At 37.8% G+C, this 1,142,623-nt stretch overlaps 16 protein-coding genes, 1 long non-coding RNA gene and 1 pseudogene across 50 annotated transcripts; 8 read left to right on the top strand and 10 right to left on the bottom strand.

Annotated features, from left to right (window-relative positions):
* Positions 1-40,600: 40,600 nt before the first annotated feature.
* On the bottom strand, positions 40,601-55,661 carry LOC102687076 (G protein-regulated inducer of neurite outgrowth 3). The gene is made up of 2 exons (XM_015344518.2): positions 55,401-55,661; positions 40,601-45,144 (listed from the first exon to the last, which is right to left on the bottom strand). Exon 2 carries the CDS (start codon positions 45,016-45,018, stop codon positions 42,493-42,495), a length of 2,526 nt encoding a protein of 841 aa, XP_015200004.2. The 5' UTR covers positions 45,019-45,144; positions 55,401-55,661; the 3' UTR covers positions 40,601-42,492.
* Positions 55,662-67,535: 11,874 nt separating this feature from the next.
* elmod2 (ELMO/CED-12 domain containing 2) lies at positions 67,536-79,183 on the top strand. Its single transcript, XM_069188969.1, has 9 exons — positions 67,536-67,731; positions 68,429-68,576; positions 69,289-69,317; positions 69,783-69,880; positions 71,017-71,146; positions 72,546-72,679; positions 75,274-75,342; positions 76,438-76,571; positions 77,896-79,183. The coding sequence occupies exons 2-9, from the start codon at positions 68,432-68,434 to the stop codon at positions 78,051-78,053; spliced, it is 897 nt and encodes a 298-aa protein (XP_069045070.1). The 5' UTR covers positions 67,536-67,731; positions 68,429-68,431; the 3' UTR covers positions 78,054-79,183.
* A 643-nt stretch (positions 79,184-79,826) lies between these two features.
* On the bottom strand, positions 79,827-85,488 carry ucp1 (uncoupling protein 1). Its single transcript, XM_006629508.3, has 7 exons — positions 85,372-85,488; positions 84,200-84,333; positions 83,634-83,841; positions 82,957-83,154; positions 82,518-82,619; positions 81,743-81,923; positions 79,827-81,150 (listed from the first exon to the last, which is right to left on the bottom strand). The coding sequence occupies exons 2-7, from the start codon at positions 84,323-84,325 to the stop codon at positions 81,036-81,038; spliced, it is 930 nt and encodes a 309-aa protein (XP_006629571.1). The 5' UTR covers positions 84,326-84,333; positions 85,372-85,488; the 3' UTR covers positions 79,827-81,035.
* Positions 85,489-107,460: 21,972 nt separating this feature from the next.
* On the top strand, positions 107,461-119,828 carry LOC102686668 (protein phosphatase methylesterase 1-like). Its single transcript, XM_069194129.1, has 14 exons — positions 107,461-107,489; positions 109,022-109,106; positions 109,675-109,767; positions 110,455-110,512; positions 111,161-111,212; positions 112,226-112,380; positions 112,749-112,839; positions 112,919-112,984; positions 114,384-114,531; positions 115,764-115,881; positions 116,241-116,285; positions 117,993-118,057; positions 118,292-118,359; positions 119,804-119,828. The coding sequence occupies exons 1-14, from the start codon at positions 107,461-107,463 to the stop codon at positions 119,826-119,828; spliced, it is 1,098 nt and encodes a 365-aa protein (XP_069050230.1).
* A 1,579-nt stretch (positions 119,829-121,407) lies between these two features.
* On the bottom strand, positions 121,408-167,212 carry tbc1d9 (TBC1 domain family, member 9 (with GRAM domain)). Of its 2 annotated transcripts, XM_006629507.3 has the most exons (21): positions 166,311-167,211; positions 153,958-154,068; positions 150,308-150,426; positions 149,719-149,947; positions 147,453-147,714; positions 146,479-146,686; positions 144,551-144,757; positions 142,818-142,988; positions 140,521-140,671; positions 138,442-138,656; positions 137,978-138,095; positions 136,837-137,122; positions 135,551-135,680; positions 133,441-133,539; positions 133,173-133,241; positions 131,424-131,664; positions 130,494-130,559; positions 127,446-127,532; positions 127,015-127,083; positions 124,163-124,266; positions 121,408-123,104 (listed from the first exon to the last, which is right to left on the bottom strand). In XM_006629507.3, the coding sequence occupies exons 1-21, from the start codon at positions 166,444-166,446 to the stop codon at positions 122,370-122,372; spliced, it is 3,813 nt and encodes a 1,270-aa protein (XP_006629570.2). In that variant the 5' UTR covers positions 166,447-167,211; the 3' UTR covers positions 121,408-122,369. The 2 variants fall into 2 exon arrangements, with proteins under 2 accessions (XP_006629570.2, XP_015200161.1); XM_015344675.2 differs by lacking the exon at positions 142,818-142,988 and having other exon boundaries at positions 166,311-167,212.
* An 18,736-nt stretch (positions 167,213-185,948) lies between these two features.
* On the bottom strand, positions 185,949-262,274 carry rnf150a (ring finger protein 150a). 2 transcript variants are annotated; one of them, XM_006629506.3, is made up of 7 exons: positions 261,368-262,274; positions 220,102-220,352; positions 215,003-215,074; positions 213,785-213,867; positions 209,458-209,554; positions 204,021-204,231; positions 185,949-192,167 (listed from the first exon to the last, which is right to left on the bottom strand). In XM_006629506.3, the coding sequence occupies exons 1-7, from the start codon at positions 261,819-261,821 to the stop codon at positions 192,049-192,051; spliced, it is 1,287 nt and encodes a 428-aa protein (XP_006629569.2). In that variant the 5' UTR covers positions 261,822-262,274; the 3' UTR covers positions 185,949-192,048. The 2 variants fall into 2 exon arrangements, with proteins under 2 accessions (XP_006629569.2, XP_015200103.1); XM_015344617.2 differs by lacking the exon at positions 185,949-192,167 and adding an exon at positions 192,595-193,803.
* On the bottom strand, positions 227,214-237,211 carry LOC138241175 (uncharacterized). The gene is made up of 2 exons (XM_069194036.1): positions 237,096-237,211; positions 227,214-228,066 (listed from the first exon to the last, which is right to left on the bottom strand). The coding sequence occupies exons 1-2, from the start codon at positions 237,209-237,211 to the stop codon at positions 227,214-227,216; spliced, it is 969 nt and encodes a 322-aa protein (XP_069050137.1).
* Positions 261,601-272,624, top strand: znf330 (zinc finger protein 330). 3 transcript variants are annotated; one of them, XM_015344618.2, is made up of 10 exons: positions 261,601-261,677; positions 264,248-264,407; positions 264,674-264,693; positions 265,162-265,232; positions 265,671-265,750; positions 266,609-266,735; positions 268,756-268,860; positions 269,634-269,680; positions 269,808-269,925; positions 272,164-272,624. In XM_015344618.2, exons 2-10 carry the CDS (start codon positions 264,288-264,290, stop codon positions 272,439-272,441), a joined length of 966 nt encoding a protein of 321 aa, XP_015200104.1. In that variant the 5' UTR covers positions 261,601-261,677; positions 264,248-264,287; the 3' UTR covers positions 272,442-272,624. The 3 variants fall into 3 exon arrangements, with proteins under 3 accessions (XP_015200104.1, XP_015200105.1, XP_006629568.1); XM_015344619.2 differs by lacking the exon at positions 261,601-261,677 and adding an exon at positions 263,058-263,385; XM_006629505.3 differs by lacking the exon at positions 261,601-261,677 and adding an exon at positions 263,061-263,402.
* Positions 272,625-279,995: 7,371 nt separating this feature from the next.
* On the top strand, positions 279,996-304,853 carry il15 (interleukin 15). Of its 7 annotated transcripts, none has more exons than XR_011189418.1 (8): positions 279,996-280,328; positions 292,200-292,297; positions 293,577-293,670; positions 297,480-297,704; positions 299,252-299,290; positions 299,572-299,697; positions 301,826-301,912; positions 302,928-304,853. XR_011189418.1 is itself a non-coding variant. In XM_069188938.1 (7 exons), exons 1-7 carry the CDS (start codon positions 280,202-280,204, stop codon positions 303,045-303,047), a joined length of 600 nt encoding a protein of 199 aa, XP_069045039.1. In that variant the 5' UTR covers positions 279,999-280,201; the 3' UTR covers positions 303,048-304,853. The 7 variants fall into 7 exon arrangements, 3 of the variants coding, with proteins under 3 accessions (XP_069045039.1, XP_069045036.1, XP_069045035.1); XR_011189419.1 differs by having other exon boundaries at positions 279,997-280,328; positions 297,519-297,704; XM_069188938.1 differs by lacking the exon at positions 297,480-297,704 and having other exon boundaries at positions 279,999-280,237.
* Positions 304,854-312,098: 7,245 nt separating this feature from the next.
* On the bottom strand, positions 312,099-315,355 carry LOC102686466 (B-cell lymphoma/leukemia 10 pseudogene; annotated as a pseudogene).
* A 2,402-nt stretch (positions 315,356-317,757) lies between these two features.
* Positions 317,758-724,536, bottom strand: inpp4b (inositol polyphosphate-4-phosphatase type II B). Of its 12 annotated transcripts, none has more exons than XM_015344607.2 (28): positions 724,435-724,513; positions 701,445-701,559; positions 701,123-701,158; positions 698,161-698,365; positions 688,975-689,039; positions 569,419-569,503; positions 554,106-554,297; positions 550,681-550,728; positions 500,466-500,584; positions 497,708-497,824; positions 450,593-450,672; positions 423,235-423,346; positions 421,256-421,328; positions 417,832-417,979; positions 405,444-405,574; positions 386,870-386,974; positions 382,569-382,677; positions 369,603-369,786; positions 365,192-365,404; positions 364,169-364,307; positions 357,614-357,786; positions 354,318-354,441; positions 352,219-352,345; positions 348,377-348,517; positions 347,608-347,705; positions 347,158-347,270; positions 344,400-344,554; positions 317,758-318,440 (listed from the first exon to the last, which is right to left on the bottom strand). In XM_015344607.2, the coding sequence occupies exons 4-28, from the start codon at positions 698,276-698,278 to the stop codon at positions 318,308-318,310; spliced, it is 3,102 nt and encodes a 1,033-aa protein (XP_015200093.2). In that variant the 5' UTR covers positions 698,279-698,365; positions 701,123-701,158; positions 701,445-701,559; positions 724,435-724,513; the 3' UTR covers positions 317,758-318,307. The 12 variants fall into 12 exon arrangements, with proteins under 12 accessions (XP_015200093.2, XP_069045027.1, XP_015200096.2 ...); XM_015344610.2 differs by lacking the exon at positions 317,758-318,440 and adding an exon at positions 324,483-326,036; XM_069188909.1 differs by lacking the exon at positions 317,758-318,440 and adding an exon at positions 330,874-331,558 and having other exon boundaries at positions 724,435-724,515.
* Positions 724,537-730,773: 6,237 nt separating this feature from the next.
* On the top strand, positions 730,774-747,845 carry usp38 (ubiquitin specific peptidase 38). 2 transcript variants are annotated; one of them, XM_015344601.2, is made up of 11 exons: positions 730,774-730,865; positions 733,199-733,928; positions 735,237-735,372; positions 736,957-737,086; positions 738,012-738,113; positions 739,109-739,267; positions 739,850-740,043; positions 740,475-740,568; positions 740,878-740,984; positions 741,440-742,796; positions 745,017-747,845. In XM_015344601.2, exons 2-11 carry the CDS (start codon positions 733,250-733,252, stop codon positions 745,179-745,181), a joined length of 3,123 nt encoding a protein of 1,040 aa, XP_015200087.1. In that variant the 5' UTR covers positions 730,774-730,865; positions 733,199-733,249; the 3' UTR covers positions 745,182-747,845. The 2 variants fall into 2 exon arrangements, with proteins under 2 accessions (XP_015200087.1, XP_006629567.1); XM_006629504.3 differs by lacking the exon at positions 730,774-730,865 and adding an exon at positions 731,329-731,473.
* Positions 747,846-760,580: 12,735 nt separating this feature from the next.
* Positions 760,581-855,165, top strand: gab1 (GRB2-associated binding protein 1). 9 transcript variants are annotated; one of them, XM_015344641.2, is made up of 13 exons: positions 760,581-761,026; positions 761,221-761,350; positions 820,767-821,061; positions 825,614-825,815; positions 826,149-826,238; positions 827,459-828,093; positions 839,206-839,300; positions 839,837-840,146; positions 844,928-845,017; positions 848,390-848,483; positions 849,185-849,311; positions 851,741-851,875; positions 853,216-855,165. In XM_015344641.2, exons 2-13 carry the CDS (start codon positions 761,279-761,281, stop codon positions 853,372-853,374), a joined length of 2,304 nt encoding a protein of 767 aa, XP_015200127.2. In that variant the 5' UTR covers positions 760,581-761,026; positions 761,221-761,278; the 3' UTR covers positions 853,375-855,165. The 9 variants fall into 9 exon arrangements, with proteins under 9 accessions (XP_015200127.2, XP_015200126.2, XP_015200124.2 ...); XM_015344640.2 differs by having other exon boundaries at positions 760,581-761,101; XM_015344638.2 differs by having other exon boundaries at positions 760,581-761,105.
* Positions 855,166-864,131: 8,966 nt separating this feature from the next.
* Positions 864,132-882,060, top strand: smarca5 (SNF2 related chromatin remodeling ATPase 5). The gene is made up of 24 exons (XM_006629501.3): positions 864,132-864,477; positions 865,907-866,008; positions 867,624-867,790; positions 870,098-870,198; positions 870,533-870,633; positions 871,218-871,397; positions 872,049-872,204; positions 872,667-872,798; positions 872,921-872,989; positions 873,186-873,295; positions 873,760-873,986; positions 874,283-874,404; positions 874,512-874,664; positions 874,947-875,079; positions 875,395-875,543; positions 875,770-875,889; positions 876,262-876,372; positions 876,478-876,591; positions 877,760-877,882; positions 878,089-878,221; positions 878,406-878,524; positions 878,697-878,909; positions 879,774-879,884; positions 881,749-882,060. Exons 1-24 carry the CDS (start codon positions 864,409-864,411, stop codon positions 881,812-881,814), a joined length of 3,081 nt encoding a protein of 1,026 aa, XP_006629564.2. The 5' UTR covers positions 864,132-864,408; the 3' UTR covers positions 881,815-882,060.
* A 2,263-nt stretch (positions 882,061-884,323) lies between these two features.
* frem3 (Fras1 related extracellular matrix 3) lies at positions 884,324-948,634 on the bottom strand. Its single transcript, XM_006629552.3, has 24 exons — positions 943,423-948,634; positions 942,847-942,936; positions 917,226-917,372; positions 914,958-915,188; positions 913,693-913,818; positions 911,902-912,153; positions 899,515-899,664; positions 899,220-899,429; positions 898,511-898,708; positions 898,149-898,313; positions 897,457-897,639; positions 896,768-896,898; positions 896,083-896,241; positions 895,316-895,619; positions 894,171-894,302; positions 893,257-893,588; positions 891,407-891,599; positions 890,947-891,051; positions 890,658-890,785; positions 890,329-890,463; positions 888,925-889,051; positions 887,936-888,123; positions 886,862-887,008; positions 884,324-886,069 (listed from the first exon to the last, which is right to left on the bottom strand). The coding sequence occupies exons 1-24, from the start codon at positions 948,449-948,451 to the stop codon at positions 885,527-885,529; spliced, it is 9,405 nt and encodes a 3,134-aa protein (XP_006629615.2). The 5' UTR covers positions 948,452-948,634; the 3' UTR covers positions 884,324-885,526.
* Positions 948,635-962,517: 13,883 nt separating this feature from the next.
* On the bottom strand, positions 962,518-1,008,100 carry LOC107077071 (uncharacterized). Of its 2 annotated transcripts, none has more exons than XM_015344536.2 (11): positions 1,008,020-1,008,100; positions 1,006,960-1,007,235; positions 1,002,314-1,002,358; positions 1,000,681-1,000,719; positions 1,000,155-1,000,181; positions 998,168-998,247; positions 997,702-997,801; positions 996,967-997,080; positions 988,253-988,453; positions 985,578-985,665; positions 962,518-964,129 (listed from the first exon to the last, which is right to left on the bottom strand). In XM_015344536.2, the coding sequence occupies exons 1-10, from the start codon at positions 1,008,051-1,008,053 to the stop codon at positions 985,604-985,606; spliced, it is 978 nt and encodes a 325-aa protein (XP_015200022.2). In that variant the 5' UTR covers positions 1,008,054-1,008,100; the 3' UTR covers positions 962,518-964,129; positions 985,578-985,603. The 2 variants fall into 2 exon arrangements, with proteins under 2 accessions (XP_015200022.2, XP_015200023.2); XM_015344537.2 differs by having other exon boundaries at positions 988,253-988,450.
* A 77,836-nt stretch (positions 1,008,101-1,085,936) lies between these two features.
* On the bottom strand, positions 1,085,937-1,087,398 carry LOC138238397 (uncharacterized). Its single transcript, XR_011189405.1, has 3 exons — positions 1,087,288-1,087,398; positions 1,086,699-1,086,964; positions 1,085,937-1,086,351 (listed from the first exon to the last, which is right to left on the bottom strand). It is a non-coding gene; the product is annotated as an uncharacterized lncRNA (long non-coding RNA).
* On the top strand, positions 1,086,165-1,129,746 carry hhip (hedgehog interacting protein). 3 transcript variants are annotated; one of them, XM_015344726.2, is made up of 14 exons: positions 1,086,165-1,086,242; positions 1,086,821-1,087,111; positions 1,091,473-1,091,668; positions 1,095,800-1,095,956; positions 1,099,228-1,099,429; positions 1,110,373-1,110,524; positions 1,111,649-1,111,822; positions 1,112,447-1,112,590; positions 1,113,108-1,113,229; positions 1,115,867-1,115,990; positions 1,117,184-1,117,314; positions 1,120,399-1,120,480; positions 1,126,455-1,126,603; positions 1,128,688-1,129,746. In XM_015344726.2, the coding sequence occupies exons 2-14, from the start codon at positions 1,086,830-1,086,832 to the stop codon at positions 1,128,879-1,128,881; spliced, it is 2,109 nt and encodes a 702-aa protein (XP_015200212.2). In that variant the 5' UTR covers positions 1,086,165-1,086,242; positions 1,086,821-1,086,829; the 3' UTR covers positions 1,128,882-1,129,746. The 3 variants fall into 3 exon arrangements, with proteins under 3 accessions (XP_015200212.2, XP_006629563.2, XP_015200213.2); XM_006629500.3 differs by lacking the exon at positions 1,086,165-1,086,242 and adding an exon at positions 1,086,269-1,086,389; XM_015344727.2 differs by lacking the exons at positions 1,086,165-1,086,242; positions 1,086,821-1,087,111 and adding an exon at positions 1,087,175-1,087,423.
* The last annotated feature ends 12,877 nt before the right edge of the window (positions 1,129,747-1,142,623 follow it).

The following is a 1,142,623-nucleotide window of genomic DNA, read 5'->3' as shown; positions in this document are numbered from 1 at the left end:
CTGCTAGCACCTGGGACAGTTGTCAATGTTTCAGAACACTTTCAATCAAGTAATCAGAAGAGTTTGTTTTCTTAATTCATTGAAAATTACAGAGGACTGAAAGCCATGTTCATTTCTAGCAAATCAATTGTGAGAGCATTTGGTCATGGCTTCAGTTCAATCGAATGCAGTCCTGCTTTCGTAAACGAAACGTGTCGTGTTCAATTACACTGCAGAGACGTACTGTAAGTAAAAGCAAAAGGATTCTTGTCAAAGAACATTGTGGTATTAAACTTACCACACCTTGGACCTCCCGTGCCATTTCTCATTGACTTACAGTACATCCCAGTGGGCCTCCAGCATCACCAAAGCAGATTAACGGAAAAGGAAAATCACCGAACAAGTCAGGAACCAAGTAATCAATTTTATCATTATTTCTGAGTTCACTCATACTTCTAATTACAGATATTATTCTTTAAAGGCTTGTTCTTTAAATTAAAGGAACATCTTAAACAACAAGTTCTTTAACAGCATGTACTGCCCACTTGTATTATAAAAATTAGATTGTATAGAATGGAGGAAATAAAAACAGCATAGTTTGCTTGTCACTTTTTCCAATATAAAGTGATGTTCATCTGAAGCCTGTAGCCTCAGAGCAGCTTTGAGTTTTACTGTCTAGAATTGAGAAAATGACAGTCATTTCCTGGCAGGCAGATTTGAACTCACCTGGCAACTCATATTCAACAATGATCATGGGTGATCTGAAACTGTTTCATGTGTCTTGTGACTTACTACAGGTTTTACAAGGAGCAATGGACATGGTTTAACTTGAGAAACAACAGGCAGGATTGAACCCAACAGTGCTAAGGAAACTGATCAGAAAGATTCTGCTAACGCTCTGGACAAAACACATTTTCTTCATTCTAAAATAATTTAAGCACATTGTACTCCACAAATGGAAATCTGCATATTTAAGGAACAAGTAATAGGTTTATTCCATGCTGAAAAAAAGAAGAAAGAAACACAACGTTTCGGCCGTGGAGAAGAACACACCCGAAGAAGGCTCCATGGCGGAAACGTTATGTTTTCTTTCTTCTTTTTTTCAGCATGGAATAAACCTATTACTTGTTCCTTTGTAGCCTACGCATGCTGACACAGCTACCCACCTGAACATCTGCATATTTAATACCCCTATACAAGAAATGCAAGGTTTGAGCAAACTATTCACAATGATAGCAAGATAGATTTTCAGGTACCATAGATATTTAATATTTTCAGGCCATAAGGATTCAAGACATTTTGACATAGCACTTTAAGGAGTGTGAGTATCTTCCAAGTCACTAAACAATTAAATCCTTTAACTGGTTTGTTTTCCCTTGGATAAAACTTCATGACTCGCACTCAAGCAGCAACTATGAGTCTAGGTGGCAACAAAATGCACTAGTGTATTTGAACTTCACGTTTGTTAGCAGAAAGACCAGTATAGCCCTTTTGCCCAATTCCCCCCATTCAGTCATATCAGCCACTTCCTAACACATGATTCCAGTTTCTCCAAAGGAGCCTCGATCAAGTAGAATACCATAATTCTGCCTCTTTTTATATCGATTATGGGTTAGGACATATTCATCTTGAATCTTATTAGAGGCTAGACTGGGACTTTGGGCAATGGTTTTAATAACTACACTGCATTTTATTCTAATCCACTTTGCCCTGCTTTCTGATTAATTTTCTCGTTTACTTCTTGTGTTTCTAAAAGGATTCTACCACACTCCGATCAGTGAGGCAGAATCCTTGTACTGTATTTCAATATAACAAGTAATAGGTTTATTCCATGCTGAAAAAAAAGAAGAAAGAGAACACAACGTTTCGGCCGTGGAGCCTTCTTCAGGTGTGTTCATATCAGGAGTCTTATGTAGCAGTATCTACAGAGATCATAGTATCAAAAGATAAAAAGTCACTGGCTTTATATTGAGTAGTTAGATAGTGATGAGCAACTCAGTTAACTGAAAAGCACCCATAACCAATATGACAGGAGTAGCTCATTCATGAGTTAAGGCCAAATTCTCCTTGCTTCTTCTTTTCTGTTTTTCAGCAGACCTGAATCAAAATATTAAGAACTAAATGGAACAAATATACATTTTCAATTGCATCAAACCTTTTTACAGCAAGCTGGAGACTATTCCTACAGCAGCTGCCCACTAGTGGTCACTGACACCTCAGATCCAGATGCTCCGTTACAGAGCTGTAAATATTTATAGCAGAACCTGAGATGACCAGTACCTTTACATTACAGGTAGTTACTGAAAGGGGCCAGCTGCTGGAAAGGAGAGATACCAGCCTTCTGTTACTCTCCTTTGTGAACCTGTTTAATATATGTTTTAAGACACCAGACTTCTAAGGTCATGGTAAGCAGGAAAGGTCCTGCAGTTACGATTGTGTGTGGTTTAAACCACCCCGCCTTAAAAAAATCAGTTTCACAGACTAGTGAGAATCAGTGTTTTTTAAAACTGTTTCTCATAAAATAATTAAAAATTCAACGTACAGGAACAGCTACATACACGAGTAGCTTCGGAGGTAAATACTGGCGTGGCGTTTTAAATAAAAAAGTATGTTCTCACATCCGTAAGTTTAGACTTTAACCAGCAGATGGAGCTCTAGCTTTGTGTCCGCTGAAAGTAATTAATCAGCACTTGGAAAAATGCAATTTATCGAGTTATATTATCGAATATATACAAATATAATCTTGCATCTCTAAAAAGAAATCGCATACGATGACAGATGAGATAAGGTGAGGATGAAACATGATTTTGTTCTTTAACACGAGTTCGGGGGGAAGCCAAGTTGTTATTTTTGCAGATTCCGTTCTATTACACATACTGTAAACGTCTTGTCACTAAACGCCCCTTTTCCATGTTCTTTGTTTACAGCCCTCCCTCCACAGTCTATACCCTTGCAACAGCTCTCTGGTTCCTCCCCCGTGAAGACAGGGGCTTTTCTCTCCGCCTCGTACCCCCTGTCAGGATATCGCTCCCTCAAATAGATTGGAACTTGAATACGTTTTAACCGTGTTAAACTGTTTTCACTCACAGTAGTACAGTAATGCGTACCAATTATAATCGGTATTCATGCAGTGAACTATTTGGAACTATTGTGAGTTAGATGGTCTACCAGCTACTTGCTCTTGGCACATATTAAACCACAAATACGTATTTTACATGCTGTGTCTTATCATTTTTTTCTATATACTGTATCTGCTGTCTGAGGTATTTTTAATCATAAAACTGATTGCACCATGACCTGCTGTGATTTTTCTGTGTTGTAAAACATTAAAAATTAAAGCCTCTTAGCAGAAAGCTGGTCCCACAGTCTCTCCAAGGCCTTTTGTTTTAAAGATGTGATAGTTTTGACTCACACACTCTTCATCTCATACCCCGAGGCCAGAGCAGGACACCGTAGACAAAGGACACACAGTGCTCCTTGAGAATGAGTGGTTCACCTGCTTCATCACCCCAGCCTATTGTGGAGCGCTTCATGCCTGCAGGGAGTCTCCTCCACAGGTGGTGTGCATGGAAAGGCAATGTGGGCACTGTCTGTCACCTGCCCAACCAGGCAAAGTCATTCTCCACTGAGGGTACCTGAGGGTACTTGCAGCCCCCTGTGCCTGTAGCTCCCTGAACTCTACAGCATTTTTCACAGGGCTCTATAAAGGTCAAGGTGTTTCCCAAGGCACATTCAGTTGAACTTCAACATAGCTGTACCCCCAGAAGATTATAAGTACATTCCAACAAACAGTTGATCTGACTTTCTGACTGACTTTGAAAAATAATATATTCTGTTTGGGTATATCATTTCACTTTAAACTGGCACAATTGTTAAAATGTACTGTAATTCACTGGATAAATGTTACACTCTAAAGACAGATAGCCAGAAATGCTAGGTTTTAAAGAGTTAACCAACTCCTAAAACTCACTCAAAGAAGGCTCCACATTGTGTTTCTTTTCTCTTTTCAGCACGGAATAAACCTTTACTTGTTCCTTTGCAACCTATGCATGCTGACACAGCTACCTACTTGAACTAAATTCTAAAATCTTTTTGTGAGTATTCTGCTCTTCACACCACAAGTATGAATGAAACCAGGCTCATTCTGATTTCCTTGGCCAAACATTAAATGAATTAATGGGTTTTCAGTTATGTGTGAAAGGTCTTTAATGTGATTATACATCTGTCAATTATCATGTTGGAGGAGAAAGTACAGCAGCACTACACTGATACCTTAACCAATTAAGAAAAAAGTAGAAAGACAAGCAGACACATATGTTGCTCATTAATAGAATTAAACAACATTCAGAAAAAAATCATAATCATAAAATCAGAGAGAGTCAGCATTATGATAGTATGATTAAGAGGCTAGTGAATAGAAGATCTAATATGCTTGAAAAGAAAAATGACTGAAGAAGTACATATGGTTATTATATACAGTATTAATTTTACTACCTGGTGATATTTGTTTTTCCAAAATGCAGAATATGATTTGATCTGTATGAAGCACAGTAATTGGTCACAAAGACGAAAAGTACTCAGCCTCAGAGTATTTGAAAATATTGGTTACAAAGCCCCAACCATTACTAAGCCAGGGATTGCTTTGCTGAGTTCTTATTTTAACCTGGGAAATATGCTTCATAAAAAATCAATTTCACCCATTACCAGAAAAAACAGAAGCTGCTTTTTAAATACATTTTATAATCCAGTGACCTGAAAGGAGATAACGGCAGAGAAGGTGAGAGCTGTCTTCAAAGATCTATATTGAAATTATTTACTATACATTTCACTCACTGGAGATTCTACAAATTAGCCCTGAAGACAGAGAAAATGTGTAAGTTGAGTGACAGCTCAATAAAACATAACGTTTCCAGCATGTTCAGCTGTTTTTATCTTTAAAGATTGTTTAATTAGCTTCCTTTCCTTTTTTAACATGGGAGCTCCCTTTCTGTGTCTTATTTATCTCATTCATTATTCATTGCTGCTCCTTGTCTTTGTACAGTATTTGGAAAAGTATTACAAATGTAAAAGAAACTCCATAGCAATGTCAATATGGACATTGGTGGGTCTTTTTTCCCCCAAGGGGTCCTAAAGGCCTAAAATATTGAACTGCTATTGAAATGTTGAACTGCTCTAAAACAAATAGGATATAGTGACATTAAAATACTGGTGATCTATATCTTTCTTTAGTGTTTTCCTGCAAATGAAAATAAAAAAAATAGACAATTCAAACTACAAAACAGGCAGTACAGTACATTTAAAATGAAATAGCTTAAATTGTGCTGGTATTGTGTTATCAAAGAGAATAATTTGCAATTGTCATATCACCAAAAGTGCAAATTGTTAATTAGCATGACTGTATTTAAGAGTATTTCTCAAATCATAATTTTACTGAAATGCATATGCTTGAAAAGCATAGTCAAGTATTCAAAAGGCCAGTAAAATGAATTGAATATAATTCATAACCTCCAATTCAATCCCCGGGCCTAAACTCTTACCTTTCTTTCGGTTTAATGTTTTACTGATTAATTATCAACCCAATTTATCTTCTCTAGGGAGAAAACAATGAAAGACTTTAAATCTCTCACTGGCAAACGGCTGTTACAATCCTCAGAACCCAAAAGTACAAGTAGAAGTTTATCCTGAAACAGGGGTCAGGAGGTCAGGCCAGGGTCAAAAACCAGTAAATCCACAAAGACAGTTCAGGGGAGAGAGACAAAAAACCATTAGTCGACAAAGGAAGCAGAGTCCAAACCAGAGAGATCCACAATAACCAAGTTGAAACCCAGAAGAAGCCATTAGGTCAGAACCAAAAACCTAGGGGGCAGGGGGCACCTCTAACTACTGTAGGTCAAACCCAATACTGAGCAAGGAGTGGAGGAGAGTGTCCAGCTGGTTTAAGTAGCCAGGTGAAAGAAGGTGTGTCTGATTTGTTAATTGGAAACTGCATTGGAATATGAACGAGTTGATTAAGGCGGTGAGTTCTCCAACAGCTTTATCCTGGTCTAAATCAGTCCCCACCCCACCCCAGACTCTCCAGTTAATGTACAACTCCTGATTTCTTAATACTTTAACCAATAAAGAGCACAAAATGCTCACTGTGGGAGTCCTGATCACACCCTTTTAACTGTTATTTTGGGAACTCAAATAGAAAGAAAATAAAGCAACAGGAAGGAGCAGCACAGAGTGATGAAGCTAATTCACAGATGGGGATTATTAGGAGGCCATAATTAGTAATGGCCAATGGGAAATTTAGAGTTGGAAACTTAGAGTGGTGGCAGCTATATCTGTATACTAAATTCTTCAGACCTGAAGGCTGATTGCAACTTGGGAATCACTGACAAGCAGGAGAGGTCGAGGGCTCCTTGGTACAGTCACACTAATCCCATCTGTAAGTACATAGAGAGTAAATCACACACAATGAAAAGCATTGTAAAACACGCCATTCCTGACGTGCATGCATCTGTGACAGAGAGATGACTGACAACACTCTATAATGCCTCAGATCTGACTGTGTCAGAATATTCAGTAACTAAACTTTCAAGCTGGAAAATTCTACGTTTTCCAGCTTGAAAGACAAAATTCTGTAATTAAGACACAGAACTGACCTGGTTTTCCTTCACTTCACAAGTGATTCGTATTCCAAAATAAGGGCATGCATAAAGACAGGAAAACAGTGAGAAAACACTCCAGGATACAATAGGCATCCTTCAATTTCTAGAGAAAAAAAGGTTTCACATAATGTTCATGTTTTGAGCTGAAAAGACTTGGCATTACCTCCCAACCAGCTTAGATATACAGTATGTCCACATTTTGAGTATAATTTGTAGAATAATACCTTGTTTATGGAAGATTTCATTAATTACCATCATTATACTAGATTTTTATCTTGTGCAATACTCAACTTGTGACCCTTCTAATCCACGCCTTTACATAGTTACCTTACATTTTCCTTCAGTCATTTGCCAAGGAGCTACCAAGAAGTGAAATGGAAGGGTCACAAACTGCGTAGCTCTAATCTATTGTGTTTTAAATCAAGATTAAATGACAAGAAAAAATAAAGTTAACCCCCTATCCTCAATGATTTATATATAGTATACATATCATGCCCCCCTCTGAATTAAATGTACTAATGTTCTTAAACAAACCTTGGTTTCTTTCCAGAAACCAAGGGATATGACTCAGATTTAAGACTAGAAATTAATCCAATAACAAGGCAGGAGACAGCATGTCTCGGCAGTATTCCACAGCTTGGCATTAGTGTTGTTTAGGACAGCTGAGTTACTCAAAAGCCATTCAGAATCTCCGACTGCCTTGTATGAAACATTTAGGGTTTGACCAAATTTAAACAGTTTTTCAAGCAATTTCAAGACATTTCTTATTCTAATTCCTAAGAGGATTTATTACTATGTCATCTGATCAAACTAACAGGGACTTACTCCAACTATAATTTTACCTTTTTCAAGCTACCGAAAGAATTCTGAAAGCTCTGATTATGTTCCTGTTTATTCAAGCTGCAGCCAGTATAATATGAGTTAGTTTACATTAATGTTAGACAGTCTGAGTTTGGACTGAAGGCCTGATAATCTGTGAGAGGAAGCTGGTAAATTACCAGTTAGCAGAGCAATAATTTGAACAGAGAAGAAATATAGATTATTTTTCTTTACCAAAGTAGTCAACAGATCCTTTATTTTTCAGACTAAAAATGATTTTGAATGTTGTACATTTTTTATTGCTATTTTTATATGTTTTTTTGTTTTTAATCTTGGTTACACATTCGATTTAAGGAACTATTCCTTCTACTGAATGCCATTCTGTCTTGTTAAATGTTGGAAAGTAAATATTACCTGACAAAACCAATAAAATAGGTCAAGAAAAAGAGCTATGAATGATGGGGTTGATGGGGAAGAATTGCATTGATATCTAGGGCCATAAAGTTTTACTTTCAAAGATTTTTTGCTGGGAAAAAATAGTTGAAAAACATTCTATAAATAATGATAAAGCATTACAAAGACCACATTAGAGACCTCTATAACATTTTCTCACATTAAAGCATAAAGAAACACATTAAAAAGAATGTCTAATATTGTTTATTCCAACCTAACATTGTTTTCTCAGCAATGTGAAGAAGCTGATGCTCACTGAAAACATGGTACAATTAACATCAATAGTTCATGAATGCAAAAAAAGTTGTATTCAAATTCTAATTAGTGAACAAATAGGCTTGTTTATTGTTTGAGCAGCTTTGCTCTTCAGGATAACAAAATACTAAGCTTACATCACATAATGCATAAAAACACCAGCTGTTCAGTGTTTGGTATTTGAGTTGAGTTAAAATTGCCAAAATGTGCAGATTAACAATCTGTATAAATAGCCTTTTAGAAAGATACAATTTTAATTAACCTGGGAACCATGAAAGATATGACCGTGCCTTACTGAGTGATGAAGATCACCTGCTGCTATTGACATGGATGAAGGCAGCCTGTCTGCATGCTTGGGAGCTGCTCAGGAGTAACGTTGACAGATGAGAGACGACACCAGCATCTTCTGATGTGGCGTGATGCTGTTTTGCCCTTAAAAAACAGTACTCCAGACAGTTCAACAAATCTGTAAGGACCAATATGATGGAAATGATATCACTTTATGAAAACAACAAGATCCAAATTAAAGAATAGAAGTACAATAAATGTCAAGCACTGGTGAATAAAAAGGAAACCAGAAAGGCAACAAAGGAGAAGGGAGGGAATATTACAGGATGAAAAAATGTATTTAGAACAGGACAGTCTTGAGAAACAACTACACAATGAAGGGGAAGTCACTGATGTCAGGGGTTCTGACAGGGGGGAGTTGTTGGACCCCTGTGCGAAGCCGTGAGGAAGGTAGTACGAGCAAAAGTAAATCCAATATTCCAGATCCAAGTCATTAGGCAAGAGTGAAGTCAAAATTAGGAGAACCAGGTCGGGTAGTCAAAGGAGTCAGGCCAGGAATAGTAGCGCGCGCACAAGAGAAAGCTGTGGAAGACTTTTCAATAGTGAGCGTGGGTAAGCCGGTGAAGAGTGTTTAAATATTGAAGAGAGAGAGACGTGGTTGGATAATTAGTTCCTGGATGAGCGTGTGTGGAATCTAGTGCGCGTGGGAATGCCAGGGCGCTTACGGGAGAAGGTACGAGACGTGACAGCTGAGGTGTTAAATGCTTATTTCCTCCCCTTTCATGTTGAGGTCAAATTCTTTTCACATATACAGTATATTATTTTTTTTAAACCATTTTCAAATGGTTATGCATTTTACATAGAGAATCACCAATATTAAGAAAGCAGTCACCGTACGTATAATATTGGACAAATTAATTTGACCTGACAGCCAAGAAATTTGCATTTGTGTTCAAGAAATTAGAGTACAATGTTTTATTTTTTAGCTAATTCCATCCATACTTTTGATCATATTTTAACAAAAAACTAGTTGAAAAAATATGCTTTGTGTTCCATCTAATGATTTCTAGTAACTATAAGTATTGGGAAGCACTCACTTTAAAATGAAAAATGTTATTTGTTTAGTCAGAGGCAATAACTGCTTGAAGGCTGTGATTCAGTGAGCTCACTATACTCTTTTTATAATGTGGCAGCAGCCACTTGAGTTTTTGCCTATGTACAGTATGGGGTGTTCTGACTTCAACTTGTTCTTGGGTATGTAAAGTAATGTTCAATTACTGTAGATTTAATTAAATCAGGAGATTGACTTGGCCAGTCAATTTTTTCTCCAGATGATCTGTATATTTCTGGGTCATTGTCATGTTGCATGGTTAAGCACTGAGCCCTGTAAGGATGGAAGCATTTTGTTCTTTATAAGCAGACAAAATATTTCTGTAAACCATAATTAGTGACATCATTACTAAAGATGAGTGATAGTGATAGATGGCCTTACATGGCTTGTGGTTATTATGGCACCATTTCAATGCCATACCTCATTGAAACAGATAGGGAATTCACTCTGGGAATGTCGCCAGTAGAAATGTCAGCAACATGAAGTCACCAGCTGACAGGAAGTATTTTGATTGATAATATTAATTGATACATAAGCAAACACCAGAAAAAAATGGCTGCAGAAAGCCATACCATTTAAGTAGCGTTCGATGACGTTAAGGAGTCAGCTTGTTTTTGACAGTGGTAATCTCACTGCAAGATGTATCAAAGATCATGTTCTTCCTGTGAGTAACCTGCTTCCAAAATCATTCAACCTCGTAACAGCCAAAATGTATGTAAGAATAAACTTGATTAATTTTTTTTTACGTTGAATTTGAATCTAGAGCTACATATCCAAAGGATTTCTTACAAGACGTACAGTAGCACAATATGTAAGAGACAGGACGTTTTTTGATTGCTACATGTTCATTCACGATTAAAATAAACCCCAGTATTCAGTTTTTTGCATTTAAGTTTCAACACATACAGGACAGTATTAGCTACAGCATCAGGAGAAGGTTCTCTTGGATCTAACTAAATAATATAATGAATAAAATACAAGGATTTTGGAATCTGATTTTGTTTTTGCATTGCAGCTGACATTAAAATACTGCCCACTTGTAAAATCATAGCTGAAAGTAAGTAGGATGATGTCTTGAATATCAATGGTCTCAATGGTCTGAATATCAACTGCCTCGATAGCATACTCTAGATATCTCTGAAAGACTTGCCTAACAGGAACTCTTCTATTACTGTTAGCTATCAGCAGTAATAAAAATAATGGAGACAGCAGTTGGAGAAACTGCCTATAGTAGCTGTAAATTGCTACCTCTTTTATGCCGATTTCTGGCAGAAGGGTATAAAGGCACTGAATATTTGTGGTAGGAATTTTCTCATAGTGACTTGTATAAAACACTGCACTGAGTGGCTCATAGTGCTTCAGACAGAAATAGAACTCTACAAAAACGATTTAATCTCCATTTTGAACTCTGACAGAATCCATGGCGTACAAAGGATTAGAGCTCAAAAAGTAATCCTGATATTAGTGTTCAATATGTAAACATAATTATCAAAGGGGATATTATCCTAGGGATAAGGCTCTGCTGGGGCTCCGTTGGAGGAGGTCATGCGTTGTCAGTTGTCCAGCAGGCTGTTTAACCTTCTGGTTCAGTGGAGGAATCAGTCTGAAAACAGATTGTAAGCTTGTTTCCCCTGAACTGAGTAATTAGTGGGAGTATGGACCTAGTTATAGAAACTAATTGTGAATGAACAGTTTTCTTTTATATAAAAAAATAGCTCTTAATCAATGAAGTGTCACCAATCTGGTTTTAGATACTGTACATTCAGAAGATTACAACAAGGAAAAACACATTCTAAAGAGAAACTCAGTTTGGCTAAACTTTTATGAAGTAATTATCATTCCATTTTCCAGGTTCCTCCACTTCACAGTGGGTGAAATGCTGTCTTCCCAGCTGGCATGTCAGTAACACAGACAATTCTCTGGGTAATTAATTTGTCAGTTCTTTCAGTTTATAATCCCAGTCTCTTAATAGAAAATGCCAACACAACCCTTTTCTGGAAATTAACAGTGAATAGAATCCTAAATGCAATCCCATGTAACAAAATCCCATTGAAACAATTATCAGATCAATTAAATTTTAAGTTTAAGATTTTATTCTTTTACAGGGGAAAATGGAGTGATGTTATAAGTGGAGTACACAAGGATCTATACTAGGATTGCTGCTCTTCCATATATACAGTATATGTATCAAATATATACGTATAAAAAAATTCTGGTATAGTTAGTAAACTACTCAAGTTATTAATTAAGTAAAAAAAGGATGATTTGTAAACACTGTAGAGGCAGCACTTGGCAAATACCAATCAGATGACATAATTTAAGACATAAAATATTATATGCAGGTAACAAAACATATTTAAGAAAAGTTCTTAGGTGTTTATATTGATACATCAATTATATTTTCTAGACAATGTGTGTAAGTATTAAGATCGCAAATAGATAATTAGGATATATAGTTAAAGGCACAGAATGTCAATCAAGGGGTGATATATTAAAATTGTACAATGCAATTGTAAAACTTTATTTAGAATATTCTATATAATTTTGGTCACCACCACCAGCAACCACATATATTTCCGAAGTAAAGTCCTACACTAAGTGTCTGAAATAACTGACAACAAATATCCTGGTCCAAGTATTCAAAATTCTCAAACACATTATAACATTATAGCATCTTGTTGGTCTTAGTCTAACTCGCTGTCGAAACACTCTGACATAACTACTCCAGTTCTGGTCAAATCATTATTTTTCAATCTATGTTCTCCTTGAAATCTGTGCAGTTACTTAGCTGTACATTGTAAATTGTCAATTGGCTTCATTACTCTGCTCTCCTCCCCACTGATAGCTGATTTCTGGGGAGCGTACTGGTGCACCATGGCTGCTGTCACATCATCCAGGTGGATGCTGCACATTGGTGGTGGAGGGGAGTCCCCATTATCTGTAAAGCGCTTTGAGTGGAGTGTTCAGAAAAGCGCTATATAAGTGTAAGCTATTATTATTATTATTATTATTATTATTATTATTATTATTATTAATACATTTGCTGAAGATTGCTCACAGAACACAACTTCTATGAACATATAAAGTTACATAGATTCTCTGCACCTTCAAATTCCATGGATTACAGCTATCTGGTAATAGCTGTTATGAAAGCGGAAGTCATTGTCATGGGTGTCATGTGAAGATGGCCTTTCTCATTGTCCATGTGTTACCATCAATGTCCTCTGGATAAACTGCTTCCCACTCTGCACTAAATCCATGGTCAGCCAAACGTGCGCCTGAGTGAAAGCTCAGGGACAGTTTGTTTCTGGAGCTGACAACCACCGGAGGGTGAAGAAATCTGCAGTGTGCACCCGGGAGAAAGACACTCAAATAAATAGCTCACAGATGCAAAACAGTGTAAAACATTCTTCCTATTGACAATCTTGCAGAGTCCATGCATGGCAATATGAAGATTTCTCTTTTCATCAATAAGGGATCACATACAGTATTAACTTAGAGTACAATACTGTTTATCAACAAACTTTATTATACTGTAAGTATCTGAGCTTTGGTGTTACAGATATTAATGAAAACAAGGCTTATTTACAGGATATTAACTATAAACTAGGTTTTCCGCATGATCCTATATTTTCATTACTAAAATGTTTGTAAAAACAAATGAATATCTATGCATGCACAAAACATCCTACTGTATATACAGCAGACTGTCACATTTGACAGCAGCTCTGTAATAACTATGGCTTTGAGCTTAGCTGTTTGAAATACTCCAGGGCAGGCATTAAAGTAAGAGCCACTATGAGGATTTGCCAAAGTACAGAGAACACTGAGCCACAACCCTTTGAACTTGAATTCCATCTTTTAGTATTTCAGAGGAGGCATTAAGATAAGGGAAGAGAGCTTTGGCAATGCATGATACAGACTGTACTGCCATAAGCTTTTACAGTTCTAGTGCAAAGAGTGATGGGTAATTTAGTGGAAGCAGCTGCTTCAGCATTGTGTGCTAGTTCAAGTGCCACACATATCATGAAGCAGACAGCCCTGCGGTGGATATGATTTTGCTTTTACTTTTTGTTTGTTTGGTTAAAGAATGTTGCGGGACCCAATTTGTTCTTATTTAAGCTGTGCTGTCAGTTTTCTGCGTTCCCCCTGCTGCGAATCAGGCAGTGTCTGGCAGAGGACCGCTGCTGCTCAGACAGCTGGGTCTCTGATGAGGTCGGCCAGACAGGCTCCTGGACCAGCATTGAGCCAACCAGCAATAACAAAGCTACGTGACATACTTAAGCAAGGGCACACAAGGACGGCATGAAGTTTAACGCAGTCTGGTACTTTATCCATACAGCACAGAACAAGCTAAGAGTCCAGGTTCTTAAAGAGACAGAAAAACAGAAATTCACACGTGTTGTACCTACTTCCCATAAAACACATTTTCTTGCAGCTTCAATTATTCAATTATTATTATTTTGGTAAATAATTGTCCCGTCTAGGATGCGGTTCTTGTTTGTGTCCAATGTCTGATCAGTTAGGCTCCAAATCGTTGTTGACCTTTCATTGGATGGAGAGACTATGGAAGAAATAGAACATCATGTCTTATGCTTTAATTTTTTACAAGATTTTACGGCTCCAGATTGCAGTTTAATGAAGCAAAGTAGGCCTGCAGAGGTGTTACTTTCACTGTCACAGCATAGTTCAAAATCGTTTTAAAACAACAATAGACAACATCAATATCTATTCCAATGTATTAGGTATTTATATGAACCCCGAGGAAAACAATACCTGCTTTCAAATAAATGGTGATATATGACAATTGGTGACATTGGGTGAAGAGTGTGGAAGAAACTATACAGCCATGTTGCTGAAGATGGTACCCTGGCTTTTTTTACGAAACAGCTGGATGAGATCCCTGGCTTGAGCTACTACTGTACTTACTAAGTTGGCTAGATGGCCTGAATGACCTCTTTTTGTTTGTAACTGTCGTTATGAGAATAGTCTAACTTGCAAAAAGTTACCTGTTTTTGATTTCAAGGTTAACAGGTAGGGTAACCATGGTTATCCCATAATTACAGGATTTTAAAAAATGACAATTTTCTTAATGTGCCCTAAAATAGAAACAAAGGAACAACAGTGGCCATAGTGAGTGGCAGTTTCTTCTTGAACCTGTTATACAGTTTTTGATCAATTGTCATCACAGAAGATAAATATGGAAAACAAATGCTGGTTCACCTGAAAAAAAGCTATTTATTGACTGAAAAAAGGTAATATGTCAGGACAAATGGAAGCTGCAATTTCTGTATGTAATCTTGTGAATTTTATACTTAATAAATCCCCATTGATCACACTTTTTGTAGCATTTGACTAATGATTTGTAAAGTTAATTTAAAGGTGGAATTGATTATCACTTACAAACAATATAAAACTAATAGATCACAAATAGCTCACCAATGCAAAACATTCTTCCCATTACTATAATTGTTACTGGCACACTCTTACAAAGTCAGTCCAACGCAATATGAAGATTTCTTTCTTCCTCAATAAGGGATCACCTTTGATTATAACTTCAACAAACTTTGTTGTATGTATTGGAGCTTTGGTTTTGCAGATATTGTAGAAAACAAAGCTTATTAATATTAATGTTACATATCTAAAATATTAGGTGTTTTATATAAATATTAATATTATAATGCACTATTTCTCAACAATAATTCAAACTAATTTTGTTTAATTGGGGGGTGGGGATCAATGAAAATGTGGACTGCAACATGCATTCTCTTCCGATCATTAATTGAAAGACATCCTTATAATTTCACAACTAACTGATGTTGAATGCCAATGTGTGTGCCAATCTATTATCAATATTTGTGTTACAGCCCAAAAGGATCTACATTACTAATCTGTTCTCTGGGAACTAGTTAGTTTACAGAAGTCTATTTCTTCTAGCAGTGCATTCCAAATTAGCTGTGTGTTACTGAAGGTCTATCCTGTGGATAATCACCTGAGAGGTGACACTGCAACGAAGAAGAAAACACAGTGAAATTTTAAGCCACAGGGAGAATTAAATCTTGATCCAAGACCACGTGAAACAGGTTGGGTGTCCCCCCCCACATTAAACCCCTGAGGACATCACCAAATGTTAGGATTAGCTCAATTTTATATTTTACACATTTTTTTAAATACAAATTTGTCAGTCTATTGTTCTATATGTGATTTTAGAGGTTACATAGAAAAAATCCCTTTCCACGCATGGTGGCACTTTTTTTAGTGTGCAGTCCATTCATAAATCAATCCTGCTGGATTAATCCAGTGTAGTCACAGCCATCGGGCCATATCATTAAGCAATTGGTTATTGATTAAAAACAGTTTTGCTAATATCTCTCTAAACGTCCATTTCATTTTATTATTTTGTTTATTTTCCTACTTTCATACTACTGGATTATTGAGAAAAATCTCAAACATCTGTTCTATATACAGAGTGCATATCTGAATAACATATTTAAGACGTGGTTTGATATAAACCTCACTGATGCTGGGTGAGGGTGATCCTCACACAATCGTTTGAAGATAAAGGTAACAATTTTTATGAGTATCTTGTTTGACACAAAACTATTTTATTATATTGTGTATGGCTTTTAAAAATTGCTTTTTAGTGTGTCATTCAATTTCAATAAAATTGCCTTTCTTTATGAAAAGGTCTATTGTATACTACTTTGGAAAACTGAACAGCTACAATATTCATGCAGTACTGTACATTGTAAATTACTTGGAGTTAAATGTGCTACTACATGCAAATATTTATTATGCTGGCATCATTGCTGAATCATTTGCAATTCCAATAGCTCTCAATTTATTTAGCTTATCGTTTCGCTTTATGGAAATCAGTGTCGTATTACTGAAATGGGAAACACTATGGAAAGTCAAGGACAAAATGACAATTATTTGCTTTCCATGTACAGAACAATAACAAGATAATATCCTATGTTCTTGGTCATTACCAGAGTAACTGGAAATAGAGATAGCTACTGTAATTCTTAAAAAATACATAACTGTTTCCCCTAATTTCCTTAATTGCAAATGAGAACAACTAAAAATGACCACTGGACCAGGCTGGGAGAACTGGTAGATTTTTTTAGAAACATGTTCTTTGTGGTTTAAGACAGCTACTCTAACAAGATATTTGGAGGTTTTTTCTTAAAATTTAAATGATTTTCTCGTTTACAAAACAGAAGGAAAAATCAATAGATGTGCGGCCATAGGCCACACTGCGTACCTATAAATCAGGAGCCACTGTTGCATCTATTCTATAAGGGACTGGGCAGCATAATAAATAAGAAAAAGACTCCTGAGTATACATTACATGTAATCTAATTAAGTTTCTGTAGTTTATAAGATACATACACTTCAAAGACAAGTGTACAGAAATTCTGTTGTGTACGTATGTCTAACTGGTCTGGTGTATAAAGCTTTCTTTTTATGACTGATACTGAAAAAACATTCAGATGTGATTGCAGCATTAGTGTTTTAGAAAAGTGGGAAAATCTGAGACTTGTCTGAAAAGTTCAGTTTTCCACTGAAGTGTGACGGGAGCCGGTCCTGACCCCCTTGTGGTGCGTAGTTTAGGACCCTGTGCAGACGGATATAATCCGGAAGTGACTGTAAAAGGGCTACAGGGAAAACACAGCCAGGAATGGAAGGGATGGCGAACAGGGGGCAGTGCCGACAGTGAATCCAGGTGCAAGGGGAGAACGCAGGCAAACAAGTCCAAAAACAGTCCAATGTAGGAAATCTGGGGCACAGTTCAAAATCCAAAACCAGCGGATCCATCCAAGACAAGACGATTAAAAACAGGAACAGTGAAATGGAACAAGGAAATTAAAAATGGAGTGACGAGGCCAGGCGCTCCGAGCCCCAGACTCAGCTGTTCAGGACGCCGTTTGGAAGCCTATGCCTTCAAGGCGCGGATGTAGGGTGACTTGATGCTAGGCGGGCCTCCGGGCATCCGTCTTCCAATGCAGAGCCCTGAGCTTCTGGAGCACCGGGTTTAAATAATAATTGCAACCCATTTGTATTCTAAAGACATGTGTTTGTAACAGACTGTCATTGTCAAGTAATAGTTAGGATACTGTTCATTCAGTACTTAAAACAAAGGGATTAAAATAGATTTAGGTACTCAGTGAGCCAGTCTTTTTATAATTATCACATTACAGTAATACATAACAATACCAGTGTAGGGACAAGGCCTATTCTTTCTATAAGAATTAAGAGTCATTGAAGATTTCTAAAATGTCTTGTGTGTTTTGACCAAGCAGCCTGGTGCCTGTCTGATGGCATAGGAATTTGGCTAAAGAGGCCCCTCTGATAACAGACATCATGAAGCTGTATCCAATGCAGTACATTTAAAGATATACAGTATAGCACAGAAGGAGTCCAGACAATTTATATGCTGTTTCTTCCTAAAACCACAGGTCACTATTCATCACCCAAAGGAAGATTCACCAATAAGTGACCTGTAAGGTGAATACCAGAGGTACACCACTAAGTATCTCAGCCAATCACCAGATTATGATGTTGTACCTTAAAATCAAGAACCCAACACATTTTTTGCTGGTTAACCACTGACTCCTTAATCTCTCTAACTGAACTGGCAATCTGACTTTTCCAACCACGGGACAGCAACCAGTCCAAGTCCGGATTTAAATTGTCCTCCAATACGCCAAGCAGAGAGAGTGAGTCAGTGAATTACAGAATTTTATTCAAGATATTCTTCCTAAAACAGAAAAAAACTTGTCTTCATGAAGCCAGTTATTTTCCCTTGATCAAAGAAATTAGACAGCTGGACTCGATCTTTTTATCAAAATCCAAAATATCTGCGCATATTCTGAACAAAGCTATAGCCGGAACAAATTGAGTTCCCTTTTTTTTTAATCTTGTGGCAGGACTGTGATAGAATTTCCAAGCTGAAACCCATGACTATGGCACTGTACTTGAATGAGCACCTGTAGTGATTGAGCCACTTGGGAGGCCCACATGTGTCTTTGAGTACAAACCTTCCAACATCACCTCATGGAGAAAAAAATGTACTGTATACTGTACATACTTGGTCATGAAAATCTGATGTGCAGCAGGTCTTACTTCAGAAGATACTGTAGCATTCTATTAAATGGTATAATGAAGGTGCTGTGACTCTTATGTAACAGTTGAGGGCGATTAAAATGCCTGTCAGACACATCCACTTGGTCTCCAGTGTCTGCTACTAGGTCAAAAAAAATGAGAATGTGTGCCTCATACAAACCCCTGTGGGCATCTTCTAGCACAAGCAAAAGAAAGGACACAGCCATGGTTCCAAACGTAGTATTTCTGATGCTTTTTCTTGTTTTAACAGACAATACAATGCTTTGTAAAAAGATTCAGTGATTTGACTGCAAGAAATTTGTTTCTTGATATTTTGAACTGAAACTACCTGGATTGAAAAATGTGGGAAATCTTGTTAGTTCTTGAAACAATCGTGCTGTGCATTGTTTATGAGGGGAGGAATCAGTTTTATTTTTGGGGGGAATGAAGCACAAGGTGATGGGGACATCTGCACGAGAGGACAGCAGCTGAAAAAAAGGCTGCTGATCTTTTTTGTCTTGCAAGCATGTAAGACTTTACAATTTGTCTCTCATTCAGTAACTCTCCAGTGGTTATGTGTTTAATTTTGCCCTTAAACATTCAAATCTAAAGAATTGTCCAAAAACATATTAAATACAAAGGAATTAATCTTATCATCTTCTGCCACTGAGAACAGCAGTTTTGCTTTATCTGATAGAGAACATTGTTTTCATACAGTCGTTCTTTTCAGGAAAACCAGGGGTCAGCCTATTGCCATATTCACCTTGCAAATGGCCAGTAGCACCTGCTATTTCTGGAAACACAAATGGAGAGCATTATAGCTCTGAAGGCACCCAAAGGAAATATATTCCCTACTCTTGGTACTGAAGTACAAATTTTTTGGGGTCAATGAAGTGAGTGAGACACTTCTTTAAAAAAGAACTGAAAAATACATCATATTGCAATATACCTTACATTAAGCTAAGTAATAATAGAAACATTATAAACTCTTATGATTGTTTTTACATTTTGTGCTAATCACGTTTATTAAGGCCCATATCAGTGTGTATTTGATAGCAGTTATCTTATTGTCGGAGCTGATGATAAGATGACATTGGAATATTGATAATGGTATTGTTGCTAGATTGTTTACAATCTAGAAACAGCAACAATAGGGGTTGCAAACGTCATTGTTTAAATCTTTTAGAAATCAATTATATGAATACAGTACATACATCAAAAAGACTGTTATAAATAACTAACCTTTATTCTTGATAAAGTACAGTACATATAAGTAACCCAAATACCTAATCATTACCACAGTCTGAGCCATACCCACGAACCAACTCTAACCGTAATGCTAGTGCTGGGAATTATTTTTATATAAATGATTATAACATGTTAATGAATTGTTTCTGGACTGTTAGAATGTACACATAAACTAAAATGTTACCAAAGAAGCTGTAATTAGAACAGCACCAACACTCAGTTACCATAGTCTGCAAAACCATTTTTTCCATAAATTGTTACATCAAATAAAATTTCTTACCATTTGTCTTTATGATACCTTTTCTTGTTCTATATTTGTCATACTCATAATGGTCACTACTAAATTTCTACAGGTATCCAAGGTAGAGAAAAGAACCTAAATACTACTTAATAAATTCACAGAAATACATACTGTAAATATGAAGAATACACAATCTGAAAGCCATACAGTGTGTACAGTTTTTGTCCTCTTTGCAAACATTGATGCATGAGAAATGTGATGCACACAAATTACACGCAAGGACACTAATAAAGTAGAAAAAATAAATAGTCATTGTATGCCCCTCAAAATAACAAATTCTACATGTTGCTTATTTCCATTGCTTTTCTTGATATTGGAAATTTTTTCATGAACAGAAATCAAGCAGTGTCGCCTATCAGAAAGTATGCCTATCCCTTCGGATAAACCTACTTAAATTCTGGTTTTCCTGCAGCAACGCTACAACACTTGTCTGAGAGGGAAAAACCAAGTGATTGATGAGTACTCGGAGTGCTGATTCTGTCAGTCCGAGTGATGGGATAGCAGCAGAGGTAATGTAATGCAAATGCTATGCTTTGGGCTCCTAGCACAGTAAGATTGCAATGCAGCTGTACTGCAATGCCAGATGAACAGAAAATGTTTAAAAATGACCAGTTTGCCTGGTCATTTTCAATTCACGAGGAATGACAATGCCCAAAATCGAAGCGTAACGAACTATTGTGGAGTGAATATTTGGCTTAACCCGCTTGGCTGAGGGCCGAGCTCCTGGCCATAGGACGAGGAGGCCAGGACCCCCCCACAAGGTAACCAAGGGGCAGCTGCAGAGGTGGAGCTGGGGTGGAGGTGGGATGCAAAAGTTGCACGCGAGGGAGAGAGATATCGCGTTGGTATTTATAGCATTTGGTGGAGGAAGGACGAAGGGGGTGATTGCTAATCACTGACGGCTGGGAATGATTGAGCGTGGTTGTTGTAGTCCCTCCTGAACTTTAGTTAAATAAACTCCATACAGACGGACTCACAGGCTGCACATTGCCGAGTTATCTTCTCTCATTCTGTTCTAATTAACCTCTCCAATTCTGAGAGGTTGTGCAACTGTTGGTATCCTTCAGGTGATTCTGTTTGTTATAGGTATATGTATTTGGCTAGTCAGACGTACACAGAACTATGGAAGAAATAATACAGTTGTATTAGGTTAATTCATTAATTCCTTAATCCCTTACACTTACATAGCACTTTTCTGGACAATCCACTCAGAGTGTTTTACAGGTAATGGGGACTCCCCTCCACCACCACCAATGTGTAGTCCAACCTGGTTGATGCAACAGCAGCCAAAGTATGCTCAACACATCAGCTATCAGATGAAGAAAGGAGTTATAAAGCTAAGAAAGGCAGTTCATAGGGGATTATTAGGAGGCCATGTTTGGTAAAGGCCAGGGAGACATTTTTCCAAGACACCAGAAATGCCCTGGAAATTTCAATTGACCACAGTCAGGACCTTGGGTTTATGTCTCATCCCAATGATGGCACCTTTTTACAGTATAGTGTCCCCGTCACTATACTGGGGCATTAGGACCCACACAGACTGCAGGATGAGCGCTGCCTACTGGTCACACTAACACATCTTCCAACCTTAGTTTTTCCCAGGAGGCCTCCCATCCAGGTACTGGCCAGGCTCACACCTGCTGAACTTCAGTGGATTGCCAGTTGTGAGTTGCAAGCTGATATAGCTAATATCCCTAATAATGTATTTATTTATTTAGTGTTTATAAAATTTGACACCTACAGTACATTTTCCAAAAACAAGTACTAGTATAGAACTGCACAAGTTATAGACATAGCCCTGTTCTGCAAGTCATCAAACCACCCATGTTTCCCATAGACTTTTCTCATCTGTGTATTTCTTATTGTTTGCATTTATTGAATGGCTTCATGATACAGCATAAGAATGGGAAATAAATTCCTTTTCAGTACTTAGTGACAAACCACAAGTTGACACACATAGTGACATAATCCCCTGTACACATGCTAGTCTTTTCCAATGAAAATTCTTAAAACCAGAAATGGACAACCTAAAACATCAGAAAGTGCATTTTCAGCTACAATCCATAAAGCTGCTGACATTTATTTTCATTTCTCAGGAGGATGTTACTAAAAGCCTTGCTTACACAGTCAAATCCTGCTTTTGCTTGCTGGGAAGAGATACACAACTTTAAGCCAAGTTAAACTAATATTGTTCCATTATTACGCATAGCAAAAATCTTGACTTCTTTATGAATAGCTTGATTTTCATGTAAAGTATCTATTTACAGTAGGAACCTCAATTAAAACACATGATTGAAAAACTAAACCGCTCACCAAATGAACACATACTGTAGTTCTTGGTTTGTTGTTATCATCACCTTATTGTATGTTTACTGTATTTGGAACAACTGTTATATGCCATGAAGAATTTATGCGATTGTCATAGCTGCTCAAGCTGCTGTAATTTCCACTGGTGAATTCTCCAGAGTTATTTACTGTAACATACAGTGTAGTTCAGCAAACCTGCATTCATAACACAGAATAAACGAGCATAAGTCCAATGTAAGACTTTTCATTTAAATGTATTATTAACAGGTTTATTTAAATAATAATCATAATTTATAATACAAACATTATTTTTCACTACAGTACATAATGTATTTCAATTTATGTTTCTTAGCAATTATATATGCTGTATGTTCTTATTCCATTTTCTTATTTTTTTCCTTTTGATTTCTTGCTTTGTTCTTACTTTGGATCTTTTCTTCTCATTAGGTTCCTGTTTTTAAGGATTTATAGTAATGTTCACAAGATTGTTAGATTGATTTTGCTGTTTCCACTTTCTCTGCTACTCATGTGTTTCAATCAGATTGTTTGAACAGTCAACTCCCAATATGTAAATGTCACCCAATGTGATGAAAAGTAGATACTGTATGTCCAGGACATCATGGCATTAATGCCAAGGTTAGATTGATCATTTAGGGTTTATCAACCCACCTTTGCCTTGAAGGAAAAGAAGCAGGAAGACAAGATGACAACCAGAGGGTTCTGACTGCAGACCCTGGAGGAGACTTCATGAACACCTCTTCTGCTCTGTAGGGAAGCAGAGTACTATTATATCCCCACTAATAATAGGCACTAAATGTTATTGTTTTAACATTTTCTGTGTAGTATTACTTTTCAATGGTCTGTAGTGATTGAAAGAAAATTGTACTCATTCTGGCTTGGGCATCTGTCCTCTTTTTCGAACCAAGAGAAGAGAAATAAATCTTTAATCTTAAAGGGGAACTGCAAACTATTTTTATAGTTTGGGGCTAGAAAGAGTTGAGTTCATTTCAAACCACAATGAAAGAAAAATGTACACAGTAGTGTGTAAAACCTCCAATTTACATAAAAAACAATGTCATTTCCAGGTATGCACAGCTCCATATTCTGGGATTCAGAACAAGGGAACCAAACATCCAGTGAGGTGAAGTGGCCCTATAACATGGTTAACAAGCAGGCTTGTGAATACCTCTCTTTTAATCGAATAGAAATAATGCTTTCGACTTTGAGACAGTTTTGCAAACAAATAATATTTACTTGTTAACTCTGCATGCAGATCACGTTGGAACATTTCTGAGGTGAAATGTCTGCTGCACACCCTGTACTTAATCGCTCCTACATCACATTCCATTACTCATTACAGTGGCTAGCAAGGAGACAGGGCTGTTTCACGTCACAATTCATGACAATATGGTGACTTTACAGCACTATTACAAAGTTCACGATTTTGATAAGGGTGAGGGATACATTTAGGACATGAAACTGTAGAGTTTTAAAGCTCTCATTTTCCCTCCATTTGTACTATTTTCCAGTATATATTGTGTTCAAATTGGGAATTTGTAAAATATTACAAAATACCACCAATTAATGTATGTAGTTTCAGAGATTTAATAGCCAGCCTGAGAAATTGGGACTGCAGTTCCCATTTAAAAAAGGGGCAAAGTACTGTATGATAAAGAGGTCAATTAAATTTTACCACAATACATTTTCTAGCACTAATGAAGATGTAAACAACATTTTGTCACTGATGCAGATCTTTTATATCGTTGCTCTTCGTGTGTCTGATTATGGCTAGAAGGGTCAACAGCCTGTGAGAGTTTGGTCTTGTTTTGAGCTAGGGACTGCCTAGGGAATCAGGTCAATGAGTTTTCCCCTACAGTATATCCTGAAAGCGTGTCGGTACTTTAAGCAAAAACCGTAGAAAGGCTCCTGTACAAGAACTGTGAATTGGAACTGTATACTCCATAAAAGAAAATAAAAATACAGCTTTCGTCTGCTTTATACAGTGGGCCAACAGGTAGTATCACAAATTTAATCCTGTTGGAGGCACAGTGTCTCATTCTCATAAGATATACTGTACTGTATATCAGAAAAGATAAAGGTGAGGGTAACATTTAGGACATGAACCTATAGAGTTTTAAGGCTCACATTTTCCCTCCATTTGTATCATTTTCCAGTATATATTGTGTTAAAATTGAATCACACTAAGCTCAGCTGTTTGTAAACTAAAGCACTTAAATCTTTAACATATTTTGCTTAAAATGAATTTCATTCGCAAGTAATGACAACACCAAAAACAACTTACATATTTCATGAAACACAGGGTATAGTCCAATTAAGGCTGGTGCAGCTTGACATTTATGCACAACCTGTGTGTTTTCCCTTGCTTGGGATTTTATACGTATTCTTGCGACTCCTCAAAGTTCAAATGTATTGCAGTTTGATATTTTACAGACATGCATCTAATAGGTAGACATATTGTCACTAACAGTTCTTTCCAGGCCCTATGCAGATGACACAATCCGGAATATTGAGGAAACACTAGGAAAAAGTAATGCAGGAGACGGGTATGGAGACAGGAGGGCATGTCCTAGATGTACAGGTGTCCAGGGGAAGTGAATCAGGAATAAACAATCCAAGACGAAGTCCAAACGGGAAACCAAAAGAGAAGCATAATTCCATGGCCAGGCGATCCATCCGGGGGATTAAAAATGGGAACCGGGTCGGAACCGGCGGGGGGGATCAGGAACAGAAAGTTAAAACCATAACGGAGCCAGACGCAGCAGGAACCGGGCTCTCACAAAATGGGATTCAATGAAGAGCCTCGAATGACGTCTGCGTCTGGCTTTAAGGGGGAACTGAAGAGGGGCTGAAATAAGGAACAGGTGCGGGTAATGGGGCAGAACAAGGAAGGGCTGGAGCGCCCTTAAGAGGAGGAGTAGTGATCGTGACACATATCTTTCTTTTGACCAATTGCAGCTAGCAAAATCAAAATATCACAAACCATTTAAATGTGATGTGACACTCTATTGATTGAAATCATATGGCTAATACAAGCTGTCAATTCATTTGTGCTGACATCAATAAATTCTGTAAAACAATGTTTTTGGCACCTTGCCAAAACCTAACAACCGTCTTTTGCGTCAGTTAATTCTATAAACTTAGCAGTTTGATTTGCAGTTCCTAAATGCATTCTGTTTACCTAGTAGACATCAGACGAAACACAACATTTTTGAGAAGAACTGAGAAAAGAAAATTAAATAGCTCAAGATTTACTTCTCAAGTAGAAGATGAGACCCCTGGAAATTGTGTAATAAATAACACAAACTAAGCAACAAACTTGCCTGAAAAAAAAGAAACATTTTTATGTATTCTTTGGAAGATATCGCTATTTCATTCCAGAGGCTTTTCTGTTCCTGTTTACCTACAGTATGTTAGCAGATAAAACTTGTCAAAGATAATTAGACTATTGGTCTATCAGGACATTGAAGGCAAATGTTAAGAATATTAGAGCTGTCCCTTAACAAATTAAGAAATTATATTTTAAAGCTGTTATATCAATGTTTATGTAGATATATGGGTGAACAAACATGCACTTTATGCATAATTGTAACCAAAAGGTATATAGTGTGCTTCACAGTAGGTTAACAAAATTGAAACTTTGGCTTTCCCAAATGGCAATAGACAGAGTAGATGAGACTAAATAATACTCCCTGTTTCCTCAGAGCTTCCCTGAAGTCTCCATGCTGGGTCATCCCAGAGGGAAAACACAGTGTTTTCTTTGTCTCAGCAGCTCTGGCTTGCTGGCATTATACATTATTCAGACTGCTCTGATGGGTAGTTACTGTCAGTGCATTTCAGAATACAAATTCCAGATCCCAGACAAGACATTACACTTTTAACCCAGACAATTTAAAACCTCAGTCAAAATAATTGTGTATCTACCTTTGTGGTTGGTCAATAAGTTTCATTCCAATGCTCACTCTTCATTATATGAATATATTGGATTTTCAGTAGTTGTCTTGCTTTCCTCAGTATGTGGAGCCTGGAGAGATCAATGCTTGGTATCAATCTGATTAATGTGTATATCTTATAAAAATACAATGTCACAAGCATCCTCGTTAAAACATAAAGAAAACCATTTCTGAAAAACAGGGTAGATTTATAATATCCAATAAGTGCATTCCATGATAATAATTGAATAATTATGTTAACATTATTTGCACTCTATTATTTTCATATTGTAAAAGAAAATTTAGATGGAAAAAAGATGGAATGTCTGAAGAATAGAGGGAGACTTTTCAAAATCTATGTGACTATTTAAATTCGTTCTGTAAGATTTAAGTCACACTAACTGGTTTTGGACTTTCAAATTCCCGAATATCTCACAGAGAAAGATGTGAGATCGATACAACTATGGTCTTTAATTAGTATCTCAGAAGGCAGTACTATGAAGTTTTTTTACTTATTTCTTTTCACTGTATGGTTGGAGTGTAAAGTAAGGGCATTTAAAAACTGGAGCAGTGTACCGATTATCAATGTATGCTTATGAAGGACAATGTAAAACTGATATTGCTCTCTCAGGTTTAACCAAAGTCTTCTAATATGTTTGAAAGCCAGCTGGTTCCAGACTACATGGGTATGAATTTAATAAATTTGTAAGTATCTTGATCCAAGTCTTAGTCTCTGTAAAAGATGCAGTACCCCTACATTATTCGGGAATGTGCTTACTTACAGTAACATTTTAAAGTTCACAGCTTCACAAATCAGAGTCCTTCACCTTCTGTTTGTTAAAATTTTATAGGAAACCAAAAATGTAAATGACCAGTGTCCAGTGATGACCAAAGAGTAATACACAGGCATAATCCCTGCTCTAACAAAGCTACCATATTGGAGATGCCATGCTGGAGATCCTTTTTGATAATACTGAAAACTCAAAGCAAGTCATAAGGGCCTCTGTCCATGGCCTAGTCCAGATGTAAACTGTCAATTTCTGGACTGCAGGGCTGAACCTAGACTTCAAGCAAATGCTAGCCACTCAAATAATGTTCACTCAAATATGTCCTTACACAATATACTGTAAATATATATTTTTTATCTTTCTGGTTACAAATGCCTGAATTCCAGTTTTATTCAACTTTTCACTGGTACATTACAATATCAAATATCAGTATCACGATTGATTTACTTTTTTAAATCCAATTTACAGTTGTTAATTGTTGACAGAAACTTCATACACAGAAACTCAATATAATGTGGTAAATCCACAGAACAGTTACAGAACAGTTAATACTATAGCAAGATGTCATTAATATCACAAAGAAGGGCTATCAAACATACTTCCTGAGGGACATTGTGTCATCTGGTATTAGTTCCAGCCTGAGTAGTCTGGCTGAAATTTAAGTAATTTACTTTCTAAATTAGGCATACTGTATGTAGTGTTTTTCTTAAAGTGTTTTACAGTTGATTACAGGTACAGTTGCCTGTCAATGACATCAGAGCCTGTTTAGAAGTATTACAATTAAGCAACTAATGACAATTCCTTAATGCATCCCCACTCTGAGGGAGCACTAAGGATGTTTTAAATAAGATGATGATATATTTCGGTCTTTTATGGTTCAAAGAGCTGTGGTTTGTGGTCAAATATAACACACAATTTGTGAACTGACTAGCTGGAAGTATTAATATATTAATATAAGTAATATATATATAATATATATATAAGTATTAATAGTTGAAGCATAATGGTTGGTAGTTTCACAAACACAACAGTCTAAGCAGGTCTGTGAATTTATTGTTTTGCCTAAAGTTTCCGACCACAATTTGAGCTTTTGGTTTTGTTGGTTTGCCTATAACAAAATGTGAGCTCTGCAAATTGCTATGGTTTCATTCATAGTGAAAGACAAGACCCACTGTGTGATTCATTTCTTGCTGAGCTCTTATTAATTAAAATAAGACCTCTGAACTGAGCTCAGCATGATCTTGCATTTCATACCTGGTCTACATTCCTTTGCAATATAATTACCCTGCATATTAACTGCTACAGTATATCGAGATGTACAGTAGCTCCATAGAACATAATTTATTAGAACATGTAACCACAACACGTACTCACCCTGAACATTTCCACTTTGAGATCAATAAATTATCACCAATCACACACAAATACCTGTGAGCAAGTCAAGGAGGAAGATGAGGGTCTTTTCCAAGATTGTTGAATCTGTGCATTGTAGTGATTCATAAATGTATCCTCTACTTCTAAAAGCAAATGTCTTTATGCAGAAGACAAAAATGAACAACTTTGCTGTGCTCATGTTTATTATAGTCATACCTTGTGCCCTTTGAAATAGATGCTTGCTTATTATTGTTACCTATAGTTACCCAACATAAATAAAGTAGCCAACATAAAGAAAACTTTTTATCTCATTTAATTTATTGTAAATAATCAATGGCTGCCCAAGAAGCAGGTAAAGTGTATAGACAGTCATGTCTTTAACTTTCAATCAATATTGGTCTTTAGCTTCTTGTAAACAAATCACTTGAGAGCTCAATTTGTCAACTGTTAACTACATTTCCGTATAATACCTAAGTTCTCTATGTTGATCTCTAATTCAAACTTTTTACATTTGAATCTTGTTTGGAATTTCATCTTAAGGATTTCAAATTTTTTCTTCATTGTTGTAGTTCTCTGTGAGCTCTCTAAAATGAAAGCTTTTGCATCAAAAGATAATTCTTCTGTTCATCGTATCTGTCAAGGACATGGTTTTATACTGTTGGCTCGTCTTGAAGTAATCTTTTTGTCTCCAAGTCTCCCGACAAGCTGTGATATATTGATCGTAAAGCCTGTAATGAATGCAATCCACAACAGGATGATGATAATCACAATATACCGATTATTGTTCTCATGACTTCATGTCACTCTGATGGCTGTGCTAGATAAACTCCACAACTGGCTATCTAAAAAATAAGAGTGTTCCACTATTAATTCCAGTCTCCTTCAGTGTTTGATTTTTAAATTGGACATTCTTTTGGTATGCTTCAAAATGAAAATATTGTTTTTCCACAATCAGCTGTTATTTTTTAAATGAGCTTTTATTTCTTTATTATTTATTATTTTCAAGAAAGATTTTTTGCTAAAAATATATTTTTTGCTTCTGCTTTCTAGTGCAATCATAGAAATGTCTGTGTTGTTTGCACTGTATGTAGCTGCTCATGCTACATAAAGCTTAGCTAAATAAACAGTAATGTACAGTAGGAGCAATAGCACTGACATTCAGCTGAATATAATAAGCAGTTTTCATTCAACAGTGCGTTTACATATTAGGTTTCTGCTTGGAAGAATAAAACATTTAACCCTGACTATTGAAAAAGGGCCTGTGAGAGCATAAGCTTAACACACAGAAAATGATGCTCTACAGCACCATTTAGTAGAAGAGGTTAAATCACACTGTGAGTGCATATGGCTGTCTTGGCAAGATTTTAGCGCACTATTAGGATTTTTCCCCTGTGAGATACCAGAGGCTGAAAGTGGATCTTCTTAGCAGGAGCTCAGTGGAACAATCAGTGTGCTCTCTGAGAAGGGTGACAATCCTGCCATCTACCTTGATAGCTCCAGTGTGGGACAGTACCTTGCGTAAAAGCAGGGCTCCTCACTCACACTTGATAGGGTGCAGGATCCAAAACAAATCTCACTTTATTTATGCCAAAGACTAACTAAAATAAAACTTCTAATTATGGGCACTGGACTAAAATACAGCTAATGCTTTCATAGTCTGGTTTCTCTGCAAAAGGGTGTTGGGAGCACAGTTCCAGATTCTACACTTATTCAACACACATGGAATATTCACAAAAGGTGAGCTGGCAAAACTGTTTTCTTAATTGGAGTCCTACAAAATCTCATCAAGTCATGGTTCATCATTAAGTATGTGTTGTATACACAGATTATGTGCATAAAAATATCATACGGACATTATCAATCACACACAACTGTATCTAATCATTTCATTACGAAATTAGAGAATCCATCCTCCTCCCCATCTCCACCTTGCAGCTACCTCTTGGTTCACTGAGTGGGGTTTGAGTCTCCTCGTCCTATAGCCAGGAGGTTACGATTAACCAAGCCAGTTAAGCCAAACCTGTCTCATCAGGTATTCCACACATTCACAAAGCATTCAGTTCTTGGACGTTGTTGTTCACCCCTAGTGAACTATTTATATCTAAGTGCTGGCAGGACTGTTGGCCCGTCCTGCCATTAAAATATCTGACATTGTCTTTGGCTTTGCATACCTTTGTGTAGTTATAGGAATCCTTCACCTTTTCAATAACTATTTTTATCTGTAGACTTAACAAAATGAGGAATAATTTCATCTCATACTCAATCAACAATTGAGTTAATAATAACAGAATAATGTCATATGGGGAAGTGCTAGCAGTTCATTATGTGTAAAAATGAATAGGCAATCTGTAATTATATGGGTTTAGTGTACTGTAATCAGACAATGAAGTATTATTGAATCATATTGTATCTTATACACAAGACAACAGCATGTTGTCTTTGCAACAAAGGAGCACAAACCGAAATCAAAGAGGGCAGTAAGATAGTACTTCATTCTGTGGCAGGCATTACTCATTATCTCGAATTATGGTTATACTGGAACAAAAATAGGAGCATGTATTAATCTCATAAATACTTCAACCTGAATGTTATCTATAATCAATAGGTCTGCCATTTTGGGATCAAAGTGACCAAGGCGTTTAAACCTTCATCTATGTCTTCCATTTTTGCTGAAAATTGTTATGTGTGGGAAAAGTAATTTCCTTGAGCTTAAACTAAACAAATCACACGGTTGAAAAAATGGGTCTCTACCCCAGCAGTATTTTAAATTCTGATAAATAGAGATGATACTTAACATTTCTATTTTTCTAATTGCTATTTTCTGCTTTTTACCTAGGTTAAGATTAGCAGTTTATCAAACATGTTTCCAACTGTCAAAACTGTGGTGTGTTATTACAGCTTTAATTGTTTCTATAAATTGAATGTAGTTTATTTTGCAGTGGCCACAAAGCTTTCTAAAGACAGCTGCATATTAGATTTTTTTGCAGAAGACAGAATTAGCTGCACTTTTATGAATTTACTACTATGGTGTATTAAATTACTTTGAATGGTTATTATTACCGAATGTGTTTAATTTACAGTATTAATTAGAAACTCCCATTTAGAGACAATAGTCAAGACAAGACCTCAGAGGAATTTTAACTAAAGAAAATGCTTTTTTGAATCATCTTATTTTTTTTTTTCGTTTATTGATCATAAACCTCAATATAGTTGGCTTTTCTTTAAGATTCCATTTAATCAGATTATACGATATGACCCGCTGTGTCATATTGGCAATGTGTAAGGAAAAGCTTTGAGTTATATTGTGTATTTAAGATGTTGTGTAGCACATTAATTCTTCTTTGAGCTAAATCATTATAATATAGCACATAAACAACAAACGATAATATGGACAATTCTGCAAAAGCTTTTCTCTTCAGTTTTTTGGGTAAAAAAGCACAATGCTCTACTTACCCGTGTCAAATATAAAGACAGTAATAACAATTTCCCTGTGGTTTCCTTAACATTTTCATTCTGGCTTGCATTAATGATTTTACACAGCTGACACTTTTATCCACAAAACCTTATGTCTGTGCAACTGGGAATTTTACTGATAGAATCCAAGTGACATACCTTGTACGAAGACATAAGAGCAGTGCAACAAACAGGACTTGAGCCTGTTACCTTCCAGCTACACGTCCAGAACCCTAACAATGACTTCACACTGTCGTCTTTGTCTGTTGACTCTCACAGTTTCCCAGCCATAAAGTGAAGCTGTGATCTGTCACAGAGCTTCTTTTCTCTTCTCAGGAACAGACAATAAGCAGCTCATGTAATGGCTGTGAAAACTGCACTTGCAAAAGAGCCCCAACCATTAGTAAACGATCATTTTGTTACTCAGGTGAGACTTGAATCTTTGTATGTGAATCAAGCCATGATAGTGCCTAGGTTTACTGACTTGTGTATTTGTCACTTGGTAATCGTACTGCTGAAAGACTACATTTTTCTTGTGGGAATGAAGTCAATTTTATGATAAATAATTAGGTCCCTCATTGTCTCATTATCTGCCTTTCCTTATAACATTAAAAAATGTTTGGACATCATTAAAATATGTATGTGTATATTTGTAAAAGAAATCCAGACGCCTGTCACATGGTATTGTTAAAATACACTTTAAATTAAAACTAATTAAAAATTAAAAAGATACAATATTGGCAAGTTTTTGTTGCCATAACAAATGCTTATTTCTTAATTTGGGAAAACATTTTGCACTGCAGTATTCGGCAAAATTTAAATGTTTGCTATATTCTTTGGTCTTACAATGTTAGCCCACGGGTTGGTTGGTCTATTGCAAGTCATACACTCTCCTGCATCAACAATGCTGAATAAGTAATGCACAATATAAGAAAGTGAAGAACACAATATTTCAGGGAATAATTTAACAATTATTATTTTTTCCAGTTATACTAAGCATTTAATAGTCATGTCATGTCATTTACCAAAGTGCTTTATACCATATGGTGTTGCAGGAAACCGGAGCCTATTAACGAGCGCAAGGCAGGGTACACCCTGGACAGGGCTCCAGTCCATCGCAGGGCAAGTGCAAGCCAGTCATACATGGGAACAATTTGGAGGCCACAGTAAAGGCCGAGGGGGGAAATTTGGCCCAGACACCGGAATAACTCCTCCTCTTATCGAGAAATGCCTGGGGATCTTTAATGACCACAGATAGTCAGAACCTCGGTTTAATGTCTCATCCGAAAGACGGCGCCCACTACAGTATAGTGTCCCCACCACTATACCAGGGCATTAGGACCCACACAGACTGCAGGATGAGCGCCCCCCACAGGTCCCACTAACACCACTTCCAGCAGCAACCATAGCTTCCCAGGAGGTCTCCCATCCAGGTATTGACCAGGCTCAACCCTACTGAGCTTCAGTGGGTAGCCAGTTGAGAGCTGCAGGGTGATATGGTTGCTGACTGCATTTCATAGTATATAGTGTATTTAGTGTTTAATATTAGGATTATGGGAAGAACAGCTTTTTGAATGTTGTGGTGGTATAGTGTTAATGTCACTACCTAACAACCCCAGAGTGTTGTATTCAACTCTAGTCTGAGGTGCTGTCTGTATTCACATTTAATTTTTTCAGTTTGCTTCCACTTTCCAAAAGCACTTGAGTTGCCCATGTTACATTGCAGGTGTGGAGTCCTCTTCTCATCAATCTGCACTGACTGGAGTAGCTCTGTTACGCTTAGTTGGGATAAGATTCCAAAGCAGAAGTTGGGTTTCCAATTTTGCTAAACAGCAAGCTTTTTTAATTGAAGGATGAAGTATGGCCATAGTAGTACCCCATGTTTTTAACTGTGTGTTTTGAGGGTAAGCCTGTCTTTATCTACTGATTCATCCATCATGAACACTATAAGCTGAATGGTGAAGGTCAACGTAACCAAGGCCATGGCAGGAGACACGAGGCACAAAGCGGGACACAGGTCACTACTGTCTGTCCCCTGAACAGGAAGCCAGTCCATCACCAGGCCACACAGAAAGCTTAGAACACGAAATCAAACCAAACCAGCGTGTACCTGTGACATGGAAAGAACCTGGATCACCTGGCAAAATCGGGAAAAACATTCACCCAATCCAGTCCAATTCTTCTGCTTTATAATAATAACAACAACTATTATAATAAAATAATAAAGTTATTTTTGTTATTTCCGTGTGGCTGTGTGACCTCACCGCTCCTGAGTCTTCGTTGCAATTCCAGTTTAGGGTGCCATCCACTGCCCTCCATTGGCCATGTGGGTTTTTGCTGGGTTTTCTAGTCCAAATGCATGCAGGCAGGTGAAACCCCTGCTTGTGTACAGTATGTTTGCCCTGCAAATGAAACACATCACATCCAGACTGTATCCTTCCCTACCCATTGTCTATCGAGTTAGCCATTGGACTGAGGGGTGACTGAAATTGGATGGATTATTACTATTACTACTACAACAACACATTTTTCTTACTGTCCCCAGCATTAAAGGTTGCACCAGTTCAAATATAGCACAAAGGTTCACTCTGCTACAACAAGGAAGTTGTTTTCTTGCATGTCCTCTTGAGGACCTATGATTTATGAGAACTTGCCCTGTCAGCCCTAATAAATCAGTCCTTTATGAAGCAGCAAAAGGTGCCCTTGAGTTATGTTTGACTTTCCCTCTTAGCTAACGGGTCCCTTCAGTACTGCTGTGTGGCTGTAAATAACATGGGAAGTGAAATGTAAATGTCCTTATGTGTACATGCTCCACAAACACAGCAGCAGAAAGACAAACTTATCTCGCTGGGGACTGAGCCATACTGTAGCTCCAGAAAAAAGAACACCTTGCCTCACTGTACCACAGACAAAAGTAGGACATGTTTTCCATTGGGTATACTGGCAATAAAGAGGGTAGCTCTGCCAATTATTTCTTGAAAACTGGATGTGAAGTGTATACCGTATACCAAAAAGGAAAGTATGCCTGTGAAACTGAAAAATACAACACAGAAAATGCTGCAGTCATTTTCTTCTGTTACAGTATTTTTCATAAGACCAAAAGGTTACAAACTGGAAAAATAAACATTTAGCCATCTATCTTGTATGATTTCCACACATAATGAGTAATGCCAGAAAGATACGCCTTTCGCCTTGTCTGTTTCACAGTGTGGTTGCTGACAATGACAGAGACATGCATACAGTACGTGCAGAAAGGTTTGAAGGTGTAGGACTGTACATCATGTATAGTGTAAAAATATTAGGTACAGAATAGTGGTACAGTATGAATAAATGAAGAACATACTGTACTGTATATCACTGAGGATTTCTACTAGCTACTGCTATAAATTCATCACTACAAAGGCAAAAAAGTATTTTTTGAGGTTCACTGTAAAGTCCTTACTACTATGTGAGTGTTTAGGATAGCAGGCTTTGGGAAGCAATACCACTTTACTTTGGCCTTTATTGGGAATAAGACCCCACAACTGCTTCAGACCGCTCTTCTATCTATTCCCTCACAAACTCTTCAACATGGTTAACATTAAACATTAAAAAGCTGAAAAGTGCCTTTCCTTTCGAAAGTTCTCCCTAGGGACATTATTAGCCTATGTTTCTCCCTTTTGATCTTAAAAAAGCATAAACAATTGGTGCAAAGCAGATGTTCTCAAACCTCTTCTGTTAAGAGGCCACATTTCAAACTATCTTTCCCAGTTATAATCTAAAATTGGGAAAAATGTAAGGAATAAAAAAGAAAATGTCTTGCTGAAATGGTATGAACACTGATTCAAATACAGATTTATCAAAGCAGATTTTAGTAAACATATCGTAGCACACTAGGAATAACAACACCCCAGAATTAGGCACATTGAAAATGTTTATTGAGATTCACTCAAAGCACATTTGGTTTAACCCGCTTGGCTGAGGGCCAGCCTCCTGGCCACAGGACAAGGAGGCTGGGTCCCACCTGAAGAGTGAGGAGTGATCAAGGGACAGCTGCAAAACTGGTTGTGGGGCGAAGGAGAGAAACAAAAGACGAAGATGAAGTAGAGAAGGGACTTACTGTATGTATAGTATTTCTAGTTTTTTTTTAAGTTGAGGAAATGACATCGGGAATGATTACAATTTAGGACAGATGAGGCCTATCTGCTGTTACCCCACCCCATCTTTCATTGCAAGCGCCATATAATTCACGTGACAGACATTGGGCTTTACCAGTTTACATATTGTCATAGATAAGTGCTGAGTGGTAAAAGGGCACCACTGCTGAATTTGTTTGTTGAACTTTATCCCACACTGAGACAAAAAAAATCTTTAGATCTTTAGAAAAATCCTTAGATGTTACACATCAATGCTGACTTTTTGGAACTGAAAGTAAATTAAAATAAACAAAAAGACCAATATTTAAATGTCAGTAAAGCAATTTTGAAAGTGCTTAAGAGAATCAAGGCATTTACAGCATTTAAATATGAGAAAAGTAAATTGGACTATAATTTTCAATCCGCAATGCATCACTGTTTCTTTGTTGCAACCTAGTTTCGCCTTTATCACAGGCCTTCCACAGGGCAAATACTCTCCATCTAGTAACTAGATGCTATTAATTCATTTCAAAACCATTCAGAGGTACTGAAAATAATCATTAAATAAATAATGAAACCTTTAAAGCAGCTGGGAATATTCTGTAACACTTATTTTAGCATGCAGTACAACCTGTCAACATGTTGTCTATATTCAGGTAAAGGCTTTTTTGTACATGATTGGCGGTTGCCTAATAGCAGCTCTAGAAGAAGCCCATATTTCTTCATATGCTACCACTGACTGCCTTTAAGGATAAGAATGTCCCAGCTTTCTTAAATCCTACTTCTCTTACGTTAAGCAGTGCTGGAGGCGCATTTAATCTGTCACTTAAAATGGGTTTGAAAAATCTGAGCTAAAGCCAGTGAGAGGATTCAATATTAAGGCTCTAGAACTAATTAGTGTTTGGGGAAGAATACGTTTTGCAGTGAGATCTAGGATGGGGAAGGATATTCAGTGTAAAAAATTGAAGAACATTAGTTAAAGCAAAGCTTTTATCAGTAGACCTATAATTTGGATTTCTAATGTACTTTCAATACCTTGGAGTGTTTTGTAGAATATTTATTTCAATGTAAGCGATAATGTGGCTAATATTTAATAATTAATTTACATGTATAATTTACATGTACTGTATAATTGTACAGTGGATTTTGGAATTATTGACACCCCTAGATAAATATGAAGACAAAAAGTCATAATAAAATAAACCACATAGTTAACAACAGATATTTAATACTCATATTTAAGGGGAATACTTGTCCTTTTTTTCTTAACAATTTTTCATTTCAAGGTTCAATTGTAAACAAGTAATGTTTTACCTGAAAAACATGGCTGCCAAAATTATTGGCATCCTTCAAGATCCCATCAGATACAATCAAACACATCTGAAAAAAATGATGTATTTATACTTGTTTGTGTTTAATTTTGTCTTAAGGAACTAATGTGTGTACTTCCTGTTTTCCTAGGGTATAAAAATGAAACGCACACAGAAAAATCTTTCTCATCCATCAGCGTGGGGAAGGTCAAAGAACTAACAACAGAAATGAGGCAAACTTGATCTTCACAAAGCAAATAATGGGTACAAAAAATAAGTAAAAAAAATTGAAAATACCTACATCGACTGTCAAAGCAATAATTAAAAAATTCAACACCACTGGAACAGTGGTTAATTTGCCAGGAAGAGAATGCAAGCCCATCTTGTCCCCACGCACAGTGAGAAGGATGGTGAGGGTGGCAAAGAAAAATTCAAAGAAATACAAGAATTGGTTGCATTGGGGGTTACCCTGTCTTAAAAATGACTATTAGACTACACCTCCATGCCAACAAGCTATTTGGAAGGGTTGCCAGAAGAAAGCCCCAGCTGTTGCAGAGGAACAAACTGAAGTGCTTGGTGTTTGCCAAATGCTATTGGCACTTTGACTTGGAGCGGGTGCTGTGGTCAGATGAGACCAAAATTGAACTTTTTGGCCACAGTCATCACAAGTATGTTTGGCGTAAGAAGAGGGATGCACATACCAAAAAGAGCATCATACCTACTGTAAAATATGGTGGGGGATCTTTGATGCTCTTGGGCTGCTTTGCTGTCAGTAGTAATGGGTCCCTTGTTAAGATCGATGGCATCATGGATTCTCAAAAGTCCCAGAATATTTTCACCAAAAACTTGGCTGCCTCTGCCAGGAGGCTGTGTCTTGGCCAAAGATGGATCTTTCAACACGACAATGATCCCAAATGCACTTTTAAATCAACAAAGAAATGGTTGACAGCAAAGAAAATCAGTGTTTTGGCATGGCCATCAGTCTCCTGACTTGAACCCTATTGAAAACCTGTGGTCTGAGCTGAAGAGGGCTGTCCATAAGCGCATACCTACAAACCTCAAAGATGTGGAAAGGTTCTGCATGGAGGAATGGTCTAGGATCCCTGTGTTCACCAACCTGACAAAGCATTACAAAAAAAGACTTAATGCCATTATCCTTGCCAAGGAAGGCTCCACCAAGTACTAAAAACAGGGGTTACAATAATTGTGTTTCTTTTATTTTGGGGAAAATATTTTGTAATGCCTTGGTTGTTTTTGTCTTGGTTGATTCCATTGAATCATTAATTCAGGATAATTACTGTAATTCCTTATGTTGGAAATATATTTTAGTGCTTAATGAACTCATTATTTGTTTTACACTTCTTTTTTTCCCATTATATTTATCAAGGGGTGCCAATAATTCTGGAGTCCACTGTATACACAGTAGTATTACAGCTTCCTCTTTGGGCAGTATGATGTCACAGTGGTAAACATTGCTACCTCACAGTGCTGGGGCCCTAGGTTCAATTTTTGACTGGGAGTTCAATCTGTGTGGAATTGGTGTTTTCTCCCTATGTTCACCTTGGTTTCCTTCCACAGCACAAAGACATATTGGTAGCAAAAATGTTACTTGAGTAATTGATGAGTGTGTGTGTTTGTTTGTTTGTTTGTTTGTTTGTTTGTTTGTTTGTTTGTTTGTTTGTTTGTTTGTTTGTTTGTTTGTTTCTGTGTCTGTCTGCTCTGCAATGGGACTAGTATCCAATCCAGGATACACCCACAATGTTTCCCAGGATAGGCTTCAGCTCACCTGTGACACTGCATTAGATAAAGCAGTAGGAAAATGGATGGATAGATAGATGTTTCCCCTTCTATAATTTTCACAGCTGTGAATAAGCCAAATATCTGCTTGCTTGCACAGTGCAGAAAGGCTTGTGATAGATTAACCACATTGTACAGTAGCTTTGAAATCTGTGATTGTGTCCAAAACAACTGACATCTGCAGCCAGCAGGGCAAAACAAAGACACTTACAGTATATGCACACACCTATGTTAATAAGACAGCTTTGTTTAAATCTGACAAACTATTCCAAAAATAGAAACAGGTTCATTTGACTGTACGTGATCAATGAAATCTAGTAGTTTTATTTAAATGTAATGGCTCTCGTTTTTATAATATAAATAGGCAGATCACAAAAATCTGACATCAATCGTATGAGTGAAACGCAGAGGTCTGTACAAGATATCTGCGTATACTTTCACCAGAGAAACAAATGATTCAGATCATTAAATCTTGTTTTTTTCTCATTGCTGTGGGCATTAAGGATACAGAAACAGACAAGCAGACTGGGTTATATTGGGTGCAGTTTGTTTTGTATGAAAATCTGCCTACAGCTGGGGACCTAAGTGAATACATTTCAGCAGCTGCATAATATCACCTATTTGTGTTCTGTTAAATCGACCGTGTTGTTTTTAAACATTTACAATACAGTACAGTATGTATTCCTTTGGACATTAATTATAAAATGCTTCAGTGATGTTGTGCTGTTTTATGTAGTAACAGTCCTTTCCTAAATACTGGGATTTAAAAGGGCACTTTAACCTACAGAAAACGTCATTTATATTTTGAAAACTACTGGATTCATGTTGAGCTATCAACACCTACCAAATAAGTCCGGAGACCTTCCACAGGAAGCAGAGCAAAAAGCTTGTTGTTAAGCATTTGCAATAGCAGACACACACGGTTTATCAGAACCTTAGCTACACGTAGATCTTATAAAGCACAAAATAAGAAAATGATTGTACTTCCCAAAACCAGACACTATGAAGAAAAAAAAATCTAAATTTACTTTAATTGCATAATACCAGATAATCGGAAGCTTCAAAGCAAAGTCATAGATGAAATCATTATCTCCATGTGTACCAAAGACATTGTCTTTTAAGCTTGAAATAATGGGCAATAATTTAAACTTGAACAAGGTTTGGGAATATGGTTTGAGGATGATGATAGGCTGTTATCAGTTTATACCTGTCATTAAATGTCAGTCAAAAAGTGCTACTGATAGACACCAAGCAGCTGTGAAAATGCAACCAAAAAATAACTCTCAATCATCGCCACAGATTTCCCAGGCCATTTTATTTTTTCATTCAACTGCTATTTGTCTGAAATTTGAAAACCAGCCACAAGTGTGATATCATATTGTGTAAAAATATACAGTACATCACCAGTACCTACAGGGACAAATATCAACTGCCTATTCCATGGTCCTAATATATTGTTAATCATATTGTTGTTACATTTTCAAAATAAAAATACTGTACTCCTTAGCTTATATCTTACCGTCCAGTTGTAAGTATGCATTGTGATTTCATATTGATGTAACGGAATAACAGTGGCATACACTTAATACATTGTGAAGTGGTCTTAAACCAATTGGCTTGAAATGACTTCTTTTACCTGTTTACGTGATAATACTTCAAGTTCTTAACAAATTTTTGTTTAATTCTTTCAAGCCTACATCTGTACTGTATAATCCATCATCTTAATGTTTTCTTTTTTTTTTCTACCGGATGAATGTATTTGAATTTTTTAAAAGGAAAACCGTTAGGTTACACACTTTAATCTGTGTGGTCTGGTTCCCTTTCTTTAATACTGTGTGGCTCTTGAGATCTTGACTCCTGGGGATGCAGAGTCGGGTGTAATTAAACTGCTTTCCACATTCAACTCCTGCAGCCTGGCATCTCAAGGGAAAGCTGCAGATATATTTTAGTGATCCACAGTTTGCTGAAGCAGGCTACTGCATTTTGAAACTGAATCTAGGTCTCTTTACTCTCTCTCTCTCTTTAAGCTGAGGCAGCTCCATGCAGCGGAGGCATATCATGAAAAAAAGGAACAAGTAATAGATTTATTCCATGCTAAAAAGAGAGGAAGGAAAACACAACAGTTCGGCTGCAGAGCCTTCTTCAGGTGTACTTTAGACATGAGTCCACACCTGGAGAAGGCTTCACAGCCGAAAAACTTGTGTTTTCTTTCTTCTCTTTTCAGCATGGAATAAACCTATTACTTGTTCCTTTGCAGTCTACGCATGCTGACGCAGTTACCCACCTGAACCATCATGAAAGAATGTGCATCTTAAAAATATCATTTGATTTCCATGTATTTTATTTGCATTCATAAAAAATGGTGGGAAGTGAATGCAGATGCACATTTAGACATTACTGGTGGTAAGCTTCAGAAATAGTTACCATTATTTACTATTTAAATCCACAGAGATATATTGCTTTATTTTTAATAAAAAGGTAAACACAATAAGAATATTTAACAGACCACCATAACGTACTCATGTCTGAAGTAGGATTGAATTCTATGTATTCTAGCACTGTAGGTTTCACACAACGAACTGTTTGCCAGTCGGTTTTGTCAAAGAAACAGCACATTCTAGGCAACCTACAATTAGGAAAGTCTTATTAATTTGTAACAAATTAAAATGTTCAAGAAACCCTTAAAAACATTTAACAAATGTACATGCTTCTCTAAAAAGCTGACATAATTTTACTTTACTCACGTAATGTGTAGGTTATCCACTGGATGATACACAAAAGTATGTGAGATGGCAAGGACAAGGTAAAGGTATGGATTCCAAAGTGAGATGAAACACATTTCGCTAACATTAGAACTAATATACAGTACATGCATTTTTTTCTCATATTATTGCATTCTAGCTTTAAATACTGATAAAATATTCATTTTCCTCCAATTATAAACTCACCTAAGTTTTAAAAAATACTTTTACACCATTTTCTTATTTTGCTGTTCCCCCTCCTGCCTTCCTCTGGAGAAAATGGCTTCTTGTTGCATGTTTTGCAAGTCTTGTTTAGTGTTCTTCACAAACAGCCCAACCACATGGTGAAAGAATCCCTTTCCCTTGTGTTCACTCAGCATAGAGAAGCAACAGAAAAGGACAACACTGTTGCAGACAGAACCTTTCAGCAAACCCTTACTCTCTTTCAGTCTAACACAGAGGAAGGTGGCGGGCGAATGCAGCAGTTGGGTCGTCTAACGTTTTGCAGAACCGACCGGAAAACATTCTGCTGCCTCCTTTTCGTTTTTTTTCCTGGTGAAGTTTCAGAAGAAACGGATCTTCTCCCTTTAGTCTGTGACATTATTTTCTTCTCGTGTTCTCTGATCTTGCATTGGAGATGACTCTGAATAGCAAAGCCAAGGGATTCTGGGTCTAGGGAGGCTCCGTAAACTTCCCACGTCATCCCTTGTTCGTCCCATACAACATCCCGTATGTTCTTAGAAGCTTTTGGCTGCCCGCCTGCTTTTTTCCGTTGGTTGGCATTTTTTTCGGTCTCCTTTCTGGACTGATCCGAATGACCTGTTGGCTTGTCCTCTGAACATTTCTGGATTTGGACCTTCGTCTTGTCTTCTGATAGGACAGCCTTCTGTTCTCCATCTTCTTCATTTTTAGCCGATTCCCTGCAGCCACCTGGTTTCGATTGTGGTAGAAGAGCTTTGGGATCCTCTTTTTTTACATGGAATGATTCACTTACTTCCCCATGAGGTGGATCTGCCTGTGTGCAGGAAGAGGACGCTCTATTAGCATGACACTTGGAATTGCTCGGCTGAGTTGGCACGGTTGCTATGTCAGCCGCAACTTGGCAAGCATGGTTAGTTGTAATAGGTTTTTCAGAAAGACTGCTTTTACATTTCTGCACTGCCTGACTATTGTTTCCGGGCTCTTGTTGGTTAAGGCTTTGTGAGGCTGCGTGTTCAGTATTCTGCACCATAAGAGTGGGTATCAGATTGGTTTGGCTGGGAGTTTCTATATTTATTTGATATACCGGTTGTAAAGCTGGAAGATCAGTTTTGGGACTGCATATATATTGCCCTGTTGCTTTGGTCTTTGCTCCTGGACCAGTTTCATGCAGGAGTACTGAACCTGAATGATGAACTTTGTTCTGACATACAGTTTGAGACAAATCTGATTCTAATGTAGTTTTCTCAGACAAACTCTCCACGCACTGGTTGCTGGTATTCTGTGAAGAATGCACATGAACTTGTGAAGGAACTGCATGTTGTTGGAAGCATGAGCCACTACTCTCCGTGACAGACTTCTTATGTACATCTGCTGTGGTGATTTGGTAAACTGCCTGCGACCCAGCTGTCACATGATAGACAACAGTAAGATTTTCTGAATCTTCTTTCATTTCGCTGCAAAACATATGTGGCAAAACCGGGGGAAAAAGATATGGACTCGTGGCTGCTGACCTACTCTGGACACTGGTAACAGCCTGGACTTCAACATCCTGGCATTTCTTCATGGGAACTGGGCTGCATTCTGCTCGAACAGTCATTGTTCCAGCTTCCTTAAACTGCTTGCAGTGTTCCTGTTGGTTTTGTGTCTCTTCACCTTGCAAGGCACCGTGGGCATGTGCTGCTTGGCCTGCCATCTGTGCAAGAGTTAATCCTCCCTGTTGCCCTCCAGATCCTGGAGCATCCCGTGCCAAGAAGGCTGGTACATTTTCGAATGAAGCGCTCTCAAAGCTTTCCAAGGTTTTTAAATCTTTGTCAACACATCCAGGGCCTGATTCCTTTTTCACATCTGTAATTCTGATTGGTTTTGTTGGCCAATCTACTATATCATCCTCCAACGGGTCTTTGTGCTGTTTTATAGGTAAAATCTCTGTTTGTTTATTTTCCGCATTCTTAGGGATTTCTGAAATATAACCTGATGTTTCCATCTTCGACCTCTGTGTCTTGGATCCTAATGTATCAGGATTATGCATCTGTACAGATGTAGTCGTGTCAGAGTCAACCAGTTCTTTAGATTTTTCAGATAATGATTTGTCTTTGCTGGTGGATATTCCAGTATTGCTGTCTTTAACCTGTTTTGATTCCAGAGATTCCTTTAGACAATGGTCTTGCATTGATGTTCTAGTTGGATCTGCTTTATCATGACATTTGTGAAGGTTTTTAGTCATTTCTGTACTAGAGCCCTGTGCTTTTGATTCTACAAATGCCTTTGCAGGACTTTGTAGCTTCACTGTGCTATTATCTGCCTGCAAACCAGCCTTTGATGAGATAATCATAAGCGTCTGGCTTGCATTAGAAATATCCTCCTTATGAACTGTACTCAGCACTCTAAAATTGTTATTATTGCCCCTGTTGTCTTCTTTTATGTCACTGTTACACCTGTTTTTTGAGTCTCCACTGCACACAAGCTCTTTTGCAATTATTATTTCAGATTCCTTGTGCGCCCCATTAGGAGAAGCGGTTGGAGTGGAAATATCCACTCGACTTTGCTTTTCACAGTCCAGCGGTTTGTTAGTTGAACCATCATCTGGCTGCTTCAAGCACACACTGCCCTGCCTGTGCTCAGCTGGGGTGCTGAAAGCCCTGTTCAGTTTCAGGTTGGGTTCTTCATCCCGTTTTTCATAGGACTCCTTGCTTCCCAAGTGGTCGGCAACAGACAAAGGGCTTACCATCTGAACAGTAACAGTCCTCTGTGGATTGGGAATAGTGCCCATTTGAAGCCCTTTTTAGTTCAGTCAAGGAGTGTAAAGTCGCCTTAAGGACTGATGTGCTCTCTTTGTAGGGGATCCAAATATTAACACGATCTTAATATACCAATGCCAGCCTCCAGATTAGACTCCCTAAAATAAAAGAGAAAATCACAAGGCACTTCAATTTAGCATGACCAGTCAGAATTAAAAATATTTTAAAGATCTTTATCAAACACATCCTGAATTCTACTTTTTCTTTCAGTGGAACTGCAGACAGGTTAAATATTAGCATCTCTGTGCAGCTCTAAAACATTCTGGAGCTTGCTAAAGCTCAGTCAACACAGACACAGATCTGAAATTGTACAATGCACAGTACACGTGGACATATATTACTAGTTAAGAACTGCAAATAAAGATCTTTACTATATGAAAAGATCATTTTAAAAATCATAAACTGACAAAACGTACTGAAGCACATGTTCAAAGACACTAGAATTAAATCTAATAACAATTAAATTAAGATTAAATGTAGGTGGGTAAGGTAAAATGACAGGTTTAATTTCATTTTCTTTTATGCAAAAAAGCATCAGAAGAACTCTAGCCCAAAGTTGTTGACAGTCCTGATACAAGGTGGTAGATGAACAGTAGTATTAAGCCATTTCAAATAATCTGTGACACGAATGTCATTTAAGACACACCAATTAAGAATGAATGAAAGGTTACAACCTGAGACAAAACCATTCACACCATTTAGCTCAATTGGTAGCTAATAGCTCATTTAACCAAGGCTTTCATCTAGCTGTTTGTCTAAATAAGCTTGGTTATCAGCTTCATCAACATGGCTGGGTACGTTGTTGCAGACCCCCACAATCCCACTGAACGTGGATCATCGTCTTTAGGACTGTGAATTCTTAAATCAGTACTCACATAACATTGAATCAGTGACCTGCTAAGCTTCTTGACTCAAGACTAAAAAGAATCAGTCTCTTCTGCTCGTCAGTGTACAACATTTCTTTAAGACCTGGTTGATTTTCTCCACTCAGTCCATAGCAGCAATATTTTTTGTAACATGCTTGCCAAAACTGCCAAAACTGCCAAAACACAAAATTCTAAAGGAGATCTTACCAGAAAATTGTAAAATCTTAATAACTACAGTAGCTTCATCACTCTAGTTTTCCAGTCTTATATTTATAGTTTATGTACAGTGCACACATTCTGTACAAGTGTAACTACAATACATGAGAAACACTATATTTTACTTAGATTACAAAGATTATAAAATTCACAGAAATACAGTACATGATGGCTTATATATTAAAAGTTAAGTTCTAAAGGTTAATTATAATTAAATATCAGACAAAATTATCTAAAGATTGAGTTAAATCTTGTCAATGAAATGGCAATGTTTAATATGGTTATCTGCTTTCCAGGATAATAATATTATAAATGCACTGTGCAGGATTTTGTTAACCAGAATGCAAGGACAACAGCACCATGCAGAGTTATTGGCCCAGTGTTAAAGGGAGTGGCATGTACCAAGACAATGGTTTTCAACGGTTTTCAACTAAGGACTACACAGTGCAAAAAAAATGTAGGAAAGAGGTACGCCTGCAGACTGGAGACTGCTGTTCTTGTGGTTTAGAACATGTACAGCTCCTAGAGCAAATATCAGAGTACAGTACAATACTGTATGTACTTGAAGTCACATGAGGCTGTTTGTCCAAAACACAGAATGGACACACAATACCTTCCCCCCTCACCCTGACCCTTACCTTACCCCAAGTAATGAACTGTAATTCTGACCATCACTTAATTCTTTCCTTGACTATAACAATAATCCCAATCCTATTCCTATCTTTTAAAGCTAACCCTCTCGTTATATTTATTCCTAACCCCATTCCTGGGTTCAAAAACCAGTACATTTTTGTATTTACTTTCAGTAAGTTTCTTCTAGTCATTACTATTATTATTATTATTATTAAAAATAAAAATAATAATAATAATAATTCGATTTGCACCCATGACAGCAAGTACTGTAAATGCCTGAGCTACACAACTGAATCCTTCAGCCCAGGGATATACAGTATACTATTCAAACATAGTGAAATGAATCTGTACTGAACCAATCATTGCACAATGGGAGCTAACCCTGAGTCACCAATTTACCCTTCAAGAGGTCATTCCCTTCAGTGACTGAACATTCAACAATTAGAGAAAGGAAAAAACTAACAGCAGTGCAATGCATTCTATATCCTAAGAGCATATTTCAAAGATGGTAACATTAAACAATAATTATCACTTACTATCGTGCTGATTTATGTCATAATGTGAATAAACACTAAATTTATATTTATATTATATTAAACACAAATTAATTACATTATATTTATATTGTACATGGATGATGTTCTTTTCTGGTTTGTTACATGCCACATTTATATGTAATAATAAGTATACAGCATATGAATGATAAAGATTGATCCTGTGTTGTGCTAATAAGCAATAATATAAGCTTTAGATGTAGCAATAAAATGGTAACACAAGCCTTTGTCTTTGTGGACTGATTTTATAACATTTTAAAGATTATAATTCCTAAAAAATGAAATAAGTAATTAATATAAAAATATTTACAATATAGCAACAACAAACTTCATCAGTACAATACCTGCAATTCTTTCGAATAATGACTTAATGCTTACAGTACATTACTTACATCTAGCTACACTTTCATATTATATATAAATATATTTCCTTTCTTCTCTTTTCAGCACGAAATAAACCTATTACTTGTTCCTTTGAAGAATATCATTATTCTTCCTTCAAACCTAGACTGAGTCTTGCTTAATATTTACCTTCATAACTGAAAGAAGAATGAAGGGAAGAAGCTGGTAAGCAAAATAAGATAAAAATGAAATCAAAACGTAAAATTCACACAAAGGGCAATTTTGGTTGTGAGGATCAGTCACTGTCTGGTTTCTCCAGATCTATAATCAGTTCTAGCTTTTGGCATATTGATCCACAATGATATTTCATTTGTGCCTCAACACCTCACAATAATTACAACATAAGTGGGCTCTTTGTATACAGGCTCATTTTTATTTGCAAAGGGGCTGAAAAGCTGTATACTGTACATACAGTACACCAATATGGTTTTAATGGACCTCAGGGAAGATCTCCAATTGTCCTACGCTGCTCATGTTCACTGAAAACACAAATCAGGAAAAATACTTATATTTTGAAATCAAATGACAGAAACGGTTAAAATGAAAGAATAGGTTTAGAAATTGAGATAAACCACCAACAAAAGTTGAAAATTTAGATTTATAAATGCAGTGTATAATTTAGGGTGAAACAGTCACTCTAGATAGTAATACTTAAATACAAATACAAAGCAACTTCCACAAGCCACAACAGGTTTGACCCTGATCCTTTTAAAGAAGCCAAGCAATGCTTTCTTCGCATAGGATATGATTCAGAGCTCCCTAACAAAATGAGGTGCTTCAGAAATCATTGCTGGTAGTTCATTTTCCTCCTTTGAATTAATACCTTCAGCAAAGGCCCAATTAATTAATAAGAAGTGTTTTTATTACATTTGTATTTGGAAATTTGGATTGCAATGGTGGCACAGTCTGTAGGCATAAACAAATACATATTTTTGAGTATTTTGCCATCTGTTACTCCATGGATCATCAGCATCTGAAATTTTCATTTTTTTTTCCACCAAGAGAACCTCCCATTATACCTTCAATTTCTTGAAACACCTGTCACTGAGGTCTCTTTCTTCACATTCTTTGGAGTGTGATTGGTCTCCCTTTCCTCCTGTGCAATATATTGGCATAGCACACTCATCTAACACTGCAGTGCTCTAAAACGGCTTTGATAGATCTTGGTTGAACTAATCAATGGGAAGAAGGCCAAATCATTCAACTGGAAATTCAGCTGTCCAATAAAGGGATTTTTATATTCACGGCAGTATGACAGTTTTTTCACACTAGATAGGAAAATATGTCCAGTCCTTTTTTTTCTGAAAGTAAGAAAGTCCATTTTTATTTTTATCTTATTTTTTAATGAATATTAATGACCATCTTCATGTTTCAAAAACCAAATACCAATAAAACAATTGCGGTCCTAAATTTCCTTTGACTGCTGTTTAGCTTTTTTGGAAAGTTATTTATATATATATTAAAAATATGCACTATATTGTGGAAAAAATATGGAAAAAATACCAACCTTTACACTGCATGAGAAGATGGCACAACAAATAAAGATATACAGTATTACTAATTAAGGTAGTGGATAATTGTAGCCTCTCTTTGGCACAGTTTTAGCCCCATATCCATTTTCATCAACCTTTCTCTAAATACTGCTACTAAATAAATGACACATGAAACAAAGAAAAGCAAGACATACTGTACAGTAATTGTTACGGGCACAGCCAGCACCAATTAGCTCCAAATGATTCAATCTTCATTCCACACTTTTTGCCCACAACTATTTAAACCCTCTGCTCACTGCTACTGGCGCTTGGTATTAGGAGCCTCCTGAGCTTGCCTTGCCCCCCTTTCCTGAAACCCTCTCTACCTTGTCTGGATCCCCTCACCTACGACTCTTTGGCTTTGGACTTCTCGCTACCTCTCTTTCATCTTGCCCCTCTTGGATTTGTTTGCCTGACTTCGTTCTGACTACCTAGATTTGACCTCGCTTGGAATTACCGACCACTCTTCGCCTCCCATCTTGGATACCTTAGCTTTTGGACCGCGTCTCGAGACCTGAACAGGGTTTAACAGCCTGGCGTTAACAGTAATTACATATATGTCAAGACATGTAAGCGATGACATACAGTAGGCATTTCAGTATTTTACAGTATGGACAAATCACTTTAAGCATTTAAATTGACAAGTTCAGCAACTGCAGTCTTTAATGTAGTATCTCTCATCGTAATACAGCTTCTCCTGCTTACTCCATGTAGCTTTAGTTTTCAACAAATTATGGACTGCATTTTGCAACATTGATATTCAAAATTAAAGTAACCACCCATAAATGTAAACATATCTAATTGGAACTCTCAAAATTCTAAGTCATGACATAGGACTTAGGACAATACTACCACCATTGGTGGTGGTGGAGGGGAGTCCCCATTACCTGTAAAGCGCTTTGAGTGGAGTGTCCAGAAAAGCGCTATATAAGTGTAAGCAATTATTATTATTATTATTATTATTATTATTATTATTACCAAGATTAATTGTCTGAAAACCCCCTTCTGAAGTGCCAAAACCTCATAATACACTACAAGAGGCATCTTGTCAGTGTAATCCCTGCCAGAGGAGGATTTACAAAATATTAACAAAGGTGTGAATAAAAATGATTTCTCATGCTTTCTGGACACAAAATAATTTTGAATAAACATGACTTCACTCTATGCAAACTCTGTTTGATATTAAATGATGATTTTCATTGCCATTTAACCAGGGGAATGAATACATCTGGAGGGCTCTATACACGCAAGGTATTTTACTAGATGTACTGTAAGTCCATTGTGTGCTATACAATAAGTGTGTTCTGAGAACAGCCAGAGACAGAAACAGATAGCTAAACATCCCTACTTTCCTTATACTGCTGCAGTCAAAACTGCCACCATTGTTATTTTCTAGGACGATTTTCTACACTGACACAATGAGAGAATGAGATTTTCCAGCCACACCCGCATTCTCATTCTTCACCTGGCTACACAACAACATAGTGTCTTGTCCCCTGACTTGACAAAGAGTTAATGAAGACAGAAAAGCAACATTTAGGAAAACGGTAATAAAAAAAGCCTTTAAAAAGGGTATGATCAGAGGCCATTGTTGTGGCCTTTGATCACCGTTAACACACATTCCTCTGGCGAAACCAGCTCTTAGTTCTCCGGTCTTATACACTTCACCAAGCAATGGTGGACCTAAAGAAGATCTACAAAGTCTTCAGTTCAGTATCGAAGAAGGAGTATTGTGATATAGACATATTAGAGACAAAATTTACAACTTTGAGATAAAAAACACTGCCTGTCACTGCCTGTGAACTCACAAGACATACTAAGATAATATATACTGTATATATTTAATCAGTAGGATAGTACAAAATGCAACTCATCTTACAAGTCTAGAAATATCATGACATTAACCTTAGGTCTTGGCTACCTTAAAGGCCAATCATCATTGTTAGAGATCTAACTGAACACGTGCTCATTGATAGCAACCTGTTCCGGGATTAATGGCAAACCCCCATGAAGTACATAGAGTTCTAGATCATTGCTGATAGGAAATCTTGAAAATTGTGCAATTATGAAACAGGGTCTTTGTAGTGCAAAGGCTTGACTTTTTTTAAGGTAAAAGACTATTGTATTCTTTTATTATTACCACATACAAAACTAATGTGTTTTAATGATAGCGTTGGTCAAGAAACTGGAGATGCTGTGAAATTAAACCATTAATGAAACATAACACCTTCTAACACTATTTGTCACATACAGAAATATCCAAAATATCTGGAGCAACAAAATGTATTAGAAAATACACATAACACATTCTACACATACTACAACTCAACCTCTTGAACTCTGACTGCCAATTTTGCCTGTCTTTTCTCCCTCCTCTGTGGATTTCTTCTTTTTTCTCCTTCGTCTTCCATCGTTCACATCTGCCGCACCTTCAGCCTCTCTGCTCCTGCCTGTTTTTCAGTCTGTTATCTATCTCCTCGACACCCTTCCTCACACTCTCCACGCCTCCCTCTTCCCTGTCTCTGTTCTCGCCTTCCACAGACTGTTCACCCTCCGCAGAGAAATAAACGGTTCACAGAAATCAGAACGGCTCAGTACCAGTAAAACCTTCCAGCGCCAGTGATCTCTCAGCTGCATCCTTCGATAACTCTTACTCTGAATTTCACTTATTTTTTAAATTCTCAAACTGGCAAAGTAACTTTCTTACTGCCTTTACTTTCTGTGAACACAGAATGCATATCTACAGGATACTGACACTAATGTTTTGTATCCACTACCTATATTATAGTTCTTATATTTGCATTTAGGTAGTATAGCACTTACACTTGCTCTTCTCATTCGTACTAGCCTATTTTATATTTTACGTTACTGTGCCTAAATTGTTCTTTGAACTTAACACAAATGTAAATTTTCTATATTTTAAGTCGCCCTGGATGAGGGCATTACCAAAGCACATAAATAATAATCTGGCGCTTATCAAACTCTACCATCCAAAATGAGAACCTGAACAATATATACATCTGCAAAATGTGGCATAAATGTGAGTCTATGGAAATGTGCTTTCATAACTGAAAAAAAATGTAAAAGTAGAAACAAAAGGGATTGTCAATTTTTTTAGTTATTGCTAATAAAGAAAACCCTTGTATAAAGCTTGCCGTTTATCGTAAACCAACCAACAACTGAGCCAATAGAAATTAATTTATAGTACATAATATTTAAAAACTGTATTTTTATGGAACACACAAAAATTTCATGCAAGTGATATAAGTGAGCACTAAAATAAGTAACTTAATGTTTGCAAGAGTAATAAATTATCTTAGGTTAAAAACAAGCTGATACAGTATAATCCAAATGTAAAACAGACACAGGAATAGTTCTAAAGATCTGAATAGGTTTGGCAGATTGCGTTCTCAATCTCAGATCTCAATCTCAATTGATGTGTTTCTCTTAGGAAACACATTTTCTCCCATGTCAAAAGATGTTTTCGAAAATAAAATGCCACAGTAGTTTCCCAGACCAATTCTGAACTAGTCTAATAGTAAAGTTTCTGAGTAAAGTCATGGCTACTTGACATAACAAAACATAACAAGGTAAATCATTTTGGAGCTACACTTCAGAAGACATCAGAAATAACTACTGTATAACATCATACTCCATGCCCAGAGGACTTAAAGAAATGTGGGAGTCATTACTGTGACGGACACGTTACACTATCAAAGAGCAAAGATGTGCCCTAACCACAAGATGTCACAACTTATTATTTAAATTCTTATACATCTTAATTTTCTATCCTAACAGTTTATATTTTGCTTTTCGTAGGTCAGTTTTACAGTTTTTATACTAGAATTATTACAGATTTTTCTAAGTGCTTTGCCATAAGAATTTAGATTTTGGGGATTTTTTTACTAAGAAAAAATGCAAGTTTAGATTGCTGATAATTTCTTACCATTATCATATTTCGCTGTCTTTCCTGTTGTTTTTTTAAACTAAGACAAATGCAACATGGGCAATTTAAGGCTAATTTGGAATAATGCGAAAAGCCTTTGATTAATTATTTTAAGATGAAAAAGGCACCCTATTTGAGATTAAGGTATGATTAAAACAAAAAAAAACATTACACGTCAGATCTAAGACATAAACCTCGCTTTTTCTAACAAAATAATGAAAAGGGAAAGTAACAATTACTTTTTACTTCACTTCCTCTTTTATAAAGTAAATCATAAACAGAAACAATACTCAATAGGAGTGCTCCTAACACAGTACTCATAACACAGGAGTTAAATTATAATATAATAATAATGAGTTTAAGAGTGTGAGTTTTTATTACCAGCACTCATAGCTTTCCTTATAACACCTGTTTCACAAGGGCATCTGTTACAGTCACGGTTTTTCTCTACACATGAGAGATTAGCATTCATTTGAAATGAAAGAAATATGAATGCGTAGGCCATTCACATATTTCTACCCATTGTATTTGGTGTGTATAAAAGGAAGCCATATTGCCTAAACATTTAGTGAATTCAAAGCAGCCGTATACAGTAAAATAATGAAATAAAATAGCAAATTTCAGATATACAGAGACCTTTCATGTACTGTAAATATCAAGAAAAATTAAGACTTGCTGCTGCTAATTCACCAAGTAACCAATATATTTCTCAAAATCTGACAACTCACAAAGCAGTTACTATTTTTGTCTTTTGATAGCAGTAGATCATTACCCTAATTACTCACTAAATCAAGACAAAGTAATGAACATGTGCAAAAGTACTTTAATTGTCTGCAAAACCTGGTTTGGCATCTTTTCCCACCCCAACACATCAATTTGACTAGAAAACAAACTAAGGAATGTGTATGCCATCAACAACATTGTTTCAATCAGCTTTAAAAGACATTTCTTTAAGTCGAAGATACAGTAGATGTAGAGACAACCAGCCCCAAACGTAGTGAACTTCTATATTTTCATACAGTATTGTATCGAATTAAGAGAGATGATTTATGTCGATTTAACACTTTTTATCTTCCTTTAACTGTACTTTACATGTAATGTTTTTTTAATTTTCCTGGGATTATCAATGTTACATTTTACAATATATTGAATTAAGGAATATTTTTAATTCAGCATTCTTGATAATAAATTATTAACAAACATCTTTAACATCTTTCAAGTTCTTTCTCCTGAATACTGTACATACTCTGCTCAGGAAGCAAAAACTTCAGACAATTTATATTATTCATGAAACTGTAGTACTGAGTTTTTATGAATAATGTGCTGTCATATCTGGGAAAAGCTGTGCAAGAGATCCTGATAAGTCTTTACATCATTCTGATCATGTATAAATGACATTGGCAAATGGTCTGTCAATGAACAGTGGCGGTCCTACTGTATATCCAGGATGTCAGTAATGAGAACAGCAGCCCAAACTGCTAGTAATTCCATCTGTTATCTACTGTATGCTACAATTTTATCAAAGAAATAACCATGTATTCTTTAAATCTAATTAGTTACTTCTATTTTTTTTTCAAAACGTTAATTTAAAATGTAAGAATCCGGGTGCACAAATATATGTTAAAAGAGTTTAATCTCTTATATCTATTAAATCATAAAACATTAACCAATTATCTTTTTGTTGATTAAGTGCAGTCCTGGTTAATTTCTAAAGGTGAAAACAATATTTTCGACCTGTTAACAAACAAAAAAAGCAAAGAAGTGATTTTTCTTTTTTTAAAAATAGTCATTTCCTAATTATATGCAAGGTAGTCCTTCAGGTCAGTTCACAGCGAACAGTTAAGTGTTTCCAGAAAAAACAGATCAAGGAAAGGAACCCATCTCACCTCACCTTACTGCTAAACAATGACCAATGTGAACTGAAGGGCTAAACAAGCGTAAAGGCAATCACTCTACCTGTGTCACTGTTGAAGGACTGCCATTTTTTCATAATACAATATGTTACATTTATAAACAGTATATAATTATTTTGGCCATCGTCACGTCCCATTCTACATAAAGCATCTCACACAGCTGCAGTCATTCTAATTGATCATAAACGTTTTACAGTACAGACGAACTGCAAGAACTTTGAATATACCTATAAAACAACACGAACAATAACAACTATTAATGCTAGTAACTGCAGCACAAAATACAACCCACCTTGCTGAACCTTCGAATACCAAGACTCGGGATTTATAAAGGTGCATTTGACCTTGCGGACAAATTTCATCTAGTCTTCATCCATTCAATAGCGAGTGCACAGCGTAAAACAAAAGCAGCCTAACTGAAACCACTGTGACTTAATTTAATTTAAAGGCTTCATTTAATAAAACCGTTGGTTAACCGTCGTATGTTTCCCTGACAGTATTTTCTGCCGAGGTACTCAGTTGAATTTCAATGAAAGAATTTGAGTTGGACGTCAGCGGCACAAAACCACGCCTTCAGTGCAAAACAGAATATAGGGCTTTATCAGGAGAAGAAAATAATTGGGTCACACAGTGACTCTTTCTAAAGTGTTCAGCTAAAAACGAAAATAACTTGCCAGTACGATTCTTTGTCAGCTATTTTGTGACTTATTTGATGGGAACGCTTAAAAACAAAACCCACAAATTTTGGTTTCTTATCTTATCCCAAAGCACAAACACGTTTTTTATCTCTTCTCAAGGTAAACATCACCTCCTTTCTAACACGCGAGTGGTCACCGTGGGGAAACTCAGGGCACTGTTTACAGTCATGACTCTTGGGTTATTATCATCTTTCAATGGGGTGATTAAGAATTTTAGCAGCCACTATGGTCATTTTTAGTTATATATTCGTTTTGTAAATTAATATACATATGCAGAGCAGAGATGGTGACGTTAAATTTGAATTACAGCTTGGTATCCGGGCCTCTTTCCGAAAATATGCTTATTGTATATAAATTATTCTGTAACTTGTATGTTTTGGTCATCAATACAGTACCTTAATTTAGAACATTTCTACAAATATTGAGAAAAATTGAGTGGAATAACACAAAACACCCAGATCTATTTTATTGTTAATATGGTACAAACCGTGTGAAAAAATATTTAATATTACTTTTACAGTTTTTGCACACTCACTGTTACCATCTGTAACACACGGAAGCTACTCACACAAAGCTGGCCTCATTTACATGGGAAAGGACCAATAAAAGAAAGCAAAAGTAAATAATATAGTATATTAGAAAAAACAGTGAGAATATCTGCAGTGAGATTTTGCACAATGAAAACAGTTAAGACCAGAACCTTTCATGTGCCTGAATGGGAGCATGCAAGTACAGTATGTATTTTCTTTATTAAAAATCGTTAGGGCTTTGCTCCTGTGAATATGGATTAGCACCTGTCTATTCCATTCAGATCCTTAGACTACTAATGCCAATTGTGTCTGATGTGGATCGTGATGGAATCATTGATCAAAAAGAATAGTTTTATTTTTTCTTCATCTTTAAGTAAAAAAACATAGATCTAATTGTTAACAAAAAGAGATAGCACACGTAGAATGTTAATAGTCACACACAAGAACTAATATTAATAACTATATACAAGACAGTGTCTTGAAGTTATCATTGCAATGATCTAACCATTTAGCACAAAGCACAGGGGTCAATGCAGATGTCAATCATTTGAACAAAATGATTTGAACAAAATGATACAACATTTTAAAGTTTTGTCTGCCAGGTCTGCCTAAAAGTTCAGTTGAGTGTACTTTTTAGAAAATATGTAATTATTAAGGATCAATGTCTGTTTTAACTTACTCAACATACTGGATTTCTGCGGAATTTTTATTTTAAGTCTTGGGGTGGTGTTACACATTCTCAGCAATAATAAATAACATAGAAAACTAAATAAATTATTTTACTTCACCAGTCATCTGTTGTTCAAAAGACAAAGAAAAATGTATATAGAATGCATTGACAAATTTGTGTGTGGTCTAAAACATTTGTAAGTGAATTGTTATACTTTTTTGTTGACTGGACTAATATAATAATTCAATGTCATTTTCAAGAATGCAAGTCTATGTAAAATCTTGCAGTCTCATAAAAGAAGAATTCAAACCCACACCATCTGAGATAATTTGCTATTTTGTAATTCTGTCATATGAAATCTTTGTTTATTAAAAATTTAAATGAGAATATAAAATTATAAAGACTGCAAATGAGAAAAGGCCATTTGTGAACCCCCAAGACAATTATTGGAAATACAATTTCTTACCATAATACACTTGTTAAGTTAAAACCAGTCTTTTCTTAAAGGACCAAAATGGTTTATATTTACCAATTCAATGTTTTTGAGACACAATGGTGTATGAAGTAGAAAAAAGAATAATTAAGAATCAGTGTGTGTTAAATAGCAAGTCAATACTTTGTGGGTTTGTGCAGATTAGTGAACAGAGTAGTTGATGCTCATCAGTCTAGAGAGGATTACAATATAATTTCTAAAAATCTAGCCTTTACCCATCCACTGTCAGACAGATACAGAGACAGTCTACAAATGGAAAATATTCAAAACCATGGTGACTCAACCCAGGACCTCCAGCGAAGATCTCCTCAAGAGTAACCCAGAAAATAATTCAGGTAGTCACAAAGACACATCTGAGGCAGCTCTAAGAAATTGATGGAACCATAATTGCAACAGTGTATTAACAAGTTCTGGAGGAGAATGTTAGACCTTCCATTCATTAGCTGAAGCTGAGCTGAAAGTAGATCCTGCAGCAACACAATGATCCTACATACTGTATACAAGCAGATCTACAAAAGAATGGCTGAAAATGAAACTCTGCATTTTGGATTGGCTAGCTCAAACTCTGCACCAAAATTTTCACAAACGTTTTCTTATTACTGTAGCTCATTTGGCTGCCAGTGGCTGATTGCTCCAATCATTTTTTAAATAAAGCCAGAGAATATCAGCTTCAACAAAATGGCTGGATAGTTTGATCTAGGTTCCATATTGATTATATAGAAAGTACTATTGATTTCTAATATTAGAAGGGACATAGTCCTTATTTTCCATTGTAAATACCTGAAAACATTTTGAATATAAGGATAAATGCTACAAAATTAGGTTCATATAAAATACTTTTAAGTCGTGTGGATTTATAATATTAACATTGGTAAAAGTATTAGAATTAAAAGATAATTTGCATACAGTCTAAATCAGTGGTCTATTTTCAGGGAATGGATGTTATGTCTTATTATTTAGTGTAGGTTATGAGATTCCTGTTTTTTGCTGTAGGTATATGTCTATCTTGTTTCAAGGTAAAAAAATACATTGGTGATGACAGCTCCATAGCAATATCCATTCAGAAGATAATACTCTTTTGAAATAATGGTTAAAAAACAGCATGCCAGCTCTGCTCATATTAAAAACCTTCTAAAAATGTATTTGAATTTAAAAGGTGAACTACTTTAGAAAAAAAAACTTTATTTTCCTTGTCTTCGCTGGATTTTTTCTGCAAAGCTTTTCTTTGTTTCAAAGTCCTGTGATATTCGGTGACACATCTTCGAAAGCAGCTCTTGGGATTTGAAAAAAGATAATCTAGTATGCGCTGACAATTCAAGTTTTAAAGCAGAAAACAGAGTGAAACAATGTTTTTTTTTCTCACAGATCATTTTTAAGAACATGGTTATACATACATATTATTAGAATGACTTTTTGGGTTTTGGATTTGACATAATGTACAACCCTCAGCCTTAGAGCTATGTTGTGTTTGTGCTTCTGGTAGGATTACCCTTGGCAAATTGGTCCAAAGTGAGGGGCCAGACAAAGAATGATCCCAACTAGACTCCCATGATGGTTCAACTAAAACCTGAGAGAATCCTGCCTGGATTAGGCACACCTGACCACCTGCATAACCCGGCCTGGCTCAGCCCAAAATGGTGAGCGCTGTCGTGTGGGCTCACAACCACAAGGTGGAGGATGGGGGTCTGCTGGAACGCCAGGCAGGTCACAGATATGAGCAGGACACATCTAGACAGACTAATAGATTCCCTGGGGGTCTGGAACAAGCTACCCTGCCGTGATGTTCAAGCTGACAACCTGACATTCTTCACGAAATGGCTAGATGAGATCCAGGATCGGTTAGCTACTACCAAATGAGCTACACAATCACTGTGCTGAAGTTGATGAATTGCATTCTTTCAAAATACAGCTGGATGAGACCCCTGCTTCAATTAGCTACTAAGTACCAAACAAGCTAGACTGGACGAATGATCTCTTCTTATTTGAAAACAATCTTGTATTCTGTCTTTACTTAAATTGATGTGCACCACATTGGATCAAACAGATAAAGATTTATATAAACAAAAGCTATCAGTACCCTCAAAAGTAGTTATCTTAGCCTCCACTTATTAAAGAAATTGATCATTATGCTACGTTGATAGAAGTGGTGTTTAGGAATTAAGACTCATTAAGGAAATAGTCTGTGCTGCACATTTGGCAGACATGCAACTGAATTGTCTGGATTCCTATGGAGGTTAAGTACTCTTCAGCAATATGCTGAGAATTTGGCAACTTTACCAGATGACATTCCTTGCTTGCGGCATTACTCAACTATCTTTCATTTAATGCATTAAAATATACAGGGCCTCATAAAATATTATAAATTATATTTTTAGTGCTATACTCTACAGATTTAAGTTTTTTAATTAGTGAATCTAATACAATTTGCTAAATTACGCTTTCCAAAATTAATTTTAATTGATCTAAATAAAGTAAGTGGTTTATTTGACATTCCGAAGTGTTCTACTAAGAAGGTGCGTTAAAAGTAGCTATATTTTATTTTTGTAACACAATGTGCTCAGCAGCTACATTACGCTAGACTTGCATCACCGAATAAATCTAAATCCTGTTACAGAAGGTGTAGGCTGCCTAACTGGCCCCCGGATAGCAGTTGGTTGTCCCGCGGCCGCAGGTTCGCTTTGCCATAATGCACCTTGCCTGGCGCTGTTGAAGTGGGCAGTTGCAGTTGAATCCGAGCAGGGCCGGACTAATTACAAAAGGCAGATCAATCCGGAGTGTCATAAAAATAAGTCAAACAGAATTTTTTATTTTCAGTATCTTAAATCATTGCTCACAATCTCAATCTAACAAAAGTAATTTCGAATTTTAAGAAACGTTGTAACTAAATTAAAAGACAACCTGGATAAAACAAGATACGCACTGTAAACGGAGTATCTGAAATCTGTATCTAACAAAGCGTAATTGCTTTTAGTTTTATATTGTCCAGAATATACTGTATATACTGTAAACATACACAGGTTTTAATCTGAAATATAAAGTTTACAAACTAACCTACTGTATTGCTGCATGTGTTCACGCCACCGCAGTTTCGCATCTTTTATCAATACATGGAGCTTCCAGAAAATTACAAAAACACGTTTAAAATGATAAACACTTTAGGAAAGGTTTAAGGTGTGCAATTATTTTGTTTAAATTATTCCCTGCTATTTTTAATAACTTCTTAAAGGCGACAGACCGGTATATCACAACTGTAGAATGACAGCGTATTGTTAGTCAGATCCCCATGAGCACGACCTGAGACCAGTCCTTCATGATAACTTGAGAATATTAGCTAATTCTCGACAATGTTGACAAAAACAACGTCTTCAAAAATGAGTTATTTCATAGCAAGGTGGAAACTGGAGAACTGTGCAATAAATCATTTTCATGTAATTGTTGTTGATGTTCCTCTCATCCTCACAAAACCATGCAAAACATGACATTGTAGCATTCGTCCTTTAATCTGGTATTTAAAACATGCCTATTTATAGCGGGTCAAGTACTGTTATTGGAAAATAAAGGAAATAACATATCCCGAGCTTTTGGTGGTCAATGGGCATTGATGTTTCATTTTCAAAACAGAGCTGATGTTTTTGCATTGAAACAAGATTAAAACAACATACAGAGAACAGGATCCAGTTCTAAATAATGTTGTATTACGTTTCATTTAAATTTAAGATTATTTTCAGTAAAGGGAAAAAGCTCACACAAAATGAACACACTACCTTTTTTACTTGTTCTTTTCACTGATGCTGCGACCTTGCATACTCATTTAAGCTACCTTCTTTTGCATTTCTTAATAAAGGCGTAGGGCAAGTTACAGTGAAACTTTACTTTTTAGTTATGTATAACAAAAATACGTGGTTATGGACTACTTATTGACATTTACGTTTAAACAGTGCATCCATCGAAGCAAAACAAACCCTTTCAAAATCTCACATTTTAATTCCTATTAAATATCAAGATAAACCAGAATTGCCCATCTTAGAAATATATCATTTATTACTGTAACACACAGAAATGCATTTTATTACTGTATTTTTTAAAGTAAATATAATCTCTAGAACTTCATTCACAAATCCTAAAATAGTATTCCCTGCAGTTGTCATTTTTGTCTTTGACGTAATAAAACATAATGTAAGGAAGTATAAGCAAGAAAAAATAAAATATCAAATCATTTGGATTAGCAGATGTCATGGGATGTCAAACAAATGTTATTAGCTTGGTGGGGCCTCCTCTTGAAGAATCATTAAAAACAGACCCCGCGTTGGTAGTCTGATGAAGGCAAAAATTAAAGGGTAGAGCAGTTGTTCCCAGCTCTGGTCCTGGTGGGTCCTTGTATCTGTTGGTTCTGTTTCCAGCGAAATCGATCTGCCATTCAATTTTGAATCTCTTCATCCAGTGCAGGGTTGCGGAGCCCCAGAGCCTATCCTGGCAAGCAATAGGCACAAGGCAGGATACACCCTGCACGGGGCACCCACAGATACACACATTCACACTGGGGTCAACTTAGCCACAGAGCCACCGCTCCGCCCAACCCTATATCGATTTCTGAGTTTCAGAACTGCCCTCATTTAGGTGTTTTGCCTGACATGTAACCTATCCTGACCTCTGCAGAGGGAATAAATGCTAGTTGCAGGAGTTTCTGATACAGTGTCACTGCCAGCTGTGGCTGTTCTCCATCAGTTGATCAACTAGTTGGAGCTGTTTAGTCAGAAATAATGGCAACTAAGATGAGAAGATACGCTGAGGTGGGAGATAGTACCCTTGAAGTAGGTTATTTTTGACACTCAGGACCGACCAAAGAAAGTCTATACAAACAAGCAAATCAGTTAAATAATCAATTATCACCAGAGAATTGGAGCTCAGTTAGAGGAAAATGGACAATCTCAGAACCTGAGTTTGGGAACTACTGGTCTAGAGACTCATACTGTATTTATACCCTGACACTTGATGAGAATAGGAATTTGTGCTTCTCCTGAAAGTCCATTTATGAACTCCATTTAAAGCTGTTGACAGCTTAACTGTCACGGATGTCGGAAAGGACGAACCATGGAATGGTAGGAGAGCGTAAAAGACCCTATGCGTAGCGGCAAGACGGGGGTTAGCCCGGGCTCAGCTGTTCAGGGAATGCCCTATAGAAACCTATGCCCTATGGTAGCGGACATGGGGCTACCTGGTGCTAGGTTTCAGGACATCCGAACGTCAATGCTGAGCGAAGGCAGAATGAAAGACCCGGAAGTATATAGCCCCAGAGAGAGAGAAACACCGGAAGGACAGCAAAGAACCAGAAATTAGAGACAGGACAGAGAAGGAGCACCCTCTGGCTGCAGAGGGCATGACATTAACAAATGATAATAAGAGGCTGAAATTTTGACTTTCTAAGGTAAACCATGGCAACTATGGTGTTAAGTGTATTTATACTATTAAAATTGTTAAGGGTTAAATCCTCATGTTGTATGCAAGTACAGTAGTTGACAATTCCCCAATGTGTCAGAACCCAGGATACCAGAAGGGAAAAAAACAAAAAGAAGGCAAATCCTCAAGTACAGTGGAACTTTACTTTGGAGGCCAAAATTGCAAGTCCAAGAGATACTTCTCTGGCTTCAGCCCCGTAGGCTCAGCCTGCAGCGATTACAACTCGGAAACCTCTGGGATATTACAACACATCGAGGCTTCTCCTCGGGAAAGCCCTAGTCCACGTGCTTCCTGAGCGTGTCATATTCTCTGAGCCATGATTTCAAAGCATGTGGTCAATAGTGTGGATTGATTACACAGAAGTATGAATCATCCCAAACTGATTGATGTTGGTCAGTAATTAAGGAAAAAACACAGTCTGTTTTCATCTGTTTATTCAGCTTTCTTCTCTGTGCCATTGAACACCTAGGGTTTCTGTTATTAATTTTAATTAGAATGGTTTTGCTATTGTCCTTTCTGCTTCTTGATCATGCTTCCTCGGAAAGTCACCATGATTTCAGTTTTTTGTAAATAAATCTGCATGTCCAGCAGTTTAGTGTCACAGCTTCTGTAATTCTGTCTCATAGTATGAATTTAAATACCTCATTTTCACAGTCTTTCATACAGTACCTTTGTTGAAATTGTGAAGTATATATTTAAATATATCTAATTAAAACCATGCACTTTCTTTGTTTTAGTTTTTCCTTTGTTTTTTTTTTTAGTTTTGTTTTTGTGTTGTGTTCTTCTTGGAGAAAAATGTTAAATCTTTTGGCAATGAATCAAAAAACTTGCAGGAGATTTTGAAAGATACAGCAGAGGTTTAAGGGAGTGTACATTTCCCGAGATGGTTAGAGATATTTCCTATAAAACATGGGCTTGTTGCGACGCAGAGGCCTGAAGAATGAAAATATATACACTGGGGGCGAACTGCCGAACTTGATGTGTTAAACTGGAGCTGTCCGGATTTGCTTTCTGAAGTGGTTCTGAAATCGCAAGGTGGAAACCGACCGTTGTAATTACGACAAAGACAAAATATGATTTATAAAAATACTAACATGACTTGAACTGGATACATCGTATTCGGGATACAGACCTAGGTGCTATAAAATATGAAATAATATTTAACAGATTAATGAAGAATCTGGCATTTTCTCTTGTGTATTTTAACCTAATTAGTATGCTTATGTATTGTTAACCCTACCTTCTTTCTTGATTTTCATTAGCCTCTGTGACCTTCATCAACAGATGTTGCCAAAAGTACTGATACAGTATCTACAAAATAAATCAAGCTTTGGGAATTCTGCCCGAGTCCACTTGTCCATCCAGTACAGCTCCTCCTCATCAGAAACACACCAGAATCGAGTACAAATACAGTACAGCGGATTAAGCCCACGTGTCTATTTTCAGAAACAATTCAATGTGCTTTTTCAAACATTAATTTGATATTTTAGGACAATAATATAATGTAGAATAATTAACTGTTGTTGATCAGGAGAATGATATAAGGTACTGTAGTAATCAACGGTTGTTTTTACACGAATTTATGTGTTGCTCGAACTGTACTCTCCTTATTTCAGATACTGTATGTCTTTTTTATGTTTTTTTTTTCACAAGACCACGGTCTTATATTTTCCTTATTTGATCTGTGTTTACCAATCTGCAAAAAGAAATTGCGTGCTTGTGGAGAATGATAAAAAGTAGGTCAGACAGCTCTGCGGGAAGCAGTCGACCCAAATCTTCGCTGAATTCTTCGGGGCCATTCTGAAACATAATGAGTTAAACGTAATGTTGTCTCCCTCTGGTGGCTTCCAAAAGAAATGTCACAGGATTTAATATTTTAAGATTAACAGACATGTATACACGAAAAGCGTTCAAAACATTATTTACATTACGCCTTATATTTATTTGAAGGTGTCATAAATATTTAAGTGAAACTCAAAATGTAGACATAACACATTGTTTATGAAAGTTAAGGATGTAAAATTCTAGTTAAATAAATGCTCCAATATGAAGGAAAAAGCACACTACAAATGAGTTCATCTGAGTTTATCAAATGTGTCAAAAGACAATATAAAAAATATCAGGTACTCACCAAACTGTATCCAAATTAAACTTGGTTTTTGGAAATATTTGGGAGTCAGTTTATAAACCCACTATATCATGTGCAATAATTTTCTGATATCCAATGACCACCAGTTACACTGTTGCTAACACAAATACACCATGTAGTAGATTGTATATCATAATGCACTGGAATAACATATAACACCTTTAATAACATATAGAGCAGAATTACAACTACTCACTACCATTCTGTTTTGTCTCGTCTGTATTGGAAAGTATGAAACCTGGGTATATACAGTAAAACACTCATTTCCTTCTATTACTGTATATACCATCCAATTAGTATGCACACCTTGCTCTATTCAGACTTATGCAGTTCAGATACGCTAGACTATGGTTTCCAGTTACCATCAATTCAGAGAGCTAAATTCTTGGTTTCTAATCCAGATGGTAGAAATTAACTAGCTCTAATGTATTCTTCTTAAGAGATACCAACAGCTTGATTATTGATTTGAACTGAAATCTGTTGATATTGTGTCTGGATGTCCAATATTGGTTCTGGAGGGTCTGAATTTCTGCAAGTTTTCATTACAGATCAGCTTTTAACAAGATAAATCAGCTTTTATTAGCTTAATTGGAGTTTAAAAAGTTAAGGCTCTTCAGGTACTGCAAAGATAACCAGAATTCCACCAACACCCCTCTAAGACCAGGTCTTGACAGCTAGCCTAGCTACAGGAATTGTTCAAGTTAAGTCTGTGGAAAAGGTCACAACCTTATTATTATTTTCCTTCAGTAATAATTTTAAAATGTTTACATGTTCAGAAAATGTTGGAATGAATTTGAAGAATAGTGGCAGGCCTTGCAAAGACAGAATACATTGAAAACAGGGCTGCATGTGGTCTAATAATAATAATAATAATAATTGCTTACACTGATATAGCGCTTTTCTGGACACTCCACTCAAAGCGCTTTACAGGTAATGGGGACTCCCCTCCACCACCACCAATGTGCAGCATCCATCTGGATGATGCGACGGCAGCCATAGTGTCCCAGAACGCTCACCACACATCAGCTATCAGTGGGGAGGAGAGCAGAGTAATGAAGCAAATTCATAGAGGAGGATTGTTGTTGAGGAGGACAAGATTGGTCCTAAGGGCCAATGGGAAATTTGGCCAGGACGCCCGGGTTACACCCCGACTCTTTACAAGAAAGACCGTGGGATTTTTAATGACCACAGAGAGTCAGGACCTCGGTTTTACATCTCATCTGAAGGACAGCACCTGTTTACAGTATAGTGTCCCCGTCACTAAACTGGGCCATTAGGACCCACATGGACCGCAGGGTGGGCGCCCCCTGCTGGCCCCACTAACACCTCTTCCAGCAGCAACCTTAGTTTTTCCCAGGAGGTCTCACATCCAGGTACTGACCAGGCTCACACCTGCTTAGCTTCAGTGGGTTGCCAGTTGTGAGTTGCAGGGTGATATGGCTGCTGGCTATACCTACTGTCCTTGTAAAGTAAAATTAAATTAAAAATAAACATCACCTGAGGTCTGGGACAAGGTTAAATCCATTGCAGATTGTAAAGCCTGGATAACCGAATTTACCCCATCTACCCCTCCCCCAGTGATAGAAAAGTGAGGTCGGGGTGGAGTTACAGGTTAAGACTCTAGAGAAAAGACTTGTAATCTATGCACACACATAAACAGACAGTACCTTGGTTGGGATTTTCACCAATTTATTTACAGTACATTTCACACTGTAACATGCAGAATACTAGCGAGGGTAATAGGGCACCAAGAGTTGGGAGTAATAAAATGGGGTACAGTGGTATTTATCCATTAATATAAATTATTTACAAATAATATCTATATTTAATATAACAAGGCTGTAATTACCGATTAAGATTATTTCCTTTCTTAGGTTCATCCACCCATTAGTTTTTTAACTGCTTTAATCCTGCATAGGACTGTGAAGGACCAAAGCCTATGCCAGCAAGGAACAGGTCTAGGGCAGGATACACCCTGGACAGAACACCAATCATAGGGCACACGCAGACACAAATACACCAGGGCAGATTTTCCCGGAATCAATTAACCTACCAGTATACTTTTCAACTGTGGAAGAAAACTGAAGCACCCAGAGGAAACCCACACAAACTCCCAAGAAGATAGCAACCCAGGAATCGGGCCCAGGGTTTCAGCGACGTGAGACCACTGCGCCACCGAGCCACCCCCTTTTAAGGTTAATATATTTTTTTTAAATAAGTATTTTATACATTTTTTTTAATTGAGTTGAAACTAGCTTAAACGCTTTCTGTATGAAAGCTGCTTTTTAACAGTACAATATAATGCTTTTTAACGGGAGTCTACAAAAGAGCGACGAAACGACAACACGCCACCCGCCTTAGTTACAGTGGAACAAAAAATGGCAGTTACGTCATCACGTGAAGGTGCGCATGCCTGTGTTGCAGTTTTGTTTCCGGGGCTTCAGCTGGTGCTGGTTGGCAGGCGGTTTGTGTTCACAGACGCACAGTGCTGGAGGCTAGGCTGTTGGCATTTGGCTTACCTTTCCTGCAAAATTTCCGTTTATTCTCTCGCCTCTTTTGGGATGTTTTAACATTTCCTTTCCCGGGTTTGGATATATAACTTTTGCTACCGACGCTGTCGCTTACGGTAATTGCTAGATCCTACCATTTAACTGCTCACAAGTATCACAAGTATTAATCGTGTTGTCATTGTTATTTTAACCTTTATGTAAAGCCTGCTATGATTCGTGGTTTACCAACAGCTTTTCTTTCAGCTTTTTAGAATTGTTCTATAGATTTTAATGTTTTCCAAAATCTGGCATTGGATTCCTTCTTTCTGAAACACTTTAAACGTATTTTTCTACTCCTATAGGCTAGTTGGCATCATCATTAAACTAACCTTTAGCTTGCATTGTGGCTGTACTTAATTGTTGGCTGAGGAAAATGTGTCGTTCACCCTAGTTATTCTAACTGGAGGTTATTGTCTAGCATCAGTATCCATTAGTGCTGTATTAAGCAAGTCTGGATTTGTAGGACATGACGGTAATTCTTTCCTTGTTGTGTCAGTTAAGTATTGTATTGTAGATTAGTTTCATTGTATAGGACAACGTTGCTTACACCTGCCTCCTGTTTCAGTCTGTAGTTTTTTTTCCTGGTTTTTGGTATACCTGGAGTACATATGATAATTGAAACCTTATTGGTTTCTACGTGTTTAAAATTGATTGGATTTCCTGCGTTTAGCTCACTTTTTTATACCTAGGCAAATAAAGTTTTTTTTTATTTTCTTTTGAAATAAGTCAAGAGTGAAGTGGGTTCAACCGGCTTCCTTTTCTCTTTTTTTCCAGAAAATGTTCACATATATCTGGCAGTACCTGTACACAGCTTTCTTTAGGTTTTGGCTGAAGTGGTTTATAAGACAAGTAACAGGGAAATGTGAACTGCAGCGCATTTGTCAAGGATATAATCCCGGAGCAACCAGAACTATGAAGACAGGTAATAAGGAACGCCTTTAAAAAGCTGAAGTAGGTAAAAAACACTACACACAATGCCATGACATCTCTTACATTCATCTCTCAGATTTTTGTCTCCTCTGTAACCATCACCTCCTCCATATTTTCTGTCTTTAAATTATTGTGTTTGCGTGACACCAATGTTGAAAAGTGACCAGAAGAAACTGACATTGTTTATCCTGCAAGCTCAGTGAGTCTGTGATGTTATTTTGTCAAGCTAGAAATTATGAAAAGAGATTCACAGAGATTCAGAAAAGCTCCTTTAGTGGTTTCACAAAAGCTGATAAACTAAAGAACTTGTTGGTTGCATATATATCCACAGGTGCTTGCTTTGTGACCACAAGTTGTACAGCATTATGACAACAGAATTATTTGTGCAACAAGAAAGTTGTGGATTCAAGATGTTTTTAGTCCAACTCCAAGAAAAGTCCAGTTGCTGAAGAACTAGTGGTTTAAGAAAAAAATTAAAATATCCACTCCTTGAGATTAAGAATGGAGTTTTTCAATATAAAGTTATAGTGTATACTACAGTATATATTGTGTGCATGTTATATATTATAGTATAGCAGTTTATGGCTGTTTTTTAAACGTAACCTTCTGTTTTGCTTTGCGTTTGATGATAATTCTGGTTTGTTGTAGTTTATTTCCTTTAAAAGTTGTATAATTCTTCCCTTTTCTTGTGTTTGTCTTTACAGAATATTCCTTGAAATCCTCAAAAAGCCAGGTATGAAAAGCACTTTCATCGAAAGAGATCTCATGATTAGGAGCATAAGGAAAAGAATTCTATAAAGAAACAAGAATGATTTAGTTGAATTAAATAAATATTTAGTGTGCACTGATTATTAATTATTCAAAAGTTGTAACAAAGTGAATAGATAAATGACCTATCTCAATAAGAATACATACAATGAAATTACCAAAGTAAAAAGTTTTGTTTTACCTTATGCATTACAGGGAAGCATTGTTAATTTAATTAGTCAAGTTTTTTGCAGTGAAGTGTGAGGTGACATTTAGTGTCTTGCAAGTTATTCAAACCACAAAACAAAAGAAACTAACATCAAATGTTAGTGAGTCCAAAAAATACAAATAAAAAACTATTATTTTAAAAGTATTAATTTTCCAAACTCCTTTGGAACACATGTGAGAGTAAATATTTATGTTATAATAATTTCTGCTTTCTTTGTATCAGATTTTAAGAAATGCAGTGAATGTTGAAGAAGATGAGGTGGAGATATGTGTCACCAGAATAATAAAGGAAAAGAATATTCATGAACAGAAGGATCCAAAGTAAGTCCGGATATTCCACCTGATGTGTCATCCTGTTAGTTGTATGTTTTATAGGCTAGGATTGGAAAACTAAATGGGATCATTTGCTTTCCGATAACCATCTAAAATGGTAATCATTAAGGTCATACAGATTTCCCTCGCCAGCTGTTGGGCTTACGTTCTTGAAGAGTATTAACTGGCTGGTACAGTGTGTTCTTGAGTATAAACATGGGATGTTAGGGTTTCACATGCTGTGGAACAGGTAACATGTCTTTCAGGTTTCTCCCTTAAAAATTAAAAATACAATAACATGAATTATAATTAAACATGTGGATGTAGTAACATATAACTAAGAGTGAAATGGAATGTTATTTACATTGAATCCTAAGACTTACAAATAACAAAAGAATTGAATATGCTTAGTGCACTGAAATCTGGTCATTCACACACTAAGTTGAAAACTCCACAGCTGAACGCCCAGCTGGGTAGAGAGGAACATTGTGAGAGTGAATCCACCCAACCATAGTCTAATGGTGTCCACAGTGAGGGCTGGATTCAGCTCACTACGAGTATGGAGATGAAATATGAAGAAACTGTTTAGAACAGGGATAACCAATCCTTGCCTAAAGTGATCAAAAAGCAGCGGTCTGGAAACCATATGCATTATGATGAGTTAAGTGATTAAGTGATCCAGTTAGGTCTTTCAAACTCATATTTTCTCACAGATGCTTAGTATGAGGTTTGTGTTCATTTCTAAGCCTGCATAAAATAAGTATTTCATGTGTGTACAGTACATTCATTTACTTTCTTAGCAGTGGACAGAATATTAAAATGTTTCAGCTTGTGGCCAGTTATTCTCCTGATCCAAGGAATCAGTCACACTGGTTATCTTTAACATCCTCTTTGCTTATTTTCCCTCCAGACAGCATGCAGTTTTCCATCCTCATCTCATTGTGTGTGCAGTTATCATGAAAGGGAATTGTGAGGTGCTAACAGTGATTTCTGTAATCACACTAAATCCCACAGACGTTATGGTTCTTAGATGTCAGCAGGCAATATTTTCAGTGTGAAGAATTTTCTGAAGTCTTGGAATTTCAGCTTTAAAGCCTGAAATGAAAATGTATAATTATTCTTATTTTGTTTTATTTTCTCTCAAGGTTTAAGATAAACCTTCAAGTGTGTTTACTTCAAATATCTGGTTACCAGAGACTCTGCGTAGCTGTGGAGGACCTCCGGAAACAGGCTTTTGATTCTGCAGTGAATGAGCATGAAAACATGCTTTTGAAGGTATAGTCAAGTGTTGTCCCTGTGTAATTTCTACAACAGGCACACATATTAAACACATATTCAATATTCTTCAGTCAGGTAAAACTTAAAATTCTTACACTGTGTCTTTAGTTTTTTATCCTGTTTGTGAACAATATTACCCAAAGTAAATTTATTAAGAAAAATACATAATAAGCGTATACATATTTCTTTATGGCATTGATTAAGATCATGATTAAGGCTACAAACAGGAGGCTGTATTTGGCTTGTTTGGTTGCTAGTAGCTAATTGATCACATGATCTCATCCGTTTGTTTTTGTAGGAAGTCAGTGTATCTTGACAGCATGGCTGGTTACTGTAGATTGTTCCAGAGAAAGTGGGGAAAACAATACCGTCTTTACCGACTTACCGTTATAAGTTTTAAATGTACCTGTCCTTAGTTCTACTTTGACAAGTGTCATATTTCTGTATTAAATCAATACCATTTATGTAAAACAAAATAAGTCTGTATTACTGTATTATATTGTTACATTATGAAAAGGGTGAAATCAGGAATTGACCGAGGCATGTGAAATCTTTATTCTCTGGCACAGCTTTGGTGAAAAGCAAATGTTTATTAGCACACCAAATAAATACACAATAAAACATAACAACACACAGTTACTATATTTACAGTATGTACAGAGTGTTTCCGGGGCCTAACATCCTAATCACCCAGAAAACCCCAGACTGCTACTAAGTATTAAACTCTTAAATAATGCCTACTGTAAAACTCTTTAATAAGGCCAAAACAGAGATAAGCCGCCTTCTAAATCCTGCATTTAAATCTCTCTGCAAACCTGGATGTCACAAAATAAATGGGAGCCTATCTCCCTATTCTGAAAATGCTCCCCTAAGCAGGAAAGTCCGTCTCTAACCAAGGTATTACTCGGGAAACCCAAGTTTCTTAAAAACACAGCATAGCTGGCTCTCCCTAGCAAGGCTCTGATACTTAGCTCCAATCAGGCTTTGTCTGGGTGGTCTTGAAGTAGAGGCTCTCACCTGGCCTGGCGAAAGCTTCAAAATGCAACTGCTCCTGACTCCTCTATTTTCCTTTTCTGTCTAAATGTGATCTTACATGGTGTGTTTCTGGACTGCTCATTGACAATCATTTACCCACAACTTAATTAACTAGATAAATGGTAAACATTCCAATTGTTTTTGATGGGGGGGGGGGACCCCTTACATCTCTGCAAATATTCCTTCTGCCTTGAAGCTGGAAATGTTGACACTGCCAGGTGTCACTAACTTTATCTAAACTCTTAAAGACGCTTCCTAGTTCCCTAAAGCTGTAATTTGTCACTTGTTGCTTTATGTAGAATAGCTTTAAGTAAAACCTGAAACTAATTATTTTATTCGTGTCTGTGCACTCTCTTTGCAGTTGTGGAGTTTGCTGATGCCCACAGTGAGGCTCGAGTCCAGAGTGACCAAGCAGTGGGGAGATATTGGTTTCCAAGGAGATGACCCTAAAACGGACTTTAGAGGAATGGGCATGCTGGGCTTGACCAACCTTATGTGAGTTCATGGGCTTTATTACAAACTCCTTGTTTATAATGTTCATAAAATATAATATCTGGTTCTTTTGAGCATTAACAGTAATCTCTGGACATCTTTGATATACTTAGGAACATTAGAAGGGTTGTAAATGAGGCCCATGCAGTTGGCCCATGTAGACTGGGTAGTTGTTAGTAGCTAATTTCCCATGATCTTACCCAGTTTCTTGTGAAGACATTGATTTCAACAGTTCCAGACTCCCACAGCTCTTTATACAGTAAATAAAGCACCACCTGTTTAGTTTTCAATGCACTTTCATATAGTTTCTAATTGTGTCCTCTGGTCTTGGTTTATGGTTGATTCAGAGGATGTCCAGTTGGTTGACTTTGTCAGTTATTTGAGGGTTTTGAATACTTGAATGAGATTCCCTCACAGTCTTCACTCTTCAAGTCTTAATAAGGTTTAATTCTTTCAGCCTATCTTTGTAAGATGTTCTTTAAGAAATTCCAGGATTTTACCTGGACTGTTTTTAGAGGAAAAATATATTTATTTGGTCACCAAATCTGTACACTTCTTACATCTCCCCAGTATGACAGTTTACTCTTGATATACATTTTCTTTTTTCTATCCATTCACCAGATCTTAATCCGTAGGCACATATTGCTTTGAATTTTGTGCTGTCTTCACTTAATCTTTTACAGTTACCATTAATCTCTTACAAGACAGTTAAAGTGAAAATCCAAAGGTACTTTTATCATATACCCTGTGTATCTGTTACTGTTGTTGCATTTTCAAAATAGTTATGCTTATCATTCCCTATGCCTCATTTTGACTATCAATACATATGGCATATATTAAAAGAATGTAAATCAGTCTTTGCTTTAGGTCATGCTGTGTAATGGTATTTCATTGATGGAATCTTTTATTTTGAACAACTAAAAAAGTGTAGTTCTTTTCCTGCTACATCCATTTTTTATATTTCTTAAATGAAATAGAGACTGTGAAAACTTAATTGAATTATAGTTTGTGAAGACAACATAATTTTTTGTGCAGGTTAATCTAATGCTGTGGTGTTGAATACATTTATTCAACTTATAAGAAATTGCCCTTTACTTCTTTGCACAATATGTGGACTTCCAAAAAGAAGCAAACCTTACAGAAAAACTACAGAAGCTAATAAGCTAATTTCTAGTTTTCTGTGGTCTAGTTACAAAACTGTTAATTAAAAACCAGCATTTCTCTAATCTGTATTCAACACAGTTAGTGCTGTCGGCTGTAATGAAAGGATTTGCATGCTCTAATTCTGTCATTCAACCAAAGGAAAAAAAACTGCTGCTTTGTCTCAGATACTGGGAAAACAGTTATTCTTCTGTGTAACTGACAGGCAATGTTATTTTTCCATTTGCATTTATTTCTCAGTTTAAAACACAATTTAGAGAAATGTGACTACCCAGTTTTTATACTTTTGCATACTGTGTATGTTGCCTTTTATACTGAATAGTAAGCACAAGTTAAAGCCACTGGCTTACGGCTTTTAGCTTTCAAAGTGCAATGAACAACCCTTGACTGAAGAGCAGCAGCACATGGGATTATTGGTAATCTAAGATCTAATATTGGTAATCGAACATCAATCTGAAAATGTCAGACTCTGGTGATATTTTCTGATTGTCCGTGTTTGATCTGTTGCCTTTGAGCTGTTAGCAATGATACTGGGCCATTTAGGAAAAGGAGAAATGATCATGTTACAGAGTATTTCAAAGGTTCACCATCTGGCTTGTACAGTTCCTTCCAAACGCTCTTTGGCTGTTCCTGGCTGAGCTATCAAACCAGTGTAGACTCTGCAGCCAGAGCAGGCAGGCAGAGCTGCAGGGCTGGTGGGGAGGAAGGTGGAAGGGTGCTGGGGAATGAATAATGGAAAAAAAAGGCTCCTACTCCCTGTGTTTGTATGCAGATGGTTAGATACTGTACCATCTGCTACCACTTTCCAAACCTACATTGTCAACCTTTTTACATTTATTCTAAGGAGAAGCAACAACAGACTACCAACCAGCATTGCTGCACTGAAATAACATTTATAGAAGTGGAAAATGTAAATGGCAGTTCCTTCATTTTATCTTCAGAATCTTGAAGGTATACTTTGTGGTTCTTTGAGGCCAAAAAATCAGAGTCACCTCTATTTTTGAGGGTAGCTGTTTGAAAATTGGTCTAAAATTTGGGAGGGCATTCATTTTTTTCTATTTATCCATTCAGAAAGATGCTTATATCAGCTTTGTGTCATGGCACCTCAGAATCTATATATAACAACCCCAAATTGGAACCCAGTCGAATCCAAGATGCAAAAGTTGTGAGGAAGCAGAGCTTACTATGCACCTTCCTCCTACCCTGTTTCTTTCACATATTCAGTTTTGGAATGACAAGTATAAACCACTTTGGGCCATGCAAATATTGAACACTATGTGTTACACAGATTAACATCTTCTGTCCAGTATTTGACAGATGAGACAATGAAAATAACTGGTCAGATTATCATAACAGCTCATCAAATGGTAACATGGTTAATGTGTATTTGGTATGGTCTTTTTGTCAATATTTAAAGTTTTACTTTTTGATTTCAGTTTCTTTAGCGAGAATCACACTGAAGTGGCTCGACAGGTACTGTCACACTCAAACCATCCTAAACTTGGGTAAGCAGCCTAGTAATTGTTTTAAAGATCTGGTATTGTAATCTGACCTATTAAACTTCTTCAAGGTCAATGTTACTTATTCAAGGACACTTTACGTTATTGGTCAGCCATGGGGTTTGTCCTGTACTTCTTGATTACAAAATATATTGGGCACTGAAGTTACAAAAGCAAAGTAAAATTACTCTTCTTTAGCGTTTCTAATAATATTTGATTCTTTCAATAGTTATTTGTCTGGTTTTATGCTGTATCTATCTTATACTGTATCTGAATGTTTCAACTTCTTATTTGTTCTGCCCATTCAGTGGGAGGAGAGTACCATTAAACAGCAAATTATCAATTTTCCCAATTGTGATTTAGGCTTTGTGCATTATTTAGTATTGCAGATAAGGGTATCATCTGGGGCGAATTATGAAATTGAATACCTTTACAGTTTCTTAAGCAATGGAGTATCTGAACATCATATCAACAGAGCTTGAGAAACTGGCCTAGTACGTTATCATCTGATGTTCCTTATGATTTCAACAGCTGCAGTGAAACTTTATCTAATGACTTGTGAACTTTTTTGTTAGGTATACATTTATGAATATTTGAATTTTCTTCTCAGTTGTATAAAATACTTTTATGTATATTTATCTTGCTTTTTATCAGTCCTCAAATTCTAAGGGCAACTGTGGATATGTAAATGTTTTGTTTCTGTAATACACTGTACATTAAATCATCTTGTTTATGTACTGTTTTCTGTATAAAATTGAATTAGACTGGTGAAGGACCTTAGTCATCTTACAGAATATTTTTAATAGCATACTCAATGATGAGGATTGTTATTTTATGATATTATTATTAATGAATGAAGGGTATAGAAATTCGATCATATCAGTTTTATCATGAGAACCACAGCATGTTAGAAATCAGTGTAGTCATTTTAGTGACTGGGCTTGTTTGTTAGGTCCTGTTAAAGCAAGCATTGCTAAAAAAGTTTTTTTGGTGCCACTCTCAGGCCATTATAGACACAGGATGGAGAATGAAGATTTTTGTTGAGCATTTAATTAAGAGATCTCAGCTGAGCCTTTCTTGTTTTTTCTCTGGGTGTTTTAGCTATTCCTATGCTATAGTTGGAATAAATCTCACAGAGATGGCTTATAGTCTGCTGAATAGTGGAGCTCTGAAGCCTCATTTCTACAACGTGGTGCCTGGAAACCCACAACTAGAACACTTCCATCGGGTTTACTGTGAGTATTTCTGTACCGTGTAAAAGTACATGAATCCAGGCATTAGACCATTTTCTCTTTCTGGAAACAAGAAGGAACTTGTTAATGTTTCAGATCTGCAGTAAGCATACATATATTAAATACTAAAGGAATTAGTGTGTAAGATCTGATATGCTAATTATTAAAGCATGTTCATAGCCTTGTAGGTTTAATAAATGAAATGCAGCTGAATTAATAAAAAACACATAAAGTGTACATTAATCAGTAACATACATTTTTACGTGTTAATTTTTTATGTAAAAAATAAATAGTTGTAAAATTTACTTCTTGGGAGAATAAAGTAAATAGGTCTGTTTGTCTGTTTGACCATTTGTCACTTTTAACTGACACTTTTGAGGTAAGAATGCTTTCTTGCGCGATTAGGATTCAGATACGCTCCATTTATTTGGCTGTGAAGAGATCATTTGTAAAAACATAGAAACTTAATCCAAGGTGACAGTTACAATACAATGGGAACAAACATTTTCAGTCCAGGCTTTGCTGTATGCCAAGTATACTGTATGTCAAGTGCTGGAAAGAATGAACAAAAGGTCGACAGTAGAGGGAGTCACCTCTGGCCATTCAAAAGCAGGTCCTATGACAGGCTGGGCCTCTGCAAGACTGGGCGGGTCAATGAGAGCTGCTGCCAGAGTTGCTTAATAGAGAGGGGAGTGGCCTGATACCAGATAGCAGATCAGGTCAGGCAGATATTCCTGAAGGGAATGCTAAATACAAAAACAAAGTGGAGAAAATTAGATTTCTTTGTTTTAAATGACGCAATAAAATGTCTACTATACATCAAAGACTATACAGAAATATTATTCACGTAACTTGGTAATTTAAATTATTTCACTCTGACTTTTAAATAAATTGCAATGGTTTGCATTTCATTAGTATTGTCATAGAATAACTTTGAACTTTTACGCATGCAAGCAATTGTCCACTGCTGTATTAGTCTAGTCCTAATGTTAAAACACTGTAATGTTGAGGAGGATGGAATGTTCGACTTTTAAACTCATTACAAGTAGAAACAAATGGGTCCCATGAAGAATTGTCATTTCTTTCAAAATATTCAAGGAGTCAATTCAATTTGCAACTTTTGCAGTTAATAATACAGCATATGTGATTAAAGTATGAGATTCAGACCTACAGTTTTTATGTGCTATCTTAATCTACACTTTGCCTCTTTTCTAAGAATAAGTTCTAAGGCCAGACTGGCTTTTATTTCTGTCTGTGCACTGTTGTTTTTCTGAATGTTATAAGATTGGAGAGGGACTGTTATATGTGTATATATTCTCTTTTGCAGGTTACCTTGTCTATGAGTTTGATAAATTTTGGTTGAAGGAAGAGCCTGAAAGCATCATGGAGTTTAATCATTACAGAGAAAAGTTTCACGAAGAGGTGAAAAGACTTTTGCTGGAACCTGATGTGGCCCTTTGTTTAACCTTGGAAACTAAACAATAATAGAAACTGGTCATTTAAAACCTGATTTATAGATAACCTTTGAATAATAATTGTAAAAGCTTTGCTACCCTTTCCTTTTAATTTAAACCCCCTAAAACCTTTTTTATAACAGTATTTATATGTGCTTTAGACAAAATGTGTAGATTCAATAGACAATCATTCCAGTGTTTACACTATTTCTTGTCGAAAGTGAAGTACGAAGTTAGTGGTTATTTTAGTATTGAGCAATTTTATGAGCTTGCAGTGTTTGAAAAATAATTGGTTTTTGAACAATAAGTTGCACATGTGTTAATTGAAGATAGTAATGGTTAAGTTATTAAAAATCGCTGAAGACAATTTAAAACATTTTTATGCTGGATTTCATTGTTGAAATTGTAGCACATTTTTGAGACTGTTCTATATTGCCTAGTCATAATCTTTCTCAGGAAAACTATTTATATCCAGAGTAAGTTCACATTTTATATTCTGTCAGTACTGAGAATTTGTTGGTTGCCACTCCTGCAGTGTTTCATATTATTGGCCATTATCTTCAGTGTTTTCTTGCCCAGCTTTACATTTAACAGGACTAAATCTGCATGAAGTTTTACAATGTTTTAATGCCACAATAAGAATATCAATATACTTTACAAATGATGTATCATATGTCTCGTACCTCTGTAATAAATTATTTTTCACATCATTTACTGACATGCATTAAACAGACCTGATGTACTGTATTTGTCTAGACAACATACGATATACTCACAGATTCGTTCTTTTCTGAGAAAAATCCTAAAATGATCAGGCATTGTGACTTCATTGTTTGTCTAACTGATTATTGGGAACTTGTCGTGTCCCCACCATGGCTGACTTTTGCTTGTCTTCAGCCATGTGCTACAGTATAAAAATGTGCTTTACATTCAGCTCTTTTGACACTTCAGACATCAAAAGAGATTTCCGTTCTGTTCCATATTTCTGAATGGGGCTTGGAGGCTCTGTATGCTTACCTTTCCATCACTTTCACCTCTGGATGATATCCGTCCTGCTGTCCCTTCTTTTCAGAACTGTAATTTTGTACTTTTTAATCACAATTTTGTTGAGCTCATCTTCTTCTGATGTTTTTGGTTGTGAAATAAATTTTCACACACTGAGCGTGCTGCAAGCCTCCTTTTTTGAGAAATCAACCTTGCTGACAAATGTAATCTATCCTATCCTCAATCAATTTAGCTTAACGAATATAAAGTACAGTATATTCATAAACTGTCGATGTTCAAGTGGAGAGTTTTCAGTGTGCCGTTACTGCAAAGGATTTCCACACTGAGAAATAGGAAAAAACCATTGTTTTTGCTATAAGGCCTTGTTCAGATACTTTACGTGCCATTGATACTTAATTGTTTTGAGTTTTGCTCTCATTTATTTTTGCTGATATAGTTAAATAGAAATGAGAAATAATTACATTAGGTGACAGCTCTGCATTTATCCTTTAGCCTTCGACTATTTTAGTCCATTTGGCCTTCATTACATATATTAAGGAATTTTCTCTTATGTCTTGCACAATGAATATCGTTACGTATATTTCAAACATACTAAGTCTAGATCCCTATCTACCTGGTTATAACTTTGGCATGAGTTAAGCATGTCTGTATTAAATGAATGTCTGTATTCAATGTAATGCAGCTTTTTTCTTTGAAACTTCTGTTGTGTTGAGAGAAACATTTCAGCCTCTTTCACCTACAAGCCATGAGTAGATTTCAACCTAGAATAATAAGCAACCATCTCAGGCAATCAAGAAGATGCAAATATAGCCACAGACTTTTATTCTCTCTTCTTGCAAAACACCGTGTGCAATAAATGCCAAGTCATTGTGCTATGCTATACCATTCCCTTAAACTGTCATGCACCTTCTGTATGCTAGAGGGCACTCCATTGTTAGAAATGATGTGTCAGTATTGCTAGTGGAATCCAATGTTTTACAAACGGGTGACATACACAGATATAAATTTACGTTTTGGTTATTCTTTAATAAAGTAAAATGATATATTCTGTGGTCAAAATGACAGGTTTTGTGCTGTTTTGGAGTTCGACTTAACAACAACTGTAACCACAAAAGTAAAATCCAGAAGTGATTTGAATATAACATGTATAATATAAAGAAAATTTATATTAAAAAGTTATACTTTATTATAGTTTAATACAATATAAATATGGATTTTTTCCAGAAGGTCCAACAATGGTAAATATTTCATTGACACATTTTTACGTGCCATTATAAATGCTTTCATTTGTTGTGCTGTAGGCTGGATAACTCAGTGCCTAACTTTAATCTCCTGGGGTGCATTGAGCCAGCCTGCAGAAGTCAGGAATCTCTGCTCAGCTCTTAACTGCTGAAAGTTAGGAAATCAGTGTCGTATTCCATTAACCCCATTTAAGAAAATTCTGGTGCAAGTAAGATAATTTTGAAAAAGAAAGTGAAACAAAATTGGCATAAATGAGACATTCTAGACTGATACAGTATGATTCACAGTCACACAGTATATTCTCAAAACACAGAATTGTACTTCAGCTCTGTTAAAACATATTTTACAGAAGAAAACATGTTGGGAAGCTCTATACAATAATATAAATAGAGGAGAAAACTATTTCTGACTTCCCCGGATTATTTTTTTTTATCTAGGAGTTTATGGTTCATTTCAGCCACTTGTGGCTAATTACATTTGGTTAATGCATACATTAAGATGCACTCCCGTCATTCCCTTTTTACAAAGGACTAATTACCATCGGTAATTAAATAACCAACTTCGGGCCCTGAAAGAGGGAAAGTAACACAAAGGTGTAGTAATGTACTCTATCTTGGTGGTAATGAAGTACTGGGTTCTCTTTTGAATCCTGAATTCTCTTCTTTTCAAGGCACAAAATTGTATAGGATTATTGGTCCATTAGATATATATTTTTTACTAATGTAATCCTAATGGGGGATAGTGTCTTCAAAAGTGACCAGGCAGACTATGCAGCAATTTCCATAGACTGTTTGGACATCATCATTGCCCTTTTCAGCTGCTCATAGGAAACAAACATCACAACATTCCAGGAACCCAGCCTTAGGAACGAGGGAACAAATCTGAAAGAGATAATGCAATCAAATAAAAACTGTGTTTCTTCCTAGGACAACACTTTGTCTCATATAGCAAACTCAAATTATATTATCTGCAGTTTGGTTGGATCAGTGTCTCCCAAACTGAGGCTCTGGTGTCAATTGTTGTGGATGTGTCCAGGATTGCCCTGAGAAAGTAACTAAGGTACAGTTATGTACCAGTTACTCTGTAGGAGGAAAGTTCTGTAGCTTATGGTATGAGAGGAATGAATTGTATATTAACCTGCATATGTAATCCATTTGTCTGTCAGATGACTTGGTTTGTGTGGTTGTGTATGCTTGGTGTGCTTTTGCTTTCAGTTGAAGCCAGGGCTTAAAAAACCTCTGATCATCTGTCTTAGTTCTTATTAATCAAAGCCAAAACTAGAAAAGAGATCTGTGATGTGATGTACTTTTGTCTGTGTACAGTATATGAGTCATCAGCTTCCCTAACAATTGTATTTATTACCATGCAGTCAAACAATGGAATAATCTATATTTTGAGCAATGTGTTTAATTTTGCTTTTAATTAAAAACACCAAATGAAGATGGAGATGGCTGTATTTATGCTGGTACTCACCCTTTATAAAATGCTGTTGGCCCCTCCTTAGTGAGCATGGTCCAAGCACAGTTCAAAGCACTCTTGTACTGTCCTGGTGGGGAGTTCATGTACCGGGTCTTCACAACATCAACTGGGGACGCAATGACTGTGGTGCAGAACCCAGCTCCAAAAGCCGATACAAAGTGACAGGGCAGATTATCTGTAAAGAAGAAAGAAAATGTTAACTTGGAGTAGATTTCCGTCTGCTTCAAATCTAATGAAGAAAATAAGAACAAACATGCAAATAAATGGCGCAGACCGCAATATAAAAATTATAAAGATGAGCATAGCAGGCCTCTTTGATCAAAAAGGTAAGAACAGGTACAGTTTCTGAGTTTTCATTACATCCCAAAGTTTTCATTACAGCTGCTTCAGGAACACTTGGGTGCCTTTGGAAATGTAAATTAAGGTCTCAGTAAGTGCATTTTTGTGGAAAACAAAATGTTAACAATTCGCAAGATGTATAGAAATATTCTCAGTCCACAAACAATAGAAAGAAGTATTTAGATATACAAGAGACAGAACAGAATAATATCCATTCATTTTGGAAACCCACACAAACACAAGGAGAATACTTCATGATGAAAACACCCTCGAAATTGAACCCAGGGCCCCAGTGCTTCAAGGCAGCAATGATGACCACTGCTACACCAATCCACCAACAGCATAATAATCTACAATATTTTAACATTTTAAGGAATTGTTTAGAACATTAAGCATGCTGAAAAATTTAATGCAGAATTTGTGCACTCACCTGACATCAATTGATGGTTCAGAATGGCCTCCTTAATGATGTCATAAGTTACTAGTTCTGTGCAGTTGACTAAAGCATTCCTGGTGATATTTGGTAATGTGCCTTCAAATAAAAAAACAATCTGATAAGTAAGTTTCTATAGATAGATATAAATGACCACATTGTTTCGAAGCACTTAAGCAACATTTTCAGTTATCCTGAAAAACAGTTTGCTCAGAGATGTCTGCTAATTTGAGTTGCTTTCTTTTTTAATAAAAGTCCCTGAAGATGATATGTTTAGACCACATCTCCACTTTGTAATGTATTACTTACAGTATTATATTGATATCGTTAATAGAGCAACATGCGTCCTCTGCAGGGCTTCTTTGAATTTATTAGAATCTATTGATTGAGACAACAAAAAAATTCAAAAGTAAAAAAATCAGAAGAGTCTCCTGACCTTTCCATAGTCCTCTCAGCCCTTCCTGACGGAAGATTTGTCGGTACGCCTGCAGGGTGCCACTGTATCTCCTCTCCACACCTTTGAGGTTCATCTGGGCTTGAAACCTGACCTTCACCACATCTGTGGGCTGTGCTATCGACACTGCCATGGCCCCTGTGGTGCAGCCTGCCAGGATCCGGACGCCAATGCCAGGATCTGGGGGGAAAGATGCAAACCTGGGTCATTACAGCACTTTCCACTTAAAAGGCTACAGCAAGAGGTAAATCTAATGCTTACAATACATCCACATTAGAAGAAAATTGACATGCAGTACAGAGCTGGGTTCTTTTGAGAACAGTACGGTATGTGCTTTACCTTCAAATCATAATTGACAGTTTTCTACAGTATATGTATCTAACCCCTCACCTATTTTATAAGCTACAGATTCATTGCAGTCAATCAAATTGAATAGAATATTTTGAGTTAATGCTGTAAATCTAAAACTACCATTTTTTTTCCAAGCCTAGTTCATGCCATCAATTTTGGGAAGGACATCATGTATTACAAATGTTAATTGAAAGATTTCGGGGGTACTTTTGAATCATCTAGAGAATGGTTTTCTTAAAGGATGACTTAAATCCTGACCCTGATATTCCAAGTGAACAAGATACAGAACAAAGTATTACAGCACTTACTGTCTTTTCCAGCTGTGTAGAACTGTTTGACCGTGTCATAGAGACCAATCCGGATTGAAGCAAAGCTCATCTGCCTCTGAAGACCTGCGACAAGTCCGTTGTAGAGACTCTTTGGGCCTTCTGTTTTCACCATGGTGGCTATGGTTCCAAACACGCCTCTGTATCTGATATTTTTCACTGCGTCGGCAGCCGCTTTCTCTCCTTGGATCTGAGACACAGTAATGATTATAATACAGCCAACCACTATGAATTCATATTGAGATGTTTCCTGTGAAAACTATAGCCACTGATAGTATTGATTAACGTGTGTACCAGAAGTGGCCCAAGTAAAGTTAGCACGTTGTACTACGAGTGTCCAATTACAGATTCTAAACAGCACTCATGTTATCTGAATTTAATCATTCCAGGGAAAAACCTGTTGAAGAATAGTGAAAATCTGTTTAAGGTTTTAAACATGCTGTACTACTTTTATTTTTTGTTACAAGGCTGCACACTTACAGTACATCCATGGCTGACTGCTGTTCATTACTGAAAACACGTTCATTGACGATGTACAGTATGAGTACCTGTAATCTAACTTTGGCCGTGTCCAAGGGGAAAGTGAACAGGTCTGCTATACAGGCTGCTGTTCCGGCACTCAGGAACTTCACACCTTGCGTTGGAGGGATATCTGAGGGCTTCAATCCAACCATCTTTGGAGCTGGTACAAAGAGAAACGAAAGGTACTGAATAGAAATGACCAATGCCCTTAATTCCTTGTGTGTGAGGGGTGAGATCTTTGGAAGTCTGTCTAATCATTTTCAGATAAAGTTTCTTTAAAATAGATTTTTGTGGTGGGGTGATACCAGTACAACAACAGGTCTATTGCACCTCTAATCCCATCCCAGATTTCAGCTCACATTTATTTATAAAAGCGGAATATGGCCTCTGGGAGAGGGCAGAGGTGTGTGTCATTGGGAGCTCCAATGTGTCATTTTTATCTACATACCTGTACATCCCCCTATAACTACTGTACATAAAGCAAAGAGTCTGCTGAAGACACCAACCTTAAATCAATGATAGTCAATAAATCTCCCTGCCACCTCCCGTTAGCTTGTAGGAGTGAAATACAAAAATGTCACGGTTCTTCTCATCATATCTCTATAAAATTTCGGATACTGATACAGTGTGTACTCTTACATCTATAGCAAGGTATAGTCTGTACAATATTTAGATATTTTGAATTATGTAGAAAAAGAAAAAAAATTAAAACGAGCAATTCTAGAAAGCTATTTGTTATTGGGGAAATGGTTTCAGTAGCAAAATCTTGCTCCGTTAGAATATTTTACGTATTTTACATTATTTCTATCAAGAACGCATTCACTGTCTCATTAACATACTGTACGTAAAAATGACTCATGCCTTTTTTTATTTAAAACCTCTGTAACACCTTTTACTAATATTGTGCATGAGTGCAAGAAACACCTTCCTCCATGTCGAAATCACAATTAATCGGAGCAGAGAACCACTGGAGAGGTTTTTAGTAAGGAATCATGATTTTAAAAATCTTCAAAAGAACTGACAAAATACACGTGTCAGAAATTGCTAACAGTTGCTGAGTAGGAATTAAATAGTACACTATTGCCTAAGTTGACCTATAATTAAATAGAGCACTTAATGAATGTTAACCATACGGATAGCAAGACTCTTATCAATAGCTTTAAATATCTTATTCAGTGAATCTTATTCAATGACTTACCCTATTATGTCCAGTGGGTTGCTGATTAAGGATTCAGGGAGCTCTTCCAATTTGTAAGAGGTCTGTAATGTCCTACGGAAATCGCCCCTTAGAGCCTGATATAAAGTGAAAGACAGATTAATTTCTTCTTTTTATACCTCTTGCCGTCTTCCAGGACATCCCCGGAGCGAGAGGCGGAGTTTACTATAAATTCAGAAGTGCCGGTCCGGTGCTCTAAACAAAGTCCACTGTGCAATTGTATAGCTTAACTCTTAACTGAAAGAGCTACAGAACTAGAACGAAACGTTTAGTCAGCAACAATGTACATGTACATTTAACTGGTTTACAGTAGTATGTCACATAATTTTGTTTGTTTCTGTAATACCTTTATCAGTTTGTAACATTTAACTTTTGTCTTTCAGGTGGCAGAGAGATGATAACTTAGGTGAAAACAGCTCTTTTCCCTGGGAGAGTAAAATATTTGCATACGTAATATTTAATGTAGCGTCTAGTATTGTGCCTATTTTCATCGTACATATGTATAACGTTTTATACAGCATGTAGGCTTCGATAAATAGTATTCACTAGTACTGTATGTGACGCCTTTCCCATCGTTTTCCTTAAGTGATCAGGGGTGTCTAACCAATTCTTCACAGTGACAGACTGGAATCAAGGGTCTTAATTTATTATTAAGGAAACTCCGGTGTATGTCAGTAGCTAAGAAAAAAGTACTAACGAAATGAACTGGTTTTATTATGATTTTTCAAAATACACTCGTTAGATTCACCATCTTTTTGAAGACTGAAGGTGTTGTTAGAGGTTAGATCATATTTCACGCCAAACACAAGACGAGATGATACAGTTGATTGTAAAAGCAACGGGCCCCGCGGTCAAAGAGGGATGTTATATAAGCAATGCATTTATCCAAACTGCTCTGCAATCTATTTCATGAAAAGGACGACAATTGACGGGTTTGTAGAAGCAATTAAGTTCTATTGCTACTGTATGTGAACGCAGGTGTTATGAAGATAATTTCCTCTGTGTACGCTTGTCCTGGGGGGCGCTGTGGGCACATTTCCCCAAACTTTTTGCGAAGCTCAGAGGTTGTTAAATCCTGGAAACAAATATTTTTCCATTTGTCCTAAATTATTCTGTTTACTCTAAATAGACGGTCCAAATCTGCTACTTTTGATGAAGCAAAAAGATTAATCTGGACCTGATAGAGGTAGGAATTTATCTGGCTGGCCAAAACGTTGCTGGTGCTGCATTGACCACTTCCTCATCCCCTGGTAACTGAATCCTGGCCTGTCTTGATATTGTAACGCTTACGGCCGACAGGCACTGTGTAAGAGCCGGCTTACCAGAGCGGTGACGTCGCCGCCCTTCCCTGTGATAACAGGACTACAGCTACTGGGCTGTAGAGAGATCACTCTTTAGCTCACCGGGCTGGGTCCCTGTTGAGTGACGCAGGAGTCCCGGGTTCGAGCCTCCGACGGTGGGGGGCTGACCTAATGCGGCAAGGGCGCCCGCCTGAACCCCCGTTGCGTTACAATATTGTTTCTCTGGAACTCTCGGCTGCTATGGTCCAGGATGCCTTCGGAGGGAGAGTGGAACCTTTCAGTGTTGCTCCTGATGTAGTTGAAGCTTTTTGTATTCCACTGTACTATAGGTATTTGATCATATTTTAGGGTCCAGAGGGAGACACCTGGATGTGAGTGTCCATGGTAAGCATCACCGCAGTACCCCTCTGAGCTTGTGTGAGCCATCACACAAGACATTCTTGACAGGGCGGCTTGGTATTGATACACTTTGTAATGATATTCATTATTAGGGCTGAGTGGTGGCTCTGTGGCTAAGGATCTGTGCCTGTGGCTGGAAGGTTGCAGGTTGCGGGCAGCAGAGGAATCCTACTCCGTTGGGCCCCTGAGCAAGGCCCTTAACCCCAACTGCCCCAGGGGTGCCGTATAAATGGTGGACCTGTGCTCTAACCCTACTCTCCCTGCCAGTGTGTCTCATGGAGAGCATGCTGGGGTATGTGAAAAGACAAATTCCTAATGCAAGAAATTGTATATGGCTAATAAATCTTTTCTTATTTTAATTTTTCATGTTGATAAAGGTGATGCTATCTCTGTGTGTTGATCAATGAACTGTATGAACACGAAACACTGTAATGCCTGCATTGTATCATGCTGCTCCAGCAGTAACTTTATTTTATGGTATGGAAACCAATGGAGAGTGATGATAAATAGGTAGTTTTCTAAATTGGTGTTGTTTGGAGTCTATCAGAAAGATTTAGGAGAAACAGTAATCTGATGCAGGAGGTTTGCTGCCCTGTGCTTTGTAGCCTTACCAAACATCACAAGTGAGCTCCAATCAAATAACAACCAAGACACAAATTTTCACAATGAGACATTGAGAGGTTGCAAAGTAGTTGCGGTGGTTTTAGATAAATGTTTAAAAAAGAGAATTTGACTGGTTTTGCTCCAATTGAATTATATTGTTGATTCCATGAGTTCAAGCATGGACCTGCAAAAAATGTAAATTACAAGAAAATGCAATATACATTGATAGTGTCAGTGGGAATGACACTTTTACAGTATATGGGTTAAACCTGGCTTGCAATCATAAAATGGGTGTAAAAGCTTATAAGTATGCTTTGTAGGGTCACTTATTGTTATGTCAGTGTTATTTGCAAGACCTCACACTTCAGGTACATATATATAGGATATATATCAGATATCTTGCTTGAATGAACTAGATCTAGAACGTCAAGTGCTGAGTGTAACTACTTCAATGTCCAGGACACATTTGAGTCAATGATAAAAAATTTAATTCTGGGAGGAGTGATGAAGGCTATTTGAAAGAATATTCAAAAAGACTGGGCTAACACATGGTAGATGATGTTTAACAAAGAAAAGGCAGAGGATTTAAAGCTGTTACTTAAATAATGACCTAGAAATAAAATTACAAAATGAATATAATTTAGATGTTTATGCTGATGCATCATTTCCTTTCAATTTTCTAGACCACTTTGGTAGGCAGTACAAAATACTGAATGTTAGGATGCATGGGTATAAGCATTTTAATTTTATTCAAGGGGTGTTGGGAAAAATTGTACACAGCATTAATTTATAATATAATGTACAATTTCAGTCAACATAATACAAACAAATACCTCTCTGGAATTGGTCCAGAGAAGACAAACATTATAATAATAATAGTTCCTTGCACTTATATAGCACTCTTCTGGACACTCCACTCAAAATGCTTTCCAGGTAATGGGGACTCCCCTCTACCACCACCAACATGTAGCCCCATCTGAATGATGTGACAGCAGCCATAGTGCACCAGTACACTCACCACACATCAGCTATCAGTGGGGAGGAGAACAGAGTAATGAAGCCAGATTAATAAATGGGGATTATCAAGGGCCATGATTGGTAAAGGCCAGGGGAAACTTTGGACAGGACAGGGGTTAACATCCCTATACATTTCAAGAAGCACCCTGAGATTTTTTAATGACCACAGAGAGTCAGGACCTTGGTTTTACATCTCATCTGAAGGACAGCACCTTTTTTACAGTAGTGTCCCCATCACAATACTGAGGCATTAGGACCCACACAGAATGCAGGGTGAGGGCTCTCTACTGGCCCCACTAACACCTCTCCCAGCAGCAGCCTTAGTTTTTCCCAGGAGGTCCCCCATCAAGGTACTGGCGAGGCTCACACCTGCTTAATAATAATTAACTAACGACTAGCAGTGAAACAGGATCCAGAAGGCACACATGGAAAGTACATGGAAGTGCATTAAAAACTGGGAACTTTGTTTACACAAAGGATTGGATTATGGGAATACGGAATAGGTACCCAACCAAGTCATTGAAATTAATGCCCTGGCTTCTATGAAGAAATGGCAGGATCCTCAGATCAATTATCTCCTTACTACCAACATAACAAAATGTGTCCAAACGCACTCTCTTGTTTGTACCCCTTCTTATGTTCATAGGGCAGGTTCACCTTACTGACTCTGTTCTGCCTTAATCTGGTGAAAATGTGAAGATAATTTCATAATCAGTGTTTATATTAGAACAGCATGCCATAGCATAGGATTAAAACAATTTATTTTAAGACTTGAAATGTTACACTCCAATGCTATTTCTATTGGATGAGACAATGAGATTTCAGTTCCTCCTGTTATGTCAGAGTCATACACTTAGAAACTGCCTCCCTCTTAAAAAGGGAAATTTCAAATGAAATTTTGAAAAAAGCCAGGCATCACAATCAAAACATTTAAACAAGAGATACAGTAAAACACATTTTGCAACAATTTTGATACAGGACATGAAGCTAGCACCCTTCTTTAAACATTCTTGTACTTTTTCTGTAGGAAAAAAGACACAAGCTTAAAAGGCACCATTTCAGCATACAGTAGTACAAATACTGTAATGTGCTAACAAAAACATGGTCTTTTTCAAAGTTTCCTTTTGTGAGGATTATTTTGTATAAGTGCACACTGTGTTTTCACACGTTGTCTAGGTTCATGTTGGTGGTTGAAGGGCTGGCCCTAGTGCAGCCAATAAAGAAGAGAGGGTGTGAACTCTGTGGACACCCTTGGCTATTATGAAAACCAACAGGAATCTGGTCAGTTGACCTTTATTGTAACATCAGGTTCTCAGTTTTCAAGTGTGTGTAAGTGAGTGAAAATTCAGAAACAAGCAGGAGAATGGCAGGGCACCAATAATCCATGTGAAAGTGAACCTTTTCTTAAAAATTAAATTAAATCATATGTGTGCAATTAAGTCATATTTGTAAACCAGGACTATAGAAAGTTATATTCATTACAGTCTTACCAGTATTCTCCCAGGTAATGCATACAGGTAAAACAAGACATAATATACGCTGTCCCACAGTATATAATTTTATTATTTTGAAATGTGCAAGACAGACGAGTGATGATAATGAAATTGTTTGAGCAATCAGACATTTATCAAGATGTAATAACTGTAGTATTGGGGTCTTTAATATAGTACTCAGATAATGTCTGAAAAAAACACCTTCTACAGAACTTTACAGCCACTTGGCATAATAAAGTGGCACATACTTCACTCTCTACTGATACTGTATCTTACATTGTGTGTGGTTTTCTTAAGCAGTTGCTGAGAATTATTTGTATGAGTAGCTTAGTTAAAACCTAAATTATTCTAATTCATATTCATATTTGTTCTTGCTAGAGCAAAAGCTCATTAATATTTTTTGTTACCTGTTGTAGGCTGTGTAACCATATGTAGTCAAAAGCCTAATATGCAGGCGTTCTAATGGCAATTTTTAATTCCATTTAGAATTTCAGTCATCTAGTTTGTAACCACTTTATCCAACTCAGGGTTGCAGGGGAGCCGGAGCCAATCCCAGCAAGCAACAGTTGCAAGGCGAGTTACACCCTGGATGGGATGCCAGTCCATCACAGGGCACAGACAGACACACTCGCACCAGGGCAAGTTTTCCTGGATCCCAATTAACATACCAGTACTGTATGTCTGTGGGATGTGGGAGAAAACTGAAGCACCCAAATCCATGCAAACATGGAGAACACACAAACTCCACACAGACAGCACCCCAGGAATTGAACCCAGGGCCCTCAGCTCTGCAAGGCAGCAATGCCAACCACTACACCACCGTGAATACTTCATTTAAATCAAGTAATTAAAATTTAAATTTAACGAATTAAAAGGATTTAATTTAAAAAAAATAATGAATTCCTTGTTTGTTTGTTTTTTCAAATTCAAAAAGACTAAATAAATTGTGGAATTTGTTTTCTAAAAATTGGAGCAATTTAAAAGAACACGTTTTGAAAAATTCAGATATAACAAACCTGACTTTGAGCCTGGCTCAAAAAGCAAGTGTGAATTTTGTCTACACAAGCTCATTTTACTCCATATATCATATTTCATAATCAGTAACTCCTTTCATGTCAATCACTGGTTTCCTACCTTGTTTTATAGCATCACCCTCTACTGAGATTGGCTCTTACTTTCATACCATGACTCTTAAAAAGTTATCCAATAGCTTGCTTCAGATAATGGTTCGATTTCTGTTGAATGAAGGTCGTTTTTATGACACAGCAGTTCAAGAGAAACTGATAAGACAGAATTATTTTGCAACCCTTTCATAAGCAGCTGCTCTCAGCTGGATTTTGCCAGTATTGGAATGTTGGGAAAATTATTGCATCCAATATACAGTATTTGCCATATCTGTGGCAATAATAATCATTGTTTGGTCTTTTATAGCTCTGTTCTCGTTCTGCTTTGTTGCCAGGAGTTTTTTGCAAACCTATTTAAATCAAAGCAAAGACCAGTCAAGAAAGACGGCTTTTCAACCTCCCACTGTATGGTGATATCCAGAAGTAGTCACTTACATTTCAAATTTTCATTTTCTCCCTACAGCCTAAAAAATGTGTGAACAGGTGTTTGCAAGTAGGAAATTAATAATATGTGTGAAAGAATCCTTTCTGGTATCTTATTTTGCACATTTGAAACACCACTTCAACACAGACCTAAAATGATGGAGGATTTATTCTTACTTTACAACAACTAAAACAAAAACACAACAAAAGAAAAGACTACCTCTGGCTGCACTGAGATATTTTTTATTGCTAGACAACTAAGCTGTTTAGCAACTACAAAATATAAGTCTCTTCTATGAGAACTAAACAACTAATCCAACTAATCCGAACTCTGTGGGCACAGTGGTAGGTTGCTTCCTTATCTGTTCACTTTCCCCTCTGCAATCCCATAAACAGAGATCAACAGCCCCTTAGAAACCTAAGCTTCCTGGATTTAAACATCACCCAGCCAATTGTCTATCACCATTTGGTCAGGTGACTGAGGACAGCAGGCCACCCCCCTTCTGGAAAATGGTGTGTGGACAAAAGTCTCCACCTTGTCTGAACCTACCGCTCTCTCTTGCATATGTAACAGGTGAAATGCCAATCCCTCTCAGTTCCAAATGAGTTCGGGATGTTGAAGGATGTAGTTTCAAAATCTCTGAGAGGTTTATAGGATAAAAGGGGGACAAAGCATTTGTTGAGGAATAGAGTGGAGGATTAACGGAACAGTGCTGATTTGTGTCACATTCCAAGGTGTCATGTTTAATAATTCTATAAGGCTGTTAGAACAAAAGAAGGAAAACTCTTTACCATTTACAGAAACTGGTTTGTTCCAATAGCACGTGTGTAAAAATATGAATTGCTCAGCATGAGAAAGGTGTCATTCTACTGGTTTTTAAATTAGAGATATACAGGGAGCTCAGCCTCTTCTGAGTTAGATGTCCCTGTTTACAATCTAAGAAGGGCTAACAGCACCTGGAACTATCAGTTATACACATTTTTTTAATTTCATAGTTCAGTCAGTCTCATGGACCACTTCACATCTTATCAAGATCTATTTATTGCATTATTAGGTTAAAGTGAATTACAAAGGTCTGCATAGTTTTTCTATTGTTTCAGTTTATCAAGAACATTTTTATGTAAACTTGCATTTGTCTGTCAATTAACATGCTCTGCCTGAACAATTAATAGAAAACAGGGCATTGCATAACACCAGCTGTAGCATAAAAGTAGAGAATAAAGTCCATCCCATCCACCTTGAGCCAGAATAGTGGTGAATAATCACCCAGTCATCAAATTATGTAATAACACTTGTTTTTGTTTTTTCATTGAGCAGTGTCAGCTAACTCCATCCACACATATGTCAAAAGTAGAAAATATCTCAAGAGTGAATGGTTGTGTAAACGGTTGTGAAGCAACATATAGATAAATAAGATTGAGCTACAGAGACCAACTGTCCTGAAATGTAAATATCAACTCCTACTGTACAAGCCTTTGAGTAAAGAAGTGCCTCCTATTCTTTGTAAATACACTTCTACATAGTTTCCACTTGTGCCCTCTGGTTTGTTTTTCACTATACATTTGGAAGAAGTCCACTGTGTTGACTTTGTTAGTGTCTTTGAGGATTTTGAATTCTCATATCAGGTCTCCTCAGTCTTCTCTGGTCAGTTCCATAAAGGTTTAGCTTTGTTAGTCTGTCGGTAGGATATTCCTTGTAAGTCCCAGTATGTGATTGCTCTAACATCTTATGATTTGAATTCCACAGTTTTTACTATATAGACTTACATTTTTCTTAGCTTTTTATTGCTTTCCTCACATTGTCTGGAAGATGTAATGTATCAACATAAACACCAAAATCGTTTTCATAAGTTGCCTCCTCCAGCTTAGTGTTCCCCATTTTATATGAGTAGTTTATATTTTTACTACCTGCATGCAAAACCCTGCACTTCATCTGCCAGGTGTTTGCCCAGTTTTGAATTGTATCTAAATCTTTTTCAATTTCATTTGCTGCTTCTACAGTGTTAGCTAATCCACCTAATCCTAAGCATCTGTAAATGTGACTAGTTGCTAACTATAACAGAATCTAGATCACTGATATAAATTAGGAAGAGTGATGGTCCTAGTACAGATCTCTGTGGTACTGCACTAATTGAATCACCCCAATTTCAGTATACCCTGTACTCTCTGTTTCCTTTATACTGTATTAACTAATTCTCATTCCAGATGCACGTATTTCCCTAAATGCTCAGCTCCTGTAACTAGAGAAGTCATTTTTGGGGGCAAGATTATTCAAAGCCTTCTGATATAACATCTAAACACCTACTGTATGTAACACCTAGTCTTCTGAACACCTAAACACACTATATCATATGCTCTGTATGTCCATTACTGTTTCTGCTTGTTTTTACAAAATGTAAAAGCTTGTAAGACCCACTCAGCAATTAAACGTTTGTAATGCAGCATTTTTTGGACTAGGCCATTGAACTATTTTTATTTAGCTTTTCCTCAAAATCGTCATCCAAATGAATGCACTGAACGTTTCTTTACTGTCAGAGTGGAGTAATGATGCAGTTATCTGTTTGTACAGGACAGGCTGCCAAGAGGTCTTTAAACCTTCAGAAGGCTGGAGCACTGATTGGCCACCCTGTCTCACACCCTCGCTTCTCCCCCCAACATAGTTGCTGGAAGGAAGATAAGGAGAAAAAAAACTGACTAAACACTTCCAACAATCATGACAAAGTCTATTTTTTCACGTAACGAGCTAACCTTGCTGTGTACTGGGGAACTTTGTTTTCAAGAGTTCATATTGATTCACCTAGTTTACATCCAATCTGCTCAGCTGAATTAGCTTCTCAGCCACATATTTATTGAAAAATAATTTAGGAATTGGAGTCTTATACCCGAAGAGTACAAGGAGTACAAGAATATGGATATACTGCATAACACTCTCTTAATATGTGACATATTTCCTAGGGAAGACATACAAGCTTAAGTGAGCTGTGCCGGGTGAGTGCCAAGCCGTTTGAGAGCTGGCTGTGCAGTAATCAAGGAATGCTAATTCACGGTTGTTTTACCCAATAAAGTTTGATAATATTACCCAGGAAAACCTGTGTGAAAAAGCACAATTATATTTTTAAATTTCTGAACAGATGTTTGAGGAAACATATACATTTAAATTAATACATTGATTTATACCACATGCTGTGCATTTATTACTGTAGGACATCATTCTGAATTTATCCTGCATGTTTAATTTCAGAGATCAAGACCTCAACATCTTTCAAGGCCTTCTGTATTGGTGTATTTCTCAAGGCTTACCAGCCTAATAAAATTCTGGTGAGCATACTGGCGCACTATCAGTGGGGAAGAGAACAGAGTGATGAAGCCAGTTTATAGATGGGGATTATTAGGAGGCCATGATTGGTAAAAGCCCATGGGAAATTTGGCCAGGACACTGGCTTAACACCCCTACTCTTTTTAAGAAATACCCTGGGATTTTTAATGACCATAAAGAGTCAGAACCTCGGTGTTACGTCTCATCCAAAGAATGGTGCTTTTTTTTTTTACAGTCCCTGTCACTATACTGGGGCATTAGGACCCACACAGTCTGCAGAGTAAGCGCCTCCTACTGGCCCCACTAACACTCTTCCAGCAGCAACCTTAGTTTTTCCAAGGAGTCTTCCATTCAGGTGCTGACCAGGACCACACCTGCGTAGTGTCAGTGGGATGTCAGTTGTGAGCTGCAGGGTGATATGGCTTATGGCAATGCATTGTAGCTGCCCACTCCATGATACTGTATATCGATGAGTCTGGGATTGATAGGCAACAGAGAGTCCTGGGAACAATCCAAGCCTAGGGATCCATGAGAATAAGATTTTCATCTTATTCCTGTGTCTGTGCAGGGCTTTTTCTAAGTGCTCAAGTTTTCTTCCTCTTCTCAGAAATATGCTGGCTGGGCAAGTCAGCTTTTCTAAAGAAGGTTTGTCCAATACTAGTCCTGAAGAGCTGGTTTGTCAGCATGGTTTCTAACTCTCTTTAAAGCAGAAGCTGTCACATTGGTCCACTTAAGCCAATATCTACCTCCTGTGGTGTCTCCGGGGGATAGTTTATGTAAACGAAGGTAGTACTTACACCACACTTTTCTTTCCTCAGATCCGTGGGGTTTCTTCCAATAACTGTCTTCCTAATACAGTCCGTAATCCGTTCCCTTAGTCCTGATCCATTCCGAGTTCCAAAAGTTCATAATAAAGCCAATCCGCGATGTATCCTTAACCAGTGTCCATAATCCAAAATCATAAACCTTTCTCCTTGCAGTAGACCGTTATTCCTTAGCCAGATCCTTAACATGCACCTCTTTCCACTCTTTTCCTCCAAAACGCATTCACCTTACCAGCTTCCACCCTGTTCACTGCCTCCGGGGCACTTATATTCCGGTTCCTGATGCGTCTCAGCTGTGTCTCTTTGTTTCTTAAGGTAGGCCCTTTCCATCTACTGGTCAGCTGATTCTTTTTGTCCGCCATCTTGCTAAGGTCAATCTCTAGCATTTTCAGTGTTTCGTTTCGGAAATACCTGTTAGAGATGACCCTTCCCCGGGTCCTCTTACACTCCTTAAGCACGTTAAAGACTGAACTTGAATGACACACTGGCCCACCTTGTTCCATACTACAATGCAATCTATAAACTGTTCCCAGTTCTCAGTTTCAAATGCATTTCCCTGTGGTTTCTATTCCCCTCCTCTGGTTTGTGATCCTCTGTTTGCATTGAGAAAGTTCACTAGGTAGACATTCTCAATGTGAAAATGTTTAGTACATGAATCGGCTGCATTTATTTAAACTTGTGTTTGTAGCGTTTTCCAGAACAGCAATTGTTTTGTAATAAAGTGAGCAAAACTGGACAAAGTCTTTGAAATGTTATCTTACTGGTGCACAGTACTTTAATTTTTTTTGGACTGTGGGAGAAAACCAGAGTAACCAGAGGAAACAGACATCCACACAAACACAGAGGAACATACTGTACAAACTCCATTCAGATAGCACCCCAGATCCAGAATCAAATGTAGAGCCCCAGTGCCCTCATTGCCTTTTGTATAGCTTTCCTAAACTAATAGAATAGAATCTGTCATTTTAATAAATACGTTCTTCAAACTCTCATCCCACCATACAGTATATTTATATTCTCATCTTATATTTAAATGTCTGACTGCAAAGCCCTACTGCGGGTGGTGAAAACTGCCCAGTCCATCACTGGGGTTGCTCTCCCATCAATCCAGGACATTTATGACAAACGGTGCTTGAGGAAAGCTCTAAGCATCATCATAGACCCCACAATCCCCAGCTACAGACTGTTTGACCCTCTACCATCTGGAAAACGGTACCGGAGCATTCGGGCCCGGACTACCAGACTCAGAGACAGTTTTTACCCCTGCACTATCAAACTATTAAACTCTCTATAACCTACGATCTGAACCTTCACAGTGTTTATTGTCTTTATCAAAACTCAAACACACATTGAAATGTACCTCTACCTCACGTGTCAAGATTTTCACTCCCCATAATTTTCTATCCTTTATTTCATTCGGTTGATGTATGATTTTGTTCAACTGATGTTGTCTTGCACATTACCTGTTACCTGTTGTTGTTTTGCACATTGCCTGTTGTCTCGGTCTTTCTTTTCTCATAAAATTGTATTGTTGTTGTTTTTGTACTGCTTTTTTTTTGTACCGTCTGAGAGCTAGTTAAATAGCATTTCGTTATACTATATACACGTGTATGAGAATAATGACAATAAACTTGAACTTTAACTTGAAATGTGTCACTCCCCACACTCTCCCTCGCAAACAACGTTACATTCCCGGAACCTCTGCTTCCCAATCTCATCCCTGATTGAACCCAGCACACTCTCACATGCATCAGATTCCTCAAATTCTCACTCCCTAACCAATCATCCAATCACACCCCTTTCCTTTCAGTATTTAAACCCCCTTCGCACACCTTTCCACACCTTACCTTTGCTCACTATTGAGAAGCCTATCTTAGTATTCTCCAGTGCGTGTTTCCAAACCTTTTGACTGATCTCCCATTACGAATCTTCTGCTTCCGCCTCTTGACCTCGCCTTCTGGATTTTACCTTTGTATTGTTTTGAATATCTCTCGTTACCGGACCCTCTGCCTCCCTTATCGACCCAGCCTTTGGATTTTGTCTTTTGGATTGTCCCTTTGCTACTCTGTGTCCTGTGGGATTCCGGTCACGCATAAGGATCCTCCTATTCCACGTATTGGTTCCCTGACAGAATAGTGAGCCATATTAAAATGGATCCAGCGGACCAGAGTCAACTTTCTCTTCTCCTTGAACACTCCCGGAACCTGGACCTGCTAACTGTGGCAGTCCAGCAACTAGCTGACCACTTTGCACTTCCACCGTCTCCCCCACCTGCAGCTCCTGCTCCTGCACCCCCGCTTCAATCACAAACTAATCTTCTACCCCCTCCCCTCCCGGAAAAATTTGATGGCGACTCCTCCAGTTGTCAGGGCTTTCTGACTCAATGTCGGATGGCTTTCCACATCCGCCCAGACTGCTTCCCCACCGATGGAGAAAGAATTGCTTTTATGGTTTTCTTGCCTCTCTGGACGAGCTCTGGAATGGGCTGGACATCTCCTCTCTCGAAACGCTCCTGAGACCGCTAACTTCCACCTGTTCCAGACAGCTCTACAATCTGCCTTTGGGCAGTTGCACTCTCACCACCTCATTGTTGCATGCCTTACTTCCCTTATTCAAGGGTCTCGCTCTTTTCTGGACTACTCCTCTGAATTCCGTTTTCTGGCTACTCAACTCGCTTGGGATCACAATGCCCCGATTCACTACTTTTTGCTTGGATTATCTGATGAACTCAAGGATCACGTTGTGCACCTGCCCCTGGACTTCCCATCACTTGACTCCTTCATTTCTCGAGTTTTTGAACTAGAGCTCAGGCTTCAACAGCAACGGTCGTACAATCGGACCCCTCCCACACCCTCCCAACTGCCTTCCTTCCATAGACTGACCTCTGAGGAGAGAGATTGCCGACTTCGTGAGGGGCGATGCCTTTACTGCGGTTCCCCTGATCACCACCTCCGAGCCGCCTGCCCCGGTCGCCCTCCTCGCTCCTATCCACCTGCTGTTATGGCCAGTGTCACTTCTTCCTCTCCCAGATCTGGACTTTTTCTCCCAGCCACCCTGTCATGGACTACTGGACAGACCTCTCTCTGCTTTTGTTGATTCGGGCTCCGAAGAGAACTTCCTAGACTCTGGACTCGCTTCGTCCTGGAATATTCCCCGGTTGCCAGTCACCCAGCCCATTTGGCTCCTCACTCTTGATGGCTCCCCCCTCTCCCCTGGTCTGGTGAAGTGGCAGACCCCTCCCCTCACTCTTCGCATCGGTGCCACCCACCAGGAAGTCATTCGGTTCTTTCTCATTCAATCCCCTTCTCACCCATTGGTTCTCTGTTTCCCTTGGTTACAGATTCACAACCCACACATCTCCTGGTCACAAAGGGAACTCACAGCCTGGGGTTCCCATTGCCTTTCGCATTGTCAGCTTCCTCAGAAAGTTTCCGTCTCCTGCATATCTCAAGATAACCTTCCCAGTACTCGGATCTACACCTAGCCTTCAGTAAACAGAAGGCCCTATCCCTCCCTCCTCATCGCCCATCTGACTGTCCTATAGACCTAATTCCAGGGGTTCTACCCCCTAAGGGCCATGTCTATTCACTCTCCAACGAGGAGACTCAGGCTATGGAAGATTATATCCAGGAGTCCTTGGAATCTGGTTTCATCCACCCCTCTTCCTCACCTGCCTGCGCCGGTTTCTTCTTTGTTAAAAAGAAAGACGGCTCTCTCAGACCCTGCATTGATTATCGCGGTCTGAATAACATAACTATCAAGAACAGTTATCCCCTTCCTCTGATTTCATCGGCTTTGGAATCACTCCGGGGCGCCACTATTTTTTCTAAATTGGATCTCCGCGGTGCGTATAATTTGATCCGCATTCGGGAGGGTGACGAATGGAAGACGGCATTCATTACTACCCACGGTCATTATGAATACCAAGTAATGCTGTTTGGACTGGTTAATGCTCCTGCTGTCTTTCAGGGGTTCATGAATGACATCTTTAAGGATATCTTGCACAAATATCATCCAGGTATACCAGGACATATTCTAATCTTTTCCCGAAGTCCCCAGGAGCATGTCTCTCATGTGCGCGAGGTTCTTCATCGTTTGATTCAGAACAAAATCTACACCAAATTGGAAAAGTGTACTTTCCATGTTACCAGAATCCACTTCCTTGGCTACATCCTCTCACCCCTGCGCATTGAAATTGACCCTGCCAAGACTGAATCCATACAAGACTGGCCAACCCCACATAATTCATTCTCGAGCTGGATGCCTCAGCCAACGGAGTCGGTGCCATATTATCTCAATGTCATGGAGAGAAGGGTATCCTCCGCCTTTTTCTCCAAAAAATTGTCCGGGGCCGAGACTAATTATGATGTTGGAGACCGAGAACTACTGGCTATCAAGCTCGCCCTGGAGAAATGGAGACACTGGTTGGAGGGGGCCCTACACCCTTTTACTATTCTTACGGATCATAAGAATCTCTCTTACCTACAAACTGCCAAATGTTTGAATCCACGCCAGGCCCGCTGGTCACTTTTCTTTTCTAGGTTCCATTTTTTCATTACTTATACACCGGCATCCAAGAACATTAAGGCTGATGCCCTATCTCGCCTCCATGATCCTCCTGGCTTTTTGGACCCTCCTGAACCTATTATACCCCCTGAGAGAATTGTGGCTGCTATTAGATGGGACCTGGAGAACCAAATCAAACGTGCACTTCACAACCAAACCGTTCCCTCCCAATGTCCTCCAGACAGACTCTTTGTTCCTGATACCATACGCTCCACTGTTCTTCGCTGGGGTCATGACTCACTATTTGCAGGTCACCCCAGTGTCAAACGTACCTTGGAATTAATCTCTAGACATTTCTGGTGGCCTTCTATGAGGACTGATGTTACTGGGTAAGTGCAGGCCTGTCCCATCTGTGCCATGTCCAAATCCTCCCGTCTTAAGAAGCCCGGTTTACTCCAACCACTCCCAACCCCTAGAAGACCTTGGTCCCACATCTCAGTGGACTTTCTTACGGATCTTCCTGAGAGTCAAGGCAAAACTACCATTATGGTCGTGGTAGATAGATTCTCGAAGTCGGCTCATTTCATTCCTCTTCCTGCCCTTCCATCTGCTCAAGACATGGCTGACCTCTTCATTCTTCATGTCTTCAGACTTCACGGCATTCCTGAGGATATCGTATCAGATCGAGGACCTCAATTCATTTCAAGATTCTGGAGAACTTTTTGCAAATCTCTTGGGACTTCCACATCTCTCACGTCTGGCTATCATCCTGAATCCAATGGACTGACGGAAAGAACCAACCAGGACCTTCTTACTTACCTTCGATCTTACGTCTCTGCTTCTCAAGATGACTGGGTCTCTCTCCTCCCCTGGGCTGAGTATGCCCATAACTCTCTCTCTTCCTCCACCACTGGGATGTCTCCCTTCTATTGCTCTCTAGGATACCAACCCTCTCTTCTCCCGGACTCTATCCCTGATTCGGATATTCCCTGCCTCCAGACGCGCCTCACTTTCCTCAAGAGGATTTGGAGACAAGCCAGATCCGCCCTCCTGAAGACCTCCTTGTGGCAGAAGACCACCGCTGACCGTCATCGACGACCTGTGCCCAGACTACGACGAGGACAGTTTGTCTGGCTGTCTACTAGAAACTTACCCCTTAGACAGCCTTCACATAAGTTGGGACCCCGTTTTATTGGACCTTTTCGCATCCTCTCCCAGCTCACCCCTGTAACCTATCGTCTTGCTCTTCCTCCAACTCTCAGGGTGCACCCCTCCTTCCACGTCTCTCTCCTGAAACCCTACCACAGATCCCCCCTCTCCCGGCCTCGGCCACCTCCACCCCCACCACGACTCATTGACGGTCTGCCTTCCTACACGGTCAATAAGATCTTGGATGCCTGCTGGCTCCAAGGTCGCCAACAATTTCTAGTCGACTGGGGGGGCTATGGTCCTGAGGAACATTCCTGGGTCTGTGAGAAAGATATTTTGGATCGCAGCCTCATTGATGACTTCGTTCGTACTCGCTCTCTGAGGTCGTCAGGAGCCGACCCTAAAGGGGGGGGGTACTGTCACGCCCCACACTCTCCCTCACAAACAACGTTACATTCCCGGAACCTCTGCTTCCCAATCTCATCCCTGATTGAACCCAGCACATTCTCACATGCATCAGATTCCTCAAATTCTCACTCCCTAACCAATCATCCAATCACACCCCTTTCCTTTCAGTATTTAAACCCCCTTCGCACACCTTCCCACGCTCACTATTGAGAAGCCTATCTTAGTATTCTCCAGTGCGTATTTCCAAACCTTTTGACTGATTTCCCGTTACGAATCTTCTGCTTCCGCCTCTTGACCTCGCCTTCTGGATTTTGCCTTTGTATTGTTTTGAATATCTCTCGTTACCGGACCTTCTGCCTCCCTTATCGACCCACTTTGGATTTTGTCTTTTGGATTGTCCCTTTGCTACTCTGTGTCCTGTGGGATAAGGATAGGATCCTCCTATTCCACGTATTGGTTCCCTGACAAAATGTACGATATGTTTTCATTACACATATGTAATACTCCACATGTAACAACAAACATCCTTACTAACATAGTAATAAAATAAAATAGTAAAGCACAGTGGTCCTAAGGGCGAACAATATAAAGAAAAATAATAATTTAGGGTAAAAGTATTAAATGCCCATTCTATTTATTAGTACAAAATGAACTAGTCAAACCACTGTGGTGAAATATTTTCTACAAATACAAACAATATTTTCTGATAATGTTGCAAATATTTTCTAATCTTAAACTCAGTAGGTATTTCTGTGGGTAATACACGGTCCGTATTGAATAATTCTTTTTTAACCCGTACTGAGTATTGCAGGCTGTTTATGTTCACTGTTTACCCAGACAAAAGTTTAGACGCTGTCTCCCTCTAATGGAAAGGAAGCGAAACTGCTTTCAGGCTGATGAAGCGTAAAACTGCCAGATTGCGTATGATGGCTCTATCGTTTGAGTAGGTCCTGTGCTCCTACTCAACCTGAATTTCTTGTTGATTCTGTCCCCAGAGCCATACGAAAAACAGAGAACATTCTACTCTTCTTTAAAGTATCTGCATTTAATTCTCATAAAGCTTTTACTGCTAGTCCCAGCTAGACAACTCTCAGGGATGTCTAATAAAAACGACAAGATTTTGGGGTCAAAATGTTATATAGATTCATAACTAATATGCAGGTTTTTCTTTAAGTATATAATAGCAAATATCTGTGATCTTCTTGTGAAAAAAGATGTCTGTTTCAATAAAATATGTCCTAGAGCCTGGGGACTTGCATGTAACTACTGGAACATCCATCACCTTGAGGTATAGAGTTTTTTTTCTCTCAGAAGACGTACTGTAACCCCAGTCTAACAAGGGTCAAGCTCCAGCTAAGACCTTAATAACATACTGTAACAATAACATGAAGTGTTGTAAATTATATAGATTTAGATTTAAGAGATAGTATTAGCTTTTCAGGTGAGATCTGAGGACATCATAGAAAATTGGACTAATAAGCAACTTCTCATTCCTCCACCTGATCTGCTACAGTACATAGTGGGGCTGCTTTAGCTCAGTGGTGAATGAAGCACATCTCCTCCTAATTATCTAGTGATTTGAGATTCTTCGGGATGAAAAGCGATATATAGAGTGAAGGGATTATTGTTTATACTGTACAAAGGATACCATATTTCCAAAGTACTAGAAAAGAGCAACCCTCAGGTTACCCAAATAAAGTCTGTTATTAACAGCACTATGCACTGATATAACCTATTGGATCCAACTTTGTTAATAAATGTTTTATACAAAAATTGTTTTATGCAATATTTTAGTGTATTATTCTGTAGAAAAGCTAAAAAGTGTGTTCATTTCAAAATGCCTGAAAATTTTGTTAACATTCCAGTCTACTTTAAGAAAACATCCCTCACATCATTGATTTACAGCTATTGAAGCAGAATTGGTGCAGTTTTGGATTGAAGACTGCACTAAGCCATTAAGAAATCTAAATCAGTAACTACTGTTGTCATTTGAACACTTGCATGCATATCACTTTAACATTAAAGGAGATAGGATCATATCCATTGTTTACAGAAATGGCAGTTTCACTTAGATCCTAGTTGCTAGGAGACTGGTCTGTCTGTCACAACCACCTGAGCTGGCAAAGAGACCATAAATCTCAAAGCCTGAACTTCTAGAAAACAAACTTGACACACCTGGAATTTTCCTTTACCGGTACAGATTTTCCTGCTATATCTTTCCGGGATGAAAATAATGTACTGACTCTTTTTCAGATATTTCAGATATGAAACATTTACATGTAGTGATAGAGTTTAGTTTGACCTTTTGGAGTTTAAAACTCAAATTAGCTGTAGTATAAAAATGAGAAAATCTGTTTCTTTTAAAAATAAAATACACTAACCATTTATATAAGCAGCATATATACACTTTACAAAAATAAATTGTGAAGCAACATTATGAGCTTCAGTATATACAGCAGTACATTTAACAGTGTGGTGAAAAAATGGTTTCATGGTTTAACATATTTGACTTTCACCTAGTTCTCACCAAGTCATAATAGTAGATAACACAGATCTCATTTGACAAACAACACCAAAAACTTCTACTTCATCGTCTACTTGTCATTATTTATTTTAAAGAAATAAGCCAGAATTCATTATCTTTGTGTGAAAAAGTGAGTAACCATCTCAATTAAGGGCGTATGTAGAATCTGGTGCACCAAAACATGTGTAAATGATTAATTGATCATCAAAACGATTCCACCTGTATATAAAAAACAGACACTTTGTCATTATGGTCAGATTTGTGAGAACACATCACTTCCAGATCAAAAGAAATCTGTGACAGCCTAAGCGAAAGACCTGTTGCAGTCTAGGAAGTGTTACAGATCCATTTTCAAACAATATGAAGTCCATCATTCCAAGCTAGAAAGTATCTACAACTAGAGAAAATTCAGGACCCTTGCCCATCTACCCAGGAGTGGACATTCTACCAAATTCTCTCCAAGATCTGATTTTATGATGGTCCTAGAAGTCTCAAAGAACCCAAGGATTACATTCGAGGATCTACAGGCCTCTCTCACTATGGTAAAGTCCACATTGAGGAAAAGATTGAGTAAGAATGACTTTCATGGAAGGATAGCCAGGATAGTCCCTGCTCACCAAGAAGAGCACAGCTACTGTACATGGCTTAAGTTTGTAAAACAACACTTGAATGAGAAACGAGACTTCTGGAACACTTTTGTGGTGAAAGCCGCAAAACCCTCGAATTACTGAGACAATATATCTCTTTTACACTCGCGTGTCTGAGTGAGGTCTGTCATGTCACTGTGTCCTGCAGACAGAACCCCTCTGGGCTCCTAAATGTACCAGTGGTCCCTTACAGAGAGGCCCGAACAATCCACTGTTCAGTTCCTCCATCAGAGCTTTTAAGTAGAACATTCACTTCAATACCTCTCCACTTTCAGGCCAATGCTTCCTTCTTCAGTCAATCTCAGGGAAGCTGGAACAGGTGAATTCATCTCAACTGCTTCGGGTCTCACCATTACATGAAACACAAACATCTCCCTCTTCTACTTTGAGACGCTCTGATGCACTTCACAAGGTTTACTCCCAGTCTTCCAACAATTTCTTTCAATTATCACAAGTCCTTTGCAAGTTCTTCACTCATACTCTCACCCACATTAAACCATCTTTAATATAGAGACTGCAAGGTTGTCTGCTGGTGTTAAAGTACAGGAGCCTTACGATACTTACAATCTAGACTCTTTACAATGATTTCTGAGCTCCTTCACTCATGCAGCAGTCTAGATATGGACTTCCTTCCCTTGTCCTCCTGGGTACTAATATATACCGGGAGTTTAATCCATAGATGTGGCCTGTTACCCACAGAGGCAATCATTTATGCCATTTAATCAATTAAGCCATGTGTGTTTAATTTTCATTCCAATAGGTGACTTATAAAAAGTCACTGCTTTGCTCTTACCATTACAAATGTAAAATTTGATGAATGAAGCACCATCACATGGGGCAAAAAAGGAGTTGTTTGACCGTAATGCAAAATATCATGTTAGTAGAAAATCAAAAACTGCCTTTAATCTGAAGAACCTCATGTAAGAAATTAAACACACTGGTGAAGGGGTGATGATTCGAGCCTGCTTTGCTGCCTCAGGATAGAAGTGTCTGGATGCATTGCTGTCATTGAGTCTCCATCTGTCTGACAGCTAAAGTTGAACCAAAAGTGAATCATGCAACTGGAAAGTGATCCTAAACACACAAGGAAGTGTACAACAGAATGGCTCAAAAACAATAAATTCAGGCATTTGGAATGGCAAAGACAAAGACCTGACCTAAAGCCCAAAGAGATGCTGTGGTGGTACCTAAAGAGACCTGTGTAACAAAGTAGAATTTGTGTGTGTTGTCAGATGGGGTTAGTTTTGTCTTACATTAGGACTTGGTGAGGACTAGATCAAAGTCAAATGTGTACCTGTAAATATGTTAAACCAAAAATTCCTAAGGGGATGTACTTTTCCAGAACACTGTATTTCCTCAGAACTGCTTTGAAGATCTTTGTAAATACTGACCTTTAAGACAAGCACTTTTTAGTATGACAGCATATAACGACACCAGGCAATTAACAGAAAATAAAATATAAATGAGCAGGTTGTATATTTTAAACTATCATTGGCTGAAGAATGTAACAATGCAACTGCTACATTCACTTAGTGTCCATTTTTACAGATATTACTTGTTTGGAGAATATTAACATGATAAAAATAGATGTATATTTAAGTAAGGAATTTGTTTATATAATTTTATTTTCAGTATGGATAACACCATTTTCATGCTGATGCCCAGCAGTAAGAAGGTAAATCTTCCCAAGGATTGCTGACCTAGAGGCAAAATGCAATTACTGTACTTCATCCAAAATCATTACATCTACATGTCTATCAAATTTGTTTATTATTCTAGTAAAACGATGCATCTGTCTTACAGGCACTAATGATGAGTTCTACAGTATGTATCAATGTCCACTAACTTATTTACTGTCTTCAAATCAATAACAGTGTGTTTAGATCACAAGTACACAAGACACAATGCAAACTGTATGCATTGAGCTGCTTCAGAAACATGAGGAGAGATAAAAATACTAATAAACAAAAAGCAACAAATGCCAACAGTGTATTTTAATCTTCTAATTACAGTGAGTTTGTAAGAGGCTGTATCTTCTTTGGTGCATTTCTACTGTGAACTCCCTTCACTATTTTGCCCTGATACTGAACACTGTATAGGTTCAAACAGTGACTTTGAGAGAACAATGTAAAACTCTGTAATGGCTATCCCAGCATACCTATTGTGTCGCCTGTCGGCTCCATATGTCAACTTTCTGTTCACATGAACACTTGTCAGGTACTTAGGTTTTGAAGATTTGCTGGCATAGTCAGTTTTATATGGCATTTTCGGTCCTCCTCAAGACTTTCAGTTTTGGCTCACATCTCCAATCTAATTTCAGTCGTCTACCTTTACAAAATGTGGGAAGAGGATTTTGACACAGAACAGTAAGTATTTTATTGATTTAAAGTTCATTCAAGCAGGCACATTGCAGATTTGCCTCTCCATATCTTTGCCTTTTAAATGTTTTCTGATGAATATCTTACAGGCAGTTTTGCACTGTTTCAGGTTTAAAACGCATTACTTTATGGTTTTCAAATTGGAATTCAGGAAATGTTCCACTTATTTTGAAATTTGAGAATGCGAATGACAAGCTTGCCTGAGAATGCCTGTTCTTGTAGCTCTTTTAGGTAACTTTCCACTCTGCTCTGCCTTAAGAGAAGAAACGTCTCTGCAAATAGACAAATAGACAAATAAACAACTACTGCAAATTAACGATACAATGTACATAATACATGTCAAAGAATTTTCAAAACTGGGTTTGTTTAAGAATATGTCTGCCTTTTTTCTAAAGATATCATGAGTAGTGCAGAAACAGAGAACTTTGAAAGTACCTTGAAGTCAAAGATCTGTGATATGATTTACTTCATTGCAATGTACAGATATACTGTAGATAGGCTGGAGTAATTTAAAAAACATTTGCAATATTTACTGGTATAAAAGTCCTTCCATTCATCATCACCATTTTCAAACAGCATTATTTAGTTTCCTTGGAAAGGATTTGTAAAGGTTTATTTGGTTTAAAGAAAATATTACCATCATAATATAATTTACCATATTATAGCTTAGTCATCCAGCTCACCATCTGTTTCAATTTATATACGGTATAGGCATGCATTAATCAAAATGGTGGTAGTTAACAATCCAGATTTAATTGGAATTCTTCCTGACCCTCCAAAGTATAGGCAACAACATTTTTCTACAAAAAAAGAAACTTTTTGGAACTGAGAAGGTTAAAATTACTGTTATGAACCTTTTTCAAATCATTGTTAAAATTTAAAAAACAATGATTGCTTTGACACTGAGGTCATTATAAAATGGCTTAAGGGGCTTGAATATTATTAGAAAGCAGAATTTGCTACAGAGGCGTGGGGATTCTAACATCAATTTAATCTTCCCTGCAAAGCTTGATCCTCATAAATTTACCATAAAGAAAATGCTTTATTATGATCCTATAATTCAATAATAAAGTCTATTTCTTTACATACTATGATACATTTCACCTCACATTTTAAGATCAGGGACAGCAATACAATAGCCCTTTAAATGAAAAAAAAAGGAAAAACTCCCATCAAGAATAATTTAATGACTCCTACTTACTGTAATGATTTGGTACAGTTCTGGTTCACCAGGTGAAGGAAAACCTGTTGGTAGCATAACAAAAGAGATGGAGACACTGCGGACGTATTTCAAATGAGCATTCTCGCCTGTTTGGGAATAAACACATACATGCACACAACATAGGCATAATGAAATTCAACAAATATTGTCCACTAATTAAAAATGATATATTGATAACATTGCTTGCTAACATACAACTGAAACCTTTTAAATTAAGTTTCTTTGATCTGAAACAATCTCAGGACATTACTCAGTGCAAGATGTGGATTTCTTTTCCTAACAGCCACGGTGTGGGAAGAAAGCGAGACTATTCACCAGTGTCCTGGAGTGAATATTTTGAAATGATGGATGATGTTGTTGTGGGATCAGGAGAGAACAAAGATATATCCTTTTCAAAGTACAATGGCACGCCTTACTCACGGTTTACCTTGTAGGACTTGCAAAACACCAGATATCATAAAAGCCATGTTTGGGCAGGGTTCTTACTCAAACGGTTTATGTAACGTTTTAAAATATTTGAATAATGCCAAACACAGAAGCAAAATTTGTGATGGCAAGTTGCCAGTTTTATTTTTTTAAATACATCCGAATTATTCTTTCACTTTTTCACTACATTCATGTCCAATGCCTTGTTTTTTATTTCTTCTGTAGAAAGCAAAGAATAACAATTATTGCAAACACGTATATTTGGCATTCCCCAGTAATCCACTGATAATCCACTTTTAAACTGATTTTTGTATTATGAATAAATCTGTCTGTCCAGTGCCAATCATTGCACTCTGCCAACGTGCATTAAATACGGAGACAGCACAACAGCACTGCAACCATTACATCTCAATTCATTTAGTGATTTGATTTAAAAGAAATATGTTTTACATATTTAGTCCCTGCGCGTATTAAATCTTTAAAGGGAAAATACATTTTCCATTGTCATTCCTTAGCATTTGGAACATCTTTCGCGTCTACAAGAGTGGATTGGATGGCCCAGTTCTGGTTCTGTTACACGGCGGGGGACACTCTGCCCTCTCGTGGGCCGTTTTCACTGTATGGGCTTTCCGTTGTTACGTCTTGTGGTCGCTTGTTGTTGTACTGACAGTATAGCAGAACCCCGGAAATGTCTGCAAAACATCACTGTGAGCAAGGTTTTCTAGCGCTACCGTTGGGTGAACTGAAATCCGCTGGCAGTGACAGACAAACCGTTTAAAAAAGAACGCATGTATTGTGGGATTAAAAACTGTGTAAAAACAAAAACAATAAATTGAACTAATACAAAAATTAAATATTCAGATTTTAACCATTTAGCATGCAAATACATTTTCCTTTTAAGGTCTGCAATAGCTATTACTTAAGTAATCAAAAGTGCAATGCATGATGTGCTGCAAAGCAATAAAATGTTATAGATGATTGTTACCTTTTTATTACGATACACTAAATTGCTGCTGTTGATGTCTAATATACAATACAGTGCAAACACCGAATCCTACTGAAACAATATTTTTTATGTTTTATTTAAATAAATTTTATTGGCTTCATTTGACAAAAAAAATCTACTTTAATTATATTGTATCAAATTCTGATAGCGGCATCAATCTTAACTGTTTCAAGTGCAGCTCTTTATTCGTGAAAACTTTTTTCTTCAAAAGTGCAGGCCAAGCTTGACTAGAGAAAATACAGTAGGTGTTTCTTGTATAGTAGGTGCACATGAAAATTTTAACACTGCCTCTCTCTTAGGCAGCCATGACTAGCAGAGTTACCTGCAGAGTATTGGCCATGGATCTGCGGGGTCACGGTAAGAATAGTGTTGTACTTTGTATCGATTAGCAATAGTCTGAAATACAAAATGAATATGATTTTTAAAAAAATACTAAGTTTGAAAGGTAAAGCATAAATGTCGACACTAGAGTTTTAAGTACAATTGAAAACAGGGGTCATCGCCAAAAAAATCAGTCTTTGTTCTCTTTCGCTTTACAATATAAAGCTGGTTTTAAACTATGGAAAATATTTAACATTTATTAGGGTTTAAAAAGGTATTAAGGTATTAATGGAATAATTACAATCTGTTTTCAACATAGATTCTTAATCTTCCCCTTTCAATGCAAAAAAAAAAGATTGAAAGACTAAAAATGTCATTAACAGACAAAATTAAATTATTAATCAGCTGTTAAATGGCTTGCTGGATCTTTCTGATCAAAGTGTCTAATACTGGGCAAATTCCTCAGTTTTCTCAGAGGAAAAACAGGCTTGTTATTCATCATTCACTTTTGCAACAATATGGAATCAGTTACTGGACATAGCTACTGTAAGCAGTAATATGACGATGAAAGACAATGAATTCACACACTGTTTAAAAACAAACAATATCAATCAAAAGTAGTAGATTACTCTCTGAAAATAAAGCTGTTGTCTTACGCACACTGTTCCTTCAATGACTGCATAGGTGATACACAAGTACGAAACTCTGACGACCTGTCAACACAAACTATGTCCAGGTAGGAATTGTATTGTTTTGTTTATTCATTTTTAAACATTTCTTTCTGCCACCTGATTGAGACCAATCTCTCAGTCAAATTTTCTTGTGAATAAGGAAACAATAAAACTAATTTGAGAAGTTAAGAAAGGTTACACACAAGGGGAAGCTATCTAGGCCATTGGGTTACTAGCAGACAACTGATCTGAGTATTTAATCAATTTCTTGAAGAAAACCAGGCTTTAGGCTTCAATAGTCCTAATAGTCCTAATATTATATCTCAGTAGCTTGCTCCTGACTCCTTTCACCCTTTGTGTAAAGATGTGCCACCAGTTCTTGGTCCTAAATACAAGAAATTGTATATGGCCAATAAAGTGATCTTATCTAATCTTAAATGGAATTGAATATGTTCCCATTTACTGTAAATGCAGCAGCACTCACATCAGCCTTACATCAGCAAGTTTGCAAGTGATATTGCACCGTAGAAATGTACTGCGTGTCATCTGGTGACACTTGTGTCCACCAGGAGTGGGATCCATAAACTGTTTATCCATATCCATATCCCCCAGTGCATAGTTTTCACAATACATTCAACAGAAGAGGCCAATTCACTTTATAAGAAATCTGCATTATTCATTTACAATTCCTATAACATTTCTTCCAAATCAGCTTTCCATCCCAACACAATGCAGCAAAGGATTGTTGTTCCACATTAGAGAGATCAGCCTACCACTTCTGTTCATTTTCAAATGGCTTATAATCAAAATCCTAAAATTGTTCATTGTGTATTCTGATTTAATTGTTGTGTATATCAAAGAAGGGAAAACAGAGAACATAGTTCTTGACTCAGTGGAGTTAGTGTATCCTAAAGGAGAAAAAGGGCGCACAAGCAGCCACCATTCACTGAGAAAGGGGAGCCACCTTCATGTGTCTGTTTGGAACATGGACGATTAAGAGGCGTTGTGATTTCAGAGAGGGCTTTCTCATTCCTCAGTTGTCGACATGGTGAAGTGCACATGGTTTCTTCCTCTCCAGGGATGTGGCTAATGTAGTGCGAACAATTTACGGAGAGATTCCGCCCCCGTTGATTTTGGTGGGACACAACATGGGAGGAGCCATCGCAATTCACACAGCTACCAGCAACCTGATTCCTTCTGTGGTCGGCCTGGTGGTCATTGATGTGGTAGAAGGTGAAGGGCTGGATTTGCTGGGTTGAGGACACGTGAATTAAAGGCAGAACGTAGCTTAATAAGGGAAGGCAGTCACCCTGATGTTAAAGAGTAACCTATGGATCTGCCGTTCAATGACTGATCATTAAGGATGCAATACTTACACTGTTTCACAATGTGTGTAGAAGAAGATAGGGGACTAGCCAAGAAAGCCATTTAATAAGGACATAATACACTGTAGTTAATTCAACCAGTTACTTGTCATGTGGGGTATGTTACTACATGCTCTAATACAGCTTATAAGATCGATTACTTTCTAACTTTGGCTTTTAGGCAAGTCACTCTAAAAAGAACGTACTGTATACAATCTCACACTCTTCTGATTCTAGGTAGTGCTATGGATGTGCTCCACAGCATGCAGAACTTTCTCAGAGGGAGGCCAAAAACATTTAAATCCATTGACCATGCCATTGAGTGGAGGTTTGTTCTTCAGCCCCTTTGCTGTTTGTGTTTTCATTGTTTCTTGTTCAGTTTTCAATAAAGATTATTTTCTTTTCAGTATTAAAAGTGGACAGATCAGAAACCTGGAGTCAGCAAAAGTATCTATGGTTGGTCAAGTAAGAAGGTATTATTATTATTATTATTATTATTATTATTATTATTATTATTATTCAATAAATTACTGTACATTAAGTTCATTAGGTAGTTCTGGTACTTCAGAACTGTGAAAACAACAGTCTGATCAGAATAATGTGTTACATTCTGCCTGTGAAACTGATAGATTAATCAATTTAACTTTAAGACTTTTTTTCACTGAACATTTTACAGTGTTTCGAACATGTTCCAAACTCAAAATGAATCTACCCTATCGTATGATATTGGCCTTGACCTTTGTGGTCTATGTTGGGCCCTACCATTAGAAACCACTGGAACAGTAGAATTGCACATTATCAATTGTAATAGAGATCAGAGGAAGTTTCAGACGCTTCTAGCACAGAATCAGGAAAAAAAGCAGAATAAATGAAAGCTCTTATAACATTAATGGAGCAATAAATACACTGAAACCTGCTTTATGTTCATTACAGGAAAAGAAATGTACTGTAGAGACATACTGTATTTACCATTTTGGAAGATAAAGGGAAAGAGTTGGACATCAAAATATTTTGACAGTATTGACAATGATTATTTGAATAATGTTGCAATCTGTGCAAAGCTGTGGGATACAATTTAAAGCAATTGTATAGATTGTACCTATTACAATCAGCACAATAGTAATATTACTCCTCTTGGAAACATTTTTCACTCACCAAGCAGTCATAATTTAAAACTGATATTAAGATATAATCTTTCTGTAGTTTGGCAATTCTATTGACAGAATAAAGATACTCTATGTAAGAACTGCATCTTATTCTGCCTGACAACATACTCATAAGTTCAATGTGAAATACCCAGAACCCAGTGAAGTTAAGCGGAAAATGGACTACTTCTTTAGTACATTCACATTCAGTGTCACAGTATTGTGTGTCCTTTATACTTATTTCTTTCCTAATAAACTACATGCTAAATGGATATAAACTACAAAATATTAAATTATTTTTCTTGTTGTGTCTGATTATATATACCCCTCTTTTGCCCCCACTAAAGCGCTAATGCATAAAAGCATATTAATGGTCACAATTACTGCAAGGTAGGCTTCTAACCACTGAACGATAGTCTTAGTTAAGGACTATTCATATTTAAACTCGAATGGAAATATGAATACATGCATTAATTAACACTTCCAATGCTACTTACTTTGCATTCACAAAAGCTACATTCTTACATTCTGTTTGATCATAAAATCTAAATCCTGCATGTGCAACTCACATTTCGGTGTGGTGTACTGTAATATATTGAGATTTGTTGAAGTATGGAGTAATTCAAGAAGGAAAGTTTTGCTGCAGTTTGTTGTAATTCTGGTGAATAGGGTTAATGTAATTGTTAGAACTAACTACAGTGAACACAGTGCTGTTTATGGTATTTAGGTGTGAAAATGTGGACATGGTGCCATCAGAACAGCCCAATCCTGTCAATGATGTGGTTGCAGAGGGACATGAGGAATTTTATGATCTCAATTATGTCACTGATAAAGCTGAAAATGCAAGATCAGAGGTGAGCTTCTCTGAGCTGGAGGTAAGTGACCGATCTTTCCATAAACATCGTAATACTAACCTATTGTTTTCTACCAAAAGAATGCTTGATAATATTTTGTTAGAAGTTTATCAAAACAAATTAAACTAGAACAAAATAATGGAAAGTTTTGCAGCTAAAAAAGAAAAGCTTATGTAAAGCTTTAATTGTGGAAACAAAGAAAAAAGAGTTAATATAATAGAAACAGTACGTTACAGAATAATATCCTTTTTTGTGTAAAAATAAACTTTTACCTCATATACTGTTATATTATGCTTTAGGCTATAATGTCATTGGTTATCAGGCAGCGCCACAAGCCCTTAAGGCTTACATAAATATGAACAACATAAAAAATGTTGAATTTTAAATTTGTAGGAACGTTATGGCTCAAAGGAAGGATATTTGAAATAACAAGAGCACAAAAATCAAATTAAAGATGAGATAATCAAGTCAACAGAGTCTAGCCCAACTAGTATTGTTGAAAATAGAAGTTGTTGAGAATAAAATACAACCGTTTTAAAAAGTAAAGATTTTCAAACTAAAATTCTCTGCATGTAGAGCAGTGTTTCTGCTCAGAAACCTCAGTTAAAGAGAGGAAACAAAATAAGTATGATTAGTCACATTTGTCTATTAAAAATAAAAAAATCTTAGTTTTACTTCAAATTATTATAATTTTGAACACTAGATGGCACTTTTAATACCAATCAACAGAAAAAAGTAATAGTTGTACACTTGCAGCAGTTTTTTTCACAAAATGTTTAAATAAATATTACTTTTATAGCAAGAATTTTTGTTGCAGACCCATTCTAAAGTGAATTATTTTATTTATAAAATGGTGGTGAGTTTTAAAAACTGCTGCAGCCTTTGTGTTCTGTCTTCCAAGAAAAGTATTTTACATACTGGAAAAACATGCCCAGGTAATCTAATCCAGAGCAAGGAAACTGAAATTGTCCGTAACTGAAATACAGTAGCTGCAATCTTACTGTGCATAAAAGGTTGAAATATTCGAGTATAGCTCTAGGTTCACGCATCCCTTTCTTTCTGTTTTTCACGACACATATTTTCCCTCCTCATTCAATTTGACATGCAAGGCTTGATTTCTGCTCTAAAATTAAGTCCAGTGTGGAGCTTGGGTTGGCGAAGAACTTGGAGCTATACCACAATTTGTGAAAGCGAGAAATGGCGGACTAGAAGTGCCTGAGTGTATTTTAATACGGTCCCAGCCACAGAGACAGAGTGTGTACAGCTGGAGGATTGACCTCTCCAAGGCAGAGAAATATTGGGATGGATGGTTCCGAGGCATCTCCAATCTTTTTCTTAGCTGCAATGTGCCAAAGCTGTTACTGCTGGCAGGTGGGTTCTGTAAATCTTTTTTATGTGCTCATAGAAGTTCCTTAATGACAAAATAATTTTTTACAGCATCAGCCCTGCCACAGGCACACTGCACTTCAGGTGTAATTTTGGGACGCGGTTCGTTGATCTCTTTCACACTCTACCAACAGATATTTAAAAAAATGGATAGACAGAAAACAGAGATACTGTACTGTACATTAATCTTCATCCACCTGCAGAAGCACTAAAAGTAACATCTCATATGCTCTCAGCCAGTTCTACTAAAACAACGCCTCAGTGCTTCTGGTTTTAAAGTGGGGTTTAAAATTTGCCTGTCTTCATGAGCTTCATGCTTATTATTTCAAGTTTAATTTTTGCAGGTATAGACCGGCTGGATAGAGACCTTACTATAGGCCAAATGCAAGGTACAGTTCATTTATAGTTATTAAGTATCAAATTCTAATCTTCACCATTGTCCAAACCATGTGGGGAGTACGTGATATTTTTATGTTTATATGGTAAATAACCTGTTGAGAGAGTGTTTACAGAATGGTGTAACAGGGACCCAAAGTGTGGCCAAATGTAATGACTTACAGTAGCTCCAGCCATTATACACCAGAAGAAGGAAAAATAGAGGAGAGAATACTTTTTACCACGGTTTCTGAAGTGTTAAGAGTCCCCACAGACAAAAGCTCTCCTGGAGTGACAGCAGTCTGGTGGTTGTGTCAGTCACTGCTCTGTCTATGGTAATGGCCAGAACAGTGCAGCTCTTTTGCTGTTGAATAGTCTGAAACTGGCAGGAAGACATGCACATGGGAATGAGGTCTGTACCTTCTTTAAACACTCCATGGGCTTTACCTCGGAAGCATGCTAATGAGTGCTGTAATGGAGAAAAGCCCCTACAAGCCTGACAGAGGTTCCAATAAAATAGGTATACAGCTGATTTAAATTTAGGGGAAGCTATTAACCATTCAAAAAAATAAAACATATATCTGTGGTACTAGGTGTTAATAAGATCCAGTTGCAGCTAAAACGTTTTTTATACATTAAACGTCCACTTTTTGTTTTACAATTCATACAGGAGGTTTACTGTCATGGCAGTTACATTATCGTAACAAAAGGGAATAAAGCCAGAAGCCTTTTACCTCATTTTCATGTAATTTGAAAACCCATGAAATGCTGAAAGCCTGCCTGACAACAAACCACAACCAAAGCACTAATCAACATGGAACACTTTACCTTCACAAATTAGCCTGTCGTACATTTGAAGTTTCCATCCATCAATATTTACCTCATGAGATAAGAAACAAAAGCGAGAAACTGACTTCTGCCACTTCCAAACAAGAGATCTGCACTTGGTGTCTCTATTGAAGGCAGAATGCTTAAAGGCACCCTAAGAGCTTTCTGTTGTTGGGCATGGGTTTTCAATGTATTATTAAGCTACGTGCGATGCTTCAGTGATGTGGGTTGTTTTGTTTCAGCAGATTTTTTTCCAGTTTACAAGGTTAGTAGGATAGTTTCCTCAGCCTGCTGGAGCTTAGAGCACTGCCCCCCGAGAGAATGATAATGAATTTCTCAAGGGCTAGAAGTCCTGTTTCACCTCTCCTTAAAACAGGGTGTATCAGTCTACTCTTCACTATTTTCTCAGTTTTCATGTCTGCATGTTGCTAGGTCTGTGGGTCTTAGGGTGGCTGCCTCTGTCTTACGGACAACACAACATCCTAGGCCTGGTGTCTAAGCATTTGGCCCTGGCCACAGTTACACCAATATTCTGGGTGTGCCTGCTGTTGGTGGCTATTCCTGTCTTTCATTTACCCAAGGTCACAGGAGGAACCTTTTGTTTTCAGATAATAGGCTATCTAAAAACCTAATACAGCAAATAAATAAAGAATAAACATCAATTTACAGGAAGTCTACGCACAAGAAATTTTGTTCACAGAAGATTGTAAGTTAAAAGTCCAATATTTAATATTATTTTTATAAGGTTTTTATATGAATTTACTAGCAACAAACCACATTTAGGTAGTTTTGCCAGCTACTCTTTCACAATGAACCATTGAGAAATTGTTCTACGGGAACCATGTACCACCATCTGACTTGAAATCCAATGATGTCCAATGTCTGTGTTCAAGGGAAGTTCATGATGCAAGTTCTTCCCCCTTGTGGACATGCGGTACACGAGGACACCCCTGACAAAGTAAGAGATTTTTGATTTTCCAAGCAGAAACAAACCACCAGCTTGTTTTGGTTTCTAGTAGAGAATTCTGAAGATGGATTTCAGTGGTGACCTTACAGTTTCAGAACTGAGCGGTCTCATTCTTAAAAAGTGCTGCATTTGTACAGGACAGGGTTAGGAATTCTGTGAATTTTAAAACACGATAAAAACAACCCTATAAAATCAGAATGCAGATTTGTTTTTTCGTTCGCCTAGGTCGCAGAAGCCCTGGCGAGCTTCATGATTCGACAAAAGTTTGCAGAAGCCAGGAGTGGAAACAAGAGGTACTGTAAGCTCTCATTCTAATCAGAAGGAAAATTTCAGGTTGGTAGTGCAGATCTGCTGAGTTGCACAAAAGAAGGCAAAAAAATGAATCAGGGATGGATTTGTTGCCATTGAATGAGTTTGGTGTTAGCTATCCCTATCGGATTTGATAGATTCCTCCTTTGGAACAAATTCCTTGGTTTCCAAAATACAACAGTACACAAAAAAAGGGAGCTCACACACCAAACCTTAAATAAAACAAAGTAATCAAACAGGTTTTAAAACAAAGAAAGGACCTGGCCTTGCTGTGATCTTTTTTGCACTGCCTAGCCATTAGTGAATTGGCACACATGAGAATACCTTCTGTCATTGAATATCACCAAATGCTGTGTAAGTCTTTCTTCACCCAGTTTCTTATAAGCGATTGTAGCTGCAGTTAAACTCTCCCACCCGCAGGAGTGGGAGATACATGATACGAATCTGGGAGTTGTCATTTAGGAGGAGCAGTCCAGGCCTCAGAAGCACAGATGCATACCGAAGCACATTAATCACTTGTTTCCAAAAACAGTCTCTTCCCAGATATCCAAGACAAAGCACTGGGGCTGTGTTGGTCATATTTCAGTTGTAATATTTTAGTTTGATTGGGAGCAATCTTCATCAGGAACCACTAATACACTGTTACATGCTGTAGTTATGCAAATGTAAAGTGATTGAACTGGTGTGCTGTTTTTAGGGAAGCAGGATTCTCCCTTACTCATCCCAAATAGAATTACTATTCAGCTAGTATAGTTCTTTATTCTATATGCCTTCTACTGTATGTGTGAGGCACTCTTAGACCCTCTGGGATGAATAGTTGTATACTGTATGAATGTAAGGAATTACTATCATGTTGGTGATATAGGGCAGAGCTGAGATGCTCAAAAATGAGAAAAACCAGGAAACAAGTATATATTCTTCATATCCTGAAACCTGGATAGGCTACTGACATCACAAATGTCACCTGGAGTACAAATGTTTCTTGTAGACTACGGTGGATAAGTAAAACTGCTACTGACCTCTGAACTGCACCTTCTAAGTGACCAATACTTGATGAATACTTGGTGCAGATGCATCCAATTAGACAATATTAGAATTTGTATGTAAGCATATATATATATGCACTGTATATCTGCAATGTTAGCTTATTAAAAACTGTATATCTGTTATTAAGGTGCAGCTTCTGGATTTGATTCCAGAATGGAGTGAGTTCTGTGCAGATTTTACATTGATATTCATTGGGTGGTCTGATTTCCTAATTTCATTGGTGTCTCTAAATTGTCATTGTATGCATGTGTGTGCCCTGCAATGTACCTGCAATAGGTGATACATGCAAGAGTGCAGATTGCTGTTGTTATTTCCTTGTACTGATAAAAATATGTATCTCACCATTGTCCATGGATCTCATGTGCTGTCCTGTTTTCTCAGCTCCTCCTATCCATATATGAGGTGAAAGCCAGGTGAGAAACCTTTTCAGTTGAATACATACAGCTTTGCCTTAGTTGCCATATTTAATGAAAGCAATGTTTTACTGTAGGTAATGCTTGCTTTGTAATGCAGACGTTAGTAAGATGAGTAGAAAGCAGACTGAATGGAGATTATTAAATCAGGCTTCTTTCCAAAAGAAAAGTAACAGTCTCCAAAAATAAAGATATTCACATGATAAAGATGTATCAAGATTTTGTAATCTTCCTAGATTTTACAAAATATTCTGCGTCTGGATCTTTCTTGTAATTTTTATTTTATTGTAAGGTACAAGCCTGTCTGAACCTGCCTCCAGGAAGAACGTCTGAAGGAAATCTGTTTCTGAAGAGCTATGTGAAAAATCTGACTTTTTCTTCACCGTGATTTCAACTTTTTGAAAAGGATAGCAAGCCGTTTCTCAGTGGTCAAGAACTGTGATTTTGTTGGATTCTGTTTATTTCTGCCTGGTTTAGGAAATGTCAGTTTTAGATAATACACAATTTTACACAGAAAACTGTGACACACTGAAATTGGTCACACTCAATAAATGTAATTTTCATGTTCCTTTTGTATTTGTATTAGTTGTACTGTTATGTTTCACAAACATGCTTTATAGGAGTGATAGCTATTAACAAACTGCAAAGGGAGAACATTTACATTTTCTGTAGCTTACATTGACTTTGTAATTTTTTAAATTGTGATTTTTATGGTTCCTTTCAGCTGTTGTTTAGTATAGCTAGATGTATAGTAGCATCTTTGGAAATACTGTAAACAAATTATTCGATTTTTGTATTTGGATGTCATTGTTACTGTTTGGTTCCCATAGCTATCTTTTTTGTGGGTTTTTTTTCCCCAAGATGTCTGGTAGTCTGCCTCTTTGATGGATTATTGTACCAAAACTCTGCTATTCTTAAAAGTCTGCAGACATTTTGTACTAACCTTATTTCAGTTGAATCTCTAAACCAGGTGAGCTCATGAATTAACTCAGGGGACAGTACTGAGTTACAACATTTTTTGCTTTAATACACATTTCATCTCGGAGCTCTTAAACTACTTTTTATATTTAATAAATCATATTGGTTTTAATAAACATTAGTAGCTGGTAAACCATACTTTTTTGTAGAAACCTATGGGAAAAACTGAAATCACTCTTGTTGTTAATAGTGCATCTAATTTTCTTCTAAAAATGAAAGATTCCCACTGCAATTGATAAGATAAATTTCTAAGTACTTTAAATTCCTCTAAATCTTACAGATGGTTTAACACTGCACACCTGGCCTGAGTACTTAAGCAGAAGAAATGCTGTTTAGCATGGCTCTAAAAACTGGAACATTGTATATTCCTTCAGGTTGAAAGTGTAGATTTCAGTGTATACGAAAGCCTTGGTTAAGCTCCCTGCAGTTAAGAATGGTTGCTGACCGATTGATCCTGAAGTTTTCTTCTTCATTTGCTGTAAATGACCGTCATAATCATTGCTTAACTACGGAAAAGATTGTATATTCAACTAGAAGGCAGCAAAACCACCAAAATAAAGCTGAAAACATGGAAAAAAGGCAATGTCGGAAACATTTCTCACGTATGTAGCATTGCGTTATTTATTCTACATTCTTTTATCAGTTTTTGTGGCGGTAACCATGAACATGACATTTAAAAATTTTCACATTGAAACAAATTAAAACAGCAACTTCAGATACAGCAACAAATTACATAAATAAAAAAGACCAGCTGGTTCCTCAGTATGATACAGAGGTAAGACGTCAGGTGTGACACTTAAATAACTATAGTGAAGAAAAAGCCCTTGATGGGCCAAATAATAGAGAAACGAAAAAAACTGTGACTCAAAGTGCAGGTGCTCCAGTATCAATAGAGTACAATATATCAATAGACAGCTAACATTTTAGATCAGTGTGGCAAAGTTTCCAGAACAGTATGTAGTCAAGCCACAGGAGTACATATCCGATTAGATACGGCTTTGAACATAATGTTAGCTTTTAATTTTATTCTGTTAAGAGAATAAGTATAGATCACAACATAAGAATACATAGCCTAACATGATCTAACAGGTTATTAGTTTTGTACATTACTCCATATAAAGTATAGCAAGCTTAGGTTGTATATTGTAGATAAGTTTAAAATGATTGCATTTCCTTCTCACTTAAGGTCAGAATCAAATACTTTTCTTTGCTTTTCCACCACATCTTCCTGGGAAATCAGGATTCTCCGCATGAATTATAGCTCTGTTAACAGTCTAAGAATAAAACCGCTTTTTCACACATCATAAAATACAGTGTCAAACTTTTTAAAATTCTATATATTATTATTAATTAAACATATAAACAACTTCTCAGTTCTCAATCAGTGTTATCTACCACCTACCTAGCCGTTGTTAGCAGATGAATATTACACAGTGCACTTAAGACAGACAGTACCTCTGTTTACAATTGTATTGGTATTAACTTCTTGGGTCTACAGGTGGAAGAATAATGAAAGAGACAGCGACACAGTTTATTTATTTTTCTGAGCTCAGCTTTCAGCCAGAGAGAGTGGAGATCTCATAGTCACTAGCAGATATGATCTGTCTCCCCACCTTTCGAATATTCTTGGCGTTGGAGATCCGCGCCACGATCTCCACTGGTTTCTCGAAGTAGATGACCAGGGCTTGCTCTGTCAGCACTGAGGCCAGAAACTGCTCAAAGGTGATGGCCCAGTCCTTGTCAATGCTGGTGCTATGCGGCAGGGAGTTGCCATGGTTACTGCGCACCAGCACCGTGTCATCAGCAATATCTTCGCACTGCAGCTTTTCTTCCATTTCATGGGAGCCGGCGCTCAGCACCGAGTAGGAGGACATGGAGGTGTCGTCCTTGGTCTCGTCATCGGAAATAAGCATGGCGGAAGACATGCCAATATCCTTCGGGGACGAATCTTCTAGCTTGATGTCCTCCATCTGTGAGCAGAGAGGCTGCTCACCGCAAGCCCCCGAGCTGCAGAACTTCGCTTCGCCTTCCCCCTGTGTGGTCATACCAGAGAGAAAAGGGTCCCCCTGCCCATTCTGCTGGAAAAGGGAGTCCCCTTTAGCCTGGCCCATGGCACTGTCTTTGATGTCCCTATTATCCTCCCCACCAGCTGGGCTACAGAACAGTTTTCCCACCTCCCCAATCTCCAGAAGAAGACTGGTCACTGTGGCTGTGGCGTGGTACAGGTCCTGCTCATTTGGGTCCTCACTGAACATGTTGTAGAGCGTCTTGCACAGCTCAATAAACTGCCCCTGAGCCAAAAGCAGACAGGAAAGAATCATCAGGGTGGGTCTAAAGAGGTTCCTTTAGAAACATCCTTCACGTAATTGGTAAGGTTAGACACAGCTTCACAAAGCAGTTCATCATGCGCCCCATTTGATGAGGACAAAAACTGAATCTGGCAATTTCAGATCATTTCTCATAAGGAATTAATGGAAAGCTGTAAAAGTGCTTCAGATAAATTTTAAAAAGCTATACGAGTTCAAATATTTTTGATGTACAATTTGAGCATGAAATTACATTTTTTTGTCTGTTGAGCTTTTGAAATAAATGATCAACTTCTATGAAGGAAACCCGAGACATTTTGTCTGGATATTACTTCACTACAAATCAGCAAACATTTAAGGGTCATTGGGGTTGTGCAAAGACTGATAGAGAAGGATGATTTCTATAGATACATGAGTTTAATAGCTTTAACTGTCAGAATGGTTTTCACTCACTTACTGCACAAATTGAAACAATTGAACTCATCTGGTATTTAAAGATTAAATTTGAAATACTGGACTTTGGTTTACAATTTTTACAACAGAGAGAGCTGAGAACAATTTCCTATACAAAGACTATATTATAAAACTTTTATAAATCAGTACAATTAAGTACTGAACCTCAAATGACTCCTCAGTTATTAAAATTGATATACATTCCTTGTAGTCTAGAAGTTTTTAATTTCTTACAAACTGAAACGCAATCCAAGGCACATTTTTTCTTTTTTTCTTTTACCAGATCAGTTAAAGAAACTCATTTACACTGATGAAATGGAGACCCACTGATAGAGCAGTGTATTTACTAGAGCAAGGGTACAGTAAAAATATTCCGCCTTGGATCTGAACATACAACTCTTCAAGTCTGAAGTCCAGACCCATAACTGCTATTCTACACTGCTGCCTAAAAATCCCATTTATAGATGCCATGCATATTTCTTCACCACCTGTTTTACTGTCACTGTTTGACACAGTGTTGGAATATACTGCACGTGGTAATAAACCTGAATCTTCATTACTCTAAAGGCGACCCAAGCATGCCAAATTACCTGGTTCAGTTTAGGCAGTTCCTTCATGTTCTCCAATTTTGACTTGCTCTCTTGGTTCCATAGCCGTAAATAGGTCCGATAGTCAGGAGTGTGTGTCTTTTTAACTGCAAAGAGAAAGAAATGTGAACCAGAATGTTACTGTCACATACTCACAGGTCACAAACTAAAGGACATCTGTGGAAAGTAAAACCAAGAACCATTATGAACCACTATTTTTTATGCAAACAATTGTGAGAGCATGGAACAAGCTACCAAGCCATGTTTTCTAAGCTCATGCCCTGGCTTCTTTAAAGAGCCAAATGAGATACATTGATCAATTTGCTCCAATTAAGCAAACAAGTTAGACAGACCTAATGGCTTGCTCTTGTTTGTACTGCCTCTTGTGTTTTTTTCCCACTGTGCCTAAAGCAGTGCATGTGTTTCTCATTCAGTGATTTTCATGATGTTGTACAGTACTTTGCCTAGTAGTGATATTAACAGAGAATTTGTTTTTTATGATGAAGGGTGGCATTCAACAAATCAAATTCATGTAAAGCATAAGGGGTTGCAGGCTTTCATGTATTTTGAAAATTATATATCTAAGGTGTTTCTGTTTTCTGTTACAAAAAGCAGACTTTTTTGCAGTGAGAAGAGCTGTAGGACATAATAAATGGAACTATTTTCAGAATATCCATCTACAGTGCCTTGCGAAAGTATTCGGCCCCCTTGAACTTTTCAACCTTTTGCCACATTTCAGGCTTCAAACATAAAGATATAAATTTTTTATTTTATGTGAAGAATCACCAACAAGTGGGACACAATTGTGAAGTGGAACGAAATCTATCGGATTTTTGAAACTTTTTTAACTAATAAAAAAATGAAAAGTGGGGCGTGCAAAATTATTCGGCCCCCTTGCGTTAATACTTTGTAGAGCCACCTTTTGCTGCGATTACAGCTGCAAGTCGCTTGGGGTATGTCTCTATCAGTTTTGCACATCGAGAGACTGAAATTCTTGCCCATTCTTCCTTGCAAAACAGCTCGAGCTCAGTGAGGTTGGATGGAGAGCGTTTGTGAACAGCAGTTTTCAGCTCTTTCCACAGATTCTCGATTGGATTCAGGTCTGGACTTTGACTTGGCCATTCAAACACCTGGATACGTTTATTTGTGAACCATTCCTTTGTAGATTTTGCTGTATGTTTGGGATCATTGTCTTGTTGGAAGATAAATCTCCGTCCCAGTTTCAGGTCTTTTGCAGACTCCAACAGGTTTTCATCCAGAATGGTCCTGTATTTGGCTGCATCCATCTTTCCCTCAATTTTAACCATCTTCCCTGTCCCTGCTGAAGAAAAGCAGGCCCAAACCATGATGCTGCCACCACCATGTTTGACAGTGGGGATGGTGTGTTGAGGGTGATGAGCTGTGTTGCTTTTACGCCAAACATATCGTTTTGCATTGTGGCCAAAAAGTTCGATTTTGGTTTCATCTGACCAGAGCACCTTTTTCCACATGTTTGGGGTGTCTCCCAGGTGGCTTGTGGCAAACTTTAGACGAGACTTTTTATGGATATCTTTGAGAAATGGCTTTCTTCTTGCCACTCTTCCATAAAGGCCAGATTTGTGCAGTGTAAGACTGATTGTTGTCCTATGGACAGACTCTCCCACCTCAGCTGTAGTTCTCTGCAGTTCATCCAGAGTGATCATGGGCCTCTTGGCTGCATCTCTGATCAGTCTTCTCCTTGTCTGAGCTGAAAGTTTAGAGGGACGGCCAGGTCTTGGTAGATTTGCAGTGGTCTGATACTCCTTCCATTTCAAGATGATCGCTTGCACAGTGCTCCTTGGGATGTTTGAAGCTTGGGAAATCTTTTTGTATCCAAATCCGGCTTTAAACTTCTCCACAACAGTATTACGGACCTGCCTGGTGTGTTCCTTGGTCTTCATGATGCTCTCTGCGCTTTCAACAGAACCTTGAGACTATCACAGAGCAGGTGCATTTATACAGAGACTTGATTACACACAGGTGGATTCTATTTATCACCATCAGTCATTTAGGACAACATTGGATCATTCAGAGATCCTCGCTGAACTTCTGGAGTGAGTTTGCTGCACTGAAAGTAAAGGGGCCCAATAATTTTGCACGCCCCACTTTTCATTTTTTTATTAGTTAAAAAAGTTTCAAAAATCCAATAGATTTCGTTCCACTTCACAATTGTGTCCCACTTGTTGGTGATTCTTCACATAAAATAAAAAATTTATATCTTTATGTTTGAAGCCTGAAATGTGGCAAAAGGTTGAAAAGTTCAAGGGGGCCGAATACTTTCGCAAGGCACTGTAATAATCTGGACCACACAGTAATCATCTGTACAGTGCAACTTGATTAGGACATATGTAACAATTCACAAAACTCTTTCTTACATTTTTTTACCAATTTAGAGAAAAAAATTAACCAATGAAACTAACAATTAATTTCTCACACTACAAAAAACAACTACTAAAAACCATGACTGCACTCCGAACTGCACAGAACATTAACCCCCAGTTTCACACATTTACAGATACTTTTGAATTCTCTATTAATTTAAGTCCCATATTTCATTGAAGTTATATCTGTCACTGTAATAAGAGCATCTCTCTGCAGATTGTAAGCACATTATAAAGCAATCCTAAATTATCCTGGATTCTGGATGAGATTTAAACCATCTTAATCCTGAAAACTGTTATATTCAAAACCCTGTCAAGGCTTCAGGCAGTAGGTTGCAAAACTAAATTAATAGAGAGAACTTTAATATTCCTTGTTAAGAACCTAAAACATTCATTAATATTAAATAGTAAGAAAATATTCCTTATACATATAACATACTTTTATATATTATTTACCTTTTTCAGTTTTGAAGGTGACTGTTACAAAACCATCATCTTTATCATTTTTAGACTTTGGATCCAGCCCTGTAAACAAGGTAACACATACGTGAATAAAATCAATGTTTAGATTAAATAAAGAAGATAATAAACCCATTAAACTGTATAGTCTTCTTTGCATATTTTACAGAAAAGTTGGGGTACAGTAACATTAAAAGAAATTATAAATCAATCTTAAAACAGTTACTTAGGAATTCCGTTTTTGTTAATTCCTGTGTAGTTCAACAAAAATGCCGTGATGATGAGCTAATCTGGAAAGCTGTTAGTGGGTATTCATGTTGATCAGAAGAGTGTATAAAATGAACAGACGACTAGCCTTATGAAGAAATAATGATCTTTGCATGATCAACATGACATTTTCTTCCAGCAACCAAGAACTACAGACATACCAAGAGAAGTCTCGGGGGTGATATCTTCAAAGAAATACTGGGTAGCTTCAAAAGCAGAATCTGGTTCCTCTTGCTCATGAGCTGGCTCTGTAGGTCACGGGGAAAAAAATTAACACTAATTCTAAGACAGTTCACAACTTAAATGAAGTCAATTCTTGACAAAAAGTATGTGGTGAAAAGGAATAACTGTGATCTTCAACAATAAGGGACATATTTTAATTTCAGTAATAAAGTGAAAAGAAAAGAACTAAAAAATTCAACTAAAATTTCACTAAAATACACTGAACAACAATCATTTCAGTAAAATGTAAATCTGACAAAAAAGTACTTACAGTAACTAGCTCTTTTCCTATCTCAGTAATGTCTATTGATAGTAATAAAAGATGTAATAATAATGACTAATTTTAATTTAACAGAGAAAGAAGATATCACACAACGCATTTCTCTATGAAAAAATGGTTTTCTCAACTAAATATTCCCAGTATTCCTGTGGTATACAAGTATTAAAACTCAGCACTACAATCTACTGCAGAAGTATCAACAATGCCAAGCAACCTGGTGAGAGTGAATTTTTTTCAGCATTCAGCCACACTAATGAGCTGCGATACATGTGAAAATATTTTAAATAAAACTGCACCACGCATATGACTTTATTTCCATGAAACCTGTCTAAATAAACTCCCGGGAGTCATTATCCTGTTGTGGGAGAATAATAAGCTTTTCGTGTCTCTTCTTCAAAATTTATTATGTCATTGTTTCTCCACAGTGCCCAGAATTTCTCCTCTCTAACTGTCATGGGTAGCGCAAAGCACAGCCGATCTGCATAACAGGATTTTAAAAATGTAAATTATCCTCTGTGTTGATTCTGTAACAACGTTGGGACTGGTGGTAGAGGACCCCTGAAGTTCGTAATGTTTTCACCGCTCAGATTGATTGCCCTACTCAGAAGGTGCAAAGTTAATTGTTTGACACTGTTTTTCTTGGTGTCAAGTAAAACTAAAGTAAGTCACAGATTATCAAAGGGTGTTCCAAATGATTTATTCAGGATAATTCATTTCACTGTAATTATTAAGACAGTCACAATAAAGAATAACAACAGCGGGAGGCCATTAATCTAACCCGCAGAGGATTGTGTCTAAGCATCAAGACAAGACCAGAAGAAGAAAGGGAAGAAGGAAAAGAGAGAGGAATGGAGAACAGCACTCATCAACACTCAACATTGTAGCACTTCACCATTTATCTACTCCAAAGCTGTACTGTGGGAGAGTTCCTTTCTCTAACCAGGTAAATTCATCATCATGAAGAATACTGGGCATTATTAAAAGAGAGATTGCAGTCTTACTAATTTTAGGACATTCTGATTTCCTATATTGCACAATTCTCAAGCTTATAAAGTTCTTTTCCATTTAGTGATGCATTGTTGTGTTTTACAAAGGGAGATTTAGTCCCAGGTAGGGCTGGGCGATATGGCCAAAAACATTATCATGCTAAAAATGTTCATATCAGTCGATATAGATAATTATCGCGATAAATGTCAAATCATTATTTCTTTCAAGTTTAAAGGCAGATTTTTTCTCCTGAGTGAAAGTTAAAGAAACCAGACAGTTAATTGGTAAATTAAACAACTCTTTATTCTAAGAACACAACGAATACTTTCCAAACAGCAGAAACATTAAACAAATCTGTTAGCTGCCCGGTCTGCAGCACGCACCCGCCCTCGCGCAGTATTTTGTGCGCATGCGCATATCACGCGCAAAGCATAAACATATATATCGAACATTTATCGAACTTTTGTTAAAATTATATCGAGGAAAATTATATCGCGATAAGTATCATTATCGAATTATCTCCCAGCTCTAGTCCCAGGTAGCATCCATTTTTCCTAGGGTACAGGTTTTCTCTGTTTGACCTGTTGAGATGTTTTATTTTGGAATTCTGAATGTCTAAAGCAGTGGTTCCCAATCCTGGTCCTGGTGACCCACACACCTGCTGGCTTTCATTCCATGCCACCTTCATTAGATCATTGAAGCTTTACTTGATCCAACAAAATTGCTTCATTTGAATATTTGCACACAGTCACGAGTTTAGGATTTTATTTAAAAAATACAACAGTTAAGGCTCCAACATGATTAAGAGCTGGGAATAAACAGTTCAAATTAATCTTAAGTCCATGAAGGGTTTGTGGTAACCGAGGGTTTGACTAGAACAAAAACCAGCAGTTGTGTGGGTCCTGTGAATCCCTAGATTGGGAACACGGATCTAAAATATAAACCCTGGAACATTACTTCAGTCTAACAGATTGTCTATAGTGTAATCAATGGTACTGTAGCATAGTTTTGTAAATTTGAATACATATTTGCATATCCTTGTATGTTTGGACCTAATTGTTACTCTGTCATCAGAGCTGTGCAGGAGAGTAAAAGAACTCACTTTGTGTAATGCTCGATTATTTTCTGCCCTGTGTCTTGTAACAATAACAAATCAAATATGTTTCTGCTGGGGGAATATTCAAGACTGACACAACCACTCTTCTCCGGCAGTCATTAGGATATTGTCATCAAGAAAACAAAACGACAGCTTTATTTTAAAACTAATCCAAAACTAAGCCCAAGATAGCATTTAAAATTTAAAAGTCATATAATGTACACAAGAACTAGCTTATGTTAGCACATAAATACACATACAAACTTTATTAAAGTTTATTGTCCATTAAAAGAACACAATAAATCATAAACCATAATAGTACAGCATCATACTCTACTGAATATATCAATTTTCTTTCTATTTAAATTTAAGTTTAGAAAAATGTCTAAAAAGCAAATGGAAATCACACTTTAAAGTGATTTCACTTGTTTCTCTAATTTGCATTAGTTCTGCTAACACGAAGGTGTATCATGAAAGGGAAATTATGTTTTTTCTCCACATCCTCCCATTATCTCAAGACAGTTACATAATTTAACTTGAAAAGAGACAAGTAAAACACAGAAAATAATGTTACAGTCCTAATCCTGTATAGGAAGATCAAATAATTCATGAACATTTACTTACCAGGCAACACATGCATTTTATAAAGCAGCTTCAGTTTTTCTGTCAAATCCCCATGACAAAGCACACCTACAACAAAAATATCTAGGTAAATACAAATATCTGGGTAAGTATAAATCCATTACATTTTTATTACAGTCTACATCTTTGTCTACAGTCTACATATTCTGTCAAATCAGTAAACAAAAACAAAAATCTTGTGGATTTATCCACAGGCTCATACTGTACCACACATATATCTAGATCTCTTTACACCACTAAGCAGGAGAAAAGCAGGAGACAGCATATGTGACCTCTAAATGAAAATGTCTTTCTTTTAATGGCCTAGGTGGTGTAGGCAGATACAGTGCAAACCACAATGACCTATATACAGTACTTTGTACTTTATAAAACACAACAATAGAAAGCGACATTAAACAAAGAAAAAAAAGCACTTAACAAATCAGTTTCTGTGGACATTGCGAAATCCAGAAAAAAAATACCTCTTTACAGATTAAGTGTACAAAATTGCAAGGTGCACTAATGTGTACTCAAACAACTTACTGCTGCATTTAAAAATCAAGATAGCAATTATAAGGATACCTATAATTATAAAATTAATGTAGCTAAGACAATGTTCTAAATCAATTCTGATTTAAAATGTGCAAGACAGTGGGAAGAGTGCATATAACATCAGGTAGCCTGTCTTTTTTTTCCTGGTCACCTGGTTCAGGGGTTGCCTGGCAACCACTGATGAACATAGGTACTTTATGAGCAAGGTTCAAAGTTCATTAACCCTGAATTCAATAGCATTCCAGACTCTATCCATGTTACTGGGAACACACCACTAACAAAACTAACAAAACTAAGGCTATCTTAAATACACCCTGTCTTGTTAAAATATTTGCATATTTGTTACACTAGCCGCTCAAAGGCAGAGGGAGTTGGACCTACTCAAGCCAGTGACGAATTCTCTGAAGTTGATGAAGGAGTCCCCGTTCTGGTCCAGCAGCCTGAAGAAGCGCATGGCCAGTGAATCAGAATGAGCCCCGCAGGCCCACGGAAAGAGAAGCCCAAAGAGGCCCTTGAACTGCTCAAAGTCAATACGATACTGCTCCAGGTAGGGCAGGCTGGGGTCATGCCTGTCAGTGGGATTGCTGTTTCCACCCCAATAGCAGCTTGTCAGATGTTCTGCCTGCAGCAGGCAAATAACAATACCAATATAATGTTGTCTTTAGAAGAACTAGACTGTAACCATAGCAGTCTTAATCAGCAGGGAGCATGAGGGTGTACAAAGACAACTAGTTTCTATAGTAACAGTGTACATGATTGTGCAGGAGTGAATAACGATACTCAATATTCTTACCCTTAAAACTTTGGATATTGACTAATTTAATCTGAAATTAAAACAATCACTGCTCTATGATTATTCCAGACAATAAAATATAAATCAATAAAATCTTTTTTAGCACCTTCATTAACACAATACATAAAGGTCTATATAACATGTTTAAACAATTTTTAATGTGGGTGAAACATTCAATTTGCTGATGACTGTCAGTATACATAAAGAAACAAAAATGCACGTCAGCCCTGTATCACACACACATAAAGGTGATCTGAGGTCACTCTAAACTAGCTTTAAGGTAAATGTGCAGCCCTCTAGAATGTTTGCAATGCAGGATATCTTCAACAACCCCTCAACAAAATAGTAAGTGTAGAAAAATGTAAATATACAGTAGTACATAATCAGCCAGACACTTTCTTGTCCACAATGTATCACCATGATCTCTACTACAAAAGCAAAGCAACACACCCAAGCAATATTCCCCATATCTTCTCAGCATCAGAATTAACACTTTTTTCACTTGCATTTTTTCCAAAGCTTCTGACTTTCATCTATGAGAAAGCTGAGAGTGTATTTTTGAAAATCTCATGCTACGCAGGGGCATCATTTCAGGAATAGCTCACTTGACATCAAACACCATCTGGAACACATCCACTCAGTGCATAGTGTGTTGCTCTTTTAAAGCACTTAAAGCTAATCTCATTCTCTCAATTGATTTAAGAGAATTGTTATACAGCATATGTACACTCACAAATGCCTTAGAAAGCACAACTGAAATCAATGGAGATTTCAACTATAGTTTGCGAGTTAAGACATCAGTTCTTCTTCACTTCCACTACACTAAATCACTAAATCATAATCATAAGTACCCTAGCCAGTCTCTTTCTTGCTGACATTCTTCATCCTGCTTCTATCCTCCTCTACAGTTCCTCCTTTACAGCAGCCTGGTGCTGCTCTTCTTCTCTCTCTGTGCGGGGCTGTTGACTTCCTCATCCTACAGCTAGTGAGCTGACCCTCAGACAAGCATGTTAAGCCAAAGCATTTTATGCCTGACTTCTCCATTAACATTCCTAAACACGTGGTTTTACTGGGGGGTGTCACTGCAATATATTTTTTTAAAAAGCTAGTTTACTCTTGACGCAGTTTTGTTTTCCTTTGTTAAAATAATGGGGACTATACAGCTGCACATTATTTATTTAGCTTACTGACAACTAGACTACAACTCAACACTGCAGTCGACAGCAAACATTCATATTTTGGCACAACAGTGCAGAACTTGTGTTAGTGTTCGCCACCAAACACTAAGGATTCTTGAGTGGGTAGTGTAAAAAGTGTGGGCAATTCTCAGGTTTTACCTTAAACAAAACATAGAGCTCTTCAAGCTCATCAATGCTGAACGCCGTTTCAGTCACAATAGTTCGGACCTGTAAAAAAAACTCCATTAATACCAAAATGCATTATGACTCTGATATTAATTAAAGCTTCACACAAAGCCATGAATAAAACTAAAATAAACTATAAGAGGAAAAGGGTCCCGAGATTCTCCTATACAAGCTACTGTATTTAAACATGCATAGTTTTTCTAAATTCCTACAAGACTTCACAATAAAAACTGGATTTTACCACATTGCGTTTTGTAGTGTCTTCAATGGTCTGGATCACTCTCAGCCTCTGTTTGAAACGCATCTGTTCAATCACATCTGCTCTGATGGTCCCAAATTTCTGCAAAAGACAGTGGTCAAGATAAACTAATAAAAATATAGCACAGGAAAACAGAAATTCAACTTCAGTTTACAAAAGCACCTTTACTGACATCATGAGAGCTTTAAGAAAATTTTTCACATTCTGTGTCTTTAATCAGTTAATCCTTCTTTACAGCAGGCACCACTTGCTAGAGTGTCCATTAAATGCAGGGGATGCACAGTATAACCTGAGGCTGCAACCCTATTGTATCGTTTAACGAACAGCAAGACCTGAGGACAAAATTAGATAATTAAAAGGATATGTGCAGTGCATTTAATATTTCAATTTTGTCGATACACAGACTGTTTCTGCTGATGAACAATATCTATTAATATTTTTTTAATGTTATGCATTTTCACACAGCCATGCTTTGGAGACAAGCACATCACATAATTTAGTGACTCACAACAAGTGATAAAATCATGTGGTCTTAAAAAATCTCTGTGAGAATGAGCCATCAGCATCTATTAATCTGGATATTTAACAGTGCTTCTATTCACAAACAGGAAAACACTTGCTTTATGTCTGATTGTATAAAACAGCTGTGCAGTGTTAGATGCCTTATTTCTGACATTCACACTACTCTGGTCATGACTCTTTTTATATTTAATTATAGGGTTTCTAGGGGCACAGATGCACTAAAACTGCATAATAAAAACACAGATATCAAAGTTAAGATAGATTTCAGTAAGCGAAAGAAAATTTTCAGCTGACATGAACTGTACAGTATATCAACGGGAAGAGAAAAGTATCGCATGATGTGTAGTGTGCTATGTACAGTATGTACTTTTCAAGCAATGGGTAGGTATTTACAAAAGGGGCAAAGCAAGGTTGAAGTTCCTCTTTGTGCCTCTTTATTTTAGTAACATAACGGAAATTGCAAAAAATGAATCTTAGCTTTGCAAAACAGAAATTTGATTACAGTAAAATACCACCTACATTACCAACATATCTTCATATTTCTAACATACCAAATATGTATAAGCCATGACCTTTCCCAGGAAATGTACACAGAAAACAGATGGATGAATGGAAATGTAAAGAAAGTTGTAAAAAACATTATTTAACTAGTCCTTCAGATAATTACTGTAATTAATGCAATAAAATGCATTTTATGATGGCAGATCATAAAGTACTGAACTAAATTACAGAACACTTGAAAAATGGTGATTAGCCATCTAATTCAAGTAGAGATGACAGCTCAGCTTCCTATTTTATGAAAGAAGATAAACAAAACTGCTTTAGGAACACTGGAAAGAATGAGAAACACTATACCAGGCTGAACTCTTCATTAGACAAAAGATGTGTCCGTTCACAGAACACTGCAGTATATATTGCAGTATATATGTAACACCTTCAGTTTTATTGTTTTCACACAACTGTGTTTAAATAGGGAAGTTTTTGCCAGGTTAAAACTAATTAAGCAAAATGAAAACTAAGTAAAAAGCGAAAATGCAAATGAGCATGTATCTCTTCCAGCATTGTACTAAATATATACTAATGACTCAACTGTCAGGTTCCTTCCCCTCTAATAATGCAAAAAAAGATTCATAACATTATGTTCATGTAACACTTTTTTATAAGCTTTACAAATGATAAAAAAGTGCCTTTATATTTAAATTGTAAGTGTGTACTGTTTGCTCAGATATACAGTAATGTAGAGGAACAGGAAGATATTGAAACAGAAAACAAACAGAAACAAAACACATGACAGAAACCTTTCAACATATATCAGCATCTGCACAAAAGCTACTTTTGCCTTGCAAAGCTTTGGGTTCTTAGCTAGAAACAACAAATTCTATGAAGCATTCAAGAAAAACAGGAGTCAGACTCACCATCAGATGATCTTCAGTTGACACTATGTAAGATACTAAATGTAAGTACACTAAATGTTATTACTATGTACTGTAAGTACACTAAATAAGATACACCTTCAGACCACTCAGTCTAATTACGAGGTGGATGAAATACCAGTGCTGATGGCCCTCACCTCATACGAGCTCCTGACCAGCTTGAAAATGTCCACCTCAGGGTGGGGCTCCCCATCGTCAGTGAGGAGAGAGTGCAAATGGGGGATTGGGGGGAGGGTGCTGTCCTTGTTACTCACACTGTCCAGGTACCTGCAACACAGGATATAAAGGTCTAGCCACTGGCTCTTCGAATGGCACAGTATATAGGAGGATAATTCCCTTGTCACTGAACAGTGGATATTCACACAGCCACATTCAGATTGCCACACTGCCTATTGGAAACTGCAAACTAACTCCATTCGGTTTTACCGCAAACTAAATAAGATGGACACACAATTTTGGCAAAACTAGATAGCCTCTGAATACAGGATGATAACAATACACTGAGCATCAGAAGACACCTACTGTATCACTAACGACAGTAAAAAGTGCACACAGTTATCATTTTAAGATTATACCTTTTTGTAGCTGCTGCGTCAACACTTTATTGAATAGAATTGCATTATGCCAATTAATATTCATTATCAACAGTGTTGATCAGCAACCTATTTAATGTATGTGTTACAGGGTCACAGTGTGTGGCCATGGCTGGAGCTGTACTAGAAAATGAGCGGTACTATATATCTGCAACATAGCTATATAACATCAGGTTGCAGAAACTTGTGTAGTGGGATTCAGTCTCGTTACTTTCAAAGAGCCGAGACAAGCATATGATTGTTCACTGGTCTTTCAGCCCAAAGTTGTCACACGTCATCCCAGGTCATTCCACAAATGTTCAATGGAGCCCACACATGGCATAAAGATCACATTCCTATTAAAAAGCCCTTGTTAAGGATGTGCATTATCCTGCTGAAATGCTGATGTCACAGTGAGGTCTCGGGACTTGATGAATGTATTGCCATGCATTCAGGTCATCATCAATTAACTACAAGTGGAGTTCTGTGGTGGCTTGACACTCCAGCTCAGAACATCACAATGGCCATGATCAACATCAAGGACTGATAATGCCCAAACACCTAATCAATATCCAGAATCAGCATACTGTATTATTTTTAAAAAACATACATACATAATTGGAGCATTGTTTCTTGTGGTGTTCAGTATATGATTTATATACAGTATATACTGTATAGTATATAAGGGTTATACATAATAATGAAGAACGAGAAAAAAATGGGCTAAGAAGCTCCAAAAGTAGTAAAGTAAAAGGAAGTAAAAGTGCTTATATCTGCACATTTTGCAGCACAGAATAAAACAGGAAGAAAAACCCAGTTTTCGATTTTACTGTACTATAATTGTCTCTCACCTGCCCAGAACAGTCATGGCTTCTCCATCATCTTTGCAGTTCAGCAGTTTGTCGATGTTGGCATCCAGCACAGCCAGAGCCAACTGGAAGATCACTTTGATGCCCTCGTAGAAGAAGCAGTCCACCACCACTACGGCACTCTCAAAGGGCATGACGCTGAGAAAGAGCGTCAGAAACCAGGAGAGCGAGATGGTGGAAATCACTCCTAGGTCCTGCATGCAGTCATAGAGCTGAGGCACGTACTCCCGGGCTAGCTCTTCAAATACCCCCTGGTCAACAAGCGCCCCTGGGGAGCACAAGGACATGCACAATGAGCGACACAGCCAGGGCGGAGAAATCCACACTGGACATCCTGATCCAATCTGGAGTTATACATCAGAATACTTCATCTGCAGCTGTGGAAACAGGTACAGTCTTCTGGCACTCCCATTTTGGAAATAAATAAGTATTTAAGTATGTAGAGAGTTCCCATCCTGATCCAAGCCACATCAGCTCAGCTGACCAGAGCTTATCGTGGTTCCCGTGGCATTAAGCGGATGAGAGGGTATGAGATTCCCCCTCGGACGGGGCGGCAGTCCATCTCAGAGTATTCTCTCTCAGCATTGCTGGCCGCCACTTACACAGCAGGATGGACTGGAGAAACTCAGGTAAAAACTTACTTGAGATACAACGCTAGTGTCTAGAGCAGGGACCTTTTCTTTGTGCTACCAAGTAAAAAATGAGTATGTATACTATCAGAATGATTTCATAAAGGCAGAAACCAAGGTCAGCCTGAAGTGGAAATACAGACCTACAAGTGCTGAGGTTGAGAACTGATAACACTCAGATCATCCATTTTATGGGTTAACACAATTTTCAAGCCTCATATAAATGACCAGTTTATGCTTTGGAAGCTATTGTAATGTACTATTCAGTGTGAGTCTTCGTTAACATATGAGGCTTATCTAATATATGACGAGGCAAAATTTCTGTGTCATTTGCTCACACATTAAAATACTCTGTCAGCTGTGTAAACTTAAAAAAATAAGCAGGCTTTATACCTCACTGAACTGCCCTCATAAAATACCACAGACCTGAAACTTCTGTACACCAGGGGGCTTTAGAAGCTTTGATTGCATCAAATCGAGGAAACAGTACTTACCGACAACCCTTGTGTTGTAGTAGTCTGGCAGCATTCTCTCACAAAGAGCTACCAGGAGCCAGAAGGCTTCCTCTTCCTTGGCGTAGAGTAGCAGAACTGAGGTGACAATATTCATGGCCTGCAAGAAGCACAGCACACAGCAGTGAGAACATGGCAGACCATCACTATGCAGGAAGCAGAGACCACAACAAGGCGCACCAGCATTTAAATCAACATAGCCACTGCAAAATCCAAGGAATATCAGCAGGGCAACAGCTGGGCAGCATATTGCTGTTATACTGTTGCAAAAAGCATAACAATAAACTTTTTTAAGCAGTGAAAAAGAACACCCACTTTTAATTTCACATTAAAATGAAATTAGTCTGTTATGAAACACTCCCAAATGCATCAGTTATGCTTGCGTGATAGTCTAGCCTCATACTGTATGATTTAAATAATAACGTGGAAGGGATATATCAATCTACCTGGCAGTACCCAATGTTGGGATTCCTGAAAGCATAAGCCGTCAGCACCCGTCTCAGGGCTGCAATCCCCATCTCATTCTGGAAGGCAGGGTGCTCAGGCAGGGAGCGGTGGAGGTCCCTCTCTATCTCCTCCGTAGCCAGGTTGTATTTACCCATTGACTTCTCCACCAGATCTTCATAATAACCAGGGTGAGTAGCCATCTCATTGATAGCTCCTGCAGAGAGAGGCGCCACCACAACCTACTTCACAGAGATGTTTTTTTGGCACTACGTTTATTTTAGGAGACGAGTAAAAAACTAAAACTAAAAGAATACTGAAACAGAAAAAATTAAACATAAAAAACATGCACCCGTTATAAGAGGTGTGCATATACAAGTTTTTTGTTCCCTAGACGTTCTCCCCCACTGTGCTGTTTCATTGCATACAGCTACAACCATTAATTACTTAAAGTAGAATTAAGACAGCTCCTTCCATGCTAGAGAAATCATGCTGTTCTTCCTTGATGCGCCTCACAGGACAGAGTGCTTTATTTCCTTTCACTGTGCTATTTTCCAAAAACAGAAGTCACTTGAGTCATTTGTGCACAGCTGGTTAATAATAAGACTATGCATCCAGACAACTTAAAAAAATACAACTATCACTTAAGCAGACAGTACTATCTGACACACAGAAGATAATAAGAAGGTAAATATCGGAAGTCTTTATGCTTCTATTCTTTTTTGAACACATAAGATTTACAAATGAGAGGAGGCAATTAGAAAGAATATAATAAAGATTACCAAATGAGAGGAGAGAAAAACAGCTTGTCTGGTTGCCTATTGTTCTATGAGACATAAGGGATGTATCTTTGAATCTGCTTTATTGATGCTTCTAACTTAATAGCACAGCAAACAGTACAAATCTGCAATCAGAGAAAAATAGTTTTTTCTCCCCCCTACAGTTTCAAGCCATATACTCAAGGTCAGCTAGTATTACAGGCTGATCTAAAAATACCCCAAAGTATTTCTGAAGGTTATTATGTGCAAGTGGTGCACGGCAGAATTTTTGCTGCAACCTATATTACTTAAAAGGGACTCCACATACACAGAATAACCCTCTGTATAACAAAAGGAAAATTGATATACTTTTAATGTTTTTGTTGAGTTTTAAACAACAAGTATACTACGGCTACATTTTTTTCTAACCAGCAAAAGGACTGCTGCCCAAAACATCCTAAAATCATGACTACAATTTGTGGTACAAAAAGCACACTACTAATGATATAACTCTTTCGTTTGGAAAGTATGCCACTTTATTGTGTTTAAGAATGTTCAACACTGCATAACTGACTATTCAGTGCTTATTATTTTTCCTTAATAGCCTCTGTGCTCTGAAAGTTTACCATGAGCCACATAACACAAGGAAAATAGCTCCATGCAAAGCTACAATTACTGTAAATGCTCCCACATCTCCACTTGAAAGGAAAAGGCTGGGCTTGTAATATGTGGAGCTTTTGGGATGGTGTGTGAATTTAATTGAATTTGGTTTTTCAGATCTTGTCTTTGGTTTTGAAAGTTGCCACATATTTCCATGAAATACTATGCACTAGGAGCAAACTGAAATCACTCAACTTCTCTTTAGCAAACTTCAACAGACTTGTGCACACACAAGTTTTCTGTGTTCCCCAAAATGTGACCCTGATGGAGCCTGCTAACGGCTTTTACATGCTGAACTGTAACCATCACGCCTGCTTGATCACAGAGGCTCTGTAACCATCACGCCTGCTTGATCACAGAGGCTCTGTAACCATCACGCCTGCTTGATCACAGAGGCTTTCTCCCCCTGTACTTACCCCCAAATGGTGAATGTTCACCCAAATGGTAAATGTTTACATTAAACTCCTGATGACAAAGGAAGGTTTCTACTTCCTTTGGTTACATCGTGCTTATTGTGGTTCCTTGTATGCATACAATAAAGCTTGGCTGGACGAACGAACACTTCAGGCTCGAATTTCTTGGTTTCTACAACCCCAATCAGGATATTATACCCCAGAATGTTCTTTACCTGTACCAGAGAAACCCCACCTCGGTCCCACTCACCAGAGAACAGCAGCCAGAGCTCGCCCCTCATGTTCTCCGGTATGCCTTTCAGGACCAGGTCCTTGGTCTTCTCCGTGCGATACATGCACACTCCTTGACCATACTCTGTAAAGTGATTCTTCCAGGCCTGCTCCTTCAGGAACTCTTTCGCCTGTGACAGGAGATTCAGAAAGACTGATGAGTGCAATTCTGCATCCTAATCTGTGGATCCCTACTGGAAACACACTTTTATGCCAGAAAGGAAAACGAAACTTCAGTACTTTCATGTAATATTGGGAATTAGAATTTGATTTCATTAAAATGTCTGAATATTTCTTACTAAGATGTATACTTACACTGCTACCACATGGTCAATACTTAGAGCACAATTCTTCTGGAGAAAGGACTTACTAGAATTGATCTTAGTTGTTAAACCACAATTACAAGGGAACCACACTGTGAACAGTGGCAGCACTAGAAGATATGCAATTTATTCTAATGAGTTCAACCACCCGAACAGCTTTTACAGCTAGGCATGTTTAACTCTCAGATAAAGAACACATCCTGTGTTGTCTGTGTATCAATAATAACATGCAATTTTGATTTGAAGAAATGCCAAAAGACTGTTGTTAAAATTTGAAGTAAATTAATTTCAATTTCCACATGCTGATTAAATTTAATATCAGACATTTATATGTATTCACTATTTATTGTAAGACATTAGATGTAATTAGAGGTTAGCAAGTAGCTTTATTTCAAAATGGTAACAAGGGATATTTGTCATTTCTTCAGGAATTTCACCAGTAATACATCAAATGGTCTTCTGACTTTTATTGCCATCAAAACATGTATATACTATATTCATAGAACATAGAATTATGTTCATACAGCATAATACTATAATGTAGAGTTATACTGTATGTTGGCTGATAATGAAAAATGCTTCCAGTGTGTTATGATCTCATTCCAAAAAATATATTTTGCTACTTTTTACAGGTAATATATAAAGCACAGCTTGGCCTTTGGTCAGAAGGCCTATTGAAGTGGTACTGTATATGGCAGGAGATTGCTAAGACAACATACTGTATGACCATGAGTAATGTTACGAGAAAGAGGAGACCAACAACAATGAGCTGTTGAACAGTCAGGTGGGAACCTGCACTTCTTTAATTAAAGTTACAGCACTTGCCCACTCAGCTATCATTTAAAATGACAAATGTTCTCAGCAATCTCTATGGACAGAAAAATCTGGAACAACTGTCAGTTGAGTCTGCAGTGATGTGCCAGTAATGTGGGGCAGGATCAGCTGGAGCAGCTAAAACAATGACCAGTTTTGTGTGCTTCAATGTGAAGCAACAGATAAGAAAATGATGCTGTTTTCTTACTTTTAGAAGCTACTGTACATTTATAGATTCTAAAACAGAACCATTTAAAAGAAAAAATAGATTTCAGGATGTTTCACTTTGATTGTTGTGAAACATTTCATTCCCCCATGACAATATTTAAATATACATTAAAATATAACCTTATGTTATAACATTAATTTTACATTCAAATCAATGTCCAAAAGCAAGGAAATTCTCCCTTCTGTTTATACGCCATTTAATTTGTTCTAACATTTGTTCTAACATATTTAAATTAGAAATTGCGATATGTTTTCTGAAAGTTCACACCTTCATTCTGGAAAAACAGCTTGGCTGATTCACAAACACATTCTGTAAACTGAGTATTTGCATTTCTGAAGCATTTTAGTGGTCAATGTATTGAAAACTGAAAAGCACTAAAGAGGGAAAATTTTCACATAAAGGTTTGATTACCCATACTGTATCTACTGTATGTTATAGATTACAAATTTCCACCAAAACAGACCTTGGAGCAGTATTATTTCCTAAACATAAAAGTTAAGTTTCAATGAGAATTGATGTTGTAAAACACATCAGCAACATCATTAAATGTTATCTTCAGTTTATGAAGTGTCACAATGAGGCAATAATGGAAATATTCCCAATATTGCAGAGAACAAACAGAAACAATCTTCCAGTGATTTTTACACTTTTACCATTTTATGACAACAGAAACGATTTTGATGAATGAGATATTGGAATGGAAAAACAAAATTCTACTAAATAAATATAAATATAAAAAACCAAAAATAATGGAGAATATTTATTCAATTTTAAAAGGGACAAACAAAAATTAAATGAAATAATATTTACAATATACTTGTTTGTAAAAACAATGTTGAAAACAATACACTGTATAATTAATCTGTTTTTCTAAATAAACTGTTAAAGATAGAATTTGCTTATTAAGATTACCAGTTTGGGGTTAAATTCTTCTGGTGATCTTCGGCGGTACATTGTCATAAGGGCCTGGGTAGCAGTTGGGACACTGTTATCATTGAGATTGAACTGGCGCTCTCCCTCTATCTCCGAACCCAGACTCCTCTGAGGGCTGCAGGACAGCAGACTGCTCTGCCTTGAGTACACCTGGAACACAACAGGGCTGTGACTGGGCCTACTCGCTGATACAACAGGGCTGTCACTGGGCCTGCTCGCTGATACAACAGGGCTGTCACTGGGCCTGCTCACTGATACAACAGGGCTGTCACTGGGCCTGCTCGCTGATACAACATGACTGTCATTGGGCCTACTTAGTGATACAACAGGGCTGTCACTGGGCCTACTCGCTGATACAACAGGGCTGTGACTGGGCCTACTCACTGATACAACAGGGCTGTCACTTGGCCTGCTCGCTGATACAACATGACTGTCATTGGGCCTACTTAGTGATACAACAGGACTGTCACTGGGCCTACTCACTGATACAACAGGGCTGTCACTGGGCCTGCTCACTGATACAACAGGACTGTCACTGGACCTGCTCACCGATACAACAGGGGTGTCATTGGGCCTACTTAGTGATACAACAAGGCTGTCACTGGGCCTGCTCACCGATACAACAGGACTGTCATTGGGTCTGCTTCCTGAAACAACAGGGCTGTCTCTGGGCCTGCTCGCCAATACAACAGGGCTGTCACTGGGCCTGCTCACTGATACAATAGGACTGTGACCGGGCCTGCTCACTGAATCAACAGGAATGTCACTGGGCCTGTTCGCTGATACAACAGGACTGACATTGTGCCTGCTTGCTGCTTTGTGGACTAAAGTACTAAAGCTGCAAGAGGCATGAAATGAGGGGAAATGCTAGGGCTTAACGGTCATTCTAAACCTTAACTCATTAAAACAAGCTTTCACATCAGCCTAGGCTAAGCCTCGAAGAGCAAAAAAAATTTGACAAAATATATTATTTTCTCTTCCTGTTCCTGTATAAGCCCGTTGCACTACTACTACTTGAAAGAGTATCCAACTTAAAAACCTTGACTTCAAAAAGGAAAATATGACATCTCTGTAACAATTCATCTTTAGGTTAAAATAGCATTATCGAATTAACAAAGATTAAGTTAAGAGATTCTTCCTTAAGAAAGCATTCAAATTAAAATTGCACATCTTTTCCATTTCTTCTGCGATAGAGGAAATATTCATCAACTTTTCTGTAAAACAACAGTAATTGGGTAACAGCATGATCACATTATACCCTGATCTCATAAGCTAAGCAAGGGTAAGCCTGGTCAGTACTGGGATATGAGAACACAGAGGAATACCAGATTGTTGTTGAAAGTGAGGTTTGTGGACCAGTTGGTGGGCACTGCTCCCTCTGGTCCTGAATTTCCAAACCAATGAATGTGCTAAGATGTTGACCAGCTGGATTGCTGGTTTGCTGAAGTTCCCCATTAATTCAGTTGGTGAAACAACAACTGAGCTCTCTGTGAGTACTGTAGTGTCGTGGGGTATCTGGCACATAATATCTGCAGTGTCTCACCCAGATACGGTGAGGCACTTCAACGAAGGCTGAAGCACTTTGAGTCCCCTTTTTATGATGAGGTTAAAGTTATGAATGGAACTGCAGATCACTTGGATTGAAGATTGCATTAATAATGTTTCTGGGCTAGGGGAACTCAGAAAGTGAAGTGGTCAATAAGTGAGACTACCTCATCATCCGAACTGTTGTAACTTCCCATGATCTCTCTGTCAAAGTAGATCTTGGATGTGGTCTGTTGCAGGAAGTCAGAAATCCTCTGCACAAGAAAGTCTCTGTCTTTGAGGTTGGCAAAGAGAAAAGTCATCCTATTTTTGGTGCTGATGGACAAAGGACTTGGCAGGACACTTGAGCTGTCTGCCTTCTCCACAATTGTCACCTGGTAAGAGGACAAAGAGTCGTGATGTTATTAAACACAAAAAATAAATGTGCTTTTCATACTAACGCCGATTCTAAAAACTTCAAAAAAGTTGAGAAGGCAGATGAAAATGCAAACTCTAATTTAATTTAAATCTTTCAGCTTCTAATTAAGGATACCAAGTTACCAGAGCTTTGTAAACAATGCATTTATTAATTACTCGTTTCCAAGGTTATTTTGTTGTTTTTTAGGGAATCCAGACACAATCAGAGAAAAAACATCTAAATTAAAGTCTTTATATATAGTCTTAATAGTGCAATAAAGGAAACTACTTAGAAGCAATCTGCTCACCTATTAACTATTAGTCATTTCTTACAGAGAAAGTGATATTCAAGCCATGCTATTTTTTAAACAAATATTAAGAATTTATCATTGACACCATAATGGAAAAGACAATCAACTTTGAAAATATGATGACAGAAGTACAGTGTACACACTTTTATGATACTGAATACTTTTATACATCTGAATATTATCTGCATCACACATAGAGAGTGAATCCTGAGTATGAATATATATCCAACAAGCTATCTAATGCCAGCATGCATGGAAGACTGTGTTCCTTAGCAACAGCAACCGTCACTAAAGCAGATAAACATCAGGCAGCTTCCACCTGGACATATTTAATCAGCTGCTGCTCTTTCTCAGTCTTCAAATTTTCCTAACTGGACACTTGAGGTTACAATTAATCCAGGTAACAACATATTATCAAAAGAACATAATTGCTAAGAGGATACATTTCTACGTAGATTAATATTGTTAAGAACTCCATCAAAACCCCTTCAAATTCCAAAGTAGCTCCAAAGTAACTTGACATCAATACCATGATTTTGTCATTTACTCCACACAGTAACAATCCTTTGTGTACAGACATGCTTCCTTTTTTTACTCCTTATATTCTCTTAATTTTCACTCACACTTTCTGGTGCTGGTCTCTGTGCTGAACATGAGGATCGTTTAATATCATATTCTAACACTTTGGCCATAATTGGACATAATGATTGAGTAGAAGTTGGACCAATGCACAACTTCCCGTGCTTTAAATTCACCATTTTCTTTTTTTACGCAAGCATTCTGTTAGCCCCCTTGAATTGACTCACTGTTGTATAAGTGCTGGTACAACGAAGACTGGAGTTTATGCTGCATTTTTTTTACATATATATATTACATATATATATATTAGAAATGTTCCATTAACATATTTTAATATGGGAGTTAAATATACATTTCTTTGCTCATTTGTGTTCTGATCGTACCCAGTAACGTGAATTTCTGTTCTTTTTTTTTCTTTTCCTCCATGTAGCTTGTGTGGTATTCCTAGGAGAGACGCTACTGACATTTAATGAAGCTTTGGTCTAAAAAATGTCTTTACAGTGCTCACAGAGCCTACTGAAATGCAATTACAGAAAATAAACCAAAGACATTACCAGTCATTACTGCTGCAAAGCCTCGGGTGGCAGATTGTATAGCAACCGCCTACTCAAAGAGTTTTTTTTTAAATGAACTTTGATGGGGCAACTACACAAATGTCAAATGAAAAGGTTTCTACCCTTACCGTGCCACGTTCCTATTTAGGCCTGATAAAACAATATTGCTGTGAAAAAGATATTGCTCTGAGTCAAAAGTGTTTATCTTTTAACTCTTTGGGTTCCATGCTCATGGAAGGCCCCAAGCCTGCTCACCTCTCTGAGTGGAATAATGAGGCTGCACAGTGTCTCTTCTTTACTGGTGAAGCAGATGTAATTAGTGGAAACAAACATCTGGCCCACAATGTGCATTTTGTTGAAGGGGGTCCAAAGGGTGCAGTCTGTGTGTCCATCTAGTTTCTCATCTTTGGGCAGCCGGAATAAGGCCCTGTAGCGCTCGCTCTTGGCTCTTGCATCCAGATCCCTGCAGGAAACAACATGAGGACTTAAAATCTTATGTCCTCCATCCTGATGCAACAATCCACCCCCAAGGGTAATCCATCCACCCATCCATTTTCTAACTGCTTTGTCCAATACCGAGTTGTGGGGGAGCTGGAGCCTGTCCTACAATGGGTGGAAGGCAGGATACACCCTGGATAGGACGCTACTCCATACCAGGTCACACACAGACACAAACACGCACACAGTCACAACAGGGCCAGTTTTCCCAAAAGCCAATTAACCTACTGTACCTGTATCTGCTTGGACTGTGGGAGTAAACCCATGGGGAGAAAATACAAACTCCATGTAGACAGCACCCCAGGAATTGAACCCAGCTTTGCCAGGCAATGCGCCATTGCGTAGATTGTAAAGTTCTTTTATTGGGGTTTATTACTAGAATAAGTACATTACAAATATATAAGCAGATGGACATAAGCTACTACAGAGAGCTGTAGCAGATAATGTTGTACCATTGTGAACAACACATGCAAGGATTACAATGTCAGTCACAGAAACAAAATAACTAGTTAAAGGAAGCTGTTAAGTTCCATATACTGTACATAACCTAACACGAATATATTTGATGTTATTTAACACTTCACAAGTGATGGCGATGTAGGGACTATAGTGGTCATCCTGCATGTTGAAAAACTCTTGTACTGATATTGAGCCCCTTAAATCTCTTAAGAGAAAATGGGATGTTAAATGAAAATGTGAACGCTGTATGGCCATGTTGCATGGGGACTCACCTTTTAAGGGCTGACACTTTCTTGGGGGATTTCTTCTTTAGTTTTGGCAGAGACCTGTCTTGTTCAAAGCCCTTGTTGTCTAGAAGCTGCCTCATAGCTATGTTGGCCAGCTGTTCCATCAGCTTGAAGGTCTCATTGATATTGAGGAAGACAGAGAAGATGTGCTCGTTGGACCTGGTGCTCACTTTTATGATGTCTGGCAACAGTAAGGTGGGGTTTTTCTCTAGCTGAGTGATATCTGCCCAACGGATCACTAATTTTGCTAAAGAAAGAAAAATAACAGAATTTTAAGGACACTAACAGACACAACTTCTCATAGTAAGAAGCTCTACTGTATATTTTAATAAAATGGTAAAAAGATGAGAAAGAATACAATTCTTCTTCCTTTCCCTACAAAAATGGTCTTCGCATTTGTTTAGACAGCTTCTTCTATTATTTTTTCTTTATTAAGTCACCTTCTTCTGCAGATGCCATATGGTATTTTCATGTGACATTTTTTTCTGTGTTAATTTGGGTCTCTCAGGAAATCACGTTACTAAGCTACAGTGAGAAGCTGCCACTGTACTGAAGCACAATTCAATAAGCCCATAAACAGAGAAAGATTTTCCAATTTCACAAAAAATAATTAAAGACTCTTTTTATCTCAAACGTATTTCATCAAATAGACATTCTGTGGTTCAGAAAAGAGTCACTAACAACATAGGGGGATAGTTTAGTCCCCCAATTAATCTTTTAAACTATATTACAACATATAAATTATTACTTAGTTCCCACACAGGAGAAATGCCTTTTTATGAAAGTAGATGTACTCAACATTTACAAAAGACAGCTAGTATTAAACATAACTTCATAAATACACTCATACCCTTGTATAAGAACGTTCGATATACAAATTTTCGCTCATCTGAACATAAAGAATTTGTACCTTGTAATTTGTTATAAGAACGAAATTTCACTAATCCAAACTTTGAGGTTCGAAAGAGGCCGATTTTGGATGAGAACCTTCTGGAACATTTGAATTAGGCGATACCAAACAGATGCTTGTTTCTACACTGGCGACAGGCATTATGGTTAAGGAGGCTGTGAGGCAGCAGTCCTTTGTTTACCACACAGCGAAAGCTTGTGTGCTCATTTTTTAAGTGTTTTTTTTGTGTTTGTTTTGTAGTTGCTGTTAATTATGGGCACTAAGGAAGAGAAAAAGATTTTTTAGTGTAATAATCGACAACAGTATGCACATCATTCTAGCCGATCGCTTGAATAGAGAACTATTACAGAAGAATGAAAAATGTTAATACTATATCATGCTGGTGATATTGCCAGCAGCCATATCACCCTGTAACTCACAACTGGCAACCCACTGAAGCTAAGCAGGTGTGAGCCTGGTCAGTACCTGGATGGGAGACCTCCTGGGAAAAACTAAGGTTGCTGCTGGAAGAGGCGTTAGTGGGCCAGCAGTGGGCGCTCACCCTGCGGCTCATGTGGGTCCTAATGCCCCAGTGTAGTGACGGGGACACTATAATGTAAACAGGCGCCGTCCTTCGGATGAGACGTAAAACCGAGGTCCTGACTCTCTGTGGTCATTAAAAAAAGAAATCCCAGGGTGTTTCTCGAAAAGAGTAGGGGTGTAACCTCGGCATCCTGGCCAAATTTCCCATCGGCCTTTATCAATCATGGCATCCTAACAATCCCCCTCTATAAATTAGCTTAATTACTCTGCTCTCCTCCCCACTGATTGCTGATGTGTGGTGAGCGTTCTGGCACACTATGGCTGCCGTCGCATCATCCAGGTGGGTGCTGGTGGTGGTGGAGGGGATCCCCATTACCTGTAAAGCGCTTTGAGTGGAGTGTCCAGAAAAGCGCTATATAAGTGTAAGCAATTATTATTATTAATTATTTTATGGCTATAGTTGGCTTATTTGAGTAGAACTGCATTGTTCACTTAGCTTGCTATAATGGTCTATGTGGTATTATATGTTTAGAGTGGTTTTGAGTGAACTTGTCTTCGGTTAGGAAAGGGGTAGAATTTTCCCCATAAGAAGTAATGGAATTTTTATTTTCGATTTACAATCTCCTGCCTCCGGAATAGATTTTCAGGAACGAATTAGGTTCAGATACTGAGATATGACAGCACAGTATTTGATTAAATGGAACAACAATTCCTCTACCATCACCAGAATAACTTCTGACCATATGATGTACTGTACGTCTTTGTAGTTTCCTCAGAGTGGCTGTTAGAGGCTGTGCATCAGTCAGCCGGGGAGTTTACCTTCCTTGCCCAGCAGAAAGGAATAGAAGCAGAGGTGGTTGATGCTGAGGTAGACCCACCCCTGGCGGGGCACTTTGCCTTTCCAGTAGCTACAGGAGTAATAGTTCACTAGCTTCTCCTCCTCGGGCATCCCGAAGAGCTTCCGGAATTTGGCCGTAGCTTCCTTAAACTTCTCAGTGTCATCATCCTCCCTGATGTCATGGTTCTTATTGTACTCGGCTATGATGCCCTAAAAACAAGTGACAAAATCTATACACTCTGGCAACACACTAATAAATGTAACATGGCATTTATTAATATCTCCCATAAGAAGTACAGAAGTACGATAAATTAATATTCTATGCAATTCTATCTTGATAGACACTTTAAAACATAAATATTAGGTGGGCATGTTTCTTTTTATACTAATCTGCTCTGACTAATAAAATGTTCACAAGAATATTGACAAACGGAGGCAAATATCAAGTCTGGCAATCTTTACAAGATTTTAGTCTTTACATAACTACCACATACAGGTTATCCCTTCATGTGTACAAGATTTCGCTACTGAGGAGACAGCATGCAATGAGAGCAAATCATTAGCACCTACCTGAATTTTGCCTTTAACAAAAGTAGTGATGTCATTCTCGTTCTCAAAAATAGACAGCGTCTGCAGCAGATTCTGCTCCAGCCATTCCCAGTGTTCTGTAATCTCCTTCCGTGAGCCGCCTGGGGAAAATGAGACACCAGCATCTCATTCTCACCGTAAGTAACTCAGCAGAACCTGTTTGTGACACTCTTAAGAGGTATCACCAAAGATCTCAACAATGTTTCAGAATTTCATACTGAACTTATGGTAATAAAGAGTTCAAGAACCAGCCCTCTTTACAAGCTTAATTCCCAGTTCACTGCTCTAGAGTTGCTATCTCTGCAGTGCCTAATAGTTTGAGAAATTCACAAACTATAACAAAGCATTTTTAGTCTTTCACACAAATTAACTTCCGAGGTTCAATCTAGAGGCCTCAGAGAGTAAAGTCAGCAAAACGGCTCAGGCAAATCACCTCCATGAAAACACTGTCTCAGCAACACCGAGTTCTCATACTGAGACCATGGCAAACCTGAGTAATGAGCAAACAAGAAAAATCTTGACTTTTTCTAAGCATATTGAACAGCAAAGCAAGAAATGAGAAAAAGATGGGTTCCACACATAGCAACAAGCGTGTTGCTGTACAAAAGTAAACACTCTAAACTGAAAAGCCCCTGGGAAGCCCCATATGTTAAACTCACCTTTAAAAACAAGCCTTGGTGAAATTCGATACCATGATCTGTTCAAAACGAAAAGTCACTTCATACATAAATACACACATTACATAAATTCATGAATGAAATGCTGTCATTGTATGAAACTTTGTAAAAATCTCTTTTCATCAAAGAAGGTATTACAAAACAGCAGCCAAATAAAATTCAATGCAATTCACCTTCTTTGGTTAAATTGATATTAGCTTTATTAATATTTTTCATTAAAGAGGTTCTGGAAGCAAAGGAGAAAATCACACATTTGCACACGTTTTTATAACTTTTATATTAAAAGACAAAATGTTTCTTTAAAGCCATGCAAAAACCTAAATTAGCAGCTGGTGTTAGTACCTCCCAAAAACTAAACCTTCCAAATTTTGTCAAGCAGAGATCCAAAAGCCTCTAATAAGTATCATTTTAGTCTCTTATAGTTGTTTACAAAGATCCATTTTTTTTTCTAAATTGCTTCCCTGAATGTACTGAAACTGGAACAGAGTATATTGCACTGGCCTAAGAAAGCTCACCGCTCAACAGAAATCCATCCACTCTGTGACCTTTCTGTGCTACTTCCTAATCTCTGGCTCCAAGCCCACCAGCAAATTAACACTCGTTTAGCTGCATTAGCAAAGTCGGCTCAGAGGCGCAGTCTCCCTCCCTCCACTGGAGAAAAGGGTTGCCATTTCAACAAACAAGAAGAGCACTGCCTCGGCTTCCATTTCAGGCCAAAAGGAGAACAATTCACTACCCAGATCTGTAGAAAAAATCTCATAGTATTGCAGACTTTAACTTACATCTGCATCTTTTATTATAAACGTGAAGTGGGAAGACAGAAAGATGTCCTACAATGAACTCTGAGGTGCCATAATGCTTCCTGAAAAAAAGACTAATCCTTCACTGTTTAACAAGGTGGTACTTTCACAAACTTCACAGTCATACACTTGCATTAAGGTCTCAAACTAATCAGCTGTCAGATAACACAGCATTTACAAACATGGGAGTGTTATGGAACATTTTAATTTGACAGCTACCGTACTACGTCTAACACGAAAATTAGAAATGATTAATTTTATTAATCAGAAATTGCTTCAGCTGGAGTAAAAAAACATGTCAAAAATCACTGACTGGATAGCATTCATTTTCTTGATTTTCTATTCAGTCAAGAAGTTATCTTCATCCAATCAAGGAAAAATAACTACTTTAATTTTAAACAGTTTAAAAACCTATTAAAAACACTAACGCTTCTGCACAAAGCTGGTTAATTAAAAAACTCTTCTACAACTTAAAGGGAAGTAGAAAGTTATTATTAATTAAGAATCAGTGTATGGGAAATAAGAAATAAACCCCTGTTTGACATAGGACAATTAAGAGAGTAATTAGAATCAGGTGGTTAAATAATTTGGTAACAAGTAAATAAGAACTTAAGTTTGTGTAGCCCTGTTCTATACAATGGCCAGAATCTTTGTGACCTCGGTGTTCTCCCCAAAAGCAAGCTGGAAAAAACATTCCAGATTTCACAAAGAACCCCAGAGTAACATCTAAAGATCTACAGTACAGGCCCCTTTTACTGCAGCTAATGTCCGTGTAAATGCCTCAAACACTAGAAAAAGAATGAAAGGAATCAGTTTTCATGGGTGGGTAGCTCTCTAAAAAGAATGTTACTATCTGTCTCAAGTTCACCAAAGAGCCTCAATGAGAAACATTGTATGTGCCAAAACCCTGACCCTGCCTAGCATGGTGGTGGGGGTATCAGGGTTTTGGGCTGCTCTGCTGCCTCAGGAACTGAATGGCTTGCCATCATTGATAGAACCACAATTTTGGTGTAGTATCAGGAAATTTTGGAGGAGAATGTCAGGACACCCCTTCATCAGCTGGAGCTGAGCATTAGGTGGGTAATGCAGCAAGACAAAGATACTAAACACACAAGCTGATCTACAACAGCACAAATGAAGATGAAGAAACTTTACATCTTGGCTACATCAACTCTCAGACCTTAACCCCACTGAAATGTCATGGCAGGAGCTGAAGCGAGCTCTTCTGGCAAGGAAATGTCACTGTCTTGAAGCAGTTCTGTAAGGAAGAAGGAGCCACAATTCCTAACCGCAAATGCAAGAGAGTGATAAACAGGAAACGTGTAGCTGCAGTCATCCCTGCTCAAAGAGCACCACCAGTTACTGAATCTAAGGGTTAACAATCTTCACGAGGACATTTACTGTTGGCTTATTTTAATTAATATTGACTTATGTCTTTGTGTTATATGTTTACTTAAGTTATCTTCATCTTTTACTATGATTTTCATGAAAATCAAAAAAATTTTTTTACGATTACGGTCTATGGATATATGACAAAACAGACCAACCTAAGGTTCACAGGCTATTTCTCGGCACTAGGCACTTCATAGAGAGAAAAAAAGCAAACAAAGCTCTCACAGATTCACACAAACCTGCAGGTTTGTGTGCAGGTCACACAAACCCAATTCACACAATTCACACAAACCTGCAGGAAATGCTCTGCTACTAGTCATCCTAGACTAGTAGCAGAGCATTTCCTTACATTTCCTCATTTCCAGCCACTGAAACTAAGACTGAATCAATGTAACACAGCAAGGAGTACCAACTTTAATGAACTACACTGCTAAAGTAATGTAATCGACTGCTGATTTAAAAAATGGATTCAAATAATGCATTTACCTTGCATGCCTTTTAACAGTACCAGTGTGCGACAATGTTGCAATTGTAGATTTACAATGGGGAAAAAGGAAAAGAAACTGATTAAAAGTACAGTGGGGCTGGGGAGGGGATGCGTCAGGAGTGATGTTTATGGCCCTCAAACTGAGAGAAGTGTGTTCAAGACACTTTAAAACTGTCTGCTTTACAGTTCATGCTCTTTACTTGCCATATGACTGCAAAGACACAAAAAAACATGTAACATATTGAACACAAAATGACTGCATTTGATTTACTGTACCATGGGCTATTGTCCAATACACAAGGGAGTCAGGTGTCTGGTAGAGAATTCTGTAGGGAGCAACACGAGCACTAGAGTCCAGGACCACATCCAAGGTTCCAACCAGCAGACCTAGAGGGGAAAAAAAGGAAAAACACAAATGAGGAAGCAAAGACAAAGTGTCTTTTAGGCTACAAAACAGTAGGCGTTTTATAAAAGCTGTCTTTGTAGCTTTCTTAGAACTGCCATCAACAAACCCAGCTCAGTGTGCACACTGCATATGTTTAAGCATGACTGGTTAGAGACATCAGCAACATGTGTGGCTGGAGACACATGGGAGAGGAACACAAACGTGTCTGACTGAATCAAGAAAAAGACAAGTTGTGCCTGCTGATAATCATACTAAATGTGTCACGGCGTTGACAGCTTCTGACAAAGAAAACTCTTTTTACATAAGAGTATAACACAATCTAACAGTTGAAAATGTGTTGCTGAGCACCTGTGCAATGGTCAATATATAAACAGGAAATGGCTTCAACAACACAGCTGACAATATGAAAGCACATAATGCTAACAGAAACATCTATATATAAAACAAGAAACATTCTAACCACAATGAAAGGACTTGAAATCAATTGTTTTTTTCATCCGCAGAAAAAGGAGCAATGCTTTATTTAGTATACATGAAAAAGGTAAACAAGGCAACATATACTGTTCTTTACTGCTCAAATTCAGAGGACAGTTCAAGTTGAAATATTACTGATATCTTAAACAAAAGGTCACTCATTCCATTCTCTCTAATGCAGCTTAATCCAAAGAGTGAAAATGCACCTTGGTCTAAACAGGCAGTGCTGCCCAGAAACTCATCTCTCTTGTTACCACCTTGAAGATCTCTGCCTCTAAAGCCTTCTTTCCCACTCTGCTATCAAACAAGCAGCTAACACTTACAGGTTTCACTGACAGTCACTTAATCCTTCAACTGTATAGGCTTTAAATACTACTAATGAGCCATTGGAAGAGACTATTCATCTTAGAAATTAAGAATTAAAAACTTGTGAAAGGACAGTCAGAAGGAAAGTAAGCAATCAGGATGTATCTGATTTCCTTTTGAACAGCTCTGCTGATGTGTTTTTCTTTTTGAACATGTTTTTGCCGCAAAGATTTTTTTGTTTTGTTTCCGAGCACTACACTGCTTCCTATTCAATTCAATCTGAATTCCTTTCAGGAAATCACTTGACAACACTTAAAGTTAAAGTACCATTTAAATGCAGAAAAGGGGGAAATGAGAATTCCTGATCCATAAAAGCCTGACATTCAGAAAACCAACTATAATTTGTACAATTCTGGACTACTGAGTACTCTATGGCGGAATAAATCAAAATCACTGTCAAATTGAGGCAGAAATGAATGGGATTACGGCACTGACTCTGCGATGAGAAAAGCAATGATGAAATTTAGCAGGTGCCAGAACCTTCACATTAACAACGCCGAGGGGCAGAAACAGTCGAACGCCCACTGATGACATATAAAAATGATTAGATTGTGTCAGTGTATGATTTTAAAACACCGTTAACTAAACCACAATCACAATCTTACCTGCTTAATATAAGAAAACAAACCGGCTTGAACAGCATTTTAAAGAGTAAGGAAAATGTACAGTCAAAACAGGCTTGTAAGCAGCAGATAGGCCGAAACGCGTGTGCTTGGAAATTGTGGTCTCCTGAGAGTTGAAGAGAGTTGAGGAAACAATGCCAGAGCCAAATGGGTGAGATGACATCAGCAGTAAGAGTAAATGTGAAGAAGAAAGCTTGCTAAGTACCAATCACGTTAAGTGGGCTGAAAGGCCTCTGCTGGTTTGTAGCTTTTCTTGTGTTCTTACACTTCTTCTTTCTCTAGGATGCACACAGGTCCCAGCCGGCAAACCGGCCTGTTATCTTTCTCACAGGCAAGACATGAGAATAAGGACAGAGAAGGGGGAGGCACAGCGAAAACCAGACAAGATCAGTGTTTGTTCATTACACACAGACCTGCAGAAGGAGAACTTCATGATGAGAAAAGGCAACGTTTTTCCTCCATCGCATACTTCATGACCTTACAGTACAGTACATCATTTTCCAACAAAGTATGATCTGACATGAGACATAGCCTCAGTTTTTTTAGCTTTGCCTTTTTTTTTAAGAAGCTCAGCCACAGTTTGTAACAAAAGGGGTTTTGTGGTCACCAAGACGTGGTGATTTCAGAGTGTTGTTTGTACTACTGTGATGACACCTGCAGAGTGTGGTTGACACAGAGCTCTGAAATTTTCACCTCTTCACAAATTCAAGCTTTTAACTATATCAGACACCATCACACCTTTGTACGGGACTTTCGGTATTGAAGACACATACATAATGGCAAATCTACCAGAAGGTAACTGCATCTCTTTTGTGTAAGGATAAAAGTTATTTGTGACATTAGTGCTGCACACAGGAATCTACTGTGCATGAAACGTGAAGGAGCTACAGTAGGTTCTCCAGATGTGTCACAGACAGACTTGTACAAATCCCATCTCTGCAGGGCTGTCTCTGAGCAATAAATGAATCAATGTCTAGCTGTGCAATTCAAAACACAGTGCCTAATAAGAGTTAGTCTGATAACTTATCACTTTCAAGATAACAAGAAAACCAAATAGGGAAACATTATGTATATATAACCCTGTCAAAATCAACTTAAAATTCCTACGCCGTATACATCTGTAAGCCATCAAAAGAACAGAATAAAAAAAACAACTCTTTAAATACCTTTTAAGTGTTATTTTCAAACTCAAAGACCTTTAAACCCGAAACCACTTAATCACCTAAAACAAAACAATATATCTAATGGCCTGAAAAAATACTGCAGTTGTCATAATGAATGAATGAATTTCAGAATGAATTTCAGGGTCTTTCACAAATGTCTTTTTTATCATTAGCAGGAAACTAGAAGGAAAATAAATAATTTTCTTGAATATCAGCATGAGGACATTGTTCGTATTTTACTGAAATAATCTGAAGGTGTGTGGCAGCTTCATGTGAGTCCTAAAACAACAGCATTGGTATGTTCCAGAAGGTAATGCAAGAGAGTTCCCATCAAACCTGCCTGACATACCATATTTCAGACCAGACTAAGGTTAGGGTTACAAGAACCATTCAATTTTTAATCCATTTATTCTTCTATTTCCACTTTTACCCAATGGAATGGGTCTTCTTCACACTTTTAATTTTACTCAGTTTTCAAGCACAAGTACTTTGCAATATATTGAAGGCAGCAAAATGGGAAAAAAAAGTTGGGAGAGCAGTTTCACTCTTCCTTAAGTTTACTTGGGTTGCTTAATACAGCCATGAGGTTAAAAAATATCTAAGGACTGTGAGAATGCTAACCCTTGCCCTAGCTGGAGAATAAACTGAGCTATTCTGCAATTTGTTTCTGAAGCCTACCATTCATCAGATCTGAAAATGTTCCTCATGTCACAAAATATATGGCAAAATCAAATCCATTAATTAAAACTCTTGTAAACTGATCTTCTTCAACACTGTATCTTATTTAGGGAACTTTTCAAACTGTTGACAATCACTAATAAAATGGCATTTTGGATGCCATGCATCAGATTGGAAAATGTTCCTCACTCGACAAAATATAAACCTGAACCAATCAAATCCATGGATGAAAACTTGCTTAAATTGATCGTCTTCATCATTGTATCTTTTTAGGCACTTTTTCAAACCACTGATGATCACTATTAAAATGGAATTTAAATTATCATGTGTTTCAGGCCACACCAGGGGTCGGTTTACAAGAACCACCTAAATGTTGACTCAATTTCCACTAGAAATGACAACATTTTCAGATTTCACCCAATTACATGGATTTTCTTCACACTTTTAATTTCACTTAGTTTTTTAGCACAATTATTAAATTTTGCAATATACAGTTAGCAGCCAAATGTACTAGAAAATAAAGTTGAAGTAGGGAGAAAAGTACAACTCTTCCTAACGTTCATTTGGGACTGAAAATAAAGCGGTTAAACAAAATTTCTAAGTGCTGTGAGAATTATAACCCTAACCCTAGCTGGGGTTTAAATTCAGCATTCCTGCAAATTAAAATGGAAACTAACAAAGGATAGAGCAAACATACTGCAGAGAGTACTTGTTAAGCCAGGATAAACAAGAATATGAACCAACGTCAAAAAAGAAAAACAAATAAGACTGTAAACAGGAAGTGCAGGTGCAAGGTAAAATAAAGCAAAGGAAACCACATCCTTGTGCATTAATCAGTTTAATAAAATAGCAGGAGTTCCTAACTGATTCTTGGGAGTCTTACTCCAAGCACATTTGATTTACCACTCTCACACTTCATACATCAGCCCTGAACGAACAGAGATGTAAGTGCAAAAGACCCCATAACCCCCTTTTCTGTCTAAACACCCTGTTCTACATCAGCTGGCAAGAGACACAAAACAGAACCTTACAACCTCACATTAAAAAACAGCTCTGCACAAAAAGGCTCAACAACAACCACATTTAGTTCAGAGATGACTGGGGTTATGCACTTTCTCAAGAATTAATGAAAGATTGGTAGCCCAAGTCTGTAAATGTTTGTTTATCGTAGCGTGAAGTGGAAAACAATCAGGCAGTTGTCCTGGTTAAGCTCCCTGCAATCTACAACAACCATAACAAATTGTGAAAAACTGGAATCAGCCTGTTTCAAGAACCTTTAATTTCAACTCCACTAATCCAGTACTTCATGTTTGCAAATGTTTGATTCCTCTTAAATGTTTTATTCTGTGACATACAGTAAACACATTATAAGGTACTTAAAGGTGGTAGAAATCTTTGTTAAAATGAGTCTTAATAAGATTTAGGCCTGATAGCATAATTAAATACTAAAAGTAGTTCAAACACAACAACTAGGAATCTTTTTCAAACCTGGGCTTCTAAATATTCCAACATTATTTACCACAGTTCAGCCCACACTGGGAAACCAAACTGCTAAACTAATGTAGAATGCTACATTTGAGTAGCATTCAAATGTTTTTGGTTAGGTCAAGTCCTGACAACCACCCTACTAAAACAATTCTGATTTAGTCATGTTTACGATGTCCAGACAGGACCATAGCATGTGTGCGGTGAGACAAAAATGACAACAATTTCACTATGCTATTCAGTTTACAGTCCTAAAAAATATAGAAGGAACCAAACACATCCCTTCAATCCACTGATCTTATTCCTTTGTCTCAAAAATGTATCAACCAGCCTATTGTGGAAATAAACAATGACTTATCAACATATGACTTCAATGTTTGCACAGGATATGACAATCTATAATGTCATATTCTGTGCACACTCACATTACTCTGAATGTGAGCTGTGCATTACAGTACATTCCTTCTCAGAATGCCAACTGTTCTTTTTCTTTAAAAACATACAATAGACATTAATTTACCAATCAAAGAAAAACCCTCCTGTGGTCTCCTGACCGGAACAGGAATTACGTTATATACTGACAAATCTATAGCGATTGAGAAACACCTCCTAGACTGAGTTAATTAAATAAAACACTCAGTACAGCTAAACGTCCCACATATCTGCTCTTGTGCACGTTCATCAGTAGGGTGTATCAGATCTCTCAACATAGAATGAAATTGGGTCTGTCAGTATGTTCTAATCTGCTTATGGGGAGGGAATAAGGAGATGACAAATCAAGGTTTTTGTTTCATATTTCTCCCTTAATTGAGGATATAATTGAATAAAGTACACGGCCTTCCATTTTGACAGTTTTATAATGAAGCATGAACAAGTACAGGTCAGGCGAAGGAAGCCAGACGTGCGTTAGTGCACTGAGCTTTTCTACATTCAACCACGCACTGCACAATAGTCTCAGTAAGAATGACGGTATAAGTTTAAGCACTATTAACTAAGAACCATAAAAATCAAGAACAAAACTGATTATCTTTCATCACAAAATATTAGGACATTTAAAAATTCATAAATGTACTGAGCGCTCCCCAGCTAAGTCTTACAAAGTAGGACAAAGCTAGAAACAGGTTCACTGTATGAAATACATGAACTAACATTCATTTATGAAGTACACGGCACTCTGTCATTTCTGTTATATTTATGAAGATGTGTATAGTTCTTCACAATGGATCCCTGTTCCTCATTTCTTATTGTGAAAGAAATGCTCATGATAAAAAAGGGAATTTTTAAAAAACTGCAATCTGGGGCTATGAGTGCACTACAGAGTGAGCAAAGCCCATTCCTGGGGTATGAGACAGGATGGGGTCATTTGTTTTCATGTACTGATCCTAGAAGCCAGACCTTTATGAGAGCACAGTGCTGTAGATCACTTGAACAAACACCAACCACACTGTAAGTCTTGCACAAACGCCCTTTGAACACTAACGAAGAAAGCGTAGAACTGTTACACAACTCTGTGATTCTTTTTATTTTGGGGCTTTCCGATGTAACAACAGCCTCTCAGTCACCACACAGCTCTGCACCACAAGGTACCTAGGAAGAGAGTCACAAGGCCAGGAAGCTGGGAGTTGATGCTGGAATGACAGCTATTAGCAAGGAGAGTCAAAGGTCTTTCAGCTGGGAGGAGATTCTGTCTGCTAATGCAGGAAAGTGATCTAACTGCTGCATCAGCTCACTCTGTGCTTTAGATACTGTATATTATTGTCAAAATAAAGAGGAAAAAATATCATTTTTTCATTTTTCGACAACAGATATTGTATGACAAATCTGTTCAATTAAATTTAAAAAAATTATGAAACAGATTTACTGTGTACAGTATTCCTGTAGTTAGTACTCCTTCGGATGTGGGTGACTCCTCTGCTACGGATGACAAGATGTCAGTGTGTAGTGTCGTGAGCTGTGAAGTTCTGGCACTTCTGAGGGGTGATTTGTGACCAATCCAACTGGCAAAATTGCTCCAGGTGCTTCAGGCCTTTTGTCTGCCATTTGAAAACCACCATCTTGACTTTGCACCGCAAATATTCAATTGGACTGAGGTCTGGAGGTTGAAATGGCCAAGCAAAGTTTACTTTGCATTCCGCCTAGCACTTATTTGTTGACTTCAGATCACCCATTTCCTGCCAAACTTGAGCTTCCTGACAGAGAGAATTGGGTGTTTGGCACATATTCTGGTAAGTATTGGGACTAAATGATTCCCTCTATCTTAACCAGGGCTCTAGAGCCCATAACACTGATAAGAAGTTCGAGAATAAAATGCTTCATATCATAATATATTTCCAATTGTCATTAATATATAGTTCACTCGAAATAACAACACCCAGGAATTAAGTGTATCAGAAGGATTATGAAGTGTTTAGTGAAAATGTTGCTTAGCCCTCTTGGCGGAGGGCTGACCTCTTGGCCATAGGATGAGGTGGCTGGGACCCCGATGAGGAGTGACCCAGGGTGCGAAGGTGGAGCTGGGGTGGAGGTGGGATGTAAAAAGACGTGTGCGAGGGAGAGAAGAGGATCACCTACAGTATTTATACGGTTTTAGGAGAGGAAATGGCATCAGGAGTGATTGCCAATTACTGATTGAACTAATAACTCGGCTGCTGAATGACAAGAAGAGAGCCTTTAGGAGGGGAGATAAGGAAGAGGTCAAGCGTGTACAGAGGGAGCTAAAGCAGAAGTCAAGAGAGACCAAGGACGCTTACAGGAGGAAGGTAGAGAACAGGGTGAGGGACGTGCTGTATGGAGCAGCATGAGAGAGATCACTGGCTTCAAACAGGCTGGGGGTGCAACGGCGGGGAACCTGGAGATGGCCAACGAGTTGAACCAGTTTTTAAACAGGTTTGATTCAGGGCCCTCTGTGGCTCAACACACATCCCCCCACAGCCACACACTCCCTAACACTTCACAGCTGCAACTGCCCAGCACCTCCTCCAACTTCTTGAGGAGGCTCAGGTCCTTCAATGTATGTAGTAAGACGCTACATATGTTCTATCAGTCGGTGGTAGCGAGCGCCATTTTCTACGCAGTGGTATGCCGGTGCCCTGGGATTAGAGCAGTGGATTATAAAAGGCTGAACAAGCTCATCAGGAGAGCAAGCTCTGTCACTGCCTCTGACCTGGACCCCTTTGAGGTAGTAGCTGAGAGGAGAATGGTGTCCAAACTAGAGGCCATCATGGACAACATCTCCCATCCCCTCTATGACAGGCTTGCAGGAATGAAGAGCACGTTCAGCAATAGACTGATTCATCCATGGTGCAACAGGGAGCGCTACAGGAGGTCATTCTTGCCTTCTGCCATAATACTGTACAACGCATCCACCTTGCGTCTGGGCAGAGGCAACATTGACAGTGACCTGTTTCTGGACTGAACACATCTACACATCTACTGCTACATCTGTTCTCTTTCTTTTCCTGTTTACAACCTTTTTTGTGCAATATATGCCAGGGACCCGTGCAATACATTTATGTATAAGCAATACATTTATATTTATATCTATATCTATATTTACATTCATATGTGTGATATGATTTTTCTCCGTACTGTTCTGTTCTGTTCTAGTTTGTTCTTTGTGTGTTCTGGACTGTGAGTAACTCTTTTAGTGCACCCCTCACTGTACTGGTTGTATTGTATGTATTGTACTATTATTAGTATTGTATCATTCGCTACACTGTGGCTGTGTTGTCTGTGTAAAGCTGCTGTTGCACTGCAATTTCCCTCACGGGATCAATAAAGTATCTATCTATCTAATTACCAAGTCTGATTGAACTTGGCTGTTGTCATCCCTCCCAAATTTTCATTACAAACTCCATTTTTTAAATTAACTTTGAGACACCTCCTTTTGTGGTTGTCCCCCAGAAGAAGCTTCTTCCTTACATTCACATTTCTGCAGGTAACACCAAACAGTGGTTTCTGACACTTGTGTCCTGAAATGCCACACTGTGTCAGAGACCTCCTGCTGTTGTCTCTGGATTTACTACTGAATCCTGAAACAACCTCTCCCACAGCCGATGGAGGGAAGACACATTTTTACATTCTTTAGCAACAGGCTGGCAATATACCAGTAGTTCTTAAATTCTTAATAATGGACACTGTGGAAACTACTAGCTTCAACTTTTTATGTTTTTTCTATAGCCATCACTCAATGACCATCTGTCTGCAGTCCTCAGAGAGCTCTCTGACCAGAGCCATGATCATATACTGTATGTGACTGCTGAGTGTTATTGTAGATGTGTCCTTGTTAGATTTTATTTGAAGGAATACACTGGGGGTGAATAAATGTGATAATCCTACTTTCTGGAATCAAATTTTTCATGACAAACATAACTTTTCTCTGTACAACACAATTAGAATAACATTATAGTATATTAAAACAATGATAATGTTTCTTGATTAAAACAATCTGTAATTAATTCTGTCATGTGATCCAGCTTCACCAGGGACTGATGGATACATCTGGAGGGCACTGTATATAATGGTAAAAACCATACACACTTGCTTTCAATACTCTAAACTCACTGGAGAAAAAATAGTTCTTCTAGATATTTTAGTACAACTGTATATCGTTGTCAAGCAAGAAAATGGAGGCAGTGTTAAGGAGGTCCTGCCGCAGGGGCTGAAGCAGGGGCTGGAAATCGCAATTGAATGTTTCACAAATGTCTCAGAGTTTGTTTTTAGAATTAGTATTTTTAAATTAGTGCTAAGGGCAGCATTGTGCAAAAATCATTAGTTAACACTTTCGATCCCTTCTTTGTAAGGTACTGTAGAAAGCATAATGCTACTTTATAAGGTAAACAATTACTTTCTGAAGCAATGTTTCTAGCTGATTAGGGAATGTAATAATTAAAAAAGAACAAATTCAACAAGCCAAAATAGTTCCAAAGAAGCTGTTCATTTTTCGGCTAACAAAAGATACAATTTTGCAGGCACAGAAATTAATATAGTAATGGACTAGAGTCAATTATTTCATCACACTGAATCTCAGGCCTCTTCCCCTGGTAGAACTATCTTAATTCCTAATGAATACAGCCTGGTTACAACATGTTACAGCTCTGTGTGCTGGCACAATACTACAACTAACATGTGACAAAGACTAGCCACTGCAGCTGTACTTTCCCCATCTCCTGCTAATTGGTTTGATGCTCAAGCTCTGAGTGTTCACGTGAGACAGGTGTAAAAAGTACAGTGTTTTCAAATCTATAAATAAATTAGAATAATACAGTACATCAGACCGAACTTTGAGTAGCTAGACACATAATGAAATTACAAGCAGGTAGCAGGGAGCTCCGTCTCCAAATTTCCTCAGCCCTTCGTGTGTCACAGATCCTCAGACCTGCCCAGGCTGACTGCACTGGAAAGTGGCCGACTGCAAGCCATATTCCCCGTGCCCAGACTGCCCTGCAGGAGATTTACATAACAATGACATCATCCCCAACCAGCAACCCTTCCGCTCTCTACAGCTTTCATCCACTCAGACAATAACCTACCCCTGCTGCAGGCAAGAACAAGTCACAGTAATGTTCTAGCCAACAGAGCCATAGTTTTGTAATGGGTCTGAAGAAATTCCTGGAGGAATCCAGGTAAATACAGTATGTCCAGTAGGAATATGTATGATTAGGTATCACTGCATCGTATTGTGCTGACAAAATGGTAAACAAGAAAAGATGAACTGTTTATTAGGACAAAATCAAAGAAAAGAAAAACGTGGTACTCAGTCACACTTGTAAGTATATAACGTCCTCATTTAGTAAACCAAGAGAAATGCAGATCACCAAGAGAGATGTCTGAAGAGAATGGTGCAATTGTGCCTCAGAGGGTCTGATATGTAAATACTGAAAACGACAGCAAAAACATGGCAGATGAGATACAGAGGCAAGAAAATGCATGTACAGTATATAGAATGCATCTATCCTTGATTTCTAAAAAGAAGAGAAAATGAATTTCCAAATTTTAATCTGGATATATTCTGAGGCATGAAGAAATTAAGGTTCAATTGCCTAATGATCCACTTTTATATTGCAGAAAAAACATGGGTGTCTCCAAAACATTATTTGTTGTTTCTTTTGGAACCAGTCAGTGTGAACTGTACTTACGTAGGTGTTTTGTGGTTTCCATTATTTTTCATAAGTAAAGAGTGGCTTTAATACAGTATGTATTATACACCTTGTGAGGCACAAATCTTACAACTAACATGACCACAGAAAACCTGAATAATGGAGTGGGATTTCATACATTATATACAAGAGAAACATGTGGCTGCTGGTGTGAACAGTAACTCTAGGGGAAGCTCATGTTGAATTGCAGAAGCCAGCATTTCCACACAGTCCAACCTCGGAATTAAATGCATCCATTTCTATCACATTACAAGGATGTGATGAGACCAGCTATAGAAAAAAAAGATCCAGCAATCAAAAAAACAAATGTTGCTGTAAGATCACTACGACTCATCCAACATTCACAAGATGCAAGATAACAGAAAAAGTGTTGGATATAATAAAAGAAATAGGCTAAAATGAATGTGAAAGCAGAACATTTAGGCAGCAGACTGTTAATTTTTGTTTTAAAAAAAGTTAAATTTGAGGTAGTATGTCATAATTTAACCAGCTCGGGAAAAGGAGCAGCTACAGATCTGGTTCTTACTGGGTCGAGAGTCAAGTGTCAGTGTTGAAAGTAGTTTTGGTGGCTCAGTCAGGACTGCATTCTGCATTCTGAAGGACATGATGTTGCTCAGATTAAATATAAAACCAATGTGCCTTAATGGAACCTCTCTGGAACAAAGTATTAAAAAGATACTGGTTTACATACAATCTTCTTAAGTTTTGGCCTGACCGCTTCATACTTACCAAACTGCACAAGTGAAAAAATACATCAGTTTCAAGATTTTTTCAAGACTCAAAAATAGTTCCCTGAATAATAAACACTGTGTCATATTAAAAGCACAGTCCTATAATAAAATACAGTCGTATTTTTTACATGTGGATATTTGGAGCTGGGAGGCCTGGTGTCCAGGGGTCACCCACCAGGCGACCTATGCCACGTGTCAGGCTGTGATACTCTGGGGGGGTTGGCTGTATTAGACATTTTTTTTTATTGTGGGGGCGGGTGTTATACTGTATTATGCACCATATTCCACTTGATTTGGTCACTGGAATTCACGTTTTTCAACGCCTCACGCGTAGAGTAACAATGTAAAGAAATAAAAAAACGTTGAATTAAACTGTCATTATTACAATTTTAATTATTGCTTTCGGTACATCTCCGAAGGCTCTTGTCTAGTTTGTGTCGTAATTCTACCATACAATCTTCAAACACGCCAAATAAACGAATTGCATAACCTGAAGTCATTCAATAATGAATGCATTTGATTTAGGTGGAGTGCGCTCCACTTACCGGCTAGCCCTCCTCCTCCTCCTCCTCCTCCGCCGTGCCCCTTCCTCTTCTGCAGGATGAAGTAGGGATTAGCTCTCTCAGTGATCCACAGCGCGCTGGCCAACAGCACTTCCTCCGGATTAACCCACATCTTCATAGATATTTCGTTAAGAAAGCATCAAATCCCAGCAACTCGACTGCAAGTCCGGCAACGTCAGTCACGGTCACAGAAGCTACGATCCTCAATGCGAGAGATGACTCGCAAAATGGAAAAAAAAATCACTCGAGGTGGATCATCATTATCCTATAACGTTACGGCCATGCACACTGAAGGCACAGAGCTAAAAAGGTCATTATAAGATCTATCCTATTTTCAAGCTATTAAAATGATTAACAATTATTATATGTTAAAACAACTATGTGCAAAACTGGATAATTTCCACCTGAGGCTACAGTACATTACCCTGCACCTCATTCAAGGAAAAGGTCCCTACAGATAGTCGATCAATTCCAATTTGGATGTTACTTGAAACTCCAGTATTATTAAAGAGCAAGACATTGCTTATGTCAAGCAAAGATGACGGGACGCATCCAAGCCCGCCGTTTTGAAGATGCCAGAATTCTGCCGGAATCCATAGATCCCAGTCGAGCTCTAAAATCTTTGTTGCCGATTCAGATCCGAGAAATACCGCCTGTCACGGCAGCCCGCAGGTACAGCGCGACAAGGATGATCCTTGCTTGCAGATGGAATAATCTTTTCAAGACGGAGCACTGAGGAAAGTGATCATTTATGCCTTTTGATCTGTATTAACCCCTCTCCCCTCTGTGCAGCACAGCAAACGCTCCTTCCCAAACAAACAATACGGTGCGATTCCTCGCAGCACAATACAGCACAACACTCAGCAGCGCCTCACAGCCGTGCGATATCAACAAAGCACGTCACGGGGTGTCCACACGCATACGTCAGCTTGGTGGAGGGTGTTGCTAAAGATACAGTATGGAAATTGCATTACATCAAAGAACGTGTAGGCACAGTGACTTTGTCTGTAAATTGTGGAATCCGGCCTTCGTTACGAGTTACTTTCCAATTAAAAGATTAATTTTGAATGAAAGATTATATCGTACTAATGCCACCCTGCATTGTATTCTAATTATTAGGGGCTTTTTATTAAATGGGATATACACACATTTCATGTATATATTCACACATTTTAAGCCCAATCAGTTAAACTGCGTCAATGTCACTACTGTGTTCATTTTTCGCTTGAGGTACAACATGAAAAGAATCTTTTTTATTGGATTTAATACAGCCGATGTCTTGTTGTGCGGTTTTAGATGAGTCCAATGCCATTTGAAGTTACTGTGATTCTATAAATTAAAATTTGATGCTATGACTTCATCTTTAATCTGGAAAATGTTCTGATAAACTAAACATTACACCCCGATAATTACTAAAATGCAAAATGCAAAAGTGCCATATAACTTTGGCTTTAATTCAAGTGAGGTAATACACAGTTGATCGATTTACTGTGCGTGCTAGAAGATTACAAAGAATGAGTTCCTTTGTTGTTGTATCTAGATTTTTAATAAAATAATGTTAAAAGCAGTTCTGAGAGAGTGATGAAACAAACGTTAAAACAGTTACGGAAACAACCCAGCTAGTCGTAGAAAGGACAGCAGCACCAAAGATTCGAGTTGTTGATGTTGTGAGAATTGTGTGAAATACCACATTTTAGTGCAAGAAGGACTTCGCTTCTTTCGAAGTTGTTTTCCTCTGTTCAACGGAAGAGTCAAATTTATAATCTTTTTAGGTAATCTTTTAGAGATTTTTTACACTATAAATAAAAATGAAACTGGAATCTTTGTTCCGTTTTGTCTTTTGTTACAAGCTTATGAAAAACCACGTAACATTTAGGAAAGAAAACAGACACAAGCTCACAAGCTGCACACCTTTTTAGTTATGATTCAATAAAATCCAAACAGTCAATATACAAACCAATATCGCATTTAAAATCCCATCTGGGATACACCCTGGATGGGATGCCAGTCCATTGCTACACACAGACACTCACACTAGGGACAATTTTTTTTGGACCATGGAATGAAACTGGAAAGGAAACCCACATGAACACGGGGAGAACATACAAACTCCATAGCAACCCAGGAGGTGAATCCAGGGTTCCGGTGCTGCAAGGTATTGTACTGTGGGAATGCTAACTCCTGCATCACCATGCCACTCACCTCTTTTCCTACACAAACCAAATATTGTGTGCCGTGAAATCCTCAAATACTTGTGACCTCTTTCAAAACTGTCATCAAACCGTAAACGTTTTCTGTCTGTACATTCCTACTTGAATCTACCTCTCAGCCTATTTCAATCCCAAGGTTTTGAAAAAAAAATACAGTAGACACATTAACAACTTTAAGTAAGCATCTTAATATATAGGTTACAGTACATGGGATATATATGACTGTTCAGACTGTGCTGACGTAGCTCAGTCCAGTCACTATTGGCTTTTTGTCTGTTTCATCTGTGTCTGGTGTTGGGGCCTATATCAATGGACTAAAACACGTGTGAGCATCAGTTTTCATCAGGTACTGTCCCCAGTTTTAGACTGCGTGGACTGGTTAGTTAATCCTGTCAAGATTGTGCTACGGCTCAGCCTGCTCTTGTCGTTGCAGCTTGCCCCTGTACCTTAACTTGCATGGATGCAGAAACAGAACAGTAAGCAGTTTCTGTAAATGAGCAGTCCGCACTGCCAAGCAGCCTTTTCTTTAATAAAGCTTCTTTTGCTTTAAATCCGCCTTGCCTGCCTGTTTAACTGCTGCTCAAGATATTCGGCTGCAACATTTGGCAATCAAGCCTTGAAGTCCAACCGCTGTAGAGAACATTTCTCTGGCATTGGGACTGGAGCAGCAGGAGGAGAATGATGACACCCTGTGTTGTGGCAGTGCTGCTCTGGAAAGCCATAGTGGCCAAGTAACTGCCTAAGCTACAGGCTGCTTTCAGAATGGAGGGAATCTAAAGCCAAATAAAATTCACAATTTGGCATTTAAAAGCTGAAATCACCGGAAAAGCCAGAAGCCACAGAGCAAGGTAAGCGGCTTTTGGAGGTCAGAGGCTTGTTGATTGGAGGCAGAAGGCCAAGCTCTGCTTTGCACCATCACAGAAGCAGTGTGTTTTGAACTCTGACGACAACATTCACCGGGAAGTCTTGAATATAAACAACAGGCAAATCTGCTGGGATTGTACTTTGAGTAAACAGAAAGTCATTCACACTTACTGTGGAAATAAGTAACCGAATACTTATTACTGGCCACCTGTGGACCCGCACTGCAAGCCCTCATAGACTGATGGCCATACAGTACCTGTGAACTAGTTTGCCTAATGCTTCAGCTGCTTTTGATGCACTTGTTGAGCAAATGAGTATGTGAGAATTTTCATAAAGGGGTTTTCCTAAAGGACACCTGAAAATGAAACTGGGTGTTAAGTTTAATTATAAAATCTTTGGTCATTCATTTCAGATTGCAACTAATTCAATTCAGAGATTAAAAGCAGCTCAACTCAAACAGTTAATATGCATGTTTTGAGACTTCAAAAGATTTTTAAAGGCAGTAACAGTAACAGTTGCAGGAACCAGAAAGCAAAACACACAGTCATCCTTCTCACAGTTTATGTATCTTGGGGAGAAAAAACAATACTTGGTAAGAATTTGATCCTACAGTATACAGGAAGGAGAAAGTGTACAGGAATTGAACCGCTGTTTAGTGATATCTGCAATCAGCAGAGAGTAAATCTTGTATTGCTTCATGTAACTTTGTAATATCAAACAATGTAGTTGAGGTAGGCCTTAATTTTGAACCCTGGCATTTTTTACATTTATTTTTAAATTAAACTACCTACAGTACTTCAAAAGGTCATTTTAGATGGGAGCAAAATAGGTCGTACTATATGAGTGTTGTTTTTAAGAAAAAAACAGACTACATTTTTCAGTGCTATTCATTTCCTAGTGGCTAACCACACTGCTCATTAGACTTGTAGCTTCCTGTTTTTTACAATGGCTAATCAGTGAACATCATGTCACCAGGAAAGCCAGCGACAAGGTGAATTATGCCTGAGGTCTTTAGACTTTCCCTTTAAAGACCACAGTCACAGTACTAGGGTGAGTGGTAGGAGATGTTGATACATTCGTATGAAAGTATGTTAGTGCAACAAAATAGCACAGCAGAAGATAAACATCCTTTAACCAAAAACCACACTGAAAGAGCTGTATTATCTCTTGCGTAGGTGTGTTCATTTAAAGAACTAACCATTGTACAATGAATGGAAACCATCTGATAGCACACAAATACACTTGTCCGGCTTGTTATTTCCTAACATAATATACAAGGTGATTTTGTATTCATCTGACCATTCTACGTGGTTCTAAATAATAGTTAAAGAATTTGAGCATCATTTGTCATATTAGTACTGTATGTAACACTAGAATTTCACACACTGTAAGTTTTACTTTTTTTCAAAACATGCATCCATCCATTTTCGAACGACTTTATCCAATTCAGGTGAGCCAGAGTCTGTCCTGGGAAGTAAGGCAGGATGCACCTTGGATGGGAACCCAGTCCATCACAGGACACACATTTGAGAGGGCCAAAATTGCCAGCAGCAAATTAACCAGAAACCAGAGTAAACACAAACACAAAAACACTGAACATAGAAACTATACTGTAGATAACACCCCTGGTCCAGGACTGAATGTAGTGCCCTAGCTCTGCATGGCAGTAAGGCTAACCACTGCACCACCATGCCACCCTGTACAGTACTGGTATTTTTTGGGATTTGTTATGTCAAATGGTTTGCTTGGTCCTGTCTGTCAGATGTCACAGCTGTTTGAAAGTCCTTTTTTAGAGTTCTACACTTTTTGTGTGCAATAAATAAGTCAGTAAGGTTGGTCACAGTGCATGTAAGTATTGGTGTTCATTATAAATTCACCACATTGATGTTTACATTTAATCACAGCAGTGATCTTAAGCACCTAGCCAAGGCAACAACAAATTTCCAAGGAGGTACTGTATAGGATCAAAATGTTGGTCTGTCCATTCCAATCTCATGAATATAAACCAGATGCCTGAGCTGTTCCAAAAATCTAGGCCTGGGAATTGGTCTCCTAGGAATTGTACAGGCCTCTGAATAGTCTTTTTTGAATCAACAAGAGCTCAAACTAAAAGCATTAAATAGGTCCAATGAAGGTGACCTGTTGAGTTTGTTAGTTTAGATTTGAGGTGCAAAGACAGTTTGAAGACCTACAGTAGATGGCCTCAAGGACTTGGGTTGTACATTTTACTTAGTAGTTAAAAAAACAAGGGATTAAAACTAGTAAATGTTGTTGGACATTATGTGGTAAACACTGTATCACAAGCATTTAATTCAAAGCTAGCATCAAACATACAGCTCCAAAAGGCCAGTCCTGTGACCATAACATTGACGTCACCAGAACAAACACATTATAATCCAACATCTTTTTTGCACTCTCTGTCTCTAAACCCTGCGGCAACACCAGCAACTACCAGATATCAGTCTACTTAATCTAAGCCTTCGCATCACTGATTTCAACCTCAGAACACCTGACTGGCACACCCCAAACAGGCAAACCCATTAACCTAAAGGATATCCTGACTGCATCTTGAATATCCCAGTAACAGAGGAGGTTGTCTTTGCAAAAGATAGTTCTACACCATGAACCCTGTTATACTGCTATAGTAGAGATCAAATGTGAGTCCAGTAATTAATAACTTGAGAGTGTGAATAATTCATTACTTACATATATTTTGTCCTATGTGGTTTTGTTTAAAAATATGTGACAGACCCTTCCAAAGCTGAGGTTTTCAAGGTTAATCCTCAAGGGTACATTTTTAAATATATGAATATACAAATGTTAGTGGTGAATCGAGCCATTGTGTGTGAGTAGCAAAGGAACAAGTAGAGATTCATTTTTAAATGAAGAACAGAAAGAAGAAAAAAACATCAATTTCTGTCTGTGGAATATTTTTTCAGGTGTGAGGGAGAAAGAGAGCAGGAATATGAGGCGAAGAGGTGGATCATGAGGTCAAAGAGGATATGGGAATGTATTAAGGGAGGTGACAGATGGACAAATTCCAGAGGTAATCTGAAACAATGAAATTTGCCAAGCAGAGAGATTTAAAATGAGCTGGAGGAAGGTATGAACCTTATGAATATTTTTTTTTTCTTTCCGGATTACGAGTCCTTGATTCCCTGTGAAAGGTCAGTGTAATCATGCCTGGAAGAGGTAAAACCCAGAATTATCTTTGATCCAGCCTCAGCGCTCTGGCATGTTCCCTGAAACAGCTGGCTAGTGATCATCCTGTTTCACCCTTGTAAATGGCAGGGCACTTTCTGCTAGAGGTGCAATAAATGAGGTTGCTGGACAAGCAAGGTCCTCTTAGTGTGATCTTGAAATGGCTAGAGGGGGCATATAGAAGTCTGTTGTTAGATATGTATTTGCCAGTGATTTGTTTTTACTTTTAATACATTTGTATCATTCTGTTGTGTTTTCCTTGCCTATTTTGTAAAAAAAGTGGTTATCTCCAAAATTACCTGAGCCCAAGCATTTGGAATCTGACTTGAACCCCCCATGGCTACCTTCGGTAATCATAATAATCACAATTGCTTACACTTACTGTATATAGCAGTTTTCTGGACACTCCACTCAAAGCGCTTTACAGGTAATCCCCCGGCGTCCTGGCCAAATTTCCCATTGGCCTTAACCAATCATGGCCTCCTAATAATCCCCCTCTATGAATTGGCTACATTACTCTGCTCTCCTCCCCACTGATAGCTGATGTGTGGTGAGCGTTCTGGTGCACTATGGCTGCTGTCGCATCATCCAGGTTGATGCTGCACATTGGTGGTGGTGGAGGGGAGTCCCCATTACCTGTAAAGCGCTTTGAGTGGAGTGTCCAGAAAAGTGCTATATAAGTATAAACTATTATTATTAAAATGAGTTAGATGGAATGAATGTTCCTGTGACGTTCACAACCTTATTAGGGGATTATTAGGAGGTTAAGGGCAATGGGAAATTAGGCCAGGACGCTGCGGTAACACCCCTACTCTTTTCAAGAAACGCCCAGGGATTTATAATGATCACAGAGAGTCAGGACCACAGTTTTACATCTCATTCAAAGGCCAGCGCCTTTTTACAGTATATTGTCCCTGTCACTATACCGGGGCATTAGGATGCACGGACTGCAAGGTGAACACCTCTGGCCCCACTAACACCTCTTCCAGCAGCAACCTTAGTTTTTCTCAGGAGGTCTCCCATCCAGGTACTGACCAGGCTCACAGCTGCTTAGTTTCAGTGGGTTGCCAGTTGTGAGTTGCAGGGTTGCATGGCTATAACTATATAATGTATATAAGACAACTATGGGAAATATTGTGGAAAACTGCATGAGCATTAAAGGACTAAACTTTTATATTAATTTTTATCATTTTATTTAATTGTCACAGCAATGTTTACTTTTTAAGAATGATATATGTGCACTGTAACATCTTATACAATCAAAAGGAAGAGATGATAACTCAAATATCAAATTCCAGCATAAATCCGTGTAATAGTAACTGTAAAGTCCTTGAAAAGTTTAGAGAAAATTGCTAGGTATATACATTGTGTGTCACTAAACAGAATTTACTAAACAGAACACACTTCCTAAGGATGCAGAGCTCTACTGTTTGTGATTACATGGTTGTGTGTATTAGTAGTGTATTATTAGTAGGAGCAAATGTTTCAGACTAAGACCCCTGAAATATTTACACAGAAATATATAAAGTCTATAAATAATTAATGCATCTGTTAATAATTCATACTATACATATATGAAGAAGATTTGTTCCAAACTCTTATATGTCAAGAGATCATATTTTTTTAAAATACTGAAATGTCGTTTTTTGACATTATAAATATTAGTTTTTTATAACTTTCCAAGTCAATACATATATGAGCAAAGCATTATAGCAGAAACATGAGCTCACTGGTCATGGGGACATCCCTCTTTGATGTACTGTATCATCCTGCTCTATAGATTTTATGAAGGCAGTATACATACAGTACCACATGGGAAATTCAACAGCATAACAATCTCTGTGTCCTGTTTCTCTGTTTCTTTACTGAATTTACTCAACCTATGACTTTCACTCTTAATACAAAGTCAAGGCGTTTGGGCAAAAACATTTCTGGGAGCCATGAAAAAAGTGAACCAGTTCAGAATGAAACATTACTTTGCATAGTGACGCAATGCAAGGCGGCTGCATTTAAAATATAATATGATTATAAAAGGAACAGAACCTAGATCCTTTCCATGCAACAAGCAACAAGAAAAATGGCAAACAAGAGCAAGATTTTACAAATAAAACAGAAAAACTGACAAACCTCAAAACAAAAGGACAATGCTAAACTCAAATTAGCAGTCTGTGGAACAGTTAGTCTACAGAACAGCGAGACGTGAATGGCTTTGGACTAATTTCGCTATGATGATATGGAAAACAAACTTCATTTGGGAATAATAAGGTTCTAATTCACTCTATCTTTGGACATCAAAGTAACAATGTTAGCGTATTTTAATGTTATAACAATGTAGAGGTACGGGACATTTCTATCAGTTGCTTATTTCAACAACATGTCAACCAGAATTTACGGAAAAAATGCAAATTTAAACTATTTACAACTTTACAATAATGAAACAAATCATTATTTGAAAAAACATAAACATTTACATATGCAAGCACATCCACACATCTTGACTTGGACATGTTAGACTTTAAAAAAGGGAAGAAGAAAAGGGGGGAGAGTCAGTCATTTATGTGATAGTCTGGGTCTTTAGCAGAGGCACAGGAAGAGTCATCATGTAAGAAAATCGGACTGGATTTTTAGACAAGGCTGGGTTTTTTTTAAGATTGTTCACGTTTTAGTTTTTTTCAAGATGTGCAGTATTGATTGTTTAAACAACAAGTCAAACTGTGAGGCAGGTTTGTGAGGAACAGAAAGACGACAGTATGATGAGGTCATCGCGGTTATTGTTATTCACCATATAAAAGTTCTATAAATGAGTGGTAAAACCATAGCAAAGACACTAGAAAAGTTAAGGGGCAGATAAGTTGAATCCATAGCAGAGTACTGATCTCCATGAAGTCACCCAAGCCTGCAGTCACTGGCTACTAATTCATCACAGTTCATCATTTCAAAATCAGAATTTTACCAGGGGACTGTGAGGTAGAAAATACAGTCTCCATCACAAAAGTGCTTCCTATCCCCTTGGCCCTGCACTTTACAAAAGTGTAAAATATATTTAAAAAACTACACAGACAAAATAGGAACTAGGGATTCTTAACCTGTTCATCTGGGAAACTTAAAAAATACAGTACGCACAACACCCAAAATACAATTGTCATTTTGGAGGATTATGCTGGAATCAGTACATGGGCTGATGATCAGTCACTATACGAGATGTCTACGATAACAGCATTGAGACAGAGAAACTGCAATCCATGACTGAAATAATATTCCTTTGCCATATTAATACACAGTAAGCTTTGAATCTGGCAGCTTGCATTGTAATGTTTTCAGCATTCCTACATGGCTTTCAATTCCTGATTTTAAAACATCTTCATTAGATATTCTACATGAGCCTTGAAACTTCATTTTGGCCTTACTGGAAACATGGTCTTATTGAGCCGAATGTGACCCAGCTAGCAGTACAAGGTCTTTTCTAACATTCAATCGAATTTTTGTCTGCTAAGTTACACTCCTGATCTTAGTGTGGTCACTTCAGTAGACCACCGAATATTTCCTCTGTCTCCCATTAACACTTTGCCAAATTGATGCGTCCAATAAAGAAAATTAGAGAATACCTCTTTCCACAGTTATTGACAATAACTGTGTACATTTGAGTGCCGAGAAAGCAACAAACAGCAAAAGAATGAAAATCTTACATGCTCATGTTAGTATGTTATAAGAAGCTCTGTGTCCTTTAACATATAAAAAATGTTGTCCATAACTGTACTTGTACAGCTCCTCTCCCAATTGTGGCAGTGTAATGGCTCTGAGGCTAAGGATCTGTACCTGTGGCTGGAAGGTTGCCGGTTTGTATCCTGCGGCCGGCAGAGGAATCTTACTCTGTTGGGCCCCTGAGCAAGGCCCTTAACCCCAGCTACTCCAGGGGCGTGTATAAATGGCTGACCCTACGCTCTGACCCCAACCTTCTCTCCCTCTCTGTGTGTCTCATGGAGAGCAAGTTGGGGTATGCGAAAAGACAAATTGTATATTGTGTACAAGACATTGTATATGGCCAATAAAGTGATCTTTCAAGTTCTTGGTTTTTGAGGGCAGTGCAGTTTTGGAACAGCTGTGGATGCATCAGTAAAGGTCAAAGTTTGCCAGCAGGGCAACAAGACTGAATCTGTGCTATCTGTGGAAATGCAGAGGGCTGTGAAAGAGATTATTAACTCTCTGGGTTTTTGAAGTGCAGAGAGGGGATATCCCACTGTTGTAAGTACTTAGTAATCAAAACATGATGTTAAAGTGTATTTATCAGTGGGAAAAACAAACCATGTTTAACATGTGAGTTCACATGCTGTAGGCTATTTCTGTGTCCTGACTCAGTTATGTCTGCCATCTACAACAGCAGCAGCAACACCTTCTAGACTGATTTAATCAGATTCCTTTACCCAAATCCAGACCTGGTCAGTATTAGGAAGGGAAACCTCTAAGGAAAACTACAGTAGGTTGCTAGTGTATTTTTCTCACTGATGCTTGTGTCTCTGGAGCAGAATTTCCAAATCAGTGCCCCAGTATGTTGAAGGAACACTGTGGAGTGGGAGGCTTCCTCCACTGGATGAGATGTTAAACTGATGTCCTGACTGCTCAATCATCAGAAATCCAATGGCACTGCTTATAAAAGTGGGGAGTAGAGTTTTTTACCCTGTGTGTGTAATGACCTACATTTTTACATGTATTTTAAGGACTATTAAACATCTACAGGTATATCACCACATTAAATGTTTCAGATTATAAAAATATTTCTCACAAAGCTGCTCTATGTGGATCTTCCTACTGAATCCTTTCAATCTGAGAATAGCCAAGAGACTCACTTTAGAACCCTCTGTTTTCATTGTTGTACACCACGAGGCCTGAAGTATTAAAAACTGTTTTGTCTCATGTTAAATCTGTTTTACACAGTCGCACTTTTTCAAGTTACATGATTTTTGTGGTTGAAGTTACAGTTTGTGCAGGTCTCTGGAGCAATATAATTGTATGTTTAATTAACAGTTTGTGTGTGTTGTTGTTGTGGAATAACATAACACCATTTTAATCTCTGTCTTTCCTAATATGAGTAACAAATACCAATTGAATTGGGCAGAACTACAAGATACCACAAGTCAGCCACTTGTCACACTTAACCCAGAAATCTTGTTTCAAAATAAAAAACAAATCTTGTTTTTTGTATATTTTTTTTACATGTACTGAATAAACATTAAAGTCAGAGATATTTTTTTCATACTGCTTTCAGGTCAGATGAAAATTTCTAATAATAGAGGCAAGTGCATATTTCCTGTTAGCCTACACCTTCTTTATGTTCTGCACAGAAATGCTTGTTTTGCAAGCTCACGGAAAGAGCAAAACATGTAGGTGGAAGAGGAGTACAGTTTTATCACTGAGGTCAGATTATTGCATTGATCGGTCTTTCCATACCGTGGTATGCACACAATAAGGACATACTGATACAGATATTATTTTGTCAAATGAAACACCATAATTTCAACAGTATGCTTTTGGGATCCTCCCCCCCGTTTTATGTAAAGAGATGTTTTAAAATCACATCAGTAAGCAGGTTTTCTTAAAAAAAAATAATTCAAGCAGCAGATCAGGCTCAGTGTAGAACTCAAAAGTGCTGACAGTAGGTAAAGGAAATTGATAAATTCTTAAAGGGATATCAAAGAAGCCAGAGGACATTCATTTTATAGATACATTAATGTACTATGCCATATTTCTGTTTCTACAGTATTAGTATACAGTACTTTATTCTGCAGTTTGTATGGGTAATTTGTCATTCTGATACATCTCCCCCTTTAATTTTCAGGAAGTTCAGTGTATAAATTAGAATGTACTAATAGTGCGGTGCACTATAGTACATATATGTATCAATGCTGATTCCTTCAAAATGAACAGAAATAAGTTTGTGTCTCTGTATTTGAAAAACAGACATAGGACAAAAAGAGGCTCACACTGACCTCTTCTGGTGATGTGAGACACTGCAGATTGCTCTGCAGATTTCTGAGATCTATCGTCAAGCGTGCTTTTGATCTGACTTCCAAGGTTTCTTTTTTATTTTGTATTTCACACTTAGTACTGACTACCCGGCACAGAATGACACTTCTCAATCTTGGAATATATGACTCACAAGTAACTCACAAGCTGTGTTGTAAAAATTGTTAATTTCCTAGTCTTTCTGAAGGGACTCATGCCATAAGGATTGAAGCAGATGTCAGGTACGAACCTACTGTAGGAATAAATAAGAAGGTTTTATTACAACTATTTGAATCAATACTTTTAGACTACTCTATTATTCTACCAGTTTTCCATGGTAGCAAATTGTAATTACCAGGAACACTTAGACATTAATTCCCCACTAAAAAGAAAAAAAGGATAAAGATATATCAGCCATTGAACCTTTATTATTATTCCACTCATATTAAGTTGCAGAATTTCCAGGCACTGACGCACTTGATAGCCACTAGGGGGCTCTCTTCAACGTCTGCTTTTTATAGAGTTTTCATGGAATGTGATGCCAGGCAGGGTGCTTGTAATAAAATACTGCCTCCAATAAACTTTGCTTTTTGTGGTCTGAGACGTGACCACCTGTCACGCTTTACTGTTGCGGTTGCAGGTTCTTCAAAGACTGCCTTATGTTTTAATAATTGAAAATAATGTTTGTATTTAAGTAGAAGCAGAAACACATGCAAAAGTTAACATCCTCAGAGGTTCTCGTTGAGCAGTTCCAAAATCCCTGTCTTGGTAGATGCAGTCTAGAAGGTTTTCGTTCCAGAAAAAATCTTCAGAATGTAATTTCATTACAGCCCTTTATCACACTGATTAAGGGTATCTGCCGAACAAACAAATAATATTTGTTTATAATATTGAAATAATATTTTAATCTAAACAATGGTATTAATAATAATAATAATAATAATTGCTTACACTTATATAGCGCTGTTCTGGACACTCCACTCAAAGTGCTTTACAGGTAATGGGGACGCCCCTCCACCACCACCAATGTGCAGCCCCACCTGGATGATGCGACGGCAGCCATAGTGCGCCAGAACGCTCACCACACATCAGCTATCAGTGGGGAGGAGAGCAGAGTAATGAAGCAAATTCATAGAGGAGGATTGTCAGGAGGCCATGATCGGTAAGGGCCAATGGGAAATTTGGCCAGGACGCCGGGGTTACACCCCTACTCTTTTCGAGAAACACCCTGGGATTTTTAATGACCACAGAGAGTCAGGACCTCGGTTTTACGCCTCATCCGAAGGACTCTGACTTATTTTAGCAGAAATCTCCTCACCTCATCTGCAGACAGTGAGAGCACCTGGTCAGCTGCGGAGGGTGTAGCTCTGTTGACTGGTTCTGTGTTGCTGGCTTCAAACCGAGCATAGAAGGTGTTGAGCTCGTTAGGCAGGGAGGCATCATGGGCAGATGCACAGATGTTCTTCCTCTTGTAGTCTGTGAGGGCCTGTATACCCTCCCACATGCGCCTTGGGTCTGTGTTAAACAATGCCTTGGGTTTGCGTTAAACATGCAAAAACCACACTCAAACAGGAATTAGAGGAACACTTTACCACTAATGACCCAAGGCGCACGTTTGCAAGATTGACTTTGAGGAATGTCTGTTCCAGTCCTACTCTTATTTTCTATTATTCTTAACATCTCTTCTTATAAAGCCTAACAAATGAAACCTCATCTACCACGGAAATGAGCACTGTAATTAATGCTTGGACGACTTGACACTGTGCCCTCCACTCCATGCAGGAGAATTGACCCAATGACCTCATTCAGCCCTCATAGGTGTCAAACAATCCATCTGTCCATTTTCTAACTCCTTCATCCAATTCCGTGTCAGGTTCTGACTTGCCAAGCAACAGGCACAAGGCAGGATACACGCTGAACTAAGTTAACCTACCAGTATGTCTTTGGACTGTGGGAGGAAACCGGAGCACTCATAGGAAACCCAGGTCCAGAATAGAAGCCAGGGCCCCAGTGCTACAAGGAAGCAATGCTAACCACTGCACCACTGCACCCACAAGGCTGCTGCCTGAGTCCAAGGTTATACTCCCTGTTCACTCACGACTGCACAGCAAGACACGGCAACAACGGCATCATTAAATTTGCGGATGACACCAATATAATAGGCCTTATCAGCGATGATGAAGAGTCCACTTACAAGGATGAAGTTGGACAGCTGCTTAGGTGGTGTCATAGCAGTAACCTGGACTTGAATGTAAATAAAACAAAAGATCTAATAGTGGACTTTCGGAGACACAGGCCACACACTCACAGCCCACTCAGTATTGATGGAATGAAAGTGGAAACAGTCACAAGCTTTAGGTTTTTGGGAATTCATTTCTAATGACCTAACCTGGACTGCGCATGGACTCTATCTTGAAGAAAAAATCAGGAGCGCCTCTATTTCTTGAGCTTCCTCAAGCGATGGGGGATGCCAGTACCTGTGGTGGTGAACTTCTACTGCTGCACCATCGAGAGCATCCTCACCAACGGGATCACCGTGTGGTACGACAACACCTCTTCTCGAGAGAGAAAGGCACTGCAGAGAATAATAACGCAGTACGCTCCACTGTATTTACAAAATAGCTGAAGAAACATTGACAAGGCATTATATTCAGTTAATAAGACTTATTGGAGCAATTGGCATAGTGCTGCAGCAGCTATTGGATTTGGGCATACTGTAATTAACTTTTTTACATCTTAGATAACAATTATACTGTACACATGCATTCTAAAGATTGTTTTTATTGGATTAAGGTATGCCTCATGTTGTCTATCAAAGCTTTGAAACTCTTTTGCAGTAGAATATAAATGTAACACATGCTAATACTGCAGCTGGTTCTCTGATCCAGCAGGTAGCCGATTACTCAAGCCTGGGAGGCTAACGGAGACTCCCGGCCTGGTTTTATACCAGCAGTCCAGACAGGAGGCTGCATATTCCTGTGGACCACATTCTCACTTCTATTAATAGAACTAGGTCATTCTCAAGACAGGCCTTTGGTGATAAAATGGAAACTTGGGATAGGTGTATTTGTACAGTTTGCTGATTAGAGACCAGTACAATTCACTTGTTCATTGTAGTTATAGAACTTTTAAGATTTTCATACAAACAGCTTTATAATTTTGTTTTCATAGCAAAGAGGGCTGCATGAATGTGCTTAAGCGAATCTGGGTGTTCTGTGACTTTAGTGCGTTGGCGTCTCTGTTCTCTCATTACCTTCAGTTTCATAAAGGTATGGCTTCCAACCTATTCATCATGAAGAGATCCCACAAAGTACGAGGGTCATTAAACACCTGGAGGAAGCTAAGGGCTGATTTATGGAAAGTGGCACTGCTAAAGCAAAAGCTCCAATGACGTCCAGGTGGTTCTTTGTTATCTTCAGAGGCCCGGCATTTAAATAATCTGCAGTGTGAAATAGGCTAGTGAGCCGAAATGTCCCAAGGTATTGAAAATTCCAGGAATTATCTTTCTTCTTCTTATCATCTGCACACATATGAGGCTTAGCCTGCAGAACACAATATTGCCAAATGAGAAATTTTCACCTCAAAAAGAGAGACCAAGTCCTGCCGTGTAATGTAAGAACAGGGAGAGAAGTACTGCTTGACTTTGAACTAGCTTACAGGGAGCAGTGATGCCGGCAACACCACAATGTGCAATATGTCGCACCTCTCCATTCAACATGCATCCGTCGATTTCTAAACCACTTTATCCTGAACATGGTTGAAGGGGAGCCGGAGCTTAAACTGCCATCCACGGGCACAGGATCCTGGACGGGATGCCAGTCCATAGCAGAAACACACTCATTCACATCAGAGCCAGAAGTCAACAAATTAACCTACCAGAATGTCTTTGGACTGTGGGTGCAAACTGGAAAACCTGGAAGAAACCCACATGAATATGGGGAGAACATACAAACTCCACACAAACAGTACCCCAGGAATTGAATCTAGGGCTGCAAGACAGCAATGCTAAACACTGCACCACTGTGCTGCTCCGTTCAACATCTTAAGCATGAAATTCGACATGCAAAGTATTCTTCTCACCACTACAAAGAGATGAATGTCAAAAGTTGTTAATAGTGAGCACACAGCTTTGTTTCTCCCATTTAATGGAGCATAAGACAATTTCATTTGGACTTTAGATGTGTCCTCTGTACTTTTTAAAAGTTATTGTGGCAAAAATCAAATCAACTCGGTCCATCCCCAGGCTGTTATTCTGTTGTAAACATTTACTGCTCTGTTCTATGACTTTTGCATAATCTAAATTGCTCAAATGAAAACAACAGACATTATCGTCACTCTGGTAACAGTTACTGCAGACTCTGGGCTGCAAATCATGGTAAAGTGCAGAATATTAATATGTCTTCAGGTACATTACGGAAAAAATGAAATTCATAATGTAGTATGTACAGTATGGGTGACTTCAATAAACACGCATTTCATTTATTTGTATTTACATTAATATTCCAATAGAACAATTTTCATTAAACACTTTTAGAAGTGAAACCCTTAAAAGCTGGCACAACATTAACAATCAGAAATACTAGCATAAGATTGTATCATAGACAAAGTTGTAATTTCACAGTTGCACTGTCAATGGAATAAATACTGTACACAGATACAGTATGAAACAGTAAAGTTTTTAAAATGTTCAAATCCAGGACCTTGGAAAATGCTTTTATTTTTTAATGTTGTAAATACTCGCTTCAATATAGTTTAGTTTATAAACTAAAGAAATATTAAAAAGTCAAATTAAAGAAAAAATTAAATTAACGGCAACATCAGTTATATTAACTGAGATACTAGACCATGATAATAAGGTTTAAGTAGAAAAGAAAAGTGTTATTGTCTTCTGGCCCTCAAAGCACAAGCCTTTTCTCTTTTTTTTGTTTATGGCCTGTTTTGCAGTTTAAATTATAATGCACCATTGACATTACATGAATATTTTATTATCATTAAACTTTTATGTGAGTAACCTGTACATGGGGCTTCTTGGGAAATCATGTCATTTTCATTTTAAAAAGCACTGGTTGCTGTGATGGTGCTGTGCCTGAACACGGTGGCATCCCTTACAAAATGAATGAAACAGCCCTTTTTTTTAGAAGCATGGCTCCAATTCAGCTCTTTTAGAAGGATGGAATACATTTTAGGAAACAGAAAACAGAAACTGAATGAAGATATTAATGATATAAATGATAATCATCTAACAGGAAAATGAAACCTTCCCTCAGACAGAATGCTTATCCACATTTTTCCAGTATCCATGAACCACCCACCTCTCCCTGCCATGTCATTTTAATTCCCCCTCATCCCCACCTGCCGGAGGTGCTATGTAGACCGTAAGCAGTTTCTTAGGACAGTTTGAAAGATCTCGATTATTGCACCATTTATGTCAAACCTGAACCTGTGAGCACTTCCTGAGTTACAGTAGAACTGAACAACTACCGTACAGCTGATGTTTATAATGAGCAAAACCATCAAAAAGAACAAACAAAAAAGGGCAAGTTATATGTTCAAACTCTGATAGTCCTACCATACCTTTTTAAATATGCTTAAAGTTTAGAATAATGGTCTCTCAATGCAAGTCTACAAAGGCCTTCCACTAGCCTGGAAAAGCACTGTACTTATCAAGTGAAAATAAATTGTTGTTAAATAATAGACATTAGGAAACAAGATTCAACATAATAATAATAATAATAATAATAATAATAATAATAATAATTGCTTACACTTACATAGCTCTTTTCTTGCCACTCCACTCAAAGCACTTTACAGGTAATGGAAACTCCTCTCCACCGCCACCAATGTGCAGCCCCACCTGGATGATGTGATGGCAGCCATAGTGCACCAATACACATCAGTTAACAGTGGGGAGAAGAGCAGAGTAATGAAGCCAATTCATAGATGGGGATTATTAAGACACCATGGTTGTTAAAGGCCAATGGGAATTTTGGCCAGGACACTGAGGTAACATCCCTACTCTTTATGAAAAACGCCCCGGGATTTTTAATGACCACAGCCTCATTTTTATGTCTCATCCAAAGGATGGCACCTTTTTACAGTTTAATGTCCCCATTACTATACTGGGGCATGAGGACCCACACAGACCACCGGGTGAGTGCCCCTGCTGGCCCCACTAACACCTCTTCCAGCAACAACCTACATTTTTCCCAGGAGATCTCTCATCCAGGTACTGACCAAGCTCATACCTGCTTAACGTCAGTGAGCTGCCACTTGTAAGTTGCAGAGTGATATGGCTGCTGGCAGACAAAATAAAAGTAATTTGTCACAGGCATTTTGAGCAAAGTCAGTACTTGTCGTTAAAATTAGTGCTCAGGCACTTAATTCTGAAACCACTGTTACAAGCAGTCTTACAATCTCATGGTCACTGCTGTGAGTTCAGAACTGAAAGGCTGTGGGCTTAAAGCCTTAACAGGGCACTGCTGTTAAATCCCCGAGCAAGGTATTTCACTCAGATTACAACAATACAGTCAAGACAATATAACCTTGCTATAAAAAAGGGTTCTCTCAAAGATGTCAAACGAAATGAGAGTGAGTTCTCTACTTATTGTTACTATTGCTATTGTTAGTATACTGGGTTTTGCTAAAGGATTCACTCCCTTCCAACGATTCCATTTTATTGAATTAGAAATGACATACACACCTCTCTTAAAGTGAATTTTGGGAGTCAAAACTTGAATGCTCAAAACGAATACTTACATTTGAAAATAATAAAGTCTCTGTGGAGTGTTCTCTACTGTCCATTGTGATGTCCATGTGTTTGGGCCACACAAGCAACCTGAACCTAGCAGATTAAAAGTGTAAATATTTGAGTAAAAAATGGTTTTGGTTAAATATCAATCATTTCTTTAACTGCTTCATTGTTACATTTGTGTCATTAATGTACTATAACTTACACTTTCTGTACAGTATTATGAATGATTACCAAATATTGTACAGTACATTCTTTCCACATAAATTAAAGAAAAACCCAAAATATTCCTATCCTTTTGTCTTGCAAAAAACCCAGAAGAAATCACACCGAACCAGTTAACAGAGGATGATAAAGACATGTAAGAAGTGTGTTAACAAGGAATGAAAGACCTCAGTTTCATTTCCCAATGTCATGAAACAGCACATTCTCATTATGCTTTACACAAATAGGAATTTGTTACATACATTGACACCTGGCCAATTTCTTTTAAAAATGCAACTTAATTCTCCCTTAATTTTAAATTTTGGACAATACGTGTAACAAAGCAAGAAAAAAATGAGAAATACTGTAAATAAAGACAGATTTACAGAGGTATGAAAAATGCAATAAAATTTATTGAACTCACAATCATTGTTTGACTCATACAGATGTAACATTTTACTTGAACATATCAACACAGCTGCACATATTTACATTTTCTTCTATATAACAAAATAGCAATATTATTTTGCTGGATAGTGTTTTCAACATTTTAGCAACAATCTTCTTTCCCCTCCCCGTACCCCTACCCATTTTTGACAAACACAGAGTCTACGCTCATTGCATCTACTATAAAGCAATCTAAAGCAATGTGCCTTTTTACATACTGGCTGCTCCCTTTAAAACACGGTAACATTCTCAGACTCTCGGTTTTTGTTTTGTCTCAAGTGATAAAGTGCATTACAGGAAGGTGTGTACAACTGATAAAAAAAATAAGAGGCAGTTTCTGTTTGCAACTCAGAAAATGTACAGTAATACTCTACACAAAATAATTTTGAGGAGAAGAAAATATATACTGTATCTTACAGATTCTGAAGTGCATTTTTTAAGCTGAGATGCTTTGAGCAGCTGATAAAATGCTAAATTATTCACCATGAAAGCCACTAGGAGATATCTTTGCCATTTGGCTAAATATTTTAACAAATGTTTTTTCTTCTAAAGAGAAGCACTTAGCATTTCGAGTGTGACTCTTCTCCAAGAGCTGCAGAGCTTGGGGAAGTGAGCACAAGTCTGAAACACACTTGCAATTTAATGAGCAGCAGCACAATAAGGTACTTTCATGTAAAATTACAAAAGTGTGTGCAGATTGAACCTGTGTATTGATGGCTTGGATAGCATCACTTTTAATTGTGGTAAGAATAAATTCTTTCTAAAAAAAGGTACAAAAATATGAATGGTCTCACGCAAAGATTTTCTCACATTCATATTAATACTAATCTTCTGTGAAATAAACACTGAAACTGATAGAGGGGATTACAATTTCAGTATTACAGTATCTACAGCTTCTACAAACCAGGCTAGAATGGGCACATTTTTAGGTAAATGCAAATTAGTCTCAATAAGTTTCAATTTAAGTTTTCAAGCCGACAACCGTCATTAACAAATTGATATAAGCCGCTGTTTTTCAGACATCAACTGATAAACATATAATCACTATCTTCCAAAGCCCCTTTCTTTTAAAAAAACAAACTCCGAATTAAGGCTGATGCACATTGCCGCATCACCTCAAACAGCTTAGCCCAAACTCTCCTAAGACAAAACATGCTGCAGAAACCGTCCATAGTCCCACTCTCCTAGTGGTATTATTTTCCTCACTTGGGTGACAATGTTCCACGATTTAATAACGTCAATAAAAAGTGATAAACCCAAATACTGTATTTTATATAAAAAATGTCTGCAATCTTAAATTATTTTAAGTGTTGTTTCACTTTCTATGTGGCATCCTATGTTTCGTGTGTAAAATTTGTATAATGGTTAATTGGAAGCATCAACCTGAATGAAGTAGACTCTTACAAATTTTGGCATACAGTATGCAGGTTCTTCTCTGACTTCACTTTTCCATGGTAAATATATCTTGGTTGAACCTCAGATATTTAAATGGTTCAAATTCAGAGTGTCAAAGGTATGGAGTCTGGGAATAATGCTTCCCATCTCAGCACACCTTCTATATGGTACACAAAATATATTTGTTTTGTCTTTTTTTCTGTCATATTCCACGACCTAAATTTCACCATGTCACCATGAACAGTGCTGCCACTTACAGTTGTGTATTTTGGTTGGAAGTACAGATGAAAGTAGAGATTTTCCAATAAAAGTAAGTGTTCATTCATATTAACAGACAAAGGAACAATAATGAAGATCATCATGGGAAGTGACATCTCAAAAATATTAAAAATATGGAAAATATTAAAACAACAAGGAGACCGTAAATACACACACAAAATCATATTCCTGCATAGGACCCCATAAAGAAGACTGCTGGCTCTGAATGACAAAAACAAAATCGAATCAAGCCTCACTCTGTACGCACTTTGAATGGAAGGCTCTAGAAAAAAAACCATTATTAAATCATACAACCTTCATTCCTTCAGAATGCTCACACCAACAATTGATTAAGGGTATTTAATGGGCAACAACATGTTGCAAATGTTTTTGTGTCTGCTGACTATTGCGACAAAGTTTTGACAAGGAGATGGTGATTTCTCATGGCTTGTTGCCACCAATGAAGGAGAGCTGACAAAGGATGTGACATTTGCTTACATCCCCAAACACCCTTGTACCCCTGAGTTTGGACTCAGGGAGACGTACTGTACGGGAGACGTCAAGGAAGCATCGTTGACAAAGCAAAGGTATACTAGAACTGCCATGTGGAGTACATAAAAATATGATCTAAAAAGCATATGGGAAATCTAGCCGAAGGTTGTAACTGTGACAGATGACAATGACAGCCACTAAGGCTACTCACAGGCAGCCCTGACTTCTCCCCATGTTTGGAAACTGGCAGAACCAAAACATCCAAAGAATCAAGACGTGATTCAGTTTTTCCTCTCGGGCTCAGAGGTTGAAGAAACACAATCCAAAATACAAGGTGCCTCCAAAGTCAGAATGCCCTGGCATTGAGAATTTCAATGGCAGAACAGTGCAACAGCAGGTCATCAGCGAGGCCCTGTGTTCATGTAGAGCAGGCGCAAGCCATCACTGCTGTTGCTGCCCTGCAACATCACGCTTGACAAAGACAGAGAACAGTCTGAGTAACACAGAGCCTGGTGGGAACTGTTCTGCTGTCTCTTCAGGTGCCACATGCGTTCACCTCCTTTATTTGGTTCACTGGCATCTACAATTTAAGCTTAATCATTGGCACAGCTGCTGATTATCATCCAGTGCACTTGCTTCTAAAAAACTACAGAAAACATCTTAACAGCTAGGTAGCATATGCAAACCACACGGCTTAATATTAATTACCATTATACATGAAGAAAAACAAATCAAAATAAAGAAAGTGTAAGCTTTGGTTTATGTATTCCACATTCCCCATACATTCTGCAAAGTTAGGCCTTTAAATACTCCATTTTTATTCAACTTTGAGCCTGGGAATACAGTTTATTCCAGGCTAGGTGAAGAATGCACATTGCCAGCTTGATACTAAAAACATATGAAATGGACATTTGGAAACCCCATCAGGACATGTGTGAATAATAAATACAATGCCTGATTGTCCTATTGCTCCTAAATCTATGGGGAAAATATTTATACATCAATGCAACAATTTAATGCAGGAAAAAAAGAATGATTTTTTCACGTGTCTTTCTAGCGCGTGTGTTATGATCACACAGTTTAAATACTGTCTTAATTTACAAAAACTAATGGAATACACACAACATGAACATAAAGGAATACCTAAGAAATCAGTGAGGGGTTTGAAGTCATGAAGAATGAAGTGACTAGCCTGCAATGAGTAATGATGACTGTCCTTTTACCCATTTACAGTGGGAGAGCAAAGAAGAACAAATGGCCTTTTACGTACCTTTCAATAAAAAAGGTGTTGTTTTTCATTATAAAAACATTCCTATATATCGTTTCAAATCACCTTTAGCCATTCAAACACCAGCCTTGGTGCCGCATGTTTATAAGTAAACTTTATTTGAAAAAAAGTGGCCGTTCAAACCATTCAATTATTTTTGTTTTTACCTCAGCTGGATTACGGTCTTAAACCAGCATTTTATCTCAACGAATGTACAGAAATTCATTGATGATGACTGAACTCCTCACTAACGTAAAGGGGGAATTTCTGTCGTTTTGTTGTTTTAGCCTCCTTCAGCTGCTGATGAATATTACGTGGGTGCATGCTGTTTGAATACAGGAACACGTGCTAAGAAGATGCACAATACCATGGCTAATCTGTCACCATCAAGGTTTAATTTATTGCTACTGAATTAATAAAAACAGCAATGACCTTTATCAGTCATGTGTCATTTCTTGATTTATACAGCAACTAAAGCTTTATGTTTTTGTTCTCACCAAAACGGAAGCATCTTCCCTGAATGTCACTCTTATTCCCAGCTCACAGTACAGTTATACTGCTCATTAGTGACGTTAAAGTCCCTGAACAAGCCTCTCTCCAACTGTAAACTGTAGCTTTGGTGATAACGCAAACATAGACAATAAGAAAAAAAAACGTTTGCCATGCTTGATTCAATTCAATGGAGTAAAAAACACAGATGATCCTAAATACACTCACTGGATTACATACAGAAGATTCCTCTTTAGTTTAGAAAAATAAATTTGTAAATTACTAAAATAATCTAAGATTATTTATTCTATGCATGATGATGTGCAATATAAAGAAATCGGCCATTTCAAAAATATAATGTACTCTTCACCCTGCTTTTACTAAGATACCAGTAGTGCCACCATCCACCAGAACATTGTTTCTGTTAAAAAGGTAAATTATTATTTCATCTGTGGGTCTGATAAAAATGTCTGTACTAGGTAATGCACCAAGACAGGACTTGGTTTCTTAATGAACACATCAACAATGCTTCCTTTTCAACTTCAATCTGCACTCTATTATAACAACATAACTTTAACAATACTGCACAGGAAAAGCAAAGATTAGCATATCTTAAAACTTAAGTGACTGAATTGGTCTACAAAATATTCTAAATGAATCCCAGTGGAAACCTTCCCTGAACTTCTGTCTTTCTTGAAATCACTGGTCTCACTATACCAAATCATTATTAATTCATTTATTATTGATACATATTAGGTTCTTATGTGGAGGCAAATATGTTTCATTTGTGGCTAGAGAAGAGATAACCAAGTTTTAAAAAATGATACATTTCAACTGAATATACTCTTAGACAAGAGCTGGTCAAAATTAAGAAAAGGAAAAATCTTATTTGGTTTATTTGGTCATCATTGTATTGTTTTAAACGATGGTTTTAACGTACATATCTCATACTACTTTAAGTAGCTGCATTGGGAACTGAATTGTAAAGGTCTTTTAAAAAAATGAAAATTCACGAATTAAAATGAACAGTATTCTTTAACAGCAGTCATATGAGAACACAAACTCGTCAATAATGCCTTTAGGAAACCAGTAATGATCATTGCATTTTTTCTCGTTTTTGTCTTTTCAGTATTCTTATTAAAATAACCACCACTTCAGAGCATGACTCAAATGGCGGATCTGTGAAACCTCCTCAGCTTGACTGGAAGTTTGAGCAGAACCACAGTACTGGTTTTTAACTGAAACCAAGAAGCAATCCTTCTTTGCACAGCACATAAGTGATAATTTCACTTCACTACAGAGAACAGGAACTGATATCTGTTGTTTTTTGCTCCATTGACATTGGCTAGCCTGCCGAGATCCAGCTATTTCTAATGTAGGCTAAATCCATAAATGAGCGAACTGACCACACTTGAAAGACGCATAACGAATAAAGAAGATAAAGGTTGTGGAAATAATTAAATCTAGATGCTACCAGCATGACAGAACTGTCATATTTGCAGGGTCCTCTAATTCAAGTCACTAATGCAAGCACTGAAGACTTCTCAAAGTCATCTTTTTTGCGTCTTCTGAAGATCAGACATGATCTCTATGCAACACATAATTTAATACTTCAATGACTGCTCGGAATCATTCAATGCTGGTCAGAGATTTTTTTACATCAAAAGCATATACTGTATACACACACAGCTGAGTTATTTTGGCAGTGATACGGTATATAAAGAATGCAAAGTTTTAGTTGGTTTCCACAAAGCTCAAGGAGGGAGGGGAAGCAGTAGAGAAATGACAGCTAGAGTTTTACTAGTGGCCCACTTCAAGGATTAAAAAAGGAGCATAAAAACGCAAGCTGTGTTTTTATATTCTTCACATTGTCCACCCAGCTGAACAGAACTGAAAAAAAGAAAAGAAAACTGGAACGAAACAGGCATGATGGTAGTCAAAGGGATGATGTGCAATTCCCGTGAGGAGAAAAGCTATCTTGCTGCTGATGAGGCCATGAGAAAAGAAAGAGTTGCTATTGCTTTTCATGGCCGCCCCCATCCGGAGTGCACTCCTGTCTGGAAAGTTCAGTTTCTCGGTGTTCGGACATCTGGTCTGGCAAACGCCTTTTGCTCCGACTGACAGACACCCCCAGCCTGAGGCTATTCAAGACTTGACCTCCTCGCAGTCCTGGTCAGTGGAGAGCTCCACATCCGAGAGTCCAACCTCCACTGAAATGATCAAGGAGGTGTCCGAGTCACTGCTGACAGTGGGCTCCTGGTCACCTGCAGGAAGACAAAAGACTCTTACCAGTGTGACCTCTTGTACATTAGAAGGAGGTAGAAACATGACACTTTCATTAGAAGAAGGGCCCTATGCCGGTCCACTTTCACTTTTGAGTGCAGCCCTCAAAGGACATTTGCAGAATTAATAAAATCCAAAATGCAAAAATATAAAAATAAATTAAATATAAATCTAACAATTAATGAAAACTCTTGTTGTTCCTTTAAATTACCTTGAAATGGAAGACATGAATCACACATCTTTTAAAACCTTCTTAAATTAAACCGTAGGCTTACAGAGCTTGAAAGATCATACAAAATGCTGAAACATTTAAGGCAAACTAAATAAAACTAGCTGCAGTAACATAACATTTAATAATATAGTAAAGATATAAGAAAATTAAAAAGGTAAACAACTGCCGTAACATGCATTGAAAGTTTTGTGGAAAAAAAAAACAATTTAAATTAGGAAATGGTGACTTTTCAAAAGAATCCAATTCAATTTCTCCTCACAAATGGGAACCATAAAATAATTGGAAGATTTATGATCGAGTTATAGATGTGTATATCAGCTCTAAATACACAATCATAACACTGTCGACCTTGCATATGCTTACTTTCAGATAACATCTTTACCACATTTACTGGCAAAACAGTGTTGTACAGCATTATAGTTATAAGCAAGCCATAAACAGTGTCTTATCTTAAACATGAGAAGCTCTCAAATATCAAGAACTACTGTGTCATGACAAAGCACAGACTGCAGTGACTTTTAAAGGGCAGGTGAGTCATTGTCCATGTCAATGTCTGTTAGCATGACCATCAAGGTAGCCACATAGGATCCACTGGAAATATGCTGCACACAGGCAGCTACCATTTGAAACGAACACACCATAACCAAGTAATTAGAAAGTCCTTATCTAAGCAATGTTTCAAAAAGAAAGAACTCAGTGGCTTATTCCACAAAAACAAAGTGCATGGATTTAAAACGTGTTGAGTGATTCTCTGATCTTTGCCTTCCCATGCCATTAGCTGTTCTGTTAAAACTCTATATAAATCACTGCATCATGGAAACAGAAACTTTGAGATACTGTATCAAGCCATATGCACTTTATCAAAAACACTCTTTAGAAAACTTTAATTATGCCAGTATTATGCTACCCCCCTTTCCGTGTTCTTGAAAATGAACCCCACAGGACTCCAGCTGGATGACATCCCGTGGAGGAGCAAACATAAATCTTTTGTCTCGTCAGTCTATAAGACAACATCGGCAGGAGGCATGAAGAAGCAGTTGGCTTTTTCAGGGTGGGGCTGAATTAGTCATGAAATGCAGTCATGCCAACTGAGCAAAAGCCTGGGCCTGTAAAATGTTTTAGAAGAATTGAAGAATGAGAGATTTATTTGTCTCAGCAGTTTATAACAACTACCCCTGAGCACAGGAAGCTAGTGCTCCAGGGGAGAACCCAACGAGGTCCAGAAGTGAGGTTCAGGTGGGAGAGAGGTCTGCCTTCGCACTGACACGTCAAGACACTTGCCTGGCTTTCAGCTGTGTTCAACTGTTGACGGCGGAAGAGAGCTAATGTTGCAAATATTGGCCACACTCGTCAATGGGAAGAAAAGGCTCGGACAAGCAGAAAAACTGCAAATAACACAGAAAAAAAACCTACAACCTTTCTTGGATACACATACAGTCATGTGAAAAAGAAAGTACACCCTCTTTCAATTCTATGATTTTATATATCAGGACATAACAAAAAATCATCTGGTCCTTACCAAGTCCTAAAATTAGGTAAATCTAACCTCAGGTGACAAATAACACATAACAGATTCCACTATGTCATTATTTAACAAAAAATGCAGACATGCAGAAGCCATGTGTGAAAAACTAAGCACACCCCATGAGTCAATAGCTTGTTAAAAACCACCTTTAGCAGCAATAACTTGAAGTAATCGTTTTCTGTATGAGTTTATCAGTCTCACATCGTTTTGGAGGAATTTCGGCCAACTCTCTTGGCTACCCTTCCATGAAAGCCATACTTGTTCAGTCTTTTTTTGATCGTACTGTCATGAACTTCAACATTTAACATGTTAACCGAGGCCCGTAGATCCCTAGATATAGCTTTTGGGTTCTTTGCTATTTCTCTGAGCATTATAGTCTGACCTTGGGGTGAATTTGCTGGGACGCCCACTCCTTGGAAGATTGGCAACTGTCTTGAATGTTCTCCATTTTTTAATAATCCTTCTCACTGTAGAAGGATGGATTTCAAATTGTTTGGAAATGGCCTTATAACTTCCCAGATTGATAAGCAGCAACAATAGCTTCTCTGAGTTCATTGCTGATGTCTTTTCTCCTTGGCACGGTGTTAACACACACCTGAATGCTCCAGACCACCAAACAGCCAAAAGTCCTGCTTTCAAGTCAATCAAGTGCATTTGATTAGCAACACCTGGCTGCTAATTACCTTCTTAATTCCTATGGAAGCAGTAAGGGTGTACTTAATTCTTCCCACATGGCTTCTGCATTTTGGCTTACTTTTTGTTGAATAACGACATAGTGAAATCTGTTATGCGTTGTCTGTTATCTAAGGCTAGATTTATTTAATTATAGAAGTTGGTGAGGACAAGGCAATTGCTATTTATGCCCTGATATGTAAAACCATTGAATTGAAAGAGGGTGTACTTTCTTTTTCACATGACTGTATCTGGTCATGAGAGAGTGAAAAGGTCACTGCAGACGTTTTGAAGTTTGCACCATTTTAGAAGTTCATTTTCAGCCTAAAATATTCACTGATGCAGGGGGTGTAAAAAAGATATATGATAAATTTAATTGCAATAAATATAGGAGATGGGATAATAAATCCTAGTACCAATCAGCCTACTATTGTAGGGTGCACAGGTTCTACAGCAACCTCTACTTATAATAGTATTAGGGCTATAAGAATAAAAAAAAAAGATATAAAGACAAAACACAATTTTCTCTCTGTATAATTTAACCTTGTTTATGCTCCATCAGTGCATGGCCATCCAGCTGTGCTGATACAGTAGTTCTTTTCATTACTCTCACAGTATTGCCAGTTGTTAACATGAATGGATTAAGATCCAAAGATCCAAATGACAGCATGAGACAGACTTTCAGCAAACAAATGCCTGATGGACCACAATGAACCCAAGGAACTTTATTACTTCTCAGCTAATAATTATAGGCATTTACAGAACTCATGCTGCCTCCCATCTTGATCAGATTTATCCTACACTGTGTTCAATCAGTTGTGTATTCCAGATAAACCCCTCCATTTTATATTTGCTGTGTGAAATTAGTCTGCACATTTCAAGCTGCATAAAAACATGGTTGGCAATCATTGCCATAGTGGGACCTAAAATCTAAAAGAGATATTCACACATTGCTTCTGTAATTTATGTATATAATCAAAATGATTTTACAATGAATAGTGGTGAACTGCAGTAAGTATATACATTTAATCTGTTTAAAAAAAAAGACAAAGTTGAATGGTTTGTCACAATTCTAAAATCTACAGTGAAAGATGAAAACGTAATTCTCCTGGAATCCATAAGGGGGTCTAAGATGTAAAGCTGGAAGCAAATACAACTGAGTGGGGGTGGTGGAAATGTAATTTCTGAACCAAATTAAAATACAACAAGAAAAACAAGATTAACATATGTTGATACATGTAACATGTACAAGTATAGTGTTTTATTAAATAAACAATAACGGTACTCTGAAAAAAACACAGATGCCAGCTGGACAACCCATCTAGTTATTTCGAGCTCTAATCAGAACACAAGTGATGATGAATCATCAATGATGTGGGATTTCTATTCAGGCAGAACAAAGAAAAAGAGATGTATCTTTTGCCTGTGAATCACAGCTTTCCATTCAGTAGCTGCAATATGCCTTTTGAAAGCAAAGTGAGTTTAAAATGTAACTTGTGACCTGTGCATAGACCAAAGTTCTGCTTTGGTCTGGATCTCTCGGGATTTTTTTTAATTCTGTTGTTAGCATCTAAACATCTATGATAATACCAGGAAGTAAGGCAATACTGATATGAATGTTTTTTTTTTTATGTCTCAACCAATGCCGTATTTTGCATTGTCTTACTAATAGAATGCTGGTCATGCAGTCAAAATCATAAAATCATGCCAGCTGCTGTTTACAAATATTGCATTCATCAACAAAATTCTATAAAACAGGAATAGGAATAGGAATATGTTGCTTTAAAATAATTACGTCTTTGCATCTAAAGTGCAGTCTGAAGATGTAGCTATGGTAACTGTCCCAGACAGTGCCGTTAGTTTCAGTTCAGCTGGCAGCTGATGTACAGTAGTAGTTACCACAGCTTCTCTATACACACAGCAAGATCCACACACCACCACAGTTAATCCACTGCTCGCACACACATGGCACTGCTAAGAAGGCAGATTTTGCGTCATATGATTTTACCTATAAAGGTACTGTGCTGCTAATCTTTTTAGCCGTTTTTCCAATTCACTTTTGAGGAATATTATTGGAATATCACCACTGCTCACTACAGTAAAACATGCACCATGCAAATTCCTTTCTACTACCTCAAACTGCAGACATTAGGCATTCAGCATTCAGGCTAGTACTTGTATTAGAAATTGGTTAATACATAAGAAACTGAGATTCAAATAATGAGTAAGTGTTCATGTTTCTGATTTAATTAGTGGAGTACAACGGATATTTGTATTACAATCACTGGTTTCTCCATCTTGATATAAAGATCTCGATTTCTGTGTAGGTAGAGAAAACTGCAGTACTTTCCCAATGATACCAAACTAGGATTAGCGAACACTAGCTCTAGGAGAAATTCAAGACAACACTAAAGTAAGGAGTGTGCAGACACCGTGTAGAATATATGTTAATGTAGTTAAGTCTAGGGTTATGCATCCTGGTAGCAAAAATAAATTACAAATATAAAATGGAAAGCACAAAGCTAGAAAGGGCTATATATGAGAAAGACTTTATGTAGGCATTTTCATCTTCCAGGCCATGTAGAGAAGCAACAAAAGAAAACCAAAAGCTCTAATCACTACTCCACACTTCTGACTAATATGGTATTGCTGTCCCCCTAAGCAACAATGAAGCTTTTACTAATTTTTTTACCAAAGGCCGCAATGCACAACTGTAGCCACAAGGTGCCAGTCTGCCACATATTTATTTTTCTCCTATGCAATAGCAGGATTGAAGACTACAGTGTAGTTTCACTTTGCCAAAAGACAAATGTGCATGTGCTAGGTTTAGATTAATACAAATAGAAATGATTGGCTCAATGTATATTTTTCTGTACATGATATTAATCATGCAGGCTTTAACACAGACAGCATGTTATTGTAGACACCATTTAAAAAGCAACATACTATAATCAACAGACACAGACCAATTACTTAAAAATGGCCAAAATAGATTTTGTCTAAATATTAAGATCTGAAAAATTAAAAAAGTAAAATTGCTCTCTTTCTGGGGGGTGAGCAGCCTGGAATTAAGAATAAATAACACTGATCTCATTAAATAAAATCTTTTGAGTTGAAACAAAAGGAATTATATCGATGAACATAACAATGATCAGAAATGAGAGGAGGCCATTCAACCCAGCTTGCTCGTTTGACTCTTTTACACCCTTTGCTTGCCATCAGTTAACTGCAATGTAGATTAAAAAGGGAGAAGTGATGCCTGAGTGCACTATTTCTATAGTAATAGCAAATCCATTGTGTGTTATTAGCGAACAACAAGTCTGTCCCTCCAGGCAGTATCACAGAGGGAATGGTTTCTCAGCCCATATTCCTAGCTATAAACAAGGCTGCAGATTAACTGCTGCAACTGCTGAAGTATCAGTAGGAGACAGATAATAAAAGGCAACAGGACTGTTGTTGGTGATCTGTCAAGTAAAAGGCTTCCATTGTCCTAAGCTATTTCAACTGAACCTGCTTCAGTGCCTTATGACATTTCGTTGAATGCGAGCTGAGGCCATGACTGAAATGGCACATGGCCACTCTGTCTCCAAAGATTTATTCACCCCAGCTAGAGAGAGTCTTTGTTCCTGATGTATGAACACATTGCCCTTTAAACTTTTTTTTAACTTTCCTGTGCAGCCAAAAAAAAGTCTAACTACACGTCACCGTTCAAAGCAAAGCAGAAGCCAAAGGAATACAGGGCGTCTGTAAAACTGGAGAAGCTGCACAGCAGAAACAACAATAAGGCATCTTCTGTTTTAAGCAAGCAAGCTTCTGTTTTAAAGTAATGCATGCCAATTAATATTTCAGAAATAAAAATATAACGACCACGCACCTTTGAAATGAAAACTATTTTAGACCAAATTTTAATTCTTTATTGTGCAAAATAAGTGTAATTAAGGGTGTCATGGTGGTGCAGTGGTTAGCATTGCTATAATACCTTGCAGCTCTGGGGTTCAATTTCCTCCGAGTGCTGTGGTTTCTTACTACAGTCTCAAGACGTACTGGTAGGTTAATTGGCTTCTGGAAAATTGGCCCTGGTGTTTATGTGTGTTTGTGTCTGTGTGTGATGGACTGGTATCCAGTGCAGGACGTATCTTGTACGTGTTACTTGCCAGGATACGCACCGGTTTCCCTGAGACCTGAACTAGGTAAAGGGGTTAGAAAACAGATAGTTGGAAGAGTACTTAAGTGTAATTCTTTATTTTGGTGTTAGACTTTAAATATAATTAACAATATTGCACAGAAAGTGTGAAGTTTCATTTGTGCAATTAATTTGAGATTTAAGATCCCATTCAGTTTTCTAAGGGCAGATAGCTATTGCTTAGGCTTGTAACAGCAACACTTTCGGCCTTTAGCTTAAAGCAAAAGTGCCAAATTTAAAGTGGTTTCAGAATGCTGCAGTACGTTCACAAGAATAATTCTACTCTAGTACGTTTCTAACTCTTCCACTAAAAGAAAGGCACCAAAGGTAGAATGCACTACAATGCTCTTTAGGGACAAATAGCCTTCAGAGGAATGTAAAGGAAATATTAGTCAGCAGCTGACAAAAACAGCAATTTTTCAACCATCAAAGCTAGTCACCTTCTCTTACAGTTTTGGATGCTACTTCGGCAAACGGATTAGCAAAAATATTTAGGCAAGAGATACAGATTTCTTACCTAAAGAGTAGGATTTGAGCTTTGCCATGAAACTAAACATATTTCAGATGTGTTATTACAGAGAAATTATACAACAGTATTACAACACAAACTGGGAAAAGTTGTGTAATTTCAGTTTCTGGTAGTAGTATGGTACATCAAATGTTTTACTGAATTCTTGAATCTCAAGTTTGTGTAAATGTGGCAGGCCAGCTTAAGAAAGTTCTAAAATTAAAGCTGTGTTCTAAAATTAAAACAAAATCCACAAATGAAAAATACAGCACTGCTTGGGGCAGGGGGACAACATTCTACAATATATTAGGTGTGGATCCAGAGACTCTACCGATTCCTCGCTGAAATTTCAATGGATTTCCCTGCAGCTCAACTGACTGCAAGGGAAAGACAAAACAAATGGGTTAAAAATTAACAGGTTTTACATCTAGTTGAGAGCTACAAAAGGAAGATGGGTCTAACGACAAATTCCAAACGGTTTTTCAGAATAGGAGACAACTAGGCTTGGCAGAGACAATAACAAAACACCCTGCAGCAATAAGGCTTGATCGGTGGTTTACAGTAGTTGTCTCCAGGAAACACAGGAAAACAACACCACAGCAAAATTTACAGCACAATACAGAATATATAAACACAACCTTACTCCTGAAAAGAATGTTCCCCTCAACTTAGTCCGCAAGACTAAAGTACTACAAAACATACACAGTTCTAATGTGAATGTCCTACTTGCAAAGCAAAAAGAAGGCTTTAGAACCAGTTCCAGCAGGGCCTATCTAATCGAGAAAATGCACCACCGAAAGGATGGGAATGAAGGCAACGCAGATACAAAGGCAGCATTTACTTGCTTCTTGCAATGGTGGTTATAACTTTACAACTAGTCCTAGTACCATCTCATGTACTGCTTCGCTGCTCTCTGGAATTTCAGCTCTGCCACCAGGAAACCAGTTGGGCCAAAATAAACAGTATGAGGTATTGACATTTCTGGGATTGGTGTCAAAATGCCCCCATTACAGTTTTTATAACATTTCTGGGAGGTTCTAGCTCAGCCTTTTCGTAAAGTAAAGCATACATTTCACATCTTGAAGCAGTATAATGACATTTGAATTGCAAACTAAACTGGAAGGATGTAATCAATCAGTACATAATGAGTAACCCACAGCAAGTGGGCTTCTGCTCTGAAATTATTTTAATTAGTGTTTCCTGGCTGTGATACCTATAGATGGGTTTTCACAAATCAGAGATAACAAGTGTTTTATTTGCCTATTGAAACAGTAAAATATATGATGGAAAGTAATAAGCGTGAAGAAGTCTACCTCAGGTTAAACGAACAGCCTTTCCCTCATCAATAACCTGCAATACAGATAAACAGGAAACTACATGTAGAAGTGTTATAGTTCTGCTGAGTGACCTAAAAAGTAGATTTTCTTGGCAGTTTCCATATGCTTTTACCATGATAAGAAGCAGCTGCAAACTATAACACCGCAGATATGCTCCCTGCAGCATTTTCACAAAGTACACATAAAAAGACAGCACTTAATGGCACCTGGCAGACAGCCAAATTAAAGTTATGGCACTTTGAAACTATTAAGGATATCCTAATGCCACTTTCCCCTGGATTCTTCCCATTCTGAGAGAACTGCACAGGGTCAAGACTGCCAAATGATCAAATCAGCACATTTCAGGCATCATTTTCAACTTCAGTTTTGCGATCTCTGTACTTCAAAACATTTAGAGGAGCAAAATGAAATCATTTTAACTACCAACAAAAAAATAATGATAAAAACATGATCAGCAAGCCCTTTTGTTTTCAGTTTTCAGAGCACTGTTTTGAAATCCTCTTCAAATGTGAAAGACAGACATGCATTTGTTGTCCCTAAGATAGGGTTTAAAGTCTTTTAGGCCCCATTAAACTTCAGATGCAATGCTGTGTAACATGTACTCTTAATATTTTAAATGTGGTTTGCATTTGTAATACTGCATTTTGTTCCATATGAGATAAATGTCGTCTGAAGATTTCTGACTTTTGGGTTTTTGAATATTTTTGCTGTAGTGGCTTTAAGAACAAGCATCTTGTACATTTACAGAGGGTGGACAAAATAATGGAAAAACCGAACAAAAAGGACTCGTATTGTAGTGTCAAAGATCATAGCGGAATACTCCAAACAAGAGAAAACAGCATTAGGAAGGGGAACAGTGATAGCAAGTTTAAGGTCACTGACAGGGATTGATAGTTTCTAAAAACCACAAAACAACGTGCAAAATAAAGTACCACAGTACTGAAACTATACTTCTATGAGTGCAAAACCCAGGTGACAGAGTAGAGGAAGAAAGTAATATGGTCTGTTGAGTTGTCTTGTACCTGTTTTTCCTATGGACACCTTTTCCATCTGGACAGGTTTATGTTTGGAGAAAGCCAAAGGAAGCCTTGTTGTTACATTGCTTGTTCTCAACCGTTAAACATGGTGGCAGATCTGTTATGGTCTGGGCAGCCATTGCATAGGAGTCACTGCATGGTGGAGTTACGGCCAAAGTCATTTGAGGCAACCAGCTGCTCCTGATGATGCAAACTGTTTCAAGATGTTCCCACATTCCAAGATAACACGCACATACACCGCTATATGGATTCAAGGGTGATTTCATGTCCACCAGAATGAAGTCAAACACCTTGCATGGCCCAATCACCAGAACAAACATCACTGAACCTTGATGGGAAGCTCTGGAATGCAGAGTGCAGAGCGGACTTCACCTTCTTCATCTCTCAGAGAACTGGAGACTTTCCTTCTTGACGAATGGTCTAAAAGCCCATAAGAAACAGTTCAAAACTTGTATAACAGTATTTCAAGGACTGAAACTCTTATGAAGGTTGGCCCAATTCCTTGTTAGTTAATATATACATGAATTGCTTGGGGTTTCAATTATTTTGTCCACTCCCTTTATATACTATACTGTACATGTGTGTGTATATATACTATACATACGAGTTCTATACATGGATTCTGTGCATAAATCATTAAAAGCAGTCAAGCAGAATAAGAATTTCATGCATAGTTTAGACAGACTACATTTAAATATGGTTTCCCTAAGAACATGGTGTTTTGTGAGGCGATCATTTTCATGGCAGTACACACTAAAAACTGTTTAACAGAGTTTTCAGCCATCTTTCTCTAAACCTCAGCCTAACGCTACCAGCAACAAAAAGGGTGTTGCCATATAAATGGTGCTACTTTGTTTTCTGTTTCATTTTTTTCCCTTTATATAGTATATTTGTTTTAATTAGTAACCCTCATTTTAATAAATAGGTCTTGTATTTCTAATTATTGCCTTGAACTAGTGGAAAACTGATTTTCACTTAGATTTTCACTTAGAAAAACTAGGAGCTGGTGTATTACAACAGCAAATGGATAGAACAGTAGAGTATTAAGTCAACAGTCTCAGAAATGGAACATGGGAAACCTTTAGACAATTACAGGAAAAAGGTTGTCTAATAAAATTAATCTTTTCCTCAGGTGTTCGCCAAGGAAGATATGAACAACATTCCTTCGGCTCTGGAAAAACATAAATCTTTATTAAATATTACAATAGAAATGGCAGATGTGCTACAGATACAAGAAGCATCTAGGATAAATGTACTTCCAGGCCCTGATGGTATTCTGCCAATTGAATTTAAAGAAACAAGAGATGCTTTTCATAGGTAAGAAACAAAACTCAACCTCAAGACAAAACTCAGCCAAGCAATTACAGACAAATACATCTTCCTTTCATAACATGCAGGGTTATGGAAAACATACTAAGAATTAAACAAGATCTGTATCATGAATCGTCTGTATAATTCTAGAGCACCATCAACATGGGTTTGCAACTAGTGGGCTTTGAACAAGCAACAGTAGTAACATACTGCACAGATAAAGCAAATAGTTCAGCGTATTTTGATTTTCAAAAGGCTTTTGACAAAGCTTCCCATAAAAGATTATTTTTTGAAATGCAGATAGAAGGCACTAAGGAAAGACTCTGGATTTAGAATGCTCAAGTTGGGTTATGAGAATCTGGTTGAAACCCTAAAACAAGGTTGAAGATGACACAAACACAGGAGGATAAGAAAACACCAAAAATATTGCAAAGCAAATAAAAAAAAACACGTACATAGAATTCAAGACTTGTGAGACGACATTTAATGTCAATAAATAGTTTTAAAAAACTGAATTTTAAGAAAATATCAAGATATCTTAAAAATGTACAATAAATAGTAAGACCTCATTTAGCATGATGTGTTCAACTTTGGCCACCGCAAAATAAAAACCATAATGCACTTCTGAAATCATTCCAGAACAGATTGATCAGTTACATTCCCAGGTATACAGAAATATCCTATTTTGTCAAGCTAGGATCTCATTCAGGCATGGTGTGAAAGAAGTGATGGTATTGGCTTCAACAGCATTTCTAGGTTGTTTTTCGTGGGGAAGTCGTGGGTTTATATACGGTAGGCAAAAAAAAACACATGAAAATGAATTTCCATAGACAAAGAATTAGCTTGTGTAATGATGCAAACACAGGGCAATTACCAAACTTGTTCTGCCATTTCACTGAACTAACAACTGAAACAGCCCCAGAGGACTGCATGTCAGAAGTGAACACTAGTGGCTCCCTCCCTCGGTGTCACAGACTGGTGCAGCAGGTGAAAGGTATGAGGGCTCGAGAGGCGGCAGGTCCCACTTACTCCTGGTAGCAATGTTGCTCTCTCCCGCCGGAGGCAGCAGCTCGCTGTCACGGAAGACCTGTGGCAGCCCGACTGTGCGCACGGCAGGGTCCAGCACAACAGAGCTCTCGTTCACTGTGACGTCACTGGCGCCTGTGACCTGATTGGTGGGCGGTCCCCCGATGGAGACTTCGTAGTCTGGCAGAATCTCGTCAGAACAGTCCGCATTGGGCTGGGCATACAAAGAATTGTTAAATAAAGAACACCACAGCTACTTACAACAACAGATTCACGGACCAGAAGACTGAAGGGCGGATCTGTTGGGTTTGTGAGAAACTGTAAAGACACAGCAAGGCCACAAAACAAAAAGCATGCTCATGTCTTTAAGATACATGCAACTAACCAGGAAGTACCAGTGGTTAGATGCTCCAGGACTGTTTTTTTCTTTGAAGTTAATCTTTTTAAAAGGCTTCATCAGAACAAAGAAACAATGCCTACTTTCTGGGGGAAAAGCATGAGCTGCACATGTTGTCATGCACGATGGTTCTGGATCATGTGCGTAGATTCCGTGGAAAGATTTCACTATCGTGAAAAACAGATTTCACATGATCCGTTCAGCTGTCACAAGGCAGTAAAAGTTTCACAGAAAAAAAAAATTGCAAAAGTATTTTAAGTGCCCCAGTCCCACAGGAGAACTCTGGTTTTCATGAAATTTTGACATTGCTTGAATGAAAAAAGAGACAACTAATCAATCAGAAAGGTTGAGCAAAATTGATAACATCAATTATTAGCAGCTGTACTGTTTGGAATTACATGCTATTAGTAAAAATGAGTGGCTACTGTTTTACAAAAACCTGCATAAGGAAATTCTGAAACTTCACTTCTATCATAAAAATGAATGCTTTGTATACAAAACAGACAAGCGGTGCAGCCATATCAGAAGCCAAAAGGATCAGAGGTTAATTTAGAAATGGAACATAATAATGGAAAAAAGTGTTTTTGACTGAGCATACCAGCACAGGTTTGTATTAATTTGAGAATCACAAAGTGAAGTCATGACATGACATTTTAAAGGGAAACTGCAGTCCCAATTTCTGAGACTGGTTGTTAAATGTCAGTAACAAAATAAATTCATTGACAGTATTGAAAATTTTTACAAATTTTAAAACAAACATAAAATCTTGAACTTTGTGAAAGTACTGGAAGTCACTGTGTTGTTGCAAACACCTGGTCTTGTCATGGGCGAGATCAAGAGTCCCCACGAATTGTGATATGAAGCGGCCCTTCCTGCTCACTAGTCACTGTAAGGACTAATGCAATGTGATGTACGAGAGAATTAAGTACAGGTTGTGCAGCAGATATTTCACCACAGAAAATGTCATTCCATTTATTGCAGAACTGTCTTGCAGCCGAGAGCAATATTTCTATGGGATTAAAAGAGTGGTATTCACAAGCCTGCTTGTCTACAATGTCAGGGGGCCGCTTCATGTCACCAGATGTTTTGTTGGCTCATTCTGAATCACAGAGTATGACGCTCCGCATACCTGGAAATTCTATTTTGTTCTATTATGTAAACTGGAGTTTACTTTTTTTTTACTGATTTTGCTTTTATCACGGTTTGAAATGCACTCATCAATGCTGATTTGTTCTAACTCCTCTAAATAGCATTACAGTTGCCCTTTAAAAAACTGCAAAAAAACAATAGGCGATTACACACAAGGCTGAAAATGAAACTGGAAATAAACGATTTCAATTTCAGATAAGCAGATATTAAAACTAAAACTCAATGACGGAGGTCCCAATTTAGTTCAAAGAAGCATATACTGTAAGGAGATATTTATAATCCCAGCCTTATTTGTCACATTTTTCCTACCAAGAACATCCCGTGTGGCTCATGGAGCTGCCGTGATAAAGTGTTCTAAAATCAAAATAAAGCACCTCTGTACAGCCTCAGCTAATACGTACTCAATACAAAAAAACTGATACAAAGTGGCTCAACTATTAAAGCTCTTAGCTAATGCATTCTGAAATTAGAATGCCACAAATTATTCTGTATGATCTGAAGTGAAACAGATCACATCCCTATTTTTCTTGATGATCAGAGTTGTGATATGTGTTTAAGCGTCCTTTGCTCGTGTCTGAAAGACAGACATCCACCTACTGTAGACAATCCCTCTGACAATAGGCACTAATAACAGAATAGTTTCGGAATCCAAAATGTTCTAGTTTCACCACTACAAAATAATCTGTGCAGCCGTGCCAGAAACAAATGTACAAGAATATCTGTACAGTAGTTAATAAAAGTAGATTCTATCTTAAAAAATTACAAAGGCATAACTTTGTTAAACATCCCTCAAGTTCAAGATGAAACTTCCACCTCAACATGACTTAGATGAGACCATTTAAATGGGACTGTAATTCTAAATGCAATCAAAGATAATGGTGCTTCTAAAACTAACCTGGACCTTGAATTCAATCAAATTCTGAACATCATTTAAACATTAGTCTTTATGTTAGCCCAAAAGTTGCTGGAAAGAGAAAACAAAATAAAGTAATGAAAGATGTTAAGGCAAAAAGTGATTTCCTGCCAACTTAATTCACGAATGGGGAGAAACTGAGGGTCTATCAAAATTTAACACAACACACATTGCCTTGCAGAAAGTATTCAAACCCTTGTACAGTTTACATATTTTGTTGCTCTAAAGCTTGCTGTTGTGATACTTTTTATACAAATTATATTTGTTATATATACAACCATCCCCACATATTTTTATCATAAACACACCTATGTTTCTAAGATCCCTCAATCAGGTCTTGAATTTCAAGCAACAATTCAACAATGAAGACTAGTGAGCTTTCAAAAAGTTGTTTTCTAGAAAACAACTTTCTAGAAAGGCACATAACAAGGGAAGGGTATAAACTCTGGATATCTCTCAGAGCATAGCGAAACCAATGATTAAGAAGTGGAAGGTATCTGGATACTGCTTAGATCAGGCTGTCCCTCCAAACTGAACAGCCAGGCAAGGAGGAAACCAGTGAGGAAGGCCACCATGACACCAACAGCAAAATCGACAAAGCTACATAGTTTAGTGGCTAAGGTGGGAGAATGTGTCAATCCCAGTCACTACACAGTTTTCTTGTATGAAATTGAAATCCCCTCCATCTCAAATCCTACAAAGGGTCTGCAACAAAGCATCGTAGTAATACTGCAAACAAGTAGCAAAAGGTTTTGTGATCAGATGAGACAAAATTGGAATTGTTTGGTCTAATTGCAAAGTATTACATCTGACGCAGACCCAGCATAGTGCATCACTCTGGCCACACCATCTCACTGTCAAGCATGATGGTGGCAACACTGTGTTAAAGTCCTAGTTCCCATCAACAGGGACTGGGAAGCTTTCCAGGACTGACAGGAAAGTAAACAGAACAAAGTATTCACAAATCTTAGAGGAAAACATACATCAGACATAAAACTGCGATAGGAATTCAGCAGGACAATGATCCAAAGCACAAGGCCAAAGGTACTGCGATGGCTTATGAATACAAAAATCAGTGTCCCTGAGTGACCCAGTCAAAGGCCTGACTTGAATCCTAGTGAGAATCTGTGGAAAGGCTTAAAAATTGCTCCTGTTAGCGACCCTCTACACAAGCAACCCGAGAGAGCTTGAGCAAATCTGGCAAGAAGAATGGGCAAAAACTGGGGATTGTGGGAGGAAATCAGACCCCTCAGAGGAAATCCATGCAAACACAGGGAGAACATAGAGACTTTGTAGATAGCACCCCAGGTCCAGAATTGAACATAGGGCCCCAGCACTGCAAGGCAGCAATGCCAACCACTGCGCCACCATGCTGCATTCTCAGAGTATATAGGCAAGCAACATATCTAAGTTTCTTTTGTTTAGCTTTCTCTGTCAATTACTGTAACTTATCTTGCCCTTAGAGATCTTCAGTCTAAGTATTCAGATTTTGAATACAACATTAAGTATATAAACCTTTATGTATCATTTTGTAACTTCTCAAAATGGAATGCCACAGTAAGGATTTGAACACTTTTGCATGGCACAGTAGTTTCAGGATTCGTTTTTTAGGCTCAGATCAAAATTGGACTTTAACTGAATTCCTAAATGAACTTAACCATAAGGGAAATGCCATTTTAAAATAAACAAACTTCAAGAGGTAGCCCCTCATATGGAATAATCCCACATTATGAGCAAGGCACATACAAAACAGGAAGGCTGAAAAAATATTTAAAGCTCGTCTTCGAAGTTCAGTTTTTTCTCCTCCAAGCAAGATTAAGAAAAACTAACGCATAGTATCTGGCAGCTACACAAATCCGGCCATCGGAGAGTTTTCCCCATTTTAAATGGGAAATTAACACTGATAAGAGTTGGCTGTGATAAAAAAGGCGGACCATGATTGACAGTACTGTTGTCGCTACCAGACAAGAGTAATGAATTTAAAACCATGTAAGGTTCATGGTAAAGCTAAACAATACTGCTCTCGTTACAACATGCTTACTCAGGCATTTGGAGATGATGCATGCCTATAATTAGAAATCTTCATATTTTGCTTTAGTGTGCAATATCCATGCACGGTAACTCATTTCTTATTTGAACAGGCAGAAATTGCTCCTCACACAGTACCAGGAAATTTGCAACTTGAAAGTACAGTAGGGTCTCAACAGTTGTGAAGGTTTAGTGCAGAGAACTGTTGCGAACAGCTACATTTACATATAACCAAGACCACCCCTATATCGTTGCATAAGGTACTACACTATAAAGTATGGACTGTTAAAGACATTAGTAACCCTCCCTTATTATAATAATACTATAATTAAAGTACTAATGCATTGGCTCCAGGTTAATTAAAAACTAAAACAGTCCTCACAAACTTACAGTAATCAGCTAAAATAAACAACATGAATCCTTCCTCTGTGTCCAGTGGATGCCTGCACTTTCACTACCTCCGTGATTAGCACGACCCACTTTAATGAAACAGGCAATAAAACTGTCAGAGAGCCTGTATAGTCGACTCCAGCTGGTCATTCCCCACAACACTGACACAGAACCAGTTTGTTACAATACAAAAACAAGACCACGTTGAGATGTGGCTGTTGGGTAGTGGGTACTTGGGCAGGGAGCAAGGAGAAGCTCAATCGGTAGCTCAATTCATCTCATGATCCAGATCTGCAGTGCAGCTCATTTGAAAGTTGTGCTTACCCTATGGCTTGGTTTCATCCTGCACTCCTCTTTTTCCATACAAGACCCCGTCGGCCAAACCCGAATCGCAAATAAACAAATTTGCATGTTAAATAGAGAACCCACTGTACACTTCTTCAATATAGAGGATCTGCTTCAGAGAGATATTGCAGGATTCCAAGCTTGTGAAGAGAAATGAATGTGAGTGGAATACAACTAGGCAGACTAGTATAATTTCAGTACAGAGGTTTGACACTTACAGGGATCCCCAAAGCTTTAAGAATGTTCATTTTGCACATTGGACAAGTCCGATGATCCTGAAGCCATGGATCTACGCAGTTCTTGTGGAATAGATGCCTGCCAAAAAAAACAAACTGTTAACACTTGCCATTACCCCTGGGGGCTGTTATTTTAGTTTTATTCATGAGAATGTCAATGATGAAAGAGCACATTAGTCATGCTACTTGGCAGCTTCCTTATTCCTAAGATAAACGGGACAGTATCTGCAACATAAAGGTGTATTGCTGTATCAGTCATTTTCTTTTAAAATCCCAGATCTTTTGAAGAAGATAAAATTGAATGCTGAGCACAAATGTACTTGATTTTAAGTTGAAAGGCACCGTAACCTTTTTGTAATTATAAATGGTTTAAATACTATATATTAATTGCAGACTGTTCTCACTGAGTTTTAGGGGTATCACAGATTCCCAGTTGTGGAACTGGCAGCCTCCTGCATTTTAATCATCTTTGTTCTATCTGGGGCGTGTGTTTTAACGTTGCTTTAAGCTCTTAAAGGTTAAATGAGATTTGCAATTAGTATCAGCCCTGTAGCAATTTCTCAGTTAACACAGCCCTCATTCTGGTGTGTTACAGTAGCTAAAACATAACCAGCTTGACCTCTGCAGAAGGAAAAAAAAGTTTACTGTGGGAATCTTTATTATCGTGTCATTCCCTGCATCTCTAGTCAGAAATACAGGTCAGCAAGCAGAGGAAAGGCTGCTTAAAGTTCCGGATGAGGAAGCGGTTAGTAACACTTTACCTGAAGTACAGGATTTTCAAAACTCAGGACTAAGTGCAGAACTAAGTTAATCAAAAGGCTAAACAAGTAAGAAGATACTGTACATTTACAGTATGTCAACAATTATCCTTAGAGATTCAGAGCTCAAATGGAATGAAATCCTGCAGCCAGAGGCATCCTGACATAATTTTGCTTATTGGTTCTGTCGAGCTTGAATCTATAGCCTTGTAGTACTGTTCATTTTCTGCTCATGTCTTTTCTTTTACATCGTGGAATCAGACAGAATCCCTCAGTTTTCTCCACCCTATAGAGGTTTGTATACAAAAAACAATGCTGACTAATTGTCTAACACTTAAAGACATGAGTCTAATGTAAGGAATTCCTTTTGAAGATTTTATGATGTTTTATTTTATTATTAAGAATTTCATTTTTTGTCCTTGTAAGCATTGTCACAAGTTATGATGATAATGCTCTTATTTTTTCCAAACCAACCACTACTGTATGCCAAAGTTAGGAAGGAAATGGGGCATAAAAACTCTAACAGTTGCACAGGAGGATCAAAACTGTAGGAAATGCGAGGGGAAAAAAATTATTATAGCCAGAATGCAATGTTCCACATTTTTAAAAGTATTAATTCCTACAGGAAAATGTTTGATGCTGCTGGATTCAACTTTCTCCTTGCCACAGAGTTCTAAAATGTTCCTTTGGGAGTCTCATAACTGTTAGATATAAAAAAAATGATGGATTCAGAAAAAGTGTGGTATTACATTCTTGGCAACCCTTGGAATTAATCCATCCATTACCCAGACAGTCTACAAACCTGGATATTCAATAAATCTAGTCAAATCTAAATATGTCACACAGTAGCTCACATTTCTGATCAATGCATGAAAACATTTAAATCTGAAAAGGACCACAAACACATAATAAAATACTTTAACACTACAGATCTAGGGAATATAGACTGTGTCAGGTTTCTGTGGCAGCAAATCTTTAGTGTTTTTTAAGATCCACTAAGATGTACCAAAATGGTATGTTTTTGACTAGATATATAAGAAAATGTGTTTGTCGTATGGCTTTTCTTTACTACAGCTAAGATGTCTTTTCACATAGTAGTGAACTGTATCAAAGAAAAGCACTAGAGAAACAAATAAAGGCACTAAAATACCTTTCAGTGTTCCTTATAGGCACACAAAAATCACAAAGCTTGAAACAATCATTCAGTGATTGGAAAATGAATTGAATGTATTTCCACTAAGAGAAAATTATGTCTTCACTGCTAAGTACATGGAAGCTTGTAATGTTTCACAAACAAAAGAAAACTGGGGGGACCTCATATATGATGTAATCATCATATGCGCCAACACAGAAGCTGAGATAGATAGCTAAACAGATAAGTTGTTGATACACAACAGAAAGGCATACAACTGTCATAGGCATCTCGCGCAGGAGAGCTGCAGGGAGTAGGCATTGCTATGGCAGCTGGTCACATTTCTACCCATCAGTCAGACAGCACCAGTTGGAATGGATATGCAATCAAACAGGAGACCCATCCCACCTGGGGGGAATTTACAATCACGCCGCCTCAGGTGGTTCAGGCTATTTAATGTCTACTATGACTGTGCTCTGAGAGTTTTGCTTAGCACCTCTCAAGTGTTTTGTTCCCTAGATTACTTGTTCTGTTTTGTGCTTTTTTTGGATTCCCAACTTCACTACATTCCCTACTACAGCTTTTGGATTCTCTCGGTGTCTTGTTACTGTGTTTACTTGGTTTCAAACTTTCCTTTGTTTTTGACTACACCCTTGGATTGTGTTTGCCTGCCTGTTTATCTAGCCTGCCAGCTTGCCGCTCAGCCCGCACTACCTGATCATATCATCTTGCTCATACACTGCTATTCTGCCTCTTCCCTTGCCTGGTTTTGTGGTTATCTCTTGAACAACGGACCACTACTTACTTCCACATGCAATGGACATTACAACAGAAACCCAAGAATGTGCACTATTCATTATTGGCTATCCAGTCTTTGACAAGCATTTTTAAATACATGAAAAAAAATGAATCCTTTTAAAACTGAACTACATAGAGAAGTGGTTTCTCAACACACTGCCTCTCTACTTCTATTCTTGATAAATTTTATTTACTCCGATTAAGGGTCCAGCACCATTTGCTGTTTTTGGGTTGGATGCACACAGCAGTTGGTATAGACAACTGGAACAACAGCAGAGACACTGAACACATGACAAATTACAAGAACAACACAATACCAGAAAATACAAAAAACAAAAATGGGAAATCACAGTCTTCTTCAAGTCTCACCTGACATATGAAGCCAAAAGTACTCAGATTTGTAGTATTTTACTACATATTCAATTAACACTGCAAATCTTGCCGATCACACAAACCTTTCATATTATAAGATAACTATTTTTCAATAGTTTGCTATAACTTGGAGACAGTCCATCCATCCATTTTCTAAGCTGGAGCCTATCTGAGCAAATAGTGGGTGCAAAGCAGGATACACCCTGGACAGCATGCCAGTCCATCGCGGGACTGACACAAGAACAGACTGCTGTCACTCATACCAGGGCCGAGAAGTTAATTAACCTACTGTACCAGTACGTCTTTGGACTGTGGGAGTAGCTGGCGAAAACCCAAGCAAACACAGGGAGGACATACAGTACCAACTACACACAGATGACACCCCAGGTCTGGAATTGAACCCCTGGGCCTCAGCACAGAGAGACATCAATGCTTACCACTGCACCGCCCTCTTGCACCCTAGACACAGTCACCAGACTTAAATTACAGATCTGATATTTCATGTTAATCTTTTTATGGAAAGGGTGCTTGATTCCACGTAATGGAAACCTACCAACAAATACAGGATTTGTAATTATCCATGGTGGGGCAGGTTTAACCTGTGTTATGACAGAAATAATTTATGCTAATCTCTTCACTGACATCAGCATGTAACTCCTTTGACATGACATTTAAATTATTACTGTATTTCATTTGCCAAACAAATAACTTTAACTATTTGTAATCATTGTGGAACCTTTGTACACGTCCGTAAGTTACTATTATCACAAAGACAAATAAATGCAACATTTAAAATATGGGACAATAAAGCAAACTGAAATTTAGAGTGAACACTTCCTTCTTCTGTATTTTTAAACAGTTTGTGCTTCCTCATAAGAGTTCGGTGAATTTACTGCTCTGACTAAAGCTCTAATAACACAGTCTAATAATTTTGCAGAAAGGTTCGGCTATTTAGATCTATTCTGTAGAATTTGTGAACATTGCCTTTGCCCTGTAATCGCTACAAAGTGATCAACTCTACATTTTTAGACTGATAAATTAAACCATGATAAATTTGACTGGTACATTTTTAAAGTTTAAAAGGGTTAGATTATTCTCTCCTGTTTTACAAGTTTTAAGTTGTGCTTAAAAAAAACATTTTACAGTGATGCTGTAATTTGCATGCATCATATAACCAAGAAAATAATTGATGTGTTGAACTCTTACCATAATTCTGAATTTAATAAAACCAGGAAAACTGCTATCTTACCGACAAGGTAGAATTCGGACAACATCATTTGGTTTGTAGCCTTCAATGCAAACTGCACAGTTATCAAAATCTGATTCAGTTTCCTGAAATAAAAATGGTTCTTTTTATTTTCAGTAAGAATTTCATTATCTAACAGTTTCTAAAATCATTAAAACATTTGCTGTAATTTCTGAAATCAGTCAGAAATATTTTAAAAGATTAACGTAAAACACAGTACAAAGAAAATGTTTTTGTAAACTCCCTATCACGAACTTAACCTGCTTCACATAGACGTAAGCTACCAAAATGATCCAAAAGTATATATCCTCAATAAGGTTGAGCGAATAAGGTTGTGAACTCAAGTTCAGTAAACTGGTAGCACCTTTATTAGCAGCAAAGGCTTCAAGTAGACATTTGCTGTAACTCTTCAGTCTCTTGATTTGGCTTTTGGGGTTTTGGAATTTTGACCCCTTCTTCCTTACAGAGCTGCTTCACATCAGTGACATTTCAGGATTTCCTTGCCTCGCTTCAGGTCCTGTCACAATATTTTATTGGGATTTGGGTCCAGACTTTGATTTGGCCAAAATGCACAATTTCTTCCTTCTTCAGCCATTCTGTTGTAGATCTGCTTGTATGTTCAGAATCACTGTCTTGCTGCATGACCCACTTTCTGCTCTTCAGCTGACAAATGGATGTCCTGACATTTACCACCAGCATTTGCTGATGCAACACCAAATCTATGGTTCTATCAATGATGACAAGGCGTCCAGGTCCTGTGGCAGCAAAGGCAGCTCAAAACCACACTCTTCCCAGCACCATGTTCGACGGTCAGGACTCGGCTCTTCTGTTGGAAGACTGAAGATTTACATATTTCTTCGCAAAGATATTTTACTGTTGGATCATTTGGATAAATAATCTAAATATATTGTATGTCTTTATGTAAGACCATTAATCACATTATGTTCATCTTGTATTATGTCGTATCTTGTATTGCTCATCTTGAATTCAAGCCCTGGTACAGTCTGTACTGTCTATACTTTCCAAGATGTTTTAGGGCACCTTCTTCTGGGCAGAAACAGCCTCTGGAGGGCTGGAGGGCTTTAGGTACTAAGAGAATAAATATAACCATTTTAATTGTGTGTAGAAAATACAAATGCAAATGTAGACTATAAGAATTCTAACAGTGTATAAAACAGAACCCCTAAGACTGTTCTTCACACATGGCGGCTTCTTTTATACCTTGTCCCCTTTCTTAATGGTTCGCACTTGAAGCTTGCTGATGGCTTTTTTTGCTGCATCTCCAAGACGCCTCTGAAAAGACATCAATGCAACAGACAGAAACAATTCAAAAAGGGCTCTGGTGGCTTGCTGCAACTAGACACCACATTCATTTATTATTATTCCATGTCTTTCTTCAGACTATTATTTGGAATTATTCTTTTTGCTTTATTGGGTCTTGTTTCTTGTAAAATAATGGAGAACACGCATTGAAAAGTGCTATACTAAATAAAAACATTAATGAGTCTTTTGTTGGTTCTTGTTATTACAAAACCATTTGTTAATCTGGATCTGCAATGGCATGTGTGAAACAAATGCACTTCTTTCCATGAACTCTTGCAAAGAAGCTTAGCAATCCATTTTTAACCCCCCCAGCCCACCCCACACACACATACATCCTGTTGTTGCACAAACTGATTAACTCATTGTATGTTTCTCCTCATCATATAGCTGTGCTGCTAACAAACTAGAGGCTCTACTTATATATGACAATGAACCAGTAATTTACAGATTTTGTGTTGTTATAGCTGTTACTTTATACTTCAAATGACAGCATACTGTATGTTTAAATTATTTCTCAAACATTGAAAGTTTAAGATTTTTAAAAAACAGCAGCAGTAATATCCTCCTCCAGGAATGCAAGCCCTCAGACTGCAGCTATTTAGCTGTTAAAATGCCTCCCAAAACTTCTAATACTGTAGTTCAGTAAGAGGAAAATGGAAAGGTGACAAGGTTACATGAAAAAACATTGTGATGTAACAAGGTTTAATCAAAGAATTCACCATTCCAATAAAAACTGACAAACACAACTTAATAAACTACTTCAGTCTTCAGAAGAAGGGAATACAAGTGCAAATTCTGTGCTTCAGGTTCAGGACTCTAAACAGGAGGCAGCTGTGGGTGAACAGAAAATCACACTGAGAAATTCTGTGAATATGGTGGTAATAAGTGCCATACTTCAAAACACCTTGATGATATTTTTGTATCGCTAACTAACCAGCAACAAAAATTATGAATGTAGGACCAACTACTGCTGATGACACTGCCGTTATTGGCCGAATCACTGCTAATGATGAGACAGCGAACAGGGATGTGGTCAGGAACCTGTTGGAGTGGTGCATTGACAATAATCTCTCCCTCAATGTAAGCAAAGCCAAAGAGCTGGTCATTGATTTTAGAACACAGGGCAGGGACCACATCTCTATCCACTTCAACAGGTTGGCTGAAGAGATGGTTAGCAGCTTCAAGTTTCTGAGTACCTTCATCACCAATGATTTAACATGGTCTCAGCATGTAACTGGAGCTATAACGAAGGCACAACAGCATCTTTATTTCCTCAGACAGTTGACAACATTTGGTCTACTGTATCTTCAACCGTCCTTAAGAAATATTACAGGTGCGCTACTGAGAGAGTGCTCATTATATTATATTACAGTGTGGTTTGGCAGCAGCTCGTTGTCTGACCGGAAGGCATTAAAGGAGGTGATCACTTCAGCTCAGTCCATCATTGAAGTACAGCTCCCCTCTACTTCATACATTTTTACAACTCGATGTCTCAGGAAGGCTGGAAGTATCGCAAAGGATACTAGTCATCCTGGTTTCTCATTTTTCTCCCCCCTCCCCTCTGTTAAGCGTTATAGAAGCATAAAGGCAGGAGCTTCCAAATTCAGAGACAGGTTCTTCCCACAAGCTGTCAGATTACTGAACTCTACCCCTACCAATGGCTCACACTGATGTTTTTCTTTTAAACTGTATGTTACGTAACTTGTTTCTGCTGCTGTTCTGTGTTTGTTTCTTGGTGTTTCATTAATGTCTTTGTATTGGAGCATACATGCAAATAAGCATTTCATTGCATTTGTGCATATGACAAACTGAACTGATCAAACTTTACATGCTTGCGAGTTGAGACTCCCCATACTTGAAAAAATTGAATTATCTTTACTTCTGAAGTTAATAAAGAGAATCCAAACCTCCTAGAAACATGGCTCTTGAGGTGCTCTGCTAAACATACACCTAAAAACAATAAGGTACTGTAAACCTGAGGGACAAGAGACCACATCATACTATTCAGCATTAACTGAACAGATTCAGCATTTTGAATCTGATGATTTAAAGAGTCATCTTTAAATGTCAATCAAATGCTTCATGAGAAAAATAAAAATAAAAGTCTGAATCAGAATGAATGCCTCTTTCGGGACCTGAAGATAAGGGTGCTTCAAATCACATATTTGTTTCAACAATATAATAAAGGTAGTCTGCATCCGTGCAGGTTATGGTCAAATATATTTGGGGATAGGGTCAGAGCCTGCCCAAATTAAAGATCAGAAGGCTGCATTAATGAGAAAGCAGTAATTGAATAATACAGCACCTCAAACACAAAATAAATAACCATTAAAGCTAGATCAAGCCATAAGTACTTTTACGTCAGTACATCAGCTAGAAGTAATTTAAAACTGAAAGGGCACAAATGAGCCTTTTTAAAACTGCCTGGTCAGGCTGTATGGTATTCCATCATTAATAGCACAGAAAGTTTATATTACATCACATTTAAAACATGTGCCACAACTAAAGGCAGGCTTGATCGTAACTGAGCATTCACATGAAATTAATTTATATGGGTGCAGCTGTATGAAATGAAAACACATGGCTCATTCAGAAGCCAGTATTCTGCAAGTCAGAAAAATCCTTCTGATACTTGTATGTTAAATATACATCATATAACTTATAACACATTAAACACCCACATTAAAACATATATTGAAAACATCACATGATGTGTTGCAGACAAACTGAAAAATGATCAGAGGTGTGATTTAATACAGACGGAAGATGGGTTTGTTGTTGGGGCTGGTTCTGAACAAACTTGAAAACTAAAAAGACCTGAAAAGGGACAGAATCTTAACTGACAATTAACACATTTCAATAGTGGTTCTCTCAAATGATACTTCACAAGCTGTTGGTTGTGGTCAGGGGAGAAACACTCTTGGCCTTGTCCACTGTGAAAAAGAGAATCTGTAGCCCCCAGTACTGTATTTAAAGACAAAAAAGAAGGGCTTACTAAAAGGTGGAAACATGTGGAACAACAGTCTTTTCATTTTTAAAATTACAGCAAAAGCATTTAAATTTAAATCTCCATTTAAAAGTTCTTTAATACTGTTTAAATGAACAACAAATACATTTTTTGACCAATATCTTGCACTTTATCCAGGCACAAACATGCTGACATTCTATTTCTGAAAGGTATTATACTGAATAATTTTTTTAAAAAGTTTGGCTTTGAAAGACAGCATAAGTTTGTGTTTGTTTTCGAAAGGAACCTTGGCCTGTCACTATCAAAGACTTAGAACAAACGTCATGAGATTCATCCGTATACATTTATTAAGTTCCTCAAGTAACTAATTCCTGAGAAAATATGAAAAGAAACAGGACACACAAGATTGTTAACATCTAATTATGGAGGTGTGCTATCAATCTGAGAGCTGTGCAACCAGATAACATCTTATGAATTCATGTCTTGGCAAAATTGTACCAAAAAAACCTGAAGATAAACAGGGGATTAAGAATATACTGTGACAGTAATGAAGCAAAGGATTTTATCTCCTGACAGGAAAACACCATAATTATAACTCTCCACTCTCCAATTTCCTTGAGTCCTGTATAATTAGCTGTGTAGGTAAAAGTTAATGAATTTATTAAATTAAATTAATTTGAGTAATACTTACTAAAGAATCTTCTTAAATGCTTAAATAATTCTTAAGTTTTTTTTTTAAGAGAAGCAACACTTCCACTAAAGATGAAATACATCATCTAGGGAATCAGTTGTGAGACATAATGACGATGCAGTCATAAACACGCTTCTTCTGGAATACATGACTGTTGAGAAATCTTCCATGTCTTCCATAACCAACGTGTACTTAAAAAAAACATGGATTGTGGCAAACAATCGTAAATGACTGCTGAAAAAGCAGTCACCAAAAAGTCTCCAGTGCAAAATGTAGGAGACTCCACTCTGACATCCAGAATATTACTGCACATAAAGTTAAAACGTTTTGCCATGCTTGTGCAGTTAATGCTGTGAACAAACACAGTAGCGCTGTTGTTTTAGTTCTGAACCCTCTGTTCCTACAATTTTGTCTTTTGCCAGCATAGAACTTACGTTTCGTGATAAGATCAGCATGCAGACATCATGTAACAGTTGCAAACTAAATAAAATGTGACCCATCAACTATACAAGATTTTAAACTGATTAAAAGTCTGGCACTTACATACACTACTTCAACATTTAAAAATATTAAAGGGTAAGGTTTACATAATTTAATGGGAGGACTCCAAAATAAACTAGAATAAGAAGTTCTTGATTAGTGTGCAATATGAATTATGAAACACAAACATCCAACTCACTCAATACATTTACCCTAATCAAGAAGATAGGACTCATTTTGAAGGCACACAGTGTGTGACCATGGGAATCCCAGACACAGATTACAAAAGCAGTGTTGCAACGGACAGCAGTGTGTTAAAATGTCTCTTCCTTACATTGGATATGATTATGACAGAAGCTAAGGAATCACTAATTCTCTGATTACTAATGCCACTCAGGTATGCCGGTGAAATCACTTTGTAGAGCAGCTGTGGGCGAATCAACTTGTAATACTGCCAGTGTGACTCAGTACTTTCACTGATCTTCTGGTGCGCTCCTTCAGCACATCTGTTCCGTGACATTTACAGGATATAAAGGAAGTGTTTGTGTATGCAGGAAGCTAAATGGGGTCACTAAATAGGAAAAAGGTAAAGATGCAGAACTTAAAAAAAGTTCATAGATCTTCAACATGTTAGAAACTCGACCATCTAAAACTACATCTTATTTTATATTTAAGCTTAGTGTCTGAACAAAATCATTCTATTTTTCTAGCCATCACACTTTATGTCAAAAGTAGCGCAGGGATACTTTCTCCTGGGTGCACTACTATAAATAACACCAACTTGCGTTTCCAAGGCCATTCCACAGTACTTTGCCTTGTGCAATCTGTGGAGCTCAGACAAGGGAATCCTTCTCCTACCTGGTTCCTGTCCCGGGCATTGGCGTATCTGAACCTCTGAATGTAGTAGAAGACAAGCCATGCTAGGGAGATGATCATGAGCACTATGAAAGAAATGGACACAAAAACTACAGAGGTCCGGCTGACGTATTTCTGCAGGTTGCGTGTTCCGATTGTAATGTACATCATCACGGTCACGTTCTTCTCCAGCAGGGACATTATCTCCCTTCCTTTGGGCTCGGGAATCATAATGGCCACAATGTCTCCTGTGCCTGGAGAGAAAATAAATGAAACATTTCTTCAGTCTGACATAAACAACATTTCAGTATGATACTACTTTGGTACATTAAGCAACCACTGCATTGGCACTGATTACCAAAGTGCTACACCCGGTATCCAAGCCCTCTGAACCCATATGAATACAATTAATTCTATAGCAGTCGTTGACACATTATCAGTTCAGGATGGCCTGTTATGACTAAAAGGTCTTTCAGCTTCCAAGATTTCCATTATATACAACTGCTCCCATTAGAGTACAATAAGGAGTGTTCTTTAAACCTCTATGTCTCTGCATTGTGAAAGCCCTCATTTCTCAAACCCTGCTCCTGGGGAGCCCCGATTTAGTTTTTGAGGTCACCCTAAATCACCTATGTCTAAAGAATGGGAATGCTAGCAAGCCATTCATCAATTATGGAAAATGTTGAGAAAACTCAGGGCCTTGGGAGTTCCCCAACAACTACAGTACTTAATTACTTCATTTAACAAATCATGACTTAATCGATCTCACTGAAATAGTCCCCAGTCTTCTTTTAGAGGCAGACACCTGCAGAGAGCATGAAAACTCTCCACACAGCCTGGACAAGGGAGACCAAGTGCTAAGTGGTGAGATAAGCAGCAGTGAGAAACAGCGGTGAGGATTCTGGATTCATAGGAGGAAGGTTGTGGGTTCACATTCCAGATGAGGTACAGATGTTGTACCCTCAAGCACATATATGGGCTAAAATGAGTACTAATGTAAGTCAGTTTGGACGAAGGCAAGTGAGTCTCAGCAAATACTGGTAACCGTTAGCACAGCTAACTGCACTGGACCAGTAGTAGAGTACCTTGCCCACAGGCACAACAGCAGCGAGCTTTTCAAGGAAACCCCCTAACCACTACTTCACCACATCCCCTCGCATCCAGATAACACTTACTAGGTACAGGAATATGTAGATATGACTCCTGTGTGTCTCATACTATCTGCATTAATTTATATTATGTATACAGCATTCTACTTTCCTTCATTCTCAATTAATTTCATTTCACAACATTATTAAAAATGACATTTTTATCTCATTCAAAATATACACATTCCCGTTATATATAACCCAAAATCTCACAGCTTTCAATTTAGTGTAATGGGTCACTTTGCACCACATAAAACTTTAAATGAACTCAGAAGCACATAACTAAAGACGCACACTCTTCTTGCAATGCCTTGGTAGCAGAGTCAAATTGTGTTTACTTTTTATTTTGCTTTATAATTTATTTTGATTTTTTAAATTTGGAACCGTTGATTGGGCTCCATCTATCAGTTATATCACTAATCTTGTGACTGAGAACATCTGATAACTGCATTTCCTCCACTGCCAGTATGCCCAGCTTACTGCAAACAGTCACAAGACAGTTCATAAATTTAAAAGGTAATACATCCTTAATACATTCTAAAAATTCAGACAAGAACTTTTACATAGTTGAAACGTCCACCCTTCAAAGTATTTGCTACGAACTGTTTCCCCAAACTGATGAAATCGTATTATGACTTCAATAATAAAAAACAATTAGGGTATTTCTTTCAAACATTCTGTCGTAAATATGCACGATTTCCAGCCAGACCAAAAAAGCGAAGGAAACAAGACACTTCAACATTTCAATGTTTGTCACAACATCTATCAGCACTCATTCATCTCTCAGGCTGGACACAGACCTGTCTTGGAACATGCTATTTTCTAATTGAGTACTTTTCTTAATGTTTTGATTTTTAAGATGGTCATGAACCAAAAAGTATTGATAATTAAATATATACACTATTTGCAAAGCAGAAAAAAGCTTGATTATAATTAGATTTAATGTTTGCAAGTGCTATGACTCACTATCAGTTTGAATAATATATATGAATTACACAATGAAAAACTGTCACCAATCATTGCAAAGGAAGAAAAAAGAGGAAGGCTATGATGTGGGCAGAGCTGAATGGCTAATGGGTTGCCATTAAAGTAGCAACACATTCTTTATCATTACACAGACAGTGTGGTGCTATTGCAGGATCTGATGACATCTGTACTCCTATTGACAAACACAGCTGGAACAAGTTAATCGATACGTTCTAACACCCACTTGTATTTTAAGTGGAAAATTAAAAGAAATGAAGAAGGAGCAGGTGTTTTAACAATGTAACCTGAAAGAAATAGACATGGAAACATTAGATACTCTCCAAGAAAGAGCTTGCCAATTAGTTATTATACTGTAGCACATACAGTTGTTGGGTGTTAAATCTGATGTTAACTGATAGATGTGAAGTGATCTTACCAATGAACAATTTCTGTTCTTCAAAGATGACCATGAAAGCAATTATGTCCAATTTTCCTTTTTATGTAGATTACTGAGGCTTGGTGTAATGGATGCAGAACACGGTGTACTGTACGTGTACACTTATGATGTACAGCCTTGATACATTAACTGAACCCAGAGAGGCCCTACAGTATAGCAAGAAAGGTCTGCTACAAGTAACTGTAGTAAGAGTGATTTTCATCTTAATTAAAGGATTGTGTCAGTATGTACATTTCTATCCCATTCATGTCTGCCTAAACTTCACCCACATCACCCAGAGCAGCAGTGTCCATCTGGAGACTTAGAAAGTCTCACTCCTGAGAGACTTTTCACTGTAGAAGTTTTAATATTTAACACATTTTCACATTCTGTTTTCTGAGTGGTTACAGCCTCAGTCTACATCTACAATCTACTTATATTATACAGATTAGAAAACCAGAGTTTAAATGCAAGCATCTGTATCAGAAGATATAGCATTATGCAGTTTCTATTTTATCACCACATGAGATTCTAGTCTCGCTGCGGCCTCCCTGTGCAGTCCAGGAACTTTAGGAGCAAACATGCAGCACAAGTATACTGAACTTACTGTGCGCTCTCATCCAGAAACATCTCCTTCCCCTTTGTGGTCAAGGGTCAGTTAAACTTGTCCCAAGACTAAAACAGCCCTGCAAGACCCCAGTAATGTGATTTTCTGTGGCAGGCTAGCAAGTTAAATGTATTCTCTTTTACCACATCCGCAAAAGGCTAAAACAGAAACAAAAGTTTAACAGGGAATTTCTCATAAAAGATATCAGAGGGATTTAGACAATTTACTAAACTCAGCAGTCACCACCTATGAAAATATGGCCAAGATAATTCCTTGGGCTCCAACTCTTCACTATAAACACACACTGGTTTTAAAGAAACACTTTGCAACAGAATGCCAGTTTTTCAGTCTTTTGAGAGTTATATCCTAGTCAGAATTATTAACAACACAGTTGCAAAGAGAGTCCAAAAATGTAAAAGATTAAATTTAAAAAAATCTGATTTTATCCACCTCTGCTTTCAGCCAGCGGGACTCAGGTGGGAACAGCTAATGTGCCAAGCGTCTGTGACGGTGGCTCTGAGTCTAAATTTAAACACTGCAGGCAGACAGTGGGCCTGATCCCCTTGGAAACCACTGAACGAGGGCCTAAAGCCACCTCTCCAACTGCACGCCAATGACAGCTCATTAGACACAGGCCGCAGCAGACACAGGGGAGGGACACCTACACAAAGAGCTGTGGTAAATCAGGCAAGGATATAGATAGGCATATATTCACAAACCTCAGAGGTCTTCCCAAGCAAGATACGGAGATACGGAGAAAAATGTCTGGAAATGCAGATAAAAATTGTTCTGGGTTCTCAACTGAAATATAGCAGTCACAGTTCAGTATCCATAAGGCCTTCTGTTATTCCTCATCTCATAATAGTTTTGGTGTTTCTACATAAAAAGCTAAACTTCTCTCAAACTATAAAGCACATTACAATAATTCTGCAGAACCTCCACAGGCACCCTTGGTTAGCCACATATGAGGAATGTAGCAGAAAAGCAGACGTGCACTGCTTGAAAAGTCAGACTTTCCTCAGCAGAACACACAAAAAGCTTTAGAAAGCAATGCCAGCTCATCTCTGGCTCAAAATACTGGTCCATTTAGCTACAATAAGCTGACACAATTTTCCTGTCTTAGATCGCAGAGAGGAATTCAGACTTGTTTAAGACTTAATAATCAACGCATAAAAGCTCCTGTGCACTTTACCTCTAGAAGGCAGCTGTGGATTCCTAGAACCATGCATTGGTTATTTTTGCTGTGAAATACCTATAAATGCACTTCTCTGACTGGCAAGTAAGATTAAAGAATTATTGTTTCAATACAAGAGATCATATATACATTTTCAAAAGCAGAGTCTTCATCTCGAATTCTTTGCCACCACACCAGTTCGGTAAGCTATAAAAACCCCTCCACTCACTTTAAATGGAATTAAGACACTAGAACTAAATCACGACATTGGGTGTGAGATACAATATTGTGCTAAAAGACAACGGTGTAGTTTTACCACATGATTACAAATAATTGTGGATTTGTACTGCTATATTGTTCTTGAGCGTATATTAATACATGATAAAAATACGATAGATTCAGTATAGTGCCACATAAGCCCTTTACAGTTACCTCCATAATTAAGTGAATAGAAACATGTGGATGTGCTCAGTTTAATCTTCACTGGTTCACTCGTTCCAGGGTGGAACACAAAGATAAACAAAGGCTATAAAGGACAGAGTGATGACAGAAAAATATATATTTTTTTTTATCAAGGAAGTTTCTTTTCAATGTTAATCAACACAAAGGGGACAAGAGAAGCCTGTGTGGAAGTGCATTTAAAACTCAGAACAGGAGACACTGCTTCACCCAAAGAGTTGTGAGAGGCCGGCCAAGTTGTTAAACGCAATGCCGAAGATTGTTTTACAAGAAATGGTTGAGGATGTATGAGAATCGGAAACAACCAATGGAAACAACCAACTGGGTCAGATGTGCCAAATGGCCTCTTCTTATTTGCAACTCTTCCTCTGCCTGTGTTTGGTTTAAACCGAAAAAAAAAAATCCAGATAATTAAAAGCAGATAGTCCTAAGCAAAATTGAGCACGTATTTACTGGGTGTATAAGTGAATGTTTTTTAATCATTATATTTAATGTAATTGAATGTTTTCATGGTGTTCCCCAACAGAGTTGTTGTAAGTGTTACACATCAAGCAGGAGGTAATTAACCAGAAGTTATTGGTTGACTTCAACAGGGCCTCTAATATTTGAAGCTCTTAAGAATTATGTATATTGCATATATTGAGTTTTTAAATTATTTTACACTCAATGAATTTGCAGAATTATTTGTAAAGCATGGAGGTAGTCCCAAGAGGTCACTGGATCAATGGAATAGCCATCAGTAATGGCAGAATTGTTTATTGGAAACAAGGCTACGTGATGGTTTTCACTAATCCAAATGAAATGCACAGTACTATTGGAAGAGATTGATGAGGTAACATTCCACTCAAAGATGTCCTCTGATGCAGAGAGCATTTTGTTTTTAAGATAATAAAAAACAACACTTTGCCTTCCAAGGGTAACATTTCACTACATGCACTATTCTAATTTAACATATTAAGGTATTTTCATGGAATAAAGAAATAGGTTTTCAAAAAAGAAAATACAGATGAAGGATTCAACAGCAGCCTAGGCCAAACACGTAATCTTCAAGCATATAAAAACGTAAGAATCCTTTCACATACAGAACTTTAATTGAAAATATGTCAGGTGGTTAAGTAAACCCGATAACAGAGCTGTTCAATAATGAACAGAAAAATTAATACCTAATAAAAAAGAACAAAAGTCAGGTAATTTATTTTTCAGAGAAACCTGTGAACACTCTTATGAATTATCTGGATAGCCACCTCAGAGACTGTCGGCTCTGTAAAGTCTGCACCGACACCATCCACCCTGTCAGACGGAAAGACAGAACTTGAAAGCAAAAAAGAAGCCTTTTTAGGTACATTTAGGAATTTGGGCGTTTATATTTTACATTAATCTCATGTTTCAACTACAATTCATTAGATGCTGCAGTCAAGATGAAGAAAACACTTGTTACAGCTCTGAACTATACAGGCTATTTCTGATGCTCAGTGAGGTATGTGATGACAGCCCACTGACTTCAGTATCAGCAGACAGTGGGGGTATCTTTGACTGGGGGGTCAAAAGTAGGCCCTCCCGTATGTGTCACCGTCAAACCAGTGACTCAGCCTCAGCTACTGCAGCACGACCTAATGGTTTTGTCTTGCCTTTTGGAAAAGATTAGTACTTTGGGCACAAAGAACATAACAGTTCTGCTCCAACATTTCTTTCCACAGGAATATCCTTTTGATCTCCAAAGCCAGTGCAAAATGTTCAAGGAGAGTGCTGTATTGTTTCACTCACGGATTCACTCATTGATTTGTATGAAAGTCTGCTAGTCATTTAAGTATTTAGCATGAAAGAATTACATATCCATCAATTAATAAGAGAAACTAAACCAAATGAATCTGGTGGTAGCTGATCAAATTCTCAAGTAAGAATGCAAGGCAATAATTACTGTACAATAATTATTCAATTATTGTACTATAATGACAATTTAATATAATAACTGGTGTGTCTACAGTATATTCTACTAATTATGTATATAAATATATAACTAATTACATACAGTCAGAAAACCTGATTTGGGAACATATATATAAATATATGACAAGATTACCAAAATGAAACCCACCATATAATAATAATAATAATAATAAACTTTATTTTATATAGCGCCTTTAAAGGTGGCTTCTCAAAGCGCTTTACAGGATGACAATAACAATAAATAAGAAGACTACAACAATAAATAAGAAAATTTCACAAGACAGGACATAATTATAGTTACAACAATACAACAATAACAATAGAGGAGACCGTGGAAGATGGTATTAAGAAGAGCAGAGGGGTGAAGAATGGGACCAGTTAAGTAAAGGCTTTGCTGAAGAAGAAAGTTTTGAGTCTGGATTTGAAGGAGTTTAGAGAAGGTGACTCTCTAATATCCTTGGGTAAAGAGTTCCAGAGCTTGGGGGCATAGCAGGAGAAGGCCCTGTCGCCCATACAATGTAGACGGGCTTGGGGGACAGTAAGGAGGGCAGAATTTGAAGAGCGGAGGTTGCGAGGTGGGGAGTAGGGCGATAAAAGTTCAGACAGGTATTGAGGTGCCAAGCCATGTAAAGCCTTGTAGGTGAGCATGAGGATTTTAAAGTCTACGCGGAATTTGACCGGAAGCCAGTGCAAGGACTCCAGGATAGGAGTAATGTGAACACTTGTACTGGACCTGGTCAGAATTCTGGCTGCTGAATTTTGGACATACTGCAGCTTGTTCAGAGTAGATTTAGATACACCAGGGAGCAGAGCATTGCAGTAGTCAATTCGAGAGAATACAAATATGTTGATCAGCTTTTCAGCCACAGTTAATGATAGCATAGGGCGTAGTCTTGCGATATTTCTAAGGTGAAAAAAAGATGTTTTGACAGTATGCTGTACATGTGGGTCGAATGTTAAGCCAGAATCGAATATAACCCCAAGGTTTTTCAATTTTGATTGAAGCTCAAGTACAGAGCCATCTACAGACAGGGTTACAGGACTGGCTTTACGAAGTTGATGGGGGGTACCAATAAGCATGACTTCAGTCTTGTCACAGTTAAGATGAAGGAAGTTTTGAGTCATCCAAATTTTTATGTCAGAGATGCAATTAGATAGGATAGAGACAGCCACGTCAGTGTCGGGTTTGGTATGGATGTATATTTGAGTATCGTCAGCGTAAAAATGAAAGCTGAGGCCATATTATTATTGATGAATAATCAAGATCTGAAACTGTTCACTTGGCATTTAAACCTGCAATCATTATCCTTCTATTACAAATCTGAAGCCTACATAGCAATTATCGGCCAATATCTAATTTACAATATCGGACAAAGATTTAGCATGGGCTGTTATTGTCCATTTACAAGCCCATCTACAAATACCTTGAATGAACCAAGTCTGCGTTCTTGTGATTTAACCCTAGACAAACTGTCATAATTTGAAAGTTCCACCAGTAGAAAAAGCCTATGAAATCTGAATCGGGGGTTCAAAGAGGAGGAAGGTAACATTTTAAGTGATTAATGACACTGGACCACAGAATCAAGATGGACTCTGGACAGAGCTCACCTCTCTAAGAGATGAATGTGAATAGTAGCCTTCAATATATGAAAGTGTTATGCAAAAAGACAAATTCAAGTTATAAAAGATTACATCTTATCTAACTGACAGAAAACAAATTTGCTCAAAGCAGGCATAGTTCCTTCTCTACAAAGTTGGTCTGACCGGCCTCAGGATGGTGTTAAAGCAGAACTTCAGACTCCAGCCTGCTCAGTCATTACTGGCTGATATCCAACTCACCAGTTTTAGCAAAATGTCTATGAGGAGTTGTTTTTCCTTTAGTTACAGGCTCACTTATCTGCAAATATGTTGTTTGAGCCACTTTAATCTGTTTGAGACTGATACAAGCAGCTCTTGACAAGGTTACCGATGATGTACTGATGACTGTAGACTCCAGCTTTTTAATTCTGGTCCTGCTGGACCTCACTGCTGATCATACTACATCTTGCTAAATGACTTACTGGTTTTCTGGACCTGCTTTGTCTTGGTTTAAACCTTATCTGACAGAATACAAATTACTCAAAGCTTTTCCTCCCTGACAAATCTGTTCCTTGGATCTCTATTGCTGGTTACATTCTTTTTAGTATCTATGGGCAATGAAAAAAAGTGTGGGCAATAATTCACAGGCCACCAGCATGTAAGGAACGGAAGGTTTCTCTATTGACTATTTCTATTAGCTGAAGGGTAAGGCCCAAACTGAGCACAAGAGTGTCTCAAGAAGCAAGAGGTCAAACACTCTTCTGCCAGGCTATTAAAAGCCCCCGGCAGAAGGTGGATTTTCTGGACTGCAACATCCGGAATCTAGGGTATGACCCTGCCAAATGTCTGACCGCAAGAGAAAAGCTGACCGCAACATATAATTTGTAACTGGATCAGATTCTTCGTAACTATGTCTAAAGTTCTGTGCTGCCGATACACAAATGTATGTTTGTAAAAGAACTGACTTTAATCAAGCACTTTCTCCCTTGTGACACTGCATAGATGATGTTAAACTTTCTAATTATGAACTGTGATAAGACCAAAAGTTGAGTGACTGGCCTTCTTATCAACCTTTAAATATAAATATCGACCTGGAAATATGCTAACCTTTTTATTACCGATTTTTATTACCGACGGTCTGTGTTTAGGTCAGGAATCTTGGTGTCATTTTTCATCTAAACCTTGCAATTGAAGCTCATATTCACAATGCAATGCAGAAGTGCTCGTTGATCCTTCACATCTCTCCTAATGTGATGCAGAAAATCTAACACATGCTTTAATCTTTTCCAGACATGATTAGCGTAAAACAGTGCTTGCTGGTACCTGCATGTCTTTAACAGGTTATTAACAGATCGGAGCAGGACTTTGATATAGAAAATCCATGGGTATAGATATCTTGCTTTTGCTTCCTTGCACTGGCTTCCTGTGGATTTCAGGCTCACCTTTCACGGCTTGAGTGGTTTGGCTCCTGACTACATCAGTGAGCGGTTAACACCTTACGCACCTAAACGTTGTTTGATCTCCTTGGGCTCTGGTTTTCGTTCGGTTCCCAAATGAGGCTCTGAAGAATGGAACTCCTCTGTGCAAGGCAGTGGCTGCTCCCTGGTAAAGGTGGGATCCGGTCCCAGGAGCACAGGGCCTCAAGGAGAGACTACGCCCTGGACATGCCGCCAGCCCAGTACAGGTCGCAGATACACACGCTCAAAAAGAGAAGACCACTTCAGAGATACCGAGTAACCTAGCCGGCGCATCTCTGGAAGGCGGAAGGAAAATGGAACCCCTGGAGAAACCCACATGAACATCAGGGGAACTCGCAAACTCCCAACACAATCTGGTCCAGATCTGGTCCAGGCTAGAATGGAATCCAGGACTGACAGCCGTGAGGCCACTGTGCAATCCGTAATCTTTCATTCACTCAGCAGCATAAACCATTCGTTTACATTCTTCATTATGATTTTAAATATTTAACCCAAATCATGCAGAAATTAGCATTACACAGAAACACTCTGTCAATCACATTAGTGAAAAAAAACAGCAATTGCCAATTTACTTGACTATTACACTTGAATAAAAGATTAAATCAAATCTATTTATTTAATCTACTTGAAAAAAAGATTTACTTGAATAAAAAATGTTCATTCATTTTCCCCCTGAAATGTATTCTCAGTTAAAAGTTGCATGCTCTGACCACAACTATCTTAAAATAAGAGTCAAGATGTGATAAATACAGACTGGTCCTAAACAGCAAAATGGATACGAGACAAAGTGACATGAGCTTCACCCCGACTTTAGCAACAAGCCAAAGGGGAAAACAGTCAAAGCAAAATGAAAGCCAGGAGAACTCAGAAAGAAAGTCAGAGCAATCTGTAAATTGAAGCAATGCCTCCTCTCCTGGATCTTTAACCTCAGTCTGGAGGCTATGCTGCAGCTGATCTGTAAGGCTCTTAGGAGCTATTTTGAATGCAATTCACAGCACACTGGCAAAGGGTAGAGCTTCAAGGGCTTCAAAAGTGATAGGTCTTGCTCATGAGAAAAGAGAAGAAAAAATAAACATGATCTGACAATATTGGAAACATTTCAAGGAAAGTGGCTTTTTAATGCCTAGGAAAAAAGCTTTAGTTTGTCAGAGTGTTCTGATCTGAATTACCTTAAAACAATACTCACTAAAGCAACAGTACATACCATAAAGTAATACTGGAAGAATTTATGCTGGAGACTTGGAGAAAGTAACTCACAATCCATAGAAAAAGATGTAGGTTATCAAGATGCTGAAGAGAAGAGTGTGACTGCAGCTTCTAAATAAAACATGATGCACTGAAATATATTCTGTTGATTACATTCATTTCTAAACTCTTATTTCAAGCATGACCATTCCACTTAGCTTACTGTTCTATTTAAACATCACACTTTACAGCAAATGTGGAAATTTGTGAAAGAAAAGGCAATACAATAAGCACTAATTCTTAGTTTTGTTAAAATTAAATAAGTTCATTCATACATAGTGACATTACTGTAGAATAATCTACAATACTTTCTATCTCAGATTCCAGACCCTTATGTTTAACAATTATGCTTTCCAAAAATATTTTTTTTCTCTTTAATAACTGCCTTAATTCCTAGAGAGAAGACCACAAATAAAGTGACAGTGAAGAGATTTTTCTTTCGGATGAATAAAATAAAGGGGAACTGGTGTCCCAATTTCTTAGAAAGGTAATTAAATCTCGGTAACAAAATAAAATAATTGACAGTATTCACAAACTCTGAATTAAGCACAAAATCATGATCTTTCTGAAAGTACTGTATAGTAACAATGTAGCTTCAGGCAAGGAGTTTGCAAAAATTGCAAAGTGAAACGGCCCTTGAAGCAGTAATGTGATGTACAAGCGAATAAGTACAGGTTGTGCAATGTGATCTGCATGCAGAGTTAATGTGTAAGTAGTATTTGAAGGAAAAATCGTCTCGAAGTCAAGAGCAATATTCCTATTGGATTAAAGAAGATGTATACACAAGCCTTCTTGTGAACTGGCTCCATCACATAGTAGACATCACTTCATTGTTTTGCTGCCTCATTCTGAAACACAGACATTAACTTTAATATGGCGCTATGCATTCCTGGACATTTAGTCTATTTTGTGATGGAAATTGGAGATTTCACATATTTTTTCACCCTTTTACTTTCATTGTGGCCTGAAATGCACTCATCGATGCTGATTCCCAAAATATAAAAATAGCGCTGCAGTTCCACTTTAAAAACTATAAAACAACTTTTTGAAACACACATGGGTTTACATGGTATTAAAAGCGCAATTACATATGCTTGGTCCAATAAAGGTTTCAAAAATGCCAAAATAAAGAAAATCTAGTCCAGTCTTCAAAGACACAATCACGATGCAAAAGAAAACACAATTTGAAAAAATGCTAGCCATTTGTATTTAATGAACCAATAATACCTCTAGTTTTGTTCATGAATACTTTTAAAGAAACTTAAAGCATTATATGTATACAAAGAAAAATATACCGTAATATACTTTACACATAACAGATGTAAAGTAATGGAGGAAAAAAAATGAAAAGCACAGTCAATTTACCAAATGAAATCCGTAGTGCCCATTTTCTGGAGCCTAGTTTTCAGAAGAGTAAGAAGGCCTGAATAAGCAGATCTCAGATTAAGAGATGGACTGAACAAGTGCAGTGAAGACGTCCTTAAAATAACCAGGAATTAGACCATTTAATACCTCACACAAAAGCACAAGGACCTTAAATTTCACAGAAAGCCAGCTTTCTGAGGAAACGGAGTTGACTGTTAATGAACTTTTAGTAAGAACAAAAGCCTCAGAACTATGGACATACGGAAGCCTATTTAGTAGTTTCAAAGATACTTTGGTAAGTAAGGGATTACAGTAGTGAAATCTAGATAGATAGATACTTTGTTGATCCCGTGAGGAAAATTGCAGTGCAACAGCAGCTTAACACAGACAACACAGCAACAATGCAACGAATGATACAATAATATTAATACGATACATACAATACAATCAGTACAGTGAGAAGTGCACTAAGAGGAGTTACTCACAGTCCAGAACACACAAAGAACAAACCAGAACAGAACAGTACACAAAAGTCATATTGCACAATATAAATATAAATGTATTGCTCAAGTCCCTGGCATATATTGCACAAAAACGGTTGTAAACAGGAAAAAGAAAAAGAACAGATATAGCAGTTTACTGTTCAGTCCAGAAACAGGTCACTGTCAATGTTGCCTCTGCCCAGACACAAGGTGGATGCGTTGCACAGTCTTATGGCAGAAGGCAAAAATGACCTCCCTGTCGCACAAGGATACATAAGCAAGCTAAGGTTGGGAACTTGAGCATCACCATGGTCAGATTACACTTACTTGAATTTCCTCATTCATGTGAATTCTATTACACCTGTACTTTCAGCAAGTTACCCATTAAATTCAAGCTGATTGCACTCATGCAACTCTGGGCACCCGAGGGCATCACATACCAGTTGTTGCTTGATCTGATGTGGCTGATTGCAATTAGTCTCTTTAAGATGTTGGTAATCAGAGCCCTTAGGCTCTGGATAGGGTCTCACTGTTTACTCGCATAAGCCAGATAAATCACACTCTTAAATAAACAAAAATGGCTGTATGCCACCAGCATAACTACCTGTACAGTAAGAACTCGGTTCTTTCTGGCGCAAGACCATTCTTACCAGGACTGTTCTTGTTGTAAAATAGTTCAGATCTGTTTTTCCTATAAACAGAAAGCACCCTTACAATTTATGCTTCTATATTTAACATTCATATATATATATCATATATCTATATCTATAAAGAGGATGTTAAATTACAACACTTTAATATATATACAGAGATATATTTTTGGTAGAATACATTGAAGAAGACAAAGTTAAATGCATATGGAAATGAAACACATCAGTAAGAAAACAGAGCAGGCCAATGAAATGTGTTTCAGCACATCCCACCACTGCTTCAGTGTATAAATTTCTTTGTGTGCAGTACTTTACTAGAAAGGGTATCAGAAAAACAACATATCTGATTCTCTCGAGCTCTAGAGCATGCCAGTACACTACACAAACCTTTGGAGTAGAATCAAATAGTACATGGCAAATCAGGATGCTCTGCAAACAAGATAGCTCAGCACTAATCTGGGGATAAATATCAACAGTAAACATGAGATCTTATGCAACACTGGCTTTACTGTGTTTGTTTCAGCCCTTCTACAGCAATCACTCTTCTGCAATCACCAAAAAAAACACAGGGGGACACTTTTGTTTAGGAAACGCAATTAATCCAGTCACAATTCTGGTACAACTGACAGCTGAAGGAACTATTACCGCTCTGGTATTTTAATATGACCTGAATACTGCTGTCTGTTAAACCCTTCTCTAAAACAAACTAACTTTGTTTTGTAGAAAAAAAGCCCAGAACAAAACCCACGAGCTTTAATCAATCATTGCAGCTTTCCAGACCCCTGCTGGTCTACAAGAAAAATATCCAGAGCAAACCAGACTGCAGACAAAGTTCATCTGAGTGAAGCGTAATATCTTGAACAGCTCCCTAAAGTACAAAGTGATAATGTAACCAGAGCAGAAATTGCTCAACTACAGCAGCAAATATAAATGGGCTCGCTGCAAGGAATGGACAAAGATGTTACTCTTGTTTACTTCAGGGGAAATCAAAAATTCTGTTTTGTTGAAATATTCGATTTAAAGAAAATTGTGATTTTGTATTTTCAGTCTAACAAAATATGAATGGAAATTTAACTCTTTGTACAATTTACCTCCCATTTTAAATACTTATAACCTTGGATTATAATGGTCAATATCTGGACAGAGGGCTGGCACAGTGGTTAGCATTGCTGCCTCGCAGTGCTGGGGGCTCTGGGTTCAATTCCTGGGGTGCTGTCTGCATGGAGTCTGCATGTTCTCCCTGTGTTTGGGTGGATTCCCACTGGTTGCTCTGGGGTCCTCCCACAGTCCAAAGTCTGGTACGTTAATTGGCTTCTAGAATAATTGGCCCTGGTGTGTGTATTCTGTGATGGACTGGTGCATCCCAGGACAGGCGACCCTCAACTAGATAAGCAGTTACTGAATGTAATGAGATCACGATAATAGAAAAAAAAGAAAACACTGCCCTTCTTAAAATTGTAGTTATATAAGTGAATCTTTCCTTTAAGAGAATAGTTATGTCTTGTTCCTCCATTCCCATTCCATTCTGTATCTTTAATATTGAGATCTGTATTTTTAAAAAATCTAGTTCTAATACTCCAAAGTGCACCTATTAAAAAAGTAACACTATATGTTCTACATTTTATTAGCTCATTATTATGCTTTTCTAAAAATTACACATGTTCATCTAAACATAGATTTGAACAATTTAACCAAAATCATCCCTATTACACAGAAGGGCTTCAAAAATGACTGAACTGCTCTCTAGATGATTTAACATTAAAGTCATACTTATGTTACATAATTATAATTAAAATTACTTCAATAAAGACATTTTTAAAAATTCACCACAAAATATCCAGATTTATATAAGAGTGAGAATAAATGGTCTCCTTTGTCACATTTAATTAATACATTTATCTTGGAAATGAAGGTGACTGGTTAAATACGGTATGGAGGCTTATGATACTTTATTAATAAAGGCCAGATGTACTGGGTACTCAAAGTCTTGGCTATCTGTGTGTACTAAAATTTCTGTTACTGAAAGATGCAGCAAATAAAATGTTAAAAATGTGAGTTGATGTGAGCTGATACATAACATTTCATCAAACTCTTTTATAACAGAGTAATTGAAACATTCCTGACTTTGTGAAAGGGAAAAAACAAAAGTACGAAAAAACACTGATGTGACAACATAAAAATAGTTTTATATAGTTGGGTAAGCTACAAAGAAATTGTTTTTGTTGGGGTACAAGCAGAGGTTAATTCCATACTGAAAATTCTTTGGGCCAAGGATCTTCTCAAAGTGTTATTTTTTAACAAAGTCCAAATCCTCATAAGAAAAATGTACCCTGGAATCTCCACAAACTTATACTGTACAATTAATCATTTTTCCTTTCAGTCCATCTTCATACCATTTAATTACCAGAAATTAAAATATGTTACAATTAACATCCCATAGTGTAAGCAATACAAAGGAATTAAATTCAATACGTTATTTTAGTAGAGGTGGAGGTGATATTAGTAACAGCAGTGTATTGTTAGCAGCATGACTTTTCCATTAGCTTACAAGAAAAAGAACTAACAGCACAGATTCAATATATTAACAGATTTGATCATCTGAAACACTTTGTGAAATTATAAAGAGTGAATATACATGGGCAACATGCCCTGGGCTTTTTAAAGCTCATTCAAGGCATCGGTGCCTTTTGCTTCTCTACACCAAAGGAGGAGAATGATCCCTTTATATTTTATTCACATTTTCATCAGGTCTGCAACAAGCATCCCTCTCCTGCAAAATGCTTTATTGATTATTTAATTATTGGGGCAGATTTAACAATCACAGCTCAGTGAATTACAGCTGGTCTCTGAAGAATCGCTTTCATCAACTGAAGAGGCAGAGTAATCCCTTTTAGGCAGTGTAGTTGAATCTCTGCTGGTTACTCCAAATAAGAAATGTCTTTTTTAAAAGAAAAGATATCAGTTAAATGTTTTCAGACAAACCTATTCAAAGTCGGGATTTGATTAATCAAGGGATGAGATAAAAAAAAATCAAAGGTTAATCAAGTCCTAATCAGCACAGGACAAGGGGTGCTACTACAAATGGAAGGAAACGATAAGCGCCTCTTTATTTTAGAAAGAATAATTAGCCTGTCATCTACAGGGCTTTGGAAAGAGGTACTTGAGAGAGAAGTACTGTGGAGGGCACTGACTTGCAAGGTTGCCACAAATCACATTCGATTGCTATCAAACTGAAAAGGTCAAACACAATAGCACTCATTAAACACCCATAGGGGAATAACTACAGTGTTCTTAACAACATCTTTACTACCTTTAGTCTAACTAGGACTAAGTCCTCCTTAGACTCCTGGTTGGGTTATCCATGGCAAACTGGTCTAAGGTGAAAGGCCAGACAATAATATACTATTCTCCCTTGACGTCTCCGTTACTGAACCCTGCCTGGATCAGGGCACTGGGACTCACTCCTGGAGCCAGGCCTGGGAGCGGTGCTTTCCGGCAAGCACCCCGTGGCTGGGATAGCAGCGCAACCCCACCAGGCTCAGCCCGAAATGGTTACATGGAGCCACTGTGGGGCTCATTGTGTGCAAGACGAAAGAACGGGGGTTGGGTGCAATTCCAGTCGGGTGACAGACATGAGCAGGACCTTAACTGGGGATATTGTTTAGCGCTAGGATGGAGCACACTGACGAACTTCTGAATCCAGAAGACACACCCATCTTTCAGGAGGCTAATGTGGGAGCCTCTGGTGGGACTGGGTCTATTTCTGTGGCTGAGGTCACTGCGGTGATCAAACAGATCCGTAGCGGTAGGGCTGCAGGGGTGGATGAGATCCAGCAGGAAATGCAGGAGGAGCTGGATCACGGGTACAAGCAGTGTAAATGAGGTTTATCTGTAGGGCTCTTCGGCTTACACTCTGTTACAGGATTAGGATGTTTGCCATCTAGGAGAATCTTGGATTAGTCACTGTTCTTCTGAACTGAGAGGAGCCAGTGGAGATGGTTTGGAAATTTGTTGAGAATGCCCCCTGGGCACCTCCCATTGGAGATGTACTGGGCATGGCCGGCAGGGTACAGACAATGGGATATACCCTACACATGCTGGAAGGGCTGTATCTCATCTGGCTTGGGAGAGCCTGTGAATCCCCCAGGAGGAGCTGTAGACTTGCTAGGGAAAGGAAAGTCTGGTCTGTCCTGCTCAGCCTTTTACCACCCTAAGCAATACGGTTTAAATGTGACAGATTTCATTTTCTTTACCTGACCACTCATGACTGACCATACACTCCAGTGAACTTCACTGGTCCACGAGCACTACATCACCTCCGTAGTGAGAGAACTGACTGGACACACCGGGGGAGGCAATTTAATTTGTTAAGTGTCAAGCCTGATGAAAATCAAGAAAACACAGAAAAGAACCTTTATCATGCGAATAAGGTCACGTTTGTGCCATCAGTATGTTGGAACAACACATCAGGTAGATTCAACAACTGTCGAGTTAAGTACTCTTAAGGGATGAATAATAGTTTTGTGCCGGCAATATGGTAGATGCTTGTGAGTGTGTTGAAGATGTGCTGACTTAAATGTGAATTGTTGTGTGAAACAGACTAATCATTGTTGAGGTTCAAGTGTGATGACCTGGACAGGAGTGTCTAGTCACTACGGAACTCCACTTCTTGTGTGCTGCATCCTGGAATAAACCATTTAATCACAGATGTACAACTTGTCTTGCTTTCAACAGTGGCCAATAAACCCCTTGCTGATCATTCATATTAATCAGTATAATGAATCTACTTATATTCTATGCCCATCCAATAAAATGTACAAGCTATAAAAAAGTCTGGCATTCCTAACAATATCTAAAATTGTTTACTCCTAAAATGAAGTTGGAGTATTGAAATTAAATGGAGTATTACGGAGTAAACTGAGTCTTTTGAAATGGTAACAACAAAAACATGCATTAAAACTTGTCGATGGTCAACCAACATGATTTTTTAAATAAATAAATGTCCTTTTCAATGTAATATGTAGGCATTATGTTTTATCAGGATTGACATTTTACAGCTCGGACAATCTGGGGAAAAATCCCTATATTCCAGTGTTGTCAATGAAAAGTAATAACCTTAATCCAGAAAAAAATCCAATGCTACCTGATTCATTGAAGCACTTTGATTCTTAGTAATACTACATAGACATTTTCTATACTAAACAAAGCATTCTGAAACAAGCATTAGTTCTACAAAAATCCAGTTTAAGTAAAATATTATCAAAGATAGTGCTGCGAAATTCAGAAAGGTCTGTAGCTATTAAGTATGTACCTGTAGCTCTAGTGTTTACATACTACACTGTGATACAAATTCATTCGGACTCATGGCTAGTTACATGTCTGTTTTGATTAGGCTGCAGAAGTGGACCAGGTGAAAGATCTTGCTTTAAAAAATGTGCTTTTAAATTTAGTTTAAAATGCTGTGGAAAGGTTTTTGGCTTAATTTGCCAGGACATTAAGGCGCTATATAAAATAAAGTGTATTAAAATTATTATTATTAATTAACTCCAAGCATGTAAACTGACGAGAAGCACAAGACATAAGACGGTTCTTCGCTGGAAGATGCCCTGGGATCTTCAATAAACACAGCAGAAGTGACCTCATTTTACAGTCTCTGTCAAGGAGCACCTTTGGCAGCACAATGGGGCTTCTGTGGCCCAGGGGGGCACTGTGCCCCAGACACAGTCTGTTAACACAGCCTGTCACCAGCTCTCTATTAATCACACAGCACCCTTCCAGAAACTGTTCAATCGGGAAAATCAGAAACAACTTTCAAGACCCATTCATCATATTATAAATACTTATTGTATTTAGTAATATTTAGATTTAGTCATGCCCCCCATCGAGGAACAAAAAAAGATTTAGACTTTACCCAATGTGTGACACTGAAATCATGAAAAACTGTATGAAAAAATAAATAACTGTAATTCCACTGCACAAAGCAAAATCAAATTTGTCAAAATTATGAAATAATAAAAAAGTATAAGGGTCACATTTATTCATATCCCTATTTTGTAAATCTTCCTCTGGCATGGATGTAACTGACAAGACACCTCTTGTAGTGTGCTGTGAGGTTCTAGTATTTCTGAGGGGGGATTTCTGATCATTCCTCCAGGCAGAAGTACTCCATGTCATTCAGACCCTTGGTTTCTGTTTGAGAACCTCCTCCTTGAGTTCAAACACTAAATATGTGACTGGCTGGGCTGAGGTCTACAGACTGAGTCAGCTAATTAGCCATTTCTTTGGCGATTTGGAATTGTGCTTTGGATCACTGTCTTGCAGTGGAATGTTTATTTTCATCCAAGCTTGAGATTCTTGGCAGAGGGCACCAAGTGTTTGGCCAAAATGTTTGGGTACGTTTTAATTCCCTCTACTTTAACCAGGGCTCCAGGACCCATACATGCAAAACAACACCAAAACATTACAGAGCCCCCCCCCCAACATATTTCCCAGTGTGGGAGAGAGTAGGAGAATGTGAGGGAGTCAGCTTCGCATTTTATAAGCCGAACACAAAGATGATGAACATGGCCACAAAGTTCACGTTTTATTTCATCAGAACATAAGACATGGTGATATATGAATGAGAATTGAAGTTGGTAAAATTCAAATCACCTCTGTTGGCAAGATACACTTGTGTTCTCTTCCTGGCAGGTTTGCTTCTGTAGCAGTATCCTTAAATGATAATAAATTGTTACACTTACACAGCACTTTTCTGGACACTCAACTCAATGCACTTTACAGGTAATGGGGATCTCCTCCACCACCACCACCAATGTGCAGCCCCAACTGGATGATACAATAGCTGCAAAAGTGCAACAGTACGCTCACCACATATCAGCTATCAGCTGATGATTATTAAGAGGCAATGACTGGTAAAAGCCAAAGGGAAATTTGGCCAGGAAAACCAGAGTAACACCCCTACTCTTTTCCAGAAATGCCCTGGGATTTTTAATGACCACAGAGAGTCAGGACCTCAATTTTATGTCGGATCCAAAAGAAGGCACCTTTTTACAGTATGGTGCCCTTGTCACTATACTGGGGTATTAAGACCCACATAGACCGCAGGGTGAGAGCCCCCTACTGGACCCACTAACACCTCTTCATGCAGCAACCTTAGCTTTCCCAGGTCTCCCATCCAGGTACTGACCAGGCTGAGACCTGCTGAGCTTCAGTGCATTACCAGTTGAGAGTTGCAGGGTGATATACAGTAGCTGCTGGCTTATAAATGTCTTAATAGTGACATTACAGTGGAAAGTGGTAGATTCAGCTCTTTGTGGATCATTTCATAGCCAACCCCCAACATGTGGACAACAAAGACCATTTGCCTGCAGTGTTCAGGGAGCTCTGTGGCCTTAACCATGAACTACTGAATGTCTTCCTTATATTAACTGCTTTCACAACCCCAGGATAAAGGAAACCTTTTTATAATTGTTTTAAGCAAGGCATAATTATCCCATCCTTAACTTATTCCATTATAAGACTCATTTTGTTCCTGTTTGATCAGAGGTATAAATACATTTGAAGTGTGCTGTAGTTTATGGGTTTGAATTTTACATTGTATATTTCCAAATTGAAATACACGAATTGAATGAGAGAGAGATTGAGAGTGAATCAAATGCTGTAAAAGTACTGGTATAAAACCAGAAAATGTCCATCAAAATAGAAGGAAGAAGTTAAGCATGTCTTCATATTCTGATAAATGGTAGTCACAGAAAAGCAACAATCTGGTATTTCAATTTGCGGTTTTAGTCAACATGTGTACACATACATCTTTCATCACACCAGGGACTTACAAAAACCTCAAGACCTCAGGTTCGTGGGGTCAGTTCAATGAGCATGAACAAGACCTTTGCAGTGGCTAGCACATGAGTCAGGAGGGTCCAGGTGCTGCTCGTTCAGCTCAAGCTTATTCAGCTCACTTTCTGGCTCAGAAACATGTTAGGATTAAGACAGCTGGCTGAAAAGAGATCCTTCTCTCTCATTGGTTGCCATGGAAAATGCCAAATACAAAACATCTTGGGGATATAAAACAAATGTGAGAAAGAGCACACTAAAAACTCAGAAAAACTGAGAAGTTGTACACAGTACAGTCCTGAGTTGTTGCCAGCTGTTTTCCTTAATAAGCTAGCACAAAAACCTGTGGTCTCCATCATTTGTCCACCTTATAAGGGGCTTCATGTGCATTATAACATTTGTTTAATTATTAAACCATTAAAGATGGAGAGAACACAATGGTTCCAAATCAAATTCAGACCAATTAGTTTGACTAGTTAGTAACAGCTACTTCATCTATTGATCACATCCATCTGTTGTTTTGAAAGAAGAAAATGTTAAAGCTTTGATAACAACTGGGTAACTTGTTCCATACTCCCACAACCCCAATTTCACAATCACAATCTATTTTCATTTCACTGTTTCTAGAACAGCAATATCTTTTTTGGAATATGATGATCAAAATGGTACACAATACAGTATTCTATACAAAATCTCAACAGTATATTATACAATTCTGATGCAACATCCTTCGATTTGAATTCTATTCGTTTACCTCAGTCAATCAAAAAGATGAAACTCAATCAAGAAGATGAAAACCAAATCTACATACGTATGGACCCAACCCTTTTTTCTAAGAAGGCACTTCTGGCTCAGAGTTTTCCATTTTATATATATAGTTTATTTTCCTGCCACCTGCACATAACACTCTTCTTTGTCTACAAAAATTGTAATCTGCTAGGTGTTTGGTACAGTGCTTGGAATGTTACTACTCACTTTTCTACATACAGTAAACCTATTCAAAGGCAGTACATTTGCAGGATATTCAGACTTCAGATGAGGGAAGAAAAAGCAAAGCTACCAAACCTTTAAAAAATGTGGAGGAAAACTCTTGGGACTGGATAGAATTTTCTCCTGCAACTGGGAGTGTACACACTGCTATGTAGAACAACTTGACCCCAGTGATCATAGTTTAACTCAGCTCAGCAGTCTCTGTGGAAAAGAAACTGTTTAGATACAGTACTGTATATACAAGGTTGTTTCTTACATATGTACAGCACAGGGAAACTACAATACTATATACACTAGAGTACATAAACACCCATATCTAAATACTGCACATTAAGGTCCAAAAAAGAATATTAGAATTCCAGGAAGGGACACTATTGCTCCTTATTTTTACTCTAATCTCTGAATTAGTGAAACTAATACCAAGAGCAGATGATCTTTGTTGATTCTTCTGAACTTAGTATACATAGTATACTGTAGCTTTTGTTTGGGAAGCTTTTATTTGACTTGAATTGAACTCATGACATACTTGAATTAATTCATGTATTATCATAATCATGTATGCGGCAAATGCGTATATCCAAAGTAACTGACAGAGATTACAATTATCTATTATGTTTTACTTACATAAATGCCAGTGTAATATAGACCTTTTACAATGACAAGAACAACATGCAGCTACAGTACATAACACTGTTTTCTAGTGCAGATCAGGCAAAGAAAAAGAGAAAAAAAAATATTCAAAGAAATATATACACATCCAACGGCAACACTTTGTCCCAGAAGTAGTAGGGAGTTTTTTATTTCTCTACAAGTTAGCCTTGAGGACACAATAGTGCCTATGAGTGAAATCCAAAGCAGAAACTGTGGAAAAAAAGATTTTCATTTTTTCTTCCTCGGTACACTGGAGGAGGATTTTTGAATTATTACGTAAGTCCACCTCCACAGGAAACTAATAAAAAAGTTTTCAAGGCACAACAAAGTGTTGCATATGTTTGGACTTCACCTGATTTATTCATGAAGCTAGATAAAAGAAGCACAGGAAGGCAAACGGAACAACAAAAGTCACCCTTTTTTTATGAATGTAAGTTGTACAATGAAAATGGTTTGTTAAAGGAAAATTTATAAAGCGAAAAACATTTCTAAAGGATCCGATGTTAAAGTTTCTATCTTGCATGTGACCCCCCAGAACTCCCCCCCAACACTAGTATAAATTAGAATACTAATTAGAATAGTATTAGAATACTAATCAGAAGGCTCCACGGCCAAAACGTTGTGTTCTCTTTCTTCTTTTTTTCACCATGGAATAAACCTATTACTGGTTCCTAATTTAGAATAGCACACCAGCCAAAAATATCAAGCATTGTTGTAGCTTCAGAATAACTAATTAACATATAAACATCATATACAAAGTACTAAACATTTAGTGAAATCATATTTACCAATCGGGTCTTCGACAACCAGTAAACAAATAACCCCCCAATCACTTTGTTTACAATTGTATAAAAGACAGAACAATTATGTCTCCTTTCAAGCTTCAATTTAATCATCATAATGAGGAAATAAGAATAAAAAGAAACAAGAATTTGTAACGCTCACCCGTATCACAAATCTGTAGAGGCAGTAGTGGTCAATAAGCCAAATTCATAGCAAGACAAATGTTTTTATGATTACTGACCCTCATCCAGTAACTTAAATATTTCTATTTTTCTGGGTCACAGTTACTTTTACAGATTTTTCCACACATTTTGGACTCATGATGGATATTTATTGCACAGACAATGCAAGATAAAATACACAATGAAGAGAGCACACACACGGCAACACAACAAGCACACCGTAAACATGTCTTAACAGGTTGATAAAATCGTAAACTGGGGGATTACTCTATAAACAGAAAACACTTGTTCATAGATTGCCAAGGTCAGCTACGCAAACTTCTTCACTTTTGAAGTGGGGAAAAAAAAGTGGACTTCAACGGTGCTGAAATCAAAACTTCAAGTTAAAAAGTTGGGTGTCACTTTTGACTCTGCACTTTAATTTCAGATGCATATTAGGAATGTCACAAGAGCATGTTTCATCAACCTGTGTAAGGCTGCTCAATTAAGAACCTTACTCTGCCAAAGGGTGAAAAGCAGATTCTGATGTCTTGAAATCATTAAGATTAGACTATATTGTACCATCTAACTATTTACTGAGGCTTTTTCTTAGATATTAAACAGGCTTTGGCATATCCTGAAATCTGCTACCCATGCATGCTATCCATATACAAAAAAAAAGGTCAACTCCCATCCTCTGTAACTTGCACTGGCTCCCTGTGAAATTCTGAGAGAACTTGCTTACAAATAAGGTATTACAGATTATAAAGCTTATAGATTATTTTAAGAACTTACTGCTGGAAAACAGACCTGCTCTCCTCTTTGGATCTGCTGATTCTGGCCTTCTTACTCAAAGACCAGGCTCAATACAATGGTTGACAGAACCTTCTAGTTTGCTCTAAGTCTGCATAACTTGAAGCTCAAAGCCAATTAGAGACTCTGTATTTCTTGACATTGTTTTTTAAAACCTGCTTAGAGACCTATTTTTTTAATTGAAGTTTTTAGTCTGGATTTCACTAAGTCATTTTGCTGTAATATTTTGTTGAAAACCACTCAGAAATGTCTAAAAACTGTGATGCAATTGTGTTGTAATCAGAATTGTTATAAAAATGATCATTTTTTGTAATAACAGAAAGCATTTTGTGGGAATTCTAGTTAGGCAGACAAATGTGACACACACAAAGTTAAGAAAGGTTACAAATGAGAGAAACCCATTAGCAGTTAAATCTATCCAAGGATTTCATCCAGCCATTCCTTAAAAGATGTCGGTGTATCAGCTTTAACCAACTGGCTGGACAGCTTATTACAAGCTCCTACATACCACTGTCTAGACTACAATTGAAATATAAGAGCAGTAAGCTAGCCAGTCAATTTTGAAATGTTTTGAACTCTTTATATGGGATAACTAGTGCTAATCAATTAAGATAGATCAGAGGGAGGAAATATTTAACTATGCAGCACAAAAAGGTTTGAAATGACACCCTGTAGTTCCACTCATCCAGTTGATTTAAGAAAATGAAGTGCTTTGCATTTCCCAGGCATAGCTGATACTGCAAGTCTCTAGGCTTTAGGCACTTCTTTCATCAAACACAGGTAAAAGTTTGGAAATGGGTTACGACGTGCCAGTTTTGTAGTTGTTCATTTTGTGTCTGTAAAGGGGAAATCTACAGAGCAAGCAGGGCAAAGACTGAAAGTAGACAATAGTCCTAACAGTGATTTATCCAGATGGCTTTAGGCCACATGCACAGGGTCCATATTAGTTCTTGGCAACTGTCCACTAACAATCTGCATAACTGCTCCCAAATGTACTGCTTTAAAGAGAATGAGCTCAATATGAGTGGAGAACAGCTGTTGCTTGTGGAATCAAATGTCCTCTCCTAACCACCAACTCCTTACATATTGCATAATTATGCACTGCACACTATAAAACAGAACAAGATTCTTAAAATGTTTATGTTGCAGCTTCAGCCCAAACCTAAATGTTTGCAAAAATAAGGCATGACATTCTCAAGGTTTAGCTTCAGCATACACTTTGTGGAAAAGAGGCTATACAAACATACCAAAATATAGCCTTAAACTCACTCAGCTGCCAGTAGAAAAAGCCGAGATGATTTTCATGGTTTCTCTTTTATGTTTTCCTCTGCTGATCTAACTGCTCCTCGTCATGAACAAAACACAGTTATACAAACAGCATTACTTTTACACAGCTAAAAGAAAATGAAGAATTGTAGAGTCCGTAGAAGATTTACAAATTACACATGAATTATGAAAAACATCGATGGGAATAAATGTTTGTGGCATTTAGTGTCACCTGTGTTATTTCTGTTAATAATATATTTTGGTTGCATACTACAATGGTACACATACTGTATACCTTGGCCCCAGAAAAGTTAAAAATGGACTCTAATATGACAAAACTATCGAAATATGTGAATGAAAAGTAATGTAATGTTAATGTTTTCTCATATTTTACTACTAACTGACTTAGTGTCCCAAATATAAAAATGAAGCTCCACCTGGTCACCTGTATGTAGTAACAGCTCTTCCAGCTTCTCTAAAAATGACAAAACCTTCTGATCACCTTTGTATAAATTCTACTTTTTAATGTGATAACATTATAGCTCTGTTTCTGAGCCCTGTAGCATACACTTACAAGTTTTGAAAGCACTATACATTTTTGATTTGAAAGTAATGGCTGTTATTATTTGTATCTTGTAATTGGACAACTGATTGGGAAATTGGTGTTTTAAACATATCCACGATGAAGTCAATATTTGCAGAGGAACGAATATGCATTGTGAATATGTTAAGCCATTGTGTTTTGACATACATATGCGTTTATTTTAAAGGATTTTACATTGCTTTAACGTTTTCCAAAAGAATCCTTACACAGTGTATTTCTGATTTTCACAACTTACATAGCAGTAAAAAAATTAACTACAAACGAGCCATCCTAATGCTGAAGAAGAGATACTAATCAACTGCTGTGGATTCTCTCACCTGAGTGCTGCTGACATGCCTTTACTACCAGAGTCTCCATCGCCGTCACGCCAGGTTTACAGCACATAAGCAACAGCAGATCATTGCACATTTGCAAAACAAGCCGGATCCCTTCACAGGGGGCTGCACAAAACATCCAGTAAGACAAGTACTTTTCTTCAATCCTAAGGAATTTGCAGCGATAAAGTGCCAAGGATCATAACTCAGTGGGCAGTCGAGGCCTCATTCCCAATAGGAATGGATGCAAACTGGATGGAAGGGTCATGGGGTTCGAATCCAGGACAGGACATTGCTGTTGTATCCCACACAGATGAATCAGGCAAATCCCCTGCTGTATGAATGGTTTCCAGATTCATTTTAGATGAAAACTGGTTCTGAATTGACTTCAAAATATCATAAAATCATCCCTGCAGAAAATACTGTAGGACCCCATTGGCACTTTCTTACCTATAAATAAGTAATTTATATTCTTTATGGCCATATAACATTTGTATTTATTGTGCATAAATTTTACATTCAGATGTCAACTAAATTTATATTTAAAATTTGCAGTAGCAGTACTTCTTTGCCAGGGATTCTGGAGAGACTAGAGGCTGTACCTCAACTCTTCACGGTTATTCTCAACCCTATAAAGAGTAGAAGGAGAGACCATGAGGGGGAGTCTTGAGGACAAAGCCCTTATTCAAACTTTCTCAGCTGGGAAATCAAAACGCACATATTAAAATTCCAGCTTCCTCTCCTGGAATGTCCTCAGCCTGTCAGAAATGTTTAGAAAGAATTTTTTCGCTGTTATTGCAGCTGGTTGTCACCGGCCTGACTCTAAATGAGGAAAAATAGGCGGATGGATAATTGTTCACAGTCAGGCTCCTCAAGAAAAGTATAACTTTCTCCAAAGTTATATCCTACGATTACACTTTTAATGACCTACTGATTCTAGATCGCCAAATGTTAATTCATTGAGGTTTAGCCATTATTTTTTCCCTTCTATACACAATCCATGTGGAGCAACCTATTGTTACGAAGCCCAGCCGACCACAACAACCCCCACAGCAGCCTGGGAGAGACGAACAAGTCAGAGACACGAATTCTCAGGCATTTCATAAATTGAAGTTAGCAATAGTCCTCTTAATGACAGATGTGGCAATACATTTTTGTTGTCAAATGAAAACACAGCCATCTTTAATGTCTTGACATAAAAAGGGCCAGATCCAAGGAATATAAAACTCTTGACAAGATGATGACGGCAGTCGCTATTCGAATGGGTTCATTCATTAGTGTGAAAGGTCAGAAAGTAACAGTTCAGGCTAGTACTGTACCTCTTCTGCAAGCAGCCCCCACTGTAACAAGAAGGCTTACACACAGCTCCTTAACACCAACTGCCTCTAAAGATGAGGAGTGTGCACTCTTGTGTACCTTTAGATGTTCAGGAAATCTGTTTTGGAAGACTTCACAGGTGTAGCACAAGCCAGAGGACATCGCCGGCTGCAGGTACAAGCCCTCACACTTTACCAAGCAAGAAGGAGGAGGCTCAAAAGTACCCAACAGCTACAGGAGTCACACGGTTTGAGCTCAGGATTCAGAGAAACAGTCTTGTGAGCTTCCAGGATTCTTGCAAACATCTCATGTTACATTTATTTCAATATTATGTCACCTTAAAGCTAAATGAACTTGCAATGTACAGCCTTGGAGCTAGATGTAGATGAACAGTATATATTAAACAACAAAAATGTCTCTTTAGGCCAGACGTCCCCATTTCATTTCCAGGAGGTCCGATTTGGCTACAGGTTTTCAGTCCATCTGGACATTATTGGCTTAAATGGACAAATTGTCCAGCTTCTTCCAACTGTTCAGGTGCTACCTTTTTATAGATAACTGGAAATCCTGAAGATACACATGCTCTCTGGGACCCCTGCAAGGTCAGCAACTGAGACCCTTACAAACTCTAAATCAACTCAGATAAGCACAATGTGGCACAGTTGCAATATAAATTCTGAAACAAAATGGGTTATATAAAACATTCTGTAATTTACTTTCTCTTTTGAGATTAGCAAAATTCAAAATCGTAAAAGATAGAAGGATAATATTTTTCTTTAAAAAAGGTTCCTTGAAGAGAGATGTCTGAATTGACAGCCTAAGCACGTACAGCAATCTACCCACAAGTGTTCACAGCTGAAACTGCTAAACAGCAAATAATTCCACATGAAGTGGAGGGAATGTAAACACACAGGCACTGTTACTGACTATGCACTCAATGAGGTGTAGAATAATATTTGAAGTTCAAATAGAATAAAAAGTTAGCTCAATATTTATGAAAATGCTCCACTCCTTTCTCCATAAAACCTTCAAATGAATGTAATGTCCCGACTGCTGCAAGAGCTGATACTGCTGTCACTTTACCTTCTATTGCTTTCTAAGCGGTTAGTCTATGGTGCTCGGGGAGTCAATGACATACCACACTTCATCTCTTACACTAGGAGAGAAAGTACTTCAGATCCTACAGAGGATGTGGGCTCCGTTTGGTTTTATTCCTCATCCATGTAAATAAGCCTGTGATAGCCAGTTTCAAGACATGACTGTTAATGTTCTAGGCCAGGTCTGAACATCATGTGTAGTGTTCATCACCACTGTTCAGCCAATGGTGTGGAAATCAGTCCATGTGGAAACAAGGCACACACACAAACCAGATTTCATACTACAAAGCTGGGAAACCAAAGAAGATTCAAAAGAGGCCTTGAAATAACTAAAGCCTTAATACTAAACAAAAAGAAAAGCTTTCAAAAGTTCACTAGTCATCTATAACGGAAACAAATTTACAAAGTTATTATAAGGAAAGTTTGTGTTTTTTTAAGAAAGTGCGCCGATATCTTACTGAACAAACATAACATAGGCAACACATTGTCCATCCAGGTTCAATGGGGCTCATGTCTAAAGAGAGTGGGGTAGTCAAGGCAGAACTTCATCTCATCTCATAAAAAGATACCAGTACACCAGCAAAATGAGGATTTGACACTGTACTGCTGAATGCTGTCCAATCAGATTAGCCCACAGGACTAATCAAGGCGAGCTAAATGTGAGGTCCCAGGACTGGATCAATGAAGCACCATGCAAACAGGCTGCCATCAATCACTACAAGTACCAGGACACTGCTTCCCCAACATCACACTGGAACCTCCACTTCAAATGGCATATTGTTCGCAACAGTTAGCATACCACTCATGCTTTACATAGTTTTCCTATCAGCTCTTCATTTCATCTTCGAACCTGACATAACCGGTATTTGTTAATGCAGCTGGTGTTTCACTGTTGACTTTATGTTCCCAAATGCTATGTTATTGATAAGCATCATGAAGATCTAATAATGAAAAGGAAAAAAAAGGGGTAGCAGAAAATGCTTTAAAACTTTTAGGATTTAATAAACATTACACAGGACAAAAAAATGCATGTGGAGTGCAACTGTTTTTGAATTCATACCAAAAGAAACATCCACAATGGGTTAGCTGAATGATGCTAGCAATAAATTAATCACGATCGAAAGTACACTAATCTTTCAGATTATATTACATTAAAAACCTTCAATGGTCAATCCAAGTTTGCAGTCGGACAATAAGCTCAAAAAAGCAAGCTTAAATTCAAAAACAGCCATCAGATGATCAATCCTTCCCCACGAAGAAGAAAATGCATGATCTGCCCAGCACAAATGCACAGTCCCGTTACAACAGAAAATCAGGATAACCTCTTGAGCATATGATGATTTTCCCTGTCACTGCTCTGTGGGTACAATGTCAACAGTTCTGTGACAGGCAGCTAATTACCAGCTAATTAAGCAGAGGCAGCTGCCATAACCTATGATGCCAGTACTTGACAGGTGTGCTCCTCCCTTATCGAGATGCGTGATCCCTTTGCAGCAGGTGTGTGAGCTAGTCTGGTGAAAAAGTAAGTATTTTAGGGTTTAACACATTTACACATATTTGACCTTAAACTAGTTCTCACCACGTCCTTATAGTAGATACTAACCTCACTTCATAAATAACAAAAAAAAAAAAATCTACTTCATTATTTAAAAAAAAAATCAGCCAGCATTACTATACTCTTTTTTTTCCACAACAGTGCACAAGGGGTCAGGCAGGGAGTCAGAGAGAGAAAGATGGGAGAGGACTCGCACCAGAGAGCTCTGCAGCAAGACCAAGAACAGAAACAGAACGACTGACCAATTGTCAGTCAGACTGAAACGAACCAGTGAAGAATTTGTCTCTGTTGCTTTTTTTAAAGAATAAAAAGAGAACTTTACCGCTAGTTTCTTTTTGAAGCCAGATTCCGCACTGTCATTTTTACCCAGCCAGGAACAAAGTCTCTTCACAAGTGTCAATCGTTTGTGGTTTCTATTCTCCTGTGAACAATTTAAACTATAATACAGGCCTTGCTTTTCTAAGAGTTACTTGCTAAGAGCATTATAACTCTTACAGAACCTTAAAGAAAGGACTTATTTCAAAGATCTTTAAAATTCACAAAAACTGTGTGCCTTCTCATGTGAGAAACACCAGTGATACCACCTTTTCTCTTTCTGGAACAGTACCCATGAATATAGCCAGATTGAACACAACTATCTATATATTGAAGAACCTGTGTGTTAATTAGGTCTATAAACAATTCCGTACATCTAAAAAACTTTTGTCGATTATTTTTTTTTTTAGAAATAAACATCTGTATTTCATGATTTCTCATATTGCACTTGAAAGGTCACAAGAAAAAGGTACCTGCAACTTCTGTACCAGCCTAGGCAGTGTTACAGACCTTTTATCACTGATCCATAAGGATTCATTTCAAAGCTTCATTTCTACGGATGATAAAGTTGCTGGCTTGTGAACAAGATGTATGTTAGTGACACACTAGCACTGAAACATGCCACTAACAAGAGATCTGAAGAACAAAAAAACAACACGCGAGATTTAGCAGTTATAGGAATACAATCTGCTGAACCATGAATTATTTGTAAAAGGGGGAGCTCTAAATTGCTTCTGACAAGCAGAAATCCTGCACAGACGTATGCTTTATGATAAAAGCTATTATATAGGATTTCTGCAGCTGCGCTTGGCAAAAGCCCATAACATGAATGGCAATACAAACAAATCAGATAAATACCAGTGACCAGAGTGATGGAAAACCCAGTTCATGCCAATCAAGTTACAGTACAGTTGGAAAAGGAAGCTCTGGGCTAGACAGCTGGGTGGTGGGTTGGCTTCCAGCAGGACCTTATTTTCTTGCACATTAGAGCAAGCTACTGCTCCCTGTTCTTCTAAGAAGCATAAATGAATATAATTTTTCTCTGATTATTCATGCCCAGTGTCTCACATCTAATTACCCAAATGGATAAGCAGTAACAGCACTGAGAGATTACAGAGAGTAATCCACCAAGGTTATACCAAGGTCAGGCGGATGAATTAATGTTTGGCACCTACTGAGACAACGGTCAGTCAGTGTCCACACATCCCCGTCACAGACACCCTCCTCCTTACACAGACTACCAACCACACTGACCGTTCTCTCGGGCTCAAGCAGCTTCTCTCCCGCTGAGGAAACAAGCAGCGCAACAAAAAATAGCACAACGAATTTCAACATGGATCACCAATTCCAAATCGATTTAGTGAGAGCAGTTCTTTCTGGGAAGAAGAACTCATGCCACTGCACTCCTGGCAAGTCCAGAAATCAGTTTTCATATTTACGCCTAAAAAAGTTAACCAATTTGATACCACAACATGGGGGCCCACGACATTAACGTACCAAACAAATTGTTGGGCCGTGATTCAGCATTGAAATTCATTCCAATAGCCTGCTAATATATAGCTTAGAATATATAACTTGGAAATAAAGGAATATAGTGTTAAATTGTGGCCCATTACGACACAATCACCAGAATGCGTAACTCTCACAGTACTTTCCAATAGATGCAATTAAATATTTTATTTAACTTGTTAAATTAAAGTGTTAATTTTCATTAAATCCCCAAAAATGCACAATTCACACAATAACAGATTTGTAAAAGTACATGCTCAAACTTGCTTGGACATCCCAGGATGTTCAGAGAACCTCAACAGCATTTCTAGGAATTCTTGAAATTAATGATTTTTCCATAGAACCAGTTATGCGAACAACATTTAAGGACATTTGTGTGGAACAGCAACCACAAACTCACAAGGTGTACAAAGACTTCTCATTAGCACGACTGACTAGTCATGTTCTGTATGACCATAAAACCATTCGTACATGATGTACTGTACAAACAGTATTGCCTTGGTTTGTTTAAGGTCACAATCAGAAAAGCATCAGGACAGCACAACATGCAGTGAAGCGGTTTGATTTTTTTCAATTTCCCAGTAAAGAGCAAACTAAAGCTCTTTGAGCATTTGTCTTTTAATATTCCTCGTTTTATATAAGTCAGCCAGTGGGTTTACATGACTGCATTAAAGTTAAGGCAAAGAGAATCTTTGCGAGACAGACACAGTATGAAGCAAGGATGATTTTAATTATATGGATGTACAGTATATACTGTTTAGGAACAAGTAATAGGTTAATTCCATGCTGAAAAGAGAAGAAAGAAAACACAACATTTCAGCTGTGGAGCCTTCTTACCCACCTATATACTGTTTATGCATTTGGCTCCGAGTCTACCTCTGGTGCAGACTCCTTCTACCTCTTTCTCACCTCTCAGTGCCTGATCTGCCTGATGTACAGTGAGCAGGGTTTAGCATGCCCAGTTGCCATTGGTTCAGGCTGTTGCTAAAAGCTCCTCCCCAGCTGTATTCTCCATGGTGACACAGGCAAGTCGTAAAAAGGATTTGGCTACTTTATGATCTAAATTCCTGCAATGATTTAAAATCGTCTTTCAATGAACCTGGAAGCTGCAGCACAGCCTAACTACCTTCCCAATCTTTTTGCATCCCTAGGTCTTCTAATTGCCATTATAAGAGCAACTTAAGAACTATCTACTACTTGAAATGAATTCTATCATTAACATGTTCAGGCACACATGTTCAACTATCACTGCTGGAATGTACAGCAAGTCCAAACAAATATTTTGTTTTTCATTAAAGCAAACTGTATTTGTGATCACTAGACTAATATGCATGACAAAAGTAATATGTTTTATTTCTGGGTAATTCCATCCTTACAATTGATTTCAGAACATAAACACACTTCCTCTTCTGTTTAACAATACAGTTCCTTCATCAGTCCTATATTCTGTGAAACACTAACAGTAAGGAATAACTCTTTTTGACTTGTTTCTGTGAATCTTTCCAAAGAAACAGAATCTGCTCTTCAACTATCCTTACCATGAGTAGCTTTTTCCTTTTTCTGTTAAGAGTGATGAGTGTGATGTGCGATGTCAGAGGATTTAACAGCGAGTATAAACCTTGTCATTTTCTTTTCACTGATGTCACTAAGTGGTATTTCATCCTGAAGAAATCCAATTGTTAAACAGACTCCTGTCACATTTTGGGTAGTTCACTCATTAAGGAAGAATAATGGAAAATAAAATACAGTAGATATCTCCACAGATCAATCTTAAGCTGTTTCAAGGGGGTAATGGAATACACCCCATAAGTTTTAACAGTCTCATCCCAGTGGAATGAATTTAAGTAAAAAAATACTTTGGATTTCATCTATTTTCTGTCTTCTTTTCCTGGTGTGTTACACAAAAATGGCTGTTTATTACCAGTAAATACACAAGCTAGCATAAGCCTCCTTCATATCAGTTCATTTCAAACTCCCCTTCATCAAAACCGATTATGAAAATGTTTTCAATCTATTGCAAATGTACTTTGGGTTCAATGTTTACACCCAGCTTATAACTGCTTTTTTTTCCCCCCCAAGACTCAAGGTCAAAAAAAGGAAAAACAGAACTTCGTGGGAGAGGATATTAAAATCTGTTTAAATTCTACTGCTTTCTTCCTTGGGGTTTAGTCAGATTTTTATTTTTCGTTCCAGTGACTGAAAGCATGTCCGAACATATCAAGGTGCTGAATTCATTTCAAGAAGCCTTCCTGTCAAGCAAAATTGCAGGAAGAGACAATGACTGACATGAAAATGAATAGCCTTAACATTTTAGTAAGATCCTTGAATCACCCTTGTTCATTTTGCTTTATGTTATATAGTCAACAACTAGTTTTCTAATCGTTCTATAAATTCACAGAACAGCAAAGCAGCGTGCATACACAATTAATTAAGACAGACCAAATGCCCTGCTCTTGTATGTAAATTCTTGTGTACTTAAAGGTTGCTTGAAGCGAAGACTACTGCCAACTAAGATAAAATGATATAGTGTTGCAATCTGATCCATGCATTCTCATGAACTGGTACATCTTGGTCAAGGCTGCAGCTACACGGAGCACATTCCAGGGGCTCTGGGCACAAAATGGGACAGAGAACAAGAGTGCTTTCCCTCCAGACAGGAAGCCAATTCATCACAAGGCCGGAGAGATAGGGAAGATTGAAGATATCCAATCACACCCCGAGCCGCTGTCTCTCTGCGAACTGGGAGGAGGCCATTACAGCAGGAGAGAAGCCACATGAACTAATGGAGATTAATTTCCATAAGAACTCCCAGCATTCCAAAAAGCAAGGATTAATATAAATGAAATATTAATGTACTAATTACCCAAACCAAACCAACAGGACATACGGTTGGTTCAAAATATGACCTGCCGATACAACACCCTGCAACTCAACCGGCAACCCACAGAAGCTCAGCATGTGTGAGCCTGGCCAGTGCCTCGATGGGAGACCACCTAGGAAACAGATCAAACACTACTTTGTCTTACCATGTAGTTTGAGTTCAAAAATGGTCACTAATTTTACTAATTATTGTGACCCAAAAGCTTTTGTTTAGAAGCAATCACATAAGAGGTTTAAAACAGCTTTATACCAAGCTTCCCTTCCGTCATTTCACCCTTTACCACTTTGCAAATTAGAAAAATTCTTAACGGAACTTATTTGCCCGACACACATAACTACAAAACATCCAAATTGAACAGTCTAAGGGTTATATGCCTTTCTGCAACTGCAGGCACACGACAACTGTTTTTTACAACTGTAGAAAATGTAGAAATTGACCTAAATAAAAGGTAAAAGATGAAAATAAGTTTGGAGTAAAAGATTATATTGGAGTTAGAATTGAGTCCTGACTGATGGAGGGGATTTGCCAGTACTTTGTTCCTTGCCTGATTGCTCGGCGTGGAGGGACACCCTAACCTAGGCAATATCTGGGTGGTACGATACACCTTTCACTTCTTAATGATGGAATTCACCATACACATTGTTCTCCATGTTTTATTCTGAAATCATATGAACAACCATTTCTACTAACAGAGTTTGGATTCCAAACAACAATAAGATAATATGAACCTTTACCACCTATATTGTTCAACTAATTGTATGACTTGCGAAAGTAATTCTGTACACCTGAACTAATCTGGGCTTGTCATAGCGAAGGGGGTGACTTTTTCTGTCATCAATGTTTTAGGTCTTAATTTATCTTTGCAGTATTTGATATTTTAATGCCTCCCTCCCAGAGTTCAGTCTGAGCACTTAGGTTTTGATTAAAAGAACCTACAAATACAAAAGCAGTTGAAAACACTAGACCAGTAAAGTAACTATAAGCCGCTGAAGAGTTATAAAAGCGTTCCTCAGAGAATCCAGTAGCTCTATGAGCTCACCGTCACCAAAGACCACGTTGCGGGTATTTGACTGCACATGACACTCCAGGCCAAAAAAATTAACAAATTAAATGCAAAATGCTGATTCGTTACTTAGAAAATTGGAAAACTACCTTCTTGCTCCTGCTCTCGTCATTTCTGAATACCTGAATATGTATTTGTGCAGTGAAAAAGGAGCAAAATTCAACAGGAATAAATAATTTGAAATATATGCTGCCTATAGATATGCTGCGATAATATAAAATTGCCTTTTTGTCTAACTGAACTCAAAAGTCTTCATATAAAGGTGACAGAATGAAACACAGCAACAGAGAATTACTGTACATTGCCACCTGATGGTCTGCCTTACTTGAAAGCCCTCACAGATACTGTACTGTGATGCTGTTTCCGAGCGCTAGGCAAATCCGGTAATCTCCTCACTCTTCACATGAGTGGTTTTTAAATGAAGCCTTCAACCAAAGGCCTTGCGAAGTCGATGGGTTTCTGCTGTCTGACTAAATAGAATCAAAGAATCATGTAAAGGATGGACGTGAGGAGGTGATATTAGGAAATCAGATATGTCCCATTTTATCCAGTTTTAAGAACATGAGGCCAACTGAGAAATTGATCAGCTATCAATTCACTTAGACAGCATAACAGTAAGAAACCACAGCTACTATAAATAATAAATGTTAACCAAAAATGGAAGTAAACAACATCACCACACAAACCTAACCATATTTGAGAAGGATATCCCTTCTTAGCAGCAAAATATTCACCTTTTATTAGGATTTGAACATTGTACCAGCAAAACTGTTCATTGTTAACAGTACAGGTCTCATTTTCAACTGAATCGGCTAGTTGAGAGCTACGCTGGTATAAGCACCAGGTTTTGATCCAGAAATGATACAACTGTCAATAAAAACATTTTAATTTGTTCCTCAACATATCCTTTGAATGATTGTCTTCACGTTTCTACATTCATTGGAATGAACAGAAATGGCTTGCCGAATAATTACTGCGGCTGAGACTGAACACCAATCAAGTGCTTCTGCTTTGAAATGAGGAATCTAACGACGAATCCGCTAGTTAAACAATCCAAATCATTTAATCCTCTTAGACAGTAGCCTTTAATGAAATATTAATAGTGAAATTCTAAAGGCTACGTAATAAGTCAATTTCACATTTGAAACTTCAGCCGAGGAATGCAATGTGACAGCTGAAATCTGCAGTCAGAACACCAGGCATTTCACCTGCGGTTCAGCACAATAAACTAGACAGTAGGCTGGTGGGACAAACCTGAAGAGAAAGTTCAGGAACGTACAAGTTACAATGCCACTTCACAACATAAAGGATAAGTGAGTTCACTTCAAAGTCTTCTAATACGTCATGAACTACATTTAATTAGGTTATTTTCTTTTGGGAAACCTTCTATAGAACTTGAACTTGAATATTAATAGACCATTCTTTGGTCAAAAAGGTAGATACTTAAAAATCCAGTGCAAAACCGAGAATCATCCCTCTCATCACAGAATCCTTTTAATTAAACATTTCATTTTTTCTCGACTTTTTCCCACCTTACTTCAAAACATGCAAGTTCAAGGCTGGAAACTCGCTGCAGTATCCACCAGGAATGTCACACAGACCTTCCCAAGAGGCTTTAAGTTCAATAAGATTTGCTGTAAAAGAATTAAGATGAGGAGAAGGCGCCATCCATCCCGAACTGTGAAAATTCAGAAAAGAGAAAACCTCATTTTTGTTTGAGAAAATGAAAGACGGCCATGTTGTGTCTGTGAAAGCCGAGTAACCTTAAGTTACTAAATGTATGGATGCATTTTAAAGAAAGAACAGTGCAGGGGTCAGGAGAAGTAACGGTAAGTAGGTTCACTGCATTGGAAATCTACACAATGACGATATCTGTCTGTCCATAAACACAGGTCAAGGTAAGGTGACTCAAGCTAGGATCTCTCTGTAGCGATGGTAATTGGCTAGCTGTTAGAACTGTAATGGATTAGCCCTCACTACTTTGTTAATTTATTTTGGATGAAGAAAGGCTGAGACCATTTCGGACTTGCTGTGCTTCACATTTAGATTGCATTTTTTACAACCCTTCCACTTCCCTTCTTCATTTTCAAATTAGAGCATGTGTTCATACTTGAGCCTGAAAGAACACTTGCACAGAAATTGAAATATGGAGGACATATCATTGTTTGCAACATTACCATAACTACACTTTATTTACAGTTGTTAATAAGAGACACGAAACCAGGCACCATCTTTCATTCACATTTTGACAGAGCCCGGAGTTTCCTGTGGTCAGTGAACCAAAATAGAGGAAGATCTGTGGAGAAGACACCACTTTGAGACGCAGTGGTGTCAGCACGAGAAAGCCAAGCAAGGACATCGAAGTGAGCTTCGAATTCATCAGATTCAGCCTTCTCAGAACTTCACTTTCTTAAAACTCTGAATGAGTTATTTATTTACATTGGGAAGAAACAGAGGTGATGCTGATCAAGTCAGACCTGAAGAGCAAAGCATAAACAAATTAGCTGCAGGTTTTTGCACACACCTCATTCTCTCCACACATACCACAGTTAATTATTTTAAATTGTGCGGTGGCATGCTCAGGGCTACCCCTAACCACAGTGTCATAGTAAGAACCCAGGCAAAACTTGGACACTGCCTCCTTTCACGACAGACTTCAACATTTTTTACAATATCGCTCTCCTATGGTAAAATGAACGTGTGAAAAAAAACAACTAGATTTTCATGTATTTTTTTCTTTAATAAAAAAGTTCAGATTTTGCTTTTGCCGGCCGTCAGAACAGCACTTCCAGATTTCTCTCTGCTGGAACAGACCTCCCCACTGACCTGTGCTGCACACTAGAGGTCCTTGTCCAGGGGTCAGCAGCCTTTCAGAAGGGGTGTGTCACGAGTTAATTCATCCACTTGACTATGGTGTTATAATAGTTCAATTTACATACTGATTAATTAATAAAACTAAATCAACATAATTAACCAATTAAGATGAAGACCTTATCGTCTACCCTTGTTTTTCTTCACTGGATCCTCCCTAAACTTCAAGGTCCTTAAGTCTGTTGTAATTCATGTGAATTTTGGAAGACATAGTCTACCTGATAAGATTCAATTCAAGCCATCTTGACAGAACAGACACAAAAGAGTGTGGAAAAAGTCTGGTTAAGAATTTCAGGAAGCCTTCTTCCATCCCAGCTCAATGAGTAACTGTGTGAGGAGCAATTTGGGATACAAGAAAGTCTGACCTGGTTTTCATTAAGGGATGTCTGTATCCTGGCAGATGCATTATCAGCAGCTCTCCAGATATTCAAAACACATTTCCAGAACAGACAATTGCTGCATTCCTGCTTCTTCAAACTTACCACCCAACTGAAGACACTACATGGGGCAGATACACAGAGTCGATACCCCATACTGAATCCCACTGATTATATCTAAAAGTGCCAGAGCAAGCAGCTTCTAAACACAAGCCCTCTTCCCACAGCTAAGGCAGGCCTGAGGGAAAAAAACAACCAAACTACCCAAATCTGGATCACACCATCAGAAAAAAAAATATCTGTCCTACATGGCAGAGCTGTTCATGAGCCATGATGAAAATCTACTAGATTACAGTGTTATCCACAACTTACATGTATATATATATACCACAACAGAAATCACTAAGCGTGCTTTGTTTCTATAAGACTGAACCTTAGCAATACAACAGCACCCTTTAGCACTAACTTATAGCCCATATGCCACAGTCCGTTTACACCAGAGGCTTGTGACTTCCCTTTATCAATTGTAATAAATACTGGCAAAATATTCCGCAGACTAGTAACGTGGCATTGTAATTGCCGTGTCCAAACAAAATTACCTCAAACTCAGAACACAAAACACATTGCCTCTTTCTCAACGTTATTGTTGGAACTTAGAGCATATTTCTGTACACGTTTACCAGGAGAATGCGTTTTATACCCAAAGACTATCTTTCTCTGTACAAATCACGTTATAAAAGACCAGACATAAACAACTGCCAGAAAAATTGTCGCTGATGGCGTTAATCATACTACATGTTCTGTGAATTTGTAGAAAAACGTTGAACATTCGTCTGATCACAAAGGAATTTAGTTTGTGAGTGAATTATTACCTGCCAACATTTCGTGCTGTGTGTAAAAACATAAAAATTAAGCCCAACACACAAAAATGAATTTAACTGAAACGTTTAACTAGGGACGTTTTAAAACATATATAATGCGTGCTTTTCATGTTAATACTAGCAGTGAAACTAGTAGTACTACCTTGTACGAAAATAAAGTCTTTAGTGGACAACTTCTTGCATCCGTTATTTTTTCATAGAGCTAAGACCCCAGTAGTAGAAAGATATCTTTCTTGAAAACAAACTACATTAAACTGCCTTGAAGAAAGATTAATTTTAATCATGAGTACTACTCGAAGTGGAGACTTGTCGTTCCTGAGATCTTAAAACGAACAACAGGTGATGTTGCTTGTTGCGTTAATAGTGCTGTCTGTGGCTCCAGGTTTAAGTTTTACTCCTATACCAAAAAAAACGCCAATTTAACACCTAGATAAGGAGATACCCAGTACTTACCAGGATGGGGCATTGTGATCGTTTCGTTGGCATTGCCGGAGCCCACGTTAAATATGACCACGGCAGACGCGTTTTGGTTTGCAGCGTGACGAATTTTTTCCTTGAAAGTGCAGTTACCTCTAGTTATTAGAGCTATCCAGGTGTTGGCGTTTGGGGGGACAGTGAATTTGGTGTTGGGGTCGCAAGCCTGCCTGTCGTGCAAAGACGAGGGCATCACCACCACCCCCTTGGCATCCTGTTTTAAAGAGTGCTCGCCGTAGCGACCGCACTCGGTTTTCTCCGTTTTGATCTCCGAAGTCGCGGGATCCAGGTAGGTGATGTTTACGAAAGCGGTGTACCATTCCTCCTTTTCCGCCACCGTAAAGTCCAGGCAAAGCAAATGCACAAAACAAAAGGAGAGCAGCCATGTTGAGAGAGCCAGACTGCGGCAGGCTTGGATGAGGGACATTGCCATATTAATTCGGAGGTCTCCAATGTTCCCCTCTGCCGAGCTCCTCTGCCTCCCGCCGCCACTCAGCCACGGATTTGTTTTTTGTTGTCGCTCTGTGATTTTTTCCCCGATAATTCCTGGCTAAAAGCTGCTTGCTTCTGCAGCGACGCCTCCCCGCAGAGTCTCTCGTACGCTTTTAGCGATCCCAAGTCTCCCCTACGAAGAAAATGTAAACCTACGCTGTTAAAGGAGATGTTGTTTCTGGGTTGGCGGGTGCAGGAGGCGCTTTTATGATGTCGTTGCTGCTGTCAATGTGCCTGGCCCGTTCTGCTCTGTGAATTGGAAAAGGCTATAGAAAGCGAGAAAGGCTAACAAAGGAGCGCCATCAAGTGGAGCGAAAGGAGGACCGTATCGAGTGGGGGGAGTCACCGTTGGGAGGAGGTTAAACTGATTGGCAGCCCCAGCGTGCAGCTGATAGATGAACTGTACGAGAATGAATGTTCACTGTGGTTTAAATTAAAGTTAGATGAAAACAAATTAAAAGACAATTTGTTGGCCATGCGTTACATTTTAATTTTATGAACTGTTCTCGTTAAGGACGACAGTCATACTTCAGGTCATGTAAGGGGTTCATTAAAAACGTATTTCTAAGGGAACAGTGCTAGGATAGGTACATCAAGTTATGTTTTGTGTTTACTGAAACGACATAAACATCACCATGGAGAATTTACGCTACAGGCTACGTTACAGCCACGTACACAGGACCGTAACTGGCATTGGTTATGCACCGCGGGACAAGTTACTGTTAATTAATTTAGAGATTGTGTGAAACTGGCATTACTGATAAATTATTTATTACTTGCGTGGATGCTACTTCACAGTGTTATATGCTGTGCTTTATGTATTTTAAACGTTTGCCCCCACTCTTGAGATCATGGGTGTCAGTTGAAGAGGATACAGGCGCTAATGTACATGGCCATTGCACACGCTAGACTTATCAAATGAAGCGGCGTTTCCGTTCTGGCGCAAGACAATTTATTTAACTTTCTAGAAACAGTATACACAAATTGACTTTATTTTAGCTGCCATACGTCACCACAAGATGGCGTCTTTTGTCTTTTTTCAAACAATCTCACTCCAGTGAAAAGAGCCTTCTCTGGCGCCACCTGCATGCGCGTAACTAAAATAGTTGTAGTTTTGCTAAGAAAATGTTAAAAAGATTAATGAAAACTAAACATTATAACTTTTTTCAACTCTGTATTTTATGGAAGTATGTTCTTGACTAAGTATCTGCAGTGACTCATAAGCTAATGATTGCACTTGTGTCTTCAGATTGCGTTTATACTTATCTTTTATATAAACCAGAAACACTGCAAGGGAAATGTGAGAATACGTTTTAGTTTTTTGTAAAAAGGCTCACTCGGTGAAGTACAGTGAAGTAACCCTCTACAGCCCGGTCGAGATGTGATTGTGCTCGCCGCCGTAGGAACTAATGTTAAGCGTGTCGAGTTAGCAGATCGGACTGATCAGCCTCCTGGTCACGACGCAATTTCCTTTTAGTGCCACTTCCCCAAGAAGAGCAGAAGCTGTAAGAGCAGGTTTAAGGTATTTTTATATGTGCTTCATGTATGATGTGTTTTCTTTTACCCCTTTTATCTTTCATGTAGTAGTGCTCAATATAAAGGAATATGTATATAATCTATTTGGTTGAAAAGTATTTGGTGGGTCTACACCGAGCTCCACGCCCGAAATCCTATAATTCACTGGAGTTTAATTTAGGCGTTTTTTAAGATAATGGTGGTTAATGCAAAGAAAATGTAAGTACAATTAAAAGGGAAAATCATTAATCTGCTACCATTGTAATTATTCTCGCCAGTGTCGTTTGGGGCTGTTCTCCGGTGTAGAATACTTTCACCATTATTATTATTTAACCAAAAATGAACAATCGAATCAGTTTTGTTGGTATTTAGTTTGAAAATTTGCCAAGAAGAAGTACAGGGAGGATTACACTTCTGAGACAGTTAGTTTAGGTTTTCTAAACAAACGTACTGTAGAGGATTACAAAGAAAGTTTAGTCGTTTTAACAGTAATACCATAATATCACATACAGTTGGATCAGTTGTTTGGTATGAAATTAAATATTTTTCATGTTCACTCTAACAATGCCGCAGACGTTCTGCTTTATGTAGTAGCCGAGTGGCAACAGAGTCTTCTCGTAATAAAATTTAATTAAAAAAAATTAACATACCAATTCTGCCCATTTCTGGACTTTGTGTCGCTTACTCTGAGGTTGTTTAAATAGATGTGGTTGTTGTTTGTGGCAAATCGTTTTGCAAAACTTCTAGTGAACTGATCATTGTACACATTTCTGTAACTCCATAGATGGTAAATGTTTTTTGTGTGTTTAAACTAAGTTCTGCCCACTTATGGAATTGCATTTTTCAAAACAGGGATAATTAAACGGTTTTGTGTTCTGATCTGGGCTGGAAAATGCCGAAGAAGAAGACAGGGGCTCGTAAGAAGGCTGAAAACCGTAGGGAACGAGAAAAGCAGAGTCGCGCCAACAGGGAACATGTTGATGTGGCCAAACAGCCCTGCAACTCTTCTATGGTGTGTCTCACTTTCATGCTGTTCTATATATTAAAGTCTTATTAAAACATTTATTCTGAACTAAGAATCTGACCTATGTTGTTTTATAGGTAGTATTTTCATGACTGAAGTGTTTGTTACACATACATTTATTTTGTCACTGAATATTAACTGCTCCATATAAATGTTATTTAAAGGGAGAGTGACAATGTAGTATATAGGTTACTGTAATGGGATATCTAATTTTGTTAAAACATTTTTCTTAGTACTTCAATTTTATTTTGCAGGAATGTGACAAGTGTCAAAGGTAAGTAATGGTTTACATGTTTTAGTGCAGTCAATTCCACATAATATTAAAAATTAACCTTCCCTCACAGTAAAAACCATTATGACATTTTCGTTAAATCAATGGTTTATGAGATAATATATCATACTGTTATAACAGCAAAATAATTGCTGATCTCAGTCAGGCCTAAATTGTTTTCTATGCATTTTTATTTAGTATGTGCAATGGCCCATACAGACAGTATAAAGATGGTAATTAATCTAAAAAATGTGAGGACACTGGGGGTTTCCTTGTTTGATTATCATTATAATGTATTTTCAGAATTGGTTAATGTGAGCTTAAACTATTGGAGCAGGCTTACACCACAGTATTTTTTCTTAGTTCGTATCCTCAAGGCTTGGTATCTAGTAAAATTAATATATACAGGCCAATTGTATTGAAAGATTGAAATGATTTAAATCTCCTTTTCTTTTTCATTGATATGATCAGACGACAGAAAAACAGAGCCTTTTGCTACTTTTGTAGTTCGGTGCAGAAGTTGCCAATGTGTGCCCAGTGTGGTAAGTTCTTTTCACAAATAAAATGGTATTACATGTCGGAGAACTATAAGATTTAAAAGTCAATTTGAAAGACATTTACAGAAAGAAAAGAATAGACTTGGGTGACTATGTGCCATTTTTAAATCTCCTGACCTACTGTAGAAGCTTGATAAAGATTTATCCCCTTTAAATATTTACACTTGCTTTTTCTGATGGGGGGCATCAAATTTTAAATAACTGGTAGTGTGAGAGTCCATTGTAGTTTTAAATTTCTTTTTTGGTATAAAGATAAAAAATACTTATCTTAAGGTTGCAGGTGGTACGTTGTAATTTATATTCGGTGTCTCAAAACTCACTGAATGAAACAACACAAACTTTAGCAATGGTTTCAGATGCTTTTTCCTCAGTAATGCACATTTGTCTAATTCTTTGTGGTCACTTGATGTTTGTCTTTAATAGGAAAGACTAAATGTATGATGAAGTCATCCGACTGTGTGATTAAACATCCAGGGATACACAGCACTGGTCTGGCAATGGTGGTAAGATTCTAGACTTAATATGAATAAATTACCAAACTTCTGCATTTTGTAATGTGGTAGTGATGACGATTGGATGTTAATCAGATGGTAGTTATTTTTTATTCAGCAGCGTGTAAGTCAAATAATTGCTTTTTAAAATTGTTCAAAGAAACATTGATAAAGATATTAGGGAAATCAGTACAGGAAATGTGCCACTCACTATACGATGAACACAGCATTGACCTCTGGCCCTGGTTCTTCTAGGATTATGTTCTTACAAAAGTTATTGTGGTTGAGAGGGAGTAAAGCAGTGTCTAGTTATAAGTCATATTTTCTTCCCTGTGTATGCTGTAGCTTTTATTGTTAATGTTAATGTTTAATCTGGCTAATTCCTATGAACGAAAGGGATAATTGTCTTGTGGGACCCACTCACTGAGATAAGAGGTCTGTGAACAACTCTAGTGAAATTGAAATTACTGGATATAGGGGCAGTAAAAGTGCCCGTGAAAGTTCATGATCTTTCCATTGCCAATGGATGTATTTTCTTACGTTGTGCCAGGTCAGTATGCATTTGGGTAGTCTTGGGTAATCAGGAATAATCACAGTATTTTAAGACGAGACGATCTCGTACAATAGAAAGTGATAAAAAGGTTTTAGGGTGATCTGTTACAGTATGCATTTAAATATACCTTCATTATATTATCGCTATATGATCTTAGTGCTTCAGCCAAGTAATCATTTGTGATGACTTAAATGAAAAAACAGTTGTAACTAGTATCCATTTAAAAAAACTGCTTTTGTTTTTTGTGTTGTGCATACTGTTTTAAGTATGATTTGGATTATAGGTAAAAGGTTAATATATATACTTATCACCACTAGGGGGCAATCTGTGACTTCTGTGAGGCGTGGGTTTGCCATGGGAAGAAGTGTCTGAGCACACACGCCTGCATCTGCCCGCTTTCTGATGCAGACTGCATTGAATGTGAAAGAGGAGTTTGGGAGCATGGTAATTGACAACATCCATTCATTTTTTAGACCGAATAAATCAAGCTACAGTTTCCTTCGCCAACTGTGGAATTTGCTCATTTATGGATTGAGTACCTGTCCCTCCCAACTGCAGGAATCTCTTGCTCCCACTCTAATCCGCCTCCGGAAGCTTTTGAAAATTCACTATGTGTTGTTGTGAATTTCCTCTCTCCCTTGTTCAGCAGCACCTTTCCACCCAGCTGCAGTAGGCCTTCACTGCAGCTGGGTGCATCATGTGCATCAATGCATCATTTCAGTGCTCTCTTCTGTTAATTTTTTTGCTATTTCTGGAAAAAAATGGATTCAAGGTAAAATGTTTTTTAACATATTAATATTACATTCAGAATATTAATTCATAACAAATATGAATTTGTAGTTCACGTTATTGCATTTGTAAATTTACAAAGAAAACTATGAGTTATATTAGCTGTGGATGAGATTAACATGGGAACTTAACCCCCGATTTCTCTTGTACTCCAGCATTTATCAAGTGCAAGCATTTCCAGGAGCACAGTTCCCACGTTCAGTGAGGGAAACCTGTGTTACTGGTGTGCGTATATATTTAAACACCAAAATGTTTTAATTCCACCTCAAAAGGAATGTGTGCCGTTACAAATATATAACTGAGAATCAAAAGGTATTCGTTTGTCGCTTTTCTTTAGACAAGTATTTGTTTCCTTTGTCTGTATTTGATGGTAACATACATTCTTAAACTCTTAGCCTTGCCAAATGAGGGACATGACTAAAATCTTTTTATTGCTTTTGGGTATCTTATTGTTTTGCCTATAAAAGTTAATTATCTATCCAAAGTAAGAATATTGCTTTAATTGGTGATGTTTAATAGTGTCATGAAAAACTGTTTAGCTAACATTGTGCAGAACAAATATTTACATAGCAAGAATCTCATTTTAAAAGTAATAAGTGACAACCGTATACATATATACAAATTGTAACAGTAGTAATACACAGCATACAGTATGGTACAGAAAGGAGCACGTGATCTGATTTGTGTAGTACAAACAGATGAGGTTTGGTATAAGGAAGCAGTGGGACAGTGCACTTCTGCCAGTGGAGTTTATGTCAATGAGTTTGTCTCTGACTGGAAGGGAGACAAAGGAAAGCACAACTGGAGTTGATGCAGAATGGTGAAAAGGATCAGAGGGTATATAGGAAGAGAGAAGAAAGTATACAGGCTGGTGAAAATCAAGACCTAGAATTATTGGTGGGCCAGCTAAAGAACTGGCTTCCCAGGGAAAAGAAAGGTGAATTTCAAGAGCAAATTCCAAGATTCCAAAAGAGGATAGATGACAGAAGCAGAGATACAAGTGAGTGTCTTGATAGATCTGAAGCAGAAAGACAGCACAATGAGGAAAGAATGGGCTTTTTAAACAGTTGTTTGGAAGGAAATGGAGCATTACCAGGAAGATGTGTTGGGAGCAGGAAAAAAGGGAATCAGATTAAAAAGATTTGTGATGAAGGAGGATAGAAGGCATGTGGAAAGGTCGTATAGTAGGAGGAGGATAAAGATGAAGAGAACAAAGCAAAGGCGAGTCTGGGGTGTTGTCAGTACAGCCAGGTGAAGCTGCCCGAGAGCCAGTTCGAGATTCAGGAAGTACTGGCACACGAGCAAAAGGAGAGGAATCCAGTCATGCGCAGGAATACAAAAGCACCAGAGGAGATTGGAGAGCCATTGGACCAATTGTAGAGTAAAGAAGGGGTCTTGACACTTTCTGGTGGAAACTCATGGATAGAAATGAAAGAGAGTGGTAGACTAGAATTTCCATCCTGATAGAGAAGAGAGAAGAACAGCATATCACCGCTGTCTTTAAAATTGATACTGTAGGATTCAGAGTGAAATTGATCTTAATGCGCATATTGTGTACACTTACTATATTGAATTGCATGAAATGTATAAATATGTAGTACGACTTTGAAAGCCCTTGTTGCTTATTTTCCTGTGTAAGAGTGCCATTATTATTCACCATTTCTATTCCCCACAGGAGGAAGGATATTCCGATGCTCCTTCTGTCAGAATTTCCTGTGCGAAGACGATCAGTTTGAACACCAGGCCAGCTGTCAAGTGCTGGAGGCAGAAACATTTAAGTGTGGGTGATTTAATTTAATGTTTAATATTCAGATTAACCTTAGGAATCTCCTATTGGCACCATTAGTTAGGCTGCAGTTTAATTGCCAGGGCATAAAATCTTTAATAGGTAATGTATAACTAACTTTCTTTCTCTTGGAAAGGAAAGCCTTCATTCTCATGCCAAAATGTGGGTGTAGCAACCGCAGTGATTTGCATTCCTTACAGGTCCTACATTAAATGTGATGAAAGATTAAGCGGTGTTATCCGGAGGAGTTGTACTGTGTTCCTTAGCCGCAAACATAAATGTTTGTGACAGTCTGGGCACATTAAACTGCACAGTAGGTGTGCCAGACTCTTGGGACACTAATTACTAGTTATAGTCTCTGGTTAAATCAAGTACACAGTTTAATGAAGAAACCAAGGATGAGCAGGTGACTTCAAGACATAAGGAGGAAAAACCAACCACTTGATTCATATACAAAAGCAACTGTTCCTGTATTCCTGGAACATTGCAGTTCTACAATTATGTGTATTTCAGTGGAAAGTTGTGACAGGCAGTGTCTGGCAGAATTCTTTATACCCCTGCTGAAGTAGGAGCACAAATGTCTTGGAGTGAGTCTTTCTTTAAATCTTAATGTTATATCCTACTCATCATAACATTGCAAAGTGCAAAGTCCTATTTGGCATAAACAAAATGTCATAAAAAACAAGTGTTTCATTTATTCTCACCACTGTACCAGGAATGTTTGGCTAGGGCTCAGTATATTAATCTTGCATTTGCTTCTGTTCCAGGCATTTCCTGCAATCGTTTAGGGCAACACTCTTGCCTTCGTTGCAAGGTATGAATAATACATTTCTTTTGACAAATGTATTTTCTGCCAAAACACTTTTTAACATGGTGTACTGTATTACAGCTCTCTTGGCCTTGCACATGCTTTTCAGACCTTGCAATATTTTCCTCTACAGGCTTGCTACTGTGATGATCATGCTCGCAGTAAAGTTTTTAAGCAAGAGAAAGGCAAAGCTCCACCCTGCCCAAAGTGTGGCCATGAAACACAGGAAACCAAAGATCTCAGCATGTCCAGTAAGTGTACTTTCATCTGCTTCCTTGTGAAGCATGTTTATTTTTCTTACAAAAGAAAGAAGGCGCTACTTATGTGATCTAAAATGGGAATTAAAAGTCACATGCGTAACTGTCCAGTATAGTGATTGTCCTCTGTAATATTTGTAAAAAATTATTTAAAAATGTTTTTATGTTTGGGGAAAAAAAGGTTTTAGGGTGATCTGTTACAGTATGCGTTTTCATATACCTTCGTTATATTATCGCTATATGATCTTAGTGCTTCAGCAAAGTAATCATTTGTGACTACGTAAATGAAAAAACAATGTTATAATTAGTACCCATTTTTAAAAAGTGGATTTTGCTTCTGGAACACATAAAGCTTTTAGGTTGGTAACACTGTTTAGGTATCCATTAATAACTAATAACAATTAACATGCTGCTAAGGAGGATGCCTTTAACCCTAGGGTTATAGACAGGGGTATGGTTCAGGACTAGAGTTCTGCTCCTACCATACGTTTAATGTACAGAAGAGATTATCACATTTTGAGGATTTAGGGGCAGTGACAGAGTAGTGATTAAGGGCTAAGTCAGTGTCCTGACTGGGGACTCAGGCATTTTGGGGGAGATACTGACCTGTAGTCACTCAGTAGCAGCCCTACTACATTTTTTAGCATTACCAATTCAGAAAATGTACCCTGGTTTGGTTATATAAATTTAATAAATTGTTCATTTTTATTAACGGATACCAGAAAACCACAATATTAGGTATTTTTGTTGTGTTGTGGTTGCATTATTGTGTACCCATTCATTAAGACCTTCCGCAAACCTTTTTTTATGCTGCTATAGATTAGGTTCTTCTTAACGTGGTATGCTCTTGATTTGGAATGGTACCTATGGCAGGAAATGTGACAGACAGCATGTTATTAATAAATTAATTATGAATTTGGTCTTATACAAACGGCAGTGTCTCTTCCTGTGCTTAATCTTGATTAAACATAGTACTGCATAGATCAGAGTGAAAAGAATAGCTGCAATTTGCTACCATAATGTGTTAGTTTTGCACAGGATGTGCGAGAGAATCAAATTCTAATAGTTAAGGGGCTGACTGACTCAGACAAAACAAATATTGCATTGTAACAAAGTAATTCTTGTTTCAACAAGAAATAAAGATCTTGGTGTGTTTCGCAAAACATAACTTTTCGCAAAACAATATTGTTTTGACTTTTAACACGGGAAAATATCATGCAAAACATGTCACTTTGTAATGATCAACCTGTTTGCTGTAATTGGCATAATCCCAGTTTGGTTCTCACAATATTGCTGAAGTGAGCCCTACCACAAATAACAAACTGCTCATAGAAAGCACCGCCACCTTGCTTTTCCTGTTTTACCAGATTTTTAGTAATTTGGTGTGAGCAAAAAAAGTTCTTTTGTTCCTGTTGAGGGTATGGATGACAATTCCTGCATTATGTGGAAGAGCATCAGGTGGCTCTTGCTCTATAAAGAGTGCTTGTTAAAACACAGTATTTTATATATGGAATTAACATTAGAACCTGTCAGCAGAAACTATCACATCATTCCAGTTGCATCTGGCAACTGCAAGCTGCCTGTCCTTGGTAAGGGTTGTGGCAGCCCGGAGCCTGTTCCTGAAGTACAGGGCACAAGGCAAGATTAAATCTTTGATGGGATCTGTTGCGGACAGATTAGAGAAGCTAAAAAAACTAAGATGGCATGTCATTAGAATGTGGGAGGGAAACGGAGCACCTGGAGAAAACATACTCAAACATGGGGAAAAACAAACTCCCCAAACTCCAGGAATGTTTTGAAATCGGGACCCAAGAAATGTGAGGCGTCATCTCTTATCCATCATCCCACCAGATTATATTGGCTTCATCTTTAAACATTGTACCCTGTAACCAGAGTGAAACAATAGAAGCAGAGTTAGGACCAGAGGACACATGGACACTCCTTTTGCGAAAGGCTCCATCAGTCAGAGAGTTGAGTGTAATTGACTGCCAAGCCTTCATGCGTGTCCTATATGAAAAGGAATGGCAAACAAATGAGGCAGGTGTTGTGTGCAGCTCGTGATCCAGTATCCCATGGCTATGCCCCTGTTCCTCACAGCACGTATGTCATTTTGCTTGTGGCAGTGAAAAATGTAATTTTATTCAGCCTCTTTTTTTCTGGCAGCCTTCTGGCCATTAGTGCCTCGCCGGGGTCTCTCTAAACTGCACCTCTGCCTCTTTCTTTCCAATCCAGCACGCTCTTTGAAGTTCGGCCGTCAGAGTGGAGCGGAAGACGGAGCCTCCGGGTATGACGCCTACTGGAAAAACCTGGCCTCCGGAGGAGGGGGCCTTGGAGGAGACAACGATTATGAAGAGGAGGATGGAGATGACTACGATGATGATGAGGAGGACGAAGAGGAGGATGAGGAGGACAAGGAGTCTGATACTGAGGTATCTGAACCCTTCTCTGACCTCAACCTTGGAAGGACCTATGCCAGTGGGTATGCCCACTATGAGGAATCCCAGGACTGAAGAAAAAAGTAGTTTTCATTGAGTGCTTTGATGAGTACCATGTTAAATTTGTTTGAGTAGTAGTGTGCAGTCTTTGGATTATGCAGTACGTTTTTCCACAAAATCTTTACATCTTTGCTAAAAAACTGTACAAATAGTACTGTTGTTTCTTTTAAAAACTTAATAAACTATAAGTTGTAGTAATTATTTTATTTTTTGTTGTTGTTTCCGTACAGGTAAATTACATAAAGTAATATAAAATGTTAACAGCCTGAGTATGGTTAGCGTAATCCTAGATGTTCCCTAGTATGGTGACTGGGACATTGTTGATACGAGATGTCCTGTTTCTAATGAGACATTGAACCAAGGCCTTGACTTAATGGTTTATTAAAACGATCCCATTGGGAGGGGTTCTCCACTCAATTTGCTTTTTAATGGGTTCGTTGGCATATAGCGGTGGCTGTGCGTCACCCAGGTGGTTTCTGTGCTGTAGTTTTTTTAAGGGGACTGCTCATGAAACCACACAGTGGGGAAAGCTTTTACCGAACATACCAGCATAAGCAAAATAAGGTCGGTAAGAGATTCTTAACGTTGATATCGATGAATTTTCGATGTATCGCCCAGCCCTATCTCAGAGTGTTCACCACAAGATGCAAACCACTGGTAAGAAAGGCCAGGTTACAGTTTGCTAAAAAGTACATTAAAAAGCCTCTAGAGTTCTGGAACAAAGGCTTATGGACAGATAAGACAAAGGCTCTGTACCAGAGTGATGGAAAGAGAAAAGTATGATGAAAAAATTGAACTGCTCATGATCCAAAACATACCACCTCACCTGTGAAACATGGTGAAGGTAGTGTCATGGCTTGGGCATGTATGTCTGCCAGTGGAACTGGCTCACTTGTCTTTACTGATGATGTGACTGCAGACACCAGCGGCAGGATGAATTCTGAAGTGTACAGAAGTATCTTATCTGCTCAGATCTAACCAGATGCCGTCCAATTCATTGGATGGCACTTCACCTTGCAGAAGGAGAATGACCCCAAACATACTGCTAAAGCAACTATGGAGTTTTTCAGGGCCAAAAAGTGGAATGTTTTTGACTGGCCAAGTCAATCACCCGACCCGAATCCCATTGAGCATGCATTTCACTTACTGAAGACTGAAAGCAAAAAGCCCCTGAAACAAGCAGGAACTGAAGATGGCTGAATTACAGGCCTGGCAGAGCATCACCAGGAAAGGTACTTGGTGATGTCTATGGGTCACAGACTTCAGGCAGTCATGAATTGCAAAGGATTTACAAACATGCCAAATTTTATTTAAGATTATGTTAATGTATCCAATTACTTTTTGTCCCATGAAATGGGGGGACTATGTATAAAAAGGGCTGTGATTCCTATATGGTTCACCCAATATCGTCGTAAATACCCTCGAATTAAAGCTGACATTCTGCACTTTAACCTTATAGGCATTGTTTTATTTCAAATCCAATGTGCTTCAGTACATTGTGTCACTGTCCAAATACATATGGACTGCACTTCCAGAACATCTTCATGTGTTTGTGAAAGTCTCATGAGGTTTTGAACAGGTCCTTCTGAATTTTCCTGAGTCTTAATAGTTCACTTAAAAACATTGGCTGTAATTATTTAAGACATGGTAAGATCTAATCCTTACAACATTGCAATGGTATACTGAGTGGCCACTTTATTAGATACACCTTCCCTTGTAATTGACTGCTCAATCAGAAGGCACTGCTCCATATTCTGCGGTTTAGAATGCGGAAAAACTTTCGGTGATGTGAAGCCGCCTTATTACATTTTAAACAAGCAGGTTTGTGAATACATCTCTTTTAATCCAATAGAAATATCGCTCTTAACTTTGAGATCTTGCTGACATATACTACTTGCTTGTTAACTGCATGCAGATCACATTGGAACACTTCTGCGGTACAATGTCTGCTGCACAGCCTGTATTAATTAGATCGTACATTACATTATATTAGACTTACAGTGACCAGTGAACAGAAGGGCCCATTTCACATTGCAATTTGCGCGAACTCTCACTCTCGCCTGTGGTGAGACCGGTCGTTTGCGACAAAATGGAGATCACACAGTCCATGTTTTTTTGCTTAAATCTAAATTTGTACAATTTTCCCATACCATTCATTTATTTTGTTACCGAGATTTAATAACCTGCCTGAGAAATTGGGACTTCAGTTCCCATTTAATTGGTTCCAGAGGTCAGAACAAAAAAGTAAACCTATGAGCATCCCATTAACATAACACTATAACATGGCACATTCCAACAACCTAATACTAGATTACCTATAACCAATTTGATTTTGGTATTCAGAATAGTAGTCACAATGAGTAGTCACACCATACCTAAATAAATGTGAAGTCAAGGTGAGTCTCTTCCCACTCTTGGTTAAGTCAGTTGCCTTTGAGAATTGAGACAGATCACCACACTCAAGAAGTAGCTACATGCCTGAAGCCCTGTACAACAGTTAAACATCGGTAATTTGGACTTACATTGGTTATCAGTTGCTATACTGAATTAGAACAAGTGACACGTGAAGTTGGAATTGACTGATATAGTCAAATTTTTGTTCCAGTAGAATACAGGTTTATTGTCAGTTTTAATGCCTTTGAATAGGCAGAAGGAGCACACTTTGTAGGTTTCATCACATCCACGATGACAGGATGGAAGGTATATTTAAAGCATGATAGCCTTTTTCATTATGTACAGTATTGTTCGTGGGCAGATCTGTAGGTCTTGCAAATTGTTTTCATCAGGGTTGTCCCATGGAGCTTAATTATCCAATGTGTTAATTTGCACACTGTAATCCTCTTTCTCAGGCAGCATGGTGGCACAGTGGTTACATTCTTGGCTTGCAGCACTGGGGCCCTGGGTTTAATTCCTGGGGTGTTATCTGCATGGAGTTTGAATGGTCTGTGTGTGTTCATATGTGGCTTCCTCCCAGGTGCCCTGGGCTCCTACTGGTAGGTTAATTAGTTTCTGGGAACATTGGCCCTGGTATGATTGTGTGTGTGTTTGTTTTTGTGTCTGTGTGTGCAGTGCAATTAGTTACCGACGACCACCCGCAGTACTTGTGTCCTGTGCCATCCTGAGAAAACGCCTAGAACAACCTTCTATGGTATTTTTTGAAAATGAATCCTACGTGAATTCATTCTCCACACACGCCCATGACAACAGACCACCATCGGTGAAGCACCAGCACTGGGAGAGACCTGCAGGATGTCACCTTGGACAGGCAAGTGTAATTCCTATAGCGAAGGTAGTGTCTCGGAGCTGTCCTAGCCAGTCTCTGAACTTGGCTCCCCACAATTGATGTTAACCCATGCACCCTGGCAGACAGTGTATAATAGTAGCTACTGCCTTGTTATGGGGAAGGTAGAGTTACGTTTTTTTTTACTTAGTTCCAACGCAAACAAACAGTTCCAAAACAATCATTGAAGAATCAAAGAATTGCATTGACAGCTCTAATGACAGTTGTCATTACATGATCTGACCCCATTACCTTGGTACAAATCACCTGCTGGTGGACAATACAATGATAGTTTATGTATCAAGGGAAGTCTAGGTCTATTTAGCAATTTGCCATTAATCCTGTTTGCTGACCGGCCATGACGTGTGCACCTTCAGTTTTTACTGACATCAACTTCTCGATGTGCTCATTTTTTTGATTATCTAGTTCTTGGTAGATGTTATTAGGTATCAACACCTTTGTCAAAATATCAAACAGCACATAGGTCTGTGATAGTATATATGTATGTTTTATAAATAATTTATGTTATGTGCATTACATGTACGATTGCTGCTGTTACGGGATCTGGCCAAAAGTTAGCTGTTTCAGGATGGTTGGTTTGTGGGAGCTGTGTTATTGATTAAAACATAGGTCTCAAACTCAGCTCCTGGAAGATGAAGAAGTCTCAGTTAAAATTTGAAGATTGCACCTCAATCTAATATAAATAAATATATAAATTATAAGTATTATCTAATTATTGGACAGGTTGGACTTGCCTGCTGTGCTTTTAAGGTCTTTTGTAGCTTTTAACCTAATAGGCAAGCTTAATTTGTGGTGCTGTATCTATAAATCATGTGAAGCTTTGACAAGTAAACTGTTGAAACCATCGAAATAATTATGTTAATTAAGTCATTAAAAGCTGTGATGGTTTGACATTGGGACTTTTCAAGAACTGACTTTGCATGCAACCCACTTAATGAAAAAACAAATTATGGAACTTTAATTGTATCGTTATCTACCTTTAGTGTTGTGTGTGCTGACAGTCAAGTTGTTCCGTAGTTTATTATTTTCTTCCATTAAAATTGAACTGTATTTTTCCACCCGATCTGCCTACAAGTTTTTCTACAAATAGTCCATCTTTTTTCACATTATTAGTGATTATCAAACTAAAATTAGGGTGCATTTAATCAATCATCAAAAAAATAGAAGTTGTTTTAACCAATAATGAGTACAGAAATGTGAGAAAAATTAAGTCCAAAATGTTATGTACCACACCTGATTTTTATTCATTATATATCAGGACTGTTTCAATATTTTTATTGCGCCTGGTAACAATGACAATCTTGTTTAGACATCAGTAGAGTGTGCTTAAAAAAACTTGGTTACTTGAACTTTTGGTTATTTGGAATACATTCTTAAAATATTCCAAGCAGTGCCATTGCTTTTATTTCTTAAAATAGCTTCCTGCATTATTTTGGAGGCCCATGTTTTTTCTTGAATGTTTTCAAAGTCACTAAATTTTTATTAGATCTTCTTTTTTTGGAACTAATCCTTACTCCAATTAAATCATTCTAACATTTCCTTAACTGAAAATATGTCTAATAGCAGGAAAGAAAACCATAAAGGTGTGGAACCTTACATTTTTTCATTTCTTTCATAACTTCTTCTTGCAAAATGCAGACTGAACTTTGTGTATAATGGATGTTGTCATTTCACCTCTAAGTTCTAAAACTGCAACTATGTACATTATGTCACATTAAGTCCAAAGCTCAGCAAGCAGATTGACAGTGGCTTCAGCTCAAAACAAGGTAAAACTAAAAGATACAAAGCTGAATCAGAATAATACCTTTCCTAATTTCTGTACTCACCTTTACATACAGGTCCAGTTATTTCATTTAAATACATTATCCTAAGAAAATATTTCAGCAAGTCCAACTCAGGGAACTGAGAATGACCTGCTCACTGTGTGTCCAGTGGCTCCCATGGATAGTACAATAGAAGGAGACTAGAAATGTTCAGTGTTCTGCTCTATAAAAACACCAATCCGTTATCTAAATGCTTTATCCAGTATATGGTCAAGAGGAACCATAGACTATCCTGACAAGCAATAGGTACAAAGCAGGATACTTCCTGCTAGGGATCCTAGTAATCCACTGCTGGGCACAAACAGACAAACACAGACCCAGACATGCACACATTCACACCAGGGCCAATTTCACCAAAGCCAATTAATCTACCACCTTTGTACTGTGGAAGAAAAACATGGAGGAAACCCACACTAACACAAACTGCATGCAGATGGCACCCCAGATCCAAAAATGAGCCCAGCACTGCGAGGCAGCAATCCTAACCTCTGTGCCACTCTGTCACCGCTATACAGACATAATTTTATTTTATATTATTATATTATGATTGCTGGTGCACACATTTATTAATGTGTATTTGCAGAATTAATTGCACGTCATACCCAAAGGATCCCAAAGTTCTTTACATAAAGGAGGGGGCCCACTTCATCCACCACTGAAGTGCAACCCCACCTAGATCATGTCCTGCCGATGCCGGCAGGCTCACTACACAGAAAAAGAGTTGAAGAAGTGAGAAACTGCTTCACCAGTTGGGTTCACAGGGATCTTTGGGAAGGCCAGCTAGTTTAAAGACCAGAGTGGAAATCAGCCAGGATACAAGGGTTCATACGCCTCTTCATTCCAGCAGTGCCCTGAGATCTGTAATGACCCAGCAGTCGGGACCTCTCCCATCTCAAGGAGAGCACCTCCAACAGCATAGTGGTTCAGGTCACCGTTGTCATGGCCTCCACTAATCAGACAAGCCCCTGCCTCTTCCCACAGACTCCATCGCACATCCTAATTATCCAACCACGTCCCTAGTCCTGCACCACACCTCCCGACCACCCACTATGTAAGGGCTCCTCATCTGCACCTCCTCGCTTCGTTAAAACCTCTTCGTCTGAGAAAACCTGGCTTCTAGACCTATGCATCCTCCTGACCACGACTTTTGGCAACACAACTCGGCTTCCGCTCTCCACATAATTTCCCTTTCTATCATCGTTAGCTCAGCACCGCATAGGATCCAGTCCCCTTGCTTTACCCTCTGGCACCTTACACTGTACTAGGACACTGGTTTGGAATTCTGATCCAGAGGGAAGATCGCCACGTTCTCATTGTCCAACACCACCTAGAGCAGCAACTTGGTTTTCCTTCTGACAGGTGCAGGGATCAGGCTACACAGTGTTAATTCCTGTGGTGCATCTCAGAGGACAACAGCAGTCAGCTAGGAGGCTACTGTATCAGTTCTAACAGATTCCTGTACTGGTTGGTAGATGAAAAACACCATCAAGGAGTGCAGTTCAGGTTGCAAGTAACATAAGGACAGCACATATCATGTCTTGTAAGAAGCTTGGCGATACCCTATCTCCACAGACATCTGCTAATATTTAGTAGGAGCTACTGTTCTGCTCATACTGGCAGCTGTAAATTACACTGGGGGGTGGTCAAAAAACTATTCGCTCATATTTTGGCAGGAAAGAAACCATCTCCATTTCCATAAAAGCACAAAAGAGGAGAGCACTTTATTTGTGTGTCTGTGTCTGTTAGAAATGTGCACTGCTGAAGTCTGGACCTTAGTGCTTAATCTGTAAAAGCTTGCTGAGCTACTCAGAAACGCCTGTCAGTTGTAATATTGATTTACATGATGTCCTAGTTGCCCTAGACATGTTGAAATACCACAACAGTAATCTGAAGCTGGGGGTCACAGTGTTGCACTAGTTAGTTTTACTGTCTTACAGTACCAGGGCCCTGAGTTCAGTTCCTGACCTGGGTTTCTATCAGTGTGGAGTTTTTATGTTCTTGCTTTGTTCATGTAGGTTTTCTCTAGGTGCTCTGTTTTTCTCCCACAGTGCTAAAACATACAGTACTGGTAGTTTGATGGTCTTCTGGGAAAAATGGCCCTTATGTGAGTGTGTGTGCCTGTGTGTACCATGCAATTGAAAGGTGTCATGTCCAGAATGTATCCTGCCCGGCACTTGTTTCTCGCTGGGATAGAGACTCCAGCTCCCCTGTTGTGACCCTAAATTCAGTGAAGTGGTTAGAAAATGGATGCATGATCTGAAACAGACAACCAGCAATTGAATTTCTAATGGGTTAATTACTATGATGACTATTTTGATGTCGTTTTGAAATTGTGATGGAGCACATTCAAAGTGGATTAAGATATCCAACGGCAGAGTGCGCTCTAGTAGCTCTAACTCAAAGAGCAACATTATAAACTCGCAGGACCAGGAGCTCTGCCTGTGTGAAAATGTGTTTTAGGGAGATCGTCACTCAGTTCAGCGACAGACCCGGAAGGCGTTTAGGACTGGAGGCTTTTGGAAAGTTGAAAGACGCACAACGTGTAAACGGGAAAGTTACTATTATTATCAAATTTAATGTTTTTTTTACATGACAAGAATTAGCTAACCTATTTTGCCACAGATGATAATGTTGGTGAACGACAAATTCGCATGCAAACTGTCGTCGCTTGGCTCGGTTGCGACGAGGTGAATAACTGTTCGGATGAGCGCTTTTTTGATACTGTTCTTTCTCACTGTCATAAAATGTTTCATTCTGCACCGGAATTCCTCGGTAAAGGTAAAATACTATTGTTATTGCTTTGAATAAGAGTTACGTTTCAGTTCTTTGCAGGGACTAGTTGTAATAATTCCAGTGTCTGCCTAATTTAAGTGCATGAACTGAGGAAATTAAAATGGTCAATGCTAGATGAAGTTACTGTAAGTACTGTACTGTATCTACCAAGCAATTATGTAATATACCCACATAATAAGGACTGAGAATGTAAATTAGTTCTTCCAGTATGTTGGTGCTTATCATTTTGAGATGTTCTTTCGGTTGCGAGACCGATAGTAAAAGTTATCAATATTTTACACGGTATCATTAATAATGAGCAGCACATTCAGCTGCTGGAGGTCAAGACAAAGACTTACATTTGCCTTTTTTTACGCACACTAATTTATGTAATTATCAGGAGGGGAGAATCGGTCGGTATACACTTCACAATACTGAAAAACGTAAAACTGCAGTCATCAGCTACACACAGATAGTATTGCTTTATTGGTAAGGTACAGCGAAAGAAGGCAGTGAGCCAAATGCAAACTTGACTCGTAGACATAAAGCTATGATAGTACCAAAAGTACTAGTACATTGTTCTTTTTCGTAATACTATTACGACGGTTACTATATACTAAATACTAATACTAAATAGTATTAGAAACTAGCATCATCGATGCCGCACAATAGCGAAAAATTAATGTCTAAGGTATGACACGAGAATTGTTTACAAGAAAAGGCAGACGTCAGAGACGCAGTTGCGCTTTGAAGGGGTCTTAGATGTGTTTTCCCTTTCAGAGATGGATATGGAAGTGAAACTACTGTTGAAGCTGTTTACAAACAGTCCCTGTGCTTACACGGAGTTTGATTTTTTTAAGTTTAAATGACTTGAGGAGGTTAAGTTCAAATCAATGCGCCTGGTTTTCAAAATTTGGTTTTCACGTGTTGATGTCACCTAGGGGCACCGGTTTCCCCGCGGCCCTTTACTGGATAAGGCGATTAGAAAATAGATGGATATTATCATTTTTTTACTTTTTAAGCAGATATTAGTTAACCTGTGGTAAAACATTGCAGTTAACCCCTGCAGACAGGGAGTCAGTACTGAAGCGGTGTTGTCCTAAGGTTTAAACGGGGTGCTTCCAGTCGCTGGCCTCAGACTGCTACCGGTGCCGACAGACCCTTTGGATCCGTTTTCACTAGTTCGTTTCAACCCTAATGAAGACGGAGTGGAGCAGTGGCGTGACTGGAATTGTGGCTTCAGTAGTGTGAGGATTGAATTCCATACGATGCTGGATTTCAGTAACGATTTTTCCTTTCGATCTGAAAACAGTTAATATAAAAACAACAAATACAGATAGGAAGTGCTGTCTTCGGCACGGGACCTCTTTTCCCGTTTTAGATTTTCAAATCGTCAGAATCAGCTCTTGAAGCACAACCAGTAGACCACACCACAAACATTACATCTGCAAGGTTTGCTTTTATTGGTTTAACGTGAGGCGGTCGGACTCCTCTTTCATGAGGAATGAGGTGATGGTACGGCGAAGATGGTGCAGAGCAACTGATGAGTTAGAAATGTGATTATACACGAAACGTCGTTTAAACTCCATAAAGCTTCAGGTTTATATTCTTAACTAATTTTTACAGTAACTTGTGAATACAAGGTTGATTTCAGCTGTCCTATTTTAACTTTATCTGTAAATGAATTGTCATACAGTAGCACGGATGGTTAAATCATACAGTGGAGTCATCGGAGTTAAACTTCAAGTGCTCCACATGCAGAATATTGGTATACCAATTAGTAATCCTAATTGTCATCATAATCTAATAAGATGTATTGCAACACATTTAAAATATTTAGTCTGCATTCTCCTTGTGTCTGGTGTAATCGGAAGCATTATGTTGAATTAATGCCGACATTATGTTTGCAGGGTTTTTTATACAGTATGTATGTTTATCTTATATGTGTAAGATTCCGTTCCAGTGCTGAGCTTGGAAAAGTGGGTAGTGATCTCTGGCCTGAGGCTTTGTAGTCAGGTCACGTACATTACAAAAAAACTGCTGAGTTCAGAAATTCATTCACATTTCTTCATTTGCTTTTCAGCCCTTTAAAGGATGGGTAGTGGGTCAAGAAAGGATCGTAGTTAATTAAAGATCTCAGTAAGGTAGTCAGTAAGGTGCTATAGTTGTTCACTTTTGTGTGCCAGGTGGTCAATTTGAACAAAAATAAAATGTATTTTTGTATGAACAAAAATAAAATTACTTGAAGCAATTTTCTGCAGAAATGTGACAGTGTTTATCAGTTTTGTACCAAATTCAAAACAGAACCTTAGGTTTGTAGCTTTTTGTGTTTGATGATTGGCTTGAAAAAGGGTACCTTGTGGTTGGTGATTAACTCAAGAGAATAATTCTTGATTACTGACTGGGACAAGAAGGCCATGTGCTTTAGGAATAGTGAAGTCTGATCTATCCAAAATTGGAAACTGTAGTGGTACTGTATTTTTTGTGTTTAATAAAATAAAAAATTCTGGTAGTTTCTTATTTTAGAATCATGTCTACTGAGTGACAGTTTGAGTAGCAGTTATGACAAAGATTGTTGTTTTAGGTTTAAAAGTGCTGATGCAAAAGATGAGATTATAACATTAGCTGTAAAAGAAGTTGCAGTTAAAAAGAGAAAAATGTTTGGTGTTTAGGAAAGTACATCTTATTTTCCTTGCTGTGCAAAATAGGGATGATAAAACTGCATCCAAATGGAAAACCTAGAGAAGGAACCTCTGAATACTCTCCCTAGCATACTTTGTTTGCATATCAAATTCATATTCAAACACATTATTGGTATGGCCAATGAATTGCAATGTTGCCAAAGCAATAACATTTAGAACATTTATAACAGTATTACTGTATATTATGTGTGAAGCTCACTGTTCCTCAAGCTGTGACAAATGGTTATGGGATATCAGATCTATTGAGTTTCCTCAAGGGTTTCCTGAGGGTTGGTACTGTAGCTGTTATGATTCCTGCATGTGTGGGAATTCTGGACTTTTTACTGTGTAGGAGAAAGTGCAGCTGTATTTCTGCTTTTCCTTGCTGTTCGTATGTCTAGGCTGTGGTCGCTGAGCCTGTTCTCTCTAGGCAGCCAGATCTGCTGGCTTAGTCCAGTTTCTATTTGCAGGCTGTGGTCAGTGAGCCTGTCCCCCCTGGACAGCCAGGTCTGCTTGTGTCCAGTTTGTATGTCCAGGTTATGGTCACTAAGCCTGTACTTCATCAGGGTCTGTTTCTCTATGCTGTTTCTTAACCTGGTCAGATACCCAGATAGTGTGTATTGTCTGGGTGTGAAGCATTCCAGTTTGTGTTGTGTTTTGTGTGTGTTTCCCAGTAAGTGAGGTATTGTTGTTTTTGGAGGTATGTGCTGTGAGATCGTTGACTGATTTGTAGTGTTTTAGCAGTGGTTTTCTGCTGTTTTTGGTGGTGTCAATGTGAGCTTCAGGAGCAGCTGGCTGAGGGTAGCATAAACATTTGCAATTTAGAGACATTGTGTAAAGTGTGTATGGATCTTGTAAGAACTTTTGATTTGTTGTTGTTACTGTGATGATACGTTTTTAAATTTTGAGGTTTCAACTGTCTTTAGCAATAAATGCCTTGTGCCAAATAATGTCCCTGTTGTGTACAAGGGGTGAGACTAATGGAATCAGTTTGTTTTGATAATCGAAAAATGTAAATTGTTCTGTTTATTCAAACTCTCCAAGGAAATGCATATGCTTATACATTTTCAAGTATGAGTAATTAAGGTATGTAGAGGTTGTATGTATTTCTTTCATGTATCAAAGGAACTTTGGACTTCAAAGGAACAAGTAATAGGTTTATTTCATGCTGTAAAGAGAAGAAAGAAAACGCAATGTTTCAGCTATGGAGCCTTCTTCGGGTGTAAGAAAGATAGGGCAGTCAGCAAAGATAATATAGCATGGGAAAACAAAAACCAGGAGATAGGAGGAGGTGGGAGCAGGGAAGAGGCAGAGCAGCCGATCAAGTGGTGCGAGATTGAGAGAGGTGTGAAACGAATCCTACACATGAATAGAGAGAATTAGAAGAAAACAAGTCTGTCATTGAGAGAAGGGGGATGGTATGAGCCAAGTTTCAGGATACTTTTAGTTTCTGATGTTGTTCTACTATAGGAGTTAAGAAACCCTGCTTTGAGAACACGGATGGAGAAATCAGTGTGATCATGGCTGTCAGAGGTGAAATGAGAACCTAAGTCATCTGTGCATGTTGACCTGAATCAAAACGGATCTTTTTTCAAAGCTGTCCCAAAAAACTCAGTACGCTGATCGGTGTTGGTAAGTTGAGTGTTGGAGTTAAGGATCTACCTTTGAGTTTCATCCCAGCTGTCAAAGCTGGCTGCTCTTCCCCAAGTGCTGGAAACAGGTATGTCAGGAATCCTACCGGCGGCTCCGTCCTTTTCAAATTCATTGGCTAGAATGACCACCTGTCTTTGTTATGATTGGTTGATTCTACCATTATAGTGGCCTATGGACCAGTTTTACAGCTCTCTATAACTGGTTCTGTCAACACTGTGGTGATGCTCTTTTGTTAAATTTGTATTAACTTGGATCTCTTGATGTGATCTGCTTTATGATTTGGGAAAATCTGACAGTGGCTAACAGGCTGTACTCCACAACAAAGCAACAAAACAGAACTTCTGCCTTTGTGACAACTTTAGGATGTTGATGAGGGTTTCTTAATGTAAGATGTGAGTGATTGATTCACTTATTTCCGCTTATCATTGTCAGTGTGGCATTTTGTTTTGATGCGCATCACTGATGCTTTGAAATTACGTCTGTAAACACAGCAGTACTCACTACGCTCTCCAAAAGTTTAATGCTACAGATTAGTCAAACTCATTGTCTGTTGTGCTAAAAATGTAAAAGAACAGATTTGTTGTGGGAGTGGCTTCATCTTCTGTTCTTGCATTTTCAATGGATTATGTCCTGAAGCCTACAACTTGTTCACAGTCCAGACAAGACTGCTTTTTGATGGATGGGGATCAGATGAGAGGTACTGTACATGGCAGCAATGGCTAAAGTACCTCACTTTGTAGTGAATGATTTTTGCCTGTGAAAATAGATGTGGATGCTGTTGAAGGAATATGAAGACTTAACATTTAGACCAAAAATAAATCCAGGAGTTTTTAATTTGTCTATTTTTTTTATCGGCATCTGACAAGTTTCAAAACTGTGAGTCTTGTACATTTCTTTGCTACATTCAGAATCTTCTTTCCTTTCATGAAAGGAATTTATTAATATTGCATTCACTATTACTTTGCAAACCAAATCATTTAGATAGATAAGACTTTATTGAGCCCGAAGGGAAATTGATGTGTAACAGCAGTCCAGCCCAAGACAAGCAAAAACAGACATCAGAATAGACGTAAAATGATACAAAATAAATATAAAATAAATACATAGGTGTGTGCAAAATATGATGATCATAGTCACTGTAAAAACAATAGAATATGTGCAAAATATGCATAGGTTTATACAGATTGATTGTCCAAAAAGTACAATGGAGCAACATGCTGTCCATAGACGAGCAAATGAAGGGCTAACAGTCTTAGCCTAGGGCAGCGTTATACACCCTGACAGCTGCCGGGAGGAAAGACCTGCGGAAACGTTCCCTTGAACACCGCAGCTGGAGCAGTCTGTTACTAAAAGTGCTCCGCTGCCCAATAACTGTCCCATGAAGCGGATGAGAGGTATTGTTCATGATGGCTGTGAGCTTGGTCAGCATTCTCCTCTCAGCCACCACCTCTAGGGGGTCAAGGCTCATCCCCGACACAGAGCCAGCCTTCTTGATGAGTTTCTTGAGCCTATTTGCATCTCTTGTCATGATGCTGCTACTCCAGCACACAATAGCATAGAAGATGGCCACTGCCATCACCGATTCATAAAAAATGTGTAGCAGTGTTCCACACACACACCAAAGGACCTGAGCCTCCTAAGAAAATAGTGTCGGCTTTACAACCTTTGTTGTACAGGGCGTCAGTGTAACCAGACCACTCCAGCTTATCATCCAGGTGTACCCCTAAGTACTTGTAAGACTGCAGCCCCCTCTATGTCCTCAGCGGAGACTTATTCCTTTGAAAGTCCATGACCATTTCTTTGGTCTTGCTGGTGTTTAGCTGGAGATGGTTAAGATGACACCACTCCACAAAGTTGGTAATCAAGCTCCTATATTCCTCCTCCCTCCCTTCACTAATACACCCCACAATTGCAGAATCATCCGAAAACTTCTGCGGATGACATGCCTCAGAGTTGTACCTGAAGTCAGAGGTGTAAAAAGTGAACAGGAATGGAGCAAGGACAGTCCCCTGTGGGGCCCCAGTACTGCTAACAACCTGTTCGGACTCACAGCTCTGTAGGCATACATACTGTGGCCTGCAGGTCAGATAGTCTATAATCCAGGACACCAGGGGAGTTTCCACCTGTGCCGCCCTCAGTTTATCTCTCAGTAAAGGTGGATGGATGGTGTTAAAGGCACTGGAGAAGTCAAAGAACATAACTCTCACAATGCTCCCCGTTTTCTCCAAGTGAGAGTTAGCTCTGTGTAGCAGATAGATGACTTCATCCTCCACTCCCAAGTGAGACCGGTAGGCAAACTGCAGGGGGTCCAGTGCTGTACTCACCAGGGTTCTGCGGTGATCCAGTACAAGCCTTTCCAGAGTTTTCATTAGGTGTGATGTCAATGCCACTGGTGTGTAGTCATTCAAGAATTTTGGGTGCCCCTTTTTGGGTACTGGCACCAGGCAAGATGTCTTCCAGATTACCAGAACCCTTTCTAATCTCAGACTCAGGTGGAAAATGTACTGCAGCACTGAATCCAGTTTGTCCGCGCAGATCTTTAGCACCCTGGAGCTGACACCATCAGGACCCGCTGCCTTCCCTGCATGGAGTCTCCTCAACTCCCTTCTGACCTGGTCAGCTGTGATGGGTAGGCCGAGGAGGGCAGGGGAAGATGGAGTAGGAGTAGGAGGGATCTCATGATGTGGTGACTGAGGACATGAAGAGGGTGTCTGGGGTGAAGGCCTGTAAGGTGATTGGTCAGTGGGCCCTGTATCGGATCTGTTAAAGAAAAGATTCAGCTCATTTGCCCTCTCCAGGCCTCCCTCCCTCCAGGCCTCTATTTGATTGCTGATGAGTAATGTAGTAGTGTAGTATAGATCTGTCATGGTCATAAACTACTTTAAGAGGATAAGTGCACAGTGCCTGCGAGGCATGAATAGACCAAAACTACTGGTCTGTACCTGTGCTGGCACTGGCACTGTTAGAGAAAAAGGTGTCAGTTTATGGGCCCCACCTAGTCTGGATTTGTACAGGTCAGCCAGATATGGTTATCCTAAATCATTTTTCACAAGGATTGGTCTTTTGATAAACATATCTGTTAGCAAAATGTTTTTTTTTATTTGAAAGCAAGGATAGTTAACATGTAACTGCAATATTTGCTCTTTTTCAACTTGATTTCCTATACAGAATTATTAGCTGTTGAAACAATGGCATTTGTCCACTTTCTCTACAGAAAGGAAAGACAGAATGCTTCTATTTGAGTATATATCAACAAATAAAAAATTTCAGAGGTCAGTTCCTTGAAGTTCAAACCATTTAACCACCGGTCTGCTTTTAATATATTTGCTGAAGACTGTTTATAGCTACTTGCGTTTTGATTTTTTACTTGCTTTCATTTTAAATTTTGTTGTGAAGATAGAATTAATAGGATATTGAAATCCCTATTTATTCTGTAGTAAATAATCACCCTAATATTTGTTTTCAAATATGTAAGAACCTATTTCATTTCCTTATACTCAAATGAATACTTTTTGTGTTGCAATCACAGACACCTTCCATTATTTCCAAGTTTAGTGTTAAACAAGCAAAATGTTTGCAGTGATTGTTCTGCTGTATCCATCTTCCTGGGGCTCATTTTCATATCTCCTTTTTTATCACTCTAAAAAAATTGAGCTGTTAGTAGCAGAAGATGAAATGACTCACAAAGGTTAAGGTATTGTTCAATGTAGACACTTGGAGGATTAGTTATTTACAAATGTGTTGGCATGTGGAAGAATTGTACTTGTTTGATAGCTGCCTTCTCAGACAAGTGCAGATACTAAACACAAGGGACTATGGATAAGCCATACAGCAGTGGGTTTTGTAAATAAGCTTCTCCTTTGAGCAACAAAAAAAGACATTTTGTAAATGGTAAATGAGAAATTGCCTATCCAACCCATCTTGCACAGTAGCCTATATATCCAATACCTTATTATGACTTTTTCCATGTGTCAACGGGTACTTTTTTGTTTCCTGTGAACCTTTCTGTCTACCTGTAGGCACAGTGAGGCCAATTGCTTTGCTGAAAATGGAATGATGTTGAGGCAACCCTTTAATAATAATAATTGAAATCAGTAACTGATATATGCAATGTTTTGTAAAGTTTCTTCCTGTATTGCATGAAAAAAGGTTATTGCATTTTAAAACTCTGCTGTCTGAGCATCTAAATGCAGTCCTAATTCTTTGAGTCCAACTTGTGATATTTGTTAAATGTCATCATTTTGTATTACTTTATCACACATTGGCTGCCGCTGCCTTATGGGGCCAACGGATGAAAACCAAGTCCTGCTTGCGACAGATAAAACGAGTTGCATTTCACTGATCACGTTTAGGTCATTTCATGTCACATACAGGTCAGCAGAGTTCATGTCCATAATTCAGTACTATTAGTTCCTGTTTCACACTTTATCTGGACTCTGCTCGTTATGTTACACAGTAAGCATAAGGATAGAGTATAAAAAAACATGAGAGCGATGAGTGATGAGTGAAAACGGCAAAATCCCAGTTAGTCGCACAGTTGTTTTATTGAGCAGACAGGCTGTGTGGTAGACCTTTTTTTGTAACAGAAAAAAAACTCTATGATGAAAGTCACAGACTGGTGGTGTATGTGGCCATGAGTGGACACAACACAGGTTGTACATCTGTATTGCTTGCTTTTCAGCAGTGTGCAGGAATTAATACCTGGATAAGCATGTGCCTGTTCACTGGTCTCTGAGCCCTAGATTTCACGTCATCCCATTATCCCAATAATTCAAGACGGGGGGCAAAATAGTAACTGATGACAGCAAGTGAAACTGAATGAAAAGTTAGTGAATAAACACGGCAGGATTTGCAGCTGCTGTTCTTAATGACCCACTGGTAGGGCTGAGGGCTATAAGCTGGCAGCAGCAGAACAGATTACATTGGCTCCCAAGATTTGGAGTCTTTTCTTGGGAACTGAAAGTACAATAGGTCAAAGTCCAAGGAAAACAAACCAAGTTGGGTATTTTAAAAATTCACTGATGTGAATCAGCTAAAGCATTCAAGTCCTTAAAGCCGAGCAGCTAGTTTTTGAATGTTATTATGAAATCCAGAGGTAGTCGGTACAAGGGAGATTAAAAAGGAGGGAAAATCTTATGTATTATGGTTTGGGTTAAGATTTGAGCAGTTGTACGTGCTGCAACTTGTTGAGAATGTTTGGATACTCTAGTAAGTTATTCATTAAAAACATCAAACATAAAAAGACAAAAGCATGCATTACCTGTCTGCATTAGGCTGGAAGAGATGTGAACAGATAAGAGCAATGTTATGAAGATTAAAAAAAGGCACAGCAACAACACTGCGAAAATTAGCTTGAGTTGCAAAGTCTTGATCCAAGGTGACCCCAGGATTCCTGACTTGAGTACTTGCACTGATTTCAGGACTTGCTAAAGTTGTCACGGTTGTGAAGTTCATCAGGACACCCAGTTAGAAAGAGTTCTGTTTTTCAGGTCAGATGAAAAAAATAATTGATTGCATTCTTTTTTACCATGATCTGAGCAGTTAACAAAGATAGCAGATGTTTTGTGAATAACAGGAGGTTTTGTGCAAATTTACATTTGTGTGTCAGGTTAGAAAGTTAGACATCAGGTTAGACTTCATTTGGTTAGAAGTGATGACTGATGCCATACCTACAAAGAAATCTGATCCAGTGGGTCAATATTTAAATCCATGGCATATGTGACCCATTTTGCAGGGGAGGAACAATGTTGAATTTGAGCAGATTGTTTGTTTGAGTAAATGATATAATGAAAAAAAAATTAAACCATGGCAAATCTGGTCCATAAAAACCAATAAGTCATTCAGCAAAGATGTAGTATGATCAACAGTATTTAGGGCAGCAGTGAGGTCCAGCAGGACAAGAACTGATAAAAAATGCTGGAGTCTACAGTCATCAGCACATCATCGGTAACCTTGTCAAGAGCTGCCTGTATCAGCCTCAGATTAAAATTGCTCAAATAATGTAACTGCAGATCGGTGAGCTTGTAACGAAACAAAAACAGCCCTTAACAGACTCAGATTCATCCATTGACACTTCAAACGTACTGTTCTTCACTGTACAGTATATAAGAAAAGATGAATTGTGGGAAAAAGGAGTTTTAGGATTACATTCTTGAGTTAGCTGGCCAGTGCATTACGTTAGAATTGCTAGTTTTACTTGAAAGAAATGTAAACAGATAAGCCAGTGTGCATCCATTTGTGGTAAAGTTAACATCTATGAAGCTTTTGTACCAATGTGAATGATTTGTAAATGGGACTTTATTTTCTGTTGTCTAACAATCTAAAATTTTAAAGGGATACCTTTGTGAAGCATTATTGAATCCTTAGGACTTGTCAGTTGAGGGTCACTGGAAGAAGAATTTTCGCGGATTAATAGAACTTAATCTTGCAAAATGTAATAATACACTTGTGTGTAAATATAGGAATCTCCAGAGCAAAAGAAATGTTTACTTGATCCAAAATGGGCAATACAAGGACATTCAGGTGACTAACAGGCAAACAAGAGGTGATAACAAGATGTACTGTGTCTCTTGTCATTGGTGGGCACATTCATATGCATTATAAAACAAAATTAATTGAGGAGACCATAAAAACCTGTACTTTTGCTGAAGAAGAACAATGAATGAGAGTCAACATACATGCAGTGTCAAAATGTTATGTTATAAAAACAGGCACCGAGGATGGCAACTGAAAAAAATAGAACTGCTTTGGTGGCCTGTTTATAAGCAATATTTTAGAGACAGGTTAGAAATTAGCTTCATTTGATTTCAATATCACTTAAAAACAAGATGTATACTCAGAGGAGTGCTAGATTAGTGTACAACTAACAGCCTGCTCCTTTATCTCATGTGTGGGAAGACTGTAAAAAAGGTCCTCACTGGCAGGAAACTGATTTAGCGTAAGGAGTAAGATGGTATGGAGCCTTCAAGCCAAGTAAAAAATGGTGAGGTAATTTGAGACAGTCCTGATCAAAATAACAGTCTTAACATGCCTATTGATATATTTTCAGAAAAAAATATTTACAGTTTTGTGTTTTAATTAAGATTTGTGCTTTTAAATTAGGTTTTGCCAACAGTTTTAAACAGAGTGTTTAATCCCATTCTGACAAGAACTTCAGTCCATGGTAGCTTCCATGCTGAAAAGTAGAAGGACAAAATACATGACATTTCCAAGTAAGGAAATACCAAAAAATTGTTTCTTCCTTCTACTAGTATTTGGACTAGGTTATTCCACAAAGAATGGAATTAATCTCTACTTGTTCCTTTGCAGTCCACAGGCAGTTGTCCTGTAGCTTCCCTCTTGAGTCAATCCTTTTAGGCATCCATTTCTTCTACCAAACTAGCTCTCAAATCGGAACACAATCATGCTTTTTTGCAGTTTTTTTTCTTTTTTTGTTCTGGAATAGTGCCACAATCGTATTTGGTCAATTTTCCGAATGTGTATTTTGTCAAGGTAACGCTATATCGCTTTCAAAGGTCTTAGTGTTTAAATTGTTCTCTTTCAGAAAAGCCAAGTGAGTCACGTTTACATCTACTGCTGCTTCCACCTTTTCCTGGGCTGCCCTCTCACCAGTGAGGCTTGGCTATCCCTCTTCTTTTTAAGGTTGGCAAAGTTCCTGTGAAGTTCTCAAGGGGGGAGGATGTAGAATACAGCTGTGGGGTTTCTGCTCCCTTGGTCGAGACACACAAATGCGGGGCAGCTAGACCCAACAGGTAAAGCTCAGAGCCGCAGACCAGCATCCCCTTCTGAGCGTAAAAGAGATCTTAAAAGAAGAGAGGTGTTCTATTTCACCTGATTTTGCGGGCAGTGTTAGTAAAAGAATATCACCTGTGAGTGCTGCCAAAGGACCTGTGAGCGCATGCAATCCTGTGTGAAGGCCAGATTGTTCATAAATAATGGTAATAGGTCAAAGTATGCCAAGCTTCTCTGTTTTTAAAATATAAGATTCTTTAAATAACCAGATTATTCATATACTTTTCTTTTAAAATAGTACATATACTGAGTGGCATTAAACTGGTTTAAACCATTAAAATTAGTTCCAATACTACTTTGTTCCTTTTTTAATGGCTCTCAGTATGTCAGTAGAAGGTACCACAGAAAGGTTGGGATAAGCAACAGTTCATTCTTCTGCAGCTCCTAGATTCACAGATATCTTCACAAATGTGAAAAGATATGTCTGTTCTGTTCTCTTTTACAATAACTACTTTGTAGCAATAAGAAGTTGAGGATAACCTTGTTCAGGTATGAAAGCCACTCTTTTCAAACAATTCCCACTGAGGGGCTCGGGTCAATACTGGAAATTCTTTATCAGTAATCCTTTGATTAATAAGATCTTTGCATATTATAGAAAGTGGATGCACTAACCTGTAAAATGATGCAAAGATATTGCAGAATTTAGAGATTGCAGTGAAAAGGAATGAACTCTTTGCCCTCAGCCTCTTCTGCTCTCCGCATTGCAGAGCTTTTGAAGTGTTTGTGTACTAAAACCAAAGGAGGAATGATGACAGCATGTTTTCAAGCTGTCAGGAAGCTACAATATACCTGTACAGTTGTGCCAGCAAGCAAACAAGTCATAAGACTTGATACACTTGTCACTGAGTCGCTGAAATCCTGACCCTCATGTTGCCCCTTATCAGAGTTGGTTCACGACAGAGCCCGGGTTCAAGAAGCCATTGAGCTCTGTGCACTCCATGGAAAGGCCTCTCTGGTAGAGGCACTTGAAATACTTATGGCCGTTCACCTTTCCAGGGTCAGACATCTTGTAGGTATAGCTTACATATCTGACAGATCAATATTTTTAATACTCAGCTGTCATGTCTTTAGAGAACTGGTATGCAGTGCAGTGCTTAATGCACTTTTGTTTTCTTTTTCTTTTCTGTAGTTGTGTGTATGCCAACATGCCCACTACTGAAGCCTTAGATCAAGCTTTAAGGGAAATGCAGACATGTCTGGAGAGCAATCTAAGCTTGTTGAAAGTAAGTGACTTAAAGTGCACATAACTTGAATAAAGCTTATGAGCATATAGTAATTTTGATTTTTCTCATTGTAATATGACAAAATAGGAAACCATATTTCAGCATCAACTCTGTAGGACCCGTAATGCTTTAGACATACCCTTGGATCACAGAAGGGCAGTGGGAAAACATTTAGGTTTAGGTTAGAAAAAAATAAAAGTATTTTTTTGATCCACCTATTAGAACTGCCACTCTGTTTATAGAAATACTAATTGCAAGAATCTTCAAGGAATTTTATACTGCAATTAGAGCTGACCAGTTTAAATACAACAGAAACATACTTTCTTCATGTGTTCTAGTTGTACAAACATATGGTGATACCAGTAATATTTCCCGTAAACGTTTTATGCCATTCACAGCACTTCAGGTATATTTAAGTAAACTTAAAGAATATTGGACTATTGGCCAAGATTTACAATGGTTCAACAGAATGTTGAACATTGAATTATAAGACTAAACAAGCATATCATCCAAAGATATAAGCCAAGATGCAAGTCTCATTGGAGGCCTGGTGTGTCTATGAGTTTTCAGTCTGGCTGGACTCTTCATAACCTCAGTCATCTAATTTGTGGCTTGTTTGGGCATGTTTTACATCTTCTCCCAGACTCTCAGATTCATGACCTGAGGATATATCAGGCCTCCAAGTCCAGGATCAGTGTCTTCTGCTCAGTATTATCTACCATATATAACTTTTTAAAAGGCAGATAGTTATTTCATATCCTTTCTTGGTCAGTATGGGTGTGGTCTGATGAGCATAGAGGCCTTTGAATTATTGCATAGGCCCTTTTTCTTTCTTCAGAGACTGGATGAGGTTTCTTAAGAAAAACTAGTGCATACAAACATACTTAAACTGCTGTTCGAAATGTTAGCCATTTCATGGGATCACATTTTAATCAAAGTGCTGGGTTGGCTTTATCTGGCTTGAATCCAACTGAATTCTAAGTGGATCTAAAGAAAGCAATGGTTGTGAAGAAACCACTATTTTCAGTGCACTTAAATTTGTTTGCATTGATGAATCACAACAAATATAATGGGGCTGTTCCAAAGTAAAAAAAAAAGGGCAATGAAAGACAACAAAAAAGACTGATTTAAAGTATATGTAAATACTGATGTGGGTGTGTAAGACCAGCTTTGTGATGTTGGGCTAATTCCAATCATAATCCTGAATACAAGCCAGTATAAATAAGAATAATTAAGTGTCTCCAAAATTCTTCAAGACCGTCCACTGCAAATGTAACTATTTTCTTAATACTTAAAAGTCACACTTTGTAATTCAACAAACACTTGGGAAACTAAAAAATGTTTATTAAATTTCTTAAACTATTGCATTTAGACCATGGATTCTGCAGTATCAAGTGGCCATGTTCAGTTAAAAGTCATATATGACATTGTGGATAATCATTATTGCTCTAAAGCAGTGGTTCTCAAACTGTGGTACGCGTACCTGCAGTGGTATGTGGAGTGCCACCAAGTGGTACGCCAAATGACCCGGGAACTGTGTCGTGTGCGCTGAAAAATCGGGACGGGTTTTCATATTTTGTTTTTTAATACATGTCGAATACACAGCCTACGTACTATGATACAGTGCGCGCTAATACTTCAGTGGACACAAGAGATACTCTGTAATTCTATACCACTCTATAAGAATGCGTGCTATGGATGCAAGTGACCAATTGTATTTTAAAAAAGCTACTGTATCTCCAACAAATAGGGAGGTAGGAGAATGTGCGTGATTTTGGAACAATGCCAACGTTGTAAACACAGGAATGCATAGAAATACGTGCTACGAATGCTGGTAATCTTGTGAGCACAGGAAAGCGTGATAGATAACAGAAAATATTTAAGAACTGGTCTAAGTTAATTTGAGAAAAATACACTGAGCGTCTCTGTGTTTCGCTCCCATGCGCATTAAATAAAACTTAAAATAAATACGGAAATAAAAACGGAAACGCAGAAAAATGCAAGCTTGCGGATTGCTAAAGCAGGTATGTCCCACACTATTATGTGTGGAGAAAAAGCTGCTGAACAGCTCAACCTGCTGCCCCCCCTGAAAGACAGTCATTCATAGAATTATTGAAATGAATGATTATATCAAAAGTACGCTGATAGAGCGCGTTAAGATGAGCAGATGTTTTTCACTGCAATTAGATGAATCTGTAGTTGATTTGGCCAATTTGCTCGTTTACATTAGATACGAGTTTGAGGGTACGTCCCATAATGACTTTCTGTTCTGTAAACCGCTACCAACAGGAACTAAAGGAGAGCACATATTTCAGCTTCTGAATGAATTTATCGAAGAGAATGGCATCGACTGGATAAAATGTGTCAGAGTTTGTACAGACGGTGCTAGAGCAATGACAAGCCAACATAACGGTGTAGTTGCACGAATTAGAGAGGTTGCTCCAGAAATGAATGGATGCATTGCAACATCCACTGCGAGACCTTTACCGACAAGAAAATGCCTGACGATTTAAAATCTGTTAGACTGTTGTGAATTGTGAAAAGGCTCCAAAAATTAATTCACATCTGCTTTGCTCGACTAAACAGGTTCACCCCTCTCACTGAAATGGTGCCTTTTTATTATTTTTATTTGTTGTTGTTACTGTTTTTTTTCTGTAAAACACTTTGAGAAGCCACCTTTAAAGGCGCTATATCAAACAAAGTTTATTATTGTATTTATTATATGTATGTGTGAGTGTGTGTGCACGCGCGCTTATGTTGGTCATTGAAAATTTCTGGGGTTCCTATGAGATGATGACTTGTAGGTGGTACTTGGATGCTTTGGTTGGATTAGGGGTGGTACTTGGTCCAAAAAGTTTGAGAACCACTGCTCTAAAGTATTGAGGGAGGGGTTGGTAAAGTGAATTCGTGAAAGTGCATAGCCCAACATGGAATCGAAGCACATGTAAGGGAGCTAGACAATTCCTATAGAACAAGAAAAATTAAAAATCAGCTCATATTCACCACATTCCCAATCGTAACAGTGTTGCGTGTTGCATATTCCTGAGGTAACTTCAAAGAACATTGTGACATTTCCATTCACGGGACAAGGATGTAACAAGAACCAAACTATACTACCTCCATTTGAATGCATCCTGTAGTTTGTTCATTTCACCTGTAATTGTACAGAAGCTGCCACGAAAGTGTGTGTTTGTAGACTCTGAGACTGTTTCTAGTAAATTGGGTTTCTGTACTTTTTACACTTCAAGAAAAGGTTGTAGATGGAGATAAATTAGTTTGAGTGGATTGGACCCTGTATAAACACCATGATTCACGTTTACCCAACATTTCATTTTACAGGATACCAGATTTAGCTCTTGCCCTCGCAGTTGTCTTCTTTCTTTCCTTCTTCTGCCTGCTCATACTGTATGAAAGTCATCTCAGGAAGTGACAGAACTTGTTGAATCCATCTTTCATTCCAAACGTCCATTCTCCAGTACGATCTTTCTGCATGCCTTCGAAACCTGCTCACCTGGGTTATCAAGCCTTTCTGTCTTCTTTCTCCACCTGTCGTGATGACGTACATTCTCCCTCCACAGAGCACCAGCGTTACCACACCCTCAGGGCTGTCCCCCCCATTCAACCCTCTATCTTCTCCTACCCTCTCCATTCACACAGTCCTTATCTCATCTGCCCCTTGCCTCTTTCTAGATTCTTTTCTATCCCTTCTTCATAGTGTAAAATTCACTGTGCCTTTGGCCCCTGCAACATTTTGCCTGGTTTTATCTCTTTGTCCTTCCTCACTCTACCTCTTTCTGCTGTCTTGTGAGAGCCCACCCAGCTGTTGATGCCTTCTCCTCCTCCTGCAGTCCCACGGCTTCAGACTCCACTAGGTGCAGGCTTCTCGTCCACAGCCATTACTGCCCATAGGCCCACATTGCAGCCCCCACTCCTTCAGGTGTCCAGGTCGTAACCCAGGCGTTGGCAACGACAGGTGCCATTCCTTGTTCACTGGCTTCCTACCTAGAATGGTGTCAGTCCCTTCTTCTGGAATGGTTTGTGAAATTTCTCTGATACAATTTTGCATTCTAAATCATATTAAATCTGCCATTGGCCCTTTCATATCCCCTTTTCTTCATTGGATCTGCTCTTTTATCTGTTCTTTCAAACTTTGGAACTGAAGGATTCTGCTGAAGTGTTAGGTTGTCCCATTTCCTTTTTGGGATTGCCTCAGTCTCATCCTCACGGTGGGGTTGTTGTTCTTTCAGAAAGGATGAGCTAAGCTAGGAAAGTAAACTAATTCAAATCACCCCTCTGTTCTGTCTTAATTATTTGGGGTTTGACTGAAATACTGAAACCGTATGATTATACCGTTTTGATGCTGCACAGTTGGGCTATTTCCATTGTGTTACAGAGTATAGTACAGGGGTCCCTGATATACATTAGGGTTAGGGTCCAGGAGGTAATGGCTTATGGTGAAACAACAAATAAAGTGGATTTTTTTAAATTTCTCCATAAATATTGGAGGGTGTGGGGCCATAAAAGTAAGAGGCTTTTTCCATAAGAATTATTGGATACATTCAAGTTAGGAACCATAAGTTAGGCTGGGTATATGTTAAAGTTGCATCTACCCAACTACAGTAGAGAGGGTCCTGTTGTAAGTCCAATAATACAACTTATAACAAAATGACTTGGGGGTAATTAATATCCATAGGGAATTAATAATTAATAATGTTTTTTTGTGTAAAACCAATACCTATAACCTATAAAAACAATAAATAGAAATAGATATCTTCACCAGCTCCTTTCAAATTATGGTCTGGTCGAAAACCACCAAATCGCTTTACTTCAGGGTAATTTGTCTGAAGCAATGTTTATGCATTTAAAGTTAGTGATCACACCTTGATCAATTGGATACGCGATTTGGTGCATGGTGGTAACTCTAATGTTGGGGTATAACTATTCATTATTGAAGTTATGTGAAAAAGCACTGAATGTTGAATGTTAAATTTTGTTCTTCACAATATTATTTCATTTCTGGAACAAAATAAGATTTTTTTTAGTTCAACAATTTAAGTGTGAAGCAACGTATAGCATCGTGACTCATAATAGGGACAGTCACTTTTCTGCACCCCATTTTCTAATTGACATTTTCTAAATGGGCATCCATTTTCTAACCACTTCATCCAATTCAGGGTCGTGGGGGAGCAAGGGGCAGGATATACCATGGACACCAGTCCATCGCCAGGCAGACGCATAGACACACACACTCACACCAGGGCCAATATTCCCAGAAGCCAATTAACCTACCAGCATGTCCTTGGACTGTGACTGGAAACCAGAGTACCTGTAGGAAACCCACATGAACTACAGGAAGAACTTACAAACCAACAGGTGGGGAATTGAACCCAGAGTCCCAGCACTGCCAAGCAGCAGTGCTAAACTCTGTGCCACTTGCTGTCCCACAAGCATTTTGCTCCTGAGATGTGTTCTGTATGCCTCTGCATGTCATATCTAGAGTTGTGAGGAGCCCACTGTCTTAACTCAAAAAAAGTATTATTTTATTCATGTTCAAAGCTTTAATGTGTATTTTTTTCTCCAGAGTGCTGGTTGCGTTTATTACACTCCTGAAGATTATGATGTAAGTAGAAAGAGCATTAATAAGCCATAGTGTGATTTAAAATGCTTATGTTTTCTAATTCAGAGAGAAAAGATTTGCAGTTTACTTATTATTAATGAGTGCATTATGAACTTCTGACATATATTGTAATTATTATTGGAATGAAATTATTTGTTATTCATATTCTTGAGGAAATACCCAAGTCATTAATATCTGAATAACAAAATTAAAAAGGCTGTTAACGTATAATATTTTAATGCAGATGAAACCACATTGATCCACTGTTGTGATTTATTTTTTAGACTGACTGCACAAATACATTGTTCGAGTGTTATATTTTGGAGATGGAGGTTATTATATTTGAACTTGATCAAGACTACGAATCTGTGCACTCCTTGCAGACTTTTTTGGAACATGCAAAGAAAAAGGTGAGTTTTTTTTCTTAAAACATTATATACAGAAGGTTATCAACACTGCGGATTTAACATTAGCAAATTAATTTACTCAAGATTCGATCTGGCAACTGGGGAATGAGCAGAGAAGAGACTGGGGAAGAGCAGAGGGGAATGAAACGGAGTTGAAGGTTATTAAGTGCAACTTTCAATTTGCTAACAGACTAGGAACATTCAGTTTATTTTTATATAGCGCCTTTCACAACAAGGTTGCCCCAAGGCACTTAATGAAGCTGTGTGACAATACATAACAGTACAATACAGAAAAAGAAAAAGCCAGAAGACAACGGAAGAGAGGAACCAAAAACTTCTCTGTAAGGAGAAAAAAAACCTCTAGGGGTCCAAGGTCAACTGGCTGCCCAACCCCTCTGGGCATGCTAGGTTATACAATTCTAAAAAAAGTACTAAATTGGGAGTATTAAATCTTCCATCCTGTGCCAGTACTCCATGAAGATCTCTGTAGACCAGCAAATTTTCCTAAACAATAGCTGTATTCGTGATCCATTGCAGTGATGCAGCATCCAACTCAGTGGACATGTGGGGAGGAGAATAGGATAATTTGGTCAGAACAGACGTATCGACCTGGAAGGCAAACACTGAGACACACAATGGCATGTACAACATAGGGGTGCACTTGTTTATATGTGAACTTATATGTGAACTGTATTTCAGTACAGTTCTCTGCCCCAGACCCTTACGAATGTCCCATTGTACTATAGTTTAATTACTTGAGAAATTCTTCATTATTTATAAATTATAAATCTAGATCTTCAGTTTGTCTATTGTTACAGATGGGGGATACCTAGATGGTGAACATCAGGAATTGACCGAGCAGTTTAGTCAATAAGTGAAATAATTATTCATAACCAATTGCATCTTACAATGACTTGTAAGTCATTTCTAGCAATATACCCGAGCGGCTGGTATAATTAGAGGCTCATGAATTCTTTGTTCTCTGGCACAGCTTTGATGAGAGGAGTAATAATTCAGGCACCCTTGGTTAAACAAATATTTATTACAGTGACACAAGGCACAGATTACACTATGCACAACAAAACATACAACACACAAGTTACTCTATGTACAAACAAGGCGTTTCAGAGGCCTAACATTCTGATCACCCAGACTGCTACTAAGTGTTAAACTCTTAATGCCTACAGGGGCCACATAAGAGATAAGCTGCCTTCTAACTAAATACAATGTAACCTGCAGTTAAATCTTTCTTTGTGCACCCTGGATGCCACAAAAGAAATGGGAGCCTTCAGTATATCCCTTTCCATACAAATGCACTCTTAGCAGGGAAGACATTTCTAACTGAGGTATATTTTACCCAGGAAACCCAAGTTCCCTAAAAATACAGAATAGCAAGCCTTATCTTTAGTAAGGTTCAGATAGCTCTAGTCCAGATTTATTTGGATGATCATGAAGTAGGGGCTCTTGCCTGGCGCAAGCTTCAAGTTCCAACAGTAGAAGTGTTTACTCTTCCAAGTTTCATAAATTTTATCTAAAATCTAAGACACTTCTTAGTCACACTAAGCTGTAACATTATATTAGTTATATATTATTTTGGAACAAGTAAAACTGTCTGAAGAATGTGCAGTAAAAATAAAAAGGACAAACAGTGAAATGTAAATATACACAGACTTTTATAGAGTTGCTAGTTAAGAAGTGAATGAGTTAATGTATTACAGGCTTTGCCATTTTTGATACAGTAAGTGGTTTGTTTAGTTTAAGATGCAATTGGAAACGTTTCTTGAGCAGTCAAGCATATACAACTTTGGCTTAACCTACTTGGCTGTGGGCCAACAGCCTGGCCCTAGGACAAGGAAGTTAGGACTGGGATACAGACAGACATTAAAAAGGGGATCAGTGCAAAGCTTGAGGTGGGGTGGGTCCTTTTGAGGGCTACATGCATGACTTAGGTATATAAATTACACCCAGATAAAACAAAACTATAGATTCCAACAAAATGCTGTGGTACCCAGTTAAAGTAATTTTTAAAACTAGCTTTTTTAAGTTGCTAAAATGTAAACCATGTTGTATGATCTTGAATCTCTTTCCATATAAAATAGCAATGGATTTTTTCTATTTCCTAATTGTTTAGATCACAAATGATCTGAAGAATTTGGGGACAGAAACAGACTCTTCGCAGGTACATCACATCTCCGGTACTCAAGAAATATCTACAGGGGTTTGTGAAAGTTATTATTTGTGGCAGGATACAGGATTCCTTGAGTAAAAATCAAATTTTGTACATACTTGACTACTCTCTGAAAAACACGTTGCTGATTTAAAAAAACGTTTCAGTCTTCTGATCTTTCTGAAGACTTGTGGCAAATTCAGAGCACAGGCTATATTAACATACAATTAAGAATGCATTATTTCAGCTAGTTGTTTAACACATTTTTTTAAATTTTGTAACATCACCCCTTGTCTAGGCAATTTGACGTCCAGACATAATACTTGGGCTATTAAAGGGGATGATTCGCCCTGCTGCTGGACTGTCTTGATGTTCTAAAAGGCAAAATGGCTGAACAACATTAAGCAATTTGTGTCTTCGATTGATCTACAACTCCTACCCAAACAGACTTACTGTGGGGAATTTGAATCATTCTAGTTGTAGTTTTGTATAATCTGTAGAGTAAAATCATTTGAATTTGGCGATTTCATACAAATTATGTTAAAAAGCAAGGCATCTTAAAAACAGAGAAATATGTACAGCCACAAGAGGCCACAAATTATTTATGGAGAGAAGTCATATGTATGTGTTGTCAGTTTGTCTTAACTGTCTGTTCGTTCTCCAGAGTGATTTTGCCGTACCACAAGAGTGCATGAACATTTTAACTGGCTAATTGTTGTGTTTCAACTTTTTGGATGACAAAAGTTTTATTTTGAAAAAATAAATCAATCAAATGTTAAAAAAAAGCACTTTATTTATTTGAAACACAGATTTGATGTCAAATGTAGCACTTCAGTACGTCAAATATAATTTTAGGTGGCATGTCATTTTATGCTGTTGAAGTAACATTCTAAATTACAATATTATTTTTCTTATTATTGTGAATAGAGAAATGTTATTGGTTTTGTTTGCATAACAGCATGATAAGACAGTTTAACAGAAGGATTTAATGGGTAGACAGTTTATGAGTTTATGAAAAAATTCAATGTCAAGAGCAGGAGAGTAATGATTTTATCTTATTTCCTAGATTTTTTTGCACTGTAAACGATGTGAAGAATATGAAGAGAAGACAGCAGAAGCATTTCTCTCCAAGTTTCAGACATTTTTGCAACATTTGCATTCAATAGGATATAATATGACTAGTTGAGATTTTTTGAGTTGCTTATATTTATTGATATATCTGTGTGAGAAATTATTGTGTGTTGTTTTTGTACATAGAATTTGAATACTCTTTAGAGCAATTAGAAAAATTCCCTCAGGGGACAATAAAATCCTATCTAAAATACTAGTATATCCAAATGTTTCCTATACATTTTGCTACACATTACTTACGCTAATAAACTGCTTGCAAAATAGTTTGTAATACTATCGAAGCAAGATTTGTAGAAAAATTTGTATAAAACATTTCGTTTTAAAAGAAATTCTGAATTTGTTTTGTCTAAAAGTTGCATGGCATTAACTTTTGAAACTCCAACAAAATGTTTAGAACAAAGAAAATGGTTTAATGGTGAGATTCTTTTTCAAACTGTCACTCTGTACAGTCATACTGTCAGGGAGAGTTCTTTCCGGACCCTGTGCAGACGACACAATCCAAGGTAGAGTGAGGAAACACTGGGAAAAGGGCATGCAGGATACAGGGATGAAAACAGGGGGCGTCCATGGAGTGCTGGTGATCGGGGGAGGTGTGGCCGAGGCAAACGATCCAGGGATGAGTCAAACGGGAAATCCAAAAACAGGGCAAAAGTCCAAGGCCAGGCGATCCATCCGGGACAGACGATTAAAATCCAGAACCGGGTCGGGACCCGCAGGGGGCACAGGAACGGGAACAAGATCAGAAACTAAAACCATAACAGAGCCAGGCGTTAACCCAGGTCCCGGGCTCTGCATTGGTTCCAGCATCATGCGAGCCCGGGACCTGGATGCGCCTGGCTCCGTTGAAAAGCTAATCAACAGATTTGTCTTCTCCCAAATTGACTACAGTATTGCACTACTGGGGTTTCTAAATCCACATTAAACAAACTCCAGTATGTCTGAATTTCACCAGCCAGAATCCTGACGAGATCTAGCGCAAGTGATCACACTACTCCTATCCTGAAATACTTGCGATAGCTTCCTGTCGACTTCAAAATCCTCATGCTCGCCTATAAGGCTCTGCATGGCTTAGCACCTCAGTACCTGTCTGAACTATTATCACCCTACTTCCCACCTCGCAACCTTCACTCTTCTAATTCTGGTCTCCTAACTGTCCCTGAAGCCCATCTACACTATGAGTGTTATGCCCCCAAACTCTGGAACTATCCCTAAGAATATCAGGGATAGTTCCTTCTCTAAACCCCTCTGCCCCTACTGTATTCAGTACCCCCATCTACTGTCTCCTCTCATTGTGTATATCTTGTGTATTTTTTTATATTAGTAGTGTTGTCATTCTGTAAAGCGCTTTAAGAATCCACCTTTAAAGGTTCTATCTAAAAGTATATATACGTTTTATATTACTACTAATGATCTGTAATTTGCCTAGAAGAAACAATCGTCAACAAGAGTGATAAACATTAGATCAGGGGTGAGTTTCCCAAAAACGATGAATCTTAGAGACTAACGAGCAACATTATGATGCATATACGTTAATTTTTTTTTGCGTTTCCCAAAGCCCCTCTTAATCGGTCATTTTACTAGCGAGAATAAAGTACTTCTTTGTTAACCCTGCCCCTGATGTCGCTTGGCAAAAAACATCACAAGTCGATTGAAAAACAATCAATTGACAATACTTTCATTATATGGTTTCGGTTTTTGGTCCTTCAGTGGGATGAAATAAGGTTGTGAAAAGGAATATGAAGTAAACATGACATCATAATTTAACAACCAATTAAGCGAACGCGTATAGATTAGGCACAAAATGGGACACTTCTTGTTTCTAAGAGAAAATAAAATAAATGACTGACATGCTGAAAAAGAACCAAAATTGACTGTGTGGACAGTGTATGTGTCCTGCACAAGGTCTTTGATTTAAAACAAGATTTTTTGGCACACTGCCATTGTTAAGAATCACAGTGTTTCATGAGAAAATACTGCTGCTATTGGGTGTATTGGAACTCCATTTTAATAGGTCTTATTAACATGACATCGGGATAAATCAATAACCAAGCTTGGCATGTATCGCTCAACAAATACAGGACCTACAGTACAGTATAATCAAATTTAAAAACAAGAAGGTCTAAGCTTTACCATGAACAATCACGACAGAACATAAAGCGGTATTCAATGATTTAACATAATTCATTACTGCATTTCATCATGAAAATCATATCATCTAGTCAAGTATAAAACTTGGCATGTAACGGATTGGGGTATTCTGGGCATATGCCCTCACCCCTTCCATACAAATACAAGTAGAGGAGAAAATCTAGATAAAAGAAAGAAAACAGAACAAAAAAACGAATTAACTGGCAGCGGTAATGAGGTAAATATGTAACTAAGTTATATCTTTACATATATTAAATGTTTTCCTTGCTTTGGCATTTTTCGTGTTCTTTATGGAATTTAAACTCCACCTCAAAAGTACTGAAAGAGGGAGTATTATTGGACCATTTGAAATTAACCCAGGATGACTAATAAATTCATTACTGTATAAATCAATGTTCTTTTTCCAAATGTCCTCTTACATGGTACAACAAAATATCAAAATCCTTAATATAAAATCGTAGTATTCTAAATTTCCAGAGAATTGTCATGATGTGAATTGAATGTTCTCTGTCTGGCGATCTCTGTCGCTAAGGTTGGTGCAAGAGATTGCCAGTTTAAGAAGCAGTGATTAACAAGTGGGTCGGGGAGCATGTAGATTATGAAGGATTTAACGTGCTACTTTAGTTACGATGTATTTTGGGAAACACTCATAAATTAACGATAGATTTTAAGATCGAGTTTACGATGTTCTTAGCGCTACGATGCTTTCAGGAAACTCATCCCAGATCTGTTAAAGTTTTATTTCTATTAAATAAAATCAAAACATTGCAAGAGGAGAAAATGGGTAGAACATGTTCCACAAAGGGTAAAAAAAGCTCACACTCAAAATAAACACTGCAACACAGAACAAATGCAGTGGTACACAAATGAAGAACAATTGTGTGACAGGAAATTTCATTTTTTAAAAATCATGAAAAATTATAAACTATATCTGTACAACACACAAAATGAATTTAAAATGTATAAATGCAAAAAAGTAATGTACAACAATTTGTGTGATGAAACAGAAGTAAAAATGTATGGCTATGTGTAACAGGCATTTCGGTTTTAATTCAAAGTGATAAAAAACGTCAAACTGAGGACTGTCTAAAACACATACAGGTGATTCCAAATGTTGTTATGCTTGATAAAACTAATGAAAGATGGTACAGTGGACCTGTGCAGTCAATAAGCTGGAGGGGAAAAAGCCTGAAAGCAGTTAGAGTAAGAGCACTGAAATATGTCAAACCGGTCTGGCAGATTTATTCTGAAAAAGAACCATGTTGCGTTGATTAGGTTGAGAAGAAACCAAAGACTGAGTTCTTTGAAAAGGGAGCATTGAAAGAATGCTTAGCAAGCCTGTAGCGTAGTGGGAAAAGTTATATTGTGGGAACCCAGAGACAGTCACTTGTAAGCCCAATCTGAAATTCCCATCCAGAAAAGGGAGATGTCTTGATGAAGAACTACAAGATCACAGTCAAACAAGACTGCAGATCAAGCAACAACATGCAGGAACCATAAATACTGTAATTTTCCTTTGTAAATGTAAATGTATGTAAATATAAAAGAACTGTAATAAACATGTATTCTATATTTTGTACAACTTATTTAATACTGTTGAGCTTTGAAGTGTTCTGTTGTAATTGTTGTTGAAACTTTGCCAATACTTGTATAACTTTGTCATGCTAATAAAGGGCTCTGAAATTCAAAGTAAAACTGAAAGCAAATGTGCTGGTGATCATGGTCATTTAATATGCTCAACATAGAAAAGTGAGACTGACAAACATCCACTCACCATGCAGCACCTGCTGAGTTAGTGAAACTCTGAACTTTGCTATTTGGTTAACATACAGTATGCAGAATAATTCACATCAGTCATGCTGCTGGCGAGGTTCTTGGCAATTCTGCAACAAGCTGTTTCTTTAATAGTTAAACTAAATGGACACTAGGTAGATTTAATGCTGTAGATAACAACAGAGACATTGTGTTTACCTGTTTTTTTTGCAAAAGGAAGTGTAAGAAACATGCAGGCACTAGCCACTTGTAGAGGGAGTTCAAAGACAAACTGTTTCAAGTCACACAGGAGTAAATGAGTGACATTTTCTCTAAAGCTTAATGACAAGGATCTGTATCTGTAGTATTTCTTCACTACTAGAATTCAATTCTCATGATAGCAGCCTTCCCCTTTTGAGACGTTTTGCATAAGGAGGAAACGTTCTTTAAATACCGGAGAGGGGTGCATGTCGCCAAAAGGACAGCCTTTGATGTTTCATGACCATTTTGTGTCACTACAGTTGTAGTAGTACTTGTATATATTTTTTAACCCAGTCAAAAATAACCACACTGTTCAAATTCGATAATAACAATACACACAAGACATTTAGGAGGTTTTGTGATAAAAAAACTCATTCATTTCTCCACTTGAACTGATGGTGAAATCTCCACAGAATGTTCTACTGCCCTCTATAAGCAGCACCTGTCTATTCCTACCACCAATCCTCCCACTTGGTGAATTAACTTCCTAGTGCATATAACAGGTGCTCCACATCTTTGTAAAACCATAAACCTTCTCACGTCACTTATAGTTGTAGATGTATTGTAAGTAGGACTAGAAACGTACGTAGTCAGTAAAATTATTATCAGATTGGGTGTTGCCAGTGAAGTTAAGTTTATTTTGGCTAGGGTTCTGAAAATGCAGTTGTGGTATGCAGTTTCTGTCTGATTTACTGGAAGTAACGTGGATGGTGGATTAATCTACAAAACTAAAAATAATCCTGCAGTGTACGCGTTGATTAAAGGAATCTGTGCTCACAGTTTCACTTATCCTCATTATAAGTTAGTGTTCATTTTCTTCAAGGCAAAACAATGCATTCCTGGCTCACAATTCTTTTTTCAAAGTATTAGACGTGTTCTCAGTAAGATAGCTCTCTAAACTAAGGAAAATCACATATGCTACAATAAAAAGGTTTTGCAGAATGATCAGAATTGCACGTGCAAAAGCTCATCATGCAAAACCTTTGGCCGCAGCTATAGAAAGAAACTCACTTCACAACTTTTACAGTTGAATTTGTTTTTAAATTAATGATGTTTCTGAAACACTCTATAACAAAATAGCAGCAACAAGTTTTAAATGAGAAGCTGAAGAAAATAAAAGGGTTGTAGATTCAGAAAATATGATGACACTTTTCAGAACTTCAGGAAGTTGAACTACTTTCCCAGGAAGTTGAGAGAATGACTTGCCTTCCTCAGTCACCTGACCTGATTGGCACAAAACAATTTATCAGATGATAATTTAAAAACCAGGAAGATAACATTTCCAAAGCTGTTCCAAATCTGCCATCTGGAGACCAAGAGGGATACTTTGTTCTGTGACTGCGCCAGAAGGAGAAAGGAAAGGAAGCAACTAGATGGACTGATGGAACTCAGAACTGTGTGAGTTTTGAGACTCACAAGGGAGATGTGTGTCTTGGAATTGGTAAGTAGTTTAGCTGCCTGGCTATTACTAGAGAGGGACTTTTTGTTTTGTTCATTTGCAATGGTCCCTGACTCATCCTAGGTAAAAAGGGTATCTTTTGTATATGTTGGTAGTTGTGGGATATTGACCAGAAAAGGTACTGCAGACATGAAGCTTTACATCACATCCCAGTTTTTTTAAGTGTGAAGATAAAGTCCCTACTTGAATAACCAGTAGAACTTTGCATATGAAACTTATGTTTCATTTGCAAAATGTTGTCACCACAAATGGGTTTGCATACCAGAACTGTCACAGTTTTGACATGCATTGCAGCAGAATATCTCATTGAACTGATCTATCCATACTTCACCAGCCTGGTGGCTGGAGCTGCAACCTTTGCAGATTCACTTGTGGATGGAGATCGTAGATGGGTACTGAGATTCCCCTTCCAAAATCCTCAATATAAATAATAATAATAATAATAATAATTGCTTACACTTATATAGCGCTTTTCTGGACACTCCACTCAAAGCGCTTTACAGGTAATGGGGACTCCCTTCCACCACCACCAATGTGCAGCCCCACCTGGATGATGCGACGTCAGCCACAGTGCGCCAGAACGCTCACCACACATCAGCTATCAGTGGGGAGGAGAGCAGAGTAATGTAGCCAGTTCATGGGGATTAATAGGAGGCCATGATTGGTAAGGGCCAATGGGAAATTTGGCCAGGACGCCGGGGTTACATCCATACTCTTTTCTAGAAAGGCCCTGGGATTTTTAAGACCACAGAGAGTCAGGACCTCGGTTTTACGTCTCATCCGAAGGATAAAGTCTGCTTAAAGCAAACACGCAGGGTGCAGGCACAGTAGAAGAGATTAAATGATGCAACAGAACCTTTAATTGAAGGGTGGAACAGGCAGCTTGATGACATGGTAGACTGAACAAATTATTTTCACAGATACAGGCACCATTAATACAGGCCATGCTATTGATATTCAGAGCCACAAGAGCAGAAAGGTTAGTTCTTGATTTTAAAAGAACTTCACGTGGTTACTTCCTGTGCCCTCTGGTTGATGTTTCACTGTTCATGCTGCCGAATTCCACAAGGCTGACTTTGTCAATGGCTTCGAGGCTTTTGTGTACATTAAGCCGCCCTCCAATGTATGAGTTACAGTCCTCTAAAACAGTGCGAATAGCTTCATTTTTCCACAGTACATACAAAAAAATGAAGTAATACATGCAAAAGCATGTATATTTGATACTAAGATTTCATAATATATCAAAATAAAGCGATCCAGGTGTTTCATTTAATTTATCTACTGATACAACTGGAATTTGTGAAGCCGTTTTAGGGATCATCTGTGCTAGGATGAAACTTGATGAAACTATGATGAAACACGGCACTTTGTGCTGGGGGGTCCCATGATGGTGGGGAGAACTTGTATCTGGTCCTCTCATAATCTTCTCTGTTCAAGACTAAAGCAGTTCAGTTTCTTCAGCCTGTCAGTGTAGGACAGTCCTTCAGGCCCCAGAATGTACTCTTCTCTGGACTGATTCCAGAGCGGCAATGTCTTTTATAACATGGTGACCAAAATTGAACACAATATTCTAATTGTGCACTTACTACTGCATTGCATAATATTAACATTCTTTGATTTAAATCCTACTTTTTTTATAAACCAGCATTGTTTTGCCTTTTTCACTGCTTCTATACATTGTTTAGAAGACGTAAACAATATGTCAACATAAACAACTGTGCATGTCCCTTTTACAAGAAGTCTCTTCATGCTCAGTGTTTCCCATTTTGTATAGTTTGTTTTCAGTAGCTGCATGTAAATTGGATCTCATTTGCTGCTTCCCATCTGCAAGCTTAACTAGTTTATAGACTATTTCAGAATGTAGATCATTGTCAGACATTTAGAAGAGCAATGGATCTAGTGTAGTTCCAAGCTGTACTACACTAATTACCACCATAATTTGAGTATTCACCCCTTATTCGTACTCTTGTTATCTATTTTCAATACACTCATTTTTTGCTGAATACTTTCAGCCTACAATTTTGGTTCATGAATAACTTTTACCAAAAGCTTACTAAGAATCTAAATACACAATATCATATGTCATATGTGTATCAAGACCTTTATAAATCTTGAGCACTCCTAGAGCCTGAAACATTTCTCCCTCTTCTACGCTGATACTATCCAGTACTGATGTTTTTGTTCTTCTGCTGCAAGAGGCATGTTATAGACCTCATCCTTTGTAAATAACTGAGGGAAATACCCTTATTTAGTACATAAGCCATTTCCCTTTCATTGTCTAGAAACTTCCCATTTATGTCCAGGATGTTTAATTTCATTCCTAATGGTTGTTTGGCTATTGCAGTACAAAAATAACTTTTTTTTATTATTTATTCTTTTCAATTTCCCTTTTGGGCTTTTTAATTTAATTTTTCCTCCCATGTTTGCAATTCATTGTACTCCTTTTCTTTAATTTAGATCCTCGCTGTAAAAACTGTTGCCATCCATTTTCCACTGATTTAATCTCTATCCTATCCCACTTCACTTTGTGTGTTTCATTTCTTTAAAGTCTACTTTCTGGAAATAATTAAAATCATTTGCTTTTGACTCAACATGTACAAAATATACTTAAACATATTATGATCACAGTTCCCTAATGGGTCTCTCACTTCTGCCTCAGTCTTGAAGCAGACTGTCACGGGTGCTCTGACAGACTCTGACTGGGTAAGAAAACTGACATTAATCGTGTTTACCATTTCAGTTCCTGCTACAGACAGGGAAAGTTGAAGTCTCCCATAAAAATTACTTCTTCTATCGCACATGTATTTTTAAATTTCATTTTACAGTGTCGAATTATAACAAACATCTGTCAATGGTGGTCTATAGCATAGTCTTAACACTATACCTCTGGAATGCTTTCTAATTAGTCTGACCTACATACTGTAGATTGAAATTCCATCATTCAGACAATGCCAGTTACCTGTGGTGAACTTGCCGGGATCCCAAGTAAATGGCATGGTTTGAATGACAGGACTTAAATTCATCCATCCATCTATTTTCTAACTGACTCCTCCAATTCAGGGTCATGGGGGAGCCGGAATACATCTCAGGAAGCAATATGCACAAGGCAGGATACATCTTAGATGGGATGCCAGTCCATCGCAGGGGACACGCAGACACAAACATAAATACACACACTCACACCTTGGGCAAGGAAACAAATACAAACACAGATCATACAAACTCCACAATAGTACCATAGTACCACAGGTCCAGAATTGAGCCAAGGCATCCCAGTTCTGTGAGGCAGCAATGCAAACCATTGTGCCACCCAGAACATCAATGCAATTATTTGAATTCATCCTTGTGCAAAATAGATCCTCAGGTAATCACCTAGTGTTGGACATATTGGACTTGAACAGCTATTGTTTTTCATTTTCACAAATTAATAAAATGTCTTGTTAAAGTTGGCTTAAAGTTATGTATACATAGTACAGTATCAAATGAAACATTTGAAAGGAATTTATTTCCCATCTTATGAATTCAGAAATATTACAGATTTATGTTGCAGTAAACGTCTTAGCAATTTAAAATGCATAAAGGATAGTTTATCAAGAAAGACTGACAGACTACATGTAAGTTTAGTAGAATAAATACAGTACCTGTATTGCTTTTGGTTAGTAAAGCCCAAGAGCATAATCAGAAATGCTTTTGGGTATTAGACAATGCTAAATATATATTATATTGTAATTCTTTGGCATTATTCAAGGAGAATAAAACATAATAATCCTATATAGCATTTTGGACAGTTCTAAATTAACCGAACATGCTAAACTAACACATAACTATAAATGCCATGTCCATAAGAACAATATTCAGAAACACAGAACTCTTCTGAGAGCAATCTTTCCTCCTGTCAAAGCTGGCCACTGTCCCTGGTCCCAGTCAAAGAGGTGATCTGAACTGGGAGCTCAGGGTGTGAGAATGGACATTACTGCTGGTTCTGCCACTTCCGGGGCTGTGACTCTGCTGGCAGGTCCTCGAGGAGCGGGGGAGCTCTGGAGTCTCCAGGTTTCGGGAGGCTGTTTGTGGTGGTCACGATGCTACGTCTGACTAGAGCTCCGACCTCCAAGCTGGACCCACAGGCTAAATTCATGGAAACAAGGTCTGTGGGTAGGTCTGTACTCCACTGGCCTGCTGAGTGGTACAATAAGGTGCTTGAGGTTGAATATCTGTCTTTATCATAGCCAAACTCATGAGAAAACTTGGTAATAGAATGAGTCCTCCCAGGTGAAGTGCCGCAGGACCATCCTGCTTCCACAGATTCGATCCTTTCACGCTTGACTTTCTCAATTTCTTTGGTGATTTTTTGAATGATGAAATCCTTGGTCCCCATCCTTTGTATTGATTCAACCAGAGAGTCAAGACCGTTTGGGTTGTCGGCCACATAATCCAGCATCTTTCCAGTCTTTTTGCTGTTCACGACTCTACAGTTAATGTCCTCTGTGTCCTCTTTGGTCAGAATCTTCCTGGAGCGCAGAAAATCAAAGTGTCTGTCAGCTATGATTTTGGCACACAAATACGGTCTCAGACGTTCAAGGGCCTCCTTTTTCACCTCTGCCATTTCGTCCTCTGTTAGTTGTGGGATGTCCATTGTAAGATTATACAGATGGTCCTCTGTTAATGTTCATGTGTAGGAAAGAACTGCTGTGAGCGCCAACTGTCAATTTTCAGACCTTCCTAGGGTTAGAGATATAATTACCTGCATATAAGTTCCGCACGTATTTCAAGAAATGCATCTAATGACAGCTACAGCAGTTTCCGCTTTTAAGCAATACCAGAAAGAGAGAAATGAAAATGACAGTAGTTCTTCTTTTTCTCAAACCATGTAAAACACAAACAATTAAGATGAAAAGTACAATATATACTGAAATTCTAATCTTCATATAGAGGTAGAAAACCAAATATCTAAAAGCAAAACATTTCAAGTTGCAAATTTAGCAAAGTTACAACCTTTTCCAATTAGAAATGGAAAAGAATACACTGGTGTGTGAGCTCCCTAATTTCTCCACTAAAGCTACATACTGTAATAGGTTTATTCCATGCTGAAAAGAGAAAAAAGAAGGAAGAAAGAAGGAACACCTAGCTAGTGTTAAGATTTCTACTTCCTAGAGTTTCAAACCAAAGGATGTTTATTTACTTGTGTAAGGGTGTGAGGTACACCTGGTTTACCTTAACTACATTCTGAGTACATGATTAAGAGTGTCAAAAGTGTTGGATAAAAGACAGAGGTCAAAGAGGAGAAAGTAAAAAGAACAAGAGAAAAGACAAGAAGACACAGAACATGAAGTGGGCGCCAGGCAAGAGGTCCCTTTCTAGATCATACATGAAGACCACATCAGTGTTAAGTATTTGAACCTGGCTAAGAAAGCTTGATTGTGGTTATTGTGGAAATTCTATGAGGAATCAAAAAATAGGGCACACTTACTGTAGTTCTGCTTGGAGACTTCAATCTGAGAACTGGAAAAGAAGCCACTCTGGAATGGAACCATTGGCAAGAAAAGAAATGGAAATGTCAACTCCAAGAGACTACTTCTTTTTTTTTGCAAATGCAGCATCTATGGTCTATACTTGACAATATCATTGCCTGTGCCAGGAATCACAAAGATGTACAGAGCAGAAGGGAGGTCTGCTGCTGCAACTGCTGGACTGTCTGTCTTTGATGTCTATTAAACTGACTCACAGTGTTTGCAGAAAACACAAATGTCCATGGAAAATCAGCGTAAAAGCACTTTCAGGACCCAGCCAATGTACAGTAAAACATTTTCAAGTATACATAAAAGCTCTCAAGCCTTAACCAAGACCAGATGTGAAAACAGAGAGATCTCTCTACTGTTAACCTCATATGGTCCTCATAAGCTCTGGTCCAAAACTACAACCTCTCCTTCAGTTGTTGAAATGAGGTTTATAATGTAAGTTTGGGAGAGAAGACAATCAGCTTCAGTTGTCAGTAACTCATCATCAATCCTGACATTTCCTCACCTAAAACATTATAAATATTACACGTAACTCTCTTCTTTCACCTCGCATATGTCTTCTGTTCCCCCCCCATCTCTGCCTCTGCAATCAGCCTTTTGTCACTCCTCACTCCACATGGGGGTCCTAGCTTCCTTGTCCTATGGACAGGACGTGAGCCCTCGGCTAAGCAGGTTAAGCCAAAATTATGGTGATTAAAACTCTCAACATGCTAATTTCTTGGGTGCAGTGGTGCTACCATTTTGAGTTCACGATAAATGTCTAAAAAACACAGAGCACTTCATACTTCCACTTCACCTTGGAAGTGTCTTTTGCAGAACCATGATATCGATGAAAATATCCAGCATCAGCTCAGATTTACAAATGCAGCTTTTGGCCACCCGAGGAGCTGCTTCTGCTCATGACTACATCATCTGTATTCCCCCTTTTATTAAGGAATTGATTTTATTCTGAAAAAGAAAGGACTAAACATTATCTTGATTTTGAAAACCATGATGTTGTTTTTTTTTCTTTCACACAACCATAGTCTAAGGAGTTTAGCAACAATTACACACACTGAGGAAATGATACTGATGCACTGATTCCACTTACAATGATCCAAATTTCCATCTGACTGAGAGCAGTCACATAAATATCTGAGTATCTGAAGCAATGTTGTGATTTAACCATGGCATTGAAAGTTACATATGTTTTTCAATTTGAAAAAAGTGTTGTTATCTTCATCTGTGTTTTTTCAAGATGTTTTAAGACTTATAGTTTATTAATATGTAAGAATATTTATTTTAATTCGGAATGCTATTCAAGAAGCTCAAAGTACGCTGCAACAACACACAACATACTGTCGAATAGAAAAATGCTAACTAAAAATGTGTAATAAATCGACATAGTGAACCCAAGAAAGTATAACTATGAAACTGGAAATATAAGTATTTAATACATATCTTAACAAGATATGTATTAAATACTCATCTTATACTTATGGAGAATAACAGAAATATCAAGAAGGATTATCAATAACTTAAATAAACGTGTCTCATCCAGAGTGCACCCTACCTTGAACCGGTTGCTTGCTAGATAATGCTCTGGCTCCCCCAGTGACTGTCAATTAATACATTTGATATATTTTAAATTTTATATCTGGGAATTCTGTAAAAAGATATCAAGGTCATGGTCAATAAAAGCACACGTGAACTCCTCTATTTCAACCTTTTTTTTTTACCTTACTTGTGCTTTGTCCTGTTTGATAACATTCCTGTAAAGGAAAAAATACAGAAACAACAATACAAATGAGGACACAGAAACAAAAATCAAATGAAATTTATTTAAATAAAAAAGGAACTCAACACATGCAGAAAATTACAGGATTTACAAATATGAATATGAAAAAAACAACTTTTTTAAATAAAACTTATAAAAAGAATAGTGAAACCTTGGCTTTAAATTTAAAAAGAAAAAAAGAACAGTTGAGCAGTAAGGAAATTAAAATGATTTTTTTTCCATGTTTTGTTTCTGTTATCACGAGTACTGAATTATAGAAACATGCCACTGTGCAGCTACCATACTGTAGAGATGAAGTCAATACTTAAATCAGTGAAAGTTCTCTTTTTTATCCATGTTACCAAGGTAACTGCGGCCATGTACTGTAAATCCATTCACATTCTTAAATCAAACGTAACAATGGTTTATACAGTACACTGACGTACAGTAAATAGTCAAGTACTGGTGTCTTTGAATTATACCTTTGAAACCTTTGTAATTTCTACATAATTGTAACTATAAATGTGATTTTATATATTTTAAGATAGCTTTTTCTCACAAATTATGAATACATTTGCAATTCCTTTTTGGTAACTAGGGTGGCATGAGAGTAGAAAAAACAGGTACTCATTGCTTTCAATAGCTAATTAACACAAACATACTTTCACAAAGGCTACATATAAATAAGAGTAACAACACTTATGGCTTTTAAGTATGGCTTTTCTTTAAAAAAATTAACACATTCACCCGAACAAATATTAAAACATGAGGCATTCCTGACTTGCATACAGTATTGCTTACAACGTTTTTACTGTAGTGCCTGATAGTCCTGTTAATATACAATCTGTTGGTCTTTTATTCTTCTAACCGTACACAACAGTTACCTGTCTAGAAAGATTCTGCTGTGTATTTTTAATATCAGAATCCCTTATTATAAGCAACTTCTATGATGTAGGTGAGAGTGCCATTGCTTTAAGAAGCACTTAAAATGATGTGTGAGACTGCTACCAGCTCAGCTACTTGTTATATACTGTGTTGTACTGCTTGAGCAACTGAAATATTACATTCAGTCTGGTAAAATACCATAACCACTGAACCAGACAATAAATCCTATATACTTTATCAAGTTCAAGGGACATAAAAACACAAAAACATGTGCTTCATTAGCAGTATATAAAAATTCCGTGTTCTTTACTTAAAAGGTCCTATGTTGCAACAGAACACATTAATAATCTTCAGTTGTTTTCATATCATCAAAAACCTTTTGCCTCCTGTTTGTCAGTATCAATAAGTTTAGCCTGGAAATGTTCCCCAGCTTCAGTATTTGGTCCTGAGGATTGTCCTTGATTGTTCTGAGCTGGTTTAACCTGAGTGACAACAGCAGTGTTTAACCTCACCCCATTTCAGAGACCTTCCATATTAAAACAAGCAGTCTGCACGTGCGAGCATGACTGTCACAGAACAGAACAGATTTATACATGTATATCTGGTGGTAGAACCTTAAGCATCACGCAGTACGAAAAAGCATCATGCAGATGCCAGATATACTCTTACTCTTTGTAATGTGGGAGTACAGTATATCAGCTCTTACCTATGAAAGAAAAAACTTTATCTGAGCTACATATGACAACAAGGCTGCAGTAACAGCAAGACGAACAATCAATCCATGAGCCAAATGACTTGGTTTGTTTGATGTCATCCACCTATGTACTTCAACTCAGAAAAGGACTAGAATCCATAAAAGAGATCACACAGCCCATGAACACAACATAAAAACAAACACGGTACTAATTTCAAATGAAAAAAACACAAAAGCTTAATACTGCTGGTAAAAACATCATCTGTTCACAAATAATGAGGGTTCTGTCTGAAGTGCATCAAACTGAAGTGCTTAGAGCTCTTTATTGATCAATGACACAACAAATGCAAATTAAATCTTTTCATACAGTACTGTATATGTTCTAGCTGTGTGCTAACTTCAGAGATCCCTTAAAAAGTGCTGCCCAAGGTCCTGTTTGAGTGGAAAAATAAGCTGCTCCGGTTATGCACTGTGGTATGGTGCATACCAAAAGAGTAAATACGGTAAAAAAGTGCTCTCATTGGTATCATGCAAATTATAACTATTTAAAATACATTGGCTGCAGGATCATTGCCTGTATCAAAACACATAAAGCACACAAAAACTTTCCTTCACTGAATTTTTCCTGAAATGGGAAAGTTAATACTTGGCTTAAATAAAACTCTTACTTTCAAAATACACTCACATCGTTTTTCATCACGTTTAAACATAAAAATACCTTTAAGAAGAGAGACACAACAGTGTTTATGTCCACATGCCCTGGACACACCGTTCTACGCATCAGCAGTGAATTGGTTTCTGGCTGTTGGATCAGTCCCTACATGTCAATTTTAAGCTAATTTGTTTATGAGTCAACCTTTCCATAGGTGCCTTCTGGAGGTCTGTAGCACTTTGGAAAAGCCATCAACTGCAGCATGTTGAACGCATATTTTCTGCACTTGATGTTCTTCTGCACGTTCTCAATCCGGCATCCTTCTCTGGTAAACGAGGGAGAAAATAAGTTCAAATCATAATCGAAAATAAAAAGAAGAAAATCAAAGGAAACAATTTCACTTGTATACACAATAATAAATGCTGCCAGCAGGTAGTTAAAAGCCTCAGGCAAACCAAACCGGAAAATATATTTTCAGCAGGTACAGTCCATTGAAATAAAAAGACAATCCAAACATGTGACTAAGAAGGATTCCCGTACAGATTGTCATCTGAATAAATGAGTTAATGGAACAAAACACAAATGGCTCCGCATCATGTTGTGTACTATCATTATTATTATTATTATTATTATCGAATCATTAGTGTGTCAGAAACATTATTATAGAAACCTCAAACACACCATAAAACCTTTACAAATTAATCCTATCTGGAACCGTTTTCATAAACATCACTAATCTATGTTATGGGTACTTAGAGTACTGTATTAACATAGAATGGGTTTCATAGCTGAAGGCTTTCCTATCTGATACTGAGCGCATGCATTTGATTTCCCATAAAATACATGATTTGTTTCAAATTTTAAAAACCTATTTATACACCAGCTTTAAAGAAACAGTTTGAGTAAAAAACATTTACATCATATATATATACACACACATTATACAGACAAATAGATGCACATATATTGTACAAACTACTAAAGAGGGTTTTCCCTATTTGATCAAACTATTTGGATACAACAGTCAAAAGACACTTAAACCATCCATCAATAGAATATGATTTGCATATTAAAAAGTAATAAGATCACAAGTTGCAAAGAAGTGGATATTTACTTAATGATTGCTAGAGAAAAAATGCCAAAAGGTTACAAATGAAACCAAATATACTATTCAAGGCAATGCCTACTACCATCAAACTCAAAGACATTTTCTTTTGCATTGTTACAGATTTTAGGTACTATATATTTTAAAACGCAGTATAAATTATTTGGCCTTATTCTTGTAGACTAGAACATGTTGGATCTTTCTAACCTCTAACATTTACTGATTCTGAATAGAAATACAGCATTCACAGCTAATGGATAGAATCAAAATTACAGGAAGTGTGAACACCAATACAGATCAAAGTTATTGGTAGGAAGTGTAACATACTGTCAAAATGAAAACAATGCAAAGTTAGTATTACATTTGACCTCCTTGAGTACTAAAACCATCCTGGCAGTACTGACACAGTGACAAACAGACTTAATCAGCCTCCTGACAGACTGCTGTGGGATGCTGTGCCAGTCTCGTATAGCTGCAGTCAGCTGGTAAAAGCTAGGTTGTTGCTTTTTTTTTATTAGTGGCAAGTTATTCTCATGGATTTTGAATTATACTCAGATCAGGAGGAAAGAGCTCGCCTTGACACTGTTTTCTTAGACTATTATAATCCCAATTTCCCACTTTTTGGCTTGAACAATTAAACAGCAAAACACTCACTGCAACATCTCCATGCATACAAAATGTCATTTGTCAGTGAATAAAACACTTCACCGCTCTTCTCTGCCACCACCTTGGATTTTCTTTTGCCCACAGAAGATGGTCATCTCTCAGACGTAGGTATAACCTCTGAATGGCCACCGAGCACACAAATTATTTTCAGCTGATACTGAGCTACAGTGGATTGATGCTTGCATTATCTCTATTTCTTCCTTGAATTCCTTGGCAGTAGCCACTGCAGTCGGAAAATGATGATGCAGATGAGTCAGATATCATGGTTTGGAGACCCTCTGCCTTCCAGGATGTCACATGATTGATTTATTTGTTTCCCTGGAAAAGCCTCCTGATGGTTAGAGCAGAACATCTCGGGCCCTGGGCACCTGCTCTCATTGACAGATTACTGGCAATCTTCAACAGAAGCATTTTTATTCTTGGTTATATCTTTCAGTCTTGTTGTATTAAAAAATCATGTCTTTTTGAGTGTCTATTTCTACTAATTTTGCTAAATCAACCCATTCTAACTCAATTCTATCTCAGCTCAAATTATTAACAAGAAGCAAATGCTGTTTTTATGAAATAGTATTATTAACAGCATTAGTTGTGGTCAGCTTTTATTATCTCAAGGATCAATATGGATCAAATAAAAAACAAACCCATCTGCTTATTATTTTAAAATGTAAAGAACAATATGCATGTGGTTAATAAACTGATGCAAACCTTAGACTGTGTTTTCATATCTGTGGCATCGATCACCTGTGTTTTCATAGAGCACCAGAACAATAACAGCATAAACAGCAGGGGAGGTGCAGTGGGTCTGTGGCTAAGGACCTGCGCCTGTGGCTGGAAGGTTGCCAGTTCGTATTCGTATTCTGTGGCCGGCAGAGGAATCCTACTCCGTTGGGCCCCTGAGCAAGGCCCTTAACCCCAACTGCTCCAGGGGTGCCATATAAATGGCATATAAATCATCACAAAACCTATGACTGTATTGTTAACATTTTGAAAAAAATTAACTGAATAAAATCAGAGCTGAAACTGTAAAATAAATTTAGCTGTTAACAAAAGATGAATGCATCTTTTTAAATTACGTTTCATTTAATGAACACAAGAAACAGCTTTGGATGTCACTCAGGATCCCCAGATTGATAATGTCAGCAAAAAGTCCTCTTATTCTTTAGGATTTTGAGCAGTGTGATTAGACAGCTGTAAGCAGGGTGTTCTCAATTACAGCACAGGCTTGGCAGATAAAAAGAAGCCAATAGAAAGCAACAGAGGAATGTCACGATGTTCTCTTTGTATTCTAAATCTGCAGATTTAAAAACCAAATTATAACATATGTACAGTAAGAAAATTACACAGTAAACTCTAATCAGGATATAATCAGCAGTTTATTGATACTTTGCAAGCAGAAAAACAAGACTTAGAATAAGCCACACGACCAGCAAGTGGGAGCTGACAAGCAGTAGGGCGACAGGGTAGAAGTGGCGGGAGGTCGGCTTGTTATCAGCTACAGAGCCTGCCTCAGGATCATCCCACTGACTCACATCTCCCTGGGTGTGCCGACTGTTAAACGAGTCAAGAACAGACAGAAGACCGGTGGGTTAGTAACATGGGTCCAGGGTCATTCACACTGTGACAGAAGCAACAGAGTGGTGTGGCAGGCAGGCAGATAGATGGACACATGGCTTGAAAAGCATGTTTAGCACAAGATGAGCCTACTTTACATACAGTATACAGAATTAGTCATGTGAATGCAAACCAGGGATGAGTGGTGGCATGCATTTTGTGAAAAGACACTGTTGCATCTATGTTATTGCCCACCTAGTTTGGACAAACAGGACAAATATTAGCAATAATTTCTAAAACTATTCAACAGTTACCCTATGACACAATGTGAACTCAGACTCATGCTCAAATCCTGTAATCCATATACCAATAAAACTACCTGTATCCTAATAAAAATGGATCATATTGAAAACTTAATTTCCCTTCCTACAATGCAGATGTCCAAAAGTGAATGGGAATCAATCCCCCAAACCACCAAACTAGGAGAGAACGTTTCTAGTCTCAGGATTCAATTATAGTGGAGTAATCAGAACAGGGATGTCTCACACAGCTCACGTTCAAGCTCTGTAGGAAGAGGAGGGTGATAAATGATACTGGTCTTTATTTCTGCTCTATTTGGTTTACCACTGAGAAATTAATAAATGTTAAACTACTCTTCTTCAATCTTTCTTGCTTCTCGGCAAAGAATTAAATGTTCACCTTTGTGCGTCTTTAAGCATCACAAGGGTATGTGCTGTGTCAGCATGATTTTGAATAACATGAGCACAATGCCTTATGAAATGTTTACCACATACTGTATCCTCTTTTCTGAAGGTGTGCTCTAACACTTAACATAGTATATACCGTCGTAGAATGGTTTGTCTGTTAACCCAGCTCAAGAACATTGTGTATTAACATTTGTAAAGGATATTGCATTATGTGATGTATATGCCAAACTTTGTTAGCTATACTGTATAAAAGGACTAACTTTATACCGTTCAGAGAGACTGGACGGTGCAGGCTCCTCTCATGTATGCGCAGGAAATTAATGACTCTTCTTTCACAGACAGCAGGACAGCAGCTCATTTATATGACAACTCCCCCTATCTATTGTCTCTCTATTTATGTTCTCATTACTACATATACAAGACCTCGATAGGCTCAAGACCTCCATAGGAAAAGCCAGTCAATGATGAATGTTTATTCTATACCATGGCAGTTCTAATAATGTTTAATTTTAGTTCTGCAGGCTGCTTCCTGGGTTTTACTGCTGACAGCTGTTTACATTTCTATTTTCTTCTATTTTCAAAACAACATTAAATCAATGGAATTCAGTGACATGTGAACAATGAATTGCCTTTCTGAAGTACTTGTTATTAATTACAGATTTGAAAGAAAGTATATGTTCCTAAAAAGGTAATTTTCTACAATAATTCTTAATACAGGACATAAGTGATACAATTAAGAAGCTTCTTGGACTCTTTGAAGAATGGGACAAGTGCGGAACAGATATTATTCTATGGAATGACAGGACAAATGTATAATCAAATGTCTTCTCTTTGGTCTTTAATACATTGTTTCAAAACATTAAAAAACTTTATGTACTGTATATTATATTTAATATAATCTATGTAATGTGCTCTGTGAGATATTTTGAGACTCTTTAGCTTACAAGAGTTGACAATAATACTGACAAAAAATTGACAATATAAATACATAAAATTATTAACTCAAGTATTTATATACAGTAGGAAAACAATAATTTTTGAATAAGCACTTACAGTAGTCATTATTAAGGGAAACTCTTCCCATGGTTCCATCACTCAGTTAATGTGCTGTTATTATTATTAATTTATTTTGTTGATGGTGTTATCCAAAGCATCTTCAATTTGTATGCGTTTATTAAGCAGGGTTTTTACTGCAGAAATCTAAGTGAAGTACCTGGAGCAACATGGTGAAGCAATTTCCAACTGGGATTTCAATATGCAAACTTCCAGCCTCACAGTTGCAAGACCAGAGCCCTAACCACTACCCCTTGCTGTTACAGGATTTACTATAAATACTATAAATAATAGAAATCAAATTTGCAGGTACTAAACAGAGTCATGGCTGATATTTCTTCTGGAATATTTTGGACTGTCATCACAGCACCTGGCCATCTGAACAGCTATCTATGTGTAAAGGCCGTATAAACCAGGGGTAATTCTGACTGGCTTCTTATGATTGATCTGTTCTTCGTCTAACGGTTTTTCACATTTTGTGTTGTTTGATTCATACATTTCCTCTTCACAATGATAAACGACAGAGGGTCATAATCTGAAGCAATCATGAAAATTCTAGCAATCTCTGGGGATACAACTCACTTTCAGACTTTTCCTTAGTTCTCATGTTTTCCTAAGTTGTTTTCCTACATACTCTTTCCCAGATTTCTAGGCCACATTAACACTATTCCCTGAAGGATTATTTTGTCAGCAGAGGATGCTTTTGCATACTTTTGTTTTTAGCTCAGCCTAGCATTGAAAAAAGGAAAACTTCATTAGGCACAGGACATAGCCTGAGTTGATATCACCACAAAAATACAGCTCACTCAAACCTACATTTCACATTAAAGACTACACAGTACCCCATGATAAAAGCACAGAAAGCAGTTTTATATGTTAAACTGGGGATTATTAATAAATACAGGTCCATTGTTTATTAATGCTGTTTCTTGCAATAAAAATAAAAAATGTATAACCATATGAAGATAGTAGTGCAGTGCGCCAAAAAAACTAGTTCGTACAGTTTACAAATATTATACACTATGACAGTGGAAGTGAAAGATTTTCAAATTACACTAAAATTCACATCTTGGTATATTTCATTTTGTAAATATCTGTAAAATTATAGACTTCATGGTATGGACCAAATAATTTGTTTCATCCACTCGGTAACCATCATTAGCTAGCCCACCTTTCTAGATAAAAAAAAAACATTTGAAACTATATATAATTATAAGACTTAGATGATTAAGTGAATATACAAAAGTCTCTTAGGTTTAAGATCTATATTTTTAAAGGAACCTAAAACCTGTTAATAATATTCAGTTAATACCGAACTGAAAATGATACCCTACTCAGTGCTATATTGTATTTTGGCTCTTTCAGGCATTTCCTTGGTTCACATATTTTCCAAAGTTGTCCTACTATCTCTCTCAGATTGGCCCAGTGATGTTCATAGCTTGAGTTACTAATAGTAATTGTGGTCAATTGCGAAAAAACACAAACACTTACCACTAAGCCTAATTTTAAGCTAATTTTAAGAAAGGGCAGATGAATCCAGACATTCTGTCATAGCATATTTGCATCTATTAACCACAAACCTTAGCCTTTTCTTAAATAATTGCATAATTATAATGGAAAATTACTGAACAACAACGTGACTGATTATGCAAAAAGTGCCTGTGGTCATAAGTGGAGTGTACTTAATATACAAAAAACTATTTTAGATTGACACACAGAAAAATAATATAAATTATGCACATACTGTAATTATTAGCTTAGGAAATCTCATTTTCAAAACTGATATTATAAATCATGCTTCCAAATACCCCTGCATACTAAAAATTATGAAATGGCAGCAAAAAGAGGTTGGGTCAGGGTCACGATTGAGACAAATTCAGGATAAGGACACTTCTGCAAGTTGTAAACAGAGGGCAAGGTTTTGGCAAACCGGTTGCATGATGTTTGGTCTCTAAGTTGCAAAGGTTTGTGCTCTGACCATTTTTTTTATCATCCTTTAAAAATACGTTAGAAAGGTGATAAATGAGAAGAGGACATTTGGCCCATCTAAGCTGCTTATTGATTCATGGGTTTCAAAAGCAGGACAATTCCAACCTAGTTAACTCCATCTGTTTGACTCTTAAAGCAAACTCTGTCCTACATCCAGTCCAAAGTAGCGCTGGCTAGATGTGGCCACTGCTCCCCATGCCCCGCCCTCCTAGAGGAGCAGAGGGACAAGCAAGGAGCTGAACAGTTTTAAAAGCTACTGTAGATGTACCTTGCAGTTTCTACACGCATCTTCCCCATCTGGTTTCTCCCTTTTAGTTCTAGTACTGGGAATGTGGCCTTAGCCCTTTATGACCCCTTGTCTACAATGGTGGACCTTCTCAACCAAGAGTATAGGGAACAAGCATAGTGATGGGCAGAATGTCCTGCCGTTTGCTGAGAAGTTCAATGAACTTATTGAGAGCTTTTTACATTGCAAATAGGAGAGAAGTCCAGTTTGTCAGGTAGCACAGGCATCTCCCTTCCACTAGCTGACAGCTAAATGGAAGGTAACAAGCAGGTCTGGGCCTGGTTCTGAGCCCGGCAGTGCTAAGGATGGACTCTGTCTCTGTAGACTTTCTGATGACTGGGATAGTGAAGAGGACATCCTCCTCTTCCTTCCCTGGTCCCGCTGACAAGCAAAGCATCATCTTCTGCCCTGTCAGAGCACCTCCAGGATCCATCACTGACAGTCTGATCTGTGAAATCTTTCAGCCTCAAAGCTCTGTTGTTTCACCTTCATGAGATAGGCCGTGTATTCCTACTCCACTGCATCTAGGTTTTCTTCACACCTTGTCTTCTGTACTCTCATTTACTACAAAAAACCACGCAAAGTCTTAGATGGTATGCAAATTTAAACAAATAAGACACTATCTCTTTAATTAATAACACACAAAAGCAAATGGAAAACACAAAGGCTTAATCAGGAAATAATAATTGGTGCACAGGATGGCCAATCTAGAGGTTCAGTGCTTCTCTGGACCTCTAAGCAGTACTGAAATACACTGAAGCCATTTCCACTGCTTTCTTAAGAAGCTGCTTTTTTAGAATGGATGATTTATCAGGATGTTTTCTGTGACCTTTTCTCCTATTCCTTCAATGCAAGCCACCCTGAGTGTGTTCAATTTACCAGACAAGGCAGAAGTGAAAACTGCCCCTCTCCTACATCATGTAGTAGTCAACTTTTAATAATTTGTCATAAAAATCTTCTCCAGCTACCTTCTGCTAACACGACTGCAATTAAATGCTTCATATATTTTTAAGGTTTTAGTCACACCTCACAGCTCGAGAGTTTCTATTCATGTACTACATCACTGCATGGAAATAAAAGTGCACCTGTTACACCTGGGCAAGTCACAGCTCGCATCCCTCAGTCTTTATGGCAAACAGCCACACAGAGAGTCAAACACCTGGTGATATGAGAACTCGATCAGGACGGATGTCCATGTCACCTGCCTTTACAGATATTTTATTTTATCATCTATGGATTACTAAAAAAAACTGAATCCATGGTCAGGTACTCTGCCATTGAGTATCCTACAGATTTAGGGACATGCTCCTGGCACTAACCAGCCAGCCAGAATGTTTAAGATTCTACCTGAATCAGCCTGACTGCCCGATCTCGAGATGAAACCTTCACATTTTTAAGACCATTGTAGACTCCTAATTTATACAGCTTATGTCAGCTGCCTGACTTCTTGAACTTGTACAACCAAATGGCTTCCTGGTTTCAAAACTGGAGCTGTTTCTCAGGGGCATGAGTGTGTTGGTGTTCTCCATTGGGAACCATGGCAGGTGTCATAGCCCTTTGTAAAAGCTTGTGCCGATTAATTATTACTGTAAATAGTGGAGTACCACATGGATCTATAGCGGGTCCACTGGTGTTCCTAATTCATAACCTTGATTTATATTCTGGAATAGTTAGCAAACTATCAGATGAGTGGACTATATAACTTCTTGGTTCTAAAGACCTGCTTGGCTTCGCAGCTTCCTGATCTGCTGTCGTCACCTGCACTGTGCCTCCCATTTCCTACCCATTCTGGCTACACAGCACCTCTCCTGTTTTGTCTGTCCTCTATCTATCCATGCACCACATCCCCAGCTCGCACCTTGGCACTTGCCTTCACTGGGACTAAGGAAGTGGACTCCTCAGCCTGTCTTACAGACACAGTGTTTTTCAGTTTATTGCTGCATAATAACAGCGCCTTCTTGTGGTCTGAATAATGATTTTCCTATAGTAGCTACAGTATATTTAAAGTAACATACAGTACAAGAACAAACTATAAATCTATATATATATATAAAATTACTATGTAGCCACTATTTTAAATAAAGTGCATCTTTAACCAAAAATGAGAATTGTTAGCCATATCACTTTTTTTCTTTATTCCAATGGTAATGTTCACTCATGTATTTGAGAAAAATATTGGTCAAACTCCATTAAAATCATTCCATTTTCAAATAGGTAATATTACAGAGTCTGTGGGTAATGTCTGTGAAAATATATTCATTTTATAAAGAATTCAATTTCTGCACACAATTAGAGAACTTATATCAACCAGTTTTTATCTGGTGCAGCACACTGAGTTTAACAATATCTGACAGAATTATATTATGATTATTCAGCCTTTGTGGTATTACAAAATAATCTTTATCAAGTTTATTACTATCCATAAAGTTTTCCACAGCTGCATGAGACAGGACTGAATAATAAGAAATGTACGTAATACTGTATTGGGCAAATGATATAAAGACATGGTAATATTGCTATCTATAAAAAATCCTGACTCAGAGAGTGCACAAGGTCCTGTGATCTCCGATGAACGCCCTTCTTTCCATGTAGATCTGTTTCAACTGTAGCTGTAGCTTTTGTTATTATGTGGAATATTTATCCACTTCCAGATTCCCTGCACAGTCTGTACTATCTTCACACTACATGCAAAGAATGAAAATGTTTTATTATATGACCTCAATCTTTGACTGTTTGCACTGTATATATAAACAGGACATCAGCATGTTTTTTTTCCTTTTTAAAATTCTAATGAATACACAGAACTAAGATGTTTTTATTTATCGTTGTGGGTTTCGGTGCATTCAGTCCAGTATTACCAAATGTTTTTGATTTCATGTGCACCCTTATGAATAGTAAAATGAGCTAATACATTCTTCATGAGGTGAAACACAGCATAACTAAAAACAATCACACAGTGCATCCACAAAGTACTGCATTCTATGGAAGCCCGTTTCCGCCAGGGAGTAAAAAAAAAAACGTGCTATGGTATCTCAGAATTGCGACTTAGTATCTCAGAATTGTGACTTTGTAACTCAGAATTCTGACTTAGTATCTCAGAATTGCGACTTAGTATCTCAGAATTCCGACTTAGTAAGTCAGAATTGCGACTTAGCAACTCAGAATTACGACTTAGCAACTCAGAATTCCGACTTAGCAACTCAGAATTCCGACTTAGCAACTCAGAATTCCGACTTAGCAGCTCAGAATTCCGACTTAGCAGCTCAGAATTCCGACTTAGCAGCTCAGAATTCCGACTTAGCAGCTCAGAATTGCGACTTAGCAACTCAGAATTCTGACTTTATATCTCACATTTGTGACTTCGAAATAGCCATATTTCATTGTCTGTCCTTTTGTTATTGTAACGGATTCGGGTTCTAGGGCTTGCGCCCTCGCCGCTCCCACCCTAGTTCGTGCCTAGCTGCACTGGCTTGAACCTGAGTCTTGCCAGCTGAGCTAAAGAAGACCTTCTTTTTTAAGTAAAAAAGGACATACAATGGAAATACGTAAAAAGTATGTTTCAGCTTTTATAATTGTGAATTCTTCTGGATGTGAAGTGCCTATTTCTGTATCTTATTTCATATTCTGTCTACGTAAATAAAAACTATTTTTAAAAAGCCCACCATGCACTATTCCATCAGGGTACTATGGAAGCCTCACTGGGGGAAATGGGATTCTATAAAAATTAGTGTAATTAATTTGATTTTTATCAGGGCACTTTACAAGACAAGTCTTAAGGCTTACAGATCCTATGATCCTGTACGATTCACGAAAATAGTGTAACGGAACGGCTGACATACAGGTTGTACGATCTGGTTGCAGTACGCCACCCTCCCCTGCGCATAACAGGGATGCTGGCCGCCGGGGTTAAAGAAAGTGTTCTTAAAGAAAGTGAGCCAGTGCAGCGAGGCACGAACTAGGGTGGGAGCGGCGATGGCACAAGCCCTAGAACCCGAATCCGTTACAATAACAAAAGGACAGACAATGAAATATAGCTATTTCGAAGTCGCAAATGTGAGATACTAAGTCGGAATTCTGACTTACTAAGTTGGAATTCTGAGTTGCTAAGTCGCAATTCTGAGATACTAAGTCGCAATTCTGAGATACTAAGTTGTTATTCTGAGTTGCTAAGTCGGAATTCTGACTTACTAAGTTGGAATTCTGAGTTGATCAGTCGCAATTCTGAGATACTAAGTCGGAATTCTGAGATACTAAGTCGGAATTCTGAGATGCTAAGTCGCAATTCTGACTTACTAAGTCGCAATTCTGAGATACTAAGTTGTTATTCTGAGTTGCTAAGTCGCAATTCTGAGATACTAAGTCGGAATTCTGACTTACTAAGTCGCAATTCTGAGATACTAAGTCGGAATTCTGAGTTGATCAGTCGCAATTCTGAGATACTAAGTTGTTATTCTGAGTTGCTAAGTCGCAATTCTGAGATACTAAGTCGGAATTCTGACTTACTAAGTCGGAATTCTGACTTACTAAGTCGGAATTCTGAGATACTAAGTCGGAATTCTGAGTTGATCAGTCGCAATGCTGAGATACTAAGTCGGAATTCTGAGATACTAAGTCGGAATTCTGAGATGCTAAGTCGCAATTCTGACTTCCTAAGTCGCAATTCTGTGTTACTAAGTTGTTATTCTGAGTTGCTAAGTCGCAATTCTGAGATACTAAGTCGGAATTCTGACTTACTAAGTCGGAATTCTGAGATACTAAGTCGGAATTCTGACTTACTAAGTCGGAATTCTGACTTACTAAGTCGGAATTCTGAGATACTAAGTCGGAATTCTGAGATGCTTAGTCGCAATTCTGAGTTACTAAGTTGCAATTCTGAGATACCATAGCGCGTTTTTTTTTTACTCCCTTGCGGAAACGGGCTTCCATAGCATTCTGCCTCCAGAAAGTCCAAATACTTTTCTTTGCTTTTTTCACAGCTGTTCTTCTTAATAATAATAATAATAATAATAATAATAATAATAATAATAATAATTGCTTACACTTATATAGCGCTTTTCTGGACACTCCACTCAAAGCGCTTTACAGGTAATGGGGACTCCCCTCCACCACCACCAATGTGCAGCCCCACCTGGATGATGCGACGTCAGCCACAGTGCGCCAGAACGCTCACCACACATCAGCTATCAGTGGGGAGGAGAGCAGAGTGATGAAGCCAATTCATAGATGGGGATAATTAGGAGGCCATGATTGTTAAGGGCCAATGGGAAATTTGGCCAGGACGTTGGGGTTACACCCCTACTCTTTTCGAGAAACGCCCTGGGATTTTTAATGACCACAGAGAGTCAGGACCTCGGTTTTACGTCTCATCCGAAGGACGGCACCTGTTTACGGTAAAGTGTCCCTGTCACTATACTGGGGCATTAGGACCCACGTGGACCACAGGGTGAGCTCCCCCTGCTGGCCCCACTAACACCTCTTTTTTCCCAGGAGATCGCCCATCCAGGTACTGACCAGGCTCACACCTTTTAAGACACACAATACTGAAATATTCAAAATGTATTGTTTCTCTCCCGTCCCTACCCATCATTTTCACACCAAAAAACAACTCTGTAGTTTTTCAAAGCATGCAGGATGATGAACAATGGCACATGATCCTGAAACTCCTTGCACTCTAACACATATTTACAATTGATATGTGCCAGCCATTCAGGAAGATAATGTATAATATCATTTTCCATGCTTCTCCTTCTCAAATTCTGATACTAAAGAGAGCCAATACAAAATAAGCACAAATACTTACAAAATTAAATGATTTTCACCATTTTCTGATTTACAGCTTTAAATGTAAAAGACTATATGAATAAAGCTTCTTAAATTACACACGGGGAATTGTAAACACCCAAGACAGCATTCACTGATACTTGGCAAGGAGTAAAGCCAGACTTAGAATAAGCCACACGACCAGCAAGTGGGAGCTGACAAGCAGTAGGGCGACAGGGTAGAAGTGGCGGGAGGTCGGCTTGTTATCAGCTACAGAGCCTGCCTCAGGATCATCCCACTGACTCACATCTCCCTGGGTGTGCCGACTGTTAAACGAGTCAAGAACAGACAGAAGACCGGTGGGTTAGTAACATGGGTCCAGGGTCATTCACACTGTGACAGAAGCAACAGACTGGCGTGGCAGGCAGGCAGATAGATGGACACATGGCTAGAGCAGCGTGTTTTAGCACAGGATGAGCCTACTGGCTCAAGCAAAGTACTTGTTCAATAAAACAAGGAGCAGGCATATAAGCTGCAGATGGACAATGGGATGTGACAGTTTCATTACTGTCACAATCTCTGTGTTCTTAGCAAAGTATTCCCAAGTGTTTTCATCAAGATTTAATTCACACTTATTTTGTCAGTTTTATTTGTAAGCCAAATTAACATCCCTAGGTGCACAGAATACACCTTCACAAGCTTTAGATGGATTCCACAGCCTTGAATTGAACTTTTCTGAGCAAAACACAGCCTTATGAAGTCATACGGTATGTCTAACTTTGGACACAGTTCTGGAAGGAATTTGCAAGTCACAAAACAGAAAGGTACTCAATGCTATAAACTCTGATCACCACATCACCAAACACTGTGTAAAGAGATAATTGATTATTTGTGAATATGATTTTTCTTTAGCACCATAACATATCCTCCATATCTATGAAGAACCAATTGTACCTCAAGACTTCCTCCCACCATGTGAGAAGAGATGATAAAATGTAAAGAATAAAAATTTATTTTTCTTACTTTCTTATTCTGAGAGGATGTAGGCTCTTAATCTCTGTCATTTTGTCATCCAAAAACAACAGGTAGTTCAAAAATTTCTTTTACGCAGATCTTCACAGATAATTCCCACTTTAATACTATCTTGATTGATATATAGGAATTCCCGAAACTTTATAAGTGATAAAATTTAGGATTTTAATTTATATTAATAAGGATAAAAGCTTTGAAAAACTAACAGCACACCAGGTAAATGCATTTCTCCATGAAATGTTATGTTCTGACATTAATAATCAAGATTCTCTTAGACACCTCCTAGACTGTGTACGTACTGTAACTGCAAATATAATTCTAAAGTACTCTGTAATGGTTGAGAGGGGGTGTACAGTATGTGGTTATATTTCAGATATAAAATAAAAAATAAATAAAAACTATTTTGTTGCTTGTCCTTATCTAGACAGCTTTATAAGAAACACAGCTTACTTAAACATACTTCAGCGATCATTTAATCTGCACCATTATGAAACAAGAGTTTATTTTGGAGGTCCTGCTATGTCCTAAAATCTGATACTAAACACTGCATTAGACACTAATAGTGTATTTACTATACAAGCTATTACTCACTCTAAGTCCTGGAGATACGCTGGTTTCTTCAGGTATTTTCTTTTGACTGCCTCAGCTGAAATCTCAAGTGAATAAAAGATCAGGAAGTCTTTAAGCCACACTATGAATTCTCAATAATTCCTACAGATGTGAGGCTCTCTGAGAACATGGATGAGTAGTTCTGCCTAACTGTGCGTAATTAACGTCAGAGCAGTAGTACTGCGTGGAATTTATTCTCCAAATCAAAACTGGTTAAGGTGAAGTTGTGAATTAACCCTCTAATAAGGCTTTTATATCTTGCTCAGAGTCATTACAGACATGTATTAAATGAATAAAATAAAACTACTCCAATAAATTTGATATTTCATTGAATGTCAGAAATTGATAAATTACTGTCATATTCATGTTAAATATGATGCATGTATTTTCCTTTTCTGACATACATAAGTAGAATTACATCAAACATAACATTCCCAAACACAGTCTTCATAAATTTAAATAAAAATTGAGTGCTGAGAAAACAGTAGAGTGCTGCTTCATCTTAAAGGAAAACAAACATTAAGGAGAATCGAAAGGCAAGACAGGTAATGAATCAAAAGTGAAAAAGACACATCTCAAGATGTGCAAATCAGCTGTCAGTGCCTACAATGCCACAGTGAGGATGAAGTACTGTTAATACAAAATAGAAATTAAAACTCTGAAATAAAAGGTGGATTAGTAACTTATTTCCTGCTTGTAATTTTCAAACACCAGCAAAAAAACAGCTGCATTACAACTTTATTTCTTTACTATAGTGCTTAATATACAGTATACAACTATAAGGCAGCGTACAAATGAAATAAGATGATACAATGAACATATGAATAGGTTTAGTCATTTATATCTTTATTATATGCCTATATACATGAACATTTATATATTGTATTAAAATGCATATTTAAAAAACATGCCAGTGCAGTTTGGTCACCTCATTTACAGCAAATTATCAACACTAATCTACAAATTAATTCAAGTCTGAATACCAAACTATCTCTTCTTGGAAACTCAAGTTTTGTGCAAATGAAGGACAGCGCTACCAGTTTGGTGTGTTTATAAATACCATTTCCTTGAAAGTTGCAGTTTAAGTTACCAGATATCAGTGTATTACGAGCATGAGTCTCCTCATTATAGAAAGTCTCACCAGAGCAGATAGAAAAATAAATATATTACATATGCAGATTACAAAAAAAACACATAATGCACCTTCCATAACAAACAATTGCAGGGCACTTTACAATGGTGCACATATTACTCACAACAGAGTACAGACTATAACATTTAATGCAGTATAAAATTCCAAGCTTTTGAGGTACAGGTTTTTGCCTTGGATAGTCACCTCCTCCTTCTTTCTACCTCTCTGGAGGTAAATGATTGAGTTTGAATTAATATATTCATTAACAAACAGGCTTAAATGGCAGCTTACGTTTAAAAAAAATAAACAAACAGTGTGATTCATAACTTGAGATGTCATCAAAAAAGATTCTTAGCTAAAGTCCAGAAAGACAGGTCAAAACATTGACCGGTTTTACAGACAACTAATTGTCTCTTATTTCAGTCAAGATTTCTGTTTCCAAATGCTTATTCTCTCTATTACGAAAATCTAAAGTTTGGATGTGTTCCCACACTGAATCACTGGGATGTCTGCCACCAACGATCTCGCAAAAATGAATTAGTCACACCAGGATTCTTCTAAATGTTTTTTAACTAGTATGCAATTAAAAGAAAAATTAACTTTGGTGGCATCTTGATGATCCTGGCACAGTTAAAACAAGTAAACAATGAAATGTAGATTCAGCTAAGATTCTGACCAAAGTCAGACCAATGGAAAACATGTGTCCCACAAAACACTACAAAAAGAATTAAGAAAGATGAGTTTGATATTAAAAAAGTAGATGATAGGTATGTCTCCTGTTGCATGTAAGTAATATATAAAACAGAAAGAATGGAATGTATGCTAAAATGTCTAAACTGCTTTCTAAACACACATTTAAACAGAAAGAACATGTCACCTCAAATTCATCCCAGGATGGAACCCAAGAGCCACGAGGAAACAACACTAACTCCTGCCATGCCCCCAGACTGGCCATTTTTTATTTTGTGATAAAAAAAGAATAAGTTCAGCATTTCAGCATGTGTATTTTGCAATCTTCTCTTTCACCTTCTCAGGATGAAATGTGGGTGAGCCCTGGGACTGTGCGTTCTAGACTCAAAGATGTGGCCATCTGCCAGGGTACAGGGTGTAGTCTTACTGTGAACCCTGTCTCTGTAACTTCACTGCATCATCAAAGGAAAGGAAAAAAAAAACATCGTGCATGTTTGTCACTCTGCAACGCAATGCCTTTATGGCTGAACATTCTTTCCTTTTTATAGCAATGTGTTTCTGTAATCACTGAGGCTAATTTATAACTTGCTCCTTAATTAACTGCAGTGAAAAGGTGTTCCATGCTGTGATGAGTTTTGCTACATTGGCCATGGATTAGCTTCATATTTTGAATGTATCCTTCAGAAAAGGGTGCTGCCACACAGTCATTGTGATAACCCTGCAGGAATGTTTGCCAATCTGCATTGTTGTTTTTGCGTGGGGTTATCATGGACCTGGTCAAAAAGTGTGTTTCAATGTTATTTCTAAATTACATATTTTGTTTTTGTATTTTGTTACTTTTTGATGTTTGGATCACTATTATTTATTATTTGTTTTTTACTTGAAAATTGGATTTCATATTAGTATAAGTGCTGAGCTTAATGATTTACAGTTGTTACAATTGTTTCAGTGCAGCTCAGTGAAACCTGGAAATGAGTTTGGACCAGAAACACATCCTAATCTTATCATTTTCAAGGAGTGTACCACCACCCTCATCCTGGGGTAATGTTCTGGTATTGTTCTATTGTAGATTTCAGGAAACAATCCTGCCTGGAGATGATTGTTATACTATAATTCACTTGTAAACACAATTGTTATTCTCAGAAGGTAGCCCTGCAGAAAAGTCAGTGCTATTTAGCCTGCCATTTAAGGATGGCCACACTGACCCATCAAACAACATACATACCACATCCTGATGACCAGTGTTCTCCCTAAGAGGAAAACACATTGTGCTGCCATTACACATAGACCTTGGCACCTTCCAATATATTAGAAATCACGGTGTAATCCATTGAACATAGTTTATCAATACAAACCCTTGGCCAGTGTTGAATACATTGTGGCAAAAGGACATGAGCATAACTACGAAACAAGTACTTAGGCCCAGCCAAGCTATTCAATGCATAAACATAAACATCTTTGATACAGTGACAAACTGCCTTTTATAGTCAGCTACATGAAGCCTGGAGTATTCGAAAAATTGCTTCATAACTTTCCTAGCCTTCACCCTGCAGTCACTTTAGGGTATCTCCATCTCCAAGCGAGGCAGAGCACAGACAAACGCACCAATGCTTTGCTTTCAGACAATGCTTTAGCTTTCAGAAACACCTGGAAGGCAAAAACTCTAGTTGGGCAGTCTACACAATATGTTTATAGAGTAGTTTACAGACATAGAGAAAAGTAAACAATATACAGTATGTCTGTATCTAAATTGTAACTCTCTTTGGTGTATACAAATTTCAAGTGTGTGTAGACGTGTTTATATAAACTAGTTCAGTAATAAATACGTATTGTTCATAGTTCTTCTAATTGGGGAGACACTAAATCAATACATTACTAAACACAGTTAATACCTGGTAACAAAACTGACACTTTCATATTATGCTAAAACCTAGGATTCTGTTTCTTTGTTGAGCATCAAAAAGTTAAATAAAAACAACATTTTGCTGCGTGACTACATACACATTTTTACAATAGTTCGATAACCTACAAGCGCTCAGTACTAACTTGCAATTTATTGTATTCAAACAGGCATATGTTACAAATCAGGATATGGGGCCATGTCAGAAGAACTTCTGAGATAAGTAACTTGTTATTCCTGGGTTGCTTTAGCAGCTCTGTAAAGTTGGCCCCCTTACAAACAGCACAAACGATGAAACCCACCTCGCTCACTAGTGCTGCTTTTGTGCTGATTTGAGCTGTTGAAAGCAGCATTTGTGCTGCTTTCGTTTCCGAGTTTTACTGCCTTTTTTCTCTAGGTCTGACTTCACTCAGTTTGTGCACTAACGGTTTGTACCATTGAAAGTAGCTTCCCAGTTGCTTTCGTTCCCGAGATATAGCACCTTCTTTTTAGGGTGATCACGTGACCATGTATGACAACGTTGACCTCCAGTAACCCACGTTAAATTCGGGCACTGTGTTACTGGTGTGAGGATAACAATGTCTGCAATTTTGTTTCTCTGTTTGCGTGGGGGGGGGGCAGTGGTTGATTTTGTATTTAATACCAATAACTTCATAGTTGTGTCCTTTTGTAAATCTGAAAAAGTGACCAGTTTCTCATTGTGTCCTCTTTAAATAAATACGCAAATCAAGGGACGTTTAAAGATTCGACCTGTCTTTCGAGCCATGTGAAGTCCATAATCCACTAAAATACTTTAATCATTTGACATGCTTTACCAAGTGTTCTCTGCAGCCAGTTTGAATTCCTTTGTATTCTTTGAGATTTCTGACTATTTTTTAGTATGTGAAATGCATGTTGAGTTGGATTTAAATTAGAATGTTGATCTGACTTTCCCTGGTGAACTCCTTGATGGCACTGGCTGTACAGATCTAGCCACTCAGAACACATGCCGGATAGCTGCTTATTGCGCTGTTCACACCCCACCACACCACACCGCACTGTCCTTTTTAAAAACCATTCTGCTGTGGGACTGCATTACTTTGTAAAACTGCCATGTGGTGCAGCGAATGCTTAACGTGGAGTGTGGAAGCATGTGGGCTGTCGCCAGAAAACACCTGGTTTCGAATCCCAGTCAATGCTGAGTCCCTTGGGACAATCTTTCCAATAACAGAAATTAAGTTATAAGCGTTTAATAAGTGTTTAGACTTTTTATTTTATATTTTGTCTTCATGAAGATTTCAGCAAGTAATGAGGAAATAATTTCACTTTATAGTTTACAGACATAGAGAAAAGTAAACAATATACAGTATGTCTGTATCTAAATTGTAACTCTCTTTGGTGTATACAAATTTCAAGTGTGTGTAGACGTGTTTATATAAACTAGTTCAGTAATAAATACGTATTGTTCATAGTTCTTCTAATTGGGGAGACACTAAATCAATACATTACTAAACACAGTTAATACCTGTTAACAAAACTGACACTTTCATATTATGCTAAAACCTAGGATTCTGTTTCTTTGTTGAGCATCAACAGTCAATTTCGAATCCCAGTCAATGCTGAGTCCCTTGGGACAATCTTTCCAATAACAGAAATTAAGTTATAAGCGTTTAATAAGTGTTTAGACTTTTTATTTTATATTTTGTCTTCATGAAGATTTCAGCAAGTAATGAGGAAATAATTTCACTTTATATCTTGCTTATAAAAACATATTTCACACATACTGTACTGTAGTGGCTTTAAAACCAAATGTTATCACACTGTATGTACAGTACAGACTATTGGGAATGTTTATTGACAGTGAGTGGAAGTAAAAGCCCACACCCAGGTTTCCTTCCCCCTGCTGTAAGGAGATTATGCACTGTCTGGCACAAAACAATTCCTCCTGTGTTTCTTCAGGAAAGTTAAGCTGAAATACTGTAGGTGCTATACACTGCACTACTACTTTGTTGTTCTAAATGCAGTATACACATAAAAAAAACTCAATTGCGATTTCTCTTTAAGGGTATTTTTTAATTCCCCTGTTTTTTCCACGCATCCTGTAAATGGTCTGGATGCTCATTAATATTACTTTATTATGAATATGAATATTAATATTATATCTATTGCAATATGTACAATTAACAGAAATGTGAATATAGTTGGCATATTATTCTATTGGAGAGAATCACAATTATATTTGCCATTGTATTAATGGTTTCAACATATGCAAATTTTAAAATGAAACTGAGATCTTTAAAAAAAGAAGTTATTAACCCTACTGTATTCCACACCTGCATATGAGATTTTTTTAATTGTACTGAGACTATGATTCAGTCTTACTTCTCTGATTCAGATGCAATGAAGACCACAGCACTGTTTAACACAGTGAGCTTAATCAGCCAGATAACTTTAGTAAACATGTTGATAAAATTCTGGATTTATGGCTTCATGAGGCCAGATGAAGTTGTATCCAGCTGTGAATTAGCTATCTCATGCTGACCCCGTGAGGTTTTTGGGAAAGGACATTAGTGTGTGTGTGTCCCACTGTGTAGTGCCAATAAAGCATTAGTTTTAATATAATAGTGTATTACTATGATCTTTGTCTTGCAAGTACATTTTTTAACCTTTGTACCTGTTGTTGATGCAAATACAATTTGTACTGTTATTCAATTTGTTTCTGCATGTTATTTACTGTATATATTTACTGTATTATGTTGCTCCCACACTTTCAACTTGCCGCAACTATAGTGGGGAAGTAAAATATTTGGGGCTTGGTCCGGGATCTTTTGATTTATTTTGTAGAGCAAGGTATTTTTTTCCTTGATCCGTGCGTGCACTTGGGGTTGTTTTAAATTTTAGTGGTCCTTTGTATTATAGACACATTCAGCTTAGAGGAGTTTACTCTGCACCTGACTTTGGAGCAGTATGAGAAATGTTGCAAGGCAGATATTTTAGCTAATATCAGAGTCACCTAACCTGAGCTCTTTCAAATCTATAGACTCAAAACTTGAAGAAACACGCCCGAAGAAGGCTCAACAGCTGAAACATTGTGTCTCTTTTCTTTTCAGCATGGAATAACCTGTTCCTAGACTCAAAACCTTATTTTCAGAAGGCCTTTTATTTAAAAAAAAAACAGACTTCATGACTTAAGTGCATTATAGCACTGGCGTTTTTAAGGTAGAGGAGTGACGTACCATATTATGTTACATTTTATTACATATTTGAGAGATTTCAGAATGTTTCAACTGCTGCATTTCTTTATGCAATGCTTGCTGTGGTAAAAAAGCTATTGAGCACAAAAGAATTGGAGATGTAGTTTATTCTTATCTGAGTAAAGAGAAGCTGAACCCAATACCTACATAAGATTTAGAATTGTAAAGGATTTTGAGATTGTGTTATTCTGCTTTATACTGTAAGGTCAGGAGTTTTTCATACATAACTTTTGGATAATAATTCTTAGTATTATGAACTTGCTCACAACAGTTCTGCTTTATTCAAGCCTGTGCATAATTGCGCTTAAATTAAAAAAACTAAAAAAAAGGTTTCTAAAAATGCAAACAGGTACTAGATGTTTAAATAAAATGCCTGTGGTTTGAAGGTTGTGTGTGTTTTGTTATTTATGCAAATTTATTGACATCTGAAACATTGTCTCCCAAAAACAGGCATTTAATAAGAAGGCAACAGTTGTGAAAAGTCACAAACCACCCTGAACAGAATACATGCAGTTTGAAATTATTTATTATTAATAAATTAATGTGTTAATAATTTTCAGAGACATTACTATACTCCAGTTTCAGTGGTCTTTTTAATACCACTTTGTTATTCTAGATTATAGTAATAATATATCACTAGATATTTCATTTTAAGGCTTATTGTTACTCCCGCCATTGACAGTATTTATGTTTGCTAACTCATTCAATTTTAAATGTATTAATATAATTTTAAAATTTAATGTGTTGTGATACATAAAAATGATAGAAATGACAATATTGTGCACATATTTATTACTATTATATTTTTAGAGAAGTAGTCATAATTTGTTAGAAATAAACTCTGACCAGAAATTGAACACGGGACCTCTTGTGTGACAGGTGTGCAGCTGTACCCCTGTACCAAAGTGTTGTTCAGTAACACAGCTGAAACAGACCCATCAAAATATTTTCAAAATAACCACACGTAAAGAAATTGAAGAAAGAAATTGATGCAGATCTTAATGAAGAAAGTGGAATATGGTACTACTATTGACAATATAAGTATATTCTATTTAGATCCACAGTTGAAAAACTATTTTTACTTTCAGCTACCAAAATTTCTTTTGCTACATGATTCCATATTAATGTTACTGATCCATATTAAGTGGATTTTAAAAAGTACTACGACTATTTTTTTACAATAATAAGGAAAGCAAGTATTCATAGAAACTGTTAAAACATATAGCTTATAGCTTTAAAAGATGTAATCTAGTCAGGACAAACACATCAAAACGTTTCTAAAATAACCACAGTTAATGACAGAGTTAAAGACTTTTTGATGCAGAAAATGTTTATGAAGAAGGTGGAATACTGTTGTGTATTTTTTTATTTTTAGCTACCATTACCAGCCATATATTGGATGTATAATTTACTTATATTCCTACAGTAAATTAATATTGTTTAAGGTGTTCAGATATATGTTTATGTTAATTACATGCTCGGCTACCAACATTTCCCTTTAGTACGTCACGTTGCAGTTCGAAGCACCGTCCAATAAACTTAAAAACATTCCCTACTACATAAGCAGAAACAATGTATCTGAACACTACAGATTCTACTCATTTTACTGCTGCCACCATCAGTCACATCACCAATACAGATGAGTGATACAGTTCCTGGGGTGGCCATGAGGGCACCAGGCTTCAGAATGTGCTCAGAAACCAGGGGTCAGGGAAAGTTTTGAAATTTTAAGGACAGATGAGGCAGAGACAAACATTTGCAGTACCAATGTGCGGACAATTAAAGTATGGTGAAAGAAAGAGGCTACAGATGCTCTGAAGAACACTACCTCATCTGTGAAGCGCAAGGGATGTAATGATCTTGGCGTGCATGACCACCTCTGGACTCTGGAACAGCAGCAGCACTAACAGTCATGCCAATAAGCTGCTCACTTCATACAAGTTTCAACTTAGACCTGATTTTTCTGCTTAAAACAAAGCATGCCTCTATGCTTAGATCATAATGCATTTTTTTTAAATACGGCTTTGTCTTGAAAACAAACATTAGATGACATTGCGAAACAATAAAAGAAACAGCAAATTCTTTGTTGCCTCTATATCCCTCTACAGTTTCCATTCTTATAGCTCATACTAGGGTGTTAAGGCCTTGCAGTGCTGGGGCTCTGGGTTCAATTTTGGACCTGGGGGTTATTTGTGTAGAGTTTGTATGTTCTCCCTGTGTTTATGTGGTTTTCCTCTATGTGCTCCAGTTTCCTCCAACAATCCAAAGGCATACTGGTAAGTTAATATGGCTTCTGGAAAAGACAAAAACTACTTTGATAACCAGAACATTCTCTGCACAGCTGTTCTTGAAAGTAACGGAAAGGCATTGAAATTCTTATTTTCTTACCAGACACCCTTAACCAGAATAAATCACAGTGGTTATAAGATTGTACATTAAACATAAGTGAAAAAATAGATAGAAGTACAGAACTTTGGGACAATGACTGATATCCTCTAAGCAAAATTATATTGGCCAAGTGTAAAAAGAGCTCTTGTGCTTGCTGGTTATCTGGACATGTGCCTGTGTGAGGCAGGGTTGTCATTAATAACCTGACCTTAGGCTAAAGCAGACAAACATTACAGAACAGGAGCATCTTTATTGCATTATACACTCAGTGAAAAAAAAAGTTTGAGAACCATTATCTTGGATAAAAGGCACTTAATAGCACACTGCAAAGCTCCAACTTGCCCTTGAGTCATAAAAATCATTCATGCTTATGCACATTTTTGAAGCAATTGCCAAGCTTGACTCATGTGTTACAAAAAACATACCTATAAATGTCACAATATTTTTGACCTACTGTAAATCCACACCTGAGTGAACTGCATGCCACATTCCAAATATGTAAAATAGCAAAACTATCCCAAACTGAATGAACTAGCACTTTTTATAAATAAAATCTAGTTTGTCAGTACATAGGCATGACTGTGTCTAAACTAAACTGTATCAATCCTAGAGGATTAAAAATACTGAATTAATTACAAATAATTTACATTTTAATATTACTGAGATAATAATTTATCATCTTCTGGTATTCCAGAGAAATGCAAAATCATTGTATTTCTTTTCCATTGCAAAAGTGACCAACTCCATACACTGAATGTGAAACCATATAGAAGAATGGACTCTAACATCTTCCAGATTTTAGAAGGATATCACTTGCATAATAAAAATAGCATTATTTTATATAAAATACAGAAACAATGAAAGGCTAAAATAAGAATCTTTTTGTATCTTTGAACTGTGTGAATTATGATCTGGAACTAAGTGTGACATTTTTATCAATACCCAAATGCAGAACCCATAAGAAAAAATACCCTTATTTGTAATTTTTAACAGTCTTAGAAAATGTCTGGAATGTAAATAATGAAAACCACACCTTGGTTACAATTGAAACAACTGAAAAGAAAAAAAAATATCTCTGACATGCTGACATTCTTGTTTTCTTCCTTTTATGTAATTGTGGTCTAGTGGACTACATACAATTTAAGGATTTTTAGCATTTCCCTCTCAATTCTTTTGATTTTATACTCGACCACCCTTGCATATAGAGTGCTCTAGATCCATTTATCTGGTTGCTGACTAAGAAATCCAAACAGATAACAAGCTTTGGGGTTTAAGCAAACATCAGAATATGTTTTTGACACAGAGGTTAGTTTAAATGTGTGCAGTTACAATAAAATCATGCCATAAAAGTTAATGAAAAACTGAAGTTAAAATTTAAAAATCCTTCACTGCTCATTTGCTTTTCAGTGAGACCAGGATTTAACAATGTACTGCTTTGTGAGAATACATTTATTGGAGAGATTAAGAATTGATTCAAAGATTAGGAATGCAAAGATCAAAGTAGCCAATGTAATCTTGACAACATAAGTCTTTCAGCAAGATGTCTGAAGAACTGGCATTTGCCTGTTATCCCTGCATATTTGCTTTTATGTCATTGGCTACTCTTCCTAATCAAGCTTGTGGCTCTTTTACATAAAACATCGAACCCCACTGATGAAAGTACACTGCTTTACAGGTTTGCAGTAGACTGTTTCTCTCAGCTCAACAAATCACTTCATACATCTCCAAATGCATTTACTATTCTCTCAATGAGTTCAAATGAAACATTGTGTCAACAATTAAGCCACTGAAGTGCTTAAAAGGCATCAACAACTTGACACGAGATATATTCCCACACAACACTGCACAGACATCAACAGGAGAGAGTGACAGTTTTATCAAATTACTTTTCCACAAGATGATGTTCCAGCAGCTACTCCTACTGAATGAAAGACTTGGTGCACAATTTTAGAATTATGGAAATGGTAGCAGGTGAAAATAACCATAAAGGTTAAGTGTCACCAAATTTAATCTGAAAAGCATGGGATGCACTGGGATATTTCTCTCTATTGATTCTGTTTGTGGGTAACAATGATCTTTTATGAGCTGAAGAACAGACACTATCAGGGCACGGACACTGAAAATAGTGACTGACATGAAGCCAGCATGAACGAATGCAGATGACGAAAGAAAACGTTGCCTACCTCCGCATGCAGTCCAGGGCTCTAATGAAATAGTCCTTGTTAAGTTCGTGCTCGTCTCTCAACAGAGCACACTGCTCCAGTGTGACAGACATGGACGTCCTGTCTTTGGCACTTTTACAGCTGGTGAACCTGATACCATTCAGTCTGCGGCAGATCTAGCAAGAAATCCAAGACTCTTGAGCGATTTAAAAACATAAGCAAGTGGTTTACATGCTAAAATACTAATTTAAGAATAAAAGGTTTTAGAGCTGCACACTCATTTATTTTAGAACATGTAGAATTGCCCCTTGGTTTGGAATCACAGTTGGAATTAATGCTTGGGTATGATTTCTTAAATTAGTGAACTTAATAAAGACCAATTGTCAGATACAGTGATCAACCCTACAAACTCCAGTCACAAACAGGTGAGCTACCAGTGATAGGAGGAGTGGCACATCCCTCACTAATGTCCCTGCATGCCTGCATCACAGGAGCCAAGAAGACTTTCACACACTTGGGCGTTGACTAACACCCACACTCTCTTGGCTGTCTGTCAGTTGTGCACTGCCTCTTGGGATCTCCCTATCACATAGTACTGTATATTATAAAGTAAATAAGGTTTACATAATTCACTTGATTCAATGATTCTCCTGCATTCTGTAGCTGAAATGTGGGTCATACCTGCACTTGTGAATGACAAATAGATGACTTACTCTTTGAAATCTTTTGGGCAGATTTCAAAAGATAATGTTGTTTGTAACCAGCTTGCCATTTTTTTAAGTCTCAATGTAGAGAAGGCTACAGAAGGCATCTTCATATTACCAGTACTGCACTGGAGGTATCATGTCTAACTCAGTTAATGCCAATCACATCAATTTTGTAAAGTAACAGAAACCTCAGTATTGACACTAGGCTATTCTACATGTCGTTCAGGTGGGGAGCTGCGTCAGCATGCGTAGGCTGCAAATGAACAAGTCATATGTTTATTCTATGCTGAAAAGAAAAGAGAGAAAACACAACGTTTTGGCTGTGGAGCCTTTTAATTTCACAGGTGAGATACTGACATGAAGTTCTGGTTTGATCGAGACCTTGTCTATGATTCTTATAAGCTTTGTTCTTTGTTCTATTGACACCCAAAGAAGGCTCCACAGCCAAAGTGTTGTTTTCTTTCTTCTCTTTTCGGTATGGAATAAACCTTTACTTGTTCCTATTCTATATGTCTGTGACTGAAACACTTATACCCCTGGGTAATTACTTTTTTTCACTTCCAGTACATCATACAGCTGCCAGCTTTGATTTTGGCTTTAGACTTTGACAGCTGTGGGGTCAAAAGACTCAGCATCTTGTGTATTGAAAATCCAACTCTGATGACTCAAGGTGCAATGTTCATTTGCAGAAAGTGGCATTATAAATAATAAGGGCCAAATGTAATGCATTCGTTATCTAATCATTGCCAGTACCTTGAGGTGATATTAAAGTCATGAATTTCACCATCATTATTCATTACTTTAAATGCTCAAAGCACAGTTTCAAAGGTGCTTATTGTTAGCAGCTACTTTTATCTTTATAAAAATCATAGTCTCATTGCATGACATTTGTTAAAACTTACATGTGTCTGTAATCAGACAACTAAATGCACTGACATATTCATATATATTGATATACAGTACAAATACAGTTTAAGGTAACATGCAAGCTTATTAACCAATCTGCACTCAGATAAATATAAAACTAAGCATAAGTGCTTGGATGTAAGCACAGTGAGTCACTTAGCCATACATTCATTGTGTGAATCATTGTGGTACAGTGGTTTGTCATTGTCAATGCGATAAATAATATGCATTTTAATACAGCAATTCTAATATTTGGGGTATTTAAGGCAGACACAAAGACTTTTACAGATCCTAACCAATTGATGATCCTTATTTTCTTGGCTTGAGCAAGTGCAAAGCCAGATGGTTGATCCCAAAAATGAACTTCACAATCAGTATTAGTACTTGCTATTTTCATAAAATTGATTTATTCCCAGATGTTATGGATGTACCTATTTACAACATTATAAACTATTGTTTACGTGACAGTCTATGGTGATCTCACTTAAGCAAAGAACATATAATTACTTACATACTGTACAATTAAATATAGAACAAATCAAAAACACTTTTTTCTCTTTGCAGTGTTTTGGCAGCATATTCATCTAGCTGTGAAATGAATTTATTTCTTAGGTAACATCTGTTGATGTCTATCACCACACAGACTTTTGCTGCTGGAATTTTCCGTTTTATTTTCAATGGAATAATTTCTGATTAGTTATAACAAATGTAGCTCTCCATGAGATTTGTTTACAAAAATATATAATTCATTTACATCCTTGTACTTGACATCATTCAATACTAACAACTGGACAGGTCAAAATGCATTAAAAGTCATTAAAAATACAACACTTTTGTGATAAAGGGTTTTTTGTCTGTAACTTAAGTGTTAACAAATTCAACTCACTGAGAACTGTTACTGAAATGTTTTGTTGTCACTTAATTCCATGCTGTGGCATTTACGTTGAAACAAAATGTTACTTTGCTTTAAAACATCAAAAATTCAAGCTTCTTAGGAGTTCATTCCTTGTTTTTCTAAATTCTGAAGGTGCCACAAATAATGAGAAATAATGGGAAATCTTAACAGATTACAAGTTTTCTTTCATCAGGGTATTTTGCACATGTACATGGTAGATTTATACAAGGAATTAGGGAATGATCATTTTTTACAACAACAGAACACTTACTGTTCCAGCAAGCCACAGTATTTCCACATTCTTCCTCTTCTTTGTCAGAATATTCTGCTGAAGAGTTTCAAGTAATTCTTTCAAGTCAGTTTGTGTTTGGAAACAAGGTAAATCTGAAAAAGAATTTTGATATTACTAATCAGTGTGTGGTGTATGATACTTCCTGCCATTTTAACTTAATATTCCAAGAAAATATCTTTGAATGAAGGAAAAGAAAATGAATGCAAGGGAAAATTCCTCTGTTCTGTGTAAGGCTGGTTTTATATTTTTGAATGGCATTAGGCTTTAAATGCTTCTATAGTCTATTTGTAGATAAACAAAGGCTTTGGCATGACTGTATTATATATTGTACATACTGTACTGTGTTCACAATATTAAGCTAACGGTTGAATAAATATTCTCATAGGTTTGTTAAAAGACTTTCCTCTCCTGCAATCATTTGATACTTACATTGCAATGGCACCTTTTCACTTAATAACTTATAATAGCCATCTAAAATTTCAAAGTTTTTCTGGTTTATTCGCTCTTGTAAGGAGATGTCTCCAAACCTATAGAGAAAAGAAAGAAATGTCACAGTATGTTTAACATTTTTAACTGAACACATTTCATAGCTTAACCCAGTTGTACACGTGCTGTTGCTTTAAAGTGTTGTTGAAATCTCCAGATACACCAGCTCTCCAGAACCAGGGCTGCCCACCAGGAGCACATCTTATGTCTAACTTGTGTGAAAATTAATGCTTCAAATACTAACTATGCTTGCCAAAAAGAAGTACTTTATAGTACAACCTCATTCTGTACGGCAGTAAACTTCATTCTTACGAAACAAAGTGTGCTTTTATATAATTTGTCATTATGTTCAGTTACAAATAAATATATTTTGTGCTAATCAAGGTTCTCTGTTCTTTGAACAAGATCAGAATACTTCTGTTACTGTTTATGATCGCTATTCACACTTCAAAGTACAATAAAATAACTCGCTAACATGTAATACACAGAAGTAAAAAGAAATGGGAAAAGTGTACAGTAAATTGATCTAGTAAACCAAAAGTGTTTAAGAGAAGGTCTTTTTTCATAAGGTGAAGGATACCTACCTGGAGGTGAATGAAGTTTGATACTATATTCGGGTTTTTAACACAATGTAACTACGGCTGAACTGAACACAGTGACATTCAACATTAAAATATTGCCCAGCAAACTTATTTGAAAGGAGATACTGTACCTTTCTGCTAGCGTCTGTTGTTGGTTGATCCCAATGTTAAAGAGCACTGGATACACTTGTAATGGCTTGCCTTCTTTGATCTCATTTGGTAATGCCTCAAAAATCTCATGTGGTAATGGCACTTCTACAGTATAATAATCCCTGGTAGAAGGGAAAAAATGTTTGAAATATGTCTGAACACATGAACAAATCTCATTTATCTTTCTAATATTTCATTCCATTTATAACAGTTCGGTGCAAAGAGGCGTCTCATATACTGTATCACGATGTTAAATCTACCAAGAATTTCTACCAAGAAGGCTCATTTCGTTACATCAAATGCAAGTTTGTGTTTGGTAGCTTCGGCTCAACCCACTCGACAGCTTCGAGCAAAAGCAGAAGTGCTTTCAAAAAACAGCTTTTATTGCATATCAAAGTTAGGTAAGATTAGTACTTGTCCTTATAGAAATAATGCAACAGAAAAACAAAAAACAGATCATCTGCACAACTGACACTCCTGAAAGAAAAAAAAAGTAAAATAAAATTGTAAATGAATCTGAGGCAAGTATGCAATCTTAAAACAGAGTGTATATGTTCAATATGACAGGTACCAAACATTTTACCGGCAAGAAAAAGTTTTGCCTTGTTATCATTCTCCTGCTTCCTTTGCTGCTCATTTTCCTCCTTCACACAACTGTGGTTGAACCAGATACCTAGAAATAGGAGGAATGCATCACTTCTGATCACCTCCTCAAGGATCACTTTTTGTCTTGTCTTTTACAGGCGGAGAAGACATTCTATTTCTCTGTCACCTCATCAGGGTCTAACACTGCTGAAGTGTATGGAGGAGGCTGGCCTGCTCCCCTCCGCACAAAGGAATCCTCTGCTACAGGGTGTATAGAACAGAGCTGCTTTTTGTTTCTTTTGCATTTAGAAGAGCAGTCCATTCATGACAATTCTGAGCCAGAGAGTGTGAATCTGGATCCATATCAGAGCTTCTGATTCCATTTCAAAGAGGCCTTTTAAAATGTCAACAGCTCGCCATTAAACACTTTTTTTGGGGAGGCATTTATCTGGTCACGTGGCTCGCCGATTCCAACTGCAACAGATTCAAAGTAGCAAAGACTCTGGGCACAAGGGCATGACAACCCTTGTCAGCATCCAAGTTCCAGTTTTTTTGTACTTTCATCTAATCCACAGAAGTTTCTTCAGGTTGTTCCAGAGAAATGGATTTAGTTTCAAAGCATGGTGCTGGGAGACCGTCCAGGTTTCAGAAACATACAGTACAGCAAGGTTGGGAGTACTATTGGTCCACAGATTTTCAGCTTTAGGGGCAAAAAAGCCACACCTGCCTTAGCTTTTCTGGTATTTACTTAAACGTCAATGTGCCAACTTTGTGAGAGCTTACTGCCAAGGTAGGTAAACTTCCCCTTAACAGGGAGTTCTTAGTCGTTGACTGTTACACCTGGCTCGCAGTGGGAGTTTCCTTTCCTGGAAACATTCCCCTCAATTTTTTTTACACACTAAGCAAACTGGAGTGTCTCAGTAGCACAAATATGTTTGTATCAATGCACTGAGTAACTTGAGCATTCTTGAAAAATATATTAAAAATTGATTGTTCACTTGTAACCTAGTCTAACTTCATTTACAATGGCATAAGAATAATTCAAATTTGAACACTTAAATTCTATTAATGTATTAATGTTTGCTTAAATCCTACATTTATACACTGGGCTTACCGAACAACATAACTTTGATGTTTTTTTTTCAGTTCTCAAATAGCAGATTTTGATTAAATGACCAAACAACACTGCACTTCCAAAGAAATAACTAGTGAAATAAAAACATACTGGTATGGTGAATTCCAAGCCATGAACCACAAAGTCAGTCAGCGTGTCACCTTAATACATACTGTATGCATTTGAGTGGTCTGTCACTATCTTGTAGATGTACAGTCAAAGACGCCTGCACAGTCCACTATTCAGTCGCTTGCCCCACAGAGCTTTTCAGTAGCAAAGTCACCTTTTGTTTCTTCCTCCACTCTTCAAATCAGCTCTTCTATTCTCAGTCAATCGCTAATCACCTTTCATAATGATACACTGCAGCCTTATAAATTAAATACTAGAATATTCGACCTAAGTAATTCTGTGCTGAAAATCACCTTTCACCTAGTCATCTTTCTCTAATCACATTCCACCTCCTTTGCTCTCACACCCATTAAACCATAAAAAATCTGGATTAAAATCAAATAAAGCACTTACTCAGACATATATGTGTTTTATGTGTTTCGCTTCTAGAGATTGACATCTTTCCAGGTTGCTCACAATGATGTGTAGCAAGCTCTCACATAACTGTAATGTTATGCTTTTCAATCTATTTTGTAGAGCGGAATTGCTTCTTATTCATCTTCTAACCGTTTTCTCGGCAAGCAATGGGTACAAGACGGAGTGCACTCTGGACAGGACGCCGGTCCATCACAGGGAAGACACAGACACGCAGAGACACAAGTTTCCCAGAAGTCAATTAACCTGCAATTACGTCTTCGGCCTGTTGGAGGAAACTAGTGCACCTGGAGGGAATCCACGTGAACAAGGGAGGAACATACAAACTCCATGCAGATAATACCCCAGGAGCTGAAACCAGTGCCACAGTGCTGTGAGGCAGCAAAGCTAACCACTGCACCACCTTTGCCTTGTACACGTCAGCTAGAAAACAGAATTAACTAGCGAATGATAATGATTAATGGAACCTTGCTAGAATTGCACAGATACTGTATCTCTGAGATTTTAAGAGCCCATGAATCATTCAGCAAAACCGCCATCTAGTGGACAGCAAGTTTTTTTTACTGAACGCTACTGGGAGAATTCACTTTAAATGTACTAAAACTGACAGATGGGTACACTCACCAAGGTTAGTATTATTTTATGCTTCAAAAAATAATTGTTCTGCTACTTGCTTGACCTAAATATGATTTCAATGTAATTAATCTAATATTAATGATAAATCTGGAATGCTCATTTACTCTGTATGACAACTTTTAAATCAAGTACTGCAAAAAAAAAAGAATAATAATAAGTACAATAATTTCAAACTAAAGATCCTTAGGCCATTAATGTTAGCTTAGATGAATTCCTGTCAATTATGACTTCAGTAACTAGGAATGAGTATTCTTCGTGTCCCAAAAAGAACTTTTCAGCATGTTAATTCACTTTCCATTATGATATTTCTAGTGATATTGTTCTATACTGTATATTTGTCGAGAATACAGGGCTCTGCAGACATTTCCTCCATACAGCTCTGTGTGTGTGATCCTATTTAACCTCCTTGTCCTGTCTGTGTGTGAGTTAGGATGGCAAGTGAGGGTGTGCTGTCTTGTCGGCACCTGACATCAGAGAAATTTCTTGTAATTTCCACAGCAGAATACAGTTTCCTCTATACTGTAACAATTCTGGTATCCTTGAAATAATTGGGGATTACATCTTCACTGTGCACCATGCTTAAATATTTCAAACCCCACTGTTTTGTTGTTCATTTATGTGAAGGCTTTCGTCCCCTTATTATGAGTTGGCAGAGCTCCAAGCTCATCTCTAAGTAGAAGTTGTGAGATGGAACTGAGGACACTTTTTTTGACAGTGGATTTTTGATTGCACACACAGACACAAACACACATACTCACACCAGGGACAATTTTCACCAAAGCCAATACACCTACCAACATGTCTTTGGACTTTCTAAGGAAACTGGAGCACCTGAAGGAAACCAACCAAATTAACCCAGAGGCCCAACACCTGTAGGCAGTTATGATCTCTATGTAGTTAAATGATTCCCACAGCTCTGGAGTGACAATATTCAACAACTCTTACCGCCTTCCACTGACAACAGGCTGCAGATCACTAGGATCCTCAGACTTTGCTTCTGTGATTTTGAATGTCACTCTCTGCAGATCTGAAATGCCAACTTCCATATCCTCCAGCATTCCAATTTCTTCACCTAGACAAATAAAAGATCACTGTTATGTCTAACATAATGAATAAATTATCTTTCGTCTTCATAATTGGCACATGTTTCACTAAATGCGATTTTTGCACTGACAATGTGGTCTAGTCCTTACATATCCAAGAAGGAAAATGTGGCACCAATGGATATCAAGACAGGACATAAAAAATGCATATTAAAAAACAACTTATTTATAATACAAAACATAAGATTACTGCTCATCTGAGTGTTTTTGTGGTGGAAAACACACAAAATAGACCTGACTGGCCAAGAAGACTCCAGGGCAAATTCAAGTTTGGGATCTCTCATGCCTACAATGAATGGAGGCTTATTGTTATGTGTTATATTTTGTAATATATTTTACAATAAATCTAAGTATTTATCAAGTGTGAGAAAACTGCAAAGAATTGTGAGAAAATATTTAGAATGGTTGATGGTTGACAATACCCCATTGAAAATAATCAAGTCAGATGAAATGAACCCCTGAGGTTTGCAAAATGGTAATTAGATATTTTTAAAACCCATCACTATGGCTTTACACGGAACTGGTACGGTTCTCAGAAAACTTTTAGTTATGTGAACAAGTGTTTACATGACTAGACTAAATGACATGACACTAAAATACAGCAAATCACTAATTAGATAAGAGTAACACTCAATCCTGACAACCCCCAGTAATTTGTTTGGCATTAATACTAGTAATGTTGACATTTTCCTTTACCAAGCAGGAACTTCATATAATCTTAAGACGAAATCTTGTCATTTTTATTTCCTCTGCCACATGATGTACCGCACACACAGCAGATGTACAAACAAAATGTGTTTCCAATATTTCAATATAGAATTAGCATCTATTGATTAAAATGCTCAAGCATCCCCAGGCTCAAGCAGGCTGACCTTTTTACAATTTTGAGAAAAGAAACAAAACATCTCCATAAATATAACAAGTACTTACTTTGAATTAGAAAACTCTTAACAGTGAGAAGCGTGAATTTATGGAACAGGGCTTTAAAAAATTCTAATTAGTAAGTTGTCTCTCTTCTTACTGCCTGCTCCAGTAAAGTAAACAGAGGTTTATTTTTTTTCCTATGAATATCATCTTCATCTTCTAAATGCTTACATCTGGTGAGGTTCATGGAGCCAACAGGCTGAGCAGGACAGAGCACACTGCCCTTTTCCCAACAACAGTCTCCAGCTCCTCCTGAGGAGATATTGTCACGGACGTCCAAAGGGACTAACCGTGGGGAGTAGGAGAGCGGAAAAAGACCCATATGCGTAGCGGCGAGACGGGAAAAAGGCCCAGGCTCATTAGTGCAAAGAGTTCACGAATGCCGTATAGAAACCTATGCCCTCAGGGAGCGGACGTGGGGCGCCCTGGTACTAGGCGGGTCTCAGGAAATCTGAACATCAATGCTGAGCGAGGACAGACTGCAAGACCCGGAAATATATAGCCCAAGGGAAAGAGAGGGGGACAGGAAGGACAGGAGACCGGAAACCAGGGACAGGACAGAGAGGGAGCGCCCTCTGGCTGCAGAGGGCGTGACAGATATAATCCCTCCAGCATATCCTGTGTCTGCCCTGGACTCTTTTCCCAGTGGGCTTTACCCAGTACACCAGTGGGAGGCACCTGGGGAGGACTGGCTCCTCTCGATCCAAAAGAGCATTGAATGCACTCTGCGGTTCTCCCTGACTGTTGAGCTCCTCACCCTGGCATGAAGAGTAAGCCCAGCAGCCCTGCAGAGAAACCTAATATCTGCCACTTGTACCTGTGATCTCAGTCTTTTGGTCACTATCCAACGCTCATGACCACAGGTGAAGATAGGGATGAATTACTAGGGGGAAAATACCTTTCCATAGCACTAGTTATTATGTTGTCTCTCACATCATATTTTCATATTTTCTTTACTTATGCAACTTTTCAGGTCTGGTCTAAGAGTTTGTGGCATCAATAGGCCCCGATACTCACTGTAGGTGCTGAGCAGGCTTTCAAACTGTGCAATCAGCCCAACGAGATGAAGCTGCTGCAGGAAGCCTTTGTCCTTGAGACCCGCGTAAAGTCGCATTACAAACCCACAGGCCAAGGCAGCAAGCTGAGTGGAGAAGAAAAAACAACTAATCAGCAGAAGTAACTTTATTCAGAGGACGCCTGGTGGATAATTTTGTAGTATAATGATAAACTATGATGAAATAACTGTGCTACAGAATTAACACATGACTGTTCTTCAGAGGGAGACTGACTTGCATAGTTGAATTTCTTGATTTCACTTAAAATGTTAATATACAGTATACCCCTGTCTTTACAATAGAAGACAATAAAGATTTCTTAGTTTTATGAACACAAAGGTAAAGTGGGACAGAGGCAAGGATTCTGTCCTCACGGCTACATTACAACTAATCAACACTAAACTGTTGGTGTTAAAATGAGGTTTTCTAATCCATACACAAAAGCACAAAATATTTGACAAGAGTGGGTACATGGAGGGATACTTGATCTGAAGCAGGAATTAGTGACTAAGAAAACAGAGGACAAAATAACTGTAAAACAACATAGAGCCAATCAATAAATAACTCAGTACACTCAACCATTAATTATCAGAAAACCACTTATTCTTGGTTAGGGTCACAATAATTCTTGCCTGGAAGCATGGGAGTGCACCGTGGTAGGAACACCAGGCCATTAATTCATAAATACATACAGTAAACAAAAACATATACACTGAGTTCAGAAACACCAGGCGGCATTTTGAAATCTGAAGTAATATAAGAGTACAAACTGAGAAATGGGAAAACATTATCAAGAATAACACAAAAGATGAGGTGCTCCTGTTGCAGAAAATAAAAGCACAGCAATAATATTCAAAGGAACAGGTAATGGGTTTATTCCACACCCGAAGAAGGCTCCATGGCCGAAACATTGTGTTTCCTTTCTTTTCAGCATGGAAAAAAACCCGTTACCTGTTCCTTTGCAGCCTACAAATGCTGACCCAGCTATCTTCTTGAACTAATAATATTCAAATAAGAGTATTTGGGAAACAGGAAACTTTCTCCTGCACAGAAGCATTTTATAAGGTGAAAAGGCATTTGAAAGCTTAAGAGGATATTTATGCAGTGGCTGAGGCTCATTTTAACTGTTATTAGGGTGCCAACGGAAATGAAAATTACAATAATTACAGATGGTATTATAATAAAGTGATTATATTAAGTGCAATTATTAATTCAAAGACTGCAAAAATATGTTGGTGTTTTTCCATTTTCATAGACCACTTGTTAAAACAAAGTCTTGGGTTAAAGCATGATTCAGTCTTGCACAACCTGGTAGCAGCCTGATTTCTACCTGGTTGTACAGTCGACGGGGTGGAGTTAGCGCCATTAAGGGCTGGAACACCGTGCAAGAAGAAAAGAAATGCATTACTCAAGATAAGCAGATAAACAATTAATTGTTTATCACAATAATTTGACCTCTTCTCTACAAAAACAAACTGAAAAAAAGCTGGTTTCAAGCATTATGAATTATTTCATAAATGTTCCCATCATGTTCCCATCATGTTTACTTTTCTTTTTTTCTTACTTAGACTTCACAAGAAGAGGCAAATGTACTGTACTGTATATACTGTAACTATGAGGAAAAAATAAGTGTTTTGAAATCTCATAATAAAAACAAATAATAGTCCCCTTTGGAACTGCAAAAGACATTCACTGGACATTATCCTCTTTCACCCACTATATTTTTCAGGCACACTATGACCCTAGTTGACGTTCTCCCAGTGTCTATATCCTGCATGATTCAGAGAGCTTCACTCTCTGGAAGAATGCCGAATTCACAAGCTAAACTTCTGCAGTTATTTTTGCAGTTCTTCTGATTTATTCTTTTAGTCTCCCCCAGTATTTCCTCCTTCTCTGCTTTATGTTTACATGAGGTCTGAGTGGCAATGCAAAAACTAAGAGTAAAACTTTCTAAAAATGTATTGAATGCCTTCAGCTACAATACCACATTAATGCAATCAAAAGAATCATGAACAGTGGTCTGTCCTGGTAGCTTTCTTACGTCCTGGTTTGTTGTCCTTTGTGTGGTTTCTGTTATAGTCTTTTCTTCTGTCATATAGGTGTACCACTACGTTCTGATCCATAGAAACTTTGCTTTTTCTCTTTTAACCAGGAATCTTAGGAATTAGTGTTACAGTATTTCTTCATATATAACATTCACCAACAGGTGGGTACATAAACTTTGATGCTAATAAAATGAATACCCCTGTTGAAAGATTTTCTACATGTCTTGCTCCCATACAAAACTTCCTCCATTTTCACTCTCACAATACAGCCCATTTTAAATCACAAAATTATGTTTAAACATGTCTTCAGCTTTACTAGTGTCTTTATATTTTAATAAAATGAGAAAATTGAATACATTTAGACCAAAAAGCTTTGGGAAGCCACTAGAACTGTATATTATAAATTTCATATTACATTGATATACAATAGGGCCTTCACATTTGTGTGAACCGTTGGAAATAGCCAAATTCACATATGCTGTAGCAAAGTCCACCCCATACTGTTGCATAATGCACTACACTATAAAGTGTGTATGGTTAAACACATAAATAACCCTTCATTATATGATAAGAACAGTATTAATGGACTGGCATTAAGTTAATTAAAATAACATTAAATTAACAGTCTTCGCAAACTTATAGTAGTCAGCTAAAATAAACAAGATGAATCCCTTCTCTGTGTCCAGTGGATGCCTCTGTGATTAGCATGCCCCACTGTAATGAAAAACTGTCAGAGAGCCTTTAAACTCATCTCTAGCCTGTCATTCCTCGAGCTGCCGACACAGAACCTGCAGCGATTGGTAAAAGACAAAAACAAGACCAAGCTGAGAAGTGGAGATGGGTAGTGGATACTTGGGCAGACAACCTTTGACTCTGTTTTATCCTGTTCTGTTTTCCATCCATACTGTATAAGATCCTGTCAGCCAGGACAAATTGCAAATAAGCAATTTTGGGTGAATTTTCATTTGTTGAGACCCTACGGTATTGTTAAACCTTTTTTTTCCATTTCAGAAAAAAATCATATATGGAGAGAATGCTGATTTTTATTATTATTATTTTCATGAAGCCAATAGTGGTAAGAGCACCAGCTATGACAAATAACACACATAGAGAGAGAGAAGAGAGGTTTAAACATCAGCAGGTTTTTAAGCACACTGTATCACTGTCATCCAGAACAGTCAGTTCTGGCCAGCATTATGTGGGAAGCACCTACTGCTTGGCTGAAGACCAAATCTCGTCTCTGCTTGAGCAACAGGCCTTGAGGAATACTGCAGGCTGCCTCCTGCAGCAGAACAAAAGTCATGGATTTCCGGGCTCGATCCACCACTTCTGTGACACAGTCCTTCAGTGTGACCACTAGAGGGTAGAGCTGCTCCTGCCAGTCCCCTTGAAGAGCAAACACAAAATAAGGCTTTGGTGACTACAACTGCTTTAAGCTGTGCAGTCATGACAGTAAAAACAGCATCCTGCACCACAACCGGTTAAAGATGTTCAAAACAGATCCTATCATAAACTGTGGTCAGGCACCATACCCATAAAATAAATCAGAACAGCATCCACACATTGAACCTGCTTGCTCAAAGAGTGGTTCACTGCTAAAGCTTTTCTTATACCATAATAGAGTACATGGAATCATAATAAATGGAATTCACATCAAAAGACTGACCTTAATTTACAGAACTGAATTTCCTTAGATTCACTGGTAATTGCTTATTTAAAAATGTCCTTTTCTGTTCACTGAGGGGTTTCAGTGTGGTTTAACCCAGCTAAGCCTAGAAAGATCTTTATCTCTGACATTGTTTTCTGTGGAAGAGATTTAGACAATAAAAGGCAATGGATAATAAATTAATAATTTAGACAGGGGTTTACCAACGGAAGAAAGACACTGCTCTATATTAAATAGAAATAGCAAGGAATAGGCAACCGTGTTTAAGGTATTAGCAGCACTTAAGATAAAAACAAATCAGCAGGGGTTGATACTAATAGGGTCTAACAGCGGTACATAAGGTAACAAGAGATGCTATTTATTGGCCATTAAAAAACAGTCACTCAAGACTTTTCCTATTGACTACACAATTGCTAATGTACTGTAACTTTGACTACAATAATACATGATTTGGGTTCCACTCAAACTTATAGTCAAATGGAGACACTCTTGAAGTTGGTTTAAATTTGATAAAGTTACCTTTTACATAGAAGATTCAAATTTCCCCAGCTGTGGTCCATATTCCAAACCAGTTCACCTGAGACTGTGGCTTTCTAAATCAGCAGGGCACAGTGATTTAAAATTGTGTTCTGGGATGGCCGCTAGTGGTCATTTTCTGTAATTACTCCCTTAAAAACCAGGCCATCACAATTTAATTTAGATTGCAATTTTGGTCACCACATTACCAATAAGTATTGCTGCTCTAGAATAAGTCCAAAGAACGACTAGATACATGGGCTGAAATGAATATCCTACACTGACAGGGTAAAAGAATCAATAATTTTCAGGTCTGAAAGGATAAGATTATAAAAGAAGACCTGATTCAAATATTCAGATTCATCAAAGGCACTTACAAAGCCAACTACGACATGCTCAGAATTATTACTGAATGTTCTGACATGTAGAATGTATTGCTACACTTTCTAGTCCCATGTGAATAGGTGATTTCAAGCTATCTCCTCTATTTAGAGTTAAAATGACTAAACTATTACCTGTAGAATGCACAAAATACTGTTATTAAAGACTTGGCTGTCGTTCACAGCACTTTAGTCACAAATTACAACAAACCTAACATAAATAAGTACCCCTTGGAAGATTGATACCACATTTTCAATTCAAATGAAACACAAGAGTGTGACCTGTTTGAAGTTCAAGAGCTATGATTTCTATTCTTCTTTGTCAGACAGGATCACTCAATTACTGTAAGTTTCAAAGAGTCCGCATCACGAATGACATGAAGTCATATGCATATACTCAAGACTGGTCCCACCTGACAAGATGCAGCCTGTGGAGTGAATAATGAGAGAGCTCCTGTGTTCTCTGGAGCTGTGGAGAATTTGAGTGGTACTGTACATTTTCAGCCCTCACTCACATTTCCAGTATGATGCCTTGATGCCTGAACAGCTCCAGTCCTGAAGAACCGCAGTATCAGCAGGTTTTCCTTCCTGCTTTTATTTTAATAATTGAGCAGATCATTTGCTTAATTTTACCAGTTTAACACTTTTCAAAGCTATTGATAATTTAAGGAGACCTAGAAAACCTGCTGGATTTTGGCCCTCAAGGCCTGCAGTTGTGCTCCAATGCTCTATGCTGTGCTGTAGCACGGCGCTGGCAGTCTGGGTCTTGAAGGGCCAGTGTGTCTGCAGATTTTCTTTCCTGCTCAGCCCTAAGCCTACATTAGGAACAGGAAAAGGTTTATTCCATGCTGAAAAGAAAAGAAACAAATGTTTCAGCTGTGTAGCCTTCTACAGTTGTTTCAAGATGTATGGAATTAACCTTTACCTGTTACTTTGAAGCCTATGTATTGCTGATGCAGTTGGGTACTTGGATATCTTAATCTATATTAGCTCACTATTGGCTAAAGAGAACCAACGTGACAACTTTTCTCAGCAATTCAGGTGCAGGTGGTTCAGAAAAATCTAGAAAGACAGCAGACACACACTCTGACCCTCCAGAACCAGGACTGCCCACTCCTGCTCTAAAAACTAATAACTATTAGAAGTGAAAGAGTGGTCAATAATTATCTGTGTGGCCTACTCACTCCTTGCCATTCACCTGCACACTTGAAGAAATTTCTTTCAGTTGTGGCACATCCTCATTTGGAAGCATCCTGCTATTTTCTAGTTAATATATACTGTACAGTAGAGAAGAGCAAGTGCATCTCTAGTCTAGATTCAGGTGCTGGTGTGTCAAAAAAATCTAGAAAAACTGCAGACACACAGGGTCAGAGGGTTTGAGGGTCAGAGTGTGTGTCTAGAAGGACCAGCACCTGAATATAGACTACAGATACCACTCTAACCTCTGCTTTACCAGCTATTTTTCACACAACCGCTGTAAAATCTGTTGCAAAATGTTTTCAATAGATTTATCTAAATATGAGCCACTCTCCATTCCTCTACTCCTCTCATCCTCTATTCCTCCACAGGAATATTTCATTTGGAAATGTCAAATACTTGAGTAACTAAAAGAAACCTAACATGCAGCTATCCTAGTACAGTATACTGCATATTTCTTTTAAATAACTTCATTTTATAAATTAAATTAATCCTTAGCTGCCCTTTTACCAGATTTGTTTTTTGGTTACAGCAACCTCATTGACTTGAAAGGGGACAATACATTTTTTTTAAAACTCACCCTTTCATAAAAGTCCAAGTTTACATCTAAACACCTACACATAAAAAAGCAGAATGCGAATTAAATGAAAGCATCGAATCACATACAGATACAGTATATGGTTTAGAGTGAACTTTTTGCTTTGCACCAGAAACGTTTGTTTGCTAACTGGCTTATAAACTGACACAAAACCTTCTCCTCTAATGGCTTTGAGAGACTGTCTATTTATCTAATTTCCTGAAATTTGCTGATAAGTACTCTTGTTACTAATAGTGTTAAGTTTGCTACTTAACATAGACTTTGCAGCCAGCCTCTCTCTTTTTACACCACTGAAAAGCAGAAGTGACACTGGACCATCCCTGTGAACTAAGGCTCTTACACCTCACTTCACAAGTACTACAAAAAGCCAGCCTTGTATTTCTACCAGGTGCTATGCTTCCTTAAAAATGTAATATGAATAACAAGCTATTTTTGTTATCGCTGGACTTCAAAACAACATAGAAGCAAACTTCTAAGTAGATGATAAAAGTTAAACTCAGTTAAAATTCAAGGACTTGACCAACTGTATAGTACCTACAAGAATTAGTTTACTTAACCACAGTTTAAAACTTCATCTAATGGTTCTGTTTACAAGCATTGAAATGTATATACTATACTGCAAGGAAGAACAGGTTTCCTTTCTACTTTATTAAATTTCAAATTGTTTTTGGTCAAGTATGATGTATTCCTGCATTACGGGAGAAGGAAAAACTCAAAGAAAGCACCTATTTGTACTGGATGAAAGAAAGAAAATATTCATGTTTTCTTTATGTCTAATTTATGGACAATTTTAATTTATTCTGAAATGATGGCCAACATGTTATGGATTTATTTGAATTGTAATTACTTGACTGCTCAGGCTTTATATGACTAAATTTACACAAAAAAAAACATTCATAATTTGAAAACATTGGACTTGGACAAAATCAATTTGAAAATGCAGTTTTATAAATATAAAGAGCTATTACTTTTTAGTAATTACTAAGCAGATACAAAATGTTGCTCAAATACTGTATAAAAATAAGTTCAGATGAAACAATGGTGAGGCAGGCAAGTCAGAAGTGCAATGTCTGTGCACTAAACAAAGTGTAGGTGAGGAAACTTTGATGACAGTAAAGAAGGAATGCCACTGAGCGGAGAGCAGTATCGATCAGTGGTAGAAGTTCACAGCCGTGTGAGACGGATCACAAGTGTTGGCTAAATGGATGTATCTTGAGGAGATGCCAAAATGAGTTCTGATTTCAGGGGGTAGTTTATTATACTAGTAAGGATTAGGGGACAAGAATGAACAAGCCCTGGTGGTGGGGGAAAGGAGATGAGGAACAGTTAGTTCTCTGGAAAGGATGAGCGGAGAGATCAGGAGAGATGAGGGACTCAATCAATTCAATTAGAAAATGATCAAAACACTTGTTAAATGTGTTTTTGCAGATTCCACATATATAAAAACTCAAAATTACAGAAGCAGTGTTTACTGTAGGTTTGAGCATGCTATTAAATCTGCACAGGTTTTAGTTTGAGAAAAGTGGACTATGTTAAATAGCCAGCAGAGGGCGATGTTATCCAGATCTACAGTACTTTGCCAGCTACTGTGTTATTCTGCATTTTGAAGATAATAGCATTGTTAAAGTATTTAACAGCACACGTTTTCCAACAGACAGGGAAAAGAAACATAGTTTAATACCTGCTGTTAAAAGAGCCCTTTTGATGATATGTAATAGGCAGTTTTTACCAGGAATTTAAACAGCAATTTACAGCACATTTGCAAGCTTTTTTTTCCTGTCCTAGCCAAGTTAACAAGCTACTTCCACACAGTGAAATAAAGCAGAAAGAAAAATTAAAATCCCCCTGGATCCTCATATGTCATCAGAAAAAGTTTTTAAAATATTTTTAAATGAAAACAATGATCATTCCCTCTAAAAACTCTACATTCTGAAACTTTCACTACTAGTCCAAATGTAAAATAAATTTCTATTATTGTAGTAGAGTGCTTCATATAAGTGTTAGATAAAGACTTATTCACACATTGTTTTCAGTCTCTGCATTATTTCTGGCTTTTTGCTTTACCCATTTTAATCAGAATGCTGTCATGTGTAGAGGGGTCTTTTTAGCTGAGACCAAGTTTTCATGCAAAGCCATCACTTCATAGAAACTGCCTGCTAGGAAAACGCTGACTGTGGTCTAAATTAATGAACCCAAGATTTATTTGTTTAAAATATGTTCCCAACTCAATAACATTAATTGCATACATGCAATTTGCTATTTCACATTTTCAGTTCTGAACTAGCATGTTTCCTATAGAGATAATATATTATCTTACTTTTAAAAATATCCCAAAAATAATATATTTATGCTAAAATTATAAATGAACATTTAATCAATACAACCAAACAGTTCAGTCTCACTTTTTACCTGACAATAACTGTTACAGAAAAAAAGTCCTCCTCCTGCAATAACATTAGTACACCTGATTGAAGTTGCAAAGTAATTTTTATTGAAACATCTAAAAAAACAAACATTTACTTCTTATAGATTTCAGCCATAATTCAAATAAATCCATCAGTGAGAAGGAAACAAATTCATTTTTACAGCACATATACCTAAATATAGGCCTAGTTTACTTACCTGTTTTTAATGTTAACTAGTGGATTCGCTAGACGTACATATTTGCCAGAAGAAATACATATATTTCATACAAACCCATACAGGAGTTAATTAAACAGTCAGTCAATCAATTCATCCACCCACCTATCCCCTTTTTATCTATCCAGCCATCCAACCTCCCACTAATCAACCAACCTATCCATTGAACAATTGACCCTTCTGTCCATCCACCAATTCACCCATCACTCACCTATCCCTCCATCCACTAATTCACCCATCACTCACCCATCCCTCCATCCACCAATTCATCCATCCCTCAACCATCCCTCCATCCACCAATTCACCCATCCCTCACCCATCCCTCCATCCACCAATTCACCCATCTCTCAACCATCCCTCCATCCACCAATACACCCATCTCTCAACCATCCCTCCATCCACCAATTCACCCATCCCTCACCCATCCCTCCATCCACCAATTCACCCATCTCTCAACCATCCCTCCATCCACCAATACACCCATCCCTCACCTATCCCTCCATCCACCAATTCATCCATCCCTCAACCATCCCTCCATCCACCAATACACCCATTCCTTTACCCATCCCTCCATCCACCAATTCACACATCCCTCAACCATCCCTCCATCCACCAATTCATCCATCCCTCTACCCATCCCTCCATCCACCAATTCACCCATCAGTCCACCCATCCCTCCATCAATTCACCAACCATCCATCTATCAATTCCACAAAATCAGATCATTACACAAAGTCTGACAACACAAGCCCACAGCAGAGCTCCTCCTACCGGGTGTGTGTGACGTGATGACGTCCGCTAGTGACGGCTCTGCTGTTGCATCCTGGTTGTTGTTCTCATGCTCCTGCAACCTGTCCACCATGGCAATTATACAGTTCAGGCTTTTGGCAACGTTTACCCACACCCTGTCCTGGAAGATAGTCACACCCAGAAATCCACAATCAGCACAAAAATAACAACAGCAACAGAAGCAAAGGATTGAACTCCTGCAAGAAATTTGGCTACTTAAGCAAAATACCAAATAACTGAAACCCCCATGTACACTGTAAAATCAAAGCCTCCGCTTCTAAAAAACACACAGCTTATAAAATCAAATGATAAACCAAGGATAAAATACAATGATTTAAATAAAATCTAATGAAATTAAAATAAAATCACAATACTATTTTAAAGAATGCCTTTCACCAGTTCGCTCATAATTCTTAAGACTTAAACAAAACCATATCTTAAAGGCTTACTCAGTAACATTTTGGTCTTTTTCTATTTTAGTTAATAATAATCTACCAACCATCCATTTTCGAACCTCTGTATCGAAAGGTGGGGTGAGGTGGGATACACCCTGGATGGGACAGTAGTCCTTGCAATAACAACAACAACAACAATAATAATAATAATAATAATAATAATAATAGATGTTATTGTTGCTGTTGTTGGGAGTGCAAGGAGAAATGTTTTCTGTACACATTCTTTATTTTTACCCTACCGCATTTTTAAATCCACTGACAAACTACATTCAAGCCTGGCTCCTTTCTCATTGATTGTAGGTTATCTTCTTTTTGTAAGTGCTAATCCACTGGTATCTGGAGTCCTTGAGAGGTGTAGATGTTCTATTTGAGTGAGGTAATTGCCAGTAATGCACTATCACCTTTTGCTCTGACAGACACTAGCAATCATTTTTTGACAAGCCCTGAGATCCTCTAAATTGTGTCTAACCAAGCCGGTTAAATGAGGTGAAATGGAAGTCATTTTCTGCTCTCTCTGAAAAAGCGCAGAGAGACAGCAAACAGCACTTGCCCACTCTTCCTCGTCGTATTCTGAGTGGTGGGGGATTGAATCCTGCCGCTTCAGCGGAGGTGGGCGATCCTGCTTGGGCGGGCTTTCGCTGCCATCCACATTGTTGCAAACCGCGGAGTGACTCTTATTGACGTAGCCAGGGCGGGCAGTGTAGAGCGCAAGCAGCGCGTTCTTCACCAGCTCGTCTTTGAGAGCGTGCACAAACTGCTCCGTCTGTGAACAAGGAGGCACTTAATCAAACAAGCTGTTACAACAAACAATTAAATTAGTCCTTGGCATGCTATCTCTGCAGCAGAGAAAAACCTTTGATTTGTAAGTCTGAAGATGTATTTATAGTCCTCATAAGGGTTCAGCGCTTAGAAGCTCAGAAGGGCTCTCAAGGGTAATAGTATGGATATCGCAGTAACAAAGCAGGATTCTTCTAAACCTAATTTCCATAAAATAAAATGGAAAAAAAATCTCTTTGTATCCTCTTAAATATGGTACTTTAATAACAAAGCTTGATTGACTAAATTTGTTAGACTGCCGAGCTAACTGGAAGGTTGTTCATCAAAATAAAGTCAGGGAATTTTTCATATGTAATTTTTTTTTTTGGAAATAAAAATATATAACTTTCTGTATTGACCTTTCCAGGCATGAATAATGGCAAAATGCCCTGCCTGGAATAATTCTGGGCTTTAGTATCTTAAATTTACTGAAATGTATTCAAGTTAGATGGCTGGCATCCACTCTGAGCTCAAAATGAAAGCTACTGTACATGACACAAAAAATGAGAAGAAAAAAGCCCAAGTGGGGGACACAGCAAAGTCATAATAATCAACCGATTTAAACTTGCAGGCTTATCTTCCCCATAAAATTTTTCAGTCCATTTATTATTCATGACAATTTCCAATGTCATTTAACAAAGCAATGAATAGTACTTTATAGGAACTGTCCAGCCCTCTTTAATAATCCTTGTTGAAAGTTCAACAAAAAGACACGGCTCAATTATTCTACAGTCTATAAATAATACATTAGGTCTTGTTTTAGACAAACAGACCAGAATTATCACAGCAGTCTTCACACATTCTTGATGTTTGACTGCTATATTAGGTCAACTTTCAGTTTGTTACACTGAATCTTCTCTGAAATCATAACAGGTTTCTGTAATGCATAATCATATTAGGCTATTGTTGTAAAAAGACATAAAAAATTGATAACATATTTAGGAGCAATAGAAGAGCAATCTTTCCACACTCTCTTCTCTTATTGGTCACCTTGTTCATGTGTACAGGGGTAAACTGCCCCTGGGGCTGCCCTAACTGTGTTGAGAGGCCGCCCCCAGGGGTAAATCTCACCCCAGCTCACCCTTGCTCTCTGCGTAAGACAGCCCTAGTCCTACAAAAGCAACCTTTTTTTAGCTCCAGGCAATATTTTTTTCCAAGTTGGACTTCATAATTTCATAAAGACTCCCAGCAGGACACAGAGCAGGAAAAACAACCTTGGACCTGCCACACTATAAAACTCTGTCCTTCGTCGCCATATTGTCTGTTTGACCTCCCTCATCAGCTGTGAGCTGTGGCTGATGATTTCCCCTATTGCTTGAAAGGCTTGTGGTAGATTTTAATTGCTGCTGTCCAGTGTAGTGTAAACAGAAGAGCAGCTGTACTCAGGTCTTCTTAAGGTGCTTTTGGCTCTTCAGGAAGAGTCATGTGACAGTGGGGAGTCTGAGAGCAGCAGCAGGGGAAAAGGGTCATGCCAACAAGATGGAGATGACAGGCCTAGTTATGGCAGTCAGTTTTAGCTATGAGAACAAGTGTGTAGGCAATTTGAAACAAACATTATGAAATTAGCCTACAAAAAGAAATCATTTATCTTTGCACTTGGATCTGCTTGTGCAAAGTTTCAGTTCCTGATGCTTCGACCACAAGACTTTTTCATTTTACTTTTCCTTCCTTTCCTTTTCAAATAAACAACAGAAAACTCTTTGTTTTGACTGACGCTGAAGTGGCAGTCGGCCTAATTAAAGTAGGCCCCATTAATAATGTGAAGGCCACCCTTTAAATTAAGCAGGTTGATTTCATGATTCTGAAGTGGAAGTGTTTTATTTTAATTTTCGTATTACAACAATTCCTAGATAAAGAAAAATAATTTCAGGTCATTTAGCCCTGAAGCAAAGAAAGAAGAGCCTCAAGCAAAAACACATCTCCATGAATTCAATTATTTTACTTCTATTGGGTTGAAGCACAATTGCATTAGCCTGCAGCGCAAAAACTTTAAACTAGAGACCATAATCTTAGTACTGGCCTTTAACATTTTATTCAATACAGCTCATGAAGCCCAAAAGAAAAAACTAAGGTGAGTAAAACAATAATTCAGTTTAATTTTTGTCCATAATAAACTAGTTCACCATGCAGTCTGTTGCTTTGAAGTTTCGGTCTTTTTTATTGCTGGCTTTAACAGAATTGCCCATTGAGGGGAAAAGGACAGTCTTATTTATAGTGCTTCCCAAACTAAAACAGCTGAGATGAATAATGGATGTTAACAGAAAACGAATAAAGTTTTACAGGAAAGTACAGTTTAAGACAGATACAGTATAGGCAAAACCAGCCCTTATGGTCCAGTTCTGCTATATTTGTTCCTCTGACGAGACAGACAGGCTTTTGTTTCGGATTCTGTCCTGTGCTTTATTTCTGTTTTTTTCTGTTCATGGAAACGCAAATGATAATAAATATTGTCTGGCAGACAAACAATGGCTTTTTTAAATTTGAACGCTAAGAATCTTGACATAAGACATTTTTCAAATCCTAGTGGAGAATAAACCAGCATAGGTCTACTTTATTTTAAATTAAAATACTTTACAGCCCTTCTCTTGTGATGCCATGTTTCTTTTTTCTACAGAACTTACTCCATTAGTGAGTACAAAATACATCATTCACTATCTACAGATGATCTATACATATAGAAAGTGCAGAAATGATGAGATGAATGTGACAATGCAAAACCTGCCTACCAATGTGAAATATATACAATTTTTTATGCTGTGAATAAAAAAACTACAACACACCTTACGTTTATCTGTACCTTTCTATTGTAAAAGGGTGCTTTATATAAACATGTGGCTGCAGATGTACAGGTTAAAAGCATACCAGAAGATTTCAAGAAAGAAAGAGATGTACAGTAGATAAATATTGCAGTGGAGCTCATAACAGAAGAGAGTTTTCTCTCAGTACTACAACCAATTTTCAGAAAAAAATGAGGTATAATGTCACAGAGAAATGGGAAAATTTTAGATGATGAACAGGAAACAGTGGATTTACTGTACTGAACATTTCACTGCGTTTTTTACTGTGTACAAAATTAACAGCATACCTCAGGCAAAGAAAAGAAAGTGCTATATTAATCATCATAAGCATTGATGAGGCCGAAGTGTTACAGGCATCAGAATCACTTAGTTAAACAAATGTCCAGAGCTTGATAGTATTGTACCAACTGTAATTAAAGAAAAGGGCCTTTAGACAAAACTCATCAGTCACTCAAAACAGGGGTGATACCTACTGTATGGAGTGGAAAATGGCTAATGTAGGCTAAAAGGGTGAGAAAACTGAACCTGATATTGACAATCAATAAGTTTACATTATTTCTTAAAGATTTAAAGTTACAGAGGTAATAATAATAAACGTTACAATTAGAACTAAATTTTCTTCTAGGGATAATCAACATGGATGTAGAAAAGACAGGTCTGCTTAAATAACTTGTTAACTTGTTAGGAGTTCTTTGAACAAGCATATGATACTGTATACAGTATATACACAGAGTGTGCAGTATACCATAGTATATTTAGATTTTCAGAAAGCCCTTGACAAAGTTCCTCATAAAAGGTGAATTCTCATATTGCAGAAGGCAGACATTTATAGAAATGCATGTCTTTGGAATGTGAACAGGTTAATGAAGAGAAAACAGAGAGTACACATTAGGAGGTAATGTAATCAGCAGGGTACCACAGGTGGAACCAGTTGTCTGTTATACTTTACCAATGGCCAAGACTCTGGAATAGCTAGAAAAACTGTCAGATTGGTAGACAATACCATTTCAGGTGGATCATCAAACACTGTAGAAGCACCAGATACATTTCAATAAAGTTTAGATTAAATTCCAAACCTTGGACTAACAAATTGAAGATGATATCTAATGCAGACAAATGCTGAGTGCTAGGTGTGCAAGTAGTACAAAAAGTAAATATATTTCCTTTGACAGTTTTTTATGACTTAAACTCCAAACAGTATTATTACACTTTATGTGATAACTGTAAGGGTAGCAACATGAGGCAATTAAAAGTGGTGGCATTTGGCAAATCTTTTGCCCCATTTTCTGCTTTGTAGGGCTTGGCTGGCATAAGAGTAAAGAACAATGAAGATAATGCTTTTCTTACTTTGTCTGAGAGTGTCTTCAAAGCCTCCTTTAGGGAGCTGGAACAGTGTTGCTGGGCTGCCTGCAGCAACTGGTCTGCGAGGCTGGATATGAGAGGCTGCAGGAGGCTGATGCTAGTGAGGACTTCCTTGGCCTTGGCTGTGTTTTCTGGAGAATAGTAGATGCACTGGTATGTTGTGCTGAAGCTGCAATTTCAGGAAAGACACTGAGGTGAGCCTGTGAATAACACAGAGCCCGACAGTGCTTAAGGCTCACAGAACAAATACAAATTTCATTCCAACCAATGTTTGTGAACATAAAGGGTTTTTTTTCTCCAAGCACCAGTATAAAGAATAAGCTGATCAACCACAATCCATCCTACAGAACTCTTAGTAAGTTTAGAGTGAGAAAACCCCCCAAAAATATTTTGATAAGGACAATATTTCCCAGGACAGCTTGCCTGGCCCTACCATGAGAGAAAAAAAAACATTCATTGTAAATATTAATTAGTTATACAAAGTGTGACTTATACACACAGTTTATGTTGATTTGAATTTTAAATAAGACGAAAACAATTTTACATGACTTACAGGGTGCTTAGAAAAATATATATTTTCAGCTTCTATTTTGTGTTCTTTTCCTGAGCTAAACCTCCCACTTTGTATGCATTTCTCATGTTAATATGCATATAAAGAAGGTTTATATCCACTACATGACAGATTTCTAGGGTTGAATGAATTTTGAGTCTCAGAATGTCAACATAACTACAGCACAATCTAGAAGGGTTGACAAAGGTCTACTTTTATTTCTTCTTTATTGAGTTGGAATACTGATCTTGCATTGAGTTAACAATTTCTGCAAATAATCCACAGGAAAGATATTTGACTTTTTTATGCACACACTTTCACTTCCTTGCAATCTCCAAAACAACACCTAATCATTTATTGTAATGTAGTCCTTAATTAGTAATGTAGGCTTGGAAGAGGGCAACCAAGAACAGCTATAAAATAAATGTATTTAATTAGTCTTTGTGCTCATTCAAATTAACATACAGTGCGTTATCCTATGTGTAACTGTCAAAGGGTGAGAAAAATGGGCTCAGGGCATAAGATCTTACTGTAAGAGATCAATAATATTAGTTTTCAGTAACCACATTTTCATTCATATCAGTAACTACACATTCACAATGTCGGCCTCAAATTATTTTATCACTAAACAACACCAAATGTGTGTTGAATTTGTGAAATCTTACTGTTACATGGAACCTCTGAGAGGTTGTTCTTCTGTTCTGTATTGTTTTCTTCTTGCTGTTTTTAACTTTTTACTTGTGGGAGCCTTGTTGATGTAATGTTGGTGTCTGATGTGGTTTAACAATGAAAAAGGAAATAAAATTCAGTAGAACTGAGTTTAGGGAGATGGCTAGTTTGCCTCTTTTGATCTTTGCGTTATCTATGAATTCATGACCAAAATTTAATCTTAGCAAGTTTCCTCCTGTCTTTTTAAGGCAAATGTCTAAAACTAAGCTTGTCAGTACAGAAGCAAATCTTCTTTTACCAGTAACACATAAAAGCAAAAACAGACCATACTAAAAAGAGTTTTGAAGTAATTACCAGACTTGACATGCCTGGTATCTTGACATGAATTACTGAAAACACAGGAGAAATAAAACACCTGGAAGCCTTCAACTAGAATAAAATCTGCAATTTTGTAATATATATGTCAAATCTATCTTAAAAAACTGTTTTAAAAAATGCAGAAAGTACATACATTGTCAATTTCTATTAAGACCACAAAAATCCTTAACTATAAAATGCAATCCTTAATATTTTTAACTATCTCATAAAAAACTACATAATGCTTCTCTAATTAACTCTCCTGAGAATCACCATATATTGATGTCTGATGCTAAGTAAAAACCAGACTCAAAAGAAAAAAAAAATTTATATGAAAACCAGTCCATACTATGCAGTTTTGTGAACCCTTCCACAGTGGGTAACCATTTCAAATGTACTGTACAATGATATATGCGTGATATTAGGAAATGTGTAGATTGAGACACTTTTTCCCCAAATTCTGCTAAATACTGAAAAAAATCTCATAGCACACAATATACTATATAGTATAATAAATTAATACTGTGCTTGGTTCCAACAGTAAAAGGTTCTGGTAGTTCAGTTATGGTGTGGGGCACATTTTCCCAGCATAGCTGGGGTGAACTGATTCCTATAGAAGTACTATTTAATGGTCCAGTTTGATCATCTTCACCTCCTATTGCTCCTGGCAGGAGGGGTGTCTTTCAGGATGACAGTGCCCCCATCCACAGAACAGGTGTGTTTTTTTAGTTTGTAATATTAGCAACTGGTAGTAACTGATATTAACACCTGTAGTAGGTGCTTTGTCACTGGTAAAAAACAGTCCTGTCCCTATTCCAAGATTTTCTCATTTTCTCATCAACAAACTTAATCCTAGCAATACTTTGGCTAATTTCTCCTCCTCATTCCAGGATCTTCTAAAACACTTTAAAAAATGGTACTGCTTAGATTCAAGTCTACAGTCGTCATCACAGACATACTTATGACAAAGTTGCAACTGTTAAATTACTGGACAATAGTAAAATATACCAGCAACAGGTGTAAAAGAAAGTACAGTGTACATGGTGAATTACTTGAGAGGTTGAGTATACTGCAGATGAAATATGAACTATCAACTTAAGTATTTAGAGCACACTTCAGCAGGAAATCAACTGATTTTTTATCTAAAAGCACTAGTATACAGAACATTTTACTAACAATAAACAGTTTAAATGAAAACATTAATGAATAAATCAGTATTTTTTATTGAGATGGAGAGTCATTCTTGATATGGCCTTGTTATAGGTTGTATAGGTTATTATAAACTGCACTTGATATAAATTGTTTTCCAGTTGAATTCAAATATATATGACAAACGTACTGTAGAAAGATTTATTTAAACATATATTATTGTACTAATAATAGAACTAAAAATGAAATTGTCAGTACCAGGTGAAGGTTTTAAGCCACCTGGTACTTACACCTAGAGATTTAAAACTGACCTGGTTACAAGGTTTTTAAATAGTGCGGGCAGAAGATCCTTATTCACATTATAATTAGAATCAAATCGGGTGCCAAGCAATTACAACCCACAGAAAACTGGTGGAAAAGTGATTGCAGCGCAATTAATTCAGTTTGTTGCTGGCTAATACTGAGATTTAAGGAGAGGGAAGACCTCGGGTGAGATACCCCACAGTGTGGACACGAAACAAGTTCTATGACCCGTCCCACAACTTCTAGCAGAATCTATTAACTAGCATTAACAAAAGCATCAAACAGTAACATTTCCCTTGATTTTCATAAATTATCAGTAAAAATTGGTTATGACAGTAATGAGAGGAAGAGATTCACAAGCCTCTGTCTAATTAACTGGCAGTCTCAAGTGCATAGCTAATTAATGCTGAAAAAATAAAATAAAATCTCCAGGCCTCGACTGACAGTCAACATAAGGAGAGTGAAACAAACAAAAAAAAAAGCAGGCAGATTTAATCAGGTTCAAGAAGAATCGTTTCTTATAAAACAGTTAAGAGACCTTTTCAAGGCAGCCAGGATGCCAATCAAGCCGTTGTTTCAATCACTTGACTTAATCTTTCTGAATAGACTGAGGTGTACTGCAATACTACATTTTCTTTGCCTGTCTCATGAGCAGACACATATCTTTAAATGAAAGACAGTTGTTCAAGAAATGTCTTAAGACAGCTTTTTCGGGTACTTAAAATATACACTATTTATAATAAATATTCTCTCTCTTTATCCACCCATCCACCTTCCTAGCCATCCATTTATCTTACCCTGTCTGTCTAACCTGTTGAAGTCCTCCAACACTAATGATTCACAGAAGCTATATTATATTAAATGTCTTTTGTTCAGAAAATACCCACAGGGTTCAATTAAACACAAATTAAACCCAAGGACTCCTGAAACTACTTTTCCATGTAGATTAATCCGAGCTAGAAGCCAAGACCCTGGGTGTGAATTGCTTTTCAGACACAGACTTGTGGTATTGATTAACCTGATTGTGCCTCCCATCCCAGCCCATCCGTAAAGCTGAGAGAAAGCCAGGGCTCGCTTGCAGTGACATAATGGATCTCAGCAGAGTAACCCTCTGTAAATGAGTTCTCACATAATATCAGATGAACATAGAAATATGGGGTTTTTATTGCTCTCTCAGTAACAGTTCTGTGTGCAGTTTTGATAAATGAATATCATATTGAATTTCCTGGTTTTATATCTTTTTTTTAGCACTACAAAAAATGCTGAGTTCACCAACAGTTGTTAACAACTAAAGTAGCAGCAAGGCAGAGCCTACAACAGAAAGCATTCACCACATCATAAAAATTCCAAACTCTGCAATTCACTGCAAAGAGAGGATATAATGAGATAAAGTGCTTCACTCTTATTACTATACACAGTATGAAGACTGTCATCCATCCATTCAATTTCTAACTGCTTTATCCAATACAGAGTCACAGGGGAGCTGATACCTATTCGCAGTAAACAAAAAAAAGTACAAGGCGGGAGACTCCTGGATGGGACGCTGGCCGCTCACAGGGCACACACAGACACACACACACATTCACACCACAGCCAATGTTCCTGGGGCCACTTAACCTACCAGTCTTTGGGCTGTGGGTACCAGACCAGTCTGGGAAAGGACACAACCAAAAGGACTGAACAACAAGATAAAGGACCTCAAATGGATGGCCATGCACCAGAGGCTGGTGACCAGAGAGGTCCTCTGCAGACACTCACTCACCAGGAAACTGCATTGCCCCCAGCACATGTGTTTTGTTGAGGAGACACAGGAGCACATGTTCTGGGGCTGTCCCTTCACCAAAGAGGTGTGGGGCACAACACTATGCAGCTCCTGGGAGCGGCGGTGGTGCTCAGCTACCAGTACATCCTACTAGGGCTAGCACCGACTGGATTGGATAAAGGGACACAGCACTCTCTTAGGCTGCTGGTGTCCCTAACAAAACAAGGACTGTGGAACACAAGGAACATTCATCTGGCACAACACAGAGTGGGATGCGAGGGAGCTGGAGGAGAGTATCCTTGCGAACCTCAGAGGGAGGATGAAGTGCGATGTCACTAAATTTGGCTTCTCAATGGCGAAGGAGCACTGGAAGGGACCGTGGGCCCTGTACAGGGACTAAGAATGAAAAACCTGTTCCTTTCAGCTCCCGTGGAGGACTGGGCGGCTGCAGGTTCAGATCCAGGACAGGGAAAAGGCCCGGACAACAGCAAGTGGCAGGGCTTGGGACTTTGTTATTGTGCAAATCCAGCCCCAGCATTCACTTGCACTGACTGATAAAGGACAATCACCCTTTTTAAGAACTGTTGTAATACAGTAGAGATTGCATGACTTTGCAGATATCTGTACTTATCAGAAAGATGTCTGCAGAGGAATAGTTTATTTTGAGAGAAAAAAAGTATCTTTGGGCTGTGGGAGGAAAGCCGTGAATACTGTCATGTCCTGGGAAACTGAAGATACTCCTAAAGATTTAAAAGTTGCCACTTACTGCTTTTTGAACAAAACATAAAGCAAGGTGCTACAGTAATGAACAAATTGCTTTCAAGTCAAAAGTTGACAAAGCTTGGGAAAGATCTATTCACTTTTTGCCAAACAGAAAAAAAACTATTAAATAACCAAAATGCATTGGGTTTTCCAAATTTTATTTGAATTCCTGCAAAGCTGATTTTATGATTTACAATACAATGACCAACTTCATTTTCACATGAGCCAACTTTTCCAACTTTTCTTTAAAGAAGCCATGGAAGCTTAGGTGCCATATAATAAGTTTTAACTCAAGATAAAAAATTAATAAATCGCATTTAATCTACAACAGCTTCAGTCAAGTGACCATGCACTGAACTTTATAGAAAACGTAGCTCTCCCACAGTCCTAATGATGATAAAAAGCTGACTGGATGTGAAACATATCCTCGGGGAAACCACGTTATCACAAGTAAAAGACAGAATGAGAGCTATTTAGAGTGGATTTATTTTTGTCCTTCAGTTTGTCTAACATTGGAGTCCTAATAATTTGTAACTCTGATCAGATAGATCTTTTTAAAACAGAATGATGAGGAAACCATGGCAGTGAAGCGACGGTTAGAAAATGAAATGAAAGTAAGTAGGGGCTAACCCTGTCTGCTTGTGATCACAACTAAAGATGCAAATTGTCAAAAGAACCATTATCTGCCATTAGCCAGAAACGCATAGACCTTTCAACCTTTCACAGAAGCAAATTAAGCAAGCTGTGCAAATGCTGATTATTTACTGTAGTACTCACAAGATTGTGATATGACATTTTTTTTAGTAAGTAGGTAAAAAGATTAATATTTTCACACACATATTTTATATAATAAATACTAAACTAGGAATCATGAAATCCAAGTTAAGTGTATTGAAAGGCTTATTGAGTGTTTTACTCATGAATAATTTGTCTAAAATTTGAGGGCTTACCTCAACCCCATGCGGAGTGAGGAGTGACCAAAGGTGGAAATGGGGTGGAGTAGCGACTAAGAGATGTCTGTGAGAGAGGGAAGCGGGATTAAGTATAGTATTTATAATGTTTAGGTGAGATAATCACATCAGGGCTGATTACAAATTACTGACAGACAGGTGAGGCTGATTGAACTTGGCTGTTGTCATCCCTCCCGAACTTTGTTTATAAACACGGTTTCATTAAGAATAAAACATCCAAGAATTAAGCATATTGAAAAATATATTGAGCTTGACTGAGGGCTAAGATCCTGAATTACTGACAGCTGAAGCTGACTGAACTTGGCTGTTGTCATCTCACCCAAACTTTTGTTATAAACTCCATTATATCATACATACAAAGTATTAAACTGTTCCAGAACATTGTTTATATTTTTATTGCTTCAGATTTTTAATGGACATAAGATTGTTACTGCATGCAATTCAGCTTTGGGAAGAGAAACATTCATGATATAAGCAGATAATTAATGATCTTGCAGAATATAACACGAAGTAACTTGCTCAGAGAACGCAAGTACTGCTCTGTGTTCCAGACACTGTGAAATCAAATCTGGGCCGCGTAACCAGCAGGGTGTGACCTGGATTCTGAGACTCGAACCATTCAGGGAAAATGTCAGGGCATTGAGAATCAAAGATCTTTCCTAGTTGACAGTCCCTCATTTTATTTTTTTCTACAATGATTAAACCTTTCTGTCAATGTCCTTTAATGGGGATTCAAAGATTTACACCAGAAAGATATCAGAAGTCAAAATTTACTTAACCTACATTCCCCCAGCTCTCATCATCAACCAAATTCCAAATCTCTCCATTCATTTACAGACTTCCTCACCTCCCCTGGGATTCAGCTCCCAGATTTCCATCTCTTTGGACCCCATTTATCACCTTTTATTTATTTTGCTTTCCTTACACATATTCCTTCTCTTTCCCCTAATCACAAAGAAAGTTCACACATTGAACTTGGCTGTTTTTCTGCTTTCTTTTTATATTCCAGTGTGGAATTAACCTCTACAGGTTCTCATATTTAAACATCTGAATATGTATTTATATATACGAACCATCAAAAGTAACTTAGCATTGTAACTTCACCAAATGTACAAGGTTTATTAGGAAAACGATAAGGGAATGTAGCAGGTGTGCTGACACTTTATGGAACAGACATGGCAAAAGTAGTTAAAATCATTATGCTCATGAACAGGGAGGTGATCAACAGGAGGTCTAAAGTCACAGATTAAAACGATGGTTGGCCAACGATTTGGAAGTTATACATGGTGTATAGTACATCTGTGACATATACTTAGCACCAGGTTACAGACAGTTGCGTAATTCTGTGCTTTTCCTCTTTTTTTGCCTGATCATTCTCACTAATATTCAATGATTGTGAAACGAGTTTGGGATCCATTGCATTACCACCATCCTCGCACTCTGTAAGAAAGCAGTTTTTCCACAAGCAGCATGAGGATCCGCTTTGCCCTGCTGCTATGTTGATACATTAGGATGAGCGTCCACACCCTTGCAAAGTATTGTTACATGTGGTCTTTTTGATCGTAGCCTAACACTCATGTTCTCTTGATAGGCAGGTCATAATGGTTCATTTCTGTGTTTTCCTTTCTTGTTTCACCATCATTACATTCAGCACATTGCATCTCTTCATCACCTGCGGCCAATTCACTAATCAGGTGATTAGTGTTTATGCAAGTCGTTTAAATGTATCATGTTCTGTCATACATGAGTACTTCATCAAAAAGCATAATAATATAATAAACATATCCTGTGACCAGCTGAGAATCACCTCATCATCTGCTGGGATTGAACTCTTTCACTCCTAAACACAGTTCGTCAGTTCGTCCCAAGCATGTTATTAATATTGCTTTCAAAAAACCTTTAAAACCTTTCTATTTCTGTTATAACATGTTCACTTATTCATTATACTGAAGGATTAGTATCTTTACTGTAGATCAGAATTTTTAATCAGACCCATGCCACTGGCTTTTCCCGAATCTGCTATCTCGTACGGTTTTAAAACATTATCATTAAGAGTCAGTTCTGTTGCATTCCAGTCTATATTAATCTAAACCATCTGCTACCAATTCACAGTTTCACACTCACTGCATCCAAATCAGTTACCAACATGTTTAAAAAAAACACACAGGCTCCCCAGGCTCACTGGAGGCATTCAATGGTGTGTAAATGTCTGTGTCCCCAGATTTTGTGCTGTGAAAAAACACATTAGCTGTGAAACGGTCTGACACCATCCTTCCTTTTGTTTTTCAATAAAATTCCTTGCCATGGGCAGATATCTCTTTCAAATGAAATAACTCCTGGAATCTGGGAATAAAGGCATCCCTAAAACCTGTTTGTCACCATCAAATTCTATAGTGTTCTTAGTCACAATTTAAAGATAAGAATGACACAAGGCTTCCTATCTCTTCTTGGTCTAACTGATTCAGTATCTCAGCTTGTTCTTTAAGATGACCACAGGCTAAAATGAAATGAATGAAAACCTGCTCTGAGACATACTGCAAATCACTTGCCTTCTTATATAAAATGGCAAAATGTTTGGATCCTCTAAAGAAACTTTACATTTTGTGCTTTTTCATATAGTGGTTTTGATGAATGTTTAGTAATACACGTGACTCGTTAAACCTTATTAAGGCTAGAAAACGTGACACATCACCTAATTTTACTGTTGATACCTTTCTCTAGTTACAAGATGAAAATGAACAGATTCTCAGAATAATTCAACCACATGTAAATAGTGATGTGTACAGTTGGTTATCAATCAATCAGACCACTTTTATGTGAATTCAACTGTGTTCATCTTTTATAAACCTACTCAATATGTAAGCCATGAGCTTTTGATTTAGATTAAAAAGCAAAAGGAATGAACGAGACCAACTAATGACTAATGATTTAACAAGACCTTTGAATTGTTTTATTTGGTGTTAAGGAGGGCGTATTGCACATCCCTTTGAGTGTCGATACTTCTCTGCTCCCTGCCTCCTCTCAGCTACCCTGTCTTTTGTTCTCCTATGCTTTATCAGCTGCTGGTGTCCCTCTCCTTCACACTTGAAGAAGGCTTCACAGCTGAAACGTTGGGTTTCTTTTCTTTTCAGCATACTATAAACCTTTACCTAAAAGAGTGGCACTGTGTGTGCTCGGAGCCTGTGACTACTGTAACTTGGTTCAAATCCCGACAGGGGCAGGATCAACTGCATGCATGTACCCAAAATATTTAGAAACTCTGTGATTGTCAATATTTTCATAAATAGCCTGAAGTTGTAATTGTAATTTAGTTTTATTCTGGTATACTAAGCCAATATGCTGTCTTTTTTGCCTTTCAATTTTTTTAATGTGCTGTATATGTGACAGTATAGTGCTTTGAATATCTAGAACAGTGCTCATAAAGAAAACATTATTATTATGATTGAAGGCTCCACAGCCGAAATGTTGCGTTTTCTTTCTTCTCTTTTCAGCATGGAATAAACCTATTACTTGTGCCTCATTATTATTATCATCAACAACATCATTATCAAAAAAAATTGAAACATTCAAACCACTAAAATTTTAACACTCATTTTGGCCTCAATAAACACCCTTAGGTTAGTCTTGGCTGTGCACATAAAACCTTTAATCTGTTTCCCAGCAGCTACAGCACCACAGCATGCCAAAAAGAAGCATGTGAGTTTTTTTCCTTCACTTAATTCTACCCTTTTGACATTTTTATATCTCTCAGCAATACATGTTTGTCTGAATAAATCTTTAAATATACAGTACATCAGTGTTCTCCATTTGTTCAGAAACAGGACTTTGCGATAGGGATGTTTATACTATGGCTCGTGGACATTACACCCCAAAGAGTAAGAAAGAAATACCAAACAACATGAAATTAGACATTAAAATAAGTGGGCTTGGGGCTCCTTAGTCTCTCAATCAGTTAAGGTTTTTGTTTGAAAACCATGCTGATCTCAAATATTCATTTCAAGAGTGCAGCTGTGATGCCTGGTAGGATGCAACAGTCTAAAGTACTGTATACTGTACTTTCTCTCTTCATCTCATCATAACATCACTGCATAATTAAGTGCCCCTATTAAAAAGGGGTCTATTTCACTATGACACGTGATAACATGACGTTTATCATCTCAGCAGGACATTATTTGTAGCTTTCTCAGGGCACAGGGCAGCTCTTGCTAATCTTCAAAATAGCTATTATTATAGTATATCAGATTTGAAACAAGTGACTTGGACATACTGCAGACTGTTTCTCACCTGCCTAAAACCTTGTCCCAGTGTCAATTTTACACTTTCCACTGTCGTATTTTATACACTGCATCTAAACACTCTGGTTCTTGTGGCACAGTAACTCACTCGCAGATGTGATTTACTTTGGCCCTTCCCCTGATTTGACAATGTGATACTATATATCAATAAGAGCATATCAAAGGTTACAGATGGGCTGAGGCTGTTCACCCCATCTTATTCATTTGGTTTCTAGCAGCTTATTGATCTAAGGATCTTGTAATAAAATATCTGCCTTCTTACACATGGCTGCTAGTCGGTCATTGTTCCAAGGATCTAATTTAGACAGTTCTTGAAGGAAGCCAGGATATCAGCTTCAATGACATAGCTAGGTAGCAGCCTGTTCCAAATTGCCACTTCCCTTACTATGAAACAATAACTGCTTTCATGAGTCTGAAATAGCTTAAATACTAATTTCTATTTTGTTTCTAATTGTATTATCTGGTTTGTTATTCTCTTTGATCAAGATATCAATATGTTGAGGTGTATTTGTATATACCTGAAATTCAAAAGCTCTTTCTGTTACAGAAAGAATCTGTAATATAATGTAGGTTATAACAACAGCAGCACTATATGATTTTTCTCATGATGATAGCAGCAGCCTTGAAAGAAACTACCCCTCCTTGTTGGAAAACTCCAAGAAATATCCAAACAATAAAACAGTAATTTCCTTATGCTTCAAATTTTGACACCTGCATAGCAGCACTGTTCCTCTTCAGAGTAAAATTATTCAACATTTCATTTTTAAGTGAAGGTTGTGCAGGTAGGAAGTTTTGGGAACAGTGGGGGTTGTCTTGGTTGTTGTAGATATTCTGTCAACAGTACTGCTGGGGATTATTTTGTGAAAAATAGGAAGGCCCAAAGAAAGACCTCCTGATAGTGACTGAGCCCCCTATTCTGAATCCCTAACCGGGCTGGAAAATTAAGAATGCAGCAGTCACAATAACTGAGGTTCATCCTTCTCACATTGGGCTGATAAATGGGCTTTAAGGTTTTATTGCACCACATGAATGATCTCATATTGAAAAGTTCATTGCCCAGCAATATGTCAACTTTAGGCACTAATAAATATTGATTATACAATAGAGATACTGAGGATGTAGTACTTGTCCATTAACAAAAAAAAAGAATCAATGACCAATAGATATAACATACATAATACTGCAATATGTAAAAATATTGCCTTTTTATAGCAATTTTATAACGGCATTGCAGAAGTCACATAGAATTACTAAGGTAATCATACGAAAAAAGTAGTCTGTAGTTGATGTTTATCTGGCCAGAATATCAAGTGAGCAACTTTAATCTCCTTTCCCAGTTAAAAGAACAATGCCCCAGATCTCAGTCCTAGTGCTTAATGATGGAACTGTCATAATGTGCTTTGCCTTATCCTAAATTACCTTTACAATACCAGGAAAAAGATCAAGGCATTTGGGGGTCTGCTGGATTAGGACAAAATCTAATGAGCAAAGTTCAGCAGTTATTCACAAAAGCCATAAACATGGGTTTGATGCCTACAAACTGTTAAAATAATGTGTATATAGCACAGTAAATAAAACAAAACATAAAAATATATTCAAAATATAAGCACAGCACCTAATATTATTACATTGACAATTTTATAGAAAAAATAGCATAGTTAGCAGATGATACACTGACACAAAAGATACTTTTATGTTGACACCAACAATACAATCAAAGTAATTCTGATTTAGGACAGCAGTCTAATAAACAAAAGTTTGATCAGTTTGCTTGGATGTCATTGTTTTTACATTGAGTGATATATTCCTTTGGTTTTGAAACTTTAGTATATCGGAGCAAACCAAGGCGCATTTGTCCTCCATTGTTCATTACTGTATGTACTTGCAAAGATATTTCTAATGATTTAGAAAATATGCTGCTCTCTTATTCTGTCGTTACAATTTCTCGGTGGTTAAAAGTATGAACTGAAAAATATTTCAGATAATATCTAGACATTCTGGATGTACATGATGCAGAAAAGCACAAAGGAAGATCTGTCATGAAAAGAAGCACACATGTTCTAAGCAAAAGACCATTAAAATGATAACTGCATTTGTAATGCAAATAAAATAGGTTACATTTGATTTACTCACTTCTTTTTTTCTGCTTCAAATCTGCTTAGCAGTCTCTGAAGACCTCCATTTTTAAATCCCTGAAAATGGGCCGCAGGGGCTCCAACAGTAATGACATCATAAGCTGCATCTGAAAAAGAGGCAAGTGTGCTGATAAAGACTTAAGACATGCCTTTGTAAACATCTCACATACCTTGTTCAAGTCTAGTTAATCATCATGATGGCAAGCATCAGGAGACTGAAGTATTATTCCTTATCAAAGCAGTCAGCATGTTAAGCAAATGTTTGGCAGGTACTTTATAAAAACCCTAACAAGGTGGCACTTGTTTACATGCATTTGTTTAAATGTCACAGTTCTCGTATTGATAGTTTTACCACAAACACATACTAAGTGTTCTCACAAAGACAAAATAACCTTGTAAGATCTTATATTTTTATTATTAAAAAATATATTTTTAAACAATGGAACTTTGCTGGTCTGTATTTGAGGATGTTTTTTCACACCCAGTTCTGATCAGATTTAGCATTACTCACCCCATGCCATTACTCCTCCTCCAACAAACCCATTCAACAACAGAGTTGAAATCTCACTGGCATTTATAAACCGGGCAATGTGCAATGTTCATGTGCAAGGATCTGAACATGATAAGGCCTATAGCACCATATTCTGCCAGGTTGCTCTATTTGCAGTAGATATGGATTATTGAAACCAGTTGGAAAGATGCTGAAGATGGTTTTGTCATGCTGTGGTGATGTATGTCCCAATAAGGGCGATCAATAACATACCAGTGACCCTAACATATTCTAACAAATGAGAAATGGCTGTTGGGTGAATATTAAGCCAGTGTGCAACCAACTGCTACGATATTGCAGCATTCACCACCCCAAGTGGCTAGTTCTTCTCTGCAATCATCAGTCATGGCATGTTGCAAATGAATGGGGGAATTGATTAATGCGTTGTTTTCACAGGGCTGAGATACACACAATTCACATACAGTATACTGTGACATCTTCTTGCTAAATTATATTCCAAATATTTTGCAGAATTGAGTTTGTTGCAAACCGCTCACCAATTCAAAAACACCAGGAAATCTACACACAAAAACATTTTCCAAGGTGTTTATTTTTAATTCACAGTAGAATCTATCGCCTCATTTCCCTTAAGAGGATGTCAACGTGGTCTTATTCTGTCTCTCATTTTAAGTGAGACTGGCTAGATTAGACACTCCTTCATTTGAGTTTTAGTAGTAACCTTAGAAAACAAGCCTCAAATTATCATAGGTCCCATTGGCTAGGTCCCACAAGACAAGCTTATTTTTTCTCAAGTGGCACATTTAGTCAGAGTCTTGGCCAGGAATCAGTCTGCACCTTTAATGAGTCTGTTTTGCCCATACAACAAGCAGACACCCTTGGCAATTTTACTGTAACAGCCTCTTGTACACTGGCCTCCCTGTGATTCCCTGCTTCTGTCCAATCACAGTGGCCCTGTTTAATGATGGTACAGATCTATTTTGAAAGGGGGTAACTTTGTAAAGATACATTTACATACACCTATAAATTCCCCAAACTCTTCCAAAGTTTCCTCAGAGATTTAACCATTATGAGTTGATAAAAACTGTAACTACAGGGTTTTATACAATCTCAAAAGGATAACTTTAAAAATGTTCATAAGTGCCTTGCAATTATGTTAGCAAAGAAGAAAAGAGAAATAGATAATGAGATGTGGGTGGCCAAGAAAGCTATCATCACAGGCACCGAATATCTTATCAGTCATTCAGCAAGTTTACTGTACATGTGATATATATCACTATCCCCAGACCCCATTTAACTCATACTTCAGTCCTGCAGAGCTAGAGCACAGCTATTACTACCCTTTTTTCACTTCATGCGTTTGTTTTGCTAATCTGGGATCTAGGGAATATGAGATGACAGCTAATTGCATTTTAAAACGAGTTAGATCCTGTTAAAATGACTATATTATAGTATAAAATAGGGATGCACTGTGGAGCTAATCTGTGGAAGATTACAGGTCCAAATTTCAGATAAGTAACCATGTAGGTACCATTCAGAAAGGTACTTCACCTGAAATTCTCCAGTAAAATAACAAGCTACATTAATGCTGTTTTGAATACAAGCATTAGACAAATAAATATTAAAATAAACACCAAAAATTTTAAACTGAAAAGAAGTGAAAAAATGTATAAGTATATAAGTATTTGTACAGTAGCTGCAGTCAAAGAGCAAAAGTGATAGTTGTGTAAGTGAATTTATTGTTGATATCTAGCAATTAGTACTGTACATTCAAAGCTACTTGAGCTTAAAGCAGTAGTGCATGAAAATTGTATTAAAAAAATGGGAGTTAACAAAATTTTAACTGGATTTATTTTTACTGTTTTCCTTGACTTTTCTGCAGAAGAAAATACATTCCATAAACAATAGTAATATTTCTTTTTGAAAAGGTTTAATGTGTTTTAGAATACCCGGAGAAAAGGGTTGTAAGAAACTTGATCAGAACACTTGTACTACTGATACCTAATGTGAAGAGATGATAAGGTTGGTTATTTTCAGAACAGTCTCTTATTTCAGTGAATGTTCTCTCAAGCCTAGTTTAAATATTTAAAGACACCAGCAAAAGATGCTGATTAAATATGGACTTAAAAGAACATGGAAAGATGTTTGTTTTATACACATGGGACAGAGTGATATAAATTAAAAAGCTGCAATTTCTATTCCTATAGAGCCATTTACTTTCTATGCTGTAATAACTTTAAATACTGTATTCCTTCAGTAGTGACTTCACATTTCTTATCTACCCCCTGGTACTGCAGTTAAAAATGGATCTAACACTTCAGAATATGGTAACAAAGAAATAAAGATGATACATTTCAATCATTCATGTACTGAATAGTAGCTCTTTCTTCATCTTAGTTTGGTAAAAGTGAATACTGACAGCAGCTAAGATATTATCTCTCTTAAGGGAGGAATGGATAACTGATATTGTGATAATTTAGAAGAATTAACAACTGAATGATTCCAAAGTCCTTCAAAACAGAACAATCTATTCATTACAATGTCAAAATGAACACTGAAAGGGTTTTAAACATTGTTTTCCTTTCTACCGTGATGAGTCAAGCATTGCATGTAAGAGTTGCTTTAATGTTGCCTTGCATGTCTGTCAAAGGAGGAAAATGGATAGGAATTACAACTAAATCATCATCTTCCAGCAGCTAGAAAAAGGCTTATGGTTCACATTTTAACTGGAGTACATTCAAACAAAACAGATGAAATCATGCAGAAACATAATCACTCATTTTCATGACTTAGAAGAAAATCAAAATAAGTTTATGGGCTGTGTTGGATTAATTGAATGTAATGTGATATTATAAATAAAAGAAAAAAATAATTGGATATTTAAAGCAAATACAGTGGCTATTCAACAGGCTTATTAGAACAGCTCAAACTCTATTAAATAACATGTTTCTGTCGTAAATCATCGTTTATACGCTTGACTACAGAATAAAAACATTAAAATGAATTGATGATACAGATAAATGTATTATTTATATTTATTTCAGCATGCTTTATGGTAACAAAAGCTAAATATTTATGAAGCTTTAAATTTGCCCTCTTGTAGATTTTACATTTAAATTTACATTCTTGCAGAGTGTACAGTAACATAACATAATATATAATAAAAGACAAAGCCCAAATGACAAAACTTTTTTAAGTTAACTTCTTCAGAAATTGTCTAGGTGATTATAGCTTGAGATAATTGCTGTTTTTTTATCAACATCAATGATCACAGTAGAGCTTGGTTTCAAGGCCCATATTTTTTCTTCTTCTATCAATCAAACCACAAATATCTAAATAACTTTTGCAAAGGATGCTAACAGCTAGATGATATGATAAAATCTGACAGTTCTGCTTTCTGAAATAGTAGAGCTAGGGAAAAGCAATACCCTACACTGTTTCAGTAAACACTACCAGGCTTAATTAGTGCATTGTGTTCCTGTCTACCTGTGTTAATGTTCACCTGTCAGCTCCCTGATGACCTCTTGCTAACTATATTAGACTGGCTGACTTTGCACCAGGACAATTAGAGCATAAGAAAACACCATGCAGTAACCCTGGAGACCTGAACCCCAGAACTGTCAGTCCTTGTTACTTTCCATGGGGGCTTGATGGTTCTAGGTTGAGATGACAGTTTCCTGTATCTCATGACTGATATAAAGGCTGGCACTCTGTACTTAGGGAACTGGCAACAAACCTGTTGGGAAAGAAGACTTTAAGGTGCACAAAATTGACAAGTTGTGTTTACATACCCGTTTTCCTTGGGCAGCTAACCTGCATTCTTTGAGTGTGTAGATTAATGGGGATGAATTCTAAGTATTTGTCCGCTTTACTGCAGCTTGGTTTGAAAGATGACCCTTTAAAAAGAAGAAAGAAAAAGACCAAACTGAAATGTGTTATTTTTTTCAATTCTCTTGCTCATTACAGAGAAAGCAGTCAGTCTCTTGCCCTGCCAGGAGGATCCTCTTGGCATTGCTGTAAGACATGAGCAATAGTTCTTCTGGCAGAACAGCAAAATGCAATGTTTCATTACCCATCATACCCGCATTGTTCTGAGCACAACACTGGTTTTGTTTGTCATTTTTCATTTGTCCTTGTAAGACTGTAAGGAAAAGCTAAAAAAAAAGGTCTGAGTAAAATTTTTAGATTAGCTTTGTGTTACTTCATGTTCAATTACCACTGACCACACAGTATGTTATTGCTTAACTGAAGGATACATTACACAGTATTATTGCTTACACAGTTTCACAAAGTATACATAATAAGAGTAAACATTTCTTATCTGAATCTGAAAAATGGGAAAAGATCAGTCTGCAGTAATTATTTTAACGCCAAGGACAAACACTGCTGTTGATCTGCCATCTCCCAATATATTTAACAAATACATACTGCTATCAAGCCAAGAAAAAAAAAGTTTCTTCTTGAAGAATTACCCACAATTTCAGTAGCACTTAAGTACTGTACAAGACTTTCGAGTGGTTCTCTGTTCCATTCTATTCTTTTTTTCACATAATTAAAACAAAAGTTAATTCTCAAAGAGACCCCACAATGAATTACTAACATACCTTATAATCCTTTAAGCAAAGGATTTTATTGCACTTACAACATGTGCCACCTGCTACGTATTAAACACCCAATTAGAAATTTTAAAGAGAAAAAGAAGAGACTTTGTTTATAGCTTACAGTAATCGCCATCTGAGTGTTTATAATGCATTGACTTATTGCTTCAGCAATACTCAAAAGAAACACACATATATTTTAAAAATGACACTCTATAAGAAGGACACAACTTCCAAAACACACTGCAGTATATGCATGAATAAAATCCATTCCCAAATGTGTGTTGCACATCTCCAGTGTACATTCAATAATATTTTCTGAACTGAATGTTTTTCAGAGATATGGTGCATTTTCCTCAAATGTCATTGATTTTTATCCATTTTATTCACATATTACTTTAACTGAAAATAAAGATTAGGGGCATAAGTTATTTTCTTCCGTCTTAAAATACAAAAGCATTCCAACAATTATAAAACTTGAATATAAACGATTACCCCATGAAAATATCGTGTGTCAACTCATTGATATTAATTATGAATATAATTCATTGCAGAAAACACATTCTATAGAGTATAAAGAATAATAAGTATATCTCTCCTGTTCCCAAATCCTTCACTTTTGTCAAACTACAGAACACATATACAATGCTGGGTTTTTTACAAGAATTCAAACACAGGGTGTTACTGTGGTTTCAGCCTATATGTTGACCTTTGGAATTGCAGATGGGGGTCAGTGTAAACCATACAAAACAATGTCTAAGGGCACCTAACTCTCTGTTATCCCCGAGCTGAGTTGTAAAAATAGAGACAGAGTGGAGGAAACTATCTACATTGCGATGGCTGACGAGTAAGCCGAAATAATTCACTTCCTTTCAACATTGATCTATCCAAAATCTGAGACCTTCACAGGAGGCAGGCGCCGAAAGCACGGGCTGAATAAAACCAGGCTAATAACGTCGAGTGGAAGCGCCATTAGAAGATGCCATGATTGTAAGGCAATTTTCTTTTCATTCAATCAAGTCCTGTATGTGTGTCACACAAAACAAATTTCGGGTCATACAGCAGATGCAGGCAGAGAAGACGAATCTACAAGACCAAATTCCCATCTGTTTACCCAGGTGGTCTCTGGGTGTAAGGAAAGCCGGTTTTGCCACTTTTTGGAAAGCGGTGTTTCTTGGTACACAAAAGGAAAACAGACATGCCATCCCAGAACTCCCAGGGACCCACTGAAGGCTGCAGTTTTGCTTTAGATTGAACATACATCAAAATCTGTGTCAAGTCACTAACAGAACTAAAAGTACACTGCAGTTTAATAAAGGGGGACTATCTCATAAAAAAGTAAAGTGCACGCTGTTATATACAATATTGTACATTTTAAAATGTAAACTTCTAAACTTGACTAATTGTTTTCATACCATGAGCTGTATAATATTCCTTTGCAATACTTTTTAAGGCACTTACAAGAAGAAAGAAAGAGACAAAGAAATTGAATTAATATATGCTATTGTACTGTATGTATATGATTGCATTTTAGGAATTTGTAAAGTGCTGCAAATATGTGAAACCAGCCTAATGATGATTTTGGCTTCAGGGGTCAGTCTGAATATGATCAGGAACCGTAAAATATTATTACTAGATTTTAGATTCTATTTGCTGTGGAGAACTGCCTGACACTTATTCTATGCATCACATACACAGGCTATGACCACAGCAATTCTTCCAAAACCATTTTTCTTTCAGTTTCTGAAAACACTCAGACAACTCAAAAGAACGTAAGAACATGTTATCTAACTCAATCTGTTGTTCCCTGATTCTATTAGTCAAATTAGTCCATTAGTTTTATAATTTACCCAGGAACAATCCTGACAATCTTGACAATTATTTCTGTGACACTGAACAGAATTCAGAATGACGTGATCACAACAGTAATTTCCTGTGTAAATCAAGTGCAATAGAAGGCTCTATTTTGTTGTTTTCAATTATATGAACTAATTTTAAAAAAGGAACATACTGTACTAAAATATTATAATTAATATTTCTATTACCATCTTTATTACTACTATCATTTAATAAGACATATATTTGTGTGCCTGCAATTTTACCAGAAAATCAAGCCACTTCTTGAACATTTTTGCTGCTTCTTAATATAGCATTTCTTCTTTTGCTTAGCATACTCTTGATTAGGATTGATACAAAGGTACAGAAGAATATCTCCAAACACACTTGCAAGAGATGTGTGTGATTGAATGTTTGTATTGAACTCAGCCTGGCAAAAATAATGGCACCCCCTCCTCATGATTTTTTTTTAGCTCTCCTTAGGAGGGGGGTCCACAGTAAAGAGAATGAGAACGATTCATTATGATAACGAGCTGCTTTCTGTGGGATGAGAAAGAACTGAAGTGTGACAGAGCAGGTGTGCCAGAAGATGCTGAGTAAGTGTGTGTTTGGGTTACAGATCAGATGTGCTGTTGTGGCAGTAGCCAGCATTCCTAACACTTTTAATGCTTGAGTATAAAAGGTTTGTTACAGAAATTTAAAATCCAAAGATTTGTTTAGCTTCCTGTGTATGTGCCCTTTATTAAATCTATACAAATGCCATTAATGTGTATCTAATGAATTAGAAGTTAACAAACCTCTTTACATGATAAATGTACAGTATATGCATCAGCATAAATTGCCACGTTATGTGAATTATCCATCAAATACATGTCACAGAAATCCCTCTGCACGTCGGTACACATATGTCAATGCTTCATACAAGGTTATAGATGCCCAAATGAGGAAACGATGAAACCTAGTCCAAGAGCCCTTCCTGTAACACCAATTGGTCTCATCACCAATGAAGCTCAGATCTCAGAAAAGCTTCTTTCATTGTACGGAAACAGACAAAAATTCAATGGTGTGAGTTCCAGTGCCTGGGGTAACAGTTGAAGTGTATAGTGCTATAGCCCTTGCTGTGTGTGGGAATACATTGTCTTGTTGCATTTTAATGCCTATTGTAATTAGTGCAAATCTTGGGCGGGGCACTACTGCTGTATGCTTAAATAAGGTACTTCACTGGATTTGTTCCAGTAAATGCCCTGTTGAATAGAATGGGTCTCCAGGTCATCACTGTAAAATGAGTTTTCTTATCAATTGTCAAGAATGATAAAATAACAAAATAGCTAAAAACTTTTTAAAGCAAAAAATATACAGTATACTAATATTATATATACAGTATATTAAATTAGTATATAACATATTGCAAATCATACCTTGCTAGTATGCTTTATCATTTGTATGCAGAATTTATACAACTTTAGCCTACTGTATTACGATAGGTTTAAATATTTGTGTATGCATTAGTGTACTAAACGTGACTTAGAAACAATGTTTATAGTATAGTATGTTTATAGTACATGTAACCCTCTATTATTCCGAGCTTTGCACTCCCAGACAGAATGGCCTTTCTGTGCTCCCATCTGTTCCCTGGATAAACCTGTCTGAAGACTCTTGTTAGCCTATCTGAGGAATTCTATCCCCATTAACAGCTTGAGTTCAGCACATGAATATTTTAAGTATGGATTATACAAATAATTGTTGTACTTTGTGGTTTGGTCAAAATGGATTGACTTCCTGTATCATAAATTTCTCAGCCTAAAGAATGCTGCAGATTATGGTGTATAGTTTTGCGTCATTACAGAAACAGCAGTTACAGGCAATATTGCACTTTGAAAGCAATTCTGGATGAAGTCTAACCTATTTGTCTTTTTAAAAGCAACTAAAAATCTTTGTAGTGCACTCAGTTCACGACAATGTTATTCTGAAATTTTAAAACACCGTTAGGAAATTATATGAAAAAAGGCATCTTGTAACTAGAAAAATATTTTTAAAGTCAGAACTAAATAAGAAAGAAAGGTTCAAATTAAATCTACAGTGCCATGAAAAAGTATTTGACCCCTACTGATTTCCTCTATTATTGAACATTAATGACACAGAATTTTCCACGTCTTCAAACAAAATCTAACATTAGATAAAGGGAACATGAGTGAACAAATAACAGCCAGCCCTGCTCAATATAAACCTCACTTATTTTTACCCTTACCATCAAGGTCAAGTTGTCTGCACAAATATTCAACAAGCACATTATACCACAATCAAAGGAAATTTCTGAAGTGATCAGAAAAAAAGTTGTTGATATCTATCAGTCTGGGGTTACAGTCCACCAAACCACAGTGAGAGCCATAATCTCCAAATGGAGAACACTTAGAACAGTAGTGAATCTTCCCAGGACCGGCCTGCCAAAAGTTCTCCAAGGGAGCAGCATAAAATCATCCAGTAATCCTAAAAAAACATCCAACTGCAAGCTTCTCTTGCAGTGTTCATGACTCCACAATCAGAAAGAGACTGGGCAAAAGTGGGCAGAAACCACTGCTAACCAAGAAGAACATAAATGCTCACCTCTCATTTGCCAAGAAGCACCTGGATGATTCCCAAGCTTTTTGGTAGGATATTCTATGGACACATGAGCCAAAAGTGGAACTTTTTGGATGACATGGGTCTCATTATGTCTTGTGTAAAGCAAATGCAGTAAGAACATCATACCCACAGCCAGACATGGTGGTGATAGTGTGATGGTGTATATTCACTCACTATATTCAGCATAACTGCACTATGTATATATTACATACACCATGGACACATAACAGCTCTACTCACATTGAGTTTTATTCAATTTCAAAAATGTAACCTCAATTTTGTGATTTTTGTGTTTTTGTGAATTTTTGTGATTCTTGTAATTTTTGTGAGCTCGCAGAAAAAGACATTTCATTGCCAGCAACTACTACTGCACGCCGTATTGTTGTGCATTTGATAAATAAACTTTGATTTGATTTTGATTTGATTTGGTGTGGGGATGCTTTACTGCCTCAGAACCTGGACGATTTGCCATAATTGAAGGAACCATGAATTCTGCTCTGTATCAGAAAATTCTTGAGGAGAATGTCTGTTCATCTGTTCGTGAGCTGAAGCTGAAGCGTAGTTGGGTTATGCAGAAAGACAATGATCCAAAACACAAAAGCAAGTCCACATCAGAATGGCTGAAAAGAAGCTAAATTAAAGTTTTGGAGTGGCCTGGACAGAGTCCAGACCTAAACCCAATAGAGATGCTGTGGCAGGAAGAATTATAGGAAGCGTTTGTCATTGCAGTTAAAGGTGGTGGAACCAGTTATTAAGTGTTAAGTATTAAGGGGGCAATTATTTTTTCACATGGGGGATATGGGTGTTGGATAACTTTATTTATTAAATAAATGAAATAAAAATAATAAAAAAGTGTTCACCCAGCTTCCCTTTATTTAATACTAGATTTTGTCTAAAGATCTGAAAACATCCAGTGTGACAAATACGCAATAATAGGATACTTTTTCACGGCACTGTCAGTTAACTCTATGTTCTGCAAATAACATCTGAATTTCTATTGAAATGTACATGTATTGTAAATGTATTATGCACATGCATTATTGCCTTTGTTTCCACTGAAATTGTATTTTAGTGGATTGTAATTGTATATGTGGGGAGAACCACTTGGAACTGAATGTAACAAAAACAAGGAACTGGTGGTAGATGTCAGGAGGAAAAAGGTCAAACCTACTCCTGTCTACATCCATGGGAGTGGCGTGGAGATGGTGGACTCCTACAAGTACCTGGGAGTCCACATTAACGATAGACTGGAATGGTCTAAGAACATCGAGGCCATCTATAAGACAGAGCCGACTTTACTTCTTGAGGAGGCTCAGGTCCTTCAATGTATGTAGTAAGATTCTACATATGTTCTATCAGTAGGTAGCGAGCGCCATTTTCTACGCAGTGGTATGCTGGGGCCTTGGGATTAGAGCAGTGGATTCTAAAAGGCTGAACAAGCTCATCAGGAGAGCAAGCTCTGTCATTGTGTCTGACCTGGACCCCTTGGAGGCAGTGGCTGAGAGGAGAATGGTGTCCAAACTAGAGGCCATCATGGACAACGTCTCCCATCCCCTCTATGACATGCTTGTAGAAATGAAGAACACGTTCAGGAATAGACTGATTCATCCATGGTGCAACAGGGAGCGCTACAGGAGGTCATTCTTGCCTTCTGCCATAATACTGTACAACGCATCCACCTTGCGTCTGGGCAGAGGCAACATTGACAGTGACCTGTTTCTGGACTGAACACATCTACTGCTACATCTGTTCTCTTTCTTTTCCTGTTTACAACCGTTTTTTGTGCAATATATTTTAGGGACCCGTGCAATACATTTATATTTATATCTATATCTATATTTACATTCATATGTGTGATATGATTTTTCTCCGTACTGTTCTGTTCTGTTCTAGTTTGTTCTTTTTGTGTCTGGACTGTAAGTAACTCTTTTAGTGCACCCCTCACTGTACTGGTTGTATTGTATGTATTGTACTATTATCATTATTGTATCATTCGCTACACTGTGGCTGTGTTGTCTGTGTAAAGCTGCTGTTGCACTGCAATTTCCCTCATGGGATCAATAAAGTATCTATCTATCTATAGACTAGTAACAGAGGATGTTCCATCATCAAACTAAGAAAAATTAAAGAATAAAAAACTTTATTTTGCCTACGCTATTCAGCACAAGTAGGTTATATTTGTAGTGCCTTGTGTCTTTGTTTAATTCATGCAAAACAAGAAAATTATTTCTGACCCCCAATTAGAAAATGTCTAATCCACTAATACATGTTACAATTAAAATACAAATTCAGAACTGTGTTGATGCACTTCTTCTCTCAGACTTATTCATTTCATTTATCTGATCTTTAATAAGACGTTACTATTTTTTATTCTATTAAAAAAAAGAAATAGCTTAATGCTGGCATGAAAAAGTACTGGCTCTAGAATCCGTCTAAAGGAAACTATAAAGCTTCCTGGGATTAAAGGAATGACAAATTAAAAGAAATGAGACCTTTTAGGCTTGAACAGAGCAAACTAAAGATATATCTGCTTTATGTATCTTTAAAATCATCAAAGGCCTTGACAAACTCAATACTATGCATCAACAGCGATACACAAACTAGAGGGCACAATTGGAAACTATGGAGAAGTGCATTTTAACTGAGCACTTCTTTGTACGGTATCTAGAACCAATATAACCAGCCATGATGTTGAAGGCGATACCATCACTTCAGTAGCAGCTGGATGAGATCCTTAGATCAATAGCTACCGGATGAGATAGGTAATGTCAATGGTCAACTCTCTTCTCTATCCATTCTTACTTTTTTATGTTAGAATTAAAAAAACTGAACAGAATCACTAATGTCTAATTTAAATATGCACTTTTTATTTAAAATTAAAAAGGATTTTGTGTGATCTGTGCTCTGTGTAAATGCCAACTGTCTTTTTAAAAGGATAAGAGGAATTAATCAAATGCCACTTAAAATAAAGAATGATCAAGACTTAATTTTATTTAATATATAAACAAAGTTTGGGGCAAAACTGCTATAGAATCTTTAATCATGATGACTTTTTATATCATGTACTGTATGATTCAAATTGTTCAAATAAAGCTCAATGATTTAGAAATGGGAATGTTCTACAATTTGAATGGTGTATAAGATGAATGATTTTCCCATTAAATATAAATGAGATATACTGTATGGGCTTTTCATTGCACTTAAGAAATCTTGGTTTGCAAATACTTTTAATTTGCTAAAAAATGCTTTAAAAGGCAATTACTGTATGTAGGAAGTCGCTCACCTTCAATTATGGGCTTACAGTAAGTATAGATCAGCTGTTAAGTTACACAGTCATATGCTCCACCATCAACAAAATGCCTATCAAGCTTTTCCCTTCCTATTGCTCAGCTATTAACACTTTCATGCAATTTTTACCCAATATTATCTTCTAACCTCCCTTTCTACAATCTTATCACATTTTCTCACCTTCTGTTACAGAATGGAGTTTTTCTCATTGTACAACTGACATGCGATTTATCTGATTAGTCAGTAGCTAAAATTCAGGCTCCTTTTCTATACCCCTACTCAGATCTAGTTTCTGTGCTCTTTGTCCATCCCTTACTAACCTCATTAATTGATATCCGGACTTGCATTGACATGATTAAAGTCTGCTGCAATCACACCTGTGTTAAACCTGGTCAAGACTAAAAACAGGGACAAAGATGACAAAAACTCGGGAACGCCTGGCTGCCCCTCAATTGCAATCTTATCTTGCATATAATGAGCTGTGGAATAATCTTGTGAAAGTAGTTAAAGACTTGCTGATAGTTTCTGAATCTGGGTCACTTTCTTTTAAATTATTTTCCTTCTGAACTTGAGAACAACTTTTGATTTTCTGGATTGTGCAGAAAACTATTTAGGAATAATAGTTCATACCTTATAATGGTTAGGATCCCATTTAGTTAATAGGAGACAATTCGTAAATCTTGTTTGTTTTCAATCTGAAGATGTTGCAGTTACCCAGGATGTTCTGTAGGTTTATCTGCTGGGCCTTTACTGTATATGTTGGCAATGCATGGTGACACAGTGGTTAGCATCGCTTCCTCATAGAGCTGGGGCCCTGTGTTCAATTTCTGGATCGCTATCTGTGTGGAGTTTGTGTGTTCTTCCTGTGTTCGTATGGGTTATTGACCAGGTGATCTGGTTAACTGGCTTTTGGGAAGACTGGCCCTGGTGTTCTTACACCTTTTGTTTGCCAGGATAGGCTCCGGCTCCCCCGCGACCCCGAACTGGATTACAGTACGTGTCTAGAAAATGGATGGATGGATATTGACTCTCACTTGCTACCACAGACTTCAGTTTCACAGCTACAGTATGTTGATAACATTAAATAAAATATAAATCAGATACTACCGATGCCATTTTGAAATACTGTCTAACTGATATTAGGGTATAGATGTACTGTAATAGAAGTTTCTTAAACTCAGACATAATTCTGAAGATGACCCAACATCATCTGTCCTACATCAGTGATTTCAATGTTGTTGTTGACAGCTCTTATATCAAACCCATGACCAAGGTTAGAAGCCTTTGGTGTTATTTTTTATCTTGGAATGTCACTTGAAGCCCATGTTAGAAGTGTTATTTTTTAACTGCATAGCACTGCCCGAACAAAGTCTTTCATCTATTTGATGCTAAAAAATTAATAATTATCATCAAGTTATCAAGATTCAACTACTCTAGATCCTTTCTTACTGGTGCTAAAAGAAACTATGCTGCCTCAGCTTATAGCTCCTATCCTGTGTACACTGTGGCTTCCTGTAAAAGCTCAGATTTAGAAATTTTAGATCTTAAAACAGATTCTAAGATTCTCTGACTAACAAAAATGGAATTGAACAGTCTAACTCCCAGATATGTTAAAGATGTTGTCAGAGTATAGTTTGCCACTTTACCTGAGATCTGCTTATTCATCTTTGCATGCTTCAAACTATGAGACCAGGCTCTACACAAGGAGTGATAGATTCTTCTTTTGTACGACTTCACAACTGAACATCTTATTGCGTAAAATGGTCAAAATGTCTGTGATGGTGGTTGTTTTTAAGATGACTTTTCAACAAGCTAAAAGTTATAAAAGTCACTTGAACGCTTACGTTTTATAATATATTTTAATGCATTAATTGAGTTTTACTCTAATTTTATTTGATTATAAAATTATGTTATGCAATACATTTATATTTATATTTATATCTATGGTTACATCTATATTTATATTCATATGTGTGATACGATTTTCTGTGTACTGTTCTGTTCTAGTTTCCTCTTGTGTGTCCGGACTGTGAGTAACTCTTGTATTGTATTGTATGTATTGTACTATTATTATATAATTGTTACACTGTGGCTGTGTTGTGTGTGTTAAGCTGCTGTTGCACTGCAATTTCCCTCACGGGATCAATAAAGTATCTATCTATCTTATTTTATAGTATGACATGTTTTTTACTTCAGATTTGTATTTTATCTATGTTTTTTTAGAAGTGCATATAAACAGGACCCTACCTAGATTTCTATAAAAATGAAACAAATTGTGATCCAATTGTGCGAAAAGAAAAACCACTGAAAAGTAATGACAACTCTGAAGAACTGCAGTAATTTACTTAATCATGTGGCAATATCTTTCCATAACCAAAGCCAACAGAAAATGGTCTGAAATGTTGTTGGCTTTAGGAATGATTTAAAACTGTCAATGAACATGTCACCAAAAGAATAACAAATCGTGAATGGCTTTTTCCCATATCTCAGACCATGAAAAACTTTCAAAGACTGGTCTCCTGGGTTTCCTATATTTAGTATTACAGCTTCAGGAATAATACTTTTGTGTCAAACCACCAGTAATCACTTCATCTTTAGAGGGTGAAGAATAACAACGGAGTAAGTAACTGGGAAGAAGTAAGACGCTGTACACCCTGGACTGGATGCCATCTGGAGAAAACACCACAGGGGCCAAGGTGGGCAACATCTGGAATTAGCAGAAAACCCACCAGTAGCTTCATCAGTGCAAACCATCACACCAATTTCAGGATGGATAAAAAATAAAAAACAACTATAAATGTATTGTGCATCCATTAAATTAAAAGATTGTCCCTCAGCACGTATCAAAAAGCTCTGTCTGTGTTGTTAAATGGAGAAAATCACTTCCTTAAAAGAAAAAAAGCATCTCACAAATTTCTGAGCTCATTAGCTTTAGTTCTCCCTTCTAATTCTTCAGAAGATGGAGCCAAAGTAGAAGAACAATAGCTGCTGTATACCGAATATGAAATGTGCTTCGGGGCATGCTTGGTATACAAAACAAGGTAAAATCAAATTACTTAAGAATTCGGGTGCAGGGGTTAGATCGATGCAAAGAGGATTGTCCTCAGTCAATAGCTTGTGTGAGATTTTGTTTTATAAATGTACGTCTAGCTTCAAGCATGTTCATGATTTCCTTTAATTAAAAAAAAGGTCAGTGCAATTCTAGTAAATTCAACAGGACGGGAGATATGAAAATGTTTCTGGAATCTTAGTGGCTAGTTCCATAAAATAAATAATCACAAAACAAGGCAAGCCTCTTCATTCCTTGCATTTGGTATCATAATCTTAGATAATGCTGATCAGATTAAGGAAGAGTCTTGTTTGATACTCAGACCTCGGGCAACATTGTTCTGTTTGAAGACTCCCAGGATGTTTCACAGTCTGTAAAATCCAAATCTTTTTCCAAATCCCATTTTAGTCTTTTACAAACAATCACACATTGGTTCCCTGCTGTCTTCAGTTAATTATTTATCATTATGCAGTTTAGAAAAATAACTGGCTTGAACATGTTCTTTGAAACAGTGCTGAAACACCTGTGAGTCTTATCAATAACATCTATCCATCTATCTTCTAACTGCTAAGCCAATCCCAAAAAGCAACAAGCAAAAGGCAGGTCACACCCTGGAAGGGATGCCAGTCCATCTCAGGGCAGACAGACACACACTTGCACCAGGACCAGTTTTCCCAGAAGCCGATAAACTTACCAGTATGTATTCGGAGATTGGGAGGAAAACAGAGCACTTGGATGAAACTCATGCAAACACGTGGAGAACAAACAGTACAAACTCTACATAGATAGCATCCCAGGACTGAAATGGAACCCAGGGCCCAGCATTGTGAGGCTAACCACTGTGCCCCTTATTAATAACAAATTTGCTTTATTTTAATGAAATTGACCCTTATTATTTAGAAAAGCACCAGGGCCACATAATTATCACTGGACAAAACTGGATGTACTGCAACAGTAATAAGAAGGAATCTTAGTAATATTTAACTTAGAGTTATACTGCACAGTTTTGGCAGCTGTTCTAACTTAAAAGGTTGAAATTCCAACCAAGAGAAAGGATGATGCATTAGAAAGGAATCACTGATACAATATGCAAAGAACATAAATATCCTAAATTCACACATCAGTCACAAAGTTTTTTCATCTTCATGAGTTGAAAGCGGGGTTAGTCAAATTATTGTACTCTCTGTGCCTGCCATGCTTCATGCTAAAACGGGATACAAGGTAACAGACTGTTAGAGCTACCAAGAATTGATGTCTTCTAGTCTTCCTGGTTTCACAGATGCAGCCATCTAGAATATGCATCAAAATTCACGTCAGCAGAAAGCGCACTGCGGTATACGAAGATTCTGCTCTGCATGCCGAATTCAACCCTTTACTGCTCAAAGAAAATCGATAAGTGAAACTTGCGTTGTGTTAGATGTTACTGAAACAGTAGTTTAATTGAATCTGTTTTTTCTTAGTCTCATATTTCTTGATAATATAACATTTTATGTTATAAAGACATAGAAAATTCATAGCTTAGACACCGTTTTAAAATGTAACGTGGTTATACCGTATTTTTTTTCTGAGAAGGGGATTGCATGCAATTAATGGAGCCTGAACTGGACCTCTGTTTTTTAATTTGCCATTTTGTAACCCATTGGTGCTTTCCTGATCTAATCATAGTGCATGCATACTAGTAACAATATAATTCAATACAATGATTACATTGTTGAGACAGAAAGTTGTTACCAAGTTGCTCCCACATCTCCAAATGAGATACACTGTATAACACTGATCAAATTTTAATTTTTAATTAAAGTATAGAGAATTATTAGTATTTGTGCATATATAGAAATGAGGAAACAGTTAATGGTATTTTAGATTTTAATGATCAAAATATATTACAGATGGTGGCTTTAAGAACATATATTTAAAATCAAATAAACATGTAAAAAACAAAAAGGGGCCAGTTTTGAGTACTGATCTGAATTACTTTGTCACATACTGTATATTGCATTATAGCTGATAAAAGTACTGCACTATTTTTAGATCAACATGTTTAAATTGTTAATTTTACAATTTGCTATTTAGGCATGGTATGCACCGCCCTAAATGTATTACTATAATTTTAATGATCACTTGTAAACGTGGTGTAAGTAATGACATCCAGATGAAGGAAGTCTACAAGAATGATGCTAATACTATAGTTGATGTGCAGTACGGATATTACTTCACAGAATTCCTTAATGTGTGTGGCAAATTCGGAAACTTATCTTTTTTGTCCATGTACAGTGTTCGGATCACATGCAGTTAAAAACTACATTCTGTGAAGGAGACACTGACACCTAATAAAAACAATTGGCGACGACATCGATTTCCAGAACCAAGCCCTCAAAATGTACTCCTTTTTCACCAACAGAGGATACCATAGCAGTGTTATTGACAGGGCCCTTGCCCGAGCCAAAGACACCCCTCGGACCATCAACTCAATCAGGAACCCCCGCCATAACAACTGCATTCCTTTGGTGCTTCCCTACCACCCCAACACACGTCCTATCCCCAGGGCTATTAACTACAACTTTTCCATCCTACAGGATGATCCCTCCATTGGGGCCCTCTTTTCTGACCGCCCCATCATCTCATATCACCGACCACCTAATCTGCATAACCTTCTTGTTCACAGCTCCCTTGAGTGCCCTTAGCAATCATCAACACCAGGCACTTTCCCTTGCAACGGAGCTGGCTATATCACCTGCAAGTACACATCTAACACCACACTCATTCAAGGCCCCTCAGGACAATTCCAGATCACTCCAGATGGCATCTTGTACCTCCAGCAACCTTATTTGCTGTATCTCTTGCAGTAAATGCCCAGCCATCTACATTGGAGAAGCAGGAAGGAGACTCGGAAACCGCTTCAAGAGCATGTTAGGGCTGTGAAGATTAAAGATCTCTCCAAGCCAATTGTTTCTCATTTCACCTCTGACGGCCACGACCATTCTAATCTTTCCGTCTGTGTTCTCAAAGATGGTTTTCTGAACTCATACATCAGAAAGACTACAGAAACCAAAATTATCCTGCAGCTAGGATCACACCTTCCCCCTTCTCTTAACGACAGACTACTTTTCTTCTAAATTCTCTCTATTCATTGTGGGTTTCATTTCATACCTCTCTTCACCTATCCTGACTTCACACCTCTTGATTGGCCTCTCTTTCTGTCCCCTGCTCCCGCCCCTTGCTCCTCCTCTCTCCCAGCTTTTGTTCTCCTGCTACATTACCTTTGCTTACTGCCCTGTCTTTCTCACACCTGAAGAAGGCTCCATAGCTGAAATGTTGTGTTTTCTTTCTTCAGCATGGAATAAACCTATTACTTGTTCCTAATAAAAACCAATGCTGACATCTTTTTATACAGTACATACAAAAATATTCAAAAAGGTATCTTTAATTCAAAGTGGTGACAAAAATGATCAGGGGTCTTATTATCTGGTTTACCCCTCTTAATAGGACTTTTTATTACTTCTTAGTATGTAAAATGAAAAAGTAAGTAAAATGATTCAGAAAATGCTATCAACAATATCTTCTCTTCACCTCATAAAAGGGTACCAATTTGACATTTCTAGGACATTTACACTTCAGTTCAGGACCAGATCTGTTTGACAAGGTCACCCTTGACAAGGCAAAATGGCAACACACCTGTTGTTTGTGTTCTAGCCAAGTCTTCAGTTACTCAATCAAACCCTTCACTGACTTGCTAATAATAAGATTAATCTGAACTGTTTGTTCCCAGCTCTTAAACATGTTGGAGATTTATCCATTGTATTTTTTAAGAGAAATATAATCCAAAACCAGTGACAAGAAACAAAATGCAAATATACAGTACCAATGTAGCAACTTCTTAGATCCCTGAAGGCTTCAATTATCTTACTAAGGTGGCTTGGAATGAAAACCAGCAGGTGTGTGGGTCACCAGGCCCAGTATTGGGAACCAATGTCTTAGTGAATTTTCGACTGAAATAATATGCCGCTGAAAGGGCCAGTTATTAATAATAGTATAGCAGTGAATTAAAGCATGTATTTATTGCTTGTTCTGTCCATAAAATATAATTTATGTTTCAATACAATGTAAGTGCAATACAACGTATGCAAGTCATGTAAGAAAATAAGAAGAGTAAGCTGCAGAATACAGGTAGATGTTTGTTACATGAACAAAGTGAGTGAGCAAAAGCAGGGCTGGAACTGAATTGTGATTTGTCATCTAAGAGCACTACAAAGTCAAATGACATGTACATGAGCAACACGTATTAGTATAATACTCTCAAAGCAGCTCTGGGTTTCAAATGATTAGAAAATCCTCATAATTCTAACAACCTGGGTTTACTGAAAAGAAAATGACAGAGGAAATTTTACACACCTTTCCAACTTTGCTCAATCCCTCTGCACCAATTAATCCAGTTAAAGGATAATGTTAACTGGTGTCTACAGCCAAGGTGACCTTCATTTTTATTAAATTGAAAGACAGGGAAGAAGGGAAAATAAACTGAGAGCATGTGTTCTGCATAATGTGATTTGGAGAACTTCCACATGAAAAAGAAAAGGTAGAAACAACTGAGCATGCCCTCATAAGGATAAATACATTAAGACCCTGAAAACCTAAAAACACTATACTGTGTAAAACTCAAAACTAAGAGATGAAATAATAAAGTGTGTGCAGGAACTGATTTTAATTCTCAAATGTGTATTTGAATATGGGTAAAGACAGATTTGGGGTTTCAACTCACAAAGATTAATCACTGTAGTCTTATTATCATGCTATCAGAAACCAGAGATGAAACAGAACCATTGTACTCAATTAGGTGTTTACTGATGATGATGATGATGATAACGCACAACACATTTTCAAGATATGGCTCTATTGTCTGAGAGAAGACAGACAATGTTGTAGCACAGTAGAACCTTGGGTAGTCTATGGTAACTGTAAGGAGAATGCAATGCTGAAAAGAAGAAAATGTTTTATTACTAATCTCAGAAGAACAGTGACATTCACACTAAATCTTTGTTGAGTCTATTAAAAATTGATTACTCACTGTGAACATTCCACAATGAAATTATCACAAACAGCAGAGGATTATTAGACATCAGTGTGGACTGTACACTAGGATGAAACTGTTTCTGAAACTGAGAGTTATAAAGATTTATGAATGCTTCATTGGCAGCTATTATGTGAAATTGTACTCTGCCAATTATTATCCAACAAGTTCAGTTGTGGAGGCCAGTGTTTCCTAGTATTGGTACTGTATACCAGTTTGTCTTTTCTCTGGGTTGGGAGTGGTTGCAGAACATTAAGTAGGGTAACTTAATGTTCTCTTCTCTTAGTAGACAGACTATTTTTCTTCTAAATTCTCTTTATATAATGTAGGTTTCATTTCACACTTCTCTTCACCTATCCTGACTTCACACCTCTTGATTGGCCTCTCTTTCTGTGCCCTGCTCCCGCCTTTCGCTCCTCCTCTCTACCAGCTTTTGTTCTCCCGCTACATTGCCTTTGCATACAGCTCTGTCTTTCTCACACCTGAAAAAGGCCCCACGGCCAAAACATTGTGTTTTCTTTCTTCTCTTTTCAGCATGGAATAAACCTATTACTTGCTCCTTTATAACCCCCTGATGGCTAGCATTTGCTATTAGTATACTTTACTAGCAAAATGATTTAAATGCATAGCCTACATTTCCATCCTTTTATTTTCTGCTTTATCCAATAGAGGGTCACAGCAGAGTTAGAGCCTATCCCAGTGGGCAATGGGTGCAAGGCAGGGTACACCCAGGAAAGCAGTCCACTGCAGGGCAGACACAAACACAAACAAAGACTTACACATACTCACACCAGGGCCAGTTTTCTCAGAAGCCACTTAACCTACCAGTATCTCTTTGGACGGTGGGACGAAACCAGAGCGCGTGGGACAAACCCACTAGAACACAAGGAGAACAAACAAACTCCAAGCAGACAAACCCCACGTGCAGCACTAAACCCAGGGCTGCACCAAAGGTACCACTGCTGACCATTATGCCACCATGCCGCTCCAGCTTATATTTATTAAAATTTAATTTTCACTTTTGCTAGTTTACTAAAATGTTCTTTTGTGTCACAAATCAGCTAAAAACACTTTCTCTCTAGACAGTGTCATAAGTAAAGAGAGAGACGAGCTCAACAAATGCAAAGCTGTTGTTTTTCCCTACAATCATCACACTTAAGGAAGCCAGTCTCTCAAAGTGAATGATGTTTAGTCTCCTGGACAAGAAAGTGCTACTTAGTCTCATACCAAGTCCAGCTACATAATATCCTGCATTGTCACTGGGCCAAGTCACTTTACCTTATCTCTTACTTTCATACAGCTGTAGTGGTAGTCAATCCAAATGGAGAGATCACATATTTACATCATGCAGAAGAGGGATAGGAAGGTGTTGTAAATATGAACAATCAGCACTCCACTGAAGCAAAATTCTGGCATTTACAGTATCAGCTAGTTCAATGCAGTCTACAACACATTTTTTTGAAAATCATCATCACAACTGTGCATCGACAACTGGTAGAACCAAGAATTGAAGGTCCCTAAAAATGAACTTGTTGTTGCTTTCTAATATTAAAAATGTCTTGCAAAATTAAATTAAAAACTCAAATCAACAATACCAGGGCATTTTAGCCTGCAACAGAAACTCAGGAATTGGAGAGAGAGATAGAGATTTTAAGGTACGAGACAAGAACAAGCCTAAAATAATTCTCCTGCTTGACATTTGCACAGATACTGTACATGAGTGAAACAGTGTCAAGAAACTCTAAAGTTAACCCGACAAGACCTATCAAGGGATCTAATAAGCTGCTCAATGAATGTCTCTTCTCCATTTAAACAGGAAAATCACATTTTGGAGTGAACAGCTATGAGAAAGGACTTTGTTTCCCATGACTTCATAAAAATTCAAAGTAGAAAACGTACAGTACCTGTTAGCTTGCTCATTTCAGTGAGAGTTTCCTGGTAGCTACTGATCATCTGACCATAATGACTGATCACTTCCTTACGGAGATTTTCCCAGTGAGGAGAAAGGTCACCCAGGTCTTTTAACTCCTGTATCCTGCAGGAAAGAGGGAGGAGAGAACAAACTGAACCTCAATATTGCATTACACAAGATAAACACGCAAAGGAGAAGAATAAAGTTTACAGTAAAGAATGGCAGGTTAGCTGGGTTGATTTATACCCCCTAGCCTTAGTTTTAGGAATAAATACACCCAGGTGTGCCTGGAAGACACATGCTGATGCTGTCGATAGCCTGTAGTAACTCTTTACACTTCAGGCGAAAGCAATAGTGATAATAAGCTCATTGCTGATACGGCTTGTGATCTTGAGACACAGTCAGCTGCATATTTGGAATTACAATTAAGCAATTAACATAAATATCCACTCGAATATTTAGCAAAAAAGGATATGAACATACAAGAAAAAATGTTTTCCGCTGTGTAATGATAATCCCCTCTAAACGCCTGCCTGATATTAACTGATATAAACAAATGTGCGAATGTTTATCCAAATCAAACACAAATGTTTTCTCATTTGATTTTTTTAATATCAAGTCTTTGTTAACTTTCAATTGAAAACAAAGCCCTGATTTTCTGGGGAAAAATTACTTTCCACAACTATTCACCTTTTTATTCAATGGAAGAATAATGTAATGATTCAGACATTTTGTTTTCACTTTCAGGAGGCATTACTTAAAAACCCTTAAGAAAGATACCTTTTTAATACACTGACAATGGGAATCCATTTAAATCAATGAACTGTTAGCTCACTCATTCATATTAATTTAGACACTATAAGACAGAATTGACACCAACAGCCTATGAAAGTTAGTTTAATGAGAAAAAAAATGAACCTAACGCAGTGATTGATTTCATTGTTATATTTTATTTTATTCAATGCATTATGTGTACAATTAGCATACAACTCCAATTTGTTCCAAATGAACCGTTTCCTGTGTTCATGGTGACAGTTTCTATTTGACTACTGGTATTAAGAAGGAATGCTGTGTTTGACAAATGAAGCATTCTCCACCAAACACAAACCTTTAGGAAATAAAGCCTGCCCTCAAGCTGACAAAGTACAGTATTTCTCTTAAAAGTTGTCTTAAACCACTACAGAAATGAATTTTGTTCCTCTTGCATTCTGAACTACAAAAAATGTCCTTTTGTCTGTGGCAGTCACCTTGATATTCAGCAGTGTCTTTCATCCTGTCATCTAGCATTCAGTGACCAGAAGGTACCATGCACAGTATGCTGCCATTAGTGTCAAGCGATCAATGCAGGATGTAAAGAGAATATTGTTTGTAGAGGGAAAGCTCGTACTAGGGATGTAACTCACTGTTTCTTGTTTCTATTACAATGCCATATATTCATCCTTGTCTGATCATTTCTCAGTAAGGAGTTAGACCTTGCAATAGGAGTTGACGATTGCATGAGCTTGTCCAACCTCTCTCAGATGTGATAGAAAAAAAACATTCTACATTAGCAATCATTCAATCTCATTCCATTTAGCCTAAAAAATTAACATGCTAGTCAAGGGTTGATTAAACCTGTTAAGATTCAAATGTATAGTGACTGGTAAATGTACTGTATATCATACATTTGTTTTCAATACTTTTCAAAACATTAATACAATGTGTTCTGTACAAGAAGCAATAATAATTTTACAGTTTAGAAACTGTACAGTAAAGTTTTCCCAAGTATAAATACAGTACTCGATCTATATAATATGTAAACTAACCATAGCTATTGATTAAACTTAAGTGTTTGAAATGTCTCGTGCCTATCAAACATTACTTAAAAACACAAGATATTTAAATGACATCCAATACCTTGTGATTCATTATCAATCTTGACAAACTTAATGTGCTATATTTGTAGGTTCCAAGCAAAATGCTACTCTTTTGTCAAAATTCAATATTTATTTTCCATGTACAGCAGTAAAACTAATGTCTGTTAAAATAACCCAATCATCAGTTATAATCAGTACAATTATTTGATATAATACTGATGATCAGTTTACTAAGCCTGTAATGAATGCATTTTAGGAAGCATGAGAATTAGAGTTAAAACACTGAAAGCTGTTATCACATGCACATTATTCCATTATCTTTACCCATGGATTATAACACTACTTTTGGCACTTTTAAATAACAGTAAATACAGATAAGCTGTTTTAATGTTATTGAATTTAATTTTGATGGCAACTACAGCATTACTTTCATACACATTATTTTCTTATACATTGTTTTAAATGGACCTCAACATACTTGTCTCAGTACCATCAGGATTACACTGATCTACAGTATAAAATAGATGTAAAACTAACAGGAAATGTACACTTCCTAATAACTGGCATCTGAAAATAGCAGATATATTAAGTTTTCCTTCTTCTTACTTATAGCTGATTTGTCTAATGCTGAATAATAATAGCTAGGGTGAATCCAGCCAGAAATATTCCCTCTTTCCTTTTCTCTTTATCGCCCACAGGCACAGTAAATGTCTTGTGTATATCACAGCAGGATGCTGAATCAAAAAGCAGTACTCTCTAAGCTGAACATGACACCACTGGAGTCATTCCACAATCAAAAATTAATCTTCAAGTTATGTTACTGACTATTGTGAAAGGATTTTAAAAGGCATTTTTAAAAACAATTTCATTCTACAAGTTGGCTAATAAACTGTCATTTAAGTACAGAAACCCTAGCTTAGATAAATCTCAGATCCACGTTTCTCTTACATTTCACTCAGTCTTGCAACCTCTGAAAACACTATTTCATTCACGTTAAGGGTAAATGAATGATATTTTATAGAATTGCGAAAAAGATGATGCCCTTGGGCAACCTATGGCTTTTTCTGAAGGATTGAAGAACAGCGAAAGGTTTATACCAAGTGGATTAACATAAATGGGAGCTTATCTGACAAGTCCAGGTGGGTTTTACTTTCAAACAGTTTAGAAAACACTTCTGATAACGTTATTAGTAAAAGCCTGAGTTCCTTTAATTGTTTGCAAATTTGCATACAGAACAATTAAAAAATCCTCACATACTGTAAATATAGATTGAAAAGTATCAGCTTTGTGCTCCTAAAAATCAAAACACATTCCTGCGCACCACTAGTGTGTAAGACTGTTGCTGTGTAGAATCTCTTACTGGTGTGGGAACATACTTTAACACAAAAGTTTAGTTCTTATACAGTATGTCCATCACCATCATCAACAGATAGATATTTTTTACTTATTATACCAGAGTGTCACTGGTGCTCCTACCTTCTAAGTAGGCTTAAATATAATTCACACTTGACAGGAGTTTCTGGGATGGACTCCCCCAGTCCTCTGAACCAGCAATCAGACCATAGACAAAGCTTCCCTCAGAACTTAACCTTAAGAGTACAAGGGCTGCACTACAATCTCAACTGTTTTAGTAGTAAACAACACCACCATCATCATGGGACACTATTTGTATTTACACTTGCATTTAGGTGGGATAAAATACAGGGAGGTTTCATGTGAGAGAACATAAACCACTTTTTCTTTAAAATATCTAAATGTGGTGCTGTTTTAAACACAAAGTACAAGTGTTTGGCCCCTATGAATACCAGCTATTCACTTTGTAAAGACACTATATAGTGTTATAATTGCCATCAATGTTTTGATTATTATAGTGTATAGAAATCACTTATTTACATTGTAATTCTCAATTCCCATTCCCCAAATGAAATTTAACAATATCTGGTGAACCAAATACTGTATAGTACCATGCAAGTGTACTATGTACACCAGCTTGATTTGAAAGTTTATTCTTACATACAGTATGGAAGTAGTTTTAATTGGCATTTATATATTTTTTCCGTGTGCAGGATTATGTACCATACAGGTCATGGTTAGCTGCTATTTTTACAATAGTATTAACACAACACAGGCAAAAAATCATTATTCCAAATGAATTAGCTGTTTTTATCTCTACAGCAACTGAGCTGTATTGGGCTGTATGACTGCTCCTCCAGCGTCTGGACCTAGAAATGCTCACGTTGTGGTTTAAAGCCTTGAATGAAGAAAATTACCAAGCATCTCAAGTGTGCTTGAAGACAGCAGGGGGACTTGTGGCCTCCAGGGAGAAGCCAGGCACAAATGAAGGGTTCAGAGGGAGCTATCTGATGACAACAGGACTACTAGTAACTAAAAAACATTAACTTTTCCTTCTCAGGTCTGAGGACAACTCAACCGGTATCTTCAATGACAGACCAACAGATCAGACAGTTGAATATGAAGAAAGCATTTGGTATTCTTGTTCTGTAATGTGTAAAAGAGCTTTATTAAACTAAATATGAAAAGACCAAAATAAGTGTCATAAATAAGACCTGTGAGCTATACTGGTTTGACTACACAGTTTAATCAAATGCACATTACAGAGCACTGCCTGTCTGCTTCAGACTGATGTTTTTTATTATTCCAGAGGACGAAAGGACTTTCAGGCTACTCATAAGCACCACATCTCCTATCTTGGCACTGGTGAAGCCAATAAAGAATTCAAGGACTGAAGTCTTTTAAGCTCTACTTCAGAACTACTTTTCAGAACTATTCTTCATTTTTCTACTCTTAGTAATGTGATTACAATTATTATATTTGTTTGTTTTGAGTATGTTTTGCTTAGCAATCAAAATTGTTTTAGTATTTAAAATTGAACCCAAAATTGTACTAAAAAAGTTTAAAAATTTGAAACAGGAAATTGCTTGCAACTCTCTTCTAAGGTAAAATCAGTGTTTAACTTATGCATTTTTATTATGGAAGACATGCAACTCCCTTTGACCTTTGATATCATAATGTGAAAGATTTTAATTAAAGATGCTAAATAGCATTTAATAATCATAAAACAATAACTATAGTTTATGCTCAGATTCCACTTAAAGTAATGAGTAACTTTATAAGTGTCCCATTATTTGGTAATTGATGGAAGCATATGATCCGCAAATCAGAAGTTGTAGAAATAAATATCTAATTAGACCACTGTATTGTTTTAAGCTGAGCATGAATAAAATAGATGAAATTAACATTTGCGCTTTGGATTCAAAATAAGAAGAATATGGAGCACTTTGTGCCTGAGAGCCTTAATACACATGGAGAGCAACAGGAATCCTCCTTACGAGATACAGCATTAAGGTCATTATTCATGCTTAATTGTTAGATGCTACACCAGCTCTTTCATCTAGTAATAGGAATCGTCAAAGTGTGCTGAGTACAAATGTGACCATTTATTCAGCTCGTTCCCAGTATGTTGAACACATTTGTCCAAACCCTGAAGAAGACTGCCTCATTTGCAGCTCAGTGCCATTTTGGTTTGTATTACTGTAGCCACATTATACACATCAATTTAGCATTTATACTTGCTGAATAAGTACTGTCCAGAGGAGACTCATTCACTCTCTTGTGTCATGGGTCAGGAATCATACCAATGAAAGAAGAAAAGACAGAAAAAACATGCTATACTATTTTGTAAAGGCTATCCTTCCATTTTCTAACAGCTCCTTCCAATTCAGGGCTATGGGGAACAATGGGCAAAAAGATGGGGTACTCCTGGGTCTCCGGTGCATTGCAGGGCGCACACAGATAGAAACACAAATATGCACACACTCACACCATGGCCAATTCTCCCAGAAGCCAACTAAACTACCAGTATGTCCAGTATTGGACTGTGGGAGGAAGCAAACATGAACACAGGGGGGGACATACAAAACCCACTCAAATAGCACCACAGGAGTTGAACCCGTGGCCCCAGCGCTGTGAGGTAGCAATGCTAACCACTACAGCACCGTGCCGCCCTATTTGCGAATGAGAATTTTGAAAACTGGAAAATAACATGGGATGACACTTCAGCACTTTAGTTTCTAGCACACATCTATATCCCCATTGCACTTGTAATACAGTATTTCCAAAAGTATGGCATGGAACAAACTAAGGCCCTTGGCAGCAGTATCTAAGCAGTTCAATATTTCTGTTATTAAATCAGGTGCATTAAAATGAGACTAAAATACTGAGTTTCTGTTAATTTTCATTTATGTGCTCTTAGGTCAGACAGTGAGGGGAACTGCAATTATTATTCTACTGATGAGTCTGACTGTCAGTCTCACTGGTATGTTTTGCAAACAACAAGAAAGTAAGCTCAAAGAGGCACCTCTGAAGGCCTCCTGTATACTAAAGTTGTTTGACTACATTATACACATCCCTCTGTACAAATGACAAATTCTTGTATACCGTACACATTCATAAAAGGGGATATCTAACAAAAGATTTATCCACAGAAAGTTTGTCTATACGGTTTGTTCCAGTAAATTAAAACATTAAGTCATTATTTTTATCACTTTAGTCCAGTGCCAGTAGCACCATTATGTTCAGGAAGTGCATAAGTTTTTTAAGCTCTGTTAAATATATTTCAACCACAGTGAGAATAAGATAATAGTGCAGCTATAGCAACAATCAAAAAGTTATAAATAGCCCTAAAAAGCAAGTAAAACATATTGCAGGGATACTGGCATCATAAACACAGCTAACTGACAAAAAACTATACAAATATTATTTTTGAAATGGTGGACAGGAAATCATGATAGACTACAGACAAAAAAAGTCAGCTTTATACAGTATGCAAAATAAAACAGTAACAGTTGCGCAATGGTTTTAACAATATTCATAACCTTGCACGTTCTTTTACCTTCTGCTCACTTTTACATTACCAGTGGACAGCTTAGTAAAAGATTTGCATGTTTCTATCTTGATCAACCTGCCGCAACAATTTCAACTGCAGACAAAACAAGACACTCACAGAAATATCAGTGATTTGCAGAGAGAGCCCTGGTTCAAGATGAAAAGAGCTCTTGTCATTACAGTACATCCTGGGCAGGTACAGTAACAAGTCATGTAGGAAAGCTCTCTCTACCCCCCACCTCCATCTCACTTGCTTTCTAAAGATTTCTACTGCATAATAAAACAAGCAAAACATCACAACATGTACAGCTGAAATCAGAGTATGACCCACTAATAGCAGCCGGCTATGCTTCTATTACTGTATGTCTGGCTCTGTGCTGTAACATGACCGCTGAAGAAAATTTCCTGGAATTTGAATTGGTTCTCTTTTATTAGTTCCACATTTGTATTTTATGCGAAGGACATAAAGTGTAGTCTTTAATTTTAATATGATCAATAAAGCCTCACAATGAAAAAAAAATTCTCCTGTGACCTGCCGGTCCATCATGCCATTCACCAGCTGAGACTCTCCAAGCTCCACAGCTCCTCAGGGGAGAGTGAGTACCGACTGGGGGAGAGGTGTGTCTTTCACTGACAGAAACTCATGCCTGCTGTATATGCCAGTGAGGCTCAGCAGTCGCTATTTACTGGAAAGCTGAGAGAGCCCTGGCCTATTAATACTGATCCTAACCCAGCTGCGCTCTGCTGGCTGTGTGCTGAGATTTGAAAAATCCCAGAAACAGACTTGACCCACTCTTGAGCTCGTGACATTTGGATCACAGAGCTCAATCTGTGCTTGGAGCAAGCGCCATCACTGACGGAGTCGCGCAATATGATATTTGAAACAAATTTGTCCTCTGGCTAGTTGTGTTTCACTGCAACCAACTTCTGAACTGATGCTTGAAGGCAAAGAACTCAAAACTCTTCTATTACGCCCACACCTAAAGAGAATTTAAACACAAAGAAACTACAGAAAAGAAACACTGCTGTCAACTTCAAACACATTGAAGGGTAAAAAATAAACCACTATTAATTGCAAATGAATCCTAGAAAAAAGTTAAACCACAACACATTTCACAGGCTTTAAGACACAATTAGTAATTAATAAGAAGAGACTTGTAACTGTCTCTTGGGGTCTCAGAAGAGGTTGGTACATACTTTACTTCTTAGTTAAATGCCAAGGATGTTCATACAGACTTTAAGGGATTTTCAAGATGCCAGTCACATAAAACATAGAAGGCAACGGAGCATCTGGTGCACAATAAACAGAATGCCCACTGGGACCCTGAAGCACCATGCATCTTTTACTAACCACTATACCCGGATACGACACCAAAACCTGAAAACAATCATGTGTTTTATCAACATAATCATGCAACATTTAAGAAGTGTTAAACACTGGAAAAGAAATGTGGATTAATACCCAAATCTAATATTCAATTGTCATAAATTGTACTCTGTTGTCTTTAAAAATATTGATGATACATATTATACATACCTTTACTTTGATTAAACACTGAATTGTTTGGGACAAGGAATTCAAGAATAAAGGATAATTCTCTAACGTATCAACGACAGGAGATGAGGTGTTTAATTAATTACTTTTCATATAGAAATGAAAATACTCAGTATCCATAAATACAGTGTATAACAAAACAATTTCCCTGTTTTCATTATCAGACTGTCTTTGAAATATTTTGTCACAGTTTGTGGGTGCTCAAATTCCCTGACAATGTTATAATTTCGTTCGAAAGAAGATTGTCACACGTTTTTAATTAAAAATAAAACAACTGCTACTGCACTTGGCTCCCATGGTAGAAGAGAGGCTTCTATGGCTCAAGAAGGCAATGGAACTTTAGACAGGTTATTATTACTTTAACTCTTCTCTTTACTAAAAACTCTTCTCCAATGTCGCAGTTCACAAGTGGATAAGTATATATAGAATACCAATTCTCTTATAAAATTAGCAGAGCATATTTAAGACAATATGACAGAGCTCTGGAAAAGCTTGTGCCTAGCTGTGTAAATACCTGCAAATAAACATGAACACATGTACTGCATAGAAAGAACAGAAGGGATATAAACAAGAGGAATGTCTTGCAAAAGAGTATTTCATAACCAGTGGGAATTCCCATGATTAGTTAAAGTAACCATATCAAGTTTAAAAAAATCAAACTAAACTGAAACACAAAGATTGCAAACACTTATGAGCATAGATCGATAAAGTCCTGAAGAGCACATTTTATTGCCTGCTGGCCAAAGTTAACCCATTTAAGATGTGATATGCTAGATGCAGACACAAAATGCAGACTTTCACGACTTCAGAAATCTAAAAATATTTTCACAACAAAGACACTTTCCTATTGAAACAAACCTACCAATCACTGTTTCAACCACACTCTCCTGACAAAGCAAAGGTGGACTTTCTTTAATTACATTTGCTATTTGTTCTGGAAGAATGTATAGAAAATACAAATGGCAGAGCATTTCATAGTAGCAGTGCCTTGTTAACAAAGGCCAACCTGTCGGACTGAGATACCAGTTGTGTCATGGGTCCTACCAGCTGAGAGACAGCTGGGGGCCACTAAGGACAACCAGCCTGGTAAGGAGTAATCAGCCCTGACAGATACAAGTCTGCCTGAGGGAGAAGCTAAAAACCCAGAGTAAAATTTTTGCAAATCAATGAACAGTTTAATGGGAAGGCAGCAAAGATTTGACAAGACCAGGAAAACCCATTCTGTAATAACTCCTTCACTTCCCTTACGAATGTAAAGAGCACTCTCAATTTCCGGCTAATGCTCTGCTGGATACTCAATTCGTTATATTTACACCCCATGGACTCATTGAATTGACCATAAGATCTACTTAAATTCTTAAATTATAAGAGCTAAAAGCAGTTTTAAGGTCTTACAAACACCTCAATAAAAGAAAAAAAAAGTCTGGATTCTATCAAATGTTGTTTTATCCCATGCCACTTGTACATACTCCTTGTGTTATAGTGATCATTTTTAATAATTTCTATGTCACCCATATGGTCTTGGACACCCTTTTATTAAGAAGCCCCCTGGAGAGCACACAGACATACAATGGTTTTCACAATCAATGAAGAGAAAAACAGAAGTGAGTTTTTCTGAACTGTTGCATTTTCCTTCGAGCTCCCTCACTGCTAGGTGAGAGGCCTTGCGCCCCTCACAACACACCATGCATTGCATCTCGCTGTAGAGAGCATCGAGCTTGCATCAACAACTTTCACTCCCCATGTTTGAAAAGCTGGGTTTGAATCCTGATCAACTCATGCCTTATACTTAGAAAAATAGTAATAGACTTTAAATAGTATTTAAAGAAACTGCAGATGAAAATTTTACAAGAATCATACATCAACCCTGGTAATGGTTTAAAATTACAAGAGACTGTAGGATCCTAAAAATACAGCATCACATCAGTACAGCACAGTTATGCGTCTCAATAACTCCATCCCATAGGTTGTCATCCAAAGTCTGACATACTGTATACCAGATTAAACATACTATTAAAAACTAGACACCTTCACTCATGCAGAACCCACAACACAAAGGAGATGGACATTAAGACAATCTATTCTCCTGACCTCCTGCCCCAGAAACATAAAACACAGCAGCAAACAAACATAATATGTCCTCACTGCACACCCAACCTTAATTGCAATATTCTACCACCTAAAAAACTTGAACTTATCAGAAATTGAGCTTCCTTATCTGGCAGTCAAAAATGATTACTTAACGCCTTAGGAACAGAACCGTCATCCATGTACAGTGGATCATAATGGACGGTCATCCTAGCAGACTGGACCCTGGGGTCAGGCAAGGGAGACAAAAAGTACCCCACTTTTGTGGAGGACTCAAGCTCCATCTTCATATGATACCCTAAGCACTGTAGTACAATTCACGACATTGCTTGGACCTTCTCAACAAAGACTGTCCGTGACTGTAGGTTGTCATTGTGGTTGTCTGCTGTTTATTGAGAAAAAATCTGCAAAAGAACTGTGACACTGCTCATAAGCTTCTACGGGCTGAGATTTCAGACCTGTTGATCTATGAGCCTGAAGATCAGAGTAAAAGGTTTATTAGATTCAGCTGGAGAACCACCATGAATGTGGTGAGATCTGTCTATCTCAACTGGAGCCGACGGAGAAGAGGCAAGATTAGTCATCCAGAGAAGAAGCACTTTTGCAGATAGCGGGAGGGATTGCTACCTTCTAGCCCTTCAGGTAAGCCAAACGGTCAGATTGTAGCGATCTGTCCTCAAGACCTTGTAACTTCTGCTAATATTTGTCAACCACTTGGAGGCAATGGTTAATGTTTTTGTCTGCCTGATGCAGCTCTGCTTTCACTGTGCTGTTATTATACCATGGATAGTGTTGGCTGGGGCTGTGAGAGCTTGCTTGACCAATGTCAGCTCCAACAGAAGGGGCACTTGTTTATAACGCTTCCCACCAGACGGTAAATGATAATAAGCCGTCTGTTTTCTGGGCATGTCCACATGGCATGGGGGCTGACACAACAAAAAACCTGGACAGGTACTCTACTGTATGTGGTTTAAACCCAGTGACAGGAGGTGTGAGAAAGAAGCTCAGCAAGGCATGACCATCTTTCAGCCTGTGTCTTGTGATCCTGTGGATTGTGTCCTTTTTTAAATGACTAATGAATTATCAATGTAATTAATAGGCTATTAATAAGGTCTATTCCATGCTGATTGTGAGCACCTGAAGAAGGCTCTATGACCGAAACGTTGTGTTTTCTTTCTTCTCTTTTCAGCATGGAATAAACCTATTACTTGTTCCTTTGCAGCTTACACATGCTGATGCAGCTATCCACCTGAACTATTAATATGTTCTATGCAATTTAAGTTATTTAAAAGACAATACAGAGTATTATGGAAATGTCAAAATCACCAAGAATTTTTTTACATCTGCTTTTCCTCTGTGTCAAATAACTCATCACCATCCTCCAGACACTTTGCAGTGTAAGGAGTGAATTTAAATTTCAACAGGGCTCTACTTCTTTATCAGCTCCCTTTGTCCTCCAGACACTGAAACAGTTTAATGAACATTTTCGAAGGCTTTTTTTAAAGAAACAAGTTTGTGAACTTTCTACTCAGCAATTACTCCTTTTCTTCCAAGTCCCAGTGGCTTTTTTGTGAGTTGTCTCATTTATTTCAATTCTGTATTTATCATAATTTCCCAAGTTTCTTTCACCATTTTTCTTATCAGTGCACCCACTCTCCCTAAAAGGTGAATTGCTCAGCGTGCACAGTTTCACCCTGGGTCTTCTTGGCACTAAAAAGAACTATACTAAATTGAAAAATCCTTGCTAGGAGGAAGAAGACTAAAACTAGTTTACTACACCCACAGCAATGTAATTAATTGTAGAAAGAGAATGTTGTCTTCTGCTTGCCAAGCAGTCAGGCTATTTACAGTATATATTTTAGAAAATGTTAAACTGACTTGAAAGAATGTAGGGTACTCTATGTACAGCTATATGATATCACTTTATGTCTGATAAATCACAGCCCCGAACTCCCAAAGGTTTAATGATATCTTACCTTCTCATGTCTTCCTGTATGTAAAGTGTAATCAGCTGTTTGGGTATGTTAAAAGACAAAGTGCACTCGGCCATCTGCTCTCGAACCAGCATCCACTTGTTGTCAACAGTCTGAAATCTGTACACTTTGCAGACTGGATTTTTAAATACTGAAAGAAAAAAAAACACAACTGAATGTACTTCACAAGCAGTATGACTGCATCTCAATTAGGATCATATTTAGAACATATATTTACAAAGGAACAAGTAGTGGGTTTATTCCATGCTGAAAAGAAAAGAAAGGAAACACAACATTTTGGCTGTGGAGCCTTCTTCATGTGTGAGCATATATATTTACTGTATGAACAAAAGACACTACAAAGCTCGAAGCTCTCCTACGTAAGCCATTCATTTATTTTTTTACTTGCTCCAAATCGCCTTCCAGAAATGTTAGTACTGATTAGAGCCGCATGTCTCTCATTGATGTCACTGCAAGCTTGCAGGAACCCAGCAAGTAGCAGGAACCATGTGTTGATGAAAGCCAAGAGCCACGGCTGACTAATGCCTGTTCTACCCCAACGGCACTGTGACAACTGCGCAGTGTCTCTTAGGGAAGCCCGATTAGTCAGCTACTTACATGGATCGGGACCAGATTGGTAACATCAGGACCAAAGTGTTGAACCTGCACTCTGAGCCACTTTGCAGCCCTGTCATTTATATTTTAATGGTATTTTTTTCAATAATCAAAAGTATTTTGGTATGTGTTTTCTTACAGAATGTTTTTTTTGTTTTTTCTGAAAGGATTTTCTGAGAGGTTCCTACGGCATATCTGAATGTTCCACTTCTTTATGTGACCAAGCATGTCTTTCAAGTAGAAGAAATATTATTTTTTCTTTTCCTGCCAAAGTGGAAGACCTGGCGCAGAATCGATCTTATGTCACAATCCTCTTTGGCAAGAGTATGTTATGATTTTCTGATAAGGGAGACATTTGTGCTTTATAGTCCACACGCATAAATAATGTATATATATATAGAATTTTAGATATATTCCAGTCCATTTCACAAGTCCAGTCCAGCACAATTACTTACTCATTAAACAGGATGACATTTATCATTCAAAATATATAATTAATTGCTTAGAAAAATCAATTCATTTAAGTGTTTTTGTTTCGTTTTTATTAGCAAAACAGCATTGTAAATAATAATGAGGGTATACTGTAAAGACTGTTAATGTTTATGATGCCTCAAAAATATAATTAATTCTACAAGTAACTACCTTTAAAGTGTTTAATAGCACTGGGTGAACTGAGGTAGGAACAACCTTAACACTCTTGTTAGCATGCAACCCATACAGTGCTAAGGCAGGCAGCTGAGCTAATACGCTTTTCTATATGACTTTGCTTTAGGTCCCAACAGATATATGAAAAGTTAAATCCTAAGTGAGTAACTTGGATCAGCTAAAAACTTGATGCATGACAGGTCCAATGGCGCTAGAAACAAGATGAACGCAGTCAACATCATGTTCAGAGCTGCTCATACCCATTGCTTCTTTACCACTAGGAAACCTGGAAGCAACACTGGGTGACAGAGATTATATAAATACTGTAGGTAAAATAAAGGAGAATATAAAAAAGTCACATACAAAAGAAGGCCACTCAGCCCATTGGGCTCATCTGATTCTATGTCTCTATAGTCCCTTTGAGAGTAGTGGATGTTATGTGAAGCACTAATCTGCAGGCCCTTGGAAAACAAACAAGGTGTTTTACTACATACTATAACAAAACTAATTTCATACAATTTTAATCTTTTGAGGCTTTCCCTTAAACTTCTTTGTCCTTGAGTGCTACAATCTGCCCCTTTGATCTTCATGTTCTTTCATAAAGTGTTGTTGGAGTCTGGAACAAGCTACCCAGCCATTATGTCAAAGCCAATGCCCCAGCTTCTTTCAGGAAATGGCTGGATACAATCCTTGGATTACTCAGCTACTGACTCATGAGCTAGAGGAGCTGTATGGCCTCTTCTCATTTGTAACCCACATTCTTATGTTCATTATGTGGCACCAATGGAATATCTGGAATGAACATAGGAAAAGAAAGGCAAGGAAATAGCTTGTGTGCAGGAGCTTAACCAGGAAGTTCAGCCTGTCCTTCAGCAAAATACAACCTTACTAAACCAGTGGTTTATCAGGTATGGTGACATATACCTGTTACAGGATGCCATTTTTGGTATACTATCTGGAATACTTTAAAATTGACCAGTAAAACCCATACCCTCCCATTGGTTCACTCAGAGTAACAGGCTCCTTTATTCACATAATCTGGGTGTATTTGGATATTTTGAGGGAATTCTTCAACTCTACTATGTTAGACAAAAATGACCCTCATTCTCCAGTGTTGCACTTCATGAATGACATGTATCACTAGATTGATCTGTGCAGAAGATTTGGCTGCCTGGCACTACTGCTCCGAAGAGGATGGAGGATGGTTGCTCAGTACTGGTGGTCTCCACATTCCCTTTCCTGTCATCATTTACAACACACATTGCACTCGTCGAGGACCCAGCAAGGCCGGGGTGTGCAGGTGCCTCACAATACAGAAGTGATATTACCTTGTGCACTATTATCATATGTACTGTGAATAAAAATACCTTGAAGTTAGAGCAGAACTGTCATTTAATTCCTACTTATTTTATAAGAAATATCACTGGCAAAACATTTAGCTTGTTCAGTTTTCCTATCCTACCAGGACCAGATCCACAAGGAAAGATTAGACTTATTAAATTATTTAATTTTAATTTTGATAGGGTGGGTACAAATAGGTACTAGGTACAAAATATGTACTAGGTACAAATTGTTGTACCTAGTAAATTAATATTTCGTAACAACTGTAGTCACTGTTAACTATTCCATTTGTGATTTAACAAGGCTGTAAAAGTAGGCAATATAAATCAATCCTAATAGTGGTAACTTTTTTTCCACCCTATCTCAATATTAAAATATTTAGCTGTGAGGTGCTTGTGATATTTAGGTGTGAGGTGCTTAATCTGACCTACTGTATTAATAGCTTGTTTTGAAAAATCATTTTGCCATCTAAAACTAATATTGGGATGATAAGATGTTTATCTGTCTCCTTGACCCAACACAAACCTGAGCAGAGGGGGGTTATGAGCACAGTGTCAGAAAGACTCAGTATTGAAATGGTGTGGATTACATAACAAGGGAGAAGCATATTTTGTAATTTTACTTCTTATCATCTTGATATTGATAGGGCATCAATAAAATCTCCACACTATTCATTATGGTCCTGTATGTCAACCAATTAAAATGGATTGTATTAAAATGCTACAGTTTTCAAAGAGAACTGTCACATGATGAGCTCAGCAGGCAACATCAAAATTGCAAGAGTGATAATACTGGAAAACATAAAGGGCAAATTAAAAACACATACCAGCATTCATCAGAGGGTTGCCAGCTTTGTCATTCGTCGTTCCATGTGAAGCTGACTCACACACTAGAGTACACTGCAAGAAAGAAAAAAGCTTTTGTTTCCAAATACTGATACTAAAAAGATATCTCCTTTTTTTCCCCAATTACTCATTTTTAATCCTAGAAATAGAATATGTTTTTTGCAAGCCTGTGACGTTCATGTCTTTCATCTATGAGAGATTCTCAACAGCCCTGAGCCTGTCCTGGAAGTCTAGGACTACGCTAGGGTATTATGCTACAGTGGGACAGCAGACCATTGCAGGACACCTGTACACAGAAAAATGTCAAGTTATAGATACCGGCCAACCAAGCCACCGTGTCTTTGGCAGGTGGGTGAAAACCATGTAAATACAGGGCTTTCTCAGGGTGCTCCAGTTTCTATGCACACTCTACCCAATAATGTTTGAGAACTGTTTGAATGGGGACAGCGTAGCACAATGAGTACATCAGACACATGACTGCTGTGCAGTGGGTTCCCACTACAGACACTCCTGTTGAACCTTGAGCAATGTACATTATCCTGGTCGCCCCAGTCTACACAGTCATATGAATGGGGACTAGCATTTCCTTTCTTTAAATACTACTAATCCTTGCTAGACAGATTTGTTGGTCATCCAATCCTGAGGTTGTCAATTACTGATCATGTTTTTGCTATTAGACACTGTACATTAAAAATCTAATGATGTGCTCTTTTGTTCTCATTTTTCCTTTATTATTCAGAACACAATTCTTATATTCTCTACCGAATTGAGCCTTTGTTCTCTTAATAATAACCCTAATTCTAATAGTTAGCTGTTTGTCAGCAGTCAATCCTGTAGATCTCTGTTTTGCAGCATAAAATATAACTTTGGATGTGTAGAAAGGAAGAAAGGATGTTCGTAATGAGGGACACCTGATACAAGTTAAATCACATTTGATGGATTAGTAACTACAACACTGCATATTGGCTGTTTGGGTTTTGTTATTATAATTATGTATGTAAAATATTTTGATCATATTCTGAAAGATTGGTAAATAACAACAAGGTCAACTAAATGAATAGTTGCCAAAGTTCTTATAACAGAATAATGCAGTAGTGGAAGCTTTGCATGAATATGCATATTTTACTTGTAACTCCTGAATGTGGTTAAAGACTTTTTCACAGCAGTGTTATAAAAATATTCTCCTGCATATAAGATGTGTATGAGAAGAATAAGAACAATGTTACCACTTTCAATTTGCTGGCTGTTTGGCGGTGTAATTAGTGAGACAAGACATGACGCAGAAGTTATCACTATAATTCAGGCAAATTCACTTTGACATGCAGGGCTTGAAGGCAATCAAGTGTGATGCTGTACGCTTTGGGGGCAGGGCACATGCTCAGCCACCCATATAAGGACCACAGTAAATTACATAACTAGCATTAGAATAGCACTTGGGAAAGGAATTGAAGGCAGAAAGGCTTGATAATACTGCGATATTTAATTTTTACAGGGTAAAACAAATGTTTTTAAAATTGTCACAAATACACAAACTTACTCTTTTTTGAAAGACGTCTATTCCGAGGAAATGTGATTACACAACTGAACAAGTAAGTACTGTATTGTAATTCCATTCCATATTTCACAGTGAAACTGTCCATTTGTTTTGAGCCTAACCTATTTACAGTATTTGAAGATGCAACAGAGCTAGCAAGTTTGCCTGAACTATGGATTTGCACAGGTTTAGGAGCAACCGTTTTATCTAAAGAGTACAAGGAACAGCAGCCTCAAACACACATACAGTACTCTACACACATGTATGCACACAGATACTCACTCAGGGCTGTCTCAGGCAGATGAATCTCATTTAGTCACTCAACTAATGACATTTGAAGCCCTATAGTATTAAAAGCAATTCAGGCATCTGGAAGAGCCAATCAGTTGTAATTTAATTTGTGTAGCCAAGTGGCCAAGATCATACCTTCTGTCCCTGTGCATCTGTTGCAATTTGATCCACTTCTCCATCCTCTATCTCGCCCATCTTGAAACGGCTGACCACTACAGTGCCCACAGTGTTGGTACCATCTGATGTCCTGAAAGAGGCAAAGAGAAGGGGGAGTTGCTGAAATTACAATATAATTGACTTGTCAGGGCTGAAAGTAAATTACATTATTTTATATTACTTTTGACTGCTTTTTTTCCCCCACTTCATTGCCAGGGATTGCATGGCGATTATAATTACATCGATATAACAGTCTTTTTAAATGAAGAAAAATTACCCTTCCACATCAAGCAAGCACTTTTAATAATTGTGATTGATCTTCTTCAAATCATCTCTTTCCCACTTGCACTTAATAATTAGCAGATAAGCAAGCAGTACATTGGCTAAAGCCACTTAGGCTGGGAGGTAGGGATACTAAGATAAAGAGAAGAGCTGGTTGCTTCTAACAATGCACAGCAGGCTTTATTTTTACCTCCACATTTCCATAAAGATGCAGCTGCTCCTGTTGTATCCCTGAGCTAGAGGGTTGGTAAGTGAGGTGGACTTAAACCTCCACACACGCTAACAATGCCATCCCACAGCAGGGAAAAAATGACCTGGATTTTATAGCTTGTATTGCTGAGAGTATAAAAGCCATAACATAAGTGTAATATAATATACACTATACTACTGTATATCACATTACTCACAGTGTCTGTATATCCACACACTGTAGATGCATAAAGCAAAGATGTGTATGAAAGTAACCAACCAGGGCAGCAGTGGAAAAGCTGACAATTTAGTCTTTTCCACTGATTGCAAGGAAGATGCGAGTTGTTTTGTGATTGACCTCAAATTAACTTTCACAGCCTGAAAGAGAGGTGAAGGATCCTTTCTCCCACACATGGCAAAGCTACAGCTACAGCTGGTATTAAATCATGCCTTCAGATTGCTTGTGAGCACATTCTGTAAACTTATAATTGGCTTTTGGCCTCCTTATGACAGCAGTTAATCAAGGACCTTTGTTTAAATGACAAAAAAGACTAAATGAATGTGCTGAACCTTTCCTTAAATGAAGAATTGTTCAATGATTAAAGATTAATAACAAGCCTTTAGATTTCTGTATCTTGGCAAAACTTTTTTGAGAATGGAATTTTGTTATTTTGTAGCATTGTGTTACAAAGTTTACTTTTCAATGCGCATCACAAAAAGTTAAATAAACTGATTATGCGTATTTTAAATACTGATTAAATGTTTTGGTGGCACTAATTAATTGATTACTCATAATTGACTATGATACACACAAGTGGCTGTGACTGTGGCACAAGCACTCTATCACTTCATTAGTGAGAAAACTGATTGGGCAAAGGCGATGATGTAATTTAACCTGTTGAATGTCAAGTCTGGTGTAAATCTAGAAAGAGAACTACTCCTTTGTACAACCAGCATGTCGGAGGCTCAACAAATCTGTACTGTGACACACATCTGTTGTGTTTACAGGTGTCAGATCAAGTCCTCACTTGCCATCCTTAGTGCAGGCTCACCTTTAAGTGACAACATCTCAACAGAACAATGCATATCCTTGTATGGCTTGTATAACAATATTTTTTTATGTAAAATAACAATGTGCAATGGATGCCCAGCCCTATTCAACTAAAATAAACATTTCTGAGTACAGCATTAGACAACATGTGACATCTAGGGCTCAGAGACCAGTGAACAGGCACATGCTTGTCTAAGCTATACAAGAGGAATGGGACCAAATCCAACAAGCTGGAGGTATAAGATGTACAGTTTGTACTCCTTCCAACAGTACAGTAGATACGTAATTTACTAGTCTGTAGCTTTCACAGTAGCCCCCTTGTTAATCCTCTCTGTTAATTAGAAATGTTAAATGGCACAATAATAAACATACAGTACTGTACTTATGCCATGGCAATGCAATAAAATACCAGCGCACCTGCTACAGAAAAGATTTTCCTTGCAAATGTGTTGTAGATATAATTGAGAATTTACATTTTCTTCTTTCTGATTCTAAATGATACAATCATTTAGCAATAAATACATGACTACAAATCTCACATTTCTGCAAAGAAATGACCAATACTTCTTAATTACAAAATAACACAAAGCTTTAGGGTAATATTGATTGAAAACAGGTAAATATTGATCTTATTTCTTATTGCACATACATTCTTGTCCTTCTCCTCTAACCAGTTTTTACTTACTGTATAGTACATCGTTTAAATCACATTTCCAAGGGTATGAAAAAGCAAAAATAACACACAAAACACATCAAAACTTCACAATTAATTATTTACAAGTACAGTGTGGAGAGATGTAAAAAATCTACACTTAGTAGATTTGCAACATAGTGTTAATAGCAATGACAAGGAAAACAGCCAGACAGACGAGATACTGTAAATATGTATATGTGACGGATCTCTCTTTGATGATATCAAGCATTAGGGAACCTGCATGCATTAAACTCCTTTAGACCTTAAATTAGGTGGTGACGGGCCCGTCACTTGCACCTGTAATCTTCTCATCCTAACGAGTAGTAGAGGTGGAAAACTTCCATAACTCAAGTCATTTCCGTGTGGCTGGTGTTGCTCTTACCATTTACTTATCGGTGAGCTGATCAGTGTGGCTGCTTCTTTTCAAAAGCCTTCCCCTGCACTCAATAACCTAGAAACCTAAAGTCTCTGCTAGATTCATAACCAGCAATCTAAGGTCTCCCCTTTAGACTAGAAACATAACCTGCAGCCTCACCATGAGACTCAGTCACAGTCTCACAGACTGTGTGAAGACAGTCTGGGTTAATGTGCAGTCTCACTGTGACAGTTCATGCATCACGCTACACGGGTCTCCCCTTTAGACCCAGGCAAACAGGAGCCTCACTGCAAGACTCTAAATGCCCCAGTGCCTGGTGGGATTGTGATCTTTCACTCATTCAGGAGTCTCTCTGTTTCTCACTGTACCCCTGACACCCAAACCTGGGCCGACCACCGCCGCACACTCACTGAATCCTTATGTACAGTAGGCAAGACCTGCCCCCAACAGGTGATGTCAAGTCCCTAATAACCCTGTGAATATTCACACTTTTTTCTCACTCATTTTCACACTCCAGCTGTGGCTGCTTGGTTACAGCCTGATATAAATATGATACGATTGGTGATGAAAATAAAAAGTTATTGGAAGTACACAGTGATCAGCTCTAACCAGATGAATTGTCAGGTTGTTGGACAAATGCAACACGCAGTGTTGGGAGGAATACTGTATATCCATAACGTTTGTTTAATTAGCTACAGTGAGTGTGGACACAGAGGTTCATTGTGCAGTGAAAAATCCCAAAAAGATTTTGCATGTGCCAGCCTGCAGCCCTGTTTCAGTGAAAGACGGCCCTGCAGAGGAGGTGTGGGGAGTAAGAGAACCATCACCTGCAGAGACGTCCCTGGATCAAGTGGGAGGATTGGAAACCTGTTTAAGGAGTGCTCGTTTGGCAGATCCTGAATCAGAGACCCGCCAGTGTCAGAGAACTTTGGATAAGAACTGCGTATTCAGCACTGACATTTGATTACTCCAAGGGCTTGTGTTCTGACATCATTGGTGGTGGTGTCTTATCAATTACCTTTCATCTGAACGAACATTTTTTATATATGGAGAAAAGTCTAAACCTACTGCAACACTTCAGTAGTAAGGTACAGTGGTTTTGAAATTCTTCTGTTAATAATAAACAGTAACACGAAATCCGTCCAATATAGCATCAAAATGCGTTCCTCGTATAGGTCACATTAAAGATGGAAATTCCTTTGCAAGGTCACATTAAAGATGGAAAAATGTCTGACATGATTTATCTTGATTTCTGGCTTTACATCACAAAAAACGGCAATTTCAATAAGGGTTTTTAGACTTTTTATATCCACTGCATATAGCACTACCATGTTTATGTCTCTTTAACAAACAGTCATCTAGGCAGTTTTAAGAAGTCTATAAGGTAACCGCCACAGGCATTCTGAGGCTAACAAGCGAATGTCGACATACAGCCACAGTACAAACTAACCTAAGTAAAATGAGAAACTGAAGATAAAGAGTAAGGGAGGAGGGAAAATGGCTATTATAAATCTTGTCTTCTGTATAAAGAACAGGTAGTCCTGAAATGGTTCACAATTCATAGTCTCGTTCATTTTGATTACTTTTTGAAAGCATTTATATTTAATGAAAACATTAAGAATCCTGTCACTTGGAGAAAAAAGGTTAAGTGCTTCAATTATGGAAGAGTTTCCTGATAATTACATGTAACTACAGCACTTTGTCATGAAAATGCAAACCTGCCTTTTTCAGTACAAGACTTACAGTGGTGTGAAAAAGTGTTTGCCCCCTTCCTGATTTCTTATTTTTTTGCATGTTTGTCACACTGAATTGTTTCAGATCATCAAACAAATTGAAATATTAGACAAAGATAACACAAACATAAAATGCAGTTTTTAAATGAAGGTTTTTATTATTAAGGGGAAAAGAAATCCAAACCTACATGGCCCTGTGTGGAAAATGTGATTGCCCCCCCTGTTAAAACATAAATCAATTGTGGTTTATCACATCTTTGGAAAGCTGAGTTCAATTTCTCTAGCCACACCCAGGCCTAATTACTGCCACACCTGTTCTCAATCAAGAAATTACTTAAATAGGACCTGCCTGACGAAGTGAAGTAGACCAAAAGATCCTCAAAAGCTAGACATCATGCTGCGATCCAAAGAAATTCAGGAACAAATGAGAAACAGAGTAACTGAGATTAGTCTGGAAAAGGTTATACTGTAAAGCCATTTCTTAAGCTTTGGGACTCCAGCGAACCACAGTGAGAGCCATTATCCACAAATGGCGAAAACATGGAACAGTAGTGAACCTTCCCAGGAGTGGCCGGCCGACCAAAATTACCCAAGAGCGCAGCAACGACTCATCCAAGAGGTCACAAAAAACCCCACAACAACATCCAAAGAACTGCAGGCTTCACTTGCCTCAGTTAAGGTCAGTGTTCATAAGAAAGAGACTGGGCAAAAATGGCCTGCATGGCAGAGTTCCAAAACGAAAACCACTGCTGAGCAAAAAGAACATAAAGACTCGTCTCAGTTCTGCCAGAAAACATCTTGATGATCCCCAAGACTTTTGGGAAAATACTCTGTGGACTGACGAGACAAAATTTGAACTTTTTGTAAGATGTGTGTCTTATTACATCTGGCGTAAAAGTAACACAACATTTCAGAAAAGGAACATCATACCAACAGTAAAATATGGTGGTGGTAGTGTGATGGTGTGGGGCTGTTTTGCTGCTTCAGGACCTGGAAGACTTGCTGTGGTAAATGGAACCATGAATTCTGCTGTCTACCAAAAAATCCTGAAGGAGAGTGTCCAGCCATCTGTTCGTGACCTCAAACTGAAGCGCACTTGGGTTCTGCAGCAGGACAATGATCCAAAACACACCAGCAAGTCCACCTTTGAATGGCTTTAGAAAAACAAAATTAAGACTTTGGAGTGGCCTAGTCTAAGTCCTGACCTAAATCCGATTGAGATGTTGTGGCATGACCTTAAAAAAGCGTCTAAGGCTCGAAAACCCTCCAATGTGGCTGAATTACAACAATTCTGCAAAGATGAGTGGGCCAAAATTCCTCCACAGCGCTGTAAAAGACTCATTGCCAGTTATCGCAAACGCTTGATTGCAGTTATTGCTGCTAAGGGTGGCCCAACCAGTTATTAGGTTTAGGGGGCAATCACTTTTTCACACAGGGCCATGTAGGTTTGGATTTTTTCCCCCTTAATAATAAAAAACCTTCATTTAAAAACTGCATTTTGTGTTTACTTGTGTTATCTTTATCTAATATTTCAATTGTTGAAATCATCAGTTTGATGATCTGAAACATTTCAGTGTGACAAACATGCAAAAAAATAAGAAATCAGGAAGGGGGCAAACACATTTTCACACCACTGTATCTGGTAAAAACTAACATCAGACACAAGTATTTTATTTTTGTTTTAAAAAGAACTAAACAAAATACAACATTCCAAATCACAAATAGAATATGTACTCAATATGTACAGTACACATAGTTAAATATTAAGTGATAAAAAGTGTTAAATATTTTAAAGATTTTCACATGAAATGAAATGATTTGTGAATTAAAATTAATGTGAGTAAAAGGAACGTAAAATAATAGAAAGGTCAAGTTTCAAAATATTAACATGTTTTGAAATTTCAATACTTACATTTAACTCCAGGGTTTGGGAGCTTAATTCAGATATGGATAAGCATATAAATATGTTAAAACATTTAGTAATTTAGCAACCATAATTTGCTTACAGAAACCTCTTAAACCTTTCTTCAACCAGGTTAACTCTGAAGTCAGTTGTGATAACTGCATATCAGGAAGTTCTAAAGAGACTATATGCAGCTTCTGTACACCTCTCTTCTGAGTCAAACAGGAAAAAACAAACTCAGGTACAAAGGGTAAAGACAATTTGCTACACTGCAGTATCAGCTTGTATCAGTTTTTGCAAAAACCAAAATGAAAACAGAAGAGAAAATTGTCTCTTTACAGTACTTCTATTTTTGCTAGAGAAATTGAGGTTTTAAATCCATAGGTGAGAAAGCTGAACTAAAACAAAACATCCACACAGCACCTAAAAAACACATTGACAGCTACACTGTATAGTGGAGCAGCCAAAGCCCAAAACACAGCCCATTCAAGGCAAACAAAAATCTGCAGAGATGTTAGCTTAGAAGGCATGCTGTTGGTTTCTCTTTCTCTAGAGGACTTTTCAGCTGTAACTGGCTTTAGAAATAGGTGTGGCTGGACAGCAATTATTATAAATTTTTATAACACAGTGAAGTGAAACCCCACGAGTCATGCATTCATAGCTTGACACTGATTAATGTCCTAAATAAACCAGGGCAGTACTAAATATATAAATGCCTCAAAAACACTAACTCACGTTGACGACACAAGTTGAGAGTCTAAACTGATGGCAAGATTGTTCTTTTATATCTAAGAAGTAGGAATCATTTGATCAGCAACAGAAACTGAAACCAAAATGGTAGACATGGCTGGAGGCTGGTTCTTCACTTTGTCAGAATACCTACAGTACCTGAAGAACTGCCTGTAATAATCAGTCACACAATCAGGTTACAGTAAGGAAAACAGAGGTGAGAGAACCACTTGGGAAATGTGAGCATAATCTGATATGCTTATCTTGAAAATGTACACATGAAGTTAAATACATAGGCTTATAATTTCTGGAAACTATGAGTTGAGAAGAAATTAGATTTAAGGGAAGTCAAATGGGATAAGACAGATATAAAATCAGTAAAGAATGGGTGACTACAGTTCAGACATTCTACAGTTAGCGGTTATAATTTACAGTTTACATTCCCCCAATTTAAGTACAGTATATCAAAGGGTAGAAAGCAGTGGACCATATGGTTTAATAAATCAACCACATTCAATCATCCTTTCTTAGTAACCTATGTACCTTCAGAGGGTAGCAGTGTTTACTAAATCAAATGAGAAAAAAGAGTAAAGAAAGCAACTCAAAAAATAATTTAAAAAAAACAGGAGCAAAATAAATTGCAGATGTAAAAAGAGGACATAAGAAAAGCTAAGCCTGAGAGAGCTATCCATGAATACTATAATGGAAATTAAAAGATACTGTATGAGAAAAGTTTTCTTCCAGTGTTACGCCAGCAAAATTCAGTGGGTAGGAAGTCCTTCGGAACCCTTCTGAAAATATCAATACACCGCATAATTTCTTCTGTTTGTATTCATTACAGCTACTGTTCACAGGCAAGAACCAGTGCAGTGCTCACCATCTCTAAGGGACTGTACTATCAAGTCCTACGTGTTAGAATTAAGACTCCAACAGGTTTGTCACTCTTTTTAAGAATGGGCACTGTATATTAGTGGTTAGTGGGTATTTCAGGAGACTGCTGGAAGAATTCTGTTAAAGGCTTTTGGATAACATCTCTTGTTCCATTACAGTATGTGCAGGTTGTAGAATGCTTCAGGATTTTTTAATCTTAAATGCCAGTAGTACCCGGAACACATTTGCCTCTTCTGTGCTAACATTTTTTGATAAAAACCTTGTTTTTCACATTAACTCTAATATAAGCCTTCTGACTCTTCTATTTCAGTATTATTTTGTTTAGATTGATAAGCTACAGTACAAGCAACCAAACAAACTAAATGGGCAGGACTGCCATCTCTCACTTGTTAGCTTTCTCCATAATTTCTGCTAAGGAAAATGTGGATAGAGAAATAAGATCCACAAAATTCACAGTCACAAAAGTGAAACACCATCTTTCAAATATGTTTTGTGCTTGTCTTAACAAGCATAGGTATAGACATGGATTATTAAGAAACAACAGCCTAAAACTCCAGCTGGTAACTTGTACAGTTAATGTCCTATTTTCAAATCACTCAAACCTGCAAATCTATCTTATTCTCTTTTACTTGAAGTATAAGGTCATTGAATTATAAGAGCAGTTAGACTGAATTCACGTTTTATTTTCCATCTAGCTCTACAACATTTTCATTTAGTGGGAGATAGATAGGTTCTTGTACAAATCCAACTTCAGAATGCAATGGTAAATCACTACCATGATGTTTAATGCATATCCTCACTTTTCCATAAAGTTCTGATTGCATGGGAAATTCCGGTTGCGATTCAATCCATGATACTGCTCAAAAGTTAAGTGGAGATCGATGACAACTGAATGAAAAACCAAGATGCAGCATCTAAAAACATGAACTAAGTCAATGACCTCCATCACCATTCAGCAGATGAATAAATTACATTATCAAGTGGCAGTCTGGAGGGCCTTATTATACATTCACTCACAACTACTGCACAAGAAAAACCTCAGACATGTAACACCCTGCAAGGCCTCTGTAGAAAGATGAATGTGGCTCACAGCACTCTTATTGAAAATAGAAAAAAACGTCAATAAAATTGAAACATTACTGAAAAGAATCATTGCAGGACTTTCACAAATACACAAGCATATGCATAATCTTAAGATTTAAATATTACATATTATTTATAATTCTATTACATATTATTTCAAAAATATTATATTGGCAGACAACTTGGAAAAGGTGTGTGAGTAAGAATTTTAGTTGCAGTGAAACATGCCTTTCTCAGTGCTTGGGAGAAATGCAAATAAATGCAAAAGCTTGACATTTTGACGCAATGCATTTATGTTACCCTGAATCATATAAGAAATGACATTAATCAGCTGTACATCAGCTGGCAGGAAACATGTTTTGTCCTCCTGACAAAAACAGCTCAAGAACACACAGCTACAAATTGCAAGTACAAAACCATCACTTTCTCAGCTCTCACTAAAAAAGGAAAGTTTGTTAATGTCAGATTATTTCGCTTAAACACCCATTTTGGAAATTAACTAAGGACTAATGAATTACAAAATGTTTCTAAATAAATAAGAAAGGTTTTGGTGTGCTGCAACAAGAAAGATCACTATAAAAGCCAAAGCAAAAACCATGTCAAGAGAGTCAGCGTGTGATATGAATGCATTCAAGTGCATGTCCTGTGTTTCTTTGAAGGCTTAAACACGGACATGCCCTTGAGGCAAGAGCATGCACACTCAGTGAGTTGCTGCAGTTGGATCAGGACCAAAAGTGGATCTGGAAAAAGGTCAACTGGGGACATCACACAACATTGCGGATTGGAACACTACTGATTTATTGCAATGTCAGAATCTTCAGGCAACAGCCCAAAAAGGGTTAATGTTCGCCAGGGAAATATTACTGTACTTTTCATACACATGCCCATGAATACAAATATTGTTGGATTAAGGATTAAGCAGTGACCCAAGGTTTCCACTGTTAAAATCAATCAATAGTGTACTAGGCAGACATAAAATTCCAAATAATCTAAAAATGAATGAAATACTGCACTATATCGGCTGAGCATGATAAATTACAGCTAATAATAACAAAACCATTTTGTTCTGCACCATTCACTACAATTGTCTTTTTAACATAAATTATACAAGCTGAGAATTCTGAGTACTGTGAAAACATTCACCTTCCATTCTGTTTTTAACATATTTTCAACATGCCAAGCATTTTAAAAATACCATTCACTTAAACATTCAGTTAACTATAATTCTTTTAAAGTACAATACTAGCGAAAAGCCACATCTTAAAAACTCACAGAACTCTAGGCTCTGTGAATATACTGTATATCTAGGGTATCAACAAACATTAACTGCAGCAGACGTCAATAATTTAAACTTCCACTGGCACAACAAAGTCTTCAGGCGCTAGACAAGCTTTACATTGAAGCTCTAGCAGCCCATGTGAGGGAGGAGATTAGATACTTAGCAGCACACCTGGATGCCAGTTATCTATGCAAGCTTGAAACAACACCTGCTCAGCAAGACAATTTATCTGTAACAATATGCAAACATTGCTTCTTGTTGATCTGCTGATCCCTGGTTTTCCGAAAAGGCAAAAGCTGTGGAGAGGAGCCAGGTGGAAGGTACCTGAGCTATGCTTTCTCGCAGATGGATCACGTTTCAGCAGTCCTGGAAGAGGGACCTAAGAGTACTGTAAACACTACTGATACTCTTAAAGTTCAAGCCTGATATCAGATTTTCTGGAAACAGTTGGCATTGTTACAATACAACAGCTCCTCTATCAGGTCTTCCAAACGTTACTTGCATGTTTATAATTAACATCTTGCAATTAATTTCCAGCCATAGAGTACACTGTATATCTAGTGCAAGGCTTGGAAAAGATCATCTGATTTTGTAAATTTAAACATCACCATTGTGTTACCATTCTGGGGGCATCACGAAAGCAGATAACACTCTCCACTAAATATGTACAGGTACATTAATGTTTAATTATTTTTAATTGAGGGTTCATCTGTTTCTGACATTTCTATGTTTGTAATTATTTTGTTTTCCAAAGAACAACTACAAAAGACAAATTAAAGAGGCATGCATTCATGCTGTCAGCCTTTCAAATGATTGTATGCTCAACAAAGGATGATTGTTGACACTGCTGTGCCTTTCACATAGTGTACAAGTTTTAAAGTGGGTTTGTGGTAAAAGAAAGGAAGTAAACTGATACATCTATCACGTAAAACCCCTTTGTCTGTGACTGGAGCTGACAGGATGAGAAACAGTGATCAGGGCTTGTCTAGAGACACAGAGTTGACACTAATAGCATTAGTGTAACTGCAATTTCTCATCAAGCTTCTGAAGAGGAACCATAGTGGGATCTCTGTCTAGTAAACAAAATAAACGAATAAACAAACTCATTAGTCATTTTAATCAGCTCCACGTGAAGATGCCTTCATGCCAAGAGCATCAGCAGCCAGTTCAACAGCACCTCACTTCAACTTGAGATTCTGTAAATAAAGGAGTAGAAATAAGGCTGGGAGGTGTAACCTGTACTGTCTCCTGTTTCTTTCACTACTAAAATGGAGCACACCCTTCTTCTATGCAGAAAGAGCTACAGGGTGATTGGAACTGAAATAGACATTTGTGTTTACCAAGCTGGCACTGAGCACCCCTGCCATACTGGAGACAAAGTCTGTGGTTTATGTTCTCAGTAGAGTTAAATCAGTCAGATATATTTTTAGTGGTTAAAGATAAAGCCCAATGACCTTTAGATCGCACTTAGGTGTTCAAACCTAATGCAGAGACAAGGGACTTTTTAAAATGGACAAACTAAAGTCTGTAAGAGGAAGGAACTTTCAACATTAAAACTTAGCAACCAAACAATGTAAACATTACAAAATCTTAAGGACAGCTCCGAGTCTAACAGCAAACATAGAAGATACTTGTCTTAAAAATAAATGTGACAAAAAAGTTTCAGACCAAACCCATTCAATTCATTTAAGATTTTCAGTAACATTTCAATTTATTCAAACTCCTCTCCCAGGATAATCCAGTGGTTTGCAGAAACCTCACTAGATCCAGAACTATAATCAAGTTTGTTTATTGCAGTCTCCAAAATATAGGAGGTTAACTGGAAGTAGTATAAAAAAGTTACCTACAGTACTTGATTTTCAAAGGAGTTTATTTAAACAAAAAATGGAAAAATATATTAGTAATATGTTTTAAAATGTAAAAAACCAAGTGAAATGCATTATTCAGAATTATTGCAAGGATCTAATTAAGATTTAAGCTTTTGTTCAGAATAATATTTTTTTTATTATAACACTTCAGAAATAAATATGAAACAGCAGTAATTCAATAGTGACTTTAAACAATGATTAATTAATCAATGGCAAGGACTTCAAGCTCTTCACTTGCAGTAATTCAGTGCTACCTCTAACACACTTAATACGTAAATGAGCAAAAATAATATCACAATGTACTGACCAAATGTAAATTAATTTATATTTATAGATTAATAATCTTAAATTAACATTAGCTTTTTGTTGTTTCACAATTCCTTTTCTTCATGTATTTGCAGAAGATTTTGTTTAAGCAATTTCATAAAGTACTCCTAAAATAATACTTAATAAATATCAGGCCATGTACTGTACAATAACACACACAATACATAACAGCAACAAAAAAGTGAAAAGGGCACAGCACTGATTCAGTTAATCCAAGAATAAGACTAATTTACACTTTAAAAGCTTTAATTAAAATGTCCCTAGTGAATTTTGGTAATGGCTTTCATACATGTTGCTCACAAGAAGGCTCTATTGCCCATTGTGTGGAGTCCGATCTTCAGCGGAGTAAGGACCGAATCAGCAGCTCTAATGTAAAAGGTTAGACTACACTCTCGCATTTAAGATTACAGTCCTTAAGATTCAGGACTTAGTCATAACATTCAGTATCTTATATATGGGCAGAATCTTAAAATACATTTTAAAATACAGGAAGCTACTGTACCAAAATATCTAAAGAAAGGAAGTTATATGCTGATGCTCAATACTTTACTTAGCACATGGGACACTGAATTCTGGATATACTGAAGCCTGTTCAATACCTTAGAAGACAATGCAGAAAGTAAGGTGTTACTATACTCTTGATTAAATAAAAGCAATAAATCAGTATTTCATTGTTAGACAGGGAGAACAAGGGCTTTGAGTGAGCAATGTGATGCAGATGGAAGAATGATTCCTTTGTGCCGCTCCTAACATGCTCTTAATACAAAAGCAGAGTCAAAAGTAAAACTATAGGTCTCTAACTCCCATCAAAGGTTGGATTACTGCATAGTTAAATACAACACGCAAGTCAGCAACTTTACAAAGCTAATGCTGGAGAGCATAACATCAGTCTTTCACAGGCCCTGTTGCTTCCATATTGTAATGTTAGTCAGACACCTGTAAAGTGCAGAAACTGAGGAAGGATCTCTTCTGCTTATAGTGCATCAACATGTCATCAATGTCATCAACATAATGTAGCAATGAATGTAGCAAGTCCATGATGGCGAATAATCTGAGTAAGAGGCAACAAATAAATATAAGAAAGTAAAGATCCCACACACAGAGCCCTGGATAAGTGAAACAACTCGGGATTTTAAAACAGACCTGATTTATGAATTGGCTGTTGACAATAAAATGCAAGGTTCCCGGAAGGAAAAAAGCTTAGGCCAGGTGATAACCTACATCCCTCCTACCTCACCTCTGCCTCACACTCAACCCACCTGCGAGCTAGTTAAACAGGTTGTTATTTGCTATTTCCTGTCTGCATCACATCATTATTGTGTTCTTTTGCTATTGAGGTGCTGTTTATTATTTTGAGCTCAATGAGGCACTAAATAAAAAAAATAACCATTGGCTATTTAACAGACTAATGAATCTCTACAACAATTTTATGTTCATTTCTTTAAACAACCTAGACTTGATGCAAATATGTGAGATTTTCAGACTAAGGTGTGGAACTGTGAGATTCCTTCCCAGTGAGTGAGACTTGAGAGTTATCTGATTATGCACAGTGCCATCACAGCTGCTGACTGGCAAATTATCTTGTGGTGTATTATTGCAAAACAGTGTTTCCATATGGATTCTTGTGTACATTTTGCCAGCATTCACACATTTGGCTGGAACAGGCAGTGCGAATTTTTGGCCAGGCTGTCCGTCTGGTCTGTATATAACTTTGGAAACCTGAAGTGGTATCCACATCAACAACATGAAGTTGTAATAATACTTAGATCATTTGTTCATGTGATACAGTAGAATGATTTTTTTATATTGTTCAGTAGGAGAGAAAATTGTAAAGTTATATTGGGTGATTTTTATTGATGATGGAGAGAAGGTCAGCAATATAAACTCAGCTGCTCTCAAACAGAGTGGAATAAGTGGAGTACAGTATCTAGCCAATTTAAAAGTATCTGTATAAGCCTGTAGATGAACAATCTGCTCCATGCTCCTTTGCAACTTCATTGGTTTTCTAACTGCTTCATCCGATTTAGTTATGGGGGATCTCATCCCAATATGAAACAGGAGCAAGGCAGGATACACCCTGGACGGTACACCTGTCCAGCAAAGGACACACACAGACATAGACACACTCACACCAGGTCCGATTTTCTAGACACTAGTCCAACTACCAGAATGTCCTTGGACTTGGGAGGAAACAAATGCCAACACAGGCAGAACCTGCCAACTCCCCACTCCCTACAAGGCAGTACTGCTAACCACTGCACCACTGTGCCACCCTTCACAACTGTGGAAGATACATTTTAATATTCACTAAAGTAATATTTATTTATCACAATATGGTCCTGGAGAGCCCCAATTCATTTACTGCCAAATGTCACCCTAATTCCCCTGTTACCGAAAGATTAGGCACACCTGTTTCAAAGAAGCTAACACTGGTCCTTATGGGCTGAAGGATATTCTGATTTCTGTTCCAACTGGTCTTTAATTACTTAACTATACATACTACCTGTTTAAATGATCATAGTTGAATTTGGAAATTGATGATTTATTGGCTATCTATAAAACCCACTGTGCTCTTCAGGAAAAAGGCTGGACACCCCCTGCTCTAAAGTAGTCTAACATACTCTCATTTAAACTGACCTACATCATAACAAGCTGTTATATGAGGTTTTTCACTTTTCACGGGCATTAATCTTTCAAGACATTGGCTTTCCTGCTGACCAAGCCTAACCAATACACTGAAGTCTGAATGTAATGACTACATAAGTTAAACAAGGAAAACAAATCAATAATGCACCTTCTTTGCATGGCCTGAAGAAAACAAGAAATCTAGAACAAGTATGATAAAAGAGTGAAAATAATTTCACAGTAAAAAAATGTTTTACAGATTACACTGTGCATAGGAGGTGATCATTTTTAACACGAGAAAGAAGGACACTGGTCTGTCTGGAAAGTGTGGTACATATTATTCCACTCATTTAAAAAAGATATGCACGTCTATATTAATATATATTCTGTTCACGCATTATTCATAAAAATGATGGGAATAATTAAATAAAGGCCACCATTGTGTGGAACCTCAGACTCATACACCTTGAAGAGTAAATAAAATATATTATTTGATCTGTAGCTTGCTTGAGAGGATTTACAGTATTTTTCCATGAACCACTGAGTTTAATAGTCAGAGCTTATTTGAAGAAAAATAAGAGATAACATCTAAAAATTCAGCAGTACTAATTCCTCTGATGCACTTCATGCTGAATAGGTTGTTTTCTGGCTCTTAGGTGTACATGAAAAGCTCCAATGCTGAAATGTTAGTGTTTTTCCATCTTGTTTATTTTTATTTTTCTGTATGGAATTAACCTCTACTTGTTCCTAAAATCTTGTATGCCATGTGAAATTGAAAGTGACACGCTACATAATGTGTTTGATTAGTATCCTGAACATTTCTCATCTTCAGATTTCCTAGCATGCAAAATCAGTCAACTGCTTGCAATACCTCATCCTTTGTAAACCGTCAGTTTTTCTTTAAAAAATTGTTATAAATGAAACACAAGGGACTTTATTTGGACTGTAGCCATTACCGAGCAGCTGTCTGACAAATAAAAAGTCCGAAAATTTAAAGTAATGTTTACACATAACATGAATTGACATCATGGCAAACATCAGGTGCAGGGGGGGCACAGTGCACAAAAAGGCCCACAATGTATTCTAAGCAAAGATGTGAACTTTGAACTCCCTAAAATCAACTTATTTAGCATTCTGTATAATTTTTTGGTTAATGTGTTACAAAAAGAACATTGCTGTTTATAGAAAGAGTCCAAGACAAATATCACAATCAGCATACTTTCAGGACTTTAAGATACTGTATACGGTACTGTATATGTGAATGTGTGCCTTTTTGTCTCAGTTTTTTACTTTTCCCATGTGAACACATCAAGATATTTTAATTTTATGAAACAGAAAGGGTAGTGAGATATAACACAAAAATACTAGACATTCACACTACGTGGCCATTGTCGCCCCACATTGCTAAAAGTGAACAGGAGAAATAAGAAACAGTTTGTTCAAGGTCACATAGCAAGGTTGAAAAAGGCTAAATGACAGTCAAACCTGTCAGATTCATTATACAACATTACTACTAGTAAACAGAGGTGCCAGGTCTATAAAGAGCAGTAGTAGTAGCTATGCTCACAAAGAAGCGGATTAAGCAGTAAGTCAGTTAAGCCTTGTGTGTACGGTTCTCTTTACAGTTATAAACAGCAGCAACTCTCAGCCTATTCTGGAGACACATGGTATAGGACAGGCATTGGATGGGATGGGACACCAGTGCCAACATTCCATGAGAAGTGGGAGAAAACCCAAGTGAACACAGGGAGAGCAGTGCACAGAAGGCAGAATCAAACCCAGGAACCAAGAACTGCAATGCAGCAGCGCACGCCACCGTGACACAAATGCAAGTACGATATACTGCATGTCTGGTAATATATTTCATGGATATACAAAGGAATGTCCCTGCAATAGCTGTTTCTTTCCAAATCTGAATGATTTGCAACTGAACCCACACATACAATTTGTTTAGAAATAAACAAGACATTAAAAATCTAATCAAGATGAAAAAATAAAATACACATCTCAATGATGACAAAAACTGAAGAGGAGCAAATAAGCTGTTTTTCGCAGTACAGCTACAGTACCTAACCATGCACTGTATCATACTGTACGTCTTAGCCTTCTAATGGAGGTGGAGTGGGGAAATTGGAGGACTTGTGTCTGAGATGTGCCTAACCAGTCCAAAGCTGCCTTCTCAAACTCCATGGCAATCCAGGGCACTGGCATGCTAATATTAGATGTAATATACCTTTAACTACATTAAAAACTTTGTTTCATCGTCCCATTCATACAAAGTACTGTAGGCATGTAAATTAAAAACTGATAGTTACTGTTTTTTAACCGACAGGATAAATAATGATCTTAATTGTTCAATACCAAAAGGAAAAGAAAATGAAAACACTTTCATGTTAATTCCTTTACACTGTTGAGTTAAACTTAATTGCTTTAATGGAGTTTAGAAACAAAAATTATGTCAGTGCTCTCTCAACTGCTGCATCAACTATAAATATTAGTACTATAGTAAACGATTTTACAAGCCTTCACAAATCCCAATTCCACCTTTGCCCCTTTCACCCTTGTAACAAGCTCCTTGGCTCATTCCATATAGTGAAGTTTCTAGTTGACAAATCATTACCAACTTCTAGACAATGTGGGGAAACAATTAAAAAATGTTAAAGAAATTGCTGGGGTTTACCGTTAAAAGCAACTAATTTGAATCATGGGATTTTGAGTTAAAATTATACAATGCATTAGAAAGACCACATTTAGAATATTGTGTTTAATTTTGGTCACCACGTTAAAGAAAAAAAAATTATTGCTCTGGAATCAGTCCAGAAAAGACAACTTGATACATTTCACGGCTTAAGGGAATGTCCCTTACTGACAGAAAGAAATGCCTATTTTTAATCTTGAACAAAGATTAGAAGTGGACCAGATACAAGTATTCAAAATCCTCAAAGGCATCGACAAAGTCAACCAGGGGATTTCATCAGAAAGTATTACAGTATAATCCTCTGTCACTGTGGCAGGATTTGGGCACAACAAAAACTTCATACACCTTGGGGAAACAAGAAAAATATCTCTCTTCCACAGGGTTAACTGTTGTTTTATCTTTGTCTACTTATTCACAGTTGTCATACTATTTCTTGCAGTATGCGATATCTAATGACCTTTTGGCATTCTGTCCTGGTTAAAGTCTCAGATGGATAAGTGTTCCTTTTTTCACAGATGGCAGTTTAAAGTGTAAATCTTCAAAATACGAAAGTCTTATTGTACTGTTGACAACCCCTGGGAAAGGTGTTTCAACTACAACTACAGTAAGTCTACCAAAGAGAACAGGGGCCCAAACAACATTACTGCAACAATGAGCGCCAGAATGGGTACAAATGAAAGAGGGCCACAGACCCATCAGGTTCTTTTGGTTCTTTTGCTTTGAGTCTAATCACAATTACCAGTTCTACTGGGCATGAGCCACCCTTTGTTCCAGGAAAGAAACAATTTCGAGGAGCCAATCAAAACAATAGGGAAAAAATCCCTATGGGGACTGAGGCCATACAGAAAATCTAGAGCATGTGATTTGGCTATCTGTAGTAAAAACCTTTTACCTTCCTAGATTGCCCTGTACTGTACAGAACCAGAAGCTTTATCTTAGCTTTTACCATGCAATTCAAATAAATCGGATTCAGGTTTTAAACAAAATGCAGTTTAAATGGGGTCAGACCGTATCTGAGTAAGCCTTCCTATCTGTAACAGAAAAGGTCTGGAATGCCTTAAGTAAAGCATCTGTCTGCAGCTGTTACTGGGAAAAAGGAAAACAGAATGCTGTACATCCAACAGGAATGGCCTCATGTTCATAGATTCAAGGCCAGAGTCAATCACCTGAGATAATACACCCTCCATCCTCTTTTTTTGCTCTAGCAAAAACATTGCTCTCAGTCTTTCTCAACATAAAAAGACTACACTATAGGATGAAAATGTTATTTATATAGACTGTCCAGAATTAGAGATAAAACAACACTAAAGCAAAATATCAAACAAATCAGAGTTACTTGACTTATGGAAAGAACATTCTAATACGGCACTGTGTCTTGAGGAATATGTTTGTTTGGCATTTAATAGGAAGTTGGGAAGTGCAAATAACATTTGCACATAGGATAAATGTTTTGGAATAGGAAAAGCATTAAGCATTCATATGTTTTCCATTATTTGCCTTCTCATCTGGTTACTATTTAAGTCAACATGTATTGTGAGAGTTCAGGTGTGGAGCTGCGTCAGCATGCGTAGGCTGCAAAGGAACATGTAATAGGTGCTGAAATGCTGAAAAAAAGAAGAAAGAAAACAATGTACTGTGCACCATACTGTTTTCTTTCTTCTTTTTTCAGCAGGGAATAAACCTATTACTTCTTATTTATTGTGAGACTTATATATGAAATTTGCATTAATTTATTTCTTTACTTCAAGCATTTCTAAGTAAAATATCCCCCTTAGTAATCTAATGTTATTTGAATCCCACCCCAGTAAAGTGTGCGTGACATTCTTTGTATGCTTTAGTTACTACTGTATGTGGATATACAGGTACACAGTAAAAATTGAGAAAGTGATTCTTCCTTTCAACCAGATGCCATTTCAGTTTAAGCTGTTCATTAATTATAGGATCTTTCTCCCTCTCAGAATATTTATCTGTTGTGAATCTGAGTTATAAATATCACATATTTCTATCACAAACGGCTTAAATGTGTTGTACATTACTAAATAAACGTGCTTTGATTACATCATTAATCACAAGTAAATGCACAGCATCACATCTCCATTGAGGTTTTCTATAGAATTGCAATGCTGGAATGTTTAAAAGAAAACCTTTGTGCTCTGTCTACTGGTCAGTTGTTGCATTTCTAACAAAGAAACTGTTATTTTCTGAAGAAATGGGAAAGGTTTCAAAATTAAACTTTTACATTTCAGTAATTACTACCTATGTATTATATATTTGAGCTATTAATAAAATTACTACTTGTATATTATGCGGTATCAAGCATTGTTTATATATTTAGACTAGTCACATTTCAGAACACCACACACAATAACAAATCTCTTACAAATACACTATACTGTTCTGAGAGTTTTTTTTTCACTGAATCATTGAAAAACTTCTGAAGTGTCTTTTTTTTCTTTTCAGGACCAGTCAGCGAAGAACTATGCTTTGGAGAGCAATTTTTGAATTGGTCACAATAAAAAACTTTGGCACCATTCTGCAAACACCGCAGGAGATTAAAAACTATAATGATTGATAGCCCCACTTGAAACCCCAGAGAAAATCCAAACCAAAAATCAAAGTGTTGTGAGCCGAAGTTATAAGTCATAATTTAAAAATATTTGCCGGTCTTTAAAAATAGAAAAGGATTACAATTTTGAAATTTTACTTAAAAATGACTGATTTTCAAAAGCCATTCATTCTTCACTGTTACTTCTTCAACCTCTGCATCTGCCTGGGTCTCCTCCAGAACACTGTCATGGCCAAGTCAGCACACAACAGGTACTGTATACTGCCAACCCAGTTCTGTCACTCCCTATCAGCTCCTAACACCACACGACAGCCATTCCTTGGGGTTTTTGTGGAACTTATTTTTATTTCAAAATCACTTTTTTATTTTGATTTCAGTCAGACGTGATTAAAAAATATTTTTCCTTGACCACATATTAGTATTTAGGGTTTCAGAATCTTTATTCATTCTTTATACAGTATGCAGCTTTGTAAGTTATGGCAATTACATTTTTGAAAGAAAGCTGGACACATACAGTACGTTAGTGACACAGTGAAAATGTGTGCAGACTATTCTTGGTATAACAGTAAAACACATCACAGAGAAAACGGCAATCAATTCAAAAGGGTTTTTATGAGTGCAGAAAAATAGATAACTAGGCTTACTCATGGCTCACAATGCCATCACACAATGCCAGAGAACTCTAGCCAATACAGTAAGCCATGATTTCCAGTGCCAGCCAATAACCATGGTTCTTACCAGGCAACACCCCTTGGCAAAGATTCTGAACTGGCACTCCAAAATTAGGAATGTCAAAATAAAGCCAGTCATAAAACAAAAAAAATAATGGCACCCAATATTTTGATTCCCTCAAACTTGCAATTCTCATTCTCGGCCTGTAGCCCTGCTGCAGTTTTGCCCTCAGCCAATGCACTCCAGTCTGTAACACCCTTTAGAATATTTCTCTAACTTTCCTACACAAAGGAGTTTTTAAAGACTCTCCCACACTTGTAAAAGGCACCACATTGGAACAAACTTTACAACCACATAAAAGGTGGTTACCCATGCTAAGAAATAACCTTAATGCACAATCTCTAAACTGCGACCAACAACAGCAGAAACAATAAATGACAAGTGTCCAGCATCCTAAAATGAATGATCATTACAATGAGCTAACAAAAAGAGTAGCTGAGCAGCAACAAAAGACTTGCATGCAGCCAGAGAGCCAGGCTCATACAGACCAGATGCGCCCTGGTTAGCGTTTTTTTCTAAGATCTTTACTACTTTTGATTTAGATGATAATCTACAGTAAAAGAAATGCAATTATGGCCAGTGTTGGGAAGGTCTATGGCAGATCAAGACAATGTCTATCATCCAATAATCCCATGAACAGGCCAGAAATATAATAGTACCTTGAAAGCATGCATTTGATCTTCCAAAATCAGACACCTCAAAGCTAATTCCTAAGATTAAGGCTTTAATTCCACTACTATTATTCTTTCAGACCTTCTGCTTTATAATACTGCACTGCAAAAGCAGGAAATGTCAAACTATTAGCTATCGCAATGCTGAACATTTCATTCAGCAAGATTAAAATAATCACATTTGAGAATTATCCTCAAGGTTCCTATATTTTTAAGAACAGGTACTGGATTTATTTAAACAATTAACATCCAAAGAGAACAGTGGAACTTTCAATGAGAAGGACATCTTCTAATCCAACAGTCTGACACATCAGTGAGATTTAGAAAAACAATATCATTATTAGGTATTAGGATCTCAATAGGTTACTGCAAACAACAGAAAAAAACAAACTATTGCATAACAAAAGCTTTTTGTTACACAATGTACTGTATAGAAGGCAGGTGCAAATCTCTGTTCAAATACCAGTGTCAATTATATATTTTTTAACATCCAACAAAAACACTCTCAAAAAATTAAACCAGCATCTATTTCTATAGTACTGTATGTGCTCTTTAGGTTAAGAACAGTAATTAACCTGTGAGAAGTTCTATACTGAACAAATTATTACTTGGCCTTTTTATACCATCTCCACAGCCTTAAGCTATTGAAGATGTAAAGACACATATAAAACCTACTGGATCCAAAGTCCAGAGGTGGGATCCCCTGGTTAATGGTCTGGTTTATCCATGGAAGTTTCTAAGTGGTTTTGGAAGAAAACCATAGCTGGAACTTTCTATCACTGCCGGAACTTTGCCTTATTTCAGGGAACAACTTGGTGCAGTTACCATCATGCTAATGATTAAATATACATCTTAAAGTTTGACACCAACAAGGCCTAACTAATAATATCTGAGGTAGGACTCCACAGATCTACTTAAATTATATTTTAAAGTTCCTAAAGTCATTTGTGGCCAACTGAACCCAAGATTGTTTGATGGAGGTAATCAAGAAGATTTACTTTTTCAGTGGAGTTAAAAAAAAAAGTTTAATTTTATGTAGGAAGTGTACATTGGCAAAATAATTTTACATTAGTGGAATGATGCAGATGTATACAGACCAGACAGGCTGCATCGCCAAAAGTCACTTACAAAACACATACACGAATCCATACTGAAATGTCTTGTAGTAATACAGTGTAAATTTGCTTGCCAGCAGCCATTATGGTACTGTACTTAACTGCATATTTCTCAAGTCACGGCCTCATACTTTGGTCTAAAAATAATGCTTTTGCATGAAGTCTAGATTGATTAAAAAAGTGAAGTAATGAACATTAATTTTAACGGAAAGAGTGTGTTAGTAATTGACAAAGAAAAAAAATAAAACACTGTTTCCTAGCAGCTGAATTATCAGGTCACAGACAAATATCATCTCCCTTCGCCACTTGCAAAAGCTGGTGAGAAACATCATTTCTAAAGAATAATAAAGGGAGTGGAAGCCACTTAGTTTTCAAAATAAAAAAAAGATTTATTGCTTTTAATAAATAATAAACAGTTCTAAATAATGAGCAGTGCCTCAATAGCAAAAAGAACACGGTGGCTTGATGCACACAGAAAATAGCAATGCATTTCAAGCACAAAGTTTTATATTATATCTATATAATCAAACTAGCTGTTGTGGTCAAAAGACCACAAATATTGCTTAGTTACAATTATAAAGATAGCTAGCTAGTTCGCAAGCCAGTACAATAATCTACCTACTAGATCCCGTGGTGGAAGGCAGGGCTGACATTGACATGCCACGTATAGTATGTCAGGTTACCACCTGGCCTGAGTTTATTCCTGCGGGAAACCCTGATAACCCCGAGAGAGATACTTTATGATGGCACATACATGTGATAGTGTGGTTTAAACTGCAGATGCAGAGATGAAAAGATAAAGGATTTATTTTCTGTTTTGGAGAAGTAGCACAGTGCTGATGATAGTGCCTTCAACAAGCAGAAACACAACTGCAGCTCTTCAGAAAGAGCTCTTACAAAAAGCACACAGGGAAAACATGTTTGGAAGATATTATCAGCATAACTCACATCAAATACACCCAGCAAAAGATTTCTGCCATCTACAAAAAAGTTTATTTAAACCCTGAATAGACTACTATTCTTATATAGTTAAAGGACAATTTCCTATTTATCTTAAACATCGACAAGTCCTGGATTCTTCCGTTATTTCTGACACATGCCTTTATCTTCACAGATTCATCTTTGCAAGGCAGCACAAAAAGATGACTACGGTAATGGCACAAAGGACACATAAACGAAACTAGAAATAGCCTGATAAAATCTTGAAAAAGAAAACTAAGAGTCAGAAGAGAAGCACTGCCAAGGAAAGAAAAACAAGGGGAAGAGAAGAGATGTCACTATGCTAAACTACAGTATTCTGTGTATACTGTATAGGTTTCTATACTATCTTTTAGTCAGCTTTGAGCTAATTGAAGAAAAAAAATAAAAACAAATTGAACTGCAACTTCGTGTGACAGAAAAAAGAGCTGTGGTGGTGATGTTTTTATTATTATTTTAAACAAATGTGCAGTTTGGGAAAAGATAGTAGTGTCAGAGAGTGGGAGAAGGTGCAGGAACTCACACTATCCTGTGCAATATTTCACCCAGCCCAGGGCATCAGATAAAAACAGTTTATTGATGAGGCAGTGTTTAAATATATATTTGCAGGTAGTGATGTTTTTAAATAGATTCTATACTTATTGAAAAAGTAGGCACTGATAACATGTTTCAAATTTTATGAAGTTGTTCCCTCATTTATGATTTTTTGTTCCCTCAGTTTGTAAAACTGAAATGTGACAAGCTGAGGGGCAATTCTAGCTCTCCAGCACAGACACAAATTGCCGAGAGAGATTGTAGGTGTTTGTTTACAACATGCCAACAAGCTGCATGATTGACTGTCTGACAGCATCTGTTGTCAATCTTGTGAGCTACAATTCTGACATGGGAACTTGGTTGCACCTGTGTAGAAAGAAGGAGGAAAAAAGATCCGAGACCACTAAAAACCATAAAAAGGTCAAATCAAAGCACTCAGAGATAAAGAGTCTGACACACATTCTAGAAACATCAACTATGCCCTTTAAAAATAATTACATTTAAACAGATCCTTGGGTGGAATAGAGCTGGATATTGGTTATAAAGGATGATCACTGTCAGCCTATTATGGTGCTGCGGATGATCTCCTGTTATTGTGTACTTCATTAGAATTCAGTATCCAAGCTGTTTAAGTGCTGCTTCTCAGAAGAATTTTCCACAGTTTCAGGTCTGTGGCATAGAGAGCAAGCTTGCCTGATAGGATTTGCAAGGTGGTAGTGGGGAGTATGACGCTGATTTAAAATACAGTAAAGATATTACAGTTACCTACAGTATATTCATTCAAACATCTAAACCCCTTAAGGAAATGCATGCAGTCCAGATCCAGCATTCCGTTGTTATAACTTCAAGACTGAGACCAGGCAATGTTAATATTAAACTGCTGTTGCAATAAATATTAAAACACTGTGAACTTGTATTAAGGTTGCTTGGCCATCTGCCACAAGTGCTTCTGTATTATGGTCTTAGCATACTGTGTATGTTACTGTGTACAGTTTGCATATCTGTACTAGAATATAACAATCCAGTACACTGCATATGTTCTAGTCAAGCATGAAGTTTACCAACTGTATGTGTATTCTTTGATACATTTAAATTGATTGGGAGACAAAGAACTTCAGCAACAGAAACAAAAGTCAAAACAGTGTGGCTTCATGACAACAGGATAGCCACAGAGCAAAAATCAAAAGATATAATTTCAAAAAGGCTTTATTACGCAGACTTTAAGATTCTTTTTTTAACAGGTAAGTCAACTGAGAACACATTTTAATTTACAATGGTGGCCTGGAGACCAATTTATAGAGCAGGTCATTTATTGCGAAGTAACTTGCTTTAGAGTAGCATCCTACCCAAGATTTAAGGCTATGACCCTATAGACCAGAAAACAGAACTATAACAACCATAAGACATTCTCCTGCCTTCAATTCTTATACTATTGGAAATCTAAAACTAAGCAAATTAGCTTTGCAGCAGAGTTCTTTAATGTCACTGATGAAAAGAACCTGCTGTTTCTGCTAGAAAATATTTTTAGATGAATATTGAAACACTTTTCACGATAGGTGGTTTGGTTTGACAGAAAGTATTTCTGAAATTTACAGATAATAAATTGGCAAGAAGTATAAAGGTTAAAGCAGGTCAGACAGGACTAATTATCAAAGAAATCTGCTTAAAGTAATTGGCCCTATGTTGGGTTCTGCAAAGAAAATGTGGCTATTTTAACTGTAGGCATCTCGAATTGAAAGAAATATTCTTTGGAATATATTTCCTTAAATTATAGTGCCATGCACATGTATTTAGACCCAAGCAAGACTTTGAAGTGGCAATTAATATCTGTTAAATACACAAGTACACCAAACATTAATAGTAAAAAACAAAAAGAAATAACGGAAAGAAAGAAATGTAATCATTGCATACTGCAGCCCTGGGCTGTATTCCAACCCTTTGCTGTGGCAATAATAAATTGCCACAATCATAACAACCCACAGAATTAGTCGAATCTGTTCTGTCTGTGTGCAATAATAGCAGTTCATATAATTTAAGACTACATCTGTCTCTAAGGTTCCTCAGTTAGGTAGTGCATTTTAAGGAAAGATTCAGCCATGAAGATCAAGGAGCTTCCACAACCATTCAGGGATAACACTGTATTAAAACACAGATCGGGAGAAAGGTGCAAACACATTTCAATGGCCCTTAGTATCCCATTAAGCACGGTAGAGGCAACAAGCTGCCTAGATTGGGCTTTCCCACCAAGTGACTAGCCAAGTAAGGTGGAAAATGGTTAGGAATGCTACTGGATTATGTTATACTGTAGTTCTGCTTCTCATCAACAGGGACTGGGAAGCTTTCCAAGACCAATAGGAACATAAACGAAGTAAAGTACTGGGAAATCCTAGAGGAAAACATACATCAGACGTCAAATTGGGACAAAAAAAATAATCATTCAGCAGGACAGTGATCCAAAGCACAAGGCCAAAGCTACTGGAGTGGCTTAAGAATAAGAAAGTGAATGTCCCCGTCGAAGATAATTTGTGGAAAGACTTGACAACTGCTGTGCACAGGCAATCACCAAGAAACATCAGTTGAACTTGAGCAAATCTGCTAAGATGAATGGCCAAACATTGCAATAGGCTCGTGTGCAAAGCTGATAGAAACGTACAAAAAATACTTTCAGTTGTAATTGCAGCTAAAGCCGCTACCACCAAATATTGACTTTGTGGATGTTTGTACTTTGCATACTGTACTGTACAATTAACACATTTCATTTTTTTATTTATTTTATTTTTAGTTTTTGCAGATGCTGATGCATGATTTATTGTAACGTATCTTACCCTTAGGAGTCTTTAGTCTAATAATTCAGGTTTTGAATAAAGTATTATATTTTTAAATATATATACAGAATGCATGATTTTATAATTTCACAAAATGGAACACCATAGAAAGTGTCTGAATACTTTTGCAAGTTACTGCCCATAATGTATTTTGTCACAGAAAGGAAACAAAAAATTCAAAGTCTTACCTTAGGCTAAGGGTTAACTGCTGTTCTTTTGACTTCAACAAGTCCCCTACTGAAAATGTAGTGCTGCCCAGGAAGCTTCTCTGCAAAAGACAGAAAATTATCTTAGGGTGCGTTTTGTAAAAAAGGAAACATGACTAAATTGAGCTGTAGAAGGCAGAAATATAATTATGAATGGAGTCATGGTAAGCTCATGCATAGCCCTTCTGCAGGTCACAGGTTTTCCCTTTTAGTGGCAGATGGCAGACCATCGGCCTTTGCAGTGTACAAACAAGCAAAATATCTGTGGCACTGAAAGGATTAAGATTAAAACTGATGCAAAACCTTTCACTTTTGGAGGCATTTCACTAATGTCTCAGCTAGTAAAAGCACCACTTGGAGAACATACTGAGGCCACACATTGCCTGTTGCAATCTGTGCTGGGCCTCTAGCAGACTGTGGCCATGGCTGCCGAAGTGGAGGCTCACACCTCAGAGAGCTGAATCCTTGCTCCTGTGGTGGAAGGTTCTTAAACCAGCAAGGGTATCCTCAGCAAGCTGTTTTAACAACCCCCTGTAGCTTGCCAGATGCCAGTGAGATTGCAGTGTTATCAGTGAGAGTCACATGACTCCTACTCAGGATGCAAACCCATGCTGTGGACACTGCGACTTGCACTGAAAAATGGCAGGCAACTCCTACAGCTCATGTCTTAGAGGAAGATGTATGTATTTGCCACCCACTTCTAAAATGATGTGAGAGTTGAAACAGTGCGCTAAGTTAATTGGAGAAGCAAATTTGAACGTTTAAATACATTGTCCTTTTCTCCATTGTTTTTCACTAATAATAGAGTAAGCCTAGAGTGTTTCTCAATGAAAAAACATGCTAATGATTGGACAGCAGGATGTACTTACACAGGATGCTACAGTATTTTAAGTGCTTTTGGTAGAGCAGTAGGTGGCACACTTCCTTATGGCACAGAATTAGTAGGCAATGCTTTACGTATGTAGGAGGTGTCATTCATCAAAGTTCCAACTACTAAGTTAATAAAAAAAACATGGTACTATTCGTAAGGGTAATTAAATTAACCCCTTCACTCTTGCTAAAGTTTATGATTCCCTAAATGTTTCTTTATTAAAATCACTTGGTGAAATACAATAATTTCTCAGTTCTCCACTACATGCCAGGGCGTAGTGGCTGCTATGCACCACCCAGGTGGGTGTATCACTCCAGCTCCACCCAGTGATTCACTTCAGATTCCTTTGGGATGAAAAGTGCTACAGCAATGCAAGCAATAAACAAGAAGGCAACATTACAAAGAGCCAATACATGGAAACGTGTCTTAAAAGAAAAACAGCTATATCACTATTTTATATTCTTTGTGGAACATGGAACAATCATTTAAAAAAAAAAGACAGCAATTGATGACAAAATTGATGTAAATTAGAAAAGTAAATTAGAAAACAATTTTTTTGGAAATCTAAAGTTAATAGACTGCAGCAGTGTTCTGTAAAGTATATAGACCGGTATTTTCAAATCTGAGTGAGCTATAGAAGGACAATGTGAAACTCTGAAGATGACACCTGTGCATCACCCTGTAATAAAGTACTTGTGCCATGAGGGGCTAAGTTATAGTTATAACGGAGAAACACTACGGTGCCACCAATTATTAGAAACTTTATACTGCAAACTTTAAAAATGCTAATCTTGCACTATCTACTAAAAAAACTAACCAAATACATGGTTTTGTAAAATACAGGTGGTCTAAAATACGCACATTGTTAATTCTTTTCTTTACTTCCTTTAAGAGTGCCTTTCAATGCCCTTAACCCTTATCATTGTTCAACCAGTTCTTTCACTTTCACGATTACACAGAAATGAAAGGTGCCATTGTTAACTCCTCGGGCCCACAGAACAGCGAAAACCCATATTTCTGATTCGCGACATTACACTCTCATAAAGCCCATGTCTTTGAAAGCTCCTGTTTCATTAGGACCATTGCTTGGCAAAACAAAATATGTAAAAAAAAAAATGAAAAGATCTGAATTTAAGTTAAAATCATTCTTTAAACTACTCTCTGACGTGAGGTTATGTATTATACTTGACAATCACAGATTTAAGATATTATCTCCAACACTGACATGTACTGTATGCTTAATCTGAAATATTATTATTCACTGATTCTTTTAGCCTAATAAGATATACTTTTTATTCATTATAACTTATGTAAATTTATTGAAGAGGGATTCCCGCTTGTGAATAGTTGATCCAGGCAGGGTATTTCAATTTCACACATGGGTTGTCAATAAAGTTACATAACTGTATGTCTTCTACTCCAGGTTGGAGACACATGAATAGGCACCTCTGATCCAACAATCTTTACAATTAATCTTTAGGATAAGTCAGTTCTCAAGGAAACTTTGAAACCTTATTGGTGAGAATTAAATATAGTTTAATAAACTATATGCATAAAACTAAATTGCACATTAACACAGTACCACATGGAATGTGACAATAGCCATTTCTGCCATTATACAATATTAAAAATAAGGAAATTAATAATATGTTTTGTAAATAAAACAAAATATTAATTTGACAACAAAGACACCATGGAACCTTGAATAAATGCTACTGGAAAAATGATCTGAGACACGATCAGTGTTACTCTTCAAAATTAGGAGAAAGGTTCTATAACATGATAAGTGATTGTGCCTGAGCACACTGTGGTATATGCTACAATACTGAAAGAGGAATGCTTATGAACTAAACAGGATAATTCAGCTGATCATGTTTGTCTAGCTGTTACCAGTTTATTGATTTAACGTATTCCTAATACTAAACATAATGTATATACCTTTAGAGTCGTTATACAAGGTTATTTATAAAAATAAAATCAGGAATACAGGTCACTTTGTTACCTCCTTTTACCTCACCCCTGGTTTTAATTATGTAAATGATCTACTGGCTATTCAAAAGTACCAAATCTGGATACATATCCACCAAATTTGCAGTTTAAAAACGGTGTATATAATTTATCTTGCCTCTATTTTAAACCCATGAAGACCATTTTATTTTCTTTTTAATTATAGTTGTTTTCCTAAATACATTTGAAATTGCTCTTTGTAAAGGCTGGATGAGGTTTGGATATAATTTTCTCCTTTGAGTCTGAGTTCAGTTTATTTATAGCATCTTACGAGACACAGACTGGAACAGGATAAAAATAAATATAAAGTTGAACAACAACCAACATTATTTCATTCCATAACAGGTAAAACTTACTAAACTTACTTTTATTACAAACATGAGCCCAAATAATGAAAAATTCCAATGCATGACCCCACTTATTTAATTATGATCTATGAATTAACTATTCAGTAACACTTTAAATATAATACCATTAACAATATTATACACAAACTGTATCCACTGTCTTAATTAAGCCTCAAAATATAAAAACAAATGATTAAAAAATATATAGCTTCATCCCCCTTTGTACTTAAAAATGAATTGATTCCCTCTAGCCGTAGTTAAAAATGATCAGATTCCTTTTTATCTTTCCTATTTCTCATGTTATTTTAAAGCTAAGATTCAAAGGACTACCCACAATGGAAAATTCAACCTATCATTCAGCATAATGCTACAAAAATTATTTTATACATTAAAGAAAGAACAATTGAGTCAGTTTTTCACTTAATATAAAGATTGTCAATTCAAATCAGTTTGATAACCATCTTTGTGCAGTATGCATCATCTTCACATTCCTATTGCACAAAGCTACCACAATGGCAATTATTCATAAACCAAAGGCACGTTATTGTGTACTAGGCCTTTAACTATCTATTCACGTATGTTTAATGATGTGGTCATTTCCAAGTCATCAATTTACATAATTACATATTAATTACTGGAGTTTAACGAAAGCATTGTCATATAATGGCAGAAATGTGATGAAGATTAAATGTGATTTTATTTTCATTTGCAATAGAAAAATGGGTTCATAAACTCTACTCTCAGTTCAATGGAAAAACATTTAAATTCATACTGGTATTAATACTGCTAAGAAAATTTAGAAACAGAAATCTCATATAAATCTCTTCAACGTCTCTATTTTTTCACGTCCATTAAGATATATTTTTAAACAAGTATGACTCAACAGATCAGTGTTGTAAAAAGTACTACGATTTCACACAACAAAGTTGATTTTAATTAGCAGAAGTGTACAACCTTAACTTAAATTACATAGAAAACTGCTGAATCAAAGAAAAACACTAATTTTTCAAGAACTGTTTTCTTACTACTTTTAAATCCAAGATATTTTTTCCTTTTTCTAAGTAGTTATTATAGCAGTGTGAATGCAACTCATGCATTTCAGCACTGGGAAAACAGCAAGGTGTTTAAAGTTCTGTCCAGAACCATAGGCAAACTTCTCAGTCGTTTACTAGCGATTTCTAAATAGCACTCTTATTTCCTCATTGCCAGCAACTAGAGATAAGAGATTGTGCTTCTATTAACAGGTCTGTTTGGTGTTACAGAGAAAAACCACCCTAGGATGTCATAGATCATTAGCTGTGAACAGAAAAGGCAGCTGCAGCTGAAAAATGAATCGGGAAGAAAAGTATCACACAAAGCAAAACACAAAGCTGTATCTATGAGAAGAGGGACAAAAAAGTTCAGATCTACTTTACATTTATGAATTTATATATATATCACTTTTATATGTCTTAATGAGATATAAGCAGGTGTGACATGTTGTATGTTAAAAATTAAACATCAAACAAATTTGACTCCGAAAGTCACTGTCCGGTGAATTTGGTGGAGACATACTGTATCTATTGCCACAATGAACCCATTAATCTGTCTGAAACTGTGTCTTGGTTTTGTGTCTTTTAATAGCACTTCACTCTAGCTTACAAGTAATGAAGCCCGAGAGGCCACATTCTAATGCAGGATTTAAGCTCTGTATCACAAGGAAGGAAAATAAAAGGTGCTTTCCTAAAGTCAGGAACCAGATACATTATGAGCCTTTATCTGCATTTGCTTTTCAAACGTTGAAGTCAAAAGAGACTTTTGATCTACTGTATGCTCTCTTCACCACCTCAGTTTTTCAAAGGGTAAGTGCACTTTTCTTCTTGTTTTGCTCTTCAAAGTGAACTATGTTTCATTTTTATACACAGTTATGGTGAGGGTGTTTGTCACCTCAGAGGCCACTGGCTTCTATCATTTGAGTGGCAGTAACTGGTGCATCTGGTGGTCCTGCCTTATCGATCGTTCTGCTACAGGTCGTACGGAGAGCTCATGCAGGTGCAATTCTGATTCATGCTCTATTTGAGTGGCTGTTACGGGGGAGGAGGAGCTTTATTAAAAAAACAAACACAACAACAACAACAGAAAAGATGCAAAAGCTTGTGAGTACTTACTCTAGTACAGTCCTGTAAACAGACAGAAGGATGCTCAGGCAGCTGGTGATTCTCTGGAACAGGCTATTCACAGAAGAGTAATGCTGGTTTTCTGTGTTTATCTGCTCTACTTCTTATATCCTCCTTCCTTCCTCCTTGAACAGCAGCATGCGAGTTGGCCTGTGCCGGATTTGAAAAAAAGCCCTGCGCTTGCTGCTGCCGCCGCTGCTGTGAGCAAGGCAGAGTCACACCTCTCGTCTGCAGCACATGAGTCAGATAGCTAGTGGGGGAGAATCACTTATTGTGGCTACTTAAATTAACACGAGAGCTATTCACATCCCAATGCGCTTCGGCGTGTGGATGCACACATAAACAAACGCACGCAGAAGCACATGCACACACACAGACAAAAGTGCAGCTTGCCAAGACATGCCGTCTCTTCCTCAATTATGTTTCACCTTAGGAAAAAGCATCCTGCGACTGCTTCTACTACAGAAGAATCTCAACACCATAATAAATAAAGACAATATGACTAACATCTGCACTTCCTTCTCCTTAACCATGCTCGTGGTTTGATTCTCTTTGTGTGCATCTTCTGCTCAGAGGATTATCATGACCTATTAAACACACATGTTCGGAATCATACTGCTGGGATAATAAACGCACACTAAGTACAGCGCCTTGGATTACTAAGCATGACCTTTATTTATAAGAAGGCATACACGCAAATGTTTCAAATGCTGTACAAATGTATTTTCTGAAGAACTGATAGTTTGCACAAAGTTAGAAATCAGCAATGCTGTCAACATTCCCAGCAGAGAAACTTTGCTGCCGATTGAGATAAAAATAAAATGTCAGGGCTCGCTTTATTTTAGAGAACTACTGGCTGCTCGTGATTCATGCTGTCAAAGTGCTTTCACATGGCATCCCCTGGAATTCGAACAAGAATGCACATTTTTCATACAGTAATAACACAGCAGTTACTTACCTATCATTTCTAGAGCTGGCACAAAATAAAACTGGTTTTACGATATCACATTGTTTCAGGCTTTAGGGCTCCCCCCACCCCTCCTTTCTTATCTGCTGTCATTCCAGCCCTTTTGATCCCAAAATAACAGGTTGAGACAGAAGTAGACAATCATCCCAGTGGTTGCATAATTCCATGCTTACATCACTGTGACATTAGAGCATGACTGTAGTCGGAGTGGAGTCTGGGAGTCAGTTTTCAGTCAGCAGGAGAATGTCAGAGCCACACAATCCTAAATTGGGGTTTATTTTAGTCTTGCTTTTATATGCATTAGCAAAGCCCGGAAGTATTAGTCCCATTTTGAATATTGGAACATTTCAGTGGGTTAAGAGTGAGTTTATAGGCAGAGCCTTTTCAAAAATGCTGTTTATGAATGCAGACAATAAATTAAGTGAAAATAAATTGTTTCCTTAAAATATTCAAGAAAAACCTTAAAGATTCAATACTCGAGTGCAAAATAAATAGAAAAGATGCATTTTTATAATTATTTTGAAACATTTTCTAATATTTATTTAAAAAACTCCTAATATTTAAGGAGTTTTTACATCTCAATCATGAATGTATAACAAGGGTATTTCAAAGGAACAATACTCAACAATACTAAATCAGATTGTGTAGCTTTCAAAAACAAAATCAGGCTGACAAATGGATTGTAAGATAAAGGAAAAGGCTACCGTGATCTGACAGAGTCTAACTAATGCAGAATCGTAAATATGCTTTGGTTGTCATAACAAGAATATTCAATGTGTGTATAAAAGATAAGACTGAAAACTAACAATGCTCTTCATATGCTCTGCAGTGCCGAGATCAGCTTTTGAAATTTTGCCTCTGGGGACATTTTGTAATCATACATTTATGGAAGAAAGTTAAATATCAAGATCATTCTCACAAATCAGGGTGTCTGAGCCACGCATTTCTGTATATGTGTGTTTTCCCCCAAAATTAAGACTACTCTGAATGCTTGACTTTGTTTATCCATAGAACTGTTAATCTGGGCTCTTTCTAAAATCAGGTAAATCTTCCTTCCACTAAAACAATATGGCAATTTTCCTTTTTTGTAAACCTATGTTATGAATGTTTTGCTATTTACTTTTACAATTTTTCATCAGCTGTCTGTCCATCTAATGACAAGACATTATAAGATTTAATTAAATGTAATAATTTACCTAAACCTTTCCAATGAAATTTCACAGAGAGCATGTGCACTGCCTATGTCTAATGCAACACAAAATTATAAATGTGTATTCAGATAATAAAGTACACATACAAGTTCCAACACCACAGGTTACAGTTTGACACCTTATGCAGTTTATTTCTATAAAGTTCAGGATGAACTAATGGTAAATAACAAGAACTCTCTTTTGAGACAGCAGAAAAATAAAAAATAAAACACTGCTGAACTCTAAACGTCTGTGGGCAATGTTCAATAATGTCTTGCTTATTAGAATCAGGGCCTCACTTGGCAGAAAACCCAGAAACAGCCACCTAAACCAAAAACTAACTGACATAATTACCTAAAGTCATAAATTCAAATGAACTTAAAAATCCTAGGATATTTATTTTATTTGGCATTGAAAAAGAGTGACCAGACATACCACATCAGAACCAGTCAGAGGCAATGACTCTCAGAGGAATATTACCTGGACAATGGGAGAGCTCTTGGTATGGAAACAGCCCCTTCCTTGTTTCCAATGAAGCCACAGTACAAACAGGGAAAATTACATCCACAGAATTTCCCACCCAAAGCTATTGTAGTGTTTTCATTCATGTGTCTGAAGCAGTAAGGCAAGGTTTTGGCTGTGGTCGACAGCGAGTAAAATTCCTTACATGTGCTTCCTTCCAGTCTTGGGATTATGTAGCTCAGGTGCACAGAAAAGGCTGTGCACAGCAGCAGGGGTACACACCCTCAGACTGCCAGCTCTGGTGTTGTGCTTGTAAAGTTTAATCACTAACCAACTGCCTCCCAGATGATAAGCCCATGCCTCTAAACAGTCAGCCTGCATTGTGGAAGACAAGCCCATACTTAAGAGAACAGCAAAGAGATCCAGGCTTTAAGAACCTGATACCTTTCATTAATACCAGTTAATTTCAATGTTTATCTGAAACACCTGAATAAATGGGTTACCTCATCATCACATGGAAAATGTGCATAACTTGGTATATACAGTACAGTACTGTACATTTTAGGTCAAAAGATGAAAAACACTATGTTAACTATTATCACCAAAAAGTAGTTGCTGACAGTGCTGATGTCAGCAGCTGCTGCAGTCATACAGTATACAGTAGTTTTCAATGATGCACATACAGAAGTGTAAATACTAAATGCAATTTTTTAAAATAATAATAATAATAAAAGAAATGGTGGTGCATAGTTATTCACATGTAAAAACAACAACCAACCAATTAATAAAAATAAGACAAGCATTTTCAAAAAAAACTGAAACCTGTGAAAATCAATAGCTGGAAACAAATCAATAAAATCAGCTGTAAATTTTTTCTGGCTTTTCTATTTAACTAAGGTTTATATTTTAGGTCAGTGTCCAACCTAACCTGCCTTTTGTCCCAAATCACTTGAACATTGCAGGAAATTCTGTGCTTATACTGTACAATTGCAAGAACCCTTTGGAATTACCTGGATGTCTACATTAATTACTCATAAAAATGTGGTCTGATCTTCAACTAAGTCACAATAATAGACAAACACAATCTGCTTAAACTAGTGACACACAAACAATTGTACTTCTTCTCGTCAATATTGAACACATCGTTTAAACATTCACAGTCCAGGCTGGCAAAAGTATGTGAACCCTTGTATTTGTAACCGGTAGAACCTCCTTTAGCAGCAATAACCTCCACCAAACGTTTCCTGTAGCTGCTGATGAGACTGATGAGATATGCATTTCTTGATACAATTTTGAATTAATTCTTCCCTCTATGATAGCTAGTTGTTCAGGCCCTGAGGCAGCAAAGCAGCCCCAAACCATGATGCTCCCTCCACCATGCTTCACGGTTGGGATGAGGTTTTGGTGTTGGTTTACAGTGCCTTTTTTCCTCCAAACAAACATCCATATGGTCTTTTGCAAACTTGAGACATCCAGCAATGTTTTTTTTGGAGAGCAGTGGTTTCCTCCGTGGTGTCCTTCCATTAACACCATTCTTGTTCAGTGTTTTTCTTACAGTGGACATATGAACGAGACTTTGGCAAGTTCAAGATATTTCTGCAGGTCCTTTGCTGTTACCCTAGGGTTCTTTATCACCTCCTTCACGCTCTTGCCGTGATCTTCGCAGGACAACACGCCTAGGGAGAGTAGGAACAGTACTGAACTGGCACCATTTGTAGACAATTTGTCTTACTGTGGATTGATGAACACCCAGGCCTTTAGAAATGCTTCTGTAGTCTTTCCAGCTTTATGCATCTCTACAATTCTTCTTCTAAGGTTCTCTTATATTTCTTTTGATCGGGGCATGGTTCACATGAACAGCTTTTTCTTGTGCAGAGCAGATTCTGTCAATGAACCAACCTTTGTGTGTCTTTTTCTTAGTGCCTATAAGCTCCATCCCACACCTCCAATCTTATCTCATTGACTGGAATCCAATTGACTCCAACTAGCTTTTGGATAAGTCATTAGCCTAGAGGTTCACAAACGTTTTCCAACCTAGACTATGAATGTTTAAACGATGTGTTCAGATCTAATCTAGTTTACAGTATATTACATATGAACAGACACTATAAAAGTGCCTAAAAGCACAAGCTAAGATTTTTTCTAATATAAGCATTGCCGTCTTTTCAAAGCTCATACTTCCAAAATGACTGACTTCAAGACACCTAGCTGTTGTTGGAAACAATTACTGTATGTGTCTCAATTAGCAATTTTGGGACTTCTGTTCCCTCTAAAGTCTGTGTACTGCCTACAGTATGTAAAACACTGCATCACTCACAAATTTCCCAAAGCAATTGTTACAAGCTAAGGGTGCGCACAATACCCCCTATTTAAGCATGCTGACATATATGGAAGGGGCACAGATTGTAGCACAGAAAGTACAGGATTTAAAGAGATGACTGGCTTTTGTAAAATTGCATAATCCAAAACAACTGAAATCTCACAAAGGGGATTCTTAAACATGGGAAACATTTTGAAGTATTCCAGCAGTGCAGAGATCTGACTAAAGTTTGCTATGAAGCAAAAATACATGGAAAGTTTGCTATGAAGCAAAAAATTTCATATTGCGCAAAAACATGGAATTACAGGAAACATCAGTGTGTCGAATATTGCTTAGTTCAAATTGCTCATGCTGAAGCACTTAAAACGTTAAGCAACCAGAAAATGGCATTGGGAACCCAGCAGTGGCTAATGGAAAGAAAGCCGAAAGATGTGTGCTGAAACTGGGGAATGCCAACAAGTAAATCCGGAAGAAATAAAACTGACAAAGTGCTCCTTTCAATTACAATATAAATTAAATACATCCATGTTGTCAGTATAGCACATTCATGATCATGTAGCATATAATACATTCATCTTCCTACAAACTTGGGGAATCAAGATCTTCTGTATGGATTCAAAGTCCATAGCAAGAAAACGACTCAATTTCCATTTTCATAAGCTTGTAGAGTAAGAGCATCAAATATAATGTTAATTTATTGCATTACCTTTTATGTTAAGAATGATGTGAGGCTCAAGACACTGCTCACTGAAATGATTCACTTACAGTAGCTGCATGTAACGCTTGGTATAGTACATACAGTATGCTATTGAGAAATTCTATTGAGTGGATCTCTGTTGATATACTGCTTAAACAACATTGTATTGCCTATAGAGTATATACACAAACTGACAATGCCTGAAAAGCATCTACCAGTGATGAGTGAAACAAACAATGCAGCAAGCTATATACTGTACAAGATCTTCCTTAAAAGAGGAGTTAGCAAATGGATCAGAAGTTCATGCATTATCACTCAGGCCCTTGAATGAAGCACACTGATGATCTGGTCACTTTGTTGTATACATCCTGCTGATAAATTATAATGCTTATGTGAACTAGATAATAACAACCCTGATTTTTCGGAAAAGTAATCTTCCTACAATTATATCATCACACAAGTCCAAAATTGCTATATTCCACTCCCATTTATAGGTATGTATACAGGTATTGGGTAATTTTCAGGTCTCTAGTACCAAATGTGATAGATCAAATCAAAATGAATTCTCGCAACAGGCTGGCAGGTTTGTTGGAAACAGATGAGAAATTTCCATGCCTTACTCTTTAAGCTGTACTTGTATATATAGAACATTTATATTTCACAAAATCTACAAATGTCTATATATTGTGCTTTTCATTTTTAAATATTGCACTGTTCAATACCATTAACTTTTTGTTGACTTAATACCCTAAAGCAATACCTAGACATGCATATTTGTTCTGCTGCGCTACATGTATTAAACTGTGATACAACAAGAAAAAAGTCTCCTAAAAGTGCAAGATCTCCCAGAACAAAAAAGTACCCCTCTATCGTTCCCCAATACAAATACAGTACTGTGACAGTACAATACAGTAGGTTCCCAGGTTTCCCACTACAAATACAGAAGGAAAAAGAGAGATGTTGGCCAGCACTAAATGCTTAAAACAGCATTGCTATGAGAGTCCCGTGTGGCTCAATGAGTAAAGGCACATGCTCAGAGTGCAGGTCAAGTCCTGTGACCCAGATGTCAATGTGCCATTAGCTGACTGTGACTGGGTTTTCCCAAGTGGCCGTACACAAGTGGCAGAGTGAAAATTGGGTAGGTGAGCATCCGTCAGCCTGGGCCCTCTCAGTTTTCACTTGAAACAGTAGCTCCTGTGATTCATTCCCCTGCAAGCTTGCAAGAATGTCTAAGAAACACAACTCCTCTCCAATCAGCACCACCTTTCCTGTAAGCCACTGAGGAATTTAGATCAAGGTACAGCATGTGATGTTATAATTGTACAAAAGCGGGATTAGCATTTCATTTCGCTAACTGATCCTAGCATATCCCAGAAAATAATTTGAACCTGAAGCCCTACTTGCCACTAATCATTTTTCTGTGCTCAATTACCTTAAGCAATACATTCATACACCGGCTGTGGCTATTCAGATATCCAGTATTTAAGACAGATGTAACCTGAGAACCACTTAAAAAATTATTTGCTACAGATTTTAAACGTGTCCTCTTGTTCGTGACTGAAATATTGCCACCTTCTCATCAGCTTGAAGCTAAGCAAGGCTGAGCCTGGTCCGTATTGGGATGGAAAAACTCCAAGAAAAATCAGGTTTCTGGTCTAAGCTGCTACATCACCATCTTTCTCCAGGCCTTTCTGAGATCATGGCACCTTGAGATAATGTTTCTCATGCAGCCCTTTGTGACATCAAACAGGCAACACAAGAATCAGGTACGCCTGCCGCACTCAATGCATGATGTCAGTAAGGCCATGGGATCTTATGCAGTATGTGTGTGTGCACCACCAGGGCAGACATATATGTGCACACACATAAGAGGTACAGTATAATTAAGAGATGCCAATTATCATTGAAAGGCTTTAGACAGTGGGATGAAACCAGTGCACCCAGCAAAAACCCATGCAGACAAAGGAAGACCTTTCAAAATCCACATAGAAGGTGCCCTGGACCAGAACTGAATTTACAGAACAATCTAAAAGATATGAGCTTGTTGGACTGAAATATGTTGCTAGTAATTATGATGATTTCTGGATATTGTGATTTTTCTCTGATCACATTGGAATTTTTATAACCTAAAACAGCATTGGGAAATTTGCTCTGGGACATCTTTATTTCTCCTCTTTCAGCTGTCACTATGGATTGAATCTGAACTTTCCATGACTGGATTTGGAAGATTGTATCATTCAGTACTAATAATGCAAAATAACTCAGGATTCTACACAATCTCTTGAGAAGGTTGCTTTTGTTCTTTTTGTTGCCTTTTTTCACTATTAAATATTTGGAAAATGGTTCCAGATGATTTTTAAAACAAACGTTATGGGATCCTTATGTTTAAGCAAACAATACGAGACTCAGGTGGGTAGCTGCGTCACCATTCGTAGGCTGCAAAGGAACAAGTAATAGGTTTATTCCATGCTGAAAAGAGAAGAAAGAAAACGCAACGCTTCGCCCGTGGAGCCTTCTTCAGGTGTGAGCATGAATAAGTGACTCATGTACCTTTAAACATTTTTGAACTGTGCTCTAAGCCTGGCATCTTAAAGAATGCATAAAAATACAAGCAATGAAATTTCCTGACAGCAAGCATATAACTGCATCAAGGTTAAAATTAGATTCACCACTGCCCTCCAAACAGGCCAATGCATCACCTTCAACAGCAACTACAAAAATCCTAAAAAAGGTACCTGCTCACATGATTACTAAGGAAAAACAAAACATTCAAGACTATTCATTATTAACAGCATTTGAACCCTGCAAATAATTCTTTATCAGTTCCTTTATAGTGAAATAAAATAAATAATCTGTAGTGATGATATATTGAAACAGATTTATGCAATAAAATTACGATTCAATGTTTTTATATGAAATCAGGAAAAGCTTAGAAACAGCCTAGCATTTCCAGTTAATTCTAGCAATATTCCTATTAAAAAATTCATAGATTGTTAACTTTATATTTTGCCATCTGAAGCTTAGACAGCAGCCATCTGTCTTACACTTACCACATAGTACTCGTACTGCAGATGAATACAATTTAAGCAAACTGTCCTAAGTGGACCATTTCAGATATTTCAAGAATGACACAGTTGCCAGGAATTGTCATCTGGTGATACTGTGTTTGGCTCTGTTAACCACATACAGTTGCTGTCTTATTGTGTTGCCAAAATAAAACATCAGCACTTACACATTCTAACACATACTCACACACATTTTATTTTAATTGTAACAAATAGAACAAAAGAAAGACATTTTCATAAGTTCTTTTCATTTTCCCAAAGTTCCATACAATGCTTATGAATGATTAAAGTCAGTCAACCATTTAATCCACTGATGACCTAGTAAAGTATTTGCTCTTCAGAAAATCCTTCAAAGCAGGTAAAACTAAAACGAGTAAAAGCACAAAGCCATGTGAATATGAATGTAATATATTTCAGTATTTTAATGGAAAATTATGAATGTCGCAATGTTTTGGCAGTATATTTGTATGACTGCATTACAATCAGCTAATCCAAAACATTCTTGTGTAGCCACAAGTAGAAAGCCCTCAGGCCAACGTGTTCAAGAACACTCCTGTTAAGATAAACACTATACAAAAGCATTGGACTAGACTAATACTACTCAAGTAAAGGTTTATTCCATGCTGAAAAGAAAAGAAAAAAGACACAACATTTTGGCTGTGTGGAGCCTTAAGGTGCAGTGACACCTGACACCTGAAGAAGGCTCCACAGCTAAAACGTTGTGTCTGTATTCTTTTCAGCATGGAATAAACCTTTACTTGTTCCGTTCCAGCCTACGCATGCTGACGCAGATATCTACTAATACTAAAAGTCTCATTAACTAAGTTTTACTACTAGATATTCTTTACAGAAAACTAATAGAAGCAAAAATCACTTTACGTTTTAGGCAGTTGCTGGCCCAACCCTTCCAAACAGTGGTCCACAGCATGTTAACAATCCTGAAACTTAAAAAGCCAGCTGGTCAAGGACTGAAGCTGTTCAAATGCAGTGTTGTCTCATACTTTTCAAAGAACAGCATATCTTAGTACCTGGTTGTTTAGTTACAGTATAGTCTGTATTCAATATTTTCACAACCAAACTACTGACATGTTCAAATATAGCACAGTTTATGCAAGCCCATTATGTACAAAAACTACAAAAAGAATGCAGTGTGGAATAATTTATATAAAAAAGCATTTCCTGAGATCCCTTTGTCTGCTGCAGACAAAAGAATCAGTGACTTGGAATATGCCAAATAAACTTCATTTGATAAATACGTTTGACTGAAATTGAATTTCTGACTTTATGCTGCTTTGTTAGTCACGCGTACACCCTCATCTTCCAAAGACAAAAAACAATGTATTAGTTAAACAGGTCATTTGTTTTTAGCAATTTGGAGATAATTTGGGCGAATACATGAATATCCTCCGGTCTTTCTGGACCAGAAATGTCTGCTTCTGACTTAATTGAATGAATTGTTAAACTGCCCTCAATCTGCACCGAGGGCGTTATTGTGTTAAACTGCGTATTTCTCCCCACATCATCACACTGCTACAGCTCCACTGGTTGGCTTGAACAACACAGCAGTCAGAATAAAACCCACCACATATACTGTCTCCCATCAGATCTGTTCAATCCCAAACAGTGCTCTTCGGTGAATAAAACCAAATGGCGATTCAATTCGATTCAATTCAATTTATTTTTATATAGTGCCTTTCACAACAAGGTTGCCCCAAGGCGCTTAACAATACAATTGTTATGATGAAGATACCATCTCTCAGGTGTAAAGATGGTGAACTACAGTTATTATGCTAACGTTTGGGTTCTTTCTTCATGAATTTCTCTTCCATTCTGGCCACTGCAGCCTGAAACAGATTACACAGACGGATGCGAAGGTCTTGGGCTGTTGTACTGACCCTGTAAACATTTCAGGCCATGGCCTTTGTCTCAAAAGGCTGGTTGCCTGGTTTCTCTGGAGTAGTCACTGGGATTCATCTCTCACAGACACAAATATCTCACTTTTAGAAAAAAATGTGTTTATTTTGACCATTCTGTGTTAATAAACATACTTATGTAAATGTCAATTTACAAATTTTGGAATTAAGAATTTCAAGATGAAAAAATCAGTTAATTTTCAATCCATTCAAATTCTAGATACCTGGTATTTTTGTAAAATCACATCACAGTATTTTGTTATTGTACAGAAAAATACTACTCAAACATTCTACGCTATCTGGTCACTATTTAAAAAGCAAATCATTTTTTGCATGAACCCCAAGAAATAGTGATAGTGAAGACTTTGATTGCTTTCATTATACAGTACATCAGTACAATAAAACCTGCCCCAGGAAGAAGATTAGTCACATCAACTTTAAATGTGAGATTGTAAAAGTGAGAAGGCAAATTACTAATTTAGTTTTACGGTCATTCTGTGTCCAGAAAATCTGTCAAAGCATTAACGATCATGAAAGTGTAGATCCCTTGAAGGATGAAGTGTTAAAAATTGCATTTTTTAGAGAATGACTCTAAAATCCTGTATTATTTGCTGTTTATTTAAATATTTCCATTAAAGTTGGGTGCAGGCTCTTTGACTTATAATATTACAATGCTATTGATGCTGGAGTAAAAAGAAATGGTTAAGTATTTTAAGATTAGTATACTGTTATAAATAATACAAATAAGAGACAATATTTGTATATGTGATTGGTAGTAGACTAGGTATACACAAACCACATCAAGCTATTTCTTTAAGTGAATATTTCTGCAATTTTATTCTTCGTATGTGCAAAGCATTGTCATTTTTATCTTCTTTAAGTGTTGGCAACATTTACATTAGTATACATTTTATATATAAAATGGTCTCAGAAATCTGACTAGTTCTGTTTATGAAAATATGCCTACACATTATCCATGGGTGTCCGTAGTGCTATACAGTTGTAGACTTCGTCATGGCCACAGCTTAGTACCACCTGGCAAATCAAATCCGTTTTATCTCAGTCCATGTCTTAGTAGAACAACTGGCCCAGGTGTGTGCATGTCCGTGTCCATGTGTGCCCTGTGATGGACTGGTGTACCGTCCAGAATGTATCCTGCCCTGCTCCCGTTTCTTGCCAAGATGAGATTCCCCAATAACTCTAAATTGGACAAAGGAATTAGAAAATGGATGCAGTTGTAAAGGTGTATGGAGCAGATTGTTCATCTACAGGCTTACAGAGATGCCCTTAGGCTGGGCCTACTCCACCTGTTCTACTTTGCTTGAGAGCATTTGAGTTGATATTCACTTTCTCACCGCCATCAATAAAATGCTCAAATAACTAAATACAACTTTACAATCTTCTCCTCTACTGAACGATATAACAAATTCATTATACAGAATAACATGCATGATATGACATAATGTAGGAATTACTGCAACTTCAATTTATTGATCTGGATACCACTTCAGGGTTTCCCACACTTGTATGGAGGCCAAGTGGGCTGCTTGGCCAAACAAATGAATGCACGCCAACAAAAAGTACACAAGAATCCATCTGAAATACTGAAATACTGTTTTACAGTAATACACCACAAGATCATTTTCCAGCTATGATGGTACATACTCAAGTGTTATGCACTGGAACCAAATCTCACGGACTTGGTCTGAAAATGCAGATCAAATCAACTGTACTTAAAGTTGATTAAAAAATGAAGTAATTGACATAATATTTTATATTTGCACGAGTTAACCAACGTGATTTTTGTACACGAATAAAAGAAACCATCTATTCAAACAGCATGCAAACAAACATGTTCGACCGAAAATCACATGAAATAGGATTTTGGACCCTTGATTGCTACGTGAGTGAAAAAATGTACAGTAGGGTTTCCTCACAGCTGATTCACTGGGTCACAGATAAGAACTTTGTCCCTTAGTTGCTTGTGAAAGTTGGTAAGAAACACTGTTTCTGAAGAATAATAAAGGGAGTGGAAGCCACTTAATTTTCAAAGTGGAAAAATACTTTTTTGCCTCAATGAGCATAAAATAATAAGCAGCACCCCAAATTTAACACTTTTTCTTTTGATTCCGATAAGACTCAGAGAATTCTACAACTTATGTTTTCTACCATTTCATCCCTCCAACAACAGATTACCCTTTGCAGCAACAATATCAAAGAAGCTAAGGAATTTTTATAGTTAACAGCTCCACATCATCTTCCCTTTAAAACAAACCTTATTAGGTTCCTCAATTCCAAACTCAACCAGTTCTTTAGAGAAGAAAACTCAATCGTTTTCAACCATCAACATCCCTACTACCGCTACTAATCCTAACCTTGTGGTTACTATACCCTCTGACCTTTCCCTTTCACAGGATGAGCGATATCTTCTTAGCAAAGGCCTCAGTTTTGTTCCAGTCCCCAAGAAGCTGGACATCCCGCAACCCCAAGTTGACCTCAACCATTTTCACTGCAGGATTTGGCTCAAAGCTCATTTTGATGACGACGACTCCTCACCAGTAGCAGACAACAACCTGGTCACAGATGCCATTAACAATATCAATCCTAAGAGCTCTTGGACTCCCAAGAAACACAGGTCTAAACTCACCCAAGGAGAAATTCAGGCACTCCAATCTCTCCACAATAGAGGATACCCCACCCAACACCTGAAGAAGACTCCACAGCTGAAATGTTGTTTTTCTTTTCTTTTTTTTTTCCAGCATGGAATAAACCTGTTATCTGTTCCTTTGCATCATGGGTAATGTCTTTGATAAATCCTATTTGATCAAAGTTGTTATTATGGTAAATTTACCACATTGTTTAGTCACGTTACAATAATAAGCAGCTAGTTGGTTACCAACTGGCCTAAGCTTTTTCCTGTGGAAACCAGGTTATATAATATTATATACAATTATAGAGAGATTATATATAATATATAAGGACTTGATTTTAATTACAGTCAATTACAATTAATACTAATAGATACAGTATGCTCACAATCTTAAATGTCTTTAGAAAAAGCTTTTACATTCACAATTACCATGTATAGTATATACTGTATAGCATTTATTTTTGACAAGTTTTATACATAAAACATATGGTAATATTTGGGCACAGCAGTGTGTATTTTCATATCTGCACTTGCTAGGTTCTAGTAGTTATATTGTCTGAGAATTTGACCTTTAGTTTCCTTTCTTTATTCTTTTTCCATTACTTGTTCCCTGGTGTGATATTAAGCATTTTTGTAGACAAGCTATTACCTTTGCAGGATGCAGAACATTGTTTTAGCAAAGGGATTCAGTTGTTGTATGGTGCACTGTTTTATAGAAAATGCATTATTTACTCTGTAACAAGACTTACTGTACAGTATGTGTATTGTAAAGAAGGCAGACTTTTTTAAAGAACAAAAAAGTGGCATTACGTATAGCAAAGATAACTGGACATTATAGGGTAATGAAAATTACTATCATTGGATTCAGATTTGCAAAAAGGAGGCAGCTGTGCCCCACACCAGAGGAAGGTCTATGCTTTCGGGTTCGACACAGTGTCACAGTGAATCAAACTGTGGTTCTGACTGTGAGGACTAATATTCAAAAAACATGGGTGGTTTAAATCTTCATTGATTGCTATCCCACATTGTGCAAGTTGCTGATGTCATTTGGTAGACATCCATCCATTTTCTAATTGCTTTATCCAATACAAGGTTGCAGGGGAGCCAAAGCCTCACCTAGTAAGCAACAGGCGCAAGGCAGGACACAGCCTGGATGGCATGCCAGTCTATCGCAGGGCACACACAGACAAAAACACAAACACATACAATCACACTCACACCAGGCCCCATTTCCCAGAAGCCATTAGCCTACAGTACCAGTACAGTATGTCTTTAGACTGTGGGAGGAAACCGGAGCATATTGCAGACATATGCTCTGTAATATGTGTCCCAGCTTTTGCAACTGCTTTTTAATATTTGCTTCCTCCCACCCTGTAGTAATGTCAGTTATGTTGCATGCTGCAGTGTGTTTTCCTTCCCCTTATATAACAAGACTCCAAAGGAGACAAATTTTGAAAATGCTGTATACTGCACATGCAATAGAAAACGTTTTCCCCATTTGAATCTATCTCAGAATAAGAAAAGGAGTCATTAACACAGTGCTCAGTTGTGGCCTTAACACATACAAAAACACATTTATTTCCACTAAGAACTCTGCCCTTTAGCTTCTGGTATGGACGTTGACATTTACTGTACGACAGTGTTTCTAAACACTTCTGTTCAATTTATTTCAGCTGTTATCTGCCTATAGGTATTTGGGCAATCTTGTTTCTTTTAGTCCACATCTGAAACAAATTGAGCTCAGCACATACTGTTTGCCTGGCTGCCTGAAGAAGACCATACCCAAAACAAGGCTTGCTTACAAACTTACTCTTAGCATTCAGCACTTTTTTTTCAGTGAAAATTAAGTTAATGGTGAAGGATTTGAGAACATTTCTCACTAAATGCAGCCTCTGAACATAACCATACATGCTAAAAAACGTCCTGTTTGTCCACAAGTAGCCGAGGATATTTGTGGCTTGCACATAAAGTACAGCACCTACAAGCTCTTACAAGTGAGAAATGTTTTGGTTTAAGCTTGTCAGCATTTCTTGCAAACACATTCCATAGCCAATGTACAGATTTCTAACTACAAAAGCCTTTCATTTCTTTTGGCAAATGCAGCATCCTAATATTTTTTCTTTATCACACTGTAATATGAAGCGAGCAGTTGTGTCAGCTTGTGTATCACACATCACGTTTGATTTTTTTTTTAATTTTTAGAGCTTCCTCTCAGAGCAGAAGAAAACTAGAGCATGCTTTGCATCTCATAGTTCATCCATATAATGCAATTTTCTACATAAACTAGCAGCTGCACTAGCTATTTCATACATATTGATCTCCTTATGCATCAGATTTGGTTTTAAATCCACACAGCCAGGCAGTCTGCTTGTAGTGCTGTTTTTTTATTTTTCCCTCAGCCTCCACAGTTCTTTCAATCTGCAACCGGCTGTTCAATTTCAAACAAAGAGTATCTGGGGGATGAGCAAATGCATTGCCTTTTTTACAGGACGGCTCTTAAATTAGCTAAGACTGTTTTCTAACCATGGTGAACAGCTTTCAGAAAGAGCCATTCGAAAAGCCTCTTTCACACCCATCAGTTCTATCACTGAACCCTGATGGTTCTCTCAGCTTCAGAGTCTGTGTCTTTCCCAGTAAGTCTAGGGGATCTGAAAGGTTGTCGGAAACAGGGCTAGTCTAATTAAATATTAACCTTTGATGAAGGATGTCAACTCATCATAAGCTGCAAAATTATATGCACACTTCTTAACTTTAAATCATACAGAAATAATTAAAGGGCCTCTTTTATTTGAGAGCAAAGATTATTTTTACAGACATCCTGTTTTAGTATTTACACTTCTTAACTTTGTTACCATTCATGAAACTGAATAGTACGAGTTCCAGGTATGGACATTACATTTGACAAATGTCTTACACCGAAGGGCTAAAAGAACCAAAGCTTCTATTGAAATATAAGTATTCTGAATGCTTAAAGACACTGACAAAGTCAACCCAGCAGATATCTTCAGAATGAAAAGTGAAACACAAACCAGAGGACACCAGAAACATCTTTATCCAAAGGCTCTCTTGTACCCACTCATGCCAGATCGCTGAAAGATGCTCCCAAGTAACCATGGCAACAGTCATGACCTCAGCTTCATATGCTGATAAAACAGTTGCCACGACAATGTGATCTGATGGAAGATCAGTCCAAGCAGCCTGAAATTAACCATAACCTACCTTGCTATCTAACGATATTTAAATCTATCCTTGCATTGCTTCCTCGCTCAGTCTTAGAAAGTTCAGTCCTGAATCGGCATTTTTTAGTTTCTGTTTTCATTGGTGCTTTGACCCTGTTTACCTACAGTAGATGTAAGTTTTGGATTTCCCTCCCGTTTGCTTGTTGGCTTTGAACCTTGCTTTCTTGCTTTGACTTCCTTTCTTGGATTCCCCTTGTGCTTTTCTTCAGTATCTCCAGTATTTTTCTACAGAATTTGTTTGCTTGTTTGGATGTCGCTTCTCAGATTCTTTCTGTGACTTCCAGGCAACAAACCCTGCTACTTTTCTGACCGCACCTTTGGACTGTGTTTTCTGAGTGATCACTATACCTTCCTGCTGCCTGCAGCTTCCCTGTTTTGCCGTGCAGTTGGGTTCTCCAGACCGCAGTCTCATTCAGAAGCGTAGCATTATTAGAGGGTTGTGGGATTACAGAAGAATGTGCCCAGCCATGTTTTTGAAGTCAATAGTCTGGCTGTTCATGTAAATGCTGAATGAGACTGTTGGATAAATTAGTTACTTACTATCAAACAAGATACATGTAGATGAACCAAATGGCCTCTTCTCTTTTGTAACTATTCCTATGTCCAATGAAGGTAACATCTTAGTCCTCCCCTTAGAACAACTTGACTGGGATGTGACAAAAAAGCCAACCTGAAAAAATAATTGTGACTCTTCTGTTTTGACTGGTTGCTTGGCACAGTGAGTGCTCTCTGCACCATGTTACACTAAACAATGCCTGTACCTTTATCTCTTGCAAATCTCTGGTATCATAATTAACAACAGACAGCAATACCACTCTTGACAGATTTCCAACCCCACTGGTAAGCCTGATAGACTTGGAACAGGTAAATATAATTCTACAGTTTTAAACAGCCGTCTCTGTGCTCTGCCTCTGCCTGAAGTGAAAGCATTACATTATTATAACTCAACATGAAGTATGTTTGTGTATTTTAACTCATATTCATCTCTTGCTGAGTCAATCATTTATTTTAGTTCATTGTCATCCTCGTTGTCAAGCTTCCAGTCTTTCATGACTGAAGGGTCCTCTGCAAGTTTCATTTCTTAATGTTCAACATGACCTGATGGGAATATTTGGGAATATGTATTCATTCTTTCCAAATATACATTTTAGTTGAGAAACAGTGGGGGTGTCAAGCTATAAGTGCTTAGAATAAACAGTTAAATATGATCTAGAGACACATGCACTGTATTCCATTCAGGCATTTTTCCATCACACTACAGTCTAATCAAATATAATATTATAGCATTCTGTAGCTACAGTATTTGAAAATAGTACATTTTAAATCTTAAGAATTATTTAATAAATAACTAAAATGGAGAAAACGATCACTTAAAAATGCTTTGGAGAGTTGGCTTATCAAAAATGCAAATAAAAGATGTAAAAGTAAATAATAAAAAGGACATGTCTAGTATTGTGTTTGCTCTGGGTCCTGCTGGATGCTATGATGTAAAGTGAAAGGCCAATAGGCATGTTTCTGAACCAACTCTACCACATCCTGCCTCTGACGCAAGATCACTTGCTCTACCCTGAACTCAGAAGAAACCACGGATGGTGAACACTAAAAGAAAATACTCCATTTGTTAACAGAAGGCTTCTCTAGGTGGCATCCTTTGATTAATAATTTGTCATCTTCTAGTAATTGATGCAGATTCCCAGGAACAATTCTAAGATGCAAATTTAACAGAATTTGCAGTTATGTATAGTTTATACTGAGTAAGAAATTAAAGAAAAAATCACTGATAAAAATTAATGATCAAATAAGAGATTAATTTGACATAAATATAAGATTTATCTGACCTTAAGTATAACAGTGGGTGCTCATCTGGGAGGTCACAGCTGCAGGGTAGCTGGTATCTGGATGAGCTGCAGCTGTGAGCAGTCCTATTTAAGCCACCTGTCTAAACTCTCTTTAGAAGCAAAAGTCCTCTCTGAAAGAAAAAAATGTGTGTTGTCGTGAAGCTCTCGTGAATATGCAGCGTGTGGGTGTTGTTGAGTTCTCCAGGGAAAGCGGTGTGGCCAGGACACAGATGCCATGAAGGCGCACAGAAAGCAGCCCGAGGGGGCAACGGTGGCTGCTGGCTGTATCGCCACGGAGGCGGAGTGGCAATGGCAGGGGCATGCATGGAGGAAAGACCACCAATGATGCTGTCGGCTGGGCATCCTAAGGAAAAGTATGAATGCAGGTGGAATACAGTCCATTCCATTGACTGAGGAGATGAGAGAGAGCCCAGCGGGAGCAGCAGAGGCTAATAGGATAGCTGAAAGCTGTTGGCTGTAGGGGCTGTGGGAGTGTTGCCAACATGTTTGCAAAGAGAACGGAGAGAGGAAAGGAACTGCAGGTGGGAGAACCATGCTGTTTTCCCCTTAAGGGGAGTGACATGTAAGAGCTAGCATCCTGGAGGAGCTCTGTAATCGGATATAGGCCCGATTAGGCCTGGCATATATTGCAGGTTGGAACTGTAAGTGCACAGTGCATTCCCCAATGCTCTGTCAGACTACAGCATGTCTTCTCTACTGTAAGGACATGCCCAGGGATGAGCAAGGACTGAGAGGTGAGGAGACTGGCGAAAGAGTGTTAATGTGAAATGCGAATGTTAGAGAGGGCATTAGTGCTGCCTGGAGGCTCCTGGCTCTGATGGAAGATGAGTGGGGGGGCTGTCAGATCGGCTCCTGACTTTGCTGCTTCTGAGTGGAAGCCTGGCTTATCTGCACCCCAAAAAAGGGCCTTGTCAGGGGGTGAGAACACCCAGACTCCGAGTTATTGAAAGAAAGTGTAACGTGAGTGTGAAAAAGAGCAGTGTGAAAGTGAGAGAAAAAAGGAAAACATGACAATTAATAGTGTTAATGTGAGGGTACTGTGGACAATCAGAAAAAAAGGCTGCTGAGTGATGAGAGTGATGGAATTAGTATTTTGAAAGCAAATATGTGCCAGCAGGTCCGTAACAAGCCTTCCTGGTAGGGGTGGGCCTGTCTGTTACAAAGGCATTACTACAGAGAAGGTACCTGTGACTCTCGCAGTGTCCTGTATGTTTGAAAATCTAAATGAATATTTTTCCGAACTGTTTATTCTGCCAGCACTACCAGAATCAACGGATTTAAGTTGAGAAGTCAATAAGCTGACTTCATCCATCAATCATCATTTTCCCTGTGTTTTGTGCACCATCAATACAAAATTATACGTGTGACTACGACAATATAAATATACATACATCGAGGTAACAGCAGCAGACATACACTTGAAAAAAAGTTTTCTTTTTATATACTGTATGAGCTCTAAGACCACACAGACTTAGCAAGTGGGATGAATGATAATATTGGTATTATAGTTTTCCAATAGATACAGTACTTGCTATTTTACAGGTACTCTTAAAATAATTTTTAATGTTTGTTAAACTAGCAAAATTTGCTAGATACCTAACTGCCTTGGATATAAATTATCATCTCAGGTCTCATTAATACTGCATTTCCAAAGAGGAGAAGCCCACAGATTGTACATTAAAAGTATTAATAGTTCTGCATATCTCTCTAGAACCTCAGTTGTCATGGAGAGCCAAACTGTCTAATATACAGTATGTGACTCAAGAGTTAAAACTCAGAGAATAACTGTTTCTTCTTGTGCTTAATTAATTTAGAAAAATCTAGCAAGTAAAGATTTAAAATACATTTCCTTCTTAGCAACATGCTTGATAACAAGAGGCTGGATTTGTGTTATTTTTCATTCTTTAAACACTGACAATAGGGACTATGCCAAAATTAATAACTAATTGTCACTTTACTCAATTATAGCCCCCATCAAAGGTCACCCTTTTCATTCCTGGCAGTTTTTTTATGTGCGGCAAGAAGTCATAATTGCAGGGGACATGCAAAATTGTCAAAAGCTGTCATTAGAAGCTGGTGCAAGCAGGTGCAATTTTAGAAATTAAACTTTACAGACACGGCAATTTGACTAGTTGTAGCAGACAGCAGGATGCCTGCTATTTAGCTGTGACAGCAACCTGTTATCGCATTCTGCACTTGTGTGGTTATAAACTGTTAAGCTGCCACAATCTAAGCCGAGCCCTTTTGGAATAACTTCTGTAATTGGTTCTATTGACCTTCTTTGATTTTCTACTTTAATATTTAAGTCTTATCTCTGACACTCCAATGACAGTAAGTGGAAGCAGCAACCAAGATACTATTAACAGTGCCTGACCTCTGCAGGGATCTGAAGTGTGCCTCCAGGTAAGCTCCAATTTAAATACAATCCATTTAGCTGCATGCAGGAAAAAAATAGGCTACTTTCATTAGTTGTACATTAAATTGTCCGTGCAGCCTTGTCCAATTACTTGCGTGCCACGGTTTTTCAAGTTACATTTTTTTCAGTGCAACAGAGAGTCAAGAAAGCAAGTTAAATGGGAGAGCTAAAATGAAAATACAGCCAGAACAGCTTATCAGAGCCTCACTGTTTGACTGCTTGAATATTGACATATACTATACGAAAGAGGGAGGGAATGCAGTCTCGGTGACACCTCCCAGACATGGAAATGCAACACACATAACCATTGGAATGCTGCTTTATGAGATGGCAGAAAACATGGATTCCCATCTTAATGGCCACCCTATGCAGAAAGTGCATTCAAAAGCCTATCTGGGTTTTATGAGCAGGAGCTGCAACACAAAGTGAAGATGATTTATGTCATTTTTCCCTCTTATGACCACAAATACACACTGATACTGTATATTCTTGAAATTCATGTTATGTTATCTACAACAAAGGTTAGAAAGTATGTTCTACATGCAGTTAACTTCTACAATAACCTATAATTCAAGTATCTGCTTGTAAATCAGAAATTATTTCTTTAAATTACCTTTTTCTGTTGAAAATTCAATTTTTTGCATTTTAATGTTTGCATGTAAGACAAAAATATGCAAGGAACATGAAAAGCCAATCATGGCAAAGAGTGCATAGAATTTTATCTCGACTATACAAACATACAAAAATACATAAAACAAGTTAAAACATTTTTAACAAACTAAATATTGAATCCCAATCTTATACATTCTACATGCAATGTTTGTAGTCATGATTATACTACTGTATTATTTTACCCCAAAGACAGTATATCTACTTCTGAATTTCCTCTAGAGCAATTTGGAGAACAAAACAATCCACCAAACCACAATAAACACAACTGTTGGTGGCATGAGCAAAGAGCTACAAAAACAGTGACCACAAACTCAAATCCATTAAGCAGCCACAAGCACTCATATCATTTCCATTTCAATTCATTGCCTGCATACAAAAGATCATAACTGACAGTGCACCGCTATCCCTCTAAAATTCACAAAAATCTGGGATCTGCATTCCTGAGTTTTACATCTCCCAATCATAAGTTTTTGCTGGTACCCAAAGTGAAGAGCATACAGACATAAGAATCACTGCTACTGTTATAAATAAATCAAAGAAGTATAAAAACATTGCAATTAGTAAATACATTCTGAAAAAGAAGGTATATCCTGAAGCATTTGCAATTAACAGCATGGCTCCAAGAAGGAACTGTTTTGGAATGATCAGTTCCTCACTTCTTCTTACTAGTCTTACAATTGTATTTTGAATAATACACTGTACAGTGAATACTTTGCATTTTAATGTCAGTAATCTAATAAATTAAATGCAAATGACCTGATAAAATCAGGTTTGAATACTAGGGTCCATTCAGACAAGTACATTTGGTCTGAAGTGTCTTTATAGTTCTTTGTTGCTTCAGGAACCCGTGAGTGATCACGTTCTTCCCGGGGCCATCTCAACACGCTTAGGCCATCTGCCAGTGCACCTTTCACTCTATCAATCATCCAATCCGTCACCCAATTAATCACCCATTTTAATTCTACCTATTTAAAACCAATTACGTCACTAGAATGGTGCTCTGACATTGAGCTTCTTCAGGAAGTGCTGCACTCTGTTCTGAGAGATGGGTCAGCCCGAAAACCCAAAACAATTCTGAGACCTGAAACCAGAGACCAAGCACCTGAAATCCAAAGCCTGCCAGCAACCCTGTCAACCAGCTCTGATCCAGTGGCGTCTGCCTGCAAACTCCTGCCAGCCTGCAATTTCTACAATACTTTCCCTCAGTCCGCCACAACACAACTCCATCCCCGTTCATCCACAATGGTCGCTGGCAGGTTCTGATGCCTTCAGCTTTGGTTTTCTCCGTCAGCTGTCGAAGAGTGCTGAGTCCCTGCGATTGGATTCCTGCTTGTCAGTAACTGTGGCTGTCTGCATTAAATAGCTGCAGTAAAACAATGTTTTTCATGTGACACTTCAGTGGCTGGATGGACTACTTTCTGACACACATCTAACTAGGAAATCTAAGTCCTTTTTATTTTTAAAATGTGTTACACTGATTTATTTTCTCAGTAGGAGACTGACAATCTCCTTTACATGTAATAATGCGACAAGATCTGAAAAATGTGCTCTACAAGAGCTATTAAAAGACATACGTATTAGCATCCTTGATCTTCTCAGATATTTAAATAACTAGTGATAAAAGAAAACAGAATAAACTCTGAATAAAAAAACAAACATTGCACATACTTAAGAAAATCAAAAGTATTTTTAAAACGGAGTGTAAAAGTTGGTAACAGTTCAGAAGTTAGTCAAAAGACCAGGTCGCTAGCTAAATTTGTCTTCCATGGATTCCTTTTAATAATGCAGAGTGAAGTGGCAGTAAATGCATGTCACAATCAGTAGGGATTATTTTGAAGCAGGATTTTGAAAACCTTATATATGGGTTAATCAACGAGATGGGAAAGATTGTGTATATAAGCAAAATTATATGAATATATAATGAGACAAAAAATAATTTATTCATCTGTGACATTCTCTTTCACCCAAAGCTTTGCCATCTCAAAATTAAGATCCAAAATTAGCCCGTGGTGGTCTAAATTAGAATTTGACACTCACTGCTGCAGCCCACATTTCATTCCAGGTAAGGGGATATTATTTCAGACAGCAGCGCGGTGCTGTGCTTAGGTCCCTGGATTACAGGGTCACAAGGTCAAATCTCAGATGGGACACTGCTGTAGTACTGAATTCAGTAGTTTTACCTATCTAGTTAATTCAAAATACATTATAAATGTTTTCTAAACTTCATACCTCTTGCCTTCAGTTTCTTTATACAGTAGCATGGCTTCTGTATTCATTGTTTTGGCATCAAAAAATAAATTTGTCAATATATTGTTTAATATAAAACCAAAATATCTCTTTTTTTAGCTAAAAAATCTCAGCTTTGAGACCTTTAAATTGAAAAGGCTGGATCTTTTTTCCCCAACTTATTTCTTGGTTTAAAATTATACAGGTGCTTCTCCAGTGGAATTTACTTGCACATAGATTCCAGTGCAGTTTAAGACCCTCTCCTGTTTGACATAAATCCAGAGACAAACAAAAGAAAATGTCAAAAATTACAGATTCACCTCTTCGCCCTTTGGTATTAATGACAGCCAGGATTAGTTATGAGGATTTTCAAAACATCGACATGGTGTACTGAAGAAATTACTCTTCATGTGGGGAGTTATACCACTGTTATTGGAAACTGACTGCTGGGAGTACAATATTCTCTCCAATGTTTCCAGTAAACAAAACTAAGGACCTACATTTTCAGCTTTATTTGCTCTTTTCTGAATAATTATATGACCCAAAATTTCTTATGAACTTTTCTATACAGATACAATTTATTTGCTACTGCAGTACATTCAAGAAATTGAAGCATAAAAATCTAGCACAACAGCTCCCATTAGATCTCGGCAAGAAAGCCTTTGAAAGTGCTCCACTTGACACAATTTACTGCAGAGTTGCTGTTTGAGGTTTTTCTTTCCTTGTGCTCATTTTCCTCCAAAGAGAAAAACAGACCCCTCTTTTCCTACATTCTCATTTTATATCTGAAAAGAATAAGAGGGCTGGGTAGAGCTTTGATCAGCTTTCACACAGAGACATTCTGTTGTTACTGGATTTGAGATTGAATGTGAGACTTTTTCTTACAGAGCCCTTTAAGTCGTGAACATTTAAATTTGTGCATTCATGGCATGAAATAAAATGCCAAATAGAAGCATTAGAATTATGATATTTTTCTTGTTCTCCTACGTAATGACACAGCTGTCAAAGAATGTTGTAAATTATGTTAAATATATTTCATGCTGAGGCTGTGAACAATAGCTATGGAAAATTCTGTTTATTTCATGTTCAGAGATGAGCTTTGTTTGTGCCGCATTTTATACATTTCTACAAAAAACATTAGTATGATTTCAGATCTATTCAAAGCAAGGATAAGTCAGGCATGTAAAATACTATTATATCTTCAATCAAAGTTACCCCCAACACAAAATAAAGTATTGCTTATGTAGTACTTTAATTTGAATCAATACACTTGAACTGACAAATCAGGCAGGGTGTAGGGATGTCTTTTAAATATCCTTTGAAACAATCCCAGCACACAAATTACTTGTAGTTTCTTGCCACAACTACTGCACATCACTTGGATTATCACTCACATATGGAATACTTCAAGAATCCTTGGCTTGGAGTTGAGCTTGCTGTAATGCTGTAACTACTAATAATATCACAACAGGAGAGACAAGTATACAAAAATCTGTATACACAACACAACAGAAAGTGTGTTCTCCAAGGATTCTGAGCTTAAATTTGTGAATTGAAAGAAATTCAAACTCCAAAACGTACAAGTGATGTGTACGAACACAATACAGGATTTTAAGCAAAAGCAAAGACTGCATTAAAACAATCACACATGGAAAAGATGAAAATATCCATTTCTTTTTGCATCTGTGTACTCAAGAAATGTGACAAACGCCTAAAATGTAACAGTCCACATGTGTCTACATTAAATGACATCTGCCAGGTATTTGTTCTGTCATGAATTACGTTACACTATATTTTCTTTAATTTTGGAGCTTGTATGGTGTTTGATAATCTGTCTAGTCTGGTAACATCTTCATATTAAGTCTCATTTGCCACCTACAGTATATCAGAATTTAGACCAATGATGCCAATTAGGATAACGCAATATATATTCCTAAATTTTTAATGGTCCCCCACATTGTCTTGAAGATTAAACATATGAACATACTGTAGGAACTTAGGTATTTTTCCTAAGAAGCTTCTGCAAGCTCAGTAATTCCCTTCTTGTATTTATAGTTTATATTTTGTTTCCTGTATGCAACAAACTGCCCTTGTCTAGATTAAATGTCACCAGCCAAATGTCTCCCCAATCTTTAATTCACAGCTGCAAATCCACAGTGTTTGTTTATCCCCTTATTTGATATTACAGTATCTGCAAATTTCACTATTTTCCCAACTAAACCAGAATCTAGATTGCTGATATAAATTAGGAATCACTCAATATTTTCTATTCATTAACCCATTATCATTAGATATAGATGCTTTTCTATGAATTCCTGTCAAATATATAAGTTTTTAAACATAAGTAAATCACATTTGAAGGTAACTTTAGAATGTACTTCCAGGTTCTCCTGCTCACAAACAAGGAACTGAAAGGTCTACTGCAGCTTCAATTTATCCTAAGCACTTCATGATAGAGCCTTCACTGGTGCAGCACCATTTACTGTATGGGGTTTATTTCAACAGAGACTTTGTGATTGTTGACATTTTTAATCCCCCTTAAAGGTATGAATGAGCTGAAATTTGTTTTCATTAGGTCAATCATCTATTTTTTATTTTATTTCTGTTATTAGATCATGTGCAATTCTTTACAGCACTTTGAGTTTCAGAAATGTACTTTCATATAAAATTCAGTTACTACTGTTAAAATTATTTTAATTATTTTCAGGTACTTTCAGATTTACAATTTTCTCTTTTTCAAACATATCACAATTCACATTGTACCTAGGAATTTGTGTGTGTCATCACACCTATCACGTTCAGCTTGAGGTTTGATTTTCACTTTGACCTGTCCCTGACTTGTTGTATTCAATGATGATAAGAAAAGGTCTATCCTTTGCTCTCTTGAGTCTGTTTACTGTCATTTTTTCTTTCTCAAAATCTGCTTCAGTACAGTATGTCACCTGTCTTTTACTTTTGCTGTCATCTGTTTTGTCAATTTCTCTAAGGCAAATCTGTGCCATTGATGCAAATGTGATATGTAAATTAATAATAATTCCTTACACTTCTGGACATGCCACTCAAAGCACTTTACAGGTAATGGGGACTCCCCTCCACCACCACAAATGTGCAGCATCTACCTGGATGATACGTCGGTAGCCATAGTGCACCAGTACACTCACCACACACCAGCTATCAGTGGGGAGGAGAACAGAGTGATGAAGCCAATTTATAGATGGGGATTATTAGGAGGCCATGATTGGTAAAAGCCAATAGGAAATTTGGCCAGGACACCGGGGTTACAGCCCTACTCTTTTCAAGAGACTCCCTGGGACTGTTTATGACCACAGAGAGTCAAGACCTCGGTTTTATGTCTCATTTGAAGGACGATGCCTTTTTACGGTATATTGTCCCCGTCAGTATACTAGGGCAGTGGTTCTCAACTGTGGTACGCGTACCTACAGTGGTATGCAGCGTGCCGCCAGGTGGTACGCCATATGACCCTGGAACTGTGTTGTGTGCGCTGAAAAATCGGGACGGGTTTTCATATTTTGTATTTTTATACGTGTCGAATACGCAGCCTACGTACTACGATACAGTGCACGCTAATACTTCAGTGGACACAAGAGATACTCTGTAATTCTATACAACTCTATATGAATGCGTGCTACGGACGCAAGTGACCAACTGTATTTAAAAAAAGCTACTGTATCTCCAGCAAATAGGGAGGTAGGAGAATGTGCGGAACAATGGAACAATGCCAATGTTATAAACACAGGAATGCATAGAAATGCGTACTACGAACGCTGGTAATCTTGTGAGCACAGGAAAGCGTGAAAAATAACAGAAAAATATTTAAGAACTGTTCTAAGTTAATTTGAGAAAAATACACCGTGCGTCTCTGTTGCTCTCCCATGCGCATGTAATAAAAACTTAAAATAAACACTGAAATAAAAACGGAAACGTGGAAAAATGCAAGCTTGCGGATTGCTAAAGCAGGTAAGCCCCACACTATTATGTGTGGAGAAAAAGCTGCTGAACAGCTCGACCTGCCCCCCCCCCCCCCCGAAAGACACAGTCATTTACAGAATTATTGAAATGAAGGATTATATCAAAAGTACGCTGACAGCGCGCGTTAAGATGAGCAGATGTTTTTCACTGCAATTAGATGAGTCTGTAGTCGATTTGGCCAATTTGCTCGTTTACGTTAGATACAAGTTTGAGGGTACGTCCCGTGAGGACTTTCTGTTCTGTAAGCCGCTACCAACAGGAACTACAGGAGAGCACGTATTTCAGCTTCTGAATGAATTTATCGAAGAGAATGGTATCGACTGGATAAAATATGTCGGAGTTTGTACAGACGGTGCTAGAGCAATGACAAGCCGACACAGCGGTGTAGTTGCACGAATTAGAGAGGTTGCTCCAGAAATTAATGGTTTCATTGCAACATCCACCGCGAGACCTTTGACGTCAAGAAAATGCCTGACGATTTAAGATCTGTTAAGACTGTTGTGAATTGTATCAAGGCTCGAAAAATTAATTCACATCTGCTTTGCTCGACTAAACAGGCTCACCCCTCTCACTGAAATGGTGCTTTTTTATTTTTATTTGTTATTGTTTTTTTTCTGTAAAACACTTTGAGAAGCCACATTTTTTATATCAGATAAAGTTTATTATTATAATATTTATTATATGTACTGTATGTTGGTCATTGAGAATTTCTGGGGTTCCTATGAGATGATGACTTGTAGGTGGTACTTGGATGCTTTGGTTGGATTAGGGGTGGTACTTGGTCCAAAAAGTTTGAGAACCACTGTACTAGGGCATTAGGACCCACACAGACTGGATGGTAAGTTCCCCCCTGCTGGCCCCACTAACACCTCTTCCAGAAGCAACCTTAGTTTTTCCCAGGAGGTCTCCCATCCAGGTACTGACCAGGCTTAGACCTGCTTAGCTTCAGTGGGTTGCCAGTTGTGAGTTTCAGGGTGATATGGCTGCTGGTTTATTATTAAATTACATTTATTAAAAACAAAATATTAAATTGCCTAGCCAAACTGGATGACATACTGTAAATGCATAATAAGAATTTAAATATGATGACAAGAGCCCAAAATTACCAATTGTTTGACATTTGAATTACAGAAGTTCTTTGTTTTCATAGTACCACACTCTAAAATTTCTACAAACTATATTTCAGTTATGATGACTGCAGTGTCTGCAGTGCTAGTGTTGTCTAAATAAAACATTTCACCAATTAGGATTTACAGTATAATCTATAGCCCATGTGATGAGTCAAAAATTTATCTTTTAAGTCAGGTCTCTGTTGCCCTGTATAAACCAGGGGGCAAATAGTTGTTTTTTCGCTTGTGATTGACATCTGTGATTGAAATTAAAAACACTCAGAAAGGCATTCACTTAGAGAAAAGTGGAAGTGTTAGTCCAAGTGTCAAATAAGGTCATGTGGTCATTCATTTGGATTTTAAAAGGATATTTAATCTGATATGGCATAAAGTGCAACTGTCAGTACAACATGCTTTTCCCCTCAAAATACGTTATACTTAGTAGCCAACAAAGTTATATGGCACAGCCTAAGGCACAACATCCTGCTTTCTCAAAAATACTTTTTAACCAAATATAAACCCATCCTCTCTTCTTCTTTTCTCCTACAGCCTTTCCACTCTTTCATTATTGAAAAAGACATCACACCTGATTTAATGACAGGTGTCATCACACCAATATACCTCATCACATAATTCCAATGTACAAAGTACAAAAAACTCCTCTACTCTACTACTCTTCCTTCAGCTTTGTGCCTTCATGTAAAAAGAACAAACAGAGAGAGCTGACACTTAAATTAATCAATTCATTCCCTAAATCCACCAATGGATTCTTTGAATTTCAATCAATTCTAAAGTCATTGATCAAATGTAAATCCTACCTAATCACATGGAAAAGGGTGAATTTTACACAAAAGCATTCAGATTGTTCAAAATAACCATGTCTCAAATCAAGATATTCCTTATTACATATTTCAAAAGCTAATTATGCATTGCATAATGTTGCTGGAAAAAACACTCTGCAGTCCAAACACTGCATGTTAATCTGCTCCTTCCCAATTTATTCTAAACCTTTAAAGTTTTCTTGTTGAAACCCATGATTTAAAATACACTTTTTAAAAATAAGCTTCTGTATGTTAAGCTTTTGTACATACTCGATGTAGTGCACTCCACAGCTAGTAATGCAAGGATTACATGATATTGGATGTTAATGAATCCAGGGAGTAAACCCTGATTATCCAGAAATAACTAGTGTCTGTTTACACATCTCTGGAAAAATATACACAATCTTTGAACCCTTACGTAAATTACCTGTAGCTGGCCAATGGGGGGCATTTCCATATTGTGACATTTCTATAGAAACTTGTGGGGGTTTTTTTCATAATGGAAGCATGTGTGTAAAGCTCTTACTTGTGCAGTTACATCTACCAGACCAAGTAAATATTTTTCAGGATCTGTTTTACTCACATCTGTTCTTAAAAAAATATTTTCAGAAACCAAATTCCTCCAGAGAAGATTGTTTGAATTATGATTTGAGAAATAAAGATGCAAGAAAGAAATAAAATAAAATGGAAACTGCTGTAAGTAGAAAACACAACACAGGCAATACTTCAAAGGCACCTGCAAAATTAAAACAGGGGATAGGATTTTCATAGATGCTGGATTTGTTATTCTGACTGAAAGGCAAGAAAAAGGGTTAGCTATCACAAATATAATGTTTATCTTTGATATAACAGAATACCAATACATTTTAATTTAGAGCTATGATCAGGTATAGCTCAAACTCCAAATAAAGAGTGGATAATTTTAATTCTGACACCAGTATAAATAACTAATAATTAATGATCACAAAATATTTCACCAGTCAAGAAAACTTCCAAAGGTGTTCACATGGTTTCTTGGTTTCTGGCACAGTTTAACAGCAAAATAATAAACAGGATCTATACTTAAAAGCTAAACAGAAGTTTTATTTATAATGTCTACAAAATAAACACATAATACAAGACAGGGAACCTATTTTTGACCAAATATTTACTGCAAGTACTCTAAGTATGGTCTCTCCAAAACAACAGACCTTCAACAGGACAGTGTGGTAAACTGGGAAAACTGCTTTGATTAAACTGATAAAGCATCCCAGAGATACAAGTTCTGTCTGGCAATTACTAAACAGAAATAAAGATTCCCTGATATATAGAAAACATAGCCCTTTCTTCCTAAATTACTGCCAGAATTTGCAGCTCTTAATATACAGTACCTGTTTCCGCACTCATAAAGTCAGCCTGAAGTATTCAGCAAAGTGGAGCTCATTCACAGCAATCTTGTTTTTTTTAGTTCCAGAAAAAGAGAGCATGATGATTAAAAACCCCTGATATACTGTGTTGGTCTTCTTAATTGCATAGTTGCTTTTTTCGCTTGCAATAGACTTATGATGTCTGTACATCTAAGTCTCTGCCTATTTGTCCCTCCCACTCAAATGGAAGTGGTTTAATGTTCGGTACCCTCCAGATTTATTCATACACTCAATGGAACAAAAAGAAAATCATCATATAACAAAATGGGTTATGAACTAGATAAGGTATGGTAGAAAATACATAGGGTAATCGTAATAGCATCAAATAGAACAAAGCCATATTTTACATCCTGAAAACACAGGGGGTTGGGCATAAATCTAGAAGGCACTGTATAGTATGTGGCTAAACTGGATTGAAGGCTCAATTTTCTTCTCCAAGGCCCACCTAAAAACTAACCTCTGATTTAACTGAGAGGTATACAGAAAGCTGAATGGTAATGTGCAACCCATATTGGCACAACTAGTACACAGGTAACAATAAATAATGAATTAACAGCAGTCCCTTGTAGAAAATATCAGGGGAAAAAAACTAAACTCTGTAGCGCTATTCATATTTAAGCACTTTCAACCTGCTCCAGCCCAGAAGTTTCATCCAAACATCTCCTTAATTGATATATCGATCCTGCTGATTATTATTTAAATAATTAATGAGTAGTCCTGCCTTAGTATCTTACAGGAACGATAAACCATGGTCAAAGGATAAATTTTTCTTAACAAAGGTGAGAAGTTCCAAGGCCCAGAGGCAATTTAGCAGGAAGGTCCTTTTACAAAGCAAATAAAATACAACAATAAAATGTTTAATAACTCCATCAGTTCTAGACTGTGAGACTAATGTTTCAAGGGGAAACTGTTTATCAGTCAGCTACACTCACTGTTAAATTTTCAAGTTAAACAGTTCAGAAATCGTTAGACTTACAACCAGATTAAATCTTTCAATGGCCATCACAGGCAGGAAAATGCAGATTAAAGTTAACTCAGAACACTTCTGAGGTCAAGAGGTATTAAGTGAAAGGGAAACTATTATTACTGCTCATTTAGACTGGGCTGAATGCAAACGTTATACTATAGAAGCAGTGCATACCACATATAATCAGATGTACAATAACAGGATTCCAGCAAAGACAATACAAACAGGTCTTTCATAAACTGACAGATGTTCAGCACGTAGATAGGTCCCCACAACAGGCATGCGGCAAACTGAAGCATGATTTCTGTGCAAACAAATTTGCAGACATTTTTGAATCTCAGCTCAGTACAGATGGTCTTTTTGACAACAGCTGTTCACATGAAAAAGACCCTACTCACTTCCCCTCCCCCTGTGCACTCCATAATAAAAGTTTAAACTACTTTAACTTGACAGGATGAATCAATTTTCCATTTTTCTCTAATGTAGTTTGAGAAGCCAAATTGTACACAAATCTGTGGTAAAAAGTCCTTCAAGGCACACTAATGAGCCTAAAACATCTAGTTTTGTACATCTGGCCCACTTAAAGATAGTACAGCTTACACAGTAGCTAGAAGCTATAGAGAAAATTCTGCTTATCTAGATTGCAAAGCTAGTCAGGAGAGGTTATTAGTCTCATTGTATAAAAAACCTTGAACGATAAAAGTGAACAAAAGCAGCAAAACTCAAACACTATGTGCTGTTAGGCTGGGATAATGTACACATTTGTAATACAATTTTCACTGTGTACGAACTCACAGTCAATTTTGCATTAGACAGAAACAAGAAAATGGATGTCTATGACAGGAGGTGTTCGATTTGCCACTATGGGTCCGGAAAGGACAATCTGTAGTCTCAAAAGAAAGCAATCCTGGGCCAGTCTTAAGCATTCAGGATGCTCACCTACATACAGTACACTATTGCTGTCTTCTGCATTTGCCCAAAGATACAACATACTATATATCTCATGATTTTACTCTGGAGTAATTTAAAAGGCAATCCAGTGTATAGGAACTGAAGCACTGAAACTGGTTTGTCTGCTAAATCTTCAGAGGAAGCACGCTGTCTATGTAAGTTCTCTTTAACCACTACGTGCTACTGTTGAAGCAAGTGGAAAAGCTAATGCAGTGTCCAGTGGTCATTTTAACCTCACCATGTGAGCTATACAGTAAGTAAAGCCTTTAACTGCCCAACACCTCTGACACAATCTATTCCATGTTATCCCTGGATGACAGGATAACAACTGCATAACAACTCTGTGAAGCAAGAAAATTAATAAACCGCAATCCATACTGGTGACAAAAGAACTCTTAAGATCTCAACACCAACATCGCTAATGGTGGTAAGTGCTGTGTTCCAGAACATGGCAGAATTACGTACCATAGGTCTTCTCTGTTTTAGAAAACCTATAGATTAACCCAAATATGTAGGAATAGCACCTGCCTTATAAACTACCAGAATGTGCCGCCACCTCACACATTACCAAAGGCAATGAACTGAACTTCAAAAGTAAAAAGGAAAGATCACCTTCTATGAACAACAACTAACACCTCATGCTTGCATCTCAAGACATGGCCGAGCACACTGCTCCTTGGCTTACATGCCTGACATGGCCCAGTGATCACAAGCACTCTGTTTTAGTATACTGACATCTTGCTATGCATTAAGGCACCTGGCAGCACTCCATGTCCAAAGAGTGGAATCTGATTGACTTCATTAGCATCAGTCAGCACTACATGTCTGGTTCAATCAACTTCAGGTTCATTAGCCATTCGAACTCCAATCTACAAAGATGCCACGTAAGAGTACTGGTGGAAACCAATGAAAAAGAAATTTAATTTACAATTACAGCCATATACACAGGCAATATAACATACACAAGTTATCAAGAATATCTGCAGCGAAACTGACAGATGCACTATATTACAGCAGGGTTTTTAAAATATCCACTTAAAAATAATTATGCCATTTTGATATGTTTTTTCCCCAAAATTCAGAACAAAGAAAAAATACTCTATACATTGCAACCTGAGGTTAATTTGCATGATGCAGTTCCAAGGCGAAGGAGGCTGTGAAAGACTGCCTCAGTATAAGAATAACTACATTTTATTAGCTAAACTAACTAAATGAACTGCCAAGTCAAGCCCTATGAAACAGACGGCAAGAACATTATTATATAAATTATAATAAGTAACAACTTAACAATATAATATTCGCAGTAGATCCAGGTTATTTTTATATTTATGAAATTGTGCCTTCTTTTTATCACATTTTGAATAAAGAGATTTCTAAGGGTAATATTCTAATTATTGTCAAAGGCTCTTTTGCGGACAGTACAAATTGGTTTGGTTGCCAAAAACATTTAATGACAGCAGTAATTTGAAAGGCAAAGATTTTATTTTAGAACTGAAATACAATAAATACACGATCAACATTTTTTTAAATGTAATTAAGACAAGAATAAAATTCCCTCCTGCATGGTGAATATTATAAAGATTACTATACTGTACCTCAATGATTCTTTTACAACAGTATATATTGTTTTTTACATTAATGGGCTGTAATTTGTCCTTTACAGTATCCATGGCTCTTCAATAGAAAGTGTAGAAGCAGGTTGAGGACATGTGGGTGGGCCTGACAGGCTGCCAACTCTCATATAACCATGTCTTCACTTATGGGTTCCAGCACCATCCATTTTTGGAAACAATTTAAAATACAGCTTCATTAATTAGAGTATATTTACACTGTAATTAGCAATTTTGCAGTATTGACACTTTGAAATACTTGTACAGTAATCCCTTGCCAACTGTGAGGGTCATGTTCCTGTAACCCCTCGTTAAGACCTAATGGGGAAAGATTACAGTAGGTTAGGGGAATTAAAGTTACGATTTATCCTATTGAAAGCTCTCAAACATTTTTTTTACCTATAATAAGGCAAAATAATATCATCAGAGTGAAATGAAACATAATATTTTTTGGAAATAATATTGTATGGATAGTTTTTAAATAATTTTGTATATGATTCTTACCTTTATAGTTTGTGTAGATCGGGTCACGTGGCACGTACTGCACAAGACCTTAAACGACGTTGCTATCCTGCTTCTCACACTCGCTTCCTCTGTATTGTATGAATATTAGATTCATTTACACCAAACAACCAACAGCACTATTTACTTTGTCCTTCACGCAACCTATAAAGCATTTTAATTCTTTCTTCTAAGCTCATCACGGATCTAGATCCCTTTGCAACACCGGACTCTCTGTCCTTCCTCATACACTTAGGAGTCATTTTAATTAATTTAGTACTAATAACCATCAAAGAACAATGAAATAATGCACACTAATATGCGCAGAACAATTTAATAATGTGAGAGAAATTACAGAAACGGCTCGAGCCAACATGCGTCGCAGTTCACGGATACTTCTCAAACTCGAGGAGACTCAAAACTGAGGGTCGCGGAAAGTAAACCTCACCTCACTCAACACCACACAAGAAAATTCACATTACTGCAGTGACATATAATCCATAACAATATTGTCACTGCATTATATTATTACTACCTGAGATACAAGGGCTACAAAAACGGAATGGCATACTGTGATACTGTTTGTCCATTTATTGTATATACTGGTTCAGTCATAGGAGTATACATGTATGTAATTACGTGTACTGTATTTAAAAATGCAACTACACTGCATTACCAGCAATATTTTAAAGTGTATGTACACATCTAAACTTAGAGTTCAGTATTACACACTGCTTAGGTAATAATTACATACATCCAGTTGCAATATCAGACATCAGAATGACATGTTAATCCGTGTATTTTAAAGTTTTAATATACAGTAATGCCATAAGTGTATAATTACGGAATTACTACACTGCGATCACCGTACTAGTGTTTTGAACCGTATTACATTTTTTTGTAATTAAATATTAAGCAAAATGAAGTTAAATGTTTTAAGTGGCATGTTTACAGGAGGTCAAACAACTTTAAACAAAGGCATTAGTGCTTAATATCGCTACTCAGTTTGACACATCTCCATTTCAAAGTACCCCGTTTTCCTCTTGTAAAATTCTTCAAAAGGCAGTCCTGTAGCATACTACATTTAAAAGGATAAACCAACAGGAAAGGTTCTCTTCTTCACAGAGACCTATGAAACGAAAATTCCTTAACGGCAACACGAAGTCTTCCATTAATATACTCCGCCTTCGTTAAATATATACTGTAGATGTAACAGTCTGTCAGCAAAAATAGCATTCTGATCCTACAGTAAATTAATTACAGTCCCTGCTTTCATCCTTTAACCGGATTTACATTAATCAAACTTTCTAACACACTTATTGAATTTCTACATTCCCTTGTCCTCTACCTTTTTGTTTACAATTGAATTTTTGTTGCACCTCAAATATGTCTTGAACTTTTATGCTTTTGCAGCATTAATGGCTTTGTTACACAGTAAGGAGTTTGAGATTTTGCCCTGTCTAGTTTTTTAGGATGGGTTTTACCTGTTTCAGGGTTAATTCTGACATTGTACATTTCATAATTGTAAAATGTTGTTCTAAAACACACAAGGGAGAATATTGTGGACAATTTAGTTAAAGAGTTCTGAAGCCTGCTCTAGACAACTACACTATACAGTGATCGTTAGAAATGAAGCTACAGAATGTGTACACTTACAACAGGAGACTTGCAATTAAAAAAAGTATTATATTTAAATCTTATTGAAGGGGGAGGTCACAAACAGTATTGTAAAAACTCAAATGCTCATTGGAGAAATATTGCCAAATCTGAATTAAAACCTTTATGTGAGATGTTCATGCATGCTTATAACCGTCAGGCAAGACTTTTTGTTAATACTCCATTTGCTTATCTTTTTGAAGTTCAGGTTTCAACTTGTCTATATTGCAGTAATAAGGACACTTTTCCACAGCAGCCATTTGCGAATGTTACACCTGTAATTCAACCTTTGCATTGGCTCACAGCACAGTTTAGAGTTGATACTAAGGTTTTTCTTGATGCTCCCAGATTCCACATTTCTTTTTCCATAATGGTTTCCTAAAACTTATTCTAACTGCACTGGAAATAAAGAAGCTAATCTCATTTTAGTTCTCATTTTTGGAAACAGTGTTTCATTTAGAAGCATCAGCAGAAATCTTATTACCGCTTCTTTGCATTCTTGTGTGTTTCTGCCTGCTTAGATTTGGTCCATGTTGCATGCAGAAAGGAGGAGACATGAAATCACATTCTGAAACCCAACAGAACAAAGTAATGATACCACTGAATTTGATTCCCTTGTGACAAAGTTAAGGCAGGAATCACAGTGTCAGTGGCACTCCTGATTTCAAAGAGTTAAGAGTTACTGTACAAGTTTTCACATGACATACAGTAAACAGTGAGTTGGTCCACCATCAGAAAGTAACAGGGCATGCAGGAACAAGGGCTTAAGACTCTAAGAAGTCAAGCTTGATCCTCCAAGAGGACCTGGAAGAGATCTTTCTAGAACGTCCTATGTGTTAGAAAAGTGTTGTGTGGTCAGCATTGCTGCCAAAGGGAAGGCCACATACAGTACACCAGATGTCTGAACCTTTTGTTCATCTTGTACTGAGCAAGATTACTATGGCAACTACAGTACACATCAGTAGACTGTCTAACAATGGCCTAATTTGTCTCACTAAAATGATTAGGCAGAGGTGTGGAGGAGTGGTTAGGGATCTCATCTCTGGATTTCAGGGTTATGGATTGAAATCCCTTGGATGTTGTTGTCGTACCCTTTTGTGAGGTACTTCACTTAAATTGCTCCTGTAACTGCTCTGAATTAGAAATGGATCTCCAGGCTGCCATTGGAAATTAGATTTTGTTCTCTATCAACGTACCTGGTAGTATAATGGAATAAAAAATGTGTAATATCATATTCTTAATGGCTCAATGCATGTCTATTATAAACCTTGCTTTTTTCAATGTATAACATAAATTGGCCACATAAGGTGTCAATTTTAGAATCCCATATAAATAGAATACAAATTCAATTTTTTTGCCTGCTACTGTAAATCAAAATACTGTTCTTGCCATCTCTTTTGGTTTGGAGAAGCTGTGCAAGGAGAAGCTTGATACCTCAGATTTCATCAACATGCATATACTGTAGTATGTGAATATTAAAAACTTTTATGTTTCAAATATAGCTCATGGTGGGAGAAACCACACAATTAACAGTAATATGTATGTTCTGGAAGTTACCAATATTTAATATTTTAACACTCGTTGTAAGAGTTTCCTACACTTTTAACTGTTATCATTATTTCTTCAAAAAGCTTTCTGAGCTACAGACTGGTGTTCTGCTTAAGTGAAGCAGGAGACCGATAAAGCAGTCTTTACCCATGACACTCGACACTGAAACATACTCAGATATTTTGAGAGATCTTAGAAAATTCAAAAGAACATTTCAGCATCTGCCCACAAAATTAATTCAGTTTACATCGATTTTTTTTCTTAAGGAAAGTGCCTACATCCATATACATAGCTCAAAACTGCACTGAAATAGAAGCAAAACACAATAACAGTATATCACTTATTGTGACGGGATATTAAAGGTTGAGTCAATAGATACTGCAAAAGTCATGTTTTTATGCATTCCTTTGTACAGAGTACATGCCTTTTAGCTGTGTTTTTTTCCCAGACTGGATTATGCTAAAATGTTAGATCACAAATATTCAATATCGTTCATTTCTGTTTTTCTCCTTCAGATATGATAGGCAACTGTCCAACAGTTTTAGATGGAGGCTAAATTCATTGACATACTGTACAAGTAATAAAAGCTTGTGTATTATCTGTACTGATCACTTTTGGGAGATACAGATTTTTCTTTCCAGATATAGCAATGACAAAAGTTGACCAGCAAAAGAAACATATCACTTTTAATTTCACAGGGTCTACTGAAAGTTACAGGCTAATAGTGTGTTTGTGGCCCTAACCGGAAATAAGGCAAGCTGTACACTTGTGAGAAATGCTTTGCACTAGGTTGCAGAATTATCTTATAGTGCCTGGGCAAGCATGCATCTGTTCACCGCCATTGAGGACTAGACACCACATGTTGCCCTAGTTCATTCCACAAATGACAGTGGTGCTCAAGTCTGATAAGTAGAGGCACCCACAGCATAACAATCACGTTCTCATCTTTCAGTAAAAACCACTGTTCCACAAGCAGAATTTGGAAGAGCAATATCGTGCTGAAATGGTGTCACATGAGTAAGGACAGCAAAGGAGATGCCAAGACTTGATAAAATGTACAATGTACAATCAATGTACAATACAGTCAGGCTGCCATTAATCACTTCAACTGGAGTTCTGCAGCAACTAGACACTACTGCTCTTTGCACATCAACATTGATTGGTACAATGGTTCCCACAATTTAGCATATTGCTCTGCAAATCCATGACATACATTACTTGCGGATCTAAAGAAAACCATGATTCATCAATCAAGAGGATTCCAGTGATTATGAGGAGACATAGTCCAGACTCCATAGTCCAGAACTCATCCAAAAATAGACTTGAGTCAACAAAAATTACTGTCTATTCAAAAAGCAAAAACAGAAAAGATGGACTACATAAAATAGGCTTAATGGATTTATATATGAGAATAAGCAAAGTGGTACTTGAACACACAACTGTAGTGTTTGGTTTTCAAATCTTTTTTACACTTAAAAGGCAATAAACTAATTTAAGCAGATGTTCTTATAGGATTCTTCTGACTATAGTATTTTCTTGGACAAAGATTTTCAAATTGGGAATGGATCCCTCTGCAATTATATAAAAATGCATTTCACAAAAAAATTTATACACTTTTTATTAATTTGTTTGTATTATCAGGCATGTCAAATGAGACAAGAGATGGGAATTTCCAGGAGAGTGGCTAAATAATCCTGCATTTGTTTTCTTTTTGTTTGACAAAATCTTTCCACTAGTGAATTCCAGTGGTCGGATTACAGAACATACTGTCAGTGGAGGATGTGGTTGACACAGAAGGATGTACAGAAACAGCAAGTGATTCTGCGTCTCAGGGTAGCTAATGCAATCATCGTGTGCTAGACAACAAAAGTTATACAAGAGCCTTTAATTCATTTAATCTGAAATGTGTTTGAAAGTGCACAGTTGAAAAATATCCTAAAGGCTGGCAATACTATTCACAGTATAAAAATGTGAATGGAACTTACTGTATATCTATACCACAAATATGTTTTCTATCTTTTAAAGAACAAGAACAGTCCAAAAATCAATTTAAAAGCAAGGAAGTTATTTAAGATATTCTTCTTAACAATGTATTTATGCAGCATGACTAAGAAGTTAGTCTGGGAGGCAGGGAGTTATGAATTAGGACAGCTAGTCCTATTAATTCACCATTACACATATGGAACAACACCATTTATAAATCTCCCCCCTCATGGTGCACTGCTAAGCCACAGAATCAAAGAACATTACTGATAAACAAATATAAGAAGGGGATTTACTGCACAGCTGCTGGATATATAGTATGTACAAGTAACAGTACCGGTGGTAATAAAGATAGTAACTGAATTTATAGTTACTTTCTGTTTTCACATTAATGAAACCACCATGGCAGTAGAGCCTTGTTAAAGCTAAGAAAAATGCATAATGGCTCGAAAAACATTTTCTGTCATCATAGTACATGGTATACATGATATATTTTATGCACAACCATTAAATCTAAGAGTTTATCTTTAAGAAGTGTAAAATTGTGAAAGGACACAAGATGTATGTTGTGAGAAGCAATTAAAAAGGCAAACAGATTGTTAGAATATATACGCTGCAAAAGGCACTGATTAAATAAAGTGATACTATGTCAAAATTGCTTAACTTATTATGAAGACCTCATTTATAAAACTGTGTATAATATTGGTCCCCAAGATACAGTAGAAAAATTATTGCTGCTCTGAAACCACTCTAAAGAATAATCTAATGCATCTCAGGCTCAAAGACATGTCTTTCTCTGACATGCTGAAGTATTGAATCACTTAGTCTCGAACAGACTATGAGTGCAATTCCAGTAGTCAGGCTCTGCAAAGTTTGCTTTGTTTTGTTTGTAACTGTAAACAAAAATATTTTAGTAACTTTTTTTCCAGGTTTTATCAGAATACCAACTGCTTACTGCACATAAGAAAAGAATACCAACTAAGCTACAATACTGCTTCACCAATGTTTTCTTATACAGTATAGCCATGTAGGTTCTGAGAATATAATTATTTGAATGAGTGCGCTGCATTCATTAATGCTGTCAATCTAACCACATACTGTAAAACTCATCAGAGCCTGGTTCTGTTCTGCTCTGCTTCTACCTGGAAATTGCTCAGAATTCACAGAAGATCTTTCTCTGATCTCTACTTTGCCATATACACTTCTTTACCTTAAACAACTGTAAACACAACCTTCTGCCACACCATTCTATTGATGTCAACACCTCACAAGCAACCTTTGTACCAATGATACTCCAATCCGAAGCCTGACTGTTAATGGCACCTCTCTCATACTCCTCTACCCCTGACTTAACAATATACAATACTGTATTAACAACTAATTAGTACTAAGAGGTTTTGTCAATATTTTCTACATTCTTCGCTACAGGAACTTTATTATTCATACCTTGAAAATAAAAAAATAATAATAAAATGTGGAAAAGGCTACATTTACTCACCGTTTCTTGGGATTTATCCTTCACATCATAGACTGTTAGTTTGACCCGAGTTTCCTCACAAATGGGGTATTCTGGAGGGAATGTCACACCAGTCAGAAACAGTGGGTCTCTTGTTCCCTGTGTGCCAAAAGTAAAACAGGCCTGTCTGAGTAAGGTAACAGCTGCAGATAGCCTTAGCACAGTGGCATGTCCTTAAAACACCAGCTGGAGATAAGAAACCCTTTCTCTGATTCGTGGTCTAGTGAAAAGAGTCTCTGATAGTAAAAGTGCCACACCAGGAGAGTAGAATGACTATAGGGGCGTGTGAATTAAATCAGCTTAAAAACATAAATAAATAAAGTACAATTTCCTCAGCACACCAGGGTAATCGAGGAGTCTATACGGCTGTAGAAAATGCCCTCATGTGGCCTTGTACTTATTTGTCAGCACACTTAATAACCTGTTGTGATATACTGCAAATGTTCAAAGCCAGTTTGTTTATAGTGGAGCTTCCTTTTCCTGTGAAGTCTGCATCTTTTACTCTAGGGGGCTTGGGGGGAAAGAGATTTAAGAGTATAAGCACAATAATGAGTGTTGATTTAATCACAGGGAAAAAAGGTTTTAAAACAACCGAGCAGGTTCTATAAACATCATTATGACAAATGACCAGCATCAACAAACACTTCATTTTCAGACTGAGCAATGTCCTAATTTCATGTCTACTGATACAGATTTCTGTAACATAATTACACACAAACGGAATAGAAAATTATTAATAATTAAATATCATACATGTACACAAATGCATATTTATTTGCGTGGTTAATGAAGTATAGGCAATTCTCCATTAACAATCCTGTCCAGCAATAATTACAGTTTTTCAAATCATAACAACAACTGACAACAGTGCGGAAACCTATTTTCACATTCATAAAAATGTACTCTGAGAGCAAAAAGCAATTATCTCATTTCATCCCTATGCTGTGGAAAAAAAAGTCATTAGTGGAATCATACAACAATGTTCCATTATTATTGTTATGCTTCCCTGCAGGCACATTTTAATTTTAGTGTCTTGCCAAAGGTGTAAGTTGGCCTTGAGGGTAAGTTGTGGCTTTAACAAGCAGTAACACTGCCACAGCTGAAGAGCTTGCTGTTTTATTCCTTAGAGATAAACACCTTTTTACCTCTTTCAAATGTAGCAGTAATGTAAAATAAGCTTAAATACTCTTTAGAGTAATATTTTCCACTTACCAGCATGTTAGGCAACCAAAACTAAAACCCATAACAGTAAGAAGCAAGTCAGTAGTGCAAAGCAGCACCCCAGCACAGTCCTGTCTTCTCACTCCTTAATCCAGTGGAAACAGCTGTGAATGCTGAGGGGCTACAGTCTCTTTTCTGCTACAAGATCCACTAAAGGAGGAGGTTGGTATGTTAAATGGATTTAAACCCTCCAAACAAAGACGAAACTTCTCTCCTTCCCTGTTTGCTGTTGAATTGTGAAGCACATTTGTTGAGCAGGGCAACTCACATTTTCCCACAGACATTGGACCCCTTCCAATATTAATATTTTTTTTCCTTTTCCTGCATCATACCCTCCCTATTACAGGCCTCCGCTTATTTCTCCCGTTGAACCTCTTCGGTCACTACCACCTTTAAACCAACCAAAGGTTTAAAGGGAAAGTACAAGGTTATTCAAATGAAATTATTCAAAGTCCTCCTACAGAAACGAGTCGATTATCCAGACAAGTTCACCTGCCAGCACTGAACCTACAGTCTTTGTAATAAATATTAATTCTAGTATTCAAAAATGCTAAGACAATCAACAGTTCAAATCCAGCTGCTGAATTAGTAGTGTAGAGGGGTTTATTATGTAAAAGGAACAAATCATAATGTCATTTTCTTCACGATTTATATTTGATGCTGATATACAAGCAACAGGTTTTCTTATTTGAAAAAAATATTACAACTTAAGGAATTGTTGGTTCCCAATGAAATTCACTTAAAGCCAACGATAATGTAAATAATGTAATTCTGCAGTGTTTTTAAAATACAGACTGTTAGCACTAAATACCACTTCCACTAAATACAGACGGTTTTAATCCCCTAATACTGATCTGCTGTGGTGCAAAGAATGTGGACTGTCTAAACAGGAGATTTGTATGTCTAGTAGATATATATTCTCTGTATACAATTGACCGTAAAACAGCATTCCGCAGAATTAAGAAGGAAGTCTGTCAATTACATAAGAATAGAATCATACATACCAGCTTTTTGTTAATGGGCAAACAAGAACACATTTTCCTCCTGCGCTTCAGTTTCCAAAGGAAAACTCAAAAACAACCCAATAGAGAAAAGAGACCACACAGAACAAATCTGGCCATTTCAGTTAGGATCACAGACAAAGAAACCCTTAACATTCATAAGCAGTGGAATCCCACTTCACAGGGCTTAAGCTCATAGCACAGTTAACCCCATTTTCAATAAAAACATACTTGCAAATACAGTATGAGGGAAAAGAGCTCCCTTTGTGTGTTCATAAGAGATTGTACAGCATGTATGCACTGTCATAAAATGAATCATTTGTACAAGACAAGTTTAATCATGACAAGAGTGCAGTTGCAAGGCACTGATTAATACACTAAGGTATGCTTAGAAGGGGGGAAAGGAACAGCTGTTTGCTTCATACCTGTTGTTTAAGTATTACCTGTGAATCAGGTTCAAGATAAAACAACACTATCCAGGGGCCTGAAAGAAACTAATGAAACAGAGAAAGACTCACCTCAACTATTTCAGTGCTGGTGTAAGTCGTCAGGCTTTGCTCTTGCGTGTTGGTAACAGCAATCTGCACAACAGCATTGGGTTTCCTTTCTCTGGCTGGGGCGGCAAGCTCCCTGCATGCTGAAAGACACAGAGTATCAGGAAAGCTTCAGTAAAACAGAGAAAACGTGAGTGAAGGTGAAAGCGCAGGCACTGGGGAGAGAGAACAGTAGATTCTGCTGTAAGCCTGCAGCTCAGCTGTGGAGAGAACTCTCTGATCCGGCAGCAAAGGAAGTCTCTTGGAAGTTTCTGAACAGAAATAGGAAGTCACATGCCAGAGCCCAGAAAGTAGTTTTCATTTGCACTAACAATATTTGCAGCTAAGGCAGACACTTTCTCTGCTACGCTCTCTCCTGAAATGTCATTTGTATTGTTCTTTCTTACAATCTGTTCTAAGTTGCAGATGTACTCTATAACCGGAAAAGTGCTGCCTTGCTGTGACATTCAAGGAAATCAGTGCTTCCTTTCACACCCCACCTTCTTTAATACTCATACACATCTGTAAACACACACATGTAAGTGGGAATTTAGCAAATCCTGATTCATAACTGACATTTCTGTCAGCCAAGCATGTTTTGCAGTGTTAATAATGGCACTTTCAAATTCCCAAAGAATACAGTATCTTCAAAAACTGGTAATGTTTAAATACAATATGAAATAAAACTATAAGAGAGCACAATCTTTTTAAAGAATGCCTTTAGTGACATATTCCAACTACATATACTGTACTCAAAACCTGTCATTACCATGAAGACCAATTCAAAGACAGAATACAACAAAACACCGACCTTCATGTCAAACACTGAGAACTTAATTTCAAGACCTTCAGTCTTAAAAGGTCCCAAAGGCTCTTTTTCGGGAGACTAGACTAACAAAACTAACACATCAGCTGCCTGTGAAGGCTTAAGGTTCGGTGACAGTGTAAAGCTCAGTTTCAAATAAGCTCTGCATACAATGACAGAGCACATATTAGTCTCTGCAGGAGTGTCGAAAAATGTATTTTTTTCAAGTCATTGACTAATGTTCTGTTGCAGACAAATGCAGAAGAGGGATTCTTATTAGAAATATGAACTGCTTTCAAGAGTCGGAAGGGCCCTACAGAGCTGTGAGGTAATCTTTCTCTTGGGACAACTCAATAAGAAACAAGAACAATGAGGTACAGTATTTCACATGTCTATAATGAGAGTGAAAGTTCCCTGAAATGTAAATAGAATATTTTATGTAAATATAAAAATGTAACTTAAGGATTAAACTAAAAGTCCAAAAATCAAATATTCCATAAAACTGGTACAGTACATTCTACACGTGTCACAACAAAAGTAAACTTATAGTTTAAAATGGCTTACGGAGCAGCACTCAAGTCCAGGATTTTGATTTGGTTTCAGAAAGGTAAAAATACAATACAAGGTAGAAAAGTTCCAACCTACAGTATGTTATAATAGCAGTTAGATTTCTTTTATTAATTGTCTAGTTATCTTGAACCTAGCAAGTACTAGACGATGATCACCACCCTCCCTTAAAGCTTTGGCTTCTTGTAACCTTTATACGATTCATATCTAAGCCTTTGAGCTCTGGTCTAAAGTGTCAGAAATAGTGTCTAACCTGCCCCCTCTTTCTAGTTCTTCCTGAGATCTTTGTTCTGGTCACAGGATCAATATATAAGAAGCAATTTAATATTAAAAGAAGCAAAAAGATTAATGGAAAACCTCTTCAAACTCCCTACAGTATATAATCTTACAAGCAGAATTCCATTACAAAATACGTAAATCCCCATCCCTAACTACTCCTAAACACTATGTTTTCTGAACTGAACTTTAAACTACTTTAAATTATTCATGAGAAAATGGTGATATTTGAAAAGCTAACCTATGAAGACTATATTCTGTAAGTGTCTTTTGTACCTCATAATTAAATGTCAAGGTTTACACTGCAGGCTGTTACATACTGTAGAGTATTATGGCATACAAAGTAAGGTTACTTTATATATCTTGTCCTAATATCTGCATTTTAAAAATAAAATGCACCATACTTATTAAGTAATTCAAACACAACAACCATCTACAATATTTTCTCCTCTTACCCTTTCATTATTAAAGCTTCCTGACAGCAATTGGCTTCTGACAGCCATCAAATAATGTATTGTGATCAAAACTGAACGTTTGCTTACTCAAGCTAAACTTCAGGATGCTACAATGTTATGGCTGCTGTTGGACTTTCTGTTTGTTAATTATCAGAAGACTCAAATTCCATCTGTTTGCTTCTAGGAATACTGCTTTGCTCTTTACTTCGATACGGCACTGTGCACTCTTCAAAGCTATCCACTGTTTTTTCACACTGGGAATCAGCCACTGCCTATAAGTGAAGTAACATCAATTAACACAAAGATGCAGCTCTTATTGAACACAATACTGCTCACAGGAGACTGGCAGTGGCAGGGATTGCTGCTTAGAAGTCAGCATTACCTGGCCATTACAAAGCCACTGAGTTTCCGCACTGTGGTGTGGTGCAAGTGGTCAGGATTCTGGACCTGTAACCAGAAGGTTGTGGGTTCAAAACCTTGTGAGACACTGCTGTTGTACCCTTGAGCAAGATACTTCACCTGAATTACTCCAGTAAAACACACAAATGTAGTAATAGTTTATATATATATTATATACATTTACACTTTTGAAAAGTATCATTCAAATAAATATATACAGTATAATGGCATTTAAATAGGGCTCACCCTCCACTCGAAATGATTACCTTTACTCACTAAGCAACACAAAATTTCTCATCCAGATATTATAGATATACAGTACATACTGTATATACAGTATAAGTAAATCTGAAAGATATATTCATACTTTGGATGAAGTGGTTAGAAAATGAAGGGATGGATATTCATACGGATGATGTTGTCAGTATATATGTTGGAGGAACATTGTTCTAAGATTATCATCATAATTAAACTGCTAAAAAACTAATTGGGTTCTAAAATAAAATATACACTACCTAGTCTTTAAGGAATTTCTTAAACACACAGTACATACATCTGGCTCCCGGTGGCATAGTCAATTAATAACATGTAGCACTGCCACACTCATGAATTATAAACACTGAAGGATTAAAAAAATATCATGTGCATAAAAAGCATATATAAAATATATTGTCAGTATGACCAGGCTTCATCAAAATGTTAAATAATTATATATTATAACGCTAATAACAGAAATATAATACAGAGTGAACCTTTACATACTGAATAAACAGAGAATTATTTTAAGAATGTTGCCAAAACATGTCCCAGTTTATGTTTCTCAAGAAGAAAACCTCTACAAATTGTTTAATCAAATAACACATTTAGAACAGAAGAAAAAATTAGCAAAAAATTAAGTTTACAACTAACTGACCAATGGATTTAATTAAAGAAACCAGGGCATAAACTTCGACAAAATGGCTGTGTATCTTGTTCCACACTCCCACAACCCTTTGTGTAAAGATGTCCCTCCTGTTTTCAGTTTTAAATGCACGTCTACATCATTTTAACTTGTAATTTAATAATAAAAAAACTTTATTTTATATAGCGCCTTTAAAGGTGGCTTATTAAAGTGCTTTACAGAAGAAAACAACAAAAAAATAAAAAAGAATACACAAGATAAAACACAATTACAATACACAGAGGAGACCGTGGATGGTGGTACTAAGTATAGGAGGAGCAGAGGAGTAAAGAATGGAACCAGTTACAGTAAGTAAAGGCTCTTCCAAAGAAGAAAGTTTTGAGTCTGGATTTGAAGGAGTTTAGAGAAGGTGACTCTCTCATATCCCTGGGGAGAGAGTTCCAGAGCTTGGGGGCATAACAAGAGAAGGCCCTGTCACCCATACAATGTAGACAGGCTTCGGGGGACAGCTAGGAGACCAGAATTAGAAGAGCGAAGGTTGCGAGGTGGGGAGTAGGGGGGATAATAGATTAGACAGGTACTGAGGTGCCAAGCCATGCAGAGCCTTATAGAGGTGAGTATGAGGATTTTAAAGTCCACACGGAATTTGACAGGAAGTCAGTGCAAGGACTCTAGGATAGGAATAATGTGATCACTTGCACTAGATCAGGTCAGGATTCTGGTTGTTGAATTTTGGACATACTGCAGTTTGTTCAATGTATATTTTAGATACCCCAGCGAGTAGAGCATTTCAGTATTCAATTCTGGAGAACACAAATGTGTTCACCAGCTTTTCAGCTACAGTTGGTGATAACATGGGGCATAGTCTAGCAATATTTCTGAGGTGAAAAAAAGAGGTTTTGACAATATGCTGCACAAGTAAGTCGAATGTTAAGGGAGAATCAAATATCATCCCCAAGGTTTTTTAATTTAGACCGAAGCTCAAGTACAGAATGGGTTACAGTATTGGCTTTATAAAGTTGATGGGGGTGCCAATAAGCATGACTTCAGTCTTGTCACAGTTGAGATGAAAGAAATTTTGAGTCATCCAAGTTTTTATGTCAAAGATGTAATTAGATAGAACAGAGACAGCCATATCAGTGTCAGGTTTGGTATGGATGTATATTTGAGTATCATCAGCATGGAAATAGCTGAGGCCATGTGATCTTAAAAGCTGGCCAAGTGGAAATAAGTAAATGCTGAAAAGCAAGGGGCATAATATTGAGCCCTGGGGAACACCAGATTTAACAAGACCAATTTCAGACCTATACCCATTAAGAGAGACAGATGTATCTGACAGTGTCAGAAACTCTAAACACAATCTCAAGATGAAAAAGTAAGATGTCATGGTCAACAGTGTAAAAAGCAGCACTGAGATTAAGAAGGTTAAGAATAGAAAGACTTGTGTCCTTTTATTCATGTTCACTGTTAATTGGGAAGAAATCCATAGAATTGACTTTAAGGTCTTTGAGACAAACCCTTAGGTAGAATCTCTCAATCCACCAAAGTTTCAGAGACTTGTTTTGCTAGTTAGTGTGTCTCATAGTATTTCCTGTTTAAGACTAAAAACCTTCACTACCATTAGCCTGCCAGTGTAACAGTTGAATTTGTAATCTTGAACCTTGAGAACCAAAGTCATGCACAGAACTTAACATCCCTCATTTAGAAATCTACATATTTGCTAGGTATTCTAAAATAATTATATTTTCTTCTTTCTTGCTTTTCTGTTTTTTTAAGAAGATGTAAATGACGTGTCAAAATAAATACATAAGCCTCTCTTATACATAACCCCTTCAAGGTTGGAGTTTCCAGTTAGATATTTAAAGAGTGTGTGTTTGCTACTTGTTTTCAAGATTCAGCACTACATTACAAAATTAATGCCACACCTCTGGCTGACAATGACAAATTATATGTATGCATATTATATTTCTAGAAAAATACCAGGTGTCAAAATTAGTAAAACAAAACACTAGATATGAGAAGATTTTTAACTGCTGCATATTTGCCAATCACATGACCACAGGTAAACACTGAACTGAATTATTAAAAATAAGAACTCAAGATAATAATACACTCATTTTCCCTGGAATTCTGGAGCCCAACAAAGTTTATTTTTTTCATTTGACCTTCTTTTTGAGTTACAAAAAAACACTAATGAAGTATCCTTTGAAGCTGCACAGAGAGGGCTGTTACACATTTCAAAACTGGAGCACCCTTCCCGAGCAACTGCAGGTTTTTCAGATCCCTACGACAGGTTATTGTAAGACTACGTGCTTCAGTACAAGCAAAACCCTATTATTACACTGCCTCCTGCCATGTTCTTACTGACTTTATCAGTCTGATTTGTCCAAGTTCCAACACTCCTTTCTAAAGAATCTATGATTTGTACAAAAAAAGAGACAAAAATAAAATAAAACTTGTTTGGCACAAACCTTGTCTAATCCATCCATTATTTTTTCAAATCACTTTATCCAATCCAGTGTTTTGGGAGAGCCAGAGCCTATTCCAGCAAGAAAGGGGCGCAACACAGAATTGTATAGCACACCACTCTGTCGCACAGCAAACACTGACACAAACACACAGACTCACGTCAGGGCTACAGGTAGTTCTTCCAGAAGCCAATTGACCTACCAGTATGTCTTTGTACTGTGGGAGAAAACCCAAGCACGTTTCTGCAAGAAACCCAAGCACGGCGAGAGCCTAAAAACTCACACATAGCACCCCAGGAACTGACCCCAGGGCCCCAGCGCTGCAAGGCAGCAATGCTAACCCCTGCACCACCATGCTGCCATCCCATCTAATCATGAAATATGTTTATGATGGGAACCATTCTGCATTTTATTTGTGATTTACTATGAACTTGAACTTTATTGCCATATGTAACCGGTACTGGTACAATGGAATTCTTACTTACAGAAAGTCTCTCAATTGTAAAACAAGTGTAATTAACAAGTGTATTTACCAGTACTACGGAATTTATTAAGTACTAACAACTGTCAAAAGTATGCACTAGTATGTGTCAGGTGCACATCTGAATCATAAGCTTAGCATAGTGAATAAAATTAATAGAGGAAAGTGCAAAAATCAATGTTTCAACAAGTGCTATTTACAACAGACTTTACCAAGGGTACATTATCTTCACAGACAGCGTATATGAATTGCTAGTACATTTGAATTTTGGCCTTTCTAATTGGTAACTGGTATTCACTATGATCTCAATAATGAATGCTGATTGTAAGACAATCATATTAAACACTGACTGACATTAAGAGAGGTAGAACATGGGAGGATAGATGGAATTAGTGTAGAATGCATTGACTCAACTTCAAGATATTCTAAAGCACAAAGCAGATTCATCCCAAAAGTAAGCAAATTGAAATTCTGGAAAGCAGTGGCCCAGATGGTTTAATAAATCATCCATCCACCAATCCAATTTCTGCAACCAATTTATTCTGAAATGGTCGTGGTGAGCCAGAATCTAAATTAGCAGGCACAGTGCACAATATGGGACTATACCCTGGATAGGATCCCAGCTCAGTGCATGCCAATTAATCTGGATAGCATGTTTTTTGATTATGGGGGGGAAAGTGAAGCAAAAACCATGTAAACAGCGAGAGAACATGCAAATGCCACACAAACAGTTTTCCATTTCAGAAGAGACCCAAGACCTGTGAGTGAGCCTTGAAGACACTGCTAGCCACCATGATACTACGCTGCCCTAAAAAATACCTGAAGAAAGAAAGCACTTTATAAAATTATTAACAAAGGCTAGATCCAGTTAAAAAGGAGTGAAAGGAAAGGAATATTAGTAAGGCCAATGAAGATAAAATATTGGAATGGTGGCTAAAATATTCTTTGACATTATTACAACTACAAGAGGACAGAAAAGGATGAAAAGTGTCTCAGAGATAACAGAAACATTTCAGAGACTGAAAGAGAAATAGGTGATTATGAAACTAATATTTTACTCATGTTTACCAAGTAAGAAAGCAACAAATACAACAAGCTGAGAAAAATTACAATTCTGTTTAGTAATACTATCATAGAAGAGACAGAAGAGCTAGAGGCTTCAGAAGCTCTTAGGATAAACAGGTACCCAGAGCCTGATGGTATTCCACCTGCTATATATAATGAAATGAAAGGATTTTTCATACCTACTGTAACAAACACAGCTAGGTAGCAGCCTACTCTTCTGTAGTAAACAAAACCGAGATGGCTTTTGCTGTATTTCAAAGAAAAGTTAGAATTTCCTTATTGAGGTCAGAGGGTCATAAACTGGGTGGAATGGCACGTTTGAAAACTTTATTTTAGTATGTGATGTTGGAAACAGAGTTTCTTGGCCTCCTGTCCAAAGTCCTGTTGCACCTGGCTGACTATGATATTCTTCCTGGAGCAGACATAATTGATAGATTGAAGTTGATGGCACTGAGGAATACTACATCTGATCTAAGCATAGTAGATGTATAGCGTGTATTTATCCCATGGGCCAAAGAATTAGCTTTTTTCAAGACAGACATAAATCATCCTCCAGAGGTTACTACAGTACATCTGTGCCTTGCAAGCTTTATTTTTGTATGGTACATAATGCAGAGATGCTCTCAATGTCAATATCAGATCGCCCAGCCAATTTCTGCAGATGTGTTTCAACTGCACTTCAGTTAAGCCCCCAGACTCGCTAGCATTTTAATATCACATTACTACAGAATGAGACACTCTGGATGTTGTTTTATGCTACTGTAAATGGGAGGAATTTAATCGTGGCTCAGTCAACGACCCTCACATTATGTGATTCAAAGGATCCAGAGATTTTAAATCTCGGCTGAGGAGCTTTACTGATATGTAAACCAGGGAAATCAATGTTATTATGTTATTAATCATGTGGCCTTTTCTTATAAATGCTCACAATTTTTTTCCTGAGCTCACTACCATATTAGACATGAATTCACTGTGCTTAAATTCTTATAGATATACAGTAGCTAGGCTAAATCTTTATTTTAATGGCAGTAAAAGTCATAGACTCAATACTTATCCGGCTATTACTGTAGATCAGCACAGGTAGATTTACTGTCAGTATGGATAAAACACCTGTTTAATTTGGTTTCTACAGTACATCTTTGTTTTGCTTCTGTTGTCTGTTTGGTTTAACTCTGACACTCTTGCATCTTGAAAAAATACTTGGAAGAAAGTCTTGTCTCAGCAACAATCTTCAAGATCTTATTTATACTGGGGTACCTGTTAGATATTGCAGAGTGAATTTTAGCTTCATAATTACACAGATTAAGACTTGGCATTTGGTAGAAAGAGTTATAAAATCACAGAAGACATGCCCATTCTCCTATTTTTCATAATTCTAAACTCCTCCCTTGCAATTCTCCTTTCTTTCTTCCTCATTTGTATGACAAAGGAATTCACACTCTAGCAGATATTTTTTAATGGGACTGGTCTTTACTTGCTCAATTACTGTATCTGCAACCACAATAAGAGTTTCCCAATTTCTGTACTTAACATCTACAGTCTGTAATTATGTGTGACTATGCCCTAGTGTGGGGCTGTGAGGTGGTGCAGAATCTCTTGGACCTCAGGAGTAAAATAAACAGATTTTGCTTCTTTATGTTCATTTTTGTTACAAGATCTTTTTATGTCGTTAGTTGCAATTATAATCTGGAAAAGGGACTTGAATGTTACAGATGAAGCCATGTCATACAGCATATATATGGGATAATACTTAAATTCCCCCTCACAGACTGAAGAATACAGTATATGAAGCTGGTTTATAGGCCCCTGTGTATCCTCTGTCCAGGGGGAATTTTGGAGAGATAATGAAGGTTTGGAGTGGTTCTGCTAACACAGTTCAAACTTTGGGAATGCAAATTCCATTGTAGCTGTTTGCAGTTTAGGGATCATTAGGTTGAAATGTGGAGGGTAGTCCCACTAAGGGGGCTGGGTGAGTAACTGTAGTTCTATTTTTGTAGTGTATTTTCTATTTAGGGAAAAAATATGAGTTGCATTAGTTGTATTTAGGGATATAAAATCCATCCATCTATCCATTTTCTAACTGCTTTATCCAATACAGAATCATGGGGAACCCAGAGCCTATCCTTGTAAGGATATATTCTGTATAAACAAATATAAAAATAATAATATTTTTTTATTTAAAATGTTATTTATATAAATAAGTTATGAATGAGTTACATAAACTGAATGACTGTACCATGGAGTGTTCTGATGTACAGTATACTGATGGTTCGCAATCTTTCATCTTTTTTATATGCAGTTCAAGGAAATGGACAATTACAGAGTCCAGTAATCTTTTCCATTTCTGCCTTTGGATCATAAGAAATATTCATTAAATCCAACACTTCAGTGAGCAAATCGTGTGTTGGTAGTCTGCTGTCGTGCAATGTACATGCCTTGAAGCTCCATTCATTGCAAGTGAAAGATAAGCTTCTGGATAGCCTCAAGAGCTTCCTGTGCCCAGGAAAGCCTACTTTCACTACAACTACAGTAAGTGGAAATGTTGGGTTTTTAATGGCACCTGCTACACCAGCTGACAAATCTGAATGCAGGAAATATACCAAGTACAGCTCAGTTAATGATTTATATCATTCACTGCACTGGTCCCTTCAAAGCTCTTAACATTCAGAATTGTTTCTAAAAATGCAACAAACACTGCAGGGTAATGTACAACCTTTCTGTTATACTGCGATCACAGTGGGAACCCAGTGCAGCCAGGGAGGGAATAGAGGAATTTTAACTACGTTGTGCTCTTTTCTCTGAGGACTCTGATATGATCATACATTATGCTCTTTGCTCTTATCCCAAGAATCAGATCTACAACACTCTCTACATTAATGAGCACTCCTAAAATATCACCACAGAATCCGGCCTTCTTGAAGCATCCACAAAAAGAAAATTGCCGCCCAGTACAATAAAAACTGCACATAAATTTGAGCCAGATCACCTATCTACAATTAAGCTTCTAAATCTTAAATCTGTCAAGCTGTAGATGTAATTAGTGGCTGGAAGATGTATTACCATCCTTAGAATATTGTAAAGCTGAAGCAGAATGGCCCAGTGTCCCTTGCCCACCAGATATCTTTCAGTACATGTGTTTCACTTGTCACAGAGGGACAGAGAAAAATACATTTTGAATAAATTAAATTCAAACACACACTCCAGATTAGGTTCCTGGCAGATCAGCATTGAACCTGCTCTCCAGGTAATATAAGAAGAAAATAAAACTAATAAATCAGATTTCTGCACAGTGCAGACATGGAAAAAGCACAGCACACAGTTTTTAGGACACCTATTTGCTCTAATCAGTGCTGACACTTTAGGGTCTAACATCCAGGAGCCGTGATGTGAAGTGTTTCATTTGAAGATCCATTTTTGTAACATTTGTGAAAGATGATACACAACTATAATTTTAATAAACTTCATACTGTGCATTGCTAATACCTTAAAACACTCATTACAAGATAAGGGGATTGGCTAAAAATCTGCCTCCTGTCCAAGTCCCTAAAGATAGATTCCAAACCAGATGGGTGTCCATGGTTAGTGTTTGCTTGTATATAGTTTAAAAATTCTCCACCAAAAAAACATCAACAGAGCCCACCTGTGAATTACATGGAGATGGAATTTACACTAATAATAAACTCAATCACTCAAACGAAATCAAACAATTTATTAATAAAGTTAATTCAGTTCTACCCTCTTGGGTCAATTAAACAAGTTGATAGTGTGGAAGTTACTGGAACAATCTTTTGGAGATCATTTGAAAAGTTAAAATTAAAACCAAATAACTTTAAGGAACAGCAGGCTATTCTAATGCCAAAAGAAAAGAAAAACTCAAGCACAAACACAGAACAGATGTCAGGCATACCAAAATCAACAACTTGCAAAATCCAGAAGAAGAAATAAATCACAGTTGAAGTATCTTTCAGCCAAGACCGAGAAGAACATTTATAGCTGAGTACAGGAACATGATCACAGATGTGAAGGAACGTCCTAAACAACCGTCTATAAAATCACCAGCAACCTTAAGAGAGCAGGTAGCAAAATCTACGGCTTGCAGAAGACTGAGACAGCAGAGGTGCAAGGGCTGCGCTGTTGAGTTCAAATCTCTGATGACCAACAACTGAAAAGCCAGATTAGAAGTTACACAGAAGTACAAAGATCAGCCAGGAGGAGGCGGGAGAATTTTGAAACAAAGTCTTATGGACAGATGAGAGGAATTTTCCCTCTGTTTTTTATATACTGTACTGAGCAAACTGGATTGCCTCGTAAGCACAAACATCAATGCTCTGAGCAACTTGAGTGTAAATGTGTTAAATTTAGGCATGCCCAGAAAACCAATACATGTAAGTTTAATTCACTCGTATCCTTGTAGCCTTAGTCTTATTTGCAATGCATAACAACACAAATATCTTGGAACTAGATATTTAAATTCAATCCATACAGTAACATTTTCTTGGACTTTACATCTTTATTTTGGGCTTGTAAAATATATTAATTTGGACTGCTACAGTTCCTTAATAGCAGATTTAGGATACAAATACATTGGTGGTCTCTGTTAAAAATGGGTTCTGGCCCTGGAACTCATTATTCATCAGTCAGAAAGTCACTTATGGACAGCGTCGGTATGGGTCATTTTGCAGCTTTAGAAAAAAGAATGGCAAAAGAGAAACTTTTAAACGCAACCAAATAATTACAGTATTAAAAACGATTGAGCTTCTACAAGTTTAAATATTTGTTGGCTATAGCTGTTATTTTATAAAATAATAATTGTTGGCATGTGAATCAGCAATGTATCTAATAACTTCTTCTGTCTGTCCTTTGTCGGGCCTGAACTTTGTCCAGGTTCATGAATCTACAGTACCTGCTCTTTGCATGGACATTCTCACGTCCTGGTTCTAGTGGGCTGGCCTATAAACTGGTGTGTAATTTGATCTTGAGGTGGTTTATTAAACTGAATCTGCATACAGTCTGTAATAAAGTACGTATTTAGAACATAACGAGTCAATATTGTGATACCAGCTCAGACAACACTTTACTGTTCGGCATCAAGAATAAAATTATCAACAAATGTCCATAATGTTCCCAGTTTATTTTTGTCTTCAACTGCAGTGTACTTGAGGTATACAGCATGCACTTAATTGCTGAGTCATCCGTTCGCTTTAGAGCCGCTCGGAACCTGCGCGAGAGTCACATTTACTTCATATGTTTCAAAATCAAAGTTATCCTGCATAGGTGAGTCCAGTTCTTCAATGTCACAAGCACATCAATAATTCATCTAATTTCGAGGAAATTAAGTATCTAGCAAACCTTGTGAACAAACAGAATATTGTCTGTTGTATTAACTCCATTGTCACAAGTTTCTTATTGCCATTTCAGTTGCACCAATGAACTTTTTCCTCAAGGTAACGTGCCTTAACGAGAAGCATATGGCTAAAACTGTGTACATTTACCAGCAGCTGTGTCGATTTTATTAGCGTGGCGACAATGTGCGATAATTGGTAGAGTCGTCGTGTCCCTTTTCATTTCTCCTTTGTTTTTCATCTAATTCAGGTCCAGAGTGCCACGTACTACACTGATCTAGTGATCTACTGGTTAAGTAAGCTGTTACTTCTCAAATTGTTGTGCCACTTAGCATGTTTTGTGTGTGGAATTTTCAACCTAAAGCAGGAGACCAACGGAGATTATTTTCCGAAGTGATGGAGAGTTTAAAACATGGAAAAATAACAGACCTGCAGAGGGTCTGAAGAGCATCTGCTTATCAAAGAGGATGTTGTATCATGGTCTGGGCATGCATGTCCGTCTATGAAACTGGTTCACTCATACAGGATCTATTGATTTTGTGACTAATAATGGCAGCAGCAGAATGAATTCTGAAATTTACAGAAACATTTTGTCTGCTTCCTTATTTAATTGGGCTGCATTTCACACAATACATGACTATGACCCATAACATACAGCCATGGAGTTCACCAGGAGAAAAAAGTGGAAAAACAGATTTTAATCCAAATGAGCAACAATTTTACATGCTGAAATTAATTGAAAATGGAATACCCCAGGAAAAGGCAAGAACTGAAAGCACTACAGCAAAGCATCTCAGACAATGATGCAAGAGTTTAGTTTATGGGTCTTAGACTTCATATACTGTACATGTTGCCTCAAAGGGATACAGTATAAACTGTAGAACCAAATATATTTACACTTTGAAATTATATCAAATGGATTGATTTTTTCCAATTTGCATGGTCACTTAAGATCACTTGAATAAAATACATATATTTATACGGTACATGTATATTGCAGTTACCATTCATATTAATATGATCACAAATACAAATTGCTTCACTGTAAAACAAAAATAACAGTTTCACCTTTGCTGTGTCAATCGATTTGGCCACTGTAAGACATTTTAAAATCATAACTGTTAAAGAAAAGAGTTTTAATTTTTCCCAAAGATCTTCTATATCTACTGACATAAACCTAACTCACCATCTTTTGGCAAATATTAGTAAAAGTATCAGCGAACACATCAGCAGATTTTGTACATTATGTCTCCAAAGAAATTTGTAGTAATTATGTCATTTTGGCATTGTGTAAAATGTTTAAAAAACTTTTATTTTCAATGGAAATAATGCTAAAACAATTTTATTTCAATTGTTATAGTTACACAGTATGGGAAAACAGAGAGTGTTTCACACTATAATTTGTACCCATCTACTTAAAACCTCCCTGGGAGTATCAAAGGCTCCCAGAAAACCCCTTTGATTCCTGAATTTATTTTAGCATTTACTTATCAGCTTGTTGTTTCCTGCCTCAGGATTGAATGGCAAAATGGTTAAATTGTATTTTCAGAAGAGTCCTGGGTGGTGACAGACCCCAAAGGATTAGGTAGCAGCAGACAGGAAGAACGGTTATGACTCTAAAGAGACTCTTTTAATCAACAAATAAGAATATGCAATCAGAGGCTAATGTGAGTAGAAGAAAAGTGGATTAGCAATATAAACAGTCTGTGATGTTTACTGTGCCTTGTGACCTCCTTCCTAGCCCATCATTAATAATACCTGTGTTTGCAACACATGCCGAAAATGAACCTTTGCTCTAACCTACTGTACTTCAAATATCAAAAGAGGAATGTCAAGTCTTTCTACAGTTGCTATTTTTATCTGATTTAAGAAAGGGGTACCATAACCAAATATTTCATATAACAGTGGGGTAACTAGGTGCAAACAATATTTGGACACCATACAATATAATTTTTTTTTCAATTAAAACAAATAAAAATCTCTACAGACGTTTGTGCAACAAAAACAAGGTTTTTCCTAGAGTGTCACACTTTAAATCTCAGTTAAATCGACAGTAGATTACTAAAAAGCTTCTGAAATTAATTTTAAACAGCTATTAGAATTTGGGTAATGCAATATTGCTACAAAAAACATACTGCAGTGAAATTAAATATCACATTAATATACCTTGAGAGCAAAACTGAGCTACAGTATACTGTATCTGCAGAAAGTCCTTTTCAGTTCTCAACTCCTTAATGGTGCCTCACATCTTTTTAACCTGACTTCTGTCTACCCGGAGTTCTTCTCTGAGTTTTCTGCGGAAAGTATGTCTCATTATGAACCACCTTACCAATAATTGCACGTTTTTAATGTCGTTTGACAAATATGAATGATTGCATATGGTTAAGTGCATGATTCAGGCTATGGTCAGGATAAGTGTTTTGTTGCTTTTTTTTCATATCTACAGTTTGAGGCTACTGTAGATACAGGGGTTACAGTATATGCCAAGTTTAGTATTATATTCCTGCAAGTTGTAATAAATTATTAATGCACTGAAAATATTACAGGAGGAAGTAAAATTGATTATGCATGTGTTCTGTTTATATGCTGTGCCTATTTTGTATACAGTATGTTGTAATAAAAACAGAACATTTTATTCAGTGTTATTTGTCTCCATGCTGATTATGTCCAGTATTATCCCACTATGTGTCTTCTGGTTGTCATTCCTGAAGTTTCTTTTCCTTTTCCAAAACTGATCTAAAAAGAAAGCTCTCGTTTATGACTGAAATGCTGCAATTTTCAACCATCTGAACACAGTCATGTGAAATAAGCTCAAGGCAAAGGATGCTGTTGTCTCAGGCATACTTTCCTCTGTGAAAAAAGTCTGTGATGTTTTAGGATTTCCATTAAAACTTCACTTTACTGATGTTCACAACAAGTAACCATAACCACAAACACAGGCGAACTGAGGCAACTTACAGTATGTAACAATGGTGTATTTCTGTGATAGAAAGTCTACTGTATAGACTGTACAGTAGATACATATGGACTTTTGGCTATTTAAGAGAGGTAAAGCAGCCATATATGCTGTAGTGTACATTTGGCCAAATAATGTATGTACATATTCATATGCTGAATATGCTGAGATATACAGATATATGCATACATATTTGTTTATTCAGGGTGCTTTTAAATGTCTTTCTATATTGGACATTTTATCTCTCCCCCTTACACAAAATTTTTCCTATGCTTTTAACAATCCATCCCTCAATCCAGTTTTTCTAAGAACTGTAAAAAATGTGAAATTTGCATATATTAGTGAATTAGAATACTTTAATCCCCTATGCTGTGACCCAGCTGACACTTCAGGCAGAGTGTATCCCTCAGGCTGCTGTGCTGGGATTTACACTACATGCCCATATATTCATAAACTGCCAAACTGAAAACCAGGCCTCTGACATATTATCTTTCCTGAAGGAAAGGCTGTGTAAAGTATCTGCTTGTGTGTCTTATCAGTGAGGTATGGATACCTTAATTCCTAACTAAGATCACTGTAATACACTGTAGAAGCAAAGTATATTATTTCACTTAGATTACAGTGCTATTAGGATTTTAAAAAATCTTTCTGTACCTTGACAAAGCAGCTTAGACCTTAGTGTAAAAACAGAGGAATGCAGCTGAAGGGACCCTACTTGATAAGAAAGATTTCCAAAGATGTCCAAAGCCCAGGCCATCATAAATCTGTCTCTATTCTGAACCATCTAATGATATACATTTCTTTACAGCGTGGAAGGGTGCAATTGAGTCTAGCTAGTCTTTATTCACAGTACAATTTGTGAGAATTGGAGTATTATTCCAAACTTGTGTTTGATAGATCACAGTAGTAAATGCATATTTACCTCCTATCTGAGACTATGAGTGATAAGAAAATATATGAGACTTAGAAAACTGTGAGGTTGACCATGACACGTTATTGTCTATACAGTATATGTTAACTCTTAAGTTGGCTCTGATCTCTGAGTGAAAGATCAGCATTTTCTATCACAGCAGATATTTTCACAAATATATTCAGTATTTATTGCATTATCAAATATATTGCATTTGTTGTTATGTATGTTTTGGTGTTAGATAAATAAATTGCATATTGTATATTTAGAATGTGCCTGTCAGATTGTAAATTATGATGCTTGATTCCAAACAGTCTTCAAGAACTCTTGTAATTTAATGCTAAAATTTCTAATCGATAAAGTAAATGAAAACCCTCACATTACCACCATATATAAACCCAAATATTTATTGACTTATCACTGTGTTTCACATTGTGTATTACAATGCCTGAATTTTGTTGGTTCACTTTTGAGTTAGGGGATGATAGACAGAGACATTAGGCCCCTTGTAGCCTGATCTAATAAGACCTCAGAAACTCAGCCTCCAAAGAAAATCTGGGTTAGAATTTGGTTGGAGACCACTGATGTAGGAAGTACTGTACTGTTCTGAACTGTTCTATTTGAGATCTTGACAATTTAAAAATTCATAAAAATATTCCATGTTACTCATCAAAAGAGTAGAGGGACTGCTGGCACATAATGGCAGCTTTGTGTCACCCAGGTGGGTGCTGCAATTCAGTGGTGAATGAAGTGTGTCCATTCCCATTTGTGAAATACTATGAAATCACATGGCTTGAAAAGCACTACATACATGCAAGGAAATAACATTTAATATAAAAAGCTGCAGAAGACTGAAATGCTTTCAGATGTGCATCAATGTGCGTGATCTCATTCAAAACTGAAGCATTTTACTGAGAACTGATTTCTTTGCAGAAATCTTTTCATTACAATATGTCCAGTCTCTTTCAGTGTATGATGAGCTGTACTGTAGCTATTGCAGCTCTGTGTGTTTCAGACATACAGTATCTGCTGATTTTCTTCCTGTTATCTCTTTATCTTGTAATCTTCACTCTCTGAGATTTAGCAGTTTTTCATTACCTTCCAGCTCATTTCCTGTCTTTTGTTGGTCTTTTTTCTTCCTTCTATTTTGAAATAAACCAAACAGCTTCAATATACTGCTGTGTTTTTGGAATTTAGGGTTAGGGTTAGGGTTTTTTCTGCAGTTTTATTTTTAAAGAGTGAAGATCTTTAAGAACATCTTCTCTGAAGAAAGTGGACTATGATTCTCGCAAATACTCTGTGAAATTCAGACTTTAAAACAGCTTTGAAATTGTGTGATTAGAAATAGTCATAATTGCTGTTGATTGTTAATTCTTTTTCCAGATGTATTCTAAATTTGTACTGTATATTAAATCATTTTAAGACTAATTTTAGAACACATACAGTAGCAGGCTTTAATGACTTTGTGCAAGGATGCATGCAAATTACTATGAAGGGTATTCAATGATACTGAAATCAGTTATAAATACTTTATAATGTGTTTTTATGTTTGAGAATTAGTTTCCTGAAAAATTAGCTGGTGTTTCCAAACTTCTGAACAGTACCATACGGTACATACAGTAAGCGGTAAATGACTTTCCCTAACCATGTGGTTTATTACATTTCTGGACATTCTCTACGATGCGCAATAAAATATATATTATATAACAATACCCGTATATACAGTATTATATCACACCATGCAGTAATTCACATTTGTGTCACCTTAAGTTATGATTTTTTTCTTGATGTGTCAATTTCATTACTTTAAAAGAGATTTTTTCATATAATTTTATATGAGGAAAAGGATAATATGTTTTCAATGTTTCTAGATTTTTTATTAATTATGCTTAATTGACTTTTGGGGAAAAATGGCCCTGGTGTGAGTGTGTATGTGACTGCATCTGTGTGTGCCCTGTGAGGGACTGGCATCCCATTCAGGGTGTATCCTGCCTTGCATCCGCTGCCATGTGACCCTGAATTGGATAAAGTGGTTACAAAAGGAAGGAATTGATGAATGATTAATTAATGGTATAAATATTAAGAAAAAGATACTTATAACCTGTATGAAACTATGTTCAATGGTGTTCAAGTTTGTCAGTTAATTGCTTTTTTTGGGTACAATACTGTAGTCAGCGGACATAATTATAGTATATCAGGTACTGTACAACAATGGTCTTAGCCTCCTCTATAGCAGGTGTGGGGAATCCTGGACCATTATTAGCTAAATGAGACCAATTTCACAAATTGCAACTCTTCTGATGCTGGTGGTTTAAATAGACCAGGAGTGCCCACTCCTGCTTTATAACTACATGCAGTAATATCCTACATACAGTATTTAACTGTATTTACATAACAAAGCAGCCATAAGGTTTTTAATTGTGTTTTTTCATCCATTTCTACAATAAAGGTAATAATCTCAAAATGAATTTTTCTCACAAAGGAAGATCTTCTTTTTTTTTTCTTCCTAAATAATTTCATTTCGCAAGACTGTTTTGTAATAATAATAATTAATAATTGCTTACACTTATATAGCGCTTTTCTGGACACTCCACTCAAAGCGCTTTACAGGTAATGGGGTCTCCCCTCCACCACCACCAATGTGCAGCCCCACCTGGATGATGCGACGGCAGCCATAGTGCGCCAGAACGCTCACCACACATCAGCTATTAGTGGGGAGGAGAGCAGAGTAATGAAGCCAATTCATAGATGGGGATTATTAGGAGGCCATGATTGGTAAGGGCCAATGGGAAATTTGGCCACGTCGCCGGGGTTACACCCCTACTCTTTTCGAGAAATGCCCCGGGATTTTTAATCAGTTCCATATATTTAATGACCACAAAGAGTCAGGACTCGGTTTTACGTCTCATCCGAAGGACGAGTTGTAGTTAGATTTCCCAATCCTATATTAGCCTGACTAATGATCTCACCACATAATCCCACAAACTCGACAAAGCTGAACATAGTACCAAAAATATGATTCAATATTGTTGACCCATACAATTAAAAGTAATCCATAAAATCTTTTCTCTAAACATTTCAGTATTAATTTGTTGGTTTCCATGGATCTGGGGTTAAGTGTTCTGTTTCACCCTTTTACTGATTAGACTAGGTAATTAGGAAAAATTAAAGATTTTCTGGAACTTAGTTGTGAATCTGGAAGGGAACACTAAAACACTAAACCGTTCTGTAACTGGGACAATTTCAGCATTACACTAAATGCATTTCTACAACCACTGGTTTAAAAATAAAAATGTTCTATTTAAATGCAGCAAAACCATGTTGCATGTTCCAATTACAGTAAAACATACTTATTGTGATCTCTAATAAGCAAAGCATAATCCATTTTAAAATTATAACGCTTGCCAATCTTTCATGTCCCAATTAAACCTTAGCACTGAACTTCTGTGATTAGCATACATAGAGCTTTCAAGTGCATTTATTCTGAATGAAATGAACATGGTTTGAAACCAATCACTGCCTTAGCTTTCATGCACATTTAAATCCAAAGAAAACTGAAAAAAGGAAAGGCCACAAAAGGTTGCTGTGGAAAACAACATTTCTGGTCTCCTGTGAAAGTGAGCCATTCACAAAATATAATGTATACTGGTACTTTTAACACTTAACTTAAATATCCAAGAGGTTTGCAAAGTTTTGAGTCTCACAGAGAATGAAACAGCAGAAAATATTGCTATTGCCTTGAGTTACAATTTATGCAAAGTTTATGCAAATGGTCATGTCTTAATTTCTGCATTTCTTTGTTCTTTATCATTGCTTTTAGTCCTGTAGGTAGAGAGTAACAGATGGTGCAATAAACTGATAAATCAATTAATTTTATCACTTTATTTTTATTAATTAATAATATAATGCTAGGATTTTTTCTTCTCTGTGTTTTTCCTCAAAACAGATTGCCTTTTTAAAAATAACGTTTTGTGTTTTTTTATTTCTCTTCCCTGCTGGGGTAATTAACCACTGTCTCACATCTGAATGCTGAGAGAACGGGAAGGCTTTCTTCTTTGAACTCCTGTCCTGACAGCTGTGAACTTTTATAGCTCTTAGCATGCTTTGTGTTCTAAGGCTTTTGACCTCTAAATAAGTCTGAGAATGCCCTTTCCTGAAAACTGAATACAAAGTAGGACAATACAAGGACTAAAATGCAGATAAATTAGGAAAGAAAAAGATGTGTTGATTTCAGTGTCCCTGCCATCTAAGAGACATACAATACCCTTTTAATTATTACAAAAATTGTGCGGCATTATTTTGTAAGAATTCTGTCACAGTAAAGCTTTTTAATTTCTTGTCAGGTCTGCTGTGATTCAGTTTTATCAGAGTCAAGGCAGGAACATAAAGTGTCAAATTTCTCATATTGTGCCATCAAATGGTTGATTTGAACAAAAGGAAATATTTTAATATACAGTACATTCCAAATTCTTTTTACATTCTATTAGCAAAGAAAAATGCCGCAATGCCAAATCTCACTAGAGTATTTTCAATTCTACAGTATGTTCTGACCATTTTAAAACATCCTAACATCAGAGCTGATGATCACATTATATATCTCATGGTCACCAATTGTTCTATACTAAAACCCCAAAATGAAACTCTCCTTTAAAAAAGTCAGCTCTGCTCTGTTGAAGCAAGAATTAGAAACATGACCTATTTGTTCCAAAAATATATAATATGCCAGCTGCCAACTTATGCCTTTTTATAACAAATTAATTTCCATTTCAATGTTTTCCCCAAAACAAAGCTAAACAAGAAATTAATTCCTCAAACGCACTTATGCCCTTAAAGCATAAACAAACGAACATGTTGGACTTGCCTGTGTTCTTGTGTTGAGCACGAAATGGGAATACTGTAGCAGAAATCTGAGAACTCGGCAGGCCAATTATGCTGACCAATGGAAACTAAGAAAAAAAAACTACAAAAAAGCTAAAAAGCTGTAAAGGTTATGATTTTTTCTGCCAACTTCCAGGAAACTAGTGATTGCTAGAGGATAAAGATGTACCGCAGTTTGCTGTATCACGACCTCAGTGTAATTACTTCTCATAGGTTTCAGGAATAAAGGCACTCCATAATCCACAATACTTTGGAAGAATTGCTATGGTAGGCTGCTACAGAGGAAAGTCAATACCATTAACAAGTATTCCTTAAGAAACTGATCAGCTGAAGTTGCAAAAGCACTACTGCTGACAGAGCTGAGTAATGCGACGGTGTTAAAACACAAACACTGAAATTATCACAATTTAATTTTTATAATAAAACTACAGCAATTAGTGAAGTAGAGATGGCAATAAGGCTGAGTAATGAGGATATTGTAAAACCTGTGCAGTATTGTGAATTGAATCAGGATCGTTGTAATGTAATTATGAATAGAGTCCAAATCACTTGCCCTGTGTTCTGAGGGTAGATGTAAGAGCAGCAATCCATATAAAAACGATAAAAGAAGCCAAGTTCTCTGACTGATCAATCCATATCAGTAGCCACAGACCAAACACCGTCATTTAGAGAATACTGTTATACGGTACTATATAGTATGCTATAATTATCCACTTATACTGGCTAATTTTGCCCTATTAGAGTAAATGCTAAAAAGCAGACAGAAAAAAAAGTTTTGGCTGCTGAGCCTTCTTACATAGTGACAGCTCAGCAGTCAAAATATTGTTTTTTTTTCTAATTTCAAGCATAAAATTAACCTCAGCACACTGCAAAGAAGCTCACCACTCAAACTGTTAGTGTCTATGTTGTATCTTCTACAGGTTCTACGTATCTGAACACTTTGATTTAAAAATTATAGTCCTATATTTGACAAAATAAAATATTTGATAAAAATGCAGACATGTGAGACTCACACTGTGTTGAACAAAAATGTGCTACACAAATTCATTTTGTTTGCATTATTTGAAAACATGCACCTGACAAAAATGCTAGCTGTCACAAAGTCTGCATTTTGCAGTATGGGTTTAGAGACAACCTCAGCCCTTAGTGGATGGCAGGCAGGCACTGCAGTATTGAGTTGTAAGAAAAAAAGAGAGGATTCAGGAACTGCATATTGAAAATAAATTGAACACCATCATCAATAAAAACAGCTGCTAAAATGTGGATCCTATCATTTTCCCAAACTTGTAAGGTAATTATGACAAATAGAAGAATGGGCAAATCCAGATCTGTTGTGACTTTTTAAATATTTCTATCTATTTCTTCTATTTCTCCAATTCATGCTCAAGTTAATTGTGTAAATGTAGGGCTAAAATGCAATTTATTGTCTATGAGATATCCTCACACAAAGACAATTTTGAAGTCTCTATGACACTAGATCTGAAGAGGACAAGAGATAGAAGAGTGACAGGATTAAAATAAAAACAGATAGTGAACCTAAAATAAAGGAGTAGAAATAAGCTTTAAGTTTGGCAGTCAGACCGCAAATCTTCCATGCAGCAGAGTGATTAATTATTCCGGTCTCTTCTATATGAAGTTAGAAATTTAAAAACTTTTTTTTTTTTTAGAAATTTTAGAGTCTATCCAAGTACTCTAAATCGAGAGCTGTAATAAAACATGCACTAGCTCATTCATTTTTATTATGCAGATGCAAGCTTGAGAATAGTAAAAATGAGTCCATCTGTTCATTTCACCATTTACTCATTTATGGATATTAAAAATGTTTACTTCAATGCATGGAAACAGAAGTAAATCTCAATGCCAAGGTGTCTTAAGTACAGTATTTGACCAGCATTTACCAATCAATCAGTTTTCTCTACTGCAAAATGACATACTGTACTGTAGCAGTAATGCCGACTTGGACCAATTTATTTCACACCCTGATAGAGCCCCAAAAGAGTTCTAATCATCATGTCAAATGATCGTCAAAAACAGCTAGCAGATGAGGCAGCAATCGGGAGACACTGTCTATACAGTAAAGACTGTCTGTACAGTATATTTATCAGTTTAGAGTGACGTTTAATGTTAATAGGGGTAGAAGTAGTAGATTGATTAACAGCCTGAGCTAGAACTGTAGTTCCAAAGGCAAGTCAAGCAAGACAGATGAAAGAGGTGATGCCTGCTAATTTCACAGGAGAAACAGACAACAAAATCACTTAGGGAATCCCTCCTCCTCTAGGGAGGTCCAGGGACACGCTCCTCCAGTCAGTTTTGGAATGTTTGATTGATGTGTTCCTAGACATTTTTACTAAAAAACTGACTGTTTTGACAAAGTAATGCAAAATACCAAATGTGGACATCATTCTTTCCTGTTTTTCATTCTAGATGATGGAGACGTCTATGCAAGTAAAACATTTGTTCCAGCATAAATGCTTCTTTTGGTTTCATGCAATTTTTTTTTCGGTAGATGGCTATTGTGTTTACAAAAGCAAGAAACACTGCAGACTCGACAATATACTCGACAGCATGATTAATGTTCAAGTAATCATTAGCAATTTCAAGATACTGTTTTTTAAGCAAGTGGGGTCTCATTATGAAACTGTTATGCCCATATGAGAAGAGTTGATATAGTAGCAATGACTGACTCCATTTTCCAGAAAGAGAAACATGGTTTCATGGAGTGCAGTGGTAGTGCATTCACGGCAACAATCTTTTTTTATCCTTTTTAAAATGAATAAAAATTAAGGAAAGCTTTGATATATAATTGCAGATACAGAACACTTAAGGCCACATGCGTCCTTTCAATAAAACCTGGGATTTGTAGCATACAAATGTTTTATGTTTGTTAAAAAAGAAGCTTTGAGTAAAATAAAAGAATAGCATTGATGCATGTAATGAAATCAAAGTCCAGAGTAAATCACAGACAACTGGGTATGAAACAAGAAGCTCCACATTGTTATGTGTGGATTGCTTATATCATTTATATATTGATCCCTAAGTCGATAGCCAAGATGAAATTATAAGTATTACTGTTTTATACCACTAAAGAAAATAATCCTCTCCACAAGATAAAGGGAGGTCATGTAGACCAAAAAGGGATATAAAAATACAGCACATTAGTTTTAGTTGAAATCAGTGTATTGTAATGCAAGATTAATACGAATGTGGTCAGGGGATAATGAGCCGAAGCTTTGAACATCCTGTAGCCTGATCTTGTCAGATCTCAGAAGTTAAGTAAAATGGGACTGGTCAGTACTGAAATAGGAGAGCTCTCCATTAATGACTGGTAACTCTGGAAATCAGGTGCTGTTGTAAATGTCGGTGGAGCAGTAGGTGGCAATCTTTCTTCTGGGCAGAATTTACAATCCAACGTGCTACTAACTTGGCAGGGAACACCATGCTGTAGGAGGTACTGTTCCTTAATGAGTTAAACAGAGGTCACGATGAGAAGAAAGTCTAAATACTTGGTCATTTAAGTTCCCAAAGCACTGTTCTCAAAGCAATTCTGTTAACCTTGGTGTCCTGGTTAAATTCCACTTTAGGATTTGCACTGACCTCCCTAGATTTGACATTAATTAAACTGTTCTCCCTTCTTCTCCTGATCTGTGGTTAGCTACCATGTGCAACCCTAGTGAGTGAATATTCTGTAACTTCTTCCAAATACCAGATACACATGAAGAAATACAGATCAAAAATCCACTGAGCTCTTCAACAGAAAGACAATCTCATGATGTAGTAATAACCATTAGTTTGACAGACTGCAGTCTATCTGGTCCATGGTAAAAGTAGGATGTTTAACAAGTTCATTTTCTGTCTTTCTTAGGATATTAATAACAGCTACAGTATGGAGTATCTGATAACCTGCTTTTTCGTTCCTTATACCACTCAAAACATTCTGAGGAAATAAAACATCTTGAGGAACCAGTTATAAAAATAGGGTTGCCCTTCATTGTAGGGGTCATCTGTAAGCTACAGTACTGTTTAGTACCTGTAACTGACTAATACATGCTGTGACAGGCCCAGTAGAAATAAGGTGGCTTGTGGGGCTTGTAACTCAAGATGAACTGGAGTCAAAACTCTTCAATGGTGCCCACAAAAGACTTCTCTATATAACAATGTGCACACCATTTATACTGTATCTTCAGCAAACCTAATTCCACACATGTGAAAATGTGATTTGTTAACCACACACCAACTAATAATGATCAAATCTACCTCAAGTGTGAACTTGTATAGACTATTTATAACTATTAAACAGCCTCCTGTGGCAAGTTACTGTAGCTGTAACTACAAACCCACCACAGGTGGCCTGCCATGGTGCCTTATTAGTGAAACATGTACTGTAGGCTACAGTATGTATTAGTCATTTATTAGTGACAGGTAACAGGTAATGAGCACTTTGTTAGCTTTAATATGGGGGTTGACCAACACTGGTTTAACACTGTCATTCATAAATAAGCAACATATGAATCACAGGTGACTCCTCAGATAAAGTATTATTGAAAGTGGAGCCTCAAAGCAAATTACCTGTTGAAGGACAATTGCTGTCATATACCACTCAGTAGAAGATACATATTTTTATACAGCCATTGCCTTGAAAACTAAACACGACATTAGTATTCAGTTGTATTTACTGTATGAGTCTCTAACAGTCATGTAACTTGACTCATGATCAAACTGCACTGCAAATTCAGTCAAGTGGTTTGTGGCAGTAATATTTCCTAGTGAGGATTTCAAATAAAATGGCAGTTCAATTCAATATACAGTACAAAAGCATAAAGGAATTAAAATACAATTAAAATACACATTACAGATGCTACAAATGGTTTTGCAGGATCTATAATTACAATGGTTGTAGAAATAAGATTTGGGCAAACATACAGGAGCCCAAATTTCAAGGGGCTCTACCGTTTGTTCAAACTTTTTAGTAAAAAGCTACAGATGTAGCCACTCAAAACAAGCGGGGTACGCTGCGGTACAACGCGGTGGGCGTGTCTTTAAAATTAGGCTGGGCAAACGATTTTTTTAATTCTTAAAAAATAAATCAAAAACGAGATATAATGATGTGTTCCTGCTTAGACAGTGCACGACTTTAAAAACTATAAAAACAGGTTTCGATAGTTAATAACCACTTTTTGTGCGCGAAAAAAGGGTGATTTTTCCTCCTCGTGATCAGCTTAGAATCTCTGTGCATGCTTTAAGGTTTTACCTATTAAACTTTTAAAATACATGAATTTCATAAAAACAATGCATGTTTCGAATAAAAGAAATCATATTCTGTCGTCTTCCTGGTATGTGGAACAGATAAGCAGGTCTTTTTTCCCTCAATCAGAGGCTCTGAAAACAGCGCCGCCCACTGCGCTGCGTCAGAGGGGGAGGCGGGACGAGAGAGGGAGGGAGCGCGGAGCTCAGTATTGCACAATGACCGTAAAACACCAATTGCGTCTGCATTCATAGCTTAGTGTTTAAAATCCAACAACGTAAATAATTTTCTTTGACTTCTAAGTCCCTCGATTATCATTTAGCACAGATTTCTCACCACTTAGACTACTTTTTGATACCATTGTTATACAAAGCAGGAACTTGTTTCTAATGACATTACAGGCCGAAAGATTACAGATTTTAATTATCTTTAATTTTGTTATACATTTTAGAAAAGTTTCATCTATACATACACCACATAACTATTCTTGATTTTATTTTTGAATGCTATGTTACACTTAGTTCATGGTTTTAAATACATCTAATTAAGAAAGTAAGGTGCTAGCATAAACTATTAGTATTCAATATTATTAAATCTAGCACTGTAATAACTTGTTGCACTCCTCCCTGCATCTTGTAAAAATATATTTTCATTGTTCAAATATACATTAAATCTGACTATCAGAACATAAGTTAAATACACAACTAAAGAAAAAATAGGGAAAACTATCATTCAAAATATTTTGCTAACTGTTTATAAAAATAAAATGTATTAACTAAGGAATTTTGGCACAGTTGTTAGTATGCTTTTTGTATGTTTTTTTCATAAATACAACAGTAGTACCAGATGTCTCAATGGCTTTCAAAATTAAATTATGCACGCAAACCTCTGAACTAGAAAGATAAGATATCCATCTATTTCTAATGGTGGGGAAGTGGTTAGCATTGCTATCTTGCACCACTGGGGCCCTAGGTTCAATTCCTGCCATCCTGTGTGTGTGGAGTTTGCATGTTCTTTCTGGGTTCCGTGGTTTTTCTCCTTACGTGTGATATGATTCCCTCTCGGACTCTAAAAGGTACTGGCAGGTTAATTAGCTTATGTGTAAACTGGCCCTGGTGTGTGTGTTTAAGTGAGGTGCTCTGAACGAGTTAAACTTTGATGCAGGAAAAATTTATTTCCCAGAAACTATACTGACTCTCCTCAATGCAGTGCAGTTAAAAATAAAATATCTCTGATACAGTTCCTTCAGGGATGATGTTAAAGACCATGTTGTTTGGCATGCTGGAGCCAGAAATGTTTGGATTAATTAAAACAAAAAAGAATTGTGAAAGTACTCCAAAATGTGTTTCAGTTGTACAGACAGAATATAATTTCTTGCTGTAAAAAAACACCCCCAGGCATAATTTGTTTGCTATAAATATGTTCCTAAAAAGGAATAAAAAAAGCCATTTGATTCAAATAGCTTTGGCAAAATCTATGGATACTTTGCCCTTGAGCTGTGAAGCTTTTAGATTCTTTGGGTCCTTTAACTGTAGGAGCACCCAATATTTAAAAGATTTTAAAAACTACAGCTTTCATAAAAATGTGAGAGTATCTTAATGCATTCTTCTTCATAGCACTTTACACTTAGTTTAAACTACTGAGTGAACAAGGTTTAATACAGACAGCAAGAGGCAGTTCTTTAGCCGGTTGTTGGTCAGCTTCAACATCTGTCCAACTGTGTTTACGATCATTTAACTTGGGCTTCTTTAAAAATAAAGCAGGATAAGGTCCTTAATATATTATTAACTATTACATTAGCTAGATTGAGTGAACGGCCACCTGTTGTTTGTAACCCTTTTAAATAGTTTTAGATTCCAGGCACTATTGATTAGTAAACAGCCATCCCATACTGCACAGCATAGCATAATACCTATGTTTGAAAACCAAGGAAACAGTAAAGAAAAGTACATCTTTTCTCAGGATAACTCCCATCACAAAGAAAGCTAAGTAACAGTTTCAATATGCCCCAAAAACAGTAGGTCTTGCATAAGTGTTAACTTTCAGAACCAATGTGAAACTGAAATAAAACACAGGAAACCCAGAAAGTACTGGAAAGCACCCCCCATCCCAGTGTTATCTTAAAAAAATCCTAAAAAAATAAAGAACAGTTTCACAACCCAAAGCAAGACTTGGAAAGGTCAGGGGACCTGCTTAATGTGTAAAACACTTACTTGCAGCATTGTGCAGCTGCTAATAAGCTGCTGAGAAAAGAATATTTGAATTTACCTGCTGCCTGTATTGTAAGAATCTCTACCACACTTGACTTCGGACTCTTTGATGAACCTTTTCTAGCTTTAGTTTTTTTTAAAAGATTACCTGAACATAAATAAAGGGTTTCAGAAATCAAACAAAGCTTTATGCCCAGTGCTTACAGTCTGGGTAATTGGAAGCTGCGCTGTTCTGCTTCCTATGGTGATATACTGTACTGTACAGGTTTTTTCGCACAAAGCCGTATTGAGCAGTATTTCTCACACACAGCAGTCCCCCCTGGTTCCAGTTAGTGTGTAATTAGTGCTACAAGTCGTGGTCTTTAAAATACATTTGGTTTGAAGGCTTTCTGTGTTTCCCTTCCAAAGATATGGACAGAAGAATATTTGAGCGTGGTCAAAAAAATGGCTTAAAAACAACTTAGTGAAGGCTGTGAAAACAGTCACAATGTACTTTGTACATACAGCAAGTGTTTTTGTAACTCTAGGAGGTTTCGTGAAAAAGCTACAGGCGTGCCAATTGTAATCATTTTCATTTTAAAATAAATTTCAGAAAAGTTTCAGCTATACAAAAAGTTGCATTTAATACCACTCGATAGTTATATTAATAAAGATAAGCTCTCTATTAAAGCTCAGATCAAAGATCAAGCACAGATCAAACAGCAATATCTCACACACTGGGACTGATCTGTAATCTGTGATGTGGTTAAGTGTGAATTGTGGTGCTCTAGCAGGCACAGCCGGCTGGCTGTGCCAAAAAATAAATAAAAAGTTTATCAGTGAAAAGACCACGGGCACTTTTCCTCCCCCCTACATTAGGTGTACCTTCCAATGAAATACAGTCCCAATTCCCCCCACGGACAGACAGACAAATGTTTTCACTGCCTATTTAGTAGCTATTCAGAGGGAAAGGCGGTGACGTCACTGTGCTGGCAAGCGTGCTCTTTAGATCACACAATTCCATATTATATTCCCTATTAATCAAATTCTAAAAGTATGCTTTTGTTAACTCCGATAGCGAGCATATTCGCAGAAAAGGTTAAAATATCACTTTTCTCACAAAGTGTATAAACAATATGGTCAGAAGGAGCACGTAAAAATGTTTCCAAAATAATTAAATTCTGAAAAGTATGAGTTTCTTTTACTGTGATAACGAGCGCAAGAATTCCTGGAAAATGGTAATCACTTAACTTTGAATGTTTTGTGATATTTAGAAAGACCAACAAATTCAATATAGTGTCAATAATATTTATTGTCAGTAATAATATAAGTAGCAGTTTGAAAGTATTTGTTGTTATTAATAAATGACTTAGCTTCGAATATATTTAGAAATTTAAAAAATGTCAATATAATGCCAATAATATTTGCTATTTTAGCTTTTCAAAGAAACGTTTATGCTTTTGTTTACTCCGATAACGAGCGTATTCGTAGAAAAGGTTAAAACAATCAATTTTCACAAAGTATATAAACGTACAGTATGGTAATATGGTCAGAAGGAGCACGTAAAAAAGTTTCCGAATAACCACATGTAAGACTTTGATGCATAAAATGTTTATGGAGAAATGGAATACTGGTGTGTATTTTTTCTTTTAACTACCAATACCAGCAATATACAGTTTACATAATATGTTAATGTTCCTAAATTAATATCGTTTATGACCTTCAGATGCGTTATGCTCCTATTCTTTTTATGCTCAGCTACTAAAATTTACCTTAAGTTGTAAACTTCCATATAAATATTCAATACAAAGTGGATTAAAATATGCACAGTAAAGAGATTAAATTATTAAATCTTTTCACTACCGACCAATGCACCACAAGTGGCCCTGTCGGTCACTTTGACCAGCCAATCACGTACCGCGGTACGGCGAAGTGGCTCGTGCGTAGTTGCTTGCGGTACGGGTTTGCACCGCGAATGCAGAATGGCTGCATCTGTATTTGCAATTTTCCTTTGTCACTGAAGAATAAAAGAGGCAGTGACTCACTGACAGATTTTTTTTTAATACACAGGGCTCTTTCTGTTGTAATGTGATATTTCAAATGCACACTTTTTTGTTTTTTCTAGAGATGGAAACCTATGAATTTGAATTTAAAATGAAAGCTCGGGACCATTAAGGTCATCATGTGGCAGGCTTGCTCCAGTAAGGCTACTGATTGATTGCCTGAAACCTTTCACTCCCATTTCATTAACCCGCAGTACACTGCTCTGCATTGTGTTTTTAGTCAATTTGTATGATTTCACTTCATAGAAGCTATTAAATACACATTTGCTCCTATCTGAGGCTAGTGATGGTAATTTATCCCTTGCAACATGACCCAAAATCACTGCAACATAATAGACACCATTTACAAAGGGAAGAAATGTCACACACAGTGGAAAATTATATCAGAATGAATTCAAACATTTTGCTCAGAAAAAATAATAGGATGTACCAACCTACTGCAAATAGTCTGTGAAGAATTGCAATTATGATGGCAATACCATGCAAAAACTACAGATTCCAATTACTACTAATATGGAGTAAGCATACCTTTAATGTAAAGTGTATTTTTATGTTAAACTCAGAGTTTTAAAGGGGGTATTTAATTATTTGCAAATTAAATAAGAAACAAAAGGCCCATGCTAAGAAAGACTAAGTGTAATTTTGCTGAAGAAAAGGCTACTGTATGTGAAAGGCCACACTGTGAGACTGAGCCCATATGAGATGAAATACTGTAGCTATAGCAGCTGAAATAAACACAAACAGAGTCAATTCACCAGAATAGTAAACCTCTATCCAAATAAAAATGATAATGATGGGCATTTACACATTTGAGGATTTAAAAAAAAAAGGATCAAACTCCTCAAAGCAAATAATTTATATCCTTGGGAATCAGGCTCTGTTGAACTGCATGGAGCAAAAAACATATTTCTCTGAAACTGACTTTTAGGTGCCAGAAATAATACAAATAATAGAACGTGCAGCACTGCAGTGATTATTAGAATACCAAATGAAGCAAAACAAAAATACCCTGTCACTCTTGCTATGGCAGGAATGCAAAATACTATCCAGGCAGTGTTCTTTCACTCCAAATCTTCACTGGATTTACCAGTGTTCCCAAAAGGTGATGTTTTCTGAACACCTGATTTCAACGTATGTACTGTACGACTGGCAGGAGTAGAACTATTACACTCCAAAAATGACACTGCAAACACATCCTATTCTGAGTGTTTTTAATATGCAAACAGTGCTCAAAGCATCACAGAAGACTTAAGAGTAACACAAAAAGAACAAGCCTGGAAGAACTGATCTAGACTAAATGCTCAAAACTGCATATTTAAATATTTCAAGAGCTGCAAAACTAAGTGCGATCCGCGGGCAGGAAGTCCTTTGAAAAATGTCCTATTTGTTGAGTGTTGTTCTGTGCAATGTTCACATTGTTATTTTACGAAAATCATTGAAGGCAAATAAATCTGCAACAAAACACATTCATTATATAGAATTAATATAAAATGTTGTTTTTTTTTTACCGGGGCAATGTTTTTTGTGAAATTAAATATAAATCACTAAGAGAGAATACAAATCATATTTTCAGCTATAACAGGAATACAAACAGTGCAATGACAGGGTGCTTTGAGTTGTTGAAAAAGATTCATGAATATTTACAAAGGTTTTCATCAAAGAAATAGTAGTGGAGTTTAGAATTATATATTTCAAATAGAATTTAAAACACCATAGTGTTTTTTACCATAGTATTATAGTGCCCATCATCAGTGAGACCGATCGACCAAAATGAAAGTTTTGTACAGCAAATCTTGATAGAAGAAGTGGGCAAATCCTTCCTACAACAGAAACATGTTTGTGCCCTACGATGGACTGCTGTCCAGTCCAGAGTGCACCCTGCCTTGTGCCCATTGTTTGCCAAGATCAATTCCGCTCACCCGCGACACTCATTCGGATGAAGCCGTTAGAAAATGGATGGATGAGTCTTTTCTTACATTATTATTCAAGAGCAACAGACTGCAAAGATTTTTAACTGCAAAAACACAGACTTTAAAATATACAAAGTAGAATTCTATGTCCGAATGTTTTCAAAGAAACAATATTCTAATGTTGCCTTTAGGTCTGATGGTTTTCGACAAATAGGGAAATACTAACTCCTCTTGAATTTACTCTATCAGAGCAGAGTTTTCAAAGTTTGTGATTGAAATGGGTCTTTTCTGAGCTGTATACAGTTAGTCCTGATAAAGCCACTATAGCTGCAAGAAAAAGATAAACAGAATGAGAAAAAGCAGCTTGACGTATAATCCCATTCTTCATTTTCCATCCCAGAAGCCCAAGCCAATATTCTCTAGATGCAGACTGAAATAAAAAGTAGTCAATAATTCTCTGCTGAGCTAGAAGAACATACAACATTCAGAAATTTTAAAACTGTAGACAAATATGCATGAAACTACACCTCACAATTAGTTGCTGAAAGCTATTCTTAGTTATTCATGGGATATTTGAAGACTGTGAGGGGACCTGTATTCTAAATCTTCAAAGGCACTGATAAAGCTAACCCAGTCGACTTCAGAATGAAATGTGAGTCATAAGACAGGAGACTAAAGTAAAAACGGTTTGGAAGTGCATTTAAACCAAGAAAACAACAGCTCCTTATGGAAAGTTTGTGAGAGTCTGGAACACGTTTCCCAGGCATGATGTCAAAACCGACACCCTGATTTCATTTATGACATAACTGGATGAAAATCAACTGAACTATCTGGGCCAAATAGCCTCGTCTTGTTTGTAAACTTACTGTATGTTCTTACAGAATAAATAAAACTCACACACATTGCAGATAAAAATTGCAACAGCATAGATTTCTATGCAAAAGAATGCAATATGGTGGAATGGTCTATTTGACTGGACTTAAAACTGTCTGCTACCTAGGAGGTGAACACTCGACTGTCAAGGTTAATAATAATAATAGTACTTTTCTGGACACTTTACTCAAAGTGCTTTACAGTTAATGGAACTCCTCTCCACCACCACCAGTGTGCAGCCCCACCGGCATGATGATGCGACGACACCCATAGTGCACCAGTACACTCACCACACCAACCATCAATGGGGAGAAGAACAGAGTGATGAAGCCAGTTCATAGATGGGGATTATTAAGAGACTACGATTGGTGAAGGCCAGGATGCCGAGGTAGCACCTGTTCTCTTTTCGAGTAACACCCTACGATTTTAAAGACCACAGAGGGTCAGAACATCGGTTATTTGTCTCAATATAGTGTCCTTTTTACAATATAGTGTCCCTGACATTATACTGGGGCATTAGGACCCACACAGACCGCAGGGTGAGTGCCCCCTACTGGCCCCACTAACACCTCTTCCAGCAGCAGCCTTAGTTTTTCCCAGGAGTGGGCTGCCAGTTGTAAATTGCAGAGTGATATGGCTGCTGGTGGATGGAGTGGGAGTGATGCTATGCTCATACTGTATATCCTTCTTATACTAAACAATTATATTACTAAGAACTGCCACCAATGTGTAATATTTCCACATTTAACAGGTACATCCACTATATCAGTCACAATGTTTTGAACTTTCTGTGTTCATGCTCGGTCAAAATAATCCCAATCAAAATTTGATTTATTTCTATTTTTCAGTAATTTTTCAAAGTTTAATAGTGAAACAATCTTTTTGGACATAATACCTGGTGGGGGTGGTACGTTATGGTCTCGTATGCATTTGGTGTATTTTTAACTTTAAAACTGAAGATATAAAGAGTAAGCAAGAGGATGAATAAAACCCTGTTGCTGTTGTACTCTACAGGTTTCAAAAAGCATGTAAATATAACAAGTCATCTTTATTGGACTGTGCACTTTCTGTTCTACATTCCAGTGACTCAGATTTATGTTTCAGTCTTGCATTAAAACAAGCAGAAAAACATATCAATTAGCATGATGCAATGTGCATTATACAATAGATTGCTTGCAAGGGTGCTGATGAGTCCAAATAGCACTAGTTGGTAGGCGTTTCTCCCTCTGCCTGATACTGTATTTGGCAGGTAGACTCCTGTGGCTGGGGTGGCTGACCCTGGAGCTGGAATTTGCTGTCTGTTCCAGAGGTGGATGAGTGAAGCTGATGGTGAAATCGGTCATCTTCCTTGTAGCCCCAGGGTACTGATGCCCATGTGGGTGTCTTTAGTAACTACTACAGCTGAAGATGTCCTGAGGACGTGGAGTACAGCAAACCTTGAATTAAGTTCTCTAAACTGTTTGGGCATGGCAGATGTTGACATACATCAGGTGAAAGCTACTGTAACTATTCCAATTATTTAAAGCTATTTTTGTTTAATTGCTCTACATTTAATATTCTAAAGGTTAGCCCCAGAGATTACTTTGTTTTAATTCTTTAAATTCACAGTTAGTCTTTCGAAATACTAAACTAGCAGATTCTCATTATGTCAGGTGCTTGTGTGTGCAAGGCCCTGGAAATGTACATTCAGGTGATGGTGCTCCTGTATTTGTGTGTGTAAATTACTGCATTCTTTAAGACACAGAAAACAAAAACAATAGGAAACATGTTACTTTGAAGTTGTCTGGAGTCAGAGGGAAAACAATAAAAATCTTCCATAAAGCTGCATCCTTAATAACTATTAATAGAGACTTGGAAAAATGCATTTTGTCAGTTGTGCTCGCACAAAACAATATGCATAATAATTGCATTACAGTTGGTACTTTATCAAACTCAACTGTGAAAAATTAAACATCACTGTAAAATGATTAATTGCTCATGGATTCAAATTTAATATAACAATTACAATAAGCTAAAGCAGCCTATATTGGAGGAAACACTAGCAGGAAGTAGTACATGAGGTTAAAAGTGTTATATCCAGCAAATGCAGGACTGTCAATGATCTGCTTTTAAAATAAAATACACTCAAGGCTTGATTTAACCTACAATATCTCCATATGATTATGGAGGATTAATTAATTTCTACATTACTTAACCTAGGACATTTAAAAAACAGCTCAAAGATTACAGAGATGGCTAGCAAATTACTGTATTACTTACAAATTACTGAACCGACTTTATGCTCAGTTACAGTTTGTTATACTACTTAACCTTTTAATATTTATGAGCAAGTCTGCAAAATCAAATAAAAAAATGAAAATTGATGAGCACTTTATTTTGTAACAATGCAGCCATATATAATTATTATTATAATATAATTATAATTATCATTTTTTAACAAACCTTCAAGAGATACTGTGCCTGTATATCCCCGAGACTAATACAATGACAGTCTCGGAAGTTACGTTTTTGGTTTGGTGATAAAAAGTACCTGTTTCAAGGAAAGTGGGATTTAAACAGAAACATACAGGACAGGTCAAAGGTATAAAAGCAACAAATACTATAAAAGGGGCGGGAGGAGAATTGTTTAGGACCTGCTGTAAGTGTACAAACAAGTGGAAGCCTTTGGTCTATCTAGCTCATTCATTGTTACCAAGAACTGCTTAGAACTTCTTCCCAGACACCAAGAGAGTCATTTTCCCATGGCGTCTTCTGGTGGATCAGCAAAGTACAAAATTATTCTAATCGTTTAGATGTTTTTTTTTCTGTGGCTCTGTTTCTTACCCAATCGATTCAGTTATTTCAAAAAGTGCAAAAAATACAATTGCGATCCAGCGATTTACTTCAGTTGAATCGTACTTTTCGTGCTAGAATACAAAGCAAATGAGAGTCTGCGTCCATTTCTGAAAGTCAAAGTATGCTGTACATACCTCTTGTACAAATTTACAGCAGCCTGCTTCTGCCTGTTTTAGCATGGTCTATAGTGACTATCAAAAAATGTATTTATTTATGAGGATCAACAGAATTTTGTTTTTAATTTTAATGTTACAGAAGTTTTTTTTGTTAAGCAGTGGCAAAAAAATCCCAAATACATACATTACGATTCTATATTGTAACAGAAAGTGTGAAACAGTCCAAGCAGGAGTGAATATTTTTGATAGCCACTGCATTAGTATACCTCTAAAAATAAGATGCAAATACATTTAAGATTGAGTCATTTGTATTTTACTTGAATTAAGTGTTATACACATGACAAATCATGACAAAAATATCTGTAGCAAAAAGCTGTCGTAATTCAAATTCAAACTGCACTATCTACAATACTTTTTATTGCTGCACTTACTGGAACATTTGACTGATTGCACACTGATTTCTTCAAAAAAAGGTCTTTTTCAATAAGAATACATTACTGCCAAACATCTTGATACAAATTTTCATTACTACCCTCCTCCTCTTCCTTGAAGTTATTTACATCCAAATCCACATTCTGACTATATTGGAAACATCAGGATTTGGATAGTGTTCTTATGGAATAAAAAGGGATTATCTCTGCTTACTGTCTGGTCACAAATGGATGAGTGAGGAGCTGTTTTTTTTATCTGTCAGTTTTAAATCAGAAACAATACTGTATACTAGAGATGATTTGAGATTCTGAGATTTACATGAAACATGACAATTGTCAGATTTTGCATTAAAAACATTAGAAAGGTGAGAAACAAGAAGGGGCCCATTTAGCCTACTGTATGTGTAGTTTGACCTTTGATCAAGAAACTGTTTTGATAGAAGTCCATTACCAAACTGTTCAGAACTGAAGGGTGTTTAATATAAAATGTTAATTTATTGGCTATATTCAAAGTAACAGGAATGCATAAAGGTTACAATAGAAATACAAATTACAACAGAAATATCTCTAAATATTAAGCAAAAACAGATGAGAAAGGCTATAATCCACCTATTCATATTCTAAATTCGAATTCGAAACCAGATCACCCGGGGGAAACCCATGCGAACACAGGGAGATCATACAAACTCCATGCAGATAGCACTGCAGGAATTGAAACCAGGGTCTCAGCTCTGCGAGACCACAATGCTGACCACCGTGCCAACATTCTGCCAGAAGGACTATAATAATCTTATCAAATACTGTATGTATGCATGTATGTATGTATGCATTTTCCCCAAGTAAGCCTGTGCGGTGCAGTGCAATGCAATTCTTTTGTGTTTTCAAGCAATCATTGGTCTTTAAAAATCTAAATAAATTACTTTTATTTAGCAGATGTATATACTGTGCAGCAGCATCAAAATCATTCTTATTTTTCCAATGATGTCTCATTATGTATACATCCTTGAATTAATGTGCATACAATATGCTATTATTGCGGTATACAGTATACTGCTCCATTTGTCTGTGGCATCTGAAAAAGACACCTGTCATAAGTCACATTCACTTGGTCAGATCTGAATTGTTTCAAAGGCTCTCCCACAGAGATGTCTATGTCACTAAATCATGTAAACGAGCATCATTTGCTAACAGACTCACAGCTCATTATTTCAAAAGCATTGCAAGAACCTTAGGGCTGTGACTTCAAAAAGACTAAAAAATGCAGTGTGGTAAGATTATGCCTTTAAGTTGAAGCAGCATTTTTATGTGAGACACTCACATTATGCAGAATAATTAATACTGAGAAAAACATTTTATGAGGTTTATAAGAGAATTACCCAGGACTGTAAATAAACCCTGACAAAATATCTATAATCTAAATGTACAGTATAATGCTTTTTTTCATTACAGACTGAAGGCTTCCCTTTCTGCTATTTTGTTACCCTTATAAAACAAAGAACATTGTAGACCTTCTCTATGAGAGTCTGGCCACATGAATTTGCTTGAAAAAGTAAAAATAAATTCAGAGGAATGTATAGTAAACACTGAATTATTACCGCTAAAAATAATACCAGGGTAGTATTACATTTTAGCCAATAAATATTCTGTGTACATATTCATTCTAGGCATCAAGCACAGGGTTTTATCACTTCAAAATATGTTCTAAAGCTCCTGTGAGTGCTGAATATCGAAGAGCACACATCAATGTGACCTGGAACCTGGCAGATGAATTGTTCCAATGCTCTTGTGACCCCTTCTCCTCTTGCCCTATCCTATCCTGGCAAGTGCACACAAGCCTCAAGCTGTATCTTGGCCAGTCAGCTTGGGCTGTCCTGTCAGTTCCCATGGCAACAGCTGATGCAGAGAGGCCACTGTCTTTATTGCTGCATCTTCGGAAAGCTGCCAGCTGCTTAAGATCCCCAATGTGGAAATGGCGCTTCACACTGCCTGCACACCTGAAGCATGTTAAGTCCTCTCCAATGTCTTACCGTGTATGTGCCAGCTGTTTTACAGAAACATGTCTTGTGAGCAAGGACAACCTGTGTGGTTTGGCTAAGGTGTAAACTGTTCTCTAAATTTCAATCAGCTACTGATCTGATTTGTGCTCTGTGCCACAGTGCATATCAGCTTCACTCCGGTTAGACTTCTTATTATGGACAATGCCTTACTTTGCAGGGGCTGGCAGATCCTGTGGTCCCTCAACCATCTGATTATTGGTAAAACTGGTCTCATTCCAAACATTTGCTTCGGTGAGAGCATTAGCAAAAAAATCAATTTTCAAACTTCTTTCACTTTTAAAAAATGTCACATCTGATGGATGAACACCAAATGACAGAAGATGACCTTCCAAATCATGAACATTTTAAAGAAATTAAGAATTATAGAAAGTACAAAAGTATCATTGCTTTTGCATTCTGAAGTCTATTTGCTTTGCCTTTTTGATTTGATTTGCTTATTTTTCCTTCGTACTCCTTTTCTATAGAACAATGGACAGCACATTTTTTAAAGCACATTAGCACACTGGAACCTCCAGGCTTTCTGGGAGGAAAGCCATTCTAAGGTTGCGGTCCTCTGGTTGTCTGGCAGCCATTCTGGTTAGGATTGGGTCTAATTGCAGCTCCGATGAGCTAATTACAGTAACTTCCTGAATTTTGATGGGCCTTAAACAGAGTCATTTGATCTTCAAGTAACATACTTCTGAACCTTGACATTACTACATTTTATCTTCTCTAGGTATATGGAATTATTTTCTTTACTTTTATTACATATTTTTTAGCACAGAACCTTTAAGATATAGTTTTTTTATGAAATAGCAATCAATACCACAAAAAATGTTTTTCATAAAATGTCTAAATTACTAGAACTACAGTAATTAACAACTTATAATTTTTCTCTAATCTTAACAGCATATTGACAATATTGTTGTAGCTTTAAAAGCCCAGTGGAGAATGTAACTTTTGGAAAAGGAATTAACTTTTATTCAATTAAGCATATTTAATATTTCATATATAAATATACCATATTTACATACACAAAAAAAATCTATAATTCTACAAACAATAAATCTCTGTATAATAAAAGTTATCTGCTCCAATATCAATAGTAATTAGTGGTCTATTTCATTTCTAACAAAACAGCAGGCTGAAGCACTGACGGCTGTGATTACGAGTTTCACACAAAGGTTAAAACTATGAGCTTTTCACTTCTGCATTCAAGTATTTCTCCATCTCTCTATATAACCCAATCAAACTTTTGTGGTCAATTTTTTCTCATTTTTACCCTTGTCAAGCATAAAGAGATGTTATATTCTTTGTTTTGCTGGATAACGTTTTATTTGAGCATGTCTCAGTTGAGCATTTGCAAGGGCTGATTCTAAAGTTCATCCATGACAGATCCTTTAGTTCATCCTTTGAAGATGATGGGGGGGAAAAAACATTTTCCATTTGTATTCAAGTGCCAAATCAAGAAAGTTGAATTATTTCTACAGTTTCACCACATTTCAGGAAAAGCTAAATATTTATACTCAGGAGACTGAGAAATGGGCAAGCACATTTAATTTCTACTAATTTTCTCATCTTGGTTGCAATTTAGCTAAATCAGCACATTTCCTGAAGCTCAATTAAAAACAAACAAATGGCTAAAACGTCTGACTCAATTATAGGTTTCTTCTGTAACCAGATTAAGATAGGTTTCTTAAGCAGGTTTGAATTGTCCTAGGACATACAATATGCAATAAAGGGGATGAAGACAGGATTGAGTATTTCAACAAATCAGTAATTTGTTTGAATTAGCATTATGAAATTATCACATTATATCTTAAGGGTCTTTCATTGGTAGCAAGGTGAAACAAGATAAGTTTAAAATCACTAATATACTTCAAAGATTTTCCCCCTCTATTTAAAATAGTTTTAATTCATATTAGGAATTAATGTACTATTGTTTGCTATTCCATGTTTCTCAAGGAGAACGGCAGTTACCAAGCAACAGGAATAATGGTGACAAAGGTTATTTTCATTGGTTGCTGTTCAAATTTATTGTGATGGGTGAGGGGGTAAATGTGCCGGTTTAAAACAAAATGCTAAAGAATAGTATCTGGCAGAGCAGTGCAGATGTTGAGCTGTGCATCATTTTAAGTGGCAAATTAATTTTCTTCAGCTCTAAAGTAAAGGTCAAGTATCACCATATACATTTTCAGTGCCAGTCATGGTCCATTTGAGTCTGATAACAAAATACTGAATGAAAATTACAGAAAAATGGACAAGAGATTAAAAAGGTTAATGAACAATGGAAATGTATCTGCTTTCAAGCAATGAAAACACAGGATCAATCACTATCATCTACTGAAATACATTGATAACATTAAAATTCCAATATGGCTTTCAAGACAACTGCCTGCTAGGGTCCAAACTCTCTTTCAATAGATCAGTACTGTGTTTTAATTAATGCTATTTGGTAATTTGCAATGTATGATATTTTATTTACACTTCCATTGTTAAGAACATTAATCGAATATCTTCACATTAACTCAATCACTCTTTTTAGTGCCCAGGACAATAAAATGTGCAATGCCGACTTGTTGCAATGAAATAAGTAACTTATATATCTGAACTAATTTATTCCATACCTTATAACCAAAGGACCAGACACCTGTAGCAGCAATGCTTATTAATAATACAGGTATTAAGTTTGCTGTCCCCCTTCCAGTCTCTCTCTCCTTCATCTCAGTGGTGCTGACACAGAGAGACAATTCTGTGTGGTTCAGATTTAAGGTATTTTTCTGTCTGATAGAGTTTCCTGATATGGAACAACTTCCAGGGCTGAGATTTTCCAGCCACCCTAATGAATGGTCATCTCTGGTGACTTTCTGTATGGGAGATTCCAAGTAAAAGTCTCATCCCAAAGTGTTTACAACCCTATGGTCAGAGCATTGTTACTCATCCTCCACCTTGATCAGCTAATCAGGAACTGGAAGAGTGGGGTAACCTCACGTGGGTCTCGAATGCCTGCAAAACTTTCAACCAATGAACGACTGTAGTTCCTCCAGATAAAAGAGGCTGCACAGGGTGTTCTCAGACTCATCTCGGACAATCACGTGATGGCCAGTGTGTCTCAGTGCCAGGACTTTACCTTTTCTAAGAGTAGAGACCGGAGGTTGCCCACGCGTGACCAAAGGATCAGCCCAGCAGCAAGCCTCGTGAACCGCCGGTAACCCACCATGAGTGCTCGCCTGACCAACGAGTGAACTACAGTTGGAATTGTCGACAGTTGAATCTTAGAATTCAGGACTAGCGCTACATTGGGAATGAACCAGTCTTCTTCCCGTCTAAGGAGTGTGACTTGCTGGACCCACAGTTACTTTGCATGTGCACAAACTCTGCTAGTTCAGCCAAGACTAACTAGCCAGGTCCTCAGAGAGGCGCTGCCAGCATGCCGCAGCAGAAATCTCTCCCTCCTTCTCCCACACCTTCAGCTGCACCAGGACTGGTTGGTCCCGAGCCAGAGGACGCCGCCTGGATGCAGCAACAGCCTGTCGCTGTTCCTTTGTGTCCATGGGAGATCTGACTCCACATAAATCGGATGAGTATTCAATTGAATTCATATGAGTGATGTACTTGCATTTGACTATCTAGTCTAGAAGTTGTAATCATAAAGCTCATTAACAAAACGGTATAAATGAATGGTATACTGAATTTACTTATCTCTTGGTATTTGTAACTCTTCATGATTGAATATATACCTTTTGTATTCTGCAGACCTTCACTATGAGATCTTTTATACATTATATGCACATTTTATGTATTAATAAATGAATTCTCGTGTATTAGTATCCGTGTGTCTGTGCGTTGCTGAGTTGTTCCACAGGGTTGATTTTCTAATAGGCACCGAAGAATCATTTTGTGATTTACTGCTACAATTAATAGTTGTCCTAGTACAGTACATGCACAAACCCCCTACACACCCGTATGACAGGGTTCAGACACAGTAGGGTTGCCACCTGGCTGGCTAGCAAACCTGGACATTTTGTGTGCACCTGTTGCAAAGGAAACAACTTTTGTAAATGTTGGGGACCAGGTACATAGTATCATAAACAAAGGAACATCAGAAAAGCTAGAGGAGGCCAGTCAGCCTGTCTAGGTCACGTCATTAAGAAAGGGTGTACAGAAGGTATAAAAAACATTATGTTTTCTGTCAACAGTTCAGGTACAGTATACATCTCTGCAAAAGTACTGTCACTCAAAATGTAAGTCCTAGCATATCACAAATGATGAAAGTTTACAGCTTTCTATGCCAGCAACACACAAATGTGATCCCACAATGTTCTATATGAGTATAGTGCAGTTTGTGAAGAATGTATCCCAGTCTAAATATTGCAAGTAGTGGACTTTGCTTTGTTTTTCACAAGCTAATCACATTTTCAAAATAATTTGATTTTATTCCTTTGTTGGAGAGATGGTATGTTTTATTGTGGCAGCATGGTGATGCAGTTGCTAGCATTGCTGCTTTGCAGTGCTGGGGCCCTGGCTTCAACTCTGAATCTGGAGCGCTATCTGTGTTTGCATGATCTCCCCATGCTCACACGGGTTTCTTCTGGGTGCTCCGGTTTCTTCTCAAAGTCCAAAGATATTTGGCGTTTGGGCAAACTGACCCTGATGTGAGTGTGTTTGTGTCTGAGTGTGCCCTGTGATAGACTGGTTTCCCATCCAGGATGTACCCTGCCTTGCACCTCTTGCTTGCTAGGACAGACTCCAGCTCCCCACAACCCTGAATTGGTTAGAAAATGGATGGATGTTTTATTTGGAGAATGTCAGATTGCAGGGCACCTGGATTACAGGACAAACTTGCATTCTATTTCATTTTGCAGAGTAGCCACCAACCAATGGGACTGCATACATATACTGTATCTTCACATGGTAGTCCCAGTGATACATGTGAGCGTTAGTGTAACTTAAGACTTCAATCCATAGGCGAAAGATACAGAACATCATGCTGTCTCTAAGACAGAGTAAGCCATAAAGTTAAGCATCTTAAGGTGGTAATACCTTCAAAAAGTGTGTGTAAAACAGCACACTGCAGGACAGATTTTAGATAAGAAGACAATCTGAGATGACCTTCAGAAGGAACACCAGATTACGGCTTAACAACACTGTAGATCCCTCTCTATCTCAGGAACAAAGACAGGCATCCTGCACTAAACCGGAACTTGTTTTGCTGAGGCTATGCAGCTTTTTATAGACGGAAAACAAAGTTCAGTCATCTGCAGATCCTCAGGAAGATCTTGGGTGAGGGGTGTGAGATCCATACCAAAGTGTCACCTAGAAATGTCAAGTGTGCCTAAAAGACAGAGGCAGCCTACAACCCAGGGGAACAAGATAGGAAAAAAAATTATCTTCATGGGACTCAACATAAAACTGCACATGGTACATGGAAAATGCTGTTAAGTACACTTTCAAAAATGCTGACCATTGACCCTCAATCTAAAGGGGCTGAAAATATTGCAAAAATTGAGCAAAGGACTGTATCCTGACTCCTCCACCCAGACACTACTGGTTGAACACTACTGGTTGCATTCTAGACATTCTCTAAAGCCAACAGACAAAAACCCATATTTATCATACTGTGGGAGTTGGGCATCACAGAGTGCTCTGAGTTGGAGACAACAAATCCACTTAATGCTGAATCTGACAAGGTTGACTATCCACAAGTAGAATGAAGTAGAGTTTCCTTCTCCCTTAATGAAAGGCAAATGGTGCCCTCAATACTGTAGATGGACAGAAAATGAAGCTCAGAGGTGATCACGACATTGGGGAGTGGCAGGATCCAGTTGTCTACGAGCCTTGCTGTACAAGCCAAAGTTAGCAGCAGCTCACTGGAACATCTGGCAGAGGACTTTAATACTTTCAAAATAGTGCAACCTACAAATCACAAAATACTGTTGGAAGGAGTCAGGTGGCAGAGCCTCCGGGTACACGCAAGGATAATGGTTTTGAAGCCTCTAGCAGAGAATGATCCAGCGGTGAAGGCCACTCAATAAGATCTCACACTTTAGACAGACCCATCAGGAAAGGGAGCTTCCCTAGATGCTGTGACATTGGGGTGTCTAGAAGAAAAACCTGTAAAAGCCCTTCTCCCTCCATCCCTTGCAGTGATATATGGAATTTGAACCCTTTAACATGAAACGGTGGAGAAAAGGTATATCCCTCTTCTCTACCATGTACTTCACACGAAGTATGAAGTGTGAAACATGGTCAGAGCCACCCTCTGGAGCTTCTTTCTCTACATATTGCAGCTTTGAAAAGCTGGCATTATGAATCACAGGCAACTGTACAGTTACTGATAAGTTCCATTACTTTTCTTTGGTGCACACCCTAATGTAAAGTAAGTGGCCTGAATAAAGCCTGGAGGCATGCTGCCTAGGATCCCTTCAGAAACGAAAAATGCAGTAAAGGAGAAGGGAGTACAGATGCACTGAGAGCTCAAAGCAGGACAGGCTCAGAGAGTCCAGAGATGCATGTTCACAGGGTGCACAGGTAGGCAGAAGGTAAAACAGTTGTGGACACTGAAGGTGCAAACCCACCACACAGCAAGAGGGACAGAGGTACTGTAAGTGTGGATCACTCAATAGAAGAGGCATAGGCCAGCATACCAGTGGAAACACACACACTCAAAACAAGGCAGAAATAGCTCAATCTCATAGGTAGGTTGAAAACAAAAGAGGAAGAGATAGAACCATGGGATCTCTGTACAGGTGAAAACAGGGTGTCTTTCTCCTTATTGGCAGGGCTGGTAGTGTTGGTATATAACCTCAGTCCTCCCCATCTTATGAATATATCAATATCCAAAATTCCATTGGCGGATGTCTACTCTGTCTAACCTATTTAAAAAAATATGAATAAGGATTAAAACTTTCATGATTGTTTTTCTGTCATCCAGATCTGATTTTAAAGTGTCCTCATAATAAAACTAACAAACTTCAACATTTCAAGGTATTTTTTTTTTTTGTTGGTACAATTGTGGCCAAGGGTGAGGACATCTTAAATATTTTTATGTGACAATGTGATGCGTAGAGTATCTTGAAAAATAAATATAATGACACAGATACTATATTCAGTGGTACGCTAGGAATAAACAAGATATATTTAGGTCCTATTTTTACAGAAGGCTTTTCTAATTCCTATGAAGCATTTTACAACAAGCATTGCAGGACTTGTTTTCCAGGCATTTATAAGAATCCTATAATGGGTTAGTAAAAGCAAGCATAATTCCTCATAAACAACCAGCACCCTTTCCCTAATGGATGTGATTGTTCAATATTACATTCAGTGCATCCTCCACCATACCCTTATGTACCGAATGCATCTCAGTTACTGTATCTTCAATTTAATCTAGACTTTTAGAATACAATCTCGGTGCTGTTAAGGCTCTATTTTCAAAAGACAAATAACGATTTGAATGAAATTTACTACCTATCATTACATTTTTATGAAGATAGTTAATTAGCTCTGTTAAGGTGGATTCAAATAAAAAAAACTTGATATAGTAATGAAGTTGAAGTAATGAAGCTCTGGAAACACAATATTAAGATAGAAATCCCTCTACACAATTAGAAACTGACGGGTGTTAATTGTTGATATAGATGTACTGTACACAACCCACTTGAACCCATTTGAAGTTCAAATGTATTTCTTACACTTTTGAATCTTAATTACATTCCCAAAAGAAAGTTTTCTGTTTATATTTTTTAACCAAAGTAACATACGGTTACTCTGGTTTAGTAACTTTAGTTACTTCAGAATAGGCACATTATGTAAATTGGGAAAAAATACCTCTCGAAAAGATGAAGAATAGATTTGTTTGTTTAGTTAATGTCAGCCATAAATCTGTCATAAGAGAAAAGGATTTCACGCCAAGGGATGTTGGTACAGTATGTAGAAATGTATGGAAAAAGCTACAAATTATCTTCTGAGGTGCTGTGAGCTTTCAGGAAATTCAGGAAATGTCTTGATAGGATCATCCTATGATCAAGATCCTAAAAACTGAATGAGTTACAAAGATCCTGTCATCTCTAGCCTGCTTTCTTATGGTAATAGAAATAGGAGTTTCCCCACTGTGCCCTACCTTACTCCTGCACCAGGGGCAGGCTAGTTCATTCTCCAAACAATTTAGAAGTACAGTTTCTCCTGTAGTTTTTTGGGGGTAGACATGAAACACAACACTTAAAGAAAAAGGCAATTAGCTTGTTATATAATATTGCTTCTGAGGATAAGCATACAATAAGACTGTCCAGTTTCTAAGAAATTTCCAATGCCAGATAGATACAGTATTTGACCCTCTGTATAATATCTATATATTCTATATTCATTTAAATATAAATCTTATTTTTATTATGCATATCTCATTTTGAAGTTACTGCATAATTACAAAGGTCCTTTGGAGCATTTCAGTTTTCTGTCATGTACTGTATAAGCATTTCTAACAGTGGTTGCAATAAATAATGATTAACTACCAATCACACTATAAAAGCTTGGCAAGTGTTACTGTGAATCATTTAAACAGATGAATGGAAAAATAGAAAACTCATTGGAAACACACTTTGATTATTTTGTTACAGTTCAGTTTCTTTGTCACATAGTGACATTGCTACAAGGATGTTTTCAACCCTGTAGATACTAGAAGAGCTCCAACACAGTAGCACTGGCTAAAGTTCAAATGTTGCAGCACATTTAATGAACTGTGCAATGAAGAAAAAGTGCCAGATGGGTCCCATGTATACTATCGAAGACCATGAGGATATGCACCGATTTGTCTGAGAGATTTCAGATTGAGGGTGATGAATTTTAAGCATACACAGTGACATGTGCTGACACTTACTGTAAGTCTACAACTAAAAACCAGAGAGTAAGTGGGAAAGCATGAAATGGAAGCATACTGTACAAATTCAACAGTGAGAAAGAACTTGAAGTCTAAATATTTCATGGAAAAACTCACGAGAATGATCTTTTGGTTTCAATGGCAATGCAGCTACACTGTTCGAAGGAATCTGTATTGTCATTATTATGGCATCACTTGCTTGTGTCCTACCTTCACTTAACTGAGACCCTCAATCACAATGTAATTGTCAATTAGGTGAGGGTAAATCTACATCAAACCAGTTATCTAATCCAGTGGTTCTCAAACTTTTTGGACCAAGTACCACCCCTAATCCAACCAAAGCATCCAAGTACCACCTACAAGTCATCATCTCATAGGAACCCCAGAAATTCTCAATGACCAACATGAGCGCGCCTGCACACACACTCACACATACATATAATAAATATTATAATAATAAACTTTATTTGATATAGCGCCTTTAAAGGTGGCTTCTCAAAGTGTTTTACAGAAAAAAAAACATTAACAACTAATAAAAAAGCACCATTTCAGTGAGAGGGGTGAGCCTGTTAAGTTGAGCAAAGCAGATGTGAATTAATTTTTCGAGCCTTGATACAATTCACAACAGAGTCTAACAGATATTAAATCGTCAGGCATTTACTTGACGGTGGATGTTGTAATGCGTACATTAATTTCATTAACAAATTGGCCAAATCGACTACAGACTCATCAAATTGCAGTGAAAAACATCTGCTCATCTTAACGCGCTCTACCAGTGTACTTTTGATATAATCCTTCATTTCAATAATTCTATGAATGACTGTGTCTTTCAGGGGGAGGGGGGCAGGAGGTCGAGCTGTTTAGCAGCTTTTTCTCTACACATAATACGTGTCAGCTCTTTTGCCAACGGTAAATAAGGTTCTTCAAAAATAGTGTAGCTTACCTGCTTTAGCAATACGCAAGCTTGCATTTTTACGCGTTTCCGTTTTTATTTCCATATTTACTTAAAGTTTTTATTTCATGCGCATGGGAGTGAAACACAGAGACACTCGGTGTATTTTTCTCAAATTAAAACAGTTCTTAAATATTTTTCTGTTATCACGCTTTCGTGTGCTCACAAGATTACCTGCGTTCGTAGCACGTATTTCTATGCATTCCTGTGTTTACAACGTTGGCATTGTTCCAAAATCACGCACATTCTCCTTTCTCCCTATTTGCTGGAGATACAGTAGCTTTTTTTAAATACAACTGGTCACTTGCATCCGTAGCACGCATTCCTATAGAGTGGTATAGAATTACAGAGTATCTCGTGTCCACTGAAGTATTAGCGCGCACTGTATCGTAGTCCGCAGGCTGCGTATTCGACACGTATTAAAATTCAAAATATGAAAACCCGTCCCGATTTTTCAGCGCACACGACATAGTTCCAGGGTCATTTGGCGTACCACTTGGCGGCACTCCACGTACCACTGCAGGTACGCGTACCACAGTTTGAGAACCACTGATCTAATCTTTCCTTTACTTGGGCTGAGATGAGTTCTCTTTCTGAATTCTGTAGCTTGGCAGCATGTAAAAACTGGGTTCAACACAGGCAGGAGGATATGACCCCAGCATAAGATGACAGGACAATAAATCTGTGAGGCTGTGATGGTAGACTGGAGACTTATGCTGGAAACTCCAAATTAGAGAAAAGAAAACAAAAGCCACGATTTTCCCTGTGGGAAAATTGCACATCTAATCAATTCAGTATGGAGTGGGCAGCTCGCCCAGAGTGGAAAATAAGGATAGAAATGTTCTATATTAAAAAAGAAAAGAAAAATCAATCACAGGCAATTGGTATCTGTTCAAAAAAGCAAAGCTTTCAGTAAATCACACTACTCTGTTACAGATACTTTAAAAATACCTGGCAGTATATTAGAAGGAATTCTGCTCCAAGTATATTACACTTCAATATTTTAAAGAGACAATGATTGTCAAGGTACTGTAATTTCCTCCTAATTAGACTAAGGTGTATAAATGAAAACTGATAAGTAATGTGGCATTTAATGTAAAAGCTCCTTTGGGTTCATTACAAACTAAAGATGGCATTTAACAAAAAAAAGGCAGCTGAAAAGCCAAAAATGTACTTACCTAGGCTAAACTCCACATTCGGCAGCTTTGGAATCATTACTGCACCAGCTGTGGAAGAAAAAACAGATAAGCAAAAAATCAGATGCTGTTTTGACATATGATGCTAATGATAATCTGGTGATAATATATTCCAGATCCATCAACATAAAAGAAAAGCAAAGTTGATATCAAGTGACATAACATGCCAAGTGTGTATCTAAACAAGAGACAGAGCAAACTACAGATATCAGAAAAAGATGAAACATTGGTCAAGGAAAACAAAAAGATCACCACTTTTTGGAAGATAAACAAGACTTTCAATAATGCAATGCAAAGTAGAATTGTCCGTGTAGCTAACATACTATAAATTGTAAAGAACACTTAGTTCTAGAGATACCACAGAAAAAATAAACCTCTTTCATTTCATTCAAATTAGAAATTGACAGTTTTCTTCTTTAAAGCTGGCACAGACGTGCAGCAAGTGTGGAATTGTTAATTAATGGAGTCAATTTGAACTGAGATGACAAAGAATGATATTTCAATACTGATAAAGCAGCAGAGTAAAACTATGTCAATGATTTTGCACATTTTTTAAAGAATGAACAAAATGCATGAAATGCAGTATCTCTGAAAACCCTTAATGATTGATAGTGGTAGCAATTCAGATTATGCTAATAGGATGTAGCATATTTCTTCTATTACAGAATATGTCAGAGTATAAGTTATCAAACATTCATTGCCTTGAGTTCCTTCGTGATGCATCTTGGCACTGATTTTTCTTCATAAACCACCCGCTACATTTTTATGTTGTGCTTATAAGAATGAAATCATTGCACACACACAATCCCAAAAATTAATCCTTTGAACATTATTCTTTAAATCATTGGGTGAAATAAATTTTTAAGCCTTAGAGTCTTTCAGTGATTTATTTCTCATTGAACTCTAAAGCTCCAGTTGTACAGTACATTATACACCTGTGTGCCAATGAACATCAGTGCCAACAATTCAATTTAAGGAACTTATATTCTTTATAAGTATATTCAGTTTATTGCTGTTGGCTGAATACAATTAAATAAGTGTGTGCATGACTGCACTGATCTTTATACCCTGTTTTAAGCATCTCCACTAAAGGACCTTTAAGTTCATTAAATAAAGTCTGAACCATACTGTACATGCCTTTGTTAATGGACAGAAATGGAAAAAAAATGCAGTAGTATAAAATGCACAAGCTTGAGAAATATGAACATACAGTAGCTGTCAGGCCAGCTATATGGATTTGCTTGAAAGGTGAATAAAATGAGGTGTGCCTAAGAGCGATGTGTTTCATCTACATCTAGAAATAACAGAGAACGTAGCATTTATCACCTTTTGTCTGTGAAAGAAATAATATATGCAGAGGTGCAGAGTTATTTCTCTAAGGTGGCAGCATTAATGAATACTCTGGGATTTGAAAGTCTATCTCAGTGATGTTCATTTAACCCCCTGGTGTACCCATCGTAGGCTACAGTTTTACCAGTAATATACAGTAGCATATTTATTTCTTCTTTGATAAGCAGTACATCTTATCCTCTGAAGCATGAGTTTCCATTAAACAAAACATGTATAGCCAAAGGGGAATTTCGGGTGACAGAGGGCTTATTCCTTTGCTTTCCTTATAAACACATTTAAAAGCGGAATTCGTGGAAAACAGTCTAATTGACGCTCATAAATTATTTCACCCCGTAATCCTGCATTTTAGTTTTACAAGGACAGATCTCATTCAGAGAATTTCTGCTTGAAGTTGGATTTGCATACATCAAACTGGTACAGTATAAGCGTGTGCAGTAACAAGTGTAATTAAATGGGTAAACAAAGACTTCTTCTTTAACCCTTTTGGTGTTTTTACACCAGTTTTGAAGACGGAGTCAATATTCTGATTAAGTTTATTTTGTTTACATTTTGAACTTGTGAACTAGGAATGTTAAACCTTGCAAGTAGGACTGCCTCATCGTCTTCACCCGCCAGTAGTTGTGAGAGAAATATTAAAGACGATAATAAGAAACACATCAGGAATCAGAGCAGGACAGGTTTTCTATTATACCTTTTGGTCAAAACCTTAAACTGACACTGGAAAAGTACTAGAAAATAACAATAACATGTTATTGTAATAACATCACAAAATACCTCTGCTATAGATTCACTTCTTTCAATTTCTTGTTCAAGCAGACATCTTTTTAAATATTTGAGCTCAGTAAACAAGACAAGCATCAAATATTGCTTCTGGTTTTACGATCTGAAAAGTCTGGAGTGAATACATACCGCTTCTCTTAAAGTACATTTTTAGACTTTTAAAATAAACCAGATTGGAAAAGTATGAAAACTTCTTAATTTTTATCTATGAAATGAATGTCTTGTTTCTTCCCCAAAACATTAGATGAATCCTCTATCATTATTTAATTAAAATTGCAATGTGGATTCATTTGTTAGCTCTTTGTCACTTTTGATCAGGAAGGTAAGTGGAGTGCATAATCAGAGTTTGTGGAACAGAAAGAATTTACTCTAAATGAAAGACATTACAGTACATTTTAACCAAAAAACATCACACACTAATTCCACACTCTTTATCTTTAATAAGAAAATTATGTTTAACTTTTTTATGCAACGACTGTAAAATCCTTTATCGTAAACAAAATACACAGGCTTTCTGACTGATTTAAATCCCTTCATTTTACAGCCTTCAAAACCCCACTAATGTGTCCAAAGGAGGATATTCTGCGGACTCCATGGTTCTCTAATTTTACAGTAATAATGTAATTTTTTCTGTATGTTTTGTCTCTGTTTCTTTGACATTATTCTAATTTTGTGCTGTGTCAGCACTAACCCAAGGACAGAAACCACTGACAAGCATACAATATTTTTTTCTAATTTAAAAAAATGTTGTATACAGTAGTATAGATCAAAATGACAAGACTTTTCATACAGGAAGATTAGTGGAGTACATTATCATAATGTTTTTGGGAAACAGGAGAAAAGCTCTGCTAGAGGGGATATAACTCTAGTTTGGAATATAATTCAGTGCCTTCCAAGCTTACAAATTGAAATGAATTGAGAACTATTTTAAATGTGATTAATTTATTTTAATAAAGGCTCCAATCACTTTTCATGCCCAACAAGGAAAAATCATCTGTAAGAAAGAGATGGATCAACGGCCAGCAAAACTTGCACCCTAAAAAGTAATTTCTGAACCTGAGTATTGCTTTATACTTTGAAAAATGTGACTTTTCTTCTTCACATTGTTTTGCTACATGAGATTTGAATGATTCTAAGAATGCAAAAAAAAAGTATACATCATGGGATGCAGTATTCAGACTTCAGAAACACTGCTTGCAAGAGAGTTAGAAACAGCAGCTGCTAGTCAGAAGTACATTACAAAAAAGGAAAAGGAAGCAGAAGTCTCAGTTACTCACCTGCCTGGGTTATTTCCCTCCCTAGGCTGTCTGCCGGCTCGCTGCCTTGAATTTCCATGATGAGCTGCTGAAGGTGCCGGATCCTTTTTTGCAAACCTTCAGAGTTTGCCTCTCGGAGTGCCGCAATCCAGGATTTGCAGTCAGATTTGCTGAAGGCTTCGAGGTAAAGATCTGGTTCACCACTCTCAAACTCTGCACTCAGAAAGCATTAACACACCTTCAGAAAACCAAATACGGTACAACAGATACAGAGACACAGAAGGCATTGAGGGAGAGGCGGGTGAAGAGTATTAAAAGGAAAGGTAGGGCAGGATTGATGTTGTGTATAATACAGACTTTTATTCATCCATCTTCTCTGTCACAGAATCACATACCCTAATAGTCTGGAATCAAACCCCTGCTGCTTCAAATTCATCCACGCTGCTTAGCCCAAGCAGTGCAGCAGTTTCCCTAAAGCAATTAACGTGTTACAAAACTAGGTGGCGGAATTATCAAACTAAGAAGCAGCTGCTTGGTGAAATTCTCCTACTCAGCAGGTAGCCATCAGGGCTGCTCGCTTTAGCTGGAATTCAGTACATTGAGCAGCAGAGGCTGCAGCAGAAACAGCAGTAGCTTCAGCAGCTGCAGCAGCAGCACACAGCAATTCAACAAAAGGGGCCGGTGGGATTTACCGAGGTGAATGTGTCCATCATTTCTTTCATAAGAACTGTCCTTTATGCACAGCCTACCATCCATCCCAGCCAGAACACTGCTCATCAGTATCTGGAGATAATGCAGCATGACAACTCATCCGTGAGGCGTCAACAGGTTGTACATGCAAAGCTATGGAGCTCATTACTACCAACTGAGTCACTTGCTGCTCTGTTACACAAAAGCTTTTTGCAAATTGCTTGAAGGGGGGGGGGGGGGTTGTGCTGAATAGTGAGGACTACGATAAGAAAGAGTGTATGCCGGAGGAGATGTTACACAGACAAGCTTGAGTACTATTTTCTAGGCAGTGCAGGACAAAGAATTTACTCTCCCCCCCACCCACCTATTTCTGGAGAACTGACAAAGGAGATTTTATTTTTAAGGTCATTTATATCACTAATTTTTGGCAGCATAATTAAAGTCAAAGTGAAGTTTATTCAGTCTGACATTTAGCAATATATGCAATAAAGAAAGTGCTCTGGTTCACTGCACTTTAAGATTACCAGTGCCAGAAATTGTGCCACTCCTCAGTCAATTCTCCTGGAAAAATGTAAATAGTTCAACTGAATATTTGGTCACAGATAACGGCAGTATTAAGGGTAATGAATGCATGCCAGAGACCCCTTAAACTACATTTATAGTTGATTGCAAAAAATTAAAAATCCTGAGCAATAAAAGACATTGGCAAGCAAGGAAGATTAAAAAGTTGGTGACTAGCACAATTTAGGTGTTCCAGGTAACATTAACTAATAACCTGTTAATCCCATGGGTAGTCTCCTTCAAATAAAAATATATAAGTGATTACTATGTATGTTGTTAAACATGTACAGAATTTTTCACAGTACAAAGATACAACAAAGGTATGAAAGTTGGAAAGTTTGCACATCGGGTGTAATGGGAAGTGTTACAGCACAAATGCATGTACAGATGAAGAAATGCTCAAAAACATCTAGAGTGGGCTCTACATATTATGCTCCTTCGGATGAGATGTAAAACCGAGGTCCTGACTCTCTGAGGTCATTGAAAATCCCAGGGCATTTCTCAAAAAGAATAGGGGTGTAACCCCAGCGTCCTGGCCTAATTTCCCATTGGCCCTTACCAATCATGGCGTCCTAATAATCCTCATCTGTGAATTGGCTTCATTACTCTGCTCTCCTCCCCACTGATAGATGATGTGTGGTGAGCGTTCTGGCGCACTATGGCTGCCGTCGCATCATCAGGTGGGGCTACACATTGGTGGTGGTGAAGGGGAGACCCCATTACTTCTAAAGCCCTTTAAGTGGATTGTCCATAAAAGCGCTACATAAGTGTAAGGAATTATTAATTATTATTATTAAATAATTCAATAAATTATTAATTGATTATTAAGTTGATAAAAAAGGGAAAGAGAAATAAGTATAGGAAAGATTAAATATACTTGAAATGTTCAGCTCAAAGAGCATATAGCACGCAAATCAAGGTGGTAACTTGAAGGCTTAGAGTTGTCTTGACATCACACAAATAGAGATGCAGGAGCATAATGTACAGTTCTAATGTTAACATTTATACAGTTAAAGAACAAACATTTTCCATCAGGCATATATGGTAATATGAAAAATACAGAAATAAAAGTTTGACTTCATTTTTAAGGCCACATAATACTGTATAAGCCTGGCTCAAAGCCTAGCAATCAAGTTAAAAATTGACAATAAAAAAGCAAAACATACAGAAGGGTAGTATTTACCACTAAAGACACTATCGAGAGATAGAGTTCTGGGATGCCAAGAGGCCAAAGTAAAATTAGTTTTAAAGAGCTGTTGCAAGCCTTTTCCAGTGTAGCACACAGAATAAAGCATACACAGCTTGCCAAAATATACATCAACTGGCCTGAGGAGCTGTATGTATTTTTTTTTTCTTAAGGCATAGACCAACATTCAGCTCGAGACAAAAACAGGAAAAACAATGAAAAGTTTGTCTTGATTACTTTCAGACTTGGAGGTTGCTTGAGGGAATGGAAGGGAATGGAAATACTGTATAGCAAATTACTGAGACAAACTGCTAAGTCATGAAATCATCCATAACTGGTCATACACCCATGAGATCTACAGTTACAATTCTGTTTAAAATTATTTGTTTTCCAAGCACAGTATCAGTTTTTCAAATGCAATCCAAATGTAAAAAGATTTACTGTAATTCTTTAATTTTTAAGAAAAAAGATTTCAACCTAAACTACACTTCATATTCCTACATTACCATACATTTAATGTGCTCATATCCATCAGTATAAACAGTTTATTTCAGTCTGCACTGCTATCTTATTTAATAGAAGTGATGATCGCTCATGTCATACATAAAATCTGTATGTATTATCTTAGCAGTTATTTAACAATTTATGACTCCATGAATGGTATTCTAAACTGTACAGACATGATATTTCCAATATGACTAGAACAACCAATTACCACTAATGTGATGAAAAATACAGCACACATGACAAAAGCTTGATATTTGCTGAACTCAAGGATTTTTCATTAAATATATAGTAAGTGAGTTCTGTGTTTAAGCCTGAGGTGAAATGTACTATACAGACTGAAGAAAAAGACAATGTTTTTCAAATAAAACAAATCCAAGCATTGCTGAATCTTCAGTGAAGGAAACAGCATCACTTGAATTTTCTTCACCCAACCTTGTGCCAGTTTGTCTAGTCTTGCATGCCAGCAAGTTAAAGTGTGATGAATTGCTCCTGCTGCTTTATAGAGCAACAAGAAAACAGATGAATACATTTTCTTTTGAAAGGCATTTTGACCCTTTCCTTCTCCCAAAAAAAGTCATCTGTGATAAATGTTTTCTTTTTCTGGATTAATGAAGTGTGGAAAGAAGCAGTGACCAGCCCATTAAAGTGAAGCAGATCTCTGATATGCCAAAGAAACAGAACAGAATGCTGGAATGATCTATTAACATTTTAATAAATTTCTTTTAGAGCAGCACATTTCAAGCAGCCTCATTACAATCTGACTGATAGGAGGTACAGATATAAAATCAATAGAGAGTCAAGAAGTGGAAAAGACAAAGAAAAGCATGTCCTTTAGTATAATCCGCCCTGCATGTTGCACATGGGTCTTTTCCTGTCACCCTGGTCCTTATAAAATGCATTCCTTTCTTTATTTTTAAAGAAAGACTCAACATTTTAAACTTTGGAACAAGTGAAGGTTACTCCTCCTTTGGAATATAGGAAGAAAAATCATAATGTTCTGGCTATTAAGACTTCTTCAAGTGTGAACAGAAGAAGGCTTAATCTTAAGGCTTAACTCCTCACACCTAAAGAAGACTTAATAGCCAAAACATTGTATTTTTCTTTCTACTTTCAGCATGGAATTAACCTTCTATTGTACCTCTGCAGCGAAAGCAAGCTGACACAGCTCCCTGCTCAAACCTATTTTTAACTTTGACCCATTTGAGAAATATATACTGAGCATAATAAAGAAACCTATCACTTACAGTATAACTGCTGCAAACTCACTGTTATTATAAGAATCATGATAACCTCTTTTTTGTAGCAGGTGCAGTGACATTTTATTGAACAGGCAAGACATTGGTTAATTCATTAAGCTGATAAACATTTGCCCTCATCAGAAATGATCAATAAGGGTTTCTACCGTGAAAGTCGCAGGCTATTAGCTTATGTGGCCACCATTGAAAGTAATACAGGCTGTGCATTTGTTTTCTTTGCACGAGGTTACAGATGATTTCTCATGGGATTCTGCAACCTCGAGGGATGATGTCTCGTTGGAGAGACATCCCATTCCTCTCATAGAACCAGTAGAAGCATGTGCCTGTTCACTGGTCTCTGAGCCTCAAGATGACACCCATCATCCCAGCTCATCCTCGTAATGCTCAATGAAACTCAAAACTGGCACACCACAGCATGCTTGTCGGGCGTGTTGCTAACAATGCCATACCAGAAAAAACAAACCTGTTACAGAAACCACAGCAAACTAAGCACCTACAAACAGGCCCTCAGTTGATTCTAGCTTACTGATAGGCAGTATGATCACTACTGATTATAGGCTCCCAGAAGTCAAGGTATTCTAATCAGGACCTAAAACCAAGAACTGTCTCGAATATGGAATGTCTGGACCATGTAAGAAATATCCAAGACAGCAGAATGTTGGCATGATAGGTTAAACCCCCAGCAAGGGCAGCAAGAGAGATCAAAAGCGAAATCACAGGACTTGATCAATGTCACACAGTGCAGACAGGCTGCTATCAATCACAAGTGGAACTCTGCAGTGAAAAAATCATTCAGCACACTCGTGAAGTCCAGCCTCCAACATAATGAAATCACAAAGGAGTTGATCTCTGGAACATAACCATTCCTTTCTGTGTTCTTCTTTCTTAGTTTTCACCAGGCTTGAAATGGGTAAACCATTTCATTTCCTGTATCCAAACAAATTCTCTGCTTAATGAGGTGATTTAGTTCTTAAGCAATACATTTCTTGAAGGTATCATGATCAGTCATGAATGAACATTTATTCAAACTGATGCCAAAACATTTAATCAATATCCAAAATCTTTATAATTAGAGAGGGTCACAACTGAGTGTGGTGCTGTTGGGATGAGGGTCAGCGTCTTTAAATCTGAAAATCCAGAAAAGAGCAATCCGGAAAAGAGTGGATTGTTTTATCCAAGTGAGGGGGGAACGTCTGTCCCAAGTGAAGGAGTTCAAGTACCTTGTGGTCTTGTTCACGAGTGAGGGAGAGGGGAATCATTAGATTAGTACAGTACCTGCCATAATGTGGATACTGTACTGAATTTTGCTGGTGAAGCGGGAGCTGAGTTTTTAGACAAAGCTCTCTGTTTCTGATCGATCTACAGTATATCCGCATCCTCACCTATGGGTCATGAGTGTTGGGTAGTGACTGAAAGAATGAGATTGTTGGTAGAACTGGCGAAAATAAGTTTTCTCTGGAGGGTTGCAGGCTTACTCTCCTTGGCAGGGCAAGGAGCTCAGCAATTCGTGAGGATCTTGAAGTAGAGTTGCTGCCCCTCCAGATTAAGAGGAACCAGTTGTGATGGCTCGGGGATCTTTTGAGAATGGCCCCCGAGCTGGAGACTGTTGCTAGGGAAAGGGAAGTCTGGTCGTTGGTTACCAACGCGACCCTTGCCAGGTGTAAGTGGCTAGAAAATGATGATGTATTTTTCTAAAACTGTGCAAGCACTGAGTGCATGTTTCTTCTGATGTTCAATATAACTGAAGCAATTAGAATATAATTGCTATTAGTGGTACAGTATGTACAGTACTTTAGCAACAGATAGTTCAGTTAAGCTCTTCATAGTCATTGGACCTTACAGTATATGCACAGAAATTTAAACTCTGAAGTTGTGGCATTATTTAATAATATTAAACAACATCTGGTGTAACTCTACACCATACACACAAGACCATTTTAAATGGCACAGGCCTGTACACCTTGACAAAGATCATTCACAAAGAGAGGAATGACTCACCTTGCTGCACCAAAAATTAAAGACAGGAATCCATGCTCAAAAATCTCAAACCTTGACCATTTTTAGAACTGTACCTTACAGTTTTTACACTATGTGTTTCGGTTGGAATGTCTGCGAATTTTTATCAATTTTGAATTTTTCACATTTTCTTTCCTACTTTAAACTGTTGGTACAGAATCAGTGCTTGCAGCAAGTCTGTCCTGTCTTGATGCATAACTATACTCCTCGTACCTTTTCATTAAAGTACTGTATGTGTATTGCTGCTTTTCCGTCCGAGGTTTTGCTATGGTCATGTCTGCAGTTGCAGCAGTAACTTAACCACAATGCAGAAACAGAAGCAGATCATAGACCATAAAAAACAACTGAAAAGGTAAAATATTAAATGTTCCACACAGAATAGTCTATACAGTAAAATTGTGTAAAAGCTTTAAAAAGCTTTGTAGCTCATAGGAAAACCTCTTAAAATTCTGTTAAGAACAGATTTTATTAGCAAATCTCCTTTCCAGGATGTTTTTCTCTGATTGCAAGCTCAGGTTGTTGTGAATAATAATAATAATAATAATAATAATAATTATAATAATAATTGCTTACACTTATATAGAGCTTTTCTGGACACTTCACTCAAAGTGCTTTACAGGTAATGGGGACTCCCCTCCACCACCACCAATGTGCAGCCCCACCTGGATGATGTGACGGCAGCCATAGTGCGCCAGAATGCTCACCACACACCAGCTCTCAGTGGGGAGGAGAGTAGAGTAATTTAGCCAATTCATAGAGGGGGATTATTAGGAGGCCATGATTGGTAAGGGCCAATGGGAAATTTGGCCAGGACGCCGGGATTACACCCCTACTCTTTTCGAGAAACGAAATTTTTACATCTCATCCGAAGGACGGCGCCTGTTTACAGTATATGTCCCCATCACTATACTGGGGCATAAGGACCCACATGGACCACAGGGTGGGCGCCCCCTGCTGGCCCCACTAACACCTCTTCCAGCAGCAACCTTAGTTTTTCCCAGGAGGTCTCGCATCCAGGTACTGACCAGGCTCACACTTGCTTAGCTTCAGTGGGTTGCCAGTTGTGAGTTGCAGGGTGATATGGCTGCTGGCAAGTATAGTACTGAATGAATAGTACTATCCTGTCTAAAAGGCACAGTATTTGTTATACAGTATGCATTGTTTCAAGGTTTGTAAAAGAAAACATGTTGTGTATACACATGTAACTGGTGAGAACTTGTGAGAGAAGAGAATTTAAGAATAGCAAAACAGTTGATCAACAGGTGGTGAATTAGATATTTTTTAGTTTTCAGCAAAGTAATCAAGAAAAGAATGATTATTCGAGAGCATAGGAATGCATTTAAAATACAATCCTTTGATTTATAATTTAATTTGACTGTCTTTGTGTAATAATTGTTAAAAGAATGCAAGGCCAAAGTCTATGGTTACAATCCACTTTAACTTGTGACTAACAAATACCAAAGAAGTGTTATGTCAGTCTTAATAATCACAGACAAAAGAAGAATAAATGCGTTAGTCTTTCATGTCTGTGTTTTCAGAAGTGAAATTCCTACACTAAAGAGGTAGGCAAAATCACACAGTTTTATTATGGGATTTATGAATACAGTCTAATATTCACCTGGTTGATGCCTGTACAATGTAAATGGGTCATTATATTTTAAGAACTTAAGGATTTAATGTGCCTTACTTTGAGATCGCCACTGTACATGGACTATAAGCCTGGTTATTGCTCTGTGTGAATGGTATTTATCATGAGTTTATGCACCCACTTTAGATTATTTACTCTAAAGTTAGTTCTTATGCCCAGACTGGCCACAAAATGCCTTTAGACAATTTAAGTTTTTAAAAATTAATTCTTAATTCAAAATAATCAATTTAGTTATTTGTTCTCAACAGATAATGTTGAGCACATCACATTGGAAAAAACTAGGCCCAAAACACTACTGAACCTTGGGTAATTGGCTGAGTGGCACCTGTAAGAAAACATATTGACTTCACCGTACAACAGATGTCCATTAATTGGTGTATGCTTGGAAAAGAGCAAATGGTACACTAAACATGAAGAACATGAAGAAAATAAGCATTTTTTTTTCTTGTGGGTTATCACTTCACCAGCCTTTCTTGGACACATTTTAGATGAAAGAAAGCTGCAAAGAATTCATTGCAAAGCTCAGTAATAATCATGCTTGCCCCTTGGTTGTATTTTGAGATTTCACAGTGATCTAAAAAGAGTACAAGGAAGGAGACAACACTGAGAGGCTCATACTGCCTGATTTAAGGGTCTCAGAAGAGAAAACAACAAGACTTAAAAGCCTCATGGATTTGTTGAAAATATTTCATGAGCTATCTTTTTTTTTCCTGAAGAAAGCTCTGCCTCAGATATCCACCATGTGACAAAACGAAGGAGCACATGGAGTTCCAATTTGAAAAATAAATCCCTTCTTCAAGGGACTTCAAATACAGACATCAGTTGTCTTATTAATTACAGTAAGTGGGCTAAATTCTCTGCAGGCATCTGTTTCACATCCAAATTAGCAGTGATATCAATCTGACTGACTGCTGACTGCACCAGGCACATTTGTACATCTTTTTAAAATTGTGCTCAACACAAAAAAATAACATTTTCTATGTTTTCTACTTAAAGAAAGAAAATAACCAACTTACAGTATCTATAAATTATTTGTTTTGAAAAATCCTAGATTTAGTTTTCAGAAAATGAAATCTAGCCTCTGACTTCTGAAGCATAACTTGTTCTAATCACAAAAACGCAACAGTGTTACATACTGTACAGTAAAACTGGGAATTCTGAAAAAGTCAGTTTATAGTTCAAAGATGAAACTTGTATTATTTGTACAGATCTAGCATTATAGTGCATTTTAAATTCATATTACACATGTTTCCTCTCAACTATACCATAGTAGTCATGCCATGTGCACATATGGGCTTATTCAGTTTTCCATATGGTGTGCTGATCCATTATTTTTAAAGGTTAACCAAGTGAATAAAATAATCTGCAGAGAATTTATTAAATACGTACATTAATACCCTCAAATCTGGAACATATTGTGTTTGTAATAGTGTTTCCATTTTATTTTCTTGATTCTGGCTTCTTTAAAATTGAACTTTATTAAATTGTTTACTGAACCGGAATACTGGCCTAGTGTTATAACTTCACATTGAACTTGTACTGCATTTGTGTGTTTCACTATTTACCTTTCTAGAAATGAGTAATTATATGTTCTGACAAATATATACTGCTATGTTGCCATAATTTAATTTAATTTGGAAAGTTTTAAGGTGGTTATTGTTTAAGAAAACTGATAATCGCAAAAGGAAAATCAGTTTGATTTAACTTGAAACTAGAAAACCTGGAGTCAATTCAAACTGTGGAATGATAGGGTTTGCATGTATTTATAGCCTTATGTACAGTAAGAAGAAGTAATTCTTTGCACCAATGTACACAGCCACACAGAAGTGGATTAATTTAAATCTCCAAAGTTGGTTTGTCACTGCTGGGTCTTGAAACTTGAAGCTCCTCCAAATCATCTGGTTATTTAAATCAAACTATAAATACAAACAAGATAATTACCAAAGTAATTGTACTTAGTTGGACTGTGAAACACACTAACTAAATTACACAGTTGTATAAATATTGTACTTACACAGTATAGTATAATTACATTAAAGAAAGGGGCTGTGTTGTAAAATTGTTCCGTATAACGACTGTCTAAAATCTATCAGGAAATTAGACAATATGAATATTGACTGACCAAATACATGATTGATTATATATAAAGGTATATTAAATTAATAACTGGATATATACATCTTTATCAATTTTAAGTAAATCCATTTTTTACAGTAAATGGCATCACTATATTGATGACTTAAAACGACTATACTATTCAGTAGTAGTGTCTGTATTAATTGTGTGAGAGAGAACAGTCAGAATTGCTGGAAAAACTGACAGAACTACAATTGCTTTTCTCAACACGTCACATGGATGAAAACATGGCTTCTGCTTTCCAGGCCACTGGACACCTTTCCTTTGCAAAGGCAACCCTAGTCATCCTGCCGCAACAATCCACAAAGAAATTTGGAAATACTCAAACCAAAGACAAGGGAAAACAAAGTTACCTTGGGAACAAAGACCAAGTTATATTAAAGAGGAAAAAATGATAGTGAAATTAAGTGCTTCTACCTAGTATCAGAAACTAATTAGAGGAGATAGAATCTACCACATTAGCAGGCAATTATGATGTTATTGCAATCATGGAATCCTGTTTAACCCTAAACAATGGAGATAAATTTAACATTAGTGGACACACTCCTGTTCCAGAGAGACAGAAAAGATATAAGAGGTGGAGCAATAGGACTATATATCAAAAGAGTATTCAGGTTCAAGAATGTAAGCTAGAGAAATCAACAGTCTCTGAATTTATGAGTCAGAGTCATTTATTTAAAAAAAATTATTGAGGTGTACTGTGAGGAGTTTGCTATAGATCACCAAAGATGTTAATTATAATTCAACATTGTATAATGAAATTAAGAATGTATGTGCATAACAAGTAGTTTTTATGGAAGACTTCAATTTTACCAACACAGACTTGGAAATATCTCTAGGAATATCAGCAGCAGAAACTGACAAACTGACACTGGATACACAGTTGATGACCCAGTTTGTCAGAGCAAATGCTTGAAAAGATCTTGTCTTGAAAAGATGACAGAACTGAAAGAATTATATTTTTGAAACTGAAAATATGTATACCAAAACTGAGTAAATAAAAAGCTAACAGTATACCACAAAGCAAATACAACGAACAGTTTGACAAAAGGTAAAATAAAGTGCTTCATAAAAACAAAATGATCTAGATAACAAAGAATTATAAGCACAGGGAAAGAAAAGGATGTTAGAAAGGCCAAGACACAAACTGAACATAATAATGTAGTGGATAAAATAAATAATAAAATGTTCTTTCAGTACTACAACAGCAAAAACACATCTGTCAGTACTAGCAGTACACAGCAAAAGATGAAGCAAAACATATTCAGAACAAAAAATGGGAAGCTTCTACAGTATGAAAAAGGAAATAGCCGGACAATGAGGTGATCACCAAGGAAGAAGTCAACAACATTTCCCAGGAAGTGGAAGGTCAGAGTTTTAAGTATTAAATACTATTAACTAAAACAGCCATTGACACAACTCTTTCAATGGTCACTCAAGACAAGGGTAGTACCCAGGGACTTAAAAGGTAAAAAAATTAAATTAGCTGACTATTCACCAATATACTGTATCTGGACTTCTATTACATGTGAGATTAGCATTTTATGACATGGAAACAATTATTAGAATTTCATCTACAGTATATGGAAATATCCTAACAAATTAAAAAGATAGGCTTTTCCCAACAAACTTGTTAAGAGTTTTCTGAACTAGTAACAACAGTTATGGACACATACATGGCATATGACATGGTAAATTTAGATTTTCAAAAGGTTTGTGAATATACAGTATTTCCTCATAAGCAATTGATTTTCAAATTGCAGGCAGTTGGCATTCAGGAAAACATGAGTAGATTTATAATTAGTTATAGAAAAAAGGGTATAGATATGGGGTGAACCAAATTAGTGGGGTACCACAGGGATTTTTCCAGGGACCACCACTTTTCTTAATTTCTATAAATCTAAATCTTATCATAATACTTATAGCCATTATGTGCCAGTAGCTCCACTGGTAGAGAAGGTAGAAATTGCCGTATCAAATGAATTAAGTGGGAACTTTAGGAAGGCTGGACTGTACAATCTGAAATTGAACCAGAACACCAAGGTTAATTCCTCTTCTTTTAAAATGTGTCATGGTATCTTTAATGAGAAGACAATCAGGACCTTAATTTAACATCTCATCTGAAGTCGCTGGCCTTCTTGCATAGTAAAATACAGAAAACGTCACATTACAAGTGATTTTATTTGCTGCAATTCATAAATGTTTAGAAATGTCATTACTTAATTGAAATACAAAGACAAGGTTAAAGCTAATGTGGTCTTCATTAACCTCCTCAGTATGGTTTGCTGAATCTTGTACTATTTAATTAATAACTGCACTATATTATCTAAGTGTGAATTAACAAGAAAAAGTATGTTACATCACAGCTAATGTGATATCCACAACTGGCAGATCCTCAGACACAAGTACTGTACCAAGTGTTTAAAAACAGTAAAAAACAACACAATAGATGCAGGTGAAAAGCAGCAAAAGTATAAAAAGCAAACAAGAAGAAGAAAATATTATAAATATACAACATTGTGAGTATAGCTGGCACTTCACAAAGAAAATAGAATTGCCACTGTCCTCTAAACCCAGGTAATAGTTGCCTGCAAGGTACTGTACTGTAGGTAGAGCCAGATAAGGATGTGAGTTTTCAAGTGCTTGCTAAATGCAGAAGACAGAATCTAAAGGAAACCTGTAGTGTACAGGTATAGAGGCTAGTCAAGAACTAGTCTTGGTTTGCCACAACTACAATTTTTTATTTATTAAGAACATAAGTGAAAATGGTACAAAAAAAAACCCAGATGACAATTTGAAATGTAATTAATTGCAACATATCAACAAATCCACCTTTTTATAACAAGAGTAACATGATCAGAACATTTTGATTTTGACAGGACGTGGGCTTCTGTATAGTGCATGTAGAGCAACAGGAACAGAAGCGCAGGAAAGAAACGCATGTCAGCAATCAGCAGTGTATGAAGCAAAAATATGGTAGATCAGTTTCTCTCTACCAGGCTCATTATGAAAAGATTTGAAGGTAGAAAAAATATTGTGTGAGTTGGAAAAAATACATTAATTTAACAAATTTATACTCAGTTAAATCACGACTTTGACCCTGCCACCAATGCCAGATTTCAAATATTTCAATTACTGGTAGCTTTCTTTTTCCCAGATGCTTTAACATAAGCTCCAATCACCAGCAGAGTTTGGGGTTTGAATTTGCAGTTAAGAGGGTGGGTTTCTGATTTAGTTCTGGTCTTAGTTGCATTTCACATAATTGACTGGTGAGAGGAAACTTAACACCTTAATCTCCTGTTTTTTCATCATTATAGGCATTTTTAAGGAATTACATTTTATATAATAAAGACATATAAAATTGGGAATTAATTAAGTAAAGAGGGGAAAAAAGAAAGATAAAACTGCTAATTAATTAATTAATTGCTAGCTAGTTTTAAGATATAATTTGATTTCTATCATTTATAATTAACAATATGTAGAAATATTTTTCTGCAATAAATGTTACAATATAAACCTGGTCAGGTTTACACTAGTCCAGAGTTTTTGAAAATGCAGTTTACTTTCCATCTTGAATGTGGATATCTCTAAACTAAGAGCATCTACTGTTGCCTTAATCCAAAGGACAAACAAAGCAGGGTACACAAAATAGATGGAAAAGTGTGGAATCACTACTGCAGGAAGAATACGTTTTATTCTCCAAACACAAAACTACACTACTTTCAATCCAATTCAAATGAACAAATTAACAGAGAATATCTTTTAACTGGAGATGTGGCAAGTCAAGAGAAAACTTCCTGAAATCTTGTTACCTGTCATAAATTAAGTTTTTGGAATCAGTCTTTGTTGTGAAACTGTGTTATTGAGCTTAACAGTTCGGAAAGGATTTGTACTATACTTATATCTTGTATCTCTTTAGTTATGTCACCTCATGTGACTTGCTGTCAGCCAACTGTCAACAGTGGTGGCTTTCTCTGTGCAGATGATATGGCTGTACTGTATCTGCTCTAAGGCATCAGTGCTATGGAACAATATAACAAAAGACCCTGAAGATGAATAGTTTTTAAAATACATTTTAAAATCTAGTTGTTTATTTTTCAACATTTTATTTAAGTTTGGTTATATTAAACATATTAAATACACTTCCCCATTTGTTGCTTATTTCATTACATTTATATTTTTGCTTTTTATTTTATAGCACTTTGATTCCATTTAGAAAGGCACTAAACAAGATTAGAAATACCCACTCATCTATCCATGATCAGAAAACTATTTATTCCTGGAAAAGGCTGTAGCAGCCTGGAGTCAATCCCAAACGCATGCACATAAGGATGATAATGGGAAGAAGAAGAAGGAGAAGATCCTTAACAGAATTAAAATAATTTAGCTATCTATAGTTAATCATCTAATCCCAGTCCAAGAGATTCACAACCTATCAGGCTTTGTACATCTTTTCCTCAAACATTGGACAAAAATCACATCAGTCTTGACTAATTAAGACAAATGTTTCAATTATGCAAGTGATCGTTCATAACTTGAACAGACTATGGTTCCCAAGACAAGAGTTGGGTTGCCCTTTTCCACGTGAGCAAAAAAACACTGTCATCATCAAGCTCCTCTAGCCTGTAGGGTTAGTTAATGAACTCTGACTTAAAAGGAAAATTCACTATACACATCTGACTCTTCTCTTTTACAGAATACAGCAATGTTTTGTGGACTAAACTGCTTGGCAGCACCACAAGCACAGATCTTGTGATAGTTAGAAAAAAACAGATTATCTTTGAGGGAGATCTTATTTCTCCAAGGCTTTTGAAAGAGCATATCTAAATCCTCAAAGTTTACACCACAATCTTGTCATTGGTGAACTCCCGATTTCCCCTGCATTGTGTATGCAGCATGGATCACATGACTGGTCCTATTACAAGACTGTGGTGTAATAGGACTAGAAAGAATTTCAAAGCATGCAAACAAATGAAAAGTTGCAGACTGCAATTGTAAGACAAAATTCCAGCATGAAATTGGCATAGACAGAAGAGAGTACTTGATTGTTCATCTATTTTAACATACTGTATATAGTATCTCCATGTATATCTTCCTGAACAAAGGCTCCAACTCATAATGTATTAAGATCTCTTAGGAGTTTATCTGGGAGCTATTTAAGAAATTATATTTATATTCCCGTTCACTATCAGGCCTGATTGACACAACAGCTGAACACTTCAATACGCACAAACACACCAGTCACAAAATTAATATTCCTAAACATGCAAATAAGGCAAATCAAATATAAATGACTTCACTTTAAAATAACTGAAGGAATCTTTCAGTACTTACTAATGCTTAATGAAGCCTTTCTGTTATCTCTTCCTTCCACAATGTGACATCGTTCCAGGACGACTACTTCGACTGGCTCAGACTTCTGCAGTAAGAAATAAATAACAAAATAAGCAACGGGACCATCCTTTCAGTTCAGATACAGATGTTCTTTTGGTTAATTGATGACTGACAAACTGCACAATGTAAAAGCAGGTGTAAAGACCAGTGTTTGGATGTAACAAATTAACCTCTTCATGTATAGAGCGCAAAATAAGCAGGAAAAAAATGCCCCACTGGAAAATAACCACTGCTCGTATAGACAGATGGAAAGCAGTTGCTCCTTAATTACTGCTTCCTACCACTCGGCTGCAGCTCATTGAGTTATAATAGAGTCCAATAAAGGATCCATTTTTGTGCTTAAACACATTGGGAAGCAAAACAATCCTCCATTCTTCAGGGGGAGAAGGAGGCTGAATCGTGCATTTCTAATAAGTTTTTATTATTACCTTCTTGGCAGCTAAAGCCAAATTAAATGTTGCTCTCTTGCCAGTTTCCCATTACTTCTTATTAAAATGTGCTTGGCTATTGTTTCTGTTGAATGTTATAAATGCTTTGAAATTGGGGTTTGGTCATCTAAAAAAACATTTCAAGGTAGCAAATAAATGCTTCATCATATGCTGCTGTGCGTGAAGTCCCAATTATGTTCACATTTCTTAGACATCCTTGAAGTAATTTTATGTGCCAATAGGGAAATCAGAGATTTCTCTTTTTGTTTTTACATTTTGCTTTACCAGAAAATAGTCTATATAGCAAAAACAACTCATTGCGTTAGTGAAGAGATTCTGTGCACCCTCCTTAAATCTAAAAGATTCTGTTATTTCTTTTTCCTAACGTCCTCTTGACAGTATTAAAATCAAACTCCACCTCTTTGACCTGAGAGAAGGACCAGCATAAACAGCACAGTAACTTGCAAGGTATTCACCTTCTTCCAATGATGTCCCATTTTGTTGAATTACAGTGCAAATGATGTACTCATTTTTAAAGCTAATAATATTAATGTAAAATTGAATGTTTGAACTGAATAGTTTTATGGGTGCAATACTGTATGTCAGTAAAATTGCAAAACACTTTCAAAAACTAAAAATATATTGAATACATATTCAGCCCCTTACTATGGCAAACCTACATTAGTTCAGATGTGCAAAATAACTTCAATAAGTCACACAATTAAATAGCCCTAGTCTGTGTGCAATATCATGGGTTACCATGACTTCAGAATGATACCTCTATCACTGTAAGATCCCTCGGTCAAGTAGTAAATTTAAACCAAAGATTCACAGGAAACGAAAGATCTTTCAAAATAAGGAGGAGTGCTTAAATGTTTTCAGACACCACAAAGCAAAGGAGGTAATAATCAAAGCATAAGCAGATGTACAGTATCTTGCTAAACATCAGAGGTGTCCGACAAAATAATGTGTGAAAACATCGTGGTGAGCGTCACGCTAACTTTTGCCTGGTTTTAGTCAACTGGTGGACCGGTCAAAGTGTGATGATGTGGGGAGAAATCTCCTTGAACACAAGCGATACACAAAGGAAGATCTTAAGTAAAACCCTTTTATTCCTTCAAGATAAAGACTGGAGACAGAAGTGTCCATTTTGTGGTAGGACAAGGCAAGACCACAGAGCATTAGGATGACTTCAAGAAACCCTTGCCGAGGTTTTGGCTCCTGTGGTGAGTTAAGTAGAGCATCTGAGGCACCAATAAGAGACCGACAGTACATGATCAGGGCGACAGGGTCTATGCAGCAGCAGTGTCAGGATCACTGTGTTATACTGTCACTGTAACAATGTCAATGTGTTAATGCCAATGGAGGTCATGGCCCATCCTAGCCTTGCAATCGTTTCATCCGGACAGTGTATCACATTTCACAATCAGAAGATTCTTTGATCAGCATTTATTTCACATTTTCTGTATTTGTGTGTTATTTACATTCATGATACAGTAAATGACTAAATCCATTAGACATGGATGCTGTTTCTTTTTTGCTTTCTGACTAATTTAACCATCTCTAAGAGTCATGAAAGAGTCATATGCTGAAACTCTACAGTAGACTAAAGAGAATAATAAATAGGACAACAAAAATGTGATTCCAAATAACATATACTGTAAATGAAAGATTCAGTAAAGATACAGTGAAATATACACAGTACATATGCTCAGAAAACAAGATGTCAAATTATCTCACCATTTTAGGACAAGATCCTGAGCTGCACTGAGAAAGATCAGTCCAGGTTTACCAGATTTGGTGAAGTAATGAAACATGGCACAGTCTGATTTGGTTTTCTGAATCTGTAATCTGATGCAATTTCAGTCAGTGGCATGCATAGTGATGTCTTTTATTTTGAAATATTGTCTTGTCCTAGTAGGGAAAATAAATAATCTCAGGAAAATGTAGCAGACTAATAAAATTGCTTTGCTTGCCATTTATATTAGGGGTCAATAATACAAAAGTCTCAAATACCTGTAGAAGACTAATCCTGGATAAACAGAAGACATAAAAAGTCCCTGTTAAGCCACAGAAAAAAAATGAATACCTACTTTAACGGCCTAGGAGAAAAAGCATTTTTACATTTTCTTCTAAACCAAATATCTACCACTAAGATGTTGCAAACCACCACTGACGAACACAGCCACCCAGGACTGATGTCATTCATCAGTCACTTTCTCTTCAAGCTCAAGGGCACTTAGATATGGATAAAAGATATAAGACAGGTTATCTTTCTGAAGCCAAACACTCTGATAACAAACATTTCTTTCATGCCTAGTCTGCTCTTTTTCTGATAAACAAGGAAATTAAAAAAACAATGAAAAGAAAAGAACCACCCTGATAAAGAAAGAAATATTTTTGTGATTATTGGCACAATACACTGAATTGGCAAAAAACAATGACCTTTCAAGGCTTTGGAAATATGAATGATATTGTTTTACACTTCAGAAGTGTGATTGCAGGCTTGGCATTCCATGCATTCTTCAACTATCTAGAGATCATATCTATTAGGTACAGAGCAAAGCAGGTAATTTCTATGTATAACATACTGTATAGAAATACAAACTACCATTTCCTATGTAGTCTTATTTTGTTGAATTAACATCTGCTGACATGCATGAGGACAGTCTACCCAAAACCTTGATTTGTCAATAAAGAGGGCTTGGTTCCAATGTTAGCAAGTCCCCCAGCTGTTGGTCCAACAAACAGATGGAATAAAGGCATTGGTCTCTGAATAAAATTCACAGAAAATTCTTTTTTTTTTTTTTAAAGTCTAATGGAAACCATTCATACATAGAATTTTTAGCTCCTTTATCCATTACAGAGTCACATAAGAGCCAGAGCCTATCCCGGCATGCAATGGGCACAAGGGATGCCAGTCCATCGCAGGGCACATATCTATATCAGCTGTAGGAAGGGTTAGCTCTCTTCTTCTATCAGGACTTACTGTACAAAACGTTCATTTTAGCTGACCAATCTCACTCATTCTGTGCACGATTATACTATGGTATCATCAAACCATAGTATTTTAAAACCTATTGGAAATATATCATTCTAAACCCTACTACTACTCCTTTGATGAAAAGCTTTCATTAATATTCATTTATCTTTTTAGCGAGTAAAAACACATTACTGTATGTGACTGCACTGTTTGAGACTCACACAGGGCCAATTTTCCTAGAAGCCAATGCACCTACAGAATGTCCTGGTACAGTGGGAGGAAACCAGAGCCCCTGAAAAAACCCCATGAGAACATACAAACTCCAGACAGATACTGTAGCACCACAGGTATGGAACCCAGAGCCATCAGGCAGAACTGAACCCAGGGCCATCAGGCAGCAATGCTAACCACTAAACCACTGTGCTGCCTCAATGGAAAAAAAGTACTAGATAAAAGGAGAATTCTTCAGTGAAAAGAACAATGCAAAATCCACAGAGAATTTGTAGTCTGAGACCTTTGTTCTTGCCATCTATTTTTCATCAGCAGTGGTACTGTGTATAAACATTGTCATCTCAGGTCTTCAGATATATCTACAAGTGCTTCAATTTGTTTTCTCAAAAATTGTATAAGGGAATCAATAATTAATGAATTTCCTAATGTCAGCCCTACTTTCGCCAAGAACTGAAACTGAAAAAAAAGAAAGAAGAGGTGAGAGATTAAATATTAACAGCACTTCCATTTTCACTAGTTCTTCACAAATTGCAATTGAAAAAAAATAAAAAAGATTTCCATGTCTTACTATTAAAGACATCTATATTACTAATAGAAATCATTATGGAAGCAATGGACGAATTGAATTAATAAAATAAAACATTATATTTAGTGTAAAATAAATTATATCTAAGGCAGTGTTGTGTTGACCATGTTCAATGTAGAGTTTGATACCTGAATACATTGACCTCTGGGAAGAAAATTCCACAATAAGTATATATAAATCATAGCAATAGGTGTGACACCTGAAGAAGGCTCCACAGCCGAAACGTTGTGTTTTCTTTCTTCTTTTTTCAGCATGGAATAAACCTATTACTTGTTCCTTTGCAGCCTACGTATGCTGACGCAGCTACAGTACCAAAATGAACTATAAATTATAGTATTAGCTAAATAAGGCCACTTCTCTCCACAGATATAAAGATAACAAAGATGATGTACTGTAAAAGATTTTTAATAATACTACTACTAATAATATCATCTCATAAAACTGCTAATGTTGACAGTTGAAGTAGTCGAATAAGAAATAAATATGCAAAAGTGAGGTGCAGCTCTTCAAAGTACAGTATATTCTCGGCTTGAAAGGTGCTGATACAGTAGAAGCAGAACAAAGAGACTGGATCCAGCAATATGAATTAAATAGTGGTATAATCAGGCATGAGGAAATGTGCTCTTTACAAATGAGACAAGGTTCGTGCCGTTGAGCAATGATCAGAAGCAGACTAGTGAAAACTGTAACAGGAAACTTCAGTCCCAATTTCTCAGACCAGTTATTAAATCTCAGTAACAAAATAAATGGATGGTATCTCGAAATTTGACAAATTCCAAATAAAGCACAAAATCATGAACTTTGTGAAAATACTGAATAGTTGCCATGTTATCAAAAACCCTGGTCTCTCCATAGATGACAGCAAGAGTTTGCATGAATTTTGAAATGAAGCTGCCCTTCCTGCTCACTAATCACTGCAAAGACTAATGTAATGTGATGTACAAGCAAATAAGTACAGGTTGTGCTGCAGACATTTCACCACAGAAATGTTCCAATGTGATCTGCACGCAGAGTTAACAGATAAGTAGTCTCAAAATTGACTGCAATATTTCTACTGGAATAAAAGAGATGCATTTACAATGTAATAGGGCTGGTTCATCTCACAGGAAGTTTGGTTGCCTCGTTCTGAATCACAGAATATGGTGCTGCGTGTACCTGGATATTTAGTCTAATTTGTGATGTAAAATATTGGTTTTACACTGTACAGTGTGAATTTTACTTTTATTATAACTTGAAATGCACTCATTAATTCCAGATCTTTCTAACACTGAAATATAACTGAAAATAGTGTAACAGTTCCCCTTTAAAGCACAGAAGCTATAGTGCAGCATTGGGTAGGTCAGTACCAGTATAGGGCTGTATCTCAGCAGAAATCAGGGGCTTGCATAAAATTGAATGAAACCTTACAGCCAACAGATATGAGGCTGATTTTGGTCCACTATGCCTTTCTATCATTAACAAGTCTCATTGGGCAGTGATCATCTTTCATCATGACAATTATCTCTAGCACATTATGAATGGGCGGAGTGGTGGCTCTGTGGCTAAGGATCTGCGCCTGTGGCTGGAAGGTTGCCGGTTCATACCTGTGGCTGGCAGAGGAATCCTACTCCCTTGAGCCCCTGAGCAAGGCCCTTAACCCCAACTGCTCCAGGGGCGCCGTATAAATGGCTGACCCTGCGCTCTGACCCCAAACTTCTCTCCCTGTCTGTGTGTCTCATGGAGAGCAAGCTGGGGTATGTGAACAGACTAATTTCTAATGCAAGAAATGGTATATGGCCAATAAAGTGATCTAATGATAACCTATCCATCACATGCAGGTTATCCCTACTGTACAAAAACATCCTTAGTTTTACATTCTCTTTCAGCAGCACTTTTAACCATTGGACGCACCCTTGTCAGAAGCAAATTAAGAGCATGGACAATGTCCACTGCACGTTTACCATGTTTACTATGTTTGAGAAGATCTAAGATTGCATCCAGCATAAAACTAATTAGGTTTTTTAACATATGAACTTAATATACATCGTAAAGGAATTAAAATAAAACACGATAAAGCAGAAATAACGGACAATCTGTAACAATGTGAGAAAACACAATTAAGACCTAGAGAGATGTTGATGAGCGTTCCAGTGCACAAATTGAAAATTTGCTGGGAGGAATCTCAAATGACATTTAAAAGCAGGGCATTTTTTTGGCAAGATTCTCAATTTATCAACAACGCAAGTGCGAAATGATGTACAGTACCACAAGATGACTTGTAATAGAGACCACCTGTACAGAACTTTGGAGTCCTGAGATGAATGTAGTCAAGGCCTAATGGTGTAAAATGACTAATGAGAAAGCTGACAGAAAGCTACAGAGAAAGGTTTCTGTAAATTAGTTACTGTACATTGTGTTTTTAGTACAAAAAAAACTAAATATAGAAATATGTATATCTCTATAACAAGTCAATAATTAACAAACTCCTTAGGTGACAGTTTTAAAGCTGTCTTTTGTAATTATGTTTGTAGAACATCAAAAAATCCAAAGCTCCTCATTATATGTGGAAACAAAGTACAATGTTTTATTGTTTTATGAGGACAGTCTAACACTTTCCATATATATTTTTTCCATACATCCATTTGCCAACGTTCTTCCAATTCAGGTTCACGGGGCAGCAGAAATCTATCCTGGCAAGCAACAAGCAGGAGTCAGGGTACACCATGGGCGGGACACCAGGGCAGGCCAACGCAGACACACTCACAGAAGCAAATTCACCTACAAGTATATCTTTGGACTGTGGGAGGAAACCGGGGCACCTGGAAGAAACCCAAGCAAACAGGAGGAAAATATATTGTTACAGCTTTAGGTGACTGAGAGGTCTCTCTTAGATTTTAGATAAAGTTTGTGACACTGGGAAGAGTAAATACTTGTAACTCAAAGCAGAGAGGATGTTTGCTGAGGTCTGGGGGGGGGGGGGGGGGTCCTTTGAGCAGAAGCAAATCAATAGAGCCCACAAGAGGAGAAGAAAAAAAAGGAAGAGAGGAAGGAAGAAGCAGGCAACAAGGAGAAGAGAGGAGTCCAGAGGAACTGGAAGCATGAACCAGGCAAGAGTCCCTACTTCTTGATCACCCCAACAAAACCTGACCTGACTGGAGCTAAGTATTTGAACCTGGTTAGAGACAACGTGCTTTTCTGTGCTTTTAGGGCTCTTGGGTTTCCTCAGTAAAAGATACCTCAGTTAGAAACGTCTTTCCTGCTTATGGTGCATTTGTATGGATAGGAATATAGGCTCCAATTTATTTTGTGGCATCTGGGGTGTAGAGAGAGAGAGAGATTTAAATGTAGGTTACATTGTATTTAGTTAGAAGGCAACTCATCTCTTCTGTGGCCTCTGTAGGCATATTAAGAGTTTAATGCTTAGTAGCAGTCTGGGTTTTCTGGGTGACCTGAATGTTAGGCCCCTGAAACGCCTTGTTTGTAAATACTGTACACAGAGAAACTTGTGTGTTGTACTGTATGCTGTGTATAGTGTAGTTTGTGTCTTGTGTCACTGTAATAATTTTTTGTTAACCAAGTGTGTCTAGATTGTTACTCCTCTCAACAAAGCTGTGCCAGAGAACAAAAAATTAATGAGCCTCTAATTATACCAACCGCTCAGGTGTATTTCTAGAAATTACTTACAAGTTTGGGGTTATGATTAATTATTGACTAAACCGCTCGGTCTTTTCCTGATTTTCCCCAGTTCTATAACAATATAAACACCAGGCATATACAGCAGCACCCCAGTTCCGGAACAGAACCTTGGGCCCCACCAGTGCGAGGTGGCAATCCTAACCACTGCACCATCATGCTGCCCTGTTTTTTTTGTCTTTTTAATTGTATGCTCCAAAAATTAGTTCTCTTGGAAATAATGAAGATGGACAGGACTGGAAAAGTGACAGTTTATTTTTGAACATCTCAGAATCACATTTCCATTAAGAACCTTAGAGCAGTTATAAAGCATCTGATGTGTTACTCCGTGTACCATTCCAGCTTGGAATATTTTGGGATACTGCAGAGGCCCTGATATCACAGAACTCCTTCAATGAATAGGAGGATGAATATAAGATTTTATTAGCTCTTGCATACTGTTTCGCATAAAATACATACTGCATGTACACCTACACTATTTTACCAAAATATATTTTGCATTTAGATAGAAACAATATTTACATGCGTTTTGCATTTTAGCACATAAGCAACTTGCATTTTTCCATGACTTGGAAATGCCAATGGTCTAAGATATAAAAACCGCAGTGGCAAGACCTGTGGTCCACCATACCCTACTAACAGTTGTAGAGTTATAGAGCTCCTGCTGCAGCCCTGTATCCTTCAGCCAAGAAGCCCCAAATTTAAGAGCTTTGCTCTCAGTGGATTAGCAGGTGAAAGATTTTCTTTGTTAAGGTCGAGTTCTTCCATGAATTCTTAGATAACACGCTCTGAGTCATCAGTGTCACTTGTCATTTCCAGAGAGAGCTCTGCAGCGTTGAAGTCCCAGCCTATCAAAGGAGATGCGATAATGTGGAATTTATCAGCATACCGCACTATAAAATACAGCTGCTCTTGAGCGAGCGTCTCCTTCCACTCTCTTTTGCAGGGGACAGACGTTCAGGACACTTTTTATGGCAGGACTGGCAGGGTTTCCGTTCATAAGCAGCAAAATAATACAAATAAAATTATTGCTACCAGCATGCAAATCACTGGCATGACTTGGGTAAAGATTTGCCAAGGCAAGACCAGAAGACATTGAAAATGTACAGGCAGAGAGTTTGTGGAAAGAAGAACTCCCTCTGATTATGATCTGCTTTAAGAGGATGTGAAAATCAGGGATCTGTAAAGCTCCATATGTTGCTTTCCTTTGTTTTGTGCATCATTAAGAAAGAGCTATTTATACAGAACCAATTTAAATCTACCTAGTCACTAGCACCACGCCAGGTTTTATCATTTGGTTAATTAGATACACGCCACTTGTTTTGTGAAGGATTTTTGTAAAAGACAACAAAAAAAGACATTAAGACTAACTGCAATGCCATGGGCTTTCTGCTAGTCATTACAGCCTCAGTGTGAAGCACACAATTAACAAATGAAACTGAAAACAATTGCAACAAGTCTTGAACAATCATATAGCCTTTAAGATGTAGTAATATAGTCATATAATAAGTAAATATGAAAAAAGTTCAAGAAATGACATCAAACATGACAAGAAAGCAACTGCATGAGAGATGATGTCAAAAAGGAAAGTTCAGTATTAAGTTTTTTTAATACAGTATATGGCCAGCCCTTTTCGAAATATGGCTGAAAATTCTGATACACAATAAGATAAACTTTACTGACAGTCAACAAGTTAATCACTAAAGACATTAACATACAATCCTTAGTTTAGATTCTTCACTTAATATAGAGCCAGCCATTAATATCTGAATTTACAAGTGATGTTTTGTGAAGTCTTTAAACTTTAAGTAATATCATAAAGATATTATGTAAGATATTATGGTCTATCAAATTGATTAGCTACCAGTGGTATACCTTAATGGCTCTAGAAAAGGAGTTCAATAATACAGGCAGTACTCCCAAAATTAATATATCATGTTCTTATGAGCATAAGATGACTCTTTCCTCAGAAAAAAATAAACTATCAATTTTTAAATTAAAAGCAACATTTTCCATTCACAACCTTTTAACAACACACTTCACAAGAGCTCAGCTGTGCTGCAGATTCAGAAGTAGTAAGCATTACATTTCTTCATTTCAAGATACAGTAAACTGCTTTGGTAAGAAAAACTTGTATCTGCTTTGCTGGCTTTGTTTTTATTTAATTCACCTTGTTAAAAAAGGTTTACAGTGCACTTATGTTATTAAAAATTGCTTTAAATCACTTTTTTTTATTTTTCTTGTCACAAATAAATTAGCACTGGCTCTAGTATCAGTAGAGGATTAAGCAACTGGAAATACTATATCAAAAATGGGCTTGCTGCCTTGAACAGACACTTAGGTTAGTTGACTCTATGCAATTAAGTTATTATGCTGAACCACACAGCTTTAAGCTCCTCTGCTGCCCACTGTAAGGTATCTGCTGTAAATTGTCTTATTTTAATTGAAGGAAGCAATATTGTTGAGGTCTACATTATGAAGCTGGTAATACATGAAGGAGGACATTGGGCTCACTCCAGCTGTGGCCTTCAACATTAGGCATCCACATTGCTTACCGCACACACTCTGTATACAGTACCTAAACCTATTGCTTATTTGCAGTTTTATCTTCACCCTCACTGTACCTAATTGATCCCATTGGTATGATACTTTAAACCTGTCACCTGTAAATGAGGCACTAAGGGAGATCCCAGGCACAATCTCTATTTCTCCTTGTGAAACATTTCTACAACTTGCTTATTATTTGGTGATATTTGAGTCCAATAAACTTATATTTTCATGCACACAGAAAAATCTCTCTAATCCATTACTTTTCAGCATCAGTTTCTGCTGCAAGGCTATTTCATACCAAAAATTATGTATCAGCTTATGAAGCTGGTGGTGTTTTTCTTCCACACTGGGAAATCCAATGGAAATCAATGAAATAACAATAACAACAATAATAATTACTGTTGTTGTTAACAACTCCTTAACACCTTACAATACACACTTTAAGAGACATATAAAAGGTTATTCTGGGATGTTTCCAAAACTCACAAGCCAGAGGCCTTAAAAAAAGGCCCCAAATCACTGGCAGGCCAGAAAAGGCAACAGCAGTGCTTGAGTGGCAATCATAATACAAGGGGCTTGCACTTTCACCTGGCCTGTTTAGTCTCTGGGCTTGGCTCACCTCCCTGACATAGTGTAAATATTATACTGTCACCAGTGCTTGAACTGAGGGCCGGGGATAAGAACTATCTAGTTTATGCAATACGAGCCTGATATTCTAAGTTGAATATTTTCTTCAAATGCATTATACTTAAGAAGCTTTTTTATTTCTAAATACACATTAGACAGGTTTTAAACAGTGACAAAATATCCTGCCTTTAATGTTGTGCTTAAAAGATATTAACATGACAAATGGTGTGCATTAAATAACAAACACTACTGTACACTATTACTTCAACTTGATAGAAGTGTGATGATATTTTGCAACAAACAGAAAACCACAATATGAGCATGATCAGTATTAAATATACTGTAGACAAGACAAACAGCCTCCATGGAAAAAAAAATAGTAGAAAGGCTCTCAGAAACGGGGAGGTGATCCAATGACTTCAATCCATAACAGGCTGTACTTAAACATTCTTACTATCTACTAAAGATAGTAAGATATTAACAACAAACATAATATAAAAAAATATTATTTTTGTATCACACATCACTGCTTTGAAATTCAGACCATATTTCAAATAACAAATAAATCATGGACCACTCAATGAAAAATACAAAATTATTTAGAAACTAGTTTGTTTGTAGCATGCAAACATTCTCATTAAGTAACGCATTTACAGAAAAGTTGAAAATTATATATTTAGAAAATTGTGTTGCAGGGAATGATAAAGGTGTACAATAATCTACAATATGAGTTTGGTTACTGTGCTCTGTGCTTTGCAAAAATATTCAGACCCTTTCACAGTTTTCACATGTTGTTGCTTATTAAGATTGAAATCACGACACTTTCAAGTAGCAATTAATATTTGTAACAAGTAAAGGTTTACTCGAAAAGAGAAGAAAAAAACAATGTTTCAGCTGTGGAGCCTTCTTCGGGTGTGTAACATATTTCTACAATTAATATTTGTATATACACATTAAAAAATAAATAACTACATGGTTATTATGTTATAAAAAATGAAAAAGTAATGATGACATAAATTAAAAACTTTTGCTGTGGCAAAGCTAAATTAATTCAAATTAATTAAATCAAAACACTGAACATCCCTTCGAATCCTGTGATGCTAATCATTAAGAAATGAAATGAGTATCAAATCACCACAAAATGGCTGTCCCTGCTAGCTGCACAAGCAAGAAGCTGTGCAGGGATGCAAATGTTTAGAATTATTGGAATTATTGCTTTAAATCAGGGGTGGGGAACCTTTTTTCTGCCAAGGGCCATTTGGATATTTATAACATCATTCTCGGGCCATACAAAATTATCAATTTAAAAATTAGCCTGCTATATTTGGTCAAACATTTAATTAACTCACCCCTAATGTGATAGTGAAAGCGGCTTGTTGTGATTCCAAACTCCACTGAAGAGCATTGATTTTATCCAGATGCATTTGGCCTCCCAATTCATTGAGTTGAGCTTGTTTTGAGCTGTAATGACGCTCCAGATTGGCTTTTTTCATTACTGCTTACGCATGGCCACAAACTAGGCACACAGGTTTGCCTTTGACTTCAACAAAAAAATAATAATTTGTCCATTTCTCTTGGCAAGATCGACACTCTGCATCAACTTTTCTTTTCTTTATAGTCGCCATTTGTAGGATGTCACACCACTTAATTTTTAATAACTATCCAGTGTGTGTGTCGCCAGCGACGCGATTATTTTGCTTTGATCGCTGTTCTAATCCTGCATTTTGGATTTGGAACATATCCAACGTTTGTATCATCGACTCTTGAGGTCTTTTCTGTGTACTGTAATTTCCTTAATCTTCATCTGAGATTCAGTTTTTGCGAGGATTGTTGATCGTGGACGTGTGGATAATGGTTGGATTGGAGTTATTGTCTGTGTCGACAAAGAAGTCGACAACATCATCATCAATCATCGGAGGCAAGGTCGTCAACGTCGTGAGGAATCATCTCATCGCATCTCGTCTCATCATCACCGGATCGCCGTAGTTTCGCCACAGTGTGTTAACACTTTCGCAACGTGTACACTCCAAGCCTGCCTGGCACTGACTGTCCTCTGAGTCATGTACTCGTATGTGTCCTGTCTATCCCGTAATGGACGTTCGTTGCTTGTCCCTCAAAATTTACGTTATTATGATGATTTACTTAATATAAATGTATGTTGCTATGAAAAAAGCTCCTATATTTATTGAATTTCGAGTCCTGCCTGCGGTTGCCTTGGCAGGGCCAGACCAAATGATTTCGCAGGCCAGAAGTTCCCCACCTCTGCTTTAAATGCAAATGGTGTTATGATTTACTTAGTCAATACTGTTGTGTTTTCTTGTAAAAAAATTATGTTTTAACCCAATAATTAGGCATGAATCAGATGTGAATCCAAATGGAGCTTACATTTACAGAAACGTAACTTGAATGTTCTCTTTTTAAAAACTTTCAAAGAATCCTTTTCCCCTGCAGTACACAAGATGTTGTATTTCTGCTTCTCATCAACAGGCACTGATGGAAATATAGACAGTGCAAACTACTGGCAAATCATAGTCTGCTTCAGACCTAAAACCTTGGGCAGAAGTAGCTTTGAGCAGGACAATGAACCAAATCACAAGAGGTCAATTATGTATATGACACGGCCTGATATAATAAGTAAGTGATCCAACATGCATCATAAAAAAGTGATTTACATGAACTCCTTAATCTCTGTCCCTTTTATGCTGCACTATCTTCTTGTTAAAAACACAATTTTATTAATCTGTGCAGTAATTATTTATTATTGTATTTAACCTTTCTACAACCACTTTTCCACGTTCCATGAAATGAAACAGGAACATTTTCAGTGCGCTCGGATCAAAGTAGACTCCTTGAAGTCTTTACTTATGTGCCTAGGCATTGCAATTCAAGATACAGGAATCATTCTTTTCTCTTTATGCTTTTGACAGAGTTCTCCCCAAAGAGCAAAAAACATTTTTCAAATGCAGTGGGACCCACTTCTATGTAACTTACTCATACTGCCGAACAAAAAGTGGCAAATCAGAAAATCCCCCCAAAAAATAGCCATGTACAGCACACCCACAGAAGCCCTGTGGGTACTTAAATTTTACAAACATTTTACAAAATCTAAAAAATAAATTATAGTGAAACAAATGCATCTTCAATGATCTAGTTAAGAATTATTCTTACTCTAAATATCACCAATATTATTATCAGTTCTCTATAACAACGTACTTTTTTATAAGGTCAACATATTAGAAATACTGTACTTGTAAATACAATACTTGTATTGTAAATACTGCATCCTCGTATGGAGATCTAATGGTTTAACACTTATACGCACCCTGTTGTTCCATGATTATTATTAAATCTGTTTTCTTGCTCACAAACTCCTGAGAATCATACTGTAAGTATTGCCTTTACAAAATTAAAGTGGTCCTTTTTCAGCTGTCATGTTCATAGATTCCATCACCCACCTGTTCAGCTAGTCGGATAAAAGTTCAAAATGAGAAATGCTTTTCATTACTAAAAATAATTTGATCTGATAATAGTTTATATTGGAACCATAAAACATCTCCTTTAATTTAATATTGTCTAATTTGCACACAGTCAAGCGGGACTGAGCTGCTCGAAAGTCTCCCTTTCCTGAAAAATTACAGATGAGGACACGATGCAATTTTGTAGTGACGGGAAGTACATTATCTAGATCTGGATGTACACACACATCAACAAAATAAGTTAAAAAAGTCAAACACTTCCTCTGAATATGAACCATCTGCTTTTCACTGTAAACAAACTGTAGATTATTATATACAACATACAGTTGTATGGGTGTTAGGTCCCTTTTTTTGTATACCTACGTTAGTGAAAACACATACAGTATCACACTACATTACTTGCTATGGTTGAGACTGAAGTTAGAGTTGCTGGAACTTATACCATTTATTTGTTGCGGAAAAATATTCTAGGAAAATAAAAAGACAAACGTCAAAATGTTTAAGCATTCAGATATTTGCATGTAATGCAACTGTTCAGAATGGCCAAGTACTGAGTTGCTACTGTATCTAAAGTAATGTAAAAATATTTTATTTTAGCTATGGCTTCATCATGGTATAACATACTGCTAAACAATGTGTGCACATGTTGCGTTCAAGTGTAGAGTACAACACTACAGAAAACATTAGGAAGATGGTCAGGTACAGTAGATACAATGCGCTGTTCAGATATATTCTCCCACAAGCATGCATCAGAAATACTGTACATCACACAAACAAACCGTAGAGAAACATACAGCAGAAGACTGTTAGACAGACAGATGAAATGGTAAAACGTTTAAACATTTCAGCTCCAAGACGAAACCTCTCGTGAGAAGAAAAACAACACATAAAACAGTTTCCACACAATTCTGTGTAGAGCCTACAGTAAAACATGAAGTGTCAGTATCAATAGGAGTAAGATATTTTCATTCAGCAACACCATATTTGTGTTCATGAAAGAAATGTGAGTAAAATATTTGTTTTTGAGCTCCTAAACACAACCAAAATAAACATAAGGCAAAAAGAACAACAGCTTTTGAAAACGTTTGATCTGCATCCTACCCACACTGAAATACTGAGGCTCAACAGAAAAGTAAAATGGAAGACAAATATGCACAAGTGAAGCTGTGTGACAAAATGCCTAGAACAAGACCCACAACGACTGATAATAAATGTTTTACTGCATAAATGCTAGAAAGATAAGCTATAGTATTCTAGAGAAAGTTAATTTTTACTTTACAAATCAATGGTACAGTTGAATATTCTTCATTGTTATCCAGCAAAAAGAACTCAAACAGTACCTGTGGTTATATTTAATGATGAAGTAAAAATATTAAATAACAGTGTCTTAAAGAAGAGTATGAGCAAAACATGCTTCAAACAACTTTCATAGAAACACTAACACAAGTAATTTGTGTATATAATGTTCTGCTTTAAGTAACAACAGGAGGGATAACTAACACATTCCACACAGTAACAGGATTTCTAATGTTAAATTTCTCACTTCAAACCATCAACATCACACCAGTTCCTTGATGACAAAGCTATTGTTGGATAGTTTCAGTTGTAGCACTTTTCTGAGCGCTGTGAGGTACTTTAGTATCATTTTGTCTCCACCAGTGCTCTCCAGTACAGGCTTTTTCTCATAAAATATTCAAGACATTTCATGATTAAAGTGAGCCTCACCTTGACAGAAAATCCATTAACCAGAGTGAATCGATTCCATTCATGGCATGACAAAGACCAAAAACAATGTTAGGCAGGGAAAAGAAGAAAAAAACCTTTATTTTAACTAACTTTTAACTGTTATTTTACAATATGGAAGATACAAGAAACATTAGATAGGAATGTGATAATTTGCATGACGAGTAGGAGATGCAATATCAAAAATATTTTTCATTTGGTCTTTAGTCCGATTAACACGGTACAAATCCAAAATGCATGAGAAATCCGTGCTTTTGTGAGAAGCTCCACTGAAATATGTTTTATTTCAGTGCCTTGGAACAAAGATAAAAGCCAGGTCCATGAGGATTTGACTGCATGTTTTAATTAGCCCACAGTGGCATGGATCTGGGTGTCTTGTGACAATCTCCTCTAAAGACACATACCTCGCAGAAGGCTATTTTGTCATTCATCACAGATAACATTTACCTTAATTCCATTAATGCATCATGCAACACAACCATCCACTCTCATCACAGTGACAGTGCTGCAATGCCTACTCACATGCATTACATACTGTACAATAGAACTCATTTATGAACAACGGTAAGAGTTATAAGCTTATTAAAGCTATACTGGCGAACAGAACACACCATTTTTAACACTGACTTTTTTTTTTTAACAGTTAAAATGATGTTCTGTATCCGAGAAACTAGGTAATTACTGGCTGCTTATGAGCGTTCATCAATTTAAAACAAATAAAACACCCACGTACTGTGATCTGTTGGACTTGTTCCAGGCTGAGCACATCGGCTAACCTATAACCCCTAGCAAGAGGAGAAAGGAAGCCATTGGCTTTTTTATTTAATTGTAATTGGAAGCAAGTACATGAAATATCTGCAAAGGAAAAGGCTTGGTCTTTTACATCTGTAAAATGTTACGTCTCAGGCATTGTGTGTGCAGTCCTTATATCTTCTTGTCCAACACAGCAATGTTAGCAGTGAGTCAATGTTAATATTAAATTATTTTTGTTCTCTCTCATAAGTGTAGAATAGCCATGTTTCAGAAATAAACAAATAAAAATGAGGTTGCTAAAAAGCTGATCTCCAGATAGAAACAATTAATACCATAAGTCATGTTCAGGATTGCCTTTAGGAGCCCTGAATTATGCAGTATAATGGAACATCAGCTATTTCAATAGATAGGATTGCCAAGTGTAACTCAACAAAGCCCACTGCAATGACTCTCATACAATGTGAAGGAATAAGGACAAGCAAATCATCACATTACGCACTGCGGGCAACTCACCAAGTCGCAGCTGTCACCCTTTACAGCAGGTCAACAACAGCCTGGACAACTGAAATCCACTTTGGTATAACTCGGCTGGTTGCACACAGCAACTCGTAATCATAGTTGACTAACAACGTAGCACAAACTCAGACTGGCAACGTGTGACATACTGCACAGGGCACACTTTTACTTGCAGACCCATTAGGGGTCAATGACAAAAGCTGTACTCCCCCTATTCAATTTGATATTGTTGGGCAGGCTTGCAGAAAGTATCATCTTGAGCATTTATTAATCTAATAGGGAGGCTGGTGACCCTGTAGCTTGACCCAACAGTTTATGAGATCAAATGATGTCAATCACTAACTATAAAGTCCTGTCAATCAGGGTCTGACTGTCACTGTCAATAAGCATATGACTTTTCAAAAAGAAAAATGCTTTATTTTGAAAAATTATAAAAGTGAGACAATGTGAGATGAAGGCAAGAGTATGTGATGAGAGACATACAATTTGTGCCATTGCCTCCTAACCTTTGATTTGCTAAGTCTTGTAATGAATTCAGGACTGCGTTTTAAGCACAACAATTTATGTTTAAACTGCTGCCATTTATTTCCTACTATTTTAACAGCTATCCCATTCCTTTCTATTCTTAGTAGACTATTTTTCTTCACAGCCTGCTTTCCTGAACGTATAAACCTTTATTTGGGACCACATTTTCAAAATATACTTCAAAGTTGACTGTATTATGATCACAGGTCCCTAGGAGTCTTCTAACCTTTGTTTCCCTAACTCTGTCCTGATTGTTTGAAAAGATTAAATCAATACAGGCATTCCCTCTAGGAGGTGTTCTGACAAACTGAGTAAGGAAGAAATTGTTCTCCATGTCTACCACTTCAGCTGCAGACATCCCTGAATATAATCACTTTTTCCTTTGCACATACATTCCTGATTCAATTATGTATGATCATATTCTAATGGATATTGGATTGATACTCTTAACACTATGCCCTTAGGATTTGTTCTGCATGTAGATGCTGGGACCAACTGATTCTTCCTGGTCCTGCTCCTAAATTAACATAATGAAAATATTCTTTGTATATATTAATGTGCTATGAATTTGACATATTTTTGAGCAATGCGGTACTCTTATTCTATTATATAAACAGCAGATGAAACTCCACTTAAACAATAAAAAATGACTATAGCTCCCTTCCCTGTGACTGAAAAATGAGAAGGGAGAATGTACATGCTGACCTTGCCATGTATTCACTGTCAGTTCATCGCAATTACCCAATCAACTGAAAATTACTATTTAAATAAAAAACAATTTTTGAAATTAATAAATAAAATATCAATAACAGAAGACAGACGTTCCTACCTTGTTAAATGAATCAGATTTTTTCCCAGTGTGCTGATTAATCAATAAAAGCAATATAAAGTATTGCAGCTGTTCTACAATTTCAAATGTTAATAACCTAAACCATTACCCCAGTGTCATTACCCCAAGTGAACACTTTATATACAGTATACAGTATATTGAATGTAGTGCTATAACTTTTTGCTTAGTAATTTTATTGAAAAATGAAAGACAATTCCAGGATTGTTTAAACATTAGTTGCCTCAGACAGACTTTAAAATGATCTATTTTCTTTTCCGAAAATGTATTAAAAAAAATATTTTTTAAAGTCTTCTTGTGTAAAAAAGTCTTCTTCATGTCAGTTATTTTGTTTGGTGGGTAGGTACTGTAGGTAGCACTCTTTCTTCTAATTTGATTCTCAAAACAATGTATGATAATAGAGGACACTGTACTACAAGAAAGTGGCAAACAGAGAGCACTACAGGAATCCATTTTAGGGCCACTGTTCTTCTTGATCTATGTGGATGATTTCAATTCTTCCACAGCAAACAAATAAAATCTGCAGATTATACAAAATTAAGGTCTGTGACAGAAACAGTGGCAATCAAATTTACAAAGATTTATACTGGATTGAGTTTGAACCTAATGTGCAAAATAGTTGTAAGATTATGTTTCTATCTTACAAACATTTTAAAGGTGCATCCTATGCAATCTGTGTCTATAGAAAAACTGAAATCTAGCATTTATTAATGTAACCCTAAACTTATGGAAGTCTCTAAACCTAGACATAAATAACAGTGTATTCAAAATTTGATAGTTAGAAACTTGACTAGGTTATGTGCAAGTGATCCCATCACTCCTGTCTTGGAGTCCTTTAAATTACTTCCTTTTATTGAGCTAATCTTAAAATCATTCTGCTTATGCTGAATGTGCTAAATAGTATGGCTCCTTAGTATCTAGCCAATACTTTGTTTCAATGTGACATGCACTCAAATAATTTTGGTTTTATTATTGTGTGTCCCTAAAGTTCATCCACACTGTACAGACTTTTCTTCTGTCTGTATTACGGTCTTGATTGCAATAGGTACACAGTATTTAAATAAAGTCTTAAAAGTTACTTCTTTTAGTATGCCTGTTGTTATTGTTATTTTATCACCTTTACGATACTGTACATGAAAATTATATTTTACGATAAAATAAAGTGCTTTGAAGTAATTAAAAGTGCTACATAAAATAGTTTATTGTTATTATAATAAAAATCATCACTACAAACAACTGACAACAGTGAATTTAACAGTGAATGATTTACAGTGAGTATAAACAATATGACACAATGCTCACTCCGAAGAAGGTTAAAGTTCAACATGAAAGAAGTTATTTTCTTAAACTGAAAAGACGAGAAAAAAAATCACTCAACTACACTGCATGTACTGTATCTCCCACTTATACTAAACTGGATTTCAGATTATTACACCAAAATCCATAGATCTCAGGAGAGATTTTACAGCTGCCAACGTACCCATGTTTAACCTTAGATCAGGCAGTGAAGATGGCCAGTAAAAGACGAAACACAAATATATCAAAGTATTAAACAGCACAGTGCAAAGCAAGTATGCAGAATGGCTATCTACTGTACATCTATCTGTATCTCTGTTGTTTTTCATTAAAATAAATACCAGTAATTATATTTTACGCATAAGTGCTGTAAATAATGATTTTGGCTCACATGAAATATCCAATGTAGTTCTTTCCAATTCTAGAAAATGCAGATTTAAAGTACATCACGCCATCAAGTTTATTCCATTCAAGTAGCTATTCATCAGCAATTATGTTTTGCAGTTATGTCAGTAGTTATGGCTCACAGTACATGGCATGTATAAAGAAGGTGTAACCAAATACTTTTTTTAAATGCCAGTACATAAAATTGGTATCTGATTGTAAAGCACTCTGCAAAAAACAGTTTGTATGCCATGTAGTCCAAAGGCCTTTCCCTCTACTGCAAGCAAGGCAACGAGGCCTCCAGCCATGTTTATGATGTTAAACAATATGAAGTCTGCAAAACAATGTGATCATAAGGGATGGGGGGGGGCATCCTACCAATCATAACTCACATTTCTCAAAATCGCAGTGAAATGCATCTTGAATACCAACCACTTTTTTTTTTACTGTGAATTTCATAAATAATTGGTACTTCAGCAATGGAGATGCCTGCGTGGTTGCCGCAAAGTAGTAAAACTCAAGACCAGAACAACAATGATTTTAACAAGAGGGAATGTGTACAGCATGTGGTGAACAAAGGTCCCAGAACAGAACCCTGGGGAACAGCGCGTGCAACTGGGACAACGTGAGATTTACAGTCACCAAGGGAAACAAATTGCCTTCTATTTGACAGATGCAACCTACTGTAAACCAAGTAACACCTAAAAATGCTCCACCAATATGTCATGATTAACAGTTAAAAATGCTGCACTTAGGCCCAAAGAAAAAAAGACGGAGCAAGACCATCAGCTGTTGCCTTCGCAAGTGCTGTTTCATGACTGCGTTCAGTTCTCAAACCTGAGCGGGGGGAAAAAAGCTCATTTTTTTCTGGAAACTTATTGAATTCCTCACAGAAAAAGTTACTTTGAAGTGATGAAAAGATAGGATATGGTGTTTCATCAATTAATTCGCTTGTCCCTTTTGAAAGCTTGGAATATACATCAGGAAACCCTGCAGTCTGTTATGGATATCTGTTCACTATGCATTTCCCTTGGTGATTCACTTTAAAAACTTAGCTGTACCTTTAGGCCTTTCAGTATCAACATATTCCATACATTTTTAACACAGAGCAAGGCTCTCTTTTTATGATCTTTTCTGTGGTAAAGATATAGTACAAAGCAGAAACATTAAAGTCAAACAGTCCTATTTTCTCCCATGCCTCTCTCACATTATCCCAAAACCCTAATCATGTAGAAAATCATATCCCCTCTCCTCCCCTACCAGAAATCACTATCCCTGCCCAAGTGGCAAGCTGGTCCTTCCTCAACTGCAGAAGAGTGGACATCAGACAGCAGGGTGTAAGGGTAGGCTTCCACTCCCATTCTTCAGCCCTGTACATCTACAGACCTTGACCCAGAGAGCTCTATACATTAAGGAGGGGGCTCACTGACATTGAGGCCACCAGCCCTGAGCAAACAGCCTCTTGGCAGCACTAATGTGAACCTGCCAAACCCGCCTCTGCTGGCAAATCTAGCAATGAGTCACATTCTGAGAAAGGCCAATTTCACAGCCCAGGGAAGATCACCAATTTACAGATTAAGAGCCGGCCAGTTAGTGCAAGTTAAATATTAAAACAGTATTATTCCACTTTGAAATGCAGATTAAATGAAAAGAACGTTCTTTTAGTTTCATTAAAAAAAGTATTTACAGAAAATGTATTGCCATTACTGTGTCGAACAGCTATGTCTAAACTGTTCGTGTCCACAATTACTGGTATGATTCCCATAATCTGACAGCACAGAATTCCCTTAGAATAATGTATGCTGCATCCAAACAGATAGGCTTTCTTCCACTCAGATCTGACAGGAAAGTTCTTGGGAGACTAATTTTCCAACAGCACTGTATTCAGAAATGTCAAAAATAAATGACTTGGGGAAACAAATAAGGAATGATTACCTTCTACGGAAGAAAGAAATGGACAGATTCCCCCAGATGTTACTGCATGATTTTGGTGCTGTCAGAAAAACAGGAAAGGAAAATGTTTGCTTTATACTGTGCCTCCAAAATGCTATCACATCATTGTTGATTTGCACTTTCAAACAACTCCGCCCTTCATCTGTCTGTTCTTCTGTGCAGTGGGAGCACGTTCACCATAGGTTATTTTAAGTGCACACCACCCCCTCAACCCGTTTCTCTCATTTCACAGGAGGAGTTCTAGTTTACCGAAAGAAAGCACTGGAACCTGACCGCAACTTTATTCATTACCTGAAAAAGTCATTAATTCAAGGCATGAGAATTGAGTCTCGAGTTCATGTTCAGAAATGTTGCTGTTCAATTTGACAGCGTTACATGGTTTTGTACAGCTTCTGGACGTGCCTTACAGAATGTCATTCTGAAGAGGAAAAAGAGGATACTTTACAAAAAATTACGGTTTCTGACTACAGTTTAAAAGTTTAATAAAAGGAGGCTCTTAAACAGTTGTCATAATGGTAGATTATCATCAACTAGAGACCTCAGATTTGCTTACAAACCAAAACTTTACTCATTAATGACTCTCAATTACCAGCCGGGAAAGCCTAACAATCTAATTGTCTTTGAAGCAACAACAATGACAAATCTGAGCCTTTGAAGATAAAAAGAACTATTAAATACACAAGCAATAAACCATTATCACAGAGTTCTGCAAGGTCCTCTTCTACATCATGAGAAAAGATAACGTTCAAGTTAATGATAATTTCATCTAAATTAAAATGCAACAAAAGAATCATAAAAGCAAAAGTAGTTCTGTGGAATGCTTGGAAATTGCTGATGGAGTGTAATTATAAAGATTAAAGCTTTCTGAAAAAAAAACCTTAAGGTTGAAAAAACTTAAAGCAACTAAAGTGCCACAAGTCTTTCACAATTCACAAACCTTGTGTTTCACAAGAGGATATTTTAAATGTGATTTAAAGCAACTTTGTTATTATTTAGTGCCATTTTGAGTTCATACATCCTCAGTGAATCTCGTGTTGGCCACCTGCCAGTTGTCCAATTTTATATACAAATGACATACAGTGCACTCCAATCATACAAAATACACAGTAGATGGTATTGTGCTGTATCTATACCATATGACTGATCTTTATAGCTTCAACTACAGATCTGCAATTATGCAAAGCCAACAAGAATCTTACATCACTGTGAAAGGCATTTAAATTTCAGCCAAAACTTAAATCTCAGGTAGACAGACACGAAAGGGAACAGAACAAACCAAAATGTAACATATTTCTCAGTCCTAAAGGTTTACAGTACTACTTAAATTACCATACTACCATAAGTTGTCTACATGTCATATTGTATGTAAATCAAAAGCTGACAGATATGCAATATGGGCAATTCATGCCTCATATCTAAACAAAAAGCTAATAAAAATGTAGACCACAAATTTTAGTTCACTATCCACCTGCATTGCAGGACCTACAGATGTTAACTAATATTGAATATCTACTGGCTTTACATTCAGATGTTGCATTATGGCAGTTTGTGGATCCACTTAATATAAATTAAATGTCTAATGATGAATTACTGTAGAATCATCTTAGACACCAGAACTCACACTGGAGGCCAAACTGTTTTTATACAGTATACCACTGGAAATAAATTGCATGAAATATCAGCTGAACAATAGTTAAGACGGATTTAATGAAGCAAGAGCTTGATTTAATTAACTTAAATTAGTCTTAAATAATATTTAGCGGATAGGGATCAGTGTTGCAGATCAAAGTTGCCACTCCAAAACTGCAGAGCAACACAGCAGTGAGGTGATTGAGGCATAAATATTTCAATATCATAAAAATCATTCCAAACAGTGGAAACTTCAAAGGCAATATTTTGTAACAAAAGAAAACAACAAAATGAATATGATAGTTTTTGTAGGATGCATTTTGTTTCTACGCTAAATATAGATTACAATATACAAGGCAGGATGTCAGTGTAATGCAATGAAACATTATTGGAAGCCTAAAATATAATTATTTTAAAATTAACAAAAATCTCATTTAAAAACTCCAGAAATCAAGTCATTTTTGGTATTGTATTGTTTTTTAAATTCGGATGCTGATGCAACTGCAAGCAATGAGTTACAATGAGCATTACTAAAAAGTAATAAATCGTTGCATTGCATGATATAGTAAAAAATGAAAAAAGTATTCTGTTTAACTTCCATCCATCCATTTTCTTACCACTTTATCCAATACTGCGTCACAGGGGAGCCAGAGTCTACCCCAGCAAGCTAGGGCACATCTGTTTAACATCCAAAGTTATTATACTGTAAGCAAGCACTCCCTTGATATGTGATTAATTGTCTGTACTTCATTTTGTCAGTATTTTCAGCAGCACCACTGTATGGTTTAAAAAACTACCCTAAACACACAGCGCTTAGAGTACACATACACTATTAGAAGTATCTGGAACAATAGTATGAATATTCTGTGTTTTTCTGTTTGCAAACCTCTGTTAAAATAAACACAACTGAAGATTTTTTGATTAGGCTTTGCATTAACTGATTAATTGACTATCCAGCTTTAATTTCTCTGAGGATTTAAACAGAGATGATTGCCATAATTGATTTAACATTTGGATTAAAAAGACATCTGCTCTAGTTTATGATAATACAAAATGCAGCTATAAATAGAACATGTGAAATAGCAGTCATTCTAAAAGCCAACATGCTTATTTATTACTGTTGTTAAAAATCAATTGGTCACATTTCCCAAGAAATTAAGAATTTTTACTTTCATCATCTTGTTCGATTTAAGATTCCACAACTAATCTACAACCCTAGCAAGTGACAGGTAGTAAGTACAAAGCCCTCTTTTCTCTGGAAAATACAAGAACAGCCATCCTAACTAACATAAGAAAGGTAGCAAACGAGAGGAGGCCATTCAGCCCATCTCAGGTGTTTTGTTTCTAGCAGCAAATTGATCCAAAGAGCTCCACCATTCGATTCTGAAAAGAAAATGTATCAAAAGTATCAGCTTCAAGATTGAAGCTACATTGCTACATTGCTGGGTAGCTTGTTCCAAACTCCAACAATCCTTTTTGTACAGAAGAGCTTTCTGTTCTCACTCATAAATATACATCTCCTAAATATGTTGAATGCTGCTTTGGAACTACTGTGTTTCACAAGTATCTAAGGCTCTCCAATTTGTGAGTAGAAAACAAAAAGTTGATTATAGGGTATTTAATTCAGTAAATAACTCAGCTGGAATAAAACCCGGCAGCTATGTGGGTCCCCCTGACCAAGGTTTGAAACCCCAGCACTAGTTCACAGCTTGAATGGATCTCTGGTCTATTAATGGAATTCATTATCCTAATTATGAAAGAAGCCCCTGAAATCTGAGCACCGATAAAATGAGAATGTCAGCTCTCCACATGAGGTCTATCAGCCAGGCCCAGCATCATCTAGAGACACAGGTTAACTCATTTAAGATTGATGCTGATAAAGATGGGTCTGTTTGCCCAGGGGCCTCTCATTGTGACAGCTCCCTCCTTTGCTTTCTGCACAGCAGAGAGAAACCCTGTTCTTTACAGATTTACAAAGGCATTCTTTGTGGGGAAAAAATACATAATTTCCCCACACTAGCACCCCACAAGAAGAGTCACGAGAAACTACCTTTTCTATAGGCTGCTTGTTCTCTTCAAAACAATCATACAGTAGGTGTTAACTCAGAAGGCAATTATGTAGCAGTAGGAAACAATAAGAAATACAATATGTAAGCAATTATAGGCATAAAAACTAAATTATAAACAAATGTCAGAACCTGTTGAGAATACAAAAGAAAGCATATGCCTGACTGAAGAAAAGGGATTTCTTTAGGCTACCTCAATACATGTTAACATTAACGTATGTTAAGATAAATTCCAATAATGGAGTAGTGAGTCCTAAATACCTATTCAAAAATCTTAGAAACAGACAGAATTATTCCCTCCAGTGTCAGGGCACTAACTGTTCTTTATCACTTCAGAGCAGTGCAAAATGTAGGCTCATATGGTTACCAAGGAAGTGTGGTATACTCAGACATGTCACCAACAAACAATCAGCAAAAGTTAGACAAACTTCTGAACTCTCTCTTTCTGCAAACAATGTTCTCTATTGTCTGAAGGACTAATTCTATCAACAACAAACCAGACATACAGTATTCACCTCTGATACAACCAAGGTTCCTTTTTCCTTGTTCAAAGAGATCCCTGACAAACAAGCAATGTACACAAAAGGATCTAACATAGAAAGTGTACACAGAGCTGCTTCCAAGGACAGCCATTAATCTTCAAAACACTGTATTTAACATCACTATCAGAAGTAAATTTGAAAAGGTGATCTCAGTAGAAAATATGACAGTGTTATCACCAGGTTTTATCTGATAATCAGGGATAACACAATGTTCTTGGTGCATTCTGTATATTTAATGACTTTATCAAACTTGCTTTTATCTCCATGCATCAAATCGTAATCTCAGTTGCTCTCGAATCAGGCAACACCTCAGCCGCCGCCTTTATTTTCAGATGAATTTTTAAAAAGCAACAGAAAAAAACACTTTTCACCATATCCAATTCATTTTAATCAAATTGGACTTTGCTTTATTACAATCAATGCAGCACATCTTGTGAATAAAAAGGGTTTTACTGTTCAGGTCCCTAGAAAGATTTTACTGTCATCTACAAGTCAGTACAGTATAATGATCACAACAGCAAGGCAGACCATGACTATTGAAGCTTTTGCTGAGAACATTAGGAAGACTTACTGTTTTAATTGAGGAATGAAATGCCTTCATATTGGAAAATATAATTTAAGCCTGTTTTATGCAGATACTTTCCACCTCTAAATATCCAAAACTTAGGAATCATTGTCTTTTTTAATTTCTGTTTCTGTAGAATATTCAGTAATATATGGAATATATAAAATGAAAAAAAAAAGAAAATGCAAACCAATCATTGTTAGTGATGTAGCACTTAGACATTGTGATCATTATACTGTAGATAGAGAAGTGGATTATGAAGACAGGATACGGAGCTTAAGAGACAGAGTGTGACAGGATGGATATGGAGTCAGTAGAAAATGGATGGCAACATTTAAAGATATTCTGCTAGTAAGCACATATCAGATTTATCCCAAGGGTAGGATGACACAGACACCTACACTGACAGTCTTGAATAGAGAAGACTGAAGGGGACTGATTCAAGCACTCAGAATTCTCAAAGGCATTGAAAGTCAACCCAAAATGACTTCAAAATCAACAGTGAGACACAAACCAGAAAACACAAGTGGAAGCTACAGTATGTGTACCATACATCCGAAAACAATAAAAGGCATTTTTTTTACGTTTTTAAAGAGCTGTCATAGTCTGGACAAAGCAACTCAGACATGTTGTGGAAGCTAATATCCTGGGTTCTTTTATGAAACTGTTGGATGAAAAACACAAATCTATTAGCTACTGTCAACCAAACTGTGTCAATGTATTTTAAAAATGCATAAAACATCTCAAAATACCTGGGCTGGATCATATGTTCAAATTAGAAACACGCACACGCAGAGATTTAAGGTCAAAAGCATTAGTATTGGGACAGTGAAGTGGAATGTTTCTGTGAATTCTTACTGTGTACTACCGAGATCTGTGTATCAGATCAAAAATAAATCAGAGGCACAAGTACAGACTTTCAGCTTTTGTTTCAAGGTATTACTTTACATACATGTTTAGCCATGTTAGAACAACATAATTTGTGTTGAGTCCTCCCATTTCAGGTGAACATAAGTATTAGGACAAATGGCTGACAGCAGTTTCTAATTTTCACAGGAGTTCCATATTGCAGTCATTAATGGTGAAAACATGAAAGAGCTGGGAATGTACAGTACATGCTCTTGGAGCCTTCTGGAAGAAGCTGGGTCAAGAGGGAAATAGGGGAGGCCAAACTGAAGAGATACACTTCAACACAGGCTACACACTCAGAGAATATGGGGATGGTTTTCTCTGGAGCCAGGGATCCTGGGTACTGAGGCGCAGCATGAGGGGATAGGTCAGGGGAGTGAAGTATGGCAAGATTCTGGGATCCCGGAGGAATTGGTAGAAGAGGAGGAAACCCACCAGACCCAGATCAGCAGGAGCTCTCAGAGCCAGGCTTTAGCCTCCAAGGGCAATTTATCTCCAGAAGATCTCAATGGCAGGAGGTTGTTTTTTGTTCTTTTTGAACAACAATGTCATTGTTATCACACTTCTAGGAAAGAAAAGCAATGTTTTGTTGTTTACTTTTTCAGACACATGGGACAGTGTCGAGCCCAGGCACTGTTACTAGTGAGGAGAAGGTGAGGTCAAGTTTAGACTTCAAAAGATAAGAGATAAGATAAGACTTTATTGACCCCCAAGGGAAATTGAGGCAGCCCAGCCCAAGAAAAGCAAGGCAGACATCAGAATAGGCTAAAATTAAAATATAGCATTAGAGTAATAAAGTATATGGAATACAAAATAAAATAGTTAGCAAAATAGGTGTGTGCAAAACATGCTAATAGTCAATGTAAAACAAAAGATGTGCAAAATGTACATACAAAGTGAAAATACCACAGTATAAACAGTATATTAATGCAGTGTCCAAAAAGTACACGAGTTCAACATGCTGTCCATAGATGAGCAGATGAAGGGCTAACAGGCCTAGCCTAGGGCAGTGTTAAACACCCTGACAGCCGCCGGGAGGAAGGACCTGCAAAAACGTTCCCTTGAACACTGTAGCTGGAAGTCTACTAAAAGAGCTCCTCTGTCTAATAACAGTCCCGTGTAGCAGATGAGAGGTGTTGTTCATGATAGCTGTGAGCTTGGCCAGCATTCTCTCCGACACCACCTCCAGAGGGTCAAGGCTCAGCCCCAAAACAGAGCCAGACTTCTTGATAAGTTTATTGAGTCTATTTATAGTACATCACGTCATTAAGCTGCTGCCCCAGCACACAACAGTGTTCCATACACACCAAAGAACCTGAGCATTGTAAGAAAATAGACTCGGCTATGACCTTTCTTGTACTGGGAATCAGTGTTAACAGTCCACTCCATCTTATCATCCAGGTATACCCCTAGGTACTTGTCCTCAATCTGGATGGAAACAGGGTTCAGCGGAGACTTATTCCTCCGAAAGTCCATGACCATTTCTTTAGTCTTGCTGATGTTGAGCTGGAGATGGTTAAGATAACACCAGTCCACAAAGCTGGTAATCAGGCTCCTATATTCCTCCTCCCTTCCCTCACTAATACACCCCACAACTGCAGAATCATCCAAAAAATTTCTGCAGATGACGTGCCTCAGAGTTTTACTTGAAGTAAGTGGTGCAGATGGTAAACAGAAATGGAGCAAGGACAGTCCCCTGTGGAGCCCCAGTACTGCTAACAACCTGTTCGGACACACAGCTCTGTAGCCAGCAAATCAGATAATCTATAAAAGAAAGTTTTTTTTTCTTGGTACAGAGTAATAACAAAACAGAAAGACAGGGCAACAGTTCAAACAAGCTCCCCTCTATTCTGTTTGTTTTTCTTCCAGTGCCATCTCCTTCGCAACTCCAGCAGGTCTCCCCTACCCAGACAGTTGTTGATATGGCTAGAGGTGATCTCCTGGACAGGAGAAGGCAAATGCACCGTGGTGTGTCAGTGCTCGGTCACTCAGCAAATCGTCCTTCTCAGGAGCTCCACGTTGCAGCCCAGCTACATGCATTTCAGATTTTTTTTAAATCTGAGACACAAAAGGGAAAGTCACAGCTAGAAACCTCAGTGCTGGCTATTACAACTTCAAATAATCCACGCAGAATTAAATAATCTGGAATAGTCTAGAAAACCATCATATTTTTGCAACTACTGTATAAATTCATTTGATTTTTTTCATCTTCCTTCTCACTTTTTTTTTTCCTTTTAAATAGACAGGTAGGTGAACAGAGTGCGCATTTGAATTAAAAGTTTCAACAGTTCCTTTACCTTAGGAAAAAAAAGTGGTTGTTATAGACTAAGAAGCATCTTCAGGGGTTCATTCATTAATGCACTAATGGAGTTGGAGAATAGCCGATGCCTTGCAGAATCCACATTAGAAAGCCCTGCTTGTTTGTCTGGAGGACAAGATATCCTGGAGGAATTTACTCATTGGCATTTATGAAATATCAACAAGCTCCCACCCCCACAAATGCACACTTACAATGTACCTCACAGAAAAATTACACGTGTTCTTTAGAAAGCAATCTTTTCTCCCTTTGTAGATATCTCTTACTGTCCAGAATGAGAAATAATGAGGGCACTGTTCTCAGCTGCAAGAGGCAACACATCCAGCAGACAAGCAGCTATACCATTAAAGATTAAAAAGCACACAATGTTAATTGAAATGTTAATTTATAGCTCAGACACAGAATATAGATTGTTATGGAGATTCTGTACATAATTTCAAGTGAAAATGTTAAAACCTGCAGACAGTATTGTTTTCTAAGGAGTTGGTGGATCTGTTAAGATCCTTGTCATATTCCTGAGACCAGACAAATTACTGACAATTGCATGTGTTACACATCTAACTTTTAGCTAAATTTATCTCAGGTGTGGAAAAAAAGCTATGGTAATGTTGTGGCATATTTTCTCTTTCAACAGAAGGTCTTTCATCTTTAAAACTGAATTCTGAACTATCCACTCAGACTGCTCAATGGAGTTTACTACGTTGCATCTAAGGGACCCGAGAATACAAACAAAGGCAACAACAATATGAAGGCTCTATACCAATTTAATTTAAATTACTCTGAATGTAGTCGTTTCATCTTTAGAGCTGGACTTATGAAAAAAGCAGAAAAACAAATAAAAAATGAATCCTAAATTTGAGCCTAATCATTTGAAGCACAATGGAGATTCTTAGAGGAGAAATTCAAATACAAAAAGAGTATTTCATTATTTATCATACTAATCTAGGAAAAATGTTGGAATCCAAAAACTGAAGTATTGTGTGAATCACAGAAAATCTTGCAAAACAACAATTTGTGTTTACGTTAAACCTTCTATGATTTCTATTCTATTTATTTTTTAAGCATACTGTATATATTTTATCATCTATATATATTTATATACATTATATATTATAACAGATATATATTTATTCTATATTGTGCCAAAACTATAGCTATAGACCACAAATGTCAGACTTCTATTATATATAGTATAAGATTATGAAAAAATTAGAACTTAACTACTGTATATGACCACCTATACAGGTGTGGACAACATTAATTTTCACACCTGAAGAAGGCTCCACGGCCGAAACGTTGTGTTTTCTTTCATCTTTTTTTTTCAGCATGGAATAAACCTATTACTTGTTCCTTTGCAACATGAAAGGTAGGTTATGCGTAATCAACCTGTTCTTTGAACAAGGTAGAACAGTAATGAACACACACAGAGCATAATTAGTGCAGTACCACAAGGATCTGTACTAAGACACCACAGCACTAGTTAATAATAATAATAATTGCTTACACTTATATAGCGCTTTTCTGGACATTCCACTCAAAGCACTTTACAGGTAATGGGGACGCCCCTCCACCACTACCAATGTGCAGCATCCACCTGGATGATGCAACGGCAGCCATAGTGCGGCAGAACACTCACCACACATCAGCTATCAGTGGGGAGGAGAGCAGACTAATGTAGCCAATTCATAGAGGAGGATTATTAGGAGGCCATGATTGGTAAGGGCCAATTGGAAATTTGCCAGGACACCGGGGTTACACCCCTACTCTTTTCGAGAAGCGCCCTGGGATTTTTAATGACCACAGAGAGTCAGGACCTCGGTTTTACAACTCATCCGAAGGACGGCGCCTGTTTACAGTATAGTGTCCCCATCACTATACTGGGGCATTAGGACCCACATGGACCGCAGGGTGAGCGCCCCCTGCTGGCCCCACTAACACCTCTTCCAGCAGCATCCTTAGTTTCTCCCAGGAGCTCTCCCATCCAGGTACTGACCAGGCTCACACCTGCTTAGCTTCAGTGGGCCAGTTGTGAGTTGCAGGGTGATATGGCTGCTGACATAATCATTGCAATGATCTCAGTTCTTGGTATAGTTAGGAACTAGTTAGTAAACTAGTAAAATATGCAGATTATGGGAGAGATGCATCAAATTAAACCCCCAAGACATAATGACATAAAATTCAAGACTGGGCAAACAACAGGTAAATGATGTTTACCATAGATAAATGGATATTATTGCACGCAGATATAAAAAACAAACTCTAAATACAAATTAGGAAATTAAGAGTTTCAAGAGGTTACTTATAAAAAGACGTAGGTGTTTATGTTGACGCATCATTTACATTTTCTAAAAAAATTGAGGCAGCAATAAAAAAGGGAAACAAAATATTAGGAAATAGAATTATTAAAAGTGTGAAATTTAAATCAAGGGACAGTAATCACTAGTAGCGCCTAATTAGAATATCTTGTACAATTTTAGTCATCACAATATAGAATAGATGTTGCTGCTCTGGAATCAGTCCAGAAAGGAGCAATCAGATACATGCCAGGTCTTAAGGGAATGTCCTACAGTGACAGGCTGAAGGAAATGAACCTTTACAGTCTCGAACAAAGGAGACTACAACGCAACCTGATCCAAATAATCACGATCCTGAAGGGCACTGAAGGACATAAATGGAAATCATGTGAAAGTGCATCAAAAACTGAGAACAGGAAGCACTTAAAGCAAAGGGACATGGGAGCATGGAAAAAGCTACCCTACCATATTGTTACGGCTGATACCCTGGCTTCTTTTAAAGAGATGCTACATCAAGTCCTTAGATCAATTAGCTACTGCTAAGGCTGAAAATGTTTCCTCTTATTTGTAATTCTTATTTTCACATGGAAGGCACATCTGTGCAATGTTAAAGATGTTCCTTGTGCTCATACTCTGGTGAATGCTTTTTAAAGAAAGAGAAAAGCCTTCAGTTAATACACATACTGTATGTATACAGAATCATAGAAACCTGAAAAAAAAAGCATTTGTCATTAATGAGGTGTGTTTCTTCATACAAACCAGTACAGCCATTTCAATTTTTTTCTTGTAACAGAAAGAAAACCATTAAACATTATTGGAAGGCCTCAATTAAAACTCCATACAAACTTTTAACACGGGAAAGATGTTCTTTTTTCTGTTAAGACACAAATTCTTTACTGATGTCTAGCATAATGTGTTAGGCATTGTTGGCTTGGATTATTTTTTATTTCCCTGCACACGCTAAGTTTTAATATGATTTCTACTTATACAATGCTGATCTCTTATCTGATTATAAGCATAATGAAATCGCTTTAATGTTTCATAAAGTATGTTAATCTTGTGCCCGAGAGGAAGACACCAGCAAGTTCATCCTCTGAGTATGAAAGGTTGCTAAAACTAAGTAAATAGCAATAGATAGTTTAATTTCTGCATTTTATAAAAACAATATTGGTTTCCACTCATTGTTTCAAAGCTAAAACACTTCTTTGCCGTTAACATTATTTCTGTCACTTCAAACATTTGAATTTACTGTTAAGGATTTTCAAGGGGGGTGTTTTTTTTTAATTACACACACCCCTGTGTTTTGTATGATTTGTGTAACCATTTTGTGTACGTTGTTTACTAAAAAGCTCTTCATTTATTTAAAGAAACATGAGACAAATAACTGGCATGTCATTTTAAAAAACAGGCTTTGCTGTAACTGCATCTCAGTGTATAAAACAACAATCTATAGTGAAGCAACAAGCAATCATAAAGAACATCAAGTTCTTCTAGAGCGAGCAGAAAAAAATAAGATGTAGTCAATGTTTCATGCCAGAGATCAGAGGAAAATTGTGTTTTAGTTATGAGGAGGCACTAATGGAGGTCTTTCTTTAAACAGTTTCAGCAAGTAAGACAATAAGAAATAAAAACAGAAAACAACAGAAAAGGAGAAGACAATGTAAGAAGTAAGAATTGGGAGACGGTGAACTCACGGATAAAAAAAATGAGTTATGATCATCCAATTGATTTGAATGACATGACAGGAGCCCTGTGGTCAGAATGTGAGCATGTGTCTGGGCTGGAAAGATCCTTACCCTGTACAGGACAGTAAGGAAGAGAGATGGGGGGCGCTGGCACTGCTCATGCAAGACACACTACCACATTTTCCCGAGCGAACGTGTGGCATCTTAATAAACAGAAGGAAAAAAAAAAAGCAAAATGCAGATCGACTTAGCGTGCACAAATGTGACCTATTTGGAGAAATGAATAAAAAAACATTCGCAAAGTGGCGAAACAATATAATCAACGGTAGAAGCCGTTCCTCGAGAAATGCATTTAGACCTGCAGAGTTTATCAATTATGTATTTCTGTGTGAGATCCATTTAAGAAGCTGGTATATGCCATTTTGTAAACACTGTAAAACCCACAGCTTACAGGAGAAAGTCTTATGGGTATTTCATAGAATGAACACCACATATAAAATCTACATGTATGTCAATATTTTGTATGTTGTGCACATTTTGCTGCCAGCCATTTATTTCTTGAGACCATTGTTGAAAGAATGAAAATGAAAGAGAATTTAGAAACTGAAAAATGTTTCCATATACTGTATATCTAACCAAGTACAGGTTTTAACATGTCTCTTGCATTTGGTATAGTGTATTTTTAAACAAAATCTGGATGGTTAAGTCCATAAAAACTACAATTTCATTTGCATGTACAGTATATGATATCAATTTAAAGAAAAAACTTGAATTAAATCCATGTTTTTTAAGATACAGTATGTGGCCCTCTTATTGTCTTACATTTAGCTGTTGGCTTGTCATCTCCATTTAAATCACCTTTCAATCACTGCTGATCCTTTGAAATCCAATTTTCACATGTTTGTCTTACATCCATCTATTTTCAACCCCCTTTATCCAATACAGTATAGCAGAGGAACTGGCGTCCACACCGAAAGACACACTCACACAAGGGCCAGTTTTCTCATAAGCCAATGAACCTACCAGTATGTCTTTGGACTGTGGGAGGAATGGGGGAGAACATACAAACTCCACACAGATCGCACTCGTGGTCCAGAATTTAACCCTGGGTCCCAGCACTATGAAGCAGAAATGCTAACCACTGTGCCAACCCCCAATGTCTGCTAATCTTGAAATAAATAGCTTCAGACATACATGCATTTGTATTTTTATAGACTGCTTTTGCTAAAACTACCGTTGAACTCTCCCTAGTCTCATGTCTAACTATAAAAGTCTTTGTTTTCTGTCATTGAGTAAATTTGGCTTACAGCACAGTGCAATTCATTAAAAAATATATTCTTCATTACATATCACAGAGTATGCACATAGAAAAATGTTTTAAGCAGGTTTTCGGTCATTCTTTAAAATCTATAAACCTAAGAATCAGTTCTTCCAACTGCAGGGAGTCTCCTTATATTGGTATTTCTATTAGCTTACTGTGAAAAAAGTACAGCAGTTTCATCTTGAGGATTTAATAAGGAAAAAAAAACAATTTAAAATGAACACCCGAGAGTTGACAGCCTTTGCTTTTCTCAGTATGATACTAAAACATGCTATTTTCCAAGTTTTCACAATACTATGATCCTGGATTGAACTCAGAATTGGGTCTATGAAAGTGTATCCTTCCTTTGATTTTATGGGTTCACATGGAGAACACAAATTAGAGTAGCTCTTTTTTTTACATCACAAATCAAAGTCTGGAACAGAAACTATAGTCTATAGAAATGAAGTCTTTGTAAATAAAAAGAACTACAGCTGCACATTGTGGAGTCCAATAAATTGAGATTTTTATACAAGTTTGATTTTTTATTAACCCCTTCAAAATCTTCTTTTGATTGAAGATTTTTAAACAATTTTAAAATGTCACATTAAAATACAAACTAAGATTTAAATGTCAGACAAGAGGATTAGGAGTCTAATTCTTTATGACTTTATTAAATGCGGCTGTTAGTAAAATAGCAGGCCATATTCAGAAAGTATTTTCTGTCATGAAACATTTAACACTTTCCTAATGTTCTAAAATCAGAACGAAATGTTAAAACTGCAACAAGTAATGTTTAAATGAGCAGTCTGAAAGATGTGTGCACTCCGTCTCGACTTCATTAGTGTTTTAGAGAAAAAAAACACAGATGGAAACCTAGTGTAGTGTTTTATGAAAATGACTCAGTTTCTTCATAAAATGAATGAAAATGGCATCTTCATATTTAACACTCCTTCCAAAACTTGAAACGTGTTAAACAAATTAAAGAAGATCAAAAACAATTATCTCCAAGTCTGCAATAGAATTTGTTTGATTTTGCTCTCTTGCAGAACAATAGGGATTATTCAAGCACAGATGTCAGTATCCATGAAGAATTCAATCTTTCTTCCTAAAACAAATTTCACAATATGCTCCACATAATCACATTTTCCAGTGACGCACATGGCAAAAAAGCATGCCATCACTGCAAGGCTTAACTTTATCCACTGTTCACTTCTAGATTGGCTTCATCCACAGGAACCACCCTTGTCTGGAAATACTACAGCATGTTAATAAGTGAGTGCACCAATAATGCTTCCGTGCTCATTGGGTGGTGTTTCACCACGCAGTATAAGAATGACCAACAATGTTCAGCCAGTGTGCTAAAATGGTTCACTATGGGGAAAAATGTGAAAAATCTTCAATGTAGCAAGTAAATCCATCCATCCATCTTCTAACTGCTTTATCCAGTACAGGGCTGCAGGGGGAACTGCAACCTATCCCAGCACTCAACAGGCACAAAGCAGGATACACCCTAGATGGGACGCCAGTACATTGCAGGGAATACACAGACACTCACCAGGGCCAGTTTTCCCAGAAGACAATTGTCCTACCAATATGTCTTTGATCACGAAAACTGAAGTCCTTGGAGAAAATCCACAAGAACAGGGGAAAAACATACAAATTCCATACAGATAGCACCCAAGCAACTGAATCCAGCAATGCAGCACAGTTCTGCCTGACCAAGTCAATCTCTAGATATAAATCCATTTAAGCATCCATTTGACTTGTTTACAAAACAAGACTTTTACAATTTAAAGTGAAAGTAACACTTAACATAAAAACACTGTTTTGTTCAAATATGATGAAATGTATGGAATTATCTAAACACAAATGTGTATATCATTTTGTTATTATTCATATCAATCTCTCGAACAGAAAATAAAGTTCTTACTTGAAGTACTGGAAAGATGATGACAACCAAACCATTTTCATTCCAGGTGTTCTAAATCATAAGCATTCCCAGTGTCATTGTCAATTCTATGCATCATATGCAACTCTCTTTTCTAATTTCTTGAGTATCCCTCCACCCCATCTCCATCTTTTCACCCCTCGCTCAACTCATCCAGAGCGCTGGCTCTCAGCCAAGTAGGTTAACCAAAATCTCACTATGTCTATCTACTCACACATCCTCAAATTAATCTGATTCTTGGGTTTCCTTATTCCCCATGAAACACCTATTGCTTGACTGCAAGGCAAAACTAATTTTTGACTTTGCTGAGTACTTTCCCATACTGTACATTTCTGGGCACATTCACAACCTTGTCCACTGAACTACACACCTTAATGCATTTGCACTACAAGTATGATTCTTTTCTGCAGCAAGCATGTCCCAACCAAGCCAACAAACTGAATAATCATAGCAGGCAGCTACTGGGAAGACTAAACTGAAATTTCCCTTAGCTTCTAAGCCAAAATTATAGTCTTGTTTTAATTTTCTAAATTGATAATCTGGAACAGTGGACGGGCCTTCAGACCTAAAGGACATCATACTGTTTCAAAAACCTCATCCAAGCAGTTGCTGGATGACTCAGCGAACACCAGCCAGATACACCTGTCAGGTTCGGAAAAGGAGCAGCCAGTCCAAGCACTTTCCTGAGCCTCCACTAAGAAGGAATGAAATGAAAATTTTGCAACCCTTTGTGTAAGCAAAGAGGGTGTTCTTTTTTGTGCATTTTCTTTTCAAGATAGCAAAGCATACAACAGCAATGAAACCTCTAACAATGCTACAAAAATACCTCCTGTGCACATTACATGTATAAGGCTGAAGAGGGCTTACAGGCTGATTACTTGCAGGACAGAGACAGAGGCTGTGAAATGATGTGCCAAACATGACTGGAATTATTAAAGAGCCCAGGGCTCTGTCAAGGTTGCCGCTGGTTGTTCGTGTCCCATATAGTCAGCTCAGCTGCCAGACTAGAAAGAGTTTTACAGTCCTCTAGCAACATAATTCCACAAAGCAGCTGCTGCACCGTCAACTCAGAAGAGCTTCCGTCTCCACAAAAAAAAAAGTTTTTCCTCTCCCTCTTGAATTTTAAGATAATTTAGGTTTCAGTAAGTAAATTATCAAAACACTGGTATCAGATTGGGTTTGGATATACGCATTTGTCTCCTCTTTTTTCTAAACATGTGAAGAATCAGTTTCCATTTGATGTGATCTTAAAACTGAGGATAACTGCATTCCAGAGATAACCAAAGCATAAATTATGAATCACCGCAACAGTCACGTTAAAAAAAAGACTGGAACAAAAACAATTCTTCATGGCCTATTTGTTCTCAGTCAAATCCAGGATTTTAGATTATGTCAGTATGAACCATGCATTATTTCAGTTGATTGTGACAATTCTAAACTAAGTCTTAACTATGTAAATCCATTTTTTGGGGATGGGAACAAATAGAGTTTTTTGCATTAACTGCAATCCAATATGTTTTTACGTACGGTAAGTACTTCAAGACCATCTACTGGAGAAAATGAAGGTATCAGCATGTACACAAAACCATAATATTTTTTGGGGGGAGTGAAGGGTAATGCATTACAAAAGCTACCACTTTGGGCACAGAATATGGATCATCAAGAAGTTACAAACTACAGTGATCAAATAATATTGTAATCATGTAAAAATATTAGATCACACACGGTGGCACAGGCATTACTGTCTGTCTGGGGCCCTGAGTTGCTGCAGTGCATCTGCATGGGGCTTGCATGTTCTTGCTGTTTGGGGTTTGCATGAGTTTCCTCCAGGTATTCTAGTTTTCCCCCCACAATGCAAAGACCTATTAATTGGATTAATTTTTCTGGGACAATCTGCTCTGGTGTGTGTGTGTTGTGTCAGTTTGTGGCCTGCGATAGACCAGCATCCCATTTAGGATGAGATGAGATAAGATTTTATTTTTGTATCCTGCTTTGCTCCCTCTGCTTACCAGGATAGACTCTGGGCTCCCCCAAATTGGATATCCCGTATTGGAAAAAACAGAAGATTGATGGACGGATTATGTATTATTTCAAATAATACATAATAAATTCAAATGTTATTACATGTATTTCTACAAGGGACTATTTTTATTTAAATTTGATGCTGGTTTCCAGGCTTACAGTATATGAGCTCTCTTTTAAGCTGCAACAGTAGTTTAAATTCACTTTCATAAAGAGAACAAGCATCCTATGAGAAAAAAAAACAACTAGAAATTAATTGAATCTGCTGGTCATCTTACAGCAAGACAGCTTGAGAAGTGTTCCACATTGTTTTTAAAGAAACCTACAGTAGATATAAGTTTTAGCAGGATACCAGAGTATAGCCTTCAAACAATGAAATGTTATTACCTTGTCCTATAAAAAAAATGTATTAACCTGTATGGAAAATTCCTATACAATGCCATATGCAGTCTATACATATACAGTCACTATCTCTTTATAACTATTTTTGTGAGTCCTGTGGCAAAAAAAAAAGTGAGACACAAAGAACTGAAGCAGCAGAAACCCAGCTGTTTGTGTTTACTTGAGATAAAGCCTGCTTCATAATTACAATATATGGCAGATTATACCTTCTCATGAAAATAAACTGCTTTAATATATGGTATATTAGTGTTTTAAAGGGTTATACTCCCAATTGCAATTGATTCTTTCTAATCTCTCTGTGCCACGACAAAAGTTGGTACACTTGAATTTTTTGTTAAAACAGTTTCTGTTACTAAACATTTCACTCAAGGAAACCAGAATTTCCTCACCATACTGCTATTATTTCTTCGACTCTAAATATCTCAGAATGTTTCTAAAGAAAAGCCTCCATTTGAAATGGTTCTATCCTCCTTCTGAGATGTGAATTATATAATGATAATACAAATCCTTCAAGTCCTGTCTCTGTTGTCTGTTACACAGAATCACCACTCATAATGCTGTGCATTTGTTTCTGTGAATTGGTCTTATAACAAGACTAAAAATAAAATTAAGTATTTTAAGTCTGAGTGGTTAGGTGACAGTTTAAATCAGGACAAATTGAGTCACTTGAAATACTGTATTAGTTACTAATGGATGCAGCAATGACAGAAAAAATCCATAATTCAGCTTTGTCTGCTTCATGGAAGTCTGCCGACAGTAAAAGAGTCAGGATCATTGCTGAGTACAGAGATGAAGACCCTTGAATTTACATGTTCTGTTTATTGTTTGCCCAGATATTTCCATCGAGCTAATTCAGATTTATTTTTAAGTGGTACACGGCAGAAAACAGTCTTTATTAAACCTCTATAAATAGTTTTGCAGGACAGCAACAGGAAAAAATTTACAGGTGGAAGGTTCACTTTTTGACAAGATCCAACAATTATTCATGGTAGGATGACCGCATTACTCTATATAGTTTATAATGGTGTTGGACAGCTCCATTTTTTCCCCTGTATCTCTTTTTTATAAATCTGATTTCCTAAGGCAATTTAACCTGTCACTTTTCTTTAAGGCTTGTTACAGTAAAAGTAGCACAACACGCTGCAATGCGTTTTTTAAAGCAAGACTTGTCTGATAAATCCTACTGGACTTATACCACACATAAGAGAATCTGACCTGCATTGGACAATTCAGTGTTTTTGAAAAGCACTTGCTTGAATAAACCAGGTTTTGCAACATTTTGCAACCTGAAACTATTGCTCATTGTGCCAAAACTGTTTTACAAATAAAAACAGACTTATCTTTGGCACAGTACAAAAATCTAAAAACAATGAACAGTTTACAGATTTGCTGTTTTTCTTAAATATACAGTATTCATGATTCCTAAGCATTTCAATGAACACTACAAAATAATTTGCAATTATGTCGATAAGTCTATTTCTATTTAGAACACATAAGTAGCTTCACGTGATTAGCTACTATACTCACCCAAGTACCATTAGCATTTGGTTTTCTTTGTGAATACAGTATAAAGTATTGATCAAAGCAACACAATTTAGAAGTTATAGCAAAAAATAACTTTCTTCATTCAGTTCCTTTCAGCTAAATACAATAATTAAATTATATATCATAAGCCAATTTTCTATTCACTAGGAATAAGACCCAAGAATGAAGTGTACTGAAAGGATTATGGAGTGTTTAGTCAAAATTTTGGCTTAACGCTCTTGGCTGAGGGCTGTCTGACTGACCTAGGACAAGGAGGCTGGGACCCCCATACAAAGTGAGGAGTGACCAAGGGATAGCAGCAAAGGTGGAGATAGGATGGTAGTGGGATGCAAAAGACGTACTGTATATGAGGGAGAAGGGGATTATACACAGTATTTATAGTGTTTTAGGAGAGGAAATGACATCAGAAATGATTGCTATTTGAAGCTAACTGACAGCTAATTCTGATTGAACTTGGTAGTGTCAGTCCTCCTGAACTTTGGCTATTAAGTCTATGTATAAATATCCCATCTTCTCATGACACTGTTCTTTACTATATTTCTCTCCCTCTCCATCTAGTAATTTTGAATCATATCTCATCACATTAATGTAATTCAGAGACAAAGACATCAGACATCTCCAGAAAAGAGGTTTTAAAAACCTTATTTTAACTCACAGAAACCTTTGAAAGCTCTTTGCACATCACACGATCTAGTGATTTTGTTCTATTTTCAGTTGGTTGGTCTCTTTATATTCAATACTTTCCTTAAAGTGTATATTAGCAAAACAGCAAAATCATGAAAGAAGCACAGAATCTGAGATTTGTATTTTGAGAGGACAAAGATGAGGAACAAAAGGAAAATCAACTTTAAATACAAATATCACATAAAAATATTTTCATCAATCACCAGCAGAGTAAAAACAATTCCTAATCTCTGTCTGCATGTGATTTTATTGAAATCATAACGTGGGTAATGCAACACAGAATCAGTTCTACTGAAATAACAGGCAAAGAAGAATCTGGCAAAAGCTATATGCCACTGAACAAAATCTACCTGTCAGTCAATGTACCCAAGAGAAAAGAATAACTTTTGAAGGCAACATTTTACAAAGGCATTTGCTTTTTCTTTCTGCAAGCATTTCAAGTGCTACATTTTCTGTTCCAGAAATGACAACGATGCATCAAAGTAACAGGAAGGACATTCAAATACTTCATCTCTATGGTACTTTAATCATGTACAGTACCAGATAATAAAAACATCAGTGACAGAAATATCACAAGAATTCCTCACACAAGGATGATGAATACAGAAATTCTGTAAATAGATCGCCTGTTCTAATAGTTGAAAGTATAATTGTCAGTCCACTGAAACAAGAAGCAATATGTTATCTTATGTCCTATCAAAGGGACTGCCCTTCTTTCTGTTTACTAATAAAAGGCTAATACAGTCACTTAAATATGCTAAAAAATGTTAAGCAATCACTTCTTTACAACTGGAAACAGAACAAAACCTGATGGTTCAACAGAACATACAAGTCCATATTTTCTAGGTACAGACTAACGAGACATTGGTAAATGGGCTGGAATGATGCACTTTACTTGACTGTGAAACATAGTTGGAAATTGATGGTGACCAATGTTTCGTAATTTATGACAGTTGAAAAGACAGCTGTCATCATTTCAGGTGGCCTTAAGGCTCTTCATTCAATTGCAAAGGCACGTTCAATAAAAAGATCACATATTAATCTTTCAGAAACTATAAAGTTTTTAATACATCATTCTTCAAACATCAACCCAGCTTTCAAAACCCCATTCATTAGGCCTGTCACCTGAAGGCTTCAGGCTTTTAGCATTGGCTACTGCATAAGTCAAGTCTCCTTTTTTATTTTTTATACCCACTTTTATTGAAATTGCACAGAAATGAAGAGGAGCACCTGTCTAAAATACAATACCAGAGATCATGACTGAAGATTTCTCTCCAAGAGTCTTCAGATAACAGAGGCAAAGAGCTACTGCCTGTCAGCAAGGAGAAAGGATTTACAGAAAAAGACAAATGTAAGAAGCAGCTCTCAAATGAACGTCTATATTTATACCAACAGAAATATATAAAGGTAAAAGAAAGGCACACGGACATTATTGTTCAATGCTGGGTTTAACTGTGCTTAAGCATATGAGGTTGAGACATGAGAACAGCTGTAAAAGAAGCTGTTCTTGAAACTCATCATAAATTATTTTTCTTAATATTTGTACTGTGAGGTGCATAACCAAGACATTGTTACACTGGCATCCCCAAGGGGACATCACTGACTTTAGTGATGTGAAATTGAATGGAAGAGAAAAAAACACCAGCTTTGATATTCCTCACTGCTCCTCAGTGACTGTCCAGCAAGTTCTGAAACAGACTGCCAGCTCTAACATCTACTGCCCGGGTTCAACACTTTGTAGACTCATTAGCAAGATAACATTATTTTCAATATACTGTACAGTAGTTCATTTATCTCACGTTTTTCCTGTTACTATATCTCGTCAATTATAGACATTTACGGCATACATTCCCTGCTCATACACACTACAAGCAGGGAAATACGGAGAGGCACTGAAAGAGTTGTACAATGTTTCTCCCACTCTGTTACCAATAACAAATAATGCAGACCACATCTGGAATAACACTTAGGCAGTTTATCACAGCATGCAGTAATTCAAAGGCAGTACCTTGAACCAATACTTCAGAAGGTTTTAGGCTAGAGAATACCCAGGGCCAATTGAAGGCATAGACAAACTTTGTTTGTAGGCACATGCCTGGGTCCCAAATGTTTATGAGTAGCCCTTTAAGAATAATAATTGTTTGTTCCCAAATTTATAATCAAATCTAATTTTAATATTTAATAAAAATGTAAGGCAATGTATTTAAAATCAAACTAGTAATCGCACATGCAGATTTATTTATTAACCTGTCTGTCAATTTTCAAAGAAAAATGAAGTTTGTAACTGACTGAATTAATTAAGAGTTCATTACCAAAGGGAATAATGCCATCTGTGACTGCCTAATGAGAGAACGGCAAAAAAAACCCATGAGGAAGTTGCAGAACATTTAAAATAGCACTCCAATGTTCTGAATTGCAGAGGCATCACCGCCATGCACTGTACAATCGAGAGAACTCAGAAACACGTGTGGACAGTTTTTTGTTGGAATAAAGCCTGCTATCAACAGCAAAGGATGAAAAACAGTGTTTGCTGTAAAAGTGTGAAAGGAGCTAAAAGGCAGTTGTTCTACATCAATTTTTCATCAACAGTGTGTTATAAAATAAAATGAGAATTATACCATTTGAAAATGTAGTATAATTAGCTGGACAGGTGAACCTCAGGTGGTATTCAGGATTTTGTGTGGGGTTACACAAGTTGTGATAACCCCAGCTGAATAAATGAAAAAAACATATACAGTATGGTTCTTATTCAGTCCAATTACTGTATATAATCATTTTTTAACACATGCCTTTCCATATTTCAAAAACACCTAGAGAGTCATACAATTCTAAACATATACAATACAATACAGTAAAGAGAAATCTGCTGAATGTAATATGGAAGTAAGACAATGAATTCAGCAAGCACAGTAAAAAGCTCTTAATCAAATTTAACAGCTGCTCTCTGTCTCTAAATTGTTTATTGCACATACTTAATATTGATACGCTCAGGTTATCTTTCTGCACAATTAAGCTATTCCCTTTCATCTTTCTGAAAAGCTGAGCCCTGTTACTTCAAGATGTAGCTTATTAGGAGAAAAATAGGTGGAGTAAGAAGATGAACAAATGCAATTCTGGTTAAAGGTTGAGAGAAACAAACTGATGTGCAGAGGAGGGTGAAGGAAAATCTCTGATGGGCTCCAGGGTGGCTAAACCTGGGCATGCGACTAACTTGAAATGCTGATCGGGTTAGGGTTAGGGCCCAATTGTTGTGAGATGAATAATAATAATAATAATAATAATAATAATAATAATAATAATAATAATAAACTTGATTTTATATAGCACCTTTAAAGGTGGCTTCTCAAAGCGCATTACAGAATGAAGCCTGGGACATGTCACCAGGCAAGTATCACAGCTGAGTAGCCAAGTAGCACAAGAAGCACAAGAAGCCCGAGCGTCGACACACTGGGATTAGTGAGTCAAGGATCTCTTTTCAGATCACTAAAACATGACTCCCTACACCCTGTCAGGTGCCTGCAGTCCTGCAGGCAGATTAGACGCTCCTCCAATCAGAGCTCCCTCTCCTGTCAAATGCTGCAGAACTTGCAAAATGTCAAATAAAAAATGGTTCTGCAGGTGAGCATTTTTGAGAAACATGGGTATGTGTACCACTCTCTCCCAAATGCCTAAATAAGTCATTGTCTGATTGCTGAGTCTTGTAACAATGGGGTTTTCTAAATTAGAGGGTATCTAACATACAAATTACCTGAAACAACTGCAAGATGGATCTGAAAAAAGAAAGGCTTTCCTCTGTTCTACACAGTCTGGATTAGGACATGGAGAGGCTGGACTGGATTTACTGATAGCCATTGGGTTCATTGAAGACTATCATCCAGGGGTTAAAAAGGGGAGCTAATAAATGAATGAATTCTAACTCTGTTACTGTTTTTCCCATGTTTCATTCCCTAAAGGTAGTTTTACAGCAGGACAGCAGCCTGCTTTTCAACAGCTGAATACTACTTACTTTGCTGTCTTGGTGAAGATGAGAAGTGACAAAAGGTATCTGACAACTGTGTGCAATCGTCTATAATTGAACTCACCCAGCAGAGGCAAAAATGCATAAGCCTAAGTGACAGCTTTACCTCTTCAGTCTCAAAAATATTTTCATCTGAAATTCTTTGACAGGTTTTCTTGTCCACACAGCATTTCCGATGTTGTGTCTTATTATTTTATAAACGTCCACGTGTAACCTTTATTATTAATGTAAAGGGTATGATTTTCACTTCACGTTTCATTACGTTATGACTATCTACCTCAGCATTCTCTGTCATCACTGGACTAGAATATGAAAGCACATTTGATATTTGCTGCTCACAAGCAATGTTTGATATACAGTACATTGAGTAGACAGGCAGCAGCGTAAGAGATACAAGAAAACAGATTTTCTCAGGGTCCCTTTCCTGAAGGTAACATACCGTAATAATACTTCTGTGGTGAGCTTTCCAAAAATGTTTTTACAGGAAGGGAACATAAGAAAGATTAGAAAAAAGGAAAGACCACTCAGCCCATCTTGCTTGTTGGTTGCTTGTAGCTAATTGATCCACAAGTTTCATTCAGATATTGTCTGAAAAAAGTCTGTTTCAAAACCATAAAGCTGAATGGTTTGCTCAAGACACCCATATCTCTCCTGTTCTTAAAATTAGGTGCACTTCCATATACTGTAGCTTCCACCTGTGTCCTGTGATTTATATTTAACAGCTGAGTCAGGGGAAGTCTATAGCACTGACTTTGCCAATGTCTTCGAGGATTCTGAATGTTTGAATATATGAATTTGTCATAGAAAAGGCAGAAAATAATTTAGGCAAATCCACTTATTTTACTTTTTGATTTTTCTTTGCAGTTTTTGCTGACATTTATTTTCTTTCAACCATAAATGTGCTCAGTTCGAGTCTTAATTAAAAATATATTTGTTTGAAGGGACAGGATACTTTTTATGCCACTTTACATACATTTATGCACATGCACTGGTAGGCTTTGCAAATCTATTTGCTGAGGTAATACAAATTTCACACAATTAAAAATGTGTACATTACAAATGTTTACAGAGTGCAGATTATTTCTCGACTTTTACAATAGCCTAGCACACATTATATATCAGAGTGTAAAAAACAAGTAGCATGTGGTAGTCAGCAAAATTCATTTTATATGGAAAATAAAAAGAGGTGAGAGATGAAGAGTATGTTTTTCAGAAGCCTTTTGACAAATTTCCTCACAAAAGATTAATTCTTAAAGTGGAAGTAATACAAAAGGAAAGTGCAATGTTGGGATATATAGTTAAAAACATAGCACTTAAATCAAAGGATGATATGTTAAAATTCAATACATGAGGTAGTACCTGTAAGACTTTATTTAGGATATTGTATAAAATTGTGGTCGCCAGGATTCAAAAATCACATTGCTGATGTGTAGTCACTTGAGAGAAGAACAAAAACATACAGTACATTGCAAGACTCAAAGAAATGTCCTACACTTACACTTAATTTTTAGTTAAGAGACACTTATGAGAGGACCTCATTTAAGCATTCAAAATCCTCTCCTGACTCTACCCCCTATATATCATCCTTTCAGACGTCTGCACATATCTATTTTAGTTTAGATGTTTTTGAATGTCTGTAAGGATCCTTTTGCCAAGATGGTCATTGTTCCTCTCATTTAGATGTAATCCATCATGTCTGTACAGATTTCCTTTGCTGGAAGGTTCCCAGTGAAAACCTTTATCAACATGACCTTTCCTTAGAAATGCATTGATACATTTATATTTCTTTTTCTTCCACCTATGCAAAGTACATGTAAGATCTGTGAGAGAACAACTGATTTGGCTGTGGGTCTTCAGCTTGTTTCCAAGGTGTTTCATTTTGTTGTGAATAGAAATTTTGCAATCCATGTAAATGTCCCCATGTGGAACACAATTGGGCTGTGACCTACTGTAACATTATTTGGAAATAGTCAGCTCTATGAATGGAGTCAGATGCTTCACTTTCAGTAAGACGGCGTACAGTTGCTGACTCAGGGCCTTGAGGTAAATTTCAATTGCAGTATTTCTGAGAATGAAGTCACAGACAACCTGTAAATATTTGTTTTCTTGTAGTTATGCCATCACTGGTGCCGAATAAAGGTATTGGGACAGATTATCTGGATTTCAGTGTCTGTGATGGTTGTGTACCGAGTGCTGCTGTCTGGAACATTCAATGCTTCACTGTTACCCAAACTAGTTTGGAAAGGCTCCCGGGTTCCTCCATCTTATGATCATCCCCCCATGAGGTTTATCTTGGGCTCACTTGTCCATAAAAAACTGTTACAAAACTCTCCACACAGCATGACATCGGCCCAAAATGACCCAAGAACAGCGACAAACAAGAGAAGGCCGTGGCAACCAAGGAGTCCATCAGGAGAAAAAGGTGGATTTAGAATCTTAGCCTGGAAAAATCAATCTCTCAATTTCCAGATTTCTTTTCATTTGAGCATTCCAAAGAAAAAAACATGTCGAAACACGCCATAAATAGGGAAGAACTCAAAGTGGCTACAGCTAAGACTTGGCAACATATATTAAATGATTATACAAAATGTGGTCAGCTCAGTAGGTGTTCACATACTTCACAGTATTCACAGTTATTGCCTCAATAGGATACCAAACACTACATTTTTCCCTCTAAAATTTACTTAAAGTGAACATTTCCCATGCTTACTTATGGTCACTTGAAATCGCTGGATTGAACACATGGTATGCTTTGGGTCTCTTGATCAAATGCATGCATGAAATTATAAAAAATGTTTAATATATTGGACTTAACATTTATATTATTCTCCTGATCACAAACAAAATGTATTGTGCTATTCCCATACATTTGAAGGGCACTGTAAGTGAAGCTGGCATCAGTGTAGGATTCTGCATTAAACAGCGCATTTTCTACAGATGGCACAGAAATACAGTCAAAAGTGATCACATCAAATCCCATTTTTACTTTTAATGGACTGCAAATGTAATGCATTAATAATAATTTCTAACATCCATTTACTTTCGGTCTAATGAAAAGAAACTAAAAATGTACAAGACCAAAACCATTATTTTAATGAGCCTGAAAAAAAAAAAAAAATTTGGGTATTTTTATTTTTGCTGCAAAGGAAAACGTAAAGGTTTATCCCATGCTGAAAAGAGAAGAAAGGAAACAACGTTCCAGCTGTGGAGCCTTCTTCAGGTATGAGCTGTAAAGTGTTGTGTTTCCTTTCTTCTCTTTTCAGCATGGAATAAACTTTTACATGTTCCTATATATACATATGGCCCACTACTACCAAACATTTCCAGAGTCAAGATTTTCAAATATGTGAGTGTAAAATGAAGCATGACTGATGGATGTAGTTGTGGTTAACACTATGCATTACAGAGCCCCAACTTGACGTGGAACCAATTAATCTAATGGGGAAAAGATGATTTTAGAAGAGTTCTTATTGTTAATTTCTACTACCCTACTTTCCACTTTTCTTTGATCTTGTAGCTTAATATGGTATCTTTGACTTCACAGACTGAAAAGGTATATTTTCCATTAGCAGTGAGTCTGAGTTTCCTTCTAGGTAGTGAAAAAAGAACCCAATAAGTTCTGGATTTATTCACAGTTTTTGTCTTTGAACTCCTTTTTTAAATAATTAGAAAATGCTACAGAAAAGAAGCGTTTACTTCCTTATCTTTCAGGAAGAGAACACAAATTTAGCCACCAATCTGAATTATCCATGGTTCATGAGCCTCAAAGGCAGTTAAAACCTTTTGTCGGCAGCAGTTTGAACCATAATTAAGCCTCCAAAATCACTTGTCATTTTTCTAGTTGAAATTTGTGGTGAATACAAATTTAAACAAACTATCTGTACCTTATGGTATGTTACATTTCAAACAGGACCTTGTGCTATGCAGGTCACTTTTCACATAACTGACAGCTCTGAAATATAAAAAAATTCACAGAACACGTATAAAAATATCTTTTAGATTTTGGAATCTTTTTTTATGAGCCTATAGTAAAACAACCTGGAAAGGTGTTTGGGTCAGTAGGGAATGTTGCGTGACAAGCTTTTCACACAGGATGATTAAAACCCTGGCTTACTTCTGGAACATTACACATCACATGCTCAACGTCCTGATACACAGACAACTGGATCCTGGAAGTTGACATGACTTTAAACAGTTTTAATTTTTATTGATGTTTTATATATTATGCATCTCAATTACCGTAGCAGCTGTAGGCTTTTTTCCAGTACATCTGGGTTGTTATGATGACTATTTTTCTCAGAAATGAATGATAAAAATATAAAAACAAACACTGGCCTGCATAGCTCTGGAAATCTTTGAAAAACAAGCTGTCTCAACCAGATGTTCTGCTCCTTGGCTTCTTGTTATGAGTTTGTGGTGAGCTGGATGCCCAGACTGAAGGCTGTCTTCACTTGAACGTAGCCGTGCTTGCCCTGGCCTCTGCACTACAGGGCGAGCAATCTGTGGCACAGCAGCCCATGACGTCCTCGTGTACCTGTCTCCCTTCGCTGGCTGATGGCAAATCTAATCACCTGGAGACTATTTCTGACCACACTCATTCCAGGCGCTCTTCAGAATAAATAACCGGACCTGACAGAGCTCTATCAAGGAGTTTGAACACTGAGCCCCTCGAGGGTCGTGTCCGTGTGTTCCCATGTTTAGCTTTGTTTAAACTCTGACCACCGCATGGTCTCCCAGCCATGTTACCAGATCACTCCTCAGCTGCATTTGCTTTGTGTCTCTCGGCTTCGACCTTGGCTTTGATTTTGGACTGAACCTCGACTTATCTCCCAAACATCCTCACAATACCGTTACTAGCCAGATCCCTCTTAGTACATTTCACTACATATAGTCCTCTTTAGAGTGCAAAATTTGATCACTTGGATGGACAAAAAAGCTGTAGTAGGAATCAGGATCTTTCTATCAATGCCCCTTGTGCATCTCAGTGTTAGATTGTAAAACCTACTGTACATGTTTAAGACAAACTTTGTTGACATTTATCTAAAGACCCCATTCACTCTATACCATATTCCTGAGCTGAAACAATATTGCTGAAACTTTAATGAAAGAACCACCTCTATTTACCTTATTCGCAGTTCACTGAAATCCCTTCCACTTCTTCAATCGCTTTAAAAAAAATAATAGCTTGTGCTTCTTAAGACAATTTGCTTTAAAGGGGACAGATGTTAAGTAGTGAATTTTCTTCAGATTCCTGAGAAGCCTTTACCTTCCTGGTGCAATTTAGATTTTCCCCACTTATTTTCTGTTCAATATTTATCTATATAAATATACATTTGCATAATATACAGTACACATATACATTTCTAATTGCTTGAGGATGCTATAGCTTAACAAACCATTCTTAAAGGCATGTGATGTGTGGTTTCCACAGCACTGGTGATTAAAAAGGTATCTGGTATTACCAACTGCCAAACATGTCCTTTAAAGGGGTGGCCAGACAGATTAAATAATGTATTATTGCCACATTATCAAAGCACACGACATATAATGGTGAAATAGCTCTCAAATCAGAAGAAGCACTGACACAAAAAAAAAAGAATCAGAAAAATGTCCCCCTTTCCCCCTCAAATAATAAATGAAGGTTGAGTGGAAAGAGCAAGTAGCATGCATGGCTGGGGGGTCTGATCTTGATATCTGTTTTCACATCATGTGCGTGTGTCCACATGTGAGGGACTGAGACCAGGGGATCACTGTGACAGAGCGGAGAATCTTGGCTTGCATTTCTAGAAATCCAGAGGTTCCAAGCACCACGGTGCCTGCCTGCTGGGAGCCAAAATGATTGATTGCTCAGTATGAGCATTTAAGAAATGGGGTTTCTTAGCTGACAATCAATCATTTATTTGGCTGTCTGGGACTGGCAACAGAATTGAAGCAGACAACATTAGATGTTTAAACTCATTTTCACACTGGATTGGGTCGGAGAAGCTCCCGACAGTAGAATTTCTAGGTAACATCGAGTAAGGGCATAAACTACCTGTACTCTTGACTTCACATTTAATCTTGCTTGTACAGAGATGCCAAATCTGTCAAGCACAGACAGGATTTAAGACCGGTAATTGGTGACTTAATCATTTTATGTGTATACCTATAAGATACCAGTCATATTAAACCATCTACATGATTATAACACATTTAATGATCTTACGTTTTGTGAATGAAAGACTAAAACTGGGAAAGGGTAGAAACAGGGTAATTTTCCACCCATCACCAACCACACAAAATGACAACAGAAAAAAGAAACAAAAAACATAAGCAAAGTGAAAGAAACATATATACAGTATATTACCTTTGCCTACTGCCCTGTCTCTCTCACACCTGAAGAAGGCTCCACGGCCGAAACGTTGTGTTCTCTTTCTTCTTTTTTTCAGCATGGAATAAACCTATTACTTGTTCCTTATATACAGTATATCTCATCTACCAATGACTAATCAAATTAATTTAGACAACCTGCACAAAGTAGTGTGTAGCTAATACCAAAAGCAGTTCCCAACCAATCAGGATTTGCAAGTTTGGCTTTAAACTACAGAGGCAGCAAAAAGTATTTTCCCTATAATTAAGAAACACACAGTATAATTATCGAATTAAGAAAATTAACTTTATATACATGTATACAGAAAATCTATGATATGATTTTTTGTAGCGAAGAGCACTTACATTTTATGGGACAAACATGATATAGGCACATTCATTATGCTGATCAATATCACATGCTGTCCCAGCTCATCTCACAAACGCTCAATGGGACTTAAATCTTGCTAGTGGGGCATCCGCGGCATAACTTACATATTTTCACAAGAAAACTGTTGTTACACAGAATAGAATGAAAATGGGCGTTCCTGCTGAAATGTTGCCACGTCAAAATCAGCTGACAGGAGGGATTGCAGGTGAGGTCCCAGTACCTAGTGAGTGTTGATCGCCACAAGTGCAAATTTGTACTAACTAGAAACGCTTGCTGAGACCATCACCTTCTGACCTTCGTAATGACCTGTTGCTATACTGTACAAAACAGGCTAATGCTCTCTCCATCGGCACAACACTCACCATTGCCCATCTGGGTGATTCTTCACTAAAGAAGATTTGGCTCTACTGTTGCAAATCCACCCAAGGAATATTGATTCCTTTCTGTGTTTTTTTACTTGATTTTCCCTAGGTTCAATCACATTATGACCTTTAACCCAATCAATGCTTATACTAATAGGGTTATTTAGTGCTTATGCAAGAGTCAAATCCACTCGAGTATATCACTGTTAGTCATGAATGGTCCATTAATCGAATTGTCAAAAACATTTAGTCAATATCCAAAATATGTTTATTATTCACAAAATGAGAGCAAAACCAGAATGATACTGTAAGTATCTTTCAACATTCAATATGTCAAGGTAAAACACTGAAAAACCAGTCTATTTGAGACTTATATTTGATTCTTGATTAAGCAAATTATGCAGGAGAATTACATCAACGATTTAAAAAAATATATAATTTCTATTTTATACAGCACCTTTAAAAACAAAGTTAACTTTTTTTTTCTTGCTTTCAGAAGACTACTAATGTGAGTAATAGATAATGTTACAGTACTGTAAGTTTTTTTTTTTCTCTGGAACTAAGGGTGGTTGGGGTGAGTATATGCAGGGGTACAATAATTATCTTATTTTTTTGTTTATGCAATTTCTTTGACCTTAATAAAACAAACACTATATAAAAAAACAACAGTAACAGTAACAAAGGTAGGAGATAACAAAATGAGTGTAAAAAACAGAAGGGTTTAGAATGCAGTACACGATGCAAGGGGTAGACCGGGATACCAGAGTCAGAGAATGAAACTTGTGAGGTGGGGAGTTGGAAGAAAATAAGTCAGACAGGTGCCAAAACATATAGAGACATACTGTATATGTGAGCATGAGGATTTCAAAGTTCACACAAAACTTGATTAGGACGCCAGTGCAGGAGTAATGTGATCACTTGCTCACAGTTTCTATGTATTTTGTATTTTGTACAGAATTCTTACCTATTTGTTTGCTCTTTTCCATTCAGTACATGAATATGTTAAAGGCAAAAGATTTCTGGCAAGTGCTGTTTCACCAAAGCAAATCTAGACCCACTTAGAGATTCTAATCCCAGTGACCTCTTTTCTCACCATTTGCCTGTGTCCAGTGGAGCTACACCCTATTTCTTTTCCTTTAACTTAAATCTGACTTATAAAACATGATGCTAAATTTACCAGATAACCAGCTCATATAGGCTCATTCAATTTTTCTTTGTATGGATATGTTTATAATATACAGACAAAAAGAATTTACACAGATTACCGGTTACAAAGATTTTTGCCTAGTTAAAAAAAAACACTACTTTTGTAAAGATCTTGGTGATGTGGTACATTGTAGAGCAACGGGTCTTAAAGAGAACATTCTAAAACTGTAGACAACAGGAAAACAATCTGTCCGAGTGAATTCATGAATATTTATACACATTTGCAACAGCAAATATTCTGCTAGCCAGACTAGAGATGGTCAAGGGATTATCACGGTTATTTTCCTACTTTCACAGCTCTACATTGCACAGCTTGTTTTCTCTTGGCAAAAAGCACCAATTTGTTTTCCCAACAATTGCTTCTGAATAGTATTATAATTAGATTAAAGCAATTTACAAACAGTTCACAGCTCTCTAGAAACATAAACACCTATCTGACATTTCCAAGCAAATTTTATAGATGCTTAATATATTTTGGTCCAAAACTAAGAAAATTCTATGGTAAATTGACAGATCATAGATTACACTTTGTATGTCAAGGAAATAGAAGACACTTCAATATATCCCAGAAATATTGAATTTTCTTGCAGGTCCATTGTACAAAAAAGGTTTTACTGACATTTGAAAGTACCACTATTTTTTATCTCCATTTCTTCCTTGGTTACAGTGACGTTTCAGTTTCATGAATAAAATAGCCTGCAGTGACCAACCACTTTTAGAATTTTCATTCACTGGGGAACATCTGTTTTTTAAGCAACATTTGACTCCACTTGTTCATGCAGTATACCATATACACAGTTTGAGAACAGCAGGCCTCAGATAGTTATTGTGTGGTTTATCCAATATAATAGCCAGCAGGTCCTTTTTGGTTCTGTGTTTTTTGCCTAAGTGAAGATGTTTAAAAACAGGTATATTTTTAAGTAACATCTTGAAATCTAATTAAAAAATGTAATAACTGGACTAGTCTTTGAACTCTTGAAAGAGAAAGATGTCAAATTTCAACGTCTAGAATATGGGGAACCCTAACTTAAAATATTACAAAGAAATAAATGAATTCCATCAACACAATGTTTAGGTTCTGCATTTCAATATGGACAATATTGCTATATTGTCTGATAGCCTAATAATGTACATCCCTGTTGAAAACCTCTTCTAAGTATGAGCAGAGGACTGGTCTAAACTCCCACTATTAAAGTACAAATCATATAAATAAATGAATAACCGAACCCAAAAAGTTCAAGGACAATCCAAACAAATACCTTTTATGCGTCTTTAGACTCAACTGCAGAAGAAACTGTTTAGTGAATGGGATGGAACACTGACCTGTCAGACTTCTGGTCTAGAGATCCATGCATGTTTTAAAAACCCTGGCTTAATGTCTGAATTTAGTGACAAAAGCGGCCTGTAACTTGAGAAATCTGAATCTTTAACTTTAAGAATAACAGACATGAATGCTGATATTTGACGTCTATTAAAAGAGTCAACATCGAATTTAAAATGTATTGAATTAAATATTAAGGCAACTTTACGGCTCAGTGCCATAAAAACCCCACCTATTCAGCAGCCAGATGGGGTAATTACACTGATTTAAAGAATTATTTGATCTATTCAGGTTTGTGCAAGTTTCAGAAGTGTAGAGATGTGAAAAGAACTTTTTAAAGACATTGCTGACGTGTGGAAGATTACATGCAAAGCATTATTATTAATTGCCTTAACAGAAGCTAGAAACTCATTATGTTTTAATGTACATGGGAGTAATCTACTAGGGTTTTGCACATGTTCATAATGAAACTTTCTTATTTAACTGGAATTCAGTTTTATTTCAAGAGTGTTTTTTATTTTAATTTTTAAAAGCAGTTAAAAGTTTAGACTTATTCTCCTGTAAATTATATTTTATTTACTTTTTATATAGTTGCATGTCGGTTTCTAATTTAGAAATATGTTCATTACATTTTCCATTGCAATTATTCTGAGAACAATGGTAAATTTTGGGAGTATTAATTTTTTTTAGTAGGAAAGGATTACATTTCTGTGTTTAGTACAAGTAATTTATCAAATCAAATGTTTAGGAGACATATCGTGGATACAATATAATACATCACAATGAGGAAACAAAACTAGTCAAAGAGTAGAGAGTAATCCTTTGCCATATGATAATTTAACTTAAGCAGTTTGAGGTTCCATGCAGAATTTTCCACGTAACTTTTTACCTTGAGTGATCCCCAATATCCGTGAGGTGGAGGAGCATCCATGCGCTGTGATACATGCTGCTACGAGAGTTCTTTACACAAGAAGAGGACAGTGAGCAACCATGCAGTCTGATCTTGTTCTTTCTCAATCAGCCTCCTTTGCCAGTGGACATGTATGTGATTTCTCTCAGATTCTCAAAGTGGTCTGTGCACATAAGCTTACATTATTGCACTGGGCTTCGATGGTTATTGATATGTGATTGAGCAAAGAAGTGTTAGTTGTAGTGACTTTCTAAATAGAAGTGACCACCATTAGTTAAAAAATAACAAATAAATTACTACATTAAAAAGACTACCTAGAAGAAGAAAATAAAGTGCTTGATAAGTTATGTGAGGGGCTAAATAATAGTGCCGTGGGTTGGTTGGTGTAAATGAGTCTACTACAGAATGTGTACAATTAAGAAAAGTGAGGAAGCTGTCAGAGCAAGTTTGAGTGTAAGATGTGGGACAGTAAAGTTGCTTTAGGTCTCATGCTCTACATGCCACATGACCCGATCTACTGTACATACTGAAGGTCTTCACACCAATAAAGGTAAGAATTATGTCAGAAACATATTTAAAAACTATCTATACAATATTATATTCAAAATACATTGTTTTTCTTCTGATTGTTTTGCTTTATTGGTTTAAACTTTCTGTTTTGCATTATTACTGGTGAAAATGTTTGAGGGGGTAAAATAGGTTGAATCGTGACTTCAGTTCCCCTAACCCAATTATTCCCCCCTTAAAGACTTGTGTTTACCAACACAAATTTACCTAATGTGTGGGTTTTCAGGAATGTAACCAGACTGAGTGTATGGACTCTTTACAATACAAATATATAATACTGTAAAGTTTACTTACAGATTTATAATGTACATTTTTTCCCACAAGGTTCAATTTTCTGTCATAACATCAATGGTACTCTTCAGTTCTTCAAATCTAGAGCTAGATTTTTGGTAATCTGTATTACCAGTAACTGAACCAAACCAAAGCCTAAACCACATTTTCATAAGATTAATATAAAGAAATACTCATAAATAAACAAGAGAATGAAAACAGTGACATTTTCACAGAAAGAAAAGAGTTTCATAAATGCTAACACCTATCTCGTGAAGTTTTTAACAGCTCACTGCACATGTGCATACATGGTTCATTTTAACACCTCTTAGTAACTTAACCGTACAACCATTTCTTACCACATGGGTCCTAAGACTACATGCTTTAAATACCATGTTAATCTATCAACGCAAGGCAAGCACTTCTACACTGAGGGTGGATAAAAACCATTGTGACATGTGAGAATTCAAGTTGATTTACCATTAATCTCTGCAACTAGGAACTGGAGATGGAAGATGACATTTAAATTATCCCGCTCATACCTTACACGGTTGTAGCAAACCCAATTTAAAACAAGATACGACAAAATAAATCTCATCATTTTATTATTGTGTGGTGTCTGCACACATTATCATATATTGTACAGTATTTCATCAAAATACAACAAGAATCTGTAGAGAACAATTTGTCAGTCAAGAAAAATAAGCATTATATCCCTTATGTCTAATTGTGCAAAACAAGAGCAACACAAATAGAACAGTACCCTGTTTTCACTGTAAAGTTATTTTATACCTACTGTAGCAGATCCTCGTCAGGTAGTATGGTTGTGAAGGATCAAAAACCCATATTATCTTCAATGTACAAGAACTAGTTAAGGTGCTTAGGTTGGACCAACATTATATTTTATCCTTGCCTCCTTATGACCACCAGATATAGCAACCCTTGGGGCGTTTTAAATTTCCTTGTCTTAGCTCAAGAGGGAACAACCTCTGTTGTGTCACCTGTGACATTATCATAGTAATCATTTAAATGACTGCCAAATCCTGTTTGGCCTGAGGTCAAGACTCAATATTTAGTCTTATGACCATCGAACACAGCAATCGTCAAAGTCTTAAACTTCCGATTGTAATTGAACAGAGTTAACCAATCTCTTTAGGTAATCTTTGTCATATCTCAGCTTAGATGTTGCCATTCTACTGTACCTCCCTGGGAACAGACATTCTACAGAATGTCTTGTTTGGTTCTTGTTCAGTGCAGAACGTATGCCAAGACTTTTCTCCGTTTCTGGAGCACTGACACACTGCCCACAGAGGAATGAGCTGAGCTCATTACTACAGATTCCTCAGCTTCGTCGCACTATGTTGGCACTGTAGATGGGTAAAAAAGTAAGAGCAAACGGTCTCACATGATTAATTAGCAAAAATGAGTCACATAACTCTGTTTTAATATACAGTAAGTAGAACGTAGTTAATAATCATTTACTCACACTTTATACCACTTCTAGTAATTACACTGATGTTCTATAGAATTGAGAACATTGAAGTATTAGGACAGGCGGTGCGGTGGCTCTGTGGCTAAGGATCTGCGCCTATGGCTGGAAGGTTGCCGGTTCATATCTCGCGACTGGCAGAGGAACCCCACTCCATTGGGCCCCTGAGCAAGGCCCTTAACCCCAGCTGCTCCAGGGGCGCCGCATAAATGGCTGACCCTGCGCTCTGACCCCAAACGCCTCTCCCTGTCTGTGCCTCTCATGGGGAGCTTTGGGGTATGCAAAAAGACAAATTCCTTAATTATATATGGCCAAAAAAGTAATCTTATTTTATATTAAGGACATTTTAAATAACAGGCTACTGTTATAAGTCAATTCAACAAGTTAAAGCATATAGCCATATACATAAACAAATTATGTGAAGGAGGTCCTCAATGGACAGCTCAATATAACAATGTGTGAGAAGTAGAAAGAGCTCCTTATTGCATGCCTTTAAGAGGAACAGACAGAAATGTTTACATTACCACTTCCCTTTGCCCTTCACAAAAAGAGGCATAGTGCGAATGAGAAATTAGTCAGGCAAGAGAACACAGATATAAAAAATACATACATTTTAACTGGAAATCACAGAAGGGAGAAAAATAATGTTTCACCTGCTGTAAAGAAGAGTCATCAAGCAGAGCGAGATTCCCAAAGCCGTATGCTTGAGTTTAATTAGCATATGAATGGTGCATTGCTAAACATCACATGATTGTGTGGAAAGAAAAAATTGAACTCCTGCACCCCTGGAGGATTCAGATATAAAAGCACAGGACCGAGATAAATTACTTAGCTGTCCAAACCAATCTGGAATAGGTGCTCACTCTGAGTTAAAATGCAGCCTCTATGCTATTATAATACGTGGTGAAGACTCTGAAAGATTTTTTACAAATCTATTCAGTTCACAACACGCATAAACCACTCCAGCAGTTGCAGAATCTAAGGTCAACACCCAGTTCTGTGATTTATGAGTGTCCAAAAACACTTACAAAAAGCGACGAACCATGGAGAAAAGGTTGCTTAGAAGCGCAACGTGAGGTGCCTGGATGACAATGCACAAATGCCTGGTAGCACACTTTAAAACCGTACCTACCGCATACCCAGAAGGAGTAACTGATATGCAATGTACTGTATTTTTGTTTGATCACTGAACAAAAGAAAATATTTTTCTTTTAAATTAACAGTTTCTGTGTTGCTATCTGTGTTTATGTTCTTCCTGTGTTCATGTGGGTTTTCACCAGATGCTCCGGTTTCTTCTCACATCCTCTGGGAAAACTGGCCCTGGTGCGAGCCTGCATGTTTGTGTGTGTGTGAGTTTCCCCTGTGATGGAGTGGCGTCCAGTTCAGGGTGTACCCTGCCTTGAACCACTTGCTTGCCAGAATAGGCTTTGGCTCTCCTGTGACTCTGAATTGAATGTAGCCATTAGAAAATGTATGGATGAAACTTAAAAGTTTTATGCAAGACCTATGAATATCGGTACACGATCCTTTGGCTATTACAGAGCAACTTATAAAATAAGACAATTTTCTACTTTGCCAAGCAGTCTAAATCAAGCAATGAGGAAATGGATGAGTGATACAACAAAAGCCCTTTAACTAAAAATAAAACTTCTGTTTGTCTTCACACATAAACGGTAAACACTCCTAAAATTACAGTGAGCAACATTATGCACAAGAAAGAAAATCATTAATTATAAAAGACAGCACTGTTGAGTCCGAGAGCCTGACTTGGAAGCTCAGAAACAACACCATATCCATTCAACTTTAATTATTCACTACCACTGGAGGCACTAAATCTCTGGGCTGTGTTTAATGTCAACTTTTCTTTTTTGACTCAATTTTAAACTTCTTTATGTCCCCATCTTGAAACATTCTCCCTTATAAAGCTTCTACTCACAAGATTTAGTCACTTTAAAGGAAAAAAGGCTCATCAGTTATGAATTATTTCCTTACAATGGCTTTTTCTAAGCAATGGCTCATGTAAAAAAAACAGACTCATATGCGCACTGAGAATCCCTTAAGTGTCGCTACATTTGCTCTGATGTTACAGTGAATGAACTGTAAAAAATAAAAATTGAATTTTAAAGTGATGGACAGACTTATATTTCATCGAGTGCAGAGTAAAGACGAAGAAATTCCCTGATGTCAACTTTCTGAGTTTCTCACTCTGCTGAAGAAGTTAAACATAATTCCTCTGAAGGCATGGGCAAAGGAACCTTCCTGCACTTTACATTCCACCCAGAATGCTGGAAACAAACACACAAAATAACAATTACAAGCACCTGAAAAATTAACACTTAGAATCATTGGTTTGTTTTATTATGTTCACTTTAAAAAATGTTTCTCATCATGTATTGTACCTCTCAGAGGGTGCGAAGGTATTCCTGCATGCACAATTCCTGCTATCACTCAGGTTCTGAATATAGTAAATCCTTGTGGATAGGAAGAACAGGCTTGAGATTACCCAAGGAGCTATACTATTAATAGGTTATTGACTGGTGCGTTGTTTTGTGACTGTATACAACTACAAGGTCACAATGTCCTGTTTTTTTCCTTCAATGCACCTGAGGTTGCCAAACAGAAAAGAAAGAAGCATTTTCCTCTGAGATACCTATGTGGTAATTTACTGCTCCTTAGAAAGGCCTGTGTAGATTTTTAAAAGTACCCCTGGTGCCTTCAGGTACAATTGCAATTAAGGTTTGTCATCTGTGCCAAGCTGTCTGTGACAGCTGTAGCCCGCATTTAAAAAAAGCTGTGATTTCATTTGGCAGCCTACTACTGTGCCAATTTATGAGGATAATGCCACAAATGAATTCTACTTAAATAAACACTTAAAAGCTCAGACAGTGCACTTTGTGGTTTTGGTGACACCAGCTCCTATGGGAGAGCAACCCAACTGTTAAATGAAGCTGCTTGTGGTGGTGGGGAGTAATAAAAAGGCAGGGGAGGGAATAAAGGAGCTCACAGTTTGGGAAGGGAAGAACATATTCCCATTTAACAGATGGGGAGCCACACAGACTAAATCTTAAACCTTTTATCCTATACTATACAGCCTTATACCTACTGTATCTTGTACTATATTTCTAAATATACTAAACAAAAAAAAAAATAGATAACATCTTTGGGATGTCTAAATTACTTTCAGTACCTGGCATGCATCCATAAATGAGAACCATCTTAAGCCTATTGCAATTAAAGAGTTGTAACCACTCTTGGGTGGTGGCAAGTGCCTCCACCACTTGAGCAGCACAGACTGACCTCTATGATCCAGGCAATTGCGGGGTCACGTCTCTAGGGCCGCACACAAGTGGCTGGCCACCACCAATGGAAGGGTGGGATTTGCCATCCAGGGCTCTCACTGCAACACAGTGACCCGTCCTGGGTGCTTGCAATTTCTGGGGTGGTGTCAGTGAGGGATACACCTCTTTTCTAATCAGCCCTGAATGTCTGATAGACTCAGTATACTGTGACATATTAAAAGTGGAGTGGCTTGAAAGGGAGTAAGGCCTACACTTCCTCATCCTCCCCCTGTGTGCGGTCACAGGGATCACAGTAGAGAGATGAAAAAAATGCACACCTAGCTTTTACAAATCTGGTGAATATATAAAACAATAACTGGCAATTTTCCATTAAAAAAAGTATGAATGAACCCAATTTATCATTTTGCTGAATATTTTTGATTTTGCAAAAAGGACTCACAAGACACCACATAATTTTAAAGAAAATCTCTATTTTAATATATTTTCACAAAGCACAAAATAGATTTCAATACTAAAGACTTTGCAAAACCCATTGTGACTAGGAAAAATATTTCATACAGCCTGGGATGCTGGCTGTAGTTAACTAACACTCAGTTCCACATCTAATGAAATAAAAATATGTCAGGTGGCAGACCAATGCCATTTGTCTTGAAAGCAAAAGGTAGAGGCAATAAATCTGTGAACCAGCTTCCACACATTCTGTTTCACTAATAAAAAAGGAAAATGATCAGTTTTATCATCTGGAATGTAAAGTACTCCAACTGCTTCAGGTACTACAGATTATCAAAGAAATTCTGAAGCCGCAATTCTCCCTTATTTTTACTAAATATCCAAAGAAAAGTCTCTTTGTCATGGTACAATTCAATTCTATTTAATTAAATGTAATTCTGTCATTTTTTTATTAAAAAAGTCAATTTTAAAAACTTTTCTACCAGTCCGTTATGTAGATATCGCATGATTAACTGCGATGCTATGAGGCATGGGAGTACCAGAGGGGCGTAGCTTCTCTCCGGAGAGGCATGTGTTTCTAAGCGACTACAGCTGTAGGATGTACAGTACTTATGTGATCAGAAGAGCCACAGCTGTGGGCGGTCTTATACTGTAAGTACAAACAGATTAATTCCCAGAAGAGAACAAGCCAGGCTGGGCCAACATCAAGACTGAGAGGCAGCAACATTGTGTCTCCTGTTAATCTGCACGGTAACGAGAGTGTCTGGGCTGAAGCTAAAAGAAAGAAGAACAAGTCTTGCAGGTACAGGTTGGTGTTTGTGTGTCAGCACCAGACTTGAGATGTTGCCTCTCTCAGTGTAATAATACTGTAAGTCTGCGAAAGCAGTGAGCAAACATCTGTCTGTGTAGCAGCCGCTATTACAGCTGAAGGCTGTGTGTAGCAAGTGAGCTGGCCTGTGGTGAGAGAGCAGACGGCTGTGTGCTGTGAGCAAGTAGGCTCGTTGAGTGCAGCAGCCACAGATGAAGCAGATGGTTGGCGGCTGTGGGTGTGAAATGAGTATTGTTAAAGGTGAAGCAGAATGCTCCCGGAAGGAGCCAAGTAATCAGGTGATTAATATACAGATCAACTGGTTATAAATCCTGAAGGGGACGTACGAGGTGTACATTTGTAAATGTTAAAGATCTCCCCCCAGAAGCGGTGTTGTGAGATCGAGGGACCCCCAGGAGGGTTTCGTCCATCATGTTTAATAACAGTCTGTTCTGGGTGTTGAGGGAACAAGGATATTTGTACATTAAATATCCACGATATGAGTGAGGTTTATGTGAGATGGTGAAGTCCAGAGAGGACGGATGTCACCAGGAAGACCTTCACTGTAGAAAAAGTGCAGAGCTGTGGTGGGGCCTGACTCGCTGCTAGCCTCCGGCAGTGTGAGAACCCAAGAGTAGGGGTGTTGTAGAGGAGCTTTCACTCTACACATGCAGTACAGAGTGGTGGGAAGGGGTCCCGTCTTCCTACTGGCCTTTGGTTAACTCTAAGGTTTAGCATCACCCTACAGAGGTCAAGAGTGTTATTTCCCTTCGGATCTTAGTATGCCACGTGTTGTCGGTATGTGACGGCAGCAGACGTGTGACAACACTGATGCGTGACTGTGAAGACAGCGAGGACTGGGCACAAGGGAGGTTGGCCAGAAGTCGCCTAAGTGGAGACGTGTGTGAAGACAGAAAGGTCTTTGCAAAAGAGAGGTGCACTGGAAGTTTCCTGAGTTAGTAATGCAGGGGAAGGCAGTGCTGGCTGGGCTTTTGAGTGTTTTATTATACTGCAGTATTTAATTTTTCTATTAAGATATTTATTTTGTAAATTTTACTCATGCATATTTTGACATAAAAAAATACTTGAATACTGTCTACCTCAGATTTGTTTAATGTTTCTGCTGTTTGGCAAGTGTTTGTTGTGTTCTTTAAATAAAGAGTTGTTTAATTTACCAATTAACTGTCTGGTTTCTTCATTTTTCACCCAGGAGGAAAAATCTGCCTTTAAACTTGAAAGAAATAATGTTTTGACATTTATTGTGATAAATATCAAAATAGACTGATGTAGGGCAATGCTTGTTAATAAGACAGAATTAAGTGTTGCTGTGCTTTCCTAAATGAGGCCCCATCTCTCTCTTCAACTATGTGGTGCAGCCATAGAGAAACTATTCATGCAAGCTGATTTAAATATGTTTTCTTTTGATAAGGGACAGCTCCCAAAGGGGGATGCACTTAGCTAAGCCTGGCTATCATGATCAATGGTCATCCATTGGCACCTATCTGTCTAGGGAGTGGCAGATGGACATCTGGACTGAATTCCTAAGTGTCAGGAGTAAGTGACTCATATCTCACCTTGATCAACCAATCAGGGACTGGTAGGGGCCGAGTAACCCACGTGGGACTCTGATGCCCAGGAAACTTTCAGCCAATGAACGAGCTGAAGTTCCTCCAGGTAAAAACAGGCAACACAGAGCTCCAAAACTTTTAGGACTATTCCTGTAGGAGAATTCCAGGAGAATTTCAGGGGTGCAAGACAATTCCAGGGCAGGATGGCCCAGGAGCAGAAGGCTCCCAAGGGCAGGACATTCTCGCAGTGCGCCTCCTGACCATCCTGAGACTCAGCCCGGACAACCACGGAACGGCCAGTGTGTCCGAGTGCCAGAACTTTCCTCTGTTCTAGAGTCTAGAGCGGAGGTTGCCAGAGAGTAACCAGAGGATCCACCCGAGGTTAGCATCAGCAGCAAGCCTCGTGAACAGGTCGGAACTGTGGACAGCTGAATCACTATTCAGAACTAGCGCTTGATCAGGAACGAACGGTCCTCTTCCTGACCTGCTGGGACCCACAGTTATCTTTTCTCCTGTGCACAAACTGTGCTAGTTAAAGCCAACACTAACTAGCCGGTCAGTGAGCATCAGCAGCGCACCGTCGCAAACAGCACAGCACAGCCTAGCACGCAGCCAAAGAGCGAGGATTGGACAGCAACAGCCTGCAACTGTTTCTTTGTGCCCGGAGGAGATCTGAATCCCCAGAGATTGGATGAGTATTCATCTTCAATGCATTACAGCTCGAGAATTCAAATGTTATCCCAACTAGGTGATATCAATTTAATTCCTAAGAGTTATGTACTTGTTTTGAGTATCTAATGTAGAAGTTGTAACCAAGTTCACTTTATGAAACAGTCTAAATGAATGATATACCAAACGTATGTCCTCTTGATATATGTAACTCTTTGTAACTGATTGAATATATACCTCTTGTATTCTGATAACCCTCTCGATAAGATCTGTTAGGTTTACATGCATATGCTATGCATTAATAAATGTATCCTCGTGTATTAGTACCTGTGTGCGTGCGTTGTTTGAGTTATATTGCATGGTTGGATTCTAAAGTCATCAAAATAATCAATTTTGTGATTTACTGCTACAATTAATAATTGTCCCAGTAAATGCCCAAACCCTACAGAACTGGTGCCTCGTGAGAGCACACTACACTGCTATGAAACTTTTTACCGTGATAATGTTTTTGGACATATCGCCCAGCCCTACCCAGAAGCATAAAAAAAGCTGTTGGCACTTGTTATAAAAATGGCTGTAGGTTTTCAAAAGTATAAGTAATGACACCTAAGTGCCCTCTTTACCACTGGAAGGTACACTTTACTAAACTAATTAACATATCATAGGGATGTTAGACTATTGTTAGGATATTCTTAATATAATTTATTACAATTGTATCATGATCATGAAATAAAGTAGGCTTATCTGTGCTTAGAATTAGCATCAATTATTCTCTCGACAGTTACTAATGACAGATGATTCTGAATGTTGGACACATGAAATGCAGTTTTCTAAAAAAAAAACTAATTCAACTTGATAATGGGGTTCCTATCTTAATTATCAGTCTAATTTGTACCTTATAATTTGCCTGTTATTTGAAAAATTACTGCAGGACATGTTTTCTTTCTGGCATTCAATGAAGAGAAAAAGCATTCACTTTTTTCCACATCACCTCTGTTTTACATCAAATGGTGCTTCCAAATCAACAAATCACCTGCACTTACAACTTCATGAGCCACAAATGATGCCATCCTCTAGGATAAGAAGTATATCAAGCCCTTTTCTAAGGACCCATTAAATCATCTACCGTATGCACAAAAACGTGGACAGGAAATTTAGGACAAAAGAAATCTAATAAGTAACCAGGAGATATTTATATAGTTATTTTTAGGTTGGAGGTGCATATACTGTACAATATGGTACTTAGCAATGATGGATAGAGGATAGAGGTTAAATTGATAAATAGAGAAAGATGCAAAACTCTTAATATATAAAAATTCTGTATTTAAATGGAAATTTGTTGATTTCATAATAATCCAAAAGAGAAAAAATCAACAACTTTTGCCTTTTACAGTGGTTCTGGTTTAACATATACTCTTTTGATGGCCATTAAAATAGTACTAACCCTATACTGTATGTACTACACTTCATACTTTTCACAGTTTGATGCAAAATGTGCTCACATTAATATTAAGACTAGGAGTTCATGTGACATCTGAGCCTCCAGAAAAAATCCTACTTGACAAATCTGCACGTCTTAAAGCACGCAACTCCTTGTGCCGTGTTCTTTATTTCACTAGACCAGTGGGTCTCAAACTTTTTCAATGACGGAACCCTTTTCTGTCGAAGGTAATGTCACGGATCCCCAGCAACTTTATTCTTACTTTTCAGGATTAGCTATGGCGGTGTTCTGCAAAAGACAATTTAGCCAATTATTAAGGAAGAACGACTGATTCCTTTTGTTATAATTGTAAACATTGTATGAGTCCATTGAGTTTATTTCAGTCATTTATTAATCACATGAGACTAGCAGCCATATCGCCCTGCAACTCACAACCGGCAACCAACTGAATCTAAGCAGGGCTGAGCCTGGTCAGTACCTGGTTGGGAGACCTTCCTGTGAAAACCTGTGGTTGTTGCTGGAAGAGGTGTCAGTGGGACCAGAAGGGCGTGCCCACTCTGCGGTCTGTGTGGGTCCTAATGCCCCCAATATAGTGGTGGGGACACTATACCGTAGTGGGAGCTGTCTTTCGGATGAGACGTTAAACCAAGGTCCTGACAAGGTACAGGCATTTTTCGAGAAGAGGAGGGAGTTATCCCGGTGTCCTTTACTGTGGCCTCCAAACTGTCCCCATGTATGACTGGCTTGCACTTGCCCTGCAATGGACTGGCGCGCCGTCCAGGGTGTACCCTGCCTTGCGCTCGTTGCTTGCCGGGTAGGCTCCGGCTTCACCACTGCCCTCACCAAGAAAAGCGGAAGTGAAAACGGATGGATTAATCACATGATAACTTGTCTACGATTAGCACCCCTACAGTTCAATGAAGCTTAATCACTGAAATACTCGTTGAGAATAAAAGAATCAAAGTTCTAACCGCCGGTTCGACCAAGTTAGAAGAAAACCAGAAGGGTTTCCTTCTGGTTTCAAAACTTTTAATTTTTTACATTGTTAACAAAGGGAAAAAAACCTAATAGATTTATAGAGCCAGATGACACTTTCTGTGGTCTAACCCAGCACAAATAGGAAAAGTTGGTAGGAAAATAACTAAGTAAAACACAGTGAGACAACAATACCTGAGGGTTTTTAAAAAGAATACTGATAATTTTTAATCAATATTTACTTCAAACCAGCAGAAACGGAAAAATCTCAGTGTGATGAATGAGTTTGCCTCTTCTACAATTTTTAAAATATTTGGAGATGGACGCGAATTGCAGTCTCATGTTTGACTGCATCCAACCTGTTGCGATGCTTCGTTTTTGTAGACACGTATGACGAAAAACAAGTTTCACACAGGTAGGTGGTCGCAAGCGGGATTAGAACAGAAAGAGCTCTGATAATACTGGATTGATAATACTCTGATATTCATTTTTGGTGCTGCACCAAAACTCTGCCAACTGCACTCTGCCAGCTGTTTGTAAGAGTCTGAAGAGTGAACTTCTCATACTCTTGTGATATGAAGTCTCTAAGTTTTACTGTTTTTCACATTTTTTCTTTTCCTCTCATGGTTGCAGTTATTTCTATGCAATCTTTCCATCTAGTAACACGCTATTTTCACTCATTGCGAGAGATTTTGAGATTTGCCGGGTGGCGAAATGGCAAACATTTTTGCCTCCAAACAAGATAGAAGAGCAGATTGAAGAGGAAATTTCATCCGAGACCTTTGAGGTACCCTCTGGCTCTAGCAGCAAAAGTACAGAAATTTATTCAGAGTGTAAACTTGAAGATGACGTTTCAGTAGATATGCCTAATTTTTCTGACTTCTTGGAGCCATGCAAAGTCATCGTAACGCACATATTGTTATTGATAGGTCTTCTACCAACAATCTCTGTAAGCCCTTCTCCATCCTCTCCTCCCTTCTTCAGTCTCAACCAGCACCCTTTCTCCTTTATCGCCTCCAAAATCTCCTACCTGCAAGCTCAAGCTTGTTAACTCTCCATCTTTTCACTCATCCACATTCTCCTATTTCTCCAGCTATTCTCATCTCCTTATCTTCCTTCACACCCTTCTGACACACTACCTCCTTCCTGTTCCAGGGCTAAAAACCCACAGGAATTTCAGACTTCCTGACTCCCTCTTTATTCTCACTGAATCCATCACAAATCTAACCTTTTATCCCTCTGGTTCCCTCTCTGTGGGCCTTTCCATCTCTTCTCCTCTTGACTCCTTTACCACCCTTGAGCCCTCCTCTAACAGCTACAGTATATCTGCGTGACTTTTGATTCCGCCCAACACAGGTCTTCTGACTTGCTTCTCAAGCTTATCCTAGAACTATTATCACAGAATCCATGTTTTTTGCCAGGTCTTCTATACAACACTTTATCCAGGCTCTGATACTCTCCCATCTAGACTCCCGTGACTCCCTCTTGACTGGTCTCCCTGACACTCCAGCCGATCGAGAATTTTACGTCTTGCTTCAACTCATGCTACTCTGTTACTCCGGTTTCTCCACTTACTGCATACAATAATCCAAATTACAATGTTACTAAATTTACTGATATCTGAACCACTCGAGTCTCTTAACTCTGCACCATTCCTCTTCCACCAGATATTTGGTACCCCATCGTCATTCATACACTTCAACAACCCATACAGATTTTCCATTTATTTCCATGTTTACTACTCACTGTTGGAATGATCTACCTACAGAAATCCGAATCGTTCAATTACTCACCACCACTCACACTCCTGCTCCAGATTCACCTGTGCATACACAACTCTTATGCTGTACCACATTAATGACATGCTTTAAATTGTCTGACTAATAATAGCGAATTGCATCCATTCACTGTAAACTAAATCCATACCAACAGGGTGTTTACACTGCTGCTTCATATCCATGCTATTTGTGTACTACAGTATGTTGGCTCTTCTGGTTTATTTCTGTTTGCAAATACTTGCTTTACTCTTCCAGTTTGTGCTAGCATTAGTCATTTTCTTAATTTGATTTACTCCAGTATGTATCTACAGACAAAATTCCTTGTATATATACTCACAATGTAAATGTTCTAGAAATACTGAAGTCACAATGGATTAGGGCAATAATTAATCTGCTAAACACATACTTTAAATAATAACAACAATAATAACTACAATAAGTGACCGGGAAAGAAGCAGCAATGACAGCAGAGCTAATCAGAGTCTCAAGATACCTTCCATTTTTTTTTAATTACAGTTATTGAAGCAAGAAATTATATTTAAAACAAAGATCTCCATTATTTAAATAGGCAATAGCTTTTGTTCTGCGTTCTGTAATTACTGATTAATTTGTTTTGGGTTTTTTTCTTTGTGAATTTTAGCACCCCTATTTTCACTGTACATATTCAAGTCTGTTGTGCTGTTGTATTGTAAAGGGAAGCTTTAACAGATCATCTTTTAAAGTTCGTCTGGAGAGTGCTGGAACAGGCGAAATGTGCACTGGGGGAACGATTCATTTCCTGGCGCACACTGCTTTGGAGCTCCACATTTTGTCATGAACGGTTAGCTGCAGGTTATTTTTAATAACAGGCAGGAAAATCACACGTAATTATTTAGTAACAAAAAATGCTACATTCAAATGAGTATTGAAGCTTTGCAAACAAAGCTTGTGCATAAAAGACGCTTCAGCTCTAACAAGCTCTTTGTCTAGAATTATTTACTTAGTTGTATCTTGCTTATATTCAGGTTCATACTGTGTTCTGTCTCAATCAAAAAGAACTGCATTCTGTTGTTACCGAGTTACATTTGTCTCTTCTCTTTCCATCTCAACCTTTGTTTAATTAAAATACAACACTCTAAAAATAATAAGACTATTAATAAAAAGTAATATTTATAAATAATAGTAATAAAGCTTAACAGTATTAGTGCTTACACTGTGTCATTTTCTTAATCTGGTTAAAGCTTTACTCATAAGCAAGGACATCAGTTAAAACAATTTGTAAAAATCATCTGGGAATAAAAAGGAATGGAACTGTATATTGGATGGTTTAAATGTTGAATTTTAGATTATTCTTAGTTGCAAAGCTACAGAATGGGTGAATTTACTCAAAATCTGTTTTACAGTTTAAAAAAATACAATTCGTTTTTTCAAATCACTTCACAGAAATATCAACAATTTTATCTTTACATCGGATGACATTCAGTTTGACTATGTACTGTATTTGCAGTTATTTTTGTAATTGTTTAAAATTTCTATTCATAGCTGCTGGTGCAAAAAAATATCATTGAGTGGTCCTTGACATTTTATGGAAAAGGTGTAAAACAAGACAATGAACTGGTACCTCAAGATGAGTGCTTGTGACTGGACAACTTTTTATAAAGAACATGCCACCCTTGATATATAACAATTTTGTTCACAAACCAACATTGAAATGGACAATTAAGCGTCTCACAAGATAAAGCAGAGAAGTAATTTAAAAGATAAAGCATATTCTGGTACTTGTTGTCCTGCAGCAATTACTACACACTTTATAGTGTTGTGCTCATTTTCACACTTGCAGTCCACATTTTATTTTGAGCCTGAAAAGACAAGAAGAACTGCAATGTTTTGGAATGTGGGTGGGAATTTGTTCAAAACTTTTCACAAAAACAGTGGGATTTTGGCACAACTGAGGGCATATATTTTAAGTACATTTCACAATAATATTTTCTCAACTCAGAAACTCTTCAATTGAAACATTTCATGTTATTATTACATATAATGGAACTTGCATATTATTTGGCTAACCAATCGATTCATTCTAACAGCAGATGGCAAAGCATACACAGCAGTTCTTAGGTGAACTAAATCCCTGTGCTAGAAAGAACCTGAAAAAAAAATCTTCCGGCACTCAAGCAAAAGTGTAATTGTAATCACAGCAACCAAAAAGAACTAAACTTAATATTCTTTTGTGTTGAATTAGCATAAATGCATAAGAAATTCAAATACTACAGATGTAATACTTCTGAAAAACTGGAACTATTTGCACAAACTGCTGAGAATGATAGTGATAATACAAGACTTCTTATTGTTAGTACTACTTTTCTATTACACAATTTACACAAAAAAGCTTTTCTGGTACTGACACAGTCCTCGTCATCCTGAACCAATTCTACGAGTACACTTGACAGAATTTGGCAATGACAAATTCTGCTCACAAATTACCATTATGAAATACTGGCATGTTAATCAAAGGGATTATTTTACTTATTTTAACCTGTTCAAATCATGTAAGACCTTGGCTATTTAGAAATGTTCTTCACGTACACCACAGCTGTGATTCATTGACTATTACAATATGAAATATTTTTTAGGAAGTTTTCTAACCACCACCATTCCATTCCTCTTCTTTTTCCAAAAGCTAAAAAGCCCCCATCTCACTCACTGTGTCTAAATTAAGTGCTGTGGGGCATTTCTTAATTGTATGATTAATCTGCACTACACACATAAAACAAACAGATAATTAATCTAGCTATAATCCAATGTTCCCAGATTTAGGTTAGACTGAGAAAGGTATCAAGATCAATGTTTAACAATTAATGGTAAAAGCCTGACTATTTACTATTAAATAGCAAACAAACCTAGCTATTAGGTTTGCATATACAGTACTTGGTACAAATTAATCTTTATGGCCATGAAAAGGAAAGCTTTAATCATACCTTAGAATATCAGACATTTTTGACAGTGGAAATGAATACCCAACTACAGTGCAGCCAGCATAATGTCAGGATTTTGTATTTATGTTAAGTAAAATTAGCAGACGTCTTCTCACTATTACTACTTCTGTTTCCATACATTTCTCAGCAGGTGTTGCAACACCTCTGCACAGCAACTCACAGCAAGAAGACTGCCACATGTAACACGTAGGAAGAGAGACAAAGCACAGCTGCCTGGGCAGTAATGATTCTCCTGAGGCTGGATGAGACCTGTGCTGACAGGACAGTGAAAAAGGAGCACTGGACCAGCCCACACCACCACTGGGCTCTGGGCCTCCAAGGCCATTCTCTGTCCTAAGTAGCTTTAACACAAAACAATGCCTGCTCTAATGGAGGAAAATATTTATCTAATTCTTTAAAAATATTTCCATGTTTGTTAGTAAAATTTACCGTATATCCTTAAACAATATTAGTGTCACAGTGTTCTTATCATTATTAACTGTATGCTTTACACGACAGTCCATCCATGGAGGCAATAGATATCTAGGTAATAATCACAGAGACGGGAAACCATCTGTGAAGTAAACTATAACAAGCAGGGACTTCAGTCAAATGAAAAGGAAGCAAACACAATTAATGACTGTTTGTCATTATGAATATTCAAAAAATAATTCAGAAAAATAGAAACCAATTCCAAGCAAGGTTGCTAACAGAGGCTTTTACAGTAGTTTTGCGCTGGTTGCGGAGTGCAGAAGGTTATTAATGTGGTATTGGGGAGCACATGGCTGAAGAGGGTTGAAAAGACACCTGCATGCAAACCTTAATTAGGAGGGGATTCGTTTCTCATGCATTTGAACAGGCAGGGAGCCCAACGCATTTCATTAAGCAGGTTAAATGTTACCCACTGTTTTATTCCAAGAATGTAAATGGGTATAATTTAAGGCAAAAAAAGGTTGCAGACTTCAGAAATTTGAATATGGTAGACAAGGCCAAAAAGCACATTAAGCTGACAGCACAGCTTATTAAACTGATATTGTAATGTAACAAGGGCTTCTGTGTGGTGCCCTTCCAAAAGTACAAGAGTGGGGTGCTGACTGCCATCTATCTGATTGGTGAGTAGCTTTGCTGGAGTCTAATCCTTCCTCTACTATGATGTTTAAGTATCACTCAGCTTGTCAGAAGAAGTGTGAAATGTCTAACTGCAGTACTTGATCCCCTGCTAAATTCATCTCTTTTGTATTTTCCAGGGAGCTCTTTTGGCACTCCAGAGAACAGTTCCCTTTTATAAAATGCAAACAGAGATGACTGGGCTGGAACACAAAAGTTTCAGATTCCTTTAAACCAAGGAATACACAGCAGAGCACCAGAAGTACCGTCTGTGCAATCATACAGTATGGGCACCTGCTAGTGGTAATCAGGCCACCTCCAGCAGTTAGCATAGTGAAACATGACCTAATGGAGAAAACGTGAAATTTAAAAATAATGCTGCTGATAATAAGAAACTGGGATGAAATTCAGTCAGCCAAACTCAAAAAGCGCAGCACTGTTAATTTCTACATTGTATACAACAAAAGCTCAGCATCCTCTTGTGTAACTACAGCATGTCTCTTTTAAATATTAACACACAATAAATCCGAGCAACTTGAAGGGAGTAGACCACCCTGAGACTCTTGCAATCCTAGGATGATACACATAACAGTGTTGACCACAGTTAAGCAAAATATTCTAGGTATAATAAAAGGCTTGGTGCAAAATTCTTTTAGTAGCAGAAGAGAAACTCAACTTTGTAGCTATATGTGCTAAAAATCTGCATACTTTTAAAGTTGGTAGGATATTAGATGCTCTTACCCCTTTAGCACTTTCTTTCCAGGATCTAAGGAATATTTACTAATTCATAGGTTTCAGAAATAGTATAACTCATGCATATTTTAAAGTAAAACTTTGCATCTGTCTGAATACTCACATGAACCTACTGCACCCAAAGCATCTGGACAATTATCTTCTCAATTAAATAGTGTCTGCTGAATAAACACATTTGCTGCTCATGCATTATTTAATAAGGAAACACTGAAGAGCTTCTTATGTAGCACCATTTTACACATTTTTGAGAGCCAATTATGTTCTATTCTTGGTTAGTGTTTTGCAAAGTTGAGGGAAAGGAAACAAAGTAAGAATGATATCTTGAGTTTTCATAAAAAATAAAACCTGTATCAAATTGTATATTAACAATGGGCAATATGGATGGCAAAGATACTCAAGAATGTCACTTAATTTGTCTCAATATACAGAATGGAGATAGAGAGAGGAGCCTATACTGTATGCCATATGTACATGTACATTGGGATTCGTATTTGCGCTGTTCTTTTGGGACTTGGACAGTACAATAGTCAACACTTTCACACAATGTGCATAGTACATTTACAAAACAGTAAATAATAATGACAGTACAACAAAGCCAACACCACACAACAGTTAGTACAGAACAATAAACACAAAGCACAATAAATAAGTGGTAGAAGCTATACGTAAGCCTAGTGGCCCACATGTAAAGGGAAGGGGGGTGAACGATTTGTGACTGGGATGGTTGGGATCCCGAATAATGGATTGGGCTTTATTAAAACAGTTGATGGTATGGAGTCAGATCCCCTGTGCCATTGCCACAACCCTTTGTAGAGTGACTTGTTTGGTAATATTGTTGCCCATACAGTGATATCACTAGTAAAACGCTTTCTATGGTGCTGCTTTAAGTTTACAAATAGCTGCTTCCCCATACTGCATCTCTTTAGGCACTGAAGAAAGTGGAGATGCTGTTATGCCTTTTTCAGACTGGCTTTCATGTTGTGAGACCAATCCAAATATCTGTACAGTCATAGGTCAACAAGAATCTCAGCTGAGGGATCACTGCAGAGGAGATATTGTTGTCAATTTTCACTACCTGAGGCCTGCCTGTCAGAGAACCGAGTATCCAGTTGCAGATGGAGTTGTGTAAGCCCAGATTCCTGAGTTTCAGGACCAGCTTGGCAGGAACAATTGTATTGAAGGCCGAGCTATAAACTATAAATTGCACCCTAAAATAGGTGCCTCATCTGTCTAAATGTTCGAGTGCAGTATATAGTGCATCATCAATGGATGTCATAACCACAGAAGTAAGTGCAACCGAGCAATAACTGTAAAAATAAGAAACCTTAGTCTTCTTGGGCAGTGGCACAATAATGTTTTGATACTGTTTGATAACTCTCCATGTCATACCTTGATTTTTTCTGCTGTATACTGCATTAACAATGATCTCTTAATTAACAAAGCCAAAAAATAAGAAAGTCTTGTTAATTACAGTATGCGTCCACATGCTCACCATGTAGTTGCAAAGAAGTCTTTCATTATTTGAAGATGTATACATAGCTTTGGTACTCCATCTCTGCCCTGACACAAGATAGAAGGATAGAAGTCCATTTGAATTCTGAGGGAGATGCCAAGAATACACTTAGGTTCTTTTTTTTCCTGTGGGCAAACTGTGTACTTAACCCCCTATCCCAGATGTAAATAAATCGGACAGCAAACGTGCTAGCAAGGGAAATAGTGCCCTTAATGTTCAAAAGTGTTACAAGCTGTTGATCTGCATTTATTTTCTATTCATACAAGCACAGCATTCACGATAATACTGTTGGAAAACGTCCATGAAGAAAGAGACAATGAAAAAATCAGCCACGGCCAACAGCAGTCTCTCTCTGACTTCTGATATAGAATAACTATGAGACAGATGAAACAGAATCCATAAATCAACATAACCTTCTTCAGCAGTGGTAGACAAGTACTGCATTTGTTTCTTGTTTTCATATCACCTTATATCTTAATGACTTGATTCTCCTAACGAAGTGCAGAAACCAGACACTTCAGGATGGGGCTGACAACAGCTACTCTACAGCATCTGTTCAGACAGATATGTGGAATTCATAGCTTTTCTGAGTTAATACACAAATAAAGGTGAAAAGTTCGCAATGTACACATTTAAGCATTGTTTGACAAAATATAAAAAGAATTATAACTATATCAGTGTTGTATCTGCACAGATACTGTATGTCCAGTATGTGAGTACTCTTTCAAGCTAAGGGTCAAAAAGGATACATTTGATAATGAGGAAAAGAAGAAAGAAAACACAACGTTTCGGCCGTGGAGCCTTCTTCAGGTGTCAGAAGGCTCCACGGCCGAAACATTGTGTTCTCTTTTTTCTTTTTTTCAGCATAGAATAAACCTATTACTTGTTCCTTTGCAGCCTACGCATGCTGACGCAGCTACAAACCTGAACAACATTTGATAATGTTTGTTTTATGAAATGGAGTACACAAAATAATTTTATGGGAACTCTTCGGATTTTACATGTGACTGATCCATGGATGAAACAAAAACTGATTTTAATGTTCTGTGCAAAATATTGGTGAATCAATGAGATGTTTGTGTGTAGGTGCCAAGACAACCAAAGAGAAAACATTGGTTAGTACCAACAGATACAGCCTCTAGCCTCCAGTTTGTTCTCATACTTTCTTACAGTTTAAATTTTTGTTGTTATAGATTTTTTTGGGGGGGAGGGTTTGAAGAAGTAAAAAATATGATTGTTTTTGGAGTTGTATCCCATGCCATGCAAATACTGGTCAATGTAATGTTTAATTCATGATCAATAGACAAACGTGGACAACTTAGAATTAACAGACATAAGCAACACATAAGTGTAGTGTATTAAAGCAATGAGATATTTATATAGATTCAGTTTTACACCTGAAGAAAACAGAAAGTGATAATATTTATAGCTTTTTTTCCTTTGAAAATGTTGACAATGTTGCCAAAAGTCTTTCAGAAAACTGGATTTAAATGTCCTTCAACAAAATGAGAAACCCTTGAGAGTCAACTCCTCAGACAATTTAATGAATTAAAATTAAATTCCACATTGCCTGCACGATTTGGTTTGTTACAGATTTACTTCCACAAAACGAGAGGGCTTAATGATCGGGCAGGATAAAAACCTGGGCAGAAAGATAAATTTCTAAATTGCTGTGGGAGGAAAGTGTATTGATTCAAAACCCAGCTAGAAAAGGAAGAATGAAGGAAAGAAAAAAAAACACGGAGTGGCAAAGGAGCTTTATCACACTGGCAGAATTCCTAGTTAGTTGTACATCATCCTCGAAAAAAACCGAGCCTTATTTCTGTCCCCCTCCGAGTTGCATCAAGGCTGCTGTCAGGTACACAAACCACAAGCTCTAATGGATGCCCTCAGTCCTCCCTGTTGCCTTTAATAGCACTCCAATCTGAATTGTACAAGAGTTATGAGAGAGCAGATGGAAGGCCATTTGAAAACAAAAACCAAACTGGATGACATGTCTTGCAATTAACCTTTCTGGTATAATTCTGCATTTTTCCCCATTTGTTTAGGAGGATTACCGCCCTTTATTCAGCAATCTGATTAGACTTTCCTAGTACAGCCTGAAGGCAAGGATTGTTAATAGAAAGTAACCTAATACAAAAACAGCTCATATATTATCTCTGTGAGTATATGTGTGAGTGCAGTGCAGAGAATAATTCTGCTTAAATAAATGAAAATCTCTTCCAGGAGTCGATAGGAAGCTACAGCCAGAATCTTGTTTGCATCTCACTTGGCTGGATAGTGAATTATTGCCTGCATAAAAGATGTGGTCTAATTAATAATTACTCAGATGGGGCCGTAAAAAAGAATTATGCAATTCTATTCTGTCTGGTCTAAGTGAATGGCAAGCTTACATTGCTAAGTATCATATCAATATTTTTGTATATTAAAAATGACATGCCTTGGGTATTTACAAAAATTACAGGTAGCAGTTTATTCCATTGATGGCACGAAAATGATAAGTAACAGTTTAATCTATAACAGCTCTGAGGCTCGTACCAGTAAAGATATGAAACATCTGTGTAACAATTATATTGAACGATAAAACTTTAATTTGAAATTTTGTGTATATATTATTGAATACATGTTTTATCTACTGGGTACTGCACATCTACAGTATGGAACAATATAACTTGTTTGTGTTACTCTACTTATTTTAAATACCTGAAGCATTACGTTCGGAAAGCACAGCTGGAAATCCCAGATGTAAAACAACCATAAGAATCATGACAGTACACCCTGCTTTCTTGTTCAGGTTCAGTACCCTGAACAGGCAGATTCTTTATCCCTCACACCGAGCACCAGGCTCTCTAAGCCTCCCTTAGTGCCTTTTCATACAGACGTTTACTAAGTGCCACTGGCAGATTTTTGAGTTTTCCACTGATTTATTGCAAGATACAGATACAAGCAAGAAGAAAAAAAGTAGTTGACATTATGCCAGTGAATAAAATTAATTATCATGTTAGAGCTGAAATGATTGGTTACAAAATAAGTTGTGGTAACTGAAATGCACTGGCAAGAATCTGGCTGGAGAGAAAATGGACACTATGCGCACCCTTGAGTGTTCAAACTGCAGTCTGCACTGGGAGTGGTTCTCTAAAACAGATCCACACCTCAAATGCTTAAGTACAACAATCACAGTTGCACTTGCTGCCACAGGGTAAACATGTACAGTACCATAATAAAATAATGAAATGTAAAACACAAGAGAATGTGCTGCAGTCTAGAGAATGTGCACTGCAATAGGATGACAGTTGTTAGAGACCAAACAAATGTTTGCCCTGAATTGTCACAATTCAATATACCCTACTATATAAAATGCATGTAAAAATAGCAGGCAGGCTGAAGAGGAAATAATCAGTTCTCACAGTTAAAGAAAGTGGACATTTTACTCAGCAAAGGTGTGGGTCGCACTATCAGCTGCTGTTTATCATACAACAGGAAGGAAGCTGTGGGGGGAAAAAGGTTAATGGGGTGCCCTCATTGCTTTAAATGATACACCACTACAAGCACATTCGTTTGGTCCCACAGGGAAAAGCTGGAGTGTGGAATCTGAAGCCCTGCCACTGCCATGCGCTGGAGGCCATTCTCACTGTTAAATTTCCATAAGGGCAGCAAAAGCCATTAATTACCCTCCAGGTTCACAAAGGAAGGGTTGAAGGTCAAAAGAAGCTAAATGCATGAAAGTGTTTATACCCGATTTATAAAATTATGCTTGCAAATTAGGCAGTAGAGTGGCAAAGTAGTTAGCATTGCTGCCTCACAGCGCTGGGGCCCTGAGTTCAGTTCCTGGAGCTGGAGTACTGTGTTTGTGTGTCCTCTCTGGGCTCATGTGGGTTTCCCATGGGTGTGTGTCTGTGCATCTGACCCATTCAGGGTGTAACCCGCCTCGAACCCACTGCTTACAAGGATGGGCTCTGCCTCCCCTGCGACCCTGGACTGGAGGAAGGAGCTAGACAATGGATGGAAGCTTACAAATTATGTGGGACTGACTGAATTTAATAACGTAATTTAAAAGCATTTCGATTCTGATTTAAAAGGGTAGAAACAAATGAAAACAGTCTCTTAGTATCCAGCTTATTCCAAGAGGTAAAGCGCTACCATTTGTCAAGTAAAATGCTTGCCATTTAACAGCAAAGGTTACAGAAAAAAGCTTTCTAGTCAAACAAAGACAGACGAAGGACAGTGAGTTTCATATACTTGCTATGATAAGTCTTTTTGCACTTCCTAAATCTATTTGATATATAATTTTGAAAATGGCTTTTCATTCTCTTGACCTAGATACTTACTAAACATAAAAGACTTTTCAGCTTTTCAGTATGATTTTACTAATACTTGTATTTTGGCAGGTGACTCCATGAGCAATAGTGAGTGCCCCCACTGGGTACTGTATGTACAATTATGTTCTTTTCACTACCAGAAATGTCCACTGTAACATTCACATCAAATAATAACAGCACAAATCATTTGATGACCAAATTTCAACCTTACCAACTAGCACGTTTTTTTTTAATCCAGTATATTTCCAGTATATAATCCAGTAATTTTATCCAGTATAGATACAATGTGCAAGATACAGTATAGAACCTATCTCGTACTAGGAATAAAATACACAAATATCAATTAATCAGAACTTGACCTCAGGTGAGCAAACTATTGCTGTGATATTCAACATTTGCACAGCACAGCTAAAGAGTCTAGGACACAAGATTTCTGAGTTGGAGCATCATTACCACAGCAGCAATGCTGAGTTTTCTAAAGTGACAAGTGTCATGAATTAGTCAGACTGCTGGGAAAAGCAACCCCTCTTAGACACAATGGGACTGGGACTAGACCCTATCGAGAACACAGAACTTCAGGTGATGAGTCTTTTAAGGAGCACAACAAGCCCAAAATTCAACAAGAGTGCATTTTTTTGGTTTTTTTTTTTCAGGTACATTGATTGACACCTCCCTTTGAAAGAAAGCAGGCAATGCTGCCCAGTTTCCTCAGCGGAGGGAAAAAATGGCTTTGTTCTTTTTTTGCCTGAATCACAGCCAAGTAACAGCGCAGCAGATAAGTTCTTTGCAGGAGTGAGGAAGTCACTGATAAAATTGGTGTCCAATCTTACCCACTGTAAGCTTAACTGTGGTTTAATCAACAGCCCCTGTATTCTATAGGGTGCACTTTAAGGTTTATTATAGACAAAGATTCGAATGGAAGAAAATGGAATTGCATAGATATAAAAATTGCTTTAATGGCAACCAACCCAACAACCTATTAGTTTTGAGACTCCATAACAATGAATGCATTACAGATATTCAATCAGCATATTAAATGTTACTGTCAGATCCCATTTTGTCTCATCTGTTCAAATTAGAGTTTGAATATTCAATGACTAGGAAATGTGTGTGAGGTTTTTCCCTCCTCTTCATTTATCTAGACTTTCTCCTACAGAGATGGTTCAAAACATGAAAATGTCTCTTTTAATTACATCACAATAAACAGCTTTAACACTGATTTTAAGCACCTAGATGATGACTTGAATAGATGGACACATTTTCTCAGTTCTGTTCAAGTTAGCAGCTCCATACTAATTAAAAACAAATGCGATTTCTTACCAAAATATGTGCATTTCTAAGATTTTCCTCTCGCCATCCGAAGTATTGGGTTGAACTGCATAAGCAAATTCCTCAATTCATTAATAAAGAGATATTAAAATGTCCATCTGAGAGTGTGAGATATCTGTGGAAGAAGAGGTTTAGCTCTGCCATTTTTTTATTTCTACGAAATTGGAGAAATTCTTGTCTCTATATAGACTTCAGGATTTAATTTATGCTGGGGTACCCCTCAAAGAAGAAGTGCCCAATCCTTGGACACTGTCTGCAGATTTTCAAAGTGAAAGCAGCAGGACCCAAAGAGCTGAACTCCTTACAGATAATTCCTCCTCTTCTTCACCATTTTAGAGAAACAGAAGATTTCACATTCTAGCAGCTATTTTAATGAGAATGGCCTTTGCTCGTTCCAGAAGACTGGGTTTCATTGGCAAAACAAAGAGATTGGCTTCCTCTATTCCTGTTACTCTCCGAGAGGTTTCCTACAAGCCTTTAGCAGCTGTGAAACAGAGATTTGAACATAATAGTCGGAGGCATTTCCTGAAAAATTATTTGGGACAAGATAAAGTTGGCCTTCAAATATCCTAATCGTCAAATGATCCAAGTATAAGTATAGTTGAACCCACATATTTGCTATAAAGTTTGTTCTGTGTGAACATCCCTGCACATGGAGTGCTGTAGACACCCTCTTAAATGTTTTGGGAGTGTCCGGAAGTGACTTGGTTTGGAAACAGATTTCTCCTGCCTTCAACAAATGCGTTGCTCTCATCTTGTGCTTTTGCTGAATGGTGACTCCAATTTTCAATACTGCTTCTCACAATAACAGAAACAGATTTAGTCAGCTGGTTTGACCACAGCTTATAAAACACAGTGATTAGACCAGGGGATCGATACACCAGAACCCTTGTCATCACTTTATCCCAACCTTGACATTGGTCAGAACCACCATTCTGAGGATAGGTTGGTGGTGTTTAGAGTGCTGCTGTTGATGAGGTCGAATCCTTAATGCTTGATACTTCTACCATCGCTGTTTGATTAAGGTTGTTTAGGGATGTGAAACAGAGTGGGGGGGAACCACTGAAGGTGGTGGTGGGGTGTTTTTGTGTGTTGTATTAATATGTTGCATGGTTTCATTATTTGTTCTGTTTGAGGAAAAAACTAAAATTAATGCAAAAGTAATGCTCACAATTATTTCTGGTTCTTTTATTTTCTGTTCAAATAAATTGTTAACAATTTTCACCTGACAAAGGGAAAAAGAAAATGTCACCCTGATGCTAACGGGATAACATAATATCTTGATGGTATTTTGTAGAAACAGTATCTTTGGGTGATTTCTTGCATCTTCCCTAATAGAGTTACTGTCACTCTTTGGTATGAACACCAAAAATAAAAAATAACACATTTCAGAAAAGGCAGATATAAAGGAATTTGAAACCGAAAGATTTATTTATCCAAAAGTCTGAGAACCTTAGGGACTACAGCTGTACTATTATTTTAAGCTCTGAAAATCATTTGATGGTAACATTGAAGTTTAACCCAGGGTGAGTTTTCTGATCAAGTCCACCTTCTCACTTAGCCTTGGCCTTGGCCAGGTCACAGGTTAAAGGGACACGTTTTAAGAAAATAATAACTAGCATTTATGAACTCAGCAGCCCTAAACACCCCAGGTGAATTTTTCTATCAAAATGAGAAACAGTCAGACAATGGTTCTGCCTGAGTTGGCAAGAAAAGACCCTAAAGCAATTTACTACAATTCACTGGCTTTGAGTACATATTCTGTGAAAAACATGTGCTTGTCACTATAAATACAGGTTCTGAATTTATTATATTAAGAGAATGTAGTTTCCAGTATTTCATCTATGTATAAATGTATCTTTTGTGAAAGCCAAGTGAAACTAGAATCTAGACGTTTCAGAATTGTGATGAATGCAGTTCTACAGATTTTATGGTGACCACTTACTCAAGAAAAATCATTCTGATTAAATAAGTCAATAGGTCACTTCAGAAATTTAGAACCTGGCAAGAACAAAATCAATCTGAAAGTTACTTTGACTCATATGTGGGTTTATTTTTAAATAAAGCACCTGGTAATGATTAGACTGTGCAACCTAACCAATGGATGGCTTGGAACACGACGTCAGAACTAAGATAGCCACTTCTTAAGAACGTAAGAAAGGTTCATTTGACTCAGCCATTTTTTCAAAGACATCAAAGTATCAAGTTATGACAGGCTTGTGCCATAAACCCACATCCCATGTTTCATTTAAAAAAATGATCATACCTTGTTTGATACAAAATTACCAAAGTTGGTTGGAAACACCACAAGAAATGATGGAGTGTAAATCAACATAAGTTATGTAGAAATGTCACAATCATGTAATTAATATTCTTCCACTAAGAATCTGTAAAGACAAAGATAAGAGACTGATGAGTTAAAAGACCGAAGTCAGAAACTTGCACATTCTTTCCCCATAATGTACAGTACTTTCCCTTCCACTATTGTACTCCTGCATATTCACCACAACTGCTTGCTCACTTACAACAGATCTGCTTTTTCAGGATCAGGTTGAGGTTATCCTAGCCAACATCCACAAATCCTCTCTCAAATCACACGATGTTCTCGTTTCATGTTTGAAAGTGACAAGGTTTCTTGAAGCAGTGCATATGATTTTCATTTCATACTTTTCTGTTACAAAATAAATTTTATATACAGAATTGTTCACTGTTGGTTTTGTGTAGATTTTAGGAACTATAATAATTAACAAGGTCCCAGATTTTTTAAAGCAAGGAGGTGTGGGGAGTAAGCAAATAAACAAAAACCACACCAGGTTTGCAGCTCATTGGTGAAACTGTTGACAGATTGCCATGTAGCATTTATGTAACGCCTCACATGGCTTCCTCACAACCCTCTGAATTTCAAAAGCACTTGACAGGTATGTTTTTCTTCAGGCTGAAATGAAAGTCTTGGCAACCAAAATACTAGTTCTGACAGTGCAGATACCCTGCAGGCAATAAAAGATTGATTGTTTTGGACCCGAAACTGTGAGGACAGATTAATAAAATTAAAAGCCTCACTAGGAACAGTATATGTATAAAGCTCATGGACATTGAGGCTTATGTAAAGCAGAGTCTGTTCAGGACAAATACAAAGATTGCAGCTCAGATTATGCCTGTAACGTATCTGCTGCCTTCAGTGGATCTGCTCCAGCTATCTCCTCTAACTTGCTTTTTAGTCCCTCAGTGTTACTCACAGGCTAACCCATGGACCCCTGTGTATTCTTGAAGATCCTTCTTCAGGAGCATTGTCTTGTTTATTTAAAAAACAAACACAAAGGGTGTGGAAAATAAATACTGTACAATATGTTCCTACTGTGCTTTTTACATTGAACACACAAAAGAAAAATAATCTCAATTTGAAAATGAAGCTCTCTTTTTATTTTGGTCTATATCATATCTCCTTTTCCTGAATGTGTAAAATCAAATCAAATACTTTCTCAGCACTGACCTGTAAGAAACACTGGGAAACTGTAGCAAATTAATTCCTACAAGACTTCAGCATTCTGAGCTGAATTTTAAATTTTCAATAGGTTTTTTTTTTACTAACAGACTAGGTCTCTATTGACCTCAAATAATTTAGAACAACAGCAGCACATCACCAGTACGTATAAGGTATTGTACTCAGTGTCTAGGGGGCAGTGTGTTTCCTCCTTCATCACTCTTATTGACCCTGAAACGTGGAAACTGCATGAATATGTAATGCTATTGCTTTGACTCTTTTCACATGCTGCGTGTCTCATCCTGTTTTGTGATAGTGATAGAGGACTAAATTAAAAAGGAACTGCTTCTTTTGCCAAATGACTACCAAATTTGCATTACACTCTCAGAAGCATTCAGAGTGAAAGACAAGATGTTCTTTGCTCTGCAATATTAGCAATACAAGTTCACGTTGGGAAGTTGATTTGTTACAGTTAAACTTGGGCTGCTTAAAAAAACAGATAATTAAGCGAACACTGAATTTTTAAAAGGATTTTCTGATATGCAAGGTGAGCCTGTATCTGTTACACTGTCATACTAACCCCACAGCCTCATGATTGTCAAATGAAATATGTATAAGCTCATTCTTCAGAATTACATTTCTATTACTACACAGTCACTTACTCTGCTGCTAATACACAGCACTGTTCTTTGTTTCACGGATGGAGAACTGATAATTACCAAGCAAATCTATCATCTAGTTCACTTGTTTTTTTATAAGCTTTGGAATTTTGCAATTCCCTAATACATGTAAAATTTAATTTAGACCTATACTGAGGTATTAATGTTTTATTCTATGTTTAAAAAGCAATGATCCTGGTTATGCGTTTTCTTTTGATCTGGGCAATATTTTGGGAACCCAAATTTTCTTGAGTAACTGCAATTCTAGACAATTCAAGCAGATCAATTAACTAATGAAAACTAGATTTAAAAAAAAAGACTATTTAAATGACAACATATCTGACCAGACTTTTGAAGTCTATAAATGTGCAATGGGGAGTATTTGTTTCACTGTGATTATAAGATCTTGAAAGATATTATTTTATGAATGTAAGAGAAATTCCTTGAAGCTCTACTGAATTCTGTTCTGCTATTGTGCTATAGTACATATGAAAGAGATCAAAGGTTAACAAGAAAAAATGAAACTCTTGAAACAGACCTAGACCTAAAGGACATATTCATAAGCTGCACGTGGCCGAGTCAGCTGGCAGTCCATCTGTGCGTCCTGAAAAACAGAGCTGCCCCCCCTCCCCATATGCTTGTCGTCGAGTTCGTTGCTCCTGCCCCTGCCCAAAGGCAGCTGCGATCCACTTCTTCCCAGTGACAGCACTGATACATCGCACATGCAAACGAAGCTGCAGCAAGCTCCACCTGCATCATGGCTGATTTATGGAGACGGACCAAACCAGGCAAGAGACCCAACAGGTGGTGGGAATACACATCTCCACACAGCTAGGCGATCTGTAATGTTTTGAATTTTAAGAGTTTTACAACGACAAATCAATCGATCAATCAATCCTTACACTTACTGTAAATACTGTAGCACTTTTCTGGACACTCCACTCAAAGTGCTCTACAGGAAATGGGGACTTCCCGATGTTTAGCCCCTACCTGACAACAGCCAAAGTGCGCACAGTATACTCACCACACAGCTATCAATGGGGAGGATAATTCATAAATAAGAAACCAACCAGCTCCGAGACCTGTGATGAGGAAGCATCAGATTGCAGTTTCCCAGTGTCTTAAGAGACTACCTAAAAAATCATATCTGCAATATTTGTTGTATTAAAATGGAGTTTGACATTTTCATTTGAGAAATACTTATTTGTGGAATAATTCTCAAATAATCTCCACTGGGGTATTCTACTATGTTTTTTAATTCTCGCTTTATTCTTGGTTAAAGGACGGTTTCAAAAGTTTCTCATATATTTCTCAATGGTAATTATTCTGGACCCAATATTATGGCACTAGATAATTTCAATATAATTCACAGAGAACAAAAGCCCAAATGGAGGATAGGAATACTTCATTATGAGCTATAGTTGACAGAAGAGGGAAATTCATCGAGGATGGAATTTTGGATCATGCAATTACGCAAACAAATGTGACAGACCTCATATAGTCTATTAAGATTTTTTAATCCCCTGACTCAAACACTGGAAAAAAACAAGGGATCATAAAGCAGTACAAGTCATATATGTATAAAGGAGGTTCATACCAGGTGCTTTGCAGTTCTCATTTTATTCTTTTAGCTACTTTGGTGTTGTTTTTTCATACCTTAATCGCCATATTTTGTGTGTCATCTAAATATCATCTTTATCTCTGAACTAGGAAATGGCTTGAAATTAATTGTTTTGTCAAGAACATAAGAAAAAGGAAAGCACCATATTGCAAATATCTCCACAGTGTCTAAAATGTCACACAAACAGGCCCAATTTGATTTGATTAAAAAGGTTATAAAATGTGCAATAACGATGTAGTTCTAAAAAAAATGAATTATGCCTTAATCAAAGATGCAAAATGCCTTTTATTTCAGCTTTAGATACTTTAGAATAAAACCTATACTGCTATCTGAAGCAAAAGCTAAAATTTAACCTTCTTCCTTTTTTGCTCTACTCAAACCTCGAGGCTTGACATTGCTTGCTTGCCTTTTATGTTACACACCTTTGTCAATGCAAATATTCCAGTTTACATTACTGTATTTTTTATTGATTGGCTTAGATTTCACAGAACGCCCTTCTCTACTTAATAAACATTGATTTTGCCTTTGGTGCTCATAAAGGTAGATATACAGTCAGGACAAGTTAGCATCAACCTGGGAATGTAAAATGAAATGTTACCACTAAATAGCATACTGTATTTCTACTTCTTAATAATGAGTTCTATCACAGGCTTTTCCTTTACCTTGGGGTCTGCTGAAAACACCACTTTCACCACAGGCTGCTGAAAAAACATCCATTATGAAAGCTTTTGAACTGCAGCTTCCTCCAGACACTTCCTCCTTGAGGTGCTTTTACAAAACACGGTGGATGCTGAAAGTGAAATTAAATCAAACGACATACTGCACCTTTCAAAGAATATTTTCAAGGCTTCTTTGAAAAGTAAATGACCTTCAGTTATTTGGATAATGAGTTGATTGCCTTTTATGTTACACCCTTGGAAAGGTGTTTTTTAGAAAACTACTTAAAAACAAAGAGCGGGGTTCCTTTTTCAGCTTAATATTTAACAGATAACCTCAACAGTGACCAGTTGTCACTACAATTATAAATGAGATGTTCTCAAAAAACCTCAAATAGCAGAAGTCATTATAAAGCCTCTTTTTGTTGTAATTAGGCCAAGAAGGCAGTAAGGGACAAAGGAATCAGATATGCAGGTTGTAAGCTATAAATTGCTTGGTAGTTACATGGTGCTTTCAAGGAAATTGACTATTTGACTTGCTGTATCCAGACCTACAGTAAATGCCAGAGCAGTGACATTAAAGTACAAGGAAATGCAGCAATGGTTACATTACTGGAGCAATGGAAAGTGAATTAGTTACAGTTCTCATACATTCTAGTTATGTCCCTCTGTAATTACATGGCTATTATTATTAATGACCATTTACTGGAGTATTGACATGGAAGTTCTCTTCACAATTCTTTTTAAAGTATTCAATATTTCTTTGTTCAACTTTAAAGTTCTCATGAAATCTCCTTTCCAAAGTCATCTGCTATTTCATGTTCTAAAGTTATTAAGCATAAACTCCCTTCTCTTTGATGTAACTCAAGCTAAATGAGATGAAACAAGCTGACGTGACATTTCAATTTTATACTGTATCTCTCAAATCTTAAACCCTCAGATTCCAATACATAATAATTAAAATGTGCCAAATTGCCTTTGATATGCTTTAGATTTTTAATTTCACTGTTTAAAAATGTGAAGGCATTATACTCTGCAACACAAAGCCCTTAAAGCTTTAGTGTGACATCACAATTTACAAGTTCTGAAATTCACCTAAAGTGTAATTGTAACTGTTCCAAATACTTTGAGAAGTGACTGCACTATTTCTGTCCATGTAAATAATAAAATTACACCAATCTTCTTTCCAGACATCTGTCTCCTCTCACTTTGCCATATTTCCTCACTGCTATATCTGTGAATGTTTGTAAAACCAACTTGTAAATCTTTATGAAAACTTGAGAAAGTTATCCTTCACAAATATAAGGTACAGTATGCTCAGTTTATTGTGATATACTGTGAAAAGAAAATACTTCAACAAAGACACCATAATTATTTGACCACATGAGCGTTTAAAGAATGATATTTATCAATTTCTTTAAAAAATAAACATCATGCAGTTTGAACAGGCAATCATCTTTAATATAAATTATGGTCTCCTTGATTACTTGCACTAACATGCTAGAATTCTTCAAATTGATGAACATTAGATAACACTACAGCATACGGATTGATATAAACGTCCAGAAAGTTGTTGATATGGTAGTTCAAAAAAGGCTGATTCACAAATTAAAGGCCATCTAAAGTAGTTAATGTAGTTGGATAGAGAATTGGTTACCTGACCAATGTTCTTAAAGGAAAGAACCTCTAAGTCAGCAGATCTAAGCACGCATACCAAAGGGACACCATTTTAGACTCCTTTGGGATCTTGATTTTTATCAAGTGTTTTAGATTCTGATATAGCCAGCAAAGCAGTTCAATTTGGGGATGACATAAAATTGGGGGTAACAGTTAAGACAAAGGGCAATGTGGGAAGGCAATAAAAAAATGTTTGGGTATACATTCAAAACCAGGGACGATATGCTTCTATCTCAGAATGAACTAGCAAGAATTTTGAATATTGTAAAACCGGGGGACTATTTCACACTCAACAGAGGAACAAGGGCACTGGGTCCCAACTAAATCTAAAAGGGATTTTATTTAGAAAAGGGACAATGAAACACTTTTTTAAACAAATATTTACATCAAGAACGGACTTCTCAGCCAGGCGGTTGAGTCCCGAATTTTAGGCTCTTATAATAAAATTAGTGTCTACTGAACTACCATAGAAGACAAATGAGCCCGAAAGCCAGCTCTTTTTTGCATCCTTTCTAATTTCTGCATGATAAGTGAAAGAGTTATCCTTTTGCAGTAGGTTGCATTAAGACTAACAGCTCCAAGCTGACATCAGGACCCATCATCGTCCTCTGTAATAGGAACATTTACCCACACATTCTGGCAGGACTGACCCTTTCACTGAAGGGAAGGAAAACAGAATGGGAGACCAGACCAGTAACCGACTTTTTAACACAGGACAGGGAGAAGTGAGAACACTACTCTTTAGATACCACGTTAGTGCAGAGGGAACAATTTCAAAATTTAAAACAAGCACCCAGAGACGTTAACACCTCACTTGAATGATTTATCATTTTTAGGACTCCCTTTCTTCTTTTCTTCAGCACAGTGGTTGAGTAAGGTTATTGACAAGATCACATATACTGTATAGTAACCGAATTAAGATTATCTTAAAGTCTAGAAAGCCACTCAAACTGAAATTTCTTACAAATTGAGATGGCCAGTGTTTTCATTAATTCAGGAAAGAATGTGGTATATACAGTACAATGTTAAATATAAATAATGACCACAAAAGAAAAAACTACCCACCTAACAAATACTCAAACACACACTGCCTGTACAGTCAAGTATCTTTATTCCTACCTTTTTGTAAAATTTACATTTTTATCAAACTAATCTTATATGAAATGCACTAATCCCAAGCACCGTAAAGCCCTTTGGACGGAATATTTGTTGAAAAAATTAAAAAAACTTTGTAGTCTGACAAAGTAGTTATACACACTGGCTCTGCAGCACAATTCAGAACTGTGAAGTGAATCCCAGTCACTGTTCATTTCAGGTTTCATACAACACTAAAGGCCCTTAACATTTAATATAGACATTTACATTGCTTGCAGTTTGTGGCATTGGATGTGTCCTTTACATTTTACTTTAAAAAGAGGGATGCATAACAGGCTGCTGCAAATGTTACAGAAGGTAACAAAGATCCATTTTAAAATGTCAAAGCCAATCCCTTTGAAAGATTAATATAGATTATGCATCCATTGTCGAATCTTGCAGTGATCATTTTGTAGCCCTAGACCTGGAGAAGGATGATAATTTGCTTGCATTCAATACAGTCACCTTTACAGCAGTGGTGACCCAACAGGGGTGGGAAAAGTAAATTAAAACAAGGTACTTGAGAGTTCACGCGTCTCATGTAGTACTAATGGCATATTTTATGGGGATTTGATGTTATCAGACTACAAAAAAAGGCTGTCTGCCACATAATCAATAAGATCTGGGGACCGCCACCACAGCTCAGCTTGAATGATAGATCAAATCAATGAGATTCATCAAAGCAATGCGTCTGCCACTGTGGATGCTCACTGTGTTTATTTTCTCCATCTAACACACAAAGGTGCTTTGAAGTTCCCCTGCACCATGCCAACAGAACTCACTGTGACTAACAAACAGGAAAAGGGAAATATGAAGTTCCTCACTGAATTCCATATGTAAGCACCATATACAATGAGAATGCATGCACGATTAACAATAAGGCATTGTTTTCAAACTGCATGTCATTGTTTTTCTCCTTGAGAACCACCGCTGGTTTTAAATGATCACTTTTCCTATATACTCAAGACATTTTGTGATCAGGCTTGACCATTTTATAACATTGCTTTAAAAGCACCTTCAGATGAAGTCATTAAAGGTGCTATTCAAAATAAATATTTATTAATACCATCAAAAGGTTTTTTGTCAATGGTTGCTAAAATATATTTAAACAATTTAACTTAATCTGATAATTGTTTACATGTACTTCACTGTCATACTGTGATATGTCATTAGAATGATATACTGTACAGCCTCCTGTATTTCTCTCCTCACTTCTTTGGTAATAAATTCAGTAAACCATGTACACTTGAATATTATTCCTGGGTGTCCCTTTACTATCTGTACAGTCAGTCAACTTAGAAGATAAGAATACAGTAGATTTAAATTAAACTGAGCTGTACATTTTCAGTAGCATCCAAACCACACCTTCAGTAAAACATCTTGACTTTTCTTTTGTTTAGTATCAGGTGGTGCACGCATCTATTAAGATATTCATCCTGTCACCCTTGAAAACACTGCACATGTGGACTCGGCTAACAAGCTCTCTGATGCAAGCTCTTCGGCCATGCCTTCACCCTCTCCACACGTACCACTGTGATGGCTTTCATATTTACGTAATTATTCCTTAAATGAGAACTTCAACTCTATTTTCATATTTCTGGATTAGGAAGAATTAGCATTGATGAATGCATTTCAAACCACAATAAAAGTAAAACATAAACAGTAACTTGTAAAACTGCCAATTTACATCACAAACTAGTCCAGTTATGCGCAAGGCCACGTTCTGCGATTCAGAACGAGGCAGCAAAACTTCCTGTGGCATGTGCGGCCCTATGAAAATGAAAACAAGCAGCCTTGTGGATACATCTCTTTTAACCCAATAGAAATACTGCTCTTGATTTCAAGAAGATTGTTCCAACAACTACTACATACTTGTTAACTCTTCATGCAGGTCACATTGGAACATTTCTGCTGTGAAATGTCTGCTGCACAACCTGTATTTATACACTTGTACATCACATTACAATAATCACTTCAGACTAGTGAGCAGGAAGGACCGTATCTTGTCACAATTCTCGAATGAGAGTTTGCTACAACATAGCAATTTACAATACTTTCACAAAGTTCATGATTTTCTGCTTAATTCAACTTTTTGTAAATATTTTCCATAAAGTCAATTAATTTATTTTGCTACCAAGATTTAATAACCGGTTTGAAAAACTGGGACTGCAGTTCTCCTTTAACTTCATTAACAGGCATGACAGGCTGGTACTAAATGCAGCCAACATAATAGCAGTACATCCCAAGCAGCAGCATCATAGTCTCCCCAATTCACTCACGATGGTGACAAATGAAGTTTCAAGATCTTGAAACTGAGGATTCCTGGTGAAATTTGGTCATGCTTACCTCTGTTATCTGCTCTCTGCTTCAGCTCTTGGGCAGTACTAGGTGCTCCAGTTGTATCTGGTGTATTTATCAGAGATTGCTAGGGCTGAGTAGAAACCACCAGGTTTCCACTGGCTCAGGAATATGACTGTTTCACAAACAAAGCTGTCAGGATCGTGAAATTACTAAAACAGGGAAAGACAGCATTATTCTAAGTAGGTAGATAATGTATACAACATCCTCTTACTGAAATCATCAAGTGAGCAAAAGTAGTTGGCTCACAATTCCCCTTTTTAAATGTTAACACAAAGCAATATTTCATTCCAAAACCCATAACACAGTTTTTGATGTTGTGCTTTATAACAAAATGGAAATCCCCATTTACAAATGCTGTTCTCCATTTGAAAACCAAAAACAAATTTGCATTGTAAGAAAAAGCCGGTGAGAGACAAGAAGTTTACTGAAATACTGGTTTGAAAGGACTATTACTTCTCTAAGTTACTGTAGTTAAAAAAATGTCAGACAAGCAACATGTCCCTACTCTCCCACTATTATCTTCCTTATGAAGTCGGATACCTGTAAGTTCTACTTCTGCCTAGAATTGTTATCAGGCAGTTACATGTACACAGAGGTCTAGTGGATCAAGTGTCATTTCATTACCACTTCAGCTAGCATAGATAATAATAATAATAATAATAATAATAATAATAATAATAATTGCTTACACTTATATAGCGCTTTTCTGGACACTCCACTCAAAGCGCTTTACAGGTAATGGGGACTCCCCTCCACCACTACCAATGTGCAGCATCCACCTGGATGATGCAACGGCAGCCATAGTGCGCCAGAACGCTCACCACATACCAGCCATCAGTGGGGAGGAGAACAGAATGATGAAGCCAATTCATAGATGTGGACAGAAATTGTATATTCCTACTTTTTTAACGGTGTCCTGGTTTTCAATCAATTATTAGCAAGTACAACACAAAAAAGCTTAGTTCATTCTCTTTCCACACAATAGTGTGTCTGCATAAGTCTGAACAAACTAAACAACTTCCATATCCATTTGTCTGCTTCATTATAATAACTTTGGAAATCCTTCTCCTGTAACATTTCAAAATGTTTCAACCAAAATACAGAGTATCCGTCCATTAGCACTGTCACAAAGAAAGGAATTTGTCACTTCAAGCAGCTTGTTCTTTGAACAAGGAGGATTAGCACAATAAATCCTTTATGCATAAATGCAAGACTGAGCATCTTTATTTAACACTCTTAGAACATAAAGTCTGGGGTCTCTATTACTGTATTTCCTAATCTTTTGAAGGAAGAATACTGCTGATTGCACTATCCTGCTTACCTTGCTTCTGTTTACCACAGATTGTTCTAAAAGAAGCCAGCTTATTTTCTCAAAGAACGTAATGTAGAAAAAAAACTTTTACTTCACTTTTCCATAACAACACAATCTCTTTTGTGAGAGGAAACTGAGAAAGTGAGAATACTGGGAACAAATTACTTTCTGGAGCAAAGAAAAAAAAGCTTTGAAAAAATCCCTTTAAATCCCAAACCAGTCTCATCAACCACATTTCCAATAACCCTTGTTCTTGGCTTAGACTGGGAAGATCTTCTACAATAAAGCAACAAAACTATTCTTGCAAACAAGAACATTGAGTTTATGGTTTTGTTTAACACTCTGATTTGAATTAAAATTAGTTCAAATGGGATACATTACAAAATTTAAATTAAAACATTTTTCCAGACTTTTTTAAATCATTAAAATGAACCCTATACTCAGTCCTCCATATGTTTAGGTATGTAGTTTTTTCCAGTATATTACTTAATTGATATTGTAACGCTACGGGGTTCACGTGGGCGCCCTCGCTGCTGCCACCTCAGGTCGGCCCCCCACCGTCGGGGACTCGAACCCAGGCCTCCGGCGTCACTCAACATGGGCCCAGCCACTCGAGCCAAAGGGAAATCTCCCATCAGCCCGGCGGCTGTGGTCACTGCTATCCACAGGGAAGGGCGGTGACGTCACCACTCTGGTAAGCCGGCTCTCACAAGCAATGGAGGCCGTATGTGTTACAATATTTTACATACTTCATGTAGATATGGGCCTTAAAAAAGCAGTTTCTGAAATCAGCTATGACCAGATTTTCCAACAATATATTAAAAGTAAGACACTGTCTGACCACAGCAGAGGAATAAAAGTTAAGAAAATTGGGGGAACAAGTTGATTTCTTCCATGGCACAAAACGGAGCGAATAACAGAGTGAGATGCCTCTGGGTCACGCACTACTGAGGAACCAGAAAAGGGTGTTTTGATGAGAGCTTTCAGAAGATATTGTATTGTTCAGCTTGCTCTGAAACGTATTAAATGAATGCAAGCTGCTTGACAACAGTTAAGAACAGTACAATAGTGGGATTAGGTGGTATGTTTTAAAAGCCAACAGTCATTTCAAGGTGCTTTCTTCTCCGGAAATGAAAAGCCAGATGGCAAAACCTTTAGGAACCAATGAAAAAAATGTCTGTTATCAAATAAAAAATCTTCAATCTAGCAATTCTTCCTTCATTCAGCTTTCATCTTGAAGGTTACTGTTGGTGAGGTGACAATGTATTTATTCTACAAATATACATTTCAAACCATGAACATGTTTTAATACTCAAAGAAATTGAAAAACTTAATACGCCTTAAATCTCTTTATGTTTTATCTCAATTTTATATTTTTTCATTACTCAATCTATTACTGGCTGATACGTTTTAAATCCAGCTTGTACCAAAGGCACACATGTAATGCCATACTCGTTCCACCATTTAAAGCTTCATTCTATTTTAATAAAATGCATATTTCAAAGTGCTGAGGTTTCTTAAAGGGGAACTGCAATGGTATTTTTCCATTTTGGGGTTATAAAGAGACAGCATTATTGAGTGCATTTCAAACCACAATGAAAGTAAAAAGTACACGATAATGTATAAAAACTCCACTTTACACCACAAAATAGACAATGTCTAGGTATGTGAACATCATGTTGCCGCCATTGTCTGCGATCCAAAACATCTGGTGACGTGAACCAGCCTTACTACACTGTAAACAAGCAGGCTTGTAAACACTCTTCAACTCAATAGACATATTGCTTTGTCGTAAAACCATATCTAATGCAGATCTCAACTGAGGTCTTAAAAATAATTATGATAAACAGGATAAATCCCTTCACATCATGAAGACAGATTTGTTTCTATTTTTCTATGAAGCAGTGATCTCATCCTCTCACGGCATTCACTTTTTATCGGTTACTTTTTATGAGCACAAATGGTAGGTAACAGTGTCTGAAATGAATACATTTCATACTATGGAAAATATATAATGGAAATCATGTAGTACAGATCAAAAGCTTCTGTGTATAAACAAAATGTTTCGTAATAAATAGAATGACTCGCTACAACGCTACTGCACAAAGTGGAGAGCACACCAGTGCGTGAGCTTCTGGAACAAGCTGAAGTTAAGAGCAGAAGAAATGTTTCAGCTTTGGAGTCTCTCATTGTTCAGAAGAGAAAGGAAGGGAACAAACATGAGGCACAGGGAACGTAGGGAAGACTGAAGCAGATCAGAGTTTAACTGATGGTAACCTGCGTTGTGAATTCCTGGAGAAGCACGGAAGACAGCAAATTAGAAATGAATAACGAGATCAGAACGAGATAAGATGACTGTCAAGCACTTGCGGAACCAGTGAACTCAGTTTTGGCTTTGATGTCCTTCTAGGATAAGAAGCTTTGAAATCCTGTAAAAAGATGGAGACACAGGGTTGGCTGTGATGACAGTTTTGCTACGTAAAATGTGCCCATCAGAAAGGGCCACAGTACCTCAAAGCCAAAGTTAGTATAGGCAATGTTACAGTGTAGATTTGGAGAACATTATAAGTTTTGGGAAGGAACATGACTTTGTATTATCTTAAATCATAGAAGGTTTAAGCTAATGGCATATACAGTATAAACTACATGACAAAAATGGTAAAAACCCTTTCCCAAATAATGTGGGGCTCACTTGTTTGATAGAAAGTTTGTGAAGTATTTGATAGAATAGCATGTAAAGGACAGATGTGCAGCCAAAGTACAATCTCTATAGAGGCATCAGCAATCCCTGACTTTCCCAGCCTCGCTCTGTCAAGACTGAAAATTGGACTAAAGCCGAGTTGTATGGTGGCCACATGGTGTGAGTACATACTTTAAATGTATTTATTTATAATAAACTGTTATAGTGAAATAGAGAGACTTGCTACAGATTGTGAAACATTAGAAACGTTATCACCACCATCATTGTAAGCCTCATTCACATCATAATCCATTCACAAAGTAAAGACAGCACTTTACGGCAAATTATTTTTTGCAAGAGCCTCTTCCTTCTATCTAAAGGAAATCCACCTCAAGCCATATATTCTATAATTTGCAATTGCCACACGGGTAGAACTTTTAATATGGTTTGAGTTTTAAAAGAAAAAAAAACTTGAATATGACACTGCATAAACAATTCGTATTTACATAGGTTTTTTAGTCAGATGTCCCATCAATATACTTTACAAAATCAAATATCAAAAGCCAGTTGAAAAAGTGTACACCCTCAATCTAAAATCACTTGACAGCTGTAGGAGACAGTAATTTATCTAATGTCTCATACTGTGGCTTGAACACAACAATCTGCAGATCTTGTCAGACTTGCAAAAGAAAAATGTATTTCTTTTTGGTCAAACATTATTTTTAATATGCTTTTATAGATCCAGCCATTAAGAATGCACACTGGATAGCACAGCATACCGTGTACACCGCAGTGCGCTGCACATTTTTAAACACATTCTGATGTGGGACTACACTACTTTGCAAAACCATCAGGCGGGAGCAGTGAAAGCTTAACCTGGCACATGGAAGCATTTGGGCTGTTGCTAGAAAGCACCTGGTTTCAAATCCCAATGCTGAGGGACAATCTTTTTACAATTACAGAATTTAAGTTGTATACTGTTTAGACTTTATTAATTTTAAACTGTGTATTACAGAACTGTATGTTAAATTAAAAAATAAAGTAGGGCTATTTTACAAAAACAAAATTACATAAAAACATATATGGATACATTAAAATAGTTTATTATTATACTATAGCTTCTTGTAAATGCAATGTGCTTCTTCAGGTTTACAACCGCATTGAGATCACCTATATTTTGTCTTAAAACAATTTAAGCAATTAGTAAACAGGAAGCAATTTAACTTTAAATTTAGATTATGAAAAATAGTTTACACATACTGTACTGCAGTGGCTTTAAAGCCATACAGTCTCATACGTAATATATACCTAATGTATATACTGTACAGTAGATTGTAGTGGTAGCTCAATATAAAAAAATAAAGTACACAACAGTATTCCCTTGTCTTCATATTTTATGCATCAAAGCCTTTAACATTTTGACGTTCATTTTATAAAAACTTTTATTTTCCTGATAGTGGTAATGGACAATGAAACACTCAGACTGTAATGTAGCACACTGTACCTAAGCAGCAGTTTAGCAGAGCAGTTTCGATGGCCGCTTGCTAGTGAGGGGGTTCAAACCCCACACAGACTGATCATTTGGTTTGCTTTTCACCAATGCAGCTTTAGCCAAGGAATTGCTGGTTTTCATGTAGTCTTAAAAATATGAAGATTATAAAGTCACTATCAATATATAGTTATTAATTATACATATATCACAGTATTAAAATATTCACTTTACATTCACAATCTCATGATACTGGGGATGTATCAGATGTTGAATTGAGGAAGGGAACTAACTTCAACCCCCACCCCCTGGAAAGACAAAGGTGACACAAATTCAGCCAAAAGGGTGCAGTGTGTAAACAAACTGATGATTGTAAGAGCAAGGTGACTTTCTGCTAATTTGCAAGCAGTACACGACATCCACTGGGTCTCCTCTCCCAATGTTCCACACACACGAATCACATGAAATCATATCCACATACATACTGAAACAGTATCATACATGCCAATGACCTGCAGTGTAATCAAATACTGTATAAATATCAGCTATATATTAATTTACACCACTAGTATGATACCATATGGTTTAAAAGCCACAACAGTACAGTATGCATGAAATATATTTGTCATAATAAATGTTTTAATTTTAGTTAAATTGTTTGCTAATTACTCATTGCTGACATTTTCATTAAGAGAAAATATAGATTTTCTCAATGCAAATGTAAACCTGAAAGAGACATTGCATTCACAACAAGTTATAATAAACTTTTTTTTATATATCCGGCTATGTAAAACCCAAACCAAAGAACATGCGGGATTTGAACTGCTCACCTCTGAGTAGAAAGCTGTCATCTAAATCGCTGCGCTAAACTGCCACTTGGGCACAAGGCTCTATATTACAGGTATTGAGTGTTTCATTCAATACCACTTTAAGGTAAACTTTTAAAAAAAAAACTAACGTCGAAATGTTTGCAAAATATCCACAAGTGATATTTTAGCTGCCAAAATTTCTTCAGTTACATGATTCTGTTTTAATATTCCCCATCAAGTGGTCTTCTATCAGTATTACAATTTATTATAATAATGCATGTGTTTTTATTATGTATTCCTAGAAAAGGATAAAACACTATAGCTTTTTATGAAGTATATAATCTTTATATAGTTAGAACAAGCACATCAAAACTTAAATAACCATGTAAGATACCAAGCTAAGGACTTTGATGCATAAAATGTTTATGAAGATGGTGAAATACTGTTCTGTACTTTGTTTTTTATATTTAGCTAGCATTACCTAATGTACTACTGTATGTACATTAGGTATATATTCATATGAAACTGTATGGTATACTACATACTACATGGTATAAAAAGTGCAGTATCTGTAAAAAATATTTTTCATAACCAAAATCTATTTTAATTATTTATTGTTGCATAATTATTTGTATTCTCAGCTACCAAAAGTTCACTTTATTTGTAAAATTCCATATTAATATTTCATTTTAATTGGATTAAAGCATGGAGTAGATTAAAAGAAACAATCCTTTCACTATCTAATGCACCACAAGTACCACACACAGTATGCATTAATAATCCCTGGCACAGTGGATTACATAACGTAACACGCCACATTACTGCATCTGTTCATATTAAGTCATTACCAGGAAGAACAACTAAACTGCAACTAATGTATATAGTGTATAATAATATTTTTGTGACTAAAGTGTAGTAAACGTTAGCAGTGTTTGCGCTTCCCAGCTGATCTACGTGTATCCTACTCAGTAGGTTTGGAACACCTACTGTTTGCAGGTTTTTACCTTGCTGTTTCTGGGTTCAGAGGCAAATAAATGTGCTAATGGTAGATTAGCTGCAAGCAAATCATTAATACTTCCATATTAAAGAATAAGCAGGCTTGTTTCTATAGGAACAGCCAACAGCATAAATACAGTTATACAAGGCAAGACAGAAGAGAACAAGAAGAGAAGAAGGAACATGATCACCATAATCCTTAATACTCCACTTCCTCCAGATCTCAAGTCATTGGAAAGATCCTTGTTATGAACATTATAAAATAAGACAGCTAGTTCTCTTATATGTTAGGAAATTCAGATTTACTATATTGTTGAATCCTCAAGCTAAAAACATTCTCCCATGTTTTAGTGATCCATGGTAAGAACAAGCAAAGAGGATGCCATTTACTTGTAAGCATTTGTTTAAGAGATGGCGATTTCTAGTTCAAGTTTATTTGTCATTCCATCCATATACAAGTATACTGTGGAACGAAATATCGTTCCTCCTCGTCCATGGTGCAAATACAGGCGGGACTGACAGGACACTGACATTGTAGACAGGATACACATAGTGCAAAGAGCAGATAGTGGAAATTACAAGGCAAATACACAATACAATATACACAACACACTGGGGGGATTTAAACCCTGTTTCTGGAAGTCATAGAAAAAGATTGTTTAACTACTTCTAATAAAATACATGTAAAATTGTTTGATTGTCTATTCTTTGGGGAAAGAAAGGCACCGTACTATATATAGAAAACACAATGACAAACTAACATCTATGCTTCACAGAAATAGACAGTTAAAGCATTTGCAACTACTTTTTACTTGTCTGTTTTTCAAACTACGAAGCTGCTATTAAGTTAGTGAGTTATGCATCAACCCTGTAGAATAGGTACTACTGAAAATGAACAACATTAAATGAGCTCTAAGATTATTCTTTTGCAATCCTATTATTTTCATATTATTAGTTCCACCTTCTTAACATCAGAAGAAATGAAATGCTTTCTACAACAAAGAGGAAGCTTATATAGAACCTTAATAAGGATGCCAGTGGGTTTCAGTTTCCTTGTTTTTTATAATAGGAAAATTGCATTCTGTAGTTTAAGTTTTAATTCTTCAAATAAAACACCCTCTGAGATAGCTTTAAAACCAGCCTCAACTGTATTGGTCTGTGTAACAAACATCAAAAATGCTGAAAAATAAACCATATTTAATAGTTCCCAATGCATTTGCATTGCAGGTTTTAAATGTTGTTTGTTCTTCAGTGATGACATACATTGGCCACCGGGAGTGCAGGCATGTTGCCAGAGGATGCTTTTGCTTAAAGTTTTTCACAATTGTCAATATAAATTGAACTACTGCATATCATGCAATTTTATAATTGGAAATTGGGGATATTAAAACCTGCAGGCAACCCGATCTGATCTTTCAAATGTGTTATGCAAACCACAAAATTATAGAATAAACATATTACCAGGACTGTTTAATGTTTAATTTTAACAAGGCATAAAAACTAGCAAAGCAATTTTATTCCTCTCTGAAACTGAAATAAGTATTACATAGCCTTGTAATGGATTTGCTTTTCACTATCAAGTATTTGTGCATCACAGATGCATAATTCTAGAGAGACTGAAGCTCGGTTGCTTCATTAAATAAAAAGCAAACAAGTACAAAACATGAAAACATGATAGGCAATCACTGAGGACTGAGCTTACAGTATAAGTCTAATACATGCATCAAGTGTATAAGTCAACACCCCAGCTCCATTGCTTTGGAACTATATGCTTTATTTCAAAATACCAGCATATGGCAAAAATGATTCTTTAACAGAAACGGATCTGGAGTTGACACCCAAAGCATGAGCTATTAAAAATAAAAGCAACTGCTCCTGCATTGCCATGTACTGTACATGTCCTCAAAAACAACACCCAACTGGACAGTTGTTTAGACTGAACTGCTCTATATTCAGTACCTTTTTTTTGCATAGTGGTTGACACCTGAAGAAATCATGCTTTCTTTTTAAATGTTCTGATCAACCCAGAGTTGGGTTTTGTAATTAAGTGTAATACGGCCACTCATTACTAGGAACTAATTGATCATAGGATCTTAATCAGTTGTTCCTTGAAAGTCAGATTTTTTTTTTTTAAGATGAATAAAAGTTTGTCAATTGTGTTCAATTAGACTGGCTCATTTTTTGGGTTGTTTCTGTTCAGTATCAATCAAACATACCACCTTGCACGTAAATCATCCTTCAAAACACTGTATAATAGATAAAAACATTGTACCTCAAGTGCCTTTATCAATGATAAGAACATTGTTGCATTTTGGGGAATCCCAAAACTAAGGATTTTGTGTCATTCAAATCACAGTATAACTAAATTTGGAGCTTTGTTTTTCTTTTCTTACTTTCATCTTCACACTATCCATTTATTTTAAATCCCAGACCCTAGGGCTTGTTTGATGTGCAATTCCTGACACCACCAGGTTTCTTCTTGGACATTTCATATGCCATGCATGCAAAGTCTCAAAACACTGGATTTATGTCATGACTTTAAGTTGTGAGTTTAGTTTAGCGCCTCTGCTCCAAATATACTGCAAACTATACTCTGTTGTAGTTTAGAATTAGGCCTGTTTGATGCAGATAACCTTTATTCTATAAAACATTAGTGCATTTTCTTCAAGTTTAAATGCATCTCTAAAATCATCAAACATAATTGTAGGCCTTTGAAAGTTAATGAACAGTGTCCCAGAGGTCTTTAGTAACAGCCAGAAAGAACACTTTGCAAGGTTCATATTCATCAACTGAGGGCCCCAACTCATTTATTATTTTTATCATTTTGAGTCACCAATTCAAAGTTCCCTATTTAAGACGTACTCACTGGGCTGTAAATTGTTTTCCAAGGCAGAAGAAGCAGTGAATAGAGAAGAAATGTTGACAGCAATACAAATCAAAGGGATTATTGTTTTTGGTGAGCTAAGGGCACTCTGGCTAAGTAAAGTGGACTCCACCCAGTCCTAAACCTAAAGGCAAATCCCCATGACAGCTGAACAATGATACGGCATACACTTGAAACATACATTGTTTAGACAAAACTCTATCTGCACCAGAATGAATCCTTTCTGGGAGAGCTAATTGAGAGCCACTCACAATTTGTTATTCTAGGAATGTAAGAAATGCAGTCACTGTCCGGCTCATCTAGACCGTTTTGTAGCTTGTTGATTAATCCTATGGATCTCATCCAGCTTTTTTTTTCTTCTAGTCCAGCATACTGGTTTTAACAATGTAGCTGGGTAGCTTGTTCCAGACTCCCACAACCTTTCACATTAATGACTATGTAATCCATGTCTTTACATAGTACTGACATTGCAGCCCCCTCTCTTTTTTGGTCTACATGAATACATTTTTATGGAGTGCTTCTAAATGAATCCTGGTCTATGAGTATTTGGTAGAAATTATATTTGTTTAAGTTGCAAAGTAGTTTGAAAATAAATGCTGGAAAAGCCCATTTAAGATCTTTGGAGTCTCCCAGAAAGCTGTCCAAGACAGTCCATGATGATGATGACTTGATACTGTCAGGCAGAGCTCAAAACACTGAGGTGTTCATTCTGATGTGAGGCACCTTTTTTCCCTGACTGCAGTGAAAACCATGCATTAAACAAGATAGAATTCTTATTTTCTGTCACAAGAAAAAAAGTCATACAAATCAAGAAACCATTCCAGATTGAACAGTTTGGATATTTTTTTAACACTGTTGACAGATATCAGGCAAAAAAATCAAATGTAAAATAAGGGCTATCGTCTTCACATGTTTTCATGAACTTTTTATGAGTTTTGATTATTGTGGAGCCACGCTGTCTTCTGTGAAAGTTTTGCTGGTTATTTTTCCATTGAGGCTAATAGCCATACTACAAAGTTACCCTCAAAGCCAGACCCTCCACACTGAAAAATGAAGGGTTCCCTTTTTGAAAACTTCTTACTGGGCTCCCTAACAACATTCTTGAGTTCTATAACAACATTCCTACTTTAACAAGTGTTGCAATGTGTCAGGAAAAGAAAAACACTTTTATGTATTCTTCATTGTGCCCAGGAAGCTGTTTCCTTTGAGTAAATGCATTTAGTTTTCACATATAAAAAACAAAGAAAACTGTAAATTGCTTACTTGCCAAGAACTTGAATACTTCAGGGTCCAAACGAGGATTTTAATTCAGTAACAGCAAAATTCAGCCAAACGCAAATAATTCAAGGTTTCTGCAGCTATAAGTGCATGAGGCAAAAAAAATAAATAAACAAAGTCAGATCTTAAAACAATCTTAACAACAATATGACAGTAAAAGGTCTGGACCTGTAATGTAGCAAACTGGACGCAGAAATGAAATTTCTTCTCCTTCACTTTCAACGTTTTGGGGAATATAATATGCGTTACGTATGGCATTCAACCCGTAAAAGGGTATAAAGAGAAATGAATGACATTTGCCATTTTTACAACTAACAACGAAGTAACATTTTGCTTTCTGTTTTTGTTTTGTATGCACAGAGCAACATCGCTATAGATCATCGTGCTTTTATTCAACGATGGTGGGGTGCTTCACACAGGCAATCATAGTCTCATAATGCTGACAACTGTTAAATGGGTTTTAGAAGCCTGAAGATAGTGTATTTCCTGAAGGTTACAGGAAAAGGTTTTAAGTATCATCCCACTATCAAAGACAGGCATTCTTATATCATATCAACTTAGAGACAGACACAAACTACTCCAACTTCTTAGAATAAGACACAACCTAATAGAAATGATCTGTGTATATTTCATAAGATTCATTATAAGTAACAGCAGTTATTACTAGAATTAATTTAAACTGTATACAAACTTCTGTTAATGTGTGGATTACAGGCTACTACTGGAACACATTTTGTTATATAACTAGTAGGTTCAGTACTACTGATTCAAAGGCATCCTTTCTAAACTTAGAAATAAGCAAACCTTAATTTTCAGTTTGAGATCATTTAATACAGATCTCTAGTAAACTAAAGTTAAACATTAAGGTGCTTAACTATTTATCTAGTGAAAAAGAAAAGTCCAACGTAGACTATATAAACACATAATTTGGTCACTTTTTTAGACCCTAACTAAAGAACATTAACAGCCTTTTAAAAAACTTTGGTGGGTAGTCAGCATGCGTAGGCTGCAAAGGAATAAATTCCATGCTGAAAAACCTGAAGAAGGCTCCACGGCCGAAACGTTGTGCTTTCTTTCTTTTTTTTTTCAGCAAGGAATAAACATATTACTTGTTCCTATTAAAAAAAACCTTATGCACTGGCTTCCTTGGTTACTTTAAAAGGCCAAGACACAAAGTATTCTGATCAGGATGAAACAGCAATTCCGATGTTTAAACAACATCCCAAAGCTTGTGTTCCAACTCTTTGGAGAACATGTTTTTACAATAAGAAGTGGTTAATTCAATTTATGTTTGTCAAAAAGCACAACTACATTAAAATGAATTAGCTGATTTAGACACAGCACTAGACTTTCTGTTGGAGAGAGCTAAGAAAGCTAAACTTGCCGTTAGCAACCTGGAACTGTGCATCAAGAAGTTGAATGGTCAGTGGTTCAGACATAAATCTCTACTGAATATACAAATCAAAGAAAAAAAACTAGAGCACCACAGAAATCACTCTTCTGCACAAAGATGGTAAAACAGAAGACTGACTAGTTTAGGGCCTGCAACCTGCAAGATATTCACCAAGGAAAACCGAGTTCTGAATTCACAATTCAGGAGTAGATTGGACACTAAGGACCATCCGCATGTGATGGGATAAGAAATCCACACTCCCAGTAGAGACGAGATATAAACTATAAACTATAAACTGAAGAGCAGTACAAAATCAGTGATCTTCTTAGGACCTACCTGTACCACACAAAGTTGAAAAACTGGAAAGGTTACATTGATGAACACAAAACCCCTGGTTGAGAAAACACAGTAGTGTGTTCAAGAAGATTTCAATTTTCTCAGTCAGTGGAAACCCTTCTACAGCAAAGGCCATCTGTGCAGATGACGGGGGCACCAGTTATCTTGGCATAATGATTTAAATTAGAGGGGAAGTATCCAAAAATTGTTTTCCCAAGGACTACACAATGGGAGTAAAATCAAAAAGAAAACAAGGGACCATGGAATTAAGTGTTTATGCATTAAACAGTAATGTTTTAAACAGAATGCCAGATAAAGAAGTTATTACATTAGTAAGTGATTAGAATATAACTGGAATCACTGGAATCATAGCTAACAGAGCAGTGGCAATGAATACAATATTACGTAGTACACAGCATTCCAGAGAGACAAGGAACAGAAACAAGAAAAATAGAAGAGACAGAGGTATAACATTAAATATTGAAAAGAGCATTCAAGCACAGGAAATTAAGCTTGATAAATCAAGGGCTTCCAAACCTCTTTGGGCCATACTTATAAAATTGCCCATCAAAATCAAATATTATAATTCACAACTGTGTGATGAAATCAGATGTGCATGTGTCAAGGAAGAAGCAATTTCTTAGGAGACTTCATGTTTCTTCAAACAGACTGGGAAAACCAATAAGAATACGAGCTGTAGATGCTGAAACAACAGAGCTGGTAAGTGACGGCTTACTTACCGTGTTTGGCAGAGCACCTATAGTACAGTATAGTACAAGAGGGAATGCCTGTATTTATTTAGCCTTTTCAAACCATCAAGACTGAGTGAGGAGAACAGAGGTGAGGGAACCATTAGGGAACTGAGATCTTAATATTATGTACTTTGAAGTAGATTTTGATGCTTTAAAGTCCAAAACAAAGGTGTACAACCTCAAAAAACAGACTACAAAGGAGTTTACAATTTAAAAGAAGCAGAACAGAAGACAGATACTGAATCTTTATGGATGGCTTAAAGGGATACACTTACTGGTTCCAAAAGTAAATAAAAGACTGTAAAGCAGGGAGCAAAATGTTTTAATGAATCAGTTAAGAAAAATAAAAGTCAATGAAATCACTTTTAATCTTTTTTAATGTGATCAAAAAAGAACATTCAGTTAATGAAAAGGAATATATATGAATTGCATTCAAAGAAACAAAGATACAAGAAAGGCCATAAGAGTACTGGAATAATATAGTTTTTATCATTGCAAAGCAAAAGAATATTTAAAAAATGAAGTTAGCATAATAATCATAAACTTTTAGAGATGATAAAAGGTAAACCGCAGATAAATTAAATTATTATTTGACTCAGGAGTTTACCAAGGAATAAATGAGCTTGACTAAGGCCTGAGGAAAGAAAGTTTCATATTAAGCAGTATTAGCATAAAAGTACACTGGTACTTAAGATAAACAAATCTCCAGGGCCTGACTGCAATTTTACCAACTGAACATGAGATGTTATTTATAAGCCATTAACAAAATCCTTTAAACAGTTGTTTAAGACAGTAATGAAATCAGGTCTGCATGTGTCGGTTTCAAAGAAGATTTCAAGTTTCTCTGCTTACTTACTTCACTTAAAGGTATGCTTAATGTGTCTGGCTCAGCAACTACAAGAGGGAGCTTATTTGTTGTTGAATGTGAGCATACAGTCTTATCCTCCTAAGGTCTACACGTAAGTGTCAGGCTTAAGCAGGAAATACATAAGAACATAGACACACTGAAAAAGATTAACAGTCTGAAATTCACCCTAATTACTACAGACAACAACACAAAGCCTGAATGGCTCGCACACAGTCCTGGGAACATTCATAGAATTAAATGACATTTTTTTTCTGTGCAAAGTGTTTTACAATAAAATAGATGTATACTGTATACTGAAATTTCTATACTCATTTGACCACTCCACTAGAAACCCGTTACACACATTGCATGCAAGCCTAAATAATTACTTCACTTGAATTACACATAAAAGGTAATAACAACCTAATTTTAAATAGTCTTGTCCTCTACATTGGCTAAAGAGGATCAACAAGATCTTGAAATCAAATCCAATACAAATGAGCTTAAATAGGTATTACATGTTCCATAATAATATTTAAGCAACAGCTTACTGCAAGAAGAAGTCCTTGCTTTAACCAACTCTTTAATGTACAAACATAAAAACAATCATTTCAGAAAGTGGTCTTGGCTTTCTAAACAGTTCACTACAAGAAAGCTGGGATTTGTTTTTAAAAAGTACATAATGATAAACAGATTATGATGCTGTATTCAAAATATGTCTGGATGATGAGATGGAGATGGATTCATCACTTTTTATGCATTCTCCATATCCATATGCACTTCATATAAAGCTGGATTTGACAAACAGAAAGAGCTTTATGGCAGAAACTATAACTGAAAATACACACTCTTCTGTTTTTTGAATAGAATATCTCAAAATTCAGAACATAATATCATGTTAACTGAAAACTAAATTTGTCAAAGTATATTGTCAAAATATATTCCCTCAGGAAAAAAATAGAAAAACATTTAAAGGATTTTATCAAGTCTCTCAAACCCAGTAGCACCTCCTCTTTCTTTTCATTTCCATGTACAGATTAAACAGTTTCTTATTTATTCACATGATAAGTTAAAAGTCTGTAAAGTAAACTGCTTCTGTTATTTGTCAACTGGCTTGTTTTTGCAGTACTGTTAGATTTATGAATTATAATTGTTTTGCTTCCTCATTGTGTCCCAGCAGAAAATCAAACACTGCAGACTGGGATCAGCGCAGCTGAAAGCTGTGACATTTAGAAGAGTGTTTCTCCAAACCTCAATAAGAGAATAATTAATAAACAAGCAAATGAAGAGAACTATAGCTACAGGCTGTTCCAATCACAGCAAGTCAGAAGATACAGGCTACACATAATCAGTCAAATTTACCACCGAAAAAAGCAAAGTTCACATCCAGATAGACCATTCTATATTAAGGATAATGCAAACATCTGTGCTTGTTTAAACCAAACAGAAAACAGTTTAAAAATAAAAATAAAACATTTAAATAAAAATAAAAATAAAACCATTTTTCTTCTTTCAAACTATTGTTTTAAGAACAGCCATGTCTGGAGGGTTGTTGTTTTTTTTTTTACTGTTATGAAGGTGTGCCATCTGGGGGAGATGTCATTAGTTCTCTAGTCCAATTAATGCTGCAGAAACCAGGGTAAGATCTGGGCTGAAGAACCACTGGACCAGGACTTAACATACCAAGTACTATAGTGATGAAGCCACCTAAGATACAACAGCAGCAAAGCAATCAGCCTAGCTAAAACATGGGTGTGATTCTTGTAAAGACTGCCAGGGGGCAGATACTGTACCATGCTCTTGGCATCACTGGGTGACAATCACCTGAGTCAGGGACTTGAGTAATAGTTTCATTACCATGGATGAGGCATTAACCATGAAAAAACTTAAATTAACCCAGCAACATTTGGACCTATCCAAGATCTCTGCAAAACAAGTGACTGGGAACCCCCACGCTAAAGACTACTACCCATAAAAGTGATTGAATCATTGACGTCTACAAATATTATTTGAGGATGCAGCTGACTTTTATGCCCAGTCTTGTTAGAGACAGTGAGACAACTTGAACACTCACACCAAATAAGCCATAGAATAGAAGCCCACCAAGTTGTTCCCTACTAACAAAAATGAAGAAAATTACCATAAATTACCATTACTACATAACCCTCAAAATGTCCGTTAATGGCTGCCTGATGAAGCAATTATGCAAATATGCGCTGCTATTGCACAAAAATGCAAACTGTATACAAGTTACTAAAGCTGCCAATAGTGAAGGCTCATTTCAAAAGCTGACACTTCATGATTACTGGTTATTTCAAAGTCTGAAGGTTCATCATTCTGACAGAGGTTTTGTAAATGGTGAAAGTCTCAAGGCTAATACCTAGATAGAATGTAACTGTCTGATTTAACTAACAATGACACTTTAAAGGTGAAGTAAGCAAAGTGCATTGAAATCAAGGGGGGCATGTAATAAGGGATATCCTGTAAAGACCTCATGGCTCTCTTCTACAAATGTCTGACACTCTCATAGCTTGTCCCACACTGCACTGCTTATAGAGTTTAACCAACAGCTAAACATATTTTTGCTCTAATGCGAAGAGGACATTATTTCAGCTTCAGCTTCTTGCAGCACTGTTAATACTGTCACAGAAGTATTGTGGGTTTTCTCAGGCCATATCCCCAGATGTGCATTGATACAGCTACGATTATATTACATTAAGTCACTAAGTAATATACTGTATGGACCATGTAGCATTTGAGGAAACTTCCAAACATATCAACATATTTCATAACCAGATAACATTTCTAATTAGAGACAAATTCTGCTAGTAGAATGAAATTAAAAAACACACCAGAGTCTTCTATATGAGTACATTGTTGGAATATTGAATAATTTGTAAGGGTATTGTGTACCGATTTCTCAATGGAACATATATTTCTCATTTCATAAGTGGCATTACAATGCATTTAGCCATTGATCAAATGTCTTGTAATCACAAAAATGACAGCATTTAACTTGATCACAAAAAGGCTTTTCATCTTGCTTATTACCAACATAGATTTGATGCATGCCTACCAGAAAAACCAAGTAAAAATTATTTAATTCACAATCAATCAAGAAACCAGGCTATGTCAAAGATAGTCTGAAGCAGATAGCTTCCCTATGTTAGAGGACACTCTCTCATTACTAGAGCAGGTACATCTAAAAAATGACAAAAGGCAGGATGTTTCACATTAAATTTTCCAAATTTTTAACAGGTTCCTTATCTTTGTGTAAATGCAAAAAGAGAAATGTTTAAGAGGAACCACAAGGTGATTTCAAATAATTTTGCAACTCATGCACAGTGCACTCCTGACTGCATACCCAATAAAATGGGAGCAAAATCATCTTACTAGTGAATGAGTAATGGCTTAGATAATGTATCCAACTTGAACAAAATCTGAATGTTAATTTATTGCATAACACTTCATAAGGCAATGTCTTATTTGTTGTTTGTAACTGAATCCCAGAAAACACGAAAACCATTATTATTGTTATCTCTAAGATTATTAGGAGGCCATAATTGGTCAGGGCCAATGGGAAATTTGGCCAGGACGCCAGGGTTACACCCCTGGGATTTTTAATAACCACAGTAGAGTCAGGACCTCGTCTCATCCATATGACAATGGAGCCTTTTCATAATATAGTGTCCCCGTCACTATACTGGGGCATTGGGACCCACAGACCGCAGGGTGAGCACCCCCTGCTGGTCCCACTAACACCTCTTCCAGCAGCAACGTTAGTTTTTCCCTGGAGGTCTCCCATCCAGGTACCGACCAGGCTCACACCTGCTTAGCTTCAGTGGGCCGCAAGTTGTGAGTTGCTAGGTGACACGGCTGCTGAAGTAAGTAAAGAAGAAGCCAACAGAACTTTACAGAGGCCTCCAAAGTTGATAACCACACTCTAGACATCAATCTAATCAAATGCTTATGATTTAAACTCAAGAAGGTAGAACACAAACAGAAACCAAAGGTTCGGAAAGACCTGGAATAATTCTGCCTGGAAGAATAGTCAGAAATCCCCACAAGAACCTCTCACCACGAGTGTTTTGCCAGCGTAATCCAGAGCATTTACCAAAGAGAGCATTTACCACATGTGGGTGTGAATACAAGTGAACTTAATTTGTTCTGCACTTATATTATTGATTTACTTGGCTGACGCTTTTATCCAAAGCAACTTCCATTTAACACATTTATACAGCTGGGCATTTTATAGAGCAATCTGGGAGAGCTAACTTGCTCAAGAATTCAACAGTAGTGTCTCACATGGAATTTGAATGCACAACCTTCCAGGTACAAGTCCCCAGTACTAACCACTGCGCCACAATGCTGCCTTTTATTTGTTGTAAAAATGAGGTAACAATCATCACATTCTAAGCATGTGAACTGATCATTTCCATCAAGGTCCAGGTGCTTGCAAAAGACTGCATATGCACAAGCAATCAAAGTGATAACGGAAGAATTAAACAGTTTTTTTCCCTATCACGCAGAATGCCCATATTACTTAATGTTTATTCCCTGCCTTAAGTCCAGATCACAATAATTCTGACAGTGCGATCATTGCTGTAGTTTAGAAGTACTCACAAGTGCTGAACAAACAGATGACTGAAATTGCTGTGTATTCACAGCAGTGCTCTAGGGAACATGAAGGAAAAATTAACTGAAAACGCAAAACTTGAACATGAAAAATAACTTCAAACAATAAAAAACAGTGCTTCCTTTATTAGGACAAATGTTCAGTGGGGGGGGGCAAAAGACTAAGATACATATCTTCAAATATTCCAGAAAAATGACACTGTTCAGGTCCATTAAATAAGGGATTTTTAAATAAAAAAACTTTATTTTTCATTAAGTGTTGCATACTTTTCCAGAAATGTATTGCTGCTTGAATACCATTCTGAACGGTGGCATTCAGAATAATGAAAATACTTGCATTCGTAAAGCCTGATTGCAAATCTTCCCTTTGAGATGTCAATGAGTGTGTGGAGAGTGTTGTCTGGAGAGCCACATTTAATGGAATGGCTAATCAGTTACGAGATATCACGTTATTCCCACTTTGGGGGAAAAAAAGCGTCCAGAATTTTAAAACTGTTGAAACATGAGAAACAGAAAACCCTGTAGTCCTTCACCACAGGAAGTAATTTTAGGTCACAAATTACAAATATATCAGTATGAGCACAACTCAAAGAAGACTGAACTAACGTCACAGATGGAGAACTTTAAAGATATTCAACATATTGGGACAAATGGGGACTGTACTAAGATTTCATTTCTAGTTTCTGATGTGAGTATTTGCATACTCGGTTCGGGCATTTTCATAACTTTTAATAATAAGGTACAGTAGAGCAATGCAGAAGGGACAATCAAAAAGGTACGAAATGTTTCATGGAATTAAGTCCATTTCAGTCATGCTCAAATGATTCTTCTTGTCACAAACGTTAAAAGGATTTGTTTTTCAGAAGCCATAGATTACACAGCAAATGCATGATGGTAAGACAATACTAAAATTTGAGCACTCTGGATGTACTTTAATACCTTGGAAACATAGTGGAATTCCAGCTTTCTCTTTCTGACATGCCACCTGGTGGCATTTTGATGGGATTAAAGGTGTAGAGCTCCTTGATGGTCAAGAAGAAAGAACAGGCAGCTGCAGTGTCTCACAAGTGTCAAACCGACAACTGCAGGAATTTCTGTTCTATGCTGTTGAAGATGCTTTTCAGTAGCAAAATACTAATTTTGCTATAATTCTACCGATCTCCTCACAGCAGGCATAACAGTTAAAATAAAAAGGAAAAAAAAACGTATTTCTTCATAAACTTATGGGTTTTGGAATTTTAGGAATATAAGACATGAAAATATAGACAATAAACACAAATAAGCTGGTTTTTAAAATGGATGTTTAAAAGAAATTGTTGTTAAAGACGTTAGCTGAATATAAGCAAGTGCCTACAAATATAAAGCATTGGACATTCACTGTCAAGAACAGTGATTTGAGCTTTGTGTTTTTGAGCTCTGGAAAACCCCTGATGGAAACGTATTATTTTAGATGTATAATTAATCACATATGCATATGTATCATTCTGCATTCTATTTTAACGAATATTATTTAACAACTTTATGTGCAGTGTTCAAAAGACACCTGTACCTCCCTCAATCTGAAAAAAGATATGGACTCATGTGACTGAATAATGAACAATGAATATTCATGTGTAGGTGTAACACAAAGCATCCCAGATGCCAGCGTGACAGAAGCATCTCTTTCCAAGCAACGGATTGGTAATCTTACACTGTGCTGCTTTAGATCATATTAGTAAAACAACAGAGCCCAGGGACTCAATAGAGACGCTGAGCCCTACTGTTTAAGCACAGCATGTATTCAAGCACAACAAAGATATACCACATTTGAAACTGATTGTTTTGTTTGTTATGACTCTTACAAACTTAAGAATTTGCTTCCTTTGATCATCAGAAATGAAAATCTCCACACTAATTTTCTTTCTAAAAAAAATTATTCCTTTGATGATTTAAATACATCAGAATGTGCTGAATGCAGGAATCTATTATTAATTTACTTTAAAGAACAACATTTTGTACAGCAATAATTGTACAGTATACTATTTCATTCTGACTTTGATTAAAAACAATCAAACCCATACTTTAGCTTAAGACACAAAAAAATATTCAAGAGTATTCGCTTCTTAAAAACGAATAAAGAGAAAGTGTTTTGCCGTTACATTCTTGAAGTAAGTTTGACATTTATTTTTCCATTTGGCCAAAGTTTGTGTTTAGTCATCCACAGGATTTTAAAATATGCATTAAACCAGTATCAAACTCAGTAGACAGCTGGAATGAGAAGAAATTCAGCTTTTCAAGTGCAGACAGCATGTTGGACCAAGCCAGAGAAGAGATACTGTGTAGTGGATTAATCTGGATTTACAATTTGCTTTCAGTCTGTGTTCTATCTTGCAACACTGAAACAATCCCAAGTGTTTCATCTCGGAAGACTAGGGTTCACTTTCACTAAAGACCAAGTGTGAGATGAGCCCATTCATCCAGCTTGATTTGCTGGTTCTCTACCACACTGTGTAGCACAGCACTCTAACTTGTATCTTAGCAGCATGAAAAATTTTATCGGAAGGCAAAAGTACAAGATTGTACTGATAAATGTATAAGAAGGTGAAAGAATAAAGACAGACTGTTTAAAAATATATACTTTAGTTGCATCCCCCACCACAACTTTACCAGAGGGAAATTGTCCTTCCTGTCTACATAAGTTATGACAAGTTACAGATTCATCATCAACTTTTAAAAAGGGAACACGAATATAGGAAAGCCTACAGTCATTTTAGCAGTACAGCTCTACTTAAGGAAACCTTTAGACTTTAATTTCATATAGCGTCTTTCCCGACATCTGTGAAAGCTTTTACAAACCTTAGAGCAGTCAATAGAAATAATGCAGCTGAGCATTAGCCCCATAAAACCTGCTTCAGTGATTAATGAGCTCACAAGGGCATCCCACAGCTTCCTTCAAGTGGAGAATGGAGCTGGTACAAGATGAAAATTAGGCTGCTAGTAATCAAAGATTTTTATTCAAGTATTTTTCACATGTTTTACTGTACTTTACAAACAATCAAACACTGGTGCAGAGGTTCCTGGCATATCTACTATTTTCACAAGTACAAATGCAGTGCTGGATTTTGTTTTTTTTCCCCCCCAAAAAAAAGAACCTTTTTCAAGTACAACACCTGGGGTGGACAGAACTCCTATAGCGCACATGTGCTCTTTCCAATTCTGGCTACAACAAATCTTTATATTGCACCTGCAGCGCTATTATGCATTTTCAGAATTTGCAAAAGAAAAAAAAAAAGAACTCTTTCAGCCATGCTTTCAAAAGCTTTCATACATTATCAAAGTCACATTTTGTGCAAAGAAATCACAGTTACCAATAACATCAAATTTACACTTTTCTATGTGTATGTGACTAAGTATACACTCATAAATGTATACTCTAAAAATTACTAGCATTAGGTTAACAGCAAAAAAGAAACATGGCATAGTATATAGCATGCATACCATATAGTATGCTTTCGAAAGTGGGTCTAAAAATTACATTACTTCATAGTACTTCTAGATTATGTCTTTGGGCTGTTATGATATTCAAGATTTTCCAGAAGTGTGAACATTTCATAGGCCACACTCTCACACGAGCAAACATCTTATGGCCAACTAGAAACAAATTAAGTACAATTATTTATGCACAGTGGTCCCCATTTGTTTCAATATTCCGTCTAAGTTTCTGGCTGCGGTGTCATTTTAAATAATTTATAAATTTGCAAATAAATCTGCATTAAACACCATAATGCTAAGTTGCAGAATAGCAGTGATTTGCCGACATCTTCGATCCCCAGCGTTGACTCATAAGTGATTGCTCATCTATAATCATTCGCAAAGGAAAATTTGTAATGACATTTAACATAACTTATTTTGAAGTTACAACAAGACCTTTAAACGGGTAAGAAACTTTCTGAATAAACTGAATTACTATTTTAGTCAGTCCTCAGAGCAAAAACAACTGAACCACTGAAGTCACATGCAGGAAACGTTACAGTTTTCCAGAGATACAATTAATTATCATTACACTGCTCCGTATTATTTTCATAATTACTGCAATGCTTCAACTTCAAGTACCACTCACATGCGGTGCCATTAAACACTGATGGCCATCCGTCAGCTGTTAATAATACATTACTGACCATGATATACATTGAATGTAAGTAATTTATGTTGAGCTTTTCCAAGTGCTGAGAAAAAAAAAGACAAGCTGGAATTATTGACAGCACCAGCATGCAAATTTACTCATTTATCTTGTCTGGAAACACCAAGTGCAGTTTATTTTATCTGGATAATGCATTTCATCTACAGAAAATCCCATTTGGGAGCACTACACTTTAAAGACAAAACTATAAATTGGCTAATAACTGCACTTGTATACAAATATTAAAGCTTTGCCTGAAATAGCCTCAACAGTTGCATTACACTAGTTGCCCAATGAATTACAGGTATTATATCTTCTGATTAGAGAGGTGAAAGCCCACCATTACTGTAAGTACATGCTTAATGCAGATCAGCATGATACAGAACCTATTTTCCTGTTGACTTGCAATATGATAAAGGTTATATTGCATAAATGATGACAATTTCCAAAGCAGAAGGACCTCCAATAAATAAGGTCACATATCTGCTTATCATAGAGGTGAAAGCCCACCATTAGACTAAGTACATGCTTAATGGTGATCAGTTTGTTATAGAGCCTACTTGCCTGTTGAGTCATAATATGATAAAGCCAAAGTCTGCATAAACAAAGATATTTTCCACAGCAAAACATTTTCATTGTGTGTGTGTGTGTGTGTTGGGGGGGGGGGGGGCACATTTACCTTGATAATGGAAAAGAAGTATGACTTGTGGTTTGATTTTGTCTTTCACTAGGTGGAAAGTATTGATTACATCTTGCCATAAGACTGTTGGTCACACTGTAATATTAAAAATGTACCACCAACATGAGCACATCGGAATGAGACAAGATATCAAAATGATAAAAAAAGCACCTGTTTGCCATTACACAACATTTTTAACATAAGGTCTCGTTCCATTTTTTTCCCCAGAAACAGCAGCATTGTTTTAATAGACACAAGCAGCAGACATGAATCAGCAAAATGAAAGATCATGCAGATGCATCACTGTTGCAGCGTGATTACATTTCTTTCATTAATTTTCACAGAAAAAAATGTACTTGGGGTTATTCCCTTTGCTAAGCCTCAGATCACCATCTCAACAGAACATAGCACTTAGCTACAGCAGACAATATAGCATATTTTTAGTACTCACTGGATACCACTTTATCACAACAAGATAAAAATCAGAGGTCCAAACTGTTGAGGTGTAGGGAAATAAAATAGCCAAGGTTTCTGGCTCAAGGCAGTGTTCCAAGCAAGCGAGCACGAAAAGTGAAAATTAAATATTCTCTGCATTCCCTTCACTTTGAAGTCATCAAATGTTACTTTTTTACTTGAAAAATACACAGGAATCTTTCAATGCCAGTAAAAATGTTAGAAACCAGCTCACATATGGTAGGAAAGATGCCGTCTCTCTGGAACTGTGTACAGTGACATGATGGAATGATGCCTGTAAACTACAACTCTCTGGGGACATTATTACCCCCCCTTTTAATGTCTGGCTGCCTGACCATCTCTTCACCTCAACACCCAATGTCATTTTTCAAGTTAGCGGTTACAGCTAAAGAGAAGCATGCTTACTCATATTGAGGCTAGCTTATTAAAACAAAGTTTTATTCTTGCTCCGGCATTAGTGCACGCTGGTTATTATCTGCCTAAATATTCATAACATTCACGCAATGCAAATATTATGTCATGTAAACAATTCTAAGTCTGTTGTGTTTCATACGCAAGGCAAATGTTATTTAGTGAAAAGGCTAGAAATATTCTTAAGTTTCATAGTTTATTAGATTTCTCAACACAGGAGAAAGCAAAATACAAAAACACAGAAAGGAATTGGTTAGAATTTCTTTGTAACAAAACAATATAAACATTTAATCAATTGCATCACTGTGAATGATCTTACAGTACATTTCTGTCCAAGAAGGCTTAGAATATTAGGCAGAAAATCATAAATTAAAATATTTCAGACAGTTTAGTAAGAAAGCATATGTGGCGGAACTTGCTTTAAATTTCAGAAAAACAAAAGCTTACCTGGATTGATTTTTTCATTAAAAAGAGCAGGTTCCCTTTCAGACGGCACCATCTCTCTCTAGTGTCTGTATGCACACAAAAAGGGGGAAAAAAATAAGACATGTCTTTAAAACACAAGCAATACTTGTTTTTATCTATGTATAGTAAAAGATTCACAGAAGAGCTCTTGCCTGGGCTCACTCTATGATGCTAAAAGAAACCGCGTTAGTATTAAAGGTCAAAAGAAAAAACATTAAAGATTTTCTGCTCTGGCCGGCAGCTGCATGCATCTGACAGGCAGCTAAATGCCAGATAACTTCCCAGAAGGTTCCCGTTTCCCTGCAGCTCAGAGATTTGGTGACTGCAGCACAAAACTCAACTAATTTTTCATTGGTCCTTGCTTCTTCACTCAGGAGGGACAGAGAGCCATTTGAGCAAAAAAAAAAGAAAAAAAGGGAATTAGTTGCAATCATGAAACAGTAAGAATAGAGAAAAAAACTCCCGTGATATTCCTCTGAGGCGATGCTTTTACAGGAAATGTGCCACAGGGGATGACCCTATACTGTATGTGGCAATTACAGGAAATCACAGAGAAAAGATCAGTCCTGTAATGTTTATAAGCCCCCTTTATCTTTTCTGCCATGGAATCAAAATAAATGATATGCAAATATTGCTTTGGCTAAATATGCAGTGTTGTATAATAATTCTTCATTAGCAGCGACTTATTTTAGCACACAGACTCATACATAGTCACACAGAGATCAGAAACCATGTACTTCAGCATATAGACTTGGTCCTCTCTAGCCTCCCTTTGCCAGAGAAACAGAGAGAACCCTCAACTAACTTTAATGACATACCGTACCTCATTTTAAGAGAAAGCACCCCTCTTTACTGCTCATGGTGAAAAGCCTTAATAGAAAACACAGAAATTTTGTCTGACTATCTTTTGGTACAGTGAAATCCTCTTATTTTTCCTGTTTTAAAACAAATACAGGTTCTCTCGTAGCAGACATTGTTGTCTTAAGGGCTGCCTTAGGTGTCTATTTCCTCGTCCTTCTCAACCAAAAATTCAAACCGCAATTTACCCCACGAAATAAGTACAGTATGTTATTTGGTTAGCACAGGTGTTGGCTTTATTGAGACTAAAATTAATATTTTCTGATCAACCGAATGAAGCAAATAAAGTTTAGAATTTTTTTTAAAATGAGCCTTCCACAAGAGTCTTTCAGAGTCTTTTCTTCAAGCAGGCCCACCTGCACTGAAACTAGCACTAACAGAACCATCTTAAGGACAGATGAGAACTTTAACTTCTACATCCAATCTCCTCCTGTGGAGGAGCTGAAGGAGGAAATGAAACTTAAAACCCGAAGGTAACTCTCATCTTTGATTTTAATTATAATACAACCTCATCTATTTACAATGTGGTGCTTCATGCACATATTAATAGATCCTAAATAGGTTAAACAGGTTCTATGGCATTAGAATAAACTAATACAACCTTGTTCTGGAGTAGCTCCAAACAAAGCAAAAGGCAGGATACATCCTGGACAGGATGCCAGTCCATCACAGGGCAAACAGACACAAACACACACACACTCACAGCAGGGCCAGTTTCTTACAGAAGTCAATTAATCTGCCAGTATGTGGTACGTGGAACGCCGCCAGGTTTTACGCCAAATGACCCTGGAACTTTAAGTGCACTGAAAAATTGGGACAGGTTTTCATATTTTCTATTTTAATAAAATTAGTTTGTGTCGAATAAGTAGCCTACATACTACGATAGTGCACGCGCTAATACTTGAGGGGACACAAGAGCTACAATGTAATTACATACCATTGTATAGGAATGCGTTCTACGGAAGAAAGCGACCAGTTGTATTTAAAAAAAATTAAATAGCAAATACAGAGGTAGGAGAATGTGTGTGACTTTGGAAGAATGCCAATGTTAGAAATGCAGGAAAGCATAGAAATGCATAATATGAACGCTGGCAATCTTGTGAGCACAGGAAAGCATGATAGATAAGAGAAAAATATTTAAGAACTGTTCTAGGTTAATTTGAGAAAAATACAGAGTGTCTCTGTGTTTCGCTCCCATGCGCATAAAATAAAAACTTCTTTTAACTTCTGAGACAAACTCCTGAAATGGAAACAGGGAAAAATGCAAGCTTGCGGATTGCTTAAGCAAGTAAGCACCAAACTACTTGTGAAGAACTTTGTTTACCGTTGGCAAAAGAGCTGACACGTATTATGTGTGGAGAAAAGCCTGCTAGACAGATCGACCTGCTGCCCCCTCCAAAAGACACAAACACAGAATTATTGATATGGCGGATGATGTCAAAAGTACGCTGATAGAGTGCATTAAGATGAGCAGATCCTTTTCACTGCAATTAGATGAGTCTATAAATGTTGTTGATTTGGCCAATTTGCACGTTTACGTTCTATACGAGTTTGAGGGCATGTCCCATGGGGACTTTCTGCTCTGTAATCTGCTACCAACAGGAACTACAGGAGAGTACATATTTCAGCTTCTGAATGAATTTAGCGGAGAGAATGGCATCGGCTGGATAAAATGCGTCACAGTTTGTACAGACAGTGCTAGAGCAATGACAAGCTGACACAGCGGTGTAGTTGCAGGAATTACAGAGGTTGCTCCAGATATGAACTGCAGCATCCACCACAAGGCCTTGGCCGTCAAGAAAATGCCTGACGATTTAAAATCTGTTAGACTCTGTTGTGAATTGTATCAAGGCTCGACCAATGAATTCACATCTGCTTTGCTCGACTAAACAGACTCACCCCTCTCACCGAAATGGTGCTATTTTATTGTTTATTTTTAATTGTTGTTGTTCCTTTTGTCATTCTGTAAAGCGCTTTGAGAAGCCACCTTTAAAGGCGCTATATCAAAAAAAGTGTATTATTATAATATTTATTATACGTGTATGTGAGTGTGTGCACGCACGCACTGAGATTTTCTGGAGCTCCTATGAGATGATGACTTGTAGGTTGTACTTGGATGCTTTGGTTTGATCAGGGGTGGTACTTGGTCCAAAAAGTTTGAGAAGTACTGACCTAGAGGAAACCCATGCCAACATTGAAACTCCACACAGATAACATCCCAGTAATTGAACCCAGGGCCCCGGTGCTACAGCAATGCTAACCACTGGGCTGCCTAGATATACTTATAGTTTTCCTAATTTAAACATATTGAGTTCCTTTCTGGTTTACAATGAGAACTATCTAGAACCAATTTATCAGGATAATTAACAGACACTTAACTATGTTAATGGACCTCAGTTCATTGAGGTATACACCCTCCCTGTATTAAGATGCATCCATTTAGCGTAATCATTCTTAATACAATCAGTTAAATGCAAAAAGTAGCTTGTTTCAGAATCTGCAGTTAAGGGCTGTTTGGTTTTCCTGGAGGCCTTATAAGACAGATCAGTGGATAGTTTCATGCACACACCTTGGTTGCTTGTTTTTGCTCTGTCTCATTCTAAATAAAGGCACAGGCATGACTCAAGACAATCAAAAGGTCAGCAGCAACCACAACATCTGCCAAGATAAGCTTTTAAAATCTCTGATCTCTTTGCACACCTGTGACATTGCCAAGGAACACATTTCTGAAGGAAATTTAGAAGGAAAATTTGTAAATGTCAAATACAAAAGGATGTTGCCTGCAGCAGACAGGAACATGGTACCGTATTAGGAGCCTCAAATATGTGGCTGTAACCAAGAAAGGAAACACTCAGAAGTGGAGGCTGATTCCTTCGTCAGTCACAACCTGGACTCCATCATTAGCCAGCTATGAGCAGGATTTCCTGAATGGGGATCTGCAGCAGGCCGAGCGATGCCAAGGTGGGTTTGAATCATCACTGGGATTTGATGGGCAACTATAAAAACTTACAGCGCTGTAAGTGAGAAAGTTAGCACATCTCAAGGTGATGTAAACTCTCCTGGGGGCATACATTGTGAAATATCGCAGATGGTACAGGCAAGTGTATATTTCAGAGAAAAGCAGGTACAATCCATGTACATTAATTACAGATATTATTAGAAAAAAATATTTTCGGGAATTGGTTAAAAATTGGTTCTCTCAACAATAAAAGTATTTGTAGAACAATTTATATTTTAACCATTAGCCACCCCTTTTAGAATCAGAAGTGATTAAGTGTTTTAGACACAGCTCTCAAGCATCAACCTTAACAAATCAAAATTATACTTTACTTTTCAAATTTAAGAGACTACAGCCAATACAGACATTAAATACAAGACAGTTACTATTTATATAAGGCATTATAATGCATTATCTGCCACAGATTGAGTATGATTCAAAATGAGATTTATGTAAGTTTGTGTGTTTGAAATGAACACATACCCACATTTTCACTGACTTGAATTTTTATTTCCAATTTTCTATTATGACAGTATAACTACTATGTAAGTAGGTGATGTTTTGATGTTTCAACTGTTAGACAAGAAATAAAACGATTTGCGAGTTTGTTTGCAGATATAGTAAAGATGTACCAGCCTGAAATAATGTAATGGTGATAGGAGCCAATATATTTTTAAAGATAATTTGCTAAATTTTTAAAAAACCCATCATACGATAAGCAATGTTCAATTTTTAAATATAATATCAGGAGTGCCTGCTGATTCTCATTATTGTCAACATTGCTGTCTAAAAAACAATGATCAAAATGTAAAATGATGCCCACCAAGTGAAGCAGTAGGCACATCAAATAGTCGCTGTTCAAATTGTCATCATACATCAAAACATAGACAATTTGCAAAGAATTCACCAGAATTCTCTTACTTAAATTCTGAATACAGTTACAGTTACATTCATCATTCTCAATCTTCCAGGATCTGGAAAGGTTAAAACCATGACATCCTTAAAAGAGTAAGACTGGCAGCTCATTTTTCTCGTCTATCTGTTCATTGACAATGTTTCATTTCACAATACACCCCCTGCATCCTCCTCTCTTTCAGCTTTTAAAAAGACCCTTGTACTGCACTAAGCAGTTTAAAGTAAAATAGTCAATGCCTGAACCACAAAAAGCCATATCAATTATATACACTGAGTGAAAGTACCTTAGGAACAAAAGAAAAGAAAACATGTACACAATACAATATGCCCCTCAGAAGAAGGGTAGTTTATTCCAAGGTCCTCGTTAAATTCCACATTGGGTTCATACAATATGGCCTTCTGAAAGTTCCCCTTTAATTCATTTGATGAAGCATTTTCTCACTTGCAAACCACTGTGAGATCCTTTGGGATGTAAAGTGCAACATAACTGCAAGGCACTGTTAATAAATACTAATGATGTCGTATTTTATAGTCTCAGCCCCCAGAATATTAGAGTGCGGTGTTACAAACTTTTACAATCTGAATGCTACTTATTGGCCTGGAAGTAGGGTAAGTAGGTATTTTATTAATTCCGTGTGGGAAATTCAAGTAAATATAATATTCCTGACTGAAACCAGCACAGAAATAGTTTCAAAAATAGCGTACCATGATCAATAACCTAATCAAGAGTGAATTAAACATTCTACTGCAGGAAAGAATAAAGTAGAGGGGACCACAATATGAGATTCCATAAATGAAATTTGATGAAATGTTAAAGAAAGTGGTATAAAAAATTAAAATGCCAATCTGCACTGTAAAACTTTTGTTTTCTACACATTTTACTTTGTACAAGTTATACTTACAATACAATCAAGTCAGCAACAACATAATAACTTTCAATCTCAAAATGTTCAAAACCGTATTTCAGCTGTTGGGGCAGGAATGCTTCAAAATGAGCAGCTGGAGTTTGCCAACAGCAGTACCTGCTGTTCTTCATTGGACTCACTGAATAACACAAATCGGAATGCAAAACATCTTTATACAAAGAATACTGCATATTAAACTTGTCTCAATTCTGAGAAAAATAGTAAAATAATAAAGCAGCACACCTACAGAAATGGAGCTGATGAATTTCCATCTCAGTTTTTTTTTTTATCCAGCAGATAAATAATTGAAATACTCTCAAAGGAGGAAGCACAGAAAGTGCGAAAGGTTCCTGTCATATGCTTCAGAACACAGGGATGTACACACACAGGCAGATGAGGCTATGTCAATCCTTGTTAGCTCTGTCCAAGAGAAGATGAATGAAATGAGATATACTGTGACCTCCCAGTAGAAAGTGTCCTCTGTCAAATGTGTATAACTAGACTCTTGGGGGGAGTAAATCCATGGAGTGTGGCCATTAGGAGTTTGAGAACTTTTGTGAATTAATTTCTCATTTCTCATTTTGTAGGGCTTCCCAACAATTCCACTCAGTTCAAAGCGCGCTTTTACTAAATTTCAGGAGCTTGACACGCTTTATAATACAAAAAAGACTACTCAGAACTTGAAGGTAAATTACTGCATGTTGTGTAAACACCTGAGTGTAAGGTATGGGAAACCTGTACAGGTGGATTACATCAAGCTCTGCTGTTCTCTCAGAACGTTAAGACGTCGTGGCATATCCAATGCAATGAAAACACACTTCTTGTACCGGCTATTGAGGAGTAGTAGGCCAAGAAGGACAAGACAAAGGAGAGCCTGCACATTTTCGCAGCAGCACTTATTTGTTGAGAGCTCAATGTTTGCCAGGAACACCAAAGGAAAAACATGAGTACATTCAATATCACCAAGCCCAAGCACTTTAGGAAATCTAGCCAGCTACTAAAAAGCCACCTTTGCCACTCACAATGCTCACAAAAGATACTTCCTATGCTGGCAAAAAATCTAAAGGAATTGTTGCAGCAAAAGATAAGTGATATTACACTGATATCTGCTACTGTTTAAACAATGATGAACATTAAAAATAAAAACAAACTGTCACAAAGGTAACCACACTTGGAGCAGTTAAAAATTAAATCATGAGTACAATACTGGCAGATTAAATTTACTTTCTACATAGTATCTTAAGTTTCAGATAAACAACATCTTCAGTTAAATGTACAGGAAAGGCAACTTGATTCTCCGTTTTAAACTATAGAAAATATTCATAGTTTTTTGGGGTCTAACCATCGCCTTCAACTGATTTAACTATTCGAGCAGCTTATTCGACACCTAGACCTGTGTGCCGAACCTTATTATAAAAAGAAGTGAGTGAGCACAGCTGCAACAGATCTCATTTTCCCCTTCTCTCTGTGACTGGGCTCTAAGCCACACAGTCGCAGCACAAACCTCTGAGACAGTTGCTCCTATACAGGCAGGCAGAATTAGGCAGAGACCTCTGTGGAAGAATCCAAAATAATGCAGCAAAGGTCAGCTGTAACTCTCTCATCCTCTGTTACGTAAGAAGCAAGACATTGTGAGCAAGTTCCACCTTCCTATGGATCCAAAGCAATTTGGCCTTCTGTTTGATGACTTACATGTTATTTATGAGTTTGTAAAACTCTGAAATCAGTCTGGAAGCAACTTTTTTACATTTAAGAGAAGATTTACTTCCTTTTAAAAATTACTAGACAAGGATATTATCTCTTGCTCACATTATGGGTTAAAGAGAAACAGTTCTTTGCTGGTTATGCATAAGCTTCAGAGAGAAACTTCTCCCTTGAAAAGGTCTATTGTTAAGAAACTGGTATTACCTGCCTAAAGTATAGGCACCAGCTCTGTGAATGCTGTAGTTGTTCTAGTACTGTATCTTCAGTACGTATGATCAAATTATTGTTAAATAAGAGATCAATGCATTTTTGTTTTGAACATGTTTGAGTCATTACCATAGGATTTTTCTCTGAATTATGATTTAGCTGATTTATTATCACCTACAAATGCCTGTGCAGGATGGACGCTGCTTCATAACAGTTATGTGTTGCAAACACTGAAAAATACGTAAGAACTAAACCCTCAAACCACAGTATCAGCATTTACTTTAACTTCTTATAATAACAGAAAATGATCTTCCTACAACAATGATGAGAGAATTCACATGGCATCATCAAAGGCGGCGGCTTTCTGCTAAAACATGCAAAATAAAGGTTTGATAAAGTGCTCTACAAAGGAGGAATTTTATTAAAGAGTGCAACACAAAGGAACATCCTCCTTAAAGGGGAACAGCAGCTCCAATTTCCAGACTGGTTATTACATTTCGATGATAAAACAAATTGATGGTATCTCCAAATTTGACAAATTCATGAACTTTGTGAAAGAACTATATGGCTGCCATATTGTTGTAAACTGCTGGTCTCGCCATAGACAAGAGCGAGAGTTCACATGAACAGTGACTTAATCCAACCCTTTCTGCTCTCTAGCCACTGTAATGAGTAATGGAATGTGATGCAGCAGACATCTCACCAGAGAAATGTTCCAATGTGAACTGCATGTAGATGCAGGGACAAGGCCTATTATTTCACTTACAGTTGAATTAACTGATATCAAGTATTTTTAAATGATCTCTGTGTACCTAAACCAAACAGCCTGCTGCATGTCACAGGAAAGAGGTCAGCCACAGGATGACCTGTGAGCAAGTGAGGGAGATTAACTTATATTTTAGATAAGGTTCTTTCCCAGGACAATCCAAATCATTACCAATACTCCTTTAAGATAGATACCCACTGCTGGCACCTAGATGTCTGAAAGAGGAACATAGGCACATCTGGAAATAATCCTAAAAGTCTCAGTGGATGGACAATCATCCAACAAGATGACCAACCAATCGGTGGCCTGCAGGGTGTGGGTACCCACTCCACCTGATAGCTCCTTGACCAATCACCAACATATTTTCCCCAGTTAAAAAGCGGTGCGTCACCTCTAACTTCGCTGCCCTCCTCTTTCGGATGAACCAACTTGACTGACGACAGAACCATGTGCTTGCCACACTTGTTGTTTGAACTTTCTGACTTTTTTCCCCAAACCTGCCCAGGGTGAATCCATACATAAAGAGAGAATTCTGCCCTGAAGTGTATTCTGAGATGTAGCCCTGGACCTCTCGACCAAAGTGTAACACCTTAGTTATAACAGCCCATGGAAAAGCTGATTGCTAATCAATTTCCTGCCTTGCAGAGAAACATTCATTTTGCAAGCCTCAAAGTATGTACATTATACTGCATTGCTATGGTCTTAGTAATTATTTAGAAATGGTAGAAATGATCCTTTAGGTCAGAGACCTGTGTTACCATACTGTATCTACGGTAGTATGATTTACAGAAACACATACACAGTCACCACACTACCTTGCGACTTTTCTGAATTGCTCAAGGGCACTCGGCACACTTTAAGCCTGCCTTCTCTGTCGAAGCTTCCAGAGGGTCCTTTAGCAAGAAAAGCAAGTTGTGTTGCGTTGAACCTCATCCTCCTCTCCACAGCTCTGTCCAAGGTAATCTAGGCTCCTTGAATGGTAGGTATGGAAGTTTAGCAGCAACTCCAAGCAGTCAGCAGCTGCAACAAACAGAATTGAACAGCAAAATATGATAATCAGGTGATTTTAAATAATGTTTACATAAAAGTAGTCTCTACCAGGACAGGATTCACAGTTAAGGCAGTCTGCAGGGCCAAAAGTTATAACACAGTGATGAAGAGAAATTTAAATGCTTTAATTGATATAATTATAGGCAAGAATACAACTGGAGCTGTCTACATCAGTGCTCAAAGTCTGAATTACTACTGTACCTTTATGCACATTTTCACATTATACCATTATCACAAAGCTACTTATTTTGAAGTGAATAAATAGTAGAATCTGATAATTCTGTTGTTGGATCATTTCAAGGAGATGACCCAGTCCATTTAAATTACAGATGCTTCATCAGGTGGCAGCATTTATAGTGGAAGGAGAAAACCCCCAGGAGACGTCGAATTGCAATATTCCTAAAGCCGACAGAAAGCATTCCCTCTCCCTGTGAGCCAAAAAGATTCTTTCCATACAAATATTGCTGCTTTTCTTGTCATTTATCTTTCAAGACTTAAAGCTTAAAAGGGAATCTGAAGTAAGAACTAAGAGTTTCTATCATTTTAATCATGTCTAACGTATCATAAGTATGTTCAAAGGTAGTTGAAAATAAAACATGCAATGCATTACAGTGTTACTGAAAATAATGAAAATAATGTGTTTTGTGTTCATCCTACTTTCAGTAATGGTTATCTTAATCCCAGTAGACTCTGGACAAAGAAAAATCTTGAATTTGTTTTACTTTATTATCTTCCGAATTACAAAATACAATGTACTGTTTACTCCACTTGTGGCAAGAGCCCAGTACAACTCCCACTTTGCTTTTTTTAAAATAACATTTCAAATTTAGGGTGTCAGAATGGTTAGTATTGCTCCCTTATGGCATTGGGGCCCTGGGTTCAATTCCTGGGGGGCTATCTGCTTGGAGTTTGTTGTCTCCATGTTCGCATGGGTTTCCTCCCACAGTCCAAAGACATACTGGTAGTTTAAGTGGCTTCTGGGAAAAGTGGCCCTGGTGTGGGTGTGTTTGTGTGTGTCTTGGTGTGCCCTGTGATGGACTGACATCCTCTTCAGGGTGTATTCCACCCTGCCCCTGTGGCTTGCCAGGTTAGGCTCAGACTCCCCTGCGACCCCGTACAGTTAGAAATGGATGGATAATAAAAATACAGGCTAAACTGCAACTGAAAATTAATAAACCTACTGGTAATACCATACAAATTGTGACTCCTTTCTAATACTAAATAATTTACATAATTCCATAACTCAACTGCCTCCATTGATCTGTATGGATGCAATTTGAATTCATGACATTTTCATATCTGTACTCTATTCCTAGATCAGGCACAACTTGACAGGAACTAAACTATTCAAAACAGCAAAATCTTGTATCAGCAAAGACAAACTGTATTGTAAATGTGCATGCCTCATTCCCTCCTTGAAATTTTTCACCAATAAAACCCTCAACCAAATGCTATATTAACTATGTTCTTCACTAAAATAGCTACAGTACTTTAATCCATGAAATCATAAAAGGTTGGCAACGATAACAGATTATATTAATTTCTATATTTTTTTCCTTTTTTACACATGCCTCCAAAAGATATGCAAATTCTTAAAGATTTCATAAAACAGGGATTACCATACTAACTAGTGTATTTTCAATACTTTCAATGGTGAATCCATATGCCTGTTTAGAATAAATCATTAATGCTGTTAAAATTAATCATTATATTTTCCAAATTACCAAAATTATTGCTGTTAAGATTTTGAAATGCAAATAATGAAGGCCAACAATAATTTAAAATTTAGACATCAGGGCAAAATGATTGCTGAGTCACAGATAACTTTGCAAACTTTGATAGTTTCAATCACTTTGTGATGCAGAAATTCCTGCAGTCTACCAAAAATATAAACCTACTGTATACATTAACAATACCTTCTGGCACAAAAGCAGCCCCAGCAAATCACTTTGTCTTGGTTTTCTGCTTGCTCTGGATTCATTCCTATAGTATTTCCAAACTTGCACTTGGTCAGTCCCATGATCGTCTTAAATACTTTACTCCACATCTCGGTCACAAGGGTTTTTACTTTCTGAGCTTAATTTCCTGTCCACAAGCCAAGTCCATACTGTAGCTCTGCCTCATTAGGTTAATCAAAACACGTGGTGATACTGCACCCGTGTTTCAGAAAAAATGTACAGCTTTTGTCTTCATGCTTGACTTAAAAAGACAAACCATTTTACATTTACAGGCACAATCCTCAGAGAAATATTGTTGCAGAGACAAAGACTGCTGACAAATTACAATGGAGTGTGGCAGCCTCCCGAGCTTAATTGTGAAATTAAGACAAGAATCATCACACGATCTTCAGGAATATAATTTAGATTGGTACACAATCACAATTTAATTTCTTCCTGTAGGGAATTTTTAATCAACATTTTACTCACATCACAACATTGGACAAAAGATGTAATAATTCCCTCAGGGAACAAAAACAAACCTGAGGGAACGCTGTTAGAATAACACGTTATTATTCATATCAGCGCAATGCAGCTAGACCAACAGCAAAGCTGCCAAAGCAAAAACTGATTTCATTTATAATTTAACCTACATTATGTGGTTTGTAGGAAAAATATTATATTTGGGAGATACAATAAAACTACTTCATTATTCTGAATGAGCATCATACCGAGTGTAATAAGCCAAATAAATGAAAATAAACCAGATATGAAAATATCACACACTAACCTTTTTATTAAGTCCTGCCCAAGTCATCATATCTTACTGAAATACTTTGTTAAAGTAAAAACTTTATTCTGTAATGTCTCTGGAAAATAAACATGTAAGTAGACATATATACACAAACATGAACTGTTTTTTTATTTCAGAAACATTTTCCCTTGGCTAGAAAACACCTGGAAAATATTTGCTTAAATACCAGAGAAATTGTATTGTTTTTTAAGGTAACAGTTCTAGCTGTTGTCTCTCTTCACTAACATTACCATTAAGTCCTTAGCATTTTCTTGCAAATCTGTGTGTAGAGTTAACCTGCAGTTGCTATGAAGGATACCTGTAGTCTGTCTGCTTCCACGGTCAGATCTTGGAAGTCATCATGATCATTTCATCCACATTTAGGTAAGCCTGGCCCTCAGGTACGGGATCCTGCAGCTTTTAGCGACACCTTTCTAGTAAAAGGCTCAAATAATGCTGTTAAGACATATTCTCTTAAATAGTTCAATTTGGGCTACTCAAGGACCTGCTTTGCCTATCCCTGAACTAGAACCTCACACTCAGAGCACTCTGGATTCATGCCAGGCACTTCGCAGTTCAGAACAAGTGTAATTGTATACCATTTAGGCCATATAAAATGTTCTTGCTTAGTTGAGCATAGTATGAAGACTTTAAAATGAAGCTATAAATCAAAACATCAGTAAGTAAAGCCTAAAATGTGGTCCAGAGATAATGAAATCCGTTTAAAAATGCATGACAAAAAAAGGAATATAGGACTGAACTGTTGAGTTGTTGCTTCAACAACAGAACAATAAGAAAGACAACTTAATAGTTTTAGACAAAATATGGTCTTGTGAGATCTTTGGATTTGCTCTACCGTAATTAGTTTAGCACGCTTCTTCAGGAGATCAATAAGATGGAACATTACCGATGCCTTTGCATCTTACCGGGTCTCTAAAATAACAGAATACGTGGAAGAATCGCTGAATAACACCATGAAGGAACCTTGCGGCTGGTGTCTGGGACAGCTCCAAGGTAGAAGCTCACGACCAATCCTCTCATGCTTCTCAATAGCAACTGTAACTGCCTTTGCTTCTCAAGAAATAGAATGAAAATGCAAATGCAGTCAGACACAGATATGATTCAACTTTAATGTGGAAAGACCAGAGAACCCTACCAACCTCTGTCAGCTGAATCTCACCTGAGAATTGATGGCTTTGCATAGCCAACGATACCTACAAGTGCTTATCATGTGACAGGTAGGACGACAGGACACCTGCTGTTCTGCCCTTATTTTGCACCAAATGATTTATAACTCTTCAGTGCCTTACAGACATGACCAGCAGACTATTTGTACCTAACAGCAATGAACAACAGACAGTTCAGGCTGCTCTCCAGGGGCCTAGGACAGACTGTTGCTACGGTGTGGGACACACGCCCATACATTTCTTAAGACTGAAGAAAAGCATTCCATAGGAGTGTAGTGATACCATTAACATGGAAGTATGTGACCTTGAGTGTAAAAGCCTTATATCTATAAAGCTGTCATAAATTATGCTTCTCTGTATAAAAAATACAAAGAAAATACTCTGTGATGCAAAAATTAGTAAATTTGTTTATGTGTTGCAGTGTTACAAAACTCCAAATAAGTACAAGGTTCCTAACAGAAATATGCTGAAACTTTAAGGCAAGCTTTTTTTTTTATCTTGTTAATACAGTAGTGGGGTATTTAATTTGAAATTTACACATAAGGAAACTTTTTTTATCCGTAGGGATATATGAAAATAGCCAGGTGTCTTTCAGATTTTATTATTAGAACTAAAGTAGACAAAGTACACTTCTCAAAGACCTATGAGCAAAAAACTGTCCTGTTCGGATATGATTTCTGGATTATAACTGACTGCAGTAACAAAATGGGGTGCCAGAAAATAATACATATGACCAATTTCATTCTTTCCCAATTGAAGCTCATGTTAAAAAAATACTGGTACTTAATGTTTCCTTTCTTAATTTCTAGACACTGGTATCTTACACTATGCCTATCAAGTACTAGGTTTCTAATTTGTGACAGTGGGGAGGTTATAAAGTTTTAACACAATGTATACCCTGTAAATAATATTTAATCTTCAATTTGTGTTCTAGATTTGTACATTAAAAAATCAATAATTATTTAATCTGTATATGCCCAATTCCCTTGACAGGACAGATACAGAAAAATCTGAAGAGACTAACTAATTTACAATCCGAATAATACTTTTGCAGCACCCTATTGGGAAGGAATTACATATCTCTTACTTTCTCTGCCGAGGGCCTGATCCTGCTGACAGCTTTTTTTACATTACCAATAAGCACTACTTGTGCTTATCACTGAAACACATTAAAACAAAACTTCTTTCTGATTATGATCCACTTTCAGAGCCTGTGGGTTCCATGAAATAATGGTCTCGATTATCCTTAAAAAATAAAATCAACTTTAAAATGCCCTGAGTGATGCATTTTGCCAGTGTCCGAGTCAATGTCAATTTTTTAATTTAAGAAAAAAAATACTGCGAGCATTTCATGTGCAAGAAACTGCATTTCTATCAAACATAGGTGTCTATCACAGTAAAGCTCAAGGGCATTTCACATTACTTTTAATTTGCTCTGGAAAATCACGAACAGAACAGGCCACAGGTGTGTGCTGAGAAGAATGAGATTCTGACACAACACCCTGGCTGGAATATGCAAAAGAAAGGGTTAGGATAAAGAGAATCATAAAATGTGTGCATATAAACACAATCTTCATAGAGGAGATAAACTGATTTTAGAACACAACACAAAGCACCCGTTACAAGCTCGGATAAAGAACACACGGTAGTCTGCCATCTAGAGACAACCGAAGCACAAAACAGGAAATTCCAACTACTCTGAGAAAACTGTGGTTGACAATCAGGAAAAAATCACATTAAGAATTTGTACTCTATTGAATGTATATAAGAATGTATTGAGCATTGTAAGTAATGCAGACCTATACATCTGTCAAGTATCCGTGATCTCTGTAAGAGGACATGGGGATTATCAAGTGGATGCAGGAAACCAAATAACCAAATTAAACCATATGCGAAAGAAAGCTGGCCTTTCTAAACATTTAGCAGGAAAGAGGTATGAGGATTTCGTTTTTAGAAAAATGAAATGAAACTATCTGCATGGCCAACAATGTGAAATCAATGTCAAAAGCCTGGTTCCTCAATACAGATCAATCTATGGCACAGGGAAAAGGGTGTTCACACAGTGGAATAGCCATAAAGAAATTCAGCGTGGAAGTTGTAGGGGAAAACAACAAAACAAATCTTGGTTGGTTTTAGACGGCTGGTTTTAGACGTATTTTTTGCAATGAAAAATGGTAAAATATTGATGTTAGAAGCTTAAATTCCTAAATTATGGGAATTTCTAGAGAAGAAAAGAGCTCAACGTGCAGAATTAAATAATCTCAAGTCACAGCACACACTTCTGATGATGGATTAAAATACAATAAAAGGAATTTATGTTGGCTTGCAAGATAAAGCCAACACTAGTTTCTGATATCATGAGACCAATCGATGCAAAAGACTTACCACATTAAGGCTCTTTTATTTCCTATAAACCTGTTGGATACAAAAGCAGCATTCATCTTATCTTAGGCAGTACAACAGCCTGCTTAATGAATTGAGTCTCTCATACTTTATAATGTTAATGCAAGATTTACCAGCTTATAACTGACAATTTTCTCTTTCTAAACCACAGGCCCCACTGTCAAGCAGAAGCTCAGAACACTTCTCTGAATTCTTCGTGCCCTACATGATGTAAGAATGGGCAGGGGAACAGAGGGAAGAATATCGTGACACATAACAGTTTTTATACAACCAGTTTGACAAGACACTTTCAGATTTAAGAGGCCAGCAAAAACCATGCAAGGGAATTTCCTAGAAAACTAATCCTAATATCATCTGACTAAAATCAGAGACACATTAATCATGGGACACTAAAAATTACACTATCAACTTCTAACAGTTTTATTCCGTCATGACACCGTTCATAAACTGCCACTTATGAAGAAACTAAATTATTATTAGTGTTAGGAAAATGTAAACAGCAAGCTATAAACATAATGGATATTCTAAAGTTTTGGAATTCAGTTACACATCATTTCCATTTCTGACTTTTAAGACCTCTTTTAAATTATTATTACATCTCAACATACTTTGTGTTATTGCCCAAAAATCCCATAGAACATAAAACTGTTCTTCTAAATTCTTCTCATTGGAAAGACTGCAAATTTAGAACATATAAAGTAACTAGCACTAAAGCTTAATATTATCTGAAAGAATCTACTGGTCAAACCCTACTGTAGCAAATGGTAGCCTGTGCAACCTTATCTTGTCAACTCTTGCATTATAAAGCAGTATAAGACCATGTGTCTTAACATGGATAAATGAATGTAATTTTATGCGAGATGTAATTAACAAGCAGCATCGTTCTGAATTGATTACAGAGGAGAGCCATAATCAGCCATAATCCTGGTGGGACCTCATCTGTAGGAGTGGTTGCAAGTGCTTCCAATGCACTGACTGAATCCTGGCCCCAGGTCCTACTGAAGAATACTTCTCATTAGCAGAAACCAGATGAAGCACAAGCTTCCCTGGGTCAAAGTGAACAGCTTGAGTTTACTGGACTCACCTCTAAGGTGAAGGCCTTGCAGTAAGACGTTTGGGAAAAGCATTGTAGTAGAAAAACTTGATATGCCAAAACATTCATGACTGATGATTTCAGTGCTTCTTTAATCAACTACCAGACATAATAATTCTTTCTACAGCATAATTTCTAGAGGTTTAGTATAGCTTGCATCTATGGTCTTACTGTGGCCTGTGTACTAACCTAAGGTTATCAGTAATTGATATTCTATTTTATTTAAACTCCAACAACGATTACATCTATGAAGTATCATCAGGAGTGGCTTTCTCCTGCATTGAAATCATGCCTCACAGGACTAGTTTGCAGTGGATGTTTCCTTTCAGCAAAAGATTTATGCCCATATGTAACTCAAGCTTTGAAAAGCCAACATTCATTATTTTAGTTAAGATAAAATACAATAAAAACAGCTAAAAAAGAAAAATACCCCTTTTAGCAAAGGAATCAGAAATAAAGACTACATGAAGTTTAAAAGCTAAAATTAAATAGGTTTTTATTGTTTTATTAAAGTCTCAAAAAAGCTGCATAATGTGAAGAATAAAATCTGTCAAAGAATTTTTTTTCCTAAGGGCCCAAGTCAGTAACATTAAAATACAGGACTTGCCAGTATAATTCAGTGCAATACTCAATTGCCTCGCATTCCTGTCAATGAACTATTAAAACGACGTACCTTAGTGCTCCATAGTTTTGTCTAATTGACTGTATTCTCTCAGAGAGATCCAGAAGTCACATGCACAACCCTGGGTCAAGCTTATAGCAGACTGTAACCATACTCCATCCGAGAGATCCAGACACCATGCTCAACCCTTGGTCAAGCTGATAGCTGACTGTGACCATATTCATTCAGAGAGATCAAGAAGTCCCGTTCAACTCTGGGTCAAGTTGACACAGCAGACTGTAACTGTGACTCCCCACGTGGGCATACACATACCGTATGGCTGACTGCCACCAGGAAGGATTGGGATAAGTCAATAAGGCTCCCTCGGGTTTTCAAACTTTGGTGACTCATTTTTATTTATTCTATTCATGTTAAAAGGAAGACACAGGAAAATAAAGGGCTTATGAGGGAAAAAATGTTAACATACGCAATAATAAATAATATGGCTGAATATGACAAATATGTCAAAAAGAGACAAAGATGAATAAAGTAATCAAAGAAATAGTACAAAATAAACTTAAAAATACTAATCTATTCACAAAGTTTTCACAGCTTTTCTGTTCATATAAGCTGGCAATCACATAGTTAATGACTGCTTTCTTATTAAGTTCGCAGAAGCATCTACAGGAGAGAATGACTATATTGATCTAGTCTTCTTAATACAATCAGGATTAAGTGAGAAAATGTAGGTGAGAAAACCATTTGTGAACTGTGATATTCCTATATGGTATGCTTTTAAAACTATATAGCCACAGTCCAAGTTATGAGTTTATAATTTCAAGTACACAGAATATGAAGAAATGAGACAATTACAAGAAGCAGAATAAGATACAATAAATATATAATCATCAGAAAGTAGATGGTAACATTTTAAAGATATTTATTTTAGAGCACAGTAGGTGCTAATCCCTAGAGTAAGCGAATCACAGACACAAATGCTTTCACCGACCAATTAAGAGAAAGAAAGCACTTTCTGAAAAGATTGAAAAAAAACACAAAAATTACATTTCAAACAGTAAAAAAAAAGATATTAGAAAGAGTCAGGGGAACAAATTTTGTGAAGATGAATAAAATAATAAGGTTTTCACGGAATTACAACAGCAAAAGAATAGTTAATTTTTTGTAAACGTATTTTTTAGTAATAGTAATTTAGTTAAATGAAGTTCCTCAGAGATACCGATCATTTAGAGATGTTTTAGCCTTCAGATGATGGAAAAAAAATGGCTAATGTATTACATGAATATTTCAATCAGGTGTTTGGAGAAATGCTAAAATCAACAACCTATCTAAAACAACTTATCTAATTTCAGATTCTATGCCTTCAAGTTAATACTGTACATGGATTTAGAACTGGTAATCAGTGGTCTTCATCTGAACATGAACCAGACGACACAACGCCTCCACTCAGAACTCTCTCCCCCATCACTGGGAACTTGCCATGTGTCGAATGAAGAACTGTTTAACAGGTTGGCAGGCAGAGCCACGTCAACGCATCTCACCATCTTCGAAACAGACTCAGGCGAGCTGGTGCAGAAGAGCCAAATTCAAATTATGTACTTAGCAAAAACAATACAAAATAACTGGAGATTCCAAACTAATAGGAAATTAGAGTAATGTTACTTTTTATAACAAATTAATCCTGCTAATGCTAATTTAACTATTACCAAAACAAAACATTTGTTTTCCAGAACAATTTTAAAAGGTCATTCTGTGAATATCTATCATCCAATGAATAAATAAATAAAACAAAAATAAGTATATTATCACTTTGCAATAATGTGTCAGCTTTGCCTTGGTCACTGTCTAGGTATGCAAGATTTGAACTCCCTCTATTTAATAAAACTAACAAGAAACATATATTACATTCAGCTGTTCTCCTTCTTTCACTGGTTCTCTCATACTATCAGATTAAGTCAGTGTTCAGATCCAAACAGAGCTTCCTGCAGTCTCCATCAAACAGAACACTTTTGCCTAAAATTAATAATAATTCCAAACACTTATATAGCGTTTCTCTGGACTTCACTGAAAGTGCTTTACAGGTAATGGGGACTCCCCTCCATCAACACCAATGTCCAGCCCCACCTGGATGATGCGTCGGCAGCCATAGTGTGCCAGTATGCTCACCACACATCAACTATCAGTGGGGAGGAGAATAGAGTAAAGAAGCCAAATTCATAGAAGGGGATTATTACGGGCCATGATTGGTAAAGGCCAGGAGGAACTTTGGCCAGGACACCGGGGTAACACCCCTACTCTTTTCGAGAATGCCCTGGGATTTTTAATGACCCCTGAGAGTCAGGACCACGGTTTTACGCCTCAACTGAAGGACAGCGTCTTTTTTACAGTATATTGTCTCCGTAACTATACTGGGGCATAAGGACCCACACAGATTGCAGGGTGAGTGCCCCCTACGGGACCCACTAGCACCACTTCCAGCAGCAACCTTAGTTTTTCCGAGGAGGTCTCTATCCAGGTACTAACCAGGCTCACAGCTGCTTAGCGTCAGTGATTTAACAGTTGTGAGTTACACAGTAATATAGCTGAGTTCCAACTATGACTTTCCATCTGAATTTTTAAGCAAACAGAAAATAGGACAATGTAAAAACAAAGGACCTGGTTAAGAAAAGAGCTGTTAAAATATTCTCCAGACCTTTCCAACACACAGATAATAAAATGAAGCTCCAATAAGCTGAATCCAATGGTGACTCACAGCAACCCAGAACACAAGAATATGCATAATGTCACCTGGGTAATCAATATTCCTGCAGTCACCAGAAAGCAGACGAGGTGAGAGCACAGAGTCATTTTAAATTAAAATGGAAGAACCTCTCTTGGTAATTAAACAGAAGTTCAAGTAGGGAACAAAATTAACTTCGCTTAATAAAGAGAATATTTAATGAACAGTGAGATATAAAAACAACATATGGAAACCACAGAAACTCTGAATTTACTTTAGCTTCTTTTGGATTTAACTATTACTACCGGGAAACGACAACTCCCAAATCTCTATGCAAACAGGACTCAAGAATGTGAAAGTGCTTTAAAATGGACATATAATTTTTTTATCAATAGTGGATAATGCTCTTTACATCTTTATCTCATTGCCTTTGCTTCTTTTGTGGTTGTTAATGCACTAGTGTAAAGTGGTTCTTTCTGTAATGTAATCGTAGTAGATATTCCAGTCAAGTAATATTTGAAGTTGAAATAACACAGTGACTCTACATGCAAAAATGCACTTTTGCCCATATTTGAGGTATTGACACAGCTGTTCAGACAGCTGCAGTTCCTCTATTCTTCTATTTACCGACCAGAACACAAATATCACAAAGAAAATAATTTAGTATCGTCTGAAAATTAAGAGAAGCACCAAGGTAAAAGGCAGTATTTTGTCCCTAATCCTTGATTAGCATGGACAAGATTTAATAAACAAAGAAGCAAACACTGAATAGGTTTATAGGATATTTCCAACAAAAACATTCTGAAGCTGAAAAAACAGGCAACTTAAACATCTGTGAAACAGCCAAGCCACCCAAAAAGAGGGGACATCAGAAATGGACACCAGTTCCAAGAAACAATTGGGATAGACTTAGCTCACAGCAGATACAAAATGCATAATAATCAGAGCAAGCATGGATCACTTGCCTTTTAAAACAGCAACAGTTTGCTTGCAAAATAAGACATTTACAGACAATAAATAAAGCACTTCCTACAAGAAACTTCACTTGCAACAAACAGAAAATATTTTCCAAGAATCAGAAAGAAACCTATAACTTTCTGCAACAAATTCATAATGATAAAAATGACAACTATTTGCAGCAGGTGCACTGAGGGTTTTTTGAGCAGACATGAAACAGATATAAGCAGTATGCATTAGGTCACAGGCCAATTGTATGCACAGGCCACCATTGGTAACGATATTAAAAAATCACATCACTTTCAATAACTGCTTATGCATTTCAAGGTAACAATGGCCCAGAGCCTATCCTGGGAAACACAGGTGATATGTACCCTGGAGAGGACGCCAGTCGATCACAGGGCACACATCAACACAAAACACCAATCCAAAACAGTAGATTTGTTTCATTTGTGGTTTTCTTTCTTGATTTGCACCAACCCTGCATTCAGTAGCTCAAAGTACCTTATCACCACTGCTCAATCACCTCTCACTAATGAGGTAACATAGTGCTTACTCAACCAAGTGTACCATGGTCACAAATGATCCATACATCCATTATCAAATGCAGGGATGCAAGAGAGATGGAACCCTAACACACAGATTTCCCAGACAACAATTAACATACCAGTATGTCTTTGGACTGAATCTAAATTCAGAAGATGACCTACAGTATACAACAATTAACAAACTTGTTCAAGGTGACTATTCAATGGAAGAAGGATACTGTACATATAACTCTACTCATATTAAGGCTAACAGAAGTTTGACAGAACTTACCAAATAGTAATTCTGAAGAAACCTATTCAGTACACTACATAGTAAACAGTAACGATTGTGTCACAGATCACATTTCAGATTTATTTTTTATCATAAAATGGACTTCCAGGCAGTAATTTCTATTTAGTGTGTCATCCATGATTTAAAAACATGACTTTCTAATCTGATGATGACATTCCAATGAGGTTCTTTTCCTTGCTTGCAATTCATGACTGGGGAGTAAGGGAATTTTTCTATTAAAAACTAGCCCCATTCCTAGTTATGATGGTTTAGCGTGTATTTACAGTCATCACAGTAAATCTTCACTTAAAAAAACAGAAACATCGGATAAGCTTCACTTGCATCATCTTTCAGGACCATCACTCTCAGGAAGCTAGAAAGACTTGGCAAGAGTAAAACCTTCTGATACGTCTCAATTATTCCTTGATTTTCTAATGAGCATGCTTATGTTAATCCAGAGAGCTAACTCCCCAAATAGTTGCTGTCAGACATGACAGGCCATATATTTAAGCATTTGTCAAGTCTCATGGTTTCATGCTCTTAAAATAGACATACTGCATACTGTACAATATTGGTAATAAGACACTTTTAGGAAACTGAGAAAAATGTGGGTATTTAAATAAACTTTTGCATTAGAAAAAAACATATTTTGTGTAAAACATGTTACCTCGTGAAAAAGAACATAAGCTTTAGATGAGAAGAGGTCACTGTGGAAGATTTTAATTACACAAATCCAGTCTCTTATGCTGACAACAACAAAGTGCTTTTAGCCTTCTAGGACTTTCGTTTGAGCCTGGCAATGCACCTGGTTACTCTTTCCAGAACTGATTCTGAATTGTAAATAATGACCAAAATGGTATCTGATATTCTAAATATTAATTCTGTTAGTTATTTCACTCAACAGCTGCATTCCACACATTTAGATATAACATCCTTTGACAACCTTATTTAGCGGTTATGTAGTTGTAATGTAGAGTAACCAACATTGTAAATCACACAACTATGATTAGATTAAGAATGACATGCTTGTAGGCGCAGTAAAAAGCAGTATTGATGGTAACATGGAGAAAATAAAAAACAGAACAAAATGATACTGTACTGCACTGATAAACTGTTAGAAAGGTGTACACACACACATGCTACTGGTGATTCCTCTATGTTTTATGCCAGCTATGACAACTGAATAAGACTAACTGTGCAGACTATACCCTAAAAAAGCAAAAGATGACTGATAACTGGTGTGGAGAGGTTGAAACAGCAACCATCTCAACATCACACAGACACAAAATCAGATATTAAAGTAACAGTCTTAGATTTTCACCATGTTTAGCAATGGGCTACAGTAAGATACTATAGCTATACCACTTAGACCATCCCTCTTGCGTTCCTACACTGCAGTTTGTATTTTCTGCAAAGCCACTACTCACATATCCATTGTTGCCTTGGAAACATGCCAAGCCGTGCATGTGCATCTCATACCTTGATATCATTGATTCTGTACCCTGTCATGTTATCTTGTCCAAGTGCATATGTTCACTTAATATTTTATAGCTGAATGCGGAGTCACTCCTCGGGAAATTCTAAAGCAAACTAGATTACTTTTATAAATCTCAGTGCTATTATCATCACAACACCTTTTTCCAATCAGTTAATTGCACAATAAATTGAAAAAGCTTACCTACTTGTATATCACTTCTTTTTTTTTTTGCTTGTTTTCCTTTTTTTTCATATTGGTAATAACACTCAGGGATCAGGCAGGTTTTATTACATAAAGTACTTATGTGTAAACGCATCACTGGTACTGTACCTGTGCATCTAAATTCAAAATGTTATTACCATCTCCATTCTGAATGCCTACAGTATCCCCATAGCATACTATCGTATCATCTGTTTAGGTTTTTCTTTGGGGGCCTCAAGATTGTAAATGAAGACCTGTGCTGGGACATTGTCTGGAACAACTTGTCCACAATTCTAAATATCCATCCATCCATTTTCTAACCTCTTCTTCCAATTCAGGGCCGCAGGGCACCAGAGGCAGTCTTAGCAAGCTACAGGCGCAAGGCAGGGTACACCCTCAACAGGACGCCAGGTCCACTTTGAGATGACCAGGTAGTGGATCTGGTCAGGTTTCTTTCACATAACACTCATCATGGTGTTATCATAGTATACTCAACATAAATACACAGATTTTAGTATTTAAAACTCCTCTTTTGGCCAGCAACAGAGCCACAAACGTATTACCAACAATCACAGTGCCAATAGTATTCAGTACTAATCTCGGTACTCGTATACACGTACTAATACTATTCAGTTCAGGTGAGTAGCTGCGTCATATACCAGTACTAACAGTATTCAGTACTAATCCCGGTACTCACATACCAGTACAAATAGTATTTAGTACTAATCCCGCTGTTCATATACCAGTACTAATAGTATTTAGTACTAATCCGGGTACATTAATTTTTTTTATTTACTTGAAATGTAAAAGATTCAAATATTGCACATCTTTAAAAACACTTATAAGTTAAGTTGTTTTGAAGTTCACATGGCAGCAATCGGTACAAACAGTTATGTCATTATTGTATATTAAGAAGGCCAACAACTATTCTAAATCTTGGCAAGGTGTCAAAACCTCAGAGCACATTTTTTCAGCCTGGCATGATTCTGGAAACTGATCAATATTGCCTGCGGACTAAATGAAGAGGACACAGGCAGTCTGACGAGAGCATTTGAAATTCATTGTAGTCTGCAATACGTTTCATCTGATTAAACATTTGAGACACAGAAACCCCAACAGGAAGAGAATGAGAGAGGGAATCCAGTGGGGACTCAAGGCAATGCAGCCCAGTTGTGTACTGACAAAGCTGATTATGCAATGCAATAGACAGGCAGCTTCCATCAGGATTTACACCTATGGTCAAGTAGGAATACAATTCTCTCTTCATTTCATCGAGTAATTAGATAGTTGATCTATTTGGAATTCTGTTAACAGCCGCCATATTAACCAAGCAAAGGCTGAAGACATTAGCTGCAATGATTCCTCCCCAGTGATTTATTATTGTTTCAGGCAGGTTTAATAACACATTTCCAGCCTAATAGCGATGTATGCTATTTCCGAGGCAAATTGGAAGAAGTAGGGAGTCTCTTTCCTCCTCTTTTTAACAACTGATACATTTTGATTGTAATGCACAAATTTACACAAGAATAAATAAATTTCATTCCGTTCAAACAATTCAGTTCTGTTGGAAGTAACGATACAAACAGCAGTACTCAGTTTCAGGCTTGCTTAAAATATTGACTATGCAGAGAATATCCATACACATTTATCTCTAGTTTGAGAGAATTATAATTATATTTCACAATAGTTGCCAAAAAGCAAAGTGTTTTTTTGTGAAACCATTTGAACAAGAAGAAATTAATTGATAACAGGCACACTTTTTATAATATTATCTTACATTTATCTTGTCCTGTATATAAAAAGACTAAAGAGTATTCCTATTAGAGAAGACCATTCATGCTGTGGTGACTTATTTCATTATCTACATTGTTCCCTTGACCTTCTTTCAGTTCCTCATACCTGAGCACTTCCAGAATACTATACTACACACGGTGTTTCCTTTTAAGGCTCATGAGATGAAGCACAAACAAACGAAGCATACAGTAGTTATGTTTGTTTACGGCTGAATGAGACAGAAAGGTGGGACAGGAATGTCTGCGCTTACTGCCATACCCCATGGAGGAAGAAGGCCTCTGGGTAATGCAAGACGATATTTATCCTGTATTAGCCTACTACATTAATTACTCTCATGACTGGTTTGGCCAAATGCCACTGATTTACCAAAAGACACTAATGAAAACTGAAAACTGAAAATTTTGAGTTATGAAGAGTCTTCAAAAAAGTTTTTCTGTAAATTTGTTGTTATGGAGCTTGGCCCAAATAAATTTGTTGTTCCACTGTACAAGCATTCTATATACAGCCATCATGTGATCCCCACTAAAGGTTACTGTAACCAACTTTAACACATTATACATTCCCAGCCAGAACTTGTGCTTTTTCAATCACTGATCTACAATGCCAGCAGCCATATCACCCTGCAACTCACAACTGGCAACCCACTGAAGCTAAGCAGGTGTCAGCCTGGTCAGTACCTGGATGGGAGACCTCCTGGGAAAAACTAAGGTTGCTGCTGGAAGAGGTGTTAGTGGGGCAGCAGGGGGCGCTCACCCTGTGGTCCATGTGGGTCCTAATGCCCCAGTATAGTGATGGGGACACTATACTGTAAACAGGCGCCGTCCTTCGGATGAGACGTAAAACCGAGGTCCTGACTCTCTGTGGTCATTAAAAATCCCAGGGCTCTTCTCGAAAAGAGTAGGGGTGTACCCCGGTGTCCTGGCCAAATTTCCAATTGGCCCTTACTAATCATGGCCTCCTAATAATCCCCCTCTATGAATTGGCTACATTACTCTGCTCTCCTCCCCACTGATAGCTGATGTGTGGTGAGCGTTCTGGCGCACTATGGCTGCCGTCGCATCATCCAGGTGGATGCTGCACATTGGTGGTGGTGGTGGAGGGGAGTCCCCATTACCTGTAAAGCGCTTTGAGTGGAGTGTCCAGAAAAGCGCTATATAAGTGTAAGCAATTATTATTATTATTATTATTATTAATGCCAACAAGGACCAGATTTCTTTTTAACAAACGAACTGTAAGCCTAAACCATGTGATAATAGCATTGATTTCCATTTGAGTCCTCTGGTTCATATTTTACTGTTGATTCAGATGAAGTTGACAACCCAGACCAACTTTGTAAATGCATTTGAGCATGTACACGGCCCCTTGAAGTCTTCGCTGTTCCAAGACAAAAAAGATTAAATTCTTTCAGTCTGTCAAATTCTCTTGAGCCTCAGAATGCAACTGTTTCATCTTCTCTGGACTGATTCATTACTGAACACAATACTCTAAATTAAATCTTCTTTGTTGTGAGGGGATCAATTATTTACCCTCTGTTCTTATTTCAAGTCCTTGGCATTTCAGGTCTGTTATTTGAGGTCAGCTCAGTGTCTACCTAGCGAATATCTGTCCTGCACAAACTACCCCTGTGATTTCCGCTTGGTATGGTGCTGCTATTGGAGAAGTCTTCCGAACCCAATATCTAATTCACTCAGCTGTGCTGATCTCCTTCTCTCTCCTCTCCAGGACAGAGACTCTCTGTGTCCAACTGTCTCCAACATGTTTTGAGTGGAAAACCGAGTTCCAGACAGGCCCCTAGAGAGCTGGGAAATGCTAGGCAACATGAAGGTTAAACACCTACTTCCTGCAATTATTAATTAATCTTTTGAGTAACGTCATTAACATCATTAAAAGCTTTAGCTATATTTAGCTCAAAATTTAGATATACCATGCCATGTGCTATTTACAGTGGTGTGAAATAGTGTTTACTCCCTTCCTGATTTCTTTTTTTTTTGCATGTCTGTCACACTGAAATGTTTCAGATCATCAAACAAATTGAAATATTAGACAAAGATAACACAAGTAAACACAAAATGCAGTTTTTAAATAAAGGTTTTTATTATTAAGGGGAAACAAAATCCAAAACCTTTTTTGAAGGTGTGTGTCCCATTACATCTGGCGTTAAAGTAACACAGCATTTCAGAAAGGGAACATCATACCAACGGTAAAATATGGTGATGGTAGTGTGATGGTCTGGGGCTGTTTTTCTGCTTCAGGACCTGGAAGACTTGCTGTGGTAAATGGAACCATGAATTCTGCTGTCAACCAAAAAATCCTGAAGGAGAATGTCCAGCCATCTGCTCGTGACCTCAAGCTGAAGCGCACTTGGGTTCTGCAGCAAGTCCACCTCTGAATGGCTTAAGAAAAACCAAAAGGAAGACTTTGGAGTGGCCTAGTCAAAGTCCTGACCTGAATCCAATTGAGATGTTGTGGCATGACCTTAAAAAAGCGGTTAAGACTCGAAAACCCTCCAATGTGGCTGAATTACAACAATTCTGCAAAGATGAGTGGGCCAAAATTCCTCCACAGCACTGTAAAAGACTCAATGCCAGTTATCGCAAACGCTTGATTGCAGTTGTTGCTGCTAAGGGTGGCCTAACCAGTTATTAGGTTTATGGGGCAATCACTTTTTCACACAGGGCCATGTAGGTTTGGATTTTTTTTCCCCTTAATAATAAAAACCTTCACTTAAAAACTGCATTTTGTGTTTACTTGTGTTATCTTTGTCTAATATTTCAATTTGTTTGATGATCTGAAACATTTCAGTGACAAACATGCAAAAAAATAAGAAATCAGGAAGGGGGCAAACACTTTTTCACACCACTGTATATCCATTTTCTGCAGTTGCTAATTCCAAGAACTATAACAAATTAAACTAGATTGACATGTGTAAATCAAAACTGACATTCCCCTAGAATCTTACTGTACTGCTGTAAATGAATAGCACAACTGTTCTATTCTTGGTAGGACTGTGCTATAATTGGTAGAATACCATGAGGGCATTGGAATATCTTAAGTGCTTCAGATGCCTCCTGCAACACCCCTGCCTCTTTGACACTAATATTCAACATTGAGTTTTGTATTTCCTTAGGCTGAAGCAAGCTTTGGGTTTCCTCGTTGGCAAATACCCGAGTCACATTCTTTTGGTATACTATTGCCCTTTTAAAAACTAAAATTACCTCAGAGACACCTACTTCATTCTTTAATGTTTGATGACCTTTCTTATTTCACTGAGGGAAGGTTAAAACTAATGATAAGTATTAAGAAGAGAATGCAAGGACAGGTGACATAAAGCTAAACTGCTTCCTGACCTGAATGCAAGTATGGAGGGTATGTGGCGCGGTAGGGATCTGGGTGAACTGTGAAATAGTAGCAGAGCAAGGCCAGAAGGGATGAAGATTTGTTCATTTATAGCCAGCCCAGATCTGACTCAGGTGATTGAGCTGCGCGCCAATATAAATGATTCTTAATATTTGCTGCCAAGTAATAAAACTGAAAATTAGGCAATGACATGCCTCTTTGTAAAAACTGAGAGAGCAGTTCTTGTTCTTGTGGGCAACAAAATAAATTATTTGCCTCCAAAGAGCAGCTTTAAATGTTTCCCCATAACGTACCAGAAGAAACATCTGAGATGGCATATGTCTTTAAAAAGATCTCTATCCAGGAAGTAGTGTACAACAGGAAATGTGGATCAGACAGTAGCAATGGGATGTGGGATGGGCTGAGCAGTGATGAGAATCTGAACAAGGCAAAAAAGAAAACAATGTTGATAAAGGTTCTGTCATCCCAATTAGAGGCATAGACATTTGCTACGATTAAAAGTACATTCAACCTGTAACTATTCTAAAACATTCTAAAACGTGCCTTTTAATTATTCCATATAAAAAAAAACCTGTCAGAGCTCACATTTTTGCATCTTCACATCATAATGCTCAACAGTGGCTCCCAATTTTTCAATAAACTTTAACTTTCATCGATAAGCAATGTCTAGGACATGGTTAATAATTAATATGAAACTAAATGAATGAGGAAATAATGCATTTTCAAAAGAAGGACAGCAATATTTATTACTGCAACTACAGCTATCCTGACACTTTTCTGTCAACATTTTGTATTCATACAACTTAATTTGTAGCAATTTTTTTTAAAGTTCCTAAGGGGTCAGACCCAGAAAGAACATTTTAGATTGCAAACTGCTTACTAATTCTATATAGAAATGAGGACAAAATGTTTGTTGTAAGCACTTTCAGAACATAACAAATAAAAGCCAAAAGAGGATAGCAGCAATTTATTAACATGTCGAAAACCACCTTAAAAATCTCTGCATTAACAGCTAATTTTTGCTGAAAGAAAACTGAAAACTCATTAAATTAAAAGCATTTGTTTTACCCAAGAAATGATTTCTCCAGAATTTTTTAAATAATCTAGGGACCGCTGTTTAATCAATAAACTTAGAGGCCCGAGCTCTCTAGAATCAACAAGTAATTCTCCTTTTATACCTCTGAATTTATAATTCACACAGTTTGCTTTTCGCATATTGTGGTTCTGCAGTGCAAATAATAATGCATACAGGACAAACAGCCCTCAATCACTAGGTTCATACCAGCAGAAAAATGGATAGCTAAAACATACAAAAGAAGACACACAGCTCAACTGTGTGCTGCACGTTACAAGAGGCTACCTACATCCAAAACCCCATGACATGTATTTTCTGTCTGGCGTCCTGTCCCACCACCTGAGACGATAAGCTACAAGCAGGCTGGAAGCCCTCAAAAATGCAAACAAACCAGCCCGCTCGGTCTGTGATAAGATCCTCCAGATGCTGCCAGCACAATGCCTCAGGAGCCATAAGACATGAATCAGAACAGCTCAGGCTTTCATTCAGTCAGATGCCTGTGAAGACCAGAGTGAGTGGATCAAGAATGAATGGAAAACTATTCTGTTACCATCTGGCAAGCTGTACCGATTGCAACTCATCTACACTGAATCTGTGGCTCATTGACTACCATGTGAGGAGTGGTGCTGCCTAAACCATATGCAGACCAGTGCTGGGCTTTCAAACTCCTGCACAAATGGCTGATCATCTGGTGGAACAGTGATCCATGAACTGCCTCAAAGGAGACTACACTCAACCTGATCGCCTCTGACACACCGGGCTGGCTGGGGTCTGCCAAATGCAGTGGTTGAGTGCTTAAATGAAACTTCCAAACACAAAGCAAGAAGAAGAAGGATCTTAGTTTCCACTTAGCTTCATCAAACACCAGCAGTGTAACTGACTGTGTGAGAATCATATGAATCTATATTCTGCAGTAACAACTAAAGAAAGGGTACATTTTACAAAGTGCACACTTTAACAAGCCATCATATCAAGATTGTCAACCTAAATAACCAAGAATCTCCAACACTGAACTTAGTTGTGCTGCTCTTAGTTGTGAGACTGTCACATTTACTGTTAAGCTGTTAAATATGTTACCCACTACAGGCTGCACCATAACAATTCCAGTCAGTGAAGTGAGAATGATAGAGTGCCTTACAATAGTGTTCAGACCCTTCCTATGGTTCTATCTTTATGAGACTAAACAATGATGCATACACATTTTATTCAACTTAACACAACAAAGCATTAAAAAGACCCAAGGGTTTGAACACATTTGCAAGGCACTGTAAACATCTAGAGCTGAATACCCCTGAATTCAGATGAAGTTATTTAATTTTTTCAGTGCTTTCTTCAAGCAACAATGCCACCTGCTGGTTTACATGCTCACTGAATCAGGTTATGTCTCTTAAGGTATAATTAAATTCTGGATATTCAGTTCTCAGTTATCAATGTACACAAGAACTGCACATTAAATGTACTAAGAAACACATACTAAGAGTACAATAGTTCTACTTAATTAAAAAAAATAGTGTGCAAACATCCACAGATGTATTTCAGAATAAATAAAAATGCCAAGGGAAATGTATGGAAAGAATAAAGGCATTTATTAATAAAAGCTCAATTTCAGAGATAGTACAATTACTGCTAGGAATGATTCACTGATATTTGAATTAGGTATGCAATTATTCTTCCAACATGACAAAAGGTTTCCCTACACCTTCCCATTATACTACAACCATCTCATATTAAGATTCCCAACAGGGGGTAAAACCAGATTGATCAAATTAATCAAATCAGCTCTAACACCTCTCTTTACGGCTATGGGATCTTTAGTGACCAAGTAAAGAGGACTCCAGAATAACGTCTTATTGGAAGGACAACCCCTCCTACAGGAGAGTGTTCCCAATCACCGTTCTGGGACACAGGTTTGGGATTTCTTGTCCGGAGGAGAGAGTGTCACGTACTGGACTTCAAACACCATTTATGACCTGGCTTGGTCACCTCTGCACTGTAAATACACTGTAAATACTATCGATACAATAGGCTAGGCACTATTAATAAATAAAAGCAGAAATGTAAAACACTCTTCCTCATGCCACTCCTGAGATTAAGCAAGTATATAATTTTACATTAGTCAAATAAGAGTGAATATAAATGCTCCAGGAATCTGACAGATGGATCCACCTACAAAACAATGTTACTCCTAACTCTGACCTAAAGCTAAAACAGTTTAAATGTAGGAAACAGCAAAGAACAGCTGTCTAATTTCATAGAGTTTGCTTAAAAAAAAACGAGTGAGGGTGAAAACTTATTTTTATAGCACTGATTAATCAATGTTTTTTTTTCTGAAATGTGTCATTTGATACTTAGAAAAGAATTGAGAAAAAAAAAGTCGATTTTTTTCTATATTATTCTTTACAGGAAGTACAAATTTTACATTAAAGGGTATCTGACCTGGTCATTAAAGGCATTACTTCACAGTGGTTGGCATAGAGGGCTTTCAGACACTCTCTGCAACTACCATCACTTATTCGCTCCATTCCAAGAAAAACCTTGACAACAATGGGTTCAATCTGTCTTTCCTACTTCATTGAAGTAGTGAAATTCTGTTTAACCAGCATTCATAAATGCATGAAAGACTACTGATTATAGATAGGGAAAAAAACAATAAGCCCAGTATTAACTAGAAATTCTTCTGTCACTTTTCTGAAATGGCTCCAGAAAGCCAGTACCATGCATTAGGTTTTTGTGTGAAAGGAATGATGAATTATTCTATTTTACATGAACAACAGTAAGATAAAACATTCACCCTCCTGTACAGGAACAGGGCTCATCTGTTAAATATGTGGAAACGAAGACTATATTTAACTTCTCATTTCTTACTTGGCTAAATCAATTAAACCACAGGCCGTAGATTGATGTTAATTTCTATGGATCACAGAAGCAAAGAGGACAGACTTAGCAAAATAATATGACAATTATGGTAATTAACTGATATGCAAAGACACTGACAGTCATGCTTCACTCAGTAGGCAGATTTCAGTGTACGTAAGCAATATTTAAATTCTATTGAGCACTGCCCAAGTTGTGAAAGCTCCGTCAGCAAGAAAAGCGACTGGCGTATTTGGTCCCATTGAAATACAGTACAAGTGTTTTGTTTTTTCAAGCATATTGCTTCCAGATAGCAAATGAAATGTTTAGGCACTTGCAAGACTGTAATCATAAACAAAAACCCTAATTAAATTGAAAAAGCTCAGTAATACACTAAAGAAAAATTGGCTTGTTAGAGAAAAGTACAAAGACGTGCTTGTTAGGGAATAGCATTAGTAAGACTATACTTCAGAATACCTTCAATTTCTGTTTCTATGACAGATATACAATATGTTACCTTCATTCAATTAGACTGACAAGTAAAATAAAAACAACATGTTTGGAAACCAGTAAATATTCATTATAAATAAGTAAAATTGTTTATAATTTATATATTTACATATAATACGTTTCTATTTCACTGCCGTTGACCTAGTCATTGTCCAACAAATGAGTTTAAGCATACTTTAATGAAATATAAACTTTTTTATCAGTGTATTGCAAAAACCTTGGTTTATTTCTTAAATTTTTCTAACACTACAACTGGCTGATGCAATTTCCAACACATGTTCTTATTCTTGAAAATTGTATTCATACACAGTACTACAAAAAGATTATACTTAAAGTTATGAAAGGTCCATTAAGCTTCCATTTAAAAAAAGCACAAATAATGCTTTAAGACTCTAGATTGAAATACAGTAGCTCTATTTGCATATATTAAAAATGTTCCTGCTACAAAGTACTGTCCAAAAAGAGCATTAAGTGTACTTTAAACACAATTTATCAATGTGAACACGCAGACACAGCTCATTTTATAACTCTGTGTGCTCTTAGGATGTCATCTGAGAGTACACAACTATTGCACTTTAAATGAATATACCGCTTGGTTTTAGGCCATCTTAGGTCCAATTGATAGCGATGATCCTTGTCACCCCAACTATTAAGATTACTTCAGATCTACCATTACAATCCTGTGCCAGGAAGTGGCACAAAAGCAAAGGGAAAAAAAGACACCTGATGTCTGTTACAGGACAAGGTGAAATTGCCAATGCAGGCCAAGTACAGATTCAGAGAAATCTTTTAAATATTTGAAACAACTGCCAAGTATGTTAAATTTGGGGGGAAAAGGGACTTACTGTTTTCAAATGTATACAGCTACACAATCAAGCACAGGAGTTTTATTAACTTACTTACAGTATTTGTGTCATCTGTCACATAAAGTTATTTTCATTTTAATTAGTGAGTAGATATGTTTATTGATTATTTGGGCACTATTGTTCCTTGAAAAAACAAAAAACTAATCTCAACTATTTTCATAAAATAAACAACTAATTCATGAGCAAGAGCAATGGGGAAAGAGAGCGATCCTGCTCATCCTGAGTAAGGAAAATCACCGACGGGTAGCGATCAGTTAAAACGGAAAGAGTGGACCAATACTGCAAGAAGGACAAGCTGCTCTGCTTCAATAATCATCAGACTAGTGCCAAGAGAAAAGGAAACTCTGGTTATCTGAGGGACAGGCCACATCCTGGAAGGCAGCGGGTCACCACATCAACCCAGGACTATCCCAACCATTTCATATTGTAGTGTCCCTGGAAGGAGAAACTCCCAGAAAAAATAGCCAGTTCATCAGCAGAACGACCACATCTGCATGGACAGAATCTCTGAATTTCTATGCTTGAAGGAAAATAAATGGTATTTTTATAGCGGAGTAACAAATTCACCATCGCCTGTGGACCAGACTACATCTGAGGTGGCAGCAGAGGTGGCAGTGGGGCTTTTTCTTAAATTATGAAAGTCGTTTTGCAATTTGGAGACCTAACAGATGACTATGTGTAGAGATGTTGTGATGAGCCTCCTAGCCTGTTGTTGCACCGTTCAAGCTAACCTGCGGGGCAATGCCATGATGGGGGGAGAAATCTCATTAAACACAAGAACATATTTGCTGCAGACTGAGGGAACTGAGTGAGTAGCTTTGTAAGACCTTTAACACGCCGTTAAATCAACAGCTTTCCCATTTGAGAAAGCAGTCATGTTTTTTTTTCTCCACTATGATTTTGTTTAACTTCAAAGCGTACTATACATAGATGGTTCTCTCGGCACATTTAGCCAGCACACGTTTTAAAATATTAATAAGATAGTTTAGTCGTAGTTTGTTTTTCAAAATGCCTGGATGTTGTTCAAGGAAGAAAATAAATTGACAACCATTTCCTCAAGCTTGCTGTTCGTGCAAACAGAATTCTAAATATGAAACACGGTGTTTTCACCTGTTTCTGTCAACTTAAAAAATAAATAAGACAGGCGTTACCAGAGGACTGTTGAATCATTCAACAACAACGTTATTTTGTATTTGTACTATTTTGTTTTTAAATAAACTGCACCAAGAGAGCTTTAGTGCTGGTGTAATGTGGATTCTTAGGGCGGTACATTTAAATAAATGTTATTAAATTTCTCTTCGCATATGTGTAGAAACTGCAGCGTAAAATGTTTGTTAATATTCACATTTCATATACAACACAAGTGCACATTACCTTACCGTAAACAACGCCAACAACTACCAGGCGCAGCACTGCGTGACACCTTGCAGTTTTTCTGTGACGCGTTAAAACTTTCGTAGTTGACGCAAGAGCAAAGAAAAGTCACAACCACACTCACCTGTACATAATCATTTCAGCTTCCTGTCTAAATTTAAAAAATAACTTCTCGTCCAATCAACACAGAGTTTATTACCACTCCCAGAGAGCCTGAAAAAAATCCGACATCCGAGAACTTTGTGACCTGTGGTCGTTGATAGTTTATTGCTGTGACAGCGGACATAAATGAACAATTCGGCCCCCACATACATCTCCGTATCTAATTCTTCTGCTTTGGTCTCTTTAAGCTTTAAAACTCTTACGTTTTATTCTGGTAATTTGCTTCTATATTCAAAACTTGTTGAAGCACTATTGCCCTGTAGTATTGGACCGCCTTCAAGCTTCAGCGGTAGCCCAGTATAAACTTTACTTTGAGGTACAACGTATTTCTTGAATATTGAAAATAAAAGAAGTAAACATCAAAAACCTGAACCTTACAGTTCTTCAAGCTGTCGGTTTATGTACATGTGCGGGGATATACTGTACCACTTTTGCGTATAAATGTTATACGTACAGTATTAGCGGGGGTATACGCAGCGCTGAGCTAAGGTTAAGAACAAAACAAATCACACTCCTTACTTTTTATAGGTGTCTGTGCTTCTCACAATTTTTCCAGAAAAATTTAGAGGTGTAAGAAGCACAAATATTTATAGATCGGTTTCTTCATTATTTTGTGGAGATGGGCAACTTTAGCAATAATTGGTGTTTTCCTATAATCCTATATTTCCCATAATTTTTCCAATGCTATCTGTATTATGTACTATTTTTCAGTACTAAGGTATTGTAGTGTTGTAGCTACTTTGCCACGGTACTGATGTTATCCCAATATAATATCATACCATGGTACTGAAGGTGATCTGTACAAGGAATATGGAATGAAAAGTGCTATATAAACCCAATTATTTTGTTGATATACGTTTGTAGGAAAAAAATCTTTATCAATATTAGCAAAAATTTCTTCTCTTAGCAAGACTGGCTTGACTTCACCAATGGGTATGCAGGATGTGTGACAACAACTGTTTGTGAGGCTAAAGCCCTTGACCTATAGAGGCTGCATATTACATTTGTGTATTTAATAGCAGATGCTGGAAATTGGAGAAAAAAATATTCCTCAATGACTATTCCTCAATTTCAAAAACCTACGAAACATCGTAGTCGTGATTCACATGAAGGTCATGTAACACATTATCCAGCACACTATGTCCATAAATTGAAACATTATTATGTCATACAGCTGTTTTTCAACATAATGACTTGAACCAAAGGTGAACTGATGTCATTTATGTATTTTATACTTGTATTCAAGCACAGCACATAGCTTTGGACAAAAGCACACAAATCATTCAGCATTAAAAACGATCAATCATAAAATCTCTTATTCTTGGTAATGGTCACGGCAAACTGGACCTTATCCTTGAACCGCAGATGACACAGTGGGATACCCCCCTGAACGGGATACCAATCCATAACAGGGCACACACACCACAGCAACATTGAGACATCAGCTAATCTTGCAATAAAGTCTTTGGGAGGTGGGAGGTAGGAGGAGACCTGAGTTCCCATAGAAATGGGAAGAAAATGTTAAATCCACAAAAAATACAGGTGAGGACCAAATGCAGTACCTCAGAGCTGTAAGACAGCAGTGCGGCCCACCCCAGTGTCTCCCACAAACTCTCTCAATGTGCTACCAATTGAATGTGACTAGCAATCATTATGCTGTGTGCAGTTGGGCCAAAAAAAATATTTTCAATCAGCTCATGTTTAAAAAATTTTCATAATTATTATTTCTATAGTATAACCACTGAATTACACTTTGTGTAATATTTAACAGGTCGGATTGGCACTGCATCAGCATTTACTGTAGTCCAGTGAACCGGCCAAGCTCTCTCTATCTCTTGGAGGTGATATAACTGTTCCTCAGCCCTATCCGAGACCCTGGCATCCCCCCTCCGGCACAAGCAGCGTGATCCAGTGCACCAGGAGGGCCGAGCGCAGATGGAAAATCTGGGGTCCCAGCTCAGCTAGGCCCATGCAGAAAAGAGGCAGCTGGAGAAGATCATCTCCACAGACACCGTGCTGGAGACGAGCCAAAGGGAAAAAAGAAGTAGAAGAGGGAGCATCTCTACATTAAAGAAGACATTCAGCAGCAAAAGAACCAAATACAGAATATTTTGCTGGCATTCGTGCTGGAGCAGTGGTATCATCTGAAAATCAGTACAAAGCTCATTCTGTCTAGACTGCAAAGTGTGTAGTGGGACAGCAGCTGAGGCAGTGCCAGATGGAAATGAGGTATTGTACTTCAGACATTTTTCCTCAGATTCCCATCGATGCAGAGCAAAATACTGTATCTGGGTTTGGGAATTCAGAAAAAAGCCCAGAATGTTCTCAGTCAGTCCACCAGAGAAACAGCTCAAAATTCATCCAATTTAAATGTGCATTTACAATTTCAGTACTAAACTCAGAGTTGAGTACATGTTTCAACTTAGGTTGAATATAATCTATTTTTTTAGCACTGTGATGCTAATACAAGAAATGAATACAATAATTCTGATATAATTGTTTTAGCTAGAAAAATCATAATTTTATGTCCCACTCCACCGACGCGAAGAAATTGTGCAAACAGTATGTGTCTGTAATCATACATATCAGTCATGTTAAAAGCATTTTATTGTCTGTGTTTATATAGTCAGATGCCATACTGCCAGGATTCAAGAAGTGATACGTATGCTAAACTAAAGCTTTCTCGGCTGACATTGACCAAAACAAGAGCTAAACACCATTGTCCCATTAGGTTCTTGTGATTTTTATTCCAACTATACTCTGAATTATTTTAATTTAATCAATGAATTTCCTAAGTAGTGAAGATATTCATTAGCTACTAAAGTGAAGACTCCTACAAACCCTAAAGGATTGGGGCTCTAGGGGAACATGTTGGAGACTACTCTCTTAAAAGTAATCAAAAGGCAAAAACCTTTTCTGCAATTGAAAATAGTGCCCCAATAGCTTTTTTAGAATAAAAGCTGAGTGAGTATAAACCAGTAAAATCAATCTTCTTCTAGAATTGAAAATTGTTTCAAAGATTAGTGCTTAACTTTTCCACTATTGCAATTGGTGAAGTATTGAATCATTGTCATCCCTCCAGCACCTATTAAAATTATTCCACAATTCTGACCACAGTTTTGAACAAAGTGTGATATTACTATATAACTAAATCTCATCTTCTCGATATGTATCTTATTATTAGTAGTACTGTTCAAATAGTTGAAGTTGGTAATGGGACAGAACAGCCTAATTTTACAAAACAGAAATGTATCCTGGAAGGTCTGTGTGTCTGACGGATTTCCTGCCAATGTAGCTCATAATGACCTAAATCACCTCATTACTGACTTAATTGAAACAATTCACCAGCTTATCCTAGCTCATCAGGTGCTACTGATTTAAAAACACATAGAAAAGCTGTAGATACACTGGCCCTCCAGGACCAGGATTGGGGAGCTCTGGTGTCCAACAACAACAACAACAACAACAACAACAACAACAACAACAACAACAACAACAACAACAACAACAACAACAACAACAACAACAGGAACAACAACAGGAACAAGTAATAGGTTTATTCCATGCTGAAAAAAAGAAGAAAGAAAACAACGTTTCAGCCGTGGAGCCTTAGTAGTAGTAATTATTATATTTCTGAAACTGAGTAACTTGAGTGTTCAATATCTGTACACAAGCAAAACAGGGAATTCTTTATATCTTCATGAATTCTCTTTTACTTTGATGACAGAAAATGGAAGTAAATGGAAAGATTTGCACACAATAATGACAAACTGTAAGTGGTTAGATCTGCAAACAGCTTCACAAGATTCATCTTCAACACTCCATGGCTAAATACATTCAATTAAAAATAAATTATGTCCTTCCCCCTGATATTAATACATTTAATTCTTTTAGATAGAAGCTATCAAAAGCCAAAAACAAACTTACAATTATGGACTCACTACCACCCGGTGAAGGTGTTACAAAATTAAAAGAAATGGCAGTATGACTGGAAGCATAAGCAAGCAGCCTTACTTAGCTTTCAGAGGACACCATTAACCAGATTAATCAGCAAATGTCCAAATAAAAAAAGGGTAATGGCTTCTCCTTGGGTAACAGATCTTTGATTGTACTATAGATCATAGATCTTACTGTTTTTTATTCATTTTTGCATGGGCACTACCTTAGCAATGTTTTAATGAATTGGTACTATCCCTGTCTTGAGTGAGTGTTGGAATCATTTTGTTAATGGCTTAAGAATGGTATCTCTAGTTGTCTTAACTCCAACTGATAGATTACCATCGAGTCATCTGCCTCTTTTACATTATGTGTTAGTTAATATAGAAGTTTGTCTTTCTTCAGTGTTATGTGTGTAGTCACTTTTTCTTTCATCATCTAAACTTTTCCTATTACAGCCTTTTCTGCTATTACATAGTAGTTGTGGTCATGTTTCTAGAAAACGGCCTCAGAAAATCATATTTTAGAAACCGTTGATTCAATGGAAATTAAGGGGTTAGATATCAGAGAGTTCGGATTCACAGTAATGAAGGTATTTTTCTGTAGAAATTGGTCATATTATTAAATTGAATGCATTCACATTTAACAGGATTATTCAAAGTGGACAAAAGTTTCAAATAAGGTAAACCTGGCAATACCTCCACGTTTTGTACTATTAAATACATCGTCTTTCCATGTACAAAATACACCAAACATACAGTATATTCGTCAGTTGAAATAGGGTGACAGAAAAATAGCTTTACTTCATACCAAGAATACTTGAGTTAAAAGTAGTCTAATGAAATTGTTTTTACATAAAATATTATGAGTTTTATAAATGTAAAAACGTATAGATTTACTGACAGATGAGTATTTTACTGTGCATTTTTCTCCGCCTAGATAGGTCGGATCTACGATCATTCTACGAGGACTTGGGGGGAATTCTCTTCAGCGAGGTCTGCTCCCTTGCGGATTTCAGGGAAGGGCGCATAGAGGGTGCATTTGTGGAGCTCGTGTGCACCCTTGTGAAACACGTTTACAAATGGGATACCCAGCATCCACATTTCAACATGGTCTTTGTGTTGTCCTCTGCCACGATAAAAATAAGTCCAACACAACCAAGCTGTTGAAAACTTATTTATTTTATTGTGTGCTCCACCAGACATACGTTAACCGCCTCCTACAAGGTGTTTTCCAGTATTTTCTCTTACAGGTCACGTGATACAATACAAGCACTGAGTGCTATTGCACTTTTGCATATACCACAGTCTTGATGTAATAACCAATTTTTGAGATCCTTGTTAAAAAATGATAATTTACTTGCGACTACAATATATTGGAATTCCGCATTTGGAAAGCACATTGATTGGAGAAAGATTTGGATGATGCCCAATACATTTTGTAGAACCAATAAAATTAAGGAGGTTTCATACAAAATAATTAATCAAATTTACCCAGTTAAAACTCTTGTTACCCAACGATTTAAAATTAATATAGATGACAAATGTGTTTTTTGTGACAATAGCCCTGAAACTATTCAGCATTTGTTTTGGTTATGTCCCAGGGTAAAAATGTTCTGGACTAAGTTGCAGAATTATATAAAAGAAGAGCCGAATATTGATATTTGTTTTGTTGAAAAAGATATTATGTTAAGTTTCAGCCCCAGTGAAAACAATATAAACATTTCTTTTGTAATAAAGTTAATTATTATATTGGCACGTTATCACATCCATAAAATGAACTGGTCTGGGAGGTACCCTGTGTTTGAGCATTTTAAAATGGAAGTAAAGGGGTATTTGCAGACTATTTCGAAATGCAAAAATATGAAAGCGGTGCGGACATTATTTTTATTTAATTTGTTTAATCTTTTTTCATAACTTGAATTGATGTAGTAGTATGTACCCCTGACGATATTTTTGTTTGGAATTGTTATATGTACTCTTGTTTGTATTGTAATGTTTGTTCTTTTATTAAGCATAAATAAACATTTTAAAAAAATATATACCACAGTCTTGTTATGTCTTAAAGTTTTAACCAACACTTCCGGTTCTGTGTCGGCTGCGTGGGGAATGGCAGGCTGGAGACCACATTACAGGCTCACCGACAGTTTTATTGCTCTTTTCATTACAGTGGGGCAATGTAATCGGTGAAGCAGGGAGGTAGCCGGTTTGTATCCTGCGGCCGGCAGAGGAATCCTACTCCGTTGGTCCCCTGAGCAAGGTCCTTAACCCCAACTACTCCAGGGCCGCAGTGTAAATGGCTGACCCTAAGCTAGTCTGTGTGTTTCTTGGAGAGCAAGGTAGGGTATGTAAAAAGACAAACTGCTAATACTAGAAATTGTATATGGCCAAAAAATTGATCTTATCTTATAAAGTGCATACATTTGCTGGACACAGAAGACAGACTCATGTTTATTTTAGCTGATTACACATTTGTGATTACTGTTGTTTCTTTTAGTTGATCAATGTTATTTTAATTACCTTAGAGCTGGAAGGTAAAGGCTAATGGTTGTTTTTAAACTGTTTATTTCTTTCAGAACAATATCTTAAAATATCTTCAAAGTTACCAATAATACATTGACTAAGATATCTGCGTTCTTAAAAGCAGCGCATTCTTTTTGCACTGAGATATTAATAATGACAGCAAATATATTTTTTATTAGCGTAAACAGTCTAGCAATATGTCCATTAATACGAGTTAAATTCCCGCCCCTCCGCTGTTTAAGTCAGGCGTTATACATAGACACCAATATTTGGGTCCTTCTACAGTCTGGAATTTAGTGACGTTTCAGTCATGGCTTCCAATCAGCTGATCCTGTATAGAGGAAGCAAAATAAATAATGTGTAAATTAAAGACTTCTAGCTTGCGGTTTTAAAACGTGGAGTTCTTGTAACGGTGCTTTTTTAGGTAAGTATTTATTTTATAATTCCCAGTACAAGATAAAGTGTGTGTGTTTGAAATGTTATAGATTCTGGTTGCGATGGCCTGCTTTTGTTTTCACAACACAGCAAGGGGATGGCACAGGTGAGTCTGCACTTCTCACCGTGGAAAAAAAAGTTTCGTTTACTTTAGTGCATTTGTGTTGTTGATGTTAGAGATTCGTACGTTTTAGTCGTTCGATGCTGAAAAATACAGTTTTTTTTGTTTTTCGTCCACTTAAAATACGCCTTATTGAATAAAAGTTTCCAAAATCGAAAGTCACAATCGTCAGTTTTAAAAAGCGAAAACAAATGTATACCAGAATATACCACTCTATACTGTTAGTGATATGCGAAACTGTTTTTTCAAGAAAAAGAATGCAGTATTAAAATCTAAATCTCATTTGAGAGTTACATCCATAATTTTATGGCTATAGACAATATTTGTGATAATTCGCTCTTAATACTTCACTTTCCATTTCAACCCTTAATGATAAAAATATTTATTTTTGGATCTTTTCAAAATTTAAAATAAGAATCGGGTCAAAAATACCTCACGGGAGCCCAGGGTGATAATTCTGATTCTTTACCTTTTTTTTATTTTGAAGCACCAAGTGTGATAGAACATCAATCTAGTAAGCGAATAGTCATAAATTGAACATAAACTAGTTCCTTAAAACTAATTTGCTTCTTGGGGGATAGTAACTCGTAATTGCTGATCGGTTTTGGTTGTTAGTTTTTTAATTATGGAGCATTCCATGATCAATTGGTGCACAATTTTGGGAATTTATATTACGGTAGTTTGCCAGCAGAGTCCGTAGACACCAGATATTGGCACAGACTTTTAAAATTGTGTGGGTGGTTTGTATAAATGGATCTTACAAAAGTGGTACCAGTTTCCACGTTTTCAACCTATAAATGGTGTTTAAGATGAATTTGAATCTTTGAATTTTTGAAGTCCAAAAAATAAAAAAACACACCTGAGGAAAATAACTATTTATAACAAAAATCTGGAATGGTATAATTGCTTGGAACCTCAACAAAACATTTTCCGTAAAGTATGATGTTTGTAAAAAATAGTATAGTTAATGGAATGGTGAGATGGGTGTGCATATACTTGTGGAATTAATTCTGTAACTAATCATGTTTGATTCTGAAAATAGTTTTGTAATTTAAGCTTTCAAATCTTTTTGCCAGTATTATTTTGGCTAGTACTTTTGAAGTAGTTTTACATACCTTGAACAGGTTGTGGACCATAACAGTGTAATATTATTTTCAGAAAGGCTTTTGCTGTACTTTGTAATAATCCTTATAACTGTTTTTTTTTTACACCTACAGTGGTGAGAAACGTTTTGTGAACTGATCTGTTTTTCAGCATTAATTGCTCATAAAAGGGTGTTGTGATCTTCATCTAAGTCGTCATCATGATTAACAAACAATTGTACTTTTTCTTGTCTATAGTGAACACATTGTTTAAAATTTCACTGCCTATGCTGGGACTGTACTGTAAAGCACTTTGGGATGCGACTTTTAAAGGGGCTATACAAATAAACTTGTCATAATAATAAAAATACTTCAAGCCTATGACAAAGTTTGATCTGTGAAACCAGCCCCCAAAGTCTCAAGGCTGTTGAAAGCGACCGGCGGTAAAACCCATTTGAAAAAAAACAGACTTTGGTTCTGATTGGTTTCTCCATGTTCTGCTTCTTCAAAGATGCTGTTGTTTCTCTAAAGTCGTCCATCGCCGTGCTGTAGACCCCCCACTATGGATAAGATCCTGGAAGGCCTGGTGAGCTCCTCCCACCCTGTGCAGGTGAAAAAGGCCATTGTAAAGATGGTGGTGGAGGCAGCAGAGAAGGATATCACGGAGGAGCAGTGCCAGGCTTTGTACCACCTCGCCACCCGCCTCATCCTGAGCGAAGATGCCTTCCAGAGGCAGGTGGGCGCTCAGGTGCTGGAGGCCTACGCCCGCTACCACCGGGGCGAGTTTGAGCGGTTCTTCTGCAAGGACTTCATCCTCGGCCTGCTGCAGCAAGGCTACGGCCCGCTGGACAGGAAGGACCCGGCCATCGTCGATTACATCCACGGCGGCCTGCGGCTGCTCATCAGCTGTCCCTCGGTGCTCGAGATCTTCGGCGTGATCCAGGTGGAGGTGCTGAGGGTGGTGTGCGAGAGGCCCAGCCCCCCGCTCTGCGCCCGGCTCAGTACCATGCTCTCTGACTTCGTGCAGTGCATCCCCAGGGGCAAGTCCGCCGCCCTCTTCTGCCAGCAGCTGGTCAGAACTATAGGGTACTTCAGCTGCTCCGCCAGCCAGGAGAAGGAGCTGCGCGAGTATGTCTCTCAAGTGACGAAGGTCAGCACTCTGCTGCAGAGCATCTGGAAGGCAGAGCCTGCCACGTTGCTGCCTTCGCTTCAGGAGGTTTTTGCCATCATTTCATCAACAGGTGAGAGGAGAAAGATAAGAGACCTGAAACAGGGCTTTTCAGAATCAGTGTGGCTAATGCAAGCACGTGATCACTCACCAACTTTAGGACTCACAAGTCTAGGTAAACGTTCTAACACTTACATCTTTTAAAGATGGATAGTCTCTTGTTTATGTTGTTTGCCACTTCCTCTAAGCTTAGCATAGGTTTTTTTATTCACAACATCGTAGTTCAAGATAGCCTTATATCTGAAATGCAATTTGCCGGTAGGTCAATGGGAAGAAATTTCAAGGCAGATGTTACATTTCAGTCTGCTCAGAGAGCTTACACGGAGGAGGGTAATGGGAGTTCAAAGTAATTTGGTTCATTTTGTAACTGATTTTTACTGCTGCTAAATATCCACCGGAGTTTCATTAACTGGATGTTTGATAGATTTTAAAATGATCATTCGTCCTTGCTTGAAGTTAAAAACTTTAAGTTGAAAACTGAAAGCATTATCATTGTTAATTTGTCTAAAATGTCTGTTTTTAAAAAGTAATTCTTGTAAATACTTGAAAAGCTGACTTGCATGCTTCTTTCTGATTGATATGTGTTTATGAAGTTAAAACGGTTGTCGTAGGATCTGTTCGGCTAACCCTTTTCATTAGTTTACAAGGTGGATGACCTACTTCCACCCCTGTTTCAGCCAGTCCATGAAAGCTCTACCTGAAGCGTGTCTTAAATTGTTGGGTAAATTGCAATGCTACTTAAATCACCAAGCAGAATTAAATATTCTCCTGTGGAAATGTCTTCTGAAGAATTGGGTTTTGCCAAAATAAAATTATTGCAATACAGTAAAGAAAATCCTGCTGATTTTGTGGCAGGCATGAAGTACTTTTATTTTTCTAGCTATTGCTTCATCACTTAAGTCTTACTACAGTGTGCCATGTCATGTTGGAGAATGTCTGAACACTAGGCAGAGATTATTTTCAAATTAAATGGATAATGGACTCTCCCTCGCACTTTATTTTGATAGATTAACAGTGCAGTTCTTAGGTTTGAAGGGTGTTTTTCCATCATCTGTAAGTGATATCCTGATCAAGTTCCTCTATGAAGTCTTCCACTGTTTTATTACCTCCTGATTCCGGAGGACTAAAGACTTACAAAACCTAAATCAAATCACACTCACTTTGATCTTTTTGACTGTTTCAAACTAGGCAATGTGCCCAGAGGTCTGATTAATCCGTGGTTCTCCTGGTTAGATGTTGAGAGACCCTAGTGAGGAATTCTGCCATAAATAATTGTCTTTTTTAATGTGTTGACAACCCATTTATAAATTGTTTTTTACAGACCCTTTATATGAGCCTTCTGTAGCATTGGCAAGCCTGATACAGCACATCCCTCTACAGATGATCACAGTTCTTATTAGGAGCCTGACTACTGACCAGAATGTAAAAGATGCCAGTATGACACAAGCACTCTGCAGGTGAATAAATCAAGTATCATGTAATGAATCATTTGAGAGTTTAGATTTGTTTGTGGTCGTAGGTGTTGCTTTTAGTAGCGGTATACGTCTGTATACATCCGAGATAAAGAATTGGAAATATTGTGTGAATTTCTTAAAAAACAGTTAATATTGCTGTTAACATTGTTCTTGCATGTAGCTTTATGTCAGCTCTAGTTTTTACAATATGGCAACACCTCAATATTAAAAATGTGCACATTTATATGTACTGTATAATAAGGTTCTCCCTACCACTTAGGATTTTTGTCTTCATTTTGACCCCTTTGTTTATGCACCACTATTTAGAATGGACTTTTCTTGCCTTGGTTTCTTCAACATGTGCTTATTGTGCATGAGGATTTCAGTTGATTTATGTGTGGGGTCATTAATCAGCAGGTCAATCTAGATGGTATTTATCAGTCATTTCCCTTCCATCTCGATATGCTCTGCATATGAGCACAACTCTATCCTTTCTGCACGGCAGCAATTTCGCCGGAGGGCATGAGGGTTGTATTGAGATTAGAGTGTTCCCACATGACTGGATTTGTGAATGAAATAACAATCTGAAACTAATGGCAAATATGACCCAATGGTACAGGCAGCAGTAAAGGTATATATATTAGAAAAGGATTGATTATTCTCTATAGAAAACGTTTTGTTACATTTAAAAACCAAGAACTGATGTGCATTTAACCTTATCCTTTTTGCCATCAACACCACCTTTGGTAGGAGGATATTTCTTTAAAGGACACATTTTAAGAATCAGCACTTCCTAATGCTTGCTTTTTAATGCTGATGGCCCTGTGCTTATTAACACGTTTGAACAGTAACAAACGTGCAATTCCTGAAGCTCAAAATGCACTGTAGTTCACAGAAATTCAGTTTTTGATACTGACTGGATCAAAAGGAAAGGTTAGGCAGAACAGAGAGAGAGATGTAAAAGACAAAAAGAAAACATGCATACTGTATGAGTGCATATTATTTTGAGATGGTGAGCTCAGAGTGGTATGTGAAAAATAAAAAATAGAGACACCTGTATTTAGCCATTGGCTTGGTTCTGCACTTTATATGCCATGCTGGTCCAACAGGACTTCCCAGCATTTATGCTCTTTCCAGTCCACTACATGAGTGTGTATTAAACTCCTTATTTTTGCCATCTGGTGAAATGTTACTTCGGGTAGACATTTTGAAAAAACAATGCTATATATGCTTTGTGACTGTTATAGACTACATAAATGTTCTATGTACATTTTCGTCTTTGTTCCCAAAATCAGAGAAGTATAGAAGTAAAGATTAACAACATAAAATGACTGTCAGGAAGAAAAAAAGGTTGCTAGTAAGGTTAGATTTGTGGTCTGCGTCTTCTGTTTTGCGATAGGATTTACCTAAACTGGGAGAGGAAACCAAGGTTTGTATGTGATGTGTACTGTGACAATAAAAAGAAACCATTAGGCGCTGGGCTTTCTTTCATGCGGCCTGTTTGCAGCAGCAGTAGTAAACCCTTTAGACTTAATCTGTGCTGCCCGCTTTGTGATCAGTCTTTATTTCATGGGCTTTTCCCCCCAGAATGATCGACTGGCTTTCATGGCCTCTTGCTCAGCATGTGGATACATGGGTGATTGCACTGTTGAAGGGACTGGCAGCCGTACAGAAGTTCACTATTCTCATAGATGTCACCCTGCTCAAAATTGAACTGGTATGTATTTCTGAGGAAAGGGAGAGTCGACCCCTCAGGAGGGCCAAAGGGCCGACTGAAGAGATTGCAATGAAAAATTATTTATAACACCCTCAATACATATTGATTTTTAAATAGGTTTTTTTCTCCAGGGTAGAAGCTGGGGTTTTTGGTGCTTCAGTCTCGTTTTGCTTTTGGTTTGTATGGCGGCTGCTTAGACAGAATCAGTTGTCATGTGCACCCCATTTCAAATTAGAGTGACCTCAGAGGAGACGAGATTTACAGCAGTTTCACTCATCTGCTGCTGAATCTGTTTCAGAGGCAAACGCGCACAAGAGCAAGACCTTTACAAATAGGATTCAGCTTGATGTTTGTTGCTGATGACAGCTATTTAATCAGCTGGCCTCCACAAGTCTTTTAAGTCACTTTCACATGTCATCCCATTGGAGTGTACTGGGATTATATTTCAGAAGCTCTAGTTATTCCAGTCGGATTATTGCTTAACACTAAAAAGAAGTATATTGTGGCCATTTCAAAATGAAAAACTTGATTTAATAATGGAAAAACTCCTTTCCGAACTCAAGTCTCAGAGTGCTGATGTTCCTTCTAATACTTTCAGCTCTTTGCTGAAAGGCTTCATCATTTTTGCCTCCAAGGAACATTTTGGTTGAATTCCTGCAATACGTAGTGCCCCTATAACCAGATAATTGTCCTTGCAATTAATACAATTTTGTAAACTTTGTATTATTTTTGCTAGTACTCGTTTTTTTCAGTCAACACTGAAGGTTTCCAGTCTTCCTGGATTTTAGGCAGTGGAAGAACAGACCTTTATATATCCTACATATAATGCACACACATTTCTTATTCTTGAAGCTGCCATTGTATAACATTGCTGTGTGTCAAACCCCTCTAACTCTTTTCCACTGTTCAACTGTTTTGTCTCCAGGTCTTTAACCGTCTCTGGTATCCAATAGTGAGGCAAGGAGCCTTGGCTGTTCTCTCACACATGCTTCTCAGTTTCCAACACTCCCCAGAGGCCTTTCACTTGGTGAGCCTGCCTATTGTAATAATGAACTAGGAAACCTACACCCTCTTTTTACTTGTTTTCTGCAATTATCCCTTTGCTGAAAGCCGCTTTGTGTGCAGTATCAGTGTTCACTGTCTTTTACACCAATTAAAAATGTATAAAACCCACGAGAACCCTTTCCTCCCTGCATTAGTTCAGTTAAGTGAAGTTTCCTCTCAGTATGAACCCTTGGAGCTTTTGTAGAAGGTCTCATCGGCTGACTTCCTTCCCAGAGTTTGCAGTGGCCTTTCATGTCTGTAAACATGAGGTGCTCGCCTGACAAGGCTTTCAGCAGTTTTCATGGGAATTTGAATAAATTAATTGGAAGACCATTACAGTAATTAACATCATAGGTTGTTTCCCATCCTTACCACCTGAAGGTTTTTTGGGCAGTTTAATATCCCACCAGGATAAATTTCTTCCATGTTCTGGAAACACTTTCAAGAATTAATTATTACTCCTGGAGTTAATGAAGCACCTACTAGAGATAAGGCTAGGACATCTGTAGATAATATTTGGCAAACGTTCATGGGGATTTATTTGAAGCCGTGAAAAGTTTTTTTTTTATTAAATGCATAGGAATCTTATCTTCAGATGGACTAGTGTGATTGAAAATCATTTGAAAATCATATTTCTGTCAGGTTTTAATTGAGAAGGCAGATCATTCTGAATCATGTACTACTATATATGTATTATTGTTTTACTTACAATAGCATTAATTAAGGTTTTTAATTGATTAAGACTATTTCATAAAGATAGTCATTGCAAAACTGCTTTCCACAATTTAATTTGCTCTTGCATGTCAGAGGAAATTTAAATATAGTCTACCCTTCTTTATGTTATCATAACGTTAGAGTTTGTTTCAGACTGTTAATAGAAAAACCAAGTCAGGGCTTATGTTATCATTTTCCTAATATGGATGATTTTATCTTTATCCCATACTGTTGAAATGATTAGCAGTTTGTTTTGTTTCATAGGTGGTTCCACACATAGTGCAGCTTGTCAAGTCACTTAAAGCAGACGGCCTTCCCACAAGCAAAGCCTTTCTTTTGCAATTCACTGATCTTATACACTGTATGATGTACCAGTACTCTGGATTTCCTGACCTCTACGACAATATCCTGGAAACAATAAAGGTAAGACCTCTTTCACTTAAGTATGAAAAAAATTGAATATTCGTTTCCTTTTGTTGAACTACAGTTTTGTGTATTTTACTTAGATTGGTATTAAGGGAATTTCTTCTGGTTCTTGATAACACTTTTTTTTAACCAGTATATTACTATAAACTGTTATTAACTTTGTTCTTTAAACACAGCTGCTTATTTAGCAAAACAACAAGTAAAGGTTTATTCCTTGCTGAAAAGATAAGAAAGATATCACAACATTTCGGCTGTGAAGCCTTCTTTGGGTGTGTCAAAATGTCCATCCAGCCTGACACTGGTATAATAGTGTTACAACAGCATCTGCACATAGGCTTATTAAGATAGGCACTAATGGTAATTGGTTCTCATAAATAGATTTAAACTTAAAAAGTGTTTAAACACATAACAGGAATATCCAATGTGTTTTGACCAGGTTATTGAATTTGTTCCATTTAGAATGACTGTGCATGAAAATGCCTGCAGTATGTTACTGTCTTGTAGTAAACTTGGGAAAATGTCGAATACACCTGTTTGTCCACTAGAGAAATTGTCAGAATCTTTTATTTGTTTTTTAAGGATCTGCCCAAACCCAGTGAAGAAAAAATCAAACTCATTTTGAATCAAAGTGCCTGGACATCGCAAACTAATTCTTTAGCGTCTGGATTTTTAAGGCTCACTGGGAAATCAGAAACTGGCAAAACAGGCCTAATCAACTTGGGAAACACCTGTTATATGAATAGTATCATTCAAAGTCTATTTATGGCCACAGAGTAAGTAAACCCTGAACTGAATAGAACATCAATTAAATCATACTTCAATTATGAGATGTATAGATTTTGAGATGTATAGTAATCTTAGATGTATAGTTTGATAATGAAAAGCCATTTCTTGCTGGTGCCCCACATTGTGTGCATAAATAGACTTCATTTAATATTAAAAATAAAAGTTCTTCCTTATTCTAACAGTTTTATAAGTCGACTGGCTTTGGTTGTAACATTTTGGTAACTCAGTACTAGTACTAGTTGACAGCTGTCAACACAATTTCTAGTCTGCTATGTGTTTATTTATTGCGGTCATTATGGAATCAAACTCATTTCAGTCGGAGAAAAACTTTGTCTTTAGAGTTGATAAAACTCATACATTTAATACATCTGAAATGAAAGCCAGTCTTGCTTGTTTATTCTGTTTATTTTTTTTCTAGTTTTAGACGATCTGTTTTGTCTCTGAATCTAAATGGATCCAATACACTAATGAAGAAACTGCAGCTTCTGTTTGCTTTTTTGGCTCATACACAGGTTTGTCTTCTTTTTCTGCAGCTCATTTTTATTATAATTTATTTTAAAAAGCTGACAATCCTTATGTCATGAATAGAGGTAAAGCAAGTTCTTAAACTCTAAAGTCCCAATTCTGTTAAACTGAAAACAGTTTTTGTCTTGACTGCAACCAATGTCTATTTAGGACAACTTTTATCTTCTGATCTTCTTCTATCTTCAAAGTTTTGTTTCTGACTTTGGTGGTTTCTATGAGGCTTAGCATTGTAAATATTTTTATTGTCTGTAATCTTTTTTGGATAATAATATTATTTTTCAATTCATTCTCTTTAGAGGGCAGCATATGCTCCCCGCAGTTTTGTAGAGGCTACAAGACCACCATGGTTCACACCTGGGTCACAGCAGGACTGCTCTGAATATCTGCGTTTCCTCTTAGACAGGTAATTATTAATTTAGTGGATGCTTCTGTCAAAATTTTCTTAAATCTGTACTGATTGATATAGGAGGGCTAGATTAAGTACAGTACCTTGCTAAGGGCACATCAACAGTGTCCCACCTGGGATCTGTACCAATAAGCTTATTGTTGCAAGCCCAGAGCCATAAATTCCACTGTATACGGTATTAATTTCTGTAATAAAAGGTACTTTAAAAGTAATGATAGTTTAAAAATGTAAATTTCCAAGACCTAATCTGACCAAGGAGGGTAATTTCTCAAGGAACCTTCGGAGGATTATTTTTGTTTGGCCAGTAAGGGGCAATATTTTCCTCAAGGGAAAATTGCTCAGAATAAGGCTTGGGGTCAAGCTCTAGTCATATGGGTGGCTTCGCAGGATATCATCAATGGTTTGCATTTAATATGGGTTGTTCTTATCTGACACCTTGTGTTTTAATAAAGATTGCATGAAGAAGAGAAAACCATGCAGGCTCTGAACCTAGGGAAGCCTCTTCTCGGCTCCATAGATGACAGCAATGGCTTGGCTCTGAAAACCCCAGGGATGGATGATCATTCTTCTGACGGCTCTTCAGGGGAACATGGCAATAAAGAAACGCTAATTGAAAACATGTTTGGAGGCAAACTTTCCACTAGTATACGATGCATGCAGTGCAACAGCATCTCCAACAAGGAAGAGCCATTCACTGACCTTTCGCTGGCTTTTCGGCCCCTGGGTGAAAACATTCTTCCGAGAAGCCCTCCTTCAGCCACTATCTCAGACACATCGGACACAGGCGCAGATGCCGGGCAAGGGTTAAACACGACACGTCAGGGTTCAGTGAGCGGAGGCAGTGAATTTGAGGGCTGCTCGACGGACGCACAAAAGCAAGCCCTGACAGACAGCGATAAATTGGCGGCTGACAAACAGGACACTGGAATTCCCATTTCTGTGCCAGATTTAATCAACTACTTCTTAGCTCCAGAGATCCTTGACGCAGACAACAAGTACTACTGTGAGAAGTGTGCTTCGCTACAATGTGCAGAGAAGACTATGCAAATAATTGAAGCACCTGAATACCTCATCCTTACCCTCCTGCGCTTTTCCTACGACGCTAAGTGCCATGTACGTCGGAAAATCCTGGACAACGTGGTTATCCCGCTCTTTTTGCAGCTCCCTGTCCGCCACAAGACAGCCGTGCGCACTAGTGCTGTGCCCACGGGAGCAGGCAGCAGCTGCTCCTCCTCACCTCTGCACGTGGACTCCCCCGAGAGTGGGGAAAACCTTGCCAAAAAACTCAAGCCCTCTCGAAAGGAGGACGAGGAGAAGGAAGACCAGGTAATGTCGTATTTGCTGAGCTCAGTGGTCATGCATTCAGGAATGTCTTCAGAAAGTGGGCACTACTACTCCTACGGCAGAAATGTCACGAACACAGACTGCTGCTTGCCTCCAGGTCTCTGCTACCAGGGGGAGGACACTCAGGACTTCACTTTATCTGGGCTCCAGGATGACTTGAATGGCACAGCCAGCTCCGGCTTGCCTTGCACTTCCCTTGCCACACAGGAGGTAGATGTGGCTCCGACAGCCAAGGACTGGTTTCTCTTCAATGACAGCCGAGTGACATTTACATCCTTCCGGTCCGTGCAGAACGTCACCAGCAGATTCCCGAAGGACACTGCATATATCCTAATCTACAGGAAGCAGTATCTCAATAAAAGCGGTGATGGCAGACTCAAGGATGGTATGAGATTAAACGTCGAGCCTCCGCTGCAGAAAGAGCTTATGGATGCAATTACAAAAGACAACAAACTGTTTTTGCAGGTAATCTCCCATCTTATCAGTACCTAAAGAGCTTTAAAATGTTTAATGAAAGAGTAGGTATTGAATCGGTAAGCACTGAATCTTAGGCCAAGTGTGTTCAAAGCTGGTAGCATTTAATTATATGAACATGGTTTTCAAATTATTCATTTTAAATTATGGTTCTTTTACACAGCAAAATTCTGTGGTTTATAATGTGAGTTGTTTGATACGTTTCTTAAAAAGTGGCTTTTAGAGCCTAACCTAACGATAAGTGAAAATTGTCATAAAAGTAAAGTTATGAACTAGGAAATTAACAAAAGTAGAAGTCTAGAATAGTTGGCACGTCTACACCCAAAGGATTGTGGGAGTATTGAACAAGCTTCCTAGGCATTTGTTGAAGCTGATCAAGTAGCTGCTAACAACCAAATGAGCTAGGTAGGCCAAATTGCTCCATCTCTTCTTGATCCCTGAGGACCACTTAACTGCTGGTTTTTGTTCACTTCAAACTCTGCGACACAGTTGAACCTTTCACTGACTTAATAATAGGATTCATTTGAGCTGTTTGTTTTCAGCTCCTAAACACATTGGAGGTTTCCTTTTAACCGTTGTGGTTCTTAAAGAAACAAAGTTTCAAACTTTTGAGTAGAAAAATGTTCCCATCAAGCAACTTGACAGTTTTGATAAGGCATTAATGAAAGTAATCTAGCCCAGGTGGAATAAAAAAACAGCAGGTGTATGAGCTTCCAGGAACAGGACCAGGAATCACTGTTTTAATTGGCAGAGGTGAAATTAAAAATTCCCTTAATTTACAGCAGGTACATAAGGGTCTCGAGTAATCTCGTGTTTCCTGTTCAGTTAACAACTGCACTGGGATTAAAAGGACAAAACATCTTGGTTGACTTGGCTCTCCTGAGGAGAATCGGCTCCACATGCAAGTCTTTTCTATAATGCAGGGAAGAGCTGGGTAAACATAATTTCTCTCCTGCTTACCAGCTCTGCCTCTCCTTAATTAGACTCTGAAAGCATTTGCCAGACCTTATGGGGGTGGTTTAACCATGTAGGCCAAGAGGTGATAAAATTTGCATAATTGTTGAGTGCTGAACAAAATAAATTATGCATTATGTAATTAGGCCAATTGCTTTTCTAATCTAGTGCTGTGAGGTATATTAGCCTCTGATCTCATCAAAGGATAAGGTTACTGTCTGGATGTTTGATTAATGGGGTAAATAAAGTGATGTAAAATCAACTAATGTATAGTCAAATTACTAAGCACGTCATTTGTAGGTTTTTGCTCCTTTGAAAGCATTGAAATACTTTGAATTTAATAAGGAGAGACGTGAATTTAAGTCTTCATCAAGGCTGTGCATTTAGCAGTACAAAGTAATTTCTAGAAAAATGACGTGCTCATAAATCATTTTTGTAAATTTATTTTAAAATACTTTATGGAAGGCATATATTGAAGTAACCTTGTTTTAAGTCCACTTTTTAGAATTTATTAAATTTAAAAAATCCTCATTTATCATCATAATTGGATTAATCAGAACTTCACTTATTGAATGTTTTAGCTTGGGTCGTTCATAAAGTCATAAAGCTTGGGTCGTTTACAACATCAAAAAATCTTGTAAGAGTTGATAACATAAGAAGTGCAGAAGAACTTTGAAACTAATAAATGACCACTCATGTGATGTTGTATAAGATGGAAAGGTTCCTTTATGAAAATACCCAACTTCACACTAGACATTACACTACTTTTTTGCTTGCTCAAATGTCGATGGTGAAGGCTATATCTTAGTTAGAAGTGATCTCTTAATGTTGCTAATTACTACCCCGTTAGATTAAGAGACACATGCAAATGCCTTATTTGACATTCTAATTATTCTCTACTGAAACCAAAATAGTTTTGCTTTTTATAAGACCTAGCTGTGGTATTTCAATTAGAATTCAGGAACTTTTGTAATCCTTTTCTCAAAAATGTTGCATAAAGCCCCATGGAGCATCTCGCAATGGTAGATATAGACTAGTATTTCTAAAATGTGTGAGAAACTCTCCACTAGATGGCAGTATGTAACCTTGCTAGAATATTTATTTCCTCTAAAGGGGACAGTTGGGTTGTTTATCCTGTTAATATGGAGCGTAGCTTTGTGCTTCCTAGTTTCTGGCAGAAGAGAAGGAGCTGTAAGGCAGTGTGTGCGCCGACTGTTTTTTTATTTGTATTGCTCCGTGTCTGACTTTGTGCCGCAGGAGCAGGAACTGAGCGCCCGCACCCGAGCTCTGCAGGCTGCCTCGGCCTCCTGCTCGTTCCGCCCCAACGGCTCGGACGACAACGACCCCCCGGGGAGCTGTGGGCCCACGGGAGGGGGAGGCGGTGGAGGAGGCTTCAACACCGTCAGCCGGCTCGTCTTCTGAGGCCAAGCCTGATGTGCGCCGCTGGGCTGGAAGCATCTGCACGTGGTCCGCAGGGACAGCAGGACATCGGGCTCGGTCAACCGAGGGGCCTCGAGCTCTCCATCTGAAAACACACTCAGAAGTCACTACCTCCTGCCAGACAGGCAGCAGATCCTGCAGGCACCAGTTCCCTTCTTTGTGTGTAACAGGATCTACTTTTTAAAGAGAGAAAATTTGGCATAATAGGGTTCATTTTTAATTTTTGTTTTCTTAACAGGGAAACACTTTACAGTTCACTCGTTGCAAGTCACACAAAGCAAATATAATGCAATAATTTTATACATATAAGGATGCAATACAGTGTTTTTTTCAATGATCATGAAAATGGGATAACTGCCATAATTCTGCATGTATTAATATAAGTTCATTAAAGTGAACTAACTTTAAACAACAAACAATGGTGTAAATATACTGTTAATAAAGGTGTTGACTTTAGATTATTTCAATTGAACAGATTGCATGCTGAATGTTTAGATTTAAATTTGGGGTATTATATTAGTATTAAGTTTGTTTATTTATATAATTGATTGTTATTTAAGTTATTTTCCTAAATTCAAAAAAAAGAAAATTGTTCATATACACACAAGTTTTATGTGCCTTTGCATAACCCAGATGTGACACCCGATATTTCTTTGTGAGAAGATTGGTGAGGAAAAGCTGACCGGAACATGGACCTCATAGCTTATGGACAAGATTTTTTCCCAGTAGTAAAGATTTATTTAAAAAAATCATGTTTCTCTCTTTCTTCCTTTTTTGGAGTCAACTACTTTGACATCCATAAGTGTAATGTTAGACACTATTTGCTGGATTGATTTATTAAGGGTCATCCTTAACATAGATTTAAAAAATCATGCCACAGTTTCCTTGCACATCCTGCCATACTTTCGATGCAAATTCACCTGTTACTTGGAACCCGTAAATACAACGATTTTATTAAGTCACAAGTCTTTTAGAAAAACATTGATAAAATATCTCATGTAGGCAACTAGAACACTGATCAAATCTGTTCTTCTTTGTTGTGCTTCAAAAAGAGTTGTTTTCTACCTATTTACTCTATTTGTGTTAATAAACTAGAAGCCCATAGTAATGTCGATAAAATACAACTCTTTTTTATATTTAAAAAAGCAAAAGAGCTAAGTATTTGCTACAGATACATGTTGGATGATATACAGTAAAACATTTTGCTTTTTGCATGTAAATGATTAATTAGGGGAGCTGTTCAGACTGGACCCCTGAGAATCCTATTCAGAAAGTTGTCTTTAGCCAAGATTCACTCACTTTTTATCACATCTGTTGATTTATTTTTTGGTTTTGTTACTGGCAAGTTTTCCAAGTTAAAATGTTACACTTCAATTTTCTATTCTTTAAAAGTGCTTAGTGTGCATACCTCATCGCACTATCATCATAAATACCATAGCTGAGAAAAAAACTTTTAACCATTACAAACATTTGGCACGTATTTTTATGTCTCGTATTTCAAGAGCAAGCTCATGGTCAGTGTGTGGATGCTGTCGGTTTGATAGCAAACAGCTCTCAGCTGTGAGTTGCACAAGTGCCCAAATACTAATTAAAAGTGAAGTTAATGTTAAGATTTTCATTAAATACTCCAATGGCTTAAGTATGAGGTTACAGCACTAAACAGGATGGCACATCATCATAGAACATACATTAAAGCATTTTTGGGGGATTGGCTATTTTCTGGGATGAAGGTGAGGAACATGTTTTCAAGATCTCTCCATCAGAGACGTTAGTGGTGTTCACAGCATTGCCTCAGGTGATTTCACTGCAATTATCCAGTTACTATTAGGATCAATCCTGGAAAAAAGCAAATACATACATCTCAAATATTTCCACTGATAGTGTCCTCATTTTTGCATTTGTTATGTCACCTATTTCTGCATACAGTGTCAAAACATATAATTGATATAACCAAAATGTTAATTGCATGGTTTTAAATATACTCTATACCTAATATGTTGCCCAATCACTTTGCTAGATTATTCTCACATGTATTTTTAATTTTTCTCTGGGATAAATTGATATTTTGACAAATGCATGCTTTCTTCAAGATTAGAAAGAAGGAAATGCTGTACATCTAAACCACATATTTGAAATAATAAAATAATTTTAGCCTTTTTAAAAGAATTTTAGATTTAACTTTTTGAAGTTACAATTCTATTAGGAGTCAGTATAGACTTTGAGATTTTCCTGTCATTTTCAGTTATATGATTGAAGAGGCCTTTCCAGAAACCCTTTTGTTACAGTAACTGCTGTTTGTAACTGTTTTACAGTACAAAATGCTGAAAATTCGGCACTTGGCACCTGCACTGTACTGCTTAATGCGTTCAGTATTTTGTGGACCCATGCTCTTTATTTCTGGGCCCTTCATTTGTCTTTTGGGAAATGTGCAGTATTTTAAAGTTTGTGTTATTTCACTAACAAAAATGTAATCACTAAAGTAGGTTTCTTGTAATGGTATTATGAGCTTGAACGTCTATAATTTAAGAAGCAGAAAGAAAAAGATCAAGTGGATGCTGCACATTGGTGGTGGTGGACGAGATCCCCATTAAAGCTGTAAAGCGCTGTTTTTGTATGACACTCTAAAAAATAAAAACATTAAATTCAGCATGTTCCATTTTTATTTATACACAGTAACCCACATTAGCCAAGTGAAAATAAAATTCTAAAACATTCTGAAAATTAATATTACAACAGTACAATATCCTATTTGGATAAGTGAATACCCCCCTTACAACTGCATTTGTAAACTTGTTCAGGTATAACCAATCACCTTACAGATCACACAACAAACTAATTGGCTCCCACCTGTGATCAATTGTGGCAATTGTGGTGGTTTTGATTAGTTCACAATAAAAGCAGTTGTTTTTTTTTAACTTTTTGGCTGGAATGCAAAATGGTATGTCTGAAAACCCAATACATCTTACCATCCAAAGAACACCATTCCTACAGTAAAGCACGGTGGTGGCAGCATCCCGTTGTGGGGGTGTTTCTCTTCGGATGGGACTGGGACACTTGACAGGACAGAAGGGAAGATGGATAGTGCAAAACACACGCAAATCTTTGAAGAAAACGTGCAGCCCTCAGCCAGGAAGTTGAAAGTGGGAAGATAGTTCACCTTTCAACATAGCAACGACCCAAAGTACACCGCAACAGTACAGTGGCTGGAGGATAAGAAGATGAATGTCCTTGAGTGGCCTAGTCAGAGCCCCGACCTAAATCCCATCGAAAATCTTTGGAATGACTTGAAGAGGGCAGTCCATCAACGGTCACCAGGCAGTTTGACTGAGCTTGAACAATTCTGTAAGGAGGAATGGGCAAATACTCCTCCCTCTAGGTGTGCAGTTGGTAGAGATGTATCCAAACAGACTCAAGGCTGTAATTCAAGCAAAAGGTGCTTCCATCAAGTATTAACTCAGTGGGGTGTTCTCTTATCCAACCCAGTTATTCTACTTGTTTTTCAGAAATTTTGCTTTCTTTTTTCACTTGGATGTTACAAGGTACAATTTGTAAATAAAACTGGAAAAAAGTCTGATTTTCTTTGTCTTAATTTTTTAGCTTTTAATTGTAGTGGCGAAACAAAACAGTGGTCGAATGTTACCACTATGTGAGACATTAACACCTGTCTTTGATTTAAGCTTATCAGCCAATATGGTATGGTCGTACTATCTTTTAACAGCCAGGATCAGGAACATTAAACAATCTGTCAGATGGTGCTGCTGTGTGCTGCTGTGCTCCTGTGTGCCATAATCATCTTACAAATATGATCCAAAATGGCAATTACCCAACACACATTTCGATGCGTGTTGGGTAATCTGTTTTTGTAGCAGTTCACATTTTCTGTTGATGAAAATTATTAGATTAATGATTCATATCAGGAAATAATGGTTGACTAATTAGCTTTGTGTTGTTGAAATATGTGCAATAAACATGTAGCAAGTTGTATGGAATTATATGAAGAGTGAGGCTCATAAGCCATGGGTACTAGGTTAGCTTCTGCACTTCTCTGCTGGGCTCAGTATTGAGACGGATCATTTTCCTTATATTGCTATACAGCATTTTTTGTTTGTACAAATTGAGTACTGTACATATTGTGTGCTTTCTCATTAGAAATATTTAGAAAATAAGTCCCCCAGGGGTTTTTGCTAACAAAATAATAATTATTGTGTTAAATGTACAATCCTGGATTATACTATTTTTGTTTTTGTTGAATCGTCTGAAAACAAAGGACAACAGAATATTTCTTTCTTCCATTTCAATTTTCATATTCAGAACAAAACTACACAATTGTAGCATAAGAAAAATTATGTAACTATAGAATGATAACTTTGTTGTACAGTAAATGCATTTGGTCATACTTTCAAATCCGGTTTTGTTTTCCATCGACTACAAATAAAACCAGGAAATGGCAACTATGTTCTGTTCATCTTGAGTCTAATCTGGATGTGGTTAAGAAACTCTATAAGAAAAAACAAGCTTTGTGGCAGAGGCTCAGACTCGGGGCATGGAAAATAACATGGATTTCACTCTTTAGGAAGCAGACATCTGTACAAACACAACAAAACTTATCTAGCATCTAGGAGCACACTCAAAGACAGAAAGCCTTCAGTCATCTTTCCTATGGATCTCCAGGAAATGTTACCTAAAAAATATCCACCAGTTACACAGAATGATAACAGGTACCATAGCACATACTAGAAAAGCACTAGCTTGAAATCACAATCAAACCCATTGTCCTTTGCAACAGAATCTAGCACATGATATGCATACAACAGAGTGCTTACAGCTCTCTAATGCACAGATTTCCCAATCATGGTCCCGAATACTCTCACTTCTGCTGGTTTTCATGCCATCTGAGCTTAAATACCTACTTAACAAGTTTCTTGATTAGAATATCTGAAAGTCTATTTACTGCTCAAATGTTGGGATTTTTGTGTGAAATGTGTGAAATGCAATTGTCAAAAGGTTATTATATTTAAATCTGAAAACAGTCTGAATTGATTCTATGACTAAGTCAATCAAGGGTTCAGTGGTGTTCAGTAGTTCTACTGTGTTTGATCCCAACACTGCTCTTGGAGGAACTCGTCTTCTGGTTTGTGCTCCAGCCACATTCACAGGCTCGGTGAGTTCAGATTTCTGTTTGGGGCATATTTGTAAATTTGCTTTCAGCTCTTAAAAATGTCAAATTAGATGTGGAATTGGTATCAACCCTGTAGCAGTTTCTAAGTTTCAAAACTGCTAGATCTCTGCAGAAGGAAAGGACACTCACAGTGGGTGTGTCTGATACAGTGTTATTGCCAGTTGTGACTGTTCTCCATCAATTTATCAACTAGTTAGCTGTTTAGTCAGAAATAATGGCAACTAAGATGAGAAGAGGCTGTGTAAAGTTCTATACGCTGAGGTGGGAGATAGTACCCTTGAAGCAGGTTAGTTTTGACACTCAGCCTGACCAAAGAAACAAGTCAAATAAAAGTCTGAACAAAGCAGTAAGTCAACTAAGTAATGTAATTAATTAGCAGTGGACATGGTATGAAAGCCAGCAGACGGTGTTCCTCCATCACCAGGACTGTACATCAGGATTGCACCAGGAGAATACACTTCTCAAATGGAACACAGAGTCATTGGACACCACACAAAGTTCCACAGGTGTGTGTTATCCGTGCTGTGACTCAGATGAATTCTTTTATCTCATCATGCATTACTGGGGGCCAAGCAGCAATATCATTTCAAACCCTGACTGGTGTATACAACAATAATGCACATTGAATATTGTTGCACATAAGTGTCTCTGACATCATTCTTATATTTAACATTGTTGGTTGAATCACTAATAATCTCATAAATCGTAGTCTTGTAAATTATCTGGGTTAACATTTGCAGAAAAATATTTTCCAAAGGTGGGCCTCAATGTTCCTACATTATGTAAAACATAATTTTTGTGATATATACAGATGATTGTCTGGTGCTTTCTAGCTGTGTGACAGCTTGCAAGAGATAAAATAAAAATGAGTAGGTTTGATCACAAGCTCAGTACTTGAAACAACACAGTGTGAACAATGTCTTCTGTTAGAGTCAACATACAGAAGAATCAGTGAGTACATATAAGACTTTCATGTACAGTATTTTTACACCAGTATCCCATATTTTTGTGGTCATTTACCACAATGTTTTCTTTCAAAGAACAAAGACTTGTACATAATGTGCATCATAATAATGTATATTATAATGAAAATAATAATAATCTCTTGCATTTTGTTTTGTGGTTTCATTCCTAAAGGATCACAAAGCCCTTACCAACAGGAAGGGATCCACTTCAACTACCAGTGAACTGCGGCTCTCATCTAACACGCAACCGACATGTGGCAGCCATTCTGTGCCAGCAACCCCACTACACAACAGACCAGATAAAAAAAGAAGGAATTAATTCAAGAATTGATTTCACTGGTAAAATTTAGGTAGGCCATCTCAAGAAAGCCCAAAGTGGAATTCATCCAGGATTCCTGAATGGTTGGGAAATCCAGGCCTAGAGTGTGCCTTGTAATGAGCTGGCATTCCAGCCAGGAGCTGTGCAGTGATTCTGTGCCCTTCGCCCTGCACACTCTGTACTCTGAACCTACTTTTCCCCACCTTCACCTTTGTCCAGCGTGCAGAGTGTTGTCTTCGGGCCGACTGACAACATGTTTATTGAGCACACTGTACCTCAAAATAGTCTTAACACTTCAAGTTTTAGCTTGAATAGGGCCTTATTTTGACACACACAACCAAAGTAGGAAACTAAGAGGATGAAAAAGAGCTCATTGTCTAATGTCATTGCCACTTCTGGTTTACAATGCCCTGGGTTCACCATGTCAAATAACAGAATGACATCTCGAAATAAAATCCTCATGAGAATGTAATAAGAGAATACTGATCTATTGTTTATTGAGGATTTTTACAATCTAATTACAATCTTTACCAATATGTTTGCAATACAACTTTTACCATTGCACAGGTTTTGCTTCTGAGCATTTGTACAAATCAATAACTCTCAATTATTTATGAACTTAACCATTCTCATTTCCTTTTGGCAGTTAAATAGACTTCTTATGATTCTTTTTTGTTTTAATGTTGGTACAGACTTTCATTTTAACTGTTTCACATTTTGTGAATTATTGGTCAAAAATTTAAATTTTAAGATGACTAACACATTCACAAAAATGTCTTAGAGTATAAGAAAGCCAATCTGAAGGGATTCGGCACAAAGGTATATAAATTCATGAATTCGCTTTGTTTAGTAGAATCTGAACAGTTTGACCAAATTCTGACATTTTCAGGATGGGCTTGTACAAAATCTGTTCCGCAATTCCACACCTGTTTCTGACCTGTCTCAAATTCCCACGCGCACTGTTTAACAAATGCTCACGCCACAAGTAATGTACAGTACCTATCACCAGTCACTCCTGTCTCTATTTCAGTTCCCTTCTTTTCTCACTTCCCCGCTCACTATTGCGGATTCTCCTTGAGCTCCCAAGTGTGCATTATTCACCACTAGTTTATATTCAGTATCTGACCTTCTAGCTCACCTCTCGTTTACGATTCAGCCTTGCGTTTTGGATTGTTGCTCTCCAGTACCCTTTTTCGTTACCAGACCTACTTGCTTGTTTCCCTGATTATGTTTTGCCTAGCGATTTGGATTGGTATTCTCTCTCTCCTGTGTCCTACACAGGATCCATACTCCCCTGCCTGTCCTTGTTACAGAATAGTGAGCGCAACACGGATCCAGTGGACCAGAATGGCACCGCTGCCTATTTTCAACAGCAGTCCAAGGCTCTTGGACAACTGACGTCTGCGGTTCAGCGCTTAGTGGACCACACAGCCTGTCCACCTCCCCAACAGGAAGCCCCCGTGCCAGTCCCTCCCCTTGCTGCCGCCACTTACCCATTACCCCTCCCCACTCCGAAGAAATTTGAGAGGGGATCCGGCTGAACTTCAAAGTTTTTTGACCCAGAGAAGATCACCTTTATCGTCTCCCACCCCTCCAGTCGAGCCTTGGACTGGGCTACTACACTCCTCGCCTGGAATCTTTCTGAGACCGCCGACGTCAACCGTTTTTTTATGCTGCCATGCAATCCATTTTCGGTCAGCTCCTAGCTCCATTCTCACCATTTGGCCATCTCCCATCTCACCTCTCTTACCCAGGGATCCTGTTTCTTTCAAGATTATGCCTTGGAATTCCACCTTTTGGCTTCCCAAGTCCCCTGGAATGAGGAGGCTCTCATCCACCAGTTCTGCCATGGATTGGCCTATGCCTTTCATGATCAACTCACTTACCTGCCACTCGACTCTCCCTCCCTGGAGCACCTCATCTCCGGTCTTTGCAAGACCGATATCAGACTTCAGGAACGCAGGTCCAGATTTCAACCCCCACCCATTCCTCTGGTTCTAGGTTACCCATGGTTGCAAAGGCAAAACCCCCACGTTTCCTGGTCTGATGGGGAACTTCTGGTCTGTAATTCATATCTAAATGGAAGAAGGCCAGGACAGCATTACTAAGATCATGTGCCGATGAAGAGCTCTGCCGATAGACACCGATGACCCTTCCCCCAACTACATCAAGGTCAATTTGTCTGTCTTCCAAGAACATTCCTCTCCCGCAACCCTCCTGTAAGTCGGGTCCTCGCTTCTTAGGGCCCTTCCGAGTACTCTCCCTAGTTACACACGTCTCGTACTGCCTCTCCCTCCCACCCTCAGGATTCACCCCACCTTCCATGTCCATCCTGAAGCCTTACCACAAATCCCCACTGTCTGGATGCAACCACATCCACCTTCCCCCTGACTCATGGATGTCTCTCCCACCTATACGGTGAATAAGATCTTGGGCACCTGATGGCATTGAGGCTCCCGCCAGTTTCTGATTGACTGGGAGGGTAACAGTTCCTAGGTTTCAGAGGCTGACGTCCTGGACTGAAACCTCATTCTGGACTTTTTTCGCACCCATCCCACTTTGGCTAATAGTGCATCAGGAGCCACCCCTGAGGGGAGGGGGGGGTACTGTTACGCATTCCACACGTGTTTCTGACCCGTCTCGCATTCCCACGTGCACTGTGTTTAACAATTGCTCAGGACACAAGTAATGTACCTATCACCGTTAACTCCCATCACTATTTCAGTTCCCCTCTTTCCTCACTTCTCTGCTCACTATTGCAGATTCTCCTTGAGCTCCCAAGTGTGCAATATTCACCACTAGTTTATATTCGGTATCTGATCTTCTAGCTCACCCCTCGTTTACGATTCAGCCTTGCGTTTCGGATTGTTGCTCTCCAGTAGCCTTTTTCATTATCAGACCTACTTGCTTGTTTCCTGGATTACAATTTGCCTAGCGATTTGGATTGGTATTCTCTCTCTATCTCCTGTGTCCTGCACAGATCCATACTCCCCTGCCTGTCCTTGTTACAAAATCTTGTTCCTGTGAATACTGTGCCCTGATTTTTAGCTATAAAGAGTCTGAGCTATCCTTTGGAAAATGAGATAAGAGAACAAAATGCTCATTAATTCCTGTGTATCACATTTCAGCTGTCACTTACAGTCTTAACTAGCTTACTTTTCACCCACGTTCTGAAGATGTGACTCAATGTTGAAACACTAGATAAAAAAAAACATGACTCTTCTTTTGGATAGCTAGCTTTACAGTATGCGATAAATCCCGTTTATGAACATTTCAACAAGTCAAGTATTTTTTTTGTATTTAGAATCCCTATGTTATACCCATCATCTACCCATGACCACCAGAGTTACCAAACAAGAGAAGTTTGTCTCTTTACCTCAGCAGGGCTCACAGACCACTGGTCCAGTTAACTCTGAACTGGATCCAATGAATTATTCACTCGTGTGCAGGGTTCTCTGTGACTTCAAACAGACACAGAAGGATTCCAGACCCCAAGGACAGTTGGAAACCTCACATCACACCCTAGTTTAGATTTTCCATATCCTTGCCGAGTTCTTGTAAAGTAAGACACATTATAGAGCTTCTAAGTGTGTTTTGTAATTAAATGTTTAAACGTACAAATCCATTATAGTGATAAACATTGGCAGGGAAACAGGCTCAACAATGTGCACTACTTTTAATCATTGCTTATTTTGATATCTTAAAGTTATTCTTGTGACATTTATATGTCAGAAAAATGCTTGTAGTATCGCTGTCAAATTTAAAACCCATTCTATCCCACTTTATGAAAATTACAGAAATGAGGCAAAAATGAACATGTTATTTCTGACTCGTGACAAAATCCCTTTTTGGTATATTTAAGAGCACCCTACAATTATTAGACAATGAGCTGTCTAAATTTGCTAACAGTGTTTTACCGTTCATCAATCTTATTTACTCTGTACTGTAAGGAAAATACTGTTATTACTGTCCTTCATCTGTGGCACAACGAATGTCTCTAAGCTCAGGCTGCTGGCAGAGAAAGTAAACAGTTAAAGTAAAACAGAACATGACTAATAACACTCACTGATAACTGCTAAGGTCTTCGTCTGGTGTGCAAAAATCCTCTTCAAATGTGTCTTTAGTGTTCCCAAATGCTGTGTTCAGCAATGTATGCCATAACTACAGTATATACCTCATAATGTCTGCTTTCAAGTTTAATAGCTTTCATTGTTATTTTTATAATTAATCAGAAACCAAAATTTCATCAACACTAATATTTCTGAGGCACCACTGCCATTAGTAAATACAAAAACATTTTTTTAAATCAATGTTTAAGTTGTCATTTATAGCAAGTGACTCAGTAATAAAAGCATATCTAAGGAGTTCTGCAGTCCACGTCTTTTCACATCTATTTGCCAGAAGCTCTAAAGTGATTAGAAAATACTCTTAATTGTTTTTATATGTTTCAGCTTGAATGTTTTCTAATAAACATTGTTAGGTCTTCACAAAACATGGTTTCATATTGTTCCCAAAATAATAACAACAAAACATCTGTGGAACGTGCAAGAGTCCTCTACATTTCAGCATTTATAATGAGATGAAAGTATTCAACTCTGTCATATTTATATATTAGTTTAGTTTATACATTCATACATCATCCCTGAATCCAGGATCATTCAAGATGGTTAATTGCAATTCATATATCCTTCCATTAAAAATTAAACAAACATTTATATTTAATATGTTGATATAGGAAATCTTTTTTACTTATAATATAGTGACAAGAATTCATTTTCTCACTCTGTTCATGAGAAATCCTAGCCTAGGGATTCTGAGACCGATCTGTGATGTCTTTATATCTCTCACTTCTTTACAGATTCATGATGCCAAATATATAATCTCTTCTTGCATTAACAACAATTTGTTATTTGTTTGACGCTCTAACAGATAATGAGCACAGTATTCTTTCAATTTTTGTATCAGGGCACATATTCAAAAACATGCTGTTACAGCACAGCATACCTGTAGGGTGCATTTTGGTTTCTTTTTCAAAAGAAAAAAAAGCCAAGAGAAGTAAATCTGGACTAATACACAACATTTTATCCAAATTAGTTTCACAACTTGCTGTGCTTCTAGAATGAAATAGAGAATTGCTGTCTGTGGTTTTGTTTTGTTTTTCTGATGTGGTTCTAGAAACATGTATTATGGGATTGCCATTAGGTTTAATGCATTTCCCCATACAGCAGTACGGTATGTAGCAAAATCTGAGTTTTTAATCAGTCTAGAAATAGACCTGGAAGGCTGCAGCTTCCAAGAGCAAGTGCTTTGAGTAATTAAAGTATCACACTATTTAACCTCCTATTTAATGTAACTATCAAGAATACAACTATCAGTATGATATCAAAATCAGATTCATCACAAGCGGTATGAATTGTAGATGACAATAAACTCTAAATTCATTTATGTGCAGTAAAATGTATTTTCTCAGGTGATAGATAATCTGACACAAGAATGACAAATCATAAGAAACTGTCAGTTGACTTTACTGTCATTAGTGACATTTCTTATCACAACTCAGAATAAGCAACACTGGAGAACCCTCTGAACATTGAAATGGCCAATAATGCCATTTCATGTACTGTATACATCATTGCTTAATTTCAAGCCATTTCATGTATACATTAAAGTATTCTGTAATCTGTATGTGAAACAACAAAACATAGTAGAACACTATATGTTCATACAATATTTGTATATTATATGAAGACATGTTTCACCAGATACTGTATTTCAAATAAGAACAATATAGGAAGGTTTCAAAATGGGAGGAGCTCGTTCGGCTCTCCGCTGATAGCTGATGTGTGATGGGTGTTGTTGTGAGTGTTGCTGTGATGAGTGTTGTTGCTGATGTGTGATGGGTGTTGTTGTGAGTGTTGTGAGTGAGTGTTGTTGCTGATGTGTGATGGGTGTTGTGGCGCACTTTTGCTGCCATTGCATCATCCAGGTGGAGCTACACATTGGTGGTGGAGGGGAGTCCCCATTACCTGTAAAGCGCTTTGAGTGGAGTGTCCAGAAAAGTGCTATATAAGTGTAAGGAAGAATTATTATTACTATTATTATTGTTGATGTTAACAAAAACGTGACATTTTTAGGTTTGTCAGCCAAAACCAAGCAAATAGTCTTGTCCTTCATGACATATGACATGACAATCATCAGATGTAGAGCACATTAACAGAAATGCTGTATGCAAGTGGAACAAACTTTACAATAGATATCAGGCACTAGTGCTTCAATATCTCTGTGTCACTTTGCATTCATAGTATCCTGGTTGTGGCTTTCTGTGACAGTAAAATTTTATGATGGCTAACAGTGTACTATCTATTGAATCTCATCAGTGATGCCTTTAATTTTATTTCCTGATTGTGGACAGGTATTGAGTGTAAAGACCGTATGCATCTTCATATCAATCAATATATTTAAATATGTTGAAACCATAAATTCATTGGTACATTAATTTCTTCTTGTAAAATTAAAAACACTGTATATCCAAGCTCTGTTGAGACCAAGCAACGTACCAAAGGAAACTGAGTTTTACCTTATAGATTTGACTTCTATTGTTTTGTGTGTATGAGGAGCATTCTTGGACTATATCCAAGGCTGGTGAAAAATATACCTTAGATATCTGTTGAGCTGGTAATTCCAAAAGTAATTTGCATTCTTCACTGTTACATGAAACTTTAACCCCCTTTTCTGACGTGATGTAAAAACTGAGTATTGGCACTGTCAGAAACAAAATATTCTGTAAATGTCACAGTGGGTCTGATAATCTCAGCTTTGCTTATTTTAATACAATTTCAAAGGAACCAGTACCTGTAAACAGCAAATAAATAAAACACCGGGTTACAGGATTAAATGGTGGCTGGCTCATAGCGGAACATTTCACCAGAAACCACCAGGGGAAGAGCAGAACCTCAAGGGACACTGGTCTCCAAGAAACCATGGACTGAAGCTTAAAATCACAATAACATTCCACAGATTCCTTTCTCTTCATGCCAAAGCATTTCAGTGCTACCTAGAGAGATGGCGTGGGCTTGTTTTACATGGTGCTTCTTAAGCTTTGTCCCGTACTAACGGTAGTGCTTTAACATTCGGTACTTTCATATTAATGTGACCCCGAGGTTACAGAAGACATGCCAAAGGAGTTTCCCTGAAACTAGTGGTTACCCTTCACCAAGCCTGAAACAGAGACAACAGAAAATAGCAATGATCAGTTTTCTACTTTGATGGACACAACTAAAAGTTGGAAAACAAACCCCAATGGGTTTTCAGTGATTAGGTTTAGTAAAGTGTATAGTCCTCTAGTCAAATTATAAATAGAAACACTCTGTAAATGATGAAGGGTTAGTCCACTGTACAGATGGTCGTGCTTGACACTTGAACTATGTTTCGATTAACAACCTAATTCACTGACATTCAAAACATGTTATACTTTTATATATTTGTTTTATCATCAATTCGGATCTCTACGTACGTTGAAATACCCTCCCCCTCTTTTCATGAGTAAAGTGCCTCTTCGCAGCGGGGAGCCGAGTTATTACAGGGGTGTGCTATCTTTGAAGTACTGTAAACAGCTTGATCTCTTGATTCGACCATTTTCTCATTGCATTGCGTGAGCTGATATGTGCGCTTCTCATATTGTTGTGTTTACCCTGATACTGTAAACAGATACACAACTAGTCATCAGTTTGGTTTTAGATAGCGTACATAATTTGCTTAGATTTTTTTCCATATTGTCCTATTTACCTGTATTAAATTCAGACATTCGTTTTTTCTTTAGTTTATGGTATTGCATGATTCGAGTTTTATGAGAAACTACATCAACCTTAAAACAAACGAAACAGGAATGAAGTTAGAAATTATATTACTACACACAACAGGTAATACAAAGTATAGGATACATGGCTTAGGCCGTATTTATGGTGCCTTTAACATTTATTAGATTTGCGTTTTCCAGTCCTCCGGAGAACTGGTCTTTCTTGATACAAAACTGGATGAATCTAGGGTTAATTTACAAGAATCAAAGTGCTTCCAAGAGAAAATACACCAACTACACAATGGAAATTCAGTGTGTTTATTTGTTAAAGAGAAATATACTGTATACCCAAATATGGGTTTGGTTATCGTATTACAACTTATTACTGCATCGCCCTATTGTAATTGTTTTTGTTTAATACACCTCTACATATGCACTGTTATTTTTTACAGTTTAACGACTGTTTCGTGGATAAGTCGCCTTGAATAAAGGCGTCTGCTAAAAAAAGGTTTATTGTTATTACTAGTAATAATAACACGCCTTTTAAAATTTAATGTCAAAAAGCGTTCCTTTTCCTAACATATGTAAGTATGTTGTTAGGAAAATGTATTAAAAATGTTTTTAGAGTAAGGAAAAATGACGGCTACAGCTGTGAATGGTAAGACGGGGTTTTATTTACATACTGTAGATGTTGAATCAAGTAACCTTCCATACATGGTAAGCCAACATCCTTTTGTTGAAATTTCGCAGTTCCCACAAAGAGCTACCTTCCCTCCGTGTGTATCAGCGTTCATATTACACAGTGATCCATAGAAATGCAAGGCTGCATCCTGGTTACTGTAGTTCCATGCATTGGAGACCCACCAGGGCTCCAGCGGAGCATGTAGCTGCGTAACTCACGAAACTGAATTCGCGACGTCTAATTGTCATGCAGAAATCCTTATCGTTAGCACGGCCGTTCAGCTAGTTTCTATAGGATCACTGAACTAAGAAGACTTTGCCAGTAGCTCTCCCACGACTTCAAAATCACAAGGAACTACAAGTCCCACAACGTAGCGCTCCTTGCGTATTCCCTTTGCATTCACCCCCCTCCCTGAGAGGTTGAGTTTAAGGGAAAGACTGGCTTACGCGAGCGAATCGCTGCTCCTGACTGTCAATCAACCAGCCAACACAGGGAGCGAGAGACTGAAACTGGGAGGAAGGTCGGGGTGGGAAGAGAAATCCCAGGTGAAATTGCACCACACAGGCAGTGAAAAATAACAACGGGAGGAACTCTATTAAACCACGCTCCAGCTTAAAGTAGAGGGGTTTGTTTGGTCCGGAGACACAATACCACTCTTTCCCAGGACGTCAAACTTGGCGAGTTTCAGTACAGCCTGCAGTTTTGGAAAGAGAAAACACAGGTCACTTCTGTGTAGGAAGAAATCCTTCAGATAGGAGCAGCACAACACGCCGAATTGTACGGAATACTTCGGTGGAAAGCGGGAAAAGAAAGTTTTCGTCACGTATTTGTTCTTCAACGAAAGTGATCCAGTGGTTTGAATCAAGTTTCCCCCCCTCCACCTTCCAGTAAGAACTGAACAAGAGTCGTGTTTGGAATTTGAGAGTCGGGCAACCGTGGGGACAGAAACGCGAGGGAGGAGTGTCGGTATCTATCTTCCTATCTTAAATCGCAGTAACGATAGATAATAGCATATCCACAGTTGGAACTTCTGATTTTGCACACACGGCAAACTAGAATACTTTGTCTTGTTTTTCTTTAGTTGCTCGCTTGTTACGCCCGGAACAAACGTCTCCACGGCAAGGAAAAAGAGCGAGAGGATGAGCGGGGGAGATATCGTGTGTTCGGGCTGGCTGAGAAAGTCTCCGCCTGAGAAAAAGTTGAGACGTTACGTAAGTTAAAGCTACATTGCTTTTGCCTTAACGCTCTTCTGCTCTTAAATATGCACATGCCTCTTTTTCTTGTATTTTGTGGTAAGAGAATTCCTTGAACGCGTTAACCCTAAACAGCTGTTTTTCTTTCTTGGGAACTTGTGGCTGGTTGTGTTGTTAGAGGTACGTAAATGTGTTTCTTCGAAATCAGGTCAGCTGTTTACCCAGCTGAAAATGAGGTGCTGTTGTGTAATTTACACGTTTTCTACGTGGGGCTACTGGAGGTGAGACATTCCTCCTTCGTTTTTTTTGGGTCAGGTCTGTTACATCTACTATCCAGACACAAGTGGTTGCAGCGAAACGCAGATGGCACTTGGGCAGTGTTCAACAGTGTTTTCCCCTTGATAATTTAAATATTAGGGAGCTGTGCCTGCAGAATACCTAGGAGATTTTGCCTTCTGAGTTTTGCGTTGCTGCTGCTTTTAGGATTTCGGACTTCACGTAGTCGTGCATTTTTTTTATCCCTGCGCTCACAGACATCGGTAGAAATGATTACTTAAGTGATTTTCAGCGCAGAAAATGACTTGAGCTTTTAACAAAATTAATGAAATACTGAACAAGCCAGGCGATTATACAATTCAGTTGTAGTTGTTTTGCTGGATAAGTGCATATAATTCTGCAATTTTTACACGAACCACCTTTATGATGTTGGATAGGACTTTGGGATTCAATGTAACGTAGTTCTCAGAGCATGGGAGCGCAGAGGTCACACAGCAACTGGACAAAGCTGTTGAAGTTGCTATATATATTGTCCAGTTTCTCTCAGGGTGTTGTTTGTGCACGTCTGTGATGACACTATGTGTGTGGTGTATATAGTTTATTTTTGTTTCCAGATTACTTGATTCTTCAAAGGGATTTCATTTTCCCCGCTCTTATCCACTGAACATCTGTTTAAATATCCAGTCAGATGTAGTTAGTCTTCATCTGTAACTTCAAAGCATGATTTCGCAAGCTGAAGGGAATAGTGAAAAAAATCGCCTTATATATTCAATTTGAGTTAAATTAAGGAATTCTTGCATTAAAACCGTTTAAAAGGCTGAGTGATGGTTTAATGAGTAATTATGAAACACCACTTAATCTTTAAAGGTATTTCGAGTACCCCATTTTGAGCCATATTTAAAATGTAATTTTTTAAACTTAATATATTATTGTAAACTGAAACAGTTTTTGTTTCATAATACAAAACGTTTCGTAATCCCGAACACTCTTAATAAGCGGTAAATGAGGGCTCAGACCACATCGTGTCGCTTAATAGAAATCTTTTTTCGTGTTCTTATGTGGAGTCAAAACAGTTTCGCTAATGTACATCTATCCTGCCAGTTTGACGTTTTGAAATAACAGTTGAAGTAGCGCAACTGTTTATTAGGAACGTGATCTTTAGCCCAGCAGATAGACTGAATTTTTATCTGTTTCACTTCCCTTTCTGTTGCTTTTGACTCTTCTTAAATGTTTGATGAAAGAACAAAATCTGCAGGGATGTGTTCATGAAAACTAATTTCCTCACTTCCTGAATTGTGATCACGTCAGGCAGTCTGCCATCTTAATCCTACAATACGCGTTCTTGAACAGGGTCAGAAAGAGGTAAAGCACTTGAACATCACTTGTACGAATGTATTCAGAAACCGTTGGCGAAGTCTAGTTATAAAGTAAATGAAGAACTAGTCAAGCATGGGAAAAAGAAACCAAAGACTACAGATCATGATTAATGATTTATGTATAAACTATTCATAAACATATGACAAGGAAACCATTGAACTGAGCTTTTAAATTTAGCAGAACAGACACCTTACTGTAGAGCCTCTTGTGATTCTTAGTCTGTTCCCGATGACACTTCCTAGCTGTGTGATGGGGAAAATACAAGCTAATCTTTGTGCGAGACTCCAAAGCAGATCAATGAATTGTTGCTTGCACTTAAACGCGCTACATCTGTAGTGTTTGAAACCTTTCTCTTTTCTTGAGGCATTTGAATTACCCTACAGCTATTGAGAGATTTTATCTTTTCTCTAGTGTAACACGGTATGCATCCCTACCACAATATTTTAATTGCCTATTGTGTTAATATACAATTAATATGTATGTATAAATTAAATGAAAGCAGTAAAGATAACATGTAAATGCTTTGTGTTGTTAATCCTCGTAGTTAGTTTGTGGGCAGGAGCATGGTTTCTTTCACCTCATACATTCTGTAGAGGCTGCAGACAAGAATGTTTGGCTTCAATTTGTGCCATTATCTCAGCTTTTGGGCTTTTAAAGCAAATTATTTTTTGAATAGGTATTCAACAAAAAATGTATTTTTCTGGTATAATGCCATATGTCTCTCTTGACGTGTTCCAAAACTAGCAGCTTACATCAAAACATCAAGAAAATGTAATAAAATCCATATTCCCATCAAGACAGCTGCTCAAGACATGATCTTTTTTCATAAGCAGTCATCCTTAATCTGTAATGAAATCAGCTTTTCCTGACGGAGCCTTCAGTGATTCCTATTTTCTGTGTCGAAACAAACCTCAGTATTGAACTATTGTATTTTTTGCTTGTGCAGTGATTTTCAGTTTTGTTGAATCCTCATTGTAGTCAGTTGTGCTTTAATATATGGTCATTTGGCAGAAGGTTATATGGATTGGAACACATTTAATTGGATAGATTGTGAATTATATTAAATTAAGAAGAAAGTGGTGGTATTGAAGTTCCTGTATGTGTTCTGGTTGTTAAATATTAAAGTCTGCAGTCTAATGAATTGAATTGGCTCCTGGCATTTTGTAGATACAATTAGTGAACAAGAAATGGAAACAACTGGGAAAATGTGGGGCAGCAGGTATATTGAAAGCACAGGCTTCCACAAAGAGGTGGCTCATGTGTTAAATAAGGAATTAACTAAGGGTCCTGTGTAAAATGCTGGACAGTCCTGGTTGCCTATAATTATAGCTAGAATGGCTGCAGGAGGAGACCTCAGTGACTGTGAAAGAGGGGTGTTTGTTGGGGTATGTTTGACAGAAGCTTTAATGTCCAAGATAACTTTCTCATCTTTCTGATGGTTGACGATATTGGTGCGTGGGTCGGCTTTTTTTTAACCCGCACCTGCCAGCGCTTGTGAGAAACGAGCCAGCGGTGTCTAAGGTGATGTCAGCATGGACCCCAAGGGAAAGACATCCTCAAAGGGTAACAGTGGGTAAAAGTGAATTTTCCAGGATTGTTATATCTGTGCATTAATTCAAAGGGCAGGGCAAGACAGGCAAGCAACTGTAGAGGCACTGACTGAAAATTTCAACCTGGATCACCTGATCAACCTTTGATCAGTTTCATCAAAAACTCCACGGAGCAAGATGCCATAGTCAGGCTGCAGTGTACAAACTGCTCACCACACCAAATCACGCATGTTTTCAAATCCAGAGGCGCTAATAACACAGAGGAGAAATGCAGTCAGGTCAGATGAACCATCGTTCACCATGTTTGTAAAAACACACCAGTGTGGGGTCAGCCAAAATAACTCCACAGCCCTGATTGCCTGGTTCCAAGAGTGGAGGATTCTGGTGCTTCTGTAATGTAGTGAGGCACATTTTCCTCACAAGCTGTGAGTATGACACTGTGTGTCATATTCCTTTAAAAGGCAAGATCAAATCTAGTCACTGCTTAATGGCACTGAGTGATCATCTTCACCTCCTGTTGTAGCAGGTCTTTCCTGGCGGGGGCGGTGTCTTTCAGGATGGCACTGCCCCCATCCACAGAACGGGTGTGGTTGCCCGGTAGATTGATTAGCCTGACATTATTGTGATCCAAATGTCATGGCCTTCTCAGTCACCACAGCTGAACTCAGTTGAGCATTGACAGATATTCTGGAGTCACGATTGTGTGAACTAGATGTGATTTGCTGGACTTCTTTGTGGAACAATGGAACAACATCCCTCCTGCAGAATTGTAGTTGAAGGTAGCCTCAGCACATGCAGGTCTTACTGGCCACACACGGTGACCCCACACCCTGATAAGTGCTTTTACATTGGTACTTCAATTATTTTGTCCACTACCTGTGTGAATGCTGTATCTAGCGATTTCAATTGTCTGTCATCCTTGAAGATCTGAGTAAAGGTATCAGTTCCTTGGTCCACAATATATATCTTTTTATCTTTGGGATTCAAAAACTAACTCCAAGCACATGCACCTGATAGTATTAAATGACTTTAATACGGTAGCAAGTGTGTGTGTATTTCTGAACTTCAAAGAATGGCATCCAGAAGCACAGAATGGGATAGGGGCAGAAGAGGTGGGTATTGCATCCTAATGATGCTGTGTACTGGAACCATGTTTGTTGGGCAGAGGCACTTCATTAATACAGAGGGCAAAGTTCTCCTTGTTGAGCTGATTCAGGGAGCCTGGACTGAGGAAGGAACAGAAGTTAAAGCAGGACCCTGCTGTGTTTGCGAGATTGGTCACTGTGGAATCTGAGATTGGGCTTTGGGAAGTGCTGTGATCCTCATGCTGGCTATCCAGTATGTCATGTGTTTGGTGCTGCACTGGTTGTGCTGGTTTCACAAGGGAGAGAAGAATTTCTTATTGAACAGAGAGTTGCCTTGGCTGACCATTGTGTTTGGACTGTTCCTGTGACACTTCATGTAAAATCCAATGTGTTTGTATTTTTTGTAGTTGTATGACCAGGTACAGGCCTTTCCAGATTAAAATAGAAATTGGGGATTAAGGATGGTCATATTTGGCTTGTGGAAGAAGTCCTGTGTGGGAGGGTTGTTTGCCTGTAGAAAATATGTCTATGTTGACTTCTCTTTTGCTCTTCTTCCCAATTAACCCATTTATACATTTTTTGATTAAAAAAACTACAGGAAGGTGTTCTTCTGTTGCACCTGTTTTTGCAAAATAAGCAGTCCTTCCCTCACCATTCCTCTTACTCAGCCTGGCCCTTATTTTGTGGACAGAACTGAGCATTGTGTGAGTTTATCTAAAGAGGACCTGATTTGTGTCAAAATGTTTTTAGTCTTTCATTTCTGAAAACATCAGTTTTTCAGTGTGTTATTTTTTTATTGCTGCAGGAGAGGACAAAGAGGAAAAAATAAGCTTTCTTGGAATTTGTTTTGGTCCAGAAAATTGATTTAATCCAAAGAAACAATCAAGCTTATGACATTGCAGACTCCATACGCAAATGAAAACCGCAGCGGAATCATAGACGCACAGTTTGTTTGCTTAACTGTTAATGCATTTCGTCATAGTATTAGCTGTGTGTAATTCATCACAGGCCTCTTGCTGTGTAATCAGTAAGAAGATGCCTAGGGAATATATGTGAGCTGCTGCCTATATTAAGGTGCCAACAGCCTGGAGCACACTTGCAATGGATCAGCATGGGATTTAAAAGACAAGGCAGTGAGAAACATGCTTCTTTCCTCCTGTCTACTTAAATCTTAAATCTGAGTGCTGTGCCCCAAAGTGGATACCCTTGCTTTAAAGAAGTAGGAAGTTGATCTAAAAGAATGTTGTTAGTTTACCCTTTTCACTGCTCTTAATATACAGTACTGTATAAAGTTGCATAATTTACTTGATTGTTGGCTGTAATTTATTTTTTATCGCTGTGGCCTTTTGATATTGGCCAGATCTGCTCATTCATGTTCCCTCGACGTGCATGATATACGGATGAGGTTGCTATTTTCTTGTCTTCTGTATTAACCCAGTAGGGGAAAACTATTCTTGCTGAAGCATTCCTGCTCTGTAGATATGTAACCTATGACCAGACTTCAGTTCTAGGGTATTTGCAAATGTTTGCTATATAATCAGAGACTTAAGAAAGAATTGGTTAATTATTCTTTAAGTGTATAATTGGAGAAAAGTTGATCTTTCTCAGTGTTGTCCAAACATTGATACAACCTGGAAGATTGTCTGTAAGGACAGATCCACTGAGTGCTAATGGCAGGTTTGGGTTCAGATCCAAATCATGTTTTATGCCAACATGTTGGAGAGTCTGGAGTGCTGTTACCCCTGAGATGAAAACTTAGGAGTGAATTAAAGTTACCAGTTTAGGCTAAAACAGTGTCCAATTAATTTTTGAACAGCATCCCAGGCTGTAAAATCTGAGCCTGAGCCGCTGTAAAACAGTGAGCCTGGTAAAATAAAGGCTGGCCTTGGGAAAAACAAAACGTCTATCTTGTGTGACTTTTCTGTCATGAAAGCTATGGGAACAGCAGTTTGAACAGAGCACTGAGGTTGTGGATGCAATTAAGTCTGGCAGTTCTGGATTCACAAGAACTTTCTTATAGCGGTACAACAAAGTTATGCTGTATCTTTTAGTAAAGACCAGAAAATTAAAGCTGATTTTTTCAAATGTTTTAGATTTTAAAAGCTGAAATTCTGTTTCAGGTGCAGGGAATGGAAAAACAATGAAACACAAGAGTGACTATGTATTCCCTTTCTTAACAAGACCTCGTTATGCCAAACTTCTAATAAAGTATTTTAGCTCAGGAAGGGTTTTGTAGCCATGAAAGAAACCCTGAAGCGTAGATGGCAGTAACAAAAAAAGCCTTGGAACTGGGCTGTTTCATGTAGTACTTTTATATTTGCTTAAAAAACCCACTTATTTTAAAACTTAAAATTGACACCAGTTAACACAACAACTGAAGAGCAAATGCATTCAAGCTTAATTTAAGATGTCGCAGTAGGTAGCCAATCTTTATGTCGTGATGGCAGAAGAAGTTGGTGAAAATATACAGGAGAGCATTCCTTCTCCAGAGCACTCATTCACTTGTTTCTAATCTAGCTTCAGCACCCTGCACATGTGACATTCTGATTGGTTCCAGACAAACGCAAGTGTAACCATTCTGGGCAAAGTTTGGGACAGGGTGGGGTGTGGGGGGGGAGGACTCACTGCCTCTGATTGGTTGAGGTCAAGGCTAAAGTTGTTAAGCTCTTTCAATCAGTGCTGTTTACAGGCAGCTTTTCAGCTGCTGGAGTGTTGACTCAGCTTTTCTGCCGGTTTGCCCTCATGCTGCCTGCTGAGATGTAACACTTAGCCGAGCCTCTCAGAAAGCTCCGCGGTTCAGGTCGCTTGTCCTTTCAGAATTGTTCCTTTTACAACTGGGCCATGGTCTCATGGCAGGGCTAACTGTGGCTGCGCTGTATTGAAGCGAATCTTGCCATGCTGAGCTGTGTCGCTCTGTGCCGATGTAGAACCCCTGTCAGGAATCAGGGAGGTGGACAGCTGGACTAGTGTTCACTTATAGGAGATTGTTTTGCTGCTTCTTCTGTCAAGTTTACCATCGTACCACCGTAAAACCTCTTCTCAGTGTTACTGGTGGGATCTTGTGATTCGTATGACACACTTTCTCAAAGTGTTTTGGAGTGTCGACTCCGGATTTACATTGCGGGTTTATGTTTTTCATTGACTCTGCGTTTTTTTTAACTTTGCTTCATTTCCTAGTCTGCCCAACTTCCTCTTTTAAGCTTGGACTCATCATTCACAGTTCCAATTAACTTAAATGCATAGATTGAAATTTCTGCTGACACAGCCATTCGCAGTGTAGGCATCTCAATCTGACCAAGTGAAAAGAGTGGTATGTCGCAATTTTTAGGGTTTTTTTTTTGGGGGGGGGGACTTCAGGGTGGACAGAGTGCTCAGAGATGGAATAGTTCCTGGTTTTGACTGTTGGCAAGTTTCAGAATGTCTAGATCACTGCATTGCACCACGTTCATTATACATGACAGAACGTCCGCTAGCCCTAAAACCCGTCTATCAGATGATAAAGCCCTTTTTGGAGCTCATGACTGTATTGGTTCTGATTTCATATTTCTTCAGCTTTTCTGAGTCAAAGAACAGTACGGCAGCATGATTTTTTGTCTATTTTTTTCTGCAAAATAAAATGACAGTAAGTACTGCTCTCAGAAATTTCTAGTAAGCCTGAGGCCTTGCTGTGTTTCCTGCAGATCTTTCCAGGATTGAAGAAGAAATAAAAGCCTGTTCTGTTCAGGAGAGCGCCAGTGGAGACAGCCGTCACGTGGAGAATTACAGATATCTGAACTGTATCTCCCACATTGTTTAATATATTCTGTTATTTAGAACTCACAGTAGCAATGCATTACATTGTGTTATGTAGTGTATTATATTGTATTATAAATGTTTAAACAACTTGAGGCATTTCACAAGGCTTTTGTTTTTATCATTTTTTTAAATTCCTAGAAACAGGAAAGCTTTATGGGAGTGACTTTTCATTTACTTGTTCGGTTATTTATTTAAAAAGGTGCTTTTGTTTTTCTTATCCAAACTAATGTGTAATCTTGCAATTCAAGTTGGGCATCCAGCCAGATCTGAGCAGGATGTTTCTTCTGAAATCCGTGAGTGACGTAAGAAAATAGAGACTCAGTTTTTCCAAATTCCCGATTTGCTTTAACTTCAAAGTTAAATTATTTTAGTCTAGCTTTTTTTTGTATCTAGAATCTGTAGTGGTTGTGTCTCTACTGTTCATGAGCACGTAAGACAGGTCTCTCATGGAGGAGGCCATTAGAAGCTGGTTTGGTTGTTTGCAGCTGACCGATATGAGGAGCTCAAGATGTTCCTTGAAAGAAGCCAAGGTACCTACTTGAAGAAAGTAGCTGGTTCTAGACTCCCAAAACCCGCTGAGTAATGGAGTGCCTCCTGTTCAGTTGAAATATAATGTTTCACTTTTGATTCTGAAGAAGTCCATTGGATTGATGTTGTCGGCGCTTTTGAGCATTCTGAATACTTAAATGAGGTCCCCTCGTTGTCCTCTCTGGTCAACACCAAAAATATGCAGTTCCTTTAGCCTGTCAGACTAAGGTATCTCTTTGAAATGTATCTGGTTGCTCCTCTTTGGATTGATTCTTTTTACAAGGTGATCTAACTTATCAGGTCTTCGTACATGCATTGTGCAATTCTAATATAATATATTTTGATTAGAATTCCACATTTTACCCGTAAATTCCTATATTGTGTTTACCATTTTTAAGTTTCCACATATGATTATTAAGACGAATAAGAGTAGACATCCTTGTCATCCCTTGGGTACTCCACGAATTATCACCCCAGTCTGAGCATTCTCCGCTTATCTGTGTTCATTTTCTATCCATTAACTACTTCTCGATACCAGAACCTACTCTCTGGATGCCAGCTGTTCAAAGATATTGACAGTTTGTTTTATTAGGAGCTTGATCAAAATCCTTGTGACAATCTAGATATGTCTTGTGTGTCCATGTTTGCATTCAGATTTTGAAAGAATTCATTGCAACTTCCCTATTTATGAATGGATGCAACATTAGTAATTTTCCAGGGGTTATACCTTCGCCCTAACTGACCATTAGAAGACGTTTATGATGTTCATGTCAATGAATTGAAATGACTTATTATATAGTATAGTTGGTAGAATGCTGTAAGACTAGAGATTTCTTTCTCAGTTCAGCTGATTGTTGTTTGCTCTCCTCAGAAAGAGCTCTGTTGCTGAAGCAGCTCAAAGGTAGATGCTCTCAGAACAGATTTGGACATTTTTAGGTAATCCTTCTTGTGTTGTTTATTCTTCAGAAAGCTTGGTCTTTAAATTATCATGGCCACTATGTGACTTTTTTCTAGTCTGTTGTCCCCAGTGTTCACTTCAGCAATAGTAGTGAAAGTAAAAATACAAGGGGATAAGATTAAGTTTCTTAAATACACATGATTGCTCAATAGGAAGCAACACAACAATCCCAATTAGGAAATACATGAAATCTACTTATAAACAGGAGGCAAGGAATATTTATCAAGAAGTCCCCCAAAAAAAAACAAGTCCGTTGTTTAGTTGCATTGTACTGTGCTTGCATAATCCCTTATACTTTATTTTGGAGTTCCTGAAGAATGCATTGTAAAACAGCCCATTTACAATGGTGCTTGTAGAATTCTGCTAACACTCGAAATGGAAAATGCATTTGCAGTTAATAATTTAGCGCCCATTATATATTAAATACAGCATGAAAATTTAATGTTAGTTCTCCGGCAAGGGATATTATTTTTTGTGTTTTCAGGCATCCTGACTGATGATCTCTGTGCTAGATTATATCATTCTGTTTTGATATCCTGCCTGAGTACTTTATTCCTTCATATGTTACTCATGTTGGTTTAAGTTGTGGACTTTGCTTCTGAAAATTCTCAAGCCAAATTTAATCAAAAAGACAGAATTCCCTGGCTATTTCCCTTGTTGTTTGTTTAGTTTTTTGGACATCTTTAAAGGATTTCAGAACAGCTTTGGGATTTTGTGAACAAGCAAACTACTTAGTGTGATTCTCAATTTTGTAAATGATCATAGCTTGGCTTGTAATTCAGTGAAGTGAAATCACTGAGACGTAATGCTCAGAGTCAGCTATTCACTTGGGAACAGAAACACTCATTGATATTTTTTGTTCTCTAAATTACTGTAGTTCCCAGGATGCCTTAATTACTGCCCTCAACATAAGCTGTCCCCTCATATAACAAAACATCCCAGACTTGTATGAGATCAGAGCACTGCATCTCTGGGTCAGAGCTCTAAAAGCTCTCATTGCATTCACCTGAAACACTTAATCCCAAATCTTTTGGAAAGACGGTCTTTGTTCCAAGAAATTCAGGTAATTGGAGTTTGTTTGATGGGTGCAGAGTTCAAAACAAATCGAACTAGCCAAACCCCAATGAGGGTCATGGTTCATAGTGAGATTTCAAGTTTTTAAAATTCTGAAAGAATGAAATTCTGTCTTAAAGTGGAACTGCAGATACAGTTTCTCAGACCGATTATTAAATCTTGGGAACAAAATAAATTTATTGACGGTATCACAAACTTCTACAAATTCTGAATTAAGCAAAAAATCATGAACTTTGTGAAAGTACTGTAAGGTCTCCGTGTTGTTGCAAGCCCCTGGTCTCGCCAATGGCGAGATCAAGAACTCCCACGAATTGGGGCGTGAAGTGGCCCTTCCTGCTCACTAGTCACATGATGACAATGTAATGTGATGTACGAGTGAATAACTACAGGTTGTGCTGCAGACGTTTCACTGCAGAACTGTTCCGACGTGATCCGCTTGAATCAGCGAACAAGTAGTGTTTGTCGGCAGAAATGACTCGGAAGTCAAGAGCAGTATTTCTTTTGGACTAAAAGAGATGTATTCACAAGCCTGTTTGTAATGGAGCTATGTAATAGAGCTGCTTCACTTCACAAAAAGTTTGGTTGCCTTGTTCCGAAACGCCGAATGCGATGCTGCACATACATGGACATTTTGTCTATTTTGTGATGTAAATTGGAGGTTTTACACGTTGCTTTGTGCAACTTACTTTCATTGTGGTTTGAAATGCACTCAGCAATGCAGATTCCTTCTAACCCCTAAATATAAAGATGGTGTGGCAGTTCTTCTTTAAATGACTTTGTAGGAGGCTGTTTTTCATGATTTGCTTTGAACTGTTAATGCTTCAAATTATCAGGTGAAAATGCCATTTCGGCATCATCATTATCAGGTGAAAATGAGTTTAGTTTCCATGTCTTATTTTTATCTTAGAACATTACAAGGAATAATTGATTTTCATCATAGCACTGTATAATTGGTTTTCATCTCGGCATGTGACACTTCCTGAGTTACTTACTGTGAAACTGTATTTGCATTGTTTGGTCATATTCTCTGCAGAACAAAAAGTTTGATTATGAATGTCAGCAGGTCAATTCATTTAAAACAGGTTGACAAGTATTTTCTTTTTCCTTTAGTTTCTTCAGAGCTCGTTTCGGAATTGGGTGCAGACAATCACAGATTGTGCAGGCGTGCTCCAGAATTGTGGTGTTGGCTGTGGTAACCTCCCTTCAGCTGTGTCTGTAGATGTTGAAACAGCATGGCTGGAACTGGGCAGGGCACAGGTAGTGAGAATCCTCAGCTTGCTATACTTCGGGTTCTTGGCTGAATGCTTTCTAGACTGTCATCAGCAAAACCCATGTCAGTCCTCGGTATCGGGCAAATACACTGCAAAAATGGAAGCCTCACAGCCCAGCTCTCTGAAGAGGCGTGTGTTTACTCCCCCTAAAAATTGACTGGCATTTCAAATGGTGGGAAAGGGAACAGAACACACTCTGGTTCTACGCGCTCAGAGAAGCACTGCAGCCTTGGAAGAAGGAAGGAATGATTCTGCAGCAAGATAGGGAGAGTTCTCAGGTTTTAGTTTTCTTAGCCAAAACAGAGAGAAGAGTTTAAATTGAACTTTCAAATTTTGTGGCTGAAAGTAAGGGAATATTGACATGGGCCCTCAGAAGCAAAGCAATGTTTGTGAGAAAGTTAGAGTGTAAACTAATGTTGGTGACGCTTGAATTGACTCTGTGTAATTTAATGGGCAAGCAGTAATCGCATAATAAGGCTGTTTACATGGTATGTGAATTACACTGTTCACTTAACGGAAGCGATTGAGGCACATTCTTGACTTTAGATTGTGAGGAAAGTGAATGGAGAAATTGAAGCATCATGACAGCATGACATTTTATTTTTAAAAAGTCTGAGCTTTTAAAACACTTTCACCTAAGGAGCTGCTACAAGTCTTGATTTCAATACAAATAAAGAGCCGATGGGTTAATACTTCTGTACGTTTTGTCCTTTACAGCTGTTGTTGAAAATGTTTATGTAAAAATGGAATGAAAGGTACATATTACAGTATTTTTCAAGTATTGTGGAACACTTTACTGTGTTAAACTACTGAGCCTAGCAAGCACTGGTTTGTAAATGATTGCTTGTCTTGTTTTTTTTTCTTCTGCAAACGTTTCTAGACAGATGTATTTTAGAATAAATGGGTCTATTTATTGAAACGTATAACTGGAAGGGCTTGCTTAGGGGAATGTTTCTTGGCAATACTGTGATTAGTGAAAGTTGAAGATAGTGTGCTTCTCCCTCTATCTTAAAAGCCTCAAGGCTTAGACCATGCAAACTGATGTAAGCAATGTACACAACGGGTCTTGAAAATTTCAAAAACAAATTGAGAGATCCATTAACTTGTAAAACGACAAAAACCTATTTCACAGGCACAAGATAAATGCCTTGTCAAAACCTTCAACATATGCAAATACTTTTATGTTTTGCACCGAGGGCAGTTAGCTTGATTTGACAGAACCTGTGTGATTTAAATAACAATTGGAGAGATTTGCCTGCTCTGGATTATTTGCATGCCGATTCAGTTTTCCCAGTCTGATCATCCTGCTGTGGCTCTCAGTGTGGGAGACGTTTGCTCTTCCTTGGTTTGTTTTCACTGGTGTAATAGCCTGTATTTAGGATTCCAGTGGCTGCGATGAGTCTTGCACTAGTAAGAATATACAGAGAGTCCCTGTGAGGCTGTGAGCTCAGGATGGCAGGGCCCCAGGTCTGGGGAGATTTACACTGCAATTATTCTTGCTAGAATGGGAATACTTTTAGGTAAATACTTTTCTTCACAAGAAGAAAGCGTCAAATGTGCGCCTCAGAGTTTTCCTTTTAAAAGCTGACTTAAGTGAAGTTTTAACTCTTGAAGAATATTAAAATTATGTTTGAGCAAAGCAGGACAAACTTGCACAGTGGTAGCCTTTGTTTGGTATGTTCTGTTCACATGTTTGCTTTAGTTTATGGTTGGTGAAATGCTGGCTGTAAAAAAATGACAACTTTTTATTTAGAATGAAGTTTATGATCTTGTTGTTCAAGGACAAATTAAATGTATATGTACATTTACGGGACACTGTTGCTGAGTAATACCGGCCTTTCCAGTGCAAAAGCTACATCCATTGCAAGGATTTGGCACATCCAGTTCTTTAGTTATTTGATTAAGTGCTACTTAGCTCAAACATATAATTTAGAAGCAGTTTTTGCCAAAGAGCTGCACTGGAATGGATTGGAATCTCTGCTATTTGAGTACCTCTGGTATTGAATTTCAGCAATCTGCAGCACTCAGCTGTACAGTTACTCTTTCATATGGGCTGTATTGTCATTTAGCTTTAGTATGGCATTTTCTAAGTTTATTTTTGAAGTGTTAGGTTTTAAATTACAGAATAAAATATTAAATGTACTCTTCTGTTCCATCTAATTTACACAGTCTAATACTTTAACTGGATTATCGAGTTCTCTTTAAGCAGAATAATATTAGTGTTTCTTTGTTTAGGCTAATTTGTAAGCAGGTATTTCTTAACCATAGATTCTTTTGATACTGGATATATACAGGTAGCTTTTTTTCCTCTTTAAATATAAAGCCTTATTGTGCTTAATCTTTTAGCGTATATTTTGGTGTGCAACTGTAAATTCTGAAAACTGCATGTTTGACACTGTGATCTAGCCCTGATGTTTTTAATCCTGTGGACTGAAGGTCTCACGGATATGATGCTGTATTTTTTCCCCAATTTGGTCATGAGCTTTCCATTTCTTCTACATTTCTGTCTTTTATGGTAAAACTACAGCTACAGTTCTGCATGTCTATAGTCATGATTTCTGAGTGAAGTCAGGCATGCTTTGTCCTGATGCTTTTAGGAGAGAAAACGCAAATTGTCAATAAACAAATGTATAAATTACCTGTCGCCGTGACCATTTTTCATCTTCTTGGCTTTTACTGTTTATTGTTTGTACTGATAGACACTTTGATACACCCAGGGGTGGGGTGCCATAACTGGATCATTACAATAGGAGGTCTAGGTAAAACAAACACACAAACACAGCCATAAAGGTAACCGTTTGCTCTTTATTTGTAGTGTGGGGGAAACAAACCAAAACCACAAAACAGAACCTCAGGTCCTCTTTGAGCTTTTTAAATGCACTTCTTGAAGTTTCTGAAGATAAACAGCTGGCCAGCTAAGATGTTTATTGGCTTCTTTCTGAAGCCAAAAACTTTCCCTCCTGAACATTCAAACCATTAAAAAAAAAAACTCTTCCCACTCTTCTAAAGCAAAGTTCCCAAAACTCAACATGCACTTCCACAGTCCCAGGGTCCCCGCTCTGTCGTTTCCTTCTCTCTTCTCATGCCAGTGCAGAGCATTAGCAGAGGATCTGCTCTCTCTCTGGACGGCAGACAATGACTGGCAGCTGGAAGCCTCTGCTTCCTGTTTATTTAAATGCCACCTGACTGATTATCTTTCGCCAAACGGGTCAGTTTACTGGGCCAGTCATTCCCTGGAGCATTCTGGGGGATGCAGTAAAGAGGAGCCGCCGTCTTGCTTGAACCTGTCATCCTGCCACAGCAGTAACAATACAATAACATTGTTCTCATTGAGATGACTGGAAAGGCATGGCTCTCCCCTGGATGGGAAGACATCCCTTTGTGGTTTTACTTCCAGCAGTGCTGGTATCCATGTGTGTTTAAAGCTGTGATAAAGTGTCTTGCTCAGGGGAAAAGCAGTGTCGGCAGCAGGGACTGGAACCCACAACCCACCAGTTCTGAGTCCAGAGCCCTTGCCTCTACAGTGCTTTCCTCCCTCCCTTTCCTTTTGTGAAGAAGAGTTCAGATTTGCTGACGTGTGAAATGTTGCATCATTTGGGGATCGCTCTCATACAAGTCCCGAGTGGAAACAAATAAGATCACAAGAAGGGTTCGCGATTAGTGATTTAGTGAGTTGAGTAATGAATTGATCCAAGGACCTCATCCAGCCATTTGTTGAGAAATGCCAGGGTATGGTCATCAAAAACATGGCTGGGCTGGGTAGTGTGTTCCTTACTCCCCAATCCTCTGTTATAGATGCACTTCCACATGCAGTTTCCACTTGTAAGCTCTGGTTCATTTTGTCTGCTAAAGTTGTATGTTACGGTGCTGAAGATTCAGGGTGGTTGTTTCTTTAACAAAAGCAGGTCATCGGAGTGTTTTATTATGAGATTCCAATTGACGACAACAATTGGAATCTGAAGCTGACTTCTGAAGTTGATATTATTTTCCCTCCACAGCTTTATGCTTTTGCCAACAAATCAATGTGGTTCTCTGACACGGGCTTCTGTAATTCTTTTGTGATTTGTCCAGCATGCTTGTGTTATACCACTGCCAATTGACAGAGACAGCCAGAATTCATCTTTCAGACCACCATTTGTTGGCATGCACAAAGTTGTCATTTATGACGATAACCCCATTGCAGTTACGTAGCTCAGTGATATTTAGTCACAATGGTGCCATTCTAAGAGGGCCTGAATCAAGGCTGTGATTCAGGCAATGATGTGGTGGTAATGACGGGGTTTGCAGACTTTCCCTGATGCCCAGTTATGCTCACAAATAAATGTTGTATGAGAGTATTCATTACGAAGGTGATGTTTGGGCCCTGACTTCAGTTTGGCCAAGCTCCGGATTGGATTGATCACAGGTGTCCGAGTGGGCACCTAGAGCTGTGATGGTGGATGGGTGGACTCAGAATCTCCTTGGGGTGTCACACAGGAGACTCATTTCCTAGTTCTTTCTTTCATTAATAGATGTCATCTTTGCTTCCATAAAGTATTAGTTGGGTGGGGGTGTATGCACAGTTATGCAGCCAAGGTGTTGCAGGTTTTTTTAATTTCAATTAGTTTTCCTAGTAATTATCTATTTGTTTTTCTCTTGAATTTTGTTGATTGCAAGGTCACATTAAAGATGGAAAACTATCTGACATGATTTTTGGCTTTACATCACAAAAACCTGCAGTTTCAGTAATGGTGTGTAGACGTTGTCTGTCCACTGTATGTATATATATCCTCCTTCTGCCCTGACTACACTTGGGTTGTTGCTCCACGCAGGAATTTTGCTGAAGTTTCCGTAAGACTTCTGTTTTCTTGATGTTGCAAATTGCAGTGTAGGGTGGAATGGCTGTGCTCCCTAGAGCCCAAGAGGATCTGCAGTAGAGTTTCCTGTGAACCGCTAATGCTTAGCAGATGGCAGGCCAGCAAGCCCATGTTGTAGTTACACTGGGTGCTCTCATTTGCCCTCTTCTCTGAATGCATGGTAGACCTCCTTCGGTTGCACCACATTTCCTTTTAAATCCTTTTGAGCAGCACTCGAGCGCTTGGTTTAATTTCTGTTTGTTCTTTTTTTTTTGGTCAGGGTAGCATTTACAGCATTTCAGAATTCGGTTTTCTGTCTTGTGGTTCTTTTCATTTTATTTCCATGTGTTAAAATCGGCTTTGCTACGACCTGCTCACACCCATCACATCGGAACAAAAGATGTTAGTGTATTAATAACCCATGAGGACATAACAAATATGAATGTTTTGTATATGCTGAGTTATTCATTAACTCATAGGCTTTGAACATCATTACTATGAATTGCAGCATAAAGACGCGCAGTTATGTGTGCATAGAAAGTACTTAATGATTTAAAAGAACAAAATCTCTCAATACACAAACATTAAATGAGCGAAAGTACAAATCTAATGTTCATTTTTAATTCAGAGCAACCAAATAACAGGATTTGTACAAAAGGCTATGATAATGTAATGAAAGGAACTGAATTAACCACCCAAATATTGCTTTTACAGTCCAAATATTAGGCAAATATCACTTTCTTAATCAAAATTCCAGTGCTGTACTAAATTGAGTCTTAAATGTAGTACTTGATATTTTAATATAAAAAATAACACCCTGTTAGTGTTGTTTATTAAGAACGTCTCAGAGTAAATATGTAATAATATTAGAGGGTAGGGTGATGTGAAAAGTGCCATGTGTAGTGTGTACTGTAAGACTTACCCGGTTTTAATGGAAAAAACAAACCTTTTACAGTTTTGGTCTTTTGCTTAGAAATTCAGAAACGTCAATTATTTTTCATCCTGACCACCCAATTTGAAATCCCCTTTTGTGCGTTCTACACGTCTCGTTTCGTACCTGCTCACCCCGTGACCTCCTAAGGGAAGTGTCGGTGGACTCCTCGGCCAACAGCCTGTCTCCACACATCAGTGGGAACACAGCCCTGCACCAGAGTTTCGCTTGCAGCTGGCCTCAAGGGTTGCCAGCCTGTGGAGATAACTGACTATTCCCAGCCGTCTGGAGAGCCTGGATTCTGAGGAGATCCTGACCATTCCCAGCTGTATGGGGAACCTGACTATGCACCAGCCGTCTGGGGAACCTGAGTTCTGAGGAGATCCTGACTATGCCCAGCCGTCCGGGGAACCTGAGTTCTGAGGAGATTCTGACATTTACAGGAGCAAGCTGAATGAAGTGCCTTGTTCAAGATTAGTGCTTATTGGTTACTGTAATTGGGATTTGTACATATAACCTTCTGCTAATAGCTATGCCACCCATAAGTTTATGCCCATAGATAAAAATAATACATCTAACAGATATAAAAAAAGATCCATAATGTTTAAATGTTGCTTATAATTCCAGAGTCCCGCAGGGGAAAAAATATCCACACTTCGGCTACCTTTTATAAGTAGCACATTTATAAAAGGTACAAGGGCTTCTCATGTAATCTGCAGTGCAGCCCTGCTAAATTTTAAGATTTTGTACAATCCTGAATTAGTTTTGCCGCCACCTTTTGTTACTCATGCACTTGCTACAGTAAATGCATTGATTCTGAGAGAGCGCTCCTCAGATGAACAGGTCCTCCCCTGCTGGACTGTGAGCACAGTATTGCTGACGGTCTACCTCGGTTTGCCTCCCTCTGAAGATCCCCCGTGGTTTTGGGAAGGCAGGGCTGCAGACAAGCTGTGAAATACCGTCGGTGCCCCGTGTAATTTCTCAGGTTACTGCGAGACGGCCCCCCGTAATGGTTAGTTCTCTGCGTATTCATGACTTGGTAACTCCAGACCTCTGCTCTCGGTTGTAGTCCCTAGTGAGCTGCTACTGTACTTCTGTTGCTTCTCTTCTTTGCAGCCCCTCTATATTGCATTAGAGCTGAGCCATTGATATCACTAAGCTGGCCTGGAGCCAGAGAAGATAGTTAAAGAGGGAGGCACAGAGAGAGGGGGGGAAAGAGAAAGCTTTCCTCATTGCTGGGTATGTGACTGAGCTGCAGATGCTCGCTGCGAGGGCTGTGATACGGAACTGTGCTGCTCTGTGTGATGGGAACAGCAGTTGTGGCTCCTGCTCTTCTGCTGACCTCGTCATACCCTGGCTGAAGCCTTTTCTCCTGAGTTTTTCCCCCGTTTGTCTGTCCCCCTGCAATGGTCCAGCACACTGCTGCTCTGTGTTATTGCGGTGTCTGCTCCTGCTCGTCGTTATTGACCGCCTTTCAAGTTGTGAGAATTTGAGCTCTATTGGCAAATCAAGGTCAGTAGCTTCCTTTTTAATTTTTTTTTGCTTGCTTTTATTCCTGGCCCACAAGTCCAGAATGTAATCAACAGGAAAAGGTCATCTGCTGCTTCATCTCTGTTTGGTTGAAGAATTTCTAGTCTGCAGGTCTTCTCTCTTGAGCGCTGCAGATGGCCTTTGATGATGAAGATTAACACTGTGTTTTGTAAACCAGCTCTTTTCTACCCCTTTTCAGGTCTGTGGCCAGACGTAGCACTCAGGTAATGCCAACTGAGCATTGTTCCCCCCCCTGCTATCAGCCGGACAGACTCCATGGGTCCAGTGAACAGTATCTTTGGAAGGATTTGGCAGGGTTCAATAGCAGCAAATGTTCCTCTTTCCTGCATAACATAAGTATACCTCAATATGTGCTTCTTATTAGTATCTTCTGTCCTACCTAGTATTTAGCCTAGAACACCTAAGGAAAAATGTAGGGTATATCGAAGTCATTTGAAATCTTTTTACATTTCTTTTTTGATTTGATTTTATTTTGCAGGCTCCTTTTTTCTTCTTTGAGATTAGACTTAGTCTGTGTGATCTCAGCATTTAAAACTTAAAAAGGGAAGAATTAACCCCCCCCACCCCCCGGCTCCCGGTTCACCTTTTTTGATATTTTTTATATTTAAATGTTGAAGGCAGGCTTGTGGTAACGATCAGATCTTTAATAAGGGTCTTCAAATAATTACAAAGGTTTGCCACAGTCAAGAAAAACCACTGTAATTAACCATGACCAACCACTTCCCCAAAAAAAGCTTCTGAAGTGGTTTTCTGTTGTTTTTCATTTACAGCTTCAGGACAATTCTTGGTTATGGTTCCTAATCTCATACGTTAGGGGAAAATGAAAGATTAGAATGAATTTGGATGTGTCTGGTTGGGGTTAGCCTGAAGCGTAATCCAGTTCTTTTTTCTTGGTCTGTGATGGCATGAAACATTGTAGTAGTTGTGCAGACCGCAGAACTAAAAGAGCAATTGTTTGGTCTTGTCGGAGTGTTGAAGGGACACTTCAGTCATGTGAACGGAGTTGCTGTGCGAATGGAATGTGTTGAATTTAAAAGATGCTGCTTTGTCAAATGCATGTGACTAAGCGGGGCACAGATGGGTTACATACCACCCAGATGACCTTTTGCTGCACCTTGACCTCCGAAATCGCCAAAACGGCTTGCAAACGTTGACCACGAACATTGAAGTCCGTTCACTCCGGCCAGCCCAGCCTTTGTCTTGCTTCCCAGAAGCTTTGTCTTTTTCGGGGATCTTTCTTTGAGCTGCTCTTTAAACGCTATGGTGACAGACTTTAATCTGTAGCTAACCGTCAGTTCTCAAACACAAGACCAAATATATTTGCTTGTTTATTGGTCGGTATCTCTGAGAGTTTGTAATTTCTTGGCTTTTCCAATATGTAAAATAAATAAGATTTTTATGATACTTGTACTGTGTGCTTTTGATATTGATACCTGTATGTAAAAAACTGGTAAAGATCTATTGGAGGGAAAGCAAATAGCGGTTGGATATCTGCAAGTGTGAATTTCTTTTTTAACAAGTTATTGTACACTTATTTGAGTTGTATTTGATTAAAGCTGACGACTTGGAATAAATTGGCATTTTTCCTTGGTCATAGAAAGGTGGCACTTGAAAGGTGATGTATCAGTTGAAGATATTTGCATAACGTCTTGTGAATCTCTGGCATTAGCAATTAAGCTTGTGAGCAGGTGAAAGAGTAAATCTTAAGTCTACTGAGCTAAGTCTGTATCTGGGCAAAAGTGATTAGAAAATGGCTGAGTCCTACTGATAAGATTTAATACGATTAATGAGTCTGAGATTTTTTGGCTCAGAAGCATATTCAAAAAGCAAGGTTTTTCTTTATGGGTTAATAGTTGGATGTTTGTTTACAGTATTTAAGTAATGTGACAAGTCAGTATATGAAATGGACATACTTGAATCCAGTTATTGAGAGTGTCTCTTCCTCTCATCGGTGAACTGCTCATTGAAATGATAACATTTTGGGGGGTAAAAAACCAAGAAGCATCATTATTAGTAAGGTTTCATGATTTTAAGAGGTGTGAAGATGAGACTTGGCTTCACAGCACAACTGCAGTGAGTGTAACTTCATGGCTGAATTAGGGCTTAAGGGGTAAAATCTGTAATTGGTATTGAATGGGTCACAGTGTACATTATCGGTCAATTTAACTTTTCTTTCACTGTTTAGTATCCTAGATGGCAGGAAAGTGAGTGGCTACCAAAACAGGGCAGAGAAGAAAACTGTGCATATACTGGTAAAATTTTAATTTGAGTCTCAAAGTATGTAGAGGTAATGTGAGGACAGCACTATGGATGTGTCAGTGTTGTTGGCAAGTTTGGGTTGGTAATTACAGGTCTGTCTGACTCTTAAACTGTAAATCATTTGCTTAATGCAGTGTATAAAGAAAATATAAATAACAAGCCAGGAAACTCAGTTTATCTCCTGCTTCAGCAGAATATTTTAGAAATTCAGAGAATGTTTTTATCTGCTGTGGACATTTCCAAGTATTCTGGATTTTCTTGCTTTTTATAGCTTCTAATGAGCAATAAAACAAAAAACTTGAATGTGTCTTACTTTAGGTATTAAAGCAGGTATAATAGTTCTATTGCTTTTTGGACCCTTCTGTTGTATATTGTGAATGCTTATAACAATAAGAACCCTTTTCATCTTTTTTGGGGGGGGTTCTTTATTTTGTATTGGAAATCACAAACGGGTGAAATTTTTCAAACCCTGCTTTGTGTCGTGATGATGATGATGGAAATCCGATCTGCTTTCTGTTCAGTGTTGTAACCTCCCCAGCACCTCTTTCTGGGGCTGTGAGCACTGATATATCAGAGTGAACGGATTAGCCTCTTTAATATGGATACTTTAGCCCGTCAGGGGAGCCAGGATAATGATCCAGTAGTGTGGTTGAGCCTCTTTGTCAAACCGCAGGCTTATAGAGTAATAACATTTCATCTGCAGCAGGAGAAGCCCCAATATTTAGTGTTCAGCTAAAAGCTCTGCTGTTTCCTTTTAGTCCACCACTGTGGGAATGGAGGAGGACTATGAAAGTAGCAAATACAAAAGCTAAGCATAGTATTGTGCATTACAGGTGTTAAGACCATTTTCTGAGATCCAGCTCCTTTTTTTGAAAGTGTGCTCTGACTCCTCAGTGAAGTGAATGCAGGTGAGATGGTTTGTAAAAAAGGGAAAGTGTTGTTCCTCTAGATCAGATGATCTCCATGATCAGGCAGAGTAGATCCTTAGATCATGTGGAGCTTCAGAGACATGCTTGGCACTTTGTTCTCAAATGCAAAACATTCAGTTGTTATTCTTATAATTATTGTCGTTGAATGGTGGCATTTGAATTGCTTAAGATTTTGTGTTTAAGCATTTACAATAAGCAATAAGAAAAGGAAAGGCTGTTCTCCAAGGTTAGAACTGGATGTGTTGCTGCACACAAATGAGTGCTCTCCAGCCTAGTGGAAGGCCCTTAAACTCACAGCGTGCTCTTTCAGAAACAAAACAGGATGTCACAAGCAGCGTGTCAGAGGGCCTGCACATGTTTCTAAATGGGTCCAGCTATTTTTAATGTGGTGTGGCAACAACTTTCCAGCCCACATGGCTGCAGAGAGCTATAAAATGAAGTCATGGTTCTGGAGCTGCAGCTATTTGACTTGTAAGAATTAATGTGGTGTCCCTGGACAGAAACACACCTGACTGCAGCTGGTGGACTCTGAAAGTAGGCCCGTCTCTTAGAAAATAAAAGACACCTGAAACCTGTTTCTCAAAATGTAGGGTTACACAGATTGTAACTGAAAAATATCAAGACTTGCAGTAGCTTATGCATACATGCACTGTCAACTAGAGAAAGAAAGTACCGTGACAGAATCATCTTGGCAAGCAGCAATATCAACTATACAATTAAATAAGCCAAGAGTGAATTTGTCTCCAAGCTGTCTTAACTGCAGGTCAGGACAGGTCTATCTGGTTATTTTATGAGCTAAAAATACAATTTAAAAGCAATACAGTATGACTTTCCATTGTCTGGATCTACTGCTAAGTGTTTGATTCTATTAAACAAATTCACAACAAAGTAAAGCTGCCTCCATCAGGGAAGCAACTGTTGTGTCACAGAAGAGTGTGTTCTTGTGTTACGCCCTGTCAGGCTTGTAGTCATTAAAACGCAGTATTTAATTGTGAGCAGTTGCAGTCGGTGTCAGCACCTGTGGTCCTTTTGCGATAGGTTCCATTTTAAGCAGTGCTGGCACAGAAGTTGGTGACTGGAGCTTGCTTATACAGAGTATAATTACTCTGTACATTTAGAAGCTTGAAAGTATTCTGAGGACCTACTGAGAGCTCTAACATTTACTTCCAGCTCTCAAGCGTGTTCTGGTTTTAACCCTTTATGGTGTAGAAGGTTTGTGAACTCTGAATCTGGGCTTCGGGCCTGCTGGAAGTGCAAAGTCATGTAAAGACGGGACTGTAGAATCGAGGTGAGCACTGAACAGGGTTTATCTCCCCAAGAGCCAGATGTGAATCATACGCCACTAAAAACACTCTGCAAGGTTTTCCTCTACATGGATGAACAAACTGCATTTTTTCGTTTCTCGGCACACACGTGGTTTGTTTTCATTGAATTCTTGGGTTATTGTTTGTGACTGAATCATTATTGTATGAATGCATTTCACTTGTTGTACTAGATTATGTGTATATATATATGTGTATCCCTGAATTTTATGCATCCAATCAACCAATTAACACGCGTTTTATAATTAACAGTTTATTTTGACAATCTAAATAACATTCTGAATATTCATCATGGTACGTTTGATGTGCAGAGAAAATTGAGAACATTTTGCATATTGCAGGAAACATTCCTGCAATATGCAAGCGATTCTTTATTTCTGTCTAAAATCAGTTTTAAGACATAAAGGGTTAACTGGGCAAAGAAAAAAAATATGTATAGTCAATGTGCTAGTTCTTTTTCCATTAAATTTTAATTTCCAAATTAAAAGCCTGGGGTGCCTTCAGCCCCAGACTTGATATTGTGAAGGTTAGGTTTGGTAGTCGGCAGTAAATTACTGTCCCTTGTGAAGTGCTGTTTGTGGGCTCCAACCTGACAGGTACGTGTAGCTCAATTTAGCCTTGCAGTTAATTGCTTGGCATGAGAGTCATTTCTGTGCCAGCCTGCAGAGACGTGCAAGCTGTTCGGGGAAACTCTGCCAGCCTGGCAGCCAACCCCAGCAGCCAGATGGAGCTTCAGTTTAAGGCTAAATTCAGCCAGAGACCCTGAAACTCTGGGGCTCCACAATCTTGCTCCAGGAGCATCTTTCGTCTTCAAGGGGTTTTCTCAGCATCCTGAGTCAGGGTTGCTGTGAGCTGATATTGGAAAATGGAGCTGAGCTGAGCCTCCTCTTCCAGTTCCTGGCTTCTGTGAAAACAGGAACAGCCTGAACCCTGTTAAGATGCTGAGATCATCTTAGATCACTTGTCTTGTGATGCATCTGAGACTGTCAGATGTATGAAATTGTTTTTTATATTTATCCCAATAAACTTTGATTTTATCACAGCATTGTTCTGAGGCTTTGCTACATAATGCGTGAATTACAATTAAATGATACAGCACCATGCAGAGGGGTAGTAGACTTATTGCACATATCACAAGTGACGTTGGGAGTCTTTAAGTAGTGTATTCTTCTGCTTGTGCCTCTCTCCCTAAAAACAACTGCAGAACCCATGAGGGGATTATGACTCTGATGTGCACCTGAGTTTAATTTCATTTAGATGCGCCAGCTGAAAGCTTAAACATGAGAATCCAGATTTTTGGCAGAGAAAGTTAAAACTAGCCAGTCATGTGGCCAGAATCATTCAAAGAGTTTGGTCCATGCAGTGGAGTTAGAGGGCCTTAGTTACAAGTCTTTAAACCCTGTTGTTGTTGTCGGGGCTGCCACAGAAGCATCGGGGTCCTCTCCTCATGTCCAGACATGGGTGTCACAGGCACAAGGCTCAAGGCACAAGGCCCTGCAGGGGTGGGGATGCACTGGTCATTACTGCCTCGTTGGGCTTTTTGCTTTCAGTGCTGGAGATATTTTAGTATCCCAGCAGTGCGATCCATATTTGTGTGCCTGCTCTTTGTTGAAGCGTGATGGAGGGGACAGTTTCTGTTATTTTCAGTCCATTGTGCCTACTTCCTGTGGGTCAGGGGTTACTGGAGCAGGGTGTTGTAGACGGCGATGGAAAGCCGACAGGAAAGTAGCCAGACCGTACAGCGCACAGCAAGCTCCGGAGCCAGACGCAGGCTCCAGCGCGCGTTATCGATCCTCCCTGCAAGCAAACGGCAAAACAAGGTAAAAAAAACTGCCGCACTCTGCATTTTCCCAATTCCTGGGCTGTTTGGCAGGGTTTTCCTTTCCTCCTCTCACTCCTTCACTTCGCCAGTGTTTGAAATTGTTTTCTGGAGTTGTAGAATTTCCTGAAGGGACCTGAGTTTCTCTCGTGGAGAAGCAAAGCACTGTTTAGCACTGTTTTTGCTCAAAAGCTGTTCAGCGTGTTGAAAGTGTACGTTTACACCATGCGGTGATATTTCTGTGACTTGAAAGGTTTTTGGTGTAGCAATGAGCCACAGTGAGGCAGGAAATCTATCGAGAATGTGCCGATCTGCTGTCCTGCAATCTGAACATTCCCTGCAAGCAGCCATTATAGAAACACTGTAGAGAAGAGGCCTCTGGTGTAATGCCCAGTTAATTTCTATGAGACTATACATTTAAATTTATTTGTCGATCATTTCTATATTTTTGTTAAGTGATTTGTCTTGTGAAACTGCTTTTTTATATATATGGTATTTTTTGTCTTTAATTTTTTGTTCTGGAAGATTACTGTGTACAGCTGTTAACTAGTGGGGTTTGAGCAAGGCTACTACTAACTGACATGCGCAGCCAGCCCTTTTCTCTCATAATGCTGATGAAATGTATATAGTATATGGTAGAGTGCAGTAGAGCTTCAGTATAAATGAGCATCTGTATAAAATTAAAAGAATCCAGCAAAACGGACTTGCTGGAAAGATTTTCAAGATGTCATCTATAATTCCTGCAACAGTACTCCAGTAAAACACTGCGAAGGTGTAGAGGTAAAAACATAGAACGCAAAGTATTTTTTGATATTCTTTGAAATACAGCTATTAAAATGTTAACATGCTTTGTATTAATAAATAAAACAGTGCAATGATGTACTGTAAAGGTGATGAATTACGCAATACATGTGATATTTAAAGAACCCAAACCTTTGCACAATGCTTTACAAATTATGTGTAAAACATGTTTGTGGGTGAATGTCTTAATACATTCAGTATATACACGCACTGTATATTATACTTCTTTTTGATGTATAAAAATTGCAAAAAGTAATGTAATAAATAATAATTTTAGTGATCGGAATTATTAAGATGATGCTTCTGGATGCGAGACCTTTTTTCTTTCCATACAGACAGTGTAGCTGGAAAATAACTGGTTTATTATGTTGTGGAGGTGGGCTTGACCAGTTCATCTTTACACTTGTTCCATAGAATCTGCTGAGTGCGTTCTAGCAGCTGACAGCCCCCTTAATAAACAGAATCATCATGCCTAGGGCCAAGGTGGTGTATAAGTTGTCTTAGAGAAGCAAGGCTAGACTGGGATGACTACCGAGCAATTCATAAGAACATTTCTTTTTTCCATTTTTAAAGTGCGACAAGACGTATTTAGCAAAGAAGAAGATGAATTTCCAGCTGTTGTGCAACATGTAATAATTTAATAGTCAGGTAGTTGTAACAGTAGTAGTAGTCAGCTCAAAGTACTTGGCTTCTTTGAAGAAATAGCTGTGTAAGCCTGGATCAGTTAGCACCACAAAATCAAGTGACCTAGATGGGCTGAAGGGCCTCCTCTTGTTTGTAAATGTTCTTATGTGTCATGACTGCAGGAACGAGTCTGTCTGATACTCGATAAAGGCTGTGTCCCGACACCAGCTGGAAAATGATTGAAAGGTGGAATGAAATGGCTACAGCAGTTAAAATAGGTCCAGTCCAGCTATATTACAAGCCATTAGAAACGGTAATCCTAGGTAAACTGGGTCTGCACACCCTTCGGTTTGCTTGCAATATATCGCTGCCTTCTTATCAGCTGTGACCAGGGAGTACAGGTCTCCATTTAAAATCTGCTGTAAGGCTGTTGCTATGCTCTCTCTCCATTAGCAATGTTGGACTGCATTTAGAGGCCTTTTTGAAATTGTCCTGTTCTGAAAAACACAACCTCTGTGTTTACGGTGCTGCAGCCAAAAGTTCTGTGCTGAAGTGTCGTTTGTTTTCTCATGCAGGACTGAGTTTTGCTTTGTCAGGGTTTCTTCCTCTTGTATTTGTAAAAGGGAGAGACCTTTACCATCTACTGTTCAGTAACAAAAGTGGGTTAACATTTTCAAACGGGTTACAGAGATCTATATTTGTATTTGGCTCTAAGAGACCTCTCTCGTAAAAGCAAAGACCTTGAAAGTGTTTAATAACCTGCATAGCCTGTGGAGCAGTCCACAGGTTTTGATTTGAGCTGGTTTGACATCAAAAGTCATCAGATATTTTATGTCCTCCTAGGGCTCTCTCTGCAGCAGAGCTTGTAAGAAGTTATTTGCCGTTTCTTTCTTGTTTGGTTAAGGGTCAGGTTTCAGATCTAAAGTTAGAAATGACAGCCTTCAGAACCAACTGATGTGACAATGGATGGAAAACAGGAAATTTTGTGCCTAGTGTGTGTGTTAGGAACACAGATGACCAGGATGATAAAATCCCGAGAAGTGGAAACTTCCACTGAGTTTGTTTTTTCCTTGTTTTTTTTTTTTTGCTGGGATTTAAAAAAAGACACTGTTTCCTGGAAAACAGAATCTGTGGCCATTTGCTGCGTGTTAGGAGCCCCACTACAGGCAACACTTGTGGCAGTGCTAGGTAACGGAGAAAGTCTGTCAGTCACTGAGGTGCTAGTTCATGCCCACAGCTGAAGGCAAGCTAGGTCTTTGAGTTAATCTTTCAACCCTCATGGTTAATACTTCATCCTTTGTGCGAGTCTACCTCAAGAAGGATTGATGAGAATTAAAGTTAACATGACTTAACGTTTGACTGCTGCTAAAAAAATAACCAAAAAGGTTTTCCTATATTAGAGCCTGAGATTCCCATGGGTCAGTCATTCAGGACTATTGATCTCTAAATGCCAATAAATGATGCAGAATGACCCCCTGACTTAATGCACTTGTCTCCTCCCACCAGAAAGTGAAAACAAAACAACACTGAGGAGTTTTTCCAGTCGTGCTACAGCAGGGCTCCAGTGGAGCCTCCTGTCCTGATCTAAAACAGTGTTTTCTTTTTTAAAGAGAAGCTCGTCTTCCGTCTCTGTTCTCACAGACATGGATATGGAGGGTAAGCCTTAGTCATGGGCTGTAGAGGTGAGGTTTGCTGAATGGTAAAGTCAGTACAAGGTCTTGTGGGAAAATGTCATAGTGGAAATAGCTTTACAAAGAGAAGACTTGAGGGTCTTCATTCTTGCAGACTGCAGCTTTTACTTTTTAAAGTTGTCGCATTGCGTGGAGGTGTACAGTTTTTAATTTGTCACTTTTGTTTTTGTGTGTGGTTGATGGTGTTAAAGTGGCGATTTATCTTCCGAATGTGCCGATTTTCCAGCTGTTCACCACGTTCTTTGGTCTTTGCATTCTCTGCTAGAAATCACTTGAGATCATTGTTTCCTAGACCTGTTAATCATTCAGTCTGAATGGCTGTCCTCACAGGCTGAGTATGTCATGCCACAGTTTAAGTTTTTCTTTTGGTTGTACGGTTTTGGCTGACGGGAACAACATATTAATGACAGCATTGTGTAGAAAAGTGCGTTGTGCTTTCCAGCAGTGTTGCAGTGAAGCTTCCCTACTGTGCGGGTGCTGTCACTCGTGGTTTGTGGTTTTATTGAGGGTAGGTGTTGTGTTCTGAGGGCCTGTGGTGTGGTATGATGTAGACAATCTATATGTGAGGGCTGTGAGCTTTGTCCGGGTGTGCCAGAGTTTTATTCTGGAAATAAAATGTACAGGTGATTTTTAAAATGTGCTTGCTGCTTTAACATTAAATTTCATGTTGTTGCTTCTTCATAAAATGTGAATAGAGCAGCTGTGTATCTTTTTATGCAATTGCCTTTTTGTTTTTAAACAAACAATGCTTTACATCAAATATTGCTTTATGTAATGTATCAGACAGTATAGTAGTTGACAATTGTTTAGCTTTTAATAAGGTAGGGAACAACATTAATTTGGCAGGGTTTGCTGGCTGCTTTTGATAAGCTTTTTCCTGAAAGAACTTTTTTGTGAGCCAATACATCCATTGTACCAGGAGAGTGAGTGCTCTTGCCTTTAGTTGTGGTCTTGGCCACCTTTCCTACTGTCTTGCAGGCTTTTCCATTATGGAAAAAGGGTTTCTCAAGGCTTGGCTTCAAACCTCGCAGTGAAAATACGTACTTTGTTTTACGGACTGGCTGGTTTCATTTTTTTTACCAAAGTTATATTTTTAAGTAGTCTAACTTAAGATGAATTGGATATTTGCAGAAGTATTTCTTGTATAAGAAGTCAATAATGCAGGTCTGCCTTTCTGACAAGAACAATGAAGGTGTAGCTTTGGGGTGGGTGGGTAAGTACTTTAGCATCTTGACAGAGGATTCTGGGAAGTTTTTCAGAGCTGGGACCCTAATGCGCAGCTACTGGTGGTGTTGTTTTTCACAGATCTCCATTTGTCTCTGCTGCACACGCAGGACAGTGGGGGGTTTTCTCTGAATCATCATCACTTAGGACTCATTCACTGGGCCACGTGTAACTGCAGGGCCTGAGTAGACCTCCCCGATTGTCTCCAAATCAAATAACATTTTTTTGGCAATGCATTTCAGGTCAGAAAATTGGATTGAAAGCTCCTTTAATTGAAGAGCCAGGGGGCAGAGGGAGCTGATTGTGTTACATTTGCCTGATGTCATGGTCACGTGCCCCAGCAAGGAATCGACCTTGTTGGGGCAGAGCGGTTTCTTGCCACCCCCCCCAGACTGTCGATGACGCTCTTTCCCGCCCCTCAGGGATTGAGTCGTTCCATCGGACTGCACGAGCGAACAGCTGCCCTGTTCCCGAATACAGGCTGACACAGGAGACGTCTTGTTAGGCAGTGCAAAATGGTTACGAAGCTTGTAAATGTTTTTTTTTTTGCTGTACATTTTGTCGTTTTTCAGTTTCCCATACTATTTCTGTTCTTTTTTCTGCGATTCGGGTATAGTAGTTTGTCTGACTCTTTGGGCTGTGGTGTACCTTAGTTGCCTCCAATTCGAAAGGTTTCCTTAATTGTGTGAGGCGCATAACTGAGTATCGCCCTGCCAACATTTATAAATAATATTAATGCGCTCTAGCTCTCAATGAAAATGATGAAACAAATACTGTTGATTATTATTTCTTGGTCTTACCCAGCAGTGCAGCACGCGATAGAGTGAATGTTTTTTGTGTGGCAGTGAGAGATGACCGTTCTGTGTAAGAATCGGCGGACTCCCACTCACTGCAAGTCTGTTAGTGTTTTCTTGTTCAATCGTATCAGGCAACCATGCACAAGGAAACTTTCATCAGCTCCCAGGATGTCCAGATGATCTAAGGGGTTGTGGTGATGGTGCAGGAGGAGAACGCAGGTCTGGGAAAAGTAAGCTATGAACCTGCCTGTCTGCTTGGGGAAATCGAGTTTAAAATGGGATTAGGTTTACACAATTTAATTTAAAAAGCAATTGCTATTGGTATCTCAAACTCGGGAGGACTCACAGTGAAAATATTTATTCTTTGTAATATTTATAGCATATGGGGAAAATGTTCAAGACGAATAGTCCAAGTTCTTCACATTGCTGGTTAGGAATAATTTTGCAATCCTGCATTTGTGATGCATTACTTCTGAAGAGCATGCCAGGTTACATCTTTATATAGTTTTCTGTAGTTTAAAAGTTCTCAAAAGTAATTAAAAGTAATTTATCCTTTTCTAATAGTCTGAATAAATAGATTATGAGGAATGACCTTTGTCTCCTTTAAAGTGTTTAAATTCAGATTTTTGTTTACTGTACGTCTTCAGAATGACTTCCAATCCAACATCTGATGGTGCCATTTTAAGCACTTGACATTTTTATCTTACGGAATCTAGAAAATTGATATCTTATTTCTTTGTAAAAGAGGAGTTAAATGTTGGCGATTCGTGTTCTTGCACCGAAAGGATAAGACTAATGGCACACCTCTCCCACAGTATGATTCCTGTAGAAAAACCTGCAGTACTGGAGGGACAGCACAGTAGCTGAAATCTGAGTACTCCCTAGGGCACATCTGGACTTATTGCAATTGGCTCCCTTGCTTTAGCTTATATTAATTGGCAGAGCGTTTAGCATTTTTGCCTCGGATGGTTGAAGAGCCTTTAGCTCAATTCCTGGGGTGTTATCTGTGTGGAGTTTGTAAGTTCTCCCATTGTTCGTGTGGGTTTCCTCTGGGCGCTCCGGTTTCCTCCCACAGTCTAAAAACACGCTGGTGGGTTAATTGGCTTTTGGGAGAATTGGCCCTGGTGTGAGTGTGTGCACGTTGGTGTCAGTGTGCGCCCTGGGGCTGTCCAGGGAGGATCCTGTTTCGTGCCTGTGCCTTGCCGGGATAGGCTCTAGCTCTCCCACAACACTGTCTTGGTTCAAGCAGATAGAAAATGGACGGATGGATAGTTTAGAATGCCAGTGTGAGCAGACATGTCCACTATCAGCGTGCAGCTGTGTGGGTAACTGTTATGCCCTCACTGATTTTACACTCCCGGTGACTCATGGGAGCTGGAAGGGAGTCTGGGAAGGCTGATTACACTGCTGAGGAAGTGAGTGGAGGGAGAGGTCACGCTGGGGCCCAGTATAAAACTCAAGGCACTTGCTGCAGACAGAAGTTAAAGTGAGCAGCTAACTGAATAAACAGACCTGACCCACCCTTTGTGTTTTTCATTTCCGAAAAAAGGTATGTTACCCCTGTGAATTCAGCAATCTGTTCTCCTCCAGCATGCAGTGGAGAGGACAAGTGTGGGTGTTGTGTGAGAAACCGCAGAAGTTACTGTTTTTACTCTTTTAAGACCGATGCTTCCACGAAGAAAATGGCAGTGCAATAATGCCATTACATTCATAGGCTTGGTTTCATGTGTAGGTTTTTACTTTTGCGACCCTTTCAGATTTGAAACGGGTCCAGTCTAGATTTCTCTGCTTTATTGTGTGGAGTAATATTTTATGAAAACTGAGCTGCTTGATATTCACCTTGTGGCGAATGTGGAGGTCCGTGGCTGCTTCACATTAACCAGTGTTTTAACCAGTTTGGATTATTCACTGTTATTCGGCAGCAAAAAGCTAATTGCTTACTTTGGAAGTACTAGTGAGACAAAATGTTTATATTTTGAAATACAGCAATGACTATATCCATTTTTTATTTTTATGTAATTTTTGTAAGAAGCCATTCATTTGAAAACATCCCATGTGAAAAGTAAAATGTCTTGCTTTCCTTCACTGTTATATTCTTTTGTTTGTGAATACAACAGATTCTGAAGTTATCTAGCTGCTGTTAAATAGCTAGCAACCTTTGCATGGTTCTGAGCCATAAGCTGAACAGATTGTAAATGTGGCGTGAATATTTAAAATAGAATAGTTGTATTGCAAATGTTTCCAATTTGAATTGGTATTTGAGGTTTGCAGCTCTTGACAACTTTACAAGGGCTCCTGTTCTTGTCTTGCGGCACCATAAACAGCAGCACTCTTGAACTGGAAGGAGCTGAGGTCTGACAATGGAGACAATGGGGAAATGCAAGATGGCTAAAAAAAGTGGTGTTTGTTTACATAGTCAGTGGAGTTTTGCCAAGATAACTGCCTCAATGCTGACTGAAAGTCCTTGTTTTTCTGCTAAAACGTCACAGTAAATGTTAAGACTAGAACCTGAAAGTCTATACTTGAAATCTGTACATGTATGTATTTGTAACAGGTGTTGGCTGCATGTCAACTTCATTTATCTGTTGAATCGGCATCAAGGTATTTATATAGGGTGTCCAGGAGAGAGATTCTGTGTTTTATTAAAATGACATCCATTTCTTCAGTATGAGAGCTCCCACACAAAATAGCTGAGTTACATGCTGCGCTTCTCCATTTGGGGGGGGGTCAGTTCAACTATTAAACATTTTCACTGTTAAGCTGTCTTCACACCCAAAAAGGGCTTGTCAGCCGAAATCGTATGGCTTCCGTACGGTGTTGTATGTACAGTAGTAACCTTTATTCCAAGTCTGTCTTGGAATGATCCTCAGATTTCTTTCTACTGTATATACTGTACCAACATGTTTACAATCATTGATGTTTTCGGGGGTTGATCATCAAGTACAAGCCAACTTTTTATTATATAAAAAGTTGTTTTATTTCACTCATAACATTACTTTGAATGCTGTTAAAAGTTTACAGAAGAACAGTCTGACCACCAACAGATATTGCCCAGTGGCAGATAATGGTATCAGCCTGCAAACAAATATGAGCACAACTATCTACATATCCTAACATGCCCTTGAGTTAAGGTTCCCTTGAGGACCTTCAGCTGTATTTTCTGTCTTCTTCTGACCAGCCCAGGTGGTACAAATCAAGGTCACTTGATGTAGCCCTCAGATGTCTAAACATTTTTAAGTCAAAATATTCCCAAAAATGTCGTTTCCTGGCATTCAGCGAGTTCCTTGTCTTCTAGCACGCCAGGCAGCCTGTGTTTTTGAGAGGCTTTCTTGAAGAGCTCTGCTGTCCTTGTCTGAAAGGTCAAAGAGAGGGCAGGGTCTGGCTTTCAGAGATCAAGCCCAGTGTTGGCCTCTTGTACAATTGTCCCCCACATGCTGGGGAAGGTCTCAGGCCCTAACAGTAGTCTGTTTTGGTTCCTATGTAGGGAAAAGTAGACTTGTAGTTTCAAAGTCCTTGTTTTCAACCTTGGTTTAATAACAGTTTTAGCACTTATTTTCCGGGACAACATAAACCTTGGCGGTTCTGACAAATTAAAAACAGTTTATTAAATATTGGATAGCTGCTCTGTAATGGTTAAGTTTGAAATGTATTGTCTGCCAAAAATCTGAAGTGCATCCCAGGGCACAGAGCTCACCCTGGTGTTTGTAGAGTAAAATGGACTAGAAAGCACATGACTTTAATCCACTTCCCCTACCCAAGAGACAAAACTAAACCTGAGGTGAAAGCTCAGTATTCACAGTGCCTAGAAATTCCTAGAGTTACATCCAGTAGCATAAAATGGGATAACAATATCTTTAATAATAATAATTCCTTATACTCATATAGCGCTTTTCATAACACTCCATTCAAAGCGCTTTACAGACAATGGGGACCCCTCCACCACCAATGTGCAGCATCCACCTAAATGATGATCGACGGCAGCCAAAGTGCTCCAGTACACTCGCCACACATCAGCTATCAGCCAATTCATAGATGGGGATTATTAGGAGGCCAAGATTGGTAAAGACCAGGGGGATTTTTGGTGAGGACACCAGGGTTACTTCTCCTTTCTTAGAGAGATGACCTGGGATTTATAATGACCACCGAGAGTCAGGACCTTGGAATTACATCTGAAGGATGGTCCCTTTTTTTACAGTACAGTGTCCCTGTCACTATACTGGGACATTAGGACTCACACAGACTGCAGTGTGAGCGCCCCCTGCTTCCCCCACTAACACCTCTTCCAGCAGCAACCTTAGTGTTTCCCAGGAGATCTCCCATCCAGGTACTGACCAGGCTCACACCTGCTGAGCCTCAGTGGGTTGCCAGTCGTGTCGCAGGGTGATAGAACTGCTGGCAGAGCTTTAAAGGGGGAAAAGTAGTCCCAGTTTCACAGACCGGTTCTTAAGTCTTTGTAAAAGGATCTTTTGAACAGGGATATCTGGGCGTCAGTGTCCCTTTTCACACCGCTAAGGAGAGCTGTTGCTGTGTCTGCACCTTGACTTTGTTGCGTAGTACTGCTCGGTGGCCTGACTCGATCTGGATAATCACTGCTACCTCTCACTGTTCTCTTCAGGTTGTCGTAGTTTTTCTGAAGTTCAGCACCTGCTGTGGAGCCCTTGTTGTCTGCCCTTTCACACTCGCGTCTACTTCTCCAGAGACTGAGCTCTTCCACTTCCAACGGCTGCCATCTCCCGAAACCCAGCCCTTAACATGTTCAGGAATGAGCTCTTCGGCATTAGGAACGCTTTCTCATTGCCAGATTTTATAGAAGAAGAGTTCTGAAGGAAGATGAATGAATTAGCGATCATTTAGCCTGCTATTTCAAACATTACAAAGAACATCAGCTTCTCTGAAGCAGCAGCAGTTGTTTTGACATTAGAGCTGACTTTGTTTTGGGGCAGTAAGTGATGCGTGGCTGTGGGCACCGTAGCAGCCATTGGACCGCACAGCGTGAGGCTTGTTGCTTTGCACGTCAGATGTTGCCCCCCCCCTGTGAAACGTTCGTGTGCCTAACGAAGAATACTTGGCGTAGGTAGTTGTGACGGTGCTTTTTCCCCCCTGTGTGAGGTGGAGGCGGTGCCAGGAGTAAGCCACAAACGCTTGAAATACATCAGCAAAGTAAAGGCATGCCCACTTGAACATCACAGGCCGTCAGAGAGTAAGCACACCAGTGTGGTTGCGCACGGCGACGTAAATATAGAACAGCCATAAGAATCTCAGACATTCTCAGATAACAAAGAGTGATTTATGCAAGCTGTTTGACAAAGCATAGAGGAACCTTTGTGCCCCCACCCCCCTCCCCTTTACCCAGCTCCCCCTCTGCTGTCCATTTCCAAGGGCGCTGCTGTCAGTCCTCTAGATCCAGTGTTGTGATTTTTTTTTTTTTATTCTACAGTTTGAAAATTGCTCATTGTTCGGTTTTCCAGGGGACCATTGTGCCTCACCCTCTAAACTGTGTCATTTATGTAATTGCTTTTTGTTTCGGCCTTGTACTGAGCGCTGCTCATGCCGCAGTGAGGCCGTCAGGCTTTCAGGCCAGCCTGGGAGACAGCAGCAGCCGGGGGGACCCAGGCCAAGCCAAACCAAAACTGCAAGAGGAAAAAAAAAAACAGGAAAGACCTTTGTTGTCAAATAAATCTGCACCTTTGGGCATCTCCCTTTGAGGAACATTTTCGTTATTTCTTTTGAGTTGTTTTTCAGTTCAGTTGATTTTGTCATAGGCACAAGTTCAGCGAAATGCTGCTTTGCTTTTATGCTCTGATAACACAGAACAGCAGCAGCAACAAGAAGTTAAATAACGTCCCTAACATAAAAAAACAACATAAAAAGCAAGTCAGACCAGCAGTGTGCGAAGACAAAAAAAACATTGGCGTGAGTAGTAATGTCGGTGTAGTCATGAAGATGAGTTTATTGTAATTTACACAGATTGTCAATGTTTTGTCTGGAGAAGGGTTTTAATTGTGGCAGTGGAAGCCGTTATGGAAGGTCTTGGACATAAAGCTAGCTTTGTATGGCATTTTGCCTCCTCCCTTTTAGCAGAATTTAAACATAAGCAGAATCAAGAGATTTCCTCTTTATTACCTAATTGAGTCCTTAACTTAAAGATCAGAGAAGCCTTTTGCTTCTTGTTCATTGGATTATATATTAGCTTTATAAATAACATGTTGCCTATTTACAATAAGAGCAGAATGAATATGTTGCAGGATGAACATATAGTAAATCATATCTATTGCCAGTGGGCAAATTTCCAATATCCATCCAATTTCTTTAAAAGGATTAAACGTTACATTTGGAATTATTGAGTTCAGAGTTGAGAGAAACTCTTGGAAAAATGATCCCCTGCATTAACTGCTGGATTGAGTGCTGTTATTTCACCTAATTAATTTAAAAGATGCATATTCCCCAATCTTGGCCTATTTTAATGACTATATTAGGCAGTTATACGTATTATATATATATCATATATATATATATGTATTTTCTCCTGCAGCGTTTTTTATTTTAATCTGCTTTATTTCACTAGGGTGCTTTAGGGTGCTTCCTTTCCAGGTGATATGTAAGACATGATACTGCCTGTTAGCTGCAGGTTCCCTTTATATTAGTACATTGTAAAACTCATCCGACAGTGTTTAATTGTAAAGTCAGATTTTCTCGACTAATGTCTTTTTGATTTCACACCCTGTGTGAGTTGTTTGCATGAGTAAAATGAATTGTGAGTGCGTGTTTAGTGTCTTATTCAATTTGTAAGCTGAACAGAAAAAATAATAAACACTGGAATTAAGGTTACTGTGCTGACCTCCTAAGTGATGTGTTTTGCACATTGCAATGTGCTGCATAGTTTCATACCAACAATTAGTTTTTTTTGCCTGAGCAGTGCACACAGGCTGGTAGTTTTCAGCTAAATGTCGGTAACTTGCCTATTCAATTAAATAAATAACCATAACATGCACCCTGGGACATATTCTTGAAGTACAAGAGATTGTGTGTTTCATTAGCAGATGAAAGACTGCCTGCTGTACAGTGTAATTTTTAGCACTTCTCATTTGTGGAAAAGGGTCGTGTTTGCCTTTGCTCAGCGAGGCAGGAACGTGTGTCCGTGTACGAACTTGGTAAATCCGAGGAAGTTTCTATGGGAGCTTTGGCAGGAACCAAGAGAAACTGCAGGGGTGTATTTATGACCTTTTTTTTTTCAAGTGCTATTTATAGCGAGCCTCATTAATATCTATGACCCCCTCCTCCTGTGTTCAGTTGGCCTTGTTCCAAGTGCTGTTAGAGTCGCAAGCAGAATGGCTGTTTTGAAAACGGTCAAGCAGAGATGAGTCAGTGCAGCTGCAGCTCCCAGGTCAGGCAGTTCAAATTCTAACTTCAGAACAGGGAAAGTCACACAGATGGTTTTTAAAATGTTTAGCCTGTTTACTGGAGGAAGGTGTGTCTTGGTGAACCTAGGTATCGTAAAGCGTCTAGTCTTTGTAAACACTGAGTCAGAGCAGTTTTACAGTGGGTTAGGCTGCAGTGGGACATGGGGGAAAGAACAAATAATCTGAGTTAGAGGTTATCTTACAAGTTACAAAGATACACACAACAGGATGGGTTACCAAGTATTTGAATCACCAGTGTTAAGGCAGAGGTAGAGGAAAATTGAAAAAGAGCGTGAGTACTGTACAATAGTTATAATAGTACTGTAGTGACTATTTTAAGTGTCACGGTTACATTTTACTCATGAAGACGTTTTATCTCAACACATTAGCTAGTAGTATTTGTTTTCTTTACTCTCTGTGAATTGGCTCAGCTTGCATCCTCTAATGGAGTTAACCCTAATGTTGTGGAAAGAAGAGAGAGGCCACCAGGAATGATCACAACCATTTATCAGTGTTTTATCCTACTTTTGCAGTGTCACAGCATTGTTGAATGTGATGGAGGGCTTGGCCCGAGAAAAGTATGAATGCAGGGATTAGTTGCATCAATGAAGCCTTCAGAAGTGTGAAGCTCAAAGGGCTCTATAATGTTGTACAGCTATGGCCAGCTATGGAGAATCCCACTCATAGCAGCTAAGGGGGTAACCCAAGCCTGCATGTGAAACAGCTCTGAGCTGCTAGTCCAGTTTACTAGCCGGAAACTGTTTAAGTACTCTTTATGGTTGAAATAAAATTGAAGAAAATACTTTGCTTTAGATTGTAAATTTTATATATTTACTTTGGGTTGGATGGGCTCAGGAATGGATGTGAACTGGGCCTTGATTCACAAAAACAAAATACCTCTCTGTTCCACTTAAAACATCATAAGGTCAGAAATGTCCATGTGGTTCCTTGCCTCTTGGAAGTGTCCTGGTATCTGATTGATCCAAGGATGGCTTTTGAATCTGTGAAGTTTTTTGCTCGCTTGTTTTGAAACAGATGTTAAATGGCTATGAAACCCTCAACATTAATTTAAAAACTCAAAAGAGTTGTCCCAGTTGTAAAATTTTGGACTTGAGATGTTCTTCCCTGAAATCTGTCTATTGTCTGTTGGTGTACAGGCTTCCTTTACTTTAATAGGAAGCTGTGAAGGACTTGATCTAAAGAGCTGGACTTTGTCTAAAGCTGTGGTATCCAGCGTGAGGCCTGAGGGTCCGTCTGAGGCTCCAGGATGATTAACTATAACCTTTTAAAAAAAGCACAAAGACTGTTTTCAGTCCCTTTGTTGCTGATGTGAGGTATTGTACATGAATGCTGTAGTGCTTGAATGACCGTGTTATCAACTAAACAGGGATTTCTTGTGTTTTGGATTATGTATGGGTGTGTGTGGGGGGCTATGGATGGTCACATGAACTACCCTGTTTCAAAATCAGATTGAAAGCCCCTGGTAACGACTGTAGAGTTTGCTAAAGGTAAAATTATAACATTCCTTCTCAGATAATAGAGTACTGACATTACAAGACTGCAATTATGGCTCTGTTGGAGTCCTCTGTATTGATTTACACAGCCGTAAAAGGATCAAGGACCACAAACGATGTTATGAGTTGTCTTCAGTATTTCTAATCCAGTAGCATGTATGAATAGGTATTAGGAATGCCCTTTAAAGCAGTTATGAAAAAGATTACGACCGTATGAGTAACCTAAAGTCGATGTATAGATGTATCTACATGCTGATCAATTTCTTAATTAAGAGACCTTTCTTTGATTTTATTCTGGTTTTATTGACCCATCTTAATTTAGTATCTGATAAGGTCTGTAAAAAAATGAAATCTGAGTGCTTCTGTCTAGCAGACAGTGATAAGAGAATTATTAACTTGGTAAAAAGATTACTTTTCTTTCTCTGTCTTTTTCATTGAACCAACCAAAGGTATTTTAAAGCACCGATTGGAAACTATCTTGTTTAGTAAAGATATGGTTTTTCAAAGATCAGAGGATCTCTGAAGGAACTTTCTCGATTACTTTCCAAATGTGTTTGTGCTTCTGTGGTCTTGGCAGTTAGAGGGCTGGCGCGGGCTGTAGGGGAGAGGGGTTGTGAAAACAGCAGGCCGAAAAGCCTGAAAGCGGCCCTGTCCCACTGAGTGGTGCTAATCCACATCCCTGCTCCCAGACATCTCCCGGGAGACGCACTGTATTCCCAGCCCTTCCGTTCCAGTTTCCCCCAAGCTCATGTTTGTGTTTGTTGCATGAAGAATTTCTTCACAATGCTGGAGAAGCATCACAACAGTTCTTTTGTGCTCTCGGATAATCTGATTTGAACCACCCCCCCCATGCTATTTCTATGTAAACAACAACACTATTCACCTCGACCTTAACCTAATTGGCAAAATGAATGAAGTTTGCATTACCATAACTTCCCTGAAATACAATTCGCACCGTAAGAGCTGTAATTAAAAAGAGTGTTTCGCTCAGAATGTTCTAGGGATATCCAGAGCTGCTTTTAATGGCAGCCTTGCTGCTTGGCATCCTGATTTCACTGGATCTTGGAAGCAAAGCACGGTTGAATTTGGTTAGTACTGGGATGGGGAACCTCTAAGTAGAACCTTGCGTCTGTAAGCAGCACTAGGTGGCGCTCTTTTGTAAGGGCCAGAATTTCAACACCAGCGGCCCAGTATGGTGACAGAGGGCACTGTGCTGTAGGAGGTGCCATCCTACAGGTGAAACCAGGGTTCAAACTGCTTGAGCGTTAATAAAAAATCCCACGAGTAGCAGTTTTTACCTCAGTGTCCTGGCTAAATCCCATTCTGTGCCTGTACAATTTGACCTTTTTAAAAGTTACTTAGTTCCATCTGAAACGGTTTCTCACATTTCCCTCTCTTCTGCTGTGCAATGCCCGCTGTGCTTCCCTTCAGTGGTGCATGAATCAGATCCCCTCTTAACCGTATATATGTAACATGTTTTAGGATTCTGTTAAAATGTTTAAGCATAATTACTTTATAGGTTCACACATACAGTATAACTGTCCATATCTAGTCCATAATCGCTGACACAAGAGTAATTGTTACAAAAATGTTCCTAGACCCATTTCATACTAAGTAAGAAATTTGGTATTGGTAACCATGGTAGAACTAGAAAGCTTGGCTGTTCATTGAAAAGTGTTAGTCATTTCTTCTCTTTAGCTGTTCACTTGCCAGCACACAGTTTGACTGGCCTAACCAGTATACTTCTCAGGTTTTTATCAGCCTAAGAGTTTGTTGGCCACATGTCAGAGAACTGTTATACAATATCTCTGAGAAACTGAAGAGTTGCTGGTATCTGGGAAAGCCTGTATTGCTTAGCATTATTATTTTTTTTTGTTGTAATGCAGAGACAGCCTTGTATTTCCAGTTCTGTATATTGTCAGTGTAGTCGTACAAAGCCAGCTTGAATCTGATGGTATATAAAAACTTGAATCCTAGCTTAGGGTACAGCCCTCCTGTTTGATCTTCCTGGTACTTAGGAGCTAGGAAACACTGTACAGGTGTTAGGAACATTTTTGGAGTGCATGGCTAATTGGTGACAAAAAGTGGTATTTTCAAGGTGGAACAGTCTTAAATTTTCCAATATTAAACAAAATATATTTTTTGTGAGGTACTGTACCCTGAAATCTACAAACCATAGACATTGCAATACTTCCTTTAAATAGGTGGAGATATATTGGAAAGCTTTTTGTGGTTATCATGCTTCTGTGTTTTTGCCATTTCTGGTGTAAAGACGAACCTTGGATCAACAGGACAGGAGCTCCAGACTTTTTATAAACAGGAGCTAAAGTGGTACTTTGTGATGCTGTAATCAGAATGAATGACATTCTGTGGTTTATGGAATTGAAAAGATGTGAGCCTTGTCTGATAGACGTAGCTATGGAGTAGGTGGTCCGCTGGTTCGTCTCAGACAGAAGATACACTTTTTACCTGGAAAAATGAAGTTTTGAATTTTATGCTAATGCTGTGTAGGCAAGACTTGGTCTGCTGATTCCAAGGACACTAGAGAGCCCACGGTTTCTGTTGTTTTTCGTGACTTGGATTTGTTATATCCAATCTGGCCTTGCATTGTTAATCACGAGTCTTGTAAATGTGCTGATGTGTAACTTTCCATTTGTGTAACTGGGATTTAAGAATGGTTCCTTCTATTGTTATCGAATCCTTGTTCCATCAGCCATATTTACCCAAGATAAATATTGGTAGCAGTCTGACGTGTCTAATTGTCGTATGTGTTTCTAATCGCATAACTTCCACAGCTGACAATTAAAGTAAATGCCTTTAATTATTTAAGCAAGAATTAGTGTTATCCATGGCAAGGGTAAAAAATGCAAAGGAAATGGCGTAGTGTTTTAAGCTTTTTTGGATTTATTGATTTCTTAGTTGTAAATCACCATTGCAAACCTAAGCTCATGTGCAGATTTGGGATGAGTCTCAGGTTTAATTTGTAAATAGATTTTGAGATTCACTGAGCAGAATCAGAATTGAAAAGATATGACAGAAGGCTCTGAAACACATCTACAAAGACAACCTGACAACCTGTGCACTATATCTTAATTTGGAATCACAGAAAACTGCTTTGGTTTTAAGATCATGATAACACTGATATTTTAATACATTTTAATACTGGGTCATAATACTGACCTGCCTTTCTTGACTGAGCATCTGTTAACAGATCCGACTTGCACTTTATGTGTACTCCTACTCCACTCCACGTTTGCCCCGGTTTGTACAGTAGGTAATAGTTTTTACGTCAAGTTGCCTTGGCATGCAGGTTAAAATTGAGATTGGGCACACTGGTATTTGTGAGGCACAGCAACTTTGTGGTGCCCATGTAAACTACAAGTCCCACAAGACCCGTGTGCTACTTCCTGTATTGCCTCTACTCTTCGACTTGCAAAGTTACGTGTCAGTTGTGATGTCATTCACGTCCTACCCAGGGTCCCGGTGCGATAGCGGTATCGCTCCCACAGGATTCCTGGCATGCATAGTTTACTGCAACGTTTTGTGTAAATGTTTTTGGTTTCAGATTCACTTGCACTGTTAATACCTCTACAATACCTTTTTAGTACACATTATACCATGTCTTGCCAAAATAGCAGACTAAAAATCATGAGAATGTGATCAGTGCCAACAATTAAACATCCTACATGTCTTCCTATTAGACCTGGTTTGATTCAATAGAGGCGAACCGTGGAAGCTATAGCATTTTGTAATTTTCTATTCCAGAAGTAGTCTGTTCCTCTCTCGATAAAGCTCTGTTAGCCCTGCTCCATTGTACTTTTTGGACAATCAGTCTGTATAAACCTATGCACGTTTTGCACATATTTTATTGTTTTTACAGTGACCATGATCATCATATTTTGCACACACCTATGTATTTATTTATTTCTATCTATCTATTTTGTTGTCTTTTGTTTTATAACTATTCTGATGTCTCTTTTTGCTTGTCTTGGGCTGGACTGCTGTAACACATCAATTTCCCTACGGGATTAATAAAGTATTATCTATTTTAAACACACCCCATTCAGACTTCTGTTTTGAAGGTGTTTTTAAAATGAGCAAGAGGCATAAGAGAATAGAGGAGTAAAAGAAAATGAACGTCTAATTACGGAAGTGTACATATTTAGTATCAGCTTGGAAAAGCCAATAGAAAAAACTGTCAGTGGTAAAAACTGAATTGCGGTTGTAAGGGGAGCTCTACTTTCTCTCGCGCAGAACAGCGGGAAGCCGGCTGAGCCGCGCCGCGCTCGCGGACATAGGCCCCCGCTCCAGCTGCGTGTGGAAAAGCGCGAGCAGGTGAACGCAGCCTCGGCGGGGCTGTTCGGACATGTCGGCCTGGGTTTCCTCCAGGCAGAATAAGCAAAGCAGAAATGCGCTCTGCGTTGCGCAATAGCGTGAGAACGGTTTATATTACAATTACCCAGTCTCCGAACTTCCTTTGTGCTGTTTGAAGCTGGCCGTGTGCAAACGAATCCAACTTGGTGAAGGAAGAGAAAAGCTGCCGCTTGATTCCAGAGAAGTCCAATTACCATTTCCCTAGATATACCTCTTTAATTGCTGTTGTATTTTAACACTGAAACCAACATGTTCTGTCTTATTACTGCTGCAGTAATCTCTTCTGTGTCAAGAGTTTGAACTGCAATGAATAGATTTGAAATCAAATAGATCCTGTGATGGAGATTCATGTCTTTTTTTTTAACTTGAAGCACCACAGTAGTTGTACAGTTTGCTCTCTGGGGTAATCCGTTAATCTTTCAATGAGACAATTTAGAGATGCACTCGGTCACTGTTTGGAATTAAAGATTTAATGTACACTCTAATGTGCACTTTAGACACAGTACTTTAATTTCAGTCTAGTAAAAGTTGTTCCCTAATAGCTCCCCATCCATTTCAATCCTGTATCAAGTATTTTAGGTTTTTAATATCACGAGGTGAGATAAATGGCACAACCCTGTTTGAAGACGGCATGATCTGTGCAGGTTCCATTGAGCTGCTTTCAGGCATGTAGCGCCAGCGGTGATGTCATGCAGCAAACAGCTTGCGGAGAAGGCAGAGAAACCTCCAGCTCTGGGTGTGGCAATACTGAACAAGAAGACTTGCCCTGGGGCAGACCCTTCTGTCCTTAATTCAAGGAGTTTCTTGTGGGTGTTGACTATGAGGAGTGAGACTCCATGCAAACTCCACACAGCAGGATCAGATGGCTGAAGGTGAATTTGGAACCCAGTGCTGATAGATGCAGCTCCACTCTCGCATGTTGCTCTTTTGCTATTTGTGAACACCATATTAATCACAGGGCTCCTGCCTTCAAGCCCATTCAAATTTCTTACCAATTTTTTTCCACTCTGCCGGGAATTCTAGCTTATCTTTGCATTAGTTTGTAGTGGAAAGGCACTATGAGTCTTGAGGCTTATTGCAACTGAGCAGGAACTGCTGTAGCAAATGTAAAAGTTATGAAAGACTCACGTGTACTGCAATAAATTCTTGATGTTGTGGATTAAACTAGACCAATTAAATATTTGTACAGCTGTAGCAGATGAGCTGTGGACTGACATTATACTGAATTATGCTATCCTAATGCAATTATGTATTTTTCAATTTTATGAATACAGCGCTTTGTTCCTTTAACTTCAGATTTCACAGTATATGTCATTGCGAAGAAAGTCTGCAGTCAAAAGCAGAGTTTTCATTCTGAAGTATCGAAGTATCCAGATCATACTTTATCGATTTCACAAAAATAATCTTATAGACTGAGAACTTTCAATAAACTTCCCTAATATGTAATCAAAAGATAATATTTATGCTATTATATAGGTACTGGAATTAGTGTGGGGAAAAAGCTGCTAGAGGATTCAAATAAAGCAAGGTTTAATTGGTCAAAACATCTCTTTTAGGGATGAAATAAAATATTAATAGTCTAATGTAACCATAGTCCTGAGAGTTTGGAAACAAATCGATCTCTGCACTTAAGTATGCAATTGTAGCTGACTAAACTTTGCCTTAAAAAGTTGTGATGCCTGCAGGGGATGATCAGAGTTCTAGCTTTTTTCCACTTTATTTTAAATCGTAATTGTGAAATGTGTGAAGTGTGCTGACTTGTGCTTGGTAAGAAAGGTGTGTTTATGAGCCTGTAGGTCCAAATAATGTGCAAGGATGTTTGTACAAGTAAAAGGCTTATGGTAAAGCAGAGCTGTGGAGCAGTGAGAGATAAAGCAAGTCTGGGGACAGTTCAGATGTTTTGAAAACAAATAGGGTGCTAATTCATTCCCCATCACTGTGATAACACATTTGGAATGGTAGAAGGTCAGTTCAGCCTGGGAAATCATCAACCTGATTGTTGTCTTTGGATGTCTGAGCTGTTGGTATCTGATACCTGCATCCTTACAATAGAAGTGTTGTGTTGACTCTAACATGAACACTGTAATGCATGTTGTGTATTAATATGGAAGATGACCCTCTGGATATGGGCAAAGGGTTATCTTTTTCATTGGATCTTAATTCTGATTTACCTGTGGTCCACTTAGGCTTCCACTGGATGGGACACTTGGGATCTTGCCATCATACCCTGTTGTGAATTGTGGCTGATTGGCTTCCTAGCTTACAAAGAAATGATTTTAAGAAACCATCTAGACTGAATCTTTAAGATCTTGGGAGTTCTGCATGACTGGGCCCGGTCAGTACTGTGGTGGGATACCCCTGAGGAAACCAGTTTACTGTAAGTGCTGTTTGTGAACCAACATCCTTGAATGAGATGCCTTACCAAGTTTCTGACAACTTCGGTAATTAAAGCTCTTATGTAGCTTTTGTAAGAGTTAGGGGAGTTAGCCCCAGTGTACTGCTTACATTCCACGTTGGGTTTACATGGTATGGCTTCTCTAAAATTCCTTTTGAATTCAACACGAATTGATCTCTTAATCTGTTGTGTAGAGGAGCTTTTTGCATGAAATGGTTGGTGCATGTAGGCAAGGTTGCTGCTGCATTTCACCAGTGGTCAAATACAAACCTAAAGGAGGGATCCTTCAGAAACAAAGTATTTTGTAAAAGCAATATTATTGTATAAACTGCTTAGCCAGAACAGATACGCTGTGTTTTTGGTAGCTGAAAGTTTAAGGTTTAGCTCAAAGATGACTCATCTAAAGTATATTTTAAACTCTTCTGATTATATCTTTTTAGAAGTTCTTAGAATGGTGAACAACAATTTTTAATTCTTGATTTAAATATTTCCATTTGGTGCAATTCTTTTTAATATTTTTTTTCATTCAAAGTCATTTCAACATGAAGGGGTTATTTGGTATAATGTGATAAAGGGTCGCAACTGTTTAAAAAAAAAATATTCTTCCATTAACAAGTCTCATTAAAAATCCATTATGTGTAACTCTCGTTGTGCTTAGATTAACTCTGTACTTTGGCTTTTTCAAAACGCATTACATAACTTCTTAATTACATTGTCAACTAATACAGTTGGAAATCAAATTTAATCTTCTTTTCATTACGTGCTTTGCATATAATTAAGGTAAAAGATTACAGATTTGTCAAGGGCTATAAATAATAACATAAATTGCGGAATTTGTAACCTTTTGTAGGAGTTATATGAAACTGATTTTGGAAAATGTGCCTAATATGTGCGAGTGTCTTTATTATGCAGTGCTGTGCTTGTATCTGAAACGTCATGTGAAAAAGTCAGTAATTGCTTCACCTCACTTGAACCTCACACCACTCTTCCTAGACCCTGACCTCCCTAGCACGGACATGATGTAACATTCACCCTGTACGTTATGTGAAATTAATGCAATTAGAGATCTGTGAAGGTTACACAGTCACGTTGTGTGAGGTGTTATAGTAGACATTGTTCAGAACAGCACAGTCTTATGCCTCAGAGTTTGTACATGTACGTGCACGAAGGTGCAGTGTTTTCCTTCTAGAAATTCAGTCGGTCATCAGTGTCAAAAGATTTCCTCCGGGAACCAAAAAGCATAGCTAAGAGAGTTATAGTGGAACCTCATTAGGTGAGGTACATGCTACTTCTGAAAAATTGTTTTTTCTAAAGTACTTTTTGAAGGAAGTGTCAGACGCCACTGGAAATAGGAAGGAACCTGTTAAACATTAACTATTGCGTCAGCTTTGTTGTCTTGTCTTTTTCTTTATTATTAGTGCCTAATTTCCACTGTCAACCAATAATGTAGCAAGAAGACTTCCCCAAGATGGGGATAGTCTGTTACAGGTTACCTCCCCCAGCTCAGATGGTGCTCTTTTTGTTGTGAGTTGACAGAGACGAGTGTGTTAAAAGTACTTCACTTGAGAACGTGACCCAGGCTCTCCCTTGGGGCTTAAACCCATAACCCTGTCTAAAGCCTTAACCACTCACCATGCTACCCAGAGCACCAGCACAGTGTCCACAGAAGGATACAGGAACCTGTCGGATTTAGTGCTACTAACCCATGACAGACTTTCATGATGACATGATCTCATCTTCGAATAGCATTGCAGGGTTAATATTCTATGATGGAGAAATTTTCCATGTCAGCCAGTCCTGTAAATAACCTGGGGCCCTGATTTAGCGGTATGTTTAGCAAAGTACTAAAGTACTTTTCCTAATATTAGTGATTTAATTCAACATGTAGACTGAAATGGAAAGTAAGGCAGAGGAATCTAATTATAAGGTTTGTAGCGGGTTTTGCCCTAAGGATACGTGTTTGCTTAGGGGGGTGGGAAGAGGATTAAGAAAACGTGCAACTTATTCCCAGGCAGTTTAAAAAAAAAGATGAACATGGGCTTAGAACCTGCCTGACCTTATTTTTTTAATTGAAGTATGCACTTTAAGTCTTCATAACCATGTATTACCCAATCCTTTTAAACAAGTGTTTGGCATTTAAAAAATATTTTGCAGGACTATTAACAGTCAAGCAAAAAAAAATAATCTTGCTATGAATGAATGAGGCCAATTAGACTTGCAGATGAAAAGGCAAACTGGGTCACCATCACTGCCGTGTGAACTGTCTGAACCCACTAAAATAGCGTTTAATTTTTGTTTTGTATTCCAACTGAGCGTTCTGTTGTCTTTCAGTCGTGAGGCATCGGATCCAAATGAACAGACAGTGATTGCTGTCATGCAAGCTTGGATGTATTTCACAGTTACAAATGATTAAAGTGACATTTCTGCAGAGCTGCTGTCTGGTATCCTAGAAACAACAGCCCCTTGGTTGCAAATGTACTTGTTATGATGGCGGCCAGTCCCAGGTCCAAGATGTTCTAGTTGTGCTGGTCCAAACCACACATAATGTCTGAACTTTTCATGAAAACTTCTCTTCTGTCTTCAGGCCAAACCATCATACTTCCTTTATTGCTGGAACTCATTTAAAATAGCAAATATCACCTTTGCATATGACACTGTTCCTTGAACAGTCCTGGTATAGGCAGCAAAAGTTATTATAATAATAATAATAATAATAGTATTATTATTATTATTATTATTATTATTATTATTATTATTATTATTATTATTATTATTAACAACATCATAATAATAACTCCTCGCAATTACATAGCTCTTTTCTGGACACTCCACTCAAAGCGCTTTACAAGTCATGGGGACTCCCCTCCACCCCACCAATGTGCAGCCCCACCTGGATGATGCGATGGCAGCCATAGTGTGCCAGAACTTTCACCACACATCAGCTATCAGTGGGAAGGAGAGCAGATTAATGAAGCCAATTCATAGATGAGGATTATTAGGAGGTCACGATTAGTAAACGCCAAAGGGAAATTTGGCCAGGACGCCGGGGCTACACCCCTACTCTTTTCAAGAGACACCCTGGGATTTTTAATGACACAGAGAGTCAGGACCACAGTTGTAAGGGTCATCTGAAGGATGGCGTCTTTTTTTACAGTATAGTGTCCACAGGGTGTGCGCCCCCTACTGGCCCCTCTAATACTTTTTCCAGCAGCAACCTTAGTTTTTCCCAGGAGGTCTCCCATCCAGGTACTGGCCAGGCTCACACCTGCTAAATTTCAGTGGGTTGCCAGTTGTGAGTTGCTGGGTGACATGGCTGCTGAAAGTTGAAAGTCCTTTGTTGTCCTTCTAACAAGTGGGTGAAATCCACAAAGCATAATGAGCCAGTTGCTTCTTAACTTGTATTTGAACTGATGACTGTGCAATAAAGAACTTGCCTTTTAGCAGGTGAAAGATCACTCCTCACCAATATCTAATCAGGGTTGCAGGTTATGTAATCCATTCATGGACGTCCCTTGGGGTGCAGAATGATTGTCTCCCATGAGCCCGCAGGTGACTGATAAGACAGGATGGGAGACCCACACAGGAACCACTGGTTGAGCAGGTATATACTGTGATAGCTGTTAGAGAGAAGAGAAAATTGTGTTCTAGAAAATTAGGACAATTTAAAATCTACAGCCCCATTCTTATTCTGATCACATGGAATGCTGAAATGGTTACTTTGCAATAAACTTGTCTGGTATCTGTATGTATTTGTGCTGCTGAGGGGGCAGTGTTTAGGAATCTGTGCTGCTCTGGCCCAGAGGGAGGGTTCTGGATACAGTACACATATTACTGTGTTGTCTCTGAGCCAGTGAGCTTACTCCAGGTGCTCCTGTCTGCTCAGCTGTATGGATGGCTTATCAGCATTGCTGGATTTTGTAATGAATCACTTCCCATCGAGAGAAACTTTTATGCTGTTTTTTTAACACTGCCATGACTGGGATAAGAGGAATATTAGAATGTGATTTCCAAGTAACCCGATTTGTTTGTGGTGCAGCCTTGCATTTGTCCTCACTCCGGTTTTGAGGCAGTGCGCCTTAGCCAAGGGTTGACAAAGCCTGAGCTGGAGGAGCCAGCCTTGCGTGTCGGAGTTAGCACCAGTTAGCTCCTCTTCCTTTGAGATCTGGACCAGAACATGGCTTTGCCCTACTTGGCGGTCAATACAGAAAGCACCCAGCAGTGGAGCTTAAACGTCCAACGTTCTCGGACCTTATTTAAAAGATGGGACAGGAAGGCCTTTCTGTAGGGCCCGGCTGGAGAGAGGCATGTGCGGAGCTCTGTGCCCTTCAGTAACCTCTCTTGCCAGTTCCGTCCCTCTGCCCCCTGTCGCTGAGGCCCCGTTTTATCGGCTTCTACCAGCAGCACATTTTTATTGTCAGCCAGTAGCCCTGATGTAAGTGTGATTCAATTCAGATGGCATTTCCAAGAGCAGTGGTCAATGCGGTCTCTGTCTGGCATGGCTCAGTCAACCGGACCTTCTACCCTTCATACAGACGGGAGCAACAGCTGCAGCACTGGGGGCCTCTGAGGCAGGAATTCAGACCATTCTGCCCAGAGAGACAGTCGTTCAGTGCACATTCAACTCAAAAAGCCATGTGGCGCTTGGAATTTCACTGCTTTAGTTATTCCACAGGCCCAGTACGCTGAATCTACTTCAACTTGTTTCTTTACATCGGGCCTGACAAAAAACTAGTGGTTAAGCTGAGTGGCAGTTTTTCTTGCCATCTGAGGTAGTTTTTATGTTCTGCTGTTCTGAAGTGTTTTCAAATTGCGGAGACAAGCCATTTCCATTTATCAACGATAACTGCCTCAGTCTAGAAGTCAAGGTAAGTTTAACACAATGAGACCTTTTTTAATGCTGTGCTTTAAATACGGTTATATAAAGTGCCTACGTGAGTGTTCTTTGATGGGGGCAAAAAATAGTACAGTCAGTGGCAACTTTCAGCCTGTGTGTGGGGAAGCTGTAGACTTTTGCTACAAACTGTACACTGTTCCTCTTCAGTGTTTTAGAGACCTTGCAGCTCTGTCGATGGAAAATAACTATAATTAAGATACCATTATAAGAAAACACAATGCCTTGCAGTTGCACGGGTATGATATTACAGCTGCTAGATAAGTAGTAGTAATGTTATAGCAGCAGGAACTTTTCATCAGGGGAGCTGTGCTGTGGGGGAAATCGAGTAGACTTACAGAAGTTCTGTTCATCAGCTCCTTATTAAACTCGCTGTGTCTTGCTGCTGTGAAATTACCTTGCCTTGCTGATGCTTTGATTTGTTTGTTCCAAATCTTTGCAAAAACTGATGGAATTGGCATTCTCCTGGAACAATGAAATGAATTGTCCTGCAAGGGAGCAGCTTTACGAAGTGACTAGCAAGGCGAAATGCGAAGGTCTTGGTCCTAATTATGCAAGTTGTGAAAGTTTAGTAAAATGCCCATCAAAAGTAGAAAGAGTCCAAAAAACAAGTACAGCAAAGTCCCAGGTCCACCATCCCCCCCTCCCCACGTATTTCTGTCTCGCAATCTATTGTACTGGTGTTGGTGTACTTTGTAGAAAAGATTTTTTTACAAAGGACATGCGGCATAAGTATTTTAAACGACGAACTTTCATGACTGTCTCAGACCAGTAGATCCCCAGAGCTTTAGAAATGGTTTTGTAAGCTTTTCCAGACTGAGCAGGGGATGATGGGCCTCTGAATTCTCTGTCTCGAGAGCTTCACTGTGATGATGAGAATCAACGCTGTTGAGTTTGATATAAGGAAGACCCTGATTGTTTAATAAAGTATTCACAAACTTGCCCTAGTTTTTCCTTTAATTGAAGTCCTGAACTTCGGGGGTGTTCAAGTTTTACACAGAAACATTGGATTTTGGATGACTCTGAAATAAATGAAACGAGCACCAAATATTGATTCAGAACATTCAGAACAAATTCAGAACATCTTAAAAGGGGTCACATACTTTTCACTGAATATTAAAGTATATTTATGATATCAAGACTTCTTGTTAATCTTGAAGAAAAACTTAATTTTGTCTGTGAAAGTGTTTTTTAAACTCTTCACTGCTGTTTTTGTATGGTATATGGCTTTTGCATAGTTTCTCCTAAAAAGTGGTTCGAAACTGGAGGCACTCCTTTACGCAAAGGGTGGTGGGAGTGTGGAACAAGCTGCACAGTGGTGTTATTGAAGCCAGTACCCTGACTTCTTTCAAAAATGGCGGGATGAGATTCATGGATCAGTTAGATTCTGCCGTCCAAACAGACTGCATGGGCGAATGGCCTCTTGTCATTCCCAGGTACAAATTAAATTCAGGCAATTACAATAATGGGTCACTGACATTATATTAGAATTACGGCGTAGAGAACAAGCACTACCATCCATTTTCAGCCCACATGCCCTAATGAGAGTCCCAGTCTCAAGCCCAAGGTTTGTTATTGACAGAGGCTTTAAAGAAAACATTTGGAAACTGCGATCTGCTTTTGTGCTAATATGAAAATTCACGTGTTGATCAAATTTCAAGTCAGTTTCTTTATTCTAGATTCCAGGCGGGCTCCCGTAAGCTTGGGCATTGCCTGCAAGGTGGAGGCTGCGCTCCACTGGACAGATTGCAGTGCACTAGCAAGCAGGTGTCTTGATCTGCACCTCGGTGTCTGTGCCTGGCTGAATAGCCAATGGTGAGAAACTGCCATCTGTGGGATTATGACTGCACGCCTCAAAGTCAGAATCCCCCCTAGACGGTTTTGACTTGATTTCTCCACGCCTGGTTAGGGGGCTTGAAGCAGTGAGCCCCTGTGAATCAGAGTTCCTCATTCTAAATGGGTGAAATGGAAGGGAGAAAAGGATATTAGCATTTTTCTTTAAAAAAAACAGCTCCTCTTTGAGTAGAGCAAGTTGTTCATTGATTGGTGACAGGTGTTTCAGCATTAGAATTGGCGTCTTCGTATTTAGGAAGATGCAGTAGTCTGCTTTCAGAATGTGGCAGTAACAGCAAAACATCTTAAATTTCATTTTCCAGTTTTTTTTATTTTCCCTTCTGTTAAGCTGGGTTTTAAATATCCCTCAGGTCACGAGGAGCCAATTAAAGTACCAGTATGTCTTGGGATTGTGGGAAGAAACCAGAGTACCTGGAGGACACCCACGTGAACACAGAACGTAGGGGAAAACATACAAACTCCACACATAAAGCCCCCCAGGAGGTGAACTCAGTGTCCAAGCCCTGTGAGGCAGCAACGCTAACTACAGCAGCACCGTGCCGCCCGCATACAGGTGTAATTGTGTAGTACGATCTCATTGTTGGTATATAACAATCTGATTATTTCCCTCAGCGTTATTTTTTGCTGTGCTGCATTAAGTAATGATTGGAACAAACTGTGAGAAAGCAGCTACATAAATTCCAGCCATATCTGCCTTGAAACTTCACCAAGCAAAGCTGAGACTTGTGGCATTTTATTCTTGGCAGGTAGCTCTGTGTGAACACAGAGTTGCTGCATGTACTTCTTTTAGCATTTAATTGTAAAAGAGGACAAGTGTAACAGTGAGGCAAAAGTGCTACTAATGAATTAATTAGGTTTGAGAAGACCTTGGATGTGTTTTGCCTTATGGCACATTTTTATCTTCTTGGTGTGAAGAATTTCAGCTGAAAGCCCCGGAGCATTAGAAATACAGCCCCCAAGGGATGGCCAGCTGTCTGTTCTTTGGAAAAGCCAGTCGGCTCATCTAGGCCGTTTAGTTGCTAGCAACTGATTTGTGTGTTTCATTCGGTTTCAACAACATGGCTGATTGACTGTTACAACCCTTTGTGAAGAGATGTGTATGATGTTTTCAGTTTTAAATGGACTTCTGTTTAGTTTGTTTTCCCCGGTTTTTTGTTTCACTGTTGCTTCTTCATTGAGTTGACCATGCCATTTGGCAGTTTCAATACTAATTTGGATCCCCTCAGTCTTCAATAGCATAAATTGCAAAGGAACAGGTAAAGATTTATTTCTCCACAGCTTTTTCCACAGCCAAAACATTGTTTTTTCTCTACCTTTCAGCATGGAGTGAACCTTTACTCATTCCTTTGCACGCTGATGCAGCTACCTACAGTACTCGTATAACATCAATTGATTTACATTCTGTGTTTTTAACTTGACATTTATTTGCTTCCTCCATATTATCAAGAAGGTGTATTTTTCTTAGCTACACAAGTCTTCACAAGAAGCCACTTCAAGCTTTGGCATTTCCCATTTTGTATTTAGATTATTTTTGCTCCTTATACGTGTTGATACACTTGAATTGTTTACATTAAGTTATCTTGCATTTCTGACCTGTCTTGAAGTCTTTTTTTTTTTTAGTTTCCTTTGCAGCTTCTACACTATTTAATATTTCTCCTGTTTTGTTGTAATCTGTAAACATCTAGTTTTAATAATCATAAGAGATTCCAGGTCATTTAACATAAATTAGGAAGAACAGGGGCCACTTCTCTCAATCGTGTCTCAATACATAAAGAGATCTAGTTTTAATTATTGTTTCCATAATCTTGTAACATTTGGCTTAGATGTCTATAATTGGTTTGGTTTTGTCTCCTTTCTCTGTATGAGCACTACATTAGAAAGTTCCAGTCAATGGATACTATTCCCATTTTGAGTGACTCTTGCAAAAGTTAACAGCCTACGAATTGAATAAAATTGTTTTCTTAAATACAATTACTTCTTGTAATTGTATACCATCATATGACCTGAAGATAGAGGCATTTAAAATATAATTCATGTAATACTACTGCCTTTTCTAAGCTAAGTCTGTGTCATGTTGTTGGATTTCTATCACGATCAACACCTAAATGAACCATTCACTTAATCAACTTGTCATTTCACTTTCTTCATCTAGAAGTTTTCTTTTATTATCCTGAGACCTTTTCCCTCTACTGTTGCTTTCATTTGCTGTTGTGTTGCTGAATTCTTACATTTTTGAACGGGGAAGGCAGCAGCTGACAATATCTAAACATATTTTATTGGCACAAAAGCATATAAAAATATCCTTCTTTTTTAACCAAAATTAAAAATCGGTACAGATTTGTGCTTGACAGAGTGCAGTGTCAGTTACTGATCTTGCATGTGCGATTCTGTCTACGGTCAGCAGTGTGTGATGGCAGGACTTTCAAGGCCAAGTCGCTAGAGTCTAGCCACACCTCTGAATTCCAGCTAAACTGAAAATGTCATGTTGTCCTGTACTTACCCAGCATGCAGCTCTGTTTATTATCTTTATCCGGAAATAGCTTACAGCTTATTCTGTACCATTAAAGTACAGGTCAGCTGTTGTGGCAGTTAAAGTAAAACTTTGTTTGAGGAAAAAAACACTGTGAATGCAACACTGACGTGAAGATGTGGTGTCTTTTAATGCCTCAACTTTGTTGCAGCTGAAGGATTCTGGTTCCCTTTGTTTTGACACAAGTCTGTCAAAGATCTCTTACAAGCGAGGACTGCTTTACCTCGCTCTATCACAGCACAAGAGTAATTAGAGACGCTCCAGACATTACGTTGCATTTTTCTTTTTGCTTCCTCGATCACCTTGTTGTAGCTTGTTGTGCAGTATGTGAAACAATAAACTGCACAATGCATTTACTGTCTTTAATTTTTTAGATTGTTAAATATATAAACACTGTCAACCTGCTTATGCTTAGTATTTTGCTGGTAACTGATTATATTCCTTTCAAGTTTCAGTGTTAATTCTCCTTGTTTCTTTACTGTATCTCCTTGCTTTTGCTTTGAGATACCATAAAGCCTCTGTGCAGAGAAATATTTATGATTTGGCTTGGTAGCAAGCACTGTACTCAAATACTTAAGGTGTCTTTATGAATTTGACTTCTTCCTTGTGTACATCTGAAAGACACCAGCTTCAACAGAATAGCAGGTGATAGCACTTATATTTTTAGATTTACAGTAAGTTGTTTGAAAAGCCTTGCGTGCAAATTTGTCTTTAAATGATGCACGTCTGGCAGGCAGGCGTTTTGTTTCTGCTTTGAAATCCATGCAAAATGATGTTTGTTTGATCATTCCGGTATTTGTCTCAGCAGTGTTATTCCTGACAAGACTTGGATCCGATTATCCAAATCTACGTGCCCACAGACTGCATGTTTTCCTGTGAATATTGAAAAGAAAAGCTTTTGCCGAGCCTGTTTTATGTCCTCTGTAAAGAAACAAAGCTCCCGATCACTTTTGAAGTAACTTTTTTTTCTAGCTGTAACTGGCTGTTGAAAGGAAGCGTTTTATTTTTTTTTTCCAGAGCAGGTACAATGCAGTCCGCAGCCCTGTGGCTGATTTACAGAACTGATCCTGTTGCTCTTAGTTCCATCCTGCAGGATGGGTGTTCTGTCTCCTGGTCCCCCTGGAGTCCCTGAATTCTAAACTGTGTGTGAACTCCTCTTCCTTGCTAGGCTTCATGCAAGCAGCTGTTCAGAGCAGCTCGATCCATTAACACTTTAGTAAAGGGAGAGCCAGTAATACCCCCAAGCTGCTCATCCCCAAGGAAATCTAAAGTGCTTTGTCAGGTACTGGATCAGTGCCCCGGTGTATCATTTCACAGGAGGCACAAGGAAATCCTTATTCATGTCCTCAGAGGTCATTCGTTATGCAGTGGCAAGGTGCAGCCCAGCAGATTGTGTTGACACCATTAGGATTGCTTTTCTGTGGCTGGCTTTTTTTTGGTGTGTGTGCCTTGAACATCAGATGCACAACGTCTCATTTTGAAAGTAAATCTGAGAAGGCATCATTTGTGGTTTAAATGTAGTGAACAGCCATATCAGCCAGCAGCCATATCACCCTGCAACTCACAACTGGCAGCCCACTGAAGCTAAGCAGGTGTGAGCCTGGTCAGTACCTGGATGGGAGACCTGGGAAAAAGGTTGCTGCTGGAAGAGGTGTTAGTGGGGCCAGCAGGGGAGCGCTCACCCTGCGGTCCATGTGGGTCCTAATGCCCCAGTATAGCGATGGGGACACTATACTGTAAACAGGTGCCGTCCTTCATATGAGACATAAAACAGAGGTCCTGACTCTCTGTGGTCATTAAAAATCCCAGGGCATTTCTCGAAAAGAGTAGGGGTGTAACCCCGGTGTCCTGGCCAAATTTACCATTGGCCCTTACCACTCATGGCCTTCTAATAATCCCCATCTATGAATTGGCTTCATTACTCTGCTCTCCTCCCCACTAATAGCTGATGTGTGGTGAGCGTTCTGGAGCACTAAGGCTGCCGTCGCATCATCCAGGTGGGGCTGCGCATTGGTGGTGGTGGAGGGGAGTCCCCATTACCTGTAAAGTGCTTTGAGTGGAGTGTCTAGAAAAGTGCTATATAAGTGTAAGCTATTATGATTATTATTATTATGATTATTATTATTATAAACGTCGGTACTTCTTGCTGTTTTTGTTTTAATCTACAGAAACAAACGTTGCGATTTAAATTCCCCGGAAACAGCTGGAATACCTGCTGTTTTAGCTCCTGCGTGAAGTGAAAGATTTGAGCTTCAGGAGTCTGGTTCGTAGATCAGGGAGACTGGCAGGGTGTGCTGTACCAAAGGCAATATTGCGAGAGAGTCTCGCTGCATACAGAATGCTGATATTGGAAGAAGTTCTATGACATGAGTTGCAGTCCCTGTCAGGAGTGTAGGGGCTGATACGGTGGTGCTCTGTGCCTGCAGATCAGGCATGTTTTGATTGGCAGCAGAGAGCCATTCCTGTGGATGTTTATTTCTGTTGGTTCAGCTCTCTTGTTTGTTGACGGGATGGGGTGATGCTCTCTGAGCTAATCTTGGCTTCCTAACAAAGAGGCCCTGTAGTTGGAAAAACAGCAAAGAAAAAAGAATCACATTGTTAAGCCGGCTAAAATTTTCTAATAAAAAACAATGGTTCAAATCACATTCCTTAAATTCCAGTGTTTTTCCTTGAGTGGTCATTAGCTAGTGTTGGTATTAATTTTTAATTTCAAAGCAAAGGTGTGTTGCTTGCATTGGATATGATTGAAATGGCACTACAACATTCTTTTACATTTACCTTTACTGTTGTTCGGGGGGGAAAAAGACCATACCAATGTTTCTGTAATGTTTGTCCAAACTTACTTTTAAAAAGATCTCCTTTATTAGAGATCACTGAAGTCTGACTAAAGAGTGTACCTTTCTACAGTATATACTGGCTGCCCTGTCAGTCCTCAGAATCTGTGAGGTCACCCACAGGGTACAGGGCTGTGCATTTCCCTGTACTGTCCTTTAAAACACTGCTTTACTGAGATTTTTTTTTCCACTGAACCTATCAGGTGCACTACTAATTAGAAAGCTATGGATGGCTACATTCCAGCAGAAACAATGAGTAACTACCTAGTCTGTTGATATTAAAGAGAATATAATTTGGAAAAGCTCCAAGCAACCACACAGATAAAGCACAGTCCACACCGTTAGCGCCTGGCCATTAACTGTAGCTTCAACAAGGTGAAACCAATACATTTGAGTCTGATCCAATGGGGAAAGAACTCACTGTAATCTAGGTTAAGACTGTTGGCTATTATATTTCCTGAAGTACTGAAGCCTGAGGAAGTGTCAGGTTCATTATTCGGAATTATGAGTAATCTCTTTAAGTGTATTTTGAAGCAAGATGAGATAACAGCATTGCCCATCGCAGTAGTTATTTTGCCTTCAACAAAGTACGTTATGTGATTGTAAGATTTCTCCACTGTTTTCTCATCCCACACTCTTTGTCTGCAGTGAATGTCATTTGAAATATTGCCGTGAATATCTCTTCTTTTGAGTACAGTTTTTTTTCCCCTTCTTGGTTGTTGTGATAGAAACTTATACTGTTAATAAAACTGTACATCTGTTTTTGGCCATCAGTGCTTTTCAATGGCTCTGGTGCTGTCATAACCTCAACATTAAGGTCTTTCTTGGGCAGAAAGGTTATTTGTTCAGAATCTTGGGCCATTTTAATGTTCTTGAAGTAGGAGCGTGAAGAGTTTTCCTTTGAATCCATTGGTTTCTAATCAAGTGTTTTGGTCTGTTCCTCAGGCATGGAAGAAAAGGTGGTTTGTTCTGCGCAGTGGGCGTCTCACTGGGGACCCGGATGTGTTGGAGTACTACAAAAATGACCACGCCAAGAAACCCATCCGCGTCATTGACCTGAATCTCTGCGAGCAAGTGGATGCTGGACTGACGTTCAACAAGAAGGACCTTGAGCACAGCTTCATTTTTGACATTAAGACCATTGACCGGGTCTTCTACTTGGTAGCGGACACAGAGGAGGAGATGAATAAGTGGGTCAGAAGCATATGTGACATCTGTGGGTTTAACCCTACCGATGAAGGTAAAGAACGTGAGAAAGTTTTGGCTTAGAACAGCTTATGAGAATGTTTTGAATTTTACCTACAGGAAAAAAGCGGTGGCTCTGTGGCAAAGGCGGAGTGGTGGCTCTGTGGCTAAGGATCTGTGCCTGTAATTGGAAGATTGCCGGTTCAAATCCCACGGCCGGCAGAAGAATCCTACTCCATTGGGCCCCTGAGCAAGGCCCTTAACCCTAACTGCTCCAGGGGCGCCGTACAATGGCTGACCCTGCGCTCTGACCCCAAGCTTCACTCCCTGTCTGTGTCTCCATGGAGAAAAGCTGGGGTATGCGAAAAGACGAATTCCTAATGCAAGAAATTGTATAGGGCTAATAAAGAAACAAGGATGCCTTTTAAGGCCACTGGTTATTAGATGACTCCTGTTGTCTTAGTGGCTTAGTGGCAAACCCCACCTTCGAATTTGGCGTGATCTAGCACTCGGTCGACGCCTCCTTTGTGGAGACCCTGTGCTGAATGGCGCAGGAGCTGCAGTGAAGGAGCTTTGCACTGGAATGAAAGGAAGCTCTCGGTTGACACACTGCCATCATGGCTGCCTGAACACTGCTGCCCTTCACTTCTTACAACTCTTGTAATCCTGTAGTCTTGTTGCTATACTCAATGGAAAATATGCATCTTAATTAATTGAGAGTGCTTTCAAACCTGTCTGCGGCGAAGGGAGTAGTTGTGTGTTAGATCCAGAAGCTAACTGAAAATAAAATTCAGTTTGCTAGTAGCGAATAGTAAATGGCTCAGATGTTCAACTGGCATGCAGTGCAAAAATATTTAGGAACTAGGCTGATAAAACTTGGCTCCTTATGGGCATTTTTCTTTCCTCTGCTCTCCACAAATAATTACTGAGCACCGTTTCTTGTGGTTTGTTTTGTGACCATGCCAGAATTTGTCTGCTGTGTTGGCTGGATACACCAACATGGCTGTATGTGCTCATTTACTCAAAACTAACAGGGCATGCAAATCCTGTGGACACAGGCAAGCAAATCGGTGCTGTTAAGTATCACATGACTGTGTGGCTTAAATAAGTTTCTCGGACTTCATCCCAGAAACGCAGTAATCCAGACTACTGAAAACCCATCCATGTCCTCGAAAGGCCTTCAGTTACCAGTTAATACAAAAATACTCAAAGGGTCTTGTTTAATATGTTTGTGTACCTAATGTCATCACAGTTTCAGTTTTTTTCAGTCTATATAGTAATAGAACAGTGCAGGCTCCTCAGTATTTCCTGCCCAGAGATTTAAATGTTGCCTCGGAGTGTTGTGGACAAGGATGGGGTACCAGTCGTGTGTCTTGGCACGTCACCAGCTGTTAATGAAGTCGCTGTTGCTTTCTTCTGCAGAAACACTGAGGAGCCTTGAACACCTTTACATGACTTGATAACTGCGGGGTGAATAGAAGCTGCTTTTCTCAGAATAGTAAAAAATAAACAGTGACCATCTAAGCATAATGCTGTTACTGAAAAAAGATTTGATGGACGGCTGCCACAAATGTATATGTTACAGTAAAGAGGTGTACAGTGTCATTTAAGTCTCTCGCACAGTGCAGGATAGGTACAGTGTAGTGTGGTAAAGGCTGAAGTTCAGTTCCCTGTATGAGCGGTACCTTTGAAAGTTGCCATGAGCTTTGAAGGGGGATGCCTGGCAAGATGCATATTTGTCTCAGCTTTCACAGCTTGAGGTCAGGATTCCAATCTGAATCGAATGGCCAGGACGGAGTCAATCATTTACCCTCTTCGGAAGGAACAGGCTACATTGCACTGTCCTATTTTGGTCAGTACATAGGCCAGGACAGGAAAAAGCTTAAAATGACATTGCATAGTGCAAACAATGCCTCTAATGAGGCAAAAGGCATCCTTTAAGATCCATTTCCTAGCATTATCCCATCCCGTGCTTCATAATTTTTATACTGAATTATTTACATGTATTTTAATTCTGTACCATTTTATGTGACAGATTTACCAGAATAGGTTAAATTGGTAACCCATGCTGTAAAACTGAAAAAAAAAACATTAAAGGAAAAATACAGCTTAATGTGTATAGATTGAATGCCACTGAAGGAGAACAAAAAACAGTGAAGGAAGGTAAAAAAGTAGTGTAGGAACGTAACACAAAAAGTTAAAAAAAAATCTGATAAGATTGTTGATTTAAAGCTTGAAAACCAGATTTTTTTAGATCATGAGATGAATTTGCTATGAGCAGTGTAATGTCATACATATGGTGTGAAGGTTAAAGTGCACTCCCACAACTTTTTATTTGGAGCATTTATCATAAAAAGGGATTGTTTATCCTCCATCTTGAGGCTTGAAGAGGCAGCAGTCTCTTTCCTGTGCAGGAACCAAAATTCCGTTGCTTCCAGAGACCTCTCTAGATCAGGGGTTGCGTTTCCACTGACTGTTAAGAGTGTCGCCACCTGGGATCTTCAGTGCTTTTAAAAAAAATCAAATCATGTTGAAAGTTAAAAGAATCAGCACTGCTTGTTAAAGCATTGAATATTTAACTTAAGTGTTCATCATCGCTCTCTTCATTGGTAACTATTTGGCACATCTGGTTTCCCAGGATTTTTTTATTTACAATAATCTTGTGCCAGTTAGAGTTACAGCTAGGTGACACACTGTTAAATGCAATCTGACCCCACTGAAAAGCAAGCATCAGTCACTCCTTTCAGCTATTGGGAAAGCCTCCAGAGTGTCCTTGGTGATTCTTCAATTGCCCATGGATAATAAAAAAATCTTAGAAAGGCAGGGGCCTTGGGGGGGATCGCTGAGGGGTATAATTAGAGTCTTCAACCCACTTCCCGCCCCCAGCCAGACGCGGCAGGCTTTTGTAAATGTCAGGCCATTGTGGATGGACACGAAGCCTGGTGCTGCTGCCTCGGTGCCAGTGTGGGTGGGGAGAGGGAATTAAGAGAAGGGGATTTTCCCGCTGCTAGCGTGAATCAGCATTCAGACAGAAAACAAGTGAACAGAGAGACCCTGGCCTGCCTGCTTGCCTGCCTGTCCTTGAGATGGCAGTGCTTTTGCGAGAGTGAGTCACAGGCGCTCTGCATCGTGAAGAATGTGCGCTGGGAGAGCGCCGCTGAATAGAGAGCAGCACGTAACAGCCCTGGAATGAAAACACCGACGAGACCTTGAGGAAACGCTGTGTGGGATTAATTGGTTTTTGACAGGGAAAATAATGAACACTTAAAAACAAATAGATGTGACACAGAGCAGGCTCAGTGGCACAAATGTCAATCTTAATATCACAAGTTGCTGATAGAAACTGTGGTTATTTAACAGGAATTATTTAAAATGCGTGAGTGATACAAGGGGTCCTCAGTTTTTTGGATGCCTCAAATCATGAAATTAGTTTTACTGGCTTCTTGTTAAATTTTACGTTTGGTTTCCATGACCTCCAGCGCCTTTTCCTATTGTTGTTATTAGAATGAGTGTAAAGTTTGAAATACTGCAGCAAGGATGCTGAACTGTTCTGTGGACAGCCCAGGCTATCTTCGGAATACTGTATTTTGTCTAGGTATGCGAGTTAGGAAGATGTTTTTTAGGTGGATTATTTGATGCTTACCATCTTAGGTATGGTTTGATAGGGGTCTAAGGTCATTTTAGGTGTGCAATATTTGGTTGAGTGCAGTGCTGAAACCACAGAAGTGTCTTTCCTTGCTGTGTAACATGATTTCTATGAAAAGATGGGTATGCTGATAGAAGGACAAGGTAAGATTTGGTTAATAATTCAGTACTCCAGGCATGTGGGGGCTTTTTCCATCTGGAAAATATGTGGCCTTGAACATCTTGCAACCCTGGGAAGCATGGACCTTAGAGTTCTAGTTCAGGGCTTAGATTGAAGCTAAATATCTAAATAAATGTCATTTTTTTGGATAAGGTTGAGAGAGAAGCCTGGCTATATAACTCTTTTTGCATTCTTTCGAAGGTGTGTATCTTGTCCTCTGTGGTCAGCCCTTTACAGAGCCAGATTTTTAATTAAAAGCATCTGTGACACCTCAGCAGGTTCTGCTGAATCGCATCATAGGAGACCACAGATGGCAAACAAAGCAAATAACCGTGGAAGCACTAATCTGCAGCTTTCACCTAATACAGCTATGAAGTTTTCCCATAGGTCAGGAGTTCTGTAAGCATTTCAGTTAATCTGCATCAGAATCTCAGACTGCCCCTATGGATATTATTTTGTAGTGAAGGATATTGAAAAGTTAATGCACATCTCTAAATCTGCTTTGCCCTCTTCACTTCTTCATAGTTACAAGTACAATTTCAGTCTTAGAGTGACATCTGTTGTTTCATAGTTGCCAATTTTATTTGTAAGGTCCATAGAGGCGTATTACTGTGACAGGTACAAATTGTAGGCTTGTGCATGATTTGTTTTGCATTTTGAGCTTTGGGATTTGGATCAACTAGCTACTAACTGTCAAATAAGCTAGATGTGCCTAATGGACTCCTCATGATTTATAACCTTTCTGTTCTTGTGTAATACCATACCACCTCAAAGGAATGTTTTATTTCTTGTTTTTCCTAAGACTCAGTGAAGCCCTCAAACCCATCCAGCAGTATGTCTGTGGATGTACCACTGCAGCCTAGCCTGCCCAGCATGGATGCCTCACCCATCAGCAGTGTGCCTCCACCCTATCAGCCCGTCAGCATCCGCCACCTCGAGCCCTCGACTAGCATGGACTACCTGTGGCTGTCCAACTGCGAGAGCAAGAAGCCTGAGCCCGCCAGGTGAGGTGCTGCGTCACGCTTGGCTTACGTGCAGTAGCAGAGGGGAATCCGCTTGCTTACATGATTGTTACAAAGGCAATGAAAGTGTGTACTCAAGAGAAGTAAAATGGCATTTAACCGTGAGAGCTGTATTCGAAAAAATGGTTTCATAGCATGTCATCTCAGTTTAGTTCCCTTTTTTCCCCTGTACCTTTACTATCTTTTTTTCTGGGGAACAATTTTCCCAGCCTAGTAACGTGTCGTATGTGATGACTGTCTGTGTTCCTGTGCTACCTTTCAAAAAGCCCTGCTTCACTTTCATCTCCGAATCTCTTTCCCTTTTCTGCATGTTAGTCTAGCCTCGTCTTTCGCCACAGAAGAAGGCGACGAAGAGTACTTGCTCCTTGAGCAGTGCGAGAGCAAAAAGGCTCCCTCAGCCAGCCTGTGAGTGTGGCCATGCGCTGTGCTGAACACAAGCATGCTGCTGCTGGACACAGTCTTAGGCACTAACCTCTGCTCACTCTTCTCCCCAGCGTGTGCTCTTGTACCAGCCCCGCTCGCTCTTGTTTGTTGCATTGAAGTGTGTTGAATGGCGCAATCTTTGGTTTTTTTGTCTCTCAACACCTCTCTCTCGCTTGATTGAATATTTAAGACTCAGGTTTAGTTTCCCTGCTGTTCTGGCTGCATGTGGTTTGTTTTTGCACGTGTGGATTTCGAAACAAGACGGCATTTTGAAAATTAATGTAAAAACATAACCAGGGGAGAGTGTGCACGGGTGGTTTTCATTTGAGCTGTGATAAGAGTTGGAACAGATAAAAGCCTGTGAATTATATCTGGATCTTTTCATGCATGTTCTCAGTTACATTGTCAAATATGTCAAAGTGAAAGTTTTATCCTGTGAAGTACAGTATTACCATCTTGCATCATGATCTACACCTACAACCTCATCTATAACAAATAAGATAAGCAAGAAAGGGCCTGGGCAGTTCTGGAGGACCTGCAAGTATGGTCAGGCTTCTGCTGTATGTGGTGTTGGTGGACCTTCTTTCTATAGTTCAGTTGGTAAAGAGCTGAGAAATTACTTCATCTGATGTGAGTGCTGCCTGGCAGGGATGAATAAAGGTATCTCTCTTCTGTATTTTAAGTGCTTTGAGAACTTTTGAGAGGAAAAGTGCCATGCAATGCAGGATTTCTTATAATTGTTATTAATTGTGCTATAATTGCCTGAGCTAAGTTTGTGTCTTCAGCTTTAAGAGGTGATAATGGTTAGGTGGCTCACTTTTTTTTTCTCCAAATTTATGATGGAAAATAGCAGTGCGTTAACAGAGCTTTTATTTTTGGAAGTTGCATAAAGGTTGGACTAAGATGGTTGTATTCAACACCCCCCAAAAATTGTATTTTGTTTTTCTGTTTTACAGGAATCATTTTCTTATCTTGTTTCACAGGTCTTTTAATACATTTTAATACATTGAAAGTATAATATGAGGTTTTTTTTAAATGATGTGAATGAATAGATGAAATATTAGATTAAATAAGATCAAAGGATTGCTCATTTTGCTACCCTGCTTGCTTGCTAAAACAAGAACTTTCCACTACCTGTGACCTAGCTGTGAGTTAATTTGTGTTTCCCCCCCCCCCTCCTCCTCTGGTGCTGCATTCTTCAGGCCCCACGCGGACTCGTCCAAGTCCACCTCCTCAGAGACGGACTGCAACGACAACCTTCCCGCGCACAAGCCCCCGGCCGCCTCTGCCTCCAAACACGCCTCCGTCAACGGTTACTTTCCCCAGCCGCCCTGCCTCTACGACTCGCCCACGTCCCGCAGCGCCTCCCTCTCCGCGGAGTCCAGCCTGTACAGCCTCCCGCGCAGCTACTCCCAGGAAACGGTGCTGGCGCCCAAGGCTGCCTCCTCGCCTCCTGTGCAGGACCCCGAATCCGGGGCGGAAGTCTACGTCTTCAACACGCCCTCCCGCAAATCCTCTGTGGAGATGCAGATGAGGCAGGTCTCCATCAGCTACGACATTCCTCCCACCCCAGGCGGGGGCGCCACATACCAGATCCCCAGGACATCTTGCCCTGAAGGTGCTGTGGTAGGACAAGCTTCCTCCCTACCGGAAGTACCCCCTCCTCGGCCCCCAAAGCCCTCCCTCACTGCCCCTTCTGAACGTTCCCCTACAGAAACTTATGCCGCCCCCCGTTCTGCCTCCGAGATGGACAATAACTACTCCGTGCCCTCCAGTGCAGGAAGCAAGTCTTTACGCAGCAACACCATCGCCAGCATGGACTCGCGCCTGTGGAAAGGTCAGTCTGAGCGACCTCCCTCTTAGCTGCTACCAGGAGTCCTGTCTCAAGTCTCTCTGAATTTTGCTCAGCACTGCTCATGGTTAGCTGCCCTCAGAAAGGCCCGCAAACACACTGGCATGCGAAGTGGGTTTGTCGAGGTGCCTCTCTGTACTGAAATTGAGCTAAAGATGGAAATTTATAGGAAGCTTTATTTAATAAGCACGCTGTTTTGGATGGATGGTCCAGAATCTTTTTATACCCTGAGAAAAAAAGCTGATTTTCAGCAATACAGACCACATTCAGATGACATGACATGCACTGGATGAGGTGAAATAGGTTGGGTTTTTAGTTATTGTTTAAAGTTGATACTGTAGTTTTTTTTTTGTAGTTTCAGTTCAGGAGCTTCAGCACTGATTGGAGGATATACAGAGATGTTTTTTTCCTAATTTAGATATTCGTGTTAAGGTTTGGGTGCTAAAATACTTTTGTGTTTGATAGCACTGCATAGCATTTTTCCCTGTTGGAAAAATCCAAGGCTACAATGAAGTTCCTTCCTTTAGCATTTGTGTAGCTTCATCGTGAGCAGACAAGTTTAAGTTTAAGGAAGTTTGTGTTGTCTCAGACATGTATTGGCCACTCATATCACTTACCCTGTCCCCAGATCTATTCTTCCACATGATCCATAGTTTTCAAAGTGTTACTCAAACTGAAAATGAAAAGTAACTTCATAAAAGAGCAAGATGCCCCTTTTATGGTCTTGGGTACTGTAAATGTGACAAACATAACCACAGACTTCATTTCAGTTTAATTAATAATAATAATTGCTTACATTTAAATGGTGCTTATCTGGACACTCCACTCAAAGCGCCTTACAGGTAATGGGGACTCTCCTCCACCACCACCAATGTGCAGCCCCACCTGGATGATGCGATGGCAGCCATAGTGCGCCAGAACGCTCACCACACATCAGCTATCAGTGGGGAGGAGATAAGAGTAATGAAGCCAATAAATAGAGGGTGATTATAAGGAGGCCATGATTGGTAAGGGCTAATGGGACATTTGGCCAGGACATCTGGGTTACACCCCTACTCTTTTCGAGAAACGCCCTGCGATTTTTAATGACCACAGAGAGTCAGGACTTTGGTTTTACGTCTCATCCAAAGGACAGCGTCTGTTTACAGTATAGTGTCCCCATCACTACACTGGGTCATTAGGACTTACATGGACCGCATCCAGGTACTGACCTGGCTCACACCTGCTTAGCTTCAGTGTGCTGCCAGTTGTGAGTTGCAGAGTGTATGAAAGGTGCTAGGACACTCAGTCCAGTCAGATAAAAATAAATCGGTACCACAAATTGGGTAGAAACATGGACTTTGTCATGGTCAGGATCGCAAACAGTACTTGTTCATCGGATGGTGAAAATGATGAGTGCTGCAGGCTTACATCTACTGTACATCTGAATGTCTTTCCGATTCATCTGAAATGTAGCCAGATGGAAAAAAAATACTTTATGGGCCCTTTAGCAAAAGGGCTGTGTCCTTTTGTATTTGTCTTGTGATTACATAATTCACTAAGCTACCACTTACTGGAGTTGCTTAAATAAAATGTCAGTCCATTTAGTTTTTGAAAAGAGAAACTGAAATGACCAAGTTTCATTCTAGGCAGTGGTATTATTGAAAATTATTTTATTTAGCTTTTAGCAGTCACTCCTTCATCGGTGTACATTCCTCTATGTACTGGATGCTCAGATGCAAGGTTTACTTTGGACTGGACAATTTCCAATTAGGGCTTCTGCTGAAAAGATTAATCTGTTAACACAATCGTTCTCAAACTTTTTGGACCAAGTACCACCCCTGATCAAACCAAAGCATCCAAGTACCACCTACAAGCCATCTTCTCATAGGAGCTCCAGAAAATCTCAGTGTGTGCACTCATACACATAATATAAATATTATAATAAACTTTATTTGATATAGCGCCTTTAAAGGTGGCTTCTCAAAGTGCTTTACAGAATGACAACAGGAACAACAACAACAACAATTAAAAATAAACAATAAAAAAGCACCATTTCAGTGAGAGGGGTGAGCCTTTTTAGTTGGGCAAAGCAGATGTGAATTCATTGGTCGAGCCTTGATACTTAATTCACAACAGAGTCTAACAGATTTTGAATCGTCATTTCCTTGACGGCCCAGGCCTCGCGGTGGATGCTGCAGTGCGTCCACTTTATTTCTGGAGCAACCTCTCTAATTTGTGCAACTACACTGCTGTGTCGGACTGTCATCGCTCTAGCACCGTCTGTAGAAACTCCAACGCAAACTCATCTCATAGGAGTTAAAAGCATCTGCTTATCTTAACGCTCTCTGTCTGCGTACTTTTGATATCATTCGCTGTTACGTCCCAGTGTGTGGTCTGTGTGTGTTTTTTTTATGTTCCACACTGCTGATCCTTGATTGTTCTCCCTCCCCCATTGGCTCACCATCACACCACTGTTTCAGTATGATGTCATCATCAATTAGCTCTTAGCCAATCAGAACACATCTTATTCAGCATATACATGGAGGTTTTCTGAAGGAAGAGGCCTTTCGTTTGACTTCGGTCCCGTTTGGTTTTGGTTATCGCTTTGCTTTGCTTTTGGTTATTGCTTCGGCTTCGTTGGTTTGTTTTGTTTTGCTTTGTGTGTGTGTATTTTCGTATAGCTTTGGCTTTGTTGGTTTTTGTTCGTTTGTTTGTGTTTAACCGTGCCCTAACGTGTTACATGTTCAACTTTTGTGTTCTTTTGTACCCTGTTCCTGTTGATTACTCTTGTTTTCCCTTATTTGTATTCCTGGTTCCCTTGTGTTTTTGGGTGAACGTTTGTGTATAAGGTAAGTTTAGGTTGTTGGGTACATTCTGCACACTTAGTTGATTTTGTATTAGTACACTAGTTTAGTACAGGTGAGTGCCATTTGTCTTGTATGGTTTTGGGTAGTCAGGGGAGGTTAGTTAGGGTGTTGAAGACGCCGAAGACCGTGTGTTTCGGGTTTCCTTTCCCTCACTGTCCTAGCCAGCTCCGTTTTGTTTATTTTCTTTCTTTTGGCACCACTTTAGTTCCTTACCCTTGTTATCACGCTTCCTAGTCCCTCACCAAAACCAACCTGCTTCCAAAAGAATTATCCTAAATGTTTCACTCCTTTACCCCTAGACACTTGGGGTCGTAACATCCTCCATATCAATAATTTTAAAAGTGACTGTGTCTTTCAGAGGGGGCAGCAGGTCGAGCTGTCTAGCAGCCTTTTCTCCACACATAATAAGTGTCAGCTCTTTTGCCAATGGTAAACAAAGTTCTTCACAAGTAGTGTGGCGCTTACCTGCTTTAGCAATCCGCAAGTTTGCTTTTTCCCCCCATTTCCATTTCAGGAGTTTGTCTCAGAAGTTAAAAGAAGTTTTTATTTCATGCGCATGGGAGCGAAACAGACGCACGGTATATTTTTCTCAAATTAATCTAGAACAGTTCTTAAATATTTTTCACGCTTTCCTGTGCTCACAAGATTGCCAGAGTTCATAGTACACATTTCTATGCCTTCCTGCATTTCCAACATAGGCATTGTTCCAAAATCACGTATTCGACACAAACTAATTTTATTAAACTAGAAAATATGAAAACCTGTCCCAATTTTTCAGTGCACACAACAAAGTTCTAGGGTCATATGGCGTACCACCTGGCGGCACTCCTACAATAGTTTGAGAACCACTGTGTTAGCATAATGTCTACAGACATAGGGAAAGACCTGGACCAGCTTGATGAATGAATGGATCTGCTGTATTGGTCTGTATTATTGACTTACAGGAAGGAACAAAATGAGGGTAATATCACAGTGAAAAATAAGAAGAAAAAGTTTTGTGGAGGAGCCTGTTACTACAACTCTACATTGTTTTTTTTCTTTTTTTCAGTTTTTAGTGGAAAATAGTATACAACATATTAGTTTCGACACTGATGCATCTCAACATTTTAGCCCAACCTTCTGTTTCCTAAACTGATGATGTATATTGGAGAAAAGAACGTCAAGCTGCTGCACTAATGTTCTGCAGTGATTCTTCTCTGATACAGATGTACTGGACTAAAAGAAGGACCAGTTTAAGCTGGAGATGACTGAGTTCAATTTGTATTCCTTCATTTCATCATGCCGCGGCGCTGAGCTGGGGAAAGCGTCAGCTAGGAGACAGGCCAAGGAATCGAATCGCCTGTTCCGGGTGAAAGCGAGTGCACAGGCAGGGTGAAAGATGCGCTGGGCAGACGGGCAGAGCTGCAGAGGTGCTGTGCAGATGGGAAGAGCAGAGATGGTGCTGTTCAAGCTGCTGTACAGCACTCTGAATTCTGGAGGAGATTCTGGCTGGTGGTCGGGTCCTGCCACACAGTCGGGTTGGACAGCTCTGGAAGAGTCAGGCAGATTGCTGGATTAAACACAGACAGGCGGATTTTGTGCGATATGCACTCATCCTCTCAGGGTTTTAACCCAATGACAGCACCAGACAGGGTACAGAGTATCCAGCGCTGATGAGGTAATCACCTGTCAGGTGGCACTGACAGCCTTTCTGATCGTGTTCTCATAGCACCGTAGTACGCATTTCTATGCATTCCTGTGTTTACAACGTTGGCATTGTTCCAAAATCACGCACATTCTCCTACCTCCCTATTTGCTGGAGATACAGTAGCTTTTTTAAATAAAATTGGTCACTTGCGTCTGTAGCACACATTCCTATAGAGTGGTATAGAATTACAGAGTATCTCTTGTGTCCACTGAAGTATTAGCACGCACTGTATCGTAGTACGTAGGCTGCCTATTCGACACATATAAAAATACAAAATATGAAAACCCGTTCAGCGCACACGACACAGTTCCAGGGTCATTTGGCGTACCACCTGGCGGCACTCCACGTACCACTGCCGGTACGCGTACCACAGTTTGAGAACCACTGGCCTAATGGAAGCTCATGGTAATGAGAAAGCTTCAGGATATGCCTGCTAATGAAATATCTTCCACGGAAATATAGTGAAAGAAGCCTGCGGGCATGCTGGAGGTCCTTGACCATTTCAGGGTGGTTAAACACATCTTCTGTCACCCCAGAAGAACAGCAGTCTGAGGTTTTCCTCTGAAAAACTGGAGGATTGTTGTGCTGATCAGAAGAATCTGAGAGTCAAAACAACGTTTTAACAAAACAAAAGTAACATGGTATAGTCTTGGTGCAAAACTGAAGGTCTTTAAATGTGGTCTGTGCTGTTTCATTCTAGGACTGCGGTTTCAACAATTTGCCAGTTTTTCTTTCTCTCTACATCCAGACTTGACTGTAAGACTACATTGTGATTGATTCCCAGTTGCAGCTTACACTGCTCCCAGTGAAATAGAGATTTCCAATATCTAGAGGAAAAAAGTGTCCATATTAAGTGACTATTCATATATTAGACTGAAAAATCTTATGTACTTTTTTCCAGCGGCTTGTGCAATCAAAACAAATTACACTTCAGCTTTGTAACCAAGGTATTGTTTTCTGAGCTGAACAATTTTGCTCTGTACCTGTCTGACTCCTGGTGGTGGCACAGTATTCTTAAAGTTGAGCTGTTCAATAACGTTAATCACTAGCTGCTTTCATCGTTTAACTGATGTGGATTGATTTTAAAACAACAGCCTTGGTTCTTTAAAGGGAAGGAGCATCATTTAGAAATAACATCATTGGTTATATTAGTGTTATTTTTGTGCTTTTGCCTTGGTAAAATGCAACATTTTTACCAAATCCCCCTTACAAACAAGAGGAGGCTGCTTGACTCCGCTCATGTGGATATTTTCTAACTTGTCACTGTATGACATTCCTTTAAGCTCAGGAATGCATCTGTTGGCTATTTTCTGGACTTATTCCAGTGCAGTTAGATTATCTGGAACATGGTAGCTAAAACTGAGCACTAACTTCTAAATGTGGTGACTTGTACGATATTAGCATAAAGCCCCTCTGCCTTTAACTACAAATCCTAACGTTTTGTCTGTAGTTTTTAAGTTTTCCCACATTGCGTTGACGATGAACCTGAAGTGTAAAATAAATACCTGTGGTTTTCTTATAATTAGATTCTGCAGGATGTTTAATATTTTGCATTAGTAGTTTCCGTTTGCAGCTTCTGCAGTATTTGCTAATACAACTCATTTGGCATGAGTTGTTAGAACACCTGACTGTTCACACTATACCAGAATCCACATCATTAATAAAAATTAGGAGGTGCAGTGTTCCTAATATCTAAATATTCCATGTGCATGGTATTCATTATTGGTAGTGTATGTTCAAAGAACTCTAAGACCTGAGTTAAGCAAGACATACTTTCTAGATTCATAGAACAACCTGTGAATAGAACAACCTTCTTGTTCACAGCTCCCTTGACCGCCCTCAGCAACCATCCACACCAGGCACTTTCCCTTGTAACAGAGCTCGCTGTATCACCTGCAAGTACACATCCAACAACACACTCATTCAAGGCCCCTCAGGACAATTCCGGATCACCCAGATGGCATCTTGTACCTCCAGCAACCTTATTTACTGTATCTCTTGCAGTAAATGCTCAGTTTCTCTCTACATTGGAGAAACAGGAAGGAGACTTGGAGACCGCTTCAGAGAACACGTCAGGGCTGTGAAGATTAAGCCCAAACCCATTGTTTCTCATTTCACCTCTGACGGCCACGACCACTCTAATCTCTCCGTCTGTGTTCTCAAAGATGGTTTCCTGAACTCATACAGTACATCAGAAAGACTACCGAATCCAAACTTATCCTGCAGCTAGGATCACACCTTCCCTTAACGACAGACTACCATTCTACTAAATTTTTTCCATTCATTGGAAGTTTCATTTCACACCTCTCTACACCTATTCTGACTTCACACCTGTTGATTGGCCTCTCTTTCTGTCCCCTGCTCCCACCTCTCACTCCTCCTCCCTCCCAACCTTTGTTCTCCCACTGCATTACCTTTGCCTACTGCCTTGTCTCTCACACCTGAAGAAGGCTCCACGGCCAAAACGTTGTTTTTTCTCTCTTCTTTTTTTACCATGGAATAAACCTATTACTTGTATACTTTCTAGATGTTGACTGTCCACTAGAATAGTATTCCCATTTAGATATCCTAATTAATCTTTATTTATGGTTTCCATAATCTTGTATGTAATAGAAGTCTATGAGAAGTCTATGAACATTTGGTTTGATTTCTGAAATAAAAATGCTTTTGCTTCACAAGCACCTGAAGTGAAACTAGCCAGCTCATATACAGTGCCTTGCGAAAGTATTCGGCCCCCTTGAACTTTTCAACCTTTTGCCACATTTCAGGCTTCAAACATAAAGATATAAATTTTTTATTTTATGTGAAGAATCACCGACAAGTGGGACACAATTGTGAAGTGGAACGAAATCTATTGGATTTTTGAAACTTTTTTAACTAATAAAAAAATGAAAAGTGGGGCGTGCAAAATTATTCGGCCCCCTTGCGTTAATACTTTGTAGAGCCACCTTTTGCTGCGATTACAGTTGCAAGTCGCTTGGGGTATGTCTCTATCAGTTTTGCACATCGAGAGACTGAAATTCTTGCCCATTCTTCCTTGCAAAACAGCTCGAGCTCAGTGAGGTTGGATGGAGAGCGTTTGTGAACAGCAGTTTTCAGCTCTTTCCACAGATTCTCGATTGGATTCAGGTCTGGACTTTGACTTGGCCATTCAAACACCTGGATACGTTTATTTGTGAACCATTCCTTTGTAGATTTTGCTGTATGTTTGGGATCATTGTCTTGTTGGAAGATAAATCTCCGTCCCAGTTTCAGGTCTTTTGCAGACTCCAACAGGTTTTCATCCAGAATGGTCCTGTATTTGGCTGCATCCATCTTCCCCTCAATTTTAACCATCTTCCCTGTCCCTGCTGAAGAAAAGCAGGCCCAAACCATGATGCTGCCACCACCATGTTTGACAGTGGGGATGGTGTGTTGAGGGTGATGAGCTGTGTTGCTTTTACGCCAAACATATCGTTTTGCATTGTGGCCAAAAAGTTCGATTTTGGTTTCATCTGACCAGAGCACCTTCTTCCACATGTTTGGGGTGTCTCCCAGGTGGCTTGTGGCAAACTTTAGACGAGACTTTTTATGGATATCTTTGAGAAATGGCTTTCTTCTTGCCACTCTTCCATAAAGGCCAGATTTGTGCAGTGTAAGACTGATTGTTGTCCTATGGACAGACTCTCCCACCTCAGCTGTAGTTCTCTGCAGTTCATCCAGAGTGATCATGGGCCTCTTGGCTGCATCTCTGATCAGTCTTCTCCTTGTCTGAGCTGAAAGTTTAGAGGGACGGCCAGGTCTTGGTAGATTTGCAGTGGTCTGATACTCCTTCCATTTCAAGATGATCGCTTGCACAGTGCTCCTTGGGATGTTTGAAGCTTGGGAAATCTTTTTGTATCCAAATCCGGCTTTAAACTTCTCCACAACAGTATTACGGACCTGCCTGGTGTGTTCCTTGGTCTTCATGATGCTCTCTGCGCTTTCAACAGAACCTTGAGACTATCACAGAGCAGGTGCATTTATACAGAGACTTGATTACACACAGGTGGATTCTATTTATCACCATCAGTCATTTAGGACAACATTGGATCATTCAGAGATCCTCGCTGAACTTCTGGAGTGAGTTTGCTGCACTGAAAGTAAAGGGGCCGAATAATTTTGCACGCCCCACTTTTCATTTTTTTATTAGTTAAAAAAGTTTCAAAAATCCAATAGATTTCGTTCCACTTCACAATTGTGTCCCACTTGTTGGTGATTCTTCACATAAAATAAAAAATTTATATCTTTATGTTTGAAGCCTGAAATGTGGCAAAAGGTTGAAAAGTTCAAAGGGGCCGAATACTTTCGCAAGGCACTGTACTCACTGTAGCACATGATGCTTGGGAAATTAGTAGTTGGATGTGGAAATGAAGTGAAAATGTTAGTGCTTTGCCAAAGCATTGTGAATTATCAAAATCGACAGTCATCATAATCACAATTTATGTAAAAGTAGTGAAAAGCTGGAAAAATTGACCTCCTAGAATATTTGACAATTTTTTTTAGCAGCTTGCAAAACTGAACCTCCATTGTTTTAAAATGTAGATCTGGTATAGCAAATACAGAAGAAAGTATCTAAATGTCACAACATAAAATATATTATTACGTTTATAATTATATTACGTTTCATAACATAATGAAGTCTGGAACCTAAAGGTAAAGATTGCATTCACTTGGTTTATTTGCCACCCCGCATTTGAAGGTTTTTAAAATAACTGAGCAACCTGTTTGCCTTTAACTTCTTTCACCCAAATGTGTTTCGTTAAAGCATTTAAGTTTTTATTACAAATATTTTCTTTAAAAAAAAAAACCCTCACACTACCGTTACAGACATGCGAAGGCTGACATTGCATACAATTATGGGTTAAGAAAACTATGCTACAACTGTAAAGAGCATGTCTCCCAGCAGATGTCTAGGTGGCAGGTGGAGATATGGACATATGTGTAATATGTGTATTACTGTATTTTTGGGTATGAGTGTTTGTTTGGTGGTAAGCTAGGTAACAGAAATTCAAACCCGTAAAACAAGGTTGAGGGATGACTGACAGCCTGTTTCTTGAGCATCTAGAGGTTAGGAGGTTAGTGTCAACCAAATGTTCCATTTCCATAAAATACATGTATAATAGGCATCCTGACCTACATCTTAGAAAAAGGAAAAGTATTTTGAAATGTATGTGTATATATTAGTAATCGTTTGTGAAGTATGTTTGAACTGAAGGGGCTTTTGTTTTGACTCTTCCACACTGTTTGAGAAGGGTGGGAGGCTTCTGTGACACCAGCCCCAACTATTGACATGCAGATGATACTGTTCATCTCTGTGTGTATTTGTTTAGCCTGTGGAATGTGCTATCCATTGTCTTCATTTCAACTTTGTGAACTCCAGAGAACCCTGTGCTGAAAAATGAAAGCACCTTTTGTTTTTTCTATGAACTCCCATGCCCCTTGCGATAGGCTTGTATATTTCATTAGTAATTTGAGAGAAGGGACATCACTGGAAGGGACTGAATACTTCTGCAAAGTACTTGTACATACAAAATATCTGTTTTCTGTATACACGCCTTGCAAAATAAAATCAAATAATGATCCCGTGGCACATCTAAACTATATGTTAAACTGTATGTCATGTGCTGACTGCTGGCAGGGGAATATGAGAAAAAAACTGTACTTACATGCACGGAGACTGAAAAGATGTGCCTTCTTTTAGAAAAGCGGTGAAGCACAGTATAATTAGTAGTGTCCATACCACAACAATGGAATTTTGTACGATTACGGAATCATACTACTTGTTTTGATTTTCATAATTCCTTTGCATATTAGCAAAAGCTGCAAAGAGAAAATAAAAAGCTACAGTATGTTGATTGCAGAAGTATCCAGGCTTCCAAATCAATACTTTATGGAAACTTCTTTGGTATCTTACAGTTACAGCTGCAAATATGTTTTGTGTATGCCTCTAACTTGGGGAAAGTCTGGGAAAAACCAAGGTTGATGCTGGAAGAGGTGTTAGAGGGGCCTAGTATAGTGAGGGGGACACTATACTGTAAAAAGGCGCTGAAATAACTAAATCTTTTTAGGCCTGAAGAGAAGGAACTAGGAGGGAACCCATAAAGGAACTCAAAATTCTGGAATTTTTCAAAATGTCAATGCTGGGCATTTCTTTAAGTCCTGGAATGCATCAGGTTGCTCACTTCGGCAATATCTTTTTGTAACATGGTAACAGGGGTATTACAGAATCATGTGATTCACTTTGTGTATCAAAGTAATTTTGTGTACCTGAACTTATTTGGGTATGCTGTAGTACAATTTGTTCTAATGTATGTATTTTCAAGTTTATAATTCTAAATATTAATGCATTTTTTACCAACTGTACATCTTTTTATCTGATGTTAAACTTCTTTGTGTAAAATAGACATAGGCAATTTGTTATTGTCAGAAAATAAACTCATTTTAAGGTTGATGTTCTTTTGTAAAAGTAGTTGTAAAGTCCAAGTTACATCACATGACTGATGCAGAGGTTTTCCCCTTCTGTCTCTTTGTATTTTACAGATTATGGCTCTCAAGATTTCTACGACATCCCTAGACCATTTGCTACAGACAGAAGCAGTTCGCTTGATCTTAATGAAAGCTTCAACAGTTACCTCGTAAGTTCATATGGAAAGCTTTTGTTATATTGTGTGGTCAGCATGAGTACTTAAAACGGAGAGCTTGCTTTTTCTTCATTTGCCATTTTTAGAAATAGTTTACGTTTACCATCTTTCTCTTTGACTACAAAACAAAAAAGGACAGTAAACCAGCAGTGACCATAGTGTAGTCAAATACATTAGGCCTGACTAATACATTAGTCAAATACCTAATGATGAAATTAGGTTTACAATTCAATTCAAGAGTGAGGGTGTCCCATCCTTATATTGTTTGGTTATAGATAAATTTCCTTTAGGTGGTCAAATGATCCTCTAGAGCAGGGGTCTCTAATCCTGAAGTCGGGATGCGACAAAACCCTCATTGATGAGAGAACCCTGCTCTATACTATGAAAGAAAGGGCCATCTCGATTTCAGGAAGAAGCTCATTTTGGATTTTGGCTTGTAATAAATACATGTAAAAGCCTAGTGTTAGAGTCTGGCTAGGTGAAAATGCACCTGTTTGCATCTTTCATCCCTGTGTTGTTTTGAAACGCAGAGAAAAAAAGGCATGATGCCGGTCGGCAGCACGTCGACTGAGGAAGTGGATGCCAACTACGTTGCCATGGACGCCAACTCCCCATCCCATCACCACTCCCACTCCGGCAGCCTGTCCGAGCCCATACAGGAGCCCAACTACATGTACATGACGCCCGTCACCATGGAGTTCCCCTCGCTGGGGAAGCAGGTCCCTCCGCCGGCGCACATGGGCTTTCGCTCCAGCCCCAAAACACCCCCCCGGAGACCCGTCCTCATCAGCGACTGCCAGCCGCCGCCTGTCGACCGCAACCTCAAACCGGACCGCAAGGGTGAGTGGGCGTGAGTGCTGGTGCTTGAGGGGAGAGGAGCGAGGCTTCATCTGTCTTTTCCTTCCCTTTTTCTGTCCCTGCTCGCGTGATTTCCCTGTTGTCTTTCTGGTCTGTGGAGGTCGTGCCTGCCCATGTGTGTTAACTTATTCATTTTTATAGTGTTAGGAGCATCTTTTCATCTCGTTGTAGTTGACAAAGTTTCAGAGTAATGCTATACGGAAGGGTGTACACACATACCCTGGTATCCAAACCTAATTCCTTTCTGAAAATCTGTTCGGAAGGCAGGAGATCGTAAATCAAAAATAAAAACCCAGTTCTGAACCACACAGACCATTATAGCAAGCTAATGAACAGTGCAGTTCTACTCAAATAAGCCAGCTATAGCTGTGAAATAATTAAGTATATCATATTTACATTTTTCATTAATCTCGTAATAGATTGCTATCCAAGCGATCGGCTAGAACAACGCAATAGTCCGAACTGTTGTCGACTATTATGCTAAAGAAATTGATAAAAATAAAAAACCTAGTCAGAATTAAATAAAATCTGTGAAACAAGCGAACAAACAAGCAAACTCTTCCTTAGTGCCCATAATGAACAGCAACTACAAGACAAACACAAAAACACTTTGAAAATGTGAACACAAGCTTTCGCTGCTAATGCAAACAAAACACTGCTGCCTCACGGCATCCTTAACCATACTGTTCACAGAAGGTTCTCTGCTAAAGTCGGTCAATTTCGAACTTCAAATTTCAGATTAGCGAAAATTCATTCTTATAATGAATTTCGAGGCACAAATTCTTCATGTTCGGACGAGCACAATTTCGTTCTTATAATTAATTATAAGGCACAAATTCTTCATGTTAGAGAAAATTCATATACCGAACATTCTTATACTGGGGTATAAGTATATTAGGGACATCTTGCTTAATATTTGAAGAAATTGGAAAATTTACAGAATTTTTAAGAATATAAAAAAAATGACTGGAGCCTATAATACCAGACTTTTTTTAGCAGCCATGCAATAAAATGTCAGCTCATTTGTTCAGCCTGAGCTGTCGAACTTAGCTAGTTTCATACAATATTTTACTGATGATTATAATTTTCAGAAGAAGGCATGTCTACATTGGTGTCCTTCTTTGCTGACATTGCTATGCAACTGTCAGTGAAAGGGGTTTGATCTGGCCTTCCATTTGCAAGCCTCCTTTACCCAGAGTTCAGCTCCTTGTGTACGCAGCTTTGTCCCGCAATCTGAGGCTTTGAAAGAGCAAACCGAGTTATTTCTCCTTCATTCAAAGAGCCTTTTGAGAACACATGAATTGTTGATGGGTGCCAATGTGATTCAGCACTAGTCTATGTCCTTATTTCCTCATTATTGGAAGGAAAATACTGTAAACTTGTTTAGATGTTAAACTGCACCTGAGAATTTAAATTTCACCAGTTAAAATAAGGCCATTGTGTGAAGGGCATGCAAGAAAAGAACCGTTATCAAAATTGCACTTCCTGTATTGTATGAAACACAAGAGCCTGTGCTTTAAACTGAATAAAGATTAAGAAGTCAGTCAGTTCAGTGAATAGAGGAGGCATCTCGGAAGAAGTAGAACTTAAATGAGCTCCATCATCCTTGTAATTCCAGGGCTGGGTGATTTGTTTCAGCAATATGCAGCGGATCAGAATAGGACAACTGTTTTTCAGATATTTAAACTTTTTTACTAGTATGTTTTTAAGAGGTATTTTAGTTACAACACATTTCTGCTTTATGAAATTGATCCTGCTATTCTTCAATTATTTTTCCATAAAAAGTAGTACACAGCACAGAAACTTGTTCACAGGGAAACTGCAGCGTTAGACTAACTAAAGTTCTGATCCTTATCAGTCATTACATCTGGATTGATTCAAGCTATTACTTTCTAACTCCAGTGAGTACTTGAAATTGTTTCAAACAGCAAAAGAGGAATGTGCATATGAAACTAGGTGCTTTTGTAAAGTTAATTTCCTAGTCACAATAAATTGTTAATATAGTGTACTGTTCTACTATTGAGAAACATTTAAAGTTTTGCACCAAAACATACAAAAAAATCAAAACAAAAATGGATATGCAAGCTTCAGAGAATGTCTTCATTATAGATGTTTTTAACAAATTACATTTTTGTTTCAGAATCAATATCAACTCCATTAAAAACGTACAACTGTATGCCTTATGAATCTCTTTCCTGACAGTATAAAGCCTCTTCTACATATATTGTAATAGCAGTGACTGACCAAATGTAGACTTTATTCAGCATGGTTTAAGCTTCTCTGTCTGTTTTGGCCATTTGTAAATGTATCTAGCGGTTTGTGTATTCAAAACACATTTATATACCAAATTCTGTCTATTCAGTGCCTACCTTTGACCAATTGCTCCAACATCTTAAAGTGAAGATGTAGTTTCCCCCCCCAATTTCTTTTATTTTAGCAATATAGACCAGATCATTTTTGAGGCCACAGCTTTGTATTTTAAGTTTTTATTCTACACAGGTGTTTTTATGCTTTTGTTTTTCTGCCTGGAGTAAAACATGCCTTTGAATGCCAAAACCCACAGTATATAAATACATTATCATCATGTATTGGCAAGGCAAGATCAGGTTGCCTTTATCTGAATGGCGTCCATTTTGGCTGGTCTGGAGAGCTGAAAGTTTGGGTATGTCTGGGTTTTAGTGCTGCAGTATACACAAAGATAATGCCTGAGGGGGAATACTGTGTGAGACAGGGAGTAACCGAGGAAATGGTAGCTTTGAGTTAAGAATGTTGCACTGTAATCGTTCTGCAGTTTGAAGTGCATTCTTTGTTGAAAATGCAGTAAATGTGCAAAGTGAAACCTGCACCTTGATACTTAAAGAAGGAACTGTAATGCTATTTTTTATTTCAAGGTTAGAAATAATCAGCATTGATGAGTGCATTTCAAACCACAATGAAAGTAAAATTTACACAGGAATGTGTAAAACCTCCAATTTACATCACAATATAGACTAAATTTCCAGGTATGCGTCACTCCATATTCTGTGACTCAGAACGAGGCAACCAAACCTCTGGTGAGCTGAACCGGCCCTATTATGTTTTAAACAAGCAGGGTTATGAATACATCTCCTTTCATCCAATAGAAATATCGCTCTTGGCTTCAAGTTGGTTTTGCCGACATATGCAACTTATTTCTTAACCCTGCCTGGAGATCATGTTGGATCATTTCTGTGGTGAAATGTCTGCTGCACAACCTTATTTACTTATTTGTTCATGCATCGCGTTACATTAGTCATTACAGTGACTAGTGAGCAGGAAGGACTGCATCACGTCACAATTTGCGCAAACTCTCACTCTCACCCATGGTGAGACTAGGGGTTTGCAACAACAGGGCGACTATACAGTACTATCACAAAGTGAATTTTGCCAAACCATCGATTAATTTATTTTGTTACCGAGATTTATTAACTGTTCTGAGAATTTGGGACTGAAGTGTCCCTTTAAAGTGAGTATTTACTTAGGCCAGCTTTAATTGGATTTCACCATTTTGTGGCTTTGCCGGTTAAATGAATGTAGGAAGCGAGGTTTTTCACATTGTCCATTGGCTGTGTGAAAGGATCATGCAGGATCACCATTTGTGCTGCGGAGCCCGCTCTCTTCTTTACTTTTGCTGAAGGAGCAAGTGTTAACCTGAGCACAAGAAATCACAAAATCATGGAGATGTATGGCAGCCTTGCATCTCTCTCTTGTCCTTTGTGTTGCGTATGTTGTGCTAAAAAATGCCACAGTAATAGAAGCTTTAATCTATACCACTGAGTCCACATTTGGCTCTATGCCTTGGGTATTTACCCGATGCGATCTGGTATTTACAGTATACATGCACATCTAATGTTCAGCTTTCATAACCATGGGACAGGCACCGACTTTATAAATGTAATGTTGTCATTCATAAATCTTTCATTTCTATAATCTCTTTTCATCTATGTTAATGTAATGTAAGCTCAGTCTCTGTAAGTGACCTCTGCTCTCACGCCAGACTTACCTGTGGTTTCTCTCTCGGTGTGTGAGTGGCCTCTTGTGGGGCGAGTAGTGTGTTATTGTTTTGAGATTGTGGGCTTGGAGCTTGTTCTTGAGCTGTTCTGTGTGAGGGGGCTGAGTCCAAGCTGCCTCCTGCCTTTCTTGCTTGTTTCTGTGGGATGTCATGCAAGTGCGGTTGATCTGCTGAGCTAATTGGGGAGGGGGGGGTTGGTGGCTACTTTTGGTTGAAGGTGGCTTTCTTCAGTTTTTTCTTTTTTTTGCTCTAATTAATATTTAGATTCACAAGACCCTTTTTTGTGGTGGGGCAAGGGGGGGGGGGGGGGATTAGGAAATGTGTTTCAATCCAATAACCAAATTGCTGGCTTTTAAAATATTTTGGGATACATGCACAAACGACTGGCTGTGGTTTACTTTTTGTTTTTTTTTACCAGATTTAATTCCACTGGTGTTATTTTTAAATCGCGCTTTGGGCGTTTCCCTTTCTCATGACATATGAAGCACTCTGAGTGCAGTTTCTGGGGCCGTTGCTGGCCGGAGCGCGTGTTGCATGGACTGAAACGCATGCCTGTGGGGAGCTGTGACCTGCCGCTGCATCAGCATGAGCGCTGCGGGGGGGCCGGGGGGGGCGTGACTGGAGCTCTGCTTAGCTGAACACTGTTCTGTCTGGTTCTGCATGGGGAGGGGGCTTAAGAGTCATTGTGTGTTCCAAAAAATTTATAACAAGAAAGTCTTCTTTTACCAATCAGGTCAGAGCCCTAAAATAGTAAGAGCTAAACCGTTTGGTTTAGAGCGAACAGATTCTCAAACCGTAGGTGAATTCTCAAGACGACGTAAGGGTATGTACTGCAAAGAGCTCCGATAATACAGGACATTTCATTTTTCTTATCTGTGTTGCCAGTGCCTTTAACTCAATTAAACCTTAAGCATGCATTAAATTGTTTGTATTATTTCTAAGTGCTAGAATTCAGTCTTTCCCCCAATTAATTTCTTAACCTTCTCTATGTATGTTTGTCTTTGCTATTTTTATTGATATTTTTGCAAATACTTCAAACCACAAGTGAAAAAGATAAATGTAAAAGAAGAAAAGCCCTGTTTAGTCATATAATTGTGGTAATGGTAATATTATATAATGGTGTGGCCACTATATTAGGAAATGTTTGCATTCATGCTCGCACAAATTCTGTTCCTCACAATGCGTGTCATGTGTATTAGCTTATTTATTGGATCTCATAACATATCTCAGTTTTGCACATAACATAACTCATCACATGAATGTTATAATAGAAAATAAACTTTTAATAATAATAATAATTACACTTACATAGCGCTTTCTGGACAATCACTCAAAGCACTTTACAGGTAATGTGGACTCCCATCCAACTCCACCAATGTGTAGCACCAACCTGCATAATTTTTGGAAAGAAAAACTAAATTCAGAACTAAAGAAACCACTATATTTCTTGCTCGTCTTTGAGGAGGCTGTCTTATTGGTCCAGAAAGTTGGGCCTAACTAATGCCCAGGATGGAATGGCAACTGGGAATTATGGATTATGATTCCATCTTTCCCATCACTATCTTAAATAGTTCTTACATTTTACCCATTGTTGCAGCATGCTCATTTTTTTAACTTAGCTGTGTTTGTGGAAATTACTTAAATACAATGAGACAACGTATTTCCCTGTTTGAATTGTGTACACTGATTTGATTTCATTAGCACAGCAAATTAAAATTACAGCTGTTATAATAGATATACTACACTGCTGTGTAATGATGGCAAGGAAACAGACAGCTTCTAATGCACTTCTGCTGTTTTTTAAACCATAAACTTCAAAGACTAGATATTTAGAATTATATTGATAGTCCCTGAACTGGTTTACTCATCTGTGTCACTGAGTATTTAATTTTAATGTAGGATATTGGGGATGTTAAATACAATCCAGAATTTTTCTCCTTACAGTTGCATAGAACATCTCTCACACTATTTTAAGATAGGCCATAGTATAGTGTGTGCTTAATCCTGTACTTGTGGTTATTGTGAAGAGTGAAGACTCGCCAATACTTAGTTTATTGAACGGGGACAGTGAACAGCTTTTAAGCTGCACCAGAGTCATCTAAAAAGCTAATTTACATCTGTAGTCCCTGGGCAGGAGACAACCAATAAAATAGAGAAAAAAATCTCAGAACATATCGTTTCATAATTCTATATTACAAATGGTAAAGTGCACAAAAATAACGGCATGTTTAATTTATAAATATATCAACAGCTGTAACAGTAACATTCGAAGACAATCTCTTATCGAGATCAATGGCATGTTAGTCATTTAAAGATATAATATACATATTAACAGTCTGTATGTATAATTCTATGTTTTGGGTCAGTTACGGGTGATAAGTCCTGGGATTTGTTCTTTTTCCTATTTAGTTGGCCACACCTTAGGATGTACCACTCCAGCTATCTCTTCTGACAATCAGACAAACGGATACCTCCTTTGTGGCTGATTTCTGTGTCTTGCCATCCACTGCACTGTCCCACTCTTGACTGTTCTGTCCTCTAAAACATTTTTCCAATAAACTGAAAAATTAATTTATACTGACATCACCTGGACACAGGCAACAACCTAAAGCCTGATTTTACCATAGAGAAATTAGATTTCTTCTCTTAAAATTGTATAATAATGTCATAGCACATAAACAATGGGAATCTTTGTTTTAATTTTTCAATGGCTTATTTTATGCTCTTGAACTGACCTGTGATTGAATAGGTGTGACAAATTCAACTGTTTTCACCAGAAATTGCAGGTACTGTATAGATGTACAGTCCATGCCAGGGTGAATATAAAAAAGGCATATCAGTCATCGCCCTGAGGTCTGCCATTTAGGTCTTTATTTCTCAGGTCTTTTCCTGTTGGTATATTGTACATATTTTGATTAAGAACTGGCCATTCTGAATTGGTGGGGGGCATGAAGAAAGTAAAAATTGTAAGGATTATTCATAAAATAATGCCTATTATTTTTCTGTGCCTCCCTCCATCAGTTTCAAAACGTCTCTGTGACCATTTTACTTTACCCGAGATACAAGGATGAGGTCATAATCTTTTATTTTGTATTCCCAAACTTCTGGATCTCACATCTTTGCACTGAAGAAATGTGTGCTTTTATAGACGAAAACACTATAAGAAATATACCAGGAGAATAAGCCACTGAAAAATCAGAAGCTAAAACAAAGAACCCAGATAATGCAAGGATGTATTAGTTGGATTGTAGTCATTTATTTCTGATTTTGAATGAAAGCAGGATATATTTGGGTCTTCACACTAAACATTTTTAGCAGCACCAGTAAACAAATTAGGTCATTTAAAGTACAATAAATCTGAATCAAGCGTCTTTCAAAATGTTTTTTTAACGAAACCAAGCTGATTGTACATGAGTCACATTGGAGTGCAGCTGTGCCATTTGTATTCTCTGCATCTGCTTCAGCAATTGGATGCATTTCAGCACCAGCTGCAAAGCAGAAAGGCAATCAGTATAAATGTAAGGGGAGTTAAAGGAAATACTTAACTATGAATGAACATGAAGGTGTACAAAATGCTGCCACAATATAGCTAGTCATTTTTCTGTTGATATACATACAGTATGGTGACAGTTATCAAGAACGGATCAGGGGAGGGCAGATGGAAGTTTGATTTAGTTTGGATAGGTTTATGTAGAATGCATGTTTTTTTGACCTGCGAAAAGTTGAAAGTTCAAGCCTCCTGCTTCTTTGATAAACCTTGTGAAAAGTGTAATGTGCAGTTTAGTCACCGTGTCATTTCTGGAAACGCTTGGCCCTTTCATATTTACCTATTTAGATTTTGTCAACTTTCTTCTTTGAAACATTTTTAATTAAAAAAAAATCAGAGCACTAATTCTCCCATCACTCGACATGAAGGGTCTACTGCCCTCTGCTGGGTTAAATACAACACTTAACTCTGTGGGTTTAAAGTTCCATACCGAGCCGTCTTCCAGATGCAGCTACATTTAATTTTTACACAACATAAAACAGACAACCTACTCCAGAGTACTGTAGTTCCGTCCTGGAAAGAAAGATTTTTTTTTTAAACTGTCAAATATCCTCAAATTTCTGAGTTCTTTGTCATGATTTATAACAAGTCGGCTAGCGTGTTTGGAAGCCTGAGCCCACTGTAACAGCGCATGTCTTCTTTCACCAGTGAAACCAGCTCCTCTGGAAATAAAACCATTGCCAGAGTGGGAGGAGCTGCCGGCTCCAGTCAGGTCCCCTGTGACAAGGACTTTCGCCCGGGAGTAAGTATCATCTTTGCAGCCTTCGGCTTAGCTAGACTGTGAGAAGCTATTCAGTGCCATCGGCTTACCTGATACACTTTCCCCCAGCAAAGACTGACCATTGGCACAGTGTTTCATTTTTAGTTGAGTATTTTTTAATTAATTATTGAAATTGTTTAAACTCTTAAGTCAATTTCATATTCGTTAAACTTTCCTTAGATTGTGTGTCTAGCTCGGTCACACCCCGGGCTTTCAAGGTGCACTTCACGGGGACTTTTTAAATTCATGTAAATGCGGTCATGCATGAAGTAAGTAATAACATTGCTGTGTGTTGCTCTAAGTGGTGGTCCAGTTATTTTCAGTAGCCTAAAAATCTAATGTGAAAATTCTCATTTTTAGGACTGCAGAAATTACATACACCCTCTTTAGAAAAACAAGACACATTAATTGCTGGACCTTTGTGGCCTTTACCTGTCTTGAACAAATCATTTAAGAATACTGCTGTCAACGCGTGGCTGTTTTATTCCCTATGGTTTTAAATGTTGCACAATGTAGGACATGGGTTCATGCTTTGTTTTACATGAGACGTGAAGGTTTTGAAACATCAGCTCCAGGATGGAGTGTCTCAGACTCTGAGCACGCTGTCTGTCAGTGATGACTTCAATGTTGCAGGTGATCTTTGTGCTTTAAGTGTGGTCTGTAAGACGTGTCCTGCTAATCAGTCCCACCAGGTTCCCTATGCCTCCGAGACCCCCGTCAGTGCAGAGCACCGCCTCCAGCACTGACTCCCACGACGACAGTGATGAGAATTATGTACCCATGGTCTCTAGCATGCCTGCAGACGAACCAGTATGTAAACTCAGCTCCAAGTCTACTGTTCCTATTTTCACTTTTTTTTTCACTGTGCCATTGTAGTCGACAAACAGTTTATTTTCCTGTACCATCTGACATTCTTTCTGTCTAAAACTATGCCTTTATTTTTATCTTGCTCACCTTCTTGAAATTCATGCACCTCTTGTCTGGGATAGAAATCTGCCTCCTGTTCAGGGCAGGTTCGTACCCTGCCGGCTTGCAGTGTGCTAGGTTGGTAGCTGACAGTGACGTCACTGAATTTGGCCTTTGTTTGTTGTTCACAGACCTTGTCTTGGACTCTAATGAATTATGTTCTGTGACCTTCTATATAAATAAGTGCTCCGCATCCTCTCATAAAGGGCTCACGCTTGTCTGCATAATATTGACTTCAGATCAGGGGTGAAATAAATGTAATCTTTCTGAAAGACCAGATCGCAGAGAGCCTTGACTATGTGACAGCAAAGGCAGGCAGCACAGATGCAGCACACCAAAATTTATAGCCATGTAGAAAAATATACATTCTCAAGAAAGAGCAATGACAACAGAGTACAGATCTTCGTTTGATCTTTGCTCAACTACTGAATAGAAGGATGTTCTACGACGTAGTTTGGATCTTCTGGGATGATCATGTGTGCTCCTGGTTGTTTAAAATTGCCCCCCAGAATGCTAATCTTTAGAAAATGATAGGACTAACTTAGTTGGGGATTCTAAAGTAAAAGAGGCTTTTTAAATGATGTTGATAGATAAATGGTATATGAACCTTTTAATACACATTGTGAAAATTAACCTTATCATTATAACTGTTATTAATAGTTTGTATTTCAGAGTTTCTGTGTATGTATTCCTTTCACTTTACCATAAGGAAATAGCATAATGTAAATGATAAGGTAAACCCAGCAGCTGAAATACAGCTTTCCCTCTGTTAGTATAACCAATCAAACTGAACTAAACTAGGATACATTTCAAATCTAGCCTGCAGCATATTAGGAGTCACCTTTCCTTTTGATTTTATTGGTAGTTGGTCCTCTGTGCTGAGGAAAATCCCTCAGCTATGTGTGATTTCTCAATGTGAATGAGGACGCGTTCAGTAGAAGAGCCCCATCATAGGCAGTTGAAAAGGACTGGCCAGAAGGACTCCTCACTTCTTCTTTTTTCCAGCTTTTTTTAGTCTTATTTTCTGCTTGGAGCACCACTGGAGACTGCTTCTCTTCCATTGTTATGTTTGCACTTCATCTCTTATGCCAATTCCCCCACTGGTATCAAGGACCCTTTTCTTGTCATCAGTAAATAATTCTCTTGTATCTTTAAATATAGGTTTAATAAGGCAAACATCTCCAATGTGGCTTCATTTTTTCTGAAACCTTTGTTTCATGGCTTATTTCGCCTTGGCAGTCCGAGCCTAGGAGAGCCAGGAGAGGAGTTTTTATACCTGCCAGGGCTGTGCTCTTTTGCTCCTTTTATTTATGCTGCACTCACAAAGCAACACAGACGAGTACGTTATTTCCGAGTTCACTTTTTGGTGTTTACATGATGACACAGAAAAGGGCCAGTTGTTACCGGTCTCGTGTATTCTTTTTGAACAGCGTTACCCTTCCTTTTTACCTGGATGTCCTTCTGCTGCCCTATTTCATCCGTTGGCGGTTTTCCTTTCTTGTTCCAGCTGCTCTTTTCCCTTTGCGCTTTTTTTTTCTTCAGTTCCTTTCTGACTGCCCCCTCTTGTTCCTCTCTCCCCCTGCTCTGTAGAGAAGAGTCCTTCTACTGCACTGTCCCCATCACCCCTGTTAAGCGAGAAGTGTCAGACCTTGACGAGATAGAGGAGGTGAGGTGGGAGCCTTGGAAGAGTAGTCTAGAGAAAGGAGTTGACGTTAATTGCTGAAAAAGCTTTGCCCAATTGCTGTTCCGTTAAGTGGCTTAATGAGTGCCGCTTAATGAGGGCCTGTGGTTATCATTGGTTAGAGAAGGAAGATTGCCTAGAACTGACTGGCCGTGCCAACCTGCTGCAATGCCTGCTGAGCTTTGTAGATGTAGTGGATGTGACTGGTGTGGGTAGAGTGGGTTAGTGTGATTTAAGTCCTCATTGCTCTCGCCTGGGAAGTATAACTGCTGGGCATTCCAGAATGGAGGGGCAAAAATTTGGGCAATAGATCGAGAGTCAGAGACAAAGAAAATGCTAAAGCTGAACTATGTCACTTTCTTCTTTGCTTTGCAGTTCAGTGCATGCTGTCGCTTTCTTTTGTCCAAGAAAATAATTATGCTGCATTTATCTCTGTCCATTGTTATACTTAACACTGACTTTTCTAGACCATTTAGATATTAGCACTTGTCTCTCCTGTCCTCATGCTTGCTGTGCAGTTCTCACACTGTTGGAACATTTCAGTCTTTACACTCTCAATGAGTATGTCTTGTGTGTAACGTTTCCCTTTCAGCCTCAGAACATGAAACTTTTGGCTCAGATGAACACTGATGGCGGCAGCAGTCCAATGGTGAAACCGAAAGGTGACAAGCAGGTGGAATACTTGGACTTGGACCTGGACCCGGGAAAATCAACACCCCCTCGTAAGGTACGACTTGCCAGTGTGCTGGGTGCAGTCTGACTCCGCTGTTAGGAGGACATGGCGCAGCTGGTGGAGCGTCCCGCTTCTGATTGGCAAGCTGGAAATCTCGCCGCGCCTACCTGTTAAAATAACAGCAGGTTGGGAATTAGAGGAAGTAACACTGTAGTTGTTTAATCGGATATGATACAATATTGTTTAGTCATTTAAAAAGCCAGACTTATGTGAGTGTATTAATTAATAATAATAATAATTGCTTACACTGGACACTCCATTCAAAGCGCTTTACAGGTAATGGGGACTCCCCTCCGCCACCACCAATGTGAAGCCCCACCTGGATGATGCGACGGCAGCCATAGTGCGCCAGAACACTCACCACACATCAGCTATCAGTGGGGAGGAGAACAGAGTAATGAAGCCAATTCATAGAGGGGGGTTGTTAGGAGGCCATGATTGATAACAGCCGATGGGGAAATTTGGCCAGGATGCCGGGGTTGCACCCCTACTCTTTTCAAGAAACGCCCTGGGATTTTTAATGACCACAAAGAGTCAGGACCTCGGTTTTACGTCTCATCCGAAGGACGGCGCCTGTTTACAGTATAGTGTCCCCATCACTATACTGGGGCATTAGGACCCACATGGACCGCAGGGTGAGCACCCCCTACTGGCCCCTCTAATACTTTTTCCAGCAGCAACCTTAGTTTTTCCCAGGAGGTCTCCCATCCAGGTACTGGCCAGGCTCACACCTGCTTACAGCGTTGTATGCGTTGTATTCACTAACGTTATCTGGCTAACTGTGTAATCTTGCTTTGTGAGATACCCCTCTGATTGGTTAATATCATTTCACTGCTCGTTTAGTGTTTTGTATGCGTTGTTTCGATTTGTTTATATGTTAAGTTATTTTGAGGCAAAGCTGTGCTTGATATTTTCGTCTGATGTTCTGTTTAAACTTTAGGATAGTGTTGGGAGGGAACTCTGGGGTTGTCATTATAAGAGTTAGAAAATTTAATGTGTTCTTATAGGAATTATGTTTTTGGTTTACGAATTTTCACCTTTCGAGCAGTATATATTAAGTTCCTAAATCAAGGGATGACTGTACTGCACTGTAAAAATATCAAAATCCCACATAGAATTTGGTTGCTTAGCAGGTTAAGGAATATAACCGCTACGTAAGCTGATGACTGTATTTAAGAATTCTAATTCTCAGTTACTCTCACATAAAGACAAAATGGGTCAAAAATGTCGCTGTTTAAAAGAGCGACGGGCTTGTCCGAAAGCGTATTCTGCAGGTGTCTAATTGAGCTAAGAAGAGTGCTGATGTCATGAGCGCGTTCTCCTTGTTTGTTTAGAAGAAGAGCAACGGGACGAGCAGCACCGCGTCGGATGAGCGCGTGGACTACGTGGTTGTGGATCAGCAGCGAACGCAAGCGTTAAAGGACACCCGGAAGGCCTGGAATGATGGGAGGCAATCGACAGATTCTGAAACTCCTTCCAAAGGCGCCAAGTGATTTCGGCCGTCCCCCTCCCACGAGCCGGTGCAAAGACCACTGCGGGCTGGACACTGCCGCTGCCGCACAACAGCACTGCTGGAAAGAGGCTTAAAGGAACACTAAGGCATGGGCTCTCGTTGGTGAAAGACAAAGGAAATAAAAAAGAGTTTCAGCATTTTGTTTACAGTACCGCCTATCTGAACTCTGCTCTTTGCTTCAATGTTCTGAACACAACACATCCAGCTCTGCCTTCCTGTTGGCATGTCACAGCATGGTGGAAGAACTCTGCCCGCTTTCTTCATGCTGGAAAAGACGTCAATGCAGCCGGGGACTTTTGGACCAGTGGGCACTTCATTGTGTTTTCCTTGACGTTTCTTTTTTTAAAAAGGCCACTCACTGTTCTGTCAGATGCTATAGTTGTCCTTTTTTTTTTCTTGAAATCTTAATATGCGCACTCATTCGCACACACTTGTACACAGGTTGATTCACTTTCTTTCCCTTATTCTTTGTGGGGGAGGTTCTTAGATTCACTTCTTTACAAGAAAAACTTGGCTAGGTCACGTTCAAAGTTTGGGGAGGGGGGGATGACAAAAATCACTTTCTGTTTTCCGATTCATTCTAGGACATCACAGTTGGATCCAGCTGCAAATATTCTTACCTGCTTCATGTCCTTAAAGTTGCTTCCTAATGCAGCTTTAAATTCAGAATAAGTTTCTTTGTTTTGTAGAAAATGCCATTTTGCTTCAAAGGTGTAAAAATAACATTTCTTCACTTCCTTATTCCTTTCATATAAATGCATCCCATTTGCTCAGACAAAAGTGTGAGTAGTCTAAGTTAAAATAATCTATATTACTGAAAGTGTCCTTTAAGTGTACTGAATCTACTATGCGAAAGCTAAAGTGTGGATTCTGCAGGAAAGAATCCCGCACCTACTGAGATGGTGGTATCGGATTTATAATCTGAATTATGAAAATGATGGAATTGATTTAACTGTGACAGCTTTTTAATGGGAAGTTTTTAAGCTTTCTGTTAGTTATGCAAGGTATCAAACTCTAAAGAAAACAAGATCAGGTACTCATAATTACTAATACAGCTATCCATTTATAATTTATTTTTTTAAAGTAGTCAGGTGTTCTTATAACCAGTAGTGATCTTGCAATCTATGCGCTACTGATTGATATAAGTTTTGTGATCTGTAAACTGTTTATTAATGCTCAGAAAATGTGCTGTAAAAGATGCCTTCTTAACAAGTGCCAGTTATTTTATTTTTGCATCAGCAATGTATTTTTATTCTTCATTCCTTTATCTAGGTGACTTTTTCAAGATTAACACTTTTTCTTTTCCTATTAAATCATTTTAATTTATTTTGTATTAATTTGCTTTACAGTTTTTCCCCCTTTGGGACTGCCTTATCTAGATGATGTTGTTGATGTCTGCTGTAAATAAGAAAAACACATCTGCCTAAACTACTTACGTACTTATCTTACCGTCTGTACATATATTACAGTACCTTTACTAACTTCTCTGTACTTAAACCTTGAACACGCAGAAGCGTATGTCTTGCTTTGTCCTGAAAATCTTAGCTTTCCTGTACATAATTGCTCTACTATTCCAGCATGTACTCTTCGAGAACTGTGCCTATAATGAACTGAAGATTTGTTTCCAAGTGGCTTAATTTTCCTCCTCTTCTGCAGAATTTACTGGTTACATGACAGACAACAAATCTTTATGCTTTGTATCTTTTTTAAATAAATCAAAAGACAAGTGTACATTTTAAAGTAAATAAACAAGAGCGTTATGCATTCTAAACACCTGAAAGAAAGAAATTATTAAAATCACTATTAATTGTTTTCAAATCATGTGCTGGACATCACACTGCTTTACCTGTTAGGCATCTTATAAAGGGCATCTCAGGGCAGAATATTTTAATTAACTTTTGCCTCCTAACCTCTTCATAAACACCTGTTTTCAGAAAGTAGTGAAGTAGTAAGTAGTAAAGGCTTAGTTTGTCTTTGTTTAAGAACAGATTCAACAAAATGAAGATTAAAAGTCTTCCTTTGTGCCCTAATGCATTGTAACTAGGGAGGTCGAAGTTTCCACAAGTGTTCTTGTTGTGTCTGAGTAAATTCCCTGGCAAAAGGCTTTGACTTTCTCCATTGAAAGTAGACTGCATCTTTTAAGCAAATTCAGGTAAAGAACATCAGCACTGCCTAACTTCATCTCCCCTGGGATTGATTCAGAAATAACAATCTCTCTGCTGTTTTTTTAGATTGTTCCTATGGTCAGACTGCTGTGATCTGATCATAGTTCAGTTGAAATTGGTCTGTTGTAGAGTACTGTATTACAACAAGGGAATTACATCAGAGGGAAGACTGGTTAGTCACAAAACATTGTGTACATGTTCAATTCTTTTAAATTCCAGGTTCGAGATGGCAGAATTGAAGAAAAATACTTGTAGAGACTTGCTTCAAATTAAGTTATCCTGAAATTCAAGAACTCATACCTGTGAAACAAAAATAAACTCAGGTAATGGGTAGAAATGTTCTGTATATTCATGTGTGATTGTTCTTTTCTAGAAATCAAGGGATCAGGGCACTCTTTAATCTTGCCAATCATTTTAAGATTATAACCCACTTGTAATTTTCCATTCTTCATCATTATTGATTTTTTTCAGTGGAAACTCAGTCTTCAAATGATTTGAATTGAATGAATGATTGAATTTCACTTAGGTTATGTATGAAATGGGCACAGACTATGCAGCATTTTCCTGTGCACAAGTAGTTATGAAATGAAACTCTTGATACAGTATAGACTGTTGAGCCAGTTTTGCAAAAATCTGAATTTAATTGTGCATGTGATTGAAGAACTGGAGAGTGTGCAGAAAAAGGGTAAGTGGTAAGTGAAGAAGTTAACTAACCAGTGATTAATATTTATACAGTGCCATGGTGATTCCATGCTCTTCCTTATTTAAATCATTTTGTTTGCTGAGATTTGTAAATCTAGTTTAATGTGCAGAGAATACAAAAATGATGGTGGTGTTCCAAACATTATATAAGGCAGTAGAGAAACTCTTAGACACTTCATTTCCAGGCAGACATTAGGGATATGAAATCTAATCTAGACAAGTATATGCAGGTTTGAAGAATGTGTACTGTAAATTTAAAAATGGTTGGCACTGATCGTCTTGAACTTGAAAATTGTTTAGGCACTTATGTTGGCTCATCATTGGACTCATGACACCATAGTAAGAAAATGAATCTGGAAGTATGATGGTGTGAAACGGATAGGAATTAAATGGAGCAGTGTTAAAATTTTGCATTGCTTTAGTCAGGCATTTAAAATCACCCATACCGTCTTTGTGGCCATGTTCGCATCTTATAGTTTGCAGCATTACATTGAATGGTTGAAGAAATTGAATCTTTTCACTCATGAGGACTCGATGGGGCATAATACAGGTACTGTATTCCGAATCCTTAAAGCGATTAGCACATTCAAAGCAATGGAGTGCTTCAGGGTCAATGCTGAAACAAAGAGGAATTTAAGCCTCTCAAGCGGCTTACCAAAGCACAGGTTGAGCTGTATGAACGCGGGTTCGAGCCTGGGTCACGTCGCTAGCTGACTGCGACTGGGATTCCTTAAAAAGCACTTCCCACTCGGCTGAGCGCCAGCTCTTGCCTTACCCAGGAGCTAAGGTACAAGGAGTAGGCCAGGACTTTCTCGGGTGTCTGCTACCGTGTTCCAGTCCAGGCTGAACCTCCATCCTGGGGCTATGGTACCTGTAACCTGTTAAACGAAGAGAAACTCGAAGGAGGGCTGTTGGGAGGTACTGGCCTCCATCTACAGTATTCTCCTCTGTGTGTGGTGATGGGATTTGTAACTACGCTTGCATGAAAAACACCACAGTGGTTCTTCCGTATGGGGTGTTTAATTGGTAATTCTAAATTAAAAAAAAAAACTAACGCAAGAGTGAAAATAGTTCTTTAGATGAAGGTTGGAGGAGTTCTTGAAGTAATGAGCCTGTCATGCTATTAAACTCATTCAATAGCTAAAAACTTTTAGGCAATAGCTGGACAAATCCACATATCAATATATTGTAGACAAGAAAAACAAGCATAATGGTCCTACTCTTAAAACTTTCCACATCCCGTCGCACATTTAGTTTTTTTAATTGATATAATGTGTATCAGAATAATTGTGGACAGAGCCAAATTCATGTGTTCTGATTCTAGTCGAAATTGCAGTGGCAAATTTGTTTTCTTTGTTTTGTTAGCAACGTGAAAATGATCAATAATAAAAGTCTCTCTGAGTGAAGCTGACGCTTTTGGTTGAAATGAAGGTTTGCTCTTCCAGCTTCCTCTTTTTGAAGAGAAATGATCCTCTGCTAGTCAGCTGAGTCAGCTCTCCTTGGCACATGATGCTGGCTGGACCTTGTAAGAGGAACTCCACTGCACAGGGCAATGAAAACTTGCAATTAATACCTTGGTTTTATAGAGTATCTCATCCAGAGGATGCCATATTTTTACAGTATAGTGTCCCCATCACTATACTGGGGCATTAGGACCCACACAGGCCACAGGGTGAGCGCCCCCCTACTGGCCCCTCGAATACCTCTTCCAGCACCAATCTTGGTTTTTCCCAGGAGGCCTCCCATTCAGGTACTGGCCAGGCTCACACCTGCTGAGCTTTAGTGGGTTGCCAGTTGTGAGTTGTAGGGTGATATGGAAATTAACACGAAGAGGGCTGTCTGCTGCAGTCTGAAACAGTGAAATAATGCAAAACCGAGAAATCAACACAAAAGAATGCCATGTTAGAGAATTAAAAACCTACAGAGCACAGAACTTTAACACTAGGATACTTGGACCTGTAAGCACTTTAAGGGACTTTTTTCAGAATTGGAAGCTGTTTACTGCAGCTTGTTGGGATGTTCTAGCCTCAGGAATAATTAATGCTACAGTAGATTTCTCATTCAATAACTGGCATTAGTTTCTATGTATCTGTACACCCATGATTGTTTTTCCTATCTCTACATAGGTAATGGTTGTTCTGTATGCCTTGTTGTATGCTATACTGTTATCTCAAATGTTCAAATAAGCAAAAGTGTAGTGGTCTGCACCTCCCCCCCCCCACCCCCGGTGCTGGTCTGCTCCTTGACCTTCACCCTGTCATCACAGCCAGGAGTACTCCCTTCTCTCGCCACCCCCATCCCCTAGCAGGCAGGGAAAGTTTCCTCTCGTGTCTCTTTTGTCCTTATGTGCTTTCAGCCAATGGCTCTCTCACTCTCTCCTTATCTCTGTGCTTTGCCAGTCTCCACGACTTGCACGCCCACCTGCAATCTTCAAGGGCAATAAACTGGAGTATCCAGAGGCTGCTGCTCCCGCCTGTCCTTCTCCCGCTGTGACTGCCAAGGAAAGAGGGGAAAAAAGGGAGAATCTCTGCAGTGCATGTGTGTTTCTGTGTCTACATATAAAAAAGACGGGACTATTTTTTAGGATATTGAATAAGTTAATAAGAAAACTCACCCTCCTCATTCTGGTGGAAAATGTATTTCCAAAAGCTGCCGAAAAGACCTGATCCATCTGGAGGCATCAGGGGCTGCAGAATGCACTTCACTGTCAAATTTACAGGAAATTACAAATTAATAATTTATTTACATATTTATTTTGGTTGGACACTGTGGAACCATTTCTGTCATATCTAAATTAGATTATTTTCTATTTCTGGCTCATCTGAGAAAATGCTCCAGTCATCAAATGTGGGTCATAGGTTTCCCTCCACTACTCTGAAACACTGGCTACGGTTATTGTGTGCACTCCTGCCAGGTGTGGTCCTCAAGTACTGTTGTTTAGTTGCTTCTGCTGCTCTTGGGGCTCTGAGAGTTTCAGAGCATGTCTTTTGGAGCTACTGAGGATCACACACAGTCTAATAACTGTTCATTAGTCACCCAAAGTGACAGTGTCACGTTTTCATAATTATACAGCTTTTGCCTAGCAGTATTCACGAGCAACTCCTTTAAGTCCCATAAAAAGTCTATAGATTTTCACAAAGTTTTTCCACAAACCCTTTACATTATCTGCACCCAGAAATTGCTGAAATGAAATTTTGGTCCTGCTTGGTTTCTCTGTTCAGACGTGCGGCTGAGATACAGTAGCACCCTGTAACCTGATCAAAACCAGCAGGGCTGGGCCTGGTCCGTTTAGCAGATGGTCAGTAGGTGGCACTCTTCCCTCTGGGCAATTTGTAATTAGTGATTCAATGTGATGACCAGGGACACCGGGTTGTAGAAAGTGGCACTGGATCTTCTGATGTAATTTTAAACTGTTTTAAAGAGAAGGGATTTTAACTCTGGGGTCCTGGCTAAAATTTCCACTGTCTTATACAATCTGGCTTTCCTGCAGAATCCCCTCAGCTCAAATGGTAAATGAATTGCACAGTTCTGACTGATGTGCTGTGTAGTGGTGCTTCTGGCCCACAGAGGCTACCAGGGCTCTGTTCCTGAGTGGTGGTGGGCGAAGTGGGTCCCCTCCTTCATGCAGTGTGCTGTGGGATCCTTTAGGATGAGAGCTGCTTGTTGCAGCCTGAGCACAGCAGAGGTCTGGAGCCGACAGGGTTTGAAATTTAAATGTCGTTGTGCCCTTCATTCTGTAAGCTGGAAACACTTTGGAGGTTCTGAGGCACAGTTCGCAGTGTCAATCAAAGTATCTTCAGCCACTAAGATATGTCACCAGTGGTTTTCTAAGTGGTCTTCCAGGCTCGTGGTCTTCTCAATATTACAGCCCCTGATCTGGTGGTGCTTGCAGCTCTCGGACCGCAGGTTTGTTCTCCGGCCTGTTCGGAAAGTCCTGTGCTCTCTGAAGCCTTTCACCAGAGCTCCCAGGTGTGCAGTGCTTGCCTGCTCACTGGGTACCTCACACCCTGCTACAGAGACGGCAGACACTTAGATAGAGAGAAGATCAACAGTCAATTATCTGGGAGTGGAATGATTGGCAGCTGCCTCCTCTTCAGCAGATGCTGTTGCAGTGCTATATAAATCCAAGTTTTCAAGTACCATTTCATTTCCACTCCAAACCCAAGTTCAGCGTTTTCAGATTTTGTGAATAGTACTAAGCGGCTCCTCGTGGGATTTAGATACACATTGTTTCCCTCACTTCTTTCCCTCACAAATCTTTTACTGTGCATGAACTGTAGCCTTCTAACACAGCAAGTTAATCATTTCTGACTGGCAAACTGTTAATTACAGGCTAAAAGAGTTGTTTCCTCTCGCCTATTGCAACAGACGCTCCCATTTCGGCAGTTTCGGCTGGAGACAACTTGCAGCCTCACTGACAGTGTTATTGTCCTTTTCATTGCGGCGGGTCACGGAGCAGGTAAAGCTGGGAAGGCAGAGGAAGAGCAGACATCCTCTGGACACAGAGGTGAAAAGGGGAGAGCAGGGATTGCTCCATGTTTTTCTAGAAGAAAACGGCAGGAAAGGGTGGACCAGGGGTAAAAGGGGAGGGGGTGTGGGCACAGTCAGCGCAGCGCCGGGGAGTGTCGACCATGACACAGCAGCCCCCCAAGTCCCTTTCCCCAAGACAGACTTTGAAATCCTGGAATTGGACTGTCTTTTGGGCAGCAGGAGCAACAGGGATCTGGTCTGGGGCCGACCGGAGCACCAGTGGCTACTGGAGTGCAGTGACCAGGGAGGTCTTGCCCTTCATCAGATGGGGCTGGGACGATCAATCTCTGGAGGTGTCTTCTTTCACAGAGGGAACTCAGTCAATGCGTGTGTGGACACAGGGGCGCGGTCTCCTCTTTCCCTGCTCAAAGACCTTTCATGGGCCCACCCACCTGTTGCCCCGCCCAGGCAGTGTCCTCAGATCCACTGTCCCGCAGCCTTCGCCTGCCCGAGGAAGACGTCACGGACTGTCTCCCCATGGTGTCAGAGGGATGGAGAAAACATCTGGTCGTCTTGTTTAGCAGGACACAGGGTAGCCTACACCCTCTCTTGGACTGTTTGGAGCCTGGTTTCGGTTCCCTTCCTGTCCTTTCTAGAAAATGCAGGCTTGACAGCAGGACCTAGCGGCTCACTGTCCATGGGGAGGCCACCAGTTGTCTCTTCCTATGTGGCCCACTCGTGGGTCTGCACCCACTCTTTGACCATTTGGAGTGTGGCTTCGGCACCCCTGCTGTCCTCTGTAGAGGGCACATGCTCTGGCAGCAGGGTCCACAGCTCATGTGAGGTGGGGAGCATTCACAGTTCTGCTGGGCGATAATCTCTATGGTGCTCTGGGAGCAGGGTCCCACAGCCAGTGATCGCATGAGGGCCTCGTCCCAGTGACGTGCTGGGGTGCTGCTGGACATCGTCTTCTGTGGAGCTCTGGCAGCAGGGCCCTGTGGCAAATGGGAGCAGGGCTGGATGTCACCCTCTGTTGCACTAGGCACAAGGGAGCAATCTTGTAAATGCCTTATCTGTGCCAGTCCATTGCTCCCCCCAGCTGCTTTGCTTTGGCTCTGTCTGAGCAGCAGTTGTTCTGCTGTGTTCCAGGTTTCGCCTACAACCCAAGACAGGGCATCCCACTCTTTACACCAATGCAACACAAGCTCTCGTTTCAGCAGCGGCATTACGCAGGCTGGAGATGACTGTCAGACTCACTGACAGTTTTATTGCCCTTTTCATCACAGCGAGGCATGCCACTCACGGAGCAGGTCAGGCTAGAAGGCAGAAAGAGAGACATACTCTGGACGCAGAGGTGGGAAAGAGAAAAAGATCGAATTGCTTCCTGGTTTTACAGGGGGAAATGGTGGGAAAGTGTGAACCTGGAGTGAAAGGGGTCTTGGGGACAGTCCAACGCCAGGGGGTTGCAGATATATACCACATGTTAAAGGCAAACTGCAATCCTGATTTTTTGGACCAGTTATTAAATCTCAGTAACAAAATAAATTAATTGATGTTGTAAAAAACATTTTTATAAATTTCGAATTAAGCCCAAAATTGTGAACTTTGTGAAAGCACTAAATCACCATGTTGTTGCAAACTCGCAATCAAGTTTCCACGGGTTGTGATGTGATGCGGCCCTTTCTGCTCGCTAGTCGATGTAATGACTAATGTAAATCATGTACTGCATACAGATCACGCTGCGCATACCTGGAACTTTAATCTATTTTGTGATGTAAATATGAAATTTTACAGGTTACAGTGTACATTTGACTTTTATTATGGTTTGAAATGCACTCATCAATGCTGATTCTAACCACAAAATATTAAAATAGCTTTGTTATTTAGCTAAGTACCAGTGTTTTCAATTTCATTTTTACAAATAAAATCACATCCAGGCCTCACTGCTGTTGCACAACAATGTCTTAATCAGGTTAGCTCTGATTTTTTATTCCATGACACATTTTTTACACCACCTCCTGAAGTGAAGAAATGATTAGGGGTGTGCTGTATGATGGCAGATTGATAACCTCAGTGCAAGTTTTTGGAATCAGTGTGGCACATCTCTGCTTATATCAGTAGGGCAAAACTTTCCTCTTGGGGGGGCACATTGCTTGTGGGATTTTGATCTACCTCAGATTTATTTCCACGATCAAGCTACATATTATCCTAATTTAATTAATTTAGCATATTACCTAGGTCTTTAGCTGTTGATGATTTGAAGAGATTTAGAAAATCTGTTGGGTTATGGTTCTTAAAACTATAGTAATATACCTATGAACGTCAATAGGAATCCTATTGGTTGCCTAATGGTTGCCTGTCTGGGTGTTACAGGCAACCATTATATCACCAATTTCACATCACGTCAACAGTTAACTTTCAACAACCTCATATCTAATTTGTGGAGGAGTCAGATCCTAACCCAGGAAGCACACACTCACAAAAGGGGTAATCTCAAAGAAGCCAATTAACTTTCCAGTATGCTTTTGGGCTGTGGGAGGAAACCACACAACACCCCAGGAATTGAACTCTGGGCCCCAGCACTACAAAGTAAACCCCTGCACCACTGTGCTACTGTTACCCACAGTTCACAGATTATTTAAAAAAAAATGTCAAATATCCTTCAGCCCTCAAGAACTATTGTTCCCTTCTTTGTATCAGTTGCTTAATTGATCAGGTGCTTGAACAAGTGTTTTTTATCTTTAAATAACAAATTTAGATTGACCGATAATATTTTTCCCTCACAAAAGTTTACAATAGGGCAATCTAATTCTTAATTTATTCCTTGTTTTTTGTTATTCTGTCCAAATTTTTGAATGATCAACACAACGAAGCTAGAGCAACTGATTTAAAATGGGTCTCTCAGAAACAGTCCAGCATTAGATTTCTTGTAGCGTTCTTGAAAATGAAAACACAAGAAATACAAATGGGTACAAGCCATTTGGAACTATTTTGTTATAGCAAGCAGTAGTTAAGAAATCTACAGCTAAGTGAAAATCGGGATTTTAGAAATTGTAAGACTCTCAGAGATACAGAACAAGTTTTGTTTTGTTTCAACACCAAACTTCTCGTTTACAAGGTGCCTTTCACGGCAAACCATCTTTAGACATTGTCTAACACATACATACAATAATAACAGACAGATAGAAAAAAATTCCCTAAAAAGGCAGGACTTTGAGAATGTTATAAACCTTTTAGTAACTAAATATTAAATCATTGATACAGCACAACAATGAATGAGCGACTGACATACAACGCCTCTTGTCTCTGTACTCGAATCTTGCCCTTATGGCTGTTTTAAGGTCTCGCGAGACTCTTCTTCTTCCTCCGTAGAGGAACGGCCGCAGTGACATCTCGCGATGCTTAGCAGTTCAGCCCGGTTGGTGGGACAGTTCCGAAAAGCCGGGCAAGGTTTCTGATCCGCGGCGTCGTGGTGGTGCTCATCTGTCCTGTGGAGTGTGTGTGCGTGTGTTGGGGAGACAGAAAAGAAAAGAGCTGCCGTCAGGGAAATCTTTTTCTACGCATAATCGGTTTCAGGAGCCCCTTCTTCGGATTACCGAGTACGAGGCAGTTGAGGACTCCCGCGGCTGGGCGCTTTCGAGAGAGAAGAGTGGAGGATCCGGAAGGAGAGACAAAGCATGTCCGAGACGGAGAACAACAACGTGGAGCAGGAGCCGCGGATGGAGGCTGAGCCGGAGGGAGAGGAGGTGAGCGGAACAATAGCAGCACGGAGAGGGGCCACTGGGCTGGCCAGCATCTTGACATGGCCAGGTCCGAAGTGCCTGACGTCTTTATAGCGAATGCAGAACTTTTGACTGATTTTACTTTTCGATTTGTTTCTGGTTTTGTTTTTTTTTTGTTTGTGTTGTGGGTTGGTAGTGGGTTCCATTCTTTTTCTTGTTTCTTTTCTGGATTTTCAACCTCGTTGATGTTTCGGTTGAAAAAACTGGGTGTTTTTTTTTTACTTTTTTAGTAAACCGGCGTTGATAGGAAATAAAGGGACGCTTCAGCTGTGCGTGGTCGTGATGGTGTCCTGTTTGAAGTAGAAAAAAACCCAATTGTGATTATTGTGAGGTGCTTCGGTACTCGGCCTGCCTTGGGGATGTACTTGAGCACTAAACAGTTTTCCGGATATCGAGTGAGCCTGGAAATCGGGAGTTTCGAGGAACCCCGTCCGCGTTGATGTGTGTTTTTATTTTTGATTCTCGACTCTTCTGTCGTGAAACGAAGTCCTAAAACGAGGCGTGCGGCAACTTTACGTGGCTCCCGAAAGGAGCGCCTGTGTGATGTTTTGTGAGCGGAGGGACCGGTGATGTGCGTGTGAGGGGACTTCAGCTCCCCAGCCCGTCAGTTTTTGGCCTAGTTGCTGCTCAGGCTGGTTGGTTCCAGTCAGCCGCTTCGCCGACACCACAGCGGCATCGCGGGGAGGGAATCCGCGGAATGAATGAGCAGCGGAGCGGACGAAGGCGTCGAGGACCCCTGCTTGTTTTGTGTCCGTCCGAGTCGGTCTTTCACCCCTGCTTCTTGATACCAGGCGAATAAAGGTTCGAGACGAGCACCTCAGTATTTTCGACCAACTTCTGAAACATTTTTTGGGGGGGTCTGAAGCTTCCCGTTTTTCCCTCTCAGGGCTGCGAAACCATGACGTCACCATCAATACAAACCGCCCACTCCTGTGTGTCTGTGCTCTTCCGCGGCCGAGAGAGCCGCGGGTAACCGGGTTGAAAGCTAGTCAAGAAATCGGCGTCAGCCTGAAGTTTTCCTCTTTCACTTTTCAGCGTGGATTTAACCTCTTGTCCGCCTGCTGACGCAGGTTCCCACTCTGACCGTGTTTTAGACACCTAGTGTCCAAACGTAAAATGTGAGAGTTCGCTTTTGTTCAGTAACTTAGCTCTCATTCGTTAACTGGCATTATTAATACATTCTGGAATAATCACGAATAGGGCTTTGTACATCTGGCAGACGTATTGCACGGGTTACAGATCTAGGCACATTTTCAGCTGTTGCACTTCAGCTACAATAACAAGGATTGGTAAATGTGTTTCAGCCTAGAAGTAAAGTTTCTGTAGCCGTGTACCAGGTCAGCTCTCCATTTTAAAGTTTTTAACATTGTATTTCGATCTGCCTGTCCCGAAGGAGGAAGAAGCATCTGATCATGAGGATGGCAGTCAAGTGGAGACCCCCATCCTAAAACCAAAGGAAGAACAGGAAATGTTTCCCGACTATGAAAAGAAAATGGTAATGTCTTGCCACAACCTTTATTTTTAGTTAGCACTGTCACACCACATAGTCTTGCCTTCAAGAATATCTTTTCAAGATTTTATACTTGAAAAGCCATTTTTTTTAGTTTGATCTGTGAGAGTAATGTCTTAGCCAGCTCCTCTGACTTAACCAGTCAAATAGTTATTTTTGGATGCAGTCCATTATATAAATGTTTTAGGTGATATTTAGATGGTGCATACCTGGCACGTTTAGACATTTTGTCAAGTGGAGGGCACTTGGGTATATCCTGGCCATGTGAATGACAAGTTTAAATTTTTCATAATTCCAGTGATGAAAGTACAGTATTTTTAGATAGTAGTATAAAAGATGCTACTGTGGCAGTGTTCTGATATGGCAACAGGCAAGCGGTGCTAAAGAGGAAAACTCTTTTCTTCTTTTTGTGTTTGCAGAGTTAACAGCAGCTAAACAATGAAAATAAGTGTATGCTGGATTTATTGTTGTTAAGGTTGTGGTTTATAAATACTGACACATGCTGGTGTTTTATTCCCTTCATTTAATGCCTCTTTCGGAAAAGGCGGTGGTTTTTAACTATCCTGGTAGGTTAGGAGTGACCAATGTCTGTATCAAGTCTACCTACTGGGTGTGCTCTAAAGAAAGGTGCAGATTGCAGTTAAGAGCCAGCCATGTTAAGTGGCTGGGTTTACAGAACTGGTTGAAAAGCAGCGGGGTAGGCATAATTTCTTTGCTTACATAATCAACTTTGCTTTCATGTTTATGTTCATTGCAGAAGGGTATTTTAATAAACACCTGTGTAACTTTACGAAGCATCAGGGGAACTTGTTTTCTGGTGAAGCAGAGCTATCAGGCTGGATGCATCGTTTTTGCACATTTTACTGAATACTAAAGCTTCTGAGGGAGATTTTATACTTGCTGCACAGAGACAGTGTGTAAATATTAACAGAGCTGTAACAACATGATCAGTAAAAGCCTTTTTTCTATTAAAGTCACTGCAATATTCTGTTAAGTGTTTTAAGACATCCATCAAAAGACTTAAGTTTAAAAAAAATTGGGTTTAATTCACAGTTAAAAGCATAAAGAATAGCATTCCTTTCATTTAAAAAAAATCAGTGTTTGTTAATTATTTTATTCGTATAGCCTCTTTTGACTTCAAAATTCTCTCAAAGCCCTCCAAATAATGCTCTTGCAGACTTCAAGACAAGATCTTAACTACAATAAAGGTTTGAGGCTTGAGGGTTTTGTTACTATTTACGTGCTAGTTATTGACTACCATGACTACCAGAGCATCAGATCAAACAGATTTGAAATCACTCAACACCGAGGGTGTGAGTTTTAAGAACTTTGAAACTGTAGCTACCTATAACTGCTACATCGTTGATGAAATACAAGATTTGTTTATCAAAGAGTGTTCCAGTGGAGTCAACACCATGTCTATCTGTGGACGGTGTGATCAAATTCAGTCCTTCTATGAAACCCTGTGTTCAGATCTCAGAAAGTAGGTGCTGTACAGAGGGATGGGAGGTGATCACAACGCTGCTGGTTTTCTTCACTGCAATCCCTGGGTTACTTACCTTTGCTTTCCCAATGTTTCTCTTTGTGTTCTCCCATGTAGCAAGCGGACCGGTCAAACAGATTTGAGTACTTGCTCAAACAGACAGAAGTGTTTGCCCATTTCATCCAGCCAGCTGCCCAGAAGACACCAACCTCCCCACTGAAGATGAAGCCGGGGCGACCCCGCATTAAAAAGGATGAGAAGCAGAACCTCCTGTCTGCTGGAGAGTAAGTTGTCAGCATAGTTTTGTGTTTAGTGCAGTTTTTGACTTGTATGATGTACTTGGTTTCAAACTGACAAAAGCCTATCGGACACCCCCAGGCTATGGTTGTGTGTGTGAAATTGGCGTTCGTCCAGACACAATACTGGAAAAAACCCCACACAGGGATTTGTTGCTTAAATTAACTTTGTGTCTGAGTACATTATATGAACCCCATTCTGAATGCTTGCATGATATACTGGTACGTGCCCTGTGGATTTTAAAAACCCTAAATGTGCAGAAACAAATTTTAAGTCACACAAAAGCTTCAGATGGGTCATATGGCACTAGTTTGCAAGCATTTCCAAGCTACATTATCTTACGTTGGCCTGGATGAGGGTTCTGTTAATCAAATTACCTGTCACTGTGCCAGTTAATTTCTCCAGTGCTGTTACGACACGTATGTAAACCTTCGCTTTGTACATGGTAGGTGTTTATTTCATATTCGTACACAGACTCTTGACTACATATGGATATTAGTGTGGAAGTCAATGAAAATGTTTAATGGCAATTGTTTTAATTTTACATGGGGTTTCTGGGGGAAAATAAATATATTTTATCAAGGACTGACCATTTACTAAATGCCTAAACTAGAAGCGTTTCCTAGCCTCCAACACTTTGATTGTGAAGATAGGAGAATGTAGACAAATCAGCAAAATCACAGAATGGGTATTGGTAAGCGCGGCAAAAACTCCTAATTGATCATATCTTTGAAATACTAAAGCTTTTTTTAAAATAAAGTACCTTTTGTACCAAGTTGGCTCTTTATTGGGGCATAAAACATTGGAAACATTACTGAAATGTCAGAGATTTACATTGCAAAAATAAAATGCAGTAGTAATTAATTCAGACTTGCTGCTCTTGTTGTGTGTACTCTTCGAAATTATTGTTTTTAGGAGTATGACCCCATTTCTGTCAGTTATCTTCCCTGATGACTATATTGAATTCACACTATCACTTGAAATGGTGACATCTTGTTATTTCACTGCCCCACACATCTCTAAATTGTTCCCTTCAAATAAAACTTAGTTGACAAAGAGTTCTTGACATTGGAAATAAAAAAATAAATTTGCATAAATCAGATAGGATCAGATAGTCTTTAACTTCCCACTTACAGGTCTTTGGCACATTAAGAGAAAGGTGAAAAACAGTTCCCAGAATTCATTTAGTCCGTGTTCAGTTTTTTTTTTGAGGTGACAGGTTTTCAGTAGGATAATAATGGTAAGTGTGATGTACCATTTGAAGACCAGAAAAAGTCTGTGATGGGATGCCAGTAGATTGGAGGGCAGACAGACACAGACGACACACTCACCCCAGGGCCAGTTTTCTCAGAAGACAATTCCATTTTGTGGTATGACTGTGGGAGGAAACTTACACACACTCAGGGAGTACATACAAACTGCCTGCAGATAATACCCCCGTTCTGAAACCGAACCCAGGGCCCAAGTGCTGCAAGGCAGCGATACTAGCCACTGCGCCAGTCGCCCATGAAAACGATCTTAACCAAAATAACAAACTCGGCATGTGCATCTGGTGGCACAAATGACGGGTCTGTAAATGAACATGAGGGTGTAGCAGTGAACCAGGTCATCAAAAAAGCATGTGTGCGTTCGCTACAGTGGCAGAAATCAACTGTTGAACTTCGTGACTTCTCACTTGACGTAATTATAGCCCAAACAGTTACTTTGCAGGCCTTCAAATGAAATGACAAGTGTGGTATGTGGTTGCAGCGACCATAGATGCACTAAACGGTTACTGTGTCAAATAGTCTTTTTTTGGTGAGAAAAGGATAACACTTAAGTAGAAACAGATGGCCAAAACATGCCATTTTGTGAGCTGTTTATAATACAAGGCCTGCTAGTAAAACTGGCTGTATGAAGGGTTTTAAAATAGGCCTAGCATCATTCTGGATTAGTAAATGTGCTGCATTACATCATTTAATCATAGCTTTTGTAATACCTGCTGTTGCTATCAATGCCTGATATCAGATTTACAAAAGGTAAAACTGCTACGTATAATCCTGAATCTTAACTTTATTTTTGCCACTTGTGATAGTGCAGTACAAGTTGTGAATGGCTTGCTGCAGGTAGGGTACATTGAAGATCTTCTATGGCCCATGAGTCTGCAAACAAAAGCTGAATTGACTGATGTGAGCATACCAAGCACCACATTACACCTGCTACTAAACAGGATGGCCGGAGTTTGCCGAGGAGGAGCAGCTGCCGACTGATCTCGGTGTTCTTAAAACCTATATCGTCATACTTTTCTCGTGCAGCAACCGTCACCGTCGCACAGAGCAGGAGGAGGACGAGGAGCTCCTGAGCGAGAACAGCAAAGCCACCAACGTGTGCACGCGCTTTGACGAGTCGCCCTCCTGTGAGTCCCTCTGCGTCGCCGTCTTCCAGATCTAGTGTCGTCACTGCATCCGTGTTTTATGCTGGGCGTGAAACAGGGAGTGAAAACTGATCCCAGTGGGAATGCGTCTGTCCAGACTCGTCTTTCTGCCTTTCAAGCTGATCGCATGCTGTTTGCTCTCTGGTTGTAATAACTGTTTATTAGTGCCTTTTAACAGTGCGCTGCTAGGTTTAAGTGAAACCAGTGAAGTTAACTTCTTGAGCGTTTTCCATTGTGACCAGTGCGACTTTGAAATGCAAAAACTGATAAACAACTTGTCTTTCATGGGTTTTTTATTGTGGTATGTTCTTCATAGATGTGAAATCTGGAAAGCTAAGAGACTATCAGGTCCGTGGTTTGAACTGGCTGATTTCACTGTACGAAAATGGCATCAATGGCATCCTTGCAGATGAAATGGTATTTCTTCTTTCATGTTTGGTCCTTAAGTTATAGTGCATAATTACTTTAGCTGTTTTGGGTTTTCATTTCCCAGTGAAGTAGTAACTTCTGAAACTAGCTGCAGATTTCCCTTAGCACTGACTTTGCTGAACATATCTTTAATAGGAACTGACGTAAGTCTTCTCCCAGCAAGTAAAAATAAATAATTCAATACATGGAAGTACAGAGTGAATTCAGTGTCCACTGAGGGGTAAAGGGTGTAGGTGAAATCATGGATTCCAGTAACGAAGGAACACCATTGCTTACAGTGCATAAACTAAGATTTAGATATTAGAAATGGTTACTCAAGAATGCTCGGTGGGACTGTCCTGCTTGTCCTTTTTATTTAGTTTGTGAAACTAAATTCTGATGTGTTTTGTACAAGCCAAAACTACAAGAAAAGCTAATGTCAGCTAGATTCGATTTTAATTTATTTTATTGCTTTATTGAGAAGTACTCTTAAAGTATTAAATCCATATTTTATACATTTGTATCAACAAGTTTGTAAGAATATATTACTTTTGTTATGTGTAACTTCACATTCTGTTTAATTCTCTTCTCAGGGTTTAGGGAAGACATTGCAGACCATATCCCTTTTGGGTTACATGAAACACTACAGAAACATTCCTGGGCCGCACATGGTGCTGGTACCCAAGTCCACTCTGTACAACTGGATGAATGAGTTCAAGCGCTGGGTGCCATCTCTGAGAGCTGTTTGTCTCATTGGAGACAAAGATGAAAGGGTATGTGCAGTGTGGTGGACAGGCAAATCAGCTGTGATGAATAGTCTTCTCAGCCTTTAATATTGGGTCAAGAAGCAATTGTTACTTTAATGCAGAAAAATATTTTGCTAGCCTTCTGATAGCCACGGCTCAGCTTAAAAACAAAATATGGTTTTGGGAGACTTTTCAGCTTCTCCCCCTGGCTTTCCTGCTGTTTGAATAATGACTTGTGTTGAATCTGTTTTAATGTAAAATCTAACCTCGCGAATCAAACCATCTTTTTCTTTCCCTCAAGCTTGTTTCTGGTTCTTAAACGGCTCCAATTGTGTAAGCAGTCACTGTAGCTAAGCTTTTCCGAGTCGCAATCGAAAGGGCAGTTCTGGGTCATGTTATTGCTTAAGTCCAAGGAATGCCTTCATCAGAAGTGAAGGATTTAATTGTTTTCCTCGCAGGAATCTAAATTCTATATAAAGGATGTTTGATATGGTTAGATTTAGTGTACATTTGTACAAATTTCTTCTAAGCCTTCTTTTTTAGACTGGTTGAAAATTTTAAAGTTTATATATATAGACTCTCATTTTAGGTCTGATTCTAGATATCCAGACGCTATTGTTTTTTTATAATCCTGTGAACAAACCATTTCTAATGTTATTGTGTTCTCATGATGTACAGGCAGCGTTTATCCGTGATGTACTTCTACCAGGAGAGTGGGATGTCTGTGTGACTTCCTATGAAATGCTTATCAGAGAGAAATCTGTATTCAAGAAGTTCAACTGGAGGTATCTTGTGATTGATGAAGCTCACAGGATTAAAAATGAAAAGTCTAAGGTGAGATTTAACTGTAATTTGTGAATAATAAATAATTTTGAAGTTTGAGAAATTTAGTCTTGTTCTTCTCTCTCTGGATATGCTAATACAATGTAAGTATCATTAGTATTCGGGAAGTCATTTCCATGGCTGTGTCATCTCATTTAAACCAGGGTGTGATGTCTGTGATTCACTGAGTGGGTTCAAACGCCATAAGTTTCTTTTTTCATTAATAACGTTTTTCTCTTTAGAGCAGTGTAACACTGACAAGGTTGTGAAAGTGCATAATGGGGTAATAACTTTAGAAGTATAAATATCGCCAGTGTGATATTGCTGTGGATTGCAGTGTCCTTTAAAAACATAATGGGACAGACATTTTATTTAAAGTTTAATGTTAATTGAGTTACTTTGTTAATTTAATGCTAGCAACAAGTGAAACAGTAAAAACTGTGCAATTTCACAATATGATTGCCTTTTTTTTAGCTTTCGGAAATTGTCCGGGAGTTCAAGACGACCAACAGGCTGCTTCTTACTGGAACCCCTCTGCAGAACAACTTGCATGAACTTTGGTCTCTTCTTAACTTCTTGTTGCCTGATGTCTTTAATTCCTCTGAAGTAAGATACTTTTCCTCTGTGATTACCACAGGAAGTCTGATCTTTTATATATAATGCTGGTTATATTTTATTACGTTTTGAACCAACATAACCAACTCTCTTTTCCTTTTCAAACATGAAAGGATTTTGACTCATGGTTTGACACCAACAACTGCCTTGGGGACCAGAAGCTAGTTGAACGTTTGCATATTGTAAGTGTTACTTTGAGCTCGTTTCAAAATTATTGCCAAGTTGTTTTTTTCGGAGGGGGGGTTATTGCACTTTTTAAAATGTTATTAGAGTTTTTCTGTTTAGCATTTTGTTTACCATATTGTGCAATAAAATGTGCCAACTGTTAAATTGAACAGCTTTCAGACTGATGAAGACTTTCTCTCCTTCCTAACCCAGGTGCTGCGTCCTTTCCTGCTCAGGCGTATTAAAGCTGATGTTGAGAAGAGTTTGCTTCCCAAGAAGGAAGTGAAGATGTATGTGGGGCTCAGCAAAATGCAGCGGGAATGGTGAGAGAGCCCAATTCTGGTCTTAACTGGCCAGTAACGGCGTCGGTGACGACAGGATTTAGAACGAAAGTGGGCAGTCAGAGCAGATTCTTTAAGTGGTTGAATTGACTTGCAAACCAATTCCTTTTTTAGCTTTTAATAAAGCTCTGGTATTGGAATGTACAGATAAATGGAAGTCTCATATTTAAAGGTAACCATGTTCATGTCTCTTGCAGTTACATTTACAGAGTCTCATATCTAGGTGATCCAGGTTTCTACTAGCTCCTACTTAAAGCAAGAGGAGCTGAAGTACTGTGAATTTTTTTTTCCAGTAAAAAGAGCTGAACAGCTGTGCTGTAGTGAGTTTAGAGTCACGGTCACTTCAGAACTAGTAAACAAAGTGGTTCTTGAGCCCTGTTGTGTAAACTTGTGAAGAAGCTCTTTTGCTCTGGAGTTGACATTTGTTTGTTTTTCTGACACGTCAGGTACACCAAAATTCTAATGAAGGACATCGACATTTTAAACTCTGCGGGCAAGATGGACAAAATGAGGCTGCTGAACGTGCTGATGCAGCTGCGGAAGTGCTGCAACCACCCTTACCTGTTCGACGGGGCAGAGCCCGGGCCGCCCTACACCACAGACATGCACCTGGTGGTCAACAGCGGCAAGATGGCCGTTCTGGACAAGCTGCTGCCAAAGCTGCGGGAGCAGGGTGAGAGCAAATGTGTTTCTGCCCCCCTGTGTGCCAGTGGCCCCTCGGCTGCCATAATGACTTTCTGTTCTCCTTGTGCTGCTGGGAAGGGAAACTGTAGGCGCTCCCAAGTAGTTCATAGCCAGCTGTTTGGGTGCAGACAAGGAAAAATGCTAGGGTTCTTTTTGAACTTCCTAGGACCTTTTCAGTTTTTTTAGCACAATAAATGCCAGCAGCAAACAGGACTTTAAATCTTAGAAAAGGCTAGTAGTGAGACCACTAGCATAGGTAGTAGCTCATTGTCTTCTCTTCCGCAGGGTCCCGTGTGCTGATCTTCAGCCAGATGACCAGGATGCTGGACATCTTGGAGGATTACTGCATGTGGAGAAACTATGGCTATTGCCGTCTCGATGGCCAGACTCCTCATGAAGAGAGACAGGTAAAAGCCTTTTATCATTTTCATGATCATAGTCTGACTGGTGTTTTGCTTCAATTCCAACTTCTAACTTTACCTTTTTTATTCTACCTTATTTAATTTATTTACAGAATTCTATCAACGCTTACAATGCCCCAAACAGCCCCAAGTTCCTTTTTATGTTGAGTACCAGGGCTGGAGGTCTCGGCATTAATCTCGCCACAGCTGACGTTGTCATCATTTATGATTCAGACTGGAATCCTCAAGTAGATCTTCAGGCAATGGTCAGTGTTTGTCGAAAGTCCTTGTTCTGATAATGTGGTTATATTAATAATTAGTTCAAGTAGGAAGCTGTGTCAGCATGCGTTGAACAGAAGAAGTCTCCACAGCCGAAACATTGTTTTTCTTCTCATTTCAGCATGGAATAAACCTTTACTCGTTCCTTTGCGTATTAATAATTATAACTGTATTACTGCAGAAATAGAAAAGGGTGCTGTTTAATGCTTCCATGTCAAGCTTCTGTCCTACAATTTTAAGCTTTGTTCTCCCTCCACCACAAACTATAGGACCGAGCCCACAGAATTGGTCAGAGGAAGCAAGTGCGGGTTTTCCGTTTCATCACAGAAAATACAGTTGAGGAGAGAATAGTGGAGAGGGCAGAGATGAAGCTCCGGCTCGATTCTATTGTCATCCAGCAAGGTGAGGTTTAATACTTTGCTGGAGGAGATGCTAAAATGATAGTCTTAGAAATGTGTTTCCTAAAGCCCTTCTTGGGCTTTCCTGTAGTCTGTACTGTATGTGTGGACCTAAATGTGAAAGCAGTATACAGCACAGCTGAAGGACAGCAGATTCAAAGACAAGGTGTTTTTCTTGAGTGCAGAGCTTATTGCATATAAAATCCGATGAGTGCCTGACATACTGGCTAGCTCTGTATGGCTTCCTCATACCTCAGGGGGAGAGCCTGACTTGCAGGTGACGGTTAAAGCTCAAAACCTTTCTTCCTGGCTTCTGTAGGAAGGCTTGTGGATCAGAATTTGAACAAACTGGGGAAGGATGAAATGCTGTCCATTATTCGTCACGGTGCTACTCACGTGTTTGCATCCAAGGAGAGCGAGATCACTGATGAGGATATTAATGCCATATTGGAAAGGGGTGAGAAGAAGGTGAGGATGGGGTTATGGTGGCTCTGTGTGTGGGTTGTGTGTTAAAGGCCATGAGCACTACTGAGCTTTTGTATAGTTTATAGTTTAAATTTGAAACTTGAGTACCTGGCAGAAAAGAACCAGATACACACTGTAATACCTTTAATATAAATCTTTTGTGGTTTGCGTAGTACTTTATCAACTTTTGATCAGCATGGTATTGAAAATGTCTCTTATTTATTCTCAGACTGCAGAGATGAAAGAAAAGATGTCCAACATGGGTGAAAGCTCACTAAGGAATTTTACCATGGACACTGATAACAGTGTGTATAACTTTGAAGGAGAAGACTACAGAGAAAAGAAGAAGGTGGGTTTTTGGTTGACTTGTCAAATTTTAATGGGCAAAAAGTCAGCATTAGTTTTGACCAGTATTTGTCAGTGCTGTCTTAGTCAAATATTTGGACTGGGAATGGACAAGCTTAACCAGTGCCCTTGGAAATGGCTGTTGAACAGACATCTTGAGCAATGTAAACAGTAAGCTAAAATTTTATAGTCCCATACATTGTCTTTGATTTTGTTAGTGTGTGCTAGTGTAAAATGTCTGCTACATTTTACGTTGTGACTATAGATACAAGACCAAAGTCACAAAGTTAAAGGCTGCTTGTTGAGTGTTTATCAGAAGCAGAGAGCTATTGGTTGTGTTATCACACTGGTATTTTAGATTTTTTTTTCCCCATAGGTCACTCTGACTGAGTGGATTGAGCCGCCTAAGAGGGAACGAAAAGCAAACTATGCAGTGGATGCTTATTTCAGGGAGGCTCTGCGTGTCAGCGAGCCTAAAGTGCCCAAGGTAGGCAGTCCAAGGCAAATCCAGTGAATTCGTTTTTTAACCTTCAGGATACTGAGCATGAGCGTCATTATGTACTACAGTCTCAACTCGGGTTTTCTCTTCAAGGCTCCTCGTCCCCCTAAGCAGCCCAATGTTCAAGACTTCCAGTTCTTCCCTCCACGCCTGTTTGAGCTGCTGGAAAAAGAAATCTTGTATTACAGAAAAACAATTGGATATAAGGTTGGTATCTGGTCACAGTATCCCACAATGCAAAATTCAAGTACATTTGTAGTTATACCCTTTTAATTTGTTCCTGTCATCCTTCAGCTGAATGTTTAGATTTTTTGTGCGAAATGCAGTTTGCTATGTTTTTTTTATCCATTCAAAATCCTGTTACAGCAAAATAAAGCAAAAATGTACTTGTAATTTTGAGTTTCTTTAAAAAAACCTGGGTGTAGTAGTGTATCTAGTAAAATCGATACAGCACTAAGTAATGAGGAACACAGTTAAACCTAAAATTCCCAGACTTGAGTTGCCTATTTGTGGGCTGTGCAGCAGTGTAAATGCTGGTAACATCTGGTGGGTTACATTCGCCTGTCTACTGCATGAGCTGGATGGGTGGGAAAGGAGTGAGCATACTTTTTTATGTTATTTCTGTGCTATAGTAAGCTTTGCTACAGTACAATAGTGCTCTACTAAAAATAAAAATGAAGAAGCTATGTCTCATACAGGGTAAGCTATAATAAGGGGTATAACTTTTTGTACTTGCAAGAACTTGAATTATAAGGGGGAAACAATTTTGCTGTGTTTTAAATTTACAGCACACATTAAAAATACTATCAATAAGTACTAATACTATTTCTGAAACTGTTATAAAATTATGGAGGTGTTTTTTGAGACGCAGACCCATGCCCTGTTTTCCCCGTATGTTAAGTCCCACCTTGTAGACTTCAAGGTACCTAACCCTGGCAAATACAGAGGTTTTTCTGTATCAGTCATTTTACTGGCTGAACAGTGAAAATGAAATCTCATTTCAAGGGTTTGTTTGAAATGCTGGTATATTAGAGGAGAGAGGCAGAACATTTTTGGGAGGAGTAGGATGATGGGTAGACATGAGAGATGTCATGGCTTGAAGATGGTTTTTGGTTTTAGGATCCCCTGCTTCAGTAACCAAAGATGATTTATATGAGCATTGGTAGAGGTCTTGAGCATGCAGATTGGGAGATCAAGAGTCCAAACCAGTTGTGTTGGAAATAAGTTAAAGATTAAAGTATTTATTTTCTCTTCTCCTCAATGTCAATATCATAGGGATATGTTTTCTGTAAGGTCCTAGTTTGGAAGTCTATTTGTAGCTTTGTTTAATTTTTCTCGGTTTGATTAAAGATTTTCCCTTTCACTCTATTTCCAGGTCCCTCGCAATCCTGAGCTGCCCAATTCTGCCCAAGCCCAGAAGGAAGAGCAGAGCAAGATTGACGAGGCTGAGCCTCTGACTGAAGAAGAGCTGGAAGAAAAAGAGAAACTCCTCACACAGGTGACTGTCATCCTCATTCCAGTTTATATATAAAGACTTGGATTTAGAATTGTAAGAAAGTATCCTTTTTTAAGCATAAAACTATTTTATAACCTAATTTCTGAAACATTGAATTTCTGAACATTGAAGTTCTTGCTTCATATTCCCCAACGTTGACACCTTGACTGATTTTTACCATGTTTCTTTACATGCTCATTCTCATTCAGGGTTTCACAATTTGGAACAAACGAGATTTTAACCAGTTCATCAAAGCTAATGAGAAGTGGGGACGGGACGATATTGAGAACATTGCTCGTGAAGTTGAAGGGAAAACTCCAGAAGAAGTGATGGAATACTCTGGTAAGAGCTCACCCATGGTGATCTGAGACTTCTTCCATGGTTAGGATGAGACATTTTTATTGGATTGTGTACCGAGTTCATGCTGAGAAATGATAAACTGTTAAATTGGAGTATGACCTGTTTGTGTTCATCCCAGTGAATATTTAGTGCTAAACTTCACATATGAAATGTTTTCTGCTTGTAGCTGTTTTCTGGGAGAGATGTAATGAGCTGCAAGACATCGAGAAGATCATGGCACAGATTGAGAGAGGAGAGGCCAGGATCCAAAGGAGAATCAGCATCAAGAAAGCACTTGACACCAAAGTAAGTTTTATAAGAGTAATACATTTTGTAGCCTATACTTATCACCATGTGCAGTGGTAGAAAGCATAGGAAACGTAACAAAGGTTTCTTCCATTCTAATTTTAAGCTGTGGTAAAATAAACAATGTATGCCGAATACAAAGCATAACATTTGTGTTTTGTGTTGTGTGAAGATTGGACGTTACAAAGCCCCATTTCACCAGCTGAGAATATCCTACGGCACGAACAAGGGCAAGAACTACACGGAAGAGGAGGACCGCTTTCTGATTTGCATGCTACACAAGCTGGGCTTTGACAAAGAGAGTGTGTACGATGAGCTGAGGCAGTGCATCCGTAACTCCCCACAGTTCCGATTCGACTGGTTCCTCAAGTCCAGGACAGCCATGGTATGTGCCAGAACTCCCTAGCATACTTCATGTAGAGTTAACGCCAAAGTAACTTCAGATTTTGGCACTGTTGGACCCTCACCACCCTTTCTGCAAAATACTCCCTCCTATTCCCAGTTTTGTTTGTTTCACTTTTCACGTTAAAGAAGACCACTAGGTTGCATGGTGTTTTAAATGACTAGTGCTTTGTACAGTTTTAACATGCTTTTCACATAACATTCTTTGATTTAAATTCTAAACTTTAGACGTGTCCTAAAATTGTTTGCCCCCTTTGTTGCTTTATCACATTGTCTATAAGACGTGCGTCAAGAAAACACAAGTCTTCTTCAATCTCGGTTTTCCCCATTTTGTATCTTTTGTTTCTGCTATTGAAATGTATTATTTTACACTTGTCTATATTAAACATCTGCCTTGTGTTTTTGAATTCCCTTTGCAGCTTCTGCACTGTTAAATAAATAATCTTCCTATTTTGGCATCTACAAATTTCACTAGTTTATGAACTATACCAGAATTTAGATTAATCGAACTCAATATCAATGTAGTAGTCCTAACTCAAATCCACATATGGAGCATTCACCTATTATCTTTACCTTTTCAATCATTTAACCAATTCTCAATTTAAACATGTTTTAAATTGCAGATAAGATGAGATAAGAATCTTTGGTGCACTTCTTTATTGTGACCCTTTTTGTTAGTATAAAAGTCCCATATTGTATGTGACCCACTTTGCCTAAAACTGTTGGCTGTTTTCAATGGTTCTTTTTAGTACCAGTGAAGGATGTGAAATACTTGAGCTTAGGTGTCCAAAGCCATGAGTTCAGTATGGCTTGTGAAGGTCCTGTGATTGTCTTTCTGTTGCTGTAGGAGCTGCAGAGGCGGTGTAACACTCTGATCACCCTGATAGAGAGAGAGAACATGGAGCTGGAGGAGAAGGAGAAAGCGGAGAAGAAGAAACGAGGCCCGCGGACATCCTCGGTGAGTGTGATGTCTGAGACCAAGCTGCAGCATGAGAAACCAACAATCTATTATTTTCAGTTTCTTCTAGGTAAATTATATAGCACGCAGTCAGCTATAGTACAAGGCTCCAGTGAACCTGTTGTTTGTTTTCCGTATTGATTTTTCAAACTGTGATTTCAATATCCCGTCTTGCTGGTGTACCAGCTGCTGTTTGCATGCAACAAAAGGTCGCTTAGCTTTCAAAACACATTAATCGCTGAAGTTACATTTAGGAACACATTGATCATTATTGTTTCTCTTAAATTCTTAATTTTAAATGATCTCCCTAAAGATGTACGCAAGTTAATTGTGGACCAGACCTTACAAAATAATGTCTCTCTGCCTTTTTTTAAACCTAAGATTGTTTTTGCAATAAACCTCTGTAGGAGCAATAAAAAAGACCTCTGAAAACCTCTTCTTAATAGATGTTGAGGTATTTCTTATTGTGCTGGCACTGTAAAATATTGGAAGCCCTTTTTTATACTGAGCTTCAAAAGACACCTCATGTAAAACTGCAACAAATTCACAAAGCTGAATCGGAAAAATTGTTTTTCTGTAGCTGATGCACTAACGTTTTAGATCACTAACACTTTAGATTAGTGAATTCATTTGCGATTAACATTTGGGATCTACAGTGAAAGCCATGAGTTATTAGTGTATGCTTTGCACCAGGTTGCAGCTGTTCTTTTATGAAATTGTCCCATTCTCCTTTAAGAGCTCAGACAAGTGATGTGCCCGTTCACTGGTTTCCGAGTCCCAAATGCCACATGCCATCCCATGAATATTCAGTGGTGCTCAGGTCTTGGTGCAAGGCATCCATAGCATTCCTAATTTTGCAAAAATAAAACTGTTGCGTGAACAGCATGAGGACATGCATTGTCTTGCTAGAATGTCGTCACATCAGAGTAAGACCTCAGGACTTTGTCATCGCGTTACCATTGGTTACATACCATCAGTTACAAGAGATTTGGGCCCTCCCATTAATTTTGTCATGTCTTGTGGTCTCCCTAATCATAGCTGTCACTGATGGACTGCATTAACAGATTTTACCAGGTTAGAAATAGCTGGTTGTGAACACCCCAGACAGCAAGCAACTGTGTGGTGATTTAAAGTACAGCCTCCAACATGAAGTTGAAGTCAAAGAACACAGTTGTGCTCATGATAAGTGTGCCATATGTGCTATTTTATTAGCTGTTTTTCACCCATTTTGGCATTCAGCAGGTAGCATCATCTCATCACCTATGCCAGTTCTTTCTTTCACTTGTCTGGTGATTTAATATGCAGCGGCTAAAGATTATATTATTGACCACGTAGAAAACCATGTATTGAAATTTATACATTTCATCCCCAATGTCTCAGTGTTACTGTGGGGAAATGTATATTGGGGCCTTTTATATAATTGGGACCCTGTGTACTAAAAACAGTGTTTTGAATAAGCATGATCCTCATGTTTTCTGTGCTTCATAATCTGTGACTGTATTCTGTGTGAAGCTATTTAGATTAGAGTGTAACATTTTTAGCATCTTTTTAAGAAAGACAAGTTTTTAAATTTGTTCCTTTTTCACTGAGTGGATAAATAAATCTTGAGGGTTTTAAATAGAGATGTTTCTTATAATGTCCAGTGTGTATGTATATATTATTTTTCAAAAATATTTGACGCCTGTCACCTATTATGCAGCTCTAGAAACAGTCACAATGAGCCGCTTGGGGAGGTAAAATACCAGATACTACTGTGTGACCATTTTTAAACTTTTAATGTGTAGAGCCTACTGGATTAAAAAAAGTTCTATACCTTGCCAGCAAGGCTAAATTTGTTTCTAAAATGACTTGTTCTCTTCCTCAGGCCCAGAAACGCAAAGCAGATGGGACCCCAGACGGACGAGGAAGAAAAAAGAAATTAAAGCTGTGAAGAGGATTTTTGAAATTCAGTTAAGTTTGGACTAAGGTGAAGTAGTAGTGTTGTCTGTTTTTATTTTACGGGTCGTAATGATGTACTGTATAAACTCAAGCAATTAAATTACTTCATCTGTGTACTGTACTAGGAGCATAGTACTCAATACAAGTCTGACTTCTAGTGATTAAATGCTGCAGCTGTGCTGAACCTTTGTTTTTTTTACCATTAACACTTGAAGTAATAAAATACTTTTGTTATTTATGCCTTTGTGTTTATTAAATTCTGAAATGTTAGAATGAGCTAGGGATTATGATGTTACTGAAACTAAATGGCAAACATTTTCTTTTGAACTGGTGCCCTTTTTACATTTGCAATGCTCAGAAGGCCTGTTGGCTGTATAGAAAATAAGGACGGGCGTGTAGTGCATTTCACAGACCAAAGCAGTTTAAATTTACCTTGGCTTGTTCAGTTTCATTGCTCATGTTTCTTTGTTGCACAAGCCTAAAAGGGTTCATTTTAATGTAAATATTAATAGTTCTTATCCATTGAGTAGTTTACTAATGGAAAGTATTTTATAAGTCATGTCGCTCCAGACACAAAGTAGGCACCCTTCTAACTGAATTGAATACTGGTTTATAAATTGGGTTGAGGTTATTAAAATGTCTGTTCCCTTACAAAAGTGACAAAACTTGTGATCGGGTCAGTGATCATCAGCTTTTTCTTGGCATAAACCAACACCAAGGAGGAATTCTGTGCACCTACTCTACATTAGTGGAGGTGCTTGTTCAGGGTGAAGGTGGAGCCCTCTAGTGGACATTGCTGGTTGTTCAGCTACTGCAGGTGGGATTATAGTCCACCCCCGTGTTGTACCAAACAGCATAGATGGGCTAAATGGCATTGTTGTTTTTGTAACCTTTCTTGTGTTGAGTGTAAGGAGACTGATCACTGACAGGGCTACTGAGGTTAGAATGGAGTGATGCATTAGAAACCCCTTTGAAAAATCTTATCTGGCTCTGTAAAAATGACGTACAGTAGGGTCTCAACATGTGCAAATTTAATATAAATAAGCGAGTCTACATGTTTCAGTCTGATTTACAGGGTTTTGGATGGAAGAAGAGCAGTAGATTAGCACAACAGACTGGGATCATGAGGCGAATCTAGCTCAAAAGTGAACCTCTCCCTGCCCCTGCAGGCTGGATGCAGAGGGGAGATTGTATATTTAAGCAGATTACTGTAGGTTTGCGATTACTGTAGTTTATTTGATCAGCATTATTTTAATGTACTTAAAGCCGATGCATTAGTACTTTAATGATCATATAAGTGAGGTTCATTTATGTCTTTAACCATGCATACTATATACTGGGGTACATTATGCAACAGTATAGGAGTGGTCTTGGTGATATGTGCATTTGGCTATTTGCAATGGTTCTCTGCACTGGACCCACATGACTGTCAAGGCCCTGTTGTGTTATTGAAAGAGGTGTTGCTGCACCAGTAGGTGTCAGTCTTGCCTCTGCTCCAGAATGCTGACCATGTACACTATATTGGAGGTGATGTAGTCCTTTGTATGAGACTACTTGGTATTTAAAGATCCCATAGGCCAGGTTGTCTTGGCTAAATCTGTTTGGGTCTTCATAGTGTGGCCTTCCCAGATTTCCCCTTTAATTCCTTCAGAGGGCCAGTTCTGTCATCTACCTGATCTGCTGTGTAGTGGGGTAGCTGGGTGTGCATCACCCACATACAGTCCCCTCCTGTATGTGAAGCACTTAAGGACCCTTCAGAAATGAAACGAGAAAAGTAATGTAAGAAGTATCTTAGAATTCACTAACCTAGCCTATCATTAACAGTATTATACGTTTAATACCAAGCCAGTGTTCCTGCCTGCTACAGGGTTGAGTAGGCCGGTGTTTGTTAAACTGGCAGGCAGGCCCACCCAGCTCTGTTAGGGTCTGGGAGTAAACATAAGCAGGAGAATGCATGATATTATTTTAGACAGCAAATGAGTTTAACACTACAGTGTATTGTTCAAAATGTTCACAAATCATTTTAAACCTTTACAGTATTTTTTAAACATTACATTTCTTCTTAGTACTTGATGCCAGTGATCAGTGTTTTTTAATGTTACTTAGGACACTGGCAGTATGAGATAAAAATGTATTAGTCACACAACATTTTTCTTCTAATACCATTTACTAAAGTTGTTGAATGAGAACATCACAAAATGCATTTCACATCTCTTTTTCAATTGTTCAAGTATTATCATAGCGTGTTACTAATACTTATTTCATTTGTGCTTTCTCATTCAGCTATTTTATATATGCTCACTTAGATTTTTAACCACAATCATACAGCTGCACATTGTATGATTTCAACCATACAATTCCCGAAAGACTATAAAAAGGTGAAAAAAAACTGTACAAGTAACTCAAGTGAATAAAAATGTGACTAATTACAATTCCTTTTGTTTAGCACCTCATTTACGGTTCTGTTGAAGTGGGCAGGCACAAGTCTGTTCAAAACTAAACAGTATATAAAAAGACATTTATTAGATATGCAACATAAAACATTTTACTCTCCCTCAGAAATGCTCAGAATTCACCTGTACAGTTCATGCCAACAATTGCAAAATGAACCTGAAAAACAGTATGATGTAGCCTGTGCTCTGACAGTTTTACTCAACGTGTATTGATTCAAATAGAAAACATCAAGAAAACCTATTTGACTACTAAAAAAAAAAATCAAATTTCTAACTGTAAAAAAAAGTAATAGCTGTACGTGTCCAGTAGTGTTTTGTTCCTTTTTTAGAACCACTAAATGTCGTCGTTACCTTTGTCTCTATTGACATGCAGGTAAATTACAGCGTCTATAGAATTTTTGCTTGCAACTCAGGCCATGTCTTAAAAACTCATAGAACTTGACAAACACTTTAATATCTGTAATCGGCTTTAAATATCCTCCTCATCAGGGTTATACAACTGTGGCCCCTCCAGTCTGCTCCATTACATTTTTTGCCACCACCAGCTCCTTTATGTAACTGATAACTAGTAAGGATCAATACAGCAATTAAGGAGTTAAAAGTATCTCAATATTGAAATGGAGCTGACGGGAAGGGCTGGAGTAACACTGATTTGCGTGAGGGTGACTTGATTAGAAAGCCTAGACAGTGGGAGGTGGGGAGGTAGGTGGATAGAATGCTAGATATGGAGCTCTGGAATAAATAACCTGTCATCCCGATGTGTATGGCCCTTTCCTTACACCACACTCTCCTCGGTCTGTGCCTCTACTCAGAAACGTGGCATCAGAAGCATCAGAACAATAATAACCGGCGCGGTTTCACAATAATGTAAATTAGAGCTCAACGTAAATAAAAGCCAAAATTATGTCACTCTTGTCATCGATTACAGGGGATCCCAGCCCATTCTAACGTCCAACGTGTAGGTGAAGGAAATAAACACTTCATGAGGTTCAGCATGCCTTACAGTGCTCTCACGGTGAAAAGGCAAGCTGAAGAGCACTCATGCACCCACACAATTATTTTTGCTTCCCTTTCAGTTACAAATTACAATATTTTCAACTGCTGTTTGGAGTGCTCTTCACTTTTTTCAGAGCAAGCGGGAGCTGTGGGGGAAAAAAATCAAGGCACTGAGGTGTTTTTGTCGCTATTTTTGCCAACTGTCAGAAATGTCCAGCACCACAGGGTGAAAAGATGGCTGGGTCTCCTCCCAGGTTAGACCTCGGAGCTGTCGGTGCTGTGCCTTGTGTTCACGGTGTCGCGGCTGCTCCTGCTGCTCTGGTAGGCCGAGCAAGAGGAGGTGGAGTAGGGGGGCAGTTTCTTCCCAGAGTGGCGCTTCTTGCGTCGTAGCATTAGGACCACGACGATGGTGACGATACACAGCAGGAGAAGGAGGCCAGCCACCCCGGTCACTATGGGCATCATGGGCAGCTCTGAGGACTCCTGGCCAAAACTCTCCAGCGCAGGCTGCTCCAGGAGTTCGCCCTGGGGCCAGGACTCGCGCTGGCTGACCACCATCTTGTTCCTGCGGTCCAGAGCAATGTGCTGGATGTTGGTGCCCCTGCTGTTCTCCAGGCCTATGTCCTGAGCCACCTCTGGGGCCGCTCGGCGGCTGCGCCCCACAGCTCTGGGGGCTACAGCAGCTGCAGACAGACCGTGGTGATACTCCAGGCTCCTCTTGCCAATGCCTCGGTTGGCGTTCTCTCTGGAGCGGACTGTGTAGATGGTGTGGATGTACCACTCCCGCCCTGCTGTGACCTAGGGTGGCAAAAAGAACATGTGACCTCTGTGGTAAGAGCTGTCAACGGCTGTTGTTGGAAGGGTGGAGGCTGAATTTTTGTGGTTTACATTTGAATTAGACATTCGGAGCACTTTCATTCTGTTTGTTGTTCATTTACGATATCAAGCGCAGAAGCTGATGTTGTTTTGCTTCTTGCTGGTGCCCAGGAAGGAAGAAGGGCTTTGTTAAAAATGTAACCACATTTCTGATGTCAAAAATGAATTTGCTTTCAAAGTTCATTTTCTTTGGAGATATCTCAAATATATAGGTATAACATGTATGAAATGAAGCTTATGAAATGTTAAAATTTAGGGCAGTTGGCTTAACCAGTTGGATCTTTCTGAGCATAGGCTGGGCTCTGTAGTTCACACATCACCAGTCTGAGGAGTTATGTCATGAGCTGATTGTGATGGATTCACCAAAAATGGCAACACGTTGCACAACTGGCTAAGCTGCTACTAGGAGTGGAATGGAGTAAGTCAGCTAAGTTATCCTCGGCTTGTCTCTCTGGTTTTTTGACACTATTCTTTCATTTTATGCCACCTGATGTTGTGGGAGTGGTTGTGTGACAAAAGCTGGAACCTGTGACTGGGGAATTTAGTGCGGTTTAGTTTCGTGAGCTGGAGCTGGGAACTGGTAGGAGATCCGGTTCAGAAGAAATAACGCCAACTTCAAATGGAAAAGTCTTGCGTGTGAAAGGATGACAAAAACTTTTTCTAGAGCTTCACTGGCTCTGGGAGCACAGCAAGGCTGATCCAGCGGCTCCTCACCTGGAAGAGGGGTGTGGACGACAGGGCGAATCCGTCCGAGCCCGGCTGCCTCACCAGCGGCAGAGCTCCCGGCGTGTCTGCAGCCAGCCTGGCGTCGAACTGCACGCTCCCGAACACCGTGGCCTGTGTCTCTGGCTGGGCTTTATCCTGGGGAAACGACTTCCAGACTCAGGAGACTCACAGCAATCCCACAGACAAACCCTGCTCTGATCACGGTTGGGATGAACCCCGGCAGAGATCAAGCTGACAGACATCATCATCAATAACGGAGGAAAGGTGTTCTCCTCTCAGTAGAATGGGGTGAAGATGTGCATCGGCCGGATTCGCCACAAAGGTGGAAAACACACACAATCTCTCCTTCGCTGGTGGGTATACGACTAAACAAAATTCTTTCTTTAAAATAGTATTTTTGTAAAACATTAATTCAAGCAGTGCCATACGGTGTATGTTTCTAGAACCGTTTCTGTCACCTGTCATTTTGTTGTAGTTATTTGTAAAAACCACTAGACTGCTTGCTTTCCATGTTCTAATTGGTAATAATTCCACTTCAACTTTAGTTTACCTTTCTAGGAGACTTTACAACTCATACAGTATTTATATTCTACTCCACAAAAGAGCAGCCAGACATTTTCTCTGGCACAAAGGCATGTCTAACACTAACAGAGCAAAACACCTGAACCTCGGTGTCTAATGCCAATCTTTCATAGGGATGTTAGAAACATTATAACCTTTGACTCCAAGTCACATATTATGGTGCACTGAAGAGTACAACTTTCACTGTCCTGAACCGAGGGAACTGACCTACAGCTCATCAATCAATGTAAAAAGGAACAAGTAATAGGTTTATTCCATGCTGAAAAAAAGAAAAGAGAAAACACAACGTTTCAGCCTTGGAGCCTTCATCAGGTGTGCTGAAGGCTCCACGGCCGAAATGTTTTCTCTTTTCTTTTTTTCCAGCATAGAATAAACCTATTACTTGTTCCTTTGCAGCCTACGCATGCTGACACAACTACCCACCTGAATCAATGTAATAGGTTACAGTTGGTTTCAATCCAGAGTGGCTAGTTCACCTACCAGTATCTTGAACCTGTACAGCAGAGAGGGGGCATCAGCGAGGCAGCCGTACTCCCTGTTTGCTGGGTTATACTTGGGAACATATCCATCAGCTCCTGTGCACAGGAACACCTTCTCAATGTTGCAGATAAACGAGTCTCCAAGGTTCTGCACAGGATCCACCATAACACGGCCATAAATCAAAGAACCTGACAGAAGAGAAGAGAAACATCAATAGAGCTGACCTCTGTATTTGCTCCTTGATTATGCTGCTCCCAAGAAGTAATTTATCTTGATGATTGTGCTGCAAGCCGTGTTTCCTGAATCTGCAGGCCTGTTTTTCACAGTTGTATTTATACATGGCCACAAGGGGGAGACACTGGGAAAAGTGTATTCTAGGGGCTGCAGTATACTGCTGTACTTCTCTTGCCTCAAACTGCTTTTTAATACTGCAATAATTACATTATTTATTGCATTTGATATTAATAATCAATTATTAATGATCCATTTTCCCAGGCATTGATTTTAATTGGAAATTGACTGCCGCCTAGTCTCTTCACCACTAAAAGGACAGCCCTGGTAAGAACCGGTTTCCACACACAGGTCCAGAGTTCTTGATCATACTGGAAAACAGCGCTCAGGACGAGAGATGATCTGGACTGAGGTTAAACTTTGAAATAGTTGTGCTTTAAACCATGCTAAAATTATAATGGGTTTCCTTTTTTAGAGTATCCTATGTATAGATCTGAACTACAGAGATGGTCCTTATTTTTACAATGGTGCATGTATTTACCGTCTTGGAAGAAACTGGAATTTGTATTTTTCATTTTTTTCTGCTCTTCTTGAACAACGATAAATATCTGATCTATTTTACTACTATTTCTATAGGCAAAAGCTTCAAACTCCCAGCCGCTCTAATTAGAAGTGAATTTTAACAAGTGGGCTTTTCTATCGGCCCACCCTTGCCACCAAAGGGTAGCATTGTGTGTTTTTTTTCCCCTCTCCTGTACCTTCAGAGAAGGCGACATCAGTCCCCTCTCCGAATCCCATGGACCCATCAGAAAGCCACAGCTCCCTCTTGGAAAGCAGGAACATCTGGGTGTTGAGACTGAACTCAGCAGCCACAGGGTCACTGACCTGAGAGGCAGAGAGAGCTCATCACACTCCACATACAAGGCAGGGAGGGAGGTGGAATAACGCAAACAGAGAAACTGTACACACATCTATTCGGTGTGACTAATGTAGTTACAAACCCAAAAAGCAGGATACAACATAATGATGAAAATATTAGCTCTGATGTGTATTTGATTACATTTTCAATAATTAATCCTTTCAATACCACCATCTTTGCATCTTCATTGAAAACTACTGCTCTTCTAGACATTGTTAAATATGGTAAGAGGTTTAAAACCACTGTCAGTTCATCTTTCAAAAGGTTCCACATCAGCCTCCAAATAAGCTCCAACTAAATGTTTGAGAAAATATTAGTCTGACTTTCTTTCAGACCTGTCTCATCTCTTTCCAGATTTGTGTCTTTCAACTTTTCACAAATACAATTTGCAGCAAAGCTTGCTCCAGGCCAAAAACCTGTATTTTATTTTGTTATTTCTTATTTTGCTCCTGCATTTTCAACACATGAGAAGAATGTCTTTGCTAAACTATGCAACAATTAGAACTGTAAAAGAATTGCTTTAAAGGGGAACTGTAGTCCTGATTTCTCAGACCGGTTATTAAAGCTCTGCAAAAAAATTCATTGACATTCTAGAAGAAAATGACAAATTTTGAATTAAGCACACAATAGTGAAATTTGTGAAAGTACTGTAAGTCACCATGATGTCGTAAACTTACATATAAAATGTACAAACTTACAAGTTCCCACGAATTGTATAGTGATGTGGCCCTTCCTGCTCACTAGTCACCATAATGACTAGTGTAATGAGATGTTCGAGTGAATAAACTCAGGTTGTACAGCAGACATTTCACAAGTAAGCAGTATTTGTGGGCAAAACTGTCTCAAAACGGAAAGCAATATTTCTACTGGATTAAAGATGATGTATTCACAAGCCTGCCTGTTTACAATGTCATAGGGCCGCAAACATCACAAGACATTTTGTTGCTTCATTATGAATTGCAGACAATGACAGCAATATGGTACTGTGCATACCTGGAAATATTGTCAGTTTTGTGATGTAAATAGGAGATTTTACAAGTTACTGTGTACATTTGACTTTAATTGCAGTTTGAAATTCACTCATCAGCTCAGATTCTAACCCCAAAATATGAAGTTAGCTTTGCAGTTCCCCTTTAAATTAAGAGTATCAATGCATAAATCAAATCAAATTTGTTAGTTAAAGGAAACACTGGTTATAAGCTGAAGGGAAATACCTAGAACAGCCATGTGTGAAGCTTCTTACCTGCTGGAACCTGATGTCCATGTCGAAGGTGAGGGGCTCACGAGGGTTACAGATGGGAGGAATATTGTACTCTGAGTTAGGAGATGCACTGCAAGGAATGAGCTTCACTGTGTAGGTGCCGGAATAGTCTCGAACCTACATAAAAAACAAGATTCAATTTTATAAAGAGGTGTTTGAAAGGTAATTTGCTATTTTAATAAAGTAAGAGGAGAACAGCACTGTTCAACTTACAGATATGTAATTCCAGCTCTGCTGGAATTGAAAATATAAAAGCACACACTTGTATCTAACTCGTTCACAAGAATTTCGAGTGCCAAAAGCAGACTCACAGCAAAATCCGAGACGTAGCTCCACTGCTGAACTGGCTGGTTGTAGGTAGGCTCGGTCCTCAGGAGAGAGAGTGTGAAGGTGAGGCCAGGGTGATTGACCGACATCACCATCGATGTCAGAGACGTACCTGTGGAAAAGAGAACACACAGAGAACACTTTAGACAAGACACGACACTGTCCTGAACACGGACCAAGTGACAATGAGGCAAGATTTGACAAAGAAGTATTGACTTCCTTATATGGCTTTAAATCAGCCTCCTGCTTTTCGTTGTGGGCTGGATCCTATACCTTGGTGAGACATAACGAAGAGTCCTCGGAAACGAGCTTCCGTCTTGAAGTTCACCACCAGCCGGCCTTCTTCATTGATTCTCATGCTGGTTGGGTACATGGCCCCTGGGAGAAGACAGTTTAAAACGGAAATTTAAAACGGTATCGGAGCAAAAACGCACAATGCTCTTTACAGACAGTGGTTGGTTTTAACATTTGTTTATCGCTACAAAATACATGAAGTATATCAAGAATTCTTAAAAATGTACATTGAATCCAGTGTCATTTGTCGTATGCATTGTCACAAACTAAATATCACACAGTATAATCCTTTCCATTCTCAACTGACAAGGGTTAATTTCAGCATGAATAAATCAAAGAAAATTCCCCAAAAATCAACAAATCCATGAAGGGTTATGAGTGAAAGACTGATAATAAAGGTTTTAATGTGGCCGTCGGATACAGAAGAGAGTCGAAGCACCTTGCAGCTCAGCTTCAGGGGGGCTGCCGATGCCGTCTTTCCACAAGATGGCAGTGTCGTACACGAAGGTGAGGCGCAGCTCGGACTGCAGGTCGAAGTGCTGCCAGCCGCCGACAGCCACGGGAGAGTGAAACACGTAGGAGACGTGGAGCGGCACCCTCAGCGTGACGTAGGACTGCACCAGGTTCAGCACCTGCCGGGACACACCGGAGACGCAGCCTGAGCCTCAACACAGCACCGGGCCCCACTGCTACCCCAGGGAGGGACCAACAGCACTGAATCAAGACATTTTAAACCCAAAGAAAATCCCAAAATATACCGCTCTGGGGCTCTCATGTCGATTCACTCACCATCGTTCCAACGGTTATGCTATATGTGGTTAATGTAATATCTGTATAAAAGAGCTCACTACTATTAATTTCTGGATACAGCTCCTTATCCACTAAAGAAAACTATTTACCCTCTTTTTATAAAAAGTAAATATATTACATATGATTCTATGTCACATATTATACTCAACCTACGTTTGAATGTGTATTTATGGAATACTGGGGTAAAGATATTGGTAGAAAAATGTTTTTTAGATACAGTAGCAGAGCAGCATCGAAAATAGAGCCTTGTAAGAAAGTACCTACAGTATCCTGCTTAGATCACTTATACAAATGCCACATACAGCAGTACTGCCTTCTTTGAGGAAACGTAATCTGTCCTGTTGTGCTTCATTTCTTTACCACTTCAGTCCTTTGGTATGCAGCATGTTTTGTTAAATGACACATGGAGGTTTAAGGTTGCAGCCTGTTTGACTTCAGAGTGAGTATCCCTTTACCGTGGTACAGAAGTGGTGCTGCAGGCTGAGGGGTAATAGCAGGTTCAGTCTGCTAGCGGAGTCCATTCACCTCAAGGCTTAAAGGCAACTCAGCATTGTCGATGCTTAGGGCTAGAAAAAAACTTGCTCTTTCATTCCCATCGTAAGCACATTGGGCTTCAACAAAAGAACTCACTTTTCTTTCACAGTCCCTAGAATGATCACTCTCAGCTGTTCGATTACAAAAACATTTTCTGTTAGCTAGCTTATCTCTTGGGCAGTAGCTGAGTGTTTTTGTTAATTGCTTGAGCTGCACTGTTTGGACAAGAAGACTATTTACTTTGGCCTGGACATCTATTTCAAAACACAAGGCGCAAAAGAAGATGGAAAGAAGGAAAACAGGACCTAAAGAGGTATCAGCTCTTTAGGTCCAATATTTCCAATATTGGAAATTTCCCAATAATCAAACTGGCGCAGTGTTTATAAATGAGCAGATATTTCTCCAGACACTTTCTTGGCAAAAAATTATACATCCTTACTTTTTAAAAAAGCCTTACTCATGAGAAAATAAAAAAATAATAAAATCACAAGAACACAGAGACTTCCCCACGCTTGATTTGGGGTCATTACAATACAATTAGCATTTTCATGGAATTTGTTAGTGAAGACGTTGTTAATGTGGCTGGGACACAGGAAGGGAGCTGTGTGTCCACCTGGTTATAAGGACAGGCCCCAGTATGCGAGAAGGTGCTGACTGCAAGAGACGAGAGCAGTGGAGTGAGTGCACACTGCCGTCGTCACCCCTATAATCCTCCTCAGCACCCCCAAACTAGAACTTTCTGTTCTAGTTTGTTCTTGTGTGTCCGGACTGTGAGTAACTCTTGTATTGTATTGTATTGTATTGTATTGTATTGTATTGTATGTATTGTACTATTATTATAAAATTCATTACTGGCTGTGGCTGTGTTGTGTGTGTTAAGCTGCTGTTGCACTGCAATTTCCCTCACGGGATCAATAAAGTATCTATCTAGCAATCAGACAGTACCTGGCCGTCTGTGCCAATGCTGCCCCCACAGTCGGTCAGCAGCTCAGACATGTCGTAGTAGCTGTTGAACTCCCACAGGCAGGCCTCCAGGTTGAGATTGCGGTAGAAGCGCAGGGTGCTGGCAGAGCGCAGGGTGGTGCTGTACTGATAGGGCGAAGTCTCCCCGATAACTTCGGGGTTCTTGGTGCCGTCCGTGATGAAGCCATGCCGGGTCTGAATCTCGTTAAAATCCAGCAGATTGGAGCACTTGTGGTTCCCGACTCGGGTGCCATCCGGGCTCAAGGTCAGCTCGAAATTGGATAAGGGTCTTGTAGAGACCACTGGTAACATACCTGCAGTCAGACAGGGATGCAGCTTGTTCAACTGTCGGTTTCGATACACAACAGAACTGTGGTGTATCAGCTGAATAACACAACAACGCACTGCCAAACAACAGCTAGCATTGTTCAAACGTTAATTCCAAAGTTCGAAATGACTTTAATTGCTACACATGAAGGATAACACAAAATGAGTTTAGATTAGGAAAAAGTCTCTGTTTATGGCATGAGGATAGACAGCGAAGACAGAGACAGTGATTAAAGAAATCATTAATTGAACATTGCTCTTCCATTTACAGGACAGAGCACACCAATTAAAAAAGTCTTCATTCTGGTTCTTTACAACCTCATGAATTCAGAGTTCAAGGTGAAAACCTTTCAGATGCTTGTTTTGACTGATAAATTGCACAAATTACATTAAATATAGAGGAGATTGTACTACAAAAATAGCAACATTCTGAAGACACCATTCAAATGATCTGAGAAGCAAAACTGAGAAAGACTTCCATTGTGTTCTAGTTATGTAGCAAATTAGTACTAAAAGTAGTAAATTAGCAGTAGAGTACATTTCAGTGACAGCGACAGTAAAGTACAGACCATCTATGTGGGGCATGGTGACTGTCAGTTTGATGAGGTTTGGGAAGTCAGGGTCATCTGGACCAGTGTAGCGAATCTTGGCAGAGAACGGTTCTGCTCCAACTGTCCCTGGGAGACGGGGCTGACAGAGACCTGTAGCAGACAAAAAATAAAAATCTCAAAACACTTGCCTTCTACTAACCCCTCTTTGTTTTTTGTATAAGTGATGGATTTCATTTTAAATTAAAGTGAAAGACATCTTTTTATGGGAAACCATTCTAAAAAATCCACCAAAATATTCCTTCACAGGACTACATTAAGAATATTTTCATGCTAATAGTTTTTGTGCCATATTTTCCAAGAATCAAAGCTGAGTTATTCACATTTTATTACCAAGAATTAATGTTCTTATCCTGACATTATTTCTGATCATTACACTTGTTACACAGTCTCTTATGCTGTGGAAAACCAGGAAAGCAGGCACTGTGTGCTGACATAACACAGTCCAGTAGCTGTAAATGGCTCGAAAGTCAAACACAAAGACAGTATTACTGGTTAAAGACCAATATTACTTCCATCCTGTCCTGAAACATTTCTTTTAAAGGCTTTGTTGTGCTTTTAGTAAGTGAGCATTTTTCAGGTAGGCAGCTCAAACGAATACACTCATCCCTTGATTTCTAAATAGCCCAGATTAGCAGTTTTCACTATAACGAACTGTGCACTTTCACACCTGTTTTCTGCAATTGCAAAGATATTTTCACTAGAACGAAGGTGTGTCCTTCGTAATTAAATGATAAATGAGATCCTGGTCTCCGACAACAGAATTCAGCAATGCTTCTGTATTTGTAGAAATTTGACAAATCTTATTAAAGCTTTTATATCACATTAAGTACTGCACAGGGGGTAAATAAGATTAATCATCATAAACAAGCAACAGGGCTCTTACTTTCACTATCCAGGGCTCTGTTAGTTTAAAGCAAGTAAGGCTGGCTAATTTTCTAAATATTGGGAATGAAGGTTTAACACATAAGGTGATGGGAATTTCATTTTCGCGTAAGCACATTTTCATCTTACGAAGAGTTGCCAAGGAGTAAATTCCATTCATAAACTGCAGTTCTTTCTCCCAGCGATAAATGAGCAGTGAGCCTGGCTTTAGCTGTACTCACCCTCCTCCCGGCTGATGGCGACAATTGGGCTGAGAAGCTCCAGGCCTGCGTCTCCGTTGGCGTTGAAGGCCCTGGCTGCACACTGCACCCTGGAGCCGGCCTGAAAGTAGATAGCATCCAGCGTGATAGTCTTGGTGCTGGTGAAGAAGGTGTTGGAGTCTACCTCCCTCATGGGGCTGGTGACACCGTCGGAGCCGCTGGGCGCGCTCACTAGCCAGCGATAGTGCGTCAGGGTGTCGTTGATGTTCTCAGCAGAGCAGATGGATCCCGTCTTGTCAAAGTCAGAGTACTTGGGATTACAGGCCTGCGAGAGAGGAGGTCATACAGTCAGTAACCAGGTAAAGACTTGTAAGCAAACAAAAAAAGCTATTCTTCATATTTTCCAGTAGAGTTTGTTGTACCATAAAAATGCAAATACAAAAATGTGAATCTTGCTGATTGAGATATAAGACTAAAATAAATACAGATTTTGTACTATACTGTAAATACAGTAAATACTGTTAAATAGCAGGAGCAGGATTCAGACTTAAGCCACAATTTAATAAAAAAAATCAAGTTTTCTGCTAAATGCAATAAGCAAAATGAGTCACATTGAAGTTTTCCTTTAAGGGCCCTCATATTCTACGGCAAACTCTAGAAATGTGTGAGAAATATGATATGAAAGTATTCTAATATAGCACAGGTTCTTGTTTATAAAGTGTTAAAATCCAGCAGGTCTGGGCACTTTCATATTGGCCACAGGGCCAGGGGGTCCATCCTGTGCTCACCGTCACACACACAACTGGATAGCCAGTGGGAGGGTTGGGTTGGTCTTTGGCTCGTGCTGTGTCGTCGTACATGAGCAGTGACACGACCTGGGGCACTGCTGGGAAAGTCACGTCTGCCACGCTGTCCATCTCCTCGATGTACACGATGGCCTTGCTCGTCTGTTAGAGGAGATCGCATTTGTTGACATGAACGTGCTCGTACATCAAACCGATTTATATAAACGCTTTTTAGAAAGAAACTAATGAACCAGTACCCAGTGCTTTCCTAGACAAAGTGATGAGGGTCCTTAGAAAGAAGCCACAAATAATTCTTCCTAAGCAGTAAACGTTGTTTTGAAAGCATGAGGTAATTACTTTATCTGTAAGGTTCAACCTCAACAGAAAAAGTCCAACACGCATTTAGAGTTTGGAGCCTAATCTTATCAGACAATTTTAGTCTAATTTAATCCATAAAAACAAAGATATATATTGGATTATAGTTAGAACCATGCATCTCAAAATACTGCCTGTCTGAAAAGTGATAGCCTACTGATTATTTTGTATGCTTCCAAAGAAATCAATCAAAATGATACAAATGTTGCAGTATGCATGTCTGATCACGCATACAAAACCACTCAATACAAAAGTGCATTTCTATTCTTACATAGAGAGAAATGGAAAAGCAGTGCTTTATCATCTCGCTTACCTGTATCTCAGCTACCATGTACTCGTCAGGCTTCATGTGGACTGTGAAGGCTTCCCTCATCTCTCTCTCGCCATCATAAAGAATCTCTACCTCCACAAAGTGCTCTGTCTCTCCTTCCTTAAACTCAACATCTGGATGGGATTACAAGACAAGAGGGAGAACACATGGTGAGATCTCCCGTAAATCGAACTCTACAGTACATACACAGAAACAGTTACAATGTTACAGGATGTCTTACTTGCCTAAGGCTTGCTACTTAATGTAAACAGTAAGACTAAAAGACCTAACTGAAGAATTAAAATCTATGAGCCAGCCTTCAGTTTAAGAAGCATGTCATCTAATTTGAACAGTAAAAATACATTAATATACAATTATTTGTTGTTCCAGCACTCAGAAACTGAATGAATTACACAAACTATGTGTGCAGAGGGGAAAATAGTCAGTGTACAAACTAAAAATGATATGCTGAGAAATTATAAATATAGAAAATCTATTCTATATAAAGTCACTTTATAGAATATAGCATATTTATGCTAGTTCCAGTAAAATAGCCACTACTATTCAGACCGCTGTTAGGCATTGAAGCCCCTGAATGCACACTGCACCCCTGAATCTGCCTGAAAGCATCCCAGGTGCCCTTACTGCTCAAATCTCATCACTGCTGGCCCTGCTCTGTGGGCAGCACTTGCCTTCTGACAGGGGGTTGTAGTCCTCTCCTGAGGTTGCAGACCCATCCTTGGTGTGGATTCGCACAAGAGACACCTTGGAGGTGTCCCCTAGGCGCAGCACAGGGATCTTCACCACAGCTATCTCTCCCAGCACCTGTGGCTCTTTGACACTGTATTTGACCTCAGAAAATTTGATAATCGATTCTGCAGAAATATGACCACAAGGAAGGTTAGAACATCCCCTATTTTTAATTTCTGTATAAAACTGAGGCACACAGAGTAATTCAGTGACTCTGTTTAAACACTATTTTTGAAGATGTGTTTAAAATAAGGCATTATTAAAGCACCCTTTTGTGTAAACTGCTGGCATTTAAAACATTTGATTTATTGTCAGTTGCTGTGTAAAGTATATTCTCTGTCCTATTCCAAACCTGGTATGGAGGAGAAAGCTGAACCTTTAATCAATTTTGTTAAACCAGTAACTACCTTTCCCCCTTTTTTACCAATCAGTCCTGGGAACATGGAGAGCTGCCTTTCTAGATATGTTGGTAATTCTGAACACTGGATTAGCATTACAGTGAAGTATATTGGATTATAGTCAGGGCCATGCAACTCAAAATGCCATATCATGTCTTGCTGCTTGGTTATTACAGTAGATGGTCAGGTACTGTAATCTAATGCTCAATCTTCAAACATTTTCCTACTTTACTTACTGTCTTTTTCATCTGTGATCTTGACCAAAGTTTCCTTCTGCTCTCCTAGTGCCGCCCCAAATGGTGATTCACTTTTCGGTGTTCCCAGCACCAGTCGGAACTCCTCCTCCTCCTCATGTATGGTATCATCCACAAGGGTCACCAGACAAGGCTTCTCAATTTCACCTGACAAAACAGCACGTCACAGGACATAGCTCCTACTCCAGGGACTTGGAGAACAATAATTCCCTTGCGGCTCTCACTGTTAAGTTTTGAGTTGAACTGAAGCATCGCTGCATTTTCTGTATGATTTTACACAAACCTTGTGTGACACAGTGTCATATTATCATCATCATGTAATTGCACGGCCCTGCGAGTGATACCTGGCAGGAAGGTGATGATAGAGCTGTCAGTGTTGGGTCGCTCATCGTAGTCCATCATGACCTGTGCAGAGCCCTGGCGAGTGTAGCACCTCACAGTGGATTTGTAACTGATATCTCCACTACGGTACACAATGGCACTGACTTGGCCATCTCCCTCATCAGCAATGTACAGGGGCTCCTTAAACTGGACCTTGGGCACTGGAATAAGAAAGAAACAAGCAGTCCACCATGGCTCTATGGGTTGTTATTCGGATTGAAATATACTAATGTTGGATGACATAAAAAGGCTTACAGGATTGTAATTAGTCTCTTATCTTTTCCCTGACACTTTGAGGAAAAACAGCTTTTAATCTCAATTCTTTCTCAACTTTTAATAGCACTTTTACTGAAACAAAATAAAGTAGGACCTATTTTAAGTAAACGTTCAAAGAAGTTCCTTATTTTTATTCATATAGGAGAGTCATACCTCTACTGTGAATTATGTATACTCTTGATTCATTTATTATTTTGAAAAGTTCACTCAATCTCTAAGTATTTTTAAAGGTGATTTAAGACTGAAATTATCCACGCTAGACATTAGTTAATAAAATGTATGGTTCGGGAACATTTTAAAAGAGCTGAATTAACTCGAGGTAGATTTTCATTGAAAAGCATCCCTAAAAACAACTTCTGAAGACAGAGCCCTGTGTTTTGGAGAGTGGAAACTTACAGTCTGAGATAGAATCGTTGATGATGACGTTGGTCTTGCTAGGTTCACCCAGTATGGCGTTCATGGGCATGCGGAGGACCAGCTCAAACTTCTCCGGCCCCTCCAGCACCGGCTGGCCCAGGTCATCCAGAATGGTGACACGGAATGTCTGCATTGTCACTCCGGGGGCAAAATCCAGGTTCCTACTAATTCCCACGTAGTCAACACCAGCTGCCGGGAAGACAACATGGTAACATTTTCTGACAAACAGGACAGAGACTCGCACACCTCTAAGGATTCAAAACAGGCTGCCTACCTTCAGCAGAGACGGGCTCTGTCTTCCTGGACCGTACTGTGACAGTGGCTGTCTTTGACAGGTCGGTTCCTGTTCTCCAGACACGCACCTCTACGTAACCAGAGCTTTCATCCACCAGGTACTCCGGGTCTCCAAAGTACAGCGAGGGCTCTGCCAGAAAACCAGACAGGAACGCAACAAAACAAGTTCTCAACTGTTGCAAACAAAGTCATTCTTTCGTGTCTACTTGTATTGTCTAATCAGATACCAGCATGCTTTGGGAAACACTAGAAAAACAGACCTCATAGAAGCAACAACGTCGATATGGTTTCCTTGTAAACACAACCGAACCATGAATCCTGCTTGGTATAATGTGATTACCTTAAAAAATTAGGCATCATTTAACCTTTGACATCACCTGACATCCAAAACATTTCCACACACACCTAAAGAATTTTCCATAGCCAAAACATTTTTTTGTTCTTTTCAGTGGAATGACCCTCTCCTTGATCATTTGATTTACTAAATATTCTACAGAAACATTCATTTTCTTTCATTTTCACAGTCTAAACAGATTCCTAGGAGTAAGAACATCTAGAAATCCTATATCAGATCCTAGATGATGTCATTAGCCAGGTGTAACTGGGACTTCCCAAGCAGTGGTGCAAGAGTTCAATGTATTCAGACAGGACTCCCAGAAAAACAGTGACCCCCCTGACTTCCCAGGGACCTGCAGGCTTGAGGTGGTCATTAAGGGGCACTTCTGTCTACCATTGGGTGCTGAAACTCCTCTGTATCACTCCAGAGCTTGTAACGTTTCTAAAGATCAATGGCTTGCTGGGTGAAGAAGCCTATCTGCTCTTCTCTACAAAGGTTAGCACAGTTTAACAAAATTACCACTTAAAATCTATTCTAACAATAGAACATTATTTTATTAAAATATTATAATATTATAATATATATAATATAGAATATATTATATTCTATTATAAACAATAGAGCATCATTCCATAATTGGCAGCTTTATGTTAGTTCCAAAGGAGCACCTCTTCTAAAATCAGAGAACCGAACATTAAAGTATTCTAATACAAAATCAACCCAAATGCTTAATAAGGCTTGAAACTTGAAGAATCAATTCTGAAAGTAAAAATCTGTTTTGTTCAAATCATTAACCATTTTGGATAAATAGGTTCTGTTGGTATGGGATTTATAGTTGTCCTGTCTAGTTCACTAAGATTAACTGGACGATTAATTTAGACTGTACTAGACGAGAGCCGGACCTTCACTTTGAAATATGTCTAGGAGGCTGTCAACTTCAGAGGTTTCTACTGAAGCGGGGGAAATTGATCTAAGCCGATTTGACACACCAGGAGATCACACATCCTCAGCTACTTTTTTAACTTCCTCTCCAGTGCTACCAGCTATATCTCATTAGTGACAGAGCTTTTAATCTCAACGTGATTACCTAGCGAAAAAAGGGGTTAAATAAACTATGCATTCAACGTCTTGGGGCAGGTGCCGAAGGGCTGTGCGGGACCAGGCCTTTCACCCAAACACCAGCGTCTCACACAGCTACTCACGCTGCTTATCATTAGGCAGTTCTGAAAGGTCCCTTTCTCAGCTGGTAAAAAGGAAGCACAAATCACAGCAGTGCGCACCTGGCCCTGGTCCAGAGCACATCTCTCTAACCACCCAAGCCGTTCGCCTCCATGGAGCTGCTGACAGCCCTGCCAAGTCCCCTAACCCGGGCACTGTTGTGTTCTCACTGAAGGCAGACGCTGCCACAGAGGAAATCGTTGTTCCTCCCTGTGTTTATCTTGTGTCAGTTCTAGACCCTCCAGGAAGCTGTTGTCCAGAGTTAATGAGGACGTTGTGTGTTTGAACATGCTTCTGCCGAGACTTGGAGCTCCTTCAAGTTTGTGTTCTGGGACACAATTAAAGCCAACCAAGGGTTATACTAACACAGTATATCTATTTAAATCTTTCTCTTTTTAAATTGCTAAGGCATTTAAGCCAGCAAGCCTGGTATTCTGTCTCTAAAGCAATTTATAATTAGTTACATTACTTTTAGGCTTGGCTAGACTTACAGTAAAAGGGCATAGCAATCCAGATCCCTGGCCTGAAAAGCTTTCAATTGAGAGCGCTATCAAAATCATACATAGTCATGGAGGTAGTAAATGTCTACTTTAGTACTTAAGGGGAAAATAAACAGTAACAATAACTGCTTTGGCACAAGGACTGAAGACAATCCATTGTGAGACAGCAGCATGTACGAAACCTTTATTTAATTTAAAAACAAGATTGAAGTGCTCTGACAAACTAATGCCTCCTCAAGTGGAACTGAATTTAGAAGCAATGAAATATCAATGCTCTTGTATGTGTTGACTCGAAGAACTGTCCTCTAATTCATAATGTGTAATGTATCAATTTTCTTCAACATCTTTTTCAGACCTCCGTGGTACAAGGCCACTCCTTCTTCATAAAACATAAACCAATAAGTCTGTTTACAGTGTCGAAAAAAGCTAATTTCTCAACACATTAAAAATAACATTACAAAATGTGTCTGAATATGTATTATTTACACTGATATCTTCCCAGTGTTCATTAAGTGAAGCAGTTTTAATAACACATACCGTATACTCTCATTTTAAAGTTTTTTTTAAATAAAACATGAAATGAAATATGCTTTTTTAGTGTTGCCAAAAATTAAATAAGAAATACAGAACAGTACACATTGAATATACAGTATACCCTATTTTAAGCATTTAATACATTTGCCCAGTATGACTTGGGGGGGTGTCTTTCTGCTTTAGTCCTATGGACATATCTGACTGAAAGTAATTCAGTAAACTTTTAGAAAACTCCAACTTTTGTGCAGGGCTTACCACTGGAGGGCTCTTGAAACAGAAGAAAAATCTCATATGTAAGTGTCATATTTGCCTATACTACTGCGTTCACAATAGTATCATAGCTAAAGTGTTCATATTTACTGTTGTTTTTTTATCTTATAAAATTGACAAAAGTCAGGAGCTGTCTTCTGGGACTATTCTTTTTTGCAGGAGATCACAACTGGGAACAAAAGGCTTAATAACAAGAAGCAAAGTCAATGGCAGAGAGGGTAAAATGCTCAACCGGCAGTTTCTGGCAATTGAAAGAGCCTGCCCTTCTCAAGACTAGCTCAAGATGATTCAGTGTGTGAAGACACAGAAAATTCATTCTACACCCTCCTTCCAACAAAGTTATTTTTATTTGGTCTGAGACACTAAGAAAACATACATAGATGTTTTTTTTTAAATCGGATGTTGAATTTCTCTAGAAATCACTGTTAACCAATCTTTCACCCTGTTCTTTCAGTTGCATTCTCCCTTTTAGAACAATGCCTGACTGGCCATAGGGGTAAGGCAAAGCTAAGACTTGGAAAACAGAACAAAAGCTTGCAGGCTTCTTTCATCTGTCTTGACAGAGGGTTGTCCAATACAGTGGTTCCTAGCGCCAATTTTAAGTTACTATTATATTACAACCACCTGTTTTGGTTATCAGATTACCAGTAGTCTGGGTAAGCTTTGCAGGGGAGACAGGAGGTAGCAGATTATAAGTGAAGAAAGAATTGCTTCTGAACTGTGTGCAAAGAGGGTGCCGGTTCAAAGACAGAGAGGACAGGTCATTAGAAACTAAAAAGACAAATGGAAAAGTTGGTCCGCGCACAAACGAAACTGAGAAAAACGCAAACAACCACGCAAATTGTTTTTGTTTTCGGTGAGTGGGCTCAAATACGTGCCTTCAGTTACGGCACCACGAAATGGCTTGTGAGGGATTAAATGACATGTACAGGCTAATGTGGCTCCCAATGTTTCCCTAAACCAGGGCATCAAAGAACAAAGCAACTGCTGCCCCTGCGAGGTCCTGGTGCTGATTTATAGCAGCCATGGTTGTCACTCCATTTCAAAGTTAGACAGTCCTAGCACACGGCTTTCCGGCAACCTAGTACTGCTCTCTCTCTGTTAGTCAAGTCAAACTGAAACATACTGAAGTGCCTCATAGCTGATTTGAAAGAGTTTCATAAAAGCGACAAACTAGTAATCTTGCTATGAGAAGCACACTGATATTAAATATTGAAATCCTAACCGAACATTAAACACATATATTTCAGTTCTGAATTTCCATTCTTTGTAGTCTTCTAAGCATTCGTTCTCATCACATTTTCAGCCCATTTGCAAAAATAGCTTTTTGTGGTCAAACCAGGAACAAAACCATTGCCACAAAAGCCTCTGGTTGATACTGAAAGCTTAACGCCTGTCAATAATCTGTCTACAGAAGCCACAGAGCTCACAACTTTTCTTTAATTTCATCTGTTCTTCTAATTTATACGATAGACTGCTAGACGATGTTTTCCATTGGCTGATGTACTCTCCACTGGCCTGGCAGATCAAAAACAACCTTCCTAAAACTAGAAAAACACCACCCGCACTGTTCAAATTAGAATTAAGATCTCACAAGTAAATAATGGTCCATTCATCTTTTTTAAAATAAATGATCACTGCCGCGTATTTCTTCAAGGCTTGATCTTTAACACACTTAGCCTACAAACCTTAAGGTTGCCTTACATTTTGTGTTTCTGGTGTCTCCCATCATTTCCAATTTTTGTCCTTGTTTGATACGTACATTAGGACATCACTGTGTTTTTTAACTCTGGTAATATAAATGAACTTCCGGGAGTGAAAGGAAGCTTAGACTGACTTCTCAATTGCTATCACCATTTTAGGGCTTAAAAAAATAAGTTTGTCTAATTTAAGAGGAAATGGACAATTTGTCCAATGCAAATAGATGGCAATGGCTATCAGATTATCTTTCCTCATTTAAAGGTTTTGTGCACCATGACTTAGAAGTCTCCTGTGTTTTCTGGTTAAGTCACATTTCATTTCCTTAAGTAATCTGCTCAGGTTTCTCAGCCTTCTTTCTCTCAATGAGTTCCTTTCAGACAGACAGTGCAGGCAACTCGTGCTTTTCTGGCTCAATTGTATTTGAGGCTTTAAACAAATCGTAGGTTCACTTCCTCTCCTGACAATAGCCCTGTGTTTTTAAAAACGGCATATTGATTTCATGCCTTACAAAGCACTAAATATATTTTACTGGCAATTTAGTTAACCAACCAAAATACATTACAATACCAAGATAAGATTAATATACAAATACATATATATGCCCTGTTCATTCTTTTTTGCATGTATGTACTGTATCTAACAGGTGCTAATTTGCATCAAGCATTATTGAGTCAGTGATGTACAGTATTTGCTCTTGCATTTAGTTTCCATCATTATAAGCAGATTCCAATATGTTCACTGTACAATAAAAGTTATTTGTTTACTAAAATATAGAAAAACCTTTAAACGTTTTGACCTTCAAGTAAAATTACCATCAAATATAAAAAGAAAGCCAATCAAAATATGATTGCCCCTCATCTTATATTACAATGGTTCAAGATATCCTTTGTTGAGCTGTAGCATCCCAGGTGAACTACAGTATATTCGTTCATCAGAGTAATACCAGCAACTGGTTTTGTGTTTTAAGCTAAAAACTCAACCGTCAATAACCCCCAATTCTGTTGCCTAGCTGTTCTCCTTTCTTCGTCTTCCACCTAGCTATGAGACAGAGAACTTATGGACACTGAATGCTTGTTAAATATTCATACTCTTTCTTCCCTCATGACACTCTGCTCTCCTTACCTTATATACATCTTTGATATATTATCATTAGTAAGCAGATTCCCATCACAGATAATCATGGCAAAATCCCTCAGGAGAACATATATTGTAAATCTGTCTTTTTGATCTTTAATCCTCTTTTTGATTATGAAACTAATAGACTTTTTCTTGTCTCTCAGAAGACACAAAAAAGCCATTCTTTCAGGGTTGGAATCCTAGTGTTCGGTTCTGTGTCATGGATTTTTAAATGACTGACAAATTTATCAAGCTCCTGCTTCAATTATCCTGGCTCTTATCTCTTCTGTGATTTCTTACTGGCACCAGATTTTGCTTTCATTTCTAACATGTCTTTCTTCCCCTCCTATTTAGGAACCCGGCCTTGGCTTCAGTGGCAGGCCGCAATCAAGTCTGCTTTTATGCTCTAAACAGACAGCTGAGCCACTAGAAAAATAACTGATGATGAAGCTAAAAAAAAGTTTTGCTAAATATTATTTTTTAAAATCATCATAAAACAAAGCATTCTTTCAGTCTCATCACAGAAATGTATAAAGCTGCTGTGAGCGTAATGACCTGTAATGTTTTCATCTTTTTGTTATATATAAAATTAAATTATTATAATTATCTTGGGGACGTTAAATGACCCTTATTCCAATCTGATTGTAAAATATTAAATTTAAATCTTAATTTTAAATAAAGCGTAGTAATTAAAAAACATTTATTTTGATGGTGTAAACAGATAAAATAAGCAGCTTAGATGGATGAAAGTTGTGTTAGTAATACATTCAAAATTAAAATGGGTTGTTGTGTTTAGTTGCAAATTTGGTTGCTCAATTTATCCAAAGACTCACAATGCCTTGCTGCAGAAGGTTACAGCATATGAATCTGATTAATGATTATTCCTTTTATTCTGAATAACGGTGACTGAAGTTCAAATAGATTGAATAGATTCAAATAAAGTATGAATGTGACATCTCTCAGAACTGAGTATTTATTCAAAGCATATAAGCTTAAAACCTATAGTTTAATTTGAAACCCAAACTACACATCTTGCAGAGTGCGAATTACTGAAGCAGACTTAATGTCCAGGTTAAAGCACAGTTTTCACACAGCAATAACAATGATAAAACACAGCTACAGTATAAGCTTAAGTCAACCATAGATTAAACGACTGATGCTGAACAAAGAACATGGAACATTCACATTGTATGAAAAACAGCGAACTACCAATTATCATTATATCTGTTCCAGTCTACAGTACATGAATATAATTATATTGTTATTAATTTCTTTAGATACGTGATTCCATATTATATTCCCTATTAATCAAATTCTAAAAGTATGCTTTTGTTTACTGCAATAACGAGCGTATTTGCAGGAAAGGTTAAAACATGATAACTTTTTACAAAGTATGTAAACTTAATATAGTCAGAAGGAGCACGTAAAAACGTTTCCAAAATAACCACATCTAAGACTTCAATGCTTAAAATGTTTAGGAAGAAAGTGGAATACTGGTGTGTATTTTTTCTTTAAACTACCAATACCAGCCATATAGAGTTTACATAATATGTTTTTGTTCCTAAATTAATATAGTTTATGACCATCAGATGCATTATGCTCCTCTTCTTTTTATGCTCAGCTACTAAAATTTCCCTTTAGTTGTAAAATTCAATATAAATATTCAATACTAAGCGGATTAAAACATGCACAGTAAAGAGATTAAATGATGACATCTCTTCACTACCGACCAATGCACCACGAGTGCTCCTGTTGGTCATTTTGGCCAGCCAATCACGTACTGCGGTACAACACAGTGGCTTGTGGGTAGTTGCGTGCAGTACGGGTTTGTACCGCGCATTTTGAATAGCTGCATCTGTATACTGGTTGAAGTTCAATGATTCAAACTTGGACTCTGCTATTGTTTAAACAAGAGGATTATAGGATAACAAACTCCACAAACATTGTTTTTCCCATACAGAGATATAAAACTGCTATTGGTTTGATAATAGGTGTAAGTGTTTTGGGGAATAAAGTGTCCTGGCCCACTTGGTCAGACATAACTCTCAAATTACCCTGATCCAGAGTTTGTTGCAAGAAATATATGAGACCATGGGACTCATTCTATTACTGTCCCTCAAATTTCACATTATATTGTGGTTTAAGATCAGGACAAGTTTTCAAGATGTCTTCCAAAACATGCTACGTAGAAAAAGGTTTGCAACCCAACAGGCATTAAGTTTATTTCCAAATGATCTCGAACACCATAATGCTTGTTAAATGATTAAATAAACTTTCTGATTGTACAATGTACTGTACACATTTTGACATTATTTTGTATAAATTAATAGTGTTGCATGATTTCTCTAGCGAGCCAATAGTTTCAACATTACTAGCAAAACATATGTCAATTGAGAAATAAGTGGTTGTCTGACTTTGACCACAATAATTAAACCCTTGAGCAGCTCGAAAACGTGTACTCAGTGGTTAAACAGAGCAGTCAACACAAGAGTAATGAGATTCTGCACAAACAGCTTGCTGAATTAATGGTGGAGTCCTCTGGAGAGATCGCTTTTCCTTACATCACTGGACCGTTTCCTACCTTTGATGTTAAAGAAATAAAAAGTCCCCCCCACCTTCTTGCCTTTCACCATGGTATTCAGCACACAATAATAGAGTTGTCCAGTGTTTTAAAACAAGTTGATTTGTTTCAAAAGCGATCGTTTTATTTTTTCGTTTCTCAACCTAATCGCTTAACAAAGCATGAGTCATATTGCCGTGCTGCACTCTGGTCTCAGTTGACTTGGGGTAGTCTCATGTGCATACTCCATTCCCAGTTGTTATCAGCCCTTTCAACAAGTCTTTACAATGCAGTGGCCCCAGTGTCTCATGGTAGCAAATCCAAATTTTTCTTAGCGAAATTCCTAAATTGTTGCCAATGACCAGACATCACCTTGTATCAAATTCACATGAACGGAAAACTAATTATAGATTAAAGTGTAGCATACACTGCACAAATAAAGAAACCAAACTGTAGTCTGTGAACTTGTTATATGACATTCATTGATTTCTTCTTTTTTCTGTTTCAAACTCGTTGCATAGACCCATAGTCATGGACTGAAGACCTACAGGAACTGTCCTGTGATCTTAAAATGCAGTCTGATCTACTTTATAACCCAAATTCCTGGCCATCAGATATGGGCATTCTACTAAGGCCAGTGTTCAACCATTTTATTCAACAATTCATCAATTTCCCTTCAGGATCAATAAAGTCTTATCTATTTTATTTTTTCAAGGTTTTTCCTACTCTTAATATTTCTACCTGTTGCTTGTTGTTGTCTTTTTCTCCAGCAATAATGTATATACAAGAATACAATATTTGTGACATACTGTAGCTATCAGCTATATTATAAATAGTTTCTAAAATATTTTGTGGTAAGCTCACTGTAACTGACACTGTATTCTTCTGCACAGTGGATGATGCTAAAGAACACTGCATGACAGATATAATGCAAGTAGTATAGAAATACTAGAACTGCAAAAAAATAGCACTATATGCAAATTTACGAAGGTGATCTTTCACAAGAAAGGGTCTGTGACTGTGGACTGTTGCACAACTACCTTGAAAGTTTGGTTTTACCTTAAAAATTTCCAACTCAATTAGGATGCCTGGGGTTTTCAAACAAAGAGGTCTCAAAGCACTCTTTAAGGCTGTCTTTCTAATCATAGGCTTAAGATCACCACACACTTTGAAAATTAGATAAAACCTACATGTTGTATTTATCAGTAAACAAGATGTAATCTGTCAACTGTCTCAGGCACCACATCAAATAAAAAACACTGCTTCGCTCTTCCTCCTCTATACAATCCTCCAACTTTTCAGAAACAGACAAAACGGTTGCCTTTCATTCTGGAAGCCCATTAGGGCATGTTGGACAAATTCCATTCGTCCATCCATTTTGTAACAGCTTTATCCAATTCAGGGTCGCAGGGGAGCCAGAGCCTATCCCAGCAAGCAACAGGCAAGGTAGGCTACACCCTGGACGAGACACCAGTCCACCACAGGGCAGACACAGACACACACACACATATCCATATCTGGTCGAGTTTTTCCCAAAGTTAATTAACCTGCCAGCATGTCATACAAACTCCAAGCAGATAACACCCCAGGTCTGGAACTGAACCAGGTGCCCTATTGTAGTGCAATGCTAACCACTGTCCCACTTTCTAAAATAAAAAAAAAAACTAATAAAATCCAAAAGACAGTTTTTAAAAAGCACTAAGAGAAAAAATCTGTTGTGTATAGAGAGAAGAGACACACTCCAATTCAATCTTATTTGGAAAATGTTTCAACAGAAAAGAATAATTATTTTAATACATTTTTCTTAATTATAAGCACTAGAAGAAAAATCCCCTACACTCAACCCCACACATTCTACACGAGACACACCTCGAAGAGCATCCCAATTAAGGATTTTTCATCTAGAGATGAAGGGCAAACATCACAGGGCAGATACTCCATGAAACAAAACTTCAAAGAGTCTAGTGCAAAGTTAAATCCCCCATAACAAATACAGCTGAAAGCATATATTTTAGGAACAGCCACAGGAAGTACTTTAGAGAAATGACTTTTGCTGGAGAGTCTAAGTAAGGAGTACTATTTTCTAAGAATAAATCATTTGACCCAATCCTGTTTCTACTGACCCATCTGAAGTCCAATGTAAGTGAGGTCAGCAAATGTTCACCACTACACTATGTACTATAATAATTACCACATGGTTAGTTAACATAGTATGAATTTAAGTCTCCTTTAATTCATGCTAAGGATTAGTAATTTATACAGTTTACTGTCTGTACAGTACAGTATATCAACACACAAACCAATACCTGTAGGAACAAAAACTATAGCAAATGAAGGTCAAACTAGGATATATGAAGCAACTGTTTCTAGCAGCGTAGAAACCTTTGAAGATAATAAGTACCTGTTTTGTAAAAGGAAAATTTTGTAAAGAAGCCAAATGTTGTTTCATTTGTTTGAATACATTCTGAAGAAGGAGACGGGTCTAAGGATTGTAAAATTATACATTTTGCAACGTTGAAGGTTCATATGTGAACTATTGCACTGTGAACAAGGATAGAGAAAGTGCATTTTTAAACTATTCTGAAATGTAGTAATTCTTTTTAAGGTAAAGCTGTTACTTTAATACAGGCTCTCTGCTTTTATTTGTTCATGTGAGTACCTGTTGTATTTAGGCATTTTGGATCTTGTATTTCAGGAGGACGGTGAGATTTGTAAAACAGCTAATCTGTTAAGTAGATCTGTTTCATTATTCTGAAAGTTGAAAACTCTTCATAAAATGCTTCCTGAATAACGGTTAGGCTTAATCCTCTTTCATTCCTTCATCCTGTTTTAGAAGGAGAATGAGGTATGGCCTGTTCATTCAATAGTGTGGCACAAAAAAAGTTCACAACCCTTAATTAATGAGACTTAGTCATTCTGTCCTCTTTACTCTTCATATAACCTGAACAGCAGTCAATAAATCGTGCCCAGAGGGCTTTTAAATTGAGGAAATACAAAATGCACTTATAATAATGTCAAGCTCTTCACATCCAAAGAGCCTCCTGAAATGAAAATTGAGAAGGGCAAAGGCATAATGGACTTCTATTTGATAAGCTCCTGTAAAACCAATCACAAATGATTTGGCAAATCACTTGAGCTTACAGAAAGGCATTCTGCATTCAGCAAATTTTCATAAATGTAACACTTAAACAGTTAAATGCAAGTGTCATTTTGTGAATGATAACTTCAGAAATATAAAACAGGTGAGGACAGGCAAAATACGTGGCATAACATGTTGGAGTATTATGGAAAATGGCATACTGTACAGTATGCCTGTCGAGGCGTCATCCTTTGGCTAGCAGACTCCTTCTCAGTTGTCTCAGCAGGAAGACATGAGTTAAGAAGGTCAGAGTTCACACTTAAAGAATCCAGCGAGATATTTTTGTTTTTGTGTTAACAGCGCTGCACCACACGGCCCGCCGTCTGCCAGCGGACCTCCAGTCCGAAATGCTTTTCAAGGAGTGCAGGACCCGAGTCACACCGGAAGCCTGGAGGATCACAGGAGAAACGGGCGCCTCGCAGCTGCCATCATTCCTGAAGCCCCAGATATAACTCGAGCAGCCTCAGCTGTGAACCTCAGATGGTCACAAGATAAAATAGCACAGGTGGCCGGGACTAGCCAGCCACCTGCACTGGAAAACAGTGCTCGAAATCTTGGATGTACAGTATGTGATCAAGACAAATGAAAAAACAAAAAACAAAGCTAGCAGGCTAACCCAGGTCCCTAATTTTCTGAGCATTTTGAGCATTATTTTACTAAAGTTTTGTTTTCTTCTCCACAGATGGTGAAGGATTGTAAGGTACTTTAACTGTTAGAAAGTTTGATATGTATGCTTTCGTTTTAAAGCTTTTTTGACACAGTAACCCATGTAATTAATCTGTAATAAACTGTCAAAGTTGTCGACAGCATTTTGACTAATCCTGTATATAGACATACCAGATATACAATAGATCCAAAATACACCTAATTAAACAACAGAAGCAATACTATGCTGCTCATCTACCAATATTCTCTACAAGTCTTTCTAGGAAAATGCTAGAAAGACTGGAAAATAAAAGCCACCAGTACCTGAGCGGCTGTGTCTTACTCACCGTCGTCGCTGTCTGCCAGGATGACCACCCTGGTGCTGGGGTATTGAAGGCCCACCTGCCCACCCATGGGCATACTGAGGGTGACGTTGAAGGCCTCCTCCTCCTCGTACAGAGAGTCGTCTATGATGATCACACGGCAGGGCTTCTCGCGCTCGTCCTTGTCAAAGCGCAGCACGCTGGTGTGGTCCTCAGGGCGGCTGATGTAGTCGGAGTACGACAGCACAGTGCTGGGAACGGTGCCCAAGGCGCTGCCTGAAGGAAGCCACAGTGAGGGACTACAATCTACAGACTGTACTGTACACAAGAACATTTACAGCAGGGCGAGAGGAACTACTTTCAACCATTTAGGTCCTGAAGGATAACAATCTGTTCAAGTGTCAAAATCAAATGTAGCAGCACAAAATTTACAAAAATACAACTTTTTTTCATGTATTTAGATGACATGGGTATCAGTAAAAACCCAGAATAATAGGAGGGAATTTCACATATCACTGCTACGTTTGCTGTAACAGTGGTATGTTATAGTGGTATGGTTCTGTTACCACTGTTATGCTGTATAAGTACAGTATAAGGATTATTAATTATTATACTTTTATTTTATATTTGTAAATTTAAAGGCACAGATGACTTAATATACACCTATCCGTTACCAGAAAGCCACTTATTCCTGATATGTTTGCAGCAACCAGGAGCCTATGGTTGCCGTGGGCACCTGGAAGAAATCCTAATGAATATGAGAGAGAACTCCCCACAGAAAGCACCCTGGGGCAGAACTGAAGTCAGGACCCTAATGCTTAGAGGTAACAGTGTTAACAGTGCACTTATCATGAAGCCGTTTGTTTAATGATATATACTAACAATGCATTAACAATTTGTGCTGATACAGCACACCAAAGCCGATCAAGAGATCTACCAATGAACACTTGAACAATCTTTCCAAAATGTAGAATACAGCCCAAGACATCTCTGCTGATGGCAGAATTAATCCCTAACATTCAGTGTCTCATGTAAAGAGCTGACATCCCTTAAAAGTTAACTTGCCAAAACTGGGCACCAGAAAATCAGGGGCCCCACCTCCAGTATAGGCAGGTGCAATCTGACTGCCCTTCCTTGCTGAATTTGTATTTGTTGATTGGAGAAAAGGTACTGTGCTTCACCAGGGTTAAAACAGGGTACTATAGTTACATTGTATTACCAAACTAGCAATGTGCAGAAACTGTTAGTTTTGCTTTTGTGGGCTGGCAATATATTTAAAAGGGGGTTTTATAATTAAGTACAACACAGGAGCAGTAAGAGAGGTGACAGTGTTATTATCCATTTGAAGACAGTGTTATGACCCGGGTACACGGAGAAAGAGAATAAAATCTAGCTGCAAGCGCACAAGTCCTTTCAAAACACTCAAAATTATATCAGGTAATCTTTCCACTCACAGTGTTGCTGTCACCTGTACCATACAATGGCAATAGCAGATGTAAATCAATGTTTATGGATGTACTCTTTAAACTGCAGGGCACAGCATATTCCTGCTAACTGCCATCAGCATCGCACTGACAAAATTTAAACTGTGACTTTCTTCATTCTCTGAACTCTTGCTTACTTTGGAGTTTTTACTTCTGGAAAACACAAATAGAAGAAGATGAGACCTACCGCAGGCTATTTGGCCAGGCCGACTAATTCTTCCTCTTTGTCTATGAAGTTGAGTTTAGACAGCACCGGTGTGTCAATATTTATTTAGTACTTTGCTTTTCAAAGTCTAGCTGTGACCAAACAATATGTCAGCTGCTGTCTCACCTTGCTGCGTAGAGCAGATGACCATCAGCTCTTGACTGACATCTCCAGACCTCCTGACTGGAATCAACAGCTCACCAATGTCCTCTTCAATCTTATATTCTGACTGAGGGATGAAGACAGTGGATTCTGTAGAACATAAAGAAAGGCTACTATAGTATCTAACAGATTTTAAATGCCAAGTGCCATTTGGAATATTTCTTGCACGTGTAATTTGCATCTAAGACCAGATGGAGCAAACCAGCAATAATACCAAAAACATAAGTACATCCCAAAACAAACCAGTGTGAAGTGAGATGATAGATTCAGACATCTTTGTGAGTGAGACCTGAGAGATGGGTTTTTATTCACATTCAGGTACTGACAAAACAGGTCACAGTGGAGGAATGAGGAGCATGCTGTGCACATCCTGGTTGTTAGCTGATGAACTCGAGCCCCAGGATTAACACTGACACATTAGGCAGGTAGGAAAGCTTTTCAGATCTTTTTGCTGCTACAAAACAAGTCTCAACCTGCTCGAGCCATAAAAAAGGTTTGAAAAACAAGAATTAGAGGATTGACCAAAATGAACTAGCTCTAACTAAACGGAGGTCCAGGAATTGTATTTTCTGCTAAAGAGAACAAAAAGATCAAACTACATCCAGGCCTAATCAGAGATGTACTGGAGAAACACAGGCAGAGCACAGGAGATTGCAGTTTCATTCAGAAGCATTCAGGCCTATTTTAACATTCTTACTTCAATGGGTTGTGAAGGACTTCTAAAAAGCATGGGAATGCAATTCTGAACACAAATAATGCAAAAAAAAATCCCTCAGATTATCTATTGAAAGCAGTTTGTTGCTCCTGCTCATGCTGTGACATACAAACTCTGAAGGGCCATGGCGGAGCAAGAAGACTTTACATCACAGTAGTGTCTTTAATCTGTCTTTAGCAGATAAGAGCTCACACGTGCTCGGGAACAGGATTTTTCAAAAGCATGTATAATGTGCTCAATAATTAAAATGTATTCAATAGTTTAAAATGTAAGATGCAATCCTCTTTCTGACTTTTATTATCCATTTGAAGTCTTCCATGCATTGTAGAAATCACTGTTTGCACTGGGACATGCATATACAAATCTAGAGTTTCTGTGTGATCACAGGAACCTTTTATCTGAGGACATGTACAATGATGTGGATGTGGATGAGACATACAGTACATTACCCTGCAAGTAGGCTACAATGTTCAGTATATAATATCTCAGTTAGTGACAAAGTTGACTGCAGTACCATCGCCAGGATCCACAATCTCCACAGTGGCGGCTTCGGGGAACTCCAGAACTGCCATGACAGGATCGGACAGGACAATCTGAAAGGTTTCCGACGTCTCATACTCCTGGTCGGTGAGGATTTTGACTCGCCACGTGGCCGAGCTCTGACCAGGGTTAAACTGCACCTGCTTCTGGGCTTTCCCCCTGAAATCCTTGTCCTTCTCTGCAGTGCCATCCTTTGTGCCAATACCTTATTTGACAAAAAAAAACATGATCACTGAAAGCAGTTTTACTGAGAATAGAATAAGATCACCGACAGATGAGCGATATTTTTCAGTGCTGAAGGAAGAAATATCCTTCCTTTGCACTGAGGTGTTAAACATAAAAAATATGTAGTTATTTTTAATTCTAGGTGCTTTAGCAGCAGTTTATATAACAGAAATATTAGTGAATAAACTTGCTTAAGAGGATCAGAGCATTTTTTTTCTAAAAACAAAGAGACTAAGTGTTACAACGCACTGAGAAGGAATCATATCTCAGGCTGTTAGTGTTAGTAATAATAATTTTATTGTGCACTCAGTAAAGTGGGTCTTCGACCGAAATGGAAAGGATATATGCAGTATATAGTATCTGAAACATAAGAACAATTTAATTTTATCCTAAAGTATGTTTTATTTTTATTTGAAATTGACTAAAGAATTTCAAAGCAGAAACCGGAAAGCATGTTTCTTTATAAAGGGTTATTTGGTACTGAAGGCCAGTGTGTCAGTTTACCTCCCCGAGGTTAAAATAAAGAACCTTTGTTCTGTAATTTATCTATTTCAAGGACAATATAATTTTAGCACCAATTTCTTCTCTAGGACACATGGCAGGCAGAAGCTCAGCTCTTCAGTAGAATGGTGTGGTTGGGTTGGTGTTCAAGGCTGCCCGCTGGCAGTAAACTGACTCACTTAAAACAAAAGCCTTCAGTCTTTAACACATTAATTCGTCAAGCTGTTTAAATCAACAATTTGATAATTGGGCATTGTTTTCTATTATTCTTTGACAGAATTAAGAAATATATTTTTTTTCAGGTGGGTAGCTGCGTCAGCATGCGTAGGCTGCAAAGGAACAAGTAATAGGTTTATTCCATGCTGAAAAAAAGAAGAAAGAGAACACAACGTTTCGGCCGTGGAGCCTTGACAGCCTTGACACCTGAAGAAGGCTCCACGGCCGAAACGTTGTGTTCTCTTTCTTCTTTTTTTCAGCATGGAATAAACCTATTACTTGTTCATATATATTTTTTGTTCGGTCACCTGTCCAAATGTGAGTTAGGCTCTACCTTGCTAAAATTCTGAAAAAATATATACTGCTTGAAGAAAAAGGAATTATGTGCTTGATTTTGCTTTGGCTGACCTCTGTAAACTGCATTATCTACTCCTGGAATCAAATGAACTTTTAACTGGTAGAAGCCATCAGGCAAGCAACACACAACTGTGACAAATCAGTTTCTCTGAAGGGCAGATATGATAAGAACTTTTGAATGTCTGAGGCCTTGTTGTGGGGCATGCAAGGCGTGCATTGTATATGTACAAGAGTTCAAGACTCTTCGATGAAAGTTTGATTGAGTGTCTTTTTGTCCTTAATCAAGTCTTTAAGGATAAATTCCTATTCAGACACATGAAGAAAAACCAGCGTAGTGTAGACAACGCCATGAGTCTGATATTCAAACAATTTAAGTCACTCTTATCTTGCCTCTTTGGATTTTTCATTGTGGGAAGAAGCTGAGACTACTTTTAAATTAGTCCTTTTTTGGTAACAAAAATTGGGCTGAAGTAGAAAATATTGTCATTTTGTCACCACTCCTACCCAGGGTTAAAATGCTAATATTTATAACACTACTTCAACAATGGTCTTGGGGTTTTTTATGCATTTACTCAGAAATATTTCTTATAGGTACCTTAATATTGTGAGGAGAATACTGTAAATCAAGGGACAAAAACTAGAACTCTTGTACTGACCATCCAACAACTTCCTCCTGCTTTAAGTAGTTTGCATATTTAGTATATTTAGTATACCTGTATATTTAGTAGATTCTGATCTTTATAGGATTCCCAAAAAATAACCATTTCATTTAATTTCACTTGAATTCCAGGGTTGTGCCATTAAAAAAAAGGAAATAAACTTGAAAAGATAGGAGCAACATCCATAACCCATGAAAACACACAAAACAAACAAGAGGAAATAGGAAAGGAAACACTGGAGATCCTGAAGCTGTTTTGTGTAATCCATGCTAATGGACACTCACTGACAAAAGATGTCTCTCCTAAGTATCCTCTGCGTTTCAAGGTAATGTCCAGAAATTTGGAGTCCTCATCCACCAGGTAGAACTCCCTCTCCAAAGAAATCCAAGCCCAGTTGAGTCGGAATGGCTGGTTCTTCAGCTTGTTACCCCCTGTATGGTGAAACAGAAACTCATGGGAAAACATCCAGAGATCTTTTACAACATGAGCATGACCAATACAGTTTCAAAGGGCACACTGGTTGTTTTCACGCATTGAGACACTTTTTTTCAATTTAGTTTTTATGTATTTTATACTTCATGAAACAATATAACATGGAAATATATAGAAGAAGATACATTTATATAAGGTCTTAATTCAGGTCGATACTACAGTATGAACAGTACTGTGTGAACACCAGCACATTAATAAAGAAGGCGTCACCACCGAAACACTGTTTTTTCTTCTTTTTACTTCTCAGCATTACCGTTAACCTCTACTTGATCCATTGCATCTTGGATGCAGTTTCTTAGTTGAACCTCTTCACTAGTGGATCCCAGCCCTGTACCTGAAGGAATGCTGACTACTGAAGCTCTAAATCTCCAGTCTGATTGATTACTTTAATTGATCTGCATGCTTGTTTAGACTTGTGGTCAACATGTTTGTGCTCGCAGCCCTGAATTTCCAAAATACCAAACTTTCTGGGTATGATTTCTGTCATCTTTAAGCAGCCTCTCCTCAACTTGGTTTCCTTAATTTTACAGCTCTTAATAAGTGATCACGGATGGGAGTGACCCAGTATTTCACTCCAACAGATTTTATTTTTCTTCTGCAGAGGTCCAAGAGCTTACATTTCATGCAACACTACTTGAAGAGAGCAGTTAAAAAAAAAAACAGAAACTGGTACAATGTGGATATCAGTTACAAATCCCATGTGTCCTTTTAAGAGCTGAAAGCAAATTTAAAAACATATCTTAAAAAGAAAAGTGCTCTATGTAATGTATGACCCTCTAATTTGCCCCTGCTGGGATTTTATCGCAGCTGACTACAGGTTTAAATTCATATATAGCACTGCTCCCTAGACAGCAGACAACTCTGCTAGGCCAAAAGAGCAGGCCACACATATCTAAAGTGAGTAAACTGTTATAACACATTTTCTTATCCCACTCAAACAGCACAATTTTTAGAACACATCTGATCTCACACAATGATTTGTAACGCAACAAATATTTTCTCGCAGCATCAACAAACTTGCTTTTGTTTGCTTTTCAGAATTGATTGTTTAGTGAAGCTGAAAGAGCAATTATGTTACTTGCCATTGGAAATACACATTTCTTGTTTATTTTTTGAGTTTTGATTTTGAAGTTCTTACACTCTAAATAAAGGAAGAAAATATAAACAAAACAAAAAAGGCAAGATGATATAGGTGTTGATTTCTAGGCATTTTCAAAGACAAACTCTTCAAACTGTACAAGGTTTAATTTCCTTGTATTAAGCACCACCCAGGCAGTCATGGGCTCTTTGGATGTTTTAAGTGTAACACTTTTCACCTCTGAACCGGAGAATGAGTTCCATACTAGATGGAAAGAGACTTGAGCTGAGACTTAATGAGTCACATGCTGAAAGAGTTAGGTGGTCTGAGTTTTCTTTAAAAAAAAAAAGCCTCCTACATTACCGTACAGCACTAATAGATCTTAATTCCTGAGCGTCAGTTGTGAGAGGCCTGATGATTAAGAGTGTGAGGGGTGGCTCTAATGGAGGCAGTGGCTGGGACAGCACAGCCCAGAGAAGTTACAGGTGTCATACTGCTGTCACAAGCCCAGACTGCCTCAGCAGCTTGAGGGCAGGGCTCTGTGCAGGCTCAATTAACTCTGTGACCCAGAAATGTGGCTGTGTCACCTGGAACCCCAGGAAACTGAACAGTAAGAGGCCCTAGTGATAATCTGCTTACCAAGTTTTTCAAATACTCGCTGGAATCCCTGTAAATGAGACAACAAACCACTAGTTCTTTTAGAAACCCTGCTAAAACTAGACAGAATCCACTGCTGGGGTACTCCCGAATAGTATCTATATACAGTAGTGCATATACTGTAATTGTTCCGATAAATACAGATTTATATTTTTTGACTAATTTGTAAATATTCATTTTTAAAATGAATGATTAAATTAAGACAACTGAGAACAAATTGTCATTTATTAAGCTGATTGGATTAAGAGGTTGACATCATTATTGCACAGAAAATTAAGCTGTGAAAAGAAAGAACACATAAATAAGGTGTAAATAATGTAACATGATGTGGCAATCATAAAAAGGGCAACCATCAGGCAGACATTGTTTAATCATATATAACTGAAAATGTGCACAGATCAAAAGGTGGATACTTTCAGCTTGTGCTCCAAAACAGTAGCTGCTTTTAAGAGGTTAAATTTGATAAAACTACTATACTGTATATTAATTTGCAAGATGGCACTGAGTAGTGTAATAAATCATGGTAGATAGGAAACTCTGTCCTCAAATATCTGCAGATTAACTTTAATCAGGCGAGCAATTTTTCCAAAATGCTGAGAGGACCAATCAATCAAACTCTAAAAGGTAAATATACTGCAGTAAAGCAACATTCACGTTTAGTGCACTCTTGGTTTAGCATTTGATGTCTAAAACCAGAACTGAATTCAGTTTAAAATGATGTTTTAAAGGACATTCATCATTTATTTATCAATAAAGAGCATTTTGAAGTGATGTCTTACTTTGTTCAGTTAAAGAGATAAGAGATAAGAATAGAAGAACATACAGTAAGAAAGGTGACAAATGAAAGGAGGCCATTCAGTCAGTCTGGCCCATTTGATAGTTAGTAGTTTATTGACCCAAGGATCTCATCCAGTCATTTCTTGAAGGAAGCCAAAGTATCAACCCCACTGCTGAGTAGTTTGTTCCAAACTCCCACTGCCCTTTGGGTAAAGAAATACAGCCCTTTCTCAGTTTTAAATGCACTTCCAGATAGTTTCCACTTGTGTCCTCTGGTTCATGTTTCCCTGTACACTTTGAAGTATTTCATTGCATTGACTTTGTCAATGCTATTGATGATCTAAGTTATTTTTATCAAGGCACCTCACAGTCATTTCTGTTCAAGACTAAAAAGGTTCAGTTCATTCATCCATGTCAGTATAACAGCATAGATCAAGGTCAGAGCATAGATACAGAGGTTTCCTATTTGCTATCACCAATTTTTGTAAATCACAAGACAGCTGTTAAAGCTACTCTGAAAAAGTCTGCCACTGTACTATCACATGCCTGTCTAGTTGCTTCAGCATTATATGTCCTGATATTCTTGACACTGTCAATTCCAGCACTAAAGACTAATTGAGATCATTTCAGGTCTTTTCCTATAGCAAAATGACTTCATTCCAGTTTGACAGCACAAGTGCACCCTGACCTTTCTTGCATTTGCCTCTAAATTGGTATGACTTTGAGAATGTTGCCAGGACAAAGGCCACGCTGATTGGTTTTGCACCAGTAGCTACCAGGACTGGCTGTGCTGGGATTTCCTGACTGCACAGGAGCACAGAACCTGAAGGAAAGAGGTATGCTGGGAGATGTGAAAAGTGTCTAACTCTGTCTTCCAGAACTTGAAGGAAGAGGGGTCATAACAGGGAAAAGGCATTTCTGCTGTGTCCTTGAGTGATGTACTTCATTCAGATTGATGAGGAAAAATGCTCTTTAAGAGTACAGAGGCAATTTGCTTTAGATAAAAGTGACAGGAAAACTGATCTAAAATTCTAAAATGTTGTTTAGAAGGATCCTTTTGACAAAACTTATTCAAATATGACACGGTTTGTTAATTTCTATGAAACAAAACCAATTAATTGATAGAAAAAACGTTCTGTAGAAAGCATAAACACACTCTTTTTAATATATCTTCCCCATTGGCACATCTTTTTAGTATTTGTCTGAGGATTTTTGTGCTTTAAGAGTATAGGCGATAAAAAAGCCCAGAGCATACATACAGTATATACATTTTCAATAGCAGCTATTTTTTGTAACCATATTTACTTTCCAAAATCAGGATATGAACAAATTCTGGCTTGTAAATTGACAAATTAATTTTATAAAGTAATTGGTCTTTACAGAAAGCTGACACTCAACGAATGGCATTTTGATTCTGCATATCATATATCCCCATGAAAGTGAGAAAATAGAATATTAACACATGTTTTAGCAACAGTAAATAAAATTCAGTCAGTGATAAACTAATATGATAGTGTTCTGAAATGTAAATGCCTAGAAGCCTTATTTTCTCTTAATAGAAACTACCTGCATATTAACATGAGTTTTAAAAATGAGTAGAAGTATGAATTAAATCAACACACTTTTAATTAATCATATTAATTGCTAAAATGAGGATAATTACCTGTTCATTATCTGACCTTAAGTGAGTGCGTTGTTCTTCACATTGAAATTCTGTTTAGTGAACATTTAATATCCTCTCAGCCATGGCAGACTCCACAACAAAGGCATGATCCAAAATGATCTGTAATCGCTAGTGGCAGATAAATTTAGGAAATTATATTTAACTATGAGCTGAACGTATACATTCATTGACTGAATGGATCACTAGTTTGGCTTTTTCTGAGCAATAAAGAATATAAAAGCTAAAATCACAGCTGTCAAATCTATCAAAAAACATTCTCTTATCTTATGTAGTTTTGATGTTTCCTGTAAAAGCTACATCTGAATTCTGTGCTTTTAACGTAAATGTAGTCTTTGTTGAGCTGTTTCTTTTGAAACTTTTTTTGAAATCATAGCTACTGATTCAGGGGTGATGCACATAATTCAGTTATTTATATAGTTTTGCAAGAACCACCTATCATTTACACACTAGCTCACATTGATACTCTTTTTCAAATCACACATTTTGAAAAAAGTTCTAGTTTAGTGTGGACTGTCAATGGACACTATCAGCCAGCATCCTGTTCATTCTGTTCACATGAGGCAGAAATAAAACCACCCTGCTGTGTGGATAAAAAGAACATTCAATATTCTTAAAATTGTCGCGGGATATTTCCTTTGGCCCATATTTAAACATACAGCCTAATAATATCTAAGACATAACATGGTCAAGCTACACTTACCAAAACTGGATAACCATAGATATGATTTGAAATGGATTTTCTAATACATTTCCTCAACTGCTTAAGTTACTTTAACAGTCACTGCATGTCTGCTTGAGTTCTGTAGTACAGCTTCTACTTTTAACCCAGTAAAGTTAATAATTACGCAATGGCAGAGTCCACGGCCTGCTCAACTGAACAGGCCCCATTTACCAAGCGATCTGAAGTAATGAAGTTGGATTTGAAAACGGAGACATCTCAAAGCTTTTAGAGAAAATCCAAATGGAACATTTTTTTTCTCTGTGATTTCAGCTCCTCATACTAATGAAATAGTTTTTTCTTCCTTTAAAAAAATCTCACTTTATGGAACCTTTTCAGAAAAAATGAAAAAATAAAAACTTGCAGTGAACCACTTTGTACAGTGTGCAACAAACAAATTCTTCTTTGAAAAAAAAACATAAACACGTAAAAAGTTACAAAGGAGACAAGGCAATTTGGCTTTGAATAAGCCCCTTCAATCACCTGCTGAAAATGCAAACTTTCACATGGAAATCCAACGACAATTATAATACTCTTCATTTTTCAGTTTTTAAAGTTACTGTTAACTTTAATGAAGTTGAATTAAATCCAAACACTCTCAATTTTACCCTAAAATGAGAACAGGTAATAGCTTCAAGTCCAATCTTTAGTGGGTATTGTGTTCTACACATTGAACCTCTGTATCTAAACATTTAATTTCCTCTCAGCCGTCACAACCACAACAACAAATTCATGATCCAGAACGATTTGTAGTAGCCAGTGGCCAGAAATATTGGGGAAACTACATCTAACTCTGAGCTGAACTCCTAGTTATTTCCAGGTAACCACCATTTATGGCATTCATTTCTCAGTTTACATATTAATTAAATTCATTAATCCCCACTTTGGCTTTCCTTGAGTAACTGATAGCTTTAATCATGAACAGAGAAGCCCATGCACCCTCACTCCCTTTCCCTCAACACTTCTTTGTGGACGTTGAATTGAGTGTTAGCTATATAAGCATAGAGATGGTGGGCTTTCTCCACTATGAGGGGCGGAGCGGTGGCTCTGTGGCTAAGGATCTGCGCCTGCGGCTGGAAGGTTCCCGCGGCCGGCAGAGGAATCCTACTCCGTTGGGCCCCTGAGCAAGACCCTTAACCCCAACTGCTTCAGGGGCGCCGTACAATGGCTGACCCTGTGCTCTGACCCCAAGCTTCTCTCCCTGTCTGTGTGTCTGTGTCTCATGAAGAGCAGGTTGGAGTATGCGAAAAGATGAATTCCTAATGCAAGAAATTGTATATGGCCAAAAACGTGATCTTATCTTACTTACTATGGCTGTCACCCACTTTCTTCTCCTTGCTCTAAATTCAGGTCTGCCCTACAAGCATAGAGCAGTAAGCCTAACTGAACATCTAACCATGAAGGAGCTCATATTCCTAACAGCTATGTCTAAAAATACAAGAAGCATCTGTCATGTTTGTCTTTGCCAGCCCAAATTATTTAGGAGGTAATAAGCACAGTTGATTTATATGATCTTTGTCATCTGTTAAAGAGCCAACAGATGATGAATTGAAGCAGCAGGGTACCAGCAGTGGTACCAATACATATTTTAGAATAAAACCTCTTTGTTTTCAATTTAGAATGTGTTGATGCAAACACAGCATCAAGGTAAAGGTTCATTATTCTACCCGTCTTTTTGTGGCTCTATTTACTTACAATGTCCATAGTAAAGTATGTTTGCGAAAATTGTGAACAACCCATTGCAGTGATTTGTAAACTGGCAATTCTGAGAATTAATATGAATATACATGAATATTAATTCATAACAATCTGCAAACAAAAATGGATCATGAATTTGAAATCAAATGAAAATCAATAAATTAGTTAATTCTTATGAAACAAAGATCATCAGAAAAGTTACAATCAAGAGGTTGGTACATCAAGAGGCCTCAAGTCTGTTTTGTGGTTAGTAGCCATTCATTCCAAGGGTGTCATGCAGGATCTTAAAAAAGCAAGGGTCCTCACAATATCTGGGTAGCCTCTTCCACAGTCCGATAACCTTTTATGTAGAGAAGTGCCTGTTGTTGTCAGTTTTAAATGCACTGCTGTGTAATTTCTAGTTGTTACCTTTGGTTTTTTCACTGCTGTTTATCCCCTTGTATTTTTTTTATTTGGGTTGTAGGCATTTTACTTTGTATGTGTGTTTTGGGGGGCATGATGTTGTGGTTTCCGGCACTGTGAAGAAAAAGATGTAAGCTGTATGGCTAAGTTCAAAGTTCTTGGGCAGAGGGCCCACTGTGTAGCAGACGTCAAGTATTGTTAACTGGAAACAGGGAGGACGGGGCCATCAAAGGAACACAGCTCTGACAAAGAGCTTCCTCTGTTCAAGAATCTGGGATAGTCAAAAAGCTTTAGGTTTCATTAGTGTCATCCTCTCCTGTCTGAGGGATAGATAATAGCATTTCATTGTTCTGGGTACTGATCACAGAAAAAAAAGGTTTAGTGAGATAAAGTTAATCTGATATCTGTCCACTTCTGAAGCACATGTTTCTGAAACACATATACAAAAGATGCATTTAATTATTAGGGATTATGTGTCAAAAAGAACGTGAAGCTGAATAAAGAAAAAAAATATTTGGTGGGCTGTTCATGCAAACTACAGTAAAACGTAATGCCTGGCACAATGAGAAAAAGTAGAGACAAAAGTGACACTGCCGTACCCAAAAAACCCAATGAAAATGACCATTTCAGAACACACTTCTGGAAAGATTGTCTAGTTTAGAATTAGCTTTGAAGTATTATCACATTTTATTTTTCTTTGTGCTGAGAAAAGGTCACTTTAAATCTCACTGTAAATTTTCACCAAAGAGGAATACAAATTTAAACTGAAAATATTTATTTACTTCACATTATTCTAATTAACTGCAATCTACAGATAACTGTTTATAGTTTCTCCTTTGTGAGTTTCTGCTAACTGTTAACTATTTGTTTGACTATCATAGCAACAAAATGATGTTAAGCGTAGCTGCAAAGTTAACTTGAGAGAATTGGTACAGTAAAACAATGGCAAACCATTTTTTATATTTGCATACTTTTTTTGCCTGGTTAGTTTCATTATACTTTATTTTTTCACATTTTTATAATGATAGCATTATAAACGATTTTGTTTAGGCTCTGTACTTATGTGAGTTTCTAAACTATTGTAGTTTTATCTTTAATAGTGTACTAAAACCAACCAACAGCATGAATTTAAACTTAGCACACTGCAAATATTGAATTTAGTAATCTGACAAAATGTTATGCATATCTGCAGTTAGAAAATGAGTAGAAGAAAGTATTTCACAACCTTTTTTGTACGAAATGTATTCATTGCACAAATCTCAAAGTATCAGAATACCAAAGCGGATAAGGTGATGAAAAGTTTTCCTTTTTTATTTTGGAAACCTGATACTCTAATGTGTAAATAAACAGTTGCATTGTCATGTACATGTGGAGTCACCTAAAGAAAATATTTAGCTATACGTTCATCAGTTCTAAAGAACAGTCTAAATCATTCCTGCCTTACTACAAACCCAGACTGTTGTGGGGAAATGAAAAAGATACTGACACCCGGAATATTGGCTTAACCGTGACACCTCCCAGTTTCTGTCAAAATACTGTACATGTATGAAACAAAACAGCAAACAAATATTACCTTTCAAGACTAATGAATGTGTTTAACTGTGGTAGGTTGCAAGAAATGATGCATCAGGAGCTCATTGTTATTACAATGCAATGCCCTCAAAAGTTCGAGTGTGATTATCTGACCTGCTTCACTCTTCTGAGGGGGTTTATTGAATAGTTTTATGACGCTCTGTGAGTGGCAGGTGTGGCTTGGCAAAGGCTCCTCTCGCAAAGACAATGAAGGTCAATTTAATCCGCTGGTTGCCAGTTTGTGCTCAGTGTGTAGGAAGGTTTGGCATTGAATCACTTTCTTTAAATCTAGACCCACACCAGAATTCCGAAGCCCCCTGAATGACAGCTGTACCTTTCTCAAGAAAAAACCCTCTTTAACTTCTTTGTTCTTCTGAGTACGAGCCATCGAAAGGACAGCAGGGGTGGTGAGTGTCTATCTGGGTGGCCCACGAAGCAAGAACAGGTGCCATGGCGATGGGTTCCATTCAAAAGTGTTATGGAATGTTTTTATTTAATGCCTTTGAAGGACATGAAAGACTACATGTCTTTTCTCATGCCTTCCTTCTGATTTGCTCCCCATCTTCTAACTGTGAAGTAATTCAAACAGAAACAATTTTTTAACAAGTCCTTAAAAACCCTGAAAAAGGGTTTATGCCCTTTTCCTGTTTAAAGTATCCTTAACCCAACTCTACTACACAAAGCTTCAGAGGAGGAGCTTCGCTGAATCAGAGTCACACATATAGCAATCTGTACGGACAGAGGATCAGATGCCAATACAGTATCTACCGAGTATGCATACATTAAGGCAATCATAACACATTAGTTCCCATAAGGAAGCTAAACATAAAAACTATTAAACTAACTAAATTAAGATTATTTCAACAATACCATAAAACCTACTTGGTCCACCTAAATGTCTTTTGGAAAGAGAATTTTAAAATGGAATTGAAAATACCAGGTGAGCCCTGTTCCCTGAAAAGCCAGGCAATGCCCCTAGAGAACTGGAGGAGTTCAGAAGAGGAGGTGCCCACCTGGCTGGAGGGAATGAATCTGATAGCGAGAGTTTGCAGGACCTACAAAAAGTAAGTTGCGAGCAACAGGAGCTGTATTAGCCTACCAGCAATCAAAGCAGCTTTGCTGTTTGTACTCTGGGACAGCAAAAGCTCTCAAAGGTCCTGGGGGCAAAGCAGTTTAATCTTCACGTGGTTGTTGTGGACTTGAACAACTGAGCTGAGCAGAGGAATAAAATGAGGAGCAGAAAATAGGTGGATAACAAATGGACATCCCCACTTCAAATAAATACTAAAAGAGAACAAACAGTGACTTGGCAAAGTTTAAATTGCATATTTATGGAAGCAATAATGTTAAGAAAACAGGAAGCAAGCATATGTGGGTGAATTGGGAGCACATAATTGATGTTCAAGTTGTTCCTTGGTTGGCAGTTTAATACAATTTCAGGAATAGACACTGAACCTAACAGAAATTAGAACTGGGTTAAAATATTGCATGTCATTATCACAAGCTGTATGTGATGCTGCCACTGAATCACGTAGTAATAGGATATGAAATACTAATATTTATCCTCTCTGTTGAAGGTTGAAGGAAGGATATTACTAAAAATACCATTTACTTAGTTCTTGGAATGTCAGCCTCTAAGTTATATATTATACTTTCATTACTTAAAGAATTAACTGTACTGTATATATTATTTTTAGTTAGACAATATTTAAAAAAATTCTAATGTTGTTACTTGATTTATTCTAAGAGGTTGAATATGTGGGCCAATATGTCAAGTAAGCAAGTCCTACATTTTTCTGGACCATTTCCAGACCCCCCAGGATGCAACCGCCCTTAAAATTACTTGCACAGTTGCTGGTCTTGGATTAGTAACTTTACTGTCTACAGATCGAGGAAATTTACCACCGTCTTTTTTATAGCCTAACAAGACGTTTGCCAAGATTCAACAGATGACATACTGTACACACTAGCACTTCAATTGAGAAATCAACATATTTACATTTCGTGTCTTCAGAAAATTGCACACCTTTTCTGTTATGTGCAGACAAACATTAAACTGTTAAATGTACAAAAGTTTAGCCAACTTTACACGTTTTTAATTAAATAAAAAAAACCAAAATGCTACATTCCATAAATTGGTCCGGTAATTCTAAAGTATAACAATGGTAGAAGGATTTTACAGGTTAGATTGTAGACCCACCGAAGAGTATAAAATTGAGTACTAAGATCCAAAAATGTAATACGCATCATATTTGTCACTAGGCGAGTACACACCATGATAGTATCCCATCAGCCAGTGATGGCAGTCTTCACTTAAAGCTTTAGCCATTATCTGAGTGCAGCAATGTCATTTTGTAGAGGGTGAGGGGGGTAAAGTGCTTTCTTTGTAGACCAATTAAAAAAGCTAAGAGCAAGTGCTGTGTGCTCTTTGGGAAAGGAAGGAAACAAAGATTAATAAAGGGATGAAAAGTCTGATGGCAGCTGCCTGCCATGTCAAAAAGCATTTGCATGTAGCTTGTGGCAGCAACTAAAAACTGAGCCACCATTATGTCACCAGCCAGCCAGGAATGGAAACTTAGTGGGAAATTTGGGGTTGGCAAACATCTGTTTGGAAAACATAGCAGGGTGGATGACAGAAGGAGAATAATATGATGTCCAAACATCAGGCCACAATCTTAATGTCTTCAAAATGCTCTTGTACGTTTTCTTATAAGAAAATTAAACAGAACTTGAATACACAAGATCATTTTATGGGCCATCTACAATTTCTTATATCAGCAATTTGTCTTTTTGCATACCCCAACTTGCTCTCCATGAGACACACAGACAGGGAGAGAAGCTTGGGGTCAGAGCACAGGGTCAGCCATTTATGCAGCACCCCTGGAGCAGCTGGGGTTAAGGGCCTTGCTCAGGGGCCCAATGGAGTAGGATTCCTCTGCCAGCTGCAGGATACGAACCGGCAACCTTCCAGCCACAGGTGCAGATCCTTAGCCACAGAGCCACAGCACCACCCAACATGCTTCTAATAACCATACTAACAATGTGCCTCTAAACTGCCATAGAAGAGCCTTTAGGACTATTAATTGTAAGAAATACACATTACCTAGTAATATTGCCCTGTTATCCAGATGTTGAGAAAACATACACATTGCTCCCAGGCTTTAGGTGACAGTCTGCAAACAGCACAAGCTGAACCAACACCAGCTTCGAAGCCTTTGGGCATATCTCAAAATGTATCTCAGAGTCCCCAAAATCCCACGCCCTATGGCCAGCTGGCCCCTCCCGGTTGCTCACTTTCTAAAAAAACCTTGGGGTAGAAGAAGACTGCCCCAACAGGAAGGATTTTTTTGTGGTGAGCTACTCCGAGCTCATTAAGGCTACTGGCAAAGCACTTTGCTGAACCCATCCAGCTACTGAACATTTCCTCATGTTAGTGTACTCCTGACTTTCTATTCTTTACAAGATAGGTAATTTGCATTAATTACTTAAAGGGGGCATCTGGTGTATTAAAAAAACAAACATAAACTATACCAACTATTCCAAACTAGTGTTTGGAACATAATAGGTCATTTCATATTCACGGTATCCACCAAAACATCTCCATAGTTGCACACTACAGCACTGAAAGTCATCCAGGAGAGTTGCATGTGTCTGCAAGGACAACAGTACCAGTGCTGGTTCAATTGAACCACAACTTTATTACATCCCTCAGGAGGCTGCGCAGAGAAGACTGATTTCTCCTTGAAGGAGAAGATTGTTTGGAGCATGTAACATTACAGTATGTATAATACTTTGTGAAATTCGGCAAAGTTTATGTTTGATTTTTGGATCAAGCATAACTGTATTCCCCCTATAAACACATCAGAGAAAAGATTTTAGTAAAAGAGAAAAACAAAACACCACAAATCTTCCAATGTGAAACACGATGCAGTACTGATAGGCCATGTTGCTCCTACAAAATCATTCGACTAAGAAAAGTTAAATTCTAAAAAATTACTACCTAAGTTTCCCTTAGTACCCAAGTACACAGCTTACAAGAAAGTCCAAGGGACTCCTTGTTTGATGATCTGGTATTAATATCTATGCTCATTTGTTCACCTTATTGCTATGTACTGTAAATTTACTCTTGACTGTTTTGAGTTCGCCCACATTGCAGGAAGAGTGATCACTTCGGCAGGTCACAAGTCATAAGCTGATGAGCATTCTGGGCCATTTAAAACACCCTCCACTCATTATGGCTCACTGTGTGTTGCGTTGCCTCTGAGAAATGTGGATGTATAGCGACTGCTATAAACGGCCTGAAGAGAAACGATCCTTCGGGAGCAGCAGGAGCAGCCTCAGTGACAGCTCCCTGAGTGGCAAGGAAGTGCTTTGCCATCTGGGGATGATAAGAATAACCTGAGCCCATTTATCATGGCCTTCATGCACTCCAGTCCAATAAATCTTCACATTGTCAGGGAAGACAGATATCTAGCTGGAGACTTACGCACAGTCACAGCGAGGGACTGCCGCTGCAGGCAAGGCGCAGCAGCAGAGGACAGTAAATCCTCTGCCTGCCGCTGACATGACTGAAGGGTAAGATCCGTAACACGGCAAGGAACCGGTCAAGTACACAGAGTGTCTGTGTCTCTCTCTCTGTCAAAAAAGAAAGTGCCCCACTTCCAGCTTGAGTCAAAGCAGAACACGGTTTTAAACCCTAATTTGCATGCAGGTGAGAAGAAGTGCCGATTAAAAAAACAAGAGTTTTTTCAATACATTGCTTCTGCTGTGGATGGATGACTGGTAGCTTCTCCTCAAATGTCATTTTACCCAGGGTTGCTGTGATAACTTGGCCTGCTTTCTTAATTTCTTCAAAGTATTACTGCAGATGTAATTATTATTTCATGGTCAATGCAAGTTTTATTTTGTACTTCTGGGACAGGTTTTATAATTAATGCTAGTAAACAGATGGGTAAGAGGAGGACTTCCCTACTGTTGTATTGTGTTTTTCACTCACCCAGGGCTGGCTGAGAATTAGTATAACTATAAAGCAAAAGGACTTATGTTTCTTCGATATTCCTATATTATCTAAATAAATCTGAGATTTAGCAGTTTCTCAAGAATATAGTTGTAGATTTACTGAAGCAAGCTTGTTTACAAATTGATTTATTTTCATGTAAAGGATTTCCAAAAACTTTAAATTTTTTAAAAACTCTTCTACAAGCAAAATCTGACTTTATATTTTATACTTACTCTATATCTATATCAGTTGTCCTCATAAATTGTCCATCTTTTGAAAAATAAGGTTAAAATTATTTGTGGGCTGAAATCCCCTCAGTGGTAGAGCAGCATATCTATCTTTGCCTCGTTTAAGTTACATTTCATATTAATCCCATTCAACCTGTCTCTTTTGCATATACAGTAACTGCACAGGATAATGTTGATTACCCTGCATGAATTGTTTTAGGGGTTAACACTGCAATTTACCAAAGTATATCAAGGAACATAATGGCTGACCTCCATGGTTTTGTGCTCTTTATTTTAAAAATTTAGTTTAGATGCAGATTCAAACAGCATTCAATTAATTCAATTTTTAATAAAAAGCAAACAGCTTTTCCAAAGAGAGGAATTCCCTCTTCCTGACCTCAGCTTCCAGACATTATACTTGGCCATTTCCCAGGATTCTAGGGATAATTGTTTACTCTTACTATGAACCTCAGATCTTAAGCTACTTCAGTCAGATCTCATGTTAAAGCAATGTCAGTTTCTGGTCTTATCATGGGTGGCCATCTCGTAAAATAATCAGCTTACTTTTGAAACATTAAGCCCTTAACTACGTGGATTTTTAATGACTAATAAAAAAAAAGACTTTTCAGAACACAACAGCAAACTCTTGAAACTTAAGACTGCCTATGGTTTGGCTTCGCAAGTAAAGACACTGTATAGTAATGCTATACCAAACGAATGTGTGATAAAAATAAGTACAACCCTTTTACTCCATAATAATACATTTTTGAAGTGAGATGGGGGTGACAGGCTTTGAACACTGCCAAATATAATGCCGAATAATTTGCATGGAGATCTTACTTAACACATACAGGGTTGCTGTTCATATAAATATCTATTCTGCACACCAACTTCAAGTGCTTAGGTTATCAGCCAATCTCTGATTGTCTTGTATATTGTAGGAGCACCGCCTCTTTTGAAACAGGATCTTTTTGAAGTCTGGATTAGTTCTCTCACACCTGTCCCCTATATCCGTCTCTAATGTAGGGTTTCCCTTTTCCAAAAGTGTTCTGCATGGTTCTTGGCCAAGGATTCTCTTGAAGGCAGGGAGAAGTCTGTGATTGGGCTAGCCAGAAGTGTTTAAATCCTTTAATAAACTCAATCTAGCAGACTGCTTCAACAGTGAGCTACTGAGGGCAACTGGGAACTAGGAGAGTACAAATCAGAAAGCAGCTCTTTACACGAAGGGCTGTGGAGTTGTGGAACATACTGCTGAGCCAAGCGATAAAGCCAGTTCCCAAAGATCTTTTAAGAAACACCTGGATAAGACCCTTGAAACAAACTACTAGAAATTAAAGGAGCAAAGTGAAAGGCCTTCACCCGTTTGACACCTTTTGTATGGTCTCAGGATGTGTGTAAAATTTCGCCCCTGCTCCGTCTGTCTTAAATTAGCTGGATATGTGTTTATGTCAGAACAAGTGGCTCATGGGGGGAAACCTAGTGGTTTTTAACTTTATAACAAACAAAATGCAGAGTAAACTGCCACTCAAACCTCCACAAAAAAATCAATCAAGTGGGATTATCAGAAACCACAAAGGTTTACAGAAGCTTTTCCAAAAGTACAAAGACCTATTTTTAACTATTGTGAAAACCGAAATCCTAAATTACAGTTTCAGTAAGTTTTTTCTTTCAATGTAATGAAAACCAGATTGAAACAATTATTTATTCCCTTTCCTTATCTGTACTATGAACTACAGCTCAGATGGACCCTGAACTAGATCCAGGTTTCTTCTGCTTCACATTCTGTGCAACTGCACTTTTTTTAGTAACAGGAACAAGAAAGTACTTTGAGGCCAAACCTAAGTAAAACACTATGTTTTGCAAATGTGTTCTAAACTTTAAATATTAGTGAGATATTTGGTAAAACAAAATTTGAGAAATAAAAAGTCACTCAAAAAGAAAGTACAGTGAACTTTAAGCATTTTGAAGCAGACAAAGGAATGGATGAGACAGCACCATATAGTAAATGTCAGCAATCAGTCCACTTTGTCTTGTCTTGTTCTGTAGTTTGTAGAAACAAAACATCTACAAAATGTAGTTGCATTATTGGCGGGTTTAAAATGCAACTGCATGCTTTCATCCCTTGAATACACCCTTGTATACACATGGGAGAAACACAGGGTAATTTAAGACGTACACATACTGTAGGATGAGGCACACGTCACTGCTGAGCTCACATGTGGTTTTACAGCTAGAAAATTGCAATCGGAAATGTGATCAATCCAAACCTGCTGCTAAGGTACAGTGAATTATTGTGTTGCGGCACACCATTTGGCAAAAAATTACCCAACCCGAAGTTTATGTATAAATCTTATGTAATCTTAATCTTATACAATAGCTCTAAATATAAATAATGGAGTCCCATAGGAAAAAAACATCAGTAGAAGTAACACAAACTAATTATTTACAACACGGCTTTCTAATTCTTTTTAGGTTATGTACAGTTCTAGCTGAAGTATGCGTCTGCTATTTAGTATCCATTAGTTTTTTTCTTAGTATTTTTATGCTTGAGAGGTCTTTTGCTACTCCATGTCACAGGCACTTCAAGTATCATGTTGGCACGCAGTTAAAATAAAATGATTAGTGCTCTACTGCTTTCAATACAATTCATGGAATATTATAATAAGACAAAATACTCTTTCCCAGTTTCAGGAAATAATTCTGAAGCACTTATATACTTTTTTAAACTTACTGTGTGATTGACTGAAATGGATAATGAATTAGAGCCAACACATAATGGGAAAATTGGTAAAAGCAAGCATACAAAAGGCAGAGCTCATAGTTTTATAAAAACAAGACATAAGTCTTTTTTTCATTTGCATTTCTATGGCCCAGCAGCCATAATATCCTTTAATCTGTGATTAAAGGCACATTCTCTACAGTGAAGGATACAAAAAGAGAAGGCTTCACAAGCTTCATGGTTTGATTGGCCCCTGGCTGTGGTCACCATCTTGATGGACAAGGATATATACTATCTACACGCTTGTAAAGGAAGAATTTATGAGGTCAGCTTTTAAGTGCTGGTATTTTAACCAGGTGACTCTTAAAGTCCTGGCTGCATTATTCTCTCTACAGACCTGCTTAATGAGATTTTTTTAATTTGAGATGAACCAACAGTGAGCCATGATCTAATTCACTGAAACCATTATTGCCCTTCGTCTGTATTTTAATTTAAGGGCTCGTTAATGCTCTAAAATCTTGCAAACTGCATGTTACAAAAGCCTCAATAGTACTGCGGAGTGGAAAAACTTCAGGTTATACAAATGGTCTCTGCACACTGTTTCCATCATTGACCCAATAAATTTAAACAGTACAAAAACAAATTAAGGCTAAATACTACCAACCGTCCATGTGTCCAACACTTGTGAGACTTATCTACAGTATAAAAAAGTATATCATAAACAATAGCTATGTCATGCTGAAATCAGCAAAACATTTGTCATAATAAAACTGTTATATGTTATACTAATATATCAGAGATAACATCAAGATAGGAAAAGCAGCAGATTCCACAGTTTTCATTGCCTCCTTTCATTGACCTGACCCCAAAGAGCATACTGACCTTATTTACAGCTTTAGGACAAGATTAGCATTATCATGAAATTTGTTTCTTTAAAAAGAAAAGCTATTACTTCAGGCACTGAAACCCTTACCAGGGTGAAAAAATAAAGCCCACAGTTATCCACATAAAAAAGACAGGTTCCCCTGAAGAGCAAGGCACTGGAATTCCTCTTTTCACATCCCTGTTTTACAGATGTCAGAGTTACAGGCAATTATGTAATTATGGACAGAGGAATAAGGGCACTTATGATGAAACAGGAATTATACAAGGCAGAGATAATAACTTCCACGGGAAACATCCAACACTTTAATTAAACTAATTCCTCTTTTACGAGAAGCACTTAAAGAAAGTTCTTTGACAAATTAAAAAAAATAAAAATACTCATACTGAGCAGCTTTGTGATCATAGAGCTATTCTCTTAGGGAGCAACAATGCAAGAAATGCACTACAGTTCTTCATTTGGGGATTTTTCTTGTCTTTCAGCACCCATGTACAAGTCCTGACACTTACCAAATACCGGCATCAGTGGCAAAATAAAATAATGCTCCCAACATAATGGTGTCCCATTCCAGAGTGCCTGACCTATGTCATCAATCAGCACTTCAGGCAGAACAGCGCAAACACGTGGTTACAGAAAACAGGGAAAACCAGCCTCTGGCAGCCCAACAGAAGACCAAAATCCCATTTAGGTTGATTTAGATAAGAACCCCTAGAAGAATCTAACCTGTCGTTGTACAATAATGGTGTCTTACCCAGGTGTCTTATTTTAGCGACGTGTTCACCACATTTATCATGGTAACATGTCATCATTCCTGTATATTTCATCCATAAAGATTCCAGCCCATTCTAAGGGTCGTTTTTATTTCGAATCACTAGTTGTAATTGTTTTTTATCTCGCACTAGGGAGAATGTGGAAGTGGAGGACGACTCTTCTTTTACATGTGCCAGGTTGTGTGTCAAGGCTCAGCACCGACTGGGAGGAGACAAGCATCTTTCCCTCAGAGCGCTGCACACCCGCCTTCACCCAGGAGGCCGCAGGGGGTTGCTGTATTTGTCAAGAGCCAAGAGGGCATTGCACGGCTATTCCCAACCTACCTGATGCCGCTCAGCCAGCTGTGTGCCCCCACTTGGGTCACTTGGGTAACATTCAAATAATGACATGCCTCAGGCTCGAACCCCTGCCTTTACTGCTTGAGCCACTCAGTCTGTTTATGACAATCCACGCACTGACAAAATATTCGGCCTTCTAATTAATGCTAAAGCCGTCAGCTCTTTTCCCAACTTTTATTCATTTAACTTCAGAATTCTTCCAGTTTAATCCGTCCACTTCCCCCATGTTTCTCAATGAAAAGGACACCTAAGCTGAGCTGTCCTTGTCCCCCTGCCCCCGGGCTGTTTTCGCTGAGGTTGTTAGCATTCAGCATGACTTCCCTCCAGCCCTACTCTCTTGCCACAGCAGGTTGAGGCTCTGTGTCTCTTGCAGATGTTGCCCTTTGTTTGCATTATTCCTCCGTGTCAGCCTGTGATTGAGATCTCGCCATCTGCCCAGATGCAAGGTCTGGATTTGAAACGCAGCCAGTATTTTGACTGGAAGTGTCTCAGTTAGGACCTCAGACATCTGTTCATGTGTGAAAAATGTTTCAGTGATGGTGCAGAGGGTAAGGTTTGGATTTGCGTGCTTACCTGTAGATATAGCTTATATTTCTTTCAATCTGAATCATACAACATTGGATTTCAGGCTTGTATTTTAGAAGGGTGGGCAACCTTATAAATGAGCTCACGTGTGAGGTGCCTGCAGACTTTAAAACACCTGATCCAGACCTGGAAAACCCAGTCGATCCAACTTCTTAGCCCCTTTACAGTTCTATTATATAATGAAAGGTTAGGATGGACTGAATACCAAAAACAAACCCGGCACTCCAGGACTAGTGCTGCCTCCACTTGCAAGCTACACCTCAGGAAAATGCTCATACCTGATTTATTGCCAGCCAGATGACTTGGATTTAGTACATTTATTCTGGTGCGTGGAATGTTAGTAGGGCTTTGGTCAAGTGTTTTGTTTTTGTGATCTTTGACTTGCCTGCTACATTAACAAGCTTGCCGGAGCTAATCGGAATTGCTGTTACTTTTCCTGACAGGTACATGACATTCAGCATGGAAGCCTGTTAATGTCCCAGAGCAGCTGCTCCAATCATTTAATCTGGGTCCCTTTGCAAGTTGAAATGTCATTTCCTGCACGTCACCTGATTAGTATGAGTTTTTATGAAGTGCTGCAAACTTCAGGCATGCCATGGAAAAATTATGCTTTACATATTGTATGTATGCTTATGTAAGAAATATACTGTATATACAGTATAAGTATATTGCAAATTAGTCTTAAGAAGCCAAGATATATATCTGTGCATGTGTGGGGGGTTTATGGGGGATGTACAGTATGTGGGTGTGCAAATTTAGTGTTTCCACATACAACATCAACTCCTCACACAATCAAATTCTGGTATCATCTTGTTGCCTAGCATTTCTGGACCTCTAAGAATTATTACTATTCCCAAAGGTTGCAGCCTATGTTTAACCTTTCTGTATATTTCTACTGAAAAGGTGCTGTCAAACCTGAAACCACAGGTAGGTGCAGTTTCTCTGACACTGACAGTGGACCAACAGTAATAGCAATCATTCACAGAATACGAAAACCTGATGAAATCAGACCCTCCAAAGAACCAAACACATGCTTCTTGCAAACTGCTGAACAGAAAATTTTTGGAACCATTGATAACACAGCAAAATCATCCTTGTAAAGAGAAAGTAGCACACATATTCTTTTCAGTTTGCCTTCCAGATGAATAGAAGCCATGATGGAGTCAATATACAAACAGGTAACTGCAGCTGACAATTCTTTGACCTGCCTTGCAGCTCAGATTGAGCACCAGAAGACACTGGGCTCCTGTTCAGCTTCTTTCGTTCAGCACTATCGGGGAAGTTTCTTTTATTGCCTGTCTTAGCTTTCACCGTAGATTACTCCACTGGCTCATAAAAGGCCTGTTCCTTCCAGCTGTAATGTAGCCAGGGTGACAAAATGCCAACCCGGCGGTATGTCCTCTTCATTCTTTCCAACGCATAGAAGGCATTTGCCCCATTCAGACAGCATTGCCATGGCTTCTAGGCCTGTTTTATTTGGTAAAATCTGTCACAGGTCTGCCCTTAATAACTTAAATTACTGTTTGAAATCTTTCCATACAAACACTGGCTCATTTCAAGATAACTTTATTAGTTGTCATATTAAACTAGAACTTTCACTTAAATTTTTACATAGCCTGTGGTTATCTTACTTGCTCTCATTTTTCTCTATTAAAATCTGATGCAGGATCACTGCTCTTAAGTCCGAAAATTGTGCTTGATCTTCCCAACATTTTCACTGATTCAGGCTTAATCTTTCATTTTGTGGAACTCGTTATGTTTTTACATTCATTGATGTTCCTTCAATAAATACCTATAAATCAAGATTTAAAAACTTTTTTCAATGGTGTAGCGGTTTAAACACAATTGACAAAGACAAAAGATTGTACTTATTTGTTTTCTGAATCTGTTGTTTATCTATCCTCTTTTACCTACCTGTACTTCCTTTTTATTTGTTTAAATAGGACTTGTTTTCATGGTCACATGACACTGGTCTCTATCCTGCCTGCTGTTTTGTGCATCTGTGTCATGTTGTTGTTAGCACTGCCATTCCAGAGCTCCAGTGCCCTGTGTTCGATTCCTGCGGGCTGCACCTGTCTGTGGGGAGTATGCACGCTCTCCCTGTAGGTTTTTGTTGCGCAGGTTAGGTTTGACTACTCTTTGACTACCCTGGACTATTTGCTGTGGAAGGCAGCCAGGCTCATAACTCTTCACTTGTACACAAAGAGAAAACCTATGGTGCTTTTCTCCCTCACAGTCAGTTCTGGGACTACTCAGAAATACTTTAGTGAAATAACCATATGAGAAATAATGATCCCCTTTATGATTTTTAGCTTAATTTAAATTATTAAATATTTTCATTTAAAGGATGAGGATGCATTTAATGGATTGATATTAATAAAAAGTCAATAAAATATAAGAATACCACAAATTACATGAAATAGCTGGAAGAGGTATTGTTGGGATAAATATTTATTCAGGGTTGGTTCTATTCAGTTGGTTTTCTAACTACGTGTGACAACAGCAGAATACCCCCAAAACATCTTGGAGCAAGAGACATACCTCTGTTTAACTTCTTTCTACCAGCAAACGTATCTTCATGCAATTTACAGAAAGCCCTCTTCCCTGTTTGCTGACCTCTAGATCTCAGCAAACTTGCTCTTACATGTTGGTATAGAGAAAAAAGCCTGTCAGTCAATCAGCAGTCGCATTCTGTTGCTTTTATTGTTATGGCCTAATCCTTCAGACAGCCAATCTTTTACAACCCCTAATACCAAACATATGTGGGCTCTGTTAAGTCCTCTTTGGACAAGGCTAGACTTTGGCCAGATGTACTATGTTTTCAGACTAACATTGCACTGGGTTTGGATTCTTTTAATGCTATCCCTTATAATGGGTTTGCAAACAGTGGAACTGTTCTGTTAATTGGGGTTGCTATTTTCTTTTCCTGTGCACATTATAGTGTCTTCTCCTCATTATAGGTCAGTCTCCTCTCAGTAATCATTGGGAAAAGACAAACGGAGTAAGAAAGTTTAGCATTATTGGACTGCAATAAATTAAAAAGCACTCCTAGCCTTTATAAACAAAGAACACTAGAACATTTTTATCATGTTTAATTATGTGGAAATCCACATCGACCATTTCAACAACCTGGCACTTCTGATTTAAGTAACATACAGACAAGAGTTGGTTTTTTAAATATGCTAAACATATATAAGACTACCTGCCTTAGTTTAGAATATGTTGCTACACATCCTGCGAATTGTTAAACTACAAAGAACGTTAGATATTTTTTTCCATAATGTCTCTATGTTTGTATAATTTAATACCATATAATTACATTTTTAAGTCCAAAGCCAGGAAGGAATCTATTACAAAAGGCATCTAAAATTAGGCTGTGAGCTGAATCGCTTAGGTAGTTTATCAGATGAAGACAGACCTGGAAAACCTGTGATGTCTTCATAAAAAAGTGATCAACCGGCATAATGATACAGTTTCCAAGATTTTGAATATTAAGCATTATACTTATTACAGAAGTCCCAGTAAGCTTAGGAAAATCTAACCTTTTCAGACGCTCTTCTCCTGAAATATTAATTGTATGCAGTAAAATCAGGTGTTCAAATTCCAGAGCCTTTTGTTTAAAGAGATAATTAGAGACCTTGGCCCTCATCCACTATTTGTCCTGATATCTGAGCGCTAATTGAAGTGCACTGCACTGCAGCACAGGCTAATAGGAAGATTGATAGTGGGAATTCCACTTCTTTAAAGCCCATGGAGGAATGTCTGAAAAGGCCATGACACTGGCTTCTCCCCGAACATCATCCTGGCTAAAAACCGATACCTCCACAGTGATAATATTCCAATAGATCTCAATACAGCATAATTATAGCCTAAACATAACTGCATGGATTGCATTTCACAAACTCAGAATGCATTTAAAGCTGCAGTTAAAATAGTACCCCACCTGTTATATTTTGTAACGTTGCTGTGCATTAACTATATATATAGTATGATGCTGTAACACTTCAGTGTACAATGAAAAATCAAATGGATTTGACCAATTAAAGTGAAATACAAACAAGAGGAGCTATTACAAAAAAAACTGAAATTAAGGGATGTTTTTATTTCATTTCCTACTAACATTTGTATACATTTACAGATACATTTGTATCTGTAAAAATATGTATGACCGTTACAACATAACTGATTGTAAATAAATATCTGCACAAATTACTCAGAATATTATAGGATAAAAGTAAGAATGACATTTGTATTCTACTGTTGGATCTACTAAACTGTTGAATTAACTGTCACATTGGAAATCCAGTTCAATGTTTTGCACTGTGCTTTGTGGATTCATGCAAGAAGAACATTCCTTATCTAGGACAAAATTGAGAATACTGCTAACTGAGGATAATTCTAAAGAAATCTATCAAACAGAAGATAAAACACAAGCCTTATAATAGTAGCACATGACCAATGATGACATATTATTGACAAAAGAAGTATCTTTTCAAATTAAATATCAAGGCTTTTGAAAACTGAAACACTAGGGTATTAATATGGTTGAAATAAACAGATATTGCAACAATGTAACATGACACTACACTATACAAAACCTATTTCACTTTACCAGCAGCCGTAAAAACACTGTAGAACAAGGCAGCATCAAGACAGAGATGAATCCAGCAAGGAGTTATGAAACTCAAGAAGAAAGGTTCATGTGACATCTGACCAAAACTAAATTTGCAGGAATATAAATAAACTCTGAAATCTTAAGCCCTTAAGTACACCCTCTCCTGAAAAAGGGAGGACAGAAAAGCTCCAACTTCATAAGCAAAAAAAAATAATGCTGAGCAGTGTACAGGTGAATACTTTCACTTCAAAACCTGCCAAACTAACCAAAAGCCTTTATTAACATGTATATTCTTTCCTTCTGGAAAGATTTGTTGTTAAGAAGCAGCTGGTGGGTAGGCTACCCACAGTAACTGCAAACCTAAGCATAAGAAAACACATTAAATAAACATTTGAAAACACTTTAGAAGACGTTCAATAAACTCTTAATTATTTATTAACCCTTCACAGATAATGAATAGATAGTACATGAACTGTTAATAGGTATAAATGTGGTTATTAACCCCTACTTATATACTCTATATATGCTGTAATACTTGAGTGCATTGAGAGTATAAACTTTGAGGTGAAGTGTTGAAGAACACTGCAATCATCTTGTCTCTGATTGTAATACCGTAAAGATATTGAACAAGTTAATTTTGTTGGTGACACTGTAACATAGTGTACTATGCTTGTAAGAAGTCTGTTAAAAATCATATACAGTACTGTATGTTCACTGTCTGGTAAAAGTTAGTAAAGTATTAAAGCTTATCACTCAACCTTGCTACAAAGTGTTACCAAACATTCTTTTGCTGCCTGCTTAGGATGCCTTATTCTTGTTCTGTACTAATATCACAAATTAGCAATTTAATGATACAAAGAATTTTGAATGCTCATGGAAAACAGTTTATACTAAATCATTTTCTCCCCTGCTCAGCACTAATCTCAGGCTCTAAAAACATAGCCTAAGAATGTCGCAGCATAAACCTGCATTTTATTTACAGCTCTTTTTCTTCCTGCAATTTTAACGTACTATTGAGAACAATTCAGTGCATTCAAAGACCAATTTGCAACATAAAAGCAAAAACATAAAGATATTTTCCAACATTTCCTCCTATTTTGTTTTAAAGTATGCAGAATCAGGTTATTTGCAGTCATGGTAACAACACCTACTAAAACAAAAACCTTTTTCTATTGAGTGGAAAACGTTAACAAGTTTATGTCCTATGTGAAACACTTAACAAAATTATGGTGGAAGAATGTTCACTAACAGAAAATCAGGCATTACTGGAGTTTCTTGTGAGCGCATATACCCACACAGAGTCTGGAGGATGTGCCTTCCCCTTTCTGTCCTAAACTGGCCGCCCTAGTCAGTGCAGAGAGAGAAGAGCCAAGTTTCACTGTTGCAAAGGGTGTCAATCACCAATAACTAAGCTCTAGCTTTGTAATACAAACAAGGCAATGACTGATGACACCAAGCTAGGAGGAGTATGACTCTCATTTACTCACTGAAAACAAAACATGTTTGTGCTGTGTTTAGATAGCCAAGTCAATGCACAGCTCTGGGCTGCAGCACATTTAAGTTTACTCAATTTCTTGTATGTTTGGACACGTAAAGACTAAAAATGGAAAAATGAAAAAAAAAGGGAAAGATTTATGCGAGGCTACAGAATACAGAACTCAAGCCCATGTGTCAGATTAAAGTGGCTTACCTTTGTCTTCAATTGTAAAGTAGAAGATATCACTTGTAGCGTTGTCTCCATCACTCAGCACGTAACAAATCTTCATATCATCAATATCGGCTAGTTACACACAAAGAAAAAGCCACATAGTTTAAAGATAATGTGTTTGTAGAAAAGCTGTACCTGTTCAGTCAATACCAAGTACTTAAAATTTCCAAAGTTTACACTCAGGTTTTGTTACAACCCTCATTTTCCATAACTGATATCCTTTTTTAGCAAAGGACAAGAACAAATATCATCCTCAGGTACAAAACAGTTAGAACTGTTAAAACTGTTCCTATCATCAGACACTCTTAATGAAAATGATAATATCTTAAAGAAAAACATCATACTGGTATTCTTCTAGTCATTTTAAATTATTTCTTTGCAAATTGAGAAAAATTGCAAAATTTTTTCTTTGCAAATTGAGTGATGCTTAAAAAACACTAAAGAGCCTTTGCCAGTTCTACGAGTTATCCAAATTTCCCAATCTTCTTTAGTATAATTTTAGTGCCTCTGATCTACAGATTCTAATATGCATCTATAAAAGCTGAAATAAATGCTTACCTTGGGTGAAGGTTCTGATGCTGTCATTCCCAAGAGCTATGTTGATGATGTAGCCATGCAGAGGAGCCTCAGAGATGGTATACTTGAGGACCTTGTGTGGACTGTCCCTGTCTTCAGACCTCAAGACCTTGCTGGTAATCAGAAAGCCCAGGTGTCCAGTGTGCAGGATCCTGAGCGTAGGAGATCCTTTGTTGACGACGATCTGAGGGACGCCGTTGTCAACAGAGTTGATCTGGATGGTCATTGTCTGGGGCTTGCGGGTCTCGAAGACGGTGTTCGGGAAGACATAGAACTCTGTGTGAGTACCATCTGTCACTGTGAAGGAAAAGCTGTCCTCACTGGTCTCTGTGCTGTCATGCTTGTAGGTGATGAGGTTCTCATTGAGGTCTTGCTTGGTGAAAGTGGTAACAGCATGGGTGCCATTGTACAGTAGCTGCCCATGGACTGGCACCTGAGTGATGATGAAACGCAAAAGGTTGTCTGGAGTGTCCCGGTCCTCCACAGTTAACTCGAAGGGGGTGATCAGCTTCACCTCCCCTTCCCCAACCACAAGGTTGTGGATAGTCAGGACGGGCTTTTTATTGTCTACATCAGTGATGGACACTCTGAAAGTGCGGAAAACTGGGTTGTAGCCATCTGTTACTTCAAACTCAAAACTGTCCATCTTCACTTCGTCATCAGATGTGTGGATGTAGTAAATCTTGTTTCCTGCCAGCTGAAGCTGGGTGAAGGTGGTTATGGGAACACCAGGGCTGTCAGTACACTCCAAGTGGCCACGGCTGGGAGCACGAGTGATACTGAAGCTGAGGTGCTCATCAGGACTGTTAATGTCAGTGGTACTCAGCAGATCTGTGGTCAGAGTTACTCTCCCTCCTTCTTTAAGGGTCACACCTTTGTTAATGACATCGGGGAAAACCATGTCAATGCTGCCAATGCTTATGTAGAAGTACCGGTCAATAAGGGGATTAATGCCATCAGTGACATCAAACTTGATGAGGTCGCGAACCCCTTCCTGTCCTGTATGAACATACTGAATCAATCCTTTGTCAATTTCATCTTGGGTGAAGTTCATCTCCAGGGTTATGTTTCCTATCACTTCTCCAAATTTGGTAATGCGCTGAAGGTAGCCCTGCCCTGGCCCATGGCGAATAATATAGGTCAGAGTCTTGTCTTCAGAATCCAGGTCTGTTGCTTTAAGGACTTTGTTGGTTATTGTTTTTGTTTCCCCAATTTCAACTTCAAGCCCGTCATTTATAGTCATTCTTGGAGTTTCATCGTCCACAGGAATAACCATTATGAGGACTTTTTTTTCAACAGTGTGTTTTCCATCTGTAAGTCTAATTTCAAAACTGTCTTCTTTGGTTTCAGAATCGTCGTGCTCATAGACAATGTTAGAGCCTTCCTTGATCTGCTCAAGAGAGAAATGAATAACGGGGACTGTGCCTGTTGTCAGTTGCTGAACAATATTGCCATGTTTGGGAGAGCTAATTATTTCAAACTGAAGATCATCCCCTGGAATGTCGGCATCTGCTGCATTAAGAATCGGTATGTCAATGACAAGACTCATCCCCTCCATAACAACAAATTCACGAGTGAATATTTCAGGCTTTTCATCATTTGTTGGAATAATGACAATAGGGAAAAAGTGACGCTCTGAGAAATTGATGCCATCAGAACAGCGGAAAGTCAGCCTATCTTCAACGGGCTCAACACCTTTATGAATGCTTTGCACATAGTAAATATGTCCCAGGCGGACATCTTTAATGCTAAAAGCAGTAATGGCAGTACCTGCTCTGGACTTTTCTGATCCTGGTGCTGGAGATATGTTTTCGATGTAGCCAGAAGTGGACTGGACTATGATGGTGCACAGAATGTCATCTTTTTCGGTGTCCACATCTTCAGCTTGGATATTTGCTAGTGTGATGACATTCTTTTCCCCTTCCAGCACAGTAAACTGATCACTAACCTTGACAACTGGAGGCATGCTGTCCACAGGGAGAATAGTAACATGCACCCTGACACCCTGGACCTTATTGCCACCAACCACCCACTCATTTGACATATCAGAGATGGTAAGATTGAAAGAATCGTGCTGTTTTAAAGGTCCAATTTCCCCACTTGTGTGGGCATACACAACAGCTCCATTGATGATATCTTGTTGAGTGAATCTTTCAGAGGACACACCATTCACCATAATTTCACCTAGTTTCGGTGGTTCCTCAACAATGAACGTGAGCATGAGGTCGTCAGTGTCCTCATCCCTTCCTTGAATCACATTGGGAGTGATCTCTGTGGCTCCATTCTCCAGAACATCAATTGAGGAGCCCAGCAGGCCAGCGGGGAGCATGATGGTTGGTGTTTCATCATCAACTGGTTTGACGGTAATTTTTATAATGATCGGCAGTTCATGGAACCCATCACTGACATCAATTTTTATTGTGTCACTGGTGGATTCTTCACCACTGTGAATATATCCAAGGCGGCCATTGGCAATATCTTCCAGCACAAATGTCTCTCCAACTGACATATCAACCCCCAAATATTGCAGCAAACCAAACCGTGGAGCCTGTGTCACAGTGAAGGTAATTTTATCATCATCTGTGTCCTGGTCAATGGCATCAAGTTCTGCTTTAGTTATTATGTATGTGTTTCTTTCGAGCACTGTGAAGCCTGTGTTTGTAATCTGGGGGGGCTTGTTATCAACAGGCTGCAAGAAAATTGTAAAGACCCCATCCACCGAATTTCCAGCAGTGTCCTCCACAACAAAATTGAACTGCACTACTCTTGGAGTGATGCCCAGTTCCTGATCTGGGGGCTTGTATGCCACTTTGAGGTGATTGATTTGAGCTTGTGTGAACTCAGTAATGACAATGTTAGAGCTCTCAGTCAGAACTATATCCCCCAGTGGCACTGGGTTGTTTTCATCCGTATCTGTTGGAGGTCTAGTTATGCTGTATTTAAGATCCCTGTCATCTGAGTCAAGATCAGTATAGCGTAAAAATTTCTTTTTAAAGTGTGTTAATTCATACTCTTTCACAGCCATATATAAAGTAGTGCCTGGATAAAGTTCAGGGGGGAGATCATCCACTGGATGGATTTTAATCGTGAACGTGTGCTCCCCAGACTGATTTGGTGGGTCGTTATCATCCTGGACCCGGAAGATGAACTGGTCCATGACAGTGGTGGTGCTATGGGGTCCAATGTGACGGTAAAAAAGCTTTCCATCCAGAACATCCTGCTGAAACCACTCCGTCACCACCTGTTCAAACATCTCGTCCGTTTCGCTGAATTTCCAGCCTGACAGATCTGAAGGCTGCTCTGCTTGGCGCAGCAGCAGCTCGCCAAGTGTTGAATAGGGAGGCTCTACAATAAACTTAATGGTCGAGTCCTCCGAGTCAATGTCAGTTGCACTTAGAATGAATGGTGAAATCTGCATGATTTCATTCTTGAACAGCACCAGCCCAGTATTAGCATTTATGATTGGGGGTTCATCGTCGGTGGGTGCAATGGTAATTGGAAACAAAAACTCAACTTCATTAGTGCCATCAGTCATACGGAAAATGATGTTGTCACTGTAAGTGTCACTGCCATCATGCTGGTACACCACAACACCTGCATCCAAATCAGCAGGGGTAAAAAATTTCCTCCTGGCTCCTAAAACTGTTAATTCACCATGCTTTAAGCCATCAATAACAGTAATTCTCACGTCTTCAAGATTATCTTCATCACTGATTTCCAAATTCTGGGCACTTGACAGTGCTCTTGACTGCCCCTCAAACAGAAGCTGTCCTGTGTTTTTAGTTGCGACTGGAGCTAAAGTGTTCATGGGTTTAACAACAATCATGAAGGCAAAAGTGTCAGACACAGCACCCTCAGTGTCAACAACTTCAATCTCTATCTGAAAAATTCTCTCCACATCAGAATCTACAGAGGGGGGCTTATATGCTATTTTCAAATCTTTAATGTCACTCTGATAAAAAGATGTAATAGGCAGATTTTGATCATCAGTGCTGATAATGTACCCGTGCTGATAGCCCAGGGGTGATGTGATGTTAAAAATTAAGTCATCTGGATCAGATTCAACATCCTCAGCAGCCAGCATATCATTGGTTATAGCTGTCATCACAAACTGGTCAATTTCCATCATCATCATAGCAACAAAACTTGGCTTAGGGGGGGTGTTTTCTGTCCCTTCTTTGATTCTAATCATTATCTGGAAATGCTCCTGCTTGACAATGTTTCCCTCTTTATCCATCAGCTCCACCAACATGGGGATGTAATCTCTGTTTGGCGAGCTGGTGGTGGAGGTATGCTTATAGCGAACACCCAAGTTTACAAATTCATCACAGTCAATCATCTGCCCATTGGCGGTGTGATTTAAAAGAGAGCCATACCTGGGGAGACCTCCTGCGCTCATCAAGGTGGTGACCTTGCATGATTCAGCACTGCCATCATAAGCAAACTCCAAGCCCTTCCTGTCAATGGGATTGCTGAAGCCATTCAGCTTGTCCACGACCAGAGGCATATTGCGGGTTAAAATCTCCAGTTGCTGAAAAACAACTTCCACCTCCAGCATGAAAGGAATGACAATGGTGTCGGTCTGGGAATCATACCTTAACTGCAGCCTCACTCTGTCCTTGTTGGGGCTTCTTGATCCAAAGTGGGTGTATTTCACCTCCTCTGCCCCAAAAGCACAGGGGAATTTCTTTGGAGACAGCATTCCAGGTCTCTGAGCCAGGGGGTCGTTCTCCAGCACTGTGATGTAGCACCGGTCACCAGGCTGCACTTCAGTCACCAGGTCGTTGATTGGGTCTAAATAGACTGATCTTCCAAAAGGTACCCTCACTCCATTGTTGGCCACCAGTATGGACTCAGAATTAGGTCCCGGCCTGGGGCCGAAGAAAAACGCTGGATCAAAGTTTTCTGCCCCTTCAGCTGGGAAAAAACTGTAGCTCAGTGCAAAAAGGGCAAAGAGATACTTTAAAAGTACAGCTTTGGAAAGCCCAGTCCTTTGCAGACAACCAGCCATATCCACTGCTAGTTGCCCCGCAATCTGTATATTTCAAATCCAACCTATCTCAGTTGGTTTATCAGAATGATAAAAAAGCACCCTGTCTTGCAGGAGGATGTTCTGTCTCCCTCACTCCTCCGGCTTTCAACACACACATGGGACAAGTGCTCTTCTAATTCACTAGAGCTCTGCAGGTAATACTTAACCAGTAGCCCCTGGCAGCCCCAGGCTCCACCCTCTGACAGCCCCATGGAGATACCTCCTATCCCATGGCTAATTAAAGAAAGCGCATTGGACAGCCCAGCTCACACTCCACACACCCAGCCCCCTACTCCCTGAAAAGCACCAAGTATTCATATTATTTCTCTTTAACCCCCCGCCTCCTAAATTCAAAAAGGGATCCTTTCATTGTTCATAGACTCAAACATAAAAACAAGGTCAGGAAAAGCACGGCTCGTTTATTTAATCCTCCCTTGATCTAGCAATCAATCAATCAATCAATCAAAACGTTGTCTGCAAAGGTTTGTCTATTTTCATTCATTATCATAAAAAGCGACAAGTTTCCAACTGGGCAAATGAATCGCATTCCTTATCTCCCTCCCACTCCCCTGCGCCTCAGATAGGATTCCACTCATTCACAAAACCTCTGCACGGCTTTTCGACAGTGTTTTAGGATTACAGGTGGAAAAGAAATGTCCAGTGTTTTTGTGTTAGGATTTGTAAAAGGCAACCATAATATTTAATTTAACTTTTTTTAAAAGAGAAACTAGATCTAGGTCGAACTAGAGTTAAGTGTATTACGTAAAGGAAAACGAAGGGTTTTTTTTTTCTATTAAAAAATACATTAAATCTAACTTCAAGGATTATGATCTGCAGCAGGAACCATGTTGGCGTTACACTATTGAAACATTCAAGGCTTAAAGGTTGGTGCACGGCGGTCTCAAAAAAATAAATAGCACATTTTAACTAATACAGATTATTCATATAACTTACTTTAATAAAACGAAACTTTTTATTGAATCATAGCCGTATATCCATAGCCACATTCACAGTCTGTATATATCGTCTATTTGCAAAAAAATAATCTTATAGTTCAACCACGAAGTGCATCACGGAAATGAGATATTTAATATTTTAAATACATTTGACTTTAATTTTCACTAGATAAGAATCCTGCAGTAGTTCAGCTTGTGTGGACTGAAACAACCACAGAAAATGTAATTATTTAGCAAATGAGTGCAAATACATCTATTTTATTAACATCTTAGTTTCTAAATAAACATCCAACCTCTTCGCTTCCCCCCCTCGAGCTGGATTTGAATGCAGAGAAAACGCTGACTTGGACGCCCTCTTTTGGTAAAATAAAGAGGTGCAGGAACTACCTGCCCTCAATGGTTGATGATTGAGACTACAGAAAATGTACCGCCACATAATTATGAATTCACATCATCGGCAATTCAGAATATTATTATTTCTGGGTGACAATGTGGCACAATGGTTAGCATTGCTGCCTTGTGGTACTTGGACTGGGTTCAATTTCTGTGGTGTTATCTGCGTGCAGTGTATTCTCCCTGTGCTTGTGTGGGTTTTCTCTGGGTGCGCTGGTTTCCCCCACCTCCCAAACAATACTTTTAGGTTAATTGATTTCTGGGACAACTGGCCCTTTTACTCTGTGGACTGTTTTTGTTACATTCTTACCTCCTTGTTTAGATGTGGGTTATGGAGGTCTGTAACCAGCTATCCACATTGTTAAATGTGTTGCCCTGCCTTCTTTCAAGACAAAGCTGGATTAAATACTTAGTTCAGTTAGATGCCAATAACTAGATGACAAAGAATGACGTTCTCATTTTAAAACCTTTCTTGTGGTCTTGTGATTCTGCAAAGAAGATTCAGTGTTGCTTCAAGGGGACATTGCAATGTGTAACAAAAGTTGTTTCTATTATACTGTATTAGTCTTAAACTACCTTCCAGGTGGATCACAGTTTTATCACAAATGACACTTTGAAGTCTGGTTTATGAGTTTATATGTCAGAGGTGACTTCTATAGTAATTTCACAGTGTGGCTCATGTGAACAGTGGGGTCTTTCAGGGAGTCTGATGTATGGTGATTAACCATACTGCTTCACTTTGTCACACTGAACTGTCACTTCCAAGAGCAGAACTCAGGCAGACCTTCTCCACAAATTTCATTTTGTTCCTCTAACAAGTGCATAAAAACTCAGCTGCAACCATTACAAAGGATAAAGACACTCAAAAAGCATTAAAATCTGGAGACCCCACACTTTTTGGCACGGCTACTCTACATGGCCAGAGAACTTAATTTTTTTTTCAAAAGCCGTTGTATTTCCTGCATTTTTGTTGACGTGGTGACGTGGTGACGTGGCAGTGTCGTGTCCTGTGTTTGATTCTGGACATGAATGTTTGTATGGAGTTCTCTTGGTGTTTTCTGGTTGCTCTTGTCATGACACACGTCCCAGAGACATGCTGGTTAGGCGTGTGAAAGGGGTGGCATCCAGGCATGGTCTCTCAGTTCCTCCTAGCACACCATGCTTCTGGCATAGGCTCCATTTTGGTTAATGGATGGGTGGAATATCAGCATAGGCAATGTTTTGGGATTAAAGAATTCTTTCCTAAGCACAGATGTTTTTTTCTATTTATTTTATTGTCCATAGAACTCAAATTCAACTTTGCCTATCACCCTGAGCCTATTGGAACTCTGCCACAAAATGCTTAGCATTGCATTATTAACAGACTGTGGCTTGTTCACACATAAACCATCCACATGTTGTTAAGATTTAATGCAATGTCAAGAGACATGGCAAGTATATCATGTATCTGAGACACCGGTTGTTCAGGTCCTGACTGTTGTCAGTCGGGAACTCAAAGAAAGTGCAGACAGACAAAATGAGCATGTATATATATATTTATACTTCAGAGCATTAATCCAGCAAGCATCTCATTCACATTTCATAACTACTTCATGATCAATCATATGAGAGTGTTGTATGCACTGCTCTTACATACTCAGGTACAGCTTTTTTCAAACCACTTTCTAGGTTCTCATCAGATTTCAGGAGCTAGAAAAGGCTGAACCTGGTCAGCACATGGATGAAAGTCCCCAGGGAGATATAAATGGGCTTGGCAGACCAGTAGGTGGCGCTCTTCCGAATGCCAATGCCTCATGATAATGGCAGGAGATACTGTGCTAAAGCAAGTGCTAATCTTCAGAGGAGAATATACGGCGAGGTTGTGTCTACTTGGTCATTATTGATGGTACTGTTTGTAAAAGTATGTGCTGACCAGATTCCACTCTACACTTGTATAATTTGACCAATCTAATGTTCTCTCTTGGAGATGGTGTAGCAATATTTCCTTTGAGCTTCACACATGAACTTCAGAGGTGGTTAAAATGGGATCCCTTCTGTTTGTGAGGTGTTTAAAAGCACTTTTTAAAAATGATTATTTCACTAGGAATAACAACACTCAAGAAGAAAGCGTCATGAAAGGATTATGGAGTGAAAATTTGGCTTAACCTGCTTGGCTGAGGGTTGTCCTCCTCGCTGTAGGATGAGGAGGCCAAGACCCCAATTCAGGGTGACCAAGGGGTAGTAGTAGTGGTGGGGTGGAGATGGGATGCAAAAGATGTATGAGAGGGAGAGATGGGGATCACATAGTTATTCATAGTGTTTTAGGAGAGGAAATGACATCGGGAGTAATTGCTAATTACTGACGGCTGAGTCTGATTGAACTTGTTTGTTGTCATTCCTTCCAAATTTTCATTACAAACTCCATTTAATCAAATAAGTCATTTAAGAACAATACTTATTTGCAAGAGACTGGTGTAGAGTATTCAATTACAAAGCAGTCTGATCTGTGTATATTTCAATTTGCCCACTCTAACATTACCCTCATTGGATTATTCTTAAATTTCCTGGAATATGGGCAAATGGGTAACATTATTTTAAGTAGTGGTTCCTGTGCTGACAATGGCACCATGAGCATTAGGTACAAACCCAACAACGAATAAATTCTTGTTAAAAAAATCAGCCTAGATACAGAGGAGTACTTTCACATTGCTGCACACAAAACACAAGTCTTTGTTGTCTGTAAAAAGAAAGACAGACCAGTAAGAATGTATCTGTCAGGGAACACAAACCTATTGGAGGAAAAGAGTCCATTCATTCTGTCTGATGGCTGTGTTTGAAGGTGAGCTGTCATGAAGGATTAAAATGAGAAATGAATGCAGTTGTTCCAATCATAAGTGGGATTCCAGATGCAATTGCCTTTCTTTAAAAAAGACTGTCCTAACTGTAGGTCCCTGTTCCTATCAGACATTTAAATGAAGAAATATGTAGCACATTTTAAAGATATGTGATATTTTCCTCTAAAGATAAATTGCAAAACTGTCATGTAACATGTTACAGTGTAGGGGACTTACAGTGGAATGAGAAATCTCCTTGGCTGTCTGCTCTAACGTCACCTTTGTGTGATCCCCTGACAAAAACCCCTGGGAGGCACAATTTGCTTCAGTTTACCAGCTGTACCAGTGTGACCAGCTATGGTGTTTGGTGTTGTAAGGCTATTGCCAGTAGACTGTCTGCCAAAGTGAGGCTGGGCAGCTTGTGCACTAGATGAAGAGCATTGGTCTTTATCTAATTACTTGGATACTCTTAATTGATCTCCTTTAACCTTGGGCAGACAGTTACTACAATATTGTCATCTTACCCAGTCAGAATAAGTCTAACATTTTATTAACTTTCAACAATTTTACAGTAAAAAAGATACAAGCAGAAAAAAAGACAGTAACACAGCAAATGTGTTATAAAATAATTATAATTATTATTATTAAATGCTTTACAGCATTTAAACAAAATATAACATGACAAAAAACTGAAAAGAAAATAGCTTTTTTTTGTTCTATAATTCTTTACTGTATGTAGAGCAACATATAGCATCATTTGTGATGCTGTTATAGTATTTGTTGAGAATAGTAGAAGATATAGCATGTACTGCAAAATAAGTTCAGAATATTGGGTTTACCTTTTATTATCAGTAAAGGTTAAAATATGAGTCTATACTGTATATTCAAGGTAAATAGATGTTTAAAAAAAGCTTCTTATTTTTAATTTAGCTATTAAAAAATAAAAGATACACCACTGAAAAATCTATGGAGAGGTCATTGATTCAACAATCGACTATGTTGCCTTTACTCCGTTTATAATGGTGGGGAAAGAAGCATCCTGTTTATCAGAAAACACTCTCTTGTACTTAGCAACCCCTGTTTATCATCTCTCAGAATCACAAATGTAGCACAAGAAATACTGAGGATACCTTATAAAACCAGTAATTTTATTACATCTCTAAAATAAGTTCAGGTTCTACTGCCAGTTGGAAGCCATTTCAAGTCATGCAATGCGTAACTATAGAGACAAACAAACCAATCTTTTTATATACTAGTGTCCCCCTTGTTATTTTCTTTTTTTAATTCAAGGCTCTCCATGTTCTCTTGCTGAAAACATATTTTTAATCTTTTGGCTGTGCCTCATCTTTCTACTAAATGCTGAACATAAAAAGTAGTAATATGAAGTATTACAGAGACCAAAGAAAAGCATGTATTTTCTACGCTGCCTTAAAGAGTTGACCGCAATTCTCACTTTATATTTATTTTGAAATTAAAATTAGGAAGACCAATGTGTTCTTACTGTTTTGTATCCCTACCCCTTTTTCTCATCCAAGCCCCTTTTCCATGTTTTAATCAAAATTGTGTTTATCTTAAATAAACTGGACTATTGTGCATTTACTCTCCACATATTTCTTCATACACAGGAAATGTGCTGGTACTAATAGATCATTCATTTGAAACATGAATGCACAATGTGAGATATGTTATTAGGCAGCCAGCTCAGGGCATGCTCTACTGTTCATGCACAGGTCAATACACAGCAGGACCTGGGAGCAGAGTTTCAGCAGGACAAATTCAGCTCAGCTACCCAGAGACTAGTTCCCATCTTGGGGAAGATGATGATGACAGGCATATTGCTGTCGCATTGATTTATGGGACATAAAGGGAGGTATTTCCATTTTTCCTTCCTGAAGGACAGTGCATGGATATTGGATATATGAAAAGCACAAGTTTATTTCATCTGAACAATCTTTTCAGATTTTAAAACATAGGCATCTAGTAAACTTTGTCTCAATGCAATATAAGAACTACTGCTGATATTAATGACATTATACCCTTTAAGTTTTGAGTTTGACTTAATATTAAACTATGTTACCAAGTAACCAGTACCTTACAGGGTTGTAGAAAGAAATGGTCTGTTTTAATGTTTTGTCATCCTTTCCACAGTTAACATCTTTCCATGGATTCACTTAGAATGAGCTGCTGATAATTGTAGTGTTCCAGATACTGAAACCCTTACTTTGATGGTATAATAATAATAATAATAATAATAATAATAAACTTTATTTTATATAGCGCCTTTAAAGGTGGCTTCTCAAAGCGCTTTACAGGATGACAATAACTATAAATAAGAAGACTAAACAATAAATACGAAGATTTCACAAGATAGGACACGATTATAATTACAACAATACAACAATAACAATATAGGAGACCGTGGAAGGTGGTATTAAGAAGAGCAGAGGGGTGAAGAATGGAACCAGTTAAGTAAAGGCTTTTCTGAAGAAGAAGGTTTTGAGTCTGGATTTGAAGGAGTTTAGAGAAGGTGACTCTCTAATATCCTTGGGCAAAGAGTTCCAGAGCTTGGGGGCATAGCAGGAGAAGGCCCTGTCGCCCATACAATGTAGACAGGCTTGGGGGACAGTAAGGAGGGCAGAATTTGAAGAGCGGAGGTTACGAGGTAGGGAGTAGGGCGATAAAAGTTCAGACAGGTATTGAGGTGCCAAGCCATGTAAAGCCTTATAGGTGAGCATGAGGATTTTAAAGTCTACGCGGAATTTGACCGGAAGCCAGTGCAAGGACTCCAGGATAGGAGTAATGTGAACACTTGCACTAGACCTGGTCAGGATTCTGGCTGCTGAATTTTGGACATACTGCAGCTTGTTCAGAGTAGATTTAGATACCCCAGGGAGTAGAGCATTGCAGTAGTCAATTCGAGAGAATACAAATATGTTGATCAGCTTTTCAGCCACAGTTAATGATAGCATAGGGCGTAGTCTTGCGATATTTCTAAGGTGAAAAAAAGATGTTTTGACAGTATGCTGTACATGTGGGTTGAATGTTAAGCCAGAATCAAATATAACCCCAAGGTTTTTCAATTTTGATTGACGCTCAAGTACAGAGCCATCAACAGACAGGGTTACAGGACTGGCTTTACGAAGTTGATGGGGGGTACCAATAAGCATGACTTCAGTCTTGTCACAGTTAAGATGAAGGAAGTATAGAATATTTTGATTAATATTAAAGACATAAAATGGAGCAATAATTGTTTACAGGATCACAACATAGCAGTGGGACATCGTTCTTTTACAGGACTCATTTCAGTTTGTCATGAAAAGCTATATCATAATTTATGTTAATATGCTGCTTATTAAAATATTATAACAACAATGAAACAATGTACAAAAACCATTAAATAACTACTGAGTCAGAAAATTATTTTGATGAGCCGTCATCCATCAATAGCAGTTTGGATCATGCATACGAGATGAAGGTACAGTATATAGTGGGCAAGAACAAGTATCACCTAAGAAAACTGCAGCAAAACAACTCAGAAGTCATATACTGTATGCTGTTTTCAAATTGTAGAAAAATCTCTCCTACAGTGGTCACTGGTGGTTGTCACCCTTTTGCTTTTCAAAATAAAATTCAAATTTACACGAACAGTGTTGCTCCCATGTAACTGGAATAATTGTGAATTTTGTTGCTCAAACTATACAGTGCTGCTCATCCAAATTCAGAGTACTGTACCTGAGTTCTTTTAACAGGCATGGAAAACAATCATGGCCTTCAGCTAATCAGTGAAGTAACCCCTTTTTAAAATATTTTCCCTAAGAGAGTAAAAACAAAGAGAAATCAGTGAATTAAATACTTTGTGTAAGACTTTAAAATGATCTGTAAGAAACTGAAATTATCCTGCAATTAATTTAATTTACACACTGTATGTGCCTTAGTTTTAATGAGCAATATTAATAAGAATATTTAAAAAATAATAATCATGTGGTAATATAACAAAATAATAGAAGCTGATGACAAGTTTAAGAGGATAGTTTGTTTTCCCTCTAGACATTGAAGACAACATTCATTTTACTCTTCTGCTTTCATTTACTGATGACCTTATGAGGATTTAGGGATGACAATATCAATACGCAGATGGTTTTAAGATGTTTAATAGCTGGTCTGCAGGTTTCTTGGTGTCCTCGGTAGACTGCGTTAAGCAGTGTGGAGTGGAGACTCCTGTATGACCTGCAGCCACTGCACTCATCCACACAGCTCCGAGTGTGTGACCCTCTGTCATCATTCCCAGGCTGGATTTCCACTCTCACTGTCGGCACACATCCTGGTTAATTTCAGTTTCCACCCTGAGTCTCAGAACTGATTTCTTGTTGCCATTCTGAAGAGTTTTACCACCATTATTATAGCATAAACCTTGTTAATGCTATAGTATTAGACACCCCAGTCAAAATCAGGAGTTACTACAGTACATGTACAGTATATCGTAAGACTCAGGAATTTCCATAAAATCCTCACTAGTGTTTTCTACTATTACATTGACTTTGACTCTTAACTAAACAAATCAGACAAGCTTGATTTGCCTGTGAAACAAAACATGCTTGTTATTTAGCAATTTTTAATCCATGTTGAGGTACAGTGAACTGGATGTGAGCAGAGAATATGAAGTGTCGTAGTAGCTAATGTATCAAATTTCTAATCACATACTGTATATGCAAGTCATTGTCAGGGGTTCCTTGGCACTAACTTTTGTTTCTCTACACATCCATAAATCTAAAAGGCTGCTTTTCTACTACGAAACACAGAATTAACTGATAGTTTAAAACATTAGAAAGCATTAAGTGAAAAGTCCAGTATCTATGACTTCTGCACAGCACTTGAAGTGAGGAGTCTGTGGAATATTTTGGATGGAACAGATGCAACAAAAATGCTTTACTTGAATGACTTAAGCTTTTGTTCCATTGTACTGTATATGGGGTGTGCAACATTACAAATCCAACCACAGGTCCAAGGTGAAGTGTTCAATGCCAGTGAGGAAATAATTCTGTGCTTATCATTTGTGGCTAAAATCATTTACCTTAGAATAGCTCGCTGAAAGAAGGCACCAGTTTCTCTTTGCTTTCACACTTACAGTAGCATTCAGATAATGTGCTCCTGTAAATACACATACTGTATATATAGAGGATTCTAAGAACCTAATACCTTTGGATCCGGTTCAGGGGAATCTGGAAGAGCAATGGTATCCTACTTCTCTGTGCCCACTGGCATCTTCCCATCCTGCCCCTGCATGTATCCATATCACACATTCCAAAAACCCTCTCGCTGTCACTGTGGCCAGGCTGCCAGCTGCATTTCACTACTTTATTGGTGGATTAAACAACTCCACTCCATTGGCTCTCAATCCCTGTTACCCCCTGTTGCAGGCCCAACCAGAGCCCTAGAAACAAGCTCAATATAGTGCTTGAATAAAGTCCGAGAAGTCTAACTAAAACAGTTGACTTCCTTGTCATAGCCCGTCTCAAAATTCAAATTCTCTTTCTTATAGGATACATTTTGCAACTGCATCTGAATATAAACACTAAAAGACATCCACCCATTTCTTAACTGCTTCATCCATTTCAGAATCGCTGGGTAACCAAGCCTAACCTGGGAAGCACAGCGCACAAGGCAGGATACACCCTGAACAGGGCGCCAGTCTAGCACAGGGCATACACAGACAAAAACCCACACAGACTGTACTCACACTAACATCAGGGCCAGTTTTCCTAGAACCCTATTAACTGACCGGTATGTTTTTGGACTGTCGGAGGAAACCCACATGAACATGGGGAGGTCATATAAACTCCAGCCAGACAGTAGCGTGAACATTGAAACCAGGGCTCCAGTGCCACCAAACCACCCACCAGAAGACATAGACCACTAAATTATGTTTATTACAGGATCTGAACACACGTCTTGAGAACTCATTTAAATATAGAATATACTATATCCCTTTAGTCCAAAGTCCAAACACATTAGGATCTGATCTTTCTGCCTTACCAAGAACATTTTTGTTACAGCTAAAAAGGATAAAATTTGTATAAATTGAATGGATTTCAGTTTAAAATCAGTAAAGTCAGCAATTAAGGTAATATTGGTGGCTAAATGAAAAGGAAAGTGTAACGTAATATACTGTATTACTTTTTTCATACAAAATGTTTCTTTATGTATATTTTCATACTGTATACTTACAAATGATAAGAATCTTGTTTATATATAAACCTAGCTAGGTATTACATATTTTGTAGGCAAAGGAACAAGTAATAGGTTTATTCCTATTACCTAGTAATAGGTTTATATTTTTTGTATGAAATTCAATTCAGATTGTTTATTATAGTTGAATGAAATCTAATTCTGTATAGCACCTATAATTAATATTAAAAAAAGCCCCATTAGAAACTTCTTAAAAAAACAATCATTTTTTTTAATGGAGTTTTGAATTAGTAAGAGCTTCCACAGTTGAAATTAACACTAAAACAGCAGCTGGTTTGTAAGAGCCACGCACTAACTTCAATGACTTCATTCTCCTTTCTGATGAGAGCTTGGAAAAATCTTGACTTATTGGTTTCTCTAAAAACTGTATAGTCTAATATTCACTTTTCTTTATCCAATGCCATTGTAATATTACTTTGCATTTTATTTACAGTACATTACAAATACAATATACATTAGAAGTGCTGAAACTAGCAAATCAGAGAATTGTATTAAAAATACTTTTAATTGTTTTTCCTTTGTGTAAACAGAAAAAGGTTGCAGATATTTGCAAAGTGAGTGCTGACCAATGATGTCTGAGAAACTTCACTCAACAGGATAATATTTGACTATTAAATGTTTGTGGTCAACTGTCAGGGAATTCCTGTCTATTAACAGTTACTTTGAGGTAAATGTGTTTGTACTTGTGCTGTACCTTTCACAACCAACATATCTGAAAGTGAAATGGACAGATGGCAAATGTGCACGAAGTTTTGATTTGAAACAAAAAATAGTTTTTGCATACACACGTGGAAAACATGCCAAAATCTGTTAGGAAAAGGCATGATTTTAAATCCTGCTTGACTAACTTTTTCACTGTCCCTGTCTCACTCATTAGGTTTTATATTTGTGTGCTTGTGCTGACGTTATTTTCAGTGTTAACAAAATACTCAAGCAGAAAAAAGATGTTTTCTAAACATTATACTTAGAGCAAGAAAACAGGGAAATCATACTTCTCTCCAAACGTTGCTGCCTAGTAGACATGCAGACAATGCAGCAAAAGGAAATAACTTAAACATTTAAAGCCCTTTAAGTTATTTCCTTTTGCTGCATTCTAGTCATAAGCTGTTTTTCTAGGAATGGATCATTGTTAATTGGAAGACCTGTCTTGTTTGCAGTTTTTTTTGTTTCACATGAGATGAGGCCATTCAGCCACTTCTTGCATGTTTAGTAGTTTAGCAGCTAAGTGAAGCTAAAATTTCATCCAGTCGTTCCACCAGGGAGCTCAAAGGTGGAGCTTCACGCACCACACTGGAAAGCTTGGTCTAGATACCCACACCACTTTTATTCTGAAGAAGTATTTCTTTTTTCACTGTTCTAAATTACCTTTTGTTTTCCAATTGTGTCCCTTTCTATTTGTTCTGCTACTGATACAGTAAGAGGACCCTGATTAGAATCTATGTACAATGTATCCCTTGTATACACTTGAGTCACATCTCCATTCTGTAGTTCCCGACTAAATACATTTGGTTCCTTTAACCTGCGTATATTTGAATCCCCCGAGACCCTGTAATTATTCTTATTTCTATTCCTCTAAGGTTAGAATGTTCTTTTTATAGTATGGTTTCTAAAAGTGACATTTTAAAAATGAAATATAAATAATGACTCATACAAAAGCCATTGTATTGTACATAAAGGTCTGAAAATACTATACTGTTTATAATAGATACTTGAATGAATTGTATTCTTATCTAAATAAATACTACAATATTTATACATACACAGACCTTGAATATTTTCCAGAGTTACACTGGCAAGGCATTAAGTATTTATTGCTTTGTAATGTCTTCAATAACTGTTGTTCAATAACTTTTAAATTTTTTTAACATGCAACAAGAAATACTAGAATATTGATTTATCGTCACATGTAAATACAGCAAATGTTTTTAATGGGAGGATTTACTTATACGCAGACTTGCACACTACAGAAATTGTACATTTAATCCTAGAGCAAAATTCAATACGGCTTTCCTAATACATATAGGATATTGTTAGGAAAATATTAAAGATCATTCTTAAATGCAGAATTTAAGCAAGATATTGTAAGATTGATTTGAAAATGTATTCATTGCAAGGAACAATTTAAATACTCATTGCTTGAAGGGATGAAGGATTTACTGCTCTGCTTGAGTTGGAGGAAAAAAAAACAATTTTGAACAGATTTTTGACATTTAAATATTCCTTTGTTCGGTAATCAAAAACATTTCTTCTAATGAAAAAGTTCAGTTTTTTCAAAAAAAAAAACGATTAACCGAAACGTGTCACGTTGTAGACCATTTTTCATTGTGATGAAAGGTTTTGTACTATAGTAGTTTAGTACTGATAGATTCCTCAGCTTACTTCCTAAACTCCCCCTCACACAGTCAGATGGAGAAATACTGACTGTATCCTTTGTATTAACTGAGGCCTTTCATGGGCAGTAAATGACAAACCAAAGAGTAAAAGTAAACCATACATACCTGTACATAAATCTCCGCTTTTCTAATCCTTCAGCTATTTTAAAAGTTTGGCTCCACTCTGAGCAACACAAGAGGTGGTGCAGGTTGATGTTTGTGCAACAACATGTATTAATAAGATGAACTGAAGGCCTCTGTCTCGTGATCTACTTTTAGATCGTAAAGGAATTTTAAGGGAATCTTCCTAAGAAACATGAGTAAATCAAAAACATTCCCTTTACACCTGACCGTTCTGAAGTAAGATGTCATGCTGCGTCATGAACCTTTCCAGTGTGGAAAATGACTGGGGTGTGTTTCTGAATTTGCGACAGTGATTCCCAAGTGATCCAGAACATTTCGGAAGATGTGGTAACTGTTAAATTGCCAAAGTCAGCTTAATGCTAATTATTGTTCATATTTTTATGTAGGTTGTTCACATCTTCTATTAGCATTAGCAGGAGACATCTTCTATAATCTTCCGAGGGCTTTGTCTTGCACATGCTCTTGTGTGCCGATTTATGATGGCAGAAGAGGTGCTTACTATCCATGTTCATGTTTTATTAGCAGCTACAGTAAATAACCTGCAAATCAGAAGTGACACTGACACAAAAGCTTGTCTAAGAATTGATTCCATTAGAATGATCTTAGCTCCAGATTACTAGATAACAAAACTTTAATAACAGATTTTCCTGATTCCTGATTAGATGACTCAATATGTATTGCAGGAAAAGCCCATTGTTCCTAAGGTAACTCTAGAGATGTTTATGTTTAGCTAACGGTAAGTTACTTTAATTCCAAAGATCAGTTTATATGAAGAGTTTTGTTGAGCACCACAAAACAAAGAAAAATGAACAGGCTCTTGGAAGGGGGAGATTTCTTTTGCATTGCTTCATAAAATAGCGTTGTATTTTTATTTTGAGACACTTTTCTAGTTAACTCCACATAAATGTCTAATAAAAACCAAATACAAAAGTAAAAGAGTTTTTGAAAACACTGGATGTGCACTTTTTGCAGTAGAATAAATGAATTGTTAAAATAATCTCCTAGCGTTTGTTCTTTGACAGAAGAAACAGCTCTAAATTGTTGGAAAATTTGGTAAAATAAGAAATTAAACATGGTGAAGCTTGAACACAAAAGTCACAGAGCAAATACACAGTAAGTCCTTTGGGTTTTAAATGTAGTTTAACATGTGACATAACCAAGACCCTGACAGGAATAACAGAACAAATCCTAAATAAAACCAATATTATCAGCTTTACTCAAAAAACATACATAAAAGATATTTTAGAAGCTGGTAAAGTCCACCAGTTCATACAACTACAAATCAAAACAGAAAGCAGCAAAAAGCATTTACAAAATATTATTCCGGAATTAAACACCAACTTTGAATAATGGATTTTAGCACATGCCAATGATCCTGTAAGCAAGAAATAAATCCAACGAAGTCTAATGAAGAAATAACAATACTGACATGCTGGTTTTGCCACATACCTGTGGGCAAAGTTCACTAATTAAGCAGACTCATTTGATTAGATAATTGCCTGCAAAACAATTGACCTGTTAAGTGTCTTCATGTGGTTTATCATCAAGGTTCTTAATAATGTGGCACAGTTAACATTAATATACACGTCAAAATGTTGACTAAATGCAAAGAAATAAAAACTAAAGATGCACATAACAGGCATGTATATATAAAACATGTACTTTGAGCATTATTGATAAGGTTTGCTTTTAGTTTATATACACAGTGTACATTAGTTTATTCCACTACAGTGGACTGAAAAGGTCCACCAATGTTCTGAAGTTGAGAAATTTGTAGGGTAAGATCTTACCCATCTATGAATTGGCTACATTACTCTGCTCTCCTCCCCACTGATAGCTGATGTGTGGTGAGTGTTCTGGCGCACTATGGCTGCCGTCGCATCATCCAGGTGGATGCTGCACATTGGTGGTGGTGGAGGGGAGTCCCCATTACCTGTAAAGCGCTTTGAGTAGAGTGTCCAGAAAAGCGCTATATACAGTAAGTGTAAGCAATTATTATTATTATTATTATTATTATTAACTTTGTTGATAGCCCTCCATGCAACTGTAGTGGCTGGGACAGCCCTTTGTTTTTATGCATTGAAGGAGGTCAATAAAGTGAGTTTTACCATCAAAATAGTGCTTATAAGACAGTTATACTATATTCTGTAGTACTGTATACTCATCAATGAAGTGTGAGTAATTTACTGATCACTTTCTACTGTACTTCCCCATAAGTGGGGCTAGTAGTTGTGCTGTAAAGCTTTCTCCTGCAGTACAGTACAAGATTACACCATTACAGAGCAGGAAGGAGACACTAGGGTTTCATTTAGTTTTGGTGTCAATTCATGTGACATTCACAGGAGAAAGAGAGCACAAAATGGTTTTAGATATAATTTAACGTCACATAATTAATATCCTGACAGGATATATATTATAAGGATACAAACATAATTCGTAAAATATTCACTTTTGATAGAATGATTCAATTTTTTATTATTCTTTAAGAAAACGTATAAAAACATTACCCCTGAGTCACACCACATGGATTATAACGAGTGAAAGCTGAACACATGCAATCTGTATCTTCCTTACAACATAAGATTAAATTTGTAATGTTTTTATCAATCACTTGAGTGGATAATAGTGATGAAATATCTTTTTGAAATAAAAAACAGATTGCAGTCTCCTTTACAAACAACTGCTTGGATGTGTTCTTCTTTGGGCATCTTCTACCTGACCAACTTCTTGCATCTGAAAGGAAGAAACAGCAATTACTTGTCACGTGTTATGCATAGAGATACTGTAAACGTGTCCTTAGGACATTGAAATATTTCTTTGAGAACATATTCAATGGAACTCACACAATAGTCTAATGTTTAACAGGATTGCTGATATCACTATAATACTAAGGCAAACATTGCATTTTTAATAAAAGAGATTGAAAAACTGCATGGTCAAAATAACCCCCCAAAAATCTTTAAAAGATAAAAACTCTAATCATATAGCTATGAAACAGTATGTTACACTTTCAGATTGCCTCTTTGAACTCCAGTTTTTTTTCTCTTAGTGTGTGGCAGAAACAAAGGCCACTTGTTCAGAATAAAGACCCAGGATGCCTTCTGCAACATTATCCATCGATGTGCCATACTGTTGTAAACTGCATTACCAGCACACCTTTGAGCCAGCCACTACTTCCTCCATTGTCTCCTTAAATGCAACCTTTGACACAGCCCACAGACTGACATCTGTTTGAAGATTAGTTATGACCTAGTGGATAGCAACTGACACATTTATTATTAACCATAAAAACCCAACAAATTCTTTTTGACCTTACAGGGCTCTCATTCTTACTCTCCTTTTTGTTTTCTGCTCTCGCAAAAAGACCATAAATAAATCATTTGTCAGTGTCATATATTTATTTTTTCTTTTATTTTGCATATTGATCCAGACCAGTAACAATTACATAGCTTAATCTTTATTGAATCAGATCAGAATGATGATAGACGTAGGTTCAGAGACTGTATCTCTTACAGAAGGTCGCAATAATATAAAACAGTTATTAAAATGTGTCCTTTTAAAATCATTCTGTGTTTTAGACCACAAAGATCCCCTGCCTACCAGCACCTCATTTCTCACCCTCATGTAATGTTTTCTTTCAGAACTCTAATTTGCTGCATCCTTTACAAAACTGTACTGCTGCATAGATAGATAGATAATACTTTATTAATCCCATAGGGAAATTGATGAAATAGCATAGAATAGCATGCCACGGTAAGATAAAAAATTCATACAGATGTATGTGTTGTATGAAGAATGAATGAATGTATCCCATAAATCAAAGGTAATCATGCATGCTGAATAACATCATACATCTCTGATACACGCATTCCATCAAATAAGATGTACAATCAAATACAAACTGTAGGAAAATAGAATGTACAGTAGAATGTAACCACACACTGATGCTTATGTAAGTACGAATGTACTGTACATTTCAAGTACAGTCGGTCTGTTTTGACAACTGAGAAGAGTCACAGAATCATAAGATTATGAAACGGTAACCCTCAAATAAGTTGAAGCTGGTAGGCGGGCATGTTGTTTGGAACTACAACACGTAATCAAAACTAGACGAAAACATCCAATCTGGACAATGAACTAAAATTCCAAAGACCCTTGGTGGTTTTGTGCTCCAGGCCGAAGAATAAAAGGATTTCAGGGTGTCCTGCTATTACAGCTATTGAGAGGTTATTATCGTTCTCTGTTCTCCTGCTTTTCATTTGTTTATGAGGGCCTACACAAAGATGTGCACAATAGACTTCATGGAAAATCAAACAATAAATACCAGGAAAATAAGAACCTCTTCAAAATTGTTGATAGATTAATAAAGCATGTATAAAAGATCCACTAACAAGAAAATGAAAACATCCTAAATATTTCTGAGACTGAAGACATTATTTTTGAAGAGTAGTAGTGTTTTATCTTTATTACATACTTCAGGAATATCTTTGCATTTTGGGTTTTGTCCATCATCACCCTGCCTACTTCTCACAGTATGGGATAGACTATCTTAATTTAGTATTTGATTTTAGTATATTGAGGTATAATTGTGTGCCTTATCATAACCTTAGTACCTCACACTGATGTTTTTCTGAGAAGACTGAACTCTAGAAGAACCAGAAGTTTTACTACATCAGAATACTTCTCTCAGCATAGGATTCCTTAGATCTATCTTGTGTATTTAAACTGATCCAGGTTTAACTAGGATGCTGTCCTAAGTAAGAAAGATGAAACAGCAGCATGAAAAGAACAGCTTCCTATGGCTGGGTTTGTACTGGATGTTGGATACTAATGAAAACACCTTATTTTAGAGGCATGCAGATGTTTTTTTTCCAACTTTAGGTTTGTAATAGAAAAACAAGAATGAAGCATGCTTGATTGTTTGGTGCAAGTTAATAAACACCTGTCTTTGCAAAATGAGGAATGACTTGGGCTCTCTTTGTGTTACAGTAAAGTCTATCATGTGTAACATAAAATGAACAAACAAATGTAGTTTAGTTTCAGCTGCAGTCAAGCGTTTATCATCAGACCCGCAGGAATATGCAATTTCAACATATGGGGCAGAACATCTCCATGATGCCATGACTCTATAACACAAAGCAAAAGTAAAACTAAACCAAACAGCTTCTTGTCTCCCATTGTCTAAAGACCAGGATAAACTGACCCAAAAAGGACAGATACCTATCTCAAGTCAAAGTACCCAGGAAAGAGTTGGCTGGTGAAAGACAAGACATTCCAATGGGGATTTACTGATGCTGGATAAAATTGTAGACTAATCTGATTCCAGTATGACACATTCTTCCTTTGGAACTATATCTAGTTTCAATGAACTCATTGAGCACTGCTTTCTCTTAATAAAGTTGCTTTGTGTTTCTTTGAAGTACAACATCTTTTATTTTTTATGAAACTCTCCTATTTTACTTAAAGCATGCAAATGTTTACTCATCTGTTTGTTAACAAGTCCCAAAAGTGAATATTTAGGGTCTTATTTAAATGTGTAAATGTTTTCTGTTTTATAATTCATGAACAGCACCTGCAGCAGAAAATTTATATTCATTGGTTTAATATACTTAAAATGCTGAAAATAGCTTCAAAATTCACCTGTTGCTGAAATAAAACCAAACACATATACAGTACTTTGGGATTTAACAACTTCCCATGATCTGAAACTCAGCTTATTGTGTTTGGGAAACAAAAATCACAAGTTAATTTTCTTATGTTACCCTAATCATAGAGAAGGAATATGAGAAAATTAATCAAAAATTATAACAGAAACATATATATATTAATCAACAAAAACATACTTAAAATATTATAGCATTGCTGCCTCACAGGGCTGGGGCTGGGTTCAATTTCTGGGGTGCTATCTACTTGGCGTTTTTATGTTTTCACCATGTTTGTATGGGTTTACTCCAGGTGCTCCTGTTTCCTTCCCCAGTCCAAAAAGGTGCCGATAAGTTGATTTGTAAAATTGCCCTGGTGTAAGTGTGTGTGTGTTTGCACCCTGTGATGAACTGTCCAGATTGGATCGAACCCAATGATAGCTGGGCTGGACTCCAGGTCACCATGACCCTGAACTGGATAAAGTGGATATTGAAAGTGATGGTAATTGTGATATCCGAAGTTACTTACAGTATGTTTACAGATGCAATTATCTTTAAAATCACTGTCCTGTTAACTGGAATAAGATCTTTGATTGGACTAAAAACAAAGAATTTGGTAAAACAAAATATATCCTATTTATTTGGTTACCACATTTAAATCAGGCATAAATTGAAGATTAAGCCTATTAATGTTCACTAAGATGTATACTTAGATTTCTGTGTTTGTTCAAATAAACCTCTAATTTATAGCAATGCAGCTAAGACCATGGGTTTTTTAGGTATGTTTTCTTGAAGGATTCTTGGAGGTATGTAGACATTAGGCAGGTCCATTACCTCTGGGTCTTTACAACCTGTAGTAAAATAATTACAGTGTGTAAAAACATTCAAATGGTTTAGGAGTCTATAACCTTCTCTTTAGGGGAGGCAGAGGTGAGACAAGTTCATTGCTCTGTTTCTGAATCATACCAAACAAACAAATAACAAAAAGTGTTCAAAAGTGTGTTTTGGACTCAGTATAGTGAATGTTTAGGGAGCACTTCAAAATTGCAAGCCTACCAGAGATGCCTGAAGTACTGAGGGGCAAAGAAATAAGAAACTTCACCCCTCACTGGCTATGGTATTAGCAAGGTGAGATGGGTTAACTGAAGGGTGTCTCAAAGTGACAAGAACATATATTATATTAATGGTCACCTTCTCAGGTAAGCAATCCTCTGATTACTTGCTGAATACTTTGATGCAGAATATGTGTGAATCCCACAGACATTCATCACAAAAGAAGGTTAATTCATGCAGATTTTGTGTGTAAAAAGTTCAAAGAATGTGGTGGACTAGCTATGAATTGCATAGAAAACCAGCTAAGTATTTTCTGTTTATAGAGTCTGATGACTGAGTGAAGGTATTTTGTTAAGAAAATACAAATGATTCTGAAAAAATACATTTTCTCTACAGTCTATCGTCTTTACAGGCAGGGAATGGAAAAGACACAAATCGCTGAGAACTTCAATTACGAATGTTTGGTATTATGTAGGACATGGTTAGGCATGTCTGCATGAACAGGCTGTTGTCACATTCCTTTGCCTAACTACTGGCATTTCTAAGTGCTGCTTAGGGAAAAAAAACAGCCTTGTGGCTGTAACTGATCTTAAACTATGGTCAACACCTGACAGACAACACCGTACTGTAGAAGTGGCTTCAGTCTTGCCTATTTTAGATGAAGAATGTGGGAACTGTGTTGCTTTCAGCATAGCCACAAGCTGATTGTAAGGCCTTTATCAGCTGCCAGGCTACAACCCATAACACAGGAGTAAACGTGCAAATGATGAACTTCTACCACAGGAAATTGAAAACATTTTTATCTGTGCAATAGAACAAGCACATATTCTCAAAGTTAAAAATTGAAAAAGAGAGACACCAGAAACAAACATATGTTACAATCCAAATACTGGGTGACCAATTTCACCCTCTCTGCTTGAGTGGAGACCCATATAATCAAGAAGAACAAGGAATACACAATTTTCCTTTTGCTATCAAATATATGCCTTCACTGGAATGTCTGTGTCTAGGATAGGAAAGATATCTTCTCACAGTGCGGAATCTCAAAGAAATGCAGGTCGCAGTAGGCAGGCTGAGGATACTCCAACTACCATATAAAATATTTTTAATTTTACTGACAGGCCCCTAATATGAAAATTTGAATACACTTAATACTTTGTAATTTTAATTCTTACCATCAGAACTTGCTATAAAAATGTCTTGGATCATAAACAAGATATACTAAAGTGTCATTAAGCACCATGTTGGTATTTACAGCTGAAACCTCAAAGATCTCAGAAGCTGCAGATTATAATGATAACAACTGCCCACTGACAAGTAATTACTTTTGTGTGAGGACACGGTGACCTCTCAACAGCTGTGCATCCTGTTTCTGCAGGAGGAATGCAGCTCTTGGAGCGTCTCACTACATTCATGCAGAAAAAAAAGGATTCTGGTTTTGACATCAGTTCAACATCACCGCTACAATAATTCCAGTAAGAGGCAGTCCATCAGTCGTACTGCCTTCTGCATGTTTCTCACATGTGCTAAAATAATAGATAGTCATAGATAGTCATTTACTGCATTCCCTCTTTAGTAAAGAGAGTTTTTGGTGTGATTTTTCTCTACAAGGCAAAGTGTTGCTGCTTCCCTTAGAACAAAATTCTTCTATTGGTGCAATTCTTCTATATGGTTCATATACTATGAATGAAAATATTTACAGTTTCTAGTGCCTGGGGCTCATTTTATCTCTTGTCTTTTATATTACTTGGCAGGCATCTGCCACATCACTGCCTGACATGCAAAAGACAAAAAAATCCTGACAGGTTTGGGTGATGCTCTTTTGTGAGATTACTAAAAATGCAAACACAAAGGTCAAAATGTATCACAGAAAATAATTCATTAAAACATTGTCTGAAAAAAAGATTCTGGGTAGGTTTGTAGAAGAAAATGAATGTAGATTAGGGGTTGATTGGTATTATTCATTTGTATCTAAATACAATGTTACCATTAGTAAAGTGACAGCAGTAAAAAACCAAAAGTCAGAATTTATGTTTATTTTGATTATGCATATTTATGTTTATGGCAATGTGTATAATTTACAGAATTCTGGAAATAAATCCAAAATCTGAGCTGAGCTGGCAAAATAATTACTCTTGTGAGCAGTGAGTATGGCCATTATTTAGACATTTAAATCTTGGGGAACAGAAAATATCCATTGAGGAAATTAAACTGTCTCTTCAGAAATATTGCACCTCTCAAGTTTTGGGGTTTTAGGGTAGTCCAGCTTTTCTTTGCAGGGACTTGCTCTGTCTGGGAATGTGGAGAAAGACTGCACTGCACCTTAGAACACTGCCCACTCTTCGCAGTCATTATGAGCCTTCTAATTAGGACTTAATGACCTTCCAGTTAGCTCTGCTGAAGAAGGTCAACTACGATCAAGGAACCTGAGCAGGAAGGAGACACTTCTTTCTTCCCAGGAGTCTTCTGTTAATAATGTGGATACAGGCCATGTGTGGTCAGGAAGTACCAACCAATGAAACAGAGATTATACACTTAACTGCTTAAACCCTCTGAATGTTTTATCTGGGGAAAATTACCTTATTGTTGATGGAAAAAGCCTTAAAAGTCTACCATTGAGCCATTGAAGCCACTTATCCCATGTGTTCAATTGGTTTACAGGGATTTTATTCCTCTAGGAAATGAGTTAATCTCTTTCCAGCATATGCTGTTCAATTAGAATGCCTACTTTTTATTTAATCTTCATCCACCCATTTACTAGTTTTTAATGTTCTGCTAAAATATTAATAGGCTTGTGAGTCATTAGATTCAAAAATTGTTTCTGGCACAGTAAAATGAACTATCTAACGGTAAGATGGGCCAAACAACCTCCACTCATTTGAAACATTTTTATGTTCTCAGGCTCTAATGGAAATAATAGCATTTGTTGCACTTTATTGCTTGAGTATATGCTTGCTTAAAAGAGTCCTACTTCAGTCTAGGGTCACACTATACAGTACTCAGTAATCAGGCTTTTGTAACATTTGAGATTTCATTGCAGAGTCAATGAAAGCACCCCAATATTAATTTCTCTTAATATCAGAGTAAGTATTTAGTAATGCCTGGGAACTAATCAAGTAGTCCTCCGCATAGAAGAGCCTGAGAAACTCATTCACTATTGCAGGTTTATTACCAGATTTATAATAGAGAAGTGTAATTACTGTGTACAGTAAAAATTTAAATTAGAGGCTGGGCTTTCCTGTACACTTTGCCTCCTAGTCTTTGTGGTCAAATATGTGCAGGTGTGCATTTAAGTTTTTATGGAAACAGTGAAGAACAAAGCAAATGTTTTTCTCTTTAAGCTTCTCTGAAGAAAGCTACCTACTGTTGTTTGCTTTCCTGTATATTTTGTTATTCCACCGATGACCTTCAAGGTCAAAGTTGATCAGGGTTCCCACAATGCAATCTTGCACATTCTGATCTCTGAAGTAAACCATGGTTTGGCCAGAACGCCATCTGCATGAAGGAACCAAAGGACCATTACGGATTTCAGTATTCTGCTCAAATTCTCATGAATGTGATGAGACAATGGAATTTAAAGGGATCTAGAAAATTTGGCATAATTTACCTTGGTGAGGAAATGTCTACCTGACTACAGTATAAGGTGAAGGCTGTCAAGACCCTTCTTACTCGTGGGGTATGAGCCAGTTAGATTCTCCAAGGGTAACGATGGGACGGAGGGAATGGTTTAAAAAAAGATGCGCACAAAGGAAGTGAGATATTTATGTGTAAGACTGCAGAAGTGGGTGAGATTAGGAATTTGACCTCCTCCTGAACTGCTGTTTAAAAATTACATGGCATGTAAAAGTGTTCCCTTGAAACCAGACCTGACAAAATGCATAGATATGAGGCACTAATCCCACCTTCTGTTGGATATGCTTTTTTATAATCCCTAAATGAACACATCATTTTATTAACTCTCTCCTGCCACAAATGGTGTGGGTGAGGAGGGAGCCCGATGAAAGTTTCTGGTATCAGGCACTAACAGCTAAATAAGGGGACTGATTTCAAGGACAGCAGTAGACTTCTGTTGACACAGTCAACATGGAGACAGGTGGATAACAGCTTGCATATGCAAGCACTCCACTAGTGGTCTGAGTCTTCTTCATGCAAGCAAACTGTGACCAAATAACGGTGGATCGATTGCAATGACAATGCCTTTTAATAACACAACAGGTTCTCCACACAAAACCTATTGCTGGGCAATTGCTGAAAAATATTGGAGAAATTAGATTTTTCAACAGTAATGCGATCTGTGTGTGTTTTTATAATATTGTAAATGCATGTGTGTCCAGCAAATATTTTACCATTCTTTGATTGCTCAATGGGAACATTCATAAGCTTTGTTATTTGCCGAGTGTCTTATCATTCAGCTTAACATCTCAGTACGGGTCAGTTAATTAGTTTAGGCAACAGCTGTTTCTGATACGGCCAGATATGTCAGTACAAGGTTAAGGATAGTATTCTTTCAATGACCATGATTTTACTTCTAAATTACAACTAGAACCCTGACCTCCGTATTCCAGAGCTGCCAAATCCTGTCATTTTATGTGATAATGTGAACTTGTGTGTGAACTTTGGATGCAAATTAAACAGAATATCCCTGGTTTAACAACCTAGTATGAGCAGCTAAAAATATTTTTGTAAGAAGCTGCTACTTCACACAGACCAGGTTATGTTGCTAAGGATGACCAACACATTATTTGGGGGTGCCTTGCTCTTTTTGTATTTCCTAGGCTGAGATAGTGGAGAGTAGGATATCTACTTTTTCTGCTGACTTTCTGCTCTGATAAAGCATCTCTTATTTATTTCTGCCTGGCCATGGTGTTATCCTATGGGAGAACCAATGACTTTTCCAGTAGCTTAAATTAATACTGTGTAGGAGGTGGGCTCTAGAAATGTTCTTGGTGGGAGTAACAAGCACCTCAAGGGGGGCCTTACCCTCCTGGCCATCCCACTGGAGCTGGGCCTAATTTCACACATCCCATCCACCACGATCATTAATTGAGTCTGTTGGGATCAGACCTAGCTGCCAAAATTCTTCAGCCAAGTTTTTGGCTTTGAATTACAGTACCACATATCTAGGAATCCCGCTAATGTCCTAGAAATATCTTGGTGTCCTGCACAAGGTCCAATATTAACTTTTAACTTCTCAACCTTTTTTTGCCCTGTGTGCTAAAATATATATAGCACGGAGCCCATCCAGTTGGGACTGACTGGTAAAGATGGCAAAGGTGCTTAAAAAAGAAATGAACACTGACAGCTGTAAAGCAGTCAGAAGAGAAAGCCATATTGCAATCCTTTCTTCCTCACAACTGAGTCTAATATACAGTATGACAATTGCTTTGCCTGTTGCCATCAGGTTATCATCTTGCCTGCTCTAAATTCCCTGCTGTAAAAATAGAGTGAAAAAGGTGTAAGGATTGTTCCTTACAGAGAAATCATCAGTCAGTGATTGATGTTCCACAACACATTTATCACACAAAGCTGGCCCAGCTCTTTCATGAACCCCAGCCAGCAATAGGTGGGTCTGAGAATCTTAGATCTCTGGTAATTGTGATTATATGAAAGTAAAGAACGGCTTACAACACTTACTTATTTCCATAAACAAAATTCTAGTTCAGTGAAATCCTATTTCCAGTCCTATCCTAATTCTTAATTCTTCAACATTTTAAAATATATAAGTATATTTAAAACATGCTTGACTTGCAAACTCAGTTTTTTAAATGGAAATCAACCTTTATTCACTTTGTGAGATACTGCCTAGGTAAGTTGTGCAGCAGTACAGAACTCTGAAAATGTTAAGAATAAACAAATAGCATTGAACAGAGTACAAGATGAAAGAACAACTTAAAATATGTGCTGTAGTAATCAGTTGAACTGGAATCACTGTAAAGGAACAGAAGTTCAGTTGTATAGAAAGATATATTCATTACATAAAGAAAGGTTTTTTGACTGATGACATTTAAAATATGTGCTGTAGTAATCAGTTGAACTGGAATCACTGTAAAGGAACAGAAGTTCAGTTGTATAGAAAGATATATTCATTACATAAAGAAAGGTTTTTTGACTGATGACATTTTCTGAGACCTGTGACAGCAGATTCAATGTAAAGTTAAAAGTAATGGTTTAAATAGTGTGAAATTGTGTTATTTTCAGTTGTTTCTCAGACACTGTGATACTGAAATCTAATCCCACTTTAAAGTCAGACTGTCTGCTCCACTACTAATACAGTATGTAGATGTCAGTATAAACACATTTGATTCACACCACAATGCTTTTAATTTGTAAAGTAGTGACATTTTCTTCCATGTGTGGAATTTATATATATATAACATTCATTCTTAGCCAATATTATATACTGTACATCCTCTAATCCTGTCATTGAGTATTGTGACAGTGCTTTAATATCTTTTACACTGAAACACAGATAATCCATAATGAAACATAATGTACTGTATGTACTGCAGTACAACAAACATGAGTACTGCAGTGTTCTGCTGTATTCATGACATTTTATTTTCTTCTATATTTGCTATAGTCTGTTATCAGCTGTGAAATACAAGGAAACCCATTTTATTTTTTATTTATTTCCTTTTTTACAGTATGTATAAAAATTGTAATCAGTCTTAATTTTTTATTATTTACAATGCCCTAGTTTGGAATAGTCAGCTGTTAATCGTCCGCAGTCTTGCATGACCTGGGAAATCTAAAGACTGTTCTCAAAATTCCTCCGCAAATACTTCCATTCAGGCTTTTCACTCTGTGATTACATACTGAACATCAGGCAGAAACTATTTTGAGCCTTGATGAACAGTATTCTTTTAACAATTTCAGTCCTACAGAGACCTGATCAATCAGAGCAATCTCTGACGTAGAAAGTGAGACTAGTCTAGACTTAGCCTTTTGCTTTTCAAAGCCACATGCTTCTTTGTCTCTTCCTTTATTTGACTGAACAAGTCAATTGAGAGCAAGTTCTTATTTATAATGAAGAGCACGAGACTCGTTTATACAGAGCATTAACAGATGCAATCTGAGTGAAGTCCCTTGGTAGTTGCTAGCCTGTCCCATTTACCAGGACAGCAGTTCAGATGCAGGGCCCAATAACCTGTACCCCTCATGATGGAACCAAATTCTAGGACCTCAAATGGTAAGTAGCTCAGCCCAGGTAGTATTCAGTGTTCTCTCAGCTTGCTGATATGTTTCCTTTCTGAGCTATAAGGGATCTGAGCTATTACTAGTAATATATTTGGAAGACAATTGTATCCAAAGCACCCGTTTATACAGCTGGAGCAATAACCGGAGCAAGTCAGGTGAAATACCTTGCTATTGGGCACAATAGCAGTACTGCATGTCAAGGAGTTTGAACCCATAATCTTACAAACCCAGAACTCCAACTCCCCCACACAGCTACCCACTGACCAACACTGACTCTCCTTTGAAGCAAGAGTTTCATCTTACTGCATGAATTGAAAATATAAGATTCTAATAAAAAAAATTATAAAGCAATGGGGTGTACAGAAATAATGTGGCTTTTCCGCGACACCACCTGTTTCCGCTGGGTGTCAGGACACCTCAGCACACATTAAATCCCTCCCACCTATAAAACTGCAGCACAGAAATAGCAGACATTATCAGAGCATAGAGCCTGGTTTTCCAGACTGAGTCAGTGGAAAATACTATAATTAAGGCACAAAAGACAGTCCTACCGTTGTTTCACCTTGAAGTCCATAACTGAAGTCAGAACTATATTGCTAAATTGTATAATATTCACCATGTAATCTCATTTATGAGAGCAAACTAAAAGTTAAGGACTTACATTTCTTGTTTTATAACATACAAGATGTTACAATTTTAAAGCAATACCAATAATCATCAATACCAGAACACCATTTAAAAAAGATAGAAATGTAGTGACATTTTTATTTGGTAGATACTACTGAGCAGCAAAAAGCTTTCCTATCAATATACAAAATTGATTACCTACTGTAGGGTAATACTGCAGGTGAAAACAAACGATTCATAACTTTAATGTAAATAAACTGAACAAGTTAATCAAAGAAAAGATTTATACACTAAACATCTGGCAGCAATTTCCTTCATTATTAAAATTGAATCTTTCTAGTTACTCTCTTGAGGATATTGGAATCAAATTGTTATTCCCTCAGCAAAAAACAAGTGTTGCAAAAATGACATTCCTCTCCTCAAGGAGACAAATATAAATCTGAATACCAGACAAAATGATATCTCTTAAATCAGTTTATTTGGCTATTGCTGTACAATTATTTCATTGTATAAATAAATGATAAATATTAGGAGGAAGAAAAATTTAAATGATGATTAAGAATAAAACCTACTGTACAAAATAAGACAGGAAAGTAACGGAATTAATTCCACTTAAATGGTACAACACTTCATGCTGAATTGCTGCATACTAAAGTCGCTGTAGGGGAGTGCAGAGAAGAAACAGAATAACATGAGATTTGTTTCCCATAGTTCCCTGCCTGGTGATGTTTTGCCGTGATTGTTTTCAGAGCAGTGGTGGTAGTGGCTCTGTGTCTTATTCACCTTCAGCAGACCTTGGCACTCTTACCAGCTGTGAAGGTGTATCGTCTTTTGCATTGGAGCCTCCGAAATCACTAGTATCCATCCGTCAGAATTCCTAGTTGTATACCCCAGCCTTCCTTGTAACCAACTGGATACCATCAGCTGCCAATCCCATCATTTTTTTGTACTTTTAATAAACTATTCAGATTTTTATCCTAACTCTTAAAGCAAACCTAAGTAAACTGTTTCATAAGAGATCATTGGAATATATGAGCAATGTCCAAAACCATCCAACGGTGCAGTAAACTCTTTGATAAAACTCAGGCCCTATGTATCATTGTCTAAGACGTCTCTGGTGATATGGTTTCAGCATGCCTTTATCACAGGAGATGAATGAATTGTAAATGCCACTCAAAACATGTTTGAATGCTGCTGTATAAACCTAAAATGACAACAAAAATTCTCCACAATCTCCTTATTTTAGTCGTTAGAATCCATACTAATCTATTTCGTAAATGTTGACAATCAATACAAATTCTTTTCAACAATTTAAGTGCTCAAACTAGAATCTCTGTTACAGAATATACTTTAGTTTCAGGTTCCCAAGTACCAAGTAAGCTGTAAATCAGCTTCCAAAAGAGACTCTGTAAAACATTAAACTGCAGAAGACCCAGATCAAACTTCTGTCCTATAAAAGCTTGAGTTCATGTTACTTGACATTAAGAATAATCCTTTTGTATTGAGCTCTGTCTGGCTCCAAAAGGGTGTGGATTATCCTATTGCTGCTGTTTGAGAACCAACTGCTGCTACTCCCACCCAGGGGAGTAGTTTCTTAAACAGCCTTTTTCTTTTTCTTGGTGACTCTTATCCTGTCTGTGAATCTGGGCATTTTACTGGTAAAATAAATTGCTTCTAAAAAAACAGTCTGATTACTAGCTCGGCAGACTTACATTCCTCAGTTTCCCAGTCAAATCCAAATATTGAGTCTGCCATTTTCAGTAATATTTGAGAATGAATTGGTCCATTATGATCATGTGAATGAAATATAGCTTTACAATGCTAGTCCTTAAACATCAAAGTGTGCTCTTATTGGAAAATAATATACTGAAAGCGGGGCCTAATTATCCAGTTTATGAGCTGTTGAGTCTCATCAATTACCCTCGTCACTGGGATCACAGGGTGTTTGTGTTCAGTTACTGGCTTGTGAGCCAGCACAGAACCAGGTGGTAGAAGTGCAATGGACTTTGTTGTCATGATCACTTTTCTTTACTTTTCTTCTTTTAATATGTAGTAAAATCTAATTTCTTCTTTTGCATCAACTGCTTTTTTATTTAATATTCCTCAGTTTCTTACTTTGCTCACATCCAGTTGCCTGTTTTTTGGTGGTGCTTTCATTTTGGCAGATGACCTTTTAAAGATTAGATCAAAGATCATACAAAAACAGACATGCTCAACTCTGCCAGTACAAAACTGCAAGCTGTTAAGACATGGCTCTGCACACATTCAGGGCTTCAGAGACTTGAGTGGTTAGACAGTAGTTTGTAGTTCATTGTACACAGTAGCTACCTGTATATTGTGGAAGAAGCATCTTTACAGTGGAATATGTGTCTAGTGTTTGTACTCAAGAAATAATTTTAAAATTATCAAGAATATTTTAAGTAAATAAACCATGTTATTGCTATAGTTTCAACATTCACCAAATCATGAGAGAGAACAAGACATTGCTTATTTATTGTTATTGATGTCTAAAACTTCTAACAAAGGGCAATACAGTATTGTGAAACAGGCCCACAATACAGTGTGAATTGTTTGTAATCAAAATCCATTTGCACTAGTTATCCATTGCAATAAAACATGAATTTACTCAGAATTCTGAGATGTAATAAGCAAAAAATAACATTCAAGGTGGTCTCATTTGGCAGTAAGATCTGCATGTTTCAAACATAGCAGCTGAAAACACTTTGATTAATTTTGCTCATAAGAAACACAGAAGTACGATAACTCTTGTTTTTGTACAGTAATAGAATATACTAAGTGAAGTGCGTTTTGCAGGTTTAAAACATTCTATCTTAATCTATTATTTCACTAGGAATGACAATGCTCAAGATCATTGGCTTAACCCGCTTGGCTGAGGGCTGACCTCCTGGCCATAGGACGAGGAGGCCAGGACCCCCACGCCGGGTGACCAAGGGGTCGCTGCAGAGGTGGAGCTGGGGTGGAGGTGGGATGCAAAAGTCGCGCGCGAGGGAGAGAGATATCACGTTCGTAAGATATCACAAGCAATTGCTAATTACGGACAGCTGAGTATGATTGAGCTTGGTTGTTTTCATCCCTCCCGAACTTTTGTTATAAACTCCATTTAATACAACAATTTTTTTTTCTGCTTTGAAACCAGTTTACAAGCTTCTGTGAGACCCAGCACTGTGAAGTGGGTATAACAAACCAGTGACTTGCCTGCAGTGTAAGTTATTATATGGAATGCTCCTAATGATTTATTACACAAAAAATAACTTTATAAAAGGTTCTTTGAATGAGTACATACAGTAAGTACATAGTATAAAACACTATACATAGAGGCAGTTGCATTTGGGGAAGATGACATATTCCAATCTAACTGGATTCTTGAAGACCAAGAACACAGCTCAAATGTATATTTAATATGCACTTAGAATGACTGATGGTTAATGGGACAGAAACACTAAGATTAGCTTACTACCTTCATGAGTATCTCCAGAAACACTCTGGTTGCAATGTGACACCATGAGAGAATTAGAATTATTATGGTGCAAAGAATAATTTCTTGGCCAACCCAAACTCACAGACAGGCAGCTCTTAAGCTGAGAGAATATACTACAGTACTGTACCTTTACCACCTGCAGTTGGAAACTTAATTATTTTTACCATGATGCCTGACATCTAGGAGCACATGTTTAAATCTTAAAAGTGTGTTGATTGATTTTGTAATGAAAGTACCTTTATTGAGCAATAACCCAGTATCTCTGTCTTAAACATATACAGTCAAACAGAAGAATAGCTCATAAAACCTAAAATACCTAATATCTTTAAATCACCCACGCCTTTAAAATAGCTGCCCTATTTTTCAGGTTTCTTTGGTGAGAGGCATTAAAAAGACTACAAAAGAGTATTGGAACCAACAGGATTTGTTACATCCTTAATGCCTCTCAGTACATAAGCCTTTATAAGTAATTGTAACTCTTTCAGGCAGAATATCTCAGATATGATATACGATTTCCTTTATGTCAAATGTCAGCATTCAACCAATAGGGCACTATGTTTTGTGGAAAGTATAAATGTGTTAATTCTATGTACTGTAGGATATTCAATAATAAAGATTTAGATTTGAAAGTTAAAGTTTTCATGAGTGTACCCTCATTTAACTTTTCATTGCTATGAACAAACAGGATATCAGCTAACGTTAACCTGAAATGTACAAAAGTGTTTGTATAAAACACTATTTAATAACGGCAGTCAGAGGTACTTTCTGCAACCATCAAGTTTGTCATCCTGCAAAACACCTACTGTAGATTGCCAGGACAAAATCAAAAGTGCAATTCATATAACTCACACCCAATTGACTTCTGAACATGTGTATTTTTGTCTTCTGTAGAGCAGACGTCTGCCTGGAGCCAAGTTACATCTTATTCTTAAGAGTGCCTTTGAGTTCAGTTGGAAGTACTGAGCTTCTTTTAAATGTTTTATGAATCTGCAAAATATTATTTTCCGCTTTTTAATGTGAAACGCTATAATATTTAATAGTTTGTATATTACCTTTGTGCAGTGTACTTGTATCACCTCGTTGAAACCTGACTTTTGAAAGCCCTTTGAAGATATGATACCAAAAACAATTGATAGGTGTGAAATGAATGTGTTTCACTATATTTGTAACAAATGGTGGTGCAGTGGTTAGCAATGCTGACTTGCAGCCCTGGGCAGCTGAGTTCATTTCTGGGGTGGTATATGTTTGGAATTGAGTGTGAGTGTGTTTGTGTCCTGTGATGGACTGGTGTACTATCCAGGGTGTATCCTGCCTTGCAACCATTGGCTGCTGGGATAGGCTTGAGCTCCCCCGAGAATCTGTACTGGATCAAGCCATTAAAAAACGTGTGGATGGATGGAAAGTTTATAATGCCCAATTACAAACAGGACAGAGCACACTTTCCCAGAAGCTGTTGAAATACTTTTTGACAGACAAAGTACAGTACACTGTATTTAAGAAGTGGTTAATATGTTCACTGATGAAAATAATAATTTGTCTCTCCATCATTATGATTCCATTTGCATTCTTCTGTATTAATCGGAAACACAAGTTTCTATCCGGGACCTGTAGAATCTTTATTCAATACATTGGATTGGTCATCCTAAATCAAATGTTCCTAAAGATTGGAAGCACTTTGTTATTGCACATGTTTAAAGGATTGCTAAATTAAATCAGCATGAGCATCAATCAAGAATTTTATACTTCAATTCAAGCTTGGGATTAAACATTTTGCTAATGCAGACTATTATTTTTCAGGTGATATTTTCAGTACAGCACTGTTACCAAACCTTGGTAGCACCTACAGTACACCTTAAGGTACTGCAGTGTTTGCATTATGCCCTGTCTTGGCAGTATTATAACATCTATTGTCTAAATGTATTGTCCGTGTCCATTTGTCATTTGTGCCTATTTTTTTTCCCTTTCTCTACTGTTACTGGGTATAGCTGAACGAGTAAGCATTCCAATACACTTGTTGTATATGGCAAACAAAATCTTGAATCTTGATGGACTCTATGGACATACAGTATAGCACCAATACTAGGAGGTACTGCATAGTTTTTGGGGGCAGACCAAATGGAGTTTATAATGAAAGTTCGGGAGGAATGAAGGCTCATTTGACACAGCTGCTGCAATTCTCACTAATCCTGATGTAAGCAACTGGTCTCCATATATATCAAACGTCACCCTCTCCTCTTCCTCGTTCATTTTCTGCATCCCTCCTCCACCTTTGCAGCTACCCAATTGGTCGCATGGGGGTCCTATCCTCCCCGTCCAACGGCCGGGAGGTCGGCCCTCAGCCAAGCCGGTTACTCCAAATCTCCACATCCCAATAAACGATTCTAATTTCTCCCAAGCTTTCGAATGCTGTCATTCCTCGTGAACTGCAGTCCTTTTTAACAGATAGTGTTATTCTGCATTTCTACCTTGACAGTCTTCAGGAGAGGAGGAAACTATTTATCACTTCCTTAAAAAAATATTTTTATTTTTGTAATTTTGTAAAAAAGTTAAGCTTTAGAAACAAGTTCGATGAGTTTAATTAGATGAAATTGTAACCTTGTGGCAAATTGCACTTTTCATCTTTTTAGGCTATGCTTAGAGAGGAGATGGTCACTTTGCTGCCTCATACTGTGCTACAGGCACCTCAGAAGCGTGTATCTGTACATACAGTATCTGCCCTCATTCATTCAGCCACCGCCCCCCCTTCCCCCTGCACTAATCCCCATGCTGTTGGTCCTGAAGCTGGACAGGTAGGAAAGTTAATCTCACTGCCATGACACTCCAGCTTGCATTACACATCCCTACTAATCAAACCAACAGCCAGCCACAGCATGGACAGTAAAGTAAGCAGAAATAGAGCCAGGTTTGTGTCAAATGAATTGCCTTATTCTTATGAAGAACATCCAGGAACCTGAGCTTCAGACTTCATCTCTGTTGATGGCTGTTGTTCTACTTTAGCTAATTAAAAATGAATTGGTCTATAAAGGAAGCCCATCCAGTGGTCTGAATAATCTCTAAGAATAGCATAAGAAAGTACAATTTACAAAGGGACATGTTCAACTTTAGGTTTATCCCATGCTGAAAAGAGAAGAAAGAAAACACAACGTTTAGGCCGTGGAGCCTGCTTCAGGTGAAGAAACCGATTACTTGTTCCTTTGCAGCCTACGCATGCTGACCCAGCTACCCACCTGAACTACAATTTACAAATGCGTATCAAATAATTTGAGATTGACTGTATATTCAACAGAAGGAAATTGGTCTCTTCAGCTAATTTGGGCACATAGACCAGATTGCAATACCTACTTCTAGATTTCATGCTTGAATTTGATAATATCATGAACAAATTTTATTCCAGAAAACTGCAGAAGAATAATGACTTTTTTTCAGTTTAACATTGTAGCACAATGTGCGAATACTTCAACAGCAATTATGTGTCTTTAAATATAGACCTTCAGTATGATAAACTGAATATTAAGTGTGAAAAATAAATTAAAAATAGAAGCAAATTGCAAAGGTAAAAGGACTTGAAAGTACTTCTGACATTTAAAATAGTTAACTAATACATATACATTTTATTCTGTAGCAGGGCTTATTTCTATGTGTGTGCCTGTTACAGTGATGTAGGCTACCACAATGGGTGGCTGGCCCTTTGCTGTAGTGGGTTCAATTCCTACTGCCTTGATTAGCCTCTGTGTGTTTCTTATTGCTGGAAGTGTGCTTGAGTGACAATGACTTCTTCAGAGTAATCATTATTGTCATTTTAAGTGAAAGTTTACATTTAAAATGTGTTTTAAGGCTGCTTCTGTTATCTAACACTGTATTCCCATATACAGTACTGTGCATTATTGTAACCTACTGTAATAGCATCAGCAAGGAAGAGACAGACAACTGCAAAGATGCCTGTGAAATCAAGCTTAACATGTTCAGGCATTCTCAGAAATAAGACATTACACAGAAAGAAATTCAACATACTGTAGTAAGGTGTATATTACTCCTTAGGCAACAAAGTACTACTTACAATTTAATAATATATTCAATTAAAAGTGAGAACAGGACACATTGTTTTGCACAGAGGCTTGTGGTAATCTGGAAGCAGCTACCCATTCATCCAAGGTTGACAGTCTGGCCTCTCTGAAGAAAAGGTAGAATGAACTCCTTTATATCCATGAGCTGTTACTAATCAGATGGGGCAAACGGGCCAGACAGACTCCTTTTCTTTGTAATTGTACAATAACCCAGAACTGATGGTGGAAATAAATAAGTGTAAACTGTACATATACAGCAATACAATCTATTACCACTTATGTAACAAAAATAAATACATACTTTCCTTCTTTTGCAGTCAGACATATATTTGCTTTCTTCACACTAGATAGCTGTATGCATTATTCTCTAAACTGTTACAGTACATTTACAGTATGTTTCAAATGACTGAAGAAACTGATACTTTCAAAAATATTAATATGATACTGATTTAAATGGAAACTGCATTTAATTAAAATTGCCTTTTGCTGATAAGAAGAAACAGCAAATATTGAGTCTGTTACACACTTAATGTAGAATTTGAATACACACAATTTACCATTTACTAATGAACCAGAAAAGTGAACACTTCTAGTAAATAAATTAATTCAGTACAGTCTGCTGTTATGGAGAAATAACTCATCTCTTTGAGTGTGCTGCTTTAGATAGGCTATCAATAATTTGCAGAATCTAAACATTCATCTAAATATGCTCTTTCATGTATGGATTGCAATAAAATGCAATTTGCCATTAAGGCAAGCCTCTGATTAAGGTGTCTGAAACAAACTTCAATGAAATACTTCGGTAATGATCTGCAAGCACTAAGGCAAGTTGCTACCTGCATTTTCTTTTTTTCCAGACACAACTTAAGGGTTCACAACAGTCACTGTTAGAAGCTCTGTTTTTCTCTCTGATATGTAGAGTATCAGCAACAAAGTATCTGTCTTCTGTCAGTATGAAACAAAATGTTTTATTTCCATCTCCAGGCAGATACATTTTTAAGCTGTTGGACTTTTTAGTGATAGGAGTTTACATCACTTCTCATCTTATGATTATGCTCTAGTGCATCCTTAACATACTGTATTTGATTACAGCAACTGAACTAGAATGTTGTCAATTATTATTAAATAATCTTAATAATAATATAATAATAACTAATATATACTTTCTTGGTTGAAAAACTATAGGAAACATTTTGTTCTTAATGCATTGAAATAGTACCGATTCATTTGACAGTATATGTAAAAATATCTCCAACTGACAAAAGCAGGGTTGTGAAAATTCTATGAGAGTGTGAGGTCTGATTCTTAGATTTCATAGACAGACAGTATCATGTTTTATCAACTGTGAATGTTAATGCGATGCAAAAAAAGTCAGCGATTTCAAAAGGGGGAAATTATAACGAAATAATAGACATCATTAGAAAAGAAGAATAATTACTGCATGAGAAATAAATCTGTATCAATTAGAAAACAATACAGGAACTAGAAATTTAACAGAACATTTTCCCAAGGTAAGCCAGTAGTTGTCTTGTCTACAGGCAGCACAGCTAGAAACTTGCATTGCTTTTTTAGCAATGAGAAAGAGATAAACAGGATTCTTTGAGGGGGTATATTCCTAGACTCTGAAGAAGAAGTGTTCTACAGCAGAGTAAGCATTCTATACCTATCATCAGTTGTTTAAGGACGGGTGCATTCCACTCATATGCGCCTTTGGCTGGGTGCTTCTGTTGAAATGGCTAAACCCAGGTGCAAAGCTAATATCCTGTCCCTAATGACACATTGACTGAGAAGTGCTGAGATAATATAAACTCAAGATTGTACATATCAAAACATTAACAAAACAGGTTGAAACTGAAATTAAACAAATGTGAAAGTTCGTATTTCAAATTCAGACTTTCCTTTATTACTTTTGAGTATTTTTTTGTCTTAATTGTACAGATTATATTCCTTCATCTGTGTTGGATATACAAAAATACATTATGCATGGAGGTAACTTTTCATTCTTTGGTTTTTCATTATACATTCAGGGAATTTTAACAGTTCTGGCACTTAGTTCAGGCATGACGATCTGCATCCTATTGATTTCAGCAGGAGCTTACCAGGTGACAGGAGAGCAGGGGGATTCTTACATGGACGGTCCGAGATAGATTTCAGTGAAGGTGTCTTCCAGATTAGGGGCTGTCTCTTCTGTAACAACATTCAGCAGAAGGGAAAGAGATAAATTAACTCGACTAGAGTTAACTAAATGCACATAAATCGGATGGTTACTTGTTTGCATTTGAGTCTCTAAGAATTCCCAGGAAATTGTTTTATTTGCAGCATTTTGCCTACAGAAATTTTACAGTCTTTAAATTAAACATATGCAAACAATAAGAGCAGTACAAATAGCCAAATAATATAAAATATTTATGACTTTATATTTATGTCAAGATTTTCTACCTTCAGGAACAGTAATAGAGTGCTTTAACTGCCAACCATACAACCACAACTGGCAAACGTTCCCAGTGTCTAAAGATTTGTGCTGTGTCACTGAAAGCCTCACAGTCAAAAAACTGTTTCAGTGACACAGAGCAGCCAGTATACACCTTTTCACCAATTCTGACGGTGGATGTTGATATACTGTGTTAGCAGGGAAGGTGTGACTGTAATCAATCACACCACTAAGAAACCTGTCCACCCATTTTCATGACTGTTGAGAAAGCGTTGTGTTGCTCTATTGTGGCACCTGGTCAGTCAAGACATCCTCTGCAAATACATTTTTATTGAACGCGAAAATTTTCACAGAGAGCCTTAAGACCCTTGACCCCATTCCCTGAAGCCACTTTGTTTGTAATTCCATCCATTCATTCATTCATTTTCTCTTGGCTTCTTCCAATTCAGGGACATGGGGGCAAGTAACTGACTTAATGGACAAGTAACAAACACAGACTGCCCATAATTCAGTGCTTCATTTACCTGGCTAATGATAAATGTCCAAAGAAACTCTATGCAGGGAAGGCAGTGAGCAGCCACTATCATTAACAGAATAACAATCTTATTTATTGTTCACACACCCTGGAGATTTGCCTCTGGCCTCACTGATATAAAACAATAAAAACAGTGTAAAGCAGAGTCTGAAGCAACAGAATCAGTACTCTACAAAAGACTAACCTTCCTGTCACCTATCACTTTTTCTATGAATTCACATGAACTGGTGTAAAAAATTGATCTTCTTGAATAAATTAAGCTCACTAGGAATTACACCCAAGAATTAAGTGTACCGAAAGGATTATGAAGTGTTTGGTGAAAACGTGGCCTAGCCCTCTTGGCAGACGGCTGACTTCTTGGCCATAGGATGAGGAGGCTGGGACCGCCATGGGGAGTGAGGAGTGACCCAGGGTGCGAAGGTGGACAGACGTGTGCGAGGGAGAAGAGGATCACCTACAGTATTTATAGTGTTTAGGGAGAGGAAATGGGTGGATAGGGTGGATATGGGCGGAGCGGTGGCTCTGTGGCTAAGGATCTGCGCCTGTGACTGGAAGGTTGCTGGTTCAAATCCCGTGGCCGGCAGAGGAATCCTACTCTGTTGGGCCCCTGAGCAAGGCCCTTCACTCCAACTGCTCCAGGGGTGCCGTCTAAATGGCTGACCCTGCGCTCTGACCCCCAGCTTCTCTCCGTGTCTGAGTCTCCTTGGAGAAAAAGCTGGGGTATGTGAAAAGATGAATTCTTAATGCAAGAAATTGTATAGGGCTAATAAAGAAACATTATAAATGCCATCAGGTGTGATTGCAAATTCCCAAAAGCTGAGTCTGATTGAACCTGGTAGTTGTCACACCTCCTGACCTTTTGTTATTAACTCTATTTGTGGCAATTGAAAGGAAAACAGGTTACAGTGCCGATATTTAGGCTTTTAGCTTTTGGTCATGAGTGAAAGAAAAACAAGGACACTCTCCCAGTGTCATGTAATACTTCTGTAATTTGAACTGTTCTTTTTGGTGTTTATATGTGTTTTGTATCACTTACTGCAAATGATTTATGTCACTTTGAACAAAGGCATAGGCCAGGTGATCTCTATCAAAATCATCCTCCATTAAAGACCATAAAGACCATTACATTCTCATGGAGGGCAAGCAAGCAACGAACAGTAGCTGCAAAACTACTTCACACATGAAAGTTTGAAAATTCCACTGTCAACTGTATGCCACATGCCATGGATTTCTGGAATCTTAAAAGACAAAACAATTTGCATTTCTTTCATCAGACATGTGGAACATGACCCCTTTCTGGTCAAAAATGGCAAATATTCACATCTGCCAGAAATCCTTGCATATCATATTTACAAGCACAGCACGCAAGCTTGCCAGAGACCCATTACCTAGAATACATTACAGTACGATACTGTAATGTTTATGTAAACCGCATACATATAACATATATACTCAGCATCTAATACCTTTCATTTTCAATCTCTAAATTCCATTTTTAGTCATACAAAAGAACTAATGTCAGAATGTAAGTGCAAAGTGCTCCTACAACTTTCTTTTTCTTAGAACAACCAAATAAAGACTGCTACCACAGTTTACCTAAACCAACAAAGAATTTGATCACAAATTTTCCTTTCTCATCTGAGGTGTTTGTTGTTTGGAAGACAGAACAAGAGGAAAATGTGTAAAAACCTCTTGACTCAGCATGGAAATCTTCTGTTTTGCCCTTTGCGTAGAACAGGTCCCCTGTGTTTCTTTGTGCCACAAGTCAACATCCATTACAAATCTGGCCGGGAAATGGTTGTACAAACCTTTTGCTGTCAAGCTGTTGCCTAAAATATTGTTGTTGTTTTCATTCAGCTGGTCTCCCAGAGACTCAACGGATGTTTTGCTGGACTGCGTTGTGTCAGGATCATTTGTGTCCAGTTTGAGTTCTATATCGTCCAACATGGTGAGGGGAATTTGGGAGCCAAAACTGCCTTCTTTACCCTCCTTTTCTGGTTTCTCTGCTTCTGCAATAAAAGCAAAAAGGGTAGGATTTCTTGAGTGTCAGTATAGCAAGGAAAAAGAAGATAAGGAAGAGAAAAGAAAAATGCAGGAAGGAAATGTCACAAGTGCCTCTCCATTAATACTTGAAATTCAGCACATTGTTCAAAAGTAAGAGTATATATACAAGCTCAAGGTTAAATATTGATTATACAGTGTCTTGCAGTAGTATTCAGACTTCTGCACAATTTTCACATTTTGTTGCTTTAAAACGTGCAGTCATGCCCTTTGAAGTATTAATGTGTTACTGTATATACACAACCTAATCTACACATTAAAAGAAATAGACGTAAATACTGCAGAGTATTATGTGAAAGAAATGGAAGTCATGATTTTTTAATAAAGTATTCAAACCCTTTTCTGGTGGCCGACCTAAATTAAGAGAACACAATTACTTTAAATTACAGTACCACACAATTAGCTGAGTAGCCTCTGTCTGTGTGCAATAGTAGTGGTCCACTTGATTTTACAATAAATGCACCTCTCTTTGTAAGGCCCCTCAGTCAGGTAGTCAATTGTAGGCAAAGATTCAACCATAAAGCTCTCAAACCAACTAAAGTTGCAGAAAAGCACAGAATCAGGGGAAAGGTATAGTATAAAAAACACTGAATATCCCTTTGAGGACTGTAAAGTCACTCATTAAAAAATGTCATGTGTATCCTATCACAAAGCTGACCTACATGATAAAAATAATCTCAGATCCTTCATGGGTTTTGCAACAAAGCATTTAAGTGGCTGCAAACACGTGACAAAAGGTTTGTGGTCACACAAGATAAAACTAGACTTTTTTTGGCACACATGCAAAGTGTTAAATCTGATGCAAATCCAACATAGTGCATCACCCTGTCAACACCATCTCCATTATCACGCATGGTGGCTGTGACCATAAGTTCTAGTTCTGCTTCTCATCAGCAGAGTCAGGGAAGCTTGTCAAGACTGATGGGAACCCAGATGAAGCAAAGCACTGTCAAATCTTACAGCTGCCAGCTGCGGCCTGCTTCAGACCTAAAGATGGGACAAAAATCCACCTTTCAGCAGGACAATGATGCAAAGCACCAGACCACTGCTACATGGGAGTGGCTTTAGAATAAGAAAGTGGAAGTCCTTGAGTGGACAAATAGAAGGTACTTTCATCCAATATTTAATTCATGGATCTAAATACTTTTGCAACCAACATTTCTTTCATTCTCATTACTGTTTGCCAAAACTGACTGTAACATATCCTTCCCTTAGAAGGTCTTAGTTTTAATTGGAATAAAATCCTACATCTAAACAATGTGCCTGATGTACATCAATTTGTAATTTCATAAATAGGATAGGTTTCAATCATTTTGTGATGATACATCCCCTTACATCCCCTTTGCTGATATCTACGCTATCTTTGCATTTTTCTTGCTATTCAGATGCCTGGTCTATTAAGGATGACAAAACAGCTGAAAATCCAGGTTGATGCCAAAGATGATTAGTGACCTGTGGTGGACTTGCAAACCACACAGCAGCTGTTACTTGTGGGAAAGGTGAACACCCCACTATTAGCAAGACAGGAACCAGTAAGGAAAAGAAGGATGATAGTTTCCCGGCACTGAGGATATAACTCTACAGTGAGTCAGAGGCACTGGAGTGTGGCTGCAGGCTACTACTAATCTGCCCCTGCACCACAATGCCCATCCCTATTCTCTAACCTCTCATTGGAGACATTTCTTTCTCCTCGATTTCTAAGTCCTCACATCTGTAATTAGTGTTAATGAGATGATCAGTCTTGCTCTTGACTAGGTAATTGTAAAATTGCCATTACTGTTATTAAACAACAGGCTGGAGTTAAGGCAGTTTTTACAGGTAAGCCCACAGCACTGCTGTTACAAACAGATGAAAAGTGAGAGAAAGAAAGACTCACTAAAAAGAGAATGTCCCCTCAGATGTGACCTCTGGATTGGGAAGCACACAATGCGGGTGAAAGGCATGGTGAAAGTTTCAGCTCTAAATGTGAATATTGTTCTAAGTGTGAATATAATATGCGCTAGATCAAGTGAATGCTTGATAAGCAGAATTTGCATGTTGGTTTATAAAAAAAATTAAAGATTTAAATGTATTTACTGCAAATTACTTCGTAATTTGTGTTTCAATTAAATAAATACATTCAAATAAATTGAAGGATGGAGATATCTACATTTCAATAACTGTTTCTAAGAACAAATAGTAGGAAAGACTGAATGCCAGAATAATATTTTTTTAAAGATGTCATTAATATGTTTAATCAAACATTGTATTACCCAAGGCTTTAGATTTATGAAAAAAATGTAAATTGTTTTTGTATTTTTTTTCTACTTTTATTAACAAATTTTACAATACTTTTGATATAAAACACCTAAATATTCTTTCCAAATGTGAATTAAATAAAAACCCTGATGAATGCAAAGGGATGATGACAATATTGCTGTTTGTAGAGTTCGATGGATTCTGTATCTAAACATATAAGTATATGCATTTCTTCAGACAGGCCGTTAGAAAAATACCAGGCTCTGGACTAATAGTCTAGAGTCCTGCTACACTGTGGGACCTATTGTCTGGCTAAAGGACAGCACAGCACAGAGAAAACAAGCAGGTCAGCAGATGAACAAAAGGACCCAGTAAGAAAGACACTGAGGGCTCGGTGATGAGTTGGAACACAGCCCTCCAGACCACAGGCTCCGCACAGAACACAACACGGAGCCGGCCGGCGCATGGGTCAGCAGGACCACCTGGAGGTCTCCGTCTCAAGGTATGACATTTAATCTGGGGACGCGACCCTTTCTTCCCAGGGCAAGTGCACAGCGACCTCTCCTCTGATCTACCTATTCAGACCCTCCTCCTTAAAAATCACACATTCCAAACTGTCATGAAGGGATCAGCGGGACACAGTAAAACTGCACACGGTATCGGCATTAGCCACAGGCCCAGCACTCGTAAAACAGCAGTTTGCCCAGGGGAGAGAAATATGGGACATAATTTTCCCATTTTATTCACCACTGTTGGGTGAATAAAACAGGCAAATTACACGCAGATTTTAAACTTCATATTTAGCATGTTTATACACAGAGCTAATCCATGATTTTGCATGAACAGCGCAAAGTGAAGCTAACAAATAAGGCAATTCAATAATGACATTTGCTTCAACAGGAATGCAGTTTTATAGCATACAGCACAGCATGGAGTAAAGTGCTGTTCAGAGTTCTGAAAATAATGGACTAATAAATAACACTTTGCATTAATGTAGTACTTCTCATCCCAAAGGATGTCAGGGCACTAAATATAGGAGAGGAACCTTATGTATATTCATCCATCATTGAAGTGCAGCACCCACGAGATCAGAGGAAGTGAGGAATTACTTCACTGACTGAATCAAGAGAGTACTTTAGGGTGGCCGGATTGTACAAGTTCACAATTTAGATATAGGTGTCAACACCCCCACCCTTGTAAAAAGGGCAGTAATCCTGTAGTCAGTACCACAATATCACATTTAATCTGAAGAATAGCACTTGCAACAGAGCATCCATTGTCACCATACTGGGGCACTGGTTTGAAAACTGTGGTCAAGAGGAAATAGTGCCACCTACTGGTTACCAGCACCATTGGCAGCTGCAGTATAGTTTTCTTTGGATGTTCCCAGTACCAACCATGCCCAGCCTTGCTTAGCGTCGGAGAAATCATGACATTAGGCTGCAAGGTGGTGACACTGTTACACAAATTAAACAAACTTCAACAACCGCTATTACTTCATATGAGAAGCAATACTACACCTATAAGTACAATAGCAAATCAGATTAAAATTTGCCTTCTGATAGTAATAAGTCTATATGTGATATAAAGTAAACAGTACTTTTTTCCCCATTGAAAACTTGTATGGTTAAAAATCCCAAATATTTAACTAATTCAAAAAGAACAATTTTACCTTACGATCTTTTCATGCACAATGGGAAAAAATGCCTTAAGAAGAGATGTACACACTGAATTTTGTACACTTTAAAGCTAGCTGATGTTTTTGTAGATCAAACATCCTTTGACATTAGAAGTATGAGAAAAAATAAAATTGAGTAATACTGAATTATTTATTTGAATAGCGAGTACTAACCTACACAACAGTTTCAAGAATAATGTTATAAGGATGATGTACAGTATGTTACCAGTCAATCTTATCTTAAGCACAGTAAGATAAAACATGAACCTCATACTGTATTTTGCTTGCATGCAAAGCCATGTACTTTCCAGATCAGGACTTCCTTTAATGACGATATAGCAGTAAGTAGGTGGAGTGGGTGGGTATGAAAGAAACATGCAATAATAGGCAAAGTTTTGTCTGAAAGATTTTAAAATCTTGTCAATTAAAAAGTATTGAGTGTTTCACAACTGACCAAAGCAACATCCAAAACAAAGAAATAAAATACCAGAATTGTACTTTCAAAGATATCAACACAATTTCAATGGCAATAAAAATATTATTGGGAATGGTAATATTTTAATTTATAACCAATAAATGTAACCACCTTCAGGGTGCATTTAAAATATATGCATCAAATAAGAAATCTGAGGGTAAATTGTATTCAAGCCATAAAATACATCTCTTCAACTTTTTAGTTACATCTTTATTCCACTTAACGAAAGTTAGGGTGAAGTTTAAGAAAGGTAAGGATTAGCTGTATTATTTTAATAATTTTCTGTTTTTGACTTTTATCCAAATAAAAAAGTGTATGAATTTATATTGTGGTCATCACCCTGCAGTGGACCCACTATCTGGACCCACTATTGGAAGTGGAAAAAATTCCCAACTCTGTCAGAAATGAAGACACATGACCCATTGCAACTGGCCAGTTCGAAATAGAACTGGCCATAACAAACAAGTTCTTACATGCCTGATTTGCTTTCAGTGCTCTAGGTAGGTTTTAAAAACATTCTATGCTTTTTGAATCTGCATAGCTCTGAACTGCCAACTAACGGGGAACTTTTTGTGGAGACATTAAATCACAATAACAAAATGTTGAATCTGTAGACTACACTGAACAGAGGAATGTTTCCAGATTATTTTTTCACGTTGCCCACAAGATATTTTTACGTCTCCTCTTTTTAAGAAATTAGCTCTGAGGAATTCAAAGTGTTCCAAAGAATACAATTCCAAAAATGTCTCCTTCAGAGAATCAAAGGATTTAAATGTACTACACTTGATGCATTTCTCAAAAAAGAGAAAAGCTGTCACGTCTAGTTTCCCAAAACATTAGTAGATTTAGCCACCACCACCCCAAAAAGGAACCGAAAGGAGCTAAAAATGGTCATTACATGATTCATAAGACTAAAATGCCAGGTTTAGTGTTACTCTCTTAATGACCACAAATACATATATTCAGTAAAATAAGCTGTTTTTAATAAACCGGTATTTATTTGCCATAATGGTTTGTATTTTCAGGCAAAAGGAAACAATAATGGGAGCAATTTTTGTCATAATAAATTTGCTACACTACAAATTTCATCCTACATGCTTGACGAAAACTACGAGTAATGTTGTTCAATGAAAAGACTATAGCAAGTATGAATCATAATTATTTCGTCTGAACACTTTTCTAAATATTCCACTCATCACATTTTACAGTCATATTTTCCAGTGAAACTGATAAATGTTTACACTTTAATCCAATTTACCGCTGTATATTACATATAAAAAGAACATTAACCCAACCTACCTCTCTTCATTGAGACTCAGCACTATATGATTAATAGCACTATTATGTAAAATCTTTTTGTTCATCAAGTGTTAATGATATTTCCTGCTCTCTTGTGCTAACATTAATCAAAAGCTAAATAAAATATCTTAAAATGTATAAGAATGGGGTTCCCTCTTAAATTCGCAGTATACTGTTGGTATTAAGCCGTTTTTTGTCAAGAGGAGTGAGGTCATGGTTTGAGACACTAACACGAAGGTTTGGCAATGCTCCCTGGAAAACCACAAATTGAAAAAAAACCCAGAAACTAAGAATAGAAAAAAGACATTAATGTCGAGGGAATGACAAAGCAACCATAGAACCAGTTGCAAAGAATTAGACCTTGGTTCTAATTTCTTCTTAGAAATATTTGTTTGGTGCATACGGACTTCTCTATGGGGGTTTGATGTTTAATTTTGAGGTAAACCACATTCACAATTTGTTCTTCCATATTGGTCAAGTCAGTGCACAGTACCATCACGTGGTCATGTTTTGCTTTGGAGTATTGTGATATGTAGTGAAGTGCAGCAGCACTCTGTGATGTAATTGTATCACGTGACTTGTAGAATGAAAGCGGGAAAGATCTGGAAGAGTCGGGTTAACATATGCCTGTGCCTTGATAAGGCTGTCTATTTAAACTAGACGACAAGGAATAAGGAGACAGATCAGAGAGGCTACTAAGAGGCCAATGAAAGGTTTGAAAGAGCTGCAGGCTTTTATGGCTGGTCAATGTCACGGTTGTAATCCCTCCCCCTTAAGGGCGCTCCAGCTCTTACACATTTTAGTTGATTTTGTGTACCTTCCTCCTATCCAGCCCACCTTAAAAGCCAGACGCTCACTCTATTCCAGGCTCTGCATTGGAATACGGACGCCCGGAGGCCCGCCTACCACCATGTCGCCTTACGTCTTCCAACCGGTGTCCTTACTGAGCTGAGTCCGGGACTTGGAGCTCCTGGTCCTGTTACCCCTTTTTATCTCCCTGACCCTTCACCGGATTTCTCTCTGGTTTTTAACTTTTGTCATGTTGTCATTTGAATTTCCTGTTTTTTTGGAATATTGGACTTCGCATCGGTTTTCCCCCTGGACTCCCTCTGACTCGATTGCCTGGACCACACCCCGCCCAAGCACCAGTGCACCGTCGTCATGCCCCCCTGTTCGTCAACCTGCTCATTTCCTCGTCTTCTCCTCCCCGTGTCTGTTTCTTCCGGATTCTACTGTCTGCATAGGGTCCTAAAAATGCTTCGTTGACAGTCAAAGTGTGCTTGTGATAATGATATCCCCAATAAAACCAAAGCATTAAAGTGATACTGCAAACACGTGTCAAAATGTTTTGTGATCTGACATAACTGAAAAGGAACTTATTGTCCTACATGCAAGGTATTACATTTTGCACAAACCCAACACAGCTCATCACCCAGAGAACAGTATCCCTACTGCTAAGAATGGTAGCATCATATTACTAGGATGAAGTAGTTCAAGTAGGTACTGTAGCTGTGTCAGCATGCATAGGCTGCAAAGGAACAGGTAACAGGTTTGTTCCATGCTGAAAAGAAAAAGAAAACAACGTTTTGTCAGCCAAAACGTTGCTTTTCCTTTCTTTTCTTTTCAACATGGAATAAACCCGTTACCTGTTCCTTTGCATATTACTTGGATGCTTCCCATTGACAGGGACTTAGGCACTTGTCAGGATAGAAGGGAAAATTAATGGAGCAAAGTACAGAAAAGTCCATGAGGAAAACCTGCTTCCTTCAAGAAAGCTGAAACTGGGGCAAAAGTTCACTTTTCAGCATGACAACATCTCAAAGCACACAGCCAATGCAACAGTGGAGTTGCTCAGAAACAGAACGGTAAATGTCTTCACGCAGCCCAGTTAGAGCCCTTACCTCAATCCCATTACAAATCTGGACCTAAAGGTTGCTGTCCATCAACAGTAACCTCACAATCTGACTGAGCTTGAACTGTTCAGTAAAGAGGAATGAGCAAACATTGCAAATTGAAGGTGTGCTATGTCCGTACAGACTTGTCCAAACAGAATTAGGGCTGTAATTCAGGCAAAAGGTGCTTCCAACAAATAGTGATTCAGGGCTGTGTACACTAAGCCACCCCGTATTCTAGGTCTTTATTTGTAATTACTTTTCAGAATGTCTGAACATTCGTTTTTAACTTGGATGTAGTGCATTACAGTGTGTACAAAAGGTAAAATAAATTCTGATTTAACCATATGTGGTGATTTCAGGCTGTTAGGCCACAAAATGTGTTATTTTAGAAAAGATGTGTAGACTTTCTATAGGCACTGTATATACATTATATTTACTGCAACGCTTTTCAAAGATTTGCACCACTGAAAGAATATACCTAGATATTCGACAAACAATATTTTCATTAGTTATTACTGTTACTATAACCTTCTATTACCAGAAAGCTTCATAGAACTTGCTAAGGTTGAGGCAACCTGGTGGCTTTCCTGGAATCAAAGTGCACAAGGCCAAATTACACCATGGACCGGACTCCAGTCTTTTACACAGAAGGACACAGGAGCAATTTAGAGATACACCAATTAGCCTAGCCAGCACATTTAATTTATCCCCAAAACACATTGCTTATTATCACTATCAGAATACACTAAGAATATCACTAAGAGACAACAATTTCTGCAATTCATGATCAACAACAAGAAAACAATCTTCTTTATTGAGTAATTAAAGACTATAGTAAATTGCAGTTTTATTAATCTGCTCCACCACATGACATACCTTTGGTGTCTGTCTCACTGCCTGGCTTTTCTTGACCAGTCTCTGATGAAGGGTCCTTGGGTGAACCGAGGGTTTCGTTGCTGTCATGGCGTGTATTCACATTTCCTGAGGTATCTGGAAAATTGAAAGCGTGTGATGTTCATGACAGTTTGCTTTTTTAATTTAATCAGATAGGTCAATTGAAAACAAACTTTCATTTACAGTAACAACTTGGAGAGTATATTTCCATACAGCAGGAAATTATACTGGAACAATCTGAGGGAGGTGTTTTGCTGAAGGGTAGAACAGCAGCATTAGACCAGTCCCCTGGTCAGAAATTCAGAGTCATTTCTATTACACCATATTTCTGGTGTAGGAATAGTGAATTAAAGGACAATTAAAATACCATAAAATAATTGAAGCTTAGCCATTTTGACTACAAAACCAACACCAAGCAATTCCCCCAAGCAAATGTAGTTAAGTGTGGAAATCTCTTAAATGAAAATATGAAATATTTTTCAGAATTAGCATTAGTTCAATATTAAACTGAACATGCAACATATCCAAAACAAAGCAAATTCAGTTGATGGATTCATCATTTATCTCTCTTGAGGATTTGAAATTCAGCAGACAGAAGCATCATTTTCAAACAGATGTATAGATCTTTTGGAGTGAATTGATCTGAATAAAATTCAAACTTCCTGCATTTAACAGCTTCGTTGTAAAAACAAAAAGAAAAGGAAATGAAGAAATTACCTTTTGCTGAAAATGATTCACATGCACCATCTTTGTCCACAGAGCTCAAAGGAATCCCTGCATCTTCAGGACTTTTGTTGTATAAATCAAACGAGTACCTCTGAAATTTCAAATCCCAAAAGATGATAAGTGGCTACACATTAGAAAATGCCACAGTTACAGTACATACACACTTAAACAGGTCTTAGATGCCAAGTGATAAAGGTCAAACGTCCTCATAAAAATTAATTCCTTCATTCTTGCTGCCAGGTAGTAACTTTTTTGTGCTTATAAAATGTTGACTTCATTGAAAGTGCCCACACAGTGTGAACACTTCATCTCTTAATGACAGTCCTTATAAATACATTTAATTAATACATTGAGATTGCTTAAAGCTATCCCAGACTACTCCAATAGCAGAACCTGGTACAACATAACAGATATACAGCTCATTAAGAAAACTAGCTTTCTCTGTAATTGTACTCACCCTTGTCTTTAGGCGTATAATATAAATTATCACCATAATAAGGACAATGGCAATAATTAGGGCAATTAAAATGATTATTCCTGCAAAGAGAAAGACATAATAACATTTATGAAGCCGCATTCTTCATAAAAATACAATAGCAAACGACAATCAAGAAAATAAATATTGAGTATTAGATTATAAGAACAAGACATGGTGTATATGCTGCATTTCTGGTCACAGTGTGAAACTAAAACACAAAATGTCAAACAAATATAAAAAACAAAACCAAACCAGGAATCACACTTGGTAAGAAACCAAAACCATTAGGTCCACACCAAAACAAGAGCCTATTCAGATATTACTACATCTGCTTTATGAAGAATTAATGTTTTCATTACTGTATAGGATTATTTGTTCAGTGAATAGATTTAGTGAAGAACTTACAGGTAGTTTTACAGTTTCACACACTTTGACAATATTGCATCTTTCATGAAAAAGTCTTATTAAATACAACTGGTGGGAAAAAAAGGAACAGCCTGCTCAGGTGAAGCCGCACGGTGGGACTGGCGAAAACGCGTGGCGTGGTGCTGCTCATCCCTTTGGATGGGTGTTCAATGTGCCTGTACAGCTGTTCTTCATTAGACTAAGACAGTCCAGCTGTGACTCATCAGGTAATGAGTCGCCCTTCATCCAGGGCTTCGCCTCCACAATGAACACGCCCCTCCCATACTCCATATGAGACACTCTGGGCAGGTGTGGGGATGCTTATGAGCTAAGTGCAGCACAGTTGAGCTTTTGTCCTTGTGGTTGAGAGGGTCGCATCAATGAGACTATGAGTTGCAGTGAGGAAAAATATGACTTTGTGCTTATGTGCCAAACAACTCTTTAGAGTATTCTGCCTTATTATAGACAGGGGGTGCAGTGCCCCATAGGGTGCCCCCTACTGATTCTGTAATCCTTCCGGGAGATTTCAGTGCCCACATGGGGAATGATGAAGAACGTTTTGCCACATCTCCTGTCATGTTTTGTTGGCATGGAGAAAGGTTGTACTCTGGGGTGGTTGTGGGAAGGTGGGAACATTCAGTCCCTGTATTTGACGTTGTCTTAAGTCAAGCCCGTTCAAGGGGGTGTTGGACTCCACCAAGGGTGCTTCTTATCTCCTCTCCTGTTCATTATTTTCATGGACAGGATATCAAGGTGTAGCCAAGGTTTGGACAGTATCCAGTTTGAGGATCTGAGGGTTGCGTCTCAGCTGTTTGCAGATGATGTCCTCTTTGCCTCATCTGACTGTGATCTCCAGTCCTCACTAGAGAGCTTCACAGCTGAGTGTGATGTGTAGAAATGAGGGTCATGGTTCTCTCCCTGAAAAGAGTGGCTTGCTGTTGGTTTGGAGATTGCAGTGGAGATTGGTGTGGAGACTGCTGTAATGCTGACATGGTACTGAACAGTGGCGTGAAGGGGGAGCTAAGTTTTCGGACGAAGCTATCGGTTTTCCAGTTGATCTATGTCACTATCCTCAGCTATGGTCATGAGCTTTGGATATTGAGATCATGATTACAAGTGGTGGAAACAAGGTTATACCATAAGGCTTCTGGGTTTACTCTCCTTGAGGAGCTTGGCAATCTGGGAGGATGTTGTGGTAGAGTCTCTGCTCGGCAGACCCAGGACACGCTGGAGGGATTATATCTCTCAACTGGCCTGGGGGTGCCTGAGAACCCCTCAGCAGGAGCTGGAGGCTATTGATGGGGAAAGGAAAGTCTGGTCTACTTCGCAAGCGACCCTCATCAGGAGCAAGCGGCAAGAACAAGAAAAGCATTATCATACCATATTGTTATTGACTTTGCATTATCATAAAATGTTCTTCTATACTAGAAATTTCTCAGATATGCTATGACATTCTGGACAGGCATTTGTATGCTATTTGTACTGAGCCTTGTCAAGAACATTTTGGTGTTAAGGGACAGTCAGTTTTCCCTGTTTAATTCTAACCCAAAACTTTACCTACCTGCACTGCTGGATGTGAGCTCTTCCACTGAAAAGCAAATAACATGATTAATGTACTTTAAACTGTATTTTACCTGAGGTTTTATATTTCCTCTTTTCATGATGATTAGAGGGTATGTTATGCAGGTAATAACCGATAACATTAGAAGAGAGTGTGTAGTTCATTTGGAATGAGACCTCAGTATCATTAGTGAAACATGAACCATACAGTATGTCACAAGTGGAAACTATGTGGAAGTGCATTTCAATCTGTGAACAGGAGGCCCTGCTTTAAACTGATGGTTATGGGTATATGCAGCAGGGTCTTCAGACATGTTGTTAAAGACACAACCCTGGTTTCTTTAGAGAAATTTTGGATCAGGACTTAAATGGAGCTTCTCGGCCTCAGATCAATTAGCTACTAACTAGCAAATAGGTTAGATGGGCTAAATGGTTTCCTCTCATTTGTACTGTAACCTTTCTTATTTAATTGTTTGCTGAGTGACAGTCACTTTTTCATCTTCGCTTCAAGTCCAAAGTATACCTACCAGAACTGTTGTTTTTTGTGGATGAGATGTCATATTCCACTGAAAAGCAAAGAACATGATTAACACCATCCAGTATACTGACTTCCAGGTTGCACATTTTTAATTTGCTTTGTTTCTGGAGGAACAGGACCAAGATCCTCTACCTGATGGGAGGAAAGAGCAGTCATCACCTGGGAAAGTGGTCTCGTTTGTGGCCTAGTGTTCCATCCTTAGGCCCCTTTTTATGTTTCTTAATGTTTTAATTCCCAATAACTGAAAACCCTGGGGTGTGCAAACCCCGCTAGCCAAACAGTCCTTACTTCGGCTTATGGCTTATGCCTTACGTCTGGCCTTAGATCTTACCTTATGGCTGTACTTTGTGTGTCTGTTTTCTCTGAGACCCACCAATTTAAAGGTCTTGTTAAGGCACTTTGCTCCTTGGTAGGCCACACTCTCCCCTCCCATTCCTTCTTTCATTCTTTTGTCTTTCATTCTATATTTTATACTTCTTATTTTGTAGTTCCAATATGTACAAAATCTCATATATTTTGTATTCAGTCCATTTTCAAATTGCTTTATCCAATACAGGGTTACTGGGGAGTCAGAGTCTTTCCCAGCAATCAACCAGTGCAAGCCAGGACACACCCTGGACAGGATGCCATTCCATCACAGGGCACAAGCTCACATCTAGGGCCAATTTTCCCAGAAGCCAACTAACCTGTCCGGGCAAGCAACAGACACAAGGCAGGATACACTCTGGTCAAGATGCCAGTGCAGGACAGGGCACACACACAGACACAAACTTACACATACTGTACTCACTCTGACATCAGAAACCACTTAACCTACCAGTATGTTTTTGGCCTGTAGGTGGAAACCCATGCAAACAAAGTGAGAACATAACCCATGCAGATAGCACTCCAGGAACTCAATCCAGTGCCCCAGCAGTGCTATGGAGCAATGCTAACTACTAAACCACTGTGCTGCCCTGTATACAGTATATGCAATATACATTATCTTATTATAATAATATTATAATTTAATAGTTAAAAAACTATAATATTAATATACTGTTTTACAATTAAAAAAGGAAATGTTACCCGATGACACCAGTAATTAAGAGAAGGCTTTATTTTTCTTTCAGTTTAACTGTTCTTGACTGTGTGGAAACACAAGTACTGCATACCTAGATTCCATAAAGGGACAGCATATGTGATTCACTGTGAAATTGCTGAGAAAGTTGTTAGTTGACTGTATTAATCAGACAGCGTTGTGGTGGCATGGTTGTGAGCTCTGTGGGATCACAGCTTTTGGTCCCTGGCCTTTATTCCAGGCAGGAATGCTTTTTGTGTGGAACATTTATGTTCTCTTCATGTTCGCTTGGACTTTCTCCAGGTGTTCCAGCACACTCTTACCTCCCAACACATGCTGGATAGGCTGGATTGGCTATCTGAAATGTTCTCTTTCTGCATTGGCCCATTTTTCCAGGTAAAGGGCAGTTAGGAGTTCCCAATTCTGCCTTGTACCCAATATTTCTAAGATAGACTCTGGATTTCTTCAAGTTTCGCCAGGACAAACAGTTTTCTGATAACGAAATGGGTGGATATTACTGAGCAAAAAACACTGCACAGTTCCAAACACAAAATGTGCTTACCAGTTTGACTCCCTGTGGTAGTTGTCTGGCTTGTAGTACTTTTATCTGAAAAGCAGGTTAAAAAAAATCAGTAATTTCATACCATTCTTTATGCTTGTAATTTGTAAGACAAATAGATCTAAACACCATTAAATTAATTTGATTAAGTGATGAGTAAAATGTCTAGGGAAGAAAATATTAACTTGCAAAGTGATCCTTATCTAATATACTTACTAAACATTTACCTGTTCAAAAGATTCTAAGACAATCCCCCCTTTATCCATGTACATGGAAGGCTTATAGACCGGCCATGTCGATTTTTCTGAAATGAGTCTCTAGCACCTTGTGACATGTCCTGTGGGGTGTCACAAACAGGAATGTTTATAGGAAGTTCAAGGTAGTATAGATACATAAAATAGTTGGAAGGTAAGAAAAACAAATGCTTTTTAATTGACAGTGTGAGGAAACCAAAAGTTCAAAACCTAAAGTAAACCCTTCTCTAAATGCAAACTTCCACTCACTCAGTCAGTCAGTCAGCTTCTACTTTCTCTCTTTCCCTCTGATGCCATTTGCTTATGAACGGATCAACCCCTCTGTTTCAAGATAGCAAATAACGCTCAGTCCTGGAAGTGCTCATCTTCAGGGTTTTTAAACCAATCTTACACCAATTAGTCAGGAGACTGAGGATGGCAGAGGATGACAGATACCTGGGGAAGTTAGTTCAAACAAGAATCTCCATCTTCATGTGTGAACCTATTGTCCCCTCGCAGTCCTATTATGTGGGCATGTGACTATTTCAGCATCGGATAGACACATGGTTTTTAAATGTCCACACTGGAATGATAGCACCCAGATATAAATTGATCAAGGTCTATAATTTCCGTGGTATCAATAACCACACCGAAATCACCAACATTCTGAAGCTGTTGTTTAAAGTCCTTTAACATTACATTAATATTATCACAATTTACCTTGAGAAAATTATGTTGTATCTATAGCTTAATATATAACAAACACATGAAAAGTGCAGAGACCATAGCAGGTGCATCTGGTAAATATGCATGTCACAATGAAGGTGACAAGGAGGCAACATACAGTATGTAAAATATATACACTAAATCATAAAAGCCACAGCACAGAGCTGTAACTAGGACAGCAACAGATTTAAAAAGGCACATAGTTAGGAATCAGCATCTGTACTGTAGGTCAGATTTGAACCTCAGAAAAGAAAACATACTAATCATAATCAGAACTTTCAAGACAACCCAAGAAAATGATGCAACATTTCACAGCAGCAAAAGCTGCATTGATGTCCAGGAGGAGAAGGAGTCAACCATCACCAAGTCATTTACTTAAATAAGGGCAGTCACAGTACTATGTCTAACACCCAAATGGAAAGGTTAAAACACATCATTTGAAGAGAGATAGGGCTGTGAATTGGAGTGCGACCCACACATTCCAATTTTTTTTCTGAAAATCAAGCATAGTGCTGTAACTACATGAGAGTGAGCAATTTTGACACAGGTGGACAACAGCAGACTTCAAGAGGTGAAAAATTGGATTTCAAGGACTCATATTGGCACATGGCAAAGAACAGGGAAACTGTAGATTTAAGAAGGGGTGTGGGAACAGAATCAAAGAAACAGGTATTAAGTGTAAGGTCACAATTTGGAGGCCTCCCTCCAAATATAATATAAAAAGTACTCCATACTGTATATAAAAAGTAGAGTTCATATCAGTGAAAGGAAAGAATCTCCCTTCCATGATGGCAGGAGTGGATTCACTGAGATAACTGCACAAAGTGAGGCTTGTAGTTTATCATTAATGCTATCTATTTTAATAAGTCAATACATGAATGTATTACTCTGACCATGTGGTAATTAATTGTATAATTAGCATATTTGGAAGAGAATCTGTTTTTTATATACAGTATCTACTCGTATTATTGTAGCAGTAAATGATAAATGCTTTGTTTTAATTTAAAACGAACAATAATGGGCTTTTGTGGTGGAAAGGACATCATTGCTTGCTATTCAAATATCACTGAAAATCATGTGTCATATATAAAATGTATACTTGAATCCACACATGTGGAATGAATGCATGATACAGTTGCCATATAGTATTTTAGTAATGGTAACTATAACAACAAACAGGATTCACTACAGAATATTTGTTAGAGTAGAAACAAGGTGATGAAACAACACACGCTTTCATCAGAGAGAACATATGACCCCAGGGACATATTTGCATACAAAAGGATTAGATTTAAAAATACAAATGTAGTGATCCTTTTTGGTTATCTTATTGTCATCCGATCGCAACACCAAAAATAAAACAGTTTCTACAACAAGCACTGACCAGGAAGACGGCAAAGTGAAGAAGTAATGCTAGTTGGCCAGCTATAGGAGGATTAGAAGTTCATATGTGGTGAATTGACAGGAAACCTCTGTGCTTTGCATGTTTAACTGAACAATACTCTCCTTCATGTGCCACACAGCTGTCTTTGATATGAGGCTTGAGCGGAATTATCTTTTTTCATAGGTAAAGCTATGAAAGAAATAAGGCAAAAAAATACTTTGTTTTTGCCGATTAATAAACTCAGACTGCTGTGCTGACATACTGGACAGTCAAAGCAAAACTCTTTTGGGGGGATCTGAACAAAAATCACTTCTATAAAACTTTCAACTTTAAACGGTCAGCCAGAAACAATCCACTGACATTTGCAAAACAAAATGTAAAACACAAACAGATCAAAGAGTGCTGTTCTGAAAATTCTGTGTGCAAGCAATTTTCACCTGTATACAGCATATTATTGCCACCAACCACAATATACAGCATAAAGAGAGGTTTCAAACTCTCTAGAGAAAGTGTCTTTGGACCATTTTGCTCTCTATTTCAACACTAGTGTGATGTCAATTACTCAACTTGCAGTGTGTTGGATGTGTTCATGTGTCAAAGATAAAGGGCAGCTTCACTTCACAACAGTTTCTATTTCTGAACCTTTCCACCCACTGCTATGCATCAAAATGAGTACAAATGTTCTTTATCTATGCCCACACTAAGGTTGGGATGAAAACCCCTAGTCTTGTTCTGTATTAAGTAGGAAAACCCCATTTTAGCTTGATATATGGGAGATCAGAGGAAAATCGGTTTTCTTAACTCTGTCTTATAGCAGCTACCAAGCGATTATTCAGAAAAAATGTGCCTACACTTTAGAGCTTACACATCACTTAGCTGACAGCAGAGGTGTGTGCAGTGGCATGAATTGCATGAATCCAGAGGAACATGAGAACAAGCTGTTTTGAACATTTGGCCAGTTGATCCAATTCTTGAATCTGGTCATGCTTATTATTAATTGCTTAAGATCACAGAGAATCAGGGTTTTCTCAACCCATCAGCCTTGCACAATTACAGTACCATGTTCATGTCTCAGATCCAAGACTACTACTCATACCACTATTGGTAATCATAATAGTTTTACCTTGTCTGTTTTTATTGATATTTAGCAAAAGCTACACATTGAAATTTTAAAAAAGTGACAAACTAATAGTGATTCAGATAAAACCAAGAAAATGTAACACTTCACCTTCCAACATTACATTTTCTTTGGCACTCCCTGCACTGAGGACAAAAATATAACAGGACACTAAATTATAAAAATCCAAGTCAAGATGGGAACAACAGACAGTCACCCATACATGCTGTGGCTTGTCTTTAGGAATGAAACACGGGCAGGGAAGGAACAGTTCTGTACAGACAGAAGTACACATTTCCAATCTAGATACACCAAACATGAACAAATTAAGACATCGTGAAATGGCCAGACAGGGAAGATTCAGATGTTTTTTCTTCCGGGAACTGAACTAGTGAACATACTGTAGAAGTGTTCAAGGTGCAAATTTGGTATCTACAACCTTCCACCTACTGAACCTTCCTGGGGGTCTCACTGAGTCCCAGCAACAACTCCTGCAGAATGTTTCAAGTGTTTATATACTGTATTGACCAGAACAAATAATAGGTGATTTATTATTTTAAAATGGACAAATTCTATTGTATCTTGATGTGTTAAAAGTACAGCAAATTGGAACCAATACCCTCTCCACATATTAGCTAAATAAAATAACTTTAATGTATTTACATTAACATGAAAGTGGAAAAGCTATTTATTTCCTGTCTTAGTACAAACCCCCTGATAGACGAAAGGTCTTTGTACTGGGCTTCAGGCTAGTCCCTCTCTCTGATGGCCGTTCACATCACCCTGGGCCATTTTCTCAAATAATGCAGTCATTCAGTAGGGAACATCTTGTTTGTTTGTGTTTCTTTTATAGCAAAAATAGCAGGTTTTTCAAGCTTTGTGTTGAAAAGAACAGAGAAGGCTAATATTTGTTTCTTTAAATCTCACAGTTCTGCATGGTAATAAAAGTTACCATAAAAGTTCTCTGAAAGTGTATTCTTTTGTGCTTCTTTACATCTTGTTTGAGTAACAGCAAATCACAAATAACAAATCAAAATCCACAGGCCATTTCCAGTGGACTAGGTTCAGGTCCGAAAACTGTCTCTTTTGCATTTATTCCTTTTTTCTCTGAGATGGCATCATCCAACAAGGATGACAGAGGTTTCTAATGCTACGGACTCCTATTTCAGTTAAAACAGGCTTTTCCTACCTTGTCCAACAGTTGTCCTGTGACTTGTATCTTCACCCTCACTGTTTTCTGGAACTGTAGTGGGACTCGTAGAAGTGGACAGTAAGACTGTGGTGCTGCTTAGGATTGTTTGACTGCTGGTATTGTTAGCAGAAATGTCACCTTCTGTTGCAGTGGCTGGAGTTGTACTATTCTTCACCGTGGTTGTATTCTCAGTTGGAGGACTAGTCCTGCTACCGACAGTGGTACCCAAATTGTCAGTGCCTTGAACTACTGTAGCAAAAAGCAAAAGAGTACCTTGGAAATGAAAAGAAAAATAGAATTGTGATGAAAATACACAAGGAAAAAGTTTTAATCACCAGTTTGAAACAAAACTGAAAACATCAAAGAACAGTGACATCGTCCTATAACCTTGTGCAAGATTTGGTTTAAGCTCTTGTTTCTTTTTAGATGTGCTTTTTTCAAAAATCATGTCTTAGCTTTTTATGAGCTGTTGGTTTAACTTATCAAATATTGTACTTTGAACAAGCAAATTGAAACCTATTGAGGAGGTTTTTAAATGAACGCCTGATGCTTATCTTTAATCAGATACCTTTGGATTGGGATTTCTACCCATTGGGTGTTTTTGTTACAATCCTGTGAACAACAGTACGACTAAGAAGGAAGCATGATGAGTCTCCTCTTGTTTATAAGTTTATATTTCCCTTAATTTAATATTTTGGTACACCATAACTCTATTTTAAGCACATACAGTAGATACTTAAAATGACTATAGGAGTATTTAAATGTCATGACCGCATGTCATTCTATAAAACAGTTACCTAATTATACTGCAATATTGGAATAAAGGGGGGATGCTTTCTTTAAAATACTTGTGCCTTTAACATCTGCACAGTTTACAAATGTGTAACATTATTTCTTAAAACGTTTTCATTTCCTTCAAATAGTAAGATTATTACTTCTTTATGTTATCCACAACAATGGTTCAAGTGGCAATAAGTAATGACAGTATTACTTAGAAATAAGCAAAGGGAAATAAAAGAGAGTAAATAAACATTAGCAAAAAGTCAAATTAACTTACCCAGCACAGAGTGGCTAAAGGAAATTACCCACATTTTTTAATGAGTCCTTCTTCCTCAGTCTGATCTGCTAGAGATTAAGGTGTATTCTATGCAAAGACACCAAGTGCTGTGCTTTATTGTGTTGACTTCCGGTGCTGCAGTTATCCAATCACCAGCCTTCAGCATTTTAAAATCTTATTTGAAGTTCTTAAGCTCCAAACCACAGGCAGGATGAAATAGAGAAAACCACCACTAACAGGATGCAACAGTTTGTTTTTTCACAGTTGAAATCTATACAATTAGGCTCTGTTTCTATGTGCATAAATGCCCCACATTTAAGAACCTGTACAAACCTTATAAACTTCCAGGCTTGTTCTTGGTTTTATGTACCTCTTTTAACGTTTAATTTTTCTTCCTCTCACGTCTTATCAATTACACTTTTGAAATGGGATTATCTATACACCGAAATATTTGACAACAATGAGAATATGCGAAACAAAGCTCGCTGTCAGTATCTGTTTTAGACTGTTGTATCCAAATTTGATTATAGTGTATTTTCATCTACATTTTGAAAGAAAAGCAGAATTACAAAAATAGGATTGTGTTCCATTCAGTCTTTCAAACTATGCCAACTTACTTTGAAGAAAAATCAAACAGTGATTTCTAATATACCCCAATTAATAATACCTGGAAGGATAAAGGTTGTCCTGGATATTGTTATTTATTGTTCTATGCCAGTGTGATAGTACTTGAATAATTATAAGTATTAAGTTATTTTTAGATTTTAAGTTTGTGATGAAACTTTAGAAGTAACTTAAATCTTTGACAAATGCTTATTAAGAAAACTCTTATGTTATGTATGGGCTCTCTTGAGTAAGAGCTCAGCTGAAACAAATCCATTGGATACTGGGATTGCAAAGATCAGAATTGTGAAGTTATGCCTGATGTTAATGTTAAAATGAGCTTGTTGCAGTGACCTCAGTGCATGTAAAGAACATGGTCTCCAGACAGAAAAACACCATCACAGACATCTACTGCTAATGTAAGCATCGATTCCAAAACACCTGAACTCTGTTCTCCGTGCACAATATGTCTGATCTTAGCAAAAAAATTTCACATGAGCACAGTTTCACCCTCCCAAACTCAGAGGCAACTTCAATGATTGACTGAACCACAACATCAATACAGGAAATATGTTTAAATTCTGGATTAAAGCTGCCGTATGGCATACGTTTGAGTTCATAAGAGCTACTGTAAGTGTCTGCATCACAAGTCCAGTGACCTGGTGCGGGAGTTTGAATACCCTTGGGAGACCATAACAGACTCGTTTTATACCATGTTTCCCTGTTACACAAGCATTTCACTGCTCATTACACTCACAAAACACCTATGTATCGAATTCTATAGCCATTTCTGCTTAAAAACTGGGACAATCCTTGTTTAAAAATAACAATCAAAACTACTGCTGCTGCTCCTAAAACCAGCCATTACTGAACATATTTTTAACAAACTTTCATTTAAAGAAAGAAATGACCTCTGCAGGAAAACAGAAGGAGTGCAGCTACATATTTGGCATGAAATGGCATTAGATAAGGTACATAAGATAATAACATTTATTGTCTCCTGGGGGAAACTTTTACAGACACACAGCACTTCTCTACATCTAAATACATCACAAAATCATTACACAACACATCTATTGCACATGCATATCTCGTTACAGCAGTGATGACATTTTTGTTAGTTTGTTACAGCATAATTGGTTTCCACTGACACAATTGAACTCGCCCTTGCCATTCAATTGTATTAATTGGTTTAATAGATAAGGGAACAAATTAATATTTGTATCTATTTGAACTATATTTTGGCAACCCCAAAATGTCTGCCAGGGGGAAGAAGTTGAAGTTCAATATTCAGAATATGAAAAGGATCTGAAGGTGAGCATGTCCAGTCTCTTTACCCAGCAGGAAGGTTTCCGAGTCTTTAAGTTACCATCTGCATTTAACCTGAAAATGCCGCTAAAATGGTTTAATTTTTGCAACCCATTAGTTGAATTATTGAAGAGCTCCATAGCTGTCCACCACAGCAGTAGATCTCTACTTGCTAGCTTGTTTTTCTCACTGTTGTGTAGGTACAAGCCATAAAGCTGCTGACACGAACTGAGGCGGTTCATTTTCCTACAGATCTACATACCCGGACTTTCTTCGGGCCATCACGTAATATCTGGACTCCTCATGTGTGTATTCAGTGCCCAAGAACACTGCGCGGTAACTGCACAAATGCAACATTCAAACATAACGGTCACTAACAAAGAATACCAATGTAAATATTTTGCACCCGTTTGTAAGTTTGATTGGTGAGAGCCAGTCTACCCACAATGGTCCTGGAAACAGAGACAGCACACACAGTCAACATTTCCTTTGGAATATGGAAATCGAGACACCTTATTTGCCAATACAGTAAGTGCCAAAAAGTAGGCTAAGTGGCTCATAGAAACAACATACCATCACCTCCAGAAGCATTCTGGACTTTAGATAGATAAGATAAGACTTTATTGATCCGTAGGGAAATTGATGTGTTTCATAACTGAATTTCTCAAGTTATGAAGTCTTGCGACTAGTTGAAATAAAATTACTGTCCTATCAATAAAACCTATACTTCATTAAGAACAATAAAGACACTGAAATGATAGGAGGCCATTCTTCACATCTAGCCTGTTTGGTAGTAAGTACAGTATAATAGTTACAGTTATTACAGTAATTAAATGCAGAAAAGAAACAAAACTTGTCAGGAATATTAAATTGTTTTCTTTAAAATTATTAAATTAAACTGAAATTATTCCGTTTAAAATCTCAATATTACTAAATCAATTAAACTTTTCTGTTTTAAGTATAAGTCTAAGTGAAGATTCTGTATGTCACAAAATGATCTACAGTCATGAGAGAGATACATAATACAGTCCATTTTTCCACTAATAACCAGTTGACCATGTTTGACACTGAGAACCCTGTGAAATAGACTGTCACATTATAAATGTGATGCAAAATCAGAATTAATTGCTGCATGAATGAATTAATATCAGGGTTGGTTTAATTAAACAAACCTCAATTTGGACTCTAAGGCTGATTGATGTCTTACTATAAGTAGTAGATCATGAATAAAAATGTGTCACTAGGTGTCACCACAGACAAAGAAAACCAGCCTTATCCTGTGAATATTATGCACTGGCAGCCTGCACTGGAAATGAATAGCATGGGAAAAGACAGATGAACTTGAGAGAAACTAAGCACTTGCTCTAATTTACGTTTTATTCTTTAAACAGAAAAAAAAGATATTGTGCTTCCTGATAAAAATTGGCTGTCAGAACACATTTTATAATTCTACAAACCTTTGTGGCTGTGAACGTAGCAAAGCTCTTTTGAAAATATTTCAAAGCAACCCGCAGTTAACTGTATTTTAGCAAAAAAGGGAAATACTCTAAAAGATTAATTTAACGCTTTCTTTTATCACTTGGGAAGAGAACAATGAAATACACCATTTTTAGTAATTCAACCAAATAGTCCATCTCTTTTTAAATATATTTTGTTTAAAGGTGTATAAGAAAGGAAGAAAAACATTACAACATGTGTCAGAATGAATAGTGGGCCTTCCTACACATTATTGGGGTTCATATAGAACGCTGGGCTCCCTGTCTTCTGAGACCTTGCATGGTAACAGAAGAAAAGATGACCTTTGTATGTTTTAACCCAACATTGCGAGAAAAGAGAAAACCTGCCTTCATCACAGCCATTCCAAAATGATGGTAAAGACGTACATTTTAGAAAAGTAAAAGCTAAGTGTGGTAATGTGGCATAGTGTTACTACCATTGAAATGATGAAAACTAAATATCAAGGGTAGCAAGTTGTTCTATCTAGAAAAAACTTTTTTTAACTGCAAAAAAGATGGATCGCTGAGGTTACCGTGAAAGTTTGGGGCAACTTCATTTATTGCTGTTTTCGGCTCGCCAGAAGCAATAAGCAACAGGATTAGTGTGAGCTACCAGTGCGTCTCCACTTCACAGGACTCTCTCGGGCTATGAAGCAGTTTTCTCTGCCTATTCAGTAGGTGTTAATCCAGGTTTGAATAGTCAAAACCAGGTTCTATGCCACTTATCGTCACATCGGAGCTGGACAGCCAGTGCTCTCAGAAAGTGGATGAGCTAATCACACTCTTGGAAGTGTGGGGGGGCAGGGACCACCCACCCTGTGGATTCCGATGTGAAATTCAGTCTCTCTATGACCCGCTGTACTTCCCTGCTTTATAAAGCCCCTTCAATTGTTCCAGCAGGCATACAGTATGGGGACAAGCAGCAAACAAGGTTCAATGACAGCAGCAGCACAAAACTCTTGGAATAAATTTCAGCTTCCTATTAAGTTTAAGCACTTTTAAAATGCCCTACAATTAGTGCCGAGTGAAGCTTTTTTTTAAAGACTTGCGGATTGTTGTTCTTCACTCTGACCAATTTCCCAATAATAACCTTTGCGTCTATGAATAGATAATTGACAGTTTTGAGTATGTTTTTTTAGGTGTCCCATGAGCATCAGGATCTAGGTTTTTCATATTTCAGTAAAAAATGGTCATACTCAGTGTATTTGTTTCCCAGGTTTACTTTTTTACTATGTTACCTTCTCTAAATCCATAATTGTCTCTACTCTTTAGAAACTAAAGGGGGTACGTTGAATGTGTAAAAAATCTTGCATGGAATTTTCTTAGCATTCTTAGCATTTAAGACTGAATGTTTAGCAAATGACACAAGACTATTTAGATCAAATCTCTATTTATGATACCTGTCAATTATGATCTGTCATAGGTAAAACATTCACCACACAAATAAGAAATATAACAAACAAGTCATAGCATACTTGCAAACGGAATTTGAAACAGTTTTCATTCTCTTATTCTAAAGTCATACTGATAAAATTTGATGTGTGAATTTGATGTCAATGTTTCTGTTTTATGTATACAGTAAGTAAACCCTACTACTTAGTAATTAAAGGTAACATACTTTTTGAAACAGTTGATTAAGAATTAGATCAAGAGTAACTGTGATGTCCTGGTTCTATTCCACAAACTTTCCGTCTTTGTTCAGCTGATGAAGTGTAAATCTCATTTTGGTTGTGTGATCAGCTATATAGTGAGGCTGCTGGCATATATAATCTGTTGCACATCTTGTGGGTGAGTCTTGTACTTAATAACAGTATAAGCACTTTATTTTTATTATTATTACTACTACTAGTAGTATTATGATGATGATGCAGATATTTAGAAGTGGAATTGTCAGTTTGTGTTCATGACAGATGCCAAGGAATATTCTAAAATGAACAAACGCATTTGACTTTTCATGTTGGTAAAATCCTCTTGTGTTGTGTCCTGTCTCAAGAATATAGTTAGTTTTTACAGTGCCATAATGCTCTCCAGTTATAAGCATAATACTGTAGGCTTTGCTGTTCCAATGGAAAAGTTCACCTTAGTTGTAGAATATATGGAAAGCTGTAGAGTGTATAGAAAATGTTTAAAGCGGGACCATGATACAGACAACTCAAGTAGGCTCTGCTCAAAGATTTCTGCTTTGCCAAGTAGAATACAGATATAACATGGTTACAAAATCGTCACAGTCTTTTTTAAAGTAAATTACAGTGTGGTGAAAAAGTAAATACACCCCATTAAGATTTTATGGTTGAACATATTTAGACAAATTTGGCTTCCACCTAGTCCTCACCAAGTTATAATAGCAGATAAAGCTTATTTCATTTGACAAATACCCAAGAAATGACTTTGTACTTATTTATTTTAAAAAACCAGACAGCATCTTTGTGTGAAAAAGTAGACATGTCCCTTGATTCAGTAACTTGTGACGTCCCCTTTGAACAGTAATGATTTTTCCTGTAAGAATTGATCAGTCTATCACTTCGCCTGGGATAAATTCTTTCCCACTCTTCCTTATAGAACGGCTTCAGCTCTGTGATGGTTGAGGACTTACTTGTATGCACAGCTCTCTATGTCCCAACACAACATTTCTATGGGGTTAAGGTCTGGTCTTTTCAGAATCCCGAATTCCTTCTTTTGGAGTCATAGTGTCATAGATTCGCTCATGTGTTTTGGATTATTGTCCCATTGCATGATCCGCTTTCTGCTCTGCTTTGCCTGTCAGATACACGCTCTCACATTTTTCTCTAGAATACTCCGGTGTGGTGTGGAATTCATGGTAGATTTAATGACAGCAAGGTGTCCAGGTCCAGAGGTAGTGTAGCAGCCCCAAACTATCAATGCTTAATGGTTGGTATCAGGTTCTTGTGGTAAGAGCAGTGTTGGGTTTTCACTAAACATGATGTTTTGCATTATTTCTAGGCAATCCCACCTTTGACTCATCTGTTCAGAGCACATTGTTCCTGATGGTGGACTCATGACAATGACATTTTCCATAGTGAGAGAGGCCTGTAGATCTTTGGGTGCAACCTTGGGAGCATCATACAGTCAGGTGTTGGAATTTAGTAGGATTGCGACTTCTGGGTAGATTGGCAACAGGATTGAAAATTCTCCAGTATTGAATTTGTAGACTATCGTTCTTACTGTGTGAATGATGAAGTTTATATCGTTTGGAAATGGATTTGCTTCCAAGACTAATAAGTAGCAACAGTTCTTTCACTAAGTCTGTCACAGATTTCTTTTCACTTGGCCATAATGTTCAGAATAAAATAACAAAGTTTCTGTTTTTATGTTTATTTATTTATTTATTTATTTTTATTTGCATGTTTTGTTGCACCTGATTCTACATATCCTCTTAACTTTTTCACACAAAGATAGTGAGTGCTGGGTGTTTTTTCAATAAAATGAATATTGACTTAACAGAAGTTTTGTGTGTTATTTGCAAAATGGGATTAGTTTTATCTACATTGAGGACTAGGACAGGACTAGGTGAAGGTGAAATATGTCTAAATATGTTAAACTGTTAAAATCTTAAGGAGGTATACTTACTTTTTGCCACACCATATATTGAACATACATTATGTATCAGACATCAACCACCTCTAAACTTTAAATGCATTATCAATCCAATTAAAAAGCTGTTGGTTTTGCTTCTCCAGAACATTTCTCAAATGGAGCTGAATAAAACTATATCATAATTATTTCTTCTTCTACTTTATGATTCATAACTGACATAATACTCAAAGACTTAAACTGAGGACAGTAATCATTTTAAAATATTTCAATCACGCATGCTAACACATTAAACTTCTCAAGTTTTCTATTGAGGAAGATAGATTGTGTCTTCTCTCTACAACCCCTCCGTTGCTCATGAATCCATCTTCAGGAACTAATTTGAAAAGCCGTTTATTGTTAACCGTTTCACTCTTAAGGAACTGAGCAGGGTGGCCAGAACACTTTATGTAAGTCAAGAGGAAACAAAACTCCTGTCTACTTCCTAGTCAGTCATTTTTTAGCAATTTCTCCTTTCTTTGCCCTTTTATGGCCTGTAATCACTCCACTTCCCCCGGCTCTCATCCATTCCTTTCTGGTTAAGCTCTATGTGCTGTTGACCCACAGTGGAAAATCCCCAGAAGTAATACCATGAGCGGGAAAAACTGATTGCCCCTCGCCTCAGTTTGGGGTCATCCTCTCAGTAGTGCTAAACAATGGAAAAGTCCGCTGGCTCCAGTACCCCACCAGGCAGCAACCACCTACCTTTCCCAGCATGAAGGGCCAAAGTTCCCCCCACACACACCACGCAATAGAGATTTGCAAAAAACATTGAGCCTGCTTGGCTATTTTAAATAGTGTCTCAGCCAGCAATCACTGGAGGCTGAATTTACAAGCCTTCCAGTGCTAAAAGGTTAAGAACCTCATGCATTAATATCTTTGGCCTTCCAACCCCATTTTTTTCAGGGGCTGCTACACATGACTGGCTACTTCAAGACTAAATCTGAGCTATTTGTTTTCTCAATACAAGACTAGATATTGTATCTTCATCATTTCTGACACTCTGACCCTACGGCACAATTTGATTGCAGAGGCAGATAGAAGTGAAGAGATTTTTTTCAGAAATGAAAGACTTGCTGACAAACCAAATTGGATTAAGTCCTCTCTCTTGGAAACAGATCAAGATTTTGATTTTGATATTCGTGCAGGATAAGAGGCAAATCTCATTCGATTGTATAGGCAGAATATGAGTGTGTAATAAAATATTGAAATTAAAGTTTATATCGTTTATATAATTATTTAGCGATGTGGAGAGAAAGTCAGTATAAGAGACCGTAGAGAAGCAGTTTGAAACAAGGTTTAGACTTAGACATGGAAGTGTGGAACCAACAGTGTTATAATTATGGGCCAATATCAGAGCTATTATCTCCTGAACAACACTCGAGAGCACCTTGTGTGCAATGATGTGTTTCTGTAAGTGCAATGGCTGGCAGCCTTTCAGCAGCAGTTTCCCTATATGAGCCACAGGCCCAGAAGATGTAGAGGCAGTGCTGTGAATAATAGCTGGCTGTGTTTAAATTCAATGGGCTTGACTTGATTTCACAACATTCCAGCCATTCCACCCGCTAGATAATACCTAACAATATCTACGTGTAGGGGAGCTGACTGCATGGACCACCATGACTTTTGCTTGTAATTTTGAAGGCCAGGGAGACAGACCGGGCGGGGGGGACATTCGAATGGGGGGAGGCCATGGGGCACTGACTACGGTGTGACAAGAAAACACTGCGTGCATTAATCGGCAGGGTTCCTGGCCAATGGCTGGCAAACAAAATACTCCAGGATGCTTAAAACACACAGAAAACCTCATACGTTTTCTACTGGCAGGCAAACAGATTAAAACATCCCACGACTCTAGTCGCTCTCTCTTAAAAGAGAGCCGTCTAGTCATTTTTAATGTAATTATTATTATCTGCTGCAGCGATCACCCAAGACTAAAAAAACCTGTAGTGTTTAGCTGACTGACAAGGATATATTTTGTTAAGCTAGTTAAACTAACATTGTGGAAGTCTTTGAGAAAAACGACCTTAAACAGATTGAAGAGTTGGAGGCAGAGAGATGTGTGAAATGGCACAGCGCGTATAAATAAAATAGGACTGCCAGTGTCGGGGAAACACTTGTGATGGGGAGAAGGGATGGGGGATTAGAGGTGTTTTCTTTGCATATATAATGTATTATTTCTAAATTCAGGGTCTTTCATTTAACATTAAGTTGCATTTATCTGACTAACTTGAAGCTACTTAATTCTCATATTACACTTGTGCTTTAATTAATTTTTAAGTGCCTCACCGGGCAAAAGGAGTCACTCAAAGTATAGGATTTGCTCGTCAGATCAAGCTTAAGAGCCCAGCTGCAGTCAGAAATGAAGCATTGCACTCACAAAGCGCAATTAGGTGAATTTGAAAATATGCACACACATACATCTAAAATTCAGAAGATGTCTTAATTTCCATATGGTGCTGAATTGACAAAATAGAAAGGCAGAAGCCAGGAGATTAATGGTATGCACATAGTATTCACAAAAAAGCCCTCTGACAATAAAAGCAGGTGTTATGAGCTGAGGTTAGAACAGGCTGCTCTAAATACAGTAAGTGGTTTCCCTGAACACGGAGGCACTCGTTGCACACAAGGAGAGGCTGTGTTGCCAGAGGAGATAGGAAGAAGGGTCCAGAGATAGATGCACACCAAGAGTCATGGGTGTTTCAGGCAAGGCAAATCCTACTCGACATGACAGAGTGAAACATGCTTGGCAGGAACAGACTTAGCAAAAACACAGCTCTGACACTATAACGAGCCACTGCTGTGTTCACTGGCAGATACATTTCTCTGAGCTTTTAACCTGTGCAGTCTCCTGAGCTACTCACACTTCTTTTTATATGCAAGTTATTAACTGAAGTTCAGGAGGGATAACAATGACAGGTCAATCACACACAGCTGTACCTAATAACCTTCTTCTTCTTCTTCTTCTTCTTCTTCTTCTTCTTCTTCTTCTTCTTCTTCTTCTTCTTTTTCACAGCCTTAGTCCCAGACTGTTCTGGGGTCAGCTGCTTTGGTTGCTCCTCTCCACTTGTCTCTGTCGAGCACATCTTCCTCACTCACTTCACACACCTCCATATCTTTTCTCACACAATCTATCCATCTCTTTCTAGGCCTGCCCCTTCCTCTGTTACCTTCCACCTCAAATTCCATTACCCTCTTTGTTACTTCCTCAACCTCCCTCCTCATGATATGTCCATACCACCGTAACCTCGCCTCTCGCATCTTCTCAACCACATCCACCACCCTACATCGTCTACAGATTTCTTCATTTCTGATCTTATCCTTCATTGAAATCTGCAGAATGAATCCATCTCAACATCCTAATTTCAGTTCTTCTCATCAAGTTCTCTTCCCTCTTTCCAACTGCCAAGCATTCAACTCCATATAGTAGTACAGGTCTAATCATTTTGCACTTTAACTTTCTAGGAATTTTCCTGTCACAGATTATTCCAGTTATTTCTCTCCACTTGTTCCATCCAGCTTTCACTCTTTGTTTTACTGCCTCCAGTGTTTCTCCTCCCTTTACCAGTTTTGATCCAAGTTATTTAAAGCCATCAACTTGTTTCAGTTTTCCTCCATTTGTCTCTTCAACATTGGTCAAAGTATCTCCTCTTCTCTCCATTACCATTATTTCAGATTTTTCTGCATTCATTTTCAGTCCATCCTTTTCCAGACTCCTCTGCCATTTGAACACTTTCTCCTGTAGTTCTACTTCTGAATCTGCCATCAGTGCCACATCATCAGCAAAGATGAGTTCCCAAGGCACTTCTGTTCTTACCTCCTCTGTCAGTTTGTCAATAATGTTTATGAAAAGGAAAGGACTTAGTGCTGATCCTTGGTGTACTCCAACTGTGATTTCAAACTCGTTACGAAATTAGCTATATATATCAAACACGAATGCCTCCCTTCGTGTTCATCTCAAGCTACTTTCCTCCTCTCCATCTTCATCTTGCAGCTGCTCCCCAGTTCACTCTTTCTGAGTGAGGGTTAAGTCTCCTCTGTCTATGGCCAGGAGGCTACCATTAACCAAGTGGTTTTAGCCAAGCCTATCTCACCAGATATTCCAAAAACTCACAAAGCATTCCATTCTTGGATGTGGTTGTCCCTAGTGAAATGAATTTTCTGACTACTAATTTCCATCTTTCTTACATCTTCACCCTCATGTTCTCAATCTCAGTTCCATTCTTTGTAGTCCGTGGTGCCTATGCATGGAATCATTGTACTCAGATATTTATCTACAGGGGTGTCATCTTATACTGCATGTCCTGCATAAATAGCGTACACTTGGCATTAACAACTATAAATACTTGTGTCAGTGATATGACTTTCTTAATACATGCATTTGCAGGAGGAGCACTTACCTGTCTGAATACAAACTAGTGGTTGGCATTTTTACATTATATTTACTAAATCTTTACAAATGAGGCCCATTGAGTGTTTTCGTGCTAATGGCGAACATTCTGTGAAGTCTCCATGTATAACTTACAGCACTAACAGAACAGAATCAAATCTACAGGCCAGAGATGTACTGTATACATTCTTGTATTGGTGCCCAGATAGTGGTTCATTTGTCCCTTGACAGTCTCATCTTTGAGACCCTAACCCAGGGAACTGGACTTTCATGCCCCAGCCTCTCCTCCTAAACTTCCTTGCATGCTTGCAATGCTTAGTGCATGATAAATGTTAAAGGGAACAGACCCAAAACTCAGCAGGATCCAGTTACATACAGAGTGGAGTGGCATGGCTGATAGCTTTTACATTAAGCTCTTTTGAGTACAGGGCCTTCCACAACTACTGTATACCGGGAGCTCTGCAGCCTGTTTGCAGTGATTGAAGAAGCATGAAGATTCCTAGAACTGGCCCACTGGAAATCTGAGCAGTGGGAGGGAGAAGTGTAAATCCCCTCAGCGTTTAAGGCTTTAATTAGTTCTCTGCAGTTGGATATTTAAGTCTTCAAAAGAGATTAAACTGATAAGTTAAGTGCACTTTACAATTAATACCGTCTGATATGGTATTCATTTCCACATTATTTCATTTTATCTCCTGAATGCAAAAAGCCAAACTCATACAATATGTCCACCTGTGCAAAGGTACTTAAAAAGAGCACACAGAAGGTAAACAGATGTGCCAACACTTTAACAAGCAGAATTTGGACAGATTTTATGGGTTTTTTTTCATATGGTAACAATACTGTAATCTGACATCATTTCCCTGTAAAGGTTTGACATATGAATGACTGAAGTCACTCACAGCTTTTAAAGCCATTTGTTAGAATTTACAGTTTGAGAGGTGCTTCTGAGATGGGCTACAGGTTGCTGAAAACCATACCATGGAAAAACAGCTTTCTGATAATAGGAAAATGAATGGATGGTTCAATCAATCTCATTACTTTTCTTGCAAATGTAGCAACAGTTTTCCACTATTCGAAGACTTGTCTGTCCAAATCTTGTAAGGTTATAGCTCAGTACAAAATTAATAGTTCATGGTGAGTACATGTGTGTCTTAAAGAGAGCATCTTCCAGAGTAATGTGTTTTAACACTGTGGGGATAAAAAATTAGCTCTCACCACTTCAAAACGCTGAAAATCAGAGCTGTTCAACTGAAAGCCTAATTCTTTGTATAAGTTAGTATACACAGACATCCGTTTCACCTAACTTGAAGCAGTAAAACTTGTTCCTTGAAAGACACATATAGTGCCTTGTAAATGTATTGAGAGCCCTCCTATGGTGTGTCAATTTATGAAATTACAAAATGATGCAGACATATTTTGTAAACTTAATATTTTACCTGAATGCTCAAACTGAAGACTTCTAAATGTAAAATAGGCTATGGTAAATGTCAGCAACAGCCATCTACAGTATATGACTCATTTAATCACAAATACCCTCGTACTAGTACAGAGAGTACAGAGGAAGGGGAAACCACAATCAATAATTCAACCAAGAAGTTAAATATTTCCTCTGCAGAGGAGCTGGCAATACTTGAAAGAATGATGAAAGTAGCAGACTACTACAAGACTACTACAAGACATTCCAGCCATCTTAATCCCAGTTTCTGCTGCCTATTGCGGGAATCCTGGTTGCAGCTGGCCAGTAATATAATAATAATAATTAATTGCTTAAACTTATATAGCGTTTTTTCTGGACACTCCATTTAAAGCGCTTTATATGGTAGGCTCCCCTCCACCACCACCAATGTGCAGCATCCACCTGGATGATGCAACGGCAGCCATAGTGCGCCAGAACACTCACCACACATCAGCTATCAATGGGGAGGAGAGCAGAGTAATGAAGCCAATTCATAGATGGGGATTATTAGGAGGCCATGATTGGTAAGGGCCAATGGGAAATTGAGTGTTCCTGTCACTATACTGGGGCATTAGGACCCACATGGACCACAGGGTGAGCACCCCCTGCTGGCCCCACTAACACCTCTTTCAGCAACAACCTTAGTATTTCCCAGGAGGTCTCCCATCCAGGTACTGACCAGGCTCACACCTGCTTAGTTTCAGTAGGTTGCCAGTTGTGAGTTGCAGAGTGATATGGCTGCTGGCTTTGAGTCCAGACTTCTGCAATAGACCTCTGGAGTATACGAATGTGAGAACATAAAAATGACTACAAGCAAGAAGAGGCCTTCTAGCTCATTTGGTTGCTAGTAGCTAATTGCTTTTAGTTTCTCTTCCTTTTATTATGTAAAAGAAGCCAAAGAATTGTCATCAATAATTCAAGGTATATCGGCTTGCTCCAGACTCCCACATTCTTTTTGTGTAACAACTTGGCACTCATTCTCTGTGTGAAAAGCACTTCCCCACTAATCTGCAGTTTTCTCTTCTAGTCTGTGTTTCATCATTGATTCTGAAGACCATAAAATTGACGAGAGGTCTCGAACCACTTTAGGAATGACCATTTTACTTGCTTGATCCTTGCTGAACATTTTGACCCAGTTTTGGTTCATACCAAAATTATGAAAAACAATTGTGATTTTCATGGTTGTTTTTCTTTTCTCAAGCTAACTTCTTAAAAAGTGTGGTTCTCTAATATACAAATGAACAACACCCACTCATATAAAATAATTATTCGTGAAATGTTTGTACAAGAACAAGAAAAGTTGGTTTTGCGTTTTATACTAAACCTCTATTGAGAATAAGGGACATCATTGGGACATTAATGCAAGACTGCATTTGACAAAAGACCTTCCTAAACAGGTAAAACAACTACATGGAATGTACTTAGGTGACACTAGCCAAAAAGTAATGAGTCTCATTCCACTTCAATATGTACCATTTCTTTGGTCATTAACAAGAAAATGTTTCTAATGTTTCATTAAGGGGTTTTCATTCATTTCTGGCATAAACTGTGCATATTTTCACTTCCTACAGTATTAGCAATTAAATGATGCAAACCTAGAGGAAGTTGATTAAAGGATTTTTGTTGTACAGATTAGACTCATCTATTCTGCCAAATTAAAGATATTTGTCTTTTCCACATTCACTTATTTTCTGCTAGTGCCCTAGGGTCAAACCACGTTGTGCTCAAACACATTCAATGCTTTGCTCAGTAATGCATCCTTCTCAGTACTTTTTTATGTTGGCTGACTCTGAACCAAAGATACCATCGGTCACAACCTCATTTTTCTCTTTGGACCTTGCACTCTAGTAGGTTTCAAAGCAATCCAAGCTAAACCTCCTGGATTGTAATAATTTGCTAACCTCTGGTCTCTGTGACTTATCTTTTATCAGAGTTTTAGTTACTCTGTATTGTTACCATATTTTCTTTTTTATTTCCTGATGCTTTCCTTGAATCATACACAATCCCTTGATTTCTTTAGTTTCCTGACACTGCTCCACTCCCTGTATCCCAAAGTACAAGCACACAATTCCATGTTTTTGTTCCTGCTCTTCCAGATGTTTCCTGGGTTGTACAGTTCAGCAGCTGTTTTTATTTTTTATTACAACTTCACATTGATTGTAACAGAAGTTTCCATTTGGGCTGTGGTGATGGGAAATACCATTTTCTTTATTCCCTTATTTTAGTGTTATTTTGTAGAAATTACCATTTAAATACCACTCATATCAGATTATTTCTTCAGCCTGTTCTCTGCTCCCCTTTTCCATCTCTGATCTCTTTTTTGCAATGTATAAAATAGTTAAGAATAAGGAATAATGTTAGTTTTAACAAAGAAAGGAACATAAGAGCCTAAGAAAGGTTACAATCAAGAGGAGGCCATTCAGCACATATAGTCTGTTAGTTACAGTAGTAATTAATTGATCCAAGGATCTCATCCAGCTGCTTCTTGAATGAAGGCAAAATATTGGCTTTAACCTCATTGCTGGTACCTTGTTCCACCCTCCCATGTCTAAACATGGTAATTTTATCAATAGCTACATATAGCTACAGAATCTTATAATATGACTGTTTTCAATAACCTTATTAATTTGCAAAGCATGAAACAAAACAAGATACATGTACATTATGAAGCAGTTTTTCAGTAGGTTGTGGGACTGAAAAGGAGCAAGTAGAGGTTAATCCCATGTTGAAAAGTTTTACTGTACCTGATGACTTAAGCTTTATGGCCAAAATGTTGGTTTTTTTTCTTAATGTTAATTGGAGCTTATAGCAGAGCCACTTAACAGGCAGCACTTCAAATCCACTAAACACCAGACATCTACTATAACAAGTTTTAATTTATTATTTAATCAATTATGTGCAGTGAAAGATCTTATTACAAGGAAGTTCCTGGAACCAAACACACTAGAACAGCATCCTGTTAAGGGCTTCATAAGCCATCTAGTGGTTATTAATACAGCCACATTATAAAGGAGAAGTGTTTAGACAAAACTAGGCTGCTCAGCATTTGTCGCAGTATCTCATCTTTTTTTCCTGAGGGGTACCCTTCTACTGTTTCTAGATCTATTAAAAGTCTACGAAGGTGCAATGTAGTACTGTTCCCACAGGTGAAGGCCAGGTGGTGATTTGTGAGAACCCAAATGAGACTGGATATGCCTGAATAGACCCAGCTGGTTGGGGCTCGAGGGCTCTGGGATGGAGGGAAAGTGGAGTGATAACAGAATAATAGGTCACTGGCTAGTGGGATTTATCAGCTCAGGCCGGACAGCAATGAGAAAGAGTAAATCAAAGACCCAAGAGTCTGAAGAGAAGCAGAATGTCCGCACCCTAGGCTAAGAAAGGCAAAGCACCAGCTCTCAGAGACATAGCCCACCAAGAGGATAAAAAAAGGAAAAAGCCCTGAAGAAGTAGAGAACAGCTGCCCTGAAGAGAAGCCAAGAAGCAGGCAAAGTAGAGGGCATTTAAAGAGAAGGCTAGAATACAGGACTCTCTATGAATCGGGACTCGGGCTGCTAGGCTAAGGGGAAGATGACCACACGGAGAGAGCCCCGGGGTCCTAGATGATGAATGCTGCCTCCTGAAGTGGGCCTGAATGGAAGGGGGAGAGGAGGACAGCGGACAGAAGTTTAGGGTTTCAGGGCAAAGGCCAGGAACTGCCATGCAGGCAGGAGTGTGGAGCGGAGTGCAGATTTGGAACAGAAGCTGAAGCACAGTGCAGACCTGGAACTGACGTTTGAGTGCATGGCAAAACTGCAGAGCAGGGCGAAGACTTGAAACTGAAGCTGCAGAGCGGGTGGGGAGAAGATTTGAAGCTGAGGCTGCAGCACAGGTGGAGTAATGGGGCTGGGCTTTAAAGAGCAGGCTGTTTCAGCGGAGAAAGTCAAGGATAGTTGGTCAAAAGCCTTGGAGATCAGGGGCCTGGACACTCAACCCATCAGCTGGGATCGGGAAGACTTGGCTCTTGGGGTGTAGCTCTCTCAACTTTGGGGAGCAGATTCCTGCTATCGTGTTCCTAGGAAAAGGAGGACGCATGGGCTTGGCGTTCCTGGGCAGTGTTACTACCTGGGGAAGCCACTGAAGCTTCCTGGAGAAATATGGAGGGAGTGGAAACAACCGAGACAAAGAACAGAATTAGACAAAAGAGTTATGACAAAGCACTGCTGAAGCTGTGTCTTGGCATCAAGTAAAGAAACAGCAACAGAATAATTGCATGTTAATTGCTAATTAGGACGGTTCACCAGAATGTTCTGCAAGGTTTGACAGTTTTGATGCTTCCTTTATTGAAAGGCTGCCACATTGTCAGCTCCACGTTCACAAAATCAGAAAAAGCATTTTGAATTGCTTCTGAAATTGTGATACCAATATTTCCACAATACCTTTCATATTCATGCCTGCTTAGTAGAGGGTCTAAACAGTCCAAACACATTACACAAATAGCAGAATTTCGGACTAGAGAAGAAAAAAAGGTTGCATATATTTTTGTTTCGGAAATTGGAGGTTGTCAGATTTTGTTAGGAGACCACACAGTGCTAACTGACATAGAAAGCTTCAGTCATCCTCCACAGCCCTGTGGGAAATAAGAATCTAAATGAGCAAAGGGGGCTCCAGTCTGACATATTTCATATGTCCATTCATAATGCTGCATACTTAGAGCACTGGGGCTGGAAGATCCCCTTCCATCCCTGTATAACTTTAGAGTCCCTAGGCAGAAGAAGAGCCCTATCCTAACAATAGCAGGTGTGTAGTGCTCTTTAGGGAGTTTCTGTAAATAAAATATTCTCTAATAAAACAAATTACGTAAAAGTTCAAAATAGGAAAAAAATCAAAAGTCCTAAACACAGAACAAGAAAACAAAAGAGAAAAGAATCACTTTGAGTCACGGTGTCAAAGAGTCTTCAACAGGCCCAAGGAATTTCAAAAGACTATATCTGATAGAATCTTGAACAACAACAAATATGATGTCGCTCCTTAAAAGCTAGCACCCAACTAATTATTCTTTGGTTAACTCACTGCCCCCACCCTCCACCCCGTCTCTCCAACTAAACTGGCAATCTGGGTTTTCCAGTACCCTCTCAATTTGCTGTTCCATTTCTAATTGTTCCAGTAAAGTAAAACCTTCACATCATTACAATGAAGATTCACTTACAACATTAAAGAATATTTTACTATTGGAAGTAATAAACTACAATAACACAATAATACAATATCCATCCATCCATTGTCTAACTGCTTATTGCAACTCGGGGTATTTGGGAGAGCAATGGGCAAGCAGTGGCTGCAAGGTGGGATATGCCTTGGAGGGGACATCAGTCCATCACAGGGCACACACAGATACACACTCCCACTAGAGCCACTTTTCACTGAAGCCAGATAACCTATTAGTATGTCTTTGGACATACATTTTAAATGGAGTACATGGCAAAAAAAAGCACATGAACACAAGGAGAACATACAATCTCCAGGCACATATCTACTCAGGAACTGAACCCAGGGCCCTATCACTGTGAGACAGCAATACTAGCCACTGCACCACCATGTGTTGATTTGAAAACTGCTGTTCATATAGGTTTCTAAATAAGTATTATTATTTAGAAAGATGTCGAAGGCTTTCTGGGTTAAGTTTAGAAAACACATTAAAGTTTTACTTCATTTATCTTTCATGTATGCACTTTAAATGACTTTAAATATAAGGTCAATAAATCTGTAAGTACTATTAAAATGTTAACCCTAACCTTAATGCAAGGATTTCTTAAAGACTTCTGTAATCCATTTCTTCATTCCTTTCATCTAGGTTCAAACTAAGGAGTTAAAAATCATAAAATACAGAAATGATAGCTCAATATATCTGCTACTGTAATTATTTATCTTCTGTAATAGTTTTACTAATTTTTGCATGTCATTCTGTCTGAGCTAGGCTTAGGTTTTAAATAACCATAAAACTTTTACTTGACTTATCATTTTGGATGCACTTTAATTAAAGTTAAACTAAGATGTGTGTTTACCAAGAAGATTGACTTAACTTTAAACTTATTTTTATTACTTTTTCTTGTTACTGCTAGGAGTTTATAAAAATAAATATAAAAACTGTCTCAAAATCAAGAGCAATACTTCTATTGGATTAGAAGAGATGTATGCACAAGCCTGCTTGTTTACAATGTAATAGGGCCGTTTCATCTCAGCAAAAGTTTTGTTGCCTCGTTCTGAATTTCAGAGCATGGAGCTGCACATTCTGTACCTGGAAATGTTGTCTGTTTTATGACACAAGTTGCTGTGTACATTCGACTTTTATTGTGGTTTGAAATGCACTTATCAATGCTAATTCTTTCTAACTCCGAAATTATAAAAAATAGCATTGCAGTTCCCCTTTAATACAATTTAATTGCCTTTTGTTCTCAGTTTTAAAAGCACATCTTCATAATTTCCAGTTGTGCCCTTTGGCTCATGCTCCCCGGTCATTTCTGAAGACATCTGTTTGGTTATCTTAGCCAGTGTCTTTGAAGCTTTTGAATTCTTCTATCAGGTCCCCTTGTAGTCTTCTCTGTTTAAGAAAAAACGTTCAGTTTCTTTTGCCTGAAAAGTAGGACATTCTTTTAAGTCCCAGAATGCAGCTAGTTGCTCTTTTCTGAAGTGATGCCAGAGCAGCAATATCTTTTCGGTTATTTAGAAAGTAATGCCATACACAATATTCTAAATGAGTTTTATTATAACATCCCATGATTTAAATTCAATGCTTTCCATTAAGTATCCTAGTGTTTTGTTTACCTTTTTAATTGCTTGCTCACATTGTCTAGATGTACTGTACACGACCAGTCAACATAAAGATGTCTTTCTCATAAGTAGAATCTTTTAGCTCAGTGTTTCCTGTTTTTATTTGTAATTTATATATTTTACCTGCATGCAAAACCCTGCACTTACCTACATTAAACATCATCTACCTGGGGATTAACCAGTCGTGAGTTTCATTTAAGCCTTTTAGAATTTTGCTGCTCCTACAGTGCTTGTTAAAACTCCTAGTTTGGTATCATCTGCAAACTTGAGTAGATTACAAACTATTCAGGCATCCAAATCACTGATGAATTACATCACCCCAGTTTAAGTATTCATCCCTTATCTTTACCCCCTGTTTTCTGTGAACTAATTCTCAATCCATGCATTTGCATTGCCCTGAAAATCTACAATTTTATCATTTACTGTATATGAACATTATCAAAAGCCTTCTTTACATCTTGGCATCTTAATATTGACAAAGCAGTTCAACAATGTAAAACATTGTTAATCTATTTAAAAGATACCCTTAAGAGGTCAATTAATCATTCCTCCAAAAATTCTGGATAATAAATTGGCCAACGATGAACTAATGAACTATGTATTGAAGTTATTTAAATGTGAATGTCCAACTAACTACTCAGAAATGGCTTGGCTTTGTAATAAAATATGAAATTGTTAAATTTGTGCACATTTTAATGGGAAAGATAAGATGCTACACAGTTCAAAAATACTTTCATTTGGTTCCATTGATACATTTTTCTTATTACTGCCTTTCTGGGTGCTGTAAAACTTGTTTGTAATTTTTTTCTCATTATCTTCAAGGAATCAATACGTCACAGCTATGTGTAAATATATCAAAATATATTAAAATAAAAGTTTCCTTTATAAAAATAATCTTTTTGACCAATAATAAGTGTGTGTCCATCCAAATTTTCTAATTGGCATAATGTCATGAAAAACAGACTCTTGGGCATTAGCAGCCAACTTAAATGGGATGAAGAAATGCAGGAAAGGGAATGAATATGAGCCTGTAAAGTGTGTGGAATTGACTTGATATGCAGCAAGATATACCAGACTATATCTCTAATGTAGTTTGAGGTTTATCTTTTAACCTTAATCTCTTATTAAATTGTATGTTATTAGATTTGTGTGCATTTGTATAAGACATAAAAGTTGCATCCAGACATGAAGTAATTAAAATGTTACCTTTTCCAAAATATGATTTTCTTAAAAGTAGCCAGATAAGTATCTTTATGTAAAATTGTACATTTGATCATATTTCATTTTAAACATGAAATGTATATATGGGCTTTAAACATATTTTTAGAGAAGCTTTTCTAAGAAGAAACCATTCTCAGAATGAATGTTCCAAACTAAATGATCTTTTATAAGGACAATAAATGTGAGACAAACCTTTGTCTGTTCCTCCACGCTTGAGACTAGCAATAATGTGGTTTATGTTTTTTTGTCATGCATATTTGCTTGCCTGTGTTTATTCATGGATAGCAGTTAACTGATCACATACCATATTTATTTCACTGCGGTAGACCAGTTCAGCGCTCTTGTTTTTTCTCCTCGAGGCATCTGTTAAACAAAAACAACAACAATAAAAAATACTTCCAGATACGGTACCCAAGGCTATTTTGAGTATGTAAGCATTTTAGGTTCGGATCTGCTTTAGTACGCATTTGGAAGTTAAATGGCTGAGTCTGGCTTTATGAGCCAAGAGACGGGAAAGATGTTTTAGCGTGTGTGCTCCTGCTTCACAAACATCTAGTTCCCATTGTAAACATTGTCCTGCGGTGTTACCAGGAAAAGTCACAATTTGCACGTAAAAAATAAAACAATATGCTATGGAATGTAAAAAATGTACTCCATTAAATGAAGCAAGAGAACAGACAGGAATGTCATAACATATTTGGTTTCAAGAAGGCCTACTGTGCTAGCACCCTTTGGGTAACTAGTACCACGTCTGGTAACTGATTAACAATGATGTCCAATGAAAGGCAAGGAGAACACTGTTAAAGTTGCTCTTATGCTGTATATATTGTCCTATATACTGTATATTCTAGTGTTGGGCATCTAAGCTTTCTTCTCCTTCCTCCAGAGATGTAACACTTTGCAATTGATCCTACATGTGTGTGTTTCTTGATTAATGGTTCTGTTTTTAAAACAATATTTAAAGTCTTTATATTTCTCTACTCAAACATATTTTGGTCTTTCCTGTTCTTCTATAGTCAGGATCAGAATGATCTTGTGTAGTATAACTTACCTGCTGTACATTGATTAGCCCACCTGAAGGGTAACTGAGGTCAGTGACTGTAACTAAATACCACCTGTTTGTACTCGCTGTACATGATTGCACTGGGATATGCATCCATGGGTTTGGTGTAATGTACAGTTTATCTTCTATCATTCATCAGCTTCCACCTTCTGTACAAAAACCTGCCTTACTGTCTGACTCTAGTCAGATACTTCATGTCAAATTGATACATTTCTATATATTAATTTGCCTTTAAATGGACACTGTGAGAGATGGCAAATAATTTCAACTAGACAGATTTTTGGCAACAACGTGGCAGTATTCATTTTCAAATATTATAAATAGCTGAAAGCGTAAAACAGCACCTGTTTGAAAGAGAGTAACTCAGTACAACACAAGGCACTGGGTGATCTCAAGACAGTAAGCAAACAAGACTCCTGAGCAGCGATCTGTAAACAACAGATTGCCGAGAACATTAGAAGGTCAAACACTTGTCAGATGGACAACACTTCGGCTATTCATTGTCACAACAGGTCTCTCCACTGCATGCATGGGTCACTGGCTACTAGAAGCACTCTGATAATGGGGTCAGCCTCTTGAATGACATTCTAGCAAGTTTCAGGTGCTTGCCATGAATAAAGAGCATTTTGTGTTGAGATAAGCAGACCAGGTGGTCCTCAGACAGAAATATGAACACTTCAGTCTGATTGTCTACCTGTGAAACCAAGTCGAGGTCTGCCAGACTCTGTGTTCAGGGAAACCTAAGACTTTACACCCTCCCTCACACAGCTGCCAGTCTTCTCTAACAAAATCCTTTCTGTTATTGTTATTGTTGTGGTTACTCCAAATCTTCTCGGACTTCCTGAAATTTATTGCAAGCTGAATCTCCTCAGATGTACATGTAGTCGGTACCTGGGTTTTGAGAGATGTGTAGCTCAATGGATTACGGTTGCAAAAAAAAAAGTGTTGCTTATCAAAGATCATTTTAAAACAGCTTCTATGAAACACAAGAGTTTCGCAAAGAGTTAACACTGAACCCAGACACAAACTATAGTACCCCCTCTAACCTTTTCTGGTACAATGCACAGAGACATGGTTGGAAGATTTATTAAAAGGAGAAATATGATACACACTTACAGTCATATATATCTTTCTGTCAAACCATAATGGAGCTGTCCAGGATGCAATAATGTCTTACCGTTTCATATCAGCATTCCAGCCACAATGTGACCCATGGCATATCCTGAACAAGAATTCAATAATAATTCATTAATGAAAAAGCTAAAAGTACTTTCTATGCAACATATTGGACCATATTGTGCAGGAGAGTAAGAATATATCAAATAGATGAAATTGCAGTTTTTTAGAAACTTTTAGTTGAAGCTGGGGGCAAACTGAGAGACACCAGAAAATTTCTTTAGGAGAAATGTAAAACAACAGTACTCAACTTTAATGGTTAATGTTCATATGCAGTGCTGGAATGGTTGCTTTTTACAAAATAATCATAGTAATGAGTAACATCAAGTAAAATGTGTTTACAGCTACATTTAACTTTGAAAAGAAAAAATTGATTTGTTTCCCAAATTAGTAGGTGTGAGTGTGTGGCTATGTTATACATTGAATTTTACTTGCCTCTGGAGGATGTCACCCTGGCTATCAAACAGCTGTCTAATACAGTTAGTTAATCAAACAACTAAAAGGTGAAGGGAGTTGCATTAATGTGTTTTTATCACATATTAAGAGAATAAAATGTACAGGACACCTATAGTAATTCATAACTGCTTACCCGCAGATAAGTTGATTTGAGTTCCTGGAGGGACTTCTGATTCATACTTTAGACTTCAGCAATAATCTTTCATAAAAGTGCAAAAGAGGAAAAAAACATTACTGTTTCACAAAACATTTAAAGTATTTAATTAAATTAACCATTTGCAGTTTCAGAAAAATGTCAACAGGTTACACTAACAGGTCATCAACACTGTCCCATATTTAGAATTGACTTGAACATTTTGGACCTGAAGGACTAAGTTAAGTCATATGAAAAATATCTACCTGACATAAACTACAAGAAGGTAAGCTTGGTCATTTTTTCTGTCACATCCAAAGGATAGAGAGGGAAATCATACTAAGAATTATTATTCATATTAGTGATGTAAATATATTTTCATTGCATATGAGAAATATTTGTTTTAACCTCAACCTACCTATTAAAAACTGAACTTATTTAATATTGCCAGTTTTTACCTCATATGCTGTACATATGACAAAAGCAATCACATGTTTTTCAATTGTTTTCAAAAATGTTTCATACTAATTGTTTGTGCCATTTCTAATATTTCTTTAATTGGTACTTTAATGGAGTACTGTTAATGTTCACAGTTCTAAAGACCTATAGATTTTAGATTATAATGTGCGTAATACATAATTTGTTGAAATTTCAGTTTGGGGAAAGTTCTATTTGTTTTCAATAAGCAAGCAGGCTGCAGAGCACCAGTATGATATGTTTATCCAGAGAGACTAAACTTGATGTTGAGGTTATACAGCACTTTCTCACAGCTTTATGCTTAGGGACTGAAGTTTTGTGTTTAAAAAACAAAAGGATTGTGCCTTCAATGTTGGGACATCAGTGAATGCTTAGAGATTGTGCTTAGAATGATCAAAGTATTGCGCAGCAGCATTTAGAAACAGTCCTCACTGCACTAAGGGCTATGGGGGTTTAAAGGATGCACTTGTAATAAATGTAACAGGAATGTAACCAAAGCAGGGTTTCATGCCCAATAAGGTAATTATGAAGTGGCTATGAAGAGCATTGACATCTCTCTGTAAACATTTAATTAAGTGTGATTTGTCACAGTGTACAGATGTTCACATTTATTAGATAGCAAGATTAACTTTTGTGAATTATTCAGTTCTGTTTCTGTACAACATGTTCTCTGTAGTGGTAAGGCACGGTGAAATACATATTGATTCAAGTACTCAGGGTAAGACAATTTAATAAATGGAAGCAGTGTGAGCTCTGTCACTTGTGGAATGATGCTGAAATGACTCCAAAACCAAAACTTGGAACTGTCAAAAGAAGGCTGAGCTAATGACAGATAAGACAGAGTTTGGGGAGTAATGGTGACAGCTAAAATATGGCCAATGTACATGGAAACTAGCATGCAATCTTAAGAGTCTGTCAAATGCATTGGTATCTGGCAGACACAGCAAGACTAAATGTTTCACCATTCCTTGCTCTACTCTAATGCATGTTTATATTTTTACTTTATTTCTAGAGCAGTTTTGAGGGATGTTGTTATGGTATAGCCTTACCTAACAGGCACTGCTGTGGAAACCCATTTATTAGACATCTTTATCTGAGCTGTGAACAAAAACATGCTTTAGAAAAAAAGAAAGCCAATTACTGTACTCTCAACCTTCAAAGGCTAAGAAGAAACAAGTCGTACAAATAGTAAGAAGATTCCTACTGCAGCGAGTTCTTGTGCAGACACTCAGTACAGTTACGGGTTTATTTGATAACTTTGCAAATTCTCTTGAAGATATGCTTATCAAACAAATTTTGATGAAGGACAGAGGTAAAAAAAATAAAAGCATGGCCTTGCAAATAAACCTTTGTAGTTGTAACTACTTTTCCAAGCACTGTCTTTACACAAACTCCCCCATGTTATTAGACATGCTTGAGATGCCACTTTTTTTGAGATGCCACTTGCAGGTTGTGAGCAAGCGCAGTGCTACTCCCTAGACAGTGGATAACTACCGCACGCCAAGAGACTGGTCCCTCGGACATGGCAGACTTCTGGACTCTCTAGATGTCAGAGGGGAGTGACGTCACTTCTGTAACTGGCTCAGTGCATGAGCACTGATACACTCACAGGACAACAAACTTGTGAAGCGGCGTCCCTCAGTGGAAGGGACACAGTACTGCTGCCTCTTCATTCTTTACACAGTCAAGAAAAGAAAAGCTGTCTTGTCTTTCCAGCACACATCAGGACAATAAGGTCAAAATAATTTCTCACAATTATTTGCCATTAATTTACATTATTTGTAAATGGTACATTAAGGTCAGCAGCCATATCACACTGAAGCTCACAACTGGCAACCCACTGAAGCTAAGCAGGCATTTGCCTGGTAGGTCCTGGATGGGAGACTTCCTGGGAAAAACTAAGGTTGTTGCTGGAAGTGGTGTTAGTGGGACCAGTACAGGGTGCTCACCCTGCAGTCTGCGTGGATCCTAATGCCCCAGTATAGTGATGGGGACACTATACTGTAAAACAAGCACTGTTCTTTGGATGGGAATGGAGTGTCTAGAATAGCACTATGTATGTGTAAGTAATCATGGAGAGTAAATTATATATACTAAAGACTATGGTGGGACATGAAACAAATAAAAATTAAACTGCAGAAAAATATGTACAATATTAAATGTGCCCTTAATAAGCGCACTTCTTTAACCCAGGTTTTGTTTTCACTGTTACTCCCACAAATCATCTCTGGTAGGATAGGAAGATTATAGCACACACCACTACCACAGAACCACACGGGAAATAGGTAAATGATCATGCTGTGCAACTGCATTTTGTAAATCATAATGGTGCATAGAGTAGGCATTAAAATTTGATGTGTATTACAGTACAAGGTACTTAAAAAAAGGAAAATTGGTGGCTGTGTCCCAAGCAATATCTAAACATGCCAACAGTATGCAGCCAGATCACAGTGTCCCTAGTGATTATCACCAGACATGGAAGCATTCATTTTGTTCTCAATTATGGCTCAGCATGTTTTCCATTTACTACACTGGTAATGATGGATTTCTCTAATTTAACAAAACTCTGTCATGTGTAACGCAGAGACTACCTACAACAGTGATGCCAGTGCAGATGTGTCCACATTAAACGCAAATGGACGGTAAAATTGCATATACCTATTCATTACAGAAAACAAAGCAATGGTTTTGGTTGGATGTTGGTCAAACTATGGTGGCCCAGTGATTAAATCAGCCCTGTTTTTTTTTCTTTTGTTTTTGTTTTTTCTTTACTTTTAGACAAACTATGACAGCGTGCAACAAATATGTTTCCTGCTTATGGGAACTACTGTGATTTTGCAACGATTCGTGGAGCTTGGCCAGGTTTTTTTTGAGAAAAAAGATTTAAGCTTGAAAATGTCATAATTCAAAACAAATTCCATATGATGTTTGCTCTTGCAATTATAATCAGGAAATCCAAGATGTTTTTTTATGTTTTGTTTTGCAAAGGAAATGTTATAGCTGTTTTAACTTGAACAAATCATTGCCTTTGTGAGCCTAGAGTCCACAAATCACATCTCAAGTTTGCCATTTAACAAATTTAAGCAAATTGAACTATAATTTAAACAGTTTACAAGATGAGATAAGAATACAGTGGACAGAATTAGAGAACTTTTTTTTTTTTCATTTTTAAGATACTTGAGGTCATTTACTTTCATCTTGCTGTCTGCTGATTTATACAGCTACACATAAGACTTGCAATTGATATGCAGCTTCAATTAGCTGGATTAGGAGCAACAGCCCAAATAAGGCCTGCCTTCTTCTCCACATATACATTACTTCCCTCCTGTAGAGAACTTTGGTTTGCAATGTCACGTCTGCTTGTTTTTACTTGCTTAATGAATGATACAGTGTGCTGATAACATTTGCATATCTATATGCAGATAAACAGATAATGTTTGTTTTAAAGAGTAAAATAGAAGGATCTCGAAAGGAATAGATCGGGTGTACACTCTGTGAAAAGGTATATGAATTAAGGCTTAAATCCGCCCAAGTTAATGTCATACCATTATTGCTCCAGTTAAGAAGAATCCAGGTATGAAAACAGCTCTCAAATATCTGAATTTGTAAAGGGAACAAAACTTGTGATTCTGGGTCTAATTTTCTGCCAGAAACTGTAGTTGATATTGATTAAGATATTGCCGACAATTGCAGGGTACAGAAACAATCATGTTGGAAGAGAGGCCACCACTTGTATAGTTATTTGATTGCATGGCATTGAGTGAAGAGTGGAGAAGCTAGGGGAAGTCAGGAGGAGATAAAATAACTTCTGCTTCCCTGTTCTTTGTATATCTGTTACTTACTTCATTAACAAGCAACTTTGTATCTATTTAAATATGTATTTCTAATGGAACTGTTCTCACAAGAGTTCTGGAATGAAGAGTGGTAGCTTAATACAATCTTGTCCGTCTGTTCTCAGAAAGCAGCTAATCAAAGGCCGGAGTCATGTCCGCCTTAAGGCTATCCCAGAGGCACAGGACACGATGCTGGACTATATTCTAGCCATTCTAAGACATGGATAATAGCCCAGCTAGTATGTCTTTGGAAGGTGAGAGTTGATCTGGAAAACATAGGGGAAAACATAAATTCCAATTCCAAATATAAGGGCATTCTTGCACGTGCTCATAGTTTATACTGGCCTATAATGTTCATAATAATGGTTAGGCTTTAGCCTTTTGGAATATGAAGGATGTCCACTATCCCATAAAGAAGAAGAAAAGTTGTCTAACCTCAAAAAGCTAAAGTGTAATGTGATATGTTTATATTGTATTCTATTCTACTCCTCAAAATATTGTTTCTGGAATGTATTTCTTTTTAATTTCTAAATTCTATTACATTTTGTTGCTTTAAAGCTTGCAGTGATTATAGATTGAAGTACAATTTAAAAAAATATGTTTAATACACAATCTAATCCACGTATTCCAAGCAAAAAATTAAATGAAAGAGGTAATTAGATATTCATGATGCACGGAAAACTGAAACATAATGATTGCATAACTATTCAAACCCTTTGCTTCAGCAAAACTAATTTAATTTAGGTGCACAAGGTTACCTTAACAAGCCACACAGTTGTCTGTGTGCAATAATAGTGGACCCCATGATTTCAGAATAAATATACAGTATCTATCTCTGTAAGATCTCTCATCAGGTAGTGAATTTCAAGCAAAGATTCAACCATGGAAACCAAAGCAAGTTCAAAACAACTCAGAGACAATGTTGTATTTTTACTCTTGAAAGTAAAAATACTTTTCTACACAAAAATACATCTGAATAACTAAAAATATGTTTTTATTGCTACTAAGGTATTTGTATTGAGACATCAATTTAATAATCTACACAACACAGAGAAGTAATTTAAAAACAAATTAAATGCTTCAATATACTATATAGACAAAAGAGTCACATTTAAATCAATGTTATGTTGAAATTGTATAACACACTAGTAAGATTATTAAACATATTATGTACAGTGTTGGTCACCACTTTATAGAAACATGCTGTGGAAGCAGTCTAGAGAAGAGCTGATATGTTCCAGGGCTTGAGGGATGACAGACTGACAGGCTGAAGGAACTATACTCTTTTAGTCTTGAGCAGAGAAGACTATGAGGGAATGTGATACAAGCATTCAAAATCCTCAAAAGCATTGACAAAATCAAGTCAAAGGACTTGTTCAGAACAAACAGTGAAGCATGAACCAAAGGGGACAAGTAGATCCTATGAGGAAGTGGAACTAAAACTAAAATAAGAGGCAATAAGAGGTTGTGGGAGTAAGGAGCAAGCTGCCTATATGTTGCTGAAGACAACATTATGGTTTATTGAAGAAAGACTCTGGATGAGATCCCTGCATCAATTAACTACAGTACTTACTGCAAAATGGGCAAGGTCAGACGAATGGTCTCCTCACTTTTGGTAGCTTTCCATGTTTTTATGTATAAAGGTACAGATCAGGAGACAGTATAAAGTACTACTGTCCATGAACAACCCTCAAGCAAATTGAGAGAGCTTGAACAACTAGAGCATAAATAATAAAGCACCAAAATCATCACAAGTTAACAGATGAGGAAGAGGTGGGAAATGTTCTTTACATATAACATATCATCAGCACATACTAATATGCAAATTTGACTATTATTTACAGAAATAATGATAAAAATAGTAATTTGATGGCCTACTGGAACTTGTGCTTCCCAAGACAGGACAAAGACAAACTGAGTGCAAGAAACAGCAAACTGGGAAGAACACATTATTGAATTGCTGACATATAAAGTTTTAATCATATTAATGAAACCTGATCCCAAACTATAGCCAAATACAGATATTATTATTCATGTCAGTCAAAAGCATTCAAGCATCCAATGAAAGAACAGGCCATGAGAAAGCAATATCTAGAAACCATACAAGGACTGATTATGTCGAGATCCTGACTGAATCATCCTATTCCTCTGGCAGACCCACAATGCGGATGTTGTTATGACATAAGTAGTCCTTGGAGTCCCAGCTTGGAGATCTTACATTCCAACCTCAACATTTTCACTGTGTGAGTATTCAGTACTTGTTCTAGATCCTGTCTGTCACAGCAATCAGTGAACTCACAGCCACCAGCACAGAAGGAAGAGCCAACTGCTCCACTGATGAAGTGTGTAGATCAGATCGTTTAAGGTGGCTCAGGAGAGTTGAATTACTTTAGCTGTCTAAACTGCAGAGAGACAGAAGAAGAACAAGTCAAGTCCTGAGTGAATCATGACAGTCAAGGTTCAAGGGAGGGTTGAAAACCTCACCAACAAAGATAATAAAAAAGAGGGAGGAATAGCAAAAAGCAAACTTGAGCTGCCATCTCAGTATACCAGTTGCACAGACTATGGCACATTTTGAGTGCCAAATCACCACTCTGTGTGAACATTTTCTGCTTTACCTCAACTAAACAAAGCACAATATACACTGAAGAAAAATAATCTTTTACTCTTTTAACAGCACAAAATGCACTCTTGCAAACACGGGCCTCAAAAAGATATTAATATTGAGTGTTAGTTCATTACAGCTGTTTAAACATGTGGCTGTTAAATGACCCATGGCTTAGAAAAACATACTGTTTTACTCTACAGTATGTGCTAAAATAATCTGAAATAGAGCACAATAACACTTGCCATAACTCACACGATGCTAAGATCACCGAGATGGCCCTGCAAGGTGATGCAGACAAGTAGTTCAAACCATTTGAAAATATCACGGTAAGTGTCGTATCAGAATAAAATGGACTCTGACTAATATTTTTCAAAGTTACTGCTTAATTTCAGCAGGGCTTTTAGATCCAAACAGGCACTTACCAATAAAGCCAAAAATACTACAAGCAGAATGTTTCTCAGAGTGACTCACTTTGAATAATTAGCATTAAATGGTCTGCCACCAACAAGGCTAAAACCACACAACTCACTTGTAAAGAAGCCCAAAACAACCTTCCGATAGTGAGTTCATTTAAAAGCACACAAATATGTCACTCTTGGAAGACTCATTCACATTACCAATAAGTTCCAGCGAAAACAGAAAAAGAGAGCCCAAGTCATCTAGCAGTGTATTGAAAATATGGTATTTATTTTTTGCTAAATTTTCCAGGTTAATTTCAAAAGAGCTGAAAAGCCATGGAACATCATTGCTTTTGTTTATTATTTTGTTTGGAAGATCATGAAAAATCCCTTTGGTTAAAATCTGAAGTAACTATGAACATAAAAAGGAATATGTCATTCACCTTCTTTCCAAAATGTTGGAGTAAGTTTTTGAAATGGCCCTAATACTACATACTGTATCTGCTGGGATGCCCTCATAGATTGAAAGTTTTTGTCGTAAAGCTATCTGCATCACTGTATGATTGTGGAGTTTTATGAGGGATTTAACTTTATCTATACTTTATTTGTATTAACTAAAACACCATAATTTGTTGGCTCTTTGGGACAAATAATGCAATCCAGGGTAAAGATATTGTAATGTTGGGTTGTCTTACTGTTTCAGCTTCCCTAGATGAATTGACATGTATGCTAGTCACAGGTGAAAAGAATACTATTAGTATGTCTCTAGCATGATGGCCTTGAAGTCTTGAAGGAATTGTAGAATGCACTCATAATAAAGCCTGAAGTGTCTATGTTTCACCTTCACAATGTCTTTTTAGTTAATAACACAACAAGAAACGTTTTCATTGAGCCAACAAAACATTTATTAGTCAAACTTGTGATAATCCCTGTTCTTCCATTCATTCATTTTCTTACTCCATTACCAATACAGGATCGCCGGGCAAGCAAACCAATGCAAGACAGGATACACCCTGGACAGGATGCCAGCCCATCTCAGGGCACACACAGACACAAACACACACACTCACACCAGGGCCAATTTTACAACAGCCAATTAACCTACCAGCAGGTTTTGGTGTGATGGAGAAAAACGAAAGCACCTAGAGGCGCTAACAACAGCACAGCTGAGTTGCTCAATTCCTGTTCTTTTATATATCAAATAATCAAATAATAGAAAGATGTTTATAGAATCTTACAAGTGGCTAGAATTGATCATTTAAATAAGTTATCTATGGCAAATTGTATTACCTCATCAAACGTTCAGAAAACACCCTAAAATAAAGTCAGTATATATTACTAGAAATGCGTACACAGACTTTCACAAACATAGTGAACATGCATAGGCAATATTAATTTTGTATATACAGTATAAACCAGTAATCTATGTTGGCTCCTTTGGGGTACTAGTTTCCTGTATTTTAAGTAAAATTTACGTTAATAAAGATATTTTAAAAGAAAATATTTAGTCAATGTGTGCCATAAAACGCGTTATTTAAGCACGGGAGAAATGAGATATGTGTGTGGCTCAGCGGGTTTAAACATGCTATTACCATTAATGTGTGGAATTTGATTGCTGACAGTTTCCCAATACTACTACAAATTATACAATTATAAATATTTATTTAGAAATATATGTATACATCTTATGATAGTGTTCTTATTTTATCAGCATTTAAAAGTATATGACACAGTTCAGACTATTAATGATTGTAAATATATTTTCAGAGAAGTTGTTAAATCATTTCTTAACCTATACAGGGGCCAAGGCAAATAAAACTAAAGCTGGCAAAACAAATGTGTTTTGCTAAAATCATACTGAGCAAGATTAACTTAAATATAGAAACTGGTCTCTGACGGCAACTCTTTGCTTTTGATAGGCATTTCTACACCTCTGCAAGATAGTACGGCAGTTCAACATGAGTAAAATGTCCTTATTAATCAAAAACACATTTAAAAACTAGACATAAGATCTAATATTTATTCACCAGTTTGCATTTTGTACTGTACAGAATGCATTACATTTCGATACTGATTTTTACATTGGAATATTTAGTGCACCAATTTCTGATTTCACAGATAAGGCTAATTTAATCCAGACTTGTTTTTTATTTTTGAATGGATGAAAGGTCTCCGGATAAAAAATGAATGCTAATTCTGAAGAGAATCACACAAATCAAGGCACGAACCCGATTTAGATATACAAATGGAAATCCATCGTTTTTCTTTTAGATCTCGTTTACATCGTATGTTTCTTGGATACCTCCTTAAAGCACAGATACCTCCTTATAAGTGCACACGTTGGTGTAACAGCTTCAGAAATCTCAGATCAACCCAATCAAAGAAGCTTACAGAGGGAGGAAATTAAGCACAGGACTGCGTATCAAGAAATTAAGATGGTGCTGGCAGTTCAATAATTTTCAAATAAAATTAATTTTCCCTCCCACTTCTAATATACTACAGTGGTTGGGTTTTTTTGTAACGCGGAATTTTAAGTTTTAATTCTCCAGAGTACATGCGTAGTAAATGCGAAGCTCTTGAAAGCAATGTTCCCTTTTCGGATCATTCGGGCAACAGCTTCAGTCACACAGCACAGTCATAGCAGACATTTTTGTGGTGAAATCATTAAACCCACGTGCAGCACTCTTTCTGTGGTCACTGGGGGTCGTGCTCCTCTGCCTTTAACTGAATAAATCATAAAGTTCGCAGGGACCACACAAGAAGCAGCGAGCGCAAGACACATGCACAGCCCCAGACCTTGTTATTTTTCTCGGAAGAAAACACCAGAGGAAAAAAAAAAAGAAAAAATCTCCAAAACATTTGATAAGTTAGATAAAAACTGTTTGAAAACATTTGCCTGGCACCACCGCAGAGCTAAATAAAAAGGCTTTTCTTATTTAAACACTCTGTTAATAATGTAACGGTAGAATGTAAGAGGAAGGCCCGCAGTGTTTCAAAAAAAATCTCTGGAGTGTTGTGGAGCAAGGAAGGCCACCGTGTGTGGCAGGAGGCTCCCCAATTACCCCGATATGCCGCAAAACAGATACAATTTACAATTGCCTGAAACATCCTGTGTGATAGGGCACCGCGGTGGGATTTTAAAAAGGAAGTTGAAGTGTCCGTCTTTGGAGTCTGTGTCAAATTAATACTTCTGTCAGCAGTACATACTCTAATGAAGTAGTGAGGTCTGAAGGTCTATCGGGAGACTCAGCCAATTTCCCTTCAACCAGGAAACGAGATAAGGGGCAAAGAATTTTTTCCAAACTGCCACCATTAGGCGAGTTTAATCATGCATAACACGGCTAGAACTCTCACTGGTGGTAGACATTATGCAGCAACAACAACCCAGTAATTACACTGCTAAACTATCTCACATTATTGAATTCCATTTGCAAAAGTCCTTCTGTCACTATGAGACAACAACAAAAAAGAAAACACCTGAAGTAAGAACTCAGAGCACCTGAGATCTATTTCTAAGTAGAAAAGTCAGAGTTGGTGTAGACAGAACTAAGTAAATGAGATTAAAAATAAAAATATAAAATCCTTGTGTGTGTAAATTACATTTTTAAATATGCAATTTCTTTCAAAATATTTGAATGTCTGCTTTCAATTTCTGCAAGAATTGTGCCATGCTTAATAATGTGCAGTACTGGTCGGCGCAATGCATACATAGCTTTAAATAATTTTGCATACTCCCACACAATTTTCTGTGTATCAATTGCATTTACTGAGGCCAGAAAAAGATGATAGTAAAAAACACTGTATTACTGGGACACATCGATATATGTGGTTATAATAATAATGATAAAAAACTTTATTTTATATAGCACCTTTAAAGGTGGCTTATCAAAGCGCTTTACAGAATAACAATAATAAATAAAAAGTAATAAAAAAAAAACACAATTAAAATACACAGAGGAGACCGTGGATGGTGGTACTAAGTATAGTAAGAGCAGAGTGGTAAAGAATGGAACCAGTTAAGTAAACCTTCCAAAGAAGGTTTTGAGTTTGGATTTGAAGGAGTTTAGAGAAGGTGACTCTCTCATATCCCTGGGGAGAGAGTTCCAGAGCTTGGGGGCATAACAGGAGAAGGCCCTCTCACTTATACAATGTAGACGGGCTTGGGGGACAGAAGGATAGCAGAATTAGAAGAGCGAAGGTTGCGAGGTGGGGAGTAGGGCGATAATAGTTCAGACAGGTACTGAGGTGCCAAGCCATGCAGAGCCTTATAGGTGAGCATGAGGATTTTAAAGTTCACATGGAATTTGACAGAAAGCCAGTGCAAGGATTTCAGGATAGGAGTAATGTGATCACTTGCACTAGACCTGGACGGGATTCTGACTGCTGAATTTTGGACATACAGAACTGCAGTTTGTTCAATGTAGATTTAAATACCCCAGCGAGTAGAGCATTACAGTAGTCAATTCGGGAGAACACAAATGTGTTGATCAGCTTTTCAGCCACAGTGAGTGATAACATAGGGTGTAGTCTAGCGATATTTCTGAGGTGAAAAAAATATGTTTTGACAATATGCTGCACATGTGGGTCGAATGTTAAGAATCGAATATAACCCCAAGGTGTTTCAATTTAGACTGAAGCCCAAGTACAGAACCATCTACAGATTGGGTTACAGGATTAAGATGAAGGAAATTTTGAGTCATCCAAGTTTTTATTTCAGAGATGCAGTTACATAGAATCGACAGCCATATCAGGTTTGGTATGGATGTATATTTGAGTATCATCAGCCTCAGAAATGATAACTGAGACCATGTGATCTTAAAAGCTGAGCAAGTGGAAACATGTAAATGCTGAAGAGCAAGGGGCCCAGTATTGAGCCCTGAGGAACACCAGACTTAACAAGACCAATTTCAGACCTGTACCCATTAACAGAAACAAAGTGACAGTGATCAGTGAGGTAAGACTTGAACCATTTGAGAGCAGTGTCAGAAACTCCAACCACAGTCTCAAGACGAGAAAGTAAGATGTCGTGGTCAACAGTGTCAAAAGCAGCACTGAGATCAAGAAGGATGAGTATAGAAAGAGAACCAGAATCACAAGCTATTAGAAGATTGTTAGTGACTAATCGTTAGCAGGACAGTTTCTGTGCTGTGAAGCTGAAGGAAGCCAGATTGGAGGGGTTCGAAAAGGTTATTTGCCATGAGGTGGTAATGTAACTGAAATGTGACAGCACGTTCTAGAATTTTTGCAAGAAATTGTTGAAATGAATAAGAGTTTGAATGAGATACAGTTAGGCCTCAGGCCTCTGTTGGATACCAAGTCCTTTGTGATGTATTCCTTAAGTAAGAAAAACATCTCTTGTTGGTATGTGACACAGTTGTTCTTGTTCTTGTCTGTGGCTTGTTTGCACAGGTATGCTTAAAATCTGTCATGACAAAAAGAACACTGGGCCTGTTCTCTTACTAACTCATTTCACAAATACCAAGATTATTTAATACATATGTTAATTCCACTGTAAAATTTCTAAACAAGTTAATTCCTCAACCTAGGAATGTAGTGGCAGGTGCTGTTCAAAAGCATACTCTGGTGAAGTGCTTTGAGAGTTGCAGTATTGCAGGAAAGGCAAGTGAGATACAGTACACTGTAGTCTCCCATTACTGCAGATTTTAGCATTTCTTTGGTAATGCATGGACATTTGTACATACAGACAGAAATGTCTATAATTTGCATACAGAATGTTTTAAGACGTTTTAAGGAAGTTTTAAGAATAGATGGGAATCAAAATCAAGGAAAAAGAAATCAACACAACTTTTTTTCTCTCTTAACACATAAACACACAATAAGATACTGCAGTTCTACAGACTGTTTAAAGACATTTTTCAAGTCAACTAATATTGGCCATTTTGCCCGAGTGGGCACTAAAGTATTATGGCATTGCACGTGATCAGGCCCTTGGCTGACAAACCACCAGTAAATGTTAAGATGCTATATTCTGGGTATATCTGGGGAGGGATCGTGCTCGTGCAATGAATTAAATGAAATAGTCTTACCCTTAAATTTGGTATCCTTGCCCTACCCCCACCCAAATGAGCAATTTCACACACAGCACTTTGACAAGTGGAGGGGGAAGCTCTGAGGAGACATGCATGTCACAGGGAGAAACTGATCTGGCAATGCAAAGTTGAAAAGAAAAGAAAAAAAGGTAATTCAATCTCTAGCTTCAGAGGAAGCCTACAAACCTCTTGACCCCGAGTCTCACAGTTTATGGTGCCATCTGAACCTGTTAATATAACAACAGACTCTCCTTCTATGTCTGTCCTTCTTTTGTATCACTTGAGGCACTTTGATTTTGGAACCATTAGCTGTAAGTTTTATCTACATACCTCATGCATTTTGGTGGTTTCTAAAATTATTTTTCTAGAAATTGTTCTTCTACTCCTTTCAGTTGGATGATAGGAAAAAGAAGATCAGAACCAAGGGCTTAACTTATATAGTCACAAACACTGGGATAATACAAATTTAAAATTCAAATTTAAAAGGGAAATAAAATTGAAGTTCACTGTGGTACTGTGTATTTCTAAATGTGACTGAAGGCTCAAGATTTGCTAACCGCAGACTGGGTCTTTAACCTGTGATTCTCCTTTCCGTGGATCTGTAAACGTGCAGAGATGACATGGGTCAGCTGAGAGAACTGAGCAAAGAAACAGCAAAGATGTGAAAACAGAAGACTCGACTCGGCACAATATGTGAAAACCTGCACTACCTTCACTGCACAAAGCAATTTTACCTGATGAGAAGTCAGTGTCTCTCCAGACTGGAGTGTATTCATGTCCTCAACTCTGAAAGCATAGCCTGGTTTCTTGGGAAGAATTTTTAATCAGATTTGCAAATATCTAGAGAGTCAAATGAAGAGGTAGTAAATCTAACACTACAGTGTTTGATTTTAACAATAAACAGATATCACTCAAAGGACATTCCAGTCCTTGTCGTCTTTGTAGCTGGGGTGTGGACTCAGAAACACACTCAAGACAGGGACTGATGGAGGTTGATGAAACAAGGTGCCCAGCCACGTTGCCCAACACTATTCCTCCACCCACCTACACCCAGCACCTCTAGGGCAAAGGTTTTGCTAACCAAACTGCCATGATAGTCAGGCTGAAAGTCAAAGTGGATATTGTGGATTTTATGTAATACTGGCACATTGGATGGAGTGAAGGTAAGTTATTCTCAAGTTAGAGTTTGTCCCCAGTGCTCACTGAACCACACTCAGGACTGAACAAAAACTCGAATATGAAACTCCCGTGGCCCTCTTAAACCTCACTCTAATGAAGTGTCCTCCTGCAGAATACTATCTGACCTAAATCTTAGAAATTAATTAAATGTATATTTCAGACCTAAATCTTTCTTTGGAGATTTCCAGTGAAAGCATAACCATGCAAAGGGCTAAATTACTGCTCTGAAAGTGTTGATTCAACACTTCTTACTTCAGATATTCTGTATGTGTGTGTATCATACACTTCAGTTTGTGCTGTGTTGAAAATTTACAAATTTTACTTCATTTTGCCTCAGACTCTTTCAGTTGTGCAGCACCCTAAACTACAAGGAATCTATTGGAACATCACTGCTTTAATTAAAAACACCAGACATTTTTTGTTCAGCACCGATTTTGTTTGAACCTGTATGAACTGTCTTAGTTTTCCTGTGCTTGAGAACTCCCAAGTTGTGCCTATGATTTACAGTATGTTCTTCTGATTGACACATACCTTAACAATTTTCTTTTCTAAACCTGGATACTTAATTCCTTTTTAAACAGCTTTTTCAGATTTTAAAATTCTACCAAAGATAGTGTTTGCTATTTTTGCTTACTCTCATTACAAAAATGCCTATTTGTCAATTACATATGCACAAGCATTGTCTCACTGTCAAATCAACCATTCTGTGCTTTGTCTGTGTAACAGACTGGCAAATAAATGTATCTGAAAAGTTACGATGTACATATGTTGTCGATCAAAGTTTTTACTTAAATTTTTTAAACAGAGTACCCAAATGAGTTAGTTAGAAAAACCTTGAAAATATCCTCTCATCTTAAATGATGAACTATACACCAAGGAATGAAATGATTATTTACACTTGTCAGATGTGAATTGCAGAGCGATGTGGAAGTGGCTTTGTGTGTATGTGTGCATTTTATCTAAATATCTTTTCCTCTCCCTTCCAGGAATATCTTCTTTGAGGGATACAATTAAAGTGGAATGTCAGCATGGTCAGTTGGGGATTTTCTGTAGAACAACAGCAGAAAAAAAGGAACAGAGTAACAAGGCTGAACATTTAATGTGATCTTGGAATTCGGGACTTTTAAGATGTAACATAGTTAGTGTGTCACTATTACTACCCTGGCATTATCTCAAGAAGATGGTCTCTGACGGCTAAAGAGGTCATTCTGAGCTCCTCGTGCACAAATCTCTCTTTATGCTCCTGTTTATTATGCACGCATGTAGTCCATGCCTTGTGCACTACAGCAGACCATCCAGATGTCAACATCTTACTGGTGGTTCCTAGTGTTCCAAACAAGAACCAGGGAGCAGTGAACCTACCGTGTAAACTTTATACAACAGATTCAGCAGAACTGTAATTATTTACAAAACCACAGCATGGGAAAAGTTTAAGATTTACTTTCCCTCAGTTGTATAGGCCTTTGTTAGCATTAGTTAGAGAATTATTCAATTAAGTTTTACCTGCTTAACGTGGCATGTTTCTGTGATCCGACCAAAGGCTTCAGGGTTATGTCTGTTCTGAAGTGACTTAGATGTCTTTATCAACTGCCAAAAAACTATAATTTTTTCAGCTCTAATCAAGGTATGAAATTGATCAGTATGATGCAAATATCTCAAATCCCCCATGGGCCAAAGGAACACCTTTCAAAACACACCACTAAGAAACACTAGACTTGACAACTCAACAGTACTCGTTGGTTTAAATGTAAGACATTCACAGTTCAGTGCCATTTGTAAACACCTTAAAACTTGATCAGAAACAGAATAGGTTGATATGTGCAAATAAAAGAGTGACTAATGTAGAAAAGTGTTTTGCCAGTCCTGTTTCTGCTGTTTGTTTGACTTGAGTTTTCTCTTACATACTGTGGAGTATGTTCTGTGGAGTTTTAGTCTTGAGGAAGGCACTGAAAAGTTTGCACTGACCACTGATGTTCACCTATGCAGAGTGCAGAGCAGGATAGGGGAACTGTTATGTGAACACCCCTACAATGCCCCACCTGTGTGCCTCAACCTTGAGGGACCACCCACTTAGGGAAAGCAAGGGCATTTCAGTCTCAACACAACCAACGCTTTGGGTGGGCAACAAGACCTTGAACTGAAGCAGAGTGTTTCAGACAACTGAAGAGCTCAGAAGGAAACACTCATAACGTAAGAGACAGAGTCCACTGTACCTATTAAAGTATTATGATTTATGTTTTAAGAAAGAGAATAAAAACATCCATATGCTACAGAACGTTTCAGATTTAAAGTATTTACTGCAGATATTTCACAGACTTCTTCTCTGTCATTAAAATGCTCCCCTCCCTTTTTTTTCAGACACAGCATGTTAATACAAATGGTCACTTCATGATGGAATTTAATGTATGCAAATTAGACAAGCTTGCTGCTTTATAATAAATCTTTCTTTTTTAAGTCCTGCTGGCTGGACTCAATTTAGGAACTGGTTGTGATTCTGCCAGTTCAAGCTAACTGCTGGACTTCCTCTAGTGGAGGAACAGTTTACAGGAATCGTCATGAATTTCACATTCCCTTGGCTGAGAGTGACTTCATGATTGAATAAAACAACAATGCCAGAAAGAAACGGACAAGCCAACATAGACAATATGTACAAACAGTTCCACATTGAGAAAAGATTCTTTTAGCACACAAGGGCTGAGCACCAACAATTTTTACACAAGTTCATCAAAGTTCAAAATATAACATGTTCCTGTTTGCCTTTCATAGGTGCCCAATTAAAAAAGTATTACTTGAAACAAATGGAGTTCAAGACAGAGTCTGTGAGTTCAGACACAAAACTGTAATACTATAAACTAATTAAAAATGTGATTGAGTACATGACAGCAACACCGCAGACTTATGAAGGGTGAGTTCACTATACCCACACACTCATTTCAAGCTCAAAGTCCTTGACTGTAGAGCTCCACACACTACAAGCATAGCCCCAGCAGAAATGTCTGGGCCTATCCCACAAAATACTCACCAAGCAAAGGTCTTAAAATGAAAGTGAAAGACGTGTAAATATCGATTAAAAAAAAGACAAACAGAAATAAGAAAAGGAAAGCTTTTGGTGAATTTTACTAGGGTAAACCCAGACTTTGGCATGGCTGGCACACAATTTTTTATGGAGACAGTTTTTTAAGGACTCAATAACAGAAACTAAGGTGTATTCCCATGTCTTGTTAAAATGTATTGGTGTGATTAACAATGTGAAAATGTTGAACGTTTTCCTAACAGTTGTCCTGTTGTATTGGTGCTCTGGTGCCCTGATGCCCACGTTACAACAGAAGCTTGTACGGGATGTGGTGAAGTATATAATCACACAAATATTAAAAACAAAAATTCCAGAATTCAAAAGAATTCTCTCTGTACCAGCGTCCAATACACAAGACAAGCCATTACACTGAATAAATACATGAATTTGTCATGTTTCCTCCTCCCAATTATTATTTTCCAAAATGGCTACAAGCCATGGTGTACATCCCCAGTTAGACAGTCAGACAGCTACAGAGATCCTTGGCTGTCCAGGCTTTTAATTTATTCCTCATGTCAGCAGTCCACTCATGTTTACTTCAGGTTTTTCTCAGCAAAGACTGATGAATTGTATTATTTGCCTTTGGAGCTATAATTAGATCTGTTGTATAGGTTACTGCTTGGAATATATTCTACAGAAGCCAAACATGCCACACATGGGCCTGAGGTCAATAACAGCCCTATCTGTCAGCAGCCCAGCAGAGTACAAGGGTCAGTTTGTGCATAACCAGTTAATGTTGCACTCTTCATAACATTTGTGATAAGGCACCTCCTCACCTACTCAAGAAATGTCAGCAATCATCAATGTAGGTATGTTTTGCTAGAACCATGCAACTTTTTAAGTTATGCTTCATTTATCATTAATTTGAAAGTTTATCTTATAGCAAAGTCAAACTAGCAGCATGAAGAAAAATAATTATTGTAATCTTCAAAGGTAAAATAATTTAATAATTTGTAATATATGGTGGTCATGTTACCTTACTCCCAACTGCTTTCCTAGCAGTCTAAATGAATCAGAGGTCATGTACTCCAAACACTAAGGGTTTTCCTGTAACACAATGGCTTTTACTTTAGAGAAGCAAATTGCAATCTGCCCATTTAGCAGTTGAAATAAAGACATGAAACTTTCAACATAACAATTTACTACAGCTATGAATTGCTGTAGATATGTTTTAGTAATGCTATAGTGAAAAGGGACATGAAAAAATATCACTACATATATTCAGTTTTCTCACTTGTTGTCCATCCTGTATTGGGTATGCACATACAGTATATACAGTACACTATATGTTATGGATTTCAGTTGTTAATCATTCCACTAATACATTATTGAATCATTCTGAACACCTGCATTTTAAATAGCAAATGTGACTCTAAAGTATCACTTTGTCATCACAACAGTGAGTTACTTTCCCTGAGGGACCATTCTTTGAGCATAATGAGTTTGACATTTGTATGGGCTCAGCAATACTTTGACTATTGTAATGGCTCAGAAGCCCTAGCATTCAGAGATGTGCTTGAAACAGCAGTTTTAATACAGGGTCTGGCAAAAACAGCACCATGACAGCATTACTTGGATCAATTAAAGTTGCTGAGGCTTCTGCATACTGTAAAAGAATAGAGTTTAAAAGGGCTCATAGCGCTCAACAGTGGTGTTACACCCTAGTTTGTTAAGGGCATTTTAGATGCATAGTCTTGTGTTTTGGAACCTGATATTTAGACTAAGGTGAGCAAGAGAGTGAGGTTAGAGGTTGTTCTCCTCCTGAACGTTCATTTAAAACCCCATTGACCTCAGTGTCAGCAACCTGTATTTTGGCATAAAGGGTTTGGTGGATATTTGGCCTAAGTAGCTTGGAGGTTGGAAATGAGTGAAAAGTTTAGCTTAAATAGAGTTGAACTGCACAGACTGCAATTACCATTGCTCAAGATATAGGCTTTGAGGACTTGCAGACTGCTACCTTGCACTTCCTGCTGTCTCGGCAATCTTATACAATTATACCCGTGTGAAAAAAGCAGCCCTTCTGTTTGGCCCATCCCTTCAACCATTCCTATACAACACGTCATCAGCCTTCAACAAAATTGTGTGCTACAGGTGCATTTAGCACACAGAGAATGTGTGAAACATACTGCAGCTGGAACTGAATTTTCAAGCTCAGGTTTTGACCCTTCCAAAGGTTGAGCAGTTCAAATTTCACTGCCAGTACATCAAAGATGCACATTTCTTCATGGAGATACTTTATATATCATAGAGAAGCAGACACTATTTATAAAATGACATATAGGCAAACGGGGCCAGCCATCTGTCTAATAATAAAGAAATAATAAGTGTAGATGTGACCCTCATTTCTTCATGGATTAAATTGTTAGAGTAGATGGAGAAAGGTGATGTAAACAGACAAGGACAGTAAGATATCTGCTTAGGAAGTGTTACATTTTTGGTGGTAATTGGTTAAGTAGTTCCTTTTCTGTTCAACATAACATTTTTCTGGAAAGTGACATCAAAACCTGTATACTTTACCTGTGTCCCAACAGAATAACACTAGGAAATATATTATTCATATATTCCTGACTGGTTTAAAAAGTATAGATCAATTAGTTATCACTTAATTTTCTGTTCAGTTTTTCCAGTTTTCCAGAGCGAAAACAGCATTGTCTTTTCTGACTATCCTGTTTCACACCAGCACATAATCAGTTTGTTTTTTATAGTAAATGTTGTGAATTTCAGATTTTAAGATACTAGAATGGACATTTACAATGCAATGCCGTATATTCAGGGGGAAGATAAGATACAGTACCACTTATTTTCCAAATTTTATATTTTTAACTTAAGTAGAAACAGGACAGAATCTTGTTCACTACTTTATAGTCTTATCATTTTTATTATTTTGTAAAAAGCGTGATTTTTTTGTCCATCTATTTTCATTAACAACTTTATCCTTAGAAGGTCATGGAATGGGAGCCTAACACAGCAAGCACAGTGAAAAATGCAGAACTAAACCCTGGTCAGGACACCAGCACAGAGCACCTGCATTAATCGAGGAATTTAGACATGGCAAATAGGATAGCTGGTGTTTTGACTACGGGGTAAAGCTGGAGCTCACGGAGAAAACCCACATGGATAACATGAAAACCCTGCACAGAGGGCATTCCATTCTAGAATCAGAACCAAGACCAAAGAGCTGTGAGGCGAAAGCACTAATTGTCACACCACTGTTTGGTCTAATTACTTAAAAAGATCCCTTGTTATTGGCAGCATTGTTCCTTTTGCTTGGGAATTTCTGAACAGTTAAATGGTACAACACCAAAATAATTGAAAGGGCAAAATCAGAATCCCGTATGCAAATGACTTTTTACTTTTACTATCCAGTTTCGATAATAAAGTGCATTATGGTTAGAAAGAACATAGCTGCAGTCTCACATCCCCTCATGATAAGCATGATAACCTTATGGACAAACTATTTCTTCATCTCTTTCTGTTTCAGGTGATCCTTAACTTTAACAGTTCCGATAAAGTTTGCAACATTTTTTTTTTCAAGTTAGTCCATTTTTTAGCCACTTTATCCAATACAGGGTTGCAGGGGGAGCCCGAGCCTATCCCAGCAAGCAATGGGTGCAAGGCAGGATACAGCCAGGATACATGGGAGACCAATCAATTGCAGGACAGACACAGAGACACAGACACAGACAGATTCACACAAAGGCCAACTTTCCAAGAAGCCAATTAATCTACCCATATGTTTTTGGACAGTTGAAAGAAACTGGAGGACACCGATGAAATATCATGTAATATCAAAACTATTTTTTATAAAATATTAATGTCTTACTGGTTTTGTTCTATTTTATGCATTTAATATTCCTTGATCATTTTTGGTAAGATGACCAAAAGTCCTTCTTATTCACACCTGAAACTTCAACTAATCGTTAACCTAATCTGGCAAATCTGGCTAACAGTAAAAATCCAGAACAACATTTTTTCACTTTTTAAAGTTTTACATTAACTCACCAAGTTGTTGCTTTAATGTTGTTTAAAAGTGTTTTCTTCAGATCTCATTACTTTTCTAGATGATAAACAGTTTGCTTATGTGGGTGCGCATTCAGTCAATCTCTGCACAGTTGTACTCTAGGACTGTTTGGTGCCATATCAAGCCTTAATGCCTGAGATCTTAACTCCATTGGTGTCCCCAGCCTTCATTACTGATAAGATACGTGTCTAGTACTACCTCAGTGCTCGACAAACTCCACTGCAGGTTTCCTAAATAACCTTCTGATATTCTCACTGTATTTCTTTTCTCTCTGGACATGTAACCTCTTAAAGCTGGGAGAAGCCTTCTGAGTTCTGAGAGGTAAAAATACAAAACAAAAACAATCGAATACCTGTTTCTTTAAAACTAGATGTTAACTTTTGACATCACTGTACCTAAATTTAATGTGATTTGTAGCACAATTTACCTATTTAAAACAAAAAAATAAAGTACTGTACAAGTGATCGATAAAAGCTTTTTTTCTGTTCTGTGGGGGTGTTCTTTCAAACAATTGCTGTAGCAGGAACTGAAGAGGCAAGGCAGTTTGGTGTGGTAGCAGGGGACGGGGGGAATCAGTAAAACAGGCTGGAAATGCAAGTATTTTAGCTGCTTCTCTCAACCATAAGGTTAATTCTCTGCTGCATTGTAGTCTCCCTGAGAAAGCTCCACAAGGAACACCTACAAAGTTTTTTTTTTCATGGTATGACCAATTTTCACGGATTTTAACACAAAGGCAGACTTGAATGAATGCTTTTTATGGTAGCTTTGAACAGTAATAAATTTTGATGAAAAACCTCCTACCCCTGCCAACCACCTTAATCTTTCTCAGGCACAGATTGGATGAATTATAGAAACAGCACCAAGCCTCCAGCACTAGGTATGGCGAGGGAGAAAGGAAAAAGCTGTTTTTTAATAAAACATCTCGATTTGATTTATCATCTATTGAAAACAATTAGAATGCCTGTTAAATAACTATCACAATACATATCAAGATACTAAGCATCAGTTTTGAACATTCTCTCCAAAACTGATATTGCAAAAAAGCTACTGTACAGAACACACAATAACGAGTGGAATAACTGGGATTTATTGACTCAGTACTTCAAACGTCTGAATCTAAAATTAGATGAGCTAGATCTAAACACTCTATAACTTGGAAGTTATAAAAATCCTCAAAATTATGCCAAATTGTAGCTATATTTTCACAACTGATCTTTATGGTTAGATCATTTTACTTTATCGGGGGAATTAAACAAAGTCAGCGAATTGGTCAAATCATAGAGAAAAGAAAAACATGCTAGCATTATGCATTGCCACGCGTGGATGTTTCCCCTTTCATTACTTCTTAAGGGAGAACACAAAACCTACAGGTGGTAGCATCCACCAGTCAAAATAAGCAATAATAACCAGAAATAATAACCTGTAATAATAACCAAGCCATAATGACCAGGTTCACATTACTAGTCAAGGGCTCACTGTGGGAATATATACATTTTTTAATTGTATGGAAAACTAACTTCAAATTCATGGCATTTTTTATTTCTCTAGATAAGGGTAAGTCGATTGAGAACATAGTCTTATAGACAATGACTCTCTAGAGACACTTTTCTAAAGCTGGGTATTTACTAGATTAATGAGAGGGAAGTACCTTGTTCAAGGACACAATAAGTGTCCCACCTAGGATTGGAGCCCAAGACTCACTGGTCCAGAGCTGCTGTTCATGTAGCAGCCTTGTAATAACTCAAATTCTGGCTCCTGAAACTAAGAAGTTGATCATCTTTATTTTTATTTCAATATAGACAAAACAAGAAAGACATATAACAGCTCTTGTATATTTGGGGGGCAAAAATAAATTCAGTTTTTATCTCAGATGTTTAACACTAGATAATATAGCAGCCTGTCACTTTTTCTTAGTTGAGATGCTTAGTCCTTCCTGGCACAGTAGATGCTCTCTATCAAGGTCTCCAATGTTAATAATAGATTGTGACACTTTTCTAGGCCCTTACCCATTATTTTATGTCTTCAGGGAAACAAACACTGCATCAATAACAACATATTGTGGGTTTTAGTGCAAAACTAAGGAGAGTTACAAAATGTTAAAAAACAGTCATATATATATATGAAGTATGAGCATTTTTATTAAAAAAGGTTCTAAAGTGTATATAAACTTAAGCCTAGAGGACACATTTGACCATTTGCAGCATGTCCGAGGGGAGAAATAACGTTGAAAAAAAGAGATGCCTGTGTGCTGCTTGTTGCTAGCTCATTATTCAGCTGCAGTTATAGCACACAGACAGACTGGTCTTTTAAAAAGTCGGTCCTGAACAGGCTTTAAAAAATTTCTTGTCTCTCACCATGTCTGTGACTCTTCTTCCTTTCGGAGGAGGCCTGACGCAATGCAGCCAGCGGACCGCATGAAGCAAAAATAAACACCGAAGGTCGTGTTTGAGAGAGCCTGTGCTTTGGCGCATCTAATCCAGATATCTCATAAACAGAACACCATCACGTCACATTTAACAGTATGTTTGGAAATCAGCTGTTCCTAATCTATCCTGCTATAACAAAGTGATCCTCTTATGCCAAGAAAAAAAGACTTTAACAAGCACAGTACCACACACATTCACATATTACACATTTAAAACAAGATATGAAATTCTGTATGATTCAGGTCATAAAGCACACTTCATTTTAGTACAATAATAAATCCTTGCATTAATGTACAAAGGCTGCATTATACAAGCCCATTGTGGAATTTAACCAGGGCACGAGGGTTTACACTCTTACTCTTTTAAATAGTGACCTAAAAATGGCTTTGGCGTAGGATCTTACATTGTTAGGTTTTGTATGTCAAAAACCAAATCTGCTTTTCAGGCGCCACAGGTGTTAAATGCTCGTTAAACTTCAGTCTCTTGAAGAATAAAAAAGAAGGAATCATGGGAGATGCATTTCAATGAAGTTTTAAATTAAAGCTCTCTTAGTATAAATATCCTGACCCCACAGCACACACTGGCACATTTTCACTCGCTCATTGTTTATAGTTCTCTTCTTAACAAGAAGATGACCAACCCTCCTCTGCTTACCTTCCTGCCTGCTGAGAATTGACACTCCTTCCTTTCATCCAGCAGGATCTCCTCACTTTTTATGTTATGAACTGAAGTCCCTTTCCCAACCATATAATCCCCAGCTTGCGTCTCCCGCCATTTTTCCCCAGTATCCCTATTTGTCTGCTCAATATCGCTATCTTTGAGGCCACTGGTGCTATCACTTGGCTACCACCCTTCTTAGTCTCCCCACTCTTCCAAACATGTAGATCAGCCTCAGGGCTCAGACCTCTATCCATATACTTCCAATCAACTTCCTCAAGCTCATCCAGGATCTCCAATGGCAACTACATTCTGTGGTCAACTCGCTACTCTGTCAATTGACGCCCCACCACTGCACTGCCCACCCACCCGCCTCCTCATCGCAACTGTAACTAATGGTAAAGCCCTCCGCCTCTAAATCACGTCAGAAGGTAGAAAGTGGCTCATCTTCATAGGACCCTGAGAGTGCAGGGAGAATGTTCCCAGTCCAGTTTCAAAGAGCAGCTCTTTGCTTTGTACCTGTCCACACTCCAGCCCTATGAATATTTCTGAAGCTAGGGCAGAACTTTCACTATTCTCCAATCCCCCTTCTGCTCACTTTTCTTTGGATGACCCTTGCGTCGGGTTTTCTCTGGGGCTCATTGCCCTCCACTCTTCTTCAGTTGTCTGTGACAACCTACAGTCAACACTTGCCAACCCATTCGAATTGGCACCTTTCTCAATCCTCCCTTCTTTCACTACAGGATTAGGCCCCTTGGTATGGCCACTCACACGTATTGCAGTTAAACACGGAGTCAATCCATTTCTCGGCTCCTCATGCTACCCCTCTCCTAGCATCAGACACTTATTTCCAAGGTCCAACTACTCTTTGTATGCAGCCATTGATCTTGCTACTGTATATACTGTACGTAATGAAAGTGGTGGGATGAGATGCCTGGTTTGCAAGAGCCAACATTGCTTATGCTTTTAAAGTTATGCTTATCGGTCCTAATGTATAGTACGTCCTCAGAGTGCGCTGACAAAAAATATTTCTCAGTTTGTCTTGCTTTCGGCTGCCACAACAGCACAGACCTTTCTGACACATTGTCAGAAGCCATCTTCCGCATTATCCTTGACAACTACCAATTTCATCTTTTGGATGACTTTCTTCTCACTTGACATACATCTTTCTTCAGCCTTGATTTTGGGTTGATTTCTAAGTGGCTGTAGAATTAAATTGGTCTGTGGATACATCTGTGCAGGGGGGTCACAAGGTCGTGTCCGTCAGGCAGATTTGTTTTTTTCCAGGAACAAGATGCTGTAGCCTAATATAATTTTATGATCATTCTAATGCATTATTAAACTGGTCTGTTTTTGTTTTGAACATATGGAAATTTACTGTGAAAGCCTGAGTCTTTCACCTGTTGTGGATCATGCCAGCCAAAAGCATTTCATGTCTAAGTGCATTCAACAAGCCAGGCTAAATCATGCAGAGAGCGGTTGATCTTAAAAGGCAATCTGTCCTGGCTCCCCAAGTGGCAGATTAAGCTCTGGGATCATGGGTAAGACCCTGGGTGATAGCACTAGATGGCAGTGAAAGGGACTCTGAGTGGTGGGATAGAATTGGCAGAGCACAGCCAAGACAGCCAAGACCCTCTCAGCTCAAAGTGATACTGTACCTTGAGGTTCCCAGGCCGCTTGTACTGTAGGCATGTGCACATGATCAGCGAGGCCTGCTCTCGTTAAATTGGTCCTGAATCTCCTGAGCAAGACTGTGTTTCCTCTGATGAGTGGAAAGAATCATGGCTCGAAGCTGGGCGGGGTAGTGGAGTCGGTCTACACTTCTTCGTTCTCTTCTGTGTGTGGTCGCGACATTTGTAGACATGAGCTGAGATGTGAAAAACACAACTGGCCAATTCCAGTTCAGGTGGAAATAAAAACAGCTGGTGATTCCAAATCTTGTAATAACAAACAAAACCTTAAACTGTTAATGATATTAGCAATTCTATACAGGTATATGTTATAAGTGTGTGTGTGTGCCGAAATGAAACTTAATTTGAAACACATGCAATTTTCTTCTGCAGCTGTGTAAATGTGCGGACAGTTTTTTGTCTCTGCTGAAATCTGATAAGATAGCTGCTTCTTTCTGGGTGAACATTGATAGCGGCAACAGAGTCTGTCAGACCACATGAAGGATTGCATGTAGTAGGAAGCTCTTTATCAGGCTTATTATACATCCAAAGTCATTACAACAGCCTGCCCTTTCTTAAAGTCTTTGGTGGTCTTCTTGTGCTATCAGCATCTGGAACACAGTAGGGCCCATAACCAAAAACCATGTTATATCTTTGCAATTAGCTTAAAATAAACTTGTACTGGCAATGTCCTGATTTATATTTTGTTCCATAAAATATTTACAAATTGAACTTGTTTAAAGTTAAATCCCATAGTAAAGCAAAAATGCAGCCACTGTTTATGTTAATTGGCGCTACCCAATTGGTTGTATGTTTTAAGTACGTTTTAAGGTGGGGGCTGGGAGATCCAGTTCCTTGTATTTGTTCTCAAACATGAGTTGATCAGCAATTTCACTCTGTGAGGGAGATGAGAGAGGGAAGACAAACCAGTGACTCCAGTTCTCACAACTGAGTAAACAGAGAGGGTGCAGTCAAGAGGGCGGTATTTAAGTCTCATCAATTTCTCTTTTTTTGTTGTTATACCGCACAGCTGGCCGTAACTGTGAAGAAACTATCACAATGCGTCAGCTACAACAGAGGAGGAAAGCTAGAAATAAAAATATAGACAGGCCAATAGATTAGTTGACCTGGACTTTTAAGCTAATAAGACCTAATGAAATGATTGAAAAACTGTTTCTAAGGTCTTGTAAGTACAATATCCAGTGACTGTCACTTACTAGGCTCTCAACCTGAGATGAATACTAAACTCTCAGCTCTCTGCCCTCTAAATATTTCCACTGCTAAAGTAACCACATCCTTCTTATGGAATATATCAGTCAAGGCAGAATGGATTAGGGTATATATCATGTTAAGAGAGGAAATATGAAAAGGCTTTATCCTGTACCAACACTGCTTTGACTTATATTAGTCTGACTAACTGAAACGGATTATAGCAAAAACATCCTGACATGGAAAGAAGGCCTGTTATAAAAATTAGTCATTTCTGGTAATTATAGGCCAGACAAGAGGAAGTTTTTACTAAAGGCTTCACCTAAAGGACAGAAGCATGTAAGCTGATATTCCTCAGTCTGAAATGATGTCCAGTGACATGAAAAGGTAAAAAAGTTCTCCAACACTAAGCTTTAATTGAGATGACCAGGAAGGAAGCTGAACAAACAGGACTGAATGTTTTTCTTACTACTGCAATGCACATATTTGGTGTCAATTAAGACATAATGTCCACTGTCCTGGGTAATCACAAAAAGACACATTACAAAAATACTGCAATCTACTATAACTATAGTTTATCTACTATAACACAAGTCAATCTTGCCGAAAAAGCAAAACATGTGGTTCATTTTTTAACACCATTTGTAAATGGTTCTTTTAATAACATTAATTTAAAAATTGGTGCTGCAAACAAAACCTAAGTGTGCCACTGAGCATTTAAACAAATCTTTTTGGTCAGTGACAGAACCAAAACAACTCTCCAGCAGATTTAGTAATATCCATCCATCCCTGCTGTTACTGCTTTATCCAACAAAGGGCAGAGGGGGAACTGGAACCGATCCTGGCAGGCAACAAGCACAAGGCAGGTTACACCCTGGAGGGGACATCATTCTTTGACAGGGCACACATTCAAACAAAGACACAGCCACACACCCTCATCCCAGGGTCAATTTTCCCAGAAGTTAATTAACCTACCAGTATGTCTTTGGACTGTGCGGGAAACCCACACGAACACAGGAAGAACATTCAAACTCCCTATATGTAACACCCTTTGTCCAGAATTGCACCCAGGGCCCCAGCGCTGTCAGGCAGCAATGTTGCAATGCTAACTACTGCAACACCATGTCATTCTACTTAATACATGCAAAAAAGATCTCCAATACCTTTCCATTGTGTTATACAGTAGAAGAGAAACATCTTCAAGTCAAACAAACTGCCATAATCTTCCATACACTTCTTGACTGATGAATAGGATATGCTGTGTATCTGCCTCTTGTACTGAACAACACCAGACAGCCACCAGCCTTCATAGCCAAGAGACTGGGCTAACACCACACGGCAGAAATAAGTTTTTTTCAATACTTGTAAAAATGGCTTGGGATCACAGCCCAGAAGATCGTACTTTGTTTTGATAAGTTATCATTGTCTTAGAATAGTGAAGCTTCTATGGGTTTTCAATTAACTTCAGTTATTAATGAGCCAAATCATGCAGATACAGGCAGATAACTAGACTAATTGAACGGCTTCTCACAGGTGATGCTACTTTAGAGATATCTAGAAAACCTGCAGAGCCTACAGGGCTCCAGAACCAGGACTGGACAGCCTTGTTTTACAGTTTAATCCAACAACTGAATGAATTCTCTACCCTTTTGTTGTTAAAGCAATTTAACTACTTATCCTGTTAACACTTTTCTTTTTTGGCCCAAAAGAATTAGGTAGTCACTGGCCTAAAGTATGTCACATATGAACAATTAATTTTCTATTGGAAATTACCATTACTTGTTACTTGTTACTTAGTTTGTGATTCCCATATCCTAAGGAGGAGGACAGACAGACCTCAAGTATCAGGTAAATAGACTTTAAACTACTCTCAGATGAGGAGACTACTCTCCTTTGCTTTATCATGTGTATTTCAGCATTCTGTGTTCATTTGGCAAAGGCATAGTAAGGAAGCCTTAGAATTGGGTGGCTTGGGCTATTCACATGGTTTGTGTACTTCAGGTGAACATGGCCTAAGGACTAAAAGAGAGGCCAGTGTGGTCTAATTGTTAAAACAAATGATTTAGAAGCTGATGATCCTGGGCAAAAAGCCCAGCACAGCCACTGACTCACTGTATGACTGTGTTTAAGTTGTTACACTTCCTTACATTTTGACCTTTTAAATTGGAAAGAAGGGGCAAATTACTGGCAATTTCTAATGGAATTAAATGTTCTCAAAATTTTTCACTACATATGGCAATGATTAATTAATTATTTAAATGATACAACAATCAGCTTGACAATTACTGTCATTTCTTCCATATTTTCCCTTATTTAGTTATATGCAGCAAATAACTAAAACAAGAATTGAATTATGTTTTAGCGGTATAACAGTGGACATTTGCCTACTATTCTAAAATATATCAACAGCAGTAGCTTTCTTGTTTTTTTTTCAGTTTCTGCTTTATGGAACAATGTTTGATTCTTCTGTGAGTTTTTTTAATTGCATTACAGAATGCCTGGAAAGTTTCTGGCTTCACTTGGGTTTTATTTTGTCTGATTTTCAATGAAATAAAAGAATGATAAAATTATATGTTGTTCACCCCAAGCTATCAAATTTTATTTGTACTACCAATCAGCTTGTGGTAAAACTGAACCTTAGTAATTCTTAAAGTTCAGTTCCATCTTGAACAAATTAATACTTTGCAAAATCTGATTTCAGTTACAAACATTTCAAGAAAAAAATACTTAAAATACTTCTTTAATGGAAACAAAATGAGTAATTATACAACCAACTCCATGATTTTTAATTAACATGCTGGAGGATATAAATATAGGACTGTTATATTTATAATATTTGAGGTTAGTCTTAAAACAACTTCTGTCTGCCAGTAAATGCAATGGTGTCACAGAGGTTAAGAAAGAGTTGTTGTACTGATTGTAAAGTTGTATTTCTGCTGTGAAAGACTTTGCAAACATCTTGTATTGTTTTTAAATAAATCCTAACCTTTTGTTTGCTTCACAAATTGTATCCTCTAAACACATTTTTGCAAAAACAAACCTTAAATCATTTTAAAAAATTCTATTAAACATGTGTGTTAAACAGTTTTAAAAGGAACAAGTAAAGGTTTATTCCATGCTGAAAAGAGAAGAAAAACAACACAATGTTTCGGCTTTGGAGCCTATGTTCCACAGAAATGTACTGCATTACTATTTGCTTATTCACTTTGCTACCTACAGTATGTATTTTTCTCTGACAACATTTGTAGCTTTGTCTTATGGAAGCAGTAAAATAGAGATAAGAGTGATTGAATATTGCATCAAAATAAAAACATGTAAATCACATACCAAAATGCAAATTTTACATTATATACATGAGAACAAGTCAATGTATACCATGAATTTTACTGTCACAGTGCATTTATATAACACAATTGTCTTACATACCGCAAATGCAAGTTTGAGTCAATCACATAGTATTATAGTATAGCATCCAAGCGTGCTGGGCTATAAAGATACTACTGTACAAGAGTGAGTCATCATCATGTTTTTGCGAGTGAAGACATCAAGCTATGTGTAAACTAAATATCATCAAAAGAATTATGGCAGTAGTGTCATGGGATTCAAAAAGAATGAGCAAGGAATTGCTGGATTTGCTGAAAGGTCTCCCATCCCAGTGTTCACCAGGGTCAGTCTTGCTCTGACAAGATCAGGCTGTAAGGTGGTAGCCAAGGTCTGACCCACCGCATGACCCCCTGCCTGTCTTTACAAAAAATGTGTATCCGTTAATTTTATGAGTCTGTGTCATCATCTCCTGGCCGTGTTTATATTTAGAATGTCCCAGTTAACTCTTCAGACCGCAGCCCTGGGTTATTTCATATTACTTCTAGTATTGAGGTACAAGTATTGAAAAATGATGGATGTGTTGTTTCATTATTAGTGTTGCCCTGGGCATTCCTTATCCTACCAGAAATGGCCTGGTGTTGGCTACAGTTCTCAAGTTTGAGTACTCATCAATTACACTACAGAACACAGAAGTCCCAGTACAAAAATCCCAGTACAAAAATACAGTATATCAGTTCACCTCCAGCTCAAGAGCCACCCACCCTGTTTGTTCAGGTCCAGTTTTCTCAAAAGGACTCTGAGTTCCCCATAAACCTAAAACCCTCTTCTCTACATCAATCTTTTAGCCAGAGAATTTCAGCCTCTGCTGGTAGTTCTGGTATACCATCTCTATTTCTAGGAATCTGCTTGGGTTTTCGGAACTACCGCTTTGCGTCTCTGTAATTTCAATATGAATATGGATTCTCCTAGCTGATTAACTAAAGCCAGTTTCTTAACTCCTTTGGGTTGTTTTATCTTTACTCAGCATGTCAACTTCCCAACACAAACGAGTGGCCATACATTAGACTCAGTCAATTCTCGTGAGCATTTCCAACCTACAGGTATTTGATTTGGGCATTTCTCTGTGACCTGCAAATTTCATCTGATGAATTCAGCCAGTTTGGTGGAAGGAATCACATAAAAATCTTGTTATTGCCACTCTGCCTATTTTGCTTGAGGATTCTCTTTGCAATGCTTTACTGATCTAGGTTCTTCCAAACCTCTGGTTTCTTTTGCGTCATCTTCCCATTGGTTCACACATTATCTGAGCTTTATAAAGACAGCAAGGACAACATCATGCCTGGAGGAAGACAGGTCTGACTGTTCATCAACTGGCTTATCAACAGTACCACAAAGTCATTAAGCCTGTGGAGATGCCAGATCCTCTTTCTGTTCCATCCTTATTGAGTTTTATTTAATAAGTCTGTTTTTCCTTCCTCTGCTGAACACATTCTTACATGAAAAATGTTTTCTGACCTCACCCAGTCATGACAAGCCCATTCCTGCTTGCACAGGTATGAGGTTCTCTCATGTTACTGCTCTTGGTCCTACTTAATGTGACTGAGATAGCAGCAAAAACACAACTGTGGCAGGTCTCCTACACAGAGGGTGTAATTACAATAGCACTGCCACTAGAGGATGCTTCCCATTTAGTGCTCTGTAATATAGAGCAACTGTATGTATATAGTTCACCTGTTTTTGTAATTGGGGATTGTTAAAAGGAATTAGTATAATCATCATATGGGCTTTGTGTGTACAGAAAGGGTTAATCACAGGGGAAAGAGAGGCTACCTGTATCTGCATTTACAATCTACTGTAATCCTACTGTGTTATCCTACTGTGTTAAAAAAAACTGTGCTAGATCTTCAGGTACTTAACAATTACTATTACATTTTCACTTTACCTATTCTCTCAGAAGTTCTGGAATGTGTACTGGCAGTTTGATTACAATCTCATCTTGATGTGATTGAGGTATCTGAAACTTATACAGTACCTGAACAACACATATTAAGGTAGCTAATGATGAACTGAATGGGACTCATCACAGGGCACGTTACCCACAGTCATGCAACTGAGATTAATTTTCTCCATAATTAGACATGGGTATTTGGTTTGATAAAACTCTCAAATCATCTGAACTTTGTTACCCAGATTTATATCCTGTTCTTTAAATGAATCATCTGGCGCATCGAGTTCTTCATTGCCCACAGCCATGCTCCAAGCAACAGCATTGTCATGGGTTGCCACCACCTCAGTAACACCTCACACCTGCCTGCTGCTGGGGGCTGTCTTCCTTTGTACATTGTTTCAACAATGACTCAGAGTCATTGAGAATGGTTCTGGTAGTTTATATTAAGTTAACTATATTTTGCTGCCTTTTGGACATTCTTACATGAACACGGGTGCAAATTCACAATTAAGAAATGCTTATCTACACTAAAAGTGTTCATAAAGTTTATTTTAAATGATAAAAAACATATTTTAAAGCGTTTTATGCATGTGTGAAGTCTGTCTCTTAGTACTCTTCCATGTCCAATGCTGCAGTCTACACTTGTAAAACACACGGCACCATCAAGAGCTCAGCACATCATGATGCTTCCTATGCTTTTATAGGCTTCACTTCCACTTTTACGGTATTTTTGAAATATAAACGCACATGTTAAGTTTTTTATATCACAAGGAGGTGCTAGTGCTGTGCTTCAAGGTCCCATTGAGTGCACAGTCCAAAACTGGGAGTCACCAGAGATGTGCTCCAGCACAGATTTAGCACAGCAATTGGTTCTGACCTATCTGGTTGTATAGATAAGATCACTTCATTGGCCATATACAATTTCTTGCATTAGGAATTTGTCTTCTCTCATACCCCGTCTTGCTCTCCATGAGACAGGGAGAGATGCTTGGGGTCAGAGCGCAGGGTCAGCCATTGTACAGTGCCCCTGGAGCAGCTGGGGTTAAGGGCCTTGCTCAGGAGCCCAACGGAGTAGGACTCCTCTGCTGGCCACGGGATTTGAACCGGCAAATCCAGCCACAGGCGCAGATCCATAGCCACAGAGCCACCGCTCCGCCCCTATGGGGGGGTACCAGCATTACTGAAGGCTGCTTTGTGATGGACAAACATCCCAAGCATGAAGGAATCATGTATCACTACAGGGACCATGACAAGCTTTGTGTCAAGAGGTTCTTGGCTTGAGCCTGGACTTCACTCACAGCATATCATAAGCAGAAGAAATAAACAGCCCATCAAAATGCCTCCAAGGGTTTATGGACTCCCTTAAATAAATAAACAGAGCTACCCACAATGGCCCATTATCTCTAGATCAGGAACACTAATCTGCAATGCCTTCAAAAACTAGCAGACCCAACATTGGCACAAACATGAGCATGGTAAGGAACTCCAAGTCATTTATGTAATACATACAAAACATAACTAGATGAAAATGAAGTCATGATATCGTTTGATGTGGTCTTCCTGCACACAAATATCCTGGTGAAGGAAATTCTGAAAGCAATACGACAAAAGCAAGCAAAGGCAATGTAAGTCCACAGCTGGCAATGTACAGTACACCTGCAAATCCTGTCCTTGCGATGGAAAGGGAAAGCTGGGCTGGTGGCCACTGAGAGAACTCTTTAAGTAATAAGGAATTTAAGTAATGAAAAGTGAGGTTTTGTGTTTGGATGACTATAAAAGCAGATGAGGATATAGACAAGATGTTGTTTTTTCTATAGGTATACAAAACTTTTTTCTGTGGAGTTAATTATTTCTTTAAATTCGCTAACAAAAGCAGAAAGTAATAGTAAATACTTACCTTACTATTTTCAAAACAGATTAATTTGAATTATTTTTGTGTTTTATAACTGAATTATGCAGCCTCGCAAGGTTATGCTATGGTCGCAATAACTGCTTTTCAAATTTGATATAAAAATGCAGGACATGGATGGCAATTAAAATGAATAACGATGAATAACAGGTCCCCGAACATGATCAGTTTACCACAGTCATGTCATCATCTATTGCTACAAGTGGGGTTTTGTAGCAACTGGATTCTCTTGGCCAAGAGAATTTATACTTGTATTTTCCCTTTAATTCGTCTGTTTTACATAACGACAATGAGCCCAGAGGTCTGCACTCAGCCATTGAGATTCATCGAGGTGGTCTACCCTGATGGTTAAGGGGACTTGACTCTGTTATAAGCGGTAAGTACATTGACTTACTCCAGCTTCCAATATACTGATGGTACAGTGCTCTTGATAAGTGAGATATATGGGTTAGTTTCTTTGTTTTTCATTCTTGATATTCAGCAGGCTTGACATTTAACAGGTTAAGTCACCTCATCACCTTGGCCCAATCAACTCGCTAATGACTGATTTAATGTTTATACAACAAAGTCACTCAAGTGTATCACAGTGAGTCATGAACGATCAATTCATCAAAATGTCACCAAAAACATTTAATCAAAATCCAGTTTTTCTTCTAAAAGCAGACATGTAGAAAGTGATACTATTCTTTTGATAATTTGGATGATATTAAGCTGAAAACAAACTATGAGTGCCAGCCATTAGCAACAATACCAATCCTAATGCATTTAGCTTTGAAAATGCATCATTTAACTGTGATGTTCAACTATATACAGTACAGTATGTTACATTTTTAACTCATCCTAGCTTGTACAAATTTGCAATTTAAAATGGAAAGTGGTGCACAAAAGAAACCATTAAGCACCAGATTTTGAGTGTATAATCTACAACGATACATAAACATAAAAGGCATAGCTGTGGTGGACATCGACATGCAAGAGAAAGAAAAATCAAACAAATCTCTCTGAAACCAATGTCCGATTAAAGAAGTGTTGTAAGAAAGAATATCAGGTCAAGAATTTCTTCCAGCAAATAAACAGAATATAAGCCAAACTACAATTCACATATGAAACCCAAACAGGAGGTAAACTACCCTTGCTGAACATCATAATCAAGAGACAACCAGATGACAACATCTAAACCACAGTCTACACAAAGGAAACAACCAAGAGGAAAACTTCAATATGACACACATTCCCCCAAAATACCACAACTCTGCTTAACGCAAACACTAAATGAACTAAAAACAATTAAAACCGCTCGGTAATGAAAATGAGAATGTTGAGAAAAGACAGGGAATTATCCTGGAGGCCTGTCATGGTGTCCTTATATGAGTCGTGTCCTTAGACTTTCTGGAACAGATGAAGACAAAGGTGGAGGTACAGTAGTTCCAGAAACTGGAGTCACCGCTGGGGAGTTCAGTGGGCCACCAAAACAGTTCTTTAAAAAGTGTTTGCATGACTCATTATTTAACAGAACCTCAGTTCTGTATTGTGTTGCATAAATTGCTAGATAGATATATTTGTGTTGCTGATTCAAATTTAGCAGATACATCTAATAATGTTTTATATGATAATTATTTATTTTTATAAACTTCTTTATTTTTTATCCAAGGCAAAACAATACTAAGACATTATGTTTTGGTTTTGGTAAAGAAGGTCAGAGATAAAGGGAAACTTTTTTTATTCATTACCTCTTAAAGTGGTCATTCTCAAACAGTGACTATTAAAAATGAAAACAGGAAATTGTGGGAGGAAGTGAATCTTTGCCAAAATCAGACTTTCTAGTGGCTCTGCTACTGTGTTTTGCCACCTACCAGTTGGCCACATGAAGATTTCCATGTCCTGAAAGTGAAACTGATCAGGTGGGGGAGACATGGTGGATGTACTGCTAGTTGTCCCATCAGCCAGATCATTGCTGGCTTATTCATCCCTTGCCATCGTTGAAAATGCACTGTGTTTAATGTCCATTGCATTTTCACTGACATGATGATCTGTTTAATGCATGTTACCACGGCTGCTTTTAAAAACAGATCTCATATTTTGGTTGAAATTTTAAAGTATGATGTAGTATTTCCCAGTTGCTAGTGTCTGCTATCCTGAGAATTATTTTTATGTACAGCACAGGTCACAATAATAATGAACATTAGTATAATAAAATCCCTATAAAGGTCCTTTCAAATGTATCCTTCTTTCCATAAATATAACTTATTTACCTATAAACTTTTCTATGCTCTATGTCTATGTTAAAAGCTTTTTCTGAATAATCTACTAATTTAATGTATTTATGTAATTCCATAATGCTTTCAAATTGTGTTTGCCATTTTAAGTCTTATATAACATTTTCATCTGCATTTACTACTGTCACTACAGATGTTGAAGGGATCTGTTAGATGACTGTAGCAGGTGTTGATTGCTGAATGATATTTTATTTGCAACAGAATATGTCTTTTTCTAAGAAAAAGCTTGTTTGCAATCCCTATTTATTGCATCTCTTACATCAGTTAGTAGCTTCTGCAAAGGGAGAAAATCTTGGAAATAAGCTTCATTGAAGACAAGTGTGGCGTAAATAATGATATAGTTATCAAACAAAGTACGTTCATAATATGTGTGAAAATAGTTGAGTAAAAACATTTAAAATACATTCCCCTTGTTTTTAATCTGGCCTACACAACTGTCACTCCTTGAGGCTCAGGGCAAGTCTCTCCTATCACTGGTCATTGGCCCATATGTCTCAGTTACAGGCCAGGAAGTGGAGTCAAAGGATGTGTAAAATTCTACATTGATGTTATAGGGACTACTCTCTTATTTTGGGGGATCTGGCAGCCTCACCCTCGTGGATAGGTTCTTTTTTGCTCTCAGCCATTGGCTGCAAGTTAACCCAATAAAGAAGGGATGGTGACCCCACAATACAAAACATTTTAACTTTTGTTGCCAACTACGCCACCTAGAAATTGGGGCGCTAGGACCCTTTTCTACCCACAATATCTCCCAGAACCATGACTGTACCCACAGACCAGGCAAGACAGTCATTTTACATATTATCATATTTTTCTATACTCTATTAATTTAAAAATCCCCATAACACAACAATTTCCATAACTGCCCACCTGACACACAGAACATATTCACATGTCCCTTTGATGTCTTGGGTGTCAGTAGAGGTACCTGCTCAGGACTCATCGATTAACTGTCTGAATGCAGATGGCCAGGTATAATGAGGCCTAGTTAGACCTGTCTCACAATTTCACATCATCCCTCTGAGCTGTGTGGTAATTGAGTAGTGTCCTGCACAAGGAGGACTTTTGATCAATGGGAAGACACTGACTACTCAATCCAAACATAAAATCAACATAGTCTCTGACACCGGTTGTCCCACACCTATATTTTTCACTCTTTAACACAGACTAAGTTACTGACTAACTAAGGTTTAACCAACCTACACAATATTATTCAAACAATTAAAATATAATAATGCTTAATTTACCAAAAATGAGGTCCACAATTGTCCTCTGCACCATTGACCTAGAATTCTCCTCAACAGCTTTTTTGAGTCACAGTTCTCTCCATACTGTCAATCTTATTAATGAGGAGTTTTACTCAATAGTGATTCTGAAAAAAAAAATCTGAAATAAAATGCCAATCTGCACTATCCTTCAACCCTAGTCACAAACAGACCCTATTCTTCTGGTTGTGCTGGTTTCTTCAATCAGTAGCAGAAGGGCCTACTGTCTGAGTAGAACAAGAAATACTTCAGTTAAGTACTGAATAATCTGGTTGGTAACAAAACCAGTTGACCCCATTCTGAGAGGCCTGATCTAAAGGCTAACAGTGTTAACCTATCTGCTACTGGTTTGAAGTCAAAATCTCAGCACTTGTAGGATCCAAGGTTCCATCAGTATTCAAGATGTAAAAAAACTAAAAGGGGAAAAGCCCTAAGATTTGGTGAAGGAAAGAACGCATTGTTATACTGGATCCCTCTAGATGTAATTGTTGATCCAGCAGCTGGCCCATGAGGTATTCATAAGTCTGAAAAGAGTGCCACAGGAAAGGAGAACAATGTCTTTGGTTTTCTTTTGAAAGAGGACCACACCTGTTTGAAGAAGGCTACTACCTCTTGCAATAATGGGAACACATGAACAAGTAAAGGTTTATTCCATGCTGAAAAGAGAAGAAAGGAAACACGTTTCAGCTGTGGAGCCTTCATCGGGTGGGAATAATGGGAAAACGTCTTTTAATGAAGAAAAGGCATTCTACTCTCACTCGTCACCGCTAAAGACTTTTGAGCTGTTGAGAAAGTCACATTAAAACATCTCCATTCAGGTATCATGAGCAGTTTGGGGTCAAAAGTCCAGGCAGACAGGAAACCTAGTTATAAAAGAACAAGTAAAGGTTTATTCCATGCTGAAAAGAGAAGAAAAGAAACGCAACATTTTGGTTGTGGAGCCTTCTTCAGGTGTTCACATTCTTTTGACTCTCTGGTTTACCTTAATAAAGAAGGTTAAATTTGAGATTAAAAAACAGTATCTTCAACATAAGAAACATTATTTTCAAAATGAGTGTTAGATTTAAAATTAGTAGTGCTCAGGGCCAAATTCAGGACCTTGTCAAGAGGTTTGAATATATTGCTGTCCTGAAATAAGTGTGGGACCTGGATAAGCTATTTTTTTTGTATCAAACGACTCGTGTATTTTTTTTTTTGGGGGGGGGGGGAGTTAAGGCAGGATATGATTTTCCGTTGCATTTGAGGCTTTAACATTTCTGATTTGTAGGCATATTTTAGAGCAATTTGGTGGTGACATAAACCCTGTATGAGTAGGTAATGTGAGTAAAACAAAGTACATGTGTAGTGAAGTTAATCTTAGTAAATGACCCTGTCTGAAAATATTTGCTTACATATGTTGTGTGCAAACGTTGTCAGCATGTTGGTCTATTTTCTTACCAAGAGGGTTTTGACTTCAACAATGTGTATACTTTGCTTGAACATGCAAGAAACATACTCGTCCCTGATGAAAAGAGATCAAACCTCCATAGGCAGTCTTTCGTCCAAGGTGGTCAGCTGTTTCTCATGACTTAGGAAAATGTAATCATAGGGCATCCAATAAAGTAAAATTGCAACCCAACAAATTATTCTTTTTTTATAATTCCCACAAAGGCAGTAGTACTTAGAGTGATTTCCACCTGCCACGTTTGGTGCTTTAACATGCAGTGTTTGATTTATTTTACAGCTAATCTCTATTTTTTTATTTTTGCCATTAAGTAACTGAAAACATACTGTTTTCCTTTCTGAAAAAGTACTGATTTTCAGAAAACATTAAAAAAAATTCCAAACAAGGATATTCTCTCTTGGGCCCTTAAATTGCTAAATGTATAAAAATAAACAAATCCCGCAGGAATGCAAGGACACTCGACCAGACACAAACCTTGTTTATTTATTTAAAAATTACTTAAGAGCATACGCACTTAAATGTCACAACACACGTGAGGAGATAAAGCAGAAATGTTAGCATATTTTTTAACTTTTTCCAAAGAAATAAACAGAAGTTTAATGTAGCCTAAAAAACACCTCTCTGTTTTCCATAGTGTATAAAGTGACTCTTTCTTTCCCACTACCTTATCAGATACTGCAGGCACTGTAGGTGTTTGATTGAGTATTTTGATTGAATTCAGGCATCTGAATATGGCATGACTGGTCTTCAATTCCTGTTCCCTAAAAAGGATTAAATGATTTTAAATCAATGCCAATTCAACTAAGGACCTTCCCAGATGTACAAAATACCATGACAACTGTTGTTAAAAAAGAAGCACATAGGAAACACTAAGGCATGATCTGCCCTGCAGTTTTCATTAAGGACCAGGTACAGTATAGCATTACACTAAGACTATAAGATTACTTCATAAATCAAGAACACAGACCTACACCTAAATATCATTACTGACTGAGAAAGAGCCAGGGCTAATATCTGTACTAAGCATCTTAATGTCTGTGTACTGTATAGGTGCTATATGATTTCAGTCTCTTCCATTACAGCATAGTGTCAACAATGTTGGTTTCCTAATGTATATTCATGAAGCAGCTTATACATTCAACATACTTCAGATTATGGATGGAAGATCCTGTAGCTTTTTCAAACCTGGGACCCAAACTGCATCTATTGCTTCTCAAACATTGTTCCGTCTCGCGTTTGATCATCAATATTTCCATTTTATATAATCTCACACTCCTAGAACTAAAGCAATCTGTCCCACTTCAAACTGGAATCTGAAGCCTCTGGTAATTTTCTAGAAGCTATTATGAATATTTTATTTATCTACTTCCATAACCTTTCAAGAAAAGAATGAACAAGATCGTCAAATCAATCATCTGCGAACAATCTTGTACTGTAAGTGGGCTACGACAAAAATGACGTTGCAGCGCTAATGAATCTTGAACCTTGAGGAAATGTCTTTTTTAAGGTTTTTTTATCATTCTTGACCCAGATGTCGTCTCTTATTATGAGCACTGTAAGTATACTTACTGCCTGAATTGTGCTGTGACACATATACTGTAAACTTTTGTCCTGTGTTATTGCTGTTTTATTCAGCTATGCAGTTTAAAATAATTTTAAGTTACAAGGGATTCTCTGATTCAGTTTGTAGATAGTTTTACATTAATATACCTTTCATCGTTTTCAGATTGGTTATGCGATAACATGAAAAGAAAAAGGAGCGATCAGGAAGAGAGAGAGAACGCAGCAGGCATAAATGTGATTATTCACAAAGAAATTGTACAAAGAAAATCTGTCTCCATCCTGTTCCCACCCATACAGGCAGAGTGTTAAACCACCATCGCACAAACCCTACAGATACACAAAGATAAATATGGAATCTTCACACTGGGAAATAAAATGACAGGCATGGTTCTGAAATTGGTGTACTGTAGTTAACACATGACAGAATTTTTTTTAAACCCTTTTATTTTGCTTTTTCAATTTTGTGAAGCATGGAAAGGTGTCAAATGTTTTACTTTTCCCAATGGAAAATGCACTGATAGGAAATCATATATATATATCCATTCAGATATTAAATCTGACCTGATTTTACTTATTTTTCACTTACAGGTTTTAGTACTCACTTTCTAAAGTAGGGTGTGGTTCTTGTATGCGGTGGGGTGCAAATATAATTCATATCATCGGAGTGTATCTTATCTCAATCACGATTTCAAAGCATTTTTCAGCAGCCTCTGCTCCACTTATCCAGTAATCAAATGGTCAGTGCAACCTCTTTGGGAAAGCAATGCAGATGCCATTACATGAGGTAATGAGGGGTGAATCATGTCAGGTAGATATGTTGATTGGTATTTAAATAAGTCAGTAAAAATACAGAATGACAAGGACTCGAGACTACCATGAACCTTTGTTATTCCTCAAAACAAACACTGTCTCCATTACTGATGCAAGAGAGCCTGGCTGTCCATTAGGAGAACAAGGTGATTGTTTGAATGGCCTGGCCCACAGGATGTTATTGATCTCTGTGTGGTCAGACAAACTTCCTGTCCTGTTTGTTTCTCTTCCTAGGTTGGAGTTGTTTATCCCCCTTTGCCCTTGGGTGCAAGTCAACAAATGAAAGAAAATTAACCAATTGACCTTGTTAACAAGGTGATCTGTGTGATAATGTGTTACTTTTACTTAATGACAATTATGTCTTCTAAATCCTGGAATACAAAATGCAGTAAATATCTCTTGTGCTGCATGGAGTTATGATCCTATTAATTTTGTTTAAAATATTAACAGTTTATTTTGTAATGTGAATATACAGTAGGAGCAACAATGAAATATGTACATACTGTAGGTATTACAGTTATTCCAGTAATTCTGTAACAAACCTGTTGTGTTGCATTCTGATAAGCACGCTTTTAAAGGTTATGGATTCTGATTTTCTTTTTCCATATTTCTTCAGTGAGTAAGAAATGGAACCAGGGTGTGCATTCTTCATTTGTGCTTCATTTACAAATTTAAAAATGAAATGTTGATGTCGTGATTTTCTTACCACAGTTTCACAGATCTTAATTCTATGCCAAGTGTTTTTACAGATATAGTTATAATGCTTACTGGAGAAATTGTCCAAACCTTTAAGCATGAAGGAAGATTTTAATTTTAAAGTCTTGCCCCCACTGATTCAAAAAACCTTGAATTTATTTAATATCGTCAAACTTTCTAGAAAGTAAATGCTATACCCCAAAATTCACAAGGCTGACAAGGTAACTTCAGACAGGTTTCACTTGGGTTTAATCCCTATGTTTTGTCTGCAAAATTGATTGCAAAATGTAATGATATATTAACAAGTTACCAAAATGTGTTTAAAAACTATGTGTAATCTGTGACACAGACTTGGAAATCTCTACATAGTGTATGTAATCAATACCTGTAGTATCCAGCCTTAGCTCAAACCAAAGTATAGATAGATAAATACTTTATTGATCTCATGAGGAAATTGCAGTGCAACAGCAGCTTAACACAAACAACACAGCAACAGTGTAACGAATGATACAATAATAATAAAATACATACAATACAATCAGTACAGTGAGAAGTGCACTAAGAAGAGTTACTCACAGTCCAGAACACACAAAGAACAAACCAGAACAGAACAGTACACAAAAAAGTTGTATTGCACAATATAAATATAAATATAAATATAAATATATTGCACAAATCCCTGGCATATATTGCACAAAAACGGTTGTAAACGGGAAAAAGAAAAAAAACAGATGTAGCAGTTTACTGTTCAGTTAGAATCCACTGCTCTAATCCCAGAGCCCCAGCATACCATCGCGTAGAAAAAGGCTCTCACCGCAATCTTACTACATACATTGAAGGACCTGAGACTCCTCAAGAAGTACAGTAAAGTCGGCTCTGACCGACTTATGCCAATTGTATGGCACTGACTGAAAGAAATGGATAAGTGGAGTGTACATAAAAGTATTAAAAGGTTGCAAATGAGATATAAAGCCATCATGCTAATCCTGCTGATTTGATTTCTAGTTCTCCAAAAATTCTATCTAGCCTTTCTTAAAGCACCCAGTGGGTAAGTCCTTGGTATCGGTTCCAGACAATCCTCTGCATATGAAAGTGTCCTTTGTTTCAATCTTGTACACAATCCACAGGGATTTTCACCCATTTAATCTATAAAGCATCTATATATCAGTGATGTTTGCATGGTGGTGATTGATGTTTACATAGCCTCTATCCAACACTATGTAATGAAATTACTATGAACATCAACAAGTCAGCTCCTTTCAAGTAGCAGTTATGCCTCCCCAAACCACTATATTCTGCCTCCAAAATGAAATGAAAAAAAAGCAAACATTTAGCGAAGATTTTCTTTCCTGTATAGAAATGCTCTTCCTTTGCCAAATGACCCACACCTGGGGTTCTCTAAAGATTCTTAAGAACGATCCAGGAGCATCCTTGTTTCCAGGCCTTCTCTGTCTCCATGTGGTTCAAGGTGTATCTCACCACTAAAGTAAATTCAAATCAACATTTTGTAGCATCAAGCTAGTCAGTCCACACAGTGATCCATCAGATTCTTATTGAACTTCCTGTTTTTTTTCCCACTGATCCAGTTTTAAAATGGCCTCACATATTTTAATGCACAAAGTAGTTCTTAATTAATTTACTCTACTGTACACATACACACACATACAGTATATACTTTACCAATGAGAAAATTAAATCTGAAATCACAAAAAATGACCAATCAGTTGTCCTTTTCAGTTTTCACATAAGAAGAAAGCAACCAGAACATTTAGCAACTACAGACCAGTTTTACCCTGACTGAGGCTCATCAGTGCAATCTAACCATGTCTGGACTGAGCTCTTGTTGCTGTTTTTTCCAAAACATATTTATTTAATTACAGTGCTAGTGAAAACAGTGATTATGCCATTCTTATATTTTTTAAATTAATTGTGCAATATTATCCTGAATGTTTTAAATAGCATTCTCTTTCTAAGCCCTCGTTCTCCCTTCTCTGAGGCTATGTGGTTGCTTTCTTATTCTTGGTGCTACATTATACATTATGCTTCAGAAATAAAAAAAATAAAAGTGTGCTTGCGGATAAATGTTAGGTTATATATTTAGATCTTCTACACACAGTTTTGTGAAGAACCTTTACAATAAATAGAAGAAAGTAACTGAGTTCAGAAAAAAACAATACGCTTTTTCTGAATACTAATGGAATAATACAAGAAAACTCTACAAAGGAAAGAAAGTGAATCCATTGAAAACATGCAAGGGAGATACAGAGAGAATACGGATTAAAAAAAACTTACCGTTGGATTGGTAGGACTTTTACTAACCTATGATTTTGTGCTAGCTTGTTTGATAGAGTATATTGATTAATTTATTTCTACTACAGAATCACAATTAGAGCATTAAAATATTTTGCTTTACTTTGCTAATGCAATGAACCTATTAACCCATGACGTTTTTGAGACATAAATTGCAATTTAATGTTTATTAACTATACTGTATGAGAATTTTTTAAGTTAAGTCATATAAATATCCCTACCTTATTTAGTTCTTTTCTTGCTCTTCAAGTAAATGCAAAGCAACAGTGTGTGAAAGCAAACTGACTGCAAAATGTAATTCTTACCTTTTCCACTGAGTGACACAGTGTTAGCCTTGTGTTGTGATCAGTGATATTACAGTGCTGTATCTCTCGGCGCAGATGTATTTTCTGTATCACAGCTGGATGCCACATGTTTCATGGTGCTTGATGATGTGCCTGTTTTCTGCCGATTTTAAAATATCTGTAGTTCTTTAACATTAGTTACATGCATACACGTGCATTACATGCTTTATCTCTTCTGGAACAGCTCAGGAGAAACGTTTGAAAGAGGACTTTAGAACATATTAAATAACTCTGCCCAGTTCGGGCTTGACTACTATATTTCATGAAGACATTGCCCTAGCTGCCTGCAGCCAATTTACACAGATTCTTGACTCCTCAGATCTCCAAAGATAAGCAAGGTTGGCTTTGCTCAGTGCTGGACCCCCAAGGAAGAACAGGTGCTCTCGAGTACTAATGGTGACTTCACACCAGCTGAGACTCCACAGGTCATTCTGATTTTTTTTAAACTGCCCACAGTGGGTCTCACGTGGGATTACAGCTTTACAACCTCCGAATGTCTTTGGAGCCAAGAAAAAAAGGAAGAATTGCTTGTCTTAGCCACTGAGTTTTAGTGGGGAGCTTTCTGAAACAAATATCACACCAGAACCAATGGATTGGTAAAGGTGGTAGTTCGCCTTTCCCAGCATAATCTTCTCACCTAGAGCTGCTGTGGGGTTTCAATCTTTCCATTACAGCATAGAAAACAACCCAACGCATAGCAATACATTCTTCCCCTAAAAGTAAGCATTACCCCTACCCTGACAAAATAGAACTAAGGAGGGAGGGAGGAACATGAATAAAATACCATAAATAAAACTTACTTGTTAATATTAAATAGTAAACAAAAACTGAAAGGTACGTTTTCATACACGGCCCTACCTACAGTACAGTATCAGACATTGTAACAGGTATATCATAGTGTCTAGACGTCATGCACAGAGCGTACAACAGAAAAAAAATCAGATATTCCAGTTTTTTATAATAGGGAATGACAGGAATCTTAGCTATCTCAGTTGTGAAATGATTGAGTTTCCTCTGTTTAACAGAAATACACTGAACCTCAAATTATTATTTTTAGTTTGTTTTTGTTCAGTTCTTCGTTCCAATTTAGGTATTGATGTGACAGTGATCAAGAATGCCACTACATGTGCTGATATCAATGCAGAATCTGCTAATGTGATGAGTGCAGCCCAATAAATGTAAGCTTCATAATTCAATCAAAATTGACAAGATGAGTCACGAGAGTTTTGGAATAACGTTTTAGCCAGCAGCCATATCACCCTGCAACTCACAACTGGAAACCCACTGAAGCTAAGCAGGTGTGAGCCTGGTCAGTACCTGAATGGGAGACCTCCTGGGAAACACTAAGGTTGCTGCTGGAAGAGGTGTTAGTGGGGCCAGCAGGGGGTGCTCCTAATGCCCCAGTATAGTGAAAGGGACACTATACTGTAAAAAAGTGCCGTCTTTCAGATGAGATGTAAAACCAAGGTCCTGACTCCTCCCATGTAATAGCTGATGTGTGGTGAGTGTTCTGGCGCACTATGGCTGCCATCGCATCATCCAGGTGGATGCTGCACATTGGTGGTGGTGGAGGGGAGTCCCCATTACCTGTAAAGCGCTTTGAGTGGTGTGTCCAGAAAAGCACTATATAAGTGTAAGTAATTATTATTAATATTATAATATCACCAGAAGATACGTAGATAAACCATTACTGAGCACTAAAGCAGAGGTTGAAGTGTGGAGAAAGAAAGCAACTGCAGACTTTCTAAATGACACCATTTCATCTTGTGCAGCATGGTGAAGGTCATGTCATGGCCTGGGAATGCATGGCCACCTCTTCTAGAACTGGCTTGCTCATCTCTATTGATGATGTAACTAGTGGTGGCAGCAGCAGAATGAATTCTGTAGTTTGTAGACAAAAATGTGTGCTTATGTAGAAGAAAATGCTTACATAATTGTTGGGTAGCACTTCACCATGCAACATGACAGTGGCCCAAAACATACAGCCAGGGAGTTCATCGGTAGAAGAAGTGGGAAATTTTTAGGTTGGCTAAGTCAACCTCCAAATTTAAATCCAATTGAGCGTGCATTTTACATGCTGAAGAATCATTTGAAGCCAGAATACCTCAAGAAAAGGCAAGAACTCAAAGTCTCTGCGGCAAAGAATTGGCAAAGATTGCATAAACAGCTATTAATGACTACATAAACAGTTTGGTGAGCTCAATGGGTCGCAGACTTCATGCATTTATTGCCTCGGAGGGAAATGCAACCAAATATTGACTTTTACACTATGAAATTTACTTAACGTGAACATGTCCCAATCTACAACCACTTGAAATCACCGGGTAGTATCAAAGTATGATTTTATTCTATGAAATGTATTCATGGAATTATGCAAAAATAAAATGTAACACAAAAATAACTTCTTTTTAGAAGAAAAGGTATTTTGCATCTTAATTTTGATTAGACTCAGGTCATGTTATTGGGATTCTCCTCTTTGTGCCTGTTTAGAGAAACTGGTAAATGCATTTGTTTTTTCAATGATTTAAAATTACAACAACCTACTTTCAGCAGTCTCTAAAACTCCATTTATTAATCTACATATGTTCTAGATTTGCTAATAAACTATGATGTGTTCTAGATTTGAAAAAAAATGTTCTCCTCACTCCTCAGACACAGTTTGATTGTTTTGCAATCTAAGATATCTTAAAGAAAACTCACATCTTAAACCCCACATTGTATTACCAATGATAGTATAAGACTGGAGCACTTTCCACTCTGGGAAAAAAGCAGCATGTAAAGTTGTGAAAACTATAACATGACCTAGAGAGACTTTTCTCATTTCTGCTTGTAAACATGGACACTATTTTGCATAGAACCTTTCCATTTCCAGTAATTTGTCCAGTGTATGATATCTACCTGCCAAATGACATCTTCTGTATTTTTAATTGTTATGGTAGCCATAGCCATGAATTAACTATGATAATTTTGTCTTATAACTAACAAAACCAGTCTGCAGAGATCAAACCCAGTAGCTCATCTCTCTTAAATGAAGTAGTGTGTGGACATAAAGGCTGAAACATGGCCTTTAAAATCCCAAATGTCATAAGCTCATACAATTATGGTGAAAGATGTGTTACAGAGGTCTCCCAAATGGCTTAATCGGCGAAGGTCTCCGCCTTTGGCATGGATTCAGCTGGCTGCATGCCACAAGGTTTAGACGATTTTGAAGATAGCCAGGGTTTTCTTGGCTTGCTGTGTAACAGCAGCCTCAGTGGCTCACTAGGTACAGTATGTGTGAGTCTGTAGTGTGATCAGTGGAGCTGCATCAGATCTCTGCCCAACACCTTTACTCTGCTGTTTGTAAGGACTGGGGCCACTCCTGAGAAACTTAGAGCCTTTCCTCTATCTGTCCTGTTAATAAAAGAGCAGAACTGATATGAATCCCTTTCAGTGCCCAGCTTTCCCCACAAACTGGGATATACACTATTTATTTCATAAGCCACAAGAGTTCTAAGGCATCCAAACAATAAAATTACTGGATTAACACACTAAAACAATCTTTGTTGAATGAAAACATAAAGGCTTGAAACAACCTGCTTGTCAAACAGCAACAAGCAGTTGCAGTGGCAGATTGTATGTGGGAAGCAGATAGATGAAATGAAAACTGCAAGCTCAACATCAAGCTCAACATCAAGTTCTCTTCATCAGCATATGCTGAGTCTAATACGCCTCAACACATATTATACTATAAAGAATGTGTATTGAGTTTTTGGAGGCTTTTCGTTAACAGAGTTGTGTCTTTTATGTTGCGCCACTTACAAAACCCTTCTGTATCATGGTACAATTTTCGGTTACAGAACTCCATGAAAAATGATATTTTGCCCATGATGTTATCGTGTAATTCCATTGGAAATTAAATGAAATTCATACCACTTCCATTAATACAAATACCACAGCTGTTTCAGGCAATTTAAAAATAACACAGCGGCATTTATTCACAGTATTCACAGTAATATAGTATACACAAACATAAGGTGCTTATGAAATTGCTTCATTCATTCCATTCTTTATGACTTCTAAACTGTAACATACATTAATTCCCAGGAGTCTGCAGATTGTGCTACCAGGGCCACTGCCTGCACTGTGTGATGTCATCTCTTATGTTCTTTTTCCACTCTAAGTAAGGATACAGAGCTGGCCTCGCAGGCTTAGAGAAACGGTCCGCAATCCACCTCCACAGCCAAGAGAACACCCACATTTGCATTATCTGGGGTGAGATCAATTCGTTTGCATTTGAACAAAAGCCCCCTTCATAAATTAAAGGTGTATGCGCAGGACTTGCCAACTGCACCAACACTGGGACTCAGGTTTTTGGGGAGATTACACAGATTACAGTACAAAGGGTGTCAAGAATTGTTGGTGCTCATCACCAACACATTTGCCATCATTGTTATCCAGCTAATAGAAGAGGAGAGTTCAACAAGACATTGGGCAGAACCACAACAGCACAATATGAAGAAACAAACGTGGAATAACGAGTACCCAGAAGACTTTGCGTGTGGCCAACACCAGAGCTAATGCCTGTGGCTTTCTTGTTACAGGGCTATCCAGAAACACCGGTGTACCATGACCATTATCTGGATGAATGGTCTTGAGAAAGACCTTGAGAACAGCATTCATCACCAAATTCTTGCCAAACACAATAGTCATTGGCACCCAGCTACGCACCTTGTGCTGTCAAGTCTGGAAGATGTTGTTAAGAATGATAGAGAACTTTTTTAATGCTTATTTTTAATGAGTTTAACCAGATCCCCATTTTCCTATTTTTTTAAAGTTCTAATTGTTTTTACAATTTTCTGTAGCCGTTACATAGTGTTTTTAAGAATGTGATGGTTTACATAGGCATGGCAACTCTGGTGTGACACCACATAGTGGAAATGGTGCCCACAGGTGGTGTGATCTTCTTGGAATGTATCTGGCAGGATTTTGTGCTTCTTTTTGTGAAAACACCTGTATTTTAAAAGACAGCAGTGTCCCCATAAGGCAGATGGGAGGTTTGACATCTGTTAGCCTTTGGTATCAAGGAGTGATATTGCATACACCGAAGAATGGTGTACACATTTGTGCTGTTCTATGGATATCTAAGTTTTCAGCCATATTTTCAGCTGGTTGACTGGTTCAGTTGCAACAATTGTTCTTTTTGATGTCAGGTATTAAGATGCATACAAATGATTGTCTTTTGATTTCTCATGAACAGGCTAATCACTCTGTTAACTGTTAAAAATGGAGAATGTGCACCTTGAAAAACTGCCCCTGCATTTTACCCATTTGGCAGAGATTCAGTAAATCAGTATGGTGCAGTTCTCATGAACCTCCTACCTGTGGCATAGGTGCCCATGGGAAGAGGATTACTGTAGGTCACAGGTGCTGGGTAGTCAGTGTGTCTATGGGTTTTCAGTCCTATTTGGTTCTTAGAAATATGAATCAGCCTGTTACCAGCCTACCTGTTACTTACCCTCTGGACTCCAAATGGGCCTTTATAGTCATACATGTAAAAGATCATGCATAACCTAGGCTTATTTGGAGGCCAGAGGGTGCTATATACGGATATGAAACAATCGTACATACAAAATTATAAATAAATAGAGATACAGAGACAAACAGATATAAAATGCAAATGCCAAAATGAAACCACGGCTGTCAGACAAGTCTACAGAATGTGCCACACCTGAAAGAGAACTACAGGATGCTTTTGGCTTTTCTGAAAACAATATGACGAGACAAACACAGGAATCAAAATCTGTATAGGTGTTTCTTCTAGAACATGAATGCATATATTAGCACAAAGTAATTTCAATAGTTATGTGCCTGCCTGAAAACAACTGCTGATGAGAGGTCACCAAACAAAAAGGCTGAAATGGGCAGCAGAAATTAAATGTTTCTATTGTTATTGCCATTACTATACAGTATATTCCACTGCCTACATGAACCCCAAACTTACTCTAAAACATAACTGAACATTCCCATGACAAATATTTTAAAAATATAAAACAGTAATGTAAGTGCCAATACCATATCTGTCAAATATGTAAACACACACTTCTAGAAATGCACGTTCACATTTATTTTGACCTCAGCAATATGTATTTCGCAGGTCCTTATTTGGCTGTGATAACCTTGAGAAAACACATCCTGTTGCCTTTTGACAGGTATTGGCTCGTCTCGGGAGGGCTCTTTCACCACTCCAACTTGCAGAAGCTCTCCAGCTCCTCCCGTTTAAACAGCATGCGAATGTGATCAGGTTCCTCTCCCAGGTGGTCAACCAGATTGGAGTCTAGATACTGTGAGAGCCAGGAAAGAACACTGATTTCATGCTCCACTGTTGAATTGCTTGGAGACTTCAATGTGTGCTTTGGATTGATATCCCACTCTGAAATCCATGCAAAGGCGATTGAACTTCTTGACAGAAGACAACAGGTTTTGGACTACAATTTGTGCAACAGAACCAGAGTACAAGCCAACCTCCAGCAAAACAGACTAAATCCAAACACATTACAAGACAAGAGCTTCTATTTCCTGCCAAACACCACTGGTGAAAGTGTATAAAAAGCTACATGACCAATTTACGTATGTTAGAATGCCATGGAATTTTGTCTTAATACGCAATTCAAGAAAGATGGTCGTTTTGAAGGTGCTGCGTCCTGATGATGGCAGATTCAATTAAAGATTGCGTGCCTTGGACCTGCATTAGTCTCCCAAATTTATCTTCTGATTTTCCGTTTGGGCAAAGATTTTCTGGGTTCTCTTGCCAATGATGTAGCAACCACCCCATTACCTTTCTATAGTACTTGCTATGACAGGAACTGGGGTGCTGTCCTTCCTTTGAATTGTTTTATAACTGTCACTAGAATCATGGAAGTTGAGTTCTTAACAGTGAGCAGACTTCAAGGAGCTTCAATAAACCTCCAAACGTTTCCAAAAATGACTAGATCACCCAAATATGAGATTATATTTATAGCTTTCAGGTTATGTCAAAACTAAAAAGTATAAATAATTTGGAACCTAATGAGGCCTATATCCCAAACGCTTTTTAGTTCTTAAATCCCAACAGGAGGCAATGGGGATATAAGTGTTCTGAATATAGGGCCCTAAGCCTCAAGAGATATTTGTGAATATTTTGACATATATGCTACCTATGCGTACAGAGTGGTGGCTAAGAACCTGCGCCAGTGGCTGGAAGGTTGCTGGTTCATATCCTGCTGCTGGCAGAAGAATCCTACTCCGTTGGGCCCCTGAACAGGGCCCTTAACCACAGCTGCTCCAGGGGCACCATATAAATGACTGGCCCTGTGCTCTGACCCCAAGCTTCTCTCCCTGTCTGTGTGTCTCCTGGAGAGCAAGTTGGGGTATGTGAAAAGACAACTTCCTAATACAAGAAATTGTATATGGCCAATAAAGTGATCTGATTCCTCAATTAGATGCTCTTTAATGTCTTGATTTATTTTTGTTGAAAACAGCCCTGCAATGGACTGGTGTCCCATCCTGGGTGTATCCTGTCTTGAGCCCTTTTTCAGCAGGGTTAGGCTCCAGCGGTACTGGACTAAGTGCAGTGTTTATTGATGAATGGATGTGTTTTAAAAAAATGAAAATAGTTCATAAGTACCTGCATTTCCCTTGCTAAATCGACTCTTTAAAGAATATGAAAAATATATTTGGTGGCAACTACCGGTGCCTCACCTGCCTCATTGAATTTGAAACTTTTTTATGTACCGTTATATTATTATTATTTTGTATTGTGCTTTAAATGTATTGCATGTATGCTGAACTCTATAATTTCCGAAATATTTCAAACAATGCAGTCGTCATAACATGAGAACTGTACTGACTGAGGTAAAAGTCCATTACAGTGATTCGGTAAGTAGATAACGCGTGCTTCATTTGCTGTAGAGTGAGAGAGGTTGTTCTTATGTGCTAATTTGTATTTCCATGTGACAGAAAAATGAATTTACCGAAAGTATGTAATATTCTATTAAAGAGGCCTCTCATTTATACAGTATGTCGTTATTGAACTTCCCATAATACGTCAGATCTTTTAATTCTGGAAATCTGGGATACTGTTACGACTGAACATAAGAAAGCGTGCGTTTTTCGTGAAACGCAAGTCTTTCACATATCTTCTTAGCTGAACAAAAACTGCTGTAATACGTTTGTTTGTTTTTTTAGAAAAGAACAGCAACAAATAAAGCTCAGATTGACTCAGGAGAAAATACAGTTTTGCGGTTAAAGGGTTACTTTGTAAATACAAATATTTCGCAAATATCAAGAAATGTGTGGTAGGGCGGTTCGTGACAGGACCATGCGCTTGAATGTTATGCAAACTAACTTATACTTAGACCTCTACAACTATTTTTTTAAACATTAAATTATACTCTGTATTATTTTGTGGCGGTGTGTGGTTAGAAAATAATTATTCTAGATTCATGTGTTTTATATTTCTGGGCATGAAAATAGAGTGTTTAAAAATAAACACTAAAAACTAACGCACAAAGCTTTCCCGAGAAACGTAAGGCATTGTCTTTTGTATAATATTAGCGGAGTAATTATTTGAAATTTAAATCTGCTTAATTATGACTGTTTGGAACTAAACGTAAATACGAACATGCTAGACTGAAAACAACTAAAAAGCTTATGGAAACAAAAATAATACATTCACACTTAAACCTAGAGACGTACACGATCCAATAAAGTAAATAATTCTAAAGTTCATATACAAACAGACATATACACACGTTGTGTGTGTATATATACATATTACGGACACTCATGCACACATATCATCGTATCTATTATGTACAATGAATAAACATACATAAAATATTTACCCTAAACTTTAACCTTTTTAACTCCCGCAAGCGGCACAAAAAAAAAACCTTGTCAAAGTCAACTGAGCCAAAAACGGAGATGGAGGCGGGAGATCGTGTCGGTTCCAACCCAATTTCAACACTTCATTTTGTCACAGAATAAAAGGAAAACGTTCAGCTCTCTTGACAGGTAATCCATCCTCTCCAGTGTGTGTGTGTGTGCGCGAGCTCCCGTGGGGCAAAGAGCGCGCACTCGCTAGTTTGTGATACGTCACGGGGCTCGCTCCTCTCCTCGCGCGCTGGTTAAAAAGAAGCAGAAAAGAGCAAAAAGAAACATGTGAGCATTTCTGGAGACCCAGAGAGAGTCGAGACTTAGTGCTACTGTCTTACCTAATGCACCCTCCACTGTGCAGTCACAGAATTTAAACTTAACAGCAAGCAAGAACGTTAAAACTGACATCAAAACACTTGAATTGTTTTGGATTTTTTTTTATAGATCAGCAAATGTTTTTGTTCTGTTTCATGGCACCATAACCAGCGCTCGCCTTAATTTATTTTAAAGAATTATTTTTTTCTTTAAAAATATTTAAATTAAATTCCTTGTATGTGTATATATTACTAAATTATTATTATTATTTTTATATACCTCTGGACACAAGACACGAATTGAATTGTGCGAAAAAAAAAAGAAGTTTTTTTAACTTGCGAATTAAGTTGTTCCTCTATTTTTTTTTTTTTCCGTTTGATTTCGTCCTGTTTGGTGTTCAGCTTTTCAGCATGAAGCATCTGAAATTTGTGCTGGTACTGGCCGTCGCGGTTAACGTCTGGGAATGTGGTGATGCGAAGTTTGGTGAAAAAGGTGAATTAAGTCCAAGGAGGAGGAGATGTCTGGATGGAAGCACACCGAGGCGTCTGAAAAAAAGAGAGAGAAAACTGTCACTAGACAGCAGCGGCGGTAGCAGCAGCAGCGCGCAGGTTTGTCACACGTTGTACCCTCGCGCGTCTTGCTGTCACACCAGGAGAGCTACCTATCAGAATCTGCACCTGCGGGATGCCCGGGTATGTACGGATCTCTGTCTCGCCTCTTTTTTTTTAAATCGCTGTTTATGTATCTCCCGCTTGGCTCGGTACTGTTAAGACACCTCCAGTATTCCGCTCCTGGAGTCAATGGGAAGCAAGCCTGTTGATTTAATACCCGCAGAGGTTCAACACAGGCGTGGGTATTTGGATCCTACCCACGGGTTTATTCCTAGGCTTGCACACAGCTGCGTGTCCCTTCGTCATTCCGCCTGGGCACTGTAGAGGCTCCCAGCAGGGACGGAAAACGCAGGTCTGGTGCGAGTGGCGATGAGAGGGACCGCGGTTGCAGAGGTAGGGAACCTTTCCTGACTGGAGCGTGTCGAAAGCGTTGCGGTGTTACCATGGATATCCTTCTCTAACCTTTCGCGTCCGTGCTTTAAACAGGCACAGCAGAAACAGGGCGAGAGGTTGGCAGGGTTGTTTTTTTTATCACAGTAGTCTACGAACCTTTATTGCGCCAAACGTCATTTCGCTAAATAACAGACCAGCGCACCTCTCCCCTTTTACAGCACTCTTCACCGTCAAGAAGTGGGTTTTCAGAAATAACTACGCAACAAGTTACTACTGCTGTGGCGACAAAACATTGTGTCATATGCGTTCTCATCTGTATTCACGATGTGTTAAGTTTGGAAAAACGTCGTAGATAAAGACAGGTGAAGTGTATTCACGTGTGCTGCCTAATATCAATACAGTGCAGCGCAGCGACCACCAAGGCATCTGCCGCCAGTTTGTATCTACTGAGGGGGAAAGGGTTCATTAGCGGCGGGACATAATTGAAAATCAACGCACGCGAAATAAACAATCAGGTGTCTTTTCACCATGGCATCAGGGCCTTTAAATTGCAATTTCCACACTTACAACACTGTCAAATATCCGCGAGGAATCTAACCTTTAAAAAAATCTTGTTCCAGTCTTTCTGGTCCAAGCGTAGTGCGAAAAAGCCTAGGCTTGAATCGAATTTTTATGCTGAGTTCACGGTAGAATTCATTCTATTCTCATGTAAACAGGTTCAGCGAATCAACATATGTGTCTGGGTGGTACCTCTCACTTTGTTTTGTGACAAAAAAGCCATATTGCATCATTTAATTTGCTCAAGTCATGCAAATAGGAAAAAATCAATAGGACAAAAAGGGGTCGACTTATCCTCCTCCCCACTACACTGCTGCCCACACACGGAGTCCTGTGCTTATGGTAAAAGAATAACAACAACACCATTGTGTTTGTTAGTTGGTTCACTAATGGGTGAAACTGGAGAACATCATTCTCTCTCAGTCTTTCGCTCTGTCCAAGTGTTCATGCCTTTGAGTGAGCATTTGTCCCCCCCCCCCCCCCTGCACCCCCAACCCCCTCACAAACTGTCTATTCTCAGCCCAGCAGAAGTGTTTTCCTTAACGCTTGGGAGAAGCAGCAGTGCAGTTCTCCCATTGTAAGACATATTTTGTGAAAGCAACAGAGGTAAAGTGTTGAAGAGAAAATCATTTTAGACAGAAAGCAATAAGAAAGATTGGATTCATCTTCAGGAGGCTGTATCAGATGAATAATGGAGTATTTGCAATACGGGACAAAACTTCACATTTTTCTCTGTTTTCATTTCCTTAAAGGGGTATGTTAAAGCATGGATGACATATGACTTTTAATAACCAGAGTTCCTTGAAGCATGTTTATTGGCTAGCCACTGGTGATTTCTTATCCTAAGATTGTCTCACAGTCAGGGCTGTCAAAGAATGGGTGACAAGTAATTGTTTTCAAGTGTGTCCTTGTACATTGATATGTTTGCTCTGGCAATTTCACAGACAAAAGCTATTGTTGTGCAGATCCAATGAAACAAATAACTAATCCTGGAGTATCTTTAACAGCTGCCCATGTACAATGATCCATTTACATACTGGTCTTTTGATTAAGGCATTGTAATGGCACAGTCCACCTCAGAGCAGCACACCAAACAGATCTGTGCCCTGTTCTTCATATTTGAGGAGTTTAATGGCATTGATTATGTTTGTGTTTCACCCTGCTTGTCCATCTACAATTATGAGTAAGACTTCCGAGCACAATTTAACACATTACAAAAAAGCTTACAGGAATGAAAAGAATACTATTTAAATTCTATATGCAAATAAAGTTGCATAAGGCAGTTTTATCTTTTCTCAAAAGAACTGTTCATGCTCTTGGGACAAAAAAGTCTGAGCCAATATCCTTCTAGCTCTATGCATATCGACAGATTTATGTCTTCTTTAATGGACAGTGAGATAGATTCGTAAGAAATGTAAGATGGTTGAAAAATCCCTAACATGTACTGAACAGAGGCTATAATAGAGTATGGGGTTTTGACAGCTGTTTCCTTCTACAAAGGCCTTAACATAGTTTTAACAGAATTCACTTGAGCATAGATGTCAGCTTCTGATTATCTTCAGCTAGTCTCGGAACAGTTTGACAATTCATCATCTAATAAAAAAAAGTCATCAGATGCATATAATTCTGTCAGGTGATCCTAAAGGAATCTATAAGTATTTATTTCTGTTTTATATTTACTGTTATACTCCTGTTCAATCCAAAGGCTCTTCTCACTTCATCTGCCATCTGTACACATTAGCCTAAATCTGATTGCACACTGCCCTTTGGCTGCTGCATTTGTATAGAATGACAGAAAGGGGAACATTGGCTGCAGATGTTTTAAATTAGTTAACAGCAGTCAAGCTTCTAACGTGTTACTATAATGTTATGAATTTCATTTTGAGTGTTAAGTCACAGCTTGGCACAGTGAAGGTAGCACGCTCTGTACTTTTTATGCTTGAAAATGGAGGGGGGGGGCGGTGGTGCTATTTCCATTGTGCACAAAAAAAGGCCTTCTTCAATTGAAGACTTTCACAGCCGAGGTTTTTGTTTATTGTTGAATGGAGAAAAAGCTGTCCATGTCTACCCAGCCAATGCAAAAGGGCGGTGTTGCAGGTTTGGCCAGGAGCAGGTTTAATTGACTTCGCCAGACTGTTAGTTTGTTGATACCAAAGCTAGAATGATGACTCTATCTATCTCCAAATGGGTATTTACACTGTGGACCTCACACAGCTGGCTGTGCTAGAGCAGCATGGAGTTTGAAAAAGAGTAATATTGTATTTCATTTCAGTTAATTTATCGAATCTCTTCTCCTTAATCTTTTGTTTAGTTTCTATGTGACCATAATCACATTCCAACAAGCTCTGAGTAGAACTAGAGTCTGCAGGGACACATGTGTTGGTAAAGGAAAGCATGTGTATAATAAAGTGAGGGTGAGAACCTCACCAGATGACAGAGGATTGGAAGCCCCTTGATTTGAATTTAGTCCATGTAGGCAATTTTACTGGAGATATACAGTGTCTATCTTCTAGTGTAGTACATACCCTTCCAGTGTACTACAGTGATGCACTGTTGTGTCAAAAACACTAAGCAATAGTTCTGTAACATGGGCACAAAACCAGCAACATTTGGATAGTGTTCTAATTGAAAGATTTGTTCTCATTCAAATTTATACTGCTCAAAATATTAAATTGTGATTTATGTGTTGGAAAAATACACATAAAAAAGTGGTGAACCATAAGCATTTAGAGTATGCCTTGAATGTATACAATGTACATGCACTCATACAGTATATGTGTTTTCACACAATGTGAATAATAACATTTCTGTTTGTGATTACAAAACAACTGAAATTAGAAACCAGCTTGGAAAACAAATTGTGACTGTTTTTCATTAGTATTTTATGTATTTAGGCTTTGTGATTTTTTCATGCAGTTTAGCAGCTCTCTCTTCATAATATTACTTACTTCTTATCTTTTACTGTATTTTGCGTTATGTATTAGAAATATAAAGTTTATTTCAACTCAACCCTTGCCTCATTGCTGTCTAAAAAACATTAGTTTGGCCTCACCAAACAAACAAATGCTACTTATTGGGGTTATATGTTTGTATTTTCATTTTAATGTGTATTGAATGTGTGACTCTTTACTGAAGCATCAAATATTGTAAAATGACTCACACACCAATGTATGTACAGTATGAATGTATGAGCATTTAGGGAGCCTAGCAGGTGCATTTTGTGTAAGACATGATTTATGTCTCCTCAAAGCAACAGCCTTCAGCTGCATCAGAGGTTCAACCCCCATCTGTGCATGTGCTGTATGGGAAATCCTTGTTCTTACAAGTTTCTTTTAAAATGTATAGTCTTCTTAAACTCAAAAGCACAAATACCTGCTACAATGTCTCCATCTTGCTCTTCCTTCATTGCTACCCACAGCTGTAGCTCTCTTCCTGATTTTTATGTGGACTCACAGTCATTTATTTATGTGTTTCTGGTTTGTGGCTTTCAGATATTTTCTGCTACCAACAACACAGAGTGTGCAAAGCTGCTGGAAGAAATCAAGTGTGCACGCTGCTCCCAACATGCTCAGATTCTATTTCATTCACCTGACATGGAGGCAGCTGCTGACAGAGAGCTAGTTCTACCCAAGCTGTGCAAAGACTATTGCAGAGAGTTCTACTATGCCTGCAGAGGTCACATACCAGGTAATAATGCATCTAACTGGAACTAATAGCTGTACTTCTGATGATGATGATTCAGCCAACTGATGTTCACTTTGGGACCATATTAAGCCAAGCAGACTGATGAAATGCTCAAGAAAATATTCATATGTGCCAGTATTTTCTATATGGAAAACGCCCGGTTTTTATTGTTTTTCTTTGTGTTCATTTTGGACAAAACGGTCCCTAGTTGTTTGGTATATTTACAGTCCTCTAGAAACTGCACATTCTAAACTAATATATGGGTTCTTGTGGGAGGAGGAAGGGTAATCAAGTGACTTTTGCTTAAATTAATTAGTTCTGCTTTTAGCAGAAGTAATACAACAATGTCAAACTACTCAAACAATCTGTTGTACAGCAAAATATTATTCCCACTGGCTTATGTGTCTTTTGGGGAAAGTCTTAGGATATCCCCCTAAAAGAGAAAAGGAAAACTTTTCTTAAATTCTGTCCACATGCTTTATGATGCTTTATAATATTGAGAAGTGTGTGGATGTAGAATGTATATGGGTTTATATAAAAATATATATATATTTTCCTGGGCATTACGGATTATGCTTGGGTTAAAAAAAATATCTATGGTCTGAAAGTTAGTGAAAGCCTAACATAATGACAGTGACCAAAAATGTAAGAAGCCTAGCCTAAAAAAACTCACTAAAGCTTGTTACTTGGTGGTTTTAAGATCCTTTTGGGGGATTTGAATGTATCTTCGAGGAGTAATGTCAGTATAAAGAAAATGGTTTGGGCATTGCATACCATTGATAACCATGTAGCCCATGATGAATCATGTAGGTACATTGTGTTGTTTTTGATGTTGTAAAGATAATATAAAAGAATCACCTAAGTTACTAGAAACCTGTATGAAGTACGAAAAGGTATATCTAGGCACTGAGGGAAACATTTTTAAACTAGATCATATAGTTCGAGCCAAAGCCTTGTATCTGATTTTAATTGCCTTTTGATTAAAAGGACTATGTCCTGTCACGATACATAAAGAACATTTTGACACTGATTTATTCTGAGACGTTTTAATTGGCAGAGCTTTCCCTTGATTTATGGAATTTTGCTTTTGTGGTTTCTTACCTTTATCAACACAGCTACTAAACACTACAAGCTGCAGGCCTTGTAAATTAGTGGTTTTATGACCAATATATTCCTAACCTTGCTTACTAAGCCTGAAGGCCTGATGTCAGCCTTGCTGCACCATTTGTAGCTCTGTAGGAATCCCCAGTGAAGTCTAGACATGACTGACACCTCCTTAAACCACATGTGAAAGTACTGAAGAAACTGCGGGCAGGCCTCCCCACTTCCTACAAATACAGGTTCTGCAAAATCACCAAGATTATTTATTTGTTAATTAATTCATTTTTTTGAATGAGACGTAAATTAAATCAACGACAGGCAAGTTTTTTTTAATGGGGTAGTATACTGTCAATATATCAAATGCATTTGTCCACATCTGGTGCGAACTCCATCTCTAAAATTTGATTGGTGTATATTTAATCCAAAACCTCAGATAAATTGAAAATTAAATGATGGCGTTATTGAACTGCAAGTTCTCTTTAGTTACAAAATGCAGTCCAGCTGTTTCTTGGTTTTCATCACAATCCCTAATGCATAAATATTAAATGAACTAAATTGCCAAGAGTACATAGTGAGTATCCATAACAGATTAGATCTTCAGAGATAAGTACCTCAACATAAAAATTGATTTCTGGCGTATGAATCCAGACGCACACATTCCAGAATTACAAACGTCTTTCGCCCGAATGGCAGCACAGAGATGAGTGTCCCTATTAAGCTGCTGCTTAAAGGGAAATGAAAACAATAGGCAAGGAAAACGATAGCAGCTGAGAGAGAGTTAAACCTCGAGCACTGAAATGAACAGGAGCTGGAGCCAGAGGAACCTCACTCCCCAGATCAACATATGTGGTGACGAATGACAAATTTATTTTTCTACAAAGTTTGTGTATATGTAAAACTGCTGAAGTGCATCAAGATGTCAAGTGCTTTGGGTGGCCACCCAGGTTGTCTTGGAAGACAGCCAGATGGAAGTATAACTTTAGCACTGGGATGTGGACATAGCTTGTTGGTAGTGCTAAAAAAGAAGGGAAAGATCTTTACATGGACTTCAATGTACAGTTCCAGCCTTTTCTGCTCTATGTCTATAAACATATCGAAATGCAAGATTTCCAAATTATCTTTGTCCTTTTGTATTCCAGATATTTTTTATTTTTGTACACATACCATGAATATACCATATATTTGCGGAGAATAAGGAAAATTATTGGGACATAAGACAGAGGACTGATAAATAAGACAAAATATGTAACTTCATACATTCCTGCCGTTCGAGTTGTCTTAGGATGTTGTATTAACCAGATTATTAATTATTATTCCATTCCAGTGTTTAATGGAAATGCATTGGGTTATACAATTGAATGGAATGAATGGCACAGCTTGCACAGCCCTTACTTTTTATCAGTGACGTGTAGTGAATAAAACAACCAAGGAGTTAACAAGTTTAAAATATCCATATGCACTGCCTTCTTAGGAAAACTTTGAGTTTTAGCTTCATAGTTTGAATGAAGTGGCTGCCAGAGAAACTTCTGTAAAGCAAATAAAAGCATTGGATTTAGGGACTCGGATTGTATTACAAATACAGCATCGAAAAAGTGCAGATAGATACTGTATATCAGAAGGAAAACCCTCCCAGGTTAAGAGCAAGCAGTGAATTGGTATGAGGAATAGGTATGAATACTAATTTGTACTCAACTAATTGCAATGCTATGGGTGATGGAACTGTCTCAACCATATAATGACAGTATGCTCTTAAAATACCCTAATTTGGAGGGGTGATCCTGCCAAGCATATATACATCCATGTTGCTGGTCAAAGTTAGCTATGTCGTGCTGATGAAATAGCTGGCCGTAGCTGCTAACCTTGCTTTTACATATACAAATGGTAGAAAGTGAAGTTATTAAGAAAGTTCTGTCTTCCGTAGTGTTGTGATTAGTTGAGAAGATGTATACAGTAGGTGATAGCTATATTTAATGAAGTACTTATCAACATGAAAATAAAAACACGACTCACAGTGCTTCGAGACCAAACAGGACAAAAAAGAAGGGAGACAGTCACCTACTCTAGTTCATATTGCTCAGGTGTCCTCTACAGAATGAATCTGTAGGTATACCTGCGAACTGTGAGTGTCTCTGGAGTGACCAGTCATGGGTTGACTAGAACCCTTCCACAGATAGCTAAATAAGGCTTTTCAGGTTTAGATCATTGTGTCACATTTAGCTCTGTTTCCAATGTTATAATCTAAGTTTTATCAAGTCAGCCTCATTTTCAGTGTGAAGTTTCAGAAATCCTTGATCACAGAAGAGACTGTGTGTTTTTATCGCTGGTATATTTGTGCTCCTCTTCCCCTGTTTAGACAGGGGAATTGATGTTTTTTAGGTTGTTTTTAGTTCACATGGTCTTCTTAAACTTCATATAAAGATCATATAGTTGTGCCTTCAGTCCATAAGGGAATATTTTGAAAGATTTTAAAAATTATTTTAAGTCTCCCATATTATATTTGAGGGTGTATTTATCACACACGGCTTCTCAGTAAATGTTGTCTGAGTTACCATAGTTCTGTATAATTTAAATATTTTGGCTTTTAAGCTGTTACAAATTTAGTTATATTTATTCGTCTCAAGAAACAAATAATTATTTTATGCAATAAAATTTGTTAGCTTTACAGTGCTGTCCAGTAACATATTTAAATTTAAGTTTAAGTTTTTAAAAAATCGTAACAAAATAAACTGTGAATTTGTTGTTGCAGAGACCAGTACTTTCAAGTCTAAATTAAGTGTTTTTGGTGACAGTAAATATGGTTGAAACTGCCAGTACATTTACTGTTAAATTAACTGTAGTGTTACCATTAGAGATTTCTGTTGAAAACAAAGCAAGTGTAAAAGTCTTTCTATTGATTAAGGATATTTGAATATCAATCTTTCAATTTCCACACAGCATTGCTGCAATTAAAATATAGCACACCCTATACAACAGTACATTGATTTTTTTAAGGTCCTACTGACTGTAAGCATTTTTTTTCTGTTTTCTTTTTAGAACTGTTCCAAGCTGATGTGGATGAGTTTTGCCAGTACTATGGAAGAAGAGAAAGCAGTTTGTGTTTTCCTGATTTTCCCAGAAAACAAGTGCGGGGACCAGCCTCCAACTATTTAGACCAGATGGAAGACTACGAAAAAGTAGAAGATATTGACAGGTTTATACATAAATGCATTTTTTTTAAAATGTTGTGGTTGTTAAAGGAGATGTAAGTCAAGCAGCGCCGAGACCTCTATAATAAATAGATTTTATTTATGAAGCTCCTGTTGTTTGGAGAGGGAGAATCCGCAGTGTTTGTTTATCTCCATTGTGACAGAGACCCCTGCTGAGCAGAAGTCCATTAAAATCAGGTGGAGATCACTCCCATTGCGCCCCATCATCCAGGACTCAATAGCTCAGCAGTACCACAGGATCTGCAGTGGCACTTACATCAAAGGGAACTAATAAGACTTCTGTCTGTTTCCTTACCCTAATTAAATGGAGCTTTCCAAAGTAAGGAAGAAACACTCTCAAAAACTAGGCTCACCGTCTTATAGGAAATAAATAAGTCTTAAGACCTATATAAGAAATATTTTTCATGACTTATAATATGATTTATAGTTCATATCCACAGAACAGAAAAATAACTGTTCTAATGTTTTGAAGACAATAATAATAACTTAGAATGTTTCTCTGTGAGAAAAGACAGGCTATAAAGTTAATATGACTTTCACAGATAGCTTCAGTGGCCTTTTGTTTTCCTGTTAAGCCTGCATTTTACCACTTACTGTATGTTGGCAATTTAACCTCAAAAAACATCCTTTGCTTTTTGTTGTTGAGGCTTGAACTTCATAAAGTTAGAAATTGCGAGAATTGAACTGGCGTGACTTGCTCACATTGGATAGGACACCCATCCATGACAGGGCCACGGAGAAAGAGCAGCTGAAGATAGGCTATCCAGTATGTCTTTGGGAAGTGGGAAGGAAAGCATAGGACCCAGAGAAAGCCCAGATGAGCGTAAGGACCACGGACCCAAGGGTTATGGAGAAGCAGCACTAATTGCCAAGCCACCAGTCCTCCCTGCTGCAGTCATAAGTGAAATTGCTTCATGGCACAGTTGGTATTATTTTCTGATATGTCCAGGTGTTAAACTGACAAGGGATTGCACTCATGTATATTCCTTAAACTGATGAAATTGAAATTACCAAAGCCAATGTCCTGAGATTTGCAATTACCACAGAATTTATGTAACTTTTCTCCTGACTTACAGTAATCTCCAAATTGCACTTGTGCTCGTTTTCCAAAATGAATTACTGAATCTTTGTGACTTTGTAGGTCTAAGTACATGGTGAAAGTGCTCATTCTGAAGCTTGATACCCCATACTAGTACACTAATTCTTTGACCTAAGCGATGAGCAATTCTGGGCTGAAATTCTTGCTCTGCAAGCCAGCTGAGATTCGGAACTGGATATGTGACAACTTTCCTATCTCAATAGCAAACAGTGGGAGACTGCGTTCCTTGTTGATGGAGTTAGCTATTGGCTTCTTGCTCAAAAGAAAAAAGTGGAGTAATTACACAGATCTTACTGAGTGGTTAGGTAGCTGGGTGCTGATATAAAGCTTTTGGTAGACATTGATCTAGAGGGAATCTTTGGCTGTTCCCTTTAAGCCCTGTATCTCCAAGCAGGGATCTCCTTAATGGGACACATAAAGAAAAATAATGATGAACAAAAATTCCTGTGTGTATAAAAGCGTTGTATACACTGCTGTTGTTAGATAATGAAGATACACAATAAGTCTTAATCAGACCTCCCACTTCAAAAGTTTAATTCTTTTGAACGGTTAGAGAAACAGCACATCTGCTTTGAGAGTTACTTTGAATACATTTCAATTCAGCTTAGCCAGAAAGCTAACTATAAATAAAATCTGTTTCCAGTTACTTATTTGATTATCTCTCATTAGCAAATTGTATTTTGCTAAAAGCAAAACCAAAGCTTGATTGTTTTATAAAAAAACATTTAATATATTGTTTCAAATTGTAATGGAAGGATCCTAGCAATTTTGCCCACATTATCTATAATTATGATGATCAGAATTATGTTTTAATTTATTAACATTGTTTATTAAATTTAATTGTTTTAATCCAACTTCAGTTTGGGAAAACCTTAAGCTTAGTCTTTTGAGTCAAAAAAGAACAGAATGAGTTTAACATTTGGTTCAAGGACATAGAAGGATTTCAAAAATGAAAGCCACAGCCCTTCTGACAGCACTTGTTCTGTTTTACCTTCAAACAAAGGATGGGTTGTGTATAAACAAATGGCTGGATGTTGTGACTATTTAAAGTCGTTAAGCAAATTGTTTTGTGGCAGTGTAGTAAATTTTCCACTGTACAAATCTGTTGGAAATGTGCATTAAACCACCAAAGAAGTATGTTTTCAGATAAAAATGTTTTCTAACAAGATGAAAGATGTAAATAAAAAGAACAGATTACAATGAGAACTCAGGTGAATCAATTACAGTATTAGCAACCTGTTTCACTTTCTGCAGGACAGTGATGAGTTCTAGTGACTTTTGAGGACCATAAAACCTCTGCTACTGCCTAATGTCCCATTAATGCCTGGTATTAATGACATGGCAGAAGCATGAGCTGTGGGTTGTGGTTCACCCGTTATATACTGTATCTACTGTGGTTCCTGGAATACTTGTTTCACAGCTTAAACTCCTCACGCCTTACCACACCAAATAAGCAGTGTGGCTATATTTTATAACCACAGTTTTAAATTTAAGTAATGAGATAACTAAGGAACAAGCAGAAGCTGATTTAAACACTGAAAATCAGAAAGACAAAAACATCATTTTGGCTTTTCAGTCATCTTCAGGAGTGGGGGGAGGGAACAGAAAATGTGCAAAGAAATATAAAGTAAAGAAGAGCAGAGCAGATGAGAAACAGCCTCCAAAGGAATGGAGATCCAGAGCAGAAGTGTACAGAATAAATGGAGAGGTTCTAAGAAGAAATTTAGAAATTAAGGACAGGTGTCTTAACTGCAAATAAGACTTTATACAGGGGTATGATTTTAGGGACTAAATACCTGTATTGCAAAGAAAGGATGTTGGGTAATCTTTTGTCAATGACTATACTATTGCTACTGTATATAATTAAAATAATAAGAGGTTACCGACCACTCATTGTTACATTACCTGAAAAAAGTATTGAATTTGTAATACATAATGATAAACAGACATTAGACTGCCAAATGGTTTCTGGTATTGCATCCAAGCAGCTTTCTTTACAAATGTCCACTTTATTGTGCCTCCACACAGCATTCCAAATGAAGAAGACATTAAATATCTAATTGAAGGCGTATGAATTAGAAGACCTACAGCAAATGTTCGCAGACACCACAAAGAGGGTAACTGTTTCTAACGTTATGCTCATTTGCTGTGTTTAGAAAATACAAGCACAATTGCTACTGCGCTCAGGAGATCTTGAGGGGACTGAGGCAGCCTGTGGGGATCGTGAACTGTGGGGACGGGTCACAGCGCCTCTTCATCCTGGAAAAAGAAGGCTTTGTGCGAATTCTTACCCATGACATGGAGCTCATCAAAGAGCCTTTCTTGAATATCCACAAACTGGTCCAGAGCGGGACAAAGGTGAGCACTTCTTTAATATATAAATGTATAGCAATGTTAACAAAACAATATTTTGTTTCAGAGATGTTTTTCTTAGTCTTTTTAACCACACAGATTCATATGATAAAGCTGTATACTTAAAAAAGTACGGCACAACCTAGTAATCCATTTGAGCTAGTGAATGATATCACATAAATGTCCCCACCGAAGGTACTAAGAATATGTTGTCTGAAGTAACGCAGAGATTAAAGCATCACCTTTATACTTTAGGAGAAGAGTTTATTACCCTGTAGTACCTTCCAAGTATTAACTAGCCATCCCCCAACATATTCTGTACTATTGATCGATTTAAAGAACATGAACACGAACAGACATAATTCAGAACTTGTACAAAACTTAAGTCCCATGTGACATTTTTCAGTTGGTTTTATGAAAACACTTAAGCTTATTTAACCAACAGTCTGGAGCTACATTTCTCATTTCTGTGATTTACAGATGAAGGGACACTGGCTCAATTGAAGTGTTTCTTTCAATGGTCATTCGAAGACATTAGTCTTCACACTCCATCTGAAACTGCAAAAGACATAACGCAGGTTAAAAGGGTCAATGTAATGAATTTTTGATGAGCTTAAAAGAAGGTTTAACCATTTAAAAACGAAAGTAACTATGGGCATGTGATATTTTTGTCAATGTTTTATGACAAAAGCTTATGTAAATCTCCTTTGATTTTCTGAACAAGATACAATACTGTACAAAATGGGCAAAACTAAAGATAATGATAGAAGGTTTAACGTAAAAGATACACAGAAAGACAACAAATGCACAGTATTCAGTATGGCACAGCTATTGAGAATAAGAAGCAAATAGGAAGCCTAGTGACAAACCTATAACAGCATAAAGACAAATTGTTAAAAAGACTGCAAAAGAAAGAAGAATCTATTAGAATCTGAAACTTCACAATAAAACAGTACAATAAGCAGCAATAACCAAACGGGACACTGATGAATACGGATAATGGATGATATGTATGTCCCAGAAGCATTTCTAAGACAATATGGATATTGTGTAAGCTCTTAGACAACAAACAAAGCCAACATGGTCACTAAAATGTACAGAACATAAATTACTCTGATAACTTATTTTACTGTATCCCAATTTCAGATCACTCAAGGAATTAAATTAGCATGTTTCCAAATCAGGGCCCATAGATAAGGAATGGGAATGAACAATAAAATATTGAAAGTTCATCAACTGTCAGGCACAGCTACAGTTATGTCAGAACATGTCCATGCTTTAGCTTCTCTGGTGTCATTGAAGAAAACCTAAATGTAGTCAATTTCCAACAGCAAGCTATGGCTTAATATGACGCCTAATGGTCATAGGTAACCATTAAGTTACTGAGATAAATAACCAAGGCTTTCATTTCATAGCTGATATTATCTCTTACTGTTACTATAATTCAGAGTCACCGAACTAAAAGTCTCATTGCTCTTTTGAAGTTTGATGTATAGTGGGGCATCTCGATCTTTTATTGAGAACCAAATTGGTTAATTAGACTTTCAAAATGTCAAGACATCTGTATCAAAACATTTTCCTTTCTACTTTTTAGCACAGAATTAACTTCTGTTTGTTCCTTTGCAGCCTATGGCAGTAACTAGTTTTAACAGTTAAAAGATGTTTTCAGTAACCTATTACAGTAATCAATAAATTGTAACAAACTATGTTTTTTGTGCACAAGTTACTTAGTTATTGGGCAGTATGGTGGTACAGTGGTAAGCACTGCTGTCTCGCAGTGCTGAACACCTGTATTTAATTCCTGGTGTGCTATCTGCATGGAGTTTATATGTTCTTCCATGCTTGCATGGGTTTTTTCTGGGTCCTCCCAACAGTCCAAAGATATTCTGGTAGGTAACTTGGCCTTGGTGTGAGTATGTGTGAACCTGGTCTTGACTGGCGTTTACTGTTTAAAGGGGAACTGCAAAGCTATTTTTATTTAGGTTGGGGGGGGTTAGAAAGAAACTGCATTGAAGAGTGTACTTCAAACCACAAGGAAAGTTAAATGTACACAGTATCAAGGTATGCGCAACGTCATATTGCTGTCATTGTCTGCGATTCAGAACGGGCCAACAAAACATCCGATGACATGATGCAACCTTATTACATTGTAAACAACATCCTGTTTAATCCAATAGAAATATTCCTTTCAACTTCAAGATGGTTTTACCGACAAAGACAAATTACTTGTTAACTCTGCATGGAGATCACATCGGAACATTTCTACTGTCAAATGTCTGCTGCACAACCTTTACTTCTTCGCTCGTACATAGCATTATATTAGTCATTACAGTGACTAGTGAGCAGGAAGGGTCGTGTCGCATGTAATAATTCTCGCCCGTGATGAGACCAAAGGTTTGTGACAACCTGGCAACCATACGGTATTTTCACAACATCCAGAATTTTGTGCTTCATTCAGAAATTGTAAAATTTTGAGATATAATCTATTAGTTTATTTTGTTACCAAAATTTATAACCAGTCTGGGACTGCAGTTCCCCTTTAATATCATTTTGGGTACCCAGTGGAATAGTGTTCCTGTGGGCCCAGAGTTTAATTCTGAACTGGGTTGTCTGTTATGTAGAGCTTGCATGTTCTAATCATGTTCGTTTGGGGTTCTTGCAGCTTTGTGTGTGCTCTGTGATGCATTGCAATCTTGTTCAGAGACATCTTATATAGTCTCACCATGGGTCCCTGCGATCCCAGGGTAGGCTGGGGATGACCCTCCCCAGGAATAAGAGGCTTTCTGATAATGGATGGATAGTATACTTCAGCTGTATATGATTTAAACCAATCGTTACCAACTTTTTACAGGAGTAATTGAGCAAATAAGTATATACCATTACTTAAAATGACAGTAAGGAATGTAAAATAATGGTATAATTACCACCAAAACATTTCTAGGTAAAGTGCAGTACATGAAAACAAAACATGGGCACCCCATTACAATTAACTAATTATATAGGCAATTGTAGCAACTTACATTCTTGCAAAAATAAATAACTAATTGCTTTTTTGTTCCAGTAACTTGAAACTTTGAAATTATGTCTTAAAAGAAACTTTCCCAACACTGTGTATATATGAGCACACCTATATACAATATTATTTTCGTTTGATCTTTTGTAAACACGTTGTGCTTTTCGAGGGTATTCAGACTTCAGAGATATCACAGCTGTTTGATTAGTGTTCCCTGCCTTTACAAAAGCCACCTAGTGGCATTTAGAAGTAATTGTAAATGTTATGCAGTGCATTAGGCACAACTGCTGTACAGTGTGTCATGCTTATGAAAAGTATATGTGATATAAAATGAATAAAAATTCATTACTTATGTGCAGCAAAGAGAAGGGACAGAGGAGTGATGCCTGATTTCTCAGATTTCTCAGAATTTGACCATGATGCAAGCTTAAACAGCATTATCAACAAAATATGCATTCAGATGTTTTGAAAGAGCTAAAGTGAAACATGTATAAAATAACTTTGTCATAATCATAGCCATTTTTGCTGTATTGCATATTCAGGTTCCAGCTAAAGATTTCTGCAGTGTATTGTTCGGTGTAATAAAACTGAACAGTAAGACTTACAACAGCATATCTTACAACAGGAAAAAAAGAGAAAGTCTACTCTTTCAATAGAATTTACGCCAAACCCAAATTCCCTAACTGTGGTCTACCACCATAGCAGAAATGTGAATTTGATTAAACAAGATTCTATACTGTTCTCTTAAAAATATATATCATACTTTTGAATGGCTTGGCATTGAATTAAAAGGTTTGAATACTAATACAAAAAAACAGCAAGCCTAGTAAGGAATAAATCTTCAAGTTGGAAGACAGTATTATTGCTTTGTAGTTCTACTACTGTTTAAAAACATGTTAACTTTAAAATATGCAGTTTTTCAGATTGCTATTTGGTATTTTATCCATTTAACACCATCTCTTTGGTCAGTATATATTAATAAAGTACAGCCCTCATTATTTCAGACGTGTGTCAAAATTGATGCAAATGATCACCATTAGCATTTCTGTTCTGTTATTCTTCTATTATAGTTCTGTTAGTTTTATTTTACAGTTCATGTCTAGTTTTTCTTTTTTGCTGACCCACTTTCAGAACATAGTTGTGTTGATTTTTGCTTCAATATTGTGAGGGAAGATGATACAGCTTTTATCTGCATTGGTGATGATGGAATCATCGTGATACCATTTAAAATAAGATTGTTTATTTATTTAGAGACAGTTACAGCACAATTTTAATTATTTTTTATTTCTTAACATGAGAAAGGTTACGACAAGAAGAGAGCTTTCAGCGTATTTATTTGGTAGTTAGTAGCTAATCATCCAGCTGTTTCTTGAAAGAGTCCAGGCTTCAACAGTGTGGCTTAGTTGCTTGTTCCACAACTTTTCACATGAAGACGTTCACCAAATTTAAATACACAATAGTTTCACAGCTGATTTTGTGAAGACATTTAGTGTGTTGACTTTGTTGATGCCTTTAGGATTTTGAATACTTGTATCAGTCCTCTCATAATATTCTCTGTTCAAAACTAAAGTTAATTTCTTTTGGTCTGTCAGTGAAAGACATTCCTTTATGGCTTTATGAAGAAGAAACACCTGAGGGAGGCTCAAGAGCCAAAAAGTTGTGTTTCTCCTTTGTACTTTATCCCATTAGATCCCATGGTGACCACTTCTTTCTGCCTTTACATGTTCATTTACATCATTTGTCATTCAAAGTAATGGGGTGTGTTTGGAAGGGGTGTGTATACTTTTGCAAGGCACTGTAAGTAAACGTTTGACTGGAAGGCTAATGCAATGCAAGTGCTGCTCTAGGCAAAAAGAAGTGCATAATGACTGAATCTCTGCTTTTGAGGAGCAATTCCAGAACCTTTACTCTGCCTATAAAGGACAATAAGTCACTGCTTTTCCCTTTTGTGGAGGAAGCAAGTAAATCTGAAAGCAATACCAAACCTGCACTGACATCCTTGTGGACTACTGATGTGTGACATCTTGGCACCTTGAAGAGGTGTACCACAGAATGGGCAAAGAAAACATTCATGTAGTAGAGATTTTTTTGTACACTTCATCACCCTCTGACATTTCCACAAGCCGTTGAAAGGGCAGTCAGTGTTGGTCCGCTTTACACAAGAACACACAAGCAGCCGTTTCAATCAGTCATCAAGGAGGTGGAAAAATTATTTCTTCTCTGTGGGGAGATTCAGCCTCTGCAGACTGAAGTGGCCCAGGAGATCTGTCTTATTCAGTGTAGGTTAAGGGTTTGTTTTGTGACATACTCATTCTGAAAACAAAACCAAAGTGAATCTACTACTTCTTAAAAAATCAAAAAGCACACAATACGTTTTCAAGATTTCAGGATGTGTATTTGTACATGGGTGGGATAAAAAGTTTATTACGATTACAAAAGTCTGGAGCAAAATTAATAGAGCATAAATTGTACTCTGCTACCTTTTTATTTTGAGAAAATTCAGATTAATCATAAAAGATGATACATGGAAATCACCATAAATGATTTATTTTTTTCACCTGGTTTAGTTCTTATTTAGTAAGATTGTCAAGAAGCTCCCATTATGCTGACCACCTGTGTCCACAAAACCCATTAGTAAACAGGTGCCCTTTCATTTGTTCTTTACAATATGTAGCAGACTGATCGCTTCAAGCTTTTTTATGGCTTTTTCCAAGGAACATATCAGAAGGTGGTATTTTTTAGCTTATGCAGCTAGCACAACAGTTTAGGCTTGAAAATGCATTGTTTACACAGTATGCATTGTTTAGATTGTACCCAGAGATGGGAAAAGGTTTTGACAGGAAGTTTATGTAGCACACATGCCTCTCGCTGCCTTGTTAAGGAAGGACTGCACTGGCTCTAGCAGACCTACGGGATGGACAGGCAACAGCTCCACTGGGAAAGCTCTGTGTCTTATCATCATTAAGCTTAATTGTTTGTGGATAAAATAATCATTATGACAATTATAAGTGGCTTAAGCCCAACGCCCCTAGAGTACTATCCTGTGATGCTGGCTGTGCTGCAGTTCTTTTTTAATTGGGTAGAGTCACAGCCTGCTGAGCTGGGAAGGGGATGCCTGTTTACTCAAACTGGAATCAACAGGGCATTGCCCTTTATGCTGTTGCTGCATGTGATTCGTTTGAACTTAGAGTGATGATCCCTCCATTTTTCGAACCACTGTATTCAGTACATGGTCGCGGGGGAGCCAGAGCCTATGCTGGCAAGCAAGAGGCACAGGACAGGATGCACCCTGGACGGGGCACACACAGACATGCACACACATTCACACCAGGGCCAAATTTTCCAGAAGTTGACCTACCAGTATGTCTTTGGGCTGTGGGAGGAAACAGGAGCACCCCGAGGAAACCACGCGAACATGGGAGAAACATACCAACTCCGCACGTAACACCCCAGTTCCAGAATTGAACCCAGGGCCCCAGCCTTGCAAGGAAGCCATGCTAATCACTGCACCACCTTGCCACCCGAGAAGAGATCATATTTGATCATTTTACATGCACATGCTTTGATTGTAATGTTCTGTATTTCCTTTAGTGGAATCCCTTGGTGCCAATTAAACCAACCTCTTCCAAAACAATGCTCCGTTTGGAAAGACTCAGTTGCAGTGTGGGTGTTCCCTGAAACCGAATGCTTCATACTCTGTTATTACTAACTCCTTTACATATTTCAGGCTGCCAGCTTCTCTTTTTCCAGCAGACTGCCTGTTCATTCTGACATCGCAGCCCTGCCCCACATGCAAAGGTTTCTCGTCTCCTTCTGTTTTTTCTTCTTTTCCCCCAAGGTGTCATAATTGTATCTAGAATCACAATAACCACAGAATTATTTAACAATTAACTGCTCGATTGTTTTTATTCAACTTTAATGATGCACAATGACACCTCTTAAAGTATTGTAATTCCACAGAGTTTTGGATGTGGTAAAGAAACATCTTGAAAGGGAAAAGAAGTATTTTGTTGTTTTATTACTGCAGCTTTCACATCCTTGTGTCTTGTTTAACTCTTCGCATATTTTAAGCTTAATACCTGAACAATGAATGCCAGGCACTTACTGTTAACAAGGATATTTCATGTCAATGTTATTTTTTTTTCTAAAAAGTCTTATAAAACATTTTATTTTTCAAATCTAAACTAATATTTTTAGAATATTGACATCAAATAGAATTACCAATTTTGTGGTTTCACATATGTGTATTTTTCATAGTTCCTGGAATGCCAGCAATCCTAGGTTTGGCACAACTTACATTCTTCAGGAACATTCTTTCAGATGTAAGGCTCTGCTTAATACAGACTTTAAAAAACAAACACAAATGATTGTTATATGAGTTAAGGTGCTCTAATGAGCCAAAGCATTTCCTAACTATTTAACAAAATCATTCCACATATTATAAAACTGGCTAATGAATCTGTACACAGCCATAATAAAAGTTCAGCCATTATGAATAAACCTCTCGATGTATTTAGAAATCTGAGCTGCATGTGCCTGTGGAAGAGTATAAGCCAGTTTGATGAATTGAAGTCCAATTCCAATAAATATTTCTAGAAGGGGCAAATATTTCACAGAATGTTATTCTTTCTGTCATATTAGTAATACAACTGCAGCATTAATTCAACACAGAATGTTACCAGTGCTTGTTCCTCTGTCTGCTATATGCACCATAGTTATAGTAAATGCCATAACAGTTCCTTGGCACCAATTAATTAAATGCACAGTGCTTGAATATTAACACGATTTCTCCATTAACTCACTTAAATAAATGCAAGTCCAGATGAACATTGCATTTGCTCGTCCTATGTCAAACTGTAACACAAAACCATGATCAGATTGTAATGACCTTGTCATTTAACAGATATTTTCTATAATGTAGTGAACAGAGTGAATTGTTAATCATATTTTGTGAAAATTATTACAAAAAGGCTTTGATTTATTGGGCTTTTATTTATAACTAGAACATAAGATTACGAATGAGAGGAGACTGCTCGGCTCATCTGGCTTGTTTGGTAGTTAATGGCTAAGTGCTCAGAGGTTCTTATCATGCTGTTTCTTGAAGGAAGCCAGAGCATCATCTTCTACAACATGGCTGGGCAGCTTGTTTCATACTCCCCCAGCCTCATTGCACAATAAGAAAGAATTACACAACAGAAATAATTAAACCTCAAATTTAATTATATCAGTATTATAAGGGTATATATTTATAGAGTGGTTAAAGGTTTTGTTGTCATGACTAGAGGGTTGTGGGTTCAAGTCTGGGCTGGAATGCTGTTTTTGTACCTTTGAGCCAGGTACTTCACCTGGATTGCTGTAGTCAGTGTACTGCTGTATAGACTGGTTCTCTGACTAATCTTGTTAAGTAAATGAAAGAACTGTGCTGTAAAATGGAAATATTAAAAATATTAACTTTATTGCTGCTTCAGTTTACTGAAAATCTAGTTTGAAATTGTATTTGAGGATTGTCTTTGAGGTAGATGGCTTTCATTAAATCGGTTTCATGGACTTGTTTTTCTCATTTGCCTGAACCTGCACTCTGCACACTGAGTGTAAAGTAGTGTCTTTATAAGTATATACTACAACCTGCATTCTTTAGTTTAACTATTTCAAGAGTGATCAAAACAAAAACATTTTTTCAACAGTTATTCAACTATTCAACAATATTTCATCTTTAGAACTTTATTTCACTTTCACAACAAATTATGAGGAGGTACATCACAGCACTTTCCTGCCCCTTATCCTGCATTGGAAGTCCTCTGAGTGATAATAGTGGAAAGTTGTGCACCAGGTACTTGCAGAACAGATGAAAGTGACAGCGGTCCTCAAGAGAAATATGCAGCGATTTCACTCACAAATCTCATATTTTATTGCGTTATACTGAACAATCCAGCTGGATTGCAGGAACTCTGGGGCTCTTGTGTATCACACCTACCTAAATTCAGCTCAGCTAAAAGGACCTGGTGCTACTGAGTTTTAAATAATTAAAGTATAACAAGTATCAGCGTCCAGTATACCAGTGTGCTGTACTTCTATACTGACTAATGGCGTGCGATACAGAAAGGTCAGCAGTGACCATTTTGTTGTAATAATTATTTTATCCAGCACATAACTTAAATAAAAAACTAAATCTTGTAAAATGACTTGCATGGTAAAATCAGCTCCTTACAACTTGTGGAGAAACCTAATTCATTTAAGGATCATAAATTGAGTGCTTGATTTATTTGCCATTGTCAGATCATTACGAAGAAGTTTCAGTATGGAACAAATGTGCAACACCAAGAAATGAATTTATGTGTGCGTGCTGTATCCTTCTGGGTCTGATTGAAAATGATTGCAGAATTTACTTCTTAAGTTTATTAGCTGTAGCCTGCCTTCTTCATTACACTGTGGGAAGGATCATTAGCAAAAGCTAATATTTCAGTGCATTTACGATTGTTTCTTGGTGGTCCTGAAGTAAAATGTGAAATACTCCTTGGAAGACCTTGCCTGACACTTTTCTCCAAAGTCTATTTTGATTTCCAGGCTATTGAATCTGAAGATTAATATAAGGGTGAAATAAAAATGAAGGTGAAAAGCAGCAGTAAAATGTCCTCACCTCAGTCTTCTTATTAATAAAACTGAAAGGTACAGTATGGCTTAGAAAAAAGGGCCAATGAACAAAACATATTATTCCGCTGAATAAAAGCCTAAAAGATGTAGTCAAACATGCTGAGTACCATTTGTTTCGGAAAATTTTGGCATGAGGTTTCTTTTAGCCATCAATGATCTTCTGTGTTCAAGCATATCTGTCCCTAAATCCATACTCCCTGACCTGCATTATGGCCCTTCGTCTTTTCCACAAAATCTAGCTGCGCTTTTTTGGCCTTTCCATTATGTCAGGTTCATTCAGTTTTACTATCAAGCTCTCTGCAGATTCTGTCTAACCATATGCCGCAAGGGTGGAAAAGTGAAAAAGCTTTCAGCCAGTGTGGTATGACAACAGAACAGACTAATTCATTCAGGGTGTTATCACTGCAGGAGACTGTTAGCTCCATTTCATAACAGATCTCAAGTTTTGTTTTATTTCGTTTTGTTTTTAATCCTTACCCTTTCCTTATACAGACTGAGGAGTTGGGGGGGGGATGGGGTTTTGAGGAGGGGGATGGTGGTCTGAATGCGATAAACTTAAACTAAAACAAGGGCCTCAGGAGTACGTTGCAAACATTCTTAGCATAAACGCCTAACGTTCTGTTCATTCCTTTCTTTTTTTTTAAAAAAAGAGCATGATTGCCTTGCCCAGAGACAGAAATGATGTAGCTGCTTATTAAAGCTAACTATGATGAAAAGACCACCAGAGTAGTGACAACTGATGTAGTTGCCTCCAGGGTAAAACAAAGGTTTACGTATTACACAAGCAATTTAACTGTTTTCTAAACATGTTGCCAAGACAGTGGGAGTTGGCAGCTAACTCCATGTTTTAGGTTTTTTTGGTTTCTGTACGGATTAAAAGTGACTGAAGATCCTGAACTTTTGTGTCTTCTATGAACTACAAGCAACCTAATAAATTCTTTTCGGCACTTAAACCAGTATTCATGGATGCCTCCAAAGATTATGTGCACAAATCACTTCACAATGGGGCTGTAAGAGGGCCTGCTCATAGATAAGCTCTCAAGACAGCTGCGTGCACTGTGGCCATGAGGCAGAGCTGCCTGAAGTAAAATGTTTTATAATCATTTTTTATGCAGTAGTCAAGGAGAGAAAAGAAAAGGAAAGTTAAGGCACAGATTATCCACAGGGTAACAGGGAGAGAGAGGGAGAAAAAGCAAGCAGGAGAAGGGCTCTCTTTGGTTCAAGTCGCAACACAGTGAAGAACATAATTAACTTCACCATTCTTTGTGATTTCGTTTGACTGCAGGGAGGAGATGAAAGGGGACTTTTAAGCCTTGCATTCCATCCCAATTACAAGAAAAATGGAAAGCTCTACGTCTCGTATACCACCAACCAAGAGCGGTGGGCCATCGGACCACACGACCACATTCTTCGAGTGGTGGAATATACAGTATCCAGGTACTAGACAGCAAGCAAAAAGTCACCGCAGGTGGTGAAACTAATGCTTCCACAAGGATACATGTGTGTATTTGCTGTCACACCATTCCTAAAACAGTACTTTTTACTAGATTTAAAACAATTCATCTTTAGAGATATGAGATAGATATAATAGGAAAATACAACACCTTTTCTTGTTTTTAATGAGCTCCCTTCTTAGTTGATTTGGTTTTGTAGAATTGGCACATTCTTTATAAAACCTGTTCACCGACAGTCTTGTTCTTTTTACATATTATCACCGTATTGTTTTCAGTAGGGTTTTCTACTTTATTTCTTTAAGGTGTTGGTGATGCTCTTTTCTATTATCATGAAAATATTACAATTCAGAATATTGTTTCCAAACAATTCTGTATTATTCTGTTTTTCTAAATTATTATTTATTAACTTTACTTGCTTATTATAGTAAAATACTGCTTTAGGCAGTCTGGCAATGTGGTTAGGAAATAAGATCAAATAATTACACTAAATTGAAATATTACATTTAGGGCAATTAATGCATTACCTTGTGGGTGTAACATTTGGGTGGGTAAGTTAAATAATATGCGGTTTTTAGAATATGTATACTGGCCTATCACTTTATTAAACGTTGGTCCTTACTCATGCAATGATGGTGGTTTTCTTATCAGTCTCTTCCCTCAGGTTCTGGAAAGGCCTAACCTTCAAATGCCACATTAATTATCAAGCAGAAGAAATTAATTGGTTTAGAGCCCTTGTTGTTACCTGCGGGCTATCTTAAGTAAGCAGTGGCAGTGTTTCCACATTTTTCGTTGGAATTCAGAAAGAACAGACTTTTTACCATCCTCCTTTAGTTTGTGTTTTTTTCCCAGCTTTTTCCCCCATGGAATACTCTTGTGATGAGTATCAATTATTCATCTTTCCTTTGTTTGCTTTAGAAAATGTATTGAAAGAAAAAATAATAAGGTTAGCGCACAATTCCAGGAGCCTGGATTATCTTTCTACAATTACAAAAGCAGTTAGAAATGCTGCTTTTGAGAAAACAAATTACATTTAATGAGAATGCTGTGGTTTTTCCAGGAGTTTTGTGTGCTGAGTTCGATGTTTGTCTTTCCACTGGGCTGTTTCAGGAAAAACCCCAACCAGGTGGACCCCAGGACAGTGAGAACATTGATAGAAGTAGCAGAACTGCACAGAAAGCACCTGGGAGGGCAGCTGCTCTTTGGGCCTGATGGCTTCCTGCATATTTTCCTAGGTGATGGGATGATCACACTAGATGACATGGAGGAGATGGATGGGTTAAGGTAAAATAACGAGATACTGGCATGAGTCAAGATGCTATTGCTTCACTGTGGTGAGCTTCAATGCATCTTCAATGTGTCTGGAGTCTGCAGCCATAAACTGGACCATCACGTGTCTAATATAACTCACACAGGGCAAGAAAATTCAAATTCACTTAAAATTAAAGATGTAAAACAAATTAAGACATGATAGACTAATGTGAAATATCTTTGCTACTTACTAAACCAACACAGCAAAACTTTCTTCAGTGCAAATTACCTTATAGCTTCAATCTAGACTACAAAATATATTTCCAATTAAGATTCTATTTATTATAATGCTTCAAAATTTCAAAATGACCTTTTCCTGTCATTTGCAAAGGGTGTATTAAGCGTCCACAACTTTATCTTAGTGAAAGTCCTAAAAAAACTTAGTTACAGTATATCCTAGAAAGATGTCACAAAGTAATGTCAATTTCTGATTAGAAGAAATTATTAAATTGTTTAAAGAAGTTAGTCTCCAGCTTTAGAGTTTTTCTTCAGCATTATGATAAATTTAAATCTTTTTCGCACACCACTGTAAATATCTCAGACTAAATAATCTTCTCATATCACGTTGTTTCCCTAAAACATGTGCTGTCTTTTTAGTGATTTCACAGGCTCAGTTCTTCGGCTTGATGTCGACACAGATTGCTGCAATGCTCCGTATTCCATTCCAAGAAACAATCCCTACTTCAACAGCACTAACCAGCCACCTGAAATTTTTGCACATGGACTGCATAACCCAGGCAGGTAAGTGGGTACATGCTAAAATGTTTAATAAATGTTGTCATTTAAGGGGTGGGTGAGGTGTTTGTTAACTGTGGAGGTAGATATCAAACATTGTTAGATACATAAGAGCAGCAACACATTCAATCCCCTGCAATTCTTCTACAGTCTTTGAATGAAGAGAACTGGATTAGCTCTGGGTTTTTTTCTGTGTAACTAACAGATCATGTAATAATTCCATTCATTCTCCAACTGTACCCTGACTGCTTTCAGATTTAAACTACTCCATGCTGGTGTTGTTGGACCTGAGGCAAAAGGTATTTCACAAGACACCAATGAAAACAATCTAAAAATGTTCCTTTACCAATGAGTCATAATTGCCAGTAAATTCTGAAAAAAAATCCCTTGGTAAGGTCCAAAGATGTCAGGGCCATTACATAGTGACCACAGTGTGTTCCAAAACAAATCTCTTCTCATTCAAATGTATTGTGCCAATAATGACCTAAATTTCTCACAGTGTATGTTTTTACATGTATTTCAGGTGTGCAGTGGATCAGCATCACCAAGACACGAATGGGAGTCTTCTGATTCTTTGTACTGATTCCAGTAGCAGAAACTCCTCCTCAGGCAGAATACTGCAGATGTTGAAGGGTAAAGATTATGGTAAGTTCTGAAAGATGAACACATTTTTTGTGGTTACAGTCAGAATTGTGAGATTTATTGATTCAGTATTTTCTTAAATCAATTGCAAAGTGAAAATGAATTTGATTTTTAAGTAAACATAGGATAAATAAACATATGACATCCACGGATGTTTAAGATCTAAAATTACATTACACATATGACTTATTTTTCGTTTTTAATCAGTAAAGTAAACTGCAGCATGTCAGTCTAATTATGTCTAAGTACCCAAGACAATCAGGTTCCTCAGCTGAGTACCCAGGACAATCTGGTTCCTAAACTGAGTACTCAAGACTACAAGGTTTCTACATTCATTTGTTTTTATTGCTAACTGAAAATGATCCAATGATTAATTTTCTTTAATACAATTAAATAAAGCAAATAAATGTTAGTGTATAAAATAATGTAAAATGTATAGTTACATTTTTTAATCTCACAAAAGATCATCTGACTTGATTTTTAAAAGTCATTTGTTTTCTCATGCACTGCCACAAGTAATTAACTGCTACCAAACTGTAAATTCGTTTGTATTTGATGTTCTACATGATAATTTAATTTTACAATCTTAGATTTGTAGAATTTACTTTACAGTATGTCTCAATAACCATCTGTAACTAGGTGCATAATGACTTCCTAGTGAACCTCTCCAGATAACACTTTATATCATGTTTTACAGCCACAGGAAAATGTTTATGAACTGAAAAGAAGTTAAATTTAAAAAATGTGTCACCTAATTAATCCGTATCTCTGCAATTCTGTAATTTCAGCAGAGACACTTTAATAAAAGACAGTCTGGTGTGTCAGTCTGGTATGCAATATAAATAATCTATGTATTAATGAGCATTAAAGACAAAGCTTTGGCTCTGTTACAGGAGCAAATGGATAAAACCATATACCTGTAAGATATTGCTGAAAAAGTGAAACCAATATCATTAAATAGTTTATTGTCAGAACAATGGTGCTTCCTCTGGAAACAAAAATTGTTCTCAGGTTTTTGTTGTCTACTTCTGGGCTCTAATTACGAAAAAAAAACACTGGCTCCACACAGGGAGTGCTATCTGAGCTTCCCAACAGAAACGACTCTACACCCCTCAGCTATAATGAAAACCACTTCCCTTGCTATTCTGTCTGGGCCTCTCCCAGACAAACCACAGATTGGGCCAAATTATGGGGAACGTTACAGTATTTTTGTTGCGTGTCCCTTTAAGATAATGAGGCCAAATTAGCTGACTTCATATATATATATATGACTGAATATCTCCCTTTCAGGAATGACCATTTTATATCTTATCCCAAATTAAATATTTAAGTACTGAATAGCTAAAAACACTATATAAGTTATATTAGATTCCTTATAGGTTTGGGTCTGACACTTGTCCAAAGTTGAAGGTTGTCCTGTCAAACATTTTCAGGATTGAATCATCTCTTCCAAGGCATTGAGGGAAGCAGAATAATGCATCCCTTTTACTTACAACCAGATCTGACTGTAATTCTTTCTGTTACTTTTTGTATCCTCCTTATTTGCCTCAGGGGTCCCCATACTGCCCTACCGTGTTTGTGCTGGGATAAAGAACCTGTTAACTGAGGCCTATACAAACTATGTACATGTCCACAATGTTTTACAAAAGAAGGAGTGATTTGTTCATATTCATCTGATTTCCCTTTATGTGTTTTTCACATATTCCAGAGGCTTCAGACAAATTAATGCGCAGCGCAAAATTAATCAAAGCGTTAAACCTCAGAAGAGCTTATCGCTAGCCACTCCATGTGGTTCATTAAGTGAAGTCTGTACTACATTACTATTGGAAGTATGTGACCTGCACTGAATTATAGCAGCCACATTTTGGGGACTAAGCTAAGTAAAATCAGGCATGGTGTCCTTTTAAGTTGGTCTGCTATAAATGCAGTCTTGGCTTTTGTTAAATCTCTATGCAGATGTGCATGTTTTAAGTTCTGGGACTGGTTTTAATATACAACCATTGCTTATGCAGAAACCCACAACAAACTTATTCAATAACCCTTGTGTCTATAAAAGACAGCTTTATATCCTTTGTGTTGAAGATTGACTCCAGATATATCAGGAATCAGTTTGGACTAAAAAAGAGAGGGCTGGTTGAGTGCCTTCAATAGAATTGAAATACTTATCCAGGGTATATTAATTTGGTTATGGTGCCTAATTTTGCATATGTTCTTGCTATATGTTCTAAAAGACGTGTAATGTTTTTTTCTGCAATACCTAAATTTTATGTTTAAGGTTTTCCATGTTAGAAGGAGACTATGATAATAATTCAAAAACTCCCCACTTTTGTTGTGTTGTAAGAAAATGATTGTTAAGTTCATATTTTCTATTGAATCATTTACAGGTTGGACATTACATTTTGCCATTTTATTGTAGAATTTCAGTTTCATCATCAGAATTATGGATGTTAAATATTTCAATAAAGATCATAGATAACACCATTCCTAACAACGTTAAGGGTACTCAAGTCTCCAGAAAAGCAAAACTGTCTACAGTTACCCTTCTGTGCTCTTAAAGAGAACACAAGGTCACATTTACATTGAAAAAAATAATCTTTCAAACTTAGAAAATATCAGCAGTCTGTTCCACTTCTTTTACAGAAAACGAGCCCTCACTCTTCGATTTAAAATTAACCAGTAGTGGACCCCCAGTTGGTGGGTTTATATATAGAGGCTGCCAATCAAGAAGGCTGTATGGGAGTTTTGTCTTTGGGGACAGAAATGGGTAAGTGTGTGATGATTTGCAAAGGAAGGCATTATCACTTCAACATCACCCAGTATTTAGTTCTGATAATGCATTGAGCAACCAAATCATATGCATTTACAGATATAGTTATAAATTGAATCACCGATGTTTCATCAGAATATTGAACCTACATTCAGTTGTTCTCCAAGTGCTGCATAGAATCCACATTTTGTAAGACAATTCAACTTAGCAAAGTGTCTTAATAAGGTTTGGTTTTCAGTTAATTGATCTAAGAATTTCAATGTGCATTAAAGTCTAATTTTACTGAATACTAAACTCATGGCAATAGATTTAAAAACTAGATTGTAATTAGGAAGGTTGGCCTAAAAGAAGCAAATATTTTGCAGATATTATGCCACACTAGGATAAGAAATAAGAAAAGAGAGGTTGTATATTTTTATTTTATTTTAGTGTTAACAGTATTAAATAGTTTCCCGTTCTATGATTTGGAGATACATTTCATGTTTATTTTTTATTTATATATTTATTTTTTGCCTTTTTATTATTGCACATAGTAAATTTTATGGTGTTGGTATTAACTATTAACTATTATGTATTATGGTATAAAGTCATTCGATTTCTCTGTGTTTCTTATTGAGAAAAAAAAGAAAATCTAAATCGTATTTTTAAAAAAAATTAAAATAAAATGTAGACCTGAAAAACAGCTTCATTTTCTCATACCCTTAATTCTGAGGTCTGTGTCATGCTAGGGTCAGTTAGAATAACACCACTGTTGGATAGCTACTTTTACAGAGTCCTCTAGGTTACATGTTCTATATACTGTAGTATGGAGAATTTCGTTGCTACGATATTGCAACATTGAGTATGGTTTTCCATAGTTTCTCTTCAGAGCAAGATAAATTATTTCTTGAACATAAAGTACATATACATAAAACCATATTTATATATACACTATATGTAAATGACGATCAATATTTATATGTAAATGGAGATTTGTTCACTTAAGCACAGCTTAGAAAAAATTGATGAAGATTAAAAACCTTTGTGTTCAAAAATAAATACTGCACTGGAGTTTATAAACCGTGAGAGATTACTTGACAGTTTTTCATCAACTGAAGTGCCAGGTTTGTTGTTGTCTTGTGACATCATAAACGAATGAATGGACTATAATACACTCGTTGACAGCAGGGATTTATCGGGTGTTTGTACAGGAGCTTCCGAATCCTCCAGAGATCCTCAGTGGGCCAGGACTGGCAGGAGAAGACCCTGTGCTTTGGCAGCAGCAGCTCCTGTGGCAGCTCTCTCGTGGGTCACATCCTGGGATTTGGAGAAGACGAGTTAGGTAAGCATGGTCTTAGCTCTGTGTCACTCTGCTCTTCAAAGACAAGAACTTTAAACTTAAGATTTATGTCACTGTGACACACCCTGGGCTGGATGTCATAAAACAGGAATGTTCATTGGCTGGTCCAGGTGAAACACACACAAAACAGCAGTAAGGTAAAGAGTTAGTGCCCTTTCATTTACAGCTCAAAAAAATTAAAAAACAAAAATCAGTCAAACTCTAAACAGCTCTTTGAACTTCTTCAAATTCTTCCAAATTCACTCACTATCCTAACTATTACAGGCAGCTTAACTGCTTTAACTGGTAGATTTCCAAACAACTCACAAATACAGGACTCAGAATTCTCTCACCACACAATATATGCCCTATGTTCACAGACAGCAAATCAGACAACCTTGGAAGCCACTGCTTCCTGGTTTTTAAACTGCAAGTCAACCAATTGTTTTCTCCTTACCGGTTGGTCAGGTGACTGAGGATGGCAGGTCATTCCCTATAAATCAATTACAAAGTCTTTGTGGTGAGCACAAAATGAATTTCCAATGTACTTAGGAATTTCAGAAAAACTTGGTTGTTTTTGTGATATAATCAGCCAAATATGCAATATACACAATGTACTGTATCTGGAGTAAATAGATATAATGAATTTAGATGTTTAGAATTTATCATGTTTTCCTGAAATTTTCTTCAGTTTGTCCTATGAACATACAATATACTGTTTTCTCTATGATACCATTGCCTTTCAATTATTTCAGCTTTGATTATATTTGCACATTTGTTTGATTTGTTTTATGCTTAAAACTTGATTTATTTGAATACAAAATAACAAATAAAGTAAGTGTCATTTTAATTGGTGATGTCATATTTCTAAACAAATTCCTGGGCAGAATTTAAACTTTTTTGAATGTGAAAGTGATTGATGGAGAAATATTGGAAGGTATTCATATTTTAGAATGTGTAATAGCCATAAACAACATGAATCATTTTGAGAATTTTTGAGAATGGTTTAAGATCCCCCTATGGTTTTCAAGTTACTGTACAATTATTTCATTGTAAAGGAATGTAATTATAGAACAAACTCACTATTATGAGAAGTATTAAATTTTCCCTTTGGTATTCTTTTCTTTATTTAGACTATTTAAAAGGGTTAAATCTGAGATTCAAGGCGTTGCCCAATTAAGATTAATTTCTCTGTGCCAGCATCCGAGAACTTGCCAGCAAGTGAAAAAAAAATGATATCTGATCTCCAATGTATTTTCTATGAGCTATTAAAGCTTTAAATATCGCACCCAGTACTATTCTGTGACTTTCCTAAAGAACACATCAAGACAATTTCCAACCAAGGCAAAGGACTCACCTATGTGTCTTCTGTTTAGGTTGTTTTAAGTGTTTTGTAATTTAATCTAATTTTTAATGTAGAATTTAAATATTTTTATTTTAGTTTGTACTCAAGGCATTGTTATTAAAGTTGTTAATATAAACTGTTGTGCTGATATATTTAAGATTGCAGACAAAATGGATTTAGAAAAAGGTAGTTCTTGTTTACTTAATTTGTTGGATTCTTTGAACATGCAACTGCAGTAATGCATGCAGTCAGGGGATGTGACGTGGCATATGGGGATTTTCAGAAACCTTTTAGGTGTTTCTCCTAAAAATTAATTCACAACTTGTAGGTGGTAAGCATTCAAGAAAATACATAAAGAACGTGCTAATAAAATATGGAGAGTATAGTTAGGAGAAGAATGAACAAATTGAATTAATGTAATCAATGTAGTACCCCAAGGATCTGTACTAAGACCTCTGCTCTTCCTAATTTATATCACCCTTTTAGATTATAGTATAGTTAGTAAACTAATCAAAGTTTGCAATTGATATCAAATTAGAAGGATAACTAAGCTCTTTAGAAGCTGCAGATTAAATTACAAAATATTTCAACAAAATTGCAGACTTGGAAAATACCAGAAAGGTGTGTGCAGTGTAACGTTCAAAAAGCAAAAATATAAACTATAAATATAGGATTGAAAATGCTGACATTGAAGAATCAGTTTATGAAAAATCTAAGGAAACTAAACCATTTTAGTCTTGAATAGAGAAGGCGACTAGGGGACATGATCCAATATTTCAAAAACCTCAAAGCCATTGACAAAATCAACTCAATAGACGGGGCTGACACATGAAACAAAGGACAAGATGGGATAACTAAAGGAAGTGTATTTAAAACTGAGAGCTGAGAACATGTCATTACACAAAAGATGGTGAGGTGTCATTTTTACCTTAGACTAGTGATTCCACTATTTCTTAAGAATATAAGAAAGTTTGCGAAACATGGCCACGCAGACCATGATTATTTGGGTGCCAGTAGCTAAATGATCCAAGGATGTCATCCAGACACTGCTTGAAAAGTGAAGTCAGTGTTGGTAGCTTGTTCCAAACTCCCAAGCTGGAACCAGTCTGTTCTCCTGCTGATCTCCCTGTTTTGTAACTATATACAATGAGTTACTGTTTCTTTTTATACATAGATACAGAGGGATAAGATTAGGTATTAGAATTGCTTGTCAATCCTTGGCAGAACTTTAAAAGCTTTAGAAAGCGGACAATCAGAGCATCTGTATCTGCTGAAGATAATTGGCCACTGTCTGAAGGAATAACACATGAATCTAACCACACCAGCTGCATATAACTTGTTCGTTCTAAGACCTCACTGACTAATTACAGCCATGTAATACTTGATTTTCAAAGTATGTTGAGCAAATGACTTAGGGCTTAATAGAATTTGGAGGCGAGGAAAATTCTCACTCTGGCCAGATCTTTGTTTCAATGATCTAGCTAACATTTGTTCAGAATTTGCTAGTGGGAGATAATCTGATTTTTTTGGCAAATAACATGTGTTTACAATTTTTTTTTTGCCTTCAAGTGCTGTACTGCAGCTACTGCATAGTCTTGCTATTCTTTTCATACGCTACTGCCATGCCACGGCCTATCCCATAAGAGCCATAGACACAAACCAGGAGTCCTGTAGTGCATCTCTATTATTTTGAAATTGTCTAGCAAATGAAAGCTGACTCATGTTTCTGTTCTCTCACACAGGTGAGGTATATATTCTGGCAAGCAGCAAAAGTATGACCCAGTCACACAGTGGGAAGCTTTACAAACTGGTCGACCCTAAAAGGTAAGTTTACCATTGTACTGTACTGCCTTGGAGACTGTGGTCTTGTGTGTGCTAGGAACAGAGCCAACAATGTCCACCAACACTTGTGTTTCATTGGCTTCATAATGGAAAACAGCAGAGAGAATTGAAAACAGTTGAAGGCGAGAAATATGAATTATAAAAAATGTACGTATAGTGTTTACTTCCTCAACATTTTCTGCTTCATATGACACAGATCCCTAAGAAAAGGCTTCCTTCTATCACACCAGTTTGTTTTCGAGTCACAGAATCAGACAGATGTTCCGGTCATGCACATTGAATATTGATTTATTGTAAAACATCCTACACTAAGTATCTTACCCAGTAAGGCCAATACAAATAAGTACAGTTAATTAGCCACAGGTTCAGTCCTTGACTATTGCCAACTAAACTGGACTCAAAATTGTTGGGCTTTCCATATATACATACCCACTGTACGTAATTTATGATGTATGTAGTTTCATTATTTTCTAAACTCTCAAGAAACAAGCATATATTGGAACTGAAATGATTCCAGATACATTATCCATGCTAAGGCTAACACAAAAACATCAGCATTTTGTGATTCTATTACATCACAATAAATTACATTATTATTTGGTGCAATTCATGGGTGAAGGCTGATCAGACTTTAAATTCACTCATCTGAGTAACACAGGCACGTGGTATGACAGGCCATTTCACTGTAGATGCAGTCAGAGAACATTTACAAGGTCTATACTCCAAATTGTCATTCAACAATTAAGTACTAGCATAATTTTAAAAAGTCACTCTTTGATTTTATAAAAAAGCACAATGGATATGAATTCCGTAAGTGTACAGTAGTGATTCATTTTCTCTTTTCATCCAGTGGGGTGAAAGAACAAATTAAGAATTTACTAATGCTGAAGGCATTCACCATATCAATGAACTTAACTGAATCCACAAAGCTGAACTAAATGAGGAAAAGCTGTTTTCTAAAGTTCCCAAAAGTGAATCTACCCTTTTGGGGTTAAAGTGTCTTGGAAGTTTTTTTGTGTAAATTACAATAGAAATTGATCCCTTGCTAATTATTTCTAGGTGATGACAGTGCCACCCAAGTCTAATGCAATTAATTAGAGCGCAGATGTTTCTGCAGTTCCCAGTCAAGGCCGTTGTGCTACTTTTTATTTATGTTTTCTGGCATTGCAACATTTTCCAAAGAACAATTCTTTCCACCATCTATTGGGTTGTTTAGTCTGTTGGTCTGTGGGTCTGAGTTAATTTTACACATCAAACCCATTATTAGTATTTAATTACAAGGGGGCTCACTTGCCTGACCTTGGCTTTGTGTTCACGTTGCCTGATCAAGTAGGGTGGTCTTGTAGTGATATACCTGGAACACTGGACCTCCCAATGGAGCCTTTACATGTTTGTGTGTTGCGTGTTTGGGGGTGATTGGAAGCTAACATGCACATAATGTTTTGATCATAACTATCTGGGTGCACGCAGAGAGAGAAAAAATGACTTAAAACTTCTGGGACATTTCAGTAAACATTTCCCCACATAACCAACTTGATTCGTACTTATTTGTTTGTCAGCAGAGTAAAGTAGAATATAAATAGGCCGCCATGTTTCAAAAATATATGGATCTACATCCCATGTGTATAAAAATGTTGACCGTTGACTGGGAAAAACAATTAAAATATTTTAAATGCCTTAAAGCACTGTTTAGTTATGCCCATTTCATATGGAGCTAAAACATTTTCTGAAGCTTTAAAAGTGGATTGTAGTGTTTTCCTATAATTAAACCAATGTAATGTCTGATTAAGACACTGAATGCTTCATTGAAAATTCCTTATCTCAATTGCTTTGCCACACGCAGTCGTGATTCCCCTGTGAGCTATGGTCATTAACAGTTTTTATTCATTCCTAGCATTGAAGCTGAATCTCAGAAAGGAAAGGGAAAGCTTTTAATTTAGGCTTGATGAGAAACAAAGTGGCAAAGACAGTACTGACTACCATATTCCACATTAAAACCTTACGTAACAGAATAAGCTTTAAATAATAAAACACAAGTGCAGATTTCAGCAGAGTACTTAATTATATACTGTAACCTGGGACTAAATCAGAGATTATGAGTATCTTATGTGAGTTTATAGGAAATTATTTTTTTCTATCACTTTGATATTATCTGTAAAAATCATCAAGACATACATATAATATAGACATTAACTAATAAAAAATAGTTTGAAAGAATGTTATTTGGGTCAGACAGGATTGGTAGCTGATAGTGTAAAGCCAGTATAGTGTATGTGCTTTAGATTGCAGCTGTGGTTAAAATGTGCGTATCCACAAGAATATATATATATATTTTTTCATTTACTCAAGCTTATTTGCCCACCGACTTGAAAGCATGTGGTTACAGGAATTTCAGAAGAGACTAAAACTTTTCCCAACATTCAATGGACCATATTATATTACACATTAGTTACAGAAGGAGGAAATGACATTGTCCAGGGTTCTTGAGTCTTGACACCATGAAACTACAACCCAAATTAATCACCAAAAACCTCTTATTTCTGAGGGTCACCAAAGTTGTTAAGGAGAAGATGAGCACTGCTGTGCATGTCTCACAGAGCTCAACAGCAAGATTGGTCTAAGCATCTGATTGGCCTAGAGCAACAATACGCAGTAAATTATTTTGTACAATTTACACAATGGAAGAAACCATTGAAAGGCTTTAACAATAGAACTAGATAACAAAAAAAAGAAAAAAGCCTCAACTTTACACCCATCCATCCATTTTCTAACCGTTTAATCCAATTCAGGGTCACGGGGGAGCCTATCCCAGCAAGCAGCAGGCTCAAGGCTGGGACAGGCTCCAGCTCCCCTGTGACCCTGAATTGGATAAAACGGTGTGATGGACACCAGTCCATTATAGGGCACACACACAGGGACAGAAACGAGACATGCACACACTCACAACAGGGCCAGTTTTCCCAGAAGACCATTAACCTGCCAGCATTGGACTGTGGGAGGAAACTGAAGCTCCCAGAATAAACTCACACAAACACAGTGAGAACACACAGACACGCAGACAGCACCCCAGGGCCCCAGCGCTATACACTGCTATATTAAAAATGCAATGAGCTTTATTAATACTAATTCCCCCCTCCCCACATAAGAAAAGCCTTCTAAATGTGTCAAAAGTGATTTTGAAAGGTGTTTGCTTCTAAAAAAAAAAATCAAATATTGCAATAATTTTCCTCATTTATATACTCATCTTACAGTAGTGCACTAAGTTATTTTTTGTTGTTATTTATTTGTTAGTTTTTCTAGACACGTACAAGAATTAATGAAAACATTCAGCCAACTGATGAAAACATTCAGCCAACTGATGAAAACATTGGCATAGACCTAAATGTCTGATAAATAAGCTATTTGTTTTCTGAAAATGACCTGGTGTCTTCATGCCATTTATATAGCTTTAAGTTGCAGTTTTCCCTTGTGGGCACCATGAGGCTGTGTGTGCACATTGCTGAAGTGTCTCCTGACTAGAACAATAGTTTTTTATGCATTCCAGCATGAAAGCAGCTGATTTCTTTCTCTCCTATTCATTTCCAAAAGAGCCATGCACAGGACAGTCTTAACCTAATCAGCCAGCCCTCCTTTAATTTATCAGTCTGTGTTTTATGCAAGTGGCCCCCCAAAGTTGATAAATTCCCACAGTGCCTGTTGACCCAGCTGCTTTGTCAAGTAGTCTTACAGCAGGTGTTGTTTTCATGGCCACCCTGACAGTAATGCAAACTGTTTAGTAGTTGTGTTGACCTCTGTGCTATTAACACTGTTAAAGAACTCTCTGGGGACATTGCTTTTTTTTAATGCCGCACTACCTATCATGACAAAACCCCATTACCCCAACAAATGCAATAAGTATTTATCCCCCCCAAAAAACACATATGTGTGGAAAGCCAGAGCAGAGCATGGGAACAAATCCCTACAATGTGGCCAGTCAGTGTGGCTGCAATGAAACAGCTCAAAGCCAAATCCAGGTTTCTCCTCAGATACTGATGCCAGACTTGTGTGGAAACAGCACACATTCACAGGGTTTATTTTTATCTTCACCAAAGTGGTAATTTGTCAGAAAGAAATAGATTGCTTTTAAAATAATCAAGAGTTTGGGTTTTCAAGTACTGTTAGTTTTAGAAATAGGCTAAGATGCATAGGAGAACACTAATGTGTTATCTTTTGATAATCATAACGAGCGTCAGGTATTATAAAAATTACCTAACCTCAGTAATAACACTGCGGGACTTAAATTACCATTCATTATAAACAATAAACTGTAATTTAACCTAAATTACTTCCTTGCAATGAGAGGGTTATGTGTGTGTGTGAAACAAAATAGTTTGGAATATAGATGATTTATTTAAATACCAGGCAACGATTCAATCTGAGCATAAAAAAAACATTTAGTAAATCAATGTGATGTTATTGTTTGGTTTGTTTAAAAAATGTTTCCACAGTTCAGGTGGAAATAACTATATTGGAGACCCTCTGTATAAAATACTCTGTGGTCAGTATTGTTTACAAGTAGATCGTGTAACCAGAGTGTTCTTTTGCACTCTACCACTAGGCTTTTGTATGTACACAAGCACAACTTTCCCATGTATTTATCACAGTAATGTACACAGGATGTGAACTTGTTAAGAGCACTTCACTTTCCATTTCCCATATTGCTACTATTAGCTGGAGTCTAATTACAGTATGTGCCTGCTGGATACATTAACAGTTCAGCAACTTAAAAAAGAACATAGCCCGGTAGGAACTGCATTTCATTATGTGGGATGTATTAATGTACTACAGTGTTATTTTTAAAGAGTTTATTCAGCTGTTAAAAATATCAAAGAGTAACTATTTTTCTCATTTAATTCATGTGGCATCAACTTGGTATAATACCAAATGGATGAGAATGCTTAGTTTTGTTTTGTTTTTACTGTACAATATTATATCTTAACTGTTTGATTTTTGTTTTTTTTTGTGCTGAATTAATTCAAGTATTTTAGTATTTTGGTGGCAGAAAAAAACACAGCTCAGCAAAGATGTGTTCTTTTATGAACACATTCTATTTATTTTCTGTATTACTTTCAGGCCTTCTCAAGACAGCAGCACTGCTTTATACCACTGATGTGGAATTACTCAATATTCCCCTGAAAATCAATGTCAGTGAATGCCAAAAGTATTTCAGAGTTTTTGTTGTTTCTTTTTATTAATCAGTAATACAGAATGTAAGGACACCGCATTTGTTAAAGGAAGACTAAGGTTGATTGTTTTAAACAGCATTTTGTCACGGACAGTTTTTGACAGCATTTGGCATTACATGGTGTTTTGCAGTCGAATATTAAGACAATAAGATTGGAAATACACCACTCCTTAAGTAGAATGTGTCGCACAAAAACAGTGTTTTTTTTTTCATTCTGAAAAAAATGATAATTTAAAGGCAAACAATGTGCTCAGTGTCACTTCCAGGCTGTTTTCATCTGATGTGTTTAAGAATCTGTGCTGTAGGTACAATTTAGGCATACATTTCTTTATGCTCTTACTTTACAAGAGCAATCTCACTCTTACCTCCCACTAAATTATTCTCCTAGACATATACTAATCTAATTATTAGGAGATTATTCTTCTGAGAATGATAGTATGCAAAGCACAATACCTCACTTTGTATCCCCTCCAAAGCAGACAAGAACAATAGAAATCTGGATTAGTCAGCCTTAACTGTATAATCATGTTAAAAAAAAAACATGCATTAAAATTATTTGTTGAAAAGGTGTCAACATCTCCGCTCTATTTCTATGCGCGAGCTTTGCATTAGTTAGTCCGAGCACGCTCAATGGCTTGAGCAAGGCGCCGCGTGCTGGAAACAGCCCAGGAGCTGGAGGGCCTCCAGAGCTCTGCTCACGCAGCTCCTGCGCCGCTCCCTCTGTGTGTCCAGGCCCCGGGTCCCGGAAGAGTGCAGGCGCCGGGCGCGCCCTCCCGCTCTGCTGCTCACGGAGTGCTCTCGCCTCTGCAAGAACGGCCACTGCACCCCAACAGGCAGGTGCTGCTGCAACCCAGGCTGGGAGGGGGACTTCTGCAGAGTGGGTGAGTCCGGCTTTTTGAAGTCGTACAGTAGCTGCCCATCTACCTTTAGGGCAGGGAGAGGAGACTGTCCCAAGTGCCATCGCACAGCTGTGAGATCGGAAACCCCACTGCTTCTTTCACAGGGCTGCCGGTGCCTGCCCACTTGGAGGTTCACTAGACTTTTTTTGATGGCTGCAGATCGTAACTTGTTTTGGGCTTTTTTATGTGAGGCGTGTGTGTGTGGATTCAGGAGCAGCCTGTTACTTGAGGCGGATTCTTCTGTTTCTATTTTTTTAAATGGAAAGAAAAGTTAGCAGACTTTTTTTTCCATATGTGTGATTGCCTTACAACATATACCTGTAACAATTTACCAACTAAGTCGACAGTATCATTCCACGCGTGTTCACACCTCTTGCCCACAAAAGTAAAGGGAAAAGAAGTAACCGAATTTGGGCCATTAGAAGACGAGAGGAAAGACAAAGCACATCTCAGATAGGGCCTTGTCTCTAGTTCCAGTCAATGTGTCGAGGTTGTAGTTAAAGGGGAACTGTATCGGCATTGATGAATTCATTTCAAACCACATTGAATGTACAAAGTTCACGATACTATTTCCATTACAAAAATAGAAGAAATTTCCAGAAGTGTGCAGCACCATATTGACATCATTGCCTGTGAGGCAACAAAACATCCAGTGACATGAACGGGCCCTATTATATTGGAAATAAGCGGGCTTGTGAATACATCTCTTTTAATCCATTAGAAATATCGCTTTTAGTCTTTCATTTGATTGTACATCTTTGCTTTAGTTCTTAAACATAATTATGATTTTTCTAGAAAGCTCTGATGTCACTATATATTTGTATATACTGTTATGAAACTGACACATACAAGGCGATGTTTTTTAGATACTTTATCTAATTTAACACATCGACATTGAGATGGGTTTTGCCGATAAATACTTACTTGTTAACTCTGCATGCAGATTATGTTTGAACATTTCTGCTATGAAATGTCTGCAACACAACCTGTACTTATTCATTTGTGCTGAACCGACTTTAGTGCCCATGTTTGTTACCCATCTTTGTTAGTTGACTATCCATTGGAAAAAGAAACATTTTAACTTTATGCTGATCTGGTCCTCTGTTTTGTATGTGATCACTGTGTTCTGCACCGCCAAATCTACAATGAGGCTCGACAATGAGGCTTTGTTTAAAATATATATGCAAGTTGAGAAAACCTTACTCCTGTTTTGGCTGTTTGGAGACCAAATTTCTCTTTTTTGCTTACAGTGACTAGTGACTGGGAAGGGCTGTTTGTTTGTCACAAATCGTGAGACCAGTGGTTGGCAACCATATAGTACTTTCACAAAGTTCACAACTGCTGTGATACCGTTAATTGACTGGTTTTAACCAAGATTTAATAACCAATCTGAGAAATTGGGACTAAATCTTTAAATAAATATATACTTGGAGGCATTATAGACTGCAAGAAAAACCCAGAAGGAACAGAAACTGGGGATATATGCATGTTTTGTGGCCTATCTGTTTTATTGTGAGTCTTTTCAACTGTTAAACTTTGGCGTTTGAGCTCTAGGCCTCTTGTTTCAAGTAACTCTGAGCACATTTTTTAATTGCCCACAGAAAACAACTGGAATGCAATACAAAGTAAACTATCTAGCTTTGTATCTGAAGATGTCTCCTTCTAGATTAATGCTTGCAACTGCTAACTCCGTTTCTTGCATTTTAAACTGATCTTGTCTTTTTATTGTTCTGTGTTGTTCAGTGGTATAAGTTTCTTAGCACGTTCATCACTGTAAATGAGATTTATTTCTCTAGGACATATCTGGTTAAATAAAGGATGAAATGAGAATAGAAAATCTAATTGAACTGGGTGTCCACTTTAAAAAAAAATACAGATGGAAGAGCAATGAAGAAGGTAATGAAGAAATAAGTGTATTGAAAAAGCACCATGTGCATTTAAATTTGCTGTTTACATCAGGCTAAAATCATTATTAAATCTTGTTTTATTTTGGAAATAAGATTTAATAATGAGCATGCTCATTATTATCTGACTGATCTGACTTTTTATTTGTGTATTTATTTCAGCCAAATGTGACCCAGTGTGTCGTCATGGTGGTGTATGCATTAAGCCAAACAAATGCTTCTGTAAGAAAGGCTACTCAGGAACACAGTGTGAGCAAACAGATCACAGCGCTGGACAAGAAACCAGAGAAGGAATCCTAGACCAGATCATTGACATGACATCATACCTGCTGGACCTGACTAGCTATATCGTATAGGCTAATTGGACTTCATGTTTCCTTCTCCTCAGACTGCTTGAAGAAACCCCGGTCTTATCTTTCTTTCATTGATTCAATAGTTCATCTTGACTGCCAGACACCTTTTTCACTTTCGGCTCCACGATGGACCAGTTGATAAGCTACAGTACATTCTGATTCTCATAACAGACTTGACAAAACAGATCTCAGAAAGCAGCAGGAACAATGAAACTGTTGCATTTCTCCCCTCCTTTAAAAACTGGGGTGCCTTCAGTTTAAGAGTGAAGGCACTCAATTACACTATAAGCCATTTTTTCATCTCATGGCAGTTCTTTCTGGTGGGACTGGTTGACAACAAGTCTTAATGGAATTCAGAGAGTTCTCAGTGTGGTCTATTAACTCTTACACTGAAGGAAAAAATGTTCTTTTAAGATAAACTCTGTAGAGGTCTTATTATTAGCTCTGCACCCCTACTGAGATCATAAATGAAAAAAATGCATTGAAATCTACAAACTCATTATGCTGGGGGCCCCAGCCCTTTTAAAGTTAATTAGAAATCAAACAAGTTAACTTTTCACTTCTCACGTCTATAATTGCAAGGCTACAAGAAGCCTTTCTGGGTTTTCCCATGAATTCTTAAGGCTTCCATCAGAAAGACTCTGCTCTCACTACAGACATCCATACCAAATTCAAGTCGTATCAAAGCAGAAGAATTATTGACTTTGAGTGTGCCTTAGGACATAGAAAAACTCATAGCAAAACTTGAAAAGGCTTTGAATGTCTGCCTTCCGTGCTAAATTTCAGGGTTCTTGAATACAAAAATTGTTTACTGACATTTCAGAGATGGCACTGTCTCCGTATTAAAGAACTAAAAGCAACCACTTCATTTAAATGTTTTCTCTTTCTTTTTTAAAAAAATGTCTGGCATACCTCAGTGAAATTCCCTCACCTTGGCTTGACATAAATTACAGCCTGAGATAAATGTTTAAATACAAGTAAATCAAATGTTTGACTACTAAAGTTAAAATTAAACAGGTAAATAAAATAATTGTATCAGTGTTGTGGTACACACTACTAAGTGTTTTAGCAACCACTTGTATTTGGTCCAAAAAGTATTTTTTTCCTTCTTTTGAAGTTGTCTGAGAGTAACATCAAATGTGAATATCAAGCAAATGAAATTTTGTGAATGTTAAGAGTACAGTACAATATTTTCAAGGAGACGAAATTAGAAAAGTACAGCAAAAATAAGTGGAAATCAAAACTTAAACAGATTTCATGATGGTGCCTTAATTTTGTTAAGATTTTATTTTTAAATATCACTATCAATTCAGAGAACATCCTAGTATAAAATAAACTGTCCAAGCTGTATTTTAGACAGGTTGTTTTTTTTAAAGCTGCTGTTTTTCTGTGCTTAAGAAAAGCTTTGAAAAAGTAATGTTCTACCTACTGTATGCTGTTGATCTCAATTTGTCGTAAATTTCACAGATTATTTGAGAGATCTAATTGGAATGGAAAAAGTAGAGGTTCCATGCTGAAATGTAGAAAGACACAATTTCTCTTGTGAGTCCTTTTAGCTGATGAAATCTCAACAGCTGGGACATTGTTTCTTCATTATGTACTTTCCATTGTGGAATTAACTTTGTTCCTTTCTAGCTCCCCAGTTGAACCTCATTTAAATGAAACAATATACAAACCATTTGCATATGTCCAGTTTAAATACTTTTAATGTGCATCCTGTAATGTTGATATTGAATAAGGTCTTAACACAAACTAAATACCTGCACTGGCTTGACATTTCAGCACTCAGAAAAGTCTACTTTTCACAGTCCCACCAGCAGGAATCTGCTCAAGAGCTCAAGCCCTGTATCTGCTTCTCCCAGTTGTTTACTGACCATTAAAAGCAAACAGCTCAGCTTCTTTTACAGAAATCAGAAGGTGTTTATTTCACATAGTACAGGAGGAAAAAAACTTCTAGCTTAAAAGTAATAAGCAGATTCTTTATGATTTTATAGACTTTTTATTTTAAAAGTTGTATTAATATATGAAAGGTGAGTGAGGTCAGATAGTTGTAAAGTCATTGTTTTTTTTATTTTATTCACTTACAATGTATTTTTAGAATATGTAGGAGACCTTTTTCAACTGTATAATTCATTCGTTCAGGAAATATGCATAATGTAAATGAAATGCATGCTTAAAGACATGAATAGTGTAACACTGAGTACAAAGAAATGTATGACACTTTTAACCTCTTCTGTCTTTGCTGTGTACATCTGCATCACTAAAGAATTAGTTGTACTATTTTGTACTTTATTTTTAAATCTTCCATATTTGACACGTGTGTATGGTATATGTATAACTACAATGAAAGCCTCTAGTCAGCAGAGCACACCAAGATATAGAAAATGGGCTACTTAGGATCAATTTTAAAAAGCTTACTAGGTTTGGGACGTTTTCACCATATTTTCAAAAAATGTTTAGTGGCAAACCGGTAAAGTAGTAGTTTTCTATGATCTATCTGTGGTTTTATTCTTTTACATGTTCTTACATTTCAAAAAAAGCATTCTATATAATAAACAGGAGTGTAAAGAAACAGACTTTTTTTCCACAGGCAGATGAATCCTAAGCCAGTATAAATGTGCTTTAGGGATTTTTCATATCAGAATTTCTGGATCTTAAAATCTGTCAACAAGAAAAGGGATAGATTCTGAGGTGACAAAACTTCCCATCTTCCGTAAGGAGGCATTACAGAAGGCCCACTGAATGTTTTTTTTTCTTTACATGCTTCTTTATTTTTTCCACACTTTTAAAGTCATTTCTAGGCTAGAATTATATACCTCTTCTCAACTGTAATCACAGCATGTTCGATCTTGAATGTACTTGCAGCATATAATACATTGTATCTATGTTCTGAGTTTTTAACTTCCCTGTAAACAGATCCCTGCCACGTCTTTGACCAGAATGTATGTTTTTGGGCACACATTTCACCATGCAAACCATAAACACCGTCAGCTGATTGTGATTTACTGCTTTTCTTATTGCACTTCATTACAACTCTTTAAGCAAACTGCAATTTCTGATTAAATTTTAAATTAAATGTCATATCATTTATAAATTGCGGCATTTAAAAGTAAGCACACTGCAAAGCATTTTAAAACCTTGTGGAGCATTCACAAGTATATAGTGAAGTATATTTATATATTTCAGTACAGAAAGATGGAATTGTATTGAAATGATTAGAAACAGAAATAGGCACTATTAACCCAGTACGACATATTTATACTGCATTCAAGTTGTAAACCTCAGTCTTGAATGTTGAGTTAAGCTCAGATATAATTTCTTTGCCTTTATTCCTCAAAGTATGAAGTTATTTAGAAGAACCAGATCAATACTTTGCCACCATTCATCTTAAGAAAAACTTGGATGGTGTAAAAATTAGTGGTACTATGTGTTTGTTACATTATCAGCTCCCATAGGACTGAGTGTTATTTCACTTGGCCATAATGTAAGATTTGCGTGATTCAACTTTTCTTGGGAAGACCAATTTAATTTACAGACTGCAAAAAAATATTTTTTATCATAATGCTGTTTAAAATTTCCTTAATGAGAATTCAAACTGAAGCAGAGTTGTTTTTTACATGTTTTTTATACGTATGTATGCTATCAGCTATACCTGGTTTAATACATGATTGAATTCATGCTGTAAGATTAAACTCTGTGGAAGTTTAGCACTTAATGTGAAGCTTTTATTTGGGCTGCTGAGACAGCATTGTGTGAATAGCATAAACGTTTCTCATTACTGTTATTTAAGTAGCTAAGCAGAAGTTATTTAAAGTTTCTTTTTATGTAAAAAAATGATAATGTAAATAAAGCTAGGTTTATCGAGAAAGCATCTGGTTGTTTCTCAGCAATATTGATCTATTAAAGTTCTTAGCATGCTCAAAAAAACTTAGTGTTGTTTTCTGTTCAGTAAATGTGCATTTTATAGGTTTCCACTCTGCAAACCCTGGCAATTTCTGCACATAGACACCACTAGGGGGAGTAGTAGCTTTGACTGCACTAAACATTTAATTTCACAGAGCCGTTTCACAGTCAGGGTTTGAAACACCAGCAATAAATCAATAAATAACCCCTTGCACATATATGGCAAGTCTCATCTGGCAAGTCTCCCCAAAGCACTAATCTGAGGAGCGGTTTCCAGCTGCTATTTTGATTCAGCACCCATTCACACGAGAGATAAGGAGGAGAAATGTAGAATTTCTGCGCAAATTAAAATAGAATGGTCATTTCTGATAGGCTAGAGGAGAAACCCTTTACAGGAATTTAGAAAGAGAATGGTATCCCTGCTCCATCAAATGAAGTCTTGAAGTAGAGAGTTTGGGTTTCCCCAGAGATAAAACCTACTACAGCAAAGTGTCCATTGTCATCATACTTGATGATTAGTCTGGAATTTCTGGTTGAAAGGGATGAGCAGGGTCCAGGAGGAATTGTTCCATCCCAATACTCCCTTAGCTCCTTAAATATGATGAGATTAGTCCTCAGGTTGGCACAGATGTTGACACATTTGTGTGCTGATGAAATTAAGAATCTGATAACTCTCCCCTAATATTCAGATCTTGACAAACAGCCACACATCCACTGAACCTTACGAGCAAATGATGAGAATGAACATAGAAGGATGCTGCTCATTTAGGCCACTTAACTCTGGAAAAGCAGTTGTGGACATTACAAAATGGCCTGCTTTAAAATGACATAATGACATAACAATTTGCCCTTTACAATCACAGCAATAATGCATTTCAACTTCCAAATTATATATATTAAGAAAAAGTAAACATTCTTTTTAACCTTCCCCTTTTTAACTAATGTAGCAGAACATACAGTTTCTAAAGGGTTTCACTGTAAACTCCTCACCCTCTGGTCTGACCGAGAGCAGTCGACAGTTCCCAAGGAACAAGACACCCAAGGATGAGACACATTTGAGGATGTTTAATGAGGGGTGCATATGGAGAGATCTGCCTTCACCGGCCTGGCCGCAGGACGACCTGGGGCAGGTGCTGGACCCCCACACAGACAGGAGTGAGCTGAGGAGGAGCTGCACAGGTGAAGATGGGGTGGAGGAGGGAAGCATGAGGTAAAATACAAAAATAAAAGATCTGCATTTCAGGAACTGTATATAGCTGTGAGAAATGTTGACTAGAATAATTATGATTTACAACAATTCTTAATATTTGTCTCTCCCTCCCAAACGTCAGTTAAGAACTTCCATGTGTCAAAACAGGCTTGGACAAAACAGATCGTATTTAAAAGTCTGAGGGCTTTCTTCTGGTATTTTGTTCTCACAGCACAATACAAAAGATGGAAATCTAAAAACAATGGCAGTAAAAATCTGTAAGTTTTACAGACATTTAAATGAAAAAACCGCACTCATATTATAGCATTGACTTATGAAATGCGTTTTATGTATTTCCGAAAGAGAATGAATAAATATGTTTTAAAAAAAGAATCAGTCCAGAGAAAAGTAATCAGAAAATTAATCAGATGCATTACTGAGATTGGTGGAATGTTCTGGCTGACAGGATAAAAGCTCACACCTCTTCAGTCTTGAGCATAGACACAAGTGTAAACTTCATTGAAAGGCATTTAAAATCAAGGATCGGAGGCACTTCTTTACACAAACAGTTGTGTTGGCATGGAACAAATTACTCAGCGGTGCTATTAAAGCCAGTACCCTAGCTTTTCTGAAGAAGCAGCTGGATGAGATCTTTGTATTGATTACTAACTACAAGATGGACTGGATAAGTCAGACAGCTTCCTCTCATTCATAACCTTTTTAATATTCTTGTATTTTATGTTCCTAAAATGTAAAGGTCGATATACTGTAGTTTGTTACAATCTTACTATTGCAGCAGGTGCAACGAACTATCTAGAGCCTAACTAACAGAGACAACAGGACCGTGACAGAAATCCAGGACAAGTCAGTTGCTGTTTTTCTAGATGGAAAACCTGTTAGAGGATAGAATACTAAGAGTCATATTGAATTACAGGGGCACTAGCAGAGAGTTCGAATATATATATCCATAATACCCTTCACAGATGGCACAGTGTAAACAAAAGTGGCAGAAAAAAAGCTGGAAGGAATGACAGACTTGTTTGAAACTCATTGATTAACCCTGTCAGCTTCTGTGCTGATCTAATACTCATTTTCACCTCAGATCTCACCGTATCAAAGGTGAAAAGGATGCATACATCTCCAAACTTCCTGCACCGGACCTGACAGTAGGTGAGTCAAGAGAAAAGTAATTGCAAATTGTAAGGAAAAGTGCTGAAGATTCAACATGCTTAAGTAGTCTTCAAGTGGTTTGCATAATTCCTAGATGCTAAACTTTAAAACTTTCATTCAGTTGAAGAAATGATTAAAATTAGGCATATAATGGGAAATGGCCAGAAAAGAAAGGGATTGGCCAATGGGGGTACCTGGCTGTTTTTTCAGGTTAAACCTACTACAAGCTGAGCCCATTAATCCCCAAATTACTGGTTTGAGACATTAGCTGTTGACGGGCCACAGTGGAGTCTGCAGTTTTATTAGCAAAGGTCATTTCAATTCCCTCCAAGAATCTGAGCCCAACTCTGCTGAAGCCACTGTGGGGTTTGCAATATGAAAAGCATACATCTCCAAACGTCCTGTGCCAGACTTCACAATAGGCGAACCAGTAGAAAAGTAATTGTGAATTCTAAATTTTTTTTAAAAAAAGAGCAACAGAGGAAAGTGTTACAGATAGATGAATCCATACCTGAACTTTCTCGCTCTAATAGAAAGCAGTATGCTGCTTCGGGAATCACTGAAAAACATGGAGTTCGGTTGTTCGGTTGAATTGTGATAATGCCAAAATGAACCAACAAATGTAAAGGGAAGCATGCTTAATACTTGGGCGTTAATTCACCCGGTAAAGGAAACGATAGCGCTGGTCAGAGATCAGTACTGTCACATCAGCCCTCACATCAGGAGTAGATGCATCAAAGACGAAGGTGCGAAGGAGGGTGGGGTCCTGGAAAAGACACGCTCAGCACTGTGTGCAGTCAGAGAGCTTAAACATACAGGGAAGCACCAGTGTGAGATTAACACCCCTTAGTAAGGAGAAAAGTTTGAGATGGTTTACATTTAACTAGTATAATAGTTATTGAATCTATTGAATCTATAAAGAATAAACATAACATTGCTTTGCATGACCATTCAACAACCTCAGGAAGCCGATTTTTGTGGACAAAAGGTTTGTTTTTCAGCATAGTGATGACCCTAAACAAATACACACAAACAGACAACATGGAATTACCTAAGAAAGAGAAACTGCTGCCTTTGAATTTGATGCCCTTGCCTCCTCAGTCCCCTGTCTTTTGAAATATAACACAACAAACTTGACAGGAGAGCATAAAGAAAGAAAAATGATCTTAAGAATGTTCTGTGAGACAGATAAAACCAAAATAGACAAGGCTAAAACATTGCTGAGAAATATTTAAAGCGAAATGCAGCCTCTGGTGCATTACTTTTTCAGGTCAGTGAATTTTTACATTGATCGATATGTTATGCTGATCCTTCCTTATATTTCACTAAAGATGTCAGATTTCTAGATGACTTTGATTGTTGGGATATACTGTATATCAATTGCTACAGTATACATTTAAAGAATGTTTATTTTAAAATAGCACTTTGCTAAAAGGATCCCAGATTTGATATGTATAATTAATGTAGACTAGCCAACCCTATCATGAAGCAAATCTTAATTCCTCAGTCAACTGGCAGAAGCTCAAGCCAAAGGCCATTGTATATTAGTACCACAGCAATCTTTATGTCAGCACAGATTGGAAACCTTTAAAGAAAAACACAGGCGTTTGCATTTCAAGAGACAGCCCTAACTGATAGCGTTATTAAATTTCTTCCAGAATATCAATCCATTTTACTGGTTGTAGTGGTAATGAAGACCACCCACTCACTTTAATTCCCTCGTCTTATTTATAGTAATGCAATACTAAGTTATCTGTGCAATGTTTTGAGCCAATCAAAATTGCATAAAGTGGAACAAGGCAATTGCGCTTTAAGGTTCTGGGTACATTTTAGTTTAAACATTATGAGGGGAATGGATCATTACTTTTCATTTAGGATACTTTTTCCACAAAACAGCCTAGTTTTGCTATCTCTAATGTTGATTGTAACTGCAATCTGAATAAACACTAAAAGATTGTATACAATCATATCAACATTTGAATTATACTACTGGTTTAAGTTGTGTGACTGAAGGGAATAGTGTATAGATAATATGTACTGAAACACTTCAGAAACATATTTTAATTCCCAGCTCTACTTATTGATCATGCCAGGCTAAATTGATTCATGTTTTAAGGATACTTTTCTTACTGATATTTGAGAATCTGTAAACGATCGTGCCTAGATCTGGCCATATTATGTTGTGACACTATGACGTGGAGCAGTACGAAATGTGTGTGGACATTCAGATTTGCTGGTTTTGATTACAACAGGGACAATACAATAGCTCAATGCAAACCATAGGGAGCAAGATCGTGGCATACTGCTGAAAGGAAATTCATTCACCTACCTCTCCCTAACTGCATAAGTCAGGAAGACTCCTTTAGATTAAAAAAATGCTGATTTCTTTACATCAGCCGCTTTTATGATGCATCCTGATGCGAGTCTTGACAGCAAGCCTCACGGGGCCGAGATATGGAAGCCACCATTACAAGATATGCGCTGAGCCTCCATTGAACAGTATGTGGACAATCAAGTGGTCCTGGTGCAGTGATGAGTTATTGTTAACTCACAATAGGTAAAATGGACTACAGAGCAGGAGGGGAGTATGAACGACATGTACCTGACTGGCATCTGAAAGACTGCCAAAGGAGAATGAGGACACTGTCCTGGTTGCACAAAAGAAAATGCCCCTGCAATGATGAGAGCACTCTCACCTGTGGAAAATCAAGGAAATCTGTGTATCCCAGGACTAGTGTTTAAACACCAGCTTGGACCTCTCCTTTCCTGTAACCCCAATGGTTTGCCACTGTATTATATCAACTGCAGTGTGTAAACTGCACTCCAGTATTAGAAACCACAGCATTGCTGAAGGAGATGCACAAAATAACGCAGAATTTATCAATGTTCAAAGTTTCTACTGTGGTAAACTATAACGATGGCTGAAGTTCGCCTGTTACAAAAGGATCATGAGAAAAGGGTTGTGAGGTCTCCTTCTGGGTGTGCTATCACTTCAGAATCTTTTCAGCGTGACACACTACAGGAGCAGACCACCTAGGTAAAGTTTCCATCTCAAAGATGGTTCTTAAACTCACGCAATGAATTTTCCTAAACATGTTAGAAAATCTGAGTGGCAAGAGAATTGGGTAAGGACTTAATTATCGCACTTTTGTTAAAAAGTCAGTGTTGTTTAAATTTAAGAGAGGATTCTTTCATGAGAAATGCACCACCACTGCAATGTTTTTTTAGCTAAATTAAACATTTTGCAGTTTCTTTTAAAAAGATGTGCCTTTTGGAACTGACAAAAGATGCTTGGCCTTTGAAAATGTTAATTTCCAAGATGGATTATTTTCTTCAATCATTCGTTCAGAAAGATGAGATGTCTCTGAATGCTCTATACGGAGTTTCCACGCCTGTTTTCAGGTCAACATTTAATTTACCTTGCAAACACCAGCCCCTCTTATGGTTATTTTGAAGATCCATGCCCAGAATACAGTTTGTGTCACTATTGTTTTGTTGAGTTTCTGGCTGCTTACATTTCATCTAAAGCTGAAGGCACAACATGCATCACCCTGATAGATCAGTTGCATTGCCAGATGCAGACACTTTATCTGCACCAGCATGTCTGTATTAGATGGTGTTCATGCATTCTTATCTGCAAATGACATCCCGTGGCAAAGACACTGTGGAAACATCTACCACCAGCTCTGGAGTCGGTATCACTATTTGACATGACAAACAATCAGAGGTTTAATTTTTCCAGCCACACCAGCAGAGCGATGCCAAGTAATTCCTCAATATGTAACTGTGTCCTTGGTTTTCCTGCCTAAAAAAATCTCCTGGAATACAGTTAGGAATAAGCGTGTACGCAACTTTCACCAAACATTGATAACCCATTTTTCTGTAGAAAATACTATTTCAAAGTCGTAGGAAATATGAGACAAAGAGCGATCTTCCTTTGTATCTCTCTGTCTAAGTAATGTGACCCAGTTGTGAGCTGCTGAAAAGCAACGATGAAAGCATGATCTGTGCTCTGAAAAATATCCAGGTATTTTGTCAGTTTGCCTACAATTGAGTTTGTGCCACAGCTTTTTTTAAAAGACGCGTCATTCAGTGAATTTACAATGTAGAAAGTACTTTCATTTTAAACCAATGGAAGAAGCAGATAAATGTGCGATATACACGTGTATAATAAACAAAAATTGAATTACCGCCACTGAACGTAACGCATTTCTCTCCTTTTGAGAACTGTTCTGCCACATTGAGAGTTATCACAGGAATTGTCATAACAATTGTGCGTCTCTTTATGTACATTTATGTAATTCTTAAGATTGCTTTGTTTAATTTTCCTGTTAAAAAGAGTTTGTTTTACGCACCACCATTTTTCATAGTTCATAGTGTTTTTATGTTCTACAGATAAGGCTGAACATAATTTAATGGTGTCTTTACCTCTTTTGGTGCTCACACTAATTCATCCCCCAACTATTCATAGCAATCAAGGGAAACTTATGTGGAGACTGTGAAGCAAGTCTGAAGAATGAAGCAGGTCTCCCTGTTAAATTAAATTAGTGGTTTTCTGAATTTTCCAAGACATCGCCTAATTTTCTGTTTGGTTTATTTAAACTAGTAAAGATATATATTTTTATAAATTAGAAGAACATTGTGCTGTAACAGCCTCTCCTGTACGCTTGGTCCTGTTATCACCTGAGAGACGAGCTGCGCAGTCTGCGATTAAACCAAGCATGAAAGGGTGCTCCCCCTAGTGGACTACATCTACATGACAGCCTGTCACTGACTGGGGTCTTAAGTATTTTATAAATCTTTTGGATGAAACGCTTCTTCCTTTGTTCCATATAAAATAAAGAAATATATCTGAACTGTACGCACTTTTGTATATCTTTGGTGTTAAAAAATACTCATAATGCTGTAATAATCACAATCATACTTTAGAAAACTCAGGGTTATGAAATTGTTTAATCTGTTGTAAATATCTCAAATGAATTAAATGTTCTTTGTGAGTAGTTTTTCCTATTAATTAATCAACTTTTCCAGCTGTCCTAATTGAAATAAGAGTAATTACATTTTCCCAAACTGGTAAAACGCAAATAATATTATGGCAGGATCTCATTAAGAAACCAAACCCTTATTTGAGGTGACAACCTGCAGTTTTTAAAGGTATCTTTAACATATTTATTTTGTATTGATGTATGAAGCTGTCTTCTTGCGCAGATTTTATGGTGCATTTTAGGTTTATTAAAAAAAAGACTAACATTATTGGTTTTATACATGGTTGTATCAACAAACACGTGTTTGCGTTCTGTGAAGGAAGCAACCTTCTTCCAGAAGCAGACAGAAGATGGCAGCCCTCCCACACCAACAGCACTAGTCCCTGTTTAGCTCTGACTAGGGAGAGTATGAGATAAATCCTGCAATTACCACCAGGTTTAAATCGTCATTTTCAAAATGCATAAGGGTAACTTACTTTCTGTGACTCCAACAAGCTTAAAACAATATATTTGTTTTAAGTTTGACTCCAACTAGGCTTACACAGATTTTCCATGCCCATTTACGTGTTGGAAACTATATTTTTCCTCACAAAAAAAATTATGCCATCATATGAACATCATATGCCATTTAGAAGTGCCCTGTCACTAAACTCACATCTGACACTTTTCATAAACCAACTCACTTAATTGTTCAACAAAGAACAAAGAGTCCTATTCTTGTTGTCATTTGAGAGGCTGTAGAACCCCAAAGATATTTGTAGAATCACTAGGTGGAAAGAGACAATTTGAAAGTTTTTTAATAGTTAAACTTTTAATAAAGTTTTCTAACAATAAGTTTCTGTATTTTCACTATAGAAATGTAAAAAGGAACAAGAGTCCATAAGATCAAGAAAGCTGAAGTCAGACATCAGAAAGCCCTGAGATCTTTCATTCAGTGAAAGCCCTCTGTTAACCTGCTACACTTGCCACACACCAAGATACACAGCAAGTTACGTTCTGCTTCCCATACTTTTGTTCATGGTATATCAATTTTTTAACAAGCAAGATTATGTTTAATTATACCATAATGACAAATGGGGTTTGAGGTTTGGACAGGAGTCAGTACAGATCATGCCATTGTATGGTTTCTACCCGTTTCATGATGCGCAGAAGTGCACTTGACAAAACCACAGTGGTTTGGCATCTGTTCCCCTTAAATTATTTAATCATTAAAAGATGAGAGCTGAGACTTTGTGAGGCTCCAATATCGAAATGCCTCACACATGTTTCCAAATATGTGGAAAGGGAGCTGTTTTCCAATTCAGCTGTATCCCAAGGCTATCTGCCACAGCAATCTCATAATTAGCATAAGAGCCTTATAAGCTGCCAAAAATGTGCCATTTAAGTCTTTTCTTGTTTTCAAGCCCATAAATTAGTGTTGATTTGGAACTGGTTTCTCTTGCAGGCTACACAAAAACCGCTTCACATCCACAGAGAACCGCTGCAATGATCACCAGCAAACTGCTTTCAGTTCAGCTGGGCAGCCAGCAGCCATATCACTCTGCGACTCACCACTGGCAACCCACTGAAGCTAAGCAGGTGTGAGCCTGTTCAGTACCTGGATTGGAGACCTCCTGGAGAAAACTAAGGTTGCTGCTGGAAGAGGTGTTAGTGGGGCCAGCAGGGGGTGCTCACCCTGTGGTCCATGTGGGTCCTAATGCCCCAGTGTAGAAACTATACTGTAAACAGGTCTTTCGGATGAGATGGAAAACCGAAGTCCTGGCTCTCTGTGGTCATTAAATTTCCCAGGGCGTTTCTCGAAAAGAGTAGGGGTGTAACCCTGGCGTCCTGGCCAAGATTTCCCATTGGCCCTTACCAATCATGGCCTCCTAATAATCCCCATCTATGAATTGGCTTCATTACTCTGCTCTCTTCCCCACTAATAGCTGATGTGTGGTGAGCGTTCTGGCGCACTATGGCTGCCGTCACATCATCCAGGTGGATGCTGCACATTGGTGGTGGTGGAGGGGAGTCCCCATTACCTGTAAAGTGCTTTGAGTGGAGTGTCCAGAAAAGCGCTATATACTATAAGTGTAAGTAATTATTATCAATTATTATTATTAATGTATGATTGAAGAGCAGTTTGTGACATGGACAAACATTATCCACAGTTAATACAGTGCTTTGAAAAAGTTTTCAGTTTATCATGTTGCGAAATGGTGCTTTGACGTAGCAAATAAAGGAGTTACAGTATGTAAGTTAAAGTACGTCCAATGTACAGGACAGTTACAAGCTGGACAATGAACAAAATGTAATGAAAAGACAGCAAGAGAGGAGTAGGCATAATTATGGCACCATAATACAGTGCTGTAATACCATGCCATAGTACTGTTTATTTTCTTAACTAAAGAATTATATTCCTCCATTTTCTGTTTCTCCCAAATCAGGGTCGCCGAGGAGCCAGAGTCTATCCTGGCAAGCAGCAGGCGCAAGGCAGGATAGATACACAGACACGAACA

The sequence above is a fragment of the Lepisosteus oculatus genome, chromosome 1, assembly GCF_040954835.1.
Source record: "Lepisosteus oculatus isolate fLepOcu1 chromosome 1, fLepOcu1.hap2, whole genome shotgun sequence".
Classification (NCBI taxonomy): Eukaryota; Metazoa; Chordata; class Actinopteri; order Semionotiformes; family Lepisosteidae; genus Lepisosteus; species Lepisosteus oculatus.
The sequence above is the reverse complement of the archived record's forward strand: the minus strand, read 5'-3'. Positions and strand labels throughout refer to the sequence as shown.

Excerpts from the sequence above, each read along its gene's own strand:
- LOC102687076 (XM_015344518.2), bottom strand. The coding sequence starts at position 45,018 with ATGGGCACTATTCCCAATCCACAGAGGACTGTTACTGTTCAGATGGTA.
- elmod2 (XM_069188969.1), top strand. The coding sequence starts at position 68,432 with ATGTTCACATATATCTGGCAGTACCTGTACACAGCTTTCTTTAGGTTT. Across the intron at positions 68,577-69,288 it reads AACCAGAACTATGAAGACAG|AATATTCCTTGAAATCCTCA; the intron begins GTAATAAGGAAC and ends TTGTCTTTACAG. Across the intron at positions 76,572-77,895 it reads ACACTTCCATCGGGTTTACT|GTTACCTTGTCTATGAGTTT; the intron begins GTGAGTATTTCT and ends TCTCTTTTGCAG.
- ucp1 (XM_006629508.3), bottom strand. The coding sequence starts at position 84,325 with ATGGTTGGATTGAAGCCCTCAGATATCCCTCCAACGCAAGGTGTGAAG. Across the intron at positions 83,842-84,199 it reads CGGCCAAAGTTAGATTACAG|ATCCAAGGAGAGAAAGCGGC; the intron begins GTACTCATACTG and ends ACTGTGTCTCAG. Across the intron at positions 81,151-81,742 it reads CCAACAGCATTTTATAAAGG|ATTTGTTCCCTCGTTCCTAA; the intron begins GTGAGTACCAGC and ends TATCTCTTTCAG.
- LOC102686668 (XM_069194129.1), top strand. The coding sequence starts at position 107,461 with ATGTGGGAAGAGGATTTTGACACAGAACA. Across the intron at positions 115,882-116,240 it reads AAAGCTGTTACTGCTGGCAG|GTATAGACCGGCTGGATAGA; the intron begins GTGGGTTCTGTA and ends TAATTTTTGCAG. Across the intron at positions 118,360-119,803 it reads GCCAGGAGTGGAAACAAGAG|CTCCTCCTATCCATATATGA; the intron begins GTACTGTAAGCT and ends CTGTTTTCTCAG.
- tbc1d9 (XM_006629507.3), bottom strand. The coding sequence starts at position 166,446 with ATGAAGATGTGGGTTAATCCGGAGGAAGTGCTGTTGGCCAGCGCGCTG. Across the intron at positions 142,989-144,550 it reads ACAACAGTTCGGATGATGAG|GTGTACTCAAGGCAGAGCAG; the intron begins GTAGTCTCACTT and ends GTTGTGTTCCAG. Across the intron at positions 123,105-124,162 it reads AACTGCCTAAACTGAACCAG|GGGCAGTTTATTGAGCTGTG; the intron begins GTAATTTGGCAT and ends CTTTTGGCTCAG.
- LOC138241175 (XM_069194036.1), bottom strand. The coding sequence starts at position 237,211 with ATGAGCCCCACAGTGGCTCCATGTAACCATTTCGGGCTGAGCCTGGTG. Across the intron at positions 228,067-237,095 it reads TCCCAGGCCTGGCTCCAGGA|CTTTCATTTTTACGCTGACG; the intron begins GTGAGTCCCAGT and ends ATATGGCCTCAG.
- rnf150a (XM_006629506.3), bottom strand. The coding sequence starts at position 261,821 with ATGGCAATGTCCCTCATCCAAGCCTGCCGCAGTCTGGCTCTCTCAACA. Across the intron at positions 213,868-215,002 it reads CCATTAAGAAAGGGGACAAG|GAAACTGAATCAGATTTTGA; the intron begins GTATAAAAGAAG and ends TTTTTATTTCAG. Across the intron at positions 204,232-209,457 it reads TTAAAGCTTTGGGGATCCCT|CCCAATGCGGACTGTTCTGA; the intron begins GTAAGTGTCAAA and ends TTGTATGCCCAG.
- znf330 (XM_015344618.2), top strand. The coding sequence starts at position 264,288 with ATGCCGAAGAAGAAGACAGGGGCTCGTAAGAAGGCTGAAAACCGTAGG. Across the intron at positions 264,408-264,673 it reads AGCCCTGCAACTCTTCTATG|GAATGTGACAAGTGTCAAAG; the intron begins GTGTGTCTCACT and ends TTTATTTTGCAG. Across the intron at positions 269,681-269,807 it reads ACTCTTGCCTTCGTTGCAAG|GCTTGCTACTGTGATGATCA; the intron begins GTATGAATAATA and ends TTTCCTCTACAG.
- il15 (XM_069188934.1), top strand. The coding sequence starts at position 280,254 with ATGAGCGCTTTTTTGATACTGTTCTTTCTCACTGTCATAAAATGTTTC. Across the intron at positions 299,291-299,571 it reads ACACTCCTGAAGATTATGAT|ACTGACTGCACAAATACATT; the intron begins GTAAGTAGAAAG and ends TTTATTTTTTAG. Across the intron at positions 301,913-302,927 it reads CTCAAGAAATATCTACAGGG|ATTTTTTTGCACTGTAAACG; the intron begins GTTTGTGAAAGT and ends CTTATTTCCTAG.
- inpp4b (XM_069188912.1), bottom strand. The coding sequence starts at position 698,278 with ATGAGGTTCAACGCAACACAACTTGCTTTTCTTGCTAAAGGACCCTCT. Across the intron at positions 450,673-497,707 it reads AGGATAAATCCCAAGAAACG|AGAAGCTTCCTGGGCAGCAC; the intron begins GTGAGTAAATGT and ends TGTCTTTTGCAG. Across the intron at positions 354,442-357,613 it reads ATTTGGTCTTCAGCCAAGCA|CTTGCTGCCTTGGCCTGTGG; the intron begins GTAGGTGCTTCC and ends TTCTCCACTCAG.
- usp38 (XM_015344601.2), top strand. The coding sequence starts at position 733,250 with ATGGATAAGATCCTGGAAGGCCTGGTGAGCTCCTCCCACCCTGTGCAG. Across the intron at positions 737,087-738,011 it reads CCCTGCTCAAAATTGAACTG|GTCTTTAACCGTCTCTGGTA; the intron begins GTATGTATTTCT and ends TTTTGTCTCCAG. Across the intron at positions 740,569-740,877 it reads CTTTTTTGGCTCATACACAG|AGGGCAGCATATGCTCCCCG; the intron begins GTTTGTCTTCTT and ends CATTCTCTTTAG.
- gab1 (XM_015344637.2), top strand. The coding sequence starts at position 786,780 with ATGGAAAGCCGACAGGAAAGTAGCCAGACCGTACAGCGCACAGCAAGC. Across the intron at positions 821,062-825,613 it reads GTTTAACCCTACCGATGAAG|ACTCAGTGAAGCCCTCAAAC; the intron begins GTAAAGAACGTG and ends GTTTTTCCTAAG. Across the intron at positions 849,312-851,740 it reads GCATGCCTGCAGACGAACCA|CCTCAGAACATGAAACTTTT; the intron begins GTATGTAAACTC and ends TTTCCCTTTCAG.
- smarca5 (XM_006629501.3), top strand. The coding sequence starts at position 864,409 with ATGTCCGAGACGGAGAACAACAACGTGGAGCAGGAGCCGCGGATGGAG. Across the intron at positions 873,987-874,282 it reads GCCAAAGCTGCGGGAGCAGG|GGTCCCGTGTGCTGATCTTC; the intron begins GTGAGAGCAAAT and ends TCTCTTCCGCAG. Across the intron at positions 875,080-875,394 it reads TTCTATTGTCATCCAGCAAG|GAAGGCTTGTGGATCAGAAT; the intron begins GTGAGGTTTAAT and ends TGGCTTCTGTAG.
- frem3 (XM_006629552.3), bottom strand. The coding sequence starts at position 948,451 with ATGGCTGGTTGTCTGCAAAGGACTGGGCTTTCCAAAGCTGTACTTTTA. Across the intron at positions 915,189-917,225 it reads AGGAGAGACATCTTTTGTCA|GTATTGGCACAAAGGATGGC; the intron begins GTGAGTGTCCAT and ends TTGTCAAATAAG. Across the intron at positions 912,154-913,692 it reads CATCTGCTCTACGCAGCAAG|GCAGCGCCTTGGGCACCGTT; the intron begins GTGAGACAGCAG and ends GGCTTCCTTCAG.
- LOC107077071 (XM_015344536.2), bottom strand. The coding sequence starts at position 1,008,053 with ATGTGGGTAATTTCCTTTAGCCACTCTGTGCTGG. Across the intron at positions 988,454-996,966 it reads CAGTGAGACAGACACCAAAG|AAGCAGAGAAACCAGAAAAG; the intron begins GTATGTCATGTG and ends CTTTTATTGCAG. Across the intron at positions 985,666-988,252 it reads CAACAGCTTGACAGCAAAAG|AAGAGACAGCCCCTAATCTG; the intron begins GTTTGTACAACC and ends ATGTTGTTACAG.
- hhip (XM_015344726.2), top strand. The coding sequence starts at position 1,086,830 with ATGAAGCATCTGAAATTTGTGCTGGTACTGGCCGTCGCGGTTAACGTC. Across the intron at positions 1,110,525-1,111,648 it reads GTGGAATATACAGTATCCAG|GAAAAACCCCAACCAGGTGG; the intron begins GTACTAGACAGC and ends GGGCTGTTTCAG. Across the intron at positions 1,120,481-1,126,454 it reads AAACTGGTCGACCCTAAAAG|GCCCCGGGTCCCGGAAGAGT; the intron begins GTAAGTTTACCA and ends CTGTGTGTCCAG.